This window comes from Rhyacophila brunnea, unplaced genomic scaffold (genome assembly GCF_057557595.1).
Source record: "Rhyacophila brunnea isolate RB1 unplaced genomic scaffold, BYU_Rbru_1.0 scaffold_24, whole genome shotgun sequence".
Classification (NCBI taxonomy): Eukaryota; Metazoa; Arthropoda; class Insecta; order Trichoptera; family Rhyacophilidae; genus Rhyacophila; species Rhyacophila brunnea.
In genome coordinates this window covers 24,740,352-25,893,784 of record NW_028232904.1, presented here as the reverse complement: position 1 = coordinate 25,893,784, position 1,153,433 = coordinate 24,740,352, and the positions used below count along the sequence as shown (strand labels likewise).

The 1,153,433-nt window shown below is 32.6% G+C and overlaps 1 protein-coding gene and 1 long non-coding RNA gene across 2 annotated transcripts; one reads left to right on the top strand and one right to left on the bottom strand.

Moving 5' to 3' along the window:
• Nucleotides 1-375,335: 375,335 nt before the first annotated feature.
• On the top strand, nt 375,336-1,123,866 carry LOC147069232 (neuroligin-4, X-linked-like). Its single transcript, XM_085951637.1, has 10 exons — nt 375,336-376,060; nt 378,831-379,048; nt 789,509-789,658; nt 791,398-791,598; nt 794,615-795,101; nt 887,670-887,760; nt 891,803-891,991; nt 1,042,777-1,042,928; nt 1,093,951-1,094,069; nt 1,122,722-1,123,866. Exons 1-10 carry the CDS (start codon nt 375,336-375,338, stop codon nt 1,123,864-1,123,866), a joined length of 3,477 nt encoding a protein of 1,158 aa, XP_085807763.1.
• On the bottom strand, nt 532,816-534,485 carry LOC147069233 (uncharacterized). Its single transcript, XR_015071276.1, has 3 exons — nt 534,421-534,485; nt 533,837-534,028; nt 532,816-533,421 (listed from the first exon to the last, which is right to left on the bottom strand). It is a non-coding gene; the product is annotated as an uncharacterized LOC147069233 (long non-coding RNA).
• Nucleotides 1,123,867-1,153,433: the final 29,567 nt, after the last annotated feature.

Below are 1,153,433 nucleotides of genomic sequence, written 5' to 3'. Positions count from 1 at the left end.
AGAAAGCACACTCGTTTATGTTTTTGAAAATGAATTATAAGTTATGTACTGCTAAAATGCAAATATATTGAGTGAATCCAACAGAGCTGAAAAAATAATAAAACTAATTTCATCAAATATATTTATATAAGTAATTGTCGCGATGAATTATTATAATATTATTTCGAAATAGAAAACATCCGTGAGAAAAATGTTTAATTATTCTATAATTATTGATGACTGTATAAGCGTCGAATGTAAGAAGCTTTTCCTGCAGCCGGACTTATTTGCACTGGAAATTTTGAGGACTTTTATTAAAATTATCAATATATTATTCAAATTATTTCTAAAACATCACTAGTTCTACAATTATGGTCAATACACATTTTAAATGTCAACATGTCGGTATGTCGGTTTTTGCTATACAATAGATTTTAATATCTATATTTATTGATAAGCACCTACTTCTGTTTTTTTTTATGTTTAGGAAATACCGGTATTTATACCGGTATTCAATAAGAAATACCGAAAAACCGGTACTGACATTTTCATTCGGTATTGCAATCCCTAGTTATAACTACTTGCAGAAATCAAATATTTCATACGTATCGTATTTGGCAGTGTCTGAACGATATCAGGGTGCAGAAAAGTTTTTCCTGTGACACTTATTACACAACTTAAAAAAAATATTCGTTTCTTATATACTACAAAATGATCTGAAGATATGGTATGTGGTGAAGGAAATACAACTGTGTAGGTACAGTCAATTCTGAAATGTATAGAATTTGGACTTAGGGAAAAAATCGCTTCACTGATTTATTTGAGTGTTGTAAATTTATTAATGCCGGGGAACTTAATTATAGTGTTGTAAAATAAAATAATTACAAGATAAAAATAACTTTTTATATACCACGTTTTTAAATTTTCTGTTGAATCATATAAAATTGACAATTCTTTGTAATTAATAATTTAGGACAAATAAGACAATTATCAACAAATCATTTTTTTTCTATTTTGCAACAAACAAACAAATTAATATATAATAGTGAAATATCATTTTGATTTCTATAGTAACGCACGTATATTTTAATAATTTAGTTGCTAAGACCACCACCTTAGCAACCAATAATAACGGATTGGATTACGGATTTCTTCCGAGATAACTTTCCATACAAAACAGAATTAACTGAAAATGAATTCAATTCTATTTGAAGATGGCTAAAAGTATTAAAAGAATGCATTGGCATCGTGTTCTGATATATTCTAAAAGTTTCAAATGTCTAGGTAGTCGGGAAGTTAGTTAAAAATCGATTGCAAGATTTGTACTGGATAAACAACCACCGGACAAACAAGAATACGAGCTAAGAAAAACGTGGTAAAAATGAAAAGCTTATGGTAACGTATTTATTAAGTAACGTACTTACGCTATTTCTAATTCTATATTATTTTTGCAGAATTCTATAAAACTTATTTAAAATTTTTGCGAGGTATTTTAATATGGTAAATAAATAATGTTTCAGCGTAAGTAAAGTTTGCTGCAAATAAACAATGCAAATGTAGCTAACATAATTTTAATGATATTTTAGATTAAATTTTATATATTTACGCTATAGAAGAAGCATTTCTTCAAAATGATTGGGATATGGTGGTCTAAGACGATTTGGCGCTAGAACATCTGGGTGCCACGTAATCGATTGAAATTAAAAAATAAATAGACGTTCGTGAATGAGAGTGACACTCCAAAACTATTTACATACTAGTGCATGAATACTCCGGCAGTGGCGAAGGGTGGAGGTAGGCTGTTAAGATCCGCCTTAAATAGTGCACATTAAACTTTTTAAAATATACATATTTGTTTTCATTGAAATAAGACTACAATTTACAAAAAGTGTTGGTTGGTTTTTAAAATTCAATTAAACCCTGAGAAACCAAGCCATAATAGATAAAATTAAAACGTACATAACTTTGAATATTTCATAGATAGAATAATATTTTTTATTTATTATAGTTTGGTTTAGGCTGGGCTTAATGAAATAAAAAAATTAACCAACAGTATGTGTAATATGTATTTTTAATCCAACGAAAACAAATAACTATGAATGAAAAAGTGTGCACAATTTTGTCGTATCGCCCAAATTAGACCAAAACTATTATCGTTTCGTTTAGGCAGGGCTTAATTGATTTTTAAAAAATAGCTAACACCATCTGTAAATTGTAGTCTTCGTTCAATAAAAACAAATACATATGACTAACAAAGTTTAGTGTGCACTATTTATAGCGAATCATAACAGCCTACCTCCACCCTTCGCCACACTGATGAATAGTGATGTCGGGAAAAGTTCCAGCGCGCGCCAGCCCTCTCAACATCAAAGGTCAGTGGCTGGTATTCTCGTGTAAATTCCCCCCCCCCCCCAGATCTGGAATCTACAAGCATCCTTCAAAATTATAGTCCACAAAAGCTCAACCAAATATTATTTAGTATTTATATTTAAATTATTGTATTATTATTCAACACTTGGTGAGAATTTAAATGTGCACTCGTAAATAATGATTTAATTGTGCATATTATGTTTAAGTTCCAACTAGAAGAGAGTTTTTGCCTCAGGCATGAATATTCTCAATCCTTAATAAAAAACATTATGTTAAGAGCAAAATGAATTAAAAGTACTAAGAAGTAGTAGATATAAATAGGGATTGCAATACCGGTTTTTTAGTATACGTCAATATCGAAATACCGGTTTTCAAAATCCAAAATACCGGAATTTTTGGTATTAAGAAAGCACACTCGTTTACCTTTTTGACAATGAATTATAAGTTATGTGCTGCAAATATATTGAGTGAATCCAACAGAGGTGAAAAAATAATAAAACATATTTCATCAAATATATTTATATAAGTAATTGTTGCGATGAATTATCACAATATTATTTCGAAATAGAAAACCATGTCCAAATCCATGATAAAAATGTTCAATTATTCTATAATTATTAATGACTGTACAAGCGTTGAATTTAAGAAGCTTTTCCTGCAGCCGGACTTATTTGCACTTAATGAACTTTTGAAGGCTTTAGTTAAAATTATCAATAAATTCAAATTATTTCTAAAAAATCACTAGTTCTACAATTATGATCAATATATTATATTTTTAAATGTCAACATAATAAATGTAGGTATGTAGGTTTATGCCGTAAAATAATATTTTTAAAAGATTTAATAAGCTATATTTATTGATAAGCAACTGCTTCTGTTTTTTTAATATTTAAAAAATACCGGTATTAATTTTATTAAGGTAATTAATAATAAAATTCTTCGTCTACTTTCTGTATAAAATCGTAACGAAAGTATATTTATTTCATTAAACAGTGCGGCACCCAATTATTCTGACGCCTAGTTGTCCCATTCCTGGGATAGGGATAGTCAGAGAGAGTAGTTCCAGAATTTCGTGATCCAGAATGGCCACTTTTTCGGTTTTATTTTTCATGTAGGTTGGTTGTTTTTTGAATAGACGAGTCTGATATCACCAATATCTCTTTCTAGCATACCATTGTTTAAAATGAATCTTAAATTACACGGAGCATTAAATTAACCCATTTCGATCCGCCGATGAATTTAACCCATCGACTGCGTATGAGATCACTTTCCAGACCACTTTTCTTCCGCCCCGAGCCATAAATTAATGCTACAATATTTAACCCAATTTTGTCGATTTTCTACGCTCTGCCTTAGAGTAAGTAACGTCTTTTGCTTTCAAAACTAATTGATTAACGGCCTCTGGATGCGGTCCGCCCCGAGTGAAAGTTGCAAAAACACACGCCTGATGCAAGCAATGGAGTCAGGAATTCGAGAAAATATACACGCACTGCGAATTCCTCATTCTTTATGGAAAAATGTATAAAGCGTGTTACTAAAATTTGCCGATTTTTCTCAGACGTAATACTATAGTTATTATAGAATAGACAACCTAAAGCGCAAATTGTATTATGGTGCATGTCGCTGACTATCACGTGACGTCACAGTAAGTTGCCGCTGTGGGAAAAAAGTGTGTAATGTCGTTTTTCTTGATGTTTAAAGTGTTCCTATCCCGTAGCACATTTTACACCTTTAAACTAACATTGTGAGTTGTCAAAATCTGCCGAAATCACCAGAACAATAATGAAGTCACCTCACGTTTAACTGCACTGCATCGACACCTGCATGACTCAATAAACGTTTTTATTATCTTCTACATGCCTACACTTTTCGACTGTCATGTCAAAATCACGTTTTTTGTTTTTAGCGGTTGGGACTATGTATTTTCTATAAGAATGTTGTCTATTATCTATGGTCTCAAAACTATGTATTTTTAATAAAAATAATCTTATAATGTTCTCAAATATTACAAATATTCAGTATTAAGTAAAAATGTAAAAAAATAGTTGTTTCATATTATAATGCGTGTTCGGAAATTTATACGTATGCAGTTCGTCGTATCACACTTCACCGTGAAATATTGTATCCGACCGTCCAACCTCTTTGGGTCGTATAGTACTGAGATGAAATTCATGTCTAAATAAAACACGGTTCTTGTCGGTTTACAGAAAGCCAGCGGCAAGTAAATTTTGAAAATAGCCGATATATTGTTAGGTGAGGTTAGGTTAGCTTAGGATCTAATAAAATTGAACATTATTGTCTGCAATGCTACACGAACAACGCGTATTTTTTTCATTTCGGTGCCACAGAGATGACCGTACCGTATAGTATACGGTCATTTCTTTATGATTCTTATCTGTTTTTAACTATTCTTAAAGCTCACGGCGAACTGTGCTACGATAAAATGTAATATGTAAAATTTACATGTGTAACCATTATAATGACATAGAGAGTTCTCAGATCTCAAACTGCATACAACAAAAAAAACTTTGGATTATACCAAGCCGTTGTCTGCAGGTGTTAGTAGAAGATTCTATAGATTTGGATACGGTTTGTATGAATTATAAATTAAATACTTAGAGACAGATAGCTCTGTTTGTATTTTTTTTAAAATGGTTAATAAGTTATTTAAATATATATTTCTTAAGAAAGTAGGCTTTTAAAATCGCCTAGTATTGAGTGTTTGCCACTGCTTAGTATTGAGGTAAACTGTATCAAACGATTATAATTTGATAAAAATATTTTTTAGAATGCGGTAAAGTGTAGTCATGATACGTCTATCTTTTTTACTATTTTTCTCTTTTGCTTGTGAAAGAATGGGGTGCTCTTAGCCCAAAATGAAATAGTTTTCCTGGGAAACTTGTACGTTCATATAAAACCTTAGTGGCGGAGTACTGCAAAAAGCTTTGAGGTTTAAAAAATCAAACCAAAGAAGGTTAACCGTAGATACTTAAATTCTATAAAAATTATTCACTTAACTTCAATAATTTTGGTTTAACACCATATTCAAATGGTTATCTTTTAAAATATCATTTAAACTTCAATATACGATTTTCAAACCAATGAATTCCATTTAAAAAATATATGTATTTTTGATAATATACTTATTTATTCCATTCAGAAATGCTCGATAATAATTGGAAAATTAAATATGCACAAGTTTACGAGGCATAAAATTAATGTATAATCATTATATGTATTTATAGTAAACAGTACAATGTATAAATTCAAAATGTTCACTCAGTAATATATATTTCGTTTCTCGTCACGCCAACAGAGATCGTTTATTATTTAATATCACGTACACGATGGTTCAGCGGCTTACGTGTCGGCTTATAATGTCGTGGGTTTTAATTTCGAATCCTGGATCTGGCAAATACACACATTGTTTTTCAATTTATGTTTGGAGCTAGAGTATGGACCTGATATGTTGAGCAAGTGGTGCAAAAACCTCTACTATGTGGAGGCCCATATGACTCTATTAGGGTAGGAAGGACATGGTAAGAAAAAAAAAGAATATGAAAATGGTTGTGTATATAACATCAAACGGATTCTGAGGATAGTGATCACAAAATTTACTAGCGTTGTCAACAATCTCCTTCCATCTGCGCAGATCTTGTAACTTCAATTCCTTTATTGATAGTGTAGCTCCATCTGGAAGGAGCACGCCCTCGCAATATTCTCCCTTCGACACCACCGGAGTTCACAATTCTCGTTTGAAGCTTTCACGGTTGTTTTTTTTTATCGTAGTAGATTTTTGGGTTTCCACCGTGTGTCCTTCTTCCTTCTTTACTCGACGTTTCGGGCTCGTTGCAGAGGCAGGCAAAAAGACGCAGGAATCGAACCTGCCTCTCTAAGTGTTTCGCGCCCATGCACATAGACCACTATGCTAAAGGCGTCATACTTAATCGCGACAAATTTTAACTTTTCTTCTTCTTCTTTCACCCTGTCACGACCTAACATTGAGGCATTGTGCAAGCACAAGTTCGCGCCACTTGATCTATCGCCAAATCTTACGCCTTCCGCCATCCCAGACCTGCAGCACGTAGATCACTTTTGTAGTACCACTGCAGGGTAAGGGAGGGCCGGCCATGACGATTGAACCCTTGAGGCTGTTCCACAAAGGTACGAAGTTTCGACAATGGCTCTTAACTTCTCTGAAGCGCTTTCCAAATTGAGCTACTGTTAGCGATCGGCTTTTATTTATAAATCAAAGTAGGTATTACTTTAATTACTAATAGACGTCAAGGATCACTCCAAGATTTTTTGTTGTAACTTACTTGAACTTTTTATACATTTTAATATAATATATTATGGAGTAGTCTTACAGAGAAAAGCGTTAAAATGATTCAGTGAAACGTCACACTTAAATTCATTGTAAAGAAAATATATTTTTTTACATAAAAAGTTTTGTATTTTCTTGTCCACATTTTTATATCTCAAATATCATGTCTAAAGCTTAAAAGAGTGCAAAAGGTAAAAGTTTAAACTAAGCCGATTATTATTTTTATATTTTCTCGAAAGAAATAATAACGTCGAGGCGAAAGTTAAAACGCGGGACAAAGGAAAAGTTTTATACGTAAAGATTTATCACATGCCAGTTTTAATTAATTAAAACTATCCGCCGAAGACGGTTATAGGGAGAGTTTAATGTTTTTTAAATTTATAAAAACCTTATATTGTGTTTGTATTTTCTCTGAAAGAAAAATGTTAAACCCTTTCTTGGAAACAGCGATAGAAATAACGGTTATGATTTGGTTTGCGATAAACATTAATATTTTAAATACATGAATAAATTAAGTACATAAATTAGTTGTCATAATAAATAAATTATTATAATTAGATAAAATGCTATAATGAAAAGTAAAGTCAATAAACTGTAAAGTGTAAGCCGACAAGAACAGTTTTTTTCTATTTAGACATGAATTTCATGTCATTAGGTACTATAATACGGCCCAAAGACGTTTGACGGTCTTTAATATACAGCTATATATTCGTAGTGAAGTGTGATACGGCGAACTGCATACGTATAAGTTTTCCGACACGATATTATCAATGTTTTAATGGCGCAAAGATTCCGATGGGTTTGTAACGGTTGTAAGATGCGATGGATCTAGAGTCGTAGAGAAGCTGATTGTAATCGACTGAAAAGAGAGAGAGCTCGGGATAGAGATGCATGATGGTCGGTTGTGCTGTATATCTGAACGGTGTGCCTTTATTTAGCTACGTATTTTTTTCGACTCATACAACGTATAAATGAGAACTTTGCCATTCTGGGCAGTGTTGACTTGTGTGTCCCTGATAACTATCTTAGAAATAAAGAACATCAATTGTTTATTCTCTCAAGCTGCAGAACCAACCTGCCACTGGTAATGCCAATTGTGAGGGCGATAGGTATGTTCAACAAAATTGCTTCGGGTGTTGATATATTCCAGTGGACGCTATTTTATAAATTCTTAAAATACGGTCTCTTTAAGCCGCGTTGACACGGTCCAAGTACGATCCAAGTACACTTGGACCGAGTGCCATTCAAGCGACAGCTTCATACTAATTATTCCTATCCAAGCTACTCGGACCGCGTCCTACTCATCCAAGTTAGCTTGGATAGGAATAATTAGTATGAAGATGTCTCATACGAGTGCACTTAGATGGCACTCGGTCCAAGTGTACTTGGATCGTACTTGGACCGTGTCAACGCTGCTTTAGCAAACTCGGTGTAGTTCTTTGAACTTCTATAGATGTATAATTGTACTGTCACTGCTTTTGTATGTTTATATTATGTTCTCTTTTTATATTTACATTTTTATCGCTTTTATTATTTTTTTTTATTCTTTATAATAATGTTTCATTTCATGTTGTGAACGTCTTAAACTTATAATTTGTAATGTCCACAGTATGCTAAAAATAATTAAATTGAATCGAATCCCAATATATGGCGCGATAACTCAGATGGGTCGGTTACGACGTATCTAGAACTTTTCATAAATATTATGAAGGAGCCTCTGAAGACATATGGACGCAGTAAGGCTAAGTGTGACAGACTATAGAGAGAGAAAGAGAGCTCGGGATAGAGAAAACTGAAAGACGGTTTTGCTGAATACCTGAATGATGTGCTGGATTAAATAAGTAAATAAGTAAGCAACACATAAAAGCGGGAGAATTTAATAATTTAATGTTTAATTTACAAGATATTATGTACTTGTAATATAATATATATTTTTTGGGAGTAAGTAACGACTTTTACGTTAACGATTTTCCCCTACAAAGGCAAAACGTATTTTCTGCGTTATTAATGTCTGAACCAAACGTAATCGTTCTTTTATTCCCCTTCTTTATTGCAATCTTAACTAAGTTAACACAAGTGTGCGACCAGGTTTGGAATCTGCGAGGGATGTTACTTGGTTTTGGTTTGAGGTAGGATTTTCAGTGATGGATAGGTAAATTAATACGTTTTTATAACACGATTTTATTCATACCTCTTCAAATATGCAAATACAGTATATGTAGCAGTGGCGAAGGGTGGAGGTAGGCTGTCAAGATTCGACATAAATAGTACACACTAAACTTTTTCAGTCAAACGTATTTGTTTTCATTGAACTAAGACTACTATGAATAGATAGTGTTTGTTAGTTTTTATAGTTCTATTAAGCCCTGCCTTAGTATATAATAATAATAATGGTCAAAAAAATATTCATTTAGGTATCTATAAAATATGCCATTAAACCATACCTCATTTTAGATATTATGGTATAGATAGAAAAATATTTTTTATTGATTTTGGTTTGGATTAGACAGGGCTTAATGAATTTTAAAAAACTAGCCGTCATCATAATAATATGTATGCCTAATTTAACGAAAACAGAATGATAAGCATGACTGAAAAAGTGTGCACTATTTTTGTCGGATCGCCCATAATATACGTAAATTATTATGGTTTGGTTTATGCAGAGTTTATCTGAATTTTAAAAACTAACAACACCATCTGCACTATTTATTCTTAGTTTGAAGAAAACAAATAAATCTGAATGACAAAGTATAGTGTGCACTATTTATGTCGAATCTTAACAGCCTACCTCCGACCCTCGTCACTGATATGTAGCGCTTTCTAAATGATTTTCAAGTTAAAATAAAATTAAGGGTAGTTCGTATTTTTTAACGACTTTTAGTATTTTTAATAAATCCATTTGAAGTAGTCGAGTGATACACAATAATCAAAAATTGCATTGCAAAACCACGTGTAGAGTTGGGTTTCGGGAATTCTCGAGAAATTTTTGAGATTTTCTATCCCGAATCTCGAGAATTGAATTTTTTAACATTTCGGGAAATCCCGGCTCTTGATAATCTTTTCTCGGGATTCGGGATTTCTTTATTATCAAATATATTAATTGAAAAACAATTTTCTATATGAAAAAAGTGGTCAGGAAACACAAAACATTCAAAGACTGATTGGGGCATTTAACACAATTAAGCCAATTTCGAAAATGAGCGCAATTTTTGCAACATCAGAGAATTTTGTGTCTCGAAAGCATACGTGATTGTCAGACGCAGCGATTGACAGTCTGTTTTTTTTGAAATTCTATTTTAATAAGTAATGTTTTCAATTATTTTTGTTTTTCTACTTCTATTTTGTTTGTCTTCTTCTGTTTTTACACTGATTTTAGGATGTTTACAGGTTTTTTTTTAATTTCCCGGTATCTTGAGAATTCTCGAGAATTTCTTTTGGGAAATCCCGAATCTCGAGATTGAGATTTTGTCGGGAAATACCCAACTCTAACCACGTGTTTTAAAATGTCTCAAGTGAAATAGCGCCTTTTTTACTATTACAGCAATCTGTGAAGTGTGTTTAATTCACTTGCCTGGTCGACCCGCCACGTTGTACCTTGCTTGAGCCCTGTCAGCCCCCCTTGTGTTGTGGGGGGCATGATTATCTTTCTAGTAAAAAGTTTTGATTATTTTGTTTCTATAGTATGTAATTATTGGTAATTTAACTAATATTGTGATTATCACAACATCATCAGTTGAATAAAGGTAAAAAGAAAAAAAATGTCATATATTATCATCGTCATAGATGAAGGATTTTATTCTCGTTAAGTGGATTTAACATGGAAAACGCTCAACGATGACTATGTTGCATGATGTAAAGTATAATATGTAGTAGTTATTAAATATTACATATAAGAGGACTGTTAGTATTAATGCAATTTAGCTTGCCCACTCCTCAGGTTAGTGTGTAACAATATTTGTTGAAAATATTCTGTAATGTAATTTATAGATGTTATGTGAATACATTGCTTTTAGTATCAGAAGAATCTAACATTCTTAAATTATATTCATTGAAAATGATTTAATAAATCACTTGTTAGAAATAGTTTATTAAATTATTAGCAGGTCTAAGTACGTTATAAGAAAAAAATATTGGAGTAATCCGTGACGTCAGTTAGTAATTAAGGAATTAATATTGATACCTACCTTAATTTAACGCTTTCGCTGCTGAATAGATAATGAGATTTTAATTGCCCCCTTTAAAATGTACGTTAATTACATCGATCGGCCGCCTGGTCATTACGCACCGTGTGCGTCTTCCGCGTCCAAAGTATTAATATACTAAAACCGATAGCCAACATTGTAACGCAATTTGATAAGCATTTCATGTAAGAAAACTACTAGTTAAAATTGTTGTAATTAAATAGGATGCCCGTAGCATAATTGGAAAAGCACACTAGCGCAAATTAAGCGGTTGTACGTTCATGTCCCGTTGGGTGTCGTATGTTTTCTAATGGGTATATGCATGAGACGTTCAGAAATCATATATAATATGAGTCGCTTAGTCGCTAATGCCGCTCTGGACGATTTTTCAATAAAATTAGTTTTGAATGTACGTAATATGTGATATATCGATAAGTCTATCAGTCTATCGAGGTGCGAGTTTTAAATTCTGCTGTTTCGTAAAAAAATCAAAATGAATATCATGTGTTTATAAATATTATATAACAAAAAATATTTCTTATAATATGAAACATATTATGTTTCTAAATACCTGTAGTGATTTTAATATATATGATTTATAAATAGAATCTCTTGCAGATTCCCTAGGGAGCGACACAAATTTCCGGTTTGTTTTTGTGCAGGAGTTTGTAATTGGATATACGACAAGAGGCTGGTGAGAAAACTGACGCCGCTTACATACCAACATATATATACCATAACACATTAGGTACATATATATATATGTGAGGAGAGACCACCTAAGTGGATAACTGCTATATTGGAAAGGCTTTCGGGAGAATTATCAAAATTGGAAAAGCGGATTGGCTATATTGGGAAAAACGTTCGCAAACTTGCAACACTATTGTAAGAGAAGAATATTGCTAGTGTCTTGAGAAAAACTGTGGAAACATGCTGTGAAAATCATTATATTACCTTTTCTTAAATAAAATCAAAAGATATTTCTTATTATTAATATAATGTATCATGCTATGTACAGGGGGTATAAATCTTGCCTAACGAGTTATTATGTAGTAAGTCTCATAGCTATCAATACTAATTGATAGTTATTAGATAATAATTTATATGTGTTTGAAGTAACAGCCGTTTTACGAGTATTATTGAATGTATAATCAAATATCTATATTTATATAGGTATTAAAATATAAAAAATCGTATATTTCGTTATTATACGAGCATATGGTTTGTAATTTAACTGGAAAATTCGAATCAAATGTTAAAGTTGGCTATGTTTAGAATCCAACTAGTCAAAGATATAAACGTACTGCTGAAAATATCGATGTTGTGAATCAAAGTGTGGATGAAAATACAGAACAATCAAGTACACGTCATTTTCAAGAACTTGGACTTTCGTATGGTACTACATGAAATATTCTTCATACATAATATTATGTGCATTCGTAGGCATATAATATACAGTTAACACAAGAACTTAAGCCGAATGACCATTTGGTGTGTCTAAATTTTGCTGATTAGTCTTTAGAGCAACTAGAAAAAGACCCATAATATCATGAAATAATTACAAGATAAATATAACTTTTTATATACAACGTTTTTAAATTTTCTGTTGAATCATATAAACTTGACTTGGCTAGCTTAAACGATCATAGAATACTGAAATGTCATATTGACATTTCATTTTGATTTCCATAGTAACGCACGTATATATTAATAATTTAGTTGCTAGGACCATCCGCTTAGCAACCAATAGCAAATAACTTTTCATACAAAACAGAATTAACTGAAAATGAATTCAATTCTACTTAAAGGTGGCTAAAAGTATTAAAAAATCCATTGGTATTGTGTTTTGATATATTCTAAAGGTTTCAAATGTCTAGCTAGTCGGGAAGTTAGTTAAAAATCGATTGCAAGATTTGTACTGGATAAACAACCACCCCGTCAAATAAGAATACGATCTAAGAAAAACGTTGTAATAAAATAGATGTCAGTGTCAAAAAATCATTACAATGCGATTATTTAGAAATTTAAGAGCATGCAGTCATAATATCGTAATAAAAAAACGCGGGGGGGGGGGGGAGCTCCAACCACCTGGCCCCCTCAGATGATAGATACTTACACCCTGACGGCGAAAATTATTAAATTATTAATTGTAAGAGAACATTATTCTCAGAAGGAATATCGGAAAACCATCTTGACGAAGAGAATTCACTTTACATACCTAATAAAAACTGCTCATGCACATTATCAGGACAACAAAAATGTATTAAAGAAGAATTTTAGAACAGCTCGAAATTTGTTAAGAGCATACTTCAGTGAAACGGCAGATAATTTTCAACTATTATAGGTGCGACGAAATTTTGGACTCGCTGGCAATCGGAGAGCGAAAGTCGAGCTGTGAACACGTCAATTTGTTTCGTGATAGCGACGGGGGTATTTATTCCTAAATCGTGCAAAGATGACTAAAAACGTTACCTATTTACTTGAAAAAGAAAACATGTCAATGAATAGGTATATTATTATTGTTACTAATAGAACAATAAACAGAACATTAAATGGACGCATGTTGAATTTTTATGAAAAATTATGTTTTGTTCTGCAGGCGTGGTTTGCACAATCTTCGCGTCGCGTAGTCACAATCGTTTTAGACCGTGCCCCAGCTGAAGTATAGCCTTAAAATTTAATACCGCTCGCGGCCGACTAGAGTCTCGCTACAATTGTGACATGATTTTTCGTTACACCTGTGCGATTTTTCGTAACGAATTCGCCCGGGAGATCAAGGCTAAAGCATGTATTCATGTTAAAATCATTATTAGCGATGAAGCAAGGCCTGAACAAAAACGATGCATGAGTGCGAGTGAGAAAGTATTCGGCACCCTTGCAATCTCTGCGACACGCGCTAGAGTAAGATAAAAGGTCTACATATCTAGTAGCTAGTTTTCAAAAGTATCGCCATCAAATCGGGGCGAAACGCTTCACATAGCGTCGATAACTTGCGAGCTCGAGTTGCTAAAATTGATATTTTTTGTGTTAAACATAAAGTCAATGGTAAATATTTTTAGTTAATTAAGTAGAAAAGATGGTTCTGTGTGTTGTCTTAAAATGTGGTAGCCGTACTCATAAGCAAGAAGATGGTATTACGTTTCATAGGTAAGTTGATACATGTTCGTGATAATTTATTTGTATTTTATTATATATTTTAATATCAGTGACTTAGTGTTTCATAAAATAGCTTAAATTATGGATATTTTTACCTAGTGGTTGCATTTTGACCGCTTAAAAATACTATATAACGTAAAAATATAGAAAATTATATCTTAATCCTGAGCGTCTAGTGCGAGCACTTTGGGCGAGCACTAGCGAAATGGTCTATGGTCTCGAACATTTGTAGACGAATGCGTTCGCTCATTTCAAGGCACGCGGCTTCATTTAGCAATGCAACGGGTGGCGTCTAGATGTATCTATAGTCTAAGGATGAAGCTCATTTTTAGTTAAATGGCTTCGTAAATAAGTACAACCTTACTGTCGTATTTGGAGTAGTATTTTGGAGTGGCATTATTGAAGCGTAGAATTAGACTAATGTTGCTTGATGCGACCATTAAGACCTGACAGTGAAAGTGGGACGAATTAACCAAGGGCCGGCACACATACACGTTTTTTTCACGTCATTTTGTGACTGGTCATGGTGGATTTTCTGGCAGGCTCTTTGAGCTTGGAGTTGCAAGCCGTCCAATATATCCATGCGGAGGGGAAATACAGGATGCCAACCACATCCTATGGGAGTGTCTGAGTATGTGCTTCGAACGGGAGGAAATGCTCAGGTCGGTCCAACCAGCTGTTGGAACCATCGGCCCGTTCAACCTGGTTGCTACCAAGGCCAATTATCTTGCTTTTAAAAAAATTGCGGCGTCTTACTGCGGGCGTGAAGATCTCTTCACATAAATTTTGCTGTCCGTATAAAATGCTTCGTTCTTTTGATTTAATAAAAAAACGTAACTTCATTTGTTTTAGTAATTTCCATGTGCTTTTCTCTCCCCGGCACTTTGCATTAGAGTAAGCTCAGTAAACTCAGTCAGAGCTCACTCTGAGCGTAAGTCTTGGGCATTGTCTCCCAGGACACTCCCAGTCCAATTGATTCAGATGCTTCACATCACCAATTGAAGGGTCCTGTGATACTCTCGATTAAGACCGAGGGTGGTGCGGGGCGGGTTTGGTGGAGGGCCTATAACTTCAATGTCGTATTTGGAGTAATGAAAATCCACATGTTATTCTTGAAACACCTGTGCATAGACAAAAATTAACAGTTTGGTGTAGTTGAGTAATTGAACTGTATTTTTTTGAAACGAAAATAGAAATGCAGTTGCTGTCAATGGAGAATGTTACAGATATATGATTACTAATTGTTCTGGCATAAACTAAATGATTTTGATCTGGATGATATGTGGTTCCAACAAGATGGTGCAACATGTCATACAGCTTATGACACAATCAACATGTTGAAAGTTAAATTAAAAATATATATCTCGTATTAATTTGATAACTCTTAATCCTTACAACCGCACAAATATCTCATACCTAATAATTACTAATAATTACCTTAGGAATCGAGGGCATCCGTTGTTTCTTCTCCCACGGTGCAGAACTAACCTGCCATTAGTAATGCCAATTGGGAGGGCAATAACCATGTTTAATGAAATCGCTTCGGATATTGATATATTCCACTTACGTGAAGGTGAAATTAGGTGTACGTTGTTTTATAAGTTTTTAATATAGGGTCTATCAAAGTTCACTCTGTGTGCTTCCATCTACTTTTACTTTGTTATTTTATTTTCTTTTCTTATTTTATTTCTTATTTTATTACCTATTGTATTATTAACTCACACTTCTCGGTATTTTTTTTTTTTTTTTAATTATTAACACTTATTTTATGTCATGTCATGGACGCTTTGAATTTATAATTTGTTATGTTCTTATATGTAAAATAAATATATTTGATTTGATACCTATTATCCTCATTTATTGTTATCATCCAGGCGCTTAACTATTTAACGAGTCATCAGTTGCGTTGAAGCTCGATTTATTAATTTTTCCGACCATGTCCGATCCTAACAGGATCATAATATAGGCCTCCACAGAGTAGAGCTTTGTATTAACAAATTTTGTTTTTTACGAGAAATGGATGTCAGCCACTTGCTCAATCTATTAGGTTCATACCCTGACTCACACACAAATTGAAAAACAATATGTGTACTTGCTAGACTCAGGATTCGAACCTGGGACCCACGGCGTGATAGTCCAACGCTTAAGCCGCGCGGCCATCGAATATACAGCTGAATTTGTAAATTATCAAAAAAATGTCTCAAATTGCAAGCTTCATTTTTTTACCGCTAGGTGCCTCTGGATCGCCTTAAAACGCATTGAATTTTCATTAAATACTCGTATCGCTCGAAATACTGACGCACGCCTGTGGGTTTTGTTTCTAAGAGCCGTTGTAGATATCGAAGACAAAAAAATAAAAACATTTCAAAGAAAATTCACTGGTATCCAAAAAAATTCAATAAGGTACTGCATCAAATTTTGAACTTATGAGTCTCACTACGCAAGTCAAAAATAATATATTGAGTTGAGTTATAACAACGACATTCTGCAGAGTAGACGCAAAATGCGAGCGAGGTACTGTGGGTCGCGAAAATATGTGGAAATGCTTCTACTGTGGAAAATTTACGATAATATTTCGACAATAGAGATAAGAATATTCATATGTATATAAATATATAATATATATATATTGAGTGAAACGATTTTCCGCCAAATCGCGCATAAGCATATACGCGGCATCTATTTTCCGTTTTGCTACATTCCACAAAAAAGCTCTGCCAGTGACGTATTGTGAACGAAACTATAATTTTATTTTCTTCAAATACAATTTTCTTCCTCGGGATTTTATAACTGAAAATTGCAGTAGCGAAGGGTGGAGGTATGCTGTTAATATCCGATATAAATAATGCACACTAATATTTATCAGTCAAACGTATTTGTTTTCATTAAACTAAGACTACAGTGTGCATATAGCGTTTGTTAGTTTTTAAAATTCAATAAAACCCTACCTGGTTCGGTTACATGTAAGTTGTACGTATGCAGTTCATCGTGGGACACTTATTCGTGCGTCGCAGTACGTGAAACATGAGTTCGTATAACATTTTTTCAAATGACGAGTTCTTCGTTGAACATTTCACCGTGGAATACATTTATACGTATCTTACAAAATGCGGCGATAGTTTGCAAATAGTACTGTTCCAATTAAATTAACCCTAACCTAACCTAACCTCACCCAATCTAACCTAACCTAGTAAAGACATCTCCACATGTTGCGGCGCACGAATAAGTGTCCTGCGGTGAACTGTTTACGTACAAATTACCGGATACAACCTGGTTTAGGAATAGTAGATAGTAATCAAAAAATATTCATTTATCTATAAAATATCTAAAATTATGCCATTAAACCATACATATTTTATAGATAGAAGAATATTTTATCGGTTATGCTTTGATATGGGCAGGGCTTAATGAATTTTTAAAAAACTAGCCAACACCATGTGTAATATGTATTCTTATTTCAACGAAAACAAATAAGTAGAACTGAAAAAGTGTGTACTAGTTTTATCGAAACGCCCATAGTATACCTAAACTATAATGGTTTGTCATAGATAGGGTTTAATTAAATTTTATAATACAACCAGCACAATCTGCGAATTGTATTTTTAGTTCAATGATGATGTCAACGGATAAGTATGACTGACAAAGTTGAGTGTTTACTATTTTTGTTGATTCTTGAACAGCCTACCTCTACCTTTCGCTACTGAAGAATTGTGCCCGGATAATTTGGCCGTCGGGAATCCTTCTTCATGACTTTTCTCTACTCTTTTCCGGCATTCAGTGGCACGCACGACTCGTCTCAGTAGGAAACTTATTCATTCATCAGGAAGAAACTATACATTCATAGTTGTCTTCGACTTTTAACCTGAGTACTAAAAGGTTGCGTGTTTAAATCACGTCAAGGTCACCACTTATCGGGGATTAATCGAAGTTGAAGATGTAGCCCAAATATTATTGATATCTGTTCTGAAAGGTTGTGTTGAGTGTGCGTGATATGGCAATTCGGGTATTGATGAATGATACACAGTGGTTGCATTTTTCTTGGTTTTGTATTGTAGATAATAAGTTTGGATACACACAGCAATATTTATACAGGACTATTACATAAGTTTTTAAATTGAGTTTGAAGGTTTAGATTTGAGGTTGAACGTTATGCGAAGTTGCGCGCATAAATGTGACTTCACCGTTGTAAGGCCGAAATGCAACTGCTTTATTGCCTGTCACTTCCTGTTCTTATTATTATCTATGCTATATTCATACACTTTTGAACCGCATTCAACGCAGTAAGCGGTTTATCGGCCAAATAAGAAAACTATAAAAAATGCATACGTCACAAAGATGCGTACAGGAATGCGCACCAAACTTAAAATGGCGGCGATCTGCGCGAGCTATCAGTGTCACTTTAATATATTATGTCTAAAATGAGTTCATCATAACAAGCGTTTAGTAGGAGACTTGAAACGTGCCGTTGTGCTATAATCTGATTCATGGTGATGCTAAATGCTTGTAAAAATGCATACAGATCGTGGATCGATGGAGATGTATGTAATATTGTTAATGTGTCCGCGAAGCTGTATTGCCATATTATGGAAATATTTACTGGGTATACTTTATCATTTTGTGCATTAAGAAGTATAAAATAAATATGGTTTTATAACAAATAAATTATTTAAAGTTCATGATAATTATTCATTTATAATTATTAAATTTATATGGTACCTTTTGCATATTTTTACACCTATTCACAATTTCAAAATTTTAAATTAATTATCGGGAAATTTAAATTTAAAAGTTGGTAACATTAGTCACTGCATGACGCGTATTACGTCAGCGACGTAACGTCACTATTCGACAGATTCAAATTAGGTTTATGCATGCAAATTTGCAGTAAATAGCTTGAATGCAGTTTGCTGTTATATGCATACGCCAGATAGACAATAATGCGTCAATTGTAGGGCTGAGTAAACCTCTACAGTTTTTCTAATTAGGCATCATCCCTGCTAGCTATAGATTCCATAAATTGAGAGTCCAACTTTTGGAGAATCTTTTTTGTGTATGGAGTTTTCTGTTAATTGGCCGATTATGAGACTCAAAATCTACATTCAGCGCTACATTTAAGTGAGTTTAGTCTTATTCTGCTGTTTGAAAATATTACCATGTACTTTAATTGAATACTAGATGAAAATCCCATCGGTTCAACTAGTCCGAGAATGAAGAGTCGAATATTCAAGAATGTGCTCCGATAGGGAAGAGATGCTTAAGTTGGTCTAATCAGCTGTTGTGGCCATCAGGCCGTCCGACCTGGTCGCGACAAAGACCGATTATATTGCAGTTAAAAAAATAGCGGCGTCTTATTGCGGACATGAATATCTCTTCACATGGTTTTGTTTATCTGTATTGTTTAAACTTTATTTTTTGTATCTTATAAGGGATTGTCAGCATTTCCTCAATCATAACTAGTTCAGTAGGGTATATTATAATTTGTTTAATTGCAACAATGTTTCTTGTAATGTATGAACTACATTTATATCAATAGCAATGACAATCCATAAATCCTTACTCACGCCGAGTCCATCACTCGGAGCACTACTCACATCGAGTCCGGTTAATTGACAGTCGTCTCTCGAGAAAAAACTCCCGAGCTCGTCCCGATCATCATTACTAGGGAATCCAATCCCGAGCCAAAATTCTGATTGTCAAATTGTAATCCCGAAATCGGTTGGCATTTTTTTCCATTGTTAATATAAAATTTTTATATTTACAAATAACTTTGGTAAAATCGGTCAAAAATAAATCTAGTATAATTTATACTATTTAAGACATTTATTGTTAATATTGTATACGTTCAATCTTAGAAATACATAAGTTTAATGGAGTAAATATTATTGTAATATAAATAATAATGTGAATTTAATATGAGATTGCTGTTTCTGATAGTAAAGCAGATAAATCATGGTGTACTTATGGCCTTTCCGCTTCATAAATCTAATTAGTCAGCCAAATATGAAACTGCCGTAAAACGTATGAGATCATAGTAGAATTACTTTGTTAATAGTGCGAAGCATTGTTTTTTCCAATCTTTCTCATTTTTATTAATTTATGTGAAAAAATAAAATGAATAGGCAACTTACACATGTATATAAATCAAATTTCATTCAAAAGTTATTTGTTATTAAAAATATTTTTTCTGTTATATTTTCGATTTTATTTTATTTTCCATAAAAATTGATAAAAATATCAATCCCAAAAGTTTCGGGATTATGTTTATCAATCCCGGGATTCATAGGTATCGAAAATAGCTCGGGATCCAGGGATTGGAATCCCTAATCATTACTACTGGATCGCTACCGTACCGTTATCTTAAATAAACATCTACAACATCCATCTACTACAGCTGCCTTTATCACCATCGATGTGATCATTCCCCAAATACATTTAAATACCCACCAATTACGATCCGCCCCTTTTCAAAATGATACTCAACATATTATCTTTTATACTCTTAGCATTGTGAATTTGTATTTTTGACGTCAAGTCTTTCATGTAAAGAGTTTTTTTTTTAAACTATATACTCAGAAAATAAAATTGCCCTATCATTACGTTTATTTCATTCAATTTCACATCGGAAAGTGAAAAGAATCAGGAGTCGATAATGGGTCTTTTTTCGTATTATACAGGCCGTACGAGATAAATATAATGGCAAGTGTTATAGCATTTTTGTATTCACGTATGTAAACATTTATTATTATCGCATTTATCAGTATTGGAATACACTAATAAAACTTTGATAAAGCATTTTAACTAAGTAGTGAGTAGATCTGAGTATACACAATATGAGGGATTTAGTTTATATTTTGATTCGTCTATATATTGATATTAAACATAACATTATATAACTCTAAAACACCTTAGATTAACCCACTAGAAAAAATCACATTTGAAAAAATACGATGCTCGACGGGATTTGAACCCATATATCCACTGGTATCGCGCCAATATGCTTTATCCAATTAAGCTACAAGCCTCCTACCTAATTGCGATAATGTAAACTAGTACGTGCTACATGAAATGCTTATCAAATTGCGTTATTATTGATCATCGGTTTTTGTGTTTTAAATTAAGGAATATTTATATCCTTAATTACTAACCGACGTCCGGCTCTCGCCAAATATTTAGTTATAACATCTACTTGAACTTGCTAACAATTTTTATTCAATAATTCACAATATTTGAGAATGTAACATTCCATAATATTGAACATACATAACATGAAAATACCTCGGATATATTATTATACCCACTAGAAAAAAAAATCACATTTGCGCGATATACGCTTTCAAATCTCGGCGAGCATCGTATTTTTTTCACTTACTTTATCTCATGTCGTGCACGTTTTGAATTTATAATTTGTCATGTTCGTTATAATAAACTATATAATAAATTAAACAAATAAATTTGAATTTTAATATTTACTGATACAGAACGGTGATGACAAATATTCCGATTTACAAAGAAATGTTTTGTACCTTTTAATAAAGTGGGTTTCAAAAATGTCCACAGTGGTTTTGCTACTGATTATTCAATATTATTATTAGTAAGTTTAAAATATTTTTTATAGGTTATGTTTTAGATTCTAAAATGTTAAATAACTTTAAAATTTAAATCTTGTATGAGTACAGCAATTACGGTACGAAACACATTTTTCAGTTCCCTGTACAAATCTGAGCGACTTCTCGAGCATTCTTTCCTAATAATTTATTTCACCCGCGTTCTGTTACAATGTCCTTTGGTAGGGACGCAGCGAAAACATTAACAAAGCAGGGAAGACGCACATAAGTGGTACCCTTCAAATTCAAGGATTCATTCCTGAAGGACTATATGGCAGTGGTGTAGCTAAGGGAAGGAAGCTGTGAATAGTTGTGAGAGGTTGTTAGAACATAATTATTTAACGTATGGCAAATTTTTTGGTTTACCATTGACTAGCGATAGTTCATGTCAAATACGGAAATAAGTAGATGGATATACGAAGATATAAATAAGCAACTAAATTAAAATAGTACCAATAACATAGTATATAATTATGTAGTGCAAATTTCAATAATATTGGTTTAGTATTTTATCCGTCTTGAATGACCATTTTTATAGTTGCGCTTTTCACAGTGGATCTAGGGAGGGGTTTAAGCAGTAATCCAGGCACTAACATTTTATGTTAAGAGGACTGATGCACTAGAGCCGGTTCGGTGATCACGCACTCACACACTGGTAAACGGACGGTTCGGAATGTCACTCTCACTGTTTCATTTGTGTATTGGAATAAATGATGATGACAAGTTCAGGATGGATGATAGGCGCGACGTTCGCTTAAACCATGCGTTTTGGATGTGTGATTATCGCGGCTTCGGTCGTATCGTATCAGATCACGGTGCAATAGAGTATAGCTTTATCAAGCCTAGGCGCGTCCGCTGTCTTGAAGTAACCCACAGTAACGACTATCACGGTCGACTGATGACCCGTAACCGAGTTGTACCTGGATTTGTGACAGTAACTGGGGTTTGAGGTTGGTGGGAAGAAAGGGCCATTATTGGCCCAACTAGAGTTATAAAACAACAAACGAATATACAAAAATGATATTATCGAAATAATCAAAACGCAATCTTTGTTAAAAAAAGTATTCAAACAGTATATTATGCCGCTATATTACGTCATTGATTATGAATCATCATCATCAGTAGGGTTGGTTTACTGCCAGGTGTAGATCTCCTCTGGCTCTTTCCACTCTTCTCGGCCCTTAGTTATTCGCTGCCACGACATCTACCGAACTTTATGAGTTCTGTCATTCAGCGGGTTTTAGGGCATTCCAATAGAGTAAATACTATAGACAAGGTATGGCAAACCTATGGCACGCGAATGTTTCATTTTGAAGAGAAAAGAAATATTACTATTTTATATATATTTAAAAAAATATATAAAAAAGTTTTACAAATAAATACTTAGTATATAATTACTTAAGTAAGTACCCACTTACTTACATATATATTATATAATATTAAAAATAATGACGACATAGCCATGCGTATTTTCTTCGGTTTTTCATATTGTGTTTAGGTACCAATCGATGCGCAAACGGAAACGACGAAATACATTCCCATAAATAATGACAAATCGCGTTGTATAAAAAATTGCAGGCAAATCATTTAAAAGATTAATCATTACGTTTAATGTAAATGTACGATTTTATACGTTGGTCCTTAGGATCAGAGAAATAAAAATATACATTCAACAAACCTTCTGAAATTAATTATCGGCAGTCACTCAAATATAATAACTGCTCGTTATTTTACCTCAAACATAATCTCTTAAAATGGAAAACCGCTCAGTGATGGATAATATAATATGAAAAAAGAGTAGTTTAAATGCTTCCACGATCTTTTTGAGTGATTTGAAAACAAGGAAAAAAATATTCAATGAATAAAAGATATGCCTACGGCTAGAAATACGGTGAAAGAAGGAATATCAATAACTAAATTATAATTTTCAAACCTTTTTAATAGAACTCTAAAAAACTATTCTTAAGAAAACTAAAAAAAAATTTTCGTGAAAAAAACTGCTTGGCACGTCAGAGTCGAAAAATATTATTTGGGAAATTTGGGCACGCATACGTAAAAAGGTTCGCCATCCCTGCTATAGACTTTAGTGACCCTTTGGTACTGCTGTATGATGGCATTAGTCCATAGATTGTGCACTCGCTTGCGATCAGCCCATTGCCATTCAAACTGTTTAGCTACCTCTATCACATAGCGTACTCTTGCCTGCTTTCTTAGCCATTGGTTTATTTCGTGATCTTTATGCGTTATGTCCAACATGCACATTTTGATAGCACATTGCGCTACTCGTAATTTTTCTATTTCTCTTATATTAAGAATCCATGTTTCACACACATACGTCAGCGTTGGTAGCACACATTGGTTGATCATTTTACGCATCAGACACAGTGGGAGGCCATTTTGAAGATATATACAATTCAGACGTCTAAATGCATTCCCTAATCGTCATACATAGTATCACTGCCAATTGATATTTGTTTTGCAAGATAGACATAGTTGTTGACCTGCTCGATTTGAATGCTATCGGTGAAGGTCGTTTTTGTTTCAGCAAAGCAGTATATCATAATATGAATAAAAATATACAATATATATATTTTTTAATTTTCAGAGTGAGTCCAGCTTTATAGGTAGAAATATTTTTCTAATGGGTATATTTCTGACGTCAAAATTAAATACCTATGTTTGGAAAATCTATTTTGTAGAAAGAGTCAAATCAAGTAACAAGATAAATTTATAGTACCTAAAAGCAGTTTTATATTAAGACAATGCCGACAGTATATTATGGTATTTTCAATTTCGATCCCTGACTATCCCCTATTTGGAAACTTTACTAGAACTGCCCTTGTTGAAAATCTACCCTTAGTACTACCGGATGAGGAAGTTATAAAGATAATTCCGTAGATTTATAAGGGTAAGAAGAGATAAAACTCCAGATGCATTCTGATAAGAGGGTAATAGGTACCCTATTCTGCAGTCAACATTAATCCCTTGTTTTCGCTTGCTATATTATCTAAGTTAGTGTACATTTGTTAAAAGCATTGCAATAATTATTATTATAAGGAATGCTGAAGGCTTTTCACTGATATCTTAATTTAATATGTATACAATAATTTATCTATAACAATAATATACTGATATGAAAGTGGGTGCTAGTTAGACCTTCAGGGTGTAAGAAGTTAATATATATATGTATATTATTATATAGAATATGTATATTTAAGTAGAACTTTGCAAATGGTATATAACTGTAGCTATGTCAGTATTACAGGTGTGACACGTCACTTTGGTGTTCATGTTTTGTTATCAAAACAAACCAAAGTTGCGATGGGCAGATGTCAGTAGATTTCTAAATCATAACCTAGATCAACAATGACTATTATAATGTATTGAATATGAAGTGATATATATATAGCGAAGGAAAATGATGGAAACAGTCACTCCTTACTTGTCACTCATCTCTCGATCATAACATTTCGATAAATCGCAGTCCTTTTGATGTAGTCATTAATACCGGTATTTGAGTACCCTCCGTCATAACTTCGTCCCTGTCATTTTAACCATTGAATATACCAGTGGCAAAGACTCCATACTAGATGAATATTTAATGTCTACCTTCTTAATAAAAATATTTTAAATTACATATTGACATATTTAGATAATCGCTAAATTATTTCATATTCTATGAACAATAACTTAATTTGCCAACGACATATAAATATGTAGGAATGTATTATACAGATTATAAAACAATCTGCAAAGGTTTAAAAAAAAATATACCACAGCGCGCCATCTGTCTTAACGTAAATAAATGTTGGATTATTTGTGAAAGAATTGTGATATTTTTTCGTATGTACTTTACGTAACGTGACCTCAGTCAGTCTATAGAATTGTATAAAATATGGTAGGCTCCTATCGCAGAGCCTAAAACTTTCGTGCATAATATTGTTATCATGACTGCACTTTGTCTAAAATAATTAATATTTAGATAATTTCTATGGCATTTAATCGCATATTAATAAATATAAGTACATTGTTTTAAAAAATTAAAATAAATTTTATCTAATGATTTTTGATGTGTATAAATGTTTTGAAAAATACGTAAGTGAAACTCATCGTTCAATTTTATGTCGTCAGTGAGTTTTTGAAGTTTCATTGAATTAGTGTGTCGTTGTCATTAGCGTGTACATATTCATTAATAGTTATATCGTATTATCTTCTTACTTCTCGTAAGTATACCTGACAAGTGTCCTCTTTTTTTCTCAGATCTCCACAGCCTTAAGTCACCCTTTGCCACAGGTTTTTACTATTTTTTGTAAACTGTTTTCCGTATCTCATAGATGAATGTAATTCTGTGTGAGAATGAAAAAAGAGATAATATGTCTAATATATTTTTGGACGACTATGTAATACAGCGATTTCCAAACTGGGAGGCGCGAAAAGTTTAACACAAATGTAGCCACAGGCTTGCAGTTTGCAAATGCAAAGTTTATAAAACGGCCGCTAGTTATAAACTGCATAAAAAGTCCTATAAAAGGCTGTTGGGAAACCTGTCTGAAGATATGGAGACTAATTTTATAATACCTCAGTTCTTTACTTTTATGAAACGCGCTGGCTATTTCGTGAAAAAAATGAAATAAAATGGCCAAATCATAATATTGAAATTTGAGGCAAATTTGTTTAGGAACGATAACTTTGTTGTTAAACTTGTCTATTTGGTTGAAATTTGAAATAAAAATTGAGTGAATAAGTCAATGCAAGGACCACTAATGTATTCACTGATTTAAAAAGACAAAGTAAAGACATTCATAAAAAATAGAGCTTTGGAAATCAAAATTACAAAAAAAATAAATTCGTCATGTTTCCACTTTTAAATGATGTCTGCGCCAGATATATTGAAGCAAACAAAAATCTATTTACTAAACGCTTGGATAAATTACTAATGCACTTTTTATATTATTTATTTAAATAAAAGATCTCGATTTTACAAAGTTCGTGTGGATATAGAATCCATAGCCCTCACAAAGGGGTGGGGGTTGATAGGGCTCGGGCCTGGGGGCCCGGCGAGTAAGATTAACACACATCACAAATTTACTCTAATAGTAAAAAAAGTCGCCTGCGGCGCTAATATTTATTATTTTATTTTACACATTTAATATAAATAGTAAAATCTTGTTTTTTATAAATATTTTTTTTTCATTTTTATATTAGTACATTTTTGACTATCTAAAAAGGTGTCTGTATTATTAGTTCATGAAATAAAGGGGGGGAGGCGCCAGAATTAGATTTTTTTTAAAGGAAGCATAGTAACATAAAGTTTGGAAACAACTGGTGTAATATGTGACTGCTAAGTTTCTGTATATTATTTAATAATCCAGTTACGTGGTTTCGACTTATCTCTTTTTGTGCATATAAAATGAAGGTTGCCTACTTTGAAACTAATAGTTTTGGTTTCAAATATAGAAATTTTATTATATATTTTTGGATTTTAACCACTCTTCTACAGTGCCAAGGAGGAGTAATTATTATTATTTTCCAAAATAATTAACAAAATTATGAAACCAAGTCAGTTAATTACAAAGGGACATTAAAAATCAGTTTGTTTCAAAACTGTCAGCTGTTTTTAAATAATCAACGAAAAACATTTCGGAGTTTGCATTAAAAGTTACGCTGTCATATGCTGAGGCTAAACTGTCTAGATGTAATTATACCGTAGACTTATACAGGACACGCTTTCACCTAGAAAATCTCAACATTAAAGGAACATATTAGCAGCTTACTCGGGACAACGTCACTCTGCCTGGAGAGAGTTGTTGCAATCTTTATCTTTATCATTGTTATAATATTAATACTATCGACTGAAGATACTTGATGGAATTCGAATTTAAATTCTTATTGATTTAAGTTTTGTACTATTCCATTTTAGTCGTTTTTTGCGACCTGGGTTTCTCCTTTCGGTATCTTCAGGCGCTGTGTATACTCACCAAAAGAAAATACGTTACAATACGTTACCATTGTTCCTAGAATTGACGATTTACACCTCTTGAGTGTAGTATTTTTATTATTTATTAGCACTAATGATCTATTAGTAGGTTTGACGATTTATTATAATATGCTTATCAAGTGTATTATTATTAATAAGATACGTGGTTTTTTACTAACACTTCAACTATTCATAATTTGTTTGTTATATTTTTTATTGTGACTTTTGACTTGATAGGTAAGTAATGGAGTTTTTGCCTACTTTATTGTGTTGCTTTGTTATATAAACTAGAGTTAAGAGTGTTCGTTGTCAGTGTGTGTTTGCCTTGTTGAGTATACACAAATGCCTGAAGGTGTCGAACGGCGAAACCAGAGTCGCAAGAAACGACTCAAATGTAATAGTACAAAACTTAAATCCATTAGAATTTTCATCATTTATATTATCATAATCAGTACAATAAACCAATATGGACCTTGGCCGCTTTCATTATCAACCAGAGCATTGGGGTGGAGCTTGGAGTAGGAGCACGGAGCAGTGGAGCAATGAGGTTTTACCAGGAGCACTTAAAATTTGTAGTGCTTGTTTGTTTGGATGTTTTTTTATTATTAAATTTTCGCCCTAAAATCCAATAAAAATATTATATTATTTGACACTTTACAACACTGGAATTATTTAAAATACGGCAACACTGCCGAGTGATAAATAACTTCACTTTTTTAACAGAAGAGGCAGATAATGAAAAACGATTTGCTGTCGGTTAACTGTAAATTTTATAATTCTTTTGAGAAGCACCGTAGCCGTAAATTTATAATGTCATCTATGTAAATAGAACAAGATTGAGCTTCCCCTCCTGCTGAGCGCTAATGGTTCACTAGGACTAATTATGGTTTAGGACAGGGATGCAAAACGTGGGACTACTAAACAGATTAAAAAGCTGGGTCTGTATTATAGGTAAGTATATCAATATATTTTCCCGTGTGTTTGGGTCTTATAAATAGGTATATATCTATAGACAACGACACTTTTAAAACAGTATAAAGCTTTTTGCATGCCCCCACAAGAGTGGGGCTGACAAGGCTCTAGCCTAGGGGCCCGGTGAGGCGAGTTAACCAGATAAGTGAGATAAACACATATCACAAATTTGCTCTGATAGTAAAAAAAGTCGCCTGCGGCGCTATTGTCCATCAATAATATTTTTGCACGATTTTGGTACAATATTTACTTGTGTATGGATACTCGACAACTCCATAATAATACAAATGGGTGTAAGTATTAAAATATACAAAAATACTAATTATACACATTAATTTTACCGCGTACACCATTTGGAAAACGTTACTGTAGAGCGTCACACTGCCTTTATCATTAGAGATAGGTAGGGGGGCCCGCTTCAGGATGTGGGGGCTATGGCTTTCTGTATTCCAGGTCATTTGCTACTCATGAAATTGATACGAAATAGGAAAAATAAAGACAAGTAAATACTTATGAAGTTCGTGGATAAGTACTGGGGACAGAGAATAGAGGAGGAAACTAGGTGAGGCCTTCATCTGGCAGTGGGTCGACCCCGCCTGATAATCATGAGGATCGGGTATCGTAGTCTAGTGTGTAAGGCGCTGGATTTTCATCCAGGGGTTTTGGGTACGATTCCCGATAAGGTCACAATATATTTTGTGATTTTATAAATGCCTTGGACGATGTTTCGTTCATTTTACCACGTTTTTCTTAGCTCGTATTCTTGTTTGTCCGGTGGTTGTTTATCCAGTACAAATATTGCAATCAATTTTTTACTAACTTCCCGACTAGCTAGATATTTGAAACTTTTAGAATATATCAGAACACGATGCCAATGCATTCTTTTAATACATTTAGCCATCTTTAAGTAGAATTGAATTCATTTTCAGTTAATTCTGTTTTGTATGAAAAGTTATTTCGGAAGAAATCCGTAATCTAATCCACTATCATTGGTTGCTAAGGGGGTGGTCTTAGCAACTAAATTATTAATATATACGTGCGTTACTATGGAAATCAAAATGAAATTTCAGTATTCTATATTTGTTTGTTTCTTTGATGCAAAATAGAAAAAAAAAATGATTTGTTGACAATTGCCTCATTTGTCCAAAATTATTAATACATAGAATTGTCAAGTTTATATAATTCAACAGAAAATTTAAAAATGTGGTAGTTCTTTTTATGTTGTAATTATTTATTACTGATTACACAAGGTACTGTTTCACTATATTATCCTTTTCATTCAACCTCATGTTGTAGTATTAAGAAGATTATATTTAATATAATAATATGATGATTACTAAAATTGATATTTTGAATAATCTATAATATTGTTAGTATTTTATTATTTAACGTATAATTCACAAGATTTAAGAATGTAATATTCTTTTTATTGAACATACATAATTTGAAAACACTTCTACATAAATAAATCTCTTCTTCTTGGTCGTATACTCATGGCTGAGAATCGTGACCACTTTTTAATTTTTCCATCCTTTGAGCGACCAAGACTTTCCAACTTTCTCGATCTTCCGCTTATCTTATCCAGTCAGCTCTTTGACTTGGTCACTCCAGCGCGCAGACGACCAATAGAAAAAATCTTTTTTGAAAAAAATAAAACATCCAGCAGGAATTGATCCTGTATCTCTCGGGATTCGCGCCCACGCACAATGACCATAATGGTATAGTCATCTTATCTAATTGCGACGAATTTTAACTTATGGATCTTACAATACTCTCTGAAGCGCTTTCTAAATTGACTAATATTAAAAGCCGATTGCTAATAGTAACTCAATTAAGAAACCGCCTCAGATAGTATTAAGTAAGAGCCATTAGTTAAAATCAGTTGCAATTAGATAAGATGCCTATTTACAGCATTGTGATTAATGTGCGTGGGCGCGAATCTCTAAAGACGCAAGTTCGATCCTTGCTGGGTGTTGTATTATTTTTAAAAAAGATTTTTTCTATTGGTTATAATTATAATATATTGTTCAGAAGTTTTTCAAATTCGTGTCCGGAAATTTCTACGTATGCGGTTCGCCGTATCACACTTTACAGTGAAATGTTGTATCGGAAATATATGGCTGTATATTAAAGACCGTCCAACCTCTTTGGGTCGTATAGTACTGACATAAAATATTATGTCTAAATAAAATACGGTTCTTGTCGGTTTACACTTTATTGGAAGCCAGCAGCAAACGAATTTTGAAAATAGCCGATATGCTTGATTATTTGTTAGGTTAGGTTAGGTTAGGTTTTCATTCTTGAATTCATGAATTTTTCTAAAATCAGCTATGAAAATTGAATTATTGTTCATATTGAATCTAATAAAATTGGAGACCGTATAGTGTACGGTCATCTCTTTCCGATAAGAAAGTTAACGGCAAACTGTGCCACGGTGAAATGTTTTACGTACAATTTACATGTAACCTTTCGAATTATGTATTATTATGCTTTCGACTTTTTGTAGAATAGATTTTGAATTACTTGAATCCAATTGGTTTGAATCAACTTTTTTTTGTTGCAAGAATAAAAACACCTTACTTAGGTTTAATACTTTGCTGCCTGATTTCTAGATTGTTCTATTTCACATTTTTAAGAAAAATGACTTTTTAATGCCATTTTGTTCTATTTCCAGAACTCTGTTTAACCCATTAGTCAGAATATAAAAATTATGAACGCATTTTTTGATAATCTAGAAAATAAGTTATTCTTTTATATGCAGAACACAGTTTTTAATATATGAAGCGTCTAGTTTCAAAAGCCCCATAAACGGTTTTTGAAATATTTTGAGTTAGATATGTATTTAGATGGATATTTTTGTTACCTATATATTATGGCTGAAGATTGAACTTTATAAAATGCCAAAAACCGTTAATACGTATGATCAAAAATTAGGCTAAATTTCAAAACCCGCTAAAATGGGTGGGTATGCTTTTCAAATACCCCTAACATGGAAAGCCAAAATACTCTTTAGAATGTAACAAATTAAAAAATAAATACATAAAGTTCACAGATGTAATAGATATATTTTTTTCTCATTTTTCTCAAAACGACCTAAAATCATTTTCTTATTTTTCTCAGAACTACCTAAAATCGTTTTAGGGGCTTTTGAAACTAGGCGCTTCATATATAGGTTGTGCAATTATTTCAATGTGAACTATCAAATTGCTCTCCTTAATATTTTACTGAAAGTAACATAGAACAACCTGGAAATCAGGCAGCGACTTGTGAAAAGCTTTCATTTTCACCTGTACGTGTTGTTCTCTCAGTATTTAACAACACCTGCAACAAATCAACAACAAATCAAGATATCAAGACGCCTTCTTGTGGCAATTCTCGCTACGTATTATGTAACTCAGCGTTCGAGGTTCGCTCTGAATCGATAATGAACGTAAGATTGGTATGTGTAGCAGATAATCTATTAATTTGTCCGACCTTCGGCGACGAACGCCGGGGGATGGGAGTCATTTCGATTTCCTAATCTAGGCAAGTGTTAGCTACCTATTACACGTGAATTCCTATTACCCGTCAATATCTACAAAGCTGAGCTAGATGATCTTGCAATTTATTTATTAATAACACCACAATTATATTTGGACATCTAAAATGCACAGAATAGATCATAGAGATATTAAATAAAAAGAGGGGCAAAGAATCGGCTTTCTCATACAACTGAATGAAGCAAGCCAACAATAGCCGACAACTTACGAGAAATAGCGACGCGATAAAAAAAAATCAGGGCATCACGGAGGATTTACTTTGGTCATTATAACGTACCCATATAATATTACGTTAACGTGAAAATTTTGCCGCAACTTGATTATCAGCCCGCCTCACCATACTTTTTCACCATACTGCTTCATCATACTTTCATATAACCTGCCGCCCCTAGGAATAGATTAATATTTTTTTTTCAAACTCAAATACGTGGCCACGTGGCCAAATATAAATATCGTCTAGTGTTTAAGCTACATAATGTAAGCATACCTAAGAGAAAACCAGTTGGATAAAGCCACGGATAGTATCTATACAAACTCAAATAAAACCATCGCCATGGACCAAAATTCTGAAGCAGGGTAGTTTATGGCCTGACCGCCATAAAACCTTAGTAAAGAAAGATTAAAAGCACGTTACATTAACGTGAAAAACTAAAGTCATATTATTATTAACAGATATTGAAAATAGCATATTCTTTAACACGTGTTTAAGTTTAACCCATGTATTTCCACATTTTAAGTCGAAAAAATTACGTAGCCAAATCTAGATTTAATCTGATTTTTAGACTACAGTATGTCAGCATACCTAAGAGAAAGTAATATCGGTAAAGCCACGGATAGTATCCATGCAGCCTCAAATAAAGGAATCTCAAAAATTATTTCTGAACCCTCTGTACATCAACTGATGCGGTACCTAAACAATAAACCCACTATCAAGCCAATTTTGAGCCTAATTGGTATTATAAGGAATTTTTCACAGAACAGATAATAAATAGAATTCCGATGGGTATACCAATACAGTAAATTTTGACGCTGGGTTTTGAATGTGTGCGTTATAGACATGCAATAGTGTGTGTAATACACCAATATTAAATGAGCGTCAATGCATAAACCGAGAGCAGTTGTCAGTATTCGACGTATGACGTATTATTGACACGCGTTTAAATTTATCCCGTCCTTCCTTACTCGAGATCGGTTGTCTGCTTCTCCTTACCCGTTAGGTATTTCAGTTCCCATTATTTTTGAGTTCCCTGAGAATTTTGAATACCTACCGTAAAATCTGAAGAGACTCGGGAAATATGTAAGACAATGCCCAACATTTGAGGCTTTCAAAAATTATTTATTTTTGATGAAGAGGCTGCCACATTTTTTGGAGACAATCGACAGGTTGCATGACAATCTTGCGTTGGTTTGAAAATCAACGCGAAGAAAACCAACGTTTTGTGTAATAGCACCTGTCCTGATTTTCCTCTGATTAGCGACGGGCAAAACATCGAGAGCGTCGACAGCTTCAAATACCTGCGAGTGCACATAACGGGAGATGGCATTTTGCAGAGAGAGCGCGCGCTATCCAAATGGGAATGGCTGGAGCAACATTCAACTCGATGCGGAGTATCTGGAACTCACGATTGTACTCGGTCAAAACCAAATGCCACTTTTTGGACGCTTGCATTCTGACGGTGCTGCTTTACGGTAGCGAATCATGGCACCTTACGAAGGCTCAGAGCAACCATATACTGAGCTTCGAAAATAGATGTTTGCGATGGATACTTGGTGTGCGGTATGACTTTAGGAGCAACGAGAGATAAGATAATGCACCAAGCAGCCTCTCATCACGCTGAAAGTGAAGAGGCCACGTTGGACCTGGCTCGGCCACGTGCTGCGGATGCCAGAAAAGAACTTTAACCTAGCTTGCCTGTTCTTCAAGCCAACCGGATTCCAGCGACCTGGAAGGCCGCTAAATACAATCTACGGACATGGAAGAAAAAGAAGACATTTTTCAATAGTAATGTGTACCTATATTTCGTCTTGAATAATGAAATAATTTAATTAAAAAAATAGCTTAGCATTGTGATTTATATAATATTATTATATCAGAACTCAGTTATCGATAGTAGCCTTTTATATGTTAATTAGTAAGGAGATTTGGGAATTGGAGCGTTGATCGGGATTACGCATCTTGTAGAACCATTTACTGATCGCAATTTGAGAATTACATTATTTGACTCACGCACCCCGAGCACAGGAAATATTTTGATAGCCTGACTGTGTTTTTTAGCTTTTCTTTTGAGACTGATACTAGGCAGATTATATAGTTTCCCAAGGGTTTATTACTAGTATAGAAATTGAAGTAACTATCTTATTCTTCTTCTTTCAATCTGTCACGACCTCAGTATTGGGGCATAGAGCAAGCACAAATTCGCGCTACTTCCCTTGGTCCATCGCCAACTCTCGTGCCTCCTTTTATGCCAGACATGTAGCGCATAGATCGCTTTTGTAGGATCGCCACAGGGCGAAGAAGGGTCGGCCAAGGCGACGGAACACTTGAGACTGTGCCACAAGGGTACGAAGTTGCGCACTCTCTGGCGGCATCCGGAACTCACGTACTAGCCACGTAAAGCGTCTCTTCGTGATTACTTCAATCAAGCAAGGCCGTTATATCCGCTGAACATCTCGAGTGCTTGTAACGCGGTCGTACTAATGTACCTCTAAGATTCGGCTGAGACATCGATTGTCAAAGCTCAAAAGTCGAAACCTTTGAAGCTTAGTAAGATGCCATGTCTCACGGCCATACAGGAGCAGAGGTAGCACGCACACGTTGAACAAACAAAATTTGGTCTACACAGAATATAGCCTTGACCTTCATGCAACAAGTTGGCTGAATGCAGACCCCGCCATACCCATGTGGATTCCAAGTTCACTGGAAATACCACCATCGTCGGCAACCGTGGCACTTAAGTATTTGATCCTGGTCACCAGCTCAACGGGTAGACTGGAAACAGCATGGATACAGCACTACATATTTGGTCTTAGCCGCATTCAAATGAAGATCATCACGTTTCGAGTTTGCGGCGATTCTGTTCACGGTTATCTCCAACAGTTTGATCGTTGAGTCAAACATGACTGCGTCATCTGCATACTCCAAATCGCACAGTCTTTCTTCGCATAGTTCGGTTACATTGTATGTAGGCGTATGGCATATCCCACTGTCGGGGCGAACCGTCTTACGCACTATGAAATCCATAATGGTGATAAACAGAAAGGGCGCAAGTACCCAGCCTTGCTTGACTCCTAACGTATTTTAAAAGTGGTCACAGGATGAAAATGAAGATGAAGTAACTAGTACGAGTATCTATGAAATATTAAATTCAGTAGTGAGATAATGAAAATAATTACAAGATAAAAAGAACTTTTTATATACCAAGTTTTTAAATTTTCTGTTGAATCATATAAACTTGACAATTATATTTATTAATAATTTAGGATAAATAAGGTAATTGTCAACAAATCATTTTTTTGCTAATTTGCAACAAACAAACAAATATAGAATACTGAAATGTCATTTTGATTTCCATAGTAACGCACGTATATATTATTAATTTAGTTGCTAGGACCACCCCCTTAGCAACCAATAATAATGGATTGGATTACGGATTTCTTCCGAAATAAATTTTCATACAACACAGAATTAATAGAAAATGAATTCAATTCTACTTAAAGATGGCTAAAATATATATTATTTAATTCTTGGGCCCTGGAGATTATACCTAGTATTATCAGCTGGGCTGCTGAAAGGTTAAAAGAATGCATTGGCATAGTGTTCTGATATATTCTAAAAGTTTCAAATGTCTAGCTAATCGGGAAGAGGGCTAAAAATCGATTGCAAGATTTGTACTGGATAAACAACCACCGGACAAACAAGATTACGAGCTAAGAAAAACGTGGTAAAAGAACTCAGTCAAAGATTCTAAATCGTTGAATAATCTAAAAAAACAATTGTTTGGTATTTTATTACTTAGCCTTTTTAGATATTGTTTGCCAGAAAAGTAACTAGAAAAGTCAATTATATTAAAGAAGAAAGAAGTGTTATTGCAATATGGCTATTATGACTTCGTAACAATATTTTCGCAACTCACTAAAATAATAAATTGTCGAATTTCCCCGGCGCCAAAGTAATAATTATTTTATTTTCATCTCTTAAGCGTTCAGAAGATACTCCGAAAACAAAAGGTGTTTCCAAAGTGTCTTTCATTTTAATCTACACTCATGTATTCTTGAAGCATATTAAGGCAGTAGATTAAGACATTTTTTACATTTGTTAAAGGCCTACGTGCCATTCAAAGGTGACGAATAAAGAATTTACAGCATCTCTGGGTGCCAAGCTTAGAAAAAATATAATATCGACTGTAGAAGAGAAAAAGGACGTAATCCACACAAACCAAATTTTACAGGAGGCACAAAAATGATTTTGTTATGTTTTTTGGTCAAAATTAAAATATAAAATGGACTTAACTATGAAGTGCATGATAATAAATAATTTTGAATTCCTAATCTGATATAAATTATTGAGGTAATTAAATGAAAACCAACAAAAATGATGGTTAAGTCGTTTTTTCGACTTCACTTCCTTCTTTTTTTATAAACTGCCAGCTTAATTTAAATAATGTATTGGCATTTACAGCTTATATACTTTAGACACAACATGTACTTAATCGTGTACAGCGTTATTATTTAATAAATCCCTTATTTAAATAGCAGAGGGTTACGTCATTTTTCCTTTCTACAGTCGATATAATGCACATAGACTTTGTTTTGAATGGTGTACATGTAACAGGTAGGCTGTTAAGATTTGTCATATTTATTTGTTTTCATTGAACTAAGAATACAATTGCCGATGGTGCAAATTAGTTTTTAAAATTCAATTAAATGCACCCTAAGCTAAACTATAATAGTTTAGGTATGTTGTGGGTGATCAGACAAAAATAGTGCACACATTTTAAGTCATACTTATTAGTTTTCGTTGAATTAAAAATACATATTACAGATGGTGTTAGTTAGTTTTTTTAAATTCATTAAGTCCTGCTTTACCAAACTATAATCGATCGAGTTATGTATGGTTTAATGGCATAATTTAAAATATTTTATAGATAAACCAATATTTGACGATTATCCATTATGGTTTGAATTAGGCAGGGTTTAATTGAATTTAAAAAACTAATAGACACTATTAGCTAAACATTGTAGTTTTAGTTTAATAAAAACAAATACGTTTGACTGACAAAGTTTAGTGTGCATTATCTATGTCAGATCTTAACATTTGAAGTTAAGCGCCCTCCACCGAAAACTCGTCAAGCACCACACTCAGTCTTAATCGAGCGTATCGCGGGACCCTACAATCGGTGATGTGAAGCATCTGAAACAATTGGACTGGGAGTGCCTTGGGAGCAGATGCCCAAGACTTAGATTGCTACGCTCAAAGTGAGCTCTGACTGTATTTAATGAGTTTACTTTAATCCAAAGTGCCAGGAAGAGAAAAGCACATGGAAATTACGAAAAGAAAAAGTTACGTTGTGTATACAGCAAAGAAATCGAAGCGCCTACCTCCATCCTTCGCCATTGACATGTAGTAATTTATTTGTTTATTTAGAAATAAAGAGTATAATGATATTGGAGATTGGCCAATGTATCATAATACATAATAACTACAAGATAAAAAGAACTTTTTATATCCAACGTTTTTAATCATATAAACTTGCCTTGACTACCTTAAACGATCAAAAAAATTTGTACTAATCGTACTGCAATAGATTTTTAACTAATTTCCCGACTAACTAGACATTTGAAACTCTTAGAATATATCAGAACACAATGACAACGCATTTTATTAATACTTTTAGCCATCTTTAAGTAGAATTGATTTCATTTTCAAGTAATTCTGTTTTGTATGAATAGTTATTTCGGAAGAAATCCGTAAAAAGTAAAACTATTATTGGTTGCTAAGCGGGTCCTAGCAACTCAATTATTACTATGAAAATCAATATAAATGACATTTCAGTATTATTTCTATCAAGTACAATTTTTTTTGATCGTTTAACTCATTCGCTGCTGACTAGATAATGATTTTTTAATTACCACCTTTAAAATGCACGTTAATTACATGGATCGACCGCCTGGTCATTACGCGCCAGGTGCGTCTAGAGCGTCCAAAGTTATAAGCCAGTCAAGTCAAGTTTATATGATTCAACAGAAAATTTAAAAACGTTGTATATAAGAAGTTCTTTTTATCTTCTATTTTTACCGAGCCCCTAAATTTAAATAAAATGACTTTTCAAATGTCTATGCAAATTTTATTTCAAATGCCTTATAAAACAAAAATAATAAACCATGAATTATAATTAACCTGACAAACGTTATGAACTATCATGTATTTACCAATGGCGAGTTTGGATAGTGCCTGAAGATGCCGAAATGTGAAACCCGGGTCGCAAAAAGCGACTCAAATTAAATAGTGCAAAACTTATTAGAAGAGTCAAAAACTTTAAAATGTGTAGTAGTTATAGTTTGAACACAATTTTAGGCGAATTTTTGACATAGAGTAAATTTATTTGATACCTACCTAATGTACTGAAATATTACTTTTAATCATAATTTATTAGATTTGCAAGAGGTTCATGATGATGAGTAATGATGGTTCGTTTGTCTCATAGTTTGAGCATTACTGGATGAAAAATATCCTTTTTTCAATGCTCTACTCTCATTTTTTTTTCTTTTATTTTGTTAACTGTCAATTCGTGGTGGAACTGCATTGTATTGTTGTTTAAAAACAACAATGCTCTACTCTCAATTTTTTCGTGATTTGGAAACACTGCACTGATGTGTGTATCGCAGTGGTCTCCAACCTTTATGTTACTACGCCTCCCTTTTAAAAAAATCTAATCTTGGCGCCTCCCCCCCTTTATTTCATTAAATAATACAGACACTTTTTTAACACACAAGTTTTTACTACTTACTTATATTAAATTCATTTTTTAATTAATTTTTTTTTCATGCGACGAATGAGCTTGTTTATTACCACAATCAATTTTAATAGAAGTCAACCAAATTCATCATCGTTCATTGACAAAAATTAATGGATTCTATCATGGGCTCCAATACTGAATAGGGCCTACAGGCCAGGATCTTTCACCCATATATTTTAAATATTTAATAGTTCTGAAACAACGCAGCGCCGCAGGCGACTTTTTTTACTATTAATAAAATAATATGAAAAATGCATTAGCAAACTTACCAAAAACTCAGGAAAAGCGCCATTTTTAAATTTCTCCGCTCCAATATTTTTTAATAGGATTTAAATATAATATATGTATTATGTATTATATATTAAAATAAACATTCATGCACTGAATTTTCATTGTTACGTTAAGATATGAAGCTTTATTTATTTGTAGATATTATGGTATAAAAATTGATTTATTAAAAAAAATTGGCGCCTCCCCTGGAAATAGATCGCGCCTCCCAGGTTGGAAACCGCTGGTGTATCGCATAAATTTAAAAATATTTATTTTTAATTATTTACATTTTTAAGATTTAAGAATGTACCATTCTAATTATTGAACATATATAATTTAGAAAATATTCTAAGAAAATATATTATAACCAATAGAAAAAATCTTTTTGAAAAAAGTAAGACACCCCACAGGAATTGAACCTGCATCTCTCGGGTATCGCGCCCACGCACATAGTCCACTATGCTAAAGGAGTCATGCTTAATTATGAAAAAAATTAACAATTGGCTTTTTAATACTCACTGAAGCACTTCCCAAATTGAGCTACTTATTGGCGATCGGCTTTTGTATTTTAAATCAATGTAGGTATTACTTTAACAACTAACCGACGTCACGGATCACTCCTAGATATTTTAGTGTTATAGCTTCCTTAAACTTGTTAATAATTTTTAATTAATTATTTTTTTTATTCAACGAATAATTCACAACACCCACGGTGGCTGCGCGGCTTAAGCGTTGGACTATCACGCCGTGGGTCTCGGGTTCGAATCCTGGGTCTGGCAAGTACACATATTGTTTTTCAATTTGTGTGTGTGTCAGGATATGGACCTAATAGGTTGAGCAAGTGGCTGACATCCATTTCTCGTAAAAAACAAAATCTGTTAATACAAACCTGTACTCTGTGGAGGCCCATATGATCCTAATAGGATCGGAAATGGTCGGGAAAGAATTAATTTGTTTAATAAAGTATGAGAAGCACGTAGAGAGGATGAGTGTGACCGACTGTAGGGAGTGAGCTCGGGATAAAGATTCCTGGAGTACGGTTGTGCAGTCTGCCATGAACCTTAATGGTATGTAGCATCAGCTTAAGTAAATATGTAAGTTTATATATAGACTCCACACAATTTATGAACCGCCCTGTTTGTCTTGTAGAAGAATTTCCGCAGTAAAATCTGGATTGCAAAATAATATTTCGGGGAACGTTGCCGGCAATAAGTTTCGATTGATTATAATTGGATTTTAATGGAAGTTGTTAAGACGTTTTGTTAAATTGGATCCTGAAAGAGATGCCGCTTGCCAACAGCGATTGTTGGAAATGTAATATCATCACTTTGATTTTGATGCCCTGACGAAAACAGAATCAAAACAGTATTGTCGACAATGAGTGACAATAATTTTCCTTATAGCTATTATTTATGCTTTTACCATTCTTACTTACTTACTTAGGGTATGTGCTTTATATGTTTGGGCCACCTAGACGGTTTTTAGCGCCTATCCCCTTCATATGTAGTGCCTATCTGGAGTAAAGCATGATTGTGGGTGAGAGGACCCGATTTTGGCGGCTTCGCGACCGACCGAGACCAGGTTTGGGATCTGGATGAAGGAATCTCTAGTAAGTATAGTTTATAAAAAGTGTTTCTACCGAACAAACAACAACAAGGACCACCGCCGCACAGGCCTCCAACATCTCCCCACCCCACGTCTCGCTTCTGTCCGGTTCTGCGGATACCGGTATTCGGTCATGGGGTCTGGCGTTCGTCCAATTCGAATCCAGAGCCGGGGTCATCTTCTTCCGCACCAGTTGAATGCTCCCACGAAGACTGAGAGAAGGCCAAAAAGCAAAGATCGGCATCCATAATCGCATCTTTATCGTGTGTTACTTCGGGTCTTAGCCCGTTTGCTCATCAAAATTTGAGCCGCAGAGGGGGGAAAAACTCCGGAGGTGAGCAAGCCCACAACCGGCCAAAAACCCCTCCGCTGTGGTTTTAATCTGTAGGGAGAGAAAGTAAATTAGTGGGTCATCAGGTCATCTTAGGTGGTGATCGGCCTTGGTTGAGTGGCATGGGATCTGTAATCATAGGAAGAAAAAATACAAGAAGAAAAGAGTATACAAGAAGAGAAGAATATAAGGAAAAAGGATATTTATTTATTTAGGGGAGGGGGAAATTAGTAGAAGTACCCTCCTTGGTCGGTCAAATTGGTAGTGCGCGTGTATGTCGTACTGTAATAAGTCTTTGATTGTCGTGTTGGGATGGTTGTCGATGGAGCTGTAGAATTGCTTCGTGAGCTTGAGGATGTGGGTTTGGAGGGTTTCCAAGTTAAAATCGCTGTGGAGAGTGGTGTTCCTGACGAACCAGGGAGCATTTGTGATTGCTCTGAGAGTTTTGTTCTGTACGATTTGCAGTTTGTTGATAAATTTTAGGCCTGCGAATGCCCAGACGGGGCACGCGTAGGTCATGATGGGGCGAACGATAGCTGTGTATAATAGCAACTTGCTGTGGTGGGCGAGTTTGCTCCTATGTCCTATCATGGGTTTGAGCTTGGCTAAGACTATGTCGGCTTGGCGTCTCTTATCGCTAATGTGTTTCGAAAAGTTGAGTTCGGTGTCTAACGTTTACCATTCATTGTTATCTTGCGTTTTTATGAGGCGTCAGGGAACAGGGGTGAAGATGCATATTTTAGGGATTGTAGTATCATCTACTGAAGAGTATAATAAACCAACATGTAATATTTAATTAACTATTTTATTTATTCAACGAATAATTTACAAGATTTAAGAATGTAACATTATAATTATTGAACATACATAATTTTGGAAATTCTTCTGAGAAAATATATTATAACCAATTGAAAAAACCTACGTTGATTTCGGTTCTACTTTGATCGGCAATAGTAGCTCAATTTGGAAAGCGCTTCAGACGAGCATTACAAGCCATTAGTTAAGATTTATCGCAATTAAGTACGACTTGTTGTTAAATTTAATAAAACGCATTTTTTTTTGTAGTACTTATCCCACTTTTAATCTATAAATTAGGACCGGTTTCGTCCGCCTCAGAGGGACATTTTCAACTGAAAACATTTTTTTAAAACACTATTTATCAAACAAAATCCAAAGCGACAAATAATATAACAATAGGTACATAAATTATCCGTCCAATAATACCTTCCCAATAAAAATTTTATTTAAAATTAATGAAGTTTGACAGGACACTAAACAAATTATTAAAAAAAAAACAATAATTTATGATATAATATAAATCCTAATTTATTGATTAAAAGTGGAATAAGTACTACAAAAAAATGCGTTTTATTAAATTAAACAACACAATGCAGTTCCACCATGAATTGAGAGTTAACAAAATAAAAGAAATTAAGTACCTATGACGTCTTTAGCAAAGTGGTCTATGTGCATGGGCGCGATACCCGAGAGTTGCAGGTTCGATCCTGCGGGGTATCTTACTTTAATCAAAAAGATTTTTTCTATTGGTTATAATATATTTCTCAGAAGTGTTTTCAAAATTAGGTATGTAATGGCTCGGATTTAACTCACAAGATGGCATCACATAAATTAATTACAGAAAACTGCTATTTTTTGCCACCCACTTCATTTCGTAGCAAAATTCGGCTACACACTATCATTCCTTAAATTAACTCCCCTTCAGAGATTATGCTCTAATTTACTTTTGATGATCTTTTAACTTATTAGGATGAAATAATGTTCTGCCAGTGAGCGATTCTGAGAAGGGCATACGGCAACTCAGCGAAGCGTCGGTTTCAGGTGGAATATAGAGCGGGATGGCATGATCAATATAGATTGTCGCCACTTGCCACTTATTTATAAGCCACAGGACCTACAGATAATAAGGTATGCATGTATAAATTTACATGATTAATAATAATTATTACATACGCTGTAATAGTTCTTTTAAAATAAATACCTCTCCTTAGAAAGTTTTCGTTTATTGGATTCGCCACCCCCGATTGTAACACCACTTCAAATTCGAAAGTCAATTAATCAACACATTAAATAAATGTCAATTCGTTTTCAGTGAAATTTAAAAAGAACTTCTCTGGGTATTTTAAATTCGTTTTAACTTTCATTAATTGTAGTACTTTTGCCAAGGAATCAACTAAAATGGAAGAAAAAAATATTTTTATTAATTTAATCTTGATCATTAATAATGTTGATCTACGACCGTTGATCAATTCTAAAATTATAATACAATATGTATGATGGCCAGCTTAAAAGTCAGCCAACGGCATCATCAAGTAAATTGGTGACCCCGACAAAAATATTTTTTAGATTTTACGTATTTATTGTTGTTTCATGTTAGTAATTGTTAATTTATTAGTTTTCATTTTGCCAAGACTGGATTATTTTGGAAATCAAAAACTATAACGGTTCTTAAAATTGTAGGTACTTGTAGAAACGCCTAAAATACAGTTCCATTTTTTAACAGTCTTTATTAAGTTTTGAACGAGAAACTACCATTATAAACTTGATAATATAGCACAGAAATTGTTTGAGCCTTAAAGACAGCATACATATTGCTCTCTAATATACGCAACCCTGTTGTTAATATTATTTTATCAAATATGAAACAACAATGTTTTTCTAAAACATAACGTAAGGATTTTTTAATGTGAAGTTTTGATTGTTTTTTGAAGGTTGCTTTTTTAATTTAAATATAAAACTAATTAAAATATTAATTTAAATATAATATACTTATGTAATATGTATGTACCTGCTATAATATGTGACCAAACGAAATGTTTTAATTAACGGTATCAATTATCCTGCTTGCTAAATAAAATCATTAATCTGGTCCGTACTATTTGAAGTAAATAGACAATTAAAATTACCTAATTATTTATGGTTTAAAGCTACCTTAACATGTATTTTGTTATTATCAATATAAGCTATTCTATTTTAAAATACTATTTTGAATTGATTAGTTATTTGTGTTTGTATGGTAACAGGTAGAATGATTTATATATTATACGAGTATACAATATGATAATTGGTAAAAATATGATAATAACACAAATATTGTAAAAATCCCTTGAAACTCAAGTTTCTGTTAATACTGGTACGTATGTTTTTCCCTTTTTCATAACCACAGGTCATTTAGCATGATCAAACGCATGGAAAGAGTGTTGGGCTCATTTAAGCGGAGCGTGTTGCAAGATATCTTCGGATCCATCAATGACATGGAGTTGGGTTGGAGACGAAGAAACAATTAAAAGCTTTCCACAGCTTTTCCAGCAAACACATCCTTTGGGACTGCCTTCTGTTTGCCAGGGTCTGTCAACACACAGGCCCAAGTGGCCACGTCGAGTTGATATCAACCAAGGCCAACTTTGAGGTATTTGAACAATTAACTGCGTCATATGGAGGACGGAATAATTTGGATCTTAGATTCATAATTTTCAACTTTTGACTTCTCTGTTTCAGTATACGGGAACAGAGGACACTTCATGTCACTAAAGATAAATGGCGACCAGGGAACTCAGAAATAATGGGAACTGAAATACCCAACCGGTAAGGCTACGCAAGCAACCGATCTCGAGTAAGGTAAACTTAAGCCGCGTGTTCAGAAAACGTCACTCTAAGCTTGTGCGTCGGCCTGACAACTGCTCTCAGAGCTCTCGGTTTTATGTTCATTTAACATTGAAAATGGCAATATGTTCAGTAAAAGGTTGTAGTAGCGATACAAATATGAAAAATAAAACAAATAGCGCAACTACATTTCACAAGAAAGCATATTTTTATTTTGAATATATATGTCAATATCTTAACAAGCATTAAAATTTATTTTACGCATGGTATTTGACGTAACGCACAAACAATATTAGATGTATTTAGAAAGTGGGACGCACACCATTGTATGCATATAATACGTGTGTTTTGTTTGGATAACAGGGCCGCATTTCAGACAGGGAATATTAGATACTTACTTAATATTTATTATAATCAATTATAACAGTTTTCGTTTATCATAATGATTTATACAGTTGCATATGCAATATACATAGGTAAATGTGCATTTATTTACTGTCAATATTCATTTTAATCATAAAATGAAGAGATAAACACACTAATAACATAGTACAAAGTTTAACGATTTCAAATATTTTGTGAATAATTAATGATATTATACTATTGACTTTTGGCATAACAGATATCCACGGGACCAAGTACGGCGTACGACTTGGACTTGGAACTCATCATCAGGGATGGAAGGCCAGTGCTTTACGCACTGCACCACGAGAGCCGCCGATTATGAATTTAAAAAAACAAACACATGGCTAGCTATATTATTCCAAATTTTAAAACTACGTCGACATACCTTATCTCCATCGGCAATTTGACATAGCCATGATCATTTTATCATTACAAATAGGTACCTTGTTTTAGATACCCATCTCGATTGAATACATCGTGTATAATATTTTCTTATTTATGTCCGTACCGTCGTTTTTCATATTTGTATACGAAAAATGAATAGCGTGTAAATAGATCTAGAGCTTCCAACCCTGTTTTCACTGAAACCTGCTAACCGGGTAACCGCGGATATGTAAACTAACCGAAAACCGGGTAAAATTATTAATAGGTATATGAACAACTAAAGAGACAAACAGCGAAAATAGCATGTGAAAGCCTTTTCATAAACGTCGCGTCGTAACAAATAATCAACAGCTCAGTCTTACGCTCAAGTAATAAAATCACCTGCCTAAATTACTTTATTACTTACTAATCCTTTAAATGGCTTACTTTTATTGTTATTGATATAGTGTTAGTCAAATTCCATAGAATAAATAATAGCGCGGTGGTCTTTAAGGATTACGCGTGGCTCAGATATCCCACAGCAAATCTGTGGAATATCGACAACTGCATTGGGTTTTTTGCTTAATCCCCTAAATTGAGTAGGTACACGTCTTGTCTTGCCCGTTAATATTTTTTTTTGTATAAAAATATATTGTAAATAAGCAACCTAACCGCTAACCGGATAGCAAGTAATTTTCCTCAGGTTAATAATAATTGGAAGCCCTACTACATGGGTCCCATCATTTTTGTTTATTAGATTAATTTTTCAACCCACACCATTAATAAAATGTGTATTTGATGGATGACAGTAAGTTAGGTATAAGACAAAAATGTATACTTCCTGTTAATATATTATTATAAATGCGATTAATGTTATACCTATTTAGAATTACCTGTTGTATGTAAATATTGCTGTACTTATCTTGTTATTACTTAATCTTATAATATTATGTGACGTATAAGTTGAATGGGATTTTTATAATTATATTTAATATTTTTCATAATTATTCTGTACAGTGTGTTATTTATGTTCATTCATTTCATATAAATATACTTTCTAAAAAATCCAATTAATATCCTTTTTCAATTTCTAGAAAGTATATTCCTAACTAATTGTGTGTGAAATTAATAAGTATGTATGTTAATTTAAAAACGCGTTAAAACACTAATATTAGTAATATGTAAGTATTTAAAATATGTTTCGTATTAAGTAAATCTTTCTTATAAAAAGTAGTCATCAATAATGCGGCTCTGTGCGTGCATCGAAGGTCATTTTTTGTGCGTCCACACATTTACTCACACTTCTAAAATCCTGCTTCACTTTAAACCATTTGCAGGATAGGAGATGAGAGTTCTATTTATTTTCTTTTCTGTGATGGCGACAGAGGAAATCAAGATTCTTTTTTATTTTCTAAATTCTTCAAGCACCAAGGTGGATAGTTGCTACATCAGACCCGTGCAGCTACATTTTGTGACACTAAAATATTTTCATTCTGACACGTTTGTAATGTCATGGAAGGTGGCTGTGCACAAATCGCGGCTACATAAACGTGACGGGTGGAGATGGGGTAACTCCAATCATTGTCCGTTTTGTATGGGAGCCCGTACATTGTATATACCGCCTTAGATGGCTGGAAAATGTACACAGGATGGACGAGTCACACATAATAAAAGACCGACAATCTGGAAACTGAAAGGCAAACAAAGTCCCGGTTGACCTCGTACAGGAAGGATTGTGTCGTTTTGGATTTAAAAAGTTTAAGCATCCTTTACTGGAGGGGACATAAGAGCTTTAGACATACCTGAAAGAAAGCCGAGAAGAAGAAGTTTTTTATTGGTTTGCAATGTCTAAGATTCTCTCTTTGCACCAACCAGTGGCGAAGGGTGGAGGTAGGCTGTTATGATCCACCATAAATAGTGCACAGTAAAGTTTCTCAGTCATATATTTTTGTTTTCATTAGAATACGATTAAAATATTTACAGATGGTGTTGATTAATTTTTAAAATTCAATTAAACCTTGCGGAAACCGTGCCATGATAGATAATAGTCAAAAAATACTCGTATATCTATAAAATATCTAAAATTTTGCAATTAAATCATACATAACTTTGGATATTTTATAGACATAATAATATTTTTTATCTATTACAGTTTGGTTTAGGCAGGGTTTAGTGCATTAATTAAATGAAACAACGATATAATTGATAATATGTATTATTAATCCAACGAAAACAAATAAGTATGAATAAAAAAGTGTGCACAATTTAGTCGTATCGCCCAAAGTATACCAAAACTATTATGGTTTGGTTTAGGCAGCGTTTATTTGATTTTTAAAAACTTATTCTACACCATATTCTGTAAATTGTAGTATTAGTTCAATAAAAACAAATACTTATGACTAACAAATATTAATGTGTACTATTTATGGCGAATCTTAACAGCCTACCTCCACCCTTCGCTACTGGCACCGACCACTTCAACGTTTTTTTTTTTAATTCACACTGAAATAAGATCGGAGAGTCACGAGATTAATAAATAAAAAAATGTTTTCTGATAATATGCACAAAGGCATAATATTTATTTTATTAGTACGTATTTTGAAACTAAAACAGTTTCAAGTTTCAGTTCGCTTTCATAAAATATGGCTTTTACGTTTTCAGTACAGACAGTGAACACGTCAAATACATAAATCTATGTAAACTGCTTTTGTTGGTAAACATTTTCGGCTACATCCTAATGTACTTAATCCTTTTTATATTACCAATATCCTTGAAGTAAAAATAAAGTTTACTAAGTAAGTTATAAACAATATTTTATTTTCATTTAATTTATAAATCTCTCTGGGGTTTTGTCAATTCATTATCTGAGTAATCTTTTACATTCAGCAAAATATGTTAGATCAGTGTTTTCCACTTATTTTTTGCCACTAAATATTTTACCACTCGTATTCTTGTTTGTCTGGTGGTTGTTTATCTAGTACAAATCTTGCAATCGATTTTTAACTAACTTCCCGACTAGCTAGACATTTTAAACTTTTAGAATATATCAGAACACGATGCCAATGCATTCTTTTATTACTTTTAGCCATCTTTAAGTAGAATTGAATTCATTTTCAGTTAATTCTGTTTTGTATGAAAAGTTATTTCGGAAGAAATCCGTAATCCAATCAACATTTATTGGTTGCTAAGGGGGTATTCCTAGCAACTAAATTATTAATATATACGAGCGTTACTATGGAAATCAAAATGACATTTCAGTATTCTATATTAATCGTCCCCTTATTGCAGAACTAGCCTAACTGATTTTTTATGATTTTTTTTTATTTGATAAAAAAATTCCTTTTTTGATTCTCTATTTGGAGTCCGAACAGGCGTATCTGAATTATCAATATAAAAAAAATTATCACTTTAGATCATTCCAAGCCTAAATTCAATCTTAAAAATAATTTGGAACTAAATTAGACTAACTGACGTTAAGCTAGTTCTGCGCGCAAAAGTACACCTACACGTTGGCAATATCGCCTCTTTCTATTGCAGTTAGGATTTATTTGTACTAGTTTGCTGTCAATGTCAACTGCCAACGTAATTACGCTGATGCTGTAATTACCGACAAGTATTGCAATTATTCTATGGACCATCTAGTGGCTCCTTCCACATCTAATTCGGTTGATGATGATGAGAGAGTTAACACATTTTCTACCGAGATCAGTGGCATGACTGGAGTTCAATCAACACCAAATCGATTGATCCCGCTGACTCCAAATAACGAAGGAGAAATCAGTGCAACAGTGGCCCACTTTACATTAGAACAACGAGGTAATTATGAGTTTTATTGTTCACTTTTACAACAAAAATAAACACTTTCTTGACTGAAATAAGAACTGCAATTTGCTTCTATCCCGCACATTAGCTCAATGATGTATATATTTTCAGACTCTATAATCATCGACAAGGTTTGCAATAATTTTATGGATGATCAAGAGGTTCTTTCGACATCTGATTCCTTTGATAATGATGGGAAAGTGGACTCATTTTCTACCGACAGTGTATCAGACTATGAACCACCACAGCATTCACTATCATCACACAGTGATGAAAACTCATCAAATGGTATTGGTAATATTGTAAATCGACTTTCAGCACCTGTCCTAGAGGTCTATAACTCAAGTCAAGCAGGGAAAAAAAGACTAGAAAAAGACATCGTTATGAAGCTCTGTGGCGCAGAAATGTAATAAAAAAGTAGCGAAATTCTGGAAACGAATTTATAAACTGGAAAAACAATGTAATATGTGAGCGTCAAATGAAGGAACCCTCTCCTCAAACATGCAAATTTGGTTGTTCTATAAAAATTACCCAAGAACAGACGGTTGCAATATTTCATCAGTTTTGGAATTTAGGTGATATAAATAATCAACGTGAACCGCTTCGTTGAATTTAATAAAAAAAAGAACTACAATTGATATAAGTGAAGGTCGAGAAAGAAGTCATCGTAAAATGACTGACAACTCAAATTTTCTTTCAGAAGATCTTAACAAGATTAAAATATGCCAATTGTTTTTAAACTCATTGAGCATACGTTATCAAATGGTTAAGACTGCTGCAAAGAATTCATACCACCTTAATTCAAGCATGGTTGCTGATGACAGCAGAGGGTCGCAGAGGATATTTGCGGTAAGCGACCACATGAAGCAAAACGTGAGGGATCACATTAACAGCTTTTCTACAGTAAGCAGCCATTATTGCCAAAAAAAGACCACGAAGCAGTACTTGGATGCAGCATTAAATATAACAAAGATGTTTTACCTATATAAAAAGGACTACGAAGGAAAAAGCTTGACAGTAGCCATTGCTTCAATGTACCTACATATAGAGGCATATTTTGTAATGAATTTAATTATTCTTTACTCCGAAGAAGGACCGGTGTGACTTTTTCTTGAAATATGAGCAGAGCAGTAATGAAGAAAAAGATATTATGAAAGCAGAATATTATGATACTCATTTAAAAAATAAAGAAATTACCCGAAAGTTAAAATAAATGTCAAGGAGCAGGCAAACTTAAATAAAACGTTCATATTGCGCAACACGTCTTACAAATCCCAGAGCAGAAGCCGCACAACTATACTATAAACATAAACGAAAGTATGCCACATACAATCTCAGTATTCATGATCTAGGATCACAACAAGATCATTGTTTTATGTGGCATGGATCAATTGGAATGAGAGGAGTGTGTGAAATTTGGAAGCTGTGTCTTTGATTTCATCAAACAACAGGTATCGGAAGGGATAAAAGAATTCATATTTTTTTCAGATAATCGTGCTGGAAAAAATTGTATCTATATCATGTACTGTATATACATGTTCTGTGCGGCCAATTTTTCTTATAAAATAACACATATCTTTTCAGAAAAAGGTCACACGCAGAATGAAGTTGATTCGATTCATAGTGTTATTGAAAGGTCTGCCAAGAAAATACCAGTATATACACCGAGCTAGTGGTATTCAATAGCACGATCAGCATGTAGGAAGAGACCCTACGCCTACATTGCTTGAAATCAACAACCAAAAATTGGGATTAGGATGAACATGGAATCAAATTTTCTTGGCAAAAGATAAAACGAATCTCAGTAATGCCAGAAAATCCACACATACTCCAAATCGAGTACAACTTTGAAGATTCGCCTGCACCAGTTAATACAGCTGAGCGTAGCCGTGGACCACTAATTCAAAAGATAACTGAGTTCAAATTGATGCCAGTAAGAAGTTCGGTCATACCAATAGCTAAGCTAAAACATTGTGACCTAATGTATCTTTGCCCGGAGAAAATAATCCCTGTTGACTACCATTCTTTCTATACAGGACTGATCACCTCACCACAAGAAGTGAATAGGGATGAAACCGACAGTGATTAAATTAAAAATAGTGCTTATGAGTAATAGGTTTTATTGCCTTTTCATTTATATAACTTCTTGAACTTTAACTTTCATTAATAACTACAGTATATTATAAGTACCCATGTTCATTGAAGTGTTTGGTAGATTTTGTGAATAAAAAAACTATGTCGTCAGATTTAATTTTTATTTTGTAGTGCTATACAAATTTAGCCTAACTTCCTAATGCGCTTAAGGTACCATTTTTTATTGCCTTATGTTCGCGTTCAAATACCTTAACTCAATTAAGATAGTTCTGATCTGAATTATTGTAGTACAACTATATCCTAATAGTTATGCAGAACAAGCTTAACTCAAATAAGATAGTGCTGATATCAAATACTGTAGTGCAAAAGTAGCCTATCTGCATAAAATATGTGACGAAATATACTTTTTGGTATTTTTTTTTCACATAAATAAAGCATTTAACCAATGCATTATCATATATTTAAATCATTTTTTTTCTATTTACAGTTTTCAAATTAATGACGAAATAAAGTTTAAAAGTGCTCTCCTGTAAAATGTCCAAAAATTAGTTAGGCTAGTTCTGCAATAAGGGGACGAAAATTTGTTTGTTTGTTTGTTGCAAAATAGCCAAAAAATGATCTGTTGACAATTGCCTTATTTGTCCTAAATTATTATACATAAAATTGTCGAGTTTATATGATTCAACAGAAAATTTAAGAACGTGGTATATAAAAAGTTCTTTTTATCTTGTAATTATTTGAATTATTTAGGACAACATAACGAAACACCAAAAACAAAAAGGCACTTGTGAAAAAAAAGAGTTTTGAGATAATCGTATTTTAAGTTTTTTTTGAGTGAATAAAAAAACGTGTGAAGGTTATTTCTTAATATTTTGAAATTAAATTCAGAACACAGGTGACTTATTACTCAAAGATTAAAATGTTTAAATTTAAAAAATAATTAAAATTATAAAAAAAATTATAATTTATTTTTATTTTTCATATCTTGTGAAGATTATCGTCACATGGGCCCTTTTCGTGCTCAAAATCTTTTTTTTATACATAGGCCTATACATATTTTAAAATAATTACACATAGTACCCTTTTTTATATTATTTTTGTAACCACTGCACATCGACTGGCAAAGTCGTGTACATGTTACTTTTTTGTAATACGTTAATAATTGAAGATTCGTTTACAAATACATAAGTGACCTTTCTTTTCTTTCGTAAATTATGACTTATGGTGATTGAGCTTTTAAGTGGACTGTAATTATTTTAAGGGAAGATGAGGAGGTCGGATCTAGGGGTGGGTGCGATGGAACAGAATGCCAGACACTGACTTTTGTGATGATGTTTGATGGCTCCGTGGTCTGGTTTCAACTGTCACTCGGGCAGTATAATTGTTTTGGGTCACCCGGTTCGTACATTCCCGCACTTTGTGACACAGTTTTATGGACGATTATGATGGTGAATGATATGATGATTATTAATGAGTCAGAATCTATTGAGTCAATCACTTAAACGACGGAAAGCTATTAGAAGCCCGCACGCGTCCGCTTATGCGATGCAACTGCATGTTCTTTGTAACACCTTCTCTCATGACCCCTAATGTCTTGTAACAATAACACTGAGGATTAGGAGGTGGGTGAAGAGATAAGGAGTATAATGGGAACATAAATGGCCCAATCACATGGATTTAGTTCCACAAATGCTATTTTGCTTGTAATGTAAAGAAAAAAATTACGAACTAAACTACATTCATAACTCAAAACCATCAAAATTTTACAAGTGCCCTTTTGCTTTTGGGGTGACGATAACATAACCTCTCATTCGCCCAGACACTACGTAAAGTTAAAAATAAAGAATTTTTTCTTAACTTCACACATCGACGTATACAATAATATCTTTTTTTATATTATAACAATATGATCAATAAATATTGATTTCTAAGATGAAAAAGATACGATTTAACAATATTAGCTTAATATATATTATCTTTTTGTATCCGGAAATTTGTACGTAAACAGTTCACCGCAGGACACTCTTATTCGTGTGCCGCAGTACGTGAAACATGAGTTCGTGTAACATTTAATCAAATGACGAGTTCTTCGTTGAACATTTCAACGTGGAGTATATTTGTAAGTATGCTACAACATGTGGAGATGTCTTTACTAGGTTAGGTTAGGTTAGGTTAGAATTAATCTAATTGGAACAGTACTATTTGAAAACTATTGCCGCATTTTGTAAGATACGTACAAATGTATTCCACGGTGAAATGTTCAACGATGAACTCGTCATTTGATAAAATGTTATACGAACTCATGTTTCACGTACTGCGGCGCACGAATAAGTGTCCCACGACGAACTGCATACGTACAACTTACATGTAACCATATCTTTTATATAAAGTCATAAGAGTTGTTCAGACTAAGCTCCTAAATATATTTAAAATTCAACACTTTTCACCTTTACAGAGCTTTTTTACTTCAATAGTTTCAATTATTGTAAATGAAAGTTGGAAACACTTTGATTTCTTTTATTGTGTAAACTGTCAATACATGGTGTAACTGCATTGTAGTTATTACTGATTAATATTAATAAAACGCATTTTTTGTACTTATTCCACTTTTTTACATGGGACATTTTAAACTTCAGTTATTAATAATTATTAATGTGAATAATTAAATTAATATTAACCAATAAGGAAACACTTTGTATAAAATAACATACATGCATTTGTTATGTAGTATATTTCGAATAATAATATTATCGACCGAAGGTACTTGATGGAATTTGAATTTACACTGATCGCTGTCAGTGTGTTTTACCCTTTGATGAGTACACATAGGGCATAAACATGCCGAAAGGTGAAACCCGGGTCGCAAAAAAATGACTCAACTAGAATAGTATAAAACTTAAAATTATTATCCATTATAATTTAGAGTTAATACGCATAATTTAAAAATATAACTGAAGCTGATATTTTTCGTGTCAATGGGACATTATCTATATAATAGAATATTACAAGTAAAATTGAGTAGAAGGGGTACCATTTTTTATGTGGTGAATGCTAAATGATAATATATATTTTTTTAATTTTACTTACCCTTAAGGGCGGACGTGCTCGGCGTGGGTCAAAATGGAGCTTTTTTTCTATTTTCAAAGCATGATCTTGGAAATACCTTAATTGTTATAGATAATCTAACTATATAATTTTGAAGCCTTATTATCCGTTATATTCATTTTAAACATTCGATGACTGCATAAAGTATTTTTATTACAAAACATAGTATTATTTTAAACCTCTCGCTCTAATGATATAGAATATAGTCATATTTCAGTACATAAATGTGCAGTGGTGTTAAGATTTTTTACATTTATTAATTTTAAAACGCATTTATAAAACCATCAGTATAATTTATATTGACATTATTATAGTGAAATATTTACGATAAAAAATATAGATAATCTCTGTGATCCCAAATTTGACAAGAATTAGGCATTTTATTATTCAAAAAATGGGCAAGATTAACACATTTGAAGATAATTTTAAATATACTAATTATAAGCTATGTCTTTGAACATTCAAGTGTGATAAACATCTTACGAATAATGATTGCTTTATAATAATTATTGACCTAAGAATAAGGTAGTATTTTTTTGAAATACGCCATTTCTTTTGGCATTCCTCAGTGGTTAAGCTACAACATACGGCCGTAGCTATAAATTGACAAACTATAATTGAAGTAGGAAGTAAAATGATGTTAACGCGCGTGTTTGAACATGTACCTAACCGATTTTTTTTTAAACGGTACATGTTCAAACACGTATGTCCAGGATCATGCTTTGAAAATATAACAAAAGCTCCATTTTGACCTACGCTGAGCATGTCCCCCCTTAATAATTTGAAAAGAGTTAGTGTTGTAACGCCCACGACGGGTTTACAATATCATAGGTACCAGGTTCGAATCTTGTGTTTGGCAAATACATTATATTGTTCTTCAATCTTTGGTTAGAGTCAGAGTATGTACCTAATAGGTTGAACAAGTGGCTAACATCCATTTCTCGTAAAAACAAAAACAAACATCTATTATTAAAAACCTATTTATAATCTTCTTGGGATTGGACATGCTAAAAAAAATGTGGGGTAAAATAGTTTTACTTGTGATAGCTTCATGGGTAAAAATACATTGCAAGGTGACGGTGGAAGTATCTTGAAGAATATAGATATAGGTACACGTTTTCGAATATTTAAAATATGACGTATGTAAATAATTAATGATACGATTAGTCGTGTATTTACCTGGTTGCTTGATGAGGCTTTTGCGTCAATTAATTTCACCTGTCCCCGAGAACAGCTGTTCGCGAATCCTACAATTAGACTAATATGCTCGCTACTAATCTACCTGGAAACTGAGGCGTGATACCTGTAATTTGTCCATTTTATGGTGGCGGCATAAATATTATAATTTCTGTAAAATTATCGTTGTCGTTCAAAAACTGAATCATTCAGAGATTTTACAGCTTAACTTTAACTATACTATAAATTATATGAGCATACTAGCTGCAAAGTTTGTTGGCTCCATAAACTTTTATTATTGGGAAATATTTAAATTTAGAGTTTACAGCCTTATTTTTACAAAAACGATTATTATGTAGGTATTTGTATTTTTTTTCAACTACCCTTTCTCGTATGCTATGTTAAACTATTTATTTTTTAATTTTTTACCTAAGTATAGTGAACATTACAAATTATAATTTAAGACGTTCACAACGTGACATTTAGAAACAAAGAAATATTATTAAAATCCTCTCAGCGCTGACGGCACAGCTGTTGTGTCCTCATCAGTTGGCCATTAGATATAATTAGCATGTTATTTAAATGTGGTAACTAAATAGTAATTAAATGCTCTGCGGTGAAGAAGAACAGTATTACATAAAAAGAGATAGATCATTTTTAAGTTATTAAACACTAGAAAACTATAAATACAAAAAATTTAAGTTACCAGGAAGTACACCGGATGAGTTAAACAGACCCTATTTTAAGAGTTTGTAAAACAGCGTCCACCTATAATCACGCATTCTCACGTAGGTGGAATATATCAACACCCGAAGCAATTTGGTTGTGTCAAGTGTAATCTTGATCTTCTTATCATACCATCCCATAGTGTAGGTCGGTTACCATAAGGGTTATCTAAGCCTTATCATCTGCTATCCGGAACAGCTCAGTGGAGCTGTACTTGTACCAATCACGGAGTAAATGCGGCGTCGTCCTCTGCTACGCCTTGGTTCTCTCAGGGTTTAATTGAATTTAAAAAAACTAAACAACACCATCTGTAAATTGTAGTCATATTTCAATGAAATTTTTCTTTTCTTTTTTGTCGATGTCCGATCCTAATAGGATCATAATATGTGCCTCCACAGAGTAGAAGTTTGTATTAACAGATTTTGTTTTTTGCGAGAAATGGATGTCAGCCACTTGCTCAACCTATAAGGTCCATACTCCGACTCACACAAATTGAAAAACAATATGTGTACTTGCCAGACCCAGGATTCGAGCCTGGGACCCACGGCGTTATAGTCCAACGATTAAGTCGCTCGGCCACCGTGGGTGAAAACAAATACCTACGTATAACAAAGTTTAGTATGCACTATTTATGGCGGATCTTAAAAGCCTACCTCCACCCTTCGCCACTGCAACATACAGGTCAGTGTCTAATATTCTGTGTAAACCCCCCTAGATCCATAATCCACCATTACCTTCAAATCACAGTCCACTGCTTAAAGCGTCACCATTAAAGAATTATTAAAAGAGCAAAACTTATTATTAAAACCGCTCAATATTCAAAATATGTAGTAGATTTTTGGGTTTTCAGCGTGTGTCCTTCTTCCTTCTTTACTCGACGTTTCGGGCTCGTTGCAGAGGCCATTATCAAGAGATGATAATCATATCTGATAGAGATGATAAATAGCATCTCTTGATAATGGCCTTTGCTACGAGCCCGAAACGTCGAGTAAAGAAGGAAGAAGAACACACGGTGAAACCTAAAAATTTACTACGATAAAAAACAACCGTGAAAGCCTCAAACATTATATTAAAAATAAGATACATAATTTTCATACAGTTTGATTATTACACAATCCATAATAATACTTCGAGTATAATTGATGATGACTTTTGCATTGAATGTAATTCAGTGTATCGTACTATGCACCACAACTCATAAATCAAATGCGATGCACTTTTAGCCGTATAATTATTATACGGCTAAAATTGCATCGTCATCCATCACGGAAAACTGCATCTCGGATTGCACTTAATAAGAGCGCAGTGAGATGTTACACTGGTAACTTGATGTAGCTACATTTAATAATTCCGCTTTCGAGAGGAAAGCTGAATTAGATAAAATATGTCGTAAAATTCTCAGTGAAGATAATAAGCCTAGTTATTAAGGGGGGACATGCTCGTCGAAGGTCAAAATTGAGTTTTTATTGTATATTCAAACCATGATCCTGGACACTCCTTAAACGTTGTATATGATCTATTTATATACTTTTGAAGCCTTATTATCCTTTATAGTTATTTTAAACATTTGATGACTGCATGAAGTATTTTTGTTACATAAAATAGTATTCTTTTAAACCTCTCGCTCTAATGTTTTAGAATATAGTCATATTTCGGTACATAACTGTGCAGTGGTGTTAAGATTTTTTACATTCATTAATTTTTAAACGCATTTATAAAACCAATAGCATAATTTATTACGAGATAATTTTTGTAAAATATTCACGATAAAAAATTATATTGATAATCTCTGTGATCCCAAATTTGACAAGAATTAGGCATTTTATTATTAAAAAAATCGGCAAGATTAACACATTTCAAGATAATTCTAAAGATATTTATTATAAGCTATGTCGTTGATCATTCAAGTGTGATAAACACCTTATGAATAATGATTGCTTTATAATAATTATTGACCTAAGAATAAGGTAGTGTTTTTTTGAAATACGCCATTTCTTTTGTCATTCCCCAGTGGTTAAGCTACAACATACGGCCGTAGCCATAAATTGACAAACTATAATTAAAGTAGGGAGTAAAATTATGTTAACGCGCGTGTTTGAACATGTACCGTTTAAAAAAAAATAAAAATAAATTCGGTTAGGTACATGTTCAAACACGCGCGTTAACATAATTTTACTCCCTACTTTAATTATAGTTTGTCATTTTATGGCTACGGCCGTATGTTGTAGCTTAACTACTAGGGAACGACAAAAGAAATGGCGTATTTCAAAAAAACACTACCTTATTCTTAGGTCAATAATTATTATAAAGCAATCATTATTCATAAAATTTTTATCACACTTGAATGGTCAAAGACATAGCTTATAATAAATATCTTTAGAATCATCTTCAAATGTGTTAATCTTGCCAATTTTTTGAATAATAAAATGCCTAATTCTTGTCAAATTTGGGATCACAGAGATTATCAAAATAATTTTTTATCGTGAATATTTTACAAAAATTATCTCGTAATAAATTATACTAATGGTTTTATAAATGCGTTTAAAAATTAATAAATGTAAAAAATCTTAACACCACTGCACAGTTCTGTACCGAAATATGACTATATTCTAAAACATTAGAGCGAGAGGTTTAAAAGAATACTATTTTATGTAACAAAAATACTTCATGCAGTCATCAAATGTTTAAAATAACTATAAAGGATAATAAGGCTTCAAAATTATATAAATAGATTATCTACAACGTTTAAGGAGTGTCCAGGATCATGGTTTGAAAATACAATAAAAACTCAATTTTGACCTTCGACGAGCATGTCCCCCCTTAATAATTGAATAGGCATTTTCGTGGTAGAACTGTGTTGTGATGGTTTTGAAATAGAGTTATTTTTGTTAATTCTACCTCAATTGAGAAATTTACGCTGACAGTTGTTTCAGGCTATAAACTGACCTTCAAAAGAGTCTACTATAACCGAAGTTGAAAATTCAGACAATACCTTAAGGGCGGACGTGCTCAGCGTGGGTCAAAATGGAGTTTTTTTTCTATTTTCAAAGCATGATCCTGGACATTCCTTAAACTTTGTAGATAATCTATTTATATAATTTTGAAGCCTTATTATCCTTTATATTTATTTTAAACCTTTGATGAATGCATAAAGTATTTTTATTACACAACATAGTATTCTTTTAAACCTCTCGCTCTAATGTTTTAGAATATAGTCATATTTCAGTATATAAATGTGCAGTGGTGTTAAAATTTTTTACATTTATTAATTTTTAAACGAATTTATTAAACCATCAGTATAATTTATGTTGACATTATTATAGTGAAATATTTACGATAAAAAATATATTGATAATCTCTGTGATCCCAAATTTGACAAGAATTAGGCATTTTATCATTCAAAAAATGGGCAAGATTAACACATTTGAAAATAATTCTAAAGATACTAATTATAAGCTATGTCTTTGACCATTTAAGTGTGATAAACATCCTACGAATAATGATTGCTTTATAATAATTATTTACCTAAGAATAAGGTAGTGTATTTTTAAAATACGCCATTTCTTTTGGCATTCCCCAGTAGTTAAGCTACAACATACGACCGTAGCCATAAATTGACAAACTATAATTGAAGTAGGGAGTAAAATTATGTTAACGCGTGTGTTTGAACATGTCCACGTCCGAGCATGAGCACGTCCGCCCTTAATAATGGAGGCGTAGTTCTTCTCATATAATCATATTATATTATTATACCTATAGACATATATACATATTCATACGTACACACTTATAATAGCCATAATAAATAATATTAATAATTTGAAAACATCTCATGCATATACACACTAGAAAAAATAGTTTTGTCGAAAAAATACGACATCCGATGGGACTTGAACTTGTCTCTGCTGGATTTGCGTCAGTATGTTTTACCAATTAAACTACGGGCGCCTTAGATAATTACGACGTTTTTCAGTAGTAGTTGTTATATGAAATGCTTATCGAATTGTGTTATAATATCGTATTTTTTATTCATGAGTTGTTTTTAAATTATGTATATTCAGTACATAGAATGTTACATTCTGAAATATTGTGTCTTTAAAATTATTAAATAATAGACAAAAAATATTCGTTTATCTATAAAATACATAAAATTATGCCATTAAACCATACATAATTTTAGATATTTTATAGAATAAGAATGTTTTATATCGATTATGGTTTGGTTGGGTTAGACTTAATGAATTTAAAAAATACTAACCAACACCATCTGTAATTTGTATTCTAAATTCAACGAAAACAAAAAAAATAAGTATGACTGAAAAATGTGCACTATTTTGTCGGATCACCTATAGCATACTTAAACTATTATGGTTTGGTTTGGGCAGGATTTTAAAAACTTACCTACACCATCTGCAAATCGTATTCTTAGTTCAATGATAAAGCCATGATAATATATAAATATTAGTCAAAAAATATTCGTTAATCTATAAAATATATAAAATTATGCCGTTTTTCATACGTAATTATCATATTTTATAGATATAAGAATATTTTATAACGATTATGATTTGGTTAGGTAGGGTTTTATAAATTACAAAAAAAAAATAACCATCATCATCTGTAATAATAATATGTATTATTAGTTTAATGATAACAAATAAGTTTGACTGACAAACTTTAGTGTGCACTATTTATGTCGAATCGACCTTTCGCCACTGGCATATACATACATACATACAGACACAAACACATACACAAATATACATATTTTAAGTATTAAAACACTTTATACTAAGTGTCCTCAATTATTGGTAGTACATATTAACTGACCATTTTATAGTTAGAGTATTTTAAATAATATAGAATGTCATTATAAAACTAATGCTAAAAAAATGTTCCATTACTGTGCATGCACTTGCATAACTGTAAATGCACTTTACTGTTCGGACCGAATAATAATGCACCGTCATTAAAATTATACACAAGTCTGTGTCGAATCATAAGTGGTGTATAAAATAAACGATTTGGCGCCAATTAATTTTACGTAGCTTTCGCGGCTATATTCGTTTTACGAGTTTTTATCATGTTTATTCTGTCCATCGGGGCTTATTTTCGCTTAAAAGTTTGGCCATTGAAAGCTTCGTATGTTAAGGGAGGATTTAAGCAACTGCCATAATAATATTATAGTGAATAATTTCCATATAATTTGTAATAAATTATGCTAATTGTTCCATAAAAAAATCTAGCCGCGCACTAGGCAGCCACAATAAGGGGTAGCCAATTCTTGCAGCCAGTTGTAGCAGCCAGCACTCAATGTCACCAGTTCGCACTGATCGACTGACCTCGAGATGAACGTAGAAGATGCAGTTATTATTTACCCCTTGAAGAAAAGGGGGAAAAAGAAAGAAATGAAACATTATTGGATTCACCCTCCTGCTTTTCGAGCAGCATCCAAAAGATGTATTTGAAAGTTACATTAACGAACACCCGCATTCTTTTTTAAATAGGTATGCAAGAATGTCAGGTAAAGTCAGTCAGTGTCAGTCATTTGAGGCTATACCTCAGCTGAGGCATTGTCTAAAAAGATCATGACTAGGTGATGCACGGATTGTGCAAATGACGCGAGACGAATGAAATATAATTTGTCATAAAAATTCAACATGCGTCCTTTTTATGCTATATTTATTATTATATTCGTAATAATAATAGTATATTAATTGACATGTTTTCTTTTTCAAGTACATGCGGAACGTTTTTTGGTCATCTTTACACGATTTAAGAATATATTCCCCCAACGCCATCACAAAACAAAGTGACGTGCAAACAGGTTGACTATCGCTCTCCGAATGGCAACGCGGCCGAAATTTTGTTCTACATACAGTTGAAAATTATTTGCCGTTTCACTTACTTATGTACGCTCTTATCGAGCTGTTGGATACTATTCGAGAATCAATCATGAGAACTGATACTCAAATGCGAGCTTGTATAACTCCGAAACAAAAATTTATTGTCACATTGAGGTGTATGTACATAAAACAAAATATTTTATGTTTGAATTTATAATTCCTTCATCCTTTATTCCCACCTAGCCTCGAATCCTTGTATATTATTGTCGCCAGACCAGGACAACCGAGCAATTACGGTTCAACAGGCGACCGTGATTGAATAACATTCAGTTAGCTAAAAACAATGAACGGGTGCGTATTGCTGCACCACGTTAACTACCGAGTGATTCAACACATATCTGTTCAACCTTCGATGCACTAAGTCTGTTACGGTTTGAGTGAACGTCGCATCCATCAATCATACAACCTCATATATCATCCATCATAGTGTATCGTCCGTTTACCAGAGCGTGAGTGCGTGAACACCGAACCGGCCCCAGCACGCGTTAGCCCTCTGAGCATAAAAGGCAGTGTCTGACATCCTATATAACCCCTAGATCCGTAATCCACCATCCACCATCACCTTCAAATTACAGTTCACTGCTAAAAGCGCCACCACACATATTATTGGAAAATACCCTTTACACGTTTAATATTTTTGTTTTAACATGTATATGTTTTACCGCTTGTTGCGATTTTAAAATTGTGTGCACAAATTCGAGTGTAACAAAAAAATGTTATCATTACTATTTTATTACAATTTTTCACATCATCGCGACGAGCACGCTAGCCGAGCGGTCTAAGGTTCTCGTCAGATCACCGAAGTAAAGCAACATTGGGCGCAGAAAGTACTTGGATGGGTGACCGCTTTTTTAACTTTATTGAGGCAAATATACGTTATTGAAGTTCTGTTGGCGTGGGTTCGAATCCAACTTCCGACAAATATTTTAATATTTTATTTTATTACAAATATGTATTTCTTAAATTAATAATTTATATTTTTAACTTTAGTAAGACAAATATTATACGTTAATGAGTGAATTCATAAATGAATACTAGACTAAAAAAATTGAAGATAAAAAATATTATTCTGTTTATAAAATATCTAAACTTGTGTAAAATGGTTTTATGGCATAATTTTAGATATTTATTAAATAAATGAATATGTTTATAATGTACATTTGAATCGGTTGTTATTTATTAGATAGCTTAACTGTGAAAATTGAATGGCCGGTATATACATACAACCCTAACATTATCGTCTAGTAAGGGAGGCAAAAGTTAACCGAGGGTGTGAAATAGACTCCACTCAGACGCCCATTCAAATGATATAATTAGTAAATAGAAATACGGTTAGTTTGAGATGTTGGTGAACGTTGTAGGGGGTAGATCAAAGGGATGACTCGACTCATTAGGTCGTCGAGTATATTTAGGAGTTGTTCACTCGCATAATATATGTAAATATTGGCAAAAGGGCGTATTATATATATATACAATATGTAAGATAAATGGAGTAACTCTATGCGTTGAGTTAAATGGCATATTTAAAATTCTTTGATGTTGAATTTTCGAGGTTTTTCCGTTGCGATCTCAATATTATTAACTTAGAGATTCTTCGTTTTTATGAAATGTATACATCTGTTTAAAGAAACATTTTATAAATGTATTTTATTTAATATAATAATATTATGTAGTCATACACGGAAACGAAAAAACTGAATATAAGAAAAAGGCACTGGGTGTCAAATAATAAACAGTAAATTTCAATTAATTTTTTTTAACATATTGTGGATATTACAAATTATAAGTTTAAGACGTTCACTACATGACATGAAACATTATTATAAAGAAGAAATGTATCGCTAGATTTTAAAATATGACAAGTCCATAATTTATTTATTTATTTAAGAAAACAAAACATTGTGGACATAACAAATCTAAATTCAAGACGTACACAACATGAGATTTACATTATAATTCAAACATTACCCTCACAAAAGAGAAGAAGAGAATATAGAAAAACAAATGTAATAACAATAATAAAAAAAAAAAAAAAAAAAAATCAAAACATACTTAAGTACAATTTAATACAGACAAATATAATTTTTGAAAACAAAAAACATACAATTTTATACAGAAAAATACAGTTTCAAAAACAAAATGCAAAGAACATCATTGAAAATGTCTGTCTTCAGAGAGCGCATTTACTAATCTTGCACCCCTCACTAATGGTGCCTGATAGGCTTGACACGAGGAAACGGTTCCAATCCAGAATAAATCATGACTGCGACCACGTAGGTAATTGACAGGCGCATGTAAATTCAAATTCATTAGGACACCAGGATTGGACACCATCCCTCGCGATAACAGGTAAAAGTGTTTCAAGAGCAGAAGAGACCGACGAGATTCAAGAGAGTGAAAAGTAAGCATGCCTTGTAGAAAGGCAGTCGGAAAATAATCATCTGACGAATTATTGAAAGGAAAATAGTTAATAGATAATTATTATAGATGAATAGGAGAAAAACAGCTTTTTGTTTTCTTCAAATACACAGTCAAAAGGGTGAAAGTTTATATTATTTCGAGTATAGAATATTTAAAATGAATAAATTCCACATTTTGATAATGCAGAAATGTTAGAATGCAGTAGTTCTTCAGCAATTCAAAAAAAAGTCAAAAATACCTAAAGGTGGACTTGGCTGATTTTGAAATGTAGCGACACAAATGTAATAAAAACGTTAAAAATGAAAATATAAAAAGAGAACATAATATTATAAACATACAAAAGTAGTGAAAATACAATTATACATCTATAGAAGTTTGAAGATGTACACCGAGTTTGCTAAGGAGACCCTATTTTAAGAATTTTTAAAATAGCGTCCACCTAAACTCACCTCACGCAAGTGGAATATATCAGTACCCGAAGCAATTTTGTTGAATATAGTTATCGCCCTCCCAATTGGCGTTACCAGTGGCAGGTTGGTTCTGCATCTTGGGAGAATAAACAACTGATGCTCTCTATTTCTAAGATAGTTATCAGAGACACACAGGTCAAGACTGCCCAGAATACCAGAAGCAATTTTGTTGAATATAGTTATCGCCCTCCCAATTGGCATTACCAGTGGCAGGTTGGTTCTGCATCTTGGGAGAATAAACAACTGATGCTCTCTATTTCTAAGATAGTTATCAGGGACACACAGGTCAAGACTGCCCAGAATACCATGTATTTATACACTTTTGGGTTGAATGAAGTGATGGTGATGGGGGTTGATAGTTGCGGAGTTAGATATAGAGTTTATTATCTGGATACAAAGTTACAATCGAAGGAATTAAGATTAAAAGTACAGAGTAATCGCGTTAAGCTAATGGTCAGACCGAGCCGCGATCCGTAGTAACGACTATCGAACTATTGTTAATGATAATACTAAGAGCGAGCGACGATGAACAAGACAAGTGTCGAGTGTTGAGTGACGACTGGCTGGTGAGTATTAACTGTGGTCTAGTGACACTTGAGATGTGAAGTGGCGATTTCTATCATCGTCTTTCTCTTCATATACACCTTAATATTTTATATGTTAAAAAAGTCATTGTTTATCGGGAATGGGATAACTGGACGCCAGGACAATTGGACGCCGCACTGACGTAGACACGTAAACAGAACATAGACGTTGAATTTTAATCAGTTTCTACCTACTACTTAGTAGTTTTAATTAATTTTACTCTTAACATAATGTTTTTTTTATTGCGGATTGAGAATTACCATGCCTAAGGCTTTATATATAAATAAAAAACTCATTTATCGTTGGAACTTAAACATATGCACGATTAAATCATTGTTTATAATGTCCATATTTAAATATTCACGAACTATTAAATCATATTATAATAATTTAAATATAAATAATAATATTAAATATTTTTTTAGAAGTACATATAAGTACCTAACGTCCATTTATTTTTGAATTGCGTGGCGTCCAGTTGTCCCGGCGCCAAATCTTCCTAGACCCTTGTTTATCTAGGTTATGATATTAGATTTATTTGAGTTGATTATATTGTTATAAACGTGTTCTTGTTGACTTGTATGCATGACTGTAATATACGTGTGCTTTGCCCCAAAGCCCACCACGGACTGGTTTGAAATGAGATGCTACATTTATTTTATTGATTAGGAAGAGATAAGTTTTTGGATTCACCTCAATGTACAAATAATCTAATTTAAATGATAAAATCACAATGTATTTTGATTAAATTCATGTAAGTACTTTGGTGGTTATTTTCTTCAAGAGATAACAACATTTGAACTGCTCTTGACATCAAACAATTTTGAATGACAAAATGATTAAAGGAAATGAGCATGTTGGGTATATGTAAAATGATAAAAGAAACATGGTACGAGTAAATTGCGATGTGATATAATTATCAGCAAATCGATGAAATGTAGATATGACATCTCGCACGACAAACAAAGAGCCGCTGGCACATTCGGTCATTCAGCAGTTCTCAAGCGGTAGTAAACGACGGCTATTATAGGTGGCACTAAAATCAGCTGAATCAACGAACTATATTATATTATGTGACAATGAAAAACTTATAATATAGGTACTTCACATCTTCTTCCTTATGTGCCAAATTAAGCTCCCGAAGTTTGCGATTACTTTGAGTGAAGGCTTCTCTGTCTTACATTATGAGAAATAGTTCTTCAAACCTTCTAACCTCAGTAAGGAAGTTTGCCTTGCATTTTTTATTCTCCGCCTCCTCCTATGCCTTGTAGAAGATTTTGGAAGAATGATTAAATGATGCTAACATCTGGTCAACGTTGCTTTTGTCGTCGTAAAAATGTGGCATTTCGACTGCTTAATCTGCAAACCGGCTAACTGCACTAATTGTGTCGCTACGTTCCAAAATCAGCCAAGACCACCTTTAGGTATTTTTGACTTTTTTATGAATTGCTGAAGAAATACTGCCTTCTAACATTTCTGCATTATCAAAATGTGGAATTTATTAATTTTAAATATTCTATACTCGAAATAATATAAACTTTCACCCTTGTAACTGTGTATTTGAGAAAACAAAAAGCTGTTTTTCTCCTATTCATCTATTATGGACTTGGCTGATTTTGAAATCTAGCTACACAATTATGACCAAAAATGAGATTTTGATGGCATTTTGTTATAAAGCATATTTTATATGGCCACAGGCCACACACAATTTAAAATTCCTACACCTTAAATAAATGCGTTATCGTTCTTCACACAAAACAGTCAACTGCAGGTGCCAAATTTCCAATATCATAAATCGAACAACTCCGCTCTTTATATAACTTTTCTTTATGTATAAAAGTCAAGCTAAAATTGTGTATTAATTCATAGTGCAGCTTATTTGCTAAACAATTGTTTTTCCAAGTGTATTTTTGGAATGGTTAAATTCCACACGATAGTTAAATTATGAAGTTTTTTCTCCTTCCTGAACAATTTGCCCAAATGGAGTTAGCCGGTTTGCAGATGAAGCGGTCGATAACACACGGACAGATATGGTTACCAATACCAGTACTACAAAGAGCTGCTTTGAAAAAAATATATATCTGAAGTGTAACCGTGCAAGTTAACTTATTTTAAGCATATTTTGTGAGGTAAAAATAATCACCCTCTACTTTACCTATCGTATAGAAATGCTTTTCAATTATTCTAGTTGTTTTAATTTGCTTAACTATGTTTTTAATTAATCCACCAAAAGTTTGTTTGTGTTATTTGCTGTGAATAGTAAATTTGTCTTTCTAATTGATTTGCCATTATTACATTGTTAATTTAATATATTAATTCAAGGTAAGTCTTATAATAATTAATACTACAATTTAGATGTTTCTCTTTGCTTAAAATTATCGTTTAATTCAATTTATTAGTAACTGCTTTGTCTTGTGTTGTAATTAACTAAGGGTAATCTTTTAAACTAATAATTATTGAATACTTAGTATTATGACCAAGGTAGTAAAAATATTATAAACAAACCATCATCAGCGTACCTCACAAGCAAACAATTAATCCGACGATGGAGACGAACGAATACCACCAGGTGAACCCAACATCCAGATTTGGGAAAAACAATCAATCCACCAAACTAATCCATCCCGTACCACATTCGTCTTAATCGAGTGTATTGGGAATTATATTAAACATTACAGTAAACTGACTTTAGTGGTCATATAGATACCATTTGTAAAAAGGCACTAAAAATGTTGGGCTTTGTCTTGCGTACTTCCCAGGTCTTTTCGGATGTTACGGTACTAAAAATTCTCTATAGCTCCTTAGTTAGAAGCAGACTTGAGAGTGGATCCATCGTTTGGGCCCCGCATCAGTTGAAGTACGGCCTTGGTGGAGAGAGTCTAAAAGAAATTTTCGAGACTCCTTAACTTTCGGCTGTATGGATATTATCCGTGGCTCTATCCGACTGACTTTCTCTTAGGTATGCTTACATACTGTAGCTTAAAATTTATAAGGAATCTTTATTTAGCTACATATATTTTCCGACTTATACGTGGCGTAAATGTGAACTCTGCCATTCTTGGTGGTGTTGGCTTGTGTATCTCTGATAATTACCTTGGGAATCGAGGGCATCCGTTGTTTGTTCTCCCAAAGTGCAGAACTAACCTGCCATTAGTAATGCCGATTGGGAGGGCAATAACCATGTTGAATGAAACCGCTTCGGATATTGATATATTCCACTTACGTGAGGGTGAATTTAGATGGACGTTGTTTTATATGTTTTTAAGATAGGGTCTATCGATAGTTCACTCTGTGTACACTCATCTACTTTTATTTTTGTTGCTTTATTTTATTTTGCGGGAAATAAAAAGGCGCACACAGATTGCAAAAAATGCGATGACACGCCTTACCACTATATGGAAGGATCGGGGAATTTCGATTGCCACAAAAATGATGCTTGTGCAAACACCAGTGTTCTCGATATTTCTATACGGAGTCGGGTCGTGGACCCCGAAGGCAAGAGAACGGAAGGCAATTGATGCCTTTGAGATGTGGTGTTGGCGCCGAATGCTTCGCATTTCTTGGACGGAGCACAGGACGAGCCAGTCAATTACCCAGAGACTGAAGATAAAGGAACGGCTCTCGACGATATTATGTCTGAGAAGAATTCTGCAGTTTTTTGGACATATTGTCAGGCGCGGACCGGACAACCTGGATAGACTGGTAGTTTTGGGTAGCCTCCAAGGAAGGCAAAGCAGAGGAAAAGCATCTGCGCGATGGAGTGACCAAGTGAAAGAGCTGACACCATCCATTCTGCCCTGAGAGAAGCGGAAGATCGTGAAGGATGGCGAGATTTAAATGTGGTCACGATCCTCAGCCATGAGTGCACGACCAAGAAGAAGAAGATTTTATTTTATTTCTTTTCTTATTTTGTTTCTTATTTTATTACTTATTGTATTATTAATTCACATTTCTCTGTATTTTTATTTTAAAAATTGTTAACACTTATTTTACATCATATCGTGAACGCTTTGAATTTGTAATTTGTTATGTTCATTATATGTAAAATAAATAAAGTTGATTTGATTATATGAAGATGAGTATAATAGGTGGGCGTTGTTTTATAAATGTTTAAATAGGGTCCACTTAGTTCATTCGGTGTGCCTCCATGCTTTATATTTTTTATAATTTTTGTACCTTTTAATTTAGTTTTCATACTGTTTTTATGATACTGCATACCTATATTTATTTCATCTTTACACTGTTTAATACAATTTCTTTGTTTTTAAATGCCATGTTGTGTACGTCTTGAATTTATAATTTGCAATGTTCACCGTATTATTCTACTCAAATCAAGTCTCTCAGTGCATTCTTATAATTAATCTTATGATCATATCGATTTCATCAGTAAATCATTAATTTCTTTTATTTTGTTAACTGTTAATTCATGGTGGGACTGCATTGAATTGTTGTTTTTATTTGTTTAAACGCAATTTTTTTTGTAGTACTTATTCCACTTTTAATCAAGAGATTAAGACCGGTTTCGTCCGCCTCAGAAAATGTCCCTCTGAGGCGGACGAAACCGGTCCTAATCTCTTGATTAAAAGTGTAATAAGTACTACAAAAAAAATTGCGTTTTATTAAATAAAAACAACAGTAAATCATTACCTCACGATTATAATCTCACGTCATCATCTTCATTAATGTATTCAGTGTATTCTTGTATCAACCAATAAACTCTCAACAATCAAGCAACAACGACCTTCTATCAATCACCTTTTCATTATACTGCCAAAAATTCGATGTTCCTAACCACGTATCAGTGGCAAAGGGTGGAGGTAGGCTGTTAAGATCCACCATAAATAGTGCACAAAAACTTTGTCAGTCATACGTATTTGTTTTCATTGAAATAAGACTAAGATGGTGTTGGTTAGTTTTTAAAACTCAAACCCTGCGAAACCAAGCCATAATAGATAAAACGCAAAAAATACTCGCCTATCTATAAAATATCTAAAATTATGTAATTAAATCATACATAACTTTAGATATTTTATACATAGAATAATATTTTCTATCTATTATAGTTTGGCTTAGACAGGGCTAAATGAATTAAAAAAAATTAACCAACAATATGTGTAATATGTATTCTTAATCCAACGAAAACAAATAAGTATGAATGATAAAGTGTGCACAATTTGTGTAATACACAAGTAAGTATATCAAAACTATTATGGTTTGGTTAGGCAGGGTTTAATTGATTTTTAAAAATTAACCAAGACCATCTGTAAATTGTACTCTTATATATTTTCAATAATTAGAATGATACATTCTTAAATCTTGTGAATTATTCGTTGAATAAAAGAAATAGTTAATTACAAATTATTAGCAAGTGCAAGTAAGTTACATCATAAAATATATTAGAGAAATCCACGACGTCGGTTAGTAATCGAAGTAAAAGGTATCTACTTTGATTTAAGAAACAAAAATCGATTGCCAAAGTAGCTTGATTTGGAAGAGCGCTGATGAGTAGGTATTAAAATTGACCAATAGTTAAAATTTGTCGCAATTAGTATGTCACTGCGTAGCATAGTAGTAATGCACGGATGGGGCGTAAACCCGGGAGATGCAGGGTTCGATTCCCCGCCGGGGTGGCTTAATTTTTTCAAAAAAAGATTTTTTCTATTGGTTATAATATTATATTCTCCCAGAAAGTGTTTTTCAAAATTATGTATGTATGTTGCATACAATGATTGAAAAGCTCTGATCTAAACCATAGCTACCGGACGACCAAATGTGTACAGTTTCAAGATTTATGGCCCTTGGTTGAGAGCTCAGTTTTAATGTTTACACAAATACTGGGTTTCGTGCTAATTATATAAAGGCCTGAACATGACTCCGATGACCTTTTGGATTTATGGTCTCTCTCCTATGTGCTCTGGAGGATTTTCATGTTAACACTATCGTTAAATAGCGGAGGACGAGCCTTAAATCATTCCGATAATATTACTATTAGTGAGGCAACACTGCAATTATTACATTATTACTCCAGCGAAATAAGAGTAAGTTAATTTAAGATAATAATGAATAATTGCTAATTAGTTGTCAGTTAGGTGAGTTAAAAGGAACTGTTTTCTATATTTAGGCAGAAAATAATATGAAGTTATTATAAGGAAATGCAATGCAGTCTCACTTTAGTGTTTTTGGAAAACGACAAATAACTCTGTTAATTTTTAATGGATTTAAGTTTTGTACTATTCCATTTGAGTAGTTTTTTTGCTACCCAGGTTTCGCCTTTCGGCATCTTGAGGCACCATGTGCAGTGTGCAGTCAGGTAAATACATAATGACAACGAATATAATTTATTCTTACTTATATACTTAATAAATTAATACAAGAAAGTATGTAAAAACTTTATCACCCACCTATTAAGTCAACAAATTATGAAAAGTTGAAGTATTTGTAAAAAAACCCTATCACTAATAATACAATCAATATGCGTATACATCGTCAAATCCTAATAATTAACAAACTCTATCAATATTTAATATCAGATAAGGGATATAAAAACCAAATTATTAATTATTATAAACTGCACATTTATGTCTATATTGTATTTTGACTTTGACCGAAAACCATAACAAAAACATTTTTGTGTCTCCTCTTAAATTTGATTTGTGTGGATTACGTCCCTTTTCCTTTCTACAGTAAGTTGGTATATTATATATTTTTTTAATTATTACAACAGCAAGACTCAGATCCTTACAAGTCACGGAGTCATGCGAGCATACCTGCACCGGTTTAAAATAACATCTGATGGAAAATGCCCATGCGACGACGGAAGCGACCAGGACGTCCTACATTTATTCCTAGATTGTCTAATTTTCAGCAAGGAGCGGCACAACCTGAAATTTTTATTACAGATGGCAGATGCGGACATTTAAGACCTTCCGGGGACCATGGAAAACGAGGCTGGAAGAGATGCACTTTTTGATTTCTGTATTGATATAATAAAAAGAATCAAAATAATAAATGGTGACATGTTATGATGATTTATGCCTTTCAGGTCCAGTGACTGTAGTCATATAAGATAGGATAAGTGTATGCTCAGAATATCAGTACTATGCGACATTTCTTTTACCACGGGAAAATCGCAGTCCTCAGTTCACAATGAATACAACAAAATATTTAACAGAATCACCACCGCCTTGCGCTACAAAGATTTTCCAGGTTTTTTGCTAGGCAGTTTCATAGACTCTGGCTGAATTCAAATTAGCAATACCCGATGCGGGTAGAAGAATAGTTTTCAATAAGGCATGTTGTGTTCGATGTCCCACTCGGGGTCACCACTGTGGTGTTCGATGTGTGTGTGTTATCACTTTGGGAGTCGTCGGTGTGTCGCAGTTATGGTGTTGAGGATGATGATGAAAAAGTCGAAGATGTATGCAGGAGCGAATTTGATTAGGCGTAACGGTTGGTACAATAGTATGTTACAGCAGTTATGTTACAATGCTAAACTTATGATAGGTATGGATCCGAGGTCCGCATCTCGGTACAATCAGATGTTGAGCGAAGCGAAATAGAGACTGCGATGGTAACAGACTGGAAACGTATATTAGAGTGACATTTTGATAAATCAGTATTCGTAATTTATACAGTCAAAAGTAATACCTAAACATTATATTCCAGTACATAATTATATTGAACGAGTCAGCGGTTTAAATACGAGAAGCTGTGAATTTTATTTATTATTACAGTCATAATATAATATGATACTATATGAATGGATATAAGACTAATTTTCCATTGCGATACCTTATTTAATATTGCCAATTAATCTGCTAACTCAGGTAAATAGTTGTTTACTGGTATATGAGTCCTTGGGAATTTATTATTGCGGTCGAATAATTTGATACATTAAAAATAGATATAATGATCAATAATATACTGACAGCTACAGGCATATTTTCTCAGCCGGCACAATTTTCATATGACTAGCATCAAGTAGAGTAGTTTACGTGCCAGAGTCCTTAAAAAAACCTCGATAGTAAATGCGAGGTATCCATAAAGGCATCTAGAAAAAAACATCAATGTGTCGTGAAACCATAGCATCCAGGTTTAGTCAGTATATTGTGACTGGTTGAGCCATTTATAGTCCCATTCCACTCCTTATCTCTTCACCCACCTCCTAATCTTCAGTGTTATTGTTACAAGACATTCAATAAATAATTAGGGGTCATAAGAGACGGTGTTACAAAGAACATTCAGTTGCATCGCATAAGCGGACGCGTGCGGGCTTCTGATAGCTTTCCGTCGCATAAGTGATTAACTCAATAGATACAGACTCATTCATAAACTATCATCATCATTCATACACCCTCACATATCACCCATAAACTGTGTCATAAAGTGCGGGAGTGTACGAACCGGGTGACCCAAAACAACTATACCGCTCGAGCGAAAGTTGAAACCAGACCACGGAGCCATCATACATAATCACAAAGGACAGTGTATGCTACTCTGTTCCATCGCCCCCACCACTAGATCCGACCTCCTCATATTCCCTATAAATAATTACAGTCCACTTAAAAAGCTCAACCAGTGACCTCACTGGGAATAGATCCTGGAGACCTCAGATGAAAGGCCAGCACTTTACGAACATGAATTCGACGGTCGCTACCTTCCCCTAAAACGCCGTATAAATTGTTTGATTAAAAATATAAAAAAATATTATAAATGTATCTCTGATTTAACCCACGTATATTGCTTATAAAAGATTAACAAAATAAATATTAAACGATCTTTTAATATACGAAAATCTCTTCATTTTGCAAAAATATATTTCCACCCTTTTAGCCATAAAAGCTTAGCTCGGCCATGTTTAAAATAGTTAACCAGCAAAACGCCGGCTGAATTTAAAATTTAATATCGTGGAAAGGACATGTTGGGAATTGGTAATCGATTTTAGCGCGTTACCGAAATTAATAAAGGCCAGTAATAAAAATATATGGCCGCTTTGAGCCAATATTGTGTGAGGCCCAGGTATGATCGTTACTATAAAAAGTTTCCTTAAAAATGCCCGGAATGTGGGTGAAGGTTAAAGGCAGTAAGGATAATATGGAGAAATATTTTATTTTTCTTCTTCTTGGTGACCACTCTCTTCACCACTCTCTTCACCACTCTCTTCACCACTCTCTTCACCACGCTCTTCACCAGTAGCAAAGGGTGGAAGTAGTCTGTTAAGATCCTCCATAAATAGTGCACATTAAACTTTGTTAGTCACAAGTATTTGTTTTTATTGAACCAAGACTACAATTTACAGATGGTGTTAGTTAATTTTCCGACCATGTCCGATCCTAATAGGATCATATGGGCCTCCACAGAGTAGAGGTTTGTATTAACAGATTTTTGTTTTTACGAGAAATGGATGTCAACCACTTGCTCAACATATTAGGTCCATATCCTGACTCACACACAAATTGAAAAACAATATGTCTACTTGCCAGACCCAGGATTCGAACCTGGGACCAATATTATGAACTTTTATCTCTTACATGTTAATCTATTACTCGTACATACTAAACATATTTAAAAAATATATTTTAATGTCAATGTAGGTAGCTTTAGTTTAGTTTATTTATGAAGCTTTCCGATAATTTAAAATACAGCTTTTAGCACTGCACACATCTTGTATAATGCAAGAGCTTTTTACCTTGCGTAAATAATTAAGGACATGAGGAAGGCATGGAAGTACTAGCTCGATTTATAACTTGGAATATTTTTAAGTCACGGCTGAGTCGAAGTAATTTATTATTTATAAACACGAGGAAAAACATAGGGATTTTCTTTTTTTTATAGCTATGAAAAGAATAAACTTTTTTTAGTTATACACAGGTAGCATTAGGAAGTTTTTTTTAGTGCTTTAACCCTTGACGTACGAATACACTGGCTTTAGAATAATACTAAAAAGGTGATTTTCATGAGAAACGGTTGAAAATGATTTTTGTAGTTTTTCAAAACTTTAACTATTAATAGCAATACATCAAACAAACTTCAATGCTAAAAAATATAACGAATTCAAAATATTTAATATCAAAATAAACCGGGAAATAATATTTAAAGAATTATTTATGTTAAATAAGTTATCGTACTGTGAGATTTAAAAGAACGTAAGAAGCACTTCAAATCTTTTAAAGTATTTTTAAAAACTTTCATCGATAGTTTTACTATATTTGGCTGAGGATCATAATCATCAAGAAATGCTGCCATATTCTGTGCTTCTAAGCAATGTTCTCTCTAAGGTGTGCGCGTATGCGTGCGCACACCTACCAAAATATCTCCGCACACATGTTTTCATCTCCCGCACAGTGCTCACATGAAAATATTGTAAAAGAAAGTTTCAAGAAGGGATTACCATATCCGTCTTGTTCTATAGCATGCCAAAGTATACGAAAAGAAGATACGTATTTTAGTGTTTAGCAATGACCACCTATGTATCGGGTCCTCTACATTTTTTAGTCTTTGACATGTTTCAACTTGCAAGAAATATTGCCAGTACAGTCTCATAGTAGTCTTTATTGTGAAAACATTACAGTTCTTACAATATTTTTTTAAACGGTAAAAGTGTTAGTGCCAAAAAGCAGTGTTTTTTACTTTATATATTTATAATACAAAACTAATAATCAATTTTTGTAATAAATAACCTCAAGTGTATTTAGTGTACGTAACAAACAATTTAAGTGAACAATACGATTGCTTGCACAAATACGTCATAATATATTACTTATTAATTACAGAAAACTTATCCCATAAAAATGTCAAAGAGTGGATGTGATATTTCAAATGCGATCATTAAGAAAAAATCCTGCAATAAATTTAAATTGGAATGGCACTCTGAAATCGTCGAAACAGAAATGCCATCTTTAAATGCATTCGCAAAAAGTCAAAATTGGTGATATTATATTTGTTTATTCGGAAACAGATGATTGTTTCAAACGAATCATATGCTCCACAGCAAATATGCTTTAGAATTTACAATTTACGTTTGGAAAGAAGTGGATTGAATGGAGGTTGTATATTAAACTTAAAGGCATTTACTTAAGTCAAAAAGTACACCGGGATGCTATTACGAAATTGAAAATTTTAAAAGAGGTGGACTTTTAAAGAACGAAAGAATAGGATTGAGATAGCTGAGCGTAAAAAATCTGGTTGCGATTTAGTCAAAGTATTAATCGATAATTACTATTGGCTATACAAATAAAAGCTTCTATGGTTTCTGTACAATATATTCATAATAATGTATCTAAATACACAGATATTCCCGAATATTATGCGTTCAAATTCGTCGAACTTTGACTTAAATTTTAAACTTTGTCATTAAAAAAGATATTGTATGTGTGTGTTTGGGGGAGGGGGAGGGGGGGTGTAAATTTACCGCAGCGGATGACACCAACCCTGCACAGATGCGTTGATGATCCGCACACACAATAGAAAAATTAGAGGGAACCTTGCTTCCAAGATATATTCACTGAAGCTTGAATATTAAAAGCCATTAGTTAAAATGTATCACAATTAATTATGATTCCTACAGCATAGTGGTCTATGTACGTGGGTGCGATACCCGAGAGATGCGGGTTAGATTTCTGCGGGGTGTTTTATATCTATTGGTGATAATATAATATTTTCTCAGAAGTGTTTTCAAAATTATGTATGTTCAATAATTAGAATGTTACATTCTTCAATCTTGTAAATTATTCGTTGAATAAAAAAATAGTTAATTAATATCTATATTATGTAAACTTTTTTACAAAGTCGATAAATAGTATTTTAACCAATTAGTTAACTCGCAATGTTCAAATATGGGGTGTTTGCATAATAAAACGATGATATTTTCCCTCGTAAAATGTTCGACGCTTGCACAAATTTGGATAGAGCCCAATTTAGTTTGCAATAACTGACACTCTAATGGAACTCAATTAACGGAATTGATATTTCATCAACGCGATTTATATTGGAGAATAAAATTGATTGCGTTTTAATAAGCGTAAATACTACTCTGATGTAGAAAATGAATTATTACGTTCACTTTTACAGTTCACATTTTATCATTAATGCAGTTTCTTGTAGATAAAATAAAGTCATTTCATATTAATCTAGTAAATACTTACTGTGTATTTGAAATAAATAAGCGGTGATATTTTTTTTTCTTTTATTTTGTTAACTGTCAATTCATGGTGGAACTGCATTGTTTTTATTTAATAAAATGCAATTTTTTATAGTACTTATTCCACTTTAATTAATAAATATTAGGACCGGCTACGTCCGCCTCAGTGGGACATTTTCAACTGAATACATTTTTTAAAAACAATATTTATCAAACAAAATTCAAAGCGATAGAAATAATATAACAATAGGTACATAATAATTATCCGTCCAATAATACCTTCCCAATAACAGACTAATTTAAAACTAATGAGGTTGGACATTAATATTTCATACTACGTCAGGGGCATTAAACAAATTATTTAAAATATTAACAAACCACAAAATATGAAACAATCTACACTTACAATAACATTAATATCAACAAATAATTATGATTAGTCAAAATTTACAATAATTTTTTTTATAAAAAATAAAATAAAACAATATTATCAATTGAAGTGAGATCGAATAAAAAACAAAAACAACCAAAATATGAGCCAAAATTAAATAAAAATTAAAATAATAAATAATGTACAATATATAAGTTATGTTATGACAATCTCAAATATTAAATAGGGTATAATAATGGAGAAGACACAGAATATAATTGATCATTTAACAAAATAGAATTGGGAAAAAATTTATACCTATTATTTTCTAGGTTTTCCTGTTTATAGTGATAAATTTAATAATTTATTGTTATGAAAGTAGGATTTCGATCTGAATAAATCGTGCGTCTTCTAATCATAATTTAAACAAACTGTTACGTATTAGTATAATACGAAGCGCCTAGTTTCAAAAGCCCCTAAAATGGTTTTCATAAAATTTTGAGTTAGATAATATATATTTAGAGATATGTTTTTGTCCACTATATGTTGGACATAGTTACAGTTTCAAAAAAGTCCTAAAACCGTTAATATTTATTATCAAAAATTAAAAATTTATTTCAAAACCCCCTAAAACAGTTGGCGTGTGAATTTCAAATCCCCCTAAAATGGATAAGCCAATCAGCGGCTGCTCTGATCGTCATGTGATACGGATTTCAATGTGTCTGCCTGAACAAAATTAAAGTGACTTTGTGTAATAGTATTTGTCGATATTTATAATGAATGTTGAACTGATTAATGTGTCAAAATGTAAGTCCAATGAGTCAAGCAAACGTTTACAAAGAAAAGAAATATGGGAAGTCAATATCGAACATCAAAAACGGTAAGTGAATATTGACAATTTCTGCGTGTTATTTGTCCAATAATACAGTGGTGTCTCGTCGTACTGTCCCTATTGTTGATTATAAAATTACTTGATTTATAATAATTACAGTTTACCAATGAAAACGTTAAATATGTACCTATTGACTTAATACTTTTTTTCACATGTTTTATTAATTATCAGGACCGGTTTTACCAACTTATTATTTTCTATAAAAATATAAAGTAGAGACAGCCACTAACTAGAATATAAATAATTATATGTACACTATACCTATACCATTTATCCGATTATGATAAAACTTTGGTGAGTTATTTTGTGCACACCTGCCAAGGTTTCTGAATTAGAAAAATAATTTTCTTCTTCTTAAAAGAAGAAGAAGATAATTGTACTAATTCAGAAACCTTTGCGGGTGTGCGCACAGCAACTGACGAAAGTTTCATCGCAATCTGATGACTGGTATAGGAACGCACACGCATACAATAAGAGAGAATGAAGAAGAAGAAGAAATGAAAAAGAAAAAGATGATGATGATTTTTTATAAAGTTCACGCATTCAATAGATATGACTTTTTCTCATTTTTTTCAGAACTGTCAAAAATTAAGGGCTTTTAAAACTAGACGCTTCATATATTCTCGTCCGGCTTTACACTATAGTTATTGAGCATAGTGGCATGTTGTAGTGTTAAAAGTAATATAATTACATGTTTGGGCCAATTATGGTAGTCTAATGCCAGACAATATTCCTAAACTACCCACACAATTATTGTAGCGCCATGTTACCATGGCCCCCACATCCTGAAGTAGGCCCCTGGGCCAGGATCATCGTCGGGCCCCCCTACCTATCCCTAGGGTTAAAAATAGACGCTCTACAGAAACGTTTCCCAAATGGTATTCCAGATAAAATTAAGATTAAATGTGTGACGTATATTTTGAATATTGTGTGTTGATATTCGAAAACTTCATAACATAAATGAATTTTTATTGAAAAATACAAAAATGAAGTTTTCGAATATCGACACATATTATTCAAAATTTACACCACACAATTACATACCTATTTTAAAATGGTAATGGTCGGAAAAGGTAAGTAAAATAGCGCCGCAGGCGACTTTTTTACCATTAAGGCAAATTTGTGATGTGTGTTTGTCTCACTTATAATGTAGACGTGCAACGCGCCCCCCCCAGAACCCGGGCCCCCAGACAAGAGCCCTGTCAGCCACCCCCTCTTGTGAGGGCCGTGGTATAAACAGTTTAGTTGTATAGTACACATAGTACAGTTACAAGTGCATAGATAGATGGGCAGCAATAGTGCGTATTTTGAATTATCGTGACAATAACTGTTTACACATAAAAGTGCTGACTGTCTCTCCAATCTCATTTTCAAGAGTAAGCGAGACGCGATGTTATCATTTTATAGTACTATTTGAGAGTTAGTGAAAATCTGTTAACCTCAAAATGAGTATAGTTCGATTTTCGCCACTATCGTTGTACTGCGCAGGCGCAGATAGAAAAATCCCTACCGTCTCATGAACATTCAGAATCTTTCAAACTTGTTTGATCCACGGATGCAAGCTGGCAACTGTAGGATGATACATGTTTACCCAAATATATTCTTGTTACGGCCGCGATAATACTTACTGTCATTAGTAAATCCATGAATGTGTAAACGGGAATTAAATGTCAATTAACTGAGATATCTATTTTGGAGGGAACGCATTTGGGTACTTAAATAGTATGTTAAAAAGTGACTTCCCATTATGACTAAAATGTTAAATTCATCGAAAAGATGCGGCAGCGAATTACTAGGGACTCAACAGAGTGTTCGAATCCCATTCGGTTCATATTACAACGTTTTTATTAGGTCGTATTTTTATTTATTTATTTATTTATTTATTTATAAAAAAAGAGTATTACGGCATTACAGCTTTTGGCCAATGCGCCATAATACATAATACATACAAATATATAAAAATATCTTAATTACAAATAACAACTAATATGACAAGAAAGAGGAAAAGACAGCATGTGTAAATATTAAAGAAATATGATAATATATACAATTATAAATTTATCCTATTTAAAACGTCTACAAACATTATATAATTAATAAAAAACAAATCAACCTTTATGGTGCCATCAAATAAGCTAATTGCACGATACACAGCATCATGAAACATAACATCTGTCCTGCGACGAGGTATCTTGAAGACCGTGGAGCTGCGAGTGATATTGGTGGGAACATGAAAATTAATATTTCTTATTTGTCCGGCGATTGTTTATCCAGAACAAATCTTGCAATAGATTTTTACCTAATTCCCGACTAGCTAGAATTTGAAACTTTTAGAATATATCAGAACACGATACCAATGCATTTTTTAATACTTTTAGTCATCTTTAAGGAGAATTGAATTAATTTTCAGTTAATTCTGTTTTGTATGAAAATTTATTTCGATACCAAATTGGTTGCTAGTCTGGGGTCCTAGCAACAAAATTATTAATATATACGTGCGTTACTATGGAAATCAATATTACATGACAATTACAATTTTTTTTGATAGTTTAAGCTAGTCAAGTCAAGTTTATATGATTCAACAGAAAATTTAAAAACGTTGTATATAAAAAGTTGTTTTGTAATTGTAATTATTTTCTTGTTCAGACGATCCTTAAAATAAAGTATTTTAATTAAAATAATATTATCTCACCATTTTGCGTTTGTGCCTTTTACATATCGAATTTTAAATTAAAAATTATGCGGTATTATAATATCAACTGCAAACTGTATAATTATTTAGTATTTTGGCAAAAGCTCTCGCTGTTGCATAAGTAATTACTATTTTTAATGGTTAATGCACATTTTAAACATCAATTATTCTGATTGTAGCTAGTATTTATTCAAAGCCATATTTATCGTGTTCTACAGAATTATGAAATATTTAACTGACAGTGATTATGTTAATATGATTAACCAAAACCGAAATAATCTATGAAGCTTTGCGCACCATTTTCAATATTTTTTGTAAAATACTCATCTGAACTAGTGAACTTTGTATTAAACAATTATTTTTTTATTCAACGAATAATTCACAAGATTTAAGAATGTAAAATTCTTATTATTGCACATACATAATGGAGAAATGCAGGTTAGATTCCTGCGGGTGACTTAATTTTTTTCAAAAAGATTTTTTCTATCGGTTATAATATATTTTCTCAGAGGTGTTTTCGAAATTATGTACCTATATTAAACGCATATTATATATGTAACCTAACCAATGTTTACAGTTTCTAAAGCATACGTGTAACTAAGCCGTCTCTCAAATCTAAACTCGCCGTTTCTGCCACACAGTTATAAATAAAACCTTCTAGGAACGTCACTCCGATGTTGCATGTGAAGACCGCGCACATAGAATCTTTATTTAAGATTTATTTTAGATTTATCTGAGAAATCTTTATTTAGCTACGTATTTTTTCGACTTATACGAGGTATAAATGAGAACTCTGCCATTCCGGGCAGCGTTGACCTGTGTGCCCCTGATAACTATCTTAGAAATAGAAACAATCAGTTGTTTATTCTCCCAAGGAGCAGACCAACCTGCCACTGGTAATGCCAATTGGGAGGGCGATAACTATGTTCAACGAAATTGCTTCGGGTGTTGATATATTCCACCTACGTGAGGATAAGTATAGGTGGACCTTGTTTTATAAATTCTTAAAATAGGGTCTGCTTAAGTCATTCGGTGTACTTCCTTATACCTATCTAATTAATATTTTTTGTATTTACACATTTCTACTGTTTAATAACATACTATCTGTCTCTGTACTGATCTATCTCTTTTTTTATGTAATAATGTTTTATATTTCTTTGTTTCTAAATGTCATGTTGTGAACATCTTAAACTTATAATTTGAGATGTCCACAATATGTTAAAAATAAATAAATTGAATTAAATTGAATAGGCACTTAGCGACTAATAAATGCAACATTTGTATTTTATTGATACATTATGTAAGTAAAGTTTTCACAAATCAATTGGCAATTGTAGATAGTCTATTTATATAATTTTGAAGACTTATTATCCGTTATATTTATTTTAAACATTTGATGACTGCATAAAGTATTTTTATTACATAAAATAGTATTCTTCTAAACCTCTCGCTCTAATGTTTTAGAATATAGTCATATTTCAGTACAAAAATGTGCAGTGGTGTTAAGATTTTTTACATTTTTTAATTTTTAAACGCATTTATAAAACTATCAGTATAATTTATATCGATATTATTATAGTGAAATATTTACGATAAAAATTATATTGATAATCTCTGTGATCCCAAATTTTGTCAAGAATTGGGCATTATATTATTCAAAAAATGGGCAAGATTAACACATTTGAAGATAATTCTAAGGATACTCATGATAAGTTCTTTGTCCATTCAAGTGTGATAAACATCCTATGGATAATGATTGCTTTATAATAATTATTGACCTAAGAATAAGGTAGTGTTTTTTTGAAATACGCCATTTCTTACATACGGCCGTAGCCATAAATTGACAAACTATAATTGAAATATAGTTGAACATGTACCTAACCGATTTTTTTTTAAACGGTTTATGTACTGAAATATGACTATATTCTAAAACATTAGAGCAAGAGATTTAAAAGAATACTATTTTATGTAATAAAAATACTTTATGCAGTCATCAAATGTTTAAAATAAATATAACGGATAATAAGGCTTCAAAATTATATAAATAGATTATCTACAACGTTTAAGGTTTGTCCAGGATCATGCTTTGAAAATAGAAAAAAGCTCAATTTTGACCCACGATGAGCACGTCCGCCCTTAATTATCTTGTTAAATTACATACTCAAGAAAAAGGACCGCTTATTGGAACGCCGTTGGTTTACTTCTATACACGTTAACTTGTATTACTAAAATAATACAATGCTTTCTCTTTGTTTTTGTTTTTTAAGTATCGAATGTCAATCTGATGTTTAACCGTTTGTTTACGTAAGAAATTGCAAATGGCCGACAATAATAAATTCGCTGCCTAGGCAACGGAACAATTCTATTATCTTTAATATTATACTGTACAATCGTCACGATTGCAGTTTTATAGTGTGGCGTAAAGGTAGTGCGTTCTGCTGAGCAATCGCTGGTTCGAATCCAATCGAGTGCATTTTTTTTCGTGTGAAAAAATAAATTATGTGTTACATGTCACACGCCAAAAATACACTCTGATCTGATGATCTGATTTCCCAAATGCACAAAAAGGAGTATAACTTAAAAAAAACATTATTTTATTTTCCTCAAAATCAAGTCTTTAAAATTAAAATGAGAATTCCTGCAAAAAAATCAAAAGCCATTATCTTGGAACAAGGTGTGTTAACATACCTACATAAAATACTTCAGATATGTACCCACTAGAAAAATACGATGCTGACGGGATTTATGCCCGTATATCCACTGGTATCACGCCAATATGCTTTATCTAATTAAGCTATTTACCCCCTACTTAATTGCGATAATTTAAACTACTAGGTAGGTAACATGAAATGCCAAAGAACAGATAATAAATAGAATTCCGATAGGCTATATACTAATAGAGTAAATTTTAACGCAGGGTTTTGAATGTGTGTGTCCTATGAAAGTGAACCACGAATTATATTATACGTGCAATAGTGTGTGTAATACACTAATAGAAAATGAGTGTAAATGCATAAACCGAGTGCAGCTGTCAGTATTCGACGTGTGACGTATTCTTGACACGTGTTTAAATTTATCCCTTATTCTTCCTTACTCGGTTGCCTGCTTCTCCTTAACCGTTAAATATTTCAGTTCCCATTATTTCTGAGTTCCTTGGGCTATAAATGCTGAGGTATCATTTAAATATTTTTTTTAAATTCTAAAGACGTAGATTAATGTTTCGCGAATTAAAGGTGAAAAAATACAAATAATGCAATTTGAGACAATTTATTTATCATTTACATTAAAAAGTGTTTTAATTAATCAATATGTATAACATTAAATGAAATAAAATTAAATGAATAAGAAAAAAAAAGTTTTTTAGTGAAAGTCACAGTAGGTATACATTAAAAAAAACGTTATACAATGTGAATTCTTAAAAAGCTCCCATATTATTTTTTATGGTGATGCTTGAGTGAAAATATTATCGAATAATCCATAATTTAAATATATTTAAATAAAACATCGATTTTCCTAAAAAATAAAAATGTGTTTAACATGAAATCCTTTTTATTTAAATCAATATAATGACCAAACAAAATTAGATATATGATATATATTAAAACAATCTTGATGGATGTATTTCTAATGCCTGTTGGGTTACTTATTCTCCTAAAGTGGTCGGCAAACCGCGAATCGTGAACCGCGTGTGATTCTTTGCCCCCTTGAGTGCGGCTCTGCGAAAACCATTGCGAGACGGCGAATAGATAAAAAAAGTTGTTTTATAAATGCATCTGAAGAGCTATTTTGGAGTATTCAGGACTAAGCAGATATTCTAAGAAAAATAAAGAGTTACCATTGTCTGCTAAAACAGTGAAAGATAAAACAGAATATAACCAACGAAGATCATAAATTGGTTTCAACTTTATCAATAGCAGTTGACGAGTCTCGTGACATAAATGATAATCCGCAAGATTCACTTTTTGAACGATTTATTTCATCGTCATTTTGTTAAAAAAAACCTCTAAATGCTACTGTAACAAAATTGATTTTTTCTCCCTTTAATGTTGACATTGGCAATTATGAATTGCAATTACTGCTGGATTTAATAAAAAAAAATTATGGAGCTTTAAATTTGAACGTCTTTGTGCTGAAGTGGAAATATTGGAGAAAAACAAATGTGAACTTAGTTCACAGCACAGGTGGCTATGAAAGACCTGGAAAAGAAAGACATGATGATTTTAAACACCTCGAATAGTATTCCTGACTCATAATGATCAGTTGAACAAACTAGCATTTGCTGTTCTTTCCCTTTTCTGTTATACATATTCGTGCGAACAATCTTTTTCAAGCACGAACCTTATCAATAGTAAATTGGGAAATCGTCTTATTAACGAGAAGGAATTGTTTCTAAATACAACAACATACAAACCTGATTTACCTAAAATTTTCATGGAGATCGAGGCCATTGTTCACATTAAGTGTTTGTCAGTCATTGTGATGATTTAATTTTATGGATTCCGTATTTACAAATTATCAATAAATAAGATCATTATTAAATGTGATATCAAGCTTTATTCAGTGTATCTGTAGTATAATTAAAGTTTATTAGTTAATAAACGGCGAACCTACCTATATAGTTTAGGCTTAAGAAATTTGGCTGTCATTATAAATTCATATTAGGTTGTAGAATCTCATTCCACATATTAATGCGTCTGTTGAAAAATGAGTTTGCCGACCGCTGTCTTAAACCATAAGGCAAAGTACCATTTATCACCAGATAGTAGATACCTGCAGTTGTATTTGTTACGTCGTATCCCATGAAGACAGTGGGAGTGGGAGATGTGCAGTTTTTGAAGTCAGTCAGATTTGAACAGGAAAGTGCTGGGAAAATGAAAGGATAGTACATACTCTCGACGAAGTATTTCCAGGCTCTATCATAACTTTTCATATGGCCTGCGTTAGGTTGAATTCTTCCTCCATTGGGATAGAAGTCAGCGTGTCCTGGAAATCAATTAAAATCACTCTAATAATTCACGTCAACTCTACAGTTTCATTATTTAAAAATAAAAGTACCATTTTTGGGGTCCCAACAAAACAACCTGGACATTACGATCCAGGAGACCAATTTCTGAAGAAAGTACTGCAAAACCCATAGCGGAACCGCTTCGGCTGAAGCACGTGAAATGTTTAGTTTTAAGGGAAATATTGTGTGTATAGAGCTTCGAATGGTGTCGAGGCCTGAACAAAAAAACGAAACATAAGTGGAAGTGAATAAGCATTCGGCACGCTTATACCTCCGGTCTATGCGTTAGAGTAAGATAGAATTTTTGCGAAAGGATTAAAAAGTAAACATGTCAAAACGGAACTTTTTGTCGATTTTATGGAAATATAATAATTTTTTTATCCATTTTGGTAATGATTTCACATTTAATCAGTACTTACCCGTTTACATTCCATTATGAAACCGTTCATTGTTAAAGTACGTAGCTAATTAATCGTTCGAAGCTAGTTACGTACAAGAATGTGAACGGACTTTCCGATGTATTTTACAAACAAACATTACGTGTTTCTGTATTACAAAATCACAATAAATACTTAAATGAGAATTTAAACACAACACAACACTTTCAACGGTGATAGTTATGTAAAAGACAATAGATGAATAGCTTTCTACTTGTACAATATTACGTATGAAATTAAATATCTGACGTTTACAATTATGTCAAACTGACGATTGCGAGCGCCTCTGCCGTCAAAGCATATATTATACTTATTCAATCTGCACGCCCCACTGCCGGTTGAGAAAATATATAATTTCTTGTACTTCGAAGTAGGTTTGCGCAACGGGTCCGGGTGCTTCGATCAATTCGCCCTCCAGATATTGCCACCCAGACATTGTCGATAAAAGAATTTAGAAATGAGACAATTTTTATTTAATATTATATTTTTGATACACAAAAAAAACATACGAATAAAGATACTAAATGGTTTAAAAGGAGGCTTCTCTAAACTACTAAAAAACTTAATATTTACTAGCTATTAGAATGCCGCCCCTAAACTGCGTATCGCTTATCTATCCCCATGGTACATTACTGGTGAAAGTGTACATTGGCTATTAAAACTAAGGAAAATGATATAACGTACCCAAAAGCTCAGCAATTCCAAAGCTTCCGGCATTAGTATGAATTATGTCTACAAATCTAGCATCAGTTTTCCATAGTTTGTCGGTTATTGGATTTCCTTCGAAGTAAGGACCAGTTGGATCCAAGCCAGTGATTCTTTTGATTTTTCTATTGCCTGGCACAGAAGCTGTAAAGCTCTTTCCTGCATATCCTGCTATATGTGCTCCAAGACCGTGGCCAATCAAGTGGATATTTTTGTTAACTCCACCTACAAGAAAGTAAGCCAAGAGATGAAGAAGACACACGAAAAATTAGAAGTCAAGCAGATTTTTTTATATATTTATAATACAGTATAGCAGTGGCGAAGGGTGACTTTTTGAAAGAGGTAGGCTGTGGGAGTAACCATGCTTGTCAGATATATTTACGAGAAATAAGAAGATAACCCAATATTACTACTGATGAATAGGTATGCTAAATCGATGAAATTTCAAAAGCTTTATTGATTTGTTATAATTAGTTTATAAAAATAAGCAATTGGTTTGAATTACTTAAGAATTTTCCTAAACATTTATAAACGTAACATACGCTCAAAATATATTACCTATCATCTTTGAAAATATCCGTTGTTGCGTATATATTATTATTTTCACAATTTATAATTTAACCCAGGGGAGGGCAAACTGCGGCCCGCGGGCCGCATGTGGCCCGCCGGGTATTTTTTTGCGGCCCGCCATCATTAATTGTACTTTTGATTACGAATAACTTTTTTATATATTTTTAAAAAAATATTCACAATAGATTAAAATTTGAAGAATTTGTTGTTTCGTTAATATACGAGTATTATCTCAGTATGTCTTCCTTACGTCTCGTCTCACACTATGTAACCACTATTTTCTATGTTGAACATCGTGACACATTTAAATACTTTTAACTCTGCGTTGCAAGGAAAAAAAATATATGCCCACGATATGGTGAAGAGTTTGAATGGATTTCAATTAAAACTCAAGTTGTTCCTTCGACAAATATCGAATAAGAACGTGTGCCACTTTCCAACTTTGAAGTTGCTGAATATACCAGAATATAAATTTGAAGAATATGGTAAAATTATTAAAGCTCTGAATGACGATTTTTTACAAAGATTTGGTGACTTCCGAAAAATTGAGACAAGTTTAGCAACAGTACGCGATCCATTTTCAATAGATATTGATAGTGTACTGACAGAGCTACAACTTGAGATTATTGGTCTGCAGTGTGACACTGATTTAAGAGAATTGCATCGTCGTGAAGATATAATCAAATTTTCTTCTTTTCTTTCTTTCGACCATTTCCGATCCTAATAGGATCATATGGGCCCCCACAGGGTGGAGGTTTGTATTAACAGATTTTATTTTTTACGAGAAATGGATGTCAGCCACTTGCTCAACCTATTAGGTCCATATTCTGACTCATACACAAATTGAAAAACAATATGTGTACTTGCCTTAATTCAGACAAATTTGAACAACTTAAAGATCATGCAAGAAAAATGTTCGTTGTTTTTGGATCAACCTATATATGTGAACAAACATTTTCGATCATGAACCTCAATAAAAATTCTTTACGATCAAATATCTCCGATGCCCATTTACAAGCAGTTTTGAAAATATCAACCACAAAATTAACACCTGAATTTGAAAAAATGTACAACACTTTCATTCTTCTCATTAATTTTTTTGTAATGTTTATTTTTCGTGATAATAAATAGTGTATATCTAAAAATGGTATTTTACTTGCGGCCCGCCGCTCATTTTGAATTCTTGAATTTGGCCCTCCATCCAAAAAGTTTGCCCGCCCCTGATTTAACCCATAAAACTAGACATTTTAAAATACTTATATATTTAAAACACAGACTTAGGTAGGTACAATATCAGATATCTAAATTGTCTTATGAGTGAACTTATATAAATAAAAATCACGAGATAAATTATTTTGTATTTTTAATAACAATCAATACATATTTATGTGATTGAATCCCATAGAAATTATTTTTTAAATTATCTTCTTATTAATTATTTTGAATAAATGTTCTATAAAAATGAAAGCGCTAATGAAACAACTTGTAAATTTGCATGCGGAACGCCAGACAACTTGAAATTATGAGAAAAAAACTTCATATTGAAAAACCCATCGATTCACGCTAAAATAATCCTATACAATATGTGAAGCGAAACGCGGTGTGTTTTATTTTTTTAAACTTTCGAGAGATGCCATAGATGGTGCTTATTGAAATATGGGAAAAGATCGTAAAATCATGACAATTATACCATTGATGTCTTTGGGCATATTGAATATATTATTATATGTGATTATATAAATACATCAATATGAAAATAAAAAATATTTTTCTTAAGCAGGTAGGCTATTATCACAGTGCAGTCTGCAGTATAGTGCTGCTTTACGGTACTTAGCGAGGCATTCCACCTTACGAACGATCAGAATTAACGTTATGCTGAGTTCCGAAAACAGATGTTTATAGCGGATTTCTATATTATTGTTTTATTTCATACATACTTTCTCATTTTAATTAAGTCAGTTCTCTCACTACAGATATTTTAAATCAAGCAAATATCTTAAATTTGTAATTTGTAATATTCACTTTTGCGTTTAAAATGTTATTACCTGTGAAGTTATTGCAAACAAACTCAGCGAGCCAGGTACCCTCCAGTTGTCCGAGATATTTAGAATAATAAACAGCCCTCTCATAGGGACCATTCAAATATTCTGATATGTTGAATACAAATACGTTGACGTCATTTAGCTGGAGAAGGCCATTGGTTACTTCCTTCAAGATTGGTTGACACCAAGTGGTTCTGAATCCATAATGAAAAATCACTATTGGAAGGCTGGCGTTAAACGTAGAGTTCGCCAACAATAGTGATATCGGGTCTGATAAACTGAAAGTTTTCTGAAAAAAGAAGATACATGCTTTAAATACCCCAAGGCTTAGGTATAAAAAGAGTTTTTATGGAGGAAAACATAAATGAAACTGGACTCTTAGAAGGAAAAAGGCTCACAGTGAAAGTGAAAAGAGAGATAATACTTGGAACTGATATGGGAAATAATATTTTTTTTTATACAACGATTCACAAGTTTTAAGATGTAACGTTCTAATTATTATTAAAAACACTTCTGAGAAAATAATATATATATTTTCGACCATGTCCGATCCTAATAAGATCATATTATGGGCCTCCACAGAGTAGAGGTTTGTAATAAAAGATTTTGTTTTTTACGAGAAATGGATGTCAGCTACTTGCTCAACCTATTAGGTCCATACCCTGACTCACACACAAATTGAAAAACAATATGTGTACTTGCCAGACCCAGGATTCAAACATGAGTCCCAAGGCGTGATAGTCCAACGCTCAAGCCGCGCAGCCACCGTGGGTGAATAATATTATATAACCAATAGAAAAATCTTTTTTGAAAAAAATACAACACCCAGCAAGAATCGATGGGCGTGAGAGATGCGAGAGATGCAGTTACAGAGAACCATCTGCAAATTGTATTATTAGTGCACTATTTATGTCGAATCTTAACAGCCCACCCCTCGTCACTGTTATATAGATTACATTGATGGTTGAATTGTAAAGTATAAAAAATGAATACCTGTTCTGGTGAAGATGAAGAGTAAAGAACCAAAGACACATCGGATGCACTGGGTTGTCTATCGACAAAATATTCAGAACCTGGTCCATGTATATTAACTGGTGGACAGTTAGCTTAAAACCAAAGAAAAGTATGTTATTAGATAAGTACAAGTAATGTAAAAAAATTAAAGTAATATTAATAATATGGTGATAATTTAAGTGGTCTGTTTTGGATATGGTCGAGTCGGTTCTGTACGGTAAAGAAATACCGCTGAGGGAGGAATGAGACGAGGTAAGATAAACATAAGCCGGTTCTCACATCAAAACTCGTCTTGCCTAAAACGTGTCGAATACGTCGATGTAACGTCATCGTTATTAAACACAAATAACAAAACACACGTTGCCAAATGAAGCTCTGCAGATTGGTCGAATGCGATTGTTTCGTTTGAAAAAAACATCTGGTTGTTGCAATCGACAAGTTGCATCCTTCTCGGGCTCTGACTACTTACTTACTTAGGGTATGTGCTTATACATTTGGGCCACCTAGACGGTTTTTAGCGTCTATCCCCTTTATATGAAGTATCTATCTGGAGTGAAGCATGATTGGAGTGAGAGGACCTGGTTTCAGCGGTTTCGCGACCGACCGAGACCAGGTTTGGGATCTGGGTGAAGGAATCTCTAGTAAGTATATTTAAAAAGTGTTTCTTCTGAACAAACAATAACAATGACCGCCGCCGTCACAGGCCCCCAACATCTCCCCACCCCACATCTCGCTTCTGTCCGGCTTTGCAGAGTCCAGCGTTCAGTCATGGGGTCTGGCGTTCGTCTAATCCGAATCCAGAGCCGGGGTCATCTTCTTCTGCACCAGGTGAGTGCTCCCACGAAGACTGAGAGAAGGCCAAAAAACAAGACTGGCATTCATAATCGCATCTTTATCGTGTGTTACTTCGGGTCTTAGCCCGTTTGCTCATCAAAATTTGAGCCGCAGAGGGGGGAAAATCTCCGGAGGTGAGCAAGCCCACAACCGGCCAAAAACCCCTCCGCTGTGGTTTTAATCTGTAGGGAGACATAAAAATACTAGAAAAGAGTGTATAGAAGAAAAGAGTGTAGGAAAAAGGATATTTATTTAGGGGAGGGGGGATTTATTAGAAGTACCCTCCTGGGTCATCCGGCCATCTTGGGTGGTGGTCGGTCTAGGTTGAGTGGTAAGGGATCTGTAATCATATGGAAAAGTACAAGAAGAAAAAGAGTATACAAAAAAGAGAAGAATATAGGAAAAAAGGATATTTATTTATTTAGGGGAGGGGGGCATTAGTAGAAGTACCCTTCTTGGTCGGTCAAATTGATAGTGATCGTGTATGTCGTAATGTAATAAGTCTTTAATTGACGTGTTGGGATGGTTGTTGATGGAGCTGTAGAATTGCTTCGTGAGCTTGAGGATGTGGGTTTGGAGGGTTTCCAAGTTAAGATCGCTGTGGAGTGTGGTGTTCCTGACGAACCAGGGAGCATTGGTGATTGCTCTGAGAGTTTTGTTCTGTACGATTTGTAGTCTGTTGATGAATTTTAAGCCGGCAAATGCCCAGACGGGGCACGCGTAGGTCATAATGGGGCGAATGATAGCTGTGTATAATAGCAATTTGCTGCGATAGGCAAGTTTGCTCCTATGTCCTATCATGGGTTTGAGCTTAGCTAAGACTATGTCGGCTTGGCGTCTTTTATCGCTAATGTGTTTTGAAAAGTTGAGTGCTGTGTCTAGCGTTAGACCAAGATATTTGACCGTATTGGTCCAAGGGATTTTAGTTTTGTGCATTACCAGGTGTGGAAATTTGCGCTTACGTTTGGGAGGTGGTTTCTTCCTAAAGAAGCGCCTGAAGCAAATGGCGTGACTCTTATCTGCGTTTATCTTTATGCGCCATTTGTCGCACCAGGCGGAAACCTGGTCGGCCGACCTTTGGACTAGTTCTGTAGCTCTGTCTTGAGTCAGCGATCGGGAGAGGATCGCTGTATCGTCTGCATATTGCGCTATTATGCATGAAGCTAGTGGGGTGTCTGGTGGGATCGGAATGTCTCTTGTATAGAGGTTATACAAAGACGGAGCGAGAACGGAGCCTTGTGGGACTCCGGCGCTTGCGGGTCTGATTGAGGATCTTTCTCCGTACAGTTTGACTGCGAAGTGTCTGTCGGTGATGAACAAGTGCAGGATTTGAATAATTGGCTGCTCGATTTCGGCCTCTGAGAGTTTAACTATGAGGCCTTCGATCCAAACTTTATCGAAGGCCTTAGCAATATCTAAGAACAAGCCAACTGTAGATTTATGGTGATTGAAACCGTCTGTTATGTATTCTGTTACGCGCAGCAGTTGATGGTTCGTGGCGTGACCGGCTCTGAACCCGTGCTGAACGTCTGGTATGAGTTTCTTCTCATGGATAATGATTTGAAGTCTGGCATTTATAAGTCTTTCTAAGAGTTTGCTCATCGTAGGGAGGAGGCTGATTGGCCGGTGACTTTCGGGCAGAGTGTGATCCTTGCCCGGTTTTGGCAGGAGGATGATGTCAGCAAGTTTCCAGGCATCTGGAAAGTATTGCAGCTCTAGACAGGCATTGAAGATCCCTGTTAAGGCAAGGACGCCTTTCTCTGGTAAATTCTTGAGGGAGAGGTTGCTCACTCCGTCATTGCCTGGCGCTGAACGATTTTTAAGTCGTGAGATTAAATATTCAACTTCCTGAGTGGAGGTTGGAGTGATCGGAGGTGGTGGAGGATCTATTCTTTCATGTATGATTGCGCTGGCCCTGTCTTCAATTGATTTTAGGTGTCGTCTGGTGGACCTTTTAGATGTGTCTATTTCGTTGGGTCTAAATTGATTTTGGAGGCTGTCCGCAAATACCTCGAGTTTTTCTCCAGTCGTGTAGACCATTTTATTATGGGCTTTCAGGGGAGTGATAGGACATTTCTTTATCCTCAAGGCTTTAGAGAGTTTCCAGAAGGGGTCACTGCCCTTAAGTAACTCTGTGAGTTTGGAGTTCCAGGTCTCACTAGCGTGTGTGGCGTTTAGTTTGCGAACCTCTTTCCTTAGTTTTTTAAACTTGAGGAAAGAGGGCTGGTCCCCCAAGATTTGGGAGATTTTCCTGGCGCGGTTTCTCGCCGTGATTTTAAGTCTGGTGGATTTAGGCATATCCATTCTGTGGGTATCAGTCTGACTGATCAAAGTTGAAGCGGACTTGATCGCCTCGTTTATAGAGGCTGTCAGTTCCCCTATTGCGGAGTCTATTTTAGGTGTTGAAGAGAGATCTAATGGAATCGTGTGGTGTTCCTCCAGGTGAATGGCAAAGTCTTCCCAGGATACTTTATATCTTTGGGAGTCTGGTGTCGTAGCTAATGGGTCTAATGCATCCCCGAGGAACATTAGGATCGGTTTATGATCGGAGTTGAGTTCATCTATCGTACGAATGATGGGGATCTAATTGGTATTACGGATGATGGCAAAGTCGAGAATACTAGGCATGCCTCTGGTTGGGAAGTTAGTGGGAGACAGAGGTGCGACTATCACTGATTGGCTAGATTGAATGAAATCGTATAGTAATACTCCACGAGCGTTTGACCTACGGTTGTTCCAAGCGGAATGCTTGGCGTTGAAGTCTCCGGCTATGACTGTGGGAGTATTGTTGGTGTCCAATAAGTTATCAAAATCTGACCTGGTGGGTTTCTGTTTCGGAGGACAGTAGATAGCTATGAATTTAACTAAGCCGTAATTCTTAGTGGTTACTAATATCGAGGTAGATTCTATAGCCGGACGTGTGACGCGCGCGGGTGGCTGAGAGTGTATTGAACAGTGCTCGATATGTGATTTTACGATGATGGCTGTTCCGCCACCTTTAGTGAGTCTGTCGGTTCTGTGGATAGTGTAGTTCGGTATGTTAATATGGTGCGAGGGTTTGAGCCATGTTTCATTGACGAGCAGTATGTCAATGTCGTGCTCACGCAGGAAGTGTCGGACTTCGTGTTTGTCTTGGAGGAGTGAACCTCGAGTATTCCAGATCGCGGTCTGAAGTGATGTTGGTTTTATTTTACCGGCCATATAGGGTTGGGCAGATTAGCTCTAGCGAGGAGGTGACTTCCTCCGACAGGGCCTTCAACCTTTGGGACAGCATCAAAATATGCTGTACCTGCGGATGATCCTGTGGGAGGGTGATAAAGGTGGAGGTGGAAGTGGATGGATGGGCTGCGGGGGCTTTGGTGGTGGTGGATGGGATATCCTGGGTTCGGGGGGTGCTGTTCATCTGAGAGGCCGCTCGCATGGCCCAGGTATTTGGGCGTTGAACTGGCAGGCTCATCAGTGGTTGCGGGGGCGGGCGTTTGGCATATCCTTGATTGCCGGGACGTCTTGGGCAACCCTTGAAGTTCGCAGGATGCGGTCCTTGGCAATTTGCGCATGTCGCGGGGCCCATCTCCCTTGTGTGTGCGCAGGAGGAGGAGATGTGTTGTTCTCCGCATTTAACGCATCTGGGGGGGGGGGCGAAGCAATTCATGGCTGAGTGGTTGTAGCCTTGACATTTATGGCATTGCCCGGCGGAGGTTTTTCGTCTCAGTGGCTCGGCCTGGATGCGGATTTGCCATATCGCGGTTAGGTTGTAAACTTCCTTTCCACGTTCTGACTTCTCGACATCTAATAGGACCAGGGGCATGGGGGTCCTATTTGGTCCTTTGTTCATCCTCTGGACTTTGAAGACTGGGTAGTCGAGGACTTGCGTAAGTTCCTCTAGGATCTCTTCCTCGGTGAATTTTGGATCCAACCCTCTGAGGACAATTTTGTAGGGTTTTTGAGTCTGGAGATCGTACGTGTTGTACGAGATCTTTTCTGATTGGAGGTGGTCTTGGGCTTTTCTGTATGTATCCATTGACGGGAGGGTGACTTTGATTCCTTTTTGGGTGTCAACAGCATCGGCTATTGGCATGCCTATGCGGAACATGTATGATTGAAATTTCCGGTAGGTGGTTTTGTCATGGAGGACAATGGGCGGGATTTTGATCGTCTTGTTGACAGGTGCTGACGAGATCGTGGTTGGGGCGGGGGTTTTTGGGCTTGAGTTTGTGCTTGATGAAGCGCTGGATGGAAGTGATGGTGAGATAGGTGGTGGATCGGTTGTGGTCTTCTTCGTGGGGGGAGTCGCTTGGCTTATAGGGCCTTGGGGCGAGGGCGAGCTGGTTGAGGAGCTCGAGGCGTTTCTCCTGATTTCGTTGTGCTCCATTTTTTTGCGCGCTTTTTTTCCGAGGGCTATGGGGGTGGAGTGTTTGAGCGGGGAAGTTGCTTCGTCCTCAGTGATTGTTTCCAATCCTTTGGGAGTCTGTGCGATTATTGTTTTGAGGATCTCCTTCGTGAGGGGGGAGGTTGTGGAATTGGAGGAGTTGATAAGGCTGTCCTCCTCTTCTGAGTCCAAGTTGTGTATTTCATCTGGGGTGATGGTAGCTTGGGAGTCAGGGAGCTGGGGGGGGGCGGGTTGTTTATTCCGGGAGGTGCTCCTGGTTTGGCGTCCTGTTGTTGTTGGTGTACCTGGGGGAGATGTTGGTTTAGTGTTTAGTTCGGTTTTCTTCATTTGGTATAGGAACTGGCACTCGGGCGGTACCTCGTTCGGTTCCAGGGCCATGAGGGTGGCCATCATCGCTGTGAACATCTGCAGGAGTGAGTCCGTTTTATTGGTGGTTTTTTTATTTTTATTTGATGGTGCCATCGTAATTTTAATTTAATTTATAGAGTTTAAAGATTTTAGTTTGTTTGAAAGAATAAGAGTAGAAGTAAAAATTGCGCAATTAAGTTGTGCAGATTTTTGGGTGGTGACAATTCAGACGACTTGGTGGAAGAGATAAGAGTTAAAGGTTAAAAGTTAAAGATAGAGGGTTAGAAGTTATAAGTTATTATTTATTATTGCGCAATCTACTCTGTGCAATATTGTAAAGAATAAAAAAGTAAGATAATATGAAAATTGCGCAATTCAAGTTTGTGCAATGTTGTAGAAAATAAAATTGTTAATAAACGGCGCGAAAATGAGTTTAATGCTATTGCGCAATTTTAGTGCGCGGTAGGTAGGGGGGTCGGAGTAGGTAGGGGGAGGGTTGAATTGATATTGCGCAATTCAATTTGTGCAATATTTATACGTTTCGAAGACTACGCGCGACTGTCGCTACGTAGATGTGCGCGGTCTTCAGAAGCAATACTGGATCTCAATTATTATCGATAGGTTTGTTCGGCACGTGAGACAAGTTTTGATGTGAGAGCCAACTAAGGGTAAGAGCGGATCACTAAAGGTCGAGAACAGGTGGTGGTTAGTTTACCAACTGGCAGTTGATGGACCATTGCGACGTGTTGCAAATGGCCACAATTAATATAGACACAATGGATAGAATAAAATCGATAAAACTGAAATGCCATGAGTTCTAAATTACAACATTGATTCCTTAATCTGCAAACTGGTTAACTCAATTTGTGAAAATCGTTCAGGAAGGAGAAAAAACTAAGAAGTGAAGCAGAATTTATAAATTCCAAAAAATACGCTTAGATTTTTTTTTACAAATACGCTGCATTATGAATTAATAAACTATTTTAGGTTCCATTTTATAGATAAAGAAAATTTATATAAAGAGCGGAGTTGTTCCATTTATGATATTGCAATTTTGGCACCTGCAGTTTGTCTGTTATGTGTGAAGAATGGTAACGCATTTATTTATAGGTTAAGGAGTTTGAAATTTTGCGTGAGCATAGAAAGCATGCTTTATAACAAAATACAATAAAAATCTTATTTTTGGTCAAAAGTGCAGTTAACTGGTTTACAGATTAAGTAGTCGACATGCATCATTATTTCAATGAAGTTTTCAACTACATTCAACGATACCCATTTTTACGAATGAAAAAAATATATGCCTTAGTCAGGGGTTGGTAAACCGTGGCTCTTGGGGTATTTTCGTGCGGCTCTTTTTTTGCCAAATTTCCAATTCCCAATTTTTACAAAAACTTTTGCAAAATTCACAATTATTATTTTTTGTGATTGATATGTGCCTACACTTATTATATTATAAAGGTGTGATTGTTTGTTTACTTTATGTCTCATTTTTTGGAATGCAAAATGCATTTAATATTGACACGAGCACTTTTGAAGGTGCTCCAAAGGTCCAAATTTGTAGGTCTTGTCACCAAAACTGAAGATTTTGAGAGGGAAAAATGGAATTTAATTTCACAACATAAGTAGAGCGCTCTAAAAGATCTACATAAGGTAGATACTATGATTTTTAATACATGAAATAGCCTTCCGAGCTCATATGACCAGTTGAAATAAACTGCATTTGCTATTTTTACTATCTTCAAGTCTACATAATATGTATGTCAACAATCATTTTCAATCGTGAATAATATAAAAAGCATTTAAAGAAGCCAGATAATCGATGAGAATTTGGAGACGAGCCTGAAATTAAAATCTACAAGTTAGATAGATACGAGGGTGGGTCAATAATTCCTTAGAAAAAAGCATTAAAACAGGTTTTATTTTTGTATTTTTTTTTTATTTTTCAACATAATTTCCTTGGAGCTCAATACACTTGGTTAGACGTTTCTCAATTTTTTTTTAACCGTCAGAAAAATAAGTTTTCGGAAGGTCCTCAAAATAAGCATTTGTCCGATCGATGACTTCTTCATTTGAAAAAAAACGTTGTCCGCTTAGCCATTTTTTAAAGTTTGGGAAAAAGAAAAAGTCACTGGGGGCTAAATCTGGCGAATACGGTGGGTGGTCGACCAATTCGAACTTCAATTCTTCAATTTTAGCCATTGATCGTAAACATGTGTGAACACGGGCATTGTCCTGATGAAAGAGGATTTTTTTCCTGTTTAAATGAGGCCGTTTTTCTTCCATTTTGTTTTTTAGCTGGTCCAATAAAGATGCATAATAATCCCCTGTTATTGTTTTTCCTTTTTCCAAATAGTCAACGAAAATAATTTCACGTGCATCCCAAAATACAGTAGCCATAACCTTACCAGCTGATTTTACGGTTTTCGCCTTCTTTGGTCATGGTTTGCCTTCGCAATCCACTGCTTTGACTGTTCTTTCGTCTCGGGAGTATAATGGTGTATCCATGTTTCATCTACAGTCACAAAGCGACGAAAAAATTCATCCGGATTGCGTTGCATGAGCGACAACAGGGCTTTAGAGGCCACCACCCTACTGCGTTTATTGTCGACTGTGAGCAAACGCGGCACCCATCTTGCAGAAATATTTTTCATGCCCAATTTGTCATGTAAAATAGAAATGACGCTACCTTTTGAGATCCCTGTAACCTCAATTATCTCACTCAACTTTAATCTTCGGTCACTTAACACCATATCGTGGATTTTATTGATCATTTCTGGTGTAGTCACCTCTACAGGACGTCCTGAGCGTGGTTCATCCTTTGTTGATGTACGACCACGTTTAAATTCATTTAACCAGTTATAAATAGTTGCAAGTGAAGGAGCAGATATGCCGTGAACTAAATCCAACTCATTTTTTATTTCCTTTGCTGTTAACCCTTTTATATTAAAATGTTTAATAACAACTCTAAACTCAATTTTCTCCATTTTCCATTTTTCCATTTTCCACAAGCAAATTTTTTTTTAAATGTACGAGAAACACACAACAACCCGACCAATCTGATTGAAACTTCGCAGCATACTGAATCGGTAGTGCCGCTGCATGAAAACAAACCGCTTGCAGTACTAGTCACGCCACCTGTCGGCTTTTCTAAGGACTTATTGACCCACCCTCGTACCAAACACACAGACACTATCAGAAGAAATGCAAGAAAGGTCATTGCTCACATTTGTTTTAAGGAATGCATGAAAATTGTGTGTAATTCATATACCTACTGTTAAAATTGTATCAATAATTTCAACAATAAAAAATATATATTTACGTTAGTTTTATTCGGGAAATCTTCTTCGCTTAATAATAATATCAATATGGATAACATGTAATTATTAATTCACTTAAATAAATCATATTAATATAAAATATATGTATGGCTCCCGATTTTTTTTAACCGTTGTGCTATTCATATTTGGCTCCTTTGGGCAAAGAGTGGCCGACCCCTTACTAGACACCTGTGTCTGCTCGCAATAAAATTATTGAGATATAACATTGAAATCTATTAAGATGTGTACTGAACTAATACGAAACGAATGTGTGTTGATAGACCTTCATTTTACGTACCTGGTGTTGCCGATCCAACTGTTATATTTATCATCATCAGCACCATTCCACCAAGAATATGAATCAACTGACGTCTCACCATTGAAGATCTTAAGTATCTATAAAATTAGAAAGTTAAATAACATACATAGTATACATATGTAACTAATCAGTGGCGAATAGTGGAAGTAGGCTATTAAGATCCAACATACATAGTGGACACAAAACTTTGTCAGTTAAACATATTTGTTTTCATATTAATGCTATCGACCGATGGTACTTGATGGAATTTGAATTTAAATTCTAATGGATTTAAGTTTTGTACAATTCCATTTGACTCGTTTTTGGCGATCCGGGTTTCGCCTTTCGGCGTCTTCAGGCACTGTGTATACCTAGTTACCAAAAAGCAAATAAACACTGATCACGAATACTATTAACGCTAACTGATATTACCAATCAATATAATAAAGTAAGTAAAAACTCCATTAACTACCTCTCAAGTCTAAGGATCACAATAAAAAATAACAAACAAATTATGAATAATTGAAGTGTTAGTACAAAACCCTCTATCTTATTAATAATAATACTTTCGATAAGCATATTATAATCAATCATCAAAATCTAATAATAGATAATTATTAGTACTTATAAATAATAAAAATATTACACTCAAGAGGTGTAAAATCGTCAATTCTAGGAACAATGGTAACGTATTGGAAATTAATGGAGCTAACTAATGAGATATTATATCTATGATATCAGTATTTAAAAGTTGTTAGATAAACAAATTATATTCAATAATAATCTCACATGATACTTACCTACTTTTTTATTTTTTATTTTTTGGAATATTATTTTTTGAAATATAATAAATCCACAAATAAACCCACCTAATATATATATATACACACGTATACATACCTTCATCTTATTCTAAGTTAAATGAAAATAAATTTAATAAATATGACTGACAAAGTGCACTATTTATGTGGAATCTTAACAGGTTACCTCCAACCCTCGCCACTGTAAATATTATATTCAGATCATAAGCGAAACATTTATTCTTTCATAATGTGAATATTATATTTTGCCATTCACGCATAACATTAGTTACTTGCTCTGAATCAAACACACATTGAAAAAGCAAGGTTTAAAAATTTTCCAGACACGAATTTTAAATTCGCAACCCTAAGTTTTAATAGTTATTTGCTGGTTTTCGAACTTACAGTTTTTTTATTTTTTAATTTGTAAATGTGTACTTACAAATCGTGGGTTTATTAGTTAGCTGCTTAGCTAAATTTGTTCCTAATTCAAATTATTTTTCATTAAAAAACAGAGGTGGGAAAATATATCGTAGTGTTGCTGCCAAAAACTGGTAAGTCGATAATTTAGTATTTAGTTTTAACAACGAATTATGTGTCTATAAATAAATGCATCCACGATGTCCGAGTAGCTTAAGCGATAGCCTATAACGCCATGGGTACCAGGTTTGAATGCTGGGTCTTACAAATACACATACCATTGTTTTTAAATTTGTGTTTGAGTCAGAGTATGGACCTAATAGGTTGAGCAAGTGGATAAAATGTAATATTATTTCATTCAGTCTTTCATGGCACACCTTATTATTCCCATACACATTGTCTGGTATAATATTGAGTAGGGTAACGAAGATAAAAGATTTGGGTGTATTGTATGATGCAAAGTTCACTTTCAATCAGCATATTATTCTTAACATCAGTACTAGATCTAGCAAAATGCTTGGTTTTGTTATGAGGGTTTCAAAACCATTCAAAAAAGTCCGAGTGCTATGTACATTATACGTATCATTTGTGTTGAGTATTCTTGAATATGCCAGCATTATTTGGAGTCCTAATACCTATTAATTAGGTTTAGTTGGGTCGAGTTCACCATAGATTTCTTAGATTTCTCTACTTAAGAACACACGGGTTCTTTCCTTATGATAATGATAATAAAATGAATTTCCCGACTCGTTTTCTTCTGTGTATGCTATCAATGCAATTCCTGTCCACCCGAAAAGTGATTGTTCTTTTAAAGCAATTTTTTACTTCTTCGTGGGTTCATTTATAAACCGTATATACTGGCAAATATTAATTTTCATGTTCCCACCAATATCACTCGTAACTCTACGGTCTTCAAGATACCTCGTCGCAGGACAGTAAAGTTGTTATGTTTCATGATGCTGTGTATCGTGCAATTAACTTATTTGATGGCACCTTAAAGGTTGATTTATTTTTTATTAACTATATAATGTTTGTGGACGTGTTAAATATGTTAAATTTATAATTGTATATGTTATCATGTTTCTTTAATATTTACATAAACACATGCTGTCTTTTCTACTTTCTTGTTATATTAGTTGTTATTTGTAATTAAGATATTTTTATAATTTTGTATTTACTATGTATTATGGCGCATTGGCCAATTGCTGTAATGCCGTAATACTCTTTTCTTCTAAATAAATAACATCCATTTCTCGTCAAAACAAAAATCTGTTAATGCAAACTAATATAACTATGTGGAGGCTCGTATTAGGATCTTATTAGGATCGAATATGGTAAAAAAATATAAACATGTAATCTAGAAAAAAAAAATCAAAGTGATCTGATATATAGAACATGTATATAAAGCACACATAATGTTGACATATTTGCAGTTACATATAAATATTCATCCACATATTATTGATCTTTAACGTAAAGTAAGTAATAATGTCGACTTAACTATATTTGGCAGAAGCAAAAATTTCACATGCATGACGTAAAAGTATCTTATTACAAATAATGATCGCTTTTGAAATTTAATGATTATTTAAATATCAGCTTAATATGACAGAATAATCAAATCTTACAAATAATGACTTATTGTAGACAGTGTTGTTGTCAATAGAAAAATATAAAAAAATAAAATGGCTAGATAGATTTTATAAGACTTACCTGTTTAAAGAAATTCTAGCAACTGATAACACTTTTCAACAATTGTTTCAATTTATTATTTAATTTAATTTAAATATCAGAGATACCAATGCTTTTATATTTTGCAAAGAGTCGCTTATCCGTTATGTTAATTATCATTAAAAAAATAAAGTATTACATAGATCACGATTTTTAGAAACCGTGTCAGACATGGCTTATACATAAAATTGTAAACAATAGATTTATGGAAAATTCCACTGACCGTTAATAAAATTAAAATGTACCTATAATTCCAGAAGTTGTTAAGTATGTACACTTTCGGCATGATTGAGATAACCACAGAACCCATTCGCTGCGTCCAACGCAACTGGTGCGTTGCCCATCAGATGGCCATTAGATATAATTAGCATGTTATTTAAACGTGGTAATTAAATATTAATTGACACAATCACTGCTGACCTGTTAATTCATATTTAATTTCCTCATTTAAATATCATGTTAATTATATCTAATGGTCAACAAATGCAAACGCGCCAGCCGCGGTATCAGCACTAAATGAGTTTTAAAAGGTCCGCAGCGAATGGGTTTAATAAATATAATTTATTCCACTAGGCTAAATTGTATTTGAATGTGTGAGTGTCCTATGCAAATGAATCACGCATTATCGTGCAATAGTGTGTGTTGCAATCTTCAATACACCAATATTCAATTAGCGTCAATGCATAAACCGAGAGCAGTTGTCAGTATTCAACGTATGGCGTATTCTTGATACGTATTCTTGATACGTATTTAAGTTTATCCCGTATTCTTCCATACTCGAGGTATCGGTTGCCTGCTTCTCCACACCTGTTAGGTATTTCAGTTCCCATTATTTCTGAGTGGGGTTAACAATGCCAGCTTTTGTTACAAATGCTTGAAAATTATTATAAAAAAACAGATTAAGATAAAGAACAAATTTTATTTATTTTACATATAGTAAACCACAATTTTTTAATTTAAGACGTTCACAACATGGCATTTAAAAACAAACAAATATTATTAAAACAGTATTACATTACAGATATATATCAGTATTAAGTTAACAGTAGAAAAGTGTAAATACAAAAATTATAAATTAGATAAAAGTAAGTACACCGAATGAGCTAAGCAGACACTATTTTAAGAATTTATAAAACAATGCCCACCTATACTCAACCACACGTAGGTGAAATATGTAAATATCTGAAGTTGTTTGTTTGAACAGAGTTATTACCCTCCCAATTGGCATTACTAATGGCAGGTTAGTTCTACACCTTAAGAGAACAAACAACAGATGTTCCCGATTTCTAAGATAATGATTGTTTATTTCTCAGAAGTATTTTCAAATTATAATAAAGGTACCGTCTTATTACCTAGTTCCATTGTTTACGAGTTAATAATGACAATCTAATGCGCTTACTGAATGTAGTACTATAATAATGAGTAGGTATTTGTTGTATCTATTACGGACTTTTACAAATACTTATCTAAAAACAAAAATGTCTAAAAATTCTTTTTCTTCTTCTTCCACCCTGTCACGTCCCAACATTGGGGCATAGGGAAAGCACAAGTTGGCGCCACTTCCCTCGGTCCATCGCCAACTCCTGCGCCTCCCGTCATGTCAGACCTGCAGCACGTAGGTCACTTTTGTAGCACCACTGCAGGGTAAGGGAGGGCCGGCCACGGCGACGGAACCCTTGAGGCTGAGCCACAAGAGTACGAAGTGCCGCACTCTTTGGCGGCATCCGGAATACGTGTCCCAGCCACGTAAAGCGTTTCTTCGTGATAACTTCAGTCACCGAATGCTGTTGTGTCTGCTCACGATCTCGGGTGTTTGTAACGCGGTCGTACCAATGCATCCTTAAGATTCGGCGGAGACATCGATTCTCAAAGCTTAAAAGCGGAGACTCTTGAAGCTTAGTAAGATGCCATGTCTCACAGCCATACAGGAGCACAGGTAGCACGCACGCGTTAAACAAACGACATTTAGTCCTCGCCACAGCCTTGACCTCCATGCGACTCCAAGTTGGTTGAACGCAGATCCTGCCACACCCATGCGGATTCCAAGCTCACGAGAAATACCACCATCATCGGCAACCGTGGCACCCAAGTATTTGAACCTACTTTAACTAAAAATTATTTATCTATTTTTTTTATTCAACGAATATTTGACAAAATATAAAAATGTAACATTCTTTTTATTGAACATACATAATTTAAATCTTTGTTTTTAAATACGACACCCAGCAGTAATCAAACCTGCGTCTCTAAATTATTAATGTTCAATACTTAGAGTGTTACATTCTTAAATCTTGTGAATTATTAGTCGTTGAATAAAAAAAATAGTTATTTAAAAAATATGAGCAAGTTAAAGTAAGTTACAACAAAAAATCTTGGAGTGATCTGTGACGTCGGTTAGTAATTAAAGTAATACCTACTTTGATCTAAAATACAAAATCCTATCTCCAATAGTAGCTCAATTTGGAAAGCGCTTCAGAGAGTATTAATAGTAATTAGTTAAAAATTGTCGCAATTAAGTATGGCGCCCTTAGCATAGTGGTATATGTGTATGGGCGCGAAACCCGAGAAATGCAGGTTCGATTCCTGCGTGTCATAGTTTTTTCAAAAATATATTACAAATATATACAAGTTATAATATGTTTCCTCAGAAGTGTTTTCAAAATTATGTATGTTCAATAATTAGAATGTTACATTCTTAAATCTTGTGAGTTATTCGTTGAATACAAACATATTTAATTAAAAAAGGTTCATTTAAGTTAAGTGACATTAATTTTTTAAAGACATTAAAACAATCAATTCATTAGTCTCAGAACGTTTTTTGAATAAATTTCGAACTACTTTACTTGAAATAGTGTTCTAACTAATATTGACAATCAACTAAGGATAACAAAAAGTTACTTGATTAATCCCCTTTCTGATCAGAAAACCGAGTGTTAGAGAGAATTTAAAATAGCTCTCTACCAATTCTGCCTGCTAAGCTGTCTATCTTCGTCGCTATTTTATAGAATATGGGAGTGAGGTAACCACACAAGCTAGTTATCTGCCTATTCAAAAATGCTGACATGGGAAAAAAATATTATAATATAGGGTAAGCACTCCATATGAATAATCTCTAATGGTTTATTTTTAGACATCGTTTAGTTTTTAAAGGCATACACTTTAAATTCTAATGGATTTAAGTTTTGTACTATTCCATTTGAGTCGTTTTCATCTTCAGGCACTGTGTACACTCACCAAAAGACAAATAAACACTGACAATGAATACTATTAACTATAACGTATATAAAAAATCAATACAATAAAGTAGGTAAAAACTTTATCACCTACTTATTAAATCAAGGATCACAATAAAAAATATAATAAATAAATTATGAATATTTGAAGTGTTCTAATAAAATGAACTCCTACCTTATCACTGATAATACACTCGATAAGTTATTTTTTGTTAATTATTGTGATCCTTGACTTAATAGGTGGGGCTGTATTTATTGTCAGTGTGTATTTGCTTTTTGGTCAGTGCACATAGTGTCTGAAGATGCCAAAAGGCGAAACCCGGGTCGCAAGAAACGACCCAAATGGAATGGTGAAAAACTTAAATCCATTAGAATTTAAATTCAATTTCCATCAAGTTCTTTCGGTCGGTAGTATCAATATGGCATACGCTTTGCAGTACACTAAGACTAAAATTTTATACATATGCGAGTATCTGTGTCCTTTAGGTTTATGTACCTACCTTTCCAAGTTGTTATATAATTGATAAAAAGTTCCCAAAAAATATGGCATGATCTTGATTGAATACCACTTTACTATAGTAGGTATCTATTTCGATAAAGCCGATGTATTTTACGTGAGTTACATTGGTATTATCTTAAAAAAATCATTTAGAAAAATAACGAAACTTGAATGCAATAGAATGAATGGGTTCAGAAGCATAATGTGAGCGAATACATATCCGTGACTATGCGATAGCGCAAATGAGAGCGATGCAAAGTGGGTGTTTTGCATGCGATCGCACAGCAAAGACGCACACTTTTTGCATGCAAGTAATGAGAGAGACCATTATTTTGTTAGCTGTGAATAGTTTTGGCATATATCAAGATAAATAAATATATTCTTTTAATAGAAATAAACTACGTGTGTATTATTCAGTCACAAATAAAAATAATTTAATATACATAAATTGAAACACATCAGATATATACCCGCTAGAAAAAAATATGGTAGAAAAATATACGATGCTCGACGGGACCTTTCATGTAGGACCTACTAGCTTAAATTGTCGCAATTAGATAGGAGGCTCATAGCATAATTGGTTAATGAATAGTGGCACGATATCAGTGGTTCAAATTCAAATTTATTTATTTAACATATAATGAACATAACAAATTATAAATTCAAAGCGTTCATGACATGACATAAAATAAGTGTTAATAACTTTTAAAAATAAAAATACAGAGAATAAGTAATAAAATAATAAATAAAATAAGTAACAAAATAAAAGTAGATGAAAGCACACAGAGTGAACTTTGATAGACCCTATCTTAAAAGCTTATAAAACAACGTCCATCTAAATTCACACTCACGTAAGTGGAATATATCAATATCCAAAGCAATTTCATTAAACATGGTTACTGCCTTCTCAGTTGGCATTACTAATGGCAGGGTAGTTCTGCACCGTGGGAGAACAAACAACGGATGCTTTGGTTATAGGTACGGGCTCAAATCTCGTTGAGCATCATATTTTTTTCAAATATATTTTTTTCTAGTTGTGTATCGTGGGCGTACAGGCAGAAGTCTCTAACTCCAAATACACAGTTCTGAGATAATAAATGTTTTGTGTTTTTGGTATTCTTAAAATGGTTGTAAAATCTTTATTTTTTGAGTTATTCATTACTTTTATTTTTTTATAATATGTTCAATAATCTTAAATCGTGACTTCTGCCAGTCAAGCAGTATTACTTTTTCTATATAATGACATTAAAATCTCAATTTCGTCAAAACTGGTGTTAGTGACTTCTACCTGTACGACCACGGTATGTTCAATATTTTATGTAATGTTACATTCTCAACATCTTGTGAATTATTCGTTGAATAAAAGAAATGTTTTATTAAAAATAGTTTAAATTAAAAAAAATGAATATCGTTCAAAGTAATTTTCGGTGAACAAGAAAAACCGAATTCTATCATAGAGATTATTATTTGATACACAAAGGGATATTTTATGATAGTAATATTATAATATGAAAACATAATTTACAAAACACACATTCACCCTCTTCATTGTGAAAGCATTTGAAAGTTTGGAATATTTTATGAAGGTCGCCATAAGTGGGAAGTTAGTTCAAACTTTGGGAGTAAAAATTTATTGAGTAAATGTGAATTTCATAATAGCGAATCTACATACCAAAATTCATATCTATACTTTTTGATTGACTCATGCATAGAATATGAAATCAGAGATTTTTTGTATGTTCATTTTTCAGGAGTATCACACTGGAATTTTTATTGTTCCTCAATCTGGGTGACGCCTTGAAGAAGTTTTTTTAATAGCGGTAAAAATAGTTTATTAAAACGGGTTATTACTTAGTATTCAATATATTACCTGTTCCGATCTAGATATTCTAATGAATAGTGATGGGAAAAACATCAAGAGTATTAATAATGAGATGGAATGCAGAACAGATAATAAATAGAATACCGATAGGCTAAATTCAATACGCCGCACGTTAATGCAGGGTTTTTAAATGTGTGAGTGTCCTACGAACATGAAGCACGCATTATGCACGTGAAATAGTGTGTGTAATACACCAACATTAAATGGGCGTAAATGCATAAACCGAGAGCAGTTTTCAGTATTCGACGTACAACGTATTCTTGAGACGTTTGTAAGTTTAACCCGGATTCTTCCTTACTCGAGTCAGTCGCCTTACCCGTTAGATAATTCAGTTCCTATTATTTCTGAGTTCCCTGGTCAGCGCCATCTTAAGATACAGAACCTGAGCATATCTTTTTGCACAAGCATATTTTTCAAACGAGTGGTCTTTCTATTCAGCTGTCAAATTATTTAACTCGTTTAAATAATTTTTGAAGATTTGTTTGACAATCAAACCTGTGTGACAAGGTTTGTCATTTTGAAAAGTATTACGATAAAAGACTAGTAGTATTATTATTTGTAACAAAGTACTAACTTGAAAATAATATTATGTATTATGTTTATCATACTCGTGATAAAGTACTTACAGGCGCAGTTTGATATTATATAATGTAGACTGAAGGATATAAATGAGTTATTAGTTATTGTCGTTTTAAACTGACTGTCAATTTAGTAAGTGTTTTACTGTATTGTGGTATTCTACACAGAAAAAATTTACTTACTTTGATTGTCACTTCCAATTGAACGTAGGTATGCAGAATGTAGCCAGTCCACAATAATGTCGAGCTGAGATAATGGCACTTTAGCAACAACATGATATTAGAAATGTATGTAAAATTGTAAATAGTATTTTATTTCAAGAATAATTTTTTGAGGCTTGGCTATTTTCAGCAGAACGTAGAGAAAAGCTTCTCGCATCTGATCTAGATATATCATATCTCATTTATTTTAAAATTTTTGTGGACTGGCTACTTCTTGCATAACTATGTCCTTTATTATTATATATACTATATTAATAAGACAGAACCACTAAATCACATTAACTCCAAGTTATTCAAGATATATTAAGATAATCAGTGTTTAACGAAGTCAATAAAAATGCTCTGACAAGTGAACACGACAGACATGTCAGTATAAGCACTCTATGGAATAATGATAGGTCACCCATGGACAGCAGCGGGAAAGGCAGGGGAGGTAGGACCACTTGTTGTATGCAAGTTTTCGAATGCTTAGGCTTGTACTTCAGTCGGCTTTGCTATGGTGATAGCTTTGAAAAAAAGCTCGCAATCCAAAGCTTGGCCGGTACTACTAGTATTAGACTATGTCACGAGGTCTTTCAGGTAAGACACCGAATAATATTTTTTTGGCAAATAAATGATTGTTTATAAAAATAAGAAAAATAACAGAAACGTGTTATCGTATAAACTAGTTAGAATAGCCCTGCAGGTATATTATGATTCTTAAAGTCAACTCGTTTACACAATAATAAGACCTATAACACCCACAATGGCCGAGCGGGTTATTATGTCGTAGGTGGAATCCCGGGTCCGGAAAAATTTGCATGCTGTTTTTTAATGTATGGTTACACCCACAGTATAGACCTAATACGTTGAACAAATGGTTAATACATACATTTATCGTAAAAATTAAAGAAAACAATGTTAATATAATATCCTTTACACAAGGGGTGTCAATAAGGTCGATCGCGAAATGATTTAATTTATTTATTCATAATTTTGAAGTACAATGGGATTTTATTTATTATACAATTTTTTATTTATCTCATTATGTCAACATACATACCGATAAAAGGAAAAACATTATGAGTTATGATTGATTATTGTTATTAACCAGTTTTTAAAACTCCAATAGGACTGCTCAAAAATTGTACCCTTACACTTTATAATGTAGTACAAGTAATTCAAACTTTGCTAGCATACAGAAGTTAAAAATAAAATTAATCTATTCAAAATAAATTAACTTAAGCTATTATGTAAATAAAAAAATTCTATGTACACCGCTATATTTAATCTTATTATTGAAATGGTTGTTTTTTGTTTTAAAAATATATCTATTATGTACTATACTTTTATATATTATTATATATATATTATAATTTATGATTGCTTTAAAAGTCATTGGACGCTGAAGACGCACCTGGCGCGTAACGATCAGGCGGCCGATCGATGTAATTAGCATGCATTTTAAATGTGATAATTAAAAAGTTATTATCTACTCAGCAGTCAATGTGCAATAACAAAGAGACAATCTTGTAAAATAAAACATTGTTTAATCCTAAAAAAAATTAGGTTTTGTATTTTTTTTTTATATATATTAATTTTAATTAATTTACCATTCAATGAATAATTCACAAAATTTAAGAACGCAACATTCTAATTACTGAGCATACATAATTTTGAAAACACTTCTAAGAAAATACATTATAACCAATAAAAAAATCTTTTGAGGTATTAAGAGCCATTAGTTGAAATTTGTCGCAATTAAGTATGAAGCCTATAGCATAGCGGTCTCTGTGCATGGGCGCGAATACCGAGAGATACAGGTTCGATCCTTCTGGGTGTCTTACTTTTTTCAAAAAAGATTTTTTCTATTGGGTTGGATTTTCTATATTTTCCCTAACTTCAAAAAATGCGGATTGTGGAGAATTTTTCTTCTCCAAAGTAGATTTTATGTAAATTTAGTTTACACCCCTACTCTATACTGTAAAAAAGTTATATATGATTTTTGCAGCTAATTTACTTAAGCCGCCAAACACTGGTTATGGCTCGTTTAATGAGGCTCCCAGAATGTTTTTTTATGATTTTGCTATAAGAATTTTACCTTAATCCATCAAGATAGTAGGTAATTTGGCAATTTGAACAACGAAAAATATATGTATTAATACAATATACACGACGTTTTTTTGTATTGTATGAAATAACACAAATTTCTAAGATCCCCATTTTCAGTTTTTTTCGCATTTTATCTTCATCTCAAATCTACAAATGCGAGATTGCAAATAAAACAGCGACATCACCGCGTATATTTTATTCATTGCCGGTGCAAGAAAGGGAAAAGAAAAAAAAACATATTGTGACACTTTCGAAATTCAAAACGCTGCTGGTATTCTTATTTAGCACCTTTACTTAGCGGCGCTGCTGTCGCCGCGGCGCCGGAAATGCGTCATTGGGATAAAGCGCCGTGTGACGAGTTAAAGTGAGATTGTAAAAAAAAACGTAATCTTTGTCATGTACAGGAGAGCATATGCGTGCTAAAAAAAAACGAAATTTATTCTTCATTTTGTGGAAAGGGAGAGTGGTGTAGCCTTGTCAGTTAATTTTACCATATTTTAAGAGATACACTTCTTAAGCTGAGATAACAAAAAAACATTGTAAGATCAAAATTTATTACGAAATATCATAATATATTAAACCAGCATGAGTGGAGAGTATATTATATCGTAGGAGTACTTCCAAAAGTTTGTAAGTCGCAAAAAAAAGTTATGTGAACATTTTGAAGTTTGATATTTTCTGTAAAACCAGCCCAACCTAACTGAAATATTTTTTTTTTATAAATTATATACTTATTGAATTATATTCTACAAGAAATGAAAATATAATTATATTAAAATGGAATTCTACCAAGTAAATGCTAACTCAATTATTGAAGTATATTCTATTATTTAATTATGTTAAATAGTAATGATTATTTAAAAAAAATATACACAAACGGTCATATATATATCAATCTTTGGCGGATGACATTTTACACACACAAAAAAAAAGTCTTATCAATGTGATCATATTCTCAGTGTATTTAACGCAGAAAAGTTAAATCAATCATTAATTTGTTATAATGCTAAAATTTATTCAAGATAATGCATTAAATAATTTTAGAGATAGGAAAATACACTGAAAAATATCGTTTATTATAATATAAAATACTTTGTAAGTATAATTAAAAAATTTAACCATTTGATACCAAGTTTCGTGTAAGAATACCCTAATTGAATATATTATCTACATAATTTGAAAATATCTCACGCATATACACACTAAAAAAATATTTTTTAGAAAAAAATACGACACCCGACGGGACTTGAACCTGTATTTGCTGGATTCGTGCTAGTACACTTTTCTAATTAAGCTACGGAAATTTTATTGTATCACGACAATTTTAACTAGGGCTTGTTGCATGTTACTTATCGAATTGCATTATAATGTTGGCTATCGGTTTTAGTGTATTAAAATAAATAAGGTATCAATTAATTTCTTAATTACTAACCGACGTCGCGGATCACTTCAATATTTAGTTTTTATAACATACTTATACTAATTGTTAATAATTTTAATAAACAATTTCTTTTGTTCAACGAATAAGACACAAGATTTTAGAATGTACCATTCTATATACTGCATATAAATACATATGAAAGAATATTAAGGTATTCATGATTGACAACTGACCAATAATATTGTAGCATAATATAATAGATACCTGAGAAATATCATGAATTTGATATTTCGTGTTTAATCATTTGGCGTTTAAAATGTTATCAGACTGATTCTCCCATCCCGTAGCACATTTTGAACCTTTAAACGAATATTGTCAGTCAACAACGACTGCCAAAATCACCAGAACAACAATGAGGTCCACTCACGTTGAACTGCACGTTTGAAAACGTCTGCAAACTTACGTTTTTATCATCTTCTACATGCCTACGCTTTTCGACTGTCATGTCAAAATCACGTTTTTTTGGTTTTTAGCGGTTGGCACTATGTATTTTCTATCAGAATGTTGTCTATTATATATTATGGTCTGCAGGTTGGATTCTATTCAAAATATTATCTATGGATGTAATATCGCAAGTAATTTTCACGTACGCACACGTAAAAATTGTTAAAATTAATTGAAATTAGCATGAATAATTAATAATAATTCAAGTTACTAATACATTATAGTTGGCATCTTGGCTCTTCATCAGTGTCATTCTTCAGTGAATTTACAGAGATAGTGACCGTTCAAAATATTCTGCAAAATGACGAAACCATAGACTAAATTTGTCACCGTGACAGCGTGACAGTAGGCGATATGCACCTCAATTTGATTAGCGCTTAACTCTTAAGATATATCGATGTAATAAAAATAATAAATGGTGACATTTAATGATGGTTCATGCCTTTCAGATCCAGTGACTGCAATCATATAAGAAAGGATAAGTATATACTGGGAATATCAGTCCTATGCGACATTTCTTTTACCACGGGAAAAAACTCGACTACAAATCGCAGTTCTCAGTTCCCAATAAATACGTGAAAATATTCATCAAAATCACCACCGCCTTGCGCTACAAAAAATTTTCCAGGGTTTTTGCAAGGCGGTTTCATAGGCCCTGGCCGAATTCAAATTAGCAATAGCCGATGCGGGTAAAATAATAGATTTCAATAAGGCATATTCCCTCAGCCGGCACTATTTTCATTTGACTAGCATCAAATAGAGTAGTTTGCGTGCCAAAGTACTTAAAAAACCTCGATAGTAAATGCGAGGTATCCATAAAGGCATCTAGAAAAAAAAAACTCTTAAGATAATAAAATATGCCTATTCATCATTCCTTTTTTTAAAGTGCATAATTATTTTACTATGCCACTATTGATAAAAACTAAAACTTGGGGTATCTTGTCTCTGAATTGTTTATACAAAAAACACTCAATCCTTTATATAGCTTGTACGTAAAATGGGAAGAGAAGATATTACCCGCCTCATTTGTTGTGATATATTGGAAGATAATATGATCCATGTATTTTTACAACATCATACTATGATCCATAAAATTGTATAAGTAACGGTTTTCTTCATTAGACTTCCAACGACTCCATATGAACGATAATAGTTGGTAATTTATGTGATTTAAAGACAGTTGATTTTTGACTCAGTATAAAATTATTTCATTACTTTCTAAAGTAGTATGAAATATTATAAAAAGAGTGCTCTATTACTAAAACATTTTTTTGTTAAATTATGTTAATAATGATACAAGCTTTTATAACTATGTAGGTAAAGTGTTCTCCAAGTTTTGGAACAAATGGCTTTAGTAAAATAATAAAAAGTTTATTAAACAGACTGTCAGCTTTATTTCATCAGACAATCAATTAAAAAAACATTTCTTTTAGTATTCATATACTTCAGACAAAAAAAGAGCTGCCCAGAAACTAGAAACCAATTTGGCTTAAGCGTGGGTCTATAGCGTCGTGGGTCCCAGGTTCGAATCCTGGGTCTGACCAGTACAAATATTGTTTTTCAATTTGTGCATGAGTCAGAGTATGGACCTAATAGGTTGAGAAGGTGACTAACATCCATTTATCGTAAAAACAAAAGTCTGTTAATACAAACCTGCACCATGTGGAGGCCCATATGATCATGCTAGGATCGGAAATAGTCAAAAGTAAGAAAGAAGTATTTTTACGGCTACCTACATGTAAATTGTACGTAAAACATTTCACTGTGGTACAGTTCGCCGTGAGCTTTCTGTACGGTCTCCAATTTTATTAGATTTAATATGAATATTAATTCAATTTTCATAGCTGATTTTGGCAAAATTCATGAATCCAAGAATGAAAAACTAACCTAACCCAACCCAACAGATAATCCAGTATATCGGCTATTTTCAAAATTTGTTTGCTGCTGGCTTCCTGTCAAGTGTAAACCGACAAGAACCGTGTTTTATTTAGACATTAATAATTCTATGTCAGTACTATTTATACGACTCAAAGAGGTTGGACTGTCTTTAATATACGGCCATATATATTTCCGACACAACATTTCACGGGGAAGTGTGATACTGCGAAATGCATACATACAAGTTTCCGGACACGGTTTTTTACACTCTTACAATTTTGATTTACAATATTAAAATTTTTATCTGTTTATTACATTATTACCTAATTTATTTATAAGAAAATGATTTATTATAAGTCATGATGGCCAACCTACAGCACATGTGCCACTAGTGACACACAATATAATTTTGGATGGCACGCGAATGTTATAATGTTGAAGAAAAAAAAATAGATATAATAATTTAAACAATAAGTTTTTTTACAAAAAAAGTTTTACAAACAGATATATAAGTACGTATATAATATTAAAAAAATAACTTAGACATAGCCATGCTTATTTTCTTCGGTTTTTAATAATATTAACCGATCGATGCGCAAACGGAAACGACGAAATTAATGCATAAATGACAGATTGCATTGTATAAAAAATGGCAGGCAGATACTCTTCAAGATAAGCATTACGTTTAATTTAAATTGCATAGGCTGGTCCTTAAGTTTTATGAGTCACATAATATCGTCACTGTTCTGGCAGAAGACACTAATTCGAAAAAATGACATATTGAGGTAGTACCAAAATCTTTAACTTTACCGTCTGGAAACATTCTTAATAAATAAACAGTCTTTATTTTAAAGTCATCCTTTTTACGATTACTTAATAAACTCACATGATAGACCATTATTTCAAACTTTTTAACAACTTCAAAGTTAAATTACTCAAAACTAGTATTCTCCAGTTAGTGTGTTCTGCCAGAACAGAGACGATATTATCTCACTGACCTGAATAAGCGGTGGAGAATGCCGTGCTGCGAATCTCTGATCTTAAATGATTTAAAATAATTTTACAATACTTTACACTACAGACCACTATTGTGAAAGAATTCCTCATCTGATCAGAGTAATTCTTGCGCCAATTTGTGCGTAAAGAACAAAACTAAGTAATACAGTTAATACCCAAGAACGCAATTATATTTTTTTAAATTTTTATAACTATTTTTTCCTATGAAAAACTACTCGGCACGAGAGACAATCAAAAAATTATATTTGGTAAAATTTGGCACGCGTACGTAAAAAGGTTCGCCAACCTTGATTTATTATATTCCAAAAATAACTGGCTTACAGCTGATATCTTGCACCCACTAAAATTTGTCTGGCAATAAAAAGGTTATAATTGCGACGCATTTGGTATATCCGTTATTTTAACTTTGTTGATATCCCCATAAAGATGGCGCCCGGTTAGGTTACACTACTTGTACTATCATAACTTACTGCGTTACTGCTAAAAGTTGGTAAGTCGATAATTTAAGAATTTAGAGTTAATAAAGTATCTATATATAAATATGTATGCTAGAAAACAATTCAAGGTCATCCGATATTTAGAATATTCACATAAAGTACAGGGAAATGATCATTATGCCTGATTTGAGTTAGAGGGAATGTCAAATTTTAAATTGCAATAACTCCATTATATGATTTAGAGACTTACGACCTTATGGCAGTAACACCACGACAAATGGTTTATTATATTCAGTGATTAATAATATAATTTAAAATTATAAATTCCATGTGAAACTTAAGCCGGAGAGTGCCATGACATGAGTAATTTGTCAAATTTTATAAGTAAGTGCCCTTAAGCCACAAAAAAGTTAACTTGTGACTTCCTGTCAACGTTCTATATATTTTCTGTCTGTTTATGTATATTTTTAAAAGAATAAATTTAAATTTTAGTTTTAAAATGTTGAAATTTTCATTTGTTCATCATATTAATTAAGTATTAGTTTTCCAAAAGTATCTGGCCTAGTAAAATTTGTCTGGCCGTAAAAAGGTTAAATAATTCGGTGAATCCGAGAAAATCCGAGAATAAAAGTTGCTAGATAAGTCGATAATTTGGGTATTTAGAGTTTATAACAGATTAAGTGTCTATATATGAATATGTATGCTAGAAAAAATTGAAGGTCATCCGATATATACAATATTCCAGTAGCTAAGGGTGGATGTAGACTGTTAAGACCCCCCCCATAAATAGTGCACATTAAACTTTGTTAGTCATACGTATTTGTTTTTATTGAACTAAGACTACAGTTTACAGATGGTGTTGGTTAGTTTTAAAAAAAAAAATCAATTAAGCCCTGCCTAAGCCAAACCATAATAATTTTGGGATAATTTAGGAAATACGACGTAATTGTGCACACTTTATTATTCATACTTATTTCTTTTCGTTGGATTAAGAATACATAATATAACACAATATATTGGTGGTTCATTTTTTTTTCAATTCATTAAGCTCTGTCTGAACCAAACTATAATACATATAAAAAATGTTATTCTGTCTATGAAATATTCAAAGTGAAATGAAATAAATTCAGATATTTAATATTTTTTGACAATTATGTTGGTTTTGCAGGGTTTAATTTAATTTCAAAAATTAACGAACACCATATGTAAATAATTGTAGCTTAAACAAATACGTATGACTGACAAAGTTGAGTGTGCACTATTTATGGCGGATCTTAACAGCTTACCTCTAGTCTTCGCCACTGGAATAATCAAATAAAGTACAGAGAATCATTATGCATGCTTTTAGTTAGAGGGAATGTCAAACTTTAAATTGCAATAACTTTATTACATGATTTCGAGACTTACCAACTTATGGCAGTAACTCCACATATTATAACTTCTTCTGCTAATTGAATAAAATCGACCAATTAAATAAAAATCAACAGACCATGTCAATAATGGTTAATTTAATTATTATTTATTAACCGATGATGAAAATACTTAACACGTTTATAAAGTTTTAGATATCAGATAACAATAATAACGCTATTCCAAAAGTAATCACAAAAATCAACGCTAACTTATTTAGCTCGCTCATCCAATAGACACGTATACCTACCAATACACTAAGATAATCCGCACACATTCACACAGTCTTACTTCACATCAACAATATACACTTTATTCATATATGCATGCATACGACATACATACATACGTGCGAATTCTATACAAACACTATCACGCCGTAGTTGAAAGAACATCGTGGGATATTCAAGTCAGGGGGTGTGGAAACGTGGGGGTGAGTCTGGGGGTTGGTGTTTGGTTTGCGAGACGCGCATGCGTTAAAATGGCGGAGCGCGAAGGCAGATGGCGCTCGGAGGCTGGACGCGAAGGCTGCGTGTGATATAAAGTGCTTCAAATGGCGAACGGTTTTTGTTTTAAATATTTTTTTTATGTTGGCAACTGTGATATGTCTGAAAAAAATATATAGCCTAAATTAATCGATTCAATGACGGTGTCATAATCAATTATAATATTTTTGATCATTAGAGAATTCAACTTTATTTATTTAAATATAGTGAACTTTACAAATCATAAATTCAAGACGTTCACAAAACGATGTGAAAAAAAAAAGAATAGAACAATAAATACAAAAATTATGAAGTGAAAGTACGCCGAATGAGCTAAGTAGACCCTATTTTATGAATTTATAAAACAACGTCCACCTTTAATAGTCATCTTCACGTAGGTGAACAATATCAATATCCGAAGCGTTTTGGTTGAACACAGTTATTTCCCGTAGCATATTTGATGAAACGCATTGACACTAATCCAGTGATTACAAGTTCAAGTACCATCGGACCTCGTATTAAAAAAGAAGATGTTTTCTATTCTATTCAATATATTATATAATGTTACATTCTTAAATATTGTGAATTATTCGTTGAATAAAAGAATTTTTTTAGTTATTGTTGAATGCTACGGTTTTTTTAAATTTAATTCTTTATGTATTTACTCTGTCGACTTATGATAATTTTTTATTCAGTTTTCTGGAAAATATAGATCTAAAATAGCCATGTAACAAAATTGCCTGCAAAATTGGCAAGATTAATGTTAATAAATTATTTATAAATTCATTTTTTACAAATACCTCTAATTTATTATTCCACTAGAAATCACACGCCACACCACATTTACTCACATAGGAAGTTGTTTCAGTCAGTTAGTATTAAATTATATAAACATGAGTTTGAATAGAAATAAAAGAAGTTTATTTGTGTATATTTTTAGCACAAAGATTTGCTGTCTTAACGGCCCACATGCTCAGCGTACGTCAAAATGGAGCTTTTATGATATTTTCAAAACATGATCCTGGACATTTCTTAAACGTTGTAGGTAATCTATTTACATAATTTTGAAGTTAATTGTGTAAATAGATTATCTACAACGTTTAAGGTATGTCCAGGATCATGCTTTGAAAATAGCATAAACGCTCCATTTTGACGTACTGTTATGTACACTAATAGGACATCACACCTATTTAATTTACAATGCTATTTGATTATAGCATCATATAAACTTAAAGCTTTTAAAGTAAACAATATAATATAAACATTTATGCACCCACTTGAATGTGTCAACTTAAGAAATGTTCAAAGGGATCTCACAGTAACCAAAAATGCACACCTGCAGTAATAAATAAGATGATATATGTATCCTTTTATACAAATAGCACTTTACCCTCTTTTAAAATACTGACACGAATTAAGAAATACATTTAAGTGATAATTATTAATATTATTTACGAGCTCATGAAATCTGTTCTCACCCTTTTGGAGTAAACAGCTGCATTCACCCCTACTTTAACTATGTTGATTTAAAACAAGTACATCATTATGAAATCGCTCCCACGCTTTTGCCTGTTATGGAAATAAGCCAGAAAAGCACTTAACTGGTAATTATCAGTATTATTTACGAGCTTCTGTTCAATACTTGAAGTAAAGCAATTTGTTATCTACATTAATTGCACAAATGTGCATCTTTTTGGATTAGTTTATACACTTATGAACACCTGCATAGTCAAATAATGTTGTAAATGTTATTCCTTGTTAATGTAAAGCATAAATCATAACGGACACGTGCAGTCTATTCAAGTCAAAAACCCATTAAAGAGAATAGTATAAAACCTCAGGGTATGTTACCCCTGTTGTTTTTAGTCTCCAACCATTGTACAGTACGTAACTTATGTCTGTCAAACACTTTGTACTAAAATTATTACTGAAATAAATAGTAATGTTTTACTTTACGTAAAACGCTATTGCTCTCGCCGTGTTCACAATCAATTACAAACGCCCACCGCTCAAGCATCCTAGAAGGTAAATCTCCTGACAAAACTACCTTCAAGACGTACAGTCTATAACCGTACAAGAACACTGTGAAGAATTACATCAAGGAGTCTCACAGAGTGTCCCAATTCTGGTAAGAAACTTAAGGAAGGTTAATATCATCAAACCATACAGGACCTGCTACCCAGATCTCCTACTTCCTCAAGCTACTCATCACTAGGACATAACAGTACGCTAAGCATGTCCTTAGTAGCCTATTATTACATGATTATTTAAGAATTTGAAATTTAAATGATTCAGGTAAATACTATGTAATCAAGACCTATGTGTACAGGGATATATGGAGCTGAGACGTAAATACACAGAGAAAGAAAAAAAATAGCTTAAACAGTATGTACACCAGTGGCGAAGGGTGGAGGATGGCTGTTAAGATCCGACATAAATAGTACACATTAAACTGTGTTAGTCATACGTATTTGTTTTTATTGAAGTAAGACTACAATTTATTATTTACAGATGGTATTTTAAAAAAATAATTAAACCCTACCTAAACCAAACCATAATGGTTTTGATATACTTTGGGTGATCCGACAAAATTTTGCACACTTTTTCATTCATAATTAGGAATGCATATTATTACATAATTATGTTGTTGGTTATTTTTTTATATTCGTTAAGCACTTGTCTAAACCAAACTATAATTGATAAAAATAATATTCTATATTTAAAATATTCAAAATTATGTATAATTTATTCGCATAATTGTAGATATCTTACAGATAGACGAGTATTTTTCGACTATTATCTATTTTGGCTTGGTTTTCGCAGGGTTTCATTGACTTTAAAAAACTAACCAACACCATCTGTAAATCGTAGTCTTAGTTCAATGAAAACAAATACGTATGAATGATAAAAAAGAGTATGCACTATTTATAGCGGATCTTAACAGCATACCTTTATCCTTCGCTACTGGTACATTCCCCATACTCTCCCCCCTGCATCATAATATTTAAGCGAACATTATTGATGCCCCAGATAGTTGCACCAATTCATGAGTGCTTCGGGACTTCCTTTAACAGCCTACTTCTACCCTTCGCCACTATGTGTACATAATACACATTGATTGAAATAATACCCATGACTGTTTTAGCTGGAATGACAGTGTTGAGGACAGTGTTTACGAATGTCGAGATTAAGAAAGTATGAAAAAATAATCGGAGAAATAATTAACACTAGAATGTTAGCATACTTTGGCCATATCGTGCAGAGATGGACTGATGATATTAAAGGGAGGTTTCCGGTAGGTATAGCCTTAGCTTAATTTTTTGACCCAAGAATTTTAGAAACTGGTTTGAGATTAGGAAACTTTTCGTACTTAAAGCCTCTGCTTACAGGAAAAAAATGAGACAAAATTATCGCTGACGTCAAATAACGTATATTTTACTAATCAAGAGATTTAAAGTAGGGATTAGTAAAACTTGCTGCTATCTTATATTATGAGAAGAACAATATAGTATGTTATAACATATTATATGCGATTTAGTTAGAATTTAAAAATTACGCTAAAGTTGTTAACCTTCACTGTTGTCATCTCGGATAGTGCCAAACTACTAGAAACTGATTAAAATTCCTAAAAAACGAACGTCTATTTATTTAAATTCTAATGGTTTTAAGTTCAAGTTCAATCAAGTACCTTCGGTAGATGACAGTATTATATATATATATATATTTCATTCGACAGTGCGGCGCTCAATTATTGTCCTAGTGCTAAGTTGTCCCCTTTTCATAATTAACTAGTTAAATAAGCATTTTTTTTATAGTAACAACTAAAACAACACTAAATTTTTAGTCGCTATACCTTTCAAGTTTTCCCTCATTAGGTAATATAAGGCTAGCGATACAAAGGTATTTCAAGCATTTTGTTAATCTACTGTTACAGTTATATCAATCCCAGTTTATTTTTATAGCTGAAGATAGCGTTGAAATAATGGGATATAATATAACACAGTTACATACGAGGGTGGGTCAATAAGTCCTTAGAAAAGCCGACAGGTGGCGCGACTAGTACTGTAAGCGGTTTGTTTTCATGCAGCGGCACTACCGATTCAGTATGCTGCGAAGTTTCAATCAGATTGGTCGGGTTGTTGTTTTTTATTTTCGTACATTTAAAAAAAAAATTTGCTTGTTTACAAAAATGGAGAAAATTGAGTTTAGAGCTGTTATTAAACATTTTAATATAAAAGGGTTAACAACAAAGGAAATAAAAAATGAGTCGGATTTAGTTCACGGCATATCTTCTCCTTCACTTGCAACTATTTATAACTGGTTAAATGAATTTAAACGTGGTCGTACATCAACAAAGGATGAACCACGCTCAGGACGTCCTGTAGAGGTGACTACACCAGAAATGATCAATAAAATCCACGATATGGTGTTAAGTGACCGAAGATTAAAGTTGAGTGAGATAATTGAGGTTACAGGGATCTCAAAAGGTAGCGTCATTTCTATTTTACATGACAAATTGGGCATGAAAAAAGTTTCTGCAAGATGGGTGCCGCGTTTGCTCACAGTCGACAATAAACGCAATAGGGTGGTGGCCTCTAAAGCCCTGTTGTCGCTCATGCAACGCAATCCGGATAAATTTTTTCGTCGCTTTGTGACTGTAGATGAAACATGGATACACCACTATACTCCCGAGACGAAAGAACAGTCAAAGCAGTGGATTGCGAAAGGCGAACCATGTCCAAAGAAGGCGAAAACCGTAAAATCAGCTGGTAAGGTTATGGCTACTGTATTTTGGGATGCACGTGGAATTATTTTCGTTGACTATTTGAAAAAAGGAAAAACAATAACAGGGGATTATTATGCATCTTTATTGGACCAGCTAAAAAACGAAATTGAAAAAAAACGGCCTCATTTAAACAGGAAAAAAATCCTCTTTCATCAGGACAATGCCCGTGTTCACACATGTTTACGATCAATGGCTAAAATTGAAGAATTGAAGTTCGAATTGGTCGACCACCCACCGTATTCGCCAGATTTAGCCCCCAGTGACTTTTTCTTTTTCCCAAACTTAAAAAAATGGCTAAGTGGACAACGTTTTTTTTCAAATGAAAAAGTCATCGATCGGACAAATGCTTATTTTGAGGACCTTCCGAAAACTTATTTTTCTGACGGTTTAAAAAAAATTGAGAAACGTCTAACCAAGTGTATTGAGCTCCAAGGAGATTATGTTGAGAAATAAAAAAAAAATACAAAAATAAAAACTGTTTTAATGCTTTTTTCTAAGGAATTATTGACCCACCCTCGTATTTTAAGGGGTAATAAAATTTATTGAAATAACATAACTTTGGAAACTTTAACTTTATTAAACATAAATTAAAATACACTTCAGTCTCTGTAAGGATGCTGCATCTCAAACAGCGATACACGCATCTCGTTTACTCTTTATATCGATTCACCAAAGTCAGCGTGGCCTCCTGGATTGAAAATTCACTCCTCTACCGTGAGATGAGCGGAAAACTCGACCAAAAAGCGCGCCAACTCGAGGGATGTTGTGAAAACTGGCATCCAGTAGGCCGCGTAGCTGTACCCTTTACGGAAAATCCCAGAGTATTTACATCTACGAATATTCAGTATGCCACGGACCGCCGTGGGAATCGGACGTTTTCGGTAGTTCATGTCGGATTTTTCCGCGTTTTGACGTATGGAATATAAATCTCTTCTGACAGATACATTAAGGACCATTTTCCGGGAAAAATTAATGCTATTTTAACTCTGATTACTTTGCATGTCAGAGTTTATAGATGTTAGGAGAAAAGCTGAAATATATTAACGCGTGTGTTTGTTTAAACATAAAAGTGTTGTAATGAAGTGTGGATAAAATATATTTTAATTTTCATTGACGGATGTTGAATTTTTGTGAAGTTGTCAATGTATTAAAAACTATGCCGCTAATATATTTTAACAGTGTGGCTAATTTGATGTGTTAAGTCAATATTGTGCAAAAGAAAATTAAACTTTAAAATAAATTTCAACCAAGCTGTAAACGGAGAGACGTACCCAATTTTAAAAAGGTAAGATTTTTAAAATACTAATTAAATATTTATAATATAATAATATATGTTAGATGATTACGATACGATACGATACCATTAAGATTTATAAATCTTCTACCGTAAAATACAATGTAATAAATCATACATCATATTGTTTAAGTCATAAATGTGTGCATTTGACAATCGGTAAATAAAATTTATTGCGGTCATTAGTTCCAATATATTATGGTACAGACGTACATACATAAAAATACATATTATTTCTTTTCATTCACAACTTGTTTTTGTCTATGAAATAATACGAAATTTATAAAACTTATTAAATATTAATATATTTAAATTTCTATCTAGACATAAAGTCGATGTCTAGATTTAGTTATCAATGTTGTGAAGTTTTAGTGTCACTATATTAGATAAATAATTACGTTTGTGAATCATCATAAAAGAAATTATATTGCATGACTTTTTAACTGATTAATAATTATTATAGTTACTCATTTGTTCATTGGTTTTGTCTTTGTTCTGGTATAAACACACATTAAAACAATAGCTTGAGATTTGTCTACTGCTCTACAGATTGGAAATTATTCTCTAATTTTATTTATACACTGTTATTATAAATTTATATATATACTTATTTTTTATTTAAGTATTACCAGTTATAAGAAGTGTCATATTTTGATATCGCCACATTAGATACATTAATATTATCGCTACGTGTGGGTCTCCACAGGATAGAGGTTATATTTACTGACTTTTCCACGAATAATGGCTTGTTACCTGTTCTTTCAATGCATAAGATCATTGCAGTGGCGACCGGTGGTTTTCAAACATTTTCTTGATTGTGGGTCCACTGAACAATTAACGGATTTGAAATAAACATTATATTAAATTATTTTTTTTATTATTAATTAGGTAATAAAATATATTCATTTAAACATTATACGTTTAACAAATTAAATAGTATCTAAGCAATGCAATATAACATAACTTATAGAACTACCTACAGTAAAACTCAAGGGCTTAAGCCGATTTCGCATAAATCACATGCGAGTATAATATCATTTATGTTAAACTAGTGTAGCCGGTATTTATTGTTGGTAATTGTGCCGCAGAGGTAGACAAGAGCTTTTATATATTTTTTTTACGAAAACAGTTTATTCCATGTAGACAATTATAATAAATACCTTTTTCTGTCGGCGCATCGGCTTTTCGATCCAATAATCGTTAATTGAAAATTTGAAATTTTCATAAATTTTGATACACAATTGATTATCACAAACTAAGATTATATGAGGTAATATTAGGTTGGGGTAAGTTTAATTAGGTTAAATTAGGTTTGGTCTCAAAAGAAAGTTGTAAAATCTCATGTCCACCTCTGCGGCACATTTACCTTATTGTTTAAATACGTAGGGGTAGGTCACCGATTTTAACCTGAGGCTAGTCTAAAAATGCACGCTATTTTTTCAATATATTGTATTTGATGCAGTGCAAGGACCTCAGTCAACACAGTTCATCATGAGATGTTGTATCGGAAATAGATGACTGTATAATATTAAAATTAATTCTTTATCTAAATAAACCACTTTAACCTGAAAACTTAGATCATGATAATATTATTCACGTTATATGAAAGAAAATAAATAGTTAATATATATAAAAAAATAGTTTTTAGAATATATTATATAATTTTCATCCTAGAGCCGGAGTGAAAAGTTATGAGGCATATACTCTACATGATGTGATAGAGGTCCAGACAACTACTGGACAAATGCTGTCATAAAATGGCACTAAATGTCCACATGGACGCCTTATAGCCCTCAGGATAGACGAATTCATAAATTTCTGTCAATGTAACAGCAAAAAACTATGGTCTGCAAAGAGTGGAGGCAGCTAGGGGAGGCCTTTATCCAGCAATGGATCAACCCCGGTTGACGATGATAATGATTTTTATAATAGTTATTAGTTATGCTGTCAGGAGTTTTATGCTCCGTTTATTTATTAGAACATGTCAACTCCTTCTAATGAAGCAACCGCATCGTCTACTAACCAACGTTTTCTCTACCAAAATGTGTCCGCACACATGTTTTCATCCCCCGCACAGTCCGCACACAAAAATATTGTAAAATAAAGCAAACAATTCAAGTGAACAATACGATTGCTTGCACAGTTGAATGTAGTACAATTATACTAATTAATTAGGTATAGTAAACTTATCCCCCAAAAATGTCAAAAAAGAGTGGATGTAATATTTCAAACGCAATCATTAAGAAAAAATCCTGTTTAAATTTAAATGGCTCTCTAGAATCGTCAAAACAGAAATGCCATTTTCAATGCATTGGCAAAAAGTAAGAATTGGTGATATGTTTGTTTATTCGGAAACAGATAATTGTCAAATGTATCATATGCTTCGCAGAAAATATGCAAGAAGAATAACTCACGTCTGGAAAGAAGTGGATTGATTTGATGTTGTATTTTTTAAAAAGGCATTTAAATCAAAAAGTACACCGAGATGCTGTTACGAAATTGGAAAATTCGAAAAGAGGTGGACTTTTCAAAATAATGACGAAAATACCCGAAGAACGAAAGAATATGATTGAGATCTCTGAGCGTAAAAAAAATGATTGTGATCTAGTCAAAGTGTTAATTGATAGTGTACTATTGGCTGTAAAAAAAATGCTTCTATGCTTTCTGTACAAGATATTCATAATCATGTACTTATCTCAATACACAGAGATCCCCGAAAGCTGGCGAAGTAATTAAAATAAAAGTAAAATTATCAACGAATACTATCGATTTTTTTTTATTTATTACCTATTTTTTTTTACTTCAAAATTATCGTTGTTATGTAGTATTATATAAAATCACTGAAATTAATAAATACCCTAAAATATAAGTTTTAATGAAAAAATGTATGTATATGTTTTAGGGGGGGGGGGATTGTAAATTTACCGCACCAGGAACGCACGCCACTGCTCAGATGCGTTGATGATCCGAACACACAATAGAAAAATTAGATGGAACGTTGCTACTAACCTTCAAACCACCACTGCTCTAAACAGTTCGTACCGCTAGATAGACCAATTCATGGAGTTCGGTAGTTGTACATGACAGCAAAGAAGGACCAAAAAGAGTAGAGCAAGCTAAGGGAGGCCTTCATAACAGTGGCGAAGGGTGGATGTATGCTTTTAAGATCCGCCTTAAATAGTGCACATTAAACTTTATTAGTCATACGTATTTGTTTTCATTGAAATGAGACTGCAATTTACAGATGGTATTGGTTAGTTATTAAAATTAAATTAAACCATGCAAAACCAAGCCATAATATAGATAATTGTCAAAAAATACTCTTCTATCCATAAAATATCTAAAATTATGCAATTAAGTCATACATAACTTTTAATATTTTATAGTATTTTTTTTTTCGACCATGTCCGATCCTGGTAGGATCATATGGGCCTCCACAAAGTGGTGGTTTGTATTGAAAGATGTTTTGTTTTTTACGAGAAATTGATGTCAGCCACTTGCTCAACCTATTAGGTCCGTACCCTGACACACATAAATTTAAAAACAATATGTGTACTTGCCAGACCAAGGATTCGAACCTGGGACCCACGGCTTTATAGTATATAATATTTTTTATCTATTATAGTTTGGTTAGGTAGGGATTAATGAATTTAAAAAAATTAACTTAAAATGTGTATATATATCGTATTCTTAATCCAACGAAAATAAATAAGAATGAATGAAAAAGTGTGCACAATTTTGTCGTAACGCCCAAAATATACCAAAACTATTATGGTTTGGTTTAGGCAGGGCTTAATTGATTTTTAAAAACTAACTAACACCCTCTGTAAAGTATAGTCTTAGTTCAATAAAAACAAATACGTGTCACTAACAATGTTTAATGTACACTATTTATGTCGGATCTTAACAGTCTGCCTCCACCCTTTGCTACTGCTTCATACAGCGGTGGATCAACTCCTGCTGATGATCACATAGAAAAAAATAAACATAAAATGCGCAGATACATTTCCATATATTTCGTATATTATGTTATATGATATGTAGGTATACAGTAATCGTAGCGTAATAGCTTAAGTATGTTTGTAGCGTTTATCTGCCACTTACATCTTTTGGTTTGGAGAGTTTCATATAATATAATATATATAATGTATATATATGTAATATTTCTCAAGTCCCTAATAAGTTAGACAAATATACCGAGAAACGGCAAAAGAAAACATTCGCATGAAGCACGTCTTCAGCCGATAGTGGAGGCCTCTGCGAAAAAAGATATAGTTCGGGTAGTTTTATCGAAGGGTAGGTATTCTGACAATTCGCCACAAATTGGCGGGATTTTTGAAGAAGTATAATACGATTTAAGCTAATATTTCACGTAATAATTTTCAAATTTGATTGATATTTATTTCTATTATTTGATACCAATCAATATCAAATTAATGTTCTCATAAACTCTTCTAAATCTGAATATAATCTAAATCTAATTTAGAAGAGCGCTAATGAGCAGTTATTAAAAGGCCAATAGTTAAAATATGTTGTTATAAGTATTAATACCTTTTAGAACTCACGTGTGTGTTGTGGAGTCCTTCATTCGGGTAGGTACTTCGATGTATTGGTGAGTGAAAGAGGCATACAGGCACAAGTATAAAAATGGATAACACAGATGTTTATTTTATAATTCCGCGCAGAATTATGTTTTATTACACAAAAGCATGGACACGCATTGGTCTTATTACAATTAAATTTAAAGAGGTTTTAGATTAGGCACTACACTGACGTTATTTTTCGGCTGATTTATTTAGGTGCCTTGTGGTATTCACTTTGTATTAGGTGCCACGGATCACTTAATATTTATTTCGGTCTTGCGTGGTAGGGGTTATACGATTATTTGATATTTGATTGATATTTATTTCTATTAATAAACAATATTGGTTTTGAAATTTCTGACATAGTGAAATATTACTACCGGTTAATTGGCCACGGTATTGAAGGTTGCGGTTCTATGCAAAATTGGAGTGTAAAAGTAAATCATTGAGAAGAGTCTTATAGCGCCTGTATAATGCATGGATTTACTTACACCTTTGGTGTGTGTTTTAAACTACTCTCTAACAAGAAGTTCTTATCCACGTATAAAAACTGTGAACTAACAAACCCCTCCTGTTTAGTCGACTACAGCAACTTCCGGTTATCGACGAGATCATGTTGTCGGATAGTATCACGACAATAACTGTTTATACGTAAAAGTGCTGACTATCTTGCCAATCTCATTATTTAAGAGTGAGCGAGACGCGATGTTGTCATTGTATGGTGCTATTTGACAGGTCGTGAAAATTGGTTAACGTCAAAATGAGTCTTTGTGCGGTGTAGTTTTTTTTTGTCCGGCAGGCTCGCCACTATCGTTTTACTGTACAGGCGCAGATATCGCACAGTTCAATATTGTCGCGTGAAATTCAGAAAGTATGCAATCTTATCTATGCATATTTTGTTATGTTCGCGATAATATGTACTGTCAGTAGTAAATCCATGCACGTGTAAATAGAATATTATAGTAAAATCTACCAGCGGAAAACAGAAGTAACTATTTCGGTCGATAATAAAAGTCATCTGTCATCAAACAGTTATACAAGTAGATTTATAGTCTATCCGCAAAGATGTAAAACTAATAAAATTAATTTAATTATGTTATAAACTTTAAGATGTATATATTGTCATGAAGTCCGCAACATAAAGTGGATAATATAATCATTATAAAATAATAAGTTCCATGTTTAAATCAATGAAAATATGTACTTATCCAAAATTAGAGTTAGTAGTTATGTGTAGCAACGTTAAAAGTAAATTAAATCACAAACAACTACAAATGGTGACCGCAACATGAAATTACAAGCAACTACAACAGTCTTTACAACAAATTTGATTTTCTACCTGTTGGTTCATTTAATATGTATGTCGATGAGTATCAAATTCACCTAAGTCCAATATGAATTACTTTAAAAGATTTATATGACGATCAATTCTTCCATACCAATACAATATTTTGTTTGCTAACCAAACAAATTAAAGTTCATATTTTTCATTGAAAAATTGACTTGAACTTTGAAGTTTTTTTCATAAGTGCCAATATTTAGGCCAAAGGGTGAATCATACTCATTTAAGTCCGTTTAAGCCAATTATAAGTCAATATGACGCTGATTTTTTTTACAATATAAATAAAATGCTTATATATTTTCAAATTCGTTTAAGTACACTAGGTATCTATATCTGTTTCATAATCTCAAAGAAATAGTGTCAAAAATGTTTAACTTCACATTTTTTTTTTTTTTTGTGATTTTACCGAGGCTTTGACTGCGACTCGCTGTCATATCGCCTCTTCTCTTCTAGAAGGGGATCCGTCGATCAGGTCCTCACTCCTATTCTGTTAAATAACTTTACAATTTTGCCTAGCTCTTCCGTCTTACCCACCGCCAGGACACCCTTCAATTCGTCGACATTCTCATAGATATCTGCAATTCGCAGCTGTACTCTGTGAACTTCATATTTAGGGCATTGCAGTGCTATATGTACAATGTCCTCTAAAACATGACATTCATCGCAGAGCTGCGATTCGCTTCTTCCCATGAGGACATCAAATCTTTTGCCCATTGTGTGCCCTGTTCTTAGCCTCAGTATTAACTTAAGCTCATTCCTCGTCAAAGAAGACTCTACAAACCAGGGCACCTCTCGTGGTGTTGGTAGAATCGACTTACTCCATTTCCCCTTTTATAATGATGCCCTATGGTGAAAATCTATCCACATACTATGGCACATTTTCTTTATAGCCTCATTCCAGTCCAGGTTTTCTGGTATCCACTGATATGGTACCCCTGAATGGCCGGCTACCTTTGCCAGATCATCTGCCCTTTCATTTCCCTCAATGCCCATGTGCGATGGGTAACTTCACATTGAAAATCTTACCCAAAGTTTGCTGATTTTTTGTTAAAAATCATTATAAATTGAAAATGATAGTTATTCAAAAGTTTGTGTGATGTGACCTAAGTGAAATTGATATTAATAATTATCGATACATGTGTCGCTAGATTTCAAAATCAGCCAAGTCCATAATGGACGAATAGGAGAAAAACAGCTTTTAGTTTTTTTTCAAATACACAGTCACGACGGTGAAAGTTTATATTATTTCGATTATAGAATACTTAGAATACGATAATTAATAAGTTCCAAATTCAGATGATGGAGAAATGTTAGAAAGCAGTAGTTCTTCAGAAATTCACAAAAAAGTCAAAAATACCTAAATGTGGACTTGGCTGATTTTGAAATCTAGCGACACACATGTATTCGCGCATTTTGATGTATTATTCAGTGCCGAGATGTTCATTGTTTAGTTACCATGGCGCAATGTATTTCAACTATATTCAGACTAGTACAACATATGAATCTTTAATATAACGACCAAAAATCAATAATATTACACAATGTTGCTATTATATATAATATATATATGTATGTATATTGTGTATTATAAGGACCAAACATAGAATACTCCACTTCAATAAGCTGTACGAGAAAAGGAACAAAACCAAACTGAGATAGTTGAGACTTGTAGAAAGATACAGAATTCTTCATGCATAGAGTAAAGTGAAAAGGTTTTCTGAAGAAAGTTAATTTCAGAAAAGCGTACAGGTTTTTTTTTTTGGTATAATAACATTATGCAAAAGTTAATAGTTGAGCCCTGAATGGGAGAAAGGACATAATTATATAATTATCGATGTTTTATAAAATGATTCAGTCGATTTTTTTGAAAGTAGAATCAAATAAAAATAATATAAATAATCATATAATATTTATACGAAACAAAATAAAAAGCATTTATAATAAGAACTCAAATCTTATTCCGAGAATGTGATGTAATTATTAATGATTAAAAAAATATATCAATTAATTATATTAGATTCAACCATTCAATATGAACATTCATTCAATTTTCATAGCCGATTTTGGCAAAAATTATGAATTCAAGAATAAAAACCTAACCTAACCTAACAAATTATCCAGTATATCGGCTATTTTCAAAATTTGTTTGCTGCTGGCTTCTTGTAAAGTGTAAACCGACAAGAACCGTGTTTAATTTAAACATGAATTTTAGGTACTGTTCGGTTATCAGGAATACAGCGGAAAACACATTTTGAAAATACCCGATATACTGGATTATTTGTTAGTTTAGGTTAGTTTAGGTTAGGTTAGGTTGGGTTAGGTTAGGTTAGGTTTGGTTAGGTTAACCTAATAAATAATCCAGTTTATCGGGTATTTTCAAAATGTGTTTTCCGCTGTATTCCTGATAACCGAACAGTACCTCGTTATCAGTACTATACGACCCAAAGAGGTTGGACGGTCTTGAATATACGACCATATATTTCCGATATAACATTTCACGGTAAAGTGTGATACGGCAAACTGCATACGTACACGTTTCCGAACACGACACATTATCTTCTCACGTAATACTTTCGTCGTAGACAATATACATAACCACGAAAGCCTCAATATAAATGATAATCCGAATTGGGTTATTCAGAACAAATAAAATAACCAACCCTAAATGTTCACGTGACATTATATATTATATTGATTCATACCATACTGTAAGGGTAGATCGTACGGTGACAAATTGTCATTATCCCATACATTCTACGGGTCAAAACGTAATATTTATTTTGTAGAGAGAATTGGATTATACAGGTGACGCCAACCGATAAACCAAGAGTGGGATCTTACATTATCTATTATTAACCGAGTTATTAAACAGGTTTATTGTATTATTTTTGTAAATACTTGTTTACGACTGTAATTGAGGCGTCTAATTACAAAAACCGATAAGTCCATAATTCAATATCAGTGGTAAATGACGTTGTTGTGCGTCAAAAATAATTGGTTGGTTTTAGCATTATTTGAATTTTTTTTCTATCGTATTTTTATTTCATGCTTAATTATTTCTTTTTGCAATATATATAAACAAAGTAAAATATAACACGTTGGCATTTTTTTATTTATTTAAAAAAAACACATTGAGCACATAACAAACTATTAATTCAAGACGTTCACAAGATGACATTTAGAATAAAAAGTACATTTAAATCAACTGAGAAAAAACAAGGTAGAGAAAAAAACAAAGCAAAAAATAATTTTATAGAAAAGAAATAAAATTAAAAAAAATCAACAACGATGGCTTGTTCAGATAGACGATTAGTGTGTGAAGTGATCAATAAATTGCGCGAATCGATGACTGATTTATAAAGTAAATTTGGTTAATTTGGTAGCGTTGTTCAAGCGTGACTCTATTTGTAATGATTTTGTAGACTGTACATGATTTTCCCTCCACCACCCGCCACGTCTCGATACTCGTGATGCAGGCGTATACCGTGGCGTAATCCACGTTAGGCGCTCTTCAAATTTGTGCCGAAAGTATCACAGGAGTAACTTCCCAAGACCTTGGTTGGCGTGCACTAGAGTGTGCGTAATTCTTAATTCGATATAATGTATTACGGTCAATTCTCTATGAGAAAAAACCTTGCTGGAGTCCTTCCATTAGACTTGCACATTCAAGTCCGTGGTGCCACGACCGCCTTCTCGCAGGTATGGGGGCGGAGGTTGGCGGTATCTTAATATCGTCGCTATCAGGTCTTGGATCCATGGGCCGATGGGCTCGAAAAGTTATTGTACGCAACTTGGCATATGACATTGCACTGCGTGCATGGAAAGGGCGATAGACAACCTCTTCTAAGGGCAGATAAACGCAGTTGTTTTTTCCTAATTATAAGTGGCGCATGGACTCCAGACCATTGGACTTCTCAATTCTTAACCGGACACGGTGGTTTTGCATCCAAGCTCTGTCAGTTTTGCCTAATAGAATCTTAGACTCCTCTGGGAGTGTCTACATATTATGTCAGTTGGAAGGGAAGAGCTTCTCAAGTCGATCTGACCCTCAGTTGTACGAGTCAGCCATTGCGATTTGGTATATACGAGGGAAAATTTCTCAGTCTGGACTAATACGTATCATAAATAATTACAAGATAAAAAGAACTTTTTATATACAATGCCTTTAAATTTTTTGGTGAATCATATAAACTTGACGTGACTAGCTTAAACGATCAAAAAAAATGTTCTTGATAGAAATACTGAATAATGAAATGTCATTTCATATTGATTTCCATAGTAACGCACGTATATATTATTTAATAATTAAGTTGCTAGGACACCTTAGCAACCAATATTGGTATCGAAATAAATTTTCATACAAAACAGAATTAACTAAAAATTATTTCAATTGTACTTAAAAATGGCTAAAAGTATTTAAAAAATGCATCGGCATCGTGTTCTGATATATTATAAAAGTTTCAAATGTCTAGCTAGTCGGGAAGTTATATAAAAATTGATTGCAATATTTGTACCGGACAAACAACCACTGGACAAATAAGAATACGACCTAAGAAAAACGTTGTAAAATCACAGCTTCGTTTAACCCTTTCGTAAGTTTGATCTAAGCAACAAAAATAAACATGTTATGCTTTTGAAAGTAGTTTTATCAACAGTTTAATAAGATTGTAATATTTGACAAAATGTTAACTGCCACTGAATAATAATACCTCGAGGCAGATATTCCAAAGCTGTGGGTCGTAGATTGCATGAAAAGGACCGCTTGATAATTTTCTCTTCTTAAAAAAATATTATCTTTGAGCTGCCCTCTATCGTACCTTATTTCAGTGCCTTACCTTTGTGAGGTAAAAAATAAACGTTCGGTTGAATTAATTTGTTTAGATTTCTTGTATTTTTATAAGGCCATATCGATGCCGTATATAGATTATCATTGGACTTAACGAGGGTGCTTTTATAACTCTAAGTTAATATCTTGCCTCAACGTTACTTAGTGATTTAAATTTATTGTAAAGATCAATAAAACTATCAAAGTTGCTTTTTTAGATATTATTTATTATGCTTATATACGAATTATGACGAAAGTCATGTTCAACTGCTTTGCGAGCCAAAAAGAAATCCTCATCAATAACACTCACTTAAACAGGTAAAAAACTACATCTATCTGGGACAACAAATGTCTATAAAAGAATGTATATTTGATGAAATAGGCTGGAGTGCTTTTGGCCGCCTGAATAATGGCTTCAAAAGTAACCTTATCCTGTGCCTAAAGCGCAAAGTATTCAACCAGTGTGTGCTTCCCGTAATCACGTGTGCGTGTGAAACATGGATCCTAAGTAAAAGAGAGATCTAGAAACTTAGAGTAGCACAACGTGGTATGGAGAGGTGCATGCTGGGCATAACGAGAAAGGACAAAAAAAGAATGAGTGGATAAGGAAGCAGACAACGGTTTGCGATGTAATAGAGTTTATTAAAAGCCTTAAATGGAGATGGACTGGACGCATAGCTCGAAGAAAAGACAATTGTTGGAAAAATCTAGTCACCCAGTGGTATCCAAAAAGTACAAAACGTCCACAAGGTAGACCTAGGGGCCGCTGGATCGATGAAATGATAAAGTTCTGCAGAAGTACGTGGCAACGCAACGCACATGACCGAGAGAAGTGGAAGAAGCTTGAAGAGGCCTTCATCCAGCAGTGGATAGATTCAGGCTGATGATGATGATGATGATTGTGGTCAAAGTAGAAGAATAAATAGTATTACTTAGGTTGTTTCTATAACATATTGTAAATAGTGATGATAGCAATTTTGACAGAGTAGTGTTTTTTGTCGTCTTCTAGCAGTAATGCGAGGAGTAGGTAGGCTGTTAAGATTCGCCATAAATAGTGCACACTAAATATTCTTACGAGAAATGGATGTCAGCCACTTACTCAACCTATCAGGTCCATACCCTGACTCACACACAAATTGAAAAACAATATGTGTACTTGCCAGACCCAGGATTCGAACCTGAGACCCACGGCAATGATATGCCATGAAATAACCAATAATTTTTGAACTGTAAAATTTATTGAAGATACATAATTTTGAGAACACTTCTGAGAAAATATATTACAACCAATAGAAAAAATATTTTTGAAAAAGGTAAGACATCCCGCAAGAATCGAACCTGCATTTCTCTGGTATCGCGCCCGCGCACATAGACTACTATGTTAAAGGAGTCATACTTAATTGTGACAAATTTTAACTATTGTCTTTTAATACTCACTGAGGTGCTTTCCAAATTGAGCTATTATTGGCGATCGGCCTTTGTATTTTAAATCAAAGTAGACTCCTTTAACATAGTGGTATATGGTCATGGTGTCATACTTTTTTCAAAAATAATGTTTCTATTGGTTATAATATATTTTCTCAGAAGTGTTTTGAAAATTATGTATGTTCATCAATAATTGGAATGTTACATTTTTAAATCTTGTGAATATTTATTCGTTGAATAAAAAAATAGTTTATAATTTGTGCGTGTTTCGTCAATATTGGAATTTAAAATAACATCTCAGTTGCATACAACTATTACTTGGTGTAAGAAAATTTTATTGTGACTAGAGTCACACCAGTGTATTAATTTTCAATGCTCGTAGCTTGGAATGCCAATAATGCAAATTTTAAATTTTGCTCGGTTAATTTCTTTTTGTTTTGTTTTTGGGGTGTTTTATTTTTATTAAAAATTGTATATTTTGATAATGTTAATAATTAGCTGACCATAAAAACTGTTGTATTGCAAATGCTATATTCAATTTTTACAACTAGTATTGATATTTTAAAATAATCTATATTGCTTATACCGCTGATAAAGCTCCCGATTCTCGAACTTTACTACAAATACATAAAAGGTGTATGACGGAAGTTTGCAAAGTTTGTTAAAAATCAACTAAAGCACTTTTTTTTTGAAGTTATACTTTTTTAGGCGCGTTTGGAAAATCAGATCAGAGTGTATTTTTGGCGTGTGACATGTAACACATAATTTATTTTTTCACACGAAAAAAATCGCACTCGATTGGATTCGACCCACGATTGTTTGGTTATCAGCCGAACGTTCTGCCTTTACGCCACAGTATGATAATGCAATCGTGACGATTATACAGTATAATATTATAGTTTAGTAGTGTTCCGTTACCTAGGCAGCGAATTTATTATTATATGTACGAAGAATTGCTCCGTTGCCTAGGAAACGAATTTATTATTGTTGGCCAATATAAAAACAACGAGAAATAATTAGATAATTTATTTAGTGATATAAGTTAGGGTATGTCCTGAGTGGCAGCGTTCGGCGCAGCGTTGAGCATTTTACGCAACTCAAACGTATACCCGTGTGCGAAAATGTTCGTTGACAATGTCTTTTTTTGGTTATACATTTATACGGTTATACGTTTGAGTTGCGCATAACGCTCAACGCTGCGCCAGACGCCGGCACTGAGGCCTCACACTAAAGTGTCTAGAAGTAAATCAGCTGCACTCCAATTAATAAGCGGCCTTCCTTTATTCTAGTTTTTATTGATATGAGGCTATTAAAACGTCAATTCTATCTTATATCATACTTTATTATTTGACAGATCTGAATCATGACGTCTCGCGCAATGATGTGATTATAGCCGAACATAGTGACCATAGAATAAGAAGTATGGATTATTTTGCTTGGTGAAAAATATTTTTTCGAGTTGAGTGAATTTTACCTACTATTTTGAAAACTGCGATATATTTAAAATACAATTCAATTTGGATAATTAATTATGTAGTTTTTCCTCCGCAACTACAAAATTATTAGCAGGAAAATTTCTAACGACGTCATTAAGTCAGCCTGATAGAAACGCTTCTGACAAAACATGCATACAAGTCATGTGAAGAGTTGCCAGATATGCGTGCACACATTGCATGGGCTTTTGGATATAAAATAAATAAAATCGAATATTTATAATATGGAAAATCACACTGGCGCGAATTCAGCGGTTACATGTTTAAGTCCCACCGTGTGTTGTATTTTTATTTACAACGATTTTCTTAGCTCGTATTCTTATTTGTCCGGTGGTTGTTTGTCCGGTACACTTCTTGCAATCGATTTTCAACTAACTTCCCGATTAGCTAGACATTTGAAACTTTTAGAATATATCAGAACACGATGCCAATGCTTTCTTTTAATACTTTTAGCCATATTTAAGTAGAATTAAATTCATTTTTAATTAATTCTGTTTTGTATGAAAAGTTATTTAGATACCATTATTGGTTGCTAAGGGGTCCTAGCAACTAAATTATTAAATAATATATACGTGCCTTACTATGGAAATCAATATGAAATGACATTTCATTATTCAGTATTTCTATCAAGTACAAATTTTTTCGATCGTTTGCTGCATGCTCGGCGTAGGTCAAAATGGAGCTTTTATTGCATTTTCAAACCATGATCCTGGACATACCTTAAACGTTGTAGTTAATCTATTTATATAATTTTGAAGCCTTATTATCCTTTATATTTCTTTTAAACATTTGATGACTGCATAAAGTATTCTAATTATATAAATAGTATTCTTTTAAACCTCTCGCTCTAATGTTTTAGAATATAGTCATATTTCGGTACATGAATGTGCAGTGGTGTTAAATTTTTTTACATTTATTAATTTTTAAATGCATTTATAAAACCATTAGTATAATTTATGACGAGATAATTTTAGTAAAATATTTACGATAAAAAATTATATTGATAATCTCTGTGATCCCAAATTTGACAAGAATTAGGCATTTTATTATTCAAAAAATCGGCAAAATGAACACATTTGAAGATAATTCTAAAGATACTAATTATAAGCTATGTCTTCCACCATTCAAGTGTAATAAACATCTTACGAATATTGATTGCTTTATAATAATTATTGACCTAAGAATAAGGTAGTGTTTTTTTGAAATACGCCATTTCTTTTGGAATTCCCCAGTGGTTAAGCTACAACATACGGCCGTAGCCATAAATTGACAAACTATAATTGAAGTAGGGAGTAAAATGATGTTAACGTGTGAAGATGACTAAAAAACTTTTCGTATGTACTTAAAAAAGAAAACATGTCAATGAATATACTATTATTATTAGTAATATAACAATAAACATAACATTAAATGGACGCATGTTGGGTTTTTATGACAAATTATATTTCGTTCTGCACGCGTCATATCAGAAGCCGTATCGTGAGTTTCTGCTAGTCTAGTACTACTGTCATTTGTTTTCATGGTCTATTATATTGGTAAAAAGACTTAGAATAGTGAGCAACACTTCTATTAAGTGTGCTCGCAAGACGCACTCATTTTTATTTTCATAATACTACAATATTTGAAAGTAGGATTGTGATACTGTGGCTCGTAAAAAGTGGTTCAGCATAGAGTAAAGCTGATGATAAGCCCCAAAAACAAGGGCATGTGCACTCTAACCCTTACCGACATTGTTTTGCCGGCTTATATTAAAATAGCCGCGCGCCACGGATGTTTTTGGGATGGCCCGCTCAAGCTAAAAGGTTTGTAAACTGTCATCTCTTTAGATTGCTTTTTAATTAAGGATCAAAATCGTTTGAAATCATTTACTACGTAGTATAATTTATTTATTTTTATTTTGGACGATTTTTATTAATTAATAAAAACCGTCATGAACCGTTGAAGTATTAACCTATTAAAGACAGATTTAAAAAAAGAAATAAAAGGTAAATTTAATTTTGTGGTTAAAATTTTACTGAGCCTGCTATATTTTTTATTACATTATGTTTATTTTCAATATTTTTAAATACATTTTAATATATAGGTACATTATTTTGTAGGGGTTTAAAAAATAGGTATCTAAAAATTAATAATTACAAGATAAAAAGAACTTTTTATATACAACGTTTTTAAATTTTCTGTTGAATTATTATGCTCAATATGCTCAAACTTGTACTTGATATGAAGTAAATAAAAAACAAACAAATATAAAATACTGAAATATCATTTTGATTTCAATAGTAACGCACGTATATATTAATAATTTAGTTGCTAGGACCATCCCCTAGCAACCAATAATAGTGGATTGGATTACGGATTTCTTCCGAAATAACTTTTCAAACAAAACAGGATTAACTGAAAATGAATTCAATTCTGCTTAAAGATGGCTAAAAGTATTAAAGAATGCATTTGCATCGTGTTCTGATATATTCCAAAAGTTTCAAATGTCTAGTTAGTCGGGAAGTAAGTAAAAAATCGATTGCAAGATTTGTACTGGACAAAACGTTGTAAAAATACTACATTTTTACGAAGAAAAGGCGGCGTCAAAGTGGCGCCATTTGTCTACAATGTCTACAAATTTAAAAAAAATTGTTATGGACATTTTTAAAACCAATTTTTTATAAATACCGTTTTACGCCAGTTAATATGATGTAAATATGAAATGAAAACAATTTATTGTGTTTTTTTCTTAAGTAGAGAAAGTCGTTAAGAGTTGGTTTGTGATTGTAAATTTGGGCGAATAAAACAAAAAAGACGATTTGTGGTAATCGTAAGTGATTTTGACATTAATAACATTTAAGCAGTTTTAGGATTTTTTAAAAAAGTTTACATTCATATTTTTTTTATCTTGTATACGATATACCGTAAACAGCTATAGTGAAAATATAAGTAACGTACCTATATGTGTTACGAAGTGTATGAAGTTTTAAATTTTTTGAATCAAGTGGAATTTGAATACACGTTTTTCACTAATTATTGTATCTGAGTAAACTACCCAATCAACCTCATAAAAACCCAGATAAACAGTTTCTAATAGCTAATATATAATTTAAAAATAAAACCTATTAGTAAATGCTTAGTTTAAAACAAGGTTATAGTATGATTCATTTCATGATCAGAATTTCTCTAAAAAAAAAATACTTGTTAAAACAATGAATGCTACATTTTAAATATTGTAACGTATCATACTTTTATGTACAGTCTTAAATAAAATAAAGATATCTGGTTTATAAAAACAATTCTCAGTATATCAATCAACACCTTTTTTTATAAATATAGGAATTGCAGTGATGTATCATCCGCTATTAGTATAGAAAATTTCAATAATTTTCTTCTTAAACGGAAAATTGGATTTCTCATTTTGACGTAAAACTACGTTTTTGTATTCGGCAAGACAAATCGCCTTTATAAAACGTTTGGTAATTCTATCAAAAAAAAATTTTAAATTAAAATTGTTTTTAACTTTTGACGATTTAAAAACAATTAAATAAAACATGTACAGATTTGTAGACAAAAAGTTTATAACAGATTTAAACGATCATACACTAAAGGCCGGCGAGATAAGTGGAGAAAATTTCGATAACTGAGTTCCAGTGGCCATTTTATACACAAAAAAACTGCGTAAGATATCCATCAATTACAATGTTTGCAGAGTAATTTATAAACCATTCATTCTATAAACAAAATTATTCGTCAATTTAACAATAAGTAAAATAACCACCCTTGCTTGAATATTAATACTATTGACCGAAGGTATTTGATGGAATTTGAATATAAATTCTAATGACTTTAAGTTTTGCACTATTTCATTTGAGTCGATTTTTGCAACCCGGGTTTCGCCTTTCGGCATCTTCAGACACTGTGTACACTCACCAAAAGGCAAATAAACACTGACACCGAATACTGTTTACTCTAAATTATATAACAAATCGATACAATAAAATTGGTAAAAACCTATCACCTACCAATTAAGTCAAGGGTCACAATAAAAAAATTATAACAAGCAAATTATTAATCAATAGTTGAAGTCTTTGTAAAAAACCCCTTACATTATCAATAATAATACACTCGATAAGCAAATAAAAAATCGTTAAAACCTAATAATAGATCATTAGTAATTATGAACAATAAAAATACTACACTCAAGAGGTGTAAAATCGTCTATTCTGGGAACAATGGTAACTAATTAAGTTAACTTATGAGATATATATATATATATATATATATATATATATATATGATATAAGTCTTTAAAAGTTATTAGTATAACAATTAATATTCTTACATGATACCTACTTTTTTTAAATTTAAATTTTATAATATTATTTTTTAAATATAACAACAAATAAACCCATCTAATATTATAAAATAAAACCAGAGAAAGATAAAACTGCATGACTAGCCCGATCCTTTGTTGATTTAAATTATTATTATGATATGACAGATATCTTCAAAAGACCTACGGAAACTTTCAGAGGCGCTGTTCGCAGCCTGAGGTCAGTGCGGAGCTTAACCGCCCCTCGGCGGCGGCAGCGCCCCGACAAATTTGGCGCATAAATTTGGCGGTAATCCCCTAATATCGGGACGGACCCTTTCCGTACAGTGCCCACCGATAGAATTCGACATCGTTTTCATAATTTAACGTCTTTTCAAAAATCGTTTCAAGGCCGTCGAGCGTTTTTGAATTTTGCAGGTCAATAGGCGATTATGAAATAAACTTTTACGGTTTATTGAATTTTTTATTGATTGAACTCTACTATACATTATGAAACTTCTATAGAATGGAAACTTAGTCAAATTTTAAAATAAATTCAGAATTTTGACTATACTTAGAGAGAATAATACGATTTTTTACCACGTTTTTCATAGCTCGTATTCTTGTTTGTCCGATGATTGTGTATCTAGTACAAATCTTGCAATCGATTTTAACTAATTTCCCAACTAGCTAGACATTTGAAACTGTTAGAATATGTCATAACACGATGCCAATGCATTATTTTAATACTTTTAGCCATCTTTAAGTAGAATTGAATTCATTTTCAGTTAATTTTGTTTTGTATGAAAAGTTATTTAGGAAGAGATCCGTAATCCAATCCTATATTGTAGGTTGCTAAGGGGGTAGTAATAGCAACTAAATTATTAATATATACGTGCGTTACTATGGAAATCAAAATGACATTTCAGTATTTTATATTTGTTTGTTTGTTTGTTGCAAAATAGCAAAAAAATGATTTGTTGACAATCGCCTTATTTGTCCTAAATTATCAATACATAGAATTGTCAAGTTTATAATGATTCAACAGAAAATTTAAAAACGTGGTAAGTATATAAAAGTTCTTGTTATCTTGTAATTATTTTTAATTATTAATTATTATTTTTTTTCGAATAGATAATTAAGAAAAATATAATATTCTATTACATTCGACAGCATTGTTTCTAAAGAAAAAGGAAAATTGCGTCTATTGAGGTTTTTTTTGGGATCTGGGATCAATTGATATGGTAACCCTGATTGGTCAACTTCGTTTACCAGACCAAATAAAATGAATGGCGCAAATACTGTTACTTGTATTATATCCATTTGCTATATAGAAAATTAAAAAAATAATATATACATATATATATCCCAATTTATACTCTAGTTAAAAGAAAATCTCACACCACACCGCAGTTACTTTCAGATATAGTTGTTCCAGGTAGGTAGTATAATATTATACTAATATTTGTATGTAGTTATTTTCTACAAAATTTCTGAAAATGTAGCTGAAAAACGGTCTCTAAAGCACACATATTAAGTCTTTTTGCATTGCAGATTTATTTATAACAAGCTTTATACTAATTGTGCTTTGAGATTAAAATTTATAATTGCATTTAATAAAAAAACTCAGTACTAAAATATTATATAAATAATTAAAACCTCAATATCAACAGGCAGCTCTCGTAGTGCGATGTATAAGACGCTGGCCTTCCATTCGGGAGCTCAGGGTTCGATTCCCGCGTGAGGTCACAATATATTTATGTGATTTTCTCAAAGCCCGTTTGCGATTGTTCCAAATTACTAACAACCACCTTGTACGAAAAATCAAGGGCATGGTTATAATTAATTCTAAAAAAAAAATGAAAAAAAATATGTTTGACTGACAAAGTTTAGTGTGCACTATGTATATTGGATCTTAAAAGCCTACCTCCATCCTTCGCTACTGATATACACATATTATAATAGCTTAAATGTTATGGACACATAGCAGAGATACAACATGCAAGATGTCATGACCTAAAATATGTCCTGACATCATGGAGGGTGGAAGAGCTTAGTAGAATAATTGTAAAGTTCTTTAACAGAATTTGAGGGAACGCGTAAATAACGGACCCTCACTCAGATGACAAGAAGCAATATGACAGCGTGTCGTAGTCAAAGCTTGCGTAAAATTATAATAAAACAAACTTATTTGCACCCTAAAGATTTCATAATATTATTTTAAAAATTTTTGAGGTCATTTTGTGTAGGGATGTTTACAATCATATTAGGCAGATGACTGTGTATTATTATATTCACTCACTCGTTTGGCGGCAAAATATTATTGATGGCATAAATAATACATCTATCTATGTCAAATAAGAGAATATTATATTGTTTTAGTTTATTAATATCATCGGCAAAGACTCCATACTAGGCGATTATTTAAAGCCTTCGTTCTTAAGATAAATATTTTAAAATTTTATATTGACATAATAAATACTATAATCATTAGGCTTAGGATTCTAAGGTGCTAAAAATGAATAAGTATCTAAAATATGTAGATATGATTGGAAAATGTTATTAAAATTTCATAATTATTTGGTGCTAAAAATTTAAGTAAGTATTAAAATAAGTCATATATATTTTAACAGTTATATTTATTATTTATTCACAAATAGAAAATGCTTTATTACAATAAATAATAAAATAATGGTTCAAATTTTCGAAAGTGAATCTTTGACGATTTTTGATCCTAGCAAATTTTTATACACGGAAAAACTTCTTTCCACTTGGTTCTACAGTTATTTTATTATTGCGTGTGTAAATGAAACAATTTCTGAAGTAGAAAAAATTGAAATATCTGAGGCATCTGATGGATTTTCTAAAACAGCTTTAATATACTACAGATTTTGAAGTCCAGTATTTTTATTTAAAACATTATTTAATTTTATACTTATTTTCATTCCAATTGGTCGGGAACACTTTATTATTTTTGCAGCAGTATTGTTTAAAAATATAAATTTTTTCCACATATTTAAATACCTAAGGCCCGTTTCGGACGGGACACTGGTGTCGCGCTCGTATATAATAAGGAGGCCTTTGTATTCGAATAAAGGGGCCATTTTAATATGTTTATGAACGCCCCAGATCTTATGAGTCAACGCGTGTCCGGTACACTTTTCCGTCGGCCGCTACATTCTCATGCCGCCGATACACTTGTTTTTATTACCGCAGCCAGTTATGTTCTAATTTATAACGCAAAATTATGCGCTGACTCATTAGCTCTGGAGCGTTCATAAACATAATACAAAGGCCCGTTTATTCTAATACGAAGGACTTCTATATTATATAGAGCGCAACACCGGTATCCCGTCTGAAACGGTCCTAAGAATCCTAAGCCTAATAATCACATAATAAATATCAATATGCCCAACGACATCTATCGTATAATTGTCATAATAATTTTACGATATATCCCCTATTTCAATAACCACCATTTATGGCATGTCTCAAAAATTTAAAAAAATGAGCCACATCTCGTTTTGCTTCACAATATAATATCGTTTGGATTATGTTCATGTGAATCGATTTTTTTATATGAAGTTTGTTTCTCATAATTTCAAGACGTCTGGTTTGGCTCATACAAATTGCTAAGCTATTTAAAGAGCGAAACATATTACGTAAGTGCACATTTATTCAAAATAATTAATAAGATAATTAAAAAAAAATACTTTCTATTGGATTCAATCACATATTATAAAATATTAGTTGTTGTTAAAAATATAAAATTATTTATGTCGTTATTTTTATTTATCAGTTAGTTCATTCATAGACTAAGACAATTTATTCAGTCAGTTATATCAGTTGAAATCTGAAATGGTATCTAAGTCTGTATTTTTAAATGTCTAGTTTTATGGGTTAAATTATAAATTGTTATGGAACAAATACATAACAACGGATTTTTTCAAAGATGACAATATATTTTGAGCGTATCTTGCGTTTATAAACATTTAGAAAAATACATAATTCAAATTAATTGCTTAATTTTATACTATCAGTGAGCTTTTGAAATTTCATCGATTTTTATATACCATCAGTAGTAATGTCGGATTATCATCGTATTTTCCGTAAATATATCTAACAAGTGTGCTTTCTCCACAGCCTACCTCTTTCAAAAAGTCACCTTTTGCCACTAATTAATATTATTAGTAAGTAAAGATTCTCGGTATCGAATAAACAAAATTAAAGCAATAATACTTAAGACATTATGTGTAAGAGCTTTCAGGAAATACTCAAGCTCTTTTATTACGTCAGTATATACAATAAATAAAAGATTCTATCTCGTTTGAATTTCGAATTTCCTATCATTGCCTTGGGTCTACGGCGTAGATATCTCTACGAGCGGCGTAGAGGATAGTTTTATCTTATCTTGAAATCGTAGAATGTGATCTGTCATCCGTAAGTCAAATAGGAGGTCGATCAAGGTTGATTCATTAAGTATAGTAATGCTTTTTTGTGTTGAAAACCTTTCTAGGAAAACCAATATTATGTATTATTGTTCACTTAAACTAATTGCACGATAAAACGTACGCTAAAGTTATCTGGATGATCATATTATTATATTTTCATATTGGAATTAATTTTTTTTTTGTATTACGAAGTGCTATTATTAGATTTATTAGAACCACGACCTTCTTTTACCCATTGTGGTAAAGTTTTGAGAAAGGCGCTCCTTGCGATCTCAATTCTAGTCCTTAACCTACGTCTGAGACTGCGTATGGTACGTTGTTATGTTCTCTCAAATTCTTTTCTATGATATGGAAGTATGGACGCTAAACCAAGAGATGTCACGGAGACTTGAAGCTTTCGAGATGCGGCTGTATAGACGCATCCTCAAAATTCCTTGGATTGACCGGTGACAAATGTTGAAGTTCTCGATCGAATGGGGAAAGAGCGAGAAGTTCTACGTAGTATCAAAACCAGGAAACTACAGTACCTCAGCCACATTATGAGAGGATAACATAGGCCAGGATAACATAGAGGAGAAAATACAGCATTCCCCAACTTCAATTCAAAAATTCTTAAATTCAATATGAATATTAATTCAATTTTCGTGGCAGCAAAATTCATGAATATTTATTCAAGAATGAAAACCTATCCTAACCTAACAAATAATTCAGTATATCGGCTGTTTTAAAAAATTGTTTGCTGCTGGTTTCCTGTAAAGTGTAAACCGTAATGTTGAAAAGTTCAGGATAGATGATAGACGCAACGTTCGCTCAAACCGTATCAAATTTAGCGCAACGAAGGTCGAACAGATACGTTTTGGATGAATCACTCTGTAGTTAATGACGGCATAGCTTTAACGTTTACTAACTTTATTTCAAAAAACTTTATTTCACGTATTTATTATTATTTTTCATTATTTTACGTAAACTTAATCACGGTCCACTCATAACCCGTGACTGCAGGTCACCTAGTTTTGTGGCAGTAACTGGGGTTTTTGGTAGGTAGAAAAAAAAGGAATGAAGGCTACTATAATTGGCCCAGCCAGTTAGTGTAAATATTTATATGACTTGTACATGTTCTAAGTCGTATAAAAAACCGTATCCGGAAATTTGTACGTAAACAGTTCACCGCAGGACACTTATTCGTGCGCCGCAGTACGTGAAACATAAGTTCGTGTAACATTTAATCAAATTTCGAGTTCTTCGTTGAACATTTCACCGTGGAGTATATTTTTACGTATACTACAACATGTGGAGATGTCTTTACTAGGTTAGGTTAGGGTCAATCTAATTGGAATAATACTATTTGCAAACTATCGCCGCATTTTGTAAGATACGTACAAATGTATTACACGGTGAAATGTTCAACGAAGAAATCGTCATTTGATAAAATGTTATACGAACTCATGTTTCACGTACTATGGCGCACGAATAAGTGTCCCACGATGAACTGCATACGTACAACTTACATGTAACCATACAAAAACATGTTAATAAATTACTTCTCGATTACATAATTAAGCTTTAAGTTTATAGAAAATAAGTCTTGCTAAACTTTCCCTGAAGAAAACTCAAATAAAATAGCTTACCATCTTTTGAACGTAGTTTTATTTCACCGCCATATCAGTTCGACTGATTTAAGATCAAAGTTTTTACGTTTACAACCGGAAATGCGACATAGGGTTGTCACTTCTGGAATATTAAAAAGGATTCCTTTTTATTTGTTGGAAATGTGTAAGCAATTTGATTGTCGAATAAAATAGTAGAGTTGTATAACGTTTTTATTGTAATTTATTGCACTTTCAAGAGAAAATAAGAAATATCTTTTATTGGTCCGAATAGATTCTTATAAATTATTCATAAATCATTGATTAAAACTTATATTTACTAAATAATATTTTTGTAGACCGTGGAAAGTATTGGTGGTAGTTATTTGGATTGTTACACGATTATGAAAACTATATAATTTAACGAAATATATCTTAAGGCGATACTTCAGTGAAACGGCAAATAATTTTCAACTATACGCGCGACGAAATTTTGGACTCGCTGGCAGTCTGAGAGCGAAAGTCGAGGTGTGAATACGTCATTTTGTTTCGTGATGGCGACGGGGGTATTAATTCTTAAATCCTGTAAAGATGGCTAAAAACGTTACCCATTTACTTGAAAAAGAAAACATGTCAATGAATATATTATTAATGTTACTAATAGAACATACGTTAAAGTTCCCACCACCACCCGTCATATATGCGCAGCCGTGGATATGCATGGCCGCTTTCTATGACGCTTTAAACGTGTCTGAAAGAAGTGATTTAAGGTGCTCATTCCGTCCCGAGAGGGAGCCGCACGGGACTGATGCTGCAACCATGAACCGTAGTGCTTAAATAAGAAAGTTAAGAAAGTTTTTTTTTGTTTTTTGGACTGGCTCTATTAAATGGACGCATGTTGGATTTATATGACAAATTATATTTTGGTCGGCATGCGTCATTTGCACCAGCGACCCGTAATCCGCGCATCGCCTAGCCACGATCTTTTTAGACCATGCCTCAACTGAGGTATAGTTTTAACGGAACTTCAAAGAAATGCATAAATAATAATATTCAGTGTAATATAAATATAATAAATTAATAAGAAGGTGGTTTTAGTTTCCTTGTCGTAAGCGCCTTAACGCGCTCTATGACGATCGATCAGCTATAGGCCGCTTATGCAAAAATAGCGCGTTTTACGCTTGACTTTAAATTTGGAATACTAGCGTAAACCGGGTGTTTTAGATATCTATATTATTAAACAATACAAACATAGACCGTACCAAACCAATCCGCCCCGCACCACACTCGGTCTTAATCGAGCGTATCAGGAGGCCTTTTTTTCAGTGGATTTCAAGTTAAACACATTTATATTTTTATAAAAATCGATATTTTTTAAAATAAATATAAAAAATATAAAAACTATGAATTAGTCAAAAATATGTACAAAAAAAAATTTAAGACTTAATAAACTAAATATTAATAATATATATGACCATGAAATATAATGCAATAATAACATTTTTTTACAATTATTGTAAGTTTATCTTTGACTTCAAATAAAAAATATTTTTCTTTTTAATGTTTCAGATACATATTTATTAATTAATATAGTTGAAATTGTAAATTATCAAAAAAATGTCTCAAATTGCAAGCTTCATATTTTCCCGCTAGGTGCCTCTGGTAGTTAGAAGCACCCCTTTTAAACTGAATTCTAAAGTCGATGTTACTCTACGTCCATACTACGTTCTATTCATAGAAGTATGATGCTGTAATGGTACTTGTCAAGTATGTGTGCCCTTTGGCATCGCAAGTGTACCGATGGACGTTAAGCGCAAACATCATTGACCAACCTTTTGCCGTCTTCCCGTATAATAGCCACCATTTGGACGGTGCTTAGCAACTGCGCCGTCTCTATGGATGCGTGTAAACAGACCATGACTTAAATGAATATTAGCTGGCTTCAAAGTAGAGTTTAAGTAGTTTCGGTTTGATATAATATTGTAGCTTACGTTAAATCAGGGACAGGCAACCTTGTTGTAAATACGATACAAAATACAAATTTTGAACATAGCCGAGGGCGCATACTATATACATATTAATATAATATAGGTACTTTTCTTTGAAGTTGAAGTATTAAAAATCCCAATAGAACTTAAAACCTTGGTTTAATCCCAGAAATGTTAATTAAATGTAAGTTAAATGAAAATCCTCAATGGTTAAGCTACAACATACGGCCGTAGCTATACATTGACAAACTATAATTGAAGTAGGGAGTAAAATTATGTTAACGCGCGTGTTTGAACATGTACCGTTTAAAAAAAAAAATCGGTTAGGTACATGTTCAAACACGCACGTTAACATCATTTTACTCCCTACTTCAATTATAGTTTGTCAATTTATGGCTACGGCCGTATGTTGTAGCTTAACCACTGGGGGATGACAAAAGAAATGGCGTATTTCAAAAAAACACTACTTTATTCATAGGTCAATAATTATTATAAAGCAATCAATATTCGTAGGATGTTTATCACACTTGAATGGTCAAAGACACAGCTTATAATGAGTATCTTTAGAATTATCTTCAAATGTGTAAATCTTGCCCATTTTTTGAATAATAAAATGCCTAATTCTTGTCAAATTTGGGATCACAGAGATTATCAATATAATTTTTTATCGTAAATATTTCACAATAATAATGTCGATATAATTATAGTAATGGTTTTATAAATGCGTTTAAAAATTAATAAATGTAAAAAATCTTAACACCACTGCACATTTATGTAATGAAATATGACTATATTCTAAAATATTAGAGCGGTTTAAAAGAATACTATTTTATGTAATAAAAATACTTTATGCAGACATCAAATGTTTAAAATAAATATAAAGGATAATAAGGCTTCAAAATTATTTAAATATATTATCTACAACGTTTAAGAAATGTCTAGGATCATGCTTTGAAAATAGAAAAAAAGCTCCATTTTAATGTGTATTTTATGTATTTAAATGTACACACATAAGTATATTTATATACGACTAGGTAGATACATGTTATGTAAAAAAAAATAATGTGACACTTGTCACTGTAAATCTTAAGTTTACTTATTATAGTCAAGTACATAATTAGAATTACCTGTCCTTACCCAAGTGAGGGTCTGTGAGTCTTGATCGATATTTTTATGATAAGTAAGTACCTATTTCATGTTAGAAAACAGAAACTCACAAGAATATGTCGTAGCATAGTATCAAGATATTTTTAATGCACATTGTCCTCAATTAGGATAACTATTCTCTTGGACTAAATTGCAAAACATTATAATGTGCTTTTAATATAAAGAGTATCTATCTTTTTGTATATTTATTATCTCCAATTCTAGGTCTTCAGTATTACTAATTTCAAAATATGTTGAAATCATACCTACTGGATATATCATTTTCAGTTATATTAAATGGATTTATAAAAATTATCACTGCTGGTTCTATAAATACAAATTCCTCAAATCTAAAAAAAACTCTTCTATGAGAGTATCCATAATCTTTATATATAAAGTACAAATAGAGTTTTTTTCTCCCAAATTCTCAATAATATATTTAAGATTTGGGAAATTTGGAAATGATTTTTTTATTAGATGATCTTGAGGGCGCATCAATTATTTTCGGAGGGCGCACTGGCACCCGCGGGCGCCGCGTTGCCGATCCCTGCATTAGATGAATACACCTATAATATGTTCTCAAACTTTTATAGTACTCGTATTATTAATATTAATACTATTATGGGCCGAAGGTACTTTATGGAGTTTGAATTAAAATTCTAATGGATTTAAGTTTTGTACTATTCCATTTGAGTCGTTTTTTGCGACTCGGGTTTCACCTTTCGGCATCTTCATGCACTATGTGCACTCACCAAAAGGCAAATACATACTGACAACGAATACAGTTAACTCTATCTCATATAACAAATTAATACAATAAAGTAGGTTAAAACTTTATCACCTAGCTATTATGCATATACCTTACGCACTGGTCTATATCTAATTTAACAATGTTAAGTATTTTTTTGTAAAATTTATAAGTAGCACAACGTAGCATGGAAAGGAGCATATTGGGCATAACGCGGAAAGTTCAAAAATAAAGCAATTGATAAGGAGCCAGTCATCCATGTTGGCAGACATATCGCCCGGCAATTGGACAATGATTAAATTTGACAAATTCCGTTATACAGTAGTATTAAAGGGGTATTAAACAACCACAAAGACGCACTAAAGTTAACTGAATAGACAAACTTATAAAGTTTGGTGTATGTACGTCATGGCCACCATATTCTGAAGCGGGCCCACAGGCTAGAATATTTAGCGTCCACCCTACCTATCGCTAAAGTTAAAGGCAATGTGACATATGTGATGCTATACACGCATTTTTTAAATGATGTTGGAGGTAAAATGATGGGTATTAGTGTAATTTTAGCGGTATTTTTGAAATCATCCACTTTAATTATGGAGTTGTCGAGTAGCGACACACAATAATGAAAAAAATGTATCGCATAACCGCATATTTTAAAATGTTAATACTCTTTATACTATTAGAACAAATTTTTCTTCTTATTGTGTCATCCCCTAGCGGAGGTCGGCCACCATCAAGGCGATCTTATCTTTGTCGTCTGCTACCTGAAACAGTTCGGTGGAGCTGCACTCGTACCAATCACGGAGGTTCTTAAGCCACGAAATGCGGCGCCGTCCTCTGCTACGCTTCCCATTGATCTTTCCTTGAATGACAAGTTGGGGAATGCCGTATTTTTGTCCTCTCATAATGTGGCCGAGGTATTGTAGTTTTCTGGTGTTGATACTACGTAGAACTTCTCGGTCCTTTCCCAATGGATTGAGAACTTCAAAATTTGTCACCCAGTCAGTCCAAGGAATTTTGAGGATGCGTCTATACAGCCACATCTCGAAAGCAACAAATTTTTAATGTGCCTTTATTTCACTTATCTGGTCGACCTACCGCACTGAGCTACCAGACAGGATGCCTGTCAGCTTTCCCCTTGCGGGAGGGGGGGTATGGTGTACGTGGTAAGGAAAAACTATAAACTAAGAAGAATTGAAGTAGCTAGAGGGGACCTTATCCAGCAGTGGATCGATCCCAGTTGATGATGATTAATGTTTCAGACAGTCTATTTTCAATTCGTTTCAAAATAATGATTTGTGTGCTGTAAATAAACTGCTATTTTCAGCGTCATAAACTTTCGATTATAATATAAAATGACTTTATTCTGCCAATTTTAGCCACCGTTGTAAAAAAAAATACTTCTGTCTCACACAGAAATTGAAACGCACCGTATCAATATATCATTCTGTATGAACGTACATAAATAAAATGAAATTTGGTAATACAATATTAAAAACTTTTTGCACAGCATTGCTCTGAGCTCAGACTATTAAAGTGTTTCTTTTGGAAGAATATAATTCAATTTATTTTCAAAGTTGGCTAAAACTTTTTGTAATAATTTCTCAAAGACGTTTTGTAAATATTTGTTTCTCAAGAATGGTTCATTGATTTTTCGAGATTACGACAATTCATAATTTATAATATATAAAAATAGGCTCATCGATAAAATGATAATAATAATGAAGGAGAGCAAAAAGAAGAATGAAATCGTTATCGGAAAATCGGTTTAATGTTAAGTAAAATAATTTATTTTGAAATAAGATAAAAGTAAAACAACGTAATAAAACAAATCCTACGTTTTTGTGCAATTTTATACACAATGCACCACTTTTGTCCTGACTACACTTTCTTCTCCCTTCATTTGTGTCGCTGAGCTTCAAAATCCGAATTTTTTTAACTAAAAAGGTTTTTAAATGTTTCTGTAGTGTTATAGCGGATTTGATAGACACATTGATTTTGTTTCATCTTCTTCTTCTTTCACCCTGTCACGTCGGGGCATAGGGCAAGCACAAGCTGGCGCCACTTCCCTAAGTCCATCGCCAACTCCTGCGCCTCCCGCCATGTCAGACCTGCAGCACGTAGGTCGCTTTTGTAGCATCGCTGCAGGGTGAGGGAGGGCCGGCCACGGCAACGGAACCCTTCAGGCTGTGCCACAAGGGTACGAAGTGCCGCACTCTTTAGCGGCATCCGGAATACATGTCCCAGCCACGTAAAAAAGGTTTGTTTCATAAATGTTTCATAAATGACAGTTAATCGTAGCGGTATTTGAAAGAGGAGATAAAATTTTCATGTAGAGATTTTAACAACGAATCCAACGATATATTATATTTCTTAATTATTTCAAAAGAGTGTTATAGCTCGTTTTGAAATTTAGTGACACATTTATGAAACAATGAAATCGATTTTTATATTTTAACGATACCATTCTTGAGCACTTCACCTGTTGAACAAATTGATATTTAAATCTCAAAAATGAAAAAAATGCGATGAGTTTGTTTTTCCCGTGTACCCTTCATATTATATTATAAGTTAAGTATACAATTAGATGTTTTTTAGAGATGCTGAATTAAAAAAAACTATTAAGTGTTGTTGTTAGTCCGTAGGACAAGGTATCCAATATGGCGACCAAACGTATAATAATTACCAGACGATATATCGATGGTATTGAACGGTAACAAGTCAAAAATTCGACATTTCGCGATATTGATATCAAAATACTCGTAAAAATGAGCTTTTGTCGGTTTTGTACAGAAACAATTCGAAAAAAATAATTTAGATAACTTGAGAGCCAAAAAACCTATATAAAATTTTACAAACTTTCAAACGAAACCAGTTTTGTACAGATCTATTTCAAATTGTTTCCATTTAAAACTGGCGATTGACCATACGTTTCAATTTAGAATAGATAAATTATGACATGGATCCTTTCAAAACTTGCCAAATACTATGTATTGTAAAATATTCAAAATATTAAAACATGATTATCTCAAAACTATGTTTTTTTGAGTTGTTACTGTTTAATACTGGGTCATCGAGATTATTGTTTTGGCTGACTTATTTTACGTGCAATATTTTTGTATACATTTTATTTAAAGCAGTGATTTCCAACCTTCTTTGTTTAGTGGAATCGTCGTAATATTTTGTAAAATCTCAGGTACATCTCACCTCATTGAATCATTACGCAAAGGTGTGAAGTTAGAATGAATTTATTTATGTGGTTGGTTTACTCTATAATATCTGGGATAGCAAATAAGATTACATTAGCGTGCTAAAATAAGTCGATGTTTTTAAAATTCGAAAATTCGTTTTTAAAAGTACACATGATATAATATAAACTAAATCATATATTTATTGAATATAAAAAATAAAATTGGGTACATTGGTACCTAACTATATTGTTTATTGAATATATAATTTAATGATACACATAATTAATGAAAGAAAATAAGGAATTTTATAACACACTAATTTTTATTTGAAGTTTTTTGTTTCTTGTTATTTGCGAGACTTTTTATATCAGGCTGCTAATATGTCGTTAATTGCAAATAATTAATACATGCTGCTGAATCGTTCTATTTTTAGTCTTTGAATATACATGGTTCAAGACGCGTGCCACGTATTTGCTATCGCTGCTCTATATCTAGCCTGATGCACCTTTTAAAGTCCTGGATGGCCGTAGTATATCATGCATGGTAGAATAGCAATTGATAGAATGGTCCGAGATAATACAAGCAGACTGGAGAGTGACAGAGATTTTCATAAGCTCCACCTAGAAGTGGTCACTGACATGAAGATAAAGAATAGATATGATTTGTATTATGAATTATTACATCAATTCTTGGAATATGTGGTAGTTACCTAGATATTGCGTTGACGCAAATTCATATTTGTAGCAATCATACAACTCAGCATTAAATACATATGTTTTGTTGTCAAAATAAAAAAATAGAGCGAAAACTATTATCAGCATTGCCTCAATCATAACTAAATCAGTAGAGTCTGATATGATTTGTTATTTGCGACAATGTCTCTTGTAATATATGGACTGTACTTGTATAAATAATAAAAACAATCCATAAATCCTCACTCACTCACCGAGTCCGTCACGCAACGCACTACTATCGTCATAATTATTCCGTAACTTGACGTAGTCAACAGATGTTTCACTCGAGTCATGTCTCTCAATTCATTAATATAATCAATCTATCAATCACATCGATCACACCATTACATCCGTACCAACGATTATAACCTCACGATGTCATCTTAATTACTGTATTTATTTATTTTTGTATCTACAAATAAACGCTCATCTCAAACCTCAAAGCCACAACGACTTTATCTCTTCCATATTATCATCTCCCAAAGTGGTGACCCCGGTGTGATACCACCGCTGCCTCCACCATCCACAAAATATTTATCTTGGATATTTTTATATCTCTTGACATCAGTATTTTGTCCTTATATAGTCAGAAGATAAAGAAAGTAATATCTCACTAATAATAGTCACGTTCCAATAAAACACTATTTGGAGAGAAACATATGGATTACTAAATTTGTAGATAATATTGACTTAACGACGGGGATGGAATTGCGTACAGATATTATAAACAACTAAACAATATATATTTAGGGAATATAATATTGTCTCAATAAGATGATATTGTATGAATTTGCCATATAAAGAAAAACATGCTTCCTCTGTTGAGTTTTAAATTTCGTGATTGTATTATCTCTTGGTCTGGTGACATAAATTGGTTAGATTGATCTTGCGAGTCAGCAGCAGTTGACTTATTCTTTAGGGTTGCAGGAAGCAAAAGGTTTATGCGAAGAAACAATTTAGGGGATGAAATACAACTTCCGACCGGTTGTCATAGAAATAGAACCACCGTAATTGAGACCCTTTTTGTAAAAGTAGCTTTATCTTAAAGGTTCTGTTTTAAGGTGATAGTTACTAAACACGTGCACGCTTTATGTTATCACTAGTGGCCTAGTACTATCTGTTGTAGAGATTAAATAATGATTTTGGTCTGGTGTAGATGAATATTAAAATAAAATTATGCAATTTCATATTTGAGATCTTCCTAACTTGCCATGAAAAAATAAAGTAAATAAATAACAGTAATATTTTCAATGCTTAAGCAGAAAAGTAAATAATACAAAAATCATATAAAGAAAAACGGAAACACAGAATAAGCTAATAGACCCCCTTTTAAAATTTTAAATCCTTTTTGTGCTATATTACAATATTCTTTTTAATACTAAAATAGACTACGAGGAACAATGTGCAGTATTGTACTTAGTTATAAAACTGAAACAATCACAAACATCCAAACTTTGAGAAAATCTCATAAATAAACAGTGAACTTACCAGGAATCAAACCCGCATGGAAGGCCAGCGCTTGCGCTCTGGAAAATACCTGATTCAGCAATGCCAAGAGATTTGTTTTGGAAATTATTATTTTTTGGTTAATGGGTCCTATAAACTAAATGGAACTTGAATTTAAATTCTATTTTGTGACTCGGGTTTCAACTTTCGGTATATTCTGCCACTATTTATAATCATGAATGAAAAACATACAACTGACTCAGAATATTATGAGTTAATTTGGAAAAGAGAGTTATAACTGGGTAAGTGTTTTTTAGTTGAAATTCATGAGGGGGGTGAAAAGTTTTCTAAGTTAATATGACGTGATTGTTATTTTTGTTTATTTATAATAATGCAAAACAAAAAAATTTAAGCCCATTTTATTTATATGATTGTTATGTTTTCGACAACGGTAATCCTTACCAGCCGACCCCGATCCTTCACGTGATCTAGTGGAAGGCATGTGTTGTTTATTTGTCATGTCTCAAAGTACAGTTATATGTTCTAAATAAAAGGGAAAGAACTCAGAAGAGTTCGATCTGCAATGAAATAACTTGGAGAGCAGAGCTTAGTTAAATTTGAACAAGTTGAATGGTCCGAGTTGAATGATATTAGAATCATTTACAATAGTATTGTTAATAATATGAAATATTAAGTAAGTAATATTAGTGATGCTTAGTTCATGTACAAGGCTTTATAATATGTATGTAGTAATACAGGTAGTTAGGGTGGATAAATAATTGGGGTGGATCAATAATATAATATTGAGTAGGTACATTGCATTAGTCGAAATCACATTCTTATAAACATAATTTACAAAATTAGTAAGTTAGGGTGACTATAAATTAAAAAAAGGGAATATTGTCATTAGGAAGATATCATAGAGAGGGGAGTTGTGGATATATCACACGATCTCTCTTCTCTTCTTGGTGGTGTACTCATGGCTGAGGATTGTGACCACATTTAAATTTCGCCATACTTTGAGCGACCAAGACTTTCCATCCTTCTCGATCTTCCTTTTCAACACGATAAAAGATTTTAAAAGTATTTTCTTCTAAAAAATAATCTGTTAATTTATATTCTTCACCAAGTGAAAATTTCATTTAAATGATTTCAAGTGAGGAATTTCGACACAACATGAGATTAAAAAAAATAAATAAACGGAAGTTAAATTCAACAAAACTAATGTACTATTCCAAGCAATAAAACAACCACAAAATTATACGGAGAGGGATGTTTATAAATCCCTACCTTTCCTAACATATTGCCGACCGCTAATGGTTCCCCATACTAAAATAATCAATGGTCAGTTTCTCAATGTAATTAATTATTATTGCGTACGTTTTAGGTTAAACAATAATAAGGCATCTCGCCATTAAACTGTCAGGGTCGATTATAATGGAGTTTATTGTTATATAATCAGTTGATTAATTAACAAGGTATTTCTACGAGAAGATTAATTACTTTTGCCCTCGGAGATGTCTTGAATAAGCCGATATTAGTGACGTTTGTCTTGGCAGGATTGTTTAGTTTAATTATAAAGTGGTGAACGAACTGATGATAATTTTATAATTACAAGCTTAAGTTAACATTAAATTAGTGGTCTTCAAAGTACAGTACGCGTAACTGAGGGGTAAGTTAGTGTTTACGATATAATTGTATGCAATGTCAGGTATTAAGTATCGAAATAAATTTAACTTAGCTTCGTATAGAAATATCAGAGAGGATCAAACTAGAATTTTCAGATATTATTAAACATAGATAATTTTGAAAACACTTTTGAGAAAATATATTATAACTAATAGAAAAAAGTAAGACACCCCACAGCAATCAAACCTGCATCCTGAGCCATACTTAATTATTGTGACAAATTTTAACTAATGGCTTTTATTATTCACTGAAGCGTTTTACAAATTGATCGGCTTTTGTATTTTAAATCAAAGTACACGTCATATTAATTTACAATTTATGTATGAGTCAGAGTATGGTCCTAATAGGTTGAGCAAGTGGCTATCTATTTCTCGTAAAAACAAAATCTGTTAATACAAACGTCCAGTCTGTGAAGACCCATATTATGATCTTATTTGGATCGGTCATGGTCGAAAAAAAAGGTATGACTTTAATTATTACTAACCGACGTCACGGATCACTCCAAGATTTTTTTGTTGTAACTAACATGAACTTGCTAATAATTTTAAATTAACTATTTTTTTATTCAACGAATAATTCACAAGCTTAAATCTTGTGACTTATTCGTTGAATAAATAAAAGAAATTGTTACCTAATTAAATATTATTACACGTTGAATTTAATCACCCAATTGAACCACATCACATTCGGTCTTAATCGGGTGTATCACGGAATCCAGTGGCAAAGGGTGGAGGTAGACTGTTAAGATCCGCTATAGAAGATTACACTTTGTTAGTCATAGTACGTATTTGTTTTTATAAGCTAAGACTACAATTTATTTACAGATGGTATTGGTTAGGTTTTAAAAATCTTGTCTATCTATAAAATATCTAAAATTATTTAATTAAATCATACACAATTTTGAATATTTATAGGTAGACTAATAAAGTTTAACGCGTGCGTGCTACCTGTGCTCCTGTATGGCTGTGAGACATGGCATCTTACTAAGCTTCAAGAGTCTCGGCTTTTGAGCTTTGAGAATCGATGTCTCCGCAGAATCTTAGGGGTACACTGGTACGACCGCGTTACAAACATCCGAGTTCGTGAGCAGACACAACAGCCTTCGGTGATTGAAGTTATCACGAAGAGACGAATTACGTGGCTGGGCCATGTATTCCGGATGCCGCCAAAGAGTGCGGCACTTCGTACCCTTGTGGCACAGCCTCAAGGGTTCCGTCGCCGTGGCCGGCCCTCCCTCACCCTGCAGCGATGCTACAAAAGCGACCTACGTGCTGCAGGTCTGACATGGCGGGAGGCACAGGAGTTGGCGATGGACCGAGGGAAGTGGCGCCAACTTGTGCTTGCCCTATGCCCCAATGTTGGGACGTGACAGGGTGAAAGAAGAAGAAGAAGAAGAATATTTTTTATCTAATATAGTTTGGTTAGGCAGGGCTTAATGAATTTAAAAAAATGATCCGACAATATGTGTAAAATGTATTCTTGATCCAACGAAAAGAAGTAAGTATGAAGTAATAAGTACACGATTTTGTATCTAGAGTGTATATTTCATGCATATACACTCCAGAAAAAATCATTTTTTAGAGAAAACCTGTATCTGCTGGATTAATAGTTATCAATTATACTAAAACCGATAGCCAACATTATAACGCAATTCGATAAACATTTCATGTATCAACTACTAGTTAAAATCGTCGTAATTATCTAAGGCGCCCGTAGTTTAATTGGTAAAAGATACTGGTGCCAATCCAGAAGATACAGGTTCAAGTTCCGTGGGGTATCGTATTTTTTTCTACAAAATAATTTTTTCTAATGTGTATATTGAATGAGGTGTTTAAAATTATGTATATTTTACTGTTTTCTTATTCGCTATCGAAGTGTGATAAAATTTACTTCTCCGTTCAGGATTGTACCCAAATAATATTATTTATTTTAAAATGATCGTATTTTTATTTACATGGGAAATATTATAATATAAAAAAAGCAATGACGGTGATAGATAGTATTTGAGTTTCTTTTAAATTTGTTAAAAATTGTAGAAACGACGGTCGCTATGGCACCTGTCACCCAATTTCCTTGACTTGTGAGCAGGGCAAGAGGAACATGAAACTATGAAACTATTTTTGCACGTACGGAGGGTATTATCAACTATAGATCATCGAGGGTCGAAGTAAGTAAAAAGATATTTTAACTGTCTTAAAAAATAAAGCTTAGTTAAGCGCAGTAAAGCAATCAATTACTCTATAGTATCACTTTATCAACCATGTCCGATCCTAATAGGATCATATGGGCCTCCATATGATAGAAGGTTTGTATTAACAGATTTTGTTTTTACCAGAAATGGATGTCAGCCACTTGCTCAACCTATTAGGTCCATACAAATTGAAAAACAATATGTGCACTTGCCAGACTCAGGATTCGAACTAGGGACCCATGATCCTTTAAGCCGACGCTTAAGTCGCGCGACCATCATGGGTGTTGTATCTCCTATCGACATAAAATAGAACTAACAATCTCAGTCAATAATGAAGTACCTACTTGTCACAAAAACAATAAACTGACATTAACTGAACTTATAATATTATTTTATTTTATTGTCTTTTATTGTTTTCATAATGGAAATGCATTGTATTATTAATTTTATTCAATAAAACGCCTATATATAGTACTTTTCCACTTTTATTTATTATATCTGGATGTAGAAAATGTCCCTCTGAGGCGGACGAAATCGTATATAATTAATAATAAATATAATTATAAAAGTTAAAAATAATACTACTTATAAAAATTGCGTTTTATTTAATGAAATTAATAATTATCATATATACTAATAAATAATTTTGCCTTTTTTTTGGTATAAACAGTTAAGTTAGTGCCTGAAGATGCCGAAAGGCGAAACCCGGGTCGCAAAAATGGAATAGTATAAAACTTAAATCCATTAGAATCTCAGAGTAATGTTATATTATAGAGAGCGTCTATTAATTGTTCGGCAAAATGAAGCCGTGTTTCTTGCGTATAAGTCACAGTAGAACCTCGATTTTATTATTATCAACTTAACTATGAAACGTTATACTATCATGTTGCTTCTTAACACGGCTACCAAATTTAAACTCAAACATAGTTAACCATATGTTCCACTAAAATAATTAAAACCAACTACCATTAACTTTATATTTAACACAAAAATAATAAATTTCAGCAACACGTACTCGCAGTTTTTAAATGAATGTAATCAGTCAAATCCATATTTACCAGCGACGTTTCCAAAAAAATATTTAATTCAGCCGTAGAAATTCTATCTTACTCTAACGCATAATGTGGATATATAAACGTGCCGAATGCTTACTCACTCGCACTTATAGTTTGTTTTTGTTCAGGCCTTGGTTAACAATGTCTATTTAAAGCGGATTTAACCGGTCATGACTAATAAATATCAAATAAGTGAAACTCATACTGTATTTTGTGTCTTATTTTGTTAATTATTAATGTATTTGCACCAAAAATTGACAGTTAACAACAAGGCATGTATACTTTTCACTCTCATGAATATCATAGGTCTCTTCTAGAGAGGGTTGGTTTCCAATCATAATGTCCTAATAAATTTGAATTTACATGCGCCTGTCAATTGATTACGCCATGATTTATTCTAGATCTCAACCATTTCCTCGTGCCAAGCCTATCAGGCACCATTAGCGAGGGGTGCAAGACTAGTCAATGCGCTCCCCAAAGACGTAGACATTTGCGGAGACGTGCTTTGTATTATGTATTCGAAATTATATTTTTCTGTATAAAATTGTATGTTTTTTGTTTTCAAAGATTTATTTTTCTGTACATGCAAATATCAGTTTTTTTTACAACTTATTTAGTGCTGACTGCGACCGCGATTGGCGCGTCTGCGTTACCTAGCCATTCGATATAATTAACATGCTATTTAAATGTGGTAATTAAAATTTAATTAACAAATCACCAGTGATTGTATTAATAAATAAATAAAAGAAAAAAAACCACAGTGTCATCGGCCAAAAATGTTGCAAATCCCTGCCCTAACAGTGACACGTGATATGCTTACGTGTGGATTTCTACGCTACGCACGCGAAAGGTATATTATATGGAAACTTGCAAAGAATAATCCCAAAATAAACTACTATAAACTATTCAACTTTTTCCTTAACTTGACGGAACAGGCCTAATGCTTGTAGGCACTAAAAGTTACTTCAATTCTTATTCAAAACTAAAAAAAAACGCAAAATATTTTTTTACCCACAAAAATAAAATTTAACATAAAATTTATTTCAAATTATTTGAGTTATAACTTTTCCTCATTGTGACTAAAGGGTTGTCAATTTATTGTTGATTGACCGAGGTATACCTGTCATTCCCGCGGTGATACTGTATCATCTGGAATATGCCAATGAAGCATCATTTTTTTATGACTGGGAATGTTTCAGGAGCAGTTACCCAAGTACTGAGGTCGCCATGCACTCAAATGTGCATATAACTTCTACAGTTCAACATACAAGTAAGCTTATAGTCTTTAGCATGCGAAAATCTAAACCATACAAGAACCCAAATGTCATACGTACAATCAACGTCTCGTTAGAGCGTAGCATTCTTGAATATAGGTCGATTATCTGGTATCCTTATGAGGTTACGTATAAGTTTATTTTAGAGCGCGTACGGTAGAAGTTTCTTCGATGTCTTTATTTTAAAATATTTAACTATTTTCCTTTAGATAATTCGTCAAATGATTATTTTCCGATTTTGAAATGACAATCCTACGTTGTCGCAGCCATGATTAATTATTCTCGATCGGAACTATTTCCACGTGTCAAGCCTATCAGGCACTATTAGCGAGGGGTGCAAGACTAGTCAATGCGCTCCCTAAAGACGTAGACATTTTCCGTGACGTGCTATTAATTTTGTATTCGAAATTTTATTTTTCTGTATACAATTATTGTACTTATGTTGTTTTATTATTATTATAATTAAATAATAATATTATGTATTCTATTATTCTCTATTGTGAGGAGATATTTGTCATACTGTAAATCTCATATTATGAACATCTTGAATTTAGATTTGCTATGTCCACAATGTTAAGAAAAAAATCTTAAATAAATAAATGTGGATATTACCTACTTTTAAAATTGAATTATGTCATTATATTTCAATATTTTATATTATATATATTTTTCATTGTCCCAAAATCTTTGGTAAGCCTCTTTATAACCTCTTCTTGATATTGTATCGATTTAAAATCATACACCCTTACAGCCTCTTTCTGCGAAATCCGCTATTGGAGTTCGCGAATGGATAATCGTTTTTCGATAAAATGTACATTCGGAAAACAGGGAAATTTCACTTCATAATTCAATATGAAACAACCCTTAGCGTATTATTATTATTGTGGAAGCTACTTTGTTAGTTTTTCGTATTGTTGAAATATTTTCTTTGTGCCTGGTAAATTATTTATACCTAAGTGATTTATTTCGCATGGATGGGTTTTCAATAAAAGACGCCCACATTTTAAGTAAACTATAGAATCAATGCTATTTTCAAATTTTTGTTATACATAAGTTGGAAGTAGGGATTCCAATCCCGGGATCCCGAACTATTTTCGATACATATGAATCCCGGGATTGGTAAACATAATCTTGAAACTTTCAGGATTGATTTTTTTTATCAATTTTTATGAAAAATAAAATAAAAACACATTAGAAATAAACTGGGTTTGAATGAAGTTTGATTTATTATCCATGTGTTGCCAATTCGTTTTATTTTCTTACATAAATTAATAAAAATAAGAAAGATTGAAAAAAAACAATGCTTTGCACTTTAACAAAGTGATTCCGCCATGATCTCATACGTTTTAAGACAGTTTCATTTTTGGCTGACTAATTAGATTTATGAAGCAGAAAGGCCATAAAGCATGATTTAGGTGCTTTAATATTTTAAATATAAGTACTATTATACATTTAATTATACTAGATTTATTTTTGATTGATTTTATCAATTTTTTTTGGATAGGTATATAAAAATTATCGAAAAAATGCCAATCCCGGGATCGTCAAATTGTAATCCCGAAATCCCGGGAACAAAAATTTGGCTCGGAATTGGATTCCCTAGTTGGAAGTATATTCGAATGCGGAGTCCTCGTAAAAGGATCCAACATACTATACGGATGAATTCGTGGTACTTGATAAAAAAAGCTCTTATACCAAAGATTATTATTCTTCTGGTGCTGTGAAAGCTTTGATTCTGTAGTGTTGATGGAGGATGCTTAAAATTCCATGGACAAACAGACGTGCAAATGTCTTTGCACTGGAAAAGCTTGGCATCAAATAAAGTTTCTCCACTGACTGCAAAAGACGGTCTCAAAGTAAGAAAATATATGGATATTACCTTGATACCAAATTATTTTACACATGATCGTTATTTAAAAAAAAATTTGAAGATCAAAGAATATTTTTTTAATCTATTATGGTTTAATTAGAAATGGCTTTATGAATTAAAAAAACTAACCAGTACCATCTGTAATGCGCATTTTTAACTAAACGCAAAAAATAAGTACGACTGAAAAAGTATGCACTATTTTTATCGGATCGCCTATAGCATAATTATTAAGACGTTATAGTGTGTTTTAGGAAGGGTTTAATTGAATATAAAAAAAACTAATCAGTACCATCTGCAATATTTCAATGAAAACAAAAATAAGTATGACTATCAAAGTTTAGTGCGCACTGTTTATAGAGAATCTTAGCAGCCTACCTCCACCCCACGCCACTGCTATATTAAGACGACAAAAAAACACTACTCTGTCAAAATTGCTATCATCACTATTTACAATATGTTATAGAAACAACCTAAGTAATACTATTTATTTTTCTACTTTGACCATAATCATCATCATCAGCCTGAATCTATCCACTGCTGGATGAAAGCGTCTTCAAGCTGCTTCCACTTCTCTCGGTCCCGTGCGTTGCGTTGCTACCTACTTCCGCAGAACTTTATCATTTTATCGATCAAGCGGCCTCTAAGTCTACCTTGCGGACGTTTTGTACCTCTTGGATACCACTGGATGACTAAATTTGTCCAAAAATTGTCTCTTCTTCGAGCTATGTGTCTAGCCTTTCATTTGAGGCTTTTAATGAACTCTATAACATCGCTAACTCTTTTCTGCTTCCTTGTCATTCATAATTAATAGGTCTTTCACTATACTCATATACTGAGGAGTGACTCAAATTAATATATTAACACCACACGGTGTCTCCACATATCCATGTTGTTTGCCAGTTTTCTTGTTTCTTTCCAGGTCAGAAATAAAATATAAGATGATTTTTAAAAATTTCATTAAAAAACATTTTCAAATATAAAAAAAACCTTCATTTAAATTCGAAAAATGTTCTATTTAAATTATTATTTCAGCGATAACATTTTTTTTTTGAAAGTGTCAAATAATTTCTGCGAAATTATTTTAAACGAAGGACAACGTAAAATCTTAGAGCGAGATAAAAATATACAAAACAAAGGTCCGTTGATAAAAAGTGCGACTGAGAAAAAGAAAGAAAAATTAAACCATTAGGGGTATAGTCGCGTTTTATATCGAGTGGCACAAAGCTCCCGTTTGAAAATTTTGCAAAAGTTTTACATCCTAGGTACAAAATTCAATTTAACTTTTTTTCTCACCAGCATTCCGCCAATACAAAGTACCCATTGCATAATTTATTCTGTTCCTTTACTCTAGTTTAGTGCTGCGTACGAATCAGTATGAAAAGAGAAATGTTTAAAATATAGGGTGAGGCAATGTCGCAAACTGTGTACCTACAACTCGATAACTTTCCAGCACAAAAGCTCACTAGCTTTTACCATCTGCCATGTCGCCATACAAAATATTAAAACATATATCTTAGCATAACGAACGATAAGCACCTCTCCTGTTTGAATGCACTAGATCAGGGATCTTCGACCCCGTGCCCGCGGACGCCCAGGACGCATTTATCAAATACAGGTTAGGTTAGGTTAGGTTATTAGGCTATGCTTAGCGACCTCTATTATGTCGCGTACTCTTGTTTGTTTTCTTATACATTCTTTTATTTTGTGAACGTTCTGCGTTATGCTCAACATACACCTTTCCATGCCGCATTGCGTTACTCGTAATTCTTGGATTTCTCTTAAGGGGCCCGTAAACAAGCAATTTTTACGGCAATTTGATACGGCAATTGTGTCGCCGTTAATAGTTCCCCAAAACACGACAATAGGAGTCTAGGTTGCCGAAAATTTACATCTATTGCCAATGCTCTCTGGCAACATGGTTGGTCGATATAATATGTAATATCGAACGCAATCAAAAATACGGCAATAATTGCTAGATAAATCTATTTCATTCTCGCTCTGCTTTATGTATGCATCTCTGTTTGACGTCACCCCTAGCAACAATAAAAACATTGTATGTAGTGGCAGCCGATTCAACAATACATTATTATAATTTTTTGCTGTGTCGTTATTAATATTATTATGGTGTTATTACTAATCGTCAATTCACACTACGTAAATGAATAAATGAACAAACTACAGGGTATTGAAGCTTATTAACGAGGTTTATTTACGTCTTGAACTATGGAACGTGAAAGCCAAACTATATAATGATCTAAATATGAAAAGGCCAAATATCAAAGCTGCACAAACGTCTGGATCTGGAACAAAGTTAGCAATTGAAGAGTTGAACACCCTGAATAAATATATTTAACTTCTATATGAATCTCCATTTGTCAAAAATTGAAGAGTGACCGGCAATATATAATAGTAATCAGTGTTGCTTTCTTCATAACTGTATCTACTTTCTTTTTCTTCGCACTAATTTTATTTGACAAATACCTACTAAAAGTAAATTTTTGTGATTCTTGTAAAGTTTTTAAATAAATAATTATCAATAACTAATTTCTGGTTTATATTACTTATGGTTTCACGTTTCGTCGCTATAGGATTTGTTTCCCGAATAGACCAAATGTCAATTTTTCAGGAGACGAAAAACAAATTTCATTGTCGTATATTGAAATATCAGTAGATGTATCAATCATTCTTTCTACACTGTATGATTGCAACATTATCTAAGAATAGATTCCAAGAATAATATACTGGTATAAATTAGTAAATGCACAGAAAATGCGTTTTATTTACAAGTACTCGTTGTGGATATTCGGGAAATTTTTAGCGCTCTCATTATCTATACTCTATTACTCTCTTATTTACACGATAATTGGTAATGATTACTTTTACTATTTAAATACCTAATGATCGTAATAACCCAAGTTCGTAGGTAATAATAACATGCAGCATTCGCTTTTTTCGGTTTTTTTCGTAATAAGTAATAAAATAGTTTTTAATAATCTTTTTTTTTATTCAACGAATAATTCACAAGATTTAAGAATGTACCATTCTAATTATTGAACATACATAATTTTGGAAATCACTTCTGAGAAAATATATTATAACCAATAGAAAAAATCTTTTTGAAAAAAGTAAGACACCCGGCAGGAATCGTCCCTGCATCTCCTGGGCTTACGACCAAGTCCACGAATTATCCACTATGCTACGAGGTGACATACTTATGACGACAAACTTTAACTATTGGCCTGTTAATACCTGCTCATCAGTATTCTTCAAAATCAAGCGACTATCGGCGATCGGTTTTTGTTTATTAAATAAAAGTAGGTATCTACTACTTCAATTACTAACCGACGTCACGGATTTCTCCAATATTTTATGATGGTACTTACTCGTACTTGCTAACAATTTTATATTAATACTTTTTCAAAAAAAAAAAAAACTATGTATATATATCTGTATATTATTATATCTATATATTTCTATAATTAACAATTAAACTTATTACAAACCACCAAATAAATATTATATATTTACTATTGGAATGACAACACAAAATAATAGCATCTATAAATTAATTACCATTGGCTGCTAATATTAGGTAGGTACCAATATCCTAAGTATATAATATTCACCAAATAAATAGTTACTAACATACATATTAAATTAAATTAACTATCAGCGCATTCAAAAATAAATCATAGCATCGCCTTTATTTTCATAGAAATACCTAGATTAAAAGTAAAATAAAGACAAACAATGTTTGATTAATAATAATTTGAAATAATAATTATTTTTTACGTCATAGTAGTTGCCGGGCCATACTGTAGAATTCATATAACCGTTGGGATTTTGTGTCATTTATCAAAACAAAATGCAGTTATTTAGGTTAAAATACTCACTTCCATAACTTTACTATAAGTTCAGGGCAAACTGGTGATGTATCAGCTATAAATGATCTCTTCAAATTAGATGAATTCACTATTAAAACAATAGTAACTTTAAAAACAATATCAATAAGACGAAATTTGAAAGAGGATTCCAGACGGCCGAAAAATATGAAAGTGGGCGTGATTGTTTTAGAGCTAGACAGCGTGAATGTGGGAGCGAGATGCACGGCGTCAGCGCGGTTTGATTGGCTAAAAGTCATATTCGGGAAATAAAAACTCAGCCAGAGATTTATTTCGACCGAAATTAACTTGGATATTCAGGTACGAATAGTTGGACATTCGGGAGAACAACACGGAGTAATTGTAACTTAACATGGCGTATTCGGGTTTTTCAAAAAAATATCTCTGTTCCTAGATAAAAATATATTTTTTTTATAAATGATTTCGGTAGAGTTCGATAAAAGAAATTGAACTGCATTAAAATGTCGATTTCGACAAAAATGGATATTCGGGAAACAAATCCTATAGCGACGGTTTGTTTAAGTAGGACCCGATTCAAATTTTTATTTTATTTTAAATTTGTTTATGTGATTATTTAGGACGAGATATGGTGCAGAAACTTCATTGCCGGCCTTTGTTGTCACGTGTACGCACAAAATACATCAGCCTCACTTGCTCGACACTGATGACGGGTCCATACATTGCCCAGCAACTGGGCAATAGTTACACCATTTTTAGGCAATTGTTCCGGCAATCTACAATTTTTGATGCTCGTTTACGGGCCCTTTTACATTAAGAGTCCATGTTTCACACGAATACGTGAGCACTGGTAAGTATAATATAATACAATGGGAAGTAAATTTTGAAGATACTGTTCATTTGGTTTTTCGAGAAATCTCGTCACACAGTTAATATGTTATATTATGTAGTATTACCTTCGGCTAAGTTCCGTAAGTTTTATTCGACAAAAATGTACCCATCATTCCATTTTTGGCTATAAATGTACTCACAATTAAAATAAAGTTGTTTAGTTAGAATGTTACTAGAGAATGATTTGATTTATTATGGTCGAGTATTAATGAAAAGACATCTAGCTCGTCGTAAAACACCGCGAACTTGTTGAAAAGTTAAAATTTCTCTCTCGTATAAAGTCGCAATGGCTGGTCGATTTAACTGTGGATTCAAATCTAAATGTTATTTTTTATTCACAATCAAATTGATTGATTTATATAATATAGTGAACTTTTCAAATTCAAAACGTTCACAATATGACATGAATAATTTTGAAAAACACTTTCTGAGAGAATATAATATTATAACCAATAGAAAAAAATCTTTTTTGAAAAAAGTAAGCCACCTCGACGGGGAATCGAACCTTGTATCTCCCGAGTTTACGCCCCGCCCCATCCGTTCATTACCACTATGCTACGCAGTGACATACTAATTGCGAAAAATTTGAACTATTGGTTAATTTTAATACCTACTCATCAGCGCTCTTCCAAATTAAGCTACTTTGGCAATCGATTTTTGTTTCTTAAATCAAAGTAAATACCTATTACTTCGATTACTAACCGACGTCGTGGATTTCTCCAATATTTTTTATGTTATAACTTACTTGAACTTGCTAATAATTTATAATTAACTATTTCTTTTATTCAACGAATAATTCACAAGATTTAAGAATGTATCATTCTAATTATTGAACATATATCATTTTGAAAAATAAATCTTATGAATTAAAATGTATTTTTCAAAATTATGTATGTTTAATAATTAGAATGATACATTCTTAAATCCTGTGAATTATTCGTTGAATAAAAGAAATAGTTAATTATAAAGAAATAGTATTTTTCAAAAAGACTATCCCTCCAAAGAAAAGTCACCGCACGTCATTGATAAGGTAGGTATGGTTAATATTGCTAGTATTTCGTATTTGCATAGATAATCGGTACTTAATAATAATTTTACTCTGTCGGAATCAAGTAAACATCATTAAAAACTATATTTACATGATTTCTGTTTATAATACGTAATAATATGACAGCTTTTTATAATATGTGAATTCTTATTTTTTAGTTGTAGAACTCCATTTTAATGGTTTTAAAACAAAGTTTATTGATCATTCTACAATATTTGAGTTGCTGTTTTGGAATATTACTTGTCTTCAGAATGACAATTAGTTAACAAACAAAAGAAACAAAAATCAATTGTCAAAGTAGCTTGATTTGAAAGAGCGCTGATGAGTAGGTATTAAAATTGATCAATAGTTAAAATTTGTCGCAATTAGTATGTCACTGCGTAGTATAGTGGTAATGCGCGGATGGGGCGTAAGCCCGGGAGATGCAGGGTTCGATTCCCCGCCGGGGTGGCTTACTCAAAAAAACAAAGATTTTTTCTATTGGTTATAATATATTCTGTATTTTCAAAATTTCAATATTTTCAAATCAAAATTATGTATTTTCAATTGGTTAACACATTTTCTCAACTTAAAATTAAAGGTTTGTGGGTCCTAAGTGTTATTTATTATATTTATACTTTTACGTTTATTAGTGGCGTAGTTGTATATAGGTGCTTTATTTGTTTTTATTATCATTTATCCTATTAGAAAGATTTAGTTATGCTGACTTAAAATATTTCTGAGTGGACAGTTGTATTGCAAAAAAAAATCTAGAGATGATCCAATTAATGAAGATGTGTATCTATTGAAAAGTCGCCTCTTAACATCTAAAGTTGTTTCAAGTTCGTAGAACTAAAGCTTTTTTAAACCATCAATAAAAGATTATAATTGTCTAAAAATCTAGCAAATTATTTGTTTAATAAAAAAATAGTTTATTAAATTATTAACAAGTGCAAGTACGTTATAGCAAAAATTTGACACCGGTTAGTAATTGAACGTAGTTATGCAGAATATAGCCAGTCCACAATAATGTCGAGCTGAGATAATGAAACTTTAGTAACAACATGATATTAAAAATGTATGTAAAATTGTAAATAGTATTTTATTTCAAGAATATTTTTTTGCGGCTTGGCTGTTTTCAGCAGAATGTAGAGAAAACCTTCTCGCATCTGATCTAAATCTGTATATATGATCACATCTCATTTTTTATTTTTTGTGGACTGGCTACTTTCGGAATAACTATGTCCAATTGAAGTACCTAATTTAATATTGTGATTTAAAATACCAAAGTCAATTGCTAATAAGTACCTAACGCAATTTAGAAAGCGCTTCAGAGAGAATTGTAAAAATATAAGTAAAATTTGTCTCAATTAGATAAGACACCTATTTATAGTATATTGGTATACATAGGCGGGCGCAGGTGTCAAATTTTTCTCAAAAGATTTTTCGGTACTGTTCGGTTATCAGGAATACAGCGGAAAACACATTTTGAAAATAGCCAATAAACTGGATTATTTTTTAGGTTAACCTAACCAAACCTAACCTAACCTAACCTTACCTAAACTGACCCAAACTAAGAAATAATCCAGTTGATCGGCTATTTTCAAAATGTGTTTTCCGCTGTATTCCTCATAACCGAACTGTAGCAATTTTTCTAGTGGTTAAAATATAGTTCTAAGAAGTGTTTTCAAATTGTGCATGTTCAAGAAAGCTTTTTTGAATATACGCTAGTAAAGAAAGTTTAGTTTAGTTTGTCTCGAAGATTTGAGAAACTATGTGGTGATCAACAAGCTTACATAATATCCCATATTTATTATTTTAGGAAGCCGTGAAATGGGAAAGTTTGAAAATAACTGATCCGGTGGATTACTGGGCACTACATTACCGTATCTACGAGGGTCGTCTTTCAGTGTTGATTGATTGAACGGCTCGGGAATTATCGCATAGACCGCGTAGTCAAGCAATTTATCTTTCATGAAATTAATTATATTACCTAAGATTCATATAATCTAGACTCCAATGACTTCACGCCGACATGGTAATCCCATTAGTAAAATAATAATCAATTTTTTTTTTAAATTTTAATGGGTTTTAGTTTTGTACTAATTCATTTGAGTCAAATTCCATTGGACCCAAATGGAATAGTAGAAAACTAAAATCCATTAGAATTTAAATTCAAATTCCATCAAGTACCTTTGGGGGTCCCGAAAATACTGCCCGAATCAAAACCGCCCAGATATTACCGCCCAGACATTGGCACCAAAACAATTAAGAAACGAGAAAATTTTGAAATGTCGCAAACTGTGTACCTACCTGCAATGTTTGAGGCTTTCACGGTTGTTTTTTTTATCGTAGTAGATTTTTGAGTTTCCACCGTCTGTCCTTTTTCCTTTTTTACTCAACGTTTCGGGCTCGTTGCAGAGGCCATTATCAAGAGATGGTAATATGTTTTATGATGGAAATGTAGTGTAGTGTGTAGTTTGTATGGATTTAAGTTTTGTACTATTCCATTTTTGCGACCCGGGTTTCGCATTTCGTCATTTCCAGGTACTATGCGCACTCACCAAAAGGTAAATATACACTGACAACGAATAAACAATTTCTATACGCTCGACAACAAACTGTGTTTCTTTACATGATAATTTTACAAATAATACTAAATATAAAAGTCAATTTTGGTGAGAATCAAAAAAAAAATGGCAGCTGAAAAGTTTTAAAAATCTATACTTAATACTAATTTGATAACATGTTACTTAAGAAATACATCAAGAATACTTATTTCTTTCCAGAATCCAATAAAACTTTCATAAACGCCGATTGGTTAATCGTAATAAAATTACGTAAATATATATTGAGAATGTTATCAGCTTTCTATCCCAAAACAATTCAATTAAGTATTCTACTCAACCCTTACTGATTTCTATTATTCCGAACGATCGGGGTAGGTAGGTACCTAAACGATACACAATTTACGAACAAAACAATCCTCGAATAAAACCAATTAGACCAAACACTTAACGCGAAGTTATAGATACTGGCAATTCTTTGTCAGTGTCGTCGGAAGTTTATCTCTTCCATTCTTTTATCTTGTAAAAGTAAAGGGTGCGAGTGATAAAGAGTTGATTCAAAAAAATATATGCAACCCCACGCGTGGCAGAAGATAGTATAAATTAATTATCATCATCAACCTGAATGAATGCTTCCGCAGGTTATCTCTACTCTTTTCGGTTAATTATTTTTCGCTGCTACTTAATTCCGAAAAACCTTAGCGGCCCACATCCGCCACGTAGGTCAAAACGGAGATTTTATGGTATTTTCAGAGCATAAGCCTGGACATTCCTTAAGAGCGTACTTCAGTGAAAAGGAAAATAATTTTCAACAGTAGGTGCGACAAAATTTCTCACTAGTCGCCAATCGGAGACTAACAGTCGAGGTGTTCGCATGTCGATTTGTTTTGTCATGGCGTTGGATGAAAATATTCTTAAATCGTGTAAAGATGACTAAAAACTTTACGTATGTACTTAAAAAAGAAAACATGTCAATGAATATACTATTATTATCAGTAATATAACAATAAACATAACATTAAATGGACGCATGTTGGATTTTTATGACAAATTATATTTCGTTCTACACACGTAATTTGCACAATCCACGCATCGCCTAGCCACGATCTTTTTAGACCATGCCTCAACTGAAGTATAGCCTTAAACGTTGTAGATAATGTATTTATATAATTTTGAAACCTTGTCATCCTTTATATTTATTTATTACATTTGATGACTGCATAAAATATTTTTTTTTAGATAAAATAGTATTCTTTTAAATATCTCGATCTAATGTTTTAGAATATAGTCATATTTCAGTACATCCATGTGCAGTGGGGTTAAGATTTTTTAGATTTATTAATTTTTAAAAATATTACTATTCGAATTCAATCGATTCGATTCAATAATTATTATAGAGTCCAATTTAATCTGATGAATTTATGTATTCAAGATTTATTTTTACTAAGTTTAGAATAACTGTATGAATTTAAAATTAAAATCGAATGTCATAGTAAAAGTGTTATGTTCCTTTCAAATGTCCTTACAATGAAGTATTTTGTAACTAAGTTAATGAGCCGGTCAGAGATCCTTTTTTTGTTTTAATTTCATACATTTAAGCTCGGTCTCTATAGAAGAAGCTTTTGTACAATGCGATGTTTACAAACATAAACAAAAAATGTTTTATTGTATGAGAAAAATAAATAAAACTGTCAAAGTATTCAAATGTATATATTTAATTTACTACGTGACACAGTTACATATTACAAAATCTCTTTTGATACATTGGGACTGGGTACTTGTCACGTATTCATGAACATTAGAATCGTTTTCATGAAATAGAAAATCATCGTATTATTTAATATACTTCATGTATATTTGAATTTATATTATATCTTGAGAGGTTGAGACGTTTTATCGAATTTTTGAGAGTCCTTTACTTGAAAGTTTGTGGATACTATTCGTGACTCCGTCCAACTGACTTTTTACCACGTTTCTCTTAGCTCGTATTCTTGTTTGTCCGGTGGTTGTTTATCCAGTACAAATCTTGAAATCGATTTTTAACAAACTTCCCGACTAGCTAGACTTTATTTTCATCTTTAAGCAGAATTGAATTCATTTTCAGTTAATTCTGTTTGTATGGAAAGTTATTTCAGAAAAATCCGTAAAAAGTATAAGACTAAGGGGGTGGTCCTAGCAACTAAATTATTAATATACACGTGCGTTACTATGGAAATAGTATATACTAGTTATTATAAAAATGACATTTCAGTTTTCTATATTTTTGTTGGTTTTTATTTACTTCATATCAAGTACAAGTTTGAGCATATTATTAAGCATAATAATTCAACAGAAAATTTAAAAACGTTGTAAATAAAAAGTTCTTTTTATATTGTAATTATTGTAAGATTATGAATATTTCGAATTTGTAATAATGTTCACTAAGTAAAATAAATGAATTTTAATACTAAGTAATAGTATACAGAATAGAAATAAGGAAAATATATTATTTTATAATAGGGTTTCAGCGTGGAATACTTTGCAGTACTGCTGAATTAGTATGAATAATATTATATTATATGAAGCGATACGCTGAAACTTCCTCTGATATGTCAAATGAGTAGAAACGCTTAATTGACACTAATAGTTTGCACTGAAAACAAAGTATTTTGTCCTTTACAGCACAATTTTCAAACGGGAGTAGAACAAAACTTACACGCTAAGCCTTCCTGAATTGTCCCCATGTGACAATATTTAGGGAAACATGAGCACGTTTTAATGCGTTTGGTGTGAGCTTACAGGATGTAATTACTGGTGTTCAAAATAGTATGTTTTAATAAAAAATAATAATGTGTCTCAAATTTCATGAGGAACCAATTTTTAAAACCTTTTTTCGATGTGACAATTTTTAAAAATTGTTTATTTTTTATTTCTTGCTCATTTATATTAGGGCTATACCTCAGCTGAGGCATGGTCTAAAAAGATCGTGACTAGGCGATGCGCGGATTGTGGGTCGCGGATGCAAATGACGCGTGCCGATCGAAATATAATTTGTCATATAAATCAAACATGCATTCATTTAATGTTCTGTTTATGACCACCAAGATGTTGAACACATCCTCTGGGATTGCCCGCTTATGGAACTCGAACGAGCGGACCTGTTTGCTAGGGTCCGTCCTCACACGGGCCCAATTGGTCATGGATGTCTGATAGCAACCGAGACCAACTTTGCGGCATTCGAGAAATTTGCAGCGTCATATGGGAAGCGGGATAGTCCCGACCCTTCTGTAGACTCATCCATTTCAATTCGTGACACTCAGTATGCCGGTACACAAAGCGCTTAATGTCAGCAGATAGCAGAGCCAGTCTAGAAAAAAATTTTCTTTCTTAACTTTATTCTTCAAGCACTACGGTGCATGGTTGCAGCATCAGTCCGTGCGGCTCCGTCTTGGGACGGAATGAGCACTTAAAATCACTTCTTTCAAACACGTTTAAAGCGCCATAGAAAGCGGTCGTGCATATCCACGGCTGTGCATATATGACGGGTGGTGGTGGGAACTTTAATGTATGTTCTATTAGTAACAATAATAATATATTCATTGACATGTTTTCTTTTTCAAGTAAATGGGTAACATTTTTCGTCATCTTTACACGATTTAAGAATTAATACCCCCGTCGTCATCACGAAACAAATTGACGTATTCACACCTCCACGTTCGCTCTCCGACTGCCAGCGAGTCCAAAATTTCATCGCGCCTAAAGTTGAAAATTTTTTGCCGTTTCACTGAAGTATCGTCTTAAACCGTATGGCATATCGTCACTCTACAGGCCAATTGTCGTAACCCTCACTTTTAACCAAAGTGACATTTTGATGGTAATTGACTTATTGCATACTCTTACACGAACTGGCCAAGTATCATATTATTTCATATCAAAATAATTAAAAACTATTTTTTAAGCCATTTGTAGCCTGACAAAAAATATTCCAGGCAAATGCAGTAATCCTCTAAACGTAAGCCACTGATGTATCAATAAAAGAAAATTCTAAATTTGTAATAAAATAATATTTATATAAAATTATAAGTAAATCCAATGCCCACAGTTTTTTTCACTTCCAGAACAAATTAATATTTGAGGGTTACGACAATTAATTGGCCTGTACAGAAACGATTATACTAGTATTGTTACACTAAATAATAATAATGTTATATAATATATTACTGACACGAAGATATAATTATTTATTAAATCCGTACATAATATATTTAACTAGTATCATGTAAATAAGTTTATAATTCCTCCAATTTACATATCGACACTGTTAAAAGGGTGTCATCCCCTAGGGACCTAATTCCCATAAAACCCAAAGAAGTCGTGAACTAGTATCGAGCTACCTTGTGGTAAATATAGAGTTGGCTGAAAAATTAATTAATAAATAAATATCATGAATAATCTAATATATAAAAATCAATATTTCTTTGTTCGTATTTTATGCGCTGCCATACCGTTCGTAATACCGGTAAGATTTGTGATTACCTGCAAGCGACTGGTGGGATCGAAAATTTTAGGCCGAAGAAGTAAACTTCTAATATATAAAACAATTATAAGCCAGTGGTCACTTATGGCTGTGAGACTTGGTGCTTAACTCAAAACGAGAAAAATAAATTAGTTGTCTTCGAGCGCAAAATACTCCGAAAAATCTTTGGACCTACGTTGGAAAATGGGAACTAAATAATAAAAATGCACCACGAGTTAGAAGAGCTGATTGAACAGCAAACAATCATAAGATACTGTAAGTCCTAAAGACTACAATGGGCGGGACATGTGGAGAGAATGCCTGAAGTTAGAGCGCCAAGGATCATGACAAAGTGGCTACCCCAACGGAAGAGACCCAGAGGCCGTCCAAGAAGGAGATAGGCTGATGCCGTAGAAGTAGTCTGGCTACATATAGGAAGACCCGGTAACTGGAGAAGTGTGGCGAGAGACCGGAGTGAGTGGAGGGTGGTTGTGGAGGAGGCCAAATCACACCCCGGGATGTAGCGCCGTGGAAGAGAAGAGATTTGTGATTTACTGGTAATGTTATTTATCGGTTTTTACACGCCCTATTAGTGAAGGTCATATTAAAATAAGTCAGCAATAATAGTTACACCCAAGTATTTTAAATTTGTCCAATTTAATCGCGCAAAGTTTCGTTCAAATGAAGCTTGTATAGAAAACAGCTTTAAAACTGTAGAAACTCTTAATGAGCGCGTCTTTATTGTATAATCCTTTTGTGTCTTAAATGGACATTAACTTTAACGTCTATTTACAAACTGCGTATACTTATTTGATTGTGTGTATTCTAAAAAGTTTAAGCCAAAGTAGATCCACATTATTAAGTCGTACACGTCACGGTTTAGTACGTGCGTTGGGTTAATTCGTTGGCTATTTAAAATGTCATACTATTTATTTTATCCTCTATATGTGTCGCTAGATTTCAAAATCAGTCAAGTCCATAATAGATGAATAGGAGTAAAACAGCTTTTTGTTTTCTCAAATACACAGTCACAAGGGTGAAAGTTTATATTATTTCGAGTATAGAATATTTAAAATTAATAAATTCCACATTTTGATAATGCATAAATGTTAGAAAGCAGTAGTTCTTCAGCAATTCACAAAAAAGTCAACAATACCTAAAGGTAGACTTGGCTGATTTTGAAATGTAGCGACACATAGGTACTATTATCTTCTCCTTCTTCTTATTCGATGGCGCTACAGCTTAAGTCAAGCCCTGGCCTCTTCCATCGCCGTCCTCCAGCCGGAACGGTCTCCGCACGTCTTTTCCAGTTCCTGATTTTTAGCAGCTGGTTGGCATCTTTTGTAATGTTATCACCCCCTATATTATTATCTAGTATTATAAAATTGATAACTCTGAAAAAACACAAAAATATATAAATCTTATAATACGTTTTTGAAGTTATACTTCTTTTGGCGCATTTAGTAGAGTGTAAAATTGAGAGCTGCGCGCGCACACCGTTACGAAAAAGTGACATGATGAAGTTAGCCGTGGTCGGGGTATATACCCAACGCGCATGTGCGAATCAATCAGTTGTATACAAACGCAAGGTACTCAGCATAACACGTGGTTATTGTTATATTATTTTTTTAATGCTGTAAAAATAATTTAACTGTGTATAAATAAATATCATTTTATTTTGATTATGCTTTATAATTAAAGCTTTATTCATTGGATTAAACATTTTTCTTCAACTATTTCATCGTATTATCTACTTATTTGTTTGGTTTTTGTTTTGTTATACCAAAGAAGTATAGCTTCTAACGCGCCTACATACGTACACGCACCGATTTTAGTATTTATTCAGAGTTCACAGAGATTAATCAACAATAACAGAGAATACTTCAAACGGTACACGAAAACAGATTAACAATATAAGATGACACGCGCGATCAAATAATCAGATAAACTTGCCAAAGGATTAGTTCAGTTCAGGTAGGTAACACATTTGCCAACTAGAAACTACACTTATTACTAGAAACGAATCTCCATAGTATAAAGTGATTAGTTTCAAAACAAAAGACCTGTTTGATCAAAAGGGTCAGAGAAAATCAGACTAAACTGACTGGTTGTTAGACTGTGAGATAAAAACTAATATACTTGTCTGTCTACATAGCCCTTGCGGCATCCAGTCAATGGGTCTCTTTTCGAAGTCACGCCGCTACAAGTTTAAATATAAAAGTTGTTTATATGAAGTATATCCCGCATTATTAAATAATCGATTAGTATGGAGTCTTTGCCACGAAATTACTGTAACGAAAGTGTTAATATATAACCGGTAAGCTGAGTATCATGGTAAAAAAATAAGATATATCCAATAATACGATTATGAAAACTAATTTATGACTAAGCCGACTGGCTGTCAGACTGTGAGAGATATAATTACGGAGTTAACATTGAGTTAAATCCTAATCTGTCTACATAGCGTTTGCGGCGTCCAGTCAATGGGCAGCGCCATTAATGGATCTCGTTTCAAATTCACGCAGCTACAATCTAAAAAAACGTTGGACTGACTAACCTTTGAATCATTTACGGTCTGGGTGAGTGATCTGAACGTTTTAGTTATCGATCCTCATATGATTAATACAAATATTACTAATAAATAATAATACTCTATATAAAATTCGGCTAAAGAAAAACTATCAGCCTTGTAGTTTAAATCAAGGTAACCTTATTACTTACAGAACCTTCGTACGTCACTCAAAGTCTAACGTTTGTGATACTATTGGCCTCGAATAATAATGTGTACTGCAATTTAATCAACAAAACTTCTTAAATAAGATAATCAAGAATACTAAAATGTCATTTTGATTTCCATAGAAACGCACGTATATATTAATAATTTAGTTGCTAAGACCATCCCTTTAGCAACCAATAATGGTCTTTTACTTTTTACGGATTATTCTAAAATAACTTTCCATACAAAACAGAATTAACTGAAAATGAATTCAATTCTATTTAAATATGGCTAAAAGTATTAAAAGAATGAATTGGCATCGTGTTCTGATATATTTTTAAAGTTTAAAATGTCTAGCTAGTCGAAAAGTTAGTTAAAAATTGATTGCAAGATTTGCACTGGATAAACAACCACTGTACAAACAAGAATACGAGCTAATAAAAACATTGTAATTACTGATTAAATTAAAGCAAAATATCTTTTATCGAGAAGCGTTTTTTTTTACATGCAGTTGTCTATTTACATTGAAGTAAACTCAATCGACTCTGACGTTCCAGAGCATACAGAAGTGCGGGAGCTTTTGCAAAATTTCAATTGGAAACATTTCCGTGACAATGTTTTCTTTGCGTTGACATCCGAGCTTTTTGAGGAGATCTAAAAAGCTTCCGCCAAGTGCCGAAGTACAGGATTTGCTTTAAATTTAAAAGTTCAAAAATGTATGCTCCATTTCTGCGAGAATACCGGGACACTTACAGTTTAAAAAAAGCCTTATTCAAACGTATCTCTCGAAAATGGCATACGATCATAGCGCTTGAGTTATTGTGTATAAGTAGATGATGAATTAAATATAATATGATACTTATAATATCGTCGCTATAGGATTTGTTTCCCGAATATCCATTTTTGTCGAAATCTACATTTTAATGCAGCTCAATTTCTTTTATCGAACTCTACCGAAATCGTTTATAAAAACAATATATTTTTATCTAGGAACAGAGATATTTTTTTGAAAAACCCGAATACGCCATGTTAAGTTACAATTACTTCGTGTTGTTTTCCCGAATGTCCAACTATTCGTACCTGAATATCCAAGTTAATTTCGGTCGAAATAAATCTCTGGCTGAGTTTTTATTTCCCGAATATGACTTTTAGCCAATCAAACCGCGCTGACGCCGTGCATCTCGCTCCCACATTCACGCTGTCCAGCTCTAAAACAATCACGCCCACTTTCATATTTTTCGGCTGTCCGGAATGCTCTTTCAAATTTCGTCTTATTGATATTGTTTTTAAAGTTACTATTGTTTTAATAGTGAATTCATCAAATTTGAAGAGATTATTTATAGTTGATATATCGCCAGTTCGCCCTAAACTTATAGTAAAGTTATGGAAGTGAGTATTTTAACCTAAATAACTGCATTTTGTTTTGATAAATGACACAAAATCCCAACGGTTATATGAATTCTACAGTGTGACCCGGCAACTACTATGACGTAAAAAATAATTATTATTAATTAAACATTGCTTGTCTTTATTTTACTTTTAATCTGGGTATTTCTATGAAAATAAAGGCGATGCTAAAATTTATTTTTGAATGCGCTGATAGTTAATTTAATTTAATATGTATGTTAGTAACTATTTATTTGGTAAATATTATATACTTAGGATATTGGTACCTACCTAATATTAGCAGCCAATGGTAATTAATTTATAGATGCTAATATTTTGTATTGTCATTCCAATAGTTAATATATAATATTTATTTGGTGGTTTGTAATAAGTTTAATTGTTAATTATAGAAATATATAGATATAATAATATACAGATATACATAGATTTTTTTTTTTTTTTTGGGAAAAGTATTAATATAAAATTGTTAGCAAGTACGAGTAAGTACCGTCATAAAAAAATTGGAGAAATCCGTGACGTCGGTTAGTAATTGAAGTAGTAGATACCTACTTTTATTTAATAAACCAAAACCGATCGCCGATAGTCGCTTGATTTTGAAGAATACTGATGAGCAGGTATTAAAAGACCAATAGTTAAAGTTTGTCGACATAAGTATGTCACCTCGTAGCATAGTGGATAATTTGTGGACTGGGTCGTAAACCCAGGAGATGCATGGACGATTCCTGCCGGGTGTCTTACTTTTTTCAAAAAGATTTTTTCTATTGGTTATAATATATTTTCTCAGAAGTGATTTTAAAAATTATGTATGTTCAATAATTAGAATGGTACATTCTTAAATCTTGTGAATTATTCGTTGAATAAAAAAAAAGATTATTAAAAACTATTTTATTACTAATTACGAAAAAAACCGAAAAAAGCGAATGCCGCATGTTATTATTACCTACGAACTTGGGTTATTACGATCATTAGGTATTTAAATAGTAAAAGTAATCATTAACAATTATCGTTTAAATAAATATAACATTTGAGGTGCGTACTTTTTGACCACTCAGTAATCCGTGGGCCGTGCAGCAATACGCTACGGTCTTAAGTCCCGAACGTCCTTGTTTTGTCCCGAATATCCATTATTCTGAGAGAGCGCTAAAAATTTCCCGAATATCCACAACGAGTACTTGTAAATAAAACGCATTTTCTGTGCATTTACTGATTTATACCAGTATATTATTCTTGGAATTTATTCTTAGATAATGTTGCAATCATACAGTGTAGAAAAAATGATTGTTACATCTACTGATATTTCATAATACGACAATGAAATTTGTTTTTCGTCTCCTGAAAAATTGACATTTGGTCTATTCGGGAAACAAATCCTATAGCGACGATATATCACAGGAGTTAATATCTTTACCAAAAATCTACTGTGTATATTTTAGTATAAAAGAAAATAATGAGTTAAAACAAGTCCATTCATATTTGGACTTGTCTTGAGATGTTGCATACACAATGTAAGCTCAGTGCGACTACGACATTCATATAGATACAATTATTGCAAAAAGGCGCTAAAAATGTTGGCTTTGTCTTACGTACTTCCCGGGTCTTTTCGGATGTTACGGTACTAAAAATTCTCTATAACTCCTTAGTTAGAAGCAGACTTAGAGTGGGCCACGCATCGGTTGAAGTACGGCCTTATAGTGGAGAGGGTCCAGAAGAAATTTTTGAGACTCCTTTACTTTCGGCTGTATGGATATTATCCGTGGCTTTGAGAGTGGGTCTATCGTTTGGGCCCAGCATCAGTTGAAGTACGGCCTTATGGTGGAGAGAGTCGAAAAGAAATTTTTGAGACTTCTTTAATTTCGGCTGTATGGATATTATCCGTGGCTCTATCCGAATGACTTTCCCTTAGGTATGCTTACATACTGTAGCTTAAAATCTAGAAGGGATCTTTATTTAGCTACATATTTTTTCCGACTTATACGTGGATTAAATGTGAACTCTGCCATTCTTGGTGGTGTTGGCTTGTGTGTCTCTGATAATTACCTTAGAAATCGAGGGCATCCGTAGTTTGTTCCCCCATGGTGCTGAACTAACCTACCATTGGTGATGCCAATTGGGAGGACAATAACCATGTTTAATGAAATCGCTTCGGATATTGATATATTCCACTTACGATAGTTCACTCTGTGTGCTTCCATCTATTTTTATTTTTGTTGCATTATTACGTAATTCCCGGCTCTTTTCCGATATTACCGTACTAAAAATTCTATATAACTCATTAGTTAGAAGCAGACTTCAGATTAGGCCACGCATCAGTTGAAGTACGGCCTTATAATAGTGGAGAGGGTCCAGAAGAAATTTTTGAGACTCCTTTACTTTCGGCTATATGTATATTATCCGAGGCTTTATCCGACTGACTTTCTCATAGGTATGCTTATATATTATTGTAGCTTAAAGTTTAGAAGGGATCTTTATTTAGCTACACATTTTTCCGACTTACGCGGTGTAAATGGAAACTCTACCATTATTGGTAGTATTTGTTTGTGTATCTCCAATAGTTTATCTTAGCAATTGGCGCCTGAAGATGCATAAAGGCGAAACCCGGGTCGCAAAAAACAGCTCAAATGGAATAGTACAATATTTAAATCCATTAGAATTTAAATTCAAATTCCATCAAGTACCTTCGGTCGATATTATTAATATAACAACAAATCTATTGGTGCCATATTAATTATAACCCATACAAATACCAACTTGTGTTTTTGTCTACGCTGCCCATCACATTTCACACACGATGCAACCGTCAACTATACAAAACATTGGGGATAAGATTCCAAGCCGAACCTCCCCCCGATAATTTAAACGTTTTTTGCCCTGACAGGTTTTTTACTCAAATAAAAAGATGTCCTTTGAAATAGTATAAAACCCACGTGGAAGTTGTTTTTGGCACACGGAAAGATATAATATCTTCAGAATGAATGGGCAGGTAATAAAGTATAATTTTCAAAGAAACTGTGACGTTTTGTGTTAAAAAACTAAAAGTTCTATCATTTGTTCAGGCCCAGTTTCGCTGGTAAAAGTGTCCTCACAGCGAGGAGAGTTGAGAATGCGTCGCGTGGGTAACTTTACTCCGCCACTTTGTCCGCCTAACGATTATCACCGCTTTGATATTTCCCCATTCGCAATAATGTCCTCTCTGCCCCCCGGCATAATGATTCATTTTCCCTGACAAAAGAATAAGTAAGACGAAGCCCTTGTCAATCCCACGCTGGAAATATTACAACTTGAAGAGAATAATGTGAACTAGCGTCGTTTTGCTCTTGGTGGTATTTTTTGCTAAGTAATTTGTGCAAGGGTTTATTCGAATACCGGAAATAAACATTTAAAAAACCGGCATTTATTTTTTTCCATTACCACATCGACATTATAAATACGGTTCCATGACAAAACAGAACAACGATATATATAACTGTGACCTTTCAGGAAAAATATAAATTTAATATTGAAATTGTCCTATCTCTATTATGTTGATAGATTTTTCATAGCACAGATTTTCAATACGCCAAAATAAATCAAATTATATACCTAATTTTTGCATTCATAATCGCTAGAAATCCTCAAATAAACGGGACTTAACTCAGTGTTGCCGGTAAGCTTAGTATATCTCATCTTAATCAATATAATATGTTTAAAATGATTGGCTGACTAGGTACAACGAAATAATGACCTAACCTAACCTAAATAGATTCCACAAAGATTATTGTTTCATTTTTCCCCTGGCTGTTCTGTTTTGTCATATTCTGTTTTGTCTGGTTAACTATACATACTATTGTTAATACCAAAGTTGGTATTGAGATACCGAGCTAGAAAAGCTGTAATTGGAACCGGGACCAGAACCTGCGATTCTGAATCTTGAAAACTCCTAACTGTAATACCGATAATTTCTGGTTTAGTATTTCTTAATTATTCAAACAGATGTCTTTGTGTGTTTAATTTTTTAGATTATGGAAATCGAAAGTGGGTAATAATTTGAGTTTAAAATCGGGCGAGATAACTCGCGAAATTTGTATGTGTGGCCTGTCGATCACGGCTTCATAGAGCGAGATAACTCGCTGAAAGTATTGAACCGGTTAACTGGCTAGATTGTATTTTGTGCTAAAGTTTGTTTGAATTATGGAGATATAGGTACATATAAACCGGTATAATTTTTTTTTCATACAGTTTCAGAAAAATTTGAGATGTTGTTTTATGATGAGGAAATATAATATCCATTATAAAATTAGCGTTATATATTCATACGAATATACCAATAAAATGCCTATTATAATAGTAAATATTGAAATATATTGTACATCAAGTACCCTCTTTTTAAACTAAAACTATTGCAGAAAAACTTGATTCCGAAATTTGAAAACCCGCATAATTCCTTATATCTAAAAAATCGAGCATCAATGTTGTGATAAGTTTTTTTCCTAAAAGGAGATTTTATAAAAATTAAAAGGATTTGTACACATTTTTACTTATTATAAAAACCGATTTTTATTATAAATATACTTAACAAAAGCTTTAGAACTATTAATTAGTCATTTTTTTGTTCATTAGAGAAAACTTAATTAACTGTTTTTTTATAATAAACTTGACTATAAAATAATATATAATAATAAGATGGGATCTTTTAACAAATCCACATTTTGTAAAGTTTGTTTAAATTGTTTATATTAGACTTAAAATAAACAATATTGTTCTTTTTAACATTTTTAGATAGCTGCGAATTTATTTTTATTAAAACAATGAAAAATGTAAATTATCAAAAAAAATCTCAAATTGTAAGTTTTGTATTTATGCGCTAAGTACTCGTGTATAATACAGATGTAAATACAATGTAGAGAATAACTTTTTATTATTTGAAAAATTAGGCATCTGGTTTATCTACGAAAACCTTTAAAATAGTATACCTTAATTAATGAGTGTATTGTAATACAGAAATACCGGTATGTTTTACCGGTAAACGAGAGAACAATGAAGTTTCCGGTTTAAAGAAAACCGGCACGGAACACCTTGGTAGATGCTTAAGTTTTACGTTTATTATAATGTTACTAAGTGCTTGCTTGCTTTACATTTCTTTTTGATGTAATTTATTTATTAATCATAAAACTAGTGACAAAGAGAATTCCCTAATTTTGCTCTTAAGATACAAATTACTCAAACTTATTCTATATTCTGTTACTGCTAGATTAACGTCAATGGTTTTGTATTGAATTATGTACCATTTCAAAAACAAAGTCACATTTCTTAGTAAAGATACTTAAGGGAAAGAAAGTCATGTTCTCTTCTAAATACCACCCTTATAAAATAATCAGGTTATCTCAATCAACATTTTTTTAAATGTTCACTAAAAGCTACTTTGTTCGCTAAGTTTACACAGTTTGTTCCAAAAGTTTTAGCATTTAGATACTTATAATTTTAATATGTCAGATAGTTTAAAATATAAATTATATTGCGAGAAAATTTTCGTCGTCGAGAAAATCGTTGTTCGAAGCAGTGTCGCTACATTTCAAAATTAGCCAAGTCCACCTTTAGGTATTTTTGACTTTTTTTGTGAATTGCTGAAGAACTACTGCTTTCTAACATTTCTGCATTATCAGAATGTGGAATTTATTCAATTTAAATATTCTATACTCGAAATAATATAAACTTTCACCCTTGTGACTGTGTATTTGAGAAAAAAACTGTTTTTCTCCTATTCATCTATTATGGACTTGGCTGTTTTTGAAATCTAACGACACCGTTATTATATAATTCTCCTTCTTTGGCCATATCCGCACCTTAGTTGGAGCGTTTGGACACCCCGCGGCGCCTCCAAGAAGTCCTATCGCTCGACAGTCTTATTGCTTTGTTATAAGTCAAACCAGTATACCGTAGCTCCACCGTATACACTTTATATAATTATAGTATTTAGCGGCCTTCCAGGTCCGGTCAGTCTGAAGTGTTCTTTAACACAATCACTGCTAACCTTTTAATTGCCACATTTAAATAACACGTTAATTATATCTAATAACCAATGACTCCAAACGCGCCAGTAGCGGTGTTAGTACTAAATGAGTTAAGTAAGATATACGAAAACCGTAAGAACTATGAAGCACATGGCCAATAATTACATATAAAATAAAATAATAGTTTTGTATGTAAAATCTCTTTGGCCATGTCCACCACAACGAATCAAGGTCGCTTGACAGTTTTCTTCTTGCGTTATTACATGTCAATACCAGCATCCTTAGTTCCGCCGTATACACTATAATATAGGTAGGATTTAGCGACCTTCTTGCACGCCAAAATCCGGTGAGCTTAAAGAACAGGCAAGCCAAGTTGAAGTTCTCTTCTGGCATCCGCAGCACGTGGCCGAGCCAGGTCCAATGTCGCCTCGTCACTCTCAGCATGATGAGAGGCTGCTTGGTGCGTTCTTTCCCAGTAGCTGTCGCAACGTTATTATAATTTACGAAACATTCTCCACCAAAATAAATTTTTCCTGCTTACAGTTCTCAGCGCCTATTAATTAATTATTGCTCCTTTTAGGACAACGTTGAGAAAGTCGTATAGTCGCATCTCTTGCACCATCTTGGTATTCTGGAACCATAATAAATAAAATATCCCGCCTGGTTTGATAGCACTGCGTCGCTGTAGGATTGGTTTCCCGAATAGACCAAATGTTCAGGAGACGAAAAACAAATTTCATAATCCTATATTTAAATACATGGAGATATTTAAATTGTTATTTTTACAGCATATGAATGATGTATTCATTACCATTACAAAATAATTTAAAGAAAGGGATGATTCTCGTCCAATTAGATACAAAAAAACATTCTGCATTAAGAGGTCGATTTCGACAAAACGGATATTCGGGAAACCAATCCTATATCGACGACTGGTCGAATTCAAATTACCAATACCCGATGCAGGTATTTGCAAATTATTTTCAATAAAGACATTTTTTTCAGCCGGTGCAAATTTCCTTTGACTAGCATCAAGTAGAGTAGTTTGCATGCCGTCCTTAAAGAAACTTTCCAAATTCATTTTTTTTACATAAACCTAGTGAATATTACAAATTATTATTTTAAGACGTTCATAACATGACATGTAAAAATAAAAAAAATATTATTAAAACAGTATTATATAAAAGTTATTACACAGTAGAAAAGTGTAAATAGAAAACAAAAATATAAATTAAATACAAGTACACCAAATAAGCTAAGCAGACCCTATTTTAAGAAATTTATAAAACAATGCCCACCTATACTCATCTTCACTCAGGTGGAATATGTCAATATCCGAAGAGATTTAGTTGAACATAGTTATCGCCCTCCCAATTGGCATTACCAGTAGCAGGTTGGTTCTGCACCTTGGTGAATAAACAAATGATTTTCTCTATTTCTAAGATTAAGTTATCAGGGGAACACAGGTTAATACTGCCCAGAATGGCAGAGTTCTCATTTATTCCTCGTATGAGTCGAAAAAAATACGTAGCTAAATAAAGATCTATCCTAATTGCAGACTGCATGTGAGCATACCTAAGAGAAAGTTAGTTAGATATCAGTCACTTCGATACTAAATGCGAGGCAAGACATCTAGGAAAAAAATTATAATATCTGTCATGTTTGTTCGACTGTTGGATGGAAGCAACATCTTGCTATCTCAACGCATAACGTTATTAAGTTTTGAGCTACTATGCTAATATACTATTTGTAGCAATCATACTACCCAGGATTACATTAGTGACATACTTTAATATGTAGCTTTAGCTGTTAAAACAAAACATTAGAACAATAATAATTATCAGAGTTTCCTCAATCATAACTAGGGATTCCAATTCCGGGATCCCGAGCTATTTTCGATACCTATGAATCCCGGGATTGATATCTATGAACATAATCCCGAAAGGTTCGGGATTGATTTTTTTAACAATTTTTATGGAAAATAAAATAAAAGCGAAGATATAACAGAAAAAATACTTTAATAACAAAGTAACAACATTAGAAATATACTGAGTTTGAATGAAGTTTGATTTATACCCGTGTGTAAGTTGCCGATTTATTTTATTTTTTCACATAAATTAATAAAAATTAGAAAGATTGGAAAAAAACAATGCTTCGCACTATTAAAAAAGTAATTCCATCATGATCTCATACGTTTTACGGCAGTTTCATATTTGGCTGACTAATTAGATTTATGAAGCGAAATGGCCATAAGTACCTACACCATGATTTGCTTTACTATTTTAAATCTCGCTAACCCATTCATTGAGTCTTTACTATCAGAAACAGCAATCTCATATTAATTTCACATTATTATTTATATTACAATATTATTTACTCCATTAAACTTATGAATTTCGAAGATTGAACGTATACAATATTAACAATAAATGTCTTAAATAGTATAAATTATACTATATTCATTTTTGACCGATTTTATCAATGTTATTTGTAAATATATTTTTTTTATATTAACAATGGATAAAAATGCCAATCCCGGGACCAGTCCCGGGATCCCGGGATCCCGGGATTGTCAAATTGTAATCCCGAAATTCCGGGATCAGAATTTTGGCTCGGGATTGGATTCTCTAATCATAACTAGATCAGTAGTGTTTGTTTTGTTTGGTAATTACGACAATATCTATTGTTACTGCATTATAAAAAAGAATGATAATCTATGAATCTTCACTAAACTCATCGCGTCCGTCACGTGACGTGCTGCGATTGTCACGAGTTCTTCACTCAACATAGTACATCCGTTTTTCCGCTCGAATCAAGTCTCTCGGTGCATTATTATAATAATTATTAATCTCATATCGATTTCACCAGTGCACCATTACCTCGCGATTATAATTTTACGTCATTATCCTTACCATTGCATTTATCTCATTCTTGTACTAACGTGATTCACCTACCTCCACATCCTCTACAGCTCAATATCTCTGATGATACTTACCTCATGACACCAGTGACGTCCCGTAGGGGCAGGCAGATTGAGCATCGCTTGGAGGCACCAGATCGAGAAGAATCATTAGGTATATATAAAAAACTACCTAAACTTAGTAATAACGGAAATATCTTTCCATTAAAAAAATCAGCTCACTGGTTGGAAACAAAATATATCTATTAATTAGATAAGTACTTTACAATTTTCGACTGGACTTTATTTTTTTGTCGGGTTCGTGATCTCTAGTTTACTTCCGTTGTCCTTGTACGTCACGTTCCTCATAGTCACTCGCGAGCTATGGAAGTTGTCAGGTATATTTTTAAATGTACCTATTTGAAACCGTAGACTCGCAATGTTGTCTATTGAAACAGAGATGGCATTTAAGTTAGATTTAGTGGTATATGTAACTATATCTTGTTAGTAACGTATCCATAAAACACAATTCATATATATTGGAGTCATGAAAGGATGATAAAAAGTACTGTATAAAAAAAATGTGGCGGCATTTTGGCACTGCCTAGGGGCGGCATTTTGTCTAAGGACGTCACTGCATGACACCATCGAGTTTTTGGTAACTACTTATCTATCATCTATCTCTCAGATACCTCATGATATTGTAGGTTGAACGAGAAGTATACTTATAGTCCTCGTACGAGGTTGGGAGCTAAATTTTTGTAGATAAGATAGCCCTCAACTTTCTTATTTACATGTATTATAATGTTAAGTTTACTTCAATCATTTTGTTCATGCATTATTCATTATCAAAATAATATAACAGATAGCCTGCGGGCTATATTAGAGTGGTCATATGTTAATAAGCCTCGAATATACGTTTGGGCAACGTATAGAATACCAGTGCTTTATATTATTAACTGTGGTGTCTTTTTCTAAATACTAATATCGAATGTGAACAGGAAAAAGGGCGTAATCCACACAAATTTGCGGCCAAAGTTAAAATACAAAATATACATAAATTAACCATAAAGTGCACGATAATTAATAATTTGGTTTTATACTCCTAATCTGATATTAATTATTAGTTACTAAAAAAAATGATGGTTAAGTCGTTTCTTCCACATCACTTCCTTCTTTTTTTTTTAAATTTCTATCTAAATTTAAATAATAAATTGGCATTTACAGCTTTCTTCCTTTAGAGAAAACGTGTATTTAGTCGTGTACAACGTTATTGTGGAATAAAACGTATTTTAAAAAACTGAGGATTACGCCTTTTTTCTTTTTAAATTTGATATGGCTAGAATTTAAAAAAAAGTGTTTTATCTGTAATTTCACATACATAATGTGAACTTAAAATCTATAATATCCAAAAACCGCTAAAAACAATCGAAAAAATGTCTTGAAATTTAAAGATAGATAGGTACAAATAAATGGCTCTATCCAATTTTATTTCACTTTTATATTTTTGTAATGAAGGGTTAATACTTATGAAAAATCATTACCTATAATATTCTTAGTTGAAAAGATAATATTGTAATTATAATAGAGAAAAAATAATGTGTATAAAAAATTAAGCCTCCAGCAATCAATTATAAAATGTTTCCAAAGCAAACTTCAAAACTAAAATTATTCAACTCTGAATTTAATAAAATTCAAATCTGAAATATTTGACCAACATGCCAGTCTACCGTCAATAAATTTGTCATGCTAATTTCTTTGACTCAGAATGAAAATAATACTATTTGTGACACCTATCCAATTTCTCATTCTTCGTTGTGAGATTTTCCGTGAGGAATTTTCTCTTTTTATTACTTTTATTTCTCTGTCCTTGAATTTTTCGTGAGAATTTTCTCTCCCATGGCAATTACGTCGGCCGCAGACGCGTTTACCCAAATCAACCCATATTACATTGTAATGTAATAATATATTATATATGTGACATATTGTTATAATATGATATATCTAACATGTATAACATTTACATTAAATATTTTCTCACCCTAACCAATCCCAGTCAAATAATAATATTATAAACGCGGTAGTCAGATTGAATATTTGATTAAAAATATTATTGTTTGCTAACCAGAGCTGTGAAAACTGGCACCACGACAAAACCACCCAAACATTGCCGCCCAGACATTGCTTGCATTGAAACTTGAGAGATATAGGTTCGATTTCTGCGTATCCGGAAATTTGTACGTAAACAGTTCACCGCAGGATACTTATTCTTGCGCCGCAGTACGTGAAACATGAGTTCGTGCAACATTTACTCAAATGACGAGTTCTTCGTTGACCATTTCACCGTGGAGTATATTTGTATGTATGCTACAATATGTGGCGAATTTTCTGAGATGTCTTTACTAGGTTAGGTTAGGTTAGGGTTAATCTAATTGGAACAGTACTATTTGCAAACTATCGCCGCATTTTGTAAGATACGTACAAATGTAATCCACGGTGAAATGTTCAACGAAGAAGTCGTCATTTGATAAAATGTTATACGAACTCATGTTTTACGTACTGTGGCGTACGAATAAGTATCCCACGATGAACTGCATACGTACAACTTACATGTAACCCGATTCCTGCGGGGCATGTTACTTCAACTCAAAAAAATTTTTTCTAGTGTTTTCAAAATTATTTATGTTCAATATATTTTAAAATTCAAATAATATTTAACATAAATCCTATAAATCCAGTTAATTAAAAAAAATAATATGTGGTTTTAATGTATTTTCTAAATAAAGAGGACAATTTTTATAGGAAATTAAAAAGTTTATAACATGAAATCATTTGAGCAAATCCTGTTTAGTTAGTATGACTTTAATGTCAATGGTAAACATTTAATCTATTTTTATATTTCTGATATTCTCAGAGTAACTAGCCCATTTTGTACGGTTCGTATAAAGACATAAATAATATTTTTATGTGGCTTAGGAAAACGAATAACGTTAGTCTTTATTTTGGGTCGTTAAAAAGAAACGTGGATATTATTGGTACCCATTTAATACCGTCACAACGTGCCTCGTAAATATAAAAGAATAAAAAGACACAAGTGTTAAAGTTGATTCAATGTTAAGGTCCCAAGTTACTGTGGGATCAATGTTTAATGTGTTTTATTAATACTTTGGACGCTGAAGACGCACATGCGCGTAATGACCAGGCGGCCGATCGATGTAATTAACGTGTATTTTAAAGGTGCTAATTAAAAAATCATTATATAGTCAACTCATTCGCTGCTGAGTAGATAATGATTTTTTAATTGCCCTCTTTAAAATGCACGTTAATTACATCGATCGGCCGCCTGGTCATTACGCCCCGGGTGCGTCTTCCGCGTCCAAAATTTTAAATTGCTATGCAATTGGTATTATAATTTCTTTTAATTGTAATACATTTAAAATATAATCATTAAGTATATGATTAAAAAAAATGACGTGATACACATTACTGCCTTATTAATAACTCACATTTTATAAAAAATCGGTGTGTGTAGTTATGTATGCGCGTTAGAAGTTACACTTCTTTCGCGTAACAAAACAAAAACAAAAGTCGTGATAAACTAGATTCTTTGACTAGCTCTTAATTATGTTTTTAAATTACACACTTAAGAAAAGGGACCGCTTATTGGAACGCCACTGGTTTATTTCTATACACTTTAAATCCACTTTAATAGACAGTATTGCGAGTCCACGGTTTCAGATACATTTAAAAATACACCTGACTTCTTTCAAATGTCGCGAGTGACCGGCAAAAATATTTGGATAAATTAATTAGGTTAGTATGTACCTACCTATAATTCAAATATAATTCGCAAATCTGCACATGTCATTGCTGGTGATCAAGAACGTGACGTCTAAGGATAACGGAAGTATTCTAGATATCGCAAACGCGACAAAAATACATTCCTGTTAAATCTTATATTATGTTAATTAATACATTTTATTTCCAAGAAGTGAGCTGATTTTTTTAATGGAAAGATATTTCCGTTATTACTATGTTTAGGTACTTACCAATTTCTATATACATATACCTAATGATACTCCTCGATTTGTCGCCCTTCGAATAACTGCCGCTCCCAAGCGACGCTCAATCTGCCTACCCCCACGAGAAGTCACTGATAAAAACAGTCAGGTATGATAAAAGTTATAAATAATAAATAATATTTCGGCACTCCTATCTACTACGTGACGTAAAATAAATTAAAATTTATAATTAAATTAATATGTATTGTTACAAATTAAAGTCTGTAACCATTCGTAACTTGGATTTGTTCAAAATTAAGGTAAATCGCTTTTATAGAAAACAAAACTGTGTGTATAGAGAAACTAGTCGGTTCTGAACCACAATGTTCTATTGCCACATTCGTTATAATAAACAGCTCTCGCATTTTACCCTAGACTACGGCATCTGCTAAGAGATGTCGTTAATCAAATTGAGTGTAAAGTGTCTTACAAACTATCTCCACGGCATTTCATGCAACATTGGCTCTCAGAAATGGATAATCCATATAAAGGCAGAAGAGCTTTTACAGAAATAATTAAGCTCATTTTATAAAATATTAGGATATGATTAAGAAATGATTCGAAAAAAACACGACTTTATTAGAACTTTCAGACGTAAAATTAAACATAATATTAAAAAAACTGTATATTTCCATTTTAATTAATTGACAGGCGCGCATACAAGGGAGGTTTTTGAGTCCGGATCTTCCCAACAAGAACGGAAAAAGCTCAAATTATATAATACAATGGAATATTCTTCTTCACCAGGACCCCATGGCTGAGGATCGTGACTCGGATGATTTTGCTGTCGAATAGCCCTCTCAACGAGTATGCTCTACTAACTCCTCTCGGCATAAAAACACTGGGATACTAAAAGACTAAATGTAAATTTTTGCTAGATGCGGGATTCAAACCTGGGACGCCGACATTATAAACCGATACAGTAATCACTCGGCCATAGCGGGTATTATGTGACTAAATTCTGTTATGTAACATAAAAATTGAACATATTATTATAATGCATGTTATGATGCAATAGAGTTTTTTTTAATAATGTCACAATTATGACAAAATACAATGTACCAAATAAGGCTTTATTGTCAAAACACGACAAAGTTTACAATAAAATTATACTCTTTAATGGAATTAATATATTTAATATTAATCATTAAATATTTATTTATAAATAACTATTTATTTTATTCAAAGAATAATTCACAAGATTTAAGAATGTACCATTCTGATTATTGCACATACATAATTTTGAAAAACACTTTCTGAGAAAATATATTATTACTTGATGATTGACGATTGATGATGTATTAAAAATGCCAATAGTTAAAGTTTGTCGCAATTAGTACGTTGCCTTGTAGCATATAAGTAAATGCTACAGACGAGGCGTAAACCCAGGAGATACAGGGTTCGATTACCTGCCGGGGTGGCTTACTTTAAAAAAAAAAGGATTTTTTCTATTGGTTATAATATATTTTCTCAGAAAGTATTTTTCAAAATTATGTATATTTATTTATAAAATTAAAAAGAGAGTAAATCATTACCGCATGAAGGTACTTTATTTTTAACAAATAATATATATTTTGTCCAGGCTGAACTCCAAAGATATAGGTACTAAATTCTTTATTTTCAACCTTCACACATCACTTGGGCACTTAATAAAAGGTCGGTCACAATTTGAAGCGCCTAGTTTCAAAAGCCCCTAAAACGGTTTTTGAAAATATTTGAGTTATGTATTTAGATGGATATTTTTGTTACCTATATGATGGCCAAAGATTGAACTTGAAAAAATGCCAAAAACGATCAACAAGTATGATCAAAAATTAGGGAAACTTTCAAAACATGCTAAAATGGTTGGGTGTGCTTTTCAAATACCCCTAAAATGGAAAGCCAAAATACTCTTTAGAATGTAACGAATTAAAAAAAAATATATATAAAGTTTACAGATTTAGTCCCTCAACTCCCTCAAATCATTTTAGGGGATTTTGAAACTAGGCGCTTCATTTAAGTTCAATAATTATTTTAATATTATAAAAAAGTACAAAAACCTTCAATAGGTACGGTACGGTTACCTTCGTGATAAAGTAGCGTCAAAACGTGTGAATCGATACATTATTGTAATTATGATTGACCAAAGGAGTGCCGATTTAATTTTATTTAACATTGTCGCATTTTTATCTAACGGCGAAAACAAATAATATTGTTTTCAATTTGCAACAATGTTTCAGATACCTGAAAAGGTCAGTTGACCATTCATATTGTGAATACGAACAGGCATTCCATTCAAAATATAGCTTCCCATGGCTTGTTTTTTTTCTAGGCGAGAGAATGTAATAGCAAAATAACTACGTATATTGTATAATTATCACATACATGTGTCGCTAGATTTCATAATCAGTCAAGTCCATAATAGATGAATAGGAGAAAAACAGCTTTTTTTTTCTCAAATACACAGTCACAAGGGTGAAAGTTTATATTATTTCGAGTAAAGAATATTTAAAATAATAAATTCCACATTTTGATAATGCAGAAATGTTAGAAAGCAGTAGTTCTTCCGCAATTCACAAAAAAGTAAAAATACCTAAAGGTGGACTTAGCTGATTTTGAAATATGGCGACACACATGTACTTTGTCAAATTTAATGTGCAGTTATAAGTAATGAATTATAAGTACTGAAAAAAATTGTTTGTTTTAATATAGTAACGGTTGTCAATTAACCAATCCCTCGACTTGAGATTGTGTCCAGTTTCTTGTGATTCCCTGCAAAGTATACCACTACATAAATAGGTATATCACGAAACAATAAAACAACTATCAAAAAATACATTATATGGGAGTCATGGTATGGTTAGAGTTGGGTTTCGGGAATTTCCCGACAGGAATTCTCGAGAAATTTTCGATCCCGAAACTCGAGAATTGAAATTTTTAACATTTCGGGAAATCCCGGATCTCGAGAATCTTTTCTCGGGAATCGGGAATTCTTTATTATCAAATATTAATTGTAAAACGATTATCTATATGAAAAAAGTAGACAGAAAACATAAAACGTTCACAGACTGATGGCATTTATGGGGAATTTAACACAATTAAGCCAACTCGACTCAAAATGAGAGTAATTTTTCAACTTCAGGGAGAGTGTGTCTCAAAAATGTACGCGATTGTCAGACGCAGCGATTGACAGTCTGTGTTTTTTGAAATTCTATTTTAATAAGTAATGTTTTGAATTAGGTTTGTTTTCCTACTTCAATTTATTTGTCTTCTTACATAAATATTTTTTTTTTAATTTGAACACTGATTTTAGGATTTTTTACAGGTTTTTTTTAATTTCCCGATATCTCGAGAATTCTCGAGAATTCTTTTCTGGAAATCCCGAGTCTCGAGATTGAGATTTTCTCGGGAAATACCCAACTCTAGGTATGGTGCATGAAGAGGTCGTCAGAAGGAGAGATGAGAAGTTGAGATTTGATGGTTATTCCGACGGATGGAGGAGCGAGTTTTATTTGCAGCGTAAGCAATCGGTACAAAAGTATGTTACAGTAGTTATGTTACAATACTTACGATACTGTTCCGAGGTCCGATCTCAGCAGAATGAGATGTTGTGCGAAGCGATATAGAGAGTGAGATTTGAGTGACATGTCCAGTGAATTAGGAACCGCTAATTATTGACGTACTCACAATCAAAATAATATATTGAAAAGAATATTTAGGAATTAATTATTATAATTGAATCAGCGACTAGGTATATGGAGTTTGCGTCATCGAATATAGCTGACGATGTGAAAAAATAGATATCGCGGAAACAATCATTGCAAACAGCTATTTATTGAGTTTACAATAATTGGACACTACAGGAAATGGGTATTTTATATCGCCGATCAGTATGCTGACACGGATTGAGTTGTTTATCACCATACATAATTTATATGAGTATATTAAAAAGATAGCACAAATAAAAAATATTATAACTTACCTATCTACATTATAATTACTACAAAGTTTGTAAAATCTTGATCTTAATGCCATTGAAAGGGTTACCCGGACTGCACAAATAAACTGAGTCGATTCTGGTGAAACTTCCACTGATGCTTTTGAAAAGTTAAGTTGATGGGTATTTCACGAAACGACAGTGCAATGTTGCACGTGACGCCAACGACGGTTTTAACTTTTACTGCGGTTAACCAATTCTTACTACAAACGACGCCAGACTCCATGCATAATAATATAACTTCTGCGAATATTGTACATCAAAACAAAATAGGTACATCAAAAACGTTTCACTAAAACCTCTGATAATTATTCAAAAACTTATACTTAGTGATTTTAATTGGTTAGATAATTTTAATTTACTATTTTCTTTATTTAAGGGCGGACATGCTCAGTGTTGGTCAAAATGGAGCTTTTATTGTATTTTCAAAACATGATCCTGGACATTCCTTAAACGTTGTAGATAATCTTTTTATATAATTTTGAAGCCTTATTATCTTTTATATTTATTTTAAACATTTGATGACTGCATAAAGTATTTTTATTACATAAAATAGTATTCTTTTCAACCTCTCGCTCTAATGTTTTAGAATATAGTCATATTTCAGTACATAAAGGTGCAGTGGTGTTAAGATTTTTTATATTTGTTAATTTTTAAACGCATTTATAAAACCGTTAGTATAATTTATGTAAAGTGAAATATTTACGATAAAAAAATATATTGTTAATCTCTGTAATCCCAAATTTGACAAGAATTAGGCATTTTATTATTCAAAAAATAGGGAAGATTAACACATTTGAAGATAATTCTAAAGATACTGATTATAAGCTATGTTTTTGACCATTCAAGTGTGATTAACATCCTACGAATAATGATTGTTTTATAATAATTATTGACCTAAGAATAAGGTAGTGTTTTTTTGAAATACGCCATTTTTTTTGGCATTCCCCTGTGGTTAAGCTACAACATACGGCCGTAGCCTTAAATTGAAAAACTTAAACTGAAGTAGGGAGTAAGATCACGTTAACGCGCGTGTTTAAACATGAACCGTTTAAAAAAAAAAGAAAAATCGGTTAGGTACAATTGTATAAACGCATCCTCAAAATTCCTTGGACTGACCGGGTGACAAAATATGTTTATATTCTCAATCGAATGGGAAAAGACCGAGAAGTTCTGCGTAGTATCAAAGTCAGAAAACGAAATACTTCGACCACATTATGAGAGGACAATAGTACTGGATTCGCCAACTTGTCATCCAAGGGGGGTAGTGGATGATGACGCCGCACTTTGCAACTTATGCTGCTATTACATTACAATCATGTCAAGTGATGTCACATGAGTGGTACGCTGACAAATTTAGTCTGTAGTTTCGTCATTCCGCAAAATATGTTGAATAATCACTATTTCTATAAATTCAATAATGGAAAGTGACAACTCTAATTTATTAGTATTTTTAATTATTATTCATGGTAATTTCAATGAATTTTAACCATTTCTACTTGTACGCAAGTTAAAATTACTTGTAATATTGCATTTATAGATAATATTTTAAACAGATGCCAACCAATAGGACATAGATAATAGACATAAACACTAGATATAGATAATAATTTAATAATAAAAATAAATAAAAATTGCGCGCGTTTTGGCGTAAGACGAAAATGTGTAGGCATGGAAAAAACGTTCATTGAGTTATTACGTTGCCGATGTAGCGCGGTACACGTAAGGTGACCTTATTAATGTTCTGGCGATTTCGGCAGATTTTGCTAAGTGACCATGTTCGATTAAAGGTTCATAATATGCTACGAGGTGGGAGCATAAGTCTGATAGCATTTTAAATACCAAGAAAAACGACATTATACACTTTATTTCCGTAACCGTGGCTTACTGTGATAGCACGTGACAACACGTAACGTGATGGTATTGTATTTGCACCATTAAAACCTTCGTGATTGAACCAAACTGTTCCAGCGGGTCAATTCTATACACAATGCTGCTTTCGGTCCGCTACGGCAGCTAAATAGGGTAGGAAAGTATCAAATTACAAGCACTTATTGTAACAATAATTTAGTTATAATTTTTACAATAAGTATTATGTTTTAACAGCACCTCTCTTGGCTGTGATAAATTTTAGACCGAAATAGAGAGTTTTGACAGTTCAGACGGCTAACTTATTGTAATTATTACAATAAGTGTTAATAATTCGATACTTTCATACTCTATTTAGCTGCCGTAGAGGACCAAAAGCAGGCTAGTGTAAAGAAAAGACTCGCAGGTAAGAGATTTTAAAGCCAAGAATGCCCTGATAGTGGCCGATTCTTTTTAGGAGATGGCACAGTAAGAAGAAGAAGTTATACCCATTATAAGACATTACTCTACATACTCGTATTCCACATATGAATTATATTAATATTACGTGTGTCAAATATTATTATAATATTGTATTATAGTATTGTATTGGAAACCATTTATAAAATGAAAGTAATACGTCTCAAGTGTCAAGAAAACAAAACGAATCCAATGATAAATGTTGTTATAAGACCGCCGAGAGCATTCGAGAGAATAACACTCGAGATTGGAAATTGAGATTCAAATCCGTTTGTGAAAAAACAAGTTGGAACTTAGATTCTTTGTATGGAAAAGTATCAGAGATTCAAAGCTCTGTGCATAGAAAATGCATCACACAAAGCACGCAGCAGATTGGAAAGTCAACTGTATTTGAATCTTCGGAATTAAAAATACTTCAAATTATCTGAGTTGAATTTTACTCAAAAGTTATGTTAAGAGAAAATTTATATTGAATAATGCTGTATTATGCACCATAGAATAAATATATATATTATATTTCTATATATTAGACCATGTTCGATTCTAATAAGATCATTTTGATTTTCTCAGGCTGAAGGGTTTGTATCAACAGATTTTTAATTAACTATTTTTTTTATTCAACGAATAATTCACAAGGTTTAAAAATGTAACATTCTTTTTATTGAACATACATAATTTTGAAAACACTTCTGAGAACATATAAATATATCAAACCTGCCTCTATCGGGATTCGCGCCCACGTACATCGACCACAATGCTATAGGTATCCTATCTAAATGCGACATATTTTAACTCATGGCTCTTACAATGCTCTCTCTCCACTTGCCAAGCTATTAGGTCCATACACTGACTCCAAAAACAAATTGAAAAACAATATTTATTTTGTATTTGCCAGACTCAGGATTTGAACCTGTGATCCACGACATTATAAGCTGATGCATAAACCACTCGGCCATCGTGGTTTCTCAAAAAATATAGTTTCAAATAAACATTAGTATGATAGACATAAGCTCATACTAAGCGTTGATAAGACTTGAAACAAGGTAAGGTTTTACGATGTTAAGTGGTCAGGATGCTAGATCAGGCTTGTTGCGGAGAACGGTATTTTATCAAGAATCAAGTAGTTAGAGTTTAAAGGATTTTGGTACGCGTAGTCTATAAGTATGCCCATACTGTATACTAAGTAAATAGTCGAAATATTGTGTTGAGATCGATATATTAATACAAAATGTCAGTGTATTTTGAGTATAGCAGAACGGTATATACAGATGCTCCTGTTAGAGGTTTTAGTATTAGTAATCCCAACGAAAGATGGTGGATATTTCTTGTGTTTCCGGTATAAGACAGTCTCGCTGTAAGCCAATACTCAGGAGCCTTTATATACAAATAAATAAACTTCTTACTAAAAATTCTATTGATGTGATCACTAAGCGCTAGATTTGGCTTATATTCATAAAATACATAAAATGTCGGTATTGTGAAAAAAGGAATAAAATAATACAACAGATTTGAATTGAATAGATTAAAATTATAAAAAATGATAAGTATCCAATCCAATTAAATATATCTTAATAATGGCCTCTGAAATGAGTCCAAAACGCAGGGGAAAGAAGGAAAAAGTATCTATTACGATATAAAACAACCGTCAAAGTCAATATTACATAAGAATCCAATACAACAGTTTATCTATTGTAATGATCAAATACCTAAACAGAGGTATTTGCCATGACAATAGACAAGCTCCTATTCGTAAGTGAGTGCATAGCTACTTGGTACTGGAGAATGTATTGAACAGTTTGATATTTATGGAAATAGATAAACAATGTTTCATATATCGTATAGAGACATGTAACTGGATCATACTCAAAAGATATATTCTCAAGACTGCGTTTTCCGACATCAGAATCTTTGGTTTTATGGACAGATGGATCTTAGAAATGATGAAGAATTATTACAGAATGATAAGATACATACGCATCACGTTTATAATGTCATCGGTTGCGGGTTCAAATCCACCCACATTATGTATAGGCAAAGATATTGGATGCTTTGGAAATAGACTTTGGAAAATATGTGGGGATGGATAAATGATGGTGATTCTTGGAGGTATTCAATTCAATTGATTTTTTTAAACATATTGTGAACATTACATATTATGAGTTTAAGACGTTCACAACATGACATGAAACATTATTATAAAGGAGAAGGAATAAAAGGGATAAAAATGAAAATATGAAAAGGGAGCATAATATAAACATACAAAAGCAGTGAAAATACAATTATACATCTATAGAAGTTCAAAGAAGTACATCGAGTTTACTAAAGTGACCATATTTTAAGAATTTATAAAATAGCTTCCACCTAAACTCACCACACACACCCGAAGCAATTTGGTTGAACATAGTTATCACCCTTCCAATTGACATTACCAGTGGCAGGTTGGTTCTGCACCTTGGGAGAATAAACAACTGATGACTTCTATTTCTAAGATAATTATCAGGGACACACAGGTCAACACTGCCTAGAATGATAGAATTCTCATTTATAACTCATATAAGTCGAACAAAATACGTAGCTAAATAAATATGTGTTCTAAATAATTGCATAGCATGATATACGTAATTCAAACGTCCGTATAAGCAGACACGAACAAAAATAAAGATGAAAATGTATTCAAAAGACAAGTATCTATGAAAAATAAAATTACGGTCATATTATGAAAGTGTATATGTTACACCGAATGTGCAAAATTAACTATTACATGAAATGGGCAAAATTTTGGCTAATTCATGTAATAGTCAAGCCTGTTGCCTTATTCATGAATAAGGTAAATTTTCTGCTGAGTATATGAATTTGCCAGGGTATGGAATTCTTGAACTGTCAACATGACAGATGAAAATGTAAATTTAATACGGATGGTTTCATTAGTTATAATTGGACATAATATAATATTATTATTATTAGGTTAGGTTGGTTAAGTTAGGTTAGGTTAGGTTAGGTTTTGTAATTCGGAATTAAATTATTCAACTGAATGTCCATTTTGAGATTAGCTATCAAGTGTCAACAAACTATCACAAACATTCAATCGACCATTGCACGTTTGAAACCCAAGCACGAATCAAATCGCGAAAATACTTTTCAATAAAATTCTTCCGTTATCATATTATAGTTCTAGATTTTTTTGCGCATAGTAAATGGATATGAACGTCATTTATGACTGGTATATTTTTATATTATAATCAATGACAATTGACACATTTGTTTAGTTTGATTAGTTGCAAAAAACACCACCGGAGCGCGATCATCTAATTTGACCATATATAATATATGTACATTTTGACCAATGCATGAGCATTTGATACATTTGGTTTAGTTGCAAAAAATACCACCGTAGCGCTACTATCTAATTTGTCCAATACATGAACTAGGCAGAAAAATTACTGCCGAATTCACGCACTCTTCAGATATTTTGTCTAATTCATGAATAAGACAACGGGCTTGCATTTTTCATGATTTAGGCAAAATTTTGCCCATTTCATTTAATATTCAATTTCACACATTCGGCGTAACATATACAAAATTAAAACAATATGTGTAACTACTACTTAATGTTGTAACCAGAGAATGTTACAATAAAACTTTTCATATGCAATTAAGTACGTCATTATTAGTCAAGTACTCACTTATTACTTTTGGAGTTGGCTTCTTTTGTAAAACGGGGCTGGTCACAAGGGAGACGAGGATCTCAGTCGACTTAAACGAAGGCTGTCTTAGCCGAGGGGTGGTCGGGAGCTGGAAATAATCGCAAGGGCATATTATTTAGTGCGCATCCTTGCCACTATCTCTCGGGATTGGACTAGGGTGACTTTGACAAAGCTGTCTCAGAATGGAGAACTGTTTTTGTTACAGACAAAGCAAGATTTAATAAAATAAAACTTCATAATATAATATATTAAACATGTAAGGGGTATTTTCCGATATATATGTTTCATTATAATATAACTGTTTCAAATTCAAAACGCACTATTTTTAAATTCAATAATTTTATACAAGATTTAGAGAAAAAACTGATCACAGGATTAAGAGAAAATCTCAGAGTAATGATAATATATAGAGAGCGCATATTTTTCGGCAAAATGAAGCCGGGTTTTTTGCGTATAACGCACAGTAGAACCTCGATTTTAGTATTATCAACATAACCATGAAACGTTATATCATCGTGTTGCTTCTCAGTACGGCTACCAATAAGTTCTACCAATATGTTCTACCAAAATAACTAAACATAATTACAACTAACTATGTATTTAATTCAAAACAATAAATTTCAGCAACACGTGTTCGCAGTTTTAAATGAATGTAATAAGTAAAATCCATATTTACCGGTGACGCTTACAAAAAATATTAAATTCAGCCATAGAAATTCTATCTTACTCTAATGCATAGTGTGGAGATATAAGCGTGCCGAATGCTTACTCACTCACACTTATGGCTGGTTTTTGTTCAGGGCTTTATACAATTTATTATTTAATATTAAGAAGTGTCCTTTTTAAATGTATTTTTAATTATTCATTGCTATGAATTACAATTATATAGGAACAATTTGGGTGTCCAGAAATTTTAATAATGTATTTTCTCTGTCTGCTTATGTTACGTGTTTATTCATTTTTTCACCAGAATATATCTTAAAATTCCCATCGAACAAAAATGCATGTGAAGTGGGCAAGGTAAACGTTATTAACTTATTTTCAAATATTTTTTTAATCAACACCTATATTTTTATTATTCTTCTCTTGTGTAATATTAATTTCAATTCGAAATTTCTACTGTGCGAATTTTATTTTTCATCTGCAAATAGACAACAGAATATCTCACACCATAGTACATTTGCTCCGGTAGAGAGTTGTTCCGGGCAGCTAGCATCATATTAAATATGTTGGAAGCAGTTAAATTATGTAGTGAAAATAATACTTATACTTTTAAGCATAATTATATAATCGTGTTTTTTTTAAATTACATCTTGAAACTTAAGAAGGGGTTGTTATATATTACAATTAAGATGAGTATTTGACTACATCAGTACTTAGTGTATCTTTTTAATTAGGTACTGAAGGCTGAACACTTAAAAATGTCAATAAATAATGACGTTTGGTGGCTTAAAAAATTGACTTGGCTTTAAAAAAATATTGCTTATGTGTTGCTTATGTGTAGAGTGCATTTACTCTGTTAAACATCTGTACGATAATTGTAAAATAACGTTGTGAACATTGTATTAATTCTGTTGACTGAGGGTACTTGATGGAGTTTGAATTTAAATCGAATTAGTTTAAGTTTACTTTGGTTTTGTTTAATTAAGTTTTGTACTATTCTATTTGTCATTTTTTTTGTGAAGCGGGTTTCGTCTTACGGCATCGTCAGGCACAATACTGCAGGCTTGATGTGTCAAAAAAGAATATCTTTCAAAATTTTTATTTAAAAAAAAATCTTTTAAAACTCAAAATTATTTTTGTTTTAAAAAAATTCTAATTTCAGAAATCAGAATCCTATAGCTGTGTTTATTAGATATTATTTTTTTGGTAAATTCATGGAAGGTCGCAAGTAGAAGATATAAAATAACGATATCACCAATTAATGTGCACCCCATAATGTCTAGTATAATCGTCCGGGTGTAAGAGCCCCGAGGCGACGTGCCTTCCCCAAAAACCCACCCCGTTTAGGCTACAAGAGCTTCCTCAAGAAGATGGTGCGGAGGTATACTTATGCGTTACTCCAGAGCTTTCTAAGCTGATGTGCGTATATGAAAGCTTTAAACGTGACCTCTTGGCATAATGTTCTTTTGTATCTGACATGGCGGGTTAGCTATGTGCTTTATATGTTTGCCCGAATTGAAATATACTACATATATTATATAATTTATATTTAAGAAACGTTTACAAACAATTGGCGTATTCATCTTTATTCTTATATATCAGTTTATTTTCCTGACGGCAAAAGCAACCACTCTATATGTGGGTAAAAATGTTTAACATGAAGTAATATTTTTTTCTCTCTACGTTCTGTATAAATCATAAAAGCTCGCTTCATACAAAAATGTTATAAATACTCGTAGAGAAAATTGTACTGATATAATATGCTACGTTGGATTTTTAGCAATGAGTCATACCATACATAAAACAATATTATAACACACTAAAATATAATAATAAAACGTAAAAAAATGAGCAATTTTACTTTTCAAAAAAATCGGCGTGCGTACTTATATACGCGCGTTAGTATAACATAAATCTTTGGCGTAACAAAACAAAACTCGTGATCACCTAGATTCTTCGACTAGCTCTTAATAATCTTGTTAAATTACGCACTCAAGAAAAAAGGCCGCTTATTGGAGCGCCGTTGGTTTATTTCTATACACTTATTACTAAATTATATAATTTTTTCTCGTTGTTTTTATTTTTAAAGTAACAACTGTCACTCTGACGTTTAATCGTTTGTTTACGTATGGAATTGCAAATATGCCTAGACAGCGGAACGATTCTACTGTCAAACTTGCGTTTGTGTACAGCTGACCGATTCGCAGCAAACTTCGTACTGTCGCACACTTTCGTAACGGTGTGCGCGCGCAGCTCTCAATGTCACTCTCTACCAAACGCCCCAAAAGGAGTATAGCTTCAAGAAGAAAATGGAAACTGAAAAAATATTCATTTGTATGTATACGCCCTATTGCTTACAGTTCTAAAATAAAAGGGTCCACTGAAAACATTCTATTCTTCTTCTTAATTGTGATACAATTATAAAATTGTGTAGGTTTTGGCTTCCTTCAATTTCTACATCCATCCAGGATTATCCAAAGCCGTTTTTTCCCAGCTTAATTCTTTTAATTTTTTAATATAGAATTTACATGATTTGAAATCATTGAAGCATATACACATTAGAAAAAATACGACACCCGACAGGATTTGAACATGTATCTGCTGGATTCGCGCCAGCGATCTTACTAAATTCTCTTCTTCTTTTTCAACGGCGCTACATCCCGCGGTGGGATTTGGCTTCCTCCACAACCACTTTCCACTCACTCCGGTCTCTCGCCATACTTCTCTAGTTACTGGGTCTTCCTATATGAGATCTTACTAAATTACGACGATTTAAACTAGTAGTTGTTACATGAAATGTTTATCCAATTGCGTAATGCTTATGTTGGCTATCGGTTTTAGTATATTAAATGGAGATAGGTAATTATGTATACTCAATATATAGAATGTTACATTCTCAAATCTTGTTTCTTATTCATTGAATAAAAGAAATAGTTTTATTAAAATACTACTCTTGCTGTTAAAGGAGGACCCATCTTGACCCTCACAAAGTGATGTTGTTCACCCTGAAAGTATCACGAAGCCTGCCCAGCCCTCTTGCTTCTACCATATATTTGGTTTTCTTCACAATAAAACATTGCTTTAACTTTTATTTTACTACCTATATTTATTTTTAAGTTATAAGCGTTTATTATGTAAAACTTTTTTTTTTTTTTTAATTATTACTGAATGGTTAATGACCTACCTTGTCGACTAATATTATGTTATATGTCAAAAAGTTTCATTCATCATTTTAAAACGTATAATAGTAAACAAAAATTGTTCTCAAAATATAATGTCTGTGGATATTTCAATGAAAATGAGAAAACTTTCATTCCAAATTCATCAAACTCCAATATAGGTAGGTAGCATAAACAAAATATAAACATATTTTATTTCAAAAAAGCATATTATATAAAATCCATCAAAAACACAGAGAAATATGGATTCATTTGTTCAAAAATGTGACTGACGGGTGTCAGTAAAATGTATTTCAGATGATTTTTTGTTTTATGATTTTTAGACGACGAGTTTTTTCAATAAACAAACTGACAACACTTTGTACTTTGATATATTCATTTTTAATAATACACGTCTCTAAAATATTAATTTATTGTCTACTTAAAAAATCATGGAATATTTTTTTGAAGCCAATTTTGCATTTTTCGAAGCTTTTAGTGGTTATAAAAATTACATGCGTTTTAGGACTGATATTGTACACTTATGGAAAATCTTTCTTTTGACCGCATTAAAGCCTCCACCACCATATTTTTCCAATATCCAAGGTTCATTTCTGATCATTATTTCTAGTACCTGTACGCTTAACTTGACATGTCCATTACATACAGCATCAGAAGTTTTTTGAAAGTTGAGAGTTTTGAATCGAGGTATGCATATTCGGTACAACTTATAAGTGTACCTAAGTTTTTACAACTTAGCCTCACTTGTCATATTGAAAAGTCCAGCTGCTTCACTATCAATATGCGTTTTCCAGTCACAGTGAATGGTGATATAGCATTGTAGATAATGACCATACCAAACCACACTCGGTCTTAATTAGGCATATCACGTGACTCTACGTTTTATGTGAAGCATCACTAAATGTTGAATAAAATGATATATGTTTTTAAGGCATAATTTTAGATATTTGATAGGTAAACAAATATTTTTTGGCTATTATCTACTATGGCTTAGAATTAAAAGGCTTTAATTGAATTTTTAAAACAAATAAAACACTATCTACACATTATAGTCTTAGTTCAATAAAAACAACTACATTGACTGATAAAGTTTGGTGTACATTATTTACTTAGAACGTTAATGGCCTATCTCCGGCGGCTCTTGTGGTGCAGTGTGTAAGACGCTTGCCTTCCATCCGAGAGTTCCTGGGTTCGATTCCCGGTCAGGACACACAGTATTTATGTGTTTTTCTCAAAGTCTGGGTGTTTGTGATTGTTCAAAGTTACTAACAACCACTTTGTACGAAAAAGCAATGACATGGTTATTAATAATTCTAAAAAAAAGATAGCCTATCTCCACCCTTAGCGACTGGAGAACACTGGCACTAACCTTAATACATAAGGGTACTGTTCGGTTATACGGAATACGGCGGAAAACACATTTTGAAAATAGCCGATAAACTGGATTATTTGTTAGGTTAACCTAATCAAACCTAACCTAACCTAACCTAACCTAAACTTACTCAAACTAACAAATAATCCAGTATATCAGCTATTTTCAAAATATGTTTTCCGCTGTATTCCGTAAAACCGAACAGTACCAATTTAAGTTTTAAGGACGATCTGAATCGCGATGTGTGAACTGTTTCGTTGACGTATTTTTAGAGTATATAAATTACACTATGCATCATCCAAGAAGGGCTAAGCACAAACTGAATTTCATTACATTGTGCATCATCGAAAAAGGGCTAAGCACTTACAAAATTTTAAATCAACCTGATGATTTATGCTAGCGCTTGGATTGTTTATGTAGCGGTCAATGACTTCGGGCCTTGTCAGCATTATTTCGACAGTGTAAGAATCAGCAGGTCATTTAAACTATCACACAATCGTCGCATCTACAGTCAGTATATTCTACACGCGTGACATTATTCGATGACGGATAATGCAGAGGCCAGCAGATTTCTCAATTGCAAACTTCATCAGCATGACTACATGACTCGAAATTTACCAAATATTCGTGCATATAATTAGCAGGTCATAGTTAATGAATTAGTCAGTTTAAATATCGATTAGTATCTATCTTAATCTCGGTCCGATCAGTAAGCTTCATGTCAGTTGCTCCGCATAGCATTCTGTTCCAATGAGCTTGGACCTCGGAACAGTATCATAACTATTGTAACATAACTAATGTAACATACTCTTGTACCGACTGTTTTCGCTGCAAATTAAACTCGATCATCCATCGGAGCAACCAACAAATCACGACTTCTCATCTCTTCCTCTGACTACTCTCAGGGTCGTATGCATGAGATTCCCAAATACTTTATAAGCTAAATACTGCTCATTTGTATGCATGAGTGCAAATGTAATCTGTTGGTTAGCGACGTCATGATGTGACGTCATAATGTGTCATGGCGTCCAATATAATGGCAAACTTATAAAATTTAATTCCCCGATCATTAATTTAAAATTTTGAAATTGTAAATGTGTCTGAAAGTGTGCGAATGGTACCAAATAAATTTAATAATCATAAATGAATAATTATTATGAAATTTAAATAATTTATCAGTTATTTTATCACATTTATTTTATAATTGTACTGTACGAATGGATAAAGTATTCCCGATAAACATTTCCATTTGATGGCAATATATACAGTTATATTGTGACTAACTTCACTTCAATCACTTATATTATTATAAGATGTCAAAACGGAATAAGAAATGACAGAAATGAAAATGGATTTAGTTTAGAATGTAATGTAATGATCTCTGTATAATAATATACAGATGCAGCAGTAGGTACCTGTCTTTGCGGTCATTTAGCGGAGGTATTTTATCGTAATCTTACGTAAATCCATCTTATCCTACTATCTAGATTATAGACTATGGATCAAAATTATACGCATTTTGTAAGCAGCACGACTAGGAACTGTTTTTAAAGTTCGCAAATGTTTTAGAGTCTTACGAAATGAACGAGGGCCTCAAGTTAATGTTTGTTGTAATGAATGCATTATGAAAATGACATTTGAAAGTGACAGATGAAGCAGCCATTTTGAATGACGTGTGACGTCAGATTAGTTACGTCATAAACAGTGCTATACGCTTTGGTGGAAAATCGGTTAAATACATTATAAAGAATTTAGGAATCTCATACATACGGCCCTAAATCTACACCTTCTGGTCATCCCCAATCATAGCGGTTTCATCCCTCAACAACTAGACACGGAAAATGTGTATAAATACTCTCGGTAGTGACTGGCATATTGACTGATTTTTAGACACTGATTTCAAGACTGCATGTTCGGTTGTATAATAATATGCCATTGTTTTACCGGAAAAATATTTGATATAGGAATATGTCGGAAACAATGATTACAATTTATTAGAAAATATTAATAAAACGTATTGGTAGCAGCATTTAGAACTCGGTTTAATAAGATATATTGAATAAATAATTTGTAATATGTAAGTAGGGGGTAGTTAAGTGTACTATATTGTTCTGTTATTTTTATTTCGGCAAAGAATTTTTCTAGTTGACAGATTTCTTTAAATTTCTGCGCAAACTGTTACCAAACAAATACGAAACTTGAGAGATAGAGATAGAGCCCAGATACAAATTGTTAAAGCTACTTTTCTTGACTGCATTTTTGTAACATGCAATATAATATAGGTACTAGATAACAAAGCTTGTGTCCGTATAACTCGTACGTTGCCAGGGGTAATGGAATAAAATTCTCAAATTGATAATACGAGTTAGTATTGAAACTAACGTCTAACAAAATTTAGCATTAAAACTATAGACCAAAGGTACTTGACGAAATTTGAATTTAAGTTTTGTACTATTCCATTTGAGTTGTTTTTTGCGACCCTGGATTTGCCTTTCGACATATTCAGGCACTATTTACACTCACCAAAATGTAAATACACACCGAAAACGAATGCAATTAATTATAACTTATAATATAATATATTTATACAATAAAGTAGGTAAAAACTTTATCACCTACCTGTTAAGTTAACAAATAATATGAATAGTTGTAAAAAATCATTATCACTAATAATACAAACATTAGGCATATAAATCGTCAAACCCTAATAATAGATCATTAAATAATAATCAATATACACCACATTCAAGAGGTCTAAAATCGGCAATATAGGAATTTAATGAAGTTAACTAATGATATATATATATATCAATAATACCTATCAGTATTTAAAAAGTTATAAACATTAGACAAATATTTATAATACTATTTTTTTGACGATTTAAACCACTGGAATGTAGTATTTTTATTACAACATTTTTCTTAGGTCGTATTATTATTTATCCGGTGGTTGTTTGTACGGTACAAATCTTGCGATCGATTTTTAACTAACTTCCCGACTAACTAGACATTTGAAACTTTTAGAATATAACAGAACACGATGCCAATGCATTTTTTAAATACTTTTAGCCATCTTTAAGTAGAATTGAATTCATTTTTAGTTAATTCTGTTTTGTATGAAAAGTTATTTTGATACCGTTATTGGTTGCTAGGGGTCCTTGCAACTAAAATATTAAATAATATATACGTATGTTACTACGGAAATCAATATGAAATAACATTTCATTATTCAGTATCTCTATCAAGTTTCTTTTATTTTGTTAACTGTCAATTCATGGTGGAACTGCATTGTATTGTTGTTTTTATTTAATAAAACGCAATTTTTTATAGTACTTATTCCACTTTTAATTAATATATTAGGACCGGTTTCGTCCGCCTCAGTGGGACATTTTCAACTGAATACATTTTTTTTTAAAACAATATTTATAAAACAAAATTCAAAGCGATAGAAATAATATAACAATAGGTACATAATAATTATCCGTCCAATAATACTTTCCCAATAACAGACTAATTTAAAACTAATGAGGTTGGACATTAATATTTCATACTACGTCAGGGGCATTAAACAAATTATTTAAAATATTAACAAACCACAAAATAAAACAATCTACACTTACAATAACATTAATATCAACAAATAATTCTAATTAGTCAAAATTAACAATAATTTTTTTTTTTTATAAAAAATAAAATAAAATTATCAATTGAAGTGAGATGGAATAAAAAACAAATACAACCAAAATATGAGTCAGAATTCAATAAAAATAATAAATAATGTACAATATATAAAGTTATGTTATGACAATCCCAAATATTAAATAGGGTACAATAATGGAGAAGACACAAAATATAATTGATCATTTAACAAATTAGAATTGGGCAAAAATTTATACCTATTAATTTCAAGGATTTCCTGTTTATCCAATTTTATAGATTTCTCATTCAAATGCAGGATTTTAAAATTTTTACTGATATTAAAAGAGTGATTATTTAAACTTAAATGATTTCCAAAAGCTGAAGATTCATTACCATTTTTGGCACAGGCTAAATGTTCTTTGATCCTAGTATTAAAGGATCGTCCCGTTTGTCCAACATATTTGGCATCACAAGAGTCACAACTTAATAGATAAATTCCACTTTGGTTAAGTTTATCTAATCTATCTTTAGTATTCACCAGTGTTGAATTCAAATTTTGTGTGTTGTAAAATGTTACATTGAAAAGTTTTTTATCTATTTTTCTTGAAATATTTTCAGACACTCTTCCTAGGAAACATAATTTAACCCAGCGTTTATTAACACTGGCTTCATCTATCACTAAGCCAGAAGTCACATTTAATAAAGCTAATTTTTTAGATTTGTTGGCCAGAATGCGATCAATCAAACGTGAGTCATAACCGTTATTAAAAGCGATTTGTTTAATCGTCTTTAACTCCAAAGCAAAACTATTTTCGGACATAGGAACCATTAATAAACGATGTATAAAAGCATGGAAAACTGATAATTTATGTGAGATATGGTGTCTAGAAGAGTTATTAATAATGTTATCACTGAAGGTATCCTTTCTAAAAATGCTAAATAAATGTTTGTTATTTGTAATATTGATTGTTAAATCCAAGAAGTTAATTGTACTGTTCCCTAGTTCCATTGTGAATTGAATTGACTTATTAATACTATTTATGTCTTTTAAAAAATATCTAATTGTCTTTCCGTGCCTGACCACAAAGCTAAGATACGAGGATGAGTCAATAAGTCCTTAGAAAAGCCGACAGGTGGTGCGACTAGTACTGTAAGCGGTTTGTTTTCATGCAGCGGCACTACCGATTCAGTATGCTGCGAAGTTTCAATCAGATTGGTCGGGTTGTTGTTTTTTATTTTCGTACATTTAAAAAAAAAAATTGCTTGTTTACAAAAATGGAGAAAATTGAGTTTAGAGCTGTTATTAAACATTTTAATATAAAAGGGTTAACAGCAAAGGAAATAAAAAATGAGTTGGATTTAGTTCACGGCATATCTGCTCCTTCACTTGCAACTATTTATAGCTGGTTAAATGAATTTAAACGTGGTCGTACATCAACAAAGGATGAACCACGCTCAGGACGTCCTGTAGAGGTGACTACACCAGAAATGATCAATAAAATCCACGATATGGTGTTAAGTGACCGAAGATTGAAGTTGAGTGAGATAATTGAGGTTACAGGGATCTCAAAAGGTAGCGTCATTTCTATTTTACATGACAAATTTGGGCATGAAAAAAGTTTCTGCAAGATGGATGCCGCGTTTGCTCACAGTCGACAATAAACGCAATAGGGTGGTGGCCTCTAAAGCCCTGTTGTCGCTCATGCAACGCAATCCGGATGAATTTTTCATCGCTTTGTGACTGTAGATGAAACATGGATACACCACTATACTCCCGAGACGAAAGAACAGTCAAAGCAGTGGATTGCGAAAGGCGAACCATGTCCAAAGAAGGCGAAAACCGTAAAATCAGCTGGTAAGGTTATGGCTACTGTATTTTGGGATGCACGTGGAATTATTTTCGTTGACTATTTGGAAAAAGCAGGGATTATTATGCATCTTTATTGGACCAGCTAAAAACGAAATTGAAGAAAAACGGCCTCATTTAAACAGGAAAAAAATCCTCTTTCATCAGGACAATGCCCGTGTTCACACATGTTTACGATCAATGGCTAAAATTGAAGAATTGAAGTTCGAATTGGTCGACCACCCACCGTATTCGCCAGATTTAGCCCCCAGTGACTTTTTCCTTTTCCCAAACTTAAAAAAATGGCTAAGTGGACAACGTTTTTTTTCAAATGAAGAAGTCATCGATCGGACAAATGCTTATTTTGAGGACCTTCCGAAAACTGACGGTTTAAAAAAAATTGAGAAACGTCTAACCAAGTGTATTGAGCTCCAAGGAGATTATGTTGAGAAATAAAAAAAAAATACAAAAATAAAAACTGTTTTAATGCTTTTTTCTAAGGAATTATTGACCCACCCTCGTATCATCTACATATCTATACCAGTAAATGATATTTCTAAATGAATTTAAATTGCTTATCATAGATTTGACTATATCCATGAAGAAATCTGCCAAAATAGGAGATAAGGGACTACCCATTGCCAAGCCATTAATTTGTCGATATATGCTTCCGTTGAATTTAAAGTAATTCTAATCTATGCAACATTCAATCACAGACTTTATGTCTTTTGTCAACAATGGATTAAGATTCTTCATGTCTATAAAGTCCAAGATTTCTGATTTCAAATCCACTATTGGGACACTAGTGAATAAACTCACGACATCAAATGACACGAGTTTTGCATTCACAGGTACCACAACATTTTTGATTTTATCAACTAAATCTAAAGAATTATTTATTGTAAATTTTGGTATAAAATCTAATTTATGTTTGAATAAATTATTACCCAATTCAATATCTCTATCAAGTACATTTTTTTTGGTTGTTTAAGCTAGTCAAGTCAAGTTTATATGATTCATCAGAAAATTTAAAAACGTTGTAAGTATATAAAAATTCTTTTTATCTTGTACCTAATAATTTTTATTATTGATTATTATTTAATAATCTATTATTAGAGTTTGACGATATATACGCTGATTGATTGCATTATTAGTAATAGGTTTCATTTCAGTAGGATAGATTTCAAAAAATTACATAATTAGGTACAAGAATGTCAAAATTAAAATTTTGGCTAGTGTGACATTGGTTACAATAAAATTAAAATTTACATTTACCTTGATAAGATAACCTTTTATCTCCTGATTGGGGAAGTTTGAAGGATCTACCTCATTAAAACGTAGATATAAGAAATAATTCGTATAAATCATTACAAATTACATTACTATGTAAGCCTAAGAGGATTATTAACAGATTTTTGTTTTTACGATAAATGGATGTTGGCCACTTGCTCAACCAGTGCTACTTATTAGTTTTTTTTTAATATATAGGTATACCTATATATAAACATAGATACCTACCTACATATAATATATTTTTGATAACACTACAACAGGCCAAGAGGCCCGTAGTGTATTTAGTATTAAAAGTGAAACAGTTATAAATACCCAGGTTTTCAAAAATCACATAAATATATTGTAACCCCACCGAGTATCGAACCTGGACCTCCTACGAGAGCCGCTTGGTTCATAGTATGGGTCCAAAAGCAACATGTGAATTTGCCAGACTCGGGGTTGGAAAAATATTATAAGCCGACACGTCATTACCAATTCGCAATCGTGGCCATAACCATAGACAGATCGATAGATTACAGCTTAATCACTCACATGAAAAAATGTGAATTTGGATCCAAATAGGTTTTATTTTTCTTATATTTTATTACTTATATGGCTTTCAAAATGTTATATTTCTTATTTATATTATCAACTTTACTATTCTTTGATTGACTTTAAAAGTCTTTCTTAATCATAAAATTATGTGTAAATTTTGCTAATTATGTATTGTAGATAGTATATTGTATATATTTATGTTTAATATAATGGAGTTCCACAAATGATTGACAGTCAAATAATTTATTAAACTGAAATTTTACCAAACACGTTTGTGAAAAAATAATAAAAGTATTTCGTTCGATATCCACCTCCGGATTTATTATAAAGTATTGAACGTATATAATTTTGAAAAAACTTAAAAATACATAATATATATAATCTCATGCATATACCTACACACTAGAAAAATCTTTTTGTAGAAAAAAATACGACACCCGATGGAACTCGAACCTGTATCTGCTGGATTCGCGCTAGTATGCTTTTCCAATTAAACTACGGAAGTCTTATTGAATCACGACAATTTTAACTAGTGTTTGTTAGATGAAATGCTTATCAAATTGCGTTTTAATGTTGGCTCTCGGTTTTAGTACATTACATTAGTATATAGAATGTTGCACTACATAACATTACATTGAATAAAAGAAATAGGCTATTAAAACTATTTTTTGTTTAAGTTAAAAAGCTCATAATTTTGCAGCCTCTGAAATGTAGACAATACAGTTCGGAGTTTGGTTACTGTGTTGTCGTGACGTGGAAAAAGGCTTTCATGACACAACAAACCTTCTCCTCTCTCAGTCGAGAGAGCTTGCAGTGACAAGGAGGGGGAGGGATGAATGAGCAGTCATCGATAAGCTTTGCCGGAACATCACTCGTAACAAAATAGCGCACTCCAATAACTTTTTGTCTTTTCCTCGAGAGGCAGGTAAATGGTTGAATGGTTCCATTGAGTTATTTTGCTTGCCAGATATTTTATTTATTTGAAAATGTTTTTAAATGTATTTGAAATGGTGAAATTTTACTTAAATAATGTTTACTATCTATCATTCATAAGAGAAAATTTAGAAATACTAAGAAATTAATTCATAATAATTATGGGAAGTTAGTTAAAAATTGATTGAAAGATTTGTACTGGATAAAAAACCACCGGACAAACAAGATTACGAGCTAAGAAAAACGTGGTAATATATTATATTTATAATATAGTAACGATCACAGTTTCAAATATATTTAATTTCAGCACCCTCCCCCTGAGAAAACTCTACGTATATGTCTTCATTTAAAAGAAAACTTTTCGTATTAAAAAAATATATTTATGTAATTTTCGAATTTCAAAAAGTTAATTCGGAAATGAGACAGCTCGGAGCTGGAGTTATTAAATTTTTAAATTAAAAAAAATAACAAAGATAGAAGTGCCCATAAACATACTAGCAAATCGGTAAAATGATGGTTAATGAGAATGATGACTCTGGTGTGGTACAATTATTTTTATTTATTTATTCTTCTTTCAACCATGTCCGATCTTAATAGGATCATTTATGGGCCTCCACAGAGTAGAGGTTTGTATTAACAGATTTTGTTTTTTTACGAAAAATGGATATCAGCCACTTGCTCAACCTATTACGTCCATACCCTGACTCACACATAAATTGAAAAACAATATGTGTACTTGCCAGATCCAGGATTCGAACCTGGGACCCTCGGCATGATAGTACAACGCTTAAGCCGCGCGGCCACCGTTATTATTATTAGTAGATCTATATGTTATCCATTAAATGTTTTCTATAGAACAAGGTTTCAATAAGTTTCCAAACTTGTACGGTTCATGGCGTCTTTAGTGCCGTAGTTAACCGAAGGCATCTCGTCATATATTTAATTTCAGCGCCCCCCCCCAGAGAAAATTCTACATGTCGGTATGTCTTCATTTCAAATAAAACTTTTCGTATTATGTAAATATGTAATTTTTAGTGCCCATAAATATACTAGCTTAATTATCAAATCGGTAAAATGATGGTAAATGAGAAAGATGACCCTGGTGGAATGACATTATTAATGGACGACGCACTCAGTACAGTAGCTAGCAAGTAAATTGACTCATAGCGACATTCGCACGTGCATAGGTAAACATCACGCAATATCCATTATGCGATATCACGCATCGGGAATTTATAGCAATATCACCTTTATTGTAATGGCGTTGGAACAGTGTTTCTAGTATCAATGTTCGTTTGAGCGCACCCGTTCGAACCAAACCATTCGGCAGACCCAACAAAAAGCATCGGGAATTTATAGAATATCACCTTTATTGTAATGGCGTTAGAACAGATTATGCCACTCGGCAGACCCGACAAAAAAATGAGTGTCATTTTTTTCCATATGCTTCGTCCATATTAATTTCATTGCCCTAGTGTGGTACAATAATTGTTTTTATTTATTTATTGATTATCAATAAAATATTTTATTTTATATGGTTCTATTCATTTTATAATAACTATTTCAAATCAGTTCCTGGTTTTAGTCAAAAAATATCTGACTGCATTAATTGCCAATAGTTAATTGAACATGGATTATTATGGTCTATGAATGAATTTGTTAGTTTTAAACGATTGAGTAAAATACACGATAATATAAGCCACTACGATTATTATATCATCATCAGCTAGGGTCGATCCACTGCTGAATGAAGGCCTTCTCTAGCTTCATCTACTCTATCCGGCCCTGAGTTATTTGTTGCCACGTACATCCACCGATCTTTATGAGTTCGTATATTCAGCTGGTTTTTAGCGTTTAGTGCCACCCAGGGTACTTAGGGTACCCACACTGTATGACGGAATTTAACCAGCGGTTATCCAATCTCCAAGCGACATGTATAGCCCGTTGTCATTTTATCTGCTTAGCGACCTATATCATATCGCATAGGTACACTTGTCTGTTTCCTTATCCATTGGTGTCTTTTGTGATCTTTACGCGTTATGATTGATGTAACTTTCTATACAACGTTGCGCTTAGGGATTGCAATACCGAATGAAAATGCCAATACCGGTTTTTCGGTATTTCTTAAACATTAAAAAAACAGAAATAGGTGCTTATCAATAAATATAGCTATTGCAATCTTTTTAAAATATTATTTTATAGCAAAAACCTACATACCTACATTTATAATGTTGATATTTAAAAATATTTATTGATCATATTTGTAGAACTAGTGATTTTTTTCAAATGATTTGAATATATTGATAATTTTAACGAAAGCTCTCAAAAGTTCATCAAGTGCAAATAAGTCCGACTGCAAGAAAGGCTTCTTAAATTTAACGCTTGCACAGTCATCAATAATTATTATAGAATAATTGAACATTTTTGTCACGGATGTTTTCTATTTAGAAATAATATTATGATAATTCATTGCGATAATTACTTATATAAATATATTAATTTGATGAAATTTGTTTTATTATTTTTTCACCTCTGTCGGAATCACTCTATATATTATTTGCATTTTAGAAGCACATAACTTATAATTCATTTTCAAAAACGTGAACGAGTGTGCTTTCTTAATACCGAAAATTTCGGTATTTGGATTTTTAAAACCAGTTTTTCGGTATTGATAAATACTGGAATACTGATTTTGAAATACCGGTATTGCAATCCCTAGTTGCGCTCCTCGTTAGCGCTAACAGTACACCAGTGGCGAAGGGTGGAGGTAGGCTGTTAAGATCCGCCATAAATAGTGCACATTAAACTTTTTCAGACATACATATTTGTTTTCATTGAAATAAGACTACAATTTACAGATAATGTTGGTTAGATTTAAAAAAATCAATTAAACCCTGAAAAACCAAGCCATAATAGATAATAGTCAAAAAATACACGTCTATCTATAAAATATCTAAAATTAAGCAATTAAATCATACATAACTTTTAACATTTTATAGATAGAATAATATTTTTTATTTATTATAGTTTGATTTACGCAGGACTTAATGAATTAAAAAAATGAACCAACAATATGTGTAATATGTAGTTTTAATCCAACGAAAACAAACAACTATGAATGAAAAATTGTGCACAATTTTGTCGTATTGCCCAAATTAGACCAAATCTATTATGGTTTCGTTTAGGCAGAGTTTAATTGATTTTTAAAAACTAACTAACACCATCTGTAAATTGTAGTCTTAATTCAATAAAAACAAATACATATGACTAACATAGCTTAGTGTGCACTATTTATAGCGAATCTTAACAGCCTACCTCCACCCTTCGCCACTGCGAGTACACATTGGTTGAGTACTTTACGCCTAAGAAACAATGGAATTCTTAATTTACGCTTAGGATAAAATTATCAATTACTTTAATATAAAGTTTGTTAAACTATTTGTTTTTTATTACAATACATAAACTTTAATTAAAAATCTAAAAGGATCACAGTTTATACTAAAACAGCGAAAAATATTTTAAAATCAAAAAAGTTTTATACAATATGTCGCTGACATGTGTACGTTAAAAACAAAATAATGAAAGGGAATTCACTCCGCAAAGCAAAACAATTTCGTAAAACTCTGACAAAGTTTGGATGCAGCTTAATCAAATGGATACAAACTATTCACGTACCTGCGGTGAAAATAGTACTACGCGAAAAGCTTCATTCAATTTACAACACCTGATTATTTAACAGTGTACCTAGTTAAAAATAATAGTATTGCACTGAAGCATTTTGATGATTAATTAGGATTACACGTATATTAGAATAATAATGGTTTTCAAAAAAAGTTTTTTCTTGTTAATTCTACCGCATTTGATTTTTCTATATTACCAGATATTTCTAACTATATACATATCCTCATAATGCTGTTCAATTCAAGTCCGAAGATTCAAAAAAAATGTCTATAAAGCACTTATCTTTTTGAGTATATATATAATCGAATTACTCGTTAAACGATGGTTTAGCTGTAATAAGCCTATACGTGTCAGTTGTTTTGAGATAACTGAATATAATTCAATTACAGTCGATTGATGATCCGTAACTACTGGTCACCTGGACTTCCGATAATAACTGGGAATTTGAGGTAGGAAGGATGAAAGTGACCATAATTGACCCAACCAATACATATTCTTTTTAATACTACAACTATAGGCCACGTGATATCATAGCAGTAGTGTAGTGAAACATAACTGTATTAGTAAAAGCAAAACGATCGCTAGAAATACGTACTTGAATTGTTTTGAATCACTTGTGTAAGTAAGGCAAGAAATTGTAGTAGTTTTGCCTATTGAATTTAGTGTTTTATGACATTTTTGCTTTTGCTAACGCCTAATTGGTGCAATTATTGGTAGTGCTTTTGGCTGTTTGACGAAAGTTTGACGATTTGACGTGAACAAAATAATATAATATGAATGTAGTTTTAGTTTTGTGGTAAAGGGTCCACTGAATATTTAAAGTTTGGTGAATAAACTCTGTCCGGTACCATTTTTTATTTTTCACGTAAAAAGTTTAAATTTAAAAAATATGTAAGCTTTGTCGTTGTCTGTGTTTATTAGGTATCTAATCAATAGAACCACTTTATTTAAAGAATTCAACAAGAAACAAAAGTCTCCCGAAATTTTAACAATCTTAACAAAGTTAAATTGAAATTATCCAGAAGAATAAGCAATATGAAATGGTCGTGTGAAGCAGTAATCCGTAAAGCCATACGATTTTGTTACAAAAGTTTACTTTACGTACCTATTTAATAATATTATTCTTTGGGCTCATCGGAAAATTAATTTAATCTAATTATTGTATTCAGTGAACGCGAGTATGCCAATTGAGTTTAATTTGATTCAGAATAATTTACTTATAAAAGTTAGTAATAGTATATAATTAGATTAATAGAAAATGTGTAAGATAGATTTTAAATTTACTAAGTATCATGGAGAGTGACTATATTGTGGGTTTAACTCATGGTTATACAGGTTAGGGCGTGAGAACTTCCTTTTCTTTAAACGGCAGGGTGAATTAAGGGTCACAGAAGGGTGGGGAAGAGCTTAATAAGAGAAGCTGGATGGGAGGTTTGTATTTGTGTGATTATTAAGCCCGACAAATATTATTTGAGGTTCTGGTTGACACCTTACCCAATGACGCACTTTTGTTCTTCTATGACAAGGCACATTTTCATCTTAGTGGGTGTGTTAACAAACAGAATATGTGGTACTGCAGTGTAACAAATCCCAGAGTACTTCATTCGGATCGTATCACGTATGATGTGCAATTTCAAGAAATGGATTGTTGGCCCTTACTTTTTTCAGGAAAACGGTCGGCTGTTAAACTGTCAAGTCAGACCGTTATTTGATAATGATCCATGATTTTTTTTGCCTGCTCTCAAAGAAATAGAGCTGGACAATGTATGGCTTTAGCAAGATAGGGCTACAGGCTACACCACCTGGGTTTCAATGGATTTTTGGAGATAAGCCTTCCCCGGATGGCTGGTCTCTCTGAGAGGTGACGTAAACTTGTCTGCGCATTTGCCTGACTTAACACCCTGTGAATATTTCCTGTGAGGTATCTCAAATTCCTGGTTTATAATAATCTTCCACAGACCCTAAAAGACCTACATAACAACATCCGAGCTGAAATTGCAAATTTACCTGTCGGCATGCTTGAAAGAGTGAACAGAAACTTCCAAATTCGACTATGGAGGACGGCAAGGCGGCTCTCGTGGTGCAGTGCGTTAGGCGCTTGCCTTCCAGCCGAGAGTTCGATTTCCGGTCAGGACATAATATTTATGTGTTTTTCTCAAAGCCTGGGTGTTTGTGATTGTTCAAATTTACTAACAACCACCTTGTATGAAAAAGCAAAGACATGGTTATTAATAATTATAAAAAAATAAAGGACGGCATTTACAAGATATTGTTATTAAAATGCTGTAAAATAAAATCTCATATATCATGCGACAAGCAAAAAATGAGAATAAAAACTATTGACGAGTGTTCTGCTGATTATTTTATTTTCAAAAAAAGAAGTTCCCACGCCCTACCCTGTATACCCACCCCTTCATCTATGTAAAAATGGTAATCAACTAATTGTCATGGAACAGATGACATTAGCCATAATAATTTATGGGACAACAACCATGGCTGGTTTTGGAATCCTTCAAAAAAAATTTCTATCCTGGACGAATCCACACCGACACTCTAAAGTTCTTTTGACCGAGCATTCTTAAGGTTATACTTCAGTTGAGGCATGGTCTAAAAAGATCGTGGCTAGGCGATGCGCGAATTATGCAAATGACACGTGCCGAACGAAATATAATTTGTCATAAAAATCCAACATGCGTCCATTTAATGTTATGTTTATTGTGATATTACTAATAGTAATAGTATATTCATTGACATGTTTTCTTTTTTAAATACATACGTAAAGTTTTTATTCATCTTTACACGATTTAAGAATATTTTCATCCGGCGCCATGACAAAACAAATCAACGTGCGGACACCTCAACTATCCGTCTCCGATTGAATTGCAAATACTGTTGAAAATTATTTGCCGTTTCACTGAAGTACGCTCTTAAATGTCCTGTAGCGGATCCAGCCATCTTAGTTTCAGCCGACCAGATCTTCACTTGTCTAGAGGTTGCGTAGAGAGCCTGCCTCAGTAGTATATCCACAGTACACAGGTGTCAATTCAGCGCAGTTTCTGCAGTGTATACAGCTCCTTATTATACCTTGACCTCCAAATGTCACTTTATTGAACAGTCCCAAAGATTTTTCTCAAAACTCTTCTCTTAAAGATATCCATATTTCTTTCATCTTGTTTACTGAGTCCCCAGCATTTTGACTAGGGATTGCAATACAGGTATTTCAAAACCGGTATTCTAGTATTTATCAGTACCAAAATACCGGTTTTAAAAATCCAAAATACCGGAATAGCCAGTAGTAGGTATGTAAAGCACACTTGTTTACGTTTTTGAAAATGAATGATAAGTTATGTGCTGCTTAAATGCAAATGTATTGAGTGAATCCAATAGAGGTGAAAAAATAATAAAGCAAATTTCATCAAATATAATTATATAGTAATTGTCGCGATGAATTATCATAATATTATTTCGAAATAAAAAACATCCGTGACAAAAATGTTCAATTATTCTATAATTATTGATGACTGTACAAGCGTTGGATTAAAAAAGCTTTTCCTGCAGCCGGACTTATTTACACTTGATGAACTTTAGTTAAAATTATCGAAATATTCAAATTATTTGTAAAAAATCACTAGTTTTTCAATTATTATGAGCAATACATATTTTTAAATGTCAACATGATAAATGTAGATATGTAAGTTTTAGCTATAAAATAATAATTTAAAAAGATTGCAATAGCTATATTTATTGATAAGCACGTACTTCTATTTTTTAATGTTCAAGAAATACCGGTATTAAAACCGGTATTCAATAAGAAATACCGAAAAACCAGTATTTTAATTTTCATTCGGTATTACAATCCCTAATTCTGAGAGTTGCTTCATCACTTTCGATGTGGCGAAAGGATGTATGTTTCGCACTATTATTTTCTCGTGCAGTGTCTGCCGCAAGCAGTAAAGTTGTTCTTGAAGCTCAATAATGGCTCCTATGAGATTAATTAAGTAACTAAGATACTGTAAGAGTCTTAGATATGCTAGATTGAGAATGTTGCAACAGTTATTTCTATCCAAATAAAAAGCTCTATTTACAAAGTACCACAACTTTCACAGCTTTTATTCGTCGCTTATCAGATGGAAATCTTGCTCGGGACAGGTGCTATTACGGAATTTAATGGTTTTCACTAACTAAGAATTAAAAATAATTGTTACATTGAATATTTTCTTTTTTTTCAGGTAAGGGTCTCTCAATATCTTCAACTGGTCGGACGAGAGTGCAGGCATTTCTGGAGAAAAAATAAATTTGTAAGGAATCATGATTCTCAAAAAAGCTATTATATAGACACAAATGAAGAATATTTGTAAGAATTGAACAATAAAATAAATTTGTGCACTAACGTTATCGTAAAGCGAGAGTACGTTTGATGTAAGGATTCCGTGACGTTTTTCCTGTAAAAAATAGTCATTAAGTTATCGTAAATGTCTTTTATCATGTTTGTCTTGCATAAGCAAAATTCATTCCATATCCTTTAGAGTAGGGATGGCAATGACGGTATTTAAAAACCGGTATCCCAGGATTTTACCGAAATACCAGTTTTAAAATCGGACAATACCGATATATTCGGTATTGAAAGTGGATACAAAATGTATTAATTAACATAAAAGGTTTAACATGACTGTATTTTTTTGTCGAGTTACGCGATGTCTGATTTACTTCTTCCGTTACCATTCAACGCTTTTGGACACCAACAATGCCACTTGGTATAAAATATTAATATTTTAAAGAGCTTTATTTAATATAATAGTTGTATATCTATAAGTAGATTTTTTTTCCATATATTTCAAAATACCGGTATTAATGCCTGTATTTAATAAGAAATACCGAAATACCGGTATTAGTATTTTCATTCAGTATTGTAATCCCTACTTTCGAGTAAATTTTTCTACTTATCTATGGGGTAGAAAAAGCCTGTGTTAGGTTTGAATATACACAATTATTTCTCATCGTAGTAAAATACCCGAATGAGGTGCAAATTTTTTCTTCAGTGAGCAAGGTATCAAACCCCCGCAATTTCATAAAACAATGTTTTGTTCACTAAGTAGTCATGTCGTGTTATGATTTTTTGATGGAGTTCTTGATGTTACACGTATTTTACGTTAAAATCTAAAAGAAAGCCACCCTTCGCTTTCTTCCCCCATGTGTACAGTATACATTTCGCTTATGAATGCGGTGCCTCTGATGATGATAATGGCAACCCTATCTATATTTTGCGTTATATTCTGCAAAGTTGCGTTTCCATTGTCTGTTAGTGGCCCACAATAATAATAATATGATACCAAAACGACTACTTATAAAATAAACCATAAGCCGAAACTACGACGTAGTTAACGCTCTAGGCGTATGTCTAACTATTATTGTAGTAAGTCGAGATATCTTATTCACCCAGACCGCAATGCTTCATACAGTAGACCGCACACTGCTTATTGAATTGCATCTCTCTTATCTGTTGAGTGGGTGTATTCGTGAGGACATTGCCGGAGTTGTCCATTGTTAACTAGAGATATCACGGATGAATGTGTACACCAATATAGGGTTACGTGTTAGAGCTTTCACGGCTTCTGTATTAACTCGAAATATTACTGTGTTTTCACTATAATAATTATCATACATGTTATTATTAAAAATAATTACAAGATAAAAAGAAATTTTTATATATCACGTTTTTAAATTTTCTGTTGAAACATATAAACTTGAGAATTCTATGTATTAATAAAAACTTTTTATTGTACTTGATAGAAATACTGAATAAATATTATAGAATACAGAAATGTCATTTTGATATTTCATATTGATTTCCATAGTAATGCACGTATATATTAACAATTTAGATGCTAGGACCCACTTAGCAATCAACAATATAGTGAGTAGTAAATATTACTTTTAACGATTTTTTTCCGAAACATACAAAACAGAATTAACTGAAAATGAATTCAATTCTGCTTAAAGATGGCCAAAAGTATTAAAATAATGCATTGTCGTCATGTTCTGATATATTCTAAAAGTTTCAAATGTCTAGCTAGTCGGGAAGTTAGTTAAAAATCTTGGACAAATAAGAAATAAATTGTACTGCACAAATGAAAAAAAAATCTGTACCGGACAAACAAGAATACGAGCTAATAAAAACGTGGTAATATAATATTATTATTCAGAGAACTCAGAAATAATAAGAACAGTGGACCTATTCTCTACTATTACTTATCGACTGCTAAAGTGATAAAGTGATAAATATTATCAAACTTAGGGTAAGTTTGTATCAAAGTATTAACACGATGGCCGCGTGGGTTAAGCGCCGGTCTATAGTGTCGAGGGTCTCAGGTTCGAATCCTGGGTCTGGTCTAGTTTAAGTTTCATGTTTTATACCAAAATTAGTTTTATGAATTGTCTTATTTATGAAAGGTTAAGATATAAAAATACTAGTTTCATTACAGTATTTCATAACAGTATTAATTTCTTAATTTTTTTAATGGCCAGCATTCGATATTTTATAAATTGCTGTTATGTTATTTTGTTGTTTAATATTTCGTAAAGTTTTTCGAGGTCAGTTTTGTGATAATAAATATTGTCGACAAATAGGTCTTATAGAGTCTTAGAGTATTATATTTAGCTACAATTTTAGTATATTTGTATTTTATCATTTACTTATATCATGGACTTTTTATATATGTCATTTTGTTTAAAAAAGGCAAAAAAAAACACGAAAAATTATATTTTACATATTTAGTTGATTCTACTGATACACAAAGTTAACTTAAAATATATGTAAATAATAGAAGAATTCAATATCTATAAATATTTAAAAGATTTAGCTAAAAGTCAAGTTACTTCGTCAAAGTCAAGTTAGTAAATCAAGTGAATAATATATGAGTTATATCAATTATAGCAAGTGTGCCTTTTTAAGTGATCATGAAAAAATGACCCTGTCACTAATGGGGTAAGTATTAAGAAATATAAATTTGTCTGATTGCATTCTTTTGGATACTCAGGGTTTTCGTTTTCAGATACTTTTTTAAAGTGGTTCTTGTTATAGCAATTAAATTCCTAATCTCATTTTTTGATTTTCTACATATTATTGTAAATTCATATTTCACAGAATCTTATAAAAATCTAAATTAAGATTATTAAAAAATAAAATAAATACAAAGATAATGAATGATTGTTAAAGAACACGGTTGTTTGAATGTATTGAAAAGCTCTGAATTTCAAGTACCACAGTATAACGTAGCAATACATTCTTGTATTGTTATGGCTACGCGACTGCTACGAGGTCTCGTAGAGGCGTTGTAAAGAGCTTCAAGTTGATACGGGTGTACTTAAAATTGTAGACCGTTTGAACGACTTGTTAGTTGTCAGAGTGAGAACTATTCTGAATAACAATGATACATTGCGTGCATTCTTTATATTATCGATTGTATTATTTAGGCAATGTTATTGTTTCACTAATGATATAACTCTAGTGAATTTTGTAAGTTATAAATAAACACGTTTGGTTACTTAATTATCGAATTCTATAAAATATATATATAAACATTTTCTATTACGCGGTAATTATTGTAAAATGTACAAGTTAACTTCGTCCCGATTATGTAGAACACCTATAGCTTAGTAGTCAGTGTAGATGGGCGCGAATCCCAGATGGCGTAGGTTTCAATCCTGCTGAGTGTTGTATGATTTTCAAAAAAGATTTTTCTGATGGTTATATACCTCAGAAGTATTTAAAATGTATGTATCGCAAATGCTCAAGAATAGATAAACATTGTGTTTAAATCTTCAATTATTGTTGGGTTCTCGATTGACCTATAAAGCCAGCGGAGAATTTTTTAATGTTAACAATTTATTCATTTATCACTTAAGATATTATTCAAAGTTCTTTGAGCATAAGTGTCTTATGCAGGGTATTTTTACTACATGTTTTGTTTTTAAACATAAAATGTCACAATATACCGAAGTTACTATTTTTCGCTCATATTTTATCAATTTTTGTATCATATCCATACACTACATACAAAAGCTAGTTATTTATATCCTTCAGAATTGCGGTTACCTTCCAATTAATGACATGGATCTTTGAGTTTTGATTTATTTTCAAGGAATGGAGTAGTAAATAATAACATTGTAGTTTTTATTAGGATTTTAATATGATAACATACCTAATTATAAATGGGAGATTAGGGGTTTTATTTAAAATATTTTCTTATAGCCTACAAAACGATAAAGCCATATGTGTTCATTTTTTATATTGCTTTCGCTTTGCTTTGCTTCAACACACTGTTGAAGATGAGCGCAATCGGACAACTTATCCTAGAATGGTTTGAATGCAATCTATTGGGGTTTTTGTGAAGTGTTAATTCTGCGAAGCAAACAGCGCAGAATTATAAATTTACAAAAAAAAAAACCAGGAATATACTAGGGGGTGTAGTCATTTAGGTTGCGTTTGATGTATATATGTGATATTATAATATGGACTTTTACAAAAGGAAACGCGCATGCGCATTTATATTGTTTTGTATTTTATATAGAAAGCACAAATACACTTCTGGTGATATTACATAATTAACAGAATGCAAGAAAGTATATTATTAATCTATGATGTACACGTACAGGTTTATAATGATACCTTTAACTCGATATTTTAGGAATGACCGAGTGCGTTGTAATCTCTATCTGTTGAAGCTCTCTAGACAACTGAAGTTTCCGTCTCGTTATTGTCTATGCTCTAAAAATGAGCATAGACAATAACATGTCAGTTGTAGAGTTGGGTAAAACCACTACAAATATTTTAGTCAAATTATTATCAAATACAATAATTAATTACTTAACACTCTTCAACGATGCGTTATTGTAATGGTAACATTGGCTATTGTGATGTTTGATAAAGTGCCAGTGAATGCCAGTTTTCCATACCAGGGCTTAATTATTACCCATGCAAACTCCATGGTCAGTGATTAAACCGTATCACTACAGAACATCGCTCTGTGGCTTACTCCCAATCAGTTATACTGTACCAGTGATAGTTAACCGTTTGTAACAAAGCCTTATATTATTTCATAATATTACGTATTAGGTATATCATTTAAAAATATATAGAAGAATACAATATGATATATTAAATAATAAAAGAGTAAGTGACGGTCTCAATAACAGGTGGGTACAGAAATCATAATTAAATAAAACAATAAATACAGTTTTGCAAAATACATTGGAGGAAGTAGGGGCGGCTCTACCGTTAAGGGTTTATAGGGACCATCCCCACATTGTAATAATGTCAAAAATACAAGTCCGATATTTTATAATTGTCATAATCTTCTTCTTCAATGGCACTACAGCTCAAGTCGAGACCTGGCCTCCTCCACCGCTGTCCTCCAGCCGGAACGGTCCTCCGCACGTATTTTCCAGTTCATGATTTTTAGCAGCTGGTTGGCATTTTTTGTAATGTTGTCACCCCATCGTGTGCGTGGCTTTCCCACTGGCCTTTTCCCTCTATGGATTTCCTTCGAGGATCTTCTTCGGTATCCGTGACTCAGGCATGCGCTGGACATGGCCTGCCCAGTTCAGTCTCTGGAGTTTTATGAAGATGGAGAGTTTTGAATCTTGGTGTAAGCGGTATAGTTCCGTGTTGTGCCTAATTCTACACTCCCTACCATTATTCATGGGTCCGTTTATCCGCCTCAGGATTTTTCTCTCAAAGCAATCCACCATTTCTCCATAATTGTCATAATATACCTACTTAATTACATGATTAAATGAACAATGTAATGTATTTTATCCATCTAAACCAGTCGCAATTTATTGAGATATTTATTATTTTTATACAAATAAATAAAGCAATGCTTGTATATTAGGTACGTTGTTATATTTTTGGCAACAAAAATCTTTACCAATGGGCCCAGATCCTTCACGTGGTCGAATGGAAAGTTTATACCAGTAATATGACTCGATGGATGTTAATCTTTAGAGATGTTTATTCGTCAATTCTCAATTTACAATTACATGGTGTATAAATAAAAGGAAAAGAACTCAAGAGAGTTCAATCTGCAATGAAATAACTCGGTGAGCAGAGTTGAATTAAGTTTGAACACGTTGAATAGTCCGAGTTGAATGATATCAGAATAATTTACAATAGTATAAATATGAAATAGTAAGTAAGTAATATTAGTGACGCTTAGTTCATGTACAAGGGTTTATATGTGTGAAGTAATATAGCTAGATAGGGTGGATAAATTAGGGTTGATCAATAATATAATATTGAGTAGATACATTGCAATAGTCGATGTCACACCGATCGAATGTTCTTAACAATAGTATATAATAAGTAACTTAGGGTATCGATGAATCAAACAAAAGATAATTTATTGTCACTGGGGAGATATCATAGAGAAGGGAGTTACAGATCCATAACAACGTAATAACATACATGTTGACGCGGTATTGAAATAATTAATTAAATTAAATACGCTATATTTTATGGTGACACCTATGTAAAAATTAAGAAAGCGATGTTGTCTATTATTCGTTGACCAGAGTGACTCAGTTCCATCCCTTCGCCGTGGTACAAATATCATTCTACAAAGGATGTGAATGCATTATCGTTAGTATATGCATACTGGGGAGCAAATCAAATAACCCCAGGTGAGTAAAAACACTCGCTGTATGTTGTTACTGATAATGGTAAGTCTATAATAATAATAATAATTAATTTAGTTAATATTTTTAAGCACGATTTTTAGATGTAGTTCAGTAACGACTCAGAATATCATATGATTTATTTTGAAAAAATACTTGTTTTCTCATTAATAAATCATAATATTATAAGTATGTAGCATTGTACATAATGTATAATATGAAAAAGTATGTAGGTCCGTCTCTAAACCCGCCACTACTCCAAATAACAGGTCGATAGAGAAAGAAGCCTAATAAAATCAAACAGTAAAATTACCATCATCATCAGGGGCGCGACAACCCGGTGTGGGTCCTGGCTTTCTCCAATAGCTCCCTCCAACTGTACCTATCCAGTGTGGCCGCTTTACAATCCGGTACCCCCAGAATACGGCAGTCACTGGCAGCTCCATCCAACCAGAGAATCTTTGGCCTCCCTCTTCTTCTACGTCCTATTGCTGGACATCACTCTCTTTGCCGGTTAATTGTCATTCATACGGTGCACATGACCTAGCCATCGCAGTCTCCCAATCTTAATTGATAGAACTGCGCTGCAATCTTTGTACAGCCCATAGAGCTCAGCATTATATCTTCTCCTCCAATTGGTGGCATCCCTGATCGGTCCATATATACAGCGGAGAATTTTTCTTTCAAAGATGTTCAGGGCTCGTTCATTTCGCAGAGTTAATGTCCAGGTTTTCGATGCGTAGGTGAGCACTGGCTTTACAAGTGTCTTGTAAAGAGTGCTTTTAGTTCGACGTAAATGTCTTAAAAGTAAAATTACCAGTTATCAAAAATTCCGTACACTGGAGAGAGGTATTAAAAAAGAATGGAAAATAAAAACTTCAAAGAAAACATAAAAAAATACAATGGTCCACTTAAAACTAATGATTAGTTTGGGAGAAACTTCATTTGAAGGAAGCAAGAGAACAAAACAGTTGCACTAGATCACTATTAATTATAATTCAAGGTTCTGCAAAGTCGAATTACCGAACAATGGTTACCGAGATTGAATTGTTATTTCTTTGATTTTTTCTAATGTAAGTAAGTATATTTTTTTCAGAATTTATTTAATATTGAAAATATTCTCAAAATATTTTGTCAATCTTGATTAAAAATAATATTTTATTAGTATTAATTGCGAAAGGTGAATCTTCACTGTCGCTTCGAATAGGCCGTGCGAATTGTTCGTATGCATGTCAATTACAAGGAATTCAGAGGCTAACCACGCAATGTAAACGCAACATTGTTTAATAATATCACTTTGTCATGAACAGACAATTCTGCCTATATTATGTACATATATAATATTATATGTGACTGACTAAGTTGTGGAGTGACGTCAGAAGTTTACTATTTAAATATACATAGGCTCAAAGATGTAAGGACAACTGAACCCGAGAAGTAAAATGTTTTGTTTTTTCAGTCGAGAAAAAAAGGATTAAGTATAATGGATTTAAGTTTTGTACTATTCCATTTGAGTCGTTTTTTGCGACCCGGGTTTCGCCTTTCGTCACGACATGACATTTACATAAATTAGAGTTAATTGTATTCGTCGTCAGTGTATATTTGCCTTATAGTGAGTGACATATTGCCTTAAGATGCCGAAAGGCGAAATCCGGGTCGCAAAAAACGACTTAAATGGAATACAACAAAACTTAAATAAATTAGGATTTCAATTTAAATTCCATCACGTACCTTCAGCCGATAGTATTAATATTAAAAGGATTAATAGTAACAAGGTACGAAATTAAGTAATTGACTTTTGTAAAATGTTATTCACATTATTTTATATTATACTACCAAGCAGTAGCGAAGGGTTGAGCTAGGCTGTTAAGATCCGACATAAATAGTGCAGACTAACCTATTTTAGTAGAACTTATTTGTTTTTTATTGAACTAAGGCTGTGATGTGTAGATAGTGTTAGCTAGTTTTTAAATTTAAATATTCCAAGTTGTATATTATATTATAGTACTAACCTAAGTAATTGAAAATTAAAAAAATGAATCAATGAATCGCTCATAATCGCTTTTGTTTTTTCAAGGTTGCCACTTTGGCCAAAATAAGAAAGAAAGAAAAACATTTTAGTGTAATATTATTATTGCACTTACTCATATCACTTGATTAAATTGTGTTATAAAATATTTATAAACGAAATGTCTTGAATTATCACGTTTTAATTTAAAAATAATAACAAGATAAAAATAACTTTTTACATACAACGTTTTTAAATTTTCTGTTGAATTATTATGCTCAATACGCTCAAACTTGTACATGGTATGAAGTAAATAAAAAAACAAACAAACAAACAAACAAATATAGAATGTCATTTTGACATTTCATTTTGATTTCCATAGTAACGCACGTATATATTATTAATTTGGTTGCTAGGACAACCCGCTTAGCAACCAATAATAGTATTTTACTTTTTACGGATTTCTTCCGGAATAACTTTTCATACAAAACAGAATTAACTGAAAATGAATTCAATTCTGCTTAAAGATGGCTAAAAGTATTAAAAGAATGCATAAGCATCGTGTTCTGATATATTCTAAAAGTTTCAAATGTCTAGCTAGTCGGGAAGTTAGTTGAAAATTGATTGCAAGATTTGTACTGGACAAACAAGAATACGAACTAATAAAAACGTAAAAAACATACTCATATTATTACTTAATTAAATTCTGTTATAAAATATTTGTATACGAAATGTATTGAATTATCACGTTCTAATTTTTAAAAAATACGTTAGGTCGAGTTATTTTTTGAGATATTTAGTTTATTCCGTATGGACAAAGATAATGTACCTTTGACAGAGTGGCGTAAAAAAACGTGATTTTTTTTCACGTAAAGCATTAGGTATTCTAAGGTAACGTAATTTTTTTTTACAGCGACGCTTTTGCGATGAAATAAATTCCTTTTGTAATACCCTCTCGATCCTTGTTTACGTGATTCTTGTAACGTGGAAACGCTTTAAATTCATACGACAACGTTAAATTTTACGTTTATTTTACTTCTATACTCTTGAGAAATATCGTAGAATGTAATAATGTGTACCTACTTGTACAATGTATCTATCCTTAACAGAACCGGATGTAATTACGCGTAGCGAAAAGGATGACTATCAAGATACTTTTTCCTTGTACATATAATGACACCCAATTTCTCAAACACTACTTATATTATTATTAGAAAAAAGGTTTGATAATGGAAATTAATTTTGAAAAATATTATCTGACGTGGTCGCGTTTTTGCAGTGGACTGTAATTTGAGGATGCTGGTGGATTACGGATCTAGAGAGAGGGGTTTACACAGGGTTCCAGACACCGACCTTTTTATGTTGAGAGGGCTGGCGTGCGCTGAAGCCTGTTTCTTGTTCACACACTCACGCACTGGTAAACGGACGGTCCGGAATGTCACTTTCATGGTTTCACTTGGTTTTGGGATGAATGATGATGAAAAATTCAGGATGGATGATAGACGCGATGTTCGCTCAAACCGTATCAGATTTAGCGCAACGAAGGTCGAAGAGTTTTGTTTTGGATGAGTGACTCTGTGGTTAACGGCGGCTTAGCTTTAACAAGCCTAGGCGCATCCGCCGTCTTGAGGTAACTGAATGTAACTTATCGTCGTAATCGTGTAAAGTCGTTTCATGACTCGTAATTGCCGGTTACCTGGTCTTGTGACAATAATAAATAAGGTTTTGAGGTAGGTGGGGAAATAAGGAATGACGGCCCCCATATTAGGCCCAACCAAAAAGTATTTCGAATATTTGCGAATAATTCACCACAGAAAATTTAATCATATTTTACTATGAAAAATATTTTTTCTCAAATTTGTGAAAAATAGTAGACATTGCAAAAATTAAAAAAGAAAATATTAAACATTTTGACTGCGGTTTTTGTGGACTGAATGAAAAGGGGTTGAGGATTTGGATGTTGGTGAGGGACAGCAGACGCAGGGGGTTTGTCCAGGCACTGACCTTTGATGTCGTGGCTGCATATACATAACGGGAGCGGAGGTGGGAATTTACACACCATGACCTTTGATGTTAAGCTGGTCCGGACTGCTGGCTCTTGGGGCGCTCTTATAACTACCGGGTCGTGCATGCACATACTTGTTGCTGATTGCTATGCATAGCACTCTAATTTTCAGATGAATCAACTGGAACTGTCGTTATGTGGATGGTGACGCTTAGTGACCGTAAGTCATGACTTAATCATTATTGTGATGACGTGTGACGGTCTCTATGCAACACGGTTGAACCGTGACTTATGAGTCAACCTGTATAGAGTTCCTAATTAGACTCGCAAATTTAATTAAGGCATTCACGATGGTCGAACTGTAACAAGTCTTGACTCGCACGTTGTCTTGATGTAATTAACTGTTTATTAATCATGGTCGACTGATAACTCTGTAATTAAGTTGATTGCCTGGACGGCAACAATAATATGAATTAGAGGTAGAAGGGAAATAGTGGTATGAGAGTCACATAATTGGCCCAACCACATTTTTTTTGTTTCTTTTTTTACAGTGTCAACTGTCAATTCATGTTAGAAATGCATTGTATTATTAATTTAAATACAACGAAATTTTATAGTACTAATTCTATTATTATTAATAATATTAAACTAGACCGGTGTCGTTTGACTCAGAGGGACAATGTTAACTAGTAACGAATATACAACAAACAGACATTTATACTAATCAAGTGAAAAAAAATCATAGATATAAGATACAATAAATCGTGGCCCAAACTTAGGGGCCTTGCGCAATGCTCCAATTATTTGACAGTTAAATCATCCAAGTCACAATCCTCAGTCATTACACACTCTTCCATTAAAGAAAAATTTTATTTTTTCCCATTTCTGGAGTACAGATGGGGAAATCCGGATCCAACCCCCCTCGTGTACCCGTCTGTATATTAAATAATATTCCCTGTACCTATGGTCATGCGTTGTGCTGAAAATGAGCTTAAACTTTTTATACTCGATATTACGCGTGTGCAAAATGTTTCAATATGCATTTTTATTGCTTGTAAACGTAATTTAAAGATACAGCCTTCATCTCGCAAAACGTTTGACGATACATAAAATTGCATGAATTTTAAAACGGATGTCTGAGAAGTACAGGAGTATTTTTCTAACACATAATCAAAATTTTTTACTTAGGTACATAATTTGGAACATCTGACAAACATAAAAAAATATATCCCAAGTCAATTCGTAACACATTCCAGGCTATGTGATTTATTTTTTCTAATACATCTGCTTATCCAGAGCTGAAAAATACGTATGTTTACTATAAAATAACTACAAAATAAAAAATAATTTTAAATCATTATTCATAAAAACTATAGTTTAATTAAAAAAAAAAACTAGTATTGCAGCATGACTTCGAAAATAGACCCATAGATGGTGCGGCCCATTAACTAGATACCGCAAGCACTATGTAGACGGATTAGAATTTAGCTCTATGTTGACTCCGTAACAGTGTTGCTAACCGTACTATAATTATATTATGTGTACTATAATTTTGGTCCGCGTACTATGTACGATATAAAAAAGGTATAGTACGCCCAAAATACTACAATTTTGAATATCGGAAAAAATACGTAAAGAGTACTAAAATTTTGATATTTCCGTTTGATAAATTGGTGCAAAGTACTATAATTTCGCAATATAAGAAAATTTGGAGAGCTTGAAAAAAATTGCTCGAAAAACGGAAAAAATCCCTTGAGTTTGGCTTAATAGATAATTTCTTGAATTCTTTGATAAGCATTTTTGGTGGCAAGAGGTACCTAAATAAAAAGGGGTCTTGGAGTTTCTCAAATTCTCCGTTATTTTTTTCCTGAGAAACAAGAAACCTATACATTTTCAACATTATATAACAACGCGTACTATATTTTTTCCCCAAATACTACAATTTTGCAGGCTCTGTACTATAATTCTACTTTTAAATGATGGCAATACTGCTCTGTAATTGATATCTCTCGCAGATCTCTCACAGTCTTACAGCCAGTCAGTTTAGTCTGATTTGCTCCGACCCTTTTGATCATACAGGTCCCTATTTTGAGACTAAGCACCCTACACTATCGAGATTTGTTTCTAGTGATAAATGTGGTATCTAGTTTTCAAATGTCATACCTATCTAAACTGAACTAATCGTTTGGCAAGTTCATCTGGTTATTTGGTTGAGCGAGTCTCTTGTTATTGGATCTTGTTAATCTGTTTTCGTATACCGTTTGAAGTATTTTCTGTTATTATTGATTAATCTCTGTGAACTCTGAATGAATTGTAAATTTATAACTAAAACATACTATAACTGGCGACCAACGCGGGAACAAAATATTTCTAATAAATAAAAAAACGATCCTTTACTAGTGCATTACTTAGTTCTATTGTAAATAATTTAACATACAACATAGCGATATTTTTGTGAATTTTAATTTGGTTATTTTAGGCCCACCAAAAGGTTAGGTGGACTGGTAAACTCTGGGCACTAACCTTGAGTTGATGGTGATCATGAAATCCGGCACTCGTAGCTTCCAAGTCACTCAGGGATACACTGTTTTAGATCTAGAATTGAGATCGCAGCGAGCCTTTTTAAAAATGAGACGCCTCCTTAGCAATCGACACATTAATCTAGGTCTGAGATTGCGTATGGTACGATGTTATTTTCTCTCAATTCTTTTCTATAGTATGGAAGTATAGACACTAAATCAAGACATGTCACGAAGAGTTGAAGCTTTCAAGATGTGGCTGTATAGATGTAGTTGGCCACATTATTAGAGGATACAAGTACAGTATTCCCCAGCTTTTCATCCAAGGAAAGATCAACGGAAAGCATAACAGAGAACAACGCATTCAGTGGCTGAAAAACCTTAATGATGTTTTGATTGCCGTGAACCTCCACTAAACAATTCTGGGTAGTAGATGATAATACTAAGATCGCCCTGATGGTGGCTGACCTTCACTAGAGAATGGCACGATAAAACGAAGAATGAGATATTAAAATACAATAATATCTATCTTAATATTACCTATTACTCTGGTAGAGATTATTACTGGATTTTCCACGGAATTGAAAAAAAACCTATTCAACCTTAAATAAGTTTTTCCAAATCCTGGAACCGCCTATACCTTTTTCGATTTCCGAGATTTTTTATCCTTATATTAAGACTATAGACAGGCAGTCTACATTCAAAACGAGAAAGGATGGATATAGGCTAGAGCAACCTTTAGTAAATCACATATTTATACGAACGGAAAAAATACTTATTCTGAAACCATTTTTTTTGGATTGAACAGGCCTGAGCTATTTTATCGACGGAGATTATGTGTCATAAAATTTTTAATTTAAAATTTCCAAACTGAATGAAATTTTTAATAAGAAGTTGCGATCAGTTTATATCATTGTCATCATCATCAGATGGGGTCGATCCACTGATGGATGAAGGCCTCTGCTAACTAAACTCCACTCTTATCGGTCCCAAGTTCTTCGCTGCCACATACATCTGGCAAACTTTATGAATTATTTGTCTATCCTGCAGGTTTTAAGTATTCTTGTGTGAGTTTATGAAATATCATAGTGAACATACATAATTTGAAAACACCTCAGATATAATACCCACTAGAAGAAATCATATTTGAAAAAAAAATACGATGCTCGACGGCTTTGAACCCGTATAACCACTGGTATCGCGCTAACTTTACTTTGCATTAACCAATTATGCTACGTGCCTCCTATCTAATTGCGATAATATAAACTAGTAGGTCCTACATAAAATGCTTAGCGAATTGCATTATTGCGATACCATCCTTATAAATGATACTCAAATAGAGGGTCAACAACTACATCTATCTTGGACAACATAATAATATGTCAATAGACGGTGGTATGTATGAAAAGATTGTTCGTAAAACCAAACTGACATGGAGGAGTGAAGTGACCATTCACTGTGTCTTATGATATATTCGTCAATTCAGTGGATTCAAAGGTGGTAATATAATGTCCCATGGGTACTACTATATGACTGCATTTGTCCAGCGGTTAACCAATTGATATTTCCAGCCCGTTGCCATTTTTTCTGCTTAGTGAGCTCCATCACTTCACGTACTCTTGCCTGCTTTCTTATATATTGTGATCTTTACGCGATATGCCCAGCATGCACATGTCCATGCTACGTTGCGCTACTCGTAATTTTTGGATTTCTCTTACATCCCATCCATCTTTCATACATACTTATACGTGAGCATTGGTAGCACACATTGGTTGAACACTTTGCGCTTTAGGCACAGTGGGATGTCATTTTTGAAGAAATTATTCAGGTGGCTAAAAGCACTCCAACCCATCTTTACTCTGCGAACAATTTCATCAACTATACATCTATCTATATACACTTGTTGTCCCAGATAGACTAGTTTTTCACCTGTTCGAGTTGAATGCCATTGATAAGGATCTCTTTTTGGTTCGCAAAGCAGTTGAACATGACTCGTCTTTGTTACATTTACATCTCAATTTTAATATTAAGTATTTATTAAATATTCATTTTCACATACAATCAGTTATCACATATTTATATTATATGATTGCGTAGTGATATGAGATAGCGGATCTGCAATTTCATAACATTACTAATATTAATGTTACTTAATTCATCATAATTTCAAAATAATATTTTATAGTGTAAATATTATGTATAATTACGAGATAAAAAGAACTTTTTATATACCACGTTTTTAAATTTTCTGTTGAATGATATAAACTTGACAATTCTATGTATTAATAATTTAGGACAAATAAGGCAATTGTCAACAAATCATTTTTTTTGCTATTTCGCAACAAACAAATAATATAGAATACTGAAATGTCATTTTGATTTCCATAGTAACGTACGTATATATTAATAATTAAGTTGCTAGGACCACCCCCTTAGCAACCAATGATAGTGAATTGTATAACGGATTTCTTTCGAAATAACTTTTCATACAAAACAGAATTAACTGAAAATGAATTCAATTCCACTTAAAGATGGCTAAAAGTATTAAAAGAATGCATTGGCATCGTGTTCTGGTATATTCTAAAAGTTTCAAATGTCTAGATAGTCGGGAAGTTAGTTAAAAATCGATTGCAAGATTTGTACTGGATGAACAACCACCGGACAACAAGAATACGAGCTAAGAAAAACGTGGTAATAAATAGCTGGTCAGAATCGATTGGACATTCTTTGTATTGATATCGATTATAATTTTCCGCAAAAGACCCATCGCACCGAATTGTCGTTATAACTATTTATTATATTACATCGATTGTACTCTTGTAGTTATTTGAATCAGTAAATAAACTCTCGCTTCCTTCATCATCACGAACAATTACTACCGTCATTGATCTGCAATACCTATTCTCCGCCGAACCAAAAGAATACCCCGTGGAGGTACCAAAGCATACTACAGATTATGACGTATAACATCTACGTAACACTATAATACATTTTTGGTAAAATCGGACTGGATACCTACATACTATCTTTGAGTTACCTACACAATATAAAGAAAATAATTATAGCAAAGCTATGAAAATATTATATTTATTTCAACAAATTGGTTCAGTTTATTTTTGTCTTTTTCACATTACATTCGTGGATGAGATAAATTCTATTATGATTTAATCTCGTTCGATTTATTGGATTATCCAATTTATTGGCCATCTTGTACGTACAGTATCACCCATGAATAGTTACTTATCTAATAAATAGATTATTTTGTAATAATGTTAATCGTTTAAGATCAGTACGTTATTAGGGTCACATGATAATTTTTAATCAATATCTAGAATTTGCCGTCTTTCAATATGATTTTGCGAAGGACTACCAAAACAATATGACAATTTGTAATGTGAATTATTTATTTTTATTTTTAATAATCATTTCTTTTATTCAACAAATAATTCACAAGATTTGAGAATGTTATATTGTATAGTATATTGAACATACTTACCTTGAAAACACCCACTAGAAAAAATCACATTTGAAATTATATTTATTATAATACCAATTTGAATTGAAAGTATGTTTATTATATAAGTATGGGGATAACAAATTAGTACTATAGATTTTTAAAAAGTCTGTTGGGTCACTGATGTGGTGTTCGTTGTGTGGGTTGAGGATAATGATAATGAAGTCTACGATGTAGCAGGGTGAGGTTTATTAGCAGCGTATCGGTATAATAGTATATTATACTATGATAGTACATATAATCTACTGAGATATTTACGAGCTAGGTACTTGGGTTTGAGTGACATTTAGATAAATTATTCTTCGTTATTTATACAATAAAAAGTAATACATTTACATTAAATTCTGGTACATAATCATATTGGACTAATTATAGATTCAGCGTTTTAAATCGAGTAGTTTGTGAAATATTTTTTATTATTATAGTCGTAAGAAAATATGATACCATGAAAAATGATTATTCGGCTAATACACCGTAATGATATAATGTGCTGTGATATGTAGCTGTAATAATATACCGTATCCAATATCGCCAATCAACTTGCTGATCTAGCTAAGATTTGTTTACTGGAAATTGATTCGCTGGGAATATATTACTGCAGAGTAATTTGATACAATAAACAATAGATATCTGATCGCTATTATTCTGCAGATACAAGTCATAGCAGCCATAGATTTCCACCAAAATTGACATTTGTATTCAGTATTATTTGGCAAATCGCCATGAATAGACACACAGTTGTACAGCGTATACAAATTTTTAAAATGTATTTCAACAATAATGAATATATTTGAGCTACGTTTCAGGCTTTACGTGAAGTTTATGGTCAAAATAATCGACCTACAGAGCTTAATTTGAAAATTCGAGTCAAATGGTAATATTTGTAATGTCAAGAATCCAGCCCGTCAAAAACATCAACATAATGCTTAAGGGCCCACATGCTCCACGTAAGTCAAAATGGAGATTTAATGGTATTTTTAGAGCATAATCTTGGACATTCCTTAAACGTTGTATATAATCTATTTATATAATTTTGAAGCCTTATTTTCCTTTATATTAAATTATTAAAAATCAAGTTAATTAGCTACTTATTCCAAAAAACTTATATTCTAAGGCGTGTTAAGGGCCCACATGCACCACGTAGGTCAAAATGGAGGTTTTATGGTATTTTCAGAGCATAACCCTGGACATTTCTTAAACATTGTGGATAATCTATTAATATAATTTTGAAGCCTTATTATTCTTTATATTTATTTTAAACATTTGACGACTGCATAAATTATTTTTATTAAATAAAATAGAATTCTTTTAAAACTCTCGATCTAATGTTTTAGAATGTAGTCATATTTCAGTACATCCATGTGGTGTTAAGATTTTTTAGATTAATATTTTTTAAATTCAGAATAATCAATTACACGTCCTCAAGAACTTGGACTTTCTTATATAGGTATACTTTGAATATTTTAACACAATAATTCAAACCGAATGACCATTTGGTGCATCAAAATTTTGCTGATTAGGCTTTAGAGAAGCTTGAAATAGACCCATTATTTCATGGAAAATTATCTTCTGCAATGGAGGTTATTTTTGGTTAAATGGCTTCATAAATATTCAGAATTGTCGCATCTGGTTGTAATGAAAAAATTATAAAATAAAAATAATAAAGATAATAAAGTAAATAAGTCTAAATTATATAATAAATTAAAACAATATAGTAGGTAAACACTGTATCACCCACATATTAAGTCAAGGATCACAATACAATATATAACAAATAAATTATTAGGAATAGTGTCTGTAAGAAACCTCTACCTTCTCACTAAATTAGTGCTTAAAATTAAAAATAATACATCCAAAAAGTCTATAAATAGTCAAAACCTAATAATAGATCATTAGTAATTATAATCAATAACAATACTAAGTACACTCAAGTGGTGTAAAATCTTCAATTCTGAGAACAATGGCAACGTATTGGGAATTTAATGGATTTAACTAATAAGATATATGAATACTATCAGTATTTAAAAAAATATTAGTCAAACGATATGAAGTAATATTCTTACATGCTACTTTTATTAATATTATTATTTTTTAATATAAAAAATCCACAAACAAACCCGCTTAATATATATATATATATATATAAGTATATATTGTATTAATTTATTATATAAATTAGAATTAACAGCTGTATTCGTTGTCAGTGTATATTTACCTTTTGGTGAGTGCACATAGTGCCTGAAGATGCCGAAAGGCGAAACCCGGGTCACAAAAAACGACTCAAATGGAATAGTACTAAACTTAACTCCATTAGAATTTAAATTATTAAAATTCCATCAATTACCCTCGGTCGATAGTATTGAAATATTTATAAGATAGTAAAAAAGAACTTTTTATGTACAACGTTTTTAAATTTTCTGTTGAATCATATAATCTTGACTCGACTAGCTTAAACGATCAAAAACAAATTGTACTTGTAAGAAATAATACTGAAATGTCATTTTGACATGTCATATTGATTTCCATAGTAACGCACGTACATATTAATAATTTGGTTGCTATGGGTCTGGGGTCCTAGCAACCAATAATGATGTCGAAATAACTTTAACTGAAAATGAATTCAATTCTACTTAAAGATGGCTAAAAGTATTAAAAAATGCATTGGCATCGTGTTCTGATATATTCTAAAAATTTAAAATGTCTAGCTAGTCAGGAAATTAGTTAAAAATATATTGCAAGATTTGTACCGGACAAAGAACCATTGGACAAATAAGAATACGAGCTAAGAAAAACGTTGTAATAAGGAGCGATTCAAAATACCAAACAAACAAATAAATAAATATACCCTAAGTAAAGTGTGATAAAAGACTTTCCTTTTTAGTAATGTACTAATGATAAAATAGTTTTATGTTCAATTAATCGCTTTAATGTATTAACCGATTTTTTTGGAAACTGGATAAAACTGAGTAAATAGACTACTAGATGTTTATTCTTCACATAGAAAAAGCAATCTGAAGAACACTTTTAGAATATTTTTCTTAGCAACCTTAGAATAATATTATGTTAAAGGAAAGTGTATTTTTCTCAAGTATCGATATATTTCGAGGGTAATACCACTTAAGCTACTCCAAAGATAGATTATGTACTAGAATACCTCCTGAGCAATGACCGCCCTCTTCCACAATTACGAATCAATTTGCAAACCCATTAGAGGTAATGAACTGGAAATTGGAAAAGCTATATCCTACTAATATTAAGTAGAAGCTATATTAGATGCCCAACCCTTGTGAATTGCTTAGTCAAATAGATGCGTTGGCATTAACAAAACTGAGCTCAGTAGATACTGAAAAAGGCAGTTAAATGTGGTGTTAGAATTACGATAAGGGAGGTTTTTGAGTATTATTATTGGCTGCGCTTTTTGTAGTGGACTGTAATTTGAAGATGCTTATAGATTACGGATCTAGTGGGGGGAGGTTAAAATAGGATGCCAGACAACAGTGGCGAACGGTGGAGGTAGGCTGCTAAGATCCAATATAAATAGTACACACTAAACTTTGTCAGTCATTTGATTTCATTGAACTAAGACTAAAACGTGTGGATAGTATTTGTTAGTTCTTAAAATCCAATTGAACCCTGCCAAGCTATCATAGTAGATAATGGCCAAAAACATATTTTTTAAGAAGAATATTTTTTATCGATTATGGTTTGGTAAGGCAGGGATTAATGAATTTTAAAGAACTATCCCCACAAAATCTGTAATATGTATTTTTAATTCAATTAAAACAAATAATTAATTATGAATGAAAAATGATGCACTATTTTTTTAGATCATCCATAACATACCTAAACTATAATGGATTAGTTTAAACACGGTTTAATTGAATTTTAAAAATGAACTAGCACAATCTGCAAATTGTAGTATTAGTTCAATGAAAACAAATAAGTATAACTGAGAAAGTTTAGTGTGCAATATTAATGTCGAATCTTGAGAGCCTACTTCTACCTATCGCCACTGCCAGACACTGACCTTTTATGTTGAGAGGGATGGCGCGCGCTGGAGCTGGGTCGGTGTTCAGGCACTCATGCACTGGTAAATGGACGGTTCAGAATATCACATTCACGATTTTTGGGTTAAATGCGTTTCCTGCAGCCATAACTCACATATTCCAATAATCGAGTATTGAGATAATCGCATAAAACCACCAGAACGCTGTTTTTTGTAATTAGAAAAAGTACTGAACTCTCTTTAATATATTAATGTGTGACTGAGTCGATTTACATTACCTATTTAAAAAAAAATATGCATGTATAAGGCTGCAGACACAAATCACACTATGAGAAATAGAGTTCCCTGATTGGTTAGAAAGGCCTCGATGACAGAACTCACATTATACATTAAAAAATGTGAGTTATGATACCAGTCAACCTTGTCAACAATTTTCAGATGGTTTAAAGTGACTTTTAATAGCCAACCATTTTTCTTTATATAGATTAATGCCTTCATAATCACTTACTATATTTAACTCAAAAATGACAAAATTGAACAAGTTAGTTAGTGAGTTATGACTCAAAGCAACTAAAATGATGACGATAAGTTCAGGATGGATGATAGATACGACGTTCGCTCAAACTAAATCAGATTTAGCGCAATTAAGTTCGAACATATGAGTTTTGGATGAGTCACTCTGTGGTTAACGACGGCTTAGCTTTAAAAAGCATATGCGCGTCCGCTGTCTTGAAGTAACTGAATGTAACTTACAATCACGGTCGACTCATGACCCGTAACTGCTGGTTGCCTGGTTTTGCGATAATATCCGGGGATTTGAGGGTAGATGGGAAGAAAGGATGAAAGCAACCATAATTGGCCCAACCAATTATTATTAAAAAATCGTTTTAAGTAATGTTAATGCAATCGTCTGCCTTAATATTATTATATTATTGTCTCTTATTCGTATTTTTCTGTGGAAAATTAATCATTAAGGGTAGTAAAATATTGACTAAGGGTTTAGGTAATTTCCTTCATCACTTATATATATTTTAAAACTTACATACTTTTAACGGTACAAAATTCTTAGAAAATTAATCGTATAACTCGTAAGGTATGTCTTCTAATCAAACTAATTCAATTATTAGTATAACATAACAATTAACTTGGTTGGAAAACTCTTATTGAGTGTGGCGTATAAAGGGCTGATTTTCATATTTAATATTTTAAAAAAAACATGAAAATTGTTACGAGTGAAAGAGGAGGAATGAAATTTTGACTCTACAAAGGTTTAGTTATATGGACATAAAATATCGTAGTGTAATAGAATAATTATTAAAAATATTTATAACTCTGATAATGGAGGTATTTTTCTGAGGCTGTTTTTTATTACCACTACACCCTATCACGGTCCAATATTGGAGCACAGCGCAAGCACAATTTTGCGTCTACCACACTGAGAATTTAGATTGTTTCTTTTATGGAACCACTACAGGGTGATAGATGGTTTGCCATCGTGAAGTATTTCTTGTGACTCCGCCACAAAAGTAGGTGGTGTGACACTCTCTAGTATCATTCGGAACACATCTTATAGTCACGGTAAATGCTTTTTTATCACGCTAATTAGACAGGAGTGATGTGTCAGCTCACGATCTCGAGTGTTTGATAGCTGTCGGACCAGTGTCTCTAAACGTTCAGCAGAATTTTCAATTCTCAAAGCTCAAAAGTCAATTCTTCCAAGACACAGCTATTATAAAATCACAGATAAGTAGAGTATGCTCCACGTAACCTTGCCATTGTACACAGTGACAACGATTTGTGTGTATACGCAACCGTACAATTGTGTTAGTAAATTCTAAGCACTTGACTGATTTACTCACGTTTTAATTCAAAAAAAATCTATTCCAAACGGCAAGGTTACGTGACGGCTACACTAACATGCTTGTATTGAACTAACGGCATTTGGTTCTCACAGAATACAGCATTGTTTTTCACGCGATTCTCAGTAGCTAAAGGCATACCCGAAATGTTTATGAAAATCAATAAAATTAATCAAAGTAATGGCTAATGATAACATTATAATTATCAGCTTTTATTAATTAGGTACTATCACTTACGAAGAAAAAAAATGGGGAGGCGTCAGACACCGCCTTTTGCTTGGAGTGGTATATATGATGATACGTCTGCTGCTGTTTGTTACTTCGGAGAGATATTTATAAAAGAACATCGGATGGCGGAGAGAACGACGAGATTTATTTATTCTGCTTCTTCGGCCATATCTGCTCCTTAGTTGTAGCATAAGGACACCACGCGGTGCATCCAAGAATCCCTGTCTTCTTCTTGCTTCGTTCCAAGTCAAACCAGCATAGTATTTAGCAACATTTCAGGACGCCGGAATCTGGTCGGCTTGAAGCTAGGTTGAAGTTGTCTTCTGGCATCCGCAGCAATTGGGCGAGCCAGTTCCAATGTCGCCTCTTCACTCTCAGCGTGATAAGAGGCTGCTTGGTGCGTTCTCTAATCTCCTCGTTACTCTTAAAGTCATACCACTGCACACCCAGTATCCATCGCAAACATATGTTTTAGAAGCTCAGTATACGGTTGCTCTGAGGCTTCGTAAGGTGCCATGATTTGCTACCGTAAAGCAGCACCATCAAAATACAAGCATCGAATAGGCGGCATTTGATTTTGACCGATCGCAAGTCCCAGATTTATTTACAGGATAATTATATTGTACAGTTGTTACATTATAATTTAACATTGACTAGGGGATCTGTAGTTGCACTGCAAAAATAAGCGGCCGCGAAAATGTTGTTGTTTGCTTGAAGTCCCCCTATGTTCTTCAGGAATTCTAGATAAAAGGCTTCTTTGACATGACACTCAGTGAATGAGTAAAACTATTCAAAAAAAAAATTTAAATTTCAAGTTTCGTATTTTCCGCTAGGTGTCTCTGGTGAATGAAGTATTCACCTTAAATTCAATATTTAAGGATACTTACAGAAAACTCTTTGTATTGTATAAACAAAATAAATGCATTATTCTAACAATGGTGCAATAGCACCTGTCCTGATCCAGCTTTCCCTCTGATTAGCAACGGACAAAACATCGAGAGCGTCGACAGCTTCAAGTACCTGGGGGTGCACATCACGGGAGATGGCATTTTGCAGAAAGAGCTCGTTATCCAAATGGGAATGGCTAGAGTGACATTCAACTTGAAGCGGAATGTCTGGAACTCACGATTGTACTCGGTCAAAACCGATGCTTGCATTCTGATGGTGCTGCTTTACGGTAGTGAGTCATGGAACCTTACGAAGGCTCAGAGCGACCGTATACTGAGCTTCGAAAACAGATGTTTGCGACGAATACTGGGTGTGCCTTTAGGAGCAACGAGGAGATAAAAGAATGCACCAAGCAGCTTTTCATCACGCTGAAAGTGAAGAGGCGATGTTAGAACTGGCTCAGTCACGTGCTGCGGATGTCAAAAGAGGACCTCAACTTGGTTTGCCTGTTCTTCAAGCCGACCGGATTTCGGCGTCCTAGAAGGCCGCTAAATACTATCTACATAGTGTATACGGCAAAGCTACGGGACGCTGGCACAAAGCAAGACGACTGGCGAGCGACAGGAATTCTTGGAGTCGCCGCGTGGTGTCCATATACCCCAATTAAGGGGCGGATATGGCCAAAAAAGAAGATTCTAACAATAACTTTTGCTGAAAAAAGTCTTAGTCAATATCAAAGATGCAATATGGCATATTTTTTGTATTGTGCAGTATATTATATACAATAGCTGATGATGACAATGTCAAAATATAATGGAATCTTTGTGATATACAGCCTGTCCCAAAAGAGTGTCCCAGATACACTTATCGCTTGCTATCTGATGCGAGTTTTTACGAGATTTCCACGGCGGATAGGAGTTTTTTTTACGGTAAAAATTACAAGATTTATGTGCACTTAGGGGGGTTTTTCGATAAACGTAAAGTTTTTATCGTTGCGAGGTAAATGTTTCATAGTTTGTATCGAGGGTGTACTGAAAACATCATTGGTTTTCAACCGATCTATTTTTTTATAGGATTATCTTGTAAAAACAAGTAAAATTGTTTATAGATTGCTAATGATGCTATTTCAGAGATCAGTACGTCTTTATACTGTCATTTCTATTATAGACGACTTTTAACAAACTAAAATCAACAGAAAGACGGATTATCGTAAAAAAATCGTGGATAAATTATTTTTTTCAAAAAGTATTTCTAAAATTAATTGAATTAAATGGAATAGCCATGTAGGTGTGAAGACGTGCTTTGCAGTAGAGGTAAAACATGTGCATCATCGATGGATCTGAAGATACCAAAACTAAAAAATACGTATTAATACTATCGATCGAAGGTTTTTGAATTTAATTCAATTTTTTTTAACATATTACAAATTATAAGTTTAAGACGTGACATGACATGAAACATTATTGTAATGAAGAAAAAAAAAGAAAAGTAATAAAAGGGATACAAATGAAATTATAAATAGTGAACACAATATAAACATACAAAAGCAGTGAGAATACAATAATTCATTTATTATAGAAGTTCAAAGAAGTACACCGAGTTTGCTAAGGAGACTTCATTTTAAGAATTTATAAAATAGCGTCCACCTAAAGTCACCCTAACGCAAGTGGAATATATCAACTTGGTTATCTGGTAATTTGGTTGAACATAGTTATCGCCCTCCCAATTGGCATTACCATTACCAAGGATACACAGTCAACACTACCCAGAATGGCAGAGTTTTCATTTATTCCTCGTATAAGTCGAAAAAAATACCTAGTCACATAAAGATTTCTTCTAAATTTAAATTCTAATGGATGTAAGTTTGTACTATTCCATTTGAGACAATTTTTGCGACCAGAGTTTCGCCTTTCGGCGTTTTCGGGCACTATGTGTACTCTCCAGAGGGTAAATATACACCGAAAACGGATACAGTTAATTCTTATAATAATATATTACAATAAAACAATACTTTGGCATTGTTTTCCCAGTATTGACGATTTTAGACCTCTAGAATGTTATAGTAGAATGTAGTGTAATTTTATGTTATCTAATGATCGATTATTAGAGGTTTGAAGGTGTATACACCAATTGATTGTATTATTAGTGATAAGATATAGATAAGAATAGATGAAACACGCGCGTTAACATGATCTTACTCCATATTTCATTTATCGTTTGTCAATTTATGGCTACGGCCGTATGTTGTAGCTTAGCCACTGGGAAATACCAATAGAAACGGCGTATTTCAAAAAAATACTACCTTATTCTTATGTCAATAATTATTATAAAGCAATCAGTATTCGTAAGATGTTTATCACATTTAAATGTTCAAAAACATAGCTTATAATCAGTACCTTTAAAATTATCATTTTTTGAACAATTAGATACCTAATTCTTGTCAAATTTGGGATCACAAAGATTATAAAATATAATTTTTTATCGTAAATATGTTACTTTATAATGTTGACATTAATTTTACTAATGGTTTTGTAAATGCGTTTAAAAATTAATAAATCTAAAAAATCTTAACACCACTTCACATGGACGTTCTGAAATATGATTGTATTCTAAAACATTAGAGCGAGAGGTTTGAAAGAATACTATTTTATGTAATAAAAATATAAAAATAGAAATCTATAAGTTAACGTGTGGGAATATTTTCCATATTATTCATATTATTATGTAAGACAGAGCGAGCATTCCATAAAAAAACATGTTTGAGAAACATAATATATTATATCTTTTGAAAATGGAAAAACCGATTGTCAGTTTATCAAGCATCTTATTGAATATTCACTCGATATGGCGGTTGATCCATCACCAAAGTTTTGCTACATTGTTGTAACCACGAGCTCAAATTGAATTACTAAAACAACTTGAAATTAAACAATAATAAATAAATATCAAAAAACAATATTACGATAATACTATATAAAAATCTCATTATCTATGCTTAGCCTTTAATTTAATATAAAGACTTATTTGTAAATTTCGTAGTTGGCGGCGCCTTTATACCAAGAATTCCACGTACTGATCTTAATAATGATGTGTAGAAGTTTTGTATACCTTGCAATCGACATGTTATTGTCTATGGTCATAGACAATGATGCAATGGAAATTTGACAGTTGTCATTGAGCCTTCCTATAATATAGTCTATAAAAACTTTATTACTATATAATGAAACGATGGAAATACCAACTCGTGTATTATTCATCACTGCCCGAACATATTATTTCATTCACACTCAAGCAACCATATGAACTTAAACTTAACGTCTGGGGTAAGAATAACACTACGTTCATCTCCCCGATAGACGAGGCTGGCTCCATGGTTTGGTTGTCACTCACTAGCACTACCACTCTCGCGTAAAAACTTTTTATTAAGTCACCCTGTGCGCGGCGATTGACGGTCAAAACCAGTGCATGGAATGACGTCTTAATATTTCACAGGTTACATGAGCGTTTACACTAACGCGGTTGGAGAATGACTGAATGTGAATAGTAGGCCTAGCAAAGATAATGGTATCAGATGTCTATGACATTTATATTGTATTAGGGCCGTCATTATTGGCCTAAACAGTTGTAACTATAGTGGTAATAGATGTGGCATTTTAAAAAGGTGCATATTTATCGAAATAATAACAATATTAAATAACCTGTACGAATATAAATTCATAGTTTTTAATTAAAATTGGTTTATAAATATATATAATTCTTGAATAGTCCCAAAGGTGCGAGATCATACTATCTCAATCAATGAGTTTTGTACTCAATATTTGAAAAACCATTTATTTTTATAGTTTTGATAATAGTATAACAACGGAAACATCCATAATGATTGAGGAGCTTAACTGTCGGCTTATAAGGTCATAGGTACCAGGTTTGTATAATGGGTTTGGCAAATACACATATTGTTTTTCAATTTGTGTATGGAATCATAGTATCAATGGCGAGGGTTGGAGGTTAAAATTCGACATCAATAGTAGACACTAATCTTTGTCAGACATAATTATTTATTTTCATTGAACTAAGAATATAATTTGCAGATGATGCTAGTTAGTTTTTAAAATTCAAAAAACCCTGCCTAAACCAAACCATAATAGTTTAGGTATGCTATGGGCGATTCGACAAAAATAGTGCACACTTTTTTAGTCACGAATGAAGAATGTTTTCGTTGAATTAAGAATACAGAATATTACAGATAGTGTTGGATAGTTTTTTAAAATTCATTAAACCCTGCCTTAACTAAAACATAATCAATACAAAATATTCTTCTATCTTTAAAATATCTAAAATTATATACGGTTTATGGCATAATTTTATATATTTTATAGGTAAATGAATATTTTTTGACTATTATCTATTTTGGATCGGATTGGGCAGGGTTTAATTGAATTTTAAAAACTAACAAACACTATCTACACATTGTTGTAGTATTAGTTCAATTAAAGCAAATACATTTACTTGACAAAGTTTAGTGTCCACTATGTATGTTGAATCTTAACAGCCTACCTCCACCCTTCGGCACTGCAGAGTTTGAACCTAATATATTGAGCAAGTAGCTAACATCTATTTCTCGTAAAAAAAATCTGTTAATATAACCTCTTCTCTGTGGAGGCACATATGATCATCTTATGATTAAACATAGTAGGAAGTAAGCATAACAACTGAAATAGCAGCTATAGAATGAAACACAATTTATTATAATTTTGTGAATGGAATTAGCTCGGAGATATTTTGTAGAATGAGCAAATAAAAACCGTACCAATAAAAACGTGTAAAGTGTTTTCTAGAATGAAATGTATAAATTTTATTTAGCAACAAACAAACTGAAAAATTACCTGTCAAAAAATACGGAAATAAAACGAATAATTCAGCATTTAGAAATCCATTATCCGATATACGAAGCAAAATGGAGAGTTGCGATACATTTCGCATGATGCGGCCGCGAGGGACTCACACAGATCAAAGTTCTTAATCCGCGTGTACAAAGTTCGCATCCCAGGGGGTGGGATTTGGCCGCTGCCAACTACACAGTAGATGTCGATACAAACCAGATTAAATTTGCCGAGCCACTTATGCTCGGGTATCGTATGCCATTATGGGCTTCCTCGGTCTTCGCTGCATAGCGATCGGAAAGGGATAACATACCAGTATATCGGTTTTTCTTTAACCGGTTATCGTTAAAACGGTTTTTTTATAAACGGTTTATTAGATTATATTAACTGTACAATAGAAAAAAGATGTAATACATACAAATAAAATTTGACGGAGAGCACAAAAATGTTTTTTGGGCGTCGGTTAGTAAATGAGGTAATTAATATTTCTTGATTTAATACACAAAAACCAATAGTCAATAATAACGCAATTTGATAAGCATTTCGTGTATGATATACTAGTTTAAATTGTTGTAATTGGATAATAGGCTAGTAGCATAATTAGTTAATGCACAGCTGGTGCGATACCAGTAGTTATACGGGCTAAAATCCCGTTGAGCATCGTATTTTTACGACGTTTTTATTATTTGTCCGGTGGTTCTTTGTCCGGTACAAATCTAGGAATCAATTTTTAACTAACTTCCCGACTAGCTCGACATTTGAAACTTTTAGAATATATCAGAACACGATGCTAATGCATTTTTTTAAAATACTTTTAGCCATTTTTAAGTAGAATTGAATTCATTTTCAGTTAATTCTGTTTTGTATGAAAAGTTATTTCGACACCATTATTAGTTGCATTATTAGGGTCCTAGCAACTAAATTATTAATATATACGTGCGTTACTATGGAAATCAATATGTCATGTCAAAATTACATTTCAGTATTTTTTTTTTGATCGTTTAAGCTAGTCAAGTCAAGTTTATATGATTCAACAGAAAACTTAAAAACGTTGTGTATAAAAAGTTCTTTTTATCTTGAAATTATTTTTCTTATATATTATTTTTTCTAGTGGGTATAATTATGAGGTGTTTTCAAGTTATGTATGTTCAATATATGGAATGTTACATTCTCAAAATCTTGTAAATTATTCGTTGAATAAAAGAAATGGTTTAAAAAAATGTTTTTTGTTACGATTTTTAATGAAAGTTAAAATACAAAATAGCCACAACCTTGAAGTACGTTAGATAATTATTAACTTAGTTTTTCTATTTATAATCTGATATTAATTATTGATTTCATTAAAAAAAAGAAACAAACAAAATAAATGTGATGGTTAAGTCTTTTTGCACTTCACTTCCTTATTTTTTTTTTTTTAATAATGCCTGCTAAATTTATATAATAAATCGGCGTTTGCAGCTTAAATCCTTTGAAAATAACGTGTATTTAGTCGTGTACAATGATATAAAATAAAATTTAATATTATGTTGATAAAAGGGTTACGTCTTTTTTCTCGACTCTACAGTCGATATCAACGATAGAAATTAGTAAATTATAATAAGTTAATACTGATAACTTTATCGGAGATTTAGATTTAGTGAAAATAATATGATTTGAAATCACGATGGAGGGGGATACTCGGAATGAAGGCAACATGTCAAAGTAAACTTTACTCTACTCTTGATATTAATTCCACTAAACATTAAGACGTGACATTCATAATATAATTTAAAAACATATTTTGGTAGGTACGTATTTTTTTCTGAGTATTGAAATATGTTGCGGCTCTCTGGAAGACACTTTATACGTCTGTATAGGGTTGTGCTCCCGAGCTTGAGAGTCAATTTCCAAATGCCTGTAAAAGACATTTTTGTTATTAACGTCTCAATTTCGTTAATATTTTTAAATTTTGTTTACAAATATTCATTCCAAATATTTAATTTAAAGTATATATGTAACTGTACGCAAGTATAAAGAAAAGACTTTCGATCAATGCGATATAAATATATAATTATACAATTAAAATATGATTACCTTCATTTATTAATAAAATAATTACAAGATAAAAAGAACTTTTTATATACCACGTTTTTAATTTTTCTGTTGAATCATATAAACTTGACAATTCTTGTATTAATAATTTTGGACAAATAAGGCAATTGTCAAAAAAACATTTGTTTGCTATTTTGCAACAAACAAACAAATATAGAATACTGAAATGTCATTTTGATTTCCATAGTAACGCACGTATATATTAATAATTAAGTTGCTAGGACCACTCCCTTAGCAACCAATAATAGCGGATTGAATTACGGATTTCTTCCGAAATAACTTTTCATACAAAACAGAATTAACTGAAAATGAATTCAATTATACTTAAAGATGGCTAAAAGTATTAAAAGAATGTATTGGCATCGTGTTCTGATATAATCTAAAAGTTTCAAATATCTAGCTAGTCGGGAAGTTAGTTAAAAATCGATTGCAAGATTTGTACTGGATAAACAACCACCGGACAAACAAGAATACGAGCTAAGAAAAACGTACGTTAGTTTTAAGTATATGGACCACCCTCAAATTATATGTATTGGACACGTGTTGTGAAAAAAGCACTTGGATAGACAAATTCGTAGCTAAAGTAGGTCAAATACAATTATTGTCTCAAGTGGTTGTCTTTTTACTAATAAGTAATATATTACTCGTATATAAATATATTTATTTATTATAAATAATATTTCATACACTTGTTAATTATGTATTTATATTCAATGAATTCAATTCAAACGTATTTATTAACATATAGAAAACTTTACGAATTAAAAATTCAAGACATTCACAACATGACATGAAAAGCAATTATTATTAGTAAAAGAGTAAATGCAAAAATTATAAAGTATATTATAGAGCTAATTAGACCATATTTTTAAGAATTTATAAAACAACGTCTATTTATACTAATACTCACGTAAGTGGAATATATCAATATCCGAACCGATTTGGTTGAACATACTTATTGCCCTCCCAATTGGCATCATTAATGGCAGGTAAGTTATGCACATTGGGAGAACAAACAACTTATATTCCTGATTTCTACGATAATTATAAGGAACACCCATGTCAATACTACTATGGAAGTGAGATGGAATAGGGAACCGGAGGGTAGGTAGGTTTGACTCCCAAATGAATAACTCAGAATTTGGTGCGTGAATGAAATGGACCCTGGTTTTATTATCTCCTTCCAAATAAATATTAATTTAATTTTTACAGATAAGTTTACAGATTATAATTTAGCGGCTTGAAATCACGAGTATGCGTTTTGATGGATTACGAGATCTGATAAGGCAAAGCGGAACGATAACCTTACGGTTCAACTTTGATGACTGAAAGACCATTTTGCTTTCTTCTACTGAGTCGTCGCTATAGGATTTGTTTCCCGAATATCTATTTTTGTCGAAATCAACATTTTAATGCAGTTCAATTTCTTTTATCGAACTCTACCGAAATCATTTATAAAAGCAATATATTTTTATCTAGGAACAGAGATAATTAAAAAAAAACCCGAATACGCCACGTTAAGCTACAATTACTCCGTGGTGTTCTCCCGAACGTCCAACTATTCGTACCTGAATATCCAAGTTAATTTCGGTCGAAATGGATCTCTGGCTGAGTTTTTATTTCCCAAATATGACTTAAGCCAATCAAACCGCGCTGACGCCGAGCATCTCGCTCCTACATTCACGCTGTCTAGCTCTAAAACAATCACGCCAACTATCATATTTTTCGGCCGCCCGGAGTCCTCTTATAAATTTCGTCCTATTAATATTGTTTTTAAAGTTACTATTGTTTTAATAGTGAATTCATCAAATTTGAAGAGATCAATCATAGCTGATACGTCACCAGCACGCCCTGAACTTACAGTAGAGTAATGGATGTGAGTATTTTAACCTAAATAACTGCATTTTGTTCTGTTAAATAGAGAAAATTCCCGAATATCCACAACGAGTACTTGTAAATAAAACGCATTTTCTGTGCATTTAATGATTTATGCCAGTATATTATTCTTGGAATCTATTTTTAGATAATGTTGCAATCATACAGTGTAAAAAGAATGATTGATACATCTACTGATATTTAAATATACGACAATGAAATTTGTTTTTCGTTTCCTGAAAAAATTGACATTTGGTCTATTCGGGAAACAAATCCTATAGTGATGGAGTGTTTTATATTGATTTGATACAATAGAAAATGCTGCTATCGGCTACTTAAATATTTTTGATAATCATGCCTATGAGTTTTATTATGCAATGCATGATTGTTTCGTAAATTATAAATAATTGATTTTAATTTGAACAATTATGCGGTTTTAATAATTGGGCAAGATTGATTTTCATATAAACAACTTTTGTGCATATCATGGTAAACTTACGTAGCATTATTTATTAATTTGCGATATTATTGATTGATTGAATTATTATATTATTTTGCCAAATTAGATTTCTGTTGACATTTGATTGACTCACATAAATCGCTTGTTTTACAATTTAAACAATATTATGTTGCAAGATACATTGTAATTATAAATTAATTGTTACCTGCCAAGTCATGCTGGATGGTAGGGTATTGACCCTACACTACGAATAATGACAGAGTTCTCATTTACATCGCGTATAAGTCGGAAAATATACGTAGATATCTTCTAGTGTTTAGAAAACAATAATAAATAAGTACACATTAGAGAAAGTCAGTTAAATAAAGCTATGGGTAATCTTTTCGTAAAATAATAAATAACCGAAAAACCGGTATTACGCAGTAATACTATGTACTGGTTTTGTTATCTTTTACTAGTCTCCCTAACAGAATTCTGGGTGTATTTTTCATTGTGTTCATCTTATGTGTTCCTATATATAACAATAATATTGATTATAAATACTCGTACCATGTTTTTAGAAGGGTACAATAGTTAGTATAGTAATATTGTTTTACGAAATTATTAATTTTAAAAGTTTTCTATACGTTACTTATTTCACAACATTTTTTAATATTTTTACTCTGAGATTAGATGAATTGAGGTAAATATATAAATATAACAGCTTTGTCGAGTAAATTGACTTTAAGGCTATACCTCAGCTGAGGCATGGTCCAAAAAGATCGTGACTAGGCGATGTGCGGATTGTGAAATATAATTCGTCATAAAAATTCAACATGCGTCCATTTAAAATTAAGTTTATTGTTATATTACTAATAATAATAGTATATTCATTGACATGTTTCCTTTTCTAAGTACATACGTAAAGTTTTTTAGTCATCTTTACACGATTAAAGAATATTTTCATCCGACGCCATGACAAAAAAAATCGATGTGCAGTCACCTCAACGGTCGGTCTCCCATTTTAGAGTACTGCGAAATTTCGTTTTACATACTATTCAAAATTATTTGCCGTTTTACTTATGTACGCTCTTAACAAGACGTTAGAAATGCAATTACTGTTAATATATGTTTTCAACATTCTTTTGATGAGTTTTAAATGATTCAATATTGCCACTCTGCCAAAATTAGTCATAATATTACTATGTCTCTATTATTGTTTTACGTGTTTTCAGGTCTTCCTTCTACATTTTTATAAAATATTATAAATTTTACTACATATTTTAAATTACGAAAATATTTTTGAAATTAAAACTTAATAAACAAATTATAACATTAATATTTCTTGTTTGTTTACAGGTATGCTCATCAGAACTAATCCAACAAACTGCATTGCTATTCTATGATGAAATGTCTGGTAAGATCCAGATCTTATTGTATAATATGATAATATAGACGAAAAAAGGGATATATAGGTATATACTTTCTTCTTCGATGGCGCTACAGCTCAAGTCGAGCCCTGGCTTCCTTCATCACCGTCCTCCAGCCGGAATGGTCCTCTGCGCGTATTCTCCAGTTCCTCATTTTTAGCAGCTGGTTGTCACAGTGTTCGTGTGTTCCATGTACCAAAAATCAAGTCCATGTTTCGTTTGCGAGGTCGTCGTGGAGATGTTGCCGGTTTCCGAGGCTTTGGTTGAGGATTCGTAACAGTTGGGTTTTTATAAGGTGAGGTTGTTAATTCCACGCTCAACTCCCTTTTCGGAGGGCCATTTCTTCCTTTTCCGCTAGTTCTGACCACATCTTCCGCCAGGGTTGACTATCTGATCTGAGGTGTAGTTGCTTAGGCTTCCAGGGTTCACCACGTGGAGGTGGAGATAGGAATTGAGTAGGAGAGGCTATGCGACACTATTAGGATACAGTTTCGTTTGGTACGCATGCAATACCCCGTTAGATACCCCATATATAAGTATATACCTGCCTGGAAAAAATATAATAAAATAATTGTTTGAATACGAATAATAATTAATGATACCGTATAATTTATGTTTAAAAAAAGGATTAAGTAATCTAATTAATGCCAATATTTTTTTCACACAGAAACATAGAAATTCACATTCAAATTGTTCAAAACTCATTCAAAAATTGTCAATCTTGAAACGTAACAATTCTAGATATTATATCTTTTTTTCATTTTACACAATATTTGGGCCGAAATCCCGAAGGTCGGAATTCCGAAGGCCGACATCCCGAATGCTGAAATCCCGAATGGTCGAAATCCCGAATGGGCGAAATCCTGAAGGCCTAAATCCCGAAAAATAAAAAATAAAAACAGTAATAATTGCGAAATCTTGAAAAATTTGCGCAATTCAAGATAAGTGTTAAGATTGCGCAATTTTTTACAGTAGAGACGATGTATCAAGGCCTGAACAAAAACGATGCATGAGTGCGAGTGAGAAAATATTCGGCACCCTTATAATCTCTGCGACACGCGCTAGAGTAAGATAAAAGGTCTACATATTTTTGAGTCAGTTTCCAAAAGTATCGCTGACAAATCGAGGTGAATCACTTCACGTAGCATCGATAATTTGCGAGTTCGTCTTGCTAAATTTGCTATTTTTTGTGTTAAACATAAAGTCAGTGGTATATATTATTAGTTAATTAAGTAGGAAAGGTGGTTCCACGTGTTGTATTAAAATATGGTAGCTGTACTGATAAGCAAGAAGATGGTATTACGTTTCATAGGTAAGTTGATACATGTTCGTGACAATTTATTTGTATACTATTATTTATTTTAATATCAGTGACCTAGTGTTTCTTTAACATAACTTAAATTATGGATATCTTTACCTAATTGTTGCATTTTAACCACTTAAAAATACTATATAACGTAAAAAAAAATAGAAAACTATATTTTAATTCTGAGCGTCTAGTGCGAGCACTTTGGGCGAGCACTAGCGAAATGGTCTATGGTCTCGAACATTTGTAGGCGAATGCGTTTGCTCGCCCACAAACCAAACGCACGGCACGTAGCTTCATTTAGCAATGCAACGGATGGCGTCTAGGTGTATCTATAGTCTATGGTAGAGACAAAAAATGGTTTTTCGTCTCTTGTAAAATTTGCGTAATTCAAGATAAGTGTTAAGACTGCGCAATTATTACTGTTTGTATTTTTTTATTTTTCGGGATTTCGGCCTTCGGGATTTTGCCGGGCACCCGTTATAGTTACGGTTGATAAGGTGAAGAGATATAGTCGTGGTTGCTTAGTTGTTTGGAGGAGATGGTTTATTTATCGTTTCAAGAATAAAAAATAACTACAATATGATGAGATGACAGTATGGTGTTATATAATCGCGGGTATGGATACACTGATAGGATCGATGTGATCGAGAGATTGATAATACGAGGGTGGGTCAATAATTCCTTAGAAAAAAGCATTAAAACAGTTTTTATTTTTGTATTTTTTTTTATTTCTCAACATAATCTCCTTGGAGCTCAATACACTTGGTTAGATGTTTCTCAATTTTTTTTAAACCGTCAGAAAAATAAGTTTTCGGAAGGTCCTCAAAATAAGCATTTGTCCGATCGATGACTTCTTCATTTGAAAAAAAACGTTGTCCACTTAGCCATTTTTTTAAGTTTGGGAAAAGGAAAAAGTCACTGGGGGCTAAATCTGGTGAATACGGTGGGTGGTCGACCAATTCGAACTTCAATTCTTCAATTTTAGCCATTGATCGTAAACATGTGTGAACACGGGCATTGTCCTGATGAAAGAGGATTTTTTTCCTGTTTAAATGAGGCCGTTTTTCTTAAATTTTGTTTTTTAGCTGGTCCAATAAAGATGCATAATAATCCCCTGTTATTGTTTTTCCTTTTTCCAAATAGTCAACGAAAATAATTTCACGTGCATCCCAAAATACAGTAGCCATAACCTTACCAGCTGATTTTACGGTTTTCGCCTTCTTTGGACATGGTTCGCCTTTCGCAATCCACTGCTTTGACTGTTCTTTCGTCTCGGGAGTATAGTGGTGTATCCATGTTTCATCTACAGTCACAAAGCGACGAAAAAATTCATCCGGATTGCGTTGCATGAGCGACAACAGGGCTTTAGAGGCCACCACCCTATTGCGTTTATTGTCGACTGTGAGCAAACGCGGCACCCATCTTGCAGAAATTTTTTTCATGCCCAATTTGTCATGTAAAATAGAAATGACGCTACCTTTTGAGATCCCTGTAACCTCAATTATCTCACTCAACTTTAATCTTCGGTCACTTAACACCATATCGTGGATTTTATTGATCATTTCTGGTGTAGTCACCTCTACAGGACGTCCTGAGCGTGGTTCATCCTTTGTTGATGTACGACCACGTTTAAATTCATTTAACCAGTTATAAATAGTTGCAAGTGAAGGAGCAGATATGCCGTGAACTAAATTCAACTCATTTTTTATTTCCTTTGCTGTTAACCCTTTTATATTAAAATGTTTAATAACAGCTCTAAACTCAATTTTCTCCATTTTCCATTTTTCCATTTTCCACAAGCAACTTTTTTTTTAAATGTACGAGAAACACACAACAACCCGACCAATCTGATTGAAACTTCGCAGCATACTGAATCGGTAGTGCCGCTTCATGAAAACAAACCGCTTACAGTACTAGTCGCGCCACCTGTCGGCTTTTCTAAGGACTTATTGACCCACCCTCGTATTAATGGAAGAGATTCGAGTAGAACGTCGGATAACTACGTCGAGTGACGGACTCGTGACTGACTCAATACGCGAGTGAGGATTCTTGGATTGTCCTTTTTATTTATACAAATGTAGTCTATATATTACAGGAGATATTGTCGCAATTAACAAACCATAATAGACCCGACCGATCAAGTTATGATTGAGGAAATCCTGACATTTTTTTATTCTATTATTTTGTTTTGTAAAAAAAAATACACAATATATTAAAGTGTGTCCACCCATGGAATCATAAGTGGTTTGATTGCTACATAATAAATAGTCAATTATTATCATTGATCTGCAAAACTTTGAATATAACGTGATAATTTAATTCATAATATTAAACATTTTAACACTAACATTGATCAATGTTTACCTGTCATTTAAATATTATATTGTATAATATTTATCACGTTATGTTTCTGATCCATTGTCGTATTAAACTGAGAGTTTTGTGTTTGTTAGTGGGTATTCAAACGTGCAATTAATTAAATGGGTCTGAAATAATAATATCGGTTATCGGAAACCCAGCAGATATTACATGTCTAATAACTACACCAGGGATGGCAAACCTATGGCACGCGAATGTTTTATTTTAAAAGAAAAGAAATTACTATTTTATATATATACATATTTAATTTTTTTTTATAAAAAATAATGACAACATAGTCATGCGTATTTTCTTCGGTTTTTCATATTATATTTACCAATCGATGCGCAAACGGAAATTCATGCATAAATGACAAATCGCATTGTATAAAAAATAGCAGGCTATTCCTTTTCAAGATAATCATTACGTTTAATGTAAATGTAAAATTGCATAGGTCGGTCCTTAGGATCGGGCAATTAATTAAAACCTTACGAAATTAATTACCGGCAGTCATTCAAATATAACTCCTTGTTATTTTGACTCAAACATAATCTCTAAAAATGGGAAACTGTTCAGTAATGGAGAATATAATATAAAAGAAGAGTGGTTCAAATGCTTCCACGATCTCAAGTGTACGTCTTGAGTGGAAGCGTTCGGCGCAGTGTTGAGCATTTTTCGCAACTCAAACGTATAACCGTGTGTGAAAATGTTCGTAGGCAATGTCTTTTTTTGGTTATACATTTATACGGTTATACGTTTGAGTTGCGCAAAACGCTCAACGCTGCGCCGAATGCTGGCACTGAGGCCTCACACTTTGAGAATTTTGAGAACAAGACAAATATTCAAAGAATAAAAGGTATACCTTTGGCTAGAAATACGGTGAAAGATAGAATATCTAGAACTCAAATGTAATTTTTTTTAGAAAACTTTTTTTTGCCATGAAAAACTGCTTAGCACGTCAGACAGTCGGAAAATATTATTTGAGAAATTTTGGCACGCGTTCGTAAAAAGGTTTGTCATCCCTGAAATACACTATGTTAGACATTTTGTAAATATGTTAATAATGGCTACTGATTTTAAAATTTAAATCAAGGTGCTATTATCATTATCTACATGATTCATGACGCTAGGATTTTGGCTACATATTTTAGCTTTGATGTCCTCGTATTTGCTGTTTTTATTATTTTTTAAACATCACTAATGAATAATTCAACTGCATAGAATACGGAAAGAAAAATTTAATGGAATGATTTGTATTACTAATTTTTCAATTTTTAGGCGCACGGCTTACCTTTTATTGCTGGTAATTATGAATATAAAATGTATTAGATTTAGTACGCTTTCAAATCAGCGTTTTACTTCATACTGTTGCAAGTGCGTTATTTTCCATATATTTATTTTGAGATATCGAGAATCGACATAAAAGTCACTAAACGTATGTTATGTCGATATCAATAATAATATAGTTTATTAGGTGTGTAAATTTTATTATTATGAGTACAATGGCTGAGCAATAACGTCATGGTTTACAATGTCGTGGATCCCAGGTTCAAATCCCGGGTCTGGCAAATTCACATTATGTTTGGACCCAGAGTTTAAGCATGATATGTTTAGCATGTGACAAATATTCATTTATCGTAACAACATAAACCTTCACATACATAATTTTGAAAACACTTCTCAGAAAATATAATATTATAACCAATAGAAAAAATTTTAAGACACCAGGAATTGAACCTGAATCTCTCGGGTATCGCGCACATATACCACTATGCTAAAGGAGTCATACTTAATTGCGACAATTTTTAACCAATGGCTTTTAATACTCTCTGATGCGTTTCCCAAATTGAGCTACTATTGGCGATCGGCTTTTGTATTTTAAATCAAAGTAGGTATTACTTTAATTACTAACCGAGGTTACGGATCACTTCAAGATTTTTTGTTGTAACTTACGTGGAACTTGCTAATAATTTTTAATTTACTATTTTTTCAATTATTAATTTTATCAATTATTTTTATTCACAAGATTTAAGAATGTAACATTCTTCATATGTTGAATAAAAAAAAATAGTAAAAAACTTCACTCTCGGCAGGCCCATATTATATTCTTCTTAGGATTAAATGGAAAATATTTAAATAAATATTACTTTTGTGTTAACTGTCAATATACACGGCGGAACTGCATTGTATTATTGAATTCTATTAATAAAACGCAATTTTTTGAACTAATTCCACGTTTTTTATTAAATAAATTTGGACCGGTTTCGCCCGCCTCAAAGGGTCATTTTCAACTAAATAAAACAGGTATTAATTTACCACAACAATATCATAAAGGCGACACAAATAATCTACTAATAGATCGCATTATCGGTCCAATAATGCTTTGTCACTAACAATTAATTAAATTAACATTAATGAGGTTGGGTATTATTTCTTATTAATTCTTATTATTATTATGGTATAAATCAATAGTTAATAAATATTAATTAAGCTCTTCACAATACTTGTGAAATTTAATAAGGATTTAACTGTAATAAAAGCTCGTACGTGCTAGATAACAAATAACGGTAAAAAAATCATTTGAGCTTTCAGCCCTGAGAGTCCCGCTGTGTGTACCCGCCCCGCACGACGCTCCCGCGGTGACTTAATAAGTCTACTCTTTCTTAGAGTAAAACATTACATTTGTAAATACAAAACCTACGAAGAAGCAACTAGGGGTGTACATTTCCTGATATTTGTGATAACCGGGTAATAGAGTGATCGAATAACAGTATTGCTTGAAATAATTCTGCGGAAACTGGAAGATATGAGTATCATTATCTTTAGCTGGATCAGTGTTGCCAATTATTTAGCGCTTTTCTTGCCAGATCTAACATTTTTCAATAGGCATCTAGCTTGCAAAATACGCATCTGGGTAGTCGCGTTTTTATTAGCGTTTTTTGATGACTCCAACAGATTTCCAGCAACCTCAGTTGAGGCATGGTCTAAAAAGATCGTGCGCGTGCTGAACGAAATATAATTTGTCATATAAATCCAACATGCGTCCAATTAATGTTCTGTTTATTGTTCTATTAGTAACAATAATAATATATTCATTGACATGTTTTCTTTTTCAAGTAAATGCGTAACGTTTTCTAGTCATGTTTACACGATTTAAGAATTCATGCCCCCGTTGCCATCACGAAATACGACGTGTTCACAGTTAGACGTTCGCTCTCCGATTGCCAGCGAGTCAAAAATTTCGTCGCAACTATAGTTGAAAATTATTTGCCGTTTCACTGAAGTACCGTCTTAAATGTGTTGATAAAACGTTAGATATTTGAAAATTTCAGACTTGAACCTGTAACCACTGGATTCGTTCAAATATATTTTTCCAATTAAGCTATATGCCACACCCTACTTAACTACGACAAATTTAACAAGTAGTTCTTGCATAATGAAAATTGCGTTAATAATGTTGGCTTTCCCGTCAGCTGTCGAATTTAATCAAAATTATGTTTGTTTAAAATGTAAAACGTTACATTCTCAAGCTGTATTGTGAATTATTCGTTGAACAAAAGAAATCGTTTTATAAATAAATATATATATATAATATTATGTCACGGAGACTTGAAGCTTTCGAGATGTGGCTGTATAGACGCATCTTCAAAATTACTTGGACTGACCGGGTGACAAATGTTGAAGTTCTCAATCGAATGGAGAAGGATCGAGAAGTTCTACGTAGTATCAAAACCAGGAAACCACAGTACCTCGGCCACATTATGAGAAGACAAAAGTACAGCATTCCCCAACTCGTCATTCAAGGAAAGATCAACGGTTAGCGTAGCAGAGGACGGCGCCGCATTTCGTGGCTTAAGAACCTCCGTGATTGGTACGAGTGCAGCTTCACTGAACTGTTCCGGGTAGTAGACGACAAAGATAAGATTGGCTTGATTGTGACTGACCACCGCTAAGGGATGGCACAGTCAGAAGAAGATTCTTATTTGTCCGGTGGTTCTTTGTCTAGTACAAATCTTGCAATCGATTTTTAACTAACTTTTCGACTAGCTAAACATTTGAAACTTTTAGAATATGTCAAGAACACGATGCCAATGCATTTTTTTAAACATACTTTTAGCCATCTTTAAGTAGACTTGAATTCATTATCAGTTAATTCTGTTTTGTATGAAAAGTTATTTCGACACCATTATTGGTTGCTAGGGGTCTGGGGTGCTAGCAACTAAATTATTAATAATATATACCTGCGTTACTATGGAATTCAATATGACATGTCAAGTACATTTTTTAACGTTTAAGCTAGTCAAGTCAAGTTTATATGGTTCAACAGAATTTAATGACGTTGTATATAAAAAGTTATTTGTATCATGTAATTATTCATTGTCAATTAGCAAACCTTACACAACATCTCGTTTGCTCTTATAAAGAGTTGTCCTGGACAGTTAGTACTATATTTAACTGATTTGCATTTAAATTATTAATAAAGTTTTCGTGTGCTTTCCGTATATCTACAGACTTCAAATTAAAATCTCAGTTAAAGCTTCTAGCATTGATAAAGAGTTTCGAGTCGAAAAATATGGTTATGTTTGCCTTATTTGCGAAGAAAAATATGAATAGTCAGAGGATTACGTAGTGTCGGAAATGTGGCACATAGGCACACTTCATCTGTGCCAATAAAGATGATTTTGTTATATCTGTCAAGTTGGCACTGTCAACTGTAAATCAAATATCTCTGATTCCCCCGAATAAACGCTGCAATTTACCCCAGAGGTGAATAAAATGCCTAATTCTTGTCAAATTTGGGATCACAGAGATTATCAATATAATTTTTTATTGTAAATATTTCACTATAATAATGTCGACATAAATTTTACTAATAGTTTTATAAATGCTTTTAAAAATTAATGAATATAAAAAATCTGAAAACCACTTCACATTTATGTACTGAAATATGACTATATTCTAAAACATTAGAGCGAAAGGCTTAAAAGATTACTATTTTATGTAATAAAAATATTTTATACAGTCATCAAATGTTTAAAATAGATATAAAGGATAATAAGGCTTTAAAATTTTGTAAATAGATTATCTATAACGTTTAAGGAATGTCCAGGATCATGCTAACCAATTTTTTTTAAACGGTACATGTTCAAACACGCGCGTTAACATCATTTTACTCCCTACTTCAATTATAGTTTGTCAATCTATGACTACGGCCGTATGTTGTAGCTTAACCACTGGGGAAATCCAAAAGAAATGGCGTATTTAAAAAAAAACACTACCTTATTCTTAGGTCAATAATTATTATAAAGCAATCATTATTCATAGGATGTTTATTACACTTGAATGCTTAAAGACATAGCTTATAATAAATATCTTTAGAATTATCTTCAAATGTGTTAATCTTACCCATTTTTTGAATAATAAAATGTCTAATTCTTGTCAAAATTTGGGATCACAGAGATTATCAATATATTTTTTATCGTAAATATTTCACTATAATAATGTCGTCATAAATAATACTGATGGTTTTATAAATGCTTTTAAAAATTAAGAAATGTAAAAAATCTTAACACCACTGCACATTTATGTACTGAAATATGACTATATTCTAAAACATTAGAGCGAGAGGTTTAAAAGAATATTATTTTATGTTATAAAAATACTTAATGTAGTCAAAAATTAATATAAAGCATAATAAGGCTTCAAAATTATATAAATAGATTATCTACAACGTTTAAGGAATGTCCATGATCATGCTTTGAAAATAGAACAAAAGCTCCATTTTGACCTACGCTGAGCATGTCTCCCCTTAATTACGACAAATTTTAACTAATGGCTCTTCTAACCGCAAAAACCACCAGAGCACTTTTTTGTAATTAGAAGAAAAGTATTGAACTCCCTTGAATATTAATGAGTGAGTGAGTCGATTTATATTATTTTTTAAAATATACATATATAATAATTCTAACGCTGCAGCATACATCTGAGAAATAAAACTCTCTGATTGGTTAGAAAGGCCTGATATATTAGTATTTTGTGATTGTGATCTTTGTCGTCACAATCACAAAATAAAAGAGTTTCTAAATAGGATAGAATGAAATAAAGTATAGTTAAAAGCAAAGAGAGCATGAGACACAAGGAAGGGCTGATATTTTTCAAGCCGAACGATAATTACTTCTGCAACCTCGCAACTGACAACTGTAAAATTGGATTAGAAAACAAGAAGGGATTACACGGCTGAAGGCACGTGCAATCTATGATTTAGTATGTACATGATAAAGTCCTGGACGCCACATGATCTTGAGACCGTGAAAGATTATAACTATTTAACAGTGTGGAATAAAGTGGGAACAATAGATAAAAGAGCGATTTATATACTTGACAGAAACTATATAATAGCCAAAGCAAGAAATTAGAAATACATTAAAAGGTTATTATGCGGCTCGATATTGAAATTTGGAAATACTATAATGAATACAAGCAGCTAAGTTTGAAAAGAAACATTGGAAGAGTAGTGAATCAAATAATAATAGTTTTAAAATACCAAACTGGAACGATCAGAGGCTTCAAACACTGCGGCTGTATCGTGCTCCATTAATTGACGTCCATTATAAATGTTGGGTAAAACTCAAGCGGATCACTATACTAGACGACAGTCAGAATCAAAAAGCCCAGTTGCTTGTTCCACACCTCGCGACGTCCGTTGCGGCCGGAAATTCCATCAGGGACATCTGTCGAATCGCGTACGCTCCATCGACGTGACCATAGATACTAATAGAGGTTGCCAGCGGTATGAAAGTTAGTTATGCTCATTTTGAACATAACAGGCGTTATAAAACTCATATTATTCTTTGAAATATGTGAGTTATGACACCAACAGTAAACTTTGTCAACGATTTTCCCATGATTGAAAATGACTTGATACCCAACTATTTTTCTGTATATATATTAACGATTAATACATTTAGAATCACTTGACATAGGTATTTAACTGAAAAACGTCAAAATTTCAAAATGTGAGTTATAACTCCAAGCGACTCTTAGTGTTCTCAATTATTCAAGTAGCTCAGTTTAAGTTAAATATAGAAGCCAAAAATCCGAAATACTTCGTTAATCTTTTCTAAGCCTCACGATATTACTATGGCAGTTTATCTTACAGGCAGCAGATTTTTAATGACACACATTGAATATAAAGTGAAGCTATTATTACAATCGCTGTAATAATTAATGCATTTAGAGTTGCTTGGCATATTTAACTTAAAAACGACAAAATTGCAATATGTGGGTTATGACTCCAAGCTACTCAATTGAGCTAGGTACTATTGGCTATCGGCTATAGATTTTTTCTATTGGTTATAATATATTTCTCAGAAATATTTGCGTATACAATATAAATTAGCAAACATTGCATTTTACAAGTTTTCACCATTTCTTGACATTGAACATACATAATTTTGAAAACACTTCTTGAAAAAGTAGGAATTGAACCTGCATCTCTTGGGTTTCGCGCGCATGCAGATAGACCACTATGCTAAAGGCGCCATACTTCATTGCGACAAATTTTACCTAATCCTAATGGCTCTTAATACTCTCTGAAGCGCTTTCAAATTGAGCTACTATTGGTGATCGGCTTTTGTATTTTAAGTCAAAGTAGGTATTACTTTAATTACTAACCGACGTCACGGATCACCCCAAAATTTTTTGTTGTAAATTAATTGAACTTGCTAGTATTTTTAAATTAACTGTTTTTTTTTATTCAATGAATAATTCACAAGATTTAAGAATGAAACATTCTTCATTCGTTTTGAGTATGTATGACACCCAAAAAAAAAAGATTTTTTTCTATTGGTAATAACATATTTTCTCAAAAGTGTTTTCAAAATTATGATGTCCAATGTTAAATTCTTAAATCTTGTGAATTATTTGTTGAATAAAAAAAGTAATTAATTCAAAAGGTTGATATTTAATGTAAGGTGAAAATTTTTTGTTTAAAATGTCGAGTACCCGATTAGTCGGTACTCGGGTCGGTATTATTATAACTAGACACATCCCGCGTTTTGCGTATGAATAATTCATGAGACCATATGGGCGGGTAAAATACCTACGCGGGAATCTCCCGTAGGAATATTTCCCGCCGAAACGGTTCGTTTCCGCTTACACGCCGACGGAATTATCCCGAAAGATTACATCTGATGGCTGTGTTGCCAGTGTGTTGAACAACGGCGAATGACTCCGGCGGTGTTGGTGTATTTGTTTGTTTTAATAATACCATAATACTTTTTAACCAGATGGTGTGCCAATTTCAAAAATATCGATTAAATAACGGAAGTACTCTGCTACAAGAGGAAACTACCGGAAAATATACAGGATTAAATTCAGAGTTATTAATAACTTTCAGTGTTCCTTGGTTTCTCTAATTTGAGAAGAGCCTGTAATCACTCTAATTGATGTTTTGCGATGACGTCAATAATATAGGACATAGTTTGAGCTCAATTTTATAAAGTTGTAAGTTACAGAGAGCGTTTATATATAATCATTTCCTTATTCATACAGAGTTACTAGTTCTACAGAGCGTAGAATTACTCTAAACTATAAAAAATGCGATAAATTGCATACACAAGTTTACACATACAATAGAATCTTTTTAGTACATATTTAACTTAAAAGATAATATAAATAATTAGCTGTGTCTTTTTTATAAATCAGTTTAGATCGGTAAAAACTTTGGTAAGTCAATCCTCCAAACTACTAATTTCTTGTTGTAGTTCTATAGAACGGGGCCGTCGAATTATTATTAACTTTCTTGAAAAAAGTGTGGTTGGGCCAATTATATGGTCGTCCTCATCCCTATATTTCCCTCCTACCTCAAATCCTCAGTATTGTCGCAAGTCAGATACACCTCAGTTAGGGGTCATCATCATAAAAATATTTTAGTGAATAATTTGTAGAATTAATGAATGTAGCATTTTTTAATGCGAATGCATAATTCGGACAAACAAACAGACAACAAACTTATTAGTAAAAATCGTGAATTATATTATATTACGGTCAATTTTCTTTACCAATTTAGGTACCTGCACCATGCTTAATCATGACGAAACTAACCAATAACCAGGGGTATGAGACAACTGTGTGCCAGGACAATCAGGTGCTCCGCATCGTCAAATGAGTTAAATAGACGTTCGTGAAGATTTTATACAGAAAGTAGATGAGGAATTTTAATCAGTTTATATCTACGACTTAGTAATTTAAAACATTTTGCTCTTAACATAATTATTTTTTATTGCGGATAAAAAATTATCATGCCCTGAGGTATTATATAAAAAATAAAGAACTCTTTTTCGTTATAACATAAATTATATGCAGAATTAAATAATTATTTACGTGTGCATATTTAAAATTGGGTCTAGGACGATTTGGCACCGGGACAACTGGACGCCACGGAATTCAAAAATAAATAGACATTAGGTACTTATAGGTACTTCAAAAAAATATTTAATATTATTATTTATATTTAAATGATTATATTATGATTTAATAGTTGGTTAGAATGTAAATATACAGACGTAAACAATGATTCAATCATGCATAATATGTTTAAGTTCCAACGAAAAAAAAGTTTTATTTTATATAAAGCCTTATGCATGGTAATTCTCAATCCGCAATAAAGAATACATTATGTTAAGAGTAAAATGAATTAAAACTAATAAGTAGTAGATATCAACTGATTAAAATACCTCGTCTACGTTCTGTATACGTATCTACGAGAGTGCGGCGTCCAATTGTCCAGAGGCCAGTCATCCCATTCCCTTAAAATCTCACTTAAATATTAATATAATAATTTAAATATAATTAATAATATTAAATTTATATTTTAAAAGTACTTATAATGTACTTAGAACGTCTATTTATTTTCGAATTCCAAATTTCATTCAATTGTGTGGAGCCCAATTGTCCTGGCGCCGAATCGTTTTTGATATATTCCACTTGCGTGAGGTGAGTTTAGGTAGACGCTTTTTTAGGAATAATTCTTAAAATAGGATCTCTTTAGCAAACTCGGTGTACTTCTTTGAACTTATATAATAATATGGATAATTGTATTTTCACTGCCTTTGTACGTTTATATTATTATGTTCTCTTTTTATGTTTTCATTTTTATCCCTTTTGTTACTTTTGTTTTTCTTTATTTTTTATAATCATGTTTGATGTTATGTTGTGATTGTCTTAGACTTATATTTTATAATGTCCACAATATGTAAAAATAAATAAATTAAAAATTTAAATTGAAATTTTGAATAAAATGATTACGAGCTTTAAAGCTTATATATAAAAATAATATCGAAATTTTAAAATTGAGACATTCGTAACGACAGAAAAAAAAACGTCTGAAAATGTTTAATATAAGCAAAATAAATTATGGGTCGGCGATCAATCGTCCACGGTGGAATATTTGGCGAAGCATTATATTTGGGCAACACATAATGCGAACGTCACGCGCGAATCCCAGTGAATAACCTCACATTATAAACGGTACGATAGCTTTACCTAGAATTAATGGGTACATAATATAAAGCATTCAATATAAACTAATTTAGCTACCTTGAAAGCATTCCAAATACATTAAAACCACAAACCATAGTACCTGTAACACGCTGTATATTACAACCACAGTATGTGCTATCCTTACATAGAGTGGATATTTTGATGGTGTGGTTGGTCTTGCGGTAGCTTTGGTATACATAGTTCCGATTACTGGGCGGATATGCAGTAATGGTATTTCATTTTTGAACTTAGGAGATAGTCAAGAATTTCTATCTTACAACAATGTTAAACTTGAATATTACCTTAAAATCAAAAATCAATTTGTAACGAGATACACAGCGTCTACTTAGTAGTAACTTATTATGATTATTTTATTCATAAAATATATTGATCACATGGTTTTTAATTGCACGATAGCTTAGCGGATAATGCGTCAGCTTAATGATCATTATGTTATGGGTACCAGGTTCGAATCTCGGATCTAGTAATTAGTATAATTGGAGTTTAAGAGCACCGCTATTTTAAAATACTTGAAAACCAACGTCTTAGTCCAAGTTTTATATGCATACCTGAGCGCTAGTAGCACACGTTGAACAAAACACAATGAGAGGTTATTTATGAAGATACTATTAATGTCCCCATACGTACTCCATGCCAGTATGGTTCTGCGAACAATCTTGACATACGTACCACCGTCATTGTGGCATATTATGTTGTCCAAGATAGACGTAGTTGTTATATCTCGATTTGAGTGCCATTAATAAGGATTGCTTTTAGTTCAGCAAGCAGTTTAGCATGTTTAATGGTATTTTTTGAATTTGAAGGACGAAAGTCAAGACATAACATTAAAATTATCTATATACAGTTTGAAATATAATATAACGCCTATATCTTTTCATATAACCTAGTTACATCTTGTTTTTTTCCCTATTTTTTTTATTAAAATACTGAAAAAATTAAATAGGTAATATACCTACTCTAGATTCGCCGTACCACTAAAAAACTCTCCAAATGGCACGCGTTCCATATATTGCTAAGCAATTGCTGACCTAAATTATTAATGATTTTTGGCTTAGTAATTTGTTGTATTGTATTTATTAAAATTAATGAAGTTTCTAACAAGAAAATAAGTTAATATCATTAAAGAGAAACTAGAATAAAGTTAATATAAATGATAATGATATTTGAACATACATAATTTTGAAAACACTTCAGAGAAAATATATTAAAGTGTTTTGAAAATTATGTACGTTCAATAATTAGAATATTACATTCATAAAATCTAGTGAATTATTCGTTAAATAAAAAGAAATAGTTAAAATTGAAAATGATATTTGTTTATTTAATTTAAAATTTAAATTTATTATTATTTATTAGATAATTTATCATTTTTATATAGAATCTTTTAGTAAAATAATTTATAAATACTTGCATACAAAACAAAAATATTGAATGAAAATGTTAAACTGAAGGCACTAGAAAAAACTAAAGTTAGAAGTTAGGAGCTTTTCGCAGCTTTTGGTCGAAAGCTTTATAAATTGTTGGCAGGGCAAAATGTAATAATGGTTGCTCTGGGATACTGTTGCTCTATCAGACCTTAGTGGCCATTAAGACTCAAATCTTGGCCACAGATGAACGAAGCGGCCTCCATAAAGGGTCCAGATTTATTATTAAAATAGATTATTATAACTACAATAATAATAATTTACTACTAAAAGCACCGTAATGATGAAATCATAGTGCGTGATGTATAATATAATATTAATAAATTCAATTATGATGTTGTTTATTCAAATGGAAGAAATTAATAATTTAGATTTTTTATTGAAATTATTACTAAATAATAATTTAAAAAAACTCATCATCAAATATAATCATAGATAATTAATATTTTCATTTTTGAATAGATTTTCAACAAGAAAAACAAGACAAAAGACTAAACTAGACTATACTGGCTTTTACATTATATAGTGCATTATAAATTATTAATTTAAGACGTTCACATCGTGATATTTAGAAACAAAGAAATATTATTAAAACAGAATAAAGTAAGCATATAAAAAAAGAAATAGATCAGTATTAAGTTATTAAACAATAGAAAAGTAAAATTCAAAAATTATTAATTAGATACTTATTAGGAAGTAAAACGAATTAGGTAAGCAGAACCTATTTTAAGAATTTATAAAACAATTCCCACATATACTAAACTTATCCTCACGTATGTGGAATATGTCAATATCCGAAGTAATTTAATTGAACAGAGTTATTGATTGCTCTCCCTATTGGCATTATCAACGGCAGGTTAGTTCTGCACATTGGGAGAACAAACAACTGATACTCCCAATTTATAAGATAGTTATCAGAGACACATAGGTCAATAACTCTAATAATGGCAGAATTCTCTTTTTAACCACGTATAAGTCCGAGAAAATACGTGGCCAAATATAAATATCATCTAGTGTTTAAGCTATCATAATATGTAAGCATACTTAAGAGGAAGCCAGTTGGATAAAGCCACGGATAGTATCAATACAATTTCAAGTAAAGGATGTAAGAATGGAAGGATAGAAGTAAAGTAAATGGCATACCTACAAAATTATTATTAGACATATTATATTACTTACTAATTATCTAATATTATTAGATGTAAGTAAATGATGATCTAATTTTTTGCATCCATTTTTAGTAAAGTAAATTTATATGACAGTATAAGACGTGAAACGTTAAATTAGTGTTAAGTATTTTTTTATTATAAACAATTTTTATAATAAGGTAAGATTTAAAAAAATAATATTAAGAAACTCACAATGGTCGAGCGGGTTAAGCGTCGGCTTATAGTGTCATGGGTCCGAGGTGCGAGTCCAACTGGGTCTAACAAATACACATATTGTTTTTCAACCTGTGTCTGAGTCAGAGTATGAATGGACTTATTATGTTGTGCAAGTGGCTAACATCCATTTATCGTAAAAAAAAATCGTATTAATTCAAACCTCTACTCCGTGGATGGAGGCCCATATTATGATCTTATTAGGAGCAGACATGGTCAAAAAAAAACTTTTTTTTTTAAATATTTTTTTTCTTTAAGTATCCTAATTTAAATGGCTAAATTGCAACTACTGTGAATATTCTGAATTAAGATTATTAATAATTGCATTAATAAATTTACCATTGTATCTAATTTATATTTTTTTTATTTACAATTTTCTACCGTTATATAACTTTTACTTACTGATCTATCTCTCTTTTATATACCTAATACTGTTTTAATAATATTTCTTTGTTTCTAAATGTCATGATGTGAACGTCTTAAATTAATAATTTGTAAAGTTCACTATTATGGATGTTAAAAATAAATAAAATTTGAATTTGAATCAAAACAAGAAAATAACATTTTGCCTATTTTAGAAGAAAATAATATATGATATCTAATTGACAACTAGTGAAACATTTTCCATTTTCCAAGCGGAAAATTCTTCTCACAGTTTCATATCATTCGTTTGACAAATGAGAGAAAATCACTTGTTAGCTGCTATTTCTGTGACGTTCACAATACCCGCTCTTTTTGACACAATCTTTCTTCTCTTTCCCGAATCATTCAAAACAATTTTTCATTCACTTTTCAATACAAAGCTTTCAGTCGCTGAAAAAATGCGGTAAAAAACGAGAGAGTAGCTTTGGTTCCATGTAAATTGGAATTGATGCTATCGATGTGTACAATAAATCCAGTCAGATAATGGTGTCATTTAGAAACCGTTCCATTAGTATGTGAACTTTAATATGACTTATAACAAACTGTCCTAAATATCTTAAAGAATGTGTTTAAGAATACAAAATATATTTATTTTAGTTTACCTAATTTATAATATAAAAATATCTGAAATGTGCAACGTTTATTTCATCAGCATCATCAGGGGTGCGACAACCTGCTGTGGGTCCTGGCCTCATCCAACAGCTCCCTCCACCTGTCCCTATCCAGTATGGCCGCTTTCCAATTCCGTACCCCCAGAATACGGCAGTCACTGGCAGCTCCATCCAACCAGCGAATCTTTGGCCTGCCTCTTCTTCGACGCCCTATTGGATTGCTGGACATCACTCTCTTTGCCGGTTCATTGTCATTTATACGGTGCACATGACCTAGCCATCGCAGTTTCCCAATCTTAATTGATTGAACTGCACTGCAATCTTCGTACAGCCCGTAGAGTTCAGCATTGTATATTCTCCTCCAATTGGTGCCGTCCCTGATCGGTCCATATATAATCTTGCTTAAATATAAAAGCTTTTAGTCTATTATTTTGTTGAATAAAAGAAATACCTTATTATATTTGTTTGTCTATTATAGTTATAACTCACATTTTCTAATTTTGACATTGAGTTAAATATACCAAGTGATTTTAAAGGCATTAATCTATATAAAGACAAATATTTGGCTATCAAAAGTCACTTTAAACCATGTGTCAACATTCTGTCATCAAGGCTTTTCTAACTAATCAGGGAGCTCTATTTCTCATAGTGTGCTGTATGTCTGCACCCTTAGGAGTATTATAATATATTTTTATATAAAAATATTGTAAATCAACTCACTCACTCGTTAATATTCAATGGAGTTCAATACTTTTCTTCTAATTATAAAAAATATTGCTCTGGTGGTTTTCTGCTATTATTTGAAAATTTTAAATTACTTTAGGCAGCTCATTTATACTTATTTTATGTTTGAATGAGGACAAGTCAAGACATATTAACATTAAAATCAAACACGTGCTTATGAAATTATTAGTGAAGATCTTTTATACGCTATCTTCATGAGATTATAATACATACATTGTTAAGAATAAAATTATTTACAAAGTAATTAGAAGGTTGAATCCTGTTAGGATGTATTAATATATCAATCTGGTCTTAATTTTTTTTATTATTTTATGTGTGACATCTTGTACATATTTAATTTTCAGCAAGTACTTCAAATATATATATATATAGGGCGCCTTCATGTATATTTTTTGTACCCCTTGAAAAAATTATATAGTCATTTACTTTGCTACGGTACTGATTGAAAATAATAGTAAAAAAATGTGAAACTGTCAACAATAACAGTGAGTATGGAATGTATATATATATATATATATATATATATATATATATATATATCAGGGCCAGCTTAAATTTCACCAAAAAGCTCTTTTAAAAAGCTCCCAAGTATGGCGTTGAAGTAACAGACGTCGTTCGGTGCGCGAATTATTGCCCTCAATTTGTCCGATTCGGCGGATCAAGATAGGCAATCTCTATCTTCTTGCCCGCAGAAGGGGGCAGTATTTTCAATCTCTAAAGTCCTCGATATATCATTCCACTTGGAATTGGTACCATTTTCAATCACATGATCTCACCAAGCCCTGGGTCTTGGATGGGCAAATTGATTTTCAGCCACAAAAGAGTTAGATCAAAGGAATTCTAACGAATCCTTTCTGAATTTGAAAAATTACAGGCATTACTGGAAATCTGATATGAAAGGGTTCGCAAGATTTTTTTTTCATTATGTATTAGAAATAATATGTCTGTTTTATAAGCAAATAAAACATACATCTTCGATTTGAGTACATTTCTTTTAATAAAATTTGTCTATATTAAGTATGTTTTTTCAAAGTTTTTAATAACAAAGAAAATTAATATATTTACTAAGAAATCGAAACAGTTTTCAATGTTTAACATAATATACAAGTATTTTAATGGATTTAAGTTTTATACTATTCCATTTGAGTCGTTTTTGGCGACCCGGATTTCGCCTTAAGGCACCATTAAGCAATGTATATACTCACGAAAAGGTAAATAAACACTGACCACGAATACTATTAACTGTCACTTATATAACGAATCAATACAATAGAGTAGGTAAAAACTCCACTACCTACCTATCAAATCAAGGGTCATAATAAAAAATAACAAACAAATTATAAATACTGTGTATGCTGTGCATGTGTTTTTGCCTTTAGTGAGTGTACACGGAGCCTGAAGATGCCGAAAGACGAAACCCGGTTCGCAAAAAACGACTCAAATGGAATAGTACAACACTTAAATCCATTAGAATTTAAATTCAAATTCCATCAAGTACCTTCGGTCGATAGTATTAATATTAATTAAATTTATGAATAGTTGAAGTGTTATTAATAATACACTCGATAAACATATTATAATAAATTGTCAAAACCTAATAATAGATCATTAAATTAGTAGGTACTTATGAACAAGTTTTTTAAACCTACTTTCTTGTATTGATTGGTTATATAAGTTAGAGTTAATAGTATCCATTGTCAGTTTTTATTTAACTTTTGGTTCGTACACAGTGCCTGAAGATGCCAAAAGGCGAAACATGGGTCGCCAAAAACGACTCAAATGGAATTGTACAAAACTTAAATCCATTAGAATATAAATTCAAATTCAATCAAGTACCATCGGTCGATAGTATTAATAGATACAAGTATATTTTTCATGGTTTTCAAACAAAGTTATTTTTGTTATTTTTACTTTAATTGATAACAATTACTGTTTCGGGCTATAAACCCATCTTTACAACGGTCGAATATAAATTATAAATTTGGGAAAAGGGATATAAACGACTCAATCAAAGTAGAATTAACCAAAATAACTTAGTTTCAAAACAATTATAATGGACATACATAACTTGAAAACACCTTAGATATATACTTATTCTGAATTATTGTTAACAAGTTTAAGTAAATGTTATTAACTAAAATATTTGGTGAGAGCCGGAAGTTGGTTAGTCATTAAGGTAATTAATATTCTTTGATTTAATACATAAAAACCGATAGTCAATAATAGCGCAATTCGATAAACATTTCATGTATGACCTACTGGCTTAAATTGTCGTAATTAGATAGGAGGCTTGTAGCATAAATGGCACGATACTAGTGGTTATACGGGTTCAAATTCCGTCGAGCATCGTTTTTTTTTCAAATATGATTTTTTTAGTGGTTTAACATCCGAGTATTTTCCAAGTTATGTATATTCAATATATGGAATGTTACATTCTCAATACTTTGTAAATTATTCATTGAATAAAAGAAATGGTATTTGTTTTCATTGAAGTAAGACGACAATATGTAGATAGTGTTTGTTAGTTTTTAAAATTAAATTAAACCCAGCCTAATCAAAGCCTTAGTAGATAATAGTCAACAAATATTCATTTATCCATTAAAATCTCTAAAGTTATGCACTTAAACCATACATAGCTTTAGATATTTTATAGATCGAATAATATTTTTTATCGATTATGGTTAGGTGTGGTAGAACTCCATTATAATTTTTAATAAACTATTTATTTTATTCAAAGAATAATTCACAAGACTTAAGAATGTACCATTTTAATTATTGAAAATACTTAATTCTGAAAACTCATGAGTGTTTCAGAATTATATTTGTTCAATAATTAGAATGGTACATTATTAAATTTTGTGAATTATTCGCTGAATAAAAGAAAATAAATAGTTAATGAAAACAAATAAGTATGACTGAAAAACTGTGAACTATTTTTGTCAGATCACCTATGCTCTATCTATAGCATACCTAAATTATTATAGTTTGGTTTAGGCAGGGCTTAATTGATGTTTAAAGATAACCAGAACAATCTGTAATTTATATTATTAGTTCAATGAAAACAAATAAGTATGACTGACAAAAGTTTAGGGTGAACTATTTATGATGGATCTTAACAGCATACGTTCACCCCTCGATCCAATCCTGAGCCAAAATTCTGATCCCGGGATTTCGAGATTACAATTTGACAATCCCGGGATTGGCATTTTTTCCATAGTTAATATAATTTTTTTATATTTATAAATAACATTGATAAAATCGGTTAAAATAAATCTAGTATAATTTATACTATTCAAGAAAATTTTATTGTTAATATTGTGTACGTTCAATCTTGAAAATACATAAGTTTAATGAAGTAAATAATATTGTAATATAAATAATATTGTGAAATTAATATGAAATTGCTGTTTCTGATAGTAAAGACATAATGAATGGGTTAGCGAGATTTAAAATAGTAAAGCAAATCGTGGTGTATGGCCTTTCCGCTTCATAAATCTAATTAGTCAGCCAAGTATGAAACTGCCGTAAAACGTATGAGGTCATGGTAGAATTACTTTGGTGAAAGCGCGAAGCATTGTTTTTTCCAATCTTTCTCGTTTTTATTAATTTATGTGAAAAAATAAAATGAATCGGCAACTTACATATGGTTAAAAATCAAACTTCATTCAAACTCAATTTATTTCTAATTTAGTTATTTGTTATTAAAAGTATTTTTTTCTGTTATATTTTCGTTTTTATTTTATTTTCCATAAAAATTGATCAAAAAATCAATCCCGAAATCTTCGGGATTATGTTTACCAATCCCGGGATTTATAGATATCGAAAATAGCTTGGATATCCCTAATGATACTGTATTGATATTCAATCAATCTTACAGTGTTTCTACTGTATATTAATGTGTGTTTGTTTTTTTTTATTTTCTAAAATCTTGTTATAAATAATGATCTTTCAAGCTTCAGTGAGTTAAAAACATTTTTGAGTATTTCTAGCATGTTTTTTAAGAATAAAAATGGCTTCATATTTGCCTATTTGACGCACAAGCCAATTCGACCAAAAACTGTACGCATCCAAATGCTTTAGGCGGTGCAGACTCTAACAATAGACATATATTCCATTCACAATACAAGAATCCACAATAAATCTCCCCTGATGGGTGAATAACTCAAGCGGAGCACGAACATTGCCTAATTCGGTTGGTGTATGGCAGACGTGTCGGATTAAAGGTTATTCATTACAATATAATACATCATAAAGTCTTTGTAAAGTCAGAAAGTTATAAATATAATCCAGGCCATATAAATCCGTCAAGGATACAAGCATGGATGTTGATTTTACATTCTTCTTCATCGTAGAGCTTTCATGAGTGATGACATGGCCGTCGAAAAGCTACCTTCAAGGCTTTTTTATAATAAAATACTATATCATAAGGGGTTGGAATTCTTCCTTTCTCTATAAAAATTATATTTTATATATATTTGATAGTAATACGGTAACAATACAATAATTTGATAATATGTGCAGTATAATAAATTTGAGGTAATTTAGACTGAAACTACGGCGGGAATGGGACAACTGGACGCCGCACTGTCGTAGATAAGTGAACAGAACGTAGACGATGAATTTTAATCAGTTTCTATCTACTACGTGTAGTTCTATTTCATTTTACTCTTAACATAATGTTTTTTTTATTGCGGATTGAGAATTACCATGCCTAGGCTTTATATAAAAATAAAAACTCTTTTTTCGTTGGAACATAAACATATGCACGATTAAATCATTATTTACGTGTGCACATTTAAATTCTCACGAACTATTAAATCATAATAGAATAATTTAAATATACATTATAATATTAACTATTTTTTTTAAAGTACGTATGAGTACCTAACGGCTATTTGTTTTCGAATTGCGTGGCGGCCAATTGTCCCGGTGCCAAATCGTCCTAGACCCAATTACGGCGTAATCAGACCATGCACGGTATTCATTTACGGAAAATAGTCATGGCTAGAGTTGGGTATCTCAATCTCGAGATTCGGGATTTCCCGAAATGATGAAATTTTGAATTCTCGAGATTCGGGATTTCCAGAAAAAAATTCTCGAGGATTCTCGAGAAATCGGAGGAAATTTCAAAAAAACCCGTAAAATTCCTAAAATCAGTGTAAAAACAGACAAATTCCAAAAAAATATGATTTTTTTATTTATGTAAGAAGACAAACAAAATAGAAGTTATAAAATAGAATTTCAAAACACAGACTGTCAATCGCTGTGTCTGACAATCGCGAACGCTTTTGAGATACAAAATTTCCTGATGTTGCAAAAATTCCACTTATTTTGAGTCGAGGTTGGCTTAATTTTGTGTTAAATGCCCCGATCAGTCCTTGAATTTTGTGTTTTTTGGCCACTTTTTCCATATAGAAAATCGTTTTTTCAATTATTATTTGATAATAAAGAAATCCCGAATCCCGAGAAAAGATTCTCGAGATCCGGGATTTCTCGAAATGTTAAAAATTTCAATTCTCGAGATTCGGGATGGAAAATCTCGAAAATTTCTCGAGAATTCCCGTCGGGAAATTCCCGAAACCCAACTCTAGTCATAGCACCTTATGAAAATCCAGAGCAATCATATATTATTAAGCGCTGGATTTCGATATTTGTAGCAGATACTAGGTGTAATGTGGGGGCGTAGGGGGGATATAAAAAAGTAGAACTTCTCAGTATCGAAGGGATGTTAGATCTGGCTCGGTCAAATGCTGCGGATGTCTCAATTGAACTTTAATCTGGCTTGCATATCGTTCTTCTTCTTATTGTGCCATCCCCTAGTGGAGGTCGGCCACCATCAAGGTGATCTTATCTTTGTCGTCAACTACCCGGAATAGTTTGGTGGAGTTGCACTCGTACCAATCACGGAGGTTCTTAAGCCACGAAATGCGGCGCCGTCCTCTGCTACGCTTCCCATTGATCTTTCCTTGAATGACAAGTTGGGGAATGCTGTATTTTTGTCCTCTCATAATGTGGCTGAGGTATTGTAGTTTCCTGGTTTTGATACTACGTAGAACTTCTCGGTCCTTCCTTATTCGATTGAGAACTTTGGGTTAAGTTGAACTGCAGAGGTAGTACATTTGTTCTGAGTAAACCAGACACTGGTCTTCGCTGTCCTACAAGGCAAGTGGATGCGTAATATAGATCTAAAACAGATCATTATCCTCTCTCTTACCGAGACCGTCTGTGCATGGTGTCAACACCACATCCTCCTAGGGGTGACCCTGGTATCGCAGAACACAGCGGGTCTAGACTAAGAAGTCAATAAATATCCCTAGTATTGGGCAGCAGCAATTACCAGTACTGATGTAAGGTGAAGAGGATGGACTTCGGTACAACTTACATTTCGATAACTGAAGGCATCGTCGCAATGGCTTTAATGGTTTTGACACTGCGATGTGGAAAACAACAGGAAACTACTACATTAGCTATATTCTTAGTAATCACTATGGCTGGAATCCCCGGGCCGGCCATGAAGATTGCGACCTGGAATGTGCGATCTATGTTTAAAAGTGGAAAATTGCAAAACGTTATAATGGAAATGAATCGGTTAAAATTAGACATCCTTGGTATGAGCGAAATGAAGTGGAAGGGAAACGGCAGATTTAAAACTGACAACGGCACCTTGTATTACTCAAGAAATGATAATAACCACCATCGAAATGGAGTGGGTATCATAGTAACCGATAAAATTAACAGATCGGTCAATAGTTTTGTTCCCTACTCTGACTGAGTAATGCTATTACAACTCAAATCATGGATGAGTAATGTTAATATAATACAGGTGTACGCTCCAACTGCCGACAAAGATGACGATGTTATAGAAGAATTCTATCAACAGATAAATGAAATTCTAAAATCGACGAAAGATAATGAAGTTACCTTGATTGTAGGAGATTTCAACGCCTATCGTTCAAGTTAACCAAATTTTAGTGTTTTGGGAGACCACTAAAAATATCATTCACTGAATGTATACAGTAAATTATACGTGATGTTGTCATGGTCTGCAAAGATGCAAGATGATTGTAGAGTGACATAGATTCTTGGAGAGTGCGTTGTGGTATACATGTTTTACGTACTTCCCGGGTCTATTCGGATGTTACTGTATTAAAGCTTTTTGGAAGTTGTCACCTTGGACGATTGTCGTCAGCTCCAACTGATATATATAGTATACAGCAGTATCGCCCGGCACTTTTCAGGAGTAGAACGGTTTAATATTTGAAAATAAAAATTATAAATTTAATACGTAGAGTGCAAAAGATTGAATTTAAAAAAGTAAAAAAAAATATTCTTAGAGATTTTTATTTTTAACATAATAAAGTATATTTTTGTACATGTGTTGCATTTAAATATCTTGAAAAGTAGTACATATTCAATTTATTATTTTAAGGCTTTTTTATATAATATAAATATCCAATCCATCATTCTAGGGCTTTTCGATATACAATATTTGTGGCTTTTCCATTTGGTGCCGAAATATATAGATTTTTACTACTCCCCACTCTTGATGCCGTTACATAAAATAATTGTACGTAAGTGAAACATTTCGATATAATGTGGCAGCACGGCTCGGTTGACTCCCTGCCGATTAGCAATTCTAATAATACAATTATTTGCATCTAACTTTGCCATTTGACCTCCGATCAAGCTGAAATAAACGCGAACATTTTCAATAAAAAATTGGGGATTGCAGCATTAAATTCCGCGTTTTAAGGCCCTGTACGCGTCGGCATTTTCCGTAAAAACCGTAAAACTGTCCCGTCGTGCAACGCGTTGACTCGTCAGCCTCCGCCTACTATCCAAATTTTGTTTAAATCAGACAGCGCGTGTGGATTTCTATAAAAAACCGAAACGACGGTACAAACATCCAAATATATTATTTTCAAAATTATAGTATAGATTAGATTGGGACAGGCGTAATAAATTAGAATTCAATATTGATAAATGCGATCTTTTATCGTTTACCAGAGCCTCGGAAGTGTTGTTAAACTTTTGTTTAATTCTTTAGTTCAAAGCAGACTTGAGAGTGGGTCTATTGTTTGGGCACCGCATCAGTTGAAATATGATCTTATGGTGGAACGAGTTCAAAATAAAATTTTAAGACTTTTATTTGAAGTTATATGGATACTATCCATGACTTTATCCTGCTGGCTTTCTTTTAGGTATGCTTACATTTGTAGTTTAAATGCTAGAAAATATCAATATTTGATCACGTATTTTTTTCGACTTATACGTAGTGTACATGAGAATTTTATCATTTTTAGTAGTATTTACTTGCATTTCCCTGATTATTATATTAGAGATGGGCAGCATCAGTTATTTGTTCTTCTCTAAGGTACAGATTTAACCTGCCATTGGTGATGCCAATTAGTAAGTAATAAAGAGTAATAACTTTGTTTAACCAAATCGCTTCGGATGTTGATATATTACACCTACGTGAGAATGAGTATTATAGGTGGGCGTTGTTTTATAAATTCTTAAAACTGTAGAACAATTAATTATCTGTTATGAAAAAATAGGTGGCACCATATTGTGTTGATTCTAGGAATAGGCTTAATTTCCCTGATAAACTGTATCATAGTGTTTACCTATGTACAGTTATAATATAACAAATTTTTATTTAATTTAATATTGGATAAAAACAATGCTAAAATATAACGTTACTAAAACAACAAGGTGTTCAATAAAACGAAATTATTAAAAAAAGTATCGTAAATGGTATTTTTTCAAGTGCTCGTAAAATCATCGTAGCGAGATCTAATATTGTACCCTGAGGGTGGAGTTAGCAAGAAATACCTATCAGCAGGATTCCTCGAAAGCTTGTTATTTAGACTGAAGATTTAAGAACCTAAGCTTTCTTAGTCTGACAATTAAAGCTTTGGGCTTAGTACTGGAAAAGTGCTTCACGTACGTACAGTGTATTGTATTATAAAAAAAATACATTATAAATAATAAATATTAATATAGTGAATATTACAATAGTGGAAATGACACCGATCGAATATTCTTGACACATTGACTGCTGACTATATCATCATCAGCCAGGGTCTATCCACTGCTGGATGAAGGCCTCCCCAAGCTTCTTTCAACTCTTTCGTCCCATGTCGTTCGCTGCCACGTATTTCCACCGAACTTTATCAGTTCGTCAATCCAGCGGCTTTTAGGGCGATCCTGTGGCCGTTTCGTGCCCCTTGGGTACCATTGGATGACGGCATTTGTCCAGCGGCCGTCCTTTCGGCGAGAAATGTGCCCCGCCCATCTCCATTTCAGCTGTAGGCAACGTCTATTACATCGCGTACTCCTGTCTGCTTCCTAACCTATTCGTTTCTCTTACGGTCCTTTCGCATGATGCCCAACATACACCTCTCCATGCCTCGCTGGGCAAATCTTAGCCTTTGGACATGCCTCGTCTTGAGGGTCCACGTCTCGTAGCCATACGTGAGCACATAATGGTGGCAAGATACTATTCAGACGTCCGAAAGCACTCCATGCTGACTATATAATTACTAATTAATTACCACATTTAAATGTCATGCTAATTATATCCAAGGGGCCGCTAATCGTTACGCGCTAGGCGCGTCTTTAGCGTCCAATTTATTAACATAGTGTACATAATTAGTTACTTAGGGTGTCGATGTATTAAACAAAAGACAATTTATTGGCATCAGGGAGATATCATGGAGGAGAGAGTTATGAATACATCTTCTTCTTATTGTGCCATCCCCTAGCGGAGGTCGGCCACCATCAAGGCGATCTTATATTTGTCGTCTGCTGCCCGGAACAGTTCGGTGGAGCTGCACTCGTGCCAATCACGGAGGTTCTTAAGCCACTAAATGCGGCGCCGTCCTCTGCTACGCTTCCCATTGATCTTTCCTTGAATGACAAGTTGGGGAATGCTGTATTTTTGTCCTCTCATAATGTGGCCGAGGTATTGTAGTTTCCTGGTTTTGATACTACGTAGAACTTCTCGGTCCTTTCCCATTCGATTGAGAACTTCAACATTTGTCACTTGGTCAGTCCAAGGAATTTTGAGGATGCGTCTATACAGCCACATCTCGAAAGCTTCAAGTCTCCGTGACTCCGTGACATCTCTTGGATTAGCGATATGAATACATAACAAGCTAAATAGTATTAATTATTATTAAATGCACTAATAAAAATGTTGTTGGTTGGTACCGGTAGCGAAGGATGGATGTAGGCTGTTAAGATTCGACATAAATATTGGACACTAAACTTTATCAGTCAAATGTATTTGTTTACATTGAACTAAGTTTACAATCTGTAGATAGTGATTGTTAGTTTATAAAATTCAATTAAGCTCTACCTAATCCAAGCCATTTATAGTAGATAATAGTCAAAAGATATTTGTTTATTTATAAAATATCTGAAATTATGCCATTAAACCATACATAATTTTAGATATTATATAGATAGAAGAGAATTCTTTATCGATTAAGGTTTTGTATAAGCAGGGCTTAATGAATTTAAATAAAACTTACTTACACCAAAATATGTAATATGTATTCTTAATTCAACGAAAACAAATAGGTATGAATGAAAAAGTGTACATAATTTTTATCGGATCGCCCATAGCTTACCTAAACTATTATGGCTTCGTTTAGGTAGGGTTTAATTGAATTTTAAAAACTAACCTTCAAATTGTAGAAAACAAATAAGTATGTCTGACAAGGTTTAGTCTGCACGATGTATGTCGAATCTTAACAGCCTACCTCCACCCTTCGTTACTGGATGGCACTATCCCCATCTGGTATTTTATAACAACGTTTTTCTTAGCTCGTATTCTTATTTGTACGGTACAAATCTTGCAATCGCTTTTGAACTAACTTCCCGACTAGCAAAACATTTGAAACTTTTAGAATATATCAGAACACGATGACAATGCATTTTTTTAATACTTTTAGCCATCTTTAAGTAGAATTGAATTCATTTTCAGTTAATTCTGTTTTGTATGAAAAGTTATTTCGACACCATTATTGATTGCTAGGGGTCTGGGGTCCTAGCAACTAAATTATTAATAATATATACGTGCGTTACTATGGAAATCGATATTACATTTCAGTATTATTTCTATTAAGTACAATTTTTTTGATCGTTTAAGCTAGTTAAGTCAAGTTTATATGATTCAACAGAAAATTTTATCTTGTAATTATTTTCATATATCCTGGAATCGTATATCCTGGAATGCGGGTTTAGACTAGTTTGTATATAATTAGCCGATAATACAATATCTGAAATCACCATGTTAAATCTTGAATCAAGATAAGGAATTAAATGACATGGAAAAGAAAACGAAATAATGGTAGCTACGTACTTCGATGAATGGTACATACTTAAATGAATGGCGCAGTTTGATAGCCCTGAAAATGGCTCGGTGGCAAATTAATCGTTAAATTTTACCGTTGTTCCGCTCAAGGCAGGATGGGATGTCCCATAAAACGTTTACTGTGTGCCAGCAGTTGCCAACAAACTGTGTTGCGGTGCCAAATTGGCAAAAAAAAAACTTTGAATGTGCCATCGTAAACGTTGTATTTATTTAAAGATGCAAAAGACACTTTTATGTGGAAGATTCGCGATGGTATTTCTCCAAGGAAAACTTTTTAAGACTTACTGCAGTTATTTTTATAAATTGTGATGGAAACAACCGGAACGATGTTAAGACGGTACTTCAGTGAAACGGCAAATAATTTTCAACTATAGGTGCGACGAAATTTCGGACTGGCTAGCAATCGGAGAGCAAAAGTAGACCTGTGAACACGTCAATTTGTTTTGTGATGGCGACGGGGTAATTAATTCTTAAATCGTGTAAAGTGACTAAAAAACGTAACCTATTTACTTGAAAAGAAAACATTTCAATGAATATATTATTAATATTAGTAATAGAGCAATAAACATAACATTAAATGGACGCATGTCGACTTTTTATGACAAATTATATTTTGTTCTACACGCGTCATTTGTACAATCTTCGCGTCGAATAGTCACGATCGTTTTAGACCGTGCCGCAGCTGAAGTATAGCCTTAAGAATTTTATAAACACAAATCAAATTTTACATAAGACACAAAGACGTTTTTGTTATATTTTTTATATTATTGCATGATGATTATTAAGTTAGTGTTTTATTTTACTAATAAAAAAATAATTATCATGGTAATTAAGGATATTTATGGTTACTTAAGTCTTTTTTCCCACTTCAATTCCTTCTTTTTTTAAAAAGAATATAGGCTAAATTTAGATGATGACTATTTGGTATTTCCGGCTCACATCATTTAGACACTGCGTGTATTAAATTTTGTAGTGTTCAATGTATTACCCAATAAAACTTATTTTGAAAAAATTGACTTTCTTTTAGGTATAGGTACTTACAAACTGTAGCTTAAAGCTTAAAAAAGATTTTCGTAAATATAATCTCTGTCATTCTTGGCAATTTTGACATATGTGTCTTTGGTAATTATTTTAGAAATTGGGGATTGTTATTTGTTCTGCGAAGTTGCAAAACTAATCTTCCATTAGTAATGCCAATTGGGAGCGCAATAACTATGTTTAATCAAATCGCTTCGGATATTGATATACCTATTCGCTTATTTATATGAGTTTAGGTGGACGTTGTATTATATTTTTTTAAGATATGGTCTATCAATCTTGTTCACTCGGTGTGCTTCCATGTACCTTTTATATTTTTTTTTCTATAATATTACCCTATATTTTTATTTTAATATATTTATTTTTTATGTTATCCCATGAACGCTTCAAATTTATAATTTGTGATATTCATTATTAAGTAAAATAAATAAATTGAATTTGAATCTTCGAAATTTAAATAACTTATGCAGCGTTCAGACGTCTGTCCACTTGTCCAGTCATCTAATTGTCCTAGCGTCCAGTCGACGCTGCTCAATCGTCTTATTTCAGATTCTTTGATCGTACCCTTGATTGTACCCTTATTTAAATATTCCTAAAGGCGGTGCAATTTTCTAACAAATCATAACGCTTCTGTTTTGAAAACAAATTGACATAATATTATACAATATGTTGTTTCAATGGAATATCTGACCATACGGAAAAAATCATAAAGGCTATTATGCATTAACTGTTTTTGGGGTATCAGATTAAAAAAAAACCTTGATGTCCTTGACCTGTTATAATTTCTCCGGACTAAATTGATCATAATTATTGACTATGGAATTACCTTTAAAGTTAATTCTTTCTAATAAGTTTCTGCGACTTCAGAACAAATATTCTCCAAAAATTATACCAGCTAATTTTTTTCCAGCATGAAATAGAATAATTACAAGATAAAAAGAACTTTTAATATACAACGTTTTTAAATTTTCTGTTGAATCATATAAACTTGACTTGACTAGCTTAAACGATCAAAAAAATTGTACTTGATAGATATAATACTGAAATGTCATATTGATTTCCGTAGTAACGCAGGTATATATTATTAATAATAATTTAGTTGCTAGGACCCACTTAGCAACCAATAATAGTTTTACTTTTTACGGATTTCTTCCGAAATAACTTTTTATACAAAACAGAATTAACTGAAAATGAAATCAATTCTACTTCGCTATCGCGAAATCGCGATCGCTAAAAGTATTTAAAAATGCATTGGCATCGTGTTTTGATATAATCTAAAAGTTTCAAATGTCTGGCTAGTCGGGAAGTTAGTTACAAATCGATTGCAAGATTTGTACCGGACAAACAACCACCGGACAAATAAGAATACGAGCTAATAAAAACGTTGTAAAATTAGGAAAGTAGATTGGAAATGTATGAATGTGATGCAAAAGAATGCATCTAAGTGAAATACATTGTCCAAGAATAAAAATGTAGTTTTTTTTAAATATAACATCAAGTAAAACTGGTTTAACCTGTACAATATTACTGTGATAAAATAAATTTGAAAGTTTACATGCTAATTAATATATTTAATTAAATAATATTTCCTAACAAATTTCAAATAGTTGATCAGCCCTTATAAAGGTATTGTAAACCTTTTTACGATGGCAGCATTATTAATTTCATTATTTTGTTACTTGTAATACCCACGTACATATTAGTTTCGGTAATAAAAATGCAGTTTTATGAAGCGAGAGGCATAAACGTTTCCTAAGTAACATTACGGGCATGCATTTTTAAATGAATCAGCTGAAAATTTATTAGAAAATTAAGTGTATCTAATAAAACTATAATAATGTTATTACAAAGAAATAATATGGAAAAGTTTTGGAAATATACCTAATAATATATTAGAAAATATGTAGGTAGGCATCTAGGAAAAATCCTGTACGCAATAGAATTTCATCACATATAATATATTTTGCTTGATGATTTGGAAGAGCGCTGATGAGTAGGTATTAAAATTGACTAATAGTTAAAATTTGTCACAATTAGTATGTCACGCCGTAGCATATTGGATAAATGCGACGAATTGGGGCGTAAACCCATGGAGATGCAGGGTTCAATTCCCGGCCGGGGTGGCTTACTTTTTTCAAAAAAGATTTTTTGTATTGGTTATAATATATTCTCTCAGAAAGTGTTTTTCTAAATTATATATGTTTAAACTTTATGTTATGTATTTTCAATTTTGAATGGTTATAATTATATTATGATATATACATTTTAACGATTTTTTATACTAAGTTGATTTCACATTTCATGCAGAATAAAAATAGTCACTAGTATTTTTTATTTTACAATTATTAAAACATAAATGATGTAAATGTGAATTCTGTAAAGGATCCCATCTTGTTATTAAACAATACCATTTTATGCTGTTAAAATTAAGTTTATTAAATGTACCTATTGACTTTTGATTTTTTACTTATTCATGATGTTTTTATTTATATCAAATAGAGCTTCGATATTGTAAACATCATGAAATTAGATTAACAATTTCCATGATAAAGAACACTACGTAGTAAATACTCATTGTTTTTTAAAAAATCGTATCTGCAAAGTATATCAGGCAGTTGGGTAGAAAAAATGTAAAAGATCAGATTTTTAATTTAAAATTTTGTATTAAAATTTTAAAGAAAACATTATTTATTATTTTTATTACTACTTGCTTTGACTAATATTTTTTAATATTAATATCATATTGGTCATTTCCACATCACTGAGAATAGTAAATACCTTGAAATTTCACCATAGTCTGAGCGACTAAGACTTTTCATCCCTGTCAGTCCTCTGCTTCTCTCAGAACAGATTTAAGGCTGCCCTTAGTAAACTAATTCACTTGATCGCTTCTTTTGCTTCACCTTCCTTAGAGGCTACTTAAAACCACCAGTCTATTCATATTATCATGTGTTCTTCTCTCCCCGGCACTGTACATTAAAGTAAATTCTTTAAACTCAGCCAGAGCTCACTTAGAGCGTAGCAACCTGTCTTGGGTATCTGCTCCCAGGACATTCCTAGTCATACAACAAATGCTTCACATAGCCACTGTAGGGCCCCGTGATACGCTCGATTAAGACCGAGTGTGGTGCGGGGCGGATTTGGTTTGGAGGGACTAACTTTAATGTGCCAAACAATATGTCGAAAAAACGACCGAATGCGTCTCAGATATATAGTCGATCTTCCGTTACCTTGCTCTTACGGTCCATGACTTAAAAAGTATGAAGAACCTTTCTGATCCTTCCATACAGCAGTAAGACTTATCATCACATTTTTCTGAATCTGTATACGCCGTCTTATTTATGCTTCACATCCACCTGTTCCACTAATTCGATTCCAGATATACCAACTCGTCTGCTGTTTCTAGGTGTTTGAGTATATAATACTCGCTACTGGTAAAATATTATCCCGAACATTTTTAATTGATGCCTAATTTATCAATATATTTTTTAATAAATAAATCAATAATGACATGATTTTATAGAAAAGATAAAATTTTATATTATACTATAATGAAAAAACATCTTTACCCTATGAACCCTTAATATAACATCAAAAAAATTTGCTGGGTTATTTTCGTGTTGTTATTGACGGTGATTTTAAATATTATATAAAGGCTCCCAAGAATTTCGTGTTTTGTTTTAAAGCTTAGAAATTTAAGGGGTTGCCCCATAAAAAGTCAAGCTTAAGCGACGACGCCACCCGAATGTCGAATAATGCTATTATTATGTTATTATCAAAGATATGAAAATTTCATTATGCCTTTCCCAAACCTTTATAAAATAATATGCACCAGTTCACTTCTGCTGTAAACAATTTTTTTTGTAATTTCAACTTTTATTTAATAAAAGAAATATGTCCATTAATTATTATCTATTTGATTTATTATTTTTTATGCTGAACGTGCTGGTTGGGCCATTTACATTCGCATTCCATCCTTAATTCCCGTCTCCTTCAGATCCCAGTGTTATTTTCTCTAGACCAAGTGACCGGCAGTCACTGTGATGCAAATAAAATTCAGTTACATCCGCATAGCGGACGCGAGCGGACATCTGATAGCTTACCGTCGCTAGTAATTCAATTGATAATACAGACTGATTCAGAAGTATTTCGTCAGCTTGACATAGTGTGACCGTCGGATACTTCTAAATACCTGGCAAGCCTTGATATAGGCTCTCATCATTTATCAACCCCATATCATATCATTCAGCGCTCGAAATGGAAAAGTTTACAATCCGGAGCGCTCTAAATTTTCTTAAGATACATAGTTATCAAATTTTATGTGTATTTTATAAAAATAAGTGTGTTAGATATTTTTGTTATAATGGCATGTCTAGCTTATACATGCAAATTATTTTTTTCAACGAGACGGAGCAATAATTTTATAATAACGGTGCTCCGGTCCATTTCGAGCCCTGAAATCATCCATCAACAGTGTACCGTCAAGTTCCGCGAACCGGGTAACCCAAACAACAATAGGTACCGCGCGAGTGATAGTGCAACCAGACCACGGAGCCATCATCAACATCATAAAAGGTCAGTATCTGGCATCCTGTTAAATCGCCCCCGGAATCCACATCACCTTCAAAATTATACAGCTCACTTGCAAAAAGCGCCACCACGTGCAAAAATATAACCAAACGCCTAAATTTTAATTTTCAAATATCTCACGTTCTATTTGTGATAATACAGTAATTCTTTTTATCCTTGGTGGTATGGCAAATATAGCATTGAACATATTTACAAATTTTAATAAAACATATTACGAAAATAAACAAATCACAACTCCTGCGTTTGTGATCATGTCGAATAGTTCTTTTTAATCTTTGTAAATAATTTTGTAAAATATTTCAATTATTGGCGAGGGGTTGAGGTAGGCTGTTAAATTTGATATAAATAGTGCAGACTTAACTTTGACAGTCATTATTATTTGTTTTTGTTGAACTAAGAATACACTTTACAGATGGTGCTGGTTGGTTTTTAAAATTCAAATATACCTTACCTCAACCAAACCATAATAGATAATGTTATGAGCAATCCGACAAAATAGTACATACTTTTTCAGTCATACTTATTGGTTTTCGTTGAATTAAAAATACAAATTACACATTGTATTAATCTGTTTTTACAAAATTGATTAAGCCCTGCCTAAACCTAACTATAGTCAATAAAAATATACTTCTCCCTATATATATCAAAAATTATGTATGATTGGGCAGGGTTTAATTAAATTTTAAAAACTTCCCAACCAAGGCCTGAAAAAAAAAGATGCATAAGTGCAAGTGAGAAAGTATTCGGCATCCTTATAATCTTTGCGACACGCGCTAGAGTAAGATAAAAAGTTTACAAATGTGCGAGATGGTTTGTTATGGTATCGCCGCCAAATCTTAGTTTGTTGCTTAACTAAGCGTCGATAACATGCAAGCGCGTGTTACTAAAATTGATATTTTTTGTGTTAAACATAAATTCAGTGGTAAATATTTTTAGTTAATTAAGTTGGAAAGATGGTTCTGTGTGTTGTATTAAAATGTGGTAGCCGTACTGATAAGTAAGAAGATGGTATTACGTTTCATAGGTAAGTATATGTTATGTTCGTGATAATTTATTTGTATAAATTATTATATATCTTAATATCAAGTGACCTAGTGTTTCTTTAAAATAACTTGAATTATGAATATTTTTACCTAATGGTAGCATTTTGAGCGCTTCAAAATACTATATTACATAAAAAATAGAAAATTATATTTTAATTCTGAGCGTCTAGTGCAAGCGTTTTGGGCCAGCGCTTTGGGCGAAATGGTCTATGATCTCGAACATTTCTGTACGAATGCGTTCGCTCGCCCACAAATCAAACGCACGGCACGCAGCTTCTTTAACCAATGCAATGGGTGCCGTCTAGATGTATCTATAGTCTAATTTCCCAACACTATCTACAAATTGCAGTCTCAGTTCAATAAAAACAAATAGGTTTGACTGACAAAGTTTAGTATGCACTATTTATGTCGGATCTTAATACTGCCCTTCCAAAGAAGAAGAAGAAAAAAAATTGAGTTATGAATGCCATCCGTTAGGTAATTTTGAAAACTATATATTCTGTTCACTTTAAAATCTGAATTATCACTAAAATACCGTTAAAATCCTTAGTAAAAAATGGACATCTGCTAAAATAATACAAATTTCTTAGCAAAAAGCCAGTAATTGCACCTATTTATTGCAGTTACTGCTTGTTTATTATTACTTTATTTGTATTTTAACATCCTACAAATAAAAATTATCACCGTTTTTTATTAATTCACAGTACTAAAGTTGGGAAAGAACCACATTATGTCATTTATCTCGAAAATGTGTGAGAGTTAGTTACTGCCTTCTTTCTTAGAAGGGCAAAATAGCCAACATCCACCTTTTGCCACTGCTTTCAATAATGTATTGAAATTCTTGGACCAATTAATTAATTTGCTGAGTAAAACAAAGCCAAAAAATACGGCTGTCACCAAATTATATTGTCTGTCCCCTGAATTTAATGACATTTGGACTTTGGGGAGCCTCTGCCTAGAAGATGGTGGCTGAGATTGGTCGTCGTTTGACTGATAGAACATGTGGTTACATGTAAGCTGTACGTATGCAGTTCATCGTGGGACACTTATTCGTGCGCCGCAGTACGTGAAACATGAGTTCATGTTTAGATAGATTATGAATGTGTTGAATTTGCAATAATGTTCACTAAGTAAAATAAATGAATTTTAATACTAAATAATAGTATACAGAATAGAAATACGGAAAATATATTATTTCATAATAGGTTTTTAGCCTGGAATAGTTTGCAGTACTGCTGAATTAGTATGAATAATATGGTTACATGTAAGTTGTACGTGTGCAGTTTATCGTGGGACACTTATTCGTATGCCGCAGTACGTGAGACATGAGTTCATATAACATTTTATCAAATGACGAGTTATTTGTTGAACATTTCACCGTGGAATACATTTGTACGTATCTTACAAAATGCGGCGATAGTTTGCAAATAGCACTGTTCCAATTAGATTAACCCTAACCTAACCTAACCTAGTAAAGACATGTTGTAGCATACGTACAAAATTTGTACTATATTTTATGTACTATATGTATATTTAATATATTCCACGGTGAAATGTTCAACGAAGAACTAATCATTTGATATGTTACACGAACTCATGTTTCACGTACTGCGGCGCACGAATAAGTGTCCTGCGGTGAACTGTTTACGTACAAATTTCCGGATACGAAAATATGTGAGCACTGTTCATTTGAGTACTTAAGAATACGCATAGAAATCTATAGAGATAATGCAGTCACTATTTTGGGAACTCTTGAAGTGTCCAGCGGACTGGAAGAGATATTTTATATACTAAGGAAAACCTAAAATATTAATTAATAGGCATATATAGATATCTGTACTTAGGTATATCATGTAATATTATAAATTTTCTCACTGTTTTTTTTCTTTTACTTATTTATTAAAATTATTGTTTAATTATTCATTCATAAATATACATTGAAAACATGTTTAATTAATAAAGAATGTTACATAAAAGAATAATATGTTAATATTATAAAAGTATTTACATTGAAAAAATATTTTTTCGATAAGCTTGTTTTTAATTTTTAATATATTTTTTTATTAGATAAATTTTTATCGTGGCGATAAAAAACATAAAAAAGATTACCAAACGAAATCACATAACGAATAAAATAAAAAAATAAGCTAATATTAAAACCTTTGAATGTTTTGCTCACTAGAGGCACCCAAATGCAAAATAATATGCAACTTGCAGTTTAACATCATATATTGAATTTATAATCGATTTAAGTTTTTTTTTTAGCTTTTCACCATTTTCAGGCACTATGTGCAATCACCTAACTGTAAATTCACACTGATAACGAATACAGTAAATCCGATTACCATTAGTGAAGGGTGCCCATAGTGTCTGAAGATGCCGAGAGGTGAAACCCGGGTCGCAAAAAAAACGACGCGAATTAAATAGTACGAAACGTAAATTAATTAGAATTTAAATTCAAATTCCATCAATTACCCTCAATTGATCATTTTATTTTTTTAATATAATTGATTATATCGTGGTTGGGCCATTTATATTCCCATTCCACTCCTTATCCCCTCACCCACCTCCTAATTCCCAATTATTGTTACCAGACAATCAATAAGCAATTACGGGTCATGAGAAACGATGTTACAAGGAATATTGAGTTGCATCTCGATAGCGGGCGTGAGCGGGCTTCTAATAGCTTTCCGTCGCTTAAGTGATTGACTCAATAGATACAAACTCATTTAGAATATATCATCATCATTCATACCCCCTCAAATATAATCCATAAAACTGTGTTACCAAGTGCGTGAGTGTACGAACCGGGTGACCCAAAAAAACAATACCGTGCGAGTGACAGTTTAAACCAGACCACGGAGCCATCATACATCATCGCAAAGATCAGTGTCTGGCATTTTGTTCCATCGCCCCCACCCCTAGATCCGACCTCTCTTCCCTCAAAATAAACAGTCCACTTAAAAAGCTCAACCATATGGTTTAATAGATAGGTACATAATATGAATTTAAAAACGTTAAAAAGATGTTAAATATTTTTAAAAGTCAATGATAACCATTGATATATTTCTTTATCAATATACAACGATACAAACATACCAACAATATTTAACATCATTGATGATACCCTACAAATTATTAAAAAAACGTCATAAAATGTACATATTTTCTGGATGTTAACTTATTATTATATATTATTTTATGCTAAGGGTCGTAATTGAGTTTATAAAGTTTCTTTATGGTAATTGAATATTTCATAGTTGTTGTATGTATACCCACCTATATCATATTTTATGTATTATTATTAAATAAAACTAGATTATTGTAATAAATATAAACACTATGTTTAGTATAACTTAAATTCTTTTCAAATAGAGCTTCAATAATGGATCAAACCATTGATGGAATCAAGCATGGCCCCACTATTTTTTCTCTTTCAAGAATTTGTTATCTATTATCTTAATAATATTTATTATAATAAATGTACCTATAGCTTTGTTCAATATTTTGATTTACTTAATATAAAGTCAATATTCTTGGTTGTATTCTTTTTGGACTGAATTTACATTGAATCTCAGGTATTGGTAAAATAAAATGTCAGTTCTTTCAATAACACTGTGATACACTTTGAGAATCACCATTTCCTCGGTTGAAGTCACGGTCGTGAAATCAGCTGTTTTTTCTCTTGGCTCTCTTTAAAAAATGTCTGCGAGCATTACTCTAATAAGCTATTAAAAATTCATTTTGGATTCCTCTCGGCTGACTTGTTTTTGTAAAGGAATATTGCTCTACTTAGTAAACGTCCCGGGCATATTATTTTGTAAACGATTTTTAAATTATCAGATATTATTTTCTTTGAACGTAAGATGTATGTAAATTTTATTTTTGGTGTTTTTCAAAAATATAAATATTAAAAAACGAAATTAAAACACCTACGAGATACAAAACAACATCTAATATGACTATTTTTACAACGTTTTTCTTTTATTTTTCCGGTGGTTCTTTGTCCGGTAAAAATCTTGCAATCGATTTTTAACTAACTTCCCGACTAGCTAGACATTTAAAACTTTTAGAATATACCAGAACACGATGTCAATGCATTTTTTTAATACTTTTAGCCATCTTTAAGTAGAATTGAATTCATTTTCAGTTAATTCTGTTTTGTATGAAAAGTTATTTCGATACCATTATTGGTTGCTGGGGGGTCTGGGGTCCTAGCAACTAAGTTATTAATATATACGTGCGTTACTCGGAAACGAAATCAATATGACATGTCAAGTACATTTTTTTTGATCGTTTAAGCTAGTCAAGTCAAGTCAAGTTTATATGATTCAACAGAATTTAAAAACGTTGTACATAAAAAGTTCTTTTTATCTTGTAATTATTACATTTTATTAAGTTCACTTGTGCTACTATTTACCCTGTAAAGTAGTTTTACATATTACTAGTACATAGTTACCTAGAATCAAAGCTCACATTCTCCAAAAATCGAGTTTTGAAAAAAAAATATACTAATATATTTTTTTTAATACTATCTATTGTAAAGTTTCTAAAGATTCCTTTTTGACAGTATGAGAAAAGAAGATAAATACTGATCCTTGTTTTGTTATAAATACCTTGGTGGCAGAGTAAAATAATTTTTACAATGTTTAAAATGATTTTTTATAACTAATTATTTTTATTTAAAATATTTATGCATTAAGAATCACGTTCAATAAAAAAAAAGCATTTGCAGAATGAGTGTATTGATTTAAGCTTACTCATGTTATTATCATCTTCATCATCAGTCTGAATTGATCCACTGCTGAATGAAGGCTTCTATAAGCTGATTCTACTTCGCTCAGCCCTGTATGTTGCGTTGCACGCACTTCCGCAGAACTTAACCATTTCATAGATCCAGCGGCCTCTCGGTCTACCTTGTGGGAATTTTGTAACTAGCTACCACTGAGTGACTAGATTTGTCCAGCGATTGTCCTTTATTCGAGTTATGTATCCAGCCCATTTTAATATGAGGTTTTTATAACATCGCAAACCCTTATTTGTTTCCTTATCCAATCATTCCGCTTTCTGTCCTTTCGAGTTATGGCCATGGTGTGTAAAATTACCACCTGCGCTCCCGTTATGTATATGCAGCCACGTCATACGCGGCCGGCTAACATAACCCTTACGTGTGCCAGATCAAAGAATTTAAGCCATCATTTTGTCCCGAGCAGAGCCGCATGGGACTGGTGATGCAACCTTGCACCAAAGTGCAAATGCATGATGTTTATTTAAATGGCAACTATCAGAGTGACTTTAATTTGAAGAGTCGCAAGAGGAGTCGAGAGTGTCCCGCCCCCCGTACGCTCTGGCGAATTTAGTAAAGGCCGCAAAATTGGCCTCGGTTGCCACCATGTCCGCGTGTCTTATTGGGCCCGAATGGGGTTGGACCCGGACAAACAACTCCGCTCGTTCGGGGCCCATAAGTGGACAGTCCCACAGGACGTGATCTGCGTCCTGCTGGTCGTGTCCACATGAGCAACCCGACCCATGTCCTGCCAAACCAAACCCCTGCAGTTTGGCCGCAAAGTTTCCATGGCCAGTCACGAATTGACTAGTCCAGTGGGTCGGCACCAGTCTCTTCATCATGTGTCTCACCAAGACATCTGAAAAGTATAGAAAAGTCTGGCGGCCCTTAGAGGAGGCCACCCATCTCGCCTGCCATGCCGCAGACCCCCGCAAGGACCGCCAGGGCATCCAAAAATGTGGTCCTATAGGCCTTAGTAAGGCCAATCAGAGCAGCCCTCTGTCCGCTAAGCAGAGTTGCGACTGAACTGTCGAGCCGTGCGGACGTGTTTTTGCATCGCTATTATTTCGCTTTCGTTATCTTCAATTTTGACCCTGCTATTCACAAGTTTTTGATCCCGTTTCTATACTAATACCTTCGCCTGCCCTTGGAATACGATTTGTGAAACTTTTGTGTGTTTTCCCCTTGGACTTTCCCGGGAATTGTGACTTTTAATTCGTTTAATAATAGTTACGTAATTATTGTAACAATAATATTTATTGTGCGATAAATTGTGGTTGAGTGAGTGACGTGTGACGAGTGTTACCTAGCGCCATGGTCAACCACAAAGGGGACCCTATGCAAGTGGAAGGAATGTCCACTAGGAAGCGGAAGTCGGACGTGGCTGAGGGTATTGGTGACCCAAAGCAGGCCCCCAAGGTCAAGGATAAAAGGCCTGAGAAAGAAAAAGAGAAAGACAAGCAGAGCGCTTCCACCACTTCAAAGGGCAAGGGCGTTAAGTCAAGGGCTGGTTCAACCTCAGCATCTTGCGAGGAGATCAGTCCCGTGGCTTTGAGTATTCTCTCTGAGTCTCAGGAGAGTGCGTCCAGGGCGACGATTGCCATCAAAAGGGCGCTTGCCACCCTCGAGAAGGACAGTCGTATTGCCAAAGCAACCGTAAACGCAGTTGCCGAGGAGCTTGAGATGGCAATCACTGAAACGTGGGCCATGGCGATAGAGCTGGAGGCACACAAGGCAATTGTGAAGGATCGTGCCTTCTTAACGAGAGCCATCATCCAGGCTCCTTCTTACGCTCCTCCCAGGGCTCTTTGGAGTGACGTAACCCGTAGAGAGGCTCAACCAACTAGAGTCTCCGAATGGCCACCAGTTCCTCCGAAAACTGTCGCCAGGCCGGGGGTGATGTTTTATCCGACTAAGGAGGGCCAAGAATCGACTGCCACAAAGGAAGCGGTCATGAAAACTATTGTGCCTGAAACTTTGGGAGTGCACATCACCGGGGTACGCAAGATCCGGGGAGGCGGGATCATCGTGCATCCCAAAAGTGACGACGAGGCTAAGCGGCTCATGGCTGCCCCTGGGCTGACTGAGGCCGGCTTAAAGGCCCAAGTCGCGGGGAGAAAGCTTCCCCGCGTCATAATTTTTAATGTACCCATTGAGACGACAGAAGAGCAGCTTAAGGAGGCAATCATAAACAATACCCAGGAGGCGTCTGGCCTTGCATCTGAGGGTTACGCTGGAACTAAACTGAGCCACAAGGCGGGACCGAAGACCAAACGTTGTCATATCGTCGCTATAGGATTTGTTTCCCGAATATCCATTTTTGTCGAAATCGACATATTAATGCAGTTCAATTTTTTTTATCGAATTCTACCGAAATCATTTATAAAACAATATATTTTTATCTAGGAACAGAGATATTTTTTTAAAAAACCCGAATACGCCATGTTAAGTTACAATTACTCCGTGGTGTTCTCCCGAATGTCCAAATATTCGTACCTGAATATCCAAGTTAATTTCGGTCGAAATATATCTCTGGCTGAGTGTTTATTTCCCGAATATGGCTTTAGCCAATCAAACCGCGCTCACGCCGTGCATCTCGCTCTCACATTCACGCTGTCTAGCTCTAAAACAATCACGCCCACTTTCATATTTTTTGGCCGTCCGGTGACTTATTTCAAATTTCGTCTTATTGATATTGTTTTTAACGTTACTATTGTTTTAATAGTGAAATTATCAAATTTGAAGAGATCATTCATAGCTGATACATCACCAGTTCGCCCTGAACTTAGAGTAGAGTTGTGGAAGTGAGTATTTTAACCTAAATAACTGCATTTTGTTTTGATAAATGACACAAAATCCCAACGGTTATATGAATTCTACAGTATGACCCGGCAACTACTATGACGTAAAAAATAATTATTATTTCAAATTATTATTAATCAAACATTGTTTGTCTTTATTTTACTTTTAATCTAGGTATTTCTATGAAAATAAAGGCGATGTTATTATTTATTTTTGAATGCGCTGATAGTTATTTTAATTTAATATGTATGTTAGTAACCATTTATTTGGTGGATATTATATACTTAGGATATTGGTACCTACCTAATATTAGCAGCCAATGGTAATTAATTTATACATGCTATTATTTTGTGTTGTTATTCCTTACAGTATTAAAAATATATAATATTTATTTGGTGGTTTGTAATAAGTTTAATTGTCAATTATAGAAATATATAGATATAATAATACACAGATATATATAAATAGATTTTTTTTTTGGAAAAAGTATTAATATAAAATTGTTAGCAAGTACGAGTAAGTACCATCATACAATATTGGAGAAATGACCGTGACGTGGGTTAGTAATTGAAGTAGTAGATACCTTATAATATATTTTCTCAGAAGTGATTTAAAAAAATTATATAAGTATGTTCAATTATTAGAATGGTACATTCTTAAATCTTGTGAATTATTCGATCAATAAAAAAATAGTTAATTATTTAAAAACTATTTTATTACTTTATCCGAAAAAAACCCGAAAAAGCGATTGCCGCATGTTATTATTACATGCGAACTTGGGTAATTACGTTCATTAAGTATTTAAATAGTAGAGGTAATTATTAACAAGTATCGTGTACATAAATATAACATTTGAGGCGCGAACTTTTTGACCACTCAGTAATCTGTGGGCCGTGCAGCAAGACGCTACGGTCTTAAATCCCGAATGTCCATGTTTTGTCCCGAATATCCATTATTCTGAGAGAGCGCTAAAAATTTCCCGAATATCCACAGTGAGTACTTGTAAATAAAACGCATTTTCTGTGCATTTAATGATTTATACCAGTATATTATTCTTGGAATCTATTCTTAGATAATGTTGCAATCATACAGTATAGAAAGAATGATTGATACATCTACTGATCTTAAAATATACGACAGTGAAATTTGTTTTTCGTCTCCTGTAAAATTGACATTTGGTCTATTCGGGAAACAAATCCTATAGCGACGATATGATAATGTCGATCCCTGGAAAGGCTCGAGAGGCGCTGCTTAATGATGGCAGACTTTTTATGGGGTGGAATTCGTTCCCTGTGCGTGACTTTTGCGGAGTTGTCAAGTGTGCAAAGTGCCACTTATACGGACACATGGCTAAGGGTTGCAACGCTAAGGTTACAACGTGCGGCCACTGCACTAAAGAAGGGCATGACAGAGCAGACTGCCCCACCGCTGACGAACCGGGCAAGTGCCCTGCGTGCACGCGCTACAAGAAGCCGAACGGCCACTTGGCCACCAATCCCGACTGTCCCGCGCGCCTACACGCTATTGAGGAGGAAAGAAGCCGCACTGATTACTGTCCGCAATGATCTCCTTCGCTCAGATAAACGTGGGCAGAGGTCGAGCCACATCTGCCGAGCTGCTTGAGGTTGCTCGAGATCAGAATACGGACATAATTATGATACAAGAGCCATACGCCTTTGGTCCCAATCGGGGCCTAAGCGGTGGCCGTATCATACAAGCTACCCCGAAATCTCTAGCTTGCATATTTGTAATTGACACCGCACTGACTGTGTTGCATCTCTCGCATCTATCCAATGAGCTCTTCGCGGTGGCGGAGATTGCTAATAACAGGGGGCTCTCCATTGTAGTTATATCTGCGTATTTTCAGTACAGTTCTTTTACCCTGTATTGCACAAAACAACTGGAGAAAATCTTATATGCTTGCAGAGGCAAGCAGATAATTGTTGGGGCGGACGTTAACGTCCAGTCCTTGCTCTGGGCTCCCTCTGGGCCTAGACGTAACAAGGACAAACCTGAGCCACTCGAGGAGCTCTTGGCCGCCTTTGATTTGACGGTGCTAAATGACCCTAACGGGCCGGCCACTTTCTCCACCAGAAATGGTGAGTCACATATTGATGTCACTCTGACATCCAGTGGCGTTGCCAGACGCGCCGTGGACTGGCAGGTCCACACGGACGCGGTGGCTAGCGATCACCGTCTGATCACATTTTCGTTCAGAGTTGCGGGAGATGCGGCCCCATTGATCCAAACCGAGAGCCTACTACTTCCCAGGCGCTTTCGGACGAGCGGTGTCAATTGGGATGCTTTTGACGTCAAAATTGGTGGACTGGCCTCTGCCATGTTGGCTGACGATCTCCACCAAAGAGCTAATGACTTGACTGCGTTCATTACTCAAACTGCGGAGTCCACGCTGGGTAGAACCTCTCTGAGGCCACCCAACCTTGCGCCATGGTGGATACCAAAATTGACGTCTTTGAGAAGGACCATGAGACTTGCCCAAAGAAAATTGCAAAGAGCTAGAAGATCTCAGAACGACTTACCCAGAAATGACGAACCTACGAAGATTGCTTATAAATCCGCAAGGGCAAAATTCAAAAAAGAGTTAAATAAAGCGAAGAAAAAGCACTGGCGGGATTTTGTCTCTGAAATGGGGGGCTATAATCCGTGGGGACCGCCTTTCCGCGTGATAAAGCTGGGCTCAAGGCCTGGTAAAGTCATGGCGGCTATGCGGCGCCCCGATAGCACCTTTGCGATGGACAGCGCAGAGTCTGCATCCATACTGCTGGAAGCTCTAATTCCACAGGACATACCTACGGCACATGAAGATGACAGAACCTGTCAACTAAGACTATCTGCAATCTTGCCGTTGGAAACTCACCATTCTCCTGAGCTTACCCAGTCGGAGGTGGGATTAATTTTTGATGGCCTCAGGGCGGGCAAAGCCCCCGGACCTGATGGGATCAGCAATGTGATTGCCAGAAGGGCGTGGCTTCGAGCACCTCATGAGATAGTCGGGCTGTATTCTGACTGCATGAACAGGGGCATCTTCCCGGACTGTTGGAAGAAGGGTCTCCTTAGGATTATACCTAAGATGAGCACACGACCACCGCATGACCCAAAAGCGTACCGTCCAATCACTCTTCTGCCAGTGCTGGGTAAGATATTGGAGCGGTTAATCAGCAGAAGACTGGAGGACCACCTTGAGAGAATCTACCCTATCTCGGAGAGGCAATTTGGCTTTAGACCCGGCAAGTCTACTGAGGACGCTATCAGATTTGCACAGAAATTTGTTGAGGACTCAGAAGGAGTTATTGTGGCAGGTTTCTTTTTGGACATAGCCGGTGCCTTCGACACCGCATGGTGGCCATTAATTCTATCTAAGCTTCGGCTCCGACAGATCCTGGGGGACCTCTTTGCCCTAGTGCAAAGCTATTTTAATAAAAGGGAAGTTATTTACGACTCTAGCACTGAATTGATTTACAGGGAGACCACCATGGGGTGTCCGCAGGGTTCCGTGCTTGGCCCCTTGCTATGGAATATACTTTTTGACGATGTTTTGACGTTACCTCTGCCACCGGGCTGCGCGCTCGTCACGTACGCTGATGACCTTTTTTTACTAGTTGGCTCGTCGAGCCGCCCGACACTCGAGCGCGTAGCTAAGGACGCATTATCGAGAATCCTTAACTGGGGTAAGCTTAATAAGCTTGCATTTGCACCTGGCAAAACGGAAGCTATCCTCCTAAAGGGCAGCTCAAGGATAAACATAAATAAGCGATCACCCGCAGTGCGCTTTGGCGACTCTGCTATAAGGTTTTCTCGAGAGATGACCTACATGGGGGTCGTTCTGGACGAGAAGCAGACCTTTTTGAAGCATGCTAAAGTAATTGTGGTTAAGGCCAACTCAGCCTATCAGAAGGTTGCTCGCCTGGCGGGCAACAATTGGGGCCTAAAGCCTCGGGCCCTGAGAATCGCCTACGAGGCTATATTCATGGGCATCGCTGGCTATGCCTCCAGCGTGTGGCACACCAAAGCCTTGCTGACAATTGTGAAGAGGGCTCTGCTTAGCGGACAGAGGGCTGCTCTAATTGGCCTTACTAAGGCCTATAGGACCACATCTTCGGATGCCCTGGCGGTCCTTGCGGGGGTCTTTCCCCTCGACTTGCACGTTCAAATTAGAGGATCGATCACTCTCCTTATGAGGAGGATCAATACATTTATCGCCGGTGTCCCTCTGACACCGCCATCGAGAGTGGAGGGCGTGAGCTACAGAAAAACTGTATCTGAGCTGGTCTACAAAACCGCATATGCGGCATGGCAGGCGAGATGGGTGGCCTCCTCTAAGGGCCGCCAGACTTTTCTATACTTTCCAGATGTCTCGGTGAGACACATGACGAGGAGACTGGTGCCTACCCACTGGACTAGTCAATTCATGACTGGCCATGGAAACTTTGCGGCCAAACTGCAGGGGTTTGGTTTGGCAGGACATGGGTCGGGTTGCTCATGTGGACACGACCAGCAGGACGCAGAGCACGTCCTGTGGGACTGTCCACTTATGGGCCCCGAACGAGCGGAGTTGTTTGCCCGGGTCCGACCCCATTCGGGCCCAATAGGACACGCGGACATGGTGGCAACCGAGGCCAATTTTGCGGCCTTTACTAAATTCGCCAGAGCGTACGGGGGGCGGGACACTCTCGACTCCCCTTGCGACTCTTCAAACTAAAGTCACTCTGATAGTTGCCATATAAATTAACATCATGAATTCGCACTTCAGTGCAAGGTTGCATCACCAGTCCCGTGCGGCTCTGCTCGGGACAAAATGAGGGCTTAAATTCTTTGATCTGGCACACGTAAGGGTTATGTTAGCCGGCCGCGTATGACGTGGCTGCATATACATAACGGGAGCGGAGGTGGGAATTTTACACACCATGTCCGCTAAGCAGTCGAGTTATGGCCAGCATGCACTTCTCCATATCACGCTATGCTACTTCGTTTCTGTTAGTTTCTGGATCTTTCCTTTACTTATGGTACATATATTACACGCATATGTATACGGGAAGCACATACTGGTTGAGCACTTTGTACTTTAGGCACAGTGGGAGGTTATTTTTGAAGACATTATTTTGGCGGCCAACAGCACTCTATCCCAACTCATGTATTATGTGGATAAATTATCAATGGTTTTTTTGGTTATTTTCTGAATATGCCAACTTTAAATTCACCTCCAAATTCGTGAGTCAACCCCTAGTAGTGCCCTATCTTTGAGTTTTTTCCTGCACTTCATAAAAGTTTTACTTTGCTTACAAATCTATGTGACTGATGCAAACTTGCATTTTTTTGAATATTTAAAATTTTAAATATATTTTTTTTATTAACCTGTAAAGAAAGTGGTACTTATATTGTTTCACGGTGTCATATATATATATTTTTTATAATGCTCGAATAGTACGAGTTGAAATATCCCCGAGGCTAAGGCGTTGGAAGAAGTCTCTGCATTAGTCAGAAAGGAATGGAGAAGTTTCCTAGAATAAGCCATGACCTACATTGAGTAATATTGCCGACGATGAATATACGTCTGAGTTCAAAAAAAATGTAAATTTTATTATTAAAAAAACCGTAACAAAAGAAAAATAAATCAAAATATTTTCCTTTACAAATTTTGAGATGTCTTATTATAATGACGTGTTTATTATTATTCCCACGAAAGTCCAATATAAAATATAATATGAAGGTTCTTTCTCGGTAATGTTCCCTGAATAATAATCGGGCATAAATTTGATTTCAAATAATTTAAATCTGATGAAGAATAAGGCAGCGATTATTATTATTGAGGCAAAATTCTTCCCCTGTTTGGGGTAAAATATTTAAAAGTCCTTCAAAATTTCATATTCTTCCAACATCGCGAATTTTCGCCTGCCCGTGTGCTTATTGCTCCCTAAGCACGGGTGAGTATTTATTTCACTTAAAACTTTACGTATTTTTATTAATGTGGAAAAAGTCTGGTTTGAGCATCATCGCTTGCATTATATTTCGTAAATTAGTTTTTGAAAGATAAAAACACTCACTTCTATCAAGATTTCCCGATACGTATTTATACAGAAATATACCGTGGAGGAACACACTAAAATTTCCTTTAAAACAAAGCACTGAGGTATCCCGGTAGTAATTTTACAATGTTTTTATTAGCTCGTATTCTTATTTGTCCGGTGGTTGTTTGTCCAGTACAAATCTTGCAATCGATTTTTAACTAACTTCCCGACTAGCTAGACATTTTTTGAAACTTTTAGAATATATCAGAACACGATGCCAATGTATTCTTTTAATACTTTTAGCAATCTTTAAGCAGAATTGAATTAATTTTCAGTTAATTCTGTTTTGTATGGAAAGTTATTTCAGAAAAATCCGTAAAAAATAAAAGACTATTATTGGTTGCTAAAGGGGTGGTCCTAGCAACAAAATAATAATATATACGTGCGTTACTATGGAAATCAAAATGAAATGTCAAAATGACATTTCAGTATTCTATATTTGTTTTTTTATTTTTTATTTAGTTCATACCAAGTACAAATTTGAGCATATTGATCATACTAATTCAACAGAAAATTTAAAAACGTTATATATAAAAAGTTATTTTTATCTTGTAATTATTTTGTAGGTTAGTTTTTGAAAGATCAAAACATTCACTTCTATCAAGATTTCCAGAGAGTTATTTATACAGAAATATATCGTGGAGTAACACACGTAAAGTTTATTTTAAAGAAAAGCACTGTGTTATGTTATACATAACCAACATTCATACTCTGGTAACCCCGACGAATATTTATGGTCACGTCATGGAGCGTACGCCATTGAACAGATGTCGCTGTTGGAATTTCCGGCCGCAACGGAGGTCGCAAGGTGCGAACGCAGCAACCAGGCTTTTTGATTCTGTCTGTTATCCAGAATAGTCGTGCTCTGCTTTGGTTTTACCCAACATTTATAATGGACGTCACTTAAAGCAGCACGATTGCAGCCGCAGTGCTTGAGGCCTCTGTGTCGTTCCAAGTTTGGTATTTTAAAACTATTATTATTTGATTCACTTATCTTCCAATGTTTCTTTTAAAACTTAGCTGCTTGCCTTTATTATAGTATTTCCTTAATAACCTTTTAATGTAATATTCTTGTTTTTTGCTCTAATATAGTTTCGGTCAAGTACATAAATTGCTCTTTCATTTATTATTTCCCCTTTATTCCACACTGCTATATAATTATAATCTTTCACGGTATCAAGACCGTGTGGCGTCCAGGACTTTAATAAGTACATCTTTAATCATAGATTGCACGTGCCTTCAGCCGTGCAATTCCTTTTTGTATTCTAATTTAATTTTAACAGTTGTCAGTTGCGAGGTTACGGAAGTAATTATTGTTCAGCTTGAAAAGGATGCACGTAACCCATGGCGTTTGCTAATGTCTCATGCTCAGCTCTTTAACTTTATACTATACTTTATTCCATCCTCTCTAGAGAGACTTCTCTTCTCTTTTATTTTGTAGTTGTGACGATAAGGATCACAACTACAAAATATTATTATATCAACTGACTGTTATATCCCAGGAGTAATTTTTACTACTAATTCATTTTTATTCAGCAAAATACCAACACGAATTGGATACCTTCTAGATTGTCGATTTATTTAAAATAATTTTTGTTCATTTCATAAAATACATTATTTTTATAACTTCACTTCACGTCGGGGTCACCAGTATAGTTGGGAGGCGTGTGGGGGGAGGTATGTTTACTTGACTCCAATGAATAAACAGATTGGCGTATGAAATAATATAATCCCATGAATATATTTACTCTCTTCTATTAAATTGATTACAATTTTACAGGACGTTTAGTATTTAATGTTACTGATTCTAAATTATAATAATTGATAATTATGAAGATCGTGTCTGAGATAAATGACGGCTCGACGGACGTTATTGCATTGCAAGAGATTTAAATTGAAAAGTACCTCCGTTTTATATTGTTTGAATGCAATGGAAGGGCTGAGGTCAGCGCTTTCTTGAACGTACTTGTTTAGCGGTCATTTGTCTTACCTTTGCTTGCATATTTTCTTCCAAAAGAATTGCTTACCAATGTAAAATTTGACTGTTCAGTATTATACATTGTAACAATAATTCGCGAATTAAGCGACTAGATAAAAAATATGCAAGCGTGCGTCTGTAGCAAAGATCACTTTATCTAGAAGGTTACTTCTGGCGTACGTGTTTAAACATGATTTTGATGAAGGGTACATAAATGAAATGATTTACATTGTAAGTTCAACTTAATGCTATGTAGGTAATTACTTAAATACATTAGGCATGTTTGAGACTCACGATGGACAGCCACAGATACATAATATAACTATAAATAATTTAATCATTGCTTTATCATTGGTTTATTTGAATAAATCCATATCACCGATTGAATATACTCTGCTTTTTTTATTTAAAGATTTAAATTGAAGGAAGATGACTGTTGTCCATGTGACGGCTACACATTATTGTCATCAACGACTGCCTCATACTAGAAAAGGAGCAATGGACTCTTAAAACTCTATGTAGACAGCATAACTATGAAATTGACCTCCAAAAACTTTACGAAATACTAAACAACAAAACAACACAAGGAAAATACACAAAATATTTAATTCTGGCCATAAAGAAAATTAAAGGTACAAATGGAGGAACATAATTAACTACACATCAATGTAATTAACACTCCCAACCATAGTTGGGTATTTCCCGAGAAAATCTTACTCTCGAGATTCGGGATTTCCCGAAATAATGAAATGTTGAATTCTCGAGAGCAAGGGCATGGTATTTTACTACATGCATGTAAATTATTTACGAAAATAGTCTTTAGTTTGTGTTTGTTTAGATAATTGTTACTCATTCTATTTTGATTCATCTAGAAAGAGTAAATGATATTTAATACTTTATTTATCTGTTTTATGTTTACTTAACATATTTTTTGACACGATGTCATTTATGTTTCTAAATTCCGCCATTGGCTGGTATATGAGGAGCAGTTGTTATTTGTTTTGTCAACTACCGCCGTCTTTATTTTATATTCAGACGGTTGTTTTGTATGTGACATGTGATATTGTATGAGCAGTGTTCAAGAAAAACTCGCGTTGGTATTTATATCGTTTTGTCTTTTATTTATATGGCACAAATACACTAGTGGTATTTATTACACGGCAGATAGCATGAAGTTATATTAAACTATGTTTTACGTGTAAAGGTTTATCATGATCCTTTTAACTTGATAATTTGGAAATGGCCGAGTGCCCTTGTAACCTCTACATATATTGAAGTTCTCTAAACAACTTTACTGTCATTTCCGACTCGCCATTGTCTATGCTCTAAACATGAGCATAGACAATAACGAGTCAGTTGCAGAGTTGGGTAAAACCTTTACACTTTATCAGTGGTTTATTAGAATAAATGCATATCGCGGATAGAATTTACCCTGCATTATTTTTAGGTATTCACATATTATATTATATTTTATATTTAATTTGATTTATTATGCTTTTTGTGTCCGCCTGTTATTTGGACCATCACATATTTTTTTTCCTGTATTATATTCATATTATTTTTCCTCTGAGATTGATCCTGTTGGTTAACCTAAATAAATCAAAGTATATAATATATATATATATTGGTAGTAAAATATATATAAAAAATGTGTTCTATCCGTGCTCACGTATGGCTGCAAGACGTGGACCCTCAACACGAGAGATGTCCAAAGGCTAAGATTCGCCCAGCGAGGCATGGAGAGGTGTATGTTGGGCATCACGCGAAAGGACCGTAAGAGAAACGAATGGGTTAGGAAGCAGACAAGAGTACGTGATGCAATAGACGTTGCCAAACAGCTAAAATCAAGATGGGCGGGGCACATTGCTCGCCGAAAGGATGGCCGCTGGACAAATGCCGTCATCCAGTGGTACCCAAGGGGCACAAAACGGCCACATGGTCGCCCTAAAAGCCGTTGGATTGACGAACTGGTAAATTTCGGCGGAAATACATGGCAGCGAACGACACATGATCAAGAGAGTTGGAAGAAGCTTGGGGAGGCCTTCATCCAGCAGCGGATTGACCCTGGCTGATGATGATGATATATATTGGTACATATTAAATGAGTGCAAAATATTTATTAAAATAGTCTTTGATTGGTGTTTGCTTAGATAATTGGTACTGAATCAATTTTGATTTATATAAAACGAGTAAATGACATTTAATACTTTATTTATCTGATTTATGTTTACCAACCGTGTTTCTGAGATTATAATATTACATTTTTATGCTTCAAAATTTCGCTGTTAGCTGATGAATCTGTTATGCGCCCGAAAATGAAAAACTTTTAATAGTTTAAAGTATGATTAAGCATTTGACCTTAGTTTTTTTCACGATAGTATTTTAATTGTTGTAGAGTTGATTCCACCATAATTACGCTATAATTTATGTGTTACGATTTTCAAAAAATTAAAAATGTGTGTTTTTTTACTTTTTTAGGTAAGTACTAAATTTTTCATTCACTGTGTAGTGTGTTTTTACTGTACAAAACAGATCGACCACCATTTTAAAACTAGCTTTTCCACGTAGTGATTTGTGTTTTTCAACATCTGTCCGCCTTTGCGCGACTCTCCTAATTGGTTGTCAGCATAGTCGGCGAGTAGTGCTAATTGTTTGTCCACAGTTTTCATTAGTGGCTCGCAGCAACACTGGTGAAATTTGTACACCATTTTATAGTGGTAAGAGTAAAAACCACGCGATCTCACGGTAGAAGTAAAAATGTATTTTTAAAATTTCGTTTTTCTTATAAATATTATTAATTGCGGAGTTGTATAGGCGGTAAGTGTCTCATAAGTGTCTTTCGAAAGTTAAGTCGTTGTTCTGTCAAAGTGTTTTTAAAACTTTATTTACATTATGGGATCGACTATAATTGAAAAAGGTGGATGTGAAACAGAAATAAAAAAGCATACACAGATTTATAAAAATACAGTGACACGACTTACCACTATAATATTATGATAGGATCGAGGAATTCCAATAACCACGAAAGTATTAATTATGTTTGCGAAAACATTTATGATTTCCATATTTTTGTATGGTGTTGTGTCATGGACCCTGAGTGAAGGGAGTGAAAGTCATTTGATACTATTAAATATAATATTGGCGATTACTTTAACAGAGCACAGAATGAACCAGGCAATCATCCAGGGACTACAAATAATAGAACCGCGTTTAATATGTCTGAGACGCACTCTCCAGTTTTTTGGACAAACATTAATACGAACTGAATATTATTATAATATTATAGTAAATATTTTTGTTTAATTAAAATTTATATACCTACTGAGATTCCAAGAAAATTTAACATAATATAATAATAGTAAGTCAACATAAAATGGTAAATCATAAATCTAAGCAGTGGTGTATCTATGAAGGTCTACATTGTAAAAGTATTATTAAATATTTTAAGAGTGATCTGTAGTCAAGAAGTACGTAAGGCAGTGGATTCTCCTCCGTTGGTCCCAGGTTTGATTCCCGGTAAGGTCAAAATCTAAGACTATAGATACATCTAGACGCCACCCATTGCATTGCTAAATGAAGTTGCGTGCCATGCGTTTGGTTTGTGAGAGAGCAAACGCATTCGTATACAAATGTTTGAGACCATAGACCATTTTAGCAGTACTCGCTCAAAGAACTCGCACTAGACTTTCAGAATTAAAATATAGTTTTCTATTTTTTTACGTTATATAGTATTTTTAAGCGGTCAAAATGCAAGCATTATGTAAATATATCCATAATTTAAGTTATTTGAAAAAAACACTAGGTTACTTGATATTAAAATACATAATAATATACAAATAAATTATCACAAACATGTATCAACTTACCTATGAAACGTAATACCATCTTCTTGCTTATCAATACGGCTACCACATTTTAATACAACACACAGAACCATCTTTTCTACTTAATTAACTAAAAATATTTACCACTGACTTTATGTTTAACACAAAAAATAGCAATTTTGGCAACACGGTTATCGACGCTTAGTTAAGCAATAAGGTAAGATTTGGCGGCTACACCATAGCAAATCATCTCCCACATCTGTAAACCTTTTATCTTACTCTAGCGTGTGTCGCAGAGATCATATGGGTGCCGAATACTTTCTCACTCGCACTTATGCATCGTTTTTGTTCAGGCCTTGGTCAAAATACATGATGATAATTTACTGGACTGTATTTGGTTTGGATGGGATAGCAGACTAGAGACCCTTGGGGGACACTCATATTTTGTTGGTGGTAGACAGATAAAGTTCCTTAATCTGATAGTACAAGAGTCGTACACGTTGGTTACACATAGTTGTATCTATTTTCCCTTTTATAGTGATAGATGCGTGGATCACCCTGTAGCTTGGTGTTTATTATTAGCATATTGATCTAATCGAGGTCGTAGAAGTACTTATCAATTAAAAAGACAGCACAACATTTACTAATATGATTTTCTTTAAAGTTTGGGTATTTATGTGATTGTTTCACAGTTGATACTACTACACTATTGTCATTATACTTTTTCTAATCTTAAAAAAAAAGATTAATTACTAATTACAAAAAGGTATCAAAAAATTTGAGAAGATACAGGTAAGATGAACTTAAAAAGGGATCTATGTCATTAATAACTACATATTAACTCATTTAGTACTAACACCGCGACTGGCGCGTTTGGATCAGTTGGTCATTAGATATAATTAACGTGTTACTTAAATGTGGTAATTAAAAGGTATATAAAAGATCAGCAGTAATTGTGTTAAGGTAAGTCGGGGAAACATGCCTAATTTTTACTTTGACAAATTTAATTTATAAAATAATATGTTTAAGTATATTATATATAAAATATTAAAACCATAAACTAAAAAAAAATAACGCTGCATGTTGCATGTAGCCATTTTTGGCACATTACACATGCAATCCAATCAACTGTAAGACCTTCTTTATCAACATCACTGGATTCATTCACATCAGAAAGGCTAATTACGGTACTACAGTACAATACTACAATATCGAAATTTGTATTATTTTGTCAATGATTTAAATACTTTTTAATTTTAATGAAATATAATTTAAGGATTTGAAAAATACTAAAAACTGAGATAGTAAATGTTGAAAAATATTAAAAATGGCATCTTCCTCAATTTGTAGGGGTAAGATGCCAAGGACAGAAATAAAACAATAATAATTACTAGATAAAAAGAACTTTTTATATACAACGTTTTTAAATTCTGTTGAACCATATAAACTTGACTTGACTAGCTTAAACGATCAAAAAAAATTGTACTAGACATGTCATATTGATTTCCATAGTAACGCACGTATATATTAATAATTTAGTTGCTAGGACCCGAGACCTCTAACAACCAATAATGGTGTCGTAATAACTTTTCATACAAAACAGAATTAACTGAAAATAAATTCAATTCTACTTAAAAATGGCCAAAAGTATTTAAAAAAAGCATTGGCGTCGTGTTCTGATATATTCTAAAAGTTTCAAATGTCTAGCTAGTCAGGACGTTAGTTTAAAATCGATTGCAAGATTTGTACCGGACAAAGAACGACCGGACAAAGAACCATCGGACAAACAAGAATACGAGCTAAGAAAAACGTTGTAAAATATGATGGCAATGAAACTGAACTTAAACATGAATCAAATCAAATCTTTATGCTGAGAATATTCGAATATATGTGTAAACAAGGAAACACCAAAAAATGTGTAATTACACGTTTTCTTAGCTCGTATTCTTGTTTGTCCAGTGGTTGATTATCCAGTACAAATCTTGTAATCGATTTTTAACTAACTTAACTTGATTAGCTAGACATTTGAAACTTTTAGAATACATCAGAACACGATTCTAATGCATTTTTTTAATACTTTTAGCTATCTTTAGGTAGAATTGTATTCATTTTCAGTTAATTCTGTTTTGTATAAAAAGTTATTTCGGAAGAAATCCGTAAAAAGAAAATTCTATTATTGGTTGCTAAGGGGATGGTCCTAGCAACTAAATTATTAATAAATTTGTGCGTTACTATGGAAATCAAAATGATATTTCAGTATTCTATATTTGTTTGTTTGTTGCAAAATAGCAAAAAAATGATTAATTGACATTTGCCTTATTTGTCCTAAATTATTAATACATAGAATTGTCAAGTTTATATGATTCAACAGAAAAATTAAGAACATGGTATATAAAAAGTTATTTTTATCTTGTAACTATTTTTAATTTAAAATTTGACAGGACCAACGCCTAGCACTAATGACAGACCATAAAAATGGTAACTACACCGATATCAAGCGATAAACAAATAAATTAATTGTGTTTTGGTATCTTCCCCCATTAGAAATATTCCCCCGGCTTCCCTTACTGTTTGAATAACAAAATAACAAATTTAATCTAATCAGCCGAAATTTAACCCAGTTATCTACATATTATTAGTAGAGTGCAGGCATACATATTTAAATTAAAAAGGTATCGAACTGTATGGTACGAAAATGTGCCAAAAATTTTTCGATTTTCCGCACCTAATAAAAGATATTATGAAAATAAAAAAATATGTTATATTATTACAGTGAAAATAATATTATATAGGCGTAATGATAATAATAAGTAATTAAATGAAAATATTATCCAGTATAACTTCAAAGCTTTCGTATTTTCATATAATATTTGCAATTTTCTTCTATAATTGTTTTCGTAATATCTTGTTCGTGACGTAATTAAGCCTTCAGTCGAAAATCCAGTAAGTATGAAAGTTTAATTAAAAGTATGTGCTGAGATGTATGGCTGTCTACATACAGCAGTGACTAAGAATCGTTTGTGGAATGCTAATTAAGAAATATTTCATACCTTTTAAAGATTCAATTTTATTTTTCACAAGAAAGTCATTTGAAAAAGGAATGTTTGATAATATAATAAAACACAAAATTACTTTGTTTAACATTATGTTGTTTAGTAAAAAAAAATGTGTTGAAAATGTGGAACTTTTTGGTTTGCAATCCATTCTCTGACACCAATTATTAATAGTAGCGAAGGGTGGATTTAGGCTGTTAATACTGCACATTAAATTTTGTTAGTCATACGTATATGTTTTTATTGAACTAAGACTACAATAAAATTTACAAATGGTGTTGATTAGTTTTTAAAAATCAATTAAACCCTGCCTAAGCCCAAACATAATAGTTTTGGTATACTTTAAGCGATACAACAAAACTATGCACACTTTTTCATCCTAAATTATTTGTTTTCGTTGAATTAAGAATAATTACACAATATATTGTTGCTTCATTTTTTAAATTCAATAAACACTGCCTAAACCAAACTGTAATAGATAAAAATAAATAAAATTTTATAAAATATCAAAGTTATATAAGATTTAATAGACGAGTATTTTTTGATTAATATTTATTATGGCTTGGTTTCGCAAGGTTTAATTGAATTTTAAAAACTGAACTGAATATTTATATGTTAATTTACTGACGTTTGCGTTGCAACAATTACGACTGTGTTGTGGATAGTTCCCAGTAATAGACTGAGTTCAGGCGCTACGCTACATAATATATTATATTCGTGAGATTACTATCAAAAGTTAGTAAATCGATAGTTTAGGTATTTGGTGTTAACAACAGATTATGTATCTTTATATGTGTCTTAAAATATGTATGCTAGAAAAAAAATATTCAATAACATCTGATATAGGTATAAACCATGCATATAAAGCACAAAGAAATTAGCATTATTCTTGATTTTATAGGGAATATCAAACTTTAAAATTGCAATTACTTCATAACACGATTTAGAGACTCACCAACATTTAGCAGTTACCCCAAAATATTATACTATAATATATTTTTATTGCCATCTGTAAATAATAAAGTATATAACCTTACACAAATGATTATTTATTGTTATTCGTCTATAATAATAGTTTTATTGTTTATAAAGATTTAAATTTTCACTCACCCGATGTTTGGAATGACGTAGTCGACAGCGTGCGCGTTTTCCAATCGAAAGGTCCATCAATCCCACCCACGTACTTTGATTTCTATATTGTTTGTAAAATGAGCCATGACGGGATTTCGTAACAGATTAGCGAAACTAACTCTCACGGTTCTTGCTGTAGATCAAACGTGAAAAAATACTTCAGTTTGTTTGGTATTAAAATAAATCGTTATAAACAGAATTAAATTAAAATTTTGTTTTTTTCATCTACAAATTAGGTATATTATTAGTTTATATCTGTACCAAATCTTTCCAAAACGAAAAATCCCAACAATTATGCCTATCTCAAATTTCGTTAAAAATGATGAGAATTTTTTGTGATTTTAAATTACGGTATTAGCAATAGTTACTTTGTTATCTTTGGTTACATGTAAATTGTGCGTAAAACACTTGACCGTAAGCTTTCTTATCGTATCAGGTCCAACTACTAGAAGGTATGAATTCAAGAATGAAAACCTAACCTAACCTAACAAATAATCTAGTATAATGGCTATTTTTAAAATTTGCTTGCTGCTCGCTTCGCGCCGACAAGAATTGTGTTTTATTTAGACATGAATTTTATGTCAGTACTATACGACCAAAAGAGGTTGAACGGTCTTTAATGTATCGCCATAATTTGCGATACAACATTTTACGGTAAAGTGTGATACGGCGAATTCCATATGTACAAGTTTCCGAATATGGGTATCTTTTCCTATACGGCGTCATCATCTGAAATATTATTTTAACCTTCTAGTATTAAATTTGTTCATATTTTTTTCCTGAAATCTTGTAGTAAAAATAATTACTGACTGATAATATTAAAATTAGTGAAAAAGAAACCCATATAAGAACGGAGTTAAGGTTTAAACAATACGTTGTATGTAATGTAGTCATAAAAAATAAATAAGTGCATTTTTGGCAGCGATTCCTGTTTTTCAAACAGTTAACACCAACTGAATGCGAAGAGTTTCAAAATAATTAAGTTTTAAATATTTGTTTTAGTTTTCCCGAGTTTTGCCTCGCGTTGTGGGTGATAAGACGTGCGAGGGAACTTAAGTCATTTAGCTAATTGAATAGTTACTTTTCTTGTAAATTATGTAAAAACTCACCTATGGTTTAAATAGCTTAAACACCACAAAACGTTAAGAATTCAATGGTTTTGAAACAAACTTATTTTTGTTAATCCTACTATAATAATCAGTAGTAAAGGATGCCTGGGATAGGCTGTAGTAGAAAACTGAAAAAAGTCCTAGTATAGCCATATACTATTATTGAACATACATAATTTTGAAAAACACTTCTGAGAAACTATTTTATAACCAATAGAAAAAATCTTTTTGAAAAAATTAAGACACCCGGCAGGAATCGAACCTCCATCTCTTGGGTTTACGCCCCAGTCCACGTATTATTCACTATGCTACGAGGTGAAATACTAATTACGATAAATTTTAACTATTGGCCTTTTAAAACCTGCTCGTCAGCGCTCCACATTGTGGATAATGCGCGGACTGGGGCGTAAACCCAAGAGATGCAGGTTCGATTCCTGCCGGGTGTCTTACTTTTTTCAAAAAGATTTTATAAGATAAAAATTACTTTTTTCTTCATTAATAAAAGCATATTATATTATTATTATGAGCAGTTTGGTACATAATGTTTAATATGAGAAAGTAGATAGGTACCTATGTATATTTAATAATTAATAACTAAGCCCCACCACTTAGAATGTCATCGAACCGCCAATGTTTATAACTATGAAATACTGTAAAAATTGCTGTATTGGGCCACAAAAACCTGATTAAAAAGATAGAAAAAATCCAAAAAGCATTTAACGATTTAAAAACCTTATTGAATAAAACTTTAACATGTTTTTTTTATACACAGGTGATGCCCAAAATATTAATTCTCCTAATGAATTTTCATGATATAAAAAAAATGTCGCTTCATAATATCTGCGAAGTGTTTTTTAATCAAAACGGGATTCCGAGATTAAAATTAAATTGACACAAAAAAGGTTCCCGCTACTCCTCTCAATTTGTATGCGGACATTTTTTTTATATTTTTTTCAGTTACCCAAATTTAATTTAGATATTTTTTTAAATTAAGCTACCTAACTTCCATGTAAATTTTTTCCAGGCATGGTATGATACGTATTTTTAAAATAGAAAAAAATGTGATATTGGTATATTAGGCTCGCTTAATTTTAATTATTAATTTCTTTCAAAGTATTTATAATACCCAACAGAGGAGTGACACATATGCCTAACTGCAAGAAAGATGATATTAAAAAGAGGAATATTAAAAAAGTACGATCAACATTATTAAATATGGCGAAATTATTACAACGTCACTCGTAACAAGCGTTGTCAGATAATTATTTTACTAAATCGTGATTTTTACCATGTGAAATAAAAAAAGAGGCATTTATTGCACTGGAAAGAGCTGCCATTGAAATGGGACTCCAGGTCAAACAAGAAAAAACAAAATACATGCCTGAAAGTGAGTCTCCTTCATGCTCACCACTCACGATTGACACGTATCAGTTCGAAAGGGTCGACGAGTTCATGTATCTGTGATCATGCATTACCCCTCAAAACGACATCAGCCAAGAAGTTAGTAGAAGGATTACTCTGGTAAACAAATCTTACTACGGTTTACAGAGACACTTCAGTTCAAGAATCCTCTCAAAGAAAACTAAGATAAAGTTATACAAAACCCTCATCAGATCCATATTCATCTATGGGTCGGAATGCTGGGCTTTATCAAAAAAAGATTAGAAGAAGCTGGATATCTTTGAAAGAAAGATATTAAGAAGAGTCTTCGGAGCTGTATGTGAGGAGGATGGCACGTGGCGAGGAAGGTACAACCATGAGCTATATGCGTTGAATGAAGATCCCTCTGTAGTCTCACACGTGAAAGTGGGGCGACTTCGTTGAGCAGGCCATGTCTCAAGGATGGAAGACACCCAAGCACCAAAGAGACTTCTCTTCAACAGACCAGAAGGGGAAAGGAGGGTCGGGAGACCTAGACTGCAGTGGCTGGACTGTATAGAAAGAGACACAGCATCCCTGAGACTGAGGTGGTGGATGGAGCTTGCGGCAGACAGAAAAGAGTGGAGACGTTTCCTGGAGGCGATCAAGACCCATATTGGGTTGTAGTGCCGATGCTGATGATGATGAAATAAAAAAAATCGGGATTTAGGAGCAAAAAACTGGACAACCTAAAACATATTATATAATTCAATTATTACAATCATTATTATTATTAAAAATATTGTGTAGAATACGGAAATAAACAATGAACGAATATATGAGTCGCCCAGATTTATAACTCACATTTTAAGTGTAAAATATACCAAGTGATTCTAAATGCAATAATCTATAATAATATAAAGAAAAATAGTTAGGTATCAAAAGTCATTTTAAACAATGTGACAAACGTTAAAAAAGTTAACTTTTGGTGTCATAACTTACATTTTTCAATGAATAATGTGAGTTTTGTCACCAAAGCCTTTCTAACCAATCAGGGAACTCTATTATTTCTCATAGTATTATGTGTGTCTACAGCCTTAGGAACATTATAAATATTTTTTAAAAAATAATGTAAATCGACTTAATCACTTATTACAACGTTTTTCTTAGCTCGTATTCTTATTTGTCTGGTGTTTCTTTGTCCGGTACAAATCTTGGAATCGATTTTTACCTAACTTTCCGACTAGCTAAACATTTGAAACTTTTAGAATATATCAAAACACGATGCCAATGCATTTTTTAATATTTTTAGCCATCTTTAAGTAGAATTGAATTCATTTTCAGTTAATTCTGTTTTGTATAAAAAGTTATTTCGACACCATTATTGGTTGCTAGGGGTCTGAGGTCCTAGCAACTAAATTATTAATATATGCGTGCGTTACTATGGAAATCAATATGACATGTCAAAATGACATTTCAGTATTATTTCTATCAAGTACAAGGGCGGACGTGGTCAGCGTTGGTCAAAATGGAGCTTTTATTCTATTTTCAAAGCATGATCCTGGACATTCCTTAAACGTTCTAGATAATCTATTTATATATTGTTGAAGCCTTATTATCCTTTATATTTATTTTAAACATTTGATTACTGCATAAAGTATTTATATTACAAAAAATAGTATTCTTTTAAACCTATGGCTCTAATGTTTTAGAATATAGTCATATTTCAGTACCTAAATGTGAAGTGGTGTTAAGATTTTTTACATTTATTAATTATTAAATGCATTTATAAAACCATCAGTATAATTTATGTTGACATTATTATGGTGAAATATTTACGATAAAAAATTATATTGATAATCTCTGTGATCCCAAATTTGACAAGAATTCGGCATTTTATTATTCGAAAAATGGGCGAGATTAACACATTTGAAGATAATTCTAAAGATACTGATTATAAGCTATGTCTTTGACCATTCAAGTGTGATAAACATCCTACGAATAATGATTGCTTTATAATAATTATTGACCTAAGAATAAGGTAGTGTTTTTTTGAAATACGCCATTTCTTTTGGCATTCCCCAGTGGTTAAGCTACAATATACGGCCGTAGCCATAAATTGACAAACTAAAACTGACGTAGGGAGTAAGATCATGATAACGCACGTGTTTGAATATGTACCGTTTAAAAAAAAAGATTTTTTTTCCGGTTAGGTCTTACTTAAGCTAGTCAAGTCAAGTTAATATGATTCAACAGAAAATTTAAAGACGTTGTATATAAAAAGTTCTTTTTATCTTGTAATTATTAATATTCAAGTGAGTTTTTTCCCTTAACCTTTCTTCTAATTACAAAAAACAGTGCTCTGGTAGTTTTTTGCGATATGTGAGTTATGACTCTAGGCGACTCATAAGAAATGAAGCAATAGATTGATTATATTTGATTTTTTTTTAAATCATTCTGATAGACCTAAATGCACGCATTTCTACCTTGCACTTCATCTCACCACTCCACCGCTGCTAGCTAATCGTTTTACGTAGTTGGGGTGAATTGTTCCTAGTTGACTTGCTTTCGAAAAGTTTCATCTTTTATGTTAGGAACTTTTAGAGATACGAGTATCTAGATGTACTCAATTGTTATCAAAAATGTAAAGCCGGGTATCCATTAGCGAGCCGAAACTGTAACCGTTCCAGATACTGTAACCAACTCTGGATGCAAAATAATCATTCTTATTATGCTCGAAAACTAATTATTTGGCGTCTATAATATGATACCGGCTACTGTATATGCAGTGGAAACAGTTACGGCTCGCTTAAGAGTACCCGGCATAATATCGTCTCTGTTCTGGCAGAACACACTAACTGGAGAATACTAGTTTTGAGTAATTTGACTTTGAAGTTGTTAAAATGTTTGAAATAATGGTCTATCATGAGGGTTTATTAAGTAATCGTAAAAAGGATGACTTTAAAATAAAGACTGTTTATTTATTAAGAAGGTTTCCAGACGGTAAAGTTTGAAATAAGGAACATTTTGGTACTAACTCAATATTTTATTTTTTCGAATTAGTGTCTTCTGCCAGAACAGTGACGATATATTTCATCTTGATATAAGTATGGAATATAACTCATATTATAACCAATATAATCCACTTGCAACAATTCATTACAAGAGTATTATAAAGTAGTCAGATAGCAACGGTGGAATGTTGGGGTGAGGTGGAGTGAATGGGTGCGTCCCTACATTCAGCTATTTTTGATCGCTCGTCATTCGCCTGAGTCAATATTAAACTTGAATTACGAGTAGGTAATGCGATCAATTAGCAGCGGTAGAATGGAGAGGTGTCATGAAGATTTAAACGCTGTCTTTTTCATTAATATGTAAATAAATAACCAAAATGAGTAGGTATATTTTTCTATATTTTATATTATATAGCTGTCTCCATTTTTATATCGGTATTTCTAAAAGACGCAGTCAAGGGCAATTAGTATAATAAAAAAATGTAATATTACTTCTAAAAAAAAAACAAAATACCTAACTCTTAAAATGTTTTAATTATTATTTGACTTTGAATTTCAACACCCCTAATGGAGGCAGCGTGTAATGGACTTTCATTGCTAGTAATATCCTAGTCATTATTGCAATTCCTGGTTCTGTCAGTAAATTATAGCCTCTTCTCTCCTAATATAATTATTTCGTATTTGTAATCAAATAATACCGGAACAAAAAAGAGGGAAGATATTATTTTTATGCGAAGCACTGATATAAAAAGATCGTGTAATATATTATTAACGTCACTATTGCTAAACTTGCTATGATTAGGGAATGCAATACCTAATGAATATTTCAAAACCGGTATTTCGGTATTTATAATTGAATACCGGTTTTCGTCAAAACATATAGAAAAAAATAAGTACCTATCAAAAAAAAAATAAAGCGATTCAATTTTATTTTAAACAATATTTTATAGCAACCTTAAGGGGGGACACGCTCAGCGTAGGTCAAAATGGAGCTTTTGTTCTATTTTGTAGTAATCGTTGTAGATAATCTATTTACATAATTTTGAAGCCTTATTATCCTTTATATATATTTTAAACATTTGATGACTGCATAAAGTATTTTTATTACATAAAATAGTATTCTTTTAAACCTCTCGCTCTGATGTTTTGGAATATAGTCATATTTCAGTACATAAATGTGCAGTGGTGTTAAGATTTTTTACATTTATTAATTTTTAAACGCATTTATAAAACCATCAGTATAATTTATGTCGACATTATTATAGTGAAATATTTACGATAAAAACTTATATTGATAATCTCTATGATCCTAAATTTGACATGAATTAGGCATTTTATTATTCAAAAAATGGGCAAGATTATTGAAGATAATTCTAAAGATACTGATTATAAGCTATGTCTTTGACCATTCAAGTGTGATAAACATAAGGAATAAGTGACTTTTCCCTGTACGCCCACGATATATAAAAAGATATATTTTTAGAATACTAATAATAATACTATTGCCGGAGTGCAAAGTTATGAAGCATAACATACTCTAGTAAGTAATGAAAAAATAACATTAAATTTATTTTGAATATTCTAACGCGTATGCTTTCTTAATACCTAAAATACCGGTATTTTGGATTTTTGAAACCGATATTTCGGTATCGATAAATAATTGAATAATGGTGTTGCAATCCCTAGTTATGATATAGTGGTAGAATGCCGGCCTTTAAAGCCGTGAGATGTGTGTTTGAATCTCGCTGAAAAATCAAATTTACAATCTCTCACAAATTTTTGCTATATAAATAGTTTGGAGAAAATAACTATCTATTATAATATGAGAAGTCATTATTCTTAATGTTGAATGGCGTATTCTTAGTTAGCTGGACCATCTACATTTATTATACTCACACAATGCTCTATCATTCTTCTTTATACTAGAAAATGAATGGACTCTTAGAACTCTGAAGATAATATAGACAGCATAAGCATGAAATTGACCTCCAAAATCCTTGCGAAATACTAAACAACAAAACAACCCAAGAACACTACACAAAATATTTAATTCTGGGCATAAAGAAAATTAAAGGTATAAATGAAGGGACATAATTAACTGCACATCAATGTTGCAGCATGGTTATTACAAGGTTCATGTCGAGTCAGTCGTTGTATTTTTTTACAATTTTTTTCTAGTATATAATTAATATATGAGGTGTTTTCAAATGCACGTAGACTGGCGAGCGACAAGAATTCTTAGAGGCGCCTCGTGGTATTATTATGCACCAACTAAGAGGAGGATAATATGGCCTAAAGAGAAGAAGAAGTTTTCAAATTGTGTATATTCAATGCTAGCCTTAAAATATTTTTTAAGATCACTTTTCCTAGTACTGTGTCTCGAAAATTACATAAAAACTCACTTTTCCTCTGGGAGGCTGTGTTATTTATAAAAATACAGAAGTGAAGCGACTGTAAACCTCATTTTTTATAGTGAGTACATATGTAAATTTGGAAAACTATGAATATATACATAGTATATTCTGTTTACTTTCTGGCACGTTGGCCAAAACCTTTTTTTATTTATGAGAGTATTTTTATGGATATTGACAAAATCAAAACTATCCGCAAATATAAGAATCTGGCGTGGACATGTTTCTATTTTGTTAGTATCCAAACATAAATACGATAAAAATAACATTTCACGTTTATGATAGGTAATTTTTTTAAAGTACATACAGCCTCATTATAAGTAAAACAAAATTCTTTTATAATATATTGTGTCGAGATAACTTACTTTTCTTGGCAATGTCCGATCCTAATAGGATCATATGGGCCTCCTTAGGGTGAAGGTTTGTATTAACACTGAATACGTATATTAAATAAGGCTCTAAGTACCAAAAAGTAGTATTGCCTGTAGTTACAAAATACCGAGTCATTGCAGTAAAATTTCATTAAGCAGACCTTTTGAAAAATGAAGTTTTACAGTGTGAAGCAATGACGGCAGCTTCTATAATTTTAGGTATTAAGAATTCACAAATGTCAACACACTATCGTCAGCTATTTTATATTGAATGCCGTTGACCACTGCAGTGCTACTTACACCATTATAAATAAAACACGCCAACGGACTTACAACGTCGACAGGTTTAATTATTTTGCTGTATTTTTTGACTTGCTTGAGGCACTTAGACTATAGTTGAAGTTATTGGCGTTGGTATGTAGAACATTTTTCTATAAAAATGTCAGTTTTTATTTTTTTGGTACTTAGCGCCTTAATTATTACACGTATTCACATTTTGTTTTTACGAGAAATGGATATCAGCCACTTGCTCAATCTATTAGGTCCACTCTGACTTATACACAAATTGAAAAACAATATGTGTACTTGCCAGACCCAGTATTCGAACCTGGGACCCACGACGCTAGAGGCCGACGCTTAAGCCACGAGACCATAAGCGGGATACGTGAAGCTAAATATATCATATTATTCGTCACTTTAATCGATTGATTTTGTCTTGTGCATGTTTACATATTGTAAAAGTTAAGGGATGTCTTCATTTTTTATTATTATTTAGCTACACAGTTTTAGTTCAGGTTGATTTAGCTATTACATTAATTAATACACTGTTGTTATATTCCTTGTATTAAATTTTAATGATTATATTATTACAAACTACATAATACTACATGGTATTATAACCTACACCTCTTAGAGGTTACATTTAATTATAAATATTAGGATACATAAAAACACTTTGATTTTTGACTGAGCTATAAAATTCTCAAAATTAGGAAGTAATTGTTGATAATTTTGTCTCCTTAAATTTTCTTTCGTCTTTGACCTTCATAAAGTAAACATTGCAAATCAACGTAAATTGTATTTTTATTGTCGCCTCCGTATTCACACTTAGGATCATTTGTTATACCTAAAAAAGTTAAAGCTGCTGTAAGATTGAGTTCTGCATCGATTAATTGTTGCAATTATTGTTACCATACCAGGCATTTTATTGACATACTAGGGTTTGGTTTCACTCCTGTAATACTATTGAAAATAGTTTTCGTCGTTTTTTTATTACATCCTGTTCTTTTTACAACGTTTTTATTATCTCGTATTCTTGTTAGTCCGGTGGTTGTTTATCCAGTACAAACCTTGCAATCGATTTTTACCCAACTTCCCAACTAGCTAGACATTTGAAACTTTTAGAATATATCAGCACACAATCCCAATGCATTCTTTTAATACTTTTAGCCATCTTTAAGTAGAATTGAATTCATTTTCAGTTAATTCGGTTTTGTATAAAAAGTCATTTTGGAAGAAATCCATAATCTAATCCACTATTATTGGTTGCTAAGGGGCGGTCCTAGCAACTAAATTATTAATATATACGTGCGTTACTATGGAAATCAAAATGACATTTTAGTATTCTATGTTTGTTTGTTTGTTTGTTTTTTATTTTATTATCAAGTACAAATTCAAGCATATTGAGCATAATAATAAAACGTTTATAAAAAAAGTAGAAAAAATAAAAAAGTTTATAAAATAGTCTTTTATCTTGTAATTATTTTAAAAATATATTTTTTTAAAAGTCAAAAGTTTCGGTTTTTGCTGAACAATTTGATACATCATTTACCTGAATTTTACCATTATGTCTTTGTGTATTCATCCAAAATATTTTGTGACCTTTAAATCATTCTTATTAATGTTGATCCCACTAATGAACTGCTTTAAAATTAGGAGAATCAGTTAATAATTGTTATCACAAATTAACCTCGAGATAAGATGATGTTATTGACGAGACGTATTATAATTAAAAGGTAATAATATCAAAGCATACCAAATATAAATTACAAAATTTTCCCAAATTCTAAAAAATACGAGAAAAAAGAATACAAAAAAATAATTATCAAATAGATATAATATCATAGACATACATCTGGTTTATATATTACATTTTATTTATGTATAATACCTACCCTCTTTACGGTACTAATATGATATTCTATATCATCATCATCATCATCATCATCATCATCATCATCATCATCATCATCATCATCATCATCATCATCATCATCATCATCATCATCATCATCATCATCAGCATCATTATCATCAGCCTGAATCTATCCACTGCTGGATGAAGGCCTCTTCAAGCTGCTTCCACTTCTCTCCGTCCTGTGCGTTGCGTTGCCACGTACTTCCGCAGAACTTAACCATTTTATGAATCCAGTGGCCTCTAGATCTACCTTGAGGACATTTCATACCTCTTGGATACCACTGGATGACAAAATTTGTCCAACGATTGTCCTTTCTTCGAGTTATGTGTCCAGCCCATTTCCATTTGAAGTTTTTTGCGAACTCTTTTACATCGAAAACCCATGTCTGTCTCCTTATCCACTAATTCCTCTTTTTGAATATAAAGAATCATTTTATTTCAGAAAATACCATTTGAATTTGATATAATATACAAGATATTATTTAACCTTGCCCTAGAGCAGGGGTCGGCAAACTCTTGGACCAAAAGAGCCAAATATGAGTATCACGACGGTTAAAAAAAATTTCAAGAGCCATACATATATTTTTATAAATATGATTTATTTCAGTGAATGTTATTATTTATTTATCAAGTGAAGATGATTTTGCGAATAAAACTAACGCAAATATAAGTTTTTTTATTGTTGAAGTTATAAATATAATTTTTACAGAAAATGAGTTACATACAATTTTCACGCATTCCTTAAAACTAATGTGAACAACGACCTTCCTTGCATTTATTTGGAGAGTGTCTGTATGTTTGGTATGTAACTTGTAGTTTTCAACTTTAGGCGCTAAGTACTTCAAATTCTCATCGGTTATTTGGCTTCTCTAAATGCTATTTATATTGTTCATGTTTGAAAATGATTGTCCACATACATATTACGTAGACTCGAATAATAGTTCGGAAAGCTATACCATGTATTGAAAAGCGCTCCGCTGTGTTGTGAAATTAGATAGCATTTTTCTCTCTCCAAATCCGAAATTTTGGTGCAAGACCTACAAATTTGGAACTTGCTAAATCCACCAAAAAATCTATTTCAAAAGTGCTCATGTCAATATGAATTGGAGAAAAATTCAATTTGTCGACTTTTGCAATGGGCAGATTTAAAACGACAACAATTATACCTTTTTTGTAAAAAATGTGAATAGCGAATTTGGCAAAGAGCCGCACGCCAATACCCAAAGAGCCACATGTGGCTCGCGAGCTGCGGTTTGCCGACCCCTGCCCTAGAGAAAGCTATATGTAATTAAACGATCCAGCGACTTCTACGTCTACCTAGCGGATGTTTTGTACTTCTTGGATACCACTGGATGACTAGATTCGTCCAACGATTGTCTCTTCTTCGAACTATGTGTCCAGCCCATCTCCATTTAAGGCTTTTAATAAACTCTATTACATCGCAAACCCTTGTCTGCTTCCATATCCACTCATTCCTCTTTTTGTTATGGCCAGCATGCACCTCTCCATACCACGTTGTGCTACTCTAAATTTATGAATCTCTCTTTTACTTAGGGTCCATGTTTCACACGCATATGTGATCACGGGAAGCACACACTGGTTGAACACTTTGCGCTTTAGGCACAGTGGAAGATCACTTTTGAAGACATTATTCAGGCGGCCAAAAGCCTAGCTTTACTCTGCGAACAATTTCATCAAATATACATCCATCTATAGATACTTGTTGTCCCAGATAGATGTAGCTTTTCACCTATTCGAGCTGAGTCCCATTGACGAAAATCTCTTTTTGGCCCGCAAAGCAGTTGAATAATACATCAATCTATATAATCATAATATTATAATGTTGATTTTTAGTATGATAAAAATTCGACATATCGTTGTTTGGACTGAACCGCTTCTTTTTCTAATTCACGACCTTCACACGACACGCGTGACCTTATTTCTTATGAACATATTTATTTAATAATGTAAAATATAAAACATACATAAGATATTTTATAATTTTTTTGATATTTCTTCGTCACTAAAAATTTAAAAAAAAATGTTAATGTGTAAAAAAATACAGATGTGTTATCGGACTGAATATTTTTTCGCCTATCTAAACAACAATTTAACCAAAGTGATTTCGCTTAATGTTTGCAAGCCTGCAATTCTGGTCGTTTAAACGATTTACTACCACCCGTTTAAGGCTACACGGGGTCGAAAAGGTGTGTATTACTCCCCGGAAAAGTGTCACGAGGCCCAGACATGTGTGTGCGTCGAGTAATCTTTACGATTTCCCGGAACGGTAGCTGGGAAATGCGATTTTCCTTTATTTCCTCGCCTGGCGCGTACTTGAATGTTAGTAGTCAAGGAAAACTGCAAAGTGTGTTGGGAAAAATTGCCGCACTGAGAGTTCTTCTCCAGTATGCAAAACAGTCAATAACTCATGAGCTGTATGAGTCGCGGAGAATGATGATTTATATAATAGCATTTTTTATTCTTCATAACCAAGAGATGGGAGGTACAAAATAATTATGGATCAAGTCCATCAAAATGGATCATAAGATATTTGGACATAAAGTTAAAACTCCTTTTGTAAAATTCAGGAATGTTTTAACTGTGTATAATATTTTGATAGTATATTGATCAATTTATATAAATAGTCGAAACATTAAATATATTCAGGCTTTATTAATATTAACAAATGAATGTTAGCAAATACCTCTTTATACTGCTGAAGGAACTATCGAAATGGACTTGATTCATATTCAATTTGATGTCTTATTAATGTATTGCCATTTATGCGGAAAATTGTAGAGCTACTTTTGTGATATCAACACACAATATAAAGATCTGATTTATCTAGCCACTGAATCAAAAAAATCTAATTTAATGAAAATTGGACTTAATTCATAATTATTGTGAACCACCCAAATATGCCTCGGATAAATTAATTAACTGTCTGAAAACCATCTCCACAAACAATACTATGTAATCTATGCACTAATAACTGAGCAACGCAAAAAAGATTGACTGAAATTTTAATTACCAATCAGTAGCTTGCGCGTCATCACTAATGTTTATCAATACAGGGTTACTCTTGGAATAACTATTTTTTAATCAGTTTGTAACGCACCTGTCATTAATCACTCAGAGGATGACAGAAACAAAAAAACCATCCACATAATATGAGAGAAATCGTTGAAAATAAAACTTGTGATATAAGTGCAGAAATATAATAATGTCTCTAACTACACAATGCAATAATAATCCCCTAAAGATATCTCAACAATTTTGAGTTATTTATTCAAGTAATTCAAAGTGAATCAAAGAGATTACGGACGTGGAGTCACGTTTTTCAGCGAAGTTATCTGTTTGTTAAATCAAATTAAAATTGTTTTATTTATTGATGAATCATGTTTTACAAATAATACCAATCATTCGCTAACGTGATCGACAGCGGTTGGATGCAAGCGCATTCTCTTCTACTAGCATGTCACCTCACTATTTGTTTGCTGCTATGTGGGCGCTTCAAACACGCGCGTTAACATCATTTTACTTCTTACTTTAATGATAGATTGTCAATTTATGGCTACGGCCGTATGTTGTAGCTTAACCACTGGGGAATGCCAAAAGAAATGGCGTATTTAAAAAAAAACACTACCTTATTCTTAGGTCAATAATTATTATAAAGCAATCAATATTTGAAGGATGTTTATCACACTTGACTGGTCAAATAATGAGTATCTTTAAAATTATCGTCAAATGTGTTAATCTTGCCCATTTTTTGAATAATAAAATGCCCAATTCTTGTCAAATTTGGGATCACAGAGATTATCAATATAATTTCTTATCGTAAATATTTCACTATAATAATGTCGATATAAATTATACTGATGGTTTTATAAATGCGTTTAAAAATTATTAAATGTAAAAAATCTTAACACCACTGCACATTTATGTACTAAAATATAACTATATTCTAAAACATTAGAGCGATAGGTTTAAAAGAATACTATTTTATGTTATAAAAATGCTTTATGCAGTCAAAGGATAATAAGGCTTCAAAATTATATAAATATATTATCTATAACGCTTAAGGTATGTCCAGGATCATGCTTTGAATATAGAACAAAAGCTCCATTTTGACCTGACAGATAAAACTAAAAATAACTAGTTAAGTATATTTTGTCATAAAACTATTTTATTTAGGTAGTATTAATAGTCACAACGTTAATCAAAGTAAAATATTTCAAAATTATAGACATATGAATTATTTTTATTTTTAAACTAATTTAGGTGGTTTTAGTCTTTGGTTAGCCTTCAGAGAAGGTAAAACAAAGGAATAGCGTTGTAGTGACCGTGTGAAGGAGCTGATAGGAGACAGCATTCACTCTGCCTTGAAATAAGCAGAAGATCGAGAGGGGTGAAAAGTCTTGGTCTCTCAAAAGATGGTGGCTACGATCCTCAGCCATAAAAGAATGAACAATAAGAAGAATATGACTTCTTCTTATTGTGCCATCCCCTAGCGGAAGTCGGCCACCATCAAGGCGATCTTATCTTTGTCGTCTGCTACCCGGAACAGTTCAATGAAACTGCACTCATACCAATCACGGAGGTTATTAAGCCATGAAATGCGGCGCCGTCCTCTGCTACGCTTCCCATTGATCTTTCCTTGAATGACAAGTTGGTGAATGCTGTATTTTTGTCCTCTCATAATGTGGCCGAGGTACTGTAATTTCCTGGCTTTGATACTACGTAGAACTTCTCGGTCCCTTCCCATTCGATTGAACTTCAACATTTGTCACTCGGTCACTCCAAGGAACTTTGAGGATGCGTCTATACAGCCACATCTCAAAAGCAACAAATTTTTAATGTGCCTTTATTTCACTTACCTGGTCGACCTACCGCACTAGGTCACCAACTTTTTGAAAGTTTTTACTTTTTCAACTTTTTACAGAAATTTTGAGGATGCGTCTATAAAGCCACATCTCCAAAGCTTCAAGTCTCCGTGACATCACTTGGTTAAGCGTCCATACTTCTACACCATAGAAAAGAATTGAGAAAACATAAGTAGATAACAAGAATATAACTAGATTATCTGAAATATATATTATTAAATAAGTTAATAGCTTAGAAGTTTGACTTAAATTAAGTAGGAAAGTAAATTTTGTCGTTTTATATATAGAAAAGATATATTCACAATAATATTCTAACTGGATACAGTATATAATACTATAAGTATGTTATTATAGATACGTGTGTATAAACATCTTTTCTTGTAATATTATTAATTAATGTTCCCCCAGCTTTGACGAGCATGTTTTGGTCAGGTCGTATCCTTTGGGAACAAAACGGTCTAGTAAAGGAATCATTAGAGAGGACTTACCAAGTAGATGTACCAGCTAAGATTTGTTCACTCAGAGAGTATTTAGACATACCACAATAGGCCTAAAGTAAGTTTGCTTTGTGTATGTCATAATATTATTATATTTTAATAGACAAAGCGACCTAACTTGTTAACAATATCACAATATGACAATAGAACCAAGTATTAAGTATATGCAAGAAATTTAGAAGCGTTTTGGTAATACTAACTAACTACCCATGTATTAACTTGTAAATTTGAAACAATAATATAACTTTAATTACGTGTGATTATATTATTCTATATTATTATAATACATGCAGGAATTTCTCGTGTTATAAGAGATGAAATCGTATTGGAGTTATCATTATACTATCGACTGAAGGTACTTGATGGAATTTAAATTTAAATTCTAATGGATTCAAGCTCTGTACTATTCCATTTAAGTCGTTTCTTGCGACCCGGGTTTCGCCTTTCGGCATCTTCAGGCGTCGTGTACACTCACCAAAGGTAAACACACACTGACAACGAACACTCTTAACTCTAGCTTGTATAATAAATCAATACAATAGAGTAGGTAAAAACTCCATTACCTACCTATCAAGTCAAAGGTCACAAAAAATACAATAAAAAAATTATGAATAGTTGAAGTGAAGTGAATAGTTGAATTATGAATAGTAAATCGTCAAAACCTAATAATAGATCATTTATTCTCTTCATCATAATATTATTATTACATACAAATTGATTTTGATCGGATTAATTAAAAATATTATGATGTTAAATGAATTGGATTAGATAATGTAAATAATAATAACGATCATCATTATCGCCTTCAATCAATTACATTGGTTAGGCCAAATATGGTGTCCATCATCCCCTATTTTCCCACCTACCTCACATCCTTATTTTATTATTGTCACAAGAGCAAGCAACCAGCAATTACGAGTCATAAGATGACCGTGATTGCGAATAACATTAAGTTACTCCAAGACAGTCGAGCGCGTAGGCTTGTTAAAATTATCACGCTATCTGATACGATACAAACGAGGCCGCGTTAACAACAAGTGATTCATACAAAATACATCTGTTTGACCATCGTTGTGCTAAATCTGATACTATTTGAGCAAATGTCGCGTTTATGATCACTATGCTCATCATCATCATTCATTAACCTCATCATTCATCAACCTCATCATTCATCAAAAGTGTACCGTTCGTTTATCAATGCGTGAGTGCGGCTCCAGCATGTGCCAGCCCCTTCAACATTAAGGTCAGTATCTGGTATCCTATGTAAATCCCCCCTAGATCCGTAATCCACCATACTTAAAATTACAGTCCACTGCTAAAAAACTGTAATGTCTTTTTATATATTCTATTTAGTCCACTGCTAAAAGCGCCACATACTATTTACTTAAGCTGGCACTACAAACCATTTAAGTTCATGAGCGACTACCCAACTATTTTCCAGGTATCTATTATATTCTTAAATCATCATCATCATCAGCCGGGATCGATTTACTGCTAGACGAAGGCCTTCCCAAGTTCCCTCCATTCTTATCAGTCCCTAGCTCTTCGTTGCCACGTAAATTTACCGAACGTTCTGAGTTCGTCTATCCAGTGGGATTTAGGGCATCACTGTGGGCGTATATTACCCCATGGGTACCATTGTATGATGTCATTTATCCAGCGGCTGTAAACTCGCTCATTGACACCTATAATATAATCCATTACCTGCAAGTCTATGTTCCTAATATCGATGGCCTAATGTTAATATCCCGTAAATGACTTTACAAATTGTGCAGGAAGCTAAAAAAAACTAAATATTTAATATCCCGTATCTGAATATTAATAGTTCACACATGTTGTAACTTGTAAAAAGTAGTAAAGCAAAGCACAATATAACGCCTAATATAATGATAACATCCAATAAAATGTGATATTTCTTCATCCACGGCGCTACACCCTGGGGTGGGATTTGGCCTCCTCCACAACCGCTCTCCACTCACTCCGGTCTCTCGCCACACTTCTCCAGTTACCGGGTCTTTCTATATGAAGCCAGTCCACTTCTACGGCGTCATCCCATCTCCTTCTTGGACGGCCTCTGGGTCTCTTCCGTTGGGGTAGCCACTTCGTCATGATCCTTAGCGCTCTAACTTCAGGCATTCTCTTTCAGTCTTTGAGACTATATAACAGTATCAGATATAACAGTTTCTTATGGTTGTTTGCTGTTCAATCAGCTCTTCCAACTTGTGGTTCATTTTTATTCTGTTGTTCCCATTTTCCAACATTGTTCCAAAGATTTTTCGGAGTGTGTAAAAGTAAAATGAGATATTTATTATAATATAATATAAAGATAAACATCCAAATTTGTTAGCAACACGTTTGACAGCTTAAAGACAAGATACGGACCATTACAGGTTTATTTCTGCAATGTTCATATACGAGAAATTACTAAAATAGCTGCATCATTTTTGTTAAAATAACTACAGATATGGGAATTTCGCAGTCGATGGGCAGTATTTTTACAACGTTTTTATTAGGTCGTATTCTAGTTTGTCCGGTGGTTGTTTATCCAGTACAAATCTTTCAATCGATTTTTAACTAACTTCCCAACTAGCTAGACATTTGAAACTTTTTGAATACACCAGAACACGATGCCAATGCATTCTTTTAATACGTCTTTATGTAGAATTGAATTAATTTTCAGTTAATTCTGTTTTGTATGAAAAGTTATTTCGGAAGAAATCCGTAATCCAATCCACTATTATTGGTTGCTAAGTGGGTGGTACTAGCAACCAAATTATTAATATATACGTGCGTTACTATGGAAATCAATATAAAATGTCAATATGACATTTCAGTACCATTCTATGATCGTTTATGCTAGTTAAGTCAAGTTTATACAATTAACTATTTCTTTTATTCAACGAATAATTCACAAGAGTAATAGTGGTAGTAGCTTGATTTGGAAGATCGCTGATGAGTAGGTATTAAAATTGACCAATAGTTAAAATTTGTCGCTATTAGTATGTCACGCCGTAGCATAATGGATAAATGCGATGGATGAGGCGTAAACTCGGGAGATACAAGGTTCGATTCCCCGTCGGGGTGACTTACTTTTTTTCAAAAAAGATTTTTTATATTGGTTATAATATACTCTCTCAGAAAGTGTTCTTCAAAATTATATATGTTCAAGTTTATATGATTCAACAGAAAATTTAAAAACGTTGTATATATCTTGTAATTATTGTTGTTTTTAGAACATCAAAAAGTCTTTTTTGTAATATAGGTCAAATACGGCGTATTGACAATAGACCATCGAAAAGCATTTTGAAGTTTCCGATAAGGAATTTAGGCATTTATTTCTCGTTGTAGATTTGGTATAGCAATAGCTAAGTAAATCTGAAGGGTAAACTTATTTTTTTTGTATGTTGACGAATCCGCGGTGAATTACTTTTCCGAGATTCAAGAAGGTGAGGTAAGCCATTGAAGTGGTGCAAATAGAGGTGAATATCTGAAGATTAGGGAAAATATTTCAAATATTATGTAAACTTGTGTGAATCTGTCGCTCTTCTGATAACATTCCCGTGTTATTTTGGGGTAGTGTACCTAATCTTTGTATTACACTATCTTGCCTTTTTCGGTTTCTATTTTCGTATTAGGCATTATATGAAAACCATTTAAAGGCATGAGAAAATTCACATCGATGAGGATTTCATTTGAATCTATTTAGAATAAAGATTGTCAATGGACGGACTCGATGTCATTTTTCATCAATATATTATTATTACACATTTTTTCACCATAACAGTGACGAAAAGTGGAGGTAGGCTGTTAAAGATCCGCCATAAATAGTGCATAGTAACCTTTGTCAGTCATACGTATTTGTTTTCATCGAAATAAGACTACAATTTACAGCTGGTATTTGTTAGTTCTTAAAATTCAATTGAACCCTGCAGAAACTAAGCCACAATAGCTAATAATAGTCAAAAATACACGTTTATCTATAAAATATCTAAAACCATGCAATTACATCATACATAACTTTAGATATTTTATAGATAGAATATTATTTTTGTCTATTATAGTTTTGTTTTAATCAGGGCTTAATAAATTTTAAATATGGGTAATAATATGCATGTATGTAATACACCCACGATAGCCGCGTGGCTTAAGTGCCGGTCTATAGTGTCGAGGGTCCCAGGTTCAAATCCTGGGTCTGGCAAGTACACAATATATTGTTTTTCAATTTGTGTATGAGTCAGAGTATGGACCTAATAGGCTGAGCAAGTGGCTGACATCCATTTGTGGGGGCCCATATGATCCTATTACGGTCGGACATGGTCGAAAAGAAAAATATGTATTTTGAATCCAACGAAAACAATTTTGTCGTATCGCGCATACCAAAACTATTAACGTTTGGTTTAGGCAGGGTTTAATTGATTTTTAAATCTGTATGAAGATAAAGTTGTAGTTGCTTGGTTTTTTGGAGGAGAGAGCTTATTTATCGTTACAATAATAAATAAATACAATAATACAGATGAACAGCGTGAGGTTAATATAGCGGGTATGGATGTACCTACTGGTGAGATCGATGTGATCAAGAGATTAATTATATTTATGAACTGAAGAACTGGACTCGAGCGGAATGACGGTTGACTATGTCGTGTGACGGACTCGATGAGTGAATGAGAATTCACTGATGAAGGCATCCCTATAAAAAGGGTCTATATAATACATTGGTATCGTTGTATTTAAAGTGTTATTATATTTAAAGGGCCTGTATAACAGTATACACAGCGTAGGAAATTTATATTTCATAATATCGCCATACATCTTATCAAATTTTGTTTGACAAGGTTGGTTAACGTGGAAGAAGGGTCTACATGTGATATACAATTTGATACAGACCTACAAACTTATGTTAAGAATGGATGGGGGAGACACAGTTGAAAACTACTCAATCAAGACTCGCAACTGGACAGAATTTGACATTCAAATGACGTTTTCAAAATGGCGTCTATATGTTAGTTCATATTTCCATTTTTGACAGTTCTTTAGATAGGTTTGTAGGACTGTACGTATACTTGATTTTTATCATTTTTTTATGTTTTTGTTGTTTTATCTATTACGTGTTATCTTACAATATTATTTTTAAGATAAGAGAATGATTATTTTATGAATTATACACATAAGACATTATTTTTTTTGTATTTATCTCGCTACGCGTTTTTCATCTCTCTTGAATATTTTTGTTTTTTCAAATAGACCCTTTCTATAGGTACACCTTCGATTGTCCTTTTTATTTATACAAATGCAGTACCTACATACCAGTGGCAAAGGGTGACTTTTGGAAAGAGGTAAGCTGAGGAGATCAGAGAAAAAGAGCACACTTGTCAGGTAACTTGCGAGAAATAAGAAGATTATACTTACGATATTACTACTGATGAATAGGTGCATACTAATGACAACGACACACTGGTTATAGGTTTCACCGCTGAATTTGTCAAATTATTTAAATCACTTATGGCAGTAGAATTCCACTTTTCTTTAGCAAACAATACGCATGGCTAACAAAAAAGTTTGTTTAATGTATAACTGCCAGTTAAAAACGAATATTTATTATATAAATTGTTGTGAAAATGTCTAATATAAGTTTTTTTTGCTGTATTCAAATCTAAATGAAACCCTTGGAAGGTCAAGCTTTGATAATTTTTAATTTTTGAAGAAACGTCAAACTCGGGAATGATTTTATTAAATGCAATCTACGAGAACACTAGACAATTTAATAAATACTTATACATTTAAAGCACTGACGAATGATTTCGGTACAATATGAGATAATTTATCCACATTCAAAACACTGTAATACACTGAATTTTGTATTATAAAATAAAACTTTATCACCCTCTTTGAAATGTCAATATGACATGAACTGTGAATAGCATGTTATGTTTGTCTATGACTAAAGTAACCTAAATAATAATCACGAAATACAATATTTATTTTTAATAACAATTTATAAATTATATGTGATCGAACACAATAGTTTTTTTTTTAATCATAATTATTATTTATTATTTGCTTAAAAACATAGTCATCGACAATAAATAAATCAACATAGAGTGTAAGCTTGTCCTGTAGCGCTTACTAGTCTGGAACAAATATGCAGACATGTATGATGTTGGCAACGGAATCACGGTAGAGAATTCAGCGAGGATTACGTTCGACATAATCCTAAAAATAGCACTCACGTCTGTAACTATAGATGTATAAATATGTCTGTGACCTTTCGTCATTTATTTTTGATTCAAAACTAACTAAATTAAACGCTCTACTACTTCTAAATACCGACGATAGATGAAAATCAATATTTTTATTATATTACCTCGTCCTAGACAATATAGATATTTGTTTATTTAAATTAAATACTTGAAAATAGAAGGTTAGCTATAAATAATCGCTTAGTATTGAGCCTTCGCCACTGCTACATACATTATTACAAGAGATATTGTTGCGATTAACAAATTTTAATACTATACCCTACTGATCTAGTTATGATCGAGGAAATGCAGATAATCATTATCGCTTTATCATTTTGTTTTGACAACAAACCATACATATTAATATAATATATTAATATATTAACACATATTATGTGTTATTCATTTAATGCTGATTGTGACTGAATATATTTAATTGTTGACTATATTATAATAACTAGAAAAAAATGCTTACTAAATTAAATATAAAAGTAATAATTAATAACTAATGTAAATAACTGTTGGGGTCACTCTAGTGGTGTTCGATGTGTTGGTAGAAGATAATGATAATAACGAAGTCTACGATGTAGCGGGATGGAATTTATTAGCAGCGTATCGGTACAATAGTATATTATACATGATAGTTACTAGCTAAGTACTCTGATTCGAGTGACATTGAGATAAATTGTTCTTCGTTATTTGTACAATAAACAGGTAGTACATTAACGTTAAATTATGTTACATAATCATATTAAACTAAATATAGAATCAGCGTTTTAAATTAAGTAGCGAAAAGAAATATTATTTGTTAATACAGTTGTAAGAAAATACTATGATAATAATGTTTATTCAGCTCATACACCGTAATGGTATAATGTGTTGTGATATGATGTAATAATACACCGTCTCTTATTTCGCCTAATCGACTTGCTGGTCTAGCTGCGTTGTGTACTGGAAATGGATTGGGAATATATTACTGCAAAGTAATTTGATATTTTTATAAACAATAGATATTCGATCGCTTATTATTCTGCAGCTACATAACTAAAAATACGAAATCGTTATAATAATAATATCTAACTAATATTAAAAATAAATTTACAATTGCTAAAAATAAAAATAAAACTGAACTTATTTCATATTCACAAATATGGTAAAAAATATTTACAAATCATAATTAACAGTCTGACAGACAGCATCACATTACCGGACTGTACATGGTTTTATATATATTTTTTTTTATATATTTTCAGAACGGTGAGTTTTATTGATGGAAACGTACAAATGGAAATTTCTTGTTAATGTGACTGGCATTGATCGATTATAATAATATATAAACCATCTTCTAGAATAAATATTTAAATATTAATTTACATTACTTACGTTTTAACATAACGGGTCTAGAAACAAAAAGCATTTTGAAGTATATAATATTCTTCTAATTTGTATAAAAGCATTTTAAATTAATATGTCATTAGATTAGAATAAAAACAATATTAAACAATCCCTTTTCCAACAATTAAGTCGCCTAGAGTCGTAACTAACATTTTGCAATTTTGTATTTTTTTAGTTAAACAAACCAAGTGATAATCTATATAAAAAATAGTTAACTATCAAAAGTCACTTTAAACTAAACGTTGTAAACATCGTTGACAATGTTGACTGTTGGTGTCATAACTCACATTTTTCAATATATAAAGTGAGTTCTGTCATGAAGAGCTCTCTAACCAATCAGAGAGCTCTATTTTTTATAGTGTGTATGCAGCCTTGGGAGTATTATGTTATATATTATATATTTTTTAAAAATAATGTAAATCTACTTACTCACTCATTAATATTCAAGGGAGTTCAATACTTTTATTCTAATTACAAAATCAGTGCTCTGGTGGTTCTTTGCGATTATCTCAAAACTGGATTTTTGAAATATGTGAGTTATGACTCTAGGCAACTCAATTATAGATTATAACACTTATAATAAAGCGATTAAACATTTGAAATGAAGCCTTGCAAACATTTTAAGAAAATGAAAACTTCGGTTTTATTAGTACTAAAGATCTCCTCCTTCTTCTCAAAAAAACTATACTATCCTGGGCGATCTAGCTCTGATGTTTTGCAGTTGATTTTGCAGAGCATCCTTAAATCCTACTTGCTACAGTTTACCCATTTCAGTTTCGGTTAAATACTTCTTCTCTCACCCTCTGGGGGTGTTCACGTTGCATGTCATGCTGGTAAATTCTACGACATTCTATGCATTTAATCCAGTAGTCTTTATATTTTGTATGTAACGTAATATTTTTATTCCCATAAAATGTAGGTATACCAAGGCTTGAACAAAAACGATGCATGAGTGCGAGTGAAAAAGTATTCGGCACCCTTACAATTTCTGCGACACGCGCTAGAGTAAGATAAAAGGTCTACATATCTGTTAGCTAGTTTCTAAAAGTATCGCTATCAAATCGGGGCGAAACGCTTCACATAGCGTCGATAACTTGCGAGCTCGAGTTGCTAAAATTGATATTTTTTGTGTTAAACATAAAGTCAATGGTAAATATTTTTAGTTAATTCAGTAGAAAAGATGGTTCTGTGTGTTATCTTAAAATGTGGTAGCCGTACTGATAAGCAAGAAGATGGTATTACGTTTCATAGGTAAGTTGATACATGTTCGTGATAATTTATTTGTATTTTATTATATATTTCAATATCAGTGACCTAGTGTTTCTTTAAAATAACTTAAATTATGGATATCTTTACCTAATGGTTGCATTTTGACCGCTTAAAAATACTATATAACGTAAAAAAATAGAAAATTATATTTTAATTCTGAGCGTCTAGTGCGAGCACTTTGGGCGAGCACTAGCGAAATGGTCTATGTTCTCGAACATTTGTAGATGAATGCGTTCGCTCGCTCACAAACCAAACGCAAGGCACGCGGCTTCATTTAGCAATGCAACGGGTGGCGTCTAGATGTATCTATAGTCTAAGAGGTATACATTAACTTTAACCTTAAAATATCGTTTATATTAACAGTCCCAAATTCCTTTAAATACTATCTTCGCAAAGGGATAAATTCGCAATATATTATTTTAGTCACTACCTACCTCGCAAAAGGGGAACACAGGTTTAGTTTCTACTACCCCAGAGGCTCGGTCAAGGTACCTACATCAAAGTTTATGAAAATTTACGTTAAATTTAATATACTAAAACATCGTGTCTTGTATAAGTGAAATAAAGGGTTAAAAACCACGTCACTTGCGATAAAAAAAATAAATCACAAGTCATTTTTTAGTTAGTACGGTGAAACCAAAAAAGTTATTCGAAGCTTTTGAATGGCTAACTCTTTTAACACAATGTAACCTTGTTAATGTAACCCTATATTTGAATAATACGTTAATACAATGGTCTGCACAAACTCGTTTTATGAAATTGAATTTCAATATTTTTTTTCTAATATAGAACTTACTTTTCTCAATTTTAGATATGTAAGATTTATGCAAATCGAAAGACTTTCTTTAAAAATTTATGATGGTGAAGCACCCCCAAGCTGATTTATATCAATGTCTTGAAGGCATGGTGATGGTATTAGGGTGTGTTTTATTGAGGTTGGACTGTGAATAAAATCCATTATTTTGTACTATTCACGAAAAGTATAAAATATACCAGTAGCGAAAGATGGAGGTAGGCTGTTAAAATCCGACATAAATATTGCATACTAAACTTTGTCAATCAAACGAACTTGATTTCATTGAACTAATACTATAATTGTGATCAATGGTTTCCAAACTTTATGTTACTACGCCTCCTTTTAAAAAAATCTAATCGTTGCGCCTCCTCCTCATTATTTCATTAAATAATACAGACACCTTTTTAAATAGCCAAAAATGTACTACTTAATACAACAAAGTAAAAAAACTTTATGAAGTATAAAAATAAACAAGCTTTTACTAAGTACTTTTATTAAGTACATTCATTTTTAAATTAATTTATTTTTCATGCGATGGATGTGCTTGTTTCTTAGCACAAAGTGCTCATTTTCTACTAAACGGGGTCGATATTTGGATTTCATTGCAGCTAATGCAGAAAATCTCGTTTCGCATAAAAATATGATGTTACGAATGGTATAGCAGTACCCACTTTACTTACAACTTGCATTGCTTTTTTTGACAAAGTATTATATTATTTCTTCACTTCGATTCAATCAAAATTGAACTAAGGTTTTTATTTCAATGAATTATCGCATGATAATTGTATATTTTTTTTCCTTTTCAATAGTAGTCAATCCAAATTCATCATCGTTCATTGACAAATGGATTCTATCGTGGGCCCCACATCCTGAAGCGGGCCTTCAGGTCAAAATATTTGGTGGGCCCACCTACCTATCGCTGAGGTTAAGGGCAGTGTGGTGCTCTAAAGTAGTGATTCCTAAATTATACACGGGAGTTATCATTCAAGTACCTATAGCAATCATCATATAGATATCACATCAAATTGCAATGTACAACTACATATTTAAAATATTTAATAGTCTTGAAACAAAGCAGCGCCACAGGCGACTTTTATATACATGCTTATTTTGATGGTAGTTTTTAATCAGGAAAAAGTAATCAATAAAGAACTAAATAATACAAGAAACTGGATATTATACTTAATGAGTTTTTAACTGATTTTATCAACTCATTATTACAATAAGTAATTATACATACAAAATAAGGTAAGCATTATTTTTAAGTGATAAAAAATGTTCAAAGAAGAATGACTATCAAAGTTTGCTAATTATCCGTAGTAATAAAATGTACATTACCTTAAAAAAACTAAAGCCTGAATATTTTTTTCGAAAATTCCTTACAATGCCTAATTACGTCGGCCGCAATTTGCATACAAAGAGCAGAAGACGTGATTCCTTCCATTTGTTTTTTTTTCATTTCTGTTCCCCCAAAAAATTTTACCAACCCCCTCCCCCTTAAGAGTGAATTTCACTTTTGTGTGTTCTACTTCTTTTTTCGGGAGCGTGTGTGGTGACACAAATAAGGGTTAGCGGCGCGCAGAAGTGCCCAGTGACTGCTCGTGAATTTATTCCTACTTTTTTTAAAAAATATATTTTCGTATTAGTAATAATAACTGAGGTGCAGTAAATTCAAGAAAATGCAATTAAATCGGTGATCAAGTTGAGTAAATTTACTTCAAAGAATTTACTTAACCTCTTCTATGCCTTACGATAAATTACTATATCAGTAACTGACAGGCCGCAGATTTTTAATGACACACGTTGAATATAGAGCGACACTCTTTCTGCAATCACTGTAATACTGATAATTTGTGGCTTATAATAATTATTCAAACAGATGTCACTGTGTGTTTAATTTTTTAAATTATGCAAATCAGTCAACAGTGGCTAGTAATTTCAGTTTAAAGTCAGTATATTTTTATGTGCGGCTTATTGATCACAGCCTCATAGAGCGAGAATACTCGTTGAAGGCATAGTCCAATCCAAATAGTCAACCGGTCAATATTCTGTAAATGAGGTATCGTTTTCAAACTATCGTTAAATTTAATACTATTATAAATATAAAAAAATACTGATATTTTAGTATAATTATCAATATTTTATTAGTGTCTGAAAGAGGTTAAGTCAAGCCTTATTAAAATTATATACGGTTGCTTTTAAAGTTTATAAGTTATGACACTAAATAGTTACATATTTAAATGTTTTTGTATGTATAGATATTATAATTATTATTAATTGGTAACAAACTATCATTATTTTAATAAATAAAAAATTGTTTTTTTTTAATTTATTGGCAAATGCATACATACTTACTATATGTACGACTAAAATTTTGAGAGATTCTTGTGTTAGGAATCAAGGTATGTGCTTATTATTGCTATTTTGACTCAAACAACAAAATACACTTGGCAATATTAATTAAATATGTGAAACTCTTGAGTTACAATAGAATAATAGTGCCTGTATACGTGCATAGACTTAAAATTAATCACAGCCAAGAGAAGTGCTGTCAAAACATAACACATATTGTAACAATTACAACTAACTTATTGTAATTGTCCCAATAAGCACTAATACTTCGATACAAAAAAAAATGTAAAACTACTTTCGATAGCTGCCAGTAGCAGCATGTGAGTAACAGTCTTGTGTATATAATAAATGTGCTAGGGCGAGGGGTAAACTGGTTCTAATTTTTTACAAAGTTTTTATTAGGTCGTATTCTTATTTGTCCAGTGGTTGTTTATCCGGTACAAATCTTGCAATCGATTTTTAACCAACTTTCCGACTAGCTAGACATTTGAAACTTTTAGAATATAATATTATCATAATACGATGTCAATGCATTCTTTTAATACGTCTTAAGTAGAATTGAATTCATTTTCAGTTAATTCTATTTTGTAAGAAAAGTTATTTCGGAAGAAATCTGTAATCTGATCCACTATTATTGGTTGCTAGGGGTCTGGGGTACAAGCAACTAAATTATTAATATATAAGTGCGTTACTATAGAAATCGAAATGACATTTCAGTATTATTTCTATCAAGTACATTTTTTTTTGATCGTTTAAGCTAGTCAAGTCAAATTTATATGATACAACAGAAAATTTAAAAACGTTGTACATAAAAAGTTCTTTTTAAAAAATATCGACATTATATTATTTTCTACATCACTGCAAAAGAGGAAACTGGCGTTGAGGGAGCCACGAGAATATAACCAAAATAGTAGAGTGGGTTGTAAAAAGAAAAAAGTTTCACCACTAACGGCGGTAACCCCTTCCACTCATACCCACCATCCACTGCGCTGTACTTTTTAAGTGAAGTTTTCCATTATAAATGAAACAGGATGCAGTGATTTTTTTATATCAAATTAATTGAAGTTATTGTTAATACCTAGTGTATTCATGTGTTTTCATTAGCTTTTTCGTATTTTGTGCCATTGTTATGTATCCATAACTCCCCTTTCTATGCTATCTCCCCAATGACAATAAATTGTCTTTTGTTTAATTTATCGAAATCCTAAGTTACTAATTATGTTCCATTGTTAAGAATATTCGATTGTTGTGATTTCGACTATTGCAATGTATCTATTCTAGTTTATTGATGAACCTCAATTTATCCACTCTATCCAGCTAGATTACTACACACATATATAGGTACCCTTGTACATGAACTAAGCATCACTATTATTACTGACTTACTATGTTATATTTATAATATTGTAAACGATTATAATATCATTCAACTCGGACCATTTAACCTTTTCAAATTTAACTCAACCTCTGCTCAACGAGTTGTTTCACTACGGATCTAGATCTGAGTTCTTTCCCTTTTATTTTTTGTAGTGTAGGTATATGAGTGCAAACGTCTCTCTAAGAATTCAAAAAAGAATTCGATTAGCTTAAAGCAAACGTTGCCCAGAGTAATGTGTCAATCGTTACAACCAGATCGAATATTGGATTTTGCTGATAGTGCCGGAAGCTATGACGTTTTTAACCGTAACCCATAATCCTTATTGGATTTAGATGGACTTTTTTACCCATCGTGAGAAATATCCTTTATTCTTCTTATTATACTCCCAAAAAACTGGAGAGTACGATGCAAACTAACTGAAGAAAATCTGGATAACAGAATCAGGAATTTGCTGATGAGGAATTCATTGATTTGTTTATGTATCGTCAAGATTTTAAACAACCATCATTACATTTCCACTATACCGTTACTGTTTAAGTCTCAAAAGTAGATTTTAAGCAATAATTTAAAAGACAAGAGATTTTACAAAAAAAACATCATCTTTTTCTTCTTCGGCCATATCCGCCTCTTAGTTGGAGCATATGGACACCACTAAAGAATTCCTGTTACTTGCCAGTCTTCTTGTTTCATTACAAGTCAAACCAGCAAGCCGTATCTCCGCCGTATACACTCTATAGATAGTATTTAGTGGCTTTCCAGGACGCCGGAATCCAGTCGGCTTGAAGAACAGGCAAGCCAGGTTTAGGTTCTCTTCTGGCATCCGCAGCACGTGGCCGAGCCAACTCCAACGTCGCCCCTTCACTAACAGCCTCTCATCACGCTGAGAGTGAAAAGACAAAAAACATAAATAAGTAGCATTATATTAAAAAAAAAATTGTAAATTTATTCGTAATAAGAGAGTTATCTTGATTGTTTTATACGAGCAAACTATACTCGTATCGTTTTGTAGCGTTATTTATACGAGAGTCAAAAAGTCTGTTGAAAATAAACCGAAAAAGAATATTCAATATAATTTACATATAAATATAAATTGCCTAAATTAGTTTAGTGATAACCATCGTTTTGCTGAAAAGACTATCGAAAGACGAGAAGTCAAATAGGGATCGCGAGAAAGAAATACGCAATTTATACAGATAACAGAATCACGTTTTTTACATTATATTTTATTAGCAGAGAACTTTTTTGAGATGTGTTAACTGTACGCGAAAGTCTTAATATAATAAAGTATCAAGCACTACAGATGAGATGCTCTACGTTCATTATTTATATTATAACATAAACTTTTGCATATATTGTTTTTTAAAGTGTAAAATAAATGTGGAATCAGTAAAGTTTTCAAAAATTAATTCAATATATTGAACATACATAATTTAAAAAACACTTCTGAGAAAATATATTATAACAAATAGAAAAAATCTTTTTTGAAAATAGTAAGGAATCGAACCTGCATCTCTCGGGTATCGCGCCCACCCAAATTGACCACAATGCTAAAGGAGTCATAGATGATTACGACAAATTTTAACTAATGGAATATAAATACTCACTGAAGTGCTTTCTAAATTGAGCTACATTGGTATTTTAAATCAAAGTAGGTATTACTTTAATTACTAACCGACGTCACGGATCACTCCAAGATTTTTTGTTGTAACTTACTTGAACTTGCTAATAGTTTCTAATTAACTATTTTTTTATTCATCGAATAATTCACAAAATTCACAATAATTCACAATATATTGACGTGTTGAAAATGATTGTTTTGTATTTTAAACGTAAATGACTAGTTTAAAATGTGATTTTCTTTTTTATCATACAGAAAAATAAATTCTTAATTGCAATAAATTTAAGCAAACTAAAATTAGATAAATCGGTAAATCCTGTTTTGTTTATTGCACGTCCAAATAAGAATAGCTGCAGTCATAATTGACTTAATGGGAATTATTATTTAAAAAATATTTGATACTTGTATTCTGACGGTTCTAGTATTTATAAAATAGAAACACTTCCGGTTTTAGTATTAATTCAGAGTTCACAGAGATTAATCAACAATAATAGAGAATACTTCAAACGGTACACGAAAACAGATTAACAAGATAATATGAATCACTCATTATTAGCAAGTATAAGTATGTTATACAATGAAGTGATTCGCGACGTTGTTTAGTAATTAAGGAATTAATTGATACCTACCTTAATTAATTTAATATATTAAAACTGATAGCCAACGCTATATGTAACGCAATTCAATAAGTATTTCATGTAACAATTACTAGTTAAAATTGTCGTAATTAACTAAGACGTCCGTAGTTAAAATGGATAAAATGAAGGTTGTTTAATTAATGGGTAAACATACTGGTGCGAATCCAGTAGATACGGGTTCAAGTCTCGTCGCGGGTCGTATTTGACCACGTTTTTCTTAGCTCGTATTCTTGTTTGTCCGGTGGTTGTTTATACAGTACAAATCTTGCAATCGATTTTTAACTAACTTCTCGACTAGCTAGACATTTGAAACTTTTAGAATACACCAGAACACGATGCCAATGAATTTTTTTAATACTTTTAGCCATCTTTAAGTAGAATTGAATTCATTTTCAGTAAATTCTGTTTTGTATGAAAAGTTATTTCGGTCGACATCCGTAATCCAATCCACTATTATTGGTTGTTAAGTGGGTAACCCTAGCAACTAAATTATTAATATATACGTGCATTACTATGGAAATCAAAATGACATTTCAGTATTCTGTATTTGTTTGTTTGTTGCAAAATAGCAAAAATACGATTCACATGTTTTGTGTTAAATGTTCTAGATTTAAATATCGATTTTTTTTAAAATTAGTTTACCCTACAATCGTATACCTCATTGCATTTATTGCCACGTTTTTATTAGCTCGTATTCTTGTTTGTCCGGTACAGATTTTTTCTTGTGTGTCCAGTACAAATTTTTTCTTGTTTGTCCAAGATTTTTATTGGACGATTGAAATTTTTTAACTAACTTCCCGAACACGATGACAATGCATTCTTTTAATACCTTTGGTCATCTTTAAGCAGAGTTGAATTTATTTTCAGTTAATTATGTTTTTTATGTTTCGGAAAAAAAATCGTTAAAAGTAATATTTACTACTTACTATTATCGGTTGCTAAGGGGTCCTAGCAACTAAAATATTAATGTATACGTCCGTTACTATGGAAATCAATATGAAATGTCAAAATGACAATTCAGTATTCTATAATATGTATTCAGTATTTCTATCAAATACAAAAAAATTGTTTATTAATACATAGAATTGTCAAGTTTATATGATTCAACAAAAAAATTTAAAACATGGTGCCTACATAAAAAGTTCTTTTTATCTTGTAATTATAATTATTAATAATACTGCCTTGATATTATATTATTATGTATTTTTAAACGAAAGAATCTGCAAAGGCATTGACGTTATCGTATTTTTATGAAACTTTTTTTTACGAATAAATTATCAAATCGACTAAAATCTTACGAAAAATTGCTGAAAAATATTCAAAGTACTTGCATGTTTATATTGCCCGATCCCTCCCGCATAGAAGAGTTATCAAATTCCCTTCTTATCGGATTTCATTCGGGATTGATTCCTCAAATTGAATAAACACAGCGGAATTCTGCAAAACTTCAGAAAAGTGTTTATTTATTTATCATGCAAAAACCTAATGGATTTATGTCATGTTGAAATAATATTTCCATCTGGTTTCACGGAGTCTGTCGTTTTTTCAAGATTGATGGCAAAAGTTAGGCACTTGTTCTGTTTGTGTTACAACAGAGTTACAACACTGACGAGTGACTTGCCAGAACATCAAACACTCTAACTATATTATTATTTCTTTAAAGCAGTGAACTTAAACTTTTTGGATTTAGGGGTATACTTACTGTCAGGCTAACACCAAAACCAAACAACTTACATGATTTTTTATTAATATTTTGTTTCATTTGGAACAACAAACAGTTATATTTTAATGTTATTGTATAGTTGTTATTTGTAATTATTATGTATTATGGCGCATTGGCCAATCGCTATAATGCCGTAATACTCTACTACTACTAAATAAATAAATAAATATTATAGTTTCTTTATAAAATACACAAATAAAACCAAAACGTCACCTTTCTATTAAAACCTCGTAAGTCTGTTTGAGAAGAATGTTGAGGGGTATGAAAAAACATAATAAACAATATTTTAAACACCTTTCTAATTGATGAATCTGCTAACACTGTTTGTGAAATACGAGGTTTTAATTCCATATTTGAAACCATAACACCTACGAGTTTTTTAAATTTGTCGATAGATGGACAGCATACTAGTCTAGAGTACCAAAGTTTTGATATGATTTAAAATGGTTTTTTGTTTAAATTTTATTGAGCAAACTTAATTTTTCCATGGATTTACAAAGTCTTATTTGACGAAAAGTATTGTAACCAGTACATAACATAAATAGTGTTGAGTCTTCGGCGTGAACAGACGTGTTTTCAATAAATTTATGTCGCCGTCTAATTACAAATAATTGCTTTGCTTAATTAGTTATTTCTCTCATAAACGATCATTATAAATCGTTAAATTAGTGTTAAGCTAGTAATTAAATTTGGTGTTTCATAAAAATTTGTTAACGTTGTACAAATTGTTTCGATTTAGTTCATCTTATATTTATAATAATTATTAATAATAACGATTTTGTAGTTAATAAATAAACGGGATAGTTTTATATTGTAATTTTGTAATTTCTTATTATTATTATGGATTAAGGCAACAATTTAATATCGTACTTTGTGTTTAGTTATAATGACCTACACTCCGGTAAAACTAAGTGATCTTGCAAAATCTTAAGGTAGCAACCGTTCAGACATTTAAATCATATTGGCAGCAAAGGCATAGTAATATGCCGCTCAAACGGACCCCTCTTCGTGGGGAATCACTACCGGACATTCCAGGCCCTGCAAAAACTGCTTCAGGAATCGGAACACGCGTACGCGAGCGGTCAAAAAAGGAACGCTCGCCGAAGAGCCCCAAATCACAACAAGATAAGGCCTCTACTGCTGAAGATGGAGAAAGAGAGCCAAAGCAAAAGAAAACCAAACAAAGAAGCCACCAGCCTGCACCCCCGAGTACGTCGGATGTCGAAAGCGACTGCAACGTCGTTATAGATTCAGCAGTATCGGACACCACAACCGAGCCTGAAAATAATGTCATCTATGATGACATACAAACGTGCTTACATGAAGTGCACTCCTCCCTTAGGGCTGACTCTAAAGATAAGCTACATAATGCCCTACTAAGCCTTTCCGAGGCTGTTGGAAGGCAGAATTTGTGCATGGCCAAGCTGGAGATAAAATTCGTAGCGCAGGAATGCGAGATTAAGGGCCTGCAGATTCAACTTCGTGATAAGCAATTAAGCATTGAAAATCAAAACCTGGCCATTGCTGATTTAAGAGAGCAGACGAAAACTCTCAAAACTGCCACATTACAAATCAACAAGGAGCCTACCATTACTGCCCCCCCTATTGATACCACCTGGGCTACTGCGTTAGGAAGGCGGCAGCGTCCGGCAGCGGCGCCATTCACGGCACCTGCTGTCACCGGGTCAGCATTTCCTTCGATGTTGCCGCTAGCACCAAGGCCTGGAGTCCTCTTTTTCCCTACGGGAGAAGGAGAAAAACGATCGGAAACGACAAGAGAGCTCATCAAGAAGTCCCTTAACCCCAGGGATATTGGGGTACAAATAACGGAAATTAGAAACGTCAGAAACGGAGGTGTTATCGTACACCCCCGCTCTGAGGACGAGGCCAAGCGTCTCGTCAGCGCTCTGGAGACCTCAGAGACTGCTCTGAGTGTTAAACTTGCAGGAAAAAAGCAGCCTCGCATTATTATTTTTAATATGCCGGCTTCCACTACAGAACCCCAGCTTTGGGAGGCAATTTACAACTCTACAAGAGAGCAAACGGGTCTATCTGAGGAGGCCTACCAGGCCGTACGCCTCAGCCACAAGGCGGGTCCCAGGACTGGCAGATGCCATTATATCACGTATGTACCTGCCGCGGTGTGGTCTGCTCTCATTGCAGATGACAGACTGTACATGGGGTGGGACTCTTTCCCACTCCAGAACTATCTAGGGGTAACCAAGTGCAATAAATGCCACTTATATGGGCACATGGCCAAATCATGCTCGGCAAAAGACGTCACCTGTTCTTACTGTGCCGAACCAGGCCACGACCGTGCGGACTGCCCCGTGAAGGAAGCTTCACCAAAATGCGTTGCCTGCCGCTGTCACAAGCGGCCATATGACCACCCGACCCATAGTGCAACATGTCCGGCTCGCCTGTATGCGGAGCAGAGGGAGCGATCAATGACGGACTACTCAATTGAAATCCCTCACCCATCCTCAGCATGACTCGCTTATAATAAGCATCATTCAACAACTTCCGCACCTCGGTCATGCGAGATTTATTATCAAAATGTAAGAGGCCTAAAAACTAAAGTAAATACATTTAAAGAGGGTATATTGTGTGCCCGACCATCAATAATTGCTCTAAACGAAACATGGCTCGACGACACCATATCGGCCAATGAGCTGTTCGGAAGTGAATATTCTGTGCATAGAACAGACCGTCGAAATGGTAGACGAGGTGGGGGCGTTTTGCTGGCAATTAGAAATGGGGTAGCATTATCCACACAAACTTTATATCCAACCAGATCAAATTTAACTGAATATGATTTTGATTTTAATTTGTGTAAAGTTAATTTTAACTTTTGTTCACTGTACTTGGCCGCTGTATACTTCCCTCCCGGCAGCTCAGCGACTACATACAGTGATTTTTTTCACATAATAGAAAATTTGGTACTGCCCAACAAAAAACTAATTATTTTGGGAGATTTTAATTTGTATTCCGCTGGTATAATTGAATCTGATTATACCAGCTTTAATAATTTATTTAATTTAAAACAATTTTCTTCTGTGAAAAATAGTCTCGGTCGGACGCTTGATTTGGTGCTATCTAACGTTGGTTGCACGGTGGTCAGCGCGTGTGATGAGCCTCTCGTTCCTGAAGATGTCTATCATCCCTCTACTTGCACAATTTTATCTTTTAAGCATGTATCGCACAGAAATGATTCGTCGATTCCTCCACTGAATAGGCATAATCCGCAATGGAATTTTTCAAATGGAAATTTTTTAGCGCTGTATAATTCTTTGAGTACTACAGATTGGACCTCTTTATATGAACAAATTGATGTAAACACGGCATTAGCTATTTTTTATAATAAATTTTATAATAGTCTGGACTCCTGTTTCCCTCGCCGGCTCGTTCATCTACCGAAGTACTCATATCCTAAGTGGTTTACGCCAGAAATTATTTATATTCTAAGGTCAAAGGCATATTATCATGCACTGTGGAAAAAACATAGACGGACTGCAGATTATAGTAAATTTTCCTGTCTTAGAAACTCATTGAAGTGTGACATCTCTTCGGCTCACAAATCATATCTAACGTCGATTGGTCGAAATATTGTCTCAGATCCTAATTGTTTTTGGAAATATATTCATTCGCTTAGTTCCAGTAGTACTACAAAAGACAATGCCATGATGACGTTGAATAATGATCCTATAGAGAACCATGTTATATCTGATGCATTTGCTAAGCATTTTGAATCACTTTATAGCTCAATAGAACCGCTACTTGACCCCGATTCTGCTGGTCCTTCGTCTGCAACGCAAGATATTCAAATCTCAGCTTTTGACGAGAAAGATATGGAATATGGGTTTTCAAATTTGTCTCCCAAAAGTTCATTTGGTCCAGATGGCTTGCCACCTTATGTGGTTAAGGGCTGTTACGAACATATATCCTTTCCGCTTAAACATATATTTAATTTAATCATAGCATCCAGCACTTTTCCTGATGCATGGAAAATAACCCGCCTAAGGCCGCTTCATAAAAAGGGATCTAGATCAGAGATCTCTAACTATAGGCCAATAGCAGTTCTTTCGGCTCCATGTAAATTATTTGAATCGATATTACATATAAACATCAACCGTCAAATAGACTCTCGCCTCTCCGATTCGCAGCATGGTTTTCGACTTAGGCGGTCCACAGTAACAAATCTTATAGTGTATAATAATTTTATTTCAAATTCTATGGATAAGTCAATTCAAGTTGATTCTGTGTACACAGATATTTCCAAGGCATTTGATCGTGTTGATCACGATATTTTATTACAAAAGCTTTGTACATTTGGCGCGTCATATAGTATAATATGTTTTTTTGCTTCTTATTTGAAAAATCGCCGTCAATTTGTTGATTACCATGGGAATGAATCGCGGATTTTTAGAACAAACTCTGGTGTTCCTCAAGGTTCAAATCTTGGCCCAATTTTGTTTTTAATATTTTTTGATGATATTGTCAAAGTTATAACCAATTCTTCTTGTTTGCTATTCGCAGATGATCTTAAACTTTTTCGAACTATTGAAACCCCATTATGCTGTGCGATGTTGCAGTCTGACCTAGATGCTATCTCGCAATGGTCTATCTTAAATAAACTTGAATTCGCTACCTCCAAATGTAATATTATTTCATTCAATCGTTCAAGGCACACCTTATTGTTCCCATACACATTGTCTGGTATAATATTGAGTAGGGTAACGGAGATAAAAGATTTGGGAGTATTGTATGATACAAAGTTCACTTTCAATCAGCATATTCTTAACATCAGTACTAGATCTAGCAAAATGCTTGGTTTTGTTATGAGGGTTTCAAAATCATTCGAAAACGTCCGAGTGCTACGTACATTATACGTATCATTTGTGTTGAGTATTCTTGAATATGCCAGCATTATTTGGAGTCCTAATAGGTTCATGCACACAATTAAGCTGGATCGAGTCCACAATAGATTTCTTAGATTTCTCTACTTAAGAACATACGGGTTCTTTCCTTATGATAATGACAATAAAATGAATTTCCCGACTCGTTTTCTTCTGGGTATGCTATCAATGCAATCCCTGTCTACCCGAAGAGTGATTGTTCTTTTAAAGCATTTCTTTTTACTTCTTCGTGGGTTCATTTACAATCCGCATATACTGGCAAATATTAATTTTCATGTTCCCACCAATATCACTCGCAGCTCCACGGTCTTCAAGATACCTCGTCGCAGGACAGATGTTATGTTTCATGATGCTGTGTATCGTGCAATTAGCTTATTTGATGGCACCATAAAGGTTGATTTGTTTTTTATTAATTATATAATGTTTGTAGACGTTTTAAATAGGATAAATTTATAATTGTATATATTATCATATTTCTTTAATATTTACACATGCTGTCTTTTCCACTTTCTTGTCATATTAGTTGTTATTTGTAATTAAGATATTTTTATATATTTGTATGTATTATGTATTATGGCGCATTGGCCAAAAGCTGTAATGCCGTAATACTCTTTTTTATAAATAAATAAATAAATGATAATACATAATATGATATGACACGTATTACTCCAGTAGACTCGCATATCCAACCAGATTCAATGATCGTGGTGAACAATCGTGAATTTAAAAAAACAATTACACGGTACGATTTAGATGTTAACTATATCCTGTTGATGCTTGGTTTGTTTGGTTCATAAGAAACCCTAAGTGATTAGTGTTAATAAATTAATAAGTAAACCAAAAGATATAAATATTGATCAGTTTAGTGGCAATACAAACAAACTTCCCTAATAATATGTTGTTATAAGTTACTGATTGTGTTTACTGTCTTTTTATTTTGCACCATTTGTGTCTGTTATAATAAACAAAGCCATGCAAAGTTTATTATGTTAACATCAAATTAATGTTGTTATATTAAACGCAAAACGCAAGATAAGATGCGATACGTGCGGCCACACTCGAAAGCTCAAGGTTAATTCTGATATTTTTGTACGTTCTGGGTTACTTTCGACACGATTGTTGGATGAATCACACTAAAATAAGTAGGAATTGTTTCAATTCGGTCACAACTCTAAGAAATGAGTCAAAAGTGTCTTGAGATAGTGGCAGATAGTCGGCTTGAGAATCTGACCAGCTAAAATCCTACCAATCACAAGTTTTTAAGTGATACAATTAATCATCTTGCTCTGTTATATTTTCCATTAATTTTTCCGTGGAAAAGTAAGATAATTTCGCTGAAATACTGTAATTTCATTGGATTAATACTTTTTAAAACTTAACGGTCATTTAGCATTTGTTTAAGAAGGTTACCTTATTTTGTCATCTAGTCACGTATACGTCTCTACAGACACATCTAAAAGTCTTTAACCCCTTCTCATATTTCCTGGTTTAACACCAATATACTAATTCCATGACGTAATTGAAGAAAGCAAATCCAGTATCCGGTCTAGTTTGAGGTGGTTAAGGAAGCATCTCATTTTAAAAAAGCAACTTTTTATTACTTGTATCTTAAATAAAATTATCAGTACCATTTCTTATAAGACAGAAAAAGTATACACAAAAAACGATAAAATAGAATTAAAAAAAACAATGAAATGTGTCGCTAAATTTCAAAACCCACTATAACACTTTTTTGAAATAATTAAGATATATATATCGATGGATTCGTTATTAAAATCTCTACATGAAAAATTTATCGCATCTTTCAAAATCCGCTACGATTAACTGTCATTTATGAAAAAAAATCAATGCGACTATCAATTCCCGCTATACATTACTGAAACATTCAAAAACCTTTTCAGCTCAAAAAGTTTTTATTGATTTTCTCAACATAATAAAAATTGTTATAACGGGTTTTGAAACTCAGCGAAACAAATAAGAAAAAAATGATAATATGGTTGATTATAGGATAGAAATGGCGCGTTTAAAAGATGCGTGTGAATTAGAATATTTTTTAATTACATTAAGTTTACACACGCATCCCCATGTTAGATCTTAAGAGGTGTGGTTGTATTAATATTTTTTTGGATACTCTGGATCCAAATACACAATGAAAAATAACAATATGTAAATTCTACCAGATTCAGAAATTGAAAGCGCAACCCAAGAGATTATAAGCCGATACGTTACCGCTCAGTCTTCGTGGGCGTTAAGAATTCGGGTGAGAGAAATTTAATGCATTTTCATAATATAATGAATCAGGAAAATAATATGATAATATAGACTTTGTATCTAAGCGCTGTGGTGCTATTAAATATATATATATATTTTTGTGTTTTTACCGAGGCTTTGACCGCGACTCGCTGTCATATCTTCTCTTATCTTCTAGAAGGGGATCCGTCGATCAGGTCCTCACTCCTATTCTGTTAAAAACCTTTAAAATTTCGCCTAGTTCTTCCGTCTTACCCACCGCCAGGATACCTTTCAATTCGTCGACATTCTCATAGATATCCGCAATTTGCAGCTGTACTCGGTGAAGTTCATATTTAGGGCATTGTATTGCTATATGTACAATATCCTCTAAAACATGACATTCATCGCAGAGTTGCGATTCGCTTCTTCCCATGAGGACATCAAGTCTTTTGCCCATTGTGTGCGCTGTTCTTAGCCTCAGTATTAACTTAAGCTTATTACTCGTCAAAGGAGACTCTACAAACCAGGGCTCCTCCCGTGGTGATGGTAGAATAGACTTACTCCATTTCCTCTTTTCTAATGATGCCCTATGGTGAAAATCTATCCACATACTTTGGCCCATTTTCTTTATAGCCTCATTCCAGTCCAGGTTTTCTGATATGGCACCCCTGAATGGCCAGCTTCCTGATACTGAGCCAGATCATCCACCTTTTCATTGCCCTCAATACCCATGTGCGATGGGATCCATCGAAGGCATAGATCTCCTTCTCTATTTTTCTTGGCGTCGATCTGGTCAAAAATGTGGTATATATATATTATTTTAGTGAATCACTTTGCACCCGTGGCTTGCCAGTTGGGTATTACTGGTTTAGAGCATACGAAAGATTAGTCTTAAAAAGTCTCTGAACTGTTAAATCGAGCTAAGCACACAGACCGTACGTAAATATAGTTAAATCGTCTCGGCTGAAGGGTTTTAAATCTTTCGTTGTAATTATTTTTTTATTTTTTTACCTTTTTATCTATTTATTCGTTGTTTATGAAGATTGTTAATGTCATATCTTTGACAAACATGTTGGTTTTAAAATACAATATCTTTGAACATACAAATTTTGTTTTTGGAAAATATGTGTATTGAAAAGAAATTTATTTAACAATCATCGCAATATAATACAATAATAGTATACTTAACTAATCGAGATAACGATGATGATTAATTAATACGCTATTCATTAGTGAACAGACGAATTTATTTCAATTGGAATAACCTAAAAAAATAATAAAGAATGCACAAAACGGGACTTCAACCCGTTTCCATCACAATTCTGGCTGTGAACTTTATAGATGAAATGTGATGGTTTGAGGTCGAATTTTATTTTTTAATCAATGATTAATTTGAAAGTAGTAATCTAAAATATAAGTAATACAAATATATTTACCCTTATCACTGCCAACCAATTTTTACTAGGTGAAGACTTGTAGGCGAGGTATTTTTGGAATAAAATAAACCCCTTAAAAATATGAAATAGGAACAGAATAATAAATAATTATATTTGTTAAAACTTACCAAATCAACACATTTCTCGAGTATATCGTGAATATTTTTACACAAAAATGATAAATATTGTTTAGAAACTATAAACAAACGATTTATTGAAAAATTGTGACGTTTATAAGAGCGCTTGAGTTAACTTATCCATAACTTGATATGACATACATGCTTTGACGAGTGGACTCGGCTCTGGCAGTGATCAGGAACAATATTTGGCACAATATAGTTTCTATTTTATTTTGTGTATACATTTATTCTAAAAATGTTGATAGATCCTTCTTCTTCTTCTTCTTTCACCCTGTCACGCCCCGGCATTGTAGCATAGGGAAAATACAAGTTTGCGCCAATTCCTCAGTCCATCGCCAACTCTCGCGCCTCCCACTATGTCAGACCTGCAGCCCGTAGACCATTTTTGTAGCAACCTTGCAGGGTGAGTGAAAGCCATGGCGACGGGACCGTAGAGTGACTGTCACTGAAGGGGAGACATGCTCAGCGTACGGCAAAATGGAGCTTTTATGCTATTTTCAAAGCATGATCCTGGACATTCGTTCAAAGTTTTATATAATCTATTTACATAATTTTGAAGCCTTATTATCCTATATATTTATTTTAAACATTTGATGACTGCATAAAGTATTTTTATTACATAAAATAGTATTCTTTTAAACCACTCGCTCTAATGTTTTAGAATATAGTCATATTTCAGTACGTCCATGTGAAGTGGTGTTAAGATTTTTTATATTTATTAATTTTTAAAAGCATCTATAAAAGCATCAGTATAATTTATATCGACATTATTAAAGTGAACTATTTACGATAAAAAATTATATTGATAATCTCTGTGATCCCAAATTGGACAAGAATTAGGCATTTTATTATTTAAATAAATGGGCAAGATTTACACATTTAAAGAGACTGTATATAAGCTATGTCTTTGACCATTCAAATGTGATAAGAATAATGTTTGCTTTATAATAATTATTGACCTAAGAATAAGGTTGTATTTTTTTTTGAAATATGCCATTTCTATTGGTGGCTAAGCTACAACTTGCGGCCGTAGCCATAAATTGACAAACGATAAATGAAGTAGGGAGTAAGATCATGGTAAAGCGCGTGTTTGAACATGTACCGTAAAAAAAAATATCGGTTAGGTAAGGAATGTCCAGGATCATGTTTTGAAAATAGCATAAAAGCTCCACTTTGACGTACGCTGAGCATGTGGGCCGCTAAGAGATATCCTGAACCGCCCGCTTCCATTACGCCTTCGGAATCACTGGTGCAAAGATCCTCCGATAATAATATATTATTATTAGCCTTTTTAATAAAATATTTGGGTGATTCACAATAATATGGATCAAGTCCAATTTTCATAAAATTCAATTTTATCGAGTGGCTAGATAAAACAGATTTCTATATTGTGTGCTAATATCACAATCGTATCTCTACAGCTTTCCGCATAAATAGCAATCCAAGTATTGATAAGACATCGAATTGAATGTGAGTTATGTCCACTTTGACAGTTACTTCAGCAGTATAAAGAGATATTTGCTTATATTAATTTGCTAATTTAATAAAGAATGAATATATTTTATGTTTTGATTATTTATTTAAATTAATCCATGTACCATCAATTTATGGTAAGTATATTCTATAGTGAAAACATTCCTTAATTTTACAAAAGGAGTTTTATCTTTAGGTTCATATATTTTAGGATTCATCTTGTTGGACTTGATCCATAATTATTGTGAACCACCTATTTATGTCTTAAAAACGATTTAAAAATTTATTAGTTAAAATTATTCAAAAACGATACCCTAATCTTTATACACAATTGTCACACAATATGATACCTACGTTTATTGTTATTCAGGCTAATATACAGACCCTTTTAAATTTCTGAAAGGTCTTCGAAATATATTATCCATAGACAACAAACGCCGCGAAATATCGGTTTTCTTTGGACAGTATTAACCCACATCTTCTGGTCTTGACACATTATCGTTTTATATTATTGCCCACAATATGCCAAAACCAGAAGGGATGTTTATTGTAAGTAGTTGGTTAAAGTCATATCAGTTGTTAGTCCGCAAAAGATATCTACTCAAAACATAAGGGTTGGTTTATTTTCGGATATAATACCGCGGATCCTATCATGGTTGCCTAACCTCATTTTATTTACTATTATCATCAGTTTGCTTAGGAATTTCAATACCGGTATTTTGAAACCGGTAATCGATTATTTTTCATTAACGAAATACCGGTTTCAAAAATCTAAAATATCGGTATTTTCGGTATTAACCCATTGGAGAAAGAGTTAATTTTTGATTATCACTTAAAAAGGCATACTCATTACTAAAATTGATATAACTCATTTATTATTAATTTAATTTTATTAAATCTTTTAAACATTTAAAGGTATTGAATTTTTATATTATTTATTTATATTTTAGGTTAATTTTGTGGAATCACTTCAGTTCAGTGGAATCAAAAAACATGTCAAATATATGTTTTGTCTTTTATTAGCCTTTTTTGTACAAAATGACAAAGGTAAAAAGTCTATGATAGAATTAAATGATAGTAATTACAAGATAAAAAGAACTTTTTATACACAACATTTTTAAATTCTGTTGAACCATATAAACTTGACTTGACTAGCTTAAACGATCAAAAAAATTTGTACTTGACATGTCATATTGATTTCCATTGTAACGCACGTATATATTAATAATTTAATTGCTAGGACCCCAGACCCTAGCAAGCAATAATGGTATCGAAATAACTTTTCATACAAAACAGAATTAACTGAAAATGAATTCAATTCTACTTAAAGATAGCTAAAAGTATTAAAAAAATGCATTGGCATCGTGTTCTGATATATTCTAAAAGTTTCAAATGTCTAGCTAGTCGGGAAGTTAGTTAAAAATCGACTGCAAGATTTGTACCGGACAAAGAACCACCGGACAAAATATAAGAATACAATCTAAGAAAAACGTTGTAAAATAAAGATATACTAAAAATGGAGCTATATGTACTCTTCAATATATTTAGAAGATGGAGGGGCGTTAGAATATTTTTTACTCACTCAAACACTCAAAACTGGTTATTATTTTGACAAATTTAAATAAAAATAGATTTTATAACTTAAATAATTATTAAAAAATATATAAGACTCTATATAAATAATATCATAAAATGAGGGCAACATCTATTATTAAGTAACTTCAATTTAAAAAAGAAAACTAAATATGACCCAGTAACAGCGGTGCCAAATTGGCGCTGATTGTCTCCAATGGGACGCATATACGTATATGTTTTTCAAAAATAATTGTAATTATATTTATTCATTAAGTACTTACTATTATATTATTGTATATTATATTATTTCGTGTATCAAGTTTAATGCTGTCAAAACGAAAATAATATATTGACTGAAACCAACAAAAGTTAAATAACATTAAAACAAAATATCTCAAATATTACTTATAGAATTGTCGCGATGAATTAATATATTTCGAAAAAGAAAACATGTGTGTCAAACATTTCCAATTATTCTATCTATTGATCCAACTTTGATAGTACACCAAACAAACGTTGAATTTCAGAGTGATTTTCAAACTATTTGTAAAAATAACCAGTTCTAAAATATTATGATCTAAGTACACATATTTACAAGGGTCATCATAATAAATGTAGGTAGGTACTTTGGGTTACAATAAAATATTGTTTTAAATACAGTTATATTAATTACTTATAGGTACTTCATTGTTTCTAAAATATGTTTTGACGAATACCGTTATTAATACCGGTATTAAATAGGAAACACTGAAATACCGGTATTGATATATTCATTTGGTATTGCAATCCCTAGTTTTCATGCAACTTTATACTTTTTTATTTAAATTTAAATGCGGTATCCATCACACAATACTGATTTTTTACCTACTAATATTATGATAATAAAAATAATATTCTGATTCTTCGAGATAAGGATTTTTATTATACTATTACAACCAACTAATATAGACTTTAGATCAGCGGTGGTTAACCTATTTCACGTGTTGCACATTTATGTATCGCTTTTTCTAGAACCCCAATTAAATTTAATTATATAATGTCAAAAAATTCATTAAAGCGCTCCCGAGAGATGTGTGTTCGATTCCTGCTGGGTGGCTTACTTTTTTCACAAAAGATTTTTATATATTGGTTATAATAATTATATAGTGTTTTCAAAATTATGTATGTTTAATAAATAGGATTTACGTCTGAATAAATTAGAGCTATTCTGTCTGTTTTAAAACATTCGAGTATTTGATATAAAATTGTAACAAATTTGGCCTTATATTTTTTCAGGTGATTTTACTCTACCACGGTTAAAAAAGTTTTACTTAAAAATATCATAGAACATTTTTCTATCCAATATATCGAGTAAGCCGTACACTTATTGCTATCTGATTTATATGTTACATATAAATTTTGTCTATGCTACGAAAGTGGGACATTAGAATCGGCGTCCATATCTTAATGTAGAAATATTATGGGAAATCAAGATGGATAGGCGATATTTTTTAGTCTACAAAAGTAAGTTTCGATACTAGAGGGAAGCTCTATCACTTTCTAATAAAAGCATTTTGATAAAATATCTATGATTTAGGGAAAGTGAAATGGGTTTTAGAGTCACGTTTACCCAGTACCTATCTTATCTGCGATCATTTAGATAAAGTTTTTGTGTGACTTCTACCTTTCATGACAATTTTCAGACTGAGATAGTTTATACGAAACTTTAAAGCTTAGACAGTCAAATACCGAGCTAAGAAAGCTCGAGTATATTCAGCTTCAAAAAGGGTATATTTTCTTTGAAGTAGTTTTAGTTAATAATTCACATGAAATTTGGTAAAATGTAATTATTATAATCGACAAGGATTATTGGATTTGCAAGGTTTGTTACGACGTTATATTTAGGATTATTCTATGTAACTATTATGGCTTGAATTTTCAAGGATTATAATAGTTTTATCCTTTCTTTTTTTGGGTATTAAGTGTTGAATAAAATATTCCTAGAGCATCTTTTACGCAAGTGCTTCCCAAACTTTTTCATCTTTCATCACGGCCCCCAAAACCTGAAAAAAAATAACCCCCAAAAATTTCCGACGGAAAAGCAAATCATCATAAAGTCATACCGATATCTTACGAAAACTATAAAATGTACGTTATTTGTAATAGTAGATTCATAGAACTGAATTGCAAAGAACTTGTTCTGTTTAACGTGGAATATTAATCGAGTTTTAATATTGTCTCCCATGCATTTAATTCTTCTTTTAATAGTTTTATTTTTGGTCGATGTAAATATTTTAATAATATTATACGACCGTGTTTAGAAAAAAGGGCGTAACCCTCACAGAACATATTTTACAGGAGAGGCAAAAAACGTTTTTTGAATTATTTTGATTCAATATTAATAAAAAAATAGGCACAGACATTGAGTGCAAGATGATTGATGATTGGGTGTAATTACTTTTTGATCTAATATTAATTATTAAAGAAATTATTACAGAAAAACCATTAAAATTAAAAGGGTAAATGCTTTTTTCCTTAAATCAAAACTTAATTAAAGCTCAAGATAAAAATTTGGCATTTGCGGCTTACTTCCTTTTTATAGAACGTGTATTTAGTTGTATACATTGTTAATATCTAATAAAAGCACTTTTCGAAAAATCGAGGGTTACGCCCTTTTTTCTAAACACAGTTCATAAGTTTACATATTGTGTTCTTTTCTGACAAATTAAAATATATAAGTGCGTAATATATAATTGTAAAAAATATTCATAAATAAATAATTGCAGTTCTACTGAAACATTTCGCAGCTCCCTATAGAAGCCTTACGGCCCCCCAGGGTTCCGTGGCCCATCAGTTTTTGAAAGCACTGGGTTACACTACAATAATTATGATATGTCAGAAAACTTTGTATTATTTAAATTAAATATTAATTGTTTGTTTAATATTTTGTAATCTAGCATTAAAATTATTAGTGGTGGTACCTAACGATTAAAAAAAAATATTTAATAATAATATTATATATCACATACCCTTTACGATTTAATAATAATTGGTATTGCTAGTTGTGGGAGCATTTGTTGTTTGTTGTATGACAGTATAAAAATAATTCTCTATTATTTTAATGTAGCACCGTCTACTAATTAATTTTTGCACGCATAATTCAACGAGGTAAGTAGTAACTTACTACATTCATTTGTTTTAAAAATCATGTTATGTATATAAATAACAATAGGTATATTTATTTTATAATTTAAACACTGGCGCGGCAAACAGTATATATCAGAATCTGCAAGTGATTATAATATACACATACCATATAGAAAAAAAAATATTTTCATTTAAAAAATATATTTCCATTTGTCCCCACTTTTGAATCACATATAGCTTTCTCTAGGGCAATGTTAAATAATATATTATATAATATATTATATCAAATTCAAATGGTATTTTCTGAAATGAAATGATTCTTTATATTCAAAGAGAGGAATTAGTGGATAAGGGTTTGCGATGTAAAAGAGTTCGCAAAAAACCTCAAATGTAAATGGGCTGGACACATAGCTTAAAGAAAAGACAATCGTTGGACAAATTTAGTCATCCAGTGTATCCAAAAGGTAAAAAACGTCCGCAAGGTAAACCTAGAGGCCGTTAGATTGATGAAATGGCAAGTTCTGGGAAAGTACGTGGCAACGCAACGCTCAGGACCAAAAGAAGTGGAATCAGCTTGGAGAGGCTTTCAGTGGATAGATTCAGGCAGATGATGATGATACATTAGAACCTCGATTATCTGGACTAATTGGGGATGAAGATAGTCCGGATAAGGAAAAATCCGGATAATCGAAAAAAAATCATAATTGACAGAGAAAGACAAGTATATTCAGCATGAATAATTTTTTTTGTCTAGATTTACATACACATATTATGTATAATAAATTATTTTTTGTTTTAAAATTCAATTACCGATTTTTGCTTAAAGCTTAAGGCCGGTTCTACCGCGTTACTGGGACTTACTAATGGTCTTTCCAAAAATTTGTTTCATGATTTTTTCAAAGTTGACCTTTCTAAAAAATTCCAACTATCTGCTACCATGCAGCAACAATCTTTTAGATTTATTTTCTTGTAGAAGCTGATAACTGTTATTCATTATTTTCGTCTGCTAGTAATAATCGTCGAAGCATAATTATATTGTTAACTATATATTATAAACGTTTGAATGTTTCTATTACACCCTGATCCATCGGTTTTACCGACGTGACTCTTTTGTATTTGCATGAGCCACATAAAAATACACTCTTCAACTTCTTCATTTCCTGATTTTTTCTTCTGACATTAAACAATTATTATTAAACTTCATAATAGTTTCACTTTGTTTTTTTTTTATACCCGAGACAGTTGTTTTAATTATCTTAAAAAGTAGTACGTATTCAATTTATTATTTGAAGGCTTTTTTATATAATATACAATATATCCATCCATAATATAAATATCCAATCCATCATTCAAGGGCTTTTTGATATACAATGTTTGTGGCTTTTCCATTTGGTGCCAAAATATATAGATTTTTACTACTCCCCACTCTTGATGCCGCTACATACAATTGTCCGTGAGTGAAACATTCCGATCTTATGTGGTAGCACTGCGTCGCCGGCGCCGTGCTGGCTCAGTTGGCTTCCTGCCGATTAGCGATTTTAATAACACAATTATTTGCATCTAACTTTGCCATTTGACCTCCGATCGAGCTGAAATAAACGCCAATGTTTTTAAAATTGACACATTCTAGCGAAATTAAAAATAATAAATGGGGGTTGCAGCATTAACGCGCAAAAACCGTAACACTGTCCCCGGGGTACAACGGGTTAAATCTGAAATTCGAGACCCCCACCACGCAGTTTGACTTGTCGGTCTCCGTCAACTGTCCAAATTTTGTCGAAATCCGACTGCGCGTGTGGATTTGCATAAAGCAAAACCGACGCGATGGTACATACAAACATCCAAATATATTTTCGAAATTATAGTATAAATAACGTCTCGAGTCACCGCATTTAAAAGCATCAATTATATCCAATTTGCTTTTATGAAAATAATCCGGATAATCGAAAATCCAGGTAATTGAGGTTCTACTGTATGCAGATAAGTTACATGTTTTTCTGTATAACCTTTCGTTCGTATATTCATAAGACTTTTATTATTTCATGTAATGAATATGTAACTTATCTAGATTTTCTCAAAATTGATTGAATACATTACATTGACTTATACAAATATTCCTGAATTGTAATACATTTTTCGTAACGTTTCAAGACGGCAGAATTACGATATAAAATCCGGTGCCAAAAAAACTTCAAGAAACATTTAAAGTTTCTAAGTAAAATGTCCAGCCAGAGATTATTGCGGGACACGCTTTGTAATGCAAAAAGCATTAAGATAAAACCGCCATGTTAAGGAAACTTTCTGATGCTTTCTTAAAAAAAGTAGTGTAAGGACTAACTTCTCTCTAGTCGCATACGTAGAAAAGTTTTCGAAAATAGCCTGACAAAGTTAGACATATTCCAATATTATACTTACCAATTCGGAGTCCTTTTTATTTTACCTTTTCAAATTTAATATAGAAATCCGAACGGCCTTAAATTATTAAGATTTTTTTACGTAGAACTCTATCTTTCTATTTAATAAAGTAGGTAGTTTACTAACTTCTCAATAATTATATTCAAAAAAGTAATAACTTAGAATAGTTTTAAGAACTATTTAATAAATAAACTTAAAAAAATAAAAACTCTGCTACCTTGTGGTAAGGTTAAGACGGTCGGAATATCAAAATCGGTAAGACGGGTGGATGAAAATATACTTTGATAACGGCATTCCAACAGGCATTTTATATTAATTACTCCGTGAAACCTAGAGTGACTTGAATATTTACACGAGGAAGTGAATTATTCGTCTAATAACGCTGGATGCGGCATTTAAGTCCTGGCAGAAAAATGGGATGCCTCCACCAAAGGCAGGCATACATATATTATGTTTTTTTCAAAATATCATATTGCGAATGTAGATAACCGATTTGACTCCTGATAATTCTGCTAGTCAATTCTTGACTGGATATGGTGGCTTTGCTGGCAGGCTCTAATGAGCTTGGTCTTGTTACCCGTTCAACATGTCTATGAGGTGAAGAAATAAAAGATGCAAACCACATCCCGCAGGGAATGTCCTAAAATGTGTACAGTAAGAGAATAGTTGCTCAGTCAGTTCAACCAGCAGTTGGGCCCATCCTAGACGATCCATCGCCGATACTTCGTCATTGCTTTGCCCTCGGGGGTTGCGTACATAGCCCGTCTTGCTACTATATCCTCAGGCATTCTATGCACGTTGCTGATCCAATGCAGTTTCTTTATTTTCATATGTCACGTAATTTTTTTGTCACCATACAAGTGTGTATAGCAATACAATTATTATTCTATATATCCCTTAAAAAACATTTTTTATTTCATTTATTACACGTTTGTGATGCAAAAATGCCCTAGTTAATATATAAATTTTTTTCTTATTTTATTGTATTTATTTAGTCATAATGTAATCTTAAAATAGTCGCGATCGTAGTACCACAAGGTTCTAAGTGTCGATTTTTCGGCAAAATAAAGAAATAATGAAGCAGTTTTCCAAGAAACATTATCTACAAGCCAGTCAATATTTGCTAGGTTTTCTTTAATCCACAATACTACCTAGTTCTATGTGCACTTTACAGAGTATTTTCGGTAACATACAGTTAAATTGTAATTAAGAAATATCTGTTTGTATCAGTCGTTCTACAAGGTTCTATGTGCTTTGAAGTTTTGCAAAGTGACATTAAATAAATAATTACATAGTAACTAATAGTGAATGTTTAATTCAAATTTGTTTACATATATTATAACAATGCATACATACAATGCATATATTAATAATAGGGAATAAAATGTTTTACATGTTAATAATATTAAGACAATAATATTTATTACCTATGTATAGTTTTTTTGTATTGGCCATAATAATTTTGTCAAATTTAATATACAGCACAGCACACACTAATTATTTTAATTAATGTCTATTTTTTCTCTTTCCAGGTGACTGATTGGCGACGTGAAAAATGTGATTGTGACTTACATTAATAATAACAATAATTAGTGTTTTTTTTGTTTTTTCGGTAAATTAAAGTTTGTTTTTTTTTTAAAAAAAAAGTGAAAATTACGTTCAATATGATAGATACAATTATTTTTTAATTATGTAAATATTTTGTAAAAAAAAAATTCAATAAAATGTCACCATCAAAGATAAAGTCAGATGCTCAATACAAAGGCAGAGTGAAGTGGAAAGGTTTAAAAATAAAAACACCAAAATTATTATCTGTAGCATTTTTCACAACCTTGATACTGCAAATTGCGAACAGTGAACCAATACCCGAACCCGTTGCCAGCACTTCAAACGACCACGAAGACAACTCGCAGCAGGTTTCGAGTGTGTCATCGTTACATATTGACATACCGTTAAATGTTAGTGTTGCAGTACCGGTGAATGAGGTTCTGGGAGGACCTCAGAACAGTGCACAGAAAAGTGACAATACCGATTACGATAATAAAAATCACTACGATACCGGTGAAACGGTATACGATACCGGGAATGTGTACAACCCTCACAATAGTGGCAGTGCTAATTCTGACTATGACGTGCACACTTATGGTGGAAGTTCGAGTGGTAATGTGAACTCAAATAATAATGATAACACTAATCATGGATATTCTGGTGGTAATAATCCATTCACTTCGTTTTCTGGTGGTGTTAATAATTTAAACAGTGCTTACGTAAATGCGAGACAGTTTAATTTAAATCCAAACTCCAAGAATAGATTAAGTAATAGAATTGTGCAGACTAGGTATGGAAAACTTCAAGGGTTTCTGCTGCCGATGGATGACCATAAGTTTCTGAAGCCGGTTGAGGTTTTCTTGGGGGTGCCTTACGCTACACCACCGGTTGGATCTAACAGGTAAGATTGTAATTCAATTAGCTTTAAATATTGTTGAAATAATTTATCAATCAGATCATAAGTATATTAAAGCAACAATAACAGTACAGTGTAGCTGTCAGTATATTTTTGATCAAATATCTATTTTTAATGTATCAAATTATTCGACCGCAATAATAAATTCCCAGCGACTCATATACCGGTAAACAACTATTTACCTGTGTCAGTTGAGTGATTGGCGATATTAAATACGGTATCGCAATGGAAAATTAGTCTAATATTCATTTCCATAGTATCATATTATATTATGACTGTAATAATAAATAAAATTCACAGCTACTCGTATTTAAGCCGCTGACTCGTTCAATATAATTATGTACTGGAATATAATATTTAGGTATTACTTTAGACTGTATAAATTATGAATACTGATTTATCAAAATGTCACTCGAATCTAAGTACCTGGCTCGTAACTATCTCAGTACATAATAATATGTACTGTCATAGTATTTATACTATCAATAATATAAAACTCGCTCCTGCATACATATTCGACTTCTTCATCATCATCCTCAACACCATAACCCACACATCGAACACCACAACAGTATACATTCGATGGGAGGTGGAAATAATCACATAATTCGATGGTGCATGTTTTTCATGACGCAGTTGGTGACATTTTTTTCAAATAAATCTTTCCTTAATTTTTAAAGATTATCATTTCAAAATAGGTCATTGATTAATGCAACATTATTTTTTTTAGAAAAATATAAAATAGTACAATAATAAAATCTTGCCAAATCAAAAACAAAATATTTAATTTTATTACTAAGCATGGTCATAAAATCATAAGGCAGTGGCGAAGGGTAGAGGTAGGCAGTCATACCCACTTATTTCTTTTCATTGAACTAAGAATACGAATTGTAGATGGTGCTGTTTAGTTTTTCAAATTCAAAATAACCCTGCCTAAACCAAATCATAATGGAGTGGTAGGCTGTGGAGATCTGACAAAAATAATATCACACGTAATTATTTTAATTTAATTAAGAGTATAAATTGCAGATGGTTTTGATTAGTTTTTTTAAATTCATGCCACCCTTATCTAACCAAACCATAATAGATAAAAAATATTCTTGCAACTGTAAAATATTTAAAATTACGTATGATTTAATGGCATCATTTTAGATATTCTATTGATAGACGAATATTTTTTTGACTATTATCTATTATGGTTTGGTTACGCTGGGTTTAATAATTGAAATTTTAAAACTAATCAACAATGAAATTTGTAGACTTAGTTCCATGACAACAAATTGAAGTAAGACTGATAAAGTTTAGTATGCACTATTTATGTCACATATTAACAGCCCATCTCCACTCATCGCAACTGTAATAATATGTTATAATAAAATGGTATCCTTTTATGAGAAATTTACATTTCATAACGTTTCCTTAAACTGTTAGTTGATTTTTAATTTTATGTAATATATTGTTTTCGTTTTGGTAAAATGTACATTATCTAAAAATGTAACTCAATTTGCATATCGATGCTCTAACATTGACACCTCGTATCTGAAATTCAATATTTTTGACAGGGGGTAGTTGAAATGTTATACAAAAACTATTAAATGATAATAAATAAAAACAAAAATATAGTTATATTAAAAATAAACTAAATTATTTTTGCACTAAGCATATTTTTGTTTTTATTTATTAGTTTTTGTATAAATTCTAACGGATTTAAGCTTTATACTATTCCATTTAAGTCGTTTTTTGCGACCCGGGTTTCACATTTCGGTATCTTCAAGCGCCGTGTTCACTCACCAAAGGTAAACACACACTGACAACGAACATTCTTAACTCTAGCTTATATAATAAATCAATAAAATAAAGTAGGTAAAAACTCCATTACCTACCTATCAAGTCAAAGGTCACACAAAATACAACAAACAAATTATGAATACTTGAAGTGTCAGTAAAAAACTTAATTAGTAAAAACCCTATCTTATTAATAGCAATACTCTCGATATTATAATAAATCGTCAAAGCCTAATAAAAGATCATTGTTCTTTATAAACAATAAAAATACTACACTCAAGAGGTGTAAATCGTCAATAATTCTAAGAAAAATGGTCATATATTGGAAAATAAAAAATGGAGTTAACTAATGAGATATTAGTCTTTAATACTCTTACATGGTACCTACTTTTTTATACATACATATATAAATTTCGTGTCAATAACATTGACCATAATATAGTCTCATAATGTAAAACATCATATAGGCTATAACAAAGGGCTACTAGGAAAGCTAAGTTGATCATTCAAGATAGGTAAGCTCTATAACTGTGCTCTATTTATTTCTAATATTTCTTGGTAGAATAATTTATAATCACCCATATGACTGTGAAGTAGTTTTGCACCTTTTTCAATGTCATGTTTTTATATAACATTTTAACTACCCCCTGTCAAAAATATTGAATGTCAGATACGAGGTGTCAATGTTTGACCATCGATATTGCATTTTTTTAGCTAAGTGCCTCGATATAAGGTAAAAAATAGAGGATAAAAATCCACATTGGAAGATTAGATAGTACGTATTTCCATGTCTAATTTTTCTTGGAATTTAATATAAGTATGTAAACTATTGGAAAACTGCAATGCGACTCTGTATAGATAAAAAAGTTGACTTCCCTACAGTGCTATTATATCCAATAAACACCCCCTGAACAAGACAACAATATAAATCCATACAAATTTCCATTTATAACGAATACGAATATTCCAGATTCAGTCCCACGAGGACGCCGTCGCCGTGGGACGGAATAAGGATATCTGACACCCCAGGGCCGGCCTGTCCCCAGAAACTGCCCGACATAAAGAACGAGAGTGCGGCCCTGGAGAGGATGCCTAAGGGCCGGCTCGAGTATTTGAAGCGCCTGCTGCCTTACTTGAGGAACCAGAGCGAGGATTGTCTCTACATGAATATATATACGCCGCTTCAAGGTGAGTTTTTTGATGACTATACTGTTTTCAAAGTGCCGTTTCGTTATGCGTGGATCGCATTTAAAAGGATACCTATTTTATATTCGAATTTTAAAAATTAAAAAAAAAACTGACAACGATAACCATTTTGCTGCAAATAATTCAAGCCGATTAATCTCAATTAATTATTGATATTTTTGACTAGTAAATATCTACGCTAAGCAATGACATTATTAATGGACAACGTACTCAATACAGTAGCTAGCAAGCAAATTCGCACATAGCGACATTCGCACAAATATAGGTAGACGTTCCGCAATTTCCATTATGCGATATCACGCATCGGGAATTCATAGCAATATCACCTTTATTGTAATGGCGTTAGAACAGATTATGCCATTCGGCAGACCCGACAAAAAAGTGAGTGTCATTTTTTTTTCAGATGCTTCGTCCATATTAATGTCATTGACGCTAAGTATCAAAAAATAAAAACAAACGGAAATAAGTCACTCGTAAAAAGACGGACGTAAACGTTTGGTAGATTTAGGAAGTTATAAAATACAAGCATCTGTGGAGTATTGCGTGGAAACAGTAACACAATACAGAAAGGCCTAGGTATGAATTTTGTATGTTTGAATAAAAGCGTATTTACACGTTGTCGCAACATATTACGTATATGGCATATTTACTTCTTTTTGCGTTATTGACTGCATACGATTGTAATATGATTATAATATTATCGAGAAAGACTTAAAGTAACATCCATCAATATAAATTATAACCGACGATCTCAGACAATAATTAGGAAAATCTTATTAATTAGTCGATATCAAACCTTTTAATCAAGCAGTTCAAAAATTAATCTCTCAATTAACTATTCGTTCCTCGCATATTACGTTAAAATAAAACTATCAAATACTGTATTCACATAATATATATCCTCAAAATGTAATACAGTGTATAAGTGCATACAAAAATATTTAAATATATACAGTTCTATATATCAATAAATAGTATATCTACATATCAAAAATTAATCTTTGTAGTTGAACTACTACAAATGTGTCGCTGAGTTTCAAATCCGCTATAACACTTTTTTGAAATAATTAAGATATTATATATATATCGATGGATTCGTTATTAAAATCTCTACATGAAAATTGTATCGCCTCTTTCAAAATCCGCTACGATTAACTGTCATTTATGAAAGAAAATCAATGCGTCTATCAATTCCCGCTATAACACTACTGAAACATTCAAAAACCTTTATTAGTTCAAAAAGTTTTTATTGATTTTCTCAACATAATGAAAAAGTGTTATAGCGGATTTTGAAACTCAGCGTTTAAATGGCGTCCCCTTAAATAAATCAATAACAACAAACTTTATTCTGTCCATTGATTCCATCATGTTTGCATTGTTGGAAATATTTTCTAAATATAAGTAGACATAACTAATCCAAGACCCATGAATTTATAAACCGATACTTTACCGCTAGGCTATGGCGGGTGATGTAATATATTATTATTATAGTCTTAAAATGAACTATAATGTAATTCACTATAACATTTAAAAACGAATATTTGTTATATCTTCATCATCATCATCAACCTAAATCTATCCACTGCTGGATGAAGGCCTCTTCAAGCTGCTTCCACTTCTCTCAGTCCTGTGCATTGCATTGCCACGTTTTTTCGCAGAACTTTATCATTTCATCGATCCAGCGGTCTCTAGGTCTACCTTGCGGATGTTTTGTACTTCTTGGATACCACTGGATGACTAGATTTGTGCTACTGTAAGTTTCTGGATCTCTCTTTTACTTATGGTCCATGTTTCACACGCATATGCGATCACGGGAAGCACATACTGGTTAAACACTTTGCGCTTTAGGCACAGTGGAAGGTCACTTTTGAAGACATTATTCAGGCGGCCAAAAGCACTCCAGCCTAGCTTTACTCTGCGAACAATTTCATCAAATATACATCCATCTATAGACACTTGTTGTCCCAGATAGATGTAGCTTTTCACCTGTTCGAGCTGAGTGCCATTGACGAGGATCTCTTTTTGGCCCGCAAAGCAGTTGAACATGACTTTCGTCTTCGTTACATTTATTTTCAAACCTACTTTGTTGCTTACTTCAGCGAGTTCTTCAGCTGCATTCTGCTTTGGAGGTCTTCTGGGTCTACTATAATTACTATGTCATCGGCAAAGCGCAGATGACTCAGGTATTCTCCATTTATGGGGATCCCTTTGTCATTCCAGTCAAGTTGCTTGAATAAGTCTTCAAGGGTAGCTGTAAATAGTTTGGGTGAGATTGTATCACCTTGTCGGACTCCTTTGCTGATAGAAAATCTGCGCGATGGCTTATGGAGATTGACAGATGCTGTTGCGCTACTGTATATATTATAATAATAATAATATAAAATAAAATATTTATATAGCGCCCAAGGATTCCTTGAATTAGCTTCATCTACGAAAGCAAAGTTTAGTACCTATAAATAAAGCATTCATGATTGAATAAAATGAAGCACCAATTATAGGATCAATAATTGTAAAATAGATAATACCATTAGAAAATAATCAAAATAATTAACTGAATCATAATGAAATACGGAAGAAAACAAGTAGGTACCTAGGTATGACAATTATCAACAAACGCGGGCTGTCAGTTGGAATCTGTCAAAAATCGACTCTGCCGAATTTAGCATTCGGTTCGGTAAACTTATGGTAGAGGGGCATTAGGTGTTCGGGTTCGGCGAGATGCTTATGTACAAAATCTCCATGAATGGAATTATACGTTTTACACGCCATCTGGCGTAGAATCGCATTCGAAAATATTGGATGAAAGACTCCTTATTCTGAGTATAACTAATCCAAGACCCATGAATTTATAAACTTATACTTTACCGCTCGGCTATGGCGGGTGATGTAATATATTATTATTGTAATGTAATTGACTATAACATTGAAAAAAATATGGATAATAATATATAAAATATATTAAAACATCTACATTATTTCTAAATTATATTAAGAAATAATTGCTTAAAAAATACGAAGATGTAATAATAAAAACGTGTGAAAATGTATAATGAGAAAACGTAGACACAATTTAACGAAAACTACTTAATAAAGGTGAAAATAAATGGCCAAGGTTATCATTCGAGAGGCTGTATATATATATACAGGGAGATACGAAAGTAAAGTACATAGTAGATATTTATTAAATAGCACTATGTATTAAAATTAATTAAATATCGTTAATTTTCTGAGAAGTCTTTAATTATGGACAATATTAAATATTATCATTTAATTAATTGCGATACTTCTTAAATGATATACACGTACATTAAATTTGTATTCATCTTTACTGGGTTTAGAGTCCGGGATCACACCGCTCCTTTCCAAAGCGTTGCAGCGGAGACCGCCCTGTCATTGGCCTTCAAGAGGTCCTCCTCAACACACTCAATCCCAATTTGAGGGCAAACCATCACATGCTTCGCATCCTGCACCTCCCCACACTCGCATGAGACATCCTCGCTGGTTAAGACACCCCACTTCTTGAGGTTTGTCTTGTACCTTGTAACACCGACTCTTAGTCTGTTCAGTGCCTTCCAGACATCGAAGGGAAGTTCGTGTCCCGGCGAGGGTTTCTCTGTTGGCTCTATCCAAGGATTGCAGAGTCTTTCTTTCCATTTCTGGATACGAATCTCTTCTGGGAGGCAATCCACTTCCGTTGTCCTTTTAAGGAAGCTTTTTCTGGACTTGAGCCTTGATGTCTCTGCTTGATGTCCATGAAGTGGGTGTCTGGGATCGTGCGTTTGCTTCCTTCTTTTGACATTCGCCGCTACTTCTCCTCGTATATTGGGAGGAGCTATGCCTATGATGGGGTATATTTTATCAACGAGGGTCGGTCGCAGGCATCCCGATATGATGCGACCTGTCTCGTTGATTGAAACATCCACATGTTTGGCATGCACAGATGCGCTCCATACTGGTGTCGCATATTCTGCGGCTGAGAAGCATAGGCTTAAGGCAGACGTGCGCAGGGTATGTGGTTGCGCTCCCCAAGATGACCCGGTTAGTTTCTTTATAATATTGTTCCTCCCGCACACTTTGAATTTTGTAGTAATGCAGTGCTGTTGTTGTTTATGCAGAGGTCCAAGCTACTCTGTCAAAAAAGACAAAAATATTGGTATTCAATTGTGTAAGTAATAATTACTTTATATGGGTGTCAAACCTGGAGTAAAACAGAGAAATAAGAGAAGGCCATGCAAGTATTTGGAAACGAAATTCCTAGAAGGATACTTAGGAGCAGTAAAGAGAGTGGTGCGATAAAGATAGGGCCTAGGACCCACGTACGTTCCTGCTCGACGGTTTTTCTCGATCGAGCATGTTGACTTGGAAGCATCCTCGTCGTTGCGTCCACACAGTCGAGCAACTCGACACAAGACGCTGTGAGGGCACCGTCGCACCACCACAACTTCGACCACGAGTGAGAACGAGGCCACACGAGCCTTGCCGGTGCGTCCTCACCCCCTCACTTGAACTGCATCGTGCAAGAATTACGGACCTTCATTTTTTTTCGGATCGTGCAATTTGCTCGATGTTGAACAAAAAACCATTGAGCTAGATGGTAAACACGTTGAGACATGTTGGAATGAGCGTAAAACAATCGAGCTAGAACGTGTGCGTATACTTACTATATTATTATGAATTGTAAGCTATAAGAATGTATAGAAATACTTGTATGATTATAATTAAATTTTAATGCCTTTTTGATCATTTTATAGATAAAAAATTGTAAATAATGATGATGAAACCTTATTGGATTTATTAACATCGTAAAGTGGAGGTTAAGTAATTGATATATTATTAGTATTATGTAAAATTAAAGCGATACCTAACTAGTTGGTAATTGAAGGGTGGATTACAAAAATAACACTGTCTGAACTGTACAATTTTACAGGGGGGGAAAAAAACGTCATAGAATCTCTTCCTTGTGAATTATGAATTACAGTTTTTGATGTCATACTACATAATATGTGCTTATTTTTCAATTAAACATAATAATCACTAGAACTTTGAAGTACCTATCAGAAAAATATGTAATAGACAGAATATTTATTTGACATAATTAATATCTATCCGGGATCACGCATTATCCCTCAAAATGACATTAGCCAAGAAGTAAGCAGAAGGATTACTCTGGCAAAAAAATCTTACTACGGTTTACAGAGACACTTCAGATCAAGACTCTTTTCAAAGAAAACTAAGATAAAGTTATACAAAACCCTCATCAGACCCATATTAACCTATGGGTTGAAATGCTGGGCTTTATCAAAAAAAGATGAGAGGAAGTTGGATATATTTGAAAGAAAGATATTAAGAAGAGTCTTCGGAGATGTATGTAAGGATGGCACGTGGCGAGGAAGGTACAACCATGAAATATATGAGTTATATAAAGATCCCCCTGTAGTCTCACACGTGAAAGTGGGGCGACTTTGTTGAGCAGGCCATGTCTCAAGGATGAAAGACACCCAACCTCCAAAGAGGCTTCTCTTCAACAGACGAGAAGGGAAAAGGAGGGTCGGGAGACCTAGATTGCGGCGGCTGGACTGTATAGAAAGAGATACAGCATCCCTGAGACTAAGGCGGGAGGGAGCTTGCGGCAGGCAGAAGGGAGTGGAGACGTTTCCTGGAGGCGGCCCAGACCCACATTGGGTTGTAGTGCCGATGATGATGGTATTATGTAGAAACTCTTTTGTCAAATTATTTTTATTGCTGGAATCAAAGAAATTTTAACACAGTTTAACTCATGGTATGGGCTGTTTTTGAAAGAATGGTAAACGAGACAATAATATTATAGACTACATTTTTTTAAACAAAATGACATATAAATTTCAAATATTAAAAAACTGACATAAGTAGGTATGTTGTTTTTGTAATCCAGCCTTCAATTTTAATTTAAAGATTTCTGTAAAAAGATTCGTTTACTGATTCTGTCTGTACTTTTGTTCTCTACCTGTATCGCAGTAATTGCGCGAAAGAATTGTAGCCGGCTAAAATAAAGCGTTGTACAGGGCAATAGAACCCGCACATTACGACTAAGTTATGACTATTTACCATTAAAAGAGTTTACACAGACTTCATTATTATACGTTAGAATGAATTTCGTTACACTTTATAAGGTAGAACGGTGTAACGTCCGTTATAAATAAATTGCTTCTGAGTAAAAGAGTTTTATATCTATTTATGTAAAAATCATAATAATAAAACAATGTATGGGGATAAACAACTCAATTCGTGTCAGAATATTGATCGGGGATATTAAACAACCATTTCCCGTAGATGTTTTGCTATATTTCAAGAGTAGAACATATTCGGGTCTAGGACGATTTGCCGCCGAGAAAACTGGACGCTACGCAATTTGAAAATAAATAGACGTTAAGTACTTATACATTTAAAAAATATATTTCATAATGTTATTTATATTTAAATTATTATATTATGGTTTAAAAGTTGGTGAGAATTTAAATATGCACTCGTAAACAATGATTTAATCGTCCATATTATGTTTAAGTTCCAATGAAAAAAGAGTTTTTATTTTTATATAAAGCCTTAGGCATGGTAATTCTCAATTCCGCAAGAAAAAAATATTAATATGTTAAGAGTAAAATGAATTAAAACTACCAAGTAGTAGATAGAAACTGATTAAAATTCATCGTCTACGTTCTGTTTACGTGTCTACGACAGTGCGGCGTCCAATTGTCCTGGAGTCCTGGAATCCAGTTGTCCCATTCCCTGTCCAATTATGGCAAACTCATAGTTGGCTGCAGTTATTATTTCCGCGATATCCATTTTACCACATAGTCAGCTATAGCCGATGACGCAAACTCAATATAGTAGCTGACTCAATTATAATAATTATTTCCTAAATATTTTCTTCAAGATATTCTTTTGATTGTACGTCAATAAAAATAGCGGATCATAATTCATTGGACATGTCACTCGAATATAAGTTCCCGGCCTGTTAATATCTCAGTCTCCGTATCGCTCCGCACAACATCTCATCCTACCGAGATTCGGACTTCGGAACAGTATCATCAGTATTGTAACATAACTACTGTAACATACTCTTGTACCGACTGTTTACGCTGAAAATAAAACTTGCTCCTCCATCCATCGGAGCAACCACCAAATATCGAACTCTTCATCCACAACACCATGGATTCCACAGTGATGACTACCTAAAAATGTAATAAAATCTCAAACAAATTTATTTACTTATCAAAAAAGCATATTATTGAGTACATAACAAATTATTAATTCAAGACGTTCCTATGTAACTATTTCTTTGATTAAACGAATAATTCACGAGATTTTAAGAATGTACCATTCTAAATATTGAACATACATAAATCTAAAAACACTCATGAGAAAATATAGCCAATAGAAAAAATCTTTTTTGAATAAATACGACACCCAGCAGGAATCGAATCTGCGTCTCTTGGGTATCGCGCCCTGTGTATTACTACTATGCTACGACTGCCATGCTTAATTGCGACACATTTTAACCATTGGCCTTTTTAAAACCTGTTCATAAGCGCTCTCCAAATTGACTTACGGTAGGCGATCGATTTTCGTATTTTAAATTAAAATATTTATTACTTTAATTAATAACCGACGAATATATATTGAAAATAAAATAGTAGTTTTAAGCTTGCGAGTGTTAATTAATTTCTGATAAAAGTGATATAATAATTAATTATCTTATTTTTAAATTTTATTGATAATTTTTTGACGCCCACGGTGGCCGAGTGACTTACGCGTCGGCTTATGATGTCGTGGGTCTCAGGTTCAAATTCTGGGTCTGGAAAATATACAAATATTGTTTATCAATTTTTGTTTGGAGTCAGAGTATAATAGATTGAGCGAGTGACTAACATTCATTTCTCGTAAAAACAAAAATCTGTCAATTTAAACTTATGTTGAGGTCTAATAATCATCTTATTAGGATCGTAAATGGTAAAAAAATCGGTGTGTGTACTTTTTACACGCGTTAGAAGTTATACTTCTTTGGCGTAACAAAACAAAAACAAAACTTGTGATAAACTACCTTCTTTGAGTGGCTTCATTATCTTGTTAAATTACATACTCAAGAAAAATGACCGCTCATTGGAATGCCGTTGGTTTATTTCTATACACTTAAACTTATATTAAAAAAATATATAACGGTTTCTCGTTAACTACCAACAACCAACGATATCAACTGTCAGTCTGACGTCTAATCGATTGTTTACGTAAGGAATTGCAAATGGTTACATTAATAAATTCATTGCCTAGGCAACGGAACAATTCTAAACTATAAATATTATACTGATTAATCGTCATTCACAATCGTACAATCGAAAAAATAAATTATGTGTTACATGTCACACGCCAAAAATACACCCTGATCTGATTTCCCAAGCGCGCCAAAAGAAGTATAACTTAAGAAAAAACATAAAATATGACAACAGTTTATGTACGAAACCTCAGGCAGTGACAAGTAATCCCAGTAAATACCAGATTTCACCGAGAATCATAACATTACAAATCATAATAATAATAATTCGCTAAGCTTGATGCCAAAAGACGAAACCACGCTCTCGAGCGTACTAATTCTTTAGAATTTTACAAAGCTTGTTTTGAAAAAACAATTCTTGCGAGTTGTATGGGGAAGCTTTTGCGTCGGATGAATTTTTTAGCGCTTTACACTGTGAAATGTGCACGGTTGTAGTATTTCAGTGTTGACTTTCAGTAATTGCAAACATTTTCATTATTTTTAATTAAGTATTTTTTTTATTCAACGAATAATTCACAAGAATTATTGATTGGGCCGATTGTGGTTGGCCGTCATCCTTCTTTCTCACCGACTCTAATCCTCTTATTTATTATTATCACAAGACCAGACGACGAGCAATTACGGGTTATGAGTAGACCGTGACTGCAATGTACATTCAGTTATTTCAAAACCGCCGAGCGCGTAAAGCCATCGAGCTTTATCCGATACGATGCGAACGAGGCCGTGTTAACTACAGAGTGATTCAAAAGTTAGCTCAAGACAACTGGTGAACGTGTTAGCCTGTTACCGCTTAACCACAGTTTAATGTATAATTTAATTATTATACAGACTCAGAAGTTGTTCGTGAGCCACAGCCGGCTCAGTTTGATAGTGTGACTGTCATCCAAGCGATACTTCGGAATACCTGCCAAGCCGTGATACTGGCTCTTATCATTCATATAACTTATCATCAACCTCATATCATCCATAAACAGTGTACCGTCAAGTGCCGCGTTCCGTGTAACCCTACAAACCATACCGCGCGAGTGATAGTACAACAAGACCACGGAGCCATCTTCAACGTCATAAAAGGTCAGTGTCTGGCATCCTGTTAAACCGCCCACCCTTAGATCCGGAATCCACTATCACCTTAAAGATGTACAGTCCACTGCTAAAAGCGCCACCAGATATTAAATTGAACGCCTCATGAAAACCTAGTTTTGAATCTTGACCAACTCTTAAAAAGGTTTATTTTGTTGTTGACATTATTGCCCAGGGCATTGAGTCAATTGATTAAGAAGAAGATACTCTATACATTGGATAATTTTTTTGGTGCCACCACTGTGGTGTTCGATGTGTGGGTTATGGTGTTGAGGATGATGATGATTAAGTCGAAGATGTATGCAGGAGCGAGTTTTATTTGCAGCGTAACGATCGGTACTATAGTATAAATATAATGAGAGTACATAATATTATGTACTGAGATAGTTACGAGCAAGGTACTTAGATTCGAGTGACATTTTGATAAATCATTATTCGTTATTTATACAGTCAAAAGTAATACATAAACATTATATTCTCGTACATAATTATATTGAACGAGTCAGCGGCTTAAATACGAGTAGTTTGTGAATTTTATTTATTATTACAGTCATTATATAATATGATACTATGGGAAAGGATTATTCGACTTATTTTCCATTGCGATATCGTATTTCATATTGCCAATCAATCTGCTGATCCAGCTAAACAGTAAACTTGTTTACCGTTATATGAGTCGCTGAAAAATTATTATTGCGGTCGAATAATTTGATACATTAAAAAATAGATATTTCATCACTTATATACTGACAGCTACAGTTTCATTGTACTATGCGTAAAAAAAATCACTTAAAAAATTTACTTAGCATTATTCAGGTTTTCCTGCAACTGAAAAAGAAGATAATTCATGAAAAATAGGTTTAAAACAGTTTAATCTCCGGTTTCTGAATATGTAGAGAAAAAGAACAGGTTGAAGAAAAAGCAAGACGTACTCTTTCCTACCCAATTTTCCTCTCAAACTATGAAACGAAAATAAATTTGACGACGGCTATTTGTCATATTCATGAGCGTCGGAAATGGGCATTGTGATGAAACACAATGCCTATTTTATAAGAAAATTTTATCAAACAGTTCGTTAGGACTTGTTAAATTACGTCGTCGTTTTGAACAAAACCATTTTAAGTACGACGATAAAGACATTTTCAATTATAAGCTAAAACTTGAGTATATTTGGCGAGTATACGTGATAGAAGAGTAACTTTTTAATTTGCTCTCCATCTTTGGACACCAGGTCATCAACATTTTGGGAGACTTCTCATTGTTAGAATTTAATTTTGATTTTTTTTTATATAATTAAAAAAACTATGTTTAATATATTTTTAAGTAGGTACCTACCTATAATTAAACATTTTTTTATTATAAAAGTTAATTTAAAATTGTGTAAAAAACGAGTACTGCCAAATTCATGAACTGTAGTTTGTAGATTGTGAAAAAAATACATCTTTCAAAAATACTATTAATTATTGAAACAAAATACAAAATGTCAAGTAATGGACAAAGAGTTTGCCTATTAATAGAATAATTATTATAATTATTTGGGCTGATCAAAATAATCAGTGGTTTTCTAGAAAAATTAGCTAGAGAAATATTAATTATGTACGTGTACACATAAAATGGCCGCCAGATCGCAGTTATCGAGGTTTTTTATCGATTTAGATCTGATATTTATCACTGATCATTTTTTTGTCTACATGATGATATATTTTTTATTTTACTGTATTTATTTATTCCTAAATATATAAACAGTAATAATGTAAAAAAAATGGACAACTCATCTTGCCCAAAAAAAATCCGTAGTTCTATAACATTAATATTTCAGTATGTTAAGGGTTTCAAAATACTTTTACCCTTATTTCACACTCTACGTTTTTAACCGCACGGAAAAAAATCGAACGGTAAAAATCCGAATCGGCAACAAGTTTACTCTCTTTTCTATACGGTTTATGCACAGTTTTTTTCCGTCACAAGCTCGGTTTGTGGTTGAGCTTTGTGCTGACCATACGATTTAAAACCATTAAATCATGTGAAAGCGTACATTAAATCACGTACACCAATAAGTCATCAGTGGCCGTCCGGGCGCCGTGAATACATTGAAGTTAATGGCCCCACCAAACTACAACCGCCCCGCACCACACCTGGTCTTAACCGGTCATATCACAAGACCCTACGTCTGGTTGTGAAGCATAATTTTTTTATGACTGGAAATGTCTCAGGAGCAGTAACCCAAGACTAAGGTCGCCATGCACTTAAATGTGCTTTGACTGACTTTACACGACTTTGGGACAGATGCACACGTAGAGCAAATATTACAAATTGTAGTAAGTACCAAATTAAAGCTAATACAAAACTGCTGAAGATTCTAAGTGAAGAAATTTTCACGTTGGCAATATGACGCCGCAAATTTTCTAAATGCAATAACATTGGCCTTTGTCGCGACTAGGTCGTACCATCCGATGGGCCCAACAGCTGGTTAAACCGACTTGCACAGCTTTTCCCTTTCCGTAAATATTTTAGGACATAACATGAGGATGGTTTGCATCTTGCATTTCTCTGTCACATGGATATGTTGAACGGATAACAAGATCAAGCTCAAAGAGCCCGCCAGCGAAGCGAATGTTCAGTCCATGGAGTCAAAGCGTGAATACACTAGTAATGGATGTCTGCTATACAGCGCCGTTTCGGTTTTTAACTGTCACCGTGTAATTTGAAAAGGGCCATGCTCTTCTTCACGCCACTGTATCGTAATTTATAACCGCTACTATTATAAATACGTCACTAACCACTGGCAATACTAAAAGCATTTGGAAAAAAGCGTTGTGTTCGCAGCCTGAATGATGTTCGATTTTTACGTTGGCTGTTATGTGGCGTGAAACCCAAATGGGTCGATATTACAATCAATACACTTCTACTGGGGCAACAGAGCAGTACGGACGTCTGCGAGTGAGTGCATCGATCTATATTGTCGCGACTCAGACGCGCGTCACCCATTTTGAATCGGATAATTACGTATCAAACTTTATAATGGAATTTAAACTGTTATAATTCCCCCACAAGATTTCTCGTAGAGAATAGATTCGGAATATTTGTTCGTTACATCGCAAACTGCTGTTTGTAATTTCTGACCATGTGATTTACCTTACTTGTTGTAATACATAACTGTGTTCATGGAATTGCTCCTACTTCAGGGCTCGAAATGGACCGGAACGCACCGGAGCGCCGTTCCTGTTCGTGAAATCGGTAAAATTATCGCTCCGTCTCGTGAAATAAATAATTTGACCGACTGAGCTGGAGAAAATCTAACACACTTATTTTTATGAATAAAAACAGATACACTTTGATATCTTTACTATGTAAAAATCTTCGATCCGAGCGCTCCGGTTCGTAAATTTTTCCATTTCGAGCGCTGTCCTACTTACATAATCTTTTATTTAATACTATTTCCTGATTTATCCCCTGTTGTGTTTTTCCCAATGGATAGATTTGGATGGCGCTGTTAATTATCAATAATGGGATCTTGAGCTGCGCGGATGGTTTCAGGATTTACCGCGTCGACAATTGTTCACACGCCCTTTCAGTTACATTTTGTTAATTGTGTCATTTGCTCTGTTTTTACCAACGAGTGAGCAGTCGTTTGTTGATGATTATGATGCTGTATTTTTTCTCTATTACATACTCGCAGGAGAAGCCGAGTAAAATTCTTTCTTACTATTCTTAACCACCAAACATCGTTACACCACTAAAAAAATGTTGCCGTTCCTTTTTTGCCGTACGGTGAAAACCTTAAAATGTAAAAGGAGCGTTAATAAATAAATCAGTGACTATGTAAAATTAGTTTAAATTAAAATGTAAGTCAAGTGTCGAATGGAGAACGCGTGCCGCATGTTGCTAGGCGATGCGCCAGCAATCTAAGTATTTCACTCTAGTCGCTAAGCCCCCGCGTCGACAATCTTGCCGGAGCTTATATTGCCTCGAGGCACAGTGGGCGATGACTCAATTAACTTTGGCAAGAACAAAATGTACTCCTCAACACAAAAGCACTGTTAATTAATTATTCCTTGCAGCAGTTATTATTTGGAATTTAATTATCGAATCACACTTAAAGAGACAGCGTTTAATTATATTGCCAGATATTAAAATTCATTCGTCGCCTTGTAAATAAGTTGACTCATTTATCATTTGTATTAATTACAGTTTATTTATAAAGTTGTTAAACTGAAAATTTTTCGAACGACACCCGTTACAGTTTAATGAAAAATCGTTTCGAAAAACTCTCAAAATGTCACCATAATTTTAGTGAAATTGTTATGTTTTCGGCAACGAAAATCCTTACCAATGGTTCCCGAACGTTTACGTAGTCCAGTGGAAGGTTTATGTCAGTAATAAGACTCAATGGATGTTAATCTTCAGAGATGTTTATTCGTCAATACTCAATTTACAATTACATGGTGTATAAATAAAAGGGGAAAAAACTCGATATAGTTCGATCCGTAGTGAAACAACTCGGTGAGCAGAGCTAAATTATGTTTGAACAAGTTAAATGGTTCAAGTTGAATGAATCCAAGGATCATTTACAATTGTATTAATATGAAATAGCAAGTAAGTAATATTAGTGACGCTTAATTCATGTACAAGGGTTTATATGTGTGTAGTAACACAGCTAGATAGGGTGGATAAATTGGGGTTGATCAATAATGTAATATTGAGTGGGTACATTGCAATAGTCGAAATCACACCAATCGAATATTTTTAACAATAGTACATTATTAGTAACTTAGGGTATCGATGAATCAAACAAAGACAATTTATTGTCATTAGGGAGATATTATACAGAGAGGAGTTACAGATCTATAACAAAAAAATTGTTGTCTGTTAAACTTGGTATTTAATTAACTGTGTGAATGATTCTCGCCTGTTTAAGATAAGTGTTTTCTTGTACCGAGTCTTTTGTCCGTTTGTGGAAATTGTTAGGCGAAATGTGCCAGTCATTTCTGCTTTTAGAAAAGTACTTGAGAATTTGTAACCATGGAAACAGAGTCAAAGCCAGACGTTAAGATAAGTGGTAGGGATCCTTGAAGAAACTTCAGAATTTATATGAAAATTTGTCAAGGGTTACTATATTATTTTTTTAATGTCGTAGAAATTCACCTGATTGGATACATTGATATTATTATATTTAGCGAAAACTAATTTATCAATACTAATTATTATTAATTATTATTCAATACTGAATAGTTAATATAAGGGTTTAAGATTTTTTAAATGTATAAATCTATGTGTAGTCCGAATTATTTCTCAAAACTACGTATTTAACTGAGGTATTTAAAATCAGGAGACAAAGAATTTTTATGATACTAAATTGATTTAACTGAAGTCCAGCATGAGTAAAGTCTATTATTGACATTATTTTTTGTATTCAAAACTGAAGGGTTTTAAGAATGTTCGATTTTTTTATTATTATTAAACTCTAAATATTTATATTGAGTGATTATCCTTTTATTTGTGTTAACTTAACCAAATTGTGGTGAACTGTTGTATAAAATATGATACTAATACTATCAACTGAGGGTACTTAATAGAATTTTAATTTAAATTCTAATGATTTAAGTTTTGTATTATTCCACTTAGTCGTTTTGTGCAATTCGGTTTTCGTTTTTCGGTATCTTCAGGCACTATGCGTACCAGTAGCAAAATATGAGGATAGGCTGTTAAGATCCAATATAAATAGTGCACACTAATCTTTGTCAGTCAAACTTATTTGTTTTCATTGAACCAAGAATACAATTTACAGATGGTGCTAGTTAGTTTTTAAAATTCAATTAAACTCTATCTTACGCAAACCATAATAATTTTGGTATACTATGGGCGATCCCATAAAAATACTGTACACTTTTGCAGTCATACTTATTTGTTTTCATTAAATTAAGAATGTGAAATCGCCCATAGCATACCTAAACTATGATGATTTGGTTAGGAAAGGTTAAATTGAATTTTAAAAACTAACCAGCACCATCTGCAAAAAATTGTATTCCTAGTTCAATGAATACAAATGGGTATGACTAAAAAAGTGTAGTGTGCAATATTAATTTATGTCTAATTTTAACAGCCTACCTTTAGCCCTCGCCACTGACATACAAATGTTTTAATATTAAAGAATGTAATTATTATTATTTTGTTAAGTCTAATAAATGTATATTGGTCAATAAAGCAACCTCGTACAAAGTTTGTTACTTAAGTTATTTATTGATGTAATCTAAATACAACTTTATATAAAAATATATTTTGGTACTATTCGGTTATCAGGAATACAGTGGAAAACACATTTTGAAAATAGCCGATAAACTGGATTATTTGTTAGGTTACCCTAACCTTACCCAAACTAACAAATAATCTAGTATATCGGGTATTTTCAAAATGTATTTTCCGCTGTATTCCTGATAACCGAACAGTACCTATATTTTATGAACAGTTCTGAGAAGCGGATGTTTTTAGTATTAAAAAAATGTTAAAATAGCTCAGGTACTTACTTCAAACTAGTAATATGTTCCTACTTCTAATTTTATTCCAGTACCTATTTAATTTTATTGAAACATTTCTTAAGTACTTTAAAATCCTGATAGCAATTATCATTGCATTCATTGCATTGAAAGTATTCATTAAAACGATTTCAGTACCTACTAAATACATCAATTACTTAGGATTTATTTCTGTAAGCCTTAGAAATTTTCCATATTCTAATGCTAATGGATAAAAAGCTCTCTCTATCCTCTTGGGTTAGGTTTTAAAAAATCTGAATAATATGAAACGCAATGTTATAAGTTAATATTAACTGGTAAAAAAATATGCTATACAAGACATGAGTAATTTTATATTTATTTTCAAATGATATACATAGTAAGTTAATAATATTTTTTTAAATTAAAAAAATACTACTAAATCTAAAATAACAGTATTTTAAAAACATTTTTGTGATAGGCAACTGTACTGTTGATGTTATGTAATGATTTATTTTTCGAATGTTACTATACATTTTTGAATAAAAGAAAATAATGCATATAGAGACGTACTGCCACTTTTTATTATTCCTTCGAAACCTCATTTTGCAGGGGACAAAATAGTGTGGTCACAATAATGCGATTAATATTTTTTTTTCTGACCATATCCGATCCTAATAGGATCATATGGGCCTCCACAGAGTAAAGGGTTGTATTAACAGATTTTGTATTTTTACGAGAAATGGATGTCAGCCACTTGCTCAATCTATTAGGTCCATACCCTGACTCACACACAAATTGAAAAACAATATGTGTACTTGCCAGACCCAGGATTCAAACCTGAGACCCGCGGCGTAATAGTCCAGCGCTTAAGCCACGCGGCCACTGTGGGTGAGTAATATTTAGTTTCTCGATAAATCAAAAAGCAAAATAAATAAAATCTACAATCGATTTATTACATTATTTATGATTTATAAAAACATGCAATTTCTGCAATATTTTGATGCACATTTTTGATATATCGTTTGATATGGTTAAAAAAAATTTATAACTAAATAAACTTAAAAAAATATGTTTAAATACTGTATAATGATATTATATACACTACATACATAACTTTTTATTTTAAATAATCATATCTTTTATAATTTAGAAAAACACTTTCTGAGAGAGTATATTATAAACAATAGAAAATGTTTTTCTAAATCATATATGTTAAATAATCGGAATGATAATATATTCTTAAATCTTGTGAATTATTCGTTGAATAAAAGAAATAATTAATTATAAATTATTAGCAAGTGCAAGTAGTTACATCTAAAAAAATATTGGAGAAATTCCACGACGTCGGTTAGTAATCAAAAGTAATAGTAAATAGTTACCTACTTTGATTTAAGAAACAAAAATCGAATGCCAAAGTAGCTTGATTTGGAAGAGCGCTGATGCGTAGGTATTGAAAGTGACCAATAGTTAAAATTTGCCGCAATTAGTATGTCACGCCGTAGCATATAGGTTAAATGCGACGGAATGGGGCGTAAACCCGTGAAGATGCAGTGTTCGATTCCCGGCCGGGGTGGCTTACTTTTTTCAAAAAAGATTTTTCTATTGGTTATAATATACTCTCTCAGAAAGTGTTTTTCTAAATTATATATGTTCAATAATCAGAATGATATATTCTTAAATCTTGTGAATTATTCATTGAATAAAAGAAATAGTTAATATCTTGATTTCTTCATGCGGCGATACATAATTTTGAAATACTTGAGAAAGCTTACTTACACCTTTAAGAAGTAGTCTCACATTATTTCCGGGTCAGTAATAATAATTATAAGATTTCATTCATATAGAACATAGGTCGACCACTAGGTCAAGGGATAAAAGCACTCCCCCACCTGTAAGTTGAAGTATGTGAAGCTCAAATGTATATTATTATGGGGTGGTGGCGCTTTTCGCAAGTGGACTGTAATTTTAAGGAGAGTGTGAATTCCAAATCTAGGGGTAGGGGCAATTTAACAGAATGCCAGACACTGACATTTTATGATGTTGATGATGGCTTCATAATCTGGTTACACTATCACTCGCGCGGTATTGTTTGTTTGGGATACCAGGTGCATGGCACTTGACGGTACAATGATTATGAATGATATGTGAGGTTGATGAATGATGATGATAGGTTGTGTGATTGATAGATGCTACGTTTACTCAAACCGTAACAGGTTTAGTGCAACGAAGGTCGAACAGATAATATGTTTTGAATTAACTTTTAAGTCACGCTGTAGGTAGGAAGCGACGGAAAAGTATAACAATTTCCCCACGTCCGCTTGCTGTATATTACTTGAGTTTACTCGATTATTTGCATCAACGTCTATCATGACCCGTGACTGCTAGTCACTTGGTTTTGTGATAAAAATACTGGGATTCGATGGAGTTTGGAAGTAAGGATTACGGCCACCACAATTTGTCGCAACCATGGGGTATTTTAAGATTGTGTTAAGAGTTGATTAAGAGGAATTTAACATTCTTTACGGCCCACATGCCCAACGAAGATCAAGATTTTTTGGTATTTTAAAAATATTAGCCTGAACATTCCTCAAACGTTGTAGATAATCTATTTATATAATTTTGAAGCCTTATTATCCCTTATATTTATTTTAAACAGTTGACTGCATAAAGTATTTTTATTTCATAAAATATAATTATTTTAAACCTCTAGATCTAATGTTTTAGAACATAGACATATTTCAGTTCATTCGTGTGCAGTAGTGCTGAGATTTTTTAGATTTATTAATTTTTAAACGCATTTATAAAACTATTAGTAAAATTTATGTTGACATTATTATAGTAAAATATTTACAATAAAAAAATATATTTTAATCTCTGTGATCCCAGATTTCACAAAAATTATGCATTTTATTATTCAACAAGTGGGCAAGATTACGACATTTGAAGTTAATTCTAAAGATACTCATTATAAGCTATATCTTTGACCATTAAAACCATTTCTTTTGGCATTTCCCAGTGATTAAGCTACAACATACAGCCTTAGCCATAAGTTGACAAACGATAACTGAAGTAGGGAGTGAGATCATGTTAACGCGCGTGTTTGAACAAATATAGGTATAATATTTATGTTATATAATTTATTATGTTATTTTATATAATTATATTATAATTGTAATTGACAACATTATTACTAAATTTGAAAAGTGTATAAGTATTGTATTATTGAATGAAAATTCAACTCTGTCAGTCAAAATTGCAATGTGCATGACACTTAAGGCTTTGAGTGGTTCGTTGACCCCACGGAGGGGAAGAAAATCCTAGGCGTTAAGTGGTGAAGCTTCTCATACGTCATAAATAGAGCCTGATAAAAGTCCCAGACTTGCCGGACCTAATGCCTCCGGACAAAGAGTAAAGCCTTGTTGTGTACGGAATACTGACTTAAGTGTAAGGTGACGCCTGGTGTGCTTAGCGGATTTAAAATGTGTGAATTGCGCTCAACGAGAAACTGTTTGGGTCGTATTATGTATTTGGTATTGTTTGGCGAGAGGTTCTTCAGAATCTGAAGGATCTGCAAAGAAGATTTAGATTGTCAGTGTTTTTTTTTACGTTTTTACGACGTTATAACGTTACGACGGTGAGAATAAAAGCAAAGAATATAAATTGTAAATCAAAAGAAATTCTGTAAAGCAAATAAACTTCAATGAAATTGCTTTTAAAATCAGACAACAGGTCAAAATTATCGGTGAGTATTAATTAATTGTAATCAAAAAACTGGTTTTATATTATTCTCACACTTTTCTTTTCTTTCGATCATGTCAGATCCTAATCAAATGAAATTTATTTATTTTACATATTATAATGAACATAACAAATTTAAAGCGTTCTTGACATGAAATAAAATAAGTGTTAACAATTTTTTAAATAAAAATACAGGGAAATGTGACTTAATGATACAATAAGTAATTAAATAAGAAAAGAAATAAAATAAAGCAACAAAAATAAAAGTAGATCCTAATAGGATCATATAATTATGGGCCTCCACAGAGTAGAGGTTTGTATTAACAGATTTTTGTTTTTTTTACAAGAAATGGATGTCAGCCACTTGCTCAACCTATTAGGTCCATACCCCGACAAACACACATTGTAAAACAATATATGTATTTAGTAAGAGTACGCCCACATATATTATCATGCCGATAGTTGTTAACAGTTTTATTAAACGCCTATTTAAAATTCATGTTATTAACTCAACGTGTAGATAGATCGAAACATTGTGCGAAAATTACAGAGGGATCACAATTCTAAATGCAACTTATAAAGTGTTCTCATCTGTACTATATAGCAGGTTAATGATCTATGGTGAAGAAATCCTGGGAGAATACCAATGCGGCTTCCGACCAAATAGATCCACCATAGATCACATCCATCTCATGAGGCAAACTATGGAGAAAGCGCACGAATACAATCTGACACTCCACCACCTGTTTATTGATTTTAAACAAACTTTCGACAGCGTGCATAGGGATAAGATGCTGCAAAGCCTAATGCTGGGAATTCACTTAAAATTAGTAACGCTGATAAAGACCACACTGACGGCTACTCAAGCAGTTGTCAGTGTGCAAAATGAGCAAACTTAAAGCTTCAAAATCGAATCAGGTGTAAGACAAGGGGATGCGCTATCCACTACGGTATTTAACCTTGTGGTGGAATCCATAGCTCGGGAAACCAACATAAGAGGATGGGTAGATAACAATACAACGCAGATGTACGCTTATGCTGATAATATAGTAATTACAAGCATATCCAAACAGAGGATGATCGACCATGGTGGCACTATGAAAATAAAAGCAGAAAACGCTGGGCTGCATATAAACCAGTCAAAAACTAAGTATATGGTCAACATACGCGATAAAGTACCGCTGCAGAATATAGACATAGGACAGCATGCAGATGAAGGGGTGGACAAGTTCACGTATCTCGGATCCAGCCTAAATACCCAAAATAAGACAGCAGAGGAGATAAAAATCCTCCTTATCTCCAGGAATAAATGCTGGCATGCCTGCAAGCGACTGGTGTGGTCGAAAATTCTAGGCCGAAGAAGTAAACTTCTAATATATAAAACAATTATAAGGCCAGTGGTCACTTACGGCTGTGAGACTTGGTGCTTAACTCAAAACGAGGAAAACAAATTAGCTGTCTTTGAGCGCAAAATACTCTGCGAAATCTTTGGACCCACGTTGGAAAATGGGAACTACAGAATAAAAATGAACCATGAGATGGAAGAGCTGATTGAACAGCAAACAATCATAAGATACTGTAAGTCCCAAAGACTACGATGGGCGGGGCATGTGGAGAGAATGCCTGAAGTTAGAGCGCCAAGGATCATGACGAAGTGGCTACCCCAACGAAAGATCTAGAGGCCGTCCAAGAAGGAGATGGGCTGACGCCTTAGAAGTGGACTGGCTTCATATAGGAAGACCCGGTAACTGAAGAAATGTGACGAGAGACTGGAATGAGTGAAGAGCGGTTGCGGAGGAGGCCAAATCTTACCCCGGGATGTAGTGCCGTGGAAGAAGAAGAAGTAGGTAGATCAAATAAAATTCTGTCTAAATTGACTAATGCAAACCCGATAACTGTATAAATTTTTATGTACAGTTATTGAGTCACAACCCACGATGGTCGCGCGGATTACGCAACGGCCTAGAACGTCATGGGTCCCAAGTTTGAATCTAGGGTCTGGCAAGTATATATATTGCGTTTCAATTTGTGTATGAGTCAGAGTATGGACGTAATTAGTTGAGCAAGTGGCTGACATACATTTCTATTAAAACAAACCTCTACTCTGTGTAAGCCCATTGATCTTATTAGGATCGGATACGGTCGAAAAACATTTTTTCAGAGTTTTAATTTTATTAGTCGGGTATGTAGTAACTAGAATGCATTTTTTTAAATTTTTAATATAATTTAATTAAGATGTTTAAAGCTGGCTTATTTTTATTATTAATTTAAAAGACAATACTATTTGTTTAACAAGGACTGTTTATTTGCTGATGTTCAAATTGAATAGGAATTAAAACCACACAAAAATCTAGTAGGACAGCACACAAGCTCGTTATTGCCTAAAAAAATGGGTTTTATGATAAATTCAAAATATTATTTATTAATCATGCGTACAGAAAGTTTCGTATTCACAAAAATATGTAAAATTAATGAATTTAATATAATTATTATTCACAAAGCAAACTGAAATTTTTGAGTTTTACAAGTGATTGAGATGACATATTGTATTCTCAAAGTTTTGGCATGCTCTGATCAATTTATAGGCCTGAGTTAAAAACGTATTCTATCTTATAAAACCATTTTAAATTAATTTTGTCCTCGAAAAAATCTCCAAAAAAGACTTTAACTTCTTGAAAGTACACAATCAATAATAATTATTACCTTATGTTCTAATAAATTTATCTCAAATTATCTGTAACGCATGAGAGAAAATATATGAAAATGAGAAATGACAGACCGAGATAGGGAGAAGACGTAACAAAAATACACGTACAAAAATTATGAATTTAAAAATCGGAGGAATCGTTTATATTATTGGAGTCGTAAAAAATCAAATGATTCTCTCATTATAGTTTGATAGATTCTTATAGTGAGTTAATAGTATACCGAGTGATTAGTGTATTATCCAAGAAATTTAAGGTTGATTATAATAAGGATAGAGTGCTGTAATTTACTGTAGAATCAAACGAACAATAGAAATATTATTAATGAGGAAGAATTATCAACTAAGCGTCGCTGCTTGAACGAGTTGTGCGATGGCGTGCTCAGAAAAGTAAGGAGACTAAGAACCCGATAGGTTAATAAAGCAGCTCACATACAAATAATTGAGTTTGAAACACCAGTATAAAGATAATAAGACAGAACATACACGTAAACATATGAGAGACAGGAAGAAAATGCACGATAGTGTTGACAGGTGGTACAGCTATCTGGTAGTATTTTTTAGTATTATAATACGTTAATGATTATCGTATCAAATTTTTGTATTATCAGTAATACTAAACGATACCATCCGAGCTAGCCCAGACACTCCTAGATCACTGGCTCCCAGAGACAACCGGCGCCAATTTGGCGTTGACATTAGTCCAAATTAAATATTTTTTATCATATTTTATTTTTTTTAAGTTAAAATTACTTAATATAAAAATGTAGCTATCATTTTGTGGTTTTAATTATATAGAGTCCATATATTTTTTAAGAATTATTTGATTTATAAAATCTATTTTCATTTACATTTTTCAAAATAGTGACCAGTTTGGTAGGTATAACGTGTTTAAATGCGTAAAAACATAATATAATGACCCTCCATCTTCTAAATATAATAAAAAGTAATTTATTTTGCTCTAGTTTTAGTATATCTTTATTTTATCATTTACTTCTATCATATACATTTTAACTTTGTCAGTTTGTATAACAAAGGTCTAAACAAACACAATAACTTTATTTTTTGACATGTTATCTGGATGATCCTAAAAAATATTCACCATGTCTCCAAAGAGTTAAAAGTTGGATTCATTAAGTACAAATTTTTTAAAACGCGTGTTTCTTAAAAAGCACTTATGTTACAAAACCCTGCGTTTGCAAATTGTTTCATTTATTACTCTGCCACCCCGTAATCGTCTTTTAATGCCCCACGCATACACGCTGCAGGGTGCTCCATATTATTACAAAGATTCATTTACCTGTTTTGTAATTTCATTTTTACGACGAGCTGTCGTCTTTTGCTTGGCAACGTTTATGCAAAGCCCCGCCAACGTAACGAATACAAAATGGAGTGTATTATTCATGCAAGGTTTACAAAACCTTAACTCATAACTCTGCGATTTGACGATGGGAGCTTTCGAAGGGTCGGGGAATAACATCGCACTCACTTAACTTCGAATACAAAGCAATACACGAAGCTTTTGTTGAGTAAACCCATGGAAAAAATGTGAATATACTTTTAGTAAATGCTTTCAATAAAAAAATGTGTTTGTTACTTTTATTCCCTTTTAGTGGTGTTGGTGGCGCTTTTAGTTGTGGACTGTAATTTTGTAATTTGAAGGTGATGGAGGTGGTGGATTATGGATCTAGGGGGAAGTGGTTTATACAGAATGCCAGACACTGACCTTTATGTTGAGAGGGCTGGTGCACGCTGGGGCCAGTTCGGTGTTGACGCCGTGTAAACCCGTTCACCAGTGTAAACGGAAGGTTTTGATGGGTGATATAGACGCGACGTTCACTCAAACCGTAACAGATTTACTGCAACGAAGGTCGAACAGATACATTTTGGATGAGCCATTCTGTAGTTATTGCGTCCTCGTTCGTATCGTATCAGAATAGTTCGATAGTTTTAGCAAGCCTACGAGCTCCACTATCTTACAATAACTAAACTTAACTTTTATCACGGTCGTTTATGACCCGTGAGTGGTGTTCTTATGATGAGAGAGATGATGTCTTGAGGATGCCAGACATTGATATTTATTTATTTAAAAAAAGACACGTTGATCACATAACAAATTATTAATTCAAGACGTTCTCAACATAACATTTAGAATAAAACGTACAAGTAAATCAACTAGGGAAAAAAACAAACTAAAAAATATTTTATAGAAAAGAAATAAAAAAAAACTCAAAAAAACATACGAATTAAACAATAAAATAGAATTAAAAAAAAAACAGAATACTTAATGCATCGCTAAAAATGTCTATATCTCTAGGGAGTGCACTGACCAGCCGCACAGACCTCACTGTTGGTGCCATGTGAACCTAAATAGGTCATGGCTGAGGTCATGAATGAAAACATCAAATTTATCGCAGAGTTGTGAATCGCTTCTTCACATAAGGACATCAAAAATCTTCTACCCATTGTGTTTCCTGTTATAAGCGTCAGTATCAGCTTAAGCTCATTTCTCTTCAAAGAAGACTCTACAAACCAAGGCACCGAAGGTGGGGATGGTAGAATTGACTTACTCTATTTCCCCTTTTCTAAGGATGCCGTGTGGAGAAAATCTATCCACATGCTTTGGCACATTTTATTTATGGCCTCATTCCAGTCCAGGTATTCTGGTACCCACAATCTTTAGATTTATGGTCACCTATTGAAAATATTATAATATAAAAAAACGGTACTGTTCGGTTATTGGGAATACAGCGGCAAACACATTTTGAAAATAGCCGATAAACTGGATTATTTGTTAGGTTAACCTAACCAAACCTAACCTAACCTATACTTACCCAAACTAACAAATAATCCAGTATATCGGGTATTTTCAAAATGTGTTTTCCGCTGTATTCCTCATAACCGAACAGTACCTAAAAAACTTTCAATAAAGATTTTATTTCAAGATAAAAGAGAACTAAATGATATATAATGATTTCACCAGGTTTTAATTCCGAGATTGGGTGACGTTTGATGATTTTCTTTCAAACGTCCTTATGACAAAATTGAGCAAAATTATAAATTTACAAAAGTTAACTATATATACTTAGATCACATTACCCAAATAAAAATATTTCGTTAGCTTAAAAGCTTTATGGGTGCATTCATCATATTGTTGACAGTTTTATCAACATAAGCTTGCTTTCTCGCAAAAAAATGTAATATTAATAATTACATTATCATTTTTAAAATGTTTCGTCGTATTGAAAAAAGAGATACAGAGAATCTCTTTGATGTACACGAATATAAAATATTTATTCTTGTATCTCTGAATGTCATGTTTTTTCTCATACGTACATTAAACGCGCGCTTTTACTATTAGATACGTCAGTGCGTTATCTGGTTGACTCTTTGATATTTGCATGGCCGCCTCTCGCAGAGTGTTTCACATTAAAACTTGAACCATAAAGCAAAATACTCATGAGTCTACATGGGAATAAAAGAAAACCTTCTATACATTATAGCGCACAGCCTTTGTGACGTCCTGGAAATTTGTATCGTATATTATATCTGGGGTATTCAAATTTGTTCTCTTGACAGTTGCAAAACGAGTTGGAAACAACTCTTTAAAATATTTTATCAATACTTAACGGAATAAAAACTTTGCGAATAAAGTGATGAAAATATAATTATATTATTTCTTATATTATTATTTTTTGCTGATACTTAACCCTTAAATGCATGATTTTTCCAATTTAGATTTTAATAATTACAAGATAAAAAGAACTTTTTATATTCCACGTTTTTTAATTTTCTGTTGAATCAAATAAACTTGACAATTCTATGTATTAATAATTTAGGACAAAATAAGGCAAATATTGTCTACAAATCATTTTTTTGATATTTTGCAATAAACAAACAAATATAGAATACTGAAATGTCATTTTGATTTCCATAGTAAGGCACATATATATTAATAATTTAGTTGCTAGGACCACCTCCTTAGTAACTAATAATAGTGGATTGGATTACGGATTTCTTCCGAAATAACTTTTCATACAAAACAGAATTAACTGAAAATTAATTCGATTCTACTTAAAGATGGCTAAAAGTATTAAAAGAATGCATTGGCATCGTGTTCTGGTATATTCTAAAAGTTTCAAATATCTAGCTAGTCGGGAAGTTAGTTAAAAATCGTTTGCAAATTTTGTACTGGATAAACAACCACCGGACAAACAAGAATACGAGCTAAGAAAAACGTCGTAAAAATATATTCATAATATCCTGTTGATTGTCTATAATATGGGGAAAATAATATATTTTTTAAAATTATTAAGACAAAATTAATACAAAAACAGTTTGTATTCATATTAATACACCATGCATTTAGTTAAAAAAAGTAAATGTTTACATGAAAAAGGAAAATTGAAAAACTTAATTAAAACCTTATAACTACGAATGGAGTTCTTATATTACCATCAAAATAATTATTTATAACATAATTATGGAATATTTTTAAACAATGTTTTGATTGATTGAAACACAATACAACTCCACGTTTTTTACAATAAACTCTAGATTTATCCGTCATACGGTTTTATTTTTTATTCAAATTTGGCCAACGGACCACGAGGGACCACAATTAAAATTAAAATTAAAAAATTACTAAAATTTATAAGATTCGGAAAATAGATGTCATATTTATAGTACTGTTTATTTGTATGAATACACCATGCATTAAAGTGATTAAATAGTTAATATAAAATATAGTATTATAGCAGGCTTAGGCAAATTTTTTGAATGAAAGGCCACATTAGGGATATAAAATGAACGAAGGGCTGCAACTAAAATACTATTTTACACATACATATTTATTATTATATTAAAAAGGAAATACAATATAAGAAATATTATAATAAGATAATTCTCTAATAGCCAACAATTTAATGAGAGGTATGAAATATTTTTCAACATTTTTTAAATTTCAAGTTTAAATTTGTATTTGATTCATAAAATTGCTTGTGAATGTTCATTGGTGATGTTTTATCGTAAAGAGTTTTTATTGATATTGTTGTGTGGTTATCTCAGCAACAGGAGTGCTAGGTAGATTAACCAAAGGCTTTTGAAGACTAACTTGTAATAATTTTATTTGTCTCGAAAGAGCACAAATGCAACGTATAAAATACAGTAATACAGAGTAAAGAGTGTTAGAGGGTGTTTGAAATGAATGTCAAAAATGAATGTTATGTTAATTTCACTGCAATCGGCAAATAGATCTGAGTACTCTATTTAACCTTTTCTGTATCTCACGATATTAACATGGCAGTAACTGACAGACCGCAAATTTGTATTGACACTGTTTTAAATGTAATGTATTTGTGGATACATATTTCATAATTGTTCAAATAAATATCATTGTGTGTTTGATTTTTTAGATTATTCAAATCAATCGACAGTGGCTAGTAATTTGAGTTTGAAGTAGGACAAGATAACTTGCGAAATCTATATGTGTGGCTTGTCGATCACGGCCTCATAGAGCAAAAGAACTCGCTGAAGGCATGGGACCGGTAAAAACGATCAGTGTTACTAAGTCGAAACCTGGATGTTAAAGGAACAAACAATTAGAATACTGAAGGCTTTCAAGATGTGGTTCTATCAACTTTCCATAAAATTTTTCTTAGTTGATTACAATATTATCAACGCGGAGGTTTTACGATAAGCTGCAAAAAATATCACTGATTCAATTATCTTTATTTTTATAAAATATACCACAATATTTTTTACAACACTCAAACGTGTGAGTTAAAAACTTTAGTAGTCTATTACAATGATATACAATTGTTAAGAGTGAATTAAGATTTATGACTCACTCTACAAATGATTGAACAAATGTCATAGCAGAACTATGAATTAAAACCGTTAGGTTAGTAGTTATACCCGGATATCATTTTGTCCTCCGTGCGCAACCGTTTTTCCTGCGTCCTTCCGGTGGACGATTTTGCCCCGGGAATAATCGGAAAATGATAATTCGAATCGGAAAATGAAAACCAACCGAGCGGAAAAAGTTTCGCTTCAGCATGTCGTGGGAAAAGCGTGTGAGTTTTCCCTTTTATGATGTACCCACCTTTACGTATCTGATAATCATAAAAATACTAATACTATATATCCAGGTACTTTTATATCAAGTTATTTAGCACATACGAAAAATGTTTTACGATACGTAATTTTTGATCACATGGTGAATTTTATTAAGTGTATGTACCAAAATAGATGATTGGGATTATGTAATACCTACTACAATAAATATATTTTTAATACTATAATACTATATTATATAGAGATATGAAATTATAAAATAAATATCTATTTTCGGTAGTGTCAAATTATCGCCAACTCGGTAAGTAGTTGACCGCAATAATAAATTCCGCATATCCGTTTTTCACTTAGTCAGTCATCCATTGACGCAAACGCCAGATAACTGACTTGATTGTTTCAATAAAAAGATTAGTATTTTAATTGTATAAATAGTGAATAGATCATCGTAAATGTCACTCAAATCTAAGTGCCTGGTCCGTTACTATCTTAATATATTATTCACTGTCAGTATATCTATATTATTGTGCCAATTGTACCCTCGTACTTATGTAATTATAAATAACATCGTCTCTGTTCTGGCAGACCACACTAACTGGAGAATACTAGTTTTGAGTAATTTGACTTTGAAGCTGTTAAAATGTTTGAAATGGTCTATCATGTGAGTTTATTAAGTAATCGTAAAAAGGATGACTTTAAAATAAAGACTGTTTATTTATTAAGAAAGTTTCCAGACGGTAAAGTTTAAAATAAGGAACATTTTGGTATAACTAACTCAATACGTCATTTTTTCGAATTAGTGTCTTCTGCCAGAACAGTGACGATATACTCTCACTCCTCCATCATCATGATTAACCACAATCGTCTTTCATCTACAACACTATCAACCCTTATATCGACAATACCTACAATACTGTGTAGTAGAGTAAAAAAAAAGATTTTTGAAATATGAAAATGAGACAGCTATTAAAATTTACAAGTTAAAATAATGAAGAAAACTACGAGTAGTTCTAATTTTGAATCGGAAAATTAGAAACATGGAAAACCTAAAACCTAATGTATTGAAATATTGAATATTGATGTCATATTCTAAGAAAAAAATCATAATGTGAGTCTCAACAGAGTGGTTGTTTGTATTAACAGATTTTTGTTTTTATGAGAAATGAATGATAGTCTTGCTCAACGTATTAGGTAGAAACTCTTAAAAGGTATATAAAATTTTCTGTAGAAATAAATACACATTATGTAGTAATCATACTACTTAGCAATAACATTATGACACACTTTAAAATGTAGATTTTGTTATTAAAACAACTTTGATCTGTCAGAAAATGAAAATGAACAACCACTAGCAACAAACTAGCGCTTTTACCGCGAAAGCTTCGAAATCATAAACCTCGGCCACTTTTGAGTTGTAGAAAACAAAGCAGAAATAAAATTTCTGTATACAAAATTGAAACAATGTGCTCGTATAGCTCAGATTGAAAAAAAAGGGACTCCCGCAGCTACCCATATTTTTCTTAGATCTTAAATCTGTCTGTACAAATCAATATTGTCTTTGTAGTTGCTGAGCTAGGATAAGCCATGTTCTTAAACACATATATTACAATATATATATTGAAAGAAGCGATGTTAAAGGTCACGGACTGACGAAATACCTAACGTTGTTATCGCATTGATTGTATGAAATAATATATTTTTTCAAATAGTCTGCTGAATATAATTGCTTTACGAAATGGATTCTCAATTAGTATTAACAGATTAACGGGATAATAGTAAACGTTACGTTCATCCATAATTAATATGTCTACTGCTGAATGAATCCGACTTATTTTTTCTACTGCCAAAATTGTTTTTGATTAAATAAGTTGAAAAATCAACAGCCGAAATTAAAATGTTTCGGTAGCGAGAAAAATGAGTTTGGAATTATTTTACTTTAAGTGTATTTTCCAGCTTAATAAGAAAATACTTGTAAATATAGTCAAGTAATCACTAGTAGTCACTGTTTATTAGGATTTATATTAAGATTAGGTTATTTTTGAAAAAATATAATTTTATTCATTTTAATTATTAATAATTTTTTATAATTATTAAGATAAGTAAATATTGTTACCTCAACCATTACACAACATAATATGAAGAATTTATAATTTTTGAGAATTCTAATTGGTGGCGCTTTTAGCAGTGGACTGTAATTTGAGTGTGATGCTGGTTGTGGATTATAGATCTAGAGGGAAAGGGGTTTACACAGGATGCCAGACACTGACCTTTATGTAGAGATGGCTGGCGCACGCTTGTGCCGGTTCGGTGTTCACGCCATGTAAACCCGTTCATCAGTGTAAACGGACGGTAAACTTTTGATGGGTGATATATTATGAGGTTGATGAAAGTTCAAGATGGATGACATAGACGCGACGTTCACTCAACCCGTAACAGATTTAGTGCAACGAAGGTCAAAAAGATACGTTTTGTATGAATCACTCTTTAGTTATTGCGTCCTCGTTCCTATCGTATCAGATATTGTTCGATAGCTTTAGCAAGCATACGCGCTCCGCTATCTTGGAGTAACTAAACTTAACTTTGATCACGGTCGTTCATGACCCGTGAGTGGTGGTATTGTGACAATAATTGAGGATTTGAGGTTGGTGGAAAGAAAGAATGAATGCCAATATTGGCTCAACTACTAATATTATTTTAATGCAAATGATTCTCATAGTTTGACACCTTCTTTTCAAATATTTTGCTTTGTTTATAATGTAAGTGTTTTGAAAACTAAGTATTTTTTTTCAATCTAAAAAAATATTGGTTATCTCCGCAGATTTGTAAAAAAAATCCTTGAAGCACGTTTGATAATTTTTATTGACGAAGTTTTTATGTTTATTGATGCAAACATAAAACGATTTTTATCTCTGTATTTATTATTAATTTAATGAGATTTCGGTATCAAAGATTTATTGTCCGTAAAAAGAAATAACGTATCCATAAATATTTTAATATCTTTCATGTCTTGATAAATTTTATTAGACGCCATTATTATGGCGACATTAAAAAGAAATATTTACTTATTTTTTCGAATTTTCCACGGAAAAATAAACAAATGAAGAACATTGAAAGCTCAGTCATATGAAAAGTTGCATTGTTAAAATATTGAATAAAATTTTACGACTCAGATGGGTACTTGATAGAATTCTATTTTTGAATTATTGATTGACACTTGAGACAAAAATGAGACGAAGGTTTATATGTGTTTTGTTAATTATTACAAATACGATATATATTAGCATGCTTATATATTGCCATGGTATGTTTAAAAGGAATAGGGATGGGTTAGAAGGAGAGTAGGATGATGATTAGGGATAGCAGTGGCGAAGGGTGGAGGTAGGCTGTTAAGATTCGCTATAAATAGTGCACACTAAACTTTTTTAGTCATATGTATTTGTTTTTATTGAACTAAGACTACAATTTACAGATGGTGTTAGTTAGTTTTTAAAAATCAATTAAAGCCTGCCTAAACGAAACCATAATAGTTTTGGTCTAATTTGGGCAATACGACAAAATTGTGCACACTTTTTCATTCATAGTTATTTGTTTTCGTTGGATTAAAAATACATATTACACATATTGTTGGTTAATTTTTTTAATTCATTAAGCCCTGCCTAAACCAAACTATAATAAATAAAACATATTACTCTATTTATAAAACATTCAAAGTTATGTATGATTTAATTGCATAATTTTAGATATTTTATAGATAGACATGTATTTTTTGACTATTATCTATAATGGCTTGGTTTCTCAGGGTTTAATTGAATTTTAATAACTAACCAACACTATCTGTAAATTGTAGTTTTATTTCGATGAAAACAAATAGGTATGTCTGAAAAAGTTTAATGTGCACTGTTTATGGCGGATCTTAACAGCCTACCTCCACCCTTCGCCACTGAGATAGGGATCTAGAGCGTGGACTATTAATATGGGCCGTGAAATTCTTGGTTTCAATACAACATATTCTGTCATCACCATTGAGGTTATGCTGGCAGCGTACTGTTATATTATGACATTAGAGTATAAAGTTTCTAAAATGAATTATCACACGGCTGACGGCTCATGTTGAATATTATTTAAAACAAAAATAATTACAAGATAAAACGAACTTTTTATATACAACGTTCTTAAATTTTCTGTTGAATCATTTATAAACCTGACTTGACTAGCTTAAACGATCAAAAAAATTTTTACTTGCTAGAAATAATACTGAAATATCATATTTAATTCCATAGTAACGTACGTATATAATAATAATTTAGTTGCTAGGACCCCAGACCCCTAGCAACCAATAATGGTGTCGAAATAACTTTTCATACAAAACAGAATTAACTGAAAATGAAGTCAATTCTACTTAAAGATGGCTAAAAGTATTTAAAAAAATGCATTGGCATCGTGTTCTGATATATTATATTCTAAAAGTTTCAAATGTCTAGCCAGTCGGGAAGTTAAATAAAAATCGATTGCAAGATTTGTACCGGACAAGCAACCACATGGACAATAATAAGAATACGAGCTAAGAAAAACGTTCTAAAAAGAAGATCAATGAAATAGTACGGATTAATTCAAACACGGCACCACCCCAATCTTAAGGACAGAGGGATATAGACATGTGAGATATTAAAGAATAAAACATGATTATTTTATTACAGAAAAAAATATTCAAAGAGAGTCAAGTATCAAATTAAATTGAAGCTACAATTAGACGTAACATACAGCTTTTTCGAGAGTTCAGTGGACCGTTAATTAATCTAAAATTAATACTGTCTCGTAAAAATATAAGAATTATAATTTTATTGTCTTCTTTAATAAAGAACTCTATATTATGTAAATTATAAGTTATGTCCGCCTATCCTTGTAAGGACTTTTAAAAAGCCATAGTGTTTCAATTAGGTTAACCACGATGAGATATGGTACTAGCTAGTGACGACTACTAACTGAGACTATCCTGAATGGAATACAGAAATAATGCCTTGATACTGCGAGAGCTGCACACCAGCGTAAGACTATGTACTTATCAGAGTCATATTTTATGATGCTTTTTATATATTATTATTAGTCGTGGCCATAAAGCCTCAAAAGATTACTGTGATGGGCGCATTAATAACGGACAGATTGAGCGTCGCTTGGGGGCGGCAGTTACCTAAAGGGCGGTAAATCGAGGAGAATCATTAGTTATAATATATAGAAATAGCTACCTAAACTTAGTAATAACGGCAATATCTTTCCACTAAAAAATTCAGTTCACTGATTGGAAACAAAATGTATTAATTAAGTACTATAAAAGTTTTAGCATGATTTTATTTTTTTGTTGGTTTCGCGATGTCTAGTTTACTTTCGTTGTCCTTGGACATCACGTTATTGGTGAACAGCAATGACACGTGCATACACAATTAAAAAGTTATCCAAATATGTTTGCCAATCACTCGCAGGTTTTGTGTATTTTTAAATGTACCCAAGTATTTAAAACCGTAGACTCGCATTATCTATTGAAGCAAAGATGGAATTTAAATTAGATTTAATGGTACCTATATATCGACGGCCCCAGGAAAAACCATGATAAGTCTGAAAATAGCGTTTTAAGTTTTATTAGCTTTTTATAATATCATATTTTTTGTGCATGTCCTGTAAAAATTTCAGGTCTCTAGCATAAAAATTGACAAAGGTAGGTTTTCGACAATGGTGCTCTATATCTACATATCGCATCGACCAAATTTGTGTTCACATAAATATCCGAGGAGTATAGTCATATATCAATAAAAAAAGTGTACTGCGTTTTATTTTACGAGTAAGAGGGTTGTTATACTGTCTATAACAGTCTTTAACAGAGATCCTAATATACGGCATGGTTTATATTGACGTATCACATTAGTTTCGAAAAATATATTGGTTTATCTTCGGAAAATATTGGAATTTGCAGTAGGTAAATGCAGTTTTAGTTAAAAAGCTACTCACTAGTCACTAGTACTAGTGTTTTATTATCAAAATATTATATTATTGAATATAAAACAAACAAAATAGAAAAGAATTATTTTGTACTAATATAGGTAGGTACTTATACTATACTAGGACACAGTAATAATGTTTAAATATTATTTTGATTCATCAGCCAATTTCAATCCACCGCAAAATAAAGACCTCCACAAGCTTTCTTCGACTATTTTCGGTTAATTACTCTTCTACTTAGATACCCAAAAAACAATGTTGTAGGTAATATTTAAGTTTGAAATTGTTATATTATTTGATATTAAACAAATATCCAATAGAAAACGATATGGATATATCATTAAGTATAATAATTCACTGTTTCAATTATTTAGATGAGTAAAAAAAGTATGTACTTAATTATAAATAAACTTAATTTAAATAAATACCCAGCAGAAAACGACATATTTTAATTAAATATTATTACCTATCACTAGAAAACAAATTGTTTTGCAATTAAAAATGTACCCACCTAAAATATCCGATCATGTCCGATCCTAATGAGGCCCCCCACAGATTGGAGAACAGGTTTTGTTTTTACGAGAAATGGATGTCAGCCACTTGCTCAACCTATTAGGACTCCCGAGCACAAATTGAAAAACAATTTGTATCTATTTTTCAGATCCATGATTCGAACTCGGAACCCACGATGTTATAGACCGATGCTTATACCTATAATATTATGTTTTAACTTCAAAACATTATTTTATTTTCGGTACAGTATGACACATTTTGATTAAATTAGTCTTGTACATCGATAATAACAACTAGGCAGTATTTTCATGTTTAAATTACAAAATATTTTATTATTTAAAATGAAGGACTTACCTAGCTAGCAAATACAAGAGAGTTTATTTTATTATTCTTTTAGCTAAATTCTTACTAATTACGGAATAATATTTATGACTTAAGAAAGTGAAAAAAATCATTTTTATTACCTACACTTTGAAATGGTGAGAATTTCCGAAAGGCTTACTAGTTGATTGGGACCGACTTAAGCTCATTGTAATAATAATATTATGAGTTCGGCTAAAAATAAAAAAATACGTCCTACGTGTTAATAGTATTTTTGCAATAATATAAAAGGGTATATATTATTATTACTTTGTACATTGAATATTTCTCGAAAACGAGCTCTGTGGATTATAAATTATTATTGCATCGGTCACCTAAAAGGGAGATTAGCCGGGTTTTTTGAAAACTTATTTTATCTATTATTTTCAATAGAATTTTACCGAAAACCGTGTGTGATAATAGTCAGTTTATGAAGCATTTATTGTTGTCTAGAATCTAGGTAAGTAATGTATATAAGATGAGATTAAAATTTGGTATCTGGTAGGTACCTATACTATTGAACAAAATATCAATTGGTTTTTAAATCTAGTAAATTATTTAGTAATTTATTGAATATGATTGTTTTAAAATATGAAAACTAGCAAAAATAGTAATTATTATTTTATCTAAGTTAAATCGGTCGGAGTTATACAATTTTTAGATCGATCAAAATAAGTTAAATAAAGTGATATGAATGACAACGGATATTAAACGATGTTTTGTTGATAAATAAAAAAACTCTACGTAATCGATTGGATTAGATAACATAATGTATCATTTAAAGAAAATACTACTTGAAAGCCAACCGTTTAGAAAAATGCAGATTCGTACCACGATTATTTAAATTTTAAACTAAATATTACAATTTTGCGGAGGTACATACTTATTTTAACTTTCCAATTATATTAATGCAATCATGACACCTCGTATTAATTAACATAACTGAGTTCAGTTAAGACGTACTTATACTGATGTTTCATGATTTATGTTGACAATTAAATATAATCCATCTATGTTTACTAATCGGTAATTAAACTCATATCAACAATAAACATTAGAAAAACACAACGATAGTTAATATGATCACTGGATCAGTATTTATAAGCTTATAATTACAATTTTACAAGATCAATTACCTACAGAAAGATAATATCTTAATGATATTACCATGTTGCAAAAATTTAATTGAAAAAAGATAATATAAGGTAGGTACTGAAAAGGTTATCACTTATCACTCTTGTTACATAAGAACTACATAATGTTGTATCAATGTTATTTTAGATAGGTAATTACCTAATCGTGATTATAGAATGTGTATGTTATACAAGCCTAGTATAAATTTTATATGAATTTAACTTCTGCTGATGAACATTTTAATAATGCTATCTCATTTGATAACGAAAGTGAATTCAGCTGTCTTTAAATAATAATTATTAGGTTATAAATAACACTTTCCTTAGGTTTATTAGTATTAAAATTTTTGAAACTAATAAACCTACTTAAATATATTTTTTCCAACATTTCGATGCTTTGGTAGGTACATTTGTGCCAAATTGTTATGTATAATATTATATTCCACTAGTTATTTAATATTTTTGTATTTTCATATTGAACAATAATAATTATGTGTGTTCTAAAGTGATAATTACTAATTTAATTCACTCAGTATATCCTTTATGTAAACTATTAACGAACTTACAATGATTTATTTAATGAAATATATTATCTCTCTGGTTTCGATAATTGTACTGAATATTAATTAAATTAAAATTGTTCTACTGATATACATGACCATTAACATTATATTGTTTTTTTCTATCTATTCTATATTTTTAATGAAAAATTTGTTACGAAGTAGGTATAAAAAATAGATATTTTATTGATGGTGTAGTAAGTAGTGTTATGTACTAATTTCCTCATAACTTCTTTATTATTCCATTATAAACATTTTTCCTGAATGTTTATTATTTCGTAATGTACATATTCTGATTATTTATAAAAATATCAATAATAATTTGCAAAAAAACATAAAAAGTCATACTTAAATACATTTAAATTATAAAAACTCCGTATAAAAATATATATATCAATATGTCCCTATATCCCTTGTTAAAATTTTATAGACACGCTGTACTATTTCGAGTTAAATATTGCGCAATGTCAATTTTTCCGTAAAAGAGCGTTATAACTATAGTTGTAATTAATAAAATCGTATAGAGTAAGAAAAATGCGACGTAAAATAAGGTTTCTATCTCAGAATATGAATGTGTTATGCGGAGTCAGTAATCTATTTCGTCCGCGCAAAAACATGTTGAATCGAGTCGAAATATAAAGTGCGTAATATTATTCCAAATAAAAACGATTTTTGGACATTATCTCAGCTGTTAATTAATTAATCACCATTAAATTTTGATAGGAATATAGACCATAAAATGGTCTATCCGATTAACTTAAATAAGATAAGAAAAAACTTACTCATTTTATATGATAAATTTAATAGCGTAAATATTTTAGTTTTTTCGCTCTCCTGAACATTTATGATTTTAGACTTATCATGGTTTTTCCTGGGGCCGTCGATATCTATTATCTTGTTAGTAATGTATCCATACAGCACATTTATTAGATATTGGAGTCATGAAACGATTATAAAAAGTACTGTATAAAATAAATGTGGCGGCATTTTGGCACTGTCTAGGGGCGGCATTTTGTCTAGGTACGTCTCTGATCATCTTACGTTGCCTCCCTGCTTTGATGACAAAAATTGAATGCCTTTACCAAAGGCAGGCACTCAAGTTCAAACCGATCGAGCATCGTTTTTTTTTCAAATGTTTTATCTTGTGGTTAGTTTTCAAGTTATCCATGTTCAATTTATGAAATGTTACATTCTCAAAATCTTATGAATTATTCGTTGAATAAAAGAAATGGTTTATTATTAGCAACAAGTACTGTCCGACAAGAAAATCTAGGCAATAGCCGAAAGTCGCTAGTGTGGTTAAAAGTAGGAGGAGCTTCATAGTTCACAGTTTTAACACGTGGACAACTCGTCGCTATAGGAAGGCGCTTCAATCGAAGTGCGGTTAAAAATGGGAGGAGCTTGTTAGTTCACAGTTTTAACACGTAGCCAAGAAAATCTTGTTGGACAGTAGTTGCCTATATTTCGACACGGTCTCAAAATCTCTCGAAAATTTAGTTTGAGTGTACTTGTATAATTTGCTATTTTTTTTTATACTCAAAATTCAATAATTCACAGCAAGAGTTTGGTTGATAATAAGTAACTCTTAGTCTTAAAAAAATCAGTGTAGATCAGCGATTTACAAACTGGAGGCGCGGAGTATTGCAAAGGAAGGCGTGAAAAGTTTAACGAAAATGTAGCCACAAGTTTGCAGTTTGCAAATGCATAGTTTATAAAGAGCCTTAAGGTCCGGGCATAACAGACATCACAAATTTACTCTAATAGTTTAATTGTGCGTTCTAATTTGATGTGACACCTATATGATGGTACTTAAATGATAACTCCCGTGTATAATTTAGGAAATACTACTTTAGAGCACCACACCGTCCTTAACCTCAGCGATATGTAGATGGGCCTGCCAAATATCCTAGCCTGGGGGTCCGCTTTAGGATGTGGGGCCCATGCTAGATTCCATTTGTTAATGAACGATGATGAATTTGGATTGGCTACTATTGAAAAGGAAAAAAAATGATGGAATTATCATGCGATAATTCATTGAAACAAAAACCCTATTTCAATTTTGATTGAATCGATGTGAAGAAGTGAAGAAATAAATAATATTATAATACTTTGTCAAAAAAAGTAATGCAAGTTGTAAGTAAAGTACTGCTAACATTCGTAACATCATATTTATGCGAAACGGGATTTTCTGCCTTAGCTGCAATGGAATCCAAATATCGACCCCGTTTAATAGAAAAAAGCTCTTTGTGCTAATAAAAAAGCACATCCATCGCATGAAAAACAAATTAATTTAAAAATGCATTTAATAAAAGTAGTAAAATCTTGTTTATTTTTATATTTAAGTTTTTTTCAGTAATTATTAAGTGGTACATTTTTGGCTACTTAAAAAGGTGTCTGTATTATTTAATGAAATAAAAGGGGGCGCCAAGATTAGATTTTTTTAAAAGGGAGGCGTAGTAACATAATATATTGTGACGTTGCAGACGTCACCAACGGGCTAATTAACAATCATAATTAGTGGAGAGGTTTTTCTCTCGCGGGCAACACTAAAATCCTGCGGTTGGCACTTCAAGCTTCCGGGTTGGATGAGTGGTGGAGGGAATCGATGTCAGGCGATCGAATTTTGTTTGGATCTCCCCCTTTTCTGGTTGACCCTTGGGAACGAGAGGACGTTGGGAGGAGCGATTCCCGCTTGGCAATTTGCCAAGCGGCTGTAAATACATTTCAATTTCATTTTTTTAGTATTAATTAGTTTTAAGTTTTTGTTTTAATTATAACCTCACTCACGTGTGGATATTTTGGTTTAAGTTTAAGTTAGTTGCTGAGAACTTATTGTGTTGATATTTTAGTTTGCAAACGCTGATATTGTGTCTTTTGTATAACGTAAATATTTATGTATTTTAACATCGTCGTTTATGAACGATGGTGATTTTTCTATGGCCTCATGTCGCCATTTTTGTACCATTGACTTTTATTACATTTTCTTTAAATACAGTGAGGTTAAAATTATCCCGGTGTTTCATTTAATTTAATTGTATCCCATAATATTATGTTCTTTTATGTTCTTTTCTTTCATAGAAAAGGCTTTGGCGTCCAATAGAGTCAAGTTTTCAGTGCTCGCAATTGACTCCTGCAGCGGTATGGTAGACATTATCCATCGAATACCAATTGATTTCGATGGTCCTTTCCGTAACAGGTTTGGAATTCATCAGAGAGATAGTGTGGAAACCCAGTACCCTGGGCTAGCGGTGCCTGTTATCCACATAGCTTGGATAACAGTGTTAAATGGTGGTCGTATGTTATTTTTCATTTAACAATAGTTTGGAAACCACTGGTGAAGATACAGAAAAAAATAAAAAAAATATTTTCTATTAGAGAGGTAGAAATATCCAGCAATAAATAGAAGCAATCACAAATCGCCCCATTGTCCATCCATCATGGTTAAATAATTTTGAATTAGACCCATTCAATGAATCGACAATAATGCTAGTGGGTATGTTTAAATAAAATATGTTTTATCAAAAAGAAAAAAATAAATCTGACAATACAGACTTTTGCAATAATGTAAAATTGTATTTTTATGCACGCAGCATTTTTAATGAAAAATGCGAAGTGAACCAAGTACATTCTGGTTAGTTTTGAGCAAACTAGATCCAAACACAATATTTGAGCATTTATAATTCTCTAATGGTATGATTGTCCTTACAAAATAACTTAAATGTACTGAATATAACACTTATAAATTGCAATCATCGTATCCGGAAATTTGTACGTAAACAGTTGTCCGCAGTTCTCTACGTAAAACTTGAGTTCGTGTAACATTTAATCAAATGACGAATTCTTCGTTGAACATTTCACCGTGAAGTATATTTGTACGTAAGCTACAACATGTGGCAAATTTTATGACATGTTTTTACTAGATTAGGTTAGGTTAGGTTAGGTTAGGTTAGGGTTATTCTAATTGGAATAGTACTATTTGCAAACTATCGCCGCATTTTGTAAGATACGTACAAATGTATTCTACGGTGAAATGTCCAACGAAAAACTCGTCATTTGATAAAATGTTATACGAACTCATGTTTCACGTACTGCGGCGCACAAATAAGTATCCCACGATGAACTGCATACGTACAACTTATATGTAACCTGCAATCATTCTTTTTCTTTCGACCATTTCCGATCCTAATAGGATCATATGGGCCTCCACAGAGAGGAGGTCTGTATTAACAGATTTTATTTTTACGAGAATTGGATGTCAGCCAATTGCTCAACCTATAAGGTCCATACTCTAACTCATACACAAATTGAAAAACAATATGTGTACTTGCTAGACCCAGGATTCGAACCTAGGACCCTCGACACTATAGACCAGCGCTTAAGCCACGCGGCCATCGTTGGGTCATACCATTACACAATTGTAAATACTCAAATATTATATTTGAACCTAGTTCACTCAAAACTAACAAGAATGGACTTGGTTCACCTGGGTTATGAACCACTTATTTTTATATACGCATTTATTCTCCTAAACAATAATTTAATTCTAGAATTTTGAAACATATCTATGTCAAAATAAAGCTCCCAAAATTAGACGTTTAAAATTCTATGTTGTTTCAATTTGAAATTGACTGCCTGTGCTCATCAAAAATCATACAATTCTACCGTAATATACATGCTGGCATATTGAAGGATATTCCACCCCCCTACCCATAAAGCTTTTCCTGTATTAAGCTCTTCTAAGATTGACGTATCTAGCTGGGATAATAAACTGTGTTAACGCAACGTTTATATATTATGTTGAGCTATATTTATTTCATTATCATCATAGTCATCAGCCAGAGTTAACCCAATGCTGCATGAAGGCCTTTCTTAACTCCCTCTACTCTTTATAGGACTTGGTTCTTCGCTGCCATTGAACTTTATGAGTTCGTCCATCCAGCGGGTTTTAGTGCCGTTTGGGTACCACCAGGGAACTCATAAATAATGGGAATTGAAGTACCTACCAAGTAAGGAGTAGCAGGTAATTGATTTCAGGTAAGGAATAATCCGGGATAAACTTAAACACGTGTCAAGAATACGTCATAAGTCGAATACTGATAACTGCTCTCAGTTTATGAATTGACGCTCATTTAAAATTGGTGTATTGCATACACTATTGCATGTGCATAATGCGTGTTTTATTTTCGTAGGACACTCACATATTGAAAACCCTGAAAAAAATGTAGCATATTGAATATAGCTTATCGGAATTCTATTTATTTTTTATTCTTTGGATACTACTCTATGAAGGCATTTTTCTAGTGGTTGTCCACTCGCCGAGCGACATAGCCAGCCTCTATCATATTGTGTACTCTTATTTGCTTCTTTATCCATTGGATTTTTGTAATATTTTTGCGTTATGCCCAAAATGCACCTTTCCATGCCAATTCAGATATTCGTATTTTTTGGATTTCTTATACATTAAGAGACCATATTTCACATGCATATGTGAGCGTTGGTAGCACACATTGGTTAAATACTTTACGTTTCAGACACAATGGGAGGTCACTTTTGAAGATATTTAAGGTGTCCAAATACACTCCATGCCTGTTTAGTTATGCGATATACATATCACTGTCAATTGACATTAAAATTGTCGTATTTATTTACGTACATTTGCAGAATTCAGCGTTAACAAAATTGCATTGAATATTTAATACTATTATTAATACTACTGTAGCTGTCAGTATATAAGCGATCAAATATCCATTTTTAATGTATCAAATTATTCGACAGCAATAATAATTTCTCAGCGACTCATATAACGGTAAACAAGTTTACTGTTTAGCTGGATCATCAGATTGATTGGCGATATGGAATACGGTATCGCAATGGAAAATTAGTCGAATAATCCTTTCCCATAGTATTATATTATATTATGACTGTAATAATAAATACAATTCACAAACTACTCGTATTTAAGCCGCTGACTCGTTCAATATATTTATGTACAGGAATATAATGTTTATGTATTACTTTTGACTGTATAAATAACGAATAATGATTTATCAAAAGTTCACTCGAATCTAAGTACCTGGCTCGTAACTATCTCAGTACATAATAATGTGTACTGTCATTGTATTTATACTATTTTACCAATGGTTACGCTGCAAAGAAAACTCGCTCATGTATACATCTTCGACTTCTTCATCATTATCCTCCATAACACCATAACCCACACATAGAACACCATAGTGGTGACACCAACACTACTAATAATACTAATAATAATAACGTAATGGTGACCCCGACGCGAGTACAGATAAGGTTTTACACAAAGATAAACATACATTTTAAGAAAAATAAAGTGACTAATATCCCCGACCACTGGAGAACACAAACATCACCAGACTTTTCATTTTTTAACATCGAGTAAATGGCGAGAAATTTAAAATTTATAAAATTAACCGAGCCTTGATGTATTATCATGGTAGTGACAATATTATGTACGTATTTGTAGACTTCAAGATAAGTTGATATAAGGTTAGTAATAAAAACGAGCTTAACTTTCCTTAAAATATAAGCTTTTCCTTCTTTTTCTCCAAAGTAGGTTGGCTGCAATACAAGTTTAATTAGAAGCTATGGCGACGAAGCTTTATAAGTTTAATCTTGAGAGCGGAGAAAATTTTCCGTCTTCTACGGAAACATGACTTTAATATGATATTAAAAAGTTTCTCCTACATATCGTCTTTAGAGAGATGAGCTTTCATTATGCAACATATATTTTAGTGACAATAAATTTGTTTTCAACTAAGCCGTTGATGTGATGCATTTTATAGTGATTTTTTTATTACTGGTTAAAGACAAATTAACTTTTAAATAACTTGCCAGTTTATTTTTAATATATTTTCTTAAAGTTTCATTTAATTTTAAATAATACACACAATAGCTACAAAAACTTTTATTTTATATATTTAATAATATATTATAATATGTTTTTAGCAATAATACTACTCAACGTTAAATCATTGATATAGTTTAATATAGGTTTTGTTGTTAAAACAAAACATTAGAGCAATTATAATTGTCAGCGTTTCCTCAGTCATAACTAGATCAGTAGTGTTTATTTTGATTGATAATTACGATAATATCTATTGTAATATATTAGGGATGTATTTTCAAAGTGGACTTATTCCACTACTCGACGAAAATGAGTAATGAGAGAATGCCAGAATTTAAAGTATACAATTTTGTATAGAAGTACTTTATAGCATTCAATCCAGTTGAAAAATCATCTTAAAAGTCGGTGTTAGTTACAAAATTAACTTATTACAATAGCCAAAAATTTCTTGAAGTGGAATAAGTTCACTTTGAAAATACACGCCTCGCATTATGTGCTGCATTAATATAAATAAAAAAGACACTCTATGAATCCTCACTCAACTCATCGAGTCCATCACGAGACGTACTACTGTTGTTAAGAGTCCTTCACTCGATATAGTAATCTTTTGATCATATTGATCTCACCAGTACATCATTATCTATGATTATAATCAAACGTCTTCTTTATTAAAGTATTATTTCATTCTTGTATAAATGTGAAACAATGACGAAAAGTGCTCATTTCACTCACTTGAAAAGCTTTCTTGAAAATACGAGTAGCAGGTTTAACATTTGAGTCTATATTATTATAGTGTTATATTTATTGTCATAACTATTTGGTTGGGTAAGAAAAAGAGCAAAGAGCTACATATTGTGGAAAAGAGATAGTTGGTAAAAATTTATAGTTATAATAATTATTATTGAATAGGGAAGGGGGGTGGAAATTTTATAGGAAAACAATCAGGAATGAAAAGTAATTGGGTTTGTTAATATAATAATTATAATTAAACCTACATTTTTCGTACGATGTAGGATCTTTTTAGCGAATGGTTCACCTACTGCAGGCACCTAGCGAATAAATAAGAAGCTTTCTGATCGTGTGTCAACACTACTATTTTTAATGAGACCACCCATCAAAAAAAAATTAAAAGAAAAATATTTCTCATTTATAGTCAAAGTTTAACAATTTAAAGAAAATGTTATAAAGTGTGAATTCTTTAAATGGTTCTATATTAATAATACACATCGATACCTAGGTTATATACTATATAACCATATATATATAATATATATATACAAAAGTAACACAACATTTCAATTTATCACATTAAATTTGATGTAGACACAACATTTTTTTTGTATAATTCAGTAAATTCGGTGTCCTGACATCAAATAACTCTTTTCATGAAAATGTATATGTATACATCCGTGGGGTTACTGCAAAAAGTTGGTAAGTCTCGAAATAATTGTATTATGGAATAGTTGCAATTTGAAGTTTGATATGGCCTCTAAAAGCTGGCATACCTAATGCTGATTTATTTGTACTTTTTGTGCATGTTCTGTACATCGGATGACTTTAAACGTTTTTTTCGAGCATACCATTTTATACTGTCCAACAAGATCTTCTTGGCTACGTGTTAAAACTGTGAACTAACAAGCTCCTCAAATTTTAACCGCACTTCGATTATAGCGCCTTCCGGTTAGCAACGAGTTGTCCACGTGTTACTAACAAGCTTCTCCTACTTTTAACCACACTAGCGACTTCCGGTTGTTGCCTAGATCTTCTTTTCGGACAGTAATATATAGACACATGATCCGTTGTTAACTCTAAATACTTAAATTATCGATTTACCAACATAAGCCAGAATAAAACCAGAATATTATTTTTCACATCATAAGAAGCCATGACACTTAATGACAGTCAGTGGCGAAGGGTGGAGGTAGGCTGTTAAGATTCGCTATAAATAGTGCACACTAAACTTTTTTAGTCATATGTATTTGTTTTTATTGAACTAAGACTACAATTTACAGATGGTGTTAGTTGGTTTTTAAAAATCAATTAAACCATGCCTAAACGAAACCATAATAGTTTTGGTCTAATTTGGGCAATACGACAAAATTGTACACACTTTTTCATTCATAGTTATTTGTTTTTGTTGGATTAAAAATACATATTACACATATTGTTGGTTAATTTTTCTAAATTCATTTAGCCCTGCCTAAACCAAACTATAATAAATAAAAAATATAGTTCTATTTATAAAATATTCAAAGTTATGTATGATTTAATCGCATAATTTTAGATATTTTATAGATAGACATGTATTTTTCGACTATTATCTATTATGGCTTGGTTTCTCAGGGTTTAATTGAATTTTAAAAACTAACCAACACTATCTGTAAATTGTAGTCTTATTTCAATGAAAACAAATATGTATGTCTGAAAAAGTTTAATGTGCACTGTTTATGGCAGATCTTAACAGCCTACCTCCACCCTTCGCCACTGATGACAGTAGTATAGTAAAACAGTAGTGTAATTATTAATATGGAATAGAAACAATCAAAAACACCCAAACTTTTAGAAAAGAATATAACTGCATTGTGACTTCACAGGAAATTGAACACGTAGTGGAAATGTCTTGGTTGAATTTATATTGAACTATATTGTGCATAAAAATAACACGTCGTATTGATATTATTACATGTTTTTTATTATGTAGGAAAGATATATTTCAAGAATAATTAATATATTTCATATTATTATTATTTAAAAAATTATAATTTTAAAAAAATGAGTATAACTTGATTTATTAAATTTATATCGAAACTATTTTTGTGTGGTCACAGTAATATTGAAGCTCCTATAATAATAATATTGAGTCTGAAGTTATTTAAAATTGAAGTAGTACGCTGCAACTTTATACGGCGTGTAAAATACAAACAACGAAATGCAGGTTTATTCTGTAAAACCTATTTAGATATACCCAATGAAGCCAAGTCTAATATAACTTGGCTTACGGAAATTCAAATAAAACATCGCAGAGAGGAAGGTTCGCGGGCTTTATATTTTATATCGTAAAATGACACCGGATATTCCAGCTGGAAAATAAACATGATAGACGCCGGAGCGGGGGCATGGAAACTATGCAGAATATGCTGCGAAAAACATTCTAAAAGCGCATTTTCGTGAGAGGAAATAAAAAAATATATAATAGAAATGCGGTTTAAAGGGAATAGATGGTTAACTGCGTCGTTGACTTCCTGAAATGGAACGGCTATATTTTGAAGGAATGTGGTTTGAAAATCGTTCTTTGATATATTATGAACTTGCCAATATCATCGTGGCCCCCCATGAGGTACTGACAGGGCCTGCCGTGATCGGTCGACCAGTTAAGCGATATAAATACATACAGACACAAAAAATATTTACTATACTAGTAAAAAAGTTGCCTGTGGTGCTATTTCCCTTGGAGAGAATCAACATTAAAAAACATGTGGCTCTGCGACACAATTTAATTTTTTATGATGATTAATAGTCTTATTAATAAATAAATTATTTTATAAATATTTTTCGTGTGTTTTATGAATAATGAAAATGGCTATTTATCAAAAATGGCGAACGGCTGCATGTTACCACAAAAGGGTTGCGATTAGTGCTTCATAATAATTATAAATGCTGAAACGTGCTGACAATCAATCCAAAAATAGAAACTTTATAGATAAAGAAAAACCATCTGTGATGTCACCAGTGATGGCGTACTCGGAAAAGATTGTAGACTCTACAAACACTCCTCCAGGCTGATCCAAAGGCTAATAGACAAATAAGACAGAAAATTATAGATAATCTTATGAAAAAGATGGTGACAAGGAAAAAATGTATGATAATATTGACAGGTGATACTGCCACCTGGTAATTTTTGCTAGTAATAATATTATAAAATAACTTTTTGTTATTTTTTTCATCCCAAAATTAGGTGCTTATTACCTAGGTGTTTTCATAGTATTTATCACATTTGTTTCTCGACGTGACTTACGATGTATTGAATCCATATAATATTGTAATTTAATATTATATGGTCGTAAACAATAATTCCAGGAAGTAAAATTAGGTAAGCTTATTGATCAAAATATAGCAATACCTATTGAAGAGAAACCATATATATATACATCTGTGGCGATGTATATATTCTCAAGGTGTATATATACTCGATTTATATACACTTAAGGCGATTTAAAAAAAAGGATTTTTCTACGTATGCATGTCACTTAAGAAATAGGTTAACAATTATTAATAATACGGTTAAAGACGTCATGTAAGTTCCTAATTTTACAATGAAAAAAATAACAAAAAGATTTATTTAGTTATACATATTATTACTACTAAATAATTACAAGACAAAAAGAACTTTTTATATACAACGTTTTTAAATTTTCTGTTGAATTATATAAACTTGACTTGACTAGCTTAAACGATCAAACAAATTTGTACTTGATAGAAATAATACTGAAATGTCATTTTGACATTCCATATTGATTTCCATAGTAACGCACGTATATATTAATAATTAAGTTGCTAGGACCACCCACTTAGCAACCAATAATAGTGGATTGGATCACGGATTTCTTCCGAAATAACTTTTCATACAAAACAGAATTAACTGAAAATGAATTCAATTTTACTTAACGATGGCTAAAAGTATTAAAAAAATGCATTGACATCGTGTTCTGATATATTCTAAAAGTTTAAAATGTCTAGCTAGTAGGAAAGTTAGTTAAAAATTGATTGCAAGATTTGTACTGGATAAACAACCACCGGACAAATAAGAATACGAGCTAATAAAAACGTTGTAAAATTTCCATGTCCAGTTAAATTTAAGTGGAATTAGTACAATAAATTTTGTGTTTTATTTTACTAATTATACATACTCATTAATAATAACTAGCTGAGCCAGCTGGCTCTCGCCAGTCTGTCTCGCTAGGTCTTGCAGACGGCTTGGCGGTGTTGGATTTTAATATAATTGATAAGTATGCATAGATGGCGCCATAGTTTTCTCTTCGGGATGGGTTTTTTATTCACGTCAGACAGTTTGATATTTCGCTAATAATAGTAGAATGAGGTGAATGAATCCTTCATCCAGAAGTGGATTGATCCTAGTTGATGATGATGATGATGATGATGATGATAACGATATGAGTATGTAGATAAATATAATATCACCAATTTTGATAAATACAGCAATTCAAATGACAGAAAGGAGTAGAATATGGGTAGGGAGGCCTTTATCCAGCAGTGGATTGGATCAGGTCAATGGTGATGATGACGATATTAATATGTAGATAAATATAATATCGGTGATAAATACAGCAGATAATATCAAAATCGGTGATAAATACAGCAATTCAAATGACAGAAAGGAATATAATCAGGCTAGGGAACCCTTCATCCAGCAGTGGATTGATCCTAGTTGATGATGATGATGATGATAACGATATGAATACGTAGATAAATATAATTTCACCGATTTTGATAAATACAGCAATTCAAAAGACAGAAAGGAGTAGAATCAGGCTAGGGAGGGCTTTATCCAGCAGTGGATTGGTTCAGGTCGATGATGATAAGGATGATATAAATAGGTATAGTATCACAAATTCGTTTAACTGCTAGTAGTAGAATCAGGTTGCGGAACCCTTCATCCAACAGTGGATTGATCCTAGTTGATGATGATGATGATAACGATCCGAATATTGTATATAAATATAATATCACCGATTTTGATAAATACAGCAATTCAAATGACAGAAAGGAGTTGAATCATGGTAGGGAGGCCTTTATCCAGCAGTGGATTGGTTCAGGTCGATGATTATGATGACGATATGAATATGAGGATAAATATAATATCACCGATTTTGATAAATACAGGAATTCAAATGACAAAAAGGAATAGAATCAGGCTAGGGAGGCCTTTATCCAGCAGTGGATTGATCCTGGTTGATAATGATTTAAATAATATGTATAACACCAATTATTGTTGAATACCTTTTAAATATTTTTGGGTTATATGAGCTAATTGAATGTAGGTATATAAGTTTCATTGGTTTAAAAAATTATCATTTAACAGCCATAAAAAAAATGTTACGTTATCAAATTTTGAAATAATATTCTATGGTTGATCCAGTGTTGCCATGTCTACTGAAATTTCAGTAGATCAACTGATATTTTTTTTCGAAATTCAAGAAATCTACTGATATTTGTGTTTCTCCATAATTGTAAATTAACTGATGATTCTTTTAATAATAAACTTGTAATGATTTAGGCATGACCTTTTTTGATGTTATACACTTCTAAATTGACATAAAAAGCATTGTAACTCTACCCAAGAGCGCCATTTTACCCATTAATATCATCATTGCTTACAATAAATTAATATTATTAGTTATTGTTATTCTTATTAGTTTTAAATCATATTGCATAAACCATATTTTTCAAAATCTACTGATATTTTATGAAATCTACTGATTTTTTTTGTCAAAATCTACTGAACTCTACTACATCTACTGAATCAACTTTCATTGCGAAATGATCAGTTTTAATCGGAATTCGTATAAATGTTATTATTTATTTGTATATAGTGCTGTGCATTTTTAAATCATTATGAGACGTAAATAATATCACCTGTCGTTTTTTCCATAAACAACAAATGACGGATGGTACCTCGTTTTTAAAAGTGATTTTTTTGTGACTGTGTTAAGTTTTATAAAATTGTGCTCATTCAAATTATAGTCACTCGAATGCATCTGATAAGTAAATATGTGGTGAGTCAATTGAAATCAGAGGTGTAGAAACTTAACTTAAACAAAGAACTTAATCATAAAAATTTAAATAAATCAGTTCTAATATGTTTATCGGTTAATCTTATTATGATTAGTTTGTGAAAATTGATTGTATATATCGGTTAAAACGCATTTTAAATTTAAAGCGGCCATCTTTGTTTAGTTGGTTTGAGTGTTGCAAACATTGTGAAAAAATAAATTCCCATATTGTCAATAAAGTGACGTTCGTACCGGAAAGCTTTAGAGAAACATCAATATTATATCGCAAGATAACTTAAATTCGGAAAACCCTTTCTTTCACACTCTATTCGACCTTTTTGAATTAAGAACATTTAATTAGTGTGTTTGACGTTTGAACCCATCGGACATAACGAATAAAGCACACAATCGCTCGCAAAAACGGGCAAAGCTGTAGGATAATAATATATAGGAGATTATTGTTTTTAAATTTTACAAAATATAAAATGAAAGTGTAAGTTAATATAGTTTTTATGATATCCTGAAATGTAAGCTTTATTGACTTGTACTTTTATGGTCACATATCACGAAAGTTTTGTTTATATTTTCATACATTATGTAGCGTTCTAGAATATTATTATATAACTATTTTATGAACTGTAGTAAAAAACGAAAAAAGGGTAGTAAATAAAAGGGAAAAAAATAATATTATGGTTGTTTGGTCGAAATGCTATTATTGATTATTTCATTTTATTAACATTCATCAGAAATGGGATACCGTTGGTTTACGAGCATTCTGTATATCGATGAAAAAAATAGAGAGAAAATGATGAAATCCGAAAAAACCCAAATTCCAAGAACACAAAAGGATCGGATTCCAGCCCGATCAAAGAATTTTCTTTTATTAGGCAGTATTTGATGTACATAAGAATTGAGTTACCGCAGAAAATAAATTAGTGCTCTTTTCAGCGGAAAAACGACATAGATGGAAACTCATATGCGTGAGATCTAACATATTACTTTTCATATGCTCACATTTTAATGAAGGGATCATTCCTAATAATTAGCAAGATCAAAATGTTTGCTCTGATGTTACATTAAATATAATTTAACATATTAATATAATACATTTTGAGTAATACTGAATGAACGATTTTACAATAACTTACTATTATATTATAGGAACAAATTAATACAAAAATTAACATACGTAATTTGTCTTCTTCATCTTCGTCCATATTCGCCCGTTAGTTGGAACATATGGACACCACGAGGCGCCTCTTCAAACCTCATACATCAATACAGAAATTAAAAAGTGCATCTCTTCTGGCCTCGTTGGCCATGGTCCCCGAAAGGTCTCGCATGTCCGTATCTGCCATCTGTAATAAAAAGCTCAAGTTGTGACAAAATGATTCTGGTCGATTCCGTCGTCGCATGTGCACTTTCCGTCAGATGTATTTTAAGCCGGTGCAGGTATGCTCGCATGACTCCGTAATCTGTAAGGGTCTGAGTCTTCTCAAAATATAGCTCATTGTGCACCCTGACGTCTCGTGCTGCTGAAATAGAAATTGATATAATGCGCTGAGAAAATTTGTGGCTAATATCCTTTTATCGTAAAAAAATATATGTTACAAAACGTATTGTTGGGTCAAAGGAAAAAATGTTGTATTATTTCTTGAATAAGTATACATAATTCATGATACAGCACATAAATAATTTACGAAAAAAATAAATATGTACGAAAATTATTTGTACTGAATGGGACTTGAACCCATAATGATGGTAATCCGGATAATCCGGCTAAAGCTCACAACCTGGTTTGCAATGGTGATAGATTCATTTCTCATTCAGTATCAATATTTTTCTAAAAAAAAACTAAAAGGTATTTTTCAAAGACGTTATATACATTACGTATGTACTTAGTATATAACATATTATTTTATGGTATGTTCATGATTATTGTTTTATTACCCATAGGCGTCTAAATAAGAAAAAAATATAGTGAATTTGTTATGATAATGATTGAAAACAAACACAAAAAAATCCGTGAAATTTTTTTTTTTTTTTGTATTAATTATACCTATGTATTTATATTTGAATGAGGTCGAAGTTATATAGATCGTAGGTAACTAAATTCGTAAATCAGATAGGTAGGAACACGATGGATATAGGTGCAGCAGGTTCCTATTCGGCGTAATACTTTTTCGAATAGGTATGTTTCTGAAACACCCATGATGGTCGCGCGGCTTAAGCGTCGGCCTATAGCATCGTGGGTCCTAGGTTCGAATCCTGAGTCTATCAAGTACAATATTGTGTATGAGTCAGAGTATGGGACCTTATAGGTTGAGCAAGTGGCTGGCACCCATTTCTCGTAAAAACAAACATCTGTTAATACAAACCTCTACTTCGTGGAAGCCCATATTATGATCGGACATGATAGAAATATATATAATTCTACAAATAGCTCCATCTCTTTAGTTGGTCCCACTCAGACTCTCTGCATACTTCTGGGTGCTATCTATCCATCTCCGAGGGTCTCATGTATTATGATAAGGTGTGGTGTAGGTGTATGAATGTAAACGTTGCTGTAAGAATGGCAAAAAGAATCCGATTAGCTAAGAGCGAACGTTGCTCAGAGTAATGTGTCAATCATTACGACCAGTGATACCGGATCGAATATTGGATTTTGCTGACAGTGCTGGAAGCCATGGCGTTTTTAGCCGTAACCCATCATCTCTGTTAATACTTTCAGGTGTATGAATGTAAACGTTGCTCTAAGAATGGCAAAAAGAATCCGATTAGCTAAGAGCGAACGTTGCTCAGAGTAATGTGTCAATCATTACGACCAGTGATACCGGATCGAATATTGGATTTTGCTGATTTTGCTGATCTGATTTTGGATCGAATATCAGTGCTGGAAGCCATGGCGTTTTTAGCCGTAACCCATCATCTCTGTTAATACTTTCAGGGTTTCTATGGGTTTTGGTGGCCTCCTTTACCAATCGTGAGAAAAATATCCTTTAATTTCGAAGTCAAATTTATGTCCTGTATCCATTGAGTGCTTGGCAATTGCTGACAGTGTGCAGTGTTTTAGTTGGTATGCCCTCTTGTGTTTACTCACGAGCTTCTTTACGATTCGAGAAGTTTGGCCTACATACTTTTTTGGGCATCAGCGACAGATTAACTGTTATACACCTGCCAAGTAAGTTCAAAGGCTGCGAGTCCTTTGCTGGTCTTAACATATTCCGCACCTTTTTCGAGGAAAGAAGGAAGAAGTACACGCGGAAATCTTAAAATCCATTACGATGTTAGGAAAGTGCTTTCTTATACTAAAACTTACTCTAAAATAATATTTATTTTTGTAGCCATAAAAAATAAAACGCCTGTTTGTCAGAATACCACAACTATATAGAAATAATATTATTTTTATAAAAATGTTTTCTTTATTCTGCTTATAAAATAATGATAATATTTTGGCTTGACCATTGTTTCGGGCTATTTGACTCGTCAAACCACCCGATAAAACTTTTCTAATCGATCACCGTCTTTCGTCTTTACACATTTTGTTTTCGTTCCAGTCTTAAGGGGAAGTTATGGGAAAACTTTTGTACTATTAATTATTATTATTGTAACAGAAAACAAACAAAATTATTATTGAATAAGCATTTTCGAGCTGATACTAATCGTGTTACCGGATTAAGCTGTCGGGAATAAGAAAATGTAATACGGAGATTTTTATATTTAATTTTTAAATTGAGTCATTTACGTTGACAGTTATTTTGGACTATAAACCCATCTTTGAAATGGTCAAATTGTAGGCGTACAGGCAGAAGTCATTAACTTCAAATACACAGTTCTGAGATAATCAATATTTTGTGTTTTTGGTGTTCTTAAAATGGTTGTAAAATCTTTACTTTTTGAGTTCTTCATTACTTTTATTTTTTTATATGTTCAATAATCTTAAATCGTGATTTATGCCAGTCAAGCAGCATTAGTTTTTTTATATAATGACATTATAATCTCAATTTCGTCAACACTGGAGTTAGTGATTTCTGCCTGTACACCCACGAAATATAACTAAAGTTAATGTTTTGGATAATTTGTGATAAATCTTGAGCTATTGTGATAGAGCGTGTGGGTATATAAAAGTCAATATCTATATATCTATTTCTCGTTTTTTCTCATTCCCAACAGTGGCGTAGACATAATTTATCTTATTTAAGTATTTATTATTAGTATAATATACAATATTTTACAAATACTTATAATTTAATACGTCATGTAAGGCTTTTAAATACTATATATATATATATATTTTTTTTTGACCATGTCCGATCCTAAAAGGATCATATCGGCATCCATAGAGTAGAGGTTTGTATTAACAGATTTCGTTTTTTTTTTTACGAAAAATGGATGTCAGCCACTTGCGCAACCTATAAGGTCCATACCCTGACAGAAACAAATTGAAAAACAATATTTGTACTTACCACACCCAGGATTGGAACCTGGGACCCACGGCGTTATAGTCCAACGCTTAAGCCGCGCGACCACCGTAAGTGTACATACTACATGGTGGAGCTACGGAATGCTGCCATAACCTGAAATGATGCAAGATGATTGGCGAGCGATATGCTCCAGCTAAGGGAGCATGATTTCCTGATTGATTTAAATTTAACTGGCCATGGTGGATTTGTTGCCAAGCTATACGAGCTTGGACTGTTGGCCAGCATGTCTATGTGGCGGAGAACTATCCTCTGGGAATTTCCGAGAATGTGGTCCGAAAGTAAAGAGATACTCAAATCAGTCCAACTAGCTATTGGACTAATCCTGCCGTTCAATCTGGTCGCCACAAATGCCAATTATGTTGCATTAAAAAAATGCGGCGTCTTATTACGGACGTCAAAATCTCTTCACATTGTCTTGTTTGTCCGTATTATTTAAGCTTTGTTTTTTGTACATCCATAATTCTGAAAACACTCACGAGAAATGCCAATTATTGTTTTTTGTATTATATTTTTCAATAAACCTTAGTCAAAGTTCACTTGGGAGCGTGGCAACCTCAGCCTAAATTCAGGCGTAAACAACTGATAATGCTTCACACCCAAACTTAGGACCTCGTGATACGCTCGATTAAGACCGAGTGTGGTGCTGGGCGGGTTGCTTTGGAGGATCCATGTTTGTGTTGTCTAACTTAAATAAAATAAAAAAATCTTAAAAAAAAAGTCTAAAAAAATAAACTTTGATTAAATGCTTGAATCAAATATCAAAAAAAAAATCCGGGGGACTAGGTTTGATATTATTATATTTTAGAGGCACTCGTCTTATGAGTTGCTTAGAGTCATAAATCAAATATTCCAAAAATAGAGTTTTGAGATAATAGCAAAAACCATCAGGGCACTGTTTTTTGTAATTAGAAGAAAAGTATTGAACTCCCCTGAATATTAATGAGTACCTAAGTAAATCCATTTACATTTTTTTTAATATATATAATACTCATAAGGTTGCAGACACACAGCGCACTATGATAAACAGAGCTCCCTGATTGGTAAGAAAGGCCTTGATGACAAAACTCACATTATTCATTGAAAAATGCGAGTTATGACACCAACAGTCAACATTGTCAACGATTTTTGAAAATAACTTACGAAAGTGACTTTTGATAGCCAACTATTTCTCTTTATATAGATTTTTTAGAATTAATAATAACCATACTGTCCTTGCTTTTTCGTACAAGGTACAGGCTTTGAGAAAAACACATAAATACTGCGACCGATAATCGAACCCAGGAACTCTCGGGTGGAAGGCAAGCGCATTACGCACTGCACCACGAGATCTGCCTCTTTATATAGATTAATGCCTTTAGAATCACTTGGTATATTTAACTTAAAATGACAATATTGCAAAATGAGAGTTATAACTCTAGGCGACTCTTAAACATAAACACTTACCTTTGCTTTTGGTTTATGTTAATTTAATACGGACTTGTGGTTTACTCTTCTCTAAGTAACTGGTAAAGGAAATTAAATTTGATCGTAAGGATCGTAGTAAGTTTTGGCCACACCAATATGTTCACAGCCGGTATTTCAATTAACGCGCTATGGGTAACTCATGCAACGACTTACCTTTCGAGTACTTAATTTTCACCTTGAAAACACCTTAAAATATAAATTCGTCTGCTGGAAATTCAGTTTGGATTAAATCTCTTGGAATATATTATTTGGAGTAATTTTATTCCACATGTAATTTGGAAATGGAATTGAATTATTTTAGACGTAGTTGCGTCAGAGAAGTGTCGCGAAAAATTATATTTAGATAAAACAAGTACGTTGGATATGATAAATTGAAATTTCAGGTACTAAAATTGATAATTACTGCTTTTATCAGAAAATATTTATTTTATTTAAAAAACGTCAAAAAAAACTTATCTTAAATTAAGTACCTACTCTGAAAAAAATACTTTATTAATTAACTAGGAGTTTACCTGTGATTTTTTTGTCAACTGATGTCGTAGAATAAATTAAAAAAACTTTATTTCAAAACTAAAAATACTTTATTATTATTTAAAATTAAATTTAAAATTAAAATAAAATAATTACAAGATAAAAAAGAACTTTTTATATCTTACCACGTTTTTAAATTTTCTGTTGAATCATATAAACTGAATGAATATAGAATACTGAAATGTCATTTTGACATTTCATATTAATTTCCATAGTAACGTACGTATATATTAATAATTTAGTTGCTAGGAACAATCACCTTAGCAACCAATAATAGTATTTTACTTTTTACGGATTTCTTCCGAAATAACTTTTCATACAACACAGAATTAACTGAAAATGAATACAATTCTACTTAAAGATGACTAAAAGTATTAAAAGAATGCATTGACATCGTGTTCTGATACATTATAAAAGTTTCAAATGTCTAGCTAGTCGGGAAGTTAGTTAAAAATCGATTGCAAGATTTGTACTGGATAAACAACCACTGGACAAATAAGAATACGAGCTAAGAAAAACGTGGTAAAAATAGCCTGTCGTACGTGCGATTAATAAATTTTGACTTGAAAGACATAATTTCTAATATTCATGCAGTATTGGAATATTAGTACAATTTATGGGTAGCAACAATTTGAGATGATAGATATAAAAAGATTTCAATGTGTACTGAAGAAAGATTTGAATAGAATAACAAGTGAATAAAATTTATATATTTCTATAGGTAACTTAAAATAATTATGGTTTCGGGGTAAATTCGCAGGTACCAAAATATATATTATTTTATAGATTTCATATAAATTTTTGATATATAATACTACCTATATACTGTGTAATGCCAAAAAGCTAAGTTTATCACCGGGCAAGGGTTGTTTATTTACTTTTAAACAATGCGGACTGGAAGGGCTCAAAACGGATCCATTTAGTATTGCGATGCATATCTAAATTAAATTTTGAATTGGTACACAAACTCCAGCCTAAGGTTTCGACTTAATTTACTAAAAGGTAAAATGCCGGGTCGTATCGCATCAGACGAGTATTATACTACCTATAAGCGCTTACTTCTAATTTACCAAAGTAAATAGTTTAGACGGGGCTTAATAATGCCATGTTTTTACAAGTCTATTGCAAAGATACTGTTTCAGTATAATTTTACCTATTTAACTAATGGCCGGCTACTGAATTTAAATTCAAATTCAATTTATATTATTTTGATGGGATTACATTATAAATAATGACGTATTCAATAAGGCATGAAAAGTGAGAACTTAAAATAAGTAATTAAAAGATAAAAAGAACTTTTTATATACGACGTTTTTAAATTTTCTGTTGAATTATATAAACTTGACTTGACTAGCTTAAACGATCAATAAAATTTGTACTTGATAGAAATAATACTGAAATGTCATTTTGACATTTCATATTGATTTTCATAGTAACGCAGGTATATATTAATAATTTAGTTGCTAGGACCCCAGACTCTTAGCAACCAATAATAGTGGATTGGATTACGGATTTGTTCCAAAATAACTTTTCATACAAAGCAAAATTAACTGAAAATGAATTCAATTCTACTTAAAGATGGCTATAAGTATTAAAAAAATGCATTGGCATCGTGTTCTGATAATATATTCTAAAAGTTTCAAATATCAAGCTAGTCGGGAAGTTAGATAAAAATCGATTGCAAGATTTGTACCGGATAAACAATCACCGGATAAATAAGAATACGACCTAATAAAACGTTGTAATGTAAAATAGGGAGATCATCATTGATATATGTACGCTAAAATACCATAAATGTTTTAATCCAGAACATGTCCTGGTCAGCTTCATCTGTAGACTTATACTAAATCAATCCTCAGTTATTTGTTTCATATATTCACATCTGTAATCCGATTTACCTAGTAACAGTACCTTTACAAACACATCAATGCCTCCAATTTCCATCACCTTTTTAAACTTAAAGCTACAATAATAAGACTCACTATTAAGACAATTTTTTCAAGGTTAAAATAAAATTACGTTATGTACTTACATAAAGATATGGGATCTTCTTTCTTAATGCCTCTTTTAATTATTTCAAATATAACAGTAAATATTACTTTTATTCACCGAATACGTACTTCTTTAAGGATTTGAGGATCATTATTGAGAATATATTTTTGAAAATACTTAAATATGTATGTCTACTTGAATAAAAAATATTGTTTGAAAAAAAATTCCACACCCGACGGGACTTGAACCTGTAGTCTTCCATGGTTTTCGTAAATATACTTTAACAATTAGGCAACCGGCGTCATATATTATTACGACGAAATTAACTTGTAGTTTTACACGGAATTGCGTTAATTTCTGGATATCGTTTTATTTTATTTATTAGCCAATGAATAAAAGAAATAGCTTATTAATATACTAGCAAGTGTACGTATTTTATAACTAAAATTTCAGGCACCTCTCTTAGTGCAGTGCTTAAGGTGCTGGCCTTCCATCTGGGAACTCTGGGTTCGATCCCAGTGAGGACACAATATAATTCTCAAAACCTGGGTGTTTTTGATTGTTTGAAATTACTAACAACCACCTTGTACGAAAACGGAAGGACATGGTTATTAATAATTGATAACAAAAAAACATAAAATTTTGAGTGATCTGAACATTGGTTAGGGTACCTCCTTTTGACATCTTTATTGAAAATACAAAAACCTTCAAACACAGAATTTTATCAAGTAAATGCTCTCAATCAAAAAAAAACTGTTGAGAATTCACACGAAAAAAGGGGATTATGACTATCCATCACTCATTCTAATGATTACAATAATATTATCATAAGTTAATCTGAATTATGTTTAGTAAATAATATTCTTATGATATGGTCAATAAAAATGCTAGCAATCATATTCTTAATGAAGTGAAAAATGCTCTCTTTCCGTAGTTTCAGAATTTATTAAGTAAAATTGAAATGAAAAACAGTAGTGTACAACATTGTAACCTTTACAGAGAAACAATGTTGAATAGAACAGCGTCTAATGAGACTGGAATTCACCACTCTCTGTACATTGTTCTAGAAAGTTTTCATACAACTTTGTTCTAGGGTGTCATTGTAATAATTTATAGTGAAAATAAAGGAAAACACTCGGTTTTCAGCTTCTGTGTATCACATTTTAGTTTATTTTACGTTATCGATTTATGTGTCATTAGAATATAGAAGATTAAATAGACACTCACTAGTAAAAATATTTTCTTAAAAAAATACGACGCCCGACGACCATATAAACACTGAATTTGCGCCAGTGTAATTAACCAATTAAGCAACGGGCATCCTACGTAATTATGACAAATTTAACTACATAGTAGTTTTTACATGCTATGTTTATCAAATTGCGTTGCTGTGATTATAGTATGATGCACGTCGCATACTGTCACGACGATAACTTGAGTCTACGGTTTCGTCATTTTGCAGAATATTTTAAACGATCACCATCTCTATAAATTCAATAAAATAAACTTCTGCAAAAATAAGGTAAAAAACAGTATCGTCGTTTTTTTTGAGATAATTAATGATTAGAGATGACGATAGATAATTAAATTTTATAAACAAAAAAAAAATTTCGATATATCTAAATATACTGTTGATTCTTGATATACTAAAAAAAAATAATAATAAAATGGGCGTGTCAAATATTAAAAGCCGTCTAAACAGTCAAAACTATCTATCTCGCTATAAAATTTACCACAGCCAAAAGAGGTGCTATTAAAACATAGCACTTATTGTAACAATTACAACTAATTTATTGTATTTGTTACAATGAGTGCTAATACTTTGATAAAAAAAACTACCCTCAATTACAAATACCTTGCCGATAGCGGTTAACAGCAGTATTGGCTATAAAATATATGCGCAGGTCGTTGTCAATATAATAATAGTGACAAACGATGGTTTGATACAATAAAGTGCACACAGTATCATAATAATTGATATAAATTCATCTTAAAATATTATTAACATGGGTATATTAAAAATAAAGTATCAAAAAACTGCAAAATATTATTGTGATGAAAAACCTCTAAATTCCATGCTGAAAAGTATACATATTTATAGAGGCACGTACGGGAATACATTCCGCGTTATATCAAATGGTAGTATCCAAATGAGTAACTGCAGGAAATTTAGACATTTGCATAGAATAATTAGGGGACAGGCTATAGACTCAACGACCCTCGCAAGTGCTAAAAAACATACCGGATACAGTTATCTCTCCCTCTCGCGGACCGAAAGCTTGTGGCGCGTCATACGGGAAACGGATTCTTTAGAACACACCGACGCATTTATATCGTGAAATGTTCCACGTAATGACTTAAATAATTTTATTTTGACGTTTATAAAAAATGGCACTTTTAACTGTTTTGTTCTTAGATTTTTATGACTAAGGTTTAAATTTAAATAATTTAAATACATTGTCTGTATTTAAACAAAATTTAAGACTAGGGTAGAGCCTAATAACCAAAGGCCTTTTTAGAATAAGCACATACAGTACAGCAAAAATTAAAAGGTAAGATGACAAAAAATATCGGCATCCTAAATAGTTAGAGTGAATTATCAACGTCTCCTAGGTAAACGATCCAGAAAAATGACGATTTGTAATCATTAGAACCTCCCGTTATGCATTTTTTACATGAATTCGTTGCTGGCAGAGGTACCTTTTGACCTTCTTAAAATCAGGTATTTGGGTATAAATTAAAATTTTATTCTCAAAGTTATCAAAATTTATAGATAAGTCAGAAAATAAATCGAAATATTATTTTTACTTAATTTGAGCAACTCATAGTATAAGGCTATCAGAAACCGGTTCTTGGTTAATCCTCAAAGGATAGTTAATTTAGCAAATGATAGAATAATGTCAACGCAATTAGATAGGAGGCTCTTAGCATACTTGTTTAATGTACAGTTGGTGCGATTCCAGTGATTATACGGGTTCAAATACCGTCGAGCATCGTATTTTTTTTCAAATATGATTTATTCTAGTGGTTATATTATATCTGAGGTATTTTCAAGATATGTATGTTCAATAAAACTTTTTGATTAGGGATGATTACATCAACAAGTCACTGGTAGGTATATCTATTATATTGCACGAAAACGTTTCTTATCAAAATCGTTCTAAATATGAAGACATGAAACGATGCGATGGTAAGCAGTCAGTTCTGAACTAAGGTAACAAAAAAGGTTTTTCGGCCCCATGAATAAAGTGCGCACGAGGGATGGTAAAAGATTGTTTCAAAGAGCAAAGGTTGTGTAAAAAGACATAAAAAAGAGGGAAAAACAATATTGCGCTTAGTTTGTGAGTAGAGTAAAATTAGAAAAAAATTCTTGTGAAACTGTTATATTATAAAACAAATAAAAATATAATAAAAATACATACAAAATAAAAAAAACTGGTACTGTTCGGTTATACCGGAGGCAGCGGAAAACGCATTTTGAAAATAGCCGATAAACTGGATTATTTGTTAGTTTGGGTTAGTTTAGGTTCGGTTAGGTTGGGTTAGGTTAGGTTAGGTTAGGTTAGGTTTGGTTAGGTTAACTTAACAAATAATTCAGTTTATCGGCTATTTTCAAAATGCGTTTTCCGCTGCCTCCGGTATAACCGAACAGTACCAAAAAACTTTCTATGTACAACGTTTATAAATTTTCTGTTGAATCATATAAACTTGACTTGACTAGATTAAACGATCAAAAAATTTGTACTTGATAGAAATAATACTGAAATGTCATTTTTACAATTCATATTGATTTCCATAGTAACGCACGTATATAATAATAATTTAGTTGTTAGAACCCCAAACCCTAGCAACCAATAACAGTGTTTTACTTTTTACGGATTTCTTCCGAAATAACTTTTTATACAAAATAGAAATAACTGAAAATTAATTCAATTCTACTTAAAGATGGCTTGCATTGGATGGGTGGATAAATTGGCATCGTGTTCTGATATATTCTAAAAGTTTCGAATGTCTAGCTAGTCGGGAAGTTGGTTAAAAATCGATTGCAAGATTTGTACTGGATAAACAACCACTGGACAAATAAGAATACGAGCTAATAAAAACGTTGTAATAAACATTTTTTTTATTAAACGTATAATTCACATGAATTAAGAATGTGACATTCTTTTATTGAATTAAATTATTATCAAGTGCAAGTACAATATAATTGAAGACAAATAATTTGAAAAAATCTTAGGCATATATTATCCACGGAAAAAAATCTTTTTTTGAAAAAAAATAGATACTTGACGGGACCTGAATCTGTTACTGGTGGATGGTAGGTATCCAATCATATGAATTATTCGTTGAATAAAAGAAATAGTTTTCTAAATTAATAGCAAGTCTAAGTACGTTATCAAAACTAAATATTGGAGTGATCTGTAAAGTCAGTTAGTAATTAAGGTAATTAATTAATATCTTACTTGATTTAATACACAAAAACCGATAGCCAACATTGTCACGCAATTTGATAAGCAACGAAGATAAGAACTGCTAGTTAAATCCATCGAAATTAAATAGGATGCCCGTAGCTTTATTGGGAAAGCACACTGGCGCTAATCCAGCGGTTACAGGTTCAAGTCCCGTCTGGTGTCGTATTTTTTTTTGGTAGGTATATGTATATACACATTAAAGCCGCATGGCTTAAGCACCATCCTATAGCGTCGCGGGTCCCAGGTTCGAATCTTGGGTCCGGCAAATACACGTTGATTGTAGAAACGAGAAACGGCATAACCCTCAGTTTTAAAATAGGTTTTATTGCATAATAACATTGTACACAACTAAATACACGTTGTGTTCAAAGAATGTATGCTGCAAATGGCAATTTAATATTTAAATTTAGCCAGCAATTAAAAAAATGGAAGTGACGTGAAAAAAACGACAAAGCCATCATCTTTATTGTTTTTATTTTATTTTACTCAATAACTAATATCACATTAAGGATATAAAAACCTATTTATTAATTATCATGCACTTCGAGTATAGGTAATAAATGTCTCTTATTTTTTTAACCTTGATCGAAATCCACAACAAAAACGATTTTGTGTCTCCTGTAAAATTTGATTTGTGTTGATCTTTTCTTTTATTGTTTTTCAATTTATATTTGAGTTTGTATGGTACTAATAGGTTGAGGAAGTGGCTGACATTTATTTCTCGTTAAAAAAATCGGTACTGTTCGGTTATCAGGAATACAGCGGAAAACACATTTTGAAAATACCCGATATACTGGATTATTTGTTAGTTTGGGTTAGTTTAGGTTAAGTTAGGTTGGGTTAGGTTAGGTTAGGTTAGATTACGCTAGGTTTGGTTAGGTTAACCAAACAAATAATCCAGTTTATCGGCTATTTTCAAAATGTGTTTTCCGCTGTATTCCTGTTAACCGAACAGTACCAAAAAATCTATTGATACAAACCTCCATCCTGTGGAGGCCCAAATTATCATATTATTAGGATCAGACATGGTCGAATAAAAAAAATATGTGCATGAGATGTTTTCAAATTATGTATGTCAATATATGGAATGTTATTTTCTCAGATATTGTAAATTATTCATTGAATAAAAAAATAGTTTATTACGTTATAATTGAAAATTTGCAGATATCCTGAGTCCTGACACCTATTGTTAATTATTAAGGAAATTGATATATTGATTTAAAATATAAAAGCTGCATGCCAAAAAGTACAGGCTCTGCGTACCAAGAATGTGCCAAGAATGGTAAAACCATGTCATGAAGCAAACAACGAGAACACCTAAATATTATATTAATCGGGATCCATTTTGTTTGTTTGAAATGAATTTAGTTTAAAAAAACTATTAGGTAAATTATAATACAAGAATCACAATGTTTACACAGTAAAGCGTTCTCATTAGCCAAACAAGCCAAATTGCAAACAAAAACAACCTATATATATTATTAAGTCCAGGCACTAACCACTTAAAAAACCAGTTTGTTCCATTCGAGTTTATAAGAGATCTGTGATTTCGCTTTCCCGAAACAGGGCGGGGGTTGTTTTTTTATTTATTTATTTACGCTGCTCTTTCGAAACGGGTTGCCCATTTTCCACTATTTCGTCTACGAAAATCTTTCGCCCCGCGTTAGATAAGGCTTCTCTTGCCGTCCTGTTATTTTCCTACTTAACATTTGACCTCTGGAAAAACACGAACGTGAAACACTTGGCTTTTTATTTACATCTGTTGGTTTGGGTAATGATGCATGTCTGCTATTTCAATTCGAGGTCTCAATGACATAATTTGAAAAATCATGAAATCACTATCATAATATTATATTAAGCAGTGTATTTTTGACACTGTATTATTACCACGTTTTTAAATTTTCTGTTGAATTATATAAACTTGACAATTATTCTATGTATTAAGGGGGGACATGCTCGTCGAAGGTCAAAATTGAGTTTTTATTGTATTTTCAAACCATGATCCTGGATACTCCTTAAATGTTGTAGATAATATATTTATATAGTTTTGTAGCCTTATTATCCTTTATAGTTATTTTAAACATTTGATGACTGCATAAAGTATTTTTGTTACATAAAATAGTATTCTTTTAAACCTCTCGCTCTAATGTTTCAGAATATAGTCATATTTCGGTACATAACTGTGCAGTGGTGTTAAGATTTTTTACATTTATTAATTTTTAAACGCATTTATAAAACCATTAGTATAATTTATTACGAGATAATTTTTGTAAAATATTCACGATAAAAAATTATATTGATAATCTCTGTGATCCCAAATTTGACAAGAATTAGGCATTTTATTATTCAAAAAATCGGCAAGATTAACTCATTTGAAGATGATTCTAAAGATATTTATTATAAGCTATATCTTTGACCATTCAAGTGTGATAAACATCTTATGAATAATGATTGCTTTATAATAATTATTGACCTAAGAATAAGGTAGTGTTTTTTTGAAATACGCCATTTCTTTTGTCATTCCCCAGTAGTTAAGCTACAACATACGGCCGTTGCCATAAATTGACAAACTATAATTAAAGTAGGGAGTAAAATGATATTAACGCGCGTGTTTGAACATGTACCGTTTAAAAAAAAAAATAAAAAAAAAACGGTTAGGTACATGTTCAAACACGCGCGTTAACATAATTTTACTCCCTATTCTAATTATAGTTTGTCAATTTATGGCTACGGCCGTATGTTGTAGCTTAACCACTGGGAAATGACAAAAGAAATGGCTTATTTCAAAAAAACACTACCTTATTCTTAGGTCAATAATTATTATAAAGCAATCATTATTCATAAAATGTTTATCACACTTGAATGGTCAAAGACATAGCTTATAATAAGTATCTTTAGAATCATCTTCAAATGAGTTAATCTTGCCGATTTTTTTAATAATAAAATGCCTAATTCTTGTCAAATTTGGGATCACAGAGATTATCAATATAATTTTTTATCGTGAATATTTTACAAAAATTATCTCATAATAAATTATACTAATGGTTTTATAAATGCGTTTAAAAATTAATAAATGTAAAAAATCTTAACACCACTGCACAGTTATGTACCGAAATATGACTATATTCTGAAACATTAGAGCGAGAGGTTTAAAAGAATACTATTTTATGTAACAAAAATACTTTATGCAGTCATCAAATGTATAAAATAACTATAAAGGATAATAAGGCTTCAAAATTATATAAATAGATTATCTACAACGTTTAAGGAGTGTCCAGGATCATGGTTTGAAAATACAATAAAAACTCAATTTTGACCTTCGACGAGCATGTCCCCCCTTAATAAATACTTTTTTTGTACTTGATAGAAATAGGTACTGAAGATAAATTATATAATACTGAAATGTCATTTTGACATTTCATATTGATTTCTACAGTAACGCATGTATATTAATAATTTATATACCACCACTTATAATAAGACCACCCCCTTAGCAACCAATAATAGTATTTTACTTTTTATGGATTTCTTCCGAAATAACTTTTCATACAAAACAGAATTAACTAAAAATGACTTCAATTCTACTTAAAGATGGCTAAAAGTATTAAAAGAATGCATTGGCATCGTATTCTGATATACCTATTCTAAAAGTTTCAAAGGTCTAGCTAGTCGGGAAGTTAGTTAAAAATCAATTGCAAGATTTGTACTGGATAAACAACCACCGGACAAACAAGAATACGAGCTAAGAAAAACGTGGTAATAAAAAATGAACTTTTGAGAAGCCACAAAAAACTCCGGGTGGACCAGAGACAATATAAAATATTATAATTATATCAAATCTACATGAAATAAATTCAATAAATAAAATTCTAACAGAAATATAAAATCATTAAATTTAAATATTTTTTGCATAAACCGCGTAATCCAACCTCAAAATTTGGGTTTAATAAGATCTGGAGGATAATTAATTGCATGCTAATATACATAATAATATTATAATAAACTTCTTCTTCTTATTGTGTCATCCCCTAGCGGAGGTCAACCACCATCAAGGCGATCTCAGCTTTATCGTCTGCTACCCGGAACAGTTCAGTGGAGCTGCACTCGAATCAATCACGGAGGTTCTTAAGCCACGAAATGCAGCGCCGTCCTTTGCTACGCTTACCATTGATCTTTCCTTGAATGACATGTTGGAAAATGCTGTAGTTTTGTCCTCGCATAATGTGGCCGAGGTACTGTAGTTTCTTGGTTTTGATACTACGTATTAAACACATTAACTCTTATCAAATCAAGTTCTTCATATTGTATTTTCTAATAGGAAGAGATTATAGGTTTGTTGGTTATCAATAAGGAACAAAAGTATTTTGATGTCGTGGTTAAAGACCATCTTTTTTGTCACTAACAATCAGTTAATAAAAACTTGTTAGCTTACATCAGTCGCAAGGATCACACAATATAAAGGAAATGTCAATGTATCATATAAAAAACGAATATATAACTACGTAAGTAGTTAGGTAATTTGTAGTTTATAAAGAAAATTACCTTAGATAAAAATCCATTTTTTAATTAAAATAAAATTAAAATATTTTTCCCCGAAGCTATTATTGCAGGTAGGGGGGCATAGAACTTTTTTTTAAATTGTTAATAACCGTATCCTTGCTTTTTCATACAAGGTGGTTGTTAGTAATTCTATCACAAACACTCACGCTTTGTGAAAATCACATAAGTATATTGTGACCTGGAATCGATGGAAGGCCACCGCCTTATGTACTGCACCACGAGAGCCACCCCCATAGAAAAATATTAGACTCAAAAGTGGGCCGACAAAAAAATAATAGAGACAATGAATTAAAGTATCATTAATTAATAAATATTTTTTTTTGCTCCATGATTAGCAAGTGACCAAACAAAAATAATTCGTATTGACATATAATAATATATAACCAGAAAATTTGTATTAAATCAAAAGCTAACTCAATACTGAGGGTTGTATTGTTTTTGATAACAATTAAGCAATACAAACTACACTAAACTGAAATATATTATTGTATAAAGTCGCATGTAATATATAAAAATGTATTCATTACAATGAACGTCATTTTTATCGACCTTTTCTATACTAAAAATCATTACCTGTAATGTTACACACCTATCGCTAGATTTCTACTATATCGGAAATCTGTCCACCAATTTATTTCACCTGTGACATATAGAAGGTAATAAATGTTAACAAGAATTCGAACTATTTGTTTAATAGAAGTCATATGTCAGTCAAGTTCTTTTTTTGTTTCTCGTGGAAAATATTTCCCAGGAGGTTTCTCTGTTTTGCTATATTTCAAGGGTAGAACATATTCTATGTAGGTTGTATTGTTTCTCACCTTTTCAATATTTGACCTCTGCGTAAATTCACTACCTATGCTATTATTAAATTTAATTAAAATATGATTATAGTATAATAATTCTTAACTGTTCTGGCCCAAAAAAATAGCTGAGCTTGGATCAAACTTGACGACATTATTTTAGACCTCGAATTACGTGATTTTTTTTAAACATTTCAGTTACCTAATCAGGACTTTTGAATCTCACATTTGTATCGTACTATAATATTGCTGGTAATAATTATTATATTATATCTTTTGAAAAATGAGGATATCAAAAATTCTATTTCTTTTCGAGAAACAACTTGGTAAATAATAGCAAAATGAGTTAGACTATTTATATATGTATATAAGTAATTTGAAAACATTTCATGCATATACATTAGTTCAAGTCCCGTCGGGTGTCGAATTTTTTCTACTTACAAAATAATTACTAGTGTGTATATACATGAGATGTCTTCAAATTATGTATATTCAATATATAGAATGTTAAATTCTCAAATCTAATGTCTTAATCGTTGAATAAAATAAATAGTTTAATAAATTAATAATAATATATACGTCTGAAAGGTTTTCAGTCGATAACGGGCTAAAGCTAGATTAGGCTGCTAATTATTTACTATACTTAAAGTTAGTGCCCACATATTAAAATTAACTATAGTTAGTGGTGTTTTTATATCATTTTTCATGTATATTTTGTATGATCAAAATCAAAAAATAAAAAAAAAATCTATTTTACAACGTTATTCTTAGCTCGTATTCTTATTTGTCCGGTACAAATCTTGCAATCAATTTTTAGCTAACTTTCCGACTAGATAGACATTTCAAACTTTTAGAATATATCAGAACACGATACCAATGCATTTTTTTTAAATACTTTTAGCCATCTTTAAGTAGAATTGAATTAATTTTCAGTTAATTCTGTTTTGTATGAAAAATTATTTTGACATCATTATTGGTTGTTAGGGATCTGGGGTCCTAGCAACTAAATTATTAATATATACGTGCGTTACTATGGAAATCAATATGATATGTCAAGATGACATTTCAGTATTATTTCTATCAAGTACAATTTTTTTTTGATCGTTTAAGCTAGTCAAGTCAAGTTTGTATGATTCAACAAAAAAATTAAAAACGTTGTATATAAAAAGTCCTTTTTATCTTGTAATTATTTAGTCTTTCAACGTTCTTATAAGTATATTTTAACACCAAATGTTGGTTTATCACACGATTTATTTTAGTAGGGGGTATTCAATTCTGTCAAAGAATAAAGCACCCGTGCATTCTACGGCTCGCCACTTTTTTAGACATACAATATAAAACCATTATTATTACTTAATATTATGTAATAATATTATAATATGTATGTGATGAATAACGAATGATAAACTCATATATTGATAATGTCTTTGCAATGAGCCCGAAATATCGTGTAACGTATAGGGGAAGGGAGGGAGACATGATCCCCTGGGAGACTTGTTCACCCACCAAGAACTCGTTATTTTGTAAAAGAAATCTTTCAATATTGGTAACACTGGCTGCCCGCCATATACCATAGACGTCAGAGTATATTGAGAGCTTTCGAAATCAATGGAGTAAAGAACACGTCCAACCAAACTCTTTTTGACAGTTTAGACAAGTTTTTTTCTAAATCTTTGGACTTCAATATCTGCTTTTTACATAACGGTGAGTGATTGCTGTATTTATTCAGTCTATATGTATATATTCAAGATTTATTTGCTGTTAGTAGTTGTTTTAATTTCGTTTGTAGTTACCGTTTTAATTCAATAATTTTGATTTTACTAGTATTGGGGACACTTGATCACGTTTACTATGGGACACTAGATCCCTAGGGATCACATCTCCCATAGTTAGTTTCTATAGGCTATTGAGGCAGAATATATTGCCAGGGAACATAAAGGGGACAAAGAATATAGAATGGAAATCAGAAAAGCAAAAATAAGTTTAAAAACTATGAAAAATTTGAAACAAATTCAAAATTCTTCGAGTTCATCGGAAAATGATGTTCCCGTTCTTCCATCGCCTGATTCTCTTTACAACCTAAGTCCTCGAAGCTGATTTTTTAACAGAGTGCGAATCAGACGTCGATGATGACTTTGAGCTTACGGTAAATGATTGGATAATTAATTGTCAACTTTATTTCACACAAAAAGAAGCTACATTGTTACGTTGGGCAGATTCAACAACAGACAGCAAAGAGATTTAAAGTGAAATTTGCCAGAAAACGTGACCACAAGACATTTAAATGGCCTGCAGTCGAAGACATAGGTGATGAAGCGAGATATCAGATTGCAAAGAATCTACATAAATCAATTTTTAAGTCAATGAACAAGCGAATTCATTTTTCCACAAGTCTCTTCGCAATTTTAGTGTTGAATGATGTGCATTGATTTAATTATTAAAAGCATAAATTATTATGTAGAGTTTAAGGTCAATAAAATATTTTCTTTTAATAACTAGAGGTATTATTTATGATTATGACTGTCATACATATGTGGGATCCCCCCTAATCAAATCTCCCATATGTAGTGATCAAGTCACCCACATTGGGGGTGACTTGATCACTTTTCCCTTACCTGACATTTTGTTAAATATATTTTTTTTAAATCAGTTATCCACATTTTGTGAATTATAAACGAATACCTAGATAAATTTGGCAACTAATAGGTTATAAAGAATTACTACAATCACAGTAGGAGAAAAGTTATAACAACAAATATAAAACGGGGATCAAGTCTCCCTCCCTTCCCCTAACGTTAATACTAATATGTAAAAGTCGTTTTAAAAATAATTAAACCTTGTAATCGATTAATTTTAATTGGGACTTCCGATATAAGTATTTATGGAGAAAAAATAAATTTTATTTTTTATTATAATTTGTATTCAAAATAAAAAAAATACACATGTTCATAATTTACATAAAGACCAAGTTACCAAGGTTTGTATTAACACATTTTTGTTTTTACGAGAAATTAATATTAGCCACTTTCTCAATGCATTGGGTCCATACTCTGACTCCAAACACACATTGAAAAACAATATGTATTTTACAGACCCAGGATTCGATCCGGAGACCCATGACATTATAAGTCGATGCTTCAGTCATCGGCCATCGTAGAGAAAAAAGAGTTCTTCACTTTTATAATGTTTGAGACTTTCACAGTTGTTTCTGTAACATATTTTTAGATTATCGTCGCGTGCTTTCATTTCAGGATTGTAAAGGCAATTTTCAAGAGATGAATTGATAATTATTCATCAAATCAACTACTCATCAAGATCACAAATATAACTTTAGTGACGCCACAGTATATGCGCGTATAACTAGTACAAAGACGTGATAGATAGTAGAGGCTTTAGATTAACGCAAATATTATCTAGGTGATACAATTTTGCAAAATAACACATACAAGAATAAGTCTTTGGAAGTAGAGCTTTTCAGGGGATACAAAAGCTTGATATTTTATTGAACGGTGGAGATTTAAAAATACCAAGCAATAAAGTCAACATCACCAATAAAGTTGTCTTCATATATGTTGTAAAGAATTGCTGGACAATTCTTTCCACAGTTAATATTTTCTTAACGGAAAATGTTTTCCCAGTGGCCAAGTATTTTTGTCGCACTGCAGCTGCTATATATGGCAGTATGTTGCTGTATAGAAAATGGCATTATTGTTATGGAAAATTTATTTCCATTATTGCATTAGGAGCGTGCGTTTTCTTATGAAAGACTTTAATACCCCGGAGAAAGAAAAATTGCAGTCTTCTGAAAAGATTTATTTAATATAAATCTACCCTATACTTTAACAGTGCTAATATATTATTAAATAAATAAACATTTTTCTTATATCCACGTACCTACCAGTCAACTTAGATATTAGCGTTATTATTAAATGATACGATATATTTAGGCTTTAATATTTTAATATAATAAATCAACATTTCGTAAAAAAAAAGATAAGGCTTAAACTTTTTCGTACCACGGCCCCCGAAATCAGAAAATAAAATCCAACGCTCCCCTCTTCAAAAAAATTAGTCTTTAGTAACCAACAGTACTTTATTTATCATTAAGTATTATTATATGATGTACATTTTCATTAAAAATATTAGAAAAATTCATTTACTAGCTTGTAAAACAAAGATTAAATAATTACAAGATAAAAAGGACTTTTTATATACCCTTTTTTAAATTTTCTGTTGAATCATATAAACTTGACAATTCTATGTATTAAAATTTAGGACAAATAAGGCAATTATCAACAAATCATTTTTTTTTCTATTTTGAAATAAACAAACAAATATAGAATACTGACATGTCATTTTGATTTCCATAGTAACGCACGTATATTATATTAATAATTTAGTTGCTAGGACCACCCTCTTAGCAACTAATAATAGTGGATTGAATTACGGATTTCATCCAAAATAACTTTTCATACAACACAGAATTAACTGAAAATGAATTCAATTCTACTCAAAGATGGCTAAAAGTATTAAAAGAATGCGTTGGCATTGTGTTCTGATATATTGCAAAAGTTTAAAATGTCTAGCTAGTCGGAAAATTAGTTAAAAATCGATTGCAAGATTTGTACTGGATAAAAAACCACCGGATAAACAAGAATACGAGCTTAGAAAAACGTGGTAAAAAAATTACTTAAAATTTATTACAGCTAGAGTCTACAAACAAAATTTAATGATAGGGAATGATTGCATATTTTTAGATAATAAATCAATATCCGATACAATGTTTGAAATGATAATTCGCAGGGTTTTCTCCAAAGTTTCTCCACTGTTGAAAATGACGATCTGTGTTTATTTTGTATTATCAGTCATGATAAAAATGCCATTTCGCAAAGGTTTGCAATTAAGTCCAAATAAATTTTGTGTATTATTTCGTTTAACTAAAAAATCTAAATAATTTATAAATATTAGTAGATTATATTGTGATCGCGCGAAAAATCGACCTCGAGATTTTAACTGATTTGTATCAGGAATCGTCTAGTGATCAAATTATTATATATTTTTTCAGATACTGAAATATTTGGTGGCTCCCTGGGAGGAGCTCCAGGGCCTCCTAGGGAGCCGAGCCCCCCAGTTCGAGAAGAACTGAGCTAAGCCACTGTTGTGAACAAAGACGAAAGTAGATAACAATATAATATAAACAAGGCCTGAACAAACTAGAATTTCTATGGCTGAAATAAATATTTTTTGTACACGTTGCTGGACTTGCCGGTAAATATTGATTTCAATGACTACAGTCATTTAAAAACTGTGAGCACGTGTTGCTGAATCTTATTGTTTTTGTGTTAAATATAATATTGGTGGTAATTATTTTAGTTATTTTGTAGGAAATATGATTAAGGCGAAGTCTTCGCTGAGCCTTTTTTAAAGAGGCACCTAGCGGAAAAATACGAAGCTTGCGATTTGAGACATTTTTTTGATAATTTACAATTTCAACTGTATTAATGAATAAATATGTATCTGAAAACATTAAAAAGAAAAATATTTTTTATTTTAAGTCAAAGATAAACTTACAATTATAAAAAATGTAATAAAATGTGAATTTTTTGAAGTTGAGTCGGACCGCACCCTATTATTACATATATTTTATAGGCATATTTATTATTAAAATTTAGTTTATTAAGTTTTTTAAGCATCACCTAAGCGATTTTTGACTAATTCATAGTTTTAATATTTTTTATACCTATTTTATATAACTTGAAATCCTTTTTATTTATATCAAATTTTATTTATGTATGGTCCTAATATTGAAGCTTGTTTTGATATAAATAAAAAAGGATTTCAAGTTATACACATTTATATTTTTTATGAAAATCGATGTTTTTAAAATAGATATAAAATATATTAAAACTATGAATTTGTCAAAAATCTCTTAAGTGATGCTTAGAAAACTAAATTTTATAAATAAATATGACCATAAAATATATGTAATAATAGGGTGCAGTCCGATTCAACAAATTCACATTTTTTACAATTGTAAGTTTATCTTTGACTTTTATGTTTTGAGATAAGTACATATTTATTCATTAATACAGTTGAAATTGTAAATTATCAAAAAAATGTCTCAAATTGCAAGCTTCGTATTTTTCCACTAGCTGCCTCTTTAAAAAAAGCTCAGTGAAGATTTTGCCTTAAATACATTGTGCTTAAATTTGGTAGCTGTACTGAGAAGCAACTAGATGGTATAACGTTTCACAGTTAAATTAATAAAAATAAAATTGAGGTTCTACTTTAGCAAAACAATACCCACTCTCTTTATATTATACTCTAAGATATAAACCCTCTCACTTTGTAATAACTGTCCAAACGTTGACGAGTGTTATCTGAATCTTTAATATCAGTTGCTAAATATCATTCCAAAGGTAGGTTTACAGCAAGATATTCTGTTGTCAGGCCGTGATACAAAACCTTAAACTTGGATCTTAGTACATACTAGTTGTTGCTCATTTTTCATAATATGGTATATAAACTGTTTGTAGAAAATAACAATTTAATAAACTATTTTTTGATTCAATGAATAATTCACTAAATTTAAGAATGTAGCATTATTTTTGTGGAAAAAAAATCTTGGAAAAAAATATGACACCCAGCAAGTTCGAATCTGAGTCTCTCGGAATTTGCGCCCACGCGCATTGACCACTATGCTTTAGACATATTGTCTAATTGCGAAGAGTGTTAACGAATAGTTCTTAGAATACTCGATGAAGCGCTTTCTAAATTGAGTTGCTATTAATTGGCAATCGGCTTTTGTACCATTGCGTTGTCCACTAATTTGGTCAAAGCTCATTGGCGTAAAATTAGATAAATATGATAAAAATAGTATTTATTTTGGTGTTTATTAATCGGTTTTATGCCTTCAGCAGGCATTCTCACGAAAGCATGATCGACAAGCCGCGCATACAAATTTATCGTTATCTTGTCCGATTTTAAATTCAAATTACTAGCCACTGTCGATTGATTTTATAATCTAAAAAATTTAACACACAGTGACATCTGTTTGAATAATTATGAAGTACAAAGCCACCAATTATCTTATTATATTAATAAAACGCAAAAAATTGTAGTTATTCCACTTTTTCATTTAATAAATTTGGACCGGTTTTGATCGCCTCAAAGGTACATTTTTTTTTTTTATTAATTTAAATCAATAATACAATTCAGTTCCACCATGTATTAGAAGAAACCACAATATATCGTTATTACAGCGATTGTAGTAATAGCTTCACTATATATTCAATGAGTGTCATTAAAAATCTGCGGCCTGTAAGATACTGCCATGGTAATATATTACAAGGCATATAAAAAGGCGTATCCGGAAATTTGTGTGTAAACAGTTCACCGCTGGACACGTGCGCCATAGTACGTGAAACCTGAGTTCGTGTAACATTTAATCAAATGACGAGTTCTTCGTTGAAAATTTTACCGTGGAATATATATTTACGTATGCTATAACATGTGGAGATGTCTTTACTAGGTTAGGTTAGGTAAGGTTAGGGTTAATCTAATTTGAACAGTACTATTTTCAAACTATCGCCGCATTTTGTAAGATACGTACAAATGTATTCCACGGTGAAATATTCAACGAAGAACTCGTCATTTGATAATATGTTATACGAACGCATGTTTTACGTACTGTAGCGCACGAATAAGTGTCCCACGACGATCTGCATATGTGCAACTTACATGTAACCATAAAAAGGTTAAAGAAGTATTTCGGAATTTTGGCTTCTATAATTATTTAACTGAAACTGTCATTTAAATATTCAAGTCACTTGAATAATTAAGAACAGTTAAGTAGTGTTGTTATTTTCCCTATAAATAAAGATTAATTTTAAATACTGTGAAGGCGTGGTGAGCGATGAAGGGAAAGTTTGTCGTAAAAAATCGGTAAAATATCTTGTAAGAAAACTTATTTTTAAAAGCGTAAAAAATGTTAAAAAAAGCAATTGACTTGTTCGGTCAAAGGGAAATAAAAAAGTGTTTAAATAGCCGATGGAGATAAAAGAGTTTTCAAGACACCTTTTTAATTTTCAATCTTCCCCTCAAACGGAAAACTTTAATAAACAATATCGTCTGGGGGAGAATATTTTCATAATATATTATCAACCTTTGTCGATATGGGACGTGAGATAAGGGGGCCAAGAGTATAACACGCGAAAACCAATTTCCGTGCCTTAACTAGTTGTGAAACTTAGTTAGGCCAGTGAACACTTAGATGTCGCACTGCGTCTCGCCACGGCGAGTCTTAATTTACAACTGGCGCTTAAACGTTCGTGATTTAGTTTGATTTGAGAGGGTACGGACATTACATCTTATAGATTAGGATAGAGCGTATTTTGAATCAAACTTTGTAAATTTTATAGTGATACAATTTCAATAATTCTTCATAATTATTAAAACTCATAATATTTTTATTTAACTATTTTTTTTATTCAACGAATAATTCACAAGATTTAAGAATGTAATATTCTAAATATTGAACATATATAATTTTAAAAACACTTCTGAGAAAATGTATTATAACCTTGCTTTTCCCTCCACCACCCACCACGTCTCCACACCCGTTATGCAGGCGTATACCGTGGCGTAACAAACGATAGGCGCTCTTTAAATTTGTGCCGAAAGTGTCCCAGGAGCAACTTCCCAAGACCTTGGTTGGCATGCACCTAGCACTAGAGTACCTTTTACAAAAAGATTTTTCTATTGGTTATAATACATTTTTTCGGAAGTGTTTTCAAAATTATGTATATATTCAATACTTAGAATACTTATAACATTCTTAAATCTTGTGAGTTATTCGTTGAATAAAAAAAATAGTTAATTAAAGATTATTAGCAAGTTCAAGTCAGTTACAACACTAAAATATCTTGGAGTTATCCGTGACGTCAGTTATTTATCAAAGTAATACCTACTTTGATTTAAAATACAAAAACCGATAGCCAATCGTAGCTCATTTTGGAAAGTATGCCAGAGTGTATTATAAGAGCCAATACTTAAAATTTGTCGTAATTAAGCATGGCAGTCGCAGCATAGTGGTAATGCACAGGGCGTGATAGATTTTTTAGATATAAGATTTTTTCTATTGGTTGTAACACATTTTCTCAGAAGTGTTTGTGTGTTAAGTGAAAATTATGTCTATGTTCATAATATTTCTTTTTAACAAATTTTCGGGTTAAGATTCTTTGTCATCATTTTTTTCCTTGATCATTGTGCCAATTATTTTTGCAGGATCTGGACAGAGTGGTAAATTAATAATTATGAAACACAATATAAAATTATAAATTTAATAAAAATATTTAATTAATAATTGAAGCTTCCCCCTCAATATTGATCTATGTTACATTAAATTTGGTTATTTCGAGATAATCAAATAAAACTATTTTGTTGAGGAGAAATTATAAAAAGTTTTTCCTGAATTCCTTAATCATTTATTTTTATTCCTCTTCCAATAAAATTTTCAATGTGATTTTTTCCCTGTGAAGGATTTTTGCATCCATAGGGTTAACAAAAACTCTCGTGTCATAATCCATTTTGACAAATGCATAGATCATTATTGTAGGGATGCCAACATGACGGATAAAAGACAAGTTACTGAATGTTGCTAGATCAAAAAAATAAATAATATGCCAAAACAGATGCAATTTGATAAAGTTCATTGCAGTATATTTAGTTCAAAACTGCCACAATATAACATAAATCATTATTGAGGGAGAGGGTACAGTTTTATAAACTTATTAATAGACTTGATATTGACGTGGAAGAGTTTGATTATAAATTGTTCTGTAATAACCAATCCATAGAGTAAAAAATAGCCTTATTGTAATATAATCATAAATTTAGATGTTAACTTGTTTTATAGTGACATCTATCGGAAGAACTATTTTTGACGATAAAAAACGTCACTCGCCAACGAACAGTTGATACAAGCAGACGTTGTCTATCCGCATTAATATAAAAACTAACAAAATCAATTCCATTATAATTACTATAAAATGAGAGTTGAAAGAATATAATCTATCGCAATGACATGTAAAATTACTAGCAGGTAAACAATAAAATCAACATAAAAATAATAGTAGAATTTAAATTAGTTTGTATGTATAGTAAGAAATTAAATTAAAATTAACTATAAGTAATTACAAGATAAAAAGAACTTTTTATATACAACGTTTCTAATTTTTTTGTAATGTGTAATTATTACGCTCAATATGCTCAAACTTGTACTTCATAAGAAGTAAATAAAAAACAAACAAACAAACGAATAATATAGAATACTGAATTGTCATTTTGACAGTTCATTTTGATTTCCATAGTAACGCACGTATATATTAATAATTTAGTTGCTATGACCAACCCTTAGCAACCAATAATAGTCTTTTACTTTTTACGGATTTTTCTGAAATAACTTTCCATACAAAACCGAATTAACTGAAAATGAATTCAATTATACTTAAAGATGGCTAAAAGTAATAAAAGAATGCATTGGCATCGTGTTTTGATATATTCTAAAAGTTTCAAATGTTTAGCTAGTCATGAAAATAGTTAAAAATCGATTGCAAGATTTGTACTGGATAAACAAGAATACGAGCTAAGAAAAACGTGGTAAAATAAATGAAAACTATGCCACTGTTTTGTGCAAGGAACAAAGCAGATATAAAGAAAGTACATCCTTATGAGCTTATAGCCTGAAACTGTTGTCAATATAAATAGTTACAATATCTTTACATCAACAAAAAAAAAATACAAAACTGACAAAAATGTATCGGCGTATTAAAAAAAAAGAGAATGTTATATTTTAATATAATAACGTAGTGGCTGTCAAATTTATGTACGTGATGTGTTCAAATTCCCAGTCATGCAAAACAGTTTAGCAGTAAAAGTCGTTTATTGGCTTTCATTATAATTCCGGTATTTCTCATACAATTAAATATTTAATTAGGGTCCAAGCAGGCTACATTAAATATTGATAGGAATCTTAATTGGTTTAACCTTCTGGGAAAATGGGAATTAAACCAAATAATAACAAGTTGAAAAACACGTAAACGTATTACTAGAATTAAGCAGAGGTTTCATTGTGAAAGCATGTGAGGTATTTGATGGCTACTTGGTTCAGTATAATTGGTATTGTTAACTACTGTGCTAAGCCGATTATTTTGTTTACATTACTAGTTACGAAAACATTTATAGGTAGTTTATAACTGTTTTTGCAAAGGTAATAATTATATTTTCTTGATGGCTCTTGGTCTACTCCAAAAACAAAGATTTTCTTGTATTAAATTATTATAGACTATTTAATCTGCAGACCGGCTAACTCAATTTAGGAAAATTGTTCATGAAGGAGAAAAAACTTAACAATTTAACTATCGAGCGGAATTTAACAATTCCAAAAATACACTTGGGATTTATTGATAACCATTTATTAAACTACACTATGAATTAATACATTATATTTTTAGCTTTCCATTTATATATGAAGCAAATTTATACAAATAGCGGAGTTGTTCGATTTACGATATTGTCATGTTACATTTCACGTGACATGTCTACATTTCAAACGCAGACTTAAATAAATAATGTTAATTAATTAACAACAAAATTTGGCACAACCTTGTTAACAGTGTGTGTCAACCCTGTTTTTCTAAAACAATGACCGTTCAAAAAAGAACCAATGGGGATTCTTCCCGCTTTTTTGAAAGCGTGATGCAAACAAACAACTCATTTCCGCCTACAAGATCTCACTCCGGGATTAGATTAAGTGCAGTTCGGACGTCACCGGTTAACATATAGAAACAGTTTCAACGCCTTTTGTGCTTCCCTTTCGAACAGGAAGATATAGTTCCAGCCAAGCTGAAATAGCAGCCATCATTTAAAATATAAAAGCTAAGTAATCAAAACCATTTAAAAAATACTCTATGACCATTACCAAACGAACGCATCGCAAATTTGTATTAAAATTTCTATTTGTTTTTTGTATCAATTTTAAATTTCAATGTAGTACACTTGTCGTACGAAATTGATTGTGTGTAATTAAATTACACTTTTAACGATTAAGCTGTGTTCTTATTTTTATATTGTTATATTTAATTTGTAAAATACACAACTTCAAGGCGCCCAAAAATTATAATATCATATTTCAAACGAGTTTGCAAATGACATTTTATTCGAGGTAGAAAGGGATATAAAGCATTCTTTACAGAAGGTTTAAGTTAACAGAAAGCCGAATTTATATGCTTGAGATTAATAGTACTAAATATTTCATGTTTTATCGATTGAATTATTTGGCACTCCATGTTTAACAATTGTCCATTACAATTGTTAAACTCATTTCTATTACCATTCTAACGATAATACTACTTTACACTTTTCTTTTTTTTAAATATAACAATATCGTTGATGTGGCACCTGCAGTTGACTGTCTTATTTTAAGAACGATAACGCATTTATTTATAGGTTTAGGAGAATATCATAAAAATCTAATTTTTGGTCAAAAGTGCAGTTGGCTGGTTTGCAGATTCAGCAGTCGATATATAACTCTATCTTACTTGGTGTACTGGATCCATAACACGTTACTCAAATAATTTTGTGAATCGCTTAACTGCTTTCTTTTCCATTACCTGCCACGTCTCTACACCTGTTATTCAATCGTATATCGTAACGTAATGGACGTTAGACGCTCTTAAAAGTTGTGCCAAAACTGTCCCAAGCTTAGACTATAGATACATCTAGACGCCACCCATTGCATTGCTAAATGAAGCCGTGTGCCTTGCGTTTGGTTTGTGGGCGAGCAAACGCATTCGTCTACAAATCGAGGGCTTAGTGTCAAACAACACTATCTACAAAAGTGCAACTTTACAGGAGAGCCAAAAATCGTTATTTTAGATTCTTGTAACTCAACAAGGGAAGTGTTTATTTAAAACCTAATGTTAATATTTTATAATTTATTGTGTATTGTACATTTATCTTGCTTATCATGATGTTAAAATTTATAGGGATAGTTTTAAAAAAAATATGAAAACAAGGGTAACTTTTGTTGTTAGCGTTAAACTTTACTGACGATTTAATAAGAAATTAGAAAAGATTGACATAACGTTGTTTGACTATCATGTAGCCGTAAATGTAAAATAACGTTATCTCAAAAAAAAAAAAAAACACTTTTTTGTAGATAACGTTGTCTGACTTTAAGCACTCGAAACGTTCGAGACCATAGACCATTTCGCTAGTGCTCGCCCAAAGTGCTCGCACTAGACGCTCAGAATTAAAATATAATTTTCTATTTTTTTACGTTATATAGTATTTTTAAGCGGTCAAAATGCAACCATTAGATAAAAATATCCATAATTTAAGTTATTTTAAAGAAACACTAGGTCACTGATATTAAAATATATAATAAAATACAAATAAATTATCACGAACATGTATCAACTAGCCTATGAAACGTAATACCATCTTCTTGCTTATCAGTACGACTACCACATTTTAAGACAACACACAGAACCATCTTTTCTACTTAATTAACTAAAAATATTTACCACTGACTTTATGTTTAACACAAAAATATCAATTTTAGCAACACGAGCACGCAAGTTATCGACGGTATGTGAAGCGTTTCGCCCCGATTTGACGGCGATACTTTTGGAAACTAGCTCTTTGACTTGACTTTGGATCTTACTACCTTTTATCTTACTCTAGCGCGTGTCGCAGAGATTGTAAGGGGGCCGAATACTTTCTCACTCGCACTCATGCATCATTTTTATTCAGGCCTTGGTCCCAAGAGTAACTTCTCAAAATTTTGATTGGCAGGTGCGAGATTGTGCGTGATTCCTACTTTGATTTAATCTATTACGATCAATTTTCGATAAGAAAAAGTAAAATGCTGCAATTTCTTTAATGGCTGAGAAATTTTTACTTGAAGATATCCAGTCACAATGGCTGACCGGTTCAACTGTGGGTTAGACCGACTTCAGAAGCTCTTTCCTTTCAACCGACGTATGGGGACACTCCCAGAGGATGTGATTGGTATCCTATAATTCGCCACATAAGCAAGCTGGAGATTCTATTAGGCCAAGTTGACAGAGCTTGGAGGCAAAACCACCGTTTCTGTTTGAAAACTGAAAACTAAAATAATCTGGAGTCAATCTGGTTATTTCCATGTGCCATTTGTGAGCCACTGATAGAATACATACTCTTTACATTATTTAAAATTAACATTGGCTATGAATTATTTATATTTTTCCGTTTGCAAACTTTTGCCAATATTGACAATTTAAAGGAAATATTGGGAAATCAAACTTTCAAATATGGCAACACATGATGGCGGAACGCAATTTGATGCCACTAATTAATAATTCAGCAACTGTCGTTTTTGTTTATACGTCATTTAATATTTACGTTATTTTGATTTAACGTAACTCGATATTTTTCGCATTGAAGTGTAAATTATTAACAGACTTATTATATAATTGTGATGTGTTACTAAATACCCACGGTGGCCGCGCGGCTTAAGCGTTGGACTATAAAGCTGTAGGTCCCAGGTTCGAATCCTGGGCCTGACAAGTACACATATTGTTTTTCAATTTGTGTGTGTCAGGGTATGGACCTAATAGGTTGAGCAAGTGGCTTACATCCATTTCTCGTAAAAAACAAAATCTGTCAATACAAACCTCTACTCTGTGGAGGCCCATATGCTCCTATTTGGATCGGACATGGTCGAAAAAAAAGAAGATGTGTTACTATAGAAAGACAAATTAATAAAAAAATCAAATATTTTCAAATTTAAATATGAATTCCAGTTATAGAAACTTTTTTTTAACTGTGTTAAACTTAACATTCTTTCAGTTGTCCGGTCAAATTACCAGCCAATACAAATAACATCCTCAAAAATAAAAATAAGTCAGGAAAATACTGTGACAAAGAAAATCTGAAAGGCAGGATGCTCAAAAGCTGGCTGAAAAGACTCCAGAGTTAAAAGGATCAAGAGTTGTGAAGATGCATTAGTGGCCAGTTTTATTACTCCAAATTGATGTTATCAAATATTGACAGTGACATTCAGGGGAGGTTTGAGAAAATAGGGTCATTCCAGTAAATATAATATCATTTCTTTTTGAAATATTTACAGTGAGAAAAAAATATGACGTTGATAATAGTATTAGTTCAAACAGAAAAGCAAAAGAAAATCTTCTTTACAAAATATAGAAGTAATAAGATATATAAAAGGCAAACTAATTTTCATAATAATTATTTAAATTGCATTACAGATTCGTTTGTATAAAATTACACTATTTTCACTAGCTTCCACTAAATTTCTTGTATTATAAAAGAGTTTTTATATTCACTAAAGCAGTAAATTCCACAAAATTTTTATACCGTAGAAATTAACCAGTATAACATACAATAAAATATAATGTGAGACTTTATCATAAAATAATTGGGTAATATAATATGTTATTGGTCAAATTGGTCCTCAATGTAGTGGCGTGTTTGCGGTTATTTTAATATTAAGCAAAGATCATGGCGTGCATATATTGCTACGATATGTTGATGAATAAACACAAATATTATGTGATTCGTATTAAAAAAATTAAAACAATTTTGATGACCATAAACGAGTTACCATCTTTCAATTTTAATCCGTCAACTTACAAAATATCAATATAACTAACATTCCAGGTATTATTATGTAGTTAGGTTTTTAATATATTGATTACTGTATGGTTTGATTGTAGTAGATCATATTATCGACAAATGGATTTAAAATTTGTAATATGATTCCATTCGAGTCGTTTTTGGCGACCCAGGTTTTGCCTTTCGATACCTTCAGGCACTGTGTACACTCACGTGTACAACACGTGAGAGTGATACTGATAGTGAACTAAAACCATTTTCTCTACTGGTGAATGACTTGGAACCATATAGCCGAACAACATCAAAGTTAGTGCCTAGATCGACTCTTGTTTAAACAGCCTTTCCCCAGCATCCACACCCACAATCATCCTAAATTACAGTCCACTAAAAATCGCCGTCAATGAATATGGTTTGAAGAAAGGCAGTCGAATAATAATGATTTTATGAATTATCGAAAAGAAAGATATCTATTTTTTTTTGCATTGTTTGAATCTTAGCTTTGAGGACATGTATATTGTGTTGTATCAGCTTGGCTAAGATTTAAACTTTGTGCATTTTTTTCCAAAGCAAGCTTCGAATAAATTGAAATATTCATAGACGAAGAAACAGGCAATCAAAACTTTTAAATTATAATAATATATTTAAACGTCTTCGGAATAAGTTTTTTCCCGAAGCTCCAGTCCACATTACGGCCCTATTACCCTAACGACTTAACTGCCAGAATGAAAATGAAACGGCGAAAAATGTATTCATATAAAGGCGTAAGACGAAAAGCGCCAAAAGTGTTAAGAAGCATCGTCGGTTTAATGTTACAAACTGCTCTTGAACAATGAAAAAAAATGTTAAAGGGAACAACTTCAATGGGGGATTTAGTTAAAGAAAAAAATTAAAGTTTTTTTTCTTTTGTAGCGTGAGCCGTTTCAGAACATTTTGTCACATAAAACCGGTTTTTTTCTCTTCTTATTCAGAGTTCAACCCTATTTTTATTCATTCTTGACAAAACGTTCTTTATATTATTAATACAATGGGACGAGATTTTATAATGATGGTTTATGTAATTTTACGGACCGTTTATTTCGTATATTTATTAACATTTTTATATAAACACAATAATTTCACAAAATAATCAAATTTTTTATTCATAATTATAATGATTAAAATTATCATAATTAAGTAGGATGCCCGTGACTTAATTAGAAAAGCACACTAATACGAATCCAGTGGTTACAGGTTTAAGTCCCGTCGAATGTAGTATTTTTTTCTAAAAAAGATTTTTTTTAGTATGCATGGAATGTTCAATATAGATTCAATATTGAATGTTACATTCTCAAATTTTGTGTCTTAGTTGTTGAATAAAAGAAATCGTTTATTAAATTATTAGGAAGTATAAGTACGTTATACTAAATAATGGAGTGATCCGCGACGTCGGTTAGTAATTAAGGAATTAATTGATACATACTTTAATTTACTATACTAAAATCGATAGCTTTAATTTACTATACTAAATTTGATAAGCATTTCATGTAACAAGACGTACTAGTTAAAATTGTCGTGATTGAATAAGATTTCAGTCGGTTAATTGGTAAAGCATAGTGGTGCAAATCCATCAGATACAGGTTCAAGTCCCGTCGGGGTCGATTTTATTTCTACAAAATGATTTTTTCTAGTGTGTAGGTACATGCATGAGATGTTTTCATATTATGTTGCATACTCATTTTAATTGTTTTGAGTTGAGACACTTGCGTATACAATATAAATTAGCAAACATCGCGTTTTACAAGTTTTCACCATTTCTTGACATTGAACATACAAAATTTTGAAAACACTTCTTGAAAAAGTACGGAATCGAACCTGCATCTCTCGGGTTTCGCGCCCACGCACATCCATCACTATGTTAAAGGCACCATACTTAATTGCGACAATTTTTAGCTAATCCTAATGGCTTTTAATACTCTCTGAAGCGTTTTTCAAATTGAGGTTCTATTGGTGATCGGCTTTTGTATTTAAAATTAAAGTAGGTATTACTTTAATTTAAAATACATTTGTTGTTGTAACTTAATTGGACTTGCTAAAATTTTTTAATTATCTATTTTTTTATTCAATGAATAATTCACAAGATTTAAGAATGAAACATTCTTCATTCGTTTTTAAAAAGTATGACACCCAAAAAATAATATTTTTCTATTGGTAATAATATATTTTCTCAGAAGTGTTTTCAAAATTATATATGTTCAATAAGTAGACTGTTTATTCTTAAATCTTGTGAATTATTCGTTGATTAAAAAATAGTTAATTATTTTTTTTTTGACATGATATACCACACACTTGAATTAATATTGCATTGGAAGAGAAAGGTGAGAATATTATACTTTCTGTAGCTACGTATTTTTTACCACGTTTTTATTAGCTCGTAATCTTGTTTGTCCAGTAAAATTTTTTTTTTGTTTGTCCAAGATTTCTATTGGACGATTGAAGATTTTTAAACTTCCCGACTAGCTAGACATTTTAAACTTTTAGAATATATCAGAACACGATTACAATGCACTATTTTAATACTTTTAGCCACATTTAAGCAGAATTGAATTCATTTTCAGTTAATTCTGTTTTGTATCAAAAGTTATTTCGGAAGAAATCCGTAATCCAATCTACTATTATTGGTTGCTAAGTGAGAAGTTCTAGCAACTAAATTATTAATATATACGTGCGTTGTTACTATGTAAATCAAAATGATATGTCAAAACGACATTTCAGTATTCTATATTTATTAGTATTTCTATCAAGTACAAAAAAAGTATTTATCAATACATAGAACTGTTAAGTTTATATGATTCAACAGAAAATTTAAAAACGTGGTATATTTATATCTTGTAATAATGATTGTTATGATAAACAAAAATATATTTATGTGAATTAGGTCAATATTATTATTTTCCTAATATTGTTTTTTTTTTGTAAAACCTGCGACATTAAAAGAGATTCGAACATCCTTTTTTCTATTACGTATATCCTAGGCAAATCTCAATCCGGGCTTTATTTCAGAGACATAAATCGAATTGTGAGATTTGTTAATAATCAAAGACGAACTATGCTATACACGTGCGTCCTTCGAACTTCTTCTTTTGCAAACAATGAAAAGAACTACTAGGTACAACAAAAAAGGCTTTACAGTCAGTGGCGGATGAAACAAAGCCTTAAAATTTAATCAAATATGATCGTTAATAAATATTATTAAATTATCTTTTACTGGTTAAGTATTGTAGAGTTACTTATATGCTTCATGAAGCCGGCTTGAGAGTGAATCGATTGTCTGAGCCCCACATCAGTTGAAATGTGACCTTTCGGTGGAGCGAGTTCAAAAGAAATTTTTGAGACTCCTTTATCTGAGGTAATGTGGATATTATCCATGACTTTATCCAATTGGCTTTCTCTTAGCTGGCTCTCACATCTAAACTCGTCCGTCTGCCGAATAGCCATAAATTAAACCTTCCAAGAACGTCGATCCGGTGTCACATATGAAGACCATGCACGTCTACCTAGCGACAGTCGAACGTAGCTTTCGAAACGTATAGATAAATGGATGCAATTATTGGCTAGCCGGTATTAGAATGACTAATTTGTAGGTGCTTGTCGATTGCAGCAGTACCTAGATGTTTTTTTTTTAAACTAAAAAGTCGCATTCGAGCAATTTGCGAAGCTCTATTTGGCAACGTTTTGTAAATAACGTTGATGTCACATTGATGTATTCAACAGCCGGCTTAGGTATGTTTACATACTGTAGTTTAAATGCTAGAAGATATCAATATTTGGCCACGTATTTTTTTCGACTTATACGTTGTGTAAATGAGAACTATGCCATTCTAGGTTGTATTGAGTTGTGTATTCCTGATAACTATCTTTGAAATCGGGAGCTTGAGTTATTTGTTCTCCCAAGCAGCATAACTAACCTGACATTGGTGATGCCAATTCTGAGGGCAATAACTCTATTCAACTAAATCGCTTAATATGTTTACATAATATGATTGTAGGTAGGTGTAGTTTTATAAATTCTTCAAATAGGGTCCACTTAGCTCATTCGGTGTGCTTCCATGCTTTATAATTTTTGAACCTTTTACTTTCTTTTCATAATGTTTTTGTGATACTGCATATATTTATTTCTTCTTTACACTGTTTAATATTATTATTTCTTTGTTTTTACATCTCATATTGAGAATATAATATGGTAAATAATTACAAGATAAAAAGGACTTTTTTTGAATCATTGTTGTTTTTTTTAATTTTATTTCTTTTGTATAAAACTATTTTTGCTTTCTTTTTTTCCTCCACTTTATTTTTTCTGATTTTCCGAACTGATAACTTGTAATTAATTATTCTAAATTTTTCTATTTCTATTTATTCTAAATGTCATGTTGTGAACGTCCTGAATTAATAATTTGTTATCTACTCAACGTGTCTTTTTCAAATAAATAAATATACCACGTTTTTAAATTTTCTGTTGAATCCAGTGTTGCCATCTTTTCAAAGTGGAATTATAGTACATAGCCTCCAAAATTATAGTATTTGGGGATAAGATATAGTACGCGTTGTCATCTATTGAAAATAGATTTCTCAGAAAAAAAATAACGGAGAATTTGAGAAACTCCGAGACCCCTTTTTATTTAGGTTGCTCTTCCGACCAAAATGCCTAACGAAGAAATCAAGAAATTTCATTTTAAACCAGTCAAGAGATTTTTTCACGTTTTTTGAGCAATTTTTTTCCGAGTTCCCCAAATCTTCTAATATTGCAAAATTATAGTACTTTGCATCAATTTGTTGAACGGAAATATCAAAATTTTAGTACTTTGGGCGTACTATACCTGTTTTATGTCGTAAATAGTACGCGGACCAAAATTATAGTACAAATACTATAATTATAGTACGGTTGGCAACACTGGTACAAATAAGGCAATTGTCAACAAATCATTTTTTTGTTATTTTGCAACAAACAAACAAACAAACAATTAATATAGAATACTGAAATGTCATTTTGATTTCCATAGTAATGCGCGATACATTAATAATTTAGTTGCTAGTACCACCCCCTTAGCAACCAATAATAGTGGATGAGATTACGGATTTCTTCCGAAATAACTTTTTATACAAAATAGAATTAACTGAAAATTAATTAAATTCTATTTAAAGATGACTAAAAGTAATAAAAAAATACATTGGCATCGTGTTCTGATATATTCTAAAAGTTTAAAATGTCTAGCTAGTCGGTAAATTAGTTAAAAATTGATTGCAAGATTTATACTGTATAAACAACCACCGAACAAACAAGAATACGACTTATAAAAACGTTGTAAAATAAATTGAATTGAATTGAATAAATTATTAGGGAAAATAAAAAAATATCGACTAGTTCCACCTATCACCACTGATGTACGTTTTTTCACGACAAAGAATATTGGAAACAGACTGTTATGTTCGAATATTTTTTCGAACGAAATAATATCGATGACATTTTATTTCTACTACAATTCCATTATGTTAGTTCGAAAACTTCCTGCAGCGCAGGAGTCAAAGTTAGACGATGCCCAAATGTGACTTATTCTCGAACAAACATAGTTCCCAGCGAGTTTGGGTATTTTTGAAAGTATAGTTTACAGAGCTTATATAGCGTACGGGGAACTTTATAAAAGTGGTTTTTAAAGCTTAGCTACTCGTTTGTACATTCTCAATATTGAAACTTTAAAGTGTTTACTTAGAGCACAATTGAGAAAAATGTTTTTGAAGCGAATTGAGAAAATGTAACTTTTTATTGACATTTAAATTAAGTTTGAACTGCTTATGTGAAAGTCAGCTTTTAAAATATATCAACCGGGATTAAATTTATTGTAGCTGAGGTGCTGAGGATTAAATTAATATAAAAGAACCAGTAAACAATCGAATTAAAAGCTAAAATAATATGCGATTAAATAAAATTAATCTACGTCATTGTTTTAGTATTCTATAAATGAGGTCTCGATTTAAAATTAAATTCAGGACTCTAAATGGACCGGAGCGCATAAGAGCGCCATTCCCGTTCATAAAACCTGAAAAATTATTGCTCTGTCAAAATCTGGAAAAATATATTTGACCGTCTGAGCTAGATATTATGCCATATAATAAAAATAATTAGAAGATAAAAAAACTTTTAATATACAACGTTTTTAAATTTTCTGTTCAATTATTATGCTCAATATGCTCAAACTTGTACTTGATAAGAAGTAAATAAAAAACAAACAACCAAACAAACAAATATGGAATACTGAAATTTCATTTTGATTTCCATAGTAACGCACGTATATATTAATAATTTAGTTGCTAGGACCATCCCCTAAGCAACCAATAATATTGGGTTGGATTACGGATTTCTTCCGAAATAACTTTTCATACAAAACAGAATTAACTAAAAATGAATTCAATTCTACTTAAAGATGGCTAAAAGTATTAAAAAAATACATTGGCATAGTGTTCTGATATATTCTGAAAGTTATAAATGTCTAGCTATTCGGGAAGTTAGTCAAAAATCGATTGCAAGATTTGTACTGGATAAACAACCACCGGACAAATAAGAATACGAGCTAATAAAAACGTTATAATATCTTTCACGCTTATTTTTATAAAATACATATACAATTATTAGATATTATATCGAGCGCTCCGGTTCAAAATGACATTTCAGTATTCTATATTTTATTCAGTATTTCTTTCAAGTACAATTTTTTTTGATCGTTCAAACTAGTCAAGTCAAGTTTATATGATTCAACAGAAAATTAAAAAACGTTGTAATTATTTGTAATAACGTACTTGTACTTGCTAATAATTTTAATAAACTATTTTTTTTATTCAAAGAATAAATATTCACAACATTTAAGAATGTTACAAACTAATTTATTATATTATTCGAGAAGACTGTTGTAGTTAAAGAAATCAAAACCACGTACCATAGAGTGTCCTTTAATCTTAGCAATCCATACAATTCCCGTTGTTTACTATGCACAGATTTTTATTAGCATTCCAAGATGCCCTCTTTGGAGTAGTATAAATTACTTTAGAGTTACTTTGGCGGTCTTGCCACCCCCTTGAGGATTTTATTTCGAGCGTTTCGTATTTTTGTCCTACCCACAAATTGTCCGAGAGAACGTTAGGGCTTAATTTTAGAGAAAATTGCAAATCAAGCAGCCGGGAAATTTATTTCTGAATGTGAAAAGTTTTGAGTTTATTATCCTAAAATATACACACTTATAACTAAAAAGCAATAATGCATCACCATTTTTACCACGTTTTTCTTAGCTCGTATTCTTGTTTATCCGGTGGTTCTTTGTCCGGTACAAATCTTGCAATCAATTTTTAACTAATTTCCCGACTAGCTAGACAATTAAAACTCTTAGAATATATCAGAACACGATGCCAATGCATCCTTTTAATACTTCTAGCCATCTTTAAGTAGAATTGAATTCATTTTTAGTTAATTCTGTTTTGTATGAAAAGTTATTTCAGAAGAAATCCGTAATCCAATGCACTATTATTGGTTGCTATTTAGGTGGTCCTTGCAACTAAATTATTAATATATACGTGCGTCACTATGAAAATCAAAATGACATTTCAGTATTCTATATTTGTTAGTTTGTTTGTTTTTTTGTTTGTTTGTTTATTATTTACTTCATATCAAGTACAAGTTTGAGCATATTGAACATAATAACTCAACAGAAAATTTAAAAACATGGTATATAAAAAGTTTTTTTATCTTGTAAGTATTATTATTTGAATACAAAATCAACCGACACACATAAATTGAAAACACTTCAGATAATAGATACCAACTTGAAAAATAAATTTAAAAAAAATAAGACGCTGATGATATTAAATTTGAACCTGTAACCACTAGATTTTACTTTTTTCCCGCTATATCATCGATAAGTTTAGTTAAGTTGTAACAAACATGTTGAAAAAACCTTCTTATATAGAGCCTAAATAGGCTTATAGGAACCTAAATCAATAAAATTGAAGCAAAAAAGAGACGGCTGGTTCACTGATTAAGTTATTGCTTTGGAGTCTATCAGTGGAGAAGGGTGGCAGTAGGCTGTTAATATCTGACATAAATAGTGCATACTAAACTTTATCAGTCAAAATTTGTTTTCATTGAACTAAGATTACAATGTGTACGTAGTGCTTGTAAGTTTTTAAAATTAAATTAAACCTTGCTTAATTCAATCCATAGTAGATAATAGTAAAAAAATATTCTTTCATCATTAAAATATCTAAAATTATGCCATTAAACCATGAATAATTTTGATATTTTATAGATAAAACAATATTTTTTCTCGATTATGTTTTGGTTTAGGCACGACTTAATAATTTAAGAAAAAACCAACCAACACTATTAATTAATGCGTATTTCTTAATTGAACGAAAAAAAATAAGTATGGTTGAAAGAGTGTACAGTATTTTTATATGATCACCTATAGCAGGGTTACCCAAACTTTTCTGCAATGGAACACTTCGATTATTTTTTAGGTGGATAATACCTACTAGTAAATTAAAAAAAATGTTAATAAAACACATTGTTTCTTTAGTAATTAATTATTTTTAAATATAAAATAATAATATAATATAAACATAAAAATATGAATAGGTAAATAAAGCACTTATGTAATGATTTTCTGTCTTTGAATTGCAAATCTTCATGATATCAGGCTGGTAAGTTGCATTCTAATATCTGGTGTGGCGTCGAGCCTGTTCCTGCACTTTGACTTCGGTGTGAGAAAAGATGGTCCTCCACCTGTACCTAGATACTTGACGTCATAAACATCAGTGGAGATTGATCATCACTCGCCTTTTAATATGAAGTAGATTCTTTACTTATTTTAGTTTTACTTATTTTACTTCTACTTAGTAGAAGATCTTTAAATATGTTTCAGTGTATAAAAACTTTCCAAATTGTCGCGGAACACCTATTAAGGTTCAGCGGAACATAGTTTGGGAAACCTTAACCTATAGCATACCTAAACTATTATGGTTTGATTTAGGCAGGATTTAAAAAAACTAACTAGCACTATCCGTGAATTGTATTCCTAATTGAATGAAAACAAATATGTATGATAGATAATGTTTAGTGTGCACTATTTATGTTGAATCTTAACAGCCTATCTCCATCCCTCGCTACTGGAGTCCATCATCTTAGGGTTAGAGCAGAGAAAGAAGCGCTGGTGAATTAAAAATTGTATCATGTAACAGTTTTAAGTATTAAAACATAACGATTAGGGTGAAAACTAGTCCGCGCAAACTCGTTTACTTCATTAAAATAAACAATTAAACAGAAGAGATAAACTCTGATTATTATAGTTAAATTTTGGTTACTGTGGTGACAAGTTAGGGGTAACAAAAGGGGTAACATTGTAGCCTGGGAAACGTTTCGTTGTTTTGAGACTCACAATGTCATGAAAGGGTTGATTATCGTTCGATCTATTAGTAGGTTTTCACTGTTCACCTTTTCATTATTCATTATCACGGGGTAGGGGTTGTTTAATTATTTATTATGTAAAACGAATTAATTAAGTACATGATGGACGAACGGCTTACGCGTCGGTTTATAATGTCATAGGTATATGAGTGTGGCAAATCCAAATATATATTTTTTTAAATTTGTATTTGCAGTCAGAGTATGAACCAAATAGGTTGAGCAAGTGGCTAACATCCATTTCTATTAAAAAATAGCTAATATAAAAAACTTAGATCAGACATGGTTAAATAAATGAATTACATAGTATTATTATAGAACATGCGATAAACTATACACGACTGCTTATTTAGCAAGAACCACCGGTCAAAGCGTGGAAAATTTTAAATCGCCGTTTCGTTAAGTTCGAGATGCATTTATAACTGATAAATTAATATTTTGCCATAGTTATATTTCGTTTTTCCTATATGTGTATTTTACCGTTAAGATTTTGCCGGCGCATTACACGGTAAAGCATCTTGCTTTCTAACTGGCGTATGCATATAACAGCAAACTGCATTCAAGCTATTTAATGCAAATTTGCATGCATACACCTAAATCGAGTCCGTTGAATAGTGACGTCACGTCGCTGACGTAATACGCGTCGTGCCGTGACTAATGTTACCAACTTTTAAATTTTGATTCCCCGATAATTAATTTAAAATTTTGAATTTGTGAATAGGCGTAAAAATGTGCAGATGGTACCATATAATTTTTTTTTCGACCATGTCCTATCCTAATAGGATCATATGGGCCTCCACAGAGTAGAGGTTTGTATTAACAGATTTTGTTTTTTACGAGAAATGGATGTCAGTCACTTGCTCAACCTATAAGGTCCATACCCTGACTCACACACAAATTGAAAATCAATATGTGTACTTGCCAAACCCAAGATTCGAACCTGAGACCCACGGTATGGTAGTCCAACGCTTAAGCCGCGCGGCCACCGTGGGCGCCCACCATATAAATTTAATAATTATAAATAAATAATTATCATGAACTTTAAATAATTTGTTTGTCATAATATCATATTTATTTTATACTTCTTAATGCACAGAAGAATAAAGTATACCCAGTAAACATTTCCATAATATGGCAATACAGCTTCGCGGGCTCATTGAAAATATTGACATTTCCATCGATCCTCGATATCTGAATACATTTTTACAATTTTATCATTTTTACCATCATGAATCCATCTATAGCCCATCGACGACGGGCAGTTAGCTTCAATCAAGACGAACTAAACTTACTAAACGCTGGTTGTGATGAACTCATTTTAGACGTATATTAAAGTGACACAGACAGATCGCCGTCATTTTAAGTTTGGTGCGCATTCCTGTACGCATCTTCGTGACGTATGCATTTTTTATAGTTTTCTTATTTGGCCGATAAACCACTAACTGCGTTGAGTGCAGTTTGAGACTGTATGAATACTGCTGTAAATGTGCGGGGACTAGCGGCTCTGGTATATTTTCTCTTCATCCCCAAGGGATTTATTCCAAAATATTAGGTACGATTATGTTGCTTAAAAATTATTTTGTTTATTACTCAGGGCTGAGATTTTTTAAGGAGAATTATGGCATTCAATGCAGTAGGGTAGATTTGATATTAGTATTAGCTATACACGAGTAGCATAAAAATATATTAGTACGAGTGTATCTTTTTAAATTCACTGTCAAAGAGTATTTTGGGATATAACTATTGTATAGTTGAGTGCTTTTAGCGATTAGCCATAGCATTTTACGGTAAAGTATACTTACACTATGTACGTGAAAGTTTTTCTCTGTCATTCTAGTAACTAGGGATTCCAATCCCGGGATCCCAAATCCCGGGATCCCGGGATCCGAGCTATTTTCGATACCTATGATTTCCGGGAATGATAAACATAATCCCGGGATTTCGGGATTGATTTTTTTATCCATTTCTATGGAAAATAAAGTAAAAGCAAAAATATAACAGAAAAAATACTTTTAATAAAAAATAACTACATTAAAAATAAACTAAGTTTGAATGAAGTTTGATTTATACCCATGTGTAGGTTGCCGATTCATTTTATTTTTTCACATAAATTAATAAAAATTGAAAGATTGGAAAAAAACAATGCTTCGCACTATTAAAAAAGTTATTCCACCATGATATCATACGTTTTACGGCAGTTTCAGATTTGGCTGACTAATTAGATTTATGAAACGGAAAGGCCATAAGTACGCCATGATTATTTGCTATACTATTTTAAATCTCGCTAATCCATTCATTAAGTCTTTACTATCAGAAACAGCAATCTCCTATTAAATTCACATTATTATTTATATTACAATATTATTTACTCCGTTAAACTTGTGTACTTACAAAATTGAACGTAGGTATACAATATCAACAATAAATGTCTTAAATAGTATAAATTATACTAGATTTATTTTTGTCCGATTTTATCAATGTTATTTGTAAATATAAAAATTTTATATAAACAATGGAAAAAATGCCAATCCCGGGACCAGTCCCGGGATCCCGGGATTGTCAAATTGTAATCCCGAAATCCCGGGATCAGAATTTTGGCTCGGGATTGGATTCCCTACTAGTAACGCAACATTTCAGCTAAGTACATTTCGTCTATTCTCGGATTTTCTTTACAGCAGATTCACACGCCCAGTTATGTACAAAAAGAAATATCAGTAAGCAATAGAAATACACAAATTAAAAGAAAAGGTTTTAGAAATGCCAAGATGTCGTAAATTATAAATGTGTTGAGCTTTAAATCTATTAGCACAATAATTATGACTGCTGACTTAAGCTAAAATATGATTTTTTGTTTTTCACAAAAAGCATTTTACCACGTTTTCCTTAGCTCGTATTCTTGTTTGTCCGGTGGTTATTTATCCAGTACAAATCTTGCAATCGATTTTTAACTAACTTTCCGACTAACTAGACATTTGAAACTTTTGGAATATATCAGAACACGATGCCAATGCATTATTTTATTACTTTTAGCCATCTTTAAGTAGAATTGTTTTGTATGGAAAGTTATTTCAGAAGAAATCCGTAATACAATCCACTATTATTGGTTTCTAGGGTCTGGGGTCCTAGCAACTAAATTATTTATATATTCGTGTGTTACTATGGAAATCAATATGAATGTCGAATTGACAATTCAGTATTATCTCTATCAATTATAATTTTTTTTTTGATCGCTTAAGCTAGTCAAGTCAAGTTTATATGATTCAACAGAAACTTTAAAAAACGTTGTATATAAAAAGTTCTTTTTATCTTGTAATTATTATATTATGTATAAAATATCTGTTTTCAAAATACATAAATACATATTATTTAAATTATAAAAATTGGGTTTTTATTGTTCTCGCATGATATAATTACAAGCGATTTCAGTCTATCGCCATAAATAATTTTATCAACTAGTTGATCCTAGAAAAAAAATGTATGCCCACCCCTGGTATATACGTATAGAGCCCAAGTGAAGTTAATATTATTAAGTGTATAAAAAATACCAACGTGAATTTGATTTCGTAGTGGCTTTGGAAGTCAAGATATATTCTTTGAAAGTCGGCTTCATTTCAGGCTATAACATTTTCGTCGCTTTGAAATAAGATATCTAAACAAAACGCTTTTTCCTTTACGCCACTTATACTTTGTACGCGTCCAAAATAAAAATAATAAAAAAACCACCATTTCACTGTTTGTTACTTGTAACATATCGGTGTAAAAAGTGCGTCTAAAAATGTTACATTTTTTTCCTGCGAAAACGTAGCGTCACGTGACATGAAAAGATTGATGACGTCACGCCGCGACATTTACTTGACGGATGATTCCTCTTCGTCAAAATACAAAACGCCAAAAATAAACATTATTTTGTAAAATTTACTTAAAGCGGATTATATTATGACCCCGCGCTGTTGAAATTGACCAAACCCCCGAATATTACAACAGAGTCCGGACAATAAAATGGAAAATATAATATTGTGATATGAAATTGTTCCGTTTGGGTTATTTACATGTTTATTTTTTATTTATTTGTTTCTTTATAAGCATTTATGATATTTTTGCTTGCGGCAAAATGACAGACATTTAATATAACTTTTGACTGTGTTTAGGAAAAAGGGCGTAACCCTCGATTTTTCGAAAAGTGCTTTTATTAGATATTAACAATGTATACAACTAAATACTCATTATATAAAAAGGAAGTGGGCCGCAAATGCCAAATTATTATCTAAATTCAGGTTTTAATTGAAAATATTTAATTTTTAATTTTAGGAAAAAAGCATTTACCTTCAATTTTAATGATTTTCTGTAATAACTTCTTTAATTACCATTAGATCGAAAATATATTACACCAAATCATCAATCATCATACACCCAATGTTATGTATAAGCTTATTTTTTTTTATTAATATTAAACCAAAATTATTCAAAAAACGTTTTTTGCCTTTTGCTGTAAAATTTTTTCTGTGTGGGTTAAGCCCTTTTTCCTAAACACGGTCGATATGATATTGTTGCTTGCTGCAAAATGAAAGACATTTAATATAATATTCGATTTTGTTTAGGAAACAGGGCCTAACCCTCGATTTTTTGAAAAGTGTTTTTATTAGATATTAACAATCTACTCGTATATAACTAAATACACATTCTATAAAAAGGAAGTAAGCCGCAAATGCTGATTTATTATCTAAATTCTGATTTTATTTGAGCTTTAATTAAGTTTTAATTTAAAGAAAAGAGCATTTACCCTCAATTTTAATGATTTTCTGTAATAACTTCTTTCATTATTAGTAGATCAAAAATCGCAGTACAAAAGCGATTTCACGTCAATTTTAAAGCTTGCTGTTATGATTTATCTAATTCTATTTCGACCACTGCAACTTTTATGGTACCATCTTTGGAAAATTGACGTTCTATATCTGATCAATATTTTCTTTTTAAAATTATCAATGGTTTGTTGACTCGCCAAACCTACTCGAAAGGGTGGGTTTCCATTGTCCATCAAGATTTACGCGAAACCAAACTTTGTACCATCAGTCGTAGCGGTTCTAATTATGCACAAAACTCTTTTATTCGGCGCTCTTGTTAAAATTATAATATGTATTTCTCCACTGTTGATCCTTTTAAAAATTCACATGTTTCATTTAAACGCGCCATCTCCAAAATTTTGTATAAATAGATATTTATATATATATGTTTTTTTATGTTACTTTTTTTGTATAAATTTAATTATTCATTATTCTTCCTCATTTTTCTCATGTAATTTTCTTATGTAATTTCTTTATATTTATGTTATTCTTACTCTCTATCTTGTTAGGCTTAACTATATTATAATGTATACATGGAAACTTTGCTGGTTGCAATAACTTTTCATTATTATAAATATTTAAAATTTTTGTAATCAATATGTAACTGTTTGTTTCCTTAATAAAAAAAAAGATATTACATATGCCTATTCCTATTTTTTATTATTATTAAACCAAAATCATTCAAAAAACGTTTTTTGCCTCTCCTGTAAAATTTGTTCTGTGTGGGTTAAGCCCTTTTTCCTAAACGCGGTCGATCTGATTTTGTTGTTTGCGGCAAAATGACAGACATATTTTAATAATCTCTCTTTTATAATATTATGTCCCGTTTCTTTGAAGGCCAACGACCAACTTAAGGTTGCCGATTACTAAGGGCATGATTTACATAATGTAGAACGTTACATATTATATAAAACGAAATAATTAACTACACTATACACAGGGGAAAGTAGATTGATGTATTATATAAAACAGTGATTATCATGATAACATTACTTTGGGCGATCAAAATTGTATCCAATTTACTACGTTTTTATTAGCACGTATTCTAATTATTATCCAGTACAATTTTTTTCTTGTTTGTTCAAGATTCGTATTGGACGATTGAAGGTTTTTAACTAACTTCCCGACTGGATAGACATTTAAAACTTCTGAAATATATCAGAATACGAGGACAATGCATTTTTTTATTGCTTTTAGCAATCTTTACGCAGAATTTAATTCATTTTCAATTAATTCTGTTTTGTATGGAAAGTTATTTCGGAAAAAAATCGTAAAAAGTAAAACACTATTATAAGTTTCTAACCAGGCTAAATTATTAATATATACGTGCGTTACTATGTAAATCAATATGAAATGTCAAAATGACATTTCAGTATTCTATTTATTTATTCAGTATTTCTATCAAGTACATAAAAAGTATTTATTAATACATAGAATTGTCAAGTTTATATGATTTAACAGAAAAATTTAAAACGTGGTATATAAAAAGCTCTTTTTATCTTGAAATTATTTTAATTGTAATTTTCCTGAAATTATTGTAATATATTTTATTTGATATACAGTGTTAATACTATTAAAAACATGCCTCTTACATTTTGGAGTGGGCCCCCAGGCCATGATCTTTGGCGAGCCACCCTACCTATTGCCTGTGTGCGTTTATTATTTAATGGTGTCCGAAGTAAGGTAGTAACTTAAGGGTAGGTATTCCGTATTTTTAAGCGATTTTTTGTATCAACAGTAAAGTTATTATTATTGAAGTAACATTATAAAATACTATTAGAACAAATTTGAAATGTACGTTTATGTCTTGGTAGACCCGTAAAGCCGGGCAACCCTTGAACCCGGTTCCACAAGTTAGAGCCCTTTTAGCCCATCTACAGCTCTTGTTTGGGGCCATGATGAAAACTTTACAATATAAAATGAGTTATTATTAATTAATATATCGTCACTGTTCTGACAGAAGACACTTATTCGACAAAATGACATATTGAGTTCAAAATGACATAAAATTTTCCTTATTTCAAACTTTACCGTCTGGAAATCTTCTTAATAAATAAACAGTCGTTATTTTAAAGTCATTTTTTTTACGATTACTTAATAAACTCACATGATAGACCATTTAAAACATTTTAACATAGTCAAATTACTCAAAACTAGTATTCTCCAGTTAGTGTTTTCTGCCAGAACAGAGACGATTTAATAAGTAATTCTGAAATACCTAAGAGAAATACTGATTAGAACAATATTTAAAAATGTGATTTAAAAATTAAATTTAGTCACCTGCATCATATATTAATTATGACGAAAATATAAAATTGCAATTACCTACTCGATAACACAATTTTGGGACTTACCAACTTTCAGCAGTATCCCTAAGTATATCCTAACTGAAACAATAAATATTAATGGATTATTTTTAATCTGGACTGGGAAAAGTGAAAAACTCAGTGCCCCTAAGTATACCCTAAGTGAAACAATAAATATTAATGTATTATTTTTAATCTGGACTGGGAAAAGTGAAAAACTCAGTGCCCCTAAGTATATCCAAAGTGAAACAATAAATATTAATGGATTTTTAAAATCTGGACTGGGGAAACTGAAAAACTCAGTGCTTCTAAGTATATCCTAAGTGAAACAATAAATGTTATTGGTTTTTTTTTTAATCTGGACTGTGAAAGTGAAAAACTCTAAATAATTTACTATTGTGATAATACCTAAAAAGATTATCAAAATATACCTTAGGAATGTTCAATATACTAGGACAATAACATATAAGCTGGGTCATTCTGGTTTCAAAAATTTTCATATTAAGTCATTTTTATTGTTTGCTATTTTTGCGCGAAAAACAAAACGAAAACAATAAACAATACACTGCACTTAAATTGAAATATTTCTCGAAATACAAAGCCGGTTTTAAATGAAAATATGTCGTAAAATTGCACGGAATTTTCCATTTATTCGGAATGTTTATCTTGGCAAACGCTCTACCGTTTCAGCCAATAGAGAACTTTCAACGGATGAGTGTGACAGTTTTTCGCAAAAAAAATGTAATTAAAACTGTATATTTTCTTTATTTAAAAAAAATCCCGAATTTTGCCGCCAGCAATCGAAATAATATTTTATGTTGAGATATATCTAGAAGTGTTTAGCAGAAGTTTTGATTATATACTTAATAAAAGATAATTTTAAAATGGGGATTTTATGTATTATCAATAATAAGAATAGTTTACATCCTGTTTATACTCCAAATTGTATAACATGATTTAAAATACAATAACCGATAGATAAACATAAATCATTTTAAATTCTAATGAATTTAAGTTTTCTACTAAGTATTCCATTTAAGTCATTTTTTGCGATCCGGGTTTCGCCTTTTGGCATCATCAGGCACTATGTACACTCACCAAAGTGTAAATACGCACTGACAATGAAAACATTTAATTGTAACTTATATAATAAAATAATACAATAAAGTTGGTAAAACCTTTATAACTTAGGTTCCTACTAAGTCAAAGATCACAATACAAATTATAATAAATGAATTATGAATAGTTTAAGTGTTTGTAAAAAAATCCCTAGCACTAATACATACAATCAATAGGCGTATATATCGTCAAAACCCTAATAATAGATCATTAAATAATAATAATACTATATTCAAGAGGTGTAAAATCGTCAATACTGGGAAAACATTGTCAATGTATTGGGAATTTAATGGAGTTAACTAATGAGATATATCAATAAAAACAGTCATTAAAAAGTTATTTTAGTTAAGCAAGTATTCTTACATGCTACTTTTTTTGTTGTTTTTTAATATAAAAAATCGACAAAATAAGCCCACGTACCCAAGTACCCAAGTACACATAATATATTATTATATTATGCATACACATACATTGTTAATAAAAATATCGTGTAAATCCTATAAGCCAACTTCGTTGTAATTAAATAAGACGCGCACAAGTTAATTGGTAAAGCACATTGGCACAAATGCAGTGATTAAAGGTTCAAGTCCCGTTGGGCGTCGTAATATTTTTTTCTAAAAATATTTTTTATAGTTTTCCAAATAATTATGTATAATCTTTCATCGTCAATCAAGTAGCTTGATTTGGAAGAGCGCTGATGAGTAGGTATTAAAAGTGACCAATAGTTAAAATTTGTCGCAATTAGTATGTCACGTCGTAGCATATAGGTTAAATGTGACGGAATGGGGCGTAAACCCGTGGAAATGCAGGGTTTGATTCCCGGCCGGGGTGGCTTACTTTTTTCAAATTTTTTTTTCTATTAGTTATAATAATATACTCTCTCAGAAAGTGTTTTTCTAAATTATATAATAATATGTTCTATAATCTTTTGGTTGTACTATTTATTATTGGATAAATAGAATTTAGGGATGAAGCATTGTTTATAGAACATACATAATTTGGATGTTTTTAAAAAATATCATGGAGTATTTCAATATTAATAATGTTGTGCAAAAACAATAAAATTGTTTTATTCTTAGGCCTTCTCCACATGGCGAGTGCATGTGGACACCTAAATGAGGTCACCTGTACCTTTACCGTATGCGACAGTCGTCACTGCGCGAGTACGTGTGGACGGCTTAATGAGGTCACAATATATATAACTGGAATGCGCGCGAGTCAAAACGCGCCATTTTGTCAAGGCATAAAGACCTATAGGCCACATGCACTTGCGGTGAGACACGCGCCACGTGGACAAGGCCTAAGTGTTCTGTAGTATTTATGAAATATAAGTAGGGTAAAAATTTTATACATAGCTTAAAAAAAACGGTACTGTTCGGTTATCAGGAATACAGCGGAAAACACATTTTGAAAATAGCCGATAAACTGGATTATTTGTTAGGTTAACCTAACCTAACTTAACCTTACCTAACCTAACCTAAACTAACCCAAACTAACAAATAATCCAGTATATCGGGTATTTTCAAAATGTGTTTTCCGCTGTAGGTATTCCTGATAATCGAACAGTACCAAAAAAACTATAATTAGTGAATAAGATTGCACATAACTTAGGTTTTATTTTTGTTCATTATCAAACCAAAATGAGTCAAGTTGTAATGCAATTGTCTCGTTCTGATAATTTTATCGGGTTAAAAATAGAATTGAATTTAATTAAATAAAACGTAAGGGCTATAAATATCCACTATTATGTTTATACAGAAACACTCATTCATTGAAAATTGTTGACGTCTAGTGACCCGTATTAAAAACGTGGGCCAAAATAAAATATTTTTTGAGAAAATTTGATATTACGACGTTCAGATTTATCTGGCCAAATTTCCTACTGGCGATTTCAATTCAAAACAATAAATTTCAAATAATATTCTGTGTACGATATATTATATTAATATGTTGTATTACGGTTCCATATAATTTTGGATTATATTTTTATCTAGTACAACAATTCGGGAATCTTTTTTAACTATACATTAATAAAATTTACATTTCAATTTGCACAATTTTTGGGCTTATTTTGATCATTAGCAGTGAGATCAAAAAATAATAAAATACAAACCTTATTAAAACAATGCATTTTTACCATGAATGAAACTGACAGTGTTAATACAATTAAAGAAAACAAACATTATTATATATTATAATATATATATATATACTTATATAATTTCGTGGAAATATTAAATTGATCGTTTGAGATAGATATGCCATATAATAAGACGTATCCGAAAATTTGTACGTAAACAGTTCACCACAGGATACTTATTCGTGCGCCACAGTATGTGAAACATGAGTTCGTGTAACATTTATTCAAATGACAAGTTGTTCGTTGAACATTTCACCGTGGAGTATATTATTTGTATGTATGCTACAACTTGTGGAGATGTCTTTACTAGGTTAGGTTAGGTTAGGGTTATTCTAATTGAAACAGTACTATTTGCAAACTATCGCCGCATTTTTTGAGATACGTACAAATGTATTCCACGGTGAAATATTCAACGAAGAACCCGTCATTTGATTAAATGTTACACGAAATCATGTTTCACGTACTGCGCCGCACGAATAAGTGTCCCACGATGAACTGCATACGTACAACTTACATGTAACTACAATAAGAAATAAAACAGATTTATTTTTATAAAATACACATACAATTAGATAACTATGTTAATATTTTTATAAAATTATCGTGCGCTCCTGTTCGTAAAATATTCCATTTAAAGTGCTGGTTGAAAGCTTCTGAAATAGTGAACAGCATTTGTGAAGTTGGCAAAATTTTTCCCTAGATGCAGCAGTTACAGGGAAAGAAAACTACGTTAATTATCATACGATCGTCGAGCACTGTATTTTTTTGAGAATTAAATGTTTAAATAATGTTATTCATTCAAATTAAATAAAGAATTCGTCATTGGCCTTAGAATTTTTCTATTCTTCACTGCTTGGGTAGGTATTAGTATCTAGGGCGACCCTCGTTCAAAAAAATAAAAAATAAAATAAAAAAGAAAACTGTCACCATAGTAAAGTAATGGACGGCCGTGTTTCTTTTTTACTTAACACCTAGTCTCCCCTTTTCTTTCACGCTGTCATTGTAAATGATAAAGATACATTAAAGACGGTCACACCACGGCGATTTATTTAAGTTACATTTCACCCCAGCTTACCCATTTTTATCACACCCATATTACTACACTGTATGCATCGTTGCCAACCAAAGGATCTTTATGCTTTTTTCCTACTTTATAATGGTAACTTATTCTCTATAAGTATAATTGGGTGGCTCACAATAATTATGAAGCATGTCCAATTTTCATAAAAGTCGATTTTTCAGTGGCTAGATAAAACAGATTCATCTATTGTGTGTTAATATCACAATCGTAGCTTTACAATTTTCCGCATAAATGACAATACTTGTTTTTTTAATTTTATTTTGTTAACTGTCAATTCATGGTGAAACTGTATATTCATGAGTTGAAAATGTCCCTCTGAGGCGGGCAAAACCGGTCCTTATCCATTGATTAAAAGTGTAATTAGTACTAAAAAAAAATTCGTTTTATTAAATAAAAACAATAAGATAATACTAGTATTGATAAGACATCAAATTGAATATGAATCAGGTCCATTTTGACAGTTGCTTCAGCAGTATAAAGAAGTATTTACTAACAATAATTTACTAATATTAATAAAGCCTGAATATACTTTATATTTCGACTATTTTTATTCAAATTGACCGACGTCCTATCAAAATATGGTAAGTAGGTATATACAGTGAAAACATTCCTGAATTTTACAAAAGGAGATTTAACTTTAGGTCCAAATATCTCAGGATCCATTTTGATGGACATGATCCATAATTATTAAAATATGAACCACCCAATTATATGTAGATCCATTATTTTTCATTTATTCCTAGCAATTAAAATAGTATTTAACTTTTCAAATGTGTATCTGTAGCTGATTCATCATACCGTCACACTTTGAGACAACGAATCTTCAATGTTACAACTAGTAGAGTTGCTATTTCATAACTTTGCAGTCCGGCTCCAGGATGAAAATGATTCATTTTTTTATATAATATACGTGGCGTTTAGTTTCAAATCCCCCTCAAACGCTTTTTGAATTTTTTTTGAGTTAGACATGTATTTAGATACTCCAAAAACCGTCAATACGTACGATTAAAAATAGGGTAAATTTTCCTAAATTGGCCTAAAAGCCAAAACACTCTTTAGAATGTACGAATTAAATAAAATAATTACAAGATAAAAAGAACTTTTTATATCCCGCGTTTTTAAAATTTCTGTTGAATCATATAAACTTGATAATTCTTGTATTAATAAAAACTTTTTATTGTACTTCAAACACGCACGTTAACATCATTTTACTCCCTACTTCAATTATAGTTTGTCAATTTATGGCTACGGCCGTATGTTGTAGCTTAACCATTGGGGAATGCCAAAAGAAATGGCGTATTAAAAAAAAATACTACCTTATTCTTAGGTCAATAATTATTATAAAGTAATCATTATTCGTAATATAATTATCACCCTTGAATGGTCAAAAATATAGCTTATAATTAGTATTTTTAAAAATATCTTCAAATGTGTTAATCTTGCCCATTTTTTGAATAATAAAATGCCTAATTTTTGTCAAATTTGGGATCACAGAGATTATCAATAAAATTTTTTATCGTAAATATTTCACTATAATAATGTCAATATAAATTATACTGATAGTTTTATAAATTCGTTTAAAAATTAATAAATGTAAAAAATATTAACACCACTGCACATGCATTTACTGAAAAAAAGACTATATTCTAAAACATTGCGAGAGGTTTAAGAGAATGTTATTTTATGTAATAAAATACTTTATGCAGTCATAAAATGTTTAAAATTAATAATATAAAAGATAATAAGGCTTTAAAATTATATAAATAGATTATTTACAATGTTTAAGGTATGTCCAGGATCATACTTTGAAAATACCATAAAACCTAGTCTCACAATACTTGAAATAACATAGCTATACCGATGTTAAAAAACCATACAAAATGATTTTGCTAGATTTCAAAATCAGCCAAGTTCATAGATGAATAGGAGAAAAACAGCTTTTTGTTTTCTCAAATACACAGTCACAAGGGTGAAAGCTTAGATTATTTCGAGTATAGAATATTTAAAATTAATAAATTCCATATTTTGATAATGCAGATGTTAGAAAACAGTAAATCTGCAGCAATTCACTAAAAAAAAGCTCCATTTTGACCTACGCTGAGCATGTCCCCCCATAACCAGTACCATGATCGAAATTCACATTTTATTTATATGGCCTTAATATAATAGTAGATCTTGCTTCTCACCATAAACTTAAACATATTGTAAATTTATGAAAGATTAGGACCTGTTTCGTTTTATATCAAAATAAGTAGTGACAATCTTGATATAATGAAAATTATTATATTAATTGTCGGTTCACATAAACAACGTAGACATGAGTGTTTGATTATTATTATTACTTTGACTGGTTTGCTGTTTTGGTTAATATTCTCATTTTCAGAATGATAATTAATTTATTTTATGATTCAATTTCAATTCAATACATTTCATTTATTTTAAACATAATATTGTGAACATTACAAAGCTTAAGTTTAAGACATTCACAACATGACATGAAACATTATTATAAAGAATAAAAAAAGTTATAAAACGATAAAAATGAAAATATAAAAAGAGAACATAATAATATAAACATACAAAAGCAGTGAAAATACAATAATTATACATCTATAAAAGTTCAAAGATGTACACCAAGTATACTAAGCAGGTCCGATTTTAAGAATTTATAAAGTAGCGTCCACATAAACTCACCTCACGCAAGTGGAATATATCAACACCCGAAGCAATTTGGTTGAACATAATTATCGCCCTCCCAATTGGCATTACCAGTGGCAGGTTCGTTCTGTACCTTGGAAGAATAAAAAACTGATGCTCTCTATTTCTAAGGTATTTTTATAACCCGAAATATAAAAGGTCATAGAATTAATTCATTATATTTATATAAGTGTCGTGAGAGATATTTTAGTGAATATAATTTGAAATTTAAGACATATATGTTGTAAACATTTTTAATAAATTTTTCATTTATAAATATAATTCTTTAACGTCAGTATTTAAATGTTATAAATTCTTATAACAAGAGCATTTATTTTTTTCTTTTGCGTGTAAAAATTATTTTTTATTATACCTACATATTATTACAACACAACATAGTCCCTTTTGTATGGTTAAGATCTTTTTCTAGTAACGGATTACCACAAAAGTATACAAGGCAAATACTAAAGAAGCATAAATAATAAATAACGGTCTTAAAAAAATAAAACAATGCTACGTTACTTGGTAAAGTTGCACTTGAGCTTTTAACAAAAATAAAAAAGCTTAACATTTCATCATCAAATGCAAGACATGAGCTTTTGATATCCATGGTTTTCGGTTCAATTCCTAGATAATCACAATACATCTGAGGGGATGATGAAATGTGGAGAAAGTTTCGATAAGAGAGTTTATTAATCGATACAAGAATAAATAAATACAATGATTGAGATGACAAATAGTCAACTTTGTTAAATAGTTAGTAACTTTGTTAAATAGTGAATAACAAAGCTTACATTGGCATTATTTGTGTCGCTGTTTTTGAAACAGTTATCAATTAAAAATATACCGGGTTGGGCCAATTGTGGTCGCATTTATCCTATCTTTTCACCTACCCTCGAATTTTTATTTATTATTGTAGCAAGATTACGGTGACTAGCAGTTACGGGTCATGAAACGACTGTGATTGTGTATAACATTTAGTTAGCTCGAGTGACATCAAGAAAGCGGTCGTGTGCAGGTTTGTTATAGTTTAGCAGTCGTTAACTACCGAGCGACTCAAAACGCATATGTTCGACCTCGTTGCACTAAATCTGATACGGTTTGAGCGTACGTCGCGTTTATCATCCATCCTGAACTTATTATCATCATTCATCCTAAAACCAAATGAAACCGTGAGAGTGACATTCCGAACCGTCCATTTACCAGTGAGTGAGTGCGTGAACACCGAATCAGCTCCAGCGTGCGCCAGCCCTGCCCAACTCATAAAATGCGAGGCATGAGTTTTTGATATCCATGGTTTCCAGCTCAATTCCTAGATAATCACAATAAATCTGAAGGGACGATGAGGTCGGGAGAAAGTTTCAATGAGAGAGTTTATTAATCGATACAAGAATAAATAAATACATTGATCGAGATGACAGGGTAATGTTATTATCGCGTTTACGGATGTACACCCACGGTGGCCGCGCGGTTTAATCGTTGGACTATAACGCCATGGATCCCAGATTCAAATCCAGGGTCTGGCAAGTACGCATATTGTTTTTCAATTTGTGTGTGAGTCAGGGTATGGACCTAATAGGTTGAGCAAGTGGCTGACATCCATTTCTCGTAAAAATTAAAAATCTGTTAATACAAACCTATACTCTGTGGAGGCCCATATGATCTTTTAGGATCGGACATGGTCGAATAATAATAAAAATAATAATTACGGATGTAATAATGAAATTAATAAGACTGCGAGACTAGACTCGAATCAATGAGGGTTGACTGTGTCCAGTTACCAGACTCGTGATGAGTATTGAGACGAGCGACGAGTTATGGAGCGTTCTTGTTTTTATACAAATGCTGCCCATACATTACAAGATACATTGTCGCAATCAAATAATACTCCATTTACACGTGCATGGATGTACTGTGCACAGTAAGAAAATGTATGGGGAAACATGTATTATCCTGCAGTTGGAAAAATTGCGTGCATAAATCAAACGAGATTGTAAGATTCCAAATTGTGATGATTTATTGCGCTCAAGTAAGATTATTTTCGATCTGCGCCTGAGCAGTAAAGCGATAGGGGCAAACGTGCCGGTAAAAAAATGAACTACTCATTTTAAGCTCCGATTTTTAATACGACCTGTCAGATTGTAGTATAAAATGACAACATCGAGCCTCGCTAATTCTTGAAGAATGAGATTGGAGAGACAATCAGCACTTTTACGTGTAAACAATTATTGTCATGACAGTTTAAAATAAGCGCAAATGCCGACAGTAATTTCATGCATGTGTACAGGCGCTATAAATCATAATAAACAGTATTAATCAAGGTATATGATTAAGGAAATGCTGACTTTGTTTTGTTTTGACTAGGACATGACGTGTTCTGGATGCCGTCAGATAGTGCAACACTTAGTAACTTTGTCGCACAGCTTAAAGGGTTCCGTCGCAAACAGGTCCTCCTTTATCCTGCAGCGGTGCTTTAAAAGCGATCTACGCGCTGCAGGTATCACATAGTGGGGGGTGTAATAGAAAACCGAGTGAAATGGCGCAACTTTTTTCTTGCCATATGCTCCAATAGTGAGGCGTGACAGGATGAAAGATGAAGGATGAATAAATGTTTAAAATATTACTGTTTTTAGTAAAATAAATCTACACAAATAGTACATTAAAATAATCATAACACTATTGCAGGTTGTGTGGGTTTATCAAAGCCTTTAAACAGTGCATTGAAGTAAAACCAATCAAATGACAAAGGATATTCTACAGAAGCTCGCTTTGCTTTGGTTTCCAATAATATTGCAGATTGTAGAGAAAACAGCTTTGTTACTGCTTGGATTAATTTCAATGGCTTTATTGTTTGGGCTTCACTAACTTGTATTTATACGTGTGCTAGAAAATTGTTGAACTGTATAATCTCTATAAGAAACGTAATTGCATCTTTCCCAATATCGTCTTGATATAAATGGTTAACAAATTAGTACTATCGATTTTTAAAAGGTCATAGCAGCCATTTTTTTCTGATGCCTACCAAAATTGACATTTGTGTACAGTATTTAATTTATTAAAAAAAGTCAATACGCAATGCAATATTTATCAAAATCTTCTAAAAAAAAACAAGAAAACACTCTATAGGTTATAGTTAGCTGCCTTCCAGGACGCTGGAATCCGGCTGGCTTGAAAAACAGGCAAGCCAGGTTAAAATTCTCTTCTGGAATCCACAGCACGTGTACAAGCCAGGTTTAACGTCGCCTTTTTACTCAGCGTGATGAGAAGCTACTAGGTGCGTGCTCTTATCTTCTCGTTGCACCTAAATTCATACTACCACCGCACATCCATAAGCCGTCGTAAACATCTATTTTCAAAGCTTAGTATGCGGTTGCTTTGAGCCTTTTGTAAAGTGCCATGAGTCGCTACCGTAAAGCAGCACCGTCAGAATGCAAGCGTCGAATAGACGGCATTTGGCTTTTACCGAGTACAGTCGTGAGTCCAGATACTCCGCATTGAGTTGAATATTGCTATAGCCATTCATATTCGGATAGCGAGCTCTCTTTGCAAAATGCCAACTACCGGAAGGTGCACCCCCAGGTATTTTAAGCTGTCGAAGCTCTCAATGTATTGCCCCTCGCAAATCAGAGGGAAATTCGGATCAGGACAGCTGGTGCTGTTGCATAAAACGTTGGTTTTCTTCGCGTTGCTTTGATACTACAAAGAATTTTGAATGAGGAATGAATTGAGAATGCGTTTATACAGCCACACATTTTGAGCCCCAACTCTCCGTAAAATTTTCTGGTTTAGCGTCCATACTATAGAAAAGGTACTTGGACCTCAATTAAGGTCTCGATTGCTTAGGAAGCGTCTCTTTGAGGAAGCTACTTTTTCTCGATTCTTGTTTGATGTCATGACAGGTCCCATTTCTCATTGATTCGTAAATAATAATTATAGTGTTAAACGTGTTGGCATTTGGGGTCGCTATTTTTGATACAGTTATTAATTTAAAACATACCTAGTTGGGTCAATAAATTATGGTCGCATTCATATTTTCTTTCCACCTACCCTCGAATTCTTATTTATTTTTGTCGCAATACTAGGCCAACTATCAGTTACGGGTCATGAGGTGACCGTAATTGCTAATAACATTTAGTTAGCTCGAGTGACATCAAAAAAGCGGTCGTGTGCGGGTTTGTTATAGCTTAGCAGTCGTTAACTACCGAGCGACTCAAAACGCATATGTTCGACCTTCGTCGCACTAAATATGATACGGTTTAAGCGAACGTCGCATCTTTCATCCATCCTGAACTTGTCAGCATCATTCATCCCAAAACCAAAAGTGAAACTGTGAGAATGACATTCCAAACTGTCTGATTTATCAGTGCGTGATTGCGTGAATACCGTACCAGCTCTCTCCACATAAAAAGACAGTGTTTTTCATTTTGTTTAAACCACTCCCTCTAGATCCGTATTCCACCACCATCGCCTTCAAATTACAGTCTACTGCTAAAAGCGCCAGGAATACTTTCAGCATTTTAGATCAAAACTCTCTGTGATTTAACCAATCCGGTATCAAGTATCATGTAAATGATACTTACATGATAAATGACAGAAGAATGATTAAAGTATATTTTCCTCCCCTTACTTACTTGCTACGCCTGTACCCACCATCTACGACGTAGCTTGTCTACGCGCGTAGCCCCTTTACGCCGTGGCGTAGCAGTAGCAGCCTGCAATCTTATAAGCCACGCGATTTATCAAGAAGCTTTATATTTCGTTTCAAGCGAACATTTGTTTAAATTTATTATATACATTCATAATGCACTTAGAGGGATCTGGGATATTTTTTTTGATGTTTAAGCTATTTTTACTTTATATAAAGATATGAGCATATATTATATTTTAACGTTAAATGGATATATTTTTTATGCCGGTATTCAAATGATGACAGAATTCTATCATATTATAATATAACTTGTCTATCTGAATGCATAGAATGTCGAATTAAGTTTGGTCGAAATAACATCAAAGTGACATGCATAGATCAAAATACAATAAAGCTTAATAGTGAGGCAACCACGAGCCAACAATTAGATTTTTTGATTTATATAATATTATTAAAATTATTTTTAAAATATCGTGTAATAATAAAAGCTCAAAATAATTTAGTTTTCGAAACTAGTATTTATTTTTTCCTATTAAAATAATTACCGATGTTAGATTTTTGGGTTTGTCATATTGTATCCAGCTATTTAATATATCTTCGTTTACTAAATTTTGAAAGTCATATTTTGAAAAAATAGATTATTAGGCCTTACGTTTTCTAATTTTGCACAGTTTTTGCATTTTTTACTACACTGACACACTTTTACTACCTCTTTGCCAGATTCCCTTGCATACGATTGGATCAATAATGATATTCACTAATATAGTATTATGTAGTAATAAATAAATAAATAGATAATAATCTAATATATAAAAATTTATATTTGTTTGTTTGTTTGTTTGTTTGTTCGTATTTTATGCGCTGCCATACCGTTCATCCGATTGCGATAAAACTTTGTCAACTTATTGCTTGCACTTGCGCAAAGAGTATAGGTTATACTAATATATACAAATGAATGTCTGTCTGTCTGTATATCTGTCTGTCTGTGTGTCTGTCCCGTATGCGTTCCTATACCACTCATCCGATTGCGATGAAATTTTGGTAAGTGGTTGTATGCACACTCATAAAGGTTTCCAAATTAGAAAAATCATCATTTTCTTCTTCTTCTTCATTCTATCTTCTTTTATTCGTATGGTCACTATATCATTCATCCGATTGCGATGAAACTTTCGGCAGTGTTGTGCCAACACCCGCGAAGGTTTCTGAATTTGTACAACCATCTTTTTCTTCTTCTTCATTATATCTTCTTTTATTTGTATGGTTGCTATACCATTCATCCGATTGCAATGAAACCTTCGCAGTTGTTGTGGTAACACTCGCAAAGGTTTCTGAATTAGTACAACCATCTGCTTTGTCTTCTTCTATTCTATATTCTTCTATTCGTATGCGTTCCTATTCCATTCATCCGATTGCAATAAAACTTTTGTCAGTAACTGTGCTAACACCCGCAAAGGTTTTTGAATTAGTACAACCATCTTCTTCTTCTATTCCATCTTCTTCTATTTGTATGCGTTCCTATACCATTCATCTGATTGCAATGAAATTTTGATCAAGTGTTGTGCTCACGCCCGCAAAGGTTTATGAATTAGTACAACCATCATCTTCTTCTTCTATTCGTATGCATTCCTATACCATTCATCCGATTGCAATGAAATTTTGATCAAGTATTGTGCTTACGCCCGCAGAGGTTTTTAAATTGATACAACCATTTCTTATTCTTTTTCATCTATTCTATCTTCTTCTTTTCGTATGCGTTCTTATACCATTCATCTGATTGCGTTGAAATTTTTGTTAGTTGCTGTACACACACCTGCGAAGGTTTCTAAATTAGTATAATATAAAATACAAAGTTTGTTTCATCAAATTTCAATTTTTTTTTGCTACATATTAATAACATTAATAACGTTTGCATATTTTGGATTCGATTTTAATTTAGTGTTCTTTTGTTTGACCTTTACTCCTATTAGAATTATTTTCATATTGCCATATTGTATTATACAGATATTTTAATATTAAAAAAATAATTACCTCCTAATATTTTTTTAATATCTAAGATAAATATAACCACGAAGCAACCCTGTGCGAAGCCGGGTACTTCAGCTAGTAATATATATAAAAAAATATTTTTAGTATATACTAAGAATATCATTTTCATCCTAGAGCTGGAGTGCAAAGTTATGAAGCGTATACTCTACCAACCAGAGGTTGGTTTAACTACTTATATGTTATTATGAAAGGCAGTCAATAAAGTCAAAATTTTAATTTAAAAAAAAAAATGTGGTTGAGCTTTTTAAGTGGACTGTAAATATTTTATGGGAAGATGATGAGGTCAGATATAGGGGTAAGGCGATGGAACAGAATGCCAGACACTGACCTTTATGATGATGTATGATAGCTCCGTTGTCTGGTTTCAAATTTTGCTCGCGCGGTATTATTGTTTTGGGTCACCCGGTTCGCACCCTCACGCACTTTGTGAGACAGTTTTATGGATTATATATGAGAGTATATGAATGATAATAATAGATTCTGAATAAGTCTGTATCTATTGAGTCAATCACTTAAGCGACGGAAAGCTATAAGAAGCCCGCTCACGCCCGCTATCGTGATGCTACTGAATGTTCTTTGTGACACCGTGTCTCCTGACCCGTAATTGATTATTGATTGTTTGGTGACAATAACACTGGGAATTAGGAGGTGGGTGAGGAGATAAGGAGTGGAATGGGAACATAAATGGTCCAACCAACATGCTAATTGAGATTTCACTCACGATGGATGAGCGGGTAATGTGTCGGCCTATAAATAATGTCGTGGGTCCCGGATTCAAATCCTGAATGTGGTAGCAAATAAACAACATATTGTTTTTCAAAAACTGTTTGGACTTAGAGAATCGACCTAATGGGTTGAACAATAATTAGTTTACATTCATTTCTCGTAAAAAAATTGTTAATATAAATTTCACTATAATTACAATACAACTACGTAAGTTAAAATATAATAATAATATTTTATCTAGAAATAAATGTCACTAAATTATGTTATTATTATTAATAATAATTACTAGATAAAAATAACTTTTTATATACCACGTTTCATAATTTTCTGTTGAATAATAATAGAGATTTGACAATTCTATGTATTAATAATTAAAGACAAATAATAAGGCAATTGTCAACAAATCATTTTTTTGCTATTTTGCAACAAACAAACAAATATAGAATACTTAAATGTCATTTTGATTTCCATAGTAACGCACGTATATATTAATAATTTTGTTGCTAGGAACACCCCCTTAGCAACTTATAATTGTGGATTGGATTACGGGTTTCTTCTGAAATAACTTTTCATACAATATAGAATTAACTGAAAATGAATTGAATTTTAATGAAACGGCTAAAAGTAATAAAAGAATGCATAGGCATCGTGTTCTGATATATTCTAAAAGTTTTAAATGTCTAGCTAGTCGGGAAATTAGTTAAAAAACGATTGCAAGATTTGTACTGGATAAACAACCACCGGATAAACAAGAATATGAGCTAAGAAAAACGTGGTAAAAAATACTTTATTCCTAATATTGCAATGCCTTTAAAATAACCGAAGATATACTTATGATTACTAAGTATACCTAATGATGACGTTATTAATACTTCGTTGCAGTAATAAAAGCTCATTCGTGGTTAGTTACTGATTAAAAATACAGAAATTCTGCATAAAATTACAGTTTAAAACTCCTGTAGATGTGGTTTTACTCTATCTTGTGAGTTCAGACTTGTATGAGAGAGAAGTTTAACGATCTCTAGACAATGGTTTCATTGTCACTATTGTGGAAAGCTGTAATATAAAGATTCAACTCATGACTTCAACTATTATTTTTTATTAGTTTTATTATTAAAAAATGGAACTAATAAAAGATATTAAATAGGATTCTTCATCATCGCGTGTTTGAACATGTAGCATTTAAAAAAAAATATATTTTTATTCCGGTTAGGTACATGTTCAAACACGCGCGTTAACATGACCTTACTCCCTACTTCATTTATCGTGTGTAAAGTTATGGCTACGGCCGTATGTTGTGGCTTAGCTACTGGGAAATGCCAATAGAAATGGCGTATTTCAAAAAAATACTACCTTATGCTTAGGTCAATAATTATTATAAAGCAAACTTTATTCGTAGGATGTTTATTACATTTGAATGGTCAAAAACATAGCTTATGATCAGTATCTTCAGAATTATCTTCAAATTTGTTAATTGTGCCCATTTTTCGAATAATAAAATGCCTAATTCTTGTCAAATTTGGGATCACAAAGATTATAAAATATATTTTTTTATCGTAAATATGTCACTATATAATGTTAACATTAATTTTACTAATGGTTTTGTAAATGCGTTTAAAAATTATTAAATCTAAAAACTTAACACCACTGCACATGAATGTACCGAAATATGACTTTATTCTAAAACATTAGAGCAAAAGGCTTAAAATAATACTATTTTATGTAATAAAATACTTTATGCAGTCATAAATGTTTAAAATAAATATAAAGGATAATAAGACTTCAAAATTATATAAATAGATTATCTATAACGTTTAAGGAATGTCCAGAATCATACTTTGAAAATACCATAAAACCTCCATTTTGACCCACGGAGCGCACGTCCCCCTTAATCACGTCTACGTTAATACTTTAAACTTTATTAATAATAATAATGAGTATGGACTTACCATTATCAGTTTCGAAGAACGACATACAGCGAGTTTTTTTTACTCACCAAGGGGTTAATTGAATCGCTCCCCAATATGCGTATACTAATGTTTATGTGTTCGTATTCTTTATGAAATAAGAATTGTACGGCGGCGACGGGGTGGGACTAAATTACCCCAGTCAGTGAAAAATAGACGCCATAGCTTTCCTAATTTATACATATGCCACTGTAAAATAGAGCGTATTTAATTTAAATAATTATTTTAAAACCGCGTAACTATTATTATGTTATTACATGTTTTACAATCATAGATTTATTTACTTTTATAATAATAATAAATATCTGACGTAAATTTTTGACATGATATGGATGTGGGGATGATGCCTACGATCCATTAAAGTAGAGACGCGAGTAAAATATTACATATTATTACAATAAATGAAAACGTTACTTTTGCATATTATAATTTGGTTAGAGATATTGTACGATACATCATTACTAGGTAAATACAATTGGAAAAGATGCGTTGTTAGATTTATATTGTGTGTTCAAATATCAAACAGAATACTAATTGACTCGCAATACTTTTGTGTTTGGATCTTGCAGAGTTAAATGATTGGAGTTAAGCAGCAGCTCCATTTGCACTCAAAGTGTTTATTGCCAAGACAGGATCCTTTGTCTAGTCTCACAATACTTGAAATAACATAGCTATACCGATGTTACATACAAAATGATTTCGCTAGATTTCAAAATCAGCCAAGTTCATAGATGAATAAGAGAAAAACAGCTTTTTATTTACTCAAATACACAGTCACAAGGGTGAAAGTTTAGATTATTTCGAGTATAGAATATTTAAAATAATAAATTCTACATTTTGATAATGCAGATGTTAAAAGGCAGTAGTTCTTCAGCAATTCACAAAAAAATCAAAAATACCTAGAGGTGGATTTGGCTGATTTTGAAATGTAGCGACACTATTATGTACTTCATTTATTTTCTGACTTTGTACCTTTATTATAGTTTGATTTGCTAGTATTTGATCATCATAAATAATAATAATTATTACATAATTAAGAAAATCTATCACGAATTTAAGGCATAAACTTCAGTCAGATGAAGCGTTGTCATTGTCTAATCTTGATTGATTATTTGAAATACTCCAACGGTTGGTCCTGAGATATCTTGACACTCCTGACAGCCTTCGCATAAAGGAGGGTAATCCCCAAAGTAATTTTGTCATCTTCAAATTTATCTAGGTAAAGATAATAATATCTTGACTTACCTTGGCTTCGATAATATATTTAGTCGTATCTGGAAGGAATGGAAGTTTATCAAATGTATATAATACATTTTTTTGAATAATTCAATTGAGGGTACTAGTTTAAAAGTGGGTTATCTCCATTATATTCTGCAGTAGCGAAGGGTGGAGGTAGGCTGTTAAGATTCGATATAAACAGTCCACACTAAACTTTGTCAGTCATACGTATTTTTGTTTTCATCGAACTAAGTCTACAATGTGCAGATAGTATTTGTTAGTTTTCAAAATTCAATTAAACTCTGCCTAATTCAAGCCACAGTAGATAATAGTCAAAAAATATTCGTTTCTCTATAGAACATCTTAAATTATGCCATAAACCGTACATAATTTTAGATATTTTATTGATAGAAGAATATTTCTTATCGATTATATTTTACTATAGGCCCACGGTGGCCGCGTGAAGCGTTGGACTATAATGCCGTGGGTCCCAGGTTTGAATCCTGGATCTGGCAAGTCCACATATGGTTTTCCAATTCGTAGGTGTCAGGGTATGAACCTAATAGGTTGAGCAAGTGGCTGACATCCATTTCTCGTAAAAAAAAATTGTCAATACAAACCTCTACTATGATACATATGATCTTATTAGGATCGGACATGGTCGAAAGAATAGGCAGAGCTTATTAAATTTAAAAAAAAATTACCAATAACATCTGTTATTTGTATCTATTCTAAAAACTAATAAGTATAGCTTGAAAGGTGTGCATTATTTTTGTTTGATCGCCCATAGCATACCTAAACTATTAGGGTTTGGTCTGTGCAGGGTTTAATTGAATTTAAAAAACTAACCAACACTATCTGCAAATTGTATTCTTAGTTCAATGAAATCAAATAAATATGACTGACAAACTTTAGTATTTACTATTTATGTTGAATCATAACAGCCTACCTCCACCCTTTGCTACTGATATTGTCATTTTGAGATAATCCCAAAATAGCCGTTATGCATATTATTTAAGACCGCAAGTAAAATATTCAACTTTTATACTTGCAAATATTATCATAATCATTAGCCGGGGTCGATTCACTGCTAGATAATTGGCTCCCCTAGCTTCCTTCACTTTTCTCGGCCACTAGTTCTATGGTGTCACATACATCCACCAATATACGTATCATTGTATGTGTTAAGTACCCCTTGCGTACCACTATATAACGGCATTTGTCTAGCCCATTGCCATTTCATCTGTTTAGCGACCTCAGTCAGATCGCGTAATATTATCTGCTTCTTCATCCATTGGTTCATTTTGTGATCTTTATAAGTTATGCCCAACATGGACCTTTTCATGCCATGTTTTGCTTCTCTTTACTTTTGGATTTAAATTAATTATGTAATATTTTAATTAAGAGTTCATGTTTCTGATGCATACGTGAGCATTCGTAGCACACGTTGGTTGAACACTTTACGCTTGACATATTAATGTGAGCTCACTTTCGAAGATGCTATTCAGATGATTGAAAATATATCTGCAATAATTAGTAAGAAAAAGTAGCTTAATAAAATGACCCAAAGGTCATTCAAATTATTATAAAAACCATATTTAAAGTTTGTTGATAAATAAATAATATGGCGGCTGCAATAACGGATAAATTTAATAAGTATAACCACGATTGAAATCAGTCTCTAGTTTAATACTATGTTTTCTAAAAAAATCAAATTTATTTATTGACATAAAATAGTGAACTTTACAAATTATAAATTTTAGATGTTCATAACATGATATTTACAACCAAAGAAATATTATTAAAACAGTATAAAAAACACAGATGTATGTAGTGCTAGAAAAATTATATAGCGACTAAATACAAGTAGATACATGAAAGTATATCGAATAAGCTAAGTAGACCCTATTTTAAGGATTTATAAAATAACACCCATTTAAACAATACTCTAATAAAAAAAAATATATAAAAATGTAGGTAACCGACTTTGAAACCATTAGTCTCCAATTTTTTGGTCGGAGTTTTGATCGAATATATTATTATGTCGTTTTTCGTCCTCTTATTTTCATGACAACTCTCCACTATGAGAGAAATATTATTTGTTCTATCAATTACCACCAAATTCGGTTTCGTTCACTGCTAAATTCATTAGATCATGAGTTGGAGAACGCTGTACTTTTCCCCATGATGGCCGAGTGGTTGCATGACAGAATACAATAATGTCGAAGACACGGGTTTGAATCTCGGAAAAATTCATATCTCGTTTAAATTTGTGGACTTAATATATTGAAATAGTGGGTAACATCGATGTGTGGTAAAAAAAAAACTGTTTATGTAACCTCCACTCTGTAGAGGTCCATGTGATCGTTTTAGGATTGAACATGGTTATGTTATCTAACGTTATGATTTGAACCTGTAACCACTGAACTAATTGTACTTTACCAATTAAGCTACGGGCATTCTAATTAATCACGACGAATTTAACTAGTATTTCGTACATTAAATACTTATTAAAATGCGTTAATATTGGTTACCGGTTTTTGTGTTTCAAATCAAGGTATTACTAAGTATACCTATAAGGGTTTCGCTAAAGGCAAGTGACTTTTGGTATTATCATTAACCATTCGCAACATGAGCATTTTTGTGTTTAACTCTAAAAGTATGGTTTCGAGATATCAGCATTTGAAGTAACAAATCAATTTCGTACTGTAATATTGCGGTAAGTTTAAGAACTTCATATGAGCTTAATACTTTAGTATATCAAATCAAAATAATACACTAATGCACCAAAATTATACATCACATTGATGCATTCCAATAGTATATAATAATGATAATATTGTAAAGCAGTCAACTTCTTAAAATATTTTGAAAATACTTTAGTGAATTAACTCAATGACAACGTATTTCACATTTTCTTTGAGTTTAACAGGCAAAAAATTCTGAATAAAACTACATTAGGTATTAACTAAAAAATGTCAACTTTTGACTTAATACAACAAAAGTACTCGTAGAGCGTATAATCAGCTACAATTGTATACATAAAGACTTTATAAAATATTATGTAGATAATTGAAGTGTTTTCTTCAATTAATATCTCTACCCAAAAACATATTATTGGTGCGAAGGAAGTCGAAAAGCAAACGAAAACATCTGAAATCAAAATTCACATTTTTTTTTTTTAAATATTTTGCAATGTTTATTACTAGATATGATGTACCTATATAGATTCTTGTCCAATCTCTCCGTATTGATGGCTCCCTCTGCTACCTTATTGGTTATTATTTAGTTATTTAGTTGACAGTCATTGATGGAACGCCAAAAAAAAAATTTAATAAAAATTACAGGCACAAAAAATATCAGCTAAGTAATTAACAATTAAAAAGAGCGAATAAAAATACTCTTTCAAAGAAAAAATCGTCGACTAAAAATAAATAAGTTTCGTTCATAAAAAAATATCAAAAAAGCTCACAATTATGTATTTTTTTTAATTGGTTAATTTTACCAATATTATGTACTGAGATACTTTATATTTAAATGAAAAATCTTTAAATTATTAATTTTTATTTACCCACCAATGTCATTGGTAATTTTGCGGTCTTTATGATACCCCGTTACTGAACGGATATAATGTTTAATGGCGTTACGTGTGAATAACCTCAAATCATACTCGGTCTTGATCGAGCATATTACGAGGCCTACGTTTGGAGTGAAGCATCAGCAGTTTTTTTATGATTGGTAATGTCTCAGGAGCGGCGGCACTTCGACCACGACCACCATGACATTCCACCCAAGAGTTCTAGGTTCGACTTCCGGTATGAATCCTGGACACAATATTTATGTGTTTTTCTCAAAGCCTGGGTGTTTGTTATTATTGAAAATTACTAACAACCACCTTCTAAGAAAAAGCAAGGAAATGGTTATTAATAATTATTCAAAAACAAAAAATGTCTCAGAAGCAGATTCCCAAAACTAACTTCACCACATACTCAAGTGTGTTTTGTTTGATTTTACAGAGACTTTCTATTACAAAGTGCTCATGATAGAGGGAAACAGGGTAAACCAATAAAAATGGATGATTCTAACTAACAACTAATATATTGTATAATGAACAAAGCCAAGTAATACGAACATATAAAAGTATATGATGAGATCTTTGTGGCTACCAAGTCGGACGGCCCGAAGAACCAAATAGTTGCTTGGATATTTAAGGATTTTTTTCTTTTCGGATTACATCCTCAGCCATTTACAGTTATGTGGTTTGCATCCACAGGACATCAAGGGAAGGCAAAATAGACAAAAAACGTAAGGGTGCTGGAGCGACCAAGTTGAGGAGATCACTGTAGGTAGTCTAAGTACTGCTGTAAGTGAAGCAGAGATCGAGAGAACTGGACAGAAAATTATGAGAATTAAAGGTGGTCACGATTCTCAGTCATGAGGGAACTACTAATGAACCGACCAAACCACACATACCCGCACCACACTTGATCTTAAACAATTAGTGTATCATGGGGATCTACGTTTACTGGGAATTACCAGTATTTTTATTTGACTGATAATGTCTCAATTATTAGAGTGTACGTTTTATATTTTTGGATTTTTTTTCACTTTTTACTACACTAATACGCCTATTTGCCTGATTACTTCGCATAAAATTAGATAAAAATATGATATACATTTTTATAATAAATATATGTTGTAATAAATTAATAAATATATAATATATGTAAAAAACATATTTTTAGAATATGTAGAGATATAGAATTACAATAATTATAATATATATCTATTTTTCGTAGTGTCAAATTCCTGGCTACTCGTATGTCCATTAACGCAAATGCCATTTAGTCGTTGACTCGATCAAAATAATTATTTACTAAATTATAATATTTAGATATTACTTTGATTATATAAATACCGAATAATAATTCGTCGAAAAGGTCACTCAAATCTAAGTACCTGGCCCATTACTATCTCAATATATGTATTTTTAGTTTATTTACATTATTGTACCAATTGTTTCTCACTTCTATACCATCACGAATAACCACGATCGTGTTTCATCTACAAAACCATCGACCCTCACATCGACCACTCCTGCAAATATATGACTTCATTTTCATCCTAGAGCCGGAGTGAAAAGTAATGAAGCATATACTCTGGCAGTCATCGTAGTTATCCAAGACTGACGTCGCCATGCACTAAAAACAACTGACAACATACATAAATAAATAAATCAAATTTCATATAATTGACAACTATGTATGGTGTTACAATGTTTAAAATATTTTGTATTTTGATGCAAATGGCCGAGGATCGTAAGGTCCTTTTTTGTTATTAAAGGAATTGCGGGTTGAAAGCGCGTATTTTAACCTCCGATGACTCCTTCAGAGGTTACAATTCATCAGTTGGAAACAACATTCCCTAAAGGATCATTGTGTTTTAACTCAAGTTGTCATCAAATTGTTACCAGCATTCCCTAAATCCCGAGTCAAACAGTTATTATTATTGTTATGGTCCAATTTTCGGGAATAATTCGGAATTGACGTAGGTTGACTCGTGGTAGAATAGCATAATTAACATGTTACTGAATTGACTCTGACTGGAGCGCTTAGAGTTGGGTCCATTATGGCCTTATCAAACCTTAGTGTTGTTGACAGTAGGCGTTAACTACAGCCATAAGGTTAGAGGGATAGCATTCTCTCTAGTAATGTCATTCATCTTTTCTGGAGGTATTATTTAGGATATCGACCGAAGGTACTTGATGGAATTTGAATTTAAATTCTAAGGAATTTAAGCATTGTACTAATCTATTTGAGTCATTTTTTGCGACCCGGGTTTCGTCTTTTGGCACCTTTATGCGCTAGTATACTCACTAAAGGCACACTCGAACACTCTTAAGGCTATACCTCAGTTGAGGCACGGTCTAAAAAGATCGTGGCTAGTCGATGCGCGGATTGCGTGTTGCGGGTGCAAATAACACATGTCAAACGAAATATAATTTGTCATATAAATCCAACATGTGTCCATTTAATGTTATGTTTATTGTTCTATCAGTAACAATAATAATATATTCATTGACTTGTTTTCTTTTTAAAGTAAATGGGTAACGTTTTTAGTCATCTTTACACGATTTAAGAATTAATACACCCGTCGCCATCACGAAACAAATTGACGTGTTTCCAGCTCGACGTTCTCTCTCCGAATGGCAGCGAGTCCAAAATTTCGTCGCGCCTATAGTTGACAATTATTTGCCGTTTCACTGATGTATCACCTTAACTTTAACTTATATAATAAATCAATACAATAAAGTAAGTGAAAACTCCATTACCTACCTATCAAGTCAAGGGTTATAATAAAAAATATAACAAACAAATTATGAACAGTTGAAGTGTTAGTAAAAATCCTTCTAGTTTTTATAATAATAATACACTCGATAAGCAAATTATTAAAATAAATCGTCAAAACCTAATAATAGATCATTAGTACCTACTTATAAACAATCAAAATACTACACTCAAGAGGTGTAAGATCGTTAATTCTAGGAACACTGGAAATTAATAGAGTTAACATATCTATGATATCAGTCTCTAAAAGTTATTAGTTAAACAATTTATATTCAATAATATTCTACATAGTACCTACTTTTTTATTTTTTATAATATTATTTTTTTTTAAATATAATAAATCCACAAATAAAACCACCTAATATATTACATATGTATATACACACGTATTTTTTCCGGCCATGTCCGATCATAAGAAGACCATAAATTATGGGCCTCGACAGAGTGAAGGTTTGTATTAACAGATTTTGTTTTTACAAATAATGGATGTCAGCCTCTTGCTCAACCTATTGGGTCCATACTCTGACTCATACACAAATTAAAAAAAAACAATATGTGCACTTGCCAGACCCAGGATTCGAACCTGGGACCCACGACGCTATATAGGCCGACGCGTAAGGGGGAGAGTTCTACCTACAGAGGCACCTAGCGGAAAAATACGAAACTTACAATTTGAGATTTTTTTTGATAATTTACAATTTCAACTGTATTAATTAATAAATATTATGTTTTTGAAAACATTAAAAAGATTTTTTTTTCAGTCAAAGATAAACTTACAAATTGTAAAAAAATGTGAATTTGTTACATATTTTATTCCCCAGTTGCGTTATTATTAAATTATATTTTATTATTAAAACTTAGTTTATTAAATTGTAAATTTTTCATTGTGTACATTTTTGACTTATTCATTGTTTTAATATTTTTTATATTTATTTTAAAAAACATCGATTTTTATAAAAATATTAATGTGTATAACTTGAAATCCTTTTTATTTATATGAAATCGAGCTTTAATATTGGGACCATACCTATATACAAATCAATAAATTTCTTCGTTTACCTATTTTAAATGGCCAAGACACTTAAAATAAATAAAAAATACATCTATATCATATTATGTTAAAAGATTTCTAATTATAATAATGGAGTTCTATCATAATGCAATAATTAAACCAATTTTACTGAATATGCACCTAATACTAGGCAGTTTTTTTAGTACCTAACCTAAATTGAGTTGAAACTCTGCAAAATGCTTTGTGGAGGGTAACCAAATCCGGCCATTTCAATGAATAAAGCTTAAACAATATCCGTAAACTTTTTGCTTGGAAAACATTTTAATCGCAAGTATTTAGGAGGACATTTATACAACCATTCCAGCTGAGAGGACAAAAACAAGGACGTCACAGTATCAGGGGAAAGTCCCATTGATAGCAGAAATCCCATTGTCGTCAGTCTAAAGGAATCAAAGTTTGGTGTTACTAATACCGCTGGCTTTCTATGAATGGTTTGAATGTTTGCCTAATGATATTAATAAGCGTTTATTTTTGATAGGATATTGTGTTTAAGACGGCCGGAGGTTAGCTTTAAGCTTTAAAGGTAAATAGGTATCTCACCGAAAATCTTTTAATAAGTAAAATTTCCCGCCATTTTCTAAATATAACCTCAGTCGAATGAATGAGTTCAAAATTTAATTAAAATGGCTGTTTAGCCACTAGAGATTTCGAAGAAATTTAATGATAATTTTAATTAATGTAATTAAAATTCATTGCTGTAAACCCTTCTATGATAGGATAAATAATTAAATAGGTATATGACATTTTTTTTTATTTCTTCCACTTATATTATAAATAAAACAATGAATTAAACTTCCTATTATAAATAAAACAGATTGTATCTTTAAATATCTACATTTTAAACTCATATACCAATTGGAATAGTTCATAATATTACAAACATAAGCAATACCTATACTTTAATAATCACAAGATAAAAATAACTTTTTATATACCACGTTTTTAAATTTTCCTTTGAATCGTATAAACTTGACAATTCTATGAATTATTAATTTAAGACTAATTGAAGGCAATTGTCAAAAAATCATTTTTTTGCCATTTTGCAACAAACAAACATAGAATTTTGAAATGTCATTTTGATTTCCATAGCAACATACGTATATATTAATGATTTAGTTGCTAAGACCACCCCCTTTTAACAACCAATAATAGTGGATATGATTACAGATTTCTTCCGAAATAACTTTTCGTACAAAACAGAATTAACTGGAAATGAATTCAATTCTACTTAAAGATTGCTAAAAGTATTAAAAGAATACGTTGGCATGGTGTTCTGATATATTCTAAAAGTTTCAAATGTCTAGCTAGTCGGGAAGTTAGTTATCATATCGATTTCAAGATTTGTACTGGATAAACAACCACCGGACAAACAAGAATACGAGCTAAGAAAAATGTGGTAAAAAATGCTGAATATTCCCATAATGTGTAACATAATCTTAGCAGAAACCTTTATAGTGGATTGGTTTTCATCATTATTAACCTTCTTCTTTCTGTGCCTTAACGGTTATTGGACCTAATTAATATGCATGTGGAGTAATATCGATTTACTGAAAACCTAGTCAAGACAGCTACAGGCTTATTTTTACAATTCTTCAAAAGATTATTTTCCACTTCTACAGCTGAAGTTTCCCGTAACCTTGTTTTAGAGCGTATCTAGAAGAATTTACTTCGATATCTTTATTTTCAGACATATGTTATATTATAACTTTTTTCCTTTAGATAATTAGTCAAACTATTATTTTCCGACTGTCTTTCTACATGTCATGCTCGCTTTTTACTATTTTTAATTTCTTCATTTCTGCCTTGAGACATTTTTGCCAGCTCTCACTAGGGATGGTTTCCAATCCTGACGTTCTAAAGGATTTGAATTTGTTTTTACTTGTCAATTACCTACGTGGTCGCAGCTATGACTTATTTAGGGTCAGAACTGTTTATAACAGAACCTAAATTATAATATCTGTCAGGCTCGATTCACCATGAGTAATATAATATTCAAAACAGAAATAGGTTTATAAATATCATAAGCTGGCTCGTAGGTACATATTATTATATGGTTGAGCCATTTATATTCGCATTCATCCTTTTTTTCCACTAACCTCAAATCCCTTATATTTATTGTCACAAGATTACCAGCCACGGGTCATGATCGACCGTGATGAAACTTAAGTTTAGTTAGCTCAAGATAACTGGTGTGTGTAGGCTTGTCACCGTTAAGCCACAGTGTATTGTATAATTTAATTATACAGACTGATTCAGAAGTTGTTCGTGAGCCACGGTCAGGTCAGCTCGATATGGTGTGACCGTCGTCCAAGTGATACTTCTTAATACCTGTTAAGCCGTGATACCGGCTCTCGTCATTCATACAACCTATTATCATCACTCATCAACCTCATATATCATCCATCAACAGTGTACCGTTAAGTGCCGCGCACCGGGTAACTGAACAAACAATACCGCGCGAGCGATAGTGCAACCAGACCACGAAACCATCATCAACATCATAAAAGCCATGATTTATTCTGGATCGGAACCGTTTCCTCGTGTCAAACGTATCAGACACTATTAGCGAGGGGTGCAAGACTAGTCAATGCGCTCTCCAAAGACGTAGATATTTTTGGTGACGTGATATGTATTTTGTATTCGATATTTTATTTTTCTGTATAAAATTGTACTTATTTTTTATTATTATTTTATATATTCTCTTCTCCTCTCTTGTGAGTGTAATATTTGTTATATTGCAAATCTCATATTGTGTATGTCTTGAATTTAGATTTGTGATGTACACAATGTTATGTTTTCTTAAATAAATAAATAAATAAAAATGCCAGTGTCTGTCTGGCATCCTGTTAACCCCTCCCCTTCTAGATCTGAAAACCACCACCCACCAGCACCTTCAAAATACAGTCCACTGCTAAAAGCGCCACCATTATATATTTATTATTAGTACTCACTGCTTTTTGTTTGAGTTCTTTGAAGAAAAATAAAATCATCATAGTAAAAAGTCAATGAAAACGTATAAGTTATTATAATAATAAATAAATAGCTACGGTTCCAATTGTCTCTTATGCAATCAAATCAACAATAGCCCCACCGGGAAATTTCTTAAGAGAATAATAGAAGAGATTTCGATTTCCTTATATTTATTGTAGGAGAAAAAAATTCTCATTCTTTTGTATGAAAGTACTAACTCTTGAAGACAATTCAAAAACGTTTCCCAGCCGTTGCGAAACTGTGTGTTTTTTTTTGTTATTAGACAATTGAATTAATTTATTGGATGAAAGCAAAAACATATATTCTATACCACGTAAACAGTACTTAAGGGGGGACATGCTCGTCGAAGGTCAAAATTTAGTTTTTATTGTATTTTCAAACCATGATCCTGGACACTCCTTAAACGTTGTAGATAATCTATTTATATAATTTTGAAGCCTTATTATCTTTTATAGTTATTTTAAACATTTTATGACTGCATAAAGTATTTTTGTTACATAAAATAGTATTCTTTTAAACCTCTCGCTCTAATGTTTTAGAATATGGTAATATTTCGGTACATAACTGTGCAGTGGTGTTAATTTTTTTTACATTTATTAATTTTTAAACGCATTTATAAAACCATTAGTATAATTTATTACGAGATAATTTTTATAAAATATTCACGATAAAAAATTATATTGATAATCTCTGTGATCCCAAATTTGACAAGAATTAGGCATTTTATTATTCAAAAAATCGGCAAGATTAACACATTTGAAGATAATTCTAAAGATACTTATTATAAGCTATGTTTTTGACCATTCAAGTGTGATAAACATCTTATGAATAATGATTGCATTATAATAATTATTGACCTAAGAATAAGGTAGTGTTTTTTTGAAATACGCCATTTCTTTTGTCATTCCCCAGTGGTAAAGCTACAACATACGGCCGTAGCCATAAATTGACAAACTATAATTAAAGTAGGAAGTAAAATTATGTTAACGCGCGTGTTTGAACATGTACCTAACCGAATTTTTTTTTGTTTTTTTTTTAAACGGTACATGTTCAAACACGTGAGCGAGAATTAGCTTAGAATCATAAATAAACTCCCGATACTTTATCAGCCTTTTTAATTTATTAAAAAAAAACTACAAAAGAAAATACATTACAAGAACAGAATATAACAAAGGCTAAAAGTATCATAATATTATAGCAGTAATAAAATTACTGATAGGGTAACAATAATGTTCACAACCATTAAGAGCCGCAAGACTAATAACAACAATAATTAATATGCAACATTTTTTAGATCGCCTTGTTATCTCTAACAAAAAATAATCCTAATGCTTCAAATTTAATCTATTATTATGGTTGGGTCATTTATATTCCCATTCCACTCCTTATCTCATCACCTACCTCTTAATTACCAGTGTTATTGTCAGCAGACAATCAATAAGCAATTACGGGTCATTAGAAACGGTGTTACAAAGAACATTCAGTTGCATGTATTGTCACCAGACGAAAAAACCCCTGGTCCGCAGTTTCAAATCACAAATCCACAACCTAATCAAACGCCTTCGAATTAGGGTTCACCACCCCTGATTTACGAAATAACATCATCACGGCACATTTCAACAGCGGCAAAAGGGGCGAGTACCTAAGCCCAGCTACTAGGAAATGGTAACTTGCCGGGAGACAAACAAAAATTTACCGTAAGTTGTTTCATCCCTCTGCCCCTCCCTCCTGTCTCACTACCCATAGGTTCGTGGCAGATAAAAGAGACAGTGCAGATTGTGCGGCGAAAGCAAAAAGTGCCACGGGCCACGTGCTCGGCATAGCCGGGCGGTGTTCTTCCACGCGAAAAATACCGCGCTTTTCTCGACGTTGTAAATCAGTGAATCTCTTTTCCCATTATCGTGTTAATAATAATTCGTGTGACCACCCTCAAACGGATCACGTGCCCGATAAAGTGTTTCGGTGTTGATCCCAGCGATACGCCTAAATATATTAACCCGCATCAGTGTCTGCTTCGAATAAATTAAAAGTGTTGCGGCAATGGCCAGTAATAATAACGTGTCTTCTCTGTTGTAATCTACAATGTAATCTATGATATAATATCCGTCAATGTATTTCTAACCTGTATAATTTAGTGTAAATAAATCTAGTCTGCGCAGGCTGTTAAATCAAAAATATGTGTTATCTATAATTATAATCACATCCCGTAATGACGTCACACATCCCTCAATCGAAGTGGTACTCGTGAAGAACCTGCCAGTCTACACGTGAGTTAACCATTCTTCTCGGTATCAGTATCTATTGAGTCAATCACTTAAGCGACGGAAAGCTATTAGAAGCCCGCATAACGCCCGCGATCGAGATGCAACAGAATGTCTCTTTGCAACACGGTCTCTCATGATGCATAATTGCTCATATTATATTCTCTGGTGACAATAACACTGGTGATTAGGAGGTGGGTGAAGAGATAGGGAATGGAATGCAAAAATAAATGGCCCAACTATATATTATAATCTTAACGTATTTAATTAATAATTTTCAATTTACGTAATGGAGCAAAAAATATATTACGTCGTTTAGATAGTCTTGTGCAATGACGAATTATTTAATCAATTCTAGGCTCCGTGCATATTGCTCCGAATAAGATGGGAATTTGTAATGAGTAAGTGACTCCCACGTTCTGAGGAAAATTCTTGGTAGATTTCTATGAGGTAAGAAACACGCGGAATGACCAAGACTTTACTGTAGAAAAACTTAGAGGATCACATAGTCCATGACTATTGGTGACGTTTTTTGCAGTGGACTGTAATTTTAAGTTCAAGACGAATGATAGACGCGACGTTCGCTGAAACCGTATCAGATTTAGCGTAACGAAGGTCGAACATATGTGTTTTGTCTAAGTCACTTTAAGGTTAAAAACTGCTTAGATTTAGCAAGCCTAGGCGTGCCGATGTCTTGATGTAACTACTTGTAACTTCGAAAGGGTACTCGATGGATTATTCATCCTATGTACACAGCGGTCTACGAACAACTCACAAGTGCCAGTTAGCGACGGCTTAGCTTTAACAAGCCTAAGCACGTCCGCTGTCTAGATGTAACTGCATGTATCTTTCATCATGGTCGACTAATAACCCGTGGCTGCTGGTCATTCTGGTCTTGCAACAATAATAAATAAGGATTCGAGGTAAGTGGAAAAATAAAGAATGACGGCCATTATAATTAGCTCAACCAACTTACTATTATTTGAGCTGTGCCTAACTAAGCATTATTTTTGAAGTTATGCTGATTTTGGGTCGAGAGTGAATTTGAGAGCTGCGCGCGCACACCGTTACCACAGTAATAAAATAGCTGCAAATCAGTCAGCTGTATACAAAAGCAAGTTGGATAGAATAATTATTCCGTTGCCTAGGCAACGAATTTATTATTGTCAGTCATTTGCAATTCCTTACGTAAATAAACGATTAAGCGTTAGAGTGACAGTTGTTATTTTAAAAATAAAAATAACGAGAAATAACAAGATACTGAAGAGTTAGTCGAAGAACTTAGGTTATCATAAGTTTTGTTTTTGTTTTGTTACGCCAAAGAAGTATAACTTCTAACGCGCGTACATAAGTACACGCACCGATTTTTTAAAATAGTTTAGAGTAATAATCAGAGATTACGCTCTGTAGAACTAGTAACTCTCTATGAATAAGGAAAATAATTATATATAATATTAATACTATCGACTGAAGGTACTTGATGGAATTTAAATTTAAATTCTAATGGATTCAAGCTCTGTACTATTCCATTTAAGTCGTTTTTTGCGACCCGGGTTTCGCCTTTCGGCATCTTCAGGCGCCGTGTACACTCACCAAAGGTAAACACACACTGACAACGAACTCTCTTTACTCTAGCTTATATAATAAATCAATATAATAAAGTAGGTAAAAACTCCATTACCTACCTATCAAAATAAAGGTAAACAACTTATGAATAGTTGAAGTGTCAGTAAAAAACCTAATTAGTAAAAACCCTATCTTTTGAACAATAAAAATACTACATTCAAGAGGTGTTAATTGTCAATTCTAAGAAAAATTATTATTGGGGTTAACTAATTAGATATTAGTCTTTGATAATACTGTTTCATGGTACCTACCTAGTTTTTTTATAACATATTTTTTAAAAATACATATAAACTCGCCTAATATAATATATATAAACTCACCTAATATACACTTATAGATACCTAAATCCTCATCCATACATTCTCATACGTACATATATAAATTTTGTATCAATAACATTGACCATAATATAGTCTCATATGTAAAACATCATAATATAGGATATAACAAATTATTATATAAACTAGAGTAAAGAGAGTTCGTTGTCAGCGTGTGTTTACCTTTGGTGAGTGTATACGGCGCCTGAAGATGCCGAAAGGCGAAACCCGGGTCGCAAAAAACGACTTAAATGGAATAGTATAGAGATTGAATCCATTAGAATTATATATAACGTTCTCTGTAACCAACTTTCAAGTACACGCAACGATTTTTTTTTTATACAGGCAACATTGTTATATTATAATAATATGTCAAAATTGTATGTTTTGTAAACTTCTATTATAATAAGCATATTCTTAAATTGCGAAAGTCTGAACCAGATTCGCGAGTAGAGCGTAATGTTTACTCATTTTAGAAAGTTAGGGAAACATGGAACACTACAGACAAGTGTTCGCAAACACAAGGACATTTCTTCTGAGGGAATAATCCATGGATTCGTATCGGAAGCCTACTAATAAATAAATCCACAAGACAGTATAAATTCACGTAAGAATTGTCTATATATAATGCCCACTCTATGAAAAAAAAAATAGAACCCAAGCACGACTATATTTGTTTCATAAAAGCTTTTTTGCAGTTTGGTAAGAAATATATTACGAGATATTATGTATTGTAATTGTGTTATTGTTGGCGGAATGATTGTTTTTTAAAAATAGGAAGATGAAGCAAAAGACAATCGGATTATCTATACGTATACGAAAATACGTATATAAAATTTGTCATCATCATCAGGGCGCGACAACCCGGTGTGGGTCCTGGCCTCCTCCAACAGCTCCCTCCACCTGTCCCTATCCAGTGTGGCCGCTTTCCAATTTGGTACCCCCAGAATACGGCAGTCACTGGCAGCTCCATCCAACCAGCGAATCTTTGTCTTCCCTCTTCTTCTACGTCCTATTGGATTGCTGGACATCACTCTCTTTGCTGGTTCATTGTCATTCATACGGTGCACATGACCTAGCCATCGCAGTCTCCCAATCTTAATTGATTGAACTGCGCTGCAATCTTCGTACAAATACACAAGTAAAATGTGTACGACGAACTATTTTTAAAATACTCAATAAGGTTTTTGTAATGATTTACAAATTAATGCAGTTTTGAATTCCAATAGTTTAAAGGAAAAAAATATTCTTACTAAACCATTTCTTTTATTTAATGAATAATTAAAAATATTTTGAGAATGTAATATTCCAAATATTGAACATACATAACTTGAAAACACCTCAGATATATTATACCCACTTGGTTGGGCCATTTATATTCCCATTAGCTCCTTATCTCCTCACCCACCTCCTAATTCCCAATGTTATTGTCACCAGACAATCAATAAGCAATTACGGGTCATGAGAGACGGTTTTACAAAGAAAATTCAGTTGCATCTCGATAGCAGGCTTCCAATAGCTTTCCGTCGCTTAAGTGATTGACTCAATAGATACTGACTCATTCAGTATCTATCATTGTCATTCATACACCATCACATATAATCCATAAAACTGTGTCACAAAGTGCTTGAGTGTACGAACCGGGTGACCGAAAACAACAATACCGCGCGTGCGAAAGTTAAAACCAGACCACGGAGCCATCATACATCATCACAAAGGTCATTGTCTGACTATCTGTTCCATCGCCCCCACCCCTAGATCCGGTCTCTTCATCTTCCCGTGAAATAATGACAGTCCACTGAAAAAGCTCAACCACCACTAGAAAAAATCATATTTGAAAAAAAAATTCCAAACTCATCGGGATTTGAACCCGTATAACTATTGGTGTAGCGCTAATCTGTACAAGCTATGCATGTTCAATAAATGGAATGTTACATTCGCAAAATATTGGGAATTATTCATTGAATAAAAGAAATGGTTTTTAAAAAATGTTGGCAAGTTCAGGTAGACGTTTTAACATAACTAAAATATTTGGCAAGAGCCGGACGTCCGTTGGCAATTAATGAGGGTGGTTAATATTCCTTGATTTAATACAATCAAATCGATAATTAATAATAACGCAATTTGATAATCATTTCTTGTATGACTTGTGAAGATTTGTGCAACTTTTGTCATTCTTTTTTAAAATATGTGACATCTAACTAGAGTTGGGTTTCGGAAATTTCCCGACGGGAAATGTCTTCTCACATAAATGAAAAAAAAACATATATTTTTTAGAATTCGTCTGTTTTTACACTGATTTTAGGATTTAAAATTTTTTTTTGAATTTCCCGATATCTCGAGAATTCTCGAGAACTCTTTTCTGGAAATCCTGAATCTCGAGATAGAGATTTTATCGAGAAATACCCAACTCAGTACAGCATGCAATTATTTTGAAATAAGTGTTATTTATGAGGTATTTAAAATTATCTTAATATTCACGCAAAAGATTTTGATTGCTTAAAATATGAAATATAGATTTTTTTGTTTTTGTTTTTGAAAAATTATTAATAGTAGTTTCAATGCATGTAAATAATAATAAATAAAACAGTGAAAAAAGACGTCCTCGCCTGCTCTTGGTAAAAATCTTCACTGAAAATAATAATTGTGCGGAAAAGCTCGAATGAGATCTTTCATAACAAATAATTGGTATGACACAAACAGAAATTTAATTCCAATGAAAAATCTTAAAACTGTATTCGCCTTGACAAAGGAAAACATTAATATTTATGATTCTTACTTCTTATCGGGCCGGAAACCCACTGCTGTGTAAGTACCTACTGCTTATTTTTCCGGAAGCTCCTTTTTGTGTCTTAAGTAAAATGTATTAAGCCTACGTATGATGGTATTTTGTTTCAAGAAATGAGAGAGCTTTTTAATAATATTATCACAAAGTGGTATTATATTTATAAAACATTCTAAGGGTGTTAAGTTAAAATTATGTAAGGAATATTATTAATAATATACATCATTAAATTTGTAATGTAATAGTCTGAGGCGAAACCGAGCTTTTTCAAGTCATCATTTGCAGTCCAGCATATCTTTAAAAAATCACCTTCAATCTAGAATTTTGATCGAATCCTGAGCCACCCAACCACCTCAATTTGGGTCTCATACTAATACATCCCCCTTAACGTTCATTCGTTGAACTGGTTCAGTATGTTTCAATTGACAAATTTCTGCGGTGACACTGTATATAATATAACGTCAGAAGGTATTCCTGGGCCAGATATATTTTTTTGACATTAGGATAATTACCATCACCAATATCATTCTAATTTTAAATTGCGTGATGTGAATTTGAATAATTACAAGATAAAAAGAACTTTTTAAATACAATTTTTTTAAATTTTCTGTTGAATCATATAAACTTGACTTGACTAGCATAAACGATCAAAAAAATGTGTAATTGATAAAATTACTGAATAATGAAATGTCGCTTCATATTGATTTCCATAGTAACGCACGTATACATTATTTATGATAATTTAGTTGCTAGGACCTCCTAGTAACCAATAATGATATTGAAATAACTTTTCATACAAAACAGAATTAACTAAAAATGAATTAAATTCTAATTAAAGATGGCTTAAAGTATTAAAAAAATACATTGGCATCGTGTTCTGATATATTCTAAAAGTATCATATGTCTAGCTAGTCGGGAAGTTGGTTAACAATAGATTGCAAGATTTGTACCGAACAAATAAGAATACGACTTAAGGGGGGACATGCTCGTCGAAGGTCAAAATTGAGTTTTTATTGTATTTTCAAACCATGATCCTGGACACTCCTTAAACGTTGTAGATAATCTATTTATATAATTTTGAAGCCTTATTATCCTTTATAGTTATTTTAAACATTTTATGACTGCATAAAGTATTTTTGTTACATAAAATAGTATTCTTTTAAACCTCTCGCTCTAATGTTTTGGAATATAGTCATATTTCGGTACATAACTGTGCAGTGGTGTTAAGATTTTTTACATTTATTAATTTTTAGACGCATTTATAAAACCATTAGTATAATTTATTACGAGATAATTTTTGTAAAATATTCACGATATAAAATTATATTGATAATCTCTGTGATTCCAAATTTGACAAGAATTAGGCATTTTATTATTCAAAAGATCGGCAAGATTAACACATTTGAAGATGATTCTAAAGATATTTATTATAAGCTATGTTTTTGACTATTTAAATGTGATAAACATCTTATGAATAATGATTGCTTTATAATAATTATTGACCTAAGAATAAGGTAGTGTTTTTTTGAAATACGCCATTTCTTTTGGCATTCCCCAGTGGTAAAACTACAACATACGGCCGTAGCCATAAATTGACAAACTATAATTTAAATAGGAAGTAAAATTATGTTAACGCGCGTGTTTGAACATGTACCGTTTAAAAAAAAAATGGTTAGGTACATGTTCAAACACGCGCGTTAACATAATTTTACTCCCTACTTTAATTATAGTTTGTCAATTTATGGCTACGGCCGTATGTTGTAGCTTTACCACTAGGGAATGACAAAAGAAATGGCGTATTTCAAAAAAACACTACCTTATTCTTAGGTCAATAATTATTATAAAGCAATCATTATTCATTAGATGTTTATCACACTTGAATGGTCAAAGACGAAGCTTATAATATATATCTTTAGAATCATCTTCAAATGTGTTAATCTTGCCGATTTTTTGAATAATAAAATGCCTAATTCTTGTCAAATTTGGGATCACAGAGATTATCAATATATTTTTTTATCGTGAATATTTTACAAAAATTATCTCATAATAAATTATACTAATGGTTTTATAAATGCGTTTAAAAATTAATAAATGTAAAAAATCTTAACACCACTGCACAGTTATGTACCGAAATATGACTATATTCTAAATCATTAGAGCGAGAGGTTTAAAAGAATACTATTTTATGTAACAAAAATACTTTATGCAGTCATCAAATGTTTAAAATAACTATAAAAGATAATAAGGCTTCAAAATTATATAAATAGATTATCTACAACGTTTAAGGAGTGTCCAGAATCATGGTTTGAAAATACAATAAAAACTCAATTTTGACCTACGACGAGCACGTGGGCCGAAAATTGACTCTCCCTCTTAAGCTTGAGATATTATTAATAATTTACCTATTATTCATTTTTTATTGGTTAAAATATTATATTAGGCTTAACCGATTAAATTGAAATCGGCATTATATATTGCTCGAATGGAAATCGACTGCTGATATAGATACGATAGAAGACACATTAATACTTATAAAAAATTCTAAATGTTTGACTCAAGTCCTCCAATTTTTTTTTTAAATTAATTAATTAACTAGTATAGTTTAAATTCTAAGGGTCGTATGCATGAGATTCCCAAATACTTTATAGGCTAAATACTGCTCATTTGTAAGCTTGAGTGCAAATGTAATCCGTTGGTTAGCGACGTCACGATGTGACGTCATAATGGGTCATGGCGTCCATATAATGGCAAACTTATAAAATTTAATTCCCCGACCATTAATTTAAAACTTTGAAATTGTAAATGTATCTGAAAGTGTGCGAACGGTACCATATAAAATTAATAATTATAAATGAATAATTATTATGAACTTTAAATAATTTATCAGTTATTTTAGCACATTTATTTTATAATCATACTGTACGAAAGTATATAGTATTCCCAGTAAACATTTCCATTTGGTGGCAATACATACAGTTATATTATGACTAACTTCACTTCAATCACTTCTATTATGAGATGTCAAAACGGAATAAGATTAAATGACAGAAATGAAAATGGATTTAGATAATAATATGTAGTGATCTCTGTATAATATTATCATTTATACCAATCACCGTATGACACTATTGATGTTTGAGACTTTTGCTATGTTTATTACAGTTATCTTTGATGTAAGCGAAATACGAGAGCATTGTATCAGTTACCTACTATCTAGCTAGATTATAGACTATGGATCAAACTTATACGTATTTTGTAAACAGCACCACTAGGAACTGTTTTAAAAGTTCGCAAATGTTTTACAGAGTCTACAAAACGAACGAGGGCCTCAAGCAAACGTTTGTTGTAACGAATGTACTATTAAAATGACATTTGAAAGTGACAGATGAAGCAGCCATTTTGAATGATGTGTGACGTCAAATCGCTTACGTTACACTATATGGTAGAAAATTGGTTAAATAGCTTATAAATAATTTGGTAATCTCATACATATGGCAGTATGAGTGTTAATTTAGGAAAATTTTTATGAGTAAAAACCGTAAACGGTATTTTTGTAATGTTTAACCGCTTTACCGGTAATGATTTTCATTGATAGTTTTGTGTGACCCACTGTAAATAAATTTAGTTTACGTGAATGTTGACACCATGACTACCGAGGGAACCTTCTACCCTATCTGTACCAAAATGTAAAACGATTTACGTCAAAATCTATTAAGTGACTTCTTCATGAGGCGGCCGAGATTTATACCGAACTGAACGCATGAATGAATAACAATTTCTAGCACCTTTCAATGTAACACTAACAAAAATGTCTAGTTTATATATATATATATATATATATACAATTATAATATATAGCATTATAGACAGCAGACGGCATAGTACAATCCCAGCCGGCAACAATACGTGTTGTACGGGGTAATTCCCAGTACCGTCTGTATCCAACATTTCATTGGCATTGACAGCGGGCGACATTGGGAAGGATTAAGGCTCTAGCCGCTCACAACTTTTGATTAACCCTGTGGGGTATAATAAGACGCTCGCCAGGGTGCTTATGGGGTGAAATATAAATGACAATGCAAGATTTATCAAGCAGGTATGAGGATTAAGTGTTTATTATGAGAATTACACGCAAAAGAGGTTATGTACGTAGCATTACAAATGCTAAAAGCATTCAATACTTAACATTTAAAAAAAATATATTTAGGAGAAAATTTGGTTGATTAAACTAGTAAGATTAAATAATAAAAAATATTAGGAGCAGTTTTGACAATATTGCCTTATACATATTGATACGTTTACATTCTGGATCCTGTTTAAGGATGTTGAGCGAGTCTTTTATTCTGGGGTTGGAGTGTGTGGGGGTATTTTTAAAAGTAAAAACTCAGTTTGTGAATTGTGACTTTTGCTTAATGTGCATGTTCTATATATCAGATGACCTTGATTTAATTTCTAGCATGCATATTTATATCTTCTTCTTATTGTGCCATCCCTAGCGGAGGTCGGCCACCATCAAGGCGATCTTATCTTGGTCGTCTGCTGCCCGGAACAGTTCAGTGGAGCTGCACTCGTAACAATCACGGAGGTTTTTAAGCCACGAAATGCGGCGCTGTGCTCTACTATGCTTTCCATTGATCTTCCCTTGAATGACAAGTTGGGGAATGCTGTATTTTTGTCCTCTCATAATGTAGCCGAGGTACTGTAGTTTCCTGGTTTTGATACTACGTAGAACTTCTCGGCCCTTCCCTATTCGATTGAGAACTTCAACATTTGTCACCCGGTCAGTCCAAGGAATTTTGAAGATGCGTCTATACAGCCACATCTCGAAAGCTTTAAGTCTCCGTGACATCTCTATATATAGACACATAATCCATTATTAACTCTAAATGCCTAAATTATCGACTTACTAACGTTTGGCAGCAACCCCATGTATATTATCTGAAACGAAATAATCAGCAAACGTGTATATGGCTCTCTTTTTATGTATTGACGTGTTACATAGTATTGATAAACATTGATATTGACGTGATACTGTGCTAAATTAAAACAACTACTGCTCAAGAAAAATATTAAAGCAGGACAGTATAATATATTATGTATTCAAGCTATATGACATCTTAATTCTGACCAAGTATAATAAACAAATTGTAACAGTTTACTCATTATATCTGATGTAAAATTATATTAAGTTCAAGTGACAAGTACTTACTTATTTTCTGAGATTGTTATTTTTATTTTATATTGGTCGGTGTTACCAGGGAACACAGAATTAATAGGAACTAAAATACCTGACGGGTATAGAGTAACAAACAGCCGATCTTGAGTGTGGAATAATATAGGATAAACTTAAACACGTGTCAAGAAAACGCTTGTCCTTAATTCTGACAACTACTCTCGGCTTATGCACTGACACTCATTCAGTAATGGTGTATTTGAAGGCAGCAATATACACCATTGCATGTCTATAATGTGTGGTTAATTTTTGTTGGACAGTCACATTCAAAACCCTGCATCAAAATGTAATATATTGGGATCTGGCCTATCGGAATTATATTTATTAATCTGTTACTATACCTCGTGGTCTGTAAAATATATTATAAGCACGTTGCTTCATAATTTTGACTACGATATTCTAATAAGAATGTTTTGTTCACTCAAACTAGGTTGCCGATTTTGACATCATAAGTTAGACGTGTATATCGACGGCCCCAGGAAAAACCATGATAAGTCTAAAATCATAAATGTTCACGAGAGCGAAAAAACTAAAATATTTACGCTATTAAATTCATCATATAAAATGAGTAAGTTTTTTCTTATCTTATTTAAGTAAATCAGATAGACCATTTAATGGTCTATACGTTAAAGTGCCCACCACCACCCGTCATATATGCACAACCGTGGATATGCACGGCCGCTTTCTATGACGCTTTAAACGTGTCTGAAAGAAGTGATTTTAAGTGCTCATTCCGTCTCGAGACGGAGCCGCACGGGACTGATGCTGCAACCATGCACCGTAGTGCTGAAAGAAGAAAGTTAAGAAAGAAAATGTTTGTTTTTGGACTGGCTCTGCTGTCCGCTGACGTTAAGCGCTTTGTGTACCCGCATACTGAGTGTCACGAATTGAAATGGATGAGTCTACAGAAGAGTCGGGACTATCCCGCTCCCCATACGACGCTGAAAATTTCTCAAATGCCGCAAAGTTGGCCTCGGTTGCTACCAGATCTCCATGACCAATTGGGCCCGTGTGAGGACGGACCCTGGCAAACAGCTCCGCTCGTTCGAATTCCATAAGCGGGCAATCCCAGAGGATGTGTTCAACATCTTGGTGGTCATGCCCGCAGGTACAACCCGGCCCATCTACTATCAAGCCAAACTCGTGGAGTCTGGCGGCGAAGTTGCCATGGCCGGTGAGGAACTGGCTAATCCAGTGCGAAGGTTGGAGTCTTCTAGTTTGGTGCCTGCAGAATACGTCTGGAAAAAAACGGTAAGTGTGCCGCCCCTTGAGGGAGGCGGTCCACCTCGCCTGCCATGCCGCAAATGCGGTCTTGTACACAATGTCACTTACAGTCTTCCTGTAAGGAACGTCCTCGGATCTCTGCGGTGGTGTCAGATGGACACCGGCGAGTATTGTGCTGATCCCCCTCAAGAGGAGGGTGATCGATCCTCTGACTTGGACGTGCAGATCGAGGGGTAGCACCCCCGCGAGTACGGCAAGCGCGTCAGTAGAAGTTGTGCGGTAGGCTTTGGTAAGCGAGATCAGCGCAAGTCGCTGCCCGCTTAATAGTGCGCGTCTCACGAGAGTTAAGGAGTTTACTCGAGAATGCCAAATGCTGGAGGCGTAACCGGCAATTCCCATGAAAATTGCGCCGTATGCAACCTTAAGGGCTCTAGGCTTAAGTCCCCAATTGCTGCCCGCCATTCGGGCCATTCTCTGATAGGCCGAATTGGCCTTAGAGACGGCCGTCTTGGCGTGGTGAACGAAAGACAGCTTGTCATCAAGAATTACTCCCAGATACGTAACCCTTTCGGAGAAACGCACTGAGGTCTGGCCAAAACGAACCGTGGGCGGCCGTCGAGTTATGTTGACCCGAGAACTACCCCTGAGGAGGACAGCTTCCGTTTTGCTCGGGGCAAAGGTCAGCTTGTTCAGCAACCCCCAATTAAGGATTCTGCCCAAGGCGTCCGTGGCTGCACGCTCAAGTGCCGGTCGGCTGGTCGCCCCAACAAGCAGGAGCAAGTCGTCGGCGTACGCAACGAGCGTGCAGCCCGGAGGCAGTGGCAGGGACAGAACGTCGTCAAACAGAATGTTCCACAGAAGGGGTCCCAGGACGGAGCCCTGAGGACACCCCATGGTGGTCCTCCTGTGAATCAGGCTGGGGCCGGAGTCGTAGGTTATCTCCCTATTGCTGAAGTAGCTTTGAACTAAGGCAAAGAGGTCCCCGGGGATCTGTTTCAGCCTAAGCTTTGCCAGAACCAAGGGCCACCACGCAGTATCAAACGCGCCCGCTATGTCGAGAAAAATCCCGGCAACGAGGTCCTTGCCAGAGCTCTCCACAGAATCGATCACAAAGCGAATCGCATCCTCGGTGGACTTTCCGGGTCTAAACCCAAATTGTCTTTGCGAGATTGGACAGTTTTCCGACAGGTGGGACTCAATCCTGCTGTTTATCAATCTTTCCAATATCTTCCCGAAGACGGGAAGGAGCGTAATCGGTCTATACGCTTTCGGGTCACAAGGAGGGCGACTGCCGGCTTTGGGGATCACCGTGAGATGACCCTTTTTCCAGCAGTCGGGGAATATGCCACTACTCATGCATTCTTTGTAGAGTTGCGTGATCTCGTGTGAGGCAAGAGACCACGCCCTTCTCGCTAGCGCGTTATCTATGCAGTCAAGCCCCGGGGCTTTGCCAATCGGGAGGCTGGCAAACAGGATCCCTAGCTCGGACATGGTAGTGGCTGCGGATCGCGGAGTGTTTAAGGGGAGCAGCGCATAGACGCGAAGCTGCTGAAATCGGTCGTTGTCAATGTCGAGCGACTCGTTGTCCTGCGGGATAAGAGCATCCAACAGGACTGTGGCGGACTCTTCAGAGCTATTGGTGAACGATCCGTCGGGGCGCCGTACCGCCGACATGACTTTTCCGGGCCGTAGGCCAAGCTTCATCACGCGGAAGGGGGGGCCCCACGGATCATTGCCACCCATTTCAGTGACGAACTCTCTCCAGTGCACCTTCTTAGCCTTACTGATTGCCTTTTTGAACTTGAGTCTAGTGGTCCTGTAGGTGACCGCAAGCGGATGGTCCGCGTGCAGCGGCCCCTCCAGCGATCTTCGCGCTGCTTGTAAGGCCCTTCTGGCCCTCCTCATCGTGTCTCTCAGTCTTGTCAGTCTCGGCTTCCACCAGGGTGCGAGGTTCGGCGGTCTCGGGGTCGTCCTTCCGATAGTGCCCTCCGCTTTTTCAATAATGAGATTCGTGAGGTCCTCAGCCGCAGCGTGCATGTCCTTTGGCGGAGGGCGCGAGGCCATCCTGTCCAGACCCTCAGCAAACTCGCGGTCAAAACGTACCCAGTCGGTTCCCTTGGTCCTGAAACGCCTCGGCAGTGACTCGCTCACAAGTGGAGCGAGAGACGCGTGGCCCCTCTCGGTCCTGTAGGCGAACGTGATCAGACGGTGGTCGCTTGCTGACGCTTCCAAATGGAAAGTCCAGTTCACGACGCGTCCGGCAGAACCATTGGATATCAAAGTGACATCAATGTGAGATTCCCCATTGTTGGTAGAGAATGTGGCTGGACCATTAGAGTTATTCAGCACCGTCAGGTCGTGAGTTGCCACGAGTTCCTCGAGGGGCGCCGGATTGTCCCGGCCAGACCGCGGCCCCCGGGGGGCCCACAGCCATGATTGAACGTTGACGTCCGCTCCCACTATAATCTGTTTGCCGCGGCATGCAACCAGAATTTTATCGAGCTGCTCGACGCATTTCAGGATGTTTACGCTGAATTTAAAGTAAGAAGAGACCACCACAATGGAGTTCCCCGATCGGTCGGAGACCTCCGCTACGGCAAAGAGTTCGCTCGACAAGTGGGCAAGGTGTAGCACCACTAGGGTAGGATTCGCAACGAAGATGCAGGCCATGGACCCCAGGCCGTGGTGCATTACCCGACCCCCACTGAAACCCAGGTTGGGGCCGTAGGAGTAAGGCTCCTGCACCAGGACCAAATCGATGTCCATTTCCCGAACCGTCTTGATCAGCTCCGCCGTTATAGCCTTCCCTTTGCCCGCATTTAACTGACCGAACCGAATCATTGAATCGAATAATCCGTTCGGTTCCGCTGTCTATATTTCTATCAAAATTTAATGGTGATTCATTAATTAACAGCTGAGATAATGTCCAAAAATCGTTTTTATTTGGAATAATATTACGCACTTTATATTTTGACTCGATTCAACATGCTTTTGCGCGGACGAAATAGATTACTGACTCCGCATAACACATTCATATTCTGAGATAGAAACCTTATTTCACGTCGCATTTTTCTTACTCCATACGATTTTAGATTATAGTTATAACGCTCTTTTACGGAAAAATTGACATTGCGCAATATTTAACTCGAAATAGTACAGCGTGTCTATAAAATCTTAACAAGGGATATAGGGACATATTGATATATATATATATATTTATACGGAGTTTTTATAATTTAAATGTATTTAAGTATGACTTTTTATGTTTTTTTGCAAATTATTATTGATATTTTTATAAATAATCAGAATATGTACATTACGAAATAATAAACATTCAGGAAAAATGTTTATAATGGAATAATAAAGAAGTTATGAGGAAATTAGTACATAACACTACTTACTACACCATCAATAAAATATCTATTTTTTATACCTACTTCGTAACAAATTTTTCATTAAAAATATAGAATAGATAGAAAAAAACAATGTAATGTTAATGATCATGTATATCGCTAGAACAATTTTAATTTAATTAATATTCAGTACAATTATCGAAACCAGAGAGATAATATATTTCATTAAATAAATCATTATAAGTTCGTTAATGGTTTACATAAAGGATATACTGAGTGAATTAAATTAGTAATTATCACTTTAGAACACACATAATTATTATTGTTCAATACAAAAATACAGAAATATTAAATAACTAGTGGAATATAATATTATACATAACAATTTGGCACAAATGTACCTACTAAAGCATCGAAATGTTGGAAAAAATATATTTAAGTAGGTTTATTAGTTTCAAAAATTTTAATACTAATAAACCTAAGGAAAGTGTTATTTATAACCTAATAATTATTATTTAAAGACAGCTGAATTCACTTTCGTTATCATTACATATCTAAAATAACATTGATACAACGTTATGTAGCTCTGCTGTAGCAAGAGTGATAACCTTTTCAGTACCTACCTTCTATTTACTTTTTTCAATTCAATTTTTGCAACATAATATCTTTCTGTAATTGATCTTGTAAAATTGTAATTAAAAGCTTATAAATACTGATACAGTGATCATATTAACTTTCGTTTTGTTTTTCTAATGTTTATTGTTGATATGAGTTTAATTATCGATTAGTAAACATAGTTGAATTATATTTAATTGTCAACATAAATCATGAAACATCAGTATAAGTACGTCTTAATTGAACTCAGTTTTGTTAATTAATACGAGGTGTCATGATTGCAATAATTTATTTGGAAAGATAAAATAAATATGTACCTCCCCAACATTGTAATATTTGGTTTAAAATTTAAATAATCGTGGTACGAATCTGCATTTTTCTAAACGGTTGGCTTTTAACTAGTATTTTCTTTAAATGATACATTATATTGTTATCTAATCTTATCAATTACGTAGAGTTTTATTAAATACTTTCTCAAAAAAACATAGTTTAATATCAATTATCATTCATAGCACTTTATTTAACTTACTATTTTGATCGATCTATATAACTCCGACCGATTTAACTTAGATAAAAAATAGTAATTACTATTTATGCTAGTTTTCATATTTTAAAACAATCATATTCAATAAATTAATACGAGGTAAGTATATATGAGAGTAGGTACTAGATTTTTCAAGACCAATTGATATTTTGTTTGATATTATACCTACCGGGGATACCACAATATGTTAATCCCATCTCATACATATTATTTACCTAGATTCTAGACAACAATAAATGATTCATAAACTGACTATTATACACGTTTTTCGGTAAAATTCTATTGAAAATAATAGATAAAATAAGTTTTCAAAAAACCCGGCTAATCTTTTCTTTTAGGTGACCGACATGTAATAATAATTTATAATCCACAGAGCTCGTTTTCGAGAAACATTCAATGTACAAAGTAATAATAATATATACCCTTTTATATTATTGCAAACATAAAATTAACACGTCGGACGTATTTAAGTTTTACAATGAGCTTAAGTTGGTCCCAATGTGTACAAATCAATTAGTAAGCCTTTCGGAAATTCTCACCATTTGAAAGAGTAATAAAAATGATTTTTTTCACTTTCTTAAGGGGGAAGGTGTTCCATGTCAGCTATTTTATGGTATTTTCGGAGGTTAAGCCTGAATCTTACGAAAGATTTATAGAAAAACTATTTATATAATTATGAAGCTTATTCATCGGCAAATATTTACGTTAAACATTTGATAACTGCATAAAGTATTTTTATGACGTAAAATAATATTCTTTGGAACCTTGAAATGTAATAATGGAGAACGAAGCCATATTTTTGTGACATTAATGGACTGTGTTGATAACCGTTTTTTCCACTAAATATTATGTCAAACCGTTTATTATAGATAGTTTTAATGTTATCAAACATAATGCAGTAAAATATATTCAGTGTAATTATAATATTTGCAGTTTCTGTTGGCTCTAAATCTAACGGAATCGACTGGATATTTTGTTATTAAAATATGCGATAATTATATACATTCCAAATAATCTAAAGCTACGTATCAGAAGGGTTATCATTAATCATTGAAGAAATGATGAAATATCTTGTAAATTATAAATTTATAATACTAAATAAATACCTTTTAAAAACAACCATTTCACGAAATATTTGACCAACTTGAAGGTATGTTAGATCCGCCAGCAATTTGGCGAAAGATGTATGGAATTTGTAGCTGGTATTATTTTCAGTTTATATGACCAAAAAAATACGCCAACCTACGAGTATTGTACAAAAATATGTTTATAAAAGTGAATGCTACAAATTGAGCACAAAAATAGGTAAAACAAACATAAATTCGAACAAATTAATCAAAAGGAAAACATATTTTGACATTTGAGGACAAAACAAAAAAACATCTGAAGAAATTTGTACTTTCGTAAATTCTACGTAATGTCATACTAAATCATACATCGTAATTTTTAACACTGTTGCAACCATTTGTGCCTAATATTGCAACATAGCAATCAGTTTTCTGTCCCTTTCTATAACTAACTCCCTCTATATTCAAAATAATTATTATGATGAAGTATGTATTTTTTAAAATGTGATAGATTTTATTTCAGTGAAATATAGCGGATCGTCCAGTATTGCCATATCTACTAAAATATTATTGGATTGATATTTTAGTAAAGGGGAATATATATTCGCACAATTGAATAGACTGTTTTCACAAAGCGCTGACAACATTTAAAAAGATGTTCGTCACATCGGAAATGGATGATATTCACAAATCAACTACAACACTCAAATAATCGATTTGCACTAAGGAAAAAGTAGTCTTCACGTATCAATATACTATTGTAACCAATTAATCGTAAAAGAATTCAAACACTATGAAAATTAGGTTTAATGATTTTAAACAATATTTTGGCAAAACATAAGTATGTATTAGGCACCTACTTTCAGATTCAAATAATACTATAAATACCTATTTAGAAAGTGACGTTAATTAAAACTTAGGTAATTGTGCCGCAGATGCCGTCATGAGCTTTTATGATTTTTTTTATGAAAACAGTTTATTCCAGTAGACAATTATAATAAATACCTTTTTCTGTCGGCACATAGGTTTTTCGATCCAATAATTGTTAATTTCAAATTTGAAATGCTCATAGATTTTGATACTTCATTATCACAATCTAAGATTATATTATTAGGTACCTAATATTTGGTTGGGGTAGGTTAGGTTAGGTTGGGTTAGGTTAGGTTAGGTTAGGTCAGGTCAGGTTAGGTTGGGTTAAGTTGGGTTAGGTTAGGTTAAGTTATATTAGGTTAGATAACGTTAGAATAGGTTAGGTTAGGTTAAGTTCAAAAATGATACTTATACAATCTTATAACGGCATCTGCACCACATTAACCAAAATTTATATCGATGAACCGAAAAAGATATACCTAGGTGGTGTTATTTGGTTGTAGATTTACATCAAATAATATATGAACGACAGCAGCATGAATATACACATATTTATATTACTGCGTTAAACATTAATCATATTGACACCTAAGCATCATTTTTGCGATTGCCTTCTAATAAATTGTATTGCTGCTACAATTATTAGTTTGACATTTGTGAATTTCTACCTTTTCTTTGTGATGAACAATTTTACAAATGTGTGTAGTTGTCAAAATTGAGTGAATTTATATTTACAATGAGTGATTTATGATTTTTGTTTTGTGAAACAAACTATTTTATGTGATTTCATCTATTTATTTGTGAAATCATTTAATATATGTGAAAACTACTTTCCAAATGTTAAAGTTATTTTTTTTTTGTGAATTTTGATTATTGCATTGTGCGATTAATTCCCACCCTTTAGTAAATAAGAGAATGAAGTTTTTCACCAGTACTATTAGTTTTACTATTTTTTATTTAATAAATAATACACATGAGGTTTTACGAATTTCACATTTGTTATTAAACATACTTACATAATTTAGAACACCCCAAACACATCGCGAAGTAAAAATATCTATATTTTTTACTTAGCCAAAATTATGAATCAACCTGGGTTAGGTACCTACTGATATTTATATTACAGAAAATTTAACTTTTACTAAATTATGAATTTGCGAGATTATAATAATACAGATGATTTTAAAGAATACTTTCATCAAATAACATAATAATGGATGCCTGTACTTACATAATATTTTCCAATGTAATTTTTTTTTTTAAAAATAACTTTAATTTCGAAACTTTAGCCTGGCAATACTATGAACGTCATTTATTTCAGCGGGAATGCGAAATTTTCATCCTCGGTTTTTGACATAGGTACCTAACAGTATTATCACAATTATTTATATCGATTGTACTTACAAAAAATGCCACGAACTCACTATCCGATGGCTGGAAGTTCCAAAAAAAGACGTAGGAGAAAAGATGGAAATACTAATACATTAAAAACACAAAGGTTTGAAATTATTATTTTATAATTTGACATAATCATACATAGTTGAAAAAACCACATTTCACAGAAAATTTTGGTTCACAATATTTTTTTATCTTGCAAAAGGAAGTTTTGCGTATTACTTATTAATACACACAATTAAGTATAATGATCATTTGTACTTATATTTTTTTTATATTATGTTTGTGCCATGTCTTATTCGACATTAGTGTGTCTGTGACAAAAATTATAATCTGGTACAATAATTAATACCAGCTATACATTTTGTTTTCTGTTAACTATCTAACTATCTACTAAACTAATATTTTTGAATGTATTATAGTATTGATATATTGCCGAAGACTATGCCTGAGCATGGAAATCCTCAAAGCATACTACCTGAACCAGAATTTCATCCCACATTTGAACACGAACACGAAGAATTTATTATAGAAAATAAAATTGAAGATTCAAGCCCTAAATTCCGTGTAGAAGGCCGTAGAATTATAGACTTTTCATATTTTTTCCAACAACTTCAATTAATTAGCCACCATGATTCTCCATTTAATTGTAATTTATCACATTTAGAAATTTTTGGGGAAAATCGGGAAAACTTTAGTAGTACATTTTTTATCCAATGTAAACTTTGTGGTAAAAAATTAAAATTATATACCACTGAAATGAACGAAAACAAAATGAATCTCTGTGACGCATTTGTATCCAGTATAATCAGTATCGGCAGTGGATTTTCAAATCTGGAAGAAATGTGTTCTGCAATTGATGTACCATCGATTACAGCAAGAACATACAGAAAGAGTCAACAGAAGGTGTACGAGTGGTTTGAAGAAACCAAAAATAAGAGTATGGAAAACGCTGCGAAAGAAGAGCGACAACTTGCAATCGAAAATGGTGACGTCGATTCTTCTGGTATTCCCATGATATCAGTTGTTGCAGACGGCTGTTGGTCAAAACGTTCATACAGATGCAATTATTCCGCAGCATCTGGTGCTGCCACGATCATTGGTCAAAGAACCGGGAAGATTTTGTACATGTCAGTGAAAAATAAATATTGCGATTTGTGCGCTAAAGCTAAAAATATCCCTGCTCAACAACATAAATGCTTCTTAAATTACACCGGTCCGTCAGCTGGAATGGAATCTACAGCAATATTAGAAGGCTTTAAAGAATCTATTAATACACATGGATTGATTTATTCAAAATTGATTGCTGATGGAGATTCCAGCACATACAAAAAAATTCTTGATTGTCACCCTTATCCGAATGTAACTGTCGAGAAAGTTGAATGTAATAACCATTTAATTAGAAATTATTGTGGCAAAATAGATTTTGGATTGAAAAGATTGAAAAAAAGATATATCACTTTTATATGAATTGTCTACTGCCAGAAATAGTAGATCCCAGAACCAGTAGATCTATGAATATTAGAGAACCAGAAAGGCTAAATTTCTAAATTTTATTATACTTAATATATTTTCAACAAGTCTTTATTACATCACTATTTTATAGTTCATCAAGATATATCTAATTTACTAATATAGTTTACTGTTGCGAGACACCCAGAACAAGTGTAATTTTATGAAATTCAAAATAATATGTATACTTACATCTAAATAATGATACCTACAGATCTTGCTGGCGATTCCACTGTGCCATATTTTGTATAAGCATTCGTCTCTGCAGCCGTGGAGTTTGGTCCCGTGTAAAAAGTACATTTTGTTCTCAAGGTCAAAAACCAAATTGGTTGTGCCAATGGCTTATAACCATTCCTCATAAATGATTATAACTGATATCACCTCATAACTGATCAGTGCCACGCACGAGTTAACTCGCGGGATCTTTTAAACGTCATAACTTCTGAATGAACTGTTTGTGTATATTTTCTTAACAATATTTATCATTTTAGTGTGAAAATATTCACGTTAAACATGTTGATTTGGTAAATTTTCACAAATATATATCATTCTATTCTTATTTCATGTTTTTTAAGGGATTCATTTTATTCCAAAAATAGCTGACCTACAAGTACCCACCTAGTAAAAATTGGATTTGGATTGGATAGAATTTCCTAGTAGAAATTCCAACTGAACAACATGACGCTTTCTATATTATTTACTGTTAGTTTTTAAATTGTATTGTATTGTATTTGAAATAAATAATGTATCAATTATACACATAGAAATCAATAGATATATAAAATAGATATCACAGTTTAAAAATCAGAAAGATCAATGCATATTACCATTGTTTATGTTACAATATAAAACAACATTTATCATTGAACGAAGGTACCAAGAAAAATAGACTTCATTAAAATGTGTCAATATAGTATATACCCGATATAATTATATAAATTATTATATTGTTAATTACTCTGTGGGGTCCATATATACTTCTTCAATTGTAATTTAATTTTACAGTATAATTATTTATGTTAAGTACTTGATTTACTTATTATATGTACAAATGTAATATACTTACCTACTTATTAGGATATATCTTGGTGAATTTTAAAATAAGAGGAAATTAAATGGAGCTTATCGTGTCTAAGTAGATGTCAGCCGTTGTTAAGTCTTATATAAATATTTATACATTATTAAATTGTTTTTCTGTTTTTTATTGATGTAAAGACATGGCATGTATTCAAAGTAATAACAAATTAGCTGTGTACTATTTATTTAAGGCCATGCATTAGTTGAGGCACGGTCTAAAAAGATCGTCGCTAGGCGATGCGCGGATTGCGGGTGGCGGGTGAAAATGACGCCTGTCAAACGAAATATTAATTGTCATATAAATCCAACATACGTCCATTTTATGTTCTGTTTATTGTTCTATTAGTAACAATAATAATATATTCATTGACATGTTTTCTTTTTAAAGTAAATGTGTAACGTTTTTAGTCATCTTTACACGATTTTAGAATTAATTGACCCGTCGCCATCACGCAGCAAAGTGACGTGTTCCTGGATCAATATTCTCTCAGTGAATGGCAGCGAGTCCAAAATTTCGTCGCCCGTACAGTTGAAAATTATTTGGCGTTTCACTGATGCGTCACCTTAACTTATATTAAAACCCCAAGATTGATTTCGTCTTGCGACATATTTTATTCTTCTAAGTTTTACTATGACATTGTAATATGAACCATGGATATAGTATAGTACTTAAAAAAATCAAAACTGGTAATATATTATTTCAATATTTAATTGTCAATTTTCATTTGAAGTCAGCATTTAATTACTGGTATAACACATAATTATTAACTGTTATCTACAACTTCAGATGGACAAATTAATTGATATATCATATTATCAGTTTTCATTTCCTTTCAACAATGTATTCATTCTAGCAGTTATTTTGAATATCTTACTAGTTTTTATGTCATGGCACCTTACAAAGGCTCCGAGCAACCGTATACTGAGCTTCGAGAACAGATGTTTACGACGGATACTGGGTGTGCGGTAATTTTAGAAGTAACGGGAGATAAAAGAACGCACCAAATAGCCTCCCATCACGCTGAGAGTGAATACGCAACTTTGTACCTGGCCCGGCCACGTGCTGCGGGTGCCTGAAGAGAATCCCAATCTGGTTTGCCTGTTCTTCAAGCCAACCGGATTCCGGCGTTCTGGATGGCCGCTAAACACTATCTATATAGCATATCTGGCAGAGTTACGGGCTGCTAGTATGACCTGGAACGATGCAAAAAAACTAAAGTGACAGAGATTCTTGGAGGCGCCGCATTGTATCCATATGCTGCAACTAAGATGCGGATATAGCCGAAGAGAAGAAGTAATATACAGCATCTAGAAAACTTAAAGCCTTTGAAATGTGTGTGTATAGATACATGCACCTTTCATTGGTGTTGGAAAGACAATTTTTCTAATATCAAAGTGATATTGAGGCTGAAAAAGACAAGACTTGGAGAGTAAGCTCTACCAAATGACATACCTAATATGATACAAGTAACTGATATGCATAATTATATTATATTTTATATTACGAATCAAAATAGCAACTTTTATATCATTATCGATAATAAATTTAGTGCAAAAATGTTTTTATAAAATTGTTTTATTTTTTAAACATTAGTCACTTTATATTTACCTTGTGTAATTGTACTATTAAATCTATAAAATGGGTGTATATGCTTGATGGTCGACGTCATAAATCACGCCATGTTCGAATCGTACGCCGAAAGTTGGATTTATTTCATTATTAATTAAAAGATTTATTTCATTCCATCTTATTCATATGAAACCGTCGACAAGCAAAGATCTCGGTAGACATTTTCTCCATCTGCAAAAAACATAACATAGGAACTGTTAATAGTGTGATTTTTAATCTTTTATAGTTGGCGACTGCTTGAAGAGTGGTAATTAAAACGGATTAGTGATAATACAAAGCATCAAAAAAGATTGATTAACTAAAATAAAGTAATCAGGTAGGTAACATGTTTAATAACAACTAGAACGCCTTAGATTATATCAAACAAATATATATGAAATCACAGGTTTTATATAATTCTGGAATGAATGTAACTAACCTCAAAAAAAGGATTGTATTACGTCGGAATTATGAAACATTGAAAGTATGTATAGACTAAGAAAACAATAAATAAACACTTGAATAATATATGCAAAACACACAGAATACTACGATAGTAATAAATAACATAATATTGTACTTACAGATAGTGTTTCTTATTCCTGATATAAAACACAATTGTTTTAGGTACCTTGCAATTTGCAAACATAATATTTGACAGCAGAGATTTTTATATTAGTCTATGGCCAAAAATACGGATTTATTTGGCCGGCTAAAAAAAAGATTTTAATATAGCAAGAACATTTTAAATATGCGACAAATAAATAAAAGTATATATAATGTAGTTGTTAAAAAAATCTGTGTACATTATAAAATATATTTAATATTATAAATACATATATTTTTTAAATTTATGTTATAATTTGTAAACGACGAAGCACGTCAGCTAATACGCATAGTAAATGTTTAAACTTCGGTAATCAAATTCGAATGTGACAGAAAGAGAAAGAATAACTTTTTAATCATATTAGCATGCGTAAAAGAGATGTAACATAATATCACTTTCACTTTAAAAATCATACCTAGTATTCAATGTCATAGTTCAACTTTAAATGAAAAAACAGAAACTCTAGGTAAGCATGTGTGCCCTTAAGTCATAAATATTATTCCGTAATTAGTAAGAATTTTACTAAGAGAATAATAAAATAAACTCTCTTGTATTTGCTAGCTAGATAAGTCCTTCGTTTTAAATAATAAAATATTTTGTAATTTAAACATGAAAATACTGCCTAGTTGTTATTATCGATGTACAAGACTAATTTAATCAAAATGTGTCATACTGTACCGAAAATAAAATAATGTTTTGAAGTTAAAACATAATATTATAGGTATAAGCATCGGCCTATAACATCGTGGGTTCCGAGTTTGAATCATGGGTCTGAAAAATAGATACAAATTGTTTTTCAATTTGTGGTCGGAGTCAGAGTACGTACCTAATAGGTTGAGCAAGTGGCTGACATCCATTTCTCGTAAAAACAAAACCTGTTCTCCAATCTGTGGGGGGCCTCATTATGATCGGACATGATCGGATATTTTAGGTGGGTACATTTTTAATTGCAAAACAATTTGTTTTCTAGTGATAGGTAATAATATTTAATTAAAATATGTCGTTTTCTGCTGGGTATTTATTTAAATTAAGTTTATTTATAATTACATACTTTTTTTACTCATCTAAATAATTGAAACAGTGAATTATTATAATGATATATCCATATCGTTTTCTATTGGATATTTGTTTAATATTAAATAATATAACAATTTCAAACTTGAACATTACCTACAACATTGTTTTTTGGGTATCTAAGTAGAAGAGTAATTAACCGAAAATAGTCGAAGAAAGCTTGTGGAGGTCTTTATTTTGCGGTGGATTAAAATTGGCTGATGAATCAATATAATGAATAATCAATATTTAAACATTATTACTGTGTCCTAGTATAGTAAAAGTACCTACCTATATTAGTACAAAATAATTCTTTTCTTGTTTGTTTTATATTCAATAATATAATATTTTGATAATAAAACACTAGTACTAGTGACTAGTGAGTAGCTTTTTAACTAAAACTGCATTTACCTACTGCAAATTCCAATATTTTCCGAAGATAAACCAATATATTTTTCAAAACTAATGTGATACGTCAATATAAACCATGCCGTATATTAGGGTCTCCGTTAAAGACTGTTATTGCAAGTATAACAACCTTCTTACTCGTAAAATAAAACGCAGTACACTTTTTTTATTGATATATGACTATACTCCTCGGATATTTATGTGAACACAAATTTGGTCGATGCGATATGTAGATATAGAGCACCATTGTCGAAAACCTAACTTTGTCAATTTTTATGCTAGAGACCTGAAATTTTTACAGGACATGCACAAAAAATATGATATTATAAAAAGCTAATAAAACTTAAAACGCTATTTTCAGACTTATCATGGTTTTTCTAGGGCACGTCGATATTTACTACTTACAGACGATCTTGAACTAACTAAAACTAACTTGACTAAAAATGATTTATGAGGTTAATTTTTAAACTACGTATATGTTACTTATAATATACATATTTTACCCTCGAGCCCTCAATATAAATTAAAGTAATATTACGATAAATGGTTTTGATTGTGTACCTATTATAAAACTGATAAATATTTTATTTTTGTTTCAGGTAAGAATATTCGTGAAAGAAAACCTTTAAAAAACAAGTTTGTCTTCGAGAATGTAAGTAATTAAAATAATCGATTGATATAAAATATTGACAGTTATTTTGCAAAAGTATTATTGCTTATCACTTGTATAAACTATGAGTGGGTACCTACGTCAAAATCAAATAGTATTAAATTTTTACGACTTTGAACATAATTGACATTTTTATCTCTATATCAATTTGTTTAACTCATCCGTTACCAAATGGTATGAAGTGACCAGAATTTAGTTTTGGGTAAAGTAACTATAAAAATGGAGTATTAAGTACAGTGAAATAAATAATTATTCAAAATAACTGGTATCACTACACTGATCTTTTTTGTAGATTCAACGTTTTTCACAACCTACAATTAAATTTAAGAATTTTGAATACATATGAGCTAAATTACATATTATGGTGTATTTAAACCTAAATCTAATTCCTGCTTACTAACCTATTAATAATTATTGTTAAAAGTTTTTGTTGTATTTCAACACATGCTGCTGCGCTTTGTAGTGGGTTGTAGTTTTTGAATGATTTTGATGGTGGATGTGGATGCTGTGAGGGAGGGGTGGCGGTTACACTCCAGGCAATAACCGTATTGATGTTCAGATGTCTAGCTGAAACTGGTCCCTGGTGCATGCCTTCACGTCCTAGTAGGCACTCGCACGGTACACTTGGGTTTATATGCCAAATAAGAAAACACTTTGTGCCGGTAACCCGGCTTGACAGGTGGCTTGATTTATTGACTTTCCTCGGAAACTCGAAGAGAATAATTATTGCTTCCACAATGGTAACACTGAAAACGCTCGTGGTTAGCACATAACTTTTTTACTCACTCTGTATGCGCTTATAATTACTTTTTAATGACGGTCAAACTGTATTATGACTGGTTACTGAGTTGCGCCTGGACTTGCGACAATACTTTGGATTATAAGTAGGAGAGAAATATTAGGATGAGGGCAACTATAATTATTGGCCCAACCAACATAAAACATTAAGGGGGAGCGAATAAAAAATGATTTTCGTTATAATATTTACACTTACCTACTAATAAATTTTAATTAACTATTTTTCTTTTTTTTATTCAACGAATAATTTCCAAGATTTAATAATGTAGGTATGTAAACATTTCTAAATCTTGTGAATTATTTGTTGAATAAAAAAAATAAAAATAACGTATTTTGTATACCTAATATTGATTTGTTCATGATACATGGTTAAATATGTTAATATCTCAAAGTCCAATCTTTACCATTGAAAAAAATATATACTTGAAAATAAATATGAGCATTCTAATTTTCTTCAAACATTTTGTAATTTTGTTATTTTAGAAATAGTAGAATACATTATATTATACGATATCTTCTATTTTTACAACGTTTTTATTAGCTCGTATTCTAGTTTGTCCGGTGGTTGTTTGTCCAGTACAAATCTTGCAATCGATTTTTAACTTACTTCCCGACTAGCTAGACATTTGAAACTTTTAGAATGTATCAGAACACGATGCTAATGCATTCTTTTAATACTTTTAGCCATCATTAAGCAGAATTGAATTCATTTTCAGTTAATTCTGTTTTGCATGGAAAGTTATTTCAAAAAAATCCGTAAAAAGTAAAAGACTATTATTGGTTGCTTCTGTTGCTGCTATTGGGGTGGTTCTAGCAACTAAATTATTAATATATACGTGCGTTACAATGGAAATCAAAATGACATTTCACTATTCCATATTTGTTTGTTTACTTCATAATACCAAGTACAAGTTTAAGCATATTGTGCATAATAATTCAAGAGAAAATTTAAAAACGTTGTATATAAAAAGTTCTTTTTATCCTGTAATTATTAAAATAAAGATTAGTCGCTCGAGGGTTTGAATATCATATCTCTACTACTATATTGTCATCCCCGTCTGGATGTGTAGGATAACAGATATGGATTTTTCTTCAACGCTTTCTTTGATAAAATTATTTTTGCCATTGCCGGAAGCGCGGATTAAAGTTGACAGCTTTCATTAGGTCCTACCCCCGTCGCCTCTAGAGTCTCAACCCCCTTAATTCCCGCCTATACACTATGTGGGAGTAAACGCGAGAAATTTTTCATATCTCAGATCAAAAATTTAAATCATTGGCCTGAAAAAGGTCCTAATTAAAAAAATTTTTTTTTTAGAAGACGTCAATTTTATTGTTTGTTTGCAAAGCTCTGTGTAATGAACAAAAATGATAAATTAGGGGTGACCTCATAAAATATATCATTACCATAAAATAATATTGTTGTAAACATCATCGTATTAAAATTGAAAATCAAGCCATATTTGGTATAACAGATAGGGACAACTGGGCGCCACGTAATCGAAGAAAATTCGAAAATTAATAGACGTTCGTGAATAATTATAGGTACTTTTAAAATATATGTTTAAAATTATTATATTATTATTTAATACTTGGCAAGAATTTAAATGTAAATACGTAAATAATGATTTATTTGTATATGTGATAAAGTTACAACGAGAAAAGAGTTCTTTTATTTTTATATAAAGCCTCAGGCATGATAATTCTCAATCCACAATTAAAAGCGAAATGAGTTAAAACTACTAAGTATTCATCAGAAACTGATTAAAAGTCTTTGTGTAAGAGAGTAGTTTCTGTATAAAATCATAACAAATGTCTATTTATTTTATTCAACGGTGTGGAGCTCAATTGTCCTGGCACCCAGTTATCCTATTTTCCCGCTTTATAAAAAAAATATTTTGTCAACACACGTACTAAATCTTCAACTTTCAAAGTATACTATATGTAATAAATATATTCAGTATATTATTCAATGCTTACGAAACTCTATCTGTTACCTTTATAAATACGTAACTTAATGAGTTCGTATAAATGGTTTTATTCACTAACACCTGGCCACGTTGTTATAATCTTGATTTATCTCTAAAAGCTGTATGTTGGGCCTCACATCATCAGATTCATCATAATCCAACGTCTGCGATAGGACAGCTACTTGGCGCATAGGAATGACTTTACACTTAGTGGTCCAGAAGAAAATCTTGATATAGAAAAATCAAAACTCTGGTGGTCTTGTGAACGCTGTTTGATCGAAAAGAACAGAAGAAAGAAGTCTTCAAGGAGTATACTTAAAGCCGCTAAAATCCGCTCTGGCAATCCCGAAGATTAAAAAATATTATGTTTAAGAGATAAATTAAAGAAATATTAAAACTCTTCTTTTACACATTTCTAAAAAAATATGTTATTTGAAAAAAAGACACATAGACGTTTCGCAAACCCACGACATTTAAAAAAAAGTCTCTCTCACGTGTGATATCTTTTGATGCTCCGTGGGGCTGAAAACGACAAGTTTACCCCCAGAATGATGGAGAATTTTGCAGAATTTTATATTTTAACGGGACTTTACCCTAAACCGACAAGGAATTTTAAAGAATTTTATATTTCATAACAGCTGTAACAAAATAAGGCAACAGAAGTTTTCCTCGAAATAAATAATATGTAAAATTTTCCGAGCATAGATAAGAATATCCCCGAAGGCAGACAAAAATGATGCCATATATGAAAATAATATTACAAAATATATGCAAGTTTTTCAAAGAACTTTTTAACTAATCATATTTTTTCATCACTTAACTGATGGTGCTTGTACAATAATTTATGAAAAACGCAAAATTTAAATTTTAAAATTTTATGGAAAGTTAGAAAAAAAAATACGACACCTGTTAGTTGTAACCACTAGATTCGCGCCAGTACGTATTTCCAAATTAAAAAACAGGCATTCTATTAATTAATGTTGAATTTAACTAGTAGTTCTGACATCAAAATGCTTATAGCAATCATACCATAGAGTGTCACACTTAAATAATATGTGTGTTTTGTTGTTAAAACAAAACAATAGAGCGAAATTATTAGTCAGCATTTCCTCAATCATAACTAGATTAATCGGGTATGTTATGATTGGGAATTGCGACAATTCTTGTAGTATACCTATGTACCTCATTTATATAAATTGGATATATATTATTTCGGTTTTCCTCATCCAATGTGTTATCAGAATTTATTTTCCCTTGTACGTAATAATATGTATATTAAAGTATTGTGTCTTCATTGATACATCCTATGAAGTTCCGTATCCGGAAACTTGTACGTATTTAATTCGCCGTATCACATTTCACCGTGAAATGTTGTGTCGGAAATATATGGCCGTATATTAAAGACCGTCCCACCTCTTTGGGTCGTGCAGTACTGACATAAAATTCATGTCTAAATATAATACGATTATAGTTGGTTTACACGTTGCAGGAAGCCAGCAGCAAACAAATTTTGAAAATAGCCGATATACTGGATTATTTGTTAAGTTAGCTTTTCTTTCTTGAATTCTTGAATTTTGCCAAAATCAGCTATGCACATTGAATATAATAAAATTGGAGACCGTATAGTATTATAATATGACAGTAGCGAAGTTTGGAGATAGGCTGTCAAGATCGGCCATAAAAAGTGCACATAAAACTTTGTTAGTCATACATATTTGTTTTTATTAAACTAAGACTGAATATACAGATAGTATCGATTAGTTTTTAAAAATCAATTAAACCCTGTCTGAACCAAACCGTAATAGTTTTGGTATATTTTGGGCGATACGACATAATTTTGCACATTTATTCATTCTTACTTATTTGTTTTCATTTAATTTAGAATACATATTATACCCATATTGTCGGTTCATTTTTTTTTTAATTTATTAGGCTCTACCAAAACCAAACTAAAATATAAAATATTCAAAGTTATGTATGATTTAATTGCATAATTTTAGATATTTTATAGATGAATGAGTATTTTTTGACTATTATCTATTATGGCTTGGTTTTCGCAGAATTTAATTGAATTTGAAAAACCATCCAACATCATATTATGTAAATTATTATAGTCTTATTTCAATGAAAATAATTACGTATGACTGACAAAGTTTAGTGTGCACCATTTATGGCGAATCTTAACAGCCTACCTCCATCCTTAACTACTGGTATATGGTCATCTCTTTCTGATAAAAAAGCTCACGGCGAACTGTGCCACGGTTAATTGTTTTACGTACAATTTACATATAACCATAAATTTCCAGTGGTTCATTAGTGTTTTCGTAATTTGTGAAATATTCACAATATTTAAATTAAATGATTTATTTGCCTCCACGTAAACCTTAGAGGCCACAAATGCTCTAAGGGTGAAGGGTAGTATTTAAATAAATTAGAAAATTAAAAGGCCTTCTGTTATTTAAAAGGTTTGCATAATAATCACCCAAGATATTGCCTTTATTTTCTTGTGAAATAGAGAACGCCAACTACGAGTAATATTTAAATATTTACATATTACAGAAACTCCAGAACATTATTAACAACTTTAATTTTAACTTTTTTTTATTGTACGTGTAATTTTCAAGATTTAGGAACGTGGCATAGATTTTATAATATTATTTTTTATAATAAGTATTTAACCTTCCTTTTACGATGCTTGCAAATTCCATCACTTCCGAGATTAATAATATTATTAGAGTAAGTAAAAGGAAAATGCACATTTTTCCAACATTGTCATTTCTTGGTTCCGCGACGTTTTATTATTAACAAAAATAATGACAAGATAAAAAGAACTTTTTATATACCACGTTTTTAAATTTTCTGTTGAATCATATAAACTTGACAATTCTATGTATTAATAATTTAGGACAAATAAGGCAATTGTCAACAAATCATTTTTTTGCTATTTTGCAACAAAAAAAATATAGAATACTGAAATGTCATTTTGATTTCCATAGTAACACACGTAAATATTAATAATTTAGGTGCTAAGACCACCCCCTTAACAACCAATAATAGTGGATTGGATTATGGATTTCTTCCGAAATAACTTTTCATACAAAACAGAATTAACTGAAAATGAATTCAATTCTACTTAAAGATGGCTAAAAGTATTTAAAGAATGCATTGGCATCGTGTTCTGATATATTCTAAAAGTTTCAAATATTTAATTAGACGGGAAGTTAGTTAAAAATCGATTGCAAGATTTGTACTGGATACAAAACCACCGGATAAAGAAGAATACGAGCTAAGAAAAACGTGGTAAAATTAAATACAATAATATGAAGTATATTAAACATATTCTACATAACTCAATTAATGACTAGTTTTATCTACTTTAATAGGACATTTTCAACTGAATGACAATTTCTTCATTTATTTTTTCTCTACAATCAGGTGTAAATGTTGATCTCCTCACGAAGAGGTTTCATAACTTTTTTTTTTAAATAAATAGCTGATGTTAGCCATTTGCTCAATTTTGTATCATGCTCTGGGTCTAAATACGCATTAAAAAGAGCACGTATATCTTATCAGACCGTCGACTTACTAAGAGAATATGTAACCACTCGGTTATCGTGAGCCACATCAGATTTAGAATGTCGTGGGTATCGAGTTTGAGAGTCCTGGATCTGGAAAATTCACATGTTGTATTTAAATATGTGTGTGGATGCAAACAGACGTAATAGGTTTTTTCTAGATGCATTTATGGATTCCTCGCATTTATTATCAAGCTTAGTCTTAATTGCTTGAACAATTTAACATACAAATATATTTGATAATACAACCTCCAACCTGTATAAACTCATATAATTTTCTTTTTATAATATGGTAAAAAATAAGGTTCTGCCACCAACACCAATTGGCTGATGAATTGTCATCATCTGTAAAGAATTGTACAATATTGTTTATACATATTGGCGAAGACATCATGGCCTTGGGTTGAAGATTATTGTTACAGCAGATTCTTCAAATGAAATCACTCATGTGAAATGTGAAAATTAATATCTACGTGAGTTAAGAGGGAGATAAATGCCTTCTTATTTGTCTACTACTAGAGAATAATTCTAAGCTTTGGTAGTAAAATTACAGATTTTTATAAAAAGCTCATTTAATAATTATTATTAAAGACAATTCATAACAAAAATACGGCATTCTTAGAACTTCTTTTTTCAACTAATATATAATATGATAACATTATTGTATTCTTTGAAACCAGGTTTTCAATTAATCTATTTCTGAACAGAGAAGTTCTAAAAATACATTTTTATTTTATTTTTCTAAGAGAAGAGTATTAAGAAATTGTACAAGTATTTGTGAGTTGTATTATGATTTATACGCCAGTGCAAATACTTCTACTAATTTCCGAAGTTCTGAAAAGCGATGCGTGTCACGGATTCCATCTACTCGAATGATCAGTTAAAAATTTTAATATTTTATCGTGTTTTGACATCTTATTTTTTGACAATTTAAACATTTTTGTCTGTTTACTTATGCGTTTCAAAATATGTCAGGTATAAAATAAATTATGGAAAAGTATTTTAAATTTAAAAAATAACTAAGGAAGCTTAAAGCATTTATTATTCATATGGGTACATACATTTTCTTCCTCGTCGTAAACCTTATGAATAATGATCACTCTGAAATACTGCAGAACTCCGGATCAGTTTTCTCGACAAGCAAGCCTCGTGGCAGATTTATTATATCAGTTTTTTTTTTTTTAAAAATCTTTACTTTATCAGCTATGAATATGCCCAAAACAATGAATGTTTTAAGGCTTTATGTGCCACGGTGAATAGTTTGTCAAAAAAGTCATATATCACAGACTCTCGCTGGTCAGCTCATGCAGTATCGAGGCATTGTGTTTCATCCAAGACACCCTCATTAATTGTCACCAGCACTATAGTTTGAGATACCTAAACTTTTTTATTAATCAAGATTTGAGAATACTTTAAAATCAAGAATATTTGTTTTATCAAGAAATCTAGATTGATTTTTTGATTTTTCGAAAAAAAACACGTTTAGAATCAAAGTCAATAGTTTTTTTTGTTCATATTTTTGCTTTTCAAAACATTTTTTTTATCAGCATTTTTAAAAAATGTAGGTTGCTTGGGTAAGTAAGAATTTCAAGATTTCTCGAGCATCTTATTAATAATTTCTCGAGAAATCAGAATTTTTGAAATTTTGGAAAATTAATTAAAAACCTCTAGCCAACACGTTATCTCGAAAGCGTCAATTATTTTTCCCCTGGCTTGTATAATTATGGATTGAGCCTTGTTCATTGAAATAATATTTTATTATAATATTACCTGCCTAATATATTTAAAAGTCAGTTGATTTTTTTTAACAACGCTGTCTATTAATCTGTTCAGGAGGGTGTTGGTACAATTTTACTGTATTTTGTCAAAATACTTAAGTACAATAATTTATTTATTTCTTCGGAAATGGAAAATAAATTCCAATTATTTTTGTTTGCAGTGAGCGAACACTATTCAGTTGAAAAAGCCTGTAATAAGACCCGTATATATTAAAATAAGATCTAAAATATCTGTCAAAATAAATTTTAGAATATCAAAATGTGGATGAACCCTTATTTATTTTCTGCGAATACAAACGAAGCTTTAATGCGATCGTATCACTTTAAAAAGATTCTCTAATAATAATTATAATATTATATTATAATTTTACAAAGCGAAAATTCGAAAATATATATTTTTCAAAATACAAGTCATGTATAAATATTACGTTATTATTTTAATTATATTCGTAATGAAAATGTAAATCTGTAAAATGATCCTTTATAAGTTCCAGTTACCAATTAAAATTCGATATTTCATAAATAATATGTGTGGATATTGCGATGTTTTAGTAAAATAATATGAATAAGAAAATTATTATTCTACTGAATCAAGATAAATCTATACTATATTTTCGAAAATAAATTTGGATGTTTGTATCGTCGTGTCGGTTTTTCTTTATACAAATCCACACTCGCAGTTGGATTTCGACAAAATTTGGACAGTAGACGGAAGCCGACGAACCGGAGTGCGTGGTCTTGAATTTCAGATTTAACCCGTTGCACCCTGGGGACAGTTTTACGGTTTTTGCAAAAAAAGCCTTAAAAAGAGGAAGTTAATGTTGCAACCCCCATTTTTTTGAAAATGTCGCTAGAATGTTATTATTTAAAAAATATTGGCAATTATTTCAGCTCGATCGAGGTCAAATGGCAAAGTTAAATGCAAATAATTGGGTTTTTAGAATCGCTAATCGGCAGGGAGCCAACCGGGCCGGCGCGGCGTGGGTGACGCAGTGCTGCCACATTAGATCGGAATTCTTCACTCACGGACAATTGTATGAAGTGGCATCAAGAGTGAGGAGTAGTAAAAATCTATATATTTTGGCACTAAATGAAAAAGGCACACAAATATTGTATATCGAAAAGCCCTGTGATGATGGATTTAATATTTATATTACATAGAAAAGCCTTAAAATAATAAATTTAATATGTACTACTTTTAAAGATATTTAAATGCAATACATGTACAAAAATATACTATTTTATGTTAAAAGTAAAAATCTCTAATATTATATTTTTTAACTTTTTTAAATTCAAACCTTTGCACTCTACGTATTAAATTTAGAATTTTTATTTTCAAATATTAAACCATTTCACTAAAGGGCAGCGCCGGGTGATATACTGCTAGTTTAACATAATATATTATATTGCAAATAAAACAGTTTCGTTAATAATATAAGATAGTTTTAAACTGAATTGAATATATTTAAAGAAATAGCAGCGTAGAACAAATGTTTTTATTTATTTTTATTGTAGACGATAAGAGAGGTACTATACCAATTTAATACAGTAAATTTTGAAATTACAACATAATGAAATAAAATAAAAAATGTACTATTTTTTTTACGAAATGATTTTTTTCAGTCTGTAATATGTATGAGATTGGTGAGTATTTTTTTTTTAAGTTATACTTCTTTTGGCGCTTTTGGGGCGTGTAACATGTAACACATAATTTATTTTTTCACACGGAAAAAAAACGCAATCGATTGGATTCGAACCACCGATTGTTCGGTTATCAGCCAAACGTACTACCTTTACGCCACAGTATGATACTGCAATTGTGATGATTATACAGTATAATATTATAGTTTAGAATTATTCCGTTACCTAGGCAGCGAATTTCTTATTGTCGGCCATTTGCAATTACTTACGTAAATAAACGATTGAACGTCAGAGTGACAGTTGGTACTTTGAAATGAAAACAACGAGAAACCATTATATAATTTAGTAATATAAGTTAACGTGTATAGAAATAAACTAACGGCGTATTAATAAGCGGTCATTTTTCTTGAGTGTGTAATTTAATAAGATAATTATGAGCTAATCAAAGAATCTGGTTTATCACAAGTTTTGTTTTTGTTTTGTTACGCCAAAGAAGTATTACTTCTAACGCGCGTACATAAGTACACACATTGATTTTTATAAGGGATGTCCTTCCTTGTTCAAACGCGCGCGTTAAAATGATATTACTCTCTACTTCATTTATCGTTTGTCAATTTATGGCTACGGCCGTGTGTTGTAGCTTAGCCACTGGGAAATGCCAATAGAAATGACTTATTTCAAAAAAATACTACCTTATTCTTAGGTCAATAATTATTATAAAGCAAACATTATTGGAAGAATGTTTATCACATTTGAATGGTCAAAGACATAGCTTATAATCAGTATCTTTAAATGTGTAAATCTATAAAATGCCCAATTCTTGTCAAATTTGGGATCACAGAGATTATCAATATAATTTTTTATCGTAAATATTTTACTAAAATTATCTCATCATAAATTTATACTAATTGTTTTATAAATGCGTTTAAAAATTAATAAATACAAAAAATCTTAACACCACTTCACATAGACGTACTGAAATATGACTATATTCTAAATCATTAAAGCGAGAGGTTTAAAAGAATACTATTTTATGTAATAAAAATATTTTATGCAGTTATCAAATGTTTAAAATAAATAAAAAGGATAACAAGGCTTCAAAATTATAAAAATAGATTATATACAACGTTTAAGGAATGTCCAGGATCATGCTTTGAAAATAGCATGAAAGCTCCATTTTGACGTACGCTGAGCATGTCCCCCCTTAAGACTTGCGGTTTTTTTATTACACTTAAACATCGAATGCAGCCTTCTAAAAAGTTATGAACCCCTACTATAGAATGTGGTATAGAGAATAACAAATTTTTAGGTAATTGCTTTTAATTATCGATAAATTCCTAATCACCAGAAAATATGAAAATTTACAATATCAATCAACGTATAGCTTACTCTTAATCTTTGCACAGTGTTTAAGCGAGTCATAAATTGATTTATGAAAATCCTTTGGAAAATTCCGAAAAGCTCTTAGCAAAATACTTCCAGGACATACTCCGTATTTAATTATTGTTGTGTATTTATCTTGAACGATGCGATCAACTGGCAGTAGCCGAATCTCGGAAAATTAGGGAGCTAATTTCCTTAAGATAAATACAGCCAAGTCATGGAGATGTTTTTCTTTAGGAACCTGAAACAATTTGACGCAAAAAGCAACTCCACTTAGTAATGCCATTTACTCGAGAGATATTTCAATTACTTAGCTAAGTTTTGTTTTAAAGTTTATACGTGTATTTTTTATGATATTATTTTTTCCAAAAAAATCGGATAATTTTGTGGGTCCCAGGTTTGAATCCAAGGTTTGGAAAACACACAATATATGTATAATTAACTATTTATTTTATTCAACGAATAATTCACAAGATTTAGAAATGTACCATTCAAATTATACATATAATAGTACGTTACCTTGTAGCATAGAGGTAATGCACGGACGGGGCGTAAACCCAGGAGATGCAGGGTTTGATTCCCTGCCAGGATGGCTTACTTTTTTCAAAAAAAAAAAATTCTATTGGTTATAATAATATTATTATATTTTCTCAGAAAGTGTTTTTCAAAATTATGTTTGTTACACAATATATTGTTTTTGAATGTGTGTTTGGAGTTAATAGGACCTAATAGGAAAAATATTTTAATACAAACCTCTACTCTGTAGAGGCTCATAATATTTTTTTAGACTTATTAATAACCATGTCCTTGCATTTTCGTACAAGGTGGTTGTTAGTAATTTTAAACACCCAGGCTTCGAGAAAATCACATAAATATTGTGTCCTCACCGGGAATCGATCCCAAAACTCTCGGATGGAAGGCCAGCGCCTTTTGTATTGCACCACGAGAGCCGCTTAGGCTGATAATATTATTAACACCAGCTTCTTATGATCAGACATTGTATTTTTTTTTTTAATTTTTATGATGGATTGAATGATAAATTGTTTATAAAGTGAAATTCAGATGAGATAATTTGGGATTCTAATAAATATAATATTTTAAGTAGATTATGTTTTGTTTTTTTCTGACGTATGATTGATATGCAGTAGTATAGTGAAACAGTATTGTCATAGTAAAAGCAATACGATCACTTAAACATCCAGGCTTTGAAAAAACCTCAGAAATATATTGTAACTAGGGAATCTAATCCCGAGCCAAAATTCTGATCCCGGGATTTTGGGATTACAATTTGACAATCCCGAGATCCCCGGACTGGTCCTGGGATTGGCATTTTTTCCATTGTTAGTATAAAAATTTTATATTTACAAATAACATTGATAAAATCGGTCAAAAATAAATCTAGTATAATTTATACTATTTAAAACATTTATTGTTAATATTGTACACGTTCAATCTTGGAAATACATAAGTTTAATGGAGTAAATAATATTGTAATATAAATAATAATGTGAATTTAATTTAATATGAGATTGCTATTTCTGATAGCAAAGACTGGTGTCGGTAGGAAATATGGGTTAGCGTGATTTAAAATAGTAAAGCAAATCATGGTGTACTTATTGCCTTTCCGCTTCATAAATCTAATTAGTCAGCCAAATATAAAACTGCCGTAAAACGTATGAGATGATGGTAGAATTACTTTGTTAATAGTGCTAAGCATTTTTTTTCAATCTTTCTCATTTTTATTAATTTATGTGAAAAAATAAAATGAATCGGCAACTTACACATGGGTATAAATCAAACTTCATTCTAACTCAGTTTATTTCTAATGTAGTTATTTGTTATTGAAAGCATTTTTTCTGTTATATTTTGGTTTTCATTTTATTTTGCATAAAAATTGATAACAACATCAATCCCGAAAGTTTCGGGATTATGTTTATCAATCCCGGGATTCATAGGTATCGAAAATAGCTCAGGATCCCGGTATTGGAATCCTTAATTGTGACCTCACCGGAAATCAAACCTAGAGCTCTCTAGCTAGTAATAATATATTCGTATTAGTTTGCCTTAAATCATGCTGAATATCTTTATTGCTAAGAAGGCGTCTCATTTTAAGAGAACACACCTGCTATTAGTATTCTCTTTTAGATTGGTTCGTTTTGTCATCGACTTTTTTTATATTGTATTATGCATTCAATTATTATTTTTGAAACAGTTCATAATTTCATTCTATTGTATTAAATGTTGAACTCATTTACGTTATTATGGTTAGCATAATGAATCAATAAAATTGTCTTCATACTGTCATATAATTGATCTCCCAACCATTTGGAATATGTTATACCTATCAAAGCTGATGAAATACCTACCCACTATTACAAGTTGATAAAGGCTAATAAATAATAGCTATATAAGATAATGCAATACTTATGAAACTATACTAACTTAAAAAACACAAGTGTGGGCCAATATACGGTCGTAAGACTATGGAACCACACCCAAATACAATACTCAAGAAGTCCACGTGCTGTGCTTCTTGTCTATTACCTAAATTTACTTGTAACACGTATATTATATCCTCTATGTTCAATTTCATTTTTTTTAAACATATTATGTACATTACAAATTATAAGTTTAAGACGTTCACAACATGATATTTATAGTTATATGTACTTGCATTTTCGTTGAATTAACTTTAATATTTTAACTTTCGTATAAGCGTTATTATTTCTCGATCATCTTTCTCAATCTAGTCTAAACACATCCCTGAAGGTAAATCACCTGACAATTATCTTAAATACGACGGTCTCTAAACGACTGGGTCTCTAAACAGCTGTGAATAATTCTCAGGAGCCGCACAGAAATATATTCTTTGGTAAGGAGACAAAGAAAGGAGAACACCATGATATCACCTCAGGTTCCTTTCTACACAACCTGATTCCTTTGCCTTCTTTCTTGAGGGATATAACAGTACCATTTGATATTTATTTAATAAACAAAGAAATCTACATAGATATACATAGATTACGATATTCTATTATAATAAGATGAAATATTTTTATTATTATAAATAATAAAAGAAAGTCCTGAAGAATCCAAGAAAGGGATACAGCTAAAATTAGACTACCTACATCAAATGTCACAAATTTCCATTTTCATTCTGTCAATTTTGCCATGTTTTAAAGATGTCATTCAGTTGAATCCACCCTCTTGTCACTCGATCAATAAATTATCCTGCAACTTCAATGTTTATGTTCCTTTAAGCTTTTCATTCCGAAAGCTCACTGCTTCGTGTTTACGCAGGGGGAGCCTGCTACAGGGGTCGGAATTAAAAGTTTACGCAGCGGAATTCATCCAAAAACATCGATTGGATCGAGCCTGTCACTTTTTTTTTTACTCATATTAATAAAACAAAAGTTATTTATATATCTCCCTCTCTAGGTTTAAGTAGTATAAAGTAAAATATAACTGATTTTAATAGTAATAAAATCGACCGAATGTACTTGATGGAATTTGAATTTAAATTATTAGACATTTTATTTTGTATTATTCTATTTGTGTCGTATTTTTGGGAACCGGGTTTCACCTTTAGGCATCTTTAGGCACCATATTGTGCACTCACCAATGGTAAACGTACATTAACAATGAATAGATTGAATTTTCGCTTATAAAAGTAATTATTAATTCAATAAATATTGGTAAAAACCTAAATACCTACTAAATAAAGAAACATGTACTTACTTATAAATTATTTTTTTTGATAATATTTGAAGATTTTGTAAAAACCCGTATCTAATAGATAGATAGATCCTACTAATATTGGGTCATTAGACAAATCTAGTCATCTAGTGGTATCCAAGAGGTACAAAACGTCCGCAAGGTAGACTTAGAAGCAGCTGAATCGATGACACGATAAAGTTCTGTGGAAGTACGTAGCAATACAACGCATAGGATTAAGAGAAACAGATTCAGCTTGGAGAGGCCATCATCCAGCTGTCGACATATTCAGGCTGTTGATGATAATTAATAGATTTACAAGGTAATAATAATTGCCATTACTGGAAAACAATGAAACAAAGTAACATCTTGGGAATTTTAACTTAAATGAAGTTAACTACTTAATGAGGAATAATTACTACAACGATTAAACGATTAATAATTTATATAGCTTGACAGAAATTAAAATTATCTGAATAAATAGTAAAATTTAACAAAAAAAAATACGATCCGGAATGGATTTTATGAACCAAAACAACATTTCGATATTCTTATCTACAATCCGACACCTAGTTTTTTTTTTACTACAAGTTCTTTGGTAGTTAATTGCGAAACACTTTAAAAAGCGATATCATCATCATTATCAGCCTGAATCCATCCACTGCTAGATGAAGGTTTCTCCAAGCTGATTCCACTTCTCTCAGTCCTAAGCATTGCGTTTCCACGTACTTTTGCAGAACTTAATCATTTCATCGATCCAGTGGCCTCTGGGTCTACCTTGCAGACGTTTTGTACTTCTTAGATACCACTGAATGACAAAATAGTCCAACGATTGTCTCTTCTTTGAGCTATATGTACAGCCCATTTCTATTTTATGTTTTTTGCGAACTCTATTACATCGCAAGCCCTTGTTTGTCTCCTTATCCACTCATTCCTCTTTTTGTCAGTTCGTGTTATACCTCTCCATAGCACGTTGTGCTACTCTGCTTCTGGATCTTTATTTTACTTAGGGTCCATGTTTAACACACATATGTGATTACAAGGAACTCACACTGATTGAATTGGTCACTTTTGAAGACATTATTCAGGCAGCCAAAAGCACTGCAGCCTAGCTTTACTAAGCGAACAATTTCATCAAATATACATCCATCTAAAGATACTTGTTGTCCCAGATTAGTGATTTCAAAACTCATTAAAGATGTGAGCTACTTTCAGAAATTGAAAATGTCTGGTGAGCTACTTATACATCTTCCTTCTTTATAATTTTTTTGTCATCGTCCTTTATCGTAGCATAGATAATATTATTATTGGTACAGTTCGGTTATGATGACTACAGCGGCAAACACATTTTGAAAATAGCCGATATACTGGATCATTTGTTAGTTTAACTATACCAAACCTAACCTAACCTATCCTAACCCAACATAACCTAACCTAAACTAACCCAAACTAACTAATAATCCAGTATATCGGGTATTTTAAAAATGTATTTTCCGCTGTTTATTCCTCATAAACATCATATATGCGACTTTATTTATATATAAACAAAATAATAATTGAAAAATATATTGATATAAGTGTGAGTAAAAGTAAAAATAATTGGTGAAAGAATGTCTTTCCTCCACATTTTTTTCAATTCACGATGAATACTTTGTCACTCCCATCCAAATGCAATTATTATCTGTGAGTCTGTTTCTATATTAACTTTTAACCACTTTGATAGTGGAAAACGTTGATTCACATAAATCATCATCATCATCAGGGGCGCGACAACCCGGTGTGGGTCCTGGCCTCCTCCAACAACTCTCTCCATCTGTTCTTATCCAGTGTAGCCGCTTTCCAATTTGGTACCCCCAGAATACGGCAGTCACTGGCAGCTCCATCCAACCAGCGAATCTTTGGCCTCCCTCTTCTTCTACGTCCTACTGGATTGCTGGGCATCACTCTCTTTGCCAGTTTATTGTCATTCATACGGTGCACATGACCTAGCCATCGCAGTTTCCCAATCTTAATTGATTGAACTGCGCTGCAATCTTTGTACAGCCCGTAGAGCTCAGCATTATATCTTGTCCTCCAATTGGTGCCATCCCTGAACGGTCCATATATACGGTGGAGAATTTTTCTTTCAAAGATGTTCAGGGTTCATTCATTTCGCAGAGTTAATGTCGAAGTTTCCGATGCGTGGGTGAGCACTGGCTTTACAAGTGTCTTGTGAAGAGTGCTTTTAGTTCGGCGAGATCGTATGCGGGACTTAAAATGTCTTAACAGGCCAGTAGCATTTATTCGCAGACATGATTCTCTTGTTGATTTCTTCTGTAATATCATTATGTCGAGTTACAAGAGATCCAAGGTATATGAAACTGTCGACCGTATCAAACCAATATCTAACTTTGATTCACATAAATAGGTAGAACAAAACAATGTCTTCATTCAATGAAATTCGAACTAAAATTTGATAATTTTCTGTTGGGACGAAAGGCCATACAGATAGGGATTGCAATACCGAATGAAAATATTAATACCGGTTTTTCGGTATTTCTTATTGAAAACCAGTATTAATACCGGTATTCGTAAAACATAAGTACTTATCAGTAAATATAGCAATTAAAATCTCTTTAAAACATCATTTTTGAAAAAAAACCTACCTACCTACATTTATTATGGTGACATTTAAAGATATGTATTAATCACAATATTATAGAATTATTGGTGATTTTATCAAATAATTTGAATATACTGACAATTTCAACTTAAGCCCTCAAAACACTTGTACGATCATCAATGGTGTTTTTTTTTCGAGATAATATCAGTGTATTAATTTATCGAGACAATTTTATAAATGAGTATATTTAATGAATTGTGTTTTACTATTTCACTTATGTTGGATTCAGTCAATATTTTTCATTTATCAGCACACACCTTATAATTGAATTGAATAGTACATATAATAAGTACAAACTCATGAAGAAATAACATTAAACTTATCGTCAAAAACGTAAACGAGTGTGGTTTCTTAATACCGAAAATTTCAGTATTTTAGATTTTTAAAACCGGTATTTCGGTATTGATAATCCGGTATTGCAATCCCTACATACATATTCTACGGTTGAGGCAATAAACTTTTTAAGCATTTCATTGAAATTTGGTTCGAGAAATATTTCATTTCGGAGTCCAATAATAAAATTTGAGAAGCGAATTTATAAATATAAGATAAAATATCCTACTCAAGCTACCGAAATTGCCGCCGCGAGCTACCGTTTGGCAATCACTGTCCCAGTTAGATAAAAAGCGATATAATCAAACTATAATAATATATATTCTAATGGGAACAATAACTTGGTATATCAAAATCAAATACTTTATATTATAACTCTACAGAAACTAAACTTGTAAAATTATATATATATACCTGGACTATTCACAGTTTCGGTGGTAGATCACGACACTTCAAAAGGCGATATAGTCAAATCTTCTGCACGCGATTAATCGCACTGAATGTAAATTTATTGAAATTAGCATCTTAAGGTATATACATCGTAGCCGCTTTCAATGGACACTGAAATTTAATGAGAACGGCGCCCTTAAAGGAAGTCAGCCAGAGCGTTGAAATTTATTGAGAATCGGTACGATCTGATAAAATATACCGAATACCCCCTTAATCCCCGTCTTGGCTTCGTTGAAAATTTTCCACGACTTTATTAAACGCTTTTAAATCCTTTGTTTTGAATAAAATTATTTCACCAAAATAGCTCGTTCTGACAATCAGAAATTTTAGTATACAATTCTACCACTTATATAAAACCACATTGTCACAATTAATGATTTTGACTAGAAATTTAGGGAATGGGATAACAGGCCGCCAGGACAATTAAGCGCCGTACTGTTGAATGAAATAATTAGACGTTCATTACGATTTTATACAGAAAGTAGACGAGGGATTTTAATCAGTTTCTACTAACATGATGTTATTTTTATTGCGGATTGAAAATAAGCATACCTGTGGGTCTATTCTATACTTATCGAACACTAAAGTGATAAATAGTATCAAACTTAGGGTAGGTTTGTATCAAAATATTAGCACTTATTGTAACAATTACACGAAGTTGGTTTTTATTGTTGCAATAAGTGAGTTATTTTAACAGCAGCAAGATAGGTGCTGTTAAAATATAGCACTTATTGCAACAATAAAAACCAACTTCGTGTAATTGTTACAATAAGTGCTAATATTTTGATATGAACCTACCCTAAGTTTGATAATATTTATCACTTTATCACTTTAGCGGTCGATAAGTATAGAATAGACCCACCCACTGAGGCTTTATATAAAAATAAAAAAAATCTTCTCGTTGGAACTTAAACATTTATGAACAATTAAATCATTATTTATGTGTGCATATTAAAATTTTTACCAAGTATTAAGTAATAATATAATAATTTAAATTTAAATAGTAATATTAAATATATATTTTAAAAGTTACTATAATACTTCATTCAATTGCGTGGCGCCCAGTTGTCCTGGCGCCCAATCGTCCTAGACCCAAAAGGCACAAAGCACACAGTAAGCGATATGGTGATGGCGAACATGCTAATTTATCGAGTGACTTGCTAATGTGACGAATTGCAGGATGCCGATCACATCCTTTGGGAGTGTCCCCAAATGTAGGTTGAAAGAGAAGAGCTTTTCACGTCAGTCTGACCCTCAGTTGGATCGGTCGGCTATTGCCGCGTGGAACAAATTCTCAGATTTCAGAATGTTTGTGACATTTAACGGCGAGCGACGTGGTCTTTTTTCATCGAGAATTGACCGTTATTTACTATATCAAAGCAGGAATCACGCACACTGAAGTGCACACCAATCAAGGTCTTGACAAGTTGCTTCTGAGATACTCACAGCATAACTTTGAAGGGCGCTTAAAGCTTGTTACGCCACGGTAAACGCCTACGTAACGGATGTGAAAACGTGGTGGGTGGTGGATGGAAAACCAAGTAACGTGACCATTCAATCGGGCGGGGTCAATTCATTGCTGGATAAAGGCCTCACCCAGCTCCTTCCACTTTTCTCGCTCTAAAATTATTCGCTGTCACATACATCGACAGTGGGCTTAAGAGCGTTTCTGAATTTCCGGAATACATGTCCAAGCCACGTGAAGTGTCTCCTCGTGACTATTTTAATCACCGAGGACTGACGTGTCTTTTTGCGAACTCAAGTATTCGTAACGCGGTCGTACCAATGAACCCCTAAGATTCAACGAATAGGATAGCTAAAAAGTCAACACCTATAGGCCCTGGTAAACTGACACGCTTAAGTCAGCCAAATGCAGATACCGCCTTCTTCAACCATGCCCGATCCTAATAGGATCATATTATGGGCCTCCACAGTGTGGAGGTTTGTATTAATAGATTTTTATTTTACTAGAAATATATGTCAGCCATTTACTGAACCTATTCGGTCGATACTAATACTAATACATAAATTAAAAAATAATATATGTACTTAACAGACCCAGGATTTGAACCTGGGACCAACGACGTAATAGGCCAACGCTTAAGCCAACTTGGGATACCGCCTAACTTATCCAAACTTCACTAGATAATGACAGGTGAAAAATTCACAACTTAAGTAATATTATGGGCAGTGTTGATATTAATTATTTGTGTACTTGAAACAAATTTCACCCCTAGCGACAATACCTTTCTTGCTTAGGTATATTAATATTTTTGAGGTTTCTATTTTTGTTATTATATTGTTCAAACTGACAATGAGTTAGCGATTTATACGTTCCTCCCTTATCGTACCTCAATTATTTCAAGGCATGTAACACCCCCTTATTATTATTCCTTCACTATTGAATTTGAGTTTTGTCTTAATGCTTGATCCATTGTCTAGAAGTACCCAGAGGTGATGTCTCTGTCGCGGCATTCAACATACTGTTTGCTTTGAATTAAACCAAAGACAGTGTGGAGGAATAATACAATTAAAGAGAGAACGGGAAAAGCATTAATAATATAATTTTGAATTAAGATTCAGATTATTCTGAACTTAATCTAACATTCAAATTCTAACTTAATCCGAAAAGTTAAAAAAATGTGAAGCTAAAATGTTTTAACTTGACAATAATTTATATTGAAGTAAAATAACTGTACGACATAGATATTAATTACCATTAAAATTTTACATCCATGTTAGGAATTTAACGGTCACCGGAATGGTTCTACAAGTGAATTTTAAAATAGAATATTCCCATTGATTGAGGACGTCAACATTAATTTTTGTGAATCGGTAAGTCCAAAGAAATTTAGAGGATGCGTCTATACAGTCACATATTTATAGCTTTAACTCTCCGTAATATATCTTGGTTTAGCATCTACATCTCCATAATATAATGTTTGAGGCTTTCACGGTTGTTTTTTATCGTAGTAGATTTTTGGGTTTCAACCGTGTACCCTTCTACCTTCTTTACTCGACGTTTCGGGCTCGTTGCAGACGCCATTATCAAGAGATGATATGTTTTATGATGAAAATGTAGTGTTGGTATCTGAATGTCAACGTTGCTCTAAGAATATCAAAAGGAATCCGAGTAGCTAAGAGAAAACGTTGCTCAGAGTAATCTGTCAATCGACTCAACTTCTAGAACAGTAAAGAAGCCTGTAAGTGAATACGAGAGGGCATACCGACTTTAATTTTACACGATTTCGGCAATTGCCGAGCATTTGATGGATACAGGACACAAATTTGACTTCGAAACCAAGATATTGGGTCGTAATAAAGGATATTTCGCACGATTGGTAAAGGAAGCCATTGAAATCCATAGAAACCCTAAAAATATTAATAAGGATGATAGATTACGGTTAAAAACGTCATGGCTTCCGGCACTATCAGCAAAATACAATATTCAAGCCGGTATCCCTGGTCGTAGCGATTGACAGAATATTACTCTGAGCAGCGTCTGATCTTAGATAATCGGATTCCTTTTGACATTCTTGAAGAAACATTGACATTCACATACCTACACTACATTCTCATAAAACATATTATCATCTCTTGATAATGGCCTCTGCAACGTGTCCGAAACGTCGAGTAAAGAAGGAAGAAGGACACACGGTGGAAACCTAAAAATCTACTACGATATCTCCATAATATTATTATATAGAGAAGGTGAACACGTTTTTCCTTCTCACATTCAAAACAAGGTGGTAATTGGCGCCCTGGAGGCCCAAAATATGGTTTTAGTATGGTCGAACTTGGTTTCAAAAAAAAAAATATGGTGCCTTTAAAAGAACTACTTACCAATTAATATTTTCATGATAGTAAGTCTATAAAATAAGATATAGATATTATATACTTAAATAAATTATATTTTCAAATAAACGCATATTTTCTATCGGTTTATTTTTAATTGTAAATTTAATTTTTAAGTAAAAAATAAACATTCTTCAAATATTTCAAATTATAACTTACAAAAAGTATAACGTATAGGTATTACTTAAAAACTAAATTTTGATTCAAGGCTTACTAGTCTTATAATGTTACCGAATTATGTTTTAGATTTAAAACAATTGTACATAATTTACACCCACTGTGGCCGCGCGGCTTAGGCGTTGAACTATCACGCCGTGGGTCCCAGGTTCGAACCCTGGGTCTAGCAAGTACACATATTGTTTTTCAATTTATGTGTGAGTCCGGGGTATGGACTTAATAGGTTGAGCAAGTGGCTGACATCCATTTCTCGTAAAAAACTAAATCTGTTAATACAAACCTCTACTCTGTGGAGGCCCATATGATCTTATTAGGATCAGACATGGTTAAAAAAAAAAACATAATGTACTACCATAGCGAAGGGTGGAGGTAGGTTGTTAAAATCAAACATAAATAGTACACATTAAGCTTTGTTAGTCATTTACAGATGGCGTTCGTTAGTTCTTAAACCCTGCCTAAACCAAGTTTTGGTATACTTTGGGCGTTATGACAAAATTTTGCACAATTTTTCATGAATACTTTAATTATTTGTTTTCGTTAAAAAGAATATGTACATAATATCGTCTTTGTTCTGGCAGAACACACTAACTGGAGAATACTAGTTTTGAGTAATTTGACTTTGAAGTTTGTTAAAATGTTTGAAATGGTCTATCATGTGAGTTTATTAAGTAATCGTAAAAAGGATGACTTTAAAATAAAAACTGTTTATTTATTAAGAAGGTTTCCAGACTGTAAAGTTTGAAATAAGGAACATTTTGGTATAACTAACTCAATATGTCATTTTTTCGAATTAGTGTCTTCTGCCAGAACAGTGACGATATAACACATAGTGTTCGTTAATTTTTTTAAATTTCTAAAGCTCTGCCTAAACCATACTAAGTATAATAATATATAAAAAAATATTATTCTCTCTATAAAATATCCAAAATTATATATGATTTAATAGCATAATTATAGATATTTTATAGAAAGACGAGAATTTTTGGACTATTATCTATTATGGCTTGGTTTCGCAGGGCTTAATTGAATTTTAAAAACTAACCAACACCATCTGTAAATTGTAGTCTTAGTTCAATGAAAACAATTACGTATGACTGACAAAGTTAAGTATGCAATATTTATGTGCGGATCCTAATAGTCTGCCTCCACCCTTCGCCACTGCTGTACTATAATATTAATATTAATTGTAGCCACCAATTTTGCTTTTCAGTCACTCTGTACATAATACTATGACGTCATTACAGTATGATATTACAACCAACTTACGTATTAACTGTGATGTGCTGTAAGTCATAATGTATCAAGTAGAAGCTATTATAAAGCTGAGGCAAAATTGCCCTTGTGGAAACATATTATCATGTCAACTGTCACATCATAATATGACATGTCATATTTCAATCTCGATAAATAGTGACGTTTTATCCATTACTACTCTAAGTATACGATTATTATTTAATGCTTCACGACTAATGTTTCTAATGTGCTTAATCACAATTATACTATAAATTTTAAAATAATGAGAATATTATGTAAATGTTTTTTTTAAAGATATTTTTATTCAATGAATGACACAAAATATACACACTATCTCGCCGAACTAAAAGCTCTCTTTACAAGACACTTGTAAAGCCAGTGTTCACGTACGCATCGGAAACCTGGATAATAACTCTATGAAATGAACGAGCCCTGAACGTCTTTAAAGGAAAAATTCTCCGCCGTATAAATGGACCGATCAGGGATGGCACCAATTGGAGGAGAAGATATAATGCTGAGCTCTACGGGCTGTACGAATATTGCAGCGCAGTTCAATCAATTAAGATTGGGAGGATTCAATGGATAGGCCATGTGAACCGTATGAATGACCATGAACCGGTAAAGAGAGTGATGTCCAGCAATCCAATAGGGCGGAGAAGAAGAGGCATGCCAAAGATTCGTTGGTTGGATGGAGCTACCAGTGACTGCCGTATTCTGACGGTACCGAATTGGAAAGCGGCCACACTTGATAGGGACAGGTGGAGGGAGCTGTTGGAGGAGGCCAGGACCCACACAGGGTTGTCGCGCCCTTGATGATGATGATGATGAATGACACAAAAGATTTTTATACCATGTAGAATCGGTTTTTTAACATACACCATTGATTCGCCTGGAGTCATTACTCTCATTTTGCAATTTTGTCATTTCTGAGTTAAATATACCAAGTGATTATAAAGGCATTGATCTATCTATATAAAGAAAAATAGTTGACTATCAAAAGTTACATAAAACAATATGAAAATCGTTGGTAAAGTTACCTGTTTCAATGATTGATGTGACTTCTGTAATCAAGGTCTTTCTAACCAATCAGGGAGCTCTATATTTTATAATGTCTGCAGTATTCGAAGTATTATAATTATTACATATATATTCAAAAAAATGTAATTTAACTTACCCACTCATTATTATTCAAGAGTATTAAATACTTTTCATCAAATTATGAATATGTATTAATAATATATTTTATTATACCTACTGTAATAAAAGGTATTATTTTCATATATGAAACGGTTGTAAAAGTCTCAGTAACACGAAAAGGTGTGGGCATTAGTGACGTTTATTGTATAAAGAAGGTGGAAAAATCTTTTTTGTTACCTCATGAGGATGTCATGTGGTAATGGGCTATCTTTTCATAACAAATTTAGTATTATGTGAGACCTCTGTCAATTAGTTTCTCGCGTGTTGGGGTGAAATGGACTGCGTTACAATACTCATTATTTGTATTACTAACTGTGGTCCAGAATATAATGCCGAATTTAATAATTTTCTATGTTTCGGATAACTGAGTAAATCAAGTCTATTACCTATTGACTATAAAATTATTATAAACTCGAAAGCACTGGTTTCCAAACATTATCCTATCGCAACGTTACATTTTATTTGTACAATATTACGTCGCTGTTCTGGCAGAAGACACTAATTCGAAAAAATTACATATTGAGTTAGTTATACCAAAATGTTTCTTATTTCAAACTTTAACATCTAGAAACCTTCTTAATAAATAAATAGTCTTTATTTTAAAGTCATCCTTTTTACGATTACTTAATAAACTCACATGATAGACCATTTCAAACATTTTAACAACTTCAAAGTCAAATTACTCAAAACTAGTATTCTCCAGTTAGTGTGTTTTGCCAGAACACAGACGATTAAGATATTTAGAGAGAAAATATGATGAAATAATTACAAGATAAAAAGAACTTTTTATATACAACGTTTTTAAATTTTCTGTTGAACCATATAAAGTTGACTTGACTATCTTAAACGATCAAAAAAAATGTACTTGACATGTCATTTCCATAGTAACGCACGTACATATTAATAATTTAGTTGCTAAGATCTCAGAGCCCTAGCGACCAATAATGGTGTCGAAATAACTTTTCATAAAAAACAGAATTAACTGAAAATGAATTCATTTCTACTTAAATATGGCTAAAAGTATTGAAAAAATGCATTGGCATTGTGTTCTGGTACATTCTAAAAGTTTCAAATGTCTAGCTAGTCGGGAAGTTAGTAAAAAATTGATTGCAAGATTTGTACCGGACAAAGAACTACCGGACAAATAAGAATATGAACTAAGAAAAACGTTGTAAAATTACTAAAGCGATTTTAATTAATCTATCCACGAAAAAGTATAGTAAAATACATAACTTGAAAACACCTCACCTACTTGAAAAAATTACAAATTACATTGCCCACCGGGATTTGAATCCGTATATATACTAACTGGCTTAACGACAATATGCTTTAACCAATTAAGCTACGGGCCTCCTATCTAATTACGATAATTTAAACTAATAGGCCCTACATGAAATGCTTATCAAAATGCGTTATTAATGACTATCGACTAATGACTACTATTTATTTTCTTTTATTTTGTTAACTGTCAATTCATGGTGGAACTGCATTGTATTGTTGTTTTTATTTAATAAAACGCATTTTTTTTGTAGTACTTATTCCACTTTTAATCAATAGATTAGGACCGGTTTCGTTTGCCTCAGAGGGACATTTTCGAAAAAGGGCAGGGACGCCTATAATCTATTGATTAAAAGTGGAATCAGTACTACAAAAAAATTGCGTTTTATTAAATAAAAACAACAATACTACTATTCATAGCAGAATTCGGGGATTCGCGTCCATGTGTCCTACTGGTAACCTATACGTGCCCTATCTAATTGTAGTGAAGTTAAGTAGAAGTTTTAACATAACTTTCTGTGGGTATATTCTATACATAAGGCTGCTATCCGCGGCTATCTACGGTAGTAGTAATAATTTAACCTTCAAACTGTCAAAACTGTATATCTCGCTCTAAAAGTTAACACACCAAAAGAGAGCTATTAAAACAGTTTTTGTAACAATTAACCACCTCAATACGTAATTATGATGTTGATATTGATATTGGTCCCTCCAAATTTTTGTTATAACGTAATTGCACTTGTTAATAATTTTATAAACATTTTTATAAAATTAAACATTAAGCATTAAACAATTAAACATTAAGATTAATTTGTTGAACATAAATAATTGAAAAACACATTTTTGAATTATGTTACCGCTATAAAAATCAATTAAATCTCACTAGGTGTTGTATTTTTTTTTTTTTTTGCTAGTGGTTATATATTAATTTTATTATATTAATTATAGACGCATCCTCAAAATTCCTTGGACTGACCGGTTGACAAAAGTTTAAGTTCTCAATCGAACGAGGAAGGACCGAGAAGTTCTACGTAGTATCAAAACCATGAAACTACAGTACCTCGGCCACATTATGAGAGGACAAAAATACGGCATTCCCCAACTTGTCATTCAAGGAAAGATCAATGGGAAGCGTAGCAGAGGACGGCGCCGCATTTTGTGGCTTAAGAACCTCCGTGATTGGTACGAGTGCAGCTCCACTGAACTGTTCCGGGTAGCAGATGATAAAGATAAGATCGCCTTGATGGTGGCCGACCTCCGCTAGGGGATGGAACAATAAGAAGTAGATATATTAATTATCACATGTGTTTTCAAATTACGTAGGTGGTGTTTGGTTTTAATCCAGTACCTACAGTCGTAAATGCCAGATATTCTGTATTAGAATGAATGTTGTTCCAGTATCCCCATTTGGATTTCGAGCTCTCTTTTCAGTATCAAATCCCGTTATATGCACCTCAGCTATTTAAAGCTTTCAACATTATCCATATTTTACCCGTCGTTCATCAGGGAGAAATCTGGATAAGAACAGATGCTATAGCAGAAAACGTTTTCTTTGTGTTAACTTTCAAACCAACGCGAGATAAATTCTCACCTGTTACAAATCATTTAGTTACCTCTAACAGCCAATCTTGGGCACTTCCGTTAACTCAGGTACCTAATTATGAGTAGATTAATGATGAAACCAGGAAGGAGTAAGCATTTGTAAATCGACGTCATGACCAGCAATCTGCTTGTTGTGAGATATATAATTAATGCTATCAAAGGAACAATAAATTAGCAAAAACAAACTTCGTTTTATTAAATTTCTACTATGAATATAACATAAAGGCTATTTCCTGTGAAATATGCGCTAAAAAGTGCTTTATTTCAAAACAAGATAATAAACTTTCACGACTAAAATTGCCTAATTTAAGGTAAAATAGGGCCTTTCTTGTCAGCATTATAAAGGCAGATTTCATAATATAATACTATCTACTGGCCGTCTTTATTTTTATAATAAACCTACCCTTTCATGCTTCAGTAATTTTTGCTGGGAAAATAATGTTTTTAGCGATTTTATATGCGGATAGGGGAGGCTTAACAGGCATTTTCTCAATGCGCGATTATAGTTAATTTTAGACTCAATTTGGACCCGCAGCTTCCTGTTTATTATGCATTTCCACAAAATAGGTAAGCAATTTAATTATTATCAAATTCGCTTATCCCAACCAAACCCAGGTGAATGTAATGTCGGTAGGTAAAATTAATTTTCTACTATCTGTTATTATTAAATGATAATATTATTTTGTGGTTGAAGCATTTTCATAATTATTTCAAGTACCCAGCTATAATTATCAGCATATAACACTGTTTAAATTAAAACTTTCATTACAGCCCTAGATCATTTTGATTATTACAATAATTATTAGGTAGGTACGGTAAATGCGTATAATTATTTCTATTTTCTTTTTGCAATAGAATTTAGGATGGACGTTGGCGACTTCAAGTAAATACTTCTACTCTGCTTGGTCCTTAACTATCATGTTCCTCCATAGGTAACTCCAAGTACTTGTAAATCTCCTTGAAAACCACTAAGACACCGTAGTCGTGATTTTTCAGCACTCTATTTTTTCTATACTTCATCCATGCAGATTGAGCTATCGGTTGCTTACAGCCCATCATAATAATTAAGGGCGGACGTGCTCAGCGTGGGTCAATATGGAGCTTTTATTCTATTTTCAAAGCATGATCCTGGACATTCCTTAAACGTTATAGATAATCTATTTATATAATTTTGAAGCCTTATTATCCTTCATATTTATTTTAAACACTTGATGACTGTATTTTTATTATATAAAATAGTATTCTTTTAAACCTCTCGCTCTAATGTTTTAGAATATAGTCATATTTCAGTACATAAATGTGCAGTGGTCTTAAAAATTTTAACATTTATTAATTTTTAAACGCATTTATAAAACCATCAGTATAATTTATGTCGACATTATTATAGTGAAATATTTACGATAAAAAATTATATTGATAACCTCTGTGATCCCAATTTGACAAGAATTAGGTATTTTATTATTCAAAAATGGGCAAGATTAACACATTTGAAGATATTTCTAAAGATATTGATTATAAGCTATGTAGTTAAGCTACAACATATGGCCGTAGCCATAAATTGACAAACTAAAACTGAAGTAGAGAGAAAAAATATGTTAACGCGCGTGTTTGAACATGTACCTAACGGTACGTCATGTTAAAATACGCGCGTTAACATGTTCTTACTCCCTACTTCAGTTTTAGTTTGTCAATTTATGGCTACGGCCGTATGTTGTAGCTTAACCATTGGGGAATGCCAAAAGAAATGGCGTATAACAAAAAAACACTACCTTATTCTTAGGTTAATAATTATTATGCAGTCGTCAAATGTTTAAAATAAACATAAAAGATAATAAGGCTTCAAAATTATATAAATAGATTATCTACAACGTTTAAGGTATGTTCAGGATCATGCTTTGAAAATAGAACAAAAGCTCCATTTTGACCTACGTTGAGCATGTCCCCCCTTAAGCCCTGGCTAACCAAACTATAATCGACAAAAAATATCTTTCTCTCTATAACATATCTAAAATTATTTATCGTTTAATAGTATAAGTTTAGATATTTTATATATAATCGAATATCTTTTGACTATTATCTACTATGGCTTAGGATTTAGCATGGTTTAATTATTGAATTTCAAAAACTAACAAACACTATATACATAATATTAATTTTATGTTCAATAAAAATAAATACGTTTAGCTAATAAAGTTAAGTGTTAAATATTTATTTGTGATTTTAACAGCCTACCTCCACCCTTCGCCATTGATAGGTACTGACTGATTGTACGTGAAAAATGTATGGTTAATAAATTTTTCTTCTTCTACCATGTCCGATCCTAATATGATCATAATATGGGCCTCCACAGAGTGGAGGTTTGTAATACCAGATTTTGTTTTACGAGAAATGGATGTCAGCCATGTACTTAACTTATTAGGTCAATACTCTGACTCATATACAAATTGAAAAACAATATGAGTCTTGCCTGACCTAGGATTCGAACCTGGGACCCACGACGCTTAAGCCGCGCGGCCATCGTGGGATGAAAATGTTAATAAATAATATTATAATATGCGTGGACATTATTTTGAATCACAGGAAAATACAGTAGAAGAATTTCAACTTTAATAGTGATCTTGTCAAAAGGATGACAACCACTAAGCTCTGAAATTATAATACATTTTCATAATGTTATAATGAAAGCCACTTTAGTAAGTAACAAACCCTGTAACATAACTTTGACATTTGATACGAACAAGAGTAAAATATGACACATAACTACTACTAGTAAGTAGGAAGCATCCACATCAAGATTTGCTGACATGACATAGTCAAGTTGAGTCTGGCACCCTTAAATAATTATTGAGTTTACACTGAGCAAGTAACTAAACAGTTTTAAGGCTTATTCAAGCTACTATCTTTTAAGTATATTTTTCTTATTATGTTATTAACATTTCTTATTATAGTGATATAAAGAAAGACCCAGAAACTTAGAGTAGCACAGCGTAGTATGGAGAGGTACATGCTGGGAAAAACGCTAAATAACAAAAATCGGAATGATTGGATAAGAAAACAAACAAGGGTTTACGATATTATAATGGAGTTCGATTAAACCTCAAATGGAAATGGGCTAGACGCAGCTCGAAGAAAGGACAATCGCTGGACAAATCTAGTCATCCAATATTACCCGAGAGGTACAAAATGTCCGTCCGCTAATTATCTAGTGTATCGAACCTTCTGCTTAAATGTAAAGCATCACTATTTTTTAGCACTGGGATTGTTTCAGAAACAGTTACTCAAGTGTGTTTTTACTGAATTTACATGACTGAGTTCTTATGAGAGAGAGGAACATGTACAGGTAAAATTACAAAAAATGGTAAATTATAAAATTTATTACAAAACTGTCGAACAATACAATCTTCACGTTAACAGTATGACGCTGCAAATTTTTTATATCATGCAACAAAATTGGCATTTTCGAAAGATTCGCTGGTTGGATGGAGCTGCCAATGACTGCCGTATTCTATGGGTACCGAATTGGAAAGCGGCCACATTGGGTAGGGACAGGTGGAGGGAGCTGTTGGAGGAGGCCAGGACCCACACCGGGTTGTCGTGCCCCTGATGATGATGATGATGAAACAAAGATAATATGATTATGGAGTTAAATCATCCATTATATAACAATATTATATTTTTTTTGAAATGACATCATTTCATCACCTTACTATTAAGACCTAGTAACTTCAAGTACTCCAGTAAACAAAAAAATCGGTGTGTATACTTGGTAAGTTATACTTCTTTGGCGTAACAAAAACAAAACTTGTGATAAACTAGATTCATAGACTAGCTCTTAATTATCTTGTTAAATTACACACTCAAGAAAAAAGACCGCTTATTGGAACGCCGTTGGTTTATTTCTATACACTTCAACTTATATTACTAAATTATATAATGGTTTCTCGTTGTTTTTATTTTTAAAGTACCAATAAAGTATGGAATTGCAAATGGCCGACAATAATAAAATCGCTGCCTAGGCAACGGAACAATTCTAAAGTATAATTTTATACTGTATAATCGTCACGATTGCAGTATCATACTGTGGCGTAAAGGTAGTGCGTTCAGCTGATAACCGAACAATCGGTGGTTCGAATCCAATCGAGTGCGTTTTTTTCTTGTGAACAAATGTGTTAAATGCCACACGCCCAAAATATACTCTGTTCTGATTTCCCAAACGCGCCAAAAGAAGTATAACTTCAAAACCATTTAAAATCATATCAAAACCTCGGTTCTCTGGACTAGTATGCTGTTCATCTATCGACAAATTTAAAAACTTGTCGGTCTCGTATTTCACAACCAGTGTTAGCAGATTCATCGATTAGATAGGTGTTTAAAATATTGTTTTTGTTACGTTTTTTCCTTCCAATCAACGTTCTTCTTAAACATAGGTACTTACGAGGTTTTAATAGGAAGGTGATGATTTGGAAGATTGGTAGATGTTCACAACAGGCACTGGATGACATTCAAAGTAAATTTTTGATTAACACTGAGTTACACATTTTTCTAGTTTCAACATTATTACTGGCTTTCAACTTGTATGTTTTAGTAGTATCCAACTATTTTACTAGTGTAATCTGAGCGTTATCAGTCAACTTGTTTAAAGATAATTAGTTTCGAATGAGTGCGAGCACGTAGCATCGCATCTATGCGGTGGCAGAGTTTGGGTGTTTCGACTCATTCATTTCGATTGAGCTTACTACATCGCGAATGGAAATTAAATTCAAAGTGTTGAACTTCCTAAGTGATTCGAAATACGTGCGTAGGCATTTATCTGTGTCATTTCCATGTCATCATCAAAGCGTTATCATCACCTGACATGTTGGAGTTATACTTGCCTCTGTGGCAGTTTCATTTTTACAACGTTTTTCTTAGTTCGTATTCTTATTTGTCCGGTGGTTGTTTATCCAGTACAAATCTTGCAATCGATTTTTAACTGACTTCCCGACTACTTATATATTTGAAACTTTTAGAATATATATCAGAACACGATGCCAATGCATTTTTTAATACTTTTAGCCATCTTTAAGTAGAATTGATTTCATTTTCAGTTAATTCTGTTTGGATGAAAAGTTATTTCGGAAGAAATCCGTAAAAAGTAAAACTATTATTGGTTGCTAAGTGGGTCCTCATATTATATCCTTATAAGTCCTCATATCTAACACCCACGATAGCCGCGCGGCTTAAGCGCCGGTCTATAGTATGGAGGCTCTCAGGTTTGAATCCGGGGTCTGGCAAGTACACATTTTTTCAATTTGTGTATGAGTCAGAGTATGGACCTAATAGGTTGAGCAAGTGGCTGACATCCATTTCTCGTGAAAATAAAATCTGTTAATATAAACCTCCACTCTGTGGCGGCCCATATGATCCTTTTAGGATCGGATATGGTCGAAAGGAAAAAATGGGTTATATATATAATATATACGTGCGTTACTGTGCAAATCAATATTAAGTGTCAAAATAAAATTTCAGTGTTTCTATTAAGTACAAATTATTTTGATCATTTAAGCTAGTCAAGTCAAGTTTATATGATTCAATAGAAAATTTAAAAACGCTTTATATCAAAAGCTCTTTTTATCTTGTAATTATTTACAAATTTCTCCATGACGTGGTTTTAATTACTGCTATGAATTGAAATGATTCCAAATTCAAATTTATTTATCTTGCATATTATAATGAACATGACAAATTATTATAAAATTAAAAGCGCTTACGACATGAAATAATAATTACAAGATAAAAATAACTTTTTATATACCACGTTTTTAAATTTTCTGTTGAATCATAAATAAACTTGACAATTCTATGTATTAATAAATACTTTTTTTTGTACGTGATAGAAATAATAAATAAATATATGTAAAATACTGAAATGTTATTTTGACATTTAATATTGATTTCTATAGTAACGCATGTATTTATTAATAATTTAGTTGCTAGGACCCCCTTAGCAACCAATAATAACGTTTTACTTTTAACATTTTTTTTCCGAAACATACAAAACAGAATTAACTGAAAATGAATTCAATTCTGTTTAAAGATGGCCAAAAGTATTTAAAGAATGCATTGTCGTCGTTTTCTGCTATATTCTAAAAGTTTCAAATGTCTAGCTAGTCGGGAAGTTAGTTAAATATCTTCAATTGTCAAATACAAATCTTGGACAAACAAGAAAAAAATTGTACTGGACACACAGGAAAAAATCTGTACCGGACAAACAAGAATACGAGCTATTAAAAACGTGGTAAAAATACAAGGTATGGTGATTGGGTATATAATTTCCTGTATTTTCCATACACTTTTAACGGTAGTAAAAAAATATTTCTTTAAAACTTCATACAGATCGTACTCTTCTGAACATATTTTAATTACGTAACTTTATAAAACACACGATATACAGATGGATCTGTTTTCAAAATTGGCCAAAACAGCTCTTGCACCACAACTTGCATAAGGCTTAATATTCATTTAAGAGAATGTATATGTTGTATGAAAGAATTATGGAGAATAATAATATTGATCCTCGCACTTTTTTGATATATGGAAAAGAAAATATTTTAAAGTATTGAGTGTATTGACAATAGTGTTGACAAGTGGCACTGCCACCTGTTAGTTATTTTTATAAATATTAATAATGCATACATATAAGTAAATACATAACGCGTTTGTGAACATGTCTAACTACTTCGAGATGGAAAACTATTTGAGATTTGCAGCGTCGCGCGTCGGAATAACAATATATAATGTAAATATTATATAGTCTCTATTATTATAATTCTTGTGTATCAATATAATTATAAGTGACGTTGTATAGGTATATTTAAGAACATTAAACTTATGTTATTAGATTTATTGGCTAATTTACAGGGTGTATGAAATGACAGTCCATCACGGTGCCAATAATTAATACAACACTATGGGTATAATATTATTCAATCGAGAAATCATACAAAAGTATATCTGACTGCAAGAGAGTAAGTAAATTTGATAAACACAAAGACTGTCTCAAAGTTACAATCATTGCTTGAGTTAGAAAATCGGAAATGCCAACATAGAATTGTTAATATAATATGTGGAATCTATAAACTTAACAAAACTTCGTTCATTTAGTTAACCTTCCTTTTACGATACTAATAAATTCCGCTGCATTATGTCGTTAAAAAAACGATTGCGAATCTTTTCACACAATAATATGCAATTATTATTCTTTACAAAATAAATATCTCTAGGTGTCTATTAAATCTATATCTCGTATGTATAATTTACTATGTATTTATAAAGTGTGATCATACCAAAATAAACTCCGCATATTGCAAAATAGACATAAATAAAAATATGGCAAACATGTTTTTGACAGCACATCGATACACCATAAGCAGTTAGACGTCATAGTGATTGAGGTGCCCATTTTCTTCCTAACCACGTGGGAATGCGTTAAAACAAACCCGCTTCAGGGACGTGAGTCGTCATAACTGTAAAAGCTAGCATTAGAAGCACGTATGTTCTCTCATTTTTCAAAACGTTGTTTTGAAACTAGTAAAAATAGTTTTTTTATTCCCATAAATCAGGGATAAATATTAGCGTATTGGTTTGACCTGCTTAGCCCTGCACACTTTGAGATTGTCAACCATATTTTGGCTATATCATCCCCCACTTACCCTTATATTTTAAAAATCAATCATACTATCAAGATAATTGATAACTTGTAGCGATCAATGATTCCATGAAAACCAAGCGGTGTCAGAAAAATCCATGACATATGACTCATTCTCAGATTAATAATACCTATTTAAAATAAATAATTTTGAAAACACTAATGAGAAAATATAGCTATCCGAAAAAATCCTTTTTGAAAACATTAAGACACCCGGCAGAATCGAACCTGCGTCTCTTGGGTATCGCACCCTGTGCATTACCACTATGCTACGAATGCCATGCTTAATTGCGACAAATTTCAACTATTGGCTTTTTTAATACCTGCTCATAAGCGCTCTCCAAATTGAGTTACGGTAGACGATCAGTTTTTGTATTCTAAATTAAAGTAACCTCCACTCTGTGTAGGCCCATATGAATTTCTGAGGATCGAACATGGTTAAGTAGTAGTAGTAGCAGTGGTAGTTTCTTATATTACTGCATCAATGCCATTAGGTATCATGGCATGTTGTAGCGCTATAAAGAATAATATATTAACAGGAATATCTTAACAGGGTAAGTTTTTCCGATATTAACTCCATCACAATCATAGCACAATTTTTTTTTACATCGAATAAAATGTAAACATTAATTTTATCAATGAGTCTATATCCGCTGTTTTTACATTTCCTCCGTTTTTAATCTAAAAGAAAATCAGAATTCTTTTGGATTAAATTTAATTATGATCCTTCTGGCTCAATCACGTAATGTCGTCCTGAATTAAGTTACTCTATCACCGCGGTAGAGGTCGACAGCGAGAGCACGTTAGTACTATATTATTGGGTGCCACGTGTGGGTGGTGGCAAGAAGGCTTCGCCTGGATTACCAATCATAAACGAACAAAGATACAATATATCACGTGGGCCACAAAGGATTCCATCGCAATTAGCTACAGAAATAATCAATCATCACCGAAAAGCAATTAGCTGATTTTATGAATGGGATATAATTTTTTATAAAAAAATACGTTTTATTGTGTTTAATTTTTACCAGATAATCATTGGATAACGTAATCGTAACATATGCCTAATTGGTGATATATTTAAAAATTCGGTTAGTTACATCCTCTTTTTAAAAACAGATTTTTTTTGATAGATTCCCACCACAACGCGTCCTTAGGCAAAAAAATATTGACTCAGTATATTTTAACTTTCCATACTGATTTTTATCAAGTGACCTCTGAAGCTAAAGCCAAGTACCCACGTACGTTCTTGCTCGACGGTTTTGCTCAATCGAGCATGTTGATTTGGAAGCATGCTCGTCGTTGCGTCCACACAGTCGAGCAACTCGACACAAGACGCTGTGAGGCCACCATCACGCCGCCATGACTTCGACCACGAGTGAGAGCGAGGCCACACGAGCCTTTCCGGTGCGTCCTCACTCCCTCACTCAAATTATATCGAGCAAGAATTATGGACTTTCAATCTTTCTATTTCGGATAGCGCAATTTGTTCGATGTCGAGCAAAAAAACATCGAGCCAGATGGTACACACGTTGAGACATTTATTGGAATGAGCGTAAAACCATCGAGCAAGAACGTGCGTGTGAACTTACTATAAGATTAGAGCCACATAACAGATTGATTTATTGTCCTTAATTTAAATAGGCTATAACCTAATACAAAAAAAATAAGCAGGATTTTGAATGTGTGAGTGTCCTACAAAAATGAGCCACACATTATAGACGTGTAAAAGTGTGTGTTGCGACCTTCAAATAAACAAATATTGAATGAGCGTCAGTGCATAAATCAAAAGCAGTCGTCAGAATGAAGGGAAACCTTGGAATGACGTATTCTTGACACGTGTTTAAGTTTATCTCATATTATTTCACACTCAAGATTGGTTGCTTGTTACTCCACACCTGTTAAGTATTTCAGTTTCCATTAATCCTGTTCGCTGATTAGGGCTATACAATATAATATACATATTAATATATTTGGATATTTGCTACCAAAATAAATATAATTACATTGGTATACTATATTAATAACTGAGAGTGTTTTTTAATTCATTTGCATTACTTGTTGCTTTTTGTATATAATTTCAAAAACGAACACTCATTCTATATTAATTCACCCCTTATTGAAAAATATTGTACGCTTCTTAATTTGAATATTTTTTTTAAAAATATTTTATCAAACGTCATCTACTTGTCTTTTAATACGTAGGTACATATTGTGGTTAACTGTTTTATAACGGGTTTTCTGTGTGATATTATCGAGTATTTTTTTATAAAAAAATTCTTCGTATTTAGGATATATATATTTATATATCAGCAAAATACTCGAAAAATCAGAATTATAACTCACTTAAAAAATACTGTAATCTATAATAGTAGATTGCCCGATTAGGGCGTCAGACTTGTGACTCTGACGGAGTATTTCCTGTGAGTTTTCTGAATTGCGGGTCACGTGAAAAAGCTTTTCTCTTTATTCAAAAAATTAAAACACAATCTTACTACATTGTTTGATAAATGAAACAATTCGACACATACGTTTCTTAGAATGGTTCTTTGAACAGGATCCACTCCTTTAAGTATTTAAATGTATATAATATACCTAGTCAGAAAAATAAGTCGTAGCTCTCTACATATAGTTTGAGATCTTACTTATCATTTCAGATCCTTGACTTAAATAGTTTTCCAAGTTCTTTTTTTTTCATCTAGACTATGTGATAAAAATGTTAGTGTATTATAGCCATTTGGTATATCGAAGTAGAAACAACGCACATTCTAGTGCAAGTAAACCAAAGTCTTTGGATGATGCTCCTGGGACACTTTCAACACAAGGTATGGGTTTTTTTACAAACTATTCATAATATGTATGTTATACTTATATTTTTTATTGGATCACTGCCCAGAATAGCAAAGTTCTCATTTATACCTCGTATAAGCGTATTAACGTTATTTAATGTATAATTACAGTAACGGGCCGGTTCAACTGTTTTTTTTTTTTTTTAATATTACTTCTCTCTCTTTGTTTTTTATCATGCAATGTTTTAAACATTTTAATAATTAAATAACATGTTAAAGTCTCTTCTTGGTCGTGCACTCATGGCTGAGGATTGTGACCACAATCAAATTTCACCATCCTTTGAGCGACCTTCTCGACCTTCCGCTTCTCTCAGGGTAGAATGGATGGTGCCCTCAATCAGCTCTTTCACTTGGTCGATCCATCGCGCAGACGCTCTTTCTCTGCTTTGCCTTCCTTGGAGGCTACCAAAAACTACCAATCTCTCCAGGTTGTCCGGTCCGCGCCTAAAAATATGTCCAAAAAACTGCAGAATTCTTTTCAGATATATCGTCGAGAGCTGTTCCTTTATCTACAGTCTCTAGATGATTGACTGGTTCGTCCTGTGCTCCGTCTAAGGAATGCGAAGCATTCGGCGCCAACACCACATCTCAAAGGCATTAATTTCCTTCCGTTCCCTTGCCTTCAGGGTCTACGACTCAACTCCGTATAGAAATATCGAGAACACTTATGTTTGCACAAGCATAATTTTTGTGGCAATCGAAATTCCCCGATCCTTCCATACAGTGTAGTGTTAAAGTATTGTAATACTAATGGTTTATAGTGTGATATGATAATATCCCAATATTATATGACTTAAGTATACTGAGTAATATAGATAGATAATACTTTAATTTATCTCCGTCACTTACTATACTAACATTTAGTTTTTAAATTTAATACAAAACGTATATTATTTTATACACAATATTATTTTCTTCTAACATCCTTGTATTTTTTTCTCCGCGATCACTTTGCATAATATTTCACGCTACCCGCCGCAACGTACGGTAATCTCGCAAGAATTGTATTAGATTTAATATTGGAGAAAATACGCCAAAATATTAGCGGCTGGCATACTACTTACGTGTCCTGTTTAGGAACCCCGCTCTCAGAGAATGATAATAAGTAAAGTGAGGGAATTACGGGCGCTTTCTATGGAAATAATGTGCAGATGTTTATAATAATATAATACGCGTCAGGTGAAATGTTAAAGATTATAAATAGGGGGAAATATGTTATCACCTTATTTGATACCGAATTTTCTTTTGATGCAATGATGCAACCGATTTAAAAAATTAAAATGAGGCCTCTAAATGATTTAGCTGAGTTATAAAAATATCAAATTATATTAAAATCTATAAGAAAATATCGATTTAGATTTGACGAAATAAACACTGAAATATCATTTAAATATTAAACTTAATGAACGTCCGGAAGAGATTGAAGATCATGCGTTGCTAAAAGACAGACAGCTGACCTTTTAATTACCACATTTAAATTACACGTTAATTATATCTAATGTATACGTTTTAGCACGAGTTACGAATATTATTTCTTATAATACACTAGCTGAAGTACCCGGCTTCGCACAGGGTCGCTTCGTGGTTATATTTATCTTAGATATTTGAAAAATAATAAGAGGTAATTATTTTTTTTAATATTAAAATATCTGTGTAATACAATATGGCAATATGAAAATAATTCTAATAGGAGTAAAGGTCAAACATAAGAACACTAAATTAAAATCGAATCCAAAATATGAAAACGTTATTAATGTTATTAATATGTAGTAAAAAAAAAATCAAAATTGGATGGGACAAACAAACTACAAACTTTGTATGTTATATAATAATAATTTAGAAACCTTCGTAGGTGTGCGCACACAACTGACAAAATTTTCATCGCAATCGGATGAATGGTATAGGAACGCATACGAATAGTAGAAGATGATTTTCTAATTCAGAAATCTTCGTGGGCATGCGCATGACAACTCACCAAAGTTTCATTGCAATCGGATTAATGGTATAGGAACGCATACGAATAGAAGAAGAAGAAGAAGATGGTTGTACTAATTCAAAAACCTTCGCGGGCGTGCGCACAACAACTGGTCAAAATTTCATCATAATCGGATGAATGGCATAAGAACGCATACAAATAGAAGAAGAAAAAGATGGTTGTACTAATTTAGAAACCTTTGCGGGCGTGTGCACAACAACTGGTCAAAATTTCATCATAATCGGATGAATGGCATAAAAATGCATACAAATAGAAGAAGAAAAAGATGATTGTACTAATTCAGAAACCTTTGCAGGTAAGGGCACAACACTTGATCAAAATGTCATTGCAATCGGATGAATGGTATAGGAACGCATACGAATAGAAGTAGAAGATGATTTTCTAATTCAGAAATCTTTGTGGGCATGCGCACGACAACTCACCAAAGTTTCATTGCAATCGGATGAATGGTGTAGGTAGGCATTCGAATATAAGAAGAAGATGATGGTTGTATTAATTCAGAAACCTTCGCAGGCGTGCGCACGACAACTCACCAAAGTTTCATTGCAATCGGATCAATGGTATAGGAACGCATACGAATAGAAGAAGAAAAAGACAGTTGTACTAATTCAGAAACCTTCGCGAGCTTGCGCACAACAACTGGTCAAAATTTCATCGCAATTGGATGAATGGTATAAGAACGCATACGAATAGAAGAAGATAGAATAGAAGAAAAAGAAGAAAAAAATGGTTGTATCAATTTAGAAACCTTTGCGGGCGTGAACACAACACTTAATCAAATTTTCATTGCAATCAGATGAATGGTATAGGAACGCATACGAATAGAAGAAGAAGAAGATGGTTGCACTAATTCAGAACTCTTTGCGGGCGTGCTCACAACAACTGTTCAAAATTTCATCGCAATCGGATGAATGGTATAAGAACGCATACATACAGAAGAAGATAGAATAGAAGAAAAAGAAAATAGTTGTAACAATTCAGAAACCTTTGCGGCGTGAGCACAACACTTGATCAAAATTTCATTGCAATCGGATGAATTGTATAGGAACGCATACGAATAGAAGATAGAATAGAAGAAGAAGATGGTTGTTTTCATTCAGAAACCTTCGCGGGTGTTGGCACAATTACTGACGAAAATTTTATTGCAATCGGATGAATGGAATAGAAACGCATACGAATAGAAGAAGAAGAAGAAGAAAAAGATAGTTGTACTAATTCAAAAACCATTGCGGGTGTTACCACAACAACTGATGAAGGTTTCAACGCAATCGGATGAATGGTATAGGGACCATACGAATAAAAGAAGATAGAATGAAGAAGAAGAAGAAGATGATTGTACTAATTCAGAAACCTTCGCGGGTGTTGGCACAATTACTGACGAAAATTTTATTGCAATCGGATGAATGGAATAGGAACGCATACGAATAGAAGAATATAGAATAGAAGAAGAAGAAGATGGTTGTACTAATTCAAAAACCATTGCGGGTGTTACCACAACAACTGACGAAGGTTTCATCGCAATCGGATGAATGGTATAGGGACCATACGAATAAAAGAAGATAGAATGAAGAAGAAGAAGAAGATGATTGTACTAATTCAGAAACCTTCGCGGGTGTTGGCACAATTACTGACGAAAATTTTATTGCAATCGGATGAATGGAATAGGAACGCATACGAATAGAAGAATATAGAATAGAAGAAGAAGAAGAAGATGGTTGTACTAATTCAAAAACCATTGCGGGTGTTACCACAACAACTGACGAAGGTTTCATTGCAATCGCATGAATGGTATAGGAACCATACGAATAAAAGAAAATATAATGAAGAAGAAGAAGAAGATGATGATTTTTCTAATTCAGAAACCTTCATGGGTTTGCATGCAACCACTTACCCAAATTTCATTGCAATCGGATGAATGGTATAGGAACGCATACGGGACAGACACACAGACAGACAGACATACAGACAGACAGACATTCATTTTTATATATTAGTATAGCCTATACTCTTCCCGCAAGTGCAAGCAATAAGTTTACAAAGTTTTATCGCAATCGGATGAACGGTATGGCTGCGCATTAAATACGAACAAACAAACACACAAATATTAATTTTTATATATTAGATTACAGTAAACGAAATGTAGAGCTGAAATTTTTGTTATTTTCTTTATCATAGGGCGCTTTGAAATCAGCCAGTGCGTTGGGGTTTTACATCACTAAATGCTCCATTGTCTTTGGTTAACTATTGCGTAAACACCACGTTTCTCTTACCTGATTTAGATTTTTTAATAAAAAAATGCCTTGCAAAGTTTGTATAATAAAATTTTAAATATACTTACCATTTCTGACCGCGGAATTAGCTTAAAATTTGTCAGAAAAAGCTCAAATAATATTATACCTACCTTGCTTTAAAATTATCACGACTGTCTTCTGTATCCTATATCTTACCAATCAAATAAGTATTACATTAAATGATTATTACAATATTTGAGTAGGTCAAAAGCAAAAGAATTTCTATCCATCACTTGCACATTGTGATAATATTATTATGTATACCTACCATATTAATAAAACTAATGTTTTTTGCAATATCACCTGTTATGATCGACATTTTCCCTTGATTAGCGACAGAGCGACAGAGTGTAAATACCATTATTTTATAATAATATATTAAAACCAATTGAAAAAATCTTTTTGAAAAAAGTAAGACACCCCGCAGAAAATGAACCTGCATCTTTCGGGTATCGCGTCTATGTTTTCAAATAAGTGTTTTCAATAATTCAATAATTATTAGTTCAATAATTAGAATGTTACATTCTTAAATCTTGTGAATTATTTGTTGAATAAAAAAAATAGTTAATTAAAAATTATTAGCAAGTTCAAGTAAGTTACAACAAAAAATCATGGAGTGATGCGTGACGTCGGTTAGTAATTAAAGTACTTAATACCAACTTTGATTTAAAATACAAAATCCGATCGCCAGTAGTAGCTCAATTAGAAAAACGCTTCAGAGAGTATTAAAAGCCATTAGTTAAATTTTGTTGCAATTAAACATTACTTTTTTAGCATAGTGGTCTATGTGAGTGGGTGGTAAAGATTGCAATACCAAATGAAAATATCAATACCGGTTTTTCGGTATTTCTTATAGAATACCGGTATTAAAACATAAGTAATTATCAGTAAATATGGCTATTAAAATCTCTTTAAAAACATTATTTGATAGAAAAAACCTACCCACCTACATTTTTTATGGTGACATTTTAAAGCATGTATTAATCACAATATTGTAGAATTGGTGATTAATACAAATAATTTGAATAGATTGATAATTTCAACTAAATCCCTCAAAAAGGCTGGTTCATTAGTGTAAATAAGCGCGCTGCAGAAAAAGCTTATTCATTTCAACACTTGTACAATCATCAATAATATTTTTTAGAATAATTGTACATTTGTCGCGGATGTTTTTTATTTCGAAATAATGTCAGTAGGTATGTTAATTTATCGAGACAATTTTATAAATGGCTATATTGAATGAATAAAATTGTGTTTTATTGTTATTTTACATATTATGTTGGATTCAGTCAATATTTTGCATTTTATCAGCACATTCCTTATAACTCAATTGAATAGAAAATACAGTACACATTAATGAAGAAATAACATTAAATTAATCGTCGGGAAAATTTCGGTATTTTGGGTTTTTAAAAGTATTTCGGTATTGATAAATACTGTAATACCAGTTTTAAAATATGGGTGTGATACCCAAGAGATGCTGGTTCGATACCTGCCCTTTTTCAAAAAGATTTTTTGAATTGGCTATAATATATTTTCTCAGAAGTGTTTTCAAAATTATGTAAGTGTGTTCAATATACTTATAAGTATTTTGTTTTATTCATAAGATGTTTATTTATGAAAACAAGTATCTTAAAAACTTGAGTATTCCTGTATTTCACTCGTGTATCCTCTTAAACATATTTTAATTAAAAATATTCTCTGATTAAAATATTACTTTGAAAATAATAATATAATCAAGGTGGATCTTGACGAGTAAATGAGTAGGTAGAATAATTTTAAGCATAATGCCTCTTTACCGATTTAAATAAGTACCCATGTTTAGTTGAAAATATTCAGGAAAACATTCTTTCCTCATAGAAAAGGGACAGCGATGCCAGGGGATTTCCCCTTTTACCTGAAGCTGGTATTAAATATTACTCTGCCGCTATACGAATCGTATAATATGCCATAGAAATGTGAAGAAACTCACGTGGCCCAGAGTTATGTGGGTCGCGTGTGCGCAACATTGCTTAAAAACTAAAAATATTTATTTAAAAAATACACATTGAGCACAAATTGTTAATTCAAGACGTTCACAACATTACATTTAGTTAGAATAAAATAATTACAAGATAAAAAGAACTTTTTATATACAACGTTTTTAAATTTTCTGTGGAATCATATAAACTTGACTTGACTAGCTTAAACGTAAAAAAAATTGTACTTGATAGAAATAATACTGATATGTTATTTTGACATTTCATATTGATTTCCATAGTAACGCACGTATATATTAATAATTTAGTTGCTAGGATCCCAGACTCCTTGCAACCAACAATAATGGATTGGATTACGGATTTCTTCCAAAATAACTTTTCATACAAAACAGAATTAACTGAAAATGAATTCAATTCTACTTAAAGATAGCTAAAAGTATTAAAAAATGCATTGGCATCGTGTTCTGATATATTCTAAAAGTTTCAAATATGTAGCTAGTCGGGAAGTTAGTTAAAATCGATTGTATGATTTGTACCGGACAAACAACCACCGGACAAATAAGAGTACGAGCTAATAAAAACGTTGTAAAATAGTTACCACTGGATGACTAGATATTTGTTCAATGATTGTCCCTTCTTCGAGCTATGTGTCCAGCCCGTTTCCATTTAAGACCTTTAGCGAACTATAAATATTACATCCCAAACAAACCCTTGTATGTTTTCTTATCCATCCGCATAAACAATGCAACCCATGTGTAATCCCTAATAGTGATTACATCTATTACTGTAGACTTAAGTCAATTTTTAAACTCACTTAAAGCATACTTAATTGCGTGGTGACCTCAATCTTAAACTATTGATGATTTACACCAAACGTAGTACCTCGTGATACTCTCAATATACCCACAAGTCAGCGGATATTTTTAAAGTTTAAAAGTGGATTTACGAATACCTTGATAAGATGCCATATCTCACAGAAATACAGTTGCGTATTATGTGGTATGCATATGTGTACTTAGGGCCCGGATTTATATGCTAGTGCATGTTTTGTTACGGTGTATGCACAGCTATGGGAGTTGCACAGAAATCCGTTTCGAAAGACGCAGAATCCAAAAATAAAATTTATAAATTCATATTTGAGACGTTAGAGCATATTTGAGACATTAGTGCATATTTCATTGATAAATGCATATTTTAGGGCTTTTGCATTTATAATTTTATCGAAACATAACTAAATCAGGTAGATGCACTTGCATTTTTAATGGCATCCCCGAGCATTTCATTAATTTATCAGAAAAAGTGAAGTCAACTCAGGCACCTTTATTTAAATTTTGTGCTATCACCTCTGTGGACGTTGAGAGATCATTTTCCGCATATAAACAAAATACTGACAGATATGCGGAAAAATTAAATGCCAGAAAATATTGAAAAAAATATTGTAACTTATTGAAAAACAGCAAATAGTATTTAGGAATAGTTAAGTGTGTCGTTTTTGTTATTTTAAGTTGTGTTTAGTTTCCATAGTTTACATTTTGCATTTCTTGTTAAATTATTTGTACCTACATGTAAACAAACTATTTTGAACATTGTAATTGATTAACTTTATATTGATTATTTGTGTTTTTTTTTTTATTGTATTATATTGCTTGAGATTATTATTTTTTTATTCAAATTTTTATCAGTACCATTGGGTGAAGTGCGTATTTACAATATTTTTACATAAAAATGTCCATTTTTAACTGCATATTTCTTTGGGTTTAGTGCATATTTCAATAATTTTTAGTGCATATGTGCATGCATATAATCATGTTTTTTATTGGATATAAATCCACTCCCTAGTTATCACAGTATTACACAGCTTTGACTTCAAGCAACTTTAAGGTGACTGAATTTAGACTATGTTACATCCATGCGGATTCCAAATTTCTTAAAGAACCAGCTAACGTCTGCTTAATCTGCAAACCAGCTAACTGCACTTTTGACCAAAAATGAGATTTTGATGGCATTTTATTATAAAGGGTGTTTTTTATAGTTACACAAACCACCTATAAATAAATGCGTTACCGTTCTTGACACAAAACGGCCGACTGCAGATGCCAAATTTCCAATATCGGAAATGGAACAACTCTGGTCTTAATATTTTTTTCTTTATATATATAAAAAGGAAGCTAAAAAATAGTGTATTAATTGAAGCGCCTCGTTTCAAAGGCCCCTAAAACGGTTTTTGAAAATTTTTGAGTTAGATAATATGTATTTAAATGGATATTTTTGTTACCTATATGATGGCCAAAGATTGATCTTAAAGAAACGTCAAAAACCGTCAATACGTGTGATCAAAAATTAGGGTAAATTTCAACGTGCTAAAATAGTTGTATGTGCTTTTCAAATACCCCTAAAATGGAAAGCCACAATACTCCTTAGAATGTAACAAATTAAAAAATAATTACAAAAAGTTCATAGATTTAATAGATATGATTTTATCTCATTTTTTCAAAACTACCTAAAATAGTTTTTTCTCATTTTTCTCAGAACTACCTAAAATCGTTTTAGGGGCTTTTGAAACTAGGCGCTTTAATTATTCATAGTCCGGTATTTGTAAAAAGATGCATTTTTGGAATTGTTAAATTCCGCTCGATAGTTAAATTATTAAGTTTTTTTCTCCTTCCTGAACAATTTTCCCAACTGGAGTTAGCCGGTTTGCAGATTATGCAGACGTTTAGTCAAAAATGGAGTATTGATACTTGGTTGTCAGGTCAGTAATATATATGACAGTAGGTAAATGACACATTATAAAGTCACAATTTTTTTTCATCGCTCGAAAGCCATTAGCTGTAAACCTCTGATGTTGTAAGGCAGGTTATATACAGACTTAACGCAACCTTCCCTTAATGTGTTTATCCCTCAGGCCGAAATATCTACGGTACGGTGGTTACCACAACCTGAGCGCTACATAACTCCATTAAAAACCCATATACAGAAAATATTATATTCCACAATCCCTCACAATAAATAAATCTTACAATATTTTCGAGTATTTTTAATTGCTTGAAAAACATCGTCTTTTAATATTTAAATTGATAACAAAGAGAATGTCAATAGAAAATCTTTCATGACGACTTATTTTGGTTTTTTATAATGAGGGTGGAAGGAGTCCGCAGACAAGTGCAATGTGTAGATAGCAGTTAAGACAGTTAAGAAAACCTAAAAATTACAACATTTTAATAATCACAATATTTTAATATATTTTATTCAATATTTTAATAATCAGCAAAACGCTGCCGTGCAAACGGACATATGCCTTCTTCGGACAAACGGACATAGGTCTTCCGCCGGCCGAAGAAATGCTTACGTGTCGGGTGTCATTCGTCGCATCACAGGAATGAACGAGTAAACAGTGCATTCCTGTCATTGTGTCGTTAGAAATCCATTGTTGGATTGATAACATTTGTATCATAAGCGAATTTCGGAACAAAATTCCAGGAAGCAATCCGCAGTGTGGGAACGAGAACAATAATAATTTACCCACGCCGTGGATAGCATTTTTTTTTCTACTTTCAATATAAAAACAGATGTTGCAATCCAACAATATACTAGTACTTTAAATTCGTTTGATCTAATCACACGCCTCTTGCTCCGATGTAAAGATAATTTTTATTACAAACACTATCGTCGTAAATCTAATTTATAAACTTTGTATTGTACAAGCTGTAATTTGAATTTGTAATTTGTGTTAAGGGATAATAAATTTGGGGAACTACTTTTATACGCATCAAAACCTTCTGATTCTATTCATTACCTACCCCTCATTACATCATCCCTTACCTCAATAGTATTAATTCAACGGTCATTATATTTTTTTATGCCGTCTTATCCCAATCACAGATTTTCTTATGTCACAAAATACGCCTTCCTTCTCTAAGTAAACCGTTGATTTTCCATAAATTATACAGAGCTAAAGAATGCTTTTTTTCTGTGCTCTCGTAATGATAATTTTGCTTGCATATTATTAAGTCGCGAGCTATCACTATTACACTCTATATTTATCTTAATTTATCTGTTTATCTGTAACGCACCGCAGCACAGTAAATTATACACATACATTCTCTCTGTCTGCCGAAGATAATAGCTAACAATACGCTGCCTCTTTCAGATGCACATAAAATTTAATGCGAAAAAGTGTGCGTCTTTGTTGCGCGATCGTATAATTAAAACACCCACTTTACATACATATCATGCACGCTGCCCATAATCACTTAGTTACTTAAGTGCAGTTTGCTCTAAAGCTTTGTTGTACTATTCACAATATTTTTTAAAATATCCACAAAATGAAACTCACGTTGAAATAATAATATTATTGGTTATCAAATCGACGCGTTCTTTAGCTATGCGTATTGTTACCCTACATTGCTTTACATATTATCATGATATGAAAACTAGTGTTCAAATTAAAGTGTTTTTTTTTTTTTTTTTTTTACATATGGTGAAAATTACAAATTATAAATGTAAGACGTTCACAACATGCGATTAAAAAACAAAGATATATTATTAAACAGTGTAAATAAGAAATAAATATGTGCAGTATCACAAAAACAGTTAGTATGAAAAGTAATGTTGGTAAAAGGTACACAAATTATGAAAAATATAGATTATAAAGAATGGAAGCATTTCTAAGATAGTTATCAGGGATACACAATTGTTGTTTTTATCTAATAAAACGCAATTTTTATGTAGTACTTATTCCACTTTTAATCAAGAGATTAGGACTGGTTTGGTCCGCCTCAGAGGGACATTTTCAAGGGATACACAAGTCAATACTACCAATAATGGCAGAGTTTTCATTTACACCACGTATAGGTCGAAAAAAATACGTGGCCAAATATTGATATCTTCTTGCATTTAAATTACAGTAAGTAAGCATACTTAAGAGAAAGCCAGTTAGATAAAGCCACGGATAGTATCCATATAACTTAAAATAGAGAAGTATTATTGTTAGCGCATTGACAGGAACGTTGTCAGATGGCAGTGCCACCTTATATATCTTGCTTGTATCCGAATAAATAATTCAATAAAATAATTCGTGACAAGTTGACTCGTAGCACTCAGTATTTAATGTTTCTTAAATATTTTATACAAAGTATTTATTCTCACCTCCGCCATGCCTTTTGCATGTATTCAAAGTATGGTGCTGTTAAGCTTTGTAGACAATAGTGTAATAATTAAAGGTTCTCAAATCTCTATGCGAGCTAACATATAATTTATTATAACATGTGCCTTAATAATATTATGGCTATTAACATTATATACATACCTGTACCTTACCTACAATAATATTACAACAGTTGCCAATATATTGCTTGTTTTATGTGAAAATATTTTTTAATATTATATTGGTAGTTACTTATTATTTATGAACTGGCTACCACTTGGCTAGCTTCAGCAATATCACCCTGCCAGAGCCTTTACCCTTAATTTGCATGACGTAAAATTATAGACGATAATGAAACGTTAATGAAATCTTGAAAAGTAAATCGACGACACCTACGTTTTTTACATTGATATCTAGAAACTATTCATGCGGAATCTGTTAGTGTAGGTTTGATCTACCAGTAGCGAGGGGCTCTTATGATTCGATATAAATTAGTAGTGCACATTAAACTTTGTCAGTCATACTTACTTGTTTTCATTGAACTAAGAATACAATTTGCAGATGGTGCTGGATTGTTTTTAAAATTCAATTAAGCCCTGCATAAAACAAACTATAATAGCTTAGGTATTTAACGGGCGATACGATAAAACTAGTGCATACTGTTGTAGTCATATTTATTTGTTTTCGTTGATTTAAGAATACATTATATAACAGATAGTGTTGGATAGTTTTTTTTAAATTTACTAAGCCCTGCCTAACCAAGCCATAATCGATAAAAAAATAATATTTTGTAGGTAAATGAATATTTTTAACCGTTTTCTATTGCGGCTTGGATTTTGCAGCGTTTAATTAAATTTTAAAAACTATCAAACACTATCGACACATTCAAATAGTATTCGTTCAATAAAAATAAATACATTCGACTGACAAAGTTTACTGTGCACTATTTATATTGGATCTTAACAGCCTACCTCCACCATTCGCCGCTGTGACCTGCGCATAAAAGAATGTTACATTCTTTAATCTTTTCAATTATTCGTCGATTAAAAAAAATAGTTTATTAAATTATAAACAAGTGCAAGTACGTTATAATAAAAAATTCGAGAGATTGACATCTGTTAGTAATTAAGATAATTATTAATACTTTGATTTAAAATGCAAAAACCAACTATCAAAAAAATATTATAACGTAATTAAGAAAGTAAAATAGTGAAAATTTTAAAAATACTAGTTAGATTCGTTCCCATTAGATAGGACACACATATCGTAGTAGTTAGAGTATATAAGCGCAAATTCTAAGGGGTGCGGGTTCGAATCCCGTTGAGTGTCGAATTTGAAATGAAAGATTTATCTAATGGTTATATATTTCTCAAAACTTTGTAAGATGCCACGTCTCACAGCAATACAGGAGTACAAGTAGCACGTACGCGTTTAACCAACGACATCTGGTCCTCACAAAATATAGCCTTGACCTCCATGCGACTCCAAGTTGGCTGAATGCAGCCCGCCATACCTAATGCGGATTCCAAGTTCACTGGAAATACTACCATCATCGGCTACTGTGGCAACTTAGTATTTGAATCTGGTCACCAGCTCGACGGACAGACCGTTAACCAGCAGAAGAGTGTCGACGTCAATGCATCCAGCACTGCTCATAGATTTTGAAATAAATGATTTAGAATCTATAGGATACACTTTTACGACCGCGTAACAAATACTCGAGGTCGAAACAGATATTGCAGTCGTCGGTGATTAAGGTAATCACAAAGAGACGCTTCAGTTAGCTGGGACATGTGTTCTGGATACCACCAGTGACTGCAACACTTTGTATCATTGTGGCATAGCTTCAAAGGTTACGTCGCCATGGCCTTCTCTCCTTTACCCTACAGCAGTGCTCCTGTCAGACATGGCGTTGGATAGAGGAAAGTGGCGTGAACTTGTGCTTGCCCTATGCCCCAAATCTGGGGCGTGACAGGGTGAAGTAGTAGTACCTATATATTTTTCCGAGGTGTTTTAAAATTATGTATGTGTCAGTGGCGAAGGGTGGAGGTAAGCTGTTAAGATCCGCCATAAATAGTACACACTAAGCTTTGTCAGTCATACCTATTTGTTTTCATTGAAATAAGACTACACTTTACAGATGGTACTAGTTAGTTTTTAAAATTCAATTAAACCCTGCCTAATCCAAGCCCTAATAGGTAATACTCGTCTATCTATAAAATATCTAAAATTATGCAATTAAATCATACATAACACTGAATATTTTAGAGATAGAATAATATTTTTTATCTATTATAGTTTAGCTTAGGCAGGGTTTAATGAATTTAAAAAAAAATGAACCAACAATATGATATGTATGTACCTATTCTTAATCCAACGAAAACAAAGTATGAATGAAAAAGTGTGCACAATTTTGTCGAATCGTCCAAAATATACAAAAACTATTATGGTTTGGTAAGGTAAGGTTTAATTGATTTTTGAAAAGTAACCAATACCACCTGCAAATTGTAGTCAATAAAATTCTATAAAATCCAAAAAATACTTGACTAACAAAGTTTAATGTGCACTATTATAGGCGGATATTTACAGCCTACGCTGCTGATGTGTGTACATTGCTAGAGTATATTTTTATTCATTTCGTCATTCAGTTCATTTTGTTGAATATATTCATTTTGAAAAACTAGTATGGTAACGGAATGTAAGATGAAACGAAATTGATAAACATGATTAAAGTGAGGTTTATACTGCCGTACTAAGGCAGAAGGCAGTAACTGACTCTCATACACCTTCGAGATAAATGACATAATGTGATTTTTTTTCCAACTTTAGTACTGTGAATTAATAAAAAAAACGGTGATAATTTTATTAGTAGGATATTAAAATACAAATAAAGTAATAATAAACAAGCAGTAACTGCAATAAATGGGTGCAATTACTGGCTTTTTGCTAAGAAATTTGTATTATTTTAGCAGATGTCCATTTTTTCACTAAAGATTTTAACGGTATTTTAGTGATAATTCTGATTTTAAAGTGAACAGAATTATATAGCTTTCAAAATTACCTTACGGATGGCATTCATAACTCAATTTCACAAATTTTGCAAGTTACTGCCTTCTTCCTTGGAAGGGCAGTATAGTAGCAATATCTTTAAATTTAGTATTTTAAGTACAATTTTCTTAAACTCTGATAAATATTTAGTAATGTAAGTAAGTTTTTTACTTCTCAAGTGAGACTTGAAGGTGCAGTATTAATATTTATCTGAGCAACTTGAAAAAAAGCAAGCGCAAGTTTACTCAAATTCGCAATAAATTATCCCTATTTTTCATACGTTAAAGGCTCTTAAGTTTTTATACTGAGCCTTATAAATATATCTCAGAATACACGCAATCTAGGCTTCCCCAACACGGGGGTGCAAAAACCTTTCCTGCGCGCCTCTAATATTGCCACTGTGACAGTTCATCCCCAGGCAATTATTACAATTCCCCAGATAATTTTTTCCCAAGCACGTTTACCCCAAATTACGTATACCCCAACAATTCGTCAGAATCAGATAATATAACGCGCTGGAAAATGAATAATTTAATTTTGTTTATTTACCCAATCTGATCTGAGTATCACAATCAGTAGGTCAAAATACTTTATCCAAATTTTTAGAATATGTGGAATGGTTCCGTAAAAGGTCAAGTAGTGGTTATTTTTATAACAGAAAATTAACCGCACTGAGTAGACCTTTACTACCAACGCTCTACTAGTGAGCCATATCCTCCAGTCTCAGATTGGTTCTTTTTCTTATTGTGCCATCCCCTAACGGAGGTCGGCCACCATCAAAGCGATCTTGGATTTTCGTTTGCTACCTGGAAAAGTTCAGTGGAGCTGCACTCGTACCAATCACGGAGGTTCTTAAGTCACGAAATGCGGCACCGTCCTCTGCTACGCTTCCTATTGATCTTTCCTTGAATGACAATTTGGGGAATGCTGTACTTTTGTCCTCTCATAATCTGGCCGAGGTACTGTAGTTTCCTGGTTTTGATACTACGTAGAACTTCTCGGTCCTTCTCCGATTTAGATTGGTTAAAACATATTTTTTATTTATTTACTTATTTATTTATTTAAAAAGACACATTAAGCACATTATAAATTATTAATTCAAGACGTTCACAAGATGACATTTAGAATAAAAAGAAAGGTAAATCAAGTTAGTAAGGAATAAAACACACGAAAAAAATATTTTATAGCTGAAGAAATAAAATATAAACAACAAGGCCTGAACAAAAACGATGCATGAGTGCGAGTGAGAAAGTATTCGGCACCCTTACAATTTCTGCGACACGCGCTAGAGTAAGATAAAAGGTCTACTAGCTACAAGCCAGTTTCCAAAAGTATCGCCATCAAATCGGGGCGAAACGCTTCACATAGCGTCGATAACTTGCGAGCTCGTGTTGCTAAAATTGATATTTTTTGTGTTAAACATAAAGTCAGTGGTAAATATTTTTGGTTAATTAAGTAGAAAAGATGGTTCTGTGTGTTGTCTTAAAATGTGGTAGCCGTATTGATAAGCAAGAAGATGGTATTACGTTTCATAAGTAAGTTGATACATGTTCGTGATAATTTATTTGTATTTTATTATATATTTTAATATCAGTGACCTAGTGTTTCTTTAAAATAACTTAAATTATGGATATCTTTATCTAATGGTTGCATTTTGACCGCTTAAAAATACTATATTACGTAAAAAATAGAAAATTATATTTTAATTCTGAGCGTCTAGTGCGAGCACTTTGAGCGAGCACTAGCGAAATGGTCTATGGTCTCAAAAATTTGTAGACGAATGCGTTCGATCGCTCACAAACCAAACGCAAGGCACGCGGCTTCATTTAGCAATGCAACGGGTGGCGTCTATATGTATCTATGGTCTAAAATAAACAACAATAATTCCAGAAAAATACAAATTAAATAATAAAATATTTTAAAAACAAATTAGGTACATATTGCATTGCTAAAAATGTCTACATCTCTAGGGAGTGCATTGACCAGCCGTACAGCCCTCGCTATTGGTACTTGGTGATCCTAACATATTGAGGAAATAGCTTTCACTCAAAACAGGTCATGACTGCGGCCATGCATGTAATTGACGGGTGCATAAAAATTCAAAAAATTCCAGAATATCAGGATTGGAAACTACTACCTGAGAGCCGGGAAATTTGCTTTAAGGGCAAAAGTGACCTACGAGCTTCAAGATAATGAAAAGTGAGCATGCCTTGAAGATTATCTTGTTATACTTCTGTATTTGTATTATGTAACACGAAAACATAAGAACAATAATAATGCCAGTGTTATGTTGCTGTTTATAAAGCTCGAACTTAACTGGAGATCACGCATATATTATTAAGGGCATACAAAAGTAAAACGGCAAATAATTTTCAACAGTAGATTTCGCAGTCGTCGCCAATCGGAGAATGACAGCGAGGTGTGAGCACGTCAATTTGTTTTGTGATGGCGTCGGAGAAATATATTCTTAAATCGTGTAAACATGACTAAAAAACGTTCCGCATGTACTTGAAAAAGAAAACACGTCAATGAATATACTATTATTATTACGAATATAACAATAAACATAACATTAAAAGGACGCATGTTGAATTTTTATGAAAAATTATATTTCGTTCGGCTCGCGTCATTTGCACAATCCGCGCATCGTCTAGTCACGATCTTTTTAGACCATGCCTCAGCTGAAGTATAGCTCTAACATGTGATTTTAATCCGTGACTTACGGTTTCAGAGTCTAGTAGGTACTATAGTAATTAAGTAGTGACGCTTTTGGTAGTGGACTGTAATTTTTAAGTGAAAGGGGGGGGTTACACAGGATGCCAGACACTTAACTTTATGTCAAGAAGGCTGGCGCGCACTGGGGCCGGTTTGGTGTTTACGCACTCACGTACTGGTAAACGGACGGTATACTTTGATGGATGATATAATATTATGGGGCGATGATAATAGTTTTATTTTTGTCACGTTGTGTATTTAAAAAAAATATTAGTAATAATTACATATTGTGCATTTTACACTTATATAATTTTATTTATTTATTTATTTAAGAATACAAAACATTGTGGACATAACAAATCTAAATTCAAGACGTACACAACATGAAATTTACATTATAACAATTATTACCCTCACAAAAGAGAAGAATAGAATATAGAATATAATAATAATAATAATAATAATAACAGAAAAAAAAATCAAAACATACTTATTACGTACAATAATTTAATACAGAAAAATAAAATTTTGAAAACAAAAAACATACAATTTTATACAGTTAAATAAAGTTTCAAAAAGAAAATACAAAGTACATCATTGAAAATGTCTATGTCTTAAGGGAGCGCATTTACTAATCTACCACCCCTCGCTAATGGTGCTTGATAGGCTTGACACGAGGAAATGGTTCCGATCCAGAATAATAAATCATGGCGACCACTTTAGTAATTGACAGGTGCATCTAAATTCAAATTGATTAGAAGTATGCATTGTTCAAATAAGACCAACTTTACTGATCATTCATTAGGTTTCCTTGTGAACAACTGGTCTTATTAAGGTTATGTATAAAACACATTTTTTAGTGTTGGTTTAATGTTTTGGAACGTAGAACCTTTGTTAGACCAAAGCGACTATTGTATTATGGAGACCGTATTAGTAATCAAAGACAATATTTTGTTGATACGTAGACGAACTTACAAAAGCTTGGTGTGGTGCTACGATGCTACGGTGGTCGGGTGGTGTAGACGCTCTACGACCGCTTCGCTGATATATGATTTCCTCGGCTAAGAAAGATGACACGCTGCAATTTGTCAATGCCACCGTAGCCCGTAGCTTCGATAAAAAACGCCATACGAAAAGCGTTCTCCCACAAAATCAGGTGTAAAAAATAACCCTCTTGGATAATTGGATGACATGGTTATATTCCAATTTTATCAATGTCAATGGAAAATATTAAGGGTAGCATTATCTGTTTAATAAATATTGTGACAGTCAATCTATATAGTCAGTCAATGATATACTAACATAAAAACGTAGCATATCCGGAATCATATAACTTCCATCTAAAATATTATATCGGAGATCGCCTTGTCTTCGTACTTGAAATAAGCCCAGATGTAAACGATAGAGATGGGAAAACTGGTCGATTTTGAAGACTAAGTTTACTTACTACCAGTATAAAAAAATACTGAGTATAGAAACTTGTTCCAAAATACTTACCAGTATTTGGAATAGGTACTATATAGAGCGTTTAGAGTGCGTATGCAACAAAAGTTTCATACTCAACTGAAACTAAAACCAACTCCATATTAGTATTTGAAATACGTATCGGCTCAGGAAACTCTGACTGTGTATCGGCTTCAATGAATCGTTAAAAATACGCTGAGCTCTGCATATCGAAAAGTCCTATTTATTGTACAATTTTAAACATATTTAAAATTTATGAGTTGTTTTTCTGTTAGGTTATAATATTCTTGTTAACAAAAATGAGTAACAGTGATTTATTTAATTTTAAACATGTTTTGAGCGGTCATATAACAAGCCTAGCATGTGCGTCATCTCACCACTGTGCTACGACAGAAAATTTATGACCTATTATTTATACATTCGAACGCAATAGATTAATAAATTAAAATATACCTATATTCAAATGCTATCTCGTTCGCACGCATTTAATGTCAATAGTGTTGAAAGCCTACTAACTGGAGAGTGCACAGAACAGCGACTCGCGATGATATCATCACAAGTTTTTTGGAATAAGTTTATTGGGCCACACATACTGAGTATGGGTAGCAGTGGCAAAGACTCTATACTAGGCAATTATTTAAACCCTACCTTCTTAAGAAAAATAATTTTTATTTTCATGTTGACGTACAAATAATAATATATTCAATATGCCCAAAGACATCTATCGTATAATTGTCATACTTTTACAATCTTTTCCCATATGTAAATAAGCACCATCTATGGCATCTCTCAAAAGTTTAAAAAAATAGAACACACCGCGTTTCGCTTCACATAATATTGTATAGGATTATTTTCGCGTGAATCGACGGGTTTTTCAATATGAAGTTTTTTTCTCATTATTTCAAAATGTCTGGCATCCCGCATACAAATATACAAGTTGTTTCATTAGCGCTTACGTCGCGAGAACACATTTATTCAGAATAAATAATAAGAAGATAATTTAAAAAATAATTTCTATGGGATTCAATCACATAAATATGTATTGATTGTTGTTAAAAATATAAAATAATTTATCTCGTGATTTTTATTTATTTATAAGTTCACTCATTAGATAATTTACATATCTGATATTGTACCAAACTAAGTCTGTGTTTTCAATAAAGAAGTATTTTAAAATGTCTAGTTTTACGGGTTAAATTATAAATTGTTATGGAACATAATATACATATAACAACAGATATTTTCATAGATGATAGGTAATATATTTTTTGCGTATGTTACGTTTATAAATGTTTAGGAAAATACATAAGTCATTCAAACTTATTGCTTATTTTTATGAACTAATTATAACAAAACATTTAAGTTTTTGAAATTTCTTCGTTTTAGCGTACCTTTTCATCATTAGTAATATTGGGTTATCTTCTTATTTCCCGCAAATATATCTGACAAACATGGTTACTCCCACAGCCTACTTCTTTCAAAAAGTCACCCTTCGCCACTGATGGGTAGTTTCACCCGAAACTTGAGTACACAAACTGGTGACAGTATTTCCAACTCACCTCTAGTGAACGAGCATATAAGAGCACTAACACCGCGAAGTTGTGACCGAGCGACGGTCAGTATATTGCGCAATAGTGACCTATACCAATTTATGGCTTGCTTTATTAATTGCATACAAATTTATAAAAAATAGAGAGTCATAGTTGAAGGAATATCAGTATCAAGACCGGTACCAGTAAAAGTAGTACCCTCTATCATCGTGCCTCAGACTGAGCAGTGAACTCACTGAACAGTACACTCTATCATAATTTCCCGGAATGAGCATATTATATCATCGCATAGTGTATCGCACTGTTAACTTTGAACCTGTATTTTGTATTATTGTACTTCATCATTCGGTAAAATAAACTCTTACCTAGTTTCGCTCGAGTATCTCCAATCAGTCTTTTTATCATCAATACCTATCACCGCAAATTGTTTCTCATTCCGTTGAAACACAAACCTTAAATATATATGTACTAACCGTATCACCCGGCGCTGCCCAGGAGTGGAATGGTTTAATATTTGAAAATAAAAATTCTAAATTTAATACTTAGAGTGCACAGGATTGAATTTAAAAAAACTAAAAAAATATAATATTAGGGATTCTAATTTTTAACATAATATAGTATATTTTTATACATGTATTGCATTTAAATATCTTAAAAATTAGTATATATTCAATTTTTTTATATAATATAAATATCCAATACATCATTCCAGGGATTTTCGATATACAATATTTGTGGCTTTTCCATTTGGTGCCAAAATATATAAATTATTACTACTCCCCACTCTTGATACTGCTACATACAATTGTCCGTGAGTGGAACATTCTGATCTAATGTGGCAGCACTGCGTTGCCAACGCCGTGCCGGTTTGGTTGGCTCCCTGTCGATTAGCGATTCTAATAGCACAATTATTTGCATCTAACTTTGCCATTTGACCTTCGATCGAGCTGAAATAAACGCCAATATTTTTTAAATGTACACATTTTAGCAACATTTTTAATAAAAATGGGGGTTGCAGTATTAAATTCCGCTTTAAAAAGTCCTGTACGCGGCGGCATTTTCCACAAAAACCGTAAAACTGTCCCCGGGGTGCAATGAGTTAAATCTAAAATTTGAGACCCCCACCATGCACTCTGGCTCGTCGGCTTCCGTCCACTATCCAAATTTTGTCGAAATCCGACTGCGCGTGTGGATTTGTATAAAGAAAAACCGACACGACGGTACAAACAAAATAAATATATTTTAGAAATTACAGTATAGATTAAGTATTTATTCAACACACCTTGGTGGTGTCAATAAAATTGTTGAAAATTTCAGGTCAGTTGTGGGCGTTTTTTTATTCTTCGAATAGGTTGCAAAGGTTTATCAGCAAGATTCACTCTAACGCGACGTAAAAAATTTCAACCCAATAATTGCGTTTTTATAATATTTGTATGTAGGTAAAACTTTCATATTTCAATAAAAAAATCGACATACAAATAAATAATGTATATTTTGTTTACGTTTACACAATAGGTACATATATTATTGACTTGGTATTATTGTATAATATTACCCTTTTTATGATTGATGTAAAATCCAAAAGGATTTATTCCAATATTATGTACAAAGCTTTTCACATTTGGGTAAATTCATTTCCCGATAAGGCTTTACGGCGACCGTATTTTCGCTTGTTTCTCATGTTGCAAGTCATAAATCAAGGTTATTTTAAAATACATTAAGCGATAGGAGCTTTAAGCATGAAAGTCGGCGTTCTGAGCTTTTGTATTCAACACACATGTTTGTCGATAATAAGTATTTATGACGCAAGCACTGTGCCAACATTGCCGAAGCAAAGCTAGATAGAAAAGCTCATAACGTTCAACTAACTAAACAAAGCCTTAAATGCTTAATTTTTTGTGTGAAAAACTACACGAAAAAGCTTAAATAACGGTACAATATATTCTGCTTGCATTTAAAATGTATCCATGATTTCTTAGTGAAAAGTAAATATTTATAAGCTAACTATTTAAATATTTTTTTTCATCTGTAAATTTTCTGTAAAACCTACACTGACCTAGTGAAAGTAAAAATATCTGATTCTTTTTAAATAATAATTGGTCTTAAACAAATACTTAATGGTTTGTTGCTGTTAGCTGTTAATACGACCAAATGGCTCCGCCTAGAAGCAATTATGCGAAATTACTGCACTTTACTTATTAATATCATTAGTATTTTATTTGGACGTACATAATTTGAAAACACCTCAGATATATACCTACTAGATTTGTTTAAATATGACATCCGTCGGAACTTGAATCTGTATTCACTGGATTCACGCCAATGTGCTTTACCAATGCAGCTACGGATAAGCTATCCAACTAATAGTGTTTACAAAAATTCATTAATATCAATTGATTAAAAACATAAAAATCGATAGCCAATAATTACCGCTATTTGATAAATACTAATGATTAATTTTGTGAAAAAAATGAGCTTAGGCTAATACTGAGGCTAAGAACAGGACACACAATGGGTAACCATACGGGAAGAAGCGATTCGCAGCTCTGTGATGAATGTGAAGTTTTGGAAGACATTGTACATGTAGCAGTACAATGCCCTAAATATGAATGAAACAGAGTACAGCTACGAATTGTGGATATCTTTGAGAATGTCGACGAATTGAAAAGTGCCCTGGCGGTGGGTAGGATGGAAGAGCTTGGCAGAATTTTAATGTTCTTAAATAGAATTGGAGTGAAGACCTGATTGGCGGATCCTCTTCTAGATGAGAAGAGGCTATATCATAACGAGTCGCAGTCAAAGCCTCGGTAAAATCATGAAAAACAAATATTCATCGTAATTAGACAGGACGTCCGTAGTTAAATTAGTAAAGCATATTGCTTCAAATTAAAATAAATACAGGTTAAAAATATTTTATCTAGTAGTTATAGACTTGAAGCTTTCGAGAAGTGGCTGTATAGACGCATCCTCAAAATTCCTTCGACTGACCGGGTGACAAATTTTCTCAATCGAATGAGGAAGGACCGGAAATTCTACGTAGTATCAAAACCAGGAAACTACAGTACCTCGGCCACATTATGAGAGGACAAAAATACAGCATTCCCCAACTTGTCATTCAAGGAAAGATCAATGGGAAGTGTAGCAGAGGACGGTGCCGCATTTCGTGGCTTAAGAACCTCCGTGATTGGTACGAGTGCAGCTCCACCGAACTGTTCCGGGTAGCAGACGACACAGATAAGATCGCCTTGATGGTGGCTGACCTCCGCTAGGGGATGGCACAATAAGGAGAAGAAGTTATATATTTGAACTATTTTCAATATAAAGAATATCACATCCTTTTGAGAGGACACTTTTCAATTTGGGAAATAAACTATTCAGGTCTCCAAAATGCACTCCAGTGTTCACACAAATTTATTTATCTAAAGGTTTTTTCTTATTTTTCTTGGCGACACAATCCTATGTGGAGTTTTTCATCTGCCACCATCTAAGCAGTTTTTCTCCAGTGATAGCCAGTTTTGAATCCAACTCCATACTATCCCTCCATATTGTATCATTATTATATTGACCATGCATCAATGCATGCACCACTGCACATGGCTTTAGTCTTTTCCGTATTCAGAAGAAAACCTACACGGTTCGAGTTCACGGTTACCTCCAACCGTTTAACTTTAACCGTTGAGTCAAATATTATAACTGAGTCATCTGCGCACTCCTAATCTCACAGTTTTTCCTAGCACATTATTATACAGCGAAACAATAATAATATGTTCCAAAACATTTCAATGAGAGATAGTTAGTTTCCAAATAATATTATTACTACCAAAGTTTGAAGTCAGCCTACTTGTAATCATAATCAGCTTACAATGTAGGCATTAACAATGTTATATTTTGTATACGTATTCCAACCGAGCGGTGTTTTCATTTCGTCTTTGTTAGAAACTCACCACGATAAGCTTTAGAATTATTCAGTATTACCATTATGAAAAAAAGTAACTATATAATAAACATAATATTATAAATAAATAATTAAAATTTAACATACATAATTTTTGAAAACACTTCTGAGAAAATACGAGTATGTTAAAACTAATAGAAAAAATATTTTTGAAAAAAGTGAGACACCCCACAGGAATCGAAACTGCATCTCTCGGGTTTCGGACCCACGCACATAGACCACTATACTAAAGGTACCATTCTTAATTACGACACATTTTAACTTTTTAATGGCTCTTATAATACTCTCTGAAGCGTTTTCCAAATTTAGCTACTGTTGGCGATCGGCTTTTGTATTTTAAATCAAAGTAGGTTTTCAAAATTATGTATATTCAATAATTAGAATATTATGTAGGTACATTCTTAAATCTTGTGAATATTCGTTGAATAAAAAAAATAGTTAATAATTAGTTAGTAATAATTATTGTATCGCACTGTTGTATTCGTCATTATTAAAATAAAAACCGTTTTTCGTCAAATTGTCGCTTATTATACGTATAATGGCATACCCGGGCAATCGTAAATTTGAAAAGCATATTTTTCTGTCACCATCTTATAAAATAATCATGGATATTTTCCTCAAACGACTCTTCCATCTCTAAATACTTAATTTAGTGATTTTAAAATCTCATTATTTACCAGCCGTCTTTGATAATATAATGATTTAATTAATGATGATAATAATAAATCGATCCGCGCATGTCTCCAGCAGCTTGCGTACAGAGCAGAGCTATCGCAACATAAATCATATTAACTGAGAAAAATCTTTTTAGTCCTTTTTCAGCGACCTTTCGCGATACTATTATTATTTTCGGGCGAACCTTGGCAATTTTTTATACGCCCATCTCGGAGGTCGAGGGTTTAGCAAGAAATCATGACCTGTAAAAATAAACTCATATTTTTTTGGACCACCCTGTTTAAAAAAATTAAATTACTGTCTTCATACAGTTTTATTGTATTCATTTTTAAAATGAGTTTACCAAATCCACTACAATATTGAGATCTTTCGACGATCATTGGATAGAACCTCAAAAGTGTAATAGAGGGGTAGAAAATATATGAAACTTTGATCACTTTGAATTACTTACTTTGTCCTTTTAATTATCGAATAATTTACAAGATTTTAAGAATGTACCATTCTAATTATTGAACATACATAATTCTGAAAACACTCTTGAGAAAATAGTATAGCCAATAGAAAATTAGGTACTGTTCGGTTATCAGGAAAACAGCGGAAAACACATTTTGAAAATAGCCGATAAATTGGATTATTTGTAAGGTTAACCTAACCAAACCTAACTTTACCTAACCTAACCCATCTAAATCTAACCTAAACAAACCCAAACTAACAAATAATCCAGTAAATCGGGCATTTCAAAATGCGTTTTCCGCTGTATTCCTGATAACCGAACAGTACCGAAAATTCTTTTTTTGAAAAAAGTGAGACACCAGGCAGGAATCGAACCTGCGTTTCTTGGGTATCGCGCCGTGTGCATTACCACTATGCTACGACTAGCATGCTTAATTGCGATACATTTAAATTATTGGCCTTTTTAATACCTGCTCATAAGCGCTCTCCAAATTGAGTTATGGTAGGCGATCGGTTCTTGTATTCTAAATTATAGTATTTATTACTTTAACTACTAACCGACGTCACGGTTCATTCCAATATTTTCTATGGTAACTTACTTAAAATTGCTAATAATTTTAATTAACTATTTCTTTTATTTAACGAATAATTTACAAGATTTAAGAATGGACAATTCTAATTATTAAACATACATAATTTTGAAAACACTCATAAACTCGTAACTCAATTTGGAGAGCGCTTATGAGCAGGTATTAAAAAGGCCAATATTTAAAATTTGTCGCAATTAAGCATGGCAGTCGTATCATAGTGGTAATGCACAGCTCGCGATACCCAAGAGACGCAGGGTCGATTCCTGCCGAGTGTCATACTTTTTTCAAAAAAAGATTTTTTTTATTGGATATAATAATATTATATTCTCATGTTTTCAGGATGATGTATGTTTGTCATTTTAAATTTTTTAGTCATGTCATTCAAGCAATAAATTCTTGCATTCTATTGTCTGTATAGTTTAATATAATGAAGAGGCCCGTAGGCTCAATTACATGATCGAACCAATGTATAGACTACTTCCTTCATCTGCGTTTACCCTCTATGGAATTTGCTGTTGATGTTCCTAATAGTGACGTCCCTAGACAAAATTCTGCCCTTAGGCAGCACCTAAATGCCTCCCATTTTTTTATAAAGTATTTTTTATCATTCTTTTATGACTCCAATATCTAAGAAATGTGTTGTATGGATACAACACTAATTTCATATTATACAACTAAAACATATTTATAAATATTTTTTATGGAGATTCCTTTGACGTTGGTAATACAGAGGCTTCTGCGCTGTCTTGATAAACTATTTTTCTTCACAAAACTTGGCTTACTTAAATCTTACTTAAAGCTTACTTAAATCGATAATCAATATAATGAAGATTTGACGCTTTGATACAGACTAACGTCGTGGACATAGGGCGGTAGGAGGGATGCTCTGTAAGATGGGGGTGCATTTTTAGTTTTGACGGCCAACGCAACTTTTGTGCGCACTGGTTAATAAGTCAGACTGTAATTATTATACGCAAATGTGTACATGTCGTTTCTTGCCACCAATGACATCGGATGGCAACGGAAGTAAACTAGACGTCGCAAGCCCGACAAAAAAATTACAGTTCTCTTATATCAAATAACAGATTTTATTTCCAACCAGTTAGCTAATTTTTTTAATGGAAAGATATTTTCTTTATTATTAAGTTTAGGTAGCTATTTCTATATATTATACTAAATAATTGTCCTTGATTTGCCGCCCTTTAAATATTTGCCGCTCCCAAGCGACGCAAAATCTTCCTAGCCCCATGGACTGTCACCGTGTGCCTTGAAGAATATATTATTATTAAAGAACTTGCAGATTTTTTTGGATAATAATTACCGCAGTGAGCTGGTTTTGTATGCATATTTATTTTAGAATTCAGATATTTTGTTTTCACAAAAAAATAAAAATCAATACTTACAAACTACTACCACTACACGAGAAACTAGCCTTTAATCAGAAATATATTCAAGCTGAAAAGTTTAAAAGTAGAACACTTTCTGCAAAATTGAGACAACTCTAGACTTTAGAGTTACTTTAAAATAGACTGCGGAAAAATAGGTGTTCTAATTTCCATAATAATTATGAAATATAATTTATTCATAATATCGCACATCCGATAAAATGGAGTCATAAATAAAAAAACACGATTTTTAGTATACAGATGGTATACAGAAATATTCACAAAAAAATCTCCATGTGCTAAAAAAATAGTCATAATTTAACTTTAATATTAAAACCACCCCCTTAGCAACCAATAATAGTCTTTTACTTTTTACGGATTTTTCTGATTAACTGAAAATGAATTCAATTCTGTTTAAAGATGGCTAAAAGTATTAAAAGAATACATTCACATCGTGTTCTGATATATTCTAAAAGTTTCAAATGTCTAGCTAGTCGGGAAGTTAGTTAAAAATCGATTTCAAGATTTGTACTGGACAAAAAACCAACGCACAAACAAGAATACGAGCTAATAAAAACGTTGTAAAATATGACAGCATGAAACAAATAAAAAAATTATCATTACCAACGGTAATATTTGTAAAATTATTGTTTTCTTGTTTTGAAAATTAACATTTTTGTAAAGAATTGGCGTATTGATTTAAATTCAAACAGTGTATATAACACTCTTTACCTTTTCGCGAAAACCAAAAATTCGGATTAATATTTCCCGGCTTAAAGATCGACAGGTAATTAATCAGAAAGGAAATGTTAACAGGCACAAAAGGCTAATTTTAAATTTTCCCGCTCAACGGTGAAAAGCCGAAATGGTTTCTCACAGCCTCCAACCCCTCTATGCCCCCCAATATTTAATTTTAATTAAGAACTGTATGAAAAGGAAATTTCGGGTGGCCTGTCGAGAAAAAAACATTTTCTTTGATGAATTATTACGAATGGAGCGATTTCATTCGCCTTTTAATATGTATAATAACAACACGGACATTATTTATTATTTTCCCTGAAAAGGTTTCACTACTTGAATATTCTAGAATCGTAGAAAGTCGAAAGCCTAACAAGATATTTAAAAATAATTTCTTTTTTATGGGACAAATATTTTAAGTTAAAATTTATTTTTCGATATTTTCGAGTGCCTACAATGAATGAAATTTTAATGTTCACCGGGAGACAATTTTTAAATGACTTCCTTCCCCTTTAACACAACAAATCAAGTTTTACACTGATAAAAACTTTTAATAATTAATATTATTAATTATTGATATTAATTAAAATAAAACAAAATAATATGTAGCATTAGTTCCACTTATTTTAATATTAGTCAGAAACGGAAAGTCCATTTTAAAGGGATATTATCAACAGATAATTGCAAGATTAGAATCATTTTAGCAGAACTTTATTGAACTTTTATGATTTGAAAACACGTAGCAGAAATCTTTTTGAAAAAATATGAGGGTCAGCTTAATTGGAATCTACTCCCACTGGATTCGCGCCAATCTGAACTACCAACTAAGCTACGTGCATCTTATCTAATTTCGACTAGATTAACTGGTATTTTTTTACACTTCACTAAAGCGCTTTACAAATTGTGTTAATTTTGGCAGTCAACTTTTGTATTTCATGACAAAGTATTAATTACCTTAATTAATAATTGGTGTCAGGATTTCTTAACATATATTTATAGTTATAAAGAACTTGAGTTGCCTAAAGTCTTAACTCACATATTTCAAAAATCAGGTTTTAAGATAATTGCAAAAAACCACAAGAGCACTGTTTTTTTCAATTAGAAGAAAGGTATTGAAATCCCTCGAATATTAATTAATCAGAGCGTGAGTCAATATATGTACATTATTTTTTAAAATACAATATAATCAGGCTCCAGACACATAGCTCACTATTAGAAATAGAGCTTCTTGATTGGTTAGAAAAACCTTATTCAATGAAAAATATGAGTTATGACACCAACAGTTAACTTTATCAACGATTTACACGTGGCTTAAAGTGACTTTTTATAGCCAAATATTTTTCTTTATATTGCCTTTAGAATCACTTGGCGATCAGTTTTTTATTTTAAATCAAAGTCTGTACATATTACTTTAATTACTAACTGACGTCACGGATCACTTCAAATTTTTTGTCGTAACTTCCTTGAACTTCCTAATAATTTTAAATTAACAATTTTTTTATTCAGCGAATAATTTACAAGATTTCAGAATGTAACATTCTAAATATTGAACAAACATAATTTTAAAAACACTTCTGAGAAAATATATTATAACCAATAGAAAAATCTTTTTGAAAACTTATATTATGTTTGTGAAATGATTTTTTATTAGTTTTTTTTTGATTATCTCAAAATAATGTATAATATTGAGGTAACCGCATTTGAAAATAATAGTCTCATTTATTAGTGATAAGCCGATACATTTTGATGATTCATAATTTATTATTGTTACTTGTTTACATATTATGTCGTATACCATAAATCGGTCGATGTATGTACATTTTATCATACGAAAAAATAATTAATTGCTCTTTGAACAATAAACTTTTTGGAATACACAAAAAGCGTTTTGTATTGTTTTTATGCCAAATGACACGTGTCTCTAATTAAAAAAATATTTTGAAGTTTTATTTTTATTTTAAAGGTTTCGCAACAAAAACACATTTTAATGATTAAGACATGGATTTGTAAATTATCAATGGAATGATTATTTTAAATTTATGAATGCTTCAGAAAAGTTTACTGACCTACTAATTTTTTTACTAGATACTAAAAAATATTTAGCCAAAGGATATATTATTTTATTACATATCTCATTAAAATAATATATTCATTAAAATTTCAAGAATACATTACGTTTATAGAAGTCGTATTTTGGATTAAAACAATATTGTGTTCCCTGCTACTTGTGTAACGGTGCGAACATATTATTTCCATTAGATAGTGTCGTTTCTTAAGACTTAACTCATTTCTATCATCATCATCAGCCTGAATCTATCCACTGCTAGATGAAGGCCTTTTCAAGCTGCTTCTACTTCTCTCGGTTCTGTGCGTTGCATTGCCACGTACTTCCGCAGAACTTTATGATATCATCGATCCAGCGGCCTCTAGGTATACCTTGCGGACGTTTTGTACTCCTTGGATACCACTGGATGACTAGATTTGTCCAATGATTGTCTCTTTTTCAAGCTATGTATCCAGCCCATCTCCATGAATGTAAAGTAAGGTGTCTGTTATGTAAAAAATACTTAGGTATATACTTACCCATATTAGATTATATTATAATTGTTGTTATTGTTAATAAAATTGTAATAGTCGTGCGAATTGAAAAACTATTTTCTTATTTTTTATTATATTATTTACTTAACTAAGTATATAACTATATTAAAAAATAGTGGGTCTTTTATAATAACTGTAGAAATACCAAATGGAAAAAATAATACGATTTTCTGAATTAACTTCTCGGGAAAATGTTTATTTTTAGCATTTTCTACTGACTTTTCCATTTATGCTCCATACAGAATATATCTCTTTCTTAGATGGCTTCTATACTGCTGCAAAAGAAACGAAGCAAAAGCAATTAGAAACGGAACAAAAAGAAAATAATAATATGACGTAGAGGACAGCCGCTGCAATACGTTCGATGGATATCATAGAATTTCTTTTAACCAACGTATTTTTGGTATAACAATTCCGTTAACTTTTTGACTGTTAAAAAATAATATATATATAAAATTTTTTATACTTACAGTAATCAATGGTTATAAAATTAAATAAAAATCATGTAGGTATAGTTTTGGTTAAATAATAATATAATTATTATTATACCCTTGTCTTTCTCCGTCTTTTCAAGATGGTTGGTCAGGTCAAGACTATTAAGTGTGAATGGTTTAGACAGCTTATTGTGCGTACCTATTTATATTTTTATTACTAGCCATAGTTTGTGGTTTAGTAACTGACAATTAATATACAGACTGACTCGATTTTAGTAATTTCTTTACATCAATAAAACCAACATGGTTAGATATAGGCATGAAATTCTATACACGCAGCTAACCTCATCACTCTACCGTTACGATTAACTGACTAATTATTATCCCCTGTATTATTTCGAATAAATTTCATTATAAAACTATGGAATCCTTTAAAATATCGAATACTGCAATATTCTAAGTTGATTATTTTTAAAATCATTTATTTTATATCTGGAAAAAAGCCTCGAGAAAATTATTGATAAAGGTTTCAGATTGATAGTGTTAAAATTAATATATTTTGGAAGGCGAATGTATGTAGACATAATATACTTGAAATAACTATCTTGGTACAAGAAAAATATCACATAAATTGAAGGGTTGAAAGTATATAGGGTCTAAGTTCCAAAAATATGAAACTGAGATAATAACAATAGAAGTAATAAAATTATTTAATGAAATCTTACATTTTTATTTTTACAAAGTTACAGAAGAATATTAGTATAATATGATAAGTTTACATAATAATTCTAAAGATACAAAAGAAGAATAAAATATTTAAACATGAACAATATTGCAACGTTCTTGTAGGGTATTCTAGGGTATGTAGGCACGCATATACCCCGCCGATATTTCAATGTATTTTTGTGACAAAAATGTGTCGCTAGATTTCAAAATCAGCCAAGTCCATAATATATGAATAGGAGAAAAACAGCTTTTTGTTTTCTCAAATACACAGTCACAAGGGTGAAAGTTTATATTATTACTAGTATAGAATATTTAAAATTATAAATTCCACATTTTGATAATGCAGAAATGTTAGAAAGCAGTAGTTCTTCAGCAATTCACAAAAAAGTCAAAAATACCTAATGGAGGATTTAGCTGATTTTGATATGTAGCGACAAAAATGGTAGAGTTAGGAACTTAGACCCTTCATAATATCATTAAGCTTGGCACATAGATTGTATGGAAGTAAAAAACTTGGAATAGATTTTTTTGGCACTTACACCCTAAAAAATTTCAACCCTTCAATACAAATCAATAACATTGTCCATAAGCTGTGAATGTTTCAATATTGTTCTAGTAGTTTTTGAGTTATATACGGAAATAGTGATATGAACTGAGACTTATAATATGTGTTTCCTTGTTATATTTTGTAAACATGTTATTTGTCGTGAAAATGTAACCAGTTTTACAAATAATGAGAAATGTTCATTCGCCTATCCACAACTGTAGAACTCTATTGAGCATCCAGTGTCTCTCTCAAAGGAGAACGAACTTATATTAATAAAATGGATTGGACGTACAATCTTTCGACAAATAAACTTTTGATACGAGAGTTTAGACAACTCGTTTTTATTTTTGCTTCGATTCTTAATGAGAAAATTTATTTTCGTTTTTCGGCACATGAAAATAATATTTTTTCTGCGAAATTGTTCCAAACGGTGATTTAATCAAAAGTCCGTACCATTAAAAGTTCGATGAAACTTGACTCCATTTATTCTTTGTCTATCCAACAATTTATTTAATCTCGAGACATCATGTCAATTATTTTTTTTCTTCTTTATATTGGAGAATATAATATTCAATCATTATTTATTATTAAAAAATATATATAAGATTATAATTATTTATATAGATATAGACTTAAAAATTAATGAAACATATATTTTCCATAGTGTCAAACATAGAGGTATTAAATAAAAAGAGTGATAAGGAATCGGCTTTCTCATACAACTGAATGAAACCGGCCAACAATAACCGACAACTTACGAGAAATAGCGACGCGATAAAAAAAATTCAGGGCATCACGGAGGATTTACTTTGGTCATTATAACGTACCTATATAATAAATAATGTTAACGTTAATTTTGACGCAAATTGATTACCAGCCTGCCTTGCCATACTTTTTTACCATACTTGCCTGCTTCACCATACTTTCATAATAATTATAACCTGCCGCCCCTAGGTGTCAAATTATAGCAAACTCGGTAAGGAGCTGACCTCAATAATAAATGCTCCTTATCCGTTTTTACTTAGTCAGTCATCCATTGACGCAAACTCCAAATAATAGCTGACTCGATTTTTCCAATAAAAAGAATATTATTTTGATTCTATAAATAGCGAATAATAATTCATCGGAAATGTCACTCGAATCTAAGTACCTGGTCCGTTACTATCTCAATCTCCATATCGTTCCGCACAACATCTCACTGTACCGAGATTCGGACCTCGGAACATTATCATAATTATTGTAACATAACTATTGTAACATACTATTGGATTTCCATCAGTTTCCATCAGGTGGAGCTACCACCAAATTTCGACTTCTCATCTCTCCTTCTGCCGACTTCATCCATCACACTATGTCACCCACTTGAATATTATGTATTATGCAGCGCTTGAAATGAAAAAGTTTACAACCTGGAGCGTTCGACATTTTTCTGAAGATATTTACATATTTATCAAATTTTATATGTATTTCATAAAAATAAGTATGTTTGATTTTCTATTTATATGGATTATCTAGTTCAGATTGTCAAATTATTTTGTCCACGAGACAAAGCAATAGTCTTACCAATTTTACGAACAGGAACGGCACTCCGGTGCGCTCCGGTCCATTTTGAGCTCTGGTATTATGAAAATTAAGCTAGCAATTTAGAAAATCTAAACTTTTAATTCTATTTACAACAAATGAATACGTGTATTAATTAAGGCTCTAAGTACCAAAAAGTAGTATTGCCTGTAGATACAAAATACCGAGTCATTGCAGTAAAATTTCATGAAGCAGACCTTTTGAAAAATGTGGTTTTACAGTGTGAAGCAATCACGGCAGCTTCTATAATTTTAGGTATTAGGAAGTCGCAAGTGTCAACACATCATCGTCAGCCATTTTATATTGAATGAAGTTGACCACTGTAGTGCTATTTACACCATTATAAATAAAACAGGCCAATGGACTTACAACGTCAACAGGTTTAAATATTTTGCTGTATTTTTTTGACTTGCTTGAGGCACTTAGACCATAGCTGAAGTTATTGGTGTTAGTATGTAGAACACTTTTCTATAAAAATGTAAGTTTTTTTGTTTTTGGTACTTAGAGCCTTAATTAATACACGTATTCAAATTACTCACAAAATAATCGTAAATGAATTGTATTCTTTGATTCGACGAAGGATATATATTGCAGATGGAGGAGGCTATAATTTATTTAAAGTTAAATTAACTACAATCGATGCAATTTAATAAATATAACGGTAGTTCTGTGCGATGTGTCTTTGACGAAAACTTGTAATTGAGTGAGATGTCAAATCGATTCTGACCCACTATTAATACAGTATATTTACACTATGAAATACTATTTTGATAGTATGATGAAATAATATTAATTCGTAATGTGTTATAAAATTGCAGATTCGCTATCTCATAACATTACGAAATCATATTATAATATAATATACGTACCTACTGGATGATTGTATGTGATAAATGAATATTTAATAAATATTATTATAATTGAGTTCCAGAAATCCGTTGACAGTCAGATATTTGTATTAATATTATCTTTCATCGTAAAATTGGTGATAGATACTTTGTAAAGTAACCTTTTTACTGCCAGCTAATTTTTACTTTGTGAACACTTTGTAGGCTGGTTATTTTTAGAATAAAATAAATCCCTTAAAAATATGAAATAGGAACAAAATGATATTATATATTTGTAAAAACTTTCCAAATCGACATGTTTCTCGAGTTTATCGTGAATATTTTCATACGAAAATGATTGGAAAGTCAAAGGACCATTTTATGGTTGAGCTTTTAAGTGGACTGTAATTATTTTAAGGGAAGATGAGGAGGTCGGATCTAGGGGTGGGGGCGATGGAATAGAGTGCCAGACACTGACTGATTGTTATTTGTCTGTGTAACCAATCCAAAAATATTACTTTCTAAGTTTTGTTGTTTATGAGCTGAGAGAGCATGTCGCGATCTCAGCCAATAAATTTAAAAAATCAATTTTATAACTTGTATAATTAACTAAAAAATAATTACAAGATAAAAATAACTTTTTATATACCACGTTTTTAAATTTTCTGTAGAATCATATAAACTTGACTATTATGTGTATTAATAATTTAGGACAAATAAGGCAATTCCCAAGAAATCATTTTTTTGCTATTTTGCAACAAACAAACAAATATAGAATAATGAAATGTCATTTTGATTTCCATAGTAACGCACGTATATATTATTAATTTAGTTGCTAGGATCACTTCCTTAGCAACTAATAATAGTGGATTGGATTAGGGATTTCTTCCGAAATAACTTTTCATACAAAACAGAATTAACTGAAAATGAATTCAATTCTACCCTAAGATGGCTAAAAGTATTAAATAATGCATTGGCAACGTGTTATGATATATTCTAAAAGTTTCAAATGTCTAACTAGTCGGGAAGTTAGTTAAAAATCGATTGCAAGATTTGTACTGGATAAACAACTACCGGATAAACAAGAATACGGGCTAAGAAAAACGAGGTAATATGCTTTTATGTAAATTTCTATCAAATTAATTAAAGCCAATGATTTTTTCTTAAATAAAAATAAACGATTGCTTCCCTCAATAAATTTAGTTTTACAATAAAATAAAAATTTCGATAATTAAGCAAGTGCGTAATTACTACAATATAAAGCTGAAACCTTTATTTTGTAGTTAAACAGTTAGTTAATAAGATTAAATCGATAAATCTCAAACTGTACATTATTAATATTTATTAAAAAAAACCACCTTTTCTCGAAATAATTGCACTATTATTGTATGAGACAGAACCCGATAATACCTACTTAGTTGGTTGGCCAACTATAATATTGTATAGAAAAAAAACGTAATTAAGTCCCGAACAGAAGCGGGCCAGTGATTTATGCAGACCCCTCTAATAGAATTCCCCATTCAACCATAATACATAAATCAGTATTTCCTCTTTAATAATATCTTTATCGAAAACATCTTTTCGCGAAGGTTAACTAATGTTTCGTGTAAGGTGCAACCAATTTGGAAAGTGGAAAAAATAATTATCTAATTAACGTGCTACTAACACTATAAGAACAATAATTGGATATATATTCTTGATGCATTGATGTGTTAGTAGGTACCCTACCACCATGACATAGCAAAATTAACCTACTTAATGGTTTAGTCAAAATGATAATAATTCAGTAAATCAACTAAGAAACAAAACAAATATGGTAAACCAAATTGTGGTCGCATTTATCCTTAGTCCTCTCTTATTCAAATCCCCTTATTTAGTTTTATTACAAAACCAGACAATAACCAATTATGGGTCAAAGAAGACCGAAAACATTCAGTTACATCCACATACCGGACGCGAGCGGGCATCTGATAGTTCACAGACACAGACTGATTCAGAAGTAGTTTGTCAGCTTGATATAGTGTGACCGTCGGATACTTCCGAATACCTTCCGAGCCATGATATCGGCTCTCATCATTCATATCACCAATCATCATCATGTTTAGACCACATTATCATCCTTAAACACTGTACTGTCAAGTGCCACGCACCGGGTAACCCAAACAATACTTCGCAAGTGACATCGTAACCAGACTACGGAGCCATCATAAAAAACATCATAAAATGTCAGTGTCTGGCATTCTGTAAAATCGCCCCCACCCCTAGATCCGGAATCCACATCATCATTAAAATTGCACACTAATAATCAACTAATAATCAAACATGCATTTCATTGTCATTGCAAAATAGTAACACATGCAGCAAATTTTCAGTTGATAAATAATGAACTCATAGACACGCAAAAACACACTGTTACCGAGCATTTCGGTAGAAAAACACCTGATGTCACTTTGTTTAATTCGCATCATCATTTACTTGCTTACTATTTGCCGTAGTATTTATTATCTACGTATTGTCGTATTCATAGTATTTTTACATCGTCATAATATTTGTATTTTTTATATGGGAATATTCTGGGTATTTCTCGTAAACACACGCATCATAATATCTGAGGCTTATTATTACAACCGTATCTACCCTCGTCCTTATTCACATCCCCATAATATAAAGCAGATGTTGATTGTCGGGTTTTTTTAATTTTTGCAATTTAAATTGAAAAGTTCATATAAATTTACAATCATCAACGTCGAAATGAATGTTTGTTATTATTTGTTACTGTGTTTAATACCACAACATGCCGTGAAGCCTAATTACAGTGGTAAAACTCCCAGGTTTGAGGAATGTACATATTAGATTATGTAAATATTCTTCGACTTCACCGGGACAAACCCGGAGCTCCCGGATAGAAGGCCAGCAGGCTTTACGCACTGCACCACAATATCCGCGCAATGGTTTAATCGAATAGGGTCAATATATTGGCCTAGTTATGCAGTGTCCTGAGAGATTTTAACTTCAGTCATTCAAGGGAAATATTCTTATATGTCTCATTTGTATATTAAAGTATAATAATTGAATACGTGTATTAAATAAGGCTCTAAGTACCAAAACGTAGTATTGCCTGTAGTTACAAAATACCGAGTCACTGCAGTAAAATTGCATGTAGCAGACCTTTTGAAAAATGTGGTTTCACAGTGTTAAGCAATCACGGCAGCTTCTATAATTTTAGGTATTAAGAACTCGCAAGTGTCAACACACCATCGCCAGCCATTTTATATTGAATGCCGTTGACCACTGCAGTGCCACTTACAACATTATAAATAAAACACGCCAACGGACTTACAACGTCGACAGGTTTAAATATTTTGCTGTATTTTTTTGAATTGCTTGAGGCACTTAGACCATAGTTGAAGTTATTGGCATTGGTATGTAGAACACTTTTCTATAAAAAAGTCAGTTTTTATTTTTTTGGTACTTAGCGCCTTAATTAATACACGTTTTCAATGACATAAGTCGTTTTTCAACATGTATCTTAACCCAGAATATGTAGCTAATAATATATTGAGCAAGTAGCTAACATCCATTATTCGTAAAATCAAAAATCTTGTGTTAACACAACCTTCACAGTGGAGGCTCATATAATTATGACCAAGATCTTCTTAGGATCAAACATGGTTTAATAAAAAATATGTATATACATAATAATATGTTCATCTATATAATTATTTTTTAAATTAAACTTATAAAAGACAAATATTAATTAGATATTTTTTATTGACTTGCCAACGTTGAATCCACAGATATTTTTATAGAAGCGTCATCATCAGCCGGGGTCAATCCACTGCTGAATGAATGCCTCTCCAAGCTTTTTCCAACTCTCTTGGTCCTGTGTCATTTGCTGCCACGTATTTCCGCCGAACTTTATCAGTTCATCAATCCAGTGGCTTTTAGGGCGACCCTGTGGCCGTTTCGTGCCCATTGGGTACCATTGGATGACGGCATTTGTACAGCGGCTGTCCTTTCAGCGAGCAATGTGCCTCGCCCATTTCAGCTGTTTGGAAACGTCTATTACATCGCGTACTCCTGTCTGCTTCCTAACCCATTCGTTTCTCTTACGGTCTTTTCGCGTGATACCTAGCCATGCCTCGCTGTGCGACTCTTAGCCTTTGGACATCTCTCGTGTTGAGGACGTCTCGCAGCCATACATGAGCACGGGCAGCACACATTGGTTGAACACCCTACGCTTAAGACATAATGGTAGGTCATTTTTGAATATACTATTCAGACGTCCGAAAACAATCCATCCCAGCTTTGTTCTGCGAGCAATTTCATCGTGCTTATAGAAGGGTAGTTAGTAAAAAATGTATGACGTTATCGATAAAAGCTTTCTTTAACTGTTTTTATTCATATAAATTGTGACTAAGCTTTTAAAAAACCCACTAAAATAACAGCTTTTGATGCATTAAGGTTTTAAGTAAGCCGTAATATTATTGTTTGCGATTCATAGGTTAGTTCCGCCTGATAGACATCTTAACGCTTCGTCGACTTCCTCTTTCGTACTAGTTTTCCCATATTGAAGGAAAACCTTGGCTATAATCTAGTTGTATAGAGTTGAACGGACTTATGCGGGAGCAACTAAATATTATTGGGATTTATCGCTGTGGTGTATGCATCAATTCAGATGTGGAAATTGACTCGCATAAATTAACAAATAACTGTGTTGTTATTGAAACATATATAAACTGCACTATTATATCCATACTATATGTAGTATTCATATCTTACATATTGTAGCTTAAAATATAAAAGGGATCTTTATTTAGCTACATATTTTTTCAGACTTACACGTGGCGTAAATGTGAACTTTGTCATTCTTGGTGGTGTTGGCTTGCGTGTCTCTGATAATTACCTTAAGAATCGAGTACATCCGTTGTTGGTTTTCCCAAAGTGCAGAAATAACCTGTCATTAGTAATGCCAATTGGGAGGGCAATAACCATGTTTAATGAAATCGCTTCGGATATCGATATATTCCACTTATGTGAGGGTGAATTTAGTTTTTAAGATATGGTCTATCAAAGTTCACTCTGTGTGCTTCCATCTACTTTTATTTTTATTATATTTCTTTTCTTATTTTATTTTTTATTTTATTACTAAACTTATTGTATTATTAACTCACATTTCTCTGTATTTTTATGTTAAAAATTGTTAATATTAATTATTGTATGTCATGTCGTGAACGCTTTAAATTTATAATTTGTTATGTTCATTATGTAAAATAAATTTGATTTGATACTATTCACCATTAAATGAATGATACATTTAATACCTAGTCATGAATATCGAGTAATGGACATAAAATCGAAGAATTATTCCACTTGTTTTCTTGATATTGTTTATTTCATGTATTTGTACCTACATTGACGTATTATTCATTAATCAATGTAAACGACTTAATGTCGCCGTTAACAATACTTACTACTGTGATGTAGAACACAACTATACATCACTATATTGTTATGTCCCTAGGAAAATTAGTGAAATTTTGTACTTTCACTGATCTTGGCGGCGCTTTTCAGTGGACTGTAATTGAGTGGATTGTAGATGCTTGGGGAGGACGGTTACACAAAGATTCAATCCAGACACTAATCTTTGATATTGAGATGCCTGGCGTGCTGGAGCTGGTTCCATGTTCACGCACTCACGCTCTGGTAAACAGACAGTTCGGAATATCACTCTCACGGTTTCACTTGTGTTTTGGGATGAGTGATGAAGACAAGTTTATTTAGATAATTAATATACGCGACGTTTGCGCAAACCATAACATATTTAGAACAACGGCTGTTGAACAGATGCGTTATGGATGAGCCACCCTGTGTTGTTAATGCGGCTTCAGTCGTATCGTATCAGATAATGGTGCGTTGGAGGTCAAAAGGGTAGATAGTGGATGGATTAGCTACCCTGTACGTATAACTAGGGATTGAAATACCAAATGAAAATGTCAATACCGGTTTTTTGGTATTTTTTATTGAATACCGGTATTTCTTAAACACTAAAATCAACAGAACGACGGCCCCAGGAAAAACCGGTGTAAGTCTAAAATCACAAATGTTCAGGAGAGCAAAAAAACTAAAATATTTACGATATTAAATTCATCATATAAAATGAGATAGTTTTTTCTTATCTTATTTAAGTAAATCAGATAAACCAATTTATGGTCTATATTCCTATCAAAATTTAATGTTGATTAATTAATAAACAGCTGAGATAATGTCAAAAAATCGTTTTTATTTGGAATAATATTACGCGCTTGGTGCTTTGACTTGATTCAACATGCTTTTGCGCGGACGAAATAGATTACAGACTCCGCGTAACAGACTCATACTCTGAGATGTAACCTTGTTTTACGTCACGTTTTTCTTTCTCTATACGATTTTATTTAGTACACCTATATTTATAATGCTCTTTTCCGGAAGAACCATCATTGCGCAATGTTTAACTCGAAATAATACAGCGTGTCTATAAAGTTTTAACAAAGAGTATGAGGATATATTGACATATATATATTTTTATACGGAGTTTTTATAATTTAAAAGTATTTAAGTATGATTTTTTTAATTTTTTTGTAAATTATTATTGATATTTTTATAAATAATGAGAATATGTACATTACGAAACAATAAACATTCAGGAAAAATGTTAATAATGGAATAATAAAGAAGTTGTATAAGAAATTAGTACATAACATTGGTAACTATTAGATTTAAAAAATAGCTAAAAGAAATGTTTTTTTATTCTTTACAACACAATTTTCATTAAAACTGTTGAAAAAACATAATGTCAATCGCCATGTAAATCACTAAGCCAATTTTAATTTATTAATAGTAGTTGACTTAATTATGAAAACTAGGGAAATAATTACTTATATACTTTATTAACTGCATCATTGTATTTCTGAGGGAATGAATTTTATTTAAATAAGTAATTACCATTTTAGAAAAAACATATGTACGGTTAAATACAATAATATAAATTACTAACCGCTTTGCTTATTTGAACATAAGAATGTAGGTAGTAAACAACTACTGAAATATATTCTTGAACATTTGGCACAGATATACCTATCTAAACATCATACTATTTGCAAAAATATAGATTTTCTAGTTTGAAAATTATAACTACGTATTAACAAAATAACTAATGTTATGTTTACCTAACAATTATTAATGAAAGAGAGGTTTATTACTTTCGTTCTCAGATGAGACCGCAGTCAACTGTGCATCATCAGAAATCTTTATATAAAAATATATACTTAATATAATTATTAGGCTTGTATTACAAGTCCATTCGATAATAATGATTATGTACCTATCTAAAATGATATTCATACAGTATCTGTATAAACAAGAGAAATTGCTTTGTCAGTACCTACCTTCTATTTTTTTAAGAGTATCCTTATTTGTGCATATAATTTTATAATACCTTTCTATAATTAAGATTATAAAATTTCATATAAATTATGACCATATTAATTATCGATTGTATTTTTTAATCTCAATCGTTAATATGAATGTAATTGCCAATTATAATTAAATATAGATTGATTATATTATATTGTCAACATAAACTTCAGTAAGTATATTTCTTAATTGAGCTCTGTTACGTTAATTAATACGATGTTTTATGATTTTTATTATTTATTTAAAAGGTTGAAATAAATGTGTACTAATACTTTCAAATTTAAATAATCAAATTTATTTTGTTGGTGTGGATTTGCATTTTTTTTATAAACTGAAAAAAAAAATTATTTGCATTCAAGTAATTAGTATGTTCTTGAAATGTTATATTGTTATTTAATCGATTGCGTAGAGTTTTAATACAAATTTTCTCAAAGAAACACAGTTTACTATATCATTTGTTCATTCATAACTATTTATTTTGATAGTTTTACAAAATGTATAATTCAGACCGATTTAAATTGGATGAAATAATAATTAGGTAGTTACTATTTAAAAAGGTTTTCATAATTTATAAAAATCATAGTCAATAGGTGAATAGGAGGTAAGTATATGAATTTAAGTACATACTTACCATTACAGACTTTTCAAATCCAATTGATATTTTAATTAAAATCTACGAGATACCGTGTACGATATCACCAATTGACATGGTTTATTTGAGTTTTTCACAAACTATAGATACATAATATTTATGTAATTATCTATAGTGTTAAAAGTCAAATAAGCTATGTCAAATTGTGATGAAAATATTATAGAAATGTTATTGTTTGTTAAAAGCAACACTGTATATTTATTTTGAACAAATTTAACTAACATCGAAAATTATGTCACCACTCACCAATGCTAAGATTATAATATATGTCTTTAATTAGTAGGTAATATTAAAAATTCCCAATCACCAGCGATGGGCTTGTTTTCAGAATACCTACACATCATTTTGTTTACTTTACTTCATCCTTTTTCCAAAATATATCTACTTAGATAAGCATAAAATGCTTTAACAATTATTGACCATTAAAATTTTATTGTTACTTTCAAATTGTATTGTAAACAATGTCACGTCAAAACACGTTTTCAAAAATCCCAGCCGCTTAATCCCTTTCGGCGAATGGCATGTAATAAAATAATATAATCCTTTGGGTAATTTCTATCTTTGAGGAATATTCAAAATACAAAATTATGCATAATTTACTTAATGTGTACCCTTTTATATTTTCAAAAATACTAAGAACTGACGCACGTGTTATTGATATTTAGACGAAGTTCATTACTATTATACTATTTCCAAAGCAAGCCATTCATAAATAATTCCATTTCAAAATGCAATGAAAAGGATTATTTAACTTGGTTGGATCATAAAAAAATAGTCAGCAATTAGTAATGTTTTCAAACTGAACCATGATAATAGTGATTTTTTATTATCTTTGTGCAAGATTAATTCAACCAAAATAATATGTAATGTCATTTTCTACTAATGATAAAATAACATTTTGAAGTTAAAACATAATATTTTAGGTAGTTACCTTTTTAGGTCCAAAATATTTGATTTTATAGTGATAGTAATATTTAATTAAAATATGTATTTTTCTACTGGGTATTTATGTAAATTAAATTTATATATTAGAATATTACAAACTTATTTTAAGTTAAATAGGTAACTGCAAAGTAATTAAATATAATTATATATAAATAACGTTTTATATATGATATTATTTTTCTATTAAATAATATAACATTTTCAAATTTAAACTTTACTTCATTGTTTTGTTGAGTATCTATATGGGAGAGTAATCAACCGAAAAGAGTAAGAGAGAGATTGAAGAGGTCTTTATCAGGCAGTGAATTAATTTAAATAAGCGAATCAAAATTAACATAATTACTTCAAATTTTAAGATAATATTAATAACTGAGAAGTTTTTTAAAGTAGCTATGCAAGTGAAAATTAATTCCGTTTCTTTTCGGTATTTGTTTTATATTAAATAATATAATAACTTAACTTTCTGACACAATAATATTGACTAACTTTTAAACTAATAATGCAAATACTCACTGCAAATACCAATATTTTTCGGAGATAAACCAATATGTTTTTTTAAATTATTGTGATACGTCAATATAAATCATGCTGTTTCTTTAAATCTCCGTAAAAGAATGTTATAACAAGTATAACAACCTTCTTATTTGTAAAATAAAGCGCAGTGCACTTTTGTTATCGAGGTATGACTATACTCCTCGGATATTTCTGTGAACACAAATTTGGTCGATGCGATATGTAGATATAGAGCACCATTGTCAAAAACCTAACTTCGTCAATTTTTATGCTAGAGACCTGATTTTTTTACAGGACATGCATAAAAAATTAAATATTATAAAAAGCTAATAAAACCGGAAACGCTATTTTCAGACTTACAATGGTTTTTCCTGGGGTCGTCGAGAAGTAGGTGCTTATCAATAAATATAGCTATTAAAATATTTTTAAAATATTATTTTATAGCAAAAACATACATACCTACATTTATTATGTTAACATTTAAAAATATATATTGATCATAATAATTGTAAATCTAGTGATTTTTTACAAATAATTTGAATATATTGATAATTTTAACTAAAGCCTTCAAAAGTTCATCCAAGTGCAAATGAGTCCGGCTGCAGGAAAAGCTTCTTTAATTCAACGCTTGTACAATCATCAATAGTTACAGAATAATTATTGAACATTTTTGTCGCGGATGTTTTCTATTTCAAAATAATATTATGATAATACATCGCGACAATTACTTATATAAATATATTTGATGAAATTTGTTTTATTATTTTTTCACCTCTGTTAGATTCACTCATTATATTTGCATTTTAGCAGCACATAACTTATAATTCATTTACAAAAACGTAAACGAGTGTGCTTTCTTAATACCGAAAATTCCGGTATTTTGGATTTTTAAAACTGGTATTTCGGTATTGATAAATACTGAAATACCGGTTTTGAAATACCGGTATTGCAATCTCTAAGTATAACGGTTTAAGGTCAATTTACATGTGCCAGTATCGATGGATTTACAATTGTTGAATCGATGGAGTTCGTAATATAACTAACTATTTATTTATTAACGTGTCTGGTATTAAGGTAAGTAGGTAGGAAATATTTGGTGTGGGGTTACGGATTGGATTAAGATTATTTTATGAGAGGAATGATAGAATATGAAGAAAGAAATAATTTACACTGATAATTAAATTTGTAAACTTGTAATATGAATAAAAAGATTTTAACCAGAGTATACTGATATCAATCAACCCACAAACTGTTACTTCAATAATTATTTTCTTTTTGTTTTCAGGTAAGGATGCTTAAAAGTGCCATTGGGAGTGTGAGTGTTGACTCAAAAGTCATTAAAGGTAAATCGATCTTTAAACATAAATACATTAACATTTGAAGAATTACCAAATTATTATATTGATACTTAAAACAGCCTATAAAACTTGTCTTCATATTACCGCATATTTTGTAATATTGTCATCGCCAATCAGTGACGAAAGGTGACACACTTTGACAAACATATATGTGTTTATATTGATCTAAGAATACAAATTGCAGATGGCATTGGTTATTTTTTTAAATTAAATTAACACTTGCCTAAGGAAACAATAATAGAAAAAAACATGCTTCTATCTTTTATGGTTTGCTAGGGTTTAATGTAATTTTAAAAACCATTTTCAATTTGTATTCTTAGTTCAATGAAAACAGATAAGTATGATTGGTAAAGTATCCATTATTTCTGTCAGATCTCCACAGTCCGACCTTTACTATTATGGCTTGATTTAGGCAGAGCTTAAAAACTAACCAAGACCAACTGCGATTTAAATTCTTAGCTTAATGAAAACTTATAAGTATGAATGGTAAAGTTTAGTATGCACCATTTATGCCGGATATCCTCAGCTTACGAGTACCTTCACCCTTTGCCGTTGTTATCGATAGCTCTATAATCCAGGGTGGGTTCAGGTAATAGATTCTTCTGAAGAGTGCAAATATCGAGTATATTTTATTATATACCCAAAATTGACCCTCGTGTCTATTTATACATTTGTTTTATTCTCCTCAGTAAAGTCACCCAATTGAGATGAGAATGGGTTGTAAAAGAAAATCTCATTTACCTGAATATTTTGTACTTAAGATGGAGAGATGTACCTACATAGGCACTTAGTGGAAAAATATGAAGCTTGCAATTTGAGACATTTTTTTGATAATTTACAATTTCAAATGCATTGATTAATAAATGTGTATCTGAAAACATTAAAAAGATTTTTTTTAAGTCAAAGATAAACTCTATAACTCTGTCTTATTCTTCTTTCTTTTGCCATATCCGCTCCTTAACTGGAGCATAAGGAATCCCTGTCGCTCGCCAGTCTTCTTGCTTCGTTCCAAGTCAAACCAACATCTCGTAGCTCCACCGTATACACCCTGTAAATTGTATTTAGCGGCCTTCCAGGACGCCGGAATCCGGTCAGCTTGAAGAACAGGCAAGCCAGGTTGAAGTTTTCTTCTGGCATCCGCAGCACGTGGCTGAGCTAGGTCCAACGTCGTGTCTTCACTTTCAGTGTGATGATAGGCTGCCTGGTGCATTCTCTCCTCGTTGCTTCTAAAGTCATACCACCGCACACCCAGTATTCGTCGCAAACATCTGTTTTCGAAGCTCAGTATACGGTTGCTCTGAGCCTTCGTAAGGTGCAATGATTCGATACCGTAAAGCAGCACCGTCAGAATGCAAGCGTCGAATAGGCGGCATTTGGTTTTGACCGAGTACAATCGTGATTCCCATACATTCCGCATCGTTATAAATGTTATAATATGTGAATTTGTCACAGGACCACATCTTATTATTACATTTATATTTTATGGTCACATTTATTATTAAAATTCGGTTTATTAAGTTTTATATTTTTTCTCGTACAGATTTATGACTAATTCATAGTTTAAATATTTTTTATATATAATTTAAAAAAAACATCAATTTTTATAAAAATATAAATGTTTATAACTTAAAATCCTTTTTATCTTTTATTGAAGTGTCATTAGCTGTAACATAAGAATGATTTTATCACTAATAAAATATTAACTGTTAAATGGGGTAAATATTAAATTTCACTCTCTTGAGTTTAAAAAAAATCTCATCCCTAACAGACACATTCGGGGTTTTCTGGTATTTATTATTAAAAAGTGTTGACGTAAGTACAATGAAGGATGCATGCAATCCTCGACGATTGAGCTAATCCCGTTTGCTATCCATTAGAGCTGTTTTTCCATCCCCCTACAGCAGTCCTTCTAACGGTTCTCATCAATATTGCACACTTACCAAACCTGGCACTCTACCCGGCTATGTTTAATTCATTTTCATTAATCCTACGGAATCTTCGACTGGTGAATTTCTCACAGTGTTCACGCCTTGAGTTTCAGATTAGCCTTGCTAGAGTATGCAGTGTTTGCACGGATTTGAATACAAGAAATATAAAACTTACAACTTAAACTATGCAGAAAAGAATACCAGCGCATCTATTCTATACACAAGGCTGCTATTGTCAACTATCACGGGTAGTTTATCATATTTATGTATTAGTATTAGAGTATTATAATCATTATAACAGTATAGTGCTTATTCTTGATCGGAACCGTTTCCTCGTGTCAAGCCTATCAGGTACCATTAGCGAGGGGTGCAAAATAATTTAATGCGCTCCCCAAAGACGTAGATATTTTCGGTGACGTACTATGTATTTAGTACTTATTCGAAATTTTATTTTTCTGTATAAATTTGTACTTAAGTATGTTTTTATTTTTACCACGTTTTTCTTAGCTCGTATTCTTATTTGTCCGGTGGTTGTTTATCCAGTACAAATCTTGCAATTGGTTTTTAACTAATTTTCCGACTAGCTAGACATTTAAAACTTTTAAAATATATCAGAACACGATGCCAATGCATTCTTTTAATACTTTTAGCCATCTTTAAGTAGAATTGAATTCATTTTCAGATAATTCTGTTTTGTATAAAAAGTTATTTCGGAAGAAATCCGTAATCCAATCCACTATTATTGGTTGCTAAGGTGGTGGTCCTAGCAACTTAATTATTAATATGTACGTGCGTTACTATGGAAATCAAAATGACATTTCAATATTCTATATTTGTTTGTTTGTTGCAAAATAGCAAAAAAAACGATTTGTTGACAGTTGCCTTATTTGTCCTAAATTATTATTACACAGAATTGTCAAGTTTATATTATGATTCAACAGAAAATTAAAAAAAACGTGGTATATAAAAAGTTCTTTTTATCTTGTAATTATTATTTTATTAATTTACTAAATAATAATACTTATATTTTTTCACTATCTGATTAATTATGTAATTGTTTGTTTGAAACTAAATTCTGCCATCTAGGCTCAAATTTTATGGTGTGAATACGCAAAACGGATTAGATATGGTAGTTGTCAGTTAATTTTGATTAATTAATACTCATTGTAGAAAATGTTTTTTCATAAATAATATAGGTACCTACTTCCAAATAAAGACGCCATTTTTTTGTGATCATGTTTACATATATTTGAATATGCCTCAAATGAATGTCCTTTGTAGAATTCAAATATATTCTTATCACGATAATATGCCTTTTTTCCACTTTATATTGGAAATATATTAATTCAAACTGCATATTTACGGGAATAGCATCCGGGTTACATGAAAAGGGATCTTGAAAAATATTAAAATTCATTTCATGTTTCTTTTCTGAATAAGAAATAATAGAGATTTAACATAAATCTTGCGGGGCACATCAAAAAGTCACGCGGGACACACTTTGAGAATCCCTGGTTTAGATCGTTTATTGCAAATCAGATATTTGACACCTTCCCGTCCATATAAACTATGAATAATTATTTTAGAAATATATCGTCGAAACACGAAATTTGTAAGGACCCAACTATTGAATGTTATTTTGTTAACGAAAACTAGACTGCTCGATCGAAAAAACTGAAAATAGTCAAAAAGAAAAGTAACTACTTAGCAAGCAAACTGAATAGATTGAACCTGTCATTTCTTGGAAAAGCATAGATGAGTGATTTTTCGTTTGACGGCACCCTTATGATATTTGCAAATAAATTAAATATAAAAAACTCAGATACACACTGATATATAGGTCAATCTGTTATCATTTTATTATTCGTATTGGGCTCTCAATTTCCCGCCTCTAAGCAATGTAAAAAGTAAATTTTTCTTCTTCTTCGGCCATATCTTCCCCTTAGTTGGAGAATATGGACACCACGAGGTGCTTTCAAGAATTCCTGTCGCTCGCCAGTCTTCTTGCATCGTTCCAGGTCATACCAGCATCCCGTAGCCCCACCGTATACACTATATATATATATCAGTCTTTCAGGACGCTAGAAACCAGTTGGATTGAAGAACAGGCAAGCCAGGTTGAAATTCTCTTCTGGCATCCGCACCACGTGGCCGAGCCAGGTCCAACGTCGTTTTTTCACTCTCAGCGTGATGAGATTCTGCTTGGTGCGTTTTCTTATCTCCTCGCTGCTTCTAAAGTCATACCACCAAACATCCAGTATCCGTCGCAAACATCTGTCTTCAAAGCTCAGTATACGGTTTTTTTTTGCTTCCGTAAGGTGCCATGATTTGCTTATGTAAAGCAGCACCATCAGAATACAAGCGTCGAATAAGCAGCATTTGGTATTCACCAAGTACAATCGTGATTTCCAGATACTCTGCATCGTGTTGAATGTTGCTCCAGCCATTTGATTCCCATTCGGTTTTTTAATATTAATATATTATGTGGAAGGTTCATAAATATTGGTCTAGTTAAAATATTAGGATATTATTAATTGTTGATTAAAATCTACAATATAAAACACTCAGCATCGAGTTGAATATTTGGATAGCGAGCTCTCTCTGCAAAAAGAAAATTACCATGTTCTAACGTCAGCGGAGCACATAGGCCTCAATGGAGTGAAGGTTGTAGTAACAGATTTTTATTGTTACAAGAAATGAATGTAATCGACTTGCTGAAACTATTAAAATAAAATGTGTATTTTCCAGACCCGGGATTTAAACCCAAACTGACTTTATTCTGTCGTGTTATAATATAAGTAATGTATGATCTGTCAAAACGTCACTGTAAGTAGAGTTTTTCTGCTTCTCTGGTGCCAAAGTCCGGATTGAAACTTAACTATCTCAAGGAGACGTCTCCACTATGTTTGGTCCTCCATTTTTCTTTTCTAGTCAATCATTCCAAGCATTTGCAAGACACTGTGCAGTTCATCAAGCCACCAAAAACTTAATCTACCAGTACTTGGCTTTTCTTATGGACCATTAAACATGGTGCGCTATATTATTTGGTGCCGTTACATTCAGACACGAGACATGACTGACCCATCACAAACAGTATAATAATATTTATAGTAATAAATGAACACTTTTGAAAAAAATATTTTTAAATTAATATCAGACGAGAAAAATGCATTACCGGCTAACTTTAAACCGGTGTACCGGTATATTTTATTTTAAAATACGGTTTTTTGAAAAATTAAACAACCTTTATTTACCAGTAATTATGTATGACGCTACAATAATTATTGTATTTTATCAATGGGTATCCCAAATTCTATCCAATCCCTAAATAATGTACGCTATTTTTTTATGATTTACGTGCCCATGATGGCCTTACGGCTTAAGCGTCGGCTTATAATGTCGTGGATCCCAGTTTCGATTCCTGGGTCTGGCAAAAACGCATATTATTTTTTATTTGTATTTTGAGTCAGAGTATGGACCTAATAGGTTGGGCAAGCGGCTAACATCCATAACTCGAAAAAACAAAAATCTGTGAACACAAACCTTCATACCGTGGAGGCCCATAATAATGTAACCCTATTACGATCAGACATGGTCAAAAGAAGAAAAAAAAGAAGATGTTATATATTTTGCCTTACTAGAATTTAGGATGAAATTATTAACTGGCATATTATAATTCTTTTTCTGAAAAAAAATACATAAAAGGGTAGGTACCTACTTATTTCAATTTCAATTTATTTATTTTACATATTGTGGACATTACAAATTATAAGTTTAAGACGTTCACAACATGACATTTAGAAACAAAGAAATATTGTTAAAACAGTTTTATGTACATAACACAAGAGATTGATCAGTATTAAGTTATTCTACAGTATAAATGTGTAAATACAAAAAATATTAAGTATATAGGTACAAGGAAGTACACCGGATGAGTTAAACAGACCCTATTTTAAGAATTTAAAAAACAACGTCCACCTAAATTCACCCTCACGTAAGTGGAATATATCAATATCCGAAGCGATTTCATTAAACATGGTTATTGCCCTCCCAATTGGCATTACTAATGGCAGGTTAGTTCTGCACCGTGGGAGAACAAACAACGGATGCCCTCGATTCCTAAGGTAATTATCAGAGACACACAAGCCAACACCACCGAGAATGGCAGAGTTCACATTTACGCCGCGTATAAGTCTGAAAAAATATGTAGCTAAATAAAGGTCCCTTCTAAATTTTAAGCTACAGTATGTAAGCATCCCTATATATTATTTATAACAGTGTACGATTTTCTCCCATTATAATGTTATTTACTACCTTCATTTTATTTACTGATTAATTATCGGTAAACCGGTAATACTTCTTCCTAGTAATTTCCAATTCCCTAATATATATTTTATTGTCCCCTTTTTGGGTACACATATTATTTTGTTGTAGGTACTTTATTAAAAAGCTTTTGATAATTCTTCCAAAACCGTGACGTGGTTCAGGAAACACCAGTTAGAAAGCACTAGCATAGATAGTTAGTGACGGTCAGCTACTGGCATCTGTATTATGTTCACTTAAGCGTTAACTTTCCTCAAAGATAACCCCAGAACGTGCATCCTTAACTGTCCAAGGGATTGAACCGCTCTGTGCACCGGGCATCGTTTGTCCATTTCTTTTGTGATTGGTTGTGTTTTACTTTATATTTTTGCTGACTGTACTCATACAAAGTTAATAAACTTCCCTTAGGCTTTATACGCATATTGTTATCATATAACGCATAATAATATATCAGTGGGTCTATTCTATACTTATCGACCGCTAAAGTGACAAAGTGATAAATATTATCAAACTAAGGGTAGGTTTGTATCAAAATATTAGCACTTATTGTAACAATTACACGAAGTTGGTTTTTATTGTTGCAATAAGTGCTATAGTTTAACAGCACCTATCTTGCTGCTGTTAAAATATCGAACTTATTGCAACAATAAAAACCAACTTCGTGTAATTGTTACAATAAGTGCTAATATTTTGATACAAACCTACCCTAAGTTTGATACTATTTATCACTTTAGTGTTCGATAAGTATAGAATAGACCCACAGGAGGGGATAAAAATTATACATTGTTTTTTTAGGAATATACACAACAATTCGAGGAATCTAAGATTACCACATTATTTATAAATACTGTTGTTCTTCTCTGATCAACTTTTGCATGACCAAGGAGCTTTTTGCAAAATTTTACGTAACATAATATTATTTAAAACGTAATACTCAGATGAAAATTTGGGTACTTTCAGGGGGGGGGGGCGTTTGTTATCAATTAAACAGAAATTCAGTGACTAGAAGATAAATAATTCGAAATTAAATTATAAATGACCAAACTATACAATATCATAGTCTACTCTGATGTAATAAGTAAAAAAATTTCTCACTATACTGCCCTTCTAAGGAAGAAGGCAGTAACTGACTCTGACACACTTTCGAGATAAATGACGTGACGTGTTTTTTCGCAAACTTTAGTATACTATGAATTAATAATAAACGGTGGTAATTTTTATCAGTAGGATGTTAAAATACAAAGTATTAATAAAAAAGCAGTAACTGCAATGAATGGGTGCAATTACTGCCTTTTTTCTAAAAAAAATGTGTTATTTTAGAAGATGTCTATTTTTCACTAAGGATTTTAACGGTATTTTAGTGATAATACTGATTTTAAAGTAAACAGCATATATAGTTTTCAAAATGACCTAACGGATGGCATTCATAACTCAATTTCACAAATTTTGCGAATAATAATTCATCGTAAATGTCACTCGAATATAATACGTTTCCGGTCTGTTACTATCTAAATCTCCAAATCATCCCGCACAACATCTCATTGTACCAAGATGCGGACTTCGGATCCGTATCAAAGTTTAATATTGTAATATAACTACTGTAACATACTATTAATAGTACCAACCGTTACGCCGCAAATAAAATCCGCTCCTGCATCCATCTTCGACTTCTTCATCATCAACCCAACACCATGCCCTACAACACGTCGACGACTCCCACAGTGGTAACTCAAATCAAACCCCACATTGATGACCCACATCGAACACCACATAGCCTATCGGAATTCTAATTATTATCAGTCTGTTCTGTGCTTATTCCTTAAGTTTATTTAAGCTAAACTGTACTTGTGTTTATTTTTTATTACAACTTTCTATCTTATTCTCCGTTAAAAATAATAACCATCCAGAATACCTTTGTAGTAATTGCAATGAAACAATACTATCATTGGATTAAACTTTCATATCCAACCGGCTACAAATATTATTATTTAGTAACAAAGAAAATAATAGCCGTAAGAAAAAAAATCATTTTCAACTTTCCCGGTAAAAAAAATAATACATTTTCCCTCGCCATAATAGATTCATTCATATTACAAAACCCCGCGGAAAGTTCAAACAAAACGTAACGTCATACTTTTCTAAAAATATTATGCTTTTAGGGGTCGGCAAGCAGTACGACGTGGTGAGCGAGAAAATTTTATAAATATTTTCAATTTAATAATGATTCATAATTAACTATTTTATTTTTTTATTTTATTTCTTCAACGAATAATTCACAAGATGAATATAACATTCCAATTATTGAAAATACATAATTTTGAAAACATTCTGTGAAAATATATTATAACCAATAGAATTTTTTTTTTTGAAAAAGTAAGACACCCCGCAGAAATCGATCTTGCATCTCTCGGGTATCGTGCCCACGCACATTCTCCATTATGCGAAATGAGTCATACTTAATTAAGACAACTTTGAACTATATTGATCTTTTAATACTCACTGAAGCGCTTTCCAAATTGAGCTACCATTTGGCGATCGGCTTTTGTATTTTAAATCAAATCAGGTATAACTTTAATTTATTAACACTAATAACTTAAGTTACAACAAAATATCTTGAAGTGTCCGTGACTAGAGTTGGGTTTCGGGAATTTCCCGTCGGGAATTCTCGAGAAATTTTCGAGATTTTCCATCTCGAATCTTGAGAATTGAATTTTTTAATATTTCAAGAAATCCCGGATCTCGACAATCTTTTCTCGGGGTTCGGAATTTCTGTATTATCAAATAATTATTGAAAAAACCATTTTCTATATGAAATAAGTGGACAGAAAACATAAAACGTTCAAAGACCGATCGGGGCATTTAACACAATTAAGCCAACGTTGACTCAAAATGAACGCAATTTTTGCAACATCAGGGAGTTTTGTGTCTTAAAAGCGTACGCGATTGTCAGACGCAGCGGTTGATAGACTGTGTTTTTTGAAATTGTATTTTAAAAGGTAAAGTTTTGAATTATTTTTGTTTTCCTACTTCAATTTTGTTTGTCTTCTAGCATAAATAAAAAAATCATATTTTTGAAATTTGTCTGTTTTTACACTGATTTTAGGATTTTTACAGGTTTTTTTAAATTTTCCGATATCTTGAAAATTATTTTCTGGAAATCCCGAATCTCGAGAATGCAAAACTCCATCATTTCGGGTAATCCCAAATCTCGAGATTGAGATTTTCTCGGGAAATACCCAACTCTACCCGTGAAGTTGGTTAGTAATTAAAGTAATACCTAAATTGATTTAAAATACAAAACCCGATCACCAATAGAGGCTTAATTTGGGAAGCGAGTATTAAACGGTCTATAGTTAAAATTGGTCGTAATTAAAAATCACTCCTTTAGCATAGTGGACTATGTGCGTGGACGCGATACCCGAGAGATGCAGGTTCGATGCGTGCGGGGTGTCTTACTTTTTTGAAAAAGATTTTTCCTATTGGTTATATTATTATTTATTGTCTCAGAATTGCTTTCAAAATTATGTATGTTCAATGATTCTTAGCTTTATTGTAAACAAAAGACATAAACAAATATTAATTTCAGTTTTTATAATAATTAACTATCATATTTTTTTTAAATCTAGACATTTACAAAAAAATGACAAAGCCTAAAGGTAGAGGATTTCAAGGCTATACTATTATAATTCAGTTTAATTAAAATAAATATAGGAAGATAGTGTATTATACTAGTATGTCCAGATTCACATAATACATAAGGGTAAAATCTTCCATATACTTTCAAAATATTGTTCGACTGCCTCATGGAATAACACACTAACTTGGAAATGTTAACTATTCAGTACAGCAAAAAAGACATTTCAGCAAAACTATTTACAATTTAAATTATAATTTACATCATTAAATTACGAATCATATAAGTGTATTCTTCTTCTTTGGTTATATGGCTTAACTGGATCATACAGACACCACGCGGTTGTTCAAGATTCCTTGTCACTAGCCATTCCAGCATTCTTGCGTCATTCCAGATCATACCGGCATCCTGTAGCGTTGCTGTATACACCATATAGATAATATTTAGCGGGTTTAACTCAACTTAATCGTAATATTGTTTTAAGTTATAACAAAAAAATGAGTTTTTTCATATTATATTTGAGTATTAAAATATTACATCTAGATTTGATGTGTTTTTTCATCAAAAATTGTGTAATTGACAGATTTAATTAACCAGTAATAATATGAGTATTTTTAAAACAAAATGATCAATAAATGGTAGAATAGTAAGCACAATAACAAAACAAAGAAATATACAATTATTTTAATAAAACAAGTATAGTTATTTCTACCCTCACGTGGCAAGAAGAAAAAGATAACAGTTAGTCAGCAACTAGTCCTTGAATGCCTAGGCAAGTCAAGAAAACAGCAGAGCCCTTTGGTGGCAAAGTGCGTGTAGACCACCAGCTGATATTCATTTGACTGTTTATGAATGTGGTTATTTTTTTTTTTTGGTGCAGTAGTACAGAGAGTTGTTACAATGGTTGGAGTAAGATAACGGTGTAGAGTGATGAAAGGTTTGGTGATATTAATGAACAGACACACTTGATTCGAGTGAAATGACGGTTAATTATGCCGAGTGAAGGACTCGATGAGCTAGTGAGGATTCATGTATTGTCCTTCCAATTTATACAAATATGCTGTTTACATATTATTAAAAGAGATATTATCGCAATTAACAACTCATAACAGATCCTACTGATCTAGTTACGATTGAGGAAATTTTGATGACTATTATCGCTTTATTGTTTTGTTTTGACAACAAAACAAACATAATAAAGTGTATTGCTCAGTTAAATACTGAGTAGTATGATTGCTACATTCATTTAAAAAAAATGTGAATTAACCCCGATTAAAGTTAGTGCGTGAAGGAATTATTATTAAATTTATTTATTTTTGTGTTTCTTTATTTACAACAAAGTGACATCTGGATAAAATAAACTTTTAAGCAAGCATCTATATTCGAGAAAAGTAAAATAATATGTTAATTGTCTGAAATCCGTGATTTTAATTAAAGTAAAAAAAACCCTCCAACATAAAATCCAACATAGAACAAACACCGCAACTAAGTCTACCAAACCTTCTTTTTACCACGTTTTTATTAGCTCGTATTCTTGTTTGTCCGGTGGTTGATTATCCAGTACAAATCTTGTAATCGATTTTTAACTAACTTCCCGACTAGCTAGACTTTTAAAACTTTCAAAATATATCAGAACACGACGCCAATGCATTCTTTTAATATTTTTAGCCATCTTTAAGCAGAATTGAATTTATTTTCAGTTAATTCTGTTTTGTATGGTATTTCAGAAAAATCCGTAAAAAGTAAAAGACTATTATTGGTTGCTAAGGGGGTGGTCTTAGCAACTATATTATTAATACATACGTGCGTTACTATGTAAATCAATATGATATGTCAAAATGACATTTCAGTATTATATATTAATTGTTTGTTTGTTTTTTTATTTTCTTCATATCTAGTACAAGTTTGAGCATATTGAGCATAATAATTCAACAGAAAATTTCAAAACGTTGTATATAAAAAGTTATATGTATCTTGTAATTATTTCTTCTTAAATAAATACATTATTTTTAATAACATTATTCGGCACTCAATGAGAGGGACCTCCCAACACCTGTCCTGTATTATAATGGGTCTGCGGTTTTTTACACTGTTCTCCCATGCATTGTGAAAAGGGAAACATTAACTCTTTGTCCGGTTTCGTAATTAACCGAAACGAAAAACTTTTGTTATGGGATACTGGGGCGAAAGATGAAATTTAAACACTGTTTTTGAAATTTAATAAAAGTTTCGTATTACTTCTTGATCGTTATTAAATACCATTTTTAACGCTTCACCGCATAAGTGTTGTGAAAAAATGCTGATTTTAATACAACAGAGTATTACTAATATATACCTATAGTAGATAATATATATTATGCTATACACTAAGAGCGGAATGCATAAACATTTGTCATAACTCAAATTTCCTTAGCAAAAAACACTATGCAGAAACATGTCCTTAGTTAAGATCATGTTGTTTATGATTCACCTCGTCTTAAAAGCTTCGTTCGTTTTTTCTATTGAAAATAATACCATATTTAAAAATTCTCTTTCCTATGGTTTAGGTAAATTATTTTGTAATTGTTAAATGATGACAAAAATATGACAACTGCACTTTATAAATGCAATAACTATAAATACATAATTAATATTTAATTATAATACTCTTATGTTTTCGTTATCAGTCATTATACATGATTTCACAGGTACCGCAAGATATTTATTTTAATATGGTAACACTAGCGTCAAGTGTCATTCTGTCTGGCATCTTATATTTCTGCGAACTGGTGTATAAAAAATAAAATAATATTCTGCATGTACATGCCAAACAAATGAACACTATCAATATCCATATTGAGATAAATTGTTAAATGAATTTGAGAGTATGGACTGTTTTATAGACACGCGAATTTATTTTGACAGCAGCTGTCAGTGGTAATACAAAAGGGGGCGTGTTCACAACAAAAATAGTCTATAGTTAAGGATTCTTTAACTCTATAGTAAGTGTAGTCAATAGTTGAGTCATCCTTTTCGGCAACTTATCCTTAAGATCGAAATATTGGATTCTGCATTCCGCTCTAAAGGCCGAATGCTTAGTCGTACTTATAAAAACAAACGTTATATTTTGTATCTGACAATGCGTAAGAATGAGCCAAACCTTGGGCCCTCCATCAGTGTTTTGGACGCAGAAAATCAGTTTATAGTGGCGCAAAATAACCAAATTATAGGATATTTTAAACAACTATGACTTTGTGACTTATTAAGACATCGTAAAAAACTGTATACCATTCGGAAGCCAAAAATGGAAACTACTATTTTACCATGTTTTTATTAGCTCATATTCTTGTTTGTCCAGTACAAATTTTTTTCTTGTACCTTCCACTTACCTCAAATCCCCTCAAATACTGACCAGCAGTTACAAATCATCAGTCGACCGTAATTAAATAAGTTTGGTTAGCTCTAGTTATCTCAAGACAGCGTACGCGCCAAGGCTTGTTAAAGCTTGTTTTTACTACCTTCCCGACTAGCTAGACATTTGAAACTTTTAGAATATATCAGAATACGATGACAATGCATTCTTTTAATACTGTTAGCCATCTTTAAGCAGAATTGAATAATTCATTTTCAGGTTTTGCATGGAAAGTTATTTCAGAAAAATCCGTAATCCAATCCACTATTATTGGTTCCTAAGGGGGTTGTCCTAGCAACTAATTTAAAAATATATACCTACGTGCGTTACTATGGAAATGATAATGACATTTCAGTATTCTATATTTGTTTGATTGTTGCAAAATAGCAAAAAAAATGATTTGTTGACAATTGCCTTATTTGTCCTATTAACTACACAGATTTGTCAAGTTTATATGATTCACCAGAAAATTTAGAAACGTGGTATATAAAAAGTTCTTTTTATATTGTAATTATTTGTTTCTAGATTTACTCATTCTGTACATAGTATTATTATAATATTACGCTCGCCAATATTTCTCGCGGACTATCGCGAGTTTGAAATATTATTACTTAGTTTCTAATGTTACGTTATATTTTAATTTGTAACGTTTAAACGTTTAAATCCTTCCGTTACCAATGACATCATATTATATTTTTAGCTACCTTCTTTATATTTTTATAACGAAAAATAAATTATATCAAGATTTATGAAAAAATCTAACAAAATGTTTTTTTAAATTTATGAGTATTAAATGGTAATAACCACGATGAGTAAGTTTGCTTTAAATGTATGGCCTCAAACTTGTGATGAATTGTCCTCGAAAGTTCCACAATTAGTGTGTCTTAGAGCGTTAACAGAAGTGAAAGCGTGACTAAATAAAGTCAACAGGGAATAGCTCAACACTCACAAATTGAGTTACAAAATAGTATTATAATTTACAGAGCTTAACTTTACTTTAAACGACTGTAATAATATACTGTGCTTAAAAACGATGTTTTAAATGATTACATAAATGAGTAAGTACACCAATGTATCTATTTTAATAAGTGGTTAGGCCAATAATGATGGTCGCTTTTTCCCACTTACCTCAAATCCCCTCAAATACTGACCAGCAGTTACAGATCATCAGTCGACCGTGATTAAATAAGTTCCGTTAGCTCTAGTTATCTCAAGATAGCGGACGCGCCTAGGCTTGTTAAAGCTAGATCGTCGCGAGTTAACATACAGCGCATACAGACTGATTCATATGTTATTCGTGGACTACGGCCGGGTTAACTTGACGTAATTAGTATGACCGTCGTCAGAGCTACAATTGTGAATACCTACAAGCCATGATACCGGTTCTTGTCATTCATAAATCTTATTCATAAAAAGTGTATGGACAAGTGCCGCGCACGGGGTAACCAAACAAACAATATCGCGCGAGTGATAGTGCCGCCAGACTATGGAGTCAGCATTATTAGCAATAAGGTTAGTGGCTGGAATCTTGTCATTACCTCTCCTCTGCATCCACATCCACCATTACAATCATTCCATCACAAAATTACAGTTCACTATAAAAAGCACAGCCAACAAGTTTAAGATTTCTGACTTGCTGGCGTGACTAGATGAAGGCTATTTAAAAAGAATTATATTAGTATAATTAGGATCCCTAAAGTACGGGATTTGTTAGAATGTGTGCTGAAAAAATGAAATATTTGTATAGACAAGGATTGGTTATTATTATTATTATGGTGATAGTACGATGAGCCTTTGGCCTAAAAAACCTCTTGACCATGCTGAAATACATTAATATTTTCGGAGAATATAGATTATTAACTGTTTTCAATACACTCTAAGCTTGATTAAATACAAATTATGGTTTATGCTTGCATCATATTATTATTGGCAGATTTTTAGACTGTCCGCTTCCCGCGATCGCTCCCGTTCGTGAAAAGTTACTTTTGAGTCGTTCCCTAGAGTCGTGACCAAATTCAAACAATTCCTATTTTTTAGATGCGATTCACATGAAACTGGTATCTTATAATTGTTACCGAGAATATACGAAAATATATGATACATCTTGAGCTTCTGGGTATAGCCACACGTCTCGTGTCTTGCATTTGACATAACAACATAAATATTGACCTTTACAAAATTAAAACTGTTTGACTTTATTCATTATTTTAATATACAAAAATATTACAAAACAGAAATAATATCTTGGTAAATGCCTACAATAAATTTGTAAATCTTTACTTGTCTAAATGTTACAATAATTAATAGCTTATATTATTAACATTTAAATTATTATGAGAGAATATTGTTTAGTGTAGCCACCAAGTTGACCAATATTATTATATTATATTTTGGTTTACTTAAAATTATTGCTAACACTAAAAACTGAGAGTATAATATTATAAACCAATCAAATCAAGCGTCAACGCGATCAAGTTGGTAGCTGAATCATCATGTGTAATTTATATTTTAAGTTGAAGATCGCTCATAACTATCGTTAAATCTGGTTGGATCTGCGAGTGTCTGCTAGTATAATTAGGCCTTTATAAGTGAAAAACTAGTTGCCTAGAGTCATAACTAAACTTATATATTCAGTTTTGTTCAGTTTATCTCAAAAATCAAGTTTTGAGATAATTGCAAAAAACCACCAGAGCACAGTTTTTTGTAATTAGCAGAAAAGTATTGAACTCCCTTGAATATTAATGAGTGAGTGAGTCAATTCAAATTATTTGTTTTTAAATATATATAATACTCCTAAAGTCACAGACACAGCATACTATGAGAAATAGAGTTCCCTGATTGACTAAAAAGGCCTTGATGATAGAACTCACATTATTCATTGAAAAATGTGAGTTATGACACCAACAGTCAACTTTGTCAACGATTTTTAATGATTTAAAAGGACTTTTGATAGCCACCTATTTTTCTTTATTTAGATTAATCCATTTAAAATCACTTGGTATATCTTACTAAAATAATTACAAGATAAAAAGAACTTTTTATATACAAGGTTTTTAAATTTTCTGTTAAAATATTATGCTCCATATGCTCAAACTTGTACTTGATATCAAGTAAATAAAAAAACAAACAATAATAGAATACTGAAATGTTATTTTGATTTCCATAAAAAAGCACGTATATTTTAATAATTTAGTTGCTAGGACGACCCATTTAGCAACCAATAATAGCGGATTGGATTATGGTTTTCTACCGAAATAACTTTTCATACAAAACAGAATTAACTCAAAATGAATTCAAAAATCTAGCTTCTAGAATTGAAATGTCTAGCTAGTCGGGAAGTTGGTTAAAAATCAATTGCAAGATTTCTACTGGATAAACAACCACCGGACAAATGAGAATTCGAGCTAAAAAAACGTTGTAAAAAATGACAACATCGCAAAATGTGAGTTATGACTAGCTGACTCATTTATCTCGTATCAATACTTACTGAAAAATGTTTATTTTAGAATATTATTAGATCTATGAAAATTAAAAGGGGCAAAGTTATACTGATGGGCAAAGTTACTCGGATTAAATGTAGTCATTCTTGTTGGGTTAAGTAATCTCTAACTACAATTTTAGTTAGCACACTGACGCGAACGTAGCTTTTTGCACCGCTCTCGGCCGGATGGATTTATTGGTTTCTGCATTAAAAAAAGAGGAAAACAAAGACTCACTTTACTAAGTGCCGGCATCCGCTCCGTCTACATCCGGTTTTTAAGAGTGTGCCGCGAACCGGAAGAGCCTTGCAAGTGTTTTGGAACCTTTGTCGGTTTGTTATTTTGGATCACTTTATAAATCGGGAAAACCCGTGTTATGTTAAGAATAAGGTGGAGTGAGGCGGTAGAGGGAGGCTAATTACGACGCGATATTTTGATAAAAAAAGAATATTTTTCGGAAAAAAAAAATTTCGTTATAAAAAATAAACATTGAATTAATACTTTGGACGCGGAAGACGCACACGGTGCGTAATGACCAGGCGGCCGATCGATGTAATTAACCTGCATTTTAAAGGGGGCAATTAAAATCTCATTATCTATTCAGCAGCGAAAGCATTAAATACCATTTACAGATTTATGGAAAGTAGCATCACCAACACATGAAGTACACAATATATTCATGGTATCAAAATCGTTACTGTTTTCTTATGCCCAACGATTTTGCTATCTCACTTAAAAATTAATTGTTTTTCACATATCAACGTCATGTACATAATAGTAGCGAAAGAAGGAGGTAAGCAGTTAAAATCTAATATAAATGGTGTAAACTAAAGTTTGTTGGTCAAACGTATTTGTTGTCATTAAACCAAGACTACAATGTATAGATAGTGTTTGTTAGTTTTTAAAATTCAATTAAACCTTGCTAAGTCACAGTAGAAAAAATATTCGTTTATCTCTAAAATTTCTTAAACTATGCAATAAACCGTACATAATTTTAGATATTTGATAGAAAAAAGAATATTTTTTATCGACTATGGCTTAGTTTAGGCAGGGCTTAATGAATTAAATAAAAAACTAACCAACGCCATTTATAATAAATGGCGTGTATTTTTGATTCAACGAAAACAAAAAAGTACGACCAAAAAAGTATGCACTATTACCCATAGCGTACCTAAACGATTATGGTTTGGTTTAGGAGTCTAATTTAATTTTAAAATCTAACCAGCTGAAAACTGTATTATTTGTTTATGAAAACAAAATAAGTATGACTGACAAAGTTTAGTTTGCACTATTTATGTCTAATCCTAACAACCCACCTCAATTCCTCGCTACTGTTATTTATATGCCCCGTTGTTATCCTTGTATGAAGTATATATTAGTGATATCATATAACTTTATAAATTCCTAAATTTCCTACCAAAAATCCAATAGTCGGCAGAGTTAGAGAGATAAGAACTATTTAGCTTGTAATAATATTAATTTCAACCTTGAAACAACACACTCGCAAGAATATCTCTGGTTAATAATAAAACAAAGAATTCTATAAACTTTAACAATACGGAAAAATGCAGGTACATCTACCCTTAGGTAGTTTGACGAAAGGATCTATTTCAGTAATAGATGAGCGCCCAAAACTGCCATCGAGACGATTCTCCAAACCAAATTATGCAAATTTTCTTCGTTAAGGGCATTGAAGTCGTGACAAAAAAAAAATAAGTTAATTATATTTTTTTAAATCAAGTATTTCAGAGCAAGGAAAATTTTGACTGACTGACGAAAGGCTTGAACATGAGTGCCTCAACTACACATGAGACAAGTCGATTATACTTCTCTATTCTTGCATTTATACTTACTATATTAAATTAAATTTATTATTTAAGGTTAAATTATATATTAAGTTAAATTTATAATTGTATATAGTATTATTTTTCTTTAATATTTACATATACACATGCTGTCTTTTCTACTTTCTTGTTATATTAGTTGTTATTTGTAATTAAGATATTTTTATAATTTTGTATTTATTATGTATTATGGCGCATTGGCTAATCGCTGTAATTCTAAATAAATAAATAAATAAATATTATGCAAATAGCGTGACATTTGATTTTTATAAAATATCCCGGTCAATCATTGGTTCACAAGCTCGACCGATGCATTATCACGATGGTTAACTCTAACCTAATTACATTGTATACTGATTGCACTGCTGACTTTAATTATTCCGTCAGTGAATATTAAGTTATGTAATTAGTCCTGTAGAATATGTAACTGGCCTTTTGATTGGGACGTATCGCGACTCGTTGCGCTAACACGGGCAGAGTCGATTTGCAATACCGTATTTTGACTGCAGACTTACAAACCATTAAGGGGGTACATGCTCGGCGTAGGTCAAAATGGAGCTTTTATTGCATTTTCAAACCATGATCCTGGAAATTCCTTAAACGTTGTAGATAATCTATTTATATAATTTTGAAGCCTTATATCTATTTTAAACATTTAAAGACTGCATAAAGTATTTTTATTGCATAAAATTGTATTTTTTTAAACCTCTCGCTCTAATGTTTTAGAATATAGTCATATTTCGGTACATGAATGTGCAGTGGTGTTAAGATTTTTTACATTTATTAATTTTTAAACGCATTTATAAAACCATTAGTATAATGTATGATGAGCTAATTTTAGTAAAATATTCACGATAAAAAATTATATTGATAATCTCTGTGATCCCAAATTTGACAAGAATTAAGCATTTTATTATTCAAAAAATCGCCAAGATTAACACATTTGAAGATAATTCTAAAGATACTTATTATAAGCTATGTCTTTGACCATTCAAGTTTGATAAACATTCTAAAAATATTGATTGCTTTATAATAATTATTGACCTAAGAATAAGGTAGTGTTTTTTTTGAAATACGCCATTTTTTTGTCATTCCCCAGTGGTTAAGCTACAACATACGGCCGTAACCATAAATTGACAAACTATAATTAAAGTAGGGAGTAAAATTATGTTAACGCGCGTGTTTGAACATGTCCATGTTTAAGGAATGTCCAGGATCATGGTTTGAAAATACAATAAAAACTCAATTTTGACCTACGCTGAGCATGTGGGCCGTTAAATGCATGGTTTTTGACTTTTTAATATAAAAAATATAGGTAGTCATATACAACAGATATATGGTGTGATTACGGGAAAAATAATTTGAAAATAATGAATAGTTTTCTCTTTATATTTTCAACCAAAAACACTCTATATATTATATAAATAATTACAAGATAAAAATAACTTTTTATATACGACGTTTTTAAATTTTCTGTTGAATCATAGTATAATTATAAACTTGACAATTCTATGTATTAATAAATACTTTTTTTGTACTTGATAGTAATAGGTACTGAATAAATATTATGGAATACTAAAATGTCATTTTGACATATCATATTGATTTCCATAGTAACGCACGTATATATTAATAATTTAGTTGCTAGGACCATCCCCTTAGCAACCAATAAAAGTATTTTAGTTTTTACGGATTTCTTTCGAAATAACTTTTCATACAAAAGAGAATTAACTGAAAATAAATTCAATTCTACTTAAAGATGGCTAAAAGTATTAAAAGGATGCATTGGCATCGTGTTCTGATATATTCTAAAAGTTGTAAATATCTAGCTAGTTGAGAAGTTAGTTAAAAATCGATTGCAAGATTTGTACTGGATAAACAACCACCGGACAAACGAGAATACGAGCTAAGAAAAACGAGGTAAAAATGCTGTATTCATCATTTTATATTGAAATTATTTATAACAATAATTATATTATCATAATTAATAATCAATCAATTCACCTTATAGAATCCAATAATATTTTTAAGGCCCGATAAGGTTTTAAAAAGTAACTGCCGAAATTCGGCTCATACATATTAAAAATATACATAATTATCATCTCCAGCTCGCGTCGTTTGATAACAAATAATTATATCTAATAACCACAACATAAGATTACATATATCGGCAAAATTTAAACATTGATTCCTACTTTACCATTCGATATTAAATGTCGTGTCCGGAAGCTTGTACGTATGCAGTTCACCGTGACACATTTCACGGTGAAATGTTGTATCGGAAATATATGGCCGTATATTAAAGATCGTCCAAACCTTAGACTATAAATAATATAAATTTTAGCAACACGCGTTCGCATGTTATCGACGCTTAGTTAAGCAACAAACTAAGATTTGGCGGCGACACCATAGCAAACCATCTTATACATCTGTAAACCTTTTATCTTACTCTAGCGCGTATCGCAGAGATTATAAGAATGCCGAATACTTTCTCACTCGCACTTATGCATCGTTTTTGTTCAGGCCTTGGTCCAAACTCTTTGTGTCGTATAGTAGGTACTGACATAAAATTCATGTAATAAACAAAACACGGATCGTCGATTTACCCTTTACAGGAAGCCAAACCAGCAGCAAACAAATAATAACCGATGTACCTATTGGATTATTTGTTAGGTTAGGTTTTCATTTTTGAATTCATGAATTTTGCCAAGATCAGCTATGAAAATAAAATAATGTTCATATTAAATCTAGTCACGCAATCAGGTAAAGCTGTAGAATATAGACATAGGACAGCATGCATATGAAGGGCTGGACAAGTTCACGTATCTCGGATCCAGCCTAAATACCCAAAATAAGACAGCAGAGAGATAAAAATCCGCCTTATCTCCGGGAATAAATGCTGGCATGCCTGCAAGCGACTGGTGTGGTCAAAAATTCTAGGCCGAAGAAGTAAACTTATATTATATAAAACAATTACAAGGCCAGTCATCACTTATGGCTGTGAGACTTAGTGCTTAACTCAAAACGAGGAAAATAAATCAGCTGTCGTCGAGCGCAAAATACTCCGCAAAATCTTTGGACCCACGTTGAAAAATGGGAACTACATAATAAAAATGAACCACGAGTTAGAAGAGCTAATTGAACAGCAAACAATTATAAGATATTATAAATCCCAAAGACTACAATGGGCGGGACATGTGGAGAAAAAGCCTGAAGTTAGAGCGCCAAAGATCATGACGAAGTGGCTACCCCAACAGAAGAGATCCAGAGGCCGACCAAGAAGGAGATGGGCTGACGCCGTAGAAGTGGACTGGCTTGACAGGAAGACCCGGTGACTGGAAAAGTATGGCGAGAGACCGGAGTTAGTGGAGAACGGTTGTGGAGGAGGCCAAATCCCACCCCGGGATGTAGCGCCGTGGAAGAAGAAGATATTAAACCTAGTAAAATTGGAGACCGTATATTATGCGGTCATATCTTTCCGATAAGAAAGCTCACGGCGAACTGTGCCACGGAAAAATATTTTACGTACAATTTACTTGTAACCATAAAATGTATGATAAAATCGATTTCGACTTTGCTTTAAAAACTGAAACTAAAGTTTTTACTATAATATTATGTTTGTAGGTATGCATTTAATGGTTTAAAAAGTTTAAATTTTAACTTTAACGCCGGCCTTAGTTAGGTTCTAAAATAATTACTTTATGATTAATGAAATACATTTTTACAAACACGCAGGTTTAACATGCGTTGCGCGATCAAAATTCAAAGGCCGCGTGTATTTTAACATTGTAATGAATTAATGTTTTGAAATTTTTCATACAGAAACTTTACCCGCAACGCGGAGAAAAAGTTTTCGTCGCGCTGAATAAAATTAGGAGAAGCGACTGAAAATCCTGAAAAAAAAACTGAAAACAAGTGAGGTAGATTGACGCTTGAAAAATACGTTTTTCTCTCATATCAGATTTATTCTGAAAACGAAGGCCGGCGGATAAAAATTTGAATGAAGTTTCGGTGATACAATATGGGAAAATGTAAAATTCTCTGATTTTTATTACGGATTTAGTAAACGATGGAAGTTATGCGTCATGGTATTTCTCTAATATATTATATAGCGGCGTTTTTGGTGGTGGATTTCGGATAAAGGGGAGAGGGAGTTTAAAGAATGCCAGACACTAACCTTTTATACCGAGAGTGCTGGAGCCGGTTCGGTATTCGCGCAATCACGTAGTGGTAAACGAACGGTTCGGAATGTCAATCTCACGATCTCACTTATGTTTACGAATGATGATGAAGGTTTGTATAAATGATTCAATTAAAATTCAAATTAAAATTCAATTCAATTCAAATTTCTTCATTTTACATATTATAATGAACATAACAAATAATAAATTCAAAGCGTTCACGAAATGACATAAAATTAGTGTTAACATTTCTCTAAATAAAAATACAGAAACTTTAGGGCAACCACGATGACCGCGTGGCTTAAGCGTCGTCCCATAGCGTCGTGGATCTCAAATTAAAATCCTGGGTCTGATAATTACATAATATTATTTTTCAATTTGTGTATGATTCAGAGTGTAGATAGGTTGAGCAAGTGGCTGACATTCATTTCTGTGGAGGCCTATATTATCTTATTAGGATCAGACATAGTTGGATGCCAGGAATATGACTTTTTATAAAAAAATATTCTAATTATATTTTTTATTGAAAAACATAAAAATATTTTGGTTTAAAAATAATTTAAGTTATTAAAAATATAACACCGTGGTTAGCTTCATAATTTATGGCTAAGATATTTTTATGAAAAGATTTTGCAATTTTTGAATCATAAAGAAGTCAATTAACATCTCAAAATAGGGAGTATAGACTTTATAAATCTTTTGGCAACTACGACGACGATTTTTTAGTAATTATTATTCCCAAGGATTTTGCCAAGTGATACTTGAAAACGGAAAAACGTATTTTAATATATTTACGTATTATAAAATGTTTTGATTATTATGACTTACACGATATTAACATCAGCATTAAAGGATACGGTTGGATATATGAATTAGAATATTAATAATTAGTTTAAAATTATAAAAGAAACAATTACAAGATAAAATAAACATCGTTTTTAAATTGTCTGTTGAATCATTATAAACTTGACTAGACTAGCTTAAACGATAAAAAAAAATGTACTTGATAAAAATAATACTGAAATGTCATTTTGACATTCATATTGATTTCCATAGTAACGCACGTATATATTTATAATTTCGTTGCCCAAGCAACCAATAATAGTAGATTGGATTACGGACTTCTTCCGAAATAACTTTTCATGCAAAACAGAATTAACTAAAAATAAATTCAACTCTACTTAAAGATGGCTAATATATAATGGAAAAATATTAAAAACATGCATTGTGTTGCAAGTGTTCTGATATGTTCTAAAAGTTTCAAATGTTTAGCTAGTCAGGGAGTTAGTTAAAAATCGATTGCAAGATTTGTACCGGATAAACAACCACCGGACAAATAAGAATACGCCCTTATAAAAACGTTGTAATGTAAAATAGTGTTATTTCGATTTTACTGTGAAATAAAATTTATGGTCGAAATATTTAATTAATTATTAATTAACGTCCAAAGTATCTAGATATATGATGCAAATAAAACAATTAAAAAATATATATACGTACATATTATATATTTTCTTTTTTTAATACTACATCAGACCATGGGGCACAATGACAGTCTGTAGTAGAGTGAAAGAACAATGAATTTAAAACGTAATATAAGTGAAATAACCACAAATACCCAGATTGTTATAAGAAAATCACATAAATATGCTGTGACCTAACCGGGATCGTACCCCAAGCTTCAGGATGAAAGACCAGCGTTTTACATACTCGACTATGAGGACTGAAGGCTTGATTGAACAACCTTCCGAGATCAAAACAATATTTATTAAGTTCCAAAATACGTAACAGTAGCATAGTTTTCTATCCACTAGAATAATTGTATGCCTTGAAGCTTACAATACCTATATATGATAATTTTCTAAAAGTCTGTATATTTATGAAATAAATACTATTATATATTTAATAATAAAATATCATTCATATACATACTAAAGGTTTTTGTATATTGTGTATTTTAACTTTGACTGAAAACCAAAACAAAAACTTTTTGTTTTTGAGCTTCCAATAAAAGTTGGTTTCTGTGGGTTAGGTCGTTTTTCATTTTATCAGTCAAATGTAAACAAAAAATTGCACTACTTTCTTTCTACCTTGTAAACATAACATAAGCGGGTAACGTCGTCCCGGATATATCAAAAAAACATATGTACTTTACAATGTGTGTATGGACTTAATACGGTGAGAAAGTAACCATCGTCCATTACCAGTAAAAATAAAAAAATGTTAACAAAACTTTCACTCTGATTTAGGATCAAACAGGGTAAACAGTGTGTAAAAATTATGAATAAAAAAGAAACAAATTAATTCAATAATTTTAAGTGAGCATTTTTAGAATCTGTAGGACGATACATACGGAAACAAAGACAATTTTACTTATCTATACTTATAAATATCGATTGTTCGATCGATAATCGATAATTGATTTTGTTGGATACATTTATAGCTCTCATAATAAAATGACATAAAACGTGGCATATTAGTATGGCAAACTATTAATACTGCTCATTTATAAATAAGCTGTTATATAAATGACATGCGTTAATACTGAAAGGAAAACTTGCGTTGATCTATAAATAATTGACCAAAGAATCTAATTATAGATAGGCTTACCATAATTATGAAACTCTAAACCTGGACATGAATGGGATATAATATGGCTAAGAAACAAATTTAACCACCAAAAATTATTTTAAAGTAATTATGTGCAACTGCAGCAGAAATTATTTTATTTATTTATTTATTGTACCAGTCCACACTTCTCGCTGGACTGTACTTTTTTTGCACTCTTCCCCGATGTCTCATCACATTATATATGCTACTACGGTCAATCATGACAATTTATTATTGACAATCATTCATACACGGAACAGCCGGGACAAAATGCCAAACCAACCGGGATGTATAGTAAGCCTAATTATAGAGCTTACAACCTAACTTTTGGGAGTCTCCACTAATAGAAAATATTCTGTTATATAAGGTTTAAAATTCGACATAAACGATGCAAATTTGAATGGTTTACACGTTTCCAGGAGGTTCTAAGTTTTTTTTTATATATTAACCCACTCCTTCCCGTTTGAAGCGAATGGCAAAATCCTCAGAAATACACACAGTCCGGGTTGGTAAATAGAGGAATAAAAGCCATTATATTAACGATAACGCCGAATGCCATTTAAACGACCCCCCATCCACGGATCGCTAAGAATTTCAATTCACTTTCGGCTCAAAACTTCAACGAGTTTTCATATAACTTGCAAGTGTCTTTGAATTCTTTACATCCTTTGATAGTCGTAAAAAGTGGTGGGCTGTTGGAAAACCAAGTTGAATCAATAGATCCGGTTCTATCAATCCATGCAACTTTCAATATCGGTCAAATTATACCCTCCATACTTTATTTATTTATAATAAATAAATACTAAAATTGCGCGAACACAATAAACAAATTTAACTTTGAGAGGTAAGATGACTCCTATAATAGGACATTATCACTATATTAGTCAGTTTTTAATTTCAATTCAATTCAATTCAATTCAATTCAATATATTTATTTATTTAACATATTGTGGACATTACAAATTATAAGTTTAAGACGTTCACAACATGACATTTAGAAACAAAGAAATATTATTAAAACAGTTTTATGTACAGTATAAATGTGTAAATACAAAAAATATTAAGTATATAGGTACAAGGAAGTACACCGGATGAGTTAAACAGACCCTATTTTAAGAATTTAAAAAACAACGTCCACCTAAATTCACCCTCACGTAAGTGGAATATATCAATATCCGAAGCGATTTCATTAAACATGGTTATTGCCCTCCCAATTGGCATTACTAATGGCAGGTTAGTTCTGCACCGTGGGAGAACAAACAACGGATGCCCTCGATTCCTAAGGTAATTATCAGAGACACACAAGCCAACACCACCAAGAATGGCAGAGTTCACATTTACACCGCGTATAAGTCTGAAAAAATATGTAGCTAAATAAAGATCCCTTCTAAATTTTAAGCTACAGTATGTAAGCATCCCTAAGAGAAAATCAGTCGGATAGAGCCACGGATAATATCCATACAGCCGAAAGTAAAGGACCTTTAATGGACGTCAATAAGTAAAAGTTAGATTAGGTTACATATTTAGTTTTCCCTTGCTTTAATAATTTACAATAATGAACTCTATAATAAGTCTGTGTATAATTATAAATTTATTTATTTATTTAAGAAAACAAAATATTGTGGACACAACAGATCTAAATTTAAGACATGCACAATATGAGATTGACGTTATAACAAATATTACCCTAACAAGAGAAAATAAGAGAATATAATATTAAATAATAATAATAATAATGATAACAGTAATAAAAATTATAATAAAAACATTAAGTACAATTTTATACAGAAAAATAAAATTTTGAATACAAAATACATAGCTCGTCACCGAAAATGTCTACATCTTTGGGGAGCGCATTGACTAGTCTTGCACCATTCGCTAATGGTGAGTGATAGGCTTGACACGAGGAAACGGTTCCGATCCAGAATAAGTCATGGCTGCATGTAGGTAATTGACAGACACATGATAAACTAGGCGCATAATAATTAACTTGTCTAGCTTGTTTTGGTTTTTCTATGTTTGTTTTTTTTTTAGAATTATTAATAACCATGTCCTTGCTTTTTCGTACAAGGTGATTGTTAGTAATTTTGGACAATCACAAATACCCAGGCTTTGAGAAAAACACATAAATATTGTGTCCTCACCGGGAATCGAACCCTGAACTCTCGGGCGGAAGGCCAGCGCCTTACCCACTACACCACGAGAGCCGCCTGTTTTTCCATGTTACATCTTCACAAAATCTAATGGGCCTCCTTACAGCGGAGATAACAGATTTTTGTTTTTTTAAGAGAAACAGTATTTATCCACTTGCTCAAAGTATTTGGGTATATTTACCTGTACGTGATTCCTATTTGGTATTATATAGTTCTCTCTTTGACCCCAAATACATTTAAAAATTACATGTGTATTTGGCAGACCCAAGATTCAAACTCGGGTCGCACGATATTATCAGCTGACGCTTTACCCACTCATTAATTGTTTAGGTACTTGGTATTATGCTGTTTGTGCATTTTTTTTGTTTACATAATATCGATTGATAAAAGGAAAAAGGACCTAACCCACACGAATAAAATTTTACAGGAAGCGTATATACGTTTTTGTTATGGCTTTCGTTCAAAATTCAAATATAAATGTGGCTGTCATCGAAATCTTATGACATAAATGACTCATGACTCAATTATAATGAATTTATTAAATATTCATTTTCACGTAGAATCAGACAGTATATTATAATAATATGATTTCGTAATATTATGAGATACCAGAGCCGCAATTTATTGTATAATCAATCTTCTTCTTTGGCCATATCCGCCCCTTAATTTGAGCATATGGACACCACGTGACGCCTCCAAGAATCCCTGTCGCTCGCCAGTCTTCTTGTTTCGTTCCAGGTCAAACCAGCATCCCTTAGCTCTGCCGTATACACGTACGTTGTATTTAGCGGACTTCTAGGACGCCGGACTCTGGTAGGCTTGAAGAACAGGCAAACCATGTTAAGGTTCTCTTCTGGAATCCGCAGCACGTGGCCGAGCCAGGTCCAACGTCGCCTCTTCACTTTCAGCGTGATGAGAGGCTGTTTAGTGCGTTCTCTTATCTCCGCGTTGCTCCTAAAGTCATACACCCAGTGTTCGAAGCTCTGTATACAGTTGCTCTGAGCCTTCGTAAGGTGCCATGATTCGCTACCATAAAGCAGCACCGTCAGAATGCAGGCGTAGAATAGGCGGCATTTGGTTTTGACCGAGCAGAATCATGAGTCCCGGACATCCCGCATCGAGTTGAATGTTGCTGCAGCCATTTCCATTCGGATAGCGAGCTTTTTCTGCAAAATTCCATCTCCCGTGATATGTACTCCCAGGTCCTTGAAGCTATCGACGCTCTCAATGTTTTGTCCGTCGCTTTTCAGAGAGAAATCTGTATCAGAACATGTGCTATTACACAAGATTTATAATCATGTATAATCATTTCAACATATTATTTTATAGTGCGCTGGTCAATAAAAAGCGGGTCATACTAATTGATTGGACATGTCACTCGATCATAAGTTCCCGTTAAAAGCACATCGCACCAAATAGTCATTATATTTATTATATTGTATCGATTGTACCTACCCTTATAATATTATTTATACTGTAAATAATCTCCATCATCATCACGAACAACTACTACCGTCTTTCATCTGCAACCCCTATCCACCGCCGAAGTGGAATACCCACATAATATACAATAAACATTAACATTAAATGCATGAAGATAATTATTTTGGAGTTTTATGATTTAAATCTGATATTAATTATTCGGGTAATTAAAGAAAAACCAAAAAAAAGGATTATTAAGACTTTTTTCCCACTTCACTTTCTTTTTTGTTTTGTTTTTAATATAACCTAAATTTAAATAATAATTTGGCTTTTGCAACTAAAATCCTTTGAACAAAGTGTATATATTAAGTCATATTTAATGTTATTATCCAATAAAACCAATTTATAAAAAAAAATTGAGGGTTAACTCTTTTTTCTCTCTATAGTCGATATTTGTATTATATACAGTTGAACTCGGTTATAACGATGAAGATGGAACCGACTAAATTTGTTCGTTATAAGCGTTACTCGTTATATAAAAGAATAAGTATTTTTAAATGAGCGGTCACATAATACAAAAAGTCAAATATAAAAAATCTGAAAACCATCGTAAAAATCCCCGAAACAAGCATGGCATTCATAAACTACAAAAGAAGTTGTTTATTGTAATGAACGCTGGTAGGTACTTACTGACTTCACAAACCTCGGATATTTTACTTATTTCAACCATATGCGTGGATACTTTTTCAATATTGTCGGCGAAAACACCAATTAGGTAGATATTTAGGCACTTAATTAGTGGCATAAACGTAATAAGATCCCGGCGGCATGCTGTCCGGTCGGATTTTGTTGCTTAGGGTCGAAATATTTTTAAACGATCGACATATTAACAGTGTTAAGATAATTTTTGACGATATTTTAGCTCGGTATATTCGATAAGTTGCTCGTTATAACAGTGAATAAATGTATGGAGAAAATCATACACTAAAATTTCAACGAATGTTTCCTCATTACATCCGAGATCGTAATAACCGAGTTTGACTGTAATAATATATATTATTTTCCCCCAAAAATGGGTTTTTTTTTTAAATTCAGTCCACCACTAGGCTACGTCTTATAATATATGATGCTATTTATTCCATCCTTTAGTCGTCTATTGCATGCTTTCACAATATACGAGTGGCAACATTAATGTATTTGATGTTTATTGATTCCCTTTTACTGTGAGGGAGTTACCTAATATGAAAAGTTTACTCACAAAGGAGAGAAGAAACTGTTTGGCAAGATACCTTCAATGCGATTCCAAGTCAAATGACATGTTCTACGATTCCACTTTGAGTTTGTTCGGCGATGAATTAATTTGGATATTACACTTAGATAATGGTTGTTTTTGAAACAATATTATAATATAAATTTAATAATATCTATCTGTTTATACTAATATTGCAATATGAAAATCTATCTAACTGTTTATTTTATTATTACTTTGGTTACCATATTCATTTGTTGTAAAAAGTAATAATTACAAGATTAAAAGAACTTTTTATATACAACGTTTTTAGATTTTCTGTTTAATCATATAAACTTGACTTGACTAGCTTAAACGATCAAAAAAAATGTACTTGATAGAAATAATATAGAAATGTCATATTGATTTCCATAGTTAGTAACGCACGTATATATTAATATTATTAATAATTTAGTTGCTACGACCCACTTAGCAACCAATAATAGTCTTTTACTTTTTACGGATTTTTCTGAAATAACTTTCCATGCAAAACAGAATTAACTGAAAATGAAATCAATTCTACTTAAAGATGGCTAAAAGTATTAAAAAAATGCATTAGTATTGTGTTCTGATATATATTCTAAAAGTTTCAAATGTCTAGCTAGTCGGGAAGTTAGTTAAAAATCAATTGCAAGATATGTACCAGACAAATAAGAAGACGAGCTAAGAAAAACGTTGTAAAATAATACCTACTTACATTATTTATATAGACAAGTGTTATTGCACCATTTTTCATCAATAATTCTACTACAATATGATGCTAACACTTGTCTATATAAATAACGACTAACTGACGTAGGCAGTTTCAAAAAACCCTTCTGCAAAATATTTCAAATGTGAGTTAGAATAGTTCTACATTTATTTAGCTGACAACATAATATTATTATATCACGCATCTATGAAAAGATAACACATTGGTTTTAAAGTTATTTAAATGTATGTTTGTTAACAAGTAAAAGGTTTGTCAAATTTAAGTAAAAGCACACTAAGAGATCAATATTTAAATAAGAAGTTTATTCATTATGCAAACTACAGAAAAAAATCATTGAAATGCGATGTATATTATACAAAAAAACATAATATTAATTATACCTATAATTTGTCATATATTATGTAGATAAAAAATCATTGAAATTTGTTTATATTTTTAATGAAATCGTATACACAGATAGCATTTAGAAGTTTTTACTTTAATATATCCTATCTTCGAGTCCCAATGATTATCTTTTTAGATTTTAATTTAAATATCAAAAGACAAAAAAGAGTTTTTGAAATTAAAGTAGATCTAAAAGACATCGCTTTAAATTAAATGACTATCAAACATATATAATTTTGAAAAACACTTTCTGAGAGTATATTATAACCAATGACATATTAAATGGACAACTCACTTCATACCGGCGCGCACGAAAAAATGTGCATGAAAGTCATTCACAGATATATAGGTAGATGTCACGTGACCATATGACGTATCCGTTTCCATTATGCGATACAAGCTTCGAGAATTTATAGTAATATAACCTTTTTTGTAATGGCGTGTTAGTGTCATGACTCATTGCGTTAGAAACAGATTCTCGGTTACTTACGACTTCTCGGAGATTAGACGCAAGTGAGCCCAGCGCATCACAGGCGACTGTCCAATGGTTTCTACGAGGGTGGGTCAATAATTCCTTAGAAAAAAGCATTAAAACAGTTTTTATTTTTGTATTTTTTTTTTATTTCTCAACATAATCTCCTTGGAGCTCAATACACTTGGTTAGACGTTTCTCAATTTTTTTTAAACCGTCAGAAAAATAAGTTTTCGGAAGGTCCTCAAAATAAGCATTTGTCCGATCGATGACTTCTTCATTTGAAAAAAAACGTTGTCCACTTAGCCATTTTTTTAAGTTTGGGAAAAGGAAAAAGTCACTGGGGGCTAAATCTGGCGAATACAGTGGGTGGTCGACCAATTCGAACTTCAATTCTTCAATTTTAGCCATTGATCGTAAACATGTGTGAACACGGGCATTGTCCTGATGAAAGAAGTTTTTTTTCCTGTTTTAAATGAGGCCGTTTTTCTTCAATTTTGTTTTTTAGCTGGTCCAATAAAGATGCATAATAATCCCCTGTTATTGTTTTTCCTTTTTCCAAATAGTCAACGAAAATAATTCCACGTGCATCCCAAAATACAGTAGCCATAACCTTACCAGCTGATTTTACGGTTTTCGCCTTCTTTGGACATGGTTCGCCTTTCGCAATCCACTGCTTTGACTGTTCTTTCGTCTCGGGAGTATAGTGGTGTATCCATGTTTCATCTACAGTCACAAAGCGACGAAAAAATTCATCCGGATTGCGTTGCATGAGCGACAACAGGGCTTTAGAGGCCACCACCCTATTGCGTTTATTGTTGACTGTGAGCAAACGCGGCACCCATCTTGCAGAAATTTTTTTCATGCCCAATATGTCATGTAAAATAGAAATGACGCTACCTTTTGAGATCCCTGTAACCTCAATTATCTCACTCAACTTTAATCTTCGGTCACTTAACACCATATCGTGGATTTTATTGATCATTTCTGGTGTAGTCACCTCTACAGGACGTCCTGAGCGTGGTTCATCCTTTGTTGATGTACGACCACGTTTAAATTCATTTAACCAGTTATAAATAGTTGCAAGTGAAGGAGCAGATATGCCGTGAACTAAATCCAACTCATTTTTTATTTCCTTTGCTGTTAACCCTTTTATAATAAAATGTTTAATAACAGCTCTAAACTCAATTTTCTCCATTTTTTGTAAACAAGCAAATTTTTTTTTTAAATGTACGAGAAACACACAACAACCCGACCAATCTGATTGAAACTTCGCAGCATACTGAATCGGTAGTGCCGCTGCATGAAAACAAACCGCTTGCAGTACTAGTCGCGCCACCTGTCGGCTTTTCTAAGGACTTATTGACCCACCCTCGTATCATTCAATTGCATTGAATAAACATTCATCAATATCTTAAAATGGCATTTTATAAATAAAAAATAATACTAACACATGAAAAGTGATATCCCATCTTTCTTGGAGTGTTTAGTAGATTTTTTTTACAATTTTTAACTAGGCACATTGGCATTTTGTAACACAATAATAACGGTGGAGTCGAAACCCGACAGTCAGAAAGTTTGTATGGGCAGACCCAGCGGTGTCGCCAGACCGCTTGCAAGCAGAATGTTTATTTGAGCGTAGGATACCGATATTTAAATATGAATTTCGCCATCCGGCAGACCCGACACAAAGTGAGTGTCATTTTATTTTCTAGATGCTTCGTCCATATTAATGTCATTGATTATAACCAATAGAAAAAATCTTTTTTTTTCAAAACTAAGTCACCCCGACGGGGAATCAAACCCCGTATCTCCCGGGTTTACGCCCCATCCGTCGCATTTAACCAATATGCTACGGCGTGACATACTAATTGCGACAAATTTTAACTATTGGTCAATTTTAATACCTACCTACTCATCAGCGTTCTTTCAAATCAAGCTACTTTGGCAATCGATTTTTGTTTCTTAAATCAAAAAATTAGGTAACTATTACTATTACATCGATTACTAACCGACGTCGTGGAATTTCTCCAATATTTTTTAGATGTAACTACTTGCATTTGCTAATAATTTATAATTAACTATTTCTTTTATTCAACGAATAATTCACAAGATTTAAGAATATATCATTCTGAGAGATACGGGGTTCGATTCCCCGTCGGGGTGACAAATGACACCTCCAAAGAAAGAAGGGGGTGTAGGATGATGCGCTGGACTCCCCCCCCCCTGATGATGTAAGGTCACGGTGATCGTCTGCCGGCTTCTTCTTTCGGGGACATGCTTATTGATTGACAACGTGGAATTATAGGCGAAACAGGGCGTTTATTTGTCGGAATACATTTACAGTAAATTTACAGCGTAGAAAATATTTATAAAAATAAATAAATTTAAAATGGCGGTGACGTCAGCAATCGCGGCGCCGCGGCCGACGTCACGCTTGAGAGTTCGAAAACCGAATGGCAATCAACCTTTTTGGAGTAGGTTAACTATAGGCAAGAATTAAAATATTACCTACAAATTCTGTCACTGGAAAATCACACAAAGATAGCCTTTACACCCTATGTACCTGGCTTGCAGTAGGTACCTTGGGTCTCATACTTTTGAGAATTTTTGCTAACCACAGAAATATTCAACCAGACCTTCTCTAGGTATATGCTTTGAAAAGAGGCTGTGCCTAGGGATTATTATTGCTTGTATGTTTAAAATTGAATAAGTATAAAATTTATAATGACGCTAGGTTTTACTTTGCTTGCTTCTAGAATTAATGTAGGTATAAAAAAATGCAGGGCTTTTACATACATTAAGGGCTAGAATGATTTCATTTGTTGAAGTTGCAAAAGAATGACTATAAATTTTCATACATTTAAGCTTACGGGCTAGAAATTTGTCTCGCAGTCGATCTGCTCGTGTTTGCATGAATCCGCCCAATGATGAATCATGCCTCATGGCCTTGAATCTTCCGAGGATGCCATGGTTTAGGCGGTAACAACTTCAAACAATAGGAGTATTCATGGCCTTATAGTGAAATGGTATTATATAATTTAACGTGTTCTTAGGTATTTGACATGAGTTTGACGATTATCAAAATGACACGACAAAACGAAACTTGAACGATGTTGACATAATATAGGCATTTGTTGTCAATTTTGAAATATATTTTTGTAAAAATGTATGATTTTTACACGTATAGACTTTTTTTTCGAATTTTGAACTTTTTTTGTTACCTAAAAGGAAAAGCATTGACTCCGTTCTTGATAGAATAAGAGTGACTTAAATTTACATACTTGAAAATTTTATTTTCATAAAATGTAGCGTTTTATCTTGCCAAATAGCTTATTTTAGTACCCCGTCTGGCATGTTTGTCAGTTGACCAACGTGGTAGTCGCTCGACCACTGTGGGCTGGTCAGTCTGGCTACTAAATTCAATACTGGATTAAGACGCGGGCTATTGCTTGTGATAAATAAATTTATAAAAAATAAGCGACAATTTTGATCACTGTGAAGAAATTTAAAACATGGCTGATATCCATTATGTAATTATACTTATACATACATATACTAGAGTTTTGGTGAATATAACGGATAGTAAAAACAACTAGGCCGACTTATTTAAAGTACGCCGTCAATTCCGTCTGGCCTGTTGAACAAACTGGGCGCCGATTATTGAAATGAGCCTCGCTCAGCGGATATTAAAAAAAGCACGTGACTGGATGATGGACCCATCGATCGGAAAAATCCGCGCTGCTGCCCTTCAGTTGGGGCACGTCCGCAGTATAGCGACGCGTTCCAGGAAAGCGACGTGATATGCGTTCTGCGTTGGGATTGTAAACATATTATATCTCAATAATTATGAATTACTAAATTAATAATAATAACATATTTATTAATGAATGACCGAATAAAGTAATTGGTGGGGCCAAATATGGTGGCACTTATTTCTATATTTTCCTCATACCTCAAATCCTCAGTTATATTGCAAGACCAAGCGCAACGTAGTTACGGGTAAGTACTCGCCCAATTATTAATATAAAAACTTCAGTCATTCATGAACCGCGCGCTTAAAAACACTGACAATTTAAACTACCTTTAAAAATCATCATCAAAATCTTACTGAGTGATCCAACAACAAGTACCACACAAATAATAGTGCAACCAGACCATGGAACTAGATCATCAACTGCATAAAAGGTCAGTGCCTGACATCCTTACATAACCCTCCAGCATCTACATCCACAATTACAATTATTTCATCAAAATCAATTACAGTCCACTACAAAAAGCGCAACCAGTAATATTAATATATATCCCTAAATTTATACTATATTTTGGCCCATTAAAAGTTAGGAATATTAGTAACCTAAGCACTCTTTTGACAATCAGTGAAGACCGGATAGATCCACTACATAAAAGCAGTTTGGGACTTATCCAGCAGTTTATTTAGGGCTTACAGTTTTAAATTTTGCTACCAGGTAAAGCACATTCAGTCATGGAATGTCGGATTCACAATTCAATAAGTGAAGCCCTATATAATTATGTACATTTATAATTACAAGTATTATCGACTCAACCCCATGGAGCAAGTCATGATAAACGGAAGAAATGAAGAAAAGAACGAAATTACTAGTTTCATTTATTTTAATACTGGATATCATGGTTAATATAACTTTTCTGAATTAAAAACACTTTAGGAAATCAGTGTTACAGTGATAAGACTTTCGATGATTTTCTTGTTACTAATAGAAATGTACAGGCGGCTCTCGTGGTGAAGTGCGTAAGGCGCTGGCCTTCAACACTAGAGTTTTGGGTTCGATTCCCCGTGAGGACACAATATTTATGTGTTTTTCTTAAAGCCTGGGTATTTGTGATTGTTCAAAATTGCTAACAACTACCTCGTACGAAAAAGCAAGGACATGGTTATTAATAATAAATTAATCTAAAAAAATATATAAATGTACAATATACTATCAAAGTCTTATTTGCCAAAAATTAGTAAGAATGACTTTTTTTTTTATTAAATATGTCTTTGAATATAATTCTTAGATATTGTGGCTTAGTTAACATACTGAAATAATAGAATATACCTACTCCAAACCATCAAAAACTAAATTTTATGAGGTTTAGGTTAAAACTGATTTTATAGAAAAAGTCAAACTTTAAAATGACAATAATATCACAGCATGTTTTTGAAAGTTGATGCAGTAATCTCACAATACATAGGTAAATTTTCCAAGCAGTTACTACCCTTGTAAAGAGGTTCTGTCTCTCAAGCTTACAGTTGTCTATTTTTAAATTTACCATAAGTCGCTGCCACAATAAATATATACGCGATATGGAAACTACTACTAATATACAGCTTTATCCCCGCTTCGTTTTATTATGTACGCAACGCCAACTAAAAAAAACGTTCACGTTATGAAAGTTCAATTAACGGATTCGCGTTAAGGGTTTGATAATGCCTTTGGCATCGGAGCGTATATAGGTGTGAGATTTTCAAAGGATAACCGGTGGCGAGTGAATTTATTTGAGGGAGTTCTTTTGTCAAATACTGCAACTTTCACTTTGTGTAAAAAAAACTCTAATAGATTTATGTATACTATGGAGAATAGTATAAAAGTCGTATTTATTAAATCCAACGATAAATAAATGATTTAAACTTATAAAAATACACATTACATAGAGGTTGGCCCAATTATATTGGCCGTCATTCCGTATTTAGCCACTTAACTCAAATCCTTATTAGTAATATTGTGACCAGCAGTTACGGGTCATCAGACGACCGTGATTGCGAATAATATTCAGTTAAGTCGAGTGACATCAAGAAAGCGTGCAAACTTGTTATAGCTAAGCCATCGCTAACTAAATAGTGACTCAAAACGCATATGTTTGACCTTTATTGCACTTAATCTGATACGGTTTGAGCGAACGCCGCGTTTATCATCCATCCTGAACTTTTCATCATCTTCCATCCCAAAACCAAAGTGAAACCGTGATAGTGATACCGACCCAATACCAGCGCGCGCCATCTCTCTCAACATAAAAGGTTAGTGTCTGGCATCCTGTGTAACCCCTCCTCCTTAGATCCGTAATCTACCAGAACATTCAAATTACAGTCCACTGCTAAAAGCGCCACCACATTTTATTTAATCTATTTACCGCAATTGGCATAAAGTTATAAAGTGACCCTCGTTTGAATTCTGCTCATCATAAATTGAAGATAGGACGTCAATGTATAAACAACCATTATTCCTAATTTGGTTTGTTTACATTTTTGTAAATGGAAAATAAATAAGTTAAGTTATTGCATAAATCGCATCCCCAAAGTTCTTATTGACTAGTACTTAAAACAGAAATAATTGCAAGATAAAAAGAACTTTTTATATACCACGTTTTTTAATTTTCTGTTGAATCATGTAAACTTGAAAATTCTATATTGTATTAATAATACTTTTTTTGTACTTGATAGAAATACTGCATAAATATCATAGAATACTGAAATGTCATTTTATATTGATTTCCATAGTAACGCACGTATATATTAATAATTAAGTTGCTAGGACCCCCTTAGCAACCGATAATAGTCTTTTACTTTTAACGATTTTTTTCCGAAACATACGAAACAGAATTAACTGAAAATGAATTCAATTTTGCTTAAAGATGGCCAAATTTATTAAAAGAATGCATTGTCGTCGTGTTCTGATATATTTTAAAAGTTTCAAAGTTCTAGGTAGACGGGAGGTTAGTTAAAAATCTTCAATCGTTCTATACAAATCTTGGACAAACAAGAAAAAAATTGTACTTGGCACACAAGAAAAAATATGTACCGGACAAACAAGAATACGAGAATATAAACGTGGTAAAATAGATTAATGGCAACACAACAGTATAACTGAAATGACAATGCGTAATATTATAGAATATTTAAATGCTCTTAAATTATAATAATTTGATAAAATCCTAATTTGTAATCACGAAAAGACACTTCGCATGGGTGGGACATTAATTGTTCTGGATGCCACCAGAAGTGCGATACTTCGTACCCTTGTGGTACAACCTTAGGCTGGCTCTCACATCTAAATTCGCCCGTTTGTCGAACGGCCACAAATCAAACCTTACAAGAACGTCGACCCGGTGTTACATAATATGAAAACCACGCAGATCTACCTAGCGACAGTCGCACGCAACCTTTGAAACGTATATATATTTGGATTGCGGCAATCGGCGAGCCGGTATATGAATAACCAATTTATAGGTATTTGAATGCGTCATGGCGTTGTCAACTCATAGCCCGAGAAGCATGCGGCTTGTCGATTGCAACAGCAGATTTTTTTTCAAGCTTAACAGTCGCATTCGACCAATCCGCGGAGCTTCAATTAGCAACGTGTGTTTTGCGAATAACGATGACGTCACATCGATGAATTTGACACGTTGCAGGTAAGACGAGTTTTAATGAAAGAGCCGGCTAAGGGTTCTGTTACCGCGGCTGGCCCTCCCTCACCTTGAAGTGGTGCTACAAAAGTGGCCTACGCGCTGCCAGTCTAGTATGGCGGGATGCGCTAGACTTGGTGATGGATCGAGGGAAGTGGCGAGAACTTGTGTTTACCCTATGTTCCAACGCTGGGGCGTGACACGGTGAAGGAAGGAAATTCTTTATATTATAATATCTACCAAAATTATCTTTATAATACGTAGGTATATTAAGTACCTAGATAATATTATGTAAATACAATAAACCATTATTATATATTTATTTTTGCTAAAAATAAAATACATTGTACTGCAATGTTTGCCATTTCACCCCCCATTATTATGTGTGGATGCTTTTTGCTGTTCTTTTTTTAATCCGTGGAATTTCCGTGGGAGCTTTCAGCAGTATGTATCGCATAAGCTCCGCAGTTATTTATTGAACGCGAAGCTTTTAATCGAACTAAAAATAGAACACCATTATTCAATTTAAAAATCAACCCTCTTTTGCTATAAAAGATTTTTAACTTTTCTTTAACACAGCTTAAAAAGAAATTTAATAAATTGGCTATGAACATAAAAATGTACATTTTAAAGTTAGTCTACAAAATAAAAAAAAATAATATACCTGATCTATATTTTGATCTGATTAGTGTATTTAATTTCCTATTATTGACTCATTAAAAGTAAAATTTTAAATCTTTATTAACCTCATCTCAATATATGTTATATTATATTACAGAATATTATATAAGTATTACAATATTACTAAAAATTTAAAAATTCTACTTGACTCTCTCGATACAAAAACGATTGTATGTTTACATTGGAAAAAATAGGGTGTATACAAATATGGTGAGATTCCCATAAGGGGATGCAGAATGGTGTAATGATGGAATACGATGTGCTTGGAATGACCTTAACGGATAGCAGTGACTCCTGTAGATGGTGCGGTGATAGTATGACATAACCCCAGGATACACTCAAAGTTAAAGCTGGTGACTTTAAAGGTAGCGCACCATTTTATTTTTATTTTTCACTACTCAAGTAGGTGTGGTTAATCTAAATATTGGGAATGGGACAACTGGACGCCAAGACAATTGGACGCCGCACTTTCGTAGACACGTATACAGAACGTAGGCGATCAATTTTAATCAGTTTCTATCTACTACTTAGTAGTTTTAATTCATTTTACTCTTAACATAATGTTTTTTATTACGGATTGAGAATTACCATACCTAAGGCTTTATATAACAATAAATAACTCTTTTTTCGTTGGAACTTAAACATATCCACGATTTAATCATTATTTACGTGTACATATTTATATTCTCACAAACTATTAAATCATAATATAATAATTTAAATATAAATAATAAAATTAAATATTTTTTAAAGTACGTGAACGTGCCTAACGTTAATTATTTTCGAATTGCGTGGCGTCCAGTTGTCCCGGCGCCAAATCGTCCTTGCCCCGAATAATTTAATCCAGTCCTGGGCAAAATACGACCAGTCAAATATTTCTCTGGGACCCGCGAGCTTTAATCGTATTTCTGAAAAAAATACTTTTTTCTACATTTTAACTCCTTTTTAAAAATAAAATTTGAATATTCATGAATACACACAGTACAGTCACAGTCGAGAAGAAATCTGCAAATTTTACAATACTCTTAATTTGGACAAATTTGAAGAACTTAAAGATTCGGCCCAAAAAATGTTTGTTAGTTTTAGAAGAAACCAGGGTCCATAATGAGAACATTTTGAATTATGAACACCAATAAAAACTCTCACCGACGAACATAAACAAGCAGTTTGTAGAATCTCAACTACAAAATTAACACTTAAAATTAAAAAAAAAATGTTGAAAAATATAAAACAGTTTCATTCTTCTCATAAAATTATTGGTTATTAGAGAATGGTGTATTTTTATGTTGAAATTCATTTGTCATGATAATAAACAATTATTTATGTCTAAAATTAGTATTTTAATTGCGGCCTACCGTTCATTTTATATTCCTTATTTGGCCCTTCATCCAAAAAGTGTGCCCAAGCCTGTTAATCGCACTCCTAAAATAATCGAGTTTTATTACAATGTTTTAATTGAACATACATAATTTTGAAAAACACTTTCTGAGAGAATATAATATTAAAACCAATAGAAAAAATCTTTTTTGAAAAAAGTAAGCCACCACGGCAGGGAATCGAACCCTGCATCTCCCTGGTTTACACCCCATCCGCGCATTACCTCTATGCTACGCAGTGACATACTAATTGCGACAGTTATTAACTATTGACCACTTTTAATACCCACACATCAGCGCTCTTCCAAATCAAGCGTGTCGCTATATTTCAAAATCAGCCAAGTCCACCTTTAGGTATTTTTGACTTTTTTGTGAATTGCTGAAGAACCACACTGCTTTTTAACAGTTCTGCATTATCAAAATGTGGAATTTATTAACTTTAAATATTCTATACTCGAAATAATATAAACTTTCACCCTTATGACTGTGTATTTGAGAAAACAAAAAGCTGTTTTTCTCCTATTCATCTATTATGGACTTGGCTGATTTTGAAATCTAGCTACACAAGCTACTTTGGCAATTGATTTTTGTCTATTAAATCAAAGTAGATACCTATTACTTCAATTACTAACCGACGTCGTGGATTTTTCCAATATTTTTATGGTGTAACTTACTTGAACTTACTAATAATTTATAATTAAGAACATATTAATATATATTATTAAAATATAATAAAAGAAATAGTTCATGTTATAATAAGTAGAAATCTAAACATGATTAACATAGGTAGTGATATCAATTAACATAATACATGCTTAAATCTCTCATCAAAATTCTGTAATCAACCGAATCTGAGGAATAAATTAATATTCTTCCTGGAAGTAACATTATTTGCAACTTTTAAATGAAACAATTGAGAATACTAGACTGTGATATACTTGGACTGAATTTGTTTCCACTGTTTAATTGTTTAAACGAATAAACGGGTCTGCTGGGACGATTTCCTCAATATATTTACTTTGTTTTAATATATTTATATGATAATAATTAACTATTTCTTTTATTCAACGAATAATTCACAAGATTTTAAGAATGTATCATTCTAATTATTGAAAATACATAATTTTAAAAAACACTTCCTGAGAGAGTATAACCATATGGGGCGTAAGCCCGGGAGATACAGGGTTCGATTTCCCGTCGGATTGGCTTACTTTTTTCAAATACAGATTTTTTCTATTGTTTATAATAATATACTCTCTCAGAAAGTGTTTTTCAAAATTATGTATTTTCAATTATTATGATAATATTAAAATGCAATATTTAATTCATCTGTGCCCGCTAATGACACGCTCTACTCAACTCACACAAAGAAATGACTCATGAGCATTCTTACCCTGAATCCAAGCTGGAGAATTAATTTGATATTGATTGGTATCAAAATATCCGATAATAATGCTGTCAATATTATCAGATATTTTACATTTACGACTTAAGACTTACAGCCATCTACTTACTAACGTTCTTTGGAATCATTTAGAATTTTAAATTAATATAATTATACGATTTGATTGTATTTCTAATTGACTTACTTACGTATTGCCTTCTATATTTTTTTTGTATTTCGATGGTTTTTATTAATTGTTTTATTTATATATGGATTAAATTTTAGTGCTATATGGCCATTGGTTTATGATACAACATTTCATCGTGAACTTTGATACATCCAACTACAAACGCACAATTTTTCGGAGTGGCGTTTTTAAGTGGACTATAATTTGGATTGATTGTGGATGTGGATGGTAGTGGAGGGGCGGTTTAAACGGGAGTTGATCCAGGTACTCACCTTGATGTTGTTCGGATATCTGGTTAGAGCAGTTTCTGGCATGCACTCACGTACTAGTGGGTGGATGGTTTTGAGTATCACTCTCACTCTTACACTTACGAACAAAATGATGACAAGGTTAAATGAATGATGAAACGCAATGTTCGCTCAAATCATGTAAGATTTAGCTCTTCAAAGGTCGTTATTACTAGACACCATGTGCCAGAAATAGGTGTTCTGATTGATTGAGTTCGTAAGGAGACTCGAATTAAATAATAATTGCTCGGAAGACGGTCATACTGTAGCAAGTTGACACGGCAGTGATCTACAAATAACTACCTTTATCAATCACGGTTGACTGATGACCCGTGATTGCATTGAGTGCCTGGACGTGCGACAATAACTTAGGTTATAGGTAGGGGGGAAATATTAAGATGAGGCGACCATAATTGGCCCAACCATTAAGTAAAGAGCAACAGTAAATTATTATGTAAAAAAAAAATGAAAATATCCAAATAACTTTTCTCAGATATTATTATATTATACAAAATTAACTGATCAGATGTGTTTATAATCTACAAAGACTGTAAATATAAATTAAAGGGAAAGTTGATAATCACAACCCTTCATAGCGTATGGGAAAAGATATAAATAATAAATTTCAAATGGGTTCCGGATTAAAATTAGTTTTTTTTTTGTTTTATTTTCAGTTTACGTCAACATTCCAGCTGAACTTTTTGTATAAAAAAATGTGTAATTTTAATCCTTTTAACGCCACTGACAAGCCCAAGTCGATAGTCAATCCTGGCGGACAAGGGTATAACGCTGGAAGTGCATTATAAATATTTGCTCTGACACAGCGTTTACCCCTATTATGGCAACATACAACGTAGAATCTTTTGCGTGGTTTGCTACAACTGTCTGCGGTTATCATTGACTCATCAGTTAACACATTTTTACAACGTTTTTATTAGGTCGTATTCTTATTTGTCGGGTGGTTGTTTATCCGGTACAAATCTTGCAATCAATTTTTAACTAATTTCCCGACTAACTAGATATTTGAAACTTTTAAAATATATCAGAACATGATGCCAATGTATTTTTTAATACTTTTAGCTATCTTTAAGTAGATTAAAATTCATTTTAAGTTAATTCTGTTTTGTATGAAAAATTATTTCGACACCATTATTGGTTGTTAAGGGTCTGGTGTCCTAACAAATAAATTATTAATATATACGTGCGTTACTATGGAAATCAATATGACATGTCAAGTACAAATTTTTTTGATCGTTTAAGCTAGTCAAGTAAAGTTTATATGGTTCAACAGAATTTAAAAACGTTGTATATAAAAAGTTATTTTTATCTTGTAATTTTTATATTATACAGCCGAACTAATAATTATAATAATCTCAATATAGGTATATAATATGTATTATACGAAAATAATAATAATCAATTTTATATAAACTAGAAAATAAGTAGATAATACAATCATATATAGATATATATAATATATATATACAATATATATATATACATAATATATATATTCATAGGTAATATATTATATATTCATTAGATATAGTCAATTAACTGTCATTTACTTTTGTTTGTAAGAAATAAAAAGGCTTTTTTATTTTTATTTAATTTATTTATTTATACAGCCGAACTTGGTTATTACGAAGAAAATGGGACCGGCTGAATTTGCTTGTTATAAGCATTACCCGTTATATAACATTTTTTGCGCCACGTTCTATTTACGCATAGAACATAACAAATCTGAAAACCTTCGTAAAAATCCCCGAAACAAGCATGGCATTCATAAACTACAAAAGAAGTTGTTTATTGTAATAAAGTTCTGAGCCGCCGGCGCTGGTGGGTACCTACTGACTTGGATTTTTTACATGCAATTTTAACCATATGCGAGGATACTTTTTCAACGTTGTCGGCGAAAACACCAATTAGGTACATATACACTTAACTTAAAAACATAATCGGATCCCGGCGGCATCGGTCTAATTAACTGCCTGGTCGGATTTTATTGCTTAGGGTCGAAAATGTTGTTATTAAACGATATACACATTAACAGTTTTGCTCGATATACCCGAAAAGTAGCTCGATCGATCGGTAGGTTGAATATTGCGATCCATGCGTTGTACATTTCTGATCTAACAAAATGTCATAATTATTTGCAAGTGTATGGCCAAAACTTTGTCACCGGAACGCGCGATATAAAGGGCGGCAAGTGCGATTGACCGGTTTAAAATTGGAATCAGAATGTTTAAATAAACACTGCGAGCGGAAATGGGTTTCGTTTTAAATTTAAATGAGCCGATTGGAGTTTTACTGCGACACGGCAAGATGGAGACTCTCGACGTTTCTGTGATTAAAAATTTATTACTTTGTATTCTGTAATCAAAATAGAAATGATTTATATTATTTTCCGCCAGTTTCTTATTATTGTTTTCACCTTCATCAAACATCCCATACCAAAAACTTTAAATATATCTTGCCATAAAATAATTTATTTGATAGGTACCAACTAGGGAATCCTATCCTGAGCCAAAATTCTGATACCAGGATTTCGGGATTACAATTTGACAATCCCGAGATCCCGGGACTGGTCCCAGCATTGGCATTTTTTTTCATTGTTAATATATTTTTTTTATATTTACAAATAACATTGATAAAATCGCTTAAAACTAAATCTAATATAATTTATACTATTTAGAACATTTATTGTTAATAATATTATATACGTTACAAATACTTTATTTTATAGTTACATCTACAGAGATACCTATAGCATTACAAATTAATTAAATATCTTTTTCCCAAGCAAACTCGGCAAGGAGCTGACCGCAATAATAAATATTATCCGTTTTTCACTTAGTCAGTCATCCATTGATGCAAGCAATAGATAATAGCTGACTCAATCATTTCAATAAAAAGAATTTTATTTTGATTGTATAAATATTGAATAATAAATCATCGGAAATGTCACTCGAATCTAAGTACCTGGTACGTTACTATCTCAATCTCCGTATCGTCCCGTACAATATCTCATTGTACCGAGATGCGGACCTGGGATCCGTACCTATCATAAGTTCTGTATTGTAACATAACTACTGTAACATACTATTAATTGTACCGACCGTTACGCTGCAAATAAAACTCGCAACTGCATCCATCTTCGACTTCTTCATCATCATCTTCAACACCATGACCTACGGCACATCGACGACTCCCACAGTAGTGATTTTAAAGTTCCACGCAACCTTCTGAACAAGCTGACGTGATAACTCAAATCGAACCCCACATTGATGACCCGCATCGAACCCCACACATCTATCGTCTTAAAATATAACTTAAATGATCTTAGTTGTTATCAAATCTTTCAATCAAGCAGTTTACAAAATAACATCTCAATAAAATAATCGTTCCTCGCATACCTACTTCGTTTGTCCACAATATGCATTAAACTATCAAAATAATAAAGCCATACTTTCATATTATAATATTAACATAGCTGATATATTATGACTCAATATAAAACCATTAAAACATTTATATGTTTATAAATCAATTAATATGACGTATCCATATAAAAATCAAACTTAGTAATCGGATATCGTACCAAATTAAAATACCAAGCAACTACAAAAACGGGGTGATCCTGCGACGGAAAGCGATAAACAATTACAATTTTTTTGCTTTATATTTATGTTGTCTGTTTCAGTTGTCAGTTTCCTGTTATAAGCAATGCTAATAAGAAGTGCTCTATTATTTTGATACTAAAATTTATGTACAATAATAAAATTAATTGTAAGTATATTAATTTGGTGCTGTTGGAGAATACAAACTGACTTCATGAATCTGTGTCATTAGGAAGCCATACTATGACGAAATTTGATAATCACCATCATTTATTATAATATAATATTTACAATTTATTAAACTCTTTTATCCTTCCATTTTTCCCCTAGTCCTATCTACCCTAATTATAGTCTATTTATCAATAATTATTTTAGTTCTTTATACTCAATAAACTTTTCTGTAATAAAAAAATCGTTTCTAATTAATATAATAATATTAAGGCGTTTTTTTTCAAAAACAGATACGTCTACAATATTTGTGTTATATGTCAATTTTCTTATTCAGCGTAAGTTGTTGGTTTTAATGTCAGTTTCCTTTTTCAACGTTTTATCTATTCAAGGTAGAACAAAATGACTGTATTATACATGTATTGCAATAAAATATAAGAAACATAAAATGAGACATATTATTATTAATTAACATCTACCATTATTTTAACTCGTATACAATTTCTGTTTTTTTTTCGTAATGTTTTAAAACATATCTGTACAAAACGGTTTTTGATAATGAGTCACTTTCGGCACCTCACCACGAAACCCCATATTATGTAAACTGGACCGCCCCCAAAATAATAAGAAAATATATTGTGACTACATAGTGCTATTGTGTACAAGATTTAAAGTCGAAAAATATGCAAAAATATATTTTGAGTGGACCAGCAAAACGTGATGGAAAATGTTTATTTTACGTGTGATTGCTGCCTAAAGTTGGTAAGTCATTAATTTAGGTATTTAAAGTTAATAACAGATTTTGTGTTTATATAGGTAGGTATTATAAATAGATATATGCTAGAAAAAAAATCTAAGTTATCCAATATTATTATAGAACATACACATAAACCACATTAGTATTATGCCTGATTTTAGAGGGCATGTCAAACTTTCAAATCGCAACTACTTCATAAGTTGATTTCGAGACTTACAAACTTTTGTCAGTAACCCACGATATAAAAGAGAAGAGTTTATTTTATATGTGGTGAATTCTAAGTGATAGATATATCAGATAAAAAAACAACCAATTTAACTTCGCACAGTGAATTGGAATCACTTTGTTTGACTTTAAGATTACGCAGGCATTGCGGCAATATTCAATTCAACATTCGGCAATCTTACGTCTCCCGATTTGGGAGTTAGATACTTCCATCCAAGTTGACACGCGCTTCTAATGGGTGGGGGGAAGGGGAGCTGTCAATTTATAATGATAGATGGCGACGCCTCACATACACGGTGTGGTAATGCTCCTCAACGTCAGCCGATGATTTATTTGCGATCTGACTATTAATTTAAGATACTAAAGCCGCTTATGGACTTAGCCTAATTGGTGAGCTTATGGAAAAAATGCTTAAGGTATATTATTTAGGATAAAGTAACTATTTTATAGGTTATCAGTATTTTGGATGCAATTCTTGAGTAAATCTAAGGTGTCTTCTATGGGTTTTTGGCAGGTCTCATTGTAGAGGGACTAGACCGCTGTAGGAGGTGACCAGAAGTTCAGATGGACGTTTGATTGGTAGTTGTTCTGATGAATGGAGGAGTTAGTTTTTATTGCAGTATAAACAGTCAGTACCTAAAAGAGTTATATAACTTGTCCAATGTCTAAAGCTGTACAGAGCAATGCGGAGACTGAGATCTGTCTGACACAAAAATTACCGATCGGACTGAGATTAATACTAAGACTAACTCATCAACTATTACTCGCTATTAATTTATATACATGAATATTCGGTAAATTGCGAGAATAGTTTTCGATATAGTTTGCATTTAGGAAATCTGCTAGTTTTTTCATTATTGCAACTTCGAGCGTTTCGATGACCCGAGGCAATCTAACTCTAACGAATAATGTCAAGCATGTAAAATATTCTGACTTTAGATGCGAGAATTGTGCTAATTCTCACAATGCTGAAATAATGCTGACATGGCCCGAGGTCATTGACTGCTATTAACAGATTCCAAGAGTTTTTATTGCCAAATTCAGCAATTTTTACTAGTTTTAGCTTGCAAAAGTTGCACATGACAACATATGTATAGTTAAATCTTAGGGGTATTTTAAACCGATGTTTTTTTCATCGACAATGACGCAGTTATTGTAAAACATTATAATTTTAGCATTTTTGGTCAAATAGCTTTATTTTTTTTCTACCTTTGGTCTATTATATTTATGTATAATATGTCTTTCAATGAGGGTTGATAATAGTAGTCTAGAGTAGGGATTCCAATCCCGGGATCCCGAGCTATTTTCGATACCTATGAATCCCGGGATTGATAAACATTAAAAAACAAAAATATAACAGAAAAAATACTTTTAATAAAAAATAGCTACATTAGAAATAAACTGAGTTTGAATGAAGTTTGATTTATACCCATGTATAAGTTGCCGATTCATTTTATGTTATCACATAAATTAATAAAAATGAGAAAGATTGGAAAAAACAATGTTTCGCACTATTAACAAAGTAATTCCACCATGATCTCATACGTTTTTCGGCAGTTTCATATTTGCCTGACTAATTAGATTTATGAAGCAAAAAGGCCAAAGTACACCATGATTTGCTTTACTATTTTAAATCTCGCTAACCCATTCATTAAGTTTTTACTTTCAGAAACAGCAATCTCATATTAAATTCACATTATTATTTATATTACAATATTATTTACTCCATTAAACTTATGTATTTCCAAGATTGAATGTATACAATATTAACAAAAAAATTCTTAAATAGTATAAATTATACTAGATTTATTTTTGAGCAATTTTATCAATGTTATTTGTTAATATAAAAATTTTATTTTAACAGTGGAAAAAATACCAATCCCGGGATTGTCAAATTGTAATCCCGAAATCTCGGGATTAGAATTTTGGCTCGGGATTGGATTCCCTAGTCTAGAGAAATGGTGGATCAAGAAGAAAGTGATATCTTGACATGATTTAAATAATAACACATCAAAATAATATAATATAATTACACAACTCTTATAATATTATTTCCTGAATTTATAATGTTACATAAATTTGTAATATAAAATACTGTAGAAAATTGTTGTGGTTTTACAGTATTATCTTAATAAATAACTTGTTATTTTGTAAAGTTTACGTGGTTTGGGTCTTTGAAAACAATTGATTACAATATATTAATTAAAAGTTTTATAAGTTTATACTTTATAAGATACGTGGGTAGGTAGAAACGTGATATTATTGGATATACCTTTCAATTTTGAAAATATCATTATAATTATTAATGATTATACTAAAATTGTTATTAAAGTAGTAACACAGAATTAACGCGGAATTCAATATTTGATACAATTATTTAATATATTTTTGAAACAGTTTAGAAACATACTTTATGGAAAATAAGTATTTGAACTCGTACCTTTCAATTTAGTGTGATGGCTAACTGTGGTTCTTGTTGCTATGTAAATTGATAGTAACAACGCAATCTGACGTGTTTAAAAAATCATCAGTAAGTGACTAATATAAGTATCAGTTCACTGAGAAATGGATGTTAGATTAAATATACTTACTAAAAAACAAGAACACACTTATTATTTAGTTTTGGAAGCTTTTACTTAGAAATATGAAACACAACAAAGAATTCATTTATTGTATTGTTATAAACATGACTTTATAAATTGTGTCGCTACATTTTAAAATCAGCCAAGTCCATCTTTAGGTATTTATGACTTTTTTGTGAATGGATGAAGATCTACTGCTTTCTAACATTTTTGCATTATCAAAATGTGGAATTTATTAATTTTAAATATTCTATACTCGAAATAATATAAACTTTCACCCTTGTGACTGTGTATATGAGAAAACAAAAAGCTGTTTTTCTCCTATTCATCTATTATGGACTTGGCTGATTTTGAAATCTAGCGACACAATTGTTATAGTAGTATACGGTAGCAAAGATCTTCATAATAAATATCATTTTATAACTTACACATTTGATAGGTTTAAAAATAACAACAGTGATATATTTATTTTATTCTCTAAGCAACAAAGTTGGATTAGGATTCACAAATTAATACTATAAAAATCAAAACCAATTTATTTTTATACTAACTCATGCAAATAAAGGTTTGGTATATTCAAAAGTATTTTTGTATGAACTTTAATGGTCTTTGTCCTGGAGATTTTAAAACTGTCTACTTCATACTATAAAACTGGTAATGCTTTCATGATAAAGCCAACCAACTTTTGCGCATTGGTCATATTATTTTACGTTCATCAGGCAAACTCTAGCTGGCCTACGGCATAAGCAGTCCAACTAACGAAGCCGTCATTTTTTAGCGTCGGTTCGATTCCCAGTCTAGTCCCATGCTCAAATCACGTCGGAGTCACAACTTTGGGGATGAATGATACGTGGGGAGATAAAGTTGTTCTTGCTTGGATTTTCTGGGGAGAGACTTAATTTACAAAAATACATAAATACAATAAAGATGACAGAGTGAGGTTATAATCACTGTAACGGATGTATTGGTGAGATCGATGTGATGAAAAGATTCATTATATTAATGAACCGTGAGACTGAACTCGAGTGGAATGACTGTTGACTACTTATGTCAAGTGATCGGACTCAGTGTGAGAGTGGTGAGGACGTAATTAATAAATTACAAGAGATATTGTCACAATTAACAAATTATAATATACCCTACTGATCTAGTTATGATTGAGGAAATGCTGACGATTATTTTTGCTGCATAGTTTTGTTTTGACCATAAATATATTAAAGTGTGTCACCCAAGTAATGCTGAGTGGTATGATTGCTACATACTATTGTATATTCAAATTCAAGTTTCATAAATATGTCTGTTTTTCTTTCAGTTACCTACCACAGCTTCCTTTCCTACAACATACACCCTTAGCTACTGGTAGAGACCGACAAGTTTAACTTGAGGCTCCGCGACAATGCGATAGCTATGAAGCGGAGCTTCACGTTAAATTTGTCGATTTCTAGTATATAACAGTGGCGAAGGGTAGACGTAGGCTGTTAAGATCTGATATAAATAATGCACACTAAACTTTATCAGTTAAACGTGTTTGTTTTCATTGAACTAAGACCACAATGTGGAGTTAGTGTTTATTAGTTTTTAAAATTCAATTAAGCCCTGCCTTACTCAAGACATAGTAGTTACTAGTCAACAAATATTCGTGTATCTATAAAAAATCTAAAATTATGCCATTAAACAATACATAGTTTTAGATACTCGTATTTTATAGATAAAAGAATATTTTTTCTCGATTATGGCTTAGCGTGGCAAGGTTTAATGAATTTTAAAAAACTACCTAACACCATCTGTAATATGTATTCTTAAATCAACGAAAACAAACAAGAAAGATTGAAAATGTGTGCACAATCACCCATAGAATACCTAAAATATTATGGTTTGGTTTAGGCAGGGTTTTGTTGATTTTTAAAAATACACTAGCACCATAATATCTAAATTATATTATGTGTTAGTTCAATGAAAACAAATAAGTGTGAGTGACAAAGTTTAGTGTGCACTATGTATGTCAAATCTTAACAGCCCACCCCATTGGTCGGCAAACTCATTAGTCAACAGAGCCAAATATCAACAGTACAACGATTGAGATTTCTTTTGAGAGCCAAATTTCTTAAACTTACCAAAGACTGCTTACTAACTTAATAAACTTTAGTTAAAGTTTTAATTTCTAATTAAACCATAGGTACCTACACTGAATTAAACTTGATATAATACAAAATAATGATCTTATTTATTGAGGAAAATTAAATTGAAATCATGACAAGACTGGAAAACACTTGATGTGAATAATGGCCTTGTATCTCCTTGGAAAGTTTGGGTAAGTCAGGTTTGTATGTTGTTGTTTTTAATCTTAAGCGCGATCCCAGGTTCTCATCAATAATACGAATTCTTCGCATTTGCATCGATGCATTTGTAGCAGAGCCATACTCAAGAAGCCAAATAGCCGCATGTGGCTTGCGAGCCGTGGTTTGACGACCACTGGCCTACCCCACCCTTCACCACTGGTATATTATAATTTAAAACAATTGCGTTATGCTTATAAGTTTTACTGTTATAACTTGTTATTTTATACTTACACAACAATTACTTTAAAATGTCACCATCACTTACGCAGTACATGGTAGTAAATAAAATTATTTATTTATTTAAATAAATAATAAGGCTTTTTGATAATCCCGCGTGGCATCTTACACAACCTTCGCATAAAAATTATAATTCCTTTATTTATAGCGGTGTAGAGATACGCAATTTCGTAAGTTATAATATTTGGCTAATTAATTTCGAGACACCATAGAGAGGGTGTTCCTGCGCCTCTCTGTGGTTTCGCCACCGGTGGCTTAACAAAATTAATTTACTAGAAATGTGTCATGCACTAGAAGCACCGCGTTATAGTTAAGTAGATCCGTAACAATTCGTTATCGGATTTTATTTAAATTATTTATTAAGGACCTCTACGCGTCTCTAGCATACGTACATAGGTACTAATTATTCATCGAGTGCTCAAATTCTGCGAATGTAGAATTCCGACAGTTAATAACAGGCAAATATTAATCTAGATTTTTAAGAGATGCTGTGAAACCGTTACATCTTTTTGTTGATCGAAAAGGGTCAATTTTGTTTAGATTTTTAATTTATTGCATATTGATGTGATAAGTTTATTATTACAATTTATGAGTTTAGGTATATATTATATTTTAGAACTTTTAATAGACGTTGAGCTTATTCTGCTTCTTCTTTCTGGTATCGTCATGACATTATCATTTTAAAATAAACATTTACAAAATTTTGAAAACACTTCCATTTTCTTCGATAAAATATATTATAACCAGTGGCAGCTCGTCCATATGCACTGCGGTACTGCAGCACTCCTAAGCAAACTGAGACAACAAATGTAATAGTATAATAATATGTGTCCATAAAATTATGTATATTATATGAAAATATCCATATTATTAAGCGTGTAATCAGCTCGCCCGCGCAGCGATACATTCAATGTCCAATAATATTATCATACATCGCGGTAGGTAGTTGATTTTGCATAGTACCGATTTCAATAGAATATTCTCGAGTGGGCAAAGGAAGGGCGCGGGCAGCGGTGTTCGCAGCTGTAAGCCAATTTGGCACCGCGAGTCAGACAGTCCGATTTTAGTATTTCTCCGTTTCTGCGTCACGCGTGAGCAGGCGCACCACAGCAAGGAAAGAAATATAATAGCTATAATGATTTATTAACATTGTTAAAAATTATTTCTGCAAGCAATTTATGCAATGTTCTTTATTTTAATTATTAACATAATTAATTATTTATATTTCATTTTGATGTTAATAGTAAAATATAATCCAGATAAACATTTATTTTTATTTTTAATCAACCGCAGCACCCCCAAATATCTTATCCACGAGCTGCCACTGATTATAACCAATACAAAAAATCCTTTTAAAAAAATTTACACACTCCGCAAGAATCGTACTTGTATCTCTCGGGTATCGCGCCCACGCACATTTACCACAATGTTAAAGGGGTCATACGTAATTACGACAAAATTTAACTTATGGCTTTTAATGCCGTGTTCACATTGGCAAGAAGTTGCTGGCAACCTCATTAAATTTCGATTAAATTAATTTTTGGTCAAACAAATTTTGATAATTATCGTGAAATTTAATGATTTTGTCAGCAACTTGTTGCTAGTGTGAACACGGCATAATACTCACTGTAGCGCTTTCTAAATTGAGCTTCATCGGCGATCGGCTTTTTTATTTTAAATCAATTTAGGTATTAATATTTAATTACTAACCGACGTCACGGATCACTACAAGATTTTTTATTGTTACTTACTTGAACTTGATAATAATTTTTAATTACATAAATGAATTAAAGCTACTCTCACTGTTAAAAGAGGACTCCAGGTTTTTTTTTGACTTTCTACATTCGGATTGAGTTTATACAGAATAGGAATTACATTATTATACATGTAAGTTTTGGCTGGGGTCTGTACTAAAGTTTGCAATACTATTTTAATGATTGCCTTTTGGCATGGCCCCCACATCCTGAAGCGGGCCCCAAGTCTAGGAACTTTGACGGCCCCCCTACCTATTGCTAAAGATAAAGGCAGTGTGATGCTCTACAGTAGCGTTTTCCAAAAAATGGTGTACGCGGTAAAATTAATATTGTGTTTTAGTGTTTTTTGTCGCTGTAGGATTGGTTTGTCAAATAGACCGAATGTTTGGGAGGCGAAAAACAAATTTTATAATCCTATATTAAATTTAAATACATGGAGATATTTAAATTGTTGTTTTTACAGCATATGAATGATGTATTTATTACCATTACAAAGTAATTTTAAAAAAAAGGTGGTTCTGGTCCATTTAGATCTGCATAAAAAGGTCAATTTCAACAAAAATGGATATTCGACAAACCACATAAATTAAAATGATAATAATATTAAGATAAATAGCGCTTATATAGACTTTTTTTTACTATTCGAGAGAATTTGTAATGTGTGTTTAAATCACTTATCTGGTCGATTCGCCTCGCCGGGCCCTTCCTGAGCCCGGGCCCCCAGACTAGAGCCCTTTCACCCCCCCCCCTTTGTGGGGGCCATGCCTTTCGATTATTACCAAAATTTTACGTCGGCAAATATTATACTAATAATTATTATGTAAAACAGGTCTCTATAAATTTTAGTAAACCTATATTTCAACGAGATGTCACTCCAAACTAATAAAGATGGAAAAGTAGATATCGTTTACTTCGCTTTACGATACTCCAATATAACGTTGTATCCGTACGGTTGAAAGTAAAAAGACACGGAAAGAAAATGGGCGAAAAGGTGATAAAGTTTCGTCACTGAATTTTCCGGGTGAAAATCGCACAGAGAAAACTTAAAAACACGGCCTATAAATCATTTTCTCTCGCGGCTTAAATGTGAAAAGCTCACACTGCCGGATAACGGTGTTCGTGTGATAAAATACCTTGTTTTTTTTTTGTTATCTTAATCTTGCTTTAGTTGAAGTGTTGATATTATTCATAGCATCTTTTAGGTGGATACAGTTAAGGAAATTCTGGACTCCCCTGCTTTGTTGTTTCTTTTGATATCACAAACAAATTTTATATTTCAAAAAGAATATAATACTTCAAATAAATGGTGGTTTTACCACGTATTTTAAAGCAAATTTTTCAGTTATAGATTTTTCTGTTTTCAAATACTTACTTTACCCACTACAGTGTTGGAGCATAAAACAAGTCCAAGGACATACCACTTCTTTCGATACTGTGTAGATCGCTTTTGTAATACCACTATAGGATGAGAAAGGGTTTGCCATGCCAAAAGAACCCTTGAGGTTATGCCTGATACATCACAACTAGGGATTCCAATCCCGGGATCCCGAGCTATTTTCGATACCTTTGAATCCCAGGATTAATAAACATAATCCCGAAACTTTCTGGATTGATCAATTTTTATGGAAAATAAAATAAAAACAAAAATATAACAGAAAAAATATTTTTGATAACAAATAACTACATTATAAATAAACTGAGTTTGAATAAAGTTTTATTTATACCCATGTGTAAGTTGTCGATTCATTTTATTTTTTCACATAAATTAATAAAAATGAGAAAGATTGGAAAACAACAATGCTTCGCAATGCAGCTGTTGTATAGTAGCGATCAAATATATATTGTTTAAAGTATCAAATTATTCTGCAATAATATATTCCCAGCGAATCAATTTCCAGTAAACAAATCTTAGCTGGATCAGCAAGTTGATTGACGATATTAGATACGGTATATTATTACAGCTACATATTATCACAACGCAGTATATCATTACGGTGTATTAGCCGAATAATCATTTTTCATGGTATCATATTTTCTTACGACTGTAATAATAAATAATATTTCACAGGCTACTTGATTTAAAACGCTGACTCTATAATTAGTCTAATATGATTATGTACCAGAATTTAATGTTAATGTATTTCTTTTTATTGTATAAATAACGAAGAATAAATTATCTAAATGTTACTCGAATCCAAGTACCTAGCTCGTAACTATCTCAGTAGATTATATGTACTATCATTGTTTAATATACTATTGCACCGATACGCTGCTAATAAATTTCACCTTGCTACATCGTAGACTTTATTATCATCATCCTCAACCTACACATCGAACACCACAGTAGTGACCCAACAGCACTATTAACAAAGTAATTCCACCATGATTTCATACGTTTTACGGCGGTTTCATATTTGGCTGACTAATTAGATTTATGAAGCGGAAAAGCCATAAGTACACCATGATTTGCTTTACTATTTTAAATCTCGCTAACCCATTCATTAAGTTTTTACTATCAGAAACAGAAATCTCATATTAAATTCACATTATTATTTATATTACAATATTATTTACTCCACTGAACTTATGTATTTCCAAGATTGAACGTATAACATATTAACAATAAATGTATTAAATAGTATAAATTACACTAGATTTATTTTTGACCAATTTTATCAATGTTATTTTTAAATATAAAAATTTTATATTAACAATGGAAAAAATGCCAATCCCGGGATTGTCAAATTGTAATCCCGGGATCAGAATTTTGTCCCGGGATTGGATTCTCTAATCACAACTCACAACCATGTGAATCGACTTTTCGTGATTACTTCACTCACTAAGAGTCGTCGTGTCATGAAATCGAGTGTTTGTAATGTAGAAGTATTAATTAATGAACTACTAAAATTCAGCAAAGACATTGTTTCCAAAATCTCAAATATCGAGACCAATGAAACATGATAAAATGTATTCTCTCGATGCGTCACATTTTCAAATAATGTCATATATAATAATATATGTGCTTAAATGCCTTAGAAACATATTTAAAAAAAAATACTGTATACTCGTATTTTGGACTAGAACTCAAATACAAAACATTCACTTTACGGGTCGGCGCTCTTATAAATTTAGCTATTGATTCAACTTTCCTTCTCATGAATAACTCGCAACAACAAGAATATTTTTTGAGATGTGTTTTATATTGTAGTCGTTCATTTTACTAAGTTTTTTTTAAATAAGTTGTATTATTAATATACTGTTACCTCATATCGCCTTTGTTTTTTCATAGTTAACTTGTGAATTAAAATTTTAAAATATTAATATGTAGTTTATTTATATAAAATACTGCTGAGTTGACACCAGTATTTTTTTATAGACATGGATATTCTTTCCGACCATGTCCAATCCAAAAAGGATCATATGAGCCTACACAGAGTGGAGGTTTTGTATTAAAAGATTTTGTTTTTACGAGAAATATAAGTCAGCCACTTGCTCAACCTATTAAGTCCATACTTCTACTCATACACAAATTGAAAACCAATGTGTACTTGCCAGATCCAGGTTTGAACCTGGGATCCACAACGCTATATGCCAACGCTTAAGCCGCGCGGCCACCGTGGATGTGAAGCGCTTCAGTGAGTATTAAAAGACCGAATTGTTAAAATTTGTCGTAATTAAGTATGGCTCATTATGCGTAATGGAGTATGTACGTGGGCGCTATACCCGAGAGATGCAGGTTCGATTTCTGCGGGGTGTTTTACTTTTTTAAAAAAGATTTTTTCGGTACAAGTCGGTTATGTGGAATACAGCGGCAAACGCATTTTGAAAATAGCCGATATACCGGATTATTTGTTAGGGATATTCTCTGTCAGTGACTCCCAAAAATTATATTTAGGTATAATATTATTTTTATTATTTTAACTTTGTCCGAAAACCATAAAAAAAACGTTTTTGTCCCTCTTATAGGTAAAATTTGATTTCTGTGGATTACTCCTTTTTTTCATTCCACTATCGATATGAATTTGAATTGAAAGTTAGCTAAATTTCGCTGTCAGATTTAAGTATAAATTTTAATAATCATAAGGCAACGTAAAGTGAACAAGTCGCCCAAAATAACGAAGTAGTTAGATGACTTCAAAAGTGGCGAAGCATTATCTCTTGTGGGCAAAGTTTATGTCCAGCGAGTGCTTTCAAAATACACACATGGAAGCTGTACCCGAACTTACTTCGACAACTACCTGAAAGCTTAAAACCACGCCAGGCTTGAGTGGGTATAAGCTTTGTACTTTAGAGTGTAATACTGGTTTTATTTTACACCAAATTAGCTTACGGCACACACCAATAGGTTGGACCGTATTATACATAAATTAACGATAGCGGTTGAACGTAAAAAAATATTTTCCTAATTCATTATTTGGACAGTGGCGAAGGGTGTAGGTAGGCTGTTGAGATCCGCCATAAATAGTGCACACTAAATTTGTTTACATTGAAATTAGACTACAATTTGTAAATGGTATATATATATATCTAAAATTTTGCAATTAAATTATACAACACTTTGGATATTTTATAGATGGAATAGTATTTTTTATCAATAATATTTTGGTTTAGGCAGGGCTAAAAAAAATTAACCAACAATATATTATTGTGTATTATGTATTCTCAATTGAAATAGCTAGACCTTGGATTCTAACGCGAGACACGAACTTATGTATAAGCCGATACATTACCACTCACTCATTGCCAGTCGATTAGTATATTATTATTATTTATTTAATAAATTATATTTAAGTATTTTACTGTGCATACAGTTACCTAAAACCCGAAGACTTGACGTGCTTTCTCTTTATAATATATTTACCCATCCTTTTCTTTTCAGATACCAAAATTCTATTGTGTTTAGCTTCTAGATTTTATATTGTCTTTTTAGAGCCACTTAGACAAGTTATTTGCTATGGTCTAAACTAGGGAATCCAATCCCGAGCCAAAATTCTGATTCCGGGATTTCGGGATTACAATTTGACAATCTCGGGATCCCGGGACTGGTCCCGGGATTGGCATTTTTTCCATTGTTAATATAAAAATTTTATATTTACAAATAACATTGATAAATCGGTCAAAACTAAATCTAGTATAATTTATACTATTAATGAAATTTATTATTAATATTGTATACGTTCAATATTGGAAAAACATAAGTTTATTGGAGTAAATAATATTGTAATATAAATAATAATGTGGTTTTAATATGAGATTGCTGTTTCTGATAGTAAAGACTTAATGAGTGGGTTAGCGAGATTTAAAATAGTAAAGCAAATCATGGTGTACTTATGGCCTTTCCGCTTCATAAATCTAATTAGTCAGCCAAATATGAAACTGCCGTAAAACGTGTGAGATCATGGTGGAATTAATTACTTTGTTAATAGTGCGAAGCATTGTTTTTTTTCAATCTTTCTCATTTTTATTAATTTATGTGAAAAAATAAAATGAATCGGCAACTTACACATGGGTTTAAATCAATTTCATTCAAACTCAGTTTATTTCTAATGTAGTTATTTGTTATTAAAAGTATTTTTTTCTGTTATATTTTCGTTTTTATTTTATTTTCTATAAAAATTGATAAAAAAATCAATCCCGAAATCTTCGGGATTATGTTTAATAATTCCGGCATTCATAGGTATCGACAATTAATAGCTTGGGATTCGGGATTCCGGGGTTGGAATCCCTAGTCTAAACGTCATAGTTGTTAAGGCAACAGTAATAATTGAAATATTTACATAAATTCAAACTAGGTAGAGTTTCCGCTTCATGACTGTTTTATCTAATTTTATGTTAGATTATCAGGTAAAGAGGGTTATCAGTTAAGTAAAGAGTCCAAAAAAGTTAAAAAAAGTGCAAAGTTATAAAACTTTTACTCTACCTATTCGGTCATGATAAATTAATGTGTAAAATAATAATTGTTGCGATAAAGTCGACCACGTAATTACTTTACATTATTATCCAACCGAGTTTTCAATTCAACAATAATGTACCGTTGTCAATTTGTCTATTGCATGTGCCTGTTATAAAACCACTTCTTCGAAGAGAGGTCTGGTTATATAATGGTTCAAATACACTCTATGACGATCGGTCATATGTCGAAAAACCCGTTTCTTATGTTGGCGTCCTGTGTCACAGGGTGTCACAGAGTGTAAATACGATGTCATAGCTGTCATACAATATGTATGTATAAATATTGGAATGGCATAGATTTGATCATATACACTAAAACGCTCTTAGCATATATGTGCCCGATCGTCATATAGTCTATTTGAACCTTAATACATTCAGAAACGACATTTTATAGTAGTATTCGTAAGCCTACAGACTTTGCTAGAATAATAATAGTGAATCGATGTATTTTATAATATTATTTTTACTATCAAGAAAGTCCCAAATATTGTGAGCTTTAACCTTTTAAAATATAATTCTATTGTAAGTCTATGTCATAATAATGAAAGGGATCAGCAACATGAAAGCTCAGTCGTGTATTTTTATAAATTCGAAGCTTTATTCTATTGTCGAATGTTCACATTTAAGCCCACAGCCGATCCATTACTCTAGATCCATGCATACTAACCTTTTATATTATTATGATGTATGTGATGTAAAATTTACCAGTTCCTACGAGAAGAATTACACAATATACCGAATATTAATATAAAATGGCTGAATGCAGGTCCCATCATGCCTGTACGGATTCTAAGTTTAATTGAAAGAATAACACTCAACTGCAAAGATGTCTACAGGTTTTGCAACACTATGTCAGTTGATGCAGGCGTCTTTCGTTTTTGTGTATATAATTCGAAAAAAATATTGTTGGTTAATTTAATAAAACGCACTTTTTTATTATTATTTTTTTTATTATTTATATTTTTTTTCTATTGGACGGATAATTAATGTAATTATTGTTATATTATTACTATCGCTTTGGATTTTGATTGATAAATTATGTTTTTAAAAAAAATGTATTCAGTTAAACATGTCCCTCTGAGGCGGACAAAACCGGTTCTAATTTATTGAATAAAAGTGGAATAAGTACTACAAAAAATGCGTTTTATTAAATAAAATAATAATACAATGCAGTTTTACCATGAATTGACAGTTAACAAGATAAAAGAAAAAAAATCGTAATAAATACATGTATTATATTCTTTGTTGGGTTACCCGGTACACGCCACTTGATGGTTAACTTTTGATAAATAATATGATAAATGAGGTTGACGAATGACAAGAGCTGGTGTCACGGCTTACCAGGTGTTCAGACTTATTGCTTAGACGACGGTCACACTAAATCAAGCTGACCCGGCCGTGGTCCACGAATAACTTCTGAATCAGTCCGTATTCGCTTTATGCCTTACTCACGACGATCTAGCAGTACAAAGGCTCGAATCCGCCTGCTGTCTTCAGGTAACTTGAGAAAACTGCACATTATACAATCACGGTCGACTGATGACCTGTAATTGAGTTATACCTGGACTTGTGACAATAACTCGGGTTTTAAGGTAGGAGGTATTCAAGCGACCATAATTGGCCCAACCAACAGTGTATACAAAGAGTTATATATTTCAACGCAGATGTACATGACGTAATACTGTGTCACTGTATTCTGTTCAGGATATTCCCAGCAGTCATCAGCAGCATCATCATCACTAATTTTAATACATTAGACATTTTCTTTTCATTGTATCGCCATGTCTAGAATACATATAAATGAAACATCTAAAAAATATAACCAAATAGTTACTTACACAATTTTTATAATATTATAATCGTACTGTTAAATTAGTTTTAAAAAAAATTAAAACTTTTTTATGCTCTCCGACCAACCACAAACACCACTGCAGCGTAACCCCATAAGATGGCAGGTGGTACAGAACAAAGGGTGCTTAATTAGGCAAGACAAAGTTTCCCTTCATCCAACGATACTTTAACGGAACACACTGTATTATTTATCTTTTTCTTTGGCTGTTGGAGGAGAGATTTAGCTGTGAGAAAACTCATTTCTTAAAATTAATTGAAATCGTTTGTCATGTCGCATCATCGCTCTTTACAATATGTCAGTAAATGAATGCTGGTAGGTGCTTTTTCATTGAGCTTTTTTTAATTCTGTAGTTAATTAAGTTTATTTTGAGCTTTCGTAATTTTTCTTGGTTTTCTACTATAAAATAACGGAATTTAAAAGAACTTATTCTAGAAAATATATGCACATTACGCTGTTATGTAGTTTAAAATTCGGTCATGTCCATATTCTGCTGTTTTGAGATAATCGAAAAAACTGTCAAACACACTAAGCCGGATTACACAGCAAAGCTCGCATTGACTGCAATATGTTGAATATGTCGATGTGATTTTGGTGGTATTTACGAAACATAATATGTAATTGAATGTTTTGCACATATCTCGAATGCGACATTTTAATTTGAAAAAATAACTGGTATTGGAAGCAAAACAATTCACCCGACATGGGGCACAGGTATACTATCGAAATGTTGCACCGGCATACATGTTGGGGATTTTTTTCATTAAATTAGTTAACATTACAAGATATTTGTTAAATATTGCGATATTATTCAGTTTGAGATTCGGCAACAAGGCAAAAAAAAAGATGGTCGTGCCAGCGAAAAACTAGCGCCTTTAGCGGGAAACGGTCAAAATAAATATTTACAATTGTTTTAGATAGAGTTGTATAATAATATATCAAACCCATATCAAAGCAAATGTAAAAATTTCTCATACAAAACTGAGGCAAAATGATGAATATTATTATGGCTTAATATTCTAAAAAATACCCTCCAGCAGTCCGACAAAATATAGTTGGTCATATTTTCCTCGATAAAATTTCTCCGCCAGAGTGGCAATGTGACTTATTCTAACGCTTCCAGCATTTGGCATTCCCAAGTAAACTCCTTAACTCTCGTGAGACGCGCACTACTAAGCGGGCAGCGACTTGCGCTGATCTCGCTTACCAAAGCCTACCGCACAACTTCTACTGACGCGCTTACCGTACTCACGGGGGTGCCACCCCTCGATCTGAAAATCAAAGTCAGAAGATCGATCACCCTCTTCTTGAGGAGGATCAGCACAACACTCGCCGGTGTCCATCTGACACCACCGCAGAGATTCGAGGACGTTCCTTACAGGAAGACTGTAAGTGACATTGTGTACAAGACCGCATTTGTGGCATGGCAGGCGAGGTGGACCGCTTCCTCCAAGGGGCGGCACACTTATTCACATATTTTGCAGGCACCAAACTAGAAGACTCCAACCTTCGCACTGAATTAGCCAGTTCCTAACCGGCCATGCAACTTCGCCGCCAGACTACACGAGTTTGGCTAGATTGTAAATGAGCGGGCATGACCACCAAGATGTTGAACACATCCTCTGGGATTGCCCGCTTATGGAACTCGAACGAGCGGAGCTGTTTACCAGGGTCCATCCTCACACGGGCCCAATTGGACATGGAGATCTTATAGCAACCGAGACCAACTTTGCGGCATTCGAGAAATTTACAGCGTTGTATGGGGAGCAGGATAGTTTCGACTCTTCTGTAGACTCATCCATTTCAATTAGTGAATCAGTATGCGGGTACACAAAGCGCTTAACGTCAGCGGACAACACAGCCAGTCCCAAAAAAAAATCTTTCATAACTTTAATCTTTAAGCACTATGGTGCATGGTTGCAGCATCAGTCCCGTGCGGCTCCGTCTCGGGACGGAATGAGCACTTAAAATCACTCCTTTCAGACATGTTTAAAGCGTCATGGAAAGCGGCCGTGCATATCCACGGCTGTGCATATATGACGGGTGGTGGCGGAAACTTTAACGATGGTCGTGACCTCATGGCTGAGGACTGTGACCACCTTAATATTCTGTTATTTTTTGAGCGACCAAGACTTTCCACCCTTTACAGGGCAAAGTGAAGGCTACTCCCAGTCAACTCCTTCATTTAGTTGGTCCAGTGCACCAAACAATATGTTCAAAAAGTTTAATAAAAAAATTCATTTAGAATATATTGTCAAGAGCCATTCAATTATCTGTAGTCTCTGGATGATTGACTGTTTTTTCCTGTGATATATCCAAAAGAATAATATGGCACAGAGTTTCAGTAGGTATCCTAGCACTAAAAAAAATATATACATACCCAATTATAATTAATATAACACTAACTAACGTTGATGTCAGATAATCTAAACAAAATAAGTAAGTAAGTGAAGGATATCCGGGAAAATAAATGCCCGCCAAATTTTAACTTGCTATTAAAGTCCGTAAGTATGCGAGGCAAAATAAAAACTTTTTTATATAAAATTTTATATGCAACACGAATAGAGCCCTCAAAAAATAATATAAAACAACTCTAGGCCGTTTTATCTTTCATACAACACGCCTTTTAACCTTTAATACCAAACACGCTTATTCTACAGAGCCGCATTTTGTTTGTTGCAATGTGTGCAACATAAACGAGTGTCCAAAAAAGGAGACGGTATGTTTGAATTATTTTCCATAATATTCAAAAGTCGAAATACGTTCTTCATTTTATTAAGTTGACTGACGCTTAGTGTGATCTATGTAATTGGTTTATGACATCTAGCGGGTTAAATTAAAATTGTGTGCAATTGTGATTATGATTACATAGTTTAATTTTGGTTCAGTAGATCAAATCAAATCAAATGGAATTTATTTATTTTACATATAATGAACATAACAAATTATAAATTCAAAGAGTTCACGACATGACAAAAAATATATGTTAATAATTTTCAAAAATAAAAATACTGAGAAATGTGAGTTATTAATACAATAAGAAATAAAATAAGTAAAGAAATAAAATAACACAAATACAAGTAGATGGAAGCACACAGAGTGGATTTTGATAGACCGTATCTTAAAAACTTATTAAACAACGTCCACCTAAATTCACCCTCACGTAAGTGGAATATATAAATAACTGAAGCGATTTCAATAAACATGGTTATTGTCCTCCCAATTGGCATTACTTATGGCAGGTTAGTTCTGCACCTTGGGAGAACAAACAACGGATGCCCTCGATTCCTAAGGTAATTATCAGAGACACACAAGCCAACACCACCAAGAATGGCAGAGTTTACATTTACGCCGCGTATAAATCTGAAAAAATATGTAGCCAAATAAAGATCCCTTCTAAATTTTAAGCTACAATATGTTAGCATACCTAAGAGAAAATTGGTCGGATAGAGCCACGGATATTATACATACAGCCGAAAGTAAAGGAGCCTCAAAAATTTTTTTTGGGCTCTCTCCACCATTAGACCGTACTTCAACTGATGCGGGGCCCAAACGATAGACCCACTTTCAAGTCTGCTTCTAACTAAGGAGTTATAGATAATTTTTAGTACCGTAACATCCGAAAAGACCCGGGAAGTACGCAAGACAAAGCCCAACATCTTAAGTGCCTTTTTACAAATGGAATCTATATGACCACTAAATGTCAGTTTACTGTCAAACGTAATTCCAAGATCTCTTACAATCTTAATATCAATTTATCATTTAATATGATCGAGTAGTATAATATTGTACATAAATGAAAAAACTACACAATATTGAACATGTAAAATATTGCTACTTTATAAAGGAACAATAAAAAATAGATTTGTTATAATATTACGAATAAAATAGATAAAATTATCCTAATTATCATAGTTAATATAACTACAAAAATAACTGATTTTCACTTTAACATTCTAAAATGCACAATATCTTTGCAGACGACCAATGCTCAGGTGGCATAAAGCGTTACCATCTATAAATATAAAGCGTTAAAATGAAAAATAAAACTCAGAACTCATGGTAAAATCATGACAAGATAAAAATAACTTTTTATATACAACCTTTTTAAATTTTCTGTTAAATCATATAAACTTCACTTGACTAGCTTAAACGATCAAAAAAAATTGTATTTGATAGAAATAATACTGAAATGTCATTTTTACATGTCATATTGACTTCCATAGTAACGCACGTATATATTAATAATTTAGTTGCTAGGACCTCAGACCCGTAGCAACCATTAATGGTGTCAAAATAACATTTCATGGCAAACAGAATTAACTTAAAATGAATTCAATTCTACTTAAAGATGGCTAAAAGTATTAAAAAAATGCATTGGCATCGTGTTCTGGTATATTATAAGAGATTCAAATGTCTAGCTAGTTATAAAGTTAGTTAAAAATCGATTGCAAGATTTGCACCGGACAAATAAGAATACGAGCTAAGAAAAACGTTGTAATAATGTAAAATACAGATCCCGAGTTACGTTTTACCAAATTTTACTTATTATTGATTAATTTAATAAAACGCTAATATTTTTTCTAGTGTTTATTCCACTTTTAATAAAAGAATCTGGACCGGTTCCACAGTTGCAGTTCCACCATGAATTGACAGTTAACACAATAAAAGAAATCGTACTTATGAAAAAGCAAGGCACTAATGCCAGTTTTTCACCTACATCGATGCAGCTTTTGGCGACTCTATTTTAACGTCGCCCATACAGACTAAAGCACCATTAGAAACCAGTATATTGCAATAGCCTTTACTCAAGCGCTGATGTTCTAAAGTTACAGATCAAGGGTAAACGTATTTTGTGGCTTAAAGACTTACTTAAAGACTAAATGGTGGATACGAGAGCAGCTTTACTAAACTTACTGATAGCAGAATATAAATCAAATATTGCTTTAATGATATCCGATATCCAAAAAGGGAAAGCGAGAGAAAAAGAAGAATTAAAAACTACAAATGAATAAAAAATATTTTAATAAAATGTCATGTAATATTTTCATCATATTTTTATTTTTGTTAATTAGGGCAGCTATACGTCTAGCAGTGGTCCTGCTTTCAAATACACAGCCTCTGTAGGATAACTTCCACGTTCAAATTGGTCATAAAGGGGCGTAATGGGCTAATATATATTTTACAATTTGTGAAGGAGCTCTTGGCTCTCCATAAGGGAAGGGGTCATATCAATTTCAGGATTAGTTTTAGAGTCGCTTAATAGTTTTTGATGTCTTAACTAATTATTTATTAATGTTCTGACTGTAACGTATTAGGAAATCAATAATATACAGTAAAATTCTCTATCTTGTTCATTCTAAAGTATTCTTAACAGAACTATTGTTGAGAGATTGAAACTGTACAACTTATTAACAGAACCTAATATTCGTTATAATACAGTATGCTACCATACTTCTTAAATTAAGTACTAGCATGCTTATTTAAATTGTTTTATACAACGTTTTTATTATGTTGTATTCTTATTTGTCCGGTGGTTGCTTATCCGGTACAAATCTCGCAATCGATTTTTAGCTAACTTCCCGACTAGCTAGACGTTTGAAACTTTTAGAATACATCAGACCACGATGCCAATGCATCTTTTTAATACTTTTAGCCATCTTTAAGTAGAATTGACTTAATTTTCAGTTAATTCTGTTTTGTATGAAAAGTTATTTCAGAAGAAATCCGTACAAAGTAAAATAGTATTATTGGTTGCTAGGGGTCTGGAGTCCTAGCAACTAAATTATTAATATATACGTGTGTTACTATGGAAATCAATATGAATGTCAAAATGACATTTCAGTATTATTTCTATCAAATACAATTTTTTTTTGATCGTTTAAGCTAGTCAAGTCAAATTTATATGATTCAACAGAAAATTTAAAAACGTTGTATATAAAAAGTTCTTTTTATCTTGTATATATTGTATTTTAATTGTCACCGCAAACTTTATAAATATTTTGTTTGGAAACATAATAAGTTACCAACAAAATTGTAGTAATACAATCATTCGACTTATGGTGACACTATAGTAAAATAATATTATCTCAGACTATAAAATAATGTTGAAACTCAACAAAATATACATTAACTACTTATTTTATTCAACACATAATTCACAAGGTTTTAAGAATGTACCATTCTAATCATTGAACAAATATAATTCTAAAAACACTCATGAGAAAGTATAGCCAATAGAAAAAATCCTTTTTGAAAAATTTAAAACACCCGGCAGGAATCGAACCCGCGTCTCTTGGGTATCACACCCTGTGTATTACTACTATGCTATGAATGCCATGCTTAATTGCGACACATTTTAACTATTGGCCTTTTTAATACCTGCTCATAAACGCTGTCCAAAAAAGGATTTTTTTCTATTGGCTATATTATCTCATGAGTGTTTTCAGAATTATGTATGTTCAAAATAATATACATTGTAAGTGATACATGTTTCGAACAAAGTACAACAAAACTTCCTGCCATAACCAACATTGTTTTTAAAGTAATTAAGCACAGGAGATAGCGAGCCAGCAGCACTCATAAATTTTAGGTGAAGTTCCACCGATGGATTCAATCTGGTGATGCATTCCAAATACCATCAACTTGGCAGGACTAATAACATCGTAAGTCTTCTACAAAGTTTACCTACACACATAGGTTCTGTCTAGACACAAAAGCATATTTCGATCTCCTGCAATCAAGTTATTGCACTTTGAATATTGGACTTCACGAAGTTAGTTGCGGACAGTATTCCCTCATAGGTTATTTTAAGTTTGATTAAAGTTACCTATGTAAGTTATCTTCTTTGTTGAAATACTGCTGGAAGAGTTACTCTGTAATATTATGATTATTATAATAATTCTATTTTACAAAACGATAATATAAATTGTATTAAATTCCAAATACCTTTTTTTGTTGCAACACAATTATCAAGAGTATACAAATAAACGACTTGTCTATGCTGAACTATAAAGCCTAGTACCCACGCACGTTCTTGCTCGACGGTTTTGCTCGATCGAGCATGTTGACTTGGAAACATGCTCGTCGTTGCGTCGACACAGTCGAGAAACTCGACACAAGACGCTATGAGGCCACCGTCGTACCGCCACAACTTCGACTATGAGTGAGAGCGAGGCACGAGCCTTGCCGGTGCGTCCTCACTCCTTCACTCAAATTACATCAAGCTAGAATTACGGACCTTCAATCTTTTTTGGATAGCGCAATTTGTTCGATGTCGAACAAAAATGGTACACACGTTGAGACATGTTGGAATGACCTTAAATCCATCGAGCAAGAACGTGCGTGTGTACTTATTATAAGAGTTTTAGAATAACACTATATCATTTTTATCCCTCACACTAGGACTAGTCGAGAATAATACCTAGTGGTTGCGCGTTTTTTCTTTCTAGATGCCTTTATGGATACCTCGCATTTACTATCGAGGTATTTTTAAGGACTTTGGCACACAAATTACTCTACTTGATGCAAGTCAAATGAAAATTGTGCCGGCTGAGAGAATATGCCTTATTGAAAACTATTTTTCTACCTTCGTCGGGTATTGCTAATTTGAATTCAGCCAGGGCTTATGAAACCGCCTTGCAAAAACCTTGGAAAATTCTTTATAGTGCAAGGCGGTGGTGATTCTGATGAATATTTTGTCGTATTCATTGGAAACTGAGGACTGCGATTTGTAGCCGAGTTTTTCCCGTGGTAAAAGAAATGTCGCATAGGACTGATATTCTGAGCATATACTTATCCTATCTTATATGACTGCAGTCACTGGATCTGAAAGGCTGTTATCATCATTACATGTCACCATTTATTATTTTTATTCTTTTTATTACATCAATACAGAAATTAAAAAGTGCATCTCTTCCGGCCTCGTTTGCCATGATCCCCGGAAGGTCTCGAATGTCCGCATCTGTCATCTGTTTTAAAAAGTTCATGTTGTGCCGCTCCTTTGGTTGCGCTTTTTGGAGTGGACTGTAATTTGAAGATGATTGTAGATTACGGAAATACGAACAGGAAATGACAGGCAATAAATTAGTTGCATTCCAGCACTTCATCGGTACAGTCAAATAATGCGCGAAACTCCGCATAATGTTCAATTTAAAATCAAATTCGAAATTACAATGTAAACATATCAACTCAACATAAAAACTAATTTGTTAGTCCTGTATATTGCCGTGTGTATCCAAAATTATTATCTACAATATACAAAACCAAGAAATGAAATGACTGTGTATCATTCTTAACTACCCGAATTACCATATCACGCACCGTATTCAGAAATTTGTACGTAAACAGTTCACCGCAGGACATTTATTTGTGCGCCACAGTACGTGAAACATGAGTTCGTATAACATTTAATCAAATGACGAGTTCTTCGTTGAATATTTTACCGTGGAATACATTTGTACGTATGCTACAACATGTGGAGATGTCTTTACTAGGTTAGGTTAGGTTAGGGATAATCTAATTAGAACATTACTATTTGTAAACTATCGCCGCATTTTGTAAGATACGTATAAATGTATTCTACGGTGAAATGTTCAACGAAGAACTCGTCATTTGATAAAATGTTATACGAACTCATGTTTCACGTACTGCGGCGCACGAATAAGTTTCCCACGATGAACTGCATACGTACAACTTAAATGTAACCATCACGCACACGCCACGCAACTTTCCAGAACAAATATCAATAACATCGAAGCTACCTTAGCATCTCAGAGTAACCCCCGATAGCTCTTTCATACATTGATAGTATAGTCGCCAGCTTTTGATTGAAGATGAAATCAAAAGAAGACCTTCCTGTCTGTCAAGGACAATTTTATTTTTGTCTTTTATTACAGGCTTTAGCAACTTACATCTAACATCGATTACGCGGGAAAAAAATTGCTAAGCACCCCGCCATTCTTTGCGTAAAACTTTGGATACTGCGCGAGCTTTTTTCAGTTAGGCCGGTTCACTAACGTGGCTCGTAAATTCGCTAATTTGTAGGGGAAAGTACAGAGTAAGTCGTAAATTTGATCGCTTTCTCGGGTTTGTTTTAGCAGATTGGTCTCAAATATCAAACACTGGCGAAAGTTTTATTTTTCTCTACGCTCTTTTACTTCGCAAAGTGATAAAAGGCGACCGGGATTCCAACTGAGTATTTCGCATACAGGGTGCGTGATGACATAATATTATTTATTGATTTCGCAGAAGAACTTTCTTGTAAATTCTACAATGTTTGAGTTGTTTATATTGATAGCTATTTGAGCTTTAAGCTCAGCCCCAAATGCTCTGTATATTTAATAAGATATGCGACATATCCAGTCTGTATTCGAGAGGTAAAACTATAGAAGATATGGCATATTTTCAACTTAATAAGAGAGAAAAATTGAGCAACTTAACTCTACATCATCATCAGCCTGAATCTAGCCACAGCTGGATGAAGGCCTCTTCCACTTCTCTCGGTCCTGTGAATTGCGTTGCCACGTACTTCCTCAGAACTTTATCATTTCATCGATCCAGCGGCCTCTAGGTCTACCTTGCGCACGTGTTGTACTTCTCGGATACCACTGTATGACTAGATTTGTCCAACGATTGTCTCTTCTTCGAACTATGTGTTCAACCCATCTCCATTTAAGGCTTTTAATAAACTCTATTATATCGCAAACCCTTGTCTGCTTCCTTATCCACTCACTCCTCTTTTTGTCCTTTCGCGTTACGCCCAGCATGCACATGTTGTGCTACTGTAAGTTTCTGGATCTCTCTTTTACTTAGGGTCTATATTTCACGCGCATATGTGATCACGGAAAGCACACACTGGTTGGACAATTTGCGCTTTAGGCACAGTGGAAGGTCACCTTTGAAGACATTATTCAGGCGGCCAAAACACTCTAGCCTAGCTTTACTCTACATAATTTTATAAAATAGTTAACAAATGTCCATCTCCTTCCATACTGGAAGAGTGTCCTCCAGGTGTAATCTGGCCGCTCTAGCAGCTGTCGGTCCAACCAGCTGTTGGGTTTATCGGGATGTTCAACCTGGATGCCACAAAGGCCAATTATATTGCAATAAAAAAATTGCGGCGTCTTATTGCGGAAGTGAAGATCTCTTCACACAATTTTGTTTGTCCGTATTATTTTAGCTTTGTTTTTCGTATATTATTATATATGATTATCATTAAATTTATTTATTTCTGATAAGTCTCTGTGTCTTTCTCTCCCAAAGCACTTTTTATTAAATGACGTCAATCAGTAAACAGTCAAAACTCACATGATAGCATGGCAAGAAGACTTGGGCATCTGCTCCTCAGACATTCTGCAGATGCTTCACATCTAAATAAAGCGTCTCATAATACGCTCAATTCAGACCGAGTATGGTGCGGGGTGGTGGGTTGGCTTGGATTGGTCTATGTTTATGTTGGCTGCCCTAGCATTTACTTTGACGCCGTTCGACTACCAGAGTCAGGGGCTGCCAATCGTCCACCGATCAATTGGTCTGGTATCCTGGTGGAAGATGAAACAAAATTCAAGTCCCGTAAATATTTCTTAAGACTTTATTACCTACTTACTTAAGTAATATACCACAGGCTACGTTCCTTTTTAAAAGGCAACTTCCGCCACTAATAAATCTCGTCGACTGCCATGATCCACATCGGTCCGATTATAGAGCCAAAGGAAAGAAAAAAAATCGGTGAGTGTACTTATGTACGAGCGTTAGAAGTTATACTTCTTTGGCGTAACAAAACAAAAACAAAACTTCTGATAAACTAGATTCCTTGACTAGCTCTTAATTATCTTATTAAATTACACATTCAAGAAAAAGGACCGCTTATTGGAACGCCATTGGTTTATTTCTATAGACTTAAACGTATATTACTAAATTAAATAATGGTTTCTTGTTGTCCAACTGTCACTTGTTTACGTAATGAATTGCAAATGATCGACAATAATAAATTCGCTGCCTAGGCAACGGAACAATTCTAAACTATAATAATATACTGTATAATCGTCACGATTGCAGTACCATACCGTGGCGTAAAGGTAGTGCGTTCGGCTGATAACCGAACAATCGGTGGTTCGAATCCAATCGAGTGTGTTTTTGTCGTGTGAAAAAATAAATGATGTGTTATATGTCACACGCCAAAAATACACTGTGATCTGATTTGCCAAACGCGCCAAAAGAAGTATAACTTCAAAAAGAATTACTTAATGTAAACCACAGTATCGATGTTTGAAGGAACACCCTTGAAAATCTAGAATAACGACATTGTTAGTATGTAGTGGGCCTTATGAACAAACATATTTCATATAGAAATAAAATGCCATGAAAAAAATCTTGGATTTTTTACTGTCTGAACATAGAACGTCTGTCAAATCACGTATTCTCAGTAACGCTTTTGTGGTGGGACATTACGTAATATTTCCCCAAACGTGAATAAACTAATAAATATTATTATATCGTACCATAGGATTCGACCATTCACTGTGTTGACATGATAAAACAACCCCAATACTTTTGTAGAAGAAAACTTCTTTATTACAAAGACTCAATAAGAGATATTAGTTTTCTGTCCAAAATAAATATTATATTAAATTTCTTTGTTTTTTGTTTTTTGTGTATTAAATAAATCTAAAATAATCTATGCAAACAAAGCCACACGGTCATTTTTTATGATGTATTTCAAGCAGTGGCAAAGGGTGGAGGTAGGTTGTTAAGATTCGCCATAAATATTGCACATTAAGCTTTGTCAGTCATACATACTATCGAACAAGAATTTCTGTCCACGTGTTAAAACTGTGAACTCATAAGCACTTCTTATTTAGTTAATCGCACTTCCGTTTTCAAATGAGGAACGCCCCTTAATTTATCATTTCATTTTACGCTTACGCGGTGAACAGATCTATAAATTTACGTAATTTGATGCTTTTTATAGTTAAAATGTGTCAAAAACGATCAGGAAAAATATTAAAATTATTATTAGTAAACTTTTCATTTATTGCGAATAAGAAAAGGAGTCGTATCGTAAAAGAAAGCCGACACATTATTTAAACGCGCGTTGCCGCCATGACAGGTATGTCACTGAGAAGACTTCTATAATAATATGCGACTACAGCGACTTCCGGCTATCGAGGAGGTCTTGTTGTCAGACAGTATTTGTTTTCATCTAAACAAGACCAAAAATTACAGATGGTGTTGTTTTGTTTATAAAATTTAATTTATTAAACCTTGCGAAAACTAAATAATTAAAATTGTGCAATTAAATCATAAATAACTTTTGGATATTTTATAAATATAATAATATTTTAATCTTTTATAGTTAGGTAAAGGCAGGGCTTAATAAATTTGAAAGAATGAACCAGCAATATATGTGTAATATTATGTATTCTTAATCCAACGAAAACAAATAAGTATGAATGAATAAGTGCGCACAATTTTGTCGTATCACCTAAAATATATCAAAACTATTATAGTTTGGTTTAGGCAAGGTTTACGTGATTTTTAAAAACAAACGAATACCATCTGTAAATTGTCGTCTTCGTTTAATAAAAATAAATACGTATGACTAGCAATTTTTATGGCGGGTATTAACAGCCTATTTCCACCCTTCGCTACTGACCTCAAGTGTGTTTTGATGCAGTGGAAAGTTCTGAATTACCCCTTGCCACACATACAAGATTTCATGTCATGAAATCATGTCGTGTAATGTCATACTGTTAGTTTGCTTATATAGGGTTCGGTTACATGTAAATTGTACGTATTAAATTTCACCGTAGCACAGTTCGCCGTGAGCTTTTTTATCGGAAAGAGATAACCGTATACTATACGGTTTGTGATTTTTTAAGATAGATATTTTAGATAAAGCCAATTATTGAATGATGCCTGGTAGTAATTGTATACTTGAATAAAATAATGATAATGATATAAGTGTTTATTTTATTATATTAATAGTACTGACCGACGGTACTTGAAAGCATTTGAATTCAAATTCTAATGGATTTAAATTTTATACTCTTCCGTTTGAGTCGTTTTTTGTGACCTGGGTTTCGCCTTTTGGCATCTTCAGGCACTATGTACACTCACCAACAAGTAAATACACAATGACTACAAATATAATTAATTCTAACTTATATAATAATTTATTACAATAAAGTAGGCAAAAACTATATCATCCGCCTATTAAGTCAAGGATCACAATAAAAATATAACAAACAATTTATTTATTTATGAATAGTCAAAGTGTTTGTAAAAAACACTTAGCATTAATAGCACAATCCATAGGATTGTACATCATACATGTAAGAAAAAGAATATTATGTAAACGAAAGGAGGGAAATTTCGATTTAGTATTAATTGCCTAACAGAAATGTTAAATGTGTTATAAATTATGAATTTAAATCATTGAAGGCTTTTAGTATATTATCAGATTCAGCTTGGAGAGTCCTTCATCCAGCAGTGGATAGATTCAGGCTGATAATGATTATAGTGTATCTCTCAATAGTACAAATTTTATAATAACTATGTAAAACACGTGGAAACTGTGATATTCTAGCTTCCTGACCAAAACACGTCAACGCTAAAGCTCTGTTCCATGCCTTATTAAAAGGTACAATATCCCTCTTCTATACTTATTATTATACTCGTATTATAATATAATATATAACATAATATATTTGCATGTTACATAATGTAATTGTTATTGAAAGTAACTAACCGTTTCAGAATAAGTATTGTTTTGTCCGTTTCAGTTACATTTGATACTTTACGATACCGATATTCGGGTCCAATCAAACTACTACACGGCTTTTTATAATAGTTATCGTAAATCAATAAGCTTGTATGCAGGCAACAGAAATTACTTAACAGCAAAGAAAAAACAGGAAAAGGGTAGGGCGTACTATTAACTGCGCTGTGATAAAAAATACAAAACGCTTCAGTATAGATTTAATGCGTCGTTACATAATTCGAAAGGTTAGTTCGTAAGCTTTTAAATGGCGTACGGAGAGCTTTATGCGGTAGTTAAGAAGAGAAAAAATAAAAGCCCTAACTGTAATTTAATGATGTAACATAATTTCATCAGGAACTTTTCTTAAATACTGGTAAATATATTTATTTTATATGTTTTTTCAAGTTGTTTTATTTTCCTAATAATAAACAAGGAATTTAATTAAAATGAGCAAATAATCGAATCGGGGTAGGTCATCATCAATTGTAATCTATCCACTGCTAGATATCCACTTCTTTAAGCTGATTTAACTTCTTGCAATTTTGCTTCTGAACTCCGGTACAGATTTTTTCTTGTTTGTCCAAGATTTTTGACTAACTTCCCGACTAGCTTTTAGACATTTCAAACTTTTAGAAAATATCAGAACACGACAACAATGCATTGTTTTAATACTTTTGGCCATCTTTAATCGGAATTGAATTAATTTTCAGTTTATTCTGTTTTGTATGTTTCGGAAAAAAATCGTTGAAAGTAATATTTACTACTCACTATTATTGGTTGCTAAGTGGGTCCTAGCAACTAAATTATTAATATATACGTGCGTTACTATGGAAATCAATATGAAATGTCAAAATTACATTTCTATATTTATTCAGTATTTCTATCAAGTACAATAAAAAGTTTTTATTAATTCATAGAATTGTCAAGTTTATATGATTCAACAAAAAATTCAAAAACATGATATATAAAAAGTTCCTTTTATCTTGTAATTATTTTCTAATAGTGGCTTCTAGATTTTCCTTACAGAAGTTTTCTACCTCTTAGTTAATACCTACTATAATTATTCATAGATTTTCAACATGCTTTTGTATGTAATCATCATAAAGCGGACATTGCCAAACAACCTAATTTATGTCTTCACTATCGCTTCCGCATTGAAATTTAACACTCCCGTTAGTGCGCCTAACCCAAGTTTACCTAACCCAATAAACTGCAAATATTTTAAATAATATTCATAAAATCGTCATCTTTATATTTCAGTTATTTGTAAAATCGTCAATATTATGTAATTAAAATGTTATGAATATTAAAATCGATTGCATTCTCCAGTAAAATTTGTCGTAATTAGTTTGTCACCTAGTAGCATAGTGAACAATGCGCACGGGGCGTATACCCAAGAGATGCGTGTTCGATTCCTGCCGGGTGTCTCACTTTTTTCAAAAAGATTTTTTTTCTATTGGTTATATTATATTTTCTAAGAAGTGTTTTTCAAAATTATGTATTTATATTTTGGACGTTTTGTACGAAAAACCCTGCGATTTTTTACGTCTCATTAATATTAGTTTTTTTTTTACATATTAATCGAGTAACCATTGTATGCTTTGTGAATTCGTTATTTAAATGTTTAATGTATAAAGGTAGATACTTAGCGCAGGTGTGTTATACGTAGTTTCTTTAAAGCGATCTTATCCGAAAGCATCTGCCGCCTCCTCGCATTAACATGAGTTTATCGCCTACGTGGCAACGAATGTACCCTGCGAACGCTTTGATAACCCGGACAATTTGTCTAATCCTTCGAAACTAGTGACGTTAGACACGTAATAGTTTCATGGGTTGAGAGGTAAGTATAAGACTCGATCCAAAAGTCACTTTCCACACTCGTTATCATATGAAGCAGGGTTAGTCAACCTTTGTATACTTACCGCCCACATTTGTATCTCTGTTAGTAGTAATATTTTCTAACCGACCACCGGTTCCACAGGAATGGTGATTTATTACGACGTTTTTCTTAGGTCGTATTCTTATTTGTCCGGTGGTTGTTTGTCCGGTACAAATCTGGCAATCGATTTTTAACTAACTTCCCGACTAGCTAGAGATTTTGAAACTTTTAGAATATATCAGAACACGGTGACAATGCACACTGCACAATTAATACTTTTAGCCATCTTAGAGTAGAATTGAATGCATTTTCAGTTAATTCTGTTTTGTATGAAAAGCTATTTCGGAAAAAAATCCGTAATCCAATCCACTATTATTGGTTGCTGAGAGAGTGGTCCTAGCAACTAAATTATTAATATATACGTGCGTTACTATGGAAATCAAAATGACATTTCAGCCATTTTTAAGTAGAATTGAATTCATTTTTAGTTAATTCTGTTTTGTATGAAAAGTTATTTCGATACTATTATTGGTCGCTAGGAGGTCCTAGCAACTAAATTATTAAATAAAATATACGTGCGTTACTATAGAAATCAATATGAAATAACATTTCATTATTCAGTATTTCTATCAAGTACAATTTTTTTTGATCGTTTAAGCTAGTCAAGTCAATTTTATATTATGATTCAACAGAAAATTTAAAAACGTTGTTTATAAAAAGTTTTTTTTATCTTGTAATTATACTTAATATTTTAAGATTTATAAGACTGGCAGTTACTGGCGAGTTTATTTGATAGATTGGAAAGTATAGTTTACATGGATATTATGATAAAAGATAACATTTTCCCAAGGCACTATGATACTTAGGAAATTTGTACGCATGCAGTTCGCCGTATCACACTTCACGCCGTGAAATGTTGTATCGGAAATATATTTTGGTCCTATATTAATAAGACCGCTCTTACTATATGGGTCACATAGTACAGAGATAAAATGCATGTTTAAATAAAATAAAAAAAATGGTTCTTGTCGGTTTACAGGAAGCCAGCGGCAAATACATTTTGAAAAAAGCTGATATACTGGATTATTTGTTAGGTTAGAAAAGGTAAGGTTTTTATTCTTGATATTGCAAAAATTGGCTATGAAAATTGAATTGATGTTCGTATTGAATCTAATAAAATTGGAGAAATAGGACAGCATGCATATGAAGGGGTGGACAAGTTCACGTATCTCGGATCCAGCCTAAATACCCAAAATAAGACAGCAAAAGAGATAAAAATCCGCCATATCTCCGGAAATAAATGCTGGCATGCCTGCAAGCGACTGGTGGGGTCGAAAATTCTAGGCCGAAAAAGTAAACTTCTAATTTATAAAACAATTATAAATCCAGTGGTCACTTATGGCTGTGAGACTTGGTGCTTAACTCAAAACGAGGAAAACAAATTAGCTGTCTTTGAGCGCAAAATACTCCGCAAAATCTTTAGATACTACAGAATAAAAATGAACCGCATATTAGAAGAGCTGATTGAACAGCAAACAATCATAAGATACTGAAGGTCCCAAAGACTACGATGGGTGGGACATGTGGAGAGAATGCCTGTAGTTAGAGCGCCAAGGATCATGACGAAGTGGCTACCCCAATGGAAGAGACCCAGAGGCCGTCCAAGAAGGAGATGGGCTGACGCCGTAGAAGTGGACTGGCTTCATATAGGAAGACACGGTAACTGGAAAAGTGTGGCGAGAGACCGAAGTGAGTGGAGAGCGGTTGTGGCGGAGGCCAAATCCCACCCCGGGATGTAGCGCCGTGGAAGAAGAAGAAAATAAGAGACCATATTATAGTATACGGTCATCTCTTTTCAATAGAAAGCTTACGGCAAACTGTGCCACAGTGAAATGTTTTACGTACAATTAACATGTAACCTTGATAATGTAATCAGTATTTAAGTTACAATTATGTCCCCTATTATGGTAATATTCTATGATAATCCTTCTGTCATGACTGTTTAATTCTAATTCGTTCTAAGAGATATTAGAGTACAAACTAGACTATACAATATGTTTTGTAGAAAAACCAAACTGACTGCAATTCGCCTAGCTACTATTTAGATAAGATTCTAAACGGCTTATAGCTTATACTAACACGACAGTGGAATAATCTACATAAGCTATACCTACGTTTCCTTAATGTATCTTTCAACACCTGTGCTTTGCATTCATTAAACCCAGTGACCTCTACGTTGGGGTGTTCAAAAGAGAATCCAACCAAGGATGATACGAAAAGTACATTGCAAAAGTTTCACGTTCCATATTACTATGACTACTGACTGAAACTATAAGGATTTCATATTATTATTGTCGTTTTGTATTACAAAAATGCGGTAATAAAAATTTTTAAGTGTGAGATTTGTGTGACTTTCGGAGAGAGATGAAATAGGGAACAGGTAGGGTTGGTTGACTCCAAGGACTAACTCAGAATTTGGTGCGTGAATGAAATGAACCCTGGTTTTATTATCTCCTTCCAAATAAATAGTAATTTATCTATTACAGATAAGTTTACTGATTATAATTTAGCTGAGTGAACTCACGAGTGTGCGTTCTGATGGATTTACGAAATCGATCGGGCGAAGCTGAATGATAACATTAGGGTTCAATCTTTAATAACTGACTGGCATATTGATTTTATGTACTGTGTGTTTTTATAGTGATTCGATACAATAGAAAATGCTGCTATCACTACTTGAATATTTTGATAATCATGATTTATTGTGTAACGCATGATTCGTTTCATAAAGTATAAACAATTATTGATTTCAACTTAAACAATTATGCACTTTTAATAATTAAGCAAGATTGATTTTATACAAATAACTTTTGTGCATACCATAGAAAACTTCAATAGCACTATTTATTAATTTGCAATATTATTGATTAAGTGAATTATTAAATTATTTTTGCTAAATTAGCTTTCTGTTGAAATTTTGATTGACTCGCATAAATAGCTTGTTTTGCAATTTTAACAATATTATGTTGCAAGATACATTGTAGTTATAAAAAAATGGTTTCCTGCCAAGTCATGCGAATGGTAGGGTATTGACGCTACAATACTATTGTGTTTGATGGTGTATGTCAGGGTTGCAAACCTTTTTACGTACGTAAAATTTTCCGAAAATTATTTTTCAACTGTTTGACGTACCTGTATGGGGAAAAAATAGTTTTTAAAACTTTAATTTAAAAAATGATGATGTTCTAAAACAAAGTTTCTTAACCGGTGGTCCGCGAAGATTTTTGAGTGGGCCGCAAAAATTGTCTGCAATTCAAAAATAGTTACCTGGAAACCCAACATTTGAATTGAGGATGTACATATTGTATTTCGACAATTGTTTTAAAAATAGTGTACATATAATTATTTAATATTTTATTCCAATGTTGATGGTCCGCAAAATATATTTTTTATTTTTTTGTGGTCCGCGGATGTAAAACGGATAAGAAACATCGTTCTAGGTCACTAAACATAGCACACATTAATTATAGCTTTATCACTTTTTTAATTACGTTATACAATTCAGTCCACGAATTTTGAAACTGTCTGCCAGAATTACTACTGCTAGCTTCACCAAGTTTTTGTTTCTTATTCGGTAGAAATGAAATTGTTTGTTAATTTATTAATTAGTTTGTTATTTACCAGAATATCTCTGATAAGATAAGGCATTCTCTCGCATTCCGCGCCGCCTGATAAGGTTATTGTGATAATATTATATATGACGCAAAAAATCTAAAAACCCACCTATGCAATTGCATATTTATATTAAACGTTATGCTTATACCTGAAGAGTTTTTGCCTGCTATTTTTACAATGTTTTTATTTGTTTGTCCGGTGGCTGTTTGTCCAGTAAAAATCTTGCAATCGATTTTTAACTAACTTTCCGACTAGCTACACATTTGAAACTTTTAGAATATATCATAATACAATGCCAATGCATTCTTTTAATACTTTTAACCATCTTCAAGCATAATTGAATTCATTTTCAGTTAATTCTGTTTTGTATGAAAAGTTATTTCAGAAAATTCCGTAAAAAGTATAGGATTATTATTGGTTGGTAAGGGGATGGTCCTAGCAACTAAATTATTAATATATACGTGCGTTACTATGTAAATCAAAATGACATTTCAGTATTCTATATTCGTGGGTTTGTTTGTTTTTTATTTACTTCATATCAAGTAGAAGTTTGACCATATTGAGCATAATAATTCAACGAAAAATTTAAAAACGTTGTATATAAAAAGTTCTTTTTATCTTGTAATTATTTTTATATAATGTGATCTGTCATTTTATTGTTATTATAGGTATTTTTTTCTCTTCAAATGCGTGCCGCATAAAATGATCTCGCGTGCCATAGATTTGCCACCGCTGGTGGAGGTTTTGCAATACGTTGACTGCAAGGCGTAATAAATTAAGGTAGCCTATATTGACTTATATACGTATAAAATTCTGTTTTATTTATGCTACGAAGTTGAAGCTAATTTATCAGCACATTTATACACTGTTGTTAAGCTCAAGTTACATAGGCAGATTCTCAGGTGACCGTCTGGCCAGAGTAACAGTGGGTCGAGAGAGGTGAAAAGTCTTGGTCACCCAAAAGATGACAGAATTCCAATTGGAAGGGCAATAACTCTGTCCAACCAAATCGCTTCGGATGTTGATATTATATTCCACCTACGTGAGGATGAGTAAAGGGGGACGTTGTTTTTTAAATTCCTAAAATAGGGTACACTTAGCTCATGCTTCCATGCTTTATAATTTATATTTTACAACGTTTTTCTTAGCTCGTATTCTTATTTGTCCGGTGGTTCTTTGTCCGGTACAAATCTTCCAATCGATTTTCAACTAACTTTCCGACTAGCTCATTTGAAACTTTTAGAATATATCAGAACACGATGCATTTTTTAATACTTTTAGCCATATTTAGGAAGAATTGAATTCATTTGCAGTTAATTCTGTTTTGTATGAAAAGCGGATGGTCCTAGCAACTAAATTATTGATATATACGTGCGTTACTATGGAAATTATTATGAATGTCAAAATGACATTTCAGTATTATTTCTATCAAGTACAATTTTTTTTGATCGTTTAAGATAGTCAAGTCAAGTTTATATGATTCAACAGAAGATTTTAAAACGTTGTAGGTATATAAAAAGTTCTTTTTATCTTGTAAGTATTATATTTTTTTTTTATAATTTTTGTACCTTTTACTTTACTTTCTATACTGTTTTTTTGTGTTACTGCATGAATATTTATTTCTTCTTTACTTTGTATCTTCGTTATTAAATTTCATGATGTTAATCTTCAGTGATGTTTATTTGTCATGGTCTCATAGTACAGTTACATGTTGTAAATAAATAGAAAAGAACTAAAGAGAGTTTAATTTGCAGTAAAACCACTCGGACAGTAGATCTGGGTTAAGTTTAAACAAGTTGAATGGTCTTAGTTGAATGATATTAGAATCATTTACAATAGTATAAGAAAAAGTAAGTAGGTAACATTAGTGACGCTAAGTTCACATGCAAGGGTTTATAATATGTATGCTGTAATACAGCTCTAGATAGAGTGGATAAATTAGAGTTGATCAATAATATAATACTGAGTAGGTACGACATTGCAATAGTCAAAATCAGACCGATCGACTATTCTTAACAATGGTAACATAATTAGTAACTTAGGGTATCGATGAATTAAACATAAAATAATTTATTTTCACTGAAGAGATATCATAGAGAGGAGAGTTATGGATACATAACAAAACGTTGAAAAAAAAGTTTCAACTCTGTGTGATACGCCATATTAAGGTTTTTTGAGATTGGTCCTGCCAATAGACGTATATGTACTACATTAAAACATATCGTATTTATGAGAAAGCTTGCCATTTTCTATGAGTGGTTTAAGTATTATTATATTAAAAAAATATTAAATATAATATTCGTATTTCAAACAAAATTATTAATGTAAAAATTAATATTGTTTTCTAAATAAAAATCGGTTGATTTAAGTTTTTTTGTCTTAAAATACAATATGACGTAAAACCGTTATGATTATTAACATTTTTTTACTCTTGAACTTTTGTTTTTCTTAGATATTCGAAAACGTGAAAAGTATTAAGAAGAATTCTTATTATCGAACCGTATTTTTGGATTTAAAAAATGGTGGGAGAAAAGTATTTTTTTTTGTATATATCAGAGCCAGTCAACTAACAATCGTTAATATTCCCTCTTTCGGAGAATTTCGAGAGAGTGGACAAAAAGAAAATGTCAATTAGCCTCCAGAAAGTATGACCTCTTAGTCATTCAAAACCGGAGGCGTCCTTTTAAAACATTCACAAAATATGTAAATGAAAATGGTTAATGGTAATTGAGACGAAACATCTGTTTTTAAGTACACGTTTATTTCGGCCATCCAAAACACCCTTCTTAATTACTCAGTATTTAACTGAAAGATGTATTCTTGTGACATCCGGCTTTGATGCTTTACGGCTCTAACTTTTGTATTTGTGGCTCATGGCCATTATATTTTTTTAGTAATATATTAAATGGAATTGTTTTTCATTAATTACAACACTGAAATAACCATGTTGAGTTTATTGCCTCACTATTATTGTATAATATGTGTAGGGTCAATACTCTACCATCCGCATGACTTGGCAGGAAACCATTAATTTATAACTTCAATGTATCTTGCAACATAATATTTTTAAAATTACAAAACAAGCAATTTATGTGAGTCAATCAAATTTCAACAGAAAGCTAATTTAGCAAAAATAATTTAATAATTCAATTAATTAATAATATAGCAAATTAATAAATAATGCTATTTAAGTTTGCTATGATAGGCACAAAAGTTATTTGTATAAAATCAATCTTGCTTAATTATTAAAAACTGCCTAATTGTTCAAATTAAAATCAATTATTTATACTTTACAAACCTAATAAGCATGATTATCAAAATATGCAAGTACCTATTTGATAGCAGCATTTTCTATTGTATCGAATCAAAAAGCAGAAGAAAGCAATTCAGTCAGTCTGTTACTAGACTAACCGTAAGGTTGTCGTTTAGCTTCGGCCGATCAATTTCGTAAGTCCATCAGAACGCATACTCGTGAGTTCACTCAGCTAAATTATAATCTGTACACTTATCTGTAATAATTAAATTTATATTTATTTGGAAGGAGATAATAAAACCAGGGTTCATTTCATTCACGCACCAAATTCTGAGTTATTCATTTGGAAGTCAAACCAACCTACCCTGCCTGTTCTTTATTCCAATTCACTTCCGATATATTGATACCTATTTAGTTGGGCCAAATATATTGGCCGTCATTCCTTATTTACGCTAGTTTCGTTGCGCTAAATCTTATACGGCTTGAGCGAACGTCGCGTCTATCGTCCATCGTAAACTTTTCATCATCATTCATCTCAAAACCAACTGAAACCATGAGAGTGACATCCCGTACTATCTGTTTACCAATGCATGAGTGCGTGAACACCAAACCGGCTCCACCGCCCGCCAGCCCTCTCAACATAAAGTGTCTGACATCCTGTGTAAACCCCCCTTAGATCGTAATCCACCAGCATCTTTAAATTACAGTCCACTGCAAATTCATACCAATCCACTCCCTATCCACATCCACTGCCTATTCATATTATTATACGTGATCATAAGTCTAATACATAAAGGAAGTATCACACAAAAGTAACTTTTGAGCCAATGGTAGATATTATCAACAATATTTAGAATTGAAGTCATTGTTGTTTTCATTAATATCTAAAAAGAAAAAGGATTTATGTATTATCTTATGTACCGTTATATTTATTGCTTCACTTTTGTTATATGGGCACTTTTTGATATTAACACATTTTGTTGGTTATAACGATGAAAGTGACTATTCGAGAAAATAACTTTTGAGACAATATCTTATACCTAATAACTTGTTTACTTTTTATATTTGAGTATACGGCAGAGTACTTGTTTACATTATTTTTTTACTATTAAGATTACAACGAAAGAAATCTAATATTTACAATATTGATTCACTTTTATTACGTGGGACTTTATTTATTTTAAAATATATTTTTATGGATATTATCCAGAAAGATACTAGCACAAAAAAATAATCAATGTGACAATAGCTTAGTTACACAGTATTTTGACTTAGGTAATGGAAAAAATACAATTGTGTAGGTATAAAAAGATCTGTCACAATGTAAAGGTAACTATTGACAAATGGGCTTTTATTTTTTAAATTATAAATAATAAGTTAGAATAATTAGACGATTTTGAATAAAAAAAGAGTTCTTTTTGAGTTAGTACAAGGATTGAAGGAAGATTTATCAATTTTCAATTATGTAGTTATTTACTTAGTATGAAATAATGTAGGTAGAGAATTCAGTCACCATGTAATGTTTTTTCGTATACCTAATATTTGAATTTAGGATCTAAAGTATAACAAGTCAACATGTCGATTTTAAATCAAAACAATTAATGTAATATTATAGATTTTTGTCAGAAATTGAATGCCTGATACGGTGTCAATGAATGCTAAATTTAATATAATAAAATATTTGCGCATAATAGTACTGTCTATGACTGCAGCTTCATCAAAAATAATTAATAATTAGATAATTTAAATCAATAATGATTTCTATGGCATTCAATCTCACATAGGTAATTAATAATAAATCCTAGATGGTTTTAAGTAAACAATAATTTTAATTTTTGATGTGTATAAATATTTAGGGAAATACATAATGTAAACTCATAGCTCAATTTTATGTCATCAGTGAGCTATTGAAATTTTATCAAATTATAGTGTCGTTGTCATATAAGTGTGTACAGTGACGTCCCTAGACAAAATGTAGCCCCATTTTTTATACTATATTTTTTATCACCCTTTCATGACAACAATATCTAAAAAAACGTGTTGTATGGATACATTACTAACAAAATATATACCTACCACTAAATCTAATTTAAATGCAACTTCTACTTCAATAGACGATATTGCGAGCTCACGGTTTCAGATACATTTTAAAATAAATCGGAGAACTTTCAAAACTCGTAAATGACCGGCAAAAAATTGTGGATAAATTAATTAAGTAAGTAAGTGCCTACTTATAATTCAAATATAATTCGTAAATCGGCACGTGGCATTGCTGGTTATTAGGAAGTGACATCCAAGGCTAATGGAAGTAAGCTAGGCATCGCAAACCTGACAAAAAATAGGTACAGTCCTGTTAAACCTTTTATGTTATTGTATATTTTGTTTCCAACCAGTGAGCTGATTTTTTTAATGGAAATTTATTTCCGTTATTACTAAGTGTATGTACCTATTTCTATATATACTTAATGATTCTTCTCGATTTTCCGTCCTTCGAGTAATTGCCACCCCTAAGAGGTGGTCATTGTGCCTACCCCCACGGGACGTCACCGAGTGTGTACCTATACATCAGTGGTAATATCGTATTATCTTCTTATTTCCCTTTAGTATACTAATTAACAAATGTGCTCTTTTTCTTTGATCTCCACAGCCCATCTTTTTCTAAAAGTCACCCTTCGCCATTTCTGCCTATTAAAAATTATAACAATATGTATGTTTTATAATAATACTTATATACCTAAATATTATTTAAAAATAATACTTGTAGATGATGATGGTTATAAATCTTATATTTAAATATTAATTAATAGTAGAGTTTCCACGCCATTCCAAGCTTTAAAGTGTTTATCTAATAAATACGAAAAATATTATCTTTTGCGAGGGTGCAATGTGCCCTAGCGTAATTTCTCTTTCTTGTTGTTTCCTTATAAAATAATAATAAAGGCGTGGAAGAGATAATATTTCATCAAACACAACCCTTGTAAAATGCAATAGGATCGTTTATGTCTTTATATACAAATATTCCTTGTTTCTTTAATCAATGTTTCTGAACAAAGAAATTTTAACATTTTTTTAATAATATTATTAAAATTATCCATTTTTTACCATTTTAGAATGTAGTATTAATAGAAGACGATGAAAAAATATTTTATTTTAGAAAACTCTTCAGAACGTACTTGCACTTGCTAATAATTAAAAAAAAATACTATTTGTTATATTCAACGACTAAAACAAATGGTTCAAAACATTATTTAGTGTAATTCTAAAACTAGATTTTATACAATTTAGAAAGCGCCTCAGAAAGTATTGTTAAAACCATAAGTTAACGTCATCTAGTTAGATATGGCACTATAACTTACTGATCAGGCACATAGACGCGAATCCCGGGGAACACATATTCAAAACCTACTAAGTGTCGTATTTTATCAGAGATTTGTGAGGTTCTTGTCGGTTTAAGGGAAACCAGCGGCAAACAAATTTTAAAAATTGCCGATATATTGGATTATTTGTTAGGTTCGGTTAGGTAGGGTTAGATTATGTTAGGTTAGGTTTGGTTTTCATTCTTCAATATTCATGAAGTTTACCAAAATCGGCTATGAAAATTGTTGCAGTTCCCACCTGGCTTCCCATAAACCAGGGGTTGGCAAACTTTTGGACCAAAGGAGCCAAATATGAGTGGCACAACGGTTAAAAAGAATTCGAGAGTCATACTTACATATATTTTAATAAATATGATTTATTTAAATGAATTAATTACATTTTATATTTGTTTATCTATTAAGTGAGGAAGATTTTCCTTATAAAACTAACGAAAATATATGTTTGTATTGTTGAAATATATCAAATGGAGAAAAATTTAATTTGTCGACTTTTGCAATGGGCGGATTTAAAACAACAACAATCATAACTTCTTGCATCAACCATCACGGAGGAAAAATTAGTTTCGCGATAATGTCATTATATATAATATAATAAGTGTACAAATCAATGATAAAAAATAAAAATTATGAATTGCGAATTTGGTAAAGAGCCGCACGCCAATACACAAAGAGCCGCATGTAGTTCGCTAGCAGCGATTTGCCGACTACTGCCATAAACCGACATGTACCATTGTTTATACTGGTTATATATTATTATTTTTTTTAAAAACATTTTAATTATGTATTATTGTATTAAATTTGCTTGGTTTTTTCAATTGGTTAAAATAAAAAATATTAAAACTATTTATAGTTATTCGGATAATTTCCATTAGCAAGATAATCAATAATTTTAGTTGAGAAAAACTTTGTATGCTTGGTTGTGGAAAAATCAGATAAGAATTAATGTAATATCTCATATTCATGTCACGATATATCAAAATAGAACTCTTTTGTCTAAATCCTTATCATGTTACGACTGGATTAATGTCCGTTAAAAAAGTTTAACACAGAACAAAACAATAAACTCCTAACAGTCAAATAAAAAGCAATACTGAACTGTCTCCAAGATTATATTAAAAAAGTTTCTGCTGTTACTTATTATTGGGTTGATGTCTATGGCACACGTTGTATGAGATAACAGTGGCACGCTCATAGAATTTACGAAAGTATTACATGTTACTTATTATCATAGGCGTGCAGTGTAAAGATGTGCAAATAAAAACTGATTCATTAAGAAAATGATTTCATAATTTCGAGTTATTTGATGTTATTATTTAAGTATTTAAATAAAAAAATAATTAATGATTTATAATGTATCTTAAATGTATCCTACGTTTTCAGGTTATTTTTAACAATCAAGAGTAAGTTTTAAAATTTTATTAAGTAATCTTTTTTTGTCAATACTTACTTACTGAACATACATTAATTAATAAATAATAATAAATTCTTCTTGGTTGGGCCAATTATGGCCGCCCCAATACAATATAAAAATATCTTTCCCATCTAGCATCATTATCCTTACAAGACATACTATTAACAGGCAGTCATTCTTGAACTGTGTGAATATAAATCTGTAAAATATTAAGATGTCATATTAATTCTAATAACATTCAAAATGCTGATTTTATAACATTTAAAAAATCAGTAGAATTTAAATTGTAATGGATTTAAGTTTTTTACTATTTCATTTGACTAGTTTTTCGTGACTCTGGTTTCGCCTTTCGGCATCTTCAGGCACTGTATACACTCACCAAAAGGCAAATAAACAATGAAAACGCATACAATTAACTCTAACTTATACAACAAATTAATACAAAAAAGTAGGTAAAAACCCCATTACCTACCTAAGAAGTCAATGGTCACAATAAAAATTTAACAAACAAATTGAATTATGAATTTGAAGCGCCTAGTTTCAAAAGCCCCTAAAACGGTTTTTGAAAATTTTTGACTTAGATATGTATTTAGATGGATATTTTTATTACCTATATGATGGCCAAAGATTGAACTTTTAAAAACGCTAAAAACCCTTAATACGTACGATCAAAAATTGGAGTAAATTTCAAAACCCGCTAAAATGGTTGGGTGTTCTTTTCAAATACCTCTAAAATGTAAAGCCAAAATACTTTTTAGAATGTAACAAATTAAAAAATAAATACATTAGGTTCACAGATGTAATAGATATGATTTTTTCTCATTTTTCTCAAAACTACTTAAAATCGTTTTTATCATTTTTCTCAGAACTACCTAAAATCGTTTTAGGGCCTTTTGGAATTAGGCGTTTCATATCTAGTTGAAGTCTTTATAAAAAAAACCCTCCTATCTTATGTTATCTGGTGAGTGTACACAGTACCTGAAGATGCTGAAAGGTGAAACCAGGGTCGCAAAAAACGACTCAAATGGAATAGTGCAAAACTTAAATCCATTAGAACTTATACCTTCGGTCGATATTATTAATAACTAGAATTTACATGCAAGAAAAGGGAATTTTACGAATAAAATACAAATGAAGAGCTTCGCAACATGACATACAATGCATCCAGACTTTACTTACGTCATATTAAATTGATGCAGCTCACGTGAGCAACATATGTTTACAATATATCAAACAATCTGATTCGAAATACAGACCTCAATAAACACTGGGTCACGGGATCCATGACCCAATGATGTGATGTAGCTAAGTGGTATACATTGGAGCTATTAAGAATGCAAAACTTGCTGGAGGCTGCTGGGGATCAAGTAGGACAATTTTGGAGAACGAAACTTGATCCAGTCTTAAAGAAAATTAAAATAAATATATATTATGTATATTTATACATCATGAAAGCTTGAAAGTTGGTTTAAAGATTAATGTCTCAAATACAAAAGTAATGATAAACCACTTCGCTGATCCAAAAGCGATATTCATCAACGGCAATCAAATCGAGAGAACCAACAGCTATGTCTACCTCGGACAGCAAATATCTGTAGATGGAGGCATAAATGACGAGATTGCTCGAAGAGCTAAGCTAGCTTGGAGTGCATTCGGGCGCGTAAGTAATATATTCAAGAGCGACCTTCCAATATGCCTGAAGCGTTTAGTGTTCAACCAATGTGTGCTACCAGTGATAACGTATGCTTGCGAAACATGGACTCTCAACACACGAGAGTTCCAAAAATTGAGAGTTGCGCAACGTGGCATGGAAAGGTGCATGTTGGGCATAACGCGTAAGGAACGCAGAAGGAACCAATGGATAAGAAAGCAAACAAAAGTATGGGATGTGATAGAGGTCACCAAATTGATGAAATGGCGGTGGGCCGGACACATTGCACCGTGAATGGACATCCGCTGGACGAATGCAGTCTTTCAGTGGTACCCGAGGGAAACTAAACGGCCACAGGGGCGCCCCAAAACCCGCTGTATTGACGAACTTGTCAGGTTTGGTGGAAGTACGTGGCAGAGAAAAACAAGAAACCGATAAGTGTGGAGAGAGCTGGGGGAGGCCTTAATCCAGCAGTGGATCGACCCCGGCTGAAAAAACATCAAAAATAAAATTAAATGTAAGGTAATGTTACGCCTTTGTAGATAATAAAGTTAAGCCTTTAACACATTCGTTACTGGAAACTCCATAAGAAAACGCCGTGTTACAAAGTTGCTTTTGAAAGTTTCCCTTTTTAACTAAGATTGCCAGATAAGAAGCGGAAGCTATTGAACTCTTCAACTTTAAACCCGGCAAAATGAGATTTGTCAATTTGATGCGCATCAAAATGATAAAATTGTTACACTTTCGAAAGCTCTTAAGTACGAAACTCCGTCTGTTTTGTATTTAACAAGGCGTAAATACTTAGGAAATAATTTTAAAAGTATCTAACTGTCATTACATATTTAGAAAATATAAATTCAATCAAATTTTCACTGACACCTTCTTTAACACTCCCGTTACTGTGATGCCATCTCATATTACCAAGCCCATTAAACTAGAAATATTTAATATCTCTGTTAATAATATTATGTACTACGTCATTTTAATATTTCGGCTATGTATAAAATGTATGTTTAATAAATTTTATAAATGTATATTTTCAAAATCGATAGCATTTTCCAGTAAATACATAATAATAATTGACAGATTTAATTAAATGTCATAAATTATTAATTCACATTTTAAAGACACTCAATAATAATTGTGAAAAAGAGATATTATGAAAGTAAGGGGTGAGATCAGAATATTTTTTTTAATATTAATAATAACCATGTCGTTGCTATTTCGTACAGTGGCACACCCAGGATTTAATATTGGGGGGGGGCCAAGGAGGATAATGTAAATTAGTCCCATAGGATCTTTTTCTTCTTCACACCCTAATTTCTCGTTTATCGTCCTTTTGTCTATTGCACTCGGTGTACCTATACCATGGTCCCCACATCCTGAAACGGGCCCTTAGGATAGGATATTTTGGCGGGCCCCCTACCTACCGCGAACATTAAAGGCAGTGTGAAACACTACATTAACGTTTTTCAAATTGTGTTTAAGTTCAAATTAAGGGTACTCATACAGTGAAATATTGGCGATTTTTAATACATTTACTTTAATAATGGAGCTATCGAGTATCGACACATAATAATCAAAAAAATATATTGCACAATTACATAATTGAACATGTTCATGGTTATGAAGTATAATAGCGCCGCAGGCGACTTTTTGATTAGTAAAGCTAATGCATGATGTGTGTTTATCTCACTTATCTAGTCAACCCGACACGCCGGGCCCCCCACAGCCCGGGCCCCTAGGCTAGAGCCCTGTCAGCCATTACCTACACCACTCCGGAATTCGGGTTGACACCGAGAATTTTATGACACTTCCATTAGGGATTGGGTGTCTAAAATTATTCTGATAATTTTGGGGGGTGCCAGGGCCCCTTGCCCCCCCCCCCTGGGTGCGCCACTGGTTTCGTACAAGGTGGTTGTTATCACAAAAACCCAGGCTTTGAGAAAATCACATAAATAATATATCGTGTCCTCATCGCGAATCGAGCCCACAGCTCTCGGATAGAAGACCTGCGTCATACGTATTGCACCACGAGAGCCGCCTGACCAGGATTGTATTATAAATTATTTATTTATTTAAGAAAACAAAACATTGTGGACATAACAAATCTAAATTTAAGACGTACACAACATTACATGAACATTACATGAACGTGACAATACAGAACATGACAAAACAGAACATGATACAACAGAACATTGACAAAACAGAACAACGATAAATATAACTATGACCTTTCAGGAAAAATATAAATTTAATATTTAAATTGGCCTTACTCCATTATGTTGATATATTTCTAATAGCACAGATTTTCAATACGCCATAATAAATCAAATTATATACCTAATTTCTGCATTCCTAATCGCTAGAAAGCCTCAAATAAACGGGACTTTGCCGGCAAGCTTAGTATATCTCATCTTAATCAATATAATATTTTCAAAATGATTGGGTGACTAGATACAAAGAAATAATGACCTAACCTAACCTAATAACAACACCCCCTCAACGATACGCCACTGCGCACTTCGTTGATGTATTTTCCTAGCTCAGTCGGTGGAGGGGTTATTAATAATAACGATGTTTCCTTTTGAAAAAGTCGGTAATGACTTGGTTTTATTTCCTTGTATGTAGCGTCTAGTAAATAATTTTACAGGCCAAATGTAGGTGAAGGCGGCAGACAGGAATACGTGACGACCGATGACTGCAAACGCGAGAGATGTTTCCCACCCGTAGGTAAACGGGATGTGAAACTCTCCCCGGGGAGTACTTCGGCGTTCAAGAAGCGAAGAGATGCGCGGCGAAAACTGGTGAAACTGGTCCAGAGTGTTTGAAGAGAGGCTGCTAGTAGAGATGAGACTTGTTCCCGAGGGAGGATCCGGTAGACTGATAAAAATCTCTCGGATGCGCCCTCTTTTATAGCAGCCTCCCTTATTCTAATTGGTCCAAAGAGTTTGAGAAGGGGTGACCAAAGATTCTACTATGTCCGTTAATTTCGTACTGCGTAATATCTCTTGTTTATTTAATAAGAATTTACTGGATTGTCAGAAGGACCAAGTATCAAGAGATAATATATTCTGTGCACGTGGATGGATATATTGACGTTATAAAATATCGTCTATCTAATTCTATGGATTTTATATGAATTTATTTAGAGCATTTAAATAGCTATCTCCGGCATAAACTCGCGGTTTTAGTCTTATGCCAGGAGTAAACGCACGATTTGATTAGCGTTTAAATTACATGCATTTACAACTACTTACTAGGTACCTATTGACATAATAATAGGCCCTGTAATCATTATCCATCGACCTTCACATAAACATTTGTGATTTTACGACGTAAAACCTGTCTGTTGCCTTTACCTTTTACAATATTACATTTATAATAATAACAGTTTAATCTTAAAACTACGTCTTATACAGTAATACGAAATAATATTTTACTATTTCCGAAAAATAGCAAAATACTACTTCTTCATAGAGGTAATTCGCAATTCAATGTCGAAGAGTATATCGATCGGCGATATTTCCCCCGCATTGCCTTATTTTTAGCCGCTGTCTTTACACTGTACTGTTATCGCACCGGAATCCAGATACCATCGACTCGCCGCTATCATCGCCAGCCTGAGGATTTCTAGCAGCCATCGACCTGCCGCTGAATAGTCTTTTTTAAGATAATCGCCGACAGCCGACTAACCTAGTATCTTCGCCCGGGCCTTCATAGTGGAGAATCGACCCGTCTTACGTGTCCAGACCTGAATTGCGCCTCTCTCGCCTACCCGCCCACCCAATCACATACCTACCTACTATCCACCGCCCAGTGAAGTGCTTGGCCGCGGGCCACCGCTTTCGTGTTCTCCAAAGTGCTGTGTTTCGTGTGTACCCGTGGAGTGCAACGCTGTCAGTTCCGTGCAGTTCTGTGTTTTTGTCGTGTGCGATCCGAGCATATCTTCATCTCACCAGAGTTGTCGCTATCCCGGATTGCATAAATCGACGGCGGCCCCGTTCAGCTCGGTCCAGCCAGCGCAAGTGCCCCAGGGAGACCACCGGACCACCGCGCCTCAGGAGACGAGGCTACAGCTAAGCAATCTTTCACACTGTTTATTCTATTTAATTAAATTTCACGCTCGCCCATACCAATTTTACTATAAATTCATCAGCTCACATAGAAAATTAAATACCTACTAACGTTAAAATTTTTACAAAACTGCAAAAAGCACAGAGGCTTCACCTACCTGCTCGTATAACAATAGATCCGCTCGGTCCGTCTGACCCTTTTACGCCGCGTACCTTTTTACCTCAGCTCGCCGACGAGACCCTTTCTCAGCCCCTTTTTCTCAGCCCCTAAACTAGTACCCAAAAACTTCCACCATACCTACCAACCACCCATCCAACCCTCCCCCCCTACCCACCCCGACCCCCCTACCCACCGTGCAACAACATTGCGCAATACTTTCAAAAAAACCTTCAAATTAATTAATTTTCGCGCCCTTTAATAATTTTTTTTTTTTTACTTATTGCACTAACTTGGATTGCGCAATATTGACCCTCCCCCCCTACCTACCGTGCATTACCATTGCGCAATATTTTAAAAAATTTTAAAAATTAATTTTCGCGCCCTTAATAATATAATATCTGTTCTCTACTTATTGCACAAACTCGGATTGCGCAATCAACATCAACCCTCCCCCCCTACCTACTCCGACCTCCCCTACCTACCGCGCTTCCACATTGCGCAATAAATTTAAACTCATTTTCGCGCCATTTATTAGCAAACCGACACAAACATTGCACAAAATTGGATTGCGCAATTTTTCAATTTTTCAATTTTCAACTTTATTTAATAATTCTTTTTCTTTTCTTTCTTTTCTCTTTTCCTTATCCTTCTTTACTTCTTATTCTTGTTTCATTCTGTTCACTTTACTTACCACAAACATTGCACAAATTTGGATTGCGCAATTTTAAATTACAAAATTTTCTAAATCTAAATTCTAATTTTTTTAATTCCTTTTTTATTAATTTCTACTAATTTCTAAGTTTTATTTTTCATAGTTTTCCCTTTACATTTACTCAAAATGGCTCCCGCCAAAAAGAATAACCAAAGTTCAAAAACCCAACCCTCGTTGATCACTCAATTACTAGCCTTCCTTATGAATGTGCAAGTTTCACCAGCCGAAGCAGAGACCATGGACAAACTAAAAAATTTTATCAAACAATGCGCACCCGATGACATCTCCACTTATCCCCCAGGTACACCGACTACAGGACGCCAGACCAGGAGCACCTCCCGCAATAAACAACCCGCCCCCCCCCAGCTCCCTGACTCCCAAGCAACCATCTCCACTGAAGATTTCCTCAACTCGGACTCCGACGAAGAAACAAGCCAAGATAACTCAGCCAATTCCTCTTCCTCCACCCTCCAGAAGACGACCCGCAATGAAATAACCCGCCAAACACCCAAAGGTCTGGAGACAATCATCGAGGACCACGCACCGCCCCCACTAAACCACTCCACTCCTAAGTCCCAGGATCCTTTTATAATGAAGCTTAGCAAAAAGCAGCGCAACAAAAGGAACCACAACCTGAGTAGGAGCATCTCCTCAAACTCTTCAATAAGCTCACCCAAGGCTCTCACGAGCCCTACCTTAGACCCCCCCCCCACCTCCCAAACTCCCTCAACTACAAACTCCCATTCCGGCCTCTCCGGCCAGATTCTCGAGCGCAAACTCCAGCGCCAGCTCGCAGCCGAACACGCCACCTCCCAACCCTCCCCCGACAACCACCAACAAATCAATCAAGATCCCGCCCATTGTCATTCATGACAAAGCAGTTTACAGGAGATTCCAACACGACCTGTTCCGGTCAGGAATACCCATAGGAGACGCTGTAGACACCCGAGAGGGCATAAAAATCACCTTCCCAACCATTGAGGCATACCGATACGCCCAAAACAAACTCCAAAACGATAAGACTGCTTACAACTCCTACCAAATGCAGTCCGACAAACCATATAAAATCGTCCTCAGAGGACTTGACCCAATTTACACCGAGCAGGAGATTCTAGACGAACTTCTCCTGCTCAACTACCCAGTCCAAAAAGTTCACAGAATGAACAAAGGACAAAACAGGACCCCCATGCCCCTAGTCCTCCTGGACGTCGAGAAGTCAGAAAAAGGAAAGGAAGTCTACAACCTGACCTCACTATGGCAACTCCGCATCCAGGCTGAACCCCTCAGGAGGAAACAATCTGCTGGGCAATGTCACAACTGCCAAGGCTTCCACCATTCGGCAATGCATTGCCACGCCCCTCCGAGATGTGTCAAATGTGCAGGAAGCCACAAAACTGACACCTGCTCTCACACCCGAGAAATGGGCCCGGCCACGTGCGCCAATTGCCATGGCTCGCACCCCGCGAATTTCAAGGGCTGCCCCAGACGCCCAGGCAACCAAGGTTTCCCCAGACGCCAGCCCCCGCAGCCTCTGATGAGCCTGCCGGCTCAACGTCCGAACGCCTGGTCCGCAAGAGCGGCCTCCCAGCGTAACAACGCCCCCCAATCTCAGGTCCCACCCACAACTACCACCACATTCATCACCCTCCCGCAGGAGCATCCCCAGATTCAGCACCTTTTACAGCTGTCTCAGAGGATAAAGTCCATATCGGAGGATGTCCAATCCACACTTCAGACCATCTGCCCAACCCTCTATGGCCGGTAAAATAAAACCGACATCACTACAGACCGCGATATGGAACACCCGTGGATCACTCCTCAACGACAAACACGAAGTCCGACACTTCCTGCGCGAGCACGACATTGACATACTTCTTGTCAATGAAACATGGCTCAAACCCTCACATCGTATTAACATACCAAATTATACTATACATAGAACCGACAGACTCACTAAAGGTGGCGGAACAGCCATCATCGTAAAATCACATATCGAGCACTGTTCAACACACTCTCAGCCAACCGCGCGCGTCACACGTCCGGCTATAGAATCCACCTCGATATTAGTAACCACTAAGAATTACGGCTTAGTTAAATTCATAGCTATCTACTGTCCTCCGAAACAGAAACCCACCAGGTCAGATTTTGATAAATTATTGGACACCAACAATACTCCCACAGTCATAGCCGGAGACTTCAACGCCAAGCATTCCGCTTGGAACAATCGTAGGTCAAACGCACGTGGAGTATTGCTATACGATTTCATTCAATCTAGCCAATCAGTGATAGTCGCACCTCTGTCGCCCACCAACTTTCCAACCAGAGGCTTGCCTAGTATTCTTGACTTTGCCATCATCCGTAATACTAATTACATCCCCATCATTCGTACGGTAGATGAACTCAACTCCGATCATAAACCGGTCCTAATGTGGCTCGGGGATGCATTAGACCCATTAACTACGACACCAGACTCCCAAAGATATAAAGTATCCTGGGAAGACTTTGCCATTCACCTGGAGGAACACCACACGATTCCATTAGATCTCTCTTCAACACCTAAAATAGACGCCGCAATAGTGGAACTGACAGCCTCTATAAACGAGGCGATCAAATCCGCTTCAACTTTGATCAGTCAGACTGATACCCACAGAATGGATATGCCTAAATCCACCAGACTTAAAATCACGGCGAGAAACCGCGCCAGGAAAATCTCCCAAATCTTGGGGGACCAGCCCTCTTTCCTCAAGTTTAAAAAACTAAGGAAAGAGGTTCGCAAACTAAACGCCACACACGCTAGTGAGACCTGGAACTCCAAACTCACAGAGTTACTTAAGGGCAGTGACCCCTTCTGGAAACTCTCTAAAGCCTTGAGGATAAAGAAATGTCCTATCACTCCCCTGAAAGCCCATAATAAAATGGTCTACACGACTGGAGAAAAACTCGAGGTATTTGCGGACAGCCTCCAAAATCAATTTAGACCCAACGACATAGACACATCTAAAAGGTCCACCAGACGACACCTAAAATCAATTGAAGACAGGGCCAGCGCAATCATACACGATAGAATAGATCCTCCTCCACCTCCGATCATTCCAACCTCCACCCAGGAAGTTGAATATTTAATCACACGACTTAAAAATCGTTCAGCGCCAGGCAACGACGGAGTGAGCAACCTCTCCCTCAAGAATTTACCAGAGAAAGGCGTTCTTGCCTTAACAGGGATCTTAAATGCCTGTCTAGAGCTGCAATACTTTCCAGATGCCTGGAAACTTGCAGACATCATCCTCCTGCCAAAACCGGGCAAGGATCACACTCTCCCCGAAAGTCACCGGCCAATCAGCCTCCTCCCTACGATGAGCAAACTCTTAGAAAGACTCATAAATGCCAGACTTCAAATCATTATCCATGAGAAGAAACTCATACCAGACGTCCAGCACGGGTTCAGAGCCGGTCACGCCACGAACCATCAACTGCTGCGCGTAACAGAATACATAACAGACGGTTTCAATCACCATAAATCTACAGTTGGCTTGTTCCTAGATATTGCTAAGGCCTTCGATAAAGTATGGATCGAAGGCCTCATAGTAAAACTCTCAGAGGCCGAAATCGAGCAGCCAATTATTCAAATCCTACACTCGTTCATCACCGATAGACACTTCGCAGTCAAACTGTTCGGAGAAAGATCCTCAATCAGACCCGCAAGCGCCGGAGTCCCACAAGGCTCCGTTCTCGCTCCGTCTCTGTATAACCTCTATACAAGAGACATTCCGATCCCATCAGACACCCCACTAGCTTCATGCATAATAGCACAATATGCAGACGATACAGCGATCCTCTCCCGATCGATGAAACAAGACAGAGCTACAGAACTAGTCCAAAAAGCGGCCGACCAGGTCTCCGCCTGGTGCGACAAATGGCGCATAAAGATAAACGCAGACAAGAGTAACGCCATTTGCTTCAAGCGCAACTTTAGGAAGAGACCACCTCCTAAACGAAAGCCCAAATTTCCGCACCTGGTAATGCATAAAACTAAAATCCCTTGGACCAATACGGTCAAATATCTAGGTCTAACGCTAGACAAAGCACTCAACTTTTCAAAACACATTAGCGATAAAAGACGCCAAGCCGACATAGTATTAGCCAAGCTCAAACCCATGATAGGACATAGAAGCAAACTAGCCTATCGCAGCAAGTTGCTATTATACACAGCTATCGTTCGCCCCATTATGACCTACGCGTGCCCCGTCTGGGCATTTGCCGGCTTAAAATTCATCAACAGACTACAAATCGTACAGAACAAAACTCTCAGAGCAATCACCAACGCCCCCTGGTTCGTCAGGAACTCCACACTCCACAGCGATCTTAACTTGGAAACCCTCCAAACCCACATCCTCAAGCTCACGAAGCAATTCTACAGCTCCATCAACAACCATCCCAACACGACAATTAAAGACTTATTACATTACGACATACACGCTCACTATGATTTTGACCGACCAAGAAGGGTACTTCTACTAATGCCCCCCTCCCCTAAATAAATAAATATCCTTTTTTCTCTCTCTTCTCTTTCTGTATACGCTCTTCTTCTTGTACTTTTCTATATGATTACAGATCCTATGCCACTCAACCTAGACAGATCAACACCCAGGACGTCCGGATAACCCAGGAGGGTACCTCTATTAATTCCCCCCTCCCCTAATAAAATATCCTTTTCCTCACATAATTCTCTCTTCGTTTACTCTCTACTTCTTGTACTTCTCCATGATTACAGATCCCATGCCAATCAACCAAGACCGACCACCACCCAAGATGACCGGATAACCCAGGAGGGTATTTCTAATAAATCCCCCCCTCCCCTAAATAAATATCCTTTTTCCTTCACTCTCACCAATCTACCATTTTTGTATCTTTTTCTTCCCTACAGATTAAAACCACAGCGGAGGGGTTTTTGGCCGGTTGTGGGCTTGCTCACCTCCGGAGTTTTTCCCCCCTCTGCGGCTCAAATTTTGATGAGCAAACGGGCTAGACCCGCAGTAACACACGATAAAGATGCGATTATGAATGCTGATCTTGTTTGGCCTTCTCTCAGTCTTCAAGGGAGCACTCACCTGGTGCAGAAGAAGACGACCCCGGCTCTGGATTCGGACTAGACGAACGCCAGACCCCATGACCGAACGCTGGACTCTGCAAAGCTGGACAGAAGCGAGATGTGGGGTGGGGAGTTGCTGGAGGCCTGTGAGGGCGGCGGTCATTGTTGTTGTTTGCTCGAAAGAAACACTTTTTAAATATACTTACTAGAGATTCCTTCACCCAGATCCCAAACCTGGTCTCGGTCGGTCGCGAAACCGCCGAAACCAGGTCCTCTCACACCAATCATGCTTCACTCCAGATAGATACTACATATAAAGGGGATAGACGCTAAAAACCGTCTAGGTGGCCCAAATGTATAAGCATATATCCTAAGTAAGTAAGTATTTTATTAGAAATCGGCGAAGCTCCCGTCTGTTGCTATCAAGAATTTACTCTTTCTTAAATATGTGAATTTCTTCATGCTTTATATTACAGACGATAAATACCCTAATTAGGAACACAATAATGAAATAATATTTCCGAAAAGTTGAATTCTAGAGACTTTAAGGCGTTATTTTCTGAGTTAATCTGTGCGCCGGATACTTTTTAGCCGGTAACATTTTCGTATACACGCACAGAGGCACACCCATACCAACGCGTTGGTAGGTGTTGCTGCGTTATAATTTTAAGTGTTGCCACTCGCGGATAATTGATTCTATAATTATTAGTTTGCTATTAATGAGTTTACGGATCGAAATACTATTCGATTAGTGTGTTCCACATGACATATTAATTAATTATATACACTTTTAATACTAATCACTCGCTACCGCGTTCTTCTTCTTTATGTTAACAGTTATTCTTCTTCTTTCATACTATTACAAAATATATTAAATATGTTACACTCTTATAATAATCTCTCGCTACTGCATTCGTCTCTTTATATTTAACAATCATTCTTCCCCTTTTATACTAATATACAGTTACATAATACATTTATATCTAACATTTTATAATAACATCGTCACAGGTTTTTTTTATTGTACAGAACAAGGCAATTTTACATCCATCATTCTTTCACACTGCATTACCCTGCTCGTAGCAATCGATGCCCCGTTCGATACGTTTACATACCGAACGGGTAGCGTAAAAACCTGTGAACAGATAAACAATTTATATGTGATTCGACAAGGAAGCGTTTTTAGGCGTTTTACTAAGCCGTATAGTTAGAGATCAGGTTTACATGTCGGCTTATTACTAATCAATTTATTGTGCGAAGGCACCTACCTACAGGTAGGTGGTGACAATTCGCCCCCTCCGATGAAAGCTGACATGTACAGCCTGACCTCATCGGCCGCCTATACCTTCCTTGTTTAACCATCATACACATATAATATTTGTTTTTTTTTTATCTGGGTCCATATACATTTTCGTTTTCGTTTATAGTTTACAGTTACAATTGACAATTTACAATTCACTGGTCTGACTGCAGCTCGGTAGAGAGTTTTATTAATTGCAATCGTCGACTCCTCCGAGTGCCAGCCTTACGGGGTTGTGTGCCCTCCGCTAACCGTTTGTTATTTATTCTTTCGTTAACTTTCTTTCGGTTATTATACACGTTCATAGGAATAGGTGTGGCCACATCTACTCCTATGGTGATAATTGTTTCGGGTATCGATACTTGTGTCGAACTAGTTGAGGGCATAGTCTCCTCGCAGATACAGGGAAGTATTTTGAGAGGGCGCATCTTTTTCCATATCCTTTCCTTAACTTGTGCTAAGGGCAACTCGTCTTCAGATTCCTCACGTCGCGGTGACGGGGTTTGGGGTCGTATACTACCCCGCTCCACCTCCTCCGGTATCGCAAGTTGTGCGGGGTCGCCGTCTAAAGCACTGGGTTCTGCGAGTATGGCTTCCATCCGTCCTGCATCATTATTGTCATCCTCGTCATCCCTGTCTTCGGTAACTTCCTCTTCCATTGGAGGGTAATACTTTCTGATATGATCGATGTGGAATTTGTACGGTCGTCCACGGCGATCTACGTAGAACATTACGTCGCTGACCTTCCAAATGATCCGATGCGGGCCGCTCCATTTAGGATCAAAGCCGGCACACGCACCAGGTCGTTTCTTCGGGAATTCCCTTGTAAAAACGGAGTCCCCAACCCCGTATGTGGGTGGTTCGGGTCCACGTTCTTGCCGACGCTGTTCCACGTACCTTGCTTGGTTGGCCAACACTGCCGTATTCATCTCGGTTCTATCTCGCGCTACCTCATAACTGTCGATATCCCGCAGAGGGTTCGACCAGTAGCCCGGCGTACTTACTTTCTGCCCCCATAATACTTCAGCTGGGGAAAAACCCGTAGCTGCGTTTTTTCGGCGTCTAAGATCGCCTAAAATTTCGGTGACATGTTCATCCCATGTATTTTGTTCCAAACCGGCCAACCTAATACGTAACCCTTTCTTAATTTCTTGATTTCTTCTTTCCGTGGGGTTTTCTCGAGGCATCCATATGGACGTATTCCATTGCAAGGAATCCCAGCGTTCAAGTGCCGCAATCCAGGCCGGGTGATTGAACTGGGTTCCATTATCTGATAAGATTGCCCTTGGGCTACCGTAGCGTAGGATAATATTATCATGGATCAAGGGTATAATATTACCCACTACAGCTGATCTCATCGGAAAAGCTTCCGTCCATCTTGAAAATAGGTCTATTACAACTAGTAGGAAGCGATTCTTTTTTCTCGACGTAGGGTAAGGTCCCATAATATCGAGAGCGAGAATTTCCCATGGCCTTTTGGCCTCTACGTGAGTCGTTTGGGCGGCTTTGGGCTGTAGGGCGCCTCGTTTTCGAGTGGCGCAAATGCTACAGGCCCGGACATAAGTTTCTACCTCACTTCGTCTCTTATGCCAGGCGAATCCCTCACGAATCGCGTAGTCGGTTTCTGAAGCACCTGGGTGCCCATTTTCGTCATGAAAAGTTTTTAGTACCTCTTTAGTTAACGAGGCGGGTACTACGAGTTGTAAGTTCTGCCCGCTGCCTATTCGTACCAACGACCCGTTTCTAATAGCTAATCCTGTAAGTCCTCTATTCGAACCGTCGTTGGAGCGAATTTGTTGCATTAGTCCTCTGGTTATCGGGTCAGTTCGCTGACGTTCGATAACCCTTTGCCTTAGTGCTACGGTAGTTAGCAACATGGCCGTTACTGGTTTTGGTCTGCGTATAGGAGCGGCCATTCGTTCGTGTTCCTCATCAGGATTTTTATTATCACCGGCGGGTTCTTGGGGAAACCGCGAAAGATGATCGGCTAGGTGATTTTCTGATCCGGGGCAATGCTCTGTGTCAAAGTTGAACTCACTCAAGAGCATTCCCCACCTAGCAAGTTTGCCTTTTTGATGCTTCGCTGTATTAAGCCAAGTTAACGCTTGGTTGTCGGTAATAAGGGTGAACCTTCTATCTTCGAGGTACCCCCGGTATTTAGTGATTCCCCATACTGCGGCCAAGGTTTCCAGCTCATTGCTGTGATACCGGCTTTCGGCGTCGTTAACTCGTCTGCTCGCATATGCTATAACATCTCGGCCTCCGCTATCTTTCTTTTGAAAGAGCACCGCCGCAATTCCATGGCCCGAAGCGTCGGTTTGCAGGCAGAAAGGTCGTTCGAAATCCGGTCGTGCAAGTCGCAGAGGTTGTTTCAGTGCCTTTTTTATTAGTTCAAAGGCTTCTGTGGCCTCATCTGTCCATCGAAACCGAACTGTGGTACGCAGTAAGCGTGTTAATGGAACGGCCATTTCTGCAAAACGATGAATGTATTCGCGAAGCCAATTACATAACCCAAGGAAACTACGCACCTCCTTTCGGGTTGTTGGTTGAGCAGCTGCTTCTACCTCTTGAAGGTGATGTAGCTGGGGTTCGTTGCCGGTGGCAGTAATACGGTGGCCCAAATAGTCCACCTCGCGACATCCAATTCGACATTTCGCCGGCGCAACTCGTAGGCCGTGGTATTGTAACCTCTCGAACACTAATCTCAAGTGATTTGCATGGTCCTCCCACGTTTTACTATAGATGATGATGTCATCTAAGTACACCATGCAAAATTTATTGATCAAACCCACAAGAACCTCTTGGGACATCAGTTTTTGAAAATGCGTCACTCCGTTTTTCAAGCCAAATGGAAGAACACGAAACTGGTAACTGCTGCCATCAGCGGTGGCAAAGGCAGTCAGCGGCTTCGTGTCCTTATGCAGCAAGACCTGCCAGTACCCAGAAACCAAATCCAGGCTGGAGAAGATGGTCGCCGTGCCGAGGTCCTTCAAGGTGTCTAGTATCAGTGGGAGAGTCGCTGCTTCCTCTATGGTTTTGCTGTTAAGTTTTCTAAAATCGATACAAAATCGAGATGATCCGTCCTTCTTGGCCACTAAGACTACAGGAGAACTATAGCTGGAGGTGCTCGGCTCGATCACACCATCAGCGAGCATTTGCTCGACGTCTTCCTGTATTTGTTTTCTTTTGGCTTCCGAGTGTTTATACGGCATCAATCGAAAAGGTACTTTATCTTTTAAAAAGATTTTAAGTTCGCTGGTTCTACTTGGAGGGCCTGAATCAGCGAATCTGTCTTCGAAGTCCTTCATGACCTTGGTCAGAGAGATGCGTGCTGCTTCAGGGATCCCCGGATTTAATTCTGCCAACGTTATGGGTCCGCATGATCGATGCGGTTTAGTGGTTTGACAATGAATGGTTTGCCTCTTCTTGTCACCGAAGTGCATGCAGCGCCTTTTCAGATCAATGACCGCTTCTTGTTGACTCAAGAAGTCCAAGCCCAGTAGCAAGTCCACGCTTAAACCGTCAAACGCGAGAGCGTTCAGTTCCACCGGACTATCGCGCAAATATCCGCGAATAAATACTTCGCCCCCGGTGCGTAAAGTTTCTCCATTGGCAGTGACCAGGTCTTGAGACATTCCCTTAACTTTATATGGTGGACACACTAAGTCTCTTCGGACTAGGGTCCGTGTAGCTCCGGTGTCGATAACAGCTTCGTAACTCCCGGTTACTCCATCAATGCGCAGGGGTAATCTAAGGAGAGGTTTCACATTTACCTGTGAGTTTACTCCCCCCCCAGATAAGTATGCTCCTGCAGAAGTCACGTTATCCGACACTACATACTTCAAATCACCATTAAGTTCCACACTATTCACTTTATCTATAATATTTTTATATTTAACACTATTATTATACCTATTTTTATTTAATATCAAACTTTCACAATTATTTTTCACACTTTTACTGGGTAGATATATTTTATCACTATCATTGTTGTAATCCTTTTTAAAATCAACCCCATCTTGTGCGGGCAACAATTTAGTTTTATTTTTCCATGGTAATTTCGGTTTTATATTTTTCTTTCTTCTTAAGTTATTATCATTCGCGTTATCGTTGGTGATAATTAATTTATTTATCACGCTTGGTTGATTATTTCTAGTTAAATCGGATGAATAAACGTTAGTTTCTTTTTGTTTATACGGTTGGATATTATTTGTACGGCTGGCCGGTTGGGTCGTGTTAGCACGTGTTTTTGTCGAGCTATTTTTAGAAACTCGCGCGGCGTTTGCCGGTATTCCACTGTTTCTCAATATTTCTAACCGAGTTTTCGCACTTGCCGTATTATTTATATCAGCTTCGATATACATGTTATTATTTAATTCAGATACCCTATTTACTTTGTTCTTTAACATAATAGAGTCTTGATTAATGTTATATTGATATAGTACGTTAATATTTTTAAAAAAAGGTTGGTTTTTATTATTAATAGGATCGATGCCTTTATAACAAGAATTTAAACAACAAAATTTTGCGTCTGGCCTGACGTTAATATTTGACGTTAATTTATTACTTTGGCCTTTGAGATAATTGACGGGTGCTTTAAGAGCCGGGTAATTAATAATTTTGCCAGAGTCAGCTAAATATTTACTTACGGTTTGGTTTTGTGAGATCTCTGGATGAGCTGCGCCGTAGAGATGTTCTCTGTTTGTAGATAAAACTTGTTTCCAATCATTCTTCACCTTTCTTTCCTCGGATTTTACCATAGTTTTACGTCTTCCACGTTCGTTACTAATTATTTCACCTAACAACGCCGAGCCAAATACTTTTCGTCGTTTTGACGTAATACCCGTAGTAGGTATTTTTATCTGGGTAGCACCATTTGTTTCGGCGTCGTTAGGCAAAGTTATACATTTATATGGAACGTAAAACTGTTTACTAACATAATCTTTCTTATTACCTTGAGGAGGTTTCACATATTCACTGTTGTCAGCCGTTAGAAGAACGTCCTGCCTTCCGCACTTAACACTAGTATTCAAGGACATTGGAAGAATGTTCCCACTTTTAGCACCATGATGTCTGGCACTTGCAGATCCCCAGTCATCACCGTCGAGCCGTGGGTGACGTCTAGCTCCTGCAAGTCCTCTTCATTGCTCCCTCTGGACGTTCTCAGCCGTTGTCGTCCTTTCTTGATATTCCGGTCGGTTGTAATCCCCGCGCCAGTTCCCTCGGTAGTCGCCACGGCCTCTACCACGGAAGTTACCTCGATTTACGAAATATCCACCTCGGCCAACATAGGCTCCGGCCGGTGTTCTATCTGTGAGGTTTTCTTCCATCTGCGGTCTATGCCGGTCTACGTTTTCTGGGCGCGTTTCCCTCGTGGAATAGTTTATTTCGCGTGGTGGCGGCTGGCACGTACAGTGGCACGCGCAGTCTCTTTTAGTTGCTGGCCTCTGAATATGTGACAGCGGTACTGGAGGCAGGTAGTCTGGTGCCATCGGTCGAACGCGTTTGGCCACCTCCAGCAGTCCGTCTAGTGATTTCCAGCCACTCTGGCCCACTCGAAGCTGGTCGTGAGGGTTAAGAAGGTCGAAGAAAATCTCCGCCAATTCTTCTCCACCCGTAGTCGGCATCAAAACTTTGGCGAGCGCTTTCTTGTTCAGCAAGAACGGAAATACGTCCTCGTCAGGTTTCTGTCGGCGAGTTTTAAGCTCGCTTTCCTGTACTCGTCGTCTTGTGGAAGATTCAAAGAACCGGGTCATCCGGCTTTTGAAGGACTCCCAGTCGTTTTCGGGATCTACTTTCATGCTCCAGGTCTTGGCTTCACCTCGGAGCTGGCGTATAGCGAGTCGCGTCCAGTTTAGTGACGGGCTCCTGGCGGCTGCGTAATATTTCTCGCACTCCTCAAGAAATTCGGCTACTCTGTGCTGAGGTGCTCCGCTGAACGTCACCTCTAGTTCAGGTTTATGCATCCATTCCTTGTATTTTGGAAATTCCCCGGTCCTAGTCTCCTGAGTAATGCTTGGTAAAGATGACTCCGTGCCCGGGCTCCTCACGAACGCTGGTATACTGCGCTCAGGTATTTGTATACCTTCTTCCATCTCCTCATTCCTCTGGATCGGCTCCATCAGTGGAGGGTCCGCCATCTCTTCGCTAGATGTGTGTGGGTCTTTTGTCTGCGATCTAGTTCTCATATATATAATATATATATGAAATATATATATATATATTCCTCGTGTCTGTCGTCCGGTCGTGGATTCGAGAAAAAGAAGCTTTTTCTGAGCCCGTAAACGTTTGGCGCCAAATTAACAACACCCCCTCAACGATACGCCACTGCGCACTTCGTTGATGTATTTTCCTAGCTCAGTCGGTGGAGGGGTTATTAATAATAACGATGTTTCCTTTTGAAAAAGTCGGTAATGACTTGGTTTTATTTCCTTGTATGTAGCGTCTAGTAAATAATTTTACAGGCCAAATGTAGGTGAAGGCGGCAGACAGGAATACGTGACGACCGATGACTGCGAACGCGAGAGATGTTTCCCACCCGTAGGTAAACGGGATGTGAAACTCTCCCCGGGGAGTACTTCGGCGTTCAAGAAGCGAAGAGATGCGCGGCGAAAACTGGTGAAACTGGTCCAGAGTGTTTGAAGAGAGGCTGCTAGTAGAGATGAGACTTGTTCCCGAGGGAGGATCCGGTAGACTGATAAAAATCTCTCGGATGCGCCCTCTTTTATAGCAGCCTCCCTTATTCTAATTGGTCCAAAGAGTTTGAGAAGGGGTGACCAAAGATTCTACTATGTCCGTTAATTTCGTACTGCGTAATATCTCTTGTTTATTTAATAAGAATTTACTGGATTGTCAGAAGGACCAAGTATCAAGAGATAATATATTCTGTGCACGTGGATGGATATATTGACGTTATAAAATATCGTCTATCTAATTCTATGGATTTTATATGAATTTATTTAGAGCATTTAAATAGCTATCTCCGGCATAAACTCGCGGTTTTAGTCTTATGCCAGGAGTAAACGCACGATTTGATTAGCGTTTAAATTACATGCATTTACAACTACTTACTAGGTACCTATTGACATAATAATAGGCCCTGTAATCATTATCCATCGACCTTCACATAAACATTTGTGATTTTACGACGTAAAACCTGTCTGTTGCCTTTACCTTTTACAATATTACATTTATAATAATAACAGTTTAATCTTAAAACTACGTCTTATACAGTAATACGAAATAATATTTTACTATTTCCGAAAAATAGCAAAATACTACTTCTTCATAGAGGTAATTCGCAATTCAATGTCGAAGAGTATATCGATCGGCGATATTTCCCCCGCATTGCCTTATTTTTAGCCGCTGTCTTTACACCGCACAGCTGCATAAAGGTCGTGATTTTAATTTATTTTATTAGAAATCGGCGAAGCTCCCGTCTGTTGCTATCAAGAATTTACTCTTTCTTAAATATGTGAATTTCTTCATGCTTTATATTACAGACGATAAATACCCTAATTAGGAACACAATAATGAAATAATATTTCCGAAAAGTTGAATTCTAGAGACTTTAAGGCGTTATTTTCTGAGTTAATCTGTGCGCCGGATACTTTTTAGCCGGTAACATTTTCGTATACACGCACAGAGGCACACCCATACCAACGCGTTGGTAGGTGTTGCTGCGTTATAATTTTAAGTGTTGCCACTCGCGGATAATTGATTCTATAATTATTAGTTTGCTATTAATGAGTTTACGGATCGAAATACTATTCGATTAGTGTGTTCCACATGACATATTAATTAATTATATACACTTTTAATACTAATCACTCGCTACCGCGTTCTTCTTCTTTATGTTAACAGTTATTCTTCTTCTTTCATACTATTACAAAATATATTAAATATGTTACACTCTTATAATAATCTCTCGCTACTGCATTCGTCTCTTTATATTTAACAATCATTCTTCCCCTTTTATACTAATATACAGTTACATAATACATTTATATCTAACATTTTATAATAACATCGTCACAGGTTTTTTTTATTGTACAGAACAAGGCAATTTTACATCCATCATTCTTTCACACTGCATTACCCTGCTCGTAGCAATCGATGCCCCGTTCGATACGTTTACATACCGAATGGGTAGCGTAAAAACCTGTGAACAGATAAACAATTTATATGTGATTCGACAAGGAAGCGTTTTTAGGCGTTTTACTAAGCCGTATAGTTAGAGATCAGGTTTACATGTCGGCTTATTACTAATCAATTTATTGTGCGAAGGCACCTACCTACAGGTAGGTGGTGACACTAACCTAAATAGATTCTACAAAAAATAATGTTTCATTTTTCCCCTGGCTGTTCTGTTTTGTCCGGTTACCGTCAGAATATATATAAATACTCATATGATTATAATTAAATTGGGATGCCTTTTTGATCATTTATAGACGCGAGGTTACATCACCGGAACGGACGGTTTTATTGACATCGTAAAGGGAAGGTTGTCATTATTAAGGTTAATAAAAAATCATGTCTAAAGTCAGTCGTCAAATATTAAAAAAATGGCGGCTTTACAATGAACCTCTAGTTTTAATTATATCTTACTTATAAATGGTTTGATATTTTATGAATACACATATTATGGAGGAAAATAATTTACTATGTATTTCGCTATTAATGTGATTTATCTGTTAACACAGTCAAGTCGCCAGAATACATAGAGTTTGGATGAGATCAAGTTACTTTGCATAATAGGAAACCTACAAGACGGCATAATTATAATGTTTTATAACTCACATTAGGTGGTTAGTATACATTAATAATATTATATATATATAAAATTTAAGTTTTATATTGTACGTTGCTTTCAAAGCTATTGTCATGGAAACCTGCATTATAATTCTTGCATCATAATGCAGTTATCACCTGCAAAATAATCGACCTAAATAATTATGACGTGGCTGCACAGTGCATACTAATATTATTATCATGCTTTGATGTCTGTTAGGAATAGATAGTCATTCCATACAATAGACCATCGTTGCATATTAATTGTGGAGAGCATAACATTATTGCTGCGATTCCTGCATAGCTCGCAGAATATTTGCCAGAAATATAAACGTCAGCATGGTTTTAGCGTTATCTACAACAACAGACTCCTTACTAGGTATAAGTCAAGTTTATCTTTTTTTTTTGACAGACTGTAAGTCTCGTCGTAGTACATATAACACCATAATTCAGCGATGGCAAATACGCATAACGCGTGCCCAACTTGGCACGCTAAAAGTTTTCGACGGCACGCTAAAAAACTACCAGAGGTACGATTTTTTTTTATCATCCACCATAGATTATGGTTTTATTAAGGCTATACTTTAGCTGGGGCACGGTCTAAAACGATCGTGACTACACGATGCAAAAAATATGCAAACGACGCGTGCAGAACAACATATAATTTGTCATAAAAATTCAACATTTAATGTTATGTTTATTGTTCTATTAGTAATAATAATAATATATTCACTGACATGTTATCTTTTTCAAGTAAATGTGTAACGTTTTTTAATCATCTTTGCACAATTTAAGAAATAATACCCCGACGCCATCACAAAACAAATTGACATGTTAACAGCTCGACTTCGCTCTCCGATTGGCAGCCAGTCCGAAATTTCGTTGCACCTTTAGTTGAAAATTATTTGCCGTTTCACTGAAGTATGCTCTTAAACACAGAGAAAAAAATCACCCATGGAAAAGAATGCCTGATACTTTTATATCTGCTAAAAACTAGCAATCTTGTTATTGATATTATAAAAAGTCTCGCAAATAACATGAAACAAAAATTTGTGTGTTATTCAATGTTTGTTTATTTCTTTCATTTTATGTATACTTATCATTTTTTTTATATTCAATAAACAGTATAGTTACCAATGTACTCAATTATTTTTTTTATATTCAATAAATATGATTTAGATTACATCATCTGTACATCTAAAAAGGAATGACATGGCGCGCCACAAATTAAAAAAAAGTCGACTTATTTTGGCACGCTAATCAAATACTATTTGCCATAATTGGTACTGCAAAACTCAGGATCAAGTTTAGTTTTCTTCCACTTTGCAAGCCTTGCTATTGGTTTTAAATGGGATTCCTTGACTTATTGACGGATTTGTTTTGTTTTTATTAAAATATTAAATATAAATTATTTTTATCCTCTAATACGATTTTTATATTTGATATTTACTTCTAAAAATATAATTGCGTGTCTCTCATATTTAAATTTTTCAGTTTTTGCATACTAACTTGAGAACAATGACGTCAAAATATAAAGTTTTTAATCAATGCATATTTTATTTATAATATGGCAACATCTAGAATGCCAGATTCAACCTTGTGACATTGAGATAAATTTTAATATTTTACGTCCCAGACAATAATAATAAATCAGGGCGAGAAAAAACAGATACAAAAAAATACCTTTACTTTTTATTATTCACAAAAAAAGAACTTTTGACAGACGAAATAATATTTGTGTAAATTCACAGATGTACGAAAATATGAATAAAAAATATGATATCGTAAAACGCCTTGAGCTTTACGTTAAATATTCGTTTGCGGTTGTCATTTAATCGAAACTTTAAGCTTTTAAGGGATAGGTTAGTATGCAAAACTATTCAAGGCTTGACTGACACTTCAGTGCTTGCCAATTTTTACTCGAATGCCGTCAATATTTCAAGGCAGGCTAAAATATGCAAACTTGTAATAATTGTTGAGAGAAAGTCACGTAATTCAATTATCTGGGAATAGACATGCTCAGTTATCAAGAACTCAATCATTACCATCAGTGACACACCAACCAATTGTGGGTCTTGGCTGTTTTACAGAAATGTTTCCATCTTCCACTGTCTGCCACGAGCTTTTTCCTCATGGATACTGTTTCTTTTTACACAATCCAACTTATTTTTCCATCCACCACCACCCGTTGTGGCGTAACAAACGTGGCGGTTGTGGCGTAACGAACGTTAGGTGGTCTTAAAATTTGTGCGAAAAGTTTCCTAGGAGCAACTTCTCAAGACCTTGGTCGGCGTGCACTAGAGTGTGAGTAATTCCTATTTCGATATAATGTATTACGGTCAATTCTTGATGATAAAAGACCTTCTCGCTCGCCGTAAAATACCGCAAACTTTTTAAAAGCTGAGAAATTTTCCCTTGTTGATACCAAGTTGCAATGACTGACCGGTCCAACTGAGGGTCGGACCGACTTGAGAAGCTCTTCCTTTTCAATCGACATAATATGGGGATACTTCCAGTGGATCACACAATCCAACTATCATAGTCTAGATCTTTTTTTTCTCTTCTCGTATGTTGAAGATAAGCCTATTTGCTGGTTAGATGCATTTCATCCTTGATCTGCCCAATATGGTCACCTCACTTGCACCTGTAAAACAACGAGACGGATATCATCTTACATAGTATTTATAGTTATTGGTTGTATCTTCCTCGCATACAAATAATATTTGCATAATCATCTTCCTTTAAATATATTCAATCCTGTCGTTACATTATAATATATCTGTCTGTAACGCAGCGCAACACAGCACGTACACATGCAAACGCATTGTCTTTCTTTCTGTGCATAGAAAACATTAAACACATTGACGCAACCTATTTTTTTCTGGTTCTTATAATACATAACAATATGATATATTTCATAAATGAACATTTCCAGAATAGTGAGTATCTAATGTATCTTCTATTAGTTTTTACAAACACTTAAAATATTTAAAATTACTTTTCATACTTGATCCTTTACAGTTTACATAGAAACGTTTATTTATTATATAAACGCAAATTGTGCATTTACTATATTAATTAATTGGTAAGAGCGCATGGTGCCTGCATATGCCAAAAGGTAAAACACGGTGTCACACAAAACGAGTCAAATGAAACAGTACAAAACTTAAATCAATTAGAATTTAAATATTTAAATTGTTTTTATTGAAACTAAATTTAAATATTAATCTTATTAGGTACATTGATGTTGACGTTAGAATAAAATTATTATACACGCAAATTATTGTAATTCAATATGTCAATGTCAATGACAAGTCAGAAATGATTTATGGATTATGCGAAATTTGCATATAACGTATAAATCAAGTACACTTACTCGAACGTGCTAGCATACCTAACATATAATATGCCAGGCCTCTCAATTAGGGAATGCAATACCGAATGAATATATCAATACCTTTCTATACAATATATAATATATTTCTATACAATTCTTCTCCTTATTGTGATATCCCCTAGCGGAGGTCAGCCACCATCAAGGCGATCTTTGTCATCTGCTACCAGGAACAGTTTGGTGGACCTGCACTCGTACCAATCACGGAGGTTTTTAAGCCACGAAATGCGGCGCCGTCCTCTGCTACGCTTCCCATTGATCTTTCCTTGAATGACAAGTTGGGGAATGCTGTATTTTTGTCATCTCATAATGTGGCCGAGGTATTTAGTTTCCTGGTTTTGATACTACGTAGAACTTCTCGGTCCTTTCCCATTCGATTTAGAACCGGTATTAGTAAAAACATATTGTAGAAAAAATGAAAAACCTATCAATAAATATGATTGTTAAAATCTATTTGACACACTATTTTATAGCAATCTTAAGTACCTACCAGCATTTATTATTTTGACATTTATAACGATGGCCGCGCGGCTTAAGCATCGGCCCATAGCTTCATGGGTTCTTGGTTCGAATGTTGGGTCTGAAAAATACACAATATATTGTTTTTCAATTTGTGTTTGAGTCAGGTTATAGACATAATAGGTTGAGCAAGTGGCAGACATCCATTTCTCGTAAAAACAAAATATGTTAATACAAACTTCCACTCTGTCGTGGCCCATATTATGATTATATTAGGATCGGACATCGTCAAATAAAAATAATAAATCATAATATTTAAGAACTGATAATTTTTACAAATAAGTCCGGGTACATACAAACCTCTCTGAAATTCAATGTTTGTTGGATGTACTATCAACTTTAGATCAATAGTTATAGAATTATTAGAAATATTTGCAAAACATGTTTTATTTATTTATTTAAGAATACAAAACATTGTGGACATAACAAATTTAAATTCAAGACGTATACAACATGAGATTTACATTATAAGTCAAACATTACCCTCACAAGAGAGAAGAAGAGAATATAGAAAAAAATATAATAATAATAATAATAATAATAATAATACCAAAAAAAAAATCAAAACATACTTAAGTACAATTTAATACAGAAAAATACAGTTTCAAAAACAAAATGCAAAGTACATCATTGAAAATATCTATGTCTTTAGGGAGCACATTTACTAATCTTGCACCCCTCGCTAATGGTGCCTGATAGGCTTGACACGAGGAAACGGTTCCAATCCAGAATAAATCATGGCTGCAACGACGTAGGTAATTGACAGGTGCACGTAAATTCAAATTCATTAGGACACCAGGATTGGAAACCATCCCTCGCGGTAACAGGCCAAACTGTTTCAAAAGCAGAAGAGACCGACGAGATTCAAGAGAGTGAAAAGTAAGCAGGCCTTGTAGAAATGCAGTCGGAAAATAATTAACTGACAAATTATCGAAAGGAAAATAGTTAAATGTTTTACAATAAAGACATGTAATTAGTGTTTTCTTTTTTGAAAGAGGGATTTTGTTTTATTGTTATTTAACTTTTGCTGGTTTCAGTCAATATATTTGCGTTTTGGCAGCATAACACTGACTTATATACTAAATTTAATATACAGCATAATAGTAGTACCTAAGTAATGGAAAAATAAAATAAAATTCATTTTTGAAAAACATACAGGTAGATAAGTGTCGTAAGATTATTTTTAAAATAGAAAATACCGGTATTTTGGATTTTTGAAACCGGTATTTCGGTATTGATAAATAAATGACTACCGGTAATGCAAACCATACTCTCAATATAAGAGTCTTCTCATTTATACGCCTAATGAATAGACAGTTTCAATAAAAATATAATGAATTCATTTACTACATAATATTCCTTACCATAACATTTATCAAATTACATTGACGCACAGAATCGTTTTTGTCACAATAATTTAATTTTGGACTTATTGGTAAATATCTCATATGAAAATGGTGACGAAAGAAATTTTATACTAAAATATCTATTTATGTTTAATAGACTTTTTAGACATTGTTTTTTAATATCGTATTGTTGATAATTTAATTTATACGCCGTGTCCTGCCTTAATTAAAATGAACAAAGGTATTTATGATTAAAATTGACAACGTAATTGAGTAAACAGGGAGAGTTTGCTAAATTGTTTGCTTCAATTCTTTTTACTTTGAAATTACTTAGTGGGTTTACGAAAAAGGCTGTATTATAATCATTTAAATTTAAAACTTTACGTTTCTTGATTTAGTTATAACTGTTTTATATTTTCCTGAATTAATAATAAAATAATTGAAAACTGTACACTAATTTCGATATGATCTTTTAGAGCAAACCCATAGCAGGCTGTAAAATACACAATATTTTTGATTATACCTTTGATTAGTGATCAATCTTTTATGTAAAAATTAAATATACGTTTAAATTCTCTTATAATAATTTTATTAAAAATGTATATTATAAAAAAAACTTATAAAAATCATTATTAATAAAAATACTTAAAAATGAAACGTAATTTCAAAGTTTACTGAATTATATTCAATCTAAAGTCATATATTAACTCTCTTAATAATATAATTATAAAAAAATATATAAGTATTGCAATTTACAATACATTAATTTTATTTTACACAGAAATTTTGTTGTAAAGCCAAGTGAATAAAAATGATTTAACTGTAGAAAAGAAAAGGAAGTTTACCTTCATTTTTTTTTTAAATAGGTTATATTTGATAATAATAGTGAAAATTATGTTAGAAGTACACGAAGTTGGGTAAAAAGATAACCATCGTAATTTTTACTTTGACCGAAAACCATAACAAAAACATTTTGTATACCTCCTGTAAAATTTGATTTTTATTAATTATAAGTCCAAGGCCTGAACAAAAACAAATCATAAGTGCGAGTGCACCGTAATCCGGTTACTACTTACTAATAAGAATGATTACCTCAATTAATATTTTATTATTTTTAAATATGCATTTCGCACGCAGTCTGGCAATACTCAATAAAGTGGTTGACCAAAATTCATGGGATATTCAGTGTCAGCATTCTTTGATTGTGAAGATTTTAATAAATAGCCTATCACAATTTGAATGGAGATATAACTCTGCATCACAGCGCATCGGGCTGAATATCTCACTCCGCTTTTATCTTATGTTATTGTATTGTGCATAACTGTCACACCTGTACCTACTTGTGTAAACTAGTAAATAATCCACACTAAAAGTCTTCACGTTATATTAACTTCATATCCACTGACACACGTTGCATAAAATATATCGTCACCCTACTATTAACTCCTCGTAAGTCCGATATTATGGAAAAATTAAGTTTTTTTCGCAACATTTAAACAAAAAAACATTTTAATCATATCGAAACCTCGATTTTCTAGACTACTATGCTCTTCATATATCGACTCAAAACTCGTAAGTCTCGTGGTTTCAAACATGGAATTAAAACCTCCCATTTCATAACCAGTGTTAGCAGATTCATCGATTAGAGAGGTGTTTAAAATATTGTATTTATTACATTACCCTCAATATTCTTTCCAAACAGACACGAGGTTTTAATAGTAAGATATCGATATACATAAAAGTGAGAAGTTCTTTGAATTTTCCGAGAAATGCTGTTAAACTACGAGCATAATAATTCTTCTTCTTATTGTGCCATCCCCTAGCGGAGGTCGGCCACCATCAAGGCGATCTTATCTTTGTCGTCTGCTATCCAAAACAGTTCAGTGGAGCTGCACTCGTACCAATCACGGAGGTTCTTAAGCCACAAAATACGGCGCCGTCCTCTGCTACGCTTACCGTTGATCTTTCTTTGAATGACAAGTTGGGGAACGCTGTACTTTTGTCCTCCCATAATGTAGTCAAGGTACTGTAGTACCCTGGTTTTGATACAACGTAGAACTTTTCGGCCCTTCCCCATTCGATTGAGAACTTTAACATTTGTCACCCGGTCAGTGCAAGGAATTTTGAGGATGCCTCTATACAGCCACATCTCGAAAGCTTTTATGCTCCGTGACATCTCTATAAGAGCATAATAATAATATATAGATAAAATGTAACATCATACGGGTATTGAACTTTTAGGTATGTGTGATGAGTAAATCTCAAAGTTATGCAGAAAAAGACTACAGTATGTTAAACATATAAATATAACCCTACTATCTCATTTGGGGGTGTAAACCACCAGTCGGTCGGCATGAGTTAGCCGACGCGACATTAACCCCCGATGCCCGGCAGGGTCTTGGGGTTAGGCGAGACCCACGGACACTTCATGAACAATATAAACCCTAATAGTACGCGCAGTTTGTTCCCGGGCCGTAAATAATTACCGGATTACGCGTTTCTACGTGGAGCATTTTCGTGGGCTTAATTGTCTTAAAGGGGGCGGGAATTTATGCAAATTTACGCCGAGGAAAATTTTAAAATTATTTCGTTACAGTATGTAAAGAAAAGGAAACTGAGTCGAATTGAAAACAACAAAATGTAACAATAAATATTCAGGCTACCTTTAATAAAATAACTAAATAATAATGTAAAATATGATAATATACTATGTAATATTTGTGTATTTATAGTGTAATATGTAAATGTATTTTTTTGAAGTTATACTTCTTTCGGCGCGTTTGGAAAAACAGATCAGAGTGTATTTTTAGCGTGTGACGCGCGCAAATGTAACGCATTAATTTGGCGTGGGACGGAAGTTTTGCCCGGCGATGCAACATAATTTATTTATTTTGCGAGGCGACGTTCAGGTGTTCCAAATAATGTTTTTTTATAGTGAAAAAACACTTTAACCTTCCCTTTACGATGTTAATAAATTTCGTTCATTCCGGTGATGTCACCTTCGCTACCGTATGAGATTGACAATATTACATTACTTATGAAGGGATTAAGGCAGTATCTCGAAAGAAGATGTAGTTGCTTGGATGACTAGGATGACAAAAATATATAAATACAATGATAAAGATGACAGAGTGCTATTATAACCGCGGGTGAGGGATGTACTGATTAGATTGACTATATAATAAGAATGTTAATATAACTGAGAGACTAGACTCGAGTGGAATAACAGTTGATTGTGTCGAGTGACCGGACTCGTGATGAGTTGTGAGTCGAGTGATAGACTCGAGTAGAGTGACGAGTTATGGGTCGTCTTTGATATTTATACAAATGCAGTACATACATTACAAGATACATTTTTGCTATTAAACAAATCATAATAGATACTATGGATCTAGGTTATGATTGAGTAAATGCTGACAATTGCTTCCGTCACTTTGTTTTGTTTTGACAACAAAACATACATAAATTATGTTACAATGGCCAATCAGAAACTTATCCAGTGTGATGGTCTTAGTTGTCTCATCCGAAGCCTGCAGAACACATCTGGAAAAAACAGGTATATTTGTTGTCCTTTGGTGCCGACCACCTTGACTACCATGTACCTATCGATTACTATCTTGTAGACTAAGGTACAGATAAAATGCCTGTATAGTAGGAAAGATCAGAATCTGAACATGATTGTGGACAGTCTGAATGACTATTAATATTATTTTAAATCTTATTAATAAATTAACTAGACCAATATTTATGAAACTTCCACATAATAGATAATAATATATTATTAATAGTAAACAACTGAATGTGAATGACTGGAGTAACATTCAAGTCGATGCGGAGTATCTGGGACTCACGATTGTACTCGGTCAAAACCAAATGCCGCCTATTTGACGCTTGCATTCTGACGGTGCTGCTTTACGGTAGCGAATCATGGCACTTTACAAAGTCTCTGAGGAACCGTATACTGAGCTTCGAAAACAGATGTTTGCGAAGAACGCACGAAGCAGTCTCTCATCATGCCAAGAGTGAAGAGGCGACGTTGGATCTAGCTCGGCCACGTGCTTCGCATGCCAGATGAGAACCATTTGCCTGTTCTTCAAGCCAATCAGATTCCGGCATCGTGGAAGACCGCTAATATAATCTATAGAGTTTATACAGCGGATTCTTGACCTGGAATGAAGCAAGAAGACTGGCGAGTGACAGGGATTCTTGGAGGCGCCACGTGGTGGCCATATGCTCCAACTAAGGGGCGGATATGGCCGAAGAAGAAGAAAAAAATAGTAAACTTTCATTTTAATACATCAAATGTTGCACTAGCAAAAATTTATCACGAATATATTAGAGAGTATAGATAAAGTAGTGAGATGAGGTGCCCTTAGACTCTAGGGGCTAGAGGGTTGTACCTGTATTCAAGCGTCGCTCATATAAATGTGTAGAGGACATAGGTGAATGAAATTAAAAACGTACCTATCAATATTTTTAATTATTCTGTTTAATAAACGTATATTTTTAATTTCCGTATTTTACGCTCACAAAGTCACTAGCTATTGGTGATCATAAAATATTTTTTTACATGTAAATTAACAAAATATACATTTTCTCTCACTTTGAATAAAATATTTATAATATCCCAGTGAATTTACATATTACCATTGTATTTTATTTAACGTTACAAAATAAACAGAGTTTCAAGTGGATTTTAAATCATGATATTTCAATTAACTTATATTTATTACTACTTTACCATCATACATTAAAAATATATTTAGTGTGTTTTATTTTATTTATTATTATTTTTACCAGTTACAGTCTCATTAAATTTGTGAATGTTATTATTGTTCGATGGAATTTTGTCAATTTTATATTGAAACTGTATATTTCAATTTTAGTCGTTTTTTGTAAATTTCGGTCGAAGTGGTTAATAATTCGGATCCTGGGCATTTACATAAATAAAATTTTGGCAGATATGTCCAAATTCTACAGTACAATATTCAAATGTCGAGACACTGATCAAAAATGAATTTGGGTGTTAAATTGATAGCAATTAATAATTGGAACTATTTACCAGAACAGTTTTAGTATGGTTACAATCAATGGTAACATTAGAAATAATCAAATCCCTCATCGCAGTAAAACGAATTAATAAAGATAACCTTAAAGTTCCCACCACCACCCATCATATATGCACGGCTGCTTTCCATGATGCTTTAAACGTGTCTGAAAGAAGTGATTTTAAGTGCTCATTCCGTCCCGAGACGGAGCCGCATGGGACTGATGCTTCAACCATGCACCGTAGTGGTTAAAGAAGAAAGTTGAGAATTTTTTTTTGGACTGACTCTGCTGTCCGCTGACGTTAAGCGCCCTGTGTACTCGCATACTGAGAGCCACGAATTGAAATGGATGAGTCTACAGAGGAGTCGGGACTATCCCGCTCCCCTACTCATACAAAGATAACGGTCTGATGTTGAATTTTTTGCTCAAATACTTGTTATTTATCCTGATCATGGCCAACACATCCTGAAGCGGACCGCCCAACCTATCACCAAGGTTAAGGGCAGTGTAATGTTTCCCAAATACTATTTTGCGGAACTACGGGGTTCCGTGTAACATAAAGGATATTTCGTGTATTTTTAGCTATAATTGGTATTTTTAAATAAATCCACTTGAATTGTCGACACTCGGCATCATTATTATGAAGCACTGATTGCGACCCCCTTTTGTGATAGATAAGTAAAATTATGACCCTTCGCCATATTGGATAAATAGTAATTTTTTAAATTCAGAAAATCCACTAAAAATAATTATAAAATATAATTGTACTCGTAAAATAGCGCTACAGGCGACTTTATTTGCTATTAGAGCAAATGTGTGGTGTATACCTCACTTAACTGGTCGATCCACCACGCCAAGCCCCCTGGCCAGAGCCTTGTCAGTCGCCACCCTTTTGAGGGCCATGATCCTGATTGTTTATTTAAATAATAACGGTTTATTAAATCGTCAACTATTTTAGTCATGATGCTTGTGTTTAACATAATATATTATGCTACATTAAAGACAATAAATAAAATGAAAAAATGCTCAACAAAATGCATAACATTAGAATGATTTTACAACTTTGTGAGATAGCATTCAGGTACAAATAGTGGCAGGTTCAAGCTAAAGCGACAAACATGCCGCGTTGCTTCCAATTTGGATTTTGTCGACCAATAAAATATCAACTACCTATATAATTAGCGTTGCTATATTAGTTTAAATATATCTTATAAATTACATTACATAGATATAGTTTATGACTTGCAGTCAGGTTAAGTTTTTATGAGTTGCAGAAAGTTGAGCGACTTGTCGTCAGTAGTTCTACGAAACATTCGGTTATGCAAATAATATTTATAATAATGTAATTAAAATTTAAAATTATTATTTCCATAGATTAGGTATTTTATAATTGGAGTACTTATTAATATTTGTAGCAGAACCTGTAAAAAAATATTAAATTTATTTATTAGTTTCAAGACTTCTCGAAATTGTTAATTGAAACGAATTACTTTTCAGTTATTATTTTTGTGATTGAATTTAATTCGATCAGAGAAAATAATTCGTTTGCAACATTTTAATATCTCAGTAAGAATATTTCCAATCAATCACTTTAATTAATTTGGATGGGATTTTAGCGAAGTGGCTATAACTGTAATTTTTGCGTCTCTTTTGGGAAACTTAATTAAAATTTATTTAGTTGGACTAACACTGGCGTATAAAATATCTAATAGGTGTACTATTTATTGTATATTTGGCGGTCTCGTTGTAAAACAACCAAGACCCTCTTTAAGAGTGACAGGTGAAGAGATGAAAAGTGACTGGTTGGAGGCTGCTGTATACAGGTAATACAAGAATAATTAATAATGCAGGAGAGATGTTAGCGGTCCTATGCTCGGTGAAAGTAAATACTGTGCGGCGATACTGAGAAACTGAGACAGAATATATTATGATCTGGTCTATTTATATAGGTACATGAATATTAGGTAAATTCCAAGAGCCATTGTTGATGTAGATTTAAATTGAGAAATCTGCTGACCGCCTCATCGCTGCAACTTCGAAGCGTTTTTATAACAAAACCCGAGGTAGTTGACCCTATTAAAGTATGCCACACCTGCAGAATATGCTGATCGCAGATGCGGCGATGGTGCGACAGTTGAGTAAATCGCTGATTCTTGCGTAGTCTTAATAACGCTGACAAGGCCCGAGGTCGTTGCCAACTAAAACTGTAACGTAATTATTACTAATGTCACTGTTAACGTTTTATGCTGATAATAAACTAACGTAATAATTTAATATCTCGAATAATTGTAAACTCTGGACCAGATTTCCCTATAAAATTACTAAAACGAGTTTTAGTTTGTTATCAATATTAATGCTATCGACTGAAGGTACTTGATGGAATTTGAATTTAAATTCTAATGTATTTAGTTTTGTACTATTCCATTTAAGTCGTTTTTTGGGACCTAGGTTTCGCCTTTCGGCATTTTCAGAGGTTTTTTACGGACACTTCAACTATTCATCATTTTTTGTTTGTTGTATTTTTGTGACCTTTGACTGATAGGTAGGTAATGGAGTTTTTACCTACTTTGTTGTATTGATTTGTTATATAAGCTATAGTTAAAAGTGTTCGCTGTCAGTGTGTGTTTACCTTTGGTGAGTGTACACGGCGCCTGAAGATGCCGAAAGGCGAAACCCGGGTCGCAAAAAACGAATTAAATGGAATAGTACAAAACTAAATCCATTAGAATTTGTTATAAATGATTTTTTATGGTCATGCCGATATTTTCAACCATGGTGCTGGTGAAATACCAAGACTGCTGGAGAGATAGGCTTTTTGCGTGAAGTTACGATCATCAACAATGAGAAAATCGACAAAGAAGAAGTAGGGATAGCTTCACTGATACTCTTTCTAAGTAAAAAAATACTTTAATAAATTGAACGTATATTTTTCTCGATTCCTACATTATATTGTCATAACTCTATTTATAGACTTTTTATTATGATGGAAGTTCATAGCACTGGAATAATATTTACTGGATTATTCGACTGAGTGCATTCTACTTTCCGGTTATCGGAGTCGATTTTTTTCATCTCAATTTTTAGACGATATTATTAAATATTAATATAAAATATTGCGCAGAAACATATTATTGAATTCGGGGTTCAAAAAAACTCGGCAACATTATATTTTAGAAGTTATACTTCTTTTGGCGTGTTTGGGAAATCAGATCAAAGTGTGTTTTTGGCGTGTGACATGTAACACATAATTCATTTTTTCACACGAAAAAAAACGCACTCGATTAGATTCGAACCACTGATTGTTCGGTTATCAGCCGAACGAACTACCTTTACGTTACAGTATGATACTGCAATCGTGACGATTATACAGTTTAATATTATAGTTTAGAATTGTTCCGTTGCCTAGGCAGCAAATTTAATATTGTCGGCCATTTGCAATTCCTTACGTAAACAAACTATCAAACGTCAGAGTGACTAGAGTGTATAGAAATAAACTAACGGCGTTCCAATAAGCGGTCCTTCATCTTGAGTGTGTAATTCAACAAGATAATTAAGAGCTAGTCAAAGAATCTCGTTTATCACAAGTTTTGTTTTTGTTTTGTTACGCCAAAGAAGTATAACTTCTAACGCGCGTACATAAGTACACACACCGATTTTTTTTGTAACAATAACTCTAAGTAGGTGTTCATTGTAAAAGAATACATTATATTAAAAAAAAATATATATAATACCGCATTCAAATCTTTATTGTAGAATATTATGCCATATTATAAATACCTAAGTTATTCTAATGGTTTTAAGTCTTGTACTATTCAATTTGAGTCGTTTTTTGCGACCCAGGTTGCGCCTTTCGGCATCTTCAGGCGCTGTGTACACTCACCAAAAGGCAAACTAACACTGACAACAAACACTATTAACTCTAACTTATATAATAAATCAATACAATAAAGAAGGTAAAAACTTATCATCTACCTATTAGGTCAAGGATCTAATACAAAAATATAACAAAAAATCATGAATAGTTGAAGTATTTGTAAGAAACCCCCATAACTTATCAATAATAATACACTCGATAAGCGTATAATAAATCGTCAAAACCTAATAAAAGATCATTTTAATAATTATAAACAATAAAAGTACTACACTCAAGAGGTATAAAATCGTTAATTCTGGGAACAATGAAACCCGGGTCGCAAAAAACGACTCAAATGGAATAGTACAGGACTTAAATCCATTAGAATTTAAATTAAAATTCCATCAAGTACCTTCGGTCGATAGTATTAATATTAACCTGAGCTATTTTTATACTATTAATTTAATTAAATAAAACGATTTTTTTAAGTACTATTCCACCCAATTCTATAATGAATGTTGAAAATATTTCTTTGAGGCGGACGAAACCGGACCAAATATAATTATTAAAAGTGAAATAAGTAGTACTATGAAAAATAGCGTTTTATTAAATTAAATTAATAAACCAACGCATTTCCACCATAATTGATAGTTAACACAATAAAAGAAATTATTTTACACTGTTATAACTATAACGCCGTGGGTCCCAGGTTCAAATCCTGGGTTTGGTAAGTACATGTCATATTGTTTTTCAATTTGTCTGTGAGTCAGAGTATGGACTTAATAGGTTGAACAAGTGTCTGACATCTATTTCTCGTAAAAAACAAAATCTGTTAATACAAACCTCTACTTTGTGGAGGCCCATATGATCCTATTAGGATCAGATATGGTCGGAAAAAAATACGGATTCACAACTCACGGGTCACGACTCCCAGTAGGATCGCCAATTACTACTAATTATTTATTATCTTGTACAATTATCTTGAAAATTCGTTTCATGAATGGTATAAAAATACATATTTTAAATGTTATAAATTAAACTTGTTTTTGGGAATTAATAGAGGTGTGTTAAATTATGACAAATTTTCTTCTTTTGGTGTCATTTTCTGGTTTTTTTTATGAAATATTGGCAACCTAGTTACTAATGCATAACAAACTAATGGTCGCTCTTTCTTTAGTTTTGTAGAACCACAGCCTAATACATTCAGCCCAGAAACTGCACCTAATAGTAACTTTCGCAGCATTTAATAACTTCTCTTGAATCACACGTGGATTTTTCTAGCCCCAGATAAGAGAGTTTTGATTATTAACGTACCTGGTTGAGCTTTTTAAGTGGACTGTAATTATTTTTAGGGAAGATGAGGAGGTCGGATCTAGGGGTGGGGGCGATGGAACAGAATGCCAGACATTGACCTTTGTGATGATGTATGATGGCTCCGTGGTCTGGTTTCAACTTTCGCTTGCGCGGTATTGTTGTTTTGGGTCACCCGGTTTGTAAACTCACGAAATTTGTGACATAGTTTTATGGATTATATGTGAGGGTGTATGAATGATGATAATAGATTCTGAATGAGTTTATATCTATTGAGTCAATCACTTAAGCAACGGAAAGCTATTAGAAGCCCGCTCTCGCCTATTATCGAGATGCAACTGAATGTTCTTTGTAACAGTATCTCTCATGATCCGTAATTGCATATTGATTGTCTGATAACAATAACACTGGGTAAAAGGAGGTGGGTGAGGAGATGAGGAGTGGAATGGGAATATAAATGGTCCAATTAGTACCTACACATTAAAATGAAAATATGCTACATCACTGAAGATGATTTTCCTTAAAAATATCATTTGTTGTCTGCTCTTTTTAGAACCAGTGGTCTGTTGACTTAAGTTCTTGCTTGATCTGGACCTATTTATAGGTGTTAGTTTTTATACAAAATTAGCCGTAATGAGCCGTATGCGTAACAATGTTTGACAATGCAATTATTTATAATTCTCATAATCCCCCAGCTAACATTTAAATCCTGTATTATACAAAGATTCTATAAAATATACAACAACTTAAGTGTAGCAAAACATTTCCTTTGCTTAGCAATAATTCCGAGTCGAATTTTGCAGGTATCCCAATTAAAAGTTTTCGGTATTATAACAAAGTGAAAATTAAGCATTGTGGATGATAAATTATGAAATCTTCATATAACCAGCCCATCTTATTGAGTAAATTTTTAAGCAAGTAGCATTGGCCGACTTATTTCTCCGTCCTGTTTTACATTTGGAAAGAGCTTTTTTACTCTCAGCGCAAGGAGAGAATTGGAATACTTTTAATTGTGTTAAGTATCAAACTTTCTTATAATTTTATTGTTATCCAATTTGTATTTATTTCAAAGTAGCTTTTGAGTCTACTTCCGTAAATATTTTGGTAAAATGGCAAAGTTTGGAAGCTTAGAAATAAAAACAGCAAAGGTGCCAGTATTTTTTGTTTTTAAATTACCTTCTTAAAAAGTTACGTTTTTCATTGGTTCTATCAATCATTGGTAACAATAATATTATAAAGATTAGAATTGAGATCATTTTTGGCCAGTAATTTAAAAAAAAAATTAAAAAAAGATTCTCATTTATCGAAAAATCTTAAAAATTCTAAAAATGATCACTAGGAAAAAAATAACTAAGTAACTAAATTAGGGTGTGAATAATTTAAAAAAAATGAATTGATAAAAACGGAATTAGTTAAATTCGCCAGTAAAAAGTTATGTGGGTTACAAGTTGGTAAACATGTTCAGACACACATTATAAAACATATATAATATAATATGTAAATTTTTCAAACCCGGATTTTGATCCCGGGACACACTGCATCATAAGCGGACACTTTACCACTAATCCATCACAGACACATTACTGTAAAAGTTTTATCTAAAAAACAACACATAATTTAATAAACTGTGTTTTTATTCAGCGAATAATTCACAAGATTTAAAAATGTAGCATTGTTTTGATTGAACATACATAATTAAAAACATTTCGGAGAAATATTTAACCAATGATGCAGGTTCGATTCCAACTGGGTGTTTTACTTAAAAAAAAAAAAAAAGATTTTTTCTATAGGTTATAATAATTGTTGTGCTATTGGCAAAATTATGTAGATAGTATAACTTTAATTTATACAATCTATGTCGTTTAACACACATTAAAATAATTATTGTAGACTGAAATAATTATTTTATGTAACCAAGAATTAATCTATAATACGTATTAACTTGATATTCCAATAACCAATTGATATAATTTAATCAACTTGTAACTATTTGATATTAATATTGTTTAATCCGATAAATTTAATTACAGCTTTTGACTGAATGGAAGTTATCGTAGAATACCAAAATTAGAGAATTACTCCATATCGAGTATTTTCTTCATGAATTTTATAGCAATAGTTGTTAATGTGGTAAGTCATGGTGGGATGTTGTTTTATATTTATTTTTAAGTCTATCCAAGACAGATAGATATATGCTTATAAAAATTCAAATTTAGAATTGAAAAAATGTAATATTATTTTGTGTTCTACCGCTGACGGGAAATGTATGAAAATATAAACATATTTTAAAGATGTTTTAATGCATTGTAGTATGAAGTATTTTTTTTAACGGTATTTTAATGCATATGTATGTGCAAACGTAGTCAGTGTTAATTGAAATTCAATGATACAATAATTGGAAGTTTTTCTTCGGCTTTAAGACTCATGATGGTTGAGTCAGTGGATAAGGGTAGAGGGAGGCTGTTAAGATTTGAAATAAATAGTGCACACTAAACTTTATCAGTGAAACGTATTTGTTTTCATTGAACTAAGGGTCGTATGCATGAGATTCCCAAAAACCTTATAGGCTATGATATACTGCACGTTTGTATTACAAACGTAATTAGCTGTTAAGTGACGTCACGAATGTGACTTATCAAGTGTCATGGTGTTCGTATTATAAAATTTAATTCCCCGATAAATAATTCAAAATTTTGAAATTGTAAATGTGTCTGAAACTGTGCGAACGGTACCATATAAATTTTATAATTATACATGAATAATTATTTTGAACTTTAAATAATTTATCAGCTATTTTATCACATGTATTTTATAATTATTCTACTGTACGAAAGGTTGTATTGCCAGTAAACTTTTCCATTTGGTGGCAACACTGAATACATTTGGTGGCAATACTGAATATTATTATTACTAACTTCACTTCAATAGATGTCAAAACAGAATAAGAACAAATGACAGAAAATTCAAATGGTTTAGACAATAATATGTAATGATCTCTGTATAATATTATCATTTATACCAATCACCGTATGACAACTATTGATGTTTCCAGTGTATTTGAGAGTTTTGCCTTGTTTATAACAGTTATCCTACAATAATTAACTAGGTAGGTAGGTACCATAATATTTTGAAGAACGCAGAATGCTTCCAATGGTATATTTTAATGCCAGATACAGCAGTAGGTACATATTTTTGCGGTGGTATAGCGTAGATATTTTATCGTAATCTTACGTAAGTCCATCTTATGTCTCCATGAGAAATTTAATATTGGAAGCGAAATAGGTACGAGGCATTTTATCAGTTACCTACTATCTAGATTATAGACTAGGGATCAAAATTATACGTTTTTTGTAAACAGCACGACTAGGAACTGTTTTTAAAGTTCGCAAATGTTTTACAGAATCTACAAAACGAATAAGGGCCTCAACCAAACGTTTGTTGCAATGAATGCAAAAATAGAATGACATTTGAAAGTGACAGCTGAGGCAGCCATTTTTAATGGTGCGTGACATCAGATCGCTTACGTCACAAACAGTGTTATAAGCTATTCGATGAAAAATCGGTTAAATAGCTTATAAAGAATTTGGGAATCTCATACATACGGCCCTAAGACTGTAATCTATAGATAGTATTTGTTATTTTTTACAGTTCAATTAAACCCTGCCTAATCGAAGCCACAGTATACAATACTCAAAAACATTGATTTATCTATAAAATAACTATATTTATGCAATTCAACCATACATCATTTTTGATATTTTATAGATAGAAGAATAATATTTATCGTTTACAGTTTGATAGGTCTTAATAAATTTTAACTTAATTTAAATAACTAACCAACACCATTGGTAGTAATATTATACTACCTCCATCTGCAAATAATTGTATTCTTAGTTCAATGAAAACAAAAAGTATGACTGATAAAGCTTAATATGCACTATTTTTATCGGATTTTAACAGCCTATTTTCACCCTTCGCCACTAAAATGTTCGGCCTATCTGACAAAATTAACTAATAGTTTTTACAATACTCTGAAGCAGTTTCTAAATTTCTTTTAATATTTGACAGTCGACTTTTGTATTTGAAACAAAGTGTTGATATGACCTTAATTACTTACAGTTTCTTAAAAACTACTAGTTAATTTCAATCGAATTAGATATAACGCATATAGCTTAGTTTGTAGCAGAAACGTGGGTTTGAACCCGTTAGACGTCGATTTATTTTCAAAAATCTTTTTTTCTAATTATGTATGTTACGAAAATAGAGTGTGTACTACTTGATAGTTCTCTTTAAGCCAACCCGTTCCATACCACACTCGGTCTTAATCGAGTGTATTACGATATCACGTTAATGGGTTTATACGGTTAACCGCAGAAAAATTATTCTGTACGTTAGCACTGTGAAAGACGCGCGGTCATAGAATGTTGATTATAGCCCAAGTAATAATAACTTGACAGCGATTTTGAGATCTAATTAAAATATATGTATGATATTATACTGTCGATTAATCAAAATAATAGTGGTTTGCCATTTATAAATAGATTTTATTTTAGGGGTTGATCTTGGAAATATCTCTTGATGTATGATGGTTAAAAAAAAACAGAGTAATTTAATGAATTTCTACAAATAAATTTGCAATCCAAAATTACATACACAGCCAATTTAGTTATAGACTTTGGTAAACTTTTATGGAGCCGCTTTAACTTAGGTTCCATTTATTATATATAAAGCGTAGGTATACAGATTTTTTTCTAATGTACATATTATTTGGTATAAACATTGTTCTTTTACGCACAAAAAAAATTAATAAAAATAACTCTCTGTCTTAAAGATAAATAACGGTAAGTCCGTTTTTTTAAATCAAGTTAAATAATAATAAAATAATTGTCTCGAAATTGTATTTGTCATGTTATTATGTGACGAATTCCAGAAACACTTGATGCCTTTAACGATAAATGAAATGTGTCGCTGAGTTTCAAAACCCGCTATAACACTTTTTTTTTTTTGTTAAATAATTAAGATATATATATCGATGGATTCGTTATTGAAATCTCTACATGAAAATTTTATCGCCTCTTCCAAAATCCGCTACGATTAACTGTCATTTATGAAACAAAATCAATGCATCTATCGATACCCGCTATAACACTACTGAAACATTCAAAAACCTTTTTACTTCAAAAAGTTTTTATTGATTTTCTCAACATGATGAAAAAGTGTTATATCGGGTTTTGAAACTCAGCGACACAAATATTTAAAAAAAAAAATGTAAATTCATTTCAAGTTAGAGGTTTAATACGGGTAATAATTTATAGGTTCAGCTATTACTCTGTGATATTGGGAACAAATAATCCAAAATGGATGAAATAGTACACTAGTATTTATCGATTAGTAATTGAGTGTTAAACCGATTAATCAGTAAACTATGTATCTATTTATAATTAGATTAAAAGGTATTAACCGTCAATCAGATCGTTTTTCAACAATTGCATTAATGCTGGTTCGTTTTGGTGGTTACTTTTGTAAAATTAACGTGTACAAAACCATTTTCATAAAATTATATTTTTAAGAAAATAGTAACTAAATTTACTACTAGGTACTACTTCACCAAGTTTGATCGTTAGAGAATAGTATTATTATGGGCCTCCACAGAGTGCAGGTTGTAAAAACAGATTTTGGTTTTACGAGAAATTGATGTTAGTCACTTGCTCAACCTATTAGTTCCATACTCTGACTCCAAAGACGAATTGAGAAACATTCAGACCCAAGATTCGAATCTGGGACTCACGCTATTATCGGTAGATGCTGAAGCCGCTCGGCCATTGTAACCAAGTATTAACTAATAAAAAAAGAAAAAAACAAATTCCTTTAAAAAATATACACGTTCGCTTTTTACTTGATCTAATTATATGAAAGATAAAAGATTATTTGATAAGAACAGAATGTTTATTATAATTATGTAGATCTTATAATAATCGCCTAATAAATTTACCGTTTAAGGGGGGACATGCTCGTCGAAGGTCAAAATTGAGTTTTATCGTATTTTCAAACCATGATCCTGGACACTCCTTAAACGTTGTAGATAATCTATTAATATAATTTTCAAACACGCGCGTTAATATCATTTTACTCCCTACTTTAATTATAGTTTGTCAATTTATGGCTACGGCCGTATGTTGTAGCTTAACCACTGGGGAATGACAAAATAAATGGCGTATTTCAAAAAAACACTATCTTATTCTTAGGTCAATAATTATTATAAAGCAATCATTATTCATAAGATGTTTATCACACTTGAATGGTCAAAGACATAGCTTATAATAAATATCTTTGGAATCATCTTCAAATGTGTTAATCTTGCCGATTTTTTAAATAATAAAATGCCTAATTCTTGTCAAATTTGGGATCACAGAGATTATCAATATAATTTTTTATCGTGACTATTTTACAAAAATTATCTCGTAATAAATTATACTAATGGTTTTATAAATGCGTTTAAAAATTAATAAATGTAAAAAATCATAACGCCACTGCACAGTTATGTACCGAAATATGACTATATTCTAAAACATTAGAGCGAGAGGTTTAAAAGAATACTATTTTATGTAACAAAAATACTTTATGCAGTCATCAAATGTTTAAAATAACTTTAAAGGACAATAAGACTTCAAAATTATATAAATAGATTATCTACAACGTTTAAGGAGTGTCCAGGATCATGGTTTGAAAATACGATAAAAACTCAATTTTGACCTACGACGAGCACGTGGGCCGTTAAGTCAATTTATTCAACTTGGTAATATAGTTGAAGATAAATAATACAAAAATAATGTATCAAAATATTGCAAAACTAGAATAAAAATAATTATTCCTTGATATCTTAGAACAAATAACAAATACCAGAAGTAAGTATTTAATAATAATTGTTATTTCCTGTGAAACGCGGTTGGAAAAATGGACTTACTGTAGTTTACCTCTAGCATACACGATTATTTTCGCTTTTTATAATGTATTTACCTTTTCCTTGATTGCGAATTTCTCCAAATATTTATTTCCTCTCTTGCTCGCTCTCTCTGGAGATACAATTAACTAACCGTTAGTACTGTGGAAATGATAAAGGGATTCCCGGGAAATCCCGACATCCAAAAAAGATTAGATTTCGTCTGCTTCCACTGCCAAGGATATAATTCACGTTATAATCATATTTCAATGACTCGGCATATATGATTGCCGAGAAAAATGATTGTTCTTCATTCACACAAAAGCTAAAATCCGAATGCTTTTGTTTCATTTCACGTTACAGATTTTCAAATCTTTGTTCGAAAATACACGACTCTAGTGGAAGAAAATTTATTACTTTCAGAGTAGAATTTTCTTTAAGCGAAATAAAAAAAATGGTATTTTTAGAAAACTTGATCTCATTGCGTAGACTAAAAGCAAAAGTGTGAATTAAAAATACATTATAATTTTAATTTATAAAGTGTACATTGATTAATTATTATCGTGGTTTTTCAACCCACTGTGGAATAGAGGTGAGTAGTAGGTCACGATTTTTAGTCACACTGTCTCTAAAAATACGTAGATAATGCTTTATAAATCAATATTGTGAAACAAATTTAAATACAGACGTGATGTTGAAAGGTTTTATATTATATTCTTACCCCGTTTTATCTTGTTTCAATGAAAAATAATACACGTCATTATAACACACATTTGTTGCAATTAAGAACGACTCCTTTAGCATAGTGGTCTATGTGCATGGGCGAGATACCCGAGAGATGCAGGTTCGATTCCTGCGAAGTTTTTTACTTTTTAACTACTTTTTTAAATTTTAAATAAAAGTAATTTAAATTTTAAATTACTTTTTAGTTTTTAAAATATTTTTTCTATTGGTTATAATATTTTTTCTCAGAAGTATTTTTTAAATTATGTATGTTCGATAAAAATTACAATGTTACATTCTTAAATCTTGTGAATTATTCGTTGAATGAAAAAAAAAGTGAATTAATAATTATTAGCAAGTTCAAGTAAGTTACAACAAAAATCTTGAAGTGATCCGTGACGTCGGTTTGTAAATAAAGTATTTAAAATAATAAAGCCGATCGCCAATAGTAGGTAACCTAATTTGGAAAGTGCTTAGTTTTTTCTAAAAGATTTTTGAAGTTATACTTATTTTGGCGCGTTTGGGAAATCAGATCAGAGCGTATTTTTGGCGTGTGACATGTAACACATAATTTATTTTTTCACACCAAAAAAAAAACGCACTTGATTGCATTCGAATCACCGCTTGTTCGGTTATCAGCCAAACGAACTACCTCTACGTTACAGTATGATACTGCAATTGTGACGATTATACAGTTTAATATTATAGTTAAGAATTGTTCCGTTGCCTAGGCAGCGAATTTAATATTGTCGGCCATTTGCAATTCCTTACGTAAACAAACTATCAAACGTCAGAGTGACTAGAGTGTATAGAAATAAACTAACGGGGTTCCAATAAGCGGTCCTTTTTCTTGAGCTAGTAATTTAACCGGATAATAATTAAGAGCTAGTCAAAGAATCTAGTTTATCACAAGTTTTGTTTTTGTTTTGTTACGCCAAAGAAGTATAACTTCTAACGCGCGTACATAAGAACACACACCGATTTTTTTCAATTATTGGTTATAATATATATTTTCAGAAGTTTTATAAGAATTATGTGTGTTACATAATATATAACACAATAGATATATGTAACATATTATATAATACGAGTATTATGGCATAGTTAATTTCTACTTAGTTTGTTTCTACACCTCAGCTTTTTATCGTCCTTTTTTTCTAGAAGATGTATCTAACCGCTAACGTAGAAACATTTATCTTTTACCATATCCGATCCTAAGATCATAATATGGGTCTCCACAGAGTAGAAAGTTACATGTAAGTTGTACGTATGCAGTTCATCGTGGGACACTTATTCGTGCGCCGCAGTACGTGACACATGAGTTCGTATAACATTTTATCAAATGACGAGTTCTTCGTTAAAAATTTCACCGTGGAATACATTTGTACGTATCTTACAAAATGCGGCGATGGTTTGCAAATAGTACTGTTCCAATTAGATTAACCCTAACCTAACTTAGTAAAAATATCTCATAAAATTTGCCACGCCATGTTGTAACATACGTACAAATATACTCTACGGTAAAATGTTCAATGAAGAACTCGTCATTTGATGAAATGTTACACAAACTCATGTTTCGCGTACTGCGGCGCACGAATAAGTGTACTGCGGTGAACTGGTTACGTTCAAATTTCCGAATACGAGAGTAGAGGTTATATTGACAGATTTCTGTTATTACGAATAATGCTTCTTATAAATCAACCTATAAGGTCCATACTCTGGGTCCAAATACACATTGAAAAACAACATGTGATATTTTTCGTCAGACCTGGCTTAGGTACTATACAAAAATATTTAAAAATACGGTTTCAGAATTCATACGACGCATAAGAAAGATATACTTAAGACATTTTTTTAATTTAACATTTTATTAACATTGAAACTATCGTTTTTGTTTTTAAGCCCCTCATATAGACTGGTTTTTTTTCAAAGCAAGGACAATAAGTGAATCTAGGTGTGCATCTTCCAATACCTCCCTCACCATTCTACCGCTGCTATCCCGGGGATCTGATCACTTTATGAAATTATTATGAATTATTGTTGCAAGGTTATTCGAAAATTTGTAAAAAGGCGCTACAAATGTTGGGTTACTCTTGCGTGCTTTCCGGATCTTTTTGGATATTACAATATTAAGAATTCTTAATAACTAGGTATTTAGTAAGAAGCAGACTTGAGAGTGGGTCTATTGTCTAGTCTCCATATCAGTTGAAGTACGGCATTATACGCGGCGTAAAATTAAACTCTTTCATATTAGTATTGACCTGTTTGTCTTTGGTCGTTGTTTGTTCTCCAAAAGTGCAAAACTAACCTGCCATCAGTAATGTCAATTGGAAGGTCAATGGCTATGTCTAATCAAATCACTTCAGTTATTGATATTTTCCATTTACGAGAGGATGAATATAGGTAGACGTTGTTTTATAAGTTTTAAAGATAGTGTCTATTAATTAGGTTTCAGGCTAACGCGTCAGAGCCTATCATTTTGCATACATTATGATAGACATACTAAAGTCACGTGATATAAAATTCATACAAAAAAAACGTCCAGGTTCAAACGCTGTGGCATATTTTTTTAAAACTTTTAACAGATAGTGCAGTAAATTGTATTTATTGATTCTCGTAATAAATTCCTATAATATACGATATATGTCGTTGGAAAATTAAATTATTTTTATATTTTTATAAGTAATTATTTAAATACGTCAATATGAAATTAAAAAAATATTTTTGTTAGGGAGGTAGGTTTCATCGTGTCCGGAAATTTGTACGTATGCAGTTCGCCGTATCAGACTTCACCGTGAAATGTTGTACCGGAAATATATAGCCGTATATGAAAGTCCTAACCTCATTGGGTCGTATAGTACTGACATAAAATTCATGTCTAGATAAAACACGGTTCTTTTTGGTTTACGCTATCTACAGGAAGCCAGCAGCAAACAAATTTTGAAAATAGCCGATAAACTGGATTATTTGTAAGGTTATATTAGGTTTTCATTCTTTAATTCATGAATTTTGCTAAAATCGGCTATGGAAATTGAATTAATGTTTATATCGAATCCAATAAAATGGGGGACCATAGTATACGGTCATCTCTTTCCGATAGAAAGCTCACGGTAAAATGTTTTACGTATGATTTATATGTAACCAGGTTTTATATAATTGCCTGGTATGGAGTCTTCGCCACTCAGGTACAAAATGTATTTTTACTTAGCAACGGAACATCAAATATAAAATATGTCTTCTTCATAATTCATACTTTGAATACTTAACACGTGTCTTAAGGACATCAAAAACAAAGCACTCTGAATATTGACATCACTACGCAGAATCTGTTTATTAAATATTTCAAGAGGGTAAAACGGTCTAAATCTTGTCTTGGAACTGGCAAAGACACGCCCCTTCCGGTCAGGCTATGTCAGCCATCCTACTTCCTGTTTCCAAGAGGAGTTTCCTCTTTGTTATTTAACAATGGTTGTCTTACGCGATTTAATCAACCCCCATTCTGAATGTTTATGCTAGCACCTCTTAAAGGCGAAGTCGTATCATAAATTAATAAAAACTTTCTATATTAGCAAGGTGATGAAGTGTAGTATACATTTCGGGGAAGGTTTATTTTGTTTCGCGTTGATATCTTTTTGTTATGAACTGAAGAGTTTAATAATGATAAACTTGAGAAATTACTAAACAGATTATAACCACAAGAAATAATTCATTAACATTTTTTTATAAGACACATTTTAATATTTATTTATTTATTTTCATTTATTTATTTATTTATTTATTTATAAAAAGAGTATTACGGCATTACAGCTATTTGCCAATGCGCCATAATACATAATACATACAAATGTATAAAAATATCTTAATTACAAATAATAATAAAAAGACAGCATGTGTAAATATTAATGAAATATGATAATTTATACAATTATAAATTTAGCCTATTTAATACGTCCACAAACATTATATAGTTTATCATGGTATGATTTATGTAGGGGTAAGGAATAGGTATGGACGGGGATATAGGATAGGGATAAGCATGAGACTCGGGGAAATAGGAGGCAGGGTCGTGGATGGTTTGACAATTACCTCCAGGACCTCAGCTACCTGTCCGGTTACTTCGCTCATTCGTGTGATGTTCCTGTATTATAATGTCTCTGTAATATCTCGGATTGAGCGCCACTCTATGTTGATGCATAGAGACAATAGTGATAAGGAAAATTAAATGAAAAGCAAGTAGAGAAATTTCAACAATTGTATATTAATAAATAAGATAACTTGCGGGCTACAGTGTATAGAGAAGTATAATTACTTAAGTGAATCACGAGCACCTAAAGCGATACAATATTTAAATAAATAAGAACAAAAACCCAAAAGCTAATTCGAAACAAAGACTACTTCCGGTGGACCGTAATATAAAAGAACAATAAATACCAATTACACAAAAGGCTCTCCAGCCTCTTCGCTGCCCTCGATTCCTTCCAGGACGGAATCGAGGGGTCCGTCTTCAAACGTGTGGGAACCGTGGAGTTCCTCCGATCTCCTGGCGTGGGGGGAACGTCCTTCGGATGACCATCGTCCACGTCTCCAAAACGTCAGGAAATCGAAAGCCCTGTGCCCAGGGTCCGAGGCTCGGAACGGGCCAAGACGTCTGCTTCCTTCGAAAGGTCAAGACTGAGAGCCCGACTCCCGCTTCACCTTCGTGTAAAAAGCCCGCTATCTCGTATAGCGCCGGAAATAGTGTCACGAACTCCGTACAAACTATCCCGTGCGCAGGCGTGATCCGGTCGTACTTTTGCGTAGTGTTGCCCTCGTAAAGACTTCCTTGACTTAGTGTGTTATGTTATAAAATAACATGACAAGTTAATAAAAAACAAAACAACCTTTATGGTGCCATCAAATAAGCTAATTGTACGATACACAGCATCATGAAAGAATATGTCAAATATGTCAAAGAAAACAAAATTCTGGGTATAAAATCTGACTGTAAATAAAAGTAAAGTCTTAAATTATTAAGGCTATACTTCAGTTGAAGCATGGTGTAAAAAGATCGTGACTAGTGTCACCGACAGGTTTTTCCGCCCCTGTGGGGGGCGCTCCCATAAGGAGTAGTGCCACCCAGCCGCTCGGTCTGACCCTGGTAGTCAATGCGCCACCGATGAAATGATGATGACCCTTGGCAAAGCTGAACAAAATATTTCATATGTAAAGTCCCGCAGTTTGCTCTGACAGGCCCCACGGCTTCTCAGAGTGAACTGTGGATGGTTAAGTCGGTCGCCACTGACCATGTAAATATAGGTAATAGGTAATATAGTATAAGGTTGAATTTTGTTTGTCGAATATAATATGGTAAAGGGTAATTAAATTAAATAGGATTTGTTTGTAATGTTAATGTATAGTGTAAATTGTAATATAATATTCATATATAATGTAAAGGATTAAACGGTAATAAAGGGGGACTTATGGATGGGCGTTGAGGGTATGTAATATAATATAGTTAAGATGTACGTAGTGATAAGGACATATAGATCGATGGCGCTACGCGTCGCACGTACACGGCACAGTAATTGTTAACATATGCGCATAGGCCTGTTGCGAAGGCTCCCATTTGCACGTATGTGCAATCACAAAGCATAGCAACACCTAGGCAATCATCGATCCGATTATAATCACGATCCCGCGTAATTAATTTACATATCAATTCCGTTCATTAATATCCGCGGTCATTCCGCGCGCGGCGTTTCCGAATCGGTATTCTGGCAGCTTTCCTGCTCTCACATACGACGGCGTCTCTGTCGTATGTGTAGAAACCGATTTCGAGATACAAATTTGCTCGCTTTGCAGTGACAGAGCCCCTCTCGCTCGCGTGTATGACGGCATCACGCTCACGCGCGACGGGAGAATCGGATCAATGATTTTGGTCGATCAAGGAGACCACGTACTGGAATAAAGTGCGGGAAATCTTTGATCGGCTAGGTATGAGTATGTACTAAGCAATTATTACTGCCTATATGTTTGGTTGACGGAATGACATCCGGCAACTAGTCGTAAGTATGTGCCCGTGGCGACACCGAGCTATATTAGTCGTTAATGTGAGAAAGATTGCGCGACCAATACGTTTATATATTAGAATCAAGTAACTTCCCCGCGTGATATGGTTTTATATTAAGCTTTTATTTTGTAGTTAAATTACCAATCTACCGAGTTCATATTCTTAGACCAACGTCAAGTAGGTATTCAGGCCGTCGGGGCGCCTCAAAGTTGAGCCCCCCAACGGTAGTTGGCCGAAGGACTGGTATGCGCTGTCGAAGGCCTGGTGCCGCAAATATGCCAAGTTAACCGCTGGCATATGACGCCTTATCATCCAGGCTAACTTTGTAGTACTCTTGTTTCTGGGTGAGAGGTACCTTCGCGCCGCTAGGGCCCGTAAAGCCGGCCGCCGCAGGAACGCCCCTCCCTCAGCCATGAAGAGCGCCACCACGCGGGGGGTGTGCTGTATCGATAGGTAATTCAACCACGAATCCGTCGATGCCTCGCACGCCTTCGTAGGTGCGTTTTTCGTGGGGCTGGCCCAGAAACACTGCGGTACTGCTTCATCAATTACACGATCTCAGTACTCCTAGGTACTCGAAGGACGTACGTGACGAGTGAGCGACGCCGCCCGCCGGCGAGCGTCGACTCGCGCCCATAATTTTTCTTAGTCGGCCCTTACGTAGATGTCGCGGGTAATTAGTCATTGTACAATTTCCGCCACTCTCGTAAGGAAACCGTTAATTAATTTTGTCACCCGAAAAACGTTGAGCTAAGGGATGAAATCGGCCAGATTTGCATATAAACCCACTATTTTTAAATTCAAGATCAGTCTTCGCTCACATTCACGACCCTGAACCTGCGAAGGTCAGCGGCGGAATTTTGTTCACACTTTTCATATACAAGTCGCCAGGACTTGTGAGGAGGTACTCGCCCAGGTCCGATACCTACTGGCAGATACCTACCTCCATACCTACTGTCACTTTGACAGATAGTGGTGAAGTGTCAACCAGCGACTTAGTCGTTTTATTCGCGAGTTTTATCGTTCATTACCGGACCCGGTCCCCAACCTTTTGTCGCGGTGCCCCGTGTTCGCGCAATCTCGATTACAGATAAAGATAAATTAATTCTTAAATAATTAAATAATAATGTGCTAGTTTATACAATTAATATTATATAATAAATAAGACTTTTTTTTTTAATAATTTTTGTGGTTTCGGACTTATATAATTTGAACTTTGTAACCTTTGGTGATCGTGGGACCTAATAAAATTGTTTAATATAGTGTAAAGTTCTTTTACTGGACTAGACATAGTGCCTACCTGTTCTTCCTACAATTTGAATGTACCTCCACTCCAGGCCCGGAGCTAGCCGAGGATTCGGAGGCCTACACTAGGCTATGCGCGGATTGTGCAAATGACGCATGCTGAACGAAATATAATTTGTCATAAAAATCCAACATGCGTCCATTTAATGTTATGTTTATTGTTATATTACTAATAATAATAGTATATTAATTGACACGTTTTCTTTTTTAAGTAAAAACGTAAAGTTTTTTAGTCATGTTTACACGATTTAAGAATATTTTCATCCAACGCCATGACAAAACAAATCGACGTGCGCACACTTCGACTGTCAGTCTCCAATTGGCGGGTCCAGGCGACGAGTGAGAAATTTCGTCGCACCTACTGTTGAAAATTATTTGCCGTTTCACTGAAGTACGCTCTTAATAGTATGTTTAAGTACCTTATAAAAACTAAATACTAGGATTCAGATGGATTTAAGTTGTGTACTATTCCGAAGATACACTTGGGTGTGTTTGTACCATTGGTGAGTGCGCATAGTGGCTAAGGATGTCGATAGGTGAAACTCCGGTCGCAAAAACGACTCAAATAGAATAGTACAAAACTTAAATCCATTAGAAGTTAAATTCAAATACCATCAAGTATTCTCAGTCGATAGTATTAATATTTTAAATACTAAGAGTGATCCATGACGTCGGTTAGTAATTTATAAATTTAATTGCTATCTACGTTGATTTATACAAAAACCGAGAGCCAATATAATTAACGCAATTTGATTAGCATTTCATGTAAGAACTACTAGTTAAAATCGTCGTAATTAAATAGGATGCTCGTAGTTTATTTGGAAAAGCACACTGGCACGAATCCAGCTGTTACAAGTTCAAGTCGCGTTGGGTGGATACCTATTGTTCTTCTTCTTGGTCGTGCACTAATGGCTGAGGAACGTGACCACATTTGAATTTCGCCATCCTTTGAGCGACCAAGACTTTCCATCCTTTTCGATCATTCGCTTCTCTCAGGGCAGAATGGATAGTCATCTCTTTCACTTAGCCGCTCCATTGCGTAAACGTGCTTTCTCTGCTTCGCCTTCCCTGGAGACCACCCAAAACTACCAGTCTCTCCAGGTTGTCCGGTCCGCGCCTGACGATATGTCAAAAAAACTGCAGAATTCTTCTCAGACATATTGTCGAGAGCCGTTCCTTTATCTTCAGTCTCTGGATGATTGATTGGTTTGTCCTATGCTCTGTCGAAGAAATGCGATGCATTCGGCGCCAACACCACATCTACCTATTACTTTCCTGCTAAATAAAAAGACAGTAAAATGAGAGCCCAAGTTTTTTTCTCTTACATTATATTATTGAATTGTTTTAGCACTATATATTTATATATTATTATATCAAAAAAATCCAATAATTTTGTAAAATGCAATAATGTATCGGTTCTCCCTTTAGATGCTTTTCCTTTTCTTCGTTGAAATAAGCCAAAAGTTTTCCAATAATAATTTTAACATCATTCCTGATCGTTTTAAATATATTTTTATTATAAAAAGCTTCATATTACGTAAATTATTGACAGATCTGTCTACCACGGGAGCGTAAATTATTGAAATGATAAATTTGGGGGCATTCCTTATTTGAAAACGGAAGTGTGATTAGCTCCACTGGAGAGAATTGTTAGTTCACATATTTAACATGTAGACAAGAAGTTGTAGTTCAACAGTAGAGATTACTGGTTTAATCAATTTATTGATATTTTTTGTTGTATATGTGGGAGGTCATCACTGTAAGAGTCATGGTGTGGTGTATGAAGAGGTCGAGATTTGGTGATTACTCCGATGGATAGAGGAATGAGTTTTATATGCAGCTTAAACAGTCTGTACAAGAGTATGTTACAATACTTATGATACTGTTCCGAGGTCCAAAATTATCTAGAATGAGACGTTGTGCGGAGCGATATAGATACTAAGATACTAATATACCGGTAACTTATATTCGAGTGACATTTCCAATGATAAAATTATGATCCGCTTTTTATTGACGTACCCACAATCAAAATAATATCTTGAAAAGAATATTTAGGAAATAATTATTATAATTAAGTCATATTTTATATGGAGTTTGCGTCATCGGATATCGTATCCGGAAATATGTACGTAAACAGTTCACCGCAGAACACTTATTCGTGCGCCGCAGTACGTGAAACATGAGTTCGTGTAACATTTATTCAAATGACGAGTTCTTCGTTGAACATTTCACCGTGGAGTATATTTGTACGTATGCTACAACATGTGGCAAATTTTATGAAATTTCTTTACTAGGTTAGGTTAGGTTACGTTAGGGTTAATCTAATTGGAACAGTACTATTTGAAAACTATCGCCGCATGTTGTAAGATACGCACAAATGTATTCCACGGTGAATTAATGTTCAACGAAAAACTCGTCATTTGATAAAATGTTTTACGAACTCATGTTTCTCGTACTGCGGCGCACGAATAAGTGTCCCACAATGAACTGCATACGTAAAACTTACATGTAACCATCGGTTATAGTTGACTATATGGAAAAAATGGATATCGCAGAAATAATCATTGCAGTCAACTATTTACTAAGTTTGTCATAATTGGACACTACGGACAATGGATATTTAATATCCCTGATCAACATGCTGATACGGCTTGAGTTGTTTATTCCCATTTATTATAATATAATAATGCCTGTACAGGACCAAAAATAATAAAATTGACTTCTTCTAGAAATTTTCGCCCAGCTATAAATCGATCGATGATAATAATATGCTAGGAGCAGTTTAACCAGTGGCAGCTCTAGCATATTTTAGTAAGTGGGGTCAGATGACGTGAAATATTTAATACATAATATACCTAATTAATACCAATCAAAACGTATATTATATTTTTATTAATAATTTGAATTATAACATTACTTGTATGTAAGTCATTTATTTTCTATAGTAGCTGTTGCTTTAGATTCTATGTCAATGTACTAAACTCATTCATCATACCTAGTACCTAATATTATTTATCAAAGTTATTTTACTAACGTGAGATGAAAACTATCTACATATTATAATAGTATGTTACAGTATTAAAAAGGAGTATGTATTAACCATTGATCAATGGTATTAACAAATAAAATAATTTAAAACTTATTTAATAGCTAGATGGCTGTCGATCACTGTTGGCTGACTGGCAAACTAAAGCGGTGTGTGACAGGACATGCCCCACCCGACAAGATAATATAATAATAATATGTACCTACGTCAAATCTTACATAGGTACTCACAATTATACAGAACTGGGTATTTTGAATCGCATTCCTGATCCAACACCAATGCATATAGGGCTAAACGTGCATATGACGTGCTTAATGTTCTACACAGTTACGCGATACAAATTTTGAGAATCATTACTGACAATCGCATAGAGCATCTCATAATATAAACATTGCTTTGATTTTAAAGGGTCCATCTCCCAAGTCCCCGCCACATGGAACCGTGTACTCAGAAATCTGTTCTCAGAAGTTCTGTGCTTCGCTAGTATCGTTTTATATACGTACCTGCTATGTAGGAAGACTGTGTAGTGTAGTAGTATTAACAGGGTTGCGCCAAGAAACAAGAATTAAGGATGTGCTAACGGTACAAATACAATATATAATTAATTTATACTTAACAAAATCTATGTATTGTGGCAGGCACGTGTAACATGAATATTTAATTGAATATTGATGATAGAATGATGAGGGGGATCGTCCCCATGGTACCGTAAGGTAGAGCCGCCCCTGGGTTCAACTACACCTACCCTACACCAACCTTACTAATAAAATCGACGCCTACGTCATCAATGTTGAGTGCACCTTAATCCCAAATCACTCTACTCCAGGCTTTAGTTCCATCGGTTTTCGCGGACCACGGGGAATCCCGTAGAGGATTACGCGGACCGTAATCACTGACCGCTTTGCTTCCGTTGGCGGCCTCTGCGTTGTCGATTTGTATTAGCTGTACCTGTGTTGCGTGTGGAGACCGTAATTCATTAGATTACCTATACTACAGGTGTGTGCTATTTATTATCCCAGGTATATAATATATTATATTGGTATATCTTCTAATCAATAACATATTTTGGGGTTGCTGCCAAAAGTTAGTACGTCGAAACTTTAGGTTTTTTGATTAATCTCCACATTTCGTCACTGTAATCTACCTACTTATGTTTGTAAAATTATTCCAATTACAAGAAATAAATAACTTTTTATATACAACGTTTGTAAATTTTCGGTTGAATTATTATGCTCAATATGCTCAAACTTGTACTTTAAATATGAAGTAAATAAAAAAACAAACAAACACACAAATATAGAATACTGAAATGTCATTTTGACATTTCATTTTGATATCCATAGTAACGCACGTAGGTATATATTAATAATTTTGTTGCTAGGACCACCTCCTACTAACTTTCCGACTAGCTAGACATTTGAAACTTTTAGAATATATCAGAACACGATACCAATGCATTCTTTCAATACTTTTAGCCATCTTTAAGTAGAATTGAATTCATTTTCAGTTAATTCTGTTTTGTATAAAAAGTTATTTTGGAAGAAATCCGTAAAAAGTAAAACACTAGGTACTATTGGTTGCTAGGGGTCTGGGGTCCTAGCAACTAAATTATTTATATATAGGTGCGTTACTAAGGAAATCAATATGAAATGTCAAAATAACATTTCAGTATTCTATATTTATTCAGTTATTCTATCAAGAACAATTTTTTTTGATCGTTTAAGCAAGTCAAGTCAAGTTTATATGATTTAACAGAAATTTTAAAAACGTTGTATATAAAAAGTTCTTTTTATCTTTAAGTAATTATTTCTGAGATTAGTTCTAATAATATGTATATAATTTGAGGTTATTTTAAATTATTCAGAAATAAAGTTACTACAATTAAGGGGATGTTAACACTAAAAGCGGTTTTATACGGTAATAAAAAAGCTAACAAAAAACTTTAATTCATTCATGAAACGAGGATCTCAAAAAAAGATATAGCGCCAGTTTGCAGTCACAAGATACCTTGTCCAAAAGATTTAAAATGTATTGAGTGTCACCTTCTATACAAAAAAAAATGTTTTGAAAGAGATACCCGGCTCTTAAAAAAAGGCTTTCTGTACAAATAATAAGGCTCTATGTGCGTATCTAGAGTCGTGAAAAAGTTTTTTCGTCATTAGAATTACGTGCGTCGCGTGCTAAAAAGCCTCCCTCTGAATAGAATTTCGTCCTATAGTTGGATAAAAAGCAATGATAAATCTTGGGTCTGATTTATGTATTCGTACATTTAAAAATCTAAACATCATAAAACAGTCAAAATTGTTTATATTGTAATCCTGTGTTAGAAGTTATACTTATTTTGGCGCGTTTGGGAAATCAGATCAGAGTGTATTTTTGGCGTGTGACATGTTGCAACACATAATTTATTTTTTCACGCAAAAAAACGCACTCGATTGTATTCGAACCACCGATTGTTCGGTTATCAGCCCAACGCACTACCTTTATTCCACAGTATGATACTGCAATCGTGACGATTATACAGTATAATATTATAGTTTAGAATTTTTCCGTTGCTTAGGCAGCGAATTTATTATTGTCAGCCATTTGCAATTATTCCTTACGTAAACAAACTATTAAATGTCAGAGTGACAGATGGTACTTTAAAAATAAAAACAACGAGAAACCATTATATAATTTAGTAATATAAGTTAAAGTGTATAGAAGTAAACCAACGGCGTTCCAATAAGCGGTCCTTTTTCTTTAGTGTGTAATTTAACAAGATCATTAAGAGCTAGTCAAAGAATCTATATCACAAGTTTTGTTTTTGTTTTGTTACGCTAAAGAAGTATAACTTCTAACGCGCGTACATAAGTACACACACACCGATTTTTTTCTGAATGGAACTATGATTTATGAACTGAATTTATTTTTTTATTTCTATTGTAGGAGAAAAAAATGATACTAAGCACTCAACGCAATTTGGTTATGCTACCCTTACTCAATATAATATAATATGAAATGCGAGGTTTTTTACATATGAAAATTTGGTAGCGTTGTTTTGATATAATATTCGTCTGGAAAAGAATGGTATTTAATACTTGTACCTTTTTTATACGACATAGACGTATAAAATATTCTGAAAAGTGTTTACCATTTTTAAACTTGGCCAGTTTACTCGTTCCTCTACTCTGCCCATTCTGCTGCTCTCTTCTCCAACTAAAGCGCGAATCAAATTGAGGTGTATTCGTGTACGATAAATTTAGTCTATGGTTTCGTCATTTTGCTGAATATTTTGAACGATCACCATCTCCGTAAATTCACTAAAGAATGAAACTGATGAAGAGTGCCAACTATAATATATTTGTATTTTGAATTATCATTCATGATAATCTCAATCAATTTTAACAGTTTCTACGTGTGCGTACGTTAAAATTACTCGAAACATGACATCCATGCATAATATTTTGAACAGAACACAACCTAGAGACCATATATAATAGACAATATTCTTATATAATATACAAAGTGCCAACCGCTTAAAACATAAAAACGTGATTTTGATATGACAGTCTAAAAGTGTAGGCATGTAGATGATGACAAAAACGTTCATTGAGTCATGCAGGTGTCAATGCAGTACAGTTCACCGTGAGGTGACCTCATTGTTGTTCTGGTGATTTCGGCAGATTTAACTGACAATGTTTGTTTAAAGGTTCAAAATGTGCTACGGGATGGGAGCATCAGTCTGATAACATTTTAAACACCAAGAAAAACGATATCACACACTTTTTTCCCGTAGCGGCAGCTTACTGTCACGTCACGTGATAGTCCGCGATACGCACCTCAATTTTGTTCGCGCTTATGTCTCTTTGGACGTCATCATACCACAGAAGTTATGGTTTCAAACTCCATTGAAATCAGTAAGTTATCAGTGCTAGTTTATCCATACGTGTCAAATAGCTGTCTTATCGCATGAGTTAAATTTTGATAAACCTGACGTTGTCAGGCTTGTAGAACTCATGCTTATAGAATTGACATGCCACCATACTACATAATAATACGGAATTACTGTTGTACGTAAGGTCAAAACCACAGATTTTTATCGATATTCTGAAGGATTCAAGGTTAGGTACCTACCGCCACCAAAACGGAATCATTCGTGACATAAATCTATGACACAGAGTAGATAAAGTCATTAACTATAATTATCACCTTATTCATAGTTAAGTGTTAAGTTTCCTTGTAGTGATCTACTTGCAGTTTTCTTTATAACAACAAAAACTCAATTATATCCTATTTGTCGCCGTTTTTTTTATAGTGGACTGTAATTTAGGTGGAAAATTCCGGATCTGGGTGGGAGCCGCTTAAATGGAAGCCAATGCGGGTACCAACCTTGATGTTGTTCGGCTTTATGTCTGGAGCAGGTCCTGGGTCATACATTCACACACTAGTATGCAAATGTTTATTTTTATCACTCGCACTATACTCTTAATTAATGATGACACTCGAAAGAATACTTATTTGATAAGTCACTTTGTCACAGTGTTAATAATAATAGCCAGTATCATTGCAGAATTATTGACGACGGTCACACTGTATCAAGATGAACTGGTCGTGGTCTACAAATAACTGACTATCAATCACGGTCGACCAATGACCCATGATTGCAGTGCCTGGACTTGCGACAATAATTTATATTATAAGTAGGAGGGAAATATTGCGATGATGGTAACCATAATTGGCCCAACCACTATTTTTGGCGATTGATTTCAGTTGTACCTTTTTAATTTTGATAACCCTATTATCGCTTCCCAAACGATAGAAAAAATAGTAAAGTTGTTAGCTTCACAATTAACCTGCCCATGATTCAAATCCAAAGAATTATTGAAGAATATCTTGATTTTACCACACGCAACATTCAAATGTCTATTTCACGAATTCAATGAACACAGTATCACTCTTCAATCATCAGGACATATTATGACATAAAAATTGAAACACTAAGAAATAATATACTGTTAATTATTAAATTCCTGAAAGATGTTTGAAAATCATTTATAAAATAGTATTACTGAAAACTCGGATGTATTACGCATATTATGCTATGAAATACGATATCTGTTTGAATATCGCCATTATAACAGTCGTCTATAAGTACGAATAAAGCAAAAGCTCGTACATAAAGGGGTAGCGCTTTTGCACAAAGCTCATTTGGCTCTTGTATCGCACGCAGCTGGAATAACAAACAAATTGCGAGCTTTTCATTCCGATTCGAAGCTTTCGAGGAAAAAAAGCTCTTGGTACAAGTGCTGCGGAAACAGGGTATGGGTACATTTAAATTATAGCGTGCAATGGATTAGACTTGAATATTGTGGATACAATAGTTTTATTAATAGACTATATTATTTTAGTAGACTAATTAAATCCATACCAGTGTTTGTTTTTTCAGATGTATAAATGATCCAATAAACTGGTCGGATTATAATATATCGGAGGTATGTAGTTAAGATTCGCCATAAATATTGCATATTATGCATTTTTAGTCATACGTATTTGAATTTATTGAACTAAAACTACAATTATCTTACGGTTTTTGCTGGGTTTAATTGATTTTTTTAAAATTTACTAACACAATCTTTAAATTGTAGTCTTATGTAAATGAAAATAAATACTTTGGTATGTCTGACAAAGTTTAGTGTGCACTATTTATGGTAGATCTTAACAGCTTACATCCACTATTCGCAACTGAATAATATACTAAAAATATTCAACCGTATAATTTATTGTAAACATCTATAAATTTAAAATAAAACAGTATTTGATACAACAGATGTCTGCCGTTATGACATTTATTAAATTATCATTTTATCAACACGTGCAAAGTCTACAGATTAAAAAATTTTGAGTTATTTCGTAAAAAGAGTCATAATAAGTCATGTCTGACTTTCACTCGGCATCTAGGACTTAAGTTAAGAAATTGGTTTTTTTTTCTGAAAAAGCTTCGAGAAAAAGTCGTGTAAATTTTAAGTAGAATACTAAATACTAAAAATATTAAATATAAGCTTATTACTCATAAAGACTTTTTATAGTACCTACCTCATGGAGAGAGAATATCCCGACATAAAATTATTTAAACAGATAAAAGTATTTATCTTTTCAGTCGTAATAATGGTGTGATAGGCGGCTCTCGTGGTGCAGTGCGTAATGCGCTGATCTTCGTCCCGGGAGTTTCGGGTTTGAACCGGTGAGGACACAATATATTTATATGATTTCATCAAAGCCTGATTGTTTAAATTACTAAAAAACCGCCTTGTATGAAAAAGCAATGGTATGGTTAATAATAATAATAATAAATAACGGTGTGTTAGAGTTACCGAAACAGTTACTTATAACGCAACTTGTTTAGTTAGCTATAATTTATATTATAATTTAATCAAATATAATTCTTGCAGGTAAACGCTAACTCAATTAATAAATCAGTGATATCATTTGCATTGATTTATCGAACATTTACATTTTTACAAAAGTTCGTTGTGTCAATTCAGAAATTAAGTTAAAACTCAGACAATTCTAATGAATTAAGCTTCTCTCAAGTAAAACGATTGATTGATTCCGTGCAACGTTTGCAAAATAAGATTTTAATTTTCAAGCTTTCGGTTGAATTTAAGAGTGAAAGAACTTTTAAGTTTATTTTTTCTCGAAGAATACCGTTAAAAAGATGTTTGTAAAAATTTATTTACTACCAATTAAATAACACTTTAGGTGAACAATGACAATCACAATTATATAAAAAATAGTACAAATAATACCAGGTGGTAATACCACCTGCAAACATTCTCGTACGTCTTCTCTCAATTATTATATTTACGACGTTTACGTGTATGTTTTCTCTTCTTGTCTGTGATTTGGTAAATGTCAGACTCAACTTTACTATCTGTGTGTGCACGCCATAGCTGAACTCGTTAATTTGTCAAGTGGTGACGCCCATCTGATAGTTCTTCTTTATCCATAATTTTACTTAAATGTGTATGTTGCCTAAGGTTACAGTAGGTTACAGAACGATATCCCTATTATTTATAATCCTGTTTTCTTGAGTCAATCCTATCAATTACCATTAGCAAGGGGTGTCAAGTGTGCAAGACTAGTCAAGGCGCTCCCCAAAGCGTGGACGTTTTTATTGATGAACTATGCATTTTGATTTTGAAACTTTATTTTACTGTATAAAGTTTTAGTTTAAGTTTACTTATAATATCTCTTATAAGAATAATTTATTTTGTTATAATTTATCATACTGTGAAGGTCCTGAATTGTGATTTGTTATGTTCACAATGTTTTGTTTTCTTAAATAAATAAATAAATACCCTTAAATCTCTTGGATATAATAACACTAATATTTCGATGCTCCAATCACTCTGACACCCCGGAAGTCCGGGTAGGGAGGGGAGTCGGGGCCGCACGGCCGATCCGACCTCAGAGCTCGACTCGCCGGTCAACCGGGCGTCAATGAGGCCCTCGTAGCGTGCCGTCGGCAGAACGCGGGAGACACACGACCAGCTTCCACCCTTCGACTAGCTCAGAATAGTTCAAGGCGGTCAATAGTAGCTGGTTTTTAGTCCGGTAGAGCACGTTCAGTGCACGGTAGGTCTTGACAGTTGGGGGTAAATGCAGGATTGACGGGATGGAAAAATGATGAACGCACGTTGTTCGTAGCACCAATCGTTGCCGAAAGTTTTATTACCTAATTAGTTAGGTTCACGAAAAAAATTACACAACACACATTACATACACAACACAATATTACTACACATTAACAATCTCACACTTTATAAATTTTTAACAGCCCTAAATTTATTAAAAACGGGCGCCTAGGCTGTCAATTAAAAATTAAGCTTCCACAGGGCACACAGCCTGTCGCGTTTGGGAATCTTACGCTAACTAACTTTCTACCTGCAGTGTTGCGGCTAGCTCTCCTTCTTTTGAGCTTTATCGCTGTCTCTTTCAATCTACCCCTGAACGACCACCCCTCTCTATCATTCTTGCATGCGGCGAATGTTTGGCTTTTGCCTGGGTTTTTACCGTAAGGGTCGTCCAAGCTACCTTTTTGGCAGGCAGACTGAAAGTTACAGAGATTTCTAAGAATTGAGCCCAAAAGAAGCAACATTTATAGTTGATTACTAAAGAGCATTTTATGCATAAAACGGCGATGGAAGGATTTTGGCGGGATATGAGAAACATGAATGTGGCATCCATATCTTCGCTCGTGATTTACTATTAAGGGGTCCTCCATGCCCGTAGAAACGTGGAGGTATCAAGCGGCCCCATTCAGATTCGAGCGAAGTGCCCATTCTGTTTCCCGCCATCGTCCCTCCATCCTCGCTCGTATTACCGCAACACAGCGGTGTGCTCCTTGCCCCATTTACTTTATTGACGGTGACATGACCAAACTCAATAAGTTTACATATAACGGGCCCTTCTTAGGGTCAGTTTAAAATTATATTCTCGCAAGTAATTCATTACAATTCAAGAAAGGCATCGGGGCGTCGCCATGAGCAACCTAAGTTCACATAGTTTTTTTTTCAGACATGAAATATAATTCGTATCTATAAGGAATTTACATTACAAGACCGGACGTCATTGTCCGCCTCCGTATCCTGCTTGAAGAGCTTATTAATTAATCTTATTAATAACGACCCTTTTCCATTACAAAAATATTTTTTTTTTTTTAAACAATGCCTTTCGCTACCTTTCGCACACGTCACGAGTCTCCATGACGCAGCTACATTCGCGACTTCTATTTTAAGCTTACAACTTTCATGGTTATAAACAAGCACTAAGCAGCACTCACACACGGTTATTCTGGGTCCTCGCCATTTGGTCGCAACACCCAACCGTTTACCGCTACTTTGGGTTTACCAACGAGACTATCCCCCACCGTTCATATCCCGAGGGAGGGTCGACGGACGCCCCTAGCTGAGGCGAGTGGTTTAGACAGACCTTTGCGTGGTCGATCCCTCGCCCACATGCTCAGAGCGTGAACATCGCCCCCCATCGTTCAACCACCAGCAGAGTATACCTCGCTGCAGTGCCCCCGCGGTGGACAGTGATAACCAGCCTCAGTATATCCTGTCACCTAAGTAGCGGTTACAAAAACAAAGCACAATCTTACAAGGTGGAATCTGGCATGAACGACATCGTTACAGGCTCATCACCTTCAGTTCGCTACCAATTACGCACACCGGTATTCTTACTCGGTGACGCTACATTTGCGAGAAATTATGTTTTGACAGGCATAATCACAAAGCAACATCTATTACACATTACAATAAAAGAAAAAAGAAGACAATTTAACAGCAATCGACTTCTGGGTAGAACTCTATCATTCCTGCCTCACTACGCTAGTAACAACATATTTTTAAATCACAACAGAAATTCAAGACATAACTAGGATGAAAACCACAATTACAATCAATAAACAAAGTATAAAACCTTAAAAACTCGTCCCTCCGCCATGAGGTGACCCTGATGCAAGCTTCCTACCTACGTTTCGAACCGCAAGAAGAAGGCGGGTAACTGAAGTACCCACATCGCTAGGTTGCGAGCGATTGCGTCAACGACGTTTTCGACTCGTATGGCGGCAGTCCGTGCTATTTTAATTTCTACCTGTTTATTTCTACGCACCGTTTTAGGTCGCGTACGTCTACGGTGGCTATCCCCACCGATTTCCGTGGTCTGAAACCTCCTCGATTTATATCCTTCTCGGTGAAGGCCTCCCCTTGCACCTTTATATAAATACCTTGAATTTCTAACTATAAGGGTAGATTCCACACAACCCGTATCCACTCTTCTTCGAAAGAGTAGATGGTGGAGCATCGCCCGTTTTAGCTCCTCTGAGGGCCTATCCTCATCGCCTACTTCAACACTACACTACTGCACTTTTTCGCTACTTCACCCCCCCACTACTAATTAAAAAAAAAAATTAAAATGGAATTAGATTTTCTGGTAATTCGGGTAGACACAACGACGCCATTCTGCCTCGCGGCTAAGCGAGCGAATGCTGAAGTGTCGCCCTTTCTGACATGGCTGAAAGCCCATTGTTATCTACTACGTTCGCTAAGTAATCACAGCAATGCTTCGGATTCACGTCCGCTAGCCCTTAAAGATTCATCCTCACTTAGCGACATACAATTCACGAGAGGGTTGTGGCATTCCGACCCTGCATATCGAATTACTAGAATATCCGGCCACCGATCGATAAGGGACCCTCAACACATAATAAAAATACACCTCAATACCGCCCTCCGCCAGTCGTATCTTGACGAAGAGTCGAAAAACGGCCCCTGCGGTGGTGAGAGGGTCTGTGCCGACAGGGGTTTACCAACGGACTCTCACACAAGGGTGAGAGGGTCTTACCGAAGGCGTACGAGCCGGCCTCCCACACACTCGCCGGAGTGACGAACGGCGCCTCTCAGTCAATCACTCCCGACAGAAGACAAAACCAAGGTGCCACAATAAAAAAAAAAACAAATTTAGCTTCGCCTCGCTACCCATTCATGCACGGCGGAATCACTCGGCCGGCACTACACTTCGCGATCTAGGCTTCCTCTCAACACACACGACACGTCAAGTCTCCCGCTCACGATCGGTACCATTACCTAGATGCAGGTTACTTCCACAGTGGGCTCTCGCAAGATGAGGCGCGTAGCTAAGACTCATCTCGTCGACCCGTGGCAGTTCATCCTAACACAACTATTCCTACCTAACGAATGCGCACACTAAAAATCGTACCCTATTTTCATCACCTGTATCTACATGCGTACATACATGCGTCCTTTCTGACACGGCTGAAGGCATATCGTTATCTACCACGCGCGCTAAGTTATCACAGAGATGCTGCGAATTCACGTCCGTTAGACCTCAAAAATCTGTCCCCATCACACGACACCAACTCACGGGATAGTTGTGGGGGACAAACCATCCATTACTAGAATATCCGGCCGCGATCGACTGTTGACTCGTGACACAAAGAAAATACAAATAAAATACAAACACAATTATGGCGTACCTGGCGCGAACAGATTCGTTACACACCGACACCCTCCGCCTCACTACTCTATTGCGCACACTGGCACTCGTGCTCAATGTCACTACATTCATGGGCTCGCCTTAATCCTGACAGAGAGACGACAGATGCCTCCTCGATCAATCCCCGATCGAGAGGCATGGTCCTACCTCAACGAGTCAACCAACCAGCCGACGGCGCCATCATCTAGTCAACCGCCCCGTAAGAAGATGCGCGTAGCTAAAACCTATTCCGTCGGTCCACGGCAGTTCATCCCAATACCTCCATTCCTCCTTAACAAACGCTCCTCGCTAACGACCGTTATTACTTCTCGTCACACGCTCATACATGAGTCGTCATTAAGTAAATTAACCTAGGCAAAATTCAAGGGATACAATTAACAAAATGTGCTTACAAAACAAAATTTAAAATAAGTATTCATGGTTATCATACTTAGTACACTAATCTCCGTACTAAATACGCAATACAGAGTCATCAACCTGGCCAAGGTAGATTTATAAATGAGAATTAAGATTCATTTTCAACATTTTTCATCTCATCTTAATTGAGTGAATAAGGTCATTAATATTTAATTATTCTATTTTATTCCGTCGTGTTCGACAACATAGGTTAATGCAGTACCAAACTGCGGCATATACTGTAGTTAAATTGTAGGTCTAACAACAAAATGACACATCAATAAGACATACACTGCAATGATAACAATACACAAACATTACAATACGAAAATAAACAACAATATGAAATATGAATTAAAATGAAAGTTTTATATTGGCCTGGTCGTTCCTCCGTAGGGGGTCTCCTTCCTCGTCATCTTCTCCAGTTAGAGCTTTATAGGCGCTAACCGGCTGTGTGGCGGTCTGTTACCGCGTCGTCCGCGCCGCGCTGGCGTACCACGCCTCTCCACGGACATTTCGTAGCCGGCATCCCTCCTGGTCCGCGCCGTCTTCTCGCAGATACACTGCACGGTACACTCAATAACTTCCATCAAGTCCGTATCGCAGTTATCCATCGTATAGTTAAAAATAAATTTAGTATTTAAAATTTATTATTAGTGTCATTGATCCTTATTTGCACGCACTGGCAATTGTTCGTATTGCAAAATCAACAGAAAAATATAAACTCGAGAAAAAAATGTCTTACTGTCAAACTGACAGATGACAGCTGTCAAAAGTAACAAATGGCAACACTCACAGCTGATTCAAAATGGCGGATGTCAACAGACTCAGCTGTTTCAAGATGGCGGACTATCACAACACGACAAACGTCAAAGTGACAGTTGACAACCTTCACAGCCGATCCAAGATGGCGGATGTCAACAGACTCAGCCGTCCCAAGATGGCGGACTATCACAACACCACCAACGTCAAAATTACAGTCGTCAACCACAACAACCGTCCTCCCACTGTCACAAATGTCAAAATGTCACTGTCCACGTCAACTGTCAAACGCTTTAAGCACACTAAATTTAGCACTGACTCTTCATTTCAGGATATCGGTTCGGTGAAGCTCCTTCGGTTCTTCACTGCCCTATTTCTGACACGTACTTGTCAAAATGACAGGTACTGTCACAGGTCCACGTTGGGCTCGCCAAACTTGACACCCCGGAAGTCCGGGTAGGGAGGGGAGTCGGGGCCGCACGGCCGATCCGACCTCAGAGCTCGACTCGCCGGTCAACCGGGCGTCAATGAGGCCCTCGTAGCGTGCCGTCGGCAGAACGCGGGAGACACACGACCAGCTTCCACCCTTCGACTAGCTCAGAATAGTTCAAGGCGGTCAATAGTAGCTGGTTTTTAGTCCGGTAGAGCACGTTCAGTGCACGGTAGGTCTTGACAGTTGGGGGTAAATGCAGGATTGACGGGATGGAAAAATGATGAACGCACGTTGTTCGTAGCACCAATCGTTGCCGAAAGTTTTATTACCTAATTAGTTAGGTTCACGAAAAAAATTACACAACACACATTACATACACAACACAATATTACTACACATTAACAATCTCACACTTTATAAATTTTTAACAGCCCTAAAATTATTAAAAACGGGCGCCTAGGCTGTCAATTAAAAATTAAGCTTCCACAGGGCACACAGCCTGTCGCGTTTGGGAATCTTACGCTAACTAACTTTCTACCTGCAGTGTTGCGGCTAGCTCTCCTTCTTTTGAGCTTTATCGCTGTCTCTTTCAATCTACCCCTGAACGACCACCCCTCTCTATCATTCTTGCATGCGGCGAATGTTTGGCTTTTGCCTGGGTTTTTACCGTAAGGGTCGTCCAAGCTACCTTTTTGGCAGGCAGACTGAAAGTTACAGAGATTTCTAAGAATTGAGCCCAAAAGAAGCAACATTTATAGTTGATTACTAAAGAGCATTTTATGCATAAAACGGCGATGGAAGGATTTTGGCGGGATATGAGAAACATGAATGTGGCATCCATATCTTCGCTCGTGATTTACTATTAAGGGGTCCTCCATGCCCGTAGAAACGTGGAGGTATCAACTCTATATGCTATTACCGCGTTGAAAGCACCGGCTATCAAACTATTATGAGAGTATTGTAAATTGTTTTGTAGGGATTAGGCTAAAATTGGCGATTTCTACATTTTTTTTTTATTTAGAGTTTGCCTTGATATAAGTATGCTTAACATGTCTTCTCCCTGTCTTGCTGTCTCTTACACATTATGTCTTATTTTGTGTGTTACAGGTAATTCAAGATAAATAGTATATTGTATAAAGTAGGTAATATTTACTTTTTTGTTTTAATAATAACAATTACTGTTTTCGGTAAGTAGGTATTCATTTTTTTATTCAATATTTTTTTTAAGACCAAAATAAATCTTTACCCAATGTAGTTAATCTTTGAAAAGTATTTTTCATTGACTTCCATTTGATATTATAAATACAAATATAAATTTTGGGGTTCCATGACAAAACAGATCATGACAAATCAGATCTGTGACAAAACAGAACAACGATAAATACAACTATGATCTTTCAGGAAAAATATAAATTTAATATTGAAATTAAATATCTCTATTATGTTGATAGATTTTAATAGAACAGATTTTCAATACGCCATAATAAATCAAAATATATAACTAATTTCTGCATTCTTAATCGTTAGAAAGCTTTAAATGAACGGGTTTTAACTCGGTGTTGCCGGCAAGCTTAGAATATCTCATCTTAATCAATATAATATGTTTAAAATGATTGGGTGATTAGGTACAACGACATAATGACCCAACCCATTCTAACTTAAGCTAATCTAACCTAAATAGATTCCACAAAAATTAATGTTTTATTTTTCCCCTGGCTATTCTGTTTTGTTACTGTTCTACTTTGTCATATTCTGTTTTGTCCGGTTACCGAATTTTGGATAGATTATTTTAATAATTCAAGTTAACAGCTAATAAAAATGATGAATATTTTAATAATAATTCAAAATAATCATTATTGCTTTAAATACTCATTATCTCTCCTGTCGAATAAATACAAAATATTTGTTGAAAACTTTTAACTAAATCGCGCAAATGGTGAAGTCATAAAACATCCCCCGCGCTTTTCAAAAATCGCGGAAAGTTTCATTTGAAAAACCGCGAAGCCTTAAATCATAAATGCAACTCCACCGCAAAACCGAATTGCTTCAACACGAGGTTTGATGATTTACCGACGCAATTCATTTAGGAATTCAAGTCGTTGTTTTAGGATTTAAAAAAAAAAAAATATGTTATGTAGGGCAGTATGCTAAGTGTGAATCTGGGCCAAATCTTGAGGATACTAGATTTATTATAAGATTTTTAAGGGAAAATTATTATTATCCATTTGCTCAACAACAATTGTATACATTGCAGTGGACCCCAACCTTTTTATCGCCGCGGACCGGTCAACTTTGATAATTTACCGCGGCCCGCTAAGGGGGGACGTTGATTGTTTATATTTTAGATTGTTTGATTTAATAATTTTAATTAAATTGTATTTAAACATGCCTTCAAAATAAAATATAGTTAGACTAAAAAAATAAGATGAAGTGATTTAATATTTTAACTCACTATAACGCTAAATCAATGAGAACCCTGAGCTTGTTTCTTTGTAATGAGATGGTTCAATCTGGTGGTAATATGAGACAATGACACCCGAAAAGTGTTGCTTATGTCCAGTTTATTCCGTTGTTTTGTTTTGGTTGCTGTCATTGCAGAAAACCCCGCTTCACACAGACAGGATGTCACAAATGGCAATAGAGGCTTTAGATGACGTTTCAGCTCCCGGTTAACCTCTCGTCCATGGAAAGTTGCAAAAACCCGAAAGAAATACACCATAGTAAATAAAATGGAAATAATTTAATGTTCCTTGGGCGGCCCGGTACCATTTGATCCACGCACCGGGGGTTGGGGACCACTGGTCTACAGGATGCTGGGTCGGAATAAGGGATATATTTTGTCAGAATTGGTAAAGACGACTTTTTAAATCAATAGAAATACTAAAATTGTAATAGGGATCATGTACTACGATTAAAAACGTCTTAACATAATAATATATTAATTAGAGTGAATATCATTAATAATTATCGACCTAATTTTATGCGAGGTATCAGTGTAGTGAAACATGTGTATGAAACATGGACCCTAAGTAAAAAAGAGATCCAGAAACTTAGAGTAGCACAACGTGGTATGGAGAGGTGCATGCTGAGCATAACGCGAAAGGAAAAAAAGAGGAATGGGTGGATAAGGAAGCAGAAAAGTATTTGCGATGTAATAGAGTTTATTAAAAGCCTTAAATGGAGATGGGCTGAACACATAGCTCGTAGAAGAGACAATCGTTGGACAAATCTAGTCATCCAGTGGTATCCAAGAAGCACAAAACGTCCGCAAGGTAGACCTAGAGGCCGCTGGATTGATAAAATGATAAAGTTCTGCGGAAGTACGTGGCAATGCAACGCACAGGACCGAGAGAAGTAGAAGCAGCTTGAAGACGCCTTCATCAAGCAGTGGATATATTCAGGCTGATGATGATCAGTATAGTAAAAAGTGCAAAGTTATAAAACGCATAGGTACTCTGATAGGATAATCATAAAGCGTAACGTAGCCAAGTCTAAAACACTGCTGAATTTTGTCATTTTTGGTAAGGTTATAATATATTATACCATCGTAATTATTGAAGTAGGTATCAAGAGTTTTACGTGGGAAGGCTTTTTTACATTGAACGAAAATAGTTTTTTTTTATTTGTACAGTGTGGGTTGAGCCTTTTTGACTGAAGAAAATCGATATAATACTACGAACCATACAATATCGTTTTCATCATTGTAGACAACTTCAAATTACCTAATTATATTAATACTTCGCCCACAATTTTCCAAGTAAACGATAGAAAGAATATGAATAAGCCATTCCATAAAACATTTTAAGCATGACTAACATCACCTGTTAAGCCTGCGTAAGCTTATAGCACTGAAAGGATTATGTAGGCATGGAGTCTGATTATAACAAGCTTTTTTAAAGCTCGAAGTCTTTAGTTTCATTTTGGAATACAGTAAGCTCAGTGAATGGCTGGATAACATTTTTAACATAAAAAGCTTAAATAGTAATTTTAAACTATTGCATTGCTGTGGGTGTGATTGAATATTGAAATTAAAATATAAAATTTGAATCTTTTTGTATTAATAAAAATTAACAGTTGTATGCATATTAATCATAAATATATAAAAAATCAACAAAAAAAAATTGGTGTGTGTACTTATGTATGCGCGTTAGAAGTTGTATACTTCTTTGGCGTAACAAAAGAAAAACAAAACTTGTCATAAACTTGATTCTTTGACTAACTCTTAATTATTTTATTAAATAACACACTCAAGAAAAGGGACCGCTTATTGGAACGCCGTTGATTTATTTCTATACACTTTAACTTAAATTACTAAATTATATAATGGTGTCTCGTTGTTTTTATTTTAAAGTACCAACTGTCACTCTGACGATCAATCGTTTGTTTACGTAAGGTTTGCCAAGACAACGGAACAATTCTAAATTATTATATTATACTGTATCATCATCATGATTGCAGTATCATACTGTAGCGTAAAGGTAGTGCGTTCGGCTGATAACCCAACAATCGGTGTTTTGAATCCAATTGAGTGCTTTTTTTTTAGTGTGAAAAAATAAATTATGTGTTACATGTCACACGCCAAAAATACACTCTGATCTGATTTCCCAAACGCGCCAAAAGAAGTATAACTTCTAACACAGGATTACAATATAAACAATTTCGACTGTTCTATGATGTTTAGATTTTTAAATGTACGAATACATAAATCAGACCCAAGATTTATCATTGCTTTTTATCCAACTATAGGACGAAATTCTATTCAGAGGGAGGCTTTTTAGCACGCGACGCACGCCAAAAATACACAATGATCTGATCTTCCAAACGCGCCAAAAGAAATATAGCTTCAATAAAAAAAGTATTAAAATCAGCGAAGGTTCTTTATTATGATAATGTATAATTTTTTCTGTATATTTCATGTTCCCAAGCAAAGTTTTTAGTATAACAAAGTATAAAATCCTCCTTTTATTTTGTTAACTGTCAATTCATGGTGGAACTGCATTGTATTGTTGTTTTTATTTAATAAAACGGAATTTTTTATATAGTACTTATTCCACTTTTAATTAATATATTAGGACCGGTTTCGTCCGCCTCAGTGGGACATTTTCAACTGAATACATTTTTTTAAAACAATATTTATCAAATAAAATTCAAAGCGATAGAAATACTATAACAATAGGTACATAATAATTATCCGTCCAATTATACTAATGAGGTTGGACATTAATATTTCATACTACGTCAGGGGCGTTAAGCAAATTATTTAAAATATTAACAAACCACAAAATATGAAACAATCTACACTTACAATAACATTAATATCAACAAATAATTGTGATTAGTCAAAATTTAAAATAAAAATTTTATAAAAAATAAAATAAACAAAATTATCAATTGAAGTAAGATCGAATAGAAAACAAATACAACCAAAATATGAGTCAAAATTAAATAAAAATTAAAATAATAAATAATAAATAATGTACAATATATAAAGTTATGTTATGACAATCCCATATATTAAATAGGGTATAATAATGGAGAAGACACAAAATATAATTGATCATTTAACAAATTAGAATTGGGCAAAAATTTATACCTATTAATTTCTAGGATTTCCTGTTTATCCAATTTTATAGATTTCTCATTCAAATGCAGGATTTTAAAATTTTTACTGATATTAAAACAGTGATTACCTATTTAAACTTAAATGATTTCCAAAAGCTAAAGATTCATTACCATTTTTGGCACAGGTTAAATGTTCTTTGATCCTAGTATTAAAAGAACGTCCCGTTTTTCCAACATATTTGGCATCACAAGAGTTACAACTTAATAGATAAATTCCACTTTGGTTAAGTTTATCTTATCTATCTTTAGTATTCACCAGTATTTAATTCAAATTTTGTGTGTTGTAAAATGTTACATTGTGTTGTAATATATTAATTAAAAGTGGAATAAGTACTATATAAAAAAATTGCGTTTTATTAAATAAAAACAACAATATAAAATCCTCATCTACAAATTGTGAGTTTAAGTCCCACACGGTCCAACATTTTTGTCGTGTAAATATAATAAAATCTGACATTAATAAGTTTGTTTTATGTGCGTTCAGAATAAAATAAAATTATAAAAATATTATAATAAATGTCGCTGATGTAAAGTCTAAAACAACATTTTTAAAAAAATACTTACTTGAAGTTAACACGTAAAGAGTATGAAAAAGGCATGTTGCAAAATATATAGATATAGTGATGAAACAATTTTATAAATCAAAATTAACCGTGCAAAAAAACTATTTTCAATTTCAACCAATCTCTTTGAATTTGTAGAGAGATATTTTTTCTATTCATGATTCCAGTATACTTTTTTTTTATTTTTTTTTTTTTTTTTATCAATTTATACAAATAAATAAATAGTAAAACGTAACGCGCCAAATTTCAATTAAGCTTTTTTCAGTTTCAACCAATCTCATTAAATTTATGCTGACAAATTTTTAGTACGAATGATTTCAGTATAGATACTGTAAAGTTTTTGCAATATTTTTTTTATCAATGTTATTCGAAATAAATGGTTTAACAAGACTTCCGTCCTTTCCGCTAATGTAACCTTCGGTTACCGAACGGGATTGACAATGTAACAATAATACCTACCACTCAGCATAACAAGGGTGACACACTATAATATTATGTATGTTTTGTTGTTAAAACAAAAGAAAGTGACGAAAGCGATTGTCAGCATTTCCTCAATCATAGCCTATATCAATAATGTATATTATGATTTGTTTAATTGCCACAATGTCTCTTGTAATGTATGAATTGCATTTGTATAAATATCAAGTACAATTCATAACTCGTCTCTCCACTCAAAAACACCACTCAGCTCACTCATCTCACCTCGAGTCCGGTCACTCGACACAGTCAACTGTCATTCCACCCAAATCCAGTCTCTCGGTTATATTAAGATCTTGGTTCATGGCCAGTCAGTTTAATAATATAGTCAATCAAATTAGTAAACCCATACCCGCAATTACAACACCACTCTGCCATATTTCTCATTGTATTTATTTATTATTGTATCGATAAAATAAATAAGCTTTTTTCTCAAAGCTTCCAAGCGACAACGACATTATCTTCATAATCCCCTCATCATCCCTTCAGCATCCATTCAACAATAATTAATACTGCAGTAGGTGAATGTAAAATACTATTTTGACAACATAGATAAGTCTAATAAGGTGTCATCATGATTAATTACTATTTTGTTATAACTATAAAATAATCAAACCAAGGCATCAAAACAAAATTATAATCATAATATGAGAATTTCTATACATTATTACAGCCTACAAGAAGGAAGCTCATGTTACTATCTTGATCGCACGTCTTACTTTCATATTTCTTTATTTATTGAGTATGTCTATATGTTACATTTTTAGAACTAGGTATTTCTTTTATTCGTAATAATGCAACGCCCTGTTTGAGATGTGAATATTTTACCACGTTTTTAATTAGCTCGTATTCTTGTTTGCCCAGTACTAATTTTTTCTAGTGTCCAGTAAATTTTTTTTATTGTTTGTCCAAGATTTGTATTGTACGATTGAAAATTTTTAACTAACTTCCCGACTAGCCAGACATTTGAAACTGCATTTAACAATGCATTCTTTTAATACTTTTAGCCATTTTTAAGCAGAATTGAATTCATATTCAGTTAATTCTGTTTTTATGGAAAGTTATTATTGTTGGTTTCTAAGGGGGTCCTAGTAACTAAATTATTAATATATACGTGCGTTACTATGGATATAAAAATGAAATTTCAGTATTCTATATTTATTCAGTATTTCTACCAACTACAATAAAAAGATTTTATTAATACATAGAATTGTCAAGTTTATATGATTCAACAGAAAATTTAAAAACGTGGTATATAAAAGTTCTTCTTATCTTGTAATCATTATAACTTATGACAGGTAGATGAATAAGTGATATTATGTTCCATTAATTATAATATGTATTTTTAGAATAATGACATCGATTTTGAATATAATAACATTTCTAGTAGATGTAATATTGGTGATTATAGGAATTGATATTAATATGACGTATCAACCCACGATAGGTAATAATTTACTTTTTTTTTTTTTTTTTTTGTGATTTTACCGAGGCTCTGACTGCGACTCGCTGTCATATCGCCTCTTCTCTTCTAGAAGGGGATCCTTCGATCAGGTCCTCACTCCTATTCTGTTAAATGGCTTTATAATTATTTTGTCTAGCTCTTCCGTCTTTCTTTCTTTCTTCTTTAGACGCCAGTGTTTTATGCACCAGAATCGCTCTCCTCCGTATCCATCCCTTCTGTATTTTCGATACATCGTGTAATCATTGAATTTCAGATAGTCTAATTCAGACCTCAGCCAAGTCTCTGAGATTAATGCTATTGAAATTTTTTGTCTTATTTAGTAGAGTTCTATATCATCCTTTTTTTTGCTTCATACTTCTGGCAATCCATTGTAAAATCCTAATTTGTTTTTTACTATCCATTTTGCTCCAGAACCTCCCCTAGAATTTCCTTTAAGTGTCCTTCTTTGAATTGTTTGCATACCCAGTCCACTGCTTTAATTATTAGTTGTTTAATGATCTGCTGCCAGTCTCCCCCTTTCAGCAAGACTTTCATAATTTCTCCCATCGCGTTAACCTCTGTCTTCCCCTTTGAATTTTTCTTATTTTTTGTAGGCTTTACGCTACTACCTGTAGATATTATTGTTGAGCCTGAAGCTTCTACCACCGCTTCTTCTTTCTTTTTGTTTTCCTTAGTTTTTTGAATTGTTTCGCTTTCATCTCTTCCTACGATTTTTTTTTGTTTTAATATGTCAGCATAGCTATTATTTAACATATTTTTTTTTGCTTCCTTGAAAGGTATGTTCATTTTTTTCATTGCTTCTTTGCAATTCTTTTCCTCTTGCCACTTTGGGCATTTTTGGCTGTTTGCCGCGTGGTTACCTTTGCAATTGATGCACGTAATTTCCTCATTTTTTTCGCAGGTTTTGTGGTTTTCACCACACTTAGGGCACGTTTCTACTGTACGTCCGCAATTGTTCGCGATATGCCCATATCGCCAGCATTTGTAGCATTGCATAACCCTGAATACATACGGTTCTACAGCAAAAGAGACTCCATATATGTAAATGGTTCTCGGCAATATTTTCTCCCCAAATTTAATACTGACTGACGAGGTCTTTGTCAGCTCTCCTGTATCACCTTTTCTTGTCAACCTCTTAAGGTTGATTACTTTTGCATCACTTTTGATTTCCATTTGCAGTTCTTGGAGGTCCATATCAATATCGACTTTTCTTATTACTCCATAAGAGCAGGAGTCATTCTCTTTGGTCACAAAACCGAGATCTTTGAGTTCTCCAGCTTGTTTCACTTTATCTGCTTCTTTTTCGTCTTCTACTTGGATGTACGTCTTTAAATTTTTATTGTAAATTTTCTGTACTTTTACTCCTGCCTTATGCAGCATCTGCGCTATTTTCAATTTTAATGGAATTTTACTTCCCGTCGCTATCATGACGATGTTTTGGTTTCCCTTTGGAGTGACCCCAGAGTCTCTTCTGGGTTTTTTTCCAGAGGTCACCGTCTGCCATTCTTCTTCTTTTTCTCCAACCACTTCCTCTTCATCATCGTTTCTTTTCTTCTTCGTTTTTTTGGTTTCATTCACTTCCATCGTGGTGTTTTCCATTTTATTGCTTTTGCCGTTCACGCGGTCTTGGAATTCGCGCAACAGTGTGAACAAAAAACAGTGTGGACAACCCCTCGCTTCACAGCGTTTGACGCACTTCCCGCACAAAGTGCACTATCCGTGCAACAATAAATATTTTTCACTTTTTCTCCAGCACTGGCACTGATTGTCAAAATCACATGGGACCACACATGTTTAGTTTATTGTCAAATTCATTTACAAACAATATTATTTTTGTTGTATCCCGTATTTATAACCGTTCGCGAGTAACCAGGCGAGTAGCGTCCCGTTTACGCAAGCAAAGTTGTACAACCTCACTCCACCGCTGTTGGCTTCCGACTGAATAATTTACTTTCTTTGAGAGTCTTTCAACAGACGGCTTAATAATATTAATTTCATATTTTGGTAATGATCTGAGATTCCCAAACTTATTTGGGCCACTGCCCTCTTACTCCAATAAGTAAAATTCACATTTGGGCTATACTTCAGCCGGGACACGGTATAAAACGATCGTAACTACGCGACGCACAGATTATGCAAAAAAAGATTGTGCAGAACAAAATATAATTTGTCATAAAAAGTTAACTTGCGTCCATTTAATGTTATGTTTATTGTTCTATTACTAATAATAATAATAATAATATATTCATTGACATATTTTCTTTTTCAAGTAAATGGGTAACGTTTTTTATTCATATTTACACGATTTGAGAATTAATTCCCCCGTCGCCATCACAAAACAAATTGACGTGTTCACAGCTCGACTTCTCTCACTCTCCGATTGCCAGCCAGTCCGGAATTTCGTCGCACCTATAGTTGAAAATATTTCACTGAAGTACCGTCTTAAGTTAATGGCCCTGACAAACCACAGCCACCCCCGCACCATACCCGGTCTTAATTGGGCGTTTCACGAGATCATACGTTTGGATCTTAGACAACAGTATATATTATGACTAGGAATGGCTTAGTAGCAGTTACTCAAGACTGTTAAACGCGCGAAATTAAAACAATTAGTATAATAATTATTGCAAATAACATTAAAAAAATATATGTATGAAAAGGATGAACATGTTGCTAACAATATAATTAATGTTCGACTCTATTATTGTCAGCAGCACTATTAAATAATCGCTATTCATTATTTACAGTTGACTCAGTTTTTCTCTGAAAAATATAGTGATCACTATCAACTGTTTGTTGTATATAACATGAAACTTGTACGATTTTTTTTCAAAACTTTATCTGATTTATTTTTGCTTATATACTATTGTTTCAGCTGTTACTGCCGCCCACCTGGATTAACCCATCACCCCCAATAGGGCTATATCGCTCACTCTGGGAAACACTATTATAGTTATTATTATGTTATTAAAGATTCTTTCGATCGTAATTAAATCTTCTTCTTTCTTAATTTTCAGAAGGCCCAAGAGATATAAAGCACCCCGTCCTCATCTACATTCACGGAGAGTCATTCGAGTGGAATTCTGGCAATCCTTACGATGGCTCTGTCCTGGCCAGTTACTCCGAAATGGTGGTCATCACGATCAACTATAGGCTTGGGTTATTTGGTAAGTGAATAAATACGTTATATTGTTAACCTTCTGGAGATAATTGGTGCCAATTTAATTCCCCAGTTGACCAAATGATGCTGGATAATCGGCGTCAATTTGGCGATAATTATTGTCATTGGGAAAATCGTTTGACTTCTAGATACTTCTTAAAAAAAAACTTAAATATTATATAAAAAGAGAAATATTATATGAATCGTTTTAATATCTATAAATACCTATATTTAAAAAAAATTGTAGCAGCTTCCGAAAACATTTGTCAAATTTACTGATTCTTGATTCACTTTTTTCTCATTTTTAATCTGTATTTTTCTCCTTTTTAATCTGTATTCAAAAGTCTACATGTTTTTAGTGGGAATTCTAGATAGTTATAATTTTTTTACTACATATAAATCTGAGACATTATTTCCTTTACTTTATAGTATGTGAAATTTTATTTTATAGTTATCAAAATATATTATATTCTGAGATTACCAAAACATTTTAACTTTATACCTACCATATTGTTTATACTGCAAACTGTTGCAATAATTATTAAATATTTTTATTTTTTAAAGAACAAAAATTGAGTATTCAACATTTAGAAATAATAATATGATAGGTACTATTGATGTATATGTTACGCCGAATGTGCGAAATTGACAATTACATGAAATGTGCAAAATTTAGCCTAAATCATGAAAAATGCAAGCCCGTTGCCTTATTCATGAATTAGGCAAAATATCTGCCATGTGCCTGAATTCGGCAGTGATATTTCTGCCTAGTTCATGTATTGGGAAAATTAGATAGTAGCGCTACGGTGGTGTTTTTTGCAACTAAAACAAATGTGACAAATGCTCATGCATTGGTCAAAATAGATGGTTGCGCTCCGGTGGTGTTTTTTGCAACTAATCAAATGTGTCAAATAATATAACAATCAATAACTACAATGACGTTTATATCCATTTACTATGCCCAAAAAAAATCTAGAAATATAATATGATAATGGAAGAATTTTATTAAAATTTATTTTCGCGATTTGATTCGTGCTTGGGTATCAATCGTGCAATGGTCGATTGTTTGTTTGTGATTGTGTGATTTGATAGTATGTTTACACTTGTTGGCTAATCTCAAAATGAACATTCAGTTGAATTCATAATTACAAAACCTAACCTAATCTAACCTAACCTAATCTAACCTAACCTAATCTAACCTAACCTAACCCAATAATAATAATATTATATTATGTCAAATTCTAATCAATAAAACCATCCGTATTAAATTTACTTTTTCTACTGTCATGTTGACAGTTTAAGAATTCCATACCCTGGCGAATTCATGCACTTGGCAGATAATTTACCTAATTCATGAATAAGGCAACGGGCTTGACTATTACATGAATTAGGCAAAATTTTGCCCATTTCATGTAATAGTCAATTTTGCACATTCGGCGTAACATCTTATGATATATACGCTTTGTATTACATCACCTAAAATCTAACATTTCAAAAGCTGATTGATGAGTAAACGGTCAAAATAATTATATACCTAATATGACAAAAACCCGAAATCAATCATTGGTGGTTTTTAAAAATACATTCATTATATTTGTAATTTGTGACCATGACTGTATGACTGTCTCTTTACTTACGTAATGTCTTTAAGTCTTTGTAGTGTGATTAATTAAATTATTTATGTGTAAGTTAATTTAAAATATTACACAAAATTTTAAGTAATGTTCGTTTAATTTTCTACATCAGGTTTCCTCAACGCCAATCCAACACCGCATCTCAAGGCCAGGGTGGCCAATTATGGTTTGATGGATCAGATAGCAGCGCTCCATTGGGTTCAGCAGAATATTGAACTTTTTGGAGGAGACCCAGGCAGCGTCACACTCCTTGGGCATGGATCAGGAGCAGCCTGTATCAATTTTCTGATGATATCACCAACGGTCATGCCAGGTAATTAATATATTCTAAATATTCTCGTAGATTAATTATTGGTTAATGCATATAGGCGGGATACCAGTGAATATACGGCTTCAAATCACGTCGAGAATCGTATTTTTTTACAAATGTGATTTTTTCTAATCGGAGGTGTTTTCAAGTTATCTTTGTTCAATATAATATGAAATATTACATTGTCAAAACTTGTGAATTATTTGTTGAATGAAAGAAATGGTTTATTAAAAATTGTTGGCGAGTTCAAGTAGACGTTATAACTAAATATTTGGCGAGAACCGGACGTTGGCTAGTTATTAAGGTAATTAATATTTAAAATAATATATAAAACACAAAAGCCGATAGAAATAATAACGCAACTTGATAAGCATTTCAATTATTAGGACCTACCAGTTTAAATTATCGCATTTAGATATGAGACTCGTATCTTAATTGGTTAATGCATGTTGGCGTGATACCACACGGGTTCAAATTCCATCGAGCATCGATATTTTTTCAAATGGGTATATTTCTTTTATTGTGTTAACTGTCAATTCATGGTGGAACTGCATTGTATTATTGATTAATTTAAAAAACGTATTTTTTTTTAGTACTTATTCCACTTTTATTATTTAGGTTTTTAGGTTATGGAGCGGTTTTGTCTTGAAAATGTCCCTTCGAGGCGAAAGAAACCGGTCTATATTTATTAAATAATAAAAATGGAATGAGTACTAAAAAAATCAGTGTGTGTACTTATGTAAGGGCGTTAGAAGTTATATTTCTTTGGCGTAACAAAACAAAACTTGTGATAAACTAGATTCTTTGACAAGCTCTTAATTATCTTGTTAAATTACACACTCAAGAAAAAGGACCGCTTATTGGAACGCCGTTGGTTTATTTCTATACACTTTAACTTATATTACAAACTTAAATAATGGTGTCTCGTTGTTTTTATTTTTAAAGTACGAACTGTCACTCTGACGTTTAATAGTTTGTTTACATAAGGAATAATTGCAAATGGCTGACAATAATAAATTCGCTGCCTAAGCAACGGAACAATTCTAAACTATAATATTATACTGTATAGTATATTGCAGTATCATTCTGTGGCGTAAAAGTAGCGCGTTCGGCTGATAACCGAACAATCGGTGGTTCGAATCCAATCGAGTGCGTTTTTTTATCGTGTGAAAAAATAAATTTTGTGTTACATGTCACACGCCAAAAATACACTCTGATCTGATTTTCCAAACGCGCCAAATGATGTATTACTTCAAAAATTTTGGGATTTATTAAATTAATTAATAATAAATAGGTACATATCTGAGGTATTTTCAATTTACGTAACACATAACTAACATACTATGTTCAATATATTTATATACTACGACAAAGAAAAAGCATTGTAATTATGATAAATTTTCCTATATTCTATTTTAAACAATTTAATTTAGCAGAAAATTGTTTACAAAATTATGCTTGTTTACGATTATAAGTATAATTGCCAGTGATGTAAAGAACTTATCATTGTATACAGTCATTACATTCAATTAATTATTCTCAATATTTATTATACTTAATATTATAATATTTTCCTAGAAATATCTGTTTTAATAAAATCGACTTATCATTATTATTATCCCTTGCGTTTTCATGTTGAAAATGTATTATTTTCTTCGTATAATTATTATTCCAAAAGCACGCATATTACATGCCCATTTGTTATTTAATGGGGCTTCAGATCCGTTCACAAGTCTAGTGATTTAACTGAAAGGGATTAGGACCATTAACGTCGCTCTCTAATGAGTCATTCTTGATCATACAAACTACCAGTACACGTATATATTGAAATCTCTCATAGTCAGTTCATTGTGCTATGAATTTGTTTCAATTAAAAATAATATATAATACAATATTACAAGTAAACAACAATTTGGTTTGAATTTTAGGTAGATAAATAAATATTTAATGTTATTAAAAAAGATATCATTATTTTGAAATCTTGTATCAACTGTTATAATAGTTATTTAACTATTTTTTTTATTCAACGAATAATTCACAAGATTTAAGAAAGAAACTTTCTAATTATTGAATATACATAATTTTAAAAACACTGCAGAGAAAATATATTATAACCAATAGAATAAATCTTGTTGAAGATAGTAAGACACTCCGCAGGAATTGAAATCGCATCTTTTGGATATCGCGCCCATGCACAAAATGCGTAAGGTAAGGTGGGATATTTTAATTTAAATTTATTTATGTGACGGTCACATTGTTAATACTTTTTAATTTATTATGCATTTTATGCACTATTTAAAAAAATAGCTACACATTTAAACTTAGTCACTGTTTTCCAAGATTACAGCAGTAGGTATATTTAATAATCATTCATGTAGTCGACCTAAGTTAGGAGAGTTAACATCAATGACTTTATTTTTGTACACATATTTCAATAGTAAGTCTACCTCACTCAGTATTCTTGAATCTAATCAATATGTAGCTGTCAGTATATTATTGATCATTATATCTATTTTTAATGTATCAAATTATTCGACCGCAATAATAAATTTCCAGTGACTCATATACCGGTAAACAACTGTTTACCTGTGTCAGCAGATTGATTGGCGATATTAAATACGGTATCGCAATAGAAAACTAGTCTTATATCTATTCCCATAGTATCATATTATATTATGACTATGATAATAAATAAAATTTACAGCTACTCGTATTTAAACCGCTGACTCGTTCAATATAATTATGTACTGGAATATAACGTTAAGGTATTACTTTTGACTGTATAAATTACGAATACTGATTTATCAAAATGTCACTCAAATCTAAGTACCTGGCTCGTGACTATCTTAGTACATAATATGTACTGTCATTGTATTTATACTATCGTACCAACCGTTACGCTGCAAATAAAACTCGCTCCTGCATACATCTTCGACTTTTTTATCATCATCATCAACACTATAACATCGAACACCACGCATACATTGATAACTAATTATATTCGTTTTATTTGTTATAGGTCTCTTCCACCGAGCAGTGCTCCTTTCTGGTTCTGCCCTGAGTTCGTGGGCTTTAGTAGAAGATCCCGTTAACTATTCTGTACGTCTCGCACGAGAAGTCAATTGCACCATACCAGAAGACTTGGCAAAGGACCACGAAGACATAGTCGACTGCCTTAGAGATGCTCCAATAGAAGAACTTCTGGCTGCTGATGTATCAGCACCGAATTATCTCTCGGCGTTCGGGCCTTCGGTGGATGGGGTCGTGATAAAAACTGACTACGCGAAAGAATTTTTGACGTATTTTATACCAAACGATGTGCAGAATTTTGCAGAGTCTGGCTATACTAATAGCCATTCTAAACGGAGTGATAGAGGCTCCGGAAGAAATATGCAGAACCGATACGATTTGTTGTTTGGGGTAGTGACCAGTGAAGCTTTATGGAAGTTTTCGGCGCAGGATATTCAGAATGGATTCGAAGGGGAGAGAAGAGATAGAATACTTAGGTGAGTTCTATAAAAATAATATATAATATACTATTTATTATGTAAAGAAAAGTAGAACGTTGTACGTTTTACATGTTAGGAAGCGATGTATATTTTTTTAAATTCATTATCAACCAAACCTTTACTTTATCTCACAGTGTGGTTCTGTTATTCCGTTAGTGTGCTGTGTCATTATTTTGCACTATTTATATCTTTAATTTAATATAAGGTGTAATAAGATAGTATTTTGTGTAGTGCTCTTGTGTTATTTTGTTGTTTATTTTTTTGTAAGATTTCGGAGATAAATTTTTAGATTATGTTGTCAGCATACAGCTCCAAAAATTCTCTATCTTTCTCACAGTCTACGTGTTATAGTTATACTCCTTTGGCCTATCGTTTAATTGTAAAAAGTATTTTTTTATAAGGGAATTTGTGCGTATTTTACAGTTTTACAACCACACCGGACATATTTATTTCACAAAGATTTTATCATGAAACAAAAATAATATTACAAAATATTAATATAGTGTATTGAGTTATGGAAATGTGTATGTTGGGTATTCCGTGAAAAATCACAAAAGAAGACAATGAATCAGAAAGTAGAAGCAATGTGATGCATGTCGCCAACCAGATGAAATAGCAATCAATTGGATATAATACTCGGTGAAACTACCTATACATCCAACTTGGACAAAAAACTAGAAGTTTAAAAGTTATTTATTTAGTACATCAAACTACTCAGTGATAAATTACTATGAGATAGTCACCTGTATGTACTTGCCTATCAACAATCAATAATTTATCTAGACTTGGAATAGAATATCAACACAATATTATCTCCTGCGGCACTTGTAACCGGTTGTACAGTACACAAACAACTGTTTATAACACAATTAGACTATTATTAGACTAGATATTATGTTTCTATTCTGTAAGGATTTTTTATTAAAAATTTTCCTTTAACCTTATCACTGCCAGCCAAATTTTACTAGGTGGATACTTGTGGGCCAGCTATTTTTGAAATAAAATAAATCCTTATAAAAAATATGAAATAGGAACGGAATGATAAATATTTGTGAAAACTTAGCAACACAACATGTTTATCAAGTTTATCGTGAATATTTTCACACTAAAATCATAAATATTGTTTAGAAAATACACACAGAATATATATTTAGAATTTATGACGTTTACAAGAACCCGCGAATATATTCGTCCGTGGCACGGATCAGGATTAATGAACTTTACGATTTTACCGAGCTTTCAAGTTTCAATTATTTGACATTTTTACATTGGTCACTTTTAATTCTATTTTCATGAGAATGACAAATCTTTACAAATATAATTGCCATATTATTAACTAAATATTAAGTGGAGCTTATTTCTACTTCTTATTTTGACTCCCACGATGGCTGCGCGGCTTAAAAGTCGGACTATAGCGTCGTGGGTCCCAGGTTTGAATCCTGGATCTGGCAAGTACACATATGGTTTTTCAATTTGTGTATCAGTCAAAATATGGACTTAATAGGTTGAGCAAGTGGATGACATCCATTTCTCTTAAAAACAAAATCTGTCAATACAAACCTCCACTCTGTGAAGGCCCAAATGATTATATTAGAATCGGACATGGTCGAAAGAAAGAAAAAGAATTTCAACTCATATGTGACTCTAAAAACCAGGGGTACGGAAATTGAAAAGATAAAAAGGTTGTTGATCATAGAAATAATATAATACATTATATAATAGCGTATTTATAATATTATTTTTTATATAAACATTGACAGCAAAGCTTCTGTGTGTCATAATCATGTCGCATAATAAGCTGATTTCAAATATTTACTTAAATCGTTTACATAACTACGCCATGTTTGAAGAAAAAATCTTTACATTAAGTACACGTGTGTGCAGATGAAAGACTTTCTTATTCCCAAGGTATTAATTTCCAACGTCGAAAAATAAATACTTAGGCAGGAAAATATTAACGTACGCTTTTTTCGCATAAAAAGGTTTCCCTGTATATTATGACTGAGTGCGTAGTTCATATAACTTTAATGGTTATCATCATCAGTAGGCACAGAACGGATTAATAAATGTTTAACGGCCCACATGTTCAGCGTAGGTCAAAATAGAGATTTTATTTCATTTTAAAAGCATGATCCTGGACATTCCTTAAGCGGTGTAGATAATGTATTTATATAATTTTGAAGCCTTATTATCCTATATATTTATTTTAAACATTTAATGACTGCATAAAGTATTTTTACTACATAAAATAGTGTTCTTTTAAACCTCTCGCTCTAATGTTTTAGAATATAGTCATATTTCAGTACATAAATGTGCAGTGGTGTTAAGATTTTTTACATTTATTATTTTTTAAACGCATTTATAAAGCCATCAGTATAATTGATATCGACATTATTATACTGAAATATTTACGATAACAATTATATTGATAATCTCCGTGATCCCAAATTTGACAACAATTAGGCATTTTATTATTCAAAAAATGGGCAAGATTTACACAGTTGAAGATAATTCTAAAGATATCGATTATAAGTTATGTCTTTGACCATTCAAATGTGATAAACATCCCATGAATAATGTTTGCTTTATAATAATTATTGAACTAAGAATAAGGTAGTATTTTTTTGAAATACGCCATTTCTATTGGCATTCCCCAGTGGCTAAGCTACAACATTCGGCCGTAGCCATAAATTTACAAACGATAAATAAAATTGGCAGTAAGATCATGTTAACGCGCGTGACTTTCTCAAAACTTCGATGCTTGTAATTGTTTTAATTCTACCATGTACTAAACTACTTATTTATTTAAGAAAATAAAACATTGTGGAAATAACAAATTTAAATTCAAGACGTACACAACATGAGATTTACTTTATTACAAATATTACCCGCACAAGAGTGAAGAAGAGAATATAGAAAATAATAATAACATAAAAAATTAAATAAAAACAAAACATACCTACTTAAGTACAATTTTATACAGAAAAATAAAATTTCGAATACAAAATACATAGTACGTTACCGAAAATATCTACGTCTTTGGGGAGTGCATTGACTAATCTTCCCCCCCTCACTATTGGTGCCTAATAGGCTTGACTCAATGATACGGTTCCAATCCAGGATTAGTCGTGGCTGCGACCACGTAGGAAATTGACTTCTTATTGTGCCATCCCCTAGCGGAGGTCGGCCACCATCAAGGCAATCTTATCTTTGTCGTCTGCTACCCGGAACAGTTCAGTGGAGCTGCACTCGTACCAATCACGGAGGTTTTTAAGCCACGAAATGTGGCGCCGTCTTCTGCTACGCTTACCATTGATCTTTCCTTGAATGACAAGTTGGGGAATGCTATATTTTTTTCCTCTCATTATGTGGCCGAGGTACTGTAGTTTCCTGGTTTTAATACTACATAGATCTTCTCGGTCCTTCCCCATTCGATTGAAAACTTCAACATTTGTCACCCGGTCAGTCCAAGAAATTTTGAGGATGCCCGAGATAACCGAGACTGGTTCCGAATGGGAGATGCTTTGCTGGCTTTACCCAATCTTCAAGACCCCTGAAATGCCATGCCTATATGGTTTTTTTTAATGCTAAATATATTATATAGATATATATATTTTATTTTTTATTTAATTGTGACAGCAATTTTGGCTTAAAAGTTACTTAAGGTAAGCCAATAAACACAAGAAATACAGAGACCCCTGAATGTTCTAAAACATTGCCAATATTGAATGCACGTTACGTTATCATGGAAAATATATTATTATATACACGTAAATACCACATTTAATTAAAAATAACACATTTAACACGTGCAAAAGTTTAGCCCATACTTATCCACACTCGATAATGATACCTAATATAAACATAAATGTAAATATGTATGGTACCTTTAGCATAGTGGGCTATGTGCGTGGGCGCGAAACCCGAGAGATGCAGGTTCGATGCTGCGGGGTGTCTTACTTTTTCAAAAAGATATGTTCTATTGGTTATAATGTATTTTCTCATAAGTGTTTTCAAAATTATGTTTGTTCAATAATTATAATGTTACATTTTTTAATCTTGTGATTTATTATTTTTTGAATAAAAAAATAATTACTTAATAGTAATATCAGTGTTACAATTTATAGAAACTTCCAGATTTTGCTAGTATAATTTTTTCTAAACGATAAGTATACATAGGTAGTCGTTTATATTTCGGGAATTTGCAACACTGGTGTTGCAAGGTGCACTTTGACTTCTGTATTTTGAAATTTGACATTTTTAACGGCAATATTACTCAGAACGTTATGACAAACGGTCGCTTTTTGTTTTTGTTTAAATTCATTTGAAAAATTTATTTCGGCCAAAAAATAATGGAATTAACTCGTGAAAATTTTCGTGCGATTATTTTTAACAACTTTCGACGTGGATTATTACGGGAACAGTGCATCGCTGAACTTAGTGCTTTATATGGAGATGAAACACTATCAAAAACTACGGTATATCGCTGATTTAGCGAATTATGTCGTGGCAGTCATTCGCTCACAGACAAGCCGCGTGAAGGTCGTCCAAAATCAGTTGTTTCTCTAGAAAACATCAATGCTGTGCGTGAACTGATAATGCAAGATCGTCATGTGACATACCATGAAAATAAAACATCTCTGGACATTCGTAAAACTACAATGTATAGATCTTGCATTAACATTTAGACGTAAGGAAGCTATGTTCGCGTTGGATCCCGCATAATTTGACAATCGCACAAAAAGAGGCGCGTGTCGATTAGTGCAAGGAAATGCTCAACAAATACTATCGAGGTGCTTTAAGAATCGTTTATAAGATTGGTACAAGTGACAAATCTTAGATCTATACGTATGAGCCCGAAAGTAAACAGCAGTCGACCGTATGGGTCTTCCAAAATGAGTTTAAACCAACAATATTTGCTCGCGCTCGAAGCACTTCAAAGCAAATGGTCGCCTGTTTTTTCGGAAAAACGGGCCATGTCGCAACTGTACCTTTAGAGAATCATAGAACAGTCAATTTTGAATGGTACACAACCATTTGTTTTCCAGAAGTTTTTGGTTAAATGAGGAAAAACAACCGTTGGCGTAAAATCATCCTTCATCAAGACAATGCGAGCTCTCACACATCGGCTCAAACAAACGCCTATTTGAGCACTCAAAACATCACATTGATGGACCATCCGCCTAACAGCCCCGAGTTGGCACCAAATGATTTCTTTTTATTCCTGACAGTCAAAGATAAATTGCGTGGTCAACGATTTTCTACGCCAGAAAGGGGGTTGATGCATTCAAAAACCATATTTTGGAGTTACCTTCTACAAAGTGGCAAAAATGCTTTTCAGATTGGTTCAAACGCATGGAAAAGTGTATAAATTGTCGTGGAGAATATTTTGAAAAACAATAAAACTATTTTCATTGATAAAAAATTCGTTTTTGTTTGTTATTCCCGAAATATAAACGGCTACCCTCGTAATGTATGTCTGAGGCTAAAAAATATATTTTAAAATTTTGACGTGCACATTGAAAAGTTATGAAGGTAGACTTAAACTGTAGTCGACATTAAAATACAAATTATCTTTTACGTGATAAATTGCTGGTACAAAAAACTAACACTTGGTTAAAACAACAAACAAACAGGGTGTGGGTATTTATTTATACGAAATATGTGCACGCTCTAATACCACGTTTCAAAATAACTTTCATAGGGGTCACAAATTTCAGAGGGGTAGGTACGTAATACTGCGACATTTTGTTTGAAAATTTACACAATTTACTGCGCAGATAATGTTGGTAAAATAGGAAAAGTTGTCAAACAAACAAGTTGGCAGCGCGCTTACCCTTTTCGTCGGCAGTAGTTTAAAAGGGACAATCCCGAATGCCACGCGTATGCTGTGATATCCTGTTATATATGATATATTGGAGCTGTTATATTCTCTTGCTACATTATTAAATAACTATAAATTATTGCCGACATTAAATTTGGTATTTGTATGTAGTGGGTAAACACAGTTATTGATAGAAAAAGATAAAATATTCTAAGTCACGACTGTACTAAAATAATGTTGAATCTATTGATAAGAGTTTACTAACTGGAAAACGCAATAATATGGGCCGTACGTATGAGATTCCTAAATTCTTTATAAGCTATTTAACCGATTTTCCACCATATAGCGTATATCACTGTTTGTGACGTAAGCAATCTGACGTCACACGTCATTCAAAACGGCTGCTTCATCTGTCACTTTCAAATGAAATTTTAATAATGCATTCATTACAACTTATAACTGATCGATTATTAAATTTAAAGTTAATAATAATCTATAAATTTATATGGTACCGTTCGCACACTTTCAGACACATTTACAATTTCAAAATTTTAAATTAATGATCGGGTGATGAATTTTTTTTAAGTTTGCCATTATATGGACGCCATGACACATTATGACGTCACATAGTGACGTCACTAACCAACGGATTACATCTGCACTCATGCATACGAATGAGCAGTATTTAGCTAATAAAGTATTTGGGATTCTCATGCATACGACCCATAATATTTTTCACGTTGATATGCATATTCAAATTTATATTACATTACTTAGTTATATTACAGAAACAGACGTTCGTATTCAAATATATTTTTCGCTTTCCCATTAAGTGTTTTAACAATAAAAAATATCAAATACCTTAGACAATTTTCACTTCCTGCAAATTGTGTAAGTATAAGAAACTATTTTATTTTTAATAAAATATTTTCTATTCAACAAATAAGACTATATAGAATGTAACCTGCTCAAATCGTGTTTGAGCAGGTTACATTATTTATATACTGAATATGTCATCATCATCAGCCGGGGTCAATCCACTGCTAGATGAAGGCCTCCCCAAGCTTTCTCCAACTCTCGGTCCTGTGTCGTTTGCTGCCACGTATTTCCGCCGAACCTTACCAGTTCGTCAATCCAGCGGCTTTTAGGGCAACCCTGTGGCCGTTTCGTACCCCTTGGGTACCATTGGATGACGGCATTTGTCCAGCGGCCGTCCCTTCGGCAAAAAATGTGTCCCGCCCATCTCCATTTCAGCTGTTTGGCAACGTCTATTACATCGCGTACTCTTGTCTGCTTCCTAACCCATTCGTTTCTCTTACGGTCCTTTTGCGTGATGCCCAACATGCACTTCTCCATGCCTCGCTGTGTGACTCTTAGCCTTTGGACATCTCTCGTGTTGAGGGTCCACGTCTCGCAGCCATACGTGAGCACGGGTAGCACACATTGGTTGAACACCCTACGCTTAAGACATAATGGTAGGTCACTCTTGTAGATACTATTCAGACGTCCGAAAGTACTCCATCCCAGCTTTGTTCTTCGAGAAATTTCATCGTGCATGCTTCCGTCTATGGACACCTGCTGTCCGAGATAGATGTAGCTGCTGACTTGCTCGAGTTGGGTGCCAGAAATACAGATATTCGCAGGGTCCAAAAAACAGTTCCTCATCACTTTTGTCTTTGAGACATTTATCTTTAGACCGACCGTTTGACTGAAATCCGCGAGTTCTTGCATTCTACTTTGGGGGTCTTGTGAGAGTATGACAATATCATCTGCAAAGCGTAGGTGACTGAAGTACTTTCCGTTAATTGGAACACCTTTTTCTTCCCAATCAAGTTTCCTAAATAAGTCCTCAAGAGTAGCGGTGAATAGTTTAGGTGAAATGGTATCACCTTGCCGGACACCTTTGTTTGGGGAATTTACACGACCGTTTGTGGAGTTTTACGCATGCTGTGGCATCACTGTATATACTGTTCAATATGTTTATGTAGCGTCTGGAAATTCCTTGGTTGCTAAGGGCGTCTATAATTGAGAATTTTTTGATGGAATCAAACGCCTTTTCATACCAAGATATAATGGCAGTTTGTATTCCTGGTAGCGCTCTATGATTTCCCTGACGACCTGTATATGATCCATAGTACTGTAGCCTCTTCTGAATCCGGCTTGTTCTCTTGGTTGGTTCTCGTCTAGAACTGTTTCAAGACAGTTTGAGAGTATTTTCTTGGAAACCTTGTACAGAATTGGCAGTAGACTAATTGGTCGATAGTTTTTCAGATCTTCGGTGTCTTCTTTCTTATAGAGAATAATAATGGAGGCATTTTTCCATGACGCTGAGATGTTCTCTTCGTGCAGACAAGACGTGAACAGATGTGCGAGCACTTCGCTCACCGTCCTCCTGGCCCGTTTGAGAACATCGATAGTCAGCCAATCTTCTCCCGGGGCTTTCCCACTCTTCATGCACATTAAAGCATATTCTATCTCTGTAGTAGTAATCTCGGGAAGAGGATCTCCATATTCTCCATTCATCGGAAGATCTGAATTGATGTCAGTGTCATCTTTATATAGAGCGCTGTAAAACTCTACAACAGTGTCCAGTAGATGATCCCAGTTACGCACAATACTTCCATCTTGCGCTTTTAGTGTCGTGATCTGCCTATTAACAGATGCTGCTTGTTCTTATGTAAGCTCCTTCCTGACGCAACAATTGATTCTACAAGGTTCATATTAAACTTACGAAGATCTTTTCTTATGTTTTTACGTAGAGTTTTTCACAGCGTGGAGTACTCGAAATCATTTGCAACTTGTTGCTCGCTTTTTGTAGTCCTGCGCAGCTTCATAAGATTCAACGTTTCCTTTGAAAGTTTGCTTACTCGTTCAACCACAGCAGCAACTGTCTCTTCCGAAGATTCTATAGTGATTTTTGCTATTGCTTCGGTGTTTAGTAGGGAGATGGGGTCATTTTCAGCTTGGAAAGCCGCTAGTCTGTTTTCCAGCTCTTGTTGGAATTCGACTCTGCTTCTCAAGCCTCTACGGACTCTGGGCTTCTGAATCAGTTTGGATCTCTCACGTTTGATGTTAAATCGTACTTTACACCTTACCATTTGGTGGTCGCTGCCAGTATTAAATCTGTTAATGACTGTGCAGTCTAGGAAAATATCCTTCTTGTCGATGAGGATGTAGTCGATTTTGCTGGTTCGTTTTGCTGGGCTTCGCCATGTCCATTTTTGGGAAGGCTTCTTTTTGAAGAATGAGTTCATGATGTAGAGATTGTGGTTTTTCGCAAACTCTACTAACATGTCTCCTCGGCCATCCTTGGCGCCATGTCCGAATTGCCCGACCGCTACATCATCCTGGTGTTGAGATCCGATTCGTGCATTAAAGTCCCCCATGATGATAGTGAAGTGACATTTCCGTTTCAACGTACTGATTTCTTCATATACCTCCTCCACTTCTTCATCAGGTGAGTTTTGAGTGGGCGCATAAACTTGCAAAAGCAGAATCTGGTATCTTTTGCTGAGCTGAAGTGTTAAACTTGCTACTCTATCTGAGGAGAAATCAAATTCAACTATGCGATCTTTCCAGAGTCTGTGTATTAAAAATTCGACACCGCTTATGCGTCCGGTCCTAGTCACATTATAACAGAGTACATGTCCGCTGTGGAGATTGACGATATCGTCTCCTTGTCGTCTTACCTCGCTGAGCCCAACAACATCCCAATGGATTTTTTCGAGTTTTTCTTCGAGCTCTAGAAGTTTGGCGTTGCTGGATAATGTTCTCGCGTTATAGGTGGCAATGGTCATCGGTAGGCAGCCGTTACCGTCTTTCCGGGGATTCTTAGCTCCCTTTGCCTTCCCTTGCTGATTGCTGCCGTGATCAGTGTTAGGTTGGTCTCCGGAGAATAAGGGCCGAGATTTTTGTTCTTGTTCCATGGGGGTATTAATTGGACATAACACACCACGCTGTGCAAACGGGTTGGTGTGTAGTTTTCTGTCTGGGTTTTCCTTCCCGTAGCCAAGGGGTCTCTCGTTTTAAGGCGCCAGAGTTTCGCCTTTCACCCTTCTCTATTAGCTACAGATGAGTTATACTGTCACAAGACACACCACATCTGCATTGCCCAGGGGACGCCGCGTGGAGGCTAGAGATAGGATTTGTTGGCCATCTGTAGAGTAGCGTCTCAACACTTTATAGAAATGTACCTATTGGCATTAGTGCATTTCATTGAGGCCCTAGCCAACCATTTGACCGCCTATGTATGTATAATTTAAAAACATCTCATGCATTTTATACACACTAGGAAAGTGACCTGACCTGTATGTTGAGGGGGCTGGCGCGTACTTGAGCCGCTTCGGTGTTCACGCACTGGTAAACGGACGGTACGCTTTGGATGGATGATATAATTATGAGGTTGATGAATGATGATGATAAATTTTGGATGGATGATATTATAGACGCGATATTCACTCAAACCGTAACAGACTTAGTATAAAGAAGGTCGAACAGATATGTTTTGAATTATTCGTTAGTTAATGCGGCACAGCAATACGCACCCGTTCGTTATCTTGAGCTGACTCCCTGTTCTTCGCAATTACCGTCGATTCATGACGTTCATTGGTCACTTGGTCTTGTGGATCTTGGGATGACGGCCACCACAATCAGCCTAACCATATAATAATGAGAAATAAACGAATTATCAATTAAAACTTCTATATCTCAGATTCAGCTTTTTGGTACCCAGCGCCCATTTTATTTCCTGTAGGTATTCAATTTTATTAATATAGTAGGTGATATATTTTTATATAAGTCGATTCACCCAGAAACATTTTCTTGATCACCAATATGGTATGATAATAATATATAGTGTTACTTTATAAAAGGAGACTTTATATTTATGAGTAGTTACCTAACTTCTGAAGTACCTAAGAATAAAGTAGGTATATAATTTATTTCAGGTAATAAAAAATCTGTCACAGAAAACCAACCATTATTTAAACAGGCTCTGGCAGTGAATTTTCTTCAAAAATTCGGTTCTGTCATTTTCATTTTCCGAGCGCACCCCAGCGAACCGGAAAAATATTTTTTCCACCACTACATTCGCCGTTTTAGACCGGAGTCACGTGCGCTATACGCAATTTCAATATGTAAAAAAATCCTAATGCAAAAAGCTTGTTTGTAAAAAAAAAAAATGGAGATAAGGCGTAAAACAAAAAAAATATTGGGGGAGAGGTGCGTATTCAAAATTTACACAAAACCAACAAAAGAAATTGTCACGAGTCTCATACTATCTGTTTGGAAAAATACGATTATTTTTCGCGTGCAGATTGCGTTTTTCATATGTTTATTTATTTAATGTGACACATAATATATCGTGTTTTAAATTAATGTTTTCGTGATGTTAACTCGGAAAAAATTACTCTCAAAGGCTTAGGTTCAACCTAAGATAAGGTCTCCCAAGTGTATTTTTAAGAAGATTTATTAAATCGTTAGGGGTCGTTAAAAACTTACTCTGAATTAGGTTTACCAAAATTCTACAGATCGGTAAAAGTTTTGCTCGTGGCTATGTTACTATGGATACTATCATCGGAAAGCTTTTGATTGTAAAGCTTTAACAACAATATCATTATAAAGGGTACAAAGTTACAGAGGTAGTTAATTAATAGGCAGTTATCACCGTACCGACAATTATTATGATAACAATATATTAAATTGAATGGATAACGAATACATAAAGAAGGTATTTTGAAATACAAGCTAATTGTAGTTGCACTCGCCATGAACCAAATGGCAAAGTTCCCGTCATGAATCCTGAGTTAGAATGATAGGTCTGAATAATTCACATATTATTTTTTAACGTCTTATTCGAACTAAGACGAAACATAATAGTATATAGGTACTATTTTTACCACGTTTTTTAGCTCGTATTCTTGTTTGTCTGGTGGTTGTTTATCCACTACAAATATTGCAATCGATTTTTAACTAACTTTTCGACTAGCTAGACATTTGAAACTTTTAGAATATACCAGAACAGGATGCCAATGCATTCTTTTAATACTTTTGGCCATCTTTAATTAGAATTGAATTCATTTTCAGTTAATTCTGTTTTGTATGAAAAGTTATTTTGGAAGAAATGCGTGATCCAATCCACTATTATTGGTTGCTAAGGGGGTGGTCCTTGCAACAAAATTATTAATATATACGTGCGTTACTATGGAAATCAAAATGACATTTCAGTATTTTATATTTGTTTGTTTGTTGCAAAATAGCAAAAAAATGATTTGTTGATAATAATTGCCTTATTTGTCATAAATTATTAATACATAGCATTGTCAAGTTTATACAATTCAACAGAAAATTTAAAAACGTTGTATTTAAAAGTTCTTTTTATCTTGTAATTATTATTCATTTAATCTGGCGCATCAATCTGGTCAATAGTTGAATGCACAACCGTCCTTCAGGCTTCACTATCTCAAGACCTATCTCTCCAGTCAGTCACACTCAGCTTTTCTGCATCGTTTTTGATATTGTCTGCCCATTTCTTTCTCAAGCAGTCCAGATGTTAAGTACCTACTAGGGATCATTCATAAACTTTGTGCAGAGTTTTAGATTCATCGCATCTAACAACGTGACCCACCCATATAACCCATATATGTCCCCCATAAGGGGGGGCTGATAGGGCTCTAGCATGGGGGCCCGGGCTTATGGGGGGACCCGGCGTTGCAGGTCGAGCAGTTATGTGAGATAAACACACACCACAAATTTGTTCAAATAAAAAAAAAAGTCGCCTGCGGTGCTATTTCGCTCACATAATATTAACATTTTAAAATATGTTGCTATGCGATGCAACTTGATGTGACGTGATGATTGATATTCAGGTGTAGAATTGTATGTTGTTTTTAATTAAGTTTCTTGTATAATAAAAATAGTTATTTATCCAATATGGCGAAGGGTCGCATGTTATTTGACTACCACAAAAGGGCGTCGTAATCAGTGCTTCATAATAATATGATGACAAGTGCCGACCACTCAATAAGTCAAGTGCATTTATTTATAAATACAAAAAAAATACTATCTTTACCTCGTGGAACCGTGGGGTTCCGTGGAATACCAGTTGGGAAACACTATTGTAGAACATCACACTGCCCTTAACCTTAGAGATAGGTAGGGGGCCCGCTTAGTATCCAAGCCTAGGGGCCTGCTTGAGAATGTGGTGGCCATGCTTTACACCCTCAATACCTTGACGATGTCGGGATTAAATTATTTGCAAAGATTACCATTTATTTGTCCATTAATCGGTATAAGTATTCTTTAAAAAAAATTGTTTTCGTATATGACTGCAGGTTTCACACTCACATAAAGTCTTTTTTTCACGGTCATGATGTATACCCGGAATAGAAAATAGCTTGGACCCAAATAGACTATTCAGTGCGAGGAACGCTGCATTTTATACAATCTTTAGTCTGCTGAAAAATTCTAGGTTCATCTTATTCTTTTGGGAGATGTTGGTTTCCAAGTACTAAAACCAGCCGTATTTTCTAATGTGGATATTAAAAGTTATTATTTTATTAATATTATTATTACCTCACCACTATAAATAGCAATCGATAGTAAAGTAATGCTTATATCAACACAGGAAATGACGTGACGTATAATAATATTATGTCTACTTGAAACGTAGCTTGATGACTACTGATCGATGTATGCCTAAATGAAAATATAACCAAACGTTCGGTATAGGGTAAAACATTGCTTTTCACTTACGTACTATGACGTTGATATTTCAAACAGTAGGTAAATTATTGACTGTACTAATTTTACGCAGTAATTTTATCTAAAATTTAACATAAAAAATTGACTATTGAAAATATTATTCACATCGATGGCATTATTCATTAAAAGTTTTATTTTTTTAGTAGTACAAATCTCTGATTTTCTCGGAGTATTTCCTTGACGTGTGTGTTTTAATTTTAATATTTCTTATTATTTTACGAAAAACAAATAATAAATATATTATAAGTTTTCATGTTCAGAGTGTTATGATTTTATTATCATCAGCCTATATCTATCCACTGCTCTACTGCTGGAAAAAGGCCTCTCAAAGCTGATTACGCTTCTCTCGATCATGTGCGTTGCGTAGCCCTTTAGTTCCCCAGGACTTGATATCTATTAATCACTACTATTATTTTAAGCTTTCCATTGTATCAATTCCAACGTTTTAGAATCTTCCAAACATAAGCCGGAATCAGCGTTTGGTGGATATAAAACGGAGTTATTTGTAAATTACGTGAATAATTTTAGTTGTTCTATAGTATAATATCATTTTAATCATAATAGGATTTAACAGACAGGTCAATAATTTTTTAAGACATTAGAATCCATTCTCTGTCATTGTATCCTCTTTGATTACCTCATCAGTGAGGTAAAGGAGTATGTTTGTCGATTATATCATAAGATTACACACTTTAATTCAATATTTCATTAGAAAGAGTAAATGGTAGTTGTTTAATTTATGCAGAAAAAGACGGGTGGCCGATCACTGTCTGGAAAGTGGCCCATTACTATCTGAGTCAGTTGTTTCGTGTGATCGACGACCGTCGGACGTCTACACTTACGAGTTAGCGAGTGTTTACAAAAATAATATTCGGTCAAGCGTACGGACGTAATAATAAATTATTGTTACAAAGTTATTTACATTTAAGTGTCTCTTATTACAGGGGCGCTTATAAAAAATCAAAAAATACAACGTTGCCAGCAATGGATCACCAAAAAGAAACCCAACAAACAATGTCGTATGCATCAGTTGCTCAAAAAATGCAATTTCCGAAGAAGGAGCAAGCCATCGTTCTAGATGCTATCGATGGCATCTCTATACGAGAATACACACTATCGATTGGGAATAAGGTAGGTCCATGTCATATAAGATATGTATCTAGGATTTCCCAGGGAAGAATATGTATATACTTGAGTAGTGAAGAACAAGCAGATAAATTACCAGTAAATCAAGAAACAGTTAAAATTGGAAACCACATACTAGAAATCAGGCCGCTGATCACCAAATCAAAGAAGATAATAATATCAAACGTGTGTCCTATAATCCTACACAGCGTTCTGGAATCAAAATTCAATGAATTAAAGATAAAAACTACATCACGTATCACAAGCATCAGAGCTGGTATTAACGAACCGGGCTATGCACATATTTTAAGTTTCCGGAGCCAGGTTTATGTAAACCCAGAAGACACAATAAAACTGCCAGAGTCAATGCAAATAAATTTTGATAATACCCTGTACTGGATTTACTTCTCCACCCTGGCCAAATATTGTAAAACAACTGGAAATAATGAACCTCACACTGTACAATTGCCTGACTCTCTCAATGTACCAAAGGTGTTAACCTCTCTTTCGTTAGAGAGAGAAAATACACTCCAAGATGATGAACTTGCCGCAGATATAGAGTCGGACAACTCTATTATCAACAAGGATACGCCAATCGGTTCAAAAAGGCCGTTGACCAGTCCAACTGATATCAGCAGCGCAGAATTTGATTTTGAAGACACAGTAAAAAGGAATGCAATCTCACGCATTTCTGCACTCCAACAGACACCCAAAAAATCGAAAAAAGTATCCACTGAGGATACAAACGAACTGTTGTTACCTGCCAAGGAACATGTTGAAAGTAACCGTCATAGATTTCCCATAGACTATGAAACATTACTCAGTTTCCTTGTAAAAACACATAGAAATCCCAATACCGAAATGATTGCGAATGAATTAACTACTGATATAGAAGCTTTTAATAACATGCTCACAGAAATTTACAGCTATTTAAAAAAACGCAGTATTAAAAGTCTAATAACAAGAATCAAGAAAAGACTCAGTAATCCACAATTGAAAGTTTCCAGTGAAGATATTAGTTCGTTGGAAGGACAAGAGGAACAATAACATAATGCATAATTCCAGCAACAAAGTTGACCAATTTATTCAATCTGATATACGTATTGTTTTCTGGAATACAAGAAGCATTTTTAATAGACTAGAAGAGCTTAGAGTGATGCTAGATGAAATTGATATTTTTATAGGCGTGGAAACATGGTTAAATGACACCATTTCTCACATAGTTATTAGCTTCCCAGGTTTTATGGTGCTTCGGCGAGACAGGACGTACGCCAGAGGAGGAAGTATAATTTTCATTATTAGAAATACTATAGCTTACAAAGCTATTAACAACCTCATCATTCCGAACATATCCACTAAAGTTTTGGGCATTACACTGACTAACCTTAAAGATAAAATAAATATCATTGCAGTTTATAGGCCCCCGAGAAATATCGGAAATAATACAAATCTGTCGCTTCAGGAATGGGATCAAGTTTTTAGTAATACTCTATTAGATGATAAAACCATAATGGTGGGAGACTTCAATGCCCACAATGTCGCGTGGAATTGCAAAAGAAATGCGATAAATGGTTCTAGAATCATCTACACTTTAGCTGATTACGACTTAATTTTAATAAAAATTATATTAAAACCCGTATTGATCTGCGACGAGGTACAAAATCAAATATTGATTTAGTTTTTGCTTCTTCTAATCTTCTACAACAGATTGTATTAAATATAGATGAAGACCCCGAGGATTGGATCACTATCCAGTGCGTATTTACTTATCTGTACCAAAAGCAATTTATTTCAAAAAGACTTTCAAGTTGCAGACCAATAAAACCAATTGGGTTAAATTTAAAAATACAATGGCGGAAAATATTAATGAATTCAAATCAGATTCTTTTCTCAGTTAAAGTTCAGTCACGCAGTATAAATTCCTCATTAAAAAAATCACACAAGCAGTCATAGACAGCACCAAAAAAAAAAGGGAATAATCCCCAATTTCGCCATAGCAATCCAGTAGAATGGTGGGATTCAGAGTGTGATAAGGCAAAGAGAAAAAGAAAAGCTGCCTTAAAAAAATGGGAATTTACCTTAGATTTTAAAGACTTAATTGAATACAAAAAGAATGCTGCCATAGCTTAAAAAACTTTTAAAAAGAAAAAGAGTGAATGCTTTCGAAAATTTGCAGAGACCATCAATTTTAGCACAAACCTTAAGTATACATGGGAAAAAGCAAAACTATTTAAAAACAAATGGATAAAAATTAGACCCGATAGTATTGAACAAAATATGCAAAATAAAGAGAAAATTGAAGCTGCTCTTGAAAAACTATGCCCACCGTGGGTTCCAAGTAACCCTAACATTTTCCCTGTTACCAAAAATAACACGCTATTTGACACTCACTTTAGTTTCATAGAATTCAGCAAAGCATTAAATTCTCGTCAACATAATTTCGCACCTGGAACGGACGGGATAACGTATGAAGTCATTGATATGCTTCCCACTCCAATAAAACATATATTCCTTGACATTTTTAACCTCATGTTTCATAGCATGGAATTCCCTGACGAATGGAAAAGCATATTTATACATTTTAATAATAAACCTAATTCGGATAGCTTAAAATCTATTGCACTGACCTCATGTGTCTGCAAAATCTTAGAAATCATGGTTGCAAATAGATTTCGCTGGTGGCTGGAAAGAGAAAAATTTATCCCAGATACACAAACCGGATTCAGGAAAGGTTTTTCCTGTGCGGATAACCTAACAAATGATGCAATGTATATTGAAGAATCTTTTATTGAAAAAAAACATACGCTAGGTATTTTTTTGGACGTGATTGTAGCCTTCAATAACGTTCAATCAGATATTCTCGTTGAAATATTAGCACAAATAGGGTGCCCCAATAAACTCGTTAAATTCTGTTTTTTTCTTGTCTACGAGAGATTAATCTATACTAATTCAAACATAGATCTCCCGAGGACACTATATAAAGAAGTTCCTCAAGGAGGAATTTTAAGTCCGCTGTTTTACGTTATATACGTTAGCCACATTGTTCGCAATATACCGAAAAACAGTCTCCCAATTTGCAGACGATATATCTTTGTTCCTTAAAACTAAAGACCCCAATCAGGATAAAAATATAATGGAATGTGCACTAAAAACAATTAGAAATAATCTATTTAAACTGGATTTGGATCTATCTCCGGAGAAAACGGTATTTGTACATTTCAACAAAAACAAAATACTGCCGGGAGAACTTCAAATTAAATTGAATGATATGATGATTAAATCAACTGACTCAGCCAAATTTTTAGGTATTTATTTTGACTTCAAGCTTTCTTTTGATAAAAATGTCAATTTCATTGCCAAGAAAGTCAATAGAGCCACCAACATTATAAAGTTCCTCAGAGGTACTCTGTGGGGTTCACACCCTTCCACTCTAATAACTTTCTATAAAAGCTACATCAGATCCATAATGGACTATGGAAGCTATATTTACTTTCCAAAAAATAAAGGAGCAAAGCTACAGTTAGAACGACTACAGAACCAAGCTATCAGATTGGCTCTTGGCCTAAGGAAAAGTACCCCTACTAATATACTACTTGCCGAAGCCAAGATAACATTACTAGAAGAAAGATCTAAATTTCTATGTAAAAACTTCTTGGTAAAATGTATGTCAAATTGTACTTCTAATATGAGATACAATGTCAACAGATTTTCACAAACAACTATAACGCGAGATCGTACTCCGAAGAGATTTCAAATTTTAAAAGAAAGTATTCAAGCTGTAAATTGTATTGATCATCTGATTTTAAAAAGAGACTTCTACAACTTTTTAATTATACCTATGAAGATATTATATATAACGTTTTAACTAATATAAAAATAGGAATGGATCTATCGCTCTCCTACTCTCCCGACTTATTATTCAAGTCCAAATTTAGCAATCGGATTTAGAAATGTAGTCCAAATTTTTACGGATAGAAGCAAAATTCCTGATTTACCTTCAGTAGGTGTAGCAGTGTTCTTCCCGCAATCCAACACGTTGGTTACCAATAGTGTCCACAGATTCACTTCCATCTATACAACAGAGCCACTAAAATTGCACTTAATTACAAAAATTAAAATATCAACATTTTCACTGACTCCTTAAGTCTGATTCACTCGCTCAAAAATCTAAATTTCAGCATAAAAACTAATGACTACATTCTTAATATTAGAACCAACATTTTCAAATTTAGCAATAGTAACGTACACGGTACAAATATACAGATATACTGGATTCCAGCACATAAAGGAATTAATGGCAATGAAATTGCTGATCAATTGGCAAAAAAATCTGTAAAATACTATCAGAAAATATAAGAATTCCATACACAGATTTTAAAACCCAGTTTAAACAAACAATGAGCGAAAATAACGGTAAATATTTAAAAAATCTTGGGAAAGAAAAGGGAACACACTACTATCAAAACTTTTATAGTAGATCTCCTAAAACTTGGTTTAGTAAACATGGTAAAATAAAGCGAGATGTAATAGTGACAATAGCTAGAAGCAGGACAGGGCATTACAGTCTTAACGAATCATTGTACAAAATTAAAGTGGTAGATAGCCCTCAGTGTCAGTGTGGACATCCCACTCAAGATATTAACCACATTGTCTGGCAATGTGATGCCTATGACCAGGAGAGAGAAGTGTTATTGAATAAGTTGGGAAAATGCAAGTTATACCCTCCTTTTACGATTAATTAATTCCTGGCAAAACCAAATATTTCAGTTATGAAAACTGTACATGAATTTCTCCAAAAATGTAACGTAAATGTCTAGTGTATTGTAACAAAAATGTAATTCTGTATCCATTAATAATGTAACTATTTATGCCTGTCGTTAAAAAAATGTATGTATACTTTTGTAAACCATTGTAAAGCAGAATAGCCTTCCATTCAGAGAAGAGCTCAATTGCTTCCAAATAAAGAAAAAAAAAAAAAAACTATCTGAGTATCATCGGTAATCACTGTACTTTTTGCGATATTTTTTTGTTTATATTTTTTTGTAATAACCATGTTTGGTATTATAATATATATATATAAATATCAATATACATTCTTTTTAAACACGAATTGCATTTAAATAAAACCTCATTAATAAGCTTGTTCTGACCTATCAAAGCAAGCCATTCGTTTAACTGGCCGATCATTGTACCTCTTACCCTACTTATTTGGGGATGTTGAGGCAGAGGAGATTAAATTGTTGTTGCGTGGATGTTTGGAGGAGAGTTTATTGTTGATACCAGAATACAATAAATACAATAACACTTTAATAAAGATGACAGCGTGAGATTATAATCGCGGATAATGATGTACTGGAGAGATTGATATGATCAAAAGATTGATTATATTTATGAACTGAGAAACATGAGTTGTCCATATCGAGTGAAGGACTCGTGACAATAATAGTGCGTCTTGTGACGGACTCGATGAGCGAGTGAGGATTCATGGATTTTCCTTCTTATTTATACAAAAATGTAGTGCATATATTACAGAGATCGATATTACCCTACTGATCTAGTTATGATTGAGAAAATGCTAACAGTCATTATCGCTCTATTGTTTTTTTTTGATAACAAAACATACATATTAAAGTGTGTTGCTCATTAAATGCTGAGTGGTATGGTTGCAACACTTATACACACCATACTTTTCATCATCACTGCAAACAGGTGGGATGCATTTCCATAAACAAAAACTATTTTAGATTCTGTGGTTTCAGAAAAAAATATTTGTACGTTTACACAAGTAAAAAAATAAGATTTAAATTTTTCGTAAGTAAAAACGTTTCATTAAAATATATGTCCCTTTAACCTTATTCTTTTAAAAAGTATGAAAAAATTTCTCACTTCCTATTAAAAGTGATCTCAAATAATATTTTTTTGAAAAATCGTGACAGTTGTGGAAAAAATCTCGGGTTTCCCTGGCTTTGAAATAAATTTGTTTTCAATCAATGAATAAATTGTAATTTGAGAGAACTTTGTAAAAGTTAAGAAAAGCTTGAAGGATTTTTTTAACAAGGTTTCAAAATTAGATAGGTAAGTTTTTTTTTTTTAAATATATTTTTCAGCAGAACGTTCCTCGTTCTTATTCGTTATTGAAAAAAATTATTCGTTATTGAAAATTTATCATTTTAAATGTATCTTATATGACTGTTGTGTAGTATTTTACCACGTTTTTATTTGCTCGTATTCTTGTTTGTCCGGTACAGATTTTTTCTTGTTTGTCCAAGATTTGTATTGGACGATTGAAGATTTTTAACTAACTTGCCGACTAACTAGACATTTTTAGAATATATCAGAACACGACGACAATGCATTCTTTTAATACTTTTGGCCATCTTTAAGTAGAATTGAATTCATTTTCAGTTAATTCTGTTTCGGAAAAAAATCTTTAAAAGTAATATTATTACTAGTCACTATTATTATTGGTTGCTAAGGGGGTCCTAGCAACTTAATTATTAATATATATACGTGCGTTACTATGGAAATCAAAATGACATTTCAGTACTCTATATTTATTCAGTATTTTTCTATCAAGTACAAAAAAAGTATAACATAATAATTGTCAAGTTTATATGATTCAACAGAAAATTTAAAAACATGGTATATAAAAAGTTCTTTTTATCTTGTAATTATTTAAAACTCACAATTATTTCTTTTCAATTTTCTTAAAAACTATTTTAAACTTTTACATTTATTTTATATGATGCTACCTATCATAAGCTGAGTTCAATTTAACCATAGCTCCTGCTATTGTATAGATCACTGGTTCTTTATGACCACGTAACACAGCCAAAATTGATATTTTTTTTCAATTTAGCCGATTTAGGATAGGTTGTGGTTATTTAATCCTCTTTGAGTAATAGTCTGGCCGAATTTTATATAATATAATGTCCGCGATTTTTAGTAGACTGTAAGAAAGGAACAATTTAGATGCAAAAGGGGAGGTTTTACATGGATTCCAGACTCTAACCTTTAATGTTTATGAGGTGGGAACGCTTGGTTGGCTCCATATTGTGAACCGCATTAGTGCTATCACTCTCACGGTTAAACTGTCTTGGGATAAAGATGAGTTTATCATAGTTATGCGATATTATCGGTAAGGAAGGTTACACGATAACGTCTTATTGAGTCACCGTGTCACACCGATCGATGCTCAAAACTTATGCCAAAAATGACGTCTCGACGGATAACAAGTAAATTGGTGTTTATGCCCAATAACAATGAAGAACAATTCTTCTCCTTTCTATTCATCTTCGGCCATATATCCACCCCTTAGTTGGAGCATATAGACACCACGCGGCGCCTCCAAGAATTTCTCTCGCCAGTATCCTTGCTTCATTCGAGGTTAAACCAGCATCCCGTATTTCAGCCGTATACAATCTATAGATAGTATTTAGCGGCCTTCCAGGGCGCCGGAATCCGGTCGTCTTGTAGAATGCGCAAGCTAGGTTGAAGTTCTCTTCTGGCATCCGCAGCACGTGGCCGAGCCATTACGAACAATTACTGAATTATTAATAGTGTATCCTACGCACAAAGGATAGTGGTGGATGACAGGTAAGAAATTTGTATTGGATTAAGACTGCCATACTTGGCCCAAATCTAATCACCATAATTAGATTAACAATACTCATAGTATGATATATAGCAGCGGTAAATATTAATTTAATTGATTTTTGACAGAAGGTACTCGAGAAAAAACATGTCCTAGCTCACCCCTAAAAAAAGCTTTCGATTACTTACATATTTTGTTAAGCTAATAACTTTAGCTAATCAGGTAGACAGAGGACTTTACTGTGCGTTGACCGCTAATAAATACCTTGTCTTACATTGTTTATTGAGCGTCAGGCAACAGAAATGGCGCGATTTTTTTTAAAATATAATAACTGGGCAGGTTTAGGTAAATATATTTTTTTTCATGAGACCTACTATGTCACCACAGATTTTTTTAAATTAACAATTCAAAAAATAATTCACAAGAATTTAAATTGTATTTTTTTTAAATAAACGACACCCAGCGGACCCAAGCCCGCATCCTCAGGATTCGCGCCAAAATGCTTTTTCAAAAATTAGCTAGTATTTTTACATTAGCGCATCTATTCTATACAAAACACTGTTATCGGTCGCTATCGGCGGTTATCGAAGATAGATTTTAATTTATGTTTGTAATTTAGTATTATAATTGTTACAATAAGTCAAAACTGTCTATCTCACTCTAAAATTTAGCACAGCCAAGAAAGGTGCTGTTACAACATGGTACTTATTGTAACATACAACTCACTTATTGTAAAAATTATAATTCTTGAATACAAAAATATGCAAAACTACCCTGGATAGCCTCCGATAGCGGCCGATATCAGTCTTGTGTATAGAATAGATGCGCTAAGTGCCTATTGGGTTATTTTGGCCGGGGTTTTTGAAGTTTGAATCAAAGTGATAATAAGAGGTATTTGATTGTTAACCAGTATAATATTTTCTATTGAGTAATTTTTCAAATTATATGATGTGTTCACCTAATAATAGTTATAAAAAATAGTTCTCATAAAAAGCTGTTGTTATTATTGAATTACATAAAGTTATATTATACAAAGAAAACTCTAATTTAAATGGGAGTGATAAATATTTATTGAATTACAAATTGATAAAATAATATGTTTTATATTATAATATTTAATACATTCATTTACGTAATGCATTTGCGGTTCAAAACAAAATTGATAAAGAACGTCAATTTGTATTGTGTCCTGTCAATTTGACGAATGGAAAATAAAATTGATTGCAACAAGCGCGTCACTGAATTTTAAATGACATAATAACAATTTGTATACATTTATTTTGAGCGTATATGTTTGAATTGGTAGAAAAAACCAAAACTTCGAACCGTTATTTTTTTTTGTTTCGACTTTTGTCCAAATGATTATTTTTTAAATGTTTTTAGTTGTATTAAAAAAAATATTTCTACCTAAATTTAAAACATTTTATGATACTTGTATGATAGCCCGGCGCTACGCTCCGAAACTAGTGATTATGCTGCACCGTTCGGCGGTACCCATATATTTTTTTAAATACTAAGAAAACTGAAAGACAACTGAAGTAAGGAGAATCCACAAAAACTAAATATGGAAGATGTTTGCAAAGACAAAAAAATATAGATATATTATAATATTATATAATATAGATATTACTCATCTGTTCTTCCGTAGATATTCACTGATTATATGTGTAAAATGTTCAAATGAAGCTACTTGTAATACCTACTAAATTTAGATTTGGCAACCGTCCGAGCGGCAACCCTCAAGGTAAATTCTTCGTCAAAGATATTCTTCCATCTTGCAGCCGAGGTTAAAGTGACCAAGTCCAAGGAAAATAATACCCTCTCTTCTTCCACCGCGTTGCAGTCGGTGTAAAAGAGAAAACCAATCTTGCGTCCTTTTCAACTTGTTCAGTCCTATACCTTTTTTTTAAAAAAGGTATATTTGCAATGTGACAGCTTTTCAAATTAAAAATGTATGTGATATAAACCTATACATTATTTCCCAACAAAAAAATCGAATGATTTAGAAAAACTTAAACATAACGAAAGTTTTAATTTAAATTCACTAGTAATGAGAAGGTTAATGTATTTTATAAATAGACGCCTCATCTATGCCACTTTTAATAAAAATTATAAAGTATAAGTTTAGCAATAATTAAATGTATTTTTCATAGTATTTTTAATAATTCAGTTATTTAGTAATGTGATTAACTATCTTTTTTATTTTTTAAATACGATACTTAGCTGGAATCAAAACTTGTCTCTCGGGATTCGCGCCCACGCATATCGACCACAATGCTATAGGTATAATATCTTTTTGCGAAAACTTATATTTAATTTAATTATATATCTCTTAAATTACTCTCTGAAGCGCTTTCCAAAATGTGTTACTATTGGCAATCGGCTTAGGTATTTCAAATCAAAGTAGTTATTGATTACTTTAATTACTAACCGACGTCACAGATTACTCTGTTATTTTTTGTTGTAACATAATTGAAGTTGCTGATACTTTTATTAACTATTTTTTTTTATTCAATGAATAAAGAAAATAGTTTATTAAAGTGTTACTTACAAGATAATACTTGGAAAGGCCTTCACGTATGACCAAAGCAATAATAAATTTTGTTTCTAGTAAAGTTGTGTACTCATAATTCTTTCAGGTGAGCTATAAAAACATACAAATTATTAGTATGACCTACAGCAGAGTCTAAGGGGGGAAATGCGTTTGTTTATGCTTATTTGAGTATGTTTCTCAAATAAAAAATGGCGTAATGTGTTTTGTAATGCGTAGTTTGTATTCAGAAAACACGGCGGCATGAATAAAAATTCAGTTTACAAGTCCACGTGGTATCTGGAAAAAGGCTTTGCGTTAATAATATATGACGGGAAAACAATGTATGGAAAATTCTCTCAGTACACACCCGATTTGTTTATGTATATTTTAACAGTAGCATGAATTATACAAGGGAAAAAAAATCATTTTGACAATTTTTTCTTCAACTAACATATATACTTATTTTTTAAAAAAGCGAATTGCGAAATATTTACAATTAAAAAAAAGGCCCTGGAAACAAAAATGGCAGTTATGCATAGTAATAATTATTAGTATACAAACAATATTTGAAAATACTTACTAGAAATTATACATATAAAAAATATGTAAGACTTTTTAATGACTCGCTAACATATTGAAAAAATGGAGATTGCTGTATTTGTTTCCAGAACTCTCATTTAAGTCATGTTTAAAGTTTGTTGTTAAATGAAAATATGGCTGCTGATGAATATAAACGATTTTGGAATACATATAAAAAACGGAGCTTGATTTAATATTTTATGAATATACATACAAAAGACAAGACGTATTTATAAAATCAAAATCAAGAAAATTATAAAAAAAAATGGAATTTACTTACTTTCAACTTAATAACCTCATATAATCAAGATAATGATTTAAGTATTTTTTACTTTTCAATCCATTGTTTGCCTATCGATCTAAAATCATGTCTTCTAATTATATTATATCGTAGTAGGTACACCATATCAATGCACATAACGAAATGAATAGTAACTCACTTTAAGTCATTATTCAGGAGACTAAATATAAATTTTGAAAAATTTGATTGTAGATAACAGGGCTTCAACCCCAATTATACTTTTTATAATATTAATAACGACATGTCAAAAATAGCGCGTTAAGGGGGAACATGCTCAGCGTAGGTCAAAATAGAGCTTTTATTCTATTTTCAAAGCATGATCCTGGACATACCTTAAACGTTGTAGATAATCTATTTATATAATTTTGAAGCCTTATTATCTTTTATATTTATTTTAAACATTTGATGACTGTATAAAGTGTTTTTATTACATAACATAGTATTCTTTTAAGCCTCTCTCTCTAATGTTTTAGAATATAGTCATATTTCGGTACATATCTGTGCAGTGGTGTTAAGATTTTTTACATTTATTAATTTTTAAACGCATTTATAAAACCCTAAGTATAATTTATGACGAGATCATTTAAGTAAAATATTTACGATAAAAAATTATATTGATAATCTCTGTGATCCCAAATTTGACAAGAATTAGGCATTTTATTATTCAAAAAATGGGCAAAATTATCACATTTGAAGATAATTCTAAAGATACTCATTATAAGCTATGTTTTTGACCATTCAAGTGTGATAAACATCTTACGAATAATGATTGCTTTATAATAATTATTGACCTAAGAATAAGGTAGTGTTTTTTTTAAATACGCCATTTCTTTTGGCATTCCCCAGTGGTTAAGCTACAACATACCGCCGTAGCCATAAATTGACAAACTAAAATTGAAGTAGGGAGTAAAATGATATTAACGCGCGTATTTGAACATGTACCGTTTAAAAAAAAGATTTTTTATCATTTTACTCCCTACTTCAATTATAGTTTGTCAATTTATGCCTACGGCAGTAAGTTGTAGCTTAACCACAGGGGAATGCCAAAAGAAATGGCGTATTTCAAAAAAACACTACCTTATTCTTAGGTCAATAATTATTATAAAGCAATCATTATTCGTAGGATGTTTATCATACTTGAATAGTCAAAGACATAGCTTATAATGAGTATCTTTAGAATTATTTTCAAATGTGTTAATCTTGCCCATTTTTTGAAAAATAAAATGCCTAATTCTTGTCAAATTTGGAATCACAGAGATTATCAATATAATTTTTTATCGTAATTATTTAACTAAAATTATATCGTCATAAATTATACTAATAGTTTTATAAATGCGTTTAAAGATTAATAAAAGTAAAAAAATTTAACAGCACTGCACACTTATGTACCGAAATATGACTATATTCTAAAACATTAGAGCAAGAGGTTTAAAAGAATACTATTTTATTTAATAAAATAACTTTATGCAGTCATCAAATGTTTAAAATAAATATAAAGGATAATAAGGCTTGAAAATTATACAAATAGATTATCTACAACGTTTAAGGTATGTTCAGGATCATGCTTTGAAAATAGAAAAAAAGCTCCATTTTGACCCACGCTAAGCACGTCCGCCCTTAATATTAACTAATATTACAACTTTTTTCGTTAAATACTTCAAAATAAAACAACTCATAGCTAATATTAATTTTATTTATTATAGTAAAGTAGTGCTATCAAAAGGAAAGCGTCTGTGTTTGTCAAGCATATTATTATACATTCAATTATTGGCAAACCATATTATAATAGAATGCATTTATGGGTTAAAATCTCCTTTCTTTGCACGGGTGCGGATGTTGTGTTACCTGGTACGGATTAATCTAAACCACTGAACATGTCGTTAAAACCGGTATCATAATTTTATGCATTTCCCTGGGAAACTTTATGTAAGCTATCAAACTGATGAAAATGCACTTGTATAGATTGAGGCTCTACAGGTTTCTGTCTAGTGAGAATTATTTAAGACAATATTATGCTTCCATTTTTGAATTCGTACATATATATAATATACTTACAGTAGTCTACATCAGTGGCAAAGTCTCCATACTAGGCGATTATTTAAAGCCTACTTTCTTAAGAAAAATATTTTTTAATTTCATATTGACATATTATAATAATATAATCACATAATCATATATTCAATATGCCCAACGACATCTATCGTAAAATTGTCATAATAATTTTACGATATTTTCCACTATTTCAATAAGCACCATTTATAGCATGTCTCGAAGGTTTAAAAAACTAAGCGACATCTCGTTTCGCTTTACATATTGTATGGATTACGTTCGCGTGAATCGAAAACTTTTTTTATATGAAGTTTGTTTCTCATAATTTCAAGACGTCTGCGGCGGCCCATATAAATTAGTAAGCTATTTAAGGAGCGCTTACATTTTACGTAAGTGCACATTTATTCAAAATAATTTATAAGATAATTTAAAAAAAAAAAATTTCTAGGGATTCAATCACATAAATAAATATTGATTGTTGTTAAAAATAATAAATAATTTATCTCGTGATTTTTATTTGTCAGTTAGTTTATTCATAGACTAAGACAATTTATTATTATGTAAGTTGAAATCTGATATTGTATCTAAGTCTGTGTTTTAAATGATGAAGTATTTTAAAATGTCTAGTTTACGGGTTAAATTATAAATGGTTATGGAACAGATTTCAAAGTAATTGCTTAATTTTATACCATCAGTGAGCTTTTGAAATTTCATCGGTTTTTGTGTACCTACTATCACTCCCCTCCATTTTGGTAAGAGATTTTTCTCAACTGTCACTTTTATTTTTAGTTTTCTTTTTTATCGTCTGTATTTGGGATGAAGGTGGATAATTGACACACTGGAATGGTTTCGGAAACGACGAGGTTTATTTGGTGTTAATATATACTATATGGTTACATTTTTTATCATTTAATTCTACGGAGCGCAAAATGTACGCGTTCGCGATTTTGCTGCTTGTCGTGATCTGAGCGCCAAAAAAAAAAAAAAACCGTTGGACTCGCGAGCTGTGCACAATGCGACGTTGCCATACGTGTTTTTTTTTTTGGACAATGTTGCCGGTCAGATAATATTATTTATTAGTGGTATTATACATTATTTAATTATTTTCGCAATCAGCCGTTATTATTTGTTGGCTTTGATACCGATTCGGGCGTCTCCAGGTACACAAAGACACACCCAAATGGGGACCATACGGGGGCGTCACAAGCGCACCTCTCTGGAAAGGCCCGAATGGGGTCGGGCCAACTAAGGGCTGATTACGATAGCGTGTGTAACTGGACAGTGCGGTGGCTTGATAAGGGGTGGTTGCGTCTCTAGACGTTGAAGGATCGAAGCCCCACCGGTACGTCGGCGGCCGGAGAGACTCGGATGCAGCACTGTAGCATAGTGGTTCGCGGTTCCCGGGCCCACCGTAAAGCTGCTGAGATAGGAGGGCGTCGCGCCCAGCCCTCTCAATACCCTCGGACCGTCGGCAAACGGAGAGTTTCGGATGCAGCACTACGCCGCTTTGTGGGCGTAGTGGTTCGCGGCTCCCAGGCCTACCGTACGGGCGGATGCTGAGAGAGGACGTCGCACCCAGCCTTCCCAACAGCGACCGTCCGAAAATCAGTCGATCCCTCACGAAAGTGCATACCGGCACATTACTCGACCCCCTTTTTTGCTCGCTTGCCCTGCCGCGGCTATCGAATTACACGCACTGCACTGATATTATACTAATATAATATGCGAAAACTTAATTTTATACTTAAAATGGCTTTAGAGTTTATAAAAATAATTTTAAAAATATATCAGGGCCCGAAATGGACCGGAATGCCATTCTGCCTCATACAACCGCTCCGGGTTGTAAAATTTTCCACTTCGAGCACTGAAATAACTTATTATACATCGCTTCCAAACACAAAACACTTAAAACTAACTAATCTATGATGCTAATGGCTGAGGATGCTGCTTGGCTGCTTTCCGCTGATGGAGGCTGCTTTGCTCAGCTGAAGAAGGCCGCTTTGTAGCTCTCTTCATCATGGTGCATCTGGGCCAGGGCTGATTGCAAGGCTCACAGACACGCTGCTGTTGACGAAGAGGGCTCAAGCGGCTGATGATGCAGGGCATTTGATGCCGTTTTCCCTCGTTGGAGCCAGGGTCTTGCCCGATACACTCGTCCGTGGGCCAAGTTCGCTGGCGGATGCAGTTGGTCGGGAGTACATCGGGAGCCATGACTTCGCAATCCGGGTGTTTCTGCTCTTTTCTTCACTGGCTTGGCTTTGGCAGCATCCTATTTCTACTGCTTATTATTATACTTTGTTGAGCGCCACCAGAGGCAAGCCTCTGGATGTTTCTTCCTCGCCGTTTCCTATTCCGGTGTTTGGATCTCAGGGTTGTGTGTCCGGGTGAAAGAAATTCCACCTGCTTCTTGATTCCAGACGATCAAAATCAAGAAGCGTAGTCCCACGTTGACTGGGGCCACTTATCACTCCCCTCCATTTTGGTAAGAGATTTTTCTCAACTGTCACTTTTATTTTTAGTTTTCTTTTTTATCGTCTGTATTTGGGATGAAGGTGGATAATTGACACACTGGAATGGTTTCGGAAACGACGAGGTTTATTTGGTGTTAATATATACTATATGGTTACATTTTTTATCATTTAATTCTACGGAGCGCAAAATGTACGCGTTCGCGATTTTGCTGCTTGTCGCGATCTGAGCGCCAAAAAAAAAAAAAAAACCGTTGGACTCGCGAGCTGTGCACAATGCGACGTTGCCATACGTGTTTTTTTTTTTGGACAATGTTGCCGGTCAGATAATATTATTTATTAGTGGTATTATACATTATTTAATTATTTTCGCAATCAGCCGTTATTATTTGTTGGCTTTGATACCGATTCGGGCGTCTCCAGGTACACAAAGACACACCCAAATGGGGACCATACGGGGGCGTCACACTACCTATTCATCAGTAGTTATGTCGGATTATCTTCTTATTTCCCGTTAATACATCTAACAAGTGTGCTTTCTCCACAGCCTACCTGTTTCCAAAAGTCACCCTTCGCCACTGGTCTACATCCTGCTGTCATTCAAGCAAATGAGAGAATATAATATGAAAATAATAATGCAAAATAATTTTTTATTAACCGAATAAAAGTAAATCGACTTCTTCATATTTGACTAGATTTTCTTATTGAAAATTGGCTACCGTTCAAAACATTCTACGGAGTACGGAGATATGATTTGTTTTTATTTAGCTCTACAATCTTGCATAGATTTTGACAACTTCACGAAAAGGTTTTATATTTTTTTTTACAAGAAATGGATGTAAACCACTTGTTCAACCTATTAGGATTATACTCTGGATTCAAACACACGTTGAAAAATAATATTTGAATTCTACCAGTCCCGTTACATAAGCCCAAGACCCTTGACTTACCAAGAATTGTTACGCACCTAACATTCAGAACATTATAGATAGATGTAATTATTATTTATTTACGGACTAGTACTATTTAATTTAATCACCCACGACGGCCGAGTGGCTTAATCTTTGGGTTGTAGTATCGTGGGTCTCAGGTTAGAATCCAGAGGCTGGCAAAAACACATAATGTTTTTTAATTTGTGTACGAGTCAGAGTATGCACCTATTACGTTGAGCAAGTGGCTTTCATCTATTTTTTTTTATAAATAACCATGTCCTCGCATAATCGTAAATCTTAAGTAATCGTAATCGCAATAATCGTACAAGGTGGTTGGGAGGGTTAATTGCATTGATGTGTGGCTAATTATGTTCCTCCATTTATATTTTTAATTTTCTTTATGGACAGAATTAAATATTTTTGTGTAGTGTTCTTGTGTTGTTCTATTGCTTAGTACTTCGTGAAGCTTTTGGAGATAAATTTCATGATTATGCTATCAACACAGAATCCTGAGAGTACAATACTCCCTTTCTAGTATAGGGCAGTCGTTGATGACATGTCACACAGTTTGAGATGTGTAGCCGTCACACGGACAACAGTCATCGTTTCTCAATTTAAATCTTTTTAGATAGGCTCGCACCGCTCCGTGGCCTGTTAGTATCTGTGTGAGTTCGTGTGATATTTTTATGTTCCTGGCAAGTGTGATGGCAGAGTTTATGTTTGGAATAAATTTCTGCGTTATTGATCTTGTCGCGGATGTTGCGTTTCTATGGATCCATAGCTCTATTGTGTCTACGTTTAGTTTTTGTTTGGCGTAGCTTAGAGGGAAGTGTGTGTAGGTTAAAGGTCTTTTATCTGTTGCGGCTTGTTTAGCATATTTAACAGCTTCCTCGTTCCTGGCTATCCATGTGGGTTACATGTAAGTTGTATGTATGCCGTTCATCGTGGGACACTTATTCGTGCGCCGCAGTACGTGAAGCATGAGTTCGTATAACATTTTATTAAATGACGAGTACTTCGTTGAAAATTTCACCGTGGAATACATTTGTACAAATAGTTTGCAAATAGTACTGTTCCAATTAGATTAACCCTAACCTAACCTAACCTAGTAAAGACATCTCATAAAATTCGCCACATGTTGTAGCATACGTACAAAATTTAATATACTCCACGGTGAAATGTTCAATGAAGAACTCGTCATCTGATTAAATGTTACACGAACTCATGTTTCACGTACTGCGGCGCACGAACAAAGTGTCCTGCAGTGAACTGTTTACGTACAAATTTCTGGATACCATCCATGTATGACGTAGTATTTTGAAGAATCTAGGGTTTTTTTCTATCTTTAAAATATGTTGATAGTGTTAAAATGTCCCTTACTAGTGGGTGTGTGGATGATGGGTTTTAGAGAGCTACCAAACTGGATTGGCTATCTGAGAATATGTCGACATAGTTCTATCTGTGGAACTTTAATCTTTTCAGTATCCACTCGAGTGATTCTCTTATAGCCAACATTTCTGCTTGGAAAACAGTGCAATAGCTTTTGAGCTTTAATTTTCGGGGGGTTATTAATGTTCCATTTTCGTAGGCTAAAAAAGCTGCCCCTACTTTGTCATCGATTAGACTGCCATCTGTGGAGATCTCCAATCCTGTGACATGGAATTTTGTTTTAGTGTCTTGTTCCTACGTGTTCTATATTTTCTAGATAATAAAAAAAATCGGTTAATACAAACATCCACTCTGTGGATGCCCATATATGATCTTATTAGGATTGGACATGGTCTAAAAAAAATATTTAATTTATTTTAAATTACCTTTTGCAATTTTATAAATAATTATAGTGATTATGAAAAAAAGGTTGTTTTTGTTAATTTTACTTTATTTATATTTAAAGTTATTTTGGGATATAAACCTATATTCAAACCATTCGACTATTTATAACTGAACGTCTAATGTAGAACGATTGTAAAATAGCGAGAGAAAATAATAATAATATAATATGTTAACATTTTAATATCTGTTTCTCTTTTCGTTCACTAGAGTGGCGTAGTCTTTACCTATATTATATTTATTTATTATTACAACGTTTTTCTTAGCTTGTATTCTTATTTGTCCGGTGGTTCTTTGTCCGGTACAAATCTTGCAATCTATTTTTAACTAACTTCCCGACTAGCTAGACATTTTAAACTTTTAGAATGTATCAGAACACGATGCCAATGCATTTTTAATACGTTTAGCCATCTTTAAGTAGAATTGAATTAATTTTCTGTTAATTCTGTTTTGTATGAAAAATTGTCCTAGCAACTAAATTATTAATATATACGTGCGTTACTATGGAAATCAAAATGAAATGTCAATATGACATTTCAGTATTCTATGATCGTTTATGCTAGTCAAGTCAAGTTTATATGTTTCTACAGAAAATTTAAAAACGTTGTATATAAAAAGTTCATTTTATCTTGTAATTATTTATATTTTTAATAATATTTTTATTATCTATATGTTCTACAGCCCTGTCAAAGGTTCGTGTTTCATCTCTGCTATAGCTGGCAGGATGTCCTCATAAATTTCTGAGTTGAGTGCTGTCAAGCATCCAGTAGTGCAGTATCACACATGACGTCGTCGAAGGTTTTATTATTTACCTTCTCTATGCCAAATCCTCTGCGCTTTTCTAAATGCATTTTCCCATTTGTGAGAATTAGCCCATATAATTACTAAGTTACTGCAACTGTTCAACTGGAGTTTATTTAATCCGGAAAAGAGCGAACTGTCACTGAATATAGTTACCGTTATCAGACGAAAACATCAATTTAATAGTTACTGGAAAATACTTGTTTTAAATAGTGTACACGAAGATACGCATTAATTGTACCGAGTATTTTCCGATATATTTTTAATATAATTTAATATGAATCCATATTTTTACTGTTAAAAGACTTTGTATCATATCGTCACCTCAATACTACAACTAAACAACTCTGATTTATTCATTGTTGGGAAAATGAATTTTAAACTTTACTTAATTAACTTAAATCTATTAATTGAGTTAGCATTTACTTGTTAGAATTCCATTTTACAAGAAATGAAAATATAATTAATATTAAATTCTACAGGTTTTTAATATTCACCTGTAGAATTTAATATTAATTATATTTTCATTTCTTAGCTTAAATCTGGGCTAAAATTATTATTTAAATATTTGTTTTTCTTAATAAATAAAGAATAATTAAATATAAGTATAACATTTAATAATTTATAATTTAATTATAATTTATAGGTATAATTTAATATGAATTCATATTTTTACTGTTAAAAGACCTTGTATCATCTCGTCACCTCAATACTACAACTAAACAACTCTGATTTATTCATTGTTGGGAAAATGAATTTTAAACTTTACTTAATTAACTTAAATCTATTAATTGAGTTAGCATTTACTTGGTAGAATTCCATTTTACAAGAAATGAAAATATAATTAATATTAAATTCTACAGGTTTTTAATATTAACCTGTAGAATTTAATTTTAATTATATTTTCATTTCTTAGCTTAAATCTGGGCTAAAATTATTATTTAAATATTTGTTCTTCTTATTAGGAATAATTAAATAATTTCCAATTGTCTAAGAAAATATTTTAGATTATATTATTTTATTTATGTAATGCACTTATGGTTTTAAAGTTATCTAATATTTTCAAACACAACATTAATACAGTTCCCATTAAATTCTGACTTACCTAGCTGTATCATATTGTATAGAAGAAGGAAATGTAGAATATTATTCAATTGCCAACTCAAAAACGGTTAAATTAAAGTTATCTAGTTGCAGGATTGAAGTGACGATTTGAATGTTTAAATAAAAATTATCGGTACTGTTCGGTTATGAGGAATACAGCGGAAAACACATTTTGAAAATACCCGATATACTGGATTATTTGTTAGGTTAACCTAACCAAACCTAACCTAACCTAAACTAACCCAAACTAACAAATAATCCAGTATATCGGGTATTTTCAAAATGTGTTTTATGTAAATAGTTAAACTCTGATAAATGATTATTATAATAATAGATGTCTCAATAAACTTGGACATTAAAGTTTCCTTATCTATGTATTCATTTCTACAATAAAAATGTAATCTCAGTGATTTTAAGGCCGAGATAGTACTTAACTGTTATTGTAAATTGCTGTAGAAACCTGTTGCTTCATGAGCCATACTATTGAAACAATTTTATTGTATTGATACATGTTTCATTTATATAGAATAAGTTAATGAAAATCATTTATAATTTTGAAAACACTTACTAATAAAATATATTATAACCAATAGAAAAATCTTTTTGAAAAAGTAAGACACCCCGTAGGAAACGCACCTGCATCTCTCGGGTATCGCGCCCACGCACATATAACACTATTCTAAAAGAGTCATACTTCATTGCGACAAAAGTTTAACTAATGTCTTTTAATATTCACTGACGCGCTTTCCAAATCGAGCTACTATTGGCGATCGGTTTTTTTTATTTTAAATCAAAATAGGTATTACTTTATTTACTAACCGATGACACAGTTCACTCCAAGAGTGGTCTATGTGGTGGGCACGATACCCAAAAGATACAGGTTGGGAGTCTTATTTTTTCAAAAATATGTTTTTTTTTTGTTATAATATATTTTCTCAGACGTGTTTTCAAAATTATGTATGTTCAATTATTAGAATGTTACATTCATTAATCTTGTAAATTATTCGTTGAATTAAAAAAATGGTTAATTAAAATCATTTATGTACAATTTACCTACAATACTTAATAATAATAAATTTAACCATGATTTAAAACTGGAAATAAATAAATACGTTTTTTTTGCTACTCGAGCACTGTAAATAAACTTTTAAATTTACAACTCCACACAAAGCACTTTCTCGACAGATAGTGTACATAAATACAGACAATGCATACTCTAAACTAGTGATTGTCAACCAATAACCAGCTACTAGATGGCCAGTAGATTACGATCACAGAGCAATGATACTGTAACTGTCAACAGATTATTGATACTGTAGCGCAATTATTAAATTAATATGCATTTCCGTAGTGTCGAATTATAGTAAAATTAGTTTGTATTGTTTTATTGTTATTTCCGCAATATTTATATTTTGTACATAGTCAGCTACTCAAATATCCATTGCCGCAAATGCTATTTTAATCGCTGACTCGATCAATATATTTATTTACTAAGTTATATTGACTTTTAAGTAATTTTGAATGTATAAATAAGCGAATAATAATTCATCGAAATGTCACTCGAATATAAATCCCCGGGCTGTTAGAATCTCATCATCCACATAGTCCCACACAACATCTCATTGTACCGAGATGCGGACTTCGGACCCGTATCATAAGTATTGTAACATAACTACTGTAACATACTATTAATTTTACCTACCTAATAATACTCTACCTAGCTAATAAAACTCGCTTCTGCATCCATATTCGACTTATTCATCATCCTTCACCACACCATGTGTCCCAAATATTTGAACCCCATATTGGTGACTCCAACGTCCCTAAAATACTAATGAGAGAGGGATTTTCCGGTTATATGAAGCCAGTTTCTTTACGTATGACACAAGTAAAACCTCAATTTTACTATTATTAACTTACCTGTTATGAAACTTTTTAGTTATACCACCATCATGCTGCTCAGGACGGCTACTAAATTTATACCAAACACAGTCAACTATAATATATCTATACTAAATTACTAAAAATATTGACCAGTAACATTTGGCTTAAAATATTGTAAAAACATTAGTTATCTTCATTGCAATTAGATATAACAAGTATATTTTAGCATGGGCGCAAATCCCGGGGGGTACAGGTTTGAATACTGCTGGGTGTCATATTAAAAAAAAGATTTTTTTTAGTGGTTATAATATTATATTTCTGTGAAGTGTTTTCAAGTTAATGTCATCTCCCTCCATTTACGAAAGTGGAAAGATGCTGTCAATTTGTTTCTTTGTATGATTTTTTTTCATCTGGGTTCGGGACTTGGAGGTAGACAAATAACACACCGGAATTGTGATGGAAACGACGAGATTTATTTACGTTAATATCTATTAATGGTTACATTTTTATAATTTATTTTATGCGTAGCGTGAGTTAACAATGTTTACTGTCTGGTAGTCTACCGCGTTCTTTCCGCCATATTATGTTTCGCCTTCAACGGAAAGTGCTGTCGAAAACGGCGACAATGGCGACGTATATTTGACGTTGGCGATATTTTTAAACGGCCGCAATTCACAGCATTGCCGGCTTTATTATTATTTATTTTCGTAATCAACCCTAACTATTTGTCGGTTCGGTACCGATTTGGGCTTCTCCAGATTCATAGAGATATCCCCAAATGGGGACCATTTGGGAATGTAACATTAACTATAATATATTTTAAATTTTGTCACGTAAACAAAACGCGCATAATCTTTGATTATATACCAATGTTATCAAGGCATCATTGTATCATTTTGCATTAAAGTGATGCAAATGCTGGGTAGTTAAAAACGATTAAAATTAAATACTTATTTCTTACTTAAACTGGTGCTACAGACTATTGAGACCCATCATGCAGGTTTCTATATCTCGAGATCTTTCTCTCCAGTCTGTCACACTCAGCCGCACTGCGTTCTTCTTGACGTTAACCACCCATCTCCACCGAAGGCATCCTAGGGCTTCCTGAATAATCTTTATGAATGGTTTTAGATCCACCGCATTTAAAAACGTGAGTTTTATCGCCCTCAAGAAATTTACTATTTTTGGTTTAAAATGATCGTAGAGATCAGTTTTCGCACGAATGCCCATCTTTGATTTTCTTTAACGATACAAATATTTTTCAAATAATAATACTTTTGAATACTTAGATGGCCTTCTCTTGCTTCTTTGCTAAACTTTAGATTTCATAAACATACAGAGTAATTAGTTTCATGGTATACCCATAATTTTGTATTTTCGGACAATAGCATAAAATAAAATGGTATGGAATTAAAATCAATTATATACTTAGTAAAAATCACATGAATCACAATAATATATATGATTTTGAAATAGGTAAGTACCTAACAGAATTATTATTCAATGTTTTCAATTTCAATTTATTTATTTTTAATATATATTTAATATAATTACAAATTATAAGTTTAAGACGTTCACAACATGACATTTAGAAACAAAGAAATATAAAATAGTATTACATAAGAAATAGATCAGTATAGAGATGGATAGTATGTTATTAAACAGTAGAAATATGTACATACAAAAAATATAAATCAGATAGGTACAAGGAAGTACACCGGATGAGTTAAACAGACCCTTATTTAAGAATTTATAAAACAACGTCCACCTATACTCATCCTCACGCAGGTGGAATATATCAACATCCGAAACAATTTCGTTGAACACAGTTAACGCCCTCCCAATTGGCATTACCAGTGGCAAGTTGGTTCTGCACCTTGGGAGAATAAACAACTGATGTCCTCTATTTCTAAGATAGTTATCAGGGTGTTGAATGGGGTGACGAATGTTGAATAAGCCACACGTTGACTTACCACAAAATTAATAAATAAATAAAAAATAATTTAAAAAAAGTAGTTTGTATTAAATGTAATTGTTAACTTACTCAATGGCAGGGTTAATTTATTTAGCTTGTAATGAAAGAAGCTTGATTTCGGTAATATATAGAACATTTAAAATGTCAATCTAAAGTTTTAAATCAAAAATGTTATCCATAACTGCTTTAGTGATAGTATTGCTCTGGTGCATCAAGCTCTCGGACATGCACCATTTGAAAGAGTAACGTTGCGCAGTTCATCACAGATGGAACAATCCCATCATTCCCTTTGGACTCCTCATCGCCGAGTCTTTTGTATGGGGCGCAATCAAGATCGGACTCACAGGTCCAACGGAAATGAAGTTTCCAATTATGCATAATGTGCATTCCTCGTGTGATGTGTGCTTTGTTTGTGAGCGAGCCATTTCCGAATGATCGAAGAGTAATATCATGGTATAAGTACTTGATTAAATCAATACTACTGTAACCTGCCTTGATGACAAAAAGCTCTCAATTCAAAAAGTATTATACAATCAAACGATAAACCATAATAAAATATTTTTTAAGTAAAAAAAAAAGAAATAATTACAAGATAAAAATATTTTTTTAAATACCACGTTTTTAAATTATCTGTTTAATCATATAAACTTGACAAAATAATAATTTAGGACAAATAAGGCGATTTTCAACTAATCATTTTTTTTCTATTTTGTAACAAACAAACAATATAGAATACTGAAATGTCAATTTGATTTCCATAGTAACGCCCGTATATATTAATAATTTAGTTTCTAGGACTACCTCCTTAGCAACCAATAATAGTGGATTGGATTATTTATTTCTTCCGAAATATTTTTTCATACAAAACAGAATTAACTGAAAATGATTTCAATTCTACTTAAAGATGGCTAAAAGTATTGAAAAAATGCATTGTCGTCGTGTTCTGATATATTCTAAAAGTTTCAAATGTCTAGCTAGTCGGAAAGATAGTTAAAAATCGATTGCAAGATTTGTGGACTGGACAAACAACCACCGGACAAACAAGAATACGAGCTTATAAAAACGTTGTAAAATATAACACGTCTTTAACTGAGATGATTTTCAGATGAATACAAAATATTAATAACTCTGAAGATGATAAATATACAATAAAAAGAAATTCTTTTAATCTCATATCTAATATTTTCTTAAGGTTCCGTCTTTGATTGATGGTTATTTATGATAATTTATAAAATATTCACAACATATAACTTATATATTATACGACATATATTATGTTATTCTGACTTAGTAAACTCATCCCCTAAAAAAACCTTACAAAAACTAAAAATTAAATTTTATTACCATTAAGTACCTAATTGAAAAACATTGCCAAATGAGCAAAATACGTACTGCTGAAACAATATCTATATCTGGTGTATACCTACCGAGTGTTAATTCATTTTATAAGCTAAATATATCTTAATTTATAAAACTTGGTTTTCACCAGAAATAAATATTGTTTTTACGATGCGTGTTTTGCTTTACTGGATACAGGTAAAAAGAAGAAGCGACACACTTCATAAAACAATAATTGTTAATTATAACAATAAATATTAATTATAACAATTATTGTTATAATTAATATTATGTATGGCGACAAGCAACACTCATTACCTGTGTCAGCAGATTGATTGGTGATATTAAATGCTATACCGCAATTACAAATTCTTTAATGTGCGTTTCCGTAGTGTCAAATTATAGTACAATATGTAAATAGCTTACGGCAAATTTCATATTTAGTAATTTTATATTTCATAATATTTCCGTGATATTTATATTTTATACAATAGTTAGCTACTCGTATGTCTATTGACGCAAATGATAGTAAGTAGCTAACGCTGAGCTTTTAATCGGTAGAAATTATTTTGATTGTATAAATAGCGAATAATCATTCATCAAAAATGTTACTCAAATCTAAGTACCTGGTCCAGTTATTTATATTATTGTACCGATTGTACCCTTGTACTTATCTAACCATAAATAAACTCTCACTCGTCCATCATCACGAATAACCACGATCGTCTTTCATCTACAACAACCTCGACTCTCACATCGACGACTCCTACATATTATGTAAATGTTAAATCTTTTGAAAAAATTCAATATCTTAGTTCAGCAAAGACTTAGTCTAAACTGTATATCTTAATACTTTGGACGTGGAAGACGCACCCGGCGCGTAATGACCAGGCGGCCGATCGATGTAATTAACGTGCATTTTAAAGATGCTAATTAAAAAATCATTATCTACTCAGCAGCAAATGAGTTTATCATATTTCTAAGGCAATAAATGTGTCATCAAACAATTTCATACTCTGGGTTATATAGTCAAAAGGTGGATGTTGATTTTTGTTGCAGGCCGGAACGAGTCACGTTTTCCAGTGAGTTTTTTTTGCCTCGCTACACTTTCAACAGAATAAAGTTTTAATTTCCCTAATGGCTCGAAAGAAAAATTCAAAAAATAAAATAAAAAAACGCCCTGCCAGACACAACAAAAGAAATAATAAATTTAACATCAAGTGACTTGCGCAGAAAAACTTTCGGATCAGGAGGACAAAAAACTTTTGTACAAAGCTTTTTTGAGGTTGCAATTACCATTTAAATTGTGTTACAAAATTTGCTGGGCAACCTTATGAAAACTTTTTTAATTGAATAGTACCTTTATAATAACAGGCGTCGTTGGAAAAGGTTATTGTTAACTACATCAAGGTCATCCTATTTAAATAATTTAATTATTGGCTTTTAATAATTGTATTAGTCCTTTTGTATTAGACTTATATAAAAGTTTAATAATTCGTGTACTTTAAAGGGGATTTTTAAAATAATTTAAATGACAGTTAAAAAACTGTGCTAAAGTAGAAGCAAAGATTTAAGAAGGAGTGTGGTGATTAGATCATAGCAGCGAAGGCTACAAGGATCCAATATGATCCTAACCTTTATCATTTACCGTCTACTAGTCCTACAAACTTATTTGAAGAACGGTCAAAATTGGAACTATGAACTACCATATGGATGCCACATTGAAACCGTAATTTGAACGTCAGATGCAATCCAGTTGCGAGTTTTGATTGGATAGTTTTCGACTGTTGCTTCCTTATCAATTATTCAGAAAAGTTTGTGGCACTCTACAATAGTTATTAATAAGTTCACTGTGTTCAATGAATGGATTTAAGCCGATCAGACTTGTATTAAAATCGAAATATATTGGATTTTCAATAAAATATAAAACGTGTAAGCAAAAAATGACATACGCAAAATGGCATAAAAATCAGTTAGGTAATATTTCGTCAATTCGGTTGCTGCCATGTATTTATTAGTTTCACTACGTTCATAGTACAAAACAAAGACTCACATAAGTAAGCAAAACATAACAATGCTTTAATTTTTCATAACTACGTAACCAATATAGTAATATCTATATATATTAGGTATTATTTAAATATTAAGTGGCATGTTATTTACCTGAAAATCTCTCTGTTGGATTTTTTTGATTCTCTCACTTTTAGCCTACTTCTCTTATACTGAGAGACTTATAATTAAGTTCACGTAAATTTATACGATAAAAATACATTTTATCTAAATTTTGGGGCGGTCCGGAACTTTAAATCGGTTTTCATACAATATTTTTTTATTGTTAATATGATAGATCTGAATCTTTCATTAATAGATTCTTCTTACAAGCGTGATTTTAAAATAATATGATAAAGTATGGATGAGATAATGAAACCTAATAATTGCGTCAGTGCGTGTTGTAATTTGTATGTGTAGTTAATAAAATTGTATGAGTTCTGGCGGGAGGCCGAAATCGGCCAGGAATTATAGACTGCTTGGTTTAATGAGCATACATAACTTGAAAATATCTCAGATAATATATACCCACTAGAGAAAATCATAACTTGTATAACTACTGGTATCACGTTGCTGTGCATTAACCAATTATGCTACGAGTCTCCTATCTAATTACTACAATTTAAACTAGTAGGTCCTACATGAAAATGCTTATAAAATTGCGCTATTATTGACTATCGTTTTCTGTGTATTACTCGTAAATCAAGGAATATTAAATACCTTAATTACTAACCGACGCTCGGCTCTTGCCAAATATTTTAGTTATAACGTCTACTTAAATTTGATAAAAAAATTTAATAAACCATTTCTTTTATTTACGAATAATTCACAAGATTTTGACAATGTTACATTGCATATATTGAATATAACTTTTAACATCTCAGATATACCCACTAGAAAAAATCATATTTGAAAAAAATACGATGCTTGACGGGATTTGAACCCTTAGGCCAGCGCTACACTACGCGGAAATTCCGTCAAGGAGGATGCGCGATGGAACGTCAATACATTTTATTATATATAATTTGCCGTCATCGGGCACACTGCGCGGAAGATCGGTTGTCCGTCAGCGGTCCGCTCAACATCGGCGTTTGCTCCGTCCTCCGCGAACCGACCTTCCGTTAGCGTCAGATCGGCAAAGTTGCATTGTACGTTACTTAATGCAACGCGGCACATTTGGCGTAGACGGCGTCGCGTGCGCAAGTAAATAAGCGTTGGTAGTCGACTGATAATCTGCCACGGAATATTGAATGTGGCTGCAATGTTTAGTAACGGATTTACCGCGACGTAATTTAAGCGACGGAACTTCGTCTAGTGTGAGCCTAGCCTTATAATTTATGTTTGAATTCACTGGATAATAAATAATTGTATGTTTTTATGCTCATAGTTGTAGATAACATTTATTTTCATATCGCTTATACGACAAAGAAAATTACGTTCAATGATTTTTTTTTACTTCCGCGTAACAATAATTTAATAGTGTGGACATTTTTATTCCACAACTCTAATTGCATGCGGATGAAAATGTTTATTCAATTACTTTCATAGTTACCGACACAAACAATGGTTTAGTGTTATGACACTTTAAAATTGCAGCTTTCAGTTTTTAACTGTGTGTGTTAAAAAATAAATGAATTGAATTGAATTGAATATTGTATAATATGCCTCTGTATAACTATGTAATATATATTGTCAAATAGACGAATACCGTTGATAGTAATTACAAATAACGTATTACAGTATTTATTCTATATGTACCTAATGAAAATTGATTGTATATTGTAATTTACAGCTAATTTTATATTATATTGTAGGTACAGTCGTCAACACTGCACGACAAAGTATTAATACTAACCAAGATAGTTTAAATACTTATAATATACTACCAAAAACACGGAAGGTACCAAAGTTTAACTATTAACTCTTAAGTGGATGATTTTCCATTTTTTAATAATATATAGTAATATACCAACTCATATACAGCTGGTATAAAACAGAATAATATTTTTTTCTATAAATATTTTCATCCAAAAACACTTTGTACTATAAAAATGCTGATTTTTTTATGTAAAAATGTTTAACAATTATATAATTATAAATTAACCCACCTTATAGAATCTAGTAATATATTTTTTTAAATCAAAATCTAATACTTTTATGGTTAAAGCTGAATTTTAATATAGACTTAAAAAATAAGTGCGAAAATCCGGCTTATACATAATTATACGTAATATTATCATATCCGGCTTGCGCCGTTTGATTACAAATTATATCGGGCAACCACAACTTACAATGACATCTATTGCCAATATTGAAATAATGATTCCTACTTTACCATTGGATAAATATAATTTATGGTAAAATAGATTTCTGTTTTGCTCAAAAAACTATTGTTCTGAATATACTGAACAGTACTGAAAAGTTTTATACTGCTTAAGGTAACGCAACAACGGTACCTACCAATCTTCTATCGACAAATTTTGCTTTAATAAACAGTTACACGACTGAATACTTGTACCTACTTTTTGTATCGATTTAAATTAATTTTCTGATGTAAAATTAAATGGGTTAATCTAAAGCTTTTCACTGTATTCTCATGAAGATAATATTTTTACCTGGTTGACACGATTTTCAATAATATGCCATAGGCGCATATTTAACCTCATGTACCTTATTATATATACACTTATTTATTGTTAAAGCACAATTATTGTGATAATATATTATCAGTTATTACGTTATTAGAAATTAGAATTTGGAACTCAAAAATATGTCTCCTGTTATTTTATAAAATTCTTATATTATGGTGTGCCGTAAAATCACTCTAGATAATTGGATTTTTCTATACCATATGTTAGGACGAAATATTGCATAATATGACAAAGTGTATACATATGCTTTTCGTGGCACATGTGATATAAATTTTAATAATAATGAATGAGGAATGTCTCATGTTTGGATATTAATAATAATAATAATATTATTAAGAAACAAGAATATTCACGAAACAATAGTTGAAAAAAAAAGAAAAAAATCTTTTAGGATGATGGGGGTAGTATTTATAATAAGGAAATATTTTTTACAATAATACAAATACGACTAAGTTGTATTATATTATTGTAATCAAATAACTATTGTAAGTATTATTATAATAAATGCCCTATAAGGATGAATTTTTGACAGAAAATAAATGATGTGTTAGAACGACGCCAAGCGAGAGAAAATAATGCTATAGGTTTCATGTAAGAGCAGTCGGAAAATAATAACGGTAAAAAAATATTCTATGTAATTCGTGCGCAGTAGAATAAATCGCAATCTGCGCAATTTCACAGTTAAGTTGTTCTACTATACTGCCTTCATTAGGAAAAAGGCAGCTTTTTGACAAAAATCACAAATTGAGTTAGTGTACAGATAATGCTTAACGTAAAATTCTCAACCATTTGACATAAAGTCAAAAGCGGTATAAAATTTATTTCAGTATAATAATCGACATATTATTTTTCGTTTTTTTTTCACAAAAACGGTAGTTATTCTAAACAAAAAGACGAGTTTTATAAGCAAAAACACAGCATCGATTGAAAATATACTGATTTTTGATTATACCATAATATATCAAATGATTCATCCACATTATTTAAAAAATTATTAAGAAAAGTTGAAAAAACGTTAATGTCTCATCTCAAAATGTGACTTTGGCAAATAGCTGCCTTTTTGCTTATGGGGGCAGTATAATAAGCATATTTATACAGTGTTAGAGCAAGGCTCGTAGCAGGAGCGGAGCCGGAGTACCGAAAAGTTGTAGTGCTCTACTGCTCCGGAAGTTTTTTATAATTATAATATAGTATAAAGGATTTAACAAAAATTGCAGGTCAAATGGCTTTGCAGTGATGTTTTGAAAAATACGACTTTTTTCGTAAATTTGTGATCAGCTCGCACTGATCTCAAGAAAGTTTTGGCGGGAAAGTTATGCTACCTAAAAATGGACGCGACAACTCGCGGAAATATAAATTTTCTAGCAATCAATGTTCAGTTATACGATGAAAAGAAAAATACACCTGTTTTTTTTAATTTTTAACATTTGTATACATATAATATATATTAACACTTTTTATCCGGAGCGAAGCTGGAGCAAGTATTATGTCCCGAAGCAGAGCAACTCAAAAAAGGGTCCACTCCAACCCTCTGTATTTATATCATATACCTGAATCACGTAGTTTATTATTTTAGCACCATTAAAAAAGGTATTCAGAAATACTTACTCCTAACTAATACTTCTAGCTCCTAGTTATTTGTAGTTACTAAGTTCGAATAACAATAGGATATTTTTTGTTTTAATATAATATTTCAAAGATTATGTAAATAACGTTGACTGGGGGGATTGTAAAGATGTTATCTAACTCTACAACTGTCACGTTAGAGCATAGACAATGACGAATCGGAAATGACAGTTGTTTAGAGACCTTTAATATAATATGTAGAGCTTTCAAGGACACTTTCAAATTATCAAGTGAAAAGAATCAGGATAAACCTTTACACTCAAAAACATAATTTAATATAACTTCACGGTATCTGCCGTGTAATACTACTTCATAATTTATTTGTGCCATGTAAACGATATAAAATACCAACACGTGTTTTTTAATACTGCCCATACAATATCACATGTCACATACATTAGCAACCGTCCGACTGCCTTTCTACAAGGCATGCTTCCTTTCCACTCTCTCGAATCTCGTAGGTCTCTTCTGCACTTGAAACACTTTTGCCTGTTATCGCGAGGGATGGTTTCCAATCATATGTTATCCAAATAAATTTGAATTAACATACGCCTGTCTATTACCCACGTAGTTGCAGCCATGATTTATTCTGGATCGGAACCGTTTCCTCGTGCCAAGCTTATCAGGCACCATTAGCGAGGGGTGCAAGGCTAATCAATACTCTCCCCAAAGACATGGACATTATCGGTGACGTGCGATGTTTTTTGTTCTGAAAGTTTAATTTTTCTGTACACAATTATTAATTATACCTACTATGTTTTTATTTTTATTTATTATTATTATGTTTATAAAAATAATATAATATTCTCTTTTGTCTTGTGAGGGTTATATTTAAATTCTAATGGATTCAAGCTCTGTACTATTCCGTTTAAGTCATTTTTTGCGACCCGGGTTTCGCCTTTCGGCATCTTCAGGCGCCGTGTACACTCACCAAAGATAAACACACACTGACAACGAACTCTCTTTACTTGGCTTATATAATAAATCAATACAATAAAGCAGGTAAAAACTCCATTACCTACTGTCACCAAAAGAAAAAGGAAGGCCCGGGTGCCCGACAGTTTCAAATTCCAGATCAGCGATTTAATCAAAAACACCATTGCCCCTGACGAATGTTAAGAATCTCTGACAAAGCTAACTGCCGTATTCATATACATTTGAACCGCGTTCAACGTAGTAAGCCGTTTATCGGCCGATTAAGGAAACTATAAAAAATGCATATGTCACGAGATGCGCACAGGAATGCGCACCAAACTTAAAATGGCGGCGATCTGCGCGAGCTGTCAGTGTCACTTTAATACACAATGACTTCATCACAACAAGCGTTTAGTAGGAGGCTTGAAACCTTCGTAGGTTTTATAAATTATTGTGAAAATGTGTGTGAAACAGAAAGGAGGAGACGCTTGCGACTGCAAAAAAGATACATCAGAGATATGGACATTTGTTATTCCTTGGCTTCGCCTATTGAATTTGACTGTTATTCTAGCCCAGGCGACACGTTTTCGCGCGTTGCTGAACGCATTTGTTATCCGCGAATTTATTATCAATGTTTCCCTATCGGCACAGCTAACTAATAGTTCCTTTTCATCTTGCGTGAAGTTAACTGCCCGTCGTCGTTGTGTCACAATAGGATTCATGATGATGCTAAAAAATGAAAATGAAAAAGATGCTAAGCTTGTAAGAATGATCGAGATCGTGGGTCAATTGAGGTGTTTGTAAATATTGACAATGATCCGTGAAGCTGTATTGCCATATTATGGAAATATTTACTGGGTATATTTTGATCATTTCGTGCATTATGAAGTATAAAATAAATATGATTTTATAACAAATAAATTATTTAAAGTTCATGATAATTATTTTTTTATAATTACTATATTTATATGGTACCGTTTGCACATTTTTCCACCGATTCACAATTTCAAAATTTTAAATTAATTTTCGGGAAATTTAAATTTAAAATTAGGTAACATTACCCATGGCATGACGCGTATTACGTCGGCGACGTGACGTCACTATTCGTCAGATACATTTAGGTTTATGCATGCAAATTTGCAGTAAATAGCTTGAATGCAGTTTGCTGTTATATGCATACCACTGTAAGTAAACAATAACACCCTCGACGGGCAAACAAAATTGTACCTGCCGACAGAAAAGATCACCGTTAGGTTTTGACTTGACCGAAAGATTCCCTTCGTACCCCTCTCCGCTGTCTCACCACCGAGAGGGTCGTTGCAGATAAGAGCATGGGACAGTACTCATTCTCCCGCCAAAGTGGAAGCGGACATCCGGGGTTGCACCTTCGGTGCGGCCCGGGGTCTTTACGATGTGAACTGTAAAGTCGCGCTCGTTTCATTATTATAAATCAGTGAATTCCTTTCGTGTAAGCGGCCCGATAGTAATCCCTATAACCGCCTAAAAACCATGTGTCGTGTCCTCGATAAAACACTTTCGCGCCGATTCGGCGCGAAAGTGTTTAAACAAGTGTTCCCATATAATGACTGTGCGATAGCTAAATCTAAGACTTCTGTGCAAGTGTAATTAATGATGTAATCCAACCAATGTCTGAAAAGTTAATGTAATTAAACGTCCCTGCGCAGGGAAATTGTCAAATCAAAGACGTGTTTATCTTGAATTATATGTCCTGATGTCCACAAAACCCTCAATCAAGGTGATACTCGTGAAGAATGCTGCCAGCATACATGTGAGTTCTCCACCCATTCTTCCCCGTATTACTACCTATCAAGTCAAAGGTTACAAAAAAATACAATAAACAATTTATGAATAGTTGAAGTGTCAGTAAAAAACCTAATTAGTAAAAACCCTATCTTATTAATAACAATACCCTGGATATCATATTATAATAATAGATCATTATTCTTTTGAACAATAAAAATACTACATTCAAGAGGTGTACATAGTCAATTCTAAGAAAAATAATTAATGGGTTTAACTAATGAGATATTAGTCTTTAATAATACTCTACATGGTACCTACTTTTTTTATAACATATTTAAAAAAATACATATAAACTCACCTAATATAATATATATAAACTCATCTAATATACACTTATACATACCTAAATCCTCATCTATACATTATCATACATTCATATATAAATTCGTATCAATAACATTGACCATAATATATTCTCACATGTAAAACATCATATAGGATATAACAAAGGGCTACTAGGAAAGCTAAGTTGATCATTCAAAATAGGTTAGCTCTGTGCTCTATTTATTTCTAATATTTCTTAGTAGAATAATAAAATTTATAATCACCCGTATGAATGTGAATTAGTTTTGCACCCTTTTCAATGTCAAACGTAGAAAATGGAGTTTTTACCTACTTTATTGTATTGATTTATTATATGGGCCAGAGTAAAGAGAGTTCGTTGTCAGTGTGTGTTTATCTTTGGTGAGTGTACACGGCGCCTGAAGATGCCGAAAGGCGAAACCCGGGTCGCAAAAAACGACTTAAATGGAATAAGAATATTAAAGAGCTTGAATCCATTAGAATTTAATTTCAAATTCCATCAAGTACCTTCAGTCGATAATATTATAGGGTTATATTTGTTACAATGTAAATCTCATGTTGTGCATTACTTGAATTTAGATTTGTTGTCCACAATGTTTTGTTTTTCTTAAAGAAATAATTAATAATAACTGTGATAGTTAACTAAAAAAATAACCTCTACACCTCTTATAGGATACTGACTGCTGAATCGGTAAATGACGTGTTACGATTTACCACTTGCAATGAGATCCCAAATCCAAAGTTTTCTACGTCTTTCTTTCGGTGAAAGTAACCATAAGTCACGAGGTTACAATACTTAAATATCTAGCATTTTCTTTTGAATAAACCGCTACATCAGTGACAGTCCAGAAAAGAGCTACTCACAAATCTTGCATTATTAATACAATTTCTGAGTATATTTATGTACATAATAAGAATAATAAATTCTACCCTAGCGTTCTGGTAAAATACAAGAAAAAAACATTAACGCTGTACACTAAGTAGAAATCTCGGAAACAAACTTTTCACTAAATGTAATCATAAATAATTCCATTCGGTTTGGTCTCAAGCGACGGAAAATGCTCTTTTCGAAATGCATTTTTGCACACAGATTTCAGCCAACTCTGCCGGGTTTGTTGGGGCTCTCAGAAACTACAACGACGGCTAACATTTTTATCTATATTAAAAATGAAGTTGTTTATTATTTTGAAATAAAAGTTGGCGACTTTATGATATTATTATAAATAAAATAATAAAAAAGCCTTTTTATTTCTTACAAACAAAAGTAAATGACAGTTAATTGACTATATCTAATGAATATATCTATTCACTAGACATCTAGACACCCACGGTGGCCGCGCGGCTTAAGCGTTGGACTATCACGCTGTGGGTCCCAGGTTCTAATCCTGGGTCTGGCAAGTACATATACTGGTTTTTAATTTGTGTGTGTCAGGGTATGGACCTAATAGGTTAAGCAAGTGGCTAACATCCATTTCTCGTAAAAAACTAAATCTGTCAATACAAACCTCTATTCTGTGGAGGCCCGTAATATGATCCTATTAGGATCGGACATGGTCAAAGAATATCTATAACGTATATATATCTATCAATGATTGTATTATCTACTTATTTTCTAGTTTATATAATATTAATTATTATTATTTTTAATATTTTTGTATAATACATAAATATATAAAGTTTTTTTATTTTGTATATAATAATATTAGATAATATTTATAAATTAAATAATGATACGTAATTAGTTTATTTGGTTTATGAGAACCCCTCTTTGGGTGAAGGCCACCTCCAAAGAGTCCCACTGGACTCTTTGGAGTGACTGTTTTTGGCTATTTGTAGCCAATTTGGGTCTATGGAAATATGTTATATTATTCTGTTTAAATATAAATTTGACCAGCTAGTTTAAAAATATTTTTTATACCTTAAATATGAATATAAGATACTATGAAAAAGCTTTCATTTGATAATTTTTTTAAATTATTACTTATCTGAGGACACTAATATGATGGAAGTAAACTTTATTAATTTATATTTACATTTACTCAATTTGCACGAATACTTTGTGAACTGTGGATCTATTCTATACACAACGCGGCTATTGGCGGGTATCAATGATAGTTTATCATATTTATATATTAAAATATTATAATAATTGTTACAATAAGTTAGGAATCTAAACTGTCAAAACTTTCCATCTCGCTCTAAAAGTTAACACAGCTATGAGAGCGACTGTTAAAACATAACACTCTTTGACCGTTTAGTCAGTTAACTTATTGTAATAATTAACCACCTCAATACATAAATATGATAAACTACCCTCGATAGCCACCGATAGCTGCCAATAGCTACCGTGTGTATGTAATAGATCCACTGACATTGTTTAAAAGAAGTGAAGGTATTTATAATAGTGACCTCAAGCGATTTTTTTTTTGTTTTTCTCTCCATTCTTGGACATGTTGATTATATTATAAATTATAACTACGAGTAACAGCGAAATTTATTTTCAAAACAAAATAGTAACAATAGTAGTTCAAAATAGTTATTATTTTCACAAAATGATTCTTTTCAAAATCGTTAACCTACTGGTTTGTGTTGAAAATAATAATAAAATTATATGGATAATAAATTTTTCACTCACCTGATGGCCAGAATAGCGTAATCGGTCACGTACACTCATGATCATTGAAATGTCTATGGATTTCGATATGTATTTCGTTTTAAAGTAAATCCTGGTGATGATTACCCCGAAACAGCAGATAAGTATTTCTATCACGGGTAAAAAAACACTTCAAATGCTATTTTCATATTATCTATAGATCGATCCAATCTTGATATATTTTTCGATTGTTCTGAAAATCCTGACAATTTGTCACCATTAATCAGTAGGTAACCAAGCCTACCACTTTAAATGTTTTATATAAATAGTCATATTATTATTGTGAACATCTTAAATTTGTAATTTGCAATGTTAACGCTACAAAAAAAATTAAATCTTTCATGACGATGAGGAAAATTCTGCCTAATCAATTACATATTATTTTAAGTCCAAGCATTAAGTAATTATTTGATATTGTTAAAATCGAGCTGAAGTACCAAGGTTTACTAGGTAGGTAGGTAATATTAAACCAAAATTAAAACATGTAAATACATGTCCAAATCTACGTTGTGTTTTGTATAATAATATAATATTATATTAAAAGAGTTTGCATTAAAAGCTTTCGTAAAAACTCGTATTATATGAAGACTTTAGTTATTCATTATCTTTTATCGACGCAAGGATGTTAAAATAACGAGATGAAAATAAAAGGGGTTGTAGTATAAGTTAGTCTCATCGATACAGCCTTCCCGAGGGATCGATTTATTTTACTGGCTGCTGGAAAAATTGAACTCTTACTTCTACGAGCGGACAGAGCTTTTTATTTTGTGCAAGCTACAATGGTTAGCTTTTATAGCAACTTTAAGAAAAGCTTATTAAAGAATAAAATACGTTTTGAATAAACAGGAATAATAAATTGATGAGACAGGGATTTCAGTATTATTATAAGTGGCATAATATTATAATAATGATTTAAGAGAAGTTTTGTCCATATTATAGATGTGTCTGTATATGCGATTCTGTCGTTCAGTTGGTTTTTATAAAAGTGAAATATAATTACATTCAATGGACTTATCAAATCAAATCAAATTTATTTATTTTACATATAATGAACATAACAAATTATAAATTCAAAGCGTTCACGACATGACATAAAATAAGCATTAATATTTTTTAAAAATAAAAATACAGAGAAGTGTGAGATAATAATAAAATAAGTATTAAAATAAGAAATAAAATAAGAAAAGAAATAAAATGAAATAAAATAAAATAACAAAATAATAAAATAAAAGTAGTGAAAGAGTGAACTTTGATAGACCCTATCTTAAAAACTTATAAAACAACGTCCACCTAAATTCACCCTCACGTAAGTGGAATATATCAATATCCGAAGCGATTTCATTAAACATGGTTATTGCCATCCCATTTGGCATTACTAATGGCAGGTTAGTTTTGCACCTTTGTAGAACAAACAACGGATGCCCTTGATTTCTAAGGTAATTATCAGAGACACACAAGCCAACACCATCAAGAATAGCAGAGTTCACATTTACGCCGCGTGTAAGTCTGAAAAAAATATGTAGCTAAATAAATATATAATCTAAATAAAATAAAATAATAATAATATAAATAAAAATATAATCCATTCTAAATTTTAAGCTACAGAATGTAAGCATACCTAATAGAAAATCAATTGGATAGAGCCACAGATAATATCCATACAGCCGAAAGTAAAGGAGTCTGAAAAAATTCTTTTAGACTCTCTCCACCATAAGGCCGTACTTCAACTGATGCGGGGCCCAAACGATAGACGCACTCTCAAGTCTGTTTCTAACTAAGGAGTTATAGAGAATTGTTAGTACCGTAACATCCGAAAAGACACGGGAAGTATGCAAGACAAAGCCCAACATCTTTAGCGCCTTTTTACAAATGGTATCTATATGACCACTAAACGTCATTTTATTGTCAAGCGTAATTCCAAGATCTCTTACAGATGATATTCACGAGGAAACTCTACCATGCATCGAATACTGTAAAAACAATACTCGTGAGGCTTTAGTAAATGATAAAACATTGCATTTATCAATATTGAAGTCCAGTTTGTTACGCCTGCCCCAATCTAATAATATTATTCACATCAAGTTGGAGTTGACGACAATCGTCGAAGGTGACAACTTCTTTGAAGAATTTAAAGTCATCAGCAAACAAGAAAAACCTAGCATTTTTAATTACCAATGCTATGTCATTTATAAAAATCGTGAAAAGCAATGGCCCCAAGTTTGAGCCATGAGGCACACCAGAAAATTTTTCAAATGTCTGTGACTGATAAAAGCCGTACGATACGTATTGTTGTTACGTACTTATCTATACAACATGTTATTATTATTCTTATATAATTAGAAAGCTTTGACCTAATAATATAGATAGACGAATAGCTTATAAAAAACTACGCATAAAGCTTACCTAACTACACATACATTAGTTTTTTAAAGCTCTGCTTACAAACAGAGAATCATTTTGTAATACAATATGTACCAATCTGCCGACGGCGGTCTTTTTATTCTGCTGTGAACATTAGCTTAAAACTTGGCTGTATTTAAATAATTAAAAAAAAGTACAATAATAAGGTGCCATGCTAAAAGTCATGATGTAATAATATAAAAATAAAAAAACACTACATTACTTTTTTATATATTATACTTATAGGTATTATTAGTAAACTATTAATTTTATTCAACGAATACTTCACAATAATAAATTAAATTATTACAATATAAAAAGAACATTTTTAAATACGACGTTTTTCAATTTTGTGTTGAATTATTATGCTCAATATGCTCAAACTTGTACTTGTGTAAGTAAATAAAAAACAAACAAATAAATATAGAGTATTGAAATGTCATTTTGACATTTCATTTTGATTTACATAGTAACGCACGTATATAATAAAAATTTAGTTGCGACGACCACCTCCTTAGCAACCAATAATAGTATTTTACTTTTTACTGTTTGATTTTTCTGAAATAACTTTCCATACAAAACAGAATTAACTGAAAATGATTTCAATTCTGCTTAAAGATGGCTAAAAGTATTAAAAGAATGCATTGGCATCGTGCTATGATATATTCTAAAAGCTAGTCGGGAAGTTAGTTAAAAATCGATTGCAAGATTTGTACTGGACAAACAACCACCGGACAAACAATAATACGAGCTGATAAAAACTTTGTGATAAAAAAATAATTAAGTCCACGTACGTAATAAACTAAAAAAATAGAGAAATTCGGATGTCGGTTAGTAATTAGAGCATTTAATTGATTAAATTTCAATGTACAGAAATCGATAGCCAACATTATTACCCTAATTTGATAAGAATGTCATGTAAAAACTACTAGTTTAATTCATCGCAATTAAGTAAGATGTGCGTGGCTTATCTAAGAGTTACAGATAATTTGTTCGTTGGACCCGGTTCTTTTAGTAAAGCCTCATTTAGACGAGTCACAGCGGATGATCATCCGCAGGGAATTGCATTCAGGCATTCACTTTTTGTTTACATGTGTCACCGAAAGTGAAATACTCAATTCATTTCAAAATGGCGTCAAGTGAAATAGCGGTGCAGGTTGGAATTCAAACCAACAGTTTATTTATTATAATCAGTATGTTCTATTTAATATTATGTGGACTGCAGGAACATCTATTTAACCGGTTTGTTTTCAATTATTCAAAATAATGACAATTTACGTACCTATGTAAATATGATGACAATACTCAGGGGCGCAGTGCATATGCGTGGTACTTTTTGAATCATCCGCAGTGATCAAAAAATGATCCAAAAGTAGAAGACGTTAAACTTCATTCACTTTTGATTCCGGGTGATCACTTTCGATGATTTGTTGATGAATGTGCGTTTACACGGGTCATTGTAGATGATTCTTCCGCGATGATCGTCTAAAATGAATCATGTAAATAGGACTTTAGTTGGAATGGTCTAATAGATTGCTTTAATAGTTTAAAAAAGTCGCCTGCGGTGCTATCGTCCTTAATAACTAATAACATTTGTTAATTTTAAATTATATAATTGAATGATGTAATTTTTGATTATTGCGTATTGATACTCGACAACTCCAAGATGAAAGTAGATGTATCAAAAATAGCAAAAAATAGTAAATAATACACTGAATAAGGGCCCTTAATTTGAGCTGTAACAAAATTTCATAAATTTTAATGCAATGTGTCACACTGCCTTTAACACAAGAGACAGGTAGGGGGCCTGCCGAAGATCCTAGCCTGAGGGCCCGCTTCAAGATGTGGGGACCATGATTGTTGTGTTTCCGTTTTCTACTACATATTTATCCGAAGCGGGATTTTCTATGTATGCTGCAACGAAATCAAAGTGCAGGAACAGGCTCGACGCCACACCAGATATTAGAATGCAACTTACCAATATTGTGCCTGATGTCAAGAAGATATGCAATTCAAGGACTCAAAGTTATCAAAGTCATTACATTAGTGCTTTATTTATTCATATTTTTATTTTTATGTTTATATTATTTATTATAGTTGTATATTTAAAAATATGTAATTACTAAATAAATAATGTGTTTTAATAACATTTTCTTTAAATTTTAACTAGTAGGAATCAATCTAGAATATAAGCTTAGTGTTCCGTTAAATTTTCCGTGTTTGCGAAGTGATCCATTGCAGAAAAAGTTTGGGAAACCCGGTCTAATTAATGCATTTTTAAATTACCAAAATAATTTTCTTTTTTAAATAAATAGTCTTAGCTTCAAGCTTTTGCTTATTGAACGTATTTACTTGTCTGAATAGTAAATTGGTATACCTTCTCCAAAGTAATACAAATATTTATTCTAATATTTTCTGTTTAAACGTTTTCCTACACTGTATCGAAGCGTACGTTTATATTTGATTTCCTAAAAAATTTACTACAAATATTGGTTTTGTTTTAAACAAAACAAGTTGTAAAATAACATAGTTTTCAAATACTTTTAACTCAATGTAAATTCAGTCTGTTAAAATACCGCTCAGTATTATTAACAGCTCAGGATCCAAAAACAAACGCGAAGCAGTTCAAATATACTTTGAACTTCTGACCGCTCCCCCTGAAAAGTAAATTAACTGAGTCCTCTTTCATATTAGATTTTAGAATAAGTGTACATAATAATAATATTATAAGTTTTAGCATCACTCGAAATATAAAATTCAACAACCGGAAGCTTATATATTTCCGAAATTATTAAAGTTTATTTGATTTTTTGATGTATATACACATAGGGATTACAATACCAGTATTCATTTATTTATCGGTACCAAAATACTTCTTTCAAAAATCTAAAATACTGATATTAAGAAAGCATACATTTTTTTTTCAAAAATGAATTTAACGTTATTACAACGTTTTAATTAGCTAGTAATCTTATTTGTCCGGTACAAATCTTGTAATTGATTTTTAACTAACTTCTCGGCTAGCTAGATATTTGAAACTTTTAGAATATATCAGAACACGATGTTAAAGCATTCTTTTAATACTTTTAGCTATCTTCTAGTAGAATTAAATTCATTTTCAGTTAATTTTGTTTTGTATGAAAAGTTATTTTGGAAGAAATCCGTAATCCAATCCACTAATATTGGTTGCTAAGTGGCTGGTCCTAGCAACTACATTATTAATATATACGTGCGTTACTATGAAAATCAAAATGATGTGTCAGTATTCTATATTTGTTTGTTTTTTATTTACTTCATAATATCAGGTACAAGTTTGAGCATAATAATTCAACAGAAAATTTAAAAACGTGGTAAGTATATAAAAAGTTATTTTTATCTTGTAATTACTTTTTTATAAATTACTACTAGGTATATTGTATATTATTACATTTATTGTAGTTTCATGCTGCCAAAACGCAAATAATATAATATTATGAACATTCAAATTATTCTATACCTATTAATTATTGATCCAACGTTGATAGTACATCCAACAAACATTTCATTTCAGAAAGATTTTTCTGTACATACATAAATTCATTCAACAGAAATTATTTTTTAAAACACTTCTAAATATAATATGCATTGCATCGCATGCGTAAGACGGTTTGCCTCGACAGTGGGATACGCCTACATCATGATGACACAAGCGATCTATGCGAAGAAAGACTGTGCGACTTGGAGTATGCAGACGACGCAGTCGTGTTTGACTCGACGATCGAAAGGTTGGAGGTGACCGTGAACAGGCTAGCCGCGAACTCGATGCGTGTGGGTCTTCATCTGAATGCCGCTAAGACCAAATCCATGTACAGTGCTGCTTGCATCGACGCCGACACTCCTCTGCGGGTTTCTGATCTGCCCGTCGAGCTGGTGTCCAGATTCAAGTACTTGGGTGCCACGGTTTCCGATGATGGTGGTATTTCTAGTGAGCTTGGAATCCGCATGGGTGTGGCGGGCTCTGCGTTCAACCAACTTGGAGTCGCATGGAGGTCAAGGTTGTATTCTGTGAGGACCAAATGTCGTTTGTTTAACGCGTGCGTGCTACCTGTGCTCCTGTATGGCTGTGAGACATGGCATCTTACTAAGCTTCAAGAGTTTCGGCTTTTGAGCTTTGAGAATCGATGTCTCCGCAGAATCTTAGGGGTACATTGGTACGACCGCGTTACAAACATCCGAGTTCGTGAGCAGACACAACAGCCTTTGGTGATTGAAGTTATCACGAAGAGACGATTCACGTGGCTGGGACATGTATTCCGGATGCCGCCAAAGAGTGCGGCACTTCGTACCCTTGTGGCACAGCCTCAAGGGTTCCGTCGCCGTGGCCGGCCCTCCCTCATCCTGCAGCGATGCTACAAAAGCGACCTACGTGCTGCAGGTCTGACATGGCGGGAGGCACAGGAGTTGGCGATGGACCGAGGGAAGTGGCGCCAACTTGTGCTTGCCCTATGCCCCAACGTTGGGACGTGACAGGGTGAAACAAGAAGAAGAAGAAGAAGAAATATATTATAACCACTAGAAAAAAAAATCATACCCGACTTTTACGAATACCGATATCATATTGTATTGATAATTTTTCTTTGGATATGACGTCCTTATCTACAGGTAAGGTACCTATTCCGTATTCGCAACCTGTCTTTTTAGCAAGCCGGAACACCCGGTGCCGGGTGGATTTATAAATTTACATTATTGTTGATTATTTCATACGCTTTTCTTATATTTGAATAAAAACCTCTACGCAGCAAAATCTCTTTTTTTTCGTTTAGCTCCTAACTCAATAGTCAAGACCATTGTGCGTTGGTAAAACGCCGCGTCTGTCAGCTAAGGATCAAACTGATATATAATAAAACTACCGAAAATAATCTATAGGTGTCGTGCAGTCTAGAAAATTTGAAGACGCTGTTGCAATGGAGGATATACAAGAAAATGATAAATTCTGATGGATTTAAGTTTTGTACTATTCCATTTGAGTCGTTTTTTGTTACCAAGGTTTTGCCTTTGTACGTTTGACATTGAGCAAAGGCGCAAAATTACTTCAGTCATGCGTGTGTATTTTACCAAGAAAATATAAGAGATAAATAGAGCACAGTTGCAGAGCCTACCTATCCTAAATGATCAACTTAGCTTTCCTAATAGACCATTGCTATATCCTATGATGGTTTACATTTTAGAGTATATTGTGGTGTAATGGTATTGATATAAAACATATATGTGCATATTTATGTATATATGCGTGTGTGTACCTATGTATATTATATATAATATAATATATTAGGTGGGCTTATTTGTGGATTTGTTATATTAAAAAGATATTATTTTTAAAAAGTAGGTATCATGATTCTAAGAATATTATTATTGAATTTGTTCAACTAATAACTTTATAAAGATTGATATCATAGATAATTATATCTCAGTTGTTAACTCTATTAAATTCCCAATACGTTACCATTATTCCCAGAATAGACGATTTTACACCTCTTGAGTGTACTTAATAATTGTATTGTTTATAATTACTAATGATCTTTTATTACGTTTTGACGATTTATACGCTTATCGAGTTTATACGTGATAAGGTGGGAGTTTTTTACCAACACTTCAACTATTCATTATTCTAATGGATTCAAGCTCTCTACTATTCCATTTAAGTCATTTTTTGCGACCCGGGTTTCGCCTTTCGGCATATTCAGGCGTCGTGTACAAACTGTCTCAAATTTTACATTGGTAAAACTACGAGGAACCTAAATATTAGAATTTCAGAACATTTAGCAGAGCAAAGATTAGAGAAGGATACCTTAACATTTGCAAACCACTTATTAAATGAAAAACACACGTTTGACAATGAAATGGGTGCAAAAATACTTCACAGTCATACGGGAGATTATAAAGTCCTGAGTGTTGTATTTTTATTGTTTATAAAGAATAATGATCTTTTATTAGGTTTTGACGATTAATTATAATAATATGCTATCTAGTGTATTGTTATTAATAAGATAGGGTTTTTATTATTTAGGTTTTTTACTGACACTTCAACTATTCATAATTTGTTTATTGTATTTTTTGTGACCTTTGACTTGATAGGTAGGTAATGGAGTTTTTATATACTTTATTGATTGATTTATTATATTATAAGCTAGAATAAAAAGTGTTCATTTTCAGTGTATGTTTACCTTTGGTGAGTGTACACGACGCCTAAAGATGCCGAAAGGTGAAATTCGGTCGCAAAAAACGACTTAAATGGAATAGTACAGAGCTTGAATCCATAACTATTTAAATTCATATTCCATCAAGTACCTTCGGTCGATAGTATTTATATTTATTATTCGTTTGTTATATTTCCTATTGTGATCCTTGACTTAATAGGTACGTGATAAAGTTTTTACCTACTTTATTGTATTACTTTGTTATATAAGTTAAGCATAAGAAGTCATTTAAAAATTAATTCCTCCGACGCCATCACAAAAAAATTGACGTGCTGACAAGTCGACTGTCGCTCTCCGATTGGCAATGCATACAAAATTACGTCCATCTATTGCTGAAAATTATTTGCCGTTTCACTGAAGTATACTCTTAATAAAACTTATATAAGATCTAAAGAGATATATAAATATGAAATATGCATAATACATAATACATAATATTATTCTTAGAATAACATTAGTGTAGTATTTTTTTTATAATATTTGCTTCCAGATTTTCTCTTTCGCTTCGCAAACAATAATAAAGTGAACATGAAAACCTTTTTCGAAATTGATAATCATTTAAATTCAATGTTCGGAGCAAACAACGGTTTTTCTACCCCATGTCTAAAACTTGCTCTCGAAAACGAAAATGTATGTGCGCATTTTTCTACGTGTACGTTTTTGCATGTGTATTACAATATTTATGATTGTGTGCGTATTTTATGTGTTTGTGTTTGTTTTTATTTTATCTGTATAAGTGAGTTTGTGTATTTTAAGTTGTGTATGTTTATTCAGCCAACGCTAGAACAGATGTTGTCAAACAAAGATGATTGAATGACTAAACAAAATATAGTATTGAATGTTGTACTAGCGAAACTTTTTGTAAATACAATATCGTATGACATACGGAATGGGATGAGAGATTGTTTTACATAGGAGTAATGTTTTTATCTTGTTATTGGTTCATTAAATTACGAAAAACTTACTTCAGTAAAAATTACACGAGAACACAGCGACTGACGTCATTCGTCTGGTCTGATCGAGAGATAATATTTAGAATATTTTCGTCGGTTTGTGGGTAGAGTATAAATGAATTATATTTTAACCTGACAACTCAATAATTAAAGTGATTTATTAGCTTGAAGTCATGAGCTTCCGTGTTTGATTACGTGCGATAATCCGTATCAATACTGTCAGTTTGACGTTTACTATTATAATGAAAATCATTATTTTTTGGTGGCGAAGGGTCGAGGTAGGCTGTTAAGATCCGCTATAAATAGTGCACACTTATGTTAAGTTATACGTATTTATTTTCATTGAAATAAGATTACAATAATTCATGGATGGTGTTGGTAAGTTTTTAAAATTCAATTGAACCCTGCAAAAACCAAGCCATAATAGATAATAGTCAAAAAATACTCGTCTATCTATAAAATATCTAAAAGAATGCAATTTAGTCATACATAACTTTGAATATTTTACAGTTAAAATAATATTTTTATTTATTATAGTTTGGTTTAGGCAAGGTTTATTGAATTTATGAACCAACAATACGTGTTATAAATTATGTACCTATTCTTAAATCAACGAAAACAAATAAGTATGCATGAAAAAATGAGCACCATTTTGTCACATTGCCCAAAATATACGAAAACTATTATGGTTTGGTTGAGGCAGGGTTTAATTGATTTTTAAAAACTAACCAACACCATCTGTAAATTGTAGTCTTAGTTCAATAAAAATGAACACTCTTAACTCTAACTTATATAATAAATCAATACAATAAAGTAGGTAAAAACTTCATTACCTACCTATCAAGTCAAGGGTCACACTAAGAAATATAACAAATAAATTAAGAATAGTTCAACGGTTATTAATAAAAACCCCTATCTTATTAATAATACACTCCATAAGCATATTATAATAAATCTTCTAAACCTAATTATAAATCATTAGTGCTTATAAACAATAAAAATACTACACTCAAGAGGTATAGTTACTTTACAGTCATGCGGGTGATTATAAATTATTCTACCAATAAATATTAGAAATAACTAGAGCACAGTTGCAGAGCCTACCTATCTTAAATGATCAACTTTACTTAGCTTTCTTAGTAGCCCATTATTCTATTATCCTAACTACTTTTTTCCTACTCGGGCTATTCGAAAAACTGCTCGGCACGAAAGACAGTCAAAAAAAATATTTGGGAAATTTTGGCACGTGTACGTAAAAGGGTTCGCTATCCCTGTCCTATATGATGGTTTGCATACGGGAAAGAAAGTGTTTGTTGTCAGAATTTGTTTGCCTTTGGTGAGTATACACAGCGCCCGAAGATGCCGAAAGGTGAAACTTGGGTCGCAAAACGCGACTCAAATGGAATAGTACAAAACTTAAATCCATTTCAATTTAAATTCAAATTCTATCAAGTACCTTCGGTCGATAGTTTTAACATTATTATTTAACTATTTTCATAGACTTTAAAAGTTGAGAGCCGCTGGACTAGATGGGGTAGATTTTAGCTGACCATTCCCAAATAATATATACTGTTTCTCGCAAGGCAAGGGTTAAAATCGCAGACACGTCAATTTAATCTTACGAACGTCTGTCGTAAGGGACAATATCGCGGAACAGCTTCCAAATCACCTTTTAATGCCTAGGAAAAGTGAGACGAGAAAACATTAACCCATTTATGTCTGACATTTTGCCTGTGGCCTTTTCCAGGGGGCAAAAAATAGGGAAATGTATACAAAAAGTTAATACTGGGCTTTTCCATAATTCTGATTGATTGTTTTTCTACGCTTAGATTAAATAGTTGGCTTCCGCAACTAATTTGTCTAGTTTTTTGCAAGACTGCAAAAGATACGAGCTCAAATCCCGGCCGGGTATATATTTTTTTTCAATAATTATTATAAAAAAATACCGTAATTTTATTTGAGGCATTTGAAGCACCTACCAAAGGCAGACCTACCGGAAAAATAAGAAACCTGTAATATGTGTCATTAGTTTTGAGAATTTACATGTATTTAAATGAAAAATATTATTAATTTTAAAGTCAAAGATAACCATACAAATAAAAAAAAATATTACAAACTGTGGATATGTTAAAGGAACCCATTATAGATGGGAAAACTGGTCGATTTTTAAGACTTAGTATACTTACTACCAGTATAAAAAAATACTTGGTTGTTCCAAAATACTTACTAGTATTTGGAATTATACACAGCGTTTAGTGTAATTGCCTTTTTAGAAGCCATTTATGCGTACTGAGTATGGGTAGTACATGCCGAGACTTGAGTATGCAAACTGGTGATAGTATTTCTAACTCACGTCTAGATCCCAACTTATTATAACATAATAGTTATTTGTGTTCGTTATTCAAATTATGTATATTAAGATTTCAATTTAATTCAATTCAATTTATTTTTTAACATATTGTGGACATTACAAATCCGACATTTACAGTCCACCTAAACTAACCCTCACGAAAGTGGAATATATAATTAACATTACCAGTGGAAGCTTCTGCAACTTGGGAGAATAAACAACTGATGTTCTTTATTTATATGATTGTTATCAGGGAAACACAGGTCAACTGCCTAGAATGGCACAGTTCTCATTCAAACCTCGTATATGTCAAAAAAAAAATACGTAGCTTAATAAAAATCTGTTCTAAATTATGGACTGCAGTATAAAAATAAAAGTGTTTTTATCTTTTATATCTAATCTTTTCATTTATATCGAATCTAATTTTGGTACCATCACAATATTGGAGCTTGATTTGACATAACTAAAAGCTTGATTTTATAATCAGAACATATTGTGGTATATAAATTATTTGCAATTTTCCAGACAATATGCAGGCTGCGTTATCAGAAATTTCACATTTAACCATATTATTATTGTATTGAGTACGCCCTATTTTATTAAAATTCTCTTCTGTAAACTTGAAACTGTGTCATATCGAAGGTTTTAAAATTTTTGATGATTTATAAAACTATTTTCATTTTTTCCCCAAAACTATCTTTTTCAACGCATGCGTGCTTTTCGTGGTTGTGAAAGTCATACATCACTTCTACCCCTAAAATAATTTTGCCTGATCTTATGTGGCACGCTTTTCAATGGGTACCGATGTTATAAATAATGTAAATTTCTATGCACGCGTCAAGTACTTGCTTCGACCTTTTCAACTTCAAAACTGTATCTTTGTGTCAGACTTATCATACTTTGAAAGTAAACTCTGTGACAATAATCTATACCTACACTCTCTAAAGATCTAACAATGTTCAGTTAGGTACGTACTGTGTTTTTTTATTTTTAATATAATATTTGACTGTTACTTTTCTTTTTAAGATAAAAATTTGAATTACAATTTTACAACGTTTTTATTAGCTCGTATTCTTATTTGTCCGCTAGTTGTTTATCAGGTACCAATCTTGCAATCGATTTTTAACAAACTTCCCGAGTAGCAAGACATTTGAAACTTTTAGAATATATCGAAACACGATGCCAATGCATTCTTTTATTACTTTTAGCCATATTTAAGTAGAATCGAATTCATTTTTAGTTAATCCTGTTTTGTATAAAAAAATATTTCGAAAGAAATCCATAATCCAATCCACTATTATTGGTTGCTAAGTGGACGATCCTAGCAACTGAATTATTAATATACACGTGCGTTACTATATAAATCAAAATTACATTTCAGTTTTCTATATTTGTTTGTTTGTTTTTTTATTTACTTCATATCAAGTACAAGTTTGAGTTCTTGTAATTATTTATTATTTATACCTACAAATTAGGTACCTATTAATTTAATTGTCATAATTATTGTCAATAGCTAAATTAATAATTTGCAATATCTGCGCATCTATTCTATACTCAAGATTGATTTCGGCCCCTACGGTAGCTATCTAGTGTCGGTTTGTATCGATGTATCAGCACTTATTATAACAATTACAATAAGTCAGCGTGACACACAGTTTGAATACCATTGATATAGTAAATAGTGGATAGGTTTTACACTAAAGTTTTAACTCATGTTTATAATGTTTCGTTTACAATATTCGTGTATTTGATTATTTTATGAAACAAATATTTATTATTACAGTGGTTAAATAAATTCACAATGTAGAGGTCATTATAAAAAGCAATATTCATTATAAAAGTAATATGAGCCGAACCTGTAATTTAATACAAATACAAATTACAACATATTGCTACCATTATTGTGAAAAATATTTTTTGTATTTTTGAGTTTGCTTTACATTTACATTATTATTTTTTAAAAGCATATAAATCAATATTGAAATTTATTGTTATTAAATTTGATCTAGATAGGTACGCTGTTTTATATTAGTTGCTAGTGAAAATAATGATTGTAAGGGTTCAAATACATTATGATCGCGTCACGTACTGTCACACGCTGATAGGGCGACAAATTTAGTCTATGGTTTTGTCACTCCGCAGAATATTTTGAATGATTACTATCTGTATAAATTCAATGATTGAGAGTACCAACTCTAATAATATATTAGTATTTTTGAAATACTATTCATTATTCATGTAATTTAAATTAATTTTAACAGTTTTTACGTGTGCATAGGTAAGTTAAAATTACTTGCGATATTGCATCCATAGATTTATCTATAGTTTGAACAGAATCCAACCTGCAAAACATAGATAATAGACAATATTCTTATAGAAAAAACTTAATGTTAACCGCTAAAACCAAAAAAATACGTGAGTCGAAAATGTGTAGGTACCTATATAGAAAATGATAAAAACCGCTCATTGATTCATGCGGGTGTCAATATAGCGCGGTGCGTGTGAAGTGACCTCATTATTGTTCTGTTTAAAAGTTAAAAATCTGCTACGGGATGGAAACATCAGTCTGATAACATTTAAATATAAAGAAAAACAAAATTCATACTGTTTCCCATAGCGGCAGCTTACTTGACGTGACAGCACATGACGTGATTATAGTGTATTTATTTTGAACCTTAATATGTAATGATTGTGTTGAAAAGATCTACTTTCAAAATGTGTAATATTATGAATTTGCAATAAATCGTTGCCAAGGTAACTAGTAAAAAATATATTAAAATTGTCTATCTGATATTGAGGGGAAATAAAAAGGAGGCTACGTAGGTATATTACCTTGGATATGCCTTGCAGAAAATTTGTAACCCAGGTAATGTTCAAGATTAGAATTGAGACAACAGGAAATATTTTTGATAAAATCAAACATCTTTGTTAGAAGGTAATAAAATGCATGCCGTACGATGAGTATTTTCGCAGTGATTCCCATTTCCAATAATATCATAATATCTAACCTAACATAATCACTTAAAAAATGCTCAGCGTAGGTCGAAATGGAGCTTTTGTTCTATTTTCAAAGCATGATCCTGGACATACCTTAAACGTTGTAGATAATCTATGTATATAATTTTGAAGGTTTATTATCCGTTATATTTATTTTAAACATTTGATGACTGCATAAAGTATTTTTATTACATAAAATAGTATTCTTTTAAACTTCTCGCTCTAATGTTTTAGAATATAGTCATATTTCAGTACATAAATGTGCAGTGGTGTTACGATTTTTTACATTTATTAATTTTTAAACGCATTTATAAAACCATCAGTATAATTTATATTGACATAATTATAGTGAAATATTTACGATAAAAAAATATATTGATAATCCCTGTGATCCCAAATTTGACAAGAATTGGGCATTTTATTATTCAAAAAATGGGCAAGATTAACACATTTTGAAGATAATTCTAAAGATACTAATTATAAGCTATGTCTTTGACCATTCAAGTCCTACGAATAACGATTGCTTTATAATAATTATTGACCTAAGAATAAGGTAGTGTTTTTTTGAAATACGCCATTTCTTTTGGCATTCCCCAGTGGTTAAGCTACAACATACGGCCGTAGCCATAAATTGACAAACTATAATTAAAGTAGGGAGTAAAATGATGTTAACGCGCGTGTTTTAACATGTACCGTTTAAAAAAAATCGGTTAGGTTGGTAACACGATTGGTAAAGGAAGCCATTGAAGTCCATAGAAACCCTGAAAATATTAATAGAGATGATGGATTACGGTTACAGACGTCATGGCTTCCGGCACTATCAGGGAAATCTAATATTCGAGCCGATATCCCTGGTCGTAACGATTGACAGATTTTTCTGAGTAACGTTTTTTCTTAGCTAATCGGATTCCTTTTCACATTCTTAGAGCAACGTTTACATTCATATGCCTACACTACATTTTCATCATAAAACATATCATCTCTTGATAATGGCCTCTGCAATGAGCCCGAAACGTCGAGTAAAGAAAGAAGAAGGACACACGGTGGAAACGCGAAAATCTACTATGAAGAAAAACAACCGTGAAAGCCTCAATGATTATTTAAGCAACCAGATATCATAATATCCTCTAGAAAAAATCTTTAAAATAAATTTGAAACCTGGTAAGAGCCAGTTTTCATGAATTTCACAATATATGTATCTTTTGATTTACTTTTTGTTATTGAAGGAAAAAGCTTACAACAATGATACATTGACGAGGATCTAATTCTAAAAGGTCCAAGTCAGATGCTGCTGCAACTTTTTGTTAAGTTATTTGTTTTTGCCTCACCGAAGGGAAAATTTATGTTTTATCTATGATTGGTTGAGATTCCGTGTACTGTTGATACGGTATCAGCTGTTATGTAGATTCAAAGTTCTACCATTTTAGAAATTTACCCGCCATAACTTAGATATTTTGCCTTTGAAAAGATCATATTTTTATTACAAATATTGTACCTAACTTATAACAAAAAAAATACCCCATTTTAGTTAGCTGAATTCATCGTGATTTTCACTGGAAACGTATTATCCGGTTACGTTTGTAAATCTTACTGACGTACATATTTAATTTGATATTTTTATCCTAAGAAGATCATGTCCGTAGTCCAGTGTAAAAGGCGCTTGCCTATCATTCGGAGTTTCGGGGTCGATTTCCGGTGAAGTCACAATATATTTACATAATACTAGGTACGTAATTTTCTCAAAGCCTATGTGTTTGATTGCTTCATTTATATTACATAATATATAACTGTTTTCTACACTACTATCATTGAGTTTCAATGTCTAATTAAAGTGTCACTCTTACAGCTGATGCATTGTTATTTAGGCAATAGTTTTTCATCGGCACCCAGACTAAACCCGTATCAGGAAATTTGTACGTAAGCAGTTCACCGCAGGACACTTGAAGCGCCTAGTTTCAAAAGCCCCTAAAACGGTTTTTTATTTTTTTTGAGTTAGTTATGTATTTAGATGGATATTTTTGTTACCTATATTTTAAACTAGGCGCTTCACTTGTTCGTGCACCGCAGTACGTAAAACATGAGTTCGTGTAACATTTAATCAAATGACGAGTTCTTCGTTGAACATTTCACCTTGGAGTATATTTGTACGTATGCTACAACATGTGGAGATGTCTTTACTAGGTTAGTTTAGGTTAGGGTTATCTTATTGGAACAGTACTATTTGCAAACTATCGCCGCATTTTGTAAGATACGTACAAATGTATTACACGGTGAAATGTTCAACGAAGAACTCGTCATTTGATAAAATATTATACGGACTCATGTTTCACGTACTGCGGCGCACGAATAAGTGTCCCACGATAAACTGCATACATACAACTTACATGTAACCGACTAAACCGCCCAGACATTTCCGCCAAACCAAATGCGCCCATAATAGTGCTTGTCAATACCGCCCGAAAAAATACGAAGAAGACAAAACCGCCCCCAAACAATAAAGAAAAAATATATAAAACGTGTGTCCTTCTGGTTTTTCGAATTGCCTATCGATAGACATTTACATACTTATGATAATCAGTGTAATTTGAGATTTAATCCGTTGCAGCTGTCAGTAGAGTAATTTTTATTTTAAAATCATAAGCTTATAACACGTTGATAATACGTATTTAATCCGATGCAGCTACATAGCATCGCGACCCACGACAACAAGAAGACCAGGATCATCCCTCGTCATTTGCAGCTTGCCATCCGCAACGACGAGGAGCTGAACAAGCTGCTCTCCGGCGTCACCATCGCCCAGGGAGGGGTGCTGCCTAACATCTAGGCGGTGCTCATATACCTGAGTTCCCTAATGAAATACCTGGAGTATATATGAAATCCCGCGAGGATTCTTATAACGAGTCATAAAGTCTACTTATAGGTATACAAATATGGAATGAAAATAATTTATATATTTTTTATTATCTTAATTTTTATATATCTTTATTTGTATGTATTTTTTATTTGTGTTTCTGAAATATGATATAATGTAAAAATAAAAATTGTCTCATTTCTAAATTAATTGTTTTGGCGGTAATGTCTGGGAGATTTTGTCGGGACCCCGAAATAGGTATTGCATCGGATGATTTTTTGGTCCGCTATAATGGTCCATAATGTTATGCCAGCACTCCATTGGCGAGCCAAAAGTCCGAGGACAATAAATCATCCGATTTGTCTATGCTCTGCTACTGATCAACGAATGAATAAAAAAGTCGACCTGTCAAAAGTCAAAAGTTGCGATTATTGTAATGTCTTCCTATAATCCAATAATGTTCTGTTATTTATAAGTAGACCTGCATAAAGTAATACAGTAGTGAAAAAAACACAGGTTTGACGTTTCCTTTTATGAATTTTATAAATATAAATAAAAAAATAATTGATAAATCTCTCATTTTTTAATATGTAAATTACAAATTAATCAATGAAAATGTTTTTTTTTGGACCGAATGATCGCGTATTAATGTCAAATCGAATTCGCATAGTGATCGACGGACGAAGTCTGGCAACTCGGAGAGTAAAATATCAAACATGTTTGAAATCCAGCGAGTTTGGTCTGCGGATTAAAAAGTCCGCAGATCTGGGGTGCTCTACGCGAAAAATAGTCCGAAGACTGTAAATTGTTTGACTTGCGTGCCAATGGAGCGCCGGCATTACACTTTCTTGCGATATGTGATATATTATGTCAAATTCACCTGAAGCACCTCGTCATCAAGAACTTACGTGTCAGGTCATAAACTCGTGCATTGATAACATGGTTGTACCCCTCAAATGCATCAGAAACAACGATTATTAAATCTTCGAAAATCAAGACTTGTAGATGCCCGTCTTACTGTCATACATGAACATATTATGATCAACTACTTAATCTGCAAACCGGCTAACTTCATTTGGACAAATTGTTCAGGAAGGAGAAAAAAGCTTAATAATTTAACTATCGAGCGAAATTTAACGATTCTAAAAATACACATCGAAATTTATTTATTTTACAAATTTAATAAACTGCACTATGAATTAGTACACTATTTTTTTAACTTCCCTTTTATAATATAGGTAATAAAAAAAATATATACAAATAGCGGAATTTTTCCATTTTTTGATATTGGAAATTTGGCACCTGCAGTTGTCTGTTTTGTCTGAAGAACGATAACGAATTTATTTATAGTTTAGGAATTTGAAATTTTGTGTGAGCATAGCAATTTTTTTTTAACAAAATTCCATCAAAATCTTATTTTTGGTCAAAATTGCAGTTAGTTGGTTTGAAAATTAAGCAGTCAATATGTAGAGTGCATTCGTTGAACACGTGGCATTTGGTTATTACATCATAATATAATATTTTTTTTACAATTTTACCGAGGCTTTGACTACGACTCGCTTTCATATCGCCTGTTCTCTTCTAGAATGGGATCCGTCGATCAGGTCCTCACTCCTATTCTGTTAAATAACTTTACAATTTTGCCTAGCTCTTCCGTCTTACCCACCGCCAGGACATTCTTTAATTTGTCGACATTCTCATAGATATCCGTAATTCGCAGCTGTACTCTGTGAAGTTCATATTTAGGGCATTGTCAATGTAAAATGTCCTCTAAAATATGACATTCATCGCAGAGTTGCGATTCACTTCTTCCCACGAGGACATCAAATATTTTGCCCATTGTGTGCCCTGTTCTTAGCCTCAGTATTAACTTAAGCTCACTCCTCGTCAAAGGAGACTCTACAAATCAGGGCACATCTCGTGGTGATGGTAGAATAGACTTACTCCATTTCCCCTTTTCTAATGATGCTCTATGGTGAAAATCTATACACATACTTTTGCCCATTTTTTTATAGCCTCATTCCAGACACATCATATAATGTTAACACGTAAATAACTCTTAACAATAATATAATCGAATTCCTACATTTATTTAGATGAATATTCCCAATTATTTCATATTATGTTATACGTACCACCATTAAAAAATTAAATAAAAAAATATTTAAATTAATGAACTCTCAAAATTAAAATTGGTTTTAGAGATTGATAAAACCGTTGATATAATTTAATTTTTACTTTTCGAGAGTTTAGGGAGTTGGTTTTATTTGTTTAATTCGAATCTATTACAAAAGCATCGGGAGATACTTCACAAACTTATCCATTTCAAAATTAATTAAATCAAACAGCCATTGAAATATTTTGTCTTGCACCCCGCTCAAATGTACAAAATAAATCAATCCGCTGAAATTACCGGAAACGTAAATAAACCCTACCCCAAATAAAATACACTTACTTACCCCACTTTGATAAACATCCCCTTAACTCCTTTTTTAAAGCTAAGCTGTTTATTAGACCCTTAATAAAATAAAGTACAGCCTCATCAAAAAATAATCGTCCCATAAAGGGTAGTTATTAAAAGTTTGTTGCTTTTTACGAGTGTATTATGCAAACCTTAAATGATATTATTTTTATGTCTTAGATCCCCCTGTAGGGACAGCAAGGTTGTTGCAGATGGCAATTAGCTTGAATTTATTATTTGTAGTAAAAAATATTATCCGTCAATGTCTTTAATTATTACCCTCCTCCACTTAACCAGGTTCTGCGTCACCTTTTAAAATTATATTTTTAAAAAATAGGTACATATTGGTTGAGCTTTTTTGGACTGTAATTTTGAAGGATGCTTGTGAATTCCGAGAGGGCGATTTAAACAGGATGCCAGGCATTGACCTTTGATGTTGAGAGGGCTTGCGCGCGCTGGAGCTTGTCACGGCTCATACACTCACGTACTAATAAGTAAATAGTTTTGGAGTGTCACTCTTACTGTTACACTTGGGTTAATATGAATGATGATGACGTTTGTATGAATGATGAGACATTCTGTACCGGTAACATGGCTTGAATAGATGTCTGATTGACTGAGCTCGTACGGAGCCTCTTATTAAGTTCTTGCTTCGACGAAGGCCACACTGTTGCAAGTTGACTCTCTCGTTGTCTACGTATAACTGCCCGTTGTTGAATCGGGTCTAAGACAATTTGGCGCCGGTCCAACTGGACGCCACGCAATTCGAAATTAAATAAACGTTAGGTACTTATAGGTACTTTAAAAAAATATATATAATATTAATATTTATATTTAAATTATTATATTATGATTTAAAAGTTGGTTAGAATTTAAATATACACACGTAAATAATGATTTAATCGTGCACATGTTTAAGTTCCAACGAAAAAAGACTTTTTTATTTTATATAAAGCCTTAGGCATGGTTATTCTCATTCTGCAATAAAAGACATTATAATAAGAGTAAAATCAATTAAAACTACTAAGTAGTAGATAGAACCTGATTATAGTTCATCGCCTAGGTTCTGTATACGTGTCTACGACAGTGCGGCGTCCAATTGTCCTAGCGTCCAATAATTGTCCTAGCGTCCAATAATTGTCCTAGCGTCCAATAATTGTCCTAGCGTCCAATAATTGTCCTGGTGTCCAATTGTCCCATTCCCGTTAAATCTCTATCTACTGATCACCAGTGATTGTTAAGTGTCTGGATGACAATAATAATAAGGATGGTAGATGTGACATATTTTTGCGGGTATAAGGATGCGATTGGGATCCATATTGGCCCAACCAGCTATGTAGGTGTAATGTTTTTTTTTTAATTATTAATAACCATGTCCTTGTTTTTTCGTACAAGGTAGTTGTTAGTAATTTTGAACAATCACAAACACCCAGGCTTTGAGAAAAACATAAATGTTTTTTTTGTCATGACTGGGAATTGAACCCAGAACTCTCGGGTGGAAGGCCAGCGCCTTACCCACTGCACTACAAGAGCCGCCTTATTAGCCGGTGTAATGTTTATTATTGAATGAATCTAAGAGCAATATTTTTATCTTCGGAAATCTTTATCAAATCCTTATGTCGGTTACCAGATAGAGCATAAAACTATAACTGTATCTTTATCAGAATCGTATTTTTAAAATATACGATTAAAAGTACCTGACTATATAGTTCACAATATAAACATGCAACCTTCCAAGCTGACCAGCTCCGCACCACACCTGGTTTTATCGTATTTTTTATACCTAAGAATTAATATCCAACCGTGTCTGATTACAATAACGTGGGTTCCTGGTTTGAACCAAAGATCTAGAAAATTGGAGTAGAATACTCTACTTTATAAATATTAATAAAATTTTCAAAATAAATTGAATTATGATAATATTTTGATAAAGTATAAATTATTTCTTAAAAAATCGAATATCGCAGTCAGTACTTAGTTGGTTAGGTTAGTCAAAGTGTTGCGTACTGTTTCGACATTGAGTTTATATCCCGAAACAGTTTTTATTGGCCCACATGCTCAGCGTACGTCAAAATGGAGCTTTTATGCTATTTTCAAAGCATGATGCTGGACATTCTTTAAACGTTGTAGATAATTTATTTACATAATTTTGAAGTCTTATTATTCTTTATATTTATTTTAAACATTTAATGACTGCATAATGTATTTTTATTACATAAAATAGTATTCTTTTAAACCTCTTGCTCTAATGTTTTAGAATATAGTCATATTTCAGTACGTCCATGTGAAGTGGTGTTAAGATTTTTTATATTAATTAATTTTTAAAAGCATTAATAAAACCATTAGTAAAATTTATATTGAAATTATTATAAGTAGTGAAATGTTTACAATAAAAAAATATATTGAAAATCTCTGTGATCCCAAATTTGACAAGAATTAGACATTTTATTATTTAAAAAATGGGCAAGATTTACACATTTAAAGATGATTTTAAACATACTGAGTATAAGCTATGTCTTTGCCCATTCAAATGTGATAAACATTCTACGAATAATATTTGCTTTATAATAATTATTGACCTAAGAATAAGGTAGTATTTTTTTGAAATACCCCATTTCTATTGGCATTTCCCAGTGGCTAAGCTTCAACATACGGCCGTAGCCATAAATTGGCAAACGATAAATGAAGTAGGGAGTATTTATATTTTAATTTTAATATTGTAAAATTATAAAAATATAATATATATATTTTAAAGCCTTTAAAAATGATTATTATAATTTTCTTGTAAATGCATTGTTAAGAAGCCTACGTAAATTAATTCAATTTACAAGATAAGTTTTTTGGTATCATTAAAAATTATCTCAGCTTACAAAAAAAACTTTTCTCTAATCCTGTTGCCGGCCACTTTAAGCCCCTAAGGGTAGATTGACTTATTTAAGATTAATTTGCGTTGAGAGATTCGCCCCTTTATTAGCATTTTTAAATTAAAGGCTTTTCAATCAAAGCTACCGTATACCCAAATGTATCACACAAAAAAACATGTTTATATTCAATCTCAATATCCAAGTTAACAAGTACTTGAGAGAGTTTTTTTTATATGGGTACTTAACAAATTCGAAGAAACTTATTCAATTATAATATTTTAAATAAATATTATTTATGTATAATATTTCGTTTGAACGTCATCATTTTGGCATATTTTTATGTAGATAAGTATCTAATTCACTAAATATGATGCGGGCAAAATAAATATCTTTTAAAAGAGTCCCAGGAAAAATTCTTTGGGAATGTAAAAGAAATTACTACTTACAGTTTGAGACATAACGATAAAGTTTTTTACATTTTATGGAATTATACTACTCAGTTTTGATATATTTAAAAAACGTATACGTGCTGAATATAAAATATATATAAATTGAAACTTTAATAACCTTCCCTTTAAGATGGTAATAAATTTCGTCGTTCCGTTGATGTCACATTAGGTTACACTGCGAGAGTGACAATATTACAGTATGTAAAAGAAAGTTCATATTTTGGCAACATAAATAAGTCTAGGTAATAAAATTTAATCATCATTATTTGCTATTTTTATGACGTTTTTCTTAGCTCGTATTCTTGTTTGTCCGGTCGTTGCTTATCCAGTACAAGTATTGCAATCGGTTTTTAACTAACTTCTTGACTAGCAGACATTTGAACTTAGAATATATCAGAACACGGTGCCAATGCATTCTTTTAATACTTTTAGCCATTTTTAAGTAGAATTGAATTCCGTAATCCAATCCACTATTATTGGTTGCTAAGGAGGTCGTCCTAGCAAATAAATTATTAATATATACGTGCGTTACCATGGAAATCAAAATGACATTAAAGTATTCTATATTTGTTTGTTTGTTTGTTTCAAAATAGCAAATAAATGATTTGTTGACAATTGCCTTATTTGTCCTAAATTATTAATACATAGAATTGTCAAGTTTATATTATGATTCAACAAAAAATTTAAAAACTTGGTATATAAAAAGTTCTTTTTATCTTGTAATTATTTAATGTATAAAATAATCGGAATGCCATTTAAATTATTATAATCACATGATTATTTATATGTAATATTCTTACAGCCTATAAGAAATAGAAGAAATCATAGAGCGGTACCAGGAATACAAACTGCCACTATGCATGGGTTTTATAGACTATGAGAAGGCGTTTGATTCGATAAAGAAATGTTCAATACTCGACGCACTCAGAAAACAAGGAATCCTTGGACGCTATATAAATATTTTCAATAATATATACAGTAGCGCAACAGCATCTGTAAATCTCCATAAACCATCGCGCAGATTTCCTATCAGCAAAGGAGTCCGACAAGGTGATACAATCTCACCTAAACTATTTACAGCTACCCTTGAAGACTTATTCAGGCAACTTGACTGGAATGACAAAGGGATCCCCATAAATGGAGAATACCTGAATCATCTGCGCTTTGCCGATGACATAGTAATTTTCTCGCAAGACTCAGAAGACCTCCAAAGCAGAATGCAGGAACTCGCTGAAGTAAGCAACAAAGTAGGTTTGAAAATAAATGTAACAAAGACGAAAGTCATGTTCAACTGCTTTGCAGGCCAAAAAGAGATCCTCATCAATGGCACTCAGCTCGAACAGGTGAAAAGCTACATCTATCTGGGACAACAAGTATCTATAGATGGATGTATATTTGATGAAATTGTTCGCAGAGTAAAGCTAGGCTGGAGTGCTTTTGGCCGCCTGAATAATGTCTTCAAAAGTGACCTTCCACTGTGCCTAAAGCGCAAAGTGTTCAACCAGTGTGTGCTTCCCGTGATGACATATGCGTGTGAAACATGGACCCTAAGTAAAAGAGAGATCCAGAAACTTAGAGTAGCACAACGTGGTAAGGAGAGGTGCATGCTGGGCATAACGCGAAAGGACAAAAAGAGGAATGAGTGGATAAGGAAGCAGACAAGGGCTTGCGATGTAATAGAGTTTATTAAAAGCCTTAAATGGAGATGGGCTGGACACATAGCTCGAAGAAGAGACAATCGTTGGACAAATCTAGTCATCCAGTGGTATCCAAAAAGTACAAAACGTCCACAAGGTAGACCTAGAGGCCGCTGGATCAATGAAATGATAAAGTTCTGCGGAAGTACGTGGCAACGCAATGCACAGGACCGAGAGAAGTGGAAGCAACTTGAAGAGGCCTTCATCCAGCAGTGGATAGATTCCGGCTGATGATGATGATGATAAGAAAGTGATAATGCGATCTTGATCACACTCGACTTCTACAACAACTACTACTTTACCATGTTAGATCCTTAGATGATCATAATATATGGGCCTCCATAGAGTGGCAGTTGTATTAAGAGATTTATTTTTACAAGAAATATAATGTTAGCCACTTCATCAACCTACAAGGTTTATACTCTTTTCGGAAGTGAGATGGAATAAGGAACAGGCAGGGTAGGTTGGTTTGACTCCCAAATGAATAACTCAGAATTTTTTGCGTGAATGAAATGAACCCTGGTTTTATTATTTCCTTCCAAATAAATATTAATTTAAATATTACAGATAAATTTACAGATTATAATTTAGATGTGAGAAATCACGAGTATGCGTTCTCATGAATTGCAAAGTTCGACCGGGCGAAGCAAAACGATAACCTTACGGTTAAATCTTTGATAACTGACTGACGATGTTGCTTTCTTCTATTGAGTGTTTTATACAGATTCGGTATAATAGAAAAATGCTGCTGTCACTACTAGAATATTTAGATAATCATGCTTATTATGTTTATTGTGTAATGCTTGATTCGTTTTAAAAATCATAAATAATTGATTTGAATTTGAATAATTATGCAGTTTTTAATAATTGAGCAAGATTGATTTTATACAAAAAACTTTTGTGCATATCATAGCAAACTTAAATAGCATTATTTTTTATTTTGCGGAATTATTGAATTATTTTTGCTAAATTAGCTTTTTGTTGAAATTTGATTGATTCGCATAAATCGCTTGTTTTGCAATTTTAACTATATAATGTTTTAAGATACATTGTTATTATAAATTAATGGTTTCCTGCCAAGTCATGCTGGACGGTATGGTATTGACCCTACACTCTGATTCCAAACACAAATTGAAAAAAAAAATCTGTGTATATTCCAAACCCAGGATTCGAACTTGAGACCCACGAAATTATAAGTCTACGCTTAAGCCGCTCGGCCATCGTGGTCGTTTCACACCGCTAACTTTCATACTTTCTAAGAATAGTTTGAGTAGTTGCATATACTTTTAGATTTAAGATACTATTTTTTATAATTTCTTTTTTGTAATGGTATGCGACGGTCTATTTGCAATGTGTGACATATGTGTGTGTGACATATAATGTATGACATGTAAATTCGATGTGATGGATATCTGTCAACTATATATATTAACTGAATGATGCTAAAGATTTTTAAAGTAATAATTTTATATTAAAATTGATGATTCTAAGAAAAGCTGAAATAATATTATGAAGATGACGAAGTGCATACTTACTGAAATATTAGGAGTTTAATTGGCACGGTAACCTACGGTGATAATACAGTTTCAAGAGTGTAATTATATGGTAAATAGATAATCTTTTTAAAAACAAAGTCTTTCCTTTCACAAAAGTATCTATCTAAATATTATACCGTAGGTTACATATTTTTACATGTGATTTATTATCATTGGCTCGAATGACGTAATTTTTAGTAGGTTTGCATGCCTGCTAATTTACACGTGTCGGGTTCGATCCCAACCGCTGCTAACGTTGTATTTATTTATTTTTCAGTTAATCCTGACGAACTTTGCTTAATACATCAGTGGGATTGTCACTAGACGAGCTATTTGTTAGGGATTGCAATACCGGTATTTCAAAACCGATATTCCAGTATTTATCAATACCGAAATACTGGTTTTAAAAATCCAAATACCGAAATTTTCGGTATTAACAAACAACACTCGTTTACGTTTTTGGCAATGAATTTAATGTTATTTCTTCATTAATTTGTACTGTATTTCCTATTCAATTAAGTGTATAAGTTATGTGCTGATAAAATGGAAATTATTGACTGAATCCAACATAGGTAAAATAATAATAAAACATCATTAAGTATACCCATTTAAATAAAATTCTCTCGATAAATTATTAACATACTGATATTAACTAAATAAAAAACATCCGTGACAATTCTATAATAACATTATTGATGATTGTACAAGTGTTGAATGAAAGAAGCTTTTCCTGCAGCTGCACTTATTTACACTTAATGAACTCCCCTTTTTGAGAGCTTTAGTTGAAATTATCAATATATTCAAATTATTTGTAAAAATCACCAATTCTACAATATTGTGATGAATACATATTTTTAAATGTCACCATAATACATGTTAGTACCTAGGTAGGTTTTTTTCTATAAAATAACGGTTGTAAAGAGATTGTAATAGGTATATTTACTGATAAGTGGGTACTTATGTTTTAACGAATCCCGGTATTCAATAGGAAATACCGACAAACTGGTATTGATATTTTCATTCGGTATTGCAACCCCTACTTTTTATGTACCGTAATTATTATAGTCTAACTAACTATTTGTCGAACTTAGTTTTTTCTTCCGGCAAATTCATAAACTTAATAAGTTCATTTCTGCTAGTATAATTTAACTCCTGCAATATGGTAGTCACATGATACTTATGTAACCATGCACTGACAGAGCGACGTACATTTAGTGAAACTTAAAGATGACGGAGTGCAAAAACACAACGGTATCAATGGCTTGATGGCGTACAGAAAGATTTTCGGAAGTTTAGAGTAATTATTATATAATATCTCAGGTGTTTTCATGGTATGTGTGTACAATATGTAGAATTTTACATTCTCAAATCTTGTGATTTTTTTATTGAATAAAAGAAATGGTTTATTAACAACTGGAGTATTTGTATAAGATTGAATAAATGCAAGCTTTACGAATGTAAGAATTTTTAAGTAGAAAGACATAAGAAGCGCCTAGTTTCAAAAGCCCCTAAAACGGTTTTTGAATTTTTTTGAGTTAGATATGTATTTACATGGATATTTTTGTTACTTATGTGTTGGCCAAAGATTGAACTTTAAAAAACGCCAAAAACCGTCAATACGTATGATCAAAAATAAGGGTAAATTTCAAAACCCACTAAAATGGTTGGGTGTGCCTTTCAAATACCCTTTAAATGGAAAGCCAAAATACTCCTTAGAATGAAACGAATTTAAAAATAAATACATAAAGTTCACAGATTAAATATATATGATTTTTTCTCATTTTTCTCAAAACGACCTAAAATCGTTTTTATCATTTTTCTCACAACTACCTAAAATCGTTTTAGGGGCTTTTGAAATTAAGCGCTTCATAACACACACAGGCTTAAAAACTATTTCAGAAAATACGTGTAAATTATTGGTTTTACTTACAAATTTATCTGTGCCAAATATTCTGATTCAAACCGATTTATTTAATATTATTCTTTATTGTACGTTTGTTACCTTAACTAAGTTACGATAGGCAGTGAACCTAAACTTATTTTTTATAAGTCGTAAGAGACCTCTTAATTTTCAAAAAGGTAGGCTTTATAGTCTTGGATAGTGATGTCCACAGCAACAATCGAGGTGTATTACATTTTTTAGATCCCCAAGAAAATCGTAAATGTTTACAAGCTTCACTTCTTCCTGTGTACCCTATAACTTTCTAGTATCTTCCCAAACATGGTCACCCACTGCGAGAAAGTTTTTTTTATGAAACAACATAATACGACCTAAAAACGTGAAAAGCAAATACGCAATAAAACCAACTCTAGAAGAAGGCAGAGGCTATAATTATATGAAAGTGATTCAGGAAAACAAAACGTCTAAGACTAATTTTATTATTAGACTATAAATATCATTCAATTATCTCCATAGAAACTCGACATGCTATATTACATAATATATCACATTTGTTTTCTGATGATTATGATTTCTGATAGTTACAATAATATAATGCAAAATGCTTCATCTTCCTATAAATCCACAACATTACCATTTTTAAAATTAACTATTTCTTTTATTCAACGAATAATTCACAAGATTTAATAATGTATCATTCTGATAATTGAACATGAATAATTTTCAAAAACACTTTCTGAGAAAATATATTATAACCAATAGAAAAAAATATTTTGAAAAAAGTAAGCCACCCCGACAAGGAATCAAACCTTGCATCTCCTGGGTTTACGCCCCGTTCGTCGCATTTACCTCTATGCTACGCAGTGACATACTAATTGCGACAAATTTTAACTATTGGCCTTATTAAGAGGACGTTCTACAGAATTGGCCTTGAGAATTGAAAATATGATTTTTTAACATGTGGTCCATAATATCTGGTCTACTAGTTAATATAAAAAGGTCGTGTCAAAGTTGTTTGTGTTAATAAATTTGCTCTGTGACTGATCCGACTCATATTTCACATTTATTTCATCAGGGCTGTCGAAGACATAAATCATAATATATATTTATAATTTTAAATTTTTATTTATAATATATAATATTTAAGTTTTGTGCATCTAATGCCGGGTCCACACTGGCAACAAGTTAATTTGCTGGCAACCTCGTTAGATTTTACGATAATTATTGTAAAATTTCTTAAGCAATTATGGTAAGTATCGTAAAATTTAATGAGGTTGCCAGCAACTTGTTGCCAGTGTGGAAATGGCTTAACGTAGTGGCATGGACCTGGGGTTAGCTAATTCAGGAAGTCAACACCCATTATAGAATTTTTTTCCAGTTTTGGTTGCATTATATTCCAAAACTCTTCTGTAAAAATCGTTTCCGAGTTTATAAATGGAGATTTCTCGGTGTACATAGTAAACAAACCTACGAATAAAAAAAGACAAAAAGGAACATACTGATTCATCGCAGTAAAATCTGGTAATCAAATTCGCCATTTTGAAAAGCGACGATTTTGCGTAAACAAATATCACGTGGTCTGTACGTGTGCGGCAAACTTCGAATGTGTTTGTAATTTTGTGCAAAGTGCGAATGTAATGTTTTCAAATAATTGATATGGATTAATTAAACCATCGTATTATTTTCTCGAAATCATAAACATACTATAATAGTATGTATTTGAGTATCAACCTATGTTCAATTTGAATTGGGTTATAATAATAATATACCCGTATATATATCAATAGTATGTTTGCTACAAAATCCACCCAAGTTATCAGTACGTACTTGCACAGGTTTGATTAAAAACCATGATGAAATTAACATAACAATATGAATGCTTAATATTATTTTGACAGCCCTGTTTTCTGATCGGCTTCATCTCGCAGGTGTTCATAAAATAATAATAATTCTCCGCGCGGCAGAAATTATCAGTAATAATAATAATATTTCTTGAAATAAAATCTCCGATGATTAGTGATTTTTGCGAAAAGATCGATTTAAATTGACGTAGTTACGACGCCGAGGTCCTTTTTATACTGAATTATATTTGAACGGCGGGCTCTTCAGCGGGCCCTTAATATCTACTCATCAGCGTTCTTCTAAATCAAGCTTCATTGGCAATCGGTTTTTGTTTTTATTAAATCAAAGTAGATTCCTATTACATCAATTACTAACCGACGTCGTGGATTTCTCCAATATTTTTTATGATGTAACTTACTTGAACTTGCCAATAATTTATAATTATATTTTTCTTTTATTCAACGACTAATTCACAACATTTAAGAATGTACCATTCCGATTATTGAACACACCTACATAATTTTGAAAAACACTTTCTGAGAAAATATATTATAACCAATAGAAAAAATCTTTTCCAGCGCATTTCAGTGAAGGACTGTTTTAGACGGAATGATTCTGATGCTGGGGGGGGGGGAGTTATATCAAGGGTGCCAGGCATTGATCTTTTATGATGATGAGGCTGGCTCCGTAGTCTGGTTATTACTCACACGCATTACCACTATTTATTTTTTCGCGCGTTATTTTTTATTGAATCAGCCTGTACCTACGCGGCACTTGACGGTCAAAATCAGTGCATATTGATGACGTCTTAATGGTTTACAGGTTATATGTATTTACAGGCACACGGTTGCAGAATAACTGCCTGTTAATAGTAGGTCGGGCAAGGGTTATGATGTCAGATGGGTAAGACATTTATATTGTTTTGGTTACGTGTAAATTGTACGTAAAACATTTCACCGTAGCACAGTTTGCCGTGAGTTTTCTTATCGGAAAGGAATGACTGTATACTATACGGTCTCCAATTTTATTATATTTAATATGGAAATTAATTCAATTTTCATAGCTGAGTTTGGCAAAATTCATGAATTCAAGAATGTAAACCTAACCTAACCTAACAAATAATCGAGCATATCGGCTATTTGCAAAATATTTTTGCTACTGGTTTCCTGTAAACCGATACGAACTGTGTTTTATTATATATGAATTTTATATCAGTACTATACGACCAAAGAGGTTGGACAGTCTTTAACACAATGCTTACGGGCCCTTTTAATTAATTTTGTAATTAACGTGTTAATTTGCATTCGAAAAGTAATTAGCAAAAACACAATTTTGTGCGGCCCGTAAGCTATGAGTTAACCCATAGTATAATGTCATATATTTCCGATAAAACATGTCACGGTGAAGTGTGATACGGCGTACTGGATATGTATAAGTTTCTGGACACAATTGTATTCTTTTTCTTCGACCATATCCGATCCTAATAGGATCATATGGGCCTCCACAGAGTAGAGGTTTGTATTAACAGATTTTGTTTTTACGAGAAATGGATGTCAGCCACTTGCTCAACCTATTAGGTCCATACCCTGACCCACACACATATTGAAAAACAATAGGTGTACTTGCCAGACCCAGGATTCGAACCTGGGACCCACGGCATGATAGTCCAGCGCTTATGCCGCGCGGCCACCGTGGGCAAATTGTATTAGGGCCGCCATAATTGGCCTAACCAGTTATTAATATAATAATATTATGCAATATCACTAAATAATAGACATATATTATTAGGTATCTAATACAGTACCTAGTTATATTAATTGTCTATGTCATGAATAATAGTATCTAGCGAGAATATATGCAATGTACGACATTTACATATCAGATTAACACCTTCAGATTTTCTGTTCAGTTCTTAAGTTTGTAAGTTCTTTAGTAATGTTTTAATTTCGTCGGTAACTATGAAATTAGTATTGTCATTGATCTTAAATATTATGAAAACTGATCGCCTTTCAATGGCGAAATTTGAAAAATAAGGGTTTATCCTAAGTATGACAAATATTTTTCATAAATCACAGAACGGTCGATAGCTTAAAGACTAGAGCATTCACGCGGAAACTTCAGATCATTTTTTCCAATATTTTTTTTGATCATCATAACTTGAAAACAACTCAGATCCATACCTACTTGAAAAAAACGACTTTAACTAGTGTTAATTGGATTTTCACCAATATGCTTTACAAATTAAGCTACGGGTGTCTAATTTAATAACGACAAAATTAACTGGTAGTTTTTACATGCAGTAATAATAAAATTTAGTTAATTTTGGGCTATATAGGTTTTGGTATATTAAGTGAAGGTATTAATAATAAAATTATTTAGCCATATTTCTATAATGAAGAATATTATAATATAACATTTTTAAATCATGTGTATATTTAGTATTACATAAAAAAGTAAAACTGTGATTTCTCTTGTTTATTAATTTTACTACGTTTTTATTTGCTCATATTCTTGTTTTTCCAGTACAGATTTTTTCTTGTTTGTCCAAGATTTTTAACTAACTTCCCGACTAGCTAGCTAATATTTGAAACTTTCAGATATCAGAACACGACGACAATGCATTATTTTAATACTTTTGGCCATCTTTAAGCAGAATTGAATTCATTTTCAGTTAATTCTGATTTGTATGTTTCAGAAAAAAATCGTTAAAAGTAATATTTATTTTACTACTCACTATTATTGGTTGCTATAGGGTCCTAGAAACTAAATTATTAATAAATACGTGCGTTTCTATGGAACTCAATATGAAATGTCAAAATGACATTTCAGTAAAATTTAAAAACGTGGTCTATAAAAAGTTCTTTTTATCTTGTAATTATTTATTGTTTTTTTATTTAATTTTCTATAGTTACCTAGTCAAAGTGGGGCAAATAGTCTAATAGCGTTTGTATAATTATGTATTATCATGCTTGTAGAGCCAATGATCATGGCTTAACGATTATGTTTATTTATAAAATTGTAGAAAAGTTTTGTGGTGAACACAGCCGTATAAAACACACCCTTAATGCACGTAACCCCGCATGGCAGTCACTTTACGATTCTCCACCCTGCTGCACCCCCGATCTCTCGTTCGCTCATCCCCGAAGGCTAATATCGTCGTTCAGTGAGCGGAGGTGGAAAAAATTAATGACTTTGCACCGGGAAACGTCATTTGTGTGAAAACCACCCCCCGCCGTCCACCCTCTGCGCTTCGACAGTTTTTCAGGCGAGCATCGCCGAACTTTGGCGAACATTACCGAAGCTGAATTGGCGCCCTGATGTGCTTACGGCAGAAGTTTTTATTTATAACCCGCATGGTGGTTTTTAATATTGAAGTTTTTAATGTCGGTTTTGCCGCGTCTAAGTAAATTTTGTTTTAAAATTAGCAGATTTCAAAAATCCAGAGCAAAACATTATAATAACAATGTATCAGATGATTTTCAGACGTTACTTATAATAGTTATCTATTCTACGAGTAAAAGCATTAGAAAACAGTTATTTTTCGAATTCCCCTTTTAAATATACAATAATTGGTTTTGTTCAAATTGTGTTGATTTTTGGCAATAGGTTTTTGTTTTTCAAACCAAGATATCAATTAAGTGATCTAATTACTTGCAGACGCTCGGATTACTCAAAATTTTAGTTATAATAGCAGTGGCGAAGGGTGGAGGTAGGCTGTTAAGATTTGTCATAAATAGTGCACATTAAACTTTTTCAGTCATAAGTATTTGTTTTTATTGAACTAAAATTAGGAGTTGGTTAATTTAAATAATTCAATTAAGCCCTGCCCAAGCAAAACCATAATAGTTTTGGTATGCTTTGGGCGATACGACAATATTGTGCACACCCTTTTATTCATACTTATTTATTTTCGTTGAATTATGTATGATTTAATGTCATAATTATAGATATTTTATAGATAGACGAGTATTTTTAACTATTACCTATTATGGCTTGGTTTTTGCAAGGTATAATTGACTTTAAAAAAAACTAACCAACACCATCTTTGAATATAATAATTGTACTCTTAGAGTGAAAACAAATATGTATATAATAAACTTGTGGTATTTGTTCAAATTCATCTTTTTTATAAATGTAAACATTACAAGTTATTAATTTAAGACGTTCACAACGTGACAATATTTAGAAACAAAGAGTAAGTATAAGAAAATTATTACACAGTTATTAAACAGTAAAAAAGTGTATCCTCACACAGGTAGGTGAGTGATCAGTAAAACACGTGAGGGCACGTCTTGATGTAACATTTATTTGAGTTGATTAAGACTCTAGTGTGCGTGCGTGAGTGTGCAATGCAAGTGTGTTGCTCTCGGAGGCCTGTGACGGACTTAGCTCACGCGGACGCTACAATTTTTTTTAGTTTATTCAACGAATAATTCACAAAATATGCATATGTAACGTTTTTTTTATATTGAGCATGCATAATTTGAAAACACCTCTGATATATTATAATAATTATTATACCTTCTAGAGAAAATATGCTTTTGAACGACGCTTTAGTATCACTATATGACGGTATCCATCCACCAGTTCTCTGCTTTCACGTACTACGAGGGTGGGTCAATAAGTCCTTAGAAAAGCCGACAGGTGGCGCGACTAGTACTGTAAGCGGTTTGTTTTCATGCAGCGGCACTACCGATTGAGTATACTGCGAAGTTTCAATCAGATTGGTCGGGTTGTTGTGTGTTTCTCGTACATTTGAAAAAAAATTTTCTTGTGGAAAATGGAAAAATGGAAAATGGAGAAAATTGAGTTTAGAGCTGTTGTTAAACATTTTATATAAAAGGGTTAACAGCAAAGGAAATAAAAAATGAGTTGGATTTAGTTCACAGCAGATCTGCTCCTTCACTTGCAACTATTTATAACTGGTTAAATGAATTTAAACGTGGTCGTACATCAACAAAGGATGAACCACGCTCAGGACGTCCTGTAGAGGTGAATACACCAGAAATGATCAATAAAATCCACGATATGGTGTTAAGTGACCAAAGATTAAAGTTGAGTGAGATAATTGAGGTTACAGGGATCTCAAAAGGTAGCGTCATTTCTATTTTACATGACAAATTGGGCATGAAAAATATTTCTGCAAGATGGGTGCCGCGTTTGCTCACAGTCGACAATAAACGCAATAGGGTGGTGGCCTCTAAAGCCCTGTTGTCGCTCATGCAACGCAATCCGGATGAATTTTTTCGTCGCTTTGTAACTGTAGATGAAACATGGATACACCACTATACTCCCGAGACGAAAGAACAGTCAAAGCAGTGGATTGCGAAAGGCGAACCATGTCCAAAGAAGGCGAAAACCGTAAAATCAGCTGGTAAGGTTATGGCTACTGTATTTTGGGATGCACGTGGAATTATTTTCGTTGACTATTTGGAAAAAGGAAAAACAATAACAGGGGATTATTATGCATCTTTATTGGACCAGCTAAAAAACAAAATTGAAGAAAAACGGCCTCATTTAAACAGGAAAAAAATCCTCTTTCATCAGGACAATGCCCGTGTTCACACATGTTTACGATCAATGGCTAAAATTGAAGAATTGAAGTTCGAATTGGTCGACCACCCACCGCATTCGCCAGATTTAGCCCCCAGTGACTTTTTCCTTTTCCCAAACTTAGAAAAATGGCTAAGTGGACAACGTTTTTTTTCAAATGAAGAAGTCATCGATCGGACAAATGCTTATTTTGAGGACCTTCCAAAAACTTATTTTTCTGACGGTTTAAAAAAAATTGAGAAACGTCTAACCAAGTGTATTGAGCTCCAAGGAGATTATGTTGAGAAATAAAAAAAAAATACAAAAAGAAAAACTGTTTTAATGCTTTTTTCTAAGGAATTATTGACCCACCCTCGTATAATCGTATATGTATATATTTTTAAGTTTTTTTGCGCAGTTCTAAGTAAAAAAAAATAATGACAATTTCACAAAACAAATTAAAATAGCGTTACTGCCATACACATTATCTACTGAAAAAATAGTTATTAGGTAAATTATAGTTAAATGTTGTGGTGGTTCCTTATAATGATGAAAAATAATTTGTAAATCATAGAAAAAATTTATTGTATGGTTTTAGAGGGTATTTTGGCCATTTTAATGACTACCTATATTTTCTTTTTTTTCTTTGGAAGTGGTAAAAACATGATGATGGGATTATATACCAACTTTGCTTTAGGCAATATTACAACATTTTTCTTGGCTCGTATTCTTATTTGTCCGGTGGTTTTTTGTCCGGTACAAATCTTGCAATCGATTTTTAACTAACATCCCGACTAGCTAGACATTTGAATAGAATATATCAGAACACGATGCGAATGCATTTTTTTAATACTTTTAGCCATATTTAAGTAGAATTGATTTCATTTTCAGTTAATTATATTTTGTATGAAAAGTTATTTTGACACCATTATTGGTTGCTAGGGGTCTGGGGTCCTAGCAACTAAATTATTAATATATACGTGCGTTACTATGGAAACCAATATGACATGTAAAAATTACATTTCAGTATTATTTCTATCAAGTACAAATTTTTTTGGTCGTTTAAGCTAGTCAAGTCAAGTTTATATGATTCAACAGAAACTTTAAAAACGTTGTACCTATATAAAAAGTTATTTTTATCTTGTAATTATTTTTCTAAGCTTTTACATACATTAGCCACTTTCTTAAATAATATTCCACCATAAAATATATACCTAATAATTATTACCAAAAATCTAGATATTCTTTCGTACAGCCCTCGATTTTTTTTAAATATTATAGTTTTAATACACATTACTTGCCTTGTTTTAGTACTTCATGTAATTTCTCAACCCTTTCTCATTCATTTGGGTAAATTATATCAACATTATTATTACATAGTAAATATAATAATAATATTTATTATATAAAAAAAAATATTACTTTGGTGATGTATATCCCTGATTCACCAAATACACGTCGTTTCATAGAGGTAATTGGTTTGGTGGGCGGTCACCGAGAGAGCGTTACGCGAGGGGGCAATTGGAAAATACCGTCGAAGCCTTTTTACCCCCCATTAAGTCTGTAATGCTTGATAGTTGTTTTTGATCTATTATGTATGGCATGAGTGAATTAGCTGTTTGAAATTGGTCACATCTAAAGCTCCGTTGGGCAAGATTTGATTGAATTGTCCAATAAAAAAGCTTATAGCGATATACTTTACCTCAGTAGGTATATATTATATTATCACCATTATTTGAAATAATCTACACTGTCTCTAAAACTGTTAAAGTTTTTAGACATTTCGAATTTTAAAAATTTCTATAGTCAAATATGTCGAAAACTTATAATCGGAGTGGCTGTTGGCAGAAAAATACGAACCTTGCAATTTGAGATTTTTTTTTGATAATTTACAATTTCAACTGTATTAATTAATAAATATGTAGGTACTTATCTGAAAACATTAAAAAGATTTTTTTTAAGTCAAAGATAAACTTACAATTATTCAAAAAAAAATGTGAATTTGTTACGTCATAAGTTACGTTATTATTATTTATTTTATTATTTTTTTATTTTTTCTCGTGTATATTTTTGACTAAATAATTCATAGTTTTAATATTTTTTTTTATTTATTTTTTTTAAAAACATAAATTTTTATAAGAATATAAAAATGTGTATAACTTGAAATCCTTTTGAAAAAAACCCGTCACAATGAAAAAGCTTTCTTTATGTGGGTATTCTTTCCCTTTACATCTAATCTCAGATAATATATTCTATTCGTTAAAGTGTAAGCCGTATATTATTGAATAATTTATCCACTTCTAATAAATAAATCTTGACCGGTTTCGTCCGCTTCAGAGGGACATTTTCAACTGAATAATAATTATAAAACAGATATTTGCCAAAACAAATTCAAAATACGACATAAATATTCTACTAATACATACATTGCATTAGCAGTCCAATATATTATTACAATATAATACAATATAATAATAATATCCAATTTCATTAATTTTAATAATTTAATTATTGTTATTGACACAGTATTATGTTTTGGCTATTATCTAATATGGCTTGGATTAGGCAGGGTTTAATTGAATATTAACCAATTCGCTGTAAACCTTTTAATTAATATTTAATTACTACATTTAAATAACATGCTAATTATATCTAATGACCATCTGATGGGACGCAGTGAAACTAACAAATAATACTGTCTTTCCGTTGTAGTCTTAGTTCAATGTAAACAACGTTTAGTGTGCAATATTAATGTCGGATCTTTACAGCCTACCTCTACCTCTCACCACTTGTATGATGATACCGAAAGGCAAAATTATTCGCTTAAAGCGATTAAAATAAAACTAAAATGAATTAGAATAAAAAAATAATTAATATGTTGTAACAGGTTTACTTTCAACTACCTTTTTTACTTTCAAAAATGATACTTATTAGGTACATAGAGATATTATATTTGTGAATTTCGGAAATAGCTTTTACAACTTTATTATTAGTTGGGATGGATATAATATTATAGTTGTTCAACTGAAGGTGGAGAGAGGGGCTCTGAAAAAAAACTTTGAAAAGGCGGTTGTGAGGGAAAAAAGTTTGGAAAACTACGATTTAGAGTTGGAGAGTAGGAAATAAAATATACCTTGTACGTTGGTAAAATATTTTTCCTCATCTGATTTAGTTCAAACATTATTAAATTTATTTGTAGATTTCAAGTTTTAATTGGAATTATTATGTTGAAGCATGTTTTCAAAAAAATCAAAGGTAAATCGTTTTTTCAATTACACTAAACTTACAGCGTACTTATTTTTTTCTCTACTTAAAAGTTATTAAAACCGGAAACTTTTTTTATAAAACGTCTAAAAAAGAATCATTCCTTTCAAAAGCTTTTTAATTATTAACTTAGCATCGCAGAGAGAAATATAAGGAATCCTAAAAGTATATCTTCAAGAGTAAATAATCTCAAAACAATTATAGTATAAAGTATTATTTTTTAAGTGATTTAAAAGATGCAACCATACTTGTCAATAGTTAAATATTAAAACGACCTTAGAGTAATAATAAGAGAGTGCCTATTGTTCGGCAAAATGAAGCCGTCTTTCTCTCGTATAAACGCAACGCAGTAGAACTTTAATATTATTTGTAATAACTCAACTATGAAACGTTTTATAATCATGTTGGTTCTCAATAAGGCTACCAAATTTAAGTACAACATAGTTAAATATATTTTCTACTAAGTTAATTAAAAATAATTATAACTAAATTTATATTTAATACAAAATACACATGCTCGCAGTTTTTAAATGAATGTAATCATTCAAATCAATATTTATCGGCGACGTCTCCAAAAAATATTTAATTCAGCCGTAGAAATTCTATCATACTCTAACGCATCTTGCGTAAATATTATAAGCGTACCGAATGCATTCTCATTTGCACATATGGTTCGTTTTTGTTCAGGCCTTGATCACGACAGTAGAAAAGCAAGTCTATGGCGTTTATTTCACCGATATTTCGACATAAAATTTTACATCATTTTGTTTACATTAGTTTATAATGAAGTCTCCAAAAATAAATGACAAAATACTTACTTCATTTACCTTTCATATAGTTATTATAATATGATTTTAAATAATGAAGAGTTTATAAAATGTTTGTTATGAAAAATAGGGTATAAAAACCATGATTTTTTTGGGTTACAACTGAAGTTTTCTTTTAACTATGTTAAATTTATTTAGCAAATAGATCAGTCGGTCGGAAAATGAAAAATGTGAGTTTGGATTTTATTCTGTAAAGCATGTTTCTTTGGGTTGGGTTGTGTCTTCAGTAGTTATTAAAAAATATATGTTAGTATATAACTCATGTATATTTTATATTGATTGTTTCAGAACGTACGTGAGAAATGCCTACACTTATCACCTGAGTGAAATATTTTTCACTGTCGTCAACGAGTATACAGATTGGGAAAGAACAGTTCAGGTAATTATAACAAATATTTATTTTTAATTATCAAGCGTTAATACCCCACAATCGTCTACCCCACGTGAGGTTGCGGAGCTATTAAAATAAAATACAATATCATGTAATAGCATATAACTATATGGGGTAGAAAATAACCGCAGATAAAAACAAAATATAAAATGCCGTCGATTTATTATCCGAGATAACGGAAGGCAAACATTCCAATACTTTTATGTTACTTGGTTAATGCAGTGAGCAATGTGTGGTTATCAATTCTTCGTAAACTTCTCGCGGATTCCATGCCTTGTAACGTCGCCCCCGCCAGCGTTCTCAATTATCCAAATAAATTATTATGTCACACGGTTGTGACACTAAATATAATTATATACCATAGTTCTATGGAGTTTTTTTTCTTTCTTAATGTCCTTCTTTAAGCACTACGAAGCGTGGTTGCAGCATCAGTCCCGTACTGCTCCGTCTCGGAATGGAATGAGCACTTAAAATCACTTCTTTCAGACACGTTTATAGCGTTTGAAAGGCGGTCATGCATATCTACGGCTGAACATATATACCGAGTGGTGGTGAGAACCTAGGTAATTTTATAGGGAAACAAATCAAAATTTCAAGGTTTAGAGTTAATAACTCGTTGTAGAAAACTTTTATCTTTATAATGCAGTAAAAGTATATGTCAAAATGTTTTAAATGAGCCATAAATTGAATAACCCTTTCCAGGAGTAGTCATTAATTCAACTCTATACGGAAACGGCTGGGTTGAATTTTTGTTAAAATATAAAATTTGATTGTGCCTTTCTAAATTCCGTAAAACTAAAATTAAAAAATCACATTTCCTACGAAAATCAAGCCTGTAAAATTAAAATGAGATTTTTGTTTAAAATTTTAAATGCCATTGTCGAATAACGAGGTTTTTCTAGTTATTTCCTTATTGAACGATGATATAATATACTACGAGTATATATAATCATGTCCTTGCTTTTTCGTACAAGATGGTTGTTAGTAATTTTGAGCAATCGCAAACCACATGTTTTGAGAAAATCACATATATATATTGCGTCCTCATCGGGAATCGAACCCAGAACTCCCGGGTGGAAGGCCAGCGCCTTACGCAATGCGCCACGAAAGCACCACTTGTGTGTCATGGATTATTTATATATATAAAATTGTATACTAGAAAACAATACAAAGACATTCGATTTATTATAGAACATACATAGGACAAAGTAATTCAAAGGCATGTCAAACTTTAAAATTGGAATTACTCCAGAACATGATTTCGAGACTTATAGATGTTTGACAATAACTCCACTATATATTCTTGTATATAAAATATATTTTTATTTATTTATATATATATATGTATCAATTTTATATTCACAAAAGATCATACTGGCCTCCATAGATTTTTTTTTACAAAAAAATAATGTCAGCCACTTGCTCAATCTATTAAGTTCAAACTATAGGTCAAAATACACATTGATAAAAATAACATATTGTGTTTTGTTTGCCAGACCCGGTATTTGATTCCGAGACCTACGACATTATAAGCCAACACACAATTGTTCGGCCATTGGTAAATAATATTAGCCCAAAGAACAATGCATATTTGGGGTTCGAGGATGATGATGAAGAAGTCGAATATGTATACAGGAGCGAGTTTTATTGGGCGTAACGGTTTGCACAAAAGTATGTTACAGCAGTTATGTTACAATACTAAACTTATGATAGGTACTGATCCGAGGTCCGCATCTCGGTACAATCAGATGTTGGGTGAAGCGATATAGGTACTGCGATGGTAACAGACTGGAAACTTATATTCGAGTGACATTTTGATAAATCATTATTCGTAATTTATACAGTCAAAAGTAATACATAAACATTATATTCTAGTACATAATTATATTGATCAAGTCAGCGGTTTAAATACGAGTAGCTGTGAATTTTATTTATTATTACAGTAATAATATACTATGATACTATGGGAATGGATATTAGACTAATTTTCCATTGCAATACCGTATTTCATACCATATGCCATACATTATACTGATATATGTAATAAGTTGTTTACTAGAATATGAGTCGCTGGGAATATATTATTGTAGTCGAATAATTTGATACATTAAAAATAGATATTTGATCACTAATATACTAACAGCTACACATATATTTTAGATGAAAAATTTCCAAGTGAAAAGAATCCTCAACCAAGTGATAATATAGAATGAATTTGCATATAAGACATTATAATATGTCGACACTTCTATATTATAATGGAGGACTTATTTTCTTTACAAGTGTAATTTAATTTTCACCCACGTCGCTAGATGGCAATTAAAAGTTTGCTCGAATGAAAATTACAGCTTAGCACACTGAAGCAATTAGCTAGGTATGTTAAACATTCATAATTATTACCATTTGAAAGAGAGAAAATTGAATTACATAATAATATATCCGCTGGAATGTTTCCGTATTAAGAAAACTCAGGGGTATCTTTCATCCCTTACGATGGTTTTTTTCAACATTTATTTCTGAAATATTTTCTGCCATATCTCAAATTAATTATTTCGTTTTTGGAAAAAGAAGCAAACAATATAAAGCATGTTGAGATTTTTATAACAAAGGTACCATTAAAATTAAACTGGTTTGAATAAGTAACACGTGTAACATTATTTCATTGAACATACTATATTATATATATGAATACGTATATTAATTAAGGCGCTAAGTACAAAAATAATAAAAATTGACATTTTTATAGAAAAATATTCTACATACCAACGCCAACTTCAACTATAGTCTAAGTGCCTCAGACAAGTCAAAAAAACACAGAAAAATAATTAAACCTGTCGACGTTGTAAGTCCGTTGGCGTGTTTTATTTATAATGGTGTAAGTAGCACTGCAGTGGTCAACGGCATTCAATATAAAATAGCTGATGATGGTGTGTTGACACTTGCGAGTTCTTAATACCTAAAATTATAGAAGCTGCCGTGATTGCTTCACACTGTAAAACTACATTTTTCAAAAGGTCTGCTTCATGAAATTTTACTGCAATGACTCGGTATTTTGTAACTATATGCAATACTACTTTTTGGTACTTAGAGCCTTATTTAATACACGTATTCATATTATATTACACATATTTCGTCTTCTTCTTTCGACGATGTCCGATCCTAATAGGATCATATGGGCCTCTAGAGTAGAGGTTTTGTATTGACAGATTTTGTTTTTTTACGAGAAATGGATGTCAGCCACTTGCTCAACTATTAGGTCCATACCTTGACACACACAAATTGAAAAACAATATGTGTACTTGCCAGACCCAGAATTCGAACCTGGGACCCACGGCATTATAGTCCAACGCTGAAGCCGCGCGGCCACCGTGGGCTATTTACATTATATTATATTATATAAAGTTATTAACTTGAAAACACTTCAAACAAATATAATATAACCACTAGAAAAATCCTTTTAAAAGAATATGACACCCGGCAGGATTGGAGAAGTGCAGGTTCCCGAGGGGCACAGGTTCAAATCTGCCTCTTTTCCTTTCATTCAAAAATATTTTTTTCTGGTGGTTATATATTTCTTATTTTGGTTATATACGATGGCCGTACGACTTAAGCGTCGGCATAGCTATATGGGTCCCAGGTTCAAATCTGGGTGTGGCTAGTACACATACTATTTTTCAATTTGTGTATGAGTCGGAGTATGGAAATAATAGGTTGACAAGTGGTTGACATCCATTTCTCGTACATACCTCCACTCTGTGATTTAATTTTTGTCCTTTCTTCGTACCTCTCACTCGTGATTATCGACTCTTAACTTCAGTCAAAGCACACTTGAGTGCACCTTAGTTTTGGATAACTTCTTCTGAGACATTTCCAGACAAAAAAATATGGTGATTGGTGATACTATGCATCAAAATATTGATCAAGATTGGGTTTGGGGTGTTGTCTAGAAATGTATTATTAGTTTATATCGAAAGGTGATTAATGTAAAATACTATCATTCCAATATATTATATTTATAAAATTTCAGCAGCATCCAATCAACACTCGCGACGCGACGGTGTCCGCATTGAGCGACGCCCAATTTGTGGCTCCATTGGTGCAGACAGCTGATCTCCTAAGTACTTCAGCGTCTCCTTCGGGCGCACCCAAAGATAGAACTGCGCCCACGGCATTTTTCTATGTCTTTGATTACCAGACTAAGGATGGAGATTATCCACAGGTATGTTTTAGCAATTATTTTATTTTTATAATACTTGTTAGTAAACTTAAAAGAATAATAATTATTATTTCAATAAAAATATATCCTTCTAGTAACGTGGGATAACTTTTTAGACCGGACATGCTCCCCATTGTATTTGGCTTTATTTATTGCATTGTTACAAAGCTTGATACAAAACTTGATGAAACTTGAAAAAGATTCTTCAATTAACTCTTAATTATCTTGTTAAATTACACACTCAAGAAAAATGACCGCTAATTGGAGAGCCATTGGTTCATTTCTATACACTTTAACTTATATTACTAAGAAGTCATACAATTATTTCTCGTTCTTCTTATTTTTAAAGTAACAACTGTCACTCTGACGATCAATCGTTTGTTTACGTAAGGAATTATTGCAAATGGCCGACAACAATAACAGTTCTACCATCAAACTTGCATTTCTATACAACTGACTGATTCGCAGCTAACTTCATACTGTCGCATACTATCGTAACGGTATGCGCGCGTAGCTCTTAGCCCAATGCTTACGGGCCGCACAAAATTGTGGTTTTGCTAATTGTTTTTCAAATGCAAATTAACACGTTAATAAAAAAAATAATTAAAAGGGCCCGTAAGCATTGGGTTAATTTCACTTTCTACTAAACGCCTCAAAAGAACTATAACATCATATAAACTACTAAGCCAATACCGCCTACAACAAGAGACAAACTAACTAAATAAAATATAACCTATCCTAACCTTACTAATATATAAATTGTCAGTCTGTAAACAGGTTGTTCTAAAAAAGAAAAACTATAGTCAGTAAAAAGAATAATGTATTTTATTTATTTCTTTTGACAGCTTTCCGACATTATCATCAAAGTTAATTCATCCAATCCACATAAAGCCTAATGGAATCCGAAAACGCTGCGAAATTTCATGACCAGTAGTAACCTTGATTCTGTAAAACGCCTTTAAATTTACGGCTTTCAGTATTTTTCGGAATTGCTTTATCCCCCTTAAAGCGATCCGTGACATTAAACTGATTTATTGTCAGAAAAAAATCGTAGATGACTGTAAATTGTGAAGCGTCCAGACGACACGTATAATTATTGTGACATAGTTTACTAGATATATTTGTGTAAACCATTTTTGTGTTTTTTTTATGAAATATTGCACGAGTTACAACATTATACTAATTTAAGAATTGTATTCTATTGTAACTGTAATATTATATGGGTGGTTTACAATAATTATAGATTGAGTCCATCAAAATGGATCCTTAGATGGATCTAAAGGTAAAACTTTTTTTGTAAAATTCAGGAATGTTACTTACCATATTTTGAGAGTACATGTATCAATTTAAATAAATAGTACAAAAAATTAAGTATATTCAAAATTTATTAATAATATTAGCAAATTAATGTTAGCAATTACCTCTTTATAGTGCTGAAGAAACTGTTAAAATGGACATGATTCACATTCAATTTGATGTTTTATCAATATTAGTATTGTCATTTATGCGGAAAATTGTAGATCTACGATTGTGATATTAACACACAATATGGAAATTTGTTTTATCTAGCCACTGAAAAAAAATCATTTTTTTGAAAATTGGACTTTATCCATAATTATTGTGAGCCATCCATATAATACCTACCTATAATGGCACTTTGTCTCAAGAGTAAAGGATAATATCGTCACCTCAATACCTACTACAACTAGATAACTTGATTTTCACTGTTTTTAAGATAGTTATTGAATATGATTCTACATTTTCTTCTCTAAAACATCATAAAACTAGGTAAGTCAGAAATTAATGGGAACTCTATCTTCTATATCAAATTTTGTGTTTGAAAATATTAGATTAGGTACTTGAAAACCATAAATGCATTATACATAAAATAATATAACTACAATATATTTTCATATAATTGAACATTGTTTATTTACTAAGAATTTAAATTTTGTACTATTCCTTTAGGCAACTTCACACACTGTGTATATTTACAAAAAGGCAAATGCACACTGACTGACAATGAATACTATTATCTATAACTTATATAACAAATCAATACAATAAAGTAGGTAAAAACTCTATCACGTACCTATTAAATCAAGGATTACAACAAAAAAACAAACAAATTATGAATAGTTGTGTGAACCCCACACCTTATCAATAATTATACACTCGATAGTCGTATAATAAATCGTCAAAACCTAATAATAGATCATTAGTAATTATAAACAATAAAAATACCACACTAAAAAGGTGTAAAATTGTCCATTTTGGGAACAATAGCAACGCATTGGGAATTAATGTGGTAAACTAATGAGTTATAATATATATATATATATCATTCTTTAAAAGTTATAAGTTAAACAATTACTATTCATACTATCGACTGAAAGTAATTGATGGAATTTGAATCCATTAAAATTTAATTACTATTCAATAATAAGCTAAGTTGATCATTCAAGATAGGTGGACTCCGCAACTGTGCTCTATTTATTTATGCATCCCGCATGACTGTAGTGTAATTTTGAACCTTTTTCAATGTCAAACATATGTTTTTCATTTAATAAATGATAGTATTAATGTTATTTAATTGTTACCAATAGTTAGACAAGCACAATTAATCAAGTAAAGCTTGAATTTTATTTTCCCAAGAAAACCAAATCAAAGTTATCTAGTTGTAGTATTGAGGTGACGATATGTTCTACTCCTACCGGCATCCAGGATACATATCTAAGTTGTGACAGTTACCAACGCTGGCGTATTAGCTTACACATTCAAGTGTTTTTAATACGGTAATATTGGTGAGATGCCATTCCTCATAGCTGAAATTTAAACTGTTTCTTTATTAAACTTTTGTTTTAATTCTTTCATTCATACAACTCAAACCTTCATCGATCAGTTTCCGGCTAATGTGAAACAAATTCAGCTACAAGATGTACACTTTGAAGTTGATCCACAAATTTTGTTGGTAATTGAAAAAAACCAATTGGAAGTTTGCCAATCAAAATATTTTGTAAAGAAATTTCTTTCATGAAGACACTGCACAAAACAGACAATTCAAATATATTATGCCGACCTGTTTTTTCCGTTAATTTTTTTCTGGAAAAAGTCTTTAGTTTGAAGTAAGAGGAAAAAGGTTTTAATTTTACTGTTTTCAATAAAATGTCTAGACCAAATTCAATTAAAGGCAGAATATCTTTTGTAATAAGAAAGTAGTTAAAAAAATGATAGTCAGCATTGTTTTCTTCATTAAAAATATTAATCATACCGAGCTTTGAGGTATTAGAAAAAGCAGACTAATTTTCATAAAGTTGGGGGAAACTGTTTTATTTAATGTGTCTATGGAACTTTTAACAATGAAAGTTTGCAATAAGATATAACTACTTGAAATAAAATTAAATGAATAAAACGAGTTTATTACTTAATATTCAACATATAAAAAAGCTTTTCGCTACGTAGTTTGATCAGATGGTGAGCTTTATCAGATATAGTGTCGAAATTAACGTTTATGTTATTTATTATAATGACGTTTGTTTAACGCGTGCGTGCTACCTGTGCTCTTTTATCGCTGTGAGACATGGAATATCACTAAGCTTCAAAAGTCTCGGCATTTGAGCTTTGAGAATCGATGTTTCTGCTGAATCTTAGGGGTACATTGGTACGACTGCGTTACAAACACTCGAGTTTGTGAGCAGACAAAGCATCTTTCAGTGATCACGGTAATCATGAAGAGATGCTTTACGTGACTGGGACATGTGTTTCGGATACCGCCAGAGAGTGCAACTCTTTGTACCCTTGTGGCACAGCCTCAAGAGCTCCCTCGCCGTAGCCGGCTTTCCCTCACCCTGCAGCGGTGCTACAAAAGCGTTTTACGCGCTGCAGATCTGAAATGGTAGGAGGTACGAGAGTTGGCGATGGACTAAGGGAAGTGGCGCAAATTTTTGGTTGTTCTTTGCCCCAATGCTAGATCGTGATTGGCTGTAGGAAGAAGAAGAATATCATATTTTTTATTCAAATTGTATGGTGGAAAATAGTAGAGGTAGTTGGTTGCATTAAGATCACCTTATGATAATATATTGGGGTGCCGGACGAATTCCCGAAGATCTTTGGACGCTTTTTGATGCCAATTGGACGCTGTTTTTCAACCGCAGTACTGGCTGAAAAATACTACTATTAAAAATGTTTATAGAATATGTATGTGCCACTTTGAATAAGCATTATAACTGCATATTTAGTTCATTTTTTGTCAAAACTGGACAAAATGACTTTTGAAAATAGGCGACTCATAGACATCATATACATTATACATCATATACATTCGATCTTACATACAACCAACTACCTCTACTATTTTCCTCCATACAATTTGGATAACAAATATTACAATATTCTTCTTCTTCCTACACCCTGTATATTTATGTCGTTATACATGACGTAATGCCATCAGATCAGTATTTTGTGGATCCAGAAAATAACAAGTACATGATTAGGTATATCCAGAAAGCTGTACGAAATAAGTGACACATTTAAATAACCCTAAAACAATTTCTTTTAACGTGTTAACTGTCAATTCATGGTACAACTTCATTGTAATATTGATTAATTTAATAAAACATAATTTTTTTAGTACTTATTCCATTTTTTTTATTTAATAAATCTGGAACGGTTTTGTCCGCCTCAGAGGGACATTTTTATTAAATTAATCAAAAAAACCCTAAAATACTTTAGAGAAGTCTACAATTTTGTATATTATATGTAATTTTTATAAACAGAGTAGCATAAAAATCAAAATTTTGGTAGGCCAGAATATATAATGTCGCTTCGATCTAATGAAGGTGTTACGTTCCAAGTCGATGAAGCGACACTTGAAATGCATCTTGTATAAAATACTAATACAACCAGTTGTTGGCTCGGAAACCTGGCGCAAGACTAAAAGCATGGAAAGAGTGTTAGGCTCATTTGAGCGCAGCGCGCTGTGTGGTATCGTCAGACCCATCATTAACACACAATTTTGGTGGAGACGAAGATAAAGTTACGAACAGTATGCCTATAAAATTGGACCTCTAGCTCATATATATAAGATTAACGAGTCATGCATTAAATTGACATTTGAGAAACCATAAGACCAATGAAGAGCTTGTTAATTTTGTAGAAGTTATGAATTTGAATTTATATACCTTGGGCATACTTAACTGGAAGGAAGCGGCTTTGGTTAGACCTGGGTGAAAGCAGATACAAGAGAAGGCCAGACTCACATATGGTTATAGTACCCGAAAAAAGAAGAAGAATAGTAGATTCGGTAGTGAGGGAATAAGGAACTTAGTTTTGTAAGAAATATATAATTGGTAAAATACAACGTTATATTATACCTACAAGTATACGGGCTATGAATTTTCAATAAAAACATCTGGAGGTACATATGGGGATCAATAATAATTAACATCCAAATATTACAAATGATACAATAATTATTGCTGTTGTAACTTTTAAATATATAAAATTTATAATATTTAAAGTTACTATATTATTTTTACCATGAAGAATAATTTTAAAACTACTTTTTTTAACAAAGTAACATTTAAAATGGGCATTTTAGTTTGGGTGGTTTGTTAACTTCAAATTAAGAAAATTGTAGTTTAATATTATGTCGTTAGATACACACAATTAAATATAATTTATTTATTTTATTTTATATATTTATTTATTTATTTATTTAGAAAAAGAGTATTACGGCATTACAGCGATTGGCCAATGCGCCATAATACATAATACATACAAAACTATAAAAATATCTTAATTACAAAAATAACAACTAATATAACAAGAAAGTAGAAAAGACAGCATGTGTTTATGTGAATATTAAAGAAACATGATTTATATACAATTATAAATTTAGCCTATTTAACACGTCCACAAACATTATATAGTTAATAAAAAATAAATTAACCTTTATGGTGCCATCAAATAAGTTAATCGCACAATACACAGCATCATAAAATATAACATCTGTCCTGCGACAAGGTATCTTGATAATAGAGAAACCTCTGCACATAATAATATACACGGTATATTTTTAATACAACCGTAATATTTCCAATATTATTATATTTAATATTAATAAATTGTACTAATCATATTGGAGTCATAAAAAAATTATTCAGACTTATAAAAGAAAAGTACATAATGTCATACCTACTTCTTTATTTTTGTGCCGATAAGTATTTTCATCTTTCGTCAAATTTCAATTTTGTTACTTTGGAGGTTTTAACGTTTACAGCTTAATGACAAATTGAACTACAACATTGTAAGTGATTAACGGAAATGCACAAAATATAAAAAAGCGCTTATTAAAACTAGCAGTAAAATGCCAGTCAAAATATTGTCATCAAAGCTATTTTAACGGTGAATTATATTAAAAAAACAGATTTTACAACGCCATTAAAATAAACCTATCTCGTTTCATTAAATAATGTTGTTCATTGAAAAAATATTTTCTCTTACAATATTGTTCAAACAAGGCTAACGAAATTGATCAATAAACATGCCAAAAATAAAACATCGCTGGCGTTATTTTTCACAAAATGCCCGAAATAAAATAACAAATTCAGCGCGGTGTAAGTCACAAAACTGCAATTCATTTTGAAATGTTTTCATTTCGAATTTTTAACTAGTCGAACTCCGGTCATTTGCCGTTTACCCATTAGGATCTGCAACATACTACAATGTATGTGTGCTAACGTGGTACATATTGAAATAATTTAATGTTTTACAATCGATTGCGCCCAATCTCATCCGCGGGAAATACAAAAAGAAAATGTGGACAAATTCAGTAGGCTAAATTGGAAATGCTATCTCTATATTTTGATATAACTATGTAATATTGTATCTAAGTATCTTTAATAGAATGGTGACGATTTTAAGTAGACTGTATGAAGTAGCATGATCCAGATACCCGTCTGATTAGCGACGGACAAAACATCGAAAGCGTCGACAGCTTCAAGTACCTGGCGGTACACATCACAGGAGATGGCATTTTGCAGAAAGAGCTCGCTATCCGAATGAGAATGACTGGAGCAACATTCAATTCAATGCGGAATGTCTGAGACTCACGATTGTACTCGGTCAAAACTAAATGCCACCTATTCGACGCTTGCATTCTGTCGGTGCTGCTTTACGGTAGCGAAGGCTCAGAGCAACCGTATACTGAGCCTTGAAAACAGATGTTTGCGACAAATACTGGGTGTGGGAGCAACGAGGAGATAGAGCTAGGCTTTAGGAGCAACGAGGAGATAAGAGAACGCACCAAGCAGCCTCTCATCATGCTGAAAGTGAAGAGGCAACGTTGACCTTGGCTCGGCCACGTGCTGCGGATGCCAGAAGAGAACTTCAACCTAGCTTGCCTGTTTTTCAAGCCGACCGGATTCCGGCATCCTGGAAGGCCGCTAAATACAATCTACAGCGTGTATACGGCGGAGCTACGGGATGCTGGTTTGACCTGGAATGAAGCAAGAGGACTGGCGAGCGACAGGAATTCTTGGAGGCGCCGCGTGGTGTCCATATGCTCCAGTTAAGGGGCGGATATAGCAAAAGAAGAAGAAGAAGTATGAAGTATGGTTTTAGATGCTGGGGGAGAGTGGATACATAGGGTTACATGTAAATTGTATGTATAACATTTGTCGGAAAGAGATGAACGTATACTATACGGTCTCCAATTTTATTACATTCAATATGAACATTAATTCAATTTTCATAGCTGGTTTCGGCAAAATTCATTTAATCAAATTCAAGAACGAAAACTTAACCTAACCTAACAAATAATCCAGTATATCGACTATTGTCAAAATTTGTTTGCTGCAGGCTCTCTGTAAAGTTTAGTTTAAACCAACAAGAACCGTGTTTTATTTTGACATGAATATTATGTTGGTACTATACGCCCCAAAGAGGTTGGAGTGTCTTTAATATACGGACATAATATCCGTACCAATATGGACACGGTTACATAGGAATTCAGTCTAGGAGCTAAGCTTTGATTTTGAGTTGGCTAAAGCACTGGAGCCGGTTTCGTGTTCACGTACTCATACAACTAGTGTGCTCAATCTCATGGTTACACTTTAGTTGTAGTGTATAAGTGGGAAATGAGTGTATGATTGTTTATGAATTACTGTAACTTGTAATAATAATTGAAGCTTTGCTTTGATGATACTATGGCGGTCAAATTAGTGCAAGTCTTGACGCTCTCGTGGTCTACAGGTAACTAACATTTTGCAAACACGGTTGAACAGTCACTCGTTAATTGATTAAAGTGCCTGGATGGCAACAATGAGTGTAGTAGGTAGGGTGGAAAAATGGAATGGGATTTACGTCACGATAATTGGTGCCAACAATTATTATGTAACATACATTTATCAGTCGATCACGTATTACTGTCTTACCGACAAATCAATCCGCAAATTAGGTTATTAGATACAACGTGGTAATGCTTGAGTAAAATTTTATAGTAGAACAAGTTATTTATTTTACCTAACTGCCATCATAATTTAGATCGAGTATAAGAAGACTACTGATTCGTAATACGCGACTGGCGCGTTTGGAGTTGTTGGCCATTAGATATAATTATCATGTGGTAATTAAAAGGTCAGCAGTGATTGTGGAGTTAGATTTCTAGCTTCTGCTTCTTTAACCACTCGTCACATAATATTGTTGCAATATATTTGCTGCTATAATATTATGAAATTCAACCATGAACAATCCATTAGTCAAAGCTTAGATCGATATAATTATTAACACTTAACAAAAGAATTAACTTTTTTTTTTTCAAAAAAAATATTTTGACTAGAGCTGGACTACCAATAAATATTAATTAAATATTTATATAATAAATTGGTGTTTTTAATAGAATTTTAAGTTTCTGTATATTTAAGAAATAGTCAAAAAGCTCATGACGATTTAGACGATGAAGATACATAAAATAGTTTAAATTAATCAGGTACTTACTGGTATGTATTAAAATATGTTTAAAATCACTGATAATGCAAGTGTGTAGATATTTCAAAACTTTGAATAATAAGGAAAAAGTCTTTATCAGGTTGCTAATATATAAAAAATACGATTATTTTGAGGCAAATATGAAAACAAAGTGTGATATATTATACGAGAAAACCATTTTGTTCAAATATAACTTACATTTTTTATGAATATTACTACATAGAAAGTTAAATGAGTTTCCATCTCAATTACACCTTGACAAAAGTGACTGAATACATTTTTGGTAAAAAAAATGTTAAAGTTTATTATCATTTAAAATAATTTATTCACAACAGTTTTCGTTATAATATATCGAGCTTTACGGGAGCTTTTGCAATGAATGTGGCATTTAGCGGGTTAAACGAATACAAATTGCCACCGATAAAACAACCACAGCTTGTTAAGTAACAAATAAGTGCACACAACATTGCACATGAGTATCGGCAAATTTGTTTTGTGAATTGTAATTGAAGATATGCGTGGAGTAACGGGCTAACTCCAAAATGTGTAAAAGCTTTTCATTTAAAAAAGAATCTTTGTAGGTATAATAGTCAATAATATAATAATTCATCAGAAAGACTTATTAAATGATGTACCCACAATAGCCGAGAAGCTACGCGTTAGGTCTATATTCTTATGGGTCCTGGGTTTTAATAACCTGTTTGAGCAAGTGACTATCATCCATGTTTCGTAAAATTAAGAAATCTTTTCGTAGGGCAACCCAGATGCAGATAATTATAATCAAAGAACCAATTTAAGTTATAATATAAGTGTATGTATGTAGAGGAAGAGAGTCGCAAATATGGCCTCCTTATTAATAGGAATAAGACCAAGTTAATGGTTGTTGATCGGGCCAACCTTCTACCACACCAAGTAGACTCCAAAACCTAGAAACAGTCGATAAGCTTGTGTATATCTGGGATCGACCATCATTGGAAAGGGCGGATGCGAAGCAGAAATAAGAAGGCGCACACAAATTGCAAAAAATGCGTTGACACGCCTTATCACTATATGGAAGGATCGGGGAATTTCGATTGCCACAAAAATGATGCTTGTGCAAACATTAGTGTTCTCGATATTTCTATACGGAGTCGAGTAATAGACCCTGAAGGCAAGAGAACGGAAGGCAATTGATGCCTTTGAGATATGGTGCTAGCGCCAAATGCTTTGCATTTATTGGACGGAGCACAGGACGAAACAGTCAATCATCCAGAGACTAAAGATAGAGGAACGGATCTCGACGATATGTATGAGAAGAATTCTGCAGTTTTTTGAACATATTGTCAGGCGCAAACCGGACAACCTCAAGAGACTGGTAGTTTTGGGTAGCCTCCAGGGAAGACGAAACAAAAGAAAAGCGTCTGCGCGATGGAGTGACCAAGTGAAAGAGCTGACTAGGGGAACCATTCATTCTGCCCTGAGAGAAGCGGAAGATCGAGAAGGATGGAAAGTCTTGGTCGCTCAAAGAATGGTAAAATTTAAATCTGGTCACGATTCTCAGCCATGAGTGCACGACCAAGAAGAATAAGAATAAGTGTTGATATTACTACTTAACTTGATAAAATTTGGAACATCCCATTTTATTTGTGAAACTTTATAATATCGTGGCTGCCAAAAGTTGGTAAGTCGATAATTTCGGTATTTAGAGTTAATAACGGAGTATGTATATAATGTAATATAAAAATAATATTGAGGCTTGTTTCTATATATAAATTCAAGCTCATCCAATATATAAAATGTGTACATAACGCACAAAAAAATTAGCATTATGCCTGATTTTGGAGGGAATGTCAAACTTCAAATTGCATTAACTCCGTAACATGATTTCGAGACTTACCAACTTTTGGCAGTAATACCATGTATTATATATTATGTTTCAAAAAAATTACGAAGATATAAGTCGTAACGCCTCAGTGTTACTCACTTCAAACATAAAAATGTTCAAACAGGTTAAGTTACTATAAATACCAGAAAAAATAATAGAATAGATTATAACAAATAAGTTTAGCCTAGGCTTAATATATTAATGAAAACTGTAGATTTGGTTTTTGCTTTTAAAAATCTTTCGGTTACCGATAAAATAGGTTTACGATGCAAACCAAACGTGAGTATTTTTCTTCTTAACTTCATTAACTTCTTTTTTAGTATTCAGTGAATACAAAATAGTTGGGTCAAATATGGTAGCCGTCATCTCTTATTTCCTCACGTACCTAACATCCATATTTATTATTATCAAAAGACTAGGAAACCAGCAATAACGTGACCGTGATTGCCAATAATATTCAGTTACTCCAAGACAGCTGACACGCATAGGCTTGTAAAAGCTATCGCGCTTTATCTGAAACGATACGAACGAGGCCGCGTTAACTACAGATTGATTCATACAAAACGTATCTCTTCGACCTTCATTGCACTAAATCTGTTACGGTTTGAGTGAACATCGCGTCTATACCATTCATCCTGAACATATCATCATCATTCATAAAAAGTGTACCGTCCGTTTACCAGTGAGTGAGTGCGTGAAGACCGAACCGGCCTCAGCGCGCACCAGCCCTTCAATATAAAGATTAGTATCTGGCATCCTGTGTAAACCCAACCCCTAGATCTATAATCCACCAACCAGCATCACCTTCAAATTACAGTCAACTGCTAAAAGCGCCACCACAAAATGATACATTTATTTTATTATTTGTGGCAAAATGCACGTTAAGTCGTTTTTAAAACCAAGTTCTCAATTATATTGATACAAACTTAGATGTTCGGTTGAATGCTTGTTTGTGTCGAAAGCTCCCGAAGGAAGTAAACAGTTAACTTTGTAGAAGTTCATTCCGTTCGATGTTTACTTCTTTAGATACTAGTTAATAATTATCGTCAATAGCTGAATTCGAGCAAAACGTTTTTGAATTTGTGCAACTATGCTCAGAGTCTTTAGAATTCTCGTTTCATACTGACGGAAACTAAAAAGTTTTGTAGTCTATAATTCTATACAAAACAATGTCGATTTAAAACACTGATAGTTTTAAGAATTTGAATAAATTACTAATTAAATATTCTACATTTTATAACTATTAATAATGAGGTGTAAGTTAATTATTTATTTTAATAATTAAAAATGCTGTACAGATTGGCATTTAAGTAAATACAGTTAGGTTTTCTACATGATGTAGGTACGTTATTTTATAAAAATTAGCTAGGTAGAGGTTATGTAGTAAACTTCACCTTCTAGGTACTCCGGAAAGGTAAGGAAGTATTGGGTAAGGGGTGATGGTACTACTTTGCCAAGACAGTTGGCAAACATTTTTAGGTTACGTTTTTAACTTTTCACTTTATAATAACCTAACCTAAAAATGTTTGCCAACTCGTCGTCGTAGGATTGGTTTGTCGAATAGACCAAATGTCAAATGTTCAGGAGACGATGCACAAATTTGATTATTTTATATTTAAATACATGGAGGTACTTAAATTGGTGTTTTTACAGCATATGAATGCTGTATTCATTACAATGCAATTTAAAGAAAAGGATCGTTTTGGTCCATTTAGATACAAAAAATCATTCTGCATTAAAAGGTCAATTTAGACGAAAACGGATATTCGACAAAGTTTCCTCTAATTTTTATATTGGTTGCGGATCATCAACGCATCTAAGCAGTGGCGTGAGGGTTGGTGTCACCCGGTGCGGTAAATTTACAACTACCCCTCCCCCCACAAACACACATATTATACAATTTTTCATGAAAAATTATAATTTGAAGGTAGTTATTTTTCAGTGATTTTATAATATAATAATAATAATAACACTAACAACGATAAATGAGTCAAAAAAATGTGCATGACGTGATGGTTTCGTGCATTCGAGCAAAACTAAAATCTGGCAAAGGAAACTTTCTTTTACAATATTTTTGTGTGAGGACTGTGCGGGGGATGAAAACTTGTGTGCGGACACATTTTGGTGGATGTGCGCAACTTACAGGGAACATTGCCTTAAAGGTGAGGTTTTACTACACAACCTCTACCTAGTTAATATTTAACGTACCTACATCATGAAGAAAACCTAGCGGCACCTAGACAAAACCGTCCGGACATTGCCTACCAGACATTGTCGCCAAACCAAATCCGCCCGTACCAGTGATCATCAATACCGCCCGGAAAAACGGCCTAGACAAAACCGCCCGCAAAAAATACAACAATATATTATAAAACAAGTGCTTTTTGGTTATTCGAATTGCATATCGATAGAAATTTACATACTTACGAAATATTAAATTACTTAATATTTTTAATCCGATGCTGCTACATAGGTACTAGCACCTGAGTTCCCTAATAAAATACCTGGAATATATACAATTTTTTATATCTTTATTCGTATTTTACAACGTTTATATTAGCTCGTATTCTTATTTGTCTGGTGGTTGCTTATCCAGTACAAATCTTGCAATCGATTTTTAACTAACTTACCGACTAGCTAGACATTTGAAACTTTCACGATATATCAGAACACAATATTAATGCATTTTTTTATTACTTTTAGCAATTTTTAAGTAGAATTGAATTCATTTTAAGTTAATTCTTTTTTATATGAAAAGTTATTTCGGAAAAAATCCGTAATCCAATCCACTCTTATTGGTTGCTAAGTCGGTGTTCGTAGCAACTAAATTATTAATATATACATGCGTTACTATGGAAATCAAAATGACATTTAGTACCTATTCTATATTTGATTGTTTGTTGTTTATTTACTTCATATCAAGTACAAGTTTGAGCATATTGAGTATAAAGTTCTTTTTATCTTGTAATTATTTTTATTTGTGTATCTAAAAAATATAATAATAATATGTAAAAATAAAAAATTGTCTCATATTTAAACTGTTTTGGCGGCAATTATCTGGGCGGCAATGTCCGGGCAGTTTTCACTCACATTTGAAATATTTTACAGAAGTGTTCAGCTAACCTAAGTTATTTATTAATTATTTATATATAAAAAGATGTATACATAATTTTATAAATGTGATTTAGGTATATAAATAATAAATACCATAAGTACCTAGGTTGTTTCAAAGAACTAGTAGGAGTAATTCTCTATACGGATTTATATAATATTATGATGTGTAGTTATTTAGTTAAAAAAATAATTAACCAAGCTCGTGGTGCTAATACTTCTACTTTTGATACAGCTCGTATATAACGCTCTCAAACGCAGATCCGTCAAATAAAAGTCCAAATAAAATGAATAAATTCTTTTGGTTAATCAATCATTTTTTTATCCTCTCGGTAAATCACATCTGTCCTTTTTCATCCAATCGCAAACAATAATAATCAATGTCGATAAACATCGATGAATATATCGTATCGTATCGAAACGTCAGAGGGAATGACGTGCAAATTTCGATAATTTTTTTTAACCAAATTGTAATGCATGCAATTATTTGAAAATTACTTTCAGATGGAATCTCATCGGATATTAAATAATTTTAGTTATTTAAAAGAATAAGTAATTGAGGTTCTGAGAAGTTTCTCAATAGCTAAGTTAATTATTGTAACTTACAATTAGTATAATCAGCAAATATCAACATGGAGAAAATTAATTTGATAATAATTTCTCTATAATATTATAGTTCTCAGTGTCATAATATATCGCTACCTCAATACTACAACTAGATAACTCTGATTTGGTCATTGTTGGGAAAATGAAATTTAAACTTTACTTGATTAACATAATTAATCTATGCTATAACTATTATTTAAATAAAAATGGAATATTGTGGTTTGTCTAATTGGGTACAATTAAATCATTTTCAATAAAATATAAATATTGTAGATATTTTATTGTATTTATTTGTGCATTTATGGTTTTAAAGTGATCTAATATTTACAAATACAAAATTAATAAAATGCCCAATAACTTCTGACTTAGTTAGTTTTATTATTTTGTAGAGAAGTACTTAAATGTTGAATCATATTCAATAGCTATCTCAATAACAGTAAAAATGAAGTTATCTAGTTGTAGTATTGAAGTGACAATATATTATTATGCAACTGTTTATTTGTAACAACAGCTGAAAAATTTTACTAAAGTCAAAACATTACCATAAAAACAATACACAGCAACTGTTATAAAAGGTATAGACACTAACTGATTCGACATTAAAACTGCATTAGAAAATAGCAAAGAAATAGCTTTATAAAATATAGAATAGATAACGATGTTATGTTTCTACCATCATTGCATACTTTCATACGGTTTTGTAGAGAAATACCTTGGTGAAAATAATAACCATTTTATGTCCGGGGTTACAATGATAAATTTAAACATAATATTATATTATATTCTAATGATGTTTAGTTTTGTATTATTTCATTTGAGTCGTTTTTGCGACATGGAATTCGCCTTTCGGCATTTTCAAAAAAAGTAGGTATCATGTAAGAATATATTTCAATATTAATTGTTTAACCGATAACTTTTAAAGACTGATATCATATATATATCTCATTTGTTAACGCTAATAAATTTCCAATTCATTTCTATTATTCCCAAAATTAAGATTTAACACCTCTTGAGAGTAGTATTTTTATTGTTTATAATAATTACTAATGACCTATTTTTAGGTTTTGTCGATTTATACGCTTATCGAGTGAATTATTAGGTTTTTTACAAACACTTCAACTATTCAAAAGTTGTTTAGTAAATTTTTTATTATGATCCTTGACTTAATAGGTAGGTGATAAAGTTTTACCTACTTTATTGAATTAATTTGTTATATAGGTTAAAGTTAACTGTATTTGTTGTCAGTATGTATTTGCCTTTTGGTGAGTACACAATATAGTGCTTGAAGATACCGAAAGGCGAAAACCATGTCACGAAAAATGATTCAAATGGAATAATACAAAACTTAAATCCATTAGAATTAAAATAAAATTCCATCAAGTACCTTCGGTCGATAGTATTAATAATATATATATATATATATGTAATATACGCATAATACGAATTAAATTGAATTATCTAACATATTATAGATGTGTCAAAAAAAGGAAATCATTACAATAGTTAAGTAGCAATGTTGGTAATATGAATTCACCAGTAATGACAGCTTGGGTAGTTTATAAAGATTATTTTGTTTACACTAAATAGCGAAAACATTCCACAATTTAAAATATTGTGTTTATACAGGGTTAAGAGATGTTTTCTATTAGCAAGAACGACTGGCAAACATATTATATGTTTCCAGGAAAATTCCGCGCTAACCGTTTTTGATATTATGCTCCTTCAGGTATAGGAAAATACAAACAGAAATGCACAGAAGTGCATTACAGTGATTCTAGAAGAGAAAACCAAATCTGGGAATATGGCTTGTTAGATATTGCATTTTATAATGAATAATATATTTTGAATTGTTTTAATTTAATATTACATTATAAATTTAGTTGAGTAATAAACTATTAAGTAATAAAGTGTATTTTGTGGTAAGTAAAATTTAACAACATATTATTCTGAAATTTTCAGTTAAAATAAATTATTTAGTATATATTATATCATATATAAAAAGTTTTTATTAGCTCGTATTCTTGTTTGTCCGGTGGTTGTTTGTCCAGTACAAATCTTGCAATCGATTTTTAACTAACTTTCCGACTAGCTAGACATTTGAAACTTTTAGAATATATCAGAACACGATGCCATTGCATTTTTTTTAAAATACTTTTAGCCATCTTTAAGTAGAATTGATTTCATTTTTAGTTAATTCTGTTTTGTATGAAAAATTATTTCGATACCATTATTGGTTGATAGGGGATCCTAGCAACTAAATTATAAAATAATATATACGTGCTTTTCTATGGAGATCAATATGGAATGACAATTTATTATTCAGTATTTCTATAAAGTACATTTTTTTTGATCATTTAAGCTAGTCAAGTCAAGTTTATAATATGATTCAACAGAAAATTTAAAAACGTTGTGTATAAAAAGTTCTTTTTATCTTGTAATTATTCTCTAATTTTTTAATACTCTTACTATATGTTTACTCCAAATTTTTTTTTTATTATTATTAATATTTTTTTTATGTCTCACAATACAAGTGAATATTGTTAAAAACCTATATACAGGTTTTTTTTTTTTTTTTAGAATTATTAATAACCATGTCCTTGCTTTTTCGTACAAGGTGGTTGTTAGTAATTTTGAACAATCACAAACACCCAGGCTTTGAGAAAAAAACATAAATGTTTTTGTCATGACCGGGAATCGAACCCAGAACTCTCGGGTGGAAGGCCAGCGCCTTAGCCACTGCACCACAAGAGCCGCCTCCTATATACAGGTTATCCTCTGTTGGTAATCCTCAACCTATTTTGAATTCAATACTATCCAACTATACCAGTTTGGGTTTATCAACACTTCTTCGACCAGACGGCTCTAGATCAAAAACTTTCCAGATAGATTGACTCAAGTTCAATTTTTGAACAGTAATATCCCGTAATGTTTTCACCTCTTAAGTTAATCACTTGTTTTCTCAAAGAACCCCAGAGATTACAAAATCATCTTGAGTTATCGTTTAACATTAAAAGCTTATACAAAATTTGGTGAATTTCCATTTTAACTATAAATTACATCATTCCCCGTTTATCGCATCGTCATATTATTTTAATGACTCAAAATGAACGCAGCTTCCAGAATCAGGTAATCTCTTTCAGTTAATTCCATTCTATGCCTTGCTATTGGTACCAATTACTCATGTAAAAAACTTGAAGTACCTACTCCACATTCTGTCAGACTTCCATCTTCCCTCAAACTTAGAGATGGTCAATTTTCTTAAGAATGGGACAACTGAGCACCAGAAAAATTGGAAACTGCGCTGTCAAATGATATAAATAGACATTCGTTACGAATTTATACAGAAAGTAGACGAGGAATTTTATTTGGTTTCTTTCTACTACTAAGTAGTTTTAATTTATTTTGCTCTCCATCGTGTTACAGGATGCAGGACATGATGAAAATCAAACAATTTTTATCATATTTTGATTTTTTTAAAAGTTGAAATTACTTTATATTAGATGTAACTATCATTTTATGATGTTAGTTATATGCAGTCCAATATGTTTTTTAAAAAAATATTTGATTTATAAAATCTATTTTTATTTAAATTTGTCAAAATAATGATCAGTTCGCTAAATATGGGGTGTTTGAGAAAGTAATAAGCATAAAATGGCCCTCTATCTTCAAAATATCTTAAAGAATATTATATTTAGGTCCAGTTTTAGTATATCTTCCTTTTATTATTTACTTCTATCATGGACTTTTTATCTATGTCATGTTGTATAAAAAAGGGCTAAAAACACCCAAAAACTATATTTGACAAGTTTTTTTCATTCCACTTATACACAACGTTTACTTAAAATGAAAAATTCAAAACCTATAAATATTTAAAAGATTTATTTGAATTGAATGAATAATACATGAGTTATATCAATTTAAGTATTCAGTGTGCCTTTTTAAGTGATTCTGATAAATTAAATCTGTCTGCAATGGGTTAACATAATGTTTTATTGCGGTTTGAAAAAATCATGCCTGCGGCGTTATATAAAAATAAAAGAACTCTCTTTTCTTTGAAACTTAAATATATGCACAATTAAATCATTATTTACGTGTGTATATTTTAATTCTCACCAAGTATTAAAAAATAATATAATAATTATATAAATTATAATACATCTACTTTAAAAGTACATATAATTCATGAAAGCCTTTTATTCAGTTTTTATCTACTACTTAGTAGTTTTAATTCATTTTGCTCCTCGTATAATTTTTTTTTTAAAAAATAAAAAAAACTCTCTTTTTGCTGGAATTTAAACATAATTACACAATTAAATCATTATTTACGTATCTATCTTCAAATTCTTACCACGTATAAAATAATAATTTAAATATAAATTGTTGTTTTTATTTAATAAAACGCAATTTTTATGTAGTAATTATTTCACTTTTAATCAAGAGATTAGGACCGGTTTCGTCCGCCTTAGAGGGACATTTTCAACTCAAGTTTCAACTCTCAGTTGAAAATTTCCCTCTGAGGCGGACGAAACGGGTCCTAATCTCTTGATTAAAAGTGGAATAAGTACTACATAAAAATTGCTATTTATTAAATAAAAACAACAATACAATGCAGTTCCACCATGAATTGACAGTTAACGAAATAAAAGAAATTAAATATAAATGATAATTTTAAATATATTTTAAAAGTACTTATAATTCACGAACGTTTATTTATTTTTGAATTTTATTCGATTACTTGGCACCCAATTGTCTCGCCGCCGAATTATCTTGGACCCATTTTCTCAACGTGTCACAACAATGTCGAGGTTTCAACAAAATGTCCAGCACATAAATCAAATACCATCAGACTTATTATTATGTACATACGTTATAGGTACAGCTAATGTATAGAGAAAATCCGCTACATTTTAAGTTTCATAAATAATTAATTGACTGGGGGTTTTAACTGACATTAATAATTAGCATTTACCATTTAATACATAAGAGTTATTTTATAATATGGTATTTTGCTAACATAGTTAACTGTATCAAGTAAAAGAATCAACATTTTTAAGTTAAAATGTATACTTATATAATATTAAATTATATTATATTAAAGAGAAGGGAGAATAAGGTCAATGTAGTGGAAGAATCACACAGCCTATAAATTTTCAAATTAAAATAAATAAGTTGGTACCTAGTGGTGTTTTTAAGCGTGAAAATTTCGAGCAATGGCAATTTAAAAAAAATGTTTGTGAATAAATAACAAGAATTTCTTTTAATTGAAAATGTTTTGTTTATCCGGTAGAAAGAAATGTTTTCCATTAAGAAAAATGACTGACAAAAATATTATTTTATAGAACAAACATAACTTGAAAACACCTCAGATCTCTTAAAAATCTCTGAAAAATACAACACCGACGCTTTTGAAAAGCATTTTTTCAAGATGTAAAAACTACTAGTTAATTTTATCGTAATTAGGTAAGACTCTGGTAGCTTAATATTTATTGATAAAGCATATTGGCGCAAATATTTTCCTTCTTTTGAAATTGTGATTTATGAAAGTATTCAGTAGTGAATATTTATTGATTCAATAAAAAATAGTACAATTCTTAAAAAATCACTACAGATGAAACGAATCTTATATTTTATTTTTTAGTAAGTGCTGTTTTTAAAATTAATTGGACAAGGTGGTTCTGTCAGTCGATTGAGATGTTAGAAAGAGTATGCATTGAGAAATGTTTCATTATTATCCTCCAGTTTTTCGTAATGACCATAATTATAAATAGTGTTCTTGTGTTATTTTGCTGTTTAGTTTTTTGGAAATTAATTTTGTAATTATGGTGTCCGTACAGAGATCCAAGAACTCACTGCTCTTTTTCTATTAACGGGCAAGCGTTATTGGTATTTTACATTATTTGAGACGTGTTGCCATCACATGAACATAAGTTATCGTCTCTCAGTTTCAACTTTTTCAGATTAGCGATCAATGCTCCGTGTGGACCGTGTTTAGGAAAAAGGACGTAACTCTTACAGAACAAATTTTAAAGGAGAAGCAAAAAATATTTTTTTGAGAGATTTTAGTATTAACATTTTTTAAAAAATAGACACAGATATTGGGTGCATAATGATTGATGATTTGGTGTAATATATTTTCGATCTAATAATAATTAAATAAGTTATTCCAGAAAAATCATTAAAATTGAGGATAAATGCTTTTTTCCATAAATTTAAAGTTAATTAATCTCAATTAAAACCTGCATTTAGATAATAATTCGGCATTTGCGGCTTACTTCCTTTTTATAGAACGTGTATTTAGTTGTATACTATATTAATATCTAATAAAAGCACTTTTTGAAAAATCGAGGGTAACGCCCTTTTTCCTTAAAACAGTCGAATATTATATGTGAATTAATATGATGGTTCTTATAAAGGATCATATTGTTTGGAATACATTTTTATGTTATTTCATTGATCATTTCTGTATTATGTTGTGCTTTCGTTTAGTTTTTCTGGTGTAACTTATGGGTAAGTATGTGTAAATTGAACAGTTTGGATGTGTCAAATAACTTGAGAAGGTGACATAATAATATATTAAATATTCTCCGGTGAGACACCTCTTTTATAAGGCAGCCAAGATCCACATTAGATTGTAGATCCATTAAAAAAAGAATAATGAAAATATTAAATTTGTTTTGCTTATCACGAATTATAACAACAATTTTCTCCGCTTACTGAACAAATAGAACAAGTTTTAAATTATATGGAAAGTGGTGATAAAGTTTTGTTTTGCTGTCATAAATTTTATGTGTATTAATACAATACACTAAGTGTATTAATAAAAATAAAATATTATATACTATATTATAAGTGGTTTTCAAAGTGTGCGCTCCCACTAATACCCAAGAGCTTAATTTTCAATTCAATTCATTTTTTTTTTAAATAATGTAGATGTTACAAATAATACGTTCAAGACGTTCACAAAATTACATGAAACATTATTAAAAAAGAAAAAAAGTAATAAAAACGATAAAAATGAAAATATAAAAAGAGAACATACAAAAGCTGTGAAAATATAAATATACATCTATAATAGAAGTTCAAAGATGTACGCCGAGTTTACTAAACGGACTCTATTTTAAGAATTTTTAAAATAGCGTCCATCTAAACTCACCTTTACGCAAATGGAATATATCAACACCCGAAGCAATTTGGTTGAACATAGTTATCGCCCTCCCAATTGGCATTACCAGTGGCAGGCTGGTTCTGTACCTTGGGAGAATAAACAACTGATGCTCTCTATTTCTAAGATATTTATCAGGGATAATATCCGAAAGATGTTTGAAAAGAAAATTAGAAAATCTAAATTCAATTCGCTGATGCAAGATATTATTGGAATATTTGTTTACTTTTATTTAAACAACATATTTTAAACTGCTCTTCCCTTATTGCAGATATTATTTACATTTCACAAAACCTAATATGGCTTGACTTCTGAACGGCCAATCAGCGACTGACACCTCTGAGAAATGATAAATTATATATTAAGCTCTCATATCTCTACAACCTCTTCCAAGAAAAAGGTATTGTTGCATTCGTTAAACTTGTTAGGCTCCGATGGGTTTGTCATATAGCAAGAATGGACATTGCTCAAAGTTCGAAAGGAATCCTGGATACCGAACCAGACTGTCGGAGGTCGATTGGTAAGCCCAGACTTCGGTGGTTGGACAGTGATATGATTCTGAAGAAGAAAACATTGATTAGCAGTTTAGAAAATAACAAATGATTGACACTTAAGATTAAAAGACCACGTGCGGTTGTTGTAAAACTTTTTGTTTAGATGGATCGATGTTAGCCGTTTGGTTAAATTATCAGGTACACCGAGTCCAAACCCACATTGAAAAACAGCGTGTGAATTTGCCAGATCTAGGATTTGAGCTCGAGAACCACGACATTATAGGTCTGATAGATAACTGTAAAATACCAAAAAACTGATTTTCTTCATTCATAGAAGATATTTACCTAAACTAAAAAAATATATATATACATTGCAACCTATACTAACACATTCTTTTATTAAATACAAGTAATTTATTGTAAATTTATAATTATTAAATTTATATAATTACTACTTTAAAATAGGGTGGCCAAAAGCTAAATCAATGTAGTGACGAAAAATTGCCACTGCCTTACTAACTGATATAGTATACTTTGGCAAGACGCCGCCGGGCATCTTTATGTAGAAAGGGTGGAGTTAAACAAAAAGTTTGAAAACCTCTGTAAATAGCGTGTGCTCCCAGTATGCAGCGTATGCAAACTAGCTAGACAGTCATAAACTTTTATTGGTCAATATTTTCCCTTTGTGATAACTGCACTCACCGTGAATAACTCAATTCGTTGAATATACGATTTTTTTATTTTTTTTATTACCGAAAGCTTTTCCCATTATTGCCCTGCGGAAATTCAGCTTTTAATTGGAATTTTTCGCACTGTGAATTATTATTAGCTTCGAATTTGGACTCAGTGAAGCGTGCAATAAAAAGTGTTTTGTTTTATTAGTCTATTATTTTTATTAATAAAATCTCGGGAATATTTCTCAAGAATACGAAATAATAAACAGGATTTTATCATTACAAATGTTGGGTTTTGTCCTACCTACTTCTTGAGTCTTTTCAGATGTTACGATAATAACAGTACTTTACAATGCAACACTCCAATAATCATTGTCTCTCGTCAGTATTATTATGTCTTTTAAGGTCATGACAATATCCCGTAGCTCTACATACATTATATTATAATATATAGAATGTTACGTCCTCTCAAGACACTGGAACCCGATTGGTTTGAAGAACAGGCAAGCTATGCTGAAGTTCTCTTCAGGTCTAGCCAAACCTCTTCATTCTTCTTGGTACGTTCTCTTATCTGGACAAAGCATAGCACTGCACAGCCAGTATCTGTTGCAAAGATCTGTTATAGAAACTCAGTCTTCCGCCTCCCTTTAAAAAAATCGAATCATGGCGCCTCGCCCCCCTTTATTTCATTAAATAATACAGATATAAAATAAATAGTCAACAATGTACTTATACAAAATATGAAAAAAAATATATAAAAATAAACAATATTTTACTATTTATATTATATTCATTTTTAAATTAATTTGTTTTTCATGCGATAATGTGCTTGTTTATTAGCACAATCAATTTTTATAGTAGTCAATCCAAATTCATCATCTTTCATTGTCAAATGGATTCTACCATGGGCTTCACATCCTGAAGCGGGTCCCCGGGCCAGGATCTTTGGTGGGCCCTACTACCTACCGATAGAAATCATTTAAAAGTGGAAACATGGCGAACTTATTTGTTTGTAATTTTGATTTCCACAGCTCTATTTTTTTATGAATGCCTTAACTTTGTCTTTTTAAATCGGTGAATGCATTAGTGGTCTTTGCATTGATTTATTCACTATTTTTTTTTAATTTTAACCAAATAGACAAGTTTAACAACAAAATTATCGTTCCTAAACAAATTTGCCTCAAATTTCAAGATTATGATTTGACCTTTCATTTAATTTTGTTACGAGATAGCCAGCGCGCTTCACAATAGTATAGAAGTGAGGTATTATAAAATTAGTCTCCATATTTTCTGTCAGGTTTGCAAACAACCTTTTATTGGACAGTTTTTGTAGTTTATAACTAACGGCCGTTTTAATAACTATGCAGTTGCAAACTGCTAACCTGTGGCTACATTAATTGTGTTAAGCTTTTCGCGCCTACTTTTGCAACACTTCGCGCCTCCCAGTATAAAATCACTGGTCTACGGTTACTCTAAGCCTTTGTAAGATGCCATTACTCGCTACGGTAAAGGAGCACCATCGAATATGAGTTAAAAATTGCCATACCTTAACTTCAGGAATTATTTCCATGCGTACTATATTATACATTAATATGAGTAGTGTTTCTCATTGATAAAAGCTGCAGGATTGTAATTATTCATCAAAAATACTAAATGTTGAACAAACTTCTTTCAGCAGAGTTGATTCTTTCATCTCACTTCCAGATAAACCATTTATAAAATATATTTTATATGATATGCTAAAAATGTTGTATAATACGTAGTGTATACAACATACAGCCACTGTATATAGTAGGTACACAAAAGCCTATTTTCAGTATATCATATTATAATCGTACACTTTATATTTTGTATGATAAAACAATCACCTTGACGCCTGTGTTCCAAAGCTTTCCGAGATGATTTCATCTTTCCAAGAAAAGGTACTTACGGCTGATTTTATAAAGACAAGTTACTTGTAAATATTTTATTGTTTGGATTATGTGAACATCATGCAGTGGCTTGAAGAATTCATGTCGCTCTTCAGCATTCTTACGTCTTCCAATATTATCTTAGAGGCTCTTGTAACTACGTAATACACACCATATGGATGGTATCAACTGCTTTTTTAAATACAGTATCGAAGCTTATATCGATATAATACAATTAACATAAAAATTTAAGCAGACTGAATATTTGGTGCGTTTAAAGTTTGCTGATTGGGTTTCAGAGAAACTTGAAATAAACGCATTATTTCATGAAAAAATCATCTTCAGCAATGAAGCTCATTTTTGATTGAATGGTTTCATAGATAAGTGTAGTTATTGTCGCATTTAAATGTGTGTTTATCTCACCTATCTGGTTATCCTACCACACCGCCCCCCCTGACCTTTGATCCTTAGGCTAGAACCCTGTCAGACCCCCCCTTGTGGGGGCCATGCACCAAAATTAGATTGATTTTTGTTTTAATTTGAAGTAATGGAAACCCACAATATACCATTATTCAAACACTTCTACATCCAAATAAATAAATCAACAGTTGACGTAGTTGATGTTCTAGAGGTGTAATTAGGCTGTATTTTTTTTTTGAAAAAGAAAATTGAAATGCAGTTACTGACAATAGAAAATGTTACATAAACATTATTACATGATTTTTTCTGGATTTTAGTTAAATTAAAAATATAATATTAATATTCTAATGGATTTAAATTCAAACTAAATCAAGTACCTTGGGACGATAGTATTAACAGTATAATAATATATATCTTTTATTTTGATAACCCTTTATTAGACGTGTAAAGTGTATTTTCGAATATATTATTATATACTTTTCAATTCATGATTCTAATAATCTGATACTCATTTTCTTCCAGTTTAAGATACATCTATCACTACTAGTATTTAACTTTAAATAAATAAAAATTACAAGATAAAAAGAACATTTTATATACAACGTTTTTAAATTTTCTATTGAATTATTATGCTCAATATGCTCAAACTTGTACTTGATAATATGAAGTAAATAAAAAACAAACAAATATAGAATACTGAAATGTCATGTTGACATTTCATTTTGATTTCCATAGTAACGCACGAAAATATTAATAATTAAGTTGTTACGACCACCCCCTTAGCAACCAATAATAGTCTTTTACTTTTTACAAATTTTTCTGAAATAACTTTCCATACAAAACAGAATTAACTGAAAATGAATTCAATTCTACTTAAAGATGGCTAAAAGTATTAAAAGAATGCATTGGCATCGTTTTCTGATATATTCTAAAAGTTTTAAATATCTAACTAGTGGAGGAGTTAGTTAAAAATCGATTGCAAGATTTGTACTGCACAAACAACCACCGGACAAACAAGAATACGAGCTAATAAAAACGTTGCAAAATAGGCTGAACACATAGATCAACGAAAATATAAGTTTCTGGATGACTTTCATTAATTTAGTGCTACCCTAGAAGTAGAAAACATCGAGGGCACTGGATTGACCTAATAATTAAGTTCTGTAAAAGTATGTGGCAACGTAACACACATGGCTGATAGGACTGTAATTAGTTTGAAAAGCCTTCATGCAGCAGTGGACAGATTTTCGCGAATTTTAACTGTCTCAAGTAACTTGACAACTGCTAAGTATCGTTTTCGTACATATAACACAACAAACACCCTTAAGCTCAGCAAAATGGAAGTACGTAAATTTAAATATCGCTGTATAGCGTGCAATACCTCATATCTAATATTTGACAAAGACAAACTATCATTTACATTTTTATTATGTAGAATTTTTTATTTGAAATATTATATTATAACATAAAATGAATTCAAATATTGTACGAGTATATTATAATATTATTCTGTACGTTTATATATTATATACTAAACGTATTGTGTTTGGAAGTTTTATGTTATATTTTTGTCTAGTTATGATAAATTTGTTACGCATTGATGTTGTATATTATGATATTTTTGTTACTTACGAGCTGTTGCACTCTGTATGGTTATATTCTTTGGCTGCGTGAACTAACCTTGTCGAAATAAACCAAAATATATGACGTAGGCCTAATATACGATGCAAGCGATTTTGAGCTTTATTCAAACGTTTAACTCTTTCCATATTTCATTGGTGGCTTTCCCTGGATATTTTATATCGTAGGCCGGGGGGTTTATGTGTTTTTTTTTTGCTCTAGGTAAACGAAAAAGAAAATTAAAGTTGACTCTCGGAAAAACGGAAATGTTGGAATGTTTTTCTTTCAAGTTTTACACAAAATCATGAACTGAGTCTTATGTATTGATTGTTAAATGAAATATTATTTTTCTCTCTTTTTTACTCTGATACAAATAACGGAAAGATATCACTTTGTTGTTGTTTACAAAATTTGGTTATTGTGAGCTTTCAACCGTTCTTTATTTAGAATCGTATTTCGGTTACATGGTATAATTGCTTTCCACTTGCTATGTATAATTGTCCATCGGTAGGTAGGATACTATAAGATGGGAATGGGACAACTGGACGCCAGGACAATTGGACGCCGCACTGTTGTAGACACGTATACAGAAGGTAGACGAGAAATTTTAATCAGTTTCTATCTACTACTTAGTAGTTTCAATTCATATTACTCTTAACATAATGTTTTTTTATTGCGGATTGAGAATTACTATGCCTAAAGCTTTATTTAAAATAAAAAAACTCTTTTTTCGTTGGAGCTTGAACATATGCACAATTAAATCATTATTTACGTGTGCATATTTAAATTCTCACCAACTATTAAATCATAATACTTATAAATATAAACTTAAATAAAAATAATAATATTAAATATTTTTTTAAAAGTACCTATAAGTACCTAACATCTATTTAATTTTGATTTACGTGGCGTCCAGTTGTCCCGGCGCACAAATCATCCTAGACCCTATAAGATGGAGGCAGGGGCGGCTCTACCTTAAGGGTTCATATGCACCATCCCCGCATGGTTATCATGTCAAAAATTCATGACCGATATTTTCATCATTGTCATAATATACCTACTTAACTTTGTAGTACTTGGCTATTACTATAAGTCGGTTTTTAAATGGTTCAGGATTCTTTAGACCCCAGAGGAGACATCCCCAAATGGGAACCATTCGGGGGTGTAACAGTTGCCATACTCAGGACGGATTAATATGTTATATTTGAAATATGTTTGTTATTTAAACATAACAACCTCCACACCCGTTATGCAGTGTTGTATACCAAAATGTAACGAATATTCTCCCATACGTGAGAATCGTAACCACATTAAAAGGCGCTAAAGATGTTGGGCTTTGTTTTGCGTACTTTCCGGGTCTTTTCGGATGTTACGGTACTAAAAATTCTCTATAATTCTTTAGTTAGAAGCAGACTTGAGAGTGGCTCTATCGTTTAGGCCCCGCATCAGTTGAAGTACGGCCTTATGGTGGAGAGAGTCCAAAAGAATTTTTTGAGACTCCTTTACTTTCGGCTGTATGGATATTATCCGTGGCTTTATCCAAATGATTTTCTCTTAGGGATGCTTACATACTGTAGCTTAAAATTTAGAAGGGTTCTATATTTAGCTACATATTTTTTCAGACTTATACGCAGCGTATGTGAACTCTGCCATTCTTGGTGGTGTTGGCTTGTGTGTCCCTGATAATTACCTTAGGAATCGAGGGCATCCGTTGTTTGTTCTCCCACGGTGAAGAACTAACCTGCCATTAGTAATGCCAATTGGGAGGGCAATAACCATGTTTAATGAAATCGCTTCGGATATTGATATATTCCATTTACGTGCGAGTGAATTTAGGTGGACGTTGTTTTATAAGTTTTTAAGATAGGGTCTATCAAAGTTCACTCTGTGTGCGTCCATCTACTATTATTTTGTTATTTTATTTGTTAGTTTATTACTTATTGTATTATTAACTCACACTTCTCTGTATTTTTAATTTTTAAAATTATTAACACTTATTTTATGTCGTGTCATGAACGCTTTGAATTTATAATTTGTTATGTTCATTATATGTAAAATAATTAAATTTGATTTGATTTAATTAAAATTCCATCACTTTTGAGCTACAAAAACTTTCCACCCTTATCGATTCTCTGCTTTTCTACGTGCAGTGTGAAGGCTGCCCTCAGTTTACTCTGGCACTCTTTATTTGCGTCGCTTTCTTTAGAAGCTATCCAAAACTACCAGTTTCTCCATGTTATCCAGTCTGCGCCAGATAATATGTCCAAAAAATATTGTTGATTGGCCTTTCTTTATATGTAGTCTCTAGCTAGATGGTTGACTGTTTCATCCTGTGCTCTATTCAAGAAAAACGTTCAGCATTCGTTGCCAACATCACATTTTGAATGCCTTCAGAGACCATGAAACTGCCATTCTTGGCAGTATTGATTTGTATATCTCTAATAATTATCTTAGAAATTGAAAGCATCCATTGTTTGCTCTCCCAAGGAGCAGAACTAACCTGCCATTAGTGGTACCAATTGGGAAGGCAACAACTACGCTTCGGATATTTATATATTCCACTCACGTGAGGGTGAATTTAAATGTACGTTGTTTTATAAATTGTTAAGATAGGGTCTATCAACCTATTTCACTCTGTGTGCTTCCATGCACTTTTATTTGCATTATTTTATTATTTACTCATATTTTTTTTCCAAATTCAACGCGCAAGTAAGATTATTTTTGATCTACGCCTGCGCAGTAGAGCAATGGGAGCGAACATGCCGGTAAACAAACAAACTACTAATTTTGAGTTTAACCGATTTTCAAAACTACCTGTCAGATAGTTTTATAAAATGACTGCATCGCGCATCGCTTACTCTTGAAGAATGAGATTAGAGAGACAGTCAACACTTTTACGTGTAAACAGTTTTTGTCATGATAGTTTATAATAAGCAATATTGCTGGCAGTAATTCCATGCACGTCTACAGGCGCTACTATATTATGTGAAATAAAATAATAAATTTGAATTTGGAATTTGACACTCTGTACAAAATACGTTAGGCGTCTTTTAAATTTTGTAGCTTAGCGCTGAAAGTGCGGAAGTCACATTTTTATCATTTTTGAGTGAAGTATGCATACTTAAATGTGTATTCACCTTCCTTTAATGCTGAATATTTGGGAGTCCAATTTCACAATGTTTTCAAAATACTTACTTCTAAAACGACAGTAATCCAATTATTATTATTATACTAATTTGGTGCTGAAAGAGTGGATTTATAATTTAAGTCATTTTTTTTTTGCTATAGCAAAAAGATTAATTGCAAAAGTGCGGAATTAGTCCAAAATATTGAGTTATAGTCCGAACGCGATTGAGTATTTTAACTAGATTAGATTAACTATGTTAAAACAGCTCTTCTGCATAATATTGAATAGGTGACTTCCAGACTTTCAGTTCTAAATTAGAGATATAAAATATAAAGCTCACTAACTTGTGCTGAGAATATCTCAGCAGCAACTTAAAATATGGATACAATTAACAAGTCTTGTCAGAACGCTGATAAAACGGAAAATATTTCCAAATAACTGACGTACACTTCAATTTTATTTACTAAAGTATAACAGTAAAGATGTAGAAAGTTATTTGAGATGTAATATTTTAAATTTAAAATTTTTATACCTGCTATCCCAATAAAAATGCAAATACTTTGGCATCTGATTCTATATTATATTGCCCGTTTATAACGATAATTCAACAAGGAGTCTCGGGAAGTCGCAAAGATATCTCACGAGCTTGTGCAAATATCGTAGAGTTAACTGGCGCCAAATTAAATCTTTCGTTGACATAATTAGATTTGTCAAAATCTCAGCGAACTTTTCAAAGTATTAGGAAGAATAATTGGGTTAGGTAATATTTTCGGATCAGGTGACACGAAATTAAATAAACATTTTACTAATTTTAGCAGGCACAGAATTAAGTTATTACATTTTATGAACGTTTGTAGATTAAATTTGTAGATCGATCGACGCTTTAACGATATTGAGTTAATTGGATTTCAAGTTTTGTTAATTTCTTAAATAGGTACTGATAATAATAATGGCTGTACCATTTTAATTTTATTTGGAAACTTTCCTAAATCACTTATTTAACGAAACTTAAAAGCTCAAATTTTCTAATTAAATTTTGTACTACTATTTAAATTGTTTTCAGCGTCGTCTTTTTGCATATTTAGGTATTTTCTATAATATATTATATCAGTGGCGAATGGTGACTTTTAGAAAGAGGTAAGCTATGGAGAAAGCACACTTGTTAAATATACTTACAGGAAAATAAGAAGATAATCCGATATTACTACTGATGAATAGGTACACACTAATAACAACGACGCAAAAATCGATGAAATTTAAAAATCTCACTGACTAAAATAGCCAATATACTAGATTATTTTGTAGGTTAGGTTAGGTTAGAACATTATTATCTGCAATGCTCTACGAACAACGCGTAGTTTTTTAATTTCGGTGCTCTAGAGATGACCGTAATCTCTTTCCGATAATAAAGCTCACGAAGAACTGTACTACGGTGAAATATAATACGTATAATTTATATGTAACCATAAAAGGCAAGTAAGGTATTTTATATTACTGTAATTCTAATTTCATAATATTTATGTTAATTCGCAATAAGTATTAAGTAGATACAGGTAATATAATACATTAATAACATTATTTATATTAAATCATCTACCCATTTTATTTTCCAGCGGGTATATTTTTTTATTATTAAAATTCTCTAGGAAATAATTTCATTATTATTTTGACATTTCAAAAACCATTTTAAAAAATAAATTTTATGAAAATTTAAAAAATATAATCTACACGAACATTTTCATACATAATTTATTACACCTAAATGTGACGATGTGTCTACGTAAGATATAAGATAATGTGATTGGACAATGTTTTTATTGTTTTGTTTGTATATTTACTTTTCCTCCATATTATGTAGAGAATATGAACACAATACTGTGACATTTTTAATAAACCCTGTCAGACGCCAGTTTTTTGTCTTCTCATAATATTCTAGTATCACATCGCTCTACCATACCTACTACATATGGATTTTATTTTGGAGTTTTCTTAGAATGAAATCAATTTAATCTATATCAGTGGTTTCGAAACTTTATGTTACTACGCCTCCCTTTTTAAAAAAATCGGTACAGTTCGGTTATGAGGAATACAGCGGAAAACACATTTTAAAAATACCCGATATATAAGATTATTTGTTAGTTTAACATAAGCAAACCTAACCTAATCCAACCTAACCCAACCTAACTTAACCTAAAGCAACCGAAACAAACAAATAATCCAGTATATCGGGTATTTTCAAAATGTGTTTTCGGTGTATTCCTCATAACCGAACTGTACCAAAAAATCTTATCTTGGCCCCTCCCCCCCTTTATTTCGTTTTACAATATAGACACCTTTTTAAATAGACAACAATGTACTAATACAAAAATGAAAAAAAAAATATATATAAAAATAAACAAGCTTTTACTACTTAGATTGTATTCATTTTTAAATTAATTTCATGCGATAAATGTGCTACACACACAACAGCACAATCAATTTCAATAGTAGTCAATCCAAATTCATCATCGTTGATTGACAAATGGATTCTATCATGGGCCCCACATCCTGAAGCGGTCCCCTGGCCAGGATCTTTGGCGGGCCCATCTACCTATCATTTAATTTAATTCATTTAATTCATTCATTTATTTTTTTAACATATTGTGGACATTACAAATTATAAGTTTAAGACGTTCACAACATGACACTTAGAAACAAAAATATATAAATATAACAGTATTACATAAAAAAGAGATATATCATTAGTTGAATTAGATAGGTACAAGGAAGTACACCGGATGAGTTAAGCAGACCCTATTTTAAGATTTTATAAAACAACATCCACCTAAACTCATTCTCACGTAGGTGGAATATATCAACACCCGAAGCAATTTCGTTGAACATAGTTATCACTCTCCCAATTGGCATTACCAGTGGCAGGTTGGTTCTGCACCTTGGGAGAATAAACAACTGGTGGTCTCTATTTCTAAGATAGTTATCAAGGACACACAGGTCAACACTGCCCAGAATGGCAGAGTTCTCATTTATACCTTGTATAAGTCGAAAAAATACGTAGCTAAATAAAAATTTCTTATATATATATATATATAATTTATTATATATCTTATATATTTCATGCAGTATGTAAGCATGCCTAAGAGAAAGTCAGTTGGATAAAGCCACGGATAGTATCCATACAACCTCAAGTAAAGGAGTCTCAAGAATTTCTTCTGTACCCTCTCCACCATAAGGCCATACTTCAACTGGTGCGGTACCCAAACAATAGACCCACTCTCACGTCTGCTTCGAACTAAAGAATTAAATAAAAGTTTTAATACCGTAACATCTGAAAAGACCCGGGAAGTACGCATGACGAAGCCCAACATTTTAAGCGCTTTGTTACAAATGGTAACTATATGGCTAAAAAATGTCAGTTTACTCTCAAATGTAATGCCAAGATCCCTTACAGATGATATTCGTGACAGAACTCTGCCATGCATCGAGTATTGGAAAAACAACACTTTTGAGGCTCTGGTAAACGATAAAAGATTGCATTTATCAATATTAAATTCAAGTTTGTTACGCCTGCCCCAATTTAATACATTATCTATATCAAGTTGGAGCTGACGACAATCGTCCAAGGTGACAACTTCCAAAAAGAGTTTCAAGTCATCAGCGAACAAAAAAAACATAGCATTTTTTATTACCAATGCTATGTCATTTATAAAAATCGTGAACAGCAACGGCCCTAAGTTTGAGCCCTGAGGGACACCAGAAAATGTGTTAAAGGTCTGTGACTGATAAAGGCCGTACGATACGTATTGTTGACGGTTCCTAAAATTACTCCCGAATAGTTTCAAAAATCGATCCGACAATCCAATAAGTTGGAGTTTTTCCATCAGGATGTCATGATCGACCTTGTCAAATGCTTTCGAGAAGTCATTGTAAGAACAGTCAACCTGGTGGCCTCTATCCAGTGCCGATGACACATAATCGGTAAATACCATCAGGTTAGTTTCCGTTGATCGGCCTGCTCTAAATCCATGCTGTTCATTTATTATGAATGACTCAATTTTTGGATAAATCATGTTGTGCATGATCATCTCAAGAACTTTTGCTGGTGCAGAGAGAACAGCTACCGGCCTGTAATTCTCCACTGATGACTCTGTACCGCTCTTATGGATTGGAGTAACCTTCGACATCTTCCACGTTTCCGGGAAGATACCTGTCTCCATTGCGAGATTAAATATATATGAAAGCGGGCCTTTAACGAAGTCAATACAACCCTTTAAAAAAAATGTAGGAACATAATCAGGTCCCAAAGAGCGAGTATTCTTCAGTTTTTTTAATAAACTGAAGTACATCGCCCTCATTAATTGAAAAAATATCGACGGATTGGGCACCACATGAAGGTTTTCCTGACGTTGAGGCAACATCCAGATTTGGAATACTACTTGCGTAGACAGACTTGAAATGACCAGCAAATGCTTCTGCCTCTCCATGTCCGGTCACCTATTCGCTCTTCCAACTCATCCTATCAGTAAACCCACCATCTCTTTTTAACGATTTTACGTAATTCCAAAACAATTTAGGATTTTCGCGAATGGAATCTCCTACCGTTTCCATATATGTTCGATAGGCCCGTCGAACAGCTTGTCTCACTTTCGAACGATAGATGCTAAACATGATATAGTCAGTCTGATCATGCCCAGCCTTCCATACTGTATGATAATTATGCTTGACCTTAATGTCCCCAATAATCTCCCGAGAAAACCATCTCGGGTATCGCCTTCCACCACGACATGGCGACTTCCTCGAAAAACATTGATCAAAAATATTATACACAATATTGTAAAAACATTGTACCGTCTCATTCACATCACAAATCTCGAGCAACTCACTCCAGTCCACTTTACTCATCAATGAGTAAAGTAGCTTGAAGTTTCTGTTTTCAAACCTCCACCCGCTGAATTGGTTGGTTTTGTAAGAAGGAATTGGAGTCTGAAGCGGACGAGTCGACCGAAACCTGAGCAGAAAAACTAAAGTTGGATGATACACATCTTCGCGTACAAGAGGAGACATGCATCATGAAAGCGATAAGTCGATATTGCTAAATACCCTATCCAAAACTCCATTGCTAGAGTTAGAGACATCATTGTGCTGAGAAAATCCAAAAACAGAACATAGAAATTCAAGGTCATCGCTGACTCTTTTACCACTACGCGCTGAGTTTAGATTAAAATCTCCCATTACAATTATCTTTCTATCTCCAATTAAGTTAATATTAGATAGCATACTCTCAATAAAACACTTATACACCTCCAAGTCACTTGCTGGTGGAAAATAAATGACGCAAACGTAAATAGTGTCTCCGTCGTAGGTCTAGGTTAAGGGTATTTTGGTGCTCTTATGTACCTAGTATTTCCTAAATTACACAGGGGAGTTATCATTTAAGTATATCAATCATCATATAGGGTAGCACATCAAATTGCAACGTACAACCACATATTTAAAATATTTAATAGCTCTGAAACGAAGCGGCGCCGCAGGCGACTTTTTTATACTATTATTAAAATATTGTAAAAAGTGCATAAGCAAACTAACCAATAACTCAGTAAATAGATTTTTTTTGCTTCACAAAGCATGTTTTCTATGCTTTTCCTTCAAACTCCTCAACCTACAAATAAATGCGTTATCGTTATTCAAATATAACAGCCAATTGCATGTGCCAAATTTCTAATATAGTAACTAGAATAACTAGTATGATCTTTATATCATCATCAGCCGGAATCAATCCACTGCTGGATGAAGGCCTCCCCAAGCTTCTTCCAACTCTTTTGGTCCTGTGTCTTTTGCTGCCACGTATTTCCGCCAAACTTTATCAGTTCGTCAATCCAGCGGATTTTAGGGCGACCCTGTGGCCGTTTCGTCCCCTTGGGTACCACTGGATGACGGCATTTATCCAGCGGCCGTCCTTTTGGCGAGCAATGTGCCCCGCCCATCTCCATTTCAGCTGTTTGGCAACGTCTATTACATCGCGTACTCTTGTCTGCTTCCTAACCCATTCGTTTCTCTTACGGTCCTTTCGCGTGATGCCCAACATACACCTCTCTATGCCTCGCTGTGCGACTCTTAGCTTTTGGACATCTCTCGTGTTGAGGGTCCACGTCTCGCAGCCATACGTGAGTACGGGTAGCACACATTGGTTGAACACCTTACGCTTAAGACATAATGGTAGGTCACTCTTGAAGATACTATTATACTGATCTTTATTTAATGTTCCGTATATATAAAAAAATAGTAAAATAGTGTAGGGCGCGATACCCAAGAGACGCAGGTTCAATTCCTGCCGGGTGTCTTGCTTTTTTCGAAAAAGATTTTTCTATTGGCTATATTTTCTCATGAGTGTTTTCGGAATTATGTATATACATATTAAGATGGTAAACAATGGAAAATTTTAGATACTTTTAAGGGCGGACGTGCTCACTGTGGGTCAAAATGGAGCTTTTTTCTATTTTCAAAGTATGAAAACCGTTTAAAAAAAAATTCGGTTAAGTACATGTTCAAATACGTGCGTTTACATAATTTTACTCCCTACTTCAAATATAGTTTGTCAATTTATGGCTACGGCCGCATGTTGTAGCTTAACCATTGAGGAAGAATGAAATAGAAGAAAGAAATTTCAAAAAAACACTACCTTATTATTAGGTCAATAACTATTATAAAGCAATCAATATTTGTAAGATCTTTATCACACTTGAATGGTCAAAAACATAGCTTATAATTAGTATCTTTAGAATTATCTTCAAATGTGTAAATCTTGCCCATTTTTTGAATAATAAAATGCTTAATTCTTGTCAAATTTGGGATCACAGAGATTATCAATATAATTTTTGTCGTAAATATTTCACTATAATAATGTCAACATAAATTATACTGATGGTTTTATAAATGCGTTTGAAAATTATTAAATGTAAAAAATCTTAACACCACTTAACTGTACTGAAATATGACTATATTCTAAAAAATTAGAGTGAAAGGTTTAAAAGAATACTATTTTATGTAATAAAAATAGTTTATGCAGTCATCAAACGTTTAAAATGAATATGAAGGATAATAAGGCTTCAAAATTATATAAATAGATTATCTACAACGTTTAAGGAATGTCCAGGATCATGTTTTGAAATTAGAACAAAAGCTCTATTTTGACCTACGCTGAGCATGCCCCCCTTAATAATGATTTACTAATTATATTTTTGTAAAAAAAATACTTCATTCTTATCACTTTACTTTAGATGTCTAGATGTCTGAAATAAAAATTAATATTATTTCCAACTTCCCCCTGTATTTCAGTCCTTCGCAAACACGCTCGAATAATTTACGTACACAACGCGTATTTGTATATCAATACAAAACCTTGGAATTTTCCGCGCTGTTAGAATTATTTATTTAATTTTGAATTACGATACATCTGGGATTAAAATTGAATCCGCAGGGAGCTTTCGGGCAGGTACGCTAAGGTAGCGTTGAAAGGTATTTAGTGAAAAGTTCAGCATGCGATATGGTTTATACATTAACCATTCAAGCGGTATTGCATGGTCAGATTCGATGCAAACATATTATGGACGACGATAAAATGTTAAAATTTCTAATCTTGTCTTTGAGTTTCATCAGTTTGAACAGTCGTTATCACATATATGAAAGAGGTATATGAAAGTAAGATTATTTTAAATAATAACAAGATATTTTATATACCTACAACGTTTTTACATTTTCTGTTGAATCATATAAACTTGACTTGACTAGCTTAAACGATCAAACAAAATTGAACTTGATAGAGATACTGAATAAATATAGAATACTGAAATGTCATTTTGACATCTCATATTGATTTCCATAGTAACGCACGTATATATTAATAATGTAGTTGCTAGGACCCCAGATCCCTAGCAACAAATAATAGTGTTTTACTTTTTACGGATTTCTTCCGAAATAACTTTTCATACAAAACAGAATTAACTGAAAATGAATTAAATTCTACTTAAAGATGGCTAAAAGTATTAAAAGAATGTATTGTCATCGTGTTCATATATATTTTAAAAGTTTCAAATGTCTAGCTAGTCGGAAAGTTAATTAAAAATCGATCGCAAGATTTGCACTGGATAAACAACCACCGGACAAAATTAGAATACGACCTAAAAAGAACGGTGTAAAAAGATATTTTAGTGAATAAAGTTAAATATTTTTTTTTGATTTTTTGTATAATTTATGATAATATATTTAGATGTTTTTTGATAATATATTTAGATGATTTGAACAAAATTGCAAATTTAATGTTTTTATCGAAATATTGATAATAAATAAAAGCGATAATCATATTTTTTATACTTAATTTATTAAATTTAATATATTATAGTGGCGAAGGCTGGAGGTAAGCTACAATTTACATATAGTGTTGGTAAGTTTTTAAAAATCAACTAAACCCTGCCTCTACTAAGCCATAATAGTTTTGGTATAGGGCGATACGACAAAATTGTGCACACTTGTTTGTTTTCGTTGGATTAAAAATACATATTACACATATTATTGGTTCATTTTTCTTAAAATACATTAGGCCCTGCCTAAACCAAACTATAATAGATAAAAAATAGTATTCTATCTTTAAAATATCCAAAGGTATGTTTAATTTAATTGCATAATTTTAGATATTTTTTAGATAGCTGAGTAGTCTTCGACTATTATCTATTATGGTTTGGTTTTCGCAGTATCTACACTTTCTAGTGTCAATGGAAACAAATTTGTTTTACTGAGACAGTTTAGTGTGCTCTATTTATATCGAATCTCAACAGCCTACCTCCATCCTTCACCATTGATATGACATGCTAAAGCTTAATACCTAAATACATTAATATTAATGCATCAAAAATTTAATTTAATTGAGCTTTTTTTAACAGAGAATTTCTTAAAATTATTGTTAATATTATCTTCAATAAATAATTTGTTAGTAATAAATTAAATTAACTTACTATTTATAAGTTACACTAACACAATTTTTCGAGTTGTGACGATTATACTCAGAACTAATAAAAGATAATATTACTCTTAATCGGCGGGTGTAATACAGCCGTTTTGCTCCAACAAAATAAACGAAATTTCCGAACAAACAATGTTCATGTGCGGGTTACAATATGCAGAGCTTTGGAAGTCCTATATTTTTAATGGTTTGGGTCTAATAAAAAATCACAAGGGATCTGAATCCAGAGTTCGGTTTTGTCAAAATAACATTCGGAACCCCTTTTTTTGAGACTCCGTCACAGAACTTAAACCAAACATTATATATCTACTTTGTTTCGTGTGGTTTTGAATAAAAAAATATTTTTGGTTAACTTGGCTTATAACATAATGTGTTTAGGATTAAATGATAAAGCCAATAATAATTGTAATGTATTATAATATTATGGCAATATCTGAAAGGTTAACTTTGGAAAATGTTTAAAAAAGTGCAACTAGTATTATTATAATGAGTACATAACGTTTTTTTGTAAATTCTCCCCTGCTCCTCTCTCACATAGACACTTGTTTTTAGAATGATTATAGTAAAATCAGAACATTTGAGTACGTGGTGACTTTAATCTTGAGTATCTGCTGTTGAGATATTTACAGGCGTAAAAACTGATATTTCACAGCCAGACGTAGGGCCTTGTGATACGCTCGATTAAGAACGAGTGCGATACGGGGCGGCTTGGTTTGGAGAAGTTTATGTTTGTGAAATGTCCTTAAAGTAGTATGTACAAAATGTAATTTAATAAACAAAACGATAATGCAAAAACGTCACACCGGGCTTGGTTGATATAATGTTTCTGTTTTATGGGTCATTGACAAGCTGCTATTATACAAAAATAAACCGCCAAATGTTTATTAAAGTAGGTACTAATAATAGTGCGTGCAATATTAGAATTATGATTATTTGTAGCCATAAGACTAATTAAAAAAAAAGAGTCAATAATGCAGTAATTTTTCCGGCAGATTAACATCTAATAAAGCTTTTACCTCTATTTTACCACGTTTTTATTAGCTCGTATTCTTGTTTGTCCGGTACAAATCTTGCAATCGATTTTAAACTAACTTCCCGATTAGCTAGACATTTGAAACATTTAGAATATATCAGAACACAATGCCAACGCATTCTTTTAATACTTTTAGCCATCTTTAAGCAGAATTGAATTCATTTTCAGTTAATTCTGTATTGTATGAAAAGTTATTTTGGAAGAAATCCGTAATCCAATCCACTATTATAAGTTGCTAAGGGTGTGGTCCTAGTAACTAAATTATTAATATATACGTGCATTACTATGGAAATCAAAATGACATTTCAGTATTCTATATTTTGTTTGTTTGTTGCAAAATAGTAAAAAAATAATTTGTTGACAATTGCCTTATTTGTTCTAAATTATTAATACATAGAATTGTCAAGTTTATATGATTCTACAGAAAATTTCAAAACGTGGTATATAAAAAGGTCTTTTTATCTTGTAAACTTGATCAACAGCCACCGGAAACAAGAATACCAGCTTAGAAAAACGTGGTAAAAAGACATTTTTAATGAGTTTCCCAGGAAATGTCACGGAAAGTTCAGATGAGGTTGTATAGACGAACCCTCATAACCTATTTGGATGACAATTAATTTTAACGTTTCCAGTTGAATAGAAAGATCTAAGAATTTCTGCGTCGTATCAAAAAAGAAAACTATAGTACCTCGGGCACATTACGAGAGGATATGGGCACAGTATTCATCACCTTATCGTATAAGGAAAGATCAATTTGATAGGCGTAGCATAGAATTACACAAAAATTTTATGGCTTAAAAACCTCTATGATTAGTATAAAAGCAATCATAATTATGAAAATAGAAATTGCCTTTTTTGTTTCTAAAGCCTTCAATTATTATACGATTCTTTCGGTTCTAGTTCCGGTTCTGTTAATAGCTCTGGTTATGTGTACTTTCTCACCCAGTATAATGGTAAATTAAACAGTAATTAGGAGGGAAAATTTTCATATTTCTAAGTCTAGAAAGCGTAGCTTAGATTTGAAGCATAATAATACAATACCATCATCAAAATTTCTTTAGTAAGTAAGCACATAAGTAGATACATTAATTTAAAATTTATATGGTTGTTGTCCTGGTTTGCAGAGTTATTCAAAAGCAATTAGCATTTTATATTAACGGCCCACGTGCTCGTCGTAGGTCAAAATTGAGTTTTTATTGTATTTTCAAACCATGATCCTGGACACTCCTTAAACGTTGTAGATAATTTATTTATATAATTTTGAAGCCTTATTATCCTTTATAGTTATTTTAAACATTTCATTACTGCATAAAGTATTTTTGTTACATAAAATAGTATTCTTTTAAACCTCTCGCTCTAACGTTTTAGAATATAGTCATATTTCGGTACATAACTGTGCAGTGGTGTTACGATTTTTTACATTTATTAATTTTTAAACGCATTTATAAAACCATTAGTATAATTTATTACGAGATAATTTTTGTAAAATATCACGATAAAAAATTATATTGATAATCTCTGTGATCCCAAATTTGACAAGAATTAGGCATTTTATTATTCAAAAAATCGGCAAGATTAACACATTTGAAGATGATTCTAAAGATATTTATTATAAGCTATGTCTTTGACCATTAAAGTTTGATAAACATTTTATGAATAATGATTGCTTTATAATAATTATTGACCTAAGAATAAGGTAGTGTTTTTTTTTAAATACGCCATTTCTTTTGACATTCCCCAGTGGTTAAGCTACAACATACGGCCGTAGCCATAAATTGACAAACTATAATTAAAGTAGGAAGTAAAATGATATTTACGCGCGTACATGTACCAATCTGAAGCCGCGGATAACGGATTTGATCCCGCGTCTGGGCTAAAAAATCGTTTTATTTTATCTAGTACCTACTGATGACCCAATGGGTTGGACAAATAATGGCTAAGAACTCTTGTTTGATAATTACACCTTTACTTTGTTAGTTCGTAGATGTCTTTAAAGATAGTAATTCTAAGAGATAAAAGGGGTAATTTTTCTTGTGTTTATTTTACTTTATATATAAATACTTATATAATTTTAATGTTAGATGTAGAGTAAATAATAAAATTATTTGAATGTAGATCTATAAAAAATTATGAAGCATTTTGTTATGTTTTCGGCAACGGAAATCCTTACCAACGGGTCCCGATTAGGGAATCCAATCCCGATCCAAAATTCTGATCCCGGTATTTCGGGATTACAATTTGACATTCCCAGGATCCCGGGACTGGTCCCGGGATTGGCATTATTTTCCATTGTTAATATATTTTTTTTATATATACAAATAACATTGATAAAATCGGTTAAAAATAAATCTAGTATAATTTATACTATTCAAGACATATATTGTTATATTGTATATCTACGTTCAATCTTGAAAATACACAGTTTAATGGATTAAATAATATTGTAATATAAATAATAATTTGAATTTAATATGAGATTGCTGTTTCTGATAGTAAAGACTTAAAGAATGGGTTAGCGAGATTTAAAATTGTAAAGCAAATCATGGTGTACGTATGGCCTTTCCGCTTCATAAATTTAATTAGTCAGCCAAATATGAAACTGCCGTTAAACGTAGGAAATCATGGTGGAATTACTTTGTGCGTTAAATAGTGCGAATCATTGTTTTTTCCAATCTTTTTCATTTTTAATTATTTATGTGAAAAAATAAAATGAATCGGCAACTTACACATGGGTATAAATCAAACTTTATTCAAACTCAGTTTATTTCTAATGTAGTTATTCGTTAATAAAAGTATTTTTTCTGTTATATTTTCGTTTTTATTTTATTTTCCATAAAAATTGATAAAAAAATCAATCGCGAAAGTTTCAGGATTATGTTTATCAATTCCGGGTTTCACAAGTATCGAAAAAAGCTTGGGATCCCGTGATTGGAATCCCTAGTCACGATCCTTCACGTGGTCCAGTGGAAGATGTGTGTCAGTATTAAGACTTGCTGCATGTTAATCTTCAGTGATGTTTATTTGTCATGCTTTAAAAGTACAGTTACATGATGCATAAAAGGGAAAGAACTCAGGAGAGTTCAATCTGCAGTAAAACAACTCAGTGAGCAGAGCTGAGTTAAGTTTGAACAAGTTGAATGATATTACAATCATTTGCAATAGTAGAAATTAATATAAAATAGTAAGTTAGTAATATTAGTGACGCTTAGTTTACGTACAAGGGTTTAAAATATGTATGTAATAACACAACTAGGTAAGATGGATAAATTGGGGTTGATTAATAATATAATATTATTGAGTAGGTACATTGCAATAGTTGAAATCACACTGATCGAATATTCTTAACAATTGTATTTATAATTAGTAACTTAGGGTGTCGATGAATTAAACAACAGACAATTTTAGGAGAGATATCATAAAAAGGGGAGTTATGAATACATAAGAATTTTATTAAATATAATATTTAAATAGTTTCCAATAATAATTATTCATTTATAGCCATGTTCTAAATAATATTAGTATTGGAAATAAACAATACGTTACATACTAGAGTATGCTGAATTGATGAGTTAATAATTAAGTTTATCTGACATACACGTGGCAAAGACAGCAAGGCAAAGCCTTTACTTATCAATGGCTTGAGATTGGCTTAGACCAGTGGTCGGCAAACTCATTAGTCAAAAGAGCCAAATATCAACAGTAAAACAATTGAGATTTCTTTTGAGAGCCAAATTTCTTAAACTCAAATTATATTATGTAGGTACACCATTTATTAACTTAATAAACTTTTAAGTTTAAAGTCATAATTTAACTATAGATACAGTGAATAAAACTTGATATCATACGTAATAATGATCTTATTTATTGATAACAATTAAATTTAAATCATAACAATAACTGACAAAATACCCAATGATCTTGGAAAGTTTATGAAAGTCAGGTTTGTATGTTGTTGTTTATAATTTTAAGCACGATTCCAGGTTCTCATTAATAAGACGACTTCTCAATTTACTTTTGATATCCACTCAGAAATCCCTTTATTAACCACAAAACTTGCAATATTAACATTGTTGGAAGATTGTATTTAGTAATAAATAAATACAGAACTTGTTTTTCTTGACTCTTCTAAAGTTCCTAGACTGTTTTCTTCTTGCATCACCGATAGAATATTTAGAGCCGAATGACGTAATAGGGTGTGTTTAGTTGTAAAGTGTCTCTCCAAATTTGTTTTATTAATATGCACCAATTTTTCCTGACAATTAATACAGGTCGGTTGGCCATTTAAGTTTTGAATAAACGCGAAAGTCTCGGTCCATTCAACTTTAAATTCACGGTTTTCGTCTTCCATTTTTCTTTACTTCTTCTTTGTAGCCATGTCAAATAGGGCAGAGGTCATTTGTGGCAGAGCCGCACTCAAGGGGCCAAAGACCCGCATGTGATTCGCGAGCCGTGGTTTGCCGACCACTGGCTTAGACGATGATAATAATGATGATTCGTTCAAAGGAAGTACTATAATATACCCTTTTTAATCATGGATTTAATATCTTTCGATGTAATTGGCTGATCATTACGTAATTGAAGAGAGCCGCCGTTTATTTAAGCTCCCTTTAGATACTTAAATCGAGAGATTACTGAGTTTACTAACATCGTATGCAGGCTTGGGATTAACCAAATCCTTAGCGTTTAAATGCTAATAACCCTAAAGAGCTTATGAAAAGTTTTCAGGAAATCTGTTTTATTTTCTCGATGAAAATAATTCACATACGTATTATTTTTTTCATTTTCTTATCAAGTACTAAATAATATAATACTTAACAATATTATTATACACGTAATGCAAAAAATAGTTTATTAAATTTAATGCTATATTTCGAAAACTTTACAAGTCACTTTTGTGTTTTAGTCAAAATAGTGAAAATAATCCCATATGAAATAAACAGTGAAAAGTTTTTATATACAATATTATTATTATTTTATAGTAGTTTTTATGGTGAACAGCATTATGCATGGTAACATACATAATTAAAAACACCTTTTAAAAATATATAACCACTTAAAAAAATCTTTTTGAAAAAAAAAATGACACCCAATGGGATTCAAACCCGCGCTCATGTGCTCTGACCGCTCTTTCAATTCATACTGAAGCGCTTACTAAATTGCGTCATTGTTTCGGCAATATGTTTTTATATTTTAAATCAAAGTATTAATAGTTCACTTTAATTACTAACCAGTGATAAGATCTCTCCAAATTTTTGTTATAACGTACTTATCCTAATAATACTAATGATTATTAAATGCTGTAATTCGAAAACTTTGCATGCATTACATTTTAAAAAAGAGTGACATAAGTTAAAAAATCTTTACACAAATGTAAGGTATTCTTTTTGGTGTTTTTTTGAACACAAAAGTTAAGGCTATACCTCAGTTGAGACATGGTCTAAAAAAATCGTGGCTAGGATGCGATGCGCAGGTAGCGATGCGCATGTTGTGCAAATAACGCGTGCCGAACGAAATTTAATTTGTCATATAGATCTTACATGCGTCCATTTAATGTTCTGTTTATTGTTTTATTAGTAACAATAATAAAATATTCATTGACATGTTTTCTTTACACGATTTAAGAATTAATACCCCCGTTGCCATCACGAAGCAAATTGACGTGTTCACAGCTGTACGTTTGTTCTACGATTGCCACGAGTCCAAAATTTCGTCGCACCTACAGTTGAAAATTATTTGCCGTTTTACTGAAGTACCGTTTTAATAAATAAACCACTGTTTCACTACACTACGGTCATTAGGGCTCATGGCATGTTGTAGTGATAAAAAGAAAAAAATATAAAATTTTAAACTGTCATTGGTGTTGATTTCATGTATCAGAAAGTTTCAAAACATTGTTAAGATTAATATACGAATAAGAATAATATAAGAATAATATACTATTTATTTTTATATATCGTTAGGCATTAGATACTATCAGATTAATTTATATAAACGTCTGAAATAGTGTTATATTAATCCGTGAAAAATAACGAAACAATTATTTATTTCATTCTGCTTCGATGAATAAATAGGTCACATTTATATGAATCAATCAATGGACGTGTATATAATAAATTATTATTGCCAACCAAATCAATTAATTTTGTGAAATGACACAAATAATTGGGTTCGCGGAATTCACCATCAATAATCAATAATTATTAATAGTAGAAGAATATATTTTTGTATAAAAAGGTCTATTATGAGACTCTGGCATAGAGTTAGATTTATTAAAATATAATATTGAATAATATTAAAACGAAGATTACTGTCTCTAGCGACAAAATACAGAAGCTGTAATATTGATAATCTAAACACATTAAAAAGTTTTTTTTAAATTTAAAATATACTTTTAAATTCCTTTAACAAATATCATATATGGATAATTGGACTAAATCGAGGTTCAACAAGATAATATGTCGAAAATACAATAAAATTTCAATGAGTCCCTTTTTAAAGCTGAGTAGATGTACTGTAGTAGTACTTTAGTTGTAACATGGCCCCTATTAAGGGTGGGACTAAAAGGGCTCTAGCCTGGGAGTGTGTTGGGTGGAATAAACACGGGAATGGGACAACTGGGCGTCAGGAAAATTAGGCGCCGCACTGTCGAATGAAATAAATAGATGTTCATTACGATTTTATATAGATACTAGATGAAGAATTTTAATCAGTATCTATCTATCACTAAGTGGTTTTAATTCATTTTGCTCTTAACATAATGTTTTTATTTCTGATAGAGAATTATCATGCCTGAGTTTCATAATGTAAAAATAAAAGAATTTTTTTTTTCGTTGGAATTTAAGCGTATGCACAATTACATCATTATTTATGTGTGTTTCTCTAAATTTTCGCCAAATTAATAAATAAAAATAAAATAATTAAAATATAAATAATAATATGTAATAATATAATTATTTATTATGTATATTTAACGTACTTATAATTCACCAATGTCTATTTATTTTCGAATTTCATTCAATTGCGTGGCGCCTAGTTGTGCCGGTGCCATATGGTCCTAGACCAGATAAAACAACATCACAATTAATTTGCTCTAACAAAAAAAGAAACTTGCAGAACTATTTTATTTCAAGAATATTAACATTTTAAAATATGTGGTTATAACATGTAATTTTTGATTATTGTGTGTTGATACTAGACAACTCGATAAATTAAGAGATTTTATTCAGAAATACCAAAAATTTGATAATACATAGAATATTTTTAATTTACCTCGAACACCATTAATGAAAAATGCTAATGTAGAGCGTCATACTGCGAAAGACTGCCAAATATATGGAAGACTCTTGCGGATTAAAAATGATTTTCTTTTTATTTTTCTTCACTAAGGCAAACATAATATTATAACAGTAGCGAAGGGTATCCGCCATAAATAGTGCACATTAAACTTTATTACATAGTTATACGTATTGTTTTTATTGAACTAAGACTACAATTTACAGATGGTGTTGGTTAATTTTTAAAAGTCAATTAAACTCTGCCCAAACCAAACCATAATAGTTTTAGTATACTTTGGGTGATAATACAAAATTCTGCACACTTTTTCATTCATACTTATTAAATTTGTTTACACATACCTATTGCTGTTTCATTTTTTTAATTCATTAAGTCCTGCCTAAACCAAACGATAATATATATATATATATAATATCTATAAAATATCCAAAGTTATGTAGGTACCTACGATTTAATTGCATAATTTTAGATATTTTTAATATCATGTTGTGAACGTCTTGAATTAATAATTTGTTATGTGCTCAATGTTTTTTTTAATAAATCAATAAATAAACTTTCCTAAGTTATGTATGATTTACTTGCATAATTATAGATATTTTATAGATGGTCGAGTGTTTTTAGAGTATTATCTTGATTTTTGCATAGTTTAATTGAATTTCAAAAACTCCCTGTAAATAATTGTAGTCTTATTTCAATGAAAACAAAATATACGAATGACTGACAAGTTTAGTGCACACTATTTATGGCGGGTTATATAGCCTACCTTTACCCTATAATATTAACAAAATAAAAATAAATAATTACAAGGTTAAAAGAACTTTTTATATAGGTACCACGTTTTTAAATTTTCTGTTGAATCATAATATAAACTTGACAATTCTATGTATTAATAAATATTTTTTTTGTACTTGATAGAAATACTGAATAAATGTAGAATACTGAAATGTCATTTTGACATTTCATATTGATTTCCATAGTAACGCACGTATATATTAATAGTTTTGTTTCTAGGACCCCATTAGCAACCAATAAAAGTATTTTACGTTTTACGAATTTTTGCCGAAATAACTTTCCATACAAAACAGAATTAACTGAAAGTGAATTCAATTATTAAAAGAATGCATTGTCATCGTGTTCTGATATATTCTAAAAGTTTCAAATGTCTAGCTAGTGGGGAAGTTAGTTAAAAATCTTCAATCGTCCAATACAAATCTTAGACAAATAAGAAAAAAATTGTACTGGACAAACAAGAATACGAGCTAATGAAAACGTGGTAAAATAACGTTAGTATTGACTTCTGAATGTAGTCACTGAGATTATTATTTATTAAAATTAAATAATAAATAAATTTCTACACTGAATCGTCTCCTTGTCCTATTCCATTTTTCAATATTGACACTACTTTTTTACTAGCAGAGTATAAAATTTTTGCAATTCAGTCCACGCAGGAACGGAAGAAGTTCGCGGCAGTCATTTTGCAAATCGAAAACTGACTAACCCTCACTCACTTACTAGTGGGGAACTTTCTTCAATCTATAATGCAAAACGGGACTCAGATCGACCGCCAAAATATGCTGATTTTGTTTACTTACCGATAGGTAGTAAGTTTTTCATGTGCTCTATCCACGCGGTTCTTCGAAGGGGGAGTTTTTATATTTGTGTATCTATCACCATAAATATTATTTATTATCAATCCCCTGCCGGATGAAGGCTTTTTAAAATAAATTTATTACATGATTCATACGACAAAAACGTATTTAGTAATATTAAAAAATATATAATATATATATATACAAATGTGGTATAGAATCAATGGTCAATGAATAATTCAAAAGATTTAAAAACGTAACATTCTAATTATTGAACATATGTATATATATCATCATCATCAGCCGGGGTCAATCCACTGCTGGATGAAGACCTCCCCAAGCTTCTTCTAACTCTCTCGATTCTGTATCGTTCGCTGTCACGTATTTCCGCCGAACTTCACCAGTTCGTCAATTCAGCGGCTTTAAGGGTGACCATGTGGCCGTTTTGTGTCCCTTGGGTGCCACTGGATGACGGCATTTGTCCAGCGACCGTCCTTTCGGCGAGCAATGTGCCCTGCTCATCTCCATTTCAGCTGTTTGGCAACGTCTATTACATCGCGTACTCCTGTCTGCTTCCTAACCCATTCGTTTCTCTTACGGTCGTTTCGGGTGATGCCCAACATACACCTCTCCATGCCTCGCTGTGCGACTCTTAGCCTTTGGACATCTCTCGTGTTGAGGGTCCACGTCTTGCAGCTATACGTGAGCACTGGTAGCACACATTGGTCGAACACCCTACGCTTAAGACACAATGGTAGGTTATACATGTATATATATGCTAAATATGAAAGCAGCTAAAATGGTGGACTGCTTTGAGAGAAAGATCCTCAGGTGGATATACGGACCTATGAATGATGGTGGGGAGTGGAGAATTAGGTACAACACGGAACTATACAGCTTATATCAAGATTCAAAACTCTTCAGCTTCATAAAACTCCAGAGGCTAAACTGGGCAGGCCATGTCTAGCGCATACTTGAGTCACGGATACCAAATAAGATCTTCGAAAGAAACCCAAGGGTAACATATTCTACTATGCTAGATGAGTCGTACTTAATTGCAACACATTTTAACTAATGGCGTTTTTAATACTCACTGAAACGCTCGATAAAGTTCTGCGGAAGTGCGTGGCAATGCACAGCACCGAGAGAAGTAGAATTAGCTTGGAGAGGCCTTCATCTAGCAGTGGATAGATACAGGTTGATGATGATAATAATGACTTTCTCAAGTCTTGTGATTTATTCGTTAAAATGAAGATATAGGTAGTTTATTATCTACGTATAAATTAAAGTTTGTCACGTAACCGAAACGTGCATTCAAAATTCGTAATTATTTTAGGACATTCTAGAAGCTTTTTATTTTAAACACTTTGTGTCTAGACTGTCTGAACTGACTGAATAACATCTAGATATATTATGGCGACTGACGTCACATTTATATAATATTTATCAACGCTGTGCTGACACGTTTATTTCAAATTGGGTCATGATTCAAAAAATGTTGGAAATCAGTGGTTTAGAAGATACAAATTTATAGCAGATGAAAACACATTATTGCCGTTTGATTTTAATTGCCAAATTAATTAGTATTCTTACCTGTAAAATTCAATGAATCAACAAATTAACGATCACGGAGGCTGAAGCGTAAAATAAATAACCTATTAGCGAAAGGTAATCTAACGGAAGAACTCACCGACGCCATGTCGAAATAGCACGTAACCTCCGTCGCGACGCCTGGCGTCATAAAATAAGTTGCTAACTCCACAACCAGACCACGACTGCATATTGAATCGACTTTACTTAGCTTTTGCCAATAAATGAGCTAGTATCACGCCACATTTTAACATATGCGTACGACATTGATATTTTAAGGTGAAATGAAAATTATGTGAGAGAATTAATATTTACAGTTGAACATAGGTACATAATTTTTAAAACACTCATGAGAAAATATAGCCGATAGAAAAAATATTTTTCGAAAAAAGTAAGACACCATGCAAGAATCGAACCTGCGTATCTTGGGTATCGGTGCATTACCACTATGCCATGACTGCCATTCTTAATTGCGACAAATATTAACTATTGGCCTTGTGACGTTGCAGACGTCACCAACGGCCTAGTTAACAATTTTAATTAGTAGAGAGGTTTTTTCCTCTCGCGAGCAATAAAAAATCCTGCGGTTGGTACTTCAAGAAAGCATCCGGGCTTGATAAGTGGTGGGGGGGAATCGATTATTGGCCAATCGATATCCGCTCGCTTGAATTTCTTTTCTGGTTGAACTTTGACACGAGAGGTCGTGAGAGGAGCAGCTCTGCGTGGCTACTGCCACGCGGTTGTATATACGTTTCATTTTTATTATTAATTAATCTCAAGTTATTTGTTTAAATTATAACCTCACTCACATGTCGATATTTTGTTTAAGCTATGTTAAGTTGCTGAGGAAATATTATAGTTTGCAGACGGTAGCGCGTCTTTTGTTCAACGTAAATATTCGTTTATGTTTTATAAATACCATCGTGTATGAACGGTGATGAATTTCCTTAGGCGTTTCACCTCCATATTGTACTTTCGTAATTATTTGTTATTACGATATAGTACCATTGACTTTTAATTACAATGTCATATTAAATACAGTGAGGTTAAATTATCACGGTGTTTCGTTTAATTTAATTGTACCCTATATTATGTTCTTTTACATTCTTTTCTTTCACAGAAAAGGCTTTGGCGTCCAGTTCGAGTTTAGTTTTCAATGCTTGCATTTAACCGCTGCAACCGGTCTTTTCCGTAACAGGATTGGAATTCACCAGAGGGATAGTGCGAAAACCCAGTACCATGAGCTAGCGGCGCCTGTTATCCACATAGACTTGGATAACAGTGTTAGTGGATCGTAGGTTGTATGTGGGCTAGTATAAATTCTTTATAACAGCCTTTTTATCTTAATAACTACGTAACTAACTAAGTCAAATTGGAGAGCGCTTATGAGCAGGTATTAAAAAAGCCAATCGTTAAAATTTGTCGCAATTAAGCATGGCAGTCGTAGCATAGTCGTAATTCATAGGACGCGATATCCAAGAGACGTAGGTTCGATTGCTGTCGGGTGTCTTAGTTTCTTCGACATTTTTTTTTCTATTGGCTATATTTTCTCATGAGTGTTTTCAGAATTATGTATGCTCAATAATTAGAATTATACATTTTTAAATCTTTTGAATTATTCGCTGAATAAAAGAAATAGTAAATTTACAGTTGGTTATTGAAAAACCACCGTCATACTAGCATTTGATACTAAAGCGAATACTATACTACTGAAATTTGTATTATTACTGTAAAAACATTTAAGTTATATAAATATAAATAAAAAGAATGTCATGGTAAAGACATTTTTATTTTATAGAAAAAGATATCTTATTCTTGGAATATTGTATTTGATCAGCTTTCTTCTTCTTTTTCTTCTTTCACCCTGTCACGCCCCAGCATCAAGGCATAAGGCAAGCACAAATTCGCCCCTCCTGCAATGCCAGACCTGCAGCGCGTAGATCATTTCATGTAGTACTTTTGCAGGGTTAGAGAGAGCCGGCCAAGAGATGGAACCCAGTCACCGAGGGCTACTATATCCGCTCATGAACTCGAGTGTGTGTAACGTGGTAATACCAATGTACCCCTAAGATTTTGCAGAGACGTCAATTAACAAAGCTCAAAAGCCGAGACTTTTGAAGCTTAGTAAGATACCATGTGTTACAGTCATATAAGACACAGATAGCACGCCGCGTTGAACAGAAGCTTTTAATTAATTTTGTTTAAAATTTTAGTTTATTAATCGAATTGGCTTATAATGTAGTATAATAAAAACCTTATAATGATTTAAAAAAATAATATATATTTTTATTAATTCTACCATATTTAAGTTATTTATGCTGACAATAATTTGTTTCTTACGACTAACTCATCTTCGAAATGGTATTTATTATAATAATAATTTAATTGCTCATAATATAAATGCTTGCAAAAATATATTATATAATATCATCCAACAATAGCAATTAGACCAGACCAAACTGATGCTGATTGATATTTTTTAATAATGAACCTACTATAATAATATGAAGCCATAAGAAGCAAATCTAATAAATGTCTAGATGTTGAAATTACTAGTTTTTATGGTTTTTATATATTTATATAATATTATTATACGTAAATAGTTTAAATTTTGGATGAAAATATATGAAAATCAAAATACGATTTAACAATAATCTGAATAAAAATATCTAATAGGTATGTTCTTTTTTAATATAAAACTGGAAGAGTGCTTTGTTTTCAAAAAAAAAAACAGGAAAATATGAATTTATAGCATTTTAGCTCGTATTCTTGTTTGTTCAGTAGTTGTTTGTCCGGGACAAATCTTACAATCGATTTTCAACTAACTACCCGACTAACTAGACATTTGAAACTTCTAGAATATATCAGAACACGATTCCAATGCATTTTTTAAATATATTTAGCCACCTTTCAGCAGAATTGAATTCATTTTCAGTTAATTCTGTTTTGTATGGTTAGTTATTTCAGAAAAATTCGTAAAAAAAAGGGTGCTAAGTGCTAAGGGAGTAGTAAAAGTAATATTATTGATTTATACGTGCGTTACTATGGAAATCTAAACGAAATTTTGTCACATCGACAACAGTTGTCGTCCTTAAGTTCAAATATTTTTTATTATTGGCTATTTTAATTTATTATTAGCTACCATTAAAAAAGTATTATACCTGGGTACGCTTTTAAATATTTTTTACCTACTGTCTGAACCAGTTTTATGCCTTCAGTGGGTTATCTTGCTCTATGAGGTCATGATCGACTAGCCAAATACACGAAAAAATTCAAGAGTTACCTCGTCTAACTTTAAACTAAAATTACTAGCCACTGTCGATTGATTTGCATAATCTAAAAACTTAAACACACGGTGACATCTGTTTGAATAATTATGAAATACTAAATCACAAATTATCGGTATTACAGTGATTGTAATAAGTGCTTCGCTCTACATTCAACGTACGTTGTTAAAAATCTGCGGCCTGTCATTTACTGCCATAGTAATATCGTGAGGCATAGAAAAGGTTACAATAATTGAGTCTTTTATATTCGTATAAGTATTGTACAATTTATTGAAGTCATAGCTCATGTTTAGTGGTGCAGCTAAGTAATCCACAAAGCGTCAATGCATTCACTACTTCTGCTTTGCAGGAAGTGAGTTTAGGATAAGTAGAGCAATTTGCATTTCTACAAAATTGTTACATGACTTCACCAAGATATATTAAGCTTCACAATAAAATGAATGTAGTGGAATAAATAAAAATATCATACGTATAATGCACTTTTACAACGTTTTTATTAGTTCGTATTCTTGTTTGTCCAGTAGTTGTTTGTCCAGTACAAATCTTGCAATCGATTTTTAACCAACTTCCCGGCTAGCTAGACATTTGAAACTTTTAGAATATATCAGAACACGATGCCAATGTTTTCTTTTAATACTTTTAGCTATCTTTAAGCAGAATTGAATTCATTTTCAGTTAATTCTGTTTTGTATGGAAAGTTATTTCAGAAAAAATCGTAAAAAGTAGAAAACTAATATTGGTTACTAAAGTGGTGGTCCTAGCAACTAAATTATTAATATATACGTGCGTTACTATGGAAATCGAAATGAAATGTCAAAATTTTTGTTTGTTTTTTATTTACTTCATATCAAGTACAAGTTTGAGCATATTGAGCATAATAATTCAACAGATAATTTAAAAACGTTGTAGGTATATAAAAAGTTATTTTTATCTCGTAAATATTGTTTTTAACAATATAATAAACATCCAGATAAATTTAATTATATGGCGTTTATTTCTTGCTTCGTATTTCTTGGACGGAGTACAGGACGAACCAGTCAATCATCCAGAGACTGAAGATAAAGGAACGGCTCTCGACGATATGTCTGAGAAGAATTCTGCAGTTTTTTGGACATATTGTCAGGCGCGGACCGGACAATCTGAAGAGACTGGTGGTTTTGGGTAGCCTCCAGGGAAATCAAATTAGAGGAAGAGCGTCTACGCGATGGAACGACCAAGTGAAAGAGCTGACTGGGGGCACCATCCATTCTGCCCTGAGAGAAGCGGAAGATCGAGAAGGATGGAAAGTCTTGGTCGCTCAAAGGATGGCGAAATTTAAATATGGCCACGATCCTCAGCCATGAGTGCACGAAATTCACAATATTATTTATAATAATATGATCTTATAAAAGTCAAATAGTTCAAATAATAAATATTTGTTTAATAAAATAAATAAGCATTTTTTATTGAGGGTATTTTGGTAAGCGTTCGGTTTACTATACAATATATTATATTTTCCCCTTCTCGACGACGCTTGTAAGTAGTTGTGTAGTATTACGGAGTCAGTCAAAATTTGACTGGTGTGTATAAAATAATATAAAGAAAAAATAAACATATATAGGCTTTACCAATGATGCAGACAGTGAGCCAGGTCTTGAGGACAAACACCATAAAGTACATAAGAATATAATTTGGATTAAAAATATGCTTTTAATAAGCTGTGATTATATTTAAGGATTGCAATATAGGTATTTCAAAACCGGTATTCCATTATTTATCAATACTGAAATATCGGTTTTAAAAATCCAAAATACCGGAATTTTCGGTATTAAGAAAGCACACTCGTTTAAGTTTTTGAAAATTATAAGTTATGTGTTGCCAAAATGCAAATAAATTGAGTGAATCCAACAGAGGTGAAAAAATATTAAAACGAATTTCATCAAATATATTTATATAAGTAATTGTCGCGATGAATTATTATAATATTATTTCAAAATAGAAAACATCCATGACAAAAATGTTCAATTATTCTATAATAATTATTGATGACTGTACAAGCGTTGAATTTAAGAAGCTTTTCCTGCAGCCGGACTTATTTGCACTCGATGAACTTTTGAGGGTTTTTGTTAAAATTATCAATATATTCAAATTATTTATAAAAAATCACTATGATTACTAATGTTTTACAATTATAATTAATACATATTTTTAAATGTCAACATAATAAATGTAGGCATGTAGGTTTTTGCTATAAAATATTATTTTTAAAAGATTTTCATAGCTATATTTTTATTGATAAGCACTTACTTCTGTTTTTTAATGTTTAAGAAATACCGGTATTAATACCGGTATTCAATAAGAAATACCGAAAAACCGGTATTGACATTTTCATTCGGTGTTGCAATCCCTAGTTATATTATTATCACATGTATGTGAATCTTATTTTAGACAATGACGGATGTGCTACTTATATAATAAATAGATAACGTTGCTGCTTATTATTTATGTATATTATATATTTTAAATATTTATTTTTACTTTTTTAGGTTGTTAATTGAGTGGTTCACAAGCATACCGAACCAAGTCCATTCTGGTTATTTTTGAGTAAGCTATTTTCAAACATAATATTTAAGTATTTATAATTCTAAAGTGTTACTTTGAGTACATTTAAGTAGTTATATAAGAGAAATCATACCCTTACAGAATAAGAAATACCCAAATATTACGTTTGAACTTAGCTTACTCAAAAATAACAAGAATGGACTTGGTTCACTATGCTTGTGAAACACTCAATTATTATGTGGGAGTTCGATGTGAATTACCACTGGGGGAGTCATCGATGTGTCAAAGGTTATGGTGTTGAGAATCATGATGAAGAAGTCGAAGATGGATGCAGGAGCGAGTTTTATTAGGTGTAACGCTTGGTACAATTAATAGTATGTTACAGTAGTTATGTTACAATACTTATGATACGGGTCCGAAGTCCGCATCTCGGTACAATGAGATTTTGTGCGGGACTATACGGAGATTGAGATTCTAACAGCCCGGGAACTTATATTCGAGTGACATTTCGATGAAATATTATTAGCTATTTATACAGTCAAAATAATATTCTTTTCATTATAACATAGTTAATAATTATATCGATCGAGTCAGCGATTAAAATGCCATTTGTGTCAATGCACATCCGAGTAGCTGACTATTGTATAAAATATGGATATCGCGAAAATAACAATAAAATAATTACAAGATAAAAAGAACTTTTTATATACAACGTTATTTAATTTTCTGTTGAATCATTATGCTCAATATGCTCAAACTTGTACTTGATATGAAGTAAATATAAAAAACAAACAATATAGAATACTGAAATGTAATTTTGACATTTCATTTTGATTTCCATAGTAACGCACTATATATTAATAATTTAGTTGTTAGGACCATCCCCTTAGCAACCAATATTAGTCTTTTACTTTTTACGGATTATTCTGAAATAACTTTCCACACAAAACAGAATTAACTGAAAATGAATTCAATTCTGCTTAAAGATGGCTAAAAGTATCAAAAGAATGCATTGGCATTGTGTTTTGATATATTCTAAAAGTTTAAAATGTCTAGCTAGTCGGAAAGTTAGTTAAAAATCGATTGCAAGATTTGTACCGGATAAACAACCACCGGACAAACAATAATGCGAGCTAATAAAAACGTTGTAATAATATTTACTGATTTTACTATAATTCGACACTACGGAAATGGATAAAGAATTTATGATTGAGGTACTTTAATTTTACCGATAAAATATTTGCTGACTTACAGCTTGAATTATATTTCTTAAGAAGATAGACTTTACTGGTGTAAAAAGACAAAAACATAAGACCCGTACTTATCTAATAATAATAGTAACCCGATATATACGTACTTCCTGCAAACGAGAAAAATATTATAAACCCACCCTACGTGTCTGGCTCCACACGTCTTCACGAGCGTATTTTCAAGTGGTGCACTATTGCCATCTGCGTTCAGCGCATGAAATCTCAGATCTGGGCAAACTATCCGAACACGTAGTAAATAGGCAAATGTCTTACGTCATATAAAATTCTCGGTAAACGGTCTGTGAAGACGACGGGGTGAAAATGCGTGGTGATAGCGCCTTTAACTACTTCCAACGTCGTAGAGCTATAGTAGAGGGGTCGTAGAGCGTCGTAGAGCATCGTAGAGGGCAAGGGTTGATATTTTTACTTAATATTCGCGGGGCATTGCATAATGCGATGGCAATCTTTATATATAAGGTGGAAAAAAGCGTTTAATAGTTTGTATTAAAAAAATATTCTTGCAAGAATAATGAAAACGTGTTCTTAGTTATTGTTGTATCAATATAAATAGAAAAAAATTAGCTTACACTGTACTTAAGTTTTATTATCCTCTTATCTTCTTCTTCATAATTTACTAATGCTAGTTTTTAATTAAGATCTGCCATTATCAGAGCGAAGTTTATTTTTAACCACATTTTTCTTAGCTTGTATTCTTGTTTGTCCGGTGGTTGATTATCCAGTACAAATCTTGCAATCGATTTTTAACTAACTTCCCGACTATCTAGATATTTGAAACTTTTAGAATATATCAGAACACGATGCCAATGCATTCTTTTAATACTTTTGGCCATCCTTAAGTAGAATTAATTTCATTTTCAGTTAATTCTGTTTTATATGAAAAGTTATTTCGGAAGAAATCCGTAATCCAATCCACTATTATTGGTTGCTAAGGGGTGGTCCTAGCAACTAAATTATTAATATAAACGTGCGTTTTACTATGGAAATCAAAATGACATTTCAGTATTCTATATTTGTTTGTTTGTTGCAAAATAACAAAAAAAAATGATTTGTTGATAGTTGCCTTATTTGTCCTAAATAATTAATATAGAATTATTTTCAAGTTTATATGATTCAACAGAAAATTTAAAAACGTGGTATGTAAAAAGTTCTTTTTATCTTGTAATTATTTTTAGTCAAGTTATATTAGTGATTTCTTTGTAAATAAATTTTCCTAAAGAAGAGGCTTTTAATCTTATATAGTGCTTGCACCCAGAAATAATATGTATACATAGTGCACTACGGCCACCATTTTGCAAAATTGCGACCAGAAAAAAGTCTGCCTCTTCGGCATACTGTCCAAAACTGCGCGTATGTCACCTAACACCTAAAATGCAGTTCGCCGTATCACACTTCAATATGAAATGTTGTATCGGAAATATATTACGGTCGTTATATTAAGGTCGTTATGGTTGCATAATACTGAGATAAAATTCATGTCTAAATAAAAACGGTTGTTGCAGTTCTACAGGAAAGATTTTTTGTTAGGTTAGATTAGGTTTTCATTCTTGAAGGAACATTATTTTCTGAAATGCTCCACGAACAACGCGTAATTGTTTCATCTCGGTGCTATTGAGATAACTGTATAGTATGCGGTCATCTCTTTCCGATAAGAATTCTCACGGAGAACTGTGAAACGGCAAATAATTTTCAACAGTTAGTAGGTGGAACGAAATTTCGCAGTCATCGCCAATCGGAGACTGACAGTCGAGGTGCGAGCACGTCAATTTGTTTTGTGATGGCGTTGGAGGAATATATTCGTAAATCATGTAAAGATGACTAAAAATGTTCCGCATGTACCTGAAAAAGAAAACATGTCAATGAATGTACTATTATTATTACGAATACAATAATAAACATAACATTAAAAAGACGCATGTTGAATTTTTATGACAAATTATATTTCGTTCGGCTCGCGTCATTTTCACAATCCGCGCATCGCCCAGTCACGATCTGACCACGCCTCAGCTGGAGTATAGCTTTAATATCATGTTGATTGTTCGTGTGTTATTAATGGACACTAGTTTTTTTGACCATATTCGATAGTAAAATAATTATATGGCCCCCACAGAGTATTACAGACTTTTACGATAAATGGATGTTAGCCACTTCCTAAACCTTTTAAGTCCATACTCTGTCTCCGAACACACATTGAAAAACAATATGTGTATTTGCCAGATCGAAGATTTTAGCCTTGGGCCTACGAAATTAAGCCGACGCGTTAGGCAGTCTGCCATTGTGGGACACTTGTCTTGTGTATAATATATGCATAGCTTTCCCTTTTGGAGAAATACTTGAACCAATTACAGAGTTTCTTAAATCAGGAAGTGCGGTTTTTTTCTCTCGTATAGATATAGTTGATCATTCATTTAATAATGAACTAAGAAATGCTGTGCTTTATCCTCTGATAACGTGACCAATATAATAGTAGAGCTTTCTAATTTTATTTCAATGCTAAACTTCTCTGTTTTTTTCCATTTGTTTGATGTCAAAATCAGTCACCCTTGCGGTTTTATTAATGTATACACATTAAATGAATAGATATGTAGCATTCAAAAGTAAAATAAGTAAAATACTAGACAATTACCATTTTGGCGTCGGTAAAGATTAATAAAATGCAAAAGATGCAAATAACTTATATTTAGGTAAATCTAACGCTTGGTTCAGACACGCCGGATTCCACGCGAAAGTTGATAGCTGTTAGGAAACACATGGTTTTTACGCAGAAACCAAGCTCAAAACTTCAGTATTAACATTAAAGTCATAGAGGGAATATATTATGTTTTTCGGTGATCTACAAAAAACACCCGCCGTTAAGAGATATCCTTACACATAGCTTGTTTATAGCTTTATCTCAAATTGAGGAAATTTGAACCGAGATTCTTTTTTATTATTATATCTGAATTGATATCCATAACTCCCCTCTCTATGATATCTCCCCAATGAGAATAAATAAGTGTCTTTTGTTTAATTCATTGACACCCTAAGTTACTAATTATGTACCATTATTAAGAAAATTCAATCAGTGCGATTTCGATTATTGCAATGCACCTACTTAATATTATATTATTGATCAACTTCAATTTAACCACTATATCTAGCTGTGTTACTACACACATATTATTAACCCTTATACATGAATTAAGCGCCACTAATAATATTTACTTATTATTTCATATTAGGTGTTATAATATTGTAAATTATTCTAATATCATTCAACTTGTTCAAACTTAACTCAGCTCTGCTCACTGAGTTGTTTCACTGCGGATAAAACTCTCTTGAGTTCTTTTTTTATATTAACATCATGTAACTGTACTTTGAGAGCATGACAAATAAACATTTCTGAAGATCAACATCCATCGAAGTCTTATTACTGACATACACCTTCCACTGGACTACGTGAAAGATCGTGGCCCGTTGGTAAGGATTTCCGTTGCCCTAAACATAACAGAATAATCTGAGTTCTAAATGTCCCAAATTATATTTCTTTTCTCCGTTTTATCAATTAAAAAGTATGTGTACACACACTCTATTATCACAACATGTCCAGACCGTGCGGTTTCCATGAACTAAATTTGTAAACTGAACGTCCTGTGGGAATTCTATAGAAACAGAGCCACGCGAATTCAGAGCGAGATCCATTTTGTGGCGGTTGACTAGCGGATTACTGTTCTGTGCGGACAAATGTCAAAGAATATTATAATATATAATGCAGTTGCTAGTACAAATTGGCTCCGCGCAGAATTCACCGTGTTTAATCCGAGCTTAATAATATTATGAAGACTTTGTAACACACTTAAATTGTCAATATTTTATAGTTTGCTTGCAAAATTATATAGCGCTTGGTAGTAAACATAATTATTGTATTTTATTTTGTGACATATTTTTGATACAACATAATTACAACTCTTCAATAATAATTCAATAAAAATTACCTTTAACATAATATAAACGTTTCCGTTATCCTCGCTTTCAGGTTTCCGTATATAATCAACGCTATTCTCATGATAATGACTGGTATGAGAGAATTGGTTGCGCTTTTTGGAGTGGACTGTAATTTGAAAATGCTGGTAGATTACGGATCTAGGGTGAGGGTTTTTACAGGATGCCAGACACTGACCATTATGTTGAGATAGCTGGCGCGCGCTGGAGCCGGTTCGGTGTTCAAGCACTCATGCATTGGTAAACCAATGGTTCGGAATGTTCTCAGGGTTTCACTTGGGTTAAATGATGATGACAAGTTTATGATAGATTATAAACGCGGCGTTCTCTCAAACCGTATCAAATATAGCGAAACGAATGTCGAACATATGAGTCGCTCTGTGGTTAGCGGTCACGTTTGTATCATATCAGATAGAGCGAGATAGCTTTAACAAGCCTAGGCGCATCGGCTGTCTTAAAATAACTCAATATAACTACGAAAAGATTCTTATGAATGAATCATTCTACACGCCCAGTGGTTTACGAACAATTCACAAGTGCCAGTTAGCGAGGGTAAAGCTATAACAAGCAGGCATCCGTCAGTTTTCTTGATGTCACTCGAGCTAATTTATATTAATCGCAATCACGGTCGACTCATGATCTGTAACTTATGATTGCCCCGGTGTTGCGACAATGATAAATAAGGATTTGAGGTAGGTGGGGAAATAAGAAATTACGGCCACCAAAATTGGCCCAACCAATTTAAATGCGGCAGCAACTTAATTTTATTCTAGTACCGTTTATCCCGTCGATTATTATATTATAAATAATAATCGTTTATTGAAAGCTACAAAAACTCCTATAAAATTATGTCTGACTTGGGATAATTTTTAATTTCACTGAACAATAAACTGACCCTTGGCTACAGAATGACCCCAAGCGTAAACACAGGGATCAAATATTCAATCATCCTTTTGTGGTTTTCTTAATTATTTAATGTTCTTCTACTGCGAGAATGAGGGAGATGTACCTAGAGATGATTTATAAATGTATTCAAATAAAAAGACGTATCATTGATTTTGAAAATATATATTAAATATTAGGTAATCTGAATCAATAGCCAGAAAATGTAATTAATTTTATTAAAAAAGGTGGAACCAATCATTGTTAATACAGTTTAGTACCTATAATGCTTTAAAATTGTGATAAAACAAATTTAATTTAATTTTATGAGGGAAATCATTTCTTATCCTTTATTATATCACTATCATTATTCATTCGTTATAGGTATGTTTATTATATTATATTCAAAGCCCCCATAAAGGGGGAGCTAACAGCGCTCTAGCCTGGGGGCCCAGGCTTAGGAAGAGCCCGTCGTGTTGAGTCGACCAGATACACGCGCCACAAATTCTCACTAATAGTAAAAAAGACGCCTGCGGCGCTATTTTCCTTCATCAATGCTGATTTAAAATTATGTGATTGTACAATACAATTTTTAATTGTGTATCGATACTCGACAACTCCATAATTCAAATGGAAGGATTAAAATTTACAAAAAAAACACTAAATATACACAATAATTTTACCGCATACACTATTTGGAAAACGCTACTGCAGAGCATCACACTGCCATTATCTTTAGCGATAGGTAGGGGGGCCACCAAAGATCCTAGCCTGGGGGCCCGCTTCAGGATGTGGGGGCCATGATTATATTATTATAATAAACTATTTCTTTTATTCAAAGAATAAGACACAAGATTTTAGAATGTAACATTTTATATTATACTGAATAAACATAATTTGAAAATATTTCATGCATATAAACACTAGAAAAAATCATTTTGTAGATAAAAAAAAACTAAGACACTCAACGGGACATAAACCTTTTAATACTTTTTAATTTAATATTCCTATTATCTCACGTAGAGGTTTCTTAAAAGATTGTTTTTTTACAACAATTGATGCTGACCACTTAAAATGCACACACACACACATGCTTATACACACATGTAGTGTTCGATGTGTGGGTTATCACTTTGGGGGTCGTCGATGTGTCGTAGGTTATGGTGTTGAGGATGATGATGAAGAAGTCGAAGATGTACGCAGGAGCGATTTTTATTAGGCGTAACGGTTAGTACAATAGTATGTTACAGGAGCTATGTTATAATACTAAACTTATGATAGGTACGGATCCGAGGTCCGCATCTCGGTACACAGATTTTGGGCGAAGCGATATAGAGACTGCGATGGTAACAGACTGGAAACGTATATTCGAGTGACATTTTGATAAATCATTCTTTGTAATTTATACAGTCAAAAGTAATACCTAAACATTATATTCCAGTACATAATTATATTGAACGAGTCAGTGGCTTAAATACGAGTAGCTGTGAATTTTATTTATTATAACAGTCATAATATAATATGATACCATGGGAATGGATATTAGACTAATTTTCCATTGTGATACCGTATTTATTATGACACAGATAAAAAGTTGTTTACCGGCATCTGAGTCGCTGGGAATTTATTATTGCGGTCGAATAATTTGATAGATTAAAAATAGATATTTGATCAATAATATACTGACAGCTACACACATAATAATATTAGTGAACATTTTCCTGATTTTTTGACGGAGTTATTCCTCCCTTATCCAGACGAGCGATACTTACTAACTAAATTACTTCACCTGATGTCACTCCAAAATCAGAAAATTGGGCAAACGCAAAGTTGCACCTTCACCCCCTTATCTCACGCCTTCTGCCATATTATAAAATATCTAGTTTTAGCATTTATTAACTATTATTAATATAGCGGGTACAAATGACGCTTGTATTGCAACATATCGCCAGTTACTACATGCTTACAATGTAATATTATGTCAATCGGATTTTAAGCGTTTGAATAAAATAAAAATATTTTTAATAGCACTAGTCTTAACGCATTTGCTGCTGAGTAGATAATGATTTTTTAATTAGCACCTTTAAAATGCACGTTAATTACATCTTATCAATTAAACAATTTTCTAATAACTATTTACCGTAAAAAATATAGTTACTCAATTTCACTACTTGGCCACCTGTTTCTTTTCATGCGTTATTTTTTAAATATCCGAAAATTGGCTGAATAATACATGAGTAAATTAGTTATTTAAATAATAAGTGTTCCTGTGTGTCATGCCCTTATGCTATATGGCTGTAAGAAATACCTACATATCACACGAACTAATATATTAATAACTTGTATTGTTTGATGCTAAAATAGAACAAGTTTATAAATTTACTAATTACGTAACGATTGCTTGTTACATAGTGATAAGGGGGGACGTGCTCGTCGAAGGTCAAAATTGAGTTTTTATTGTATTTTCAAACCATGATCCTGGACACTCCTTAAACGTTGTAGATAATCTATTTACATAATTTTGAAGCCTTATTATCCTTTATAGTTATTTTAAACATTTGATGACTGCATGAAGTATTTTTGTTACATAAAATAGTATTCTTTTAAACCTCTCGCTCTAATGTTTTAGAATATAGTCATATTTCAGTACATAACTGTGCAGTGGTGTTAAGATTTTTTACATTTATTAATTTTTAAACGCATTTATAAAACCATTAGCATAATTTATTACGAGATAATTTTTGTAAAATATTCACGATAAAAAATTATATTGATAATCTCTGTGATCCCAAATTTGACAAGAATTAGACATTTTATTATTCAAAAAATCGGCAATATTAACACATTTGAAGATGATTCTAAAGATACTTATTATAAGCTATGTCTTTGACCATTCAAGTGTGATAAACATCTTATGAATAATGATTGCTTTATAATAATTATTGACCTAAGAATAAGGTAGTGTTTTTTTGAAATACGCCATTTCTTTTGTCATTCCCTAGTAGTTAAGCTACAACATACGGCCGTAGCCATAAATTGACAAACTCTAATTAAAGTAGGGAGTAAAATTATGTTAACGCGCGTGTTTGAACATGTACCTAACTGAATTTTTTTAATTTTTTTTTTAAACGGTACATGTTCAAACACGCGCGTCAATATCATTTGACTCCCTACTTCAATTATAGTTTGTCAATTTATGGCTACGGCCGTATGTTGTAGCTTAACCACTGGGGAATGACAAAAAAAATGGCGTATTTCAAAAAAACACTACCTTATTCTTAGGTCAATAATTATTATAAAGCAATCATTATTCATAAGATGTTTATCACACTTGAATAGTCAAAGACATAGCTTATAATAAATATCTTTAAAATCATCTTCAAATGTGTTAATCTTGCCGATTTTTTGAATAATAAAATGCCTAATTCTTGTCAAATTTGGGATCACAGAGATTATCAATATATTTTTTTATCGTGAATATTTTACAAAAATTATCTCGTAATAAATTATGCTAATGGTTTTATAAATGCGTTTAAAAATTAATAAATGTAAAAAATCTTAACAACATTGCACAGTTATGTACCGAAATATGACTATATTCTAAAACATTAGAGCGAGAGGTTTAAAAGAATACTATTTTATGTAACAAAAATACTTCATGCAGTCATCAAATGTTTAAAATAACTATAAAGGATAATAAGGCTTCAAAATTGTGTAAATAGATTATCTACAACGTTTAAGGAGTGTCCAGGATCATGGTTTGAAAATACAATAAAAACTCAATTTTGACCTTCGACGAGCATGTCCCCCCTTAACAGCTCGCTTGTGTTTAATAATTAGCGGTACTCAACAGAATATCTTGTTAATCTGTAAACACCGCTAATATTATAGTTGAGTAAAACTTTATTTATCTGTTACTTCACTATCTTAAAATTAAATTAAAGTCATAAGGGGTGTTATCCGAAATTTATGATATTATATTCTAATTCCAGTATTTCCGTTTCCGTTTCCGTTTTTCTAATTTTAAAATTCGTTATTCCAGTTACACCTTCAATCATGTCAAACTGTTATTTTTTGTGAATTTATAGGTGTATCAAGAATAGCGCAATTAGTATGTCACTGCGTATCATAGAGGTAAATGCGATGGACGGGTCGTAAGCCCAGGAGATGCAGGGTTCAATTTCCTGCCGGGGTGGCTAACTTTTTTCATAAATATTTTTTCTTTTGGTTATAATATATTTTCTCAGAAAGATTTTTTCAAAATTATGTATGTTCAATAATCAGAATGGTACATTCCTAAATCTTGTGAATTATTCGTTGAATAAAAGAAATAGTTAATTATAAATTATTAACAAGTTCAAGTAAGTTACATCATAAAAAAATATTGGAGATATCCACGACGTCGGTTAGTAATTGAAGTAATAGGTATCTACTTTGTCCGATAGGACTTTGATTTAATAAAGCTTGATTAAGAAGAACGCTGATGAGTATGTGTTAAAAAGGCCAATAGTTAAAATTTGTCGCAATTAGTATGCCACTGCGTAGCATAGAGGTAAATGCGATGGACGGGGCGTAAACCCAGGATATGCAAGGTTCGATTCCCTGCGGGGGTGGCTTACTTTTTTCAAAAAGATTTTTTTAATTGGTTATAATATATTTTCTCAGAAAGTGTTTTTCAAAATTATGTATGTTCAATAGCATTTAGTTTTTATTACTGCAAATGCAACAATTGTGCCTATTTATGAAGCCATTTAACCAAAAATGAGCTTCATCACTAGTGATTACTGTGTTCTTCTTCTTGGTCATACCCTTATGGCTGAGGATTGTGATCACTTTTTAATTTTGCCATCCTTTGAGCGACCAAGAGTTTCCATCCTTCTCAATCTTCCACTTCTCTCAAGGCAGAATGAATAGTTTCCCCAGTCAGCTCCTTCACTTGGTCGCTCCAGCGCGCAAACGCTCTTTCTATTCCTCACCTTCCCTGGAGGCTATCCAAAAGCATCAGTCTCTCCAGGTTGTCCAGTCCGCGCCGGACAATATGTCAAAAAACTGCAGATTGCGTCTCAGCCATATTGTCGAGAGGCGTTCTTTTATCTGTAGTCTCTGGATGATTGATTCTATGCATCTCTAAAGCACAATAACCAAAATTTTGATGCACCAAATTATCATTCAGTTCAAGTTAAGGGGTTAACTGTATTTTACATCCCTTCAAATGAAAATCTTTATGAAATTCAATGTCGTGTCATAAGAGAGTCCAAGTTTTTGAGAACGAGATGTATTAATTTTATTATTGATTGTTCTGGATTTTCATCCACATTTTGATTCACAACATCGATATCTTCAGCAGTACGTTTATGTTTTTGACGGATTGGATTCTTGTCATTAAAAAGATTACCATTTTTTGATAACCCTGGTATCGAAGTTCAACAGAACAAATTAGGTACCCTAATCATTTTATAAATATTTTTTTTCGATTTATTTATGATCAGTCTCCGTTCCGTTTTAAACCAAGGATAGATTTATGAATTTTGCTTCTAATAAGCTTTCCTGCGGAAAAGACGTCACATATTTTACAATTAGTTAATAATAGTCATCATCATCAGCCGGGGTCAATCCACTTTTGGATGAAGGCCTCCCCAAGCTTTCTCCAACTCTCTCGGTCCTGTGTCGTTTGTTGCCACGTTTTTTCGCCGAACTTTACCAGTTCGTCAATCCAGGGGCTTTTAGGGCAACCCTGTGGCCGTTTCGTGCCCCATGGGTAACACTGACGGCATTTGTCCAGCGGCCGTCATTTCGGCGAGCAATTTGCCCTGCCCATCTCCATTTCAGCTGTTTGGCAACGTCTATTACATCGCGTACTTTTGTCTGCTTCCTAACCCATTCGTTTTTCTTACGGTCCTTTCGCGTGATTCCCAACATGCACCTCTCCATGCCACGCTGTGTGACTTATAGCCTTTGGACATCTCTTGTGTTGAGGGTCCACGTCTCGCAGCCATAGCAGTTAATAATAGTGATATAATAAAATAATAAATGTCCACTTTGATATATTATTAAAACCAATATAATTTCCACATTATATATTTTATTTTCAATAATTAATATCTCAGCAGAAAATCTTATACTTTTATACATTTTTTTTTTTTCAAATTTATTACGTACTATTTAACATTTTTTTATACTGGGGAAGAGTAAATAATAATTATTATAATGATACTAATATAGTAGTAATTAACTGTATCAAAATTTTCCTCGTAAAACTGTAGCACCCAATTAAAGGATTGCTACTTTACTTCGGCGTAACCCTTTTTGTGTAGGAATACAGCCTTTGAGGCCAGCTTCGAACCCAATGTGCTTTGAAGCCTTTGTTGGAATCGACCAAAATGCAAATAATTAATCATAGAATTTCGCAAAGTTTGTAAGCCCGTAGCCCAAAGGCGGTATGTGGGGTGATAAAGCTACTCTTAAAACAACGAAAAGTTTTTTTAAAGCTTTTTTTAACGGAACTCGAAAAAGCCTAATTAATTGAAATAAATATCTTTGATGCGAATGAAAATCCTTTCTCCTCGGAGTAAAAAGAAAAGGTTCGCATTGTAATTATTTTGTTTGAACTTATTCTCAATAATACTTTTCCGTATTGGAAAATATTTGATTGCAAATTAAATAATATTGTAAAAAAAAATATAATAGGTACATAATATTATAAATTAAACAATATAATTTAACATTTTATATTATATTTTAAAAACACTCCACGTTAACTTAGTGGTAATTTATGTAAATTTATAAAATTTAATGAATTCACCATATTTTTTTCAGAATTCCCAAACTACCTAGCTAATTGAAAAAAAGTCATAAGTAATTTTAAAATATTTAATACGCGAATAACGTAGGTTTAAAATTTATAAGGTTAGAATTCCCAGAATTAAATACAAATATATACAACAAAAACACAACTTTTAAATCCTGATCGCTTTTCATAAAAAACCCGCCCAAGGGATGATTACCAGAATTATTTTTTATTTTACAACGTTTTTCTTATATCCAGTTTATCCAGTACAAATCTTGGAATCGATTTTTAACTCACTGCTTATAAGTAGTAAATAGAAAAATTCTTCGTCTACGTTCTGTATAATATTGTAACAAACGTCTATTTATTTCATTTGATAGTGCGGCGTCCAGTTGTCATATTTCCTTCCCCATATAAGTTTGTTATCGATAGGGTATGACATCACCAATTAAAAATATAATAACTGTTTCATTTTGTTTTATGCACGTAGGTAATATCAATTTAATTACAACGTTTTTATTAGCTCGTATTCTTGTTTGTCCGGTGGTTGTTTGTCCGGTACAAATCTTGCAATCGATTTTTAACTCACTTCCTGACCAGTTAGACATTTGAAATTTTTAGAATATATCAGAACACGATGCTAATGCATTCTTTTAATACTTTTCGCCATCTTTAAGTAGAATTGAATTCATTTTTAGTTAATTCTGTTTTGTATGAAAAGTTATTTCGACACCATTATTGGTTGCTAGGGGTCTAAGATCCTAGCAACTATATTATTAATATATACGTGCGTTACTATGGAAATCAATATGATATGTCAAAATGACATTTCAGTATTATTTCTATCAAGTACAATTTTTTTGATCGTTTAAGCTAGTCATGTCAAGTTTATAAATGATTAAACAGAAAATTTTAAAACGTTGAATATATTATAAAGTTCTTTTTATTTTGTGATTATTTTATTATTAGGTATATAAGATCGTCAATTAATAAGTAATATAATATTCTTAACTTTTACCTCAAAAAGTTGTTTGTGTTACGAGCTGTATGGCATGTTCTACCATATTGTTGGAAACAAATATTATCTTTCATATCAAAATTATTTAATTCATGCCAGAAAAATCAGTAATCATGTTTCTGTAGCGTTTTTCAATTACAGTAACTACATTGCCATTTTCGTTTTCAAAAAAATACATTCCAATTACACTTTCAGACAATAAGCCACACCAAACTGTTAATTGTTGTAGACATACAAGTGTTTCAAGAATAGCATGTGGATTTTTATTACACCAAAATTGACAATATGGTGCTTATTTATGAAGGCATTTAACGAAAAATAAACTTCTGATACAGCTGGTCTGAGGTTTCAAATGCTATTTGTTGTTAAACTCTTACATAATAACTTCGCTCTGTTACGCCCCAGTATTGGAGCATAGGACAAGTACAAAGTTCCTCAGTCAATCGTCATGCATCACTCCATCCATCATTTGAGACCTGCATTACATATATCGCTTTCATTCTACTGCTGCTAGGTAAGAGAGCGTCGGTCACAGCAACAGAATATCTGAGATTCTGCCACAACAGTACCGATTGGCACGGCACTATCTGGTGGAATCCGGAATACACGTAATTAACAAAAGCACAAGAAAGCCCCAGACTCTCCTTTCCATCTTGACTACCTTGCCTGAATTCGGTTCTGTTTCGGAACCTTTAATATCTGCACTCTAAATGTCAGACAATGCCGAGTACCTATTTGCCAGAATACTCTGTGTATTTTTTTTTGAATTGAGATGAGTAAATTCAATCAAAGCACATCACTAATAATTAAAAACTTTACTCTTAGTAGACTACTCACGAGAGATTCCCATGCCTTATTACTTGATTTTTTTTTAACGTTATACACTACTAAATTCCCTATTTATGCTTAGTTTAATATGTTTTTTCTTTGTTTCAGGTATGTCCCATTGTATTGAACACATCAACTACTGCATAAGCTACTTTCTACAAATTGGTAAATATAACAATAATATTATATTAAACATTAGTATTAGGGGTTAAAAATACTTTGGAACCCCCTTAAGTCGTAATAATAATATTATGTTAGTCTAATAGCGCCTGTACACCTGCACGGATTTACTGGCAGCAATAGTGTATATTTTAAACTATCGTGACAATAACACGTAAGACTCCTGACTGTCTCTCCTATCTCGTTCTTCAAGAGTGAGCGAGACGTGATGTTGTCATTGTATGGTACTATTTGACAGGTAGTAAAAATCGGTTAACCACAAAATTCGTTCGTAGTATATTTTTTTGCCGACAGGGTCGCCACTATCGTTCTACTGCGTAGGCGCAGATCGAAAAAAATCTCAACTGTAATCTTGCAACTGCAGGATAATACATTTTACACGTACATTTTCTTATTACCACTTAGAATGTTCGACAGTTTTTAATTTGTTACTTACTACAATTTTTAATATTGCCTATACATGCTCATCTCTCACATGGGTAACATCAACTTAAAGTCATGTAAAATCAGTCAAAGCACATTTGAGTGAATAGCGACCATAGTCTAGGGTAACTGCTCCTGAGACATTCCCTGTCATAAAAATGATGCTTCGCATCTAAACGTAGGGTCTCGTGATACGCCTGATTAAGACCGGGTGTGGTTTGGTGGGGCCATTAATTTAAATGTTTATTTCTAATATCAAACCTATTCTCTAATTAAAAAAGTAAAAAGGTATAATTATACCTCCCCTCTTCAAGTGGTACCTGATACCGGAGGTAACACCACTAAATAACTACCTACATAATTAATATTACCTGAGTTTAATAGCACTATAATGTTTTAAGGGTTGTTTATTAAAAAATGTCTTGTATTAAGAAACCTGCATAAAATACCTGAGATAAAACAAAACTTGTTCAACACACGAACATTTCGCGGGAAACTCAGAAACAATTTTCTTTGTTAAATAATGTTATACGTGTTTTTGAATTTATTTAGACATTGAAATGGCTGTTTTGACTTTGGGCTATCAAATGAAACGTTAGCGAAACTCCAACGAATAAAAATCTTGTGCATATTTTAGCTATTTTCTCTAACCATTTGCATACAATTACTAGAAAAAATTAAACCAGTGATTCTCAACATCCTAATACAATTACTATACCGTATCTCATTGTAAGAATTTAAGACGGGTTCGATCAGAAAGAATTTTTTATTTGTGGGATTTTTACAAATTGAAAAAAAGAAGCCAAATATAATTATTTAATCACACCTAAAAGTGTATTATATGAAAATGTTTATAAAAATATTTGATGAACAGTTCAGCTGATGTACCTATGTATATGACAGCAATTTGTAATCGACTTGAAAGACTTTTTATAATAACTATGTTGTTTATGGGTGATTTCAATTTTTCTATGGAAAGACTGACAAGTTTTCTAGCCGGCGTCAGGAGTTATCCAAACATGAGTCATTGAATCCTTGCACTAACGAATATTTTTTTTCTTGACAGAATTTAAGACACCTCAGTAAGCGTAGCATTATAAATAATTCAAATGAGTCATTGACGAATCCATAGCTTAAATAATGGGCACTATAATTATCATACGAGTTTGAACCTCAGTCGATCCAATGTTTTTACAACATTTTTAAAAGGTATGTTTATGAGGTTATTAGAATTCCGTGTTTTCTTTTTAGAAAAATTTCAACATTTTACGTTTTGTATTTATCTCGACCATGTCCGATCCTAATCTCTATATATATAAAAATCTCGTGTCACGATGTTTGTGGTCGAACTCCTCCGAAATGGCTCGACCGATTTTTATGAATTTTTTTATGTAAATTTTTTAGGTATGAGAATAGGTCAACAAGTATATTTCATACCGCTAGATGATTAGGGTATCTCTATCCAGAAAAATTTTCTTTTATTTTTTTGACAATTTTTTTTTTGTATTTTTTTTATTATTTGGCCTAAAACAATACCTATAACCTCAAATTTTCATTTTCCTACCCCCATCCTCCCATTTTTTAATCGTGATTTTATTATTTTTGTATGAAAAAATTTAACCGTCGTTCGTATTTCAAACAGAACGAAATTATTTATGTTGTTGAATGACAGATGGCACTACGTCCGAGAAGAATTCAAGAGAAGCGTCGCGTCATTTTGACATTTCATTCGGCAAATCACAACGCAGTGCGTGCAAAATTTTGTACGATTTATTTTAATTTATCTATTTTTATGTGCGTGTATTACAGTGCACAATGCCAGCAAGACGCAAGAGGGGCCATTTGGGCCGTCGAACGAATAAAGCAACAAACATGCGAAATAGAAGAGTAGAAAGAACAGACGAACAAATCCAACAAGATAACAAAAACATGCGTGTAAGCATGTCGCAATTGCGTGCATCTCAATCACAAGAGGCACGAGCTGAACGAAATCAACAACGACAATTGAAACGGAGCGAAGCGCGCCGGTTCGTAGTTAACACACGCACAGAAAATGACCGACAACGCCAACAAGTACATCGAACATTTACATTCGCTTCGTTCCTTCGTCTCGCATTCAAGTACGAGCCAGATATTGAATATTCCGCTCATCCAAAAGTGCTGACTTGTGCTATGGACAAAGAATGTCCCCATTGTCATGCGCTCAAATTCAAACATGAGTCAGCCGGGATGTGTTGCGCATCAGGAAAAGTGCAACTACCAGAAATTGAGATACCATCAGAACCATTGAACGGCTTGCTCATCGGCACGGTTCCAGATTCAAACCTGTTCCTGAAGTCCATTCGCACATTCAATTCATGCTTCCAAATGACTTCGTCCGCAGCAACAGAAATAGTTTACAATACTGCGGCAAATGGTCAACAATTCCATTCTACGTTCAAAATCAAAGGTCAAGTATACCACAAAGTAGGCTCATTGCTGCTAATGCCAAACGAACCACATACATTTTTACAAATCTACTTCATGGGCCCGGTGGTGAGGACATCAATCATGTGGATGCACGTTGCGGCTACAATAGCCTCAATTCGCCTAATGCCAGGCGCATCGTCGGCGAACTGGACGCCCTGTTGAATGAGCACAATGAATTATTTAAATTCTTCAAAGCACACATGCATGAATTGCAAAGTGACAATCACGCTATTGTCATCAATCCTGATAAAACACCAGCTGGAGAGCACATACGTCGATTCAATGCGACTGTTGTTGACGACATTGCTGGAATCATGGTTGGCGACCGCACATCGACGCGAGAAATCGTGATTCGAAGAAGAAACAATAATCTGGAGTTCATCGCTGACACACACCGTTCATACGACGCTCTCCAATATCCGCTAATTTTCTGGAAGGGACAAGACGGATATTGCATAAACATTAAACAACTAGATTCTGTCACAGGTAATTCATTCATTATGAACATCATTACTCATTTTGAATTGAGAAAATGAATGGTTGATGTTTTTTGTTTTTATCGGCGGTCATTGTCTACAGTGCTCTATTCCTCTTTCTGTCATAGATCCCATCCCCACACACTTACGATACATTCGTTACTTTTTATTTAACAACCAAAATATTCACTAGAAATAATTTATATGGCAGAACAACGTTTGCCTGGTCAGCTAGTATGATTATATGGGCCTCCACAGAGTATATGTTTGTATTAACAGATTTTGTTTTTTACGAGAAATAGACGTCAGCCACTTACTCAACCTATTAAGTCCATACCCTGACTCACACACAAATTGAAAAACAATATGTGTACTTGTCAGACCCAGGATTCGAACTTGGGAGCCACGGCGTGATAGTCCAACGCTTAAGCCGCGCGGCCACCGTGGGTGTTAGCCGTAACCTTGATATATTTATAATATATAAACCTATAATTTATGTATATTTTATAAGATATCTATAGTCTAATAATTTAAATACTTCCATGTTATTATTTTAGCATTTTTTGAAAACGAAAGAATAAACCTTATTTAGGTACCTTTTGAAGGAAAATATAAAACGCAAAATTATCAATTAATCAATTTATCCAAAATTTCCAGTCGATTACAACAGTTACATTGCATATTTCACCAAATATATTTAACTATATTGTAATCGGTTAAATAAAGTAGATAAAGTAAAGTTAGATAAAGTGTCTGTATTGATAAAATAATAATTTGTAAAAGTGTTACAATAGAACAACTTAACATTGAAATTGCGCAGATTTCGATTTCTTCTACTGCGTATGAATTACCTAGACTAATTATATTTTATTGATTGTTATTAATATCGTTTTTATTCCCGACTGCTCTTACACGAAGCTTATTGCATCATTTTCTCTCCGTTGGCGTTGCTTTAAATACGTCAGATGTTTATTCTATACACAAAACTACTATCGGCAGCTACCGAGGGTAGTTTTGTTTCAAAGTATTAGCGCTTATTGTAATAATTAAAATAAGTTACATGTATTTTGTAAAAATACGTGATAAATCTTTTAACAGCGTCTTTCTTGGGTGTGCTAAATATTAGAGCGAGATGGACAGTTTTGACTGTTTAGACGGCTAACTTATTGTAACAATTATAATTCTCCAAAACAAACATATGGAAACTACCCTCGATAGCTGCCAATTAATAGCAGTCGTGTGTATAAAATAGATGCGCTGATTTAGCAAATGAGGCTATATTCTTAATTTTAACACGTCTGACGTTTAAAACAACTCTTAAATGGTATTATTAATATATTTTATGCGGTCTTTATAATGTTAATTTATAAGAAGGAAAAAGAAAAGACAAGTTATCATAATGACATATAAGTTTTTTCTACTAAGTTTACAGTTTATCTGTACTAAGTTCGGAAAATAACTAAAATTCTTCATTTTCGACCTTCACACAGTACTCCGGTCCTTAACAGATAGCTCAACATTAGGGCTATTTACTTCAGCTGGGGCACGGTCTAAAACGATCGTGACTACGCGACGCGAAGATTGTGCAAACGACACGTGCAAAACAAAACATAATTTTTCATAAAAATTCAACATGCGTCCATTTAATGTTATGTTTATTGTTCTATTAGTAATATTAATTATATATTCAATGACATGTTTTCTTATTGAAGTAAATGGGTAACGTTTTTTAGTCATCTTTACACAATTTAAGAATTAATTCCCCCGACGCCATCAAAAAACAAATTGACGTATTCACAGCTCGACTTTCGCTCTCCGATTGGCAGCCAGTCTGAAATTTCTTCGCACCTATAGTTGAAAATTATTTGCCTTATTATCTAACATTATTGATAATAGTTTATACTGTTTAGATGAAAGATTTTTCAAGAGTTGAGAATAGCAGAATAGTATTTAATTAAAATGATAAAATATACTGAAGTCGCTTTGCAAAGATTTTTTATAATATGCAAAACTGCTTCAATGTAAAACGAAAGCTAATTTCCTTTAAAAAAGACAAGTCATTAGTCGCAAAAAACACATTTTTACTGTGAAAACTGTGGTAGAAAATATATTAGGTAAATCTAATAGTAATTAGCATACATTCAGATTTATAAAAATTAACTTTTTTTTCTATTATTATAGTTTTTAACGATAAAGATTGAAAGCGCTAGTAGATGGATATTTCGATATCAATTTTACGAAAATATCATTATAAAATCATAAATTATGTTATATACGAATAGGCGTCATAACTAAAAGTTTGAATCATTTCTGACTTACCTATATTATACTTTTTTGATTTCATCATCATCATCATCAGCCTGAATATCCACTGCTGGATGAAGGTCTCTTCAAGCTGCTTCCACTTCTCTCGGCCCTGTGCATTGCATTGTCACGTACTTCCGCGGAATCATTTAATCCATCCAGCGGCTTCTAGGTCTACCTTGCGGACGTTTTGTACTTTTTGGATACCACTGGATGACTAGATTTGTCCAACGATTGTCTCTTCTTCGAGCTATACGTCCAGCCCATCTCCATTTAAGGCTTTTAATAAACTCTATTACATCGCAAACCCTTGTCTGCTTCCTTATCCACTCATTTAATTTAATAAAAGGCAATTTTTTAGTAGTTTTTATACTTTAAATAAATCTGGACTGGTTTTGTCTGCTTCAGAGGGTCATAGATAGGAGAAGTACTAAAAAAATGCGTTTTATTAAATTAAATCAATAATACAATGCATTTCTACCATGAATTAACAGTAAAGTTAATACAATAAAAGAAATATTATTCTTGTTTGTAATATAATTAATTATTTTAAATAACAATGTTGTTATGCATTAATTATTCTAGATGCCATAATATGAAAAATTTCAGATAGCGTAGTTATTAGCATTTATTCATCAGAATAACACATGGGTCTCTAGCGGAATGCATTATATGATGCGTCACCCGGAAAGTGCGAAATATAAGTTCCAATCCCACTTGGTTAAATTATTATTTTAGGATTTTTTTTTTCAAATAATAATTGGTCTGTTTCTTACAATTTTCATATACATATTTGATATTATATATATATTTGATCAACAAGCTCTGACACTAAACAATAAAAAACAGAATGTAAAATTTTATAACCCTAGATTCAAACCTGAGAATTTACAATAGTATATTGTATCACCTATCCATCGAGGGCGTTAATTATTATTTCTTTAAGATACTACAGTTCGTTTCCAAGAATCCTTGTCGCTCTTCAGTCTTCTTGCGTCATTCCAGTTCATGCCAGTATCCCGTAGCTTCACCGTGTATATTGCCCTTTCAAGGAAGAAAGTCTCTCGCAAAATTTGTGAAATTGAGTTATGAATGCCATCCGATAGGTAATTTTGAAAGCTATATATTCTGTCCACTTTAAAATCAGAATTATCACTAAAATACCGTTAAAATCCTTAGTGAAAAATGGATATCTACTAAAATAATACAAATTTCTTAGCAAAAAGCCAGTAATTGCACCTATTTATTGCAGTTAGTGCTTATTTACTATTAGTTTATTTGTCTTTTAACATCCTACTAATAAAAATTATCACCGTTTTTTATTAATTGAAAGTACTGAAGTTGGAAAAAACCACATTTTGTCATTTATCTCGAAAGTGTGTGAGACTCAGTTACTACCTTCTTCCTAAGAAGGGCAGTATACACAGTAGATAGCATTTAGCGGCCTTTCAGTTCACCGGAATTCATTTGGCTTGAAGAATAGGCAAGCCAAGTTGAAATTATCTTTAGACGTCCGCAGAACGTGACCAAGCCAAGTCCAATATTGCCTCTTCATTCGTATCGTAATGAGATGCTGTTTTCTTTGCTTTCTTATCTCCTCAGTACTTCTAAAGTCACTCTTCACCCAGTATCCTTCACAAACATCTGCTCTAGAAGCTTATTATACGGTTACTCTGACCCTTCATAAGGTGTCAAAAAGATTTTTGAGAGATAGCCGTCTAATAGAATATTATAAGAATAAAGAAGTACGTGTTTACATCTAGCGCTCGCTGTGCGATTTTGCTAGATACCGACTATTGTTTGTAAGAGGGAGACAGATTCTTCTTTCCACTCTTACGCCACACCTGTGTGTGTGGCGTGATAGTATTTAGTTCTCATCGGTTATTTGTAACGCGCGCATATAAAATGTGATCTTTCTGTATAATAATATGCATGCAGTTTAATATAAATAAAGTTAATCGTATATTAAAACTACGTTGCTTATTTACGATCCTCAAAACAATCCACAATTCTCAACAAAGATGTTAAGTAATAAAATAAGTTTCAATCACTCATATTATAGTATGATTTGTAGTAAAATACTTACCCATACAAATTCTTTAAATATTACTGAGCCTCACTCGCGTATTCTTTAGTATTGTGTAAATATTTTGTCATTTCTCCACCGAGACATTTCGCATGTTTCATCCGCAAATGATATGAAGATGCATAGGAGTATGGCTCGAGGCTTTGTGTATGTTTATAATGCTGCCACAATATTTTCCAGATAAATCGTTTTATTTTCTTCAAACCCTGAGGCGTGCAATCTTACACGATGAACATAAAACAACTCAGGGATGGTAAATAAAATCATTTTTTATTAATTTTTGATTACCTTATATTTTCATAAGTACATAGATCTTGCTCGTCTTGAAAAAAACGTACATTTTACTATATTTACTGCAAGCTGGATACATGTAGGGATGTACGTTTATAATTTGTTTTTATAGGAATCGATTTAAACGATGTTTTTGACAATTTATTATGTACCTACCCAATGACCTTATTGCACTTACGATGGCCAAGTAGCTAACGCATTAGATTATAATGTTGTGGGTCCCAATATTGAATCCTGGGTCTTGCAATAGACATACTGTTTTTTAATGTTTGGGGTCAAGGTGTAGAGATGAAATACTAGTGGTCCGTTGCTTGAGTGAATTGAGGAGAGTGTTTATTTTACATAAAGAAATACAATAATACAACATACATATGCAAAGTGGGCAATGCCAGTGTTATAGTGCAGAAGTTATGATAGATTGTCTTTCCATCAATCTTCCTTTGCTATTTGTTGAAATTAATACTCCATAAATTGCGGCAAGCTATTATTGATGCAGGCAACTATACGGTTTTTTTGACAAGGCCAATGATTTTCGACTCTCATCGAAGTTTGTCACACTTGCAGAATATATATTAGGAGTCAGATTAGGGACTTAACAGATTGAGAAAGTGGATAACATTCATTTCTCGTAAAAATAACAATCTTTTAATACAAACCTCCACTCCGAGGCTCGGTTTATGATATTCTTAGGATTGGACTTGGTAAAAAAAATTATGTAATCGAGCATCTATAAACAAATAGAGTTAAAAAAGTATTTTTTTTTAATTTTAAATGTCAAAATAAATTATTTCTACTAAAGTGAGAGTGTGTAATCCTTATAAGAGCAGAATAAAAAATTTACAATTTCATTTTTTTAAACCAATACGGGGGGGGGGGGTATCTATAAATATTATTGAAACAATCAATAATAAACTTACAAAAAAGAACACTACACAAATGTATTCTGTGGTTACTTTTATCATTAATTGTAGTTCAACAAGATATGTCGATTTTGAGATATTTCTTAATACCATAATAATTAACGACATACTTGAAATATTTTATTATTACAAACAAACAGTATGATACTTGGTCGGAAGGTAAACCAACACGTGGTCGACTACATAAGATTTAGCGATGTTGGATATCTCAAATGGTTTTGAATATACATGACATAGACTTAGATTTAAGGTTGTTGCGCCAGTACCAGATTTGAAACCCACAACCAAACTTTGGCAGACATTCTACACGAATAAAACAAATATAATATTATAAGCCTCAAATTACATAACGACCCACTCTAAAAGAGTTAATTTAATAAATCCACTATGCTATTCCACCGCTTTTGAGAATGCACGAGTCAGTTGTTCCACATCTCTACGCGGCTCTACGCCAGAACAGCTCTGCGACCGGCGTAGAAGCTCACAACACTGTGTCGTAGCAGCGTGCAAGTAGCGAACAAGAGAACACTTGTTTTATACTCACAACTGTACAGCACACAGATCCTCAATAAATTACCACAATGTGTAATTTTGCTGAAACTCATAGAAAAAAATATATTTAAGTAGGTATATTATCAAATAATAAAAAATAATATTAAAAAGACGATATTATCTGGTTGGCAGTTAAATAATAATATGTTGCTAGGTAGATTACGTATTGCAGTTACTTACTAGGTATTGGTTACACGTAAGTTGTACGTATGCAGTTCATCGTTGGACACTTATTTGTGCGCCGCAGTACGTGAAACATGAGTTTGTATAACATTTTATCAAATGACGAGTTCTTCGTTGAACATTTCACCGTGGAATACATTTGTACGTATCTTACAAAATGCGGCGATAGTTTGCAAATAGTACTGTTCCAATTAGATTAACCCTAACCTCACCTAATCTAACCTAACCTAACCTAATCTAGTGAAGACATCTCTACATCTTGTAGCATACGTACAAATTTAATATACTCCACGTTGAAAATGTTCAACGAAGAACTCGTCATTTGATTAAATGCTACACGAACTCATGTTTCACGTACTGCGGCGCACGAATAAGTGTCCTGCGGTGAATTGTTTACGTACAAATTTCCGGATACGCTAGGTATTACGGTTGAATTTGGTGTACCGTAGAACATAAATATATTAAGTTCTACGGTACACCAAGTTAATGTTTCAATTCAACATAAACATAATAATAAACAGAACATAATAATATTATGATGTTGCTAGAGCGAGGCCAAGTGAGAAAAAATGATACATTAAGATTCACGTAGGAGCAATCGGTAAAAAAAAATGAAATATGATATTTCTTTTTAACAGTATTATTTTAAAAAAAAAAAAAAAAACTATTGTTTGAAAGTCAAAAAAGTTGATTAAAGCCACGAATATTAATGTTTATTATTAAACTTTTGCCAGTTAACAAAAGAAAAATAAAATTTAACCAACAGCTACGCCAAAAAGCTTTAATTCTTTACACTTTTGCATAATTATCTCAGAGTGTTAATTCTTTCAATAATTCTCACATTACAGTAATTATTATTCATACCATGTAATGAAATGTAATATTTTGAGAAACATTCTTATAGAAGATCGCAGAATAATCTTCGTTGTCGTAGAGGGGGCGGGATTTTTAATAACACCGGCCTTTCAAAGCTTTTGTTAAAAGTTAAAAAGGTTTTGAGATACTCTTCCTTTTTTAAGTATTTTTTTAACGAGAAGACTGAAATAAAAACTTTTTTTTCAAGATGTACGAGGTACAAAATATCATAAAAAATGCAAACTGACCTCTTGGTGAACTCATTCGTTGATTCTTTATTTTTATTTGAAAAAAAAATGCGTTGACATGACGATGAAAATGAAATCTTGTTCTAGGTTTTATTTATAATAATATACATGCTTTTTGAGGTTATGGCGGTAAACAACATATTATTATCTGTGGTTACAGATTAATCCATTCCCATAGTATAAAATTATATGACTGCAATTAATAATAAATTCTAAGCTACTCGGATGTCCATTGACGCAAATGCTACTCGTATTTTAGTCGCTAACTCGATCAATATAATTATTTACCAAATTATAGTGTTTAGATATTATTTTGATGTATAAATAGCGAATGAGAGTTCATCGAAAATTTCACTAGAATCTAAGTACATGGCTCGTAAATATCTCAGTATATGTACTGTCAGTTTATTTATACTATTGTACCGACCGTTATGACGTAAATACAACTCGCTCATGTATCCATCTTCGACTTCTTCATCCTCATTCTCAACATCATAACCTGCGACACATCGATGACTCCCCTAGGGGTAACTCACATCTAACTCCTACAAGGTTATTCATAATAATCTAATAATTCCAAATAAAAATCTCACATTCTTAAATTACGTGTATTTTTAGTATCGAATAAAAAATAATAATTTGATTCTAAGTAATGAACACACATCAATGCGCCCACGCACATCAACCATAATGATATAGGCATCTTTTTTTTTTTTTTTTTTTTTCTTTATTTGGAAGCAATTGAGCTCTTCTCTGAATGGAAGGCTATTCTGCTTTACAATGGTTTACAAAAGTATACATACATTTTTTTAACGACAGGAATAAATAGTTACATTATTAATGATACAGAATTACATTTTTGTTACATTATACACTAGACATTTACGTTACATTTTTGGAGAAATTCATGTACAATTTTCATAACTGAAATATTTGGTTTTGCCAGGAACGAATTAATCGTAAAAGGAGGGTATAACCTGCATTTTCCTAACTTATTCAATAACACTTCTCTCTCCAGGTCATAGGCATCACATTGCCAGACAATGTGGTTAAGATCTTGAGTGGGATGTCCACACTGACACTGAGGGCTATCTACCACTTTAATTTTGTACAATGATTCGTTGAGACTGTAATGCCTTGTCCTGCTTCTAGCTATTGTCACTATTACATCTCGCTTTATTTTACAATGTTTACTAAACCAAGTTTTAGGAGATCTACTATAAAAGTTTTGATAGTAGTGTGTTCTTTTTTCTTTCCCAAGATTTTCTCCTCCTCTGGCGTACGTCCTGTCTCGCCGAAGCACCATAAAACCTGGGAAGCTAATAACTATGTGAGAAATAGTGTCGTTTAACCATGTTTCCACGCCTATAAAAATATCAATTTCATCTAGCATCACTCTAAGCTCCTCTAGTCTATTAAGAATGCTTCTTGTATTCCAAAAAACAATACGTATATCAGATTGAATAAATTGGTTAACTTTGTTGCTGGAATTATGCATTATGTTATTGTTCCTCTTGTCCTTCCAACGAACTAATATCTTCACTGGAAACTTTTAATTGTGGATTACTGAGTCTTTTCTTGATCCTTGTTATGCGAATTTTAATGCTACGTTCTTTTAAATGACTATAGATTTCTGTTAGCATGTTATTAAGAGCTTCTATATCAGTAGTAAATTCATTAGCAATCATTTTGGTATTGGGATTTCCATGTGTTTTCACAAGGAAACTGAGTAATGTTTCATAATCGATGGGAAATCTATGACGATTACTTTCAACATGTTCCTTGGCAGGTAACAAAAGTTCATTTGTATCCTCAGTGGATACTTTTTTCGATTTTTTTGGTGTCTGTTGGAGTGCAGGAATGCGTGTGATTGCATTTCTTTTCACTGTATCTTCAAATTCAAATTCTACACTGCTGATATCAGTTGGACTGGTCAACGGCCTTTTTGAACCGATTGGCGTATCCTTGTTGATAATAGAGTTGTCCGACTCTATATCTGCGGCTAGTTCATCCTCTTGGAGTGTATTTTCTCTCTCTAACGAAAGAGAGGTTAACACCTTTGGTACATTGAGAGATTCAGGCAATTGTACAGTGTGAGGTTGATTATTTCCAGTTGTTTTACAATATTTGGCCAGATGGCCCTCTTCTTTGCAAATAAAGCATGTCAATTTTTTGGTGGAGAAGTAAATCCAGTACAGGGTATTATCAAAATTTATTTGCATTGACTCTGGCAGTTTTATGGTGTCTTCTGGGTTTACATAAACCTGTCTCCGGAAACTTAAAATATGTGCATAACCCGGTTCGTTAATACCAGCTCTGATGCTTGTGATACGTGAGGTAGTTTTTATCTTTAAGTCATTGAGTTTTGATTCCAAAACGCTGTGTGGGATTATAGGACATACGTTTGATATTATTATCCTCTTTGATTTGGTGATCAGCGGCCTGATTTCTAGTATGTGGTTTCCAATTTTAACTGTTTCTTTATTTTCTGTTAATTTGTCTGCTTGTTCTTCACTACTCAAGTATATACATATTCTTCCCTGGGAAATCCTAGATACATATCTTATATGACATGGACCTACCTTATTCCCGATTGACAGTGTATATTCTCGTATAGAGATGCCATCGATAGCATCTAGAACGATGGCTTGCTCCTTCTTCGGAAACTGCATTTTTTGAGCAACTGATGCATATGACATTGTTTGTTGGGTTTCTTTTTGGTGATCCATTGCTGGCAAGGTTGTATTTTTTTGATTTTTAATAAGCGCCCCTGTAGTCAGAGACACTTAAATGTAAACAACTTTGTAACAATAATTTATTGTTACGCCGCACGCACAACTGGTTATTATTAATTTGTAAACACTCGCTATCTCGTTATTGGAGACGTCCTACTGTCGTCGATCACACGGAACAACTGATAGGCATCTTTTTTAATTGCAAAAAATTGTAACTAATGGCATTAACATTACTTTATGAAGTGCTTTCCAATCTCGAGAGGAGCGAATCCCGAGAGACGCAGGTTCGATTTCTGCTGGGTGTCGTAATATTTTCAAAAAGATTTTTTTTTATCGATTATATTATATTATTTTCTCAGAAATGTTTTCAAATTATGAATATTCAATAAAAGGAATGTTACATTCTTAAACAATATTGTCATTTAGAAAGACTTTTACTTAAACAATATTGTGCTATTTGCAAACTTTTACGACTTTTGTTGACCATTAATATAATATATTTCTTAATAACATCAGGTTAATAATATAGCCACAATTACTAGTGAGAGCATGATTTTACTCAACTTATATAAGGAAACAACTCAAAATACCAAAATACCTTGTTCCTAGGATAATGGCGTTTAAAAAATTTGCACTAATTCTAATTTCAAAATTAAAACCTTGATTTTTTAGGAAAATGTATTTATTTTTTATTTAGTTCAAATGAACTGAGCAATGAATGCACAATGAAACTTTATCCTTCACATTTCCTTCATAATTATAATACTTATAAATCATTCCCGTTTTTATTTATTGAATTAATGATTAATCCTAGAAAGGGTTATTTAATTTTTTGACCCACTGAAGAATTTTTTGATTATTTTTTTATTGATTTATAAAGAAAATACATTTCTACTTCGAATGAAATTATTAACTCAAAACCTTGAAATTTTGAGTTATTTTCCTATGAGTATAGGATGATTAGGTGCCAGGACAACTGGGCGTAGCGTAATTGAATGAAATTCGAAAATAAATAGACGTTCGTGGATTATAAGTACCTACTTTAAAAATATATATACATTATTTATATTATTATTATTATTTATATTTAAATTATAATGTTAATATTTAATACTTGGTGCGAATTTAAAAATTCAAACGTCATAATTAATGATTTATTTGTGCACATTATGTTTAAGTTATAACGAGAAAAAAGTTATTTTATTTATATATTGTAAAGCCTCACGCATGACAATTATTCTCAATCCACAATAAAAAATATTATGTTAAGAGCAAAATGAATTAAAACTGCTTATAAGTAGTAGTACTTAGTAGAAACTGATTAAAATTCTTCGTCTACTTTCTGTATAAAATTTTAACGAACATCTATTTATTTCATTCGACAATGCGCGTCCAGTAATCCCATTCCCTTTTCTATAGAAGTTAGATATCGATGGGGTGTGATATCACCAATTTAAAATATAATAACTGTATTATTTTGTTTTATGCATGTAGGTAATATCAATTTAATTACAACGTTTTTATTAGCTCGTATTCTTGTTTGTCCGGTACAAATCTTGCAATCGATTTTAAACTAACTTCCCGATTAGCTAGACATTTGAAACATTTAGAATATATCAGAACACGATGCCAACGAATTTTTTTAATACTTTTAGCCATCTGTAAGCAGAGTTGAATTCATTTGCAGTTAATTCTGTTTTGTATGAAAAGTTATTTCGGAAGAAATCCGTAAAAAGTAAAAGACTATTATTGTTTGCTAAGTGGGTGGTCCTAGCAACTAAATTATTAATATATACGTGCGTTAATATGTAAATCAAAATGACATTTCAGTATTCTATATTCGTTTGTTTTTTATTTACTTTATATCAAGTACAAGTTTGAGCATATTGAGCATAATAATTCAACAAAAAAATTAGAAATGTTGTATATAAAATTTCTTTTTATCTTGTAATTATTTTTATTTAATTTAACTTGACATTCTACTATAGTAATATAGATTAATTATTAGTATACTGAAAACTTACTCTCAGATTTCTTAGACAAAAGGCTAGTTTTTAGAAATCCCTTTTTATTATTTGTTCATTTTTTGGTATTCTATTAGGTTAAATCCACATAATAATATATCTAAAGCTTCTAAAAATTTCCAAGTCATTTACTGCATTAAATCTATGAGGCCACTCATCTATTTTCTCTTTGTATAGCCATCTAGTATCCGCGATTTTTCAGCCCAAATGGATATCGCTATTTTGTGTATAGGCTCAATATAGATATCGTTCATTTTACTTCATAAATAAGCGAAGCATGTATATTTATGTACGCATTCAATTGTTAACACAAACTTGCTCTTGTATGAAACTCGTTCTTGCTCCTTTGAAAAACATATTCTGTTTTCCCATTTCCGACATTGTTTACTGAAAATTTATCCAGCTATAAGCGAATCTCTGAGGCCTCTTGAACTATATTTATATCACGTTCAGACATTGTAACAGACTTTGCGCGTGGATTTTTAATGTGTTTTAGAATATCGAAAGCTTAATGTCAAAAAATGTGCAATAAACAGAAAGTATTAATCTAATGTAAAAAACATAACACAAATAAAGCACTTTAGGCCACGAATAGTAAATTTGTGTATATTATAATAAATATATTAACACAGTTAACTATTGTATACAGAGACAAATCTTAAATATGTGAAATGTAATCGTGAAATCACAAACCAAAATGTACTTCAGGCTATACTTCAGCTGGGTCACGGTGTAAAAGGATCGTGACTACGCGACGCGAAGATTATGTTAACGACGCGTGCAGAACAAAACATATTTTGTCATAAAAAATCAACATGCGTCCATTTAATGTTATGTTTATTGTTATATTATAAATTATAATAATATATTCATTGACATGTTTTCTTTTTGAAGTAATTGGGTAACGTTTTTTAGTCATCTTTACACGATTTAAGAATTTATTCCCCCGACCCCATCACAAAACAAATTGACGTGTTCACAGCTCGTATCGCTCTCCGATTGGCAGCGAGTCCGAAATTTCATCGCACCTATAGTTGAAAATTATTTGCCGTTTCACTGAAGTATGCTGCTAAATAAAATAGAATTTATATGATGATTTTATTTATTTATAACATAGAAACACTTTGGTTCCACGTTGGTCGCCAGTTATAGTATATTTAGTTATAAAATAGAAAAATTTCCGGTTTAACTATTTATTCAGAGTTCACAGAGATTAATCAACAATGACAGAGAATACTTCAAACGGTACACGGAAACAGATTAATAAGATAAGATAACTTGCTCGAGTAATAAATAACCAGATGGACTTGGCAAATGATTAGTCCAGTTAAAGCAGGTATCACATTTGAAAACTAGATACCACACTTATCACTAGAAATAGGTGCTCAGTTTCAAAATAAAGGACCTGTATGATCAAAAGGGTCAGAGCTATTCAGACTAAGCTGATTGGCCGTAGAGATATAAATTAATAAACCCTAATCTGTCTACATAGCGCTTGCGGCGTCAAGTCACTGGGAAGCACCATTTATGGGTCTCTTTTCGAAGTCATGCTGCTATAAAAATGTGTTCCCATCTCGACTCACTATGTACATGCAGTTCCGATTTGTGCATGGCCACCTTTCATGATACTTAAAATGTATCAGAAGAAAAGATTTTAGTGTCAGACTTCCTTGTCCCAAAAATAAGCTGCACATGACTGATGGGGCAACAATGCATCTACGTGCTTAAAAAGGTGATTTATAAAATTAAAAAGAATCTGCTGTAATTTTCCTTTACTGGCATGAAGTTACTGTTCTTTATAGGTTCCCGCGTAATGAACTCTGCTAAACCGAGGATTCAAAAGTTGAAAGTAATAATTGAAGAGTGATATTCCAAACCGGCCTTGGTCCAAAATTACAAATTTTTATGTTTTGATGGAATCCGATAGTGTGCTTAGATCTATATTCTCACTAAAACTTATATTTTACAAAAAATCCTAAGTCTCTTAAATTTGATGTCGAAATGTGCCTTTTTTTCTCAAAACAGCACTAAGGTAACGGTTGATTCTTTCCAAACTGGCCTAAGGATATATGCGCATGCGCAGTTGAACTTTTTTGTAACATTTACGCTCCAAGCGGCCATAATATAATATTGTAACACGTCAGATTAGAAATGTCAGACGAAATATTAGATAATTTGTGTTTTATAAGTTCATGTGCACATCAGTAAACTATTTTTTTATTGAAAACGATCCTACATTGTGGTATTATTATATAATATATTATTTTGCTGTAAAAGTTACAATGTTTACCCTTTTATCAAAAAATGCAATAAAGTGAAAGAAATTTTATATTATTTTTATTCACTAATCATCCCAACAGACCTGTCCATGACCACATTCTATTACACAATCATAATTTTATACACAAAAGACACTCAACTTTACCTTATTGTGTCCCAAACTGTACTTAGTACAGACTTGGGGCCATTTTGAAAAAAAAGTCAGTTTTTGAATGAATTTTTTTGAAGTTTTTCTATGCTTTTTAATGTTATTTATATATTATGTTTTTGAGTCTTTGAATTTTCTATGAAATTGCCAAACATTATAGTACCGAAAAATTAAGAGATAAATTGCAAATCACAAAAATATGATTATCTCAAAATCAGATTTTTAGACTTAGGCCGGTTTGGAATGTCACTCTTCAATTCGAGGGCTTAGTGTCAAACAACACTATCTACAAAAGTGCAACTTTACAGGAGAGCCAAAAATCGTTATTTTAGATTCTTGTAACTCAAAAAGGAAAATGTTTATTTAAAACCTAATGTTAATATTTTATAATTTATTGTGTATTGTACATTTATCTTGCTTATGATGATGTTAAAATTTATAGGGATAGTTTTAAAAAAATATGAAAACAAGGGTAACTTCTGTAGTTAGCGTTAAACTTTACTGACGATTTAATAAGAAATTAGAAAAGATTGACATAACGTTGTTTGACTATAATGTAGCCGTACATGTAAAATAACGTTATCTCAACAAAAAAAAAACACTTTTTTGTAGATAACGTTGTCTGACTTTAAGCACTCGAATTGTAAGAAGGGATTGGAATTATTTCATCCTTCATACAGTGCAGCAAACTTTTCAAATGCTTTAAAGTACTCGGCCTGATTGATATTGGGTCTGTGTATGTACGGACCTTAGCAAACAGCTCCGCTCGGTTGGATCACAGTCCCAGAGGATAATGTGTTAAGCATATTGATGGTTGTGCTTGCATGTGCATTTTGGCCCGAAAAATTCAGTTACTACATCCAAATATAGTAGGAAAATATGAATTCTGGGCACGTGAAATTCATTTCTTACTATAATTAGCATTTTTCACTCAGAAAATTTAATTCGAACCTTAAACCCTTTTTAACAGGTTATCGTGCTACCTTAAAATCAATATAAATGGAAAAATATGCTTTATACTTAGTAGAAGATATAAATATATATAATATTCTCTAGAACGTTTTGCGATTTATTTATTCTTTAGTCAGTCGCTCTGAAAATGGAAAATATTATGCTTTTCTTTTATTTCTACTAATACTCACAAGTGCTTATTTGAAAGCGACTCAAAAGTCAGCATTCAACATTCACTCCACTTCAGTTATCCACTTCCAGGATATACCTTTTTGAAATACAATATTTTCCATCGCTCTCTTATTTATAAGGAATATTTGAATTTACAATTTAAATTTTCCAAAGCGTTACGTTCATTGGAAAATAGTCTATGAGTTGATATAAGAATATGATACTGTCGAATTTCGGCTCACTTCATGATATACAAATTATTCAACTACATTTTCTTATCTTTGAGAGATCTTTTCGTTATCATCTGCTACCCGGAACAGTTCAGTGGAACTATACTCGTACTAATTACTAAGGATCATAAGCCATGAAATGCAGCGTCGTCCTCTGCTACGCTTACCGTTGATCTTTCCTTGGATGACGAAATGGTGAATGCTGAATTTTTGTCCTAATTTTGACTTCATATTTTTTTACTTAACCATCTCGTATATCTAAATTAGTTTCGTTTACCGCACAGCCATAAATGTAGTAGGAGCACCGATGTTGCATATAAAGACCGCGCATACATGCGCCTACTGATAGTTGAGCGTAACCTCTCGAAACGTGGATACGGTTGGAATGAGGCGACCGGCGAGCTTTGAAATCTAAACAGGAGTGACCAATTTGTTGCGCGTGCGTATAAATCACCGCAATATTGGCGGCTTCGACTCGCACCCCGAAACGCGTGCGATTTGTTGATAGAAACACTAGATGTTTTATTACAATTGCTTACAGAGAAAACCGAGAATACTTTTTAATTTGTATTGCACCCGCAACATGTTAATATGTCGCGGATATATCACATGTTCCGACTCATTTCTGATTGGCTGGAGTAAGATACTCTATTATATTTTTAGATTAGTGCATCTGTATCCGCAGAAGCGTCATTGACACTTTAAAAAAAATCCAGAGTGGTTAGGACGATCGAATCACGCGGTACTGTCACCACCGAATTTTTTTTTGTATAGGTATTTTATAACGCAACAACTAGCTAGGCTCCCACCACTATCAGTCATGTATGTACAGCCGTGGATATGCACGGCCACCTGCCATGAAGCTATAAACGTATCTGAAAAAAGTGATTTTAAGTAATCATTCCGCCACGAGACGGAGCCGCACAGGACTGATGCTGCAACCATGCACCGTAGTGCTTAAAGAAGGGAGTTAAGAAAGGCTGGCTCTGCTGTCCGCTGACATTAAGCGCCCTATGTATCCGCGTGTGTTACGAGTTGAAATGGATGGGTATACAGAGAGTCCGGACTATTCCGCTCCCCATACGATGCTGCAAATTTCTCGAAAGCAGAAAAGTTGGCCTCAATTGCTATCAGATCTGTGTAGCCAATTTAGCCCATGTGAGAACAGACCCTGGCAAATAGCTTCGCTCGTGGAGGTTCCATAAGCGGCCAATCCCAGAGGACGTCTTCAACGTCTTGGTGGTCATGCCTGCAGGTACAACCCGTCCCATCTTCTATCAAGAATGCTGTAAGACTACATTTTACTCCAGTTAATAATTCGCGGCGTTTTTTCTCCATTATGCGTATTTTTTTAAAATCTGATGTAACAAACAGCACACGCTGTTATCCTACACAAAACACAGTGAGAGAGAGTAGTTAAAGCTCTCTCACTTCCTTTTGGAGGTGATAGTAGGTACACTAAATGTTTTTTTTCCTACGTGTACACTCAACCAGCGGCCAAAGGTGGAGGTAGGGTGTTAAGATCCGCCATAAATTAATAGTGCATACTGAACTTTGTCAGTCATACGTATTTGTTTTCATTGAAATAATACTAAAATTAACAGATATTGGATAGTTTTTATAATTCAATTGAACCCTGCGAAAACTAAGTCATACTAGATACTAGTTAGAAAACACTCGTCTCTCTATAAAATGTTTAAAATTATGCAATTAAATCATACATAACTTTGAATATTTTATAGATATAATAATATATTTTATCAATTGTAGTTTGGTTAGCCAGGGCTTATTGAATTTTAAAAAATCAACCAGCAATATGAGTAATAATATGTATTGCTAATCCAACAAAAACAAATAAGTATGAATGAAAAACTGTGCGCAATTCTGTCGTATCGCCCAAAATATATCAAAACAAATATGGTTTGGTAAGGCAGGACTTAATTGATTTTTAAAAACTAACCAATACCATCTGTAAATTATATTGTAGTCTTAGTTCAACGAAAACAATATAAATACATATGATGACTAATAAAGTGGGCAGTGTTGTACTATATGTCCTTGATAACTATCTTAATAATAGAGAGCATCACTTGTTTATTCTCCCAAGGTGCAGAACCAACATGCAGAAAAAATCATTTATGTAGAAAAAAAATACGACGCCCAACGGTACTTGAACCTGTATCTGCTGAATTCGCACCAGTATGTTTTACCATTAAACTATTGGCGCCTTAGATAATTACCACGATTTTAACTAGTCTCCACTCTTCGTTACTGCACTCAACAGCTGTTATGGTAAAAAATTGAATCACAATAATTTTTAAAACTACATGTATAAAAATGAGATCGCAACAGAGCACAGAATTCAGCCCTTTAAAATCGCGCGGAGTGAACTACCCCCCTCTGATATACCCTGCATATATATATATTAATACGTATATAATGTTTTACCATATTTCATGAATACTAATATCGTATACTATGTTATAAAGATGTGTGCCAATCATAAATAAATCCCTTGCATAATCCGGCTTTATGTTTTCTGTTAAAAGGTTATTGCTTTTAACCTTTCTGGCTTAAATTAATATTTCTCGGTCATAAAAACCTTCAGATAAATTATCCAAATTTGAGCATTGATAACATTTATTTTAGAAACTAATATTAATTGATAACCTTTGGAAAACGGACATCCGGTAACGTGTTTACTTTCAGTTAATGTTTTACGGTCTCAGAGATGGTCAGTAGCATCCATCGGTACCTATTGTATTATTATTACAGAGTATTTAATTTTTATTTTTGTAAATATACATGAACATAATATTATGTACTGTTTTATACATAATATAAAATTCTGTGTTCTTCTTCTACACAATGCAATATTCTAGGAAGCACTATGCGGAGTGTCTCCCCATTAAAAATACGTACCCACTCATTCGTATAATATAATATATTATTTACTAAAAACGTACGGCTTGAACATTTTTACCTTTATTTTAATTCTAAAAATGATAATCGGTTCTAGGTGAGGTCACAATATATATTTGTGATTTATTCGAATCCTGGGTGTTTATGATTGCTTAAATAAACACACTACACTACTTAACTTCCATTGAGTCTCGTAACTTGTTGTAGTGTTAAAAATAATATAATATGATATGTAAATATGTTTTATATATTTAAAAAAAATCGGGAAAATGTATCATCATCATCAGCCGGGGTCAATCCACTGCTGGATTAAGGCTTTCCCAAGCTTCTTCCAACTCTCTTGGTCCATTGTCATTTTCTGCCACGTGTTTTTGCCGAACTTTACCAGTTCGTCAATCCAGCGGCTTTTAGGCCTACCCTGTGGCCGTTTCGTGCCCCTTGGGTACCACTGGATGACGGCATTTGTCCAGCGGCCGTCCTTTCGGCAAGCAATGTGCCCCGCCCATCTCCATTTCAGCTATACATTGGCAACGTCTATTACATCGCGTACTCCTGTCAGCTTTCTAACCCATTCGTTTCTCGTACGGTCCTTTCGCGTGATGCCCAACATACACCTCTCCATGCCTCGCTGTGCGACTCTTAGCCTTTCACATCTCTTGTGTTGAGGGTCCACGTCTCGCAGCCATACGTGAGCACGGATAGCACACATTGGTTGAACACCCTACGCTTACCAGTATAGATGGATTCACCCACGAAGAATTAAAAAGAAATGACTTAAAAGAGCAGTCACTCTTAGGATAGTTATAATATAATAAATATTATTGTGTGTTAAATGCGAATAAATTAACTTAAAATGCAGTCACTCAGTAATACCAAAAAGATATTTAACTGCCCCAAGCTCTAGGTAGATCAATGAAATTAGGTACTTTAGCTGGTCCAATGTGTAGTAGCAAAGAACTATGGTCAGATACTAGTGAGTTGAACCACTGAATGTTTTCTTTCGGCAGTAAATGGCTCATGAGATAAAGGAAATTATTATTAAACCGTGTAATCTATATTCGGTGGATATAGAAATATTCTTCATACGATTTACTATAAATACTTATCTTAACATTTTATAATACTTGTAATAAAAAATATGTATAATATTATATATAACCATCATCCACTGGCTAAGGGTGAATGTAGGCTATTCAGATCTGACTTAAATAGTGTATAAATAGTGAACTTTGTCAGTCAAACGTATTTGTTTTAATTGGAATAAGTCTACAGTGTGCAGATATTGTTAGTTAGTTTTAAAAAAGAATTGAATGTTGCGTATTCCAAACCATAATAAAGGCAGTAGTAGGGATAATAGTAGGTAGTCAAAAATAGTACCTATTCTATTTATAAAATATCTAAAATCTTGCCATTAAATCATATATAGGTTTAGATACTCTATATAACATATAGAAGAATATTTTTGTCACTTATAATTTGGTTTAGGCAGGGCTTAATGAATTTAAAAAAAACTATCCAAGACCAACCACTCTAATATTGTTAATTCAACGAAAATAAATAAGTTTGACTTAAAAGGCGTGCACTATTTTTTGTCGGATTGCTCATAGCATACCTATACTGTCATGGTTTGGTTTAGTCAGTTTTATTAATTATTACAAACTAACTAACACTATTTTCAAATTGAAACCGTAGTTCAATGACAACAAATATTTGTTACTGACAAAGTTTAGTATGCACTATTTATGTCAGATCTTAATAGCCTACCTCCACCCTTCACCACTGTCACCATCAGTCGAGTACGGTCGGTACCAATCGACTGTTGGATGAAGGCCTCCGCTAGCTCCTTTAACTCTTATCTGTTCCCAGTTTTTTGCTGCCACGTATATCTATCGAACTTTATCTTAAGAAAGAAGAATACATATCCTTCAGATAATATATCAAGGCTAAACGACATATTGGGTATAGTTATAGATTATGAGTTATTGAAATTTTGCATGTAGCATGTTTGGGGTGAAACGTGACCAGTGGCGTAGTCAGGTAGGGAACGGACTTATACAATGTTCAGTACTTTTATAGCTTGAACACATGCCAGCACGATTTTCAAGAAAACGAAATTCATTTTGTACCTATTTTCGATATGAAAATAATATTCTTGAATTTGAGAGCATAAAATGATTATATTCGGTTGATTCAATATTATCGGTTGATAATAGTTATTTTTCTCTGTTTTTTGAAAAAAATCTTTTTGTTAAAAAAATGTAAAAATGAGGTACAAAAATGAAAATACATAACCTTATATTATTTTATGAAGACATTGCTATAATACAAAAAGAAACAGCCTTCATTTACGATGATGATAAGAATCTGATAATCTGATCTTTAGATAATAACCAATTACACTATATTCTATTTTCTACTACTTCAAGAAGTGTAAAATCGTCGATACTGTGAAAAACAATGGCATCATATTGGGCGTTTAATGGAGTTAACTAATGAGATAAGTATAAAAAAATGTGCCAAAGTATGTGGATAAATTTTCACCATAGGGCATCATTAGAAAATGGGAAATGGAGTTAGTCTATTCTACCATCACCATCTACCATCACCATCTACCATCACCGTCTTCTTTGATGAGAAATGAGCTTAAGTTAATACTGAGGCTAAGAACAAGGCACACCATAGGCAACAGATTTGATGTCCTCATGGGAAGAAGCAAATCGCAGCTCTGCGATGAATGTCATGTTTTAGAGGCCATTGTACATATAGCACTAGAATGCCCTAAATATGAACTTCACATAGTACAGCTGCGAATTGCGGATATCTATGAGAATGTCGACGAATTGAATAATGTCCTGGCGGTGGGTAAGATGGAAGAGCTAGGTAAAATTGTAAAGTTATTTAATAAAATAGGAGTGAGGACCGTATCGACGGATCCCCTTCTAGAAGAGAAGAGGCGATATGACAGAGAGTCGCAGTCAAAGCCTCGGTGAAATCACAAAAAAAAAAAATGAGATAAGTATATCAATAATATCAGTCTTTAATGATTATTAGGGTTTTTTATGATATGTAGGCATATTGAGTGTATTATTAGTGAAGATATTATTGATGGGAGTCATGACATCTTAATAAGACCTAAATTTATTACCGTTTGTGCTTTTAAAAAATTATGCATTAAGTTTACACTGATATGACTGCTTTTCAAATATTTAAGTTTATTACCTCAGATGTGAGTCCTCAATTGACGTAGAGCTCTTCATGTCGGTCGGGCATGTATCCCGGATACTGTCAGAGAGTGTGACATTCCGTACCATTGAAGACAAAAAACACCCAGCCAATCTTCCATTACCCTGAAATGGGACACAAGGAATGGACGTAGTACAGGTATCATTTTATCATGGAAGGCGTGAGACTTGGCAGTAAACTGAAAAGAGAAGCGTGACCTTTTGCTTGCACTATTCTCCAATGGTGGGGGTCTATACTAAACTATAATAACTCGGTAGCAATTAAAAAATGTGATACAATAGTCATTGGTTGCGCATTAAGCAGTGGACTGTAATTTAAAGTTGATGCTGGTTGGTGGATTACGGATCTAGGGGGGGTTTACACAGGACCTTTATGTTGAGAGAGCTGGACCGGTTTGGTGTTCAAGCACTCACGCGCTGGTAAACGGACGGTTCGTAATATCACTCTCATGGTATCACTTCGTTTTGGGACGAATGATGATTAAATGTTCAGGATGGATAATTTATAGACGCAACGTTCGCTCAAACCGTATCAGATTTAGCGCAACGAAGGTCGAACGTATGCGTTTTGAGTCACTTGGTAGTTAACGATGGCTAAGCTATAACAAACCCGCGCACGATTGCTTTCCTGATGTCACTCGAGCTTACTAAATGTTATTTGCATCATGGTGCATCATGACCCGTGACTGCCGGTCACTTGGTCTTGTGCTAGTAATACTGGGATTGGAGGGAAGTGGGAAGAAAGGAATCAATGCGACCATAATCGGACCAACAACAAAAGTATATTATTCTTGTAGGTATTTGGTTTTAGTATCATTAGATCTGCACTGCACACGTCATCTATATACAGTGAGTATAGGATCGAAAGTCAAACAAAATTCAATTTAAATAATAAGCAGGCCCCAGAAGTTTCTCTTATGCAAAAGAAAGTAACCTTCACGGTTAAAAATAAATGTTTACATGAGTCAATGAGCACACAAAAAGTAATAAACATGGAAAACGTTGAATAAATATTGGAGAATACTTTGGGGAAATAAATACTTACCTGGATTACGGAATACATATTTCTTGGAAAGTTATTCAATACAGGTACAAAAAGAGTTTTTCATTTCTTTAATCTATTTTAAGTAGTATACGTAAGTCACTTGCCGTGACCTGGGTGGCTTTACGCTTTATAAATCTTAAGTGTTCACGCTCAAATCACGTTAGCTTGGTATAATTCAGGTATTTCATTTATTTATTTTTAAAAAAATAGTGATACACCATCTACACAATATTGGCAAATGCACTACAATATAAAATAAATAACATAGTATTCAATAATTATTATAAACAGAAAAAAGCACATGCAGCAGACAAAAATAATTTTGATAATATAAAATATAGTGGTGTTTAATTTAGGTGTTGGTATCATTTATTTAAAAAATGCCAAAAGCAGAAAAAAACAGCTATTGGGCCGTCTGACCTGGTTTCCTCAAAGGCCAATTTTATTGCATTCAAAAATTTTGCAGCTTTATACTACCAATATGAAGATCTCTTCACTTGAAATGTTCGGAAGTTTGTATTAGCTTTAATTTGTTACTTACTACAATTTTTAATATTGCCTTTACGTGCTCATCTTTCCCATGGGTGCCTAAACAGTCAAAGCACATTTGAGTGCATGGCGACCATAGTCTTGGGTAACTGCTCCTGAGACATTCTTAGTCATAAAAAAATGATGCTTTACACCAAACGTAGGGTCATGTGATATGCCCGATTAAGACTGGGTGTGGTGCGGGGCAGGTGTGGTTTGGTGGGGCCATTAACTTCAATGTGCTAAAGTGATTTCGTCGTATCCGCATTGCCACAAGAATCTATCCTTTCTCTACCGAATATCAAAAAGAAAAACTGTTTTAATTTATGATAAGAAATATTCTGACTTTTTCAATTTATTTCAAAACCTAGTTCCTTGAACTTTTACTTATGTTATATTGTATTATTTTTCATAAACTTTTTAAACATAATTATCTAATTATACTGTTTTAATTAATTTACTTATTGCACGCTTTATGTTATGAAAGGATCTAGGAGTCTTAAGTGTCACAAACATGATTTTTGTGTAAACATTATTGTTTTTTTTTTATATTTTTGTGAGCTGTCTAGTCATGGATTCTAATGGAAAAGGAACGGAACGCAATCAATGCCATCATATTTTCAAACCATTTCACAGAATGAACTATTATTATGCGGAAACGACATGACACAGTTTTTTTACATAACGGCAGCTTAATGTGACTTCACGTTTTAGTTAGGGTAGGTTGGTTTGACTCCGATAATAAGAAGGTTGATGCGTGCATTATACGTACTCTGGTTTTATTATCTCCTTTCAAATAAATATTGATTTAATTGTTACAGATAAGTGTACAGATTATAATTTAGAGGGGTGAAATCACGATTATGCATTCTGATGGATTACGAGTTCGATAAGGCTAAGCGAAACGATAACCTTACAGTTGTATCTTTGATAACTGAATTACGATGTTGCTTTCTTCTACTGAATGTTTTATACTGATTCGATACAATAGAAAATACTGCTATCAACTGAATATTTTTGATAATCATGCTTATGAGGTTTATTGTGCAATGCATGATTCGTTTAGTAAATTATAAATAATTGATTTTAATTTGAACAATAATGTAGTTTTAATAATTGCGCAAGATTGATTTTCATACAAACAACTTTTGCTAATATCATGGTAAACCTATATAGCATTATTTATTAATTTGCGATATTTGAATTATTAAATTATTTTGTTAAATTAGCTTTCTGTTGAAATTTTTTATTGACTCACATAAATCACTTGTTTTGCAATTTTAACGATATTATGTTGCAAGATACATTGTAGTTATAAATTAATGGTTTCCTGCCAAGTCATGCTGGATGGTAGGGTATTCACCCTACAACGTGATAGTACGTGACGTGCATCTCAATATAATCACAACTTTAGCGTCTCTGTCATCAGTATTTTAATATAAAATATAGAATAAGAAGATAACATTATTATATTGCTCTTAGAGCATGCTTTTCAAATGCTTCGTCTGAATATGGACAAGAAAAGAAAATAAATATCATTGAAATTCCACGTTTTCGAAGGGAAAATAGGACGGCGAAATAAAAAATCGCCTTGGGCGAAGCGAAAAACTCACGTTCTGCAGCGTTTGTTTTGACATGTTTTTAATTGAGTTCGGAAATTTGATATTATTTTTGAGGAATTTTATTCAAGAACACCGGTTTTTAACAAGAAAAATTCTTGTGACCCAAAGAAATATTATTTAATTTTTAATGAATCTGTTTTATATCGCAGAGTAGTGATTCCCAACATTTTTTGTAATAATTATTTTATATCTAAGTACCTATTACTTCACCGCTTAAATTATTACATTATTATTCGAGTTATACTTAAAAAAAATAAGGAAGTCAAAATTTTATGACTATATCTATTGGATATCTTACATACACCGAAACGCATAACAAGGAAATTGATCCCTTCAATACATAGTGTTGGCACCAAATGCTTCGTATTTTTTGAACAGAGCACAGGGCAAGCGATTCATTCATTGAAAAAACGGTTCTTGACAATATAATATTATTTAAGAGGAATTTTGTAGTTTTTTGACCAATTATTCAGCACAGATGAGATAACCTGCAGAAAATTGTAGTCAAGGGGGAATTTCAAGTAAGACGAAGCAGAGGAGAGCGTCGGTACGCTGGAACAACCAAATGAAGAGCATACGTATACTGAGAGTAATCTTAACAGAGCAGCAGAGTATCAAAAGGAATGAAAAGTCGCTCAAAAGATAACTGATTAGTTACAATTCACAGCCACGAAGCAACAACCAAGAAAAGAAAACAAGATAATTATCAGAAAATCTATACCGAAGTACCGATAAACAATAATCGAAAACGTAGGAAAATTGAATGCGGTATCACGTAAGTAGATATAATTATAAAAAATATTGACAAACACCAAAGAATATTGTGTCGCAGGCGACTTTTTACTTTACTTTAATACTAGTAGAATACATATTTTGTGGGATTACAGCTTTTCATCTTCGGTCATATCCGCCCCTTAATTGGAGCATATGAACACCACGCGGCGTTTCCAAGAATCCCTGACGCTTGCCATACTTCTTCTTTTATTCCAGGCCAAATCAGCATCCCGTAACTCTACCGTATACACTCTATAGATAGTATTTAACGGCCTTCCAGGACGCCAGAATCTGATCGGCTTAAACAACAGGCAAGCTAGGTTGAGGGTCTCTTCTGGCTTCCGCAGCACGTGGCCAAGCCAGTTCTAACGTCGCCTCTTTCAATCACAGTGTTTTTATTCAGGATTTACCAAATTTATTAAGGATATAGAATAAAATCCTGGTCATACTTCTCAATCGGGACAAATGGATCGGGAATTACTGTCCTTGATTTATACTTTCTAATAGGTAATCAAGTAGACAGTATCTTCAATCTTCGTCAGGATCTAATAAACATATATCTGTATTAATAACTATGATCTTGACGTAAATGTAAATTTAATTATCATCGAAATTGCAATCAAATGCGGGTATTGGTTGCTTTAAAAATATACTTTTAGTCTCTTTTGACTGTTGTAATTTTTTTACACCACTACAAACCGCAAAACGTACTATTTAGAAAACATAAATACATTGTCGACAAAATATAGGACATTAGTTTGTATATAACTTTTAAAATTCGTAATGAGATCAAAGGTCTTTATCGGAGTATCTCAACATTATTTTGAATAGTGCAACATTGGATTATCAATACTTAAATGTGACGTAGGCTAGATAGAGTTTTTGGAGTAAAAATAAAAAAAGTTCAAACATAATTAACGTCTTAGGAAAATTAAAAATAAAATAATGTGTGTTATATCCACATTAATCGCAATCCAGCTAATCATGTCGAAATTAGATTCAAACGCTTAAAAACATAAGTTTATTCTGCAAAACAGTTTATATTTAATTATTCTAAATCATTCTGAAAATAGATTGTCATCCAGAAACAGTGTCAACAAAAATATCTCAAATAATATTATAGAATAAATAAATTAATAGAAACGAATGTTTCAAAACCACTACAATTTATTAGATTATTCTTTGTCTTTCTTTAGCTTACTCTACAAGTCAGCCTAATATATTATTATGTACGTGACTTGTTTATCATATCTTTATAAATCAGCCAATAACAGTGACGAAGAGTGGAAGATGGTTGTGAAGATTTGACGAAAAAGTGTACACTCAACTTTGGCAATGATTAACAGTTATTTATTTTCATTGAACACTAAGAATACAAATTGGAGATTGTATTGGCTATTTTTTGAAATTCAATTTATTAAACCCTTTATAAGCTTAACCACAATAACAATAATTACAAGATAAAAAGAATTTTTTATATACAACGTTTTTAAATTTTCTGTTGAATCATATAATCTTGACTTGACTAGCTTAAACGATCAAAAAAATGTGTACTTGATAGAAATAATACTGAAATATCATATTGATATCCATAGTAACGCACGTATATATTAATATTAATAATTTAGTTGCTAGGACCCACTTAGCAACCAATAATAGTTTTACTTTTTGCGGATTTCTTTCAAAATAACTTTTTATACAAAACAGAATTAACTGAAAATGAAATCAATTCTACTTAAAGACGGCTAAAAGTATTAAAAAAATGCATTGGCATCGTGTTCTGATATATTCTAAAAGTTTCAAATGTCTAGCTAGTCGGGAAGTTAGTTAAAAGTCGATTGAAACATTTGTTCCGGACAAACAACCACTGGACAAATAAGAATATGAGCTAAAAAAATTATGTAAAAAAAGGCTGTTATGTAGATATCCGAAAAAAATAAAGCGCACTTTTTCAGTGATTAACACCCACGATTAGGGATTGCAATACCGATTGAAAATATCAATACCAATACTGGTATTTCGGTATTTACTATTGAATACCGGTATTAATACCGGTATTCGTGAAATATATATAAAAAAACATAAAGTAACTATGTACCAATAAATTTAGATATATAAATCTCTTTATATACGAGTATATATAAGTATTAATACTAATAGAAAAATATCTAAATACGTACATATTTTATTATAATATATAATCATAGGTAAAGTTAAGATATGGTAGAGATGTTGATACTTACAAATCGCACCGTGAGTGTAAAACCAAGGCAACTGCAAAAGACATATTTTTGATATATTAGGGCTTGAAGTTTTCGTTATGTTAGGACAAAATAGAGTTTCTAAAAAAAACATAATATTTGGTTTATATGTACATTATATTGCATGTTCTTTCAGTTACTTTACTTTTACATTATCAAGTTCACAACTTTTGCAGTTATTTTGCATTTAATCTCGAAATTGAATAATTTGCAGATGCCTTGGTTTTACACTCACGGTGCGAAATATTTAGTAGTTGGATGATTGGCACTTTCTTCATCGAATGATCTTTCAATGAATTTATATTATGTGATATAAATCTCTAAGTGATATAAGATGACATGCATGTGCCCCACTGATAATTCCACCTAAACGGAAGTACACTAGACATCCCGTAATCCGACAAAATTGTTCAGTCCTGTCGAATCTTTTATGTCAATTAACGTATTATTATTTTGTTTCCACTTTTAATACCGAATATTCCGGTGTCGCCTCATATTTAAAACCGGCATTCCGGTATTGAAAAATACTGAGATACCGGTTTTTAAATACCGGTATTGCAATCGCTATCCACGATGGCCACGCGGCACGTCACTCTACAGCGTCGTTGGTCCCAGGTTCGAATCCTGGCTGGCAAGTACGCATATTGTTTTTCAAATTGTTTATGAGTCATAGACGTAATAGGTCAAGCAAGTAGCTGAAATCTATTTCTCGTAAAAACAAAATCTATTAATACAAACTTCCGCTCTGTGGAAGCCCATATTATCTTATTAGAATGAAAATGGTTTTAAAATGTGATTAACCCCTGCCCAAACTTATTTTTTATTTATTCTTATATACCTTTTGTATATAAGAATATTTTTTACCTAATATCTATTTTGGTTTTCTTTATGCAGCGATTAATTTATTATAAAAAGGTAGTAATTTGTGTTTTTAATTTAATGAAATCAATTAGCATTACCAATGGCAGGTTAGTTCTGCACATTAGAAGAACCAACAACTGATTCTTCCGATTTCTAAGATAGTTATCAGGAAAACACAAGCCAATACTATCAAGAATGGCAGAATTGTCATTTTACTGCCTATAAGTCGGAAAAATTCGTGACCAAATATAAATATCATCTATTGTCTAAATATATCATGTAGTGTCAAATGTCGTTTGTTTAACGCGTGCGTGCTACCTGTGCTCCTGTATGGCTGTGAGACATGGCATCTTACTAAGCTTCAAGAGTCTCGGCTTTTGAGCTTTGAGCATCGATGTCTCCGCCGAATCTTAGGGGTACATTGGTACGACCGCGTTACAAACACCCGAGTTCGTGAGCAGACACAACAGCCTTCGGTGATTGAAGTTATCACGAAGAGACGATTTACGTGGCTGGGATACGTATTCCGGATGCCCCCAAAGAGTGCGGCACTTCGTACCCTTGTGGCACAGCCTCAAGGGTTCCGTCACCATGGCCGGCCCTCCCTCAACCTGCAGCGGTGCTATAAAAGGGACCTACGTGCTGCAGGTCTTACATGACGGGAGGCGCAGGAGTTGGCGATGGACCGAGGGAAGTGGCGCCAACTTGTGCTTGCCCTATGCCCAAATGTTGGGAAATGACAGAGTGGAAGAAGAAGAAGTGTCTAAATTACAGTATATAAGTATACTTAAGAGAAAGCCAGTTGTATAATAGATATAGATAGTATCCATACAAGGAGTCTCAAAAATATATTTGGAAATCGCTCTACCATAAGATCGTATTTCAACTGATGCGGGACCCAAACAATCGATCTACTCTCAAGCCGGCATTTAACTTAATACGTGGCAGCGAATAACTATGGACCATCAAGAGGATCAGTAGCTGAGGAAAGCCTTTATTTATCGATGAATTATCTTCGTCTGATGATGATAATAATAATATGTAAAATATTCTTACTATCAAAATAATCTAAATTAAACATCATTACCAAAATCGATGACGGATAAAATTATTCATCAATGCGAAAAGCAATCTAAACTTGGCTCGTTTAATTAACAATATAAATTTTATCTAATTTCCAATATGGTATAACGGTGTCCCCTGAATAAATAAAGGTACGTACACACTGTAAATTTATCTTAATATCCGAACAAACGTGCGACACTGTCTCTCGTGACAGGGGTTCGATCGCATACATCTCAGTGCTGAAATCTGTACTGTAAAAAAATCTCCTCCCTATATAGACGGTGTTACCAAGTCTTTATGATAATATTATTATATTGTATCATCGATCGATCTACTACTGGATGAAAACCTCCGCTAGCTCCCACCACTCTTCTCGGTCCCTAGTTATTTGCCGCCACGTACATTCACTATTATTTTATGAGTTCGTCTATCCAGCGGGTCTTAGGGCGTACATGCATGCATTTACTGGCCCCTGAGTACCACTGTATGACAGTATTTGTCCATTGATTGTCCACTAGCCGACTTATCGCGACCCGAGAACTACAAGGTTCTAAGTGTCGATTTTTGGCCAAACTAAAGTAATAATGAGGCAGTCTTCCAAGTCACATTATCTACATACTATATCAATATGAGGTCGATATTTCTTATATTTTTTCATCAAACCCCAATACTACCGAGTTCTATGTGCACTTTACAGAATATCTGTGGCACTACAGAGTTCTACCATAATCTAAAAAGATCCGTCGTTCTAAAAAGTTCTATGTGTTTTGACATTTTGAGGTTGTGAATACATTTAAAGTTGTTAAAATGGTTTTAATTGCAATATAAAGAGTAAAATCTTGTTGTTTTGTATTTTAAATTTATTATTAAGACTTCATGCAGTATACTTAACTAGAAACCACGAGTATTTACGTAAACTACTATAACTTCGAGATATATAACCTCAAAAAAATGTCTCGTGATATTTGATATCAACAGTAAATTGTGAACTCACTAACTCATGAAACGTAAGTAAGGTTTAATTATATTTTCGTTATTTTCTAAAATTTCGTTACAAACGACGTTACAGTTACATATTCACAAACAGTTAATTTCAATACTTACATAATTAATTATTTTAATAATGTGAATGTCAAACGAACATTGTACACTTTATTCTTTAACCTTTTGTTAATAATAATGTCAAAATACAGTATATAAGGCTATTTCATTCATTGATTTAATGTTTTAGGTTTAAAAGTCTTCCTGGAAGTGAGGTAAATGTTTGAGATGTTTCAAATCTCAGTAGATAAGGTGAAAAAATGGTTATGTTGTATTCTGAAATCCTTATTTCTGAGAATTCCCACACTATAGAGATTGAGTATATTAATTATGCAATATCATTATGATGTTATGATGGATCTGAAAGATATGCCTCTTGAAGTTTATTCTAAAACTGAGGCGAATAATTTAATAGAAGAATTTTTACACAACATTCCCTCAGCCATTAGTAACAAAAATCTTGTATACACAATTACAATAAATGTATCTGATGTGAAGACAAGTCAGTTGAAATTGAACAATAAACATTGGGCTTGTTGCATCAACAAAAGTTTTGTATTTTTATTAAATTATATTTTCAACATAATTTTCATTTTAAACAATTTCCATACATTTTCCCCGGAAAAAAATGTTATATTAGATAACTTTCAATAATTTTATTTATTTTAACATGAAAAGTGAAACTATGTGTCCTGAATTACCAGGATTTCCATACAAATTTCAGTTAGAACCTTGTAGTAAAGGCGATTTGTTTGAGTTTCAGGTGGACAAAGTTCTAACTGAATTTATGATATATAAAATTAACCATTAAAAACTAGTTTTAACGTAGTTTTATTCATAGTTACTACATAGCAGTACCATCATTGATATATTCAATCAAAAAAAAATTGAAAACATTCACAATTAACAAAATACAAGCGTCCGAAACTTCAACAGCCCATAACTTTTTTGCTGCAGTTGTTCACTTAGAACTCTGTAGTTCTCGGGTCGCGTAATTAATTACTCCAAGTCTTTGCATATTTACTTAGATGCTTACATGTGCCTGGATATCCATATGTATCACGTGACTACCCCATTGCAGGTGTCAAATTATTTATTTATTTATTTAAGAATACAAAACATTGTGGACATAACAAATCTAAATTCAAGATGTACACAACATGAGATTTACATTATAACATTATTATTAATAATAACAAGCCCACAACTTGTAATGTCTCATTAATTCGTCGGAAGGAAAAACTAAAGTTGACCATGTGTTAGTTACTCTATATTATAGGATAATATACAGAGAGCTCCTCTAGTGTCAATACTATTGATGTATTAAGGTTTTTATTACCTTTTTGATTCGATTGACTTAACAAGAAATAAATAAACCGTTGGCAGCGGTCGGAATCAAACTAATCCAGCTAATTGAGCTATTCCAGCCAATGATAATAAAACTCTATGAAATATGTTACTATACTGTATAATATTTAGATAATATTATATACTTTTGTGTAGGTAAATATGTCGTGTCCAGCTCATTGCTATTTTATCTACTTAGAAACCTCTATCACATCGCGTACACTCGTCTGCTCTCTTATCCGTTGGTTTTTTTTGTGTTCTATATACCTTATGCCCAACATGTACCATTCATGTAGCTTTGATTAACTTTCATATTATATTGTCTCCACAACATCATTATATATCGATATACATTAATTTTATAGTAAATAAAGAATAAAATATACAACCACACCCTCGATGGCCGAGAGGTTATGCGTCATGTTTAAACTATCGTGAGGACGGGGTTCGAATCGTCGATCTGGAAAATTCATATGTTTTTTTCAATGTGTGTTTGGACCCCAGGAACTGACATAATAAGTTAAGCATAATACGTATTTATTCATATCGAAACACTTTTCGTTAGTCGAGTAAGATTAATATAAGATTATAAAGCCATTAAAAAAATCGTACAAGTATCTACCTAATAATCGCTTACTTATTAGAGTTTTTTTATATTACTGACCTATGTTATCAGGCAATGATTTTGATCTATTTATCGATATGTAATACTATACATCCTGTAGATAGTTTCTTAAACAACTATCTTGGCATGTAAGACCCACCCCTATCCTATGGAGTCTGACAACACCACGCTACGGGGGTGGCAGTATTGTGCCCCAGAGTTATTTATTACTACAATTCGCGCGGGGCTCCTAGCCATTGTTTTATTAGATTGTGTTAGTTTAAGGCTTCTAATGAAAATCGTGAGCGCGTTTTCGCTGTGTTTAACTACCCCCGCCAGACCCCGAAAGCCTTATTTGCTGATCGGTTTGCCTTTAGGTCAATGAAGGGCTCGTCCTTTGAATTTCTGAGCGAACGATTTTTGACCGCAGACTACCTAGTGTACCAATAAAAAAGTTTATTTTGTACGTACGCACTTGAATTTGTTTATCCAATAAGAAACCACGCAGAATTTATTCGGTATAAAAAGGTTTTTTTTAAAAAACAAATAGATAATACAATAAACAGGTTTTTAATAGACTTAAAGTCAGATGCAGAGATTTCACCATTACATTAACCTTACTAAGGGTCAGATGCATAGTCCAACTTAAAAGTCACTTTTAAATTAATACTAAGAGTAATAATATTATATTGAATATACTAAGGTTAAGATCTTAAGTAGCCTTTATTAAGTAGCGGAATTGGGAAACGCAAGTGCAGCTATCAATTGATAATAATATATATTATTATAATATTATATACATTGTACACAGTATTCAAGCATAATCTACAAGCATCTCCGAATTCCATATGTGGCGAATTGCACGATGCCGACCACATTTTCTAGAAGTGTCCCCATTTGTCAGTTGAAAGGGAAGAGCTACTCAACTCGGTCTGACCTCCAGTTGGACCAGTTGGCTATTGTGACTAGGTATCTATGAGGGAAAGTTTCTCAGCTTTAAAAAAGTTTGCAGCATTTTACTGTGAGTGAGAATGTCTTTTCTCATCGAGAATTGACCCTAATATATCATAATATAAATCACGCCAACCCTAGTGCACGCCAGCCTAGGTCTTAGGAAGTTGTTCTAAGGACACTCTCAGAAAAACTTTAAACGGCGCCTTACGTTCGTTACGCCATGGTATACGCCTATATAAAAGTATAGTTTTATTCATATGCTACAAAAATAAACATAATATTGACTAGGATACAATCCATTCTCTTAAAATTGGTACTAAATAACATAAGTTATTAAAATATTATTATAATATTATTATTATTTCATTAATTTTTTTTCAAATATAGGTAGGTACTGTTACACTTTCGTTTCTCAATTCCGCCAACAAAATGTGGTGGTGGTATTTACTGAAATATGAGAAAAGGATTAATATCACACTGACAAATCAATTATTTATTAGAAACAGGGCTTTTTTTCCATTTATCGCGGTGGAACGGCGTTCCGGCACCTTTTTTCACGGTTTTATTTCAAAATCAATTAAACGAAAAATATTTGCGCTTAAGTAATTACAATAATAATTCGTTAAAATGATAAAATAAGGTACAGGTGGAAGCCATTTTGAATGTTGGCGTGTTAGTGTTAGTGAAGTAACCGTATAGTTTAAATAGCAAACATGCGTATGTAACTAGCTTCATACGTATGCTGCGTATTATGATTTTGACAGTTTTACGTTTATCGCATGGCAGCATCTGCGTATATTGTTATTTACGTTTGTTTAGTCAGTTTGTGTTACGATTACGTGTTGTGCAACTATTTTATATATTATTTAGTGCAACCCCAAGTTTAAATATGAAAAAAATTTCCTGTTACTTCTCAACCACCGGCAGCGGCGCCGATTCCGCGAATAAAAAGCTCAAAACAGAAACGATGACAGAAGATATGGAAATATCGGTACATGTAGATGTTCCTGAATCATCTCTAGCTGATCTCGGGGATCAAGGTCGAACTCAAAACGATTGGCCAGACTGCTGGTCATTAGATCAAAAAAACAATTTTTGCTCAAAAAACGAATGGTTGAACGTACACAAAATGAAACTTGGCTGCACAATTTGCAGAAACGTTGGAACTCTTGGAACTGAAACGACAATGGGAATGAAAATATCCAAAGAATGGGCCAATAATGAAATCACGTATTCTGGGAAAGAGAGGAAGCTACAATTGGGGTCACTTCGAAAAAAAATTTTCGATCACAGAGGATCTATTGCACACAAAGCAGCGTTAAAAATCATTTCTGAAGCCAAAAAAAAGCAGATTGAAAATACTTTTTTAAAATCGTTATCTCGCGAAAAAGTAATAACAGCAAACATTTTTCGAACTGCATATAAAGTAGCTAAGGAAAATCAATCATTCAATATGTTTGAAAGTGAAATTAATCTCCAAGAACTAAATGGGATCGAAATGGGTCATATTCTCCATTCCACTAACGCATGTGTTAACATTGTAAATCATATATGTGATGAAATGAGAAAAAATGTTTTCAAAGAAATTGTTCAATCGAAAAATATAATTTCTTTGATAATTGATGAGTCTACCACCATAAGCCAAAAAACCACCCTCATTGTGTATGTTCGATGCTGTGTCGAAAGTGTTGGAATGAATTCACCAATTAATTTGTTTTTGGATTTGATTGAACTTAAAGACGTAACGGCAAAAGGAATATTTGAATCATTACTCCAATCTCTTGATTTATATGGGATGACAGAAGAATATTTAAAAAAATATTTAGTTTCGGTTGCATGCGACGGCGCTGCTGTGATGTTAGGTTCTAAAAATGGAGTGAAAAAATTGCTGACAGAAAAATTTCCTTCAATTATAGTTTGGCATTGTACTAATCACAGATTAGAATTATCAGTAAGTGATGTTGTAAAAAAAATTTCAGGGATCAATAGATTCAAATCATTTATTGATAAACTTTATGTTTTATACCACGCGTCACCGAAAAATAATAGAGAGTTGCATTTATGTGCAGATTTACTAGGCGTTGAGGTACTGAAAATCGGAAGAGTTTTAAGTACCCGATGGGTGGCATCTAGTTTTCGTTCAGTTTCGGCTGTGTGGAATAATTATGAATCCCTTGTGCGTCATTTTGAAGAAGCGATGAATGACCCTACAAGAGATAAAAATGACAAGTGTACTTACAGTGGCTTAAAGAACAAAATAACATCAACAGCATTTTTATTGGATCTAGCATTGATGTGCGACGCTCTCCAAGAATTGTCGGAACTTAGTTTGGACCTACAAAATCGCAATGTGAACCTTTACATTGCAAATCGAAAAATAAATGAACTCGTTCAAGTTTTTGAAGAAAGAAAACAGAATTTTGGACCCTATTATAAATGTGCTGCAGCTGCTATAAGCAATCTGCATTTTCGTGGAGTTTTACTTCACGAAAAAGTTTCTAAAAATGATCCTCCTATTGATCCGAAAATATTTTATTCCACGTTGAAAACGTCAATTGAAAAAAGGCTGCTAGATAATAAAGATGTTGAGTTTGCACTTTGGGCTCGCGTACTTGACCAAAAATATTGGCCTGAAGACATTGATAATCGGTTGACATTTGGAGAGATGGAAATTAGAAACATTTCGATCAGGCTACAACTAGATGAACGAGAAATGATTCGTGGATTTCGCGAATACATTCTCGAAAAGACATATTCTGAAAAACTCTTGCGTTTGGTATATGCTCTGAATTCTATTCCCATTTCTTCAAGTGAATGTGAACGGGGGTTTTCGCAAATGAATCTTATTATTACTCCAACAAGAGCTTCGTTAAACACTAAAACAGTTTCGGCACTCTTGTTCATCAAACTCGTGGGACCACCCTTGACACTTTTCGATCCTTCAAAATATGTTGATAGGTGGTTACTTAAAGGAAGACATTCGGCCTTAGACTCTAACACTAAGAAAAGGAATCGAGATGATGTATCAGACGAGAATTGGAAAAAACTTTGGAAATCACTCTAAACTTTTATTCAAGTTCATAAATAAATACATTACATATGTATTTACAATTATATTTTAAAGTTAGTCTTATTTAGTCTTATTTGTACAATATATTTCAAATATATGTATTTATAGTATGTATTTTATTGTTTCTGTAGCTTTGTTTTGACTAAAATAAAAAATTATCGTAAAAATCAACCTTTTTTTGTTCGCTTCGTGGCATAGCTCCTTTAAATTTCATTTAAGTGACATTTGAATATAATTTTATTTAGTAAAAAGCTTGACATGAAGTGAGTTCCGGCACCTTTTTTTTTTAAAAAAAAGCCCTGATTAGAAATAATTAAAATGAGTTTTAGACAGATTGATAGCTTAAAATATGCTAGAGTACTTACGCCACTCGGTCTATTTTTTTTATTATTGGGCACAGTGTCTCAAGAGTTTTGAAATGATTCTTAAATAAGCCATTCCTTTATTCTTTTTATTCAATGAATAATTCACAATTTTTTTAGAATGTACATTCCATATATTGAAGATTTATATAATAAGCAATAATTGATAAGTATTTCATGTATGACCTACTAGTTTAAATTGTCGTAATTATATAGGAGGCTAGTAGCATATTTGGTTAATATACAGATTGGCGTGACACTAATGGTTATACAGGCTCAAACCCGTCCAGTTTCGTATTTTTTTCAAATATGACTTTTTCTAGGGAGTAGGTATATTATAATATCTAAGGTGTTTTAAAGTTATGATTCTTAAATGTTCTGTTTATGCGGTATTTAAAAATATTCGTATATTATATAGTATATATTATTAAAGATATGTCTGAGAAGAATTCTGTAGTTTTTTGGACATATTGTCAGGCGCGGACTGGACAACCTGGAGAAACTGGTAGTTTTGGGTAGCTTCCAAGGAAGGCAAAGCAGAGGAAGAGCGTCTACGCGATAGAGGCACCATCTATTCTGCCCTGAGAAAAGCGGAAGATCGAGAAGGATGGAAAGTCTTGGTCGCTCAAAGGATGGCGAAATTTAAATGTGTCACGGTGCTCAGCCATGAGTGCACGACCAAGAAGAGATAAAACTATTTATAGTTATCGCAAATTATTAAATGTTAAATTTATTTCGCGCTGTGTGCACATTACGAAGTTGTCATTTATCAAGATTTTTAGAAAGTGTGAAAAAACCACTTTAGTGAATTTAAAAACAGTGTCCGATAAAAACAGGATGTCAATTTTTTGCGAGTCGCTTGTCCGGAAAATGCTTCGTGAAAAGTGTCGCGCGATTTAAGCGAGTGAAACCTTCGATAGATCAACGTCCGTTGCCCGACTATTTTCCTTCCCCCGGCGTACCATAGCCACCGTAATAATGTAATTTATCAAAGACTGTCTGCGTGAGGATTTTCCAAGAAGACGGTCGACGGAACGTGGATATTAGAATGCATCGCTAAGTTGTTGCATAACCTACAGAAAAATCTGAAATTTTTATATTATATGTTAAAACTGTTATGTTTTTGGCAACGGAAATACTTACCAAGGGTTCCCGATCCTTTACGTGGTCCAGTGAAACATTTATGTCAGTAATATGACTCGATGGATGTTAATATTTGGAGATGTTTATTCGTCAATATGTTTTTGTTATTCCAATTTGTTACAATTAAATATGGCGCCTTTAGCATAGTAGTCAATGTGCATGGCTGTGAAACCTGAGAGATGCAGGATATATTCCTGCGGGGTTTTCAAAAAAGATTTTTTCTATTGGTTATAACATAATTTTCTAAGAAGTGTTTTCAAAATCATGTATGTTCAACAATTAGAATGTAACATACTTAGATCTTGTAAATTATGCGTTGAATAAAAAAAATTGTTAATTAAAATTTTATTTATTTAAGAAAACAAAACATTGTGGATAAAACAAGTCTAAATTTAGGATGTTCACAACATGAGATTTCCATTATAACAAAAATATTACTGTCACTAGAGAGATGGAGAAAAAGATAAAAAAAAACATAAAAAATTTCATTTTATACAGTAAAATAAAATTTCAAAAACAAAATACACAGCATAATATAACCTTGAAATTTCATGGTCTTTGGGGAGCACATTGACAAGTCTTGCACTCTTTACTAATTGGTGCCTAATTGGCTTGACTCGAGGAAACAGTTTTGACTAGAGGTGAGTTGGAAATACTGTCAGCAGTTTGTGTACTCAATTTTCGGACGAAAATACCCATACTCAGTATGTGTGGTCCAATAAACTTGTTCCAAAAAACTTGTGATGATATCATCGCGAGTCGCTGTTCTGTAGACTCGCCAGTTGGTAGACTTTCAACACTATTGACATTAAATGCGCACGAACGAGATAGCACTTGAATATAAGTATATTTTAATTGCGTTCGAATGTATGAATAATAGGTCATAAATTTTGTGCCGCAGCACAGTGGTGAGATGACGTACAGGCTTAGGCTTGTTATATGACCGCTCAAAACATATTTAAAATAAAAAAGAAGTCGCTATTATTCATTTTTGTTAACAAGAATATTGTAACACAACAGAAAAACAACTCATAAATTTAAAATGTGTTTAAAATTTTATAATAAATGGGACTTTTTGACATGCGGATTTCATCGTATTTTTAGCGATTCTATTGAAGCCGATACGCAGTCTGAGTTCCTGAGCCGATACGTATTTCAAATACTAATGTGGAGTTGGTTTTAGTTTCAATTGAGTATGAAACTTTTGTCGCATACGCACGCCAAACGCTCTATATAGTATTCCAAATACTGGTAAGTATTTTGGAACAAGTTTATATTCTAAGTATTATTTATACTGGTAGTAAGTATACTTAGTCTTCAAAATCGACCAGTTTTCCCATCTCTAGTTTTGACCCAGAATAGGTCATGGTTGCGGCCACGTAGATAATTGACAGGCGCATATATATTTAAATTCTTTAGGACACCATGATTGAAAACCACATTGAAATTAATTTAAGGATTTCTAATGCATTCGCATCCTTTTAATACTATTTTATTATATTCAGGAAATTGACAAGTTAAGTTTTTTAAAAGCCGATTTATCTTTAGTACGCATATTCTACGAGCCAATTTTCTACGAGTTATATAATGATTCACGCCCACTACTTAAATATGAAATATGCCTTATTGTAATAATATCTGTCAGTCAATTTATATGAAAGACAATATTTCCAAATAATTTTTCAAATTGGATTTGCCTCGCAGCTGTCAAACAACAAAATGAATTATCGATTTTGATGACAAAATGACATGTCGCTTTAAAAGCCTGAGAGACGAAGCTGCTTCAGATTTGTTTTGTTCTCGAACATTTTACGTTGAGAAAATTGTGAGTTATTGACAAAATAAAAATGTTGTGAAACTATTTTTAGATACTATCATATATTATTTTATTAAAAAATAATATTATTATAATTATATTATCAACAGAAAATGATTTTTTACAGGATGTAATTATTATTTCTTTTATTCAATAAATAAGACACAAGATTTGAGAATATACCTAATATTGTATATCGTCACAGTGCATGCCAATTATTAATAATTGTCGTAACACTCAAATATCAATTTGTTCAGGAAGTGAAAAAAACTATGGGCATTGGATTTTATTATTATATTATATAATATTTAATATTATTATTTTATATAATATATTATTTTATTATACAGTGAGTAGCTTACTCTGTACCTACACTGTGGCTTATATTAAATTTAGAGAGGGTTACAGCATTTGGTTAGAATATTTTTTGTTAAGTTACAAATGGCTTAAAAATAGTTTTGAATTAATGATTAATGAAATATTTTTTGGCATTTATTATACTTGGCCGATTCGTGTAAGAGTATGGAATTAGTCCATTACCATCAAAATATCACTTCGGTGAAGAGTGATGAATACAACAATTGGCCTGTACAGTGACGGTATATTGAACATACATATTAATTTTAGAACATATTATTAAGACGCACCTGGCGCGTAATGACCAAGCGGCCGATCGATGTATTTAATGTGCATTTTAAAGGTGGTAATTAAAAAATCATTATCTAGTCAGTAGCAAATGAGTTAAATTAAGGTAGGTATCAATTAGTTCCTTAATTACTAACCAAATTCATAGATCACTCCATTATTTACTTTATATAACGTACATAGACTTGCTAATATTTTAATAAACGATTTCTGTGACTATGACCCCCCAGGGCTCAAACTTAGGGCCGTTGCTGTTCACGATTTTTATAAATGACATAGCATTGGTAATAAAAAATGCTATGTTTTTGTTGTTCGCTGATGACTTGAAACTCTTTTTGGAAGTTGTCACCTTGGACGATTGTCGTCAGCTCCAACTTGATATAGATAATGTATTAAATTGGGGCAGGCGTAACAAACTAGAATTCAATATTGATAAATGCAATCTTTTATCGTTTACTAGAGCCTCAAAAGTGTTGTTTTTCCAATACTCGATGCATGGCAGAGTTCTGTCACGAATATCATCTGTAAAGGATCTTGGCATTACGTTTGAGAGTAAACTGACATTTATTAGCCATATAGTTACCATTTGTAACAAAGCGCTTAAAATGTTGGGCTTCGTCATGCATACTTCCCGGGTCTTTTCAGATGTTACGGTATTAAAACTTTTATTTGAATCTTTAGTTCGAAGCAGACTTGAGAGTGGGTCTATTGTTTGGGCACCGCACCAGTTGAAGTATAACCTTATGGTGGAGAGGGTACAGAAGAAATTCTTGAGACTCCTTTACTTGAGGTTGTATGGATACTATCCGTGGCTTTATCCAACTGACTTTCTCTTAGGCATGCTTACATACTGCAGTCTGCAATTTAGAATAAATCTTTATTTAGCTACGTATTTTTTTCGACTTATCCAAGGTATAAATGAGAACTCTGCCATTCTGGGCAGTGTTGACCTGTGTGTCCCTGATAACTATCTTAGAAATAGAGACCATCAGTTGTTTATTCTCCCAAGGTGCAGAACCAACCTGCCACTGGTAATGCCAACTGGGAGAGTGATAACTATGTTCAACGAAATTGCTTCGGGTGTTTATATATTCCACCTACGTGAAAATGAGTTTAGGTAGATGTTGTTTTATAAATTCTTAAAATAGGGTCTGCTTAACTCATCCGGTGTACTTCCTTGTACCTATCTAATTCATCTACTGATATATCTCTTTTTTATATAATACTGTTATATTTATATATCTTTGTTTCTAAATGTCATGTTGTGAACGTCTTAAACTTATAATTTGTAATGTCCACAATATGTTAAAAAAATAAATGAATTGAATTGAAAAAAAAAAAAAAAAACATTATAATATCATCATCATTATCATCATCAGCCGGGATCAATCCACTGCTGGATGAAGGCCTCTTCAAGCTTTTTCCATCTCTCTCGGTCCCACGTATTTCCACCTAATTTTACTAGTTCGTCAATCCAGCAGCTTTTAGGGCGACCCTGTGGCCGTTTCGTGCCCCTTGGGTACCACTGGATGACGGCATTTGTCCAGCGGCCGTCTTTTTGGCGAGCACTGTGCCCCGCCCATCTCTATTTCAGCTATTTGGCAACATCTATTACATCGCGTACTCCTGTCTGCTTTCTAACCCATTTAGCTTATCTTACGTCCTTTCGCGTGATGCCCAACATACACCTCTCCATGCCTCGCTGTGCGACTCTTAGCCTTTGGACATCTCTCGTGTTGAGGGTCCACGTCTCGCAACCATACGTGAGCACGGGTAGCACACATTGGTTGAACACCCAACAGAACATTATATTATAATATTCAAGATACATAAGTAATTTGAACAAGAATACAATAATACGGATGATGACTTAAGATTATAATCGCCAGGTAATGGATGGACTGCTGAGATCGATGGGTTGAGTGAGGATTCATAGATTATCCTTCTTATTTATGTTATAACAATAGATATTATCGTGATTACCAATCAAAACAAACACTACTGATCTAATTATGATTGAGCCTATATATTAAAGTGTGTCACTAAATTAATGCTAAGTGGTATGATTGCTGTAGTTCTATTAAACCTTACTTTTTTTAAGTATGCTACGTTCATTTATTTTTATCGACGCTTATCAACTTCAAAATTTATTTTTACAACGTTTTAGGTGTTTTTGCCAGAAGGTAATATTATTTTAATAATTATTATTTAAATAAATGTCTTTTACTTGTCTTTTTTAATGCAAATAATGCAAAAATAACAACGTCAGCACTACATCAAAAGAGAACGTAGTAAAAGAGCCAAGCGTATTGCTTTGCATTTGCATTTTGAGCATCACTATAAAACGGACTACTTGAACACTACCTCTAGAGTAAAATTTAATTCTGAATAATGAAAACAAGAAAAACAAAGAGTACGTGGCAGCCTCTCGGAAGCTTGTCCTGCTTTATTTTTGAATCAATTAGCGTGATGTAGATGGGGCTTTATGAACGTGTATTTTGCAGGAAATTTCTGAAGCAACATGTGTTTTCAGAAGAAAACATGTTGCATAGAAAATAATCATTTCTAACGAGTATTGTAATTAACGGTACGTATAAAAAATTAATATCGAAGGTAAAAACAGGCCAAGTACCGTTTTAGCACATTGACAGTGAAAAAGTGCCGTTGAACCTGAAGACAATTTTTAACATAGATTGTCTGTCCTTCAAGCCAACACAAACAAATACCCACCAAAATAATCCCTCCACTCGATACTCGGTCTTAAGAGCATACATAAGTGAAACGGCAAATAATTTTCAACAGTAGGTGGGACGAAATTTTTCATTCGTCACCAATCGGAGACCGATAGTGGAGGTGTAAGCACGTCAATTTGTTTTGTGATGGCGTCGGAGGAATATATTCTTAAATCGTGTAAAGATTACCCATTTACTTGAAAAAGAATACATGTAAATGAATACACTATTATTATTACTAATATAACAATAACATAACATTAAATGGACGCGTGTTGAATTTTTATGACAAATAATATTTCGTTCGGCTAGCGTCATTTTCACAATCCGCGCATCGCCTAGTCACGATCTTTTTAGACCATGCCTCAACTGAAGTATAGCCTTAATTGAGCTTATCAAAAGGCCCTTAGAAGGCGTATGAAGCATCAGCAGTTTTTACGCCCGGTAATATCTCAGGAGCAGATAGCCAAGACTGAGGTCACCACGCTCCCAAGTGAACTTTGATTGAGTTTACTGAGTTGACTTACGTAAATAAAAAGTGCCATTGGAGAGAAAGAAATGGAGAACTAACGTAGAAGAAAATGAATTTAATTATAAATAAAATATAAAAACAAAGCTAAACAACACAAACATACAAAACCTATGTGAAGATATCTTCACTTCCGCAATTTTTTTTCTGCTATAAAGTTTGCCTTTATGGCGACCAATTTGGATGGCCCGATGAGCCCAACAGCTAGTTGTGATAACTTGAGCATCTTTTCTCTTTCGGAACACATTCTCGGACATTCTCAGTAAGTTTGCCTTGCAGCCTATACTTCTCCGCCATATGGACTTGGACATTATTATGGTCGGGTAATAAAAAAGGAGCAACGAGGAGATAAGAAAACGCACCAAGCAGCCTCTCATCACGCTGAAAGTGAAGAAGCGACGTTGGACCTGGCTTGCCTATTCTTCAAGCCGACCGGAATCCGGCGTCCTGGAAGGCCGCTAAATACAATCTACAGAGTGTATACGGCGGAGCTACGGGATGCTGGTTTGACCTGGAACGAAGCAAGAAGACTGGCGAGCGACAGGGATTCTTGGAGGCGCCTCGTAGTGTCCATATGCTCCAGTTAAGGGGCGGATATGGCAAAAGAAGACAAATCTAAGCTCGAAGAACTTGGCAGCAAATCTACCATGGCCAGTCAAAAACTGACTAGTATTGTGGTCAGGAGTCAATTTGGATATCTTCAATCGGCATTATACATTAGGAAAAAACAAATATATGTGTCTTCCCTTGCCAGACAGGTGAGCATACACATTGCCTGCCGCAGATTTTAACTGTTAATAATATTATATACATATATATATATATTATTATTGCTCATAAAAAAGGTTGAATTACAAAATTATCCATTCGTAACTTGAATAGTAATTTAAAATTTAAAAAAAAACAGTAAACATAAAAGCTTTAAAATTAATTCTTACAAATCGTAGGTATGCACATTTATAATTTGCCAAAAATATTTTACTTTCACAAGTTTTCATCCCCTTTTCCAGTTTGTCCGTTTCGGTCGGTTTTCAGCAGTTAAAGCGGGCAAATATGACAGAATTTGTGTGTGTGTGAAGGAGATGCAAGACTAAGCGTCAGTTCATTTGCGTTTGTGAAGTAATTATTATTTTTAATGAGAACGGCAAAGTGGCACCGAGGGTGCGCGCCTGTCAAGAAGTTTTAAATTCAAGCTGCTTCTTGCACCTTCAGGCTGCATTTCAGTTTACCTGTACAAATAATCAACCTTCGTTTCATTGCACTTTTCCGCGCAAAAAGAGAAAAATAAAGGCACGGTTTTTAGACTCTAATATTTAATTTGTATTTAATAACTAGTAAAATGATTGCAATTAGTTCATTTATTTAATATTTGTGCATTATCATAAGTGTACTTATATGCCTAAGGTTAACTGGTAGACTGGAAAATAATGCAAGGCTCTTACAACGCAAACAATGACCCCTTCAAACCAACCTCCCCGCACCACGCTAGGTCTTAATTGAGCGTATCATGAAGTCCTACGTTTGGGGTATATCTCAGGAATAGATACCCAAGACTGAGGTCACCACGCAATCAAGTGTGCTTTGACTGAATTTATAGAGAAGTCTAATAAAAACAAGTTTACATGGGAAAGAGGAGCATAGTAAATTAATAAAATAAAAATAATTCTACTTAATTAATTAATATATTATAATTAGTACAAAAAATAAAGCTAAAACAATACGGACATACAAAACTGGCAACTGCTAGGTAAAGTTCCGAGCTCAATTTCCGGTGAGGAATACATAGGTGCCGTATAATATTGCGAAGGTGGTTATCCCAAAAAGCCAAATTTCCGGAAAAAATATTTCACATATTCGATGTAAATAATATTCATGTAGTAAATATCGTCACTGTTCTGGCAGAAGACACTAATTCGAAAAAATTACATATTGAGTTAGTTATACCAAAATGTTCCTTATTTCAAACTTTACCGTCTGGAAACCCTCTTTATAAATAAACAGTCTTTATTTTAAAATCATCCTTTTTACGATTACTTGATAAACTCACATGATAGACCATTTCAAACATTTTAACAACTTCAAAGTCAAATTACTCAAAACTAGTATTCTTCAGTAAGTGTGTTCTGCCAGAATAGAGACGAATTATAGTGTTTTGTCAATGTGTCTTTAATGGCACCCATAATATGGATCAAATAGATTGAGCAAGTGGCTAATATGTATTTCTCATAAAGACAAAAATCTGTGGAGCCCCAAATAATTTTCTTAGAATAGAACATGTTGATGTACCTGAGTAATTCTAAACGAATAAGATGAATTAAGTATAATAATAACAAAAAATATCAATTTGTAATTTTTACTTTTTTTAAATACTCACTTGTGTATCAAAATCTCCATTATGCCATGTAAACGTTATTGATTAATATATTATAATGATCGTAATCGTATACCTACATTACAATTAGGAGACCTATTTTCAAAACTACCCTTAGTTTCAATAACCTCCTGAAACTATTTTGTTCTATTTTTAAAATATAACTAATTCCACATGGGCATTAATTTCAGCCGACCAATCGGGATTCATGTGCCAATATTGATTAATTTAATTATTAATACTTATAAAATGGTCTTCCTAGTAAAGACCAAACCAAAACCAACGTAAATGCAGTTAGATAAATTTGAAAATGTATTTAAAAACCAAAAACAATTAAATCCATTTTTCAAAACTTAACTTTTGTATTCATAATATAAGATTAATCTATCATCTATTCTTATATTCGTTTCGTATATAGGTATGTTTGGTTTTTAATAGCATCACTTTATTTATATTGTGTTATTATAATTGAAGACCCGAGAATGAGAACAGGATATAAACCAAAAAGTCTAAAAACAGTTTTTCGGTAATTTCATATTAAAAAAAACCTCTATCGATGAGCTCGAGAACGAGATATAATGAACTCTTACTTTTGCCACAAGATGGCAGTAGTGGTAGTGGATCAAATTCAGCTAAAAGCAAACTTCACTTCGAATGAGGAAGATATATTATAAACCATTTATATCTCGTTTTCATTTTAATTCGAACGTCAGTGATATTTTTGTTAGCTGTCAATTCAAAAGTGTTTTCTTAATATGTCTAGTGAAAGTGAAGATATGTTCAAGAAAGTGGAATTTTAGAAAGTGAGTAAGAATAAATTAGTACCTACTTCTCGTCGTCCTAGGAAGACTAAAAAACAACCGGCGAAAATGTTGAAGATGTGTATCCCCAAAATTAATGAAAAATATTTTTGATACTCATATTTTGTAACATTTTTACTATTACTTTTACTGTAATTAAGTGATAAAAAAACATTTATGAAAATAAATAAGCAAAAAAGCGGAATTGATATTATTCATTTACTTAGTATTTAAAAATAAAATAATAAAATTGATATTGAAAACAGGATAAAGACCAAACACAATTTAATTGATAAAAAAGTATGCATCTGCAAATATTTAATTATTTTTATTATAACATGTTCACTTTTTGAATGATAAGATCACACATATTTTTAAATAAGTTTATAGGCTCTCCTGTAAAATTTACTATTATTTGGTCTTTGTATAGTTTTCATTCTCATGTCTTCAATTAGGTTTAATATTATTATATCAATATTCTGTAAAGAAAATATTGTATCAGCTAAACTCCCATTGGCGTTTCTGAGACTGGCAATACATTTCCAAATACGTGGCTTGTCATGTAAATGTACGAGTAAATGGGCGATTTAGTTTTGTGCGAGAACCACTAGAGCATACATTTCATGTGTCACTGCAAACTTGCACAGAGAACGCCATTTTATTAGTGATGGTAAAATGGCAGGTACACTGTTTTTATATATTTTTTTACAACAATATTATTAAAATAATATATTGATAAATAATTAATAAATATGATTCCCCGATTCAATCATATTTATTAAGGCTATCCGTCATTTGACGCATGGTCTAAAAAGATCGTAGCTAGGCGATGCGCGGATTGTGCAAATGACGCATGCCGAAAGAAATATAATTTGTCATATAAACCTAACATGCGTCCATTTTAATGTTCAGTTTTATGTTCTATTGGTAACAATAATAATATATTAATTTACATATTTTCTTTTTCAAGCAAATGGATAACGTTTTTTAGTCATCTGTATACGATTTAAGAATTAATACCCCCGTCGCCATCACGAAACAAATTGACGTTCGCTCTCCGATTGCCAGTGAGTCCAAAATTTCGTCGCACCTATATTTGAATATTATTTGCCGTTTCACTGAAGTGCCATCTTAATAAAAATAATACAAATAGGTCTAGCTCAATCGATATCATTTAAAACTCTCTCACGGTATGCCTTCATGACACTCCTTTTAGGAGAACCAGAGTCTCTTTAGGAATACAAGTCCCATGACCATAATATGTCATGAAAGTAACCTACTTACTTCTTCTCCAAAGTAAACCTGCATAGAAAGGGCTCCATTCAGCTCTGGTTACATAATACATTATGTAATAAACAGTAGGTAAGAATCTAAAAAAAAGAGCTGAAATTTAAATCGTACACTATGAAACGTAAAAAAAAAATTAGTTACTAAGATCTACCCACAAATCGGGCGCATTTAACTTTTACCTTAATCAAACTAAGAAAGAATATACCTTTAACATAATAAACGAAACGAAAGATCTTGACAAATTTATACCTACTTAACAAATAAAACGATACAAAAAAATACCAAATGGAATACCTACTACTTTATAATATTATTTTTTATTTGAGTTAGAATTAACTATATTCATTATTTGTCTGTTTTATCTTTTAGTGAGTGCACATAGTGCCTGAAAATGCCGAAAGGCGAAATCCGAGTCGCAAAAAATAACTCAAATGGAATTAATAGTCCACAACTTAAATCCATTAGAATCTAGATAGTCATATTTTATGTCGATAGATTTTACTTTTACAGTCGGAGTATTTATTAAGAACAGCATAAAATACGTCTAGAAATAGTATGAAAATGTTTTTTTCAATATCGCTAACTTATTAATTATCTAAAAATTAAATTTAAAACATTTTTACCAAAGACAACCAGCGTCAAATTGGTGGCAATTTTCTCCAATGGTTTAAATAAAGTTTTGCATTCAAAATGGTTTGGGATCACTAGAGAGAAAGATCACAAAACGACATCATACAAGGAGAATCCCTGTATTGGATTTTGTCGACGGGCGTGACGTAATGTATCGACCATAAAACACTGAGAGCGGCAGGAAACGAAATGCAATAACTCGAGCATGATTCGCGACATTTATTCTAATTTATCCTATAGATCGGGAAATATCGCGAGATATCCCCCGGTTAAAGATCAGTGTTATAGGAATATTGCAGTTTAACGTATTACAAATAAAATAATGCACCGGTAAAGGAAGTTACATGATGTATATATTAATAAGGTATGGAATTATTTATTTTATTTGACAACATCACCGTAATATCATTTTTATATTGTCATAATATATTGCGTGGCTTATTGAGAGCGTACTTCAGTGAAACGGCAAATAATTTTCAACAGTAGGTGTGACGAAATTTCTCACTAGTCACCAATCGGAGACCGACAGTCAAGGTGTCCGCACGTCGATTAATTTTGTCATGGCGTTGGATGAAAATATTCTTAAATCGTGTAAAGATAACTAAAAAACTTTACGTATGTACTTAAAAAAGAAAACATGTCAACGAATATACTATTATTATTAGTAATATAACAATAAACATAACATTAAATGGACGCATGTTGGATTTTTATGACAAATTATATTTCGATCGGCACGCGTCATTTGCACAATCCGCGCATCGTCTAGTCACGATCTTTTTAGACCATGCCTCAACTGAAGTATAGCCTTAACAAAAAAGATAATATCTCACAATATTTTATAATAAACAAAACTTTCAACAATGAAACGATAAACGGAACCTTTCCTTATTAACTCAATATAAAATAAAACAATCGATCTGTTGCAAAGTAATCATTTTTAACCAAATAAGTGAATAAATATGCATTTCAATAATAACACCTACCCATTTTTAATACTGTCAGTTACATAAGGCATAAAGCCCACCAAAAAGCGCTCGGTGCGCTCACTACTAAGTAGGCCCCCTCCCACCCGCGCATTATCCTTCACCTATGTAATAAGGGGCCCAAGAAGCACAAAATAATTATTATTATCAGCGTCTCTCATAACAAAGCAATAAAAATATTATATTATTTCTCGGGGCTTGTAATTAATATTAACGATCACATAATTCTACCAGCGAAATATTGGACACGCAGCAAACTAAACAATGGGTTCACTGTTATTAAATAATGGCTTCTCGCCCGTCTATCGACGACGCTTCCAGGAGCGTGATTTTGCTTGCCGTGTTCAATGAATGGACTACGTTGTATTTTCGTTAATTCGTATCGCTGAGAACCCAAAAAACGATGAATCATGGGGCACGCGGGCACAATGCGTCGTCAAATCCAGTGTGCGCTGGCGTATTTTATTATGTTGTATTTTCGATGATTCACATAGAATATGCGCGAGCGCCCCGCAAGTCCGCTTTAGTGGACTTTATGCCTAAGACTGAAGATATGAGAAACGGTTTCTATAATATATATAATATGTTTTTCATAACTACTCACTAAAAAAATGCCTGCTTTTTAAATATAAAGCATTTTGTAGCACCATATAACAATATAATGTCTTAATTGTAATTGCAAAATTAAAACATTACTTACCTGGCGTAGCTTGCTATTTATGGAAACGTTTTTAACCGGATATCTTCCACGTATGTAAGTATATAATAATATATACGTTTATTTTTTTATTATACATTTTTAGGCATACTTATATTATCTTAAATTTATATAATAAGAATATTTTTTAATAATATATTTTTGTTGTGATTGTAACTTACTTGAAATTGCTAATAATTTATTTAACAGATTTTTTTTCAACGAATAATTCACAAGATTTAAGAATATAACATTCTTTTCTTCGGAGTGTTTTCAAATTTAGGTGCTCTTGAAGTATCCAAGAAACTGGAGGAGGTATTTTATATACATGGGGAAACCTAATAATAACAATAGCTTTATAATAATTATTATTTTATTGGTAGAAATAAGTAATAAAAGAAGCCCTGTTTAACCATACATTATAATATTATATACCTAGGATGGATACTTAATGACGTTAAACTGATGTCAAAATTAATTGAAAGTGTATATACTTAAATAAGTAGTGTAGCCCGACAAGTAATTTAAGTTGTGATTATATTATGCTGCACGTCGCGTACTATCACGTGACAATATCACAGTAAACTGCCGCTACGAGAAAAAAGTGTGAAATGTCATTTATCTTGGTGTTAAAAATGTTATCAGATTAACGCTCCCATCCTAGCACATTTTGAACCTTTAAATGAACATTGTCAGTAGTTAGCAAAGCTGCCGAAATCACCAGAACAACAATGAGGTCACCTCACGCTGTACCGCACTGCATCGGCACTTGCGTGACTCAATGAACGTTTTTTTACCATTTGCTATATATCGACGTGCCCTAGAAAAACCATTATAAGTCTGAAAATAGCGTATTAAGTTTTATTAGCTTTTTATAATATCATATTTTTTTGTGCATGTCCTGTAAAAATTTCAGGTCTCTAGCATAAAAATTGACAAAGTTAGGTTTTCGACGATTGTGCAATATATCAACATATTGCGTCGACTAAATTTGTGTTCACAGAAATTTCCGAAAAGTATAGTCATATCTAAATAAGCAACGTGTCGTGCGCTCCTTCTTTCGAATAAGAGGCTCATAATACTTGCTATTACGCTCTTTCACGGATATTTGAATAAACACCATGTTTTATATTGATGTATCACATAAGACTCGTAATTTGTTTTGGTATATCTTCGAAAAAGATTGATATTTTCAGAATTTATAAGCATTAATAATTAAAAACTGGTCAGTAGTATTATATCCGAATGTGAAAATATTATATTACTTAATATAAAATAAATTCCTCGTAGAAAACAAATTAATTTGCATTAAAATTTGTGAAACTATATTATTTCATCACCTGTTTCTATCCACTGTGGTAAAGGCCTCCTCACGCTTTCTCCATTCTTTTTGGTTAATTATTTTTTTACGGGCACGTGATTTCATCGAACTTAAATATCTTGTCAATATAGCATATTATTATAATTCTAATTATCTTACGTTCCTCTAAAACTAGTAACTACTGGATTATTGCATTCATTCAGCGGTCGTTTCATCTGCGATATATTATGTCCGGCCCATCTCAATTTAAGGGTTGGACATACCTAAATACGCCGCAGACTCTTGATTGCTCATTTATTCATTCGATCCTTTTTCTGTATTTGTGTGTGTTCGTCAACATATACGTCATTATTGTGACAGATTGTAAGAATCTTAATTTTTCGGATTTTCTGTTAATTAACAAGACATAAAAATTTGAATGCTTACATTGGAGACTGAAAACACACGTTGACTAAACACCCTGCTAGTTAAACTCAACAAAAGGTTCAGTTCAAACGTTTTATGCACTCTGCCGATAATTTTGATACGTATTATACCACCATGTATCCTAGTAGGAAAACATAATATACACTAATAAAATAAATTGCTCTTGAAATTATTACAAATTCCTACAAAAATAGTCGGTAATGTTATTTCTAAATTTGACAATTTTTATTATTTAATAGAAAACAAATACCTAGTAAAGATACTTAATTTTATTATTTGTGTAATGGAATACATAGTAATTTTGGACTGATATTTATGACACAAACAAGTTAAATAGGTAATCCTTTTTATGACACTTCGAAATAGTGAGTTTTTACAAAAGACCGATAAAATTTTGTGGGAATATTACCTTTTTATAATAATATTATGACTTCGGCTAAGATCAAAATAAATTCAAACATTAAATTATTGAATGTGGGCCTAAGTACAGCACATGTACATAATATTTTTGCAAATATGACAATGTAGCCAGTATTGTTATTAAATTATCACTTTAAATATGTATCGTAGACAAAATCATTAAATTTACTCACTTCTAAGTATCCTGGGAAAATAATTTTATTTGGCGGGATGTCCTAAAAGGATTAGGCGGGCTTTCACAGAGACGCATTTATTGGCCGCAATAAAACATTAACAAAAATATACAAAATGCAGCCAAAGAAGCATTTATTCATTTCTACATAAATATTGAAGAATTTCTTTTAATTTTAAATTTTTGGGCTTGGTGCCTTATATTATACCTATATATTATTATAATAAAATTTTAGGAAAAGATGAAACAAATAAAACGTCGTGTAGATGGTGAAATGTACACAGAATAATTTCTTCGTTTAACTTTCCCATTGATTAGCGACTGAGAATTTTTATCATTAATTACAAATAAGTATTAAGTACCTACCTATGTAATCTTTGTGTTTATGACTAGTGACCTAATTGGTATTAATTTATATGATTTTATGATCAACGGTTTATAATTATCGTTATTTTATTTAAAATTTAATTAGTACTTATACCATGTCTGATCGCGCAAAACATATATTGCATTTAGCATCGGGTGGACTTCGAAATAAATTATCAATTAATTTTGAAAAATCTAGTAGTGGTGAGAGTGGTAAGTACATACATTTACATACTTTTTACTTATTGATTATGATTGTTTTATTATTATGAAAGTTATTAGCTATTTAATCCTAGTAAAATTGGACAGAGTTTACATTTTGTATAATTACCTAAATAAAAAAGAATTAGATATGAATGAAAATTGATATTAAACCCTGTTTCTTTGAAAGTTTATAATGAAACGCTTAGATAATGATATCCACTATTTAAAGAAAATACTATTTGATAACCAATTAGCTTATGTTAATTTTAAGTTGATTAATTTATAAATTTAATGCATAACGCAATGATTGCTGGTTTGCGCCAACCCTCTTAAATAATTTAATTTTGTGCATTTCTTCATTGTAATTCATACTTATCTGTATTTTTATATATTTAACTATTTTACTATTTAAATTAGATATTTTATGAATATCTACCAATTCATGGTATCTAATGTGCTTGTGTATTGATTTACAGATTATACTTGTATATTGGATGAAGCAAGTGGCGTATTCTGCAATGTGAAAAACATGGTGAATGAAGAATCTCTTGACAACGATGAAGTCATAGGTAAGCATAATATGATATAACCACTATAACAACGTAAGACTATTAAAATATTATTCGATTCTTGGTGAAGAGACTGTGTGTGTATTAACCACTTATTAAAATATAATACAATTTATGTAATATTATTTGACATAATTTCACAACAAACAGGACCGTTTTTTTATGCTTCAATAGAAGATTTTATTTTTTAAAGATTTTGTGTTGGTTTATAAGTTTTATAACACTATCCAATCAAAGTAGAAGAAACTAACCCTCATAGGTAGTAAATTATGGGGAATAAGTATTTGAATTATATTGCGTTTTATATTGATAAAACCTATTTTTTTGTTATATATGTAGCAGACGATCTATGTATTTTCTGAATACCACGAAATATTGAGATGTTAGAAAAGATTTAAGTTTTAATATTTCTGAAAAATAAGCAATTCTATAAGGTTAGGTACTGTAAACTCATCTTTAGGAATGTTTTTTACTGGTATCACTCTGTTATCTACTTTTTTAATCATAGGGTATATACATTGGAGTATTAAATTATAATTTTATATTTTGTTTTTACAGATTTTAACGATACGACAGATAAGGATTACATTTCTAGCTATTCAGAATACTGTCCCAGTATAATTTCGTTTACATCAAGTGCTCCAGATATTGACGAATATTTTAAACGCGCATCTCCTGAAGTTTTGGATTACTTAATGGATGAAATATCGAAACCGCAAACTGATTCAATACAAACATACCGCAATGATTATCAAGATATTGCGATTCCGTCCACTTCAGTGCATTGTAATGACATAATCGCCATTCCAGAAATCATAATGGACAATGATACCTTGACAAATGAAAAACCAAATAATCCCAATTCGACTACACATGATGAAAATGATGTACGATCAACGTATTCTCTATCTAAAGGTGCAAAGAGAAGACGACAAGAAATTAATTGGAAAAAAAATATTTTGAAAACATCAATCAATACTGGCTCCACATATATTTCGAAGGCAGGAAAAATAGTCGATTGGTGTATAAACTATCCAATAAAAGTAATAAAATGTGAGATATTTGTATTAGCATAAAATAATTAATAACATTATGATTGTTCTTTCCATATTTTTAATTTAAATTGTGTTATCAATAATCCAATAAAATTAATTAAATGTGATTTATTTGTATTAACATAAAATAATTATTAACAATATGATTGTTCTTTCCATATTTTTAATATAAATTGTGTTATCAATAATCCAATAAAATGTGATTTATTTGTATTAACATAAAATATTTATTAACATTATGATTGTTCTTTCCATATTTTTAATGTAAATTGTGTTATTATGTATAAAAATAAACATTTTTTCTCTCTCGTAGTTACTTGCGTTATATTTTAATTTCTTACATAACTTTTTTTATCCTTCCATAATTACTATTTTCCTGAATAATTTATATTACTTATTGTACATATTAACAATATTTATATAAATAACTAAAATAATTTACATTTTTTTTTGATTTTTTAAAAATTATCATACTCAGATACTTTTCTGTAATAAAAACTTCGTACAAAAAAACTGTATGTCAATATGTCTCCTTACTCTTTGTCATTATTTTGTATTCACGCTGTCCTATTTCGAGCTAAATAATGCGCTATAATGGTTGTTCCGTACAAGAGCACGATAACTATGGTTGTGTTTAATAAAATCGTATAGAGTAAGAAAAACGCGACGTAAAAAACCGTTCTATACCAGAATATAAGTCTGCTGTGCGGAGTCAGTGATCTATTTTGTCCGCGCAAAAGCATGTTGAACCGAGTCAAAACATCAAGCGCGTAATATTATTCCAAATAAAAACGATTTTTGGTCATTTATCTTAGCTGTTAATCAATTAATCACCATTAAATTTTGATAGAAATATAGAACATAAAATGGTCTATCTGATTTACTTAAATAAGATTAGAAAAAACTCACTCATTTTATATGATGAATTTAATAGCGTAAATATTTTAGTTTTTTCGCTCTCCTGAACATTTGTGATTTTAGACTTACACCGGTTTTTCCTGGGGCCGTCGATATGCCTATACATTTTCGATTCATATCATACATTGCCTTAAGACTGACAAATTTAATATACGAAAATATTTTTTTTAGATATCGTTGTGATTTTACAAATAATCTTTTTTAGTGTACTAAATCTAAACTAAACGTTATTTCTTATCATTAAATTCGTGCTAGAATAACTTACAATCCGTTGGAATAATTTTTTTTTATCAATTTGGCGGACTTAGGTACTTCAACTGTGAAATCGCGCAATCGTTTAGCGAATGACAAAACGTAAATGTTATATTTTTTAATACTGTCTTAACAATCTAATTTTTAAATGTGTCATATTATAAAAAAGTCCAATGTATATATTTTTAATTAGCTATTTTTTTATTCGTTGACTAAAAAATAGTTAGGTAATTAAATCATTAGCAAGTTCAAATAAGTTACGATAAAAAATCTTGGAGTGGTCCGCGATGTCGGTTAGTACTTAAAGTGATTAATACCTACTTTGATTAAAAATACATAAACCGATTGCCAATAGTAACTCAATATAGTAAGCGCTTCAGAGAGTATTGTAAGAGCCATTAGTAAAAATTTGTCGCAATTAGATAGAACGCCGATAGTATTGTGTTTGATGTGCGTGGGCGCGAATCCCGATTTTTCAAAACATATCTATTCTATTAGTTATATGTATATTTTTTCAGAAGTGTTTTCAAATTATGTGTGTATATTTTTTTATAAAGTGGATATACTTTATTGTTTCTTGATTTTTTTCATGTAATGTTGTGAACGTCTTTAATTTGTAATTTGTAGAGTTCAATAAATTTGATTTTGAAGATGGTCCGGTACTCGTAACATCATGGGGTCTTCATTTAATAGTCTTCAGATAAAAGTAAACTTTTATTTTTACGTAGCTATCGATTTGATACTTAACATTCACTTATAGATTTCTAAATAATGGTTTCCAGATTAAACGATAAAAAGATATTATGCTCGATTTTCTTTTCGAGATAATATAACTAAAAAATTAATTATTAAGTGGCTATAATAAATAATTGAATAGAATAACCATTACACCGAGAATAAAACAGTAAAAAAATATAAATAATACATAGTGGTAGTTATATTAAAAATATTATCGCTGTTAAATAATATTTTGATTGCAGTATTCTACCCATGTTTAATGTGTTAAAGCTGTGTAGACCAGCAGAATTCCTTGAGGAACATTTATATTTGGAACAGATCCAACCGGGGGGTGAAATATAGCAGAGCCTTCACCCCTAATGTCTCACCCCCATTTTCTGGTTTTGATTCGGTGCAAGGATTCGGAAAAATATAGGGGGCGTTTATAGGGGACATGTATGCGTTTGTTTGTTGCCCTGGATGGCCCAGATATATGGATAAATGATAAATCTTGTATAAAACACTTGCATTTATTTAAGGAAAATATGGTAAACTGAAAACTAGAATGTGAGCGCAAAAATACGCAGAAAGGATTTTTCATTGCCTTGGATATAAACTTATACTATTTATTGCTGTATTGTATATTATTTTTCAATAAAGCACAAAGCATATCACACTGCACTTTTGATAATACTGATTTTCCATGAATTATTATTAAAATTAAAAATTAAAACTACACAATGTAAACTGGATAATTATATTCTAATATTTAATATTAACTATAAACTGTTTGATTGCTACTTTATCGGCAAATAATTGAATAAATACAAGCACAACGAATGCAAGTGTCCCCATTAATTGGGAAATATTTCTAGAATAATTGAGTGTTTCACAAGCATAGTGAACCAAGTCCATTCTGGTTATTTTTGGGTAATCTAGGTTCAAACATATTTGAGTATTTCTAATACTGTAAGGGTATGCAGTGATGTCCCGTGGGGGTAGACAGATTGAGCGTCGCTTGGGGGCGGCAGTTACTCAAAGGGCGGCAAATCGAGGAGAATCATTAGGTATATACCTATAGAAATCTACTTGAACTTAGTAATAACGGAAATATCTTTCCATTATAAAAATCAGCTCACTGATTGGAAACAAAATATATGTAGATATTAATAAGTACTATACAATTTTCAACAGGACTTTATTTTTTTGTCGGGTTCGTGATGGCTAGTTTACTTCCATTGTCCTTGGACGTCACGTTCTTCACAGTCACTCGCGAGTTATGGAAGCTGTCAGGTGTATTTTTAAATGTACCTATCTGAAACCGTAGACTCGCAATATTGTCTATTGAAGCAGAGATGGTATTTAAGTTAGATTTAGTAGTATAAGTAGATACATATATCTTATTAGTAATGTATCCATACAACACAATTCTTAGATATTGGAGTCATGAAAGGATGATAAAAAGTACTGTATAAAAAAATGTGGTGGCATTTTGGCACTGCCTAGGGGCGGCATTTTGTCTAGGGACGTCACTGGGTATCATTGCAATTCTGAATTGTTATTTTAAGTACATGTAAGTTATTGTGTAAGGAAAATCATACCCTTCCAGAATAAGAATTACTCAAATATTATATTTGAACCTAGCTTACTCAAAAATAACCAGAATGGACTTGGTTCACTATGTTTGTGAAACACTCAATAATTATTGTTAACATTGTAACACTTGGTCAGTCAATGCTTGCTTACATAAAAGGTTGATCTGATTTTTATAGTATACAAATAATACTATATTATTATAATTAATACTGCGTAATAATCAATAAATATCGCTACGTGGCGTGGTAAAGTGTATGTTGGGCATAACGCTGAAATATCAGCCAAAAAAACCAAATGAATTAGGAGACAAATAAGACTACGTGTCTAATTATATCTCAGTCGCTAAGTAAATGACATGGCATTGTGCTATAATAATAAATGCCGCTCAGTGAGTGGAGAACCCCTGAGTAGTAGATCGATGAATAATACCATTATTTCGTGTTTGCATAATAATCGGTACTCAACACAATTCAACAACATTCAAAACGAAATATTTTAATATAATATATTATTACTATTTTATAGGCGTCACCGGTTTATTGTTATGAACAGATTTCAATTATTATGTATTATTTATCTGACCATCGGCTAACTTTTATAATAAAATAAGAGTTATTTAAAAAATATACTATACATTCTTTAAGTCGTTAGTAAGTTATGTGCTATTTTATAATTGTATGGTAATTTTACACGATATATTTATGAATTTACCGATCGGTTATCAATGTGTATATTATATAATAGAGACTGATTCGATCCAATTATCAAATTTCCTGATGACATATATTTTGAGCTTTTTGATTGATAATATTTTGAAACAGTTTTTTGAAACCATATTTTCATTTAATTTGGATTAAAAATTAATTTGTTATTTAAAGAAACGGTAATTGTCTTTTTTTCAAACTGCATTATTGCATATTATTGAAGTACAGTTATTACGTTTATCTATAATAATAGATATACCAATACTATAAAAATGGCCCACGGTAACGTTTCGGCTTATAAATTCGTAAGGTTCGAGTTTCAATCCCGGATTTAGTAAAATCACATTTTGTTTTCAATGTCTGTTTGAAACAAGTAGTTAACATTAAATACTAAGAAAAACAATACTATATTACTAATATTCTCCGTGAGATGTCCAAAATTCAGATAAAATTTTAAAACCAATTAAAAATAAAAATAATTGGTTTATCAATCAAAGTATAAGTATAAATAAATATTTTATCAGAATATCGTGGAACCATACTTCGATCAATACAAAATACATTGTATAATACAATCTCCTTCCATCGAATGCCCAGTAAGTAAGATACTAGATTAATTAATGTATTATAAAGTTTTGTATAGAAATTTCCTACTATCCGTTTTGACGCTGTCACTTATATTATTATCTCGTAACTTCTTGAGCCAAAAATTATGTCTCAGTCGAAACGAAGCGAAAACATAAGAGATACAGCAGTGATTGCCCTACAAAGCTCCGCTGCCTCTATTGACGTGTAACATTTTGGGCCGAAAACATCGTTTAGGCCCGAAAACAAGGCTCGAAGGTCGTCCGGAAAGCAATACAACAATGAATTATTACGCTGGAAAAGTCAGAGTGCCGGAGAAAAACTGCCAGTTTAGTACATATATACATATCTTGGCCGACAATGGAAATACAACGAAAAAGCCAAGCGTTTGTCTAATACAGCTTTTTCAATTCAAAAAGACATGTACACAGGATGATTACCAATAACATTTTGATTATTAAAAAGCCATATTAAAACATAATTAAATAATATAACTATATAAAATCTGTGCGAGGTAAAAGTTCTTAACGGCCCACGTGCGCCACGTAGGTCAAAATGGAGCTTTTATGGTATTTTCAGAGCATAACCCTGGACATTCCTTAAACGTTGTAGATAATCTATTTATATAATTTTGAAGCCTTATTATCCTTTATATTTATTTTAAACATTTGATGACTGCATGAAGTATTTTTATTACATAAAATACTATTCTTATAAACCTATCGATCTAATATTTTAGAATATAGTCATATTTCAGTACATCCATATGCGGTGGTGTTAAGATTTTTTAGATTTATTAATTTTAGAACGCATTTATACAACCATGAGTAAAATAAATAATAAAAAAAAATATGATTATAATCTCTGTGATCACAAATTTGATCAGAATTAGGCATTTTATTATTCAAAAAATGGGCATCGTTACTACATTTGAAGATACTTCTAAAGATACGTGGTGCATGTGGGCCCTAAGTCACGTTTTTACAAAATTAAATCCAATGTGTGTAAAAAATCTTTTCTTAATTAATATGGTTACTGTGTCAATTTATCCAAAAGATTTTCCCTAAGGCATGCCCACACACGATTAACTAAAAGCTTGATTTTCCCTCCACCACCCGCCACGTCTACACACCTATTGTGCAGGTATATACCGTGGCGTAACGAACGTTAGGCGCTCTTCAAATTTATGCCGAAAGTGTTCCAGGAGCAACTTTTCTAGATCTTGGTTGGCCTACACTCTAGTGTGTGTGATTTCTACTTTCAATTTACAATAAAATTCCTAATTTAATGTATTACGGTCAATTCTCGATAAGAAAAGACCTTCTCGCTCCCTATAAAATGCGACAATGGCCGACTGGTCCAACTGAGGGTCGGACGGACTTGAAAAGCTCTTCCCTTTCATCCGACATATGGGGACACTGCCAGAGGATATGATCGTCATCCTGCAAGCTAAAGCTTACTGAACTTCTCGTTTTTAGCGTTTTATACATGTTGTAAACGCGATTCTTAAAATAATTATATAATTACTATGAAACGTGACTACTGCTAGTACACTGGTCGTTTCAAAAGTTTGATATAAAATAATAAAAATACTTTTTTGCAACAATATTGTCGCCCATGAGAGGATCTTTGGTCAAAGAATTATCCATTTTTTGAAATTCGTTAGCTCGTAAACAGGAAGAAGTTACACGGGGACATATTTAGAAAATGTCATTGCAACTGTTTTTTGAGCGACGGTACGTTGTCTTGGTGATTTTAAATGTTTTGTCTGAAGCTGTAAAGGAATCTTTCTCAAATCTGGAGTTCACTGATGATTAATTCGCTCATCCGTTTAGTCGTCTACGATACTCCTAGCATCCACAATAAATAACATATTAATTTACATTTGTTTATAAATTTATTTAATTAAAAATTATAATTAAACTACTAATAAAACACCCTGTATCTTTTTTATGTTAATAGTTTTTTTTGCTTACTTTTTTGTAGAATCATGAACACGCATTGCGTAATACTAAATGATCGTGTATTTTTATTTCGCATTTGGCTGGCAAAATTGCTATAGAATATTTAATTAGCTAATAGTTATTTATCATTATGTACAGCTGAAGCACTGGATAAAATGTATTTTCGATAAATATAAAAAAACATACAAGGCTTATATACTCGTACCATCACAATATTTTTAAATTCTTTTTTTGAAAAAGTTTAATAGTTTCTAAAAATATATATTAAACCCAAAACGCACATGCCTTATAAAAAGATACTCGTAACAGAATGGCTTTAAATTATATATTACAATACTAGCTATCTCGTATTTGAAACTTATGCTCGATGATTCGATTGATTCATTGATCGATATATGTATGTTTATTTTATTTCTTTTTCTTATTGTGCCATCCCCTAGTAGAGATTGTCTACCATTTATGTCATCATGGCTGTATGGGGATTATCACTGTGGAAGTCATGATGTTGTGGATGAAGAAGTCGAGATTTGGTGATTGCTCCGATGGATAGAGAAGCGAGTTTTATTTGTAGCGTAAACACTCGGTATAAGAATATGTTACAGTAGTTATGATACTGTTCCGAGGTCCAAATCTCGGTAGAATTAGATATTGTGCAGAGCGATACAAAGACTGAGATACTAACAGAAACTTTTCATGTGCAATGAATTATGATCCGCTATTTATTGACGTACTCACAATCAAAATAATATCTTAAAAATAATATTTAGGAAATAATTATTATAATTGAGTCAGCTACGATATGGAGTTTGCATCAACGGATATAGCTGACTACGTGGAAAAATTGACAATTAAAAAATGGAAAATGCTACCCGGAACAGTCCAGCAGAACTCGTACCAATCACAAGCCATGAAATACGGCGTCGTCCAATGCTACGCTTACCATTGATCTTTCTTTAAATAACAAGTTGGGGATGCTGTGTTGCTCTCATAATGTTGCCGAGGTTCTTTAGTTTCCTGGTTTTGATAATACGTAGAACTTATCGGTCCTTTCCTATTCGATTAAGAACTTCAACATTTGTCACCTGATCAGTCCAAGGAATTTTGAGGATGCGTCTATACAGCCTCGTCTCGAAAGCTTCATTTCTCTGTGACATCTCTTGGCTTAGCGACATACTTTCACACCATAGAAAAGAATTCAGAGAACATAACAACGTACCAGACTCAGTATCAGACCTAGATTAAGGTCTTGATTGCTAAGGAGGTGTCTTATTTTGAGAAAGGCACTTCTTACAATCTCAAATCAAGTCTTTATTTCCTGAGACTGGCCCCATTTCTCATTGACACAAATATATTTATATTGGGTCACACGTTCAATTGGTTCGTTGTTAATGACAAAACTTGGGTTGATGTTAGGTGTCGCTATTTTTGATACTAGTAATAGTTTCGTTTACTTTATGATCATTATTTAACAAAACAATAATAATATTAAATTTTCAATAAAATAATATTACATTCTTTAATATTGTGAATTATTTGTTTATTAAAAAAATTAATAAATTATTGGCAAGTGAAAGTACGTTATTACAAAAGTTTCGAGTGATCCTAGTTAGTAATTAAGGTAATTCAATACTTTACATACACAATTATAGAAAAGCCGATTGCCGAAAATTAATAAGTAATGCAATATTATAATAAAGCATTTCAGAGAGTATTGGAAAAAACATTTACCTACCAAAAAATATGTATTGTGTTAGGTTAGTTTTGGACAATATGGAAATAGGTGATTATATTATGAGATATATTATACAAACATGGCAATCAGTAGGTACCTACTTAGAATATTGAATTTTATCTTTTTATTTTTCTTGGCAATATAACCCTATGTGTGTCATGTTATTTTCCAGTATTTACCTCCATCCAGGCTATTCACTGCTGCTTCATGAAGTCCAGCTTCTGGAAAATTGCAAAATATCAACAAAATATTAGTACCTATATTACATTTATAGGACCCTACATAAACTAGCCAACGCCAGCATTTGACGGCCTAAGATTGTGAAGTTAAGTTCAATTTATTTTGTGTATGAACTTTAAAAAAAATTATCTACCTAGACTACAAAATTCCAAGAAGGCAGTATATAGTTACTATACATCGGATAATACCTTAACAATCTTTTCATTTGACTTATTGCCGGGCACACTCAGACTTACCAGCGCAACCTATAAAAATATTATATTATATAATCATCATCATCAGGGGCGCGACAACTTGATGTGGGTCCTGGCCTCCTCCAACAGCTCCCTCCACCTGTCCCTATCCAGTGTGGCCGCTTTCCAATTTGGTACCCCCAAAATACGGCAGTCACTGGCAGCTCCATCTAACCAACGAATCTTTGGCCTCCCTCTTCTTCTACGTCCTATTGGATTGCTGGACATCACTCTCTTTGCTGGTTTATTTTCATTCATACGGTGCACATGACCTAGCCATCGTAGTCTCCCAATCTTAATTGATTGAACTGCGCTGCAATCTTTGTACAGCCTGTAGAGCTCAGCATTATATCTTCTCCTCCATTGGTGCCATCCCTGATCGGTCCATATATACAGCGGAGAATTTTACTTTCAAAGAAGGCCTCGTTCGTTTTGCAGAGTTAATGTCCAGGTTTCCGATGCGTAGGTGAGCACTGGCTTGTGTCTTGTAAATAGTGCTTTTAGTTCGGCGAGATAGTAAGCGGGACTTAAAATGTCTTAACAGACCAAAGTAGCATTTATTCGCAGACATGATTCTCTTGTTGATTTCTTCTGTATTATATTATATAGACTACTTAAAACATTGTAAACGTAGATATATGGTGTTTTCAGACATTTGGTTATTCCTCAACTCACACTGCAGTGCATTTTAATAATAAACATACGTCTAGAAATAGATTAAATGCCAATTATTATGTTGTTTCACCATGGTAAACGGATACATTATGAATGATAGCACGTAGTTACAATTTTAGTTTTACTGTCTTGGTCATCTATTTGTACATTACTTTCATTGCTTACTTTCATATTATACAATTTTCATTTAGCTAACAGTAAAAACATTAAGTGCCAAAACTTATCTCAACTCGCATTTGTCCCGCAAACTTTCGCAATGCTAGTCCATTCAAAAGTTCCGACAGAATATCTGTTAGTCCACTGTAGGTTCACATTTTCACTCACAAGTAAAGGAATTGCAGGCACTTTGAATGCAGCCTGATGTATTGTTTGCTCACCAAAAGAATTACTTTTTATTTGTAACTAACATCTTATTTCAAAAGCTCTCTTGGAAGTTTAAGTGTAATTTATGTTTTTTTTTTTTAAATAATATTCTTTACATTATTAATTATTAAATATATATTATATTAGATATATTTAATATATTTATTAATTTTATTATTTATTAATTATATTAAATATATTTATAATATTATATGTTATTTAAACTATCAATGGGGTTTTAGCTTTTTTTGTTAGTACACCGAGGGATAGATTATTGATAATATATTTAGAATAAATCATAAATTCCACATCTCAATCTATGCCCACCATGGTCTAGTGCAGGGGTCGGCAAAATCTTGAACCAAAAGAGCCAAATATGAGTAGCACAACGGTTAAAAAAAATTTCGAGAGCCATACGTATATTTTTATAAATATGATTTATTTAAATGAATTAATTACATTTTATAATTGTTTATTTATTAAATGAAGAAGATTTCCCGAATAAAACTAACGTAAATACCTTAATATTATATGTTTTTATTGTTGACATTATAAATATAATTTTTACAGAATATGAATTACATGCAATTTTTACTCATTCCTTAAAACTAATGTGAACAATGACCTTCCTTGTATTTCTTTGGAGAGTGTGTATGTTTGGTAAATGTAACTTGTAGTTTTTAATTTCAAGCGCGACTCCAAAAAATTCTCATCGGTTATTTGGCTTCTCTAAATGCTATTTATATTGTTCATGTTTGAAAATGATTGTTCACATACATATTATTATGTAGACTCGAATATGAGTTCAGAAAGCTATTCCATAATATGTATTAAAAATCGTAGTATCTACTTTATTTGATCTTTTAGAGCACCCCACTTGTGTTGTGAAATTAAATTGCATTTTTCTCTCTCCAAATCCTCGAGGCAAAATTAGGCTCGCGATAATGTCAATATATAATATAATAAGTGTATAAATCAATGACAAAAAATAAAAATTGTGAATTTTGCAATTTTTTTTGTAAAAATTGGGAATTTGGCAAAGAGCCGCACGCCAATACCCAAAGAGCCAAATGCGGCTCGCGAGCCGTTGTTTGCCGACCCTTGGTGTAGTGGGTATTGTGTATGCTTATAATATCATGGGTCTGGCAAAAAAATCATCTATTTTTCATTGTGTATTTGGACCCACAGTTTGGATCTAATAGGCAATAATTCTTTTTTTTATCCCAAAGAGGAAGATTTAATATTGCCTTTATCGGCCGTTCATAAGTGTTTCATTAGCTTACAAAGCTTTTAATTTGATGTAAACTTAATATTATATTGTAAATTTTTGTTATTTTTTAATTGTAACAAACTCCATCTCTTGTTCTCATTCATACGCGTATGGAGAAGGTTAAATCAAATGATTTATAGAGCGGCTGAAAATGAAAGCAAAAGTGAGTTAGGAGCAGATTTCACATCATTGGGTATTTTTTGCTTCTCATATAAATGGTTCCGGGCTCGATTTGTATTATTATTTTACATCAGTATCTAAAAGCAGAGATAGACTGTTAAGTTCCGCTATAAATAGGTACAAGGTAGTTTTTAGTAATTTTGAACAATCACAAATACGCAGAATTTAAGAAAATCACATAAATATTGTGTTTTCACCAGGAATCGAACCCAGAAATTCGGATGGAAGGACAGCGCCTTACGCACTGCACTATAAGAGCCGACAAAAATAGTGCACATTGAACTTTGTTAGTCATATGTATTTGTTTTTATTGAACTAAGACTTCAATTTACAGATGGTGTTGGTTGGTTTTTAAAAATCAAAAAAATATACTCTACCCAAACCAAGCCATAATAGTATTTATATATTTCGGACGACACGACAAAATTGTGCACATTTTTTCATTCATACTTATTTGTTTTTGTTGGATTAAGAATACATATTACACATATTGTTGGATCATATCCAATGTTATATATGATTTAAGACGATACATCAGTGAAACGGCAAATGATTTTCAACTATAGGCACGACGAAATTTTGGACTCGCTGGCATTCGGAGAGAGAACGTCAAGCTGGGAACACGTCAATTTGTTTCGTAATGGCAACGGAGTATTGCTTCTTAAATCGTGTTAAGATGACTAAAAACGTTACCCATTTACTTGAAAAAGAAAACATGTCAATGAATATATTATTATTGTTACTATTAGAACAATAAACTAAATGGACGCATGTTGGATTTAAATGACAAATTATATTTCGTTCGGCATGCGTCATTTGCACCCGCGACCCGCAATCCGCGCATCGTCTAGCCACGATCTTTTTAGATCGTGCCTCAACTGAGGTATAGCCTTAATTGCAAAGATTTCGATAATTATAGATAGACGAGTATTTTTTTTACTATTATCTTACTTCAATGCAAACAAATACGTTTGACTGACAAAATTTAGTGTAGACTACTTATGACGGATCTTAACAGTCTACTTCTACCCTTCGCCACTATTTACAGCTACCACTACACTACTTTAATTTGGCTTCATAGCTTAGTGTGTTAAAGAGGAAAAATACAAGACACTCATTGTATTATATATATTATTATATAGGTATGTATATTATATTATGTAATTATATGTATGTGTATTATGTATGTATATTATATATATTATATATATTATTATATATATATATAGTACTATATTAGACTATTTTATTTATTATACCTATTACTATTTAGAATTTATAACGGAACGGAAGAGACTATTTAATATCGAGTTCTATTCATAAACATCCTTTGTACTAATGACGCGTTCGTGTAAAGTAAACCTTGAAAGTTGACCGTCTGGCGTGTTGTTTGAAGCGGGCTTTGAAGGAATTTCTAATAAACGGCTGGCATTTCCGGTAGGGAGCTTTCACTCATTTATACAACCGGATAATCACGACAAGTGGTAACGGACATTTCAACGACGAACTTTGCGCAATCCGCATATTTCCAAGTGCAACGAAAAACAATATTGTGCACTCCAAGCCACGCCGAAGCTAATATTATATTTTATAATGCAATTTAATTTATACAAATATGATAAGAATTTGTAAAACAAATACAATTTTAAAATACTAACCTAAAACGAAATTCTTTTTTTGGTACAGTTCGGTTATGAGGAATACAGCGGCAAACACATTTTGAAAATAGCCGATATACTGGATTATTTGTTAACCAAACCTAACCTAACCCAACCTAACCTAAACTTACCCAGACTAACAAATAATCCAGTATATCTGGTATTTTCAAAATGTGTTTTCCGCTTTATTTCTCATCACCGAACTGTTCCCTTGCGGTTGATGATAATATGAGGTCATTATATTATAATAATTATAATACCATTTAACTCATTCAACCTAGTCCAATTCATTGATATTTGTAAAACATGCACAGTTTTCTACTGATACTTACATTCAGCATTGTCAATAATATTATATTGTTAATGTAATATTATGTACATAATATTTTTAACAGCCATCGACAACATCAGCTAAAGTATTTTTGTTCGAAGTGTAATATTTGATTATTGAAAAAATAATTATGACCTGAAGGTAATATAATTTATTTCATTCATAAACTTTATGGTTGCGCTTTTAGCAGTAGGCTGTAATTTTAAGGTGATGCTGGTTGGTGGATTCCAGATCTAAGGGTGGGTGGGTTAATATGATGTTAGACACTGACCTTTTATGATGTTGGTGATGGCTCCGTGGTCTGTTTGCACTATAACTCGCGCAGTGTTGTTTGTTGGTGTGTGATATAATATTATGAGGTTGATGAATGATGATGATTGGTTGAATGAATGATGAGAACCAGTATCACGGCTTCCCAGGTATTCAGAAGGATCACTTGGTCGACGGTCACACTATATCAAGCTGACTCGGCCGTGGCCGACGAACAACTTCTGAATCAGTCTGTAAAATAATTGAATTAATCAATAAACTGTAGTTTAGCGGTAACAAGCTAACACGCACACGATGTCTTGAGCTAACTAAACTTAACTTTCATCACGGTCGATCATGACCCGTGACTGGTGGTTTTGTGAGGTTATTCGACTTTAGATTATTATTATAAGTTTAAATGTAGGTACGGGACTATTATTAACTTCTGATTTCAAAAATAATATTATATATGGCTGCACTGTTCAGTGGACTGTAATATAACGGAATGATTCGGATGCTGAGGGGGTTGTATTTAAGGATGATGAGGCTGAGTCCATGGTCTGGTTGTCACTCACTCGCACTACCACTCTCGCGCGTTTCTGTTTATTGAGTCACCTTGTGCGTGGCAACACCAGTGAACGTAAATGACGTCTTAATGTTTTATAGATCAAACGTGCTTACAAGCACACGGCTGCAGAAAGACTGCCTATTTATAATAAGCCTAACAAGGATAACGTGGATGGGTAGGACATTTTATATTGTATTAAAGCCACCATAATTGTTCCGACAATATAATCAATAAGAGAAAATCGTCGAAATTATAGATGGCCCAGTACTGAACGGTAGCAAGGTCAAAAATTCGACATTTCACAAAATTGGTAACAAAATATTCGTAAAAATGAGCTCTTGCCAGTTTTGTTCAGAAATAATTCGAAAAAAATAATTTAGATACCCTGAGAGCCAGGAAATCTATTTGAAATTTACAAATTTTCAAACAAAATCAGTTTTTTACACGAATTGTTTCCATTTAAAACTGGAGATTAACCATTCCTTCGTTTCAATTTCGAATAGATACATTCTGACAAGTTTCCTTCAAAACTTGTCAAATCTTGTGTGGGTTTTGTAAAATATTCGAATATTAAAGCGTGATTATCTCAAAACTACGTTTTTTGAGTTGCTACTGTCCAATACTGTGCCATCGATATATTACTTAATAAATAAAATTATGATAAAATATTTCTTTTTCGTGTTCACATTACGCCTTGTTTTTTTTTCTTCCACTCTCTTGGATTCTTCGGTCAGGAAATGCACTGTCATCACTCACTGACTCTTGTATCTAGCCATGTAGATAATCGAGCTTTTATTTATTGCTTCACATCAAACGTCCAAAACACTCTAATTTCCTCTTTTTAATATAGGCCTATAATACTTTATCCATTATGCCTCTGTGAATGTCATTGTTTTTTAAACTATTCATCATAATAATTTACCTAAGTTTGAACACATATTTTGGCTAACCATATTATTATTCAATAAGTGTGGATTAAGAGATGTTTGATAATTCTACAATGCTATAAATACTGACACTGTAATGAAAGGGTGTCTAATCAATTTAGTTCACCTTTGCAAAATGTTCGATAATTAATTTTATTATCCCAGCCTATTTTAAATAATAATTTCGACATCATGTGCTTGTAGAAATAAAGAGTTTTGAAGTTAAATTCTTCTGAAATCTTTACCTATACAGTGGCAGAATATTTAAAACACAATTCTGACTGAAGTCAATAATTAGCAAGTTAGTTTTACACCTTAAAAAACAAATAACCAATACTTCTGATAATCAGTTAGATAGTTGTATGGGATACACATGTCAATACTAGATATAATTCCAGTTTTCATTTTACACTATGCATAAATTGAAAGTGTACGTAGTCAAACAATGCTCTCTACCATATTTAAATTATCTGTTATTTATAACAAACATGAAATTAATTAGTATTTACATAATATATTTTAACATTATTACAATGCTAGTATAATATTATTTAACAGATTATGTATTCAATATTATACTTAACATGCAGTAAATTGGCTGCCCATGATGGCCGAGCGGTTACTTCGTCGGCTTAAAATGTTGTGATTCCCGGGTGCAAATTCCGACCCTGTGAAATTCACATGTTATTTTTCAATGTGTGTTTAAACTAGAATGTGGACTAATAGGTTGAGCGAGTAAGTAACATGCATGTCTCGAAAAAACAAAAATCTGTTATTTTGTTATTACAACTTATATTAAAATATGATCTTCTAGGATTGCATAATAGTAACAAGATGACGTCTCTTCTAGGAATAAGACGCAGCTGGATTTTGATTGTCTTATAATAGGAAATTGGCTGCTGCTTAGACAAATATTAATATTTAAGTACTGTTATAAATATTGAAAATGAACTATTTTGTGCTATAGTCGAGGGTGATTTAAATCCTGGGTCTAGCTAATACATAAATGTTTGGAGGCAGAGTATGGACCTATTTAATATATTGAGCAAGTGGCTTAAATACATTACTCGTAAAAAGAACTGTCGATATAACCACTATATAGATTACCAACTATCTTAGATATCGGAAGCATCAGTTGTTTGTTCTCCCAAGGTGCAGAACTCACCTCCCATTGGTAATGCCAATTGGAAGGGCAATAACTCTTTTCAACCAAATCACTTCGGATATTGACATATTCCACCTGCGTTAGGATAAGGTGTTTATTAACGGTGGGCATTGTTTTATAAATCCTTAGGATAGGGTCTGCTTAGCTCATTCGGTGTCCTATCTTGTATCTAATTCAAATATTTTTTTGGCTATACACTTCTCTACTAACTTTTACATAATACTGTTTTAATAATATTTATTTATTTCTAAAAAAATGTCATGTTGTAAACGTCTTAAATTAATAATTTGTAATGTTCACTATACGTATCTAAAAAATAAATAAAATTTGAATATTGTGATCTTATTAGGATCGGACATGGTTAAAAAAAATATATCGACATGTACTAACATTACTTAGTAGATTAATAATACAATTGGCAACGTGCTTGCCCATATTTTAATGGATGTGACCGTAACTTTATTTTAATCTGTGTATTTTTAAAAATATAATATGTATATTTTTGAGACTGTTCTATATCATATGAAGGTAGGCTGTTAAGATCCACCATAAATAGTATACACTAAACTTTTTCAGGCATATGTCATATTTATTTTCATTGAAATAAGACTAAAAATTTACAGATGGTGTTGGTAAGTTTTTAAAATTCAATTAAACGCTGCGAAACCAAGCCAAAATAATAGTCAAAAATATTCATCTATCTATAACATATCTAAAATTATGTAATTATATCATACATAACTTTTAATATTTTTTAGATATTATAATATTATTTATCTATTATAGTTTGGCTTAGGCAGTGCTAATGAATTAAAAAAAATGAACGAACAATGATATATTGTGTATCATGTTTTAATCCAACGAAAACAAATCGCACCCCCAGTAAAATACTGTAGTAAGTCAAAAATTGGCATTTTGCAGGAGAGCCATTTGAAGTTTCAAATATTCTTTGTAAATACAGGAAAAGTCTGAATGTAAAAATTATTACTCATTTTTATGGAAATACATGATCTATTTTCAACTGTATTCATCATTTTTCTCTAAAACATATACAAACGGAGATATTTGAATATTTCTGAGTTACGACTGTATTTTATTAGGATATTTGACAATTTCATGGAAAAATTTGAATCAACTCAATACTTTCTATGTAAATTTCCCTACCATCACTCTAATAATTTCAACTAATTTGTTGGGCACTGTAAAGGAAGGTTTTCAAAATATTAAGTTATGGTACAATCTTTAAAGATTTATTGAAAAAAAAAAGAAAAATACAATTATTAGTTCAAAACAACAAAAAAATACTTAATTATCTAATTTAATGGGAAAATAATTTTTTTACATACGATTTTTAATTTTTAAACATCACTTGGAAGAGAAGCAAAAAATCATAATAAAATTCACGATGTTTAGCGGTGCAGAGGAAAGCAAATCCTTCTTTATAATTGTCGTTATTTTTGGCCACTCTTGATATGCTTTGGATATATTGAGACCATCCATTGGTAACGGTTTGCCTATTTGCTGTTGTCGAACATTCAATTTCCTACATTCTTCATGATAACTGGTTTTAAAAAAAATAATGTATGGATAGTCTCTGTCTACTTTTATAACTTTAATCTTCTGCCACAAAACTTTTTCTCCATTTTCATCCGTGTTGTAATTTTTACCGATTTCATCTGCTAGCTTTTTCATGTTGAGAAAATTATTTGTCGTCATGGGTTTAACTATGTATGGTTGTCCTGTTTTCTTACTTGTTTGTACAATGGTAATCATTTGGCTGAACACAGATATTGGTCCACTTTTTAGAGCCCTGGTTTTCTGCTGCTCAATTGTAGAATGGACGATATCGCCTTCATTTTGTTTATGCCCGGTGACCAAAAACTTATGAGAGATCGTTTTATTTTTTTGTGAATTCCCGGTGGCATATAAATACATTGCAGCAATGTATTTATTTTTATTCTGCCCGGCACAATTGTCACTGTAAAAAATAAAATGCTCATTGTGGTGATATTTTTTACATGCATTGTAATCGAGTACACAGCTACCAATTTTATTGAATCCTCATGCAGCTTGACTCTCGTCCCACATGTATCAGTTTGCAATATTTTCAGTGATATTATAGACTGTACGATTGTACATTGCCAAACTTTCGTTTATAATAGAAAGTTGACACATTTCCGCAAGGAAGCGGTAAAACAGCCTGCAAATCATATACAGCTACATTAATGACGCTATTTTGGCCATTAGTTCGGGACTCTGCTACGTCTTTGTTCTTTTCATCCCTTGCCTCTTTTTTCCAGGTTGATGTGTCTCATATTTTTCTTGAAGTTGTTTTTTTTCATCTGGTGGTGAAGAATTATTGTATAGGTCGCATTCAACGCACAAATCTTTTTTTAGGCTTAAAGAAGCCAATATTAAATTCGTCATTAAATATAGATGCGTATAATAGTGTTTTTTTCCAAATGGCATATTGCTGTCAGCTTGTTGTTTTTTGTATAACCGATACATTTCAGCAATTGATAATCAGCAATCTAAATACAATTTGGACGTCTGTGCACGCAAATAATGTTACTCGATCACTGGGAAAGACCTAATGTGAGCTCTTATATCATTTTTTTAAACATCACTAATTTTTTTGTGATTTTTGTGATCTCTTTGTTCTGGAATTGGCGTTCCGGAAAGAAGATCTCTTGTTTTCCATGCAGTGGAGCAGTACCTTTCACTCACCCCAAATGTGTTGATAAAGTATTTTTTGCATACTTCTTGTATTTTACTTCCATTTAATTGTTGATAACAAAAATTGTTGCCTCTGCTGCTTCCAGTTTTTTTTTGTTTGAATACTTTGGAACAATAATATCCATGCAATTAGTGAGAAAATTACGCTGTATATCAAGATTTTCCTGTAGTAACAGAGTTACAACAGTATTTTTTTGAAAAGTATTGTTTTAGTTTTTTAGAAAGCTTCTTGTAAAATACTGTCGTAACTTAGTTACAACACTATTTTATTATCTATTCAACAGTTTTCGGAAAGTAATGTACTGTATTAATTGCTTTCTCTCCGACACTATTTGAGTTTGAGATACGATAGTATTTTATTAAAATAGCAAAAAAAAATACGAATCCAACCACATCCATAACTCGAAAACGCCCATTTCAGACTTACGACAGTATTTTACTGGGGGTGCGAAATATAATTAACTATAATTATCTTTTATTCAGCGAATAATTCACAAGATTTAAGAATGTACCATTCTGATTATTAAATAAATACAATTTTGAAAAACACTTTCTGAGAAAATATAATATTATAACCAATAGAAAAAATCTTTTTGAAAAAAGTAAGCCACCCCAGCAGGGAATCGAACCCTGCATCTCCTGGGTTTACGTCCCGTTCGTTGCATTTACCTATATGCTACAAGGCGACGTACTAATTGCGATAAATTTTAACTATTGGCCTTTTTATACCTAACTAACTTTATAATTATTGGCCTTAGCTTGATTTAGAAGAACGCTGAAGAGTAGGTATTAAAAAAGGCCAATAGTTAAAATTTGTCGCCTTGTAGCATGGAGGTAAATACAACGGACGTGGCGTAAACTCAGGAGATGCAAGGTTCGATTCCCTGCCAGGGTGGCTTACTTTTTTCAAAAATATTTTTTCTATTGGTTATAATATATTTTCTCAGAAAGTGTTTTTCAAAATTATGTATGTATGAATGAAAAAGTGTGCACGTCGTATCACCCAAAATTTACCTAAGCTATTATGGTTTCGTTAAGGCACGGTTTAATTTATTTTTAACTTCTCACCATTACCATTTATAAATTGTAGTATTAGTTCAATAAAAACAAATTCTTATAACTAACAAAATTTATTGTGCACTATTTATGGCGGATCTTACAGCCTACCGACACCCTTCGCTACTGATAATTTCAATATGTATGTAATTATATTATTATTGATATACATATTTTGCTTGTTCCAGAGGATGGGTACGGTACACGGAGAAGAGCTTCCTTACCTGTTCGGAGCACCTCTTGTGGAGGGTTTTAACCACTTCCCGAAGAACTACACCAAGTCGGAAGTGGCGCTATCTGAAGCCTTTATCCTATACATGGCAAACTTTGCGCGTAGTGGGTGAGTAATTTCTGTACAGTATACAACCAATATTTGCGATCCAACCCTATTATTATTCGTGTCATTGTAGGTAATAATTTACTTAAGGCCCATATGCGCCACGTAGGTCAACATGGAGGTTGTATGGTATTTTCAGACCATAAGCCTGGCCTTTTAGCATGTGGCGCCCTCACTCAGTGGACAATTAATTATACTGGTGGATCTATAGCTTATCAAACAATATTATTACAATCATATTAAGGTAATTAAAATGAATATATTCAATATTATTATTTCCATAATGAATTAATATAAAATAAAAAAAAATCAAGAACATCACATTTTTTACCGTAATATAAAGGTATCATGTAAGAATATTATTGATTATTAATTGTTTTACTTATAACTTTAAAAGACTGATATTATCATAGATATTTCTCATTAGTTAACTCCATTAGTGACCATTGTTTCCAGAATGGACGATTTTACACCTCTTGAGCGTAGTAATTTTATTGTTTATAATTATTAATGATCTATTATTAGGTTTTGACGATTTTTATACACTTATCGAATCTATTATCATTGATAAGGTAAAGGGTCTATACTACCTATTCATAATTTTGTGTGTTATATTTTTTTTATTATGACCCTTGACTTAATATATTGGACGCTAAAGACCCGCCTAGCACGGAACGATCGGGTGGCCATTAGATATAATTAGCATGCTATTTAAATGTGGTAATTACTTAGTAATTATCTAGTCATCAGTCAATGTGTTTAATAGGTTGGTGATAAGTTTTGACGTACTTCATTATTGATTTGTTATATAAGTTATAGTTGATAGTATTCGGTGTCAGTGTTTATTTGCCTTTTGGTGAGTGTACACAGTACCCAAAGATGCCGAAAGGCGAAACCCGAGTCGTAAAAAACTTAAATCAATAAGACTTAAAATTCAAATGTCATCAACTACCTTTGGTCGATAGTATTAAGGCTATACCTCAGTTGAGGCATGGTCTAAAAAGATCGTGGCTAGGTGATGCGCGGGTGCAAATGACGCATGCCGAACGAAATATATTTTGTCATATAAATCCAACATGCGTCCATTTAATGTTGTTTATTGTTCTATTAGTAACAATTATAATATTTTCATTGACATGTTTTCTTTTTCAAGTAAATGGCTGACGTTTTTAGTCATCTTTATACGATTTAAGAATTAATACCCCCGTCGCCATCACGAAACAAATTGACGTATTGACATCTCGACGTTCGCTCTCCCAATGCCAACGAGTCCAAAATTTCGTCGCGCTTATAGTTGAAAATCATTTGCTGTTTCATTGATTTATCGTCTTAATATTAAAAGAAAGGAAAAGAAAGGTTGCAGTAAGAATTGGCTGTCTACCAAGTATTGACAGTTAATACTATTGAAGTTAAAAACTTTATTTTTAACTGCAACGTTTGTACAGTAAAAGTGAGAATACTGTTCACCTCTTTAGTCAAAAAGTTTATAATGTTATCATGTTGCAATATTCTTTGAGTACAACAAACTTTACGCGTAAAAGTTGGCGCGGGGACTTATACTATTCTAACGACACTAACCATGTTTGATATGAAAATCGTTAAAAAGAAATTCTCTTTGAACCGTGTTCTCGAACGACCTACCTACGTGAAAACTTTTACATTAAAAACTTTCCCCAGTAGAGTCCATTTCATCAAAGGACCCCAGAAATACGCTAGTATATTATATTTTTACTTAAATATAAACAATACATCAATAAAACAGTAAATTAATACTATCTCAAAGTTTAAAATATTATATGTTAAGTATTTAATACCACAGACAATCAGATATCTTTGGAACTTTACTGTAGCGTATATTATAACTAACTCATTGAAATTTTAAATAATAAATTCTAAGTAAGACTGTTTTATATGTTACTCTAAAGGTGTGATCGATAAACTTACGAAAGCTTACTAAAAGTAGCATACGATTGAGTCGAGATTTTTTTAGAAAAGGGTTGTATTAAAAACTTGATAACCACGTTGTCAGAATTTTCATTTTTAATTTACAACAAAGGAATGAGAAAATTGGGGGATGTTCACAATTTTAAAAAACGTTTATATAACATCCCTACATCAAATTATACAAAAATGGCGTGTCCACCCTTTATCCCTTCTCGACTGTCTTCTTAACACAATCACTGCGTACCTTTTAATTACCACATTTAAATAACATGCTAATTGCATATAATGGCCATTTAATGGGCAGCCGTGTCGAGCGCGTCGAACGAGCTAACTCGTTTCTGCTTTCAGGGAGCAGTCTCAAATTTATTATTTTAAAGTGTAGTGCAGGTGTATGAATGCAAACGTTGCTCTAAGAATGCCAGAAGGAACCCGATTAGCTAAGAGTAAACGTTCTTCAGAGTAATGTGTCAATCGTTACGACCAGATATACCTGATCGAGTATTGGATTTTGCAGACAACACTGTCGAATCAGATTCCATTTGGCATTCTTAGAGCAACGTTTGCATTCATACACCTGCAACACTACACTGCGATTACCCGTCATATTATGACATATACTGTTCTCGTCTGGAGATATGCTAATCTTATAAAATAATTTAAAACGCTACAGACTATACAGAACAATAACACATACCCCATGGTTTGTACGCAATACCACTCTTCATTGAGACTTGAACGTAGAAACCATTTACGACCACGTCTTGAAACTTTCTAAAAAAATCTACAACTCCATAACAGCAGACTTCACAAACCAGTTGATCAAAGATCTAAACAATTATTACGATCCATCCCCGAGGAATTTCCGAGACCACAAGCAATTAATACTTTGGACGCTGAAGACGCACATGCGCGTAATGACCAGGCGGCCGATCGATGTAATTAACGTGCATTTTAAAGGTGCTAATTAAAATCTCAAGATATAGTCAGCAGCGAATGAGTTAATACTGCTCTTGAAGTCTTTTTAGTCTTTATTTTTTCCGTACACTAAGAGACAAAAAAGATGCCATTTAGTTTTTTCTCCATCTGCACCGATATTTAAAAAAATACATATGTATTCCGCAGTGCCGTGAATTCGAAGGAGAAACCACTGTGTTAACCATATTTGTCCCAGTTATTTTTCTTTTTATTTTTTTCCTTCAAAGCCATGCTCTTTTCGCTAATATGTATACAGTCGCGAGTACTACAGATGTCGAGGATAAAAGGCCATTTGGCTTTTTGCTTCATATTATTCCTACATATTAAAATTGAAAAAAAAAATCATAATACATCTCTCTTGATAATAGCCTCTGCATCGAACCCGAAACGTCAAGTAAAAAATAAATAAGGAGGAATGGAACGGAGGAAACCCTAGAATCTATAACGATAAAAAAACAACCGTGAAAGTCTCAAACATTCTATTGAAATTAGTTGTGAACATCAATATTAATACTTTGTGAAACACATTGTATTAATACTTTCTAAAATATTAGTGTATAACTCTCTTCCAAAAGATTTAATATATTATATTATATTATACTACGATGGCCACAACAAGTTTATTAAATTTTAAATAACATTGATAGTATTTAATTGAGTTTGATACTGAACTCAGCATCTTCTATGTGTAATGAATTGGATTATTGTTGGTCTGAAACTTCGCAGAACTTCATAGTTCCAATGTAATTTAATTGAAACAGTCGATGAAGTACTAATAGAAATTAATTTAGTACTCTGGATTTCAACCCAATGTCTAGAATACCGAATACTCAGAATTTGTCTACATAATAATATAATATACTGTTGGATTGATTCAGTCATTAATAATACTGGTTAATGGTCCATGGGTCAAAACACACACAGGGGTCACGAGTCAATGAGGACATAATCAAAATTTATCCTTATGGCGTGATAAATATATACTTATATTGTCAAATTTTGTTTAAAATTAGCTAATTAAGAACGCGATGCATAGATGGAAGTAGAATCACAGAAAACAAAACAGTGACAATCATTGCAACGTTGTTTCCTGCAATTTGAGGTTATGATCGAGAATGATCAGAAAGGCCAATCTAGAATTTCGAGAAATTAATTTTATATAATTTTGAAAATTCTTATTTCTCAAAAATCATCAATGGGAAGTCTCGAGAAATTGACAAATTGTTACGAGGCTAAGCTACTGACCACACCCTGAATTTTAAAATATCCTCGATAAAAAACGTTTTCAAAGGTAAAAAAAAGCCTTTGACTCTGATTCTGAGTGAAATCATAGACATTTTCGACAAAAAGTTTAAAAAACTATAAGTGCTTTCGAGAATTCTTGAATCTCGAGAAAAAAGTCGAGAAATTAATATGAAAATAATTAAGATCTACCTGCAATCTCTAGAGTGATGTGACTTCGAAAATTATAATTTTCCATTAGATACTGTAAACGTCAATTAATTTTGTGGTTACTTTAACAATGGTTGATTGAATAAATCACCGCAAATAAGTATTCCAAGAATATTCTTTATTTATTATTATAATGGCAACACTTATTCCTAGTTCATTGATTAATCCAAAAAAATCTGCAATGATTATTCCGCGAAGTTTTCTATTCCCGCAAATAAATGCAAATAATGATTTTTACTTTTTGGTTGATGTTTGCGTAGATAATTATTACACAATAAAATCTTGATTTTAAACATTATTTTTATGTCAGTCTTCCTCTTTTTGGACTATTAATCCCCTACCTCTTTCTGCGTGTTTTGAGAATTTACTTCAACTACGTAACTAAGTCATTTAAATATTTCAATAAATAATGACGTCTCAGTGATTTTATTTATTATTGAATCAAAAAACACTTTTGAAAAGATATACATATTTTTTTCATTAGTCAACAGACGTTTGCTTTACAATAAATTGTGTTGAAACCTGTAAATTGTTTGTTTTTTACTTAATTTTCTAATCAATAAAAAATCAGAGTTATGTTGACTTTTTTAAAGTAATTCTATAGTAATTTTATTCTCATGTGATATCAGTAGCAAAGGGTGGAGGTAGGCTGTTGAGTCCTGTCTAAAGCAAACTATAATAGATGAAAAATATTATTCTATCTATAAAATATCTAAAGTTATGTATGATTTAATTGCGTAATTTTAGATATTTTATAGATGGACGAGTATTTTTTTACTTTATCTACCATGGCTTGGTTTTACAGGGTTTAATTGAATTTTAAAAACTAACCAATACCATTAAAATTTTAAATTTTAGTGTTTTTTCAATGATAACAAATACGTATGATTGACAAAGTTTAATGTGCACTATTTGTGGCGGATCTTAACAGCCTATCTCCACCCTTTACCACTGAGGTACCTACCAAGGTAGGTATATAGGGTATGAAAAAAACTTTCAACAAAATATCATCTGTACCTAAAACAAATTAGTATGAATGATAAAGTGTGCAACATTTTGTCGTATCGCCCATAATATACCAAAACTAATATGGTTTGGTTGGGCAGGGTTTAATTGAATTTTAAAAAGTAACCAACATAATCTGTAAATTGGAGTCTTATTTCTATGAAAACAAATACGTTTGACTGACAAAGTTTAATGTTCACTATTAATGGCGGATCTTAATGGCCTACATCCACCTTTTGACACTGCATGATATCCATGGAATGACATATTTTTACAGATTTTTTTTAAATATTACAAAGCGTGTTCATCTACAAAACCACAAAGCTACACTGAGCATTATACCGGTGTAATCTTTTAAATCAAAAAGGTCTCAAGATCATAAAGTTAATAACCAAATCATTAATTATTCTGGTTTTAGACTTTATATAATCCAAAGGTATGCAAACAAAATCCCGGTTTCCGGGAAACGCTAGGATAAAGTCGACTCGACTTACAGGAAAGAGTATAATGCCCTTAGCTTTTGAATTATTTAATTGCGCCTATTATTACTTTAAAGCTCTTTTTTAATCGTTTTAAAGAAATTAAAAGTTAAAATTCATGAATTCCTACAACAAAAACCTTACGTCACCATTTTTATGACGTTTCTTTTTTTGAATTCCTAATTGATAAATCACAAATTACATATTATTTATAATTGAATAAAATGTATTAATTAACATGTACTTTAAACAGCTTTATCAAAGTTCAATTGGTAAGTTAAGATTTAATTATGTCACTTCTGTTTCTATTATAAAGTTAAATTATTTTCTAAGCGTACCTAACCGTAATTTCAACGTTAATAACGAATTTTGACACAATCAAAAACGTCTGTATCACAATTTATAATCATCATCATCAGCTTGAATCTATCCACTGCTGGATGTCGGGCTCTCCAAGCTGATTCCACTTCTCTCGGTCCTGTGCGTTGCGTTGCCACGTACTTCCACAGAATTTTATCATTTCATCAATCCTGCGGGCTCTAGGTCTACCTTGCAGAGGTTTTGTACCTCTTGGGTACGACTGGATAACTAAAATTGTCCAACAATTGTCACTTCTTCAAGCTATGTTGATTAATATTGATTAAATTATGTTAAATAGTTAGTTAAAGCGTTAATCTCAGGTGATCGATCTTGGCATATTGTTTGACATATTATTATATGCTTCATTATTTTTTTACTCGCATATATGACTTATACAGTTTGTTATATATATATATAAGTAAGCTTTCAAGGTTTATTGTCTTTTTTATTTAACGAATATTTCGCGAGACTCAAAAATATGATTAACTATTTCTTTTATTCAACGAATAATTCAGAAGATTTAAGAATGTACCATACTAATTTTTAAACATACATAATTTTGAAAAACACTCTCTAAGAAAATATATTATAACCAATAGAAAAAATCCTTTTTTTGAAAAAGCCAAAATAGCTTGATTTGGAAGAACGCTGATAAGTGGGTATTGAAAAGGCCAATAGTTAAAATTTATCGCAATTCGTATGTCACTGCGTAGCATATTAGTAAATGCGACGTACGGGGTGTAAATCCGGGAGACGCAGGGTTTGATTCCCTGCGAGGGTGGCTTACTTTTTTCAAAAAAAAAATGATTTTTTCTATTGGTTATAATATATTTTCTCAGAAAGTGTTTTTCAAAATTATGTATGTTTAAAAATATGAGATCATATTAAATATACAATAATAATATAGTCTCAAAAAATAATTAATTAGGTACACACCAACGTCTTTATTGTTTAAAACATTGGCCGAAATTCAATGACTACGGGTTCCGCCGTGATCATATTTTTTAAGTATATATTTTCTGGTAGCTATGTATGTTTCTGAGGTCTATTAAAATGTTGTGTCTCCCAAGTTTATCATGCCAGGACAAGAAGGGAAGCCCTTCTTTAATCTAGATACTCATAATTGACGGTGTTATTGAATACAATATTAAAAGAAGCCCTGCAGAGTTTCCAACAATATTATTTTAGTATTTATTATAATATATGTATTATTTATGCTAACATATTATTAATAGTAAGACTACGTACCCGAGCCAACCGCCAGAGCCTAGCATAATATGTTTATTTATTTATTTGAAAAAGACACGTTGAATACATAACAAATTATTAATTCAGGGCGTTCACAACATGACATTTACAATAAAAATTACAAGTAATCAGTTCGGAAAAAAATAAAGTGGAGGAAAAAAAGAAAGCAAAAATAGTTTTATACAAAAGAAATAAAATTAAAAAATCAACAATGATTCAAAAAGTAAAAATTAAACAATAAAATAGAATTTAAAAAACAGAATATATAATGGATCGCCAAAAATATCTACAGCTCTAGGGAGTGCATTGACCAACCGCACAGCCCTCGCTATTGGTGCCTGGTGAGCCTGACATGAGGAAACACTTTCATTACATGAAACATGTTCATTACATGAAACAAAATCACGACGCGACACCCAATATTTATTTTCCATTATTTCGAAAAGAACATCAACGATCCTATGTTTTTTTAAACATCTGAACTCTATTAATATTGGTTTCAGATTGACATCGTTATTGTATGGAAACTCCATGCTTAGAGTTAGTACCTAACAGCGAATGTATATTCACCACATTAGCATCGATGTACAGAATACTCTCTTATAAATTCTATATAAAGATAAATCTTGTACATATAGCATTAGATGCATACTAATATACCAGTTTTGGACACATCGAGCACCGATTATTAATTTGCAAACCTCAAAAAATTACCATTGGAATAAATAGTAGGCATACATTTATAATTTTTATACATGCATTATAATACTAGATGTATGAATTGTTAATGCCACGAACGTGTTGCTATTTTCAACATTCATAAATTCTGCCGCATGCGCATTTATTTAAATAAACTTTTGATACATATTTTGATTCATAATTAATTTACAATAATTAGGTTTTTTCAATTATTTTGTTTTTTGCCCTAAGACTGATTTTTTCTATTTATTTTATTTTTATTACTTTTTGAAGTTATACTTCTTTTAGCGCGTTTCGGAAAACAGATCAGAGTGTATTTTTGGCGTGTGACGAACTTGCGCGCGCCGATGTAACACGTTTGGCGTGTGACGGAATTTGCGCGCGCCGATGCAACACAATTCATTATTATGATTATATTCATTTCGGTCTCGAGGGTACATGCGCATAGTGTCATTAAGTTAGTTGTTCAATACAACCAAGTAAAAAGCACGTGTTGTAAACATAATCAATATTATTTTACATGTTAATTTATATTCATAACACTTTATTTATATTGAAGTGTTTATTTATTTTTCATTGTAAAGATTGTGTATCAAGATTCGAGGCAATATTTTTGTAAGTATTATTTATAAGTAAAAATATATATCAATAAATAAATAAATTTTGTGAATATTGAGTTGGTAAATAATTCAAAAAATAAATTAAAATTGAATTTTTTATTAATTCATCATGGGCACTTCTGAATCGATTATAACCGCTGTATGGCAAAGATGAGTTTTGGTCCAATAAAATAATTAAATTACAATTATTATCATGTGCTATATGAGACATAGACGAATCGCGTACATTTTCATCAACCTAATCCACTGTAATATTAATAGACTCAAGTAACAGCTTATTTTGTTTTATTACGCCAAAGAAGTATAACTTCTAACGCGCGTGCATAAGCACACACGCCGATATTTTATTTTTTATATTTTTTTAAATGTATAATAAAGTTTATAATGGCTACACCTAAATAATATATGAACCAAATACCTACACCAAACACGAATAAAACTGAATAAATTATTTGCTAAAAATCGATTTTGAACTTGTATTTTTTGAGGCTATTCATTCATTCAGTGACCCGATTGATTATGCCGGTTTCGTCTCCACTGAGGCTAACTTTGGGGCGTTTTCGAGGTTCATTGCATTGTCCGGGGAACGAATAGTTTGCCCACAGCAACCGCCAACGATATACGTTGTCGTGATTAGTTAGAATGTTAGAATGAGAGCTATTTTTAGTTTTTAAAATTTAATTTTATTACAACGTTTTTCTTAGCTCGTATTCTTATTTGTCCGGTGGTTCTTTGTCCGGTACAAATCTTGCAATCAATTTTTAACTGACTTCCCGACTAGCTAGACATTTGAAACTTTTAGAATATACCGGAACACGATGCCAATGCATTTTTTAATAGTTTTAGCCATTTTTAAGTAGATCTGAATTCATTTTCAGTTAATTCTGTTTTGGAAGTTTGTATTAACAGATTTTATTTTTACGAGAAATGTATTTCAACCACTTGCTGGATCTATTAAGTCCATAATCTGAGTCATACACAATTTTAAAAACAGTATGTTTACTAGTCAGACCCAGGAATCAAACCTGAGACCCACGACGATATAGTCCGACGTCTAAGCCACGCGGATTGCCTGACGGCACGATGACGTCATCCATGTGACGGCTACACAATATCTCAAACTATGTGGCTATCACCAACGACTGCTTTATAGTAGAAAAGAAGCGATTGACTCTCAGGACTCTATGTAGACCTCCAAAAACCTTACAAAATACTAAACAACAAAACAGTACAAGAACACTACACAAAATAGTTAATTCTGGCCATAAAGAAAATAAAGATATAAATGAAGAAACATAATTAACTACACGTCAATGCAACTGTGCTTACCTGTATGTCCCAGATAACTATCTTAGTAATAGAGAGCACCGGTTGTTTATTCTCCCAAGTTGCAGTTAACCAACCTGCCACTGATAATGCCAATTAATTGGTAGTGCGATAACTATGTTCAACCAAATTCCTTCGGGTGTTGATATATTCTACTAGCGTGAGCGTGAGTTTAGATAGACTGTTATACTTCTTTGAAGTTTTATAGATGTATAATTGTATTTTTACTGCTTTTGTGTGTTTATATTATGTTCTCTTTTTATATTTTCATTTTTATCGTATTATTGATTTTTTCATTATAATAATGTTTCATGTCATGTTGTGAACATCTTAAACTTATAATTTGTAATACCAACAATATGTTATTAAATAAATTGAAATTGAAATTTAACTAACCCTCCCAACCACCTTGTACGAAAAATCAAGGGCATGATAATTTATATATATAAAAAAATATATATAAGTATAATAATAACGTCTCTGTTCTGGCAGAACACACTAACTGGAGATTACTAGTTTTGAGTAATTTGACTTTGAAGTTGTTAAAATGTTTTAAATGGTCTATCATGTGAGTTTATTAAGTAATCGTAAAAATAATGACTTTAAAATAAAGACTGTTTATTTATTAAGAAGGTTTCCTGACGGTAAAGTTTGAAATAAGAAACATTTTGGTATTACTAACTCAATATGTTATTTTTTAGAATTAGTGTCTTCTGCCAGAACAGTAACGATAATATGTAAATAAGTATCTATGCGAAACCTCATAAAAGAACATACTCTGATAATATATATAAATCTAAGACTGCGTATTATAATATATCCACTGCATATATAATATAATATTATGTACATGCCCTAATCCGGAATCATATGCATAAATATATTAATCGAGATAATTCGCCTGGGAGAAACCTTTTTAATCTGAGACAACAATATAACCCATAACTTACTTATTTTATAATGTAATATTATAATCAAACCGAAATTGCTTGGTTTAATTTAAAACGTTGACTGTGTAATAGTGCAAGAGACTTGCTCGAGTTAATAATGTGTTATTCCAATGCATAATATTATGTTTTGGCTGACATCGCTAACATGTGTAAATTTGGTTCTACAAATTGACATTACCATAGTGACAGAATGTTATGCAACGCTTGTATTATTGTATTTTGGCTGTAATGAGATTTTGAAGAATGTGTGAGTTTAACACGTTAAGACCAATTTTTTTTTTTTACATTTTCACATTTATTTTTCACATTTCACATTTCAATGCGCATTTTGAGATATGATATTTTATAATTAGGCTTTTTCCATTATTTTTCACGATTATAATTTTAACCATCTATCATATCATATCATATCATTTTAATACTTCATATCCGCGGAAAACAAAAATATTATAATATATGATAATAAAAATTATATACACAATTTGAAAATATCTCATATACATACCTACTGAATAGATTTTTTTTAAATACAACGCCTGACAGGGTTTGAACTTGTAACCACTAGATTCGCGCCAATGTGCTTCCTCGAATGTTGAATTATTCATAAATCTTGTGAATTATTCGTTGAATAAAAGAAACAGTTTATAATAATCTATATTAAATTATTTTTAATTTTTTATTTAAATAATCTGGTGGATTAGAGATCTAAGGGGGGGGTTTTAAACAAGATGACCTTTTATGTTTAGAGGGCTGGTGCGCTGGAGCTAGTTTGGTGTTCACGCACTCACGCACTGTTAAACGGTCATGTCACTCTCACGTTTTCACTTGTATTTTGGGATAAATGACAAGTTTAGGATGGATGATAGAGGCAACGTTCGCTCAAACTGTATCAGTTTTAGTGCAATGAAGGTAGAACAGATGCGTTTTGGATGAGTCACTCTGTGGTTAATGCGGCTTCATTCGTATCATATCAGATCATGGTGCGATAGAGTCTTAGATTTAATAAGCCTAGGCACGTCCTCTCTCTTGAAATAACTGAATGTATCCGCAAGGTAGGCCTAGAGGCCGCTGGATCGATGAAATGATAAAGTTCTGCTGAAGTACGTAGCAACGCAATACACAGGACCGAGAGAAATGGAAGTAGCTTGAAGAGGCCTTCATCCAGCAGTGGATATATTCAGGCTGATGATGATGATGATGACATACAATAAATCTGATATTTATCCCGGTTTTCTATTTAGCTGTGAGTATATCTTATATCTCTCTAAGGTACTGTTCGGTTATCAGGAATACAGCGGAAAACAGATTTTGAAAATTAATTGCCGATAAACTAGATTATTTGTTAGTTTGGGTTAGGTTAGGTTAGGTTAGGTTTGGTTAGGTTATCCTAACAAATAATTCAGTTTATCGGCTATTTTCAAAATGTGTTTTCCGCTTTATTCCTGATAATCAGGGCTCGAAATGGATTGGAGCGCACCGGAGCGCCGTTCCTGTTTGTGAGGTCGGTAAAATTGTCTCTCTTTGTTGAGAAATTGTCTGAGCTAGATAGGCCATACAATAAAAAATCTAATACACTTATTTTTATGAACTAAGCATAAAATTTGATAACTATGTAAATATCTTCACAAAACTGTTGAGCGCTTCGGTTCGTAAACTTTTCCATTTCGAGCGCTGCTGATAATCTAACAGTACCCTCTCTAATTTCGACTATATTACAAATAAATATATTTATATCGGTTCATTCATTACGAATGATATTGTGGGATCGTTAAAAAGGTCATATATTATTATGATTAATAAACAGTATAATATATTATTATCTCATTGGTAACGGGGTCCAAATGTTATCATTTGATCGCCCGGAGGTCCACGGAACAATACCAACAGTGAAAGAAGGTTATAAACCGCAAGGGAAATAAGTCAACTTTGTGGCGCGAGATAATCATAACACACCGACCGTACAAGTAGATAAATCGAGCAAATAATATCGGAAGAATATACGAGGGTAATGTTTTATTTATCAAACAATTTGGAAATATCTGTCGGAACTGAAACATAACTGATTACCGTGAAACATATTCTGGTTATTTATTACCTACATAAACTATGAAGAATCTATTTAAACCCAATAATTCCACATAATGTTATTATGGTATAAATTTAACAAAAAATACGTTTAGATAATAAATATTCTATGTATTAGTTTATATTATAATATAATATTACGACTTGTAACTTAATACAATAATTACAAGTTAAAAAGAACTTTTTATGTACAACGTTTTTAATTTTTTTTGTTGAATTATTATGCTCAATATGCTCAATCAAATTAAGTAAATAAAAAACAAACAAATATAGAATATTAAAATGTCATTTTGCTATTTCATTTTGATTTCCATAGTAACGCACGTATATATTAATAATTTATTTGCTAGGACCACCCCCTTAGCAACCAATAATAGTCTTTTACTTTTTACGAATTTTTCTGAAATAACTTTCAATACAAAACAGAATTAATTGAAAATGAATTCAATTCTGCTGAAACATGGCTAAAAGTATTTATTAAAAGAATGCATTGGCATCGTGTTCTGATATATTCTAAAAGTTTCAAATGTCTAGCTAGTCAAGAAGTAAGTTAAAAATCGATTGCAAGATTTGTACTGGACAAACAACCACCGGACAAACAAGAATACGAGCTAATAAAAACGTTGTAAAATACGTGAAATTGAATATTTAAATTATACAAATAAATAATTTCTTTAATTATGTTAACTGTCAATTAATGGAGGAAATGCATTGTATTAATAATGCTGTTCAAAAAACACATTTTTTGTACTGAATCCACTTTTATTATTAAATAATAATTGTACCAGTCTCGTTTGCTCCAGATGGCGTATGTATGTATCAATAAAAAATATCCCTTTATTTAAGCAACAATTATTTAATAAAAAAAGTAGATTCAGTATTAAAAAAAATGGTTTTATTAAAATTATTAATACAATTCAGCGGATGAAACTGGTTTTGATCATAAAAAAAAACGTATGTATTATTATGACATATGATTTTATGACGGAAAATAATTTTCAACTATAGGTGCGACAAAATTTCTGACTGGCTGGCAATCGGAGAGCGAAAGTCGAGCTGTGAACACGTCAATTTATTTTGTGATGGCGACGGGGTAATTAATTCTTAAATCGTGTAAAGATGACTAAAAAACGTTACCCATTTACTTGAAAAAGAAAAAATGTCAATGAATATATTATTATTATTAATAATAGAACAATAAACATAACATTAAATGGACGCATGTTGACTTTTTATGACAAATTATCTTTTGTTCTGCACGCGTAATTTGCACAATCTTCGCGTCGCGTAGTCACGATTGTTTTAGACCGTGCCCCAGCTGAAAGTATAACCTGAAGTTAACGCCTTAAGAGTAATTATAAGTTTCCACTTTTACTTCATACTACGAAAGTATATATTATTTACCTCCTGACCTAGGCATACTTGTCACCCACTGATGAAGCTGTGGGACCTGCTATGCTGTCCTATTCGACATGTTAATAATTAACTCAATAATATTGAGGGCATACAGGCGGCTCTCGTGGTGCAGTGCGTAAGGCGCTTGCCTTCCACCCGAGAGGTCCTGGGTTCGATTCCCGATCAGGACACACAATATTTAGGTATTTTTATCAAAGCCTGGGTGTTTGTGATCGTTCAAAATTACTAACAACGTTCTTGTACGAAAAAGCAAGGACATGGTTATTAATAATTCTAAAAATATATATATTATATTGAAGGCATTCAAGAAACAATCATCAGTTCGCACGGCAATACGAAAGTTTTGTACAATAGCACCTGTCCTGATCCAGATTTTCCTCTAATTAGCGACTGGAAAACATCAAGAGTGTCAACAGTTTCAAGTATCTGGATGTACACATCACGGGAGATGGCATTTTGTAAATAGAACTCGCTATGTGGGCATGGCAGGAGCAACATTCAAGTCCGAGAGTCACAACTGTACTCGGTTAAAATCAAAAACCACCTATTCGACGCGGTTACATGTAAGTTGTACGTATGTAGTTCATCGTGGGAGACTTATTTGTGCGCCGCAGTACGTGAAACATGAGTTCGTACAACATTTTATCAAATGACGAGTTCTTCGTTGAACATTTCACCGTGGAATACATTTGTACGTATCTTACAAAATGCGGCAATAGTATGCAAATAGTACTGTTCCAATTAGATTTACCCTAACCTAACCTAACCTAGTAAAGATATCTCTACATGTTGTAGCATACGTACAAATAAACTCCACAGTGAAATGTTCAACGAAGAACTCGTCATTTGATTAAATGTTTCACGTACTGCGGCGCACGAATAAGTGTCCCATGATGAACTGCATACGTACAACTTACATATAACCAGACAGTTTTGACTGTTAAGACGGGCAACTTATTGTAATTGTTACAATAGGTGTAAATACTTCGATACAAACCTACCCTAGATAGCTGTTGTAGTAGCCGAAAGCAGTCTTTGTATAGAATAGATGCGATGGACCATTTGACAATATTATAAATCTCCATCCAAATTCTGTTTTAGGGTAGCAATCTTAATCTACCTATTTTAAAATCAATTTTTCCATAAAATTGGCTATTACCTTTACTCTGCCCAAAATTAAATCGCTACAAGGTCGTGTCCTACGGTTTGTGCCATAAATTAAAACCACTTGTAGAGGATATAATCGGTGACTACTAATGCGGGCTTTGGCAGGGGCGTGGTACGTCCATCGAAATTAATTCGATAAGGCAAATCCTGAGAGAAAAAATGTGAATATAAATATATTTTGCAGACTTTAGAGTAGTGTATCATGAGGCGCAGGGTTTCCCAAACTATGTTCCGCGGAACACCAGTATTTTGCCAAACCTGAACAGGTGTTTCGCGACCATTTGGAGAGGTTTTATACACTGCAACACATTTAATGATCTTCTACTAAGTAGAAGTAAAATAAGTAAAACTAAAATAATTAAAGAATCTACTTCATGTTGAAAGGCGAGTGATGATCAATCTCCACTGATGTTTATGCCGTCAAGTATCTAGATAGGTCGTGGCTCCTACAAGGGGGGCTGACAGGCCTCTAGCCTGGGGGCCTGGGTTTACGGGGGGGGGGCGCGTGAGAGATAGACCAGCAGGTGAGATATCATCACAAACATGCACCGATAGTAAAAAATGTTGCCTGCGGCGCTGTTTCTCTTCAAGCGTACTAGCATTTAATAATATTATGTAGTTTTGCCATACTTATAATTTTTCCATAATTGTGCATATCAACATAAAAGTGGGTGTATTAAAAATACAAAAAATCGCTAAAAATACCCTAAATTTTACCTCGAACACCATTTGGAATATGCAACTGTAGATCGTCACATTGCCTTTAACCTTAGCGATAAGCAGGAAGCCGCTAAATATACTAGCCTGGGGGCCCGCTTTGGGATGTGGGGGCCATGATGTAGGTACAGACGGAGGACCATCTTTTCTCACACCGTGCGCATAAAAAATATGGGGTATATTGTCTTTAACTGACCGGCTGACAAGTCTTGTCAGTTTGATGACAGTTGCAAAAATTGGCAGAACGGTTAGCTGCGCTAATAAATAACCGACAAAATAAACTAACTGTTCCGTTAAAATTTCCGGGTTTGCGAAGTGTTTCATTGCAGAAAAAGTTTGGGAAACCCTGATGTGGAGGATATGATGGTCTGTCTACTCGTTTCAACAAATTGCACCATAGATGATGTCTGAAGCCAATAAGATGCCCATTACAGTCACCAAGGCATGGTGGGGGAGAGTCTGGGAGCATCTTTTGCATAGACACGATAGAAGAAGAAGATTGAATATTATGTTTTAGCAGACCAGACAGATTTTATTGCTTCTCTTTCTTTTATATATTTACTAATTAACATAGCAAAATACCACCTTTTCAATATGGCTACCATCAACTTTACCTGTCAAAGATGCAATATTTGGTTGTATTTGGTTATGCATAGTCACCGCCATGTTTGTTTCTTTTTCTTCGATATAGATTTTTAGACCAGTTTGGCACACATACTGTTTTAGGGTTATTCCTGTAATGTTGGCAAGTCGGTCATTGCTGTGTTTTATTATGAATAGTTCCAGTGGTACAGACTTATATGTCTCAAACTTATCTAAAACTTTATTAATTATTATTACATAATCTTATAATATAATATTATTAAGCGAGATATTATTTTGCGATCAGCCCTTACAGCCAATTATTTAAATAGTTAGGTTAGATTTAGTTAGATTATTGTGGATATAATTAGTTTTTATGGCATTTTTATACTGTTGATTGTGGCACAATATTCATTATTCTAACAATGACACCGTTATCTGACAATCAATATTTTTGATAGGAGGGAAATCAGGTAATCAAATTAAATAAAAACAACAATCATTCATTTAATAATTTTTGTATAACATTTTCACTACCCCCTGTCGTCAATATTGAATGTCAGATACAATATATTGACACCCCGTATCTGACATTCAATATTTACGACAGGCGGTAGTGAAAATGTTATACAAAAATTATTTAATGAATTATTGTTGTTTTTATTTAATTTGACTACCTGATTTCCCCCCTATCAAAAATATTGATTGTCAGATAAGGGTATCATTGTTAGAAAAATGAATTATATGCCACTATCAACAGGATAAAGATGCCATAAAAGCTAATTATTTCCATAGTAACCTAACTTAATCTAACCTAACTATTTAAATAATAAGCTGTAAGTGCTGAATGCAAAATAATATCTCACTCAATAATATTATGTTATAAGATTGTGTAATATTAATTAATAAAGTTTTAATTAAGCTCGAAACATATTATAAATATGTACCACTGGAACTATTCTTAATAAAACACAGCAATGACCGGCTTACGAACATTACAGGAATAACCCTGAAGCAGTATGTCTGCCAAATTGGTCTAAAAATCTATATCAAATAAAAAGAAACAAACATGGCGTTGACTATGCACAACCAAACACAACCAAATATTTTATCTTTGACAGTGGTGTCCGCGTGTATCCATATGCTCCGACTAAAGGGCGAATATTGCCGAAAAAGAAGAAAGGGAGAAGGCGCATGAATGTTGAGAAGTGGTACTTCTACTTAGTAATATTTGCTAGTATTTTATAAAAGATATTCTTTAAAAAAATAGTTGAAAATGGCTTACATACATACAAAAATTTGTTACGCAAAGTCTGCTTTACACACCGCAAAATCTGTTCTACAGATGTTCATTATTCAGGCCCGCGGCTCTGCGTAGGGGCCGATCCGTAAATAAGTGGGTCATAATACAATATAGAGGCCGCGTCCACTGAATATTGATTCGCCAAAGTGTCGGGGCAGAATCTTAAAGAGGAAGGAATATGATAGAGTTTCTCGGAAAACCCGGAAAAGCTTCGGGAAACGTGAAACAATAACTGGCTGGCGAGATTGGATATGCTCGCAGGCCTATTTGTGTGACGTATTCGGCGGATTTTTTTCCCTTGCAAGCGTTACATATAAAATGTAAATTTGTTTTTTTTTTTTATCATGCTACCCCTGTTATTATTATGAAAGCAGAATATCTCTTGTGTATCTTCGATTATGGTTGTATGCTATCTAGAATATTTTTGAACTCATTTTTATTTATAAGCCTTATCTTATATGGATCAAGTTTATCCTAGTAAAAAAACTCACAGAATTATTAACATATTCCAACTGAGTAATGAATAAACCTTTTATATACCTCACGACATGGCCTTCACAAAGGGGGGGCTGACAGGGCTCTATTCTGGGGACCCGGCATGTCTAGTCGACCAGATACACGCATCAAAAATCACTCTAATAGTGAAGAAGTCGCCTGCGGCGCTATTTTCCTTCAATACTGTTATTATTTAAAATTATGTGGTTGTACAATACAATTTTTGGTACTGTTCGGTTATCAGGAATACAGCGAAAAACACATTTTGAAAATAGCCGATAAACTGGATTATTTGTTAGGTTAACCTAACCAAACCTAACCTAACCTAACCTAACCCAATTTAACAAATAATCCAGTATATCGGGTATTTTCAAAATGTGTTTTCCGCTGTATTCCAGATAACCGAACAGTACCCAATTTTTAATTGTGTATCGATATTCGACAACTCCATAATTCAAATAGATGTATTAAAATATACAAAAAAAACCAATAATTTTACCGCATACACTATTTGGAAAATGCTACTGCAGAACGTCACAATGCCATTATCTTTATCGATAGGTAGGGGGGGCCACCAAAGATCCTAGCCTGAAGGCCCGCTTCAGGATGTGGGGCTATGCCTCATAATGTTACTATGGCAGTATCTGACAGGCCGAAAATTTATGACGACACACGTTGAATGTAGAGCGAAGCTTTTACTAAAATTACTGTAGGTAATACCGATAATTTTTCGATTAATATTTTCATAATAACTGAGTGCTTAATTTTTTAGATTATGCAAATCAATCGACAGTGGTTAGTAATTTGAGTTTAAAATCATTTCGTTTTATCACGGTCTCACAGAGCGAAAAAACTCGCTAAAGCCATATTATAACCAGTTAAGATCATATTCTTAGTTCATGTACATTCTTTAAAACAATATTATCAAGTGTTTCTGTAATCCCGTTGAGTCTCTGTGTCATTGTATTCATTCATTTTTACTACGTTTTTCTTAGCTCGTATTCTTGTTTGTCCGGTGGTTGTTTATCGAGTAATAATCTTGCAATCGATTTTTAACTAACTTTTCGACTAGCTAGACATTTGAAACTTTTAGAATATATCGGAACTCGATACCAATGCATTATTTTAATACTTTTAGCCATATTTAAATATAATTGAATTCATTTTCAGTTAATTCTGCTTTGTATGAAAAGTTATTTCGGAAGAAATCCGTAATCCAATCCACTATTATTGGTTGCTAAGGGGGTGGTCCTAGCAACTAAAAGTTTATTATATGCGTGCGTTACTATGGAAATCAAAATGACATTTCAGTATTCTATATTTGTTTGTTGCAAAATAGCAACAAAACGATTTGTTGACAATTGCCTTATTTGTCCTAAATTATAAATACATAGAATCGTCAAGTTTATATGATGCAACAGAAAATTTAATACCTATATGAAAAGTTCTTTTTATCTGATAATTATTTTTAATGAGTTTTATTTGATATGTTATGTATTAATTGTTCATATATTATTTTGTTGTTGCACATGATTCGTCCCGTAGTCTTATGGTCTGAGCATCCGACTCTCCTGATAGCACAATTTTTTAACTCGGGTTCGAATTGCAATTGAGGCAGTTAGGCATTACCTTTTTAGTGCCTGTTGCCTTTTTTTCGTATTACGTATAATTTATAAAAAGGTAAACAATAATATTTTTTGTTCAGTAAAATATCGAAATGAACAAAATTCAAATTCAAGTACTTACCTACTTTAAATATGGCTATCCTAGAACGTTTCCACCATATCCTACCTAACTTTAACAGGCACACTTTGCCATTACCATATATTAAATATCCATTGCAAGCACTTGTTTTTAAGTCATACTATGAGCCTAAGGCATAAAGCCCACTAAAGCACGTGAGCGGGGTGCTCGCTCATTTTTGCAATTTGGGCGGTGAATCACCATCAATACAATAGAAGGTATACAGCGTATGACGAATATAACGACACGCGCGCCTTATATTTCAACGCTCACAGAATTGAGCGCGGCGTCCTTGACGTCATAGCACGACAATAAAACGAAAATACTATGCGAAACCGAACAGCAAAAGGGGCGCAAGGGTCACTAATTTACTCGGCGGCGGGAGCGTCGTCAAACAGGCGCGCGCTTTTTAAGCATACACATATTTTAATTTATTCTACACCTTGCGCTTACATCGATTATTATTATTACAAATAATAACTTACTATGCTAGCACAATTCATCATTTCGAAAATGAATTTAGAGCGGACAAATAAATTACTAAACTTTATAGCTTTGCAAAGAAACACGAGGCGGAATATGATCGGTGCCGCTTTTTACATAGGTGAGAGGTAATGCGCGGCATGATGCGTGTGATTATGGTTATGAATATACGCTTCTCACGCCGACTGCGCCCGCTCGTCCGTCTTGGTGGGCTTTATGACTTAGTAAGACTAAAGTAAAGCAGCACTGTCAGAATATAACTGTAAAAGAAGCCGCAGTCGGTTTTAAGCAAATAAGGCCAAGAGTGTAGGATGTTAAAGTTTTTAAAGATATTAATTAATATAACCAATGACCATGTTCGATCCTAAGAAGATCAGGTGGGCATCCACAGAGGTTTGAATTTTATTAAAAGATCTTTGTGTTTTACGAGAAATGGATGTTAGCCACTTGCTCAACCTTATAAGACTACACTCTGACTCCAGACACACATTAAAACAATATTTATATTTTCCAGACCCATAATTAAAACCTGGTACCCACAACATCATAAGCCGATGCGTTAGCCGCTTGGCCATCGTAGGGCCGTACATAATACAACAAATGGAAATAATAATTATTTTAAATCTGAATTTTGAATCTATAGATTTAGTTTTTGTAGAAAGTCTCAAAAATGAGTTTATTCTCCGGAAAAACTATCAACTGAAATAAATTAAACTTCTTAAAATAAATAAAAAAAAACTTTGTTTCAAGAACACAATATAAATTGGACTTCTACGATAATCTATGAAAATCAGTAAATTATATTTGACGGAGATATTTTATTTTGGACTAGGTAACTAAATACTCATTTCTGATATGATTTTTATGAGGTTTTTTATTCACACTGATAATAATAAATGACGTGTAGGTATATTTCAATTTTAATATCCGGTTTTTCCATTCAAAAGTTTACAAACACTCATTCAGGTTGATATATGGCATTTTGAAAGCTATTGTTAATTTTAAAGTAGAAACAATTAATTTGCGGTGACAATACAATTTATTCGTTTTTTTCTACGTGAAAAAAAAACAGATTTTAATTTAAAAATACCACTGTTTCCCCAATTTAATTGAATCCCTTGTCTTTTCTTGCTACAAACTATCCATTTTTTTGTTTTCGTTTAATTGTTTTTCACAATGCCGCTGGCGCAATTAGTTTTTTTTTGCATTTTAAATTTAAACGAATCGGAAAATTATATTCAATGGAAAAATTCTAGGAAACTGAAGTAAAAAAATCCTATTTACCATTATCATAGACACAAAAAAATACTTGATTCTGTATAAAGATAGAAGTTGTAAAATTTTAAATGACTACTTTTTAGCAAGAAAGAGTATTAATAATAATTACAAGATAAAAACAACTTTTTATATACCACGTTTTTAAATTTTCTGTTAATCATTTAAACTTGACAATTCTATGTATTAGTAATTTAAGACAAATAAGGCAATAATTGTCTACAAATCATTTTTTAGCTATTTTGCAACAAACAAACAAATATAGAATACTGAAATGTCATTTTGATTTCCATACTAACGCACGTATTTATTAATAATTTAGTATCTAGGACCACCCCTTTAGCAACCAACAATAGTGGATTGGATTACAGATTTTTTCCAAAATAACTTTTCATACAAAACAGAATTAACTGAAAATGAATTCAATTCTACTTAAAGATGGCTAAAAGTATTAAAAGAATGCATTGGCACCGTGTTCTGATATATAATAAAAGTTTTAAATATCTAGCTAGTCGGGAAGTTAGTTAAAAATCGATTGCAAGATTTGTACTGGATAAACAACCACCGGACAAACAAGAATACGAGCTAAGAAAAACGTGGTAAAAAAATCTGTGGTTTCAGGTTCTTAAGTTACGTTTTTTACGAAATTATGATTTTAATGCCAATGTGTGTAAAAATTTATGATCTTTTTTGTGTATTATAGATTTTATCACATGTAAGCAAAATAAATAGATACTGAATTTGTAGAAATAGCTTAAATTGAAAAAAATATTTTTAACTCTAAGAAAAATTTACACAACGTGGAACATAACGCAATATCAAAAACTTTAAAATAATGTAATCGAAGTATAAATAAGATTCACCAAATATTAACTTCTAAGCAAGAGTATTTTTAAAACAATATTTATTCAAAACAGATTATTTCAGCTGTAACCAAACTGACTTAAGCACCTTTACCCTGAAAATACAGAATTATTTCAAAACAATAATTTTGAAATACTTCAAACGCATGATGACCAACCATCTCCGATTCTAATAGGATGAGAAATGGGCCCCACAGTGTAGAGATAATATGTTTTAATAGTTTTGTTTTTACTATAATGGATGTTAGCCACTTGCCCAACCTATTAGGTCCATACTCTGACTCAAACACAAATTAAAAAAATATGTATATTTTCAAAACCCAGGATTCAAACCTGGGAACCACGACATTATAAGCCGAAGGTTAAGTAGCAAAATTACTTATTCAAAACATTGAATATACTTCACTCAATATCAAAAACTTAATTATCCATAAATAATATAAGAGAATTAAAAATATGATACACTAATAATTAACTTTATTAGCTGCACCCAAACTGACTTTTACCACGAACCCACAGAATTATTTCAAAATACTATAATTGTGAAATACTTCAAAATGCATTAATATAAGAAAAAGGTGCGACTTGAAACCCATATATTTTTAACTGACAAGGTGATTGCTTTAGCCACTGAGTTACTAGTTTGCCCATGATGCATTCAAATTTATATACGCACACTGATTCATCCCTATGGTGAAGCGACTGGCATATTATTAAACCAAGGTACTGAAGGATGAAATGCGATTGACCAATTTTTTTTAGGTGTTCCTCATAACACTACTGCTTCATCGTGGCGAAGGGTGACTTTTGGAAAGAGGTAGGCTGTGGAGTAACCAAGCTTATCAGATATATTTACTGGAAATAATAAGATAACCCTATATTACTAGTGATGAATAGGTACACTAAATCGATGAAATTTCAAAATCTCAATTAGTTTGATATAATTAGTTTCTAAATAAGCAATTCTATCAAATTATATATTTTCCTAAACATTTATAAACGTAACATTCGCTGACAATATATAGTATCTATCATCTTTGAAAATATCCGTTGTTGTGTATAATATGTTCCATAACAATTTATAATTTAACCCGTAAAGCTAGACATTTTAGAGTAATTTTATATTTAAAAGACAAACTTAGGTATAAATAACTGATAAATAAAAATCGCGAGATAATTTTTTTTTTTTTTAACAACAATCAATATTTATATGTGATTGAATCCCATAGAAATTATTTTTTTAAATTGTCTTCTTTTTAATTATTTTGAATAATTGTGCGGATGTTATCGCTAACTAAACAGATGATTTTGGAATAAAAAGCCATACAGAGACTGGCGTCAGTGGCGTCACGTGACTAAAAACGCATACAAACCACATCTTAAATTCCCATCGAATATTTCATAACATAGTTGAATCCAGTAGTTATGGTTATAAATCTTACTAATTTATAAAATAAAGCTATGTACTTCTGAATTTTGACGATAGATGACTATCAATTATCTTGGATTTTTCAGTGTATTTTTTTTTTAAATTTAAATTATTTGCTTGAAGATCTATTTTTCGTAGTAGGTAGGCTTTAAATAATCGCCTACTATGGAGCCTTCGCCACTGCTGCTTCATCTACCCTATGCATGTTTATATATTATCGAGTATACCTAATTATTATATTAAATACATTTCGACAGACAGACGAAAAATCACTGAGTGATTTTCATGAATATACCTAACTACAATATTTGAAAATTAATTGCTTTCGTGCTACCGTTTGGTAAAGCAAAATATTGATTTTTACAACGTTTTTCTTGGCTCGTATTTTTATTTATCCGCTGGTTCTCTGTCCGGTACAAATCTTGCAATCGATTTTTAACTAACTTTCCGACTAGCTAGACATTTAAAACTTTTAGAATATATCAGAACACGATGATAATGCATTTTTTTAATACTTTTAGCCATCTTTAAGTAGAATTGAATTCATTTTCAGTTAATTCTGTTTTGTATCAAAAGTTATTTCGACACCATTATTGGTTGCTAAGCGGATGGTCCTAGCAACTAAATTATTAATATATACGTACGTTACTATGAAAATCAATATGAATGTCAAAATGACATTTCAGTATAATTTCTATCAAGTACATTTTTTTTTGGTCGTTTTAGCTAGTCAAGTCAAATTTATATGATTCAATAGAATATTTAAAAACGTTGTATATAAAAAGTTCTTTTTATCTTGTAATTTTTTCTTATAAAAATTATAATACTTTTAGCTTAACCCTTTACTGCATAGTGTCGCAAATTTGCGACATTTCAAACTATTTCGATATAGCCAATGCCATCTGTGTAAATTATCAAATAATATCCTTTTTCGATGCCTAGAAAACTGTTTTACCATAAACATCCTACTTTACCGATTTTGTTTCGACATTTCAAGAAATAAAGCATTTCTTCATTATAGTCTCTGCATTTCTGCTTTGACAGTTCCGCATTTGTAAATAAATAAAAAAAAATATACAGAAGATTGAAATTGGTTGAATAGAAATATCTACACATCAAATAAGGTGTGTACATTAGTTTTTTATAATTGTTTTCATTTGGTTTTGTATGTTGTCATACTGAAAAGTAAGATTTCAAAATGTCGTAAATCTGGGACACCACGCAGTAACATACAAAATTTAATGAAATTTTCGAAAAATATTTTTTTTATTATTTTTCCTTCATTTACAAGGCATTTTGACACCAAGAAAAATAAAAATTTTCAAAAAAAAAATTATGCAGTAAAGGGTTAAATTTGAAAATCTTTTATTATTTTTAGTTTTAACAATGAAATTCTTCAAAACAAGCAAAAAAAACAATTATCCGAAATCTCAATAACTTATACTTAATTTTATTATATTAAAACAAATTAAGCCTTGAGGCGAAATTCTTATGTTATCATGCTTTTTCTTGCTCACAAGTAGAACACTTCATATAAATAATATTTAAATAAAATTTTCTTTTTATATTATGAAATAAATTTCGTATTTTCCGTAGGATTCCTGCAGTTGCAAAAAATGTAATTTATGAAGGCCTTTTTAAGATAACTCGTGAATTATGTTTTAAAAGGGAAGGTTTATGGTAAAAAATATTATTATTTCCATAAAGTTTCTGTTCTCATATCACATACTTAGGTACTCTGTATTATGTTTCACAAAACAAGAATAATATTTTTATTTGCAGCTGTGTCTATTGAAAAAGTTGTGATAACGAAAATATAAAACGTATGTACATTAGAATAAAACAGCTTTTGACGTTAAAAGTTTATATTATATGAATATTTTTCGTATTATAATTAGTATATTAAATTATTTGGTAGCGACTTTTGTAGACTGTATAAAGGGGGTTGAGGATTTGGATGTTGCTGAGGGACAGCGGAAGCAGGGGTGTATCCAGGCACTAACCTATGATCTTAAGCTGATCCAGACTTTTGGCTCTTGAGGGGTTCTTCTGACTCCCGGGTCCTACGCGCACACACTTGTTTCTAATTGATATGTACAAAACTCTAACTTCACATGAATCAACTGGAAGTTAGGAAAAGGGCAAAAACAGTTACTTATTGTTTATTTATAATTAAATATATATATATATATATTAGCGCGGCTTAAGCTTCGACTTATAGCGTCGTGGGTCCCAGGTTCGAATCCTGGGTCCGGTAACTACACACATATTGTTTTTCAATTTATGTATGAGTCAGAGTATGGACCTGATAGGTTGAGCAAGTGGCTGGCATCCATTTCTCGTAAAAAAACAAAATCTGTTAATAGAAACCTCGCACTGTAAAGGCCCATATTATGATCTTATTAGGATCGGACATGGTCAGAATATTCTGTTTAGCCTTCAACAGGCCATGTGGTCTAATGACAGTAGAGTAGTGAAAGAATTCTGTATTAAGTTACAGAAGAGAAACAATCACAAATACAAAAAAAAATGATACAGTCACATAAATATATTATAGTGACCTCACCGAGTTAAACTCGGGGCCCCCGGATGAAAAACTATCACCTTAACACTAGACTACGAGAGCTGTCATTATGTTGACCGCTACGTAACCGATTTTAATATTAATACTATCGACCCAAGGTACTTGATGTAATTTGAATTTAAATTCTAATGGATTCAAGCTTTGTACCATTCCATTTAAGGCGTATTGTATTTTTTGTGACCTCTGACTAGATAGTTAGGTTATGGAGCTTTTACCAACTTTATTGTATTGATTTACTATATAAGGTAGAGTTAAGAGTGTTCATTGACAGTGTGTGTTTACCTTTGGTGAGTGTACACAACGCCTGAAGATGCCGAAAGGCGAAACCTGGGTCGCAAAAAACGACTTAAATGGAATAGTACAGAGCTTGAATCCATTAGAATTTAACCTCTTTTACTTTGTTCCTTTCGTTGAATCACAAGACGTGCTAAAAAGTGCGAATTTTAAACACAAATCAAATTGCCTCTGCTTTGGTCAATAATTAATCACGTTTATAATACTATATTATACAAGGATTCACAAGACTTATTATAAGATAGTAAAAATGTATTATTATATACGTACACTGACTTGTATGACTATTTTTTAAGAATGTGTGGAAGAAGGAGATAATAATATAATATAAGATTTTCGTAATAAAATATTTTTACAGTATTTTTATGAAAGGCGACCCAATATTATTCGAATAAATTCTATCGGCTGCAATCCAATGTGCGGACACACATTGGTTTTAGATCCACGCTGATAAAAAAATGCAGAAAGATTGTTACCTACGTGCCAGCAATAGTGGTGTAGTAGTATAATCATCAAGGAAAACAATGTCCTGAATGGAACAAATGTGGCGAGGTTTTACGCCTTGCTGTGTCATAAACCGTTTGGGGGATGACACTCGCTGATGTAACTTTACTCTACGATAAATAAGGTTTTCTCAAACTTTTTGCAAGCACCCCTTTTATATATTTTTTCAAAATGTATATTGCGTTACTAATAGTATCATGATATCATAAACTGTGGATTCATTTATGTGTCTAGGGTTTTGTGTAACAAAAAATAATAAATAACACAAGCGACGAAATAAATTTCCGGATCACCTCGCCAACAAGTATTATTTTGGTGTCCAAAGGTATTTGAAGAACAAGACACTTTCAAGGAAGTTTTCTAACTCTACATCCAGTATTAACGTATGGATAAAAATGCTGGGCAATTAAAAAACATAATGATAAAAATATGGATATTTTTGAGAGTGGAGCTTTGGGGCTATTCAACAAGATGGCATTTGGAAGTCAAGGTATAATGAAGAGCTGTACACATTTTATGTGAGTAAGAAGGTCACGTGGCATATGACAATGCAGAGACTGCGCTAGATCAGAGTAATGTGCATAGAACCCTGGAGGATATACCAGCAAGGCGGGATAAGTACGCAACCTCTGAAGGCAAGAAAAGACATGAATGGTCGAAATTAAGATGGCTTGAGTACTGCACCACAGGAGATTTCAGAATGCTTGGTTAAAGTAACTGGAGAGTGTCGGGGCCAAAAGGAGGCCAAGACATGCCATGGGGTTGTAGTACATAAATGTTGATAATATCATAATGCATCAATTTAATAAACCGATAATTGAGGCGTCTAATTCCAAAAAGCGATATGTCCACATTTGGTCAAAATCGAGAAAAAAATACGGATGTATTCTTTGTATAATTTTACACAATATGTATTGATCTATAAATTTCAAAACGCGACATAACCTTACGAAAAAAAATATTTTAAGTCTCGATTTATTACAAAAAGCGCCAAGTCCGTGTTTCATAATATTTAAATCTTGGTTACGGGAACGTTCAATATTGAAAAGGGCGTCTCCCATGCTGTAGCATCTGGTAAACTCATGACAATGCCACGGAAATATGTCCCTTATGCGGAATAAATTAAAAAAATGAGGTACAAGTAGCGCTACGTCCAATTTTATTGTGCCTATATTTATTACATTTAATAGTTTACTGGTTGAAACAAATTGCCATTTGGTTCAAATTTTGACAACGGAAAAAATAATCTCACGTTAAAACAAATAATTGACGCTTGAAACATAAAAATGTTGTTTTCCGAAAATATTGAATTGTGGACTAACTTGTCGCTTTTTGTAATTAGACGCCTCATTTAGAATATTACTTGTGACTTCATCGGTGTGTTTATTTAGATTTTTTATGTGCGGAAAAAGCTTCGATAATTATCAGATTCCTATGGCTCCGGGAGATTTTACTGGATAAATAAAATGTATATAAAATATTTTTAGATTTAACTCCAACACATACAAATATTTTTATAAGAATCCATCTTATTACCCAGGTGGTACAGTTCGGTTATGAGGTATACAGCGGCAAACACATTTTGAAAATAGCCGATATACTGGATTATTTGTTAGTTTAACCTAACTTAACCTAACCTAACCCAACCTAACATAACCTAAACTAACCCAAACTAACAAATAATTCAGTATATCGGGTATTTTCAAATGTGTTTTCCGCTGTATTCCTCATAACCGAACTGTACCCCTACTCTTTATCATTGTACAAAGTAGATACATAAACTAAAGAAAAAGAATATTTCTTATAACCTCAAATGATATAATATGAAACATAATATTTTGAATACATATTGGGTTGTGTGTATCCAAGTTTGAGAGACCTCACAATAAACCTCAACCCTGCACCTGCGGGGGGTAGGAATATTCTCACGACGTATATTATGATACTACCCCGGGAAATGAGTGTGGGGACACGTCGCGTTACTTTTTACAAGCTCTGTTTAATACGGTGATGGTTTTCAGTTTGTTTTATTATTTTACAAACTAGCTGTTTTACGATTTGAAACAAGGTCTCTGATGCAGGCTGCAAGGAGTTGAATAGACGTATAAAATAATGCACTTTGTAACTAACTGTAAACATCAAAATGTACTTAGGTAAATTTAATATAAAATGTTGTATTTTTATTGAACATAACATTTACGAGGCACAAGTCCATTGTAATGGTTTCAATTTTTTTTTTTGGAAACTCTGATATTTTAGATTATAATATAATGATAATTAGTTGTTTCAAAAATTTACAAGGCCAATAAAGATAAATCCAATTGCTGACAATAATCGTAAATAGGTACCGACGGTTACATGTAAGTTGTACGTATGCAGTTCATCGTGGGACACTTATTCGTGCGCCAAACATGAGTTCGTATAATGAGTTCGTATAACATTTTATCAAATGACGAGTTCTTCGTTGAACATTTCACCATGGAATACATTTGTACATGTCTTACAAAATGCGGCAATAGTTTGCAAATAGTACTATTCCAATTAGAAAAACCCTAACCTAACCTAACTTAACCTAACCTAACTTAACCTAACCTAACTTAACCTAACCTAACCTAGTAAAGACATCTCATAAAATTCACCATATGTTGTAGCATACGTACAAATATATTCCACGGTGAAATGTTCAACGAAGAACTTAAAGAAGGTTTATATCGAAGTATTAACACCTATTGTAACAATTACAATAAGTTGTCCGTCTTCACACTCAAAACTGTCTGGTTATAATATGTAAGTTATACGTATGCAGTTCATCGTGCGACACTTATTCGTACGCCGCAATACCTACGTCAGTGCTCGAAATGGAAAAATTTACGAACCGGAGCGCTCGACAGTTTTCTGAATGAGATTTTTACATAATAAAGTTATCAAAGTTTATATGTTTTTACTTCATAAAAATAATTGTGTTAGATTTTCTATTATATGGCCTATCCAGTTCAGACGGTCAAATTATTTATTCCACGAGACGGAGCGACAATTTTACCGATTTCACGAACAAGAACGGCACTCCGGTGCGTTCCGGTCCATTTCGAGCCCTGACCTACGTGAAACATGAGTTCGTATAACATTTTATCAAATGAAAAGTTTTCACCTTGGAATACATTTGTTCGTATCTTACAAAATGCGGCGATAGTTTCCAAATAGTACTGTTCCAATTAGATTAACCCTAACATAACCTTACCTAACCTAGTAAAGACATCTCCACATGTTATAGCATACGTACAAATATACTCCACGGTGAAATGTTCAACGAAGAACTCGTTATTTGATTAAGGTGATTCATCAGCAAAACGGAAAATAATTTTCAACCATAGGCGCGACGAAATTTTGCACTCGCTCCCATTCGGAGAGAGAATGTAGAGCTGGAAACACGTCATTTTGCTTCGTGATGGCGACGGCTGTAATAATTCTTAAATCGTGTAAAGATGACTTAAAACGTTACCCATTTACTTTAAAAAGAAAACATGTGAATGAATATATTATTATTGTTACTGATAAAACAATAAACAGAACATTAAATGGACACATGTTGGATTTATAAGACAAATTATATTTGGTTTGACATGCCTCATTTGCACCCGCGACCCGCAATCCGCGCATCGCCTAGCGACGATCTTTTTAGACCGTGTCTCAACTGAGGTATGGCCATAAATGTTACACGAACTCATGTTTCACGTATTGCGGCGCACGAATAAGTGTCCTACGGTGAAATTTTTACGTACAAATTTCCGGATACGGGTACCGACACAAAAAGAAGGTATAAAATATTAAACATAACATTATAATAATAACGGAGGGGTTTTATTTTTATTTTTATTATTTATTTCACTAGACAATTTTGCGAGCGGCTTACGCATCGGCATATATCGTCGTGGGTCCCAGCTTCGAATCTTTGATCTGGCAAAGTACACATTGTTTTTCAATTTATGCATGAGTCAGAGTATGGATCTACTAGGTTGAGCAAGTGGATCCATTTCTCGCAAAAATAAAATCTGGTACTACAAACCTCCACCCCGTGGAGGCCCATATAATTCTATTAGGATCGGACATCGTCGGAAAAAAGACAATGTTACTATTGCGAACTTGAAATATGTTTGGGTATTAAAAAAAATGTTTACAACTATTGTCCGGCAACTTCATCTTGGCTACGTGGCAAATCTGTGAACTACGTACAGCTAATCGAATTTCCGGTTTCAAATTAGGAACGCCCCCAAATTTTTCATTACATTTTTGACACTTCGTATTGGACGCATCTATCAATTTACGTAATTTGAAGCTTTTTATATTCAAAAGATGTCTAAAACAATACGAAATGATATTCGAATTATTATCAGTAAACTTTTGATTTATTGCGAAGAAGAAAAAGAGTCGTATTTAAAAGGCGAGCTTATACAATACTTTCAACAAGCCCATTTTACGGGTTCCTGTCATGTCAGGTATGTCAAAATTCAGTGTTGTAATACTAGAAATATTTCCCCAAATACTGGAAATTATGTTTGTATATTATAAAGTTATGTGTATCGTAATCTATTTTATTAATATTTTTAGACGTATAATAATTAAGTATAAATGATCATTAGTTGGTTGAGAAAAAAAAATTCTATTGATATTTATTGAACAATAATTAGACTTATAAATTAATGTACTTATAAACTTACTGAGAATAGAATTGATATAAACTTAAAACCTAATTTCGCGGGATATGTTTTCTCAAAAAATGACAACACTGTGAAATATTCTATACGCGATAAGAGCGACTTCCTGTTGTTGCCTAAATAATGTTGTCGTACAGTACTATATTTTCGGGGTCTTTTCAGATGTTATTGAATTAAAAAACCTTTATAATTCCTTAGTTAGAAGCCGGCTTGAGAGCTAGTCGATTGTTTGGGCCCCACATCACTTTAAATAGGACCGTATGGTAGAGCTAGTTCAAAATTTTTTTTTGTAATTCTTTCGATCATGTCCGATCATAATAAGACCATAATATAGGGGCCTCCACAGAGTAAAGGTTTGTATTGACAGATTTTGTTTTTAAGAGAAATGGATGTCAGCAACTTGCTCAACCTATTAGGCCCGCGCGACCATTGTGGGTGTACTTGATGTTATATGGATAATGTCCGTGGCTGTTTCCAATTAGTTTTATCTTAGGCTTATATACCGTAGTTTAAACGCTAAGCGTATTTATATTTGGCCACGTATTTTTCCAACTTTAAGGATGTCAAGTAATAGGTTTCATTTTTTTGTTGGTATTACGTACTCTCGGCGGTAAGCTTTATCAATTAAGCTTTCAATAAAAGTCGTATCCATGCGGGCATATGAGTACAATATCAGATTATTTGAAGTGTAAATAATAACTCAATATAATATACTATATGTTATTTATATAATACATAAAAATGAATGTTTGTTTGTTTGTCTGACTGTCTGTTCCGTATGCGTTCCTATACTATTCATCCAATTGCGATGAAACTTTAGTGAGTTGTGCGCATACCCGCGGTTTCTGAATTAGTACAACCAACTTCTTCTTTTTCTATTCGTATGCGTTCCTATACCATTCAGCCGATTGCGATGAAACTTTTGTGAGTTGTTGTGCGCACACCTGCAAAGGTTTCTGAATCAATACAACTATATTCTTCTTCTTTTGTTCATATGAGTTCCTATACCAAATTTGGAAAATCCATGTTTCTCACATGGACAGGTGTATGTGGCCTGCTCACGCGTTGGAGTTCGTGTACGCACCAGACGGAAAAACAAAAAATATTGTCTATCCAAAAGCATTTCAATAAACAGAATTAAAACACAAACACTTTCTTTCTTTGAGTGACATTGCAACGCATGCTGAGTACTCGCTAGTTTTTAATAAAAAAAAGTTTTAAGTAAGCATAATATAATTAATCGAAAAAATATTTCTTAGTTATGTGTTATTTAACTGCAATTTACAAATTGAGTAAAAATAACCATTGACATTATTCATGCAAGTTATCATTATTATCAGCTGGGATCGATCCACTAAATAGAATGACTCTCTTAATTCCCTCCACTCTTCTCGATCCATATATTATATTCACTGGTCCTAGGGTAAACTATATGACGGCACTTGTGTACAATGAATGTCCAAACAGCCCGATGCCATTTGATATGCTTAGCTATCACCATCACATCATGTACTTTCTTATGCTTCCTTATTCATTGGTTTATTTCTTGGTCTCTCCGCGTTATGCAGACATAACTCTTAAAATACTTACTTACTAGTGAAATAGTGCTCACTTTTTCTCCAACGAAATATTTCGTTAAAATATATTTTAAAATACATAAGAATTCATTTTTATTTTACATACTCTAAACAATCTAAATCCTTCGGAAAATGCAGAAAATTCAGACAATATAATATGAAGCAGAAATAAAATAGAGACGCCGCGTTTAAGGGAGGATAAATTTTACAATGTTTGTTCACCTTACCTACCCCTCTTCGACACTGGTTTAAGTCTGTACTAAATTTTAAAATATAAAAGATAAACACAGCTTAGACTTCCAATTTAGAAGCTTTGAGTTAATGGAATCGAGCCTGAATAAGCTAAACTTTTTCTGTCTCAAAGTTTTTTAAACAAAAGAATTAACGAATTAAAAAGTACCACGTTTATAATGGCTATTAGGTACTGAAAATAACATTTTTTTTAATAAAAATATTATCATCATCACCACTGAATCACGTTAAAAAAAATAGTAGATGAAGGCCTCTTCTAGCCGTGTTGATAGTTTATTTATTTATTAATTGAAATAAAATTACATCTAACGCAAAGGTTAAAAACATTATCATAATATCGTATTAATTGTGACGCAATTCACTTCTGTGACTTTGTGCATCATGATTTTTACATGCAGGCGGTTACATTGTAGTTTGGTGTTCATTGGTGTTTGGTTCGTGTCGCGATCGATTCGGCACTGATAGTTATATGCCTATGAGATAATAGGGCTGAGCTTGGGTGGCGTAGTTTATTATTTATAGAAGGGGTCAATAATTTGTGGTTTCCCTTATTTTTTCCTCGATAGATGTTACTTCTAGTGGTAGAGGGGTATCACAGCAAATAACTCAAACACTCAAAAACTACTGGATCTTTTATTGGTGACATTTTTTAAACCTGTAGAACACAATACAAGTAGATACTAACTTAAAGACTGTGATTTTGACATGCAGTTGATCGTGTCACAGTTTATGGTGAAAAATTGTATTGTAAATGTAACTTAATGTAACTGGGAACAAATTCATGTTTGAATAATTTACTTAAAAAGACGTAGGGGAAGCTGTTGTACCTCGGACCTATTTTCTGTTTTTGATTTTTCATAAATTACTGGTTATAGGTAAAATTGCCAACATTAGTTAGTCTGATTTTACCATCTGTTGCGCATGCTTTGATATATGTTTCAAATTAAATATCTTGATATTTATGGTAATTTTGGGCCGTATAAAAAAATGTGGATTTAGGTCCAAGGTACAACAGGGGTGTTGTACCTCGAACATATGGAGGTTGTACCTTGGACATACATTTAAAAAATCGTAATAAGGTGTCATTTGGGTACCTATGCTAAATAAAAACACAGATTTATTAAATTTGCAGGTTTTGTATATTACGATAAAAGAAAGAAGCTTTTTACAAATATGTTTTATGGAACAAAAGAACATTTTTTTCATAACAGTTATACTTAATCATAAACCATAATTAAACCTTAATTAGACTTAGGTAGATAGTATAATGAATCGTTTTTAATAATAAAACCTCAATTATCTCTTCCTTATCACCCTAATACTTGACCATTTCCTTAACATGATAAATGTAGATTTAGAATTTAGTAAATTAAGTAAATTTAGATTGGCATTTTTCAGGTGGTAGAATTTTCTGTATTATGCCATCTCAGGGATAATTCATTGAGTCGATGTTCTCCGACCATTTCCAACCCTTTAGCGATTTTTGCATTGAGCTAATCTTGGCCCCATCCTTGCTTATTTCTAGGATCTTTCCTAGAAAATAATAATTATTCTCTTTCATAAAGAAAAAATACAAAATCCCCCCTTGATATTCTAAATTCAGTGTAGATTAAAATTCATCTGGAAATTCTTGAGGTCCTTCTGAATTGCTGGAGTTTTCCAGTGCAAAATTATCAGCCGATGACTCGGCTGATGAAGATTCGAAACTAACAATAGCTTTTTCTTAACAGCAGAAACTTTTTTAAGAACCTAATTAGTTTTTTTCGATGGAATAATATTTTAAGTCTTCGCCAGCTTCGTTTTCTTCTTATCCTCGATTCTTAATTTCTCCGGTGTATCAGTCAGACTACGAAATCGACCATTTTCTCGCCCCTGGCGATTATTTTTCCGCGGGGCAGCTTTGGGGCGAGGTCTTATCATAGAAAGCATACTGCAAAGATGCAGCTTCTGTAATGTATTGCAGCAACATATTATGTTCTTCTTCTTCACTAAAAACTTTCTTTGAAGCAAGATTTTCATAAAGGGTGCAGACTTCCTTACCAGTATTTTCAAAATGATAAATATATCTTCTTATTGTGCTTCTGGGTAACCTGTTTAGTTTCGGAGCTCTGTTCAGCGTATATTTTTGTTCTTATATTAAACGGATCGCACTTTGTATTTTTTCGCGATCCGGGCGAACCCTTGATTCCTGTCTTGATACGTACGAGGCGTATTAAATAAACGCCTGGAATAAGTTTAAACAATAGGTTGAAATTAAATTGTATGTTTAAATGAATGACCAATAGTAATCATAGTCATACACAATATGAGTGGCAAACGCGTTGTACCTTGGACATGTTCGAGGTACAACGCATTTGTTATGTCCAAGGTACAACACCACGCCAAAATTACAAAAACAATTAATAGTTTTTTTTAGGTAAGGAATACAAAATCTATAATAACCCAATGTTATAGACATATGAAATTTAATTCAATTACATAATTACTTATTCACACAACAAACATAGTATGGCATATATTTACAAAAAAAATAAGTGAAAAAAACTTACTTTTACGAACGAAAATTTTCAAAATCACTTCACATAAACACGCGTGCCGCTTGCCGTCTAAAACTAGCGTCAAGTATCCACCGAGAGGAAAGTGTTCAAACTACTATTGTAAATTTCAAGATAAAATGGCGCCAATATACAAAAACATGCATGTGTTCGAGGTACAACCATGTCCAAGGTACAACAGCTTCCCCTACATAATGACAGGTAGGCAGGTAGATAAAATAAAAGGTAGATAATTAATTTAGAAAAACAGTCATATCGTATCAATTATATTATACAATTCTGGTAACTCCTCTTAAGTGTCAAGTCGTACCCATAAAATATCTGATTATCAATATCAAATAGAATAATAATCTTATTAAATTTAATATAACTGGAACATTGGTGTCTCACATGCTTCACGAACAAAGTGTATTTTTACCACGTTTTTCTCAGCTCGTATTCTTGTTTGTTCGGTGGCTGTTTGTCCAGTACAAATCTTGCAATCAATTTTTAACTAACTTCCCGACTAGCTAGATATTTGAAACTTTTAGAATATATCAGAACACGATGCCAACGCATTCTTTTAATACTTTTAGCCATTTTTAAGTAGAATTGAATTAATTTTAAGTTAATTCTGTTTTGTATGAAAAGTTATTATGGAAGAAATCCGTAATCCAATCCACTATTATTGGTTGCTAAGGGGGTGGTCCTAGCAACTAAATTATTAATATATACGTGAGTTACTATGGAAATCAAAATGACATTTCAGTGTTCTATATTTGTTTGTTTGTTGCAAAATAGTAATTATTAATACATAGAATTGTCAAGTTTATATGATTCAACAGAAAATTTAAAAACGTGGTATATAAAAAAGTTCTTTTTATCTTGTAATTATTTTATCTCATTGCAATACGGTCATCTCTTTCAGGTAAAATAGCTCAAGGTAAATTATAGTTAATACGTATAATTTATATATACCTAACTAAGAGGTATGGCAAATAATGCGAATCCATATTATATCTCTGTCTAATTTGTCTTTCCGCATTTCACGCAGAGAAAATCGTGGGTAAATACTCGTTTAAAGTAAAATTATTCGTAGTATTTTTTTAAATCAAGCAATATGGAAATAAAAATATATATTTTCTATGCAATACAAAGGCACTCGTACTTAAAACGTGTATAAATAATAAATGTTGACAGCTCATTTTATTGTATTTTGGATTTTATTAAAGTATTGTAAATAACAATATACCTACCTACGTTATTATTATGAAAAGCTTTGAAATGAATAATAAAGCTCTGTTTAAAAAAGCTCACAAATATTAAGCTCTATTCGATATATTATTATAATGTTGTGTTGGTACCTACTTCATTTTTATGAACTAATTTCCTTCGTAAAGCATTATGTAGGTATTCATTTACTATTTTGGCTTATACTTTCCAGTTAAAAGTACCTTTTATATGATATAAAAATGTTGTACCACAATTGTTGATTGGAAAACTGTTAAATTTATATATTTATTATCTACAAAAAATGTTAACATTACATTCAAATAATTTATAGCTTAAACCAGAGCGTTGGAGCGGACTCTTTTTTGAGTTGCTCCGTTCCAGCTCCGCCCCGGGACCTAATACTTACTTCGGCTTCTCTCCAGGTTCTGCTCGGCTTCGGGTGCTTTCGGGAGCAGAAGCTCCGCTTCGGGTGAAAAGTATTATATGTATACAAATGTTAAAAAAAATAGGTAGTTTTAAAATAATCGTCATTTTCATTATTAATTCTATTAAACAAAATTACTGAAAGCAAATCGTCTCGCATTATTTGCTTCTTCTGTCAAAAAAAGTTATTTATCACTCAGCAGTGTTGCCATATTTCAAATAATTCCAGTGTTGCAAAGCGTCAAAATATACTATTTTCATTGGATTTAGGACTAAAATTTAGTAATAAAAAAACATCCGGAGCACTAGAGCACTACAAATTTTCGGTGCTCCGGCTCCACTCCTGCTCCGGGTAAAATCCTAATGCTCCAGTGCTCCGGGCGCTTGCTCCGAGCTCCGCTCTAACGCTCTTGTTTAAACGGTAAAGTTGACAGCAGATATGTTTGCGCGCTGTAATAAAATAACATTATTTGAATGTGATGTTTTAAAGGATGAATGTGATGATGTTTTTACATCACTGAGTACAGCTGCAAATTGTGGATATCTATTAGAATGTCGACGAATTGAAAGGTGCCCTGGCGGTGGATAAGACGGAAGAGCAAGGAAAAATTGTAAAGTTCTTTAACATAATAGGAGTGAGGATCTGATTGAGCGAGTCGCAGTCAAAGCCTCGGTAAAATCACAAAAAAAAAGTGTCGCTACTACTACTACCGATAAGATATTCCGGAAATAATATGTTGACTTTACGGTTTTATACCTGCGGTATAATACAAAAAACCTCATTCATTTGTGTAATTTTTTTTCAAACAATTTTTAAATAATGTTTGTTCGTAAACGAAAAGATGTAAGTATACTAGTCTAGACTGGGTTTTTTTTTAAATGCATTGAAACAATATAACTATTGGTGTCGTATATCGTAAAGTTTGAAATAGACATAATGACAGAAGCCCGGTTACAGATTAGGATTTAATTCGATTGTTGATAAGCTTTGTTTAGTTAACTGACCATTTAACTGTCAAACAATTATTTCAACAAACAAGTACAAACGGGGACACAAGAATGGATATTCAAAAACAGATTATTGTTTTGAAAGTTGGAAGGTTCCTAAGGTGACCTCTGACTTTAAGTTAAAATTCTGCCAGTGAATTAGTAACTGCTACAGTTGTCAAGTTAGGCTTCCTTTATTATGATATTGCTAGTTTATGATGTATTATTCAAATATTTTGATAAAATATTTAACCATTTATTTGTTTCGATTGTCAGTAAGATGGCCTTACGTCTTGTAAGTTATTTGAATTGATTACAAACTGTCTTAACAATTATATATTTTACTTACCATATACCAGTGGCGAAGGGTGGAGGTAGGCTGTGAAGATCCGCCACAAATAGTGCACATTAAACTTTGTTAGTCATACGTATTTGTTTATATTGTACTAAAACTACAATTTACAGATGGTGTTGATTAGTCATTAAAAACCTTTTTTCAATTCATTAAGCTCTGCCGTAACCAAATTATAATAGATAAAAAATATTCTATAATCTATATAATATCGAAAGTTATGTATGATTTAATTGCAAAATTTTATATATGTGTGGGTGCTTCACGGATCTTCAGGCAGAGTGTACTTTTAAATAAGCATATTAAGTTTGTTTTAATACCCTACCATCTAGCATGACTTGCCAGGAAAACATTAATTTAAAACTACAATGTATCTTGCAACATAATATTGGTAAAATTGCAAGATAAGCAAATCAACGCGATCAAGACAAACAAATTTCAACAGAAAGCTTATTTATCAAAATTATATAATAATTTAATAATTCAATAATATCGCAAATTAAGAAATAATGCTATGAAAGTTTGCTATGATATGATGACACAAAAGTTGTTTGTATGAAAATCAATCTTACTCAATTATTGAAACTGCATAATTGTTCAAATTAAATTCAATCCTTTTATAATTTACGAAAGAATCATGCATTGCACTCACCGGTCATTCGTCCTAAGCCAAATTGGCGTTTTCTTTGTCTCAATTCACTATAAAAATCAAGGGGGCGAATGATCAAAATATAACACAAGTACTGACGCCATTCAAACCTACAGTCGCATCCACGATCTCACGATTGGTAAATTTTCTCGCAACACACTTACGTAATTATTAATTGTAAAATTCATTAATCTCATAGCTCGAATCTGTATTAACGATTATATCTTTTTGTGGTTAAGGGAAATAAACTGGGATTAACTTATCACGCACAAATCCTTCTACTCTTTAGAACCTACCCAACCCATCTCACCACATCCTTTACCTCATATTTTATAGATAGACGAGTATTTTTTGACTATTATCTATTATGGCTTGGTTTCGCAGGTTTTAATTAAATTTTAAAAACTAGCCAACACCATCTGTTAATTGTAGTCTTATGCCCAATGACAACAAATACGCATGCCTGACAAAGCTTAATGTGCACTATTTATGGCGGATCTTAAAAAGCTACCTCCATCCTTCGCTACTGCTATATACTAAATAACGTGCGGTCTACATCCATATAAAATCACTACTAGATGGTCATCAATATTAACGGCATTTCAAATAATACATGAGAAGAATAGTAGCTACCTAAGTTGTTGGTAAAATTATTATGAGTTGAAAAACATAATCGGCAAAATTTGATGGATGTAGGTTTAACATGTTTTTTTAAATAGGGGTTGTTTCTGGGATACATACTTATTCTTAATTATATAAAATAATATACCTATATTTTTGCATATTTTCAGTACACCTATGACTTAGAATTTGATACAAACAAACTAATATGATGACAAAACGTTAAAAATTAAATGTATGGACAGTTCAATCTTATAAACAATAAATAGAGTCCGTATATTATAATATGCTACGTTCTGCGATAAAAAACTATTTTTTAAATGGTTTTGGAACAGAATCATTGTTATTAATTTTTGATTTATTAACTTTAATTATTAAAGTAAAATTAACAAAAACCATTTTCTACAACGAAAAAATGTCAATCGAATTAATAAACTATGTTTATATTATACGATCTACCATAATACGTATCAATAGATTCTTCATTGTAGGCAATAATATTTAATTCAGAATTTATCAAAAATGTTCAACTACGTGTTATGTTAATAAATATGAGAGATAATGCGATTAATTTATAATAATATATTCTTCTTCACTGTAACCCTTCTGACTGAAGATCGTGTACACTCTGTAGTGGATATTTTGGAACTATAGATCAGCCTTTTCTAACTTCATCTATCCTCTACAAGCCTCGTTGTGGATGCTATCGGTTTTCCAGTGAATATACACATAGTATACACTCTCACTCCACTTTATTACTATTAACCCAAATCTATTATTATTTTGACACCTTCTGAGCCTCAGAAAATAATATTAAATAATCATAAAACATGGCGCCAGGACACCAAGCATAATTTCTCATTAATGCGCGACTTTTTTAGTATCGAGGAATTGGTTCTGTGGTAATAATTGTGAAGTCAACAGTTAAATATGTCTAGATTTTATGATATCAACGTATGAGTTATAACGCAGAACAACATTGTATGACTTAAAAATATAATAAGCGTGTTGACAGTGCCAAAGCTTGCAATAGACTGACTGACCCAGTGTCACCAAAGTTCCTTGTTCTGTCCATATTACCCATAGTAGTTCTGCACCAGCACTAAATTCCCAAAACGTCGAGTATTTTTCACGCTTGGCTCATAATTTCCAGCATTCTATCTCATGGAAAAAATCGACAACACCAAGAATTTTGTCAGCAAAATATTTTTATTAACATATTACAATACATCCATATAGATATCAGCCAGGTCATAGCGAATTTGGCTATTGTCAATCTAGGTTTATTTTCATCACGAGCAGGCGCTTTATCATTCCGCTCGCTCAAGGCCGTCCATATTAAATTAGCGTGTAAAAATGCTGTACTTTACACTCAAGTAGTTTGCCCCAGTCGATTGTTTTAAATAATTTAATTGTATATTGTTCACATACTACAAACTCTTCATTAATCATAGTGAAATACTTTACCGAAATACGAGTCTTTATGATATAATTTTAATATTGGTGGCGCTTTTAGCAGTGGACTGTAATTTAAAGGTGGTGGTGGATAGTGGATTACGGATCTAGGGGGGGTGGGTTATACAGGATGTCAGACACTGCCCTTTAAGTTTAGAGGGTGCGCGCTGTGGCCGGTTCGGTGTTCACGCACTGGTAAACGGATGGTACACAATTGATGGATGATATATTATGAGGTTGATGAATGATGATGATAAGTTCAGAATGGATGAAATAGACGTGACGTTTACTCAAATCGTAACAGATTTAGTGTAATGAAGGTCGAAAAGATACTTTTTGTATGAATCACTCTGTAGTTAAAGTTCGTTTACTCATTCGTATCGTATCAGAAAGAGCTAGATAGCTTTAGCAAGCCTATGCGCTCGGCTACCTTGGAGTAACTAAACTTAACTTTCATCACGGTCGATTATGACCCATGACTAGTGGTCTTGTGATAATAATTGGGGATTTGAGGTTGGTGGAAAGAAAGTATGAATACGAATATAAATGGCCCAACCAAATATGTTTAAAAAGTTTTATTTTTTTATATAAATTCGCGGCCCGCTGGCTACAATGGCATTTAATGGGTTTAAACATTGAATTTTATCGATTACGATTCTTATAAATCGTCGTATTGTGAAATATTCCATATTATATTTTGACTTACTAAGTAGGTACCTATTATTATTCCGTACGTAAATGGGATGGATATCTGAGGCGAATGCTAAAATAGCTTTTACTATTCTAAGAACAGAGTATTATTTTTAATATAATAAAATTCAAATAAATAAATATCGGATAACAACTAAATTGGTATACATGTGAAATATTACTAATCATCTACCTGTAATACTTAAGTGATTTTGAACCGTTGCGAGTAGGTATAGTAATTATAATATTCAAAAGCCCAAAAACAGTGCTCGCGAGGACAAAAGGAAAGGTTTTTTCCACTTCCGGCTGTCTTATCCTGTCCCTGCTGAATATTTTTTGAACTTTTACGCGTGGAAATAAAATATTTTGGCGTCTCTCGTTGCACTAGTATATATTTTAAAGTTTATTTGTATATTATAGAAAAAAATACTTACTCACTACTATTATTTGACATGCATCCCTTATTAATGAAGTTCCTTAAACTTCATTAATAAACTATTTTTTTGATTCAACATGAGAACATATTATTACATCCATCGTATCCAGAAATTTGTACGTAAACAGTTCACCGCAGGACACTTATTCGTGCGCCGCAGTACGTGAAACGTGAGTTCGTGTAACATTTTAATCAAATGACGAGTTCTTCGTTAAACATTTCACCGTTGAGTATATTTGTACGTACGCTACATGTGGAGATGGCTTTACTAGGTTAGGTTAGATTAAGTTAGGTAAGATTAGGGTTAATCTAATTGAAACAGTACTACTTGCAAATTATCGCCGCATTTTGTAAGATACGTACAAATGTATTCCACAGTGAAATGTTCAACGAAGAATTCGTCATTTGATAAAATGTTATACGAACTCATGTTTGACGTACTGCGGCGCACGAATAAGTGTCCCACGATGAACTGCATACGTACAACTTACCATCATCCATATACAAACTAGAAAAAATCATTCAAAAATCATAATATTAAAGCCGATAGCCAACATCATAACGTGATTCGATAAGCATTTCATGTAAAAATAATTATACTAGTTTAAATCGTCGTAATTTAATAAGAAGCCCGTAGCTTAGTTGTAAAATCATACTGGCGCAAATCCAGCAGACATAGGTTCATGTCCCGTCGGTTGTCGTATATTTTTTACAAAATGATTTTTTCTAGTGTGTATAATTGCTGGAGATGTTTTTAAATTATGTATATTAATTATATTATAAGTCATATTGACGATTGAATCCAATACTACCATGTATTCCTTATTTTACAACAACGCTGTTTTTCTTATGATGACATTTTGATCAATGACGTTCAGACAGTTTGAGTATTATTTGACAGGTCGATTTGACTCTATGGAATAAATCACGAGATTGTTAAAGCAATTTTGTTGGCTTTTCTAGCAAAATTGAGTTCATGTTAAGTTGACATCGTATTAATGCTCTATGTGAAAGATTTATTACTTATATACTTAAATATTGTCATATTCTTATGGGAATAGATAGTGAAAAAAATAAGTAAAATATTTTTTTCAAAAAGAAAAAGTCATTAGGAAACAAAATGACAAAACCAGTGTAACGCATAGTCACAATGGAACCAGAAAAGCCTCAACACACGCAATAGCTTTCCGTTTGACTTAGTGTATGGTTAAAACTCTCCCAGAGAAGGCACATATAATATTACATAATTCAATGATGTGGTCTGAATCTCACCACACTCTAAAAGTGGGGACTTTTTCAAGCCCCACTTATGTATGATATTATAAACACACCTGGATTGTCTACATCGAATTTAGTTCAGATACATGACAATATATGTCACGTATCTGAACCAAATTTGAAGCCTAAAATCAGAAAGTTATAATGTCGTAAGACGATGTCATGGTTAAAAAAAATAATTAAAATCCCAGTTTACAAATTTATAACAATTAAATAATAGATTTGCTACAAACTATAAATATCATTTTAAATTAACATAGTTAATTAATTAATTCAGATTGTTAAAAGCAAAGTGGCTACTATCGATTTTTGAAATGCACAACAGTCACTTCCTGTAATTTTGAAATTACATCAAATAGTCTTATTATTTTTAATTTAAACAGTTCAGCAATTCATACTCAATTAATATATTATGACGTAATGTAATACAATGTATCGTCTCTGTTTTAGCAGAACACACTAACTGGAGAATACTAGTTTCTTTATTAAGAAGGTTTCCAGAAGGTAAAGTTTGAAATTAGGAACATTTTGGTACTAACTAAATATGTCATTTTTTCGAATTAGTGTCTTCTACCAGAACAGTGACGTTATCATGTAGGTAGATAGGTACGTAAAAATCCGCAAAAACTAGTCAATACAGTAGACCGAGGGTAATTGAAGGAATTTGAATAAAAATTATAATTGATTTGAATATTATTCTACTATTCGATTTGAATAATTTTTACGACACAGGTTTTGTTATCAGTGTGTATTTGGGCATTTTCGCCAAAGTTTGTACATGTTTGAAATTTGGGTAATATTATTTTTTCACTCAAATTAACCATTTTTATATAGCTAGCAGATTCCTTGTTCTATTGCTGAATTGGTGATAGCAATTTTTCAGCAAAATATTGATTAATACAATATTTATATCATTTTTATTATGAAATTGGGCATAATAAGTTTCCGTTCCGTGACTACGAAACTTAGCTTTTAAAACATGAATGAAACACTTTTTATCACTTAAAAGAGCTCTATTAGATTAAAAAAACCATACACTTCAAAATAAAACTACAAATAGTCAAAAAATATTATTGAATTTTAATTCTTGGGCACATTTCGTTCCCCTCCGTTACCCTATGTCTATAATGGCAGAGCATTTTTCCTTTAGTATTTGAAAAAACCAATCAATGTTCGTTCTGCTATTTTTTTAAAGACAATAATCACTTTTACTAAATTTTATTGGAAAAATAAATAAGTTTCGTTATTTAATAATCAAATGAAAAATAGTTAACGTTCAACTTTTTTGGGGACATTTTCGGAATGGAACGAAATGGTAACGGAGTGTAATTTGTAAAGCTTAAGTTACATGTTACCATAAAAACAAATTTTTGTTTTATGAAATTTATTTGAATTTTTTGATAGACAGATAAATATTCAACGTGCGTCAAAATAACAAAACAAATCAAACTTAATCACTAAAATAGACATATTTTATAATAAATTTCACAATACTTGTAAAATAAGGTAGGTAATAATTTTGACACACTATACATTACCATAACTTTATTTGGCATTTATATTATTTGTAACTCAGATAAAAAATATTTTTAAGCAAATTAACAATATATGAAAAAAAAAATCAGCAAGGGATTCAGACGCGAGTTCCTAGCGCGGCACGGAGTATATAACTTTTACGAAAATAATTATAGTCAAACTCGGTTATTACGATCTCTGACATAGCGAGATCTCGGATGTAATAACGAAACATTTGTTGACAATTGGTTTATGATTTTCGCCATACATTTAATTCTTTCACTGTTATAACGAGCAACTTATCGGATATACCGAGCTAAAATACTGTTAATGTGTCGACCGTTTTAAAACATTTCGACCCTAAGCAATAAAATCCGATTGGACAGGATGCCGCCGGGGTCGGATTACGTTTATGACACTAGTAAAGTGTCTAAGTACCTACCTTATTGGTGTTTCACCGACAATAATAAAAAAGTATCCACGCATATGGTTGAAAAATCCAAGGTTTGTGAAGTCCGTAGGTACCTACCAGCGTTAATTACAATAAACAACTTCTTTTGTAGTTTATGAATGCCATGCTCGTTTCGGGGATTTTTACGATGGTTTCCAAATTTTTTATTTTCGGCTTTTTGTGTAATGTGACATGCTCATTTAAAAATACCTATTCTCTGATATAACGAGTAACGCTTATAACAAGCAAATTCAGTCGGTCCCATCTTCCTCGTAATAACCAAGTTCGACTTTATGTTGTCTTGAAATTTAATTGTATTCATCAACATAAAATGTAGCTATACAGGTTGATTGTAATCAAGACGTACTTTTCTGACATTTCGTGAATACCTACAGTTCTAGGTATTAAATCTAATCGAGTACACATTTCTGTTAAACGTGACAAAAAAATACTTTTTCATACATTTTTATAAATTTCTATGCCTAAAATGTATGGAGAAGTTTTAAAATTTTGGTGGCGTATAACAGAAAGAGTATGACAGAGCCAGTGCCTGTCTCGCAATTATTTCAGTCTGGTGTTTTTTCTTTTCCTTCTGTTGTTTTTTTTTATCTCCATACTTTTATGTGCGCTATTTTTGCGTATTCAGACATATCACATACTTTTTTAATCTTTATTATATTATTATATTATAGTCAGGTTATTTTTTATATTTTTTAATGAAAATATTTTTGTTTTTCATACGAACAGACAAAATAATTTTTTTTATAATCTATGAAGAACTAAACACACACTGTAAACCCAACTTTATGCATGCCATTTCGTTACTTTTACATTCCACATATACGTTACCACCAATATAGTTTCGGAGTGGAAGTAACGGATTCTGTTTCAGAAGTGTTTGAAGCCAAAATTTAGCTTAGTTTTATTGTTAAACCTGCGATATGTTTTATTATATCTGTAGTATGAAAGATAAGCTCCATATGTGTAGTATGTGAAATAGAAATATGTGTTTTCTTACCTTATAAATCGTGGTAACAGTAGTGGAACTTCTTAAATGACCAACCCAGAAAGCAACCTGTTCCGATAGCGATACCGACACACACCAACAATTTAAAGTGTACATGGCGATCAGTGTTATACAAAAATGTTGCTACATTAAAAAAAAACATATTTATAGTGAAAATTTTTCGCCTTCATGCTAAAATCGTGGTAACGGAATGTGGAGTTCCACTTTTTCAAATATCCTGGGACACACTTTAAACGTGATTTTTTTTCAATATTGGTACAAATTTACGAAAAAACTATATATTTTCCAAAAATATATAATGTAAGCTGTTGAAAACACTACGAATTTAATTTTACACACTCAAAATTAATGACGAAATCAGACTTTGTTTATTTGAATTTATGGGTGGGACATGGTAAAAACGCACTACCTTTCGATCTAAATAATCAATTAAAAATATATACAGGTCAGATAGTTGTATTTAACTGATTGAATAGAGTAAATTAATAAATTTGCATGTTAAAAGTACATAACTTTCCAACATTTTATAATATAATAACTATGAAAAAATCAATCAAAGTCATGGGACATGCCAAAAACGCAATGTACAAACTTTGGCGAAAATGCCCATTTGCCAGTGGTAAGTGCCTGAAGATGCCAAAATGCGAAACCCAAGCCAATATCAGCCTAGTCATAGTAAATAATTACAAGATAAAAAAAAACTTTTTATATACAACGCGACAAATCCTAATAGTTAAAATTTGTAGCAATAAGTATGTAACTGCGTAGCATAGAGATAAATGCAACGGACGGGGCGTAAACACAGGAGTTGCAGGGTTCAATTCTCAGTGTGTTTTTCAAAAATTATGTACGTTCAATAATCAGAATGGTACATTCTTAAATTTTGTGAATTATTCGTTGAATAATAGAAATAGTTAATAATAATATATGAATTTAAACCTCGGGTTATAAAACGGATATAGATAATTTATAAAATGAATTTTCCACGTGGTATTCGCTACGTGTAAAAAATATGGTACGTATTTTGCTTGTAGTAGCTTTAATTAATAATATATAAATTTATGGATATTATAAAGTAGGTAATATTAAAAATAAAAGTTGAATGTTAAAAAAACACTTAACAAGTTTGCGACCTTAGTTTGGAACTGTTGATCCGTATGTTATCCATGCAAATTAATTCTAATAACGACGTTATAGGAGGTTATTATTTTAAATACTTTCATCAAAATATCAGTAAATAACAAATTATATGATACCATCTGTGATGAATCACCGGAAATATTAACACAGACCACAGCGTCGATAAATTAAACTCATCGTTTTATTTTAAAAGGATAATCTTTATTGCTCACTTCACTGTGCTCTCCGAACGTCGGTTCAGAGCTTTTTTTGTTCAGTTCCGGTACAGTTTTGTCACCCTTAATCTCCAGGGGGCGGTATTTTTTACGTTTTACCCCACGAAGCCTTTTTTTGTCTTATTTCGTGTTGCCACAACATTGGGGCAGAGAGAATTTCAGCGAAGTTTTAGAACTAACAGAATATTTTCAAGCGGCGAGCTTTTGTCAAAAGCGTACCACGGGAAAAAATCGGACATATCATTTTCATTCTTTATAAATCTACTTTCATTTAAACTTTTCATGTTTTTTCCGAAGTTTTTTTTGGCAGCATTTTATTCCGAGGATTGAAATATGTACAGACACGCAGATTAAAAGATTATAACTGAAATATTTTTAAAAATGACTTGAGATTTAAAAAGAAATTTTCAATTCGAGAAATATCTTTAAAATTTCTTTTACAGCAAAAAAACAAATTAAATGAGTCATATTTCAAAAAGTTTAAAACTTTAATATACTATTTAAAGTACTATTTTTTTATTCATTGAATCATCATTATCAACATCTGAGCCAGGGTTGGTCCTACCTTTCTTCAAGAATTTCTTTCTTCTCCCCCCAGACTAGTGCCTTCTAAATATCTCCATATGTTCCTCATTGCTGGCCGATGTAGCTGCAGTGAAGATTTTTGGAATTGCCATAAAGCAATCATTTATGAAATATACATTAACTAAGAAGAACGATGAGGAAAACTTTATGGCTATACCTCAGTTGAGGCATGGTCTAAAAAGAAGGTGACTAGGCGATGAGCGGATTGTGCAAATGACGCGAGCCGAACGAAATATAATTTGTCATAAAAATTCAACATGCGTCCATTTAATGTTCTGTTTCTTGTTCTATTAGTAATATTAATAACATATTCATTGTCATGTTTTCTTTTTCAAGTAAATGGGTAACGTTTTTTAGGCATCTTTACACAATTTAAGAATTAATACCCCCGTTGCCATCACAAAACAAATTGACGTATTCACAGCTCGACTTTCGCTCTCCGATTGCCAGAGAGTCCAAAATTTCGTCGCACCTATAGTTGAAAACTTCACTGAAGTTTCACTGAAGTATGCTCTTAATAATTCTTCTTTCTTCTTTCGACCATGTCCGATCCTAATAGGATCATATGGGCCTCCACAGAGTAGAAGTTTGTATTGACAGATTTTGTTTTTTTACGAGAAATGGATGTCAGCCACTTGCTCAACCTATTAGGTCCATACCTTGACACACATAAATTGAAAAACAATATGTGTACTTGCCAGACCCAAGATTAGAACCTGGGATCCACGGCGTTATAGTCCAACGCTTAAGCCGCGCGGCCACCGTGGGTGTAATTAATAATTAGTGCTCATTATAATCATTTATCATAAACCTGGAAAATATTTTTTGATGATTTTGTCAATAGCTTATCTGGGTAGTATATAATAATATAACATTTTTCACTTTATATTTTCAGGAATCCAAATGATCATTTCCGCCAGGAGGCTATCCTGGCAGCATCACGCGAGAGGAACCGCTTCCGCAGCATCACATGGGACGAATACGATTCAGTACACCAGAAATATCTTGAAATAGGTAACAATATACATATTATTCTAATAAGATTCTTGCTTATCTGCATCTATATAAGCCAATATGAAGCTTGCTATTTTTTTGGTAGTGAATTTAGTATTACATAATATTGATTTTGTTTCATATTATACTTAATTATCTAATTAAATGTATAAAGGTATAGAGGTCCGTCCCTTGACTCATCGCTAAAATCCCATACCTTGCTTACACATTACACGTGAAAATAACAATGCGCACTTTTGAAATCTTTGTGTTTCATTATCTTAAAAAATAAATCGACGTCAACCTAGTTTTATATATATATAAAAATCATTAAAAGGTGAGTTAATGTTCATTTATTGAATCTAATAAAATTGGAGACCGTACTATGGTTTACGGTCATCTCTTTTCGATAAGAAAGCTCACGGCGAACTGTGCCACGGTGAAATGTTTTACGTAAAATTTACATGTAACTGAATAGATAAATATGTACATCATATTTTCGTAGAACTATTGATTAAATTTATGATATATACATTTATTTATGTAAATAACAAATAACTTCAACAGGACGTTTCAAAGACCACTTCTGTAAAATATTTCAAAATATCAGTTACAATAATTCTGCATTCAGCTGACGAATTTATGTCAGATCTCCACATGCTACCTACCTCCACCCTTTGCCAGTGATGATAGGTATCACTTTTTTAATAATATGGGAGTAGGAAAATTAATTTGTGTTAATAAAAATTCATATTCTTCCTAATAATTTCATCGTTTTTTTTCTTCAGAATACAATGAAATTTTTTACAGTTAAAATAAATTTTTGAATTTCGAAATTGATCCATTTTGCGAATGTAGTAAAAATAGAGAAGAGAAAATAGCAAATCTTAACAAATTTCCACAGTATTGATTTAGATTAAGTTTTATAAATTGAACTATCATTAGTAGAACTTATATTATTATTTGAGCTTCGGAATAAACTTTTATAAATTCAAAAACTTTGAAGTTGTCGATATTGACAGCTATTTCCGACTACAGAGCCATCTGACAATGACAGAATGGTAATAAATTATAGTGATTGAAATCAGTGTTTAATTAATCTGGTAAACGGGATTAAAACTATAGATTACTATGCATACAATAAGGGAATGCAATACTGGTATTCGTTATTTCTTATTAAAATATATATTGCGTGAAATAACTGGGAAAATATAAGAAAGTATCTACCATTAAACAAAGATATAAACATCTCTTTAAAACATTAATATTTCATAGAAAGAATATCTAAATACTGTAAAGGTTTTATACAGCTCTAGAACTGACATCTTATTGTATATGCTCACTTCTAGAGCATAGACATGCAACGGAAATGTACACAGTTTTCAATTGTTAGAGTTTCAAAAAGTAGACGTTCCGAACAGCTCGTCCATTCCATTAAATTATCTAAATTCAAAAGTATTAGTATCATTAGCACTTTTGTCAATTCATAAATTAACATACTGTAATTTTATCTTGCCATGTTATAATATGTAGGTAATAATTATTTTGCTTCATACTAAATAATATAAATGCCTACATATTGACCACAGTGTTTCCGTAAATGAGACCCGTACTATAGCACATCTCACACACAATCGCAACAGTCTTAATATAAAATAATAACGCGGGTACATTAATAGTTGACCACAGCATAATAACAGCTACTCTCCCTTATATTATAAGTAAACCTTTAAAAATAGGTAAAGATAAGATATGGTAGATATGTTGATGTTTAAAAATACTTGATAGATGAATGATTGGCACTTTCTTCTTCGAATGATCTATCAATAAATTTATATTATGAAGTAATCATAGATGTGTATGTGCCCGACTGATAATTCCACAATTTTTTTTTATTAGTATTCTTATTTGTCCGGTACAAATCTTGCAATCGATTTTTAACTAACTTCCCGACTAGCTAGACATTTGAAACTTTTAGAATATATCAGAACACAATGCCAATGTATTTTTTAATACTTATAGCCTTCTTTAAGTAGAATTGATTTAATTTTAAGTTAATTCTGTTTTGTATGAAAAGTTATTTCGGAAGAAATCCGTAAAAACTAAAACTATTATTGGTTACTAAGTGGGTCCTAGCAACTAAATTATTAATATTAATATATACGTGCGTTACTGTGGAAATCAATATGACATTTCAGTATTATTTCTATCAAGTACAAATTTTTTTGATCGTTTAAGCTAGTCAAGTCAAGTTTATATGATTCAACAGAACATTTAAAAACGTTGTACATAAAAAGTTCTTTTTATCTTGTAATTACTATACTTTGACGTCAAACGACACTGGTAGTAAACCTGACATCGCGTAACGCGACAAAAAATTACAGTCCTGTACAAGCTTTTATGTTAGTTAATACCTAACCTAATAGTTTCCACTTTCAACACCGGATATATCGGTATTGTCTGGTTTTAAAACCGGTATTTCGATATCAAAAAATAGTGAGAAACCGGTTTTTAAATACCGGTATTGTAATACCTACTTACGATAGCCTGTACTAAATTGAGTATGTCACCTATTGACCTTACGTTAGAAAGCGAGTGCAATACATCCCTCAGTTCAGTGCTCCTTCCTTTGCTTCTAACCTTATTAACCTTGCAATAAGTAGGTCGCTTTTATAGCACAAGATAGTGATTTGATTACGGTAGGTGAATCTGTTGAGCAATATTTATAAATGTGGACAGATATGTGTTGAATATTAATAATTACATACAATTAAATTAACGACTCAATTTGTATCAATGCTGTCAAAGAAACGTTCTACATTTATGTGTCGCTAGATTTCAAAACCAGCAAAGTCCATAATAGATGAATAGGAGAAAAACAGCTTTTTATTTTCTCAAATACACAGTCACAAGGGTGAACGTTTATATTACTTCGAGTACTTATAGAATATTTAAAATTAATAAATTCCACATTTTGATAATGCAGAAATGTTAGAAAGCAGTAGTTCTTCAGTAAATCACAAAAAAGTCTAAAATACCTAAAGGTGAACTGATTTTGAAATGTAGCGACACATATATTTTTAATAGGTATATTATTATAACCACTAGAAAAAACCTTTTTGAGAAAAATACGACATCCAGCAAGATTTGATCCTGCGCATCCTGGGATTTCTCACACGTGTTTTCAAATAACGTCTGTTCAATAAAATAATGTTATATCCTTAAATCTTGTCAACTATTTGTTGAAAAAAAGGTTATTAATGAAAATAATATAATAAATAAAAACCTTACTTAGGTAAACATAGTTCATTTCATTAATGGTTCACGGATAGAACAACTGCTTCTGCACCACTCGAAGTAGCATTGCGCTGTGTGAACAATTCGATGGCTCTAAGAGCCAAGTAATGATTTTTTTACTTTAATTATCTCAGAAAGTATATCGCCAATCTTTTTTTTACAACTCTTTGGAAACCGACCACAAAAAAACACTTAAGATAGGCGAGTGGAAATGCTGGTAACGCCAACTAACCAAGCGTTTAGTGACGTAAACTGATAGATCCGCGGACCCCTTCCATATCGTCACACTAAAATAGTCATTTTGTATTTTGGTTTAGCGGTCATGTCGTTTGAAAAATTGACGAGCGCGTCGTCGCCTACCTTAGACCAGTCTGGTAGAAGATAACAATATCATACAAATATGTATTAATAAGTCTACTTTTAATAATACATTTATTATATAATAGGTCGTTAAAATGAATCACTTACAAGCCGTATTATCATATTATTGCAGTATTGTATTATTTATTTATTATACCATTCAATTGTAGGTCTTGCTAAACCATTTCTTTTGTGAAACTGTTAAATTTATATTATATAAATTTAATAATAAAAGTCTAGCTGAGAAAAAAACATTTAAATTCCGTTTTCACGCGAGATGGGATTTCTACGAATGAAAAAGGAGAAACAAAACCATCCCACGCATAGCCTTTTAGTGTTATAACATGGGTATTCAACATTTTTATTTTTAGGGGCTACTTTTCAATTAGAATTTTAAATGAATGTTTTTACGAGCAACACAAATAAATATAGACCACTCAAAACCAACCCGCTAAGCACAACACTTGATCTTAATAGTAATGGGAGAAGCATATACTCAATAATAAGGTCGCCACATACTCAAATGTGGTTTGACTGGTTTTGACTTTCTAATAAAACTGCCGGTGGGAGAGAGGAACATGGTGAACGTACAAAATTATTGATCATATTAAATAGTAAATAAATACTAAGTATTATACGATGGTTTTATTTATTTATAACTAAGAAATACTTTGGGCCCACGTTGGTCGCCAGTTATAGTATGTTTTGGTTATAAAAAAGAAACATTTCCGGTTAAGTATTTATTCAGAGTTCACAGAGATTAATCAAAAATAACATAGAATACTTCAATAGGTACACGAAAACAGATTAACATGATAAGATGACTCGCTTGACCAAATAATTAGATGAACTTGCCAAAGGATTAGTTGAGTTCAGGTAGGTATCACATTTGACAATTAGATACCACACTTATCACTAAAAACGTATCTAGATAGTGTAAGGTACTTAGTTTTAAAATAGAGGAAATGTATGATCAAAAGAGTCAGAGCAAATCAGACTAAACTGACTGGCTCTAAGACTGCGTTAAAGTTCCCACCACCACCCGTCATATATGCACGGCCACTTTTTATGACCCTTTAAACGTGTCTAAAAGAAGTGATTTTAAGTGTCATTCCGTCCCAAAACGGAGCCGCTCGAGACTGATGCTGCAACCATGCACCGTAGTGCTTAAAGAAGAAAGTCAAGAAAGATTTTTTTTTTGTTTTTTTTTTTGGACTGGCTTTGCTGTCCGCTGACGTTAAGCGCTTTGTGTACCCGCATACTGAGTGTCACGAATTGAAATGGATGAGTCTACAGAAGAGTCAGGACTATCCCGCTCCCCATACGACGCTGCAAATTTCTTGAATGCCGCAAAGTTGGCCTCGGTTGCTACCAGATCTCCATGACCAATTGGGCCTGTGTGAGGACGGACCCTGGCAAACAGCTCCGCTCGTTCGAGTTCCATAAGCGGGCAATCCCAGAGGATGTATTCAACATCTTGGTGGTCATGCCCGCTTGATCTAATGTCATGGCTCTAAGACTGTGAAAGATATCAACTACGGAGTCAACATAGAGTTAAATCCTAATACGTCTACAAAGTGCTTGCGGCGTCCAGTCAATGGGCAGCGCCATCTATGGGTCTGTTTTGGAAGTCACGCCGCTATATAAACACAAAGCTAAAAAAATATGACATAATACTCGTAATTATTATAAACAATACGAAATAAAAAATTAATCTTGTTGATCTGTGTCTAAAAACCAATATGATTTACTAGACAAATAAATCAAAATTAGTGATAGATTGCGTCATTCTGGCCATCAATAAAATGATATATTTTATTGTTATATACTTATAGAAGTTATATGCTTATGCAGACATTAGTGTTCTCGATATTTCTATACGGAGTCGAGTCTTGGACCATGAAGGCAAGAAAACGGAAGGCAATAGATGCCTTCGAGATGTGGTGTTGGCGCCAAATGCTTTGCATTTCTTTGACGGAGCACAGGACAAACCAGTCAATCATCCAAAGACTGAAGATAAAGGAACGGTTCTCGACGATATGTCTGAGAAGAATTCTGCAGTTTTTTTGACATATTGTCAGGCGTGGACCGGACAACCTGGAGAGACTGGTAGTTTTGGGTAGCCTCCAGGGAAGGCGAAGCAGAGGAAGAGCGTCTGCGCAATAGAGCGACCAAGTGAAAGAGCTGACTAGGGGCACCATCCATTCTGCCCAGAGAGAAGCGGAAGATCGAGAAGGATGGCGAAATTTAAATGTGGTCACGATCCTCAGCCATAAGTGCACGACCAAGAAGAGAGAGACTTGTAGAAGAAAAATATAAGGTCCCTTACGTACTCGCCCGTACCCAAGTTGACAACAATTATGAGGCAAAAGAGAATAAATTTACACACGTGGTTAAAGAAACCAAGAAAACAAAAGCAAAACGACTAGAATAGGGGGCAACCAATGAGATATCGTTTCGTAGCATGCGTTTTGCGTTGCCAGTAACCAGTTCACATTATTTTAGAGTTAACCCCGTTTTGTTTACATAGAAAGGAGAAGAGTGACTTGGTAAATATCAGATTATTCAAATGAGGAAACGAAATAAAATCAAGTGGGGAGAGGTTGTTGTGCTGTTGGTGGGTGAAGGACTTGAAGATAAAAAGGATGTACATAAGTGCACCAAATATTTATAATTATCATTATTACCTTTTTCTACTACTTAACAAAGTTCCTGCAATGATATCGTCCTCATCCATCTTGAGTAGAGAATCAAATCACGACCCAAAATTCTGATCCCGGGATTTCGGGATTACAATTTGACAATCCCGGGATGGGCATTTTTTTCCATTGTCAATATAAAATTTTTATATTTACAAATAACATTGATAAAATCGGTCAAAAATAAATCTAGTATAATTTATACTATTTAAGACATTTATTGTTGATATTGTATACGTTTAATCTTGGAAATACATAAGTTTAATGGAGTAAATAATATTATAATATAAATAATAATGTGAATTTAATTTGAGATTACTGCTTCTGATAGTAAAGACTTAATGAATGGGTTAGTGAGATTAAAAAATAGTAAAGCAAATCATGGTGTACTTATGGCCTCATAAATTCATAGCCAAATATGAAACTGCCGTAAAATGTATGAGATCATGGTGGAATTACTTTGTGTAAAGCATTTTTTATTCTAATCTTCTAATTTTTATAAATTTATGTGAAAAAATAAAATGAATCGGCAACTTACACATAGGTATAAATCAAACTTCATTCAAACTCAGTTTATTTCTAATGTAGTTATTTTATTAAAAGTATTTTTTTCTGTTTTATTTTCGTTTTTATTTTATTTTCCATAAAAATCGATAAAAAAAATCAATCCCGAATATTTCAGGATTATGTTTATCAATCCCGGGATTCATAGGTATCGAAAATAGCTCGGGATCTCGTGATTGGAATCCCTAATCTTGAGACACACTTAAGTGCGACACTAACATGTTTTTAATGTGTGTTTGACATATTGTTCACATTTTTGGTCTCCCTAGATGAGACGTCAATAGTTCGGAAGTTTTATAGTTAAACTTATTTCCATTTTTTTCCTGCAGGAAAAAAACTATAAGTAAGCTTTTTACAACATGCCACACATTATTTTTTTACCAATATTTTTCTTGGTTCTTATTCTATAAATTAATACTATTTCATCATATGTATTTAAAAAATGTCAAACTTGGACCCGTATGTTAGTTATATTTTTCTACCGCCTAACCTGTTTTTATTGATTCTAATTATGAAGCACGATATTTTGTTTGTATTTTCAAAAAGAAAATATTACATTTGCAGTCCAAAAATAAATGTACTTTACGATTTTTTGCGACCATTTCAATTGCGGAATATTGAAGTAATCCACTTAAGTTTTTTTCTTTTATTATGTTAACTGTCAATATATGGTAGATCTGCATAGTATTATTGATTAACTTAATAAAACGCAAAAAAAAATTAGTACTTATTTTTAACTATTAATAAATAAATCTGGACCCAGGGAACTCAGAAATAATGGGAACTGAAATACCTAACGGGTAAGGAGAAGCAGACAACCGATCTCGAGAAAGGAAGAATACGGGATAAATTTAAACACGAGTCAATAATACGTCATACGTCGAATACTGACAACTACTCTCGGTTTATACATTGACGCTCATTTAGTGCTGTTATTCACACACTATTGCACGTCTATAATGCGTGGTTCAATTTCGTTGGACACTCACACATTCAAAACCCTGCGTCAAACTTTACTGTATGGTATAATTCTTTTCTTTTTTCGAACATATCCGATCCTAATAGGATCATATGGGCCTCCACAGAGTGGAGGTTTGTATTAACAGATTTTGTTTTTACGAGAAATGGATGTCAGCCACTTGCTCAACCTATTAGGTCCATACTCATACACAAATTGAAACACAATATGTGTACTTGCCAGACGCAGGATTCGATCCTGAGACCCATGACGCTATAGTCCGACGCTTAAGCTGCGCGGCCACCATGCCATGGTTGGTATAAGAACCCATAGGAATTCTATTTATTATCTGTTCTGTGTCTGGACCGGTTTTGTTAGCCTCAGAGAGACATTTTCAACTGTCTGACAAGTCAGTTTTCAGTTGAAAATTTCCTTCTGAGGCGGATGAAACCGGTCCAGATTTATTTATTAAAAGTAGAATAAGTACTAAAAAATACGTTTTATTAGATTAATCAATAACCCACTTTATAGTACAAGCCCTCATAATAAGTTGCTTTAGATGGCTGGGCGATTCATACATTTATGATGGTTAAGTCACTCATGATAAAGAAACTTATATTCAAAAAACCGAAGAGCAAACAAACTTCTAGTTATAGTAGATCTGTTAAACTCATCTAGATAATTCGTGAATTTTTTTTAATTGGTTTAGGATCTACCCACTTAAAATGGCCCCGTGATGGATGGGTTGGACACCCGGGATGTACCAAGGGTAGAAAGTTGCGTCTCATATAACAACCAGCTAAGAAATGTTTGAAAAAAAAAACTTTAAATGTCGTTGGATTTCTTTTAGACATGTTATTCCCGCGTTAAATTGCTATATACTTTTCAGGATTCCAAGACACAATCTACATGTTATTATTTCGTCTGGCAATTTTCGAAAATGGAATTACAGGCAGTACAGTTTTTTTTTCTTTTAGATTTCACTAATTGCATGGCACCAATATTTGAATTGAGTCATATTAGTTGTAACATCAATGCAATTTACGAGTAGATAGATTATTTACGACTTTTTTAACAGCTCATATTCTTATTTGTCCGGTCGTTGTTTGTCCAGTACAAATCTTGCAATCAATTTTTAATTAACTTCTCGACTAGCTAGACTTTTTAAACTTTTAGAATATATCACAACACGATGCCAATGCATTTTTTAATACTTTTAGCCATCTTTAAGTAGAATTAAATTCATTTTTAGTTAATTCTGTTTTGTATGAAAAGTTATTTCGGAAGAAATTCGTAATCCAATCCACTATTATTGGTTGCTAGAAAATTATTAATATATATATGTGCGTTACTATGGAAATCAATATGAGTGTCAAAATGACATTTCAGTATTATTTTTATCAAATACAATTTTTTTTGATCGTTTAAGCTAGTCAAGTCAAGTTTATATGATTCAACAGAAAATTTAAAAAGGTTGTATATAAAAAGTTATTTTTATCTTGTAATTATTTGCTTATAAATAGAACATAGTATTATAAATTTTAATAGATTTGAGTTTTGTACTAATAAATTTGTTATAAAAAAAAGTAGCACTATTTAAAAGTAGTACATTTTGTCTAATGGTGGCGCTTTTGCAGTGTATTTTAATTTGAAGGTGATGGTGGATTGTTGGATTACGGATCTATGGGGGGGGGGGATTTAAACAGGGTGCCAGACACTGACCTTTATGTTGAGAGGGCTGGCGCGCGCTTGGGCCAGTTCATTGTCCACGCACTCACCCACTGGTAAACGGGCAGTAGGTACACTTTTGATGGATGACATTATATGAGATTGATGAATAATGATGATAAGTTCGGGATAGATGACATAGACGCGACGTTCACTCAAACCATTACATATTTAGTTCAAAAAAGGTCAAAGATACGAATTTTGAGTTACTCGATAGTTAACGACAGCTTAGCTATCAGAAGCCCGCAACGAGACTGCTTTCTTGATGTCACTTAAGCTAACTTTTGAATCAATCTATATAATCTTCGCAGCGGTCAACGGTCAGCATTCCTTGCATATCCTTGCTGGAGTGTTTCCGTTAGACCTGCACATTTCAAGGTGCCAAGACTGCCTTGTTCGGAGGTATGGGGGCGAAAGTTGGCGTTAAATAGCCGCCTTCAAGTCTTTGATCCAAGAGCCGATGCGCTTGAAAAGTTAGTATACGCGACCTGGCGTATGAGGGGCGATGGACCACTTCTTTCAAGGGCATTTGTTTTGCGTAATATTAAGTGGTGCATGGAGATAACAAGATTGACTCTAGACCATTGGACTTTGGACGACGTTCTTAACCGAATTTCTACCGCTGCACAACACAACAACACTAGTTTATGAAGAGTAGGTACTATGTACCGCATGCATATTTTACAAGGATGGAGTGGGAGTGCGAAATTATTTAATATTGCCGCGTCTGTGTCTGGATTTGAATAAAGTCACAGTAAAGTATTCCATTAATTACTGCACACGTCATAATTTTTCATTTTGTTTTTGTAATTTTTTGATTGCTTCGCATCAAGTCCTGCGACAGAGTTGGCATATTAAGCAGATGCCACATTGTATTTGTATTCCGCGAAGCGTCATAATATTTAATTGCGTTACGCTTAACAAGCCGCCACAGTGTAACTCGATTACACTGCGCAGGAACAATAATTAATAGATACATGTGATTAGCGATAGCGGGGGATGATTAAATAGTTTTATTTTGACAGTTAAAAATTAAAAATATTTCTCACGTGTCAAAAAAAATCTCAAATCGCCATCCAAAGAAAAATGAATATGAAAAGAGTATGGAAAAGGCCAACACAGTAGAAGCTAGTAGACGTAGTAGGAGGTTGGTTGATCCGCCATAAATAGTGCATATTAAACTTTGTTAGTCAAGGGTATTTGTTTAAGACTACTATTTAAGGATGGGGTCGACTAGTTTTTAAAAATAAATTAAACCCTGACTAAGCCAAACCATAATAGTTTTGGTATACTTTGGGCGATATGACAAAATTGTGGTCACTTTTTCATTCATACTTATTTGTTTTCGTTGGATTAAGAATACATACCTACAACACAGTCATATTGTTGGTTTATTTCTTTAAACTCAATAAACCCTGCTTAAACTAAACAATAATGGATAAAAATATTATTCTATGTGTAAAATATTCAATTACGTATGATTTAATTGCATAATTTCACATATTTTATAGATAGACGAGTATTTTTTATTACTATTTTATGGCTTAGTTTCGCAGGGTTTAATTAAACTTTAAAATCTAATCAACACCACCTGTAAATTAATTTGTAGTCGTATTTTAATGTAAACAAATGCGTATGACTGAAAAAGTTTAGTGTGCATTATTAATGACGCATCTTAACAGCCTACCTCCACCCTTCGCCAATATCATCATCAACATCATACAATTTCTTTTATTTTGTTAACTGTCATTTCATGGTGGAACTGCATTGTATTGTTGTTTTTATTTAATAAAACGCAATTTTTTTGTAGTACTTATTCCACTTTTAATCAACAGATTAGGACCGGTTTCGTCCGCTTCAGAGAGACTTTTTCAACGTTTTCATTTTTCCTTTTGCATTTCAAACAATTTTCAAGTTGAAAATGTCCCTCTGAGGCGGACGAAACCGGTCCTAATCTATTGATTAAAATTGGAATAAGTACCACAAAAAAAAATCGCGTTTGATTAAATAAAAACAACAAAACATCATAAAAGGTCAGTGTCTGGCATCCTGTTAAATCGCCCGCCCCTAGATCCACCATCCACCATCACCTTAAAATTATATAGTCCACTGTTCAAAGCGCCACCATATTGTATAGAAAGAATTGTTAATTACACACTAAAAAATTAAATTATTCGAACAAAATGACAATAGGGCCTGTCTGTGTTACCAGGGATTATAGAAATAATACCGACGCATACAAAATAGGCATACGAATTATGCTAATGAAGCGTAGACTAAATTAACACAACCTACCAACTCGCATCACCATACAAAATCGGTTAATTTGATTAATTCTGATAAAACACAACGGAGCCTTGATTATGATGGAAATATTTCGACATGAGTAAGTACGCTTTTCAGCCTAGATATTGTGTTTATACTATCGGAAAATCCTCTTGCGTTATACACGATTAATCCCATTACAAGTGTATCGATGTATTACACAGGTGAAATATTTAATTTTATTTCAATCTAGATTAAATTTAACCTACAATAAAAGGTTTTTTTTTAATTCTAATGGATTTAAGTTTTATACTATTCCATTTGAATCATCAAAATAATGGAATAATTTAAAACTTTAATCCATTAGAATTTAAATTGAAATTCCATTAATTACTCTTGGTTGAAGGTATTAATATTTTTTTTAATTTGAATGTAAATTCATTAGAATTTCATCATCATCATCATCATCAGCCTGAATCTATCCACTGCTGGATGAAGGCCTCTTCAAGCTGCTTCCACTCCAGGTCTACCTTGCGGATGTTTTGTACTTCTTGGATACCACTGGATGACTAGATTCGTCTAAAAATTGTCTCTTCTTCTAATGATGTGTCCACCTCATATCCATTTAAGGCTTTTAATCACATCGAAAACTCTTATCTGCTTCCTAATCCACTCATTTCTCTTTTTGTCCTTTCGCATTATGCCCAGCATCCACCTCTCTATACCACGTTGTGCTACTCTAAGTTTCTGGATCTCTCTTTTACTTAGAGTCCATGTTTCACACGCATATATGATCACGGGAAGCACCCACTGGTTGAACACTTTGCGCTTACGTAGAGTGGAAGGTCACTTTTGAATACATTATTCAGGCGGCCAAAAGCACTCTAGCCTAGCTTTACTCTGCGAACAATTTCAACAAATATACATCCATCTATAGAAACTTGTTGTCTCAAATAGATGTAGTTTTTCACCTGTTCGAGCTGAGTGCCATTGACGAGGATCTCTTTTCGGTCCGCAAAGCAGTTGAATATGACTTTCGTCTTTGTTACATTTATTTTCAAACGTACTTTGTTGCTTACTTCAGCGAGTTCCTGTTTTCTGGTTTGGAAATCTTCTGTGTCTTGTGAAAAAAATACTATATCATCGGCAAAGCGCAGATGACACAGGTTTTCTCCATTTATGGGAATCCCTTTGTCATTTCAGTTAAGTTGCCTGATTTATATCTATGTAAACTGTACCTACCAGTCAACCAATCAAATAAACTCGTCATCTCTGCTAGCCACTAAACTAGTATTCATACTAATTTACACATCGTTTTCCTCATCAACCAATCTAAAAAGATATCGAATAATGATATTATATCAAAAAGTTCATTATTATAGCGCCAATCTGAGGCAAAAGATCTTGGGATAATTTTTGATACTTCATTATCGTTTCAGTTGCATATAACTTCTACGGCTCTACGTGTGAGTAAGCTTCTAGGATTCATCCTGCGACAAGCTAAACCATTCAAGAATCCATAATATGTATTACGTACACTCTCCGTCTCATAAGTGCGTAGCATTCTTGAATATTGGTCGATTATCTGGTGTCCTTATGAGGTTTCCTATAAGCTTATTTTAGAACGCGTCCAGAAGAAAATTTCTTAGATGTCTTTATTTTAGGACATTTAACTATTATCCTTTCGACAATTTGTCAAATGATTATTTTCCTACTGCCTTTCTACAAGGCATGCTTACTTATTACTTTCTTGAATCTCATCGGTCTCTTCTGCTCTTGAAACACTTTTGCTTGTTAGCGCGAGGGATTGTTTCCAATCCTGGTGTTCTAATGAATTTGAATTTACATGCGCCTGTCAATTACTGACGTGGTTGCAGCCATGATTTATTCTGGACCAAAACCGTTTCCTCGTGTCAAGCCTATCAGGCACCATTAGCGAAGGGTGCTAGATTAGTAAATGCGCTCTCTAAAGACATAGATATTTTCAATGATGTACTTTACTTTTGTTTTTAAAACTTAGTTAACTATATAAAATTGTAAGTTTTTTGTTTCAAAATTTTATTTTTCTGTATATAATTATTGTACTTAAGGGGGGACATGCTCGTCGAAGGTCAAAATTGAGTTTTTATTGTATTTTCAAACCATGATCCTGGACACTCCTTAAACGTTGTAGATAATCTATTTATATAATTTTGAAGCCTTATTATCCTTTATAGTTATTTTAAACATTTGATGACTGCATAAAGTATTTTTGTTCCATAAAATAGTATTCTTTTAAACCTCTCGCTCTAATGTTTTAGAATATAGTCATATTTCGGTACATAACTGTGCAGTGGTGTTAAGATTTTTTACATTTATTAATTTTTAAACGCATTTATAAAACCATTAGTATAATTTATTACGAGATAATTTTTGTAAAATATTCACGATAAAAAATTATTTTGATAATCTCTGTGATCCCAAATTTGACAAGAATTAGGCATTTTATTATTCAAAAAATCGGCAAGATTAACACATTTGAAGATGATTCCAAAGATACTTATTATAAGCTATGTCTTTGACCATTCAAGTGTGATAAAAATCTTATGAATAATGATTGCTTTATAATAATTATTGACCTAAGAATAAGGTAGTGTTTTTTTGAAATACGCCATTTCTTTTGTCATTCCCTAGTGGTTAAGCTACAACATACGGCCGTAGCCATAAAATGACAAACTATAATTAAAGTAGGGAGTAAAATTATGTTAACGCGCGTGTTTGAACATGTACCTAACCGAATTTTTTTTTATTTTTTTTTTAACGGTACATGTTCAAACACGCGCGTCAATATCATTTTACTCCCTACTTCAATTATAGTTTGTCAATTTATGGCTACGGCCGTATGTTGTAGCTTAACCACTGGGGAATGACAAAAGAAATGGCGTATTTCAAAAAAACACTACCTTATTCTTAGGTCAATAATTATTATAAAGCAATCATTATTCATAAGATGTTTATCACACTTGAATGGTCAAAGACATAGCTTATAATAAATATCTTTAGAATTATCTTGAAATGTGTTAATCTTGCCGATTTTTTGAATAATAAAATGCCTAATTCTTGTCAAATTTGGGATCACAGAGATTATCAATATAATTTTTTATCGTGAATATTTTACAAAAATTATCTCGTAATAAATTATGCTAATGGTTTTATAAATGCGTTTAAAAATTAATAAATGTAAAAAATCTTAACACCACTGCACAGTTATGTACCGAAATATGACTATATTCTAAAACATTAGAGCGAGAGGTTTAAAAGAATACTATTTTATGGAACAAAAATACTTTATGCAGTCATCAAATGTTTAAAATAACTATAAAGGATAATAAGGCTTCAAAATTATATAAATAGATTATCTACAACGTTTAAGGAGTGTCCAGGATCATGGTTTGAAAATACAATAAAAACTCAATTTTGACCTTCGACGAGCATGTCCCCCCTTAAGTATGTTTTGATTTAATTTTTTCTGTTATTACTATTATTATATTCTATATTCTCTTCTTCTCTTTTGTGAGGGTAATATTTTCTATAATGTAAATCTCATGTTGTGTAGGTCTTTAATTTAGATTTGTTATATCCACAATGTTTTGTATTCTTAAATAAATTAATAAAAATATATATTATTAATTATCTCTGTAAGTTAATCGACGATGCCCACGTTTTTGTAGGCACACTTTAGAAAAACATCTTGTCCAATTTACTACATACTTATTTTGCCGCTAACCTGTTATATATACGTGTGAGATAATATCGATGTTGCTCGTCTAGCGTAGGGAGGATTTTGTGGCAATCAATCACCCAACGACAATTCCTCGAAATAGGATGATTGCCTCTACCCTACCGTGAAATTCAAGTACGTGTGGCTTTTTCTAAATTTAATTTACGTAAAACTTCTTCCGGAGCATTTACGTGATGTTATGATAAAAAAAACATCTCGCAACGCTTTTTTCGGAACTATCATTCTATTTCATTCGTGAAGGTTCACGAAAAATTGATCGCGGTACCAATTAACCGTAAACGAGAAACAAGTTTATGTTCCTCTATGCTAGACATAATATTATATAAATGTTACACCGAATGCGTGAAATTGCGTATTAGATGAAATCGGCAAAATTTTGCCTATTTCATGAAAAATGCAAGCCCGTTGCCTTACTCATAAATAAGGCAAACTATCTGCCGAGTACGTGAATTCGGTAGGGTATGGAATTTTTAAAATGTCAACATAACAGTAGAAAAGATAAATTTAATACGGATGGTTTTATTTGTTATATTTGGACATAATATTATAATTATAACATAATAATATATGGTTAGGTAAGCTTAGGTTAGGTTTTGTAATTCTGAATTATTCAACTAAATGTATATTTATTTAATACTCAAGCACGAATCAAATCGTGAAAATACCTTTTAATAAAATTCTTCCGTTATCATAATATTATAGTTCTTGAATTTTTTGGGCATAGTAAATGGAAATGAACGTCATTGTAGTTATTGATTGGTCTATTTTTATATAATCAATGACATTTTACACATTTGGTTAGTTTGATTAGTTGCAAAAGACACCACCGGAGCGCCACTATCTATTTTGACCAATGCATGAGCATTCGACACATTTGGTTTAGTTGCGAAAAACACCACCGGAGCGCCACTATCTAATTTGCCCAATGCATGAACTAAGCAGAAAATTTCCTGCCGAATTCACGCACTTGATAGATATTTTGCCTAATTCATGAATAAGGGCAACGGGCTTGAATATGCATATAGATACGCAATTTCACACATTCGGTGAAACATATACAAAAAAAAAATGAGCATTTAACCTAACTCATTTTCCTAACGGTAAACATGATTTTATTTGTGACATAGTTTATAAGGACCCATACTAGACGAGGAATAATAGTGTTCTAATGAATTTAAGTTTTGTACTATTCCATTTGAGTCGTTTTTTGCGAACACGGTTTTGCCTTTCGGCATCTTCAGGCGCTATGTGCACTCAACAAAAGATTATACGCAGTGACAACGAATACAATTAATTCTAACATATTTAATAAATTAATACAATAAAGTAAGAAGAAACTTTATCACCCACCTTTTAAAGGCCCATATGCGCCACGTAGGTCAAAATGGAGCTTTTAGAGCATAAGCCCGGACATTCCTTATACATTGTAAATAATCTATTTATATAATTTTGAAGCCTTATTACAATTTATATTTATTTCAAACATTTGATGACTGCAAAAGTATTTTTATTACATAAAATAGAATTCTTTTAAACCTCTCGATCTAATGTTTTAGAATAGAGTTATATTTCAATACATCCATGTGCAATGGTGTTAAGATTTTGTACATTTATTAATTTTTAAACGCATTTATAAAACAATAAGTAAAATTGTCGTTAATTATAGTGAAATATTTACGATGGAAAATTATGTTTATAATCTCTGTGATCCCAAATTCGACAAGAATTAGGTATTTTATTACTCAAAAAATTGGAACGATTTACACATTTGAAGATATTTCTAAAGATATTAATTATATGCTATGTCTTTAACCATTCAAATGTGATAAAACATTTTACAAATATTGATCGTTTTGTAATATTTATTGACCTAAGAATAAGGTAGTATTTTTTTTAAATTAGGCCATTTTTATTGGCATTTCTCAGAGGTTAAGCTACAAAATACAGCCGTAGTCCTAAATTGACAAACGATAACTGTAGTAGAGAGTAAGATCATGTTAACGTGCGTGTTTGAACATGTACCGAATCGAGGAAAATGAATATTTAATAAATAATATTATAATTGAGATGATTTAGATTACCGGAATCCGATGACAGTCAAATATATGAAAAACGAAGTATTAAATAAACATATTATACAATTAGGACCGTCATATCGAAAGAAAAGTATAAAAACTTTTTTTACAATATTTATTTTTTCATATAATAAATTATTAACCTTGGTGTTTCTTTGGCGACAAGACATGTCACACAGGTTTGTTCAAAATATTATTTAATTATCAAGTTGATATGAGCTTCATATTAATTAATATTGTTAGCTATGTTTTATTCAAAATCACCAAACAAACAGATAGAAAATGAACCCTAAACATTTAAAAATAGATACTGTCGTAACTTTAAAACGGTACCTCAGTGAAACGGCAAATAATTTTCTACTATAGGTGCGACGAAATTTTGAACTCGCTGATAATCGGAGAGCGAACGTTGAGCTGTGAGTACGTCAATTTGTTTAGTAATGGCGACGGGGGTATGAATTCTTAAATCGTGTAAAAATGGCTAAAAAACGTTACCCATTTACTTGACAAAGAAAACATGTCAATGAATACATTATTGTTGTTACTAATAGAACATTAAATGGACGCATGTTGGATTTATGTGACAAATTATATTTCGTTCGGCACGAGTCATTTGCACAATCCGAGTATCGCCTAGTCACGATCTTTTTAGACCATGCCTCAGCTGAGGTATAGCCTTAAACTAGTGCCGCAGTAATGCAATTTAACATTTTGAAATCTATTAGCATAGTATAAGATCATTTGTCTTTTAAAGTGAACCCACTGAATTCTGTGTTATTCGATATTATTTACCCGATGTTGATTTATCATAATTTCATTTTTCCATAATATTTTTAAGTAAACATAATGCATTTATGTATTAAGTCATAAAATACTTCTTAATCTTGCATTGGATTACTCAATCAATATTCCGGTTGGTTTGTTTATGGTTTAATGTTAAAAATGTGATATGCCCCAGTTTCCTTATTCTGATTTTAGTTTGCTCTTGTTTGCGAAAAAACAACAAACAAAAAATATAGCCAGTGCAAATTCGTTCTATATAGACTTTAACAGGGTGATTGTAATGTAAAATTCCTATTTAAAACACTTTTTGTCTCTTTATTAACCCAATAACAATATTGACGAAGCTTACACTACTTGTTAAGGTGGTAATAAAAATTGTTAAATTAACGTTTATATTTTTTGAATTTTGAATATTTTACCGTAGCTTTGGCTACAGACCGTTGTAATATCACATTTTTCTTTATGGATAAAAGATCCATTCTTCAGGCTTTTCTTCGAGTTCTGTTAAGAAACTTAATAGTTTTACTGTGCTTCTTAACGCCAGGAAACATATCAATTCTCAACCTTCCCATAGACCACTTAATATCGCTGAAATTTGTGGTATTGCTCTGATATGTGTATGTGGAGGTGAAGAAGGACGAGGGTATGTCAGGTTGCAATTATGGGCTTGCGCAGACAGAGCGCGGTCAGGCGGTCTGCGTTCCGCGTTCGGAGTTTGGCGTTCTTTGTACTGTATGGACTTCATACTGTATGGGTACACAGCCGGCGGTCAGACCGCGCTGGTCAATTGGAACGCTAGAGTTCTGGAGTTCTATGCCCGGAATTACAAAGAACGCCGTACCTCCCGTCCAGTCCCGTCATAGGAATTTGAGCAGTCACACAACATAGAGCGAAACCACACGGGGGAGTGAGTACGCAATAGCGGTGCTTTCTCACTTCCACTCGCAGTCGGAATATAGCGGTCTCGCATTATGCAGCGCTTGTGTCAGTACAACGTTTGTAAACAAATGGAACGCTTATTGTTGACCGCCACCTGTCTGCTGTCCCTGAACGTTAGCGGTCAACGGTCGGTTGAACGCAGAAATCCGACCGCTCTCTGTCTGCGCAAGCCCTATAAGACTCAGATAGGATACGAGTGATTAAGAAAAATAGCCAGTTTATTCCGCCATAAAAAATAAAAATTATATGACAATGTAAAATGTCCTATGATTACGACAGAGAATCAAATTTCATACATAAGAAATACTATGGCAAATAGTCAAAACAATAACAAATTGACGTCAGATGTGGTTCTATTTAATGCTCGAAAAGAGTGTATGTGAGAATCTATGAGTGCATTATTTATGAAGGTTACTTCAGCTGGAGCACGGTCTAAAACGATCGTGACTACGCAACGCAAAGATTGTGCAAATGACGCGTGCAGAACAAAACATAATTTGTCATAAAAAATCAACACGCGTCATTTAATGTTATGTTTATTGTTCTATTACTAATAATAATAATATATTTGTTGGGTCACTACTGTGGTGTTCGATGTGTGGGTTGAGGATGATGATAATGAAGTCTACGATGTAGCAGGGTGAGATTTATTAGCAGCGTATCGGTACAATAGTATATTATACAATGATAGTACATATAATCTACTGAGATAGTTACAAGCTAGGTACTTGGATTCGAGTGACATTTAGATAAATTATTCTTCGTTATTTATACAATAAAAAGTAATGCATTAACATTAAATTCTGGTACATAATCATATTGGACTAATTATAGAGTCAGCATTTTAAATCGAGTAGCTTGTGAAATATTATTTATTATTACCGTCGTAAGAAAATATGATACCATGAAAAATGATTATTCGGCTAATATACCGTAATGATATAATGTGCTATGATATGTAGCTGTAATAATATACCGTATCTACTATCATCAATCAACTTGCTGATCTAGCTAAGATTTGTCTACCGGAAATTTATTCGCTGGGAATATATTATCGCAGAATAATTTGATACGTTAAACAATAGATATTTGATCGCTACTATACTACAGCTACATATTCATTGACATGTTTCCATTTTCAAGTAAATGGGTAACGTTTTTTAGTCATCTTTACACGATTTAAGAATTAATTCCACCGTCCCCATCACAAAACAAATTAACGTGTTCACAGCTCGACTTTCACTCTCCGATTCCCAGCCAGTCCGAAATTTCGTCGCACCTATAGTTGAAAATTATTTGCCGTTTCACTGAAATACCGTCTTAACTGAAAATTTGCTGCGTATGTGTTAGCATGTTGTTCTTTTGCAATGACAATGAAATGCATGTATGAACTTATTGCTTAGTCAGGTGTGTTGTTTCGTAATTGAATAATTGAATTTACATTGTGAATATATAATTAAGTAGGTTATGCTACAAGATGGTGGTAGGGTATTTACCCTACATGACGTATATCTACTTAAATCGTATTTCATCACAGAATTAAAAATTGTTTCTCCTTGTGAGAATATAAAATATTTAAAAATAATATAGTGTGAGGTAACCTACATGCCAATATTAGTTTGACCTCAATTCTACTCAGAGGTGATTTGACAAAACAGGGGACCAGGTATCTGGAATATAGAATAGACTTACTCTAAGTATTTTATTTAGTGATACCCAATTGTTGGAATCTATACATATACGAGTACTTCAGGATAATAGTATTTGCCCTGTAAATTTATTACAGCCCAAGGAATATGGCTAGCAAACAACCTGCTTGTATGGCATGGTGACTCTGATAGGTATATTAATTATTTTATTGGAAGTTCCGCTATTTTATTTCCATCGATTCACATAATGTGTGATAAAAATCTGTTAAATGCATAGATTAACGCCAAATGAGATATGTTTTTCTTTAAATTTTCAAGTATTTTTTTAGGTATTAATTAGGTACCTTTCAGTTTTTGTAGTTTTGTAGTTTTTTGCGGATACATAATTAATTAATTATTTATAAATACAGAACTGTTTTATGGTTTTTTATTGTTCCATGTCTATTTAAATATTACATGTCAGTATGCCTTTATATTTTGGTTACCTAATACAGACAAACGCAGTATACGAGAAACGATTATATCTAGTGAACTGCTTAATTGAAAGGTTTAATATCAACTACTCATTATAATCTAAATTTATTTATTAGGTTTTTGTAATGTTCTGTAATGGTAATTTAACAATTCGGCTAACATCAGTTTTAAAATATATCAACTGATTTTGTGATGAGTACTAATTAATTATCGAGTGAGATTATTAGTTATATTTTATATCAAGTGATGTTAATATTACTAAATTAAATAAAAAATACATTAAAAAAATGAGGTGAAGATGGGTTACGGTTAAAAACATCATGGCTTCCGGCACTGTCAGAAAAATCTAATATTCGATCAGGTATCTCTGGTCGTAACCAGTGACACATTACTATGTGGAACGTTTGCTATTAGCTGATAGGATTCCTTTTGGCATTCTTAGAGCAAAGTTTGCATTCATAGGCTTACACTACACTTCATCATATGACATATCTCTTGATAATAGCGTCCTCAACGAGCCCGAAACGTCGAGAAAAGAAGGTGTAGAGGTTTACTCAACTCTACAACTGATTTTCATTGATCTAGCATAGACAATAATATAGACAGGAAATGACAGTCAATAAATCAGTTGCATTTCGGCCCTTCAACAGTGTATCCCATTTATGCGCGCAGCTTTGCGTAACATTTTACCTCAGATCAAATCATAATGTAAACCTTCAAAATCAACATAAAAACCAATGTGATAGTCCTGTCTAAGTGCCGTGTGTATCCAACCTTTATATCTACAATATGAAAACAAGAAAATATAACCACTGTGTATCATTCCTCACTTACCTAATTACCATATCACGAACACTCAACGCAATCTTCAAAATAATCCTAACATCGGGGCTACATTAGCATCTTCGAGATAATACCCGATAAAGGAAGAAGTACATGCGGTGGAAACCAAAGAATCTATTACGATAATAAGCAATCGTGAAAGTCTCAAATATAATATAACAGTTTCTCTCTGTTATCGATTGATGAAAATAGTTAACCTAACCGAAAAAAAATCTTTTTTTTTAAACGGTACATGTTCAAACACACGCGTTATCATGATCTTACTCCCTACTTCAATTTTAGTTTGTCAATTTATGGCTACGGCTGTATGTTGTAGCTTAACCACTGAGGAATACCAAAAGAAATTATTATAAAGCAATCATTATTCGTAGGATGTTTATCACACTTGAATCGTCAAAAAAATAGCTTATAATTAGTATCTTTAGAATTATCTTCAAATGTGTTAATCTTGCCCATTTTTTAAATAATAAAATGCCTAATTCTTGTCAAATTTGGGATCACAGAGATTATCAATATAATTTTTTATCGTAAATATTTCACTATAATAATGTCGATATAAATTATACTGATAGTTTTATAAATGCGTTTAAAAATTAACAAAAGTAAAAAATATTAACACCACTGCACATTTATGTACTGAAATATGACTACATTCTAAAACATTAGAGCGAAAGGTTTAAAAGAATAGTATTTTATGTAATAAAAATACTTTATGCAGTCATCAAATGATTACAATACATATAAAGGATAATAAGGCTTTAAAATTATATAAATAGATTATCTAAAACGTTTAAGGAATGTCCAGGATCATGCTTTGAAAATACAATAAAACCTCCACTTTGATCTACGCTGAGCATGTCCGCCCTTAAGTTTGTCTGGAATTACTATGTTTTCAGAGGTCACGTAGAAAGGTATCCACGTAACTCAATGCGTCAATGAATCTATTCAATGTCTACAGGCCGCATTCAAAATTCTAGTAATCTAAGTCAATATACCTACGCCTTGCTTTATTAAACGTCTTATCCCGCATGAACACCCTATACAATACACTGACGTACCAGCCAGACTGGGTGGCAACCACACGCCAGCACTAAATCATTTCTCGCCTAGCGAAATCTTTTTGATAAATCATACAGTGTAGGAATAATGTTCATGGCATAGATTTGTTCGACGGTTTACGTAGTTTATTGAACTATGTGTGTAGAAAACGCATATCGATAAGCCGAGGAGGTTATGATAAATCGAGCCAAATAGCTATTTCACCTTTTGATAAAGTGATCTACAAATTTGAATAGAGTCATTTGTTTGAATCATTGCACTAATTTATATTGACTTACAATCAAATATAATACATATTAGGTCATTCTTAGTATAATAAAATGTCATGAATCTAGGAAATAAGTCGGCTATCCGTAGCAAAAAGATTTTATCTTTGAATATACATAACTTGAAAACACTTCAAATATATTATACATACTAGAAAAAATCACATTGGAAAAAATACGATGGTATTTGAGGTGTTTCAAGTTATTTATGAAAAACTGAAAAAACTTTATGATTAAATCGAAGCAAAATAATAATATTACTGAAGGGGTTATAGATAAGATTTTTTTTTGTTTCTTTATTAAACACCACATCAGGCCGTGAAGCCAAATAATAGTGGTAAAACACCCAGGCTTGAGGAATTTACATAATAGATTATGTAAATATATTTTCACCCCACTGGGAATCGAACCCAGAACTCCGTGACGGAAGGCTAGCACCTTGCGCACTGCACCACGAGAGTGGTGTTAGACAAGATTATATGCATTTATACTGAGATTTTTTCAAATCGATGTAATTTTTTTTTAATAATAAGTATTTAATAAAAAAATATATAAATCTTGTATAAATAGTAACGTCAAAAAATATCATAACCTTTTCTTAAGGCTATACTTCAGCTAAGGCACGTTCTAAAATGATCGTGACTACGCGACGCTCAGATTGTGCAAACGATGCGTGATTAACAAAAAAAAATTGTAATAAAAATTCAACATTCGTCCATTTAATGCTATGTTTATTGTTATTTAAGTAATAATAATATATTCATTGACACGTTTTGTTTTTCGAGTAAATACGTAACATTTTTTAGTCATCTTTACACGATTTAAGAATTAATTCCTCCGACGCCATCACAAAACAAATTGACGTGCTAACGGGTCGGGTATCGCTCACCGACTGGCAACGCGGCCGAAATTACGTCCCACCTATTGCTGAAAATTATTTTCCGTTTCACTGAAGTATGTCATTAATAAGACGGCTATATTTGTATGTATTTTGTATAAAATGACATATTTTAAAATCTAATGAAAATGATATTCATGATCAAATCCCTAATGACAGGTTTCAAAAAATTATCTTTAAAAAATGTATATCAATTTTGATAACTCTTCCAAGCATCGATCAAGGCACGGTTAAAAAGATGCGGTCTCTTGAACACGAACAACTGTATCTTTGAAGGTATTTTAGTTGTGATAAATAATTATAACTGTTTCAGTAATATTATTATTAAATTATTACACTAAACTTGATTACACTAATAATTGAGGGTTAATGATTAATGGACTGTTATTAACAGCGGCACTCGTAGTCCAGTGCGTAAGGCGCTGGTTTTTCACGCGGGTGATCCGGGGTCGATGCCCGGTGATGTAACTATATATTATGTGTTTTTTTCAAAGCATGCGTGATGGTTTCACTTATATTACTAAATACACTGATATCATTGGGCCTCATGGCCTGTTTTAGTCCTAAAAAAGAAATTGATAGGTAACTTTTTGTAAATTTAAAATTTCGCGTAGTATTGGCAAAATAAGGTTCGAGAGAAAACCAAGAGACGTTATACAAGCTCGGACCATCATTTAATCACTATCAGTTAACAGTCCGTGCTTAGACTATAGAATGATGCATCTAGACGCCACCCATTGCATTACTAAGTGCTCGGCCCTAGTGATTTGGCGGGCGCGGCGCGGCGGCGTCTTGCGAAACGCAAACGTATAACCGTGTGTATTATGCCCCAAAAATGACACTGTCTACGAACATTTTACACACGGTTATACGTTTGAGTTTCGCAAGACGCCGCCGCGCCGCCCCCGCACGATCACTACGTTCTTGCACTAAATGAAGCTGCGTACCGTGCGTTTGGTTTGTGGGCGAGCGAATGCATTCGTATTCGTATTCGCATTCGTTTGAAACCATAGACCATTTTGCTAGTGTTCGTCCAAAGTGCTCACACTAGACGCTCAGAATTAAAATATAATTTTCTATTTTTTACGTTATGTAGAATTTTAAGCGTTAAACCATTAGGTAAAAATATCCATAATTTAAGTTATTTAAAAAAAAACAGTAGGTCATGATACTAAAATATATAATAATATACAAATAAATTATCACGAACTTGTATCAACTTACTTATGAAACGTAATACCATCTTCTTGCTTATCAGTACGGCTACCACATTTTAATACAACACACAAAACCATCGGTTCTACGTAATTAACTAAAAATATTTACCACTGACTTTATGTTTAACTCAAAAAATATCAATTTTAGCAACACGCGCTCGCTAGGACGCTTAGTTAAGCAACAAGCTAATATTTGGCGACGAAACCGTAGCAAACCATGTCACACATCTGTAAACCTTTTATCTTACTCTAGCGCGTATCGCAGAGAATATAAGGGTCCCGAATACTTTCTTACTCGTACTTATGCATCGTTTTTGTTCAGGCCTTGGGTCTGATCCTTTTTGGTCTTGCTAATATTTAGCACGTATGATATTATAATAATATCTTTATATATAAACCACGTTGTTTTTTTTTTTTGAATTATTAATAACCATGTCCTTAGTTTTTCGTACAAGGCGATTGTTAGTAATTTTAAACAATCACAAACATCCAGGCTTTGAGAAAAACACATAAATATTGTGTCGTCACCGGAAATCGAAACCAGAACTCTCGGGTGGAAGGCCACCGCATTACGCACTGCACTACGAGAGCCGCCAACCACGCTATGTTGTATATCAAGGGTAAAAATAATATACAACCATCCTCATGCTCTTCATTCTGTAATTAACTGTGAAAACAAATAATTTCCAGGAAACCGATTTTGTAAATTCATTTATTATGATTTAACATTATAATATTTTTGTTTAACTTGTACTACAACAAACAATAATAAATAAACATACATAAAATACAATATTTTATTCAGTGAGTTGTAACAGCGTATACTTTAACACTTCCGTTACTGTGATGTCACCTAAGGTTACCTGGCCCATTAAACCGCAAATATTTCAGTTAATATCGCACCCGGGGCATAATAGTGGCACAAGTCCAAATTGTCATTTTTGAGTTAAGTATGCAGAATTCCAAGATATCATTTCTATCGGCACAAATAGCGGTATAATTCTTAAAAATATAATGGTGGTTAACTATTTCTTTTATTCAAACGAATAATTCACAAGATTTAAGATTATATCATTCTGATTATTGAACATTATATAATTTTAGAAAAACACTTTCTGAGAGAGTATATTATAACCAATAGAAAAAATCTTTTTTGAAAAAAGTAAGCCACCCGGCCAGGAATCAAACCCTGCATCTCCACGGGTAAACGCCCCAATCGTCGCATTTATCCAATATGCTACGGTGTGACATACTAATATGACATACATACTAAGATGCAGGGTTCGATTCCCGGCCGGGTGGCTTACTTTTTTCAAAAAAGATTTTTTCTATTGGTTATAATATACTCTCTCAGAAAGTGTTTTTCTTAAATTATATAATGTTATATAATGGTGGCCTTAAAAGCATTTTTGTCATTATCATAATATGATTATTATAATATTTTACTTGAATTCAAGCAGAAATAGTGGCACAATGATCATTGTGCCATTGTTATTGCGGATAACATTCAAAATGAGATGACTCAAGTGTGCCAACTTCATGCGATTATAAAGTAAATTTAAAAAAAAAACTGATTTAACAAACCAAAATAAAATATTCAAACTGCTCTCCTGCAAAACGTTTTTCGAGTTGTGTCACTATTATTCCCCGGGTGCGATATGCACTTCCTTAATCTTCATAATAATATGTCGTCTATTCCTAAAATCATATACATTGAATGTAATTAAAATGTTATTTTCAGAATTGATAGTATTTTTCAGTTAACACATATTATAAACTGATAGTTATCCATTAGTTGTCATTTAACCAGAAATACGTTAAAATGCACATAGCAGAGCGTCGCATTCCATTATGAACAAAATAAATTAATCAAAAAGTATATGCGACAAAGAGAGACTTACTCAATAATTTTGAGAAAAAGATATGGGAGTAAGGGGCGACATTATGATAGTTATAATAAGACTTGTTGGATGTAATTCAATTTTGATGACATTTTGTTCATTTTATAAATAAATTTATTACTAATTGAGAATGTTGCCAAAATAAACATTTTCCTTTTACTTACTGTAATATTATCAATTTCATACGGTAACTCAAGGTAACATCACCGGAATGGATGGAACGTATTAGTATCGTAAAGAGAATGTTAAGTATCTCTTTTAACCTGATGTGGTTTTTATTTTATTTATTTAATATTTTATATACGTGGAAAAACCTAGTATATAAATAGTTTTATAATAATTATTTTATTGTTTTATATAACATGTGTACTTATGTAGTTAATTTTACACCTTTTATCCCTTATTTTGTTTTATTATTATTATTGTTTCTCTATATATTTATTAATATAATAAAACATGTAACTGTTTCAAATAATAAAAGATAATTATTTACATCAGAAAGTTTATGAAGGCATTAAAATTTTTATTAAAAACTTAATAAACACAATAATATACTGATGTTTTTATCTGGTAATATTTGAACATTCATTATTTTGAAACCAATTCTAAGAATATATTATAACCAATAGAAAAAATCTTTATGAAAATAGTAAGACACCCCGCAGGAATCGAACTCTGCATCTTCTCGGTGGTAATATTGGTATTTCCGAGAGTATATAAGTAAATTACTTATGAAATAATAAACCGTTTACATATGATATCTGCATTATAACTGGTTGCCAAAACAATTACAACTTAATACAACTAATATAACTGACTTACAGAGTTTAATAAAGCTAGTAACATTATCATTATGCTATTGTTAAACTTATCTGTTTTGCTATGAAACTAAATTTTCCCTCTGTTTTCCTTTTCAGGTATGAAACCTCGCATGAAAAACCACTTCCGTGCTCACCAGCTCTCCGTCTGGCTGCGCCTAGTTCCGGAGTTGCACCGCGCCGGCATGGAAGACGTCGTGGCGCGTCACAACCTCTTCCGGAACCACAACGACGCCGATTTATACGACGGCGTCGTTCGACCGGATCCGCTGTCCCGCGCGATGCCTTACGAGACCTCAACTGACGTCTTCCGGCGGCAACAGGCCATCGCGAACAACACCCTATTCGTTGATGTCTCATTAACTACTGCGGACACCGTTGTAACTACTTGCGTAACCGTTATCCCTGCCAGTCATCCTGGAGGTATGGGAAACGGAAACGCTACAAACGACCCACTTGCAAGCTTAGAAGCCGCCGGATATGCGGCTTATTCTACAGCACTGAGCGTAACGATAGCTATCGGCTGTTCTTTATTGATCTTAAATGTTCTAATTTTTGCTGGGGTATATTATCAAAGAGATAAAACAAGGCTAGATGTTAAAAATATTCAACATTATAGCACTAAATCAAATTTTGATCCTTTATCAGGAAAGCATTCTCATTATCATATAGACCATTCGCAAAATGCAAGTGTAATCGTTGACGTAGAGACTCAAGCGCACAAACAAGGGAAGAAAAAAAACTCCAATTCAACGCAAAATGACCCGATGGATTTTAAAGGCCCTCATCTATGTGGAAATTCAACAATGCAGATTAACAGTGGCGCACTCGTTAAAGCACCGCCTCCAAGTCCTAACGTAATGGTCGGTAACAGTCTGACATTGCCCCATAAAAATAGAGTCCAAAAAAACTTCGACCCAAATGCTGGGTTACATCATACGATGTCGTCAGTTGCCACACTACCGAAAAACAGTTCAGTACATTATCAACAGCAGCATTTGATGAATACTAATAATATGATGGCTGAAATGCACCACCAGGGCATTCTTCTTCCCCCGAACGGATCAGCAACTATGCATTTAAGTATGCCGTCTTCGCCTCCGTTGCACAGAAGATCAGATAGTCCTCCTATAACGCAGAGTCTCAGGGCTACTCATGGTACTTTTAAAAGTGGTAATGTGACTAATTCTAATGGTGATAATCAAAGCCTCCCCCAAGCGGCTATGAGTGAAATGCGCGTGTGATAGTATTAGAGGTGTAGAAAAAAAGACTGAAGTGCTTCAAAAATCGTGAATGAATAATAAATGTCAACGTTACTTTATTGTACTACTTCGTGTTATTCTTAAAATTAATTATCGTATATCTATGAAACTAAATACAAACGTTTTGAAATCAAAATGAAAAACATTACATTTAATACATTTAATTATTATTTTAAGTGACTTTTGTTATTGATTTTGAATCAAAGTTATATTGTTTATTGTTTTGGTTAGTAATAATGACACATATTTAAGGCTTCGCTTATTTTACAATAAATGGTACTGAAGATAGATTGTCTGCCGATAAAAGCTCTCAAAATCATTAACTCAAAAAAAATGTACCTACCGTGTAACAAAAATATTTTAAACCATCAAGCTATTTTTATTTAAATTAATAACCAAATGTTTTCGTTTACTGACTCTTATGGTTTTTGTATGCCAGATAAGCATGTCTTTTATAAAATATATTTATTATGTCATGTATGTAAATTTTTGTACATATAATAAAATTATTTTTTCTTGTAAAATCGTTGTTAAGCTTTCGAACCTTCGATATGTCAAAATTAAAATTTTACAGGAGACACAAATAAATGCTCTCTATATTATTAGCACAAATATTAAGTTAAAGATTATTTTTTATTGTTCTGAATAATATCTCTGATCTATCTAAATAATAGGCAGTAAAGAGCTCGTCATCATCGAGTATTTGTAAAATTTCCGATATGATTACTACGTAAATTTGAGTAATTACGGTCATATTAAAATGCATCATGTGAAATTATTGTAGGTTTTAATCAAATGTACCTATATGCAATAATAAATTAATATGAGTAATGCGATAAATGGACAAAAAATAAAAATTAAAAACAATTTTGACAAAACTGTTTCGTCGGAGGTTTCAACAGCTCGATGACAAAATATTAAGTTTTATGCCTAGAATAACACTAATTATTAAATTTCATCAATTTTGTGAAGTTTATGTCCAGGTTTCCGAGGTATAAATGAGTAAAAACTTTTGTATAAAAACCTGGTAAAATCTTATTCGTATACTAGTTGACCAATAAACTGTTTAATCTGCAAACTGGCTAACTCCATTTCGGCAAATTATTCACCAAGAAGAAAAAAATTAATAATTTAACAATCGAGTGTTTACCTATATTATATTACACTATTTTAGCTTACATTTCATATATAAAGAAAATTAATAGAAAGAGCGGAATTGTTCCATTTATGATATTGGAAATTTGGCACCTACAGTAGGCTGTTTTGTGTGAGGAACGATAACGCATTTATTTACACATTTAGAAATATGAAAATTTGTGTAAGCATAGAAAATATGTTTTTTTAACAAAATACTAATAAAATCTTATTTTTTTTTGTCAAACAAAAGTGCAGTTAGCTGGTTTATAGATTAAGTCACAATGTCCCTTTGAGCAAACGAAATTGGTGTGATAGAATATATTAAAATTTATATAAATTTATGTGAATTGAGTGCTACATAATAAATCATGTTAATATAACTTTATTGTGATGTCATTTAGTTGCTTTCTGCATAAAGTAGTCGGATATTTATACATTGTGTCTCTAAGACAATTGTGCTCAACTTGTTGTCCGTGGAGCGAGTAAATGCTCTAAAAAGTAGCCAAAATTGCACGTCCAGAATGCGCTTTGTCAAGAAAAGTCGCGGTGGCCCTATGCATGAAATCAATTTCTAATATATTAGGTATAGTCCGACCGGTATTAGAAGACCTACGAGATGAAGCAGTGTGAAAGAAAAGACTTGCGAAAGGTGGGGGTAGTGGTGGGTCCACTCATGTCCAGCGACACATTTCATTCAGTAAACACATTTTTCTTTCCTCTCGCCCCGCTTCATCTCGTAGGTCTTCTAACGGCGGTAGGGCTCTACCTATTTATCTTTTGAACAAAAAAAGGTTTTGGACTATCGGAATTAAAAAAATATTCTTTATGTGGTAGTATGAAAATTGGTGTTAAGGATTTTTTAAATTATATTATGTCATTTTTGTACTCGTTCAATTCTCAGTATTTAGAACTGCAGAACTCACGTTTTTGAAATATTTGACAGAAGTTTAGTGTTCTTTGAAGCATCTTATTTAAGTTATTTATTATTGATTTATACATATAATATTATATGCATCATTATTTGTATCAATAGTCCTTCCAAAATAATATAATAAATAATTTTAACAATATGTTGTTTCAAAGTAAACTCTCTCTTGTAAAATATTTCAATTATTGTGAGATAGAATAGTTCTGCATTCAGTAATTTACCTATACTATTAAAATAGTCATGCACCACTGCCCTTAAACATGCAAATTAATAAATTATTCAATAATTCTACGTTACGAAGTTCTGTATTTTAAAATGAACAACAATCAACGTTCATTAGCTTCAAACAATCATAATATTTTCGTTAATTTTCGTTAATTTTAAATCATTACAGAATAATGTTTCACCATAATAATGAATTAATGTAAAACAAAATTATTAATGACGGTAATTTGATTGCAAGTTGTTTATTAACAAACGAGCTGTTATTTGATCGCTATTTCCGTATAAACTTCGACATTTGTAAATATATTTTTGTTAATATTCGTTAGCTTGTATCACAAAATAAGCTCCAATTTTAAGTGAGGTTTTTTTAATATTATATGAAATCAAACAACCATGAAACTTTTGTAAGCATTAATAATTGTAACTCTCAATTTTATTTCAATGAAAAATTAAATTAACAAAACTCGCATTAGCTATTTACTGCTTTGAACTTTTACTGCTACCCAAGAACGTAAAATATTACAAATTATAATTTAAATAAATAGAATATTACTTATCGTGTTCATTTTTTAACATAAATTGTAATTGGTTTTAATATTATCATGTCGCATGCCTAAAAGATATGATAGTGATTCGCGGACGACAAAATAGGTCACCAATTGTGTACTAATACGATAAACTTTTGTGAATGCGATCACCCACTCGTCGGTGAGTATGCCAATACAATCTGAAGACTAAGTATTTATTTCACGGAATATCTTGATATGAGGAATAAGCGAGATAAGTATCGAGGCGCGGTAAGATAACAGGCAAAATACGAGAAACTCAGTGCGTGTCAGCATCATGTAAAATAGTATTTTTATTTTTAAATTAAAAATTATTTATTTTTACATATTATTATAGTAAACTTTACAAATTATAAATTTGAGACGTTCACGTGAAATTTATAAAAACAAGCAAATAAATTCACTGTTCGAAAAATAGTATATAGATTGAATGGGTACATTAATTATAGACTAGATACATGGAAGTACACCGAATGACCATATTTTAAGAATTAATAAAGTCCACCTAAACTCATTCTCACGTATGTGGAATATATCAACATAAAAAAAGTTATCGTCCACCCGATTGGCATCACTAATAGCATGTTAGTTTTTCATCTTGGGACAACAAATAACTGATGCTCCCAATTACTTAGATTGTTATCAGAGACACACAGGTTAAAAATGAAAAAGAATGGCAGAGTTCTAATTTAGATATAGGTACTCGTATAAGTCGGAAAACATACGTTGCCAAATATAAATATCTTCTAAGGTTTAAACCACAGTATATAAGCAGTATATAATAAAAGAAAACCAGTTAAAGCCATATTATCACGAGTGAACAACCACAAGACTAATTATTACTGTTTGTTCCTGATAAACAAAAGTAACAAAGAGGCAGCTTTGAAAACTTCTTCATTATTGGGTTTGTTTTCTCAATGACAAATATTTAGAGCCTTGTTGTATTGTTGGATCGCGATTTAACCTCAAGTAAAGGAGTCAGGAGAAAGGGAAAGGAGAAAAAATATTTTAAACTTGTTTTACTATGAGGTCGTACTTCAACTGATACTGGGCTCAAATAATCGACCCACTCTAAAGCCGGTTTTTAACTAAGGATTTATGTCGTACACTACGCAGCGTTTGTTGACTATTTTAGTATTTTATTTATTTTAAAGTTTTTTTGACGTAGAAATACGTCTTTGTATTTGGCAAAGTAGATTGCAAAAACAGGTAGCTATGATGTCCAAAAAAATTTACATTTCAATGCTTGTAACTTTTAAATAAATAAACAAAGCAAAATAAAAATTATACCATCAATTAGAAAAATCAGTTATCTATCAGTAAATAAACATCGGTTGAACCCAGCATGTTGAAGAGATAGATTAAGAGAATACAGGTTTCGATAACTGCGTTCCTGTGGTCATTTTATGTCCATAATTCAATGATATTCTAACCAATCCAAAAATTTACGTTGTTAAAACCATTCCTTTATTTAATCAACAAAACAAATTAAAAATATATTATTATAGTTTTTAATTTCATCTAGAACCACGATAGCTTATAAGCATATATTAATATGTTCATAAAGTCACTGACTTTGCTGGTGAACCAATGATTTTTTTAAATTTTGAAATATGAACTCTGTCGCATTCAATATCATAATACATTTTTAATTTTTTTTTAGAATAATGCATTATATTAAATTGATTTGATTTATTTTCAACTAATAAATTATTGAAAATACATAATTATAAAATAAATTAAAAACATACTTATTAGAGAAAATTGGACCGAGTGGGCCTCAAGAATTATTATTGTACATTCAAATCCCTTTAACTGTGTTTTTAGGATTTTTCAAAATAGTGTATTTATTAAAAAGAATGTAATATTTGTAAAGCCAAAATTAAAAAATGTATGGTATGACTCACGTTTTTACTGTAAATTTTATTGATTTATAATACTGAATAAATAATATTTATAATTTAAATAATTCGACTGTGGAATGAAAATAGGGCATAATCCACAATACTATAATTCTCGAGTCACAAAAACGTTTTTGATATGGTTTTCTGTCAAAGTTAAATACAAATAATTGCAAGAAAAAAATAACTTTTTATATACAAAGTTTTTAAATTTTCTGTTGAATTACTATGCTCAATATGCTCAAACCTGTACTTGATATGAAGTAAATAAAAAACTAACACATATAGAATACTGAAATGTCATTTTGATTTCCATAGTATCGCACGTATATATTAATAATTTAGATGCTAAGACCCACTTAGCAACCAATAATAGTCTTTTAATTTTTACGGATTTTTCTGAAATAACTTTCCGTACAAAACGGAATTAACTGAAAATGAATTCAATTCTGTTTAAAGATGGCTAAAAGTATTAAAAGAATGCATTGGCATCGTGTTCTGATATATTCTAAAAGTTTAAAATTTCTAGGTAGTCGGGAAGTTAGTTAAAAATCGATTGCAAGATTTTGACTGAATAAACAACCACCGGACAAACAAGAATACGATCTAATAAAAACGTTGTAAAATATATAACCTTGAAGTCAATGATGATTAGTAGTTTGGTTTTTATAAATACTCAATTTGATATCAATTTATGAATTAATTTTAATTAAGCCCAACAAAAATCATGGTTAAGTCGTTTTTCCGACGTCAACTCCTTCTGTTTAAAAAAAATGCTAATTAAATTTAGATAATAATTAGGCATTTGCAGCTTATATAGGTACTGAATAAAACTGAGGGTTACGCTCTTTTTATTTCTATAGTCGAATTATAATATATTTTATTTAAAAATTGTAAATATTATTTACATACTATGAATCTTGTACATAAAGAATCATTTTTATTGTAAATATTATTATTAATTAAATAATTATTGTAAATATTTTTATTTAAATTTTATCCAAAATAACCACTAATATAATAATATTATAATACGAGCGAATCCTATAAAAATGGTTAATATAATAATATATTATATGAAAATAAACATACACATTTTTATCTCGTATATAATAAATAATAATTCAATTAAAATGATTGGTAAATAGTTAAATACATAATTATTGTTAAAAACTGTTTCAAAAAATATGTATTGATTTATTAAAAATATTTTATTTTCAATTATAAAAAAATATTTTAATTTATTATTATCATGAAATGTGTTTATTTGTGTTTACTTCTTCGTCACATTATTGATAAGGTATTATGATTGTAATTTATTGTACTATGATTATATTAACAATATAAACATAATGTTTTTTAAAATGTACTGATAAATTATACGTTCCCATTATGGGAATCCCTTTTTTATCGAAACTATTGTAAAACGAATAATTGATTTTTTTAGATAAGTATGTTTTTGTACATAAAATAATGAAGATGTATCAAAATAGTAAAAAAAATATATAAATTAATTACTGTTCACAGATAAACATAGAAATATTGACTATATCAATTTATGAAATAAACTCGAATGGAAATTTTAATTTTCGTTTTTATTTCACTTTATATTTAATATTTTTATTTCATTATCATCTGATTCATCAGCCTGAATCTATCCACTGCTGGATGAAGGCCTCTTCAAGCTGCTTCCACTTTTTTCAGTCCTGTGCATTGCGTTGCCACGTACTTCCGCAGAATTTTATCATTTCATCGATCCAGCGGCTTCTAGGTTATTTTTACCATTTGGACATTTTATACCTGTTGGATACCACTGGATGACTAAATTTGTCCAACGATTGTCTCTTCTTCTACCAATTTGTCCAGCCCATCTCCATTTTAGGCTTTTAATGAACTTTATCACATCGCAAACCCTTGTTTGCTTCCTTATTCACTCATTCCTCTTTTTATCCTTTCGCGTTATGCCCAGCATGTACCTCTCCATACCGCGTTATGCTACTCTAAGTTTTTGGATCTCTCTTTTACTTAAGGTCCATGTTTCACACGCATATATGATTACGGGAAGCATACACTGGTTGAACACACGCTTTAGGCACGGTGAAAGATCACCTTTGCAGATAATATTCAGGCGGCCAAAAGCACTCCAGCCTAGCTTTACTCTGCAAACAATTTCAACAAATATACTTCCATCTATAGACACTTGTTGTCCCAGATAGATGTAGTTTTTCACCTGTTCGAGCTGAGTATCATCTTTTTGGTCCGTAAAGCAGTTGAACATGACCTTCGTCTTTGTTATATTTATTTTCAAACCAACGTTGTTGCTTACTTCAGCAAGTTCCTGAATTCTGGCTTGGTGGTCTTCTGAGTCTTGCGAGAAAATTACTTTGTCATCGGCAAAGCGCAGATGACTCAGGTATTCTCCATTTATGGGGATCCATTTGTCATTGCAGTCAAGTTGCCTGAATAAGTTTTCAATGGTAGCTGTAAATAGTTTAGGTGAGATTTTATCACCTTGTCGGACTCCTTTGCTGATTGGAAATCTGCGCGATTGTTTATGGAGATTGACAGATGCTGTTGAGTTACTGTATATATTATTAAAAATATTTATATAGCGCCCAGGGATTCCTTATCTGAGTGCGTCGAGTATTAAACATATTTTTATTTAACTGACCCAAATTCATGACTTTCTATAAGTCAAATCGTACACCTAAATTCATCTCGACTCCGTCACTTTGAATATGTCGATGTGATTTTGTTGGTATTCACAAAATACACATATTTTTTAACGTACCTCCACACACAGCGCGAAAGTGACTTTTTAATTTGAAAAACAACACCTGGAATCGCGAGCAATAAATTTCTCCCTACATGACATGGTGCACGTATAGTATCAAAATGTTGCACTTCGTCATTCATTTTGTCTAACCGTGTGTCTGTCACTGTCCTGGCATGGCATCGTCTATGCTCACGGAAGAATGATGCAATATTGTGTCCCGTTTTGATTTTTATGACTATTATAATAATATACTATTCCAGACGATTTTTAATGTGCGACTGGGCTAAAATAAATAGTAATGTCACAACGCAACATTGTAAATTCTAATCGTAGTGATGGTTGTTGAATACTTAATCAGCAAACGAACATTTTTTTATTTATTGCAGATAAAATACCAATTTGTTTTAAAAGTAAAAAATAATAAAAACAGTTTAAAATATTAATTAGCACTACGATTGGAATTGATAGATTTGCACCACAACTATACATGACATTGCCATTGATTTTCCTGTAACGAAATATTATCGAAAAAAGTTATTAACGCTTTCAACCAAAAATATGGCCTGAAGAAGTTGATTAGAGGGTATACTCGTGTACTGTCAGGTATTCGACACCATAAGGCTGAAAACCTTGATTGACAATATAATATATTACTATCATATTATCAAATTCTTGGTAAACGTTCAATCAACATGGCATGACTTTTGATATTTTTATTAAGATATATTTTTTATGTTCATATCTTTTTACAATACTTATACGACAGAATTAATGTGTGACGTAATGTTATATTATGTAGTATATGCTAACTATTAAAGATTTCTCAAAATTTGTGTGTATTTAGCACTGTGATTATTATTTTATTCCTAAATTAATGCTTAAATTATATAGGTTGAATACTAAATAGGGATTTATTGTACTTGAGGTATCTTCCCAGACAAGGATTACCGTGGGAATATCTATGTCCCCACATGCAGCAAATTTTCCATAAAAACATCATAATCTATAGATTTTATGATGTGAACATTACAATTCATGATACTAAATATTCTAAAATATTATGAAAATATAGCTAGTTCTTAAAATTACACCATACAACTTAATCTAGTCTAATCAGTACTTAATCTAAATCTATCCCTTATTTATTTCTATAAAAACATTCTTTGCTATAATTTAATAATATAGCATAATACAGTGAGGCGGTTCTCGTGGTGTAGTGCGTAAGGTGCTAAATTACCATCCGGGAGGTCTATGTTTGATTTCCGGTGAGGACACAATAATACGTTATTGTTTAAAATTACTAACCAACTTGTACGGAAAAGCAAGGATATGGTTATTTATTATTAAAAAAAATACTGTTGGAATTCAGTCATTTACTCATTGATTCATGTTTTATACCTATAAAATATTATTTGATGGCTTTTTGTAGTGGACTGTACAATTTGAAGGTGATGTGGATTCCGGATCTAGGGGTGGGGGCGATTTAAGGGGGGACATGCTCGTCGAAGGTCAAAATTGAGTTTTTATTGTATTTTCAAACCATGGTCCTGGACACTCCTTAAACGTTGTAGATAATCTATTTATATAATTTTGAAGCCTTATTATCCTTTATAGTTATTTTAAACATTTGATGACTGCATGAAGTATTTTTGTTACATAAAATAGTATTCTTTTAAACCTCTCGCTCTAATGTTTTAGAATATAGTCATATTTCGGTACAGAACTGTGCAGTGGTGTTAAAATTTTTTACATTTATTAATTTTTAAACGCATTTATAAAACCATTAGTATAATTTATTACGAGATAATTTTTGTAAAATATTCACGATAAAAAACTATTTTGATAATCTCTGTGATCCCAAATTTGACAAGAATTAGGCATTTTATTATTCAAAAAATCTGCAAGATTAACACATTTGAAGATGATTCTAAAGATACTTATTATAAGCTATGTCTTTGACCATTCAAGTGTGATAAAAATCTTATGAATAATGATTGCTTTATAATAATTATTGACCTAAGAATAAGGTAGTGTTTTTTTGAAATACGCCATTTCTTTTGTCATTCCCTAGTGGTTAAGCTACAACATACGGCCGTAGCCATAAAATGACAAACTTTAATTAAAGTAGGGAGTAAAATTATGTTAACGCGCGTGTTTGAACATGTACCTAACCGAATTTTTTTTAATTTTTTTTTAAACGGTACATGTTCAAACACGCGCGTCAATATCATTTTACTCATTACTTTAATTATAGTTTTTTAATTTATGGCTACGGCCGTATGTTGTAGCTTAACCACTGGGGAATGACAAAAGAAATGGCGTATTTCAAAAAAACACTACCTTATTCTTAGGTCAATAATTATTATAAAGCAATCATTATTCATAAGATGTTTATCACACTTGAATGGTCAAAGACATAGCTTATAATAAATATCTTTAGAATCATCTTGTAATGTGTTAATCTTGCCGATTTTTTGAATAATAAAATGCCTAATTCTTGTCAAATTTGGGATCACAGAGATTATCAATATAATTTTTTATCGTGAATATTTTACAAAAATTATCTCGTAATAAATTATGCTAATGGTTTTATAAATACGTTTAAAAATTAATACATGTAAAAAATCTTAACACCACTGCACAGTTATGTACCGAAATATGACTATATTCTAAAACATTAGAGCGAGAGGTTTAAAAGAATACTATTTTATGGAACAAAAATACTTCATGCAGTCATCAAATGTTTAAAATAACTATAAAGGATAATAAGGCTTCAAAATTATATAAATAGATCATCTACAACGTTTAAGGAGTGTCCAGGATCATGGTTTGAATATACAATAAAAACTCAATTTTGACCTTCGACGAGCATGTCCCCCCTTAACAGAATACCAGAAACTGACCTTTATGATAATTTATGATGACTCCGTGGTCTGGTTACACTGTCACTCGCGCGGTGTTGTGTTTTTGGGTTACCCGGTACGCGACACTTGATGATACACTGTTTATGAATGATATGTGAGGTGAGGTTAATGAATGATGATGATAGGTTGTATGAATGATGAGAGCCGGTATCACGGCTTGGCAGGTATTCAGAAATATCGCTTGTATGACGGTCACACTATATCAAGCTGACCTGGCCGTGGCCCACGAATAACTTCTGAATCAGTCTGCATAACGCAATGCGGCAACACGCACTCGTTTGTTCTGCTTGAGCTGACTACGCACGTCGACTGTATTTAAGTCACTAAATGTTATTTGAATCACGGTCTCTCATGAACGATGACTGCTCATTTTCTGGTCGTGTGACAATAATACTGGGATTTGAGGGAGGTGGGAAGTAAGGATTACGGCCACCCCATTTTGAACCATTATTTTATAACAGTTTACAAGGCTTTACAATGCATTACTTATTATGATTGTCAAACAATAAAATATATTTTATTAAGCCATATTTTATTAATAAAAATGAAAGTCAATTATATCATTTTCAGAGAATAGACAGTATAATAAAAGATTTTCATTTACTTTTTCTTATTTACTCAAACAGATTATATTAAGTAACATAATTTAAGTTTTAAACGGATCATTTACAGAACGATATTATTCCAACGATTTGCTCAGTTAAGCCACGGAGCTGTTTGTATATTACCATCAAAAATCCACTTTTATTTTTCCCGAGCAATTGTTTAATAATGTCCCATCCCTCGAGAAGTTTCCGGACGGACTCACCCTCCTCCTCTTTCGTCTCAAGTTCTTTATGTTTCCATTTTAATTTTCCATTAATAATGGCTTTCCGTAGTCTTTTATCTTACCCTTCCTTCCGCTCATAGTTGGCAGTAAAAAAATAAATACAACCTTTTACACGAGCTACGTGGCAAGTACTTTGAGATTCTACAGTTACAAATAATTGGTATTAACTCCCATTTAGTTACTAAGTACTTACTGTACTTTTTCACGTAGTAACCATTTTATATCTAGTTATCGTCTACGATTCCTTTGTTGTCCAGTGCATAATATACTGCGCTCTCATTAGAGGGCTCTGGGTTCGATTATTGTTAAAGCCACAATACTAATATTCATCTGGTTTTATAAAAACTTTGGTGTTTATGTGATAGTTTAGCTTATACTACTCCTAGTATCATTGAACCTCATGGCCCGTTGTAGTGTTAAAAAAATCTGTATGTGTATTTATGTACGCGCATTAAAGTTATGCTTCTTTGGCGTAACAAAACAAAAAGAAAACTTGTGATGAACTAAAGTCTTCGACTAGCTCTTAATTATCTGGTTAAATTACACACTCAAAAAAGGGCCGCTTATTAGAGCACCATTGGTTTATTTCTACATACTTTCACTTATATTACTAAATTATATAATAATTATTTCTCATTGTTATTATTTTTAAAGTAACAACTGTCATTCTGACGTTTAATCTTTTGTTTACATAAGGAATTGCAAATGGCCGACAATAATAAATTCGTTGCCTAGGCAACGGAACAATTCTACTATCAAACATAGATTTGTATACAGCTGACTGATTAGCAGCTAACTTCATACTGTCGTAACGGTGTGCGCGCGCAGCTCTCAATTTCACTCTCTACCAAACGCCCCAAAATAAAGTGTCGCTTCAAAAATAATATATTATAATATTGTTTACTTACTTACCTCACCTTGTCACGTCCCAGCATAGGGGCATAGCCCAAGTTCAAATTCGCGCCACTTTCCTCAGTGCATCGCCAACTCTTGCGTCTACCGCCATACCAGACCTGCCGCGTACTTATATCGCTTTTGAGGTTGTGCCACAGGGGTCCGAAATGTCACACTCTCTGGCGGCATCCAGAACACAAGTTCCAGCTGTGATTACTTCAATTACCGACGATTCCCGCTCATAAAATCCACTATTTCTAACACGATAGTACTAATGAACCTCTTAGATTTGGCTGAGACATTGTGGCTGAAAGCTCAAAAGGTGAGAACTTTGAAAGTAAAAACCCGGAGGAGGCATCCTTAAAGTTTAAAAGCCAAAAATATAATATGTATATTTTTTATCCGTACTATTATTATCAGTGGAATAACAATTATTGTAATTAACATTTCATTTAGAGTCCATGTTTCCCATGCATATTGTGAGCATTGGTAGCACACATTGGTTAAACACCTGACACAACGAGAAGTCACTTTTGAAGATACTATTCAGGTGCTCAAATGCACTCCATGCCAAATTGGTTATGCGAGAAATCTCGCCATACATACCCACCGTCAATTTACATTAGTTGTCTAATATTGACGTAGTTGTTGTCTCGCTAGATTTGAGTGCCATATAATTGTGTCACCACATTTCAAAATCAGCTAAGTCCACATTTAGGTATTTTTGACTTTTTGTGAATTGCTGAAGAACTACTGCTTTCTAACATTTTGCATTATCAAAATGTGGAATTTATTAATTTTAAATATTCTATACTCACAATAATATACACTTTCACCCTTGTGATTGTGTATTTGAGAAAACAAAAAGCTGTTTTTATCAAATTCATCTATTATGGACTTGGCTGATTTTGAAATCTAGCGTCACAATTATGAGGATTGGTTTTGGTTCAGCAAATCAGTGTATTATTAATTTTTGTCTTTGAGACATTAATCTGTATAGTACCTATATTGATATTGGTGCCCTGGTTTGTAGAGTCTCTTTTGAAGATAAATGAGCTTAAACTGATACTAAAGCTAAGAACAGGTCACACAATGGGTAAAAAATTTGATGTCCTCATGGACAAAGGCGATGAACGATACAGAGTACAACTACGAATTGCGGATATCTTTGATAATGTCGACCAATTGAAAGGTGTCCTGGCGATGGGTAAGATGGAAAAGCTTGACAAAATGGTAACGTTCTTTCAGAATTGGAGTGAGGACCTGATCGGCGGATCCCCTTTTTGAAGAGAAGAGGCGATATGACAGCAAGTTGCAGTCAAAGCCTCGGTAAAATCATAAAAAAACTATAAGACTAAATATTTTTTTCGTCGTTGCTTTTTAGTTTATATTTGAATATTGTAAACTAATAAATTTAAACCAAAAACGATAGAACTAATATCATGTTTATAATTAACTATTTCTTTTATTTAACGAATAATTCACAAGATTTTAAGAATGTACCATTCTAATTATTGAATAAACATAATTTTGAAAAACACTTTCTGAGAAAATATAATATAACCAATAGAAAAAATCTTTTTGAAAAAAGTAAGCCACCCCGGCAGGGAATCGAACCCTGCATCTTCTGGGTTTACGCCCCGTCCATTGCATTACGTCTACGCTACAAGGCGACGTACTAATTGTGAAAAACTTTAACTATTGGCCTTTTTTAATACCCACTCATCAGCATTCTTCTAAATCAAGCTACTTTGGCAATCGGTGAATATTTATTTAATCAAAGTAGATACCTATTACTTCAATTACTAACCGACGTCGTGAATGTCTCCAATATTTTTTTATGACGTAACTTACTTGAGCTTGCTAATAATATATAATTAACTTGATTTAGAAGAACGCTGATGAGTGGGTATTAAAAAAGGCCGATAGCTAAAATTTGTCGTAATTAGTACGTCGCCTTGTAGCATAGAGGTAATGCATTGGACGGGGCGTAAATCCAGGAGATGCAGGGTTCGATTCCCTGCCGGGGTGGCTGACTTTGTGTTTTTCAAAATTATGTATGTTTAATATCATGTTGATGGTAAAAGAACGAAGAAGGAGAAGAATAAGAAAAACTAATAAATAAGTGGTGATGCCAGTAAAGTTACTTGAATTTTGTAGGGGAAATTGAGAGAGAAAAATAAATCGAAAAAATGCTGCAATAAACTCTCTGATAATAAAGCAGTAATAAAAAAAATAGTCCGTATAATAAAATAATGTTTTTTCTATGTGCAGCGTTTCCATTAAAGCTCAAACGGAGAGAAAAATAAACGAGCAATTTTTCTGATAGTAATTAACACTGAGATATAAATTTAAATATTTTTGTTTAGCTAGGCTATAATTCTAAGAGGAAAAAAATGAAAAAAATAATTGGTAAGTACTTTTTCAATAGCTACAATGTGTCATTCTAGAAATTGGCGAAGGCAACACTATTTTACACGTAGGATCTCGTCAAGTGAAGATATACTATGTCCTCAATCAACTTAAGCCAAATCCAGGTAAAACACAGGTAGCAGCGTTCAATCTTCGAAGCAAGGATGCAGGGAATATGCTTGACATTTCTTGGGATAGGGTGCATATTATAGAACCCATAAACAGCCAAAAATACCTGGGAATCACCCATTGATATACTACTAGATGAGGAGTTCCCATACAAGTGTCATTTTAAAAATGTACCACAAAAGAAGATATTACGAATATCGTCGTATAATAATTATTTCCTTGTAGGTATAATGCGTTAAGACCGTTAACATGGATTCCCGAATTTTACCCGTATTGCCTTGGCTGTAAAACTAAATTTGCGTTCTTGGAATAGTGACCCTAAGGGTGTCTGCAACCCAAAGCTTGCAAGCTACCAAAAATTCATGTCTGAGCGGACAGAGCAAGTCGTCATATTGCGCTGAATATTAGTTAGAGTAAGATGCAAGCTAGATCGAGCTTACTCGTAATTATTGCCAGGTCGTTTTCAAGACAAATATTAAGTGAGCTTATATCGAGTTAAGTCCGCTGATATTAAAACAGTAAGTTGTACACTGGCCGAGTCGCTGAAAATCGGGCGTCATTTTAAGAAGCATAAGATTCATCCAGTAGTATATCAATGAAATCACCTAACATCGGACGCTGGCCTATAAGCAACACTGCAATAATATGAAAACGAAGACAGCGGCATCGGTAAGTACTATTATATTTTTAAACGACACAAATGATTCGAATTTACTTATTTTACAAATATTATGAATCTGACAAATTATAAACAATTTTCAAATAAAAATACAGGGTAATAATATGAGTAAATAACACACTTTTACATGGAAGCACACATACTGAACTAGATTGATACACCCTATCTTAAATACCTATAAAAGAACGTCCACCTAAATTTATCCTCAGGTAAGTGGAATATATCAATATACGAAGCGATTCGGTTGATAAGCGTTATTGCCCTCCAAATTGGCATTACTAATGGTAGGTTTGTTCTGTACCTTGGAATAACAAACAACAAATGCCCTCAATTTCTAAGATAGTTATCAGGGACACACAAGTCAAAGCTACCGAGAATAACCGAGTTCTCATTTACACCACGCATAAGTCGAAAAAATACGTGATAATTATATTCTAGCACTTAAACTAAAGTATGTCGCTCTTAGGTATAACATCAAATAAAGGAGTCTCCAAATTTTTATTTGAACTTTCTCCCCCATAAAGTCGTATTTCAACTGATGCGGGGCCAAAACAATCGACTCATTCTCAAGCCGCCTACTAACTAAAGAATTATAATACTGTAACATCTAAAAAGACCCGTGAAGTACCTAAGATGACGCCCAACATTTGTAGTGCTTTTTTACAAATGATAACTATAATATGGCCACTAAATGATAGCATACTATCAAACGTTATGCCAAGATCCCTTAAGGCCGGTTCGGAACGGTCAAGTGATTTAGTCGAGTAGCAAGTGCTTTAGTGAATTAGTAACTGAAAAGTGTCCGAACACAGTGCATTAATGAGTGACGTGTCAAAATGAATAGAGCGTTTGAATTATAAGTTATATTATTTCGAGTAGTATCTTCGCTCCAACGCTGTTTCATTTCTACGGCAGTCAACGACTAATGAACTCGCCTGTTCAAACTTGTTTCGTAGCTTGTTTAGTATTTAGTGAGAGGTAGTGGGGGTTGCTACTCGGCCGAAATAATGGAATAAAATGGATCGACTGGACTGACGATTTTACTGAACTACTCGACTAAATTTGTCTGTTCAGACACGTTTATTTACCAAATCACTCTCTACTCGACTAAATCACTGGAATAGTCCGAACAAGCCTTTACAGATGGTATTCGAAAAACAACTCTGCCATCGCAAGGCTCTGGTAAACGATAGAATATTGCAATTTTCAATTTCGGAGTCCAGTTTGTTACGCCTGCCCCAATCTAATATATTATCTATATCAAGTTGGAGCTGATGACAATCATCCAAGGTGACAACTTCCATGAATATTACATAATGTGTACCTAATATATATTCCTTTCAGTGGCAGGTTGAGTAGCAGCTCAGGGCGGTTACGGTGGCTGATTTCATTTGGAGGATACTGAATCCAAACCTACCATAGTTATGGATTAACTCACTGATGATAATGATGAATGTTTCTTTTAATTAGGTACATTTGTATGTATTTCACTAATAAATGATAGTAAAAGTATAGTTATATTAAGATATTATCTAAAGAATATCAATTTATTAATTCTTAACGTATTCATAATTATACATATTGTTTTCTAAAGAGAGAATAAACAAATTTCTGATAAGTAAACCATACATAATATACATTAGAAAAGAGTACCCGAAGAGGAAAAATCGTATTGCCTAATATTTATTATAACTAGTTAGTATTGGCATCTTTTATACATATCTAAATTTTCCTCCAGTAAAAATATTATGAGCCTCGTTATGTTTACTTTCCATTGACGTGCCTTGGCTTATCGAGTAGAGGAAAAATATTGTCTTTTGTTGCGTGACATAACGCCACCTACATGATAGTGGTCACCAATTTATTTCATATTGGAATATATTAATCGTAAATTTTGTAACTCTCACTGTTAAGAATATTAACTCCTCACGTTATCTAAAAATCATGACGTCGTATTGTAGATACAGTTGTTGCAAGCTTTACACTAGTCATCTGGAATATAATTGTAAGTAACTCACCGAAATTAAAAATAAAACGTTATGCATTTATTAGTATTCTTCATTTTATCTGCATAATGACTTCGATGACGACGACCCTTCTTGACTTATTGATTCCTTTCTATGTGCCCAAAGATCTGCAGAATTTTCTGGACACATGGTATTGAGTGAAAGTCATTCAGGCATATTTCTTTCAAAATTAAGGTATTACAATTCTTTATAATATACATGTGGAACAACCTTAGCTTAGAATAAAATCAATAAAATTACAAATTAGACTGAACTCCACATTCAATGCGATAGAGCAGAGTGAACCACTAACATAATTGGTACCTAATTATTTTTTTTAATCTGTAGACGCTTATCTGTGATATTAAAGTTGACCCAAATGTTACGTTATGCTTTATATTTAAATATAATCTTTGGGTCCATTGTTTATACTGTTAATAATTATATTGATTTATAGAGATTCATTTTATCCCAAAATAAATTGAAAATAATCTTTAATTTGTATACTGTTAGTTGCAGCCTAATTAAGCTATCAGTAATTGGCAATCATCCACGATGGCCGAGCGGTAACATGCCGGCCTTTAATTTCGTAGAATGTCGGGTTCGAATCCTTGGCCTGGCAAAAAAATACACGTTGTTTATTTTGAATGTGTAGTTGGACACAGAATATGGAGCTATTACGTTAAAAAGAAATTAAGGGGGGACATGCTCAGCGTTGGTCAAAATGGAGCTTTTGTTCTATTTTCAAAGCATGATCCTGGACATACCTTAAACGTTGTAGAGAATCTATTTATACAATTTTGAAGCCTTATTATCCGTTATATTTATTTATTCATAACATGTACCGTTTTAAAAAAAATCGGTTAGATACATGTTCAAACACGCGCGTTAACATCATTTTACTCCCTACTTCAATTATAGTTTTTCAATTTATGGCTACGGCCGTATGTTGTAGCTTAAACACTGGAGAATGTCAAAAGAAACGACGTATTTCAAAAAAACACTACCTTATTCTTAGGTCAATAATTATTATAAAGAAATCATTATTCATAGGATGTTTATCACACTTGAATGATCAAAAACATAGCTTATAATGAGTATCTTTAGAATCATCTTCAAATTAGTGAATCTTGCCCATTTTTTGAATAATAAAATGCCTAATTCTTGTCAAATTTGGGATCACATAGATTATCAATATAATTTTTTATCGTAAATATTTCACTATAATAATGTCGATATAAATTATACTTCATGCAATTCGATTAAGCATTATACATTCAAAAATGGGCACGATTAATACATTTGAAGATAATTCTAAAGATATTGATTATAAGCTATGTATTTGACTATTGAAATATGATAAAAATCCTACAAATAATGATTGCTTTGTAATACTTATTGACATAAGAATAAGGTATTATTTTTTTGAAATTCGCCATTTCTATTGGCATTTCCCAGTGGTTAAACTACAACATACGGCCGTTGCCATAAATTGACAAACGATAAATGATCAGGGAGTAAGATATGGCAACGCGCGTGTTTGAACAGTTTATGTTTCTGTTATTTTTTTCGTGGAAAAAAATATAAAAGCTCATGACGGCATCTGTGGCACAATTACATTTATTTTACTTATATTTATATGTAAAACGTCGTGCCTATTGATTCAATGTGATTTTTTTTTAATCTGTTTATATTAATACTTAAATTATTTACAAGGGGTGTTTATAATTTTTGTAAACCTTAGTTGAAAATCTCTGCCTAAACCACCACTACACGTGTCAGATATTCCGGGCTAAAAGAAATCACTTAACTAAAGCTTTGAGAACACCCAAAAGGATTACTATAAAGGTTTATGTTTTTTAAGACACCCCACTCCCAAATCCAAAGATGATCACCATTGAATTCTTTACATAGATATTTGCTAGACCTTTTTGCATTCAAATCAATACCCGACCCTCCCACATATGTAAAATATTTACAATAATTTGTTTGGCATATTATTCCTTATTCACATCAATCATATTTTTGTGGCGTCAATTATTAGGGAGTAGGAATCTAGTTTTTGACCTTTTATAGGCTTATATGTCAGACGGCCTGATTTAATAATGATTTATAGAACCTTTTACATTATTATTACAGACAAAAAAATAAAACATTTTTCGAAATAAATAACGTAGCTTTGATGTTGGGATACAATTTGTTGTTGATAAATATGTATTAAGGACACATGTATTGTTCCTTCAGTATTTACAGGCGTTTGGGTATATTCCACGCCGTAACAAATATATAAAAAATAATTACAAGATAAAAAGAACTTTTTATATACAACCTTTTTAATTTTTCTGTTGAATTATTATGCTCAATATGCTCAAACTTGATATGAAGTAAATAAAAAACAAATATAGAATACTGAAATGTCATTTTGACATTTCATTTTAATTTCCATAGTAACGCACGTATATATTATTAATTAAGTTGATAGGACCACCTTCTTAGCAACCAATAATAGTCTTTTATTTTTTACAGATTTTTCTGAAACAACTTTTCATACAAAACAAAATTAACTGAAAATGAATTCAATTCTGCTTAAAGATGGCTAAAAGTATTAAAAGAATGCATTGGCATCGTGTTCACATATATCCTAAAAGTTTCAAATGTCAAGCTAGTCGGGAAGTTAGTTAAAAATCGATTGCAAGACTTTTACTGGACAAACAACCACCGGACAAACAAGAATAAAGTTGTACTAATCGATATTTTTGACCAATACTTCCATACTTGCTTTTGATACGATACACATTATTTAATTTCTTTTGTGATAGTAGTTTCTGGATGAATGCAAAAAAGGGTGGGAATTAAGCGCCAGATATAATAATATTATGATGCACGTCGCGTACTATCACGTGACGTCACGTAATGTCGTTTTTCTTGAGGTTTAAAATGTTTTCAGACTGATGCCTCCATCCCGTAGCATATTTTGAACCGTTAAATAAACATTGTCAATAAATATAAAAAATAATAAAACTATGAATTAGTCAAAAATCTCAAGGGGGGACATGCTCGTCGAAGGTCAAAATTGAGTTTTTATTGTATTTTCAAACCATGATCCTGTACACTCCTTAAACGTTGTAGATAATCCAATTATATAATTTTGAAGCCTTATTATCCTTTATAGTTATTTTAAACATTTTATGACTGCATAAAGTATTTTTGTTACATAAAATAGTATTCTTTTAAACCTCTCCCTCTAATGTTTTAGAATATAGTCATATTTCAGTACATAACTGTGCAGTGGTGTTAAGATTTTTTACATTTATTAATTTTTAAACGCATTTATAAAACCATTAGTATAATTTAGTACGAGATAATTTTTGTAAAATATTCACGATAAAAAATTATATTGATAATCTCTGTGATCCTAAATTTGACAAGAATTAGGCATTTTATTATATAAAAAATCGGCAAAATTAACACATTTGAAGATAATTCTAAAGATACTTATTATATGCTATGTTTTTGACCATTCAAGTGTGATAAACATCTATGAATAATGATTGCTTTATAATAATTATTGACCTAAGAATAAGGTAGTGTTTTTTTGAAATACGTCGTTTCTTTTGTCATTCCCTAGTGGTTAAGCTACAACATACGGCCGTAGCCATAAATTGACAAACTATAATTAAAGTAGGGAGTAAAATTATGTTAACGCGCGTGTTTGAACATGTACCTAACCGATTTTTTTTTAATTTTTTTTAAACGGTACATGTTCAAACACGCGCGTCAATATCATTTTACTTCCTAATTTAATTATAGTTTATCAATTTATGGCTATGGCCGTATGTTGTAGCTTAACCACTGGGGAATGACAAAAGAAATGGTGTATTTCAAAAAAACACTACCTTATTATTAGGTCAATAATTATTATAAAGCAATCATTATTCATAAGATGTTTATCACACTTAAATGGTCAAAAACATAGCATATAATAAGTGTCTTTAGAATCATCTTCAAATGTGTTAATTTTGCCGATTTTTTAAATAATAAAATGCCTAATTCTTGTCAAATTTGGGATCACAGAGATTATCAATATAATTTTTTATCGTGAATATTTTACAAAAATTATCTCGTAATAAATTATACTAATGGTTTTATAAATGCATTTAAAAATTAATAAATGTAAAAAATCTTAACACCACTGCACAGTTATGTACCGAAATATGACTATATTCTAAAACATTAGAGCGAGAGGTTTAAAAGAATACTATTTTATGTAACAAAAATACTTTATGCAGTCATCAAATGTTTAAAATAACTATACAAGATAATAAGGCTCCAAAATTATATAAATAGATTATCTACAACGTTTAAGGAGTGTCCAGGATCATGGTTTGAAAATACAATAAAAACTAAATTTTGACCTACGACGAGCACGTGGGCTGTTAAGCGATGCTTAGAAAACTTTTGTTTTTTTACATTTATCTTTCTTTTTAATGTTTTCAGATAGGAACATAATATTTATTAAGTAACACAGTTGAAATTGCAAATTATCAAAAAAAAAATGTGAAATTGCAAGCTTCGTATTCTTCCGCTAGCTGGTAGGTAAAGAAATCACCTTATTAGGATGAGCAAGTAACTAACATCCATTTCTCGTATAACAAAAAAAATGTTAAGCAACCCCTTCGTAAGGCGGTCCCGATCAACATAAGCTTGTAGAGTCAATTAATATAATATATATATATATATATATATATATATGTCGAGACAAGGACGGTTTTGGACGCTTCCCATTTGGACCATCATAATAAATCTGTCGACTGTCAGCAATACAGAGTTACCTACCCGAAATTTAAAAAAAACTTTAAGGTATACCGGTCTATGTCTATACACATAATACTTTATTATTTTATTAAATAATAAAATAAAAACATGTATAAAAACATATAGTACGCGAGTTAGTTGATAGTAGCATTACATGTATTATAAGGCTGACTGAATAAACAAGAAAAATATCAGCGAGCGTCGCGACGTCGTTTTACAAATCGACGGCGTTCACTCTAATCCGGTATGCGTCGTCGAAAATCAGCCTCCAGTGCACAAGCAGGCGAGATACACGAAGAAAGGTTGGTTCAATATCTATGTAAATTCTCACATACCCCTGACGCAGCTCCCATGAAACTATTGATGCAGCGATTCCGTTTTGAATTTACTTATTTATTTATTTATTCATTACTTAGAAACAGACATGTATAACCAACTTCATTACGATATTAATATACTTATTTTTACTTGTGATTAAGAGTATAGTTGAGCCTTATAAAATCATGTTGGTTAAAAAAGCTGTTAAATTCAGTAATTGTGTCCTCTGCTTCTTCTTATTTATTTATTTATTAAGGGGGGACATGCTCAGCGTAGGTCAAAATGGAGCTTTTGTTCTATTTTCAAAGTATGATCCTGGACATACCTTAAACGTTGCTGATAATCTATTTATATAATTTTGAAGCCTTATTATATTTTATATTTATTTTAAACATTTGATGACTGCATAAAGTATTTATAAAATAGTATTCTTTTAAACCTCTCGATCTAATGTTTTAGAATATAGCCATATTTCAGTACATAACTGTGCAGTGGTGTTAAAATTCTTTACATTTATTAATTTTTAAACGCATTTATAAAACCATCAGTATTATTTTTATTGTCATTATTATAGTGAAATATTTACAATAAAAAATTATATTGATAATCTCTGTGATCCCAAATTTGACAAGAATTAGGCATTTTATTATTCAAAAAATGGGCAAGATTAACACATTTGAAGATAGTTCTAAAGATAATCATTATAAGCTATGTCTTTGACCATTTAAGTGTGATAAATATCCTACGAATAATGATTGCTTTATAATAATTATTGACCTAAAAATAAGGTAGTGTTTTTTTGAAGTACGCCATTTCTTTTGGTATTCTCCAGTGGTTAAGCTACAACATACGGCCGTAGCCATAAATTGACAAACTATAATTGAAGTAGGGAGTAAAATAATGTTAACTTGCGTGTTTGAACATGTACCGTTTGAAAAAAAACGGTTAGGTTAGGTTAAGGACACCAGATAATCGACCCATATTCAAGAATGCTACGCACTAATGAGACGTAGAGTGTACGTAATACAATTGGATTCTTGAATGGTTTGGATAGTCGTATGATGAATCCTAGAAGCTTACTCACACGTAGAGCCGTAGAAGTTATATGCGAGTGAAAAGATAATTAAGAATCAAAAATTATCCCAAGATCTTTCGTCTCAGATTGACGCTTTAATGAACGTATTGACATAATATAATTATATTTAATTGGGGTGCTCTGCCTAGATAAGGTAATACAAAAACATTTGTAAGTATTAAATTCTAATTTATTCTTTATTGACCAACTTTCAAGTGAACAGAGATTTTGCTGTAATATGGAACAATCTACCTCTTTGCGAATTGGTGCATATCATTTCAAATTGTCTGCAAAAAGTAAAAATTCTACTCCATCCATGGCTTTCACTATATCATTGATAAATATGAGGAACATAATTGGTCCAAGATTTGATCCTTGGGGAACGCCTGAAAGAGCCATCGTGCCATCCCCTAGCGGAGGTCGGCCACCATCAAGGTGATCTTAAATTTATCGACTGCTACCCGAAACAGTTCAGTGGAGCTGCACTCTTACTAATCACGGTGGTTCGTAAGGCACAAAATGTGGTGCCGTCCTCTGCTACGCTTACCATTGATCTTTTCTTGAATGACAAGTTGGGGAATGGGGTACTTTTGTCCTCTCGTATAGATGACGTATTAACTAAAGTTAAGGCAAAGCAATACTCACACAGACGCATTGTTTACAAACATAACATCAACGTACACGCATGTTGTCTTCTTTTCGCTATAAGCGAAATAAGTAGTTGTGAGCAAAACAAACGGCTATTTATCGTAGACGTTGTGCAATGCCTGTTACCTCAGAAATGCTCCAATACACACAATATTTCGTATACTGTATTCGCTTTGGCTTGCCTCAACTCTGGCTGAGAGACCTATACTGTAGTTTTCTGGTTTTTATACTATGAAAAACTTCTCGGTCCTTCCTTATTCGATTGATAAATTCAACATTTGTCACCCGGTCAGTCCAAGAATTTCGAGGATGCTTCTATACAGCCACATCTCGAACGCTTTAGGTCTTCAAGACATCTCTCTTCTCAACTAACCAACCTTTAATTTTATTGAAAATATTATTTCTAAGTATAGTAACTACCATACTAATGATTCCATGATATTTTTATTCCAGCGAATTTAGTGCTTTGGGTAAAATATTCATTAAAACCAAAAAAGCGGAATTCTATGGATTCAAGCTCTGTACTATTCCATTTAAGTAGTTTTTTGCGACCCGTGTTTCGCATGTCGGCATCTTCAGGCGCTGCGTACACACACCAAATGCAAACACACACTGACAACGAACACTCTTAACTCTAGCTTATATAATAAATCTATACATTAAAGTAGGTAAAAACTCCATTACCTACCTATCAATCCTTCTTCTTATTGTGCCATCCACTAGCGGAGGTCGGCCACCATCAAAGCGATCTTATCTTTGTCATCTGCTACCCGGAATAGTTCAGTGGAGCTGCACTCGTACCAATCACGGAAGATCTTAAGCCACGAAATGCGGCGCCGTCCTCTGCTACGCTTCCCATTGATCTTTCTTTGAATGACAAGTTGGGGAATGCTGTATTTTTATCCTCTCATAATGTGACTGAGGTGCTGTAGTTTTCTGGTTTTGATACTACGAAAAAATTCTCGGTCCTGCCCTATTCGATTGGGAACTTCAACATTTGTCACCCGGTCAGTCCGAGGAATTTTGAGGATGCGTCTATATAGCCACATCTCGAAAGCTTCAAGTCTCTGTGACATCTCTTGGTTTAGCATCCATACTTACATATATCAATTCAAAGGTCACAGAAAATACAATAAACAAATTATGAATAGTTGAAGTGTCATTAAAAACCCTAATTAGTTAAAACCCTATCTTATTAATAACAATACACTCGATATCATATTATAATTATAATAAGAGCTTGAATCCATTAGAATTTAAACTCAAATTCTATGAAGTACCTTCAGTCGATAGTATTAATATTCAAACAAGCTGAGTTTGGTCCAAAATAATATGTCACATAATAGAAAATAATTACAAGATAAAAAGAACTTTTTATATACAACGTTTTTAAATTCTGTTGAACCATATAAACTTGACTTGACTAGCTTAAACGATCAAAAAAATTTGAACTTGACATGTCATATTGATTTCCATAGTAACGAATGTATATATTAATAATTTAGTTGCTAGGATTCCAGATCACTAGCAACCGATAATGGTGTCGAAATAACTTTTCATACAAAACAGAATTAACTTAAAATTAATTCAATTCTACTTAAAGATGGCTAAAAGTTTTAAAAAAATGCATTGGCATCGTGTTCTGATATATTCTAAAAGTTTCAAATGTCTTGCTAGTCGGGAAGTTAGTTAAATATCGATTGCAAGATTTGTACCGGACAAAGAACCACCGGACAAATAAGAATACGAGCTAATAAAAACGTTGTAATAGAAGTATCAATAGAGGTGCATATTTTCATTGGCAATAATGAAATATTGAATAACTGAATACAATGTTTTTGTTTTACAAGTAATTTACTCCCATATTTCTCCGTTTGGCAGACCACTTCATAGAGATTTAAAAATCCAAAGGTGTTCTTTTCTACACTAAATAGGGAAAGAACGATTAGGAACCTGAGACTACGTTTATTGTTATAGCCGGATATGCGGTATCTTCGAAGCCAAGATAGTAAAGAAAGGTTTGCATCAGATAGACGACGATGAAGAAATATTCTAAAAGCAAAAAAGACTTTGACAAATATAATGACGACATAACGTGTATAAGTACCAAACCCACTTTTTATTTCTTCCCCTTCTTATAAAATATTCTATTCCAATGAATAAAAAAATATTATATTGATTCTTTATACGAATGGTTTGATTTAAAGATACACTCTTCTTACCCTCATATCGCTCGTATTGATACAAGTGAGTTATTTTACAGTAATTTTTTTGAATTAGAATGACATTAGAGTATATTAGTATCAACTAAGGAATCCAATCCCGGATCCCGGAATTTCGGGATTACAATTTTACAATCGCGGGATTGGCATTTTTTCCATTGTAAATATAAAATTTTTATATTTACAAATAACATTGATAAAATCTGTCAAAAATAAATCTAGTATAATTTATACTACTTAAGACACTTATTGTTAATATTGTATACGTTCAGTCTTGGAAATACATAAGTTTAATGAAGTAAATAATATTGTAATATAAATAATAATGTAAATTTAATATTAGATTGCTGTTTAGTAAATAGTAAAACAAATCATGGTGTACTTATGGCCTCTCCGATTCATAAATCTAATTAGTCAGCCAAATTTTATGAAACTGCCGTAAAACGTATGAGATCATGGTGGAATTACTTTGTTAATACTGCGAAGCATTGTTTTTTCCAATCCTTCTGATTTTTATTAATTTATGTGAAAAAATAAAATGAATCGGCAACTTACACATGGGTATAAATCAAACTTCATTCAAACTCAGCTTATTTCTAATGTAGTTATTTGTTATTAAAAGTATTTTTTCTGTTATATTTTCGTTTTTATTATCTTTTCCATAAAAATAGATAAAATAATCAATTTAGAAAGTTTCGGGATAATGTTTATCAATCGCAGAATTCATAGGTAGGTATCGAAAATAGCTCGGGATCCCGGGTTTGGAATCCCTAGTATCAACAATGTAGTGTCTATAAGTTTTATCAATTTATTGATTCAATTATCACTTATCGATATTGTGATATTATTATTAGTCAGTTATGAGGGGTAGAGGTGGGCTGTAGAGATTCAACATAAAAAGTGGACATTGACCTTTATATTATTATGTCTTACTTATTTGTTTTCATTTAACTAAGAATACACTTATTTGCAGATGGTGGTGGTTAGTTTATAAAAATCAATTCAACCCTGCATAAACCAAATCATAATACTTTAGATATTGTTTAAGTGTACAACAGTTTTTTCAGTCATACCTATTTGTTTTCTTCGAATTAAGTATACATAGTATTAATTACAGATGGTATTGGTTAGTTCTTCTTTTAATTGATTAAGCTCTGCTTAAACCCAACCATAGTCGATAATGGGTGCCGGACGAAATCCCGAAGGTTGAAATCCCGAATGCTGAAATCCCGAATGGCCAAAATCCCGAAAGCCTAAGTCCCGAAAGCCGAAATCCTGAAGGCCGAAATACCGAATGCTGAAATCCCGAATAGCCGAAATAATCCCGAAAGCCTCAAAAATAAAATAAGACACAAACAAAACCCCATTTTTCTACAAAAAATGGTTATTGTCTCTCTTGTAAAGTTAGCGCAATTCAAGATCAGAGTTAATATTGCGCAATTATTATTATTTTTCGGGATTTCAACCTTCGGGATTTTGGCTTTCGGGATTGAGGCTTTCGGAATTGTTTCGGCCATTCGGGATTTCAGCATTCGGGATTCCAGCCCTCGGGATTTCGACCCAAACCCATCGATAGTAAATATTCTTCTATCTCTTAAATATCTAAAATTACGAATGGTTTAACGGCATAATTGAAGATATTTTATAGATGGATGAATATTTTTTGATTATTATCTACTATGGCTTAGGTTTAGCAAGGCTTAATTGAATTTTAAAAACTTAAATAATATTACGGTCTTAGTTCAATGAAAACAAATACGTTTGACTGACAAAGTTTAGTGTGCACTATCTATGTAGAATCTTAACAGATTAGCTCCACTCTTTGCCACTGTTATTAGTATATTATACAATTCGTGTGGTTACTGGTGAGTATCGTGTTATGCAGTAATTCCAGTTTGAAGTTTGACATATTATTCTCTAAAATCAACAAATTCTAATTTCTTTGTGTTTTATGTGCATGATAGGTGATATATTATATATAAATTATATATCGAATGACCTTGATTTTTTTCTAGCATAAATATTTATATAATAATATACCTATAGACCTAAACAATAAATAAATACCTAAATTATTAGCTTACCAACTTTTGGCAGCAATTCCACGAATAAATGTTTACTTTCATGCATTAAAGTAAAAGTGTAGTTATTTCCAATGTAACAAAAACTTCATAAAATTCAGATATTTAAAACACAATTATTTTGACGAATTAGGATGTCATTAATTTGTCGAACAAAGATAAAATTTAAATTTCAAATGAAACTCAAATACTGTTATATCAATTTCCAAAAGCCAAAGATTATTAAATTTTACCCAATTAAATTTCGGCCGCTTCTTTAAATGCTGGCATTATAAGTTCAAATCTGGCCTCATTATTATGCTTAATTTCATTTGGGCAATTCGCCCTTAATTTTGCATTTGTTATACGAAGAAAAATCTTTTTTTCTGCATGAAATGCCTGCCCAATGCGGAAAATATCCGGGTAATTTTTCATTATTTTTTTTATTTCATATTTCAGCTCACAGAAAAACACATTTACCATCTGAAATACTATTATAAAATTTTATACGTAGAAGTTTTCGTGACAATATTAAGGCATATTTTTAACACGTAATGTAGCAACCCGAGAAATATCAACTTTTCACTTTATTATTTTTTAAGGGAAGATTTCTCCTGTGAGAAGAAATACACTATAGCTCAATAACTTCAAAGACTACTTAAAACTCACCACTTCACCCCTATTAATTCTGCACGTTTAAATAAAAAGACAGTTTTTTGATTATAGTAAAATGAGAACCCAAATTATAAACCACCCTTTCTTTTATAATATATCAAATTTATTGGATTGTTTTGATATTATCTCAAATTAAATAGTTTTTATTTAGAGATAATATCAAAGGAATTAAATAATTTTATATAATTTGTGAGAAAAAGTAGTTTAAAACTTATCATTTCACTAAAACTAAAAACACTGACTTTTTACTTAGCAGGGCTGTATTAATACCAAAAAACTAACAGAAAAAGTCAAAAATAATAAAGAAGGAAGAAAAAATAATCTTACATT

What these genes read in the sequence shown, in the direction of transcription:
- LOC147069232 (XM_085951637.1), top strand. Translation starts at nt 375,336, where the DNA reads ATGTCACCATCAAAGATAAAGTCAGATGCTCAATACAAAGGCAGAGTG. An exon ending in TATATATACGCCGCTTCAAG is followed by an intron (nt 379,049 to 789,508) that starts GTGAGTTTTTTG and finishes CTTAATTTTCAG; the next exon opens with AAGGCCCAAGAGATATAAAG. An exon ending in CCAGAAATATCTTGAAATAG is followed by an intron (nt 1,094,070 to 1,122,721) that starts GTAACAATATAC and finishes TTTCCTTTTCAG; the next exon opens with GTATGAAACCTCGCATGAAA.